The 1,022,398-nt window shown below is 37.0% G+C and overlaps 8 protein-coding genes and 2 long non-coding RNA genes across 18 annotated transcripts; 6 read left to right on the forward strand and 4 right to left on the reverse strand.

Moving 5' to 3' along the window:
• Positions 1–7,015: 7,015 nt before the first annotated feature.
• COL11A1 (collagen type XI alpha 1 chain) lies at positions 7,016–149,764 on the reverse strand. 5 transcript variants are annotated; one of them, XM_072042147.1, is made up of 68 exons: positions 149,328–149,719; positions 133,006–133,173; positions 130,150–130,363; positions 127,650–127,812; positions 116,166–116,294; positions 101,739–101,855; positions 101,321–101,467; positions 101,040–101,135; positions 98,414–98,659; positions 96,736–96,798; positions 95,613–95,654; positions 95,147–95,209; positions 92,475–92,549; positions 89,623–89,706; positions 89,312–89,368; positions 85,592–85,645; positions 84,165–84,218; positions 83,997–84,050; positions 83,384–83,437; positions 79,436–79,489; positions 79,279–79,323; positions 77,846–77,899; positions 77,713–77,757; positions 77,220–77,273; positions 76,713–76,757; positions 75,753–75,806; positions 73,941–73,985; positions 72,269–72,322; positions 72,144–72,188; positions 68,436–68,489; positions 67,465–67,572; positions 65,222–65,275; positions 62,311–62,364; positions 60,005–60,049; positions 59,810–59,863; positions 59,669–59,713; positions 57,029–57,082; positions 56,067–56,120; positions 51,374–51,427; positions 50,338–50,445; positions 49,928–50,017; positions 49,585–49,638; positions 43,246–43,353; positions 41,808–41,915; positions 40,860–40,913; positions 38,404–38,457; positions 37,551–37,658; positions 34,505–34,558; positions 33,522–33,575; positions 33,365–33,418; positions 30,211–30,264; positions 29,603–29,710; positions 29,355–29,408; positions 29,006–29,059; positions 27,720–27,773; positions 21,026–21,079; positions 20,501–20,608; positions 20,362–20,415; positions 16,197–16,250; positions 15,149–15,256; positions 14,544–14,597; positions 14,419–14,454; positions 14,258–14,311; positions 13,271–13,520; positions 11,070–11,182; positions 10,193–10,261; positions 9,283–9,516; positions 7,016–8,750 (listed from the first exon to the last, which is right to left on the reverse strand). In XM_072042147.1, exons 1-68 carry the CDS (start codon positions 149,440–149,442, stop codon positions 8,604–8,606), a joined length of 5,571 nt encoding a protein of 1,856 aa, XP_071898248.1. In that variant the 5' UTR covers positions 149,443–149,719; the 3' UTR covers positions 7,016–8,603. The 5 variants fall into 5 exon arrangements, with proteins under 5 accessions (XP_071898248.1, XP_071898250.1, XP_071898249.1 ...); XM_072042149.1 differs by lacking the exon at positions 101,321–101,467 and having other exon boundaries at positions 149,328–149,764; XM_072042148.1 differs by lacking the exon at positions 101,739–101,855.
• A 14,066-nt stretch (positions 149,765–163,830) lies between these two features.
• LOC106019753 (uncharacterized) lies at positions 163,831–200,713 on the forward strand. 3 transcript variants are annotated; one of them, XR_011811099.1, is made up of 5 exons: positions 163,831–164,019; positions 165,413–165,475; positions 169,563–169,619; positions 169,856–169,950; positions 199,494–200,713. It is a non-coding gene; the product is annotated as an uncharacterized lncRNA (long non-coding RNA). The 3 variants fall into 3 exon arrangements; XR_005267638.2 differs by lacking the exons at positions 169,563–169,619; positions 199,494–200,713 and adding an exon at positions 183,158–183,292 and having other exon boundaries at positions 163,832–164,019; XR_001194814.5 differs by lacking the exon at positions 169,563–169,619 and having other exon boundaries at positions 163,833–164,019.
• An 84,058-nt stretch (positions 200,714–284,771) lies between these two features.
• On the forward strand, positions 284,772–300,417 carry RNPC3 (RNA binding region (RNP1, RRM) containing 3). Of its 2 annotated transcripts, none has more exons than XM_038182868.2 (15): positions 284,772–285,076; positions 285,946–285,993; positions 287,105–287,223; positions 288,335–288,415; positions 289,104–289,215; positions 289,710–289,778; positions 291,299–291,447; positions 292,365–292,490; positions 293,283–293,419; positions 294,278–294,439; positions 294,616–294,710; positions 294,791–294,849; positions 295,361–295,493; positions 296,557–296,629; positions 299,295–300,417. In XM_038182868.2, the coding sequence occupies exons 1-14, from the start codon at positions 284,843–284,845 to the stop codon at positions 296,614–296,616; spliced, it is 1,584 nt and encodes a 527-aa protein (XP_038038796.2). In that variant the 5' UTR covers positions 284,772–284,842; the 3' UTR covers positions 296,617–296,629; positions 299,295–300,417. The 2 variants fall into 2 exon arrangements, with proteins under 2 accessions (XP_038038796.2, XP_038038795.2); XM_038182867.2 differs by having other exon boundaries at positions 284,775–285,076; positions 300,192–300,417.
• A 1,546-nt stretch (positions 300,418–301,963) lies between these two features.
• Positions 301,964–309,997, forward strand: LOC140002990 (pancreatic alpha-amylase-like). Its single transcript, XM_072041419.1, has 11 exons — positions 301,964–302,306; positions 303,676–303,891; positions 304,723–304,869; positions 305,167–305,364; positions 306,746–306,976; positions 307,871–308,004; positions 308,092–308,214; positions 308,329–308,428; positions 308,588–308,709; positions 308,818–308,943; positions 309,680–309,997. Exons 2-11 carry the CDS (start codon positions 303,724–303,726, stop codon positions 309,867–309,869), a joined length of 1,539 nt encoding a protein of 512 aa, XP_071897520.1. The 5' UTR covers positions 301,964–302,306; positions 303,676–303,723; the 3' UTR covers positions 309,870–309,997.
• A 13,961-nt stretch (positions 309,998–323,958) lies between these two features.
• Positions 323,959–326,615, reverse strand: LOC113844308 (pancreatic alpha-amylase-like). Its single transcript, XM_072041892.1, has 7 exons — positions 326,583–326,615; positions 325,565–325,698; positions 325,355–325,477; positions 325,141–325,240; positions 324,860–324,981; positions 324,626–324,751; positions 323,959–324,385 (listed from the first exon to the last, which is right to left on the reverse strand). The coding sequence occupies exons 1-7, from the start codon at positions 326,613–326,615 to the stop codon at positions 324,373–324,375; spliced, it is 651 nt and encodes a 216-aa protein (XP_071897993.1). The 3' UTR covers positions 323,959–324,372.
• A 1,240-nt stretch (positions 326,616–327,855) lies between these two features.
• On the forward strand, positions 327,856–332,874 carry LOC113844272 (pancreatic alpha-amylase-like). Its single transcript, XM_038182869.2, has 10 exons — positions 327,856–328,050; positions 328,667–328,813; positions 329,015–329,212; positions 330,143–330,373; positions 330,801–330,934; positions 331,022–331,144; positions 331,259–331,358; positions 331,518–331,639; positions 331,748–331,873; positions 332,610–332,874. Exons 1-10 carry the CDS (start codon positions 327,883–327,885, stop codon positions 332,797–332,799), a joined length of 1,539 nt encoding a protein of 512 aa, XP_038038797.2. The 5' UTR covers positions 327,856–327,882; the 3' UTR covers positions 332,800–332,874.
• Positions 332,875–340,531: 7,657 nt separating this feature from the next.
• Positions 340,532–345,429, forward strand: LOC101794647 (pancreatic alpha-amylase). Its single transcript, XM_027462577.2, has 10 exons — positions 340,532–340,714; positions 341,331–341,477; positions 341,679–341,876; positions 342,700–342,930; positions 343,358–343,491; positions 343,579–343,701; positions 343,816–343,915; positions 344,075–344,196; positions 344,305–344,430; positions 345,167–345,429. The coding sequence occupies exons 1-10, from the start codon at positions 340,547–340,549 to the stop codon at positions 345,354–345,356; spliced, it is 1,539 nt and encodes a 512-aa protein (XP_027318378.2). The 5' UTR covers positions 340,532–340,546; the 3' UTR covers positions 345,357–345,429.
• Positions 345,430–350,028: 4,599 nt separating this feature from the next.
• LOC140002991 (pancreatic alpha-amylase-like) lies at positions 350,029–355,147 on the reverse strand. Its single transcript, XM_072041420.1, has 10 exons — positions 354,936–355,147; positions 354,173–354,319; positions 353,774–353,971; positions 352,602–352,832; positions 352,034–352,167; positions 351,824–351,946; positions 351,610–351,709; positions 351,329–351,450; positions 351,095–351,220; positions 350,029–350,346 (listed from the first exon to the last, which is right to left on the reverse strand). The coding sequence occupies exons 1-10, from the start codon at positions 355,101–355,103 to the stop codon at positions 350,157–350,159; spliced, it is 1,539 nt and encodes a 512-aa protein (XP_071897521.1). The 5' UTR covers positions 355,104–355,147; the 3' UTR covers positions 350,029–350,156.
• A 1,282-nt stretch (positions 355,148–356,429) lies between these two features.
• Positions 356,430–361,513, forward strand: LOC140002992 (pancreatic alpha-amylase-like). The gene is made up of 10 exons (XM_072041421.1): positions 356,430–356,642; positions 357,259–357,405; positions 357,607–357,804; positions 358,710–358,940; positions 359,375–359,508; positions 359,596–359,718; positions 359,833–359,932; positions 360,092–360,213; positions 360,322–360,447; positions 361,196–361,513. Exons 1-10 carry the CDS (start codon positions 356,475–356,477, stop codon positions 361,383–361,385), a joined length of 1,539 nt encoding a protein of 512 aa, XP_071897522.1. The 5' UTR covers positions 356,430–356,474; the 3' UTR covers positions 361,386–361,513.
• Positions 361,514–379,258: 17,745 nt separating this feature from the next.
• On the reverse strand, positions 379,259–929,651 carry LOC119717642 (uncharacterized). Of its 2 annotated transcripts, XR_011811091.1 has the most exons (13): positions 929,449–929,651; positions 806,230–806,713; positions 802,144–802,278; positions 752,166–752,572; positions 750,646–750,771; positions 626,721–626,943; positions 600,848–600,950; positions 391,230–391,314; positions 390,050–390,145; positions 386,591–387,733; positions 385,713–385,964; positions 382,597–382,704; positions 379,259–382,272 (listed from the first exon to the last, which is right to left on the reverse strand). It is a non-coding gene; the product is annotated as an uncharacterized lncRNA (long non-coding RNA). The 2 variants fall into 2 exon arrangements; XR_005267607.2 differs by lacking the exon at positions 929,449–929,651 and adding an exon at positions 835,468–835,701 and having other exon boundaries at positions 379,259–382,704.
• Between the last annotated feature and the right edge of the window lie 92,747 nt (positions 929,652–1,022,398).

Here is a 1,022,398-nt window from a genome sequence, read left to right on the forward strand (position 1 = left end):
CCTTTCACTTACCTTGGCATCAGCCTTCAGCAGTTCTCTGAAGTCTTGGTTTAATATTATCATAAAACATGGAAATAATGTGATATTAGACCAGATTTCTTTATCTTTATAAGTAGCTGATATCAGTACAGTGAAGAGTGAATATACTTTTATTCTTGTATGTACTCCTTGTGAATCACTCCTATAAAACTATCTTTTATATGTTTTACACCGGTATGTATTTATGATGAGTTATTAACTATGTTTTCCAAACATCAACTAAAATCTTTTAATAAGCTGAAAAAAATGAAATGTATTACATCATTGTGTAGGAAACCTAAGCTTGCTGAAGTAGTTTCTTTGGATTTACATTGAAAGTTTTGGAGAAATATACACCAAGCTTTATATTTATAACACAAGCAATATTTTCAATTCAATAATGTTTTCATGAGAGCATACTAGAGAATTGTGTTTTTGTTTGTTTGTTGTTTCCTCCTTCTTGCATATTTTTTTCAGTAATTCTGAAAGCACCTAACCAATGTAGATTTTGCATTTTTAGGAGGGATACAGCTCAAAGCTATCTTAACTTTTTTCTTCTTACCTTCCTAGGTGCTTAAAATGTGTGCTTGCATTTTCTGAATAACTAGATTCTAGTTCATTAAGAGTAAGATTTTTTTTTTTCTGCAGTTCATGTAAGAACAGTTGCAATATGTAACACGTAACAGGAATTCATGGTTTACAAATGTGTTAATGTAAATTATGCGTGGTCTGGAGTCCTCTCCTGCTCTGTCATGTTTTAATTTACAATCCCTACCTGCCTTTCTGGCAGCCAGATACTTTAAGCAAGAATTATCATTTCGTGTCTCTCTTCAGGATAACCTTCACCTAAGACAATTCATAGCTAAGGGAAATGAGAGTCCAGAGCATACCATATCCGTTAATTTATTGCTTGTCTATGGGTAGAACTGGTGCAGATCTCTTACTTTGTTGTATGTGTTACACCGAAATGTCCTAAAAGTGTGAATTTAGAAGAATCCTTGTCATGATCCTTAAAGTTGAGGGACAGTGGACAGATGATTGCTTATTCTCAAACATCTCTCTTAAAAGCTGTGATGAAATGTCATTTGATTTCAGAAGTGCAAATGCAGACCTGTGAACAATAACTGGACTGTGTGCTTTTTCTTCCGTTTGAGTAATGAATTCTGTACTTCTATTTCACACTGTTTAATGGTGTCATGTCAAAAAGATGAATTTAACATGACAGGTCAAGATAATAGGGGAAGGATTCTGGAAGCATTATAATGGGTTATGAGCTCCAGCAGCAATTAATTTTGGGGTTGAGTTTACTGAAGGAAGCTCCCAGGCTATCACAAAACCCTGAATGTGGCTTAGTTTTCAATCAAAGCTTTCAGAGGAAGAGATTACATGAAACAGGAGCTACCACATTCACCACAAAACTGATTAATCTGATTCATGTCTCCACGGAGGACTTTTCAGTGGAAACGTCTTTAAACTGTTTCAAAACTAATGACACAACTTCCTGTTGAGTTTATGCAGAGTTGTTTAAATACTTGTTAGTATTTGCATACCTGCTGTCAGAGGTCACACAGCTACGGCGGCTTTGCAGAAGTGTGCAGCCTTTTCTACCACAGAAAGACCTAGGTAAAGGATTAAGCTTAAAATTACTAATTACTCCTTTTTTTTTTCTTTTTTTTTTTTTTCCACCTTTATTTTTAAAAAAGGTTTCTTGTGTTCATAGACAAGCCACAGATAGATGCTAACTCATGGGCTGCATGTCATTTGTTTGACGTGATAGGGGAGAAAACACAAGCGTGAGAAGTGCCACTGACCTCTGTGTGCCATGGGCAGCAAAGTAAGACTTGAAGGGAGGAAAAGAACCCTGCGAAATAACATCAGGATCACGGGTAAGAGGGAATTGGGGTGCATCTCTTTTACTCACACACCACTGCACGCGCGGGGGCTCAGAAATTACCTCACAAGCCTTAAAGCTGCCGCCCCTGAGGCGAGCCCAGCCCCTTGCCATGAAGCGGTGCGGACGAGGAGCCGGTAGGCGCCCTCTGGCGGCGGCTAACGGCCCTAACGGCCCCGGCTAACGGTCCTAACGGTCCCAACGGTCCCGCGGTTTTTACCTCCACGTAAAGTGAATTTTTTAGGAGTTCTATCCGAGTTACCGAAGCCTTGCTGTGAACAGGCTTTGCAAAAGTACCTCGGTGTCTTTGCTTCCTCAGAGTTGTGTGTCTCGTTAGGGTTAAACGTATCATTTCAGATACCATCGCAGCTGAGTTCTGCTTGGGTACTGTGTATCCAAATTTGCTGTATATCTATATGAAGTATTTATCGTTGTGCATATTAAGAAGGTTTTAACTAACTGCATGCGTATGTTTCAGCCTTCAGCTTGGCTTTCAGATTTGTGATTTTGCTTTCATTTTACTTTTATAGTAGATAATTCTAACTTACTCATTAAATTTAATGAGTAATCACAGTGGCTAGCTGCTGTTTCTCCATGGTACACTTGTGCATACAGTCATCAGAAAGATTATGCAAAACATGAGAAATGAATGCACACATGCAGAACTCATAATGATTTGAAATAGTAAAGAATCATTTAATCGGGAAATTTTTCAGGTTCATGTGTACTTTTTCTTTCTTTTTTTTTTTTTTTAATTATAATTTACTGCTTTCTCCAGGGAAATTTTCACACAAAGATGCAACACTAGATCAAATGTGGTTCCTCAAGATATTATGGCTTTGTTTTGAAGCTGATGTGGTTCCATGTGGTTAAATGGACCAACTTTTAGGAGGAGGTTTCACAGTCATCAGCATGAACCCTGTTGTTTTCATCTGACTTTGTTGCAGAGACAGTTCTCAGATAGAGTAGCCCTGCCTGACCCACCTGCATCTCTGGTAAAACACAGGCAATGAAAAAGGCTGCTTAATTTCTGTTCCTAATGTGGATATGTGGATTACTCAGATGAGTTTTATGCTTTATGTGTCTGGTAGCACGTTAGTGTCTCTCTGTGTAGATTTCCAAGTCTTCTCTTCCTCCCTTATTTTCCTCTCTTCCAAGTACCTGACCTTAAAAGTTAAGCCTCTCATCCTCCATTTTAGATGCCCTGTGCTTTTCAGTAGCACCATAAAATTGGCTGCTCCATGGGAATAAAGAGCTCTGATGAGGGAAAAAGCTGAGGGAATGCTAGAGGTGAACTTAGAAAGGGAAGGAGAGGAAAGCAAGGGACAGACAGGCTCCTGCAGACATTTGTGACACCATGTTTCCCACAGAGGTCTGTGATGGTTGCTACTCCTTTTAGGTGTGGTTGTTATGTATCAGTTTTGCTGCTACCTCCTAACTAGGTGGCAGGTGCACCTTTCTGCTTCATAATGACTGCGAGAAGCAAACCTTGACCACTGCTGTACACCAGAAATCACATAAGATGCTCCCAGATAGGGCCATGATTTCTCACCCTGTAACCCAGGTTTGAGGAGAGGAGGGAGCCAAGTCCTGCTAACATCATTCATTCTGTTGTACATGGAGAACTATTTTTGCTTGGTTTTGTTGTACCTTTTATATAGACCCTTATTTAACTGTCAATACTGTACTCCTGTCCCCTTGTGACAATATTTGAGAGAAGGAAGCTCTTATGTCAGTAAAAATAATTCTAAACCTTTCTACTTTTCATGCACTTACCTTAGCTGTTTTAATGAATGGTGCCTGCTACAGAAGTCATTCAAGTCAGTGCTAATGATCTGCGTGACTTCACTTGCCTTTCTGTAGAAGATTCTGAGTAAAGTAACAAATAGTAAATCAGTATGTTGGTTTCAGAAACAGTAACTATTAGAATGGTGTCTGTGATCCTGAGCTCTGTTGACAATCTCAACATTTAGTAAATATTTCCCAGTTAAAAACTCAGGTTTGTGGCTCTACTCTATATTTATTTTGCTCTGGGAGGTACAGAGTTTGGAGGCTGGGCCCCTGCAAGCCACGCACACAACATCAGGGCCTAGTGCTGTTACAGAGCTTGCTGTGCTGTGACTTTTTTAAGTATCTCTGTGTATGAAGTATTTTAGAGTGAGATGGGAACTGAACAGGAGGCTTTGGTGTTCTTACCTTGTCACTGGGATGGCCTTGGGGCTCTGGACAGCTTTGTTGTTCCAGCCCTGTGGACTTGGAAAGATTCTTTTAATTATCTGTTACCTCCTCACTACAATGAAAACATAGCAGAAGATCCAGTTTAGAGAACTGAGACTAGAGCAAAAATGTTTTTCTTCTTGCAAAGAATTTTGCTGACCATCACATAAGGCACATAGCGAACACAGAATCAGTAGATGGCTTTGCATGCTGTAAAATAGTTATGACGAGTACTTACATTTTTCATCTTTGATGTATGCAGAGGGAGACATGATAAATGTTCCAGCAGCTATTCTGTTTACTGTATCATTTGAGGAGTGATTAATTTCCCATTTTCTTGTTATCTGTTGAGGGCTTGTTGACAGTGTTTATGGCAGATATTTTTTGTTTCAGAATCATGAAGGAGGTTGAGTCTCCGTGCTGAGTCTTCAGTTGCTCTGAAAATATGAGCTGAGTATGAGAAAAAGTGGTAACATTAGTCACTTGGGTGTATAAGGACTGAGAATCAGAAAATTGGAAGCTACTAGCCTTATTAGATTGTAATATCTCATGAAATATATATTAGACGTTGAAAGGCAAAGAAGTGGTCAGCATCATCCACCACAATGCAAATTAACAAAAAGTGATGAAAGGAAATCTGATAACAGGATTGAGGTTTTAACAGGAGAATGAGCTCTGGTCTGAACAGAACAAATGGCATGAATAAATGATGACATGGCACAACCAGGAGAGGGAAAACATACATTGACTGCTTATTTGCATACTTTTTATCATAACCCATTGACTGGTCCTTGATTTCTTGGTCATCTGCAATTTATAGAAATTATGTTTTAGTAGTGCATAATGTAATTGAGGCAAATTGGATCAACCAAATTTCAATTTTCATCTGTAGTTTAATCACTGGACTAGTTCAGTTTTGTTATGCTTCGGCAAGATTTAGCTATGATGTCATTGTGATGTTTTTGTTTAAAATAAATAAATAAATAAATCTTAGACCATACCAGGAATCAGTGAAGACAGTTAGATCCCAGTTCTGATGCTGAATCCTTAATCCTGGCTGTCTTACTGAAGTTAGCTGTGTTTTGATGAGGATAATGTCTCTCCACCTTTGGGAAACTGGAAACAAAGTCAGGGTCTGGCAAAAGTCTTGACAGAACCTAGACAAAATATGTCCATGGTAGTATTGTGGGCTTTGGCTTCATCCTGTCATTAGAACAGAGCCTTCATTCTCATAGCTGAGAAGAAAAAAAAGCCCAATTTTGGCTAAAGCAGCACATCTGCATGTCTATATGTTTGCAGCCTTCTTCACTGTAATAATCTTTGATGTCCTTATTGAAAAAAAAAAAAAAGGAAAAAGTGTATAGCTTTAGAGCAGCCTACTTCTTTGCAGTATTCTTGGCATTGCTTTTTACCAAATCAACAATGAGACTTTTTGATAATTTATATGCCTAGAAATGGAACACAAATATTAATGGTTTGGGGTAAATATAGTAGATATGACATTCAATATCCTGTCTTTTTCATTTTCAAGTTATTTTTGGTGTCTCATATCATAGTGGATGTTCATTCACAAGAAAATGTGTGTGTATAATAGAAAATCAGTTGCTATCATGGCATCTCCTATTAGTCATTAGCACATGAGGCTCTATTTTGTAATTAACAAGGTTGTCTCTGGGGGGAGGAGTCTTAAGTAAATAATTGTGCTCACTTTTTAAGAGAGATTATAGCTTTTTATTTCACAAGATGATTATTGGTCTTAGGCATAATGACTGCCTGTTTAGAGTGAAAAGATTAATTGAATTTTAGGAAGTTTTACAGGAGATGTGCTGATCATGATGAGTTGATATTTTCCTATTCTGGATAAGGAAGAAGAAAGGAGAGAGAAAGAGAAGCAGCTTTATGTCTAAATACAGGACAGTTTATACTTCTACAGGCATGGCTTGTCTTTTAGATCTCCATCATGTGTCAATGTTATGCTGGACAGAACATTGCCCCAGTCCGTAATTTTGTTTGTTGGCTTGAGGGTGCGGTGTGTCTACTTGCTGCATTTCCATGCAACATTACAGTGACATACTTGTTTGCAGTGAGGAAAATGTATGCCGTCTCCACTATGGCTTTTCTCTGTTTAAAGAGAGGCTCAAAGCAGCCTAAAGCAATACGTTCCAGTCTGGTCTGCGGTAGCATGAAACCTCAAGATCACAGAACATCCAATTTCTGTTTAGTTAGCTTCTAGAGGTAAAGTCCAGCTGTCATGTATTTCTGTGATTAAACAGGTTTTTCACTTGAAGTGTGAAAAAAATTGATCCTTATTTTCTTATAGGCTTGCTTGAAAACGGAATTTAACTTGTGTAGTCCCAGGTGACATAAGTCATGTCTCTACCTTGGACTCCTCACCAGTTCTGCTTGAGCTAGCTAAAAGAAAGTACAGGAGATGTTGTGTTGCAGTATGTTCTAGGTCATGGTCTAATTCTTGTCTTCTGTTTCCCATCAATAAATAGGGTCATTGGTCTACCGTGTGGGAGCCTACAGGGATAAGAACAAGATGATGAAGCACTCAGACACTGTAGCTTGCAAGACAGTGTCTGGGTAAAGAAGTTCAGGATTCGGTCTTGCATAAGACTTTTGATAGTACTGCATGGATTTGTAGCTGCAGCCGTCAGCATTAAGTAAATGTGAAGTTAGATAGATCAGCCCCTGCTGTGTACTGCCAATAAATAGCAGGATCAGTATCTCCTCTGGTAACATTTCTTGTCCTAGCACTATTGCTCGGTACCTGGCAGGATATGCAGTAAGATTGTTTTTTTGAGGCTGGATGGTCTGGAAGCAGAGTGAAGTTACAGTAACGAGAGTGGGTGAGGTCTGGACAATGAAAAGAAAAAGAATGACCAATCCAGGTAGACAAGACTTGATTTTATTAATAAAATTTGTATTTTCCTCTTTGAGGTGACAGTTACAAACTTTGGTTCAAAAATAAAAGAAAATATGAACAGCAAGAAGTTGACCTTTGAAATCTCACTTTTACATGTATAAACGTGCATGAGAAAGAACCAGTTGGAAATGAGCCAGCAGAAGCTAGTACTATTTAATTTAACAATTTATAAGAAATAGAAACAAACATTTATTTTCAAGTCTTACATATATTATGAAAAATAATTACAAAAGGATTTGTGTTGCAAAGTTAAAATGTAATTTCTACTTACAGCTACCTGAATAAAATATTCAGAGGGAAGGCCAAACCAACTTTTTGGGTGAGATTTAAGAGCTAATGGTAGCAGTTCGGGTCAAAGACAGCTTTGTAGGAAGCAGTCCCCTATGTGTTGCTTAGCAACTATGTAGAATCACATGACCTAGACATATTGCATCCCTGGTCCTCAGTTGAAATAACAGGAAAAAATAATTCATATTAATGGGACAGGCAAATATTGTATAGGACCATTCTGTGGAACTTCTAGTATCCAGTTCAAGAAGCAAACATCCATTATTGCTTACATAAAAATCTAAGTAAACACTGCAAGAAATCCATAAATAACTGTTTTGAATCCAGTTTTAATACTTATGCAGACCAAATAAGCACAATGGAAACAAAATCAGATGAGAAACGTTAAGAAAAAAAAAGCTATATGAATGATTTAATTCATACAGATTTTAACAGAAGTTTTTTTATTTTTTTTTCTTACTTGTTTCCCCTACCCAAAAATATAAACTTGTTTATTTTAGGTATATACAGGATTCTTATGAAATTCTGGAATTAGAAAAGAAAAAAACGTCTGAGGTATAGCACCATGGAACACAGCACCTTTGAGAGTGCTTTCATTATTGAAATTCATCATCATGGAGTAATATCAGCAGAAAAGGGATTTGAGTGTGCTGCTCAAGATCTTCCAGTTTTGCCACCTTAAGTTTTTTTGGCGACTTCAAATAACAAAGCTCTTCAACAAAAATATATACAAAGGGATTTTATTATTAATCAAAAATGGAATTGGCTTCACTGGCAATTACATCTTTATTTTTTCAGAATACATACACGGTATTGACAATGTAGTTTTGTAATTATAAAATAAGAGCCAGATGCAATTCAGAGACACATGCAAGTTTTGGAAATGGACAGAGAAATAACAGTATAGTACTGTACATAGAATAATTACAATTTATTAAACACTTTCATAACACCTCTGTTGTAATCGAAGGAGCACCATGTCTTTTTTTTTTTTTTTTTTTTTACAGCACCAAAAGAATTCAAAGGGTGGTGTTGATAAAGTGAGCTCTATGTTGTCTGTCTGTGCCACAGCATTCTTGCAAAGTTAGTTTAAGTCATGTGATTCTGGCCCTACGAGGGCAACAATAACTTTCTAGATGAGACACACATACACAGCAAGACATTTTCTATGCCATCCTTATTCAAAACTTGCATGTGGCAGGAAGTGGGTTGGTAGCACCAAAGTGCAACATTTTTGTTGATTTGATCTTTGTCTTAAGTTTAACCAAGGAAGCAGACAGGACCAACCTCAAATCCAAACTTTTGGTTCTGATCACCAAAGTCATTGATCATCACATCAACTATAGGCACTTGGTCTATTTTGGGTGTGTTGATTTCAATCACGGTCTTTCCATAGCCCTTTCTTGACTGTTAAAAATAAAATAAAATAAAAAAAAAAGCAAATGGTTATATATCAGAGGAGTAAACATGCTGTAGCTCTCCACACTGTACCTCTGTAGTGTGGAATTAATAAATGATTACCTTTCATGCATCAGATGTAACAAACTGTAAAGTTTATATTTTCATAGGATTTTATTTATAACGTAAATATATTTTCCTCATGGACTGCCTCCTCTTGTTATGCTAGTTTGCTTTTAATATTGTGGTCATACTAGCAAATAGTCTAGTTTCAGCACATTGGTGCTGACAGCCTGTATTCATGCCAGGTTTGTTCCATTTCTGTTGCTTGGCTTATAAAAATAATAATGATTTTTGTTCATATATAAAAATTGAATAAGGGACTAGTGAACTGCAATTAAAAACTACTAAAAGGTAGTCTATTAAAAATAAAGCCTTTAGAAAGCTTTTTGTCGGGGGAAAGCTTAAAATAAATGAATGTTTGATTTCTATTTTAATCGAAAGGTTGGTTTTGTAAAGAATATTCTGAACGTCTACTTACTGCACAGCCATCATGAAGCGCTTTGATGTACGGATTGTTGTCGTAAGACATCTCTTCATCATTTGATCCTAAGAACCTTAGTGCTTTGTCATAGCTGTCAGAAGATGCATCATGCCAAGCTACGGACTGATGACAATTGTAAGTGAAATTTTGTCTGGCAGAGGCACTCAGTAGTTTAAGGAATGTCATTTGGACCATATTAATGGAATTGCCTTCAACATCCAAATAGGAAAGCTGGAAAATAGAAGAATTCACATGAACATTTATTTGTTCCCTTTGTTAAAATGCAAAACAAAATTATTTTTGACAGAAGAACCACATAACTGTCCTTAATAAAAAGTAAACCTACACATATCATTTTATGGGTTTTTTAAGTTCAATGAAGCTATGACTCTGTAGTTCATGTCATAGCAATATATTTAGGACGAAGAACTATATATTTTAGCTTTGTTCTAATGGACAAGACAGAGAACTACCCCTATATAGCGAAAAACAGCAGAATCTCTTTGGGAATCTGTTTTTAGTTAATTATAAAGTTATGTCAGCCTGCAGGCTCATTTTTGCATATTCAGTATATTTCCAGTTATTTAGACTGAAGCACGGGATTTGTGCTGCAGCTGCTTTACTTAGGTTCAGTGGTAATGTGTGGTCTGCCAGAAGCCAGATCGCACTGTCAGCTGGGTGGGTGAGTACCGGGATTGTTGTGTGTTTGCTGCACAGTGGGACAAGACATGGCAGGTGCCTGCTGTCCAGTGGCAAGAGGCCATGTAACTGCTACAATATCTAGGGCAAAAGAGCTGGAGCTGAGAAGTATTAAGTTTCTTATTGTTTATATTTGATCCTGCCATTGATTTTGAAGGATTTTTGATACTTGATTTGTGAAAAACTGGATGCTGTAATGGCCACTTACAAGTTTGCCCCGCTTAAATTCACTAAACCAAGATCCTGGATTCTCCTTTGGCCATGATGAAATTCTAACCTGTGTGGTAAAACAGTGGAAATATAGATATTTAGAACATATGTTAACAGATAAGTTTTTAAATTACCTGGGACAAATTTCACATAAGATAGTAAAGAATGGTTCTTTCTGAGTTCTCAGCCTCTGTAAAAACACTAAAATAGGATGTTTTTCTGGTATAGAATGCCTTCAGATTAGTGACTTTAAATGGAATCCAAGGTGATAGCTTATAAAGAGGGAGAATTCTGTTTAAAGGAGACACTGTTGTCATCTGATAAGATTCAGGTAAATTGTTAGTGTAAATTGTTCCTGTGAAGAGTGTCTACAGTAGAGTTTTCACTGGTGTTGATTCTGATAGATCTATCTCATTTGGATAAGCTTTTAGAAAGCCTTCCTCTATACCATATACCACTCAGGGGTAATTTATACCAATGACAGAGGACACTGTTTATATACAGCGTTCTACATATACTTATAAATGAATAGATATAAATGAACTCACAAAAGAAACATAGTAAGAGTTTAACTTTTATGTGACAAACTCTAGATTATGCATTTCAACCTGTCACCCAGGTAGGCTACATTATGTAATGCAGTGGAAGGTTAGCAAGCAGGTGCACAAAAGCTCTATTTAAGCAAAAGAGTAGAAATGCTGTTTGTCAACTCAGTGTACCATTTTACTGCTTCATTCAAATTTATGCAAATTTAAATGTAATCAGAAAGACAGATATATGAAAATGTGACAATGTAATTATCCTGTTTAGTTCAACATTGCAATAGTATAGTAGGATATGTCAACAGCCAACTGAAAACACAGATTGGTACTTACTCCTTCAGATTTCTTATCTGGGTAGATGCAAGTTTCCCCACCTGCTGTGAAATTGCAGTACACTTTGAAGGAGTCTCCAGAACAGCCCTGGTTAGGATCAATCCAGTATTCCCCTAAAACATAAAGAGAAGATTTGCCTTTGATCATAAAAATGGTATTTGGAAGATTGTAGTCAGGTTTTACTACCTAATAGCCCTCCAGAGAATATGGTGAAGTTATCTGAATGATGTGAAAGCAACCTGTTCTTTTCAAAGAATCACAGAATGGTTGAAGTTCGAAGGGACCTTTGGAGGTCATCTGATCTAAACCCCTGTTCAAGCAGGTTGCCCAGGAACGCATCCAGGTGGCTTTTTAATATCTCTAAGGAGGGACACTCCACAATCTCCCTGAGCAAGTCACCTTCAGTACTGGTCAGTCATCATCACAGGAAAGAAGTGCTTCATGATTCTTTGAAGGAACCTCCTACATTTGTGGTTTGTTGCTGCTGCTGTTTATGGAATGTAACACCAGGATCAAAGTCTACTTTTATCTAACTCCTTTTGTTTCCTTCCTTCCCTTTCATTCCTTCTGTTCCCTTCCTTCTTTTCCCTTTCCTTCTCTCTCTCTGCTTCTCTCTTATTAACTGTTTTTGTCTCAAGCCACAGGTTTTCTAATTTTTGCCCTTTCAATTCTCATCTAGCCAGGTGGAAGGGAGCAGTGAGCAATCTGCTGTGTGGTGCATAGCTGCTTACAAGGGTTAAACCACAACAGATTGGTATGATTGAGGATTCCGGCCCTAGAATGCTAGGGCAAGTAAAGGCTGGGGATGAAAGAGAGGTGCAGTCAATCTGAGGTCCATTTAAAATCAGCACATTTTAAAATCCACTATTCTAATTATAACGATGATTTCTGTGATGTGGATCCTTATCTCCAGATAGTTTCACAGCAGGAAAGCAAAGATTTTCTGACACTAATGTTCTAATCGACTTTCAGGCAAATAGTAGAGGTTTTGAAGAGGCATGACAAATCCTTTTACTGCTTCTGTATTCTGAATACAGAGCATAGAAAAATCATTTATCATATTTTTAAAATTCTATTTATTCAGGCTGTATTTATTGAAAACAGTCTTTCCTACATGCAAGTCTTGCCCATGCAGAATTTTGTATTTTAATGACTGCATTTACTTTTATTTTAACCAGAATAAGATTCCTTTGATTTGAAGAAAGCTCCAAACAATAAGCAAATACTGTTAAATGAAGAAGACAAACGTGTTTTATAAAAACCATTCATTATTACAGAGGTATTGAATTGTAAAATATGTACTTTTTATATAGCGCACACACTGCTTAACTACTCCTCAAGGCAACCATCTGTTTTTATCTATCTAGAGTGAAAACAACAGAGTATTATTAAGCTGTCAAAATCTATTTTTTCTCCCATTTAAAAACAGAAAAATATTGCTCTGAACTGGGAAAAAATATCCATTGCAATAGAAAAAAAGTATGAAAGCTTGAAAATTGTGTGAAGGTTGGCTTTCATTGAAAACCTTTCCAAAGGGGGTAAATTCAGTTACGAAAAAAAGAAAACAGAATATAATGAAAAACAGTCCTTCAGAGCACAGTGAATTCACACTATTCTGCATTTTTTTATGCTAGTGCTTAGTAGCATTAAACAGTACTAGAGAAACTTGAATGTCCATTTGCTGAATGACACGGAACAAACAGAGGCCATTCTGGACTGAATTATTGTTTCTAAGGATAAAAGAATAGTAACTTCTTGAGAGTATAATATCTGTGCTGCTTCCTATATTATACTAAGCAGTTGCTAAAATAATTGTCATTTCTTTTAAAAACTAGAATCTATGCAGTATGTCAGTATGCTGACATTTGTGATTTTACTTTCATTGATCTAAATGGCATCAATCTTTTATTCCTCTCCCGTTTAGATAATTCTGGAAATGCAAGGCCTACCTTCCTGAACAATCTTTTTTTTTTTTTTTTTCTGGTTTTGTAATTAAAGAATAACGGCTGTTACCAACAGAACATATCTATACTCACATTTTATAAACAGAACCCTTTTATACCTGCAAAAATGGATTTAGTGACACTGTATTTATGGAGCAACTATATTAATCATCTATCAATAATTAATAATTCTGCCAAAGTATCATAGCAGATCATAACTTCAGCCTTGTTTGCCTTCATCATGCAATATTAACATACCGTCTGGGAAGTCTGGGTGGCAGAGTTGCAAGTCTTTGCAAGTTCGGGCTGGGTTGTTCTGAGTGCCCATTGGATACTTCATATGTTCAATGTCTTGTTTCAGTGAATTCAATGAACCAAATATCTCTTCCATGCCATCGGAATAATCCAGAATGTTATCACCAGCATCAGACACCATATAATCAGGAGATCTTCTAGTCTTTTTAGGTGACTGGATTGGCAGTGGCTGGATTACCTCACCTGGAGGACCCTGAATGGAAAACATATGTTTACTGTTTCTGTTGGTTTTCCAGATGTGTAAATACACAGAGGAAGACGAAAGAACATGACATGAAGATGCTTTGAACAGAGCTTCTACAATTTATTTATTTTACTTATTTCATTCATATTTATGCCAAAACAGATCGTGGCAGACCAAAACATTGTTTTGCTCTAAACTCATCCCACTCCATTGCTGTTTGGGGAAGAGTATGTTGCCCTCATGCAAGTGAAGAACTCATTTGTGATTGCCTTTTCATCCCCAGCAATTACCTGAAGCAGAGGCATAGCCTATAGCAAACAAAACTGTGAGTGTTCCCTATGATAAAATTTTAAAATTCCACTTGGGGTCTATAAAGCAGTACTTCATTTCAGAAAATTGAAACAATTCATTCAGATTTTGACTGTTTTCATTTTAGATTTTTATGCTATGGAGAAGAAGTAGTAGAAACAGGAGAGTATTAACAGCAGGAAACTGAAATCATTCTGTTTTCTGTGCTTCCATATGATACATTAAATCATCATTGCATTTTTTATTATTTCTAATGGATTTTTTTCAGAGCAGACAATGTATTTATATGTGTGGTGGATTTCTGTTTCCTGACAAATTTATTTTCAAACAATCATTAATATGTTCCTTATCTGCAAGTTCACAAGTGTTGTTTTCAAAGCCTGTCAAAACAGGTCATGTCAGTACAATGTGCTTTTATGTCAAGTAAGAGTTCTTACTGGAGGACCAGGTGGACCAGGTAAACCACTGTCACCCTTTTGACCAGCAGGGCCCTATAAAGGAATGAAAGAAATGTAATATTAACCATATTACATAATGTTAAAAAATAACACATGGAAATTAAGTACAAAGACAGAAAATATGGAGGAGAATTACTCACACTGGATCCTTTGGAACCTTTTGGACCTTGAGGACCCTATGGGGAAGAACATAGGCACATAGTTGGAGTATCTTCCACACAACATGTGAGTGTTTTGAACAGGAGGACTGGATGAAGTAACTTACAGGTAAACCAGGAGGACCAGGGGGTCCAAGTGGACCAGCAGGACCAGAAATTCCCTAAGAAAGAATAAGAGAATAAGTCCAGAAATACATTTTACATAGTAGACTGGATTCAGAAATGCATATGTATCAAAAAGGTAGTCCTAGTAAGTGTCCAGCCCTGGTGAGTTTTAATTTAGGCTATTCGCTAGTGTCCAAAATAGTCTTTGAAATATGATCTGACAGTTTGAGTTGCATATATTTGTTCTCATGCTCCAACATTTATAGTCACAACTCTGTTCACGTTCAGATCATCTTTGAAGCCTCAATTTTTACATAGAGGCTTAAAACATGACTTTATAACTAGGAGAAGAGAGGCTATTCTGGGTAGTACATAACAAGATTGGTGCTGTTAGTGTTATCTCATCCCTAACTTAGGTGTATGTTTCCTCCTCCTGAAATGCTCTATGACCTGGTTTTAAGTTGTATAGCTTCACTGTGTTTGTCCATTGTCTAGGAAAGCTTTAACCTCTAGGAGGAAAGTCTGGTGTTAAGTGTTTATAGTAACTTTATATGTCTCTTTCAAAAAAGACATGCATATAACTTGAATGAAAGCACGTTTTACTTACTGCGTCACCCTTGGCTCCAGGAGACCCCTGTGGGCCAGGAAGACCCCTATCACCCTTTTCACCCTGTTCTCCTGGAGGTCCAATCAGGCCAATCAAACCAGGATGTCCCTAAACAAGATAGAAGAAAGAGTGAGAACTCAATATATATAAAGTAGATGTGCTTTGCAAACACACAAATTAAAACTTTCAAATGACATCACAGTTGCTAGTTATCAATTAACTTGAAAAAATTACTCTGTGAGCATATTAAATGTTAGTTGGCTTTTTAAGATTATTTGCAAGCTGTGAATGCTTATTCAGTGAAAGAGATCAAAGTGCACCATAGTCCTTTCTGAAACTGATGCAGAAATAATAATACCTATAGATACAGATTACATACCACCTTTTATATTTTGATACTTATAAGCATATTACAGAGTTGCACATTGGATTCCACAGGTAATAGAGCTGTATAAACAGCTGACCTAACCATATAAACAAAAATCGTAATTCACAAGATATATTCATATCCTTTTCTCTATACGGTTCTTCCCTGATGAACAAGCAATCAATAAATTGTTGGGACTCTATTAGAAAATGGTATTCCAGATCTCTCGATCCATTATTTCAAAAAGAAAATATAGCTGGAAAATATTTGCATTTTGTTGTTATAAAATTAAATTCTCTAATAATTTTAATTTCCATTTATTTATTTATTTATTGTGAAACCAAAGGTTCTCTTTACATCAGTTTTTGGAGTTTTCATTGAAAGGAAAAAAATTTGTATGGTCATTAGATTACCATACAGGCAGTAATGTTTTTCTTTCTACATATCTCCAGGATATCAGATGTTACTGAAAACTTCACAATTACCATGAAAGCTATGGAAAGCTGATTGATAGATAGCTAAGGTTGTCTTGCTTTCTGATACAAAACAACAACAAGTAAAACAACAAACAAACAAACAAAACACCACAGCATTTCTTTCTCCTAATTTTATAGTCCTTTAGACTGGGCCAAAACAACAAAGGTACAAACAATGAATAAAAATATAGACATTCTCATATACCTTCTCTCCTTTAGAACCTGGATCTCCTTTCAGGCCAGGTAAGCCAGGTGGACCCTAAATAAAACAAGGGAAGAAATGTAAAAGTAAGTTTTTACATACTGCACAAATCATGTTTTCTTGAAATATTTTAAAGGCAGAGTAATTCAAACTGTGGAGGCATTCAGTGGTTGATGGCTGTGATTTAGGGCTCAAGATAATATTGATGTGTATGTTTAAAAAGGCATAAAGATGCTGCTGTAGCATTTAAATTTCTCTATAATTAGAAATCTATAAAGAAGGAAAAGGTCAATTAAATTTTTAAACTGCACTGAAAGCATTCAGTAAGCTATATGATATTCAAACATTTCAACTGAATTTTTGTTGATTAGCTTAATTTTGCTTGTGTTTACATGATATGCTTTATTTTTACTTCCACCTTAGTTGATGTACCTATCCAGACAGTAGTATGTATCTTCTCCAGTTTCTTATTTTAGCCCTTTATATCATAAGACAGTATAAAATATCCCTTGTTTTCTACCAGTTTACTACAGCTCAAAAATATTATTGCAGAATAAAAATCAGATTGTTTATAGTAACTGCTCCTCAATGTTTTTTTTTGTTGGAGAACTACTTCATAGTTTGATTCCATACTTAAGGTATGGAATCATACCTTAAGAGGCTGAGAGTCTGATTAACAGGGAAAAAAAAACAAAAAAACAAAAAAAAAAACACATGCTTAAGTAGAGTTCATCTATTTCCCCAATCATATGAGAATATTCAGCTACATAGTATGCACTTGTAGGGTATCCTGTAAGGATAGAAATGAATAAAATATTCACAGAGCAGTATTTCAGTAGGCTTTCAGAAGTTCAGAATTTCTACCAGTCATTAGTTTGAATTAATGTTTTGAATATGATGTTCAGAATTGCATTCAGTATTTCTGAAGTTTTAGCCTCAGCTAACTTAAGGGGCCTTAATATTTTCCTGTCTCTAATAGCAATCCAACCTATGACCATATTTGATTTTTAATTCCTTGACAATGTTTAGGAATTTTGATTCAATATTCTAAAAACTTTTTATATGGTGGAATATAAGAGAAACATTATGCCCTATTTTGCTATAACCATTTTCTAATTTTTAAAAAGTTAGACCCCTTGGAATTTAGAAGATACCTAGAAAAAAATTAACACTGATGACATAAAATTATAAGAGAATTATAAAATTTTATACAATTTATAAAATTCTCTTATAAAATTATAAGAGAATTTGATAGACAGTGTGTCATAAGCATGTACGTATATATATAATTATAGATCTTATATATGATACAATAATATTGAATTTTGAATATTATTGAATTACTGCTATACAGACACCATTCCAAGATATTTTCTGAGGTTCATATGAATAGCAATGATAGCTTTCTATAATTTGAACAGAATGAGGTGAAAAATTCAGGCTATGCCACGTATATGCAAGTACCAAAAAGATATTCATTTCTCAGAGGCTACTAATCTCACACTGAACATGTATGCATTAGGAGCTGAGCTGCTAAACTAAGTCAGTATCTCATCACTATTAGTCTCCTGCTGGCAGTGGACATCTGTGAAGTTATGATATGGATAGCAGTAATAAGTGACCTTTTCAACCTGGCACAAACTCAAAAGTGCCATAACACTTCATGTACAAAATATTATTCAGTGTGTATCCTTTCCATCTCTACTTCAGAATATCATTAGATGCAAAAGCCCAGACAAATACATAATTCATGAATAAAAGGTGAAATTTTAAAGCCTCTGGAATACAGAATCAGGCATTCTCACCTGCAGTGTATTGTGCTCTACTGTAAATCTACTCTCATGCTCTTCTCCTGATAGCAAACTGCTGGGGAGGAAGGGAACGGAAGGAAGGAGACCTCATCTCAACAACATTTGTTATAAATTTTACTTACTTAAAAAAAAAAAAAGTTTAAGTTGCAGCAGTACATCTAAAAAAGTTCTTGCTGAGCTGACAAGAAGCCAGTGCATTTGGGATAGATAATACGCTCAGCTTCATATTTGAATTGAATGTTAAAAGGGAGATTTTGATTTTGATGATGTATTTGGAGGCTTCTGGTGACTGACGTGAGAAATGGATGTTTCTTACTGCCGAATAATGTTTTATTGGACTCTAGCTTCTTACTGGGGAATGCTCTCTGGAAAGATTTTCAGTTTGTGTATATGGCATAAGAGCAAAAACTTTCAGTGTTACTGCTACCCAAAGACCTGTATCCTCTTAAGGCCATACAGGAAAAGAAACATGGGATTTCCTTCATATTTCATACACACAACCTTTCCTTTTGCCTTTAAGAATCATATCATATCTGAAATAGAGGATAGGCCCTTAACACCTAGTATCCTAAGGTAATCTTATTATCCATGTTAGCATAGTTAATCTTCAAAATAACAGAGTATATTTTACTAAAATTTAGTAAAATTTAATGTGATAGCACTGCTCGCAGACTGTAAGATGTCTTCAGAGCGTAACTACTTTATTTTTTTTTCCACCTAACTTTAACAGTTTATGTTTTGTTTTGAAGTTACTTATTCCCTGCGTGTCATTCAACTGTGATAATATGGGTAAATTCTACTTCAGTGAATTTGGAGAGAAAGAGAGATAAGAACTTTTCACTAAATTGGATCACCTTTGTTTGACCTGTGAAGAAATAAAATGCTGGCCATATAGTTTGGATCTGAATTTCTACACATAATGATATCAATATTTTGTAATTCAAAATATTTTTTGAATATCATCAATATTTTGTAATTTGTGCTCACAGTGCTTTTTTTTTTTTTAGTTTTGTAGAAAAATGTACTAAAATAGCAAGTGTAAATAGAAATAATGATATAATTTTATAGTATGTTATGTCATCTAAAAGCTTTCCTTGCTTTAATCATATTAATAACACATAGCAAAATATACTTGGCTAGTTTGCCATACAATGTTCAAGGCAACCTAACAAGAAGGTATTTTGTCCAAGTTTTACAGCAATTAGGTCAGTGCGTAGAAGTAATTTACAAAGCTACCAATAACTTGCCTTACAGTATAAACAGTTCTCTAAAAACATCTCAATATGCTTTTTAGGAATAACAGGTTGCTATCAAATTTATTAACCAGAAATCATATAAACTCAATTCTAGCTGAAATAACAGAAAAATTCCTCATGAAAGGTGACTTTGATTTTATCTAACAGCATGGTTAAAATTGGAGTTGCATTATTTTGTTCATAGGAACAGCCAATGCAGATAACTATTTCGTCTGGTATCTTCCTGTTTGATCTATACTGCTTATGTATCAGCAACGATATTTTATGAGTCTCACAGCTGCACCACTCAGTACCTTCTGCTACATTATAAAACAATGTTAATATAAACAGCATTAATATAAATGCTTGAGAGCATAAAGAAAACGAGAATGGCCAACAAAGTGTATGTCATTCTACTGGCATTGCTGTAAGCAAAGGGGGTTGAATCCAAGAGAAATGGGGTATCCAGCTCTAGCCAATGCTCTAGAAACTGGGAGCTTGGTTCATTCAGACTCTTTTAAATGCTTTGCTCATGAATTTTATTTCCTGGGTCTGCCACAATGAAAAACAGACTGGATGCTGCTGTTCATTTTTATAAAACTAGCATGTTTTCTTCTTAGGTAGAAGTATCTTTGTGGCCTTACTTCAGAATTAATCTTTTTCTTTCTCTAAAGAATAGATATGATCTAATCTTTTCCCTAGGAATAATGCTTTCATACACTGGCAGTCGTTAAAATCAATGGATGTATAGAATTTATCACGGTTAAGGAAACAAAATGATTTAATATATTAAGCTTTGCTGATGTGGACACTAAAGTAGATTTTTTTGATAGTAAGCTTCACTGGTTTTATTCTGAATTCTACTGCGGGGATTTCAGGAATTTGGTTTTACACTGCCTTATTTCACTCTTTCGCTGGTATAAATCAATATAGCTACCTACTGAAGTAGAGCACTAGAATGAAGGAAATAATATGCATCCGTTTCTAACACGACAGAAGAATAGAAACTTTGTGCTAAGAACTGACTTATAAATTATTTTTTCTATAATATACACAGACATCTTAATGATGTCCTTTAAAAGTTTCCTTTTCTGTTCTGACACTGAATGGAAAGGTACTCACCAGAGGCCCAGGAGGGCCATCCTGACCTGGTGCTCCAGGTAGACCTTGCTCTCCCTAGAGAGAACATAATATTTGTGTTACTGGAGAATATACGAGAAATACAACATTTAAAATATTACTATATGTTCAGTTTACTCACCACAGGGCCAGGAATACCTCGAAGACCTTCCGGGCCAGGTTTTCCTGCAGGTCCCTGAGGACCAACTGGACCCGTTTTTCCAGGAGCCCCTTCTGCACCAGGTTCACCCTAGAAAGAACATAAGCAAGAGGTCAGAAAGGAAAATTGGACTAAGATTGGCACAGTAGCTGCAAAGTGAGAACAAAGTTTCCTCAATCCATTTTTCAAAAGATATTCCAAAACAGTGTTCCAGAACATTTTTCTGAATGAAATTATGATAGCTTCATATAAGCAGGGGCGTGTCAGCAAAGCATGCTTATCCTTCTTTTCCACAGGGGTGAGCTAAGTTGGGCCTGTACTGGTCAGAGTCCACCATGGGCTCTGTTATGTACTGCTACTAATTCTGGATCCTAATTTGGATTTTACAGTTTACGTATTATTACTTCAATAAGTTTCACACTCAGTGAATGATAAGCAACTTACTTTTCATTTATATATAATTTATATTTTCATGCTCCTACTAAAAAAATAAAATGTATGTGTTACCTTTGCACCTTTTTCACCTTGTCTGCCTTCAGCGCCAGTTGCTCCAGGAGGTCCCTGTGAAAGATAAAGACTGAGCTCATAATCTGTTTTCTAAGATATTTCTACAGTGAAAAAAGGCCATTTCCACTGTATTAATGAGTAATAAATGCTAAAAAATACCCACAAAATTATATTTCTTTCTAAAAGAATATGTATCACCTAATATCTCTGACAGGATAAGGTTAAAAACAAAGAAATATCTCAGAAAAAAATCAAAACAGGTTATAAAAGTAAAAGTATAAGAACAATGCTTCTTATACATACACAATGACAGTTTCAAATTTGCTTTGCATTGTATTATATCTATTCACTGTAATCTATCCACTGATTTCAAAAATCTTGCATTATACAATGCCCAGAATGGCACATACTTCTTTATTCTCAAAGTCAGTTATACGCCTGTTTGGAGAGCCAAAAGTTGATACATGCCTCAATATTATCCAGTAAATGTGAAAGAGAAAAAAATAAATCACATGACTAGTGGTTGTAAGGAATGAATAAAATACACAGCAAACAAGCAGTTCCTGGTAGTAGGTTTCCTGCTATTGCTCTACAAAAGCTCTATTTTACTAAGAAAGTAGAACTTGGTACTGAAGGAGGATGTAATAATGGGTTACATATAAGTTTCAGGTGAAGGCCATAAGACAGGAGTTGCTGGACAGTAGTCCAGCAGCACTGTGTCTACCTATTGCTGATGTCACCCATCTTTAATTTTCTTAAGGTTTCAATGAAAAATAAAAAAGCATTTTTTTTTTTCTGCCAGAACATCACAGTTTAATATTCAGGTTGGGGAATTAATACTCATACCCTCACTTACGAAAAGAGGCAATATCTAGAATCTAATGTACTGTTCTTAAAATGGCTCTCTTACATATACTTAGTTTAGAAAGATGCACTCAAGATTATGGACCAAATATTTTCCTACAAGGTTAATTTTTAGCCTGGGAAATGTCTTTACTACAAATAGTTATTATTTCTTGCCATCCAATGAACAGCTTAAAGCAAAGGGATAGAAAAGGGACCATAATCAAACACAAGGTGATTTTCTGAATTTATAAACTAACCCTCTAAGAATAATCTATTCATTAATTCAACAGTTTGTAATGTAGAAATATTAAAAAAATGTTCTAAGCTAAGCAACAGAAAAAAAGGAAAGCCAGCTATTTCCATTTACTTAGTCCTTTTAATTTCATAATAGACAAAAAAAAAAAAAAAAAAAAAAAAAAAAAAGTGAACTCAAGGCTTTGGATCTCAGTTTGATCTAATAGCTTTATTTATTTATTTATTTATTTATTTATTTATTTTTGGCTCAATTTAGACCAAAGCTTTTATAACCTGTTATAAATCATTGCCCACTATTATTTCCACATACCTTGAACGACTCCACCAGTTTTTCTTTCTACACATATTTCTTCTTTTTACATACATTATTCCAGAAGAAAAATTTGCATCAATATTGTTACAATAATAAGTCTCTGATGTGTAGGTTGTGATAGGTTGGGTGGATCACAATTTGCCATGATAATTTGAAAAACGATTATCAGGTTATAAAAAAAAACACACAGGAATATTTTAGAAGTAGAGTGTATCTTTCTTACATGAATTAATTTACATGACCGTTGTCTTTACTTCTAGGAAATTCCTTTAACTCAAGTTCACGTATGAGTTATAACCTATCTTGCCTAAGAAACTAAAAAAAAGTGTGATAGTTTGTACTTAAGAAATGTCTCTACATAATCTAGAAACGCAGCTGCAACTTGAATTAACAGAGATCAAAACACTGTGATCACTAAATTGCGAATACAATGAATCATGATTGCTAAACAAAGAGGGTACATTCATTATCAAACAGTGCCAGTGCTGCACCAAGTGCAAAGCAGCTAAATGAACTGCACTTTCTAACAGGCTGTGATTGCTGGCATGGCACAGATGGTGCTTCTACATTGAAACACTGCTAATTGTTATTTAATTTACCTTCCTACACTTGAGTTGTTGGAGTGTCTGGTAAATTTAAGGTGACAAAAGATCTCGATAGCAATAATTTACATTAATGCATGGCTCCCCAACCTCACCACCCAGCTACCATAGTGATTGTTACACTTTAGTTTGGATGTATTGCCTTATACAGAACTGAGAAGACAAAAGAATTTATATAAAAACAAACCTGTTCACAATTTTTGTTACTTGAACCTACTGGACATTTCTGTCTGTTCTTCCACATCTATGATTTTCATTAAAATAATTTCAACTGTTTTTTTTTTTTTTTTTTTTTTTTTTTTTTTTTTTTTTTATAGCTATCTGTCCTCTAACCAAAACCATGATTTCCAACACAGAAAAACATGATCACATTTCATCAGTCTGTTAAGATAGCAACCTAGTCTGCCATATTTTTAGGTATTTTATGTATTTTCAATCACAAAAATGGCTTAATTTTTAAGTGGTGTGTGCATTCTGCTGAGAGAGCATGATATTATAGAACAAATAGATGCAGAACTTCATAGAAATGCTTATTTTTTTTTCTAAATTCTTCAACATAGTACATAAAGGGAACTAACCAAATAAGTTTCTAGTTCTCCAATTTTAGAAGTTGGTTATGGTGCAGTATTGACATCTGTTCCTTTATTGAAAGGAGGCAGTACACACTCCACATTAGAATAACGATGTATCTAAGACTTGAAATTCTTTAAATTCTAACTTCTTAGAGTAATATATGAACCTTAGGTGTATGTGATCTAGACATATAATTGAGTCTAATAAAATGGCCAAGCAGCTAATTACACAGCTGAATGGCCTAGCACACCGAAAGGCTGAGAGAAGCGTAAGCAAAGCCTTCCTGTGTTGACTTTTATCAACTGGGTATGTTATTTGTTGTAAGAATGGATAAGAAAATGAATATTGTTTTATGGTGCCTTTTCCTCATGCTGTTTTTGTCATTTGTCAGATAGAAATCAAAGCATTCAAACTATGCTACCCATAGTATGTTACCCAGTACTCTACAGCAAAACAAAAAAAGTGCGAAGAGTAGGTGCAAAGAATTAAGTTCCAGAAAAAAAATAACAGCATCATGTTAACTGTAGAGTGATTTAGGTTTTGTGTCTACATTTCTAGACAAGCAGACATTGGATCAGGAAATATTGACCTACGGAAGCCTTTTCAGATGTTCCACTTTTCAGAGATGACAACTCACTTATCTCCCACATTGAAAGCAGAAACTGAAAAACATTCTACCTCTCCAGAAATTCAGTCTTCATACATTGTGCTGTTGGCCAATGCTGATTCTGTTATCAGCAACAAGAATACAGCAGAGAACTCTTACTGCAATTTGTGAATTCCTTGGCTGACTCAGATTGCTCCAGGAACACAGTTAACTTTAATGCAGTTTTTGTCTTCAGAGCACTTAACAACACTTTCAGAATTACCCCATCCTTCTGTGGGGCAAGTTTCAGTCTTCTTTTTTTTGGCAGACAGAGAAATTCAGACAGCAATACTACAAATGCTTAACACACATAATCAGAAAACAGTTGGAAAAGGGGTTCCTAGTACCAAACCTATAATAGACTACTTGTCTGTTCAGCTTGGAAGGTAATATGCATACATGCAAATGCCTCGAGTTTTCTAGAGAATCTAGGCTGACTTCCATCAGTGGAGAACTTAAGAGATTTGATGGTGTGTCTGACTTCAATAATAATTATGGCATGCTTTTACTTCAACACTACTTTCATTCACATTCTGCAATCGGTATTCCAGTAGCTGACTATTTTTAACTAATAAAGATCAGTAAATGTTTCTGAGTACATCCCTTTTATTTTAGATCTATATCCTTTGAGGTTATCTAATACAAGACAACATTTTTAAACCAAAGAATATACATTTTCTCCAAATACTTCCAACATTTACTCCTGAACTTTCATTGTTAGAACTATCTCTTCTTAGAAGTTATAAACCAAGATAGAACCTACATAGAAGAAAACCTGTCTTGACTATCCAGTTAAAGCGAGGTGTGTATATATGTAGCTATATTTTTTTTCTTGTGCATTCAAAATATTGAGTAAAGCCTTTTGTTTCATTGACAAGATGCTCCTTAAAAGAATTACTATTTTGGAATTCTCCTATCATTACAGTTAATGGGAGTTTTATCGCTGAATTCAAAATCAGAGTTTAGTCAATACTAAAGTAGTTCCTGAAAGTCTGATCAAATTAAAATGTATTTTAAAATCTGTCACTATTTTGTTGCATTGATCCTCTCTTCTGTTGAACTGGAGAATATGGCCTTTTGGTTGTTAATGATAAAATCGATTTGGTTGAGTGTTTCCCTTGATGGATTTATGATCTAATTTTCTAAACAGTATGTGCACAAATCCATGGTAGATTTGCATGCACAATTACTATAGTTACTTGCACCATAACTAGTTAGATGTATAAAACCTTCTGAACATGTATTTATCTGATTTGGTCATAGCACCTTCATTAAAATGGTGTGTCCTTCAAATCTGGATGAAAGGACACTGCCTGAGGTTTTTTTTGAAACTGATTCTACCATGCTGTTGTGAAATGTGTTCATTTGATTCGTGTCAATATGGAACAATGCTAGGGCCACAAGGTATGCTGGATGTAACCTTCTGTCTTACATACCCTTGTATAACCACAAGTCTAAGCAAAACAGAGTGGTTAATGTATACAGTTCTTGTATCTTGCAAAGGAATAGTCCAGCAATTTGTGTCAATAAGAGAACAAAGGGGTTTCAGAATAACTGCTAACTATTATGACTATTGCATGGAACATGATATCTGGCCAAGAGATTAAGGTGAAGGGGAAAGCTGAAGGATGACTAAAAGACAAAGCTTGCAGGGGACGCTGCACAAGTTTCTGACATCTGGCCAAGATGGACAAAGGAGAAGGACAAGAAAAAAAGCCTGGGAGGAAGACTACGAGCCTTCAGCACAAGAGACCCCCAGAGGGACCACCAGAGACTGATACGCATGCACCAGTAGGAGGGTTTGGATTCTGGGAACTAATTATAATAACCCTGCCTTTTCTAGAAGTAATAATGAATATGTAGTAGCCTAGGAGCATAAAAACCAGCTGCCTGATGTAACTTGTGTGTGTCTTGGTGGAGCAGAGACTCCCGGTGCACCCAACGCTGTTTGCTTACCTCTATTCATTTAATAAATTGTAAACTTTGATTGCAATCCTATTTGGGACTTAGCCATTTATTACACTACTGATGAAAAATAATGAAGAACATTTTTTACTGTTCATTCTGCTAGCAAAGTATGAAGCCTTCAGTTATTCACTGTTTATCTCTAATATGACATCAATACCATACAGACTCTCTACAAGCTTGAAATGTTCGGGTAGTCAAGTAATGTAGAATGTGATTCTAAAAACTTCAGAATTTTCTTCAGAATACAGGAGTGAGATTACTTGGCAATATTTAGATGGAATCATAGAACAGTTTGGGTTGGAAGAGACCTCAAAGATCATATAATTCCAACCCCCCTACCATGGGCAGGAACACCTACCACTATAGCAGGTATCTTACCGTACATTTTTCTTTTTTTTCTTCACAGTATTCATAAATTGGAATTGTGTCAAAGCCCAGGTGACAGATGCATTTGCATTTCTGAGGTGTTTTTTACCTATCTAGAAATAGCAATATATCCTATCTACTAGGAATGAACTACTGCCTTCCATATAATAAAGTAGGAAGTTCTAATCTGATGTAGAACAAACATACTAATTGAATCAACTGAATATTAGCATTTCTAGTGATAAGGTTGTTAATGCTACCAAAATCATTTATAATATTTTAAATGTTTTGCAAGCTTGTGGAGCAAATAGATTATTGTGTAAAATAGATAAAACTAATTAGGCATGTCAGTTCACTCAAGCCCATTAAATAGAGCAATTTAACACATTTTGTTAAATAGCTCTCAGCTTACATTTAATGATGCTCCCCCTATCTTTTTTTAAAGTGTAAAAACTGCATCTAATTGCTGTCTGAGAGAGATCTAAAGGTTGATACATCTACTACAGTTCTGTAAGTATAACGTTATTTACTGTTTTTGATTAACTGTATTTGTAAAGCCTGTGAAGCTTCAAAGATTTTAGAAATAATGAAATGGCTTCATAAGCTATAGAAATGTCTGCTTGTTAATTTTGTATGTGGAGGGGATGACATAGATTTGCGCAGAAGTTGTGTTCAAATTATTTTATTTCATAAGTGAAAGACACCAAAACAGGCACTTTCTTTCTGTTCTCTGCCAGCAGTCATATGCCTAAAGATGATGTCTAATATTACTCTCATTGTCACACTCCTATTAGCAAACCAGGAAAAATGCTAGTTTCTTAACCTTGCAGACACTGAATTCACTTGGGTGAGAAAAAACATGTTATTATAGACAAGTATAGACACTTCCCCATGTGTTTTTGTTCTGCTTGATGTTGGCAAATAAGGGCATTTGTGCTGATGGATATATACTTCTCGTGATTTGTCATGATCTAAATGCAGCTCTAAATGTAACAAAATTTACTTCTGACAATGCTTCTAGACCACCTTACATTTACTTAATATTAAAAGTAAACAAGTAGCTGAAGTACTCTAGAACATGTCTCAGAAAGGGAAATGTACAAGAGACAATGAGAAATGACTTACCCTCTTTCCAGGTGGACCGGGTGGGCCGGCTTCACCTGAAGGACCTGGTGGACCCTGCAGTGGAAAGTGGTAGGCTTAGTGGTAACGAAAGATAAAAGTTATAGTCCTTCTTAAATTCAACATATGTCTGCAATATGTTGATCCCCTTCAATAGACAGAAAGTCTGTTGAAGTCTATGTAGTCTATAAATATACATACAGAAATGATACTTGCTTAATCAGCAAATACTTTCTTAGGGTAGTTTTTGGGGATTTTAAAAGGTTTTGTTAGCGTACAAAATGCAACCGCTCTTTTCTTTTCCTGCTTAAAACAAATCATTTCAGCCCAGAAAGCGGCTGCACAGAAGTAGCATATGATCTTAGACTACTGCCTACCTCTATTAAGAAGTGTTTCTTGTGTTTTCAGGTGCTCAAGTTGCTACTTTTGCTACAGTTTTCACTAATATCTGTAAAATAAATGCCCCTATGTGGTCTTCTATTGAAAATCTTTTGTGCACTGATAAGCCATTTGCCTACTTCATTTAGGTTAACCTGTAATAATCTTTTAAATATTTTGGGGTTGCTGAACAGTTTTTTTTTCTTCATGAACACTACACTCTAAAAGTACTTATTCTTGAGTAAGACATACAGATGCTCATCCTGAAGTTTGCAGGTTAAACCCCAGTTTATAACTTAGTTGCAACCATATGTCCAATGTATTAACATTTTTCTTTCAAGCTGTACTGTATTGTACTGTATTTCCCTGATAACTAGAAATTCCAGAGCTGTTAAGAGACTTTCCAAAATGGAAGCCCTAGCTTTTTGCAACAGAAAATGAAATTCATAATGCTTTAACATAGAAATCTCCAGAAAGGTAAGAGCTTTTATGATTAATATGGGTATTACTCAGATAGATTTAACATGAAATACAGCAGAAATTCCTAGATTTTGCTTCATTTCAACAAGTGGGCTAATGAAGACTATTTTGCTGCAGCATTACTTTCTTATGCTCAGAGTTGCTCTATTTTTAGTGCTTCTCAGCAGCTCCAGCACAAATTCTTAACACATCGTTTGTTTCTACTTCTAAAAGAAATTGACCTCTTGCTTTTGATTGTGTGTATTATATAGATACTTCTATCTCTACAAGAAAATAATGAGATATTTTTTCAGTACAATACAAAAAAAGGAATCCATTTAGAAAATATTTTTTAAGAGCATGAATTTATAGAAACCACTGATTCAGCAAAAAGTACTTTCTTAGCGTAGGAGAGAACATGCAGCCAAAACAAAATGAATGAAACAACTCACAGGTTGACCGGGATCACCATCTTCACCCTTCTCTCCACCAACACCATCTTGACCCTACAGAAATCATGTGAAAATAAACAAAAGACAAAATTCAGACAAAATAAGTAATTTACTTTCATATATCAAGATAAGAATACAGTTTTTCTATAAGGAATTTTTCTAAGGACAGTCATTTTCAAAACTTTTTAAAGATTTCCAAACCTTTTGTTAGATTTAAGAAATATATGAACAGCCAGAACAACTGCTCTGACAAGAAAGACCTCATTCTCAAACAGAGAAGAGGTGAGAGTAACTAGAATTCAGTGAAAACTAAGACCAGGACCTAAAACTGTTCTTAAAATATACTTACAGCTGGACCAGGTTCCCCAGGGGGACCAGGATCTCCAGGAAAACCAACCGGACCCTAAATAAGTCAGGAAAAAAAAAACACACAGGAATATGTCATCCATTGAAAAGCAGACAGCAGTCAATAGAAATGTTTTGTGAAGAATATAATGAAGTTAATTCAAATGTAGAATTTAATTTGTAGCTCTGTATTTAGCAGAACTTCAGCAGTGCTTCACAATGCTTTCTGTTAAAATTATTAAGCTTACTTACTGGGTTACCCTTAGGGCCATCATCACCTGGAGGTCCTTTAGCACCTGGTGGTCCGGCTGCTCCGGGTGGACCAGCCTCACCTTTTTCTCCCCTTTCACCTTTTGGACCCTGTAGAAATCATGTGAACACAAAAAATATTGTCTAGGAATTGAATGCCTAAAAACATGTTAGTGGCAAAACTGTTTTTCAGATCTGGACAATGTTATTCAATAAATGGTTTGCATGTGAATGGGAAATCAGGCCCTCAGCCTCAGATTGGAAAACCTGTGTATCTCAGGTCTGACTGCCAACATCTGCATCCAGATGTGAGTCTGAACCTATTCTGCATCAGTGAACTGTTTCCAGAGAGATAAATACGTATATAAAAGTTAATACTTTGGGAAGAACAAATAGGTACTCTTTTACGAAATCTTCACAGCTTTATTGTCTAATTGTTAGTACAAGATGTGGCTATAATTATAAGGATACAAACTGCATTTCAAGTTCTTCACTGAAAATTTAAAGACAACATACACAATTAATCTGATTAAATGCTTTCTAAAGCAAGCACTACCAGATACCTTTGTTAACCATGATACAGGTTAGTAAGACAAAATCAAAGTACTCACGGATGTTCCAGATTCTCCAGGAGGTCCAGGGTTACCAGCTTCTCCAGGTTCACCCTGTACATGTGTAAGGATAAATTAATGAGTTATCAGGTAGAATATTTCTATGAATTTATTCTGTTACTACATACTGTTGCATGCTTATTCATGTTAACAGCTTATAGGAACTGTCTTTTATTGAGACTACCTAAAGGCAGTTGTTACATGTGTTTTTGCAGAACTGGAATCTGAAATTTTTGAAAGAATCTGTCAAACTAAGCTTTTAGTGAGACAGGAAGACAAACTTTCCCTGTGGGCTTTGGAAGTTCTTCCCTTTTATTATCCCATACATTACAAATTTCCTGTTTGTCTTCTTCTTTTCTAGTCACAGAAAAGCCAAAAAAGTATATTGACTATGTATATATGTATATATTCCCTTTAAGATATATTTTTGCCTGGAAGTAAGTCCCTACAAATAAGAAAATACTATTTGGAGATTAATTTCAATTGAGTAGAAACATTATTGCTGAAGCTACTGTTAAAATAAATAATTACATAAAGAAAATCTATTAGGATAAAGTAATAGCATAATCATTAGTAAAACTTTTACCACAGGCCATAAAAGCATATGCTATGTAATTGCTAGTGATGGCAATTGTTTAGTAAACCAGATGGCTTTGAAAACACCATATGAGAACACCAATCCATACAAGTCAAAGATTATACACTATTAATTGAACATTAAAGTTAATTCCATCTTTTTTTTTTTTTTGAGCCAATACATAGTATTATACATGTAAAAGATTCTTTGTCATTGTTCATTTTCAAATTTAGTTATGACTGATTATTTTCTAGCTCAGTGGACTGATAAATAAACCTTTATATAAACTACTCTGTTAGTAGAATGTTTAGCTAGTAGTGTCACAGATACACAAATCTGTGAAAGGGTAACAGAACTTGCTTTCCAATTGTCACGGAGTGCTGTGGTAACAAATAGATTTTTATTCCAGAGGATTTTTTTCAATTTGTGGTTGTTAATAGGGGATTTTTCCCCCCATTTTCTCATTAAACTTGTGTATCCTTCATATCCTGTATGACCTGCATGCCCCTGTGACAGTTCAATTAATGCAGTGTGCATCTTTCTCATTTCTATGCAATGGAAAAGTATAAATCATAAAACATGAAATTTAAACAAACCTCATACTGTAGATACCATTTTTTTTTTTCTTATAGAAGCTAACGTCAACGTGATGACCTCACTAGGACCAAAACTTGGCCAAATGTAAATATTAAGTTAGATAAATGAAATAAGATATGACTACCCAGGTGAATTCCAGAATAAGGTAATTAACAGATTATCAGAATTTTAGGGGCAATATTAACATACCCTTTAGAAAGGACACTTCTAAAGGGTAAAGTTGCCTTTAGAAACTGTGGTTAATTAGACACACTTAATTTTACAGTGATCTTAATGAATGATCCCTCTTAGTACTTAAAATTGTTTATGTGATAAAGCATATTTTAAAATATGTCTGGTGGATGGATACTTCAGGTCAATAAGCACTGAGTATTCTTTGTAAGAAAATTCATAATCTTCATTTCCTTATTATTTTCTGAACAGTAGTTTTGCTTTCAACTGACGTAAACATCCAAGGCCCAGCTTTGCAAAGTTTTGAGCAATTTACTGGATATTTAGAATATCTTTATGTTAGGCTTTTGATATCAAATTAGAGATCAGCGTGTGCTGGTACATTCTGTTTTTCCCCTTTTTCTTAATTATAAGCAGAACAAAGAGAATAATTGCTGGGCGGAAGCTGGTTTTAGGTGGTTCTGGTTGAGTGTAAGTCTCAAAACTTCTAGACTGCTCCATGGAGGATGCAGGCATTAATAATGCAAGGCTACATGCATGTTTGTGCTTCAGATTTCTTTGAACATTTAAACCTTCGTGTGTACAGCAGGTGAACAAACAAGCTAGCTAAAAATACATGGCACTAAATGTGTCAAAAAGTGTTTATAATTTGACAGAAGGGGTCTTTGTATTAATGATAAAAGATCTTCTGCTACTCCTCAACAATGACAGGAAGGATGCCAAAATATTTTTCCAATCAGCACTGCATTATATTATCTACAGTATGATATATCTCCTGAGGGGGGGCACAGGCCAAAGTATGCCGACATAATAAATAATAACAACAACAATAATAATAATACATTGGGGGAAAAAAGTATGTGGGAAGAGGAGGAAAAGGGAAAAGGCTTTGGTTTTGTTTAAAAGCGTGAACAGTCCTCCTATTGCAGTAACACAATGTGATAAAAACAAAACTCCTCCTGACAAAAACAACTCTCCATTATTTCTCAGCTTGCAGAACTCATTAAATGGAACTGAAATTAAGAGGAAAGGAGTCTTAACTAGGAAAACAAACAGTCATATGCTACAACTTGAGAAGGAGGAAGGAAGTAATTAGAAGAAATAAAACCTCCAAAATAATATATGTGGAAGCTTCTCTGTATGAATGCAGACAGCACAGGAAATAAGCAAGAGGAAACAAAAATGACAACTAGGGATACACAAATCTGAATGTCATGTTGAATTAAATTTAGTGGGATGATTGTTGGGATTCTAAATCTGTTCCCAGATTTTCAACTAGCTTAAATCATCTTCAAACCTTTAACTTTATTGGAACTATATCTATTTCTATGGGGAACAAACACATATTGATGTGACTTTTGCTTCACCTCACAGATATGTTTACCACAGTATCTTATATTCTTAACCTTCCAGGTAGAAGGCTACACGATATTCTATGCCACAGCAGTATAAAATAAAAATAATACTGTTGAAGCCAATTATGTTACTTTAAACTGTGTAACCAAGGAAATCACCATAGCCTTATACTTACTAATCATTCCAAAAACTACATCTTCTCCCCCAAAGCTCTTGCCTAATACTTAAATAATTTTGTGATGTAAAATGTGAAAGAAAAAAAAAAAACAAACAACAAAACAAACAACAATAGTAAATCAGCCATTAGAAGTATTGGTTGATTACTATTAATAATTATTAATGAAAGATATTTTGGAACTGTAACATATCTGTATAGCACCAAAGAAGAATCAAAATATATATTCCTATTCCAACGTTTTCTCCTTCTAGGTATGACATAATCAACATTCTCACCTTTTCACCAACACCTCCAACAGAGCCAATTGAGCCTGGTGGGCCTTGGGGACCCTGCAATGATACAAGATGTTATTTCAAGTACAGTTACCCCAAATATATTGCTTATTACTGAATTTCAAAAGGAATTTAAAGAGAAAAATAGATTAATTCTTACATCAGCTCCATTAGGACCTTGGGGACCTCTTGGACCTGGAGGACCAGGTGGACCCTGTATCAAAGAGACAATTTGGTATATTTAAAATCATAGAATAAAAGTCCAGTGGGGCTTCTTTGGCCAACTATAAATCATATCTTCAATCTGTAAGAGACTTTCAATCTTCACAGTGCTACAACAACAGCAGGGCTAGATTGCAGCCCACTGCATGAGTTCACAAAAATATCCAAGATACATAGTACATGAGCTGAAAATGATATAATGATTGTGAATCATGAGGACTTGTTTCCCTGTGCATTACCTACATATCCCTTCCACTGCACAAAGACCTCAGAGTAGCTTATCTGTCTGGTAGCACCCATATGGCCGTACCGTACCATGGTGACTACAGATGGGCAGTAAAAAAGCAGGCAGCCTTGGCATAAGGTGTTGGAGGCACACACAAAATGTAGATAGCTTGCAATTCTGTCAAGACCAGCACAGAAGGCATTGTGACAACAGCATAAACAGTTGAAGAATGTAGTCTCAAGATGACCCAGAGAAACGAAACCAAATAATGTTTACTATCTTTTGTCATACAATTACAGTCCAATGGAAAATGTGCCATTGATCCCTGATGCTATGGTACAATGCCCTGAAGTTCCTATTTCAGAAAAGCAGTTCCAAATTCTTCAGTGCAGTGGTGTCTTTTCTCTTTCTTTCCTGACCCTGCTTGCCACTATCCTGTCAGGCAAACTTGGTTGCTTTGCTACTGAAAATACTTTTCAGAGTATTTTCTGAAGTTATATAAATCTTTATCTTAGAGTTAAGATGGCTGCAGGAAAGCAAAATAAATCTCAGAGGCAGTTCAAAATGCACAAATGTTTCATGGTCAGGCAACAAATTCAGGAGTAAATTATCAAATTGTGAGCTACAGAGAAAATACAATAATATAAAGATGATACTCATTGCCCCCAGAGTGACCGATGGGGACAAAGTCTTACCATTGGGCCCACATCACCATTTTCACCTTTTTCACCTGGTGGGCCAGGCAGACCCTAAAACACAGGGAAGAAATATGAAAACTATTAGTAGGGTATCTGGAATGATGAGATATAAATCAATATAAAACAATATATATATACATGTGAAACTTGGGCAGGGAAGGGGGGAACAAAAGAAAACCAAACCAAAACAAACCTATTTGTAATAAATAAATAAAATGAATTTTTCATATTACAGCAAATGTATATGTAGTCCTGGGATGTATAAACAAGGTGAATCAGAAAATTAAAAAAAAAAATAATAATGGACACACATAAATGCTAGGGTGGCTGACTTGAAAAACAGTGTCATCATTATCCAAAACCCAAGTGGGCGTTTGGATAATTTGATTTATGCTATGATACATATATATGTCAACAAAACATGATCAATGCAGCACAGTGAAGTGGCATGCAAAGATGTCTAAGCTACCTCAGTATTGGAAGCCGTAAAACTGCTTTAGCAAGGTGTCCACTGGAGGTAATGAATCCTGCTGAGAGGCATTGCATTGCGTTATGCAAACATTCTTACAAGCAAAGTGTCCAAGTTTGTCTAGTAACAAACATCAAGAGAAGGAAACTGTAGATGATGCTAATACTGATACCTAGCATAATGTTCCCCCAGCTAGAAACACTATCACCACTAAGCTGGGCAATCCTAAATGTAGGGTACTTGGCTTCTGCATCAAGCCAAGGAGTTCAATAGCATTGTAGTGATTTATGTTATATTAAGGTCTGGTTTTAAGTTTCATCTCCAGTGTTCTGCTACTTCCAAAGTATGTATCAAAATATTACCAACCAGATTGGAAAGGGCAACTTGTCATCTTAGCTACAATGCTGTATAAAAATTAGGAAGTACGAACATAGCCAACACCATATCTATTTCTCAGCTGCCCTCCTACTTTGACACAATCTGAACAACAGAAAGACTTGTTAAAATTCAGAGGTATACCTTTTCTAAAAATGATGTATGTCTCTGTTGTCTATTACAGTGAAAACTTGGCTGACCTGTCAGTGCCTTGTGGTTGTTGTGAAAACTTATTTATTATTAAACATTCAACATGAAAAAGCCAATGTTAACTCATCAGACACTGCTGTTTTTTTGTTTGTTTGTTGTTTGTTTATCTATCTATCTGTATGTATATATGTATATCCATTGCTTGTTTTAAAAGTTGCAATCTCAGGTACTGATTCTTCTAATTGTTTCTGTAAATATTAAATTTAAAGCACATTTTACACTGCTTGCAGAGGCCATATTTATGAAACCTCAAAGGCAATTAAACATTTAATTGATATTTATGTCTTTGAAAATATTATCAAAAGCCATTCAATGAACACCTAATTGTAACACTGAAAATTTCCTACTGATTTCACTGAATTGCTATTTCATTCATTATTGGACATGGCATTTTGGGAGTCTTTTCAGTTCCTTTTGGCAAGATGTTGTTGAGGTGCTTGTTATTTTTATATTTCAATATTTAAGTAAAATTGCCATAAACTGTGAGGTAACTTAGATATGTTAGTAGAGTTTTTCAGATTTTCTTGATTTTCTACTCCTTTTGTCAGAAATACCCTTCTTTAAAAATACTATAAAATATATTTTGAACAGCAAAGAAATTCATAATTAAGGTAATAAATATTCAAAATAACACATTTTCACTTTTATGAACAAAAATACTTTTCCTTAATGACCAATTTAAGTATTATCACTAGAATTTAATTGAAATAAGTGTAATAGAATTACCATGGAATATTATATATAAGAAAGAAAAAATTACTCCTCAATAGTTCATTATTACCATGAGAACTGCATTACTTGATAAAAGAAATTCCTAATTTCTCAGTGATACTTCATACAATTAGCATTTTGGTCCACATACATAAAAGACAATCAGAATCAGAAAAATAATTCCTCTCTTTAAGCTAATTTATTTCTATATTTATGTAGCTTCGTGCTGATTAAACATAAAATGGGAAGGTAAAGTACAGTAGTCTTTCCAGAAACATCACCTGAAACAGTATCCTAAACCTGAGAAAAATAAAAAGGACAATTTCATTCTGTTTAAAATGGTAAAAAACAACAATTCATAAGAAAATTTAGGATTTTTTTTTTCCTGATTGATTATCTCTGAAAATAAAGAAGTTTTCACTTTCAATGGCAACATGAATCTACACAAGACATACATGTCAGTGCAGTAATAAACCATTTACCTTCCGTGGAGGTTTGCAATATTTTATAAACTTCACTAAGTTTTGTGAACCATGTTGTGTAATAGAATTTAAAATAATAATAGGTACAGATTAAGGTTTGGTTTACTGAATGAGGTGAGTCAATTCACACATGGTGGATTAAGAGGAGACGTATTCTTTAATATATTAATCACTATTGCTATCATTTTCCAATTTTCAAAGGAGAGTCCAGTATTATTTATACTACAACTTAAAGCATGAATTAGAAATAGTTTCAAAGTGCTTTCTTCTCCATTGTTTTTGAGAGAAAGAAATGTGAAACTATAGGTATACTGCTAATGATGGCAGCAGTGTATAAACTTCACCGAGTTCTGCTAATGTTTCAGAACACACATGATGGCTGTAATGATATATCATTGAGAAACACATTACATTGCCAAAACCTATTTTGAAAATGCGGCAAATGATTAGGACACATTAAATACTCATCCAGGTTGAATATTTTCTTTAAAATGTGTATCTCCAGTAAAAAAAACCTGCTCTTGATAAACCAGAAATTGTTTGACTCAATAAACAAATGAATTACTGAATGACATTCTAAAGCCTACAGCTGCCAGGAATTCAGTTTCAGAGCATCCTGCCAATCTTCTTCAGCATTAAATCTGTTATTTGTACATGAACTGTATGAATATGGGCTCTTTCAGCTCTTACTAACTGATACTAACTGATGTATTTAATAGAAGACAATACTCATTCAGTTTCTAACACAGAAATAAGGCTTCTTACAGGTGGAGGGTAAAACATTAAATAAATGTACCTGCAATCCAATGGGGCCTGGGGGGCCAGGGAAGCCTCGAGGTCCTTCGTCACCTTTTTGCCCAAACATCCCTTGCTGACCTCTTGGGCCCGGCTCCCCATCACCTCCCTGTTTGGAAAGAGCAAAAAGCAAAAATATCGCAGGTCAGATAACAGAAGAAGCTCTTGTGATACCACTGGCAAAACAACTAAGAGAGGGCTCAGAATCAGCCCTGATATCTTTACAAATATCATACATATCTTTACAAATATCAATATCAATCGAGTACACCAACTTGATTGAATTAAATCTGTTGTATAAACAGAATAGCAGCATATGTCTTGGTTTAATGTAGGTCAAACAATACTACAAGTCTCACAAGAATTTTCCCTGAATACCTCTTCACTTTCACATCTGCATAAACTTTCTAGGTATTGAACACCTACATATTAGTAAAATATGAATAGCACATAGCTCTACCAACATTTATGGCCGAAGAATTCAAAACTTAAAAAAAAAAATCATTTTGGTACTAGGTGTATTTTAAAAAGAGGTGTATTTTAAATGCATTTAGTATCAAACTGATTTTACTATGGACTATTATAAAAAAATCAAACAAATTGGCTGAAAGGATGGGCCCTATTCATTACTTACACAATTTCATTTTTAATAATTCCTTCAAATTATGTCCTGCTGCAAATCAAGTAATAGATATGCAAACTTGTTTATAATAAACAACTGAATGTAAGGACACAGCAGTTAACAGTGATTTGAAGTCTCTTCCAGAGCAAGGAGCACAAATTACCATACGCTTCTCAGAACTTCTAAGGAGAGTTATAGGAATATTGTGGTTTGCTCTGAACAAGCTACTTACAGCTATACCAGGAGCGCCTACAGGACCCTGAAGTCCTGGTGGTCCTGGAGGGCCCTGCAACAACAAAAGGAAAAGTTAGTAATTATGGCGTCTGGAATGAGATTAATAGCAAATCAATTTGCATGATCAAACACTATTAAATGCTTCTACATTTCTCCATAGAGAATGTAGTATATTCACAATTTTTTTTTCCCTTCAGTACAAACAAGCATTGTTTATTTAGCTCTCAAAGGCTCAGATTTTTGTGTCTATAATAAACTTTAAACTGACATTTATTGTAAGCACTTACAATGTTTCAGAATATTTAAAATAGACTCTATGCAAAATTGAACGAAGATGAAAACTATTTTTTCAAAATTAGAAATATCAGACCTTTCAATGAGATTTCTGGAGAAAACACCAACATTTAAAGTATTACCTAATGATTCTCCTTTAAATAAAATACTTATTGTCTGGATTAGATTTATGAAATCATAATTTATTTATTTATTTATTTATTTATTTATTTATTTATTTATTTATTTATTTTGTGGCAGCACAAAGTTTATTTTGACACCTATGAGGCATGAGAAAAATCTAACATGTGAATGCCAAGTTCTTGAGCACTGGGATCCACATTCTCTTTTATATTAAATCCTTTTTTCATGAGAAGGAAAAATATCTCTGAGAAGAACGTAATCTTTTTCAGTCAGGGAGATTAGGAAAAGGGACTTCAAAGTCCATTTCTTTTTTGGAGTTCTATGCATATTTTAGAACATCTTATTTTCTAGGGAGTTGGAAATTTCAATATATGTATTCCTACTCTTTTATTCTGAGCTCCTTTTTTTCCTTTCATTTCAATTGTTCTTAACATATATATTACATACGTCATGGCAAAAGGAGAAACAAAGCTTTTTAGCCTGTATTGTGACATATCTAAATTAAAGAACTCCTAGGAATGCTCCTATAGACTGGGAGGGTTACCATGAGGAAGGGAATTAACATGCACAAATTTTAAAATATTGGAATGCCCTTATTCTACACACTGCAAGATGCTTCTACCTCTTCCTTCATTTTATAGGGCCCAGAACAAGACATACAAAATGTTAACCTCATTTGATACTCATTTTGATGCAAAATATTGTTTGAAAGGTACTTTAATACTGATTAATGAAAAGTTATTTGGACACATGCTCAGACTCTCTTTTCCACTGCTCTCGTGGGCAAAAGGAGAGAGACTGATCAGAACTGCAAGAGATTATGCAAGACTAATTTCAACATGAAGCAGGATTTGTTCAATGATTTGGTTACATGTATGTTTCTTGGAGAAATGGGTTTTATAATAGAACTGCTCTCTCATTCATATGTATATTACAGGGTCTTGCAAATAGTTTATTATTAACACTTGTGCTTTAATCACAATAGGGTTGTGAATAGTATGTATTTTCAGCCCTGAAAACTGCAGAAGCAAGTCTTTCTCACATAAATAGTTGAAAAAGACAAGCCTATCTTTAAAAACAAACAAAAAAATCTTGTAATTTTTCAGCACATTCTGTCTCCACATTTTTTTCTACAAAATTATCATAAAAACGTAAAATGCTTAAATGTGTATGCATAGTCCCACAAAACATCATCTAATTCTGTGGAAGCCATAAATTTTCTGCAAATTTTAGAAGCAATCTACTTTTATGATGCTCTATATGTAGTTAGTCATAATAAGCTCAGTGCTTTCAAGATAGTAAATATGCTTAGCTAAGAATACCCCTGTGTTGACTTCTGAGTTTTGATAACCGTGAATGTTGGTGAAAAATATTATAAAACTGAATTTTTGGATAAGAAACAAAACAAAACAAAATCTAATTTGATTATTTCTTGCTTCAAATTTTAAAGTAGGAATAAGCTTGGAAGAGGAAGTGCTGTAGAAATAATTAGTCCCAGGTTTACTGATGGGCCTAGTGATAGTGTTAGAAAACTTGTATAAGCCATTTCTTGTGAGGTCTTAGCTGTTCTGAAATGTTGAAACCAGTTAAGTTCACTCTCCAATAATTAGGTATTTTAAAAATAATTTTAAGCTGTATTAATAGATTTCTCTACTAAGTCTTCATCATTATGGCTAAGAAGCTAAAGTTGGGTGTGTCACATAATCCAGAGAGTCAGCTTAAACACAGTAAGACAATGTATACTCTTGGCCTCTCCAAGTTCAAATGCAAAATGGATAAATTAAAATGATATAGGAAGGGTGCTTTGGAATGTAGTTTAACCCATTTACTTTTTAATGATTCTGTAGGCTCAAGGAACATGATAAATACTAAACATTTGCATTTATATTTAGTATTTCTAATACTCTATTAAAACTCAACATTATTTTGAAGAAGCATTTTAAAATATGCCTTTGTTCCTATTTATTGAGGTAGCAAAACTATATGAATACCTTTTATTTATGAAAAACAGAATGGACAAAGGATTGTGCTACTCACGTTTTCTCCCTTGTCACCTTTACTACCTTTTTGACCCGGTTCACCAATTTCACCCTGTAATTGAAAGTTAAAGGTTAGTTTTTGTTTAGAATGGCCTCCTTCACATATAGCTGACATCAAAATCACCATATCTTTAAATGTTCCATTTGATATGATTACTCTGTGTTGTATGCTTCAGTTTCAAGTGTCAAGGCCTAAAGGGGACAATTCTGCACCATTCAACAGTATATCATATTAATCCAGATATTAACTGTTATACTGCAAAGGCCCACAAGATGTAGCTTTGAAGTATAGTGACTTCAAAGTCACTATACTTCAAAGTATAGTGACAGAAAATTCTGTGGAACAAATAACACTATAGCATTATAAAAACAAACCTCAAAGTCCTTACACTATACATGTATATAGTTAATATACACTATATTAACTAACAGAACAGTGCTGGATCAAACAAACATGCAAGATAATCCTGAAAGGTGCTGTGTCCTGAATTCTGCCAGAAGTTAACAGAATATCTCTGCTGCAAGTACATTTTTCTAACAGTCTCAACCTATTACAAATGGTTCTAAATCACCATCCATTATTGAGAATATTTAATCTTACTCATTCCATAGACCAGATTTCTAAAATAGGCAAAAATGAATTTTGATATCATGTGACTTGAATTATTTTGCCACACTTTAATCCTTGTTCCTTTTCCAGGATAAATATTATTTTTCTATCTCTTGAACACAAATCCCAGTCTGGTGAGGCATCTGTCACTCAGACATCCGATAACAGAAGGCTGTGGTTTGTTTGTTTGTTTTTTAATTTGCAGTGTATTGGGGGAGTCTTAGGGGCACGAATGAGTTGTTTAGTTGCTATATTTATTGTGAGGAGACCTGAAACCAGAAAACTGCACTTACAAACATTCTCACAGGTATATTAATGCTAGTTATAATGATTCACCTTGTCACCATCTTCACCGGGAGAACCACTTGGACCAGCAGGACCAGGAAGCCCTACAGGACCTTGTACTCCATCACGTCCAGCTGGACCTTGAGGACCTTTTTCACCCTGGTTTTGAAGAAAAGGAACTGATCCACATTATCACAGGAGACGAACAAAGCTTGCACTGCAGTGAGTCACGTTAGCAATATGTAAATACAGTCCAACCCCACCCAAAAGATGCTCCAAGATAACACCATATCCTCTATTCAAGTAGAAGCAGCAGTGAATTCAATGCCTGTGTTCTCCTGTCTCTCACACCTTCTAGAAAATGAGTTTACTAATATTCACAGTCATCAAAAAACACAACAAATACAGAGGTCATCTCTGTAATACGAGTCTTTAAAATGAACATATAAGCTTAGAAATGCTGCTGTAACGACGAGATTACTAAATGGGTAAATTATTTCCAAATTAAAATTTAAAGGCATCATAACTCTGACATACGAGTGAATGCAGGTTCACAGCTGTGATACAGATACATATTTTCTTAAACCTGATTTCCTCAAAAATATGTTTTGTGAGGAATTTCAAGTAACAAAAGCCTCTGCTCTCAACAATTACTGGCATTATGTCCTTTTATTTTATTTATTTTTATTTTTTTATTTTTTTACTGCTGATTATTTTGCCTTTTCTTTGCTGTGTAAAATGCAGAGTCCAAAAACATGATTTCAGTTTAGGAAAGCATGTTTTGATGTTCCAATAACTGAACTTAGAAATACTAAGGAAAATGATATTACCTAAACATCCATAAAACTGACTTTGTAAATATATCAAATTATCTGAATATTTCTCTAAGCTATGTAAAACTCATTTGCATATAAGTATCGAACTGAACGTGCACATCATAAAGTTATTATCAGTTGTTTCACATTATCTGAAATGTTCTCAATGTATTCAATGAGAGAAAGGAGGAAGTTCAAAATATTTATAAGGATATTACAAAAGAAACACACTTAGAAATGAAAATGGCAGGATGAAATGACTGTAGTGTTTCAATAATGAGTACAACAAAACATTTTAAAAATCAACAGGTAGGAAACTGTAAATGGTAGAGAATGTATCAGAAAATTATGCTAAACAATAATGGTAGCTGAGGACAAATATACTTGTGCTCTACTGCAGAGTGGCTGGATACAAAATCTAAATGTAAGACTGACTTGAGAACCTTTCTTATTATAATCACTTGCTGCTGTGATAATAACAAGTTTAACCCTTCTTGAGTGTTAGAGAGCATCACAATAAATGTTTTAGTATTTAATTAATTTGATACATTTAATAGGCAAATACCATAGTGGGAAAAAGTAATGTAAAATTTAAAAAGTAAAATTGAAAAGTAAAATTTCTGGAATGAAAAGTCTGTGCTATGCCAGTTAAATATGACTCTGTGATTACTTACAGGAGCACCCTTCTCTCCTGCAGGGCCTGGAGGACCCTGAGGTCCAGGACGACCTGGTAGACCAATTGGACCAGCAGTACCTGCTGCTCCACGTTCCCCTGGTGAACCCTGGAAAGGAATAATACAAAAAAAAATAAAAATAAAAAAGTAAGAGAATTCTGATGTATCCCTGATAGCTGTTGACCATAACTCAGGTCAACAATTCACATTTGCCAACAGTGAAGAATACCTGTGCTACTCTGAGATTTCACAGTTGGTAGAAGGGTACACATTCAGCATGTGTACAATTAAAGGCAAAAGTTGAAAGAACTAACCTGAAGTTTGCAGTTGATAGTTCTTCTTCAACACTTTTTTTTTTTTTTTTTTTTTACCTCTTCCTGTATTTGTTCATCATAATAGGAATGTGCTTCAGCCTGTTTTCAAGATCTTTTCTCTCTATGAGTTTCCAAAATACATTAACATACTATCTTGATGAAAGAATACCCACCATATGAAAACACGGAACTAACTAACCTACAACACAACTCTAAATTTTCATCAGGTATTGTACTGTACATAGCTGCATTGATCAATATGTTTCTGCCCTTCAATTCACTTGTGTAAATCTCAAGTATAATGACTAATTTGATGTGTCATACAAAGGAGGCTTGGATGCACTGGTATTTTCAGATAAGCACATATAAATTTTAAAACATAATACTGCAAATGAAAGGAGAAAATAGAAGCATACATAGAAAAAACACTGGAACTCTGTATTCCAAAATTGTGTATTCCACAAAAAACAGCACATACAGAGAGGTAGGAACATGATGGTCTCCTGCATACGGACAACGTATGGAGAACGACAGAGTTTCTTTGTGCTTTTTTAGAACTGGCTAAGAACTCTAACAGGAAATCCAGTTTTGCCAGTCTTGACACTAAGGATGTTGTACATCCTCCTGCTACTGCAATTTCAGTAGCTGTGGCAGCAGGAAAAGAAAGACAGCTGAGTATTCTGTTCCATTATATTTGAGCTATGGGCTAGTCTCGTGGCTACAAGTCTAAACTATGTCACTAGCAGTAACACAGTTAACCTTGAATTTGTGGACCTACTGGAAACTGAGAAACAAAGAGAACGGTCCTATACACTTCTACGTTTTGTTCTTCTCCATGGCGTATTGCTCCTGGACTTATTCCATTATTATAACTTTTACTGGTTACAAGTAAGGTGCTTTTCCCTCTAGGTTACCGTGGCAGAATAGAGTGCTGAATGACTGCTCCAAAGAACAGAATGCTGAATAGTTATGCTGAATGTTTTTTTTTTTTCTTTTCTTTTTTTTCACACAGAATCACAGAATCACAGAATTTCTAGGTTGGAAGAGACCTCAAGATCATCGAGTCCAACCTCTAACCTAACACTAACAGTCCCCACTAAACCATATCCCTAAGCTCTACATCTAAACGTCTTTTGAAGACTTCCAGGGATGGTGACTCCACCACCTCCTTCCAAATTATCTGATTTATCAAATTAGATCTAATTTTGCATTAGTGTTCAAGCAGTATTTATACAAGACTTGGATGATTTTATCCTTCCATGTGGTTTTTTTGAAAGTCTGGGTGGATGCCTAAGTTTGAATCCTATTTCTGTTATTTCACTTCCTACGACTTCAGTGAATTAAAAAAGAACAATTCACAACCCTGCAGCCATACTGCCATGGTCTCTGGTCCTGTCAGATCTCATAAGCTAAACAATTCTAGGTCAGCTCATCAGTAGAATGCAAGAATAGAGGGGAAAAAATAGAAGAGAAAGTAACTCATGGACCTTTCTTACATTAGACAGCAGACACTACCAGTGGTCACAGTTTCTAGTAGCTCTTTCTAATAGGCCAACTTTTCACTTGCATTTTTGCATCACTTTTATTTGCCATACTTAAATTCCACTTGAGGCATGAACAGAAAGTTTGCATTCTGTTTTCAAGGATCCTCTTATTTCTTTGTGAGAATAGCTGCATAGCCTGTGATCAAAGTAAAACATATTAAATTATAGCCACAACTCAGAAAAGCATTTTAGGTTTAGGTCACTTCCACTATGAAATAGTCGTATTATCAAACTCCCTGTTAACCTGTGATCTTTCAGTGCTACTCACATCTTTGCATCTTCTTTTCTCATCTTTTTATCAATTTGTGGCTTTTTTTCTTTTTTCTTTCTTTTTTCTTTTTTTTTTAAAATAAAATCCTCTGAAGAATGGAAGTGAATTAAATGCTTTGTCATGTATTTCTCTTATACAGACGATAAGCTCATTAGTGACTGTGTATATCTCACCTTCTGTGGAGAGATGTAATTATAGATTTGCATACAGTATGTGGACATAACAGTACTATTTACTGATTGTTAACAAAATGCTCAACAAGTGAACATTCCCATGACTGAAAAATTTCATGAGATAGAGGAAGATAGCTCTATGCAGTTCATACTGAAAAATGACTGCTTGACATTCCAAAGATCTTTCTCTCAACAGAATTCATCATTCCATACAGTAGTGTGAGAAGGGAATAAAAAAAACCACAGAGGACAAAGATAGCAGATAAGAGAGAACTGTTAAAAAAATAAACCAAAAACAACAAAACAAAAACAAAAACAAAAAAGAAAAAAATGATCTGGAGTGCATTCATGCACTCTTTTGTCTAAATCCCTCTAAGCACAGTAATTGGCATGCACCGTATTTGGAGCAGCCATTTGTTTGGTATGCTTGCAGATGTACGTGCTAGCCAAATAAATCGTATAATTGACCATATATACTAGTTAGAAGCAATTGATATTGGCAGGGAATTGGAGGAAAATCACTCAGTGGCATGAATTCTCTTCCTCTTATAAATGGCAAATGAAGACTCCATTATAATTAACACTTCTGCGTGTACCCTCTGTTGGCTAAAAATAGATGGGAAAATATTTTAGGACTACTAATGTTCACAGTCTGCTATGAAATGTTGGGAGAAAAAAAAACAAGCTGTTGTGGTTTAATTATGGTGCTTGCAGACGTACAGAAAACTGGTATTAAGGGCATCTCTACATCTTATTCACTGAAAAACAATTTCAAAATAAGAAGTTAGTAATTAAATGAAATAGAAAAAAACACCACTGGACTTCTGGAGTATTTTCAGGTCAGCTTGGTGCTGTTTCTGCCTCAAGAGGCCTGTTTTGCACAACAGTAAACTCAAAGTAAATTTGACAGAAAAAAATATTTTTCCTTCAAGCTCTTTCCACTTTGCCCATATTTCTGCTACAACTATATATAGTTGTTTTTTTCCCTCAAAAACCAACCAACCAACCAACCAAAAAAAAAACAAACAACACTTGCAAATAATTTTGAGCTTCCTACGTGATTCTTTTATGACTATAACTTAGCAGGAAGTGTGGCCCCAAAGGCATGAATTTGTAAAATGAATCAGTTGGTACTGTGCTCCTGATACCCATGCTCTGTGTATTTCTGGAGTAAACTTCACACTGACTCTACTCTGACAGTGAACTCCTATTAGCTGGTGTGTATTACAAGGGCTCCTGGAATTTCTCTTTCAAATTAGTTTCACGTGAAAGAAATACAGTTCATGAGCTCCAAGAGAGCTCCATGATATGAACCAAAACATGGTAAGTAGGAACATTCGCCTCAAAAAGACCTGATGTTCTAAACTAAAACACTAATAGACATACTCTATAGGAAGTAGAAAAATAGGGAACATTTGAATTTATATTCAAACACAGGTATATCAGAATATGGACAGCCATCATGAAACAGAGTAAGTTTTTTTCCTCACAGCCTTTCATGACACATATATATGAGAAACTATGATAGTTCTGACACAGTTACTGTGTGCACATCCTGTCTAGGAAAGTGAAGTGTGCTGAAATGTCAGGTATGCTTGAGCTGTCTGGTTACTGCATGCTCTTAAGAGTTCTAGTTCATTGCACCTGAGCTGACCATCCGCTTGAGAGGTTAGTCCACCCTTAGGGCATCCCTTAACAAAAAATGATAACATGACCTTTAGTTTGAAGACACTATTTTGGTCTATGCTTTCTTGATTTTGTTTCGTCTTTTCTTCTAACAGTTTGGGTTCTTATACAGTGGAGCAGTCATCCCTTTCAACTCTCCCTTTTAGCTTCCATTGCATTCGTAGTTATCTTCTTCTGATGCCTTTTGAGAATGTACATGTACTGCATTGTGTTAAGATCACAAATATATATTGATTTAAATAATAGAAGCTTAAAGGCATAAATAATTCAATAATTCATTTTAAGAATTAAAATTTTAGGAGTTAAAATTAAGAATTAAAGCTTAAACGTGTGCTACAGTAGAATTTTTCCAACAAAGAAATCTAGTGTAACACATCCAGATTCCAATAATATAGAAATAATACAAAAGCAAGAATTCTTATACTGTGTTTTTTTTTTCCTCCCTGTTTAATGCATTCTAATCCCAGTATGAATTGTAAGGGTATCTGAGAGCTTTGTTACTGAAATACATAGAATTTCAGCTCCTCCATTATTTTTTGTCTAATGAATAGCTTTGGTTTTTTTTCCTCCCCACTTCAGTTGCACTGAATGGAAGAGAGAAATGAGTTGACGAGATGGTTGTCAAAATCTACAGTTTGTGTTTGGGGATGAGTGTACCATTTACATCTAGTGCATCCCTGTAGAACTTCCTTGTATGAAAATAACAGAACAGGCAACTTTAAGCAAGTATCTTATTTCAAGTACTTTCAGTGAATGCCTACTACAAATTGTAATGAAAGAGGCAGCATGTATATATATATAGCAGTAGTACAAACATGAAAAAAAAAATCTAAATATAAACAACTATTGAACACAGGATCATCTAGAAAAACAAAACTACTCATGCTACCTAAGAATTATTTACAATTTTTGAGAAATAATTACATATCCCTGCTTTTCTATCATAATCATAAAATGAATACCAACTATAACACAAAAAGTTGGAAAATAGACTTTTATACCTATGTTAACCTTAGGGTGTATAGAACAAATATAACTACATGACAAGTAGTTAAATTCAAAAGATTTTACATAGCATCATTAGCCAAACAAATATAATTTGTAAAAGTTTCACTGAGCCTGTCTCTAGACATGGTCCACACAAGAACATATAGTGAAGACAAAGTCATCAAAGCAATGGATGGTTTTTGGTCATCTTATCTACGGTTATTAATAATTGTATAATGCATCATTAAAAAATGTTTATAATACAGCATTTTTAGTAGGCCATTCTTACATTCTTGCATGATATATTTTCCCATGGTTTTGAATGGGAGATTTACAATTACATATTACTTTTTTCCAAAATAAGATCATTTTTGCCATGTTTAAGAACTTCTCAAAGTTCTTAAGCTTACTCTACTACTACTTCTCCTGTTTTCTACAGAATATAAACTTTAATCTGAAAAATATTTTTTCAATGAAGATGTTGTGGCACAAATAATGGTTTGCAACAATAATGTCTTCAGACTTGTTTTTGTTTTGTTTTGTTTTAAGATAATAACCAAACTAAAAAATGTAGAATAGTTGTGGAAAGAGATAAATTATGTGATGTTTCCTAACTACAAAGAAATTACTGGAGATGAGTATCAATAAAACATTCTGGTATCCTAGTCTAAATAAAAAAAAATATCACGTGTTAAAATGAATCTTACACTCTGTCTGGTGTTTGGCTTAAAAGATTAGATATCATAATAAGGGCACACAAATGGTGATGTAATATTTTTAAAAGCTAGCTTAGGCAATACAGAACACCAGCAGTATGTTTAACTTTATTTGGGTCAACTGTATGAGTAAACTTCACTTATACAAAGGGAGTATAGCATGAGTCTAGTATCTGTATCCAATATCTTTCCTCTACAGAAAATCTCTTACATCCCCACAACTTGTGTTGAGTATGTAAGAGATTGATGTAAGAGAGTGTGTGTGGAGAGTATTGACCAACAAAAGCATTTCATATCTACTGTTAGCAGAGGACTTCAGATATTCACAATCTTCACATTCCTCAAGGTATAGGTTTATTAGTACGAGCAATTAGAGGAAAACAGTTACTGATCACTTTGAATGCCATATATCTGTCTGCTGTTTTACAGACTGTGTTGGTGTAGATGTAGAGTTTGGTGACAGTTTAATGGTGGATTTGACAGTGCTAGGTTAAATGTTGAACTAGATGACCTCAGAGATCTTTTCCAACATAAATGATTCTGTGATTGTACAAATCCATAATGAAAACATCACAACATGTGTAGAAGAAAAAAGGTTACTTTGTGTAATACTGTTTACATTATTATGCAATTGTTATGTTTACTTACAACTGGGCCAGGTGGGCCTTGTGGACCTTCCCCTCCTTTTAGACCAGCTGGACCCTAAACATTAGAAAAATGCTTATTACTCACACTGGAAAATTCAAGAGTTAATTTTGCAACATATGGAATAGGAAAAATGTAAAAATCCAGAGACAAACAGCTGAATAATAACCTTTCTGAATAACCTTTCTGGTTATAAAGCCAATGATATTTAACAAAGTTGGATTCTTGATGTCTTTTTGACTACTGTATTCATTTTTAAACACAGTATAAAGTTCCATGAAATAAGAGGGTTAATACAGTGTTCTCATTTATTTTCAAACTATTTTTCATAGTGCTTATATTATACCTGAGCTCCTGGGAGGCCTCTCTCTCCAGGGAAACCACGAAGACCTGCTGGTCCATCTTTCCCAGGAATACCTTGAGGGCCTGGATCACCCTTGAAAACATTACATTTTGATTAAACAAAAAATGTTTAAAATGTTAATGTTTGTCATTTCCACAGTAAATGTGTGGTATGAATTTGCTTATTTTTTTATTACAATAATGCTAATTATTGGCTCAAAATATTTTTAATTATTTCAGTGGAAGCAGAAACAACTCTAAAATTGGAATCTTTCAGCCTTCAAAATCCTTCTGTGGGAAATGTGTCAATAGTATATCCTGTTTTTATTTTGTGTGTTATACATGACAATTTAACATGAGTCTGTTGGCAATTTATCTGCCCCTTCCAATTTGTTTCCCAAAGCCACATCATACCTTAGCACCTTCTTTTCCTGCAGCACCTGGGAGGCCTTGTTCACCTGGTGGGCCAGGAGGACCTGGATGACCTCTTTCACCGATTGGGCCAGTCTCACCAGTAGGACCCTAAGCACAAAGGTAAAACCCCAGTCATCTCAAGATACTTAATGTCTTTAGGGGGTACAGATTCTTATTATCCAGCTGCTCTGAGTGTATGGTACAAAATATCACCATTGGTTAGCATACATTCCTCACCTTCCCCTCCAGGCAAAGCTGACTTACAAAATATCTTTGTCCTATAAAATAAATCTTGCATTGCATTTTGCCTGCAGACACGTCTGTACAGCTTCCACAGATTGAAAACCTGACCTTGCTCCTTAAGCAATGAAGCTTAAAACACAGTGCATTTCTACATATGGGAGGAGGTTACAAAAAGGACATGTAAGGGAAATCCATCTACTACGTTTGTCTTAAAACACTGTCTGTACTGTTGCTTTTCAGAATAATATGAATTGAAAAGTAAGAGAGTTGAAAGATATCTCTTCAGATTCACTAGCAGAAAATTTTCACTGAGGGAATTACCTAAAAAAAAAGCCCATGCAATCCAAAGTCTGATTTTACTGCAAATAAATGAGATTAAATAAACTAAATTTTAATAGAGAAACTCTCAACAGTCTAAAAATAACTGAAACTTGGCCTCTGACAATACTGCCACATAATGTCTTGTTCTTTCTAAACTATTTCACATTGTTTACTATCTCACTCAGCATTCTTGACTTCTGCAAACCTTCAAATTCATGATTACATGAAGAATGCTCAAAAAAATAATCCAACATTTGCATATTTTGTGGAATCGCTGATGATCACTATGAATAATGCTAAGTAATTAGAAGTTTCTAAAATTGTTATGCATATTTTGTTACCAAAGTTAAGATAACCATTTTTACATTAAAATATCTTTTAATACAACAAAAATAACTGCCTTATGTGCTAGCTATAATATAACCATTCAAAAATGATTTTTTGAAGTTAAGTATGAAATTAAATGACGTACCTGAGGGCCAACAACCCCACCAGGGCCAGGAGGACCAGTTTTTCCTTGAAAACCCTGTAAAATAATCATAAATGCTATGTTACCTAGAACAAGATATAGAAGAGCAAAATTCAGATCTGAGCTGAAGAGGAAAAACAGAGATTCCATGTCAGAGGGTCTTCTCTTCAAGAAATAAAAATTAGATACTTTTTTCTTTTTTTTTTTTTTTCCCCTGTGTATACTTAGAAGTGTAGTATTGATTAATCTTTCCTAGCTCTATCAGTTCCAATCTCTATGAGGAGATTATCACCTGTGTAAAAACAAAGGTGTCATTTGGCTTGTGTTTTTTAGAAATGTTGGGGCCTGCTCAGCATTCCTCAGGGTACAGTCTCACTGACAGGTGCCCAACTCCATCAGATCCAGTTTAGCCTTTTTTTTTTTTTTTTTAATCTTCCTCAAACTGATTCTCTTCTTGCTGCAAGCCAGTTGTTATCATGGTTCAGTTTGGCCTGTAACTGGTTAGGCATTTTTTTTAGGAATTTTCTCTCAGACCTTTGAAATGATCCAGATTAAAAACAAATACAAAATTCCTTTGCTCTAATTACTGAAAATTAAAACTGCTACAGGTTGAATCATTCATGTGTCTGTCATTCCTTTACTTTGTCAAGACTATGTCTGAAGCCTATTGTAAAGAAAGATCAGGTTCGTCAAGAAAGGCAGGTCCTGCTTGACGAACCTGATCTCCTTCTGTGACAAAATGACACACTTAGTGGATGAGGGAAAGGCTGTGGATGTAGTCTACCTTGACTTCAGTAAAGCTTTTGACACCATTTCCCACAGCATTCTCCTCAAGAAACTGGCTGCTCTTGGCTTGGACTGGCGTATGCTTCGTCGGGTTAAAAACTGACTAGGTAGCCAGGCCCAAAGAGTTGTGGTGAATGGAGTCAAATCTAGTTGGAAGCCAGTCACTAGTGGCATCCCCCATGGCTCAGTACTGGGGCCAGTCCTCTTTAATATCTTTCGATGATCTGGATGAGGGCATCAAGTGCACCCTCAGTAAGTTTGCAGATGACACCAAGCTAGGTGCGTGTGTCGATCTGCTCAAGGGTCTGAAGGCTCTGCAGGAGGATCTGGGTAGGCTGGACAGATGGGCTGAGGTCAACTGCATGAAGTTCAACAAGGCCAAGTGCCGGGTCCTGCACTTGGGGTGCAACAACCACAAGCAGCACTACAGGCTGGGAGATGAGTGGTTAGAAAGCTGCCTGGCAGAGAAGGACCTGGGAGGTTTTGCTGGATAGTCGGCTGAATATGAGCCAGCAGTGTGCTCAGGTGGCCAAGAAGGCCAACAGCATCCTGGTTCGTATAAGAAGCAGTGTGGCCAGCAGGGCTAGGGAGGTGATCGTCCCCCTGTACTCGGCTCTGGTGAGGCCACACCTCGAGTACTGCATTCAGTTTTGGGCCCCTCGCTACAAGAAGGACATGGAGGTGCTTGAGCGAGTCCAGAGAAGGGTGACGAAGCTGGTGAGGGGTCTGGAGAACAAGTCCTACGAGGAGCAGCTGAGGGAGCTGGGGTTGTTCAGCCTGGAGAAGAGGAGGCTCAGGGGCGACCTTAACACTCTCTACAGGTACCTTAATGGAGGCTGTAGCGAGGTGGGGCTTGGTCTATTCATCCACGTCTGGCGATAGGATGACCAGGAATGGGCTAAAGTTGTGCCAGGGGAGTTTTAGGTTGGATGTTAGGAGAAACTTCTTTACTGAAGGGGATGTTAGGCATTGGAACGGGCTGCCCAGGGAAGTGGTTGAGTCACCAGCCCTGGAGGTCTTTAAAAGACGTTTAGATGTAGAGTTTAGTGATATGGTTAAGTGAAGGACTTGTTAGTGTTAGGTAAGAGGTTGGGCTAGGTGATCTTGAGGTCTCTTCCAACTTAGATGATTCTGTGCTTCTGTGATAAGGGATCACTGAATGTTGCCTATTTCTTGAAAACAACTTGAGAAGACTTGCTATTTCCCAGGTTTGCAGAACACATCGATATTTTGGAGTATACTCAAAGATTCCTGATGCTAATGATAGTCTTACTGCTATGCTTTTTCTTTTATGTCAAAAATGTATCAATTCCTGATAGGTTTACTTCAAAACAAGTAATAAGCAAAAGAGATTTCAGCAGCAAATATTCAAGATGACTTGAACACCCCGTGGGTTCATCTAAAATATGTAGTAAAAAATTTACACCAGTTTCTCATGCATGTCCTTGTACCTAATTACCCTTTTTTTTTTTTTTTTTTAACTTTATGTGAAAGACAACATAACAAAACTGAGTTTCTTGTAGTGAGAAGGTCCTTGATTAATTCTAATTGACGAAACAGCTAGTGCATTTCTATTTTGTCCTTTCACAGACACAAAACACTAAATTCTAGTGTAACACCTGGCAATCTAGAGAGCTCTGCAGCTGATGCCTCCCACCAATCTGTGATCAATATCTGAAATGAATAATAATTTCTAAAGAGGAACTAGTTTTATATTGGTTTCCAGTATCTAGGTCATTCCTACATCTATATTCCAAATTAATTATAACATTAACATTCCCGTCTCAGCAAACAATGGCAGTTCTTTAGAGAAGCATATGGCTTAATGGGGGAAGAAGCAGTATCCTTATTTTCACTGATATTTACCTCAGTTGCTGTCAACATACAGCTCTTAGTCCACAAACAAACTGCAATCCAGGAATTTTGCTCCCTAATTTTTTAAGGCTGAGCATGTTTCTTAGCCTGATTGCTATAATGCCTACATGCACCGTTGAACTTTAATGAGAGACAAATGAGAAACAGAATTCTAAGACCATGATTTAAGTAGTGAGATCAATGAATGTTTTCTGATTTATACATTTTTAAAAAATCAGAAATGGAAATCTTCTTGGAAAAAAAAAATAAAGTCAACGAATCTACTTTCTATTTATTTATTAATCTGTTTTTATACAAAAAAATATCTATGAGAATCCATGGGGAAAATACTTTTAAACTACTTCCTACTAATAAGCTGTGTTTGTGCCTGAGTTACTCAAATGTTATATCATTTTAATCCTACTAAACCCAAAAGATATAAAATTAGAGTACCATCGTACAATGACAGTCCATAGTTTTATTGTATTTTGCATCTTCCATTTCTAGTAATGAGTGAAATGAAAAACCATGGAATCACAGAATGGTTGAAGCCCATGGAGCCTCTGAATATCATTGGTCCAAGTCCCCTGCTCAAATGGGGTCACCTAGAGACCATAGCCCAGGACCATGTCCAGATGGCTTTTGAAGATCTCCAGGAAGGGAGACCCTACAACCTCTCTGGGCAACATTTGCCAGTGCTTGGTCATCCTCATAGTGAAAAAGTGCTTCTTGATGTACAGATACAACTTCTTGTGTTTAATTTGTGCCCATTGCTTCTTTTCCTGTCACTAAACAAAACTGAAAAGAACCTGGCTCCAGTTTCTTTACACCCTGCCTTCAGGTACACATTGGTAAGATCTGCCCTAAACCTTCTCTTCTCTAGGCTAAACAGTACCAGCTGTAGAATATATACTTAAATAAATATATTTGTTACTTTACTATTTTCAAATAAAATGTTCAATACAAAACCAAAGTTTTCTCAACAAATCTGCATCCATTTAAATTCACTTTGACAAGCGAAACACAACTTGGACAATTGTATGCAATTCGAAATGCAAACTAATGTTAATTTTGACCCCACCAAATAACCTTCCTACAAGAGTACATGTGTCAAATTGTGAGTTTGAAGTCACTGAAAAAGAACAAATAAGCAGTAAATAGTGTTTCTCTCCCATGAAACAAACAAACAAAATACCACCACCATCATTGCAAAGCAATGGCATTAAAATGTCAGAGGAAAATACAGTTTTTCAGAATGATGTGTCACTCCAAGGTCTATGCTTCCACTTCCAGCAGTGGAAGTGACTCAGCACTCACTTCTAGATTTCCAGTGAAGATGGAATTCCAAACATATTCATCATGATGAGAACATTTCTCTCTAATCTCATTTAATTATTTCTCTAGCTCTGGAAAACCCAAGTAATAATTTTATTTTATTTCAGTGGGAGATAAGTCAGGTTTTGGCACTACAGAAATATATATTTTTTAATAAATCTATTAAAAATGTTGTGTGTTACTTTTCAAATTTTGCTTCCAAGATGTACTTATGAGGATTTTTAGGGGAATTGCATAGAATACAGTTTCATAATTGGGCTCTTTTTTTCACAGGTTGAATCATTCCTGATAGCACTTTCCAAAGCTGCTGACTTTTGAGTTTCCTATCTGTTTAGTGTTAAGTAGTAATTCTTTATTATGCCATGTTACATGACATTCAATCAGAAAAGATGATATAGTGATCAAAGATGATATAGTAGTTGCCTGACAAATCTTAACTAAATTTGAGATCTGAGTATTAATTTTTCTACTTCTATTGACTAGTTAAGCACACTGTGATGTTACTAACTGAGCAGAGCAAAGAATAATATCACTTTTGTAGTATGGAAACAAAATAAAGCTTTCTTACGCCTAAACTACTAAACCTACAAAGAAAACCACAGTTATCTTCTAGTCCCAGCCTCTTCCCTTTTCTCTGTTATCTCTGTTTCTTTAGTTTTGGTCACATTATAATGGCCTTAAGAGGTTTGCAACACTAGCACAGTAGAGTTCATTTACTTACAGTTTCACCCCGCTGTCCTGGATGCCCAGGCAAGCCATCTTTTCCAGGTGGCCCCTGAAATTGTAAAATACATAAATAATTTCTTATACATCCTTAATACTGAAAAAAACCATATGATTAGCTGTATGAATCTCTGTTGTCTCTCACTCTCTCTCCTTTTTTTTTTTTTTTTTTTTTTTAGACTAGTCTTCAGTACAGTTTAACTGCTCTGATATCAGCTATGATTTTAATAATACATTTTCCCTGTTTCCTCCCTTGATGCATGTTAACAATAGTTTGGAGAGTGACTGTTGGTTTGTCTAGTACATGAATGTTAAAAATGGATTTCAGTAAATTCAGAAGTCATAGAAAGTCCCTATACTTCCTTTCAATTTTTCTTTGCTTAGTGACTTAGTTAACACAAAACTAAGCATTATGGGAATATTTGATGAAATTTCAGTTTCTGGCATTGGAAATAAAAATAACAATCATATGGATAAAAAAATCATAGGTGGTCTGATGCTTTTGTACTTACTCCATGTGAGCAGAAGCACACTAGAAGAGCAATATGACTACTTCGGGCTGCAGCTCAAATGTGTAACATATATGTCTGCTACTAATGAATGTCTCCTTCCTCTTCATTTTTTCCTCAATTGATCAACTGTTAAAAGGAAATATACACTAGCAGAGCAGTATTTTGCTTAAACTCAGCTTGTCACCTGGACTTTGACATCAACATACTAGAGAATTTCCAGTTTAATATATTATGCTGAATCGACATGAGCTGCCATGATGATGACTCATCTACCATTTTGAATGTGAATGAGTTCTTGTCTTAGCTTTAAAGCTCCATAAGCATGGGGAAAATTCTCCTATTGGTAGGAAAACATCTCTTAAATAAACCTTCAAACATTACCTGCAAAATCATTATATGAAAGATAACAGTCTCCATATTGTACCTACTTATTTTAGAAGATACTTACTGGAGGTCCTTTTGGTCCAGGAAATCCAACAGGTCCCTGAGGCCCTTGTGGTCCCTAGTATAAGGGCAACCAAACAGGCAAAGTTTTACTTCAACTGTCATGACACTTAAAAGTTTGCTTCAATTATAAAATATATGAACTTTGTAGATAATACATGTATATGGTTGTAAGTCTAATCTCCATTGCCATAAATATTGGTAGCAACAATTCACTTGCATAGGCTGAAAGCAAGACTAGCTCTGTAGGAATGCAGTAAGAAAAAAGAAAAATTACTTATATGAAGTATGTCTCTGTTTAACCCCTGAAATTGTGCTTAATAAAGTAGGAGTTAGCTGTGAGTAAGAAATATTGTTTTCTATGTTGCATAAAGCATAGGAACTCATTCATGGTCTATTAACTGAATGCAACATTCATCCTTGGCAGTTCTTTCACTCCGAAAATATTTCAAGCTATTTTGATAACAGTTCAAATTTCCGAATAGAATAAGCTTTCCCAAGTTACCAGAGACCAAGGACAACACTCGTTTTCATGAATAGTAGTTGAAATAGATGAAAAAAATAGGATGTATGAAAATTTTATTTATGTAGTGTATATTTGTATATATATGGAGAGAAAACTTTCATGCCACATGGCTTTACAAATCTAGTGAAAGATGATTATATGAGTTAGTACATTGTATATGTGTATTTACAAGCATATATGTGTAATATGTACACAGGTCTACATATCCACGTAAATCTGTGGTCATATATATTTACAGAAATTGCTGTCGCCAAACAAGACAGAGGCAAGCTTTTAAAATTCATTGCTGACATGCTGAAAGTGACTGTCAGCTTATTAAAAGATTTTGTTCTTTTTATTTTTTAGTGTACAAAATCAGAGTAGCAACCTGAAAAGCCCTATTTATTCTACATGGTCCCAAAGTGGAGAGCCATGTACCCTAGTCATACAGTGAAAGACTTATCCTAACCTACTTGGTATACGATGTGTGGTTTTGCTACAGCACCAGCTCACCAGCTGTCAAAATATGTTAGAAATTTTGGTTTTAAGTTTGATGCAAAAGACCTGAAGCAGGAGGTCACGTCTCCCAAATTATGCTGCTCTTTAGCTGCTCTGATAAAGTGCTGGCTGTTTCCAAGTTCCATAAGCCTCATTCATTAGAGCCCAGGCTCACAGCCAGAGCATGGCAGCCTCCTGCAGTAGATGAAGCAGTATGCGAATGTAACTGAGGGAGCGGTCCCTTCTGTCCAACCTGGAGATTTTGTCCTTAAGTGAATCTTATTCTAGTGTACACCTTGATTAGACTCTAATAATAAATCTGAGTCAACTCAGTGCTAAGCAAAGCAGGAAATTCTCACTGTATTTTGACTCTCACATCTTGAGGCTCTTGAGGCTTTTTAACAAAATATTTGTATATTTTATATTGACAGTATGGCTTGCAGATTTCAAACTACTGCACTGATGGATTATGTGAGAAAATGTACTAGAATACTAACAGCATGTTATTATACTTTTTTTTTTTGTCATGGATTTTCATTTTAGCAGTAGCCACACAGAATGGATTATTTAATATTTACGTAGTTACGCCTGGTACATTGAATAGTCTCAGCTGAGTAGAAATGCCAGTTTTATTTCTTGGCTGACATTCACCCCTTTTGGGAAGCAAACAGATACCTCACATGTATCACACAAGTGACATAATATGTGGTGTTCTGTGATACCTCATCTCTTTGCTCTAATCAATTTCTCTCCGGGATGCTTTCATCTTGGATTGATGTCATTGTTTCAAGACCTGTTGGAGTTGTTAGCAAACCCCTGCTTCAGCTCTGCTCTTCAGCTCCTGGTAGCCTGCCTCAGATGTTCCTCCTCCGTGTAAAATAACATACAATTCCTTTTATGGACTATGCCTCGTTCTTATATCCAGCACGCTACTTAACTTGTTGCTCTTTTGAATCCCAGTTTCCTGCCCCCGCATCTCTCTTCCTTGCCACATCATTCCTGTTTCACCCAAACTTTGCTACCCACTTGAAACACTGTCATTTTCTTGATATACAGGTACAAACCTGATCTATTAATCTCAGTATTCTATTTGCTGCTGTATAATGGTCTGACTGCATATTGGATTTGTGTATTGATGAATAATAGAGTAGCAAGCAGAAAACTATTTTAACAAGCACAATAGGCTTTCTCAAGCATGCAGAAAGTAGTTTGAAGGGAATTCTTAGAACAACGACAACAAAAAAAAAGCAGCTGTTTCAGCAAAGAATCTTCTCAAGATGGCTTGAATGATTTGTAAAAACAAGCATCATGCTATGGTAAATAAACTATTCTTAAGAGCACAGACTCATAGTCCAACTGTAATTTGCATGGATATAATGCAAAGTGTGTATGAATTCTCTGTGCCCTATTTATACAAAACTGAGCTACAGATAGAAGAAGCTTTCAGCAAACTTGAGCTTCCCCATTCCTAACTTTGTGAAAAGCAGTATCATTACAATTAATGTTTTGCTAGTTCTGGTTACTGTGGTCCAAGAGGGGTAAATACGTAAGAAGGAATACTAAAAATAAACCACCTCTCCCACACCCAAACCATACTCTATACAGTGGGGAAAGACATGCATATAAATAGCTTTCACATACCCTTTCACCTGGTGGGCCAGGAGGACCGTCATTGCCTGCAGTACCCTAGAAAGAAAAAAACAGTACGTTCAAAGGTTAAACCTCTATTTTATTTAAAAGAAACGGCCTGCAGCTGACTTACATTGTGTGTCTGACAATTACCTTTGGACCTGGTTTGCCAGTTGGACCTCTTGGACCTCTTGAGCCTCTTGGACCCTGTCAAAAAAAAATAAAAAAAGATACGCTTAGTCATAATTGTTGGATTCTGTAATGACTTCAAATCAAAATAATTCTTCATAGTATAGTAGAGGCAAATAATATAGAAAAGCCTCTAAGTTGCAAAACAAATGTATATACCGTTGGTCCTCGTTGTCCTCTTGGGCCTGGTTTGCCGTGTAATCCCTGTGAAGAAAAGTTCACAGAAGTCATCTTAACAAACACCATATTTGAGAGATAATGTTTTATACTGAAGTGGGGGTAAAGTGCAACTCTCTTATGTTTAAACATTATTTTAAGTATCTACTTCTCATTTTAATTTACAGAATCGTGGCCCTTTATAGAACTGTCTTTCTGAGTTCATTGAGACTTGTAGTCAAACACACTACATTTACCTCAGAGACAGCTTCTGTCATAGGCATTAGAACGTCTTAAACTATTTTAAGATAGTAGTGAAGATGCCACACAACAGAGTCCCTCTGCAATAGTCTAAAGGACTTGGCATCATTTCCAATGCAATAACAGCCTTGAAGATAGAATTCCCATTTTCCCCATGCACAGTTCCACAGGCTAATGTTGAAAACAAAGGGTAATCCTCTCTCTTTATAAATATATATATATATATATAAAAAAAAAAAAAAAAAAAACGGAAATAGGGACTGTAGTACCTACCAGGATTCTGCACACTTGCACAGAAGTAATACAGAAGTTACCAGAATATTAGCCATTCATTTTTTTGCTACACTATACCTTCTAATCTTACTGAACATATTCCTTTCTTTAGGCTCGGTGTTAGGTTAATGTTGCTGTGCATTCTAATGTAAGGAAGCTTTACATTCAACAGTATTCTTCAGGTAGAAAAAAACTTGATGACTGCTACTTTCTATTCTCTGTGGTAAACACAACAGCAACAGTAAAGCAGCAGTGACGTTCTAGCATAAAGCTTGTTCTTATTGAAAATGAGTTAAATGCACACAGCTGTTTTCTCGAGGTGTTGTTTGTGTTCCTTCCTTCCTTCCTTCCTTCCTTCCTTCCTTCCTTCCTCATTCATATTTACTTATTAAAATAAAACTTATGTGTTGTTCTTATAATGCTACATAGCTAGTGAACTTCTCAGGGACAATTAATGTCTTATTACCAGTGCATGTGGTAGAATATCACAGAATGATATGCCGTTAAGCAAGACTCATAATAATACCTACTTCACATTACAAAAACAAACAAACAAACAAACAACAAAAAAAACCACAACATACATTATTGTTGTCTTATTGATGGTCAGCATAATAACAAAGTATATAGGCAGTTCAGTATTAATTAGGTCATTAGAACACTAGCTGAATTAAAAACTTTATGAAGGCCTGAGAACGGATCAATATAATTATATTTTCATAATTTTGAGTTTGTTCTTTGATGAGTTTTCATTTTTCTTTTTTTGTTTGTTTGTTTGTTTTTAATTAAATCTGATATCCTTATTACCAGTAATGTCCTATTTTGCCCAACAAGGATGACCTGAACATTCTTATACTGCTTTTCTGTCCATAACAATATATCCTAGCTAAAATAACACAAGAAAAATCTAAATAATCTAAATAATGTAAGTGCAATTGGATTTCACGTATTTCATCTAAAAATCATGAATTCCTGCTTGTTTTCATGTGCAAATTAGAATGCATTCTTAAGAACAATAATGATATACATAACTTTTTTTTTTATTTTTAATTAAGTTTGACTTAAAGCCATGGTAAGCTGATCATTTCTATGAATTCTGACCCATCCTCTCACTTCTGTTAATTTTATCAGCTTTCTAACAACACGTTCTGCTATATTCAGTTAAGCTTTAGAGACAACACTACAGTTTTCTTTCAAATCTGCATTTCATTTTTGGTTCGAAGAATATACCTAACAGATTTTCCCCTCACCAGCTTCCAATAAACAAAGCAACAAAATCTGTCATTTTGCATCTATTTATTAATAGCATATGTTTTTAATGTTGTCTAGTATACTTTTTTTTTTTTTTTTAAAGCTCAGCCTATAAAAACATTTGTGGTATATCTGAATACTTATGAAGTACATGTTGAATTTCCTTGAGGGTAAATTGTATGGTAGTATGTTAACTCATGGGAAAACAGTCCTTGCATGATCACTCATCTATACTGTTAAATCAGATGTTCAAAGGTGATTTCTTTTCACTTTCCAATGTATAATTATGGTAGCATGCCCAATGAGAAAGTGTCTCAGTTCCTGTATGCTTAGATTAATACCTTAAGGAATGAGAACTATTGTCTCAGTATGTCCTGTTTTACGTAACTCTAGAGATTTATCCTAAGAGTGAAAAGCCTGTTTTTATAGTTCCTTAGCTAATAGCTTATACCTCTATTCTACAGTGACTTCCCATATCACTGAGTACAAAAAGGTAATTATCATGAAAGCAAGAATGATCATACCCTTGCACCTTTCTCTCCATTGGCACCCGGAAATCCTGGGAAACCAGTTGAGCCCTAAATAAGAAATCAATGCAAATATCAGAAAATATCAAAAACAAAACTCTAGTATAGAGTTTTACATTTAATTTATATGTAAAGTACACCTCCAAAATGAAGAACATTTTACGTCATGCCAAATTTGCAAGTGTGGCAACTCTGATAAATAGCTGCAAATTAACTTACCATAATGCCTCAAGTTCAGAATGAATTAAGAAACATCAATGCATAGAATGGACATTATTTGTCATATTAGACAATCTTCATTAAATCTGCACCAGTTTTTAACAGTAGGAAAGAAAAGATCATTAACAGCCCACTAGAAATAACTCTGTCATAACAAAGAGAAATAAACAAGGCCTTGCTACCTCACAGTACAATAATTCTCGTACAAAATAACTGCATTCAAAGCAATTGCAAAGTGTTGCCCCATCTCAACAGTGGTTCTTTATTCATTTTACTGAGCTGTAAATGACCTCGGGTGGTTTATTCATTGTAAACTGACCAGTTTCATCTAGCTCATGCAATTTGTAGATGTGTTTATATGCTCTTCTAGTAAGCAGAATTTATTGGGAGATCATCTGGCTTGATTCTATGTAAAGAAGCTGCTTGCAGAAGTTACTCCTGCTTCTCCTTTTTCTTCCCTTTCCTTCTGCTTACTGCCCATTTAACCTGAACAGCACCATTTTCTTCTTGATTTATAGTATACAGGTCCAAAGGAAGAGCAGACGGGTTACCTGCCAATGTGTTAATTTGTCATAAGGGAGTTGGGGTCAAAGAGGTGATTAACTTAATAAAAAAAAAATACTTCAAGCTACGGAAGATGAAAAATCAAAGCAGTGTTTGGTTTGGTCAGACACTAAAACTACTGGACAGACTCCTTGCTGTGATATTACATTTATATCTATACAGCTTGTTATTAAAATTGTGATGGCAAGTAAAATGTATATGACAAAAATTTAAATCTTATGTCGCGTGAATCATTCCAATTATCCAATAATGAACTTGGGGGCAGTACAACTTCATTGACAGTGACTCTAATGAAAACCTGACTGATATTCATTGCTGTTGTTTTTATTTATAATAATAATAATAATTATTTTTTTAATTCTTCACAATTTACAACTTCAAAAGTGAATGAAATTGTGAAAATCCTACGCCATAAAGCCCAGGTACGTTTATGATTAAAAGGCTGGTGGAAGAAACAACTCAAATGATCAGACATTTATAGGCATGATTAGGATGTAAATATCTTACATACAAAGTACTTTCTGCAATTGTGCTAATTAAAAAATGTTGTGAAAATTATCAGATAATGGCAGTGCTCTATGAACAAGAAGAAGAAAAATAATGAAAAAAAGTAAATAATAAAAAAGTGTGAACCTTCTCAACAATATTGGGACAGAATTTCTTATTTTCTTTACCTAGTTTTACCTAGCTAATAAGCTTTTCTGCTGTTTCTTTTTTCCCTTCTTCCTTATATTAGTTTTAACTGGACTGTGAATAAGTTTCAAAACAATTCTCCAGCATGTTGATGCATTGTAGCTACATTACTTTTTCCTGAAAGTGTCAAGTTAGAAGAGGAAACTGAATGCAGTTTGAGAACCATATTCAATTTTAATCCAATGAAAATGTAATATAATGTAAATATTCTTTACTGAAAAAAGAATCAGTCAAATTTTATTTGAAGTGTTACATCAGTTTTGTTCTTAGAACTGAATAATGTAAAACTTCTTTGATCTTAGACTTTTCAAAAGACAGATCTCTAAAGGAGAGCAAAAAGAGACTGAAATCTGAGACATTTCAATTAAGAAGTAGGAGGGAAAAAAACCATGCTTGTCAAGGTGAATAGTCTCCATATGTACTTGGTTTTGATATTTTTCATTAACACAAATGTGTTCAGTGAATAAGCATTCTTCAGATAGTTAATTTACTTGACAGAAAAAGGCTATAATATTCAAGAGTCGACCCTTTGCTTATCCAGACAAGAAGTTGTAGTTCTGCCAAAAAAACTGTATTTTCAAATTGGAAGATAAAAATACATCCCAAACTAGAAGAAAATTGAGGATTGTTGTGTAGAAGGGGTAGATGTTGTGTAGAAGGGGTAGATGAATTGCTCTAGATGAATTGTCCTTCAGACAGTCTGGAGATGCAATGTCTCATGGCCTTATGTCAGGAATTGTCTGTAAATTTATGTTTTTATTCCATTTTTTCTTTCTCATTAATCTCAGAAAGAGACTTTGCAATTACTTTAGCATGCTCATTTCCTAAAGCTGTGTTAGGACAATCTTAGGACAACCTTTTCAAAAACATGTTTCAAAAATGTAAACCTTCAATTAAACCAGAATCCATCTATTTTAACTTTTTTTTTTTCTTTTGCTGCAATCAAACACAGAAGATAACTGAAGGATAGACATAGGCACATGAATAAAATAAGGGTTGAGTTTTGTCATGTTTGTCTTAACAAAAGCAAAAGGAAAATATGATGAAAATTGTAAATCGTATGTTCCAAAGAAATATGGCTTACTCTGTGGAAGAAGCAGTAATGACACAAATGGAATCCTTGTACCACATGAAAAATTGACATCACCATCAGCATCCATTTCACGGTTAATACAATGCTTATTCTCTTTAAAATATAAAGGCAGTTTCTTCTTTCTCAACATCATTTAATATATGCCAGCCTGATGCTGACACAAAACACAACTCATGAAAGGATGACAAAAGTTTGAAGGTAGCATATTTAATAGGAAAGTTAGTGTTCCTTGAAGATCCTCAGGGACCCAACATTTTAAAAGATTTTACTTCAGATCATGATTGTCAAGAAAGGAAATGTGAAAAATAGCATAAGATTTACAGTTCATTTAAAGCGCACCTTTGGACCTTGTCTGCCTGGATATCCTGGCAAGCCGGGCACACCAAGCTTACCCTGCAATAAAAATACAGTGTTAAATTTTAATTTATCATCCTCCATAGTGGTTCAGCAAACCTTTATGGAAAGCATTTTTTTTCCACAACCTACAGTGATGGCACTTTATAAAATATAATATTCAATGAAATCAATTACTCATTTTAACTATTAATCACTAGTGGGCTTAATTCCTCAAATCTAAATAAAAATCCCACTCCTGTTAATGAGATCAGTAAAGTCAGTACCTCTAAGATGTGGGGCTAAGGTCATTACACTATTAATATTCTGTATGAAATCAGGGCATGAATATATTGTAAGTGAGAAGTTCTTTTTACTTTATACACTGTGATGTCTGCTTTTTCATAGTTGTTTTTTTTTTTTTTTTTTTTTTGTCCAAATAGGCATTTGAAGAATCAACCATTTTTGTTGAAAAATTCTAAGCTGTTTGTGACTATGATAAATCACACTCCACTAACTATTTGCTAATGATAGATTTCTCAACAAACATGACTGCTTTCCTGTGTTCAAATAGGACAACAGGACAAGCAGTCTGATCAACACTGACATTACTGATTCCTAGAAATGAAATACAGTACCCCATGGAGTTGATCTCTTCAGATGTCTAGGGGATGATTGATGGTTTGCCACTTTCAAAGGTAGCGGGAAAGCAGTTTCAATCTTTGAGAGATGGGAACTCTAGGGATGAATTTGAGTTTTCTAAACACAGACCATGTTCTGGCTGTCACATTTTAGAGAAGATTTCAATGTAAAATATATGATTATACTATATAATATGGTAATAATAATATGATTATACTATATAATATGGTACTCGGCAGTAACCTTAGATAATGGAAAAGAGGAAGCAGGTACCTTTATGCTGAAAGGAGTTTGTGAAAATAAACATGCTTATTCTTAAAAAAAAAAAAATAGAGCACGTGAATAAAAATGTCCATTTTCATATTAATGTAAGCCCACAGGTTTGGGCTTACATTATTAAAGAAGAATTATTTCCTCAATTTATAAAAATAATTATAATGCTGCCACACTGTGCACTGTGCTACACTGAAACAAGTTGCATGCCATACAATGGTTAAAATCTTTTGCAGCATGACACTGCAGCAAGTCTTGCTAAATTCAGTGAAAATTTTGTGCCTCATTTATGATTGAGCAAGGCTCAGCTGCCTAGGTTTTGAGTGTGGATATGGATGTTTTTTTAAGCTCCTTCCTGACATGTTGTTCATTCTTTTGACACGGTCCTTTCCTAGGACAATGCTGCCCTAACCTGCTTGGGAAAGCTTTCTTATCACGAACATAGAGAGTAAAAGACCACTGTAGTACTTTAATTACCAGGGAAGAGTAGTACCTTTGCATGAAACAAGTCATAGGAAATGAGAAGGGAATAAATAGGACACTGATAGTTGCTCTTACGGGCACTTCCCTAATACTATGAGGAAATCTAAGAATTCACAAATCTCTCTCACACTTTTTTTAAGGACAATATACATATGTCTGAAATTTCTTTTTTGTTTTATTTTAATCATTCTTTCCCAGGTTTCCAAAATGACACTTTCTTTTCAGACGCTCTCACCCAGTGAGATATATATGAATTCGTCATCTTCCTTTCATATTCTCTATTCATCCCTAGTGTTTTTTTGTTGAGGTTAGGATTCTACAGGGATTTGTACTTACCTGTGTGTTTGTTGCCTCATGTATTTTATTTCCCTGTCCTTTATTCAGTCTTCTCTTTAAATAGTACCTTTCACTTTTGCCAAGCTTGTTCGAGATTTCTATTGAGGATATGTTTTCTGTTTAAACCAATCTTAATGACACAATTTGCTATCATATGACTGAATATTAATTCACTCTCCTGCAGCACCTTTATTCCTCCTTTGTACCTAACTATTTCCTCTGAATCATATTTTTTGTAGTTGGTGTGCACTGTATGTAATTTAGGACAAGAAATTTCCTGCCTTATGTGCCAATGAGGTGTTACAGTGTTGTTTTTTATACTTGCAAAAAATGATTCCAAATACCTGTTCAAATGTGAACTCCGGTGACCTGATGTAGTAGTGTTTCATAAAAACTACTGTTAGATAGCCTAAGATCTTGCAGATCTGGATGTTTGTCTTTTTAGTGATGACAATAATGGGCTACATCTATGTTATGAGGCAATTACATGTTTATGTTGATAACTGGCTACTGACCTTTTCCCCAGCGGGACCAGCAGCACCTGGGTCCCCAGATGGACCTGCTCGACCTTTTGGACCTTCTGGACCATCTTCTCCTCGTGGACCAGGCTGACCAACTTCTCCCTAAAATACAACACTATATAAATATGGAGCAATTGACTGTGTGCATATAGAAGCAAGACTACCTACAATTACTTGAAAACAAATTTTTATTAAACATAAATGGAGATTAGGAAAATACCACTACTTATGTTCATTATATAATGCAAACGCACAAACTCATAAAGGCACCAAATATTACTTGCACAACTGTTAGAGGCCAGTGTCCTTGTCTGAAGAGAGCTCGTTCTGGAAATTGCATTCTTATTATTTCTTTACTAAATTCTTTTGAGGGCATTCTGACAATCCATATATGAAAAATTTTTCAATCTAAGAATTTTTATTGTTACCATCATCACAGTTATTTATGTATACAGATTAACAGATACAAGCCACTAGTCTCTTGTGATTTTTTTTTTAAACTTCTGAAACACTTTCTATCAAAAATGTGTCCATTGTATAAAATAAAATAGGCACATTTGTATTATACGTTATAATGTATTTGTATACATTGTATAAAATAAAGTACATTTTGACAGAGATTTAGTAGATACGAGGTTGGAATGGAAACATCTTATTCTGCATAGATTAATCTTCCTCAGGCAAATTGTGGAGGATCTTGGAATCTGGAAAAAGAGACTCACTAGGAAGAGGCATAGTGCAAATGATATCCAAAATTGACACCCTTCCTCTTTATAACTGTGCCATTGTTAATTCAGAAGAACTAGATCTGTGGCTTATATCTGTGCATGCACAAGGAATAGAAACAACATAAGCTAAAAGCTTTTACTTTATCTTCGATGTAAATTTACTTGTTCCCTTTAGTGATCATTTCAAAATAATATTTACACATTTTAAGATCCTAAGAGACATGAATAAATGCTTACCCGATCACCTTTAAGGCCCATGTCACCTTTAAATCCTGGGAAACCATCTTCACCCTAAAGAAGGCAGAAATAAATGTAATAAGACTTTTAGTAATAAAGAGCTGTTTTTGTTGTTGTTGTTTGTTTTCTGCAGACAAAATAAGAGAATACATTTACTACAGATTCAAATAATTTGCTTAGATAGAGTGAGAATATAAAAAAAAAAAATCTAATATGGCTATTCCTATGTTAGAGAAAGTGCATAAGTACACTATACAAAATGACTTTTTAGTTTGAAAGTTCCTAACAGCAACTGTTTAAAACTGTTTAAAAGGTTTTTTAAAGACATAAACAAAATAATTCTTAAGTTTTATCATTAATTATCATATAAAATCATTTCTTAACTCCTAAACATTTTTGGATTATCACCTTTTTTAATAAGACCATCAATTTAATTAAATACAGAAAAATGGTGACAAATTATTCAGTGTTTTTCTTTTCAATATCAGAACCTCCCTTTTAACTAACTTTTCTTTTAAACTAGTGTCTTAATAGTGTCATGAAAGGAATCAAAGAATTGGCTGGTAATGGTCATATTAATGGTCATAACCACTAAAGGAAGAAGTGGTCTCTATACAGTTGTTGGTTGTCTGGCAACACAGCCTTGCCTACTCTCGTTGGCTGATGTAATGGAAATAAAGTGGATAAAACAATGGACATTAAGACTGAATTTCTATACAGTGGCAAAAAAAGGTGAACATTATTTTTTATTCTTAGTGTGAATTACTTATTTACTGCCTAATAAGTTCTGGCAGAGAATTTACTCCAGATATTTTAATAGGTCCCCATAATGAAGTATAAGCAGACAGTACTTGTACAAGTTTCATTTATACCCGTATGAGTTATTTCAAATACAAACAGAAATCTCCAGAGTTGTTCAGTTTAGTTGTGCACAATTTAGTCTAGCATATTTGATCAACTTTTAGTTCAGTCTTCCTTAATTTAACTCATCATACTCATTATTGCTCCAGTATCACGGGATCATAGAACGGTTTGGGTTGGAAGGGACATTAAAGACCATCTAGTTCCACCCCCAACCCTGCCATGGGCAGGGACACCTCCCACTGGACCAGACCGGGTTGACCAAAGCTCCATCCAACCAGACCTTGAACACTTTCAGGGATGGGGTATCCACAACCTCCGTGGGCAACCTGTTCCAGTGCCTCACCACCTCCATAGTGAAGAATTTCTTCCATACATCTAATCTAAACCTACCTTTTAGCCAGACAACAAAAGATTACTGACAGTGCCTTTTTATCTGATGTTTAGTTGTTATCCTGGGAGCAAAGTTCTTTGTGATGAATGAGCATTTAGTAAATGTGTTTTACTGTGATGCTATTAGGTTTTTTATACAATGAAGTAATATTGCTGACTTTGAATTTGAGTAACGTTTGGACTGTCAATAAGGCCAGGAAAGAGCAATATCACGATCCAAATGTTACTGAAATAAACAAAGAACAAAGGCTTTGTATTTCATCCTCATTTCAAAAAAGTGTAATGCATTTTGCGCTCCTGGGCCCAGAATATTTTTGTCTTCTCCTTGATCAGGGAGACAACTGTGAAAGCTTGCAAGGCTAAAGCCATTTTGACTCTGTTCAATATTCAGAAGTAGCCATGCAGAATGCAATAAATAACCCTAGAAAGAGTTATTCAGATTTAAAATAGATTTGCTGTGGTGCTAAAGAGCTCCAAATAGTTGATGAGATATTAATATTGTAAATAAACAAAAAAACATACACTAGCAAATCTACTTTCTCAAAAGTATGCGTTCATGAAAAAAAAAGAGGTACCCCATCATGAGTCATTGAAAAAAAAAAAAAAAAAGAGACTACAAACATTCTACAAGCAGGTTTCATGTGCTTTGCAGATGGTGAAAATAAGCTTTGCAAGGTCATCTTAAATTGCATACATTAAAACTCCAGGGTGGTCCTTCTCAAAATTTACTGAAATTTTTACTGAAGAAGGTAGCGTGTAGAATGTGAAAAAAAATCTTCAGTTGTAAAAGCTGCTCCCAGTTATGACTAATAACTACTAATAGTCAGTACTAATTGTATGAGAATACTGCAGCATATCAGTGAGAAATGACCATCTGCCAACCACTGACCAAATGGCTGCCAAATGAACTGAAACTCTTCATCTTTCACAGTGAGGTTCCAGCTGTTGAGATCTATATGGGTTGATTTTACTCCATGTAGGGGGAGAGAACTGAATGCTGTTTCTTCATTATTGTTAACATACATACACAAATACTAAAGAGTTCTAGTCACATCTACTGATCATAAAGAGATAGACCTCCTCTGATATCCCTGGGGCCATTTAAGACCTACAGGAGCTTTCCTGACTGATCAGTTTATTTATTTCTGTCTCTTACTATACTTTCTGATGAGTAATAATATCTTAGTAATTTCAGTAAAAAAGGCCTCTGTGTAACTGCCATTTACAGCATTGTGAGGACCATCTATGAAATAATTTGTGTGACCTTTTGGGGTGTTCAGGGGAGATCAATGTCTAACTGCAATTGTGAGATCAATTTTTAGGAACACAAGAATGTAGTGGAGATTATTCTAATCGGCACTCATTGATACACATACATATACATACACACATCTATTTAGCTTACTTGTATGTGAGCCCTGTATTTTGTCCTAGCTGTTTTTTAATCAATCAGTAAGGCACAAGTTGCTTTTTTCAAGTGTCCAGTCTTCATAGTTATTAAACATGCTCCTCTTTTTTAGATTAGATTTAATAAGCAACTCTAAAATGAGCATGCAGGCTGGACAAACTGTGGTGCAGGAAAGCCTGAAAATGTACAGCATCTCTTGGCATCTGAGCCTGAAAGACAGATCTCTAGTGTTCAGATCAAGGGTTTTTGGCAAGAGTTGGTTTTCTGATTTAGAAATACAGTTATAAATATATACACAATAGCCACAAGGTAAATTTGCCTGTGGGGACAGGACTGATGGTGTCTGTTATCTGTCGCTGATTCTGAGGGCCAAGTAAATTGGCAATTTAAACTCTATACTGGCTGTAGTTTCAGCCACTTCAGGCCATCAGAAGACAGTAGAGATGGCAGCACTGGGTGTTTGCTATAGTAAGTGCATTTGCACTGTGTAAAGAAGTAATGTTATCAGGGAGATGTAAAAGCTTTCTTCACACTTATATATCTGCATCTGACTGGGGCAGTCCATCACTAAGGAAAAGACCTGGGTTAAAAATACCTGGAACCTAGAAAGCTTTTGGAAAATTTGGGTACAAAATATTTAAAATCTAGCATACAGCCTTATCAAGACAGTTAGAATGACACTGTTGTTACCACAAATCTCTCTAACAAGCTTCTCAGCATCCACATCTATATAAATAACATCTATCAATAAGGCAGAGAATCTCTAATTTTGTACTTAAAAGCAGCTTAGAGAGAAATCACTTAAACTGGTGCCAAGAGAATCCAAACCCATTTTAACAACTGAATATTTTATATTTATATTGTACCAGCATAAATACTCATAGAGGTCACTGATTTATGAACTGGGCTTGGTATGTCCTTAGGCTGAGGCAAAAATAAACCCACTGCTGCAAGAGAAAACACACGGCAGTGAAGGAGACAGAAGACACTGCAGTGAAATAAAGAACAGAGAAAGAGAAAGGAATTACAAGTTGTCATAGATTTACCTTTTCACCTTTGGATCCCTTGAGTCCACGGACACCATCAGCTCCCTAAAGATAGAATATAAAGAATTACCCACATGTATATAATCAAAACGGGTTGGGGGAGGGATCCAGCAATTAAATCTTACCTTTACACCCCTAGGACCTGGATAGCCAATTGGACCCTGAGGACCTGGAGGCCCCTAAAATAGATTGGAGCAAAGAATCTTTGTTTGTACAGTAGTTGGTTAACAAGTATGGAGCAAAGAATCTTTGTTTGTACAGTAGTTGGTTAACAAGTACTTCTTAGCCTAATCCTTGTTCTTTTACTATACTGCAGCAGTCGTGTGTGAGACATCAAAATAACAGTGAGTTGATAGACTTTTCAGGCTGTCTGACACAAACAAAAGTTATGTCATCACAAAGTAGTCTTCACTATCAATATAAAAATATTAATGTATTTATGAACTTGGGAAACTTCTATCCACAACACAAATAATCTGAAACAATGGTAATCTGAGAATGTGCAAAAAAAAAAAACACCAAACAAAGCAACCACCACCACTACCACAAAAAAGATGCCAATTAGACAACTAATGGTGTCTTACTGGACAAAATCTATATGTTAATTATGATGATGGCAACTCAAAAGTACAATCCCAATCCAAAATAATAATAATAATAAAAATCATGGTGTCTGGGAAAAAAGATTACAAACCTGACAATTAGAAGGCTCACAGTACTTAATAATATTGACTGGTATTTGGATGTTGTTAATTACTGTTTGTTGAGCATTTAAAAGATACTTAACTTGGATACTATGCATTTGCTGTTGGTGTCTAAAGGAACTGAGTTCTTTAACCTATGAAAGCAAGTAAGCCAGGAAATGTTCAGATCTGTGCCTGAAGCTGAGCTGCTTTGTTGGTTCTTCGATGCTGGAGATAGACACACAGCACTGTCTTTCCCTAATAATAAGGTGTTCTGCTTTCCAACAGTGTCTTTTCACAAAAAAAATAGGCCTTTAACATCTCTGAGAAATAACAGTTCTTTTCAAATTTGGTTGAAATTTATCAGCAAATTCAAAAGGTATAAGGAAGAACTGACATGGTCATGTACGTATATATACATATACGTATATATATACATATGTATATATATAATTTCAAAACATAAATCATTTGTGTAAGCTTTATTAAGAAATGGAGATAAAATCTAGAGGGCTGTAGCAAACAGCATGCAGGACAAAAATTAATATGCTAGTGTCAGTGGAACTGTACTTTCTGAAATGTCCTATTCATTAATTCATTCATCCTGCCTATCTAGAATAGGTATCCTGTTATTACTGTCATTGAAATCAGTACTGCAACTAAAATCAGCTTTACAGAGCCCCAAGACACTTTGATGCTTCATTATATTAAAGGTATTACTTCTCACTGCAACTGACTTTAAGGTAGCCTAAAAAAATACAGTTTATATGCATGCATTTGTAAGTTTCCAAAAAACAAAGTTCTGAAGAGTCCTAGCAGCTACTGTATACTGCAGAATTGTAAAGTCAAACTATTTACAAGTTATCCATGTGACATGTAAACAATTTCTATTGATTACCATTCTGTCAACTCCATAATCAGTTTTACTTTAAAAGAGTAATCTCTGTGCTCATATTAGTAATCTCCTTTAGAATATAGTTAATATGTTTGCACACAGATATTCTGCATGTATCATGGGTTTTCTGTTATCTTCTTGAATAGTTCTTTGAGTAGCAGGTGTACCATAAAACAGAAAAAATGCTATGTAAGTAAATAGAAAAGTTTTGAAACTCACCAATGCACCTTTCTCTCCAGACTGACCCTCTTTTCCAGGATGCCCCTAGTTTAAAAGAAATGTATCTGGTTTGGAAAATAATCATTTTGGCAAATGACATTTCATTATAAAAACACAGTTATTTAAACACTTGAATTTCAAGTCACTAAACACACTTTCAATATTTCTTATCTGGAAAAGCTGGAGAATAGTTAACATGATTTTTTAGGAATACTGTGATCACTCCTTTTGTCTAGTTAATGTTTCAAGAGGCTTTTAATACAAGACATTCAAATTTGATTCTGAAACAAGTAGGGTGATTAATACTAAAGCATGAACAAATTCCTAAAACACTTAAAAAAATAATTATGGGAATTATTGCAGAAGCCAATAGAAGGTTGATCTACTTTTCACTACTTTTTATGCTACTTTCAATATCTTTGCTTTAAATTGTGACTTGTTTTTAACATAAAATGTTTATTTATTGGGAGTCCTTTTTCTATCTATGTTGATTGGTCTTATTAGAAGAGGATAGTAAAACTCTTGTTTTGCCACATGTGCTTCCAAATAATATGTAGCTATTTACTAAAACCATTGATGTTTTAGTCTTGTTTACATCCCATAATGTTTTTGGTGTGTTAAATATGATATGATTTTGATGTGGCTGCTAATCTTATATAACAAATCCCTATTGCTTATATTCAGTTTATTGGTTTGGAAAACAGTTTAAAGTGTGTAGTTTATTAAAATAATCATAAAATAAAAATTATTTGATTTTAGCATTAGTATTGGTTTTTAATTTTCCATTAAAAAGTTTGTCTTCCTAACATTTAATATTTATTATTTTTTTAAAGCATACATGTGTCGATGGTTTAATCCACATCTCCTAGAAGATAATTTTTTGTGCACAAAATTTCATATCCCCATCCAGTAGCAGATGTGTCAGTAACATTAAATAATTCAAGAACTGCTGCTGTTTTTGAGCACATTTGTATCCCTGTAGATTTCTAATAATTCCAGGAATAATATACCACTTCTAACAATGTCTGTCCTTCAAAATAGAATGACATCTCCTTACATAGAAGTGAAGTGAAAAGAAATAACAGAGCAAGAATTTACCTATCTTCTGAAAAAATGCCTTTGAGCTTTCAACTGAATAACACAGACACAGATCAGATACAAAGCTCACAGCCATCAGGAAGGTATTGCTCATTTCCTTCAATCACAAGTATAATTCTATGGTTGTAAAGAGGTGTGTCATTTAGAATGAACTTAGTTTAACCTACCTCCCTTGCATTTCCTTGGAACAAACCTACTTGTTCACGAATGAGATAATTTTGGGTAGGTATATCAAGTATTGCTGGGATGGAGTTAATTTTCTTCATAGCTGTCCATACGGTGTAGTGTTTTGGATTTGAGACTAAAACAGTGTTGAGAACACACCAGTCTTTTGACTATTGCTGAGCAATGTGTGCACAGCATGGGAGTTTTCACTTTTTACCACTCAACCCCCAGCAAGTAGGCTTGTGGTGGGCAAGAAGTTGGAGGGCGACACAGATGGCATAGCTGTTCTGAACTGGACAAATTTCACCACCAGGGACCACATTTTAAAAGCCCACAGCCATTTTTAGCAGCAGCCACAAGAAAAAAAAATAGTTCTAAAAGCTTTAGAAGCACAAACGATACAGTGTTTAGATGTATTTTACAATGCTGTTGCCAACTAGGATTATTGGTCCTTTTATTCTATATTTTCTTTTTGCAACACAGATATTGTTATATATTATTTATTAGGACTATTTAGACATTCAAGGGATGAAATATTTGGTTACTTACAGGAGGCCCATCGGAACCAGGAAGGCCAGGCAGGCCAGGCTTGCCTTGAGGTCCCTAAATGCAGTAACAGAGACATATTTTAAGATTAATAGTGAGCATTCTATCATTTGCTAGGATGACAGAGGATCATTCTTGTTCAGGACTGAACTTAAGCAACCAGCAAACTAATGTAGGTCATTTTAGTATTTCAATCTTTTAAAAGAGCTGGCAAATCCACCCCAAATTTAGAGTAGCTACAGAATAGGTGGAGAGTAACTGAGATTTAAAGTAAAAGATGTAGAATAGCTAAGGAAAAGAAAAGCAGGAAAAAAGGAAAAAAAAGTCCACATTCAATACATTTAATTATAAGAGCAAAGAATATAAAATGTAGGTACACCTAAAAACAAAGAAGAATCAAGTCAAAAGGGGAGAAAAGTGAAGCCAGTTTAGAATTCAACAGTGACATTTTTGAAATTGACAGAAGACGTTTTTCAAACTACAGGAACATGTACAAACAGATCAGGAAAAAAAATACATAAAGTGACACTACAGCTATGCCAATTACACCAAAGAGTTATGTCAAAATATAATCCTTGTAAAGTGAGAGCACAATCAACCATTAGTAGATAAAAAACTCTGTTATAAAAAAAAAAAAAAGGCAATAAAAATAACTTTCACAGTTTGCTGTGAAATTAATCAACACACAAGTATACAAAGTTTAATAATGTAGATAGGGTTCTGAATATAATAAAGGAAACAATAACCCAGAATAAAGGGAGGAAATTATGCTTCTGAAAAAGTATAAATGAGAGGAAAGCCAGGTCTCCACTAGTTATTTATTTACTTGATGATTTCAGGAAGATTTACTCATTTTGAGATCTTAGGTTACTATGCTTTAAAACATAGCAAAGACCTTAAGCACTTAAGCAAGAGTGTCGCACAGAACTGACTGTGAAATACCAGAATAATGCTGTAACTTACTTTTTCTCCAGGAGGTCCAATAGGACCTTGCGGACCAGGAAGCCCCTATTAGAAAGAAACTAGTGTGAGAAACCAGGGAGAACAATATACATACATTCACCCTACTAAAGGTCCCTCATTAATCTGTTTAAACACACTGGCAAATATGTGACTTTTTTTTAGCCCTTACCAGTTAGATCAGGAGTTTTGTGTGAGCCTTTTGCACAAGCCACTATTCTGGCAGTAGGTCTGTAACAAGATCCTATTCAGAACCCTCCTCCAGGTGTGGCCATTCCTGCTGCATTCCAGGAACACTGAATGAATCATTTTTCTCCTGAACAAAAAATCCCTCTGAAAGCTTACTTGAAAACTCTGCTCTCACTGCCCTAGGCACACATGCATAATTATTTATAAAATCCTTCAAGCTTTATCAGTTTTGCACGTGAAAAGCTAGCTTTGCACTAATTTCATTTATTAAACATTTGCTGCAAGTCACATCGTACTTTTTGAGAGTTATTTTACACTTACTTGCGGGCCTGGGATTCCTTGCTGACCAGGAGGTCCTGGCTCCCCTTGAGGACCCTATCATGCAAAAAAAATATCAAGGCATTAGGTTTGCTTTTCTGCACTACAGATCCTCATTGTCAGGACTAAAAGGAATACAAACTCATCTTTGTTCCTCCCTCTTAAAACTCTACCACCAACTTTCTATCCAGTATGATTTTTTTTTCATGCTAATGAATATCATGGTCTTTACTTTAAAAGAGACTAACAGTCCACACATGGGACCTAAGCACTGGAGTCCATGGTGCTAAAGGAGCTTTAGAGAATGCTTGGTTAGGTCTTTTGGCTGAAGACTAAGCAATAGAAGATTCTCTTTGCAATGTAAGATCATGAAGCATCTGAATGGGATAACAAAAAAGTTTAATAAAATGGAAGGGGTAGCACTGGCAAGGACGAGAGAATATAAAAAGGATTTTTAGAATTCGCTCCCTTTTTAATTCCCAATTTATTTACTCACCATGTTTCCTTTTGGGCCTGAAGGTCCATCAACACCCGCAATGCCCTACAACAAATGATAAAAACACAAGCAACTTTCAATGGACTTTCATTTTTCTTCCAGAAGTTGCAAATATAAAACACATCCTACGTACAGGTTGTCCAGGGGGGCCAGGTGTACCTCTGGGGCCCAATAATCCCCGTGGACCCTGTAAAGAGAAGAAATGCTTATTAACATCTGCATGAATATTTCTGAACAAGGAGAGCCCCAGGAGCAGGACTGGGTGAGTTCTATGACAAGGAGCAGGAATGATAATGGGATGGCAGCATAGGGGCTAGGGAAGAAAGGAAGAAAGGAAAAAAATCACTGATAACAAATTCTCCTACAGTCTGTCTTATGCCTGAACAGAATATCACTGGAAGGACAAGTTTTGACTCAGCCAGTTGTGTGGTCATTTCAGAGAAAGGTGGGAAATAACTGTTTCTACTTCCTGGTACAGAACATTGGTACAGTATCTTCCACTGAAGTTTCAGTTTTGTCTTGGCCTGAAGGTTTGACCTGAATTGTAGCATACATGTTTGTACTCCCATCTTTAGAAAACACGGTCTATCATACTCTAATACTATTTACAGTGAGAAACAGTGTTTTTATTTGCAGTAAAGATCTGTTAAATAATTAAAAACTACTAAGGTTTTCTTATAAAAAATGCAAGGCATTCTGAAAGCCCAAATCTGGTTTGTTACCCATACCCCTCAAAAAATCCAGAAAAGACCAAGGGCTATTCTCCTAAATAATGTGAGCAAGATTTGCTTTGTAGCTGAATCTTTTGACTTTACACTATGGAAATTAAAATTAGTTTTCATCATTTGTGTCATCATTCATATCACACGTGCTAACGTGCATACGTGAGGAAAAGTTTCCTCACGTATGATGCATAGTGATACATATATCACTAATACTCTGACTATAGCATTTTCTTCCTACTTCAGAAGTAGGCTGCAGTATATCATACATTTAGGGTAAAAATCGCCTTTCTGAACTTGATTTCTTGCCTGCAATGCAGAACTCTGCTCTGCAGTGACAGCACCTGCAGAATTATAACTGACAGCAGTGGAAATTCTGTATAGAAAAAAAATGTAGAAATACACAACAAAGCACAGTAGTGGGACAAAAAAAAAAAAAAAGGCCTTATTTTCTAATAAATAGATGTCTGGAAAGTACTTTCAAATAAATAGATGTCTGGAAACAGGGGTTTGGTTATATTCTCATGTATCAAGGTCTGCAGTGACTGATTTTATACTAGGTCAATAGGATAAGAAATAGCCTTTGTGACTCTTGGAGTTGTGAATACTTGCCTGGATTTTTCCCTGGCTTTATTGCAATTTTGTAAGTAGTGTTTCACTCCTAACAAAACTGTTCATTTGCTTACTTTTCAGTTTTCTCTACATGCACACACACACACACACACTGATTATTATGCTGGAAATACAGAGCAATTCAATAGAAAGGAAAACAAATCTGAGAGTGACTTTTATTTGTAAAACAGAATATTGGCCAGAAACAAAAAAATAAAAAAGCATTGCTTACAGCTTCACCTGGGAGACCTCTTGGTCCAACTTCCCCATCTTCTCCCTGTTTTTGTACAAAGGGAATAGGAGTTTTAGGAAAAAAGTCATGCATTATGACCATATTCCCATTACATGGTCCAAGTTTTATGGTGTATCTCAAGTAAATAGGAACTTACTCTTGATCCATCTTCACCAGGTAAGCCAGGAGGTCCCTGTGGGCCACGGTCTCCCTGTAGAATAAGAAAAGTCATTAATATGTCTGTGGCTGAAAACAATAAAGGATGGCAAGAGAAATAAAAACAAATGTGTTAGCTGCAGTCTGATGTGTCAAAACATGCGTTGACATAATGATACAAATCTGTTATAGTATTCAGTAAAGTCTTTTATTACATTACTATAAAAAAAGAGCTTTATTGAAACAATGAGCTATCTGTATTTGTTAAATTTTGCTCTGTAACTATTCTTTGCCCCAGAACATACACAAACTACTGCTACAAAAGGTAGTCTTAATGTGTACCCACATTTTTCTTAATGTGTACCCACATTTTTCTTTGTCTCATCAGCTCCCCTCCCTTCACATAATGTATTTCTGTTGGGAAAATAAGGAATGTGTACATGGGTCAGAAGTTAGACAGCCAGTTGCTGGGCCCTGGAATATACATAGCGAAGTGCACTGACCACCTTTCAGAACCACCTACCCTGGCACCAGTCGTTGAGAGCCTTGGGACTGATTTGTCTGAGGCTTTGGAAGGCAGCCAGATTTCACTTCCCCTCTGAGGCTGGGGCTTTTCAAGTCTATGCAAAGTCTCAGTACATTCTGGACCATACTTTTAAGATTTATTTTTCTTTCCCCATTAAAGAAAACTAGTGTGTTGCATAGCTCAAACACCACTGACTGACCTCTTTCTAGGCAGCAGGTTTTTAGACTGTGACTTCCTTCTGGCATTGGACAACAACCAAGTATTCATCCTGTTTTCCTTAATTTAGTGCCTCCAAGGAGCATGACCACTGCTGTGGATCATAGCAGAGATACATGTAGTCACTCTTTAGCAGCTCCATTCTTTACTCTTTCAAACTTGCCAAGGGGATTTTAGGTAACTTGGTCTCTTACTCCAGAGTGCCCTTGTATTAAGGATGTCAAGATTTTATTCCACTGTTTTTTTCTGTCCTCTAGAAATAGGAGTAATCATTGGAGAGAATGAAATTCTATGAACTGCATTTTCATAGCCAGAAAATGAGTTACAACAATAGTTTCTACATTTTGCTAAGCTTTGAAACTATTCAACATGATCTGCTGGTGGTACAGCATTTGGTTTTCTACATGCCAAATGATGCTACTGAAGGATTACTCATGAGATGCGTGATCTGTGCTCTAGCTTCCAATTAATATCCAGGTGAAAACTAACTTAAGCCTTCAAACGTTGAAAAGGTTCAGCCCCTTAAAGGCTACCTTCCCTGTCTTGCAGTACCATGGCACTTAGAGTTAGATTAGGAGCTTAGAGTTAGATTCAGTGTTCTGGTATTGTCATAATGTCAGAACAAAACATCCTATCAGCATTCTCGGATCTTGCATTCTAGAATTCTTTCCTTCCAATGTTCTGCCAAAGCCTCAATTTCTTTTTCCTTTGATCTTTTCTTCTAGTAGATAGTGCCTTGCATATTAAATAGTTTAAAATGGGTACATTTCTATTACATCTAAATAAAACATATTCAAAGTCAAAAATATTAAGGCTAAAAGAAATATTACACTGGTCTGATATCCTCTACACTAGAGCTCAGAGAATCTCATCCATTAACTCCTGTCTGAAAACTTGTGTTTGACAAAAGCATAATCACAGAGAGACATACAATTTGCAACTCAATTCAAATTTGAGTAATTCTAAAATAAGTCCTAAAACACCTACTTCTGAAGCTACAGGTTTTCAACATCAGTTCTTTCACACTGAAACATAACCACAATATAAAAAAACAAAACAAAACAAAACAAACAAACAAACAAAACAAACACCAAAAAACACAACCTTTCTCTTGTCTTTTTTTTCTCTTTATTGCAAGCCAAAGAGAACTGAATATTTTCATTATATGCTGTTGATACTTCTGAATTCATGGAGCTGCAGCTATCTTGTCTGGTTTTGAATTGAGCTGTTTCCTGAGAGAACATGGTTTGTACTTCTAAAGAAGATTGTCTCAGACACACAGAACACAGTGATTTTTAAATTGTGGGATGAAAACAAATGATGAAAAGTCATTGTTTTCATATGATATAAATTTTAATGCAAACTTATTCTTCTATTTCATTTTTTTAAAGAAAATTTTTAAGAAATATGAATAAAATAATATATTTTGAAGAAAAATAAAAAGACTTTATGACATGGAAGGTCCCATGGACTGACAATTCTACTATTTGAGGTTGGAGAGCAGACGCATAGCGTGGCTCTGAACCAATTTCTGCTTAGCCTTCAGAGAGTAGTAGCAAGAGCTTAATGTCTAGCCCCCTCTGCTGGTCACCTGCTGATGAAGCCAGATTTTAATTCTGTGAAGTGCTGATTGCTGTAGTTTTTAAAAAAAGGAATGACAGAAGAGGACCAAGATATTCATGCATGACACTAAAAGTTCTTCCCCCATAGCAAAAAGAACTCAAAAGAGAATCCTTAGATGCTATTGCAAAGCCTTATGGGCCAACAGTCAATTCTGGTGACTTTTCTGGGAAGGGCAGCAACTGTGCTAACCCATTGAAGAAGGAGAGCTATAATCATTCCTTGGTCATCAAGCATAGAATCATAGAATCATAGAATATCCTGAGTTGGAAGGGACCCTTAAGGATCATCAAGTCCAACTCTTGACACCGCACAGGTCTACCCAAGTTCAGACCATGTGACTAAGTGCACAGTCCAATCTCTTCTTAAATTCAGTCAGGCTCGGTGCAGTGACCACTTCCCTGGGGAGCCTGTTCCAGTGTGCAACCACTCTCTCTGTGAAGAACCCTTTCCTGATGTCCAGCCTAAACTTCCCCTGCCTCAGCTTAACTCCATTCCCGCGGGTCCTGTCGCTGGTGTTAATGGAGAAAAGGTCTCCTGCCTCTCGACACCCCCTTACGAGGAAGTTGTAGACTGCGATGAGGTCTCCCCTCAGCCTCCTCTTCTCCAGGCTGAACAGGCCCAGTGCCCTCAGCCGTTCCTCGTACGTCTTCCCCTCCAGGCCTTTCACCATCTTCGTAGCCCTCCTCTGGACACTCTCCAACAGTTTCATGTCCTTTTTATACTGTGGTGCCCAGAACTGCACACAGTACTCGAGGTGAGGCCGCACCAGCGCAGAGCGCACCAGCGCATCAGTGCATATAGGAATGTTTTGTTTTGACATTTCCACCCACTGTTTCTTTTATGGTGCACTGCATTTACCAGGAGTTACATTCAGTAGTGTCTGTTGTTACAGCCATCTACCTTAGGGTTTTAATTTAGAGCAGAAAGCCTCTGGTGTGATTCTTTCTACACTTTGTAAGGAAAGATGCAACCTCATCTTACAGATTGGTAGGAAATACAGAGCAAGTACCCAAGTTGTTTAAATATTATTTCAAGTTATCTAACTTCCAATCTGACTTTGATCTGTCTTTAAGCTGAAATTGTTGGAATGGCACATACTTAAACGATTTAGTTTATAATTCAAACACTCAAATATATTTTTTGAGCAAGCTTCTCAGTAGGTTAAAATTTATTATGCCTCTGATATAGAAAATTCATGCTAATTTACAATACTACTATGTGCTTTAACAATTAATTTAAATTCATGCTAATTTACAATACTACTATGTGCTTTAACAATTAATTTAAATCCAGCAAACAAATTTCTAAACTAAACAAAAACAAAAAACAAAAAACAACTAGCGCAAAACCTAGCTGAAGATGTGATCTGAATTATAAAAATACATTTAAATCAATAAGATGTGAATTGTCATCCACTAATTGACATTACTAAAATGTTTTATAAGAAATACATTATATGACAATATAGATGTTATTCTGTAGTATGGAATGCTGACATTCTATTTCAGCTATTCTTAGTGAATAATATCTTATTTTGGTGACTGTATCAGTATGTTGTTATATACACATGCATGTTTTTCTTACCCTGTTACCTTTGTCACCAGGGAGGCCAGGAAGACCATCAAATCCTCTGTCACCCTTGGAAAGAAGAAATCACAGCTTCAGTAAATGACCATTACATTCTGTATTACTCTGAGTAAATTGTTCCTTCTCTCTCTGTTAATTTGGAGTTATGGTACACTTATTATTGAATGACATACATGGAGGGGAAGGAGCACATCAATCAAACTCACTAATTTTCCTTCTATGCATTAAAGCAAGAGAATATGCCACACCAGCTTTTTCACTGCACTGTTGTTATTTTATTTTCAAAAAGAAGTCTATGCTGAAATGAAAAGCTTGATTCTGGCCACCCTTTGCAGTAGCAAGACTGACTTTACTCTTGCTGATACTCTGTAACTAAAAAGTGACTCAGAGGGATAGGAATCATGCCCAAAGAATCAAGTTACTTCAAGGTCAGACTACTAACCATTACCATTAATTAGCATATTTTAAATAGATGATTCATTCTCCACTCTTGCATCTGACCCAGCCATCTGAAACCTCAATATTTTCACTTGAGAGTAGAATCTTGGGTTGGCCTGCAGACTGTGGTACTTAAAATCCATCTAGCCCATTCCAAGGTCTTTTTATTTACCTTTGCACCAGGCTCTCCTGGCATTCCTCTGGCACCATCAGCTCCAGGACGACCCTGCAAAAATCCAAAGGGGCAAACATTTGAAAATGTGCTGGAATCTGTTAATTTTTAAACATATTTAAACAGCAACTATTTACCCAAAGCAGGATTGATCTACGTGCTACCTACCCTTTTGCCAGCTTTTCCACTTGGACCAGGGGCACCTTGAACACCACGAGGACCCTGAATTTAAAGAATACAATTCTTAGAATCACATTCATGTCAGCAAAAAGCTAGTTAAACATTTCATCTCAAGAAGAGGATAAACTTTAAAATGTTGAATGTTTTTTGCCTCCCCCTCCAACTCGGAGATAGATTCTGGTTTTCAAATTCTTATTAGTTTTAATATAACACGATCATCCAGTCTAGCTTAACACTACCAATTTTAACACGAGTCTTCACAAGATGACTGTACACATGGTACAATTGGCCCCTTTAACATAAAAGCTTGTTACATTCTTTTGATTACTTTGGAAATCTCAACCCTGTGATTTGAAAATCCTTGGTCCTGTCATGCCAAAGTTATTTCAGCCACAAAATTATTTGATGAAAACTGAAGAGTGCTTATTTCAGAGTCCTAATTCATATGCAAACAAGAGTTGTGCTACCTAATAGCTCACATCCTGTCTTAGTTTTACATAGCACAGTTTTAACTAGAGGAACACCAAATAACCCCAGACTGAAAAACCTAATTCCACTGTTAAGACACATGTAACTTTCACTGTACACTAACTAGGTGGGTGTATGTTTCTGTGGAACTGTTTTTATCCCCCATCAAAATGTGTCTCCTTCTGGTGGAAATAGCAATGATATGTAAAAATACTGAGTAGGTAGAGAAACAATGCTAAAAATGTAAGTAAGCAAACTAGAAGGCTGACCAGCTGTTCAGTGCTTTTTTGTTCACTTGCTTTCTTCTTCTTCTGCAAATATCCATGTGCAGTTTTAAGACAGGCATTTAATAATGTTGCTGATCCATGATACCACATGGCAAAATTATTGTTCCAGAGACTTCTGTCGCAATTTCTTTAAGAACTCCCTATTACTTTAAGGTTTAAGGTGTAAGATTTCAAAGATTTTCAGTGCTCTTTTACTTCACTGCAGGATCTGATATAATAGTAAGCTGAGAAGAGAAGCATGTACCAATTTCTAAAGATCACTTGTTATATCATCGAGTCCTTCTTTAAAATTTCCTGTTTATCTACTAACTAAATTCTACCACTCTCACCTTATGAGACCTGAAGGCTTGAGGTCATACACTTGCAGACTCACATATAATTATTGAAAAGAGATGAGATAAAAGCCCAAAGAGCCAATATTAAAACAAGTTTTCAAGTGAACACACTACACAAGTTACAATTGTTCTTTGTTATGTAAAGGTAGATTTATTTTCATATATCAAAATGAACAATCAAGCTATTGCATTTAATTAAAGCCATATTCTAAAAGCTAAGTTCCTTCAACTGCATGTCACTACATGCAGTTGGCTGATTTCATTGAAGTGATATGAATGCATTTTCTTAAATATAAAAAAGCTCAAACAGCCAATGTTATTGTACCTGGGGACCTGGTTCACCGCTTTCTCCCTTGGCACCTGCTGCTCCAGGTCCTCCCTTGATTAAAAAAAAAAAAAAAAAAGGAAGAAAAAAAGCAACACATGTTATTTGAATGTACAACAAAACTTGAATGAATAAGTTATTTTCTATTCCTATTTCCTATTTTCTCTCTCTCTCTCTCTCTCTCTCTCTATATATATATATATAAATGACATGGAGAAAAAAACAAACAGTCCCCTGTTTATTAGGTAATGTGAATTCACCATCTGGATCTGAAGGTGTACCCTGATGTACCCTTGTTTAGATACTGGGCCTAACGGCCAAAAATCTTTCTGTTACCAAAGAAAAACTCCCACAGGTTTAAATGGAATCAACTGTGACTTGAGAGCTAAATATGATCACAGTAAGAACATAAATCATGCAAGCAGAAATCCACCAGTTGCAGAGAAGTCAACAGAAATGAAACCCATCTTTCACTTTTATCCATTTCTGTGTTGTACAGAAAATAAGTTAGTCTCAGAGTGCAATCCAAAGACCACTACAGTAATGCAAAATCCCCTCTCTAATATTACATAAACTACAGTGATATTTTAATCAAGGTCTTTGTGCATCTGCTCTGAAAAAGTGGAAAGTCTACTTAACTGCATTTCTTTACTCTGATTAAATAAAAATTTTCAGAGGTTTACATATAAACAGACCGAAAATAAATCTTCATCCAGGGTAAGATACTGTACAAGGAATCTAGGGCAAAATTAATTAAAGGAAGTTTGTCTTTTCTTAATAGCGATCTCCCAAAAGCTCCTGACATGCTCACATGAAATACAGCCCAGGGAAGTAACATACCAAGTTTACTGTTACAGGCAAAAGTCTTTTTGCATTTCTGACCCGTGAAACAGGTCATAACCAAATTAAGGTATTTAATATAAAAAGAATCTTGCAGACCTTGGAAGACTGATCCACCTCCTATGTCCACCATAGTAACCATTCAAAGAAAGAAGTGGTCTTAAGGCTTTGCTTAATGCTAAGCCTAGCATCTTGGAGTGGAAAAATTCCCACTGACCTTGCAGGTACTAAATTGAATTCTAACCAAATTGAAAATCAGATCTTAAACTGGTACTGGCAGTGGAGAGAATAGTGGCTTTCAAAAATGGTGACTGTCTGTTAAGGTTTCCCTGGTGTAAGCTCAGACTCAGTTGAAGCTAGATTTGGGCTACAAGAATCCTGTGTTTAAACCATGTAATAATTGATACGCATGTTTGTATCTTATTGGCTAAAAATTAAATTAAAATAAAGGTCCTATTAAGATTAAAAACTCCAACTTTTTAATTGTTGAAATAAGCTGTGCACCACAAATGTACCAAGAACCTGTAGCTGCTTCTAAAACTCTTGGCCAAAAATGTTGCCAGACAAAAGAGTTGGATTTTTACAGCCTCCTGGTGGCTTAGTAGAAAAATATCTATTAATGTTATTCAGTTGAATTTTGCATATAGAGATACATGAAGACTTTGAAAATACGCCTGGTACAATGTACAACTAAGGGTATACAACTCACAGTCAATAATATACCTGTCTCTACAAATGAATTCCTTGCTTATAGAAGTTTTATATTTATTTTGTTTGTATAAACTGAATGTTATCCTGCAAGTCTCACTTTAAATACACTGCTGCAAGTAACGTATTAGTTTGTTAAATAAGCCCCATGTGTCTGATTTTTTGTATCACATACCTAATCATGATCAATTAGAAGTCTGTGGCCAAATTCTCTACTTGATAGCAACAATTCACTTTGGAAAAATTACTCTAGAAAGGAATTGCTCTCGTGTAGGTCTGCTTAAAAACACAACTGAAGCCCCATTCAGTTTCTGGGGCCCGAGTGAGATTCTGGTGGGATATTTAGCTAAAACTTACCTGAAATCAATAAATTTCACCTAGATTAACAGAGCTGGGTTCATGAGACTGGACAACTTGGAACACAGCATAAACAAAGAGGTTTTTGATGCCATAAGAAGATGAGATACAGCACTGTCAAGCCGACCCAGAGTACAACTTACAGCATTGGAGGGAATAGCAGGAAGAACCATTTGCAATGTGATGGATAATAACCTGACCAGTATTTTCTGTCAGTAACAGTAGGCTACTGTACTCATGTTCATCATTTTCCCTTTCTTTATTTTCAAACTTACAGTTAAATTCAGGCACTGTACATTAAGGAGGGTGGGTGTGAGAGGGGAAGAAGAGAAGGCTGGAAGGGAAGGTCTTGGTTGTTACTGTTCGACAATGAGGTGTTCCACTGAAGAATTAAAGGAGGGAAAAAGGACAAAAGAAGAGAAAAGAACTATATTTCTTATACTACAGTTCCATGACTTCAGAGGACCAAACCTCCACAACAGGTATGAATGGAAGGAAACTGCTTTGGAGGAGATTGTTACTGCATTTTGGAGAAAATCAGAAAAACTTCTGTTGCTGTTTTGTGCGTATGCTGCTATAGTTATGACTCACATAGCACTGCAGTCAATTTTTCTTCGCACAATAGAGTAATTTGCTTTATCCTTTTTCTCTTGGTTACTCAGTGATCATTTACTTTTATTTCTCAGTATTACATTGTAGTAGTTAACATTGTAACATTGCTCTTTGTGTCCATTACCATAATAACAATATAGAGATAAAAATTACAGTAGGAATAGGTAAAATTGAAGAAGCCAAATATTTTGCTACCTAGCTGTCCCACCAAAGTATACAAAGTAATACTTCCCAAATTAAGTGGATCTTTCAAATATAGATGCCATACTAACTTTAGAAGAGAATTTCACTCTACATCAGACGATAAATACAATCACCTGGGAGAAATTCAGAAAAGACTTGCTTTCTACAATGCTTATGATTTTGGCTGCGGCATTTATTTTATATCATGGTACAGATGCTCTGTAATATCTTTTTGAAAGATGTTAAATACTATATTACACCATTTATTGGACTGCTGAGTCTGAAAAGCATCCATTTACTAAAAGAGGAAATTGGCATTGCAAGATCAATCTGATGATTTTGGCTTGTGAAGCTTCCTACCTATTTGTGTACCTTTGTGGTGGACATTGTCTTTTTAAAGTGTTTATAGGGATTACAATTGCACTCTTAGTGATCAAAAAGTTGTTTTACATGTCCTTGGAAAAACTGTTTCTGTTCCATGTACATAAATATTTTAGAACATCCCATAGGGCCATTTTATGATCATTTGATATTAGCCATAATACAGGCCAAATTCAGTTCTTCAGTTAAAAAAAAAAAAAAAAAAAAAAAAGCATTTTTTGTTTAGAAATCTGCATGACTTTTGATTGCTTATATAAATGCTTCTTAAGAACTTGCTAGATTCAGCTTAAATAGCAATGCTTTATTATCTCCTTCTGTACAGTTTCATAATTACCACCAGAAACTTTGTAAATATTGTTAGAAAGATTACTGACTATAGAAGCATATGTAGTTATTTACGTAAGGCTATTTTCTAGTTTTGTAAGACAATCAGTGTCCAAACACTGCAAAATCTACATTAAAAACTCATTTAGTATTCAGGGTGCATTGCAGATCTTAAATAACAATACAAACTATGACCTTAATTATATCGGTTTCTTTTCAGGTAAGTACACATACAGAGGTGTAGGCAAGGCCAGCATGAGATCAATGTACTTGTGTTACTGTGTTCTTTAATCTGTGCCCGTTTTGTTTACATACCACAGGACCTGGTCTTCCAGTGAGTCCCATGGGACCAGGTGGACCTCTCATAGCAATCTGAGAAAACAAACAGAACAAAGCACCAGGTATCAAGAAAAAGCTGCCAGCCCAGCATACAGGTTCTATATTAATACTATTTCATAATGCATTAACAAATAGCCCCCATCATTCTCTCAGTTGTCAATAAGGATAACTACTGTCATGAAATGATGCTTACAGCACTTTACTTCACACCCTGAATGCTATAAAATGGAAATTTATTTGGAGTTGTGCCTTTGTGGCAGCTATATTTGCTGGTTCCTTGTGCTTACCCTAGCCTGCTGAAGAATAGCTTGTGCTTGAGCTTCCTGAGCTGAGATTGTTGGGCCCTTCTCACCGTCTCCACCAAAGCGAAACTGCAGGTATCAAAACAAGAAAAGGAATTGAGAATTTATTGAATGAAAACCATACTTAGTATACACTGCACCTGTGTAAATCTCTTTGAAGACACTGGGTCTCAGTGTTTAGTTCATTCTACTAACTTTAGAAGACTGCTGCATTAAGGATGGCCACTGGACCCAGCACATATATTAAGTAATGAGTAGTTTAAAACTAAAGCACAAATCTAATCCCTTAAGAGCAAACAGTTTGGATTTTTAGGATTAGGATCATAGGATTCTTGTTTCTTTTATTTTTTGTTCAGAAGGAGGCCAAAATATACTTTAATAATCTGCAAAACCTCATTAAAATTTGTATTAAATTTAGCTAATTCTCAGTACAGTTGTAGCTATCCACAGAAAAAATCAATTCAACCTAAGGCAGATTTCAATGTGAAAACCATTTAGTATGTAAAATGAACAGTTTTGTGTAATTTCTGATAATTTCAAAATAAATTAAAGAATAAAGTTCGTATGTTACTGGTCTACTACTGCTCGTGAAACTGCTTGTAGAAGCTTTGCAATGTTGCAGGGACATTGAGCTTCACCCTTGCTTTCCAAAGATATGGCACGGGCATACTGGATGTCATGGACAAGAATCTTTCACTGCCTACAACAGTTTATGTGGTTTACCTACGTTGGCACAACAACCAAAGTCTTTCTTTTGCAATCATATTAATATCAGAATGGATGGCTTTTTTTTTTTTTTTTTTTTTTTTTTTTTTGTAAGTTGTTGGGAAATTGTTTTAAGTCCCCACAAATGAGCACCTGACTTTTTTTCATATGTGAAAGGAAGAGAACTATCAAGCTTGCTACCACTTGAAAAGAGGCCATGTGGCTTTGTAGGCATCCACATAATGCAGAATCAACCATATTGTCAAAATGTTGTTCCAAGCAACTGTGCCTAAGTTAGTTATCTTGCATTGATTGAAAAGATGAAAACATTTTCATGAATTCAGGCCTCACACACGATGATGAAGAGGCACACATCTCACAAAAGGCCTCTCCCACATGTTAGTTAGTACATTGAATGTATATCTGAGATGAGACAATCCAGTACGAGATTTGATTTCCTCTGTTTACTCATTTACACCAGAATGGCTCTCAAACTAGTGAGCAGGTCATCTGTAACAAAAGGACAGTTACTTTTAAGTGGGGCTTAAAAATAGCTTAGGGAGAAAAAGCAATTAGGAAGGAGGATGTGCCTATCACTGTGATGACAGCAGCACTGTCCAGAGCAATAAAACTTCCAAGAAATGCTCATTAATTTTGAAACCTGTTAACAATAAAAGTGACATTTTATATGCCAAAACATCTGTCCTCATTGGGTATTATGAAATATTTAAATAGTTTCTGATTTTTAGGATAAACGAAATGACCGCATTTCAGCTGGAACTAAACCAAGGGGATACCAAATTTTCCATTGAGCATTTACTAAATGCAGCAGAAAAAGTAGGAAAAACAAAAGCAAAATTTCAAATTGTTAGCAAAGATCAACCTAAGCACTGACTCAGAAGCAATGTGATGTCCTGAAAATGTTTGATAATAAGATAGTAGATGTGGAAAAGAAGTCTGGACAATGGTTAAACTACTAGGCTGGAACATGGGAGACATGAAGCCAGATTTTTCCTTCCTGAGAAATTTCTGTTTTGATTTTCTAAACCACTTGTGGTCAGACTCATTTAAAAATAAAGCTTGTGGTATTTTCTAAACTGACTTATAGCCAAAGTATTATTTCATACTTACTACCTTTAATGGAGCAAACTGATAAAAGATAAATCAACCTCTGCTGGTATGGAAATTACAGTTGGAAGAGTGATTTGGGAATAATTCCCCTGAGGAGTAGTGATATTTTTACATCAACTGATTATTGGTAAATACATATTTCTGTTACAGAGCCAGCCACGATAACAGCTTTTTACTGCAAGCAGGAGGTCAAAAACATTTATTTACTTTAATAATCTTTCATTGATTGTTTCTTATACATAAAATAAACTTTACAAAATCATCCTTTCCTCATTGATGTTGTTGGAGTCCTGCCTCCTATAGCAGAACTGCAGGAACTACGGCTCCAAGTCTTTTCACAGAGTGGATCTTACCAAAAATACTGTCCCTTCATTTATTTGCAATTGGTTTGTCAATACTCTGGGATGGTAGTAGTCATCAAATCTTTCACACACAGACTTACACTTAGGAATGATGAATTCCATGCACATAGTACCTTTCATACTACAAAACTGCAAGGCACTTTTAACGGCTTTGAGTTTGTTCCTCCACCTGCTAAAACAGATGGTGTTTTGCTTTGATTCCAGTGGGAGCAAAACTGGCTATGTGCATGTATTTCTATTCAAAGGATGCACTGATTCTTCAAAGAGGACACTGAAGTCCAGTACTAAGCATGGAATGCTTAAAATTCTCCATGTCAAGGAGACTTGAAAGCACACATGCCTGCCTTTATGAAACAGCAAACTCCTTGTTTAGGACATATGGTAGCAAATAATAGTTACTGTTGAAAAAAATAAGGACAATTTTAGTATGTGTAATACAATCATGTCGGTTCCAACCTAGAAGGCATGCAGGAGTTAAAATCTATGCTTTGTCTGAAGAAAAAACACACCAAATGATCTTTAAATGATTAAACCATACAAAAAACTGTACTATCTCTTGTTCCAAAGACAAAATTAGGTGAAAAAGAAAACACTAATCTTTTTGGAGACTGACTACCCTGAAATCGTAATGCAACTTACCGGCAGCATTAACATGGTACCTGGGGGACCTGCTAAACCATCAGCACCAGGGAGACCAGGGCGACCAGGTGGACCCTATCAGAATAAAGGGATGAGTGAAATGGCTGGGAATGAAAAGACAGATATATAAGGTAAATCTTCTGAGTCACCTCACACATACTACTGTTCACAATGACACACTTTACTTTCTTTACAAATGATTTGGGAGTGCTAGTCATCATTAGTAGAGTAGAGAAATCTACTTAAAGAAGTAGATTTGGCAAAAACATTCAGCAATGGGGAGGAAAATATTCTCTACAACTATTGTGTGAGTTGTATTAATAACAGAGTAAGGAGTACCTAACTGTGGAGGCTTTACTAAGATTTAATAGGTTAGGCTGAACTGAGATTTGCGTTGTGTTCCTGTGGTTACTTTATCTGATACAGAGAAATAATACTGCTTATCTTCTTTAAGCACTTTGAGTAAGCTTAATTTTTCATAGGCTACTTAAGTCCTGTAATTATGATTTTAAATCTATTTTTATGAAATCTGTCTTCTGTTCCAGTTTAAAAACAGCTATACTTTTTTTTGTATATTCATGATTATTGATCCATCAGGCAATGCTACATGGATAAACACTGATGCTATGACAACTCATTAATCTAATTGCACCTTTCCTCCCTGCAATTTGCATGCTAGCTGAGGCTATCAAGGATCTGCAAGAGTGCTCATTTCCTGCTGCATGTTTGCCAAACAGAGTACCCATTCACCAGAATAACTGTGCAGGGTTGCAATGACAAACCAACAAATAATCTAACTTAACTGGCTCTTTTTGCTGCTTGGATGTCAAACAAAACAATTGTAGAACTGATCCTAAAAAACATGGTGTTTTTCTACCTTTTAAGGTATTAAGATCAGTAGTCTGTTATTTTGAGCTCTTTTTTCAAAAAAGCCTGGAACACCAAAAAACAAATCCCTACTAACAAACACTACAGATAAATCTTAAATAGAGAATTATTACCAATTATAAATAAAATATTGAATAAAATCGTGTAATTATTGGAAAGAATTGTTATGTATCTATGAATTTTAGAGTTAAGGTTAAAAAATAACTAAATGCACTCACAAAGCACCCAGAGAAATGATTATGAGTCCTTGTGTTCCCAAGTGAAAACAAAGATTAGTTTTTCACTTTTTTTTTCTCCCATAGCACCATTTTATATGAGTGAAATTTATCTGTGCAGTGAGCATAAGTGGGACTTGTACATAAGTGATTCTCTCCAGAAGGATATGGTCATTCTTTCTCAATTGTCAATTGAGAAACTCAATTTTAGGATTAGACTGATAAAATAATTTAGTACAAACACTGAAGTACCATAGACAACTACAAAAAGTGGTGGATTTCTCAACAAATTGTTCTGTTGTTACCTGTTTACACAACTTTCTCAATTATATAAGCATTAAGGTGTTCTGTTTTGTTCCAATGCTCTTTTCTGGAGTGGTAATGTTACTTTTCTATGTTTTTTACCTGAGATGAAAATGAGTCAGAATAGCTATAGCAAGAGCTAAAGTCTTTATTCATGTATGCTAATTGTTTTTTAAGAAAAAAAAAAAAACAAAAAACACACACACACAAATGCATCCACATGCGGTGAAGTCAGACATGTTATTTCATTAGGATGGAATTTGAAAGCAGAATCTGGTTGCAGACATCTGTATTGTTCTCAATAGTTTGGTAACTAATTTCTACAATTATTTCTTTGTGTAATGTGCCTTTTTTAATATAAGAAATGAAGTCTATTCAAGCAAAGTGTTTATTCAATAATTTTGTTATAATGAATTTAGCAAGCAGTTAGATAAAAAACTAATTATTATCTACAGTTATTCCATTATAATGTGTTAAAGTTCCCATTTTATCAGTTTAAATTCCAAAATACATTGTTTAATTAATCTGCACAAAAGAAATATGAAAGAAGTGTGTGCTGACTATCAAGGTGAAGTGCTGTTGGGATTTTAACATTATCTCACTAATATTACTGAGTGAAGTAAATGCATCTTTTCAGCTCTTCCATACACAAATACAGTATGAATATGCTAGACTCTTCAGTAAACTATCACTCATAAATGTCAGGAAAGTTTTTTTTTTTGAAACAAATTTCTCGTCAACTAAGTATATTTAGGCTGTTTTAAAACTGTGTTATATGTGGCAGTAAGAAAAAGCTTGTGAGAACATGTAACACCAAGGTAACAGTTTTAATTTCTGTTATATTCATTACATAATAGTTTAAATTTCTATTATATTCATGACCGGATATGGGTTCTCACGTAGTACACTATTTAATATGACCAATAAATTCTGTCTAGATCATCTAAATATTGTCCATTTCTTGGACAATTGTTCCATGTGTATTTTGATTCTGTACAGCAACATCATTGTTTTTCTCACATGCAGAGAAATATATACAAATAGAAACTTTTTCCCCCTTGTATTTACAGTAGATATTTCTACCATTAAGTAAATATTTGCTTAGATTTTCACTTGATTTACTCAATTGAGTAAATAAGTGTCAGCTTCAATGAAATTTCTTAAACCATGTGTATGCATTTCAGATCAGGATCTAATTCACTTACTCTTGTACAATTAGTGCAAGACATACCATGAATACCCAGGAAAATCTGTATGTTGACTTACCCTTTCACCAGGGTCACCTGGTGGACCAACAGGGCCTTGTAAACCTGGGGGACCCGTAAGACCCTGTGGAATGAATGACAAATTATTATGCTGAATAATGTCATCCAGCATGTTTTTGAACTTTTTTTTTTTTTTTCTGCAAAGTTACATTGAATATAAATTTGGAAAAAAAATCCTATATAAAAGGTATAAGAGGGCTTTTTTTTTCTTTCTTTCTTTCTTTTTTTTTCACTCTCTTACAAGGACTATAGGTAATATAGTATTTGATTTTCACATGCACTCAGCTTGCAGCATGCTTTCTCTGAAAATTCAGATGAGCCTTTTTTACTCCCTTCTTAAAATTCTAAGACCAATATACCCCTTGGGAACTATGGTGAGACTAATTTTAATTGTGTTAACTCATGAATACCAAAGAACAGTGGATAATTCAAATGCAATAAAATGAAATTGTAATTAATCTACATACAGCAGGTCCTCTTGGTCCTGGTGGTCCTTCAATAAGCATACCCTAGAGGGGGGAGGAAAAAAAGATACTAAATTAGTCATGTCTTGGACAAAGATATAGAATAACTTTTTAGTTGAAGTATTAAACCTAATATTTCTGAGTTTTATGATAAACCTTTCTGAGGATTTCATGCCCACACATTTTAACAGTAAGGAATTCTGTTGAATAACTTTGCGGAATACCTTACTTTCTGTCCTATGAGTTTTCAATTAAAAATCATTAACAAAATAAATACATATGATATTTTAAACCTATTTTGGTTTCTTTTTTGAGTAATTATGTTGGGATCTTCATAGATCATTTACTGGAATTAGAATTTGAATTCTGTTGCTTTAAAAGTGAGAAAGATTTCTAGGGTAGAGGAACATCATAGTACTAGATTCTCAATAACAATTTATTTTTAATATACCGTTATAATAATTTTATGCAAATAACATTATTTTTATGTTGTGTGTCTTACAGCACCTCCTAGTTCCTTTGTGTTTTTTTTTAAGTGCAGATGCTAGTCTGAATTCCAGGTCACAGTAATAAGACACAGGAATTTGATTCCCATTTGTACCTAGCTTTCCATAGGAAAGAAAACTGGACGAGCAAGCTGAAAGCTATCTGCAGTGAACTCCATTTGCTGGAGAGTGGCGGTGGATACCTCTTCAGTATTATGGATGTAAAGTAACTGTATCTTGCACCAGCATGGGTTAAACATGCAAACATTTATTTAGCTTCTCAGAGGGACTTCCCTGCCCATACTGAAACCTGTAGTTAGCTGTGCTGGAAGCTGGAAGCTACCTCTGTCCAAGCTGCAGTTACTATCTAGCCTGAAGACCACATTCATGTATTGTCTTCTCCACAAGAAGATTCTCTGTTTTATGGGACCTGTGGTTAGTCTCTCATGCAACAGAAATGGAAGGATGAACAGGCCACTGTTTTTTGCACCTTTACACAGTCCACACTGCAGGTGATTGTTTCAGCTATCATGGATAAGAGTACTGTCATCGTATCATTAATGACTTAGTTTGAAAATGATTTCTCAACAGTCTACACATGAGTGAGTTTTTCTTTAGTGCTGTATAGAATTTGTACTTACAGGTTCAATCACAGCTGGTTCTCCCTTTTGGCCCTTTTCTCCATAAGCCCCGTGTCCAGTCACCTGACCAGTAAAAACAGCCCCCAAAAAGAAAATTAATAGAAGGCCTAATGACCTGGTACAATAAAAAATTGCAACAGCCTGTAACTGAAAGCTAAAGCTGGAATTGATCTATGCTGTGAAAAATACATCACAGGTACAAGCTATACCAATCAAAAAATGTAAAAGAGAACATTTTTTAAAAAATGCCCTTTTCTTGAAAGTTCCAAGGTACTGAGTACTTTTCATCTTGCCTTTTGCATCAAAGTTAGAACTGAACTTGTTTAAAATGCATTTGCATGTAAAAGGAAAATGATATTATTTTTTGGTTCAGCAGATGAGGACTGTAATAAAGCTGGCACAGGTTAGAGCCTCGGTTCTAATTCTAGCTTCCTGGCTCCTTCAGTTTTGGAGCAAGGCATTTAGAGGTGAAATTTACACCAGGGGATAGAGTCTACATAGCCATTTGCTTAATGCAGGCACAAATGGTGCCTTATGGGCTCTTTGCTAATGCAGATAATCTGACTTTTTCTGTGTCATTCTGACAGTGTCCCCAACTGTGCTAGATGGAGAAAAGCAAGCTTGTATCTCATTGCACAGATAAGGATCATTAAAAAATACAATGACCCCAACAGGGCTTATAAAGGAGTGATAAATGAAATACAGAAGTATGGGTTTCAAGGTTGGCAGAGAAAAGCAATCTCACAGCATTTGCTTTATTTGTTGGATCCTTTGTAAACTGAAATTTCAAGTTTGTGAGGAGAAAATAAAGATAAGACTGAGCAAATACTGAAAAGATAACTCCTTTCCTACTATACTCAGGGCCTTCTCAATTAAAAATCCAAATGGGAATTAATTCTGCTTCCAGTCTTAGTCACACTAGTTTTCTTTGCAGCTTCTACAGTCCGATAAACTGGTAAATGAAGATCTTGGCACAACTAAGGGAAAATTAAAGCCTTTCTGTGAAGTCTGTGATTAAGTCAGAGGGAAAGAGAGAGCTATAAAACACAGAAAAAACAGCATGATTCACAGGATCCACCATGTCATTCTATCTTCCTTTAAATATACTGAGCTGTTAAATCACTCCTGCAAGGTCATAAAACTGTCACCATTGACGAAGCTTATTTTCATGAATGAGTTCACACCTTCACCTTCCTAATCATTAGTTTTATCCTTGGAAGGTTGCAGAGGCAAAAACATTCTAGACACTTAAACACATTTCAGCTTCTTAAGGTAATCATACAACAACATTGACATTTTTTTTAGAGTTTTTGCTCCTGTTTTAGAAATTACACTCTTTCCAGCTTTAGCTCTAGTTTAGAAAGATTTAAAAACTTGTGTTCATTTTATTATTTACTCTTGGAATTACATCTCTTCTCTTGTCTTTCCCTCCTATCTTCAATCTTCCCTTACTCCCTTCACCAGAAGTTACAAAAAAAAAATGAATTTAATAAAAACAAAACGTACAGGATTACTAAAAGAATATAATGGACTTGATTCAAAGTCTGTCAAAAATAGTGTGAATACACCTCATATGTGCAAAGAGCTCTGCATCAGGTTCTTTACAGTTCTGAAACTATATAACTATACAAGAATTGCTAAATTAAATTAATCTGCATCATGCTTTCAATCAACTTACGCTTGTTTCTGTGATATCAGTCTCTGCAGGAACACCTGGACCAAACTCCTCATTAGTGGAATCAGTTGGTTTCTCTTCATATTCTTTATATTCATAAAAATCATATTCGCCTAAATCTCCATCTACCAGAAGATCAGATTCACTGAGGTCTACTCCTCTGCTTCCATATTCAGTTTCCCCAGCTTTTTTATCATAATCCTCTCCAGTTACGTATTCTTCAGCAAATACTTCTTCAACAGGATTTTGCTATTCATATCAGTAGCAAAGATTTGGGAATAGGAGGAATACGTGGGTTAATGTTAGTAAAGCAATATAAGCATATGCTGATCCACCATGATGACTTCAAAAAGAAGAAAGAACAGTAGAACTACAGCATATTGTCTTTTAATTAGAGTCTCAAAGAATGAAGTCCATCCTTTCAGAGTAATTAAAAGATCTTTGTACGTGTAGTACAAAGAAGTAATGCTTTCATACACTTCTTCTTTTTTTTTTTTTTTTAAATCTCCAAAGACTTTTAATTCAATGTACCCAGTACACTATGTGTACTGCTTCCTTAATGTTACTTTAGTGTCAAATATAGCTGTTTCCCTGCTTGATCTCACACTTACAGGTATTCACGAATGAACATATACACAGCAGTGAATGAATTCAGAGCTAACATATACGCCACAATAAGCAGTGAATCAATTCAGACCTGTTTACAATAACAATGTGCAGGAAGTGCAAGCATCACTTTTGTTAAGCTGAGCCACCTTCACTGTCTTGTGTCTACAAATCCTGATGCCAAGCTAAATGTTTCAACTCCTTTTCCACATGATTTTACAGTTTATTTGTCACTCAAAAAGTCTTGACTCATGTCTGTCACGGCAATTTATACGTATTTTTAGCTTAGTCAAATTCCATCTGCAAAACTCAGATTATCTCAACATTTTTGAAAGCCCAGTATTGCTTGCAGCTTTCACCTTCAATTACGCAAAATGTTAAACCAAGCAATAAACTTACAAGCATCAAAGCTCTTTGAAAGAATGCTATATCTGAGATGTACAAAACCATTGGGGGGGAGGGGGAAGAAAAAAAAAAAAGGAAAAAAAAAAAGAGAGAATTGTTTTATTCTGTTACAAATATCTCTTGAAAGGATTGTTTTGAAATGAATCAAAGCTAAGATATTGCTTATATGAGATAGTTATTCTAGAGATTAATTAATGTCATCTTAAAATATATATATTAAAAAGCTAATCAACATCCAGCATCGTTAAAAATATATTGATCAAATTATGATGTTGACATATATTTCAGTTAAAATAAAGGAAAGACTCTGATTTAGCAGTTGCCTAATTCCATTAGTTCCAGGACGAGGACTTCTGTCTCACAGCTAGAGTAAATGCAAATCTGAGCCAATTTTCAAACAATTCTCAACCAGATTTTGCCTCTAAGGAAAAGTATAGAATTTAGTAATTTGAATCTCTCTCATTACAATTGTACTATTGTATAATTATCCTGCCCAAGAAACAGAATAATTTAAAAATGCCTCTACACATCACCAACTTGTGAGAGGTAACCATGAGATTTAACACAAGAACTGTTTACACTAGAACAAGTAAAATATCATTTAATTTACCTTCACCTTCCAAGATGAATAGGAGGAAAGCAAAAAAACAAATCAGGATCCTTTTACTCTCTTTCATTATGGTCTTTAAATCAAATGATGTATTGAACAATTATTACTTTCAAATTCAAAACATAAAGCTAAAATGCTTTTGAATTTCAGGACTGTATGTTCAGGGGGTCAGTTTTGTACATCTTATAAGCAATGTATCTTCATTTTGCAAAAATATGCAAAAGGAAAATGAAAAAAAATCCTATAATCAGCCATCATTTTTCTAAAACTAGCATTTATTAATATGCAGACATATTAATCAACACTGGCTTTAGTTGTACTAATATTAACAAAATGATGTTGACATTTGTTATTGTGGCTTTCTAAAAATATGGTTTCTAAAATAAAATAACCATTTTATCTTTTTGACAGTTCAAAAGGCAACATTTATTTTGAATAATACCTCAGTGAGGTATTATTAAAACAATTATTCAGTTGTTTTCAATTCAACAATTATTCAAACAATTTGGTTGTATTATATGGAGAACTGTTAAAAGAAAATATTGTCTTCCAACTTATTTTCAGTATACTGCTATGGTTGCGGTCATTTTTTGCTTTAGTTAGGCTTGTTTTATGCTGTGTCTTAAGAGCAGCATGAAAAATTAGAGACCTCACTTCATCTTAGAGCAGGAGGACTATGTTTAGTATTTAACCTAGTTTAAACTAGACATAGCCCCATTCACACTGAATGCAACAAACCCTGCATTCCCACAGCATGCATCACTGAATCATTCCCAGAATCATGAACTTGACAGTCTAAAGCATAAGCAGATTCTACAGAATCAAGGGGAGTTTTTCCCAGGAAAATACTAGGTTCCATATCGGCCGAGAAAGCATAATCGCTATTATAGGTGCATATATCTTCACAGACTAATATTTATCCTTTAACAATGTGTTTGTGCTGTATTAATCATTTACACCTGATAGGCAAATATATTTGCCTATAATTTTCTCAAACATCTTTATTACCTCATTTGCTTCAGTAGTTTTGTAGGGAGCTTCTGTCTGAGACCCGTAGTCATTTTCGGTTATGCTATACTCTTGAAATTCATCAACAATGTTTGCCTAGTATTAAAGAAAAAGTACATTATTAAAAAAAAATGTAGGAAAAAAAATCAAGAAGTATCACTTTTATTGAGGTTATGTTATTAGCCAGACATTTTATCTGGCTAAGTGTATTTTTTCTCATTATCAGAGATCTTCCAGTCTTGGTCTGGGAAAGATCTTGATTATTTCTTTGCTACCTTTACCCCTAGTTTGTCTTTTGTTGCTGCTTGATAACTTTTCTTCTTCTTGGTTGCATAGTTTTCAGATTTTTTTGTTGTGGCCTTTTGGGGTTTGTCCTTTGAGCTAGCGGCCACTGTCCTCTTCTTCTTTTTGACCGTGGCTTTCTTTTTCTGCAAACGTTATGAAAGATGGAATGGCAAAACATAAATAAAATGAAAGGAAAATGGAGAAAGTACGAATGAAAGAAGGGTAAGTAAACATGAGATGAATGCTGTCGGCTGTGATGCCTTCCATCGCTAGGTGAAAGCAAGTGTTACTGCTACAGAGTAAAGAAATGAGTGAAAGGAAAACATTAAGCTTATATACAGAAGACACAAATTGACAAACCACATGGTAGGGGACAGCTGGACACCACACAACAAACAGATCAGATTTTGTTACCTCTGTTTGTGCTACTGTCTCTTCAAAAAGTGGGGGTCCCTCTGTTACAGAGTCAGTTTCTTTATAATCTGCATCCCCATACTCATAGTCATATTCGATAAAATCTTCTGGCGTGTACTACATAGCAAATGGAAAAATATCAGGCATTCCCATGTTAGTGTTAGCAAACTAGATTAGCAATACCGGAAAGCATCTTAACCTTTACCTAGAAGTAAAGCTTAAGGTAATTAAAGTAGCATGAACAATTCAATATAGTTGGGGGGAAAAATACAATTCCATATTTCTTTCAAAGCACAATAGAAAAATAATAAAAAAGCAAGTAGTAGTGCCAGGAAAAAAAATATAAAAATCCTCTTTTATTGGACTGCATAGAAGAATCAGCTATAATTTGGATTATTAGGAGCTCCAACTGACCCTTGAGAAATAATATATTTATTTAATCTTTTAGGTGCAAATGTGTCTTTACCAATATTCTTTTACCTGTGTTTTTTTCATGTGACCAGAAGAGCTGAAGAGATGCCAATATCTGACATTAATAGGGCAAAGAATTTCAGATTCAGGGAAGAGGCCACAACTCAGAAATAACCATGGCTATCCTTGTGTCTGCCGGAGAGTTCCCCAAACCAGGACAGCTCCATTATAAACACTGCCTGAGCCAATATTTTAATGATACAATTTCATTTAAAGGTCACATCCTCAGCTGCCATAAATCACTCCATAGCTCATATATCTAAAATAACTAGTATCAGATGAAGATTTGCCCACAAAACTTTTACACGAGAAAATATGCTAAAAATTGGCTTGTGTAATGTTATGAACGCAAGCTAGAGCCAGGAACTCCTGAGCTATAATCTTGGCTCTGTCATGAAGATACTGGTCTAGGTAAGGTGTACCAAGTGCTACTCAAAGGGCATATTTAAACTTTCTTACCATGTCCATCATGCTTGAAGATATAGGGACTGAATGGTCTTGTAAATAAAAGCAGTCTCATGGCTGCTACCAATTCTCTTTCTGTAAGCCAAAGGAAGGTGGAATTGTGGCCAGAATCTCACCAACTTAATGCTTTCCCTTGTTTAGAATCCTAGAAGTATTCTAATAATGTGCACCATGAAAGCCACTTCTAGCTTTTAATCTCTTCTCTCCTACTATAAATCAGCATCATTGCCTGTACAATTAAGACAATATCTATTTCTTCCATTGGATTTCCAAGAGGATTACATTTCTAAAAAGACTGTGATGATTTATGGAAGCCATAAATGTTATCATCTTTAAGAGAGATTGACATTTTAGAAGAAATTATAAAGAGGATTAAAACAGATATCCATATTCCAGAATACATTCTATCGTGTTACCAAATGACTGGCTTAACTGATTTCTCTGGCAAAGGCTTTTGATACAATTCTTGCACTTATACTTGAATACATATTGAACAGAAAATATGGAGAAGTTAATTTCCTCAGGAATTATGGTAGTAACATCGGAAGTCCTTAAACATATAGAAGTCCATTTAAACAGGTTTCTGTTACTACACTCCTGTGACTCCTCATAGTATTAGTATTGTTTGTTGTTGTGTTGTTTTTTTTTTTTCATTACATATATTTCTTGTATTTACAGTCAGCTTTTCTTAAGAAGATAGTTTTTTTTGTTGTTGTTGTTTTTGTTTTGTTTTAAAGTTAGATGATTCTTATTTGATTGTCCTCTTGATTATTCTACACCTGCACACATGTAGGTTAGTCATGAGATTTGAGAAATATAGAGAAGGAATTTGACATACTTTTGGTAGTTGTCCAAAGCTATATCACATATATATGAGAACTTCAAAATATATTTAAATAATAAAGCATGACTATTTTAAGTGTAGAATTGTAGTGGGTTTATGTGGCAAGGTTTTGGTAGCAGGGGGCCATAGGGGTGGTTTCTGTGAGAAGGATCTAGAAGCTGCCCCATGTTTGGTAAGGGCTGTTTTCCAGAGCTGAGCCAATAAGCGATGTTATTTTGTGCCTCTGTGAGAGCATATTTAAGACACGGAAAAAAACACTGTGCCACACAGCAGCTGGGAGAATGAGAGGAGTGAGGAACAGCCTTGCAGGCGCCAAGGTCAGTGCAGAAGGAGGGGGAGAGGTGCTCCAGGCGCTGGAGCAGAAGTCCCCTGCGGCCTGTGGTGAGGCCCATGGTGAAGCAGGATGTCCCCCTGCAGCCCATGGAGTACCACGGTGGAGCAGGGTTCCATGCTGCAGCTTGTGGAGGAGAGCACGGTGGAGCAGGTGGCCCTGCACTGACGGAGGCTGCCAAAGACCCCTGCCAGAGCAGAATCCTGGCTGGACCTGTAGCCCATGGAGAGGAGACCACGCAGGAGCAGGTGACCTGGCAGGAGCTGCTGCCCATGGGGGAGCCAGGTTGGAGCAGTTTTATCCTGAGGGATGGACCCCGTGGTACGGACCCATATCTGGAGCAGTTCTGGAAGAACTGCTGCCTGTGGGAAGCCCACGCCAGATCAGTTTATCAAGGGCTGTATCCCGTAGGTGGGACCCCACAGCACAGGGTATGAGAGTGACCGAGAAGGAGCGGCAAAGAAGTGCTGTAGACTGACCATAACCCCCATTCCCCCACGCCGCTCGGGGGGAGGAGGTGGAAGAGAGTGGATGGGGGGGAAGGTGCTTTTGGTTTCTTTCCTTTGTTTCTCACTTCTCTAGCTTGTTAGGAATAAGCAATAAATTTTACTGTCTCCTTATGCCAAGTCTGTTTTGCCTGTTACAATAATTACTACGTGATCTTCTTGTCCTTATCTCAACCTTTGAGCCCTTTTCATCATATTTTCTCCCTGTTCCTCTTTGAGGAGGGGGAGTGAGAGAGCGGCGGCTTTGGTGGAGCTCGGTTGCCCACTCGAGCGGAACCACAACAAGAATATCCTCTCTCTGTAAAGTACGTTTGCATTTTATATCCACCTCATATATAATTTAAACAATGCTTTGATTTAAACAGTGGTATCATTGGCATTACAGAAATAAATTGATTCTATTTATACTTTTCAAAAGCAGCAGCATTTTAAACTTACACCTGGTACATAATATGTGATTATTCTCTCCCTATTCAGTAAACTAAGACTCCATCCTAAGAGCAGTGAAGTCAATGAATCGTTTTGACTGGTGAATGATATTAACCAGAGGCCTCATGGGCAGTGATACAAGACCAGTATCTTGTATCAGTGATGATACAAGATCCGAATGTGCAAATGTATAAAAACATATTTTCTGACTTGTGCAGTTCTGGAAATGCAACTCAGTACAGCTTGTTTCTAATGAAGTATTCCAATGACATCCAGAAAACAAAACATAGTGAAAAGTTTCTAGGATCATAAGTGGCAAGAGAAAGTAAGTAAGGAAATAAACACGTGAATAAAAATAGGCTTTTTGAAATAGTTATGGAATAGCTTTGAAACTGATGTATTTGTCTGGAAATAATTAAAAAAGTGTGAAAATGCATAAAACCTGCTTTCCTTCTGTCAAGAAGGCTGTGCAAACTAGGTTGCATAACCTAGGAGATAAAACAATCTGTAGTGGAATATAACTCTTCATATTCAGTCATTCTGGCCTACTAGTAACAACCCTTTATGTAATTTTAAATGCTTCCTTAGCGAAACAACATGAATCTAACACTCTCCTATGTGATTTTTATTGGTACCAAAACAATAGACAATATGTGTGGTAAATATTATTCAATATCTTAAGGGGCAACCAGAGGAAGATTTTGGAGTGCGTTTCTGTTTCATTAGCAAGAATAAAATTTAAATATGCTGATTGGGCTTTGTTTTACTAACTGCTGGAAACATAGATTCCTTTTTAGTAAGCATTGTAGAACTATTCTGAAACCAGAAGCAGTCATTTGAACATTTATTTTGAACAATTAGCAATTCAAATATAACTCTGTGTTGCTCAACTGATTTTCAAATCTCAGTAGTATTGCTTCGCTCAAGGTAAGCTGAATGGCTGTGCTGAAATGTGCCAACTAAGCAGCTAATAAAATTACAACAGTGAGTTACAAAAAGTTCTTCAGAGGCCATAAACTAAACAGAAATGTTGACTGGAAAGAAAAAAAAAAAAAAAAAAAAGGAAAAATATCTGTGCCAAGTATGTTAGTTTTAAAAAAGAAAGTGGTGACTAAATTGATATTTATGCTATAATCTGCCAGAGGCATAGTTTGGAAAGCCAGACATTTATGAATGAGAGCTAGAAAATGCTCATACTAAAGCACGAGTGTGTGGAGAGATTTACTGCATCATGCATAATCACATAGAAAATATTTTACTTTGGAGGACTGTGCTTTACTCATTTCTATTAATGAAAATGAAACTTTTGTGATATATGAAAAATACTATCACAAATACAGTGGTACATTTGGGTTGCGACTCTATGCAGGCACACAGACAAAAAGAACAGGAATGGATGGGGAATGCCAGTTTCCATGCTGGAACTTGAGTACTGCCAAGTGAGTGAAGATCTCCATGAACTTTTTTTCTTTTCTCTCTCTCTCTCTTTTTTTTTTTTTTTTTTTTTTTTTTTTTTATTGGAGGGGTATTATGGAGAGATACGGTTGTACTGCTGATCATAGAAAGTACATTTGAAAATGCAACAGAAAGCATCTAGAAATAATGAATGTAAATGGAAAAGTATCCTCTGCGGGTTTCTAAATTTAGTCAAGACTACTAACTCCAGCAAGAAATCAATGTAGGGAATGAAAACAAGTATGATAGAGATGAAAAACGTCATGGAAGACAGTATAGTTCTGTTAGCTATATAACAAAAGAAGATACTACTGGCCAGGAATGTAGCTAGAAAATCAAGAAACTGGAATACGATCTAAAGGGACATTCAGACTGTGGAACATTCTGATAATCCTCATATGGGTTCAAGCATTACCAAGTGAAAAATATACCTACCACAGCTGTGCAGGTATATTTTGATTGATTACTTCAATCCTGCTCGAGTTGAGCTTTGTCTATGACAATTTACCTATACTGCGACATAACGGGATGGTTACAGAGAATTCTGAGAAAACAGAGATGAGATTCACCAAGTGCTTATAGTAATAGCAAAATATATACAATTTTATAAACTTTTCCAGTGATTTCTCATGAATATCAAAAAGATTAGCTGCATGGCATTTGCAATTAGGTTAGGACCTCTAATTGGACAATAGCTGGAACCTGGGGAGGGATTTCAGCTAAGAGGCATCAGGTAACACATACTTCAAACATAATGCAATTTTCTGTTGTTTTTCTTTCTTCTGTTGTAAGACCACCAATAGTTACAGAACAGACGTTCTTGTAATGAATATTGCATATGACTGTTTTCTTACAAATGAAAGGAAGAATAAAGCCTGCTGTTTCTTGATGGGACAAAATCTTTCCACCATGACCTCATGCTTTCTTAAGCAGAGTGATTATATTACACTACCAGATCACCATGCTATTCCAATTAAAGAGATGAACTGTTTTCTTCATCAGATGAATTTTAGAAGCAGATCATCAGTGTGCAAGGCCTATTTCAATGGTGGAATGGCTTAAATATTCTGAAGATAGCCTTATTTTGAAAATAGATTCTTCTGCTATCCATGCAGAAATTATGCTAAAATTCTTCTCCTCTGTTCCCAAGATGTTAAATTAGTTATTTTTACTTTGGCTTTTGAAATTACCAGGAACCAGCAATCTATATGCTAAATCAAAGTGTAATTAGCCTATTTTTTATTGCCTAAACACTATGTTAAATCATCTAGCTAACTAAATATGCAAAGATTACTTTGAAAGATTCTAGGCTAACGTTTTATAAAATGCAATAAAAGAAGGGATATAAGCAAAATGAGTGCTTCAAAAATCTTTTATAGTAGTATAAAGAAATAAATAGTAGCAGATGTCAATCCAAGGGCAGAAGGAAACTTAAAAGATTTGAAAGACAGCATTTTCTCTCACACAGTCTTAAAATTGTTCATAACAGTAATATAAACAAGGAGATAAAAGGAGGTAAGAACAAAATCTTCAACTTTCAAAGACAGGTCCTGTCAAAATAAGATGACACTTGAGGTTCTATATTATAAAAATTAATTAGTGAAAAAGTCTACGTTTCTATACAAAGAAAGACAATGTTAGGAAGATCACTATTTTTAACGCCTGCTAAGTTAGCTAACCACAGTTCTAAACATGATTGAAAATAAACATATTTTCCTATATCTTCATATTGTTCAGAAAACTAGTGGTTCTGATCAAACACCTGAAAGAAAGGACACTAAATTATCATGGTCTGAAAGGATGCCTGAAACCTTCAAGTTGGATGTATTTGGGGGCCATATGTATCTTTACTTTACCAAGTTAATTTCTTAAAGGCAAACATTTCATTTCTTCATGTAATCTGTTAGTTTGGGATAGATCCAAAATAAATGAAGGGGAGTTCTTTTGGAGAGCAATTTCTTCAGCAAAAATCAGACAGTATGATTTATGGGGTTGCAGAAGAATCTTCCAAGAGAAGATCTGAAAGCCTGATAACTGGGGCCACTGAAAATTAGACCTGATGACACTCTACAAAATGTAATATCCAACATCAAGGAAAATGAAGACTGACCTTGTCTTTCCCTGATCTAATTTCTGCAAGCTAGCCAAGCATATGTGATTGAATGAGAACTGAAATAAATATACTTCCATTTATAGTAGAAAGGGTTGTGAAAACAAGACAGCAGCCAGACTATTCATGAGGTATTTATAAGAGAAGCATAGGCACATAACTTCCTGAGGAAAAGTATTACTGACATTTTTTAATGTAATTTCATTTCCATATTTGATTCTTAAAATCTAATTATATGTTCAGCATGAGACAAATGCAATGATTACTGAAATAGCAATAATAATAATAATAAGCCTCAGTATAAAAAAACCAACAACAATCTCTAGGGAAAACAAACAAACAAACAGCAGAATAGAGCAAGAAGCTTAAATAAAAACAACACAGAAGGTTCTTTTCTCCCAAATACACTTTCACCAAACTTGCCAGTATCTTCATAAACCATGCAATGTATACGAATGGATACTACCAGTAGCTCCATAGTAATTCATGCCAACATTTCATTCAGACATTCAGTCAATATTGTTAACCATCAGATTTTGTTGTTGTAAAATTCTAAGATGGAAGGATAACAGTCTAGTGCAGAGAACTCATTTCTTGCTCATTTCCTCTGCCTACTTGTTTGCAGCTCTTTGTGCCTTTGCTTTCTTTACCTAAAAACCCTCCAAAATTTGCATGGTCAAAGGACTGTCACACTAGACTGAAATAATGCTAAATGCACTATTATGATTATATTCTAAAGTTCTCGGCCAATTTGTTTGTGGTTTAATTATCCCTATTCAAAAGCTATTTAACTGTACCCAAAAAATCTGAACTCCTTAGCTACTCTCTTTTGACAGAAGACTATAATATTCAACACTTAATGAATAGATTTCAGGATATAGTACGTTCCTCAGAAGATTTGGCAGCCTCAACCCTATTGTAAATCAAATACAATGACTTTGCTTGGAATTTCTGAGAACTGAGAGTTGTGCTCATCAAGTAATAATTTGGTTTGGTGCTTCCATTTGGGAAGTTCTCTCCCTTGCTGTATTCAAGTATGACTATTTTCTACACTCGGATACCCTTTCTTTTTCCTCCAGAAGCACAATTTTTTAAGTAACTACTAGACAACAATTTTTGGTGTAGAGGTAACAGCTGAGGTCATCATTCTGTACTTGAAAAGTTATGGAGATTCATACCTAGCTATCTGCAAGTAAGCTATACACTTATTTCAGTTAAAGCGTGTCTTCAAAGTGGAAATAAATGATAATAAAGAAAAAAATAAAGTGTGTGGATACAACTGTTAACCTATTTATTATTACTCTAGCACTTTCATGTTTTCAAATTCCAAACTGAATGACACTTAGGTCTGATGAAACGACATAAACACAGAGGAATAAAAGCATTCTGCAGATGAAAGTCACCCATGTGAATTTCTGTTCTAATGGCTGAGCCTAAACTGCTCACAGAAAACCCCACAGTCCTGGCAAACAGCCAAATTCAACAGATTTCTGCAGAGCCTATACACAAAAGGTAGTCAAAGCTTACCCAGTTAAATGGACCTTGTTTAGACATGTATCACAGCTACTTGAATCCAGAAAGCAGCTGATGCAATTAAAATGGAATGGGAGATACAGTATCCAGCTCCAACGCACAGTCCAAGGACCTTGAAGTCCTTAGATCACTCCTACCTAACCCCCACCATAGGACGGGAGAAATGACGGGAGAGAAGGCAGGAGGTTGACCTTAGGCAGGTATGAGTATAGCCTAGGGATCAGAATAGCACAGCTGAAAAAGCCTGTAGAGCAGGGTGGAATTTAAGATACGCCCTCCATTTGTAGGCTGGCTAGGTCAATGTCTTTGAGTTTGCTGGTTTTGTGAATCCCATTGTGAAATGGTTGATTCTTCCTCAACTTGATTTAGGATGACCCCAGCACTTAATTTAGGGATGAAGGGAACCCGCAAGTAAAAAGTAGGAATTGAAATATTCTCTGCTGCATGACCCAAATTGCATTTTAAATCTGATCCTAATGCGAAAAGAATATGCAAAAAGAAAAATTCAGTGCAGCATTTGAGATCATCAGTAAGGTCACTCTAATTCTAAATTAGCGTTCGATAAATCTACTTATGAAAACAGAGTCAACCTTTTAAGCTAATCCACTTGAGACAAACCCCAACTTGGTTTCAAATGCAACTATTATTAGGGCTACAAAGCTGGTGAAGGGCCTGGAACACCAGTCCTGTAAGGAGCGGCTGAGGGAACTGGGATTGTTTAACCTGGAGAAGAGGAGGCTCAGGGGAGACCTTATTGCTCTCTATAACTACCTGAAAATAATGTGTGGGGAGCTGGGGGGTCAGCCTCTTCTCACAGCTAACTAATGATATAACTAGAAGGAATGGCCTCAAGTTGTGCCAGGGGAGGTTCAGATTGAAAATTAGGAGACATTTCTTCTCAGTAAGAGTAGTCAGGTGCAGGAATGGGTTGCCTACTGAGGTGGTGAAGTCATCAGCCCTGGGAGTGTTCAAGGAATGGCTGAATGTGGTGCTTAGGAACATAGTCTAGCAGGTGATTGTGGTGGTAGGGTATGGCTGGATCAAATGATTTTGAAGGTCTTTTCCAACCTTAATGATTCTATTATACTCTTGATCATGCAATAATGTGAGCCTCAGGCTCATTTACTGTGTCAATTAATTCTACAGAATATTCTATTATAATCCATAAATACAATATGTTTCATTATTTTCCTCCATTTTATGGTTGACAGATTATTTTTAGTCTAGATGAAATATCTTAGCCCTTGCCCCCCACAGATGCATGATCAACTCTGCCAGCTGAGCTGGGAGGATGACATGGGATGAAAATGAGTACAGAGAAGGAAAGAATGCATTTAAGCCAGCACTGCTAGTGAAAGAAATGCTCACAAAACCACAACCTTTGGTATTTTAAATTTTCTTCTACATTTGGCTGTTTGCTCCTTTGCAGAAGCAAGTATTGCCTAAAGCAATGTTAATTACACTCAGTTAAACAAAGTACTTTTGTGGATCTTGCCTTTAAACCTACATCTTCTTAGCCAAAACCATCTTTCCAGCTGTTACTTTACTGGTTTAAAAATCATCCAGCTTTTTACAATAACTGCATTCTCAGGCTATGGACGTGCCAGGAGACTATAGTGATGTTTGATATCAAGAGAAATCCTCCTTAGCTTCTTAGGTGCAACTCTACAAAAGTGATTTATTATTTCATGGACAAAAGCCAACCACTTCCTTTGTGTTTTGTAGTCAATGCTAGAAACACAGTAATAAGCTCTGCAATCACATAATTTAACTCTTTTCTCTAAACCACATATCAGTTTCTTTTTCTGGTCGGCAATAATTCAAAGGCCCAGAGATGTAAAGCCAGAAGGGACTATTAGATCATCTTGACTAACTCCTTTATGTTTTCAGACTTCAATACTTCTCAGTTACCCTGTAACAGAGCCAACCGAAACTTAAATGACATTTCCTTAAACTTATCTTTCAAAAGGGCATCAATCTATCCTCAGTTTGAAGATACCTGGAGATACACCATGTTGGTCATTTGTTCTTTCATTGCTAAAAAGTTTAGTCAATCCTTTCCTATCCGAAAGGATCAGACTTTCCTTCTCTTTATTTTCCCTCCATTTGTCTGCAGTCCATATTTTCTTCTTGTGAAGGTTCTTTGCATATGCTGAGGAACCTGTCAAGTTTTTGTCATTACGTGGACTGGTCAATCGCACTGAGTTTTACAGTTCCCTAAATTTCAACAATTCTGTAGCTTTTATCAGAATCATTTCCATTTTTGCAATATTTGTTTTGGTGACTAAACACCAAGACGATCTGTGATGTTCCAGTAAAAGTTTTAATCAACGGCATAAAAGAAGAAACATTACATCTGAGTAAGACTGCCCAACTATTCTGTGATTCTGTGATCTGTATTCTCATTCCTTTGTTTACAAACCAAGATGTGCTGCCCTTTTATGCTACACTTTTGCTTTGAGTGCAAACTTTCCCAACTTGAATATCCAGTCTTCTGAGGGTACCATCCAATAGCTATTTTAAGGTTCTGCTGGCTAAAGCCAAAACTGACACTGAAAGCCACAATCCTTCCTAGTTTTTAGATTGGTATTCTCACTTCCTCCTGTCTATCAGAACAGTTTTTGTGAAAACATGGAAGATCAAACCAGGAAATCAGTCTAGCCAAACACTAAAATCTTCATGTTGGCTTTCATCGTGATTAGGATCCCAGTCTGGTAGACCATATATCTCCAAAATTGCTTTCACTGGTCAAGCAGGAGATGAAGCCCATAGGTGGGGACAATCAGCAGCATGCAAAAGGTGCTTTTGTGATCACATGAAAGCAGGCTGCATTGCACTGTGTGTTTATACAGTTCTCTAGATTTGCCCTACATTTCTTTGTTTTCTTCTATCTGTGTAACTTGGCCTTTAGTTGTATTATCATCACTATCTACCACTTTGCAATATCAAGAGTATGACAAATTTGAATAGCGTCTTACTTTTATACTGCTAGCACATCTCTTAAACTCCACTAAAAAGTTAACTCAGAGATGGTACTCTTATAGCAGTTTCTGAAATAAGGCAGCCAGATTTGGATCTGTTTGTCAAGTATTTTATCCTTATCATACAATGGCTTTTTTTTTTTAAACCAGACACTCCATATTGACAAATTAGAGGCTTTATGAAAGTCTAAGTCTACAAATTATATCAAGTATCACTATCAAACTTTTAATAGACCACTTGTAATTATATATCTTTTAATACATTTACACACATAATACATTTTAATACATTTTTGAATTAACCTTGCAATCAACTGTTCTAAAAAATAAAAAATAAAAAAATCAGCATTGCTCTCTTCTGTAATGTCTTCCATTACTTAAATAAGACATGCTTCATTTCTTATAGTCCACACAGAATCATAGCATGATTTGGGTTGTAAGGGACCTTAAAGATCATCTGATTCCAACCCGCCTGCCATAGGCAGGGACACTTCCCACCAGACCAGGTTGCTCACAGCCCCATGCAATCTGGCCTCCAACAATTCCACTGGTGGGGCATCCACAGCTTCTCTGGACATCTCAAAAAATGATGAAGTAGCCTACATTAATAAGCTGCTTTATTATCCTTTAGAAGAAAATTATGATATTTGGGGCAATTCAGTCTGTCAGTTAACCTATTTTACATTCACCACACCTCAAATATTGAGGATGTGATTACTTCAGATTACTATTATGCATGTCAAAAAAGATTCGTTGACTATGTTGACAATATTCATACATACTTATGTTATAAACTCACAGATAGCAAAAGAAAATTGTGTCTTCAGTTCAGAAAGCAAAGGGATTCAGCCACCACTCAGAACAATAAATGGAAACAAACAGAAATGGTGGTTCACCACTTAAAAAAAAAAAAAAAAACTTTTTTTTTTTTTAACTGACTTAAATATATTACATTACAAATTAAGACCTTTTATTTTTTTCCTCTTTTTATTTTTTTCCCCTCTGTAGGTGCCCCCAGAAACTATGTGTAACCACAGGGTAAAAAAAAAAAATATAGAAAAATTCATTAAAAACACTAACTCCAGGAACATTTTTGCAATTGCTGTTGAACTTAATAGTAAGATATTTCCTGACTTCAGTGGCTCCTTCATTGGGCTATAGATTAAGTCTATTCATGATGCTCAAGGAGAACTGTACCAATTGCTTTATGGTTCCCTTTCCCTGTTTGGTGCTCACAGACTGTTTTCAACAGATATCCGATATGTAACTAGGCATTCTATATGATATGCACATAATATGTGAATAAACATAGATTTTATAATTATATTAAGGCTTATTTTTCTTTTGATCTTCAAATGAGTGTTCTCTCAACTGATGCTAGTGTTAGACAGCTTCAATATATTTACATGTAAGCATAATATTTGACTGCAGGAGATTTAGCATCCTTTATGGTCCCTGCTCTATTTTATTCATGTTGTACATCCTTTAGAAACACTAAATTACAGTCTAATAATTCACCTGTATTCATTGTTAATAATTGAATTATTAACAATTTAATTATTCACAATTATTCATTCCTGTTTAATCAAAGGAATAGACTCTGAATCTACTGTCTGATCCCAACTGGTTTATGTGAATTCCAAGCCTTGTCCACGTGCATTACACTGAAGAACAGGAACCATTATTGCCATCAGTAGTAGTCAAAGAAAACAAGTACCTACAATATGTTTAAGATATGTTAACATCTACTTAGGATTTGATGTCAGTTTGAACATGACAGTACATCCCCACTTAGTTAATATATTTTAAGTATTAAGATATATTCCTGTTAAAGAAAGATAGCAAGGGATGATTTTAACAACCTTTCCCCAAAAAAGCAGTTTATTAGACTGACTCCTCTTTGGTCTCACTTCAAAATAGCAAAGCACTAGCCTATTCAAACCTTCCAGGTCTTCACACAGGAAACAGAAAAAGGATCTGAGTCCCAAGATGCATAGCAGCAAAGCCCAGAAGAGTTCCCAAGCAAAAATCTCAAATAACTTTAAAATTAAATGACAAGGAAAAAAAAAAAAAAAAGATTGTTATCTTTTGTTTTCTTCCCATAAAACACCACCAATGTGCTTTCAGCCTGATCTATTTTGGAACACAAAAGGAGGCACATGGAGATCTACATAGCCAGCCACACAGACAGAAGGTTTAAATAGCACTCACAGACAGAAAAGACTTCATGTACCATAATGTAATGTGAAGGCCTCTGCCAATGTGTAATTGACACATCTTGAACTGCACCTCAAGTGCAATGAATGTGGGAGTCCCTTTAAACTACATGTAAGTTCTGGGCCACGTGGACATTTACAACTGATGACATGATTTTCAGTCAGATGGAATAAATAGTAACAGCAAATAAATACATTTAGGAAAAGTTCTGTCTCAAAATTGGCTCAAAGCAGTCATCTGAGAACGATTCAACAAGTTTTTAATACTGATCTCCTGAGCAATCAGTAACAACAACCCATCAGATCACACACAGTTAGTTGAGTGCATACCAACTATCCAGAGCCAAGTTCAATTAAGACTAGCTACCTTTTGCAAAAGCTTTCCTCTTCGCAGCAGAAGTACGAGAACAATATTATTACAAGTATATGGAAAATGTATGACCTTATGCATGAGAGGTCTAATCTAAGGGACTGTCTTGCTGTTAGTAAATTACTTAGTTTATGGTTGTGAGACCTGTCTACAGTGACAAATATTTTCTGTGAACATTTTTCATTGCCTGAGGTAAAAAAAATCAGATTCTATTTCATCCCTGTTGACATTTACCTGCTACCACCAGTGGAGCTAGCCAAAATAATTGTGTGTACTTGCATTTATGTACTGGTCACAGCTCATTAGAATACACGACAATTCTAGCAGAAATATTTCACAGTTCCAGAATACTCATATAACCCATATCTTTCAACTGTGGTATTTGAGGGTTTTCACTCATCACCAGCGAAATCCCAACAGTACACAGGGGGAACAAATAGGTACAACTTGGCAAATGTGTATTGTTATCCTCTTTAAAGAATCACAGTTCAACTCCGTTGAGCAAACTGGTTATTCAAATACCAATGTGATAAGTTCCTTCAAACGCTCGACATAAATGAGTGCATAGCAAAAACTAATGTACTCCTGCAACCTTCCTTCCTCATGTCTGGAACAATGCATGCCATTTAGCTGTAATTAAATGCTCCCTGGGTAACGTGTATCCAGCACAACCACTAATGTGCAATAAATCTCGTAATACATGACTGATTACTCACCTCATCAACTTGAGGATCTTGAGCCTGAGCAGCATTGGGCACCGGGGAATCACAGTCTGGGCTATAATGCTCACAATAGTCATATGCAGCTCTGGGGTCAGCTATAATCAACAGCTGCTGGATCTCACCCTGCAGGAAAGCATATACAGATTAAATTAAAAAATAAAAATAAATAAAAAACAACAAAGGTTGTCTACAGTTCATCAGAAGACTTTTCATTTAGAAAACAAAACTAGGTGCATTATACATTTATTAAATATTATATTAACATTTGTGTTTATATGCAACTTATCTACTTAATTTTTTCAACTGTTCTGAATGACATCCTAATTATAGTTAACAGGACTAAGTGTAAAATTCTGGCTGAACATGCTGTCCGGCTTGGAAAGGAGAGGGTGGAAGGTGTAACTCCTGCTCCATCATTTTCATGCTGTTTGTTTACTTCTTCACTGGGAACCAGTCTAAATTCCTAAGATTTAATTCAGGGCACTTCCTACTACCAGCATGCAGCTCAGCATGCAAGTGATCAACAGTATAATTCTGAGAGTTTCCATCACATCTGAACTCTAAAAAATGAGGGGAAATAAAATAAAAAAGGCTGTACCAGACACACAGTTCTTGGAATAAAAAGTAAAGAGGTAAGCACTGTGTAAATACACAATATATAGTTTGTTGAAAAAAAAAAATATAGCTAACAAATGTTATTTTCATCTCTATGCCCATATATCATGTGTAAAAAAAACATCATACTAAAGAGACCCACTATTCTGGATAATAAAAATGGCTTTGCTGAGGTCCCCTACAGTGGCCTTGTATGTTTTTTTTATGTTTATCATTTTCCACAGAAAGCTGTCTGGTATTCAGTGTATTTCTTAACATAGTGGTACCATTTAAACAGTGTTAGGTAAATTCCTGCCAAGATTTCCACTATAAATTTCCTCATTCAGGAGCTTCAAATGCTGTCATAAAAATAAGGTTGTTGAAAATTGGCACATGTTCTAGGTCAAAACACATTAACTTCAATCTCCCACTGTATTTCCCCATAAGGAAGGGGGTGTGTGTTAAGCTTTTATATACTTCTAATGTAATTTAATTTTCTTTTTAGCAAGAAGAGGGTAAAGGAATAACTTTGTTAGTACACTTCTGCATGTTCTTTCTGTATGGAGAAAACATCATAACTGGTGGAAATGTAGAACTAGAGAAATTCAAAATTACCTCAGTATTTCCAAAATCACTTTAAACCTCTCAGAATAGCACCCTTTAACAAATTATCAAAACTGGAGAATATCTTAAAATAGAAAAGCATAGTTTGGAATGCTCCTTCCTTTCAAAAAGAGAAATGACAGAAACAAGCATAGAAAACCCTAATTGAAAAAAAAAAAAAAAAATCAAAACTCTCTCCTATTTTCCTAGTTCTATATTTTACTATCTTAACATAAAATATGAAATACTTAATTTCTTAGCATATAATGGCTATACATTACAAATCTGTTTGCTATAACACTCTCAACTCATTTTACTTTACATAGTTAAGTGTTTCTCAGATTAATATCTGTTCCCATATCAGTGGTGCTGGGCTGTCTCTTTAATTTCATCTCTGCTCATTAATGCTTCCTTAGTTGGACACCTTCCTACAAGACCTGCTGTACGTACAGAGAAATTTCCCTGTTGATTCTTTATACAAATCCCTCAGGAGTACAGCTGAATGCTTTGAGACATCCCATAGTCAGTCAGTCTGGGCTATGTAATCCCTTTCTCTACCACTGAGTGATTCAAAATGCTCTGCCCTTCCTCTTTCACCCAGCCAAATTAAAACTACATGAAGTAGAGGAATAAGATATAAAGAACTAGCAACCAAAAGACAGAAGAGGTAACTCTTTTTGACCAACCACTACCGAAGGATACGTGGAGCCCCCTATCTGTTGAGCTCAGGTCCTTGTCTTGCTGTATGCCCCTGAACATACGCAGCTTTCTAAGTTGCCCATACAGACCAGTGTACAGTACACAGTGTGCCAGCTAACGTAAGTAATGCAGAAACTGCTCCTGACACTGATGTCTGTTTAGTACAATATGCTAAGAGAACCCAGTCAGGGGAAGATAGCCAGTATTTTGTTGGAGCTTGCTTTGTGCTGATCTTGAATGCCATGGAATTTTGGCACTGGCTTTTGTTGGATTGTGTGCTTGCAAGAAGCACTCAGCATGCTGTTACCACTTGGCTTAGATGTCCCTAATTGCTTAAAGCTGTTCCTGATCCATTGACTGTACTTCCCAGCCCCGCCTGTCTGCCTGTCATGGGTCCACATAGAGGGAGGCCCTCAGAAGTCTCGCATATTATACATGAAATGCTACTGGCTATTCATGTGTGATAAGTTAACTAAGGAACTGATTGATTTTATATTTGGCATCTCAAATGCTAATTTTCCTCTTTTTCTTTCAAGATCTATAAAAGCACTGTTTTTCAGTTGTGGGTTTTTGTTTTTTTTTTGGCCTGTTTTCAATTTTGTCTTTGCTAATTACATAGCTTTTTTGAGTATTTGTATGTGATGCATTGACAATGCAGATTCACTAGTCAGTGAAGAGCTTTCCTTTCAGATCAAATCAGTCATCTCAGCACACAGAGTTCCACATAAATTATTGTGGATTTCACTATTGTGACTTAGTCATCAGGTAGTCACAGGTATTTGTCTGACAAATCTACACTTTTTTTTTTTTTTTGAGAAATTTTCACAGAATTACATCAGTCACAAATATATTCTTTGATTTTAACCTCTTGAAGTCTTGACTTTGTGAGGCTGAAATTGAATTGTAGAAAGCTCTTTGTGAAGAAATTACAAAGACTTAATATGGCTATACTTTAAGACCTGGAGTCATGAATTAGGCACTTAATGCCTGCACAAGCCCCAAAAACTTTAAGTGAAAATATGAATAAATGAAGTCATGGGTTAATAAAAATTTGAATAATTAACCTCTAAATTAACAGTGAGGTACCTAAACACATATGCATATGGGCATAATATTACTCTTTTATAAAACTTATGTGATGTAAGGAATTCTCACACAAATTATGAGAGACAGAGGGAAAACAGATGAGGAAGGAGATAGGAAAAAGGGGTAAGATTCACAAATACATTTGAGCATCCTTAAAGCAACTAGCAGTACTCTGAAAAATGTATACAGAAAAGAAAAAAAAAAAGCATAAAAAGGCAACTGTCTGTATAGAATAGTTCCATTTCCTTCCCTATGAAATTGTCATGACTACCTTTGTTGGTGTAGCCTGCTCAAGCAATTTCATAAGCTTCCTCATCATGGATTATTCCCAGAAAAGGAAAGCTGAGGTTCTAACGAGACAAATAAGCCTGAAAGCATATATACTAGAAAAAAAAAGTTAACCAATTCCAGTGAATTCAGTTGAGTTATTTTTTTTCTCTTTAGTAGAAGTTTCATTTATTTTACCATAAAATTAAGGGTAAGATGCAAAATAAAGTAATGCAGTAAACAAAGTTTCATAATCCTTCTTGTTCTCCACCAAATTTTAGCAAATCCAAGCAAAATACATTGAAATAAAGGAAGTTAATTTTCAAAACCAATAAAAGTTACTGATTCCTTTGTGGGGATATTATGTGATGTTCCCAGCAATGGGAACGGCTGGACACAAAAGCAGGGAAAGAATTAGAAATCCCTGATGTACGAGAAAAAGAGAGGGCAGAGTAGTAAGAGGAGACGTGTCAGGAGATGGGCTTGTTCCTAACGTCACAACTAATTCTGGATTACAATCTGTTATCTACAAATATGAAAAGATCTACAGATGATGTATAGTGCATTTTACAAGTCAACTGTTTGCTGACACTATTGAGTCAGTCTTCCAGGAGGACTAGACGTCAGTGAAAGTAAAAGGCTGGGATAGAGAACTTCTGGTGAGGCATCAGACAAATACACAGCCACTTTTTCATCTTACTGTTTCTAACAATGTGCATTGTTTAATTTGTCTGGAAAAGTGCTGACAGCCTATTTAGAAGAAAAATGTGTTTCCTTACAACAATTTTTATCCTGGATAACAATTATTATAATGGTTTTTAAGCATTGTTTATTGGATATTTAACGTTACTTGCATATTGGAAATAAGAAAGTTGAGTTCTAGATCTCTGCCTAAATTGCCCACAGGTAAAAGGAAACATTCAGCAATGTAGTTAAGTCTACCTAACATTAAATGTAGAAGTACCTCTTTTAACTAAAATGGGTCAAATTGGAGATTTAACATTCAGTTTGGATCGTAAATACTTAATTGAAATAGACACAAAGCTGGTGTCAAATACAATACAAAACTCACAAATTCAATGTGTAATTGAGTAATCTATCCCAATATGGTACAGAAATGGTTTAAAACTATGCATGTTTTAGCATTTTGGGGATGTGCACATAATTAAAATCACGGTCTTTTGAACCAGTCTCAGTCTCATGGTTATATGGAATAATCTTCCTGAGAATCATAAAATAATGTACCCATCAGTTACACCTAGTATGCAAACACAATACAGAGAGATTACTTTTGTGGCATTACTCCAAAAGGTACTGCATCAAGTAAGCTGCTCTTTGCAGAGTGCTCCAAGACTGTTAAAAGGATTTGATTAGATCTGAGGAAACTTTCGCTACTTTAGAGTGTCTTTTTGGCATGCCAAAGCAAATGTGAAGAACAAGACTTCAGGGCTTCAAGGGTGGGAGAATATGCTCAAATTTGTTGAATGTTCCTATTGGAGCATTTGCACACTCACTCTAATTTTTCTACAACAAGGAACAGCTCAGCTATGAATAAGTATGTGGTTAATTCAGCTGTTGAAAATTCATCTGTGAATGTCAGACATTCCACAGTGACATCACAGAATAAGAGTTTCTGTACAGGTATTTCCAGGTTTGGTAGAAAAAACACACCTCACTGAGTAGTTAATGAACTGGGTGAGCTATCTACACTGAAAACACTCTCCTAATATCAAACACTTCAGAACACAAAAAAAAAAGACAATTTGTCTAATAAAAATTGAAATTGAGACAATTTGCAGGAAAGCAATAGATTGCCATGTTCTCTTCCCAATTTTACAGATTAAATTTCTCTCGTAATTATTGCTTTGGTTAGCCTCATGATAGTTATCCCTATATTTGATTCTACCTTTTCAGAACTTTTGTTAGATGCCACAGAAATGTTAGAATAAAGAAAATTATAAAGAAAATTGACAATTAGATACAGTGTCTGACTCTCAATGCTGTAAATCATTGAGGGTCTCAGTCGTAAGGAATGTTATTATATCATTATAAGCAATAAATGTTAATGGCTCCTTATTATCTTAATTATGACTTAATAAATCTTATCTTTATTACATATTTTATTGAAGCATTAAAGAAAATTCTCTTTTCCTCTTAACTATATAATATTACTAATACTTTCTAAATATGGTATATTAGAGAAGTACAACCATAATGTAGTCCATTTATAGTCTCTTTATCAACTAAAGGTCATTGGTTCATTGATGAGAACCATCTCTAATATCACCTGCCAGCATTATTAAAAATGTGAAAGTATGAAGTTTTTACAAGGCTGCAAGGGCAATCATGCCTTGTGAATGAATTAGAGCTAAAGCTGGTGTTTATTTTGTGTGTGTGTTTATTTTTCTCCTTCCAGTATTAAAATGTTTATAGTCTATTTCCCTAGCTCTGCAAGAACTGTAGACAGTTCAGTTGTACAGACAGATGTTTGGCACATCTCTTTTACAGGACGCTTAAAAAAAAACAATAACTTCAAGGTGAAAGTGACCTTTATCCAAGGAATATGAGGTAAATATTTCTTGAGAAACTCTGCAGGACCTTTTCACAGGAGTAAACTTCACAAAATGTGGTGGTGATTTTTTTTTTGTTTGTTTTTAAATAATTTCTAAAAACAAGCCTGCTTTTCAGTTACACATCTAGGATACTGCATAACAATGTGACAGGACGAGAGCTTAGAAATCAAGTTGCAGTTTCTTATTATAAAATAATCAGAAAAAAAAATATTTTTCTTCTTCCAACTGAACTGAAAAAAAAAAAAAGAAAAATAACGCAGGAATTAAAATAATGCAGGAATTACTTAAATGTATGATTTACATATCAAAGGCTCAGAAGGAACTCTCAAGATTCATATCCTGGACAAAATAAGAACTTCTTACATGCTTATATGGATAATTAGCTTTTAAATACAACTACCTAAATGGAGATAAGAATAACATGACCAGTGCTATGAACATCAATATCCTTAATTTTTCATATGATGGCTAAAACCTAAGGCTTCCAGGGTAGACTCTTCAGTAAATGACCAGAAACTGTAACCTGTGTATATGTGCCAACTTTCTTTAATTAGTTATGTGACAGTACAACTATAGACTCAAAAGAACAAAAGTCTAGACAGCTTGGATGTTATTACTACAGAACCTAGAAAAACCTGCTGCAGAATTCATTTAATCTTCCTGCAAAGATTTGAGGGATTGAGGAATTCCAGGGGCCCTTACTATAATATTCCATAACCCAGGCCCAATTCACAATATAGCTAGAGAAAGACATTTAGAGCCTGCCAGAATGAAACACTGTAAAAGCAATATATTGTGAATGCAGAATCTTGTACAAGTCAAAGTTTCCATACAAATCAATGTCTTCTTGATTCTTTGAAACCTTATGGTTACAGTAGCATATATTTAGTTTGGTTAAGAAATAGGTTAATGTATTCAATTATAAATTTTAACCTTCAAAACATGGCTGTTCACAGAACAAACTCTATTGAACTCTTGGCCGAGAGATCTTATTACTATGCCTGCATATAAAGCATATGTACGTAACATACACATATATACAGAATACGTGACTGTTGCTTAATGCTGTACAGAAATACTCCCACAAGAGAAATAAGATGAAGTGTGTCTAAAGACCTGAGAAGGACATCCTATTTTCTGGATGAAACACCTGCAAATCTTTTATGTTGTTGCTTATCTTTGAAACCTCATCTATAGCTGTTCTTTAAAACTTAAATGTGTATTACACACAATATCAAATGAGGTGATAACAAATCCAATCTGTAAAATTCCCTGAAGCTGATGCAACAATCAGCTTTCATGTCTTGAAAATTAACTTGAACTTCCCTGACTCTGCTTTTAAAAGTAAGGAAGGAAAACACAGGAAAAAGAAGTATTTACTTTTTTTTTCCCATCCTGCATAAGATTGGTAATAGTATATTAAAAAACAAACAAACAAACAAACAAACAAAACCCACTAAATTACCATTCTTTCAGATTTAAAAAAAAAAAATAAAAAAACCAAATAACCCAAATAATAAGCTTTTGGAAGAAACGTAGCTTTTTTTATTGGGTGCTTCTTAAATGGAAACAGAGTTTGCTTTTTTGTTGTTGTTTATTTATTTTGTTTTGCTTTTGTTTTTCTTTTTCTCCTAACACTGAAAGTTGGCCAGTTCTCTCATGTTGATAGCTAGAAGGATGCTTCCAAATATTTTTGCCTGGAAACTATTGCACTGTTTGTTCCATTTACATTGAACTTTTTTTTTTTTTTTTGTCTGACTGACACTAAACATTTAGTTGGCCAATATCAATTATCAAAGGTGACACATAACCAAGGAATCACTTTGGCTATGTCTACATAAGGTAGTAGTACAGCTCAACAGGATGGTGTAAGACAGAGGATACTGTTAACGCCTCATTCATACCACATGCCTTCAGGGATTTTTATTTTTGGCTACCTTTCCCATTCTACTTTAGTTGTGCAGCAGTTTTGGTCAGCTAGTTAAAACTCTACCGATTCTACTACTGCTGCCATCTACACAGAACATGCACACTGCCAAGTGGCCTTTCTGCTCTTTTGCACTGGGGAATTACCATCCTTAGAAAAGTATGAAGTATGATTACTCATCTAAATGGACTGATAGGTTAAATCATTTTGTTGTCCAAGAATTATCACCACAACTTCAAATGCTCACTCAGGTTATTAAAGGACTCTTACGTTATACATAAGTGTATGATTTTTTTTTTTTTTCCATGAGACCAGATTCAAAATCTACACTCTTTGTTAATAAGGATTACCACAAGGATTTGTTATTGCAAACTGTGTGTGCTTAAAACTTTTATTGGCTTTAAATCAGAGTTACATACATCAGGTTTTGGCTTGTTATTTGTAGCATAGTGCCAATACAATCATTGTATCAGTCTGACACCCAAGGAGTTTTTGAAAGACAGTCTCTCTAGGGAATTATCTGCATAACAACTGTGTTAGTTAGTAACAAAATACCTGTTGTATTGTTCACACCAACAGTGCTAAATGAAGAGTGACAAATCCTTAAAGCTGGCAAGGAATAAAAAGATCCCTGCTTTTTATTGACTATTTAAGCTAAAAACACATTTCAATGGACATAATTCAAAATCATTAAATTATTTTACTGGGTGCCATACACCAATTTTTTTTTTTTTTTTTTTTTTTTTTTTTTTTGGAGGGGGGGATATATTTGTATGCTACAGGTAGGTATTCTTTACATGAGATAATTATGACCCATACTTCCTTGCACTATGCTTTTGAAAACATATGACATTAATTTCAAACAATGTCTAAAAGATTGAAGTATACTCCATCAGCCATATAAAAACAAGCATTTATAAATTAGTACCACTGATAGCAGGAGACCCACTTCAGCAAGCAAGTGCTTAGCAGGGTAAGTGAAGGCCTCATAATTTGGAAATTAGTAATGCTTTCTAGAAACTGAATTATAACTGTCATTTTAAGACACATTCAGTTTACTCTTTGTTTCTCAAGCATTTGTATGCACCTGATGCCAATGTTTGCTTACATTCAGTACCTTTTTTTGTAACATCACATTGATTTCCATATTAACTGAGCATGATGAGCACCAGGGCAACTCATAAGCACTCACAACAGATGCCTCTTAGCTTTAGCACTAGTAGGCTAACTTACCAAGGAATATTAAGTTTGTTTCATATACTAAATTAGAAAACTGGATAGTCATTTATCATGGCCTGTTAGGTCATTATTCAGTTCCTTTTCCCCTTTCAGTGGTGACCTACCTGATCTCTGGACAGCTGGTATGCTTGGGATATTGAGCAAATGTCAATGAATGTGAATACAGCACAACTTTACATAGTACAAATAGAGAAACCACTGTACCCTGACACCAGACAGTTGACTTCATTTTGATACATAAATGTTTGATAAATACAATATGGGTATTATTTTCTGACCTGTAGATTTTAAAAAGTTTGGCTTTGAAGATCAAAGCCTCAGTCTAACATCTTATATAAGAAAATAAAACAACGAAAACCAGTATGACTAAGCTAGGCAGAACAGAAAGAAGTTGTACCCTGTACTGGAGGTTTTTGCTCATGGTATTCTTAACTCTGAGATGAAAAAAAATGAAATAAACCCATTTCCAAAATTTCATGTGCGTAGGATAAGACATGTTGTTCTTTGTTGTTGTTTTCATGTGTTTGTTCATTGCCTGTTGTGGCTTCAAGATACAGCAGGGTTCACAACACAGAACTACCAAGCAGAGCCATGGAACCACCAGACATCATTGTTATCATGAATGTGATGAATGAAGCATTTAAGACAACTAGGAGACTTGAGCAGGAAACAAAATCCAGGGAAGAGCCCTAAGTGTTGGAAACTTTAGCAGCAGTGGCTAAAGGATGAATAAAGTCCTGTTGATAAAACAGGAGGGTTATCTGTGTAGAGTAGAAAAAAAAATGTGATGAGTTCAGAAAGAACTAGGCTGCATTGCAAGAAGTTGGAGGATGCATATAATTAAAACTCTATATGATATAGGAGTTTGTTTAACTTTTGAGGGACATTCCAACAGAACTGTAAGTTGCTGGTTTAAGAGACTTTGGACTAAATCTTAACCTCCAATTGCAAGAACAACCTTACAAGAACGTCACTAGTTTCTCTGGGTAACAAAGCAGAAAAGGGGCACAATTATGTATGTAAGGAAATTAATCATTGAAGGAATCTGGAAATCTACAGTGATGCAAATGGTGGAAATGTTGCTGTTCTCAGTGCTGAATGTCGAGATTCAGCCTGTAAACTGGCATTAGACAGCTGTGCTATTTATGTTGTGAGTCCAAAACCATCTTTCTTCTCAGTGGGTCTCAGATGGAACTGAAGGACTGACTTGTCAAGTCTGTGAAGATTACAATTAAAAATTTCACAGTGGATCACTGGCTTCTTTTTTTTTAATCCTTGCACCTATTTTGATTTTTTTTTTTCCCCAAATACACATATTGTGGCACATGGTCTCTGACCCAAGAAACAAATACAAATGAAAATTTCAAGTAATTATCACAAGTGGAGACCAAAAATGCTTGCTCCACACCAGATCAGGCAGCTGCAGAATTCATCTTCAAAGGGAAAATAATGTTCCTATGATGTGCAAACTGTACTGTTGACTCCAGATAAATTAGGCTGTCAATACCAAATGTGTTTCATACTGTTTGACCCATTAAGACATCCCAGAAATTCTCCTACTCAGAAACATTCATGTTTTGTCACATCCAGGAAAATTCAAGGAAACAATGCCACAGTGTTACACTCACAGTTCTTATTTCTCCCTTGATACGTATACAGCTTCTCAAGCATATACACTCCTTAAAGCCAGGATTGCATCTGTGTTTATAGAACACAGATGTCCTGTATATGAAGTTAACTACTGATCTATATTTTCTTATTGTTCAGTTCTAATTTACCCTTGATAGCTTTGATTGTTGCATAATAATATTATAACAGAAACTTGATACTGTAGGTTTAGAGAAGTTTCATTATTAGCCTGCAAAAATAATCATTGACATAAGAATTCTACCTAAAAAGGCCTCATGATTGGCAGTCACATACTTCCTTAGAGGCATTTTACCCTTCCTATATGTACTTCTTGGCCAGTAAATGATGGAAACATATATGTCCTGATTGCCAAAGTATGTTCCAGTTACTGGAAAGATTAATAAGTGGGATAAACAATATAAGAGATTCACATTACACAGAAAGCTTTCCAGGTCCTTCCACCCCTCTCCCAAATGCTGTTAGAATGCACGAATATCTGTAACTACTTCAGAGAGACAGAACTAAAATAGTATCATCTCATAGTATCATACTACTCAAAACTACTCAACTTTGCCAGATTAAGTCTCCTAAATACCTCAGGTATCTCAATACCAGGCAGAAAGACAATAAAATAAACTCATTCCAGATACAACATGATCTAAAGAACAGAAAAATGCATCATATTTTCCAACAAGACAGACACTTTGTTTAATGCTCTTTCATTTCAGCCTATCCTAACAGGTTCTAAAAAAACAGTTTCTATGTTATATCAACTTTGCCATTCAAAGTTTATTCTAACCTGCATTAACTAATCTGCAAAAATAAATTACTCAATTCCATTTGTTCCATATTGATTTTTACCTCAAAAACTTCTTCGTCCAGAATCCTGGTTCCAAAGACAGTAATGCCATTGGTGTCCACAATGGTTTTGTCACTTCTTTCCAGAGGTTTTGTAGTTTTTTTGTTACAGTCAATGATCATTGTAACACTTTTCTTCTCCACGCTAATGGCTACTCGATGCCACCTAGTAAAACATAATTCTTCTTTAATTTCTGTTTTTAAGAGTAGGCCAAAATGTTTATTGCAGACTGTGCAAAGTCACAGACAACATTTTAAATGTCTCAATTTTTTCCTTCATACATGCACAAATGTACAGTGTTTTGTCCTTTGTACTAAGGAATCTGATCCAGCACCCATTGTACAAATACTATATTAGACGAAATTCATGCTGACCTTCCCCGAAGCTTTACCCAGAGAATGTTAGTAAACTCATGTTAGAGCTGTGTGCACTGTTTACATTTTATTAGATTAGACTGAATGATCTGTCAGCAGATTTTTTTTTTTTAATGAAATTTTGTTTTTCCAAATTACTTAAGAAATTATTCATGCAAGTAAATGTGTTTCACACAGAGTAGATAATTCTTTGCTATTTACATTTTACTATTTGTTCTCGGTGATTGATCACAAAAAAATTACAACATCCTTTTGCCTGTTTGAATGCTTCCCATAGCTATAGAGATTTTTCAAAGATGTACAATAGTTCCAACATAGATGCATTTTCAGATACAGATACTTAGAAATGCTTGCTGATATTCCTGCAACAATAGTTCCATCTACACAAATACTCACCAAAAAAGGGAATGAAGCATTTCAGAGCACTGACAAATTTATTGTAATGGTAATTGTAATTGTAATTTATTTATTTGTAAACAATTTGATAAACTGCACTCTGTCCTTTATGGTACTTCATTATAATGACAGAACATATTAATTAGTGAATCTCTCTGCTACGACAATTTAAATTATCTAAGAGCAAGAACAAGACACTTTCTAATCTAACACGAGCAAAAACTGAAAGCATCTTCAATAGCTCAGGGCAAAAAGTGTAAAAGTATGCCATAGTGGTGACTGGCAAGGAAAAGGGTAGAATAAAACTATTTTAACTGGCTTTTGTTGTCACTAAGTTTTGTCTGAATCAGAGAGACAACTTAGACAAAGAGCGGCTGTATATCAAATGGAACACCTCAAAGCTAATAGAATCTGACTGCTAAAGAGTGTCACTGAGCCAGAACTCTAATTCCATGTTTTCTCTGGAACACGGTTAAACATTATCATTGTAAAAGCAAACTGTCCATGCATCCTCAGGCAGATTACACTGTTTACACTTTTTTTAATATATTTCATTTTGAGATGAAGATTGTTGCCCTAGAATCATAAAAGAGCCAAATCAGTAGAAAATTGTCAGTCCATCTTTTGAAAGCTTGCAGAGGCTGAGAATGTGAAAACATAGCTCATTCCGTAGATATGATTGACTCCAGTTGATTTAGAAGTTGTATAGTCTCACTGAAGGAAATTGTACCAAAAGAAATTGATTTTGATTTTTTAATTTTATCAGACTCTCAATATTTTGGGTGAAATTATGAGAGCCACATTCAGTTTTCATGGTATAATTCCATCCTGTGGCAACACATGGGCTAGAAGACAATTACTTTTTTTATCCTTTATTGAGTTATTTAATTGTTGCCGAATTTACTTGCTCTCTCTTCTCTACCAATTTATTAAACTGAAAGCTTTAATAAAATTTCATTCCATGCATCTCTGAAGATTGTAGCAGCTCTTCTTGAACTGCAGCACAATAAATAAAAAACCTTTGAAAAGACATGTATCTCTTGAAAAGCAACAAAAACGGATGTGAAAAGCACTAGATTGACATTCACAGAGAACAATTGCTTGTCTACAAAGGCAAGTTAGGGGACAAAAAATTAGCAACTGTATTTAAAATGCAATATGTGTTGGAGTTATTCCCTTCAATAAGAATGAAGTATGAATCCTCGCAGCACTTCAAATTAATTATTAATCTTATTCTTTCCCAATATCCTTACATATAGGTATCATGAATGATCTTATTTATCCACTGTTTTGGTTAAGGAAAGGATAAACATACTGTCTTGTCAATTTATCTCCAGTCATTTATTTATCACCTTTAAATGTAGAAGAGTGTCTTTCAAGTTAGACTATTATTTCAGTCTTTTTGAAAACAGAGTTTCTTTTTATCTTGCACTGAATGAGTCTTCATACATTTAGTTTTGGTGGGTTTAACTTCTATAAGTATTTCCTCACTCCTGATTTACAGAAATAGCAAATAAGAAAGGTGGTTTGACTATATCCATAGCTCTATACTCCATTTCAAGCTGGAACTGTGTTCTGCTGCAAAGATCCCCTGATTTTGCACCATAGCAGTCCAGCTAGCTGGAAACTGTTAATTATTTATTGAATTATTTACAACATCTGTTTGTAAAGACAATAATCATCTATACAGTGGTCTGTAACTTCATTTTACATCTTAAAATTTTACACTTACTTGCCATCAGCAATGTTGACTGTTCTGAAAAGAGGATAGTCTTCTGGGGCAGGTTTTCCATTTTGGTCTTCAAAGAGGAAGACAGGGGATCTACCAACTTCAACACCTACTTGCTGAATTCCTTGTTCATTGTAGACAGACAGAAGGAAGGACTGGATACCCTTTTTAGGTTTTACTGTCATTAATATTGAAAAATCTTCTGGAAAATCTCCACCTGTAAACAAAATGACAGATACAGTTACAAATTCAGAAGAGATGAAACTATCCTATGAAGGCTTCAATTTGTCTATAGGTATAGGTAGGATCCTGCATGCAAACTGGTTTTTGGTTTTCTTTTATTTGACAAAATGAACATGTATGAAATTACACTAGGAAAAATTTTGCTTTTTTTTTTTTTTCCTCTTTCTTGCTTTAACTCCCCAAATATATAACTTAAGGGTTCTTAAAAGCATGATTTGTAAAAGTACTGTGAATTTGTGTAGTACTGATTAAATATATAGAATAAACATGCAAGTTTCAATTTCACTTTTTTTTTTTCTATTCAACTTTCTAGCAATTCTAAAAGCGTGCACTATAAAATCGTTCTACAAAACAAGTATACATTTTAGTTTACAGCAAATATTTTCCTAGGCACTTCATCTTCATCTCCCTTGACTGTCACTTGGTTGTTTGTTGTTTTTTTTTTCCCCCTCACAATATATATTTGCATCTTTCTGAAGTGATATTGTGCATAACACTGAAAAAAATACATGACCAGTCTTACATACTTACCATTCTTAATTAATAGGAGCTTTAGGCATAAGCAAAGAACATTTCATTTTCATTTATTCCCTGCTGCTTGCTCTTTGAAGTAGAGATTATATGTAAATCATTGTTTCAACCTTTATAACTAAAAATAAACAAAATTAGAAGTGGATACAGCTTATTTATAGAGGAAGACCTGAGGTCTGAACTCAGTATTATTCTTGTTGAATCTAGTGGTAAATCTGCATTTCATTTGAAGTGAAAGTTTACTAGGCTTAATAACAACAAATGATGTGTAAGATTGAAATTGTAAGTCAGAACATACACTGGATGCACGTAGCCTCAGCTACAATTTGACTTGCAAGAAATAAAAGGATTAGAATCTAATCATAGTGATGGTAACGAATATAACTGCAACTTTGTGTGCATGAGTGGGTAAAATGTTCTTAAACATTTTAATGCAATAATATGAAATACATTTTTGTGATGAATAAAACCATGAAAGACATCATCTTAAAGCTGATTTAGGAATTCCTTCTAATGATGGAAAAAAATACAAGATTATTTCCAAGACAGGTGTTGTGAGAAAAGTCTTTCAAGATTCTGCAGTTTTCAATGAAGACAAGCTCCCAATGGCATTAACTCTTTAGTTACAATATGAAAAAAAAATGCATAAAATATTCATTGCATTTTAAATTACATACTACGCTTCTAAAACTGAAAATCCCTAGTCTTACACTTATTATATTGTCTGCTGCAATGTTATTTTAAATACTTTTTATGATCTTTATAACTTTTTTGTAGAAGGTTGTTGAACACTGTAGTAACGATGACCACTTTAGTGCTTGTTTTGAGATTTTCTTTTGAAAGGATAAAAGCTCAGTAAACAGGGAGAATTTCATTGACTCTGATGAGCTTTCAGTCAAGTTTTTAATGATGATGAAGCAAAACTGCTGGCTTTACAGATTAAATTAAACTGTATGTTATGCCTTTTAAATGACAGAGTAAAGAGTAAAGAGATGACAGCAAAATGAGGAAAAGAAAGAGAAGATAACTGTGAACAAAGGCCAAAAAATTATTTGAAAAGCACTGAATACTTGCCCTGTCTGCACTGTTAATCTGAAAGATCTATTGAAAATGCTTACAGTGGGTGACATGCATCTACTCTGAGCCTGTGCTCCTTGATCAGATAATACCTTATGAAAAAAACAGCTTCCTCAGATAGGTGACTGATGATGAGTTGTGTACCTTGGTTCAGTACTTGCTGTTATCACTACAATGGCATAATATTTCCAAATTTCTTACACATACATTATGCAATAAGTAAGTTTCCTCCATACACTGTTGATTGAAAAAGTCAAAAAATGAATGACTTTCTAACAGAAATGTGTATAAATGTTTACATATTGTAACATATATATAGCTCTCGGACACTTAGTGTCCGAGAGCTATTAAAAAAGCAAACGTTTCAGGATTTTTTTATACTCTTATAATTATTTTCCTCTACAGTTTGGGTCAAATGACAAGAGTGACAGCAAAATAATGGAATAAATCTTTCTTTAACATCCAGTTAATCTTTCCCAAAATGCGATTATTTCATTTTAGAGAAATTTGAGAGAAGATGGAATCACATTACTTGATATCCTCAACTAGCCTTGTTTAGTCCCCCAAATACCCAGAAACTCTTAGGTAATTCTTAACAGATGGTAGTTCTGGGAACAATTTTGCAATGGCCAACCACAACTCATTTCTAGCACTATACCATTGGTCCAGAAAGTACTGCTTTTAAATGGACTACTGAAACTGAAGGAAACATGCCAAAGCCACCAAATAAACTTTCTTTCAGATAGAATCATGAAATAACAGGTAATATGACTTACAGACTAGTTCTGGCATTGGTGCAGAATTTGATGAAGAGCTTTATGATTGAAACCAATAAAATGGCTTTATCCAGTGGATTAAGAGAACATCCCGTCATTCGTATGCAGGCCCACTTTTAGGGATAACAGAGTTGCTTTGTGGTACTGATGACAGACTACATGCTGTGCTTTAGATACTGTAGCACAGGCAGTAAGATAATTCACCAAAGTAATAGCTTTCTGACAATCTTACCTGGGTACAGCTGCTTTGTTGGGGCACTGAGCTGTGCAGTTTTTGAAACTCTGTAGGCAACATCTGATCCTTTTGAATCCCTTCTGTTTGTGCAAAATCCTGTTGTTCTTGATACTCCTTCTGGCATATTGTGAAATTCTAATGCTTTCAGTACATCAACTGGTTCAGCTGACAAAGAAAAAAAAAAAGAATTACTCATCTTGCATCTTCTCACATTTCTACAATATGCAGAGTCTAAGAAGAAAATGAATTTCATTGCAAAAGTGTATGTGTAACCATAAAAGTAGTTGCATAGTTGCATCTTGGTTTGATTTATTGCAGGCTACTACTAAACCAGAATATTGTTTTAGCACGATTACTCATTTCTAAATATGTAAGAATTCTTCTCATCTAATGTAAATGCTATGGTCAGATTTTTGAATGCTCTTTGAAAATCACAGTTGCCCAAATGGAAGGAAACTTGGTGACTGGATCTTACAACACATTCTTTTACCGAGTGACTTACAAAAAGTGTAATTGATTTAAAAAGTTAGCACAAAAGTTTCAGAAGCATTCAGCTACTAGCAATCTGCTATCAGAAACTACTATTGCTAACATTAGAATATATTCTGATTACATATGACTCCTTTCTCAACAGGAAGCGATAAGGAAGAAACTAACCGCTTTTCTCTTCCAGTTAGAGAAAGAAAAAGTTACCTTATTTGCCTGCAAGAAGTGAATGGACTGAATCATAGACTGGTCCAGGTTTGGGGAATTACTTCCCTTCCACCTTCAGTAGCACCAGAAAAGGGATGTAGTTAGAAGAATCAGAGTTTATTTGACAAGCAGATATGCAGAGGGAAGGTTTTTAATGTCTAAAGAAAGTACGTTAGTGGGATCGCTGATTTCTTCTAGTATTCTAATATAATCGAGCCACTCATCAGATCTCTACTTAGGAATTTAGTAAAAGAAAGACCTGTGCTACCTAGCTAGCCCTTAAAGAGACATGATAGTTTTTGTTTATCTTCAAACTTCTATTTTACTAACACAGTGAAGTAGAGTGTGTTACTCAGAGTCACCTTGTGCTCTGAGCAGCCTTTCATGCCATCCTACAATTCTTTGTGATGAACAAACCTGATTCGATAAAAGTACAAAATGTAAGTAGTAGTTACTAAACATTCCAACACAAATAAATTGGATAGCCTGTATTATTTTAGCTCATAAAAGTGAGTAAACATGGAACTGTGGAAAATTCAAGTTGGAAGGGACCTCATGACATCATCTAGTCCAACTTTCTATTCAAAGCAGGACTAGGACTTTTCTGCAGCTTTCATGTTGGCAAACTCATAATGACTCTATTTGGAAAGAAAGTCTTACACGACTTTTGCTTTTAAAGCTGAGTAATATATCAGAAATCTGACCTTTCTTCATATCTATGAAATGCACTGTTGCAATTAACTATAGCTAATTTATTCTCTGCTATTTTTAACTTTGTAGGTCAGCAAATACCAACTTAAGGCCCAAAATTGGTTGTGAATATTCAACTATTTTCATGATTATTTGCAGACAACAAATAAAAGAGTATGAAAACATAGGCAAAGTGATAGTCTGATTATAGATACATCAGTATCTATTTCTTGACAACTTGTACAGTTCTAGCCAGTGTTGATGTGTTGGCTTTTTCCTCACTGTAGCATCTCTGAAATCATTGTACTATGTGCTGTATCAATAACAAGTAAGAACAAATTTAAGTTTAATTAGCTCAACCTATTTTTCGCCTGGTATTGCCAAATATGATGAAGTCCACTTTGTAGTTAAACCTAACTGAATAACACTAAAAGTGTATTCTTTAAATACAAAATCTGAGGTTTTATTAATCTGCCTAGAATGACATAACTAGACATAACTTCTTCTGTTTTAAAATATAATAATATAATCACAAATAATGCTTATGAGCTTTTTTTTTTAAAATAATTCAACAGCTTGTTTCCATTTTTCATCAGATCATGCTATCAAATACAAATGAGGTTTATTACAAGCTAATACATTTTGAAAGAATGATATAGTATACACCTGCATTAACTCAGTTACTTAAGATCCATATATCCTACAAATTCAGTATGTTCACACATTCCCAAAAGTAAAGTTTCAGGAGCATGCAAATTCAGAAGCACTAGCCTTACCCCTCTGTTAAGTACTGTCTGAAAAATTGTGAAGAATATAACGTATTCTCTACAAGTATACTACACAATTCTGAAGTTCCTACCATGCTGAAGAAATTGCCACATGGTTTTCTGGTAACTGTGGCTATTTTTGCAGTACCTATAATAATTTAAACCAGTAAAGTAATGTAGAACCAGTCACGGGAAATATCAGTAAAAATTCCAAGTCGCTGTATAAGTCAACCACTGGTACATTCCTTTTTTCCTTTGCTCTTTCTGTAATTTGTACCAGATTCTCTTTCTTCATTATTTTTTTAGAATAATGGCTGTTCCTTGCCTGGCTGACTGGAAGGGTATTCACCCTTGAACAAGACTATTCATTACTCTGCACTAGTCTGCTGCTAAAAAGTCTTCCAGTCAAGAAACAGAATAATAATAGAAGAGAGCAATCTTCAAACCACAAATTCCAAATAACAAAAATGAACATTTGTTAAGAGTCTGTAGGTGACATTTATTTCCACAAACCACGAATCAAGAATTATGAATAGCAGAAGCACGAGTCAGTTCACCGTCATTTCTAAATAGAATAGACAAGGCATATAAAGTTAAACAAAAAAGATAATCAGTCTGTCTCCAATAATAACCTATACAACAGGATTTCTGAGTTTATGCTCCTTCCTCCTAAGTGTTTTTGCATCATTCTTCTGTGTGCTATTATCTATCCTTGGCTTGAGGCTCATCAGATTAGGGTGCAACCAGCCCCATATTTCAGGTGGGAGGCTGCAGGCCAAGCTGCCACAATTTTGGGCTTCTTCAGATGCATCCTCTTTCCTAGGTGAAATTTTGATGGTGAATTTCATTTTTTTTTCTGCATTTTCTGAAATTATGGCAACCTAGCTGGTACAGCCCTGACCAGGTTGGCATGACATTAGTCTCAAGATTCATAACAAGCCCACTGTGCATGTTCAGATCATCTGCACAGTGCTTCTACAGAATACACCAGACACAGCTACTCTTAATATGCCCCAAAGCTCACACACATGTAGGAATCCAGTCAGAATAAAGAGGTCTTGAAAAACACCAGAGCTTAGATCCTACTGTTCAGAGGCAATCTATCTGAAGTGTAAAGGAGGATGAGAAACCTTCACACAGCCAACAACTGGCCTGTTTAGAAGACCAGTGTAAAGAGATAAGAAGACAACTCACACAGTCAAGGAGAACATAGGCTAGAAGCTCTCAAGTGAGACTGGGAGTTCTCTCTGCCAGTTTCTGGAGGTTCTGCAGTGCTCAGCATCACTGTAACCTGGGAACTTCATCTCTTCCTGGGAACCGCCTCTTCTCAAGCATTCTTTTCCCACACAGTTTATTGGAATGGTAAGAAACAGCCAGAAACAGCACCAATGCTAAGGCCATGCAACTTGCCTACTTGCATGATGCACAAATTAGGGTTATAGTTTGTATATATAAGGGGCACCATTAATTTAACCTAGATATTGACAGATATAGGGCCTCTCACAAGAACTTCCTCACAGTGCACAACACAGTTTACCTGGATTACTCCCTAGTCTAATGACCCTGGATAGTTTTTTCAGAAGAGAAGTAAATAAAATTGAAAATTAATGATATACGATGTAATACTTTTTCATCCATTTTGTACTAAGATTTGAGATAGCAAAGAAATAACCCACAGATAAACATTATTTAAAGAGCTCTGTTCCCCAGTCTTCGAACTACAGTCAATTCTCCCTGTGAATCCTAGATATCAGTTTTGTAAAACAGACTGTGCATGCCATAGTAAGTTTTCCAAAATGCAAAATCCAGACACTGAAAGTCATTCTCTTCATGCAGGTGTTCATGGCCACGCTGAACTGATGCCTGAAGCCCGCCTCCTTGAGGCACACCAACCAACTGCCCCAGGATCAGACTGAAATCAAAAAGCGAGCTTCTGTTCTGCTCTGTTTCCATGATGGATAACCAACTGCAAGAGATTACTTTTCGCATTAAATATCATAGTACAAAGCTCCACAGCTTACGCTTTTGATTCAAAAAACAGAGTTCAAACAGAGTGGCAGTGAAAGCTGCACATCTAACAGACTATGCAGTAGTAGCCAGAGAAAAAGAGTTTAAAAGTGCCTGAGATTTCTGCAATGACAAAGGAGAATACTTTAAAAAAATCAGTCTTAGAAGGCAGAAGCATGTGAGATAAGATCCTGCGCATACGAGCATCTTTCAGTATGCCAACTATGCCAAACTGTTAATCAGATAGCTCCAGTGTAAGTTTCTGTTTTTCAATTAAAAAAGTACAAAAAAAAAAAAAAAGAAGTACAAAAGAAAACTACAAGAAAAATCTAGTTGTGTAATACCTCAAGACCTGAAATAACTTGCAACCTGCAATATTTCAATTTGTAGAGCAAAATTCTGGTCTTATTACTGTGGCATAAGTACTAAGTACATCTATTCACTCAATGAAGTTTTCAGTTATAATGGTATGGATGAGAACCTTTGATCCCACATATTTCATATTAAATATAAAACACTAGCCATATTTAATCATCCTTTGCTCCCCTCCCCATCTCTCATGCACAAGGTTCCTATTTTACCTCCTATGGAAGAAAAACACAGCAAGACAATGCTAGATTGACAGAAACATAAGAACTTCTAAGACAATTTAAATGGTACCAAAATATGTGTAAGAGCATTTTAAAAAGAAGAAACATCCACCTCTGACAGCATCTCTCTACTGGAAATAAAGGAAAACAGTAAATAATACCAAGAGCGCAGTAATTTTATTCTGATCTGGTCCTGCCAGAATGAATAAGGAATATCCAGAAATTAATGAAGGTAAGTAGTTATAAACTGAATCCTAGATCACACTTTTACACTGCAAGGTCAAGACAGATTTTCAAGGTGAATTACATGAGGAAAACCTCATGTGTTTTCTATGCTTTTGAAGAGGAGGAAAATGCACATAAAATCTGACTTCCAGTTCTGATTAGCACTTCCAAACCTAGACTTCCTATACATACAATGACACATTTATTTTAAAGCCTATGGCAGAGCATTATCTTCTATCTTCAATGCTTTAATAATAAAAATATAGTCATTGTAGACTCAAAAGAGTGCTTGTGAAAATCTAGACTACATTTTGATCGTATATTCACAGTTAAAAATATGGTTCTCATTTCATTCCATTCCACAACCTCTACATGGAAATAAAAACTACAATAAATCATCCCTATTAATCTTAGCTGGGATTTATTCAACAACATGGCTCTCCCTTTCTTTTGGTGGAAACTGCTTGTTGAGAAGGTTCCCGGATAATAACAATGCAGTATATGACATTAGGAGAATGAAGGACTGAGAAGCTGTACATCAATGCAGACTGAACTCCTTTGGATACACATTCTGTGTTGATGATGTTTATTCAAGATGTCACATCAAGCCTCCTTCTGTAAGGGATGACCTTAGTTTTCAGTATAAATGCTTGGCATATCCACAGCTCACTATGATAACAATCCGTGTAGGAGACCACATATGCCCCATATGTGCCACATATGCCAAAGGATACATGTTGCAAAACAGGGACAAGTTGTGTCAGTCAAGAGAATTTGCCTTGGCCAAGTCTGGATCATAATGCTTGGATTTTTAAACTCAAGGGCAGATCGTAATGAGTGGTGTTTAATCATATCTTCTTAGTGTATAAAGTATGTGTTCACTCTGTAATGAGATCATGGTGATAGGCAATAAAATTTCTTGGGTTTGCTCCAGCAGCCACCATTCAAATTCTGCATTATTATAAAACCCATCTGACCCTTCAAAGGCAAACTGTACAGAACACACAAAAAAAAGATGTATCAAAAGTGCATCCAGCACTTTTGGTAGAAGAAGTCTCTCTGGAATTACACCAGCAGCAGCTACTTTGGATAAAAGGGTAACATCTATACAACATATTACCTTTCTAGGTAATAGAACAATCATGTTGTAGGGTTTATTATTTTAATGCCTTTGCAGTTATAAAAGTGTTTTGATTTACAACAGACCTTTTTTTTTGTTTTGTTGTAATTTTCAGCTACTGACCAACTGCAGTAATGATCCAAAAACAAAAGAGGTTTTCATATAGGGTTACTCAAATCATATACAAATATAATAAATATATTAATACAATATATAAATCTATTGAATGACATGAACGCAAATGATGGGTATGTAAAAGTTAGGCTATTAACACGCACTGCAAATAGAGCTGTATTGGTTCACATAAATAAAACATTCTCTCCCAAATCACGTGCAAATCAAAGCAGCTCACGTCTTGGTATCAATTTACTCTTTAGCATATGAAATGCTTCAGCTTCTGTTTCTTACCATGCTTATCAGTTTTCACTCACAGCATCTTACTAGTAATTTTAGTCTGTTGCTGCCAACTAATTTGTGACAAATTCTGCTATCAATGAAATTATTCCAACACAGATGACCTGGACACTCTATTACTAGATTTTTTTATTTGCAGAAAAACAAATTCTCAGCATACTTATATAATGCTTCTGCAGAAATTCTTTCTGACCTATATAGCTTAGTTGGTTATCAGAAAGATTTCTAACTTTCTGATGATCCTCTCCTACATAAAACTCTATTGAGAAGCAGTTTATAGGTCAGTTCCATGAACCACTCCGATTTCTCACTTAGTATTTCATGTCTTAAATCTCACGAGATCAAACATTTATAATGATCCTACCACAGATGCATGCAGTGGTCCTCAGCAGATTTGGAATACATGTAGATTGAAAGATGTAATTGTGAGAGCTGTTTTTCTGAGTTAATTTAATTATTTCTTCAGAAATAACCAAGAAAGTCAGAATGGACAGCTAACTAACCCTGTAACAAAGTTCCACATCTGGAGTTGTCCTCAGTTCTAAACAGAATGGGCTGCAAAACTACTTGGGGGCTTCAGTCAGGACTGAATATAGCCCTGAACCTTTCTAGATAGGCTATACCAAATAAGACATCTGTTCTTTGCCCATGAATAGTACAGAAAGTCATTATTTAGCTGCAGTTAAAGGTGTTGGTGACTTTTAGGCTGAACTGTTTGAGAGACTTTTCTTCAAGATAGGATATGCAGAGGAAAACAATCAGCTCAGGTACTTTCAGAAGGAAGAACTTAGCCATCAGGCCTAAAAGAGAAACACTCCGGGACTGACAGGAAAGTGACTGTTGTGGCAATTTCAGGCTATACAATTCATTCCCATGAGAAATTGTTCAGGGGATCAATCATTTAGACTAAAAAAAAAAAAATGTATTTCTCTTTGAAATGCCTAATGAAGCATAGAAGTTGAAATACTATTATTTTTAAATGTTGGCTGGGTAACTCCTGGGTTTAAAACTCTTAATTTTATAAGAGAGCCCAGGCATAATGACCCTTCCCTATTTAAAGGTTATATTCACCTATATTTACAAGATACTCCCAGATGCATGCTGGTGGACATACTTTAAATGGAAATAAAGCAAACAGTAGTCTTTACTTCACATAGATAAGTCTTAGCAATCTGAGTGTGCAAGAGTTTGCTATGCTTTTAATAGCTTCAGTAACGGTGGCTTTCCCTTTTTCATATATAATAAGCAATATTGATTTTCCCTCTAAGTTATCATTATTCTTCACCAATGCCCTTCTTCTGATTAATGTGAAAGTGAAAATATATCAGTGATTGCCCCAGAAACAGCCTGTAAGAATTACAATCAGTAACTCATAACAGGTGAGATACAACCCTGGCATAGAAAAGAGCTTAATTTGCCCCAGTCAAAGAACTTTACATGATAAATTAGTAAGACTAACGTTTCTAAATTACTATTACTCTACTTCATATTTTTCCATGGAAATACGTTTCATTCTGCCAGCAATCTGTTCCAATGGAACCACTGCAAAACGAGGAGTGTTGAAACATTCATCTTCCATTCTAAATGGAGTGTGTTTTTAAATTTAGTCCAGTTTTATTTTACTAGGAGAAAGCATTTAAAAAGTAGCAACTATTATACCCTGGTAGGCTAACATACATGTATGCATATTTGGTGGCTACTGATGAAGGGCCTTCTTGTATTTGTGGGCAAGACTTCCAAAACAGGTTAATTTATGGTTAGGTTTCTAGGTGTATATTTAGGAATTTAAATAGAAGGTACTGGCTGCTCCTCAGTGTTTTGAAACCATGTTGCCTATTAAAGGCATAATAGCCTACAGTTAGTGAATTTTCTTAAAATTTTGTATCTTCATAACTCTAAGTGTTCATTCTAAGGACTCTCCATGCATTATATATAGATAGTCAAAATTAAAACTACTGTGATGATGGTTTCTAACTGACACTCATTAGGAGGCTAATAGCTTAAATAATGTAAGAGCTGAAAGTATTTTTATGAACAAGAAAAAAGTCATATGAAGGGGTGGCCAGTAATCAGTTTCTGCTGCTGACCTCTCAGAACAGAGCTGACAGGCTAGAAAAAAGGAGAAACGTTTTTCTTTTAAAAACATTCTTAAATACAGACTGTGTCAAAGTTCTTCTACATAGTAGTTGTTTGTTTGTTTTAAGCTACCATTTGTCAAGCTGTTTCAGCAGTTATCCTTCTGTGAAACCTGATAACTTTCCTCTGTTCATGTTCCTTTTCCCTAATTATTAGGCCAGTTTCTGATTCTGACAACAGCAGCAAGCAGGTTCGTTTACCAGGTAGACCTAAGTTTACTAGAACATAGGGAACAAAAACTATTGCCGTGTTCCCAGAAGGTCAACACAGAAGTCTTCACTAGCAGTGTTAAAATCTGGATTTGCTGAACTGTTAGGCTTTTGATCTTTAGGACACAGTGCAAGACCTGTCTATTACTAGAAATTTGCACCATTACTAATACAGTGGGAATACTTTCATTCTTGTTCTTACCACTGCACATTTTAGTTATTGTTATTGTGGGCAGTTGTGGTGAGATAATTTTTAAAAACAGAGATACAGGTAATTATTTTCTGTACTTATTAACTTACTGTGTTCTTCGTTTGTTATGGTTGATAGTCGGCTGAATATGAGCCAGCAGTGTGCTCAGGTGGCCAAGAAGGCCAACGGCATCCTGCCTTGCATGAGAAATGGTGTGACCAGCAGGGCTAGGGAAGTGATTGCCCCCCTGTACTCGGCTCTGGTGAGGCCGCACCTCGAGTACTGTGTTCAGTTTTGGGCCCCTCGCTACAAGAAGGACATCGAGGTGCTTGAGCGGGTCCAGAGAAGGGCGACGAAGCTGGTGAGGGGCCTGGAGAACAAGTCCTACGAGGAGCGGCTGAGGGAGCTGGGCTTGTTCAGCCTGGAGAAAAGGAGGCTCAGGGGTGACCTTATCGCTCTCTACAGGTACCTCAAAGGAGGCTGTAGCGAGGTGGGGCTTGGCCTGTTCTCCCACGTGCCTGGTGACAGGATGAGGGGGAATGGGCTTAAGTTGCGCCAGGGGAGTTTTAGGTTGGATGTTAGGAAGAACTTCTTTACCAAAAGGGTTGTGAGGCATTGGAACGGGCTGCCCAGGGAAGTGGTGGAGTCACCATCCCTGGAGGTCTTTAAAAGACATTTAGATGTAGAGCTTAGGGATATGGTTTAGTGGGGACTGTTAGTGTTAGGTCAGAGGTTGGACGCGATGATCTTGAGGTCTCTTCCAACCTAGAAATTCTGTGATTCTGTTTATTCACTAATACAGGAATAAATGTCAAAAAGCAGGAATTCAAAAGCACATTGCGTGCAAGATGCTTCACTGAGCTCCCCAGTTCTTAGAAGAAATGGACGCTATTGCCTTCTCACCACTGGCTCTAGTCTGTCTATCCCAAGCAATGATTCCTTGCAGTCCTGTCATCCAGGCACCAGAGGATCAGAAACTTAGCCCTTAGCATTTTCTACCAGCTAGCTCTGGGCAGATCTGTAGTTCTTCAGTGTTTTTAAGATTGTCAGTTTGAGAGCTGCCAATCTCCTTTGCCCACTGCTGAGAGCCCAGAACAGCAGAACAAGACTGCATTCTGGGAACAAGCACCAAAAGCGTCAGATCTGCAGTGCCCAGTGTCAGTACTTTTAATTGGCATTGACCAAAGGACTTTACAGAACTACATATTATGTTTTGTGGACTACAAACATGAGACACAGAGCATCTTCTAAGTACAAACACGAAGCTTCCTGAAGTAATTACATAGTGCTTGTGAAAATCAAGCTTCCACCCTGTCTGCCCCTTAGATAGCCAAATAAAAATTTGTGAGATTAACTGAATGTATATTGCCCATATGTATTCTTCCAGAGACATATTTTCCAATGAAAGGCTGTTTTACATATTAAAAGTTTTCTTGCATGATATCTTTAAAATGAATCATTTAATTGGGATCTTGGCTGGTGGTATTTTTAGAGGAAGGTGCTTTCATACTGAATGCCTACAAGAACTAGAGATTATCCAGACGCATACAGGAATGCTTTACATGGCCTATAATTAAGTGTTTTGCCAACAGAGGGCTTGTGCAAAACTGCTCAGAACTTCTGCATCCACATCAGTTATTTGGAAATTTTTCATTCTCTTCCTATACTGCAAGCATATTAAATGCATATTAGCCTTTCAAAGAAACTAAAAGCAGACTATGCATATGTGGGACTCATTTTTGATACTCACCAACTTATTATCTCTCCTTTTAAAGACCAATCTATAATACTCCTACAATAAATAAATATGCAAACCCCAAATTAAGACTATTGGGAAACTTGCCTACATACCTTCAATGAGGTTAACCTGCAGGCTTACTTTAGCTGAAGTACTCAGCAAGAATTAAGAAGTGTTCTTTCTGGCTTTTGATATTTTACACAACTCTAGAGTGTAACCTAGATTTTGAGGTTGTCATTTCATTTTGCACGACACATTTCTCAATGCTTAAAAGAAAACCTTTAAGACCAGAAATTTTGCTGATACCATTGTATCAGCAAAACTTCTGAATCACTTGTTCAGCAAGATAGGCTACAATTGAACACTGAAGACCTGATCCTGATTCCGTAAATTGTTTCATTTATTAGCTACAAAGGACTGAGCCAATTTATCTGGTGTAGTCCTCTATTGATCCACCAATTTGCAACATTAAAATATCCATCTCGATACTTCTGTGGAGTTAGTCCTACTTCACACAACAGCAGAACATATCAGAACTGCAGCCCAAATGTCTATGTTGAGGCCTCTGGTAAACATTCAAGAAATTTGTTTCTTAAAGATGGAGGAGACAGTATTCCCAACTGTGAAAATCAGCAAAACAAGTATTAAATTGCCAGAGTATCCTGTTTCTATTACCATTTCAAATAAACAAAGTTACTTATTTGGAAATAATCCTAATAGACTTCAGAAATATCTCTTAACAAATATGAATTTTCAAATGTCAAACATATGTCCATTGTCAGTTTGTGCTTATAGTAATGTAAACAAGGAAATATGTTTAGAAAAGCAAAGCACAGCTAAGGACAAGATTTACTAACTACAAAAGTAGCTCTATTTAATTTCCTAGAGAAACAATTCAATGATTTTTATTAACCATACAACTCAGAAATTACTCTCACTGATGTCAAAGATTTTGACAGCAAAATGTTTTATCTTCCTTTTGATAGTAAGACAAGAAAACCAGTCCCAATTCTATACCCTACTGACACTAGCAAGACTACTGCTTAACTACTTAAATAGATAGGAAAGTTGCAAAACTTCAAATGTTCCCCCCCCCCCCCCCCCCCCATCTTCTTCTACCAAGAATGCTTGATAACTTATCCTCACACAGGAGACAGAGTGAATAAAACTTAGGTTATGGTAACGCTATAACAAAGTGACCATGATTTGATTTATAACTGCATTTAATTCATATTCAGGCTGCCAGTGTCGTATTCATAGCAGGATTAGAATCTTCATTTTTTTAATCATATTTTATAATATACCTTTCAACTTGCTTTGTAGTAAACACTTTTCTTTCCTAAGATTAGCTCTGCCAAATAACTTCTACTTCACATACTGTATGCATTACCACTTTGACATACAGTCAAGCCCCAGACCTAGAATTTACAAAGATTTTTACAACCCCTTATGTGTGATAATGTAGTAAAACAAAACGAAAAAGTACTGTCAGATTCTATTACTATTGTAATAACAGGGTCAGCAATTAATCCTTACATTTACAGTCTGTAAACTTGGTATTTACTACTGGGTGGTACAGTCATAAGCCTTTTCAACAGGCGTGAGTGTTCACCTAATTTCTTTTAAGTGGCTGCTGTCTTACTGGGTCCATCCAAAGAGCAAATCTGTATTACTGCACAAGACTTTGTCCTCAGAAAGAGAGGCTTCATCCTTCACTTGATATTTCACCCAAGCTCTGGGTGAAAAATTGAAATTTGAAAACAAGTTTCCCCATATTTGTGGGGAAATACAACAAATATACAGAATAACAATAACCAATGCTGTGAGGATTTCTTCTGAAAAGAAACAGAGAGCTCTACAGAGAAAAGCAACTTCTTAATCTTGCTGGCAGATGGAAACCCTACTGTTCACCACTGTACAAAACAAATCCAGGAGAGACATAATTGTTCCAGTATGTTTTAGGTATAACTTCAGTTCAGCAGTAGTGTCAGGGCTCTTTTATTATGCTGCAACCTTGTTGGAATTAAGGGCCCTATTTCGAGGAGGCCAAATAACTTTGGGCAAGACAACTGCAATACTGAATATAACGACTTCTTTACTACATTTTACAACTGCCACTGGTACTAACAACTTTTACACTTTTTTTTTCAGCAATCACAAAACACCATAGCATCAGACAAATTTACATCAAAAATTATTCTTTCTAGTGACATTCCAATAACAGGTGCTAGAGCTAGAGATGCTTTCAAGCCAAAAGCACTGAACCTTTGTGTATATACAATATGTACTTATATTCATACATTCATTAGATATACACAAAATTGAGGTTGAGAAACATGCAAGTTTTCTTTCTGCAGAGCTAGTAAAAAGACAGCTTCTTGCAGTCTGAATAGTTCTTTCGGGGATCCTTGTGAAGTCTACTTCTAAATTAAACTCAAAGATTCATGCTCTAGAGAACTTAAAACAAATACCACTCATTCTTCTGACAGATGTCTGCTACTGAAGTTGAAATAACTATTTTATCTTCAAAATAAATTTTAAAGTTCTACATTTTATACTATATAGTAAAACAGATACATGCATGCAAGTCTCTTTTACACTATACTGGGAAGACAGGACCATTTCACCTGCTGATCCCTGGGACTCAGAAAAATATCAGCTAGGACCACAAGCTGAATCCAGTCAAATCTTCCTTTAATTTAATCATTTTTGTGAATGTTTATCTGAGAAAGATAATATATGCCCTCTGTTTTTGAAGGTTAATAGCATTTTATTCGACCAAAATTAACATGCAAAACTGTTTCACTGTAAAAGAAAAAATAAAGTGTTTCACATTCTGTTTCAACCTTAAATTGAACTGATCAGTTATGAGCAAAAGTGCTTTATATCACTAACGGTTCTAAGAAGAGATTCATCCTTTTTTAGTTTAAAATATCTTTTTTTTTTTTTTTTCTTTTAATACAGGGTTAGAGTGATCAGATACATTGAACAGTTTTCATTTTATAAACAATCCACATCTCCTCAGGTAAGTTTACTAAGCAATTACAATTGAGCAATAATGTTCAGTCCACAAAGAAAACTCTCCTTTTGCCATTACTGGTGGACCCAGGTCTGCATTCCTTCTGCACCTAGAACTCCCACCAGTTTCCAGGCTTGTTTGAGGAAGCACAAGGAACCTTTGTATTTCCTAAGATGGCTGTAAAAAGTATCTCTGGTATACTAGAAACCAACCTGCTTGTCACTTACACAGAAGGTCCCAAGTATATATACAGCATATATATAGCTTCACAGATTCATTTTCAGTAAGGATTCTTAAAACTTCTTGCACTCAGAGTAAGAGCTGGATTTCTAGTTGCTTAAAAAGCTTATAAATAATAAAAAGTCTGATTTTTCATTTCTAACCCATGAAAATTAAATCAGTATCACAATAGTGCATTGATGCCAGGGCCTTACAAAAAAAATTTATAGTGTTGAAGCCATGCCATTTTGACTAAATGAGTTTATTCATTCCAAGCACATTACCAACAGGTTTAGTATTAAAGGTGAGGAAGGGGAAGGGAAATCAAAGGATGTCTTTTAAAATACTGAATGCTGTTTACTTTAGCCGAGTCATAAAGCAAAAATATTTTCTAAAAAGAGCTTCTTAAGAGTTGGTGGGCACTAAGCTGACCAAATATGAACCACCAGCTTTCCCATTCAGTTCTTTCTAATTTCTGTAACTTTTTCTGTCAAAACAACAAATAGCTCAAAGAGACCTTCACACCCCCTTTCTTGGTGCTGTGACGGACACCTCATACTTCTCTTTCTTTTCTGTGTTAAATAAAGCAACTTGAAAGAAGGACAAGAATTTTAGGAATCTTTTGAGGTTTCTCTAAATGGAATGGATTCTGTTGTCTTAAAAAGAAGTCACCGCTGCAGGATTCACTCTTATATGAATACACAGTGAATTTTTCTCTACATTTCTTTACAAATGGATATTTTTATGAAAAGACAGTTGAAGAATACTGGATTCAATTTAACAGGATTTATAAGGGCAAAAATTCATATTTTACCCTGGTCAACCCTTGCAGCATTTTCATTTAGTCATATTGTTTGCCCGCTACAGTATACTATTTTATTATTTCTCAGTATTTTCCCTCACCTATTTTCAAAAGTTAGCCATTACATCCTACTTTATCTTTGAACTACTTTAAATAAGATTAGAATACATAAAAGATGATTCAGAAATATCTCCCTTGTACTCCATTAGGGAAATTAGGTCAAATTCTACTCCCTCTATAGTCAGTGGAAATACTTTGACTTCAGTAACAGAGCAAGCCCTAAATACACAGCTCCCCAAGCAAATGAACTTGTAGAGAATACAGTATTCCAAGTATCAAATTCTCTTCAAAGTGCTTCTACAAATGCGAGAAGACTGTAGTATTACTTCTGAAGTATCCCTTATAAAGAATGCTAGAGGAAAAGGTTTTTAATAGGGCTTTTTCATTTTTAATTTAGTTACCAAACAGCTAAAAACTAATTACTGTGCCAAATGTTGCTGAAAATATTTCACAGAGTACCTGATAACTTTTCTTTTTTCTTTTTTTTCCCCTGGACTGCCTGGGTTTAGATTTTTATTCAACTTCACACAATATGTTGGACACCAATGAAGAGATAATCTACATAAATCTTGCTTACTAAAGAAAATTCTACTGCAGTTGCATGAAAAGCAGCATAAAACTCTACCATGTCTTTGCGTACAGATTTTTTTTTTTTTCTAGAATAGATTTAGTTTTGACTTAGCGACGAGGAGTCGGACCTTTGCAGCTCGGCGCAGTTAACTCGCCCTCAGTGCAACCCCAGCGGGGTCCGTGGGGCTGCCGCGAGGCTGAGCCGTGACCCCGGCCGGTCCCTGTCAGCAGCTGGGGCCAGCAGGGGGCAGAAGCCCTGACGGCTCTGACACCGCCAAGGTTGTCCCCAGGTATAATGGCTTGAATGGAAACCCTCATCGCCTTACTGCGCTCCCCCCGCGGCGCCCGTTGATTGAGAGAGCAGAGGGTTCAGCCGGAGAAATACCTCGTTACGACAATAAACGCGCAAGAATTCGACCTTTCTTGGCGGCGGTGAGTTAAACCCCTTCGTGAATGTCAGACATGCCGAAAAATAAAAGCCTCAACCTCACACCCAGCTACACCAGAGCGGCCCCGAGCAGGTCTGCTCCTCCCGTCTCGCCCCCTTTTTCCTTTACAAAGGAAAAAGAAACGAGGGGAGCACGGGGCAGACCCGAGCAGGGAGCCTCCACGCCCGGCTCTCCCTGTCCTCGCCCCTCAGGGGAGGGGGCTCCTTGTCGCTGCTCTGCAGCCGCTTGGGGAACTTCAGCGGCACAAGGGCTCTGGGGTCACCAAGACTGAAAACCTCACGCTCTACAGCGCTGACGGGAGATCACCGCATCCACGCATTTCTCTCGCTCCCCATCCTGCCGGCGCATCCCGGCCCGCAGCTCTCGGAGCCGTGCCCCCCGCCCTGCCCGGGCACCGCGGCGGCTGGCGGCCCTTCCTTACCTCCTCTGACCTCTGCAGCCCCGAGGAGGGCGGCGAAGGCGACGAGCACGGTCACCGCCGAGTCCCAGGGCCACCTTTTCGTTTTCCATCGCGTGGACCATCTCTGCACCTCCATGCTGGGCGCCCGCAAGCGTGAGTTAAACCCGGGCGCCTTCGGCTCGCAGCAGCTCCGTGCTACCCCAGTATTCCCGGAGAGGACGTCTCCTATGGAGCCATGCGCGACGCACCACCAGGGATTCCCTCTCTCTCTCTCTGTCTGTCTCTGCCCCTCTCTCTCTGCCTCGCAGGCCGCTCCGCCCCGTCCTCCCCGACAGCCCTGCCTTCAGACCGGCGGGAGGCGAGGGGCTTTAATCAAAACGCGGAGAGCGCCGCATCCCCCTAAAGGCAGCATCCCGGCGGAGGGCTGGGCGAGCGGCTGGCGGGGCCACCCCCGCCTCACGACTGACAGCCCGCCCGCCGCCCGCAGCCCAATGGCGGCGCTGCCACGGCCACCCGCAGCACCGCCCCGCCGCCGCCGCCACCACACCGCCCGCGGAGAGCGGCCCCGGCGGGGGTCTCGGGGGCTGAGCCCGGGGGATGCCGCCGGGCTGTCCCGGCACGGTCCCGAGCACCACCGACCCCCAGCGCCCCCGCCCCGGGCATGCGCAGAGCCGTCGGGGGCGACGCCGCGGGCATGAGGAGAGGGGCAGGCGGCGGGGGGGAGCGGGCCCTGAGGGGAGAGAGCGCCCGGGGTGCCCTGACTGGGACACCTGTGGTCACGTTTATGGGAGAAGCGCATCTCAAAACTGTAACACTGGCCTTCTTTGAGGTCTTTCTAAGCTAGAGTAGAAAAGTGTAGTAGTTACTCCTTACAGTAACTAATAAACAGATGGTTTAACCACAAAGTGTTACTGTTATACGTCAAGTTAAACATCATAAGTGTGTTACCATTTCCTACAGTATCTATTGTTTTACTGTGCTGTAATCACACCCAGCTCTTTCTGTCCTTGATTTTCTAACAGTTAGCATTGTCATTAGGTTTACAAACAAGGAGACCAAGGTGTAAGGCATGGTTACACCCAAGCTCCCTTCAATGTTAATTGGGTGCAGCTCTGTGAAGAGATACACCAGGTTGTAGCACTTAGTGTAGTTAGCCACAGTGCAGTGGTGAAGCATCAAAATACTACATCTACACCACTTGTAGAAAACTTACTCCTTCAGAATTAGTCCAACAGTCATCTGCCTTAAACTCTAACCACATACAACTCTCCAAAAGTCAGGAATTTATTACTGTACTAATAGTACAAATAGTACTATGAACTGTTGCCCTACCTGTGTTGTCCTCAGTGGTTTACTAGATGCTTCCTAAAACACAAAAAGTTAATTCCTTTGGTGCCTTCTTCTCAACGTCAGTAGGTAGTCCAAAAGGCAGTTTATTCTTTTCACTTAATACTTTGTTACTGAAAAAATCTCATATGCTGTAAAGTTTCAAGTTTTCTCTTGATGTTTATAAATCAGACATCTTTCTGTCACCAGTCTTCTTGCCACATCCAGTCTCATCACATGTTGCCTGTGACACTTTTTTTTGAACCTTGCTACAATGGCTACAATGTGGTCCTGTGTCAGTCCCAAGCAGAACAACCCGGACTAAATGCTGACCATTTAGCATTCCATCTTAAAACTTTAGATCTGTGCTAGGCATTAGAAGGAAAATGTATTAATCCAGGTCAGGTAGAATGCTTACATTAATATACGGTTCTGCAGAATTCTGTATTAATTCTACACTAATTCTAGTACCAGAACCGCATTTTCTAGTGATAGTTCGGTTATTTCTGAATGTCACCATATCAAACCACATAGATTTGTAATAAATTACTATCACATTCATTGGATGGAAGACAGAAGTTACACGCAGTTTAGGTGCTTGAAGATCCTCATCTTGTGGCACATCAAATTCAGTATTTAAGGACTACTGATTTTCATTTAACTTTTGTTTGTTTGTTTTTTTTTGTTTGTTTGTTTTTGTTTTTGGTTTTTTTTTTTTTTTAGGTATTGTTTGTAATCTTTTTAATTGCCACAAAGGTGTCCCAGAGTGAAGTAATTACAGTCTAGGTGGAGTGAAATTATATCAAAGACTAGATATGTTTCAAGGTGTAGATAAACATTATGAGAGCCATAAAATTATTCGTAAAGATTTTTGATAGAAAATTTAAGCCCTTAAATGTAATTTCAGGAGAAATATGCTCTTTCTTGAATCTGAAAGAGATTAAAACATGAAAATGTTTTCAAAGAAAAACTGAAGAGAATAATACTATTTTTCAAATCAACTATGATCCATAGTGGTTTGTTTTTTTCATTAGCTTTCTTGTTCCCCATTATTCTTCAAGACAGTTTTAGTGAAAAGAAAGACTAAGCACTATGACATTCATTATCTTCTGTCCCTGACACATCAGTGTTGGCAGATTAGTCCATGTTTAAATATTAGGAATTGCTCTCTTGTATGTACACAGATGGGTCATTGTTGTATTTTGGGGCAGAGAGGGGGAGGGTTTTGAAACTATGGAGAAGGAAATGCTTGTTGGCCCAATATAGCTTGCAAGAAACTCAGGGGGCAGCACTTTCACCTTCCTCAGACTATACGCACCATAATGAAATATAACTGTATAATGTTCTTTTGCTCTCTTGTAATCATAATGTGTTTTTCTTAGCACATTTCTTGACATCAGCAAAAGTAGAGACATCTCACAGTATATGAAGTTATTCCCATTTCACTGGGAATAACTAATGCACTGGAAAGAACAGGATGCTTTTCTTGTTGCTTTCCATGTATCTCAGGGACACTTACGTGGCTTAAAGTACTGTGTTTCTAGCTTCACACAGATGTTGACACCTTCTCAAACCCAAACTTTCTCTAATAGTGTTCACTGCACACAAAATAATTTTGCAAAATAAGTGCTTGTCAAAAAGGTTGCCACTCACTGCATTCTCCCTGACTTCAATTCTTTTGAGTAGATTCAATTCTTTTGGGTAGACGAATCAGGCATCCTTGCCTGATTTCTGATGCAGATTTCTGTTTTCTAGGAGTTTTCTGTTGCGCAATAGTACTGGGGGAAAAAAGTGAATTACACTGCTTCAGTGAAGTGGACTCCTGTAGAAAGATCTCTCTTTTTTAAAGGAGAGGAATGAAAATAGGAGATTAGTAGAATAACCTCTGCTAGGTGAAATGTTAACAGGCTTCTTTTTGTCATTTTTCAAGGGAGAGAAGTATATGCATGCATGCAGACAGAATAAACAACAGCATTTATTTCCATGATTCTATCTTCAAGAAGTGTAATAGACCATTTACTATTACCAGTAATAGCTTACAGCTTCACTGGACTCCCCCACTTCCATTGCCTAAGATTTTGAAGGACAAACTCAAGGCCTTCTCTGTTCCTCACCCAACTCTTTGGGCTAGGGAATGGCTCGGTGTCCATTGATTCTTTCATTCAGATGCCCAAGAGCTAGGGAGGACCTATTATATGTATTAAAAGAAACTGAGAAAAAATAGCATTGTTTACTACACATTACCTCAGGTACCCAAAGTCTATAGCAACATTAGCATTACTAATTTATTATTATTATTTTTTTCTAATTAGAATGCAAAGAAGCCTTTTCAGTTAACACAGGCAAAGCTAGCCTGGCTGGATACAGCAACATTGCATGCTCTGCATTGTTAACATATTCTGACTGGATTTTATACCCTTACACAGCTCCAAAGGTAGGATAATGATGTGGCTGCAAGTTGGACGCATATTTGTTGCTATATGTATATTGATGATAGAATTTGTACAGTTTCTCGTAAAAAAAAAAATCTTAGATTTTTAACTTAGTGTGTAGTAATTGAAGTTCCACCAGAAACACCAACATGAGAGATTAAAGCCTGTTGGCTCATGTAAGAAATAAAGCTAGTGTTTAGGTTAGCGTTAGGAATTAAAGGCTCAAACAACATGAGAACAATTTGAAACAAAGGCTTTCCTAATGTGAGACGGGGACTGTCATTGGTAAGAGCCTAAACATTCACCTCTATTTTGCTGCAGGGCTTTATTCCCTTTTTAATATGGTTAATATGGAGAGTTTAAAAATTTAACCTATAAAAACTGCATTCTGTTCCTCAGCATCATGAAGATAATAAGTCTGGATAAAAGCAAGACGATAACTTACACTATTTTTCACTTTAGGTGAGATCCCTTGTACATAAATAAATATAATCCTTCTTCCAGAACTTCTGTCAGAAACAAGGGTTACTTTTTGTATTTAAGTTTTCTATTATAACAGAGGCTCAAGTCCTCACCTAGAAAGCCAGGAAAATTAAACTGATCCGCTGGAAACTGCTTCTCTTCTGGTAGCTGCTGTCTCTTTGCTCCCAGTAGGCATCACTGCTTTTCCATTGTCTGCTCATATGTTCCCCTCCCTTTCTACTTCTTGTCTCACTTTCTGCCTCGAGAGCCCCTCTCGAGTTTTCTATGAGAGAAGACAAAGGCATGTGAGGCTTTTCTTCAGTTTTAGGACTCAACTGCCAGGTTTCATAAGGTTAGGCTTAGGATAGGGTTAAGTCAGGGTTTGAAATATGAACTGTCGAGGTATTAATTTATTGAGAGATTCTGCAGTCCTCCAGAGATAAAATTATGGCAAGCGATGACTGAATCTAAAGTTTTATTTTACTTTTTTTTCCTGTAATGATTAGGTTCTAGCTATTAATTAAGTTATGAAAGACATAAATCCCTACTGGACCCTCCATGCTTCTTCCCTGCCAACCAACCCCAGTCCCTTCCTCACTTAGAGAGGAGTTTAGGGTTAGGATTAAGGAACCTAAAGAGTCATCAACCCTGACTGGTAGTGGATTCTGCTGAAACTCAGACCTAAGAGCACCAGGACAGATAGAATCCAAAACCTATGTTTTGCTGTCAAGAATGATACCCTGGTAATAAATAATGTTAAAATAGAAGAGAGTTTGGAAACAAAAGCACCGAGAACTGTAATGTGGACCTTAGAGTCCGTGAAGAAGCCTAAAGAGACCTGAATCAGAAAAGCCATTGCTCCTTACAGTTCTATAGTATAGCGATTAACACAGATCTCTACGTAATTTGTATATGAGAGGTTTATATATGGGGTTTGGTCAAGGTCTTGGAAATTCTATTTATTTTTATTTACTTATTTTTTTGATTTCAGATTTTGCAGATTATACAAAGATTGCTGGGTTTGATAGAAACCAATACCTGATGATGTCTCTCCTTGTAGGCATTCATATTAATATTAGCAATAAGAAAAGAGCAAAAATTTGGCGTAGGGTTAGAGCTGAGGAGTTTGAAGTCTTAAGAACTTAAGATTGTTCCTGGGCCCTGCTGAACCTTGGAGATGGTACTTGTGTTAATCTGGATAGAAACATGTACTTTGAGCTGCATCAGTCCAATGGGAACTAGTACACTACATGTTTAAGAGGTAGGTATGACAGAGTTAGAGTGAATTCTCTAGCAAAGAACTCTGACCTTTCTGAAATTCCCCCCAAATTTAAGAGTATGACCAGTGTTAGCGGAAGCCACTAATATTATGGGGTTTACTCCCTTATGTGCTAGTTAATACAACTTACAGTTAGTGTTCAAGTAATTGTGTTGCAGTTTGAGAATTGTAACTGTCCTAAATCTTGAGTAATGCTCAACTGTGCCAGGCAGCCAGAGATGAGTATCAGGGAGGTATTTATAGAATCTGATGTACTGTTTTACAATATCCTGTAGAAATTGGTGTCCCTCTTAAAAAGAATACTAGTAGAAATGAGTTTAATGCTGACACTCACATCCTGCATTACCACAGTTTTCACTTACATTTGGAACCTGTGGGAAACAAGGAGATAAGAAAGAAGAAATAATTGTCACAAGCCACTGCCTTATACCAGTCATCAGAAAACAATGCCTTAGTCTCCTGTAGGCTAAGAATAATCTAGTGTTAGGCAGAGGGTTTAGGTCTTAGCAAAATAAATCATCAAGAGGTAAATTCATTTCTTATAAATGTATAAGTCTTGGCAGCAAGCTTTCTGCTAGTGTAGTTAGCAGCCAAAGCCTTTCGTCGTTTTCTTCCTCTAGAGAAAATAATATTTCTACACCAGATGTAGAAATAAGCTTAGGGTCTATATTCTGTTTTACAGTTGGAATTCATTGTCTAGGACTGAACAAGGCTTTTGTTACACTTGAGGTTAGTTGTTTTAATATAGTGTGTCTGCATCCCTGAGTAATGTTCTATTCTACAGGGTCCCTTGCAGATTAGCATAAAAACAGTATAAATGAAAGGTAGAGACAGAATTTATCTTATATTACATCAGTAGGTTCATATATACAAATTACAAATTAGTGTCGGACTCTGTAAAGGCTACAGAGGTGAGAACTGGGCAGAATATAGAATATACATGTATTAAGCAAGAGTTAGGAATGGACTACAGGAATTAGAGTTAGGATTAATGTTTGGGAATCTCTATTATACAATTTAGTAAATAAAACGGGCCAGGGACTCTTCTGTGGCCCTGACATGGCTGGTCTTCTGGATAGGGTTGAGATTAGGTTTACTATCTAGAATTCAGTTTATTGCTAGTCTCTGGTAGGTTCTTAGGGTAGGAAAGAGACTAGTGGTGCTACAGATGCTATTTGTCCTCTTTTAGTAGTGATTTACAGTCTTCCACATTATGATTTGGGAAGTGTTGAGGCCCCCATTCATCGTCAGTTTATACAGAGAAAAGTTAGGAAGGTTGCTGGCAACCAGGGAAGAGGTTTAGAGGACTTGATAATGTAATTCATAGGCAACACAATTGATTGGTTCTAGCCATATCAAGTGGACTGGTACCATCAAGAACCAATATCTTATTTTCAGTTTACTATCTCTTTCATCTGCTAAACTTAGAAACGGTTGCCATTAGAGTTAAATACCAAAAAAAAAAAAAAAAAAAAAAAAAGGAATTCAGGAGGAGGCTGGGTTATTGCAGGGAAACATGAAGCAGCTTGTTGCTGTTGGTGTCCCATGCCTTTTTTTTTTTTTTTTTTTTCTTCTGGGACTGTATCTGTATTTAGCTACCTGGGTATACTGAAGGTAAGGATAAGACTGTCTTTACGATTAGGGTAGAAAAATAATATTTTTGAGACCTACTTATGAAAGCTTGTGGGAATAGGAAGTTTGATGACATTATCCTGAGCTAATTTTCTTTTCGATAACCACATGTATGTATATAAAATTAGGGGTTAGTGATGCAGTTAAGATATATTGTTTGGAAAATCAAATGTTGAGCATGCTGGATAACTGTTGGGTTCTGCAGAGCCCATTTTTATAAGAAAGGTATAATGCTTTCATGGGCCATAATCTTAGTTCAGATATTGCATAAGTGTTGCCAAAGATGCGACACCTAAAGTTATAAATCAGGGCAGTCTATACTGCAGTGAAAGTAAGGGTTAGAATTGGGGTTATGTTTTGTGCTTAAGGCAATAAAAATTCAAATGTCTTGCTGTTTCCAGACTGCATGGCTAGCTACTGTTACAAGGGTGCAGTATTGCTAAATATCATGCAGTATTGCTAACCCAGCTTGGCAATTTGGGTAAAGTTTTGGGGGGTTATTTAAGCCAAACTCTCTTCCCTTTTAAGGCTCCCCTACTGATACTCTGTAGCACAGCACAGTATGATTGATATAGCAGCCCACCATTCCTTTTTTTTTTTTTTTTTTTTTTAAATTCACATGGATTTCTTCTGGGTATCTATGCAGGTCACAACCTTTTGTAATCACAATTATACTTCATTCAAGAGAAAAAAATATGTCTTCAATAAGTGTAATGTATAATATGTCTTCTAAAACATGACTTATTAAGGACGCCAGAATTTTCCTTGTTCAAGACAACTGCAAATGCAACTTCCACATTTGATATTGGGATTATCTTCTCAGTTTCTGTCGAGTTTTTATATACACACCAGTAATGGCCCCTGTCAACATTTTGACTACTGTTTCTAAATTTGTGCAACACCCCGTTGAAAATTACCTTTAATTAGAAGTCTTTCATGGTTTTGCAACGCAACACTTGCCTCAAATATTTGCCTTTAATTGTTAGAATCTAAATGGTCCTTTTTCTTTTCTTTTTTTTTTTTTTTTTTTTTTTTTGATTTGTTTTGTTTTTACAGTTTATCAAAGACTTGATTTTGATGCAGACCAGTTGAACCAGATACATGGGCTGAGGGAACTAATAGGACTGTTTGGAGAAGCTCACTTTATTTGTCAACTGTGTATCTGACTATCAGACAAAGTCTTACTGATCAGTTTTGCTTTGATCAGATTTGTTCTTGAAGCAGTGGGCCAGCATCTACATACCACATCCCATTTTTAATTACGACCTGTAGCAAATCAAGAACACAAATGTTTACGTAAAAAAGGCCTCTTACAGGCCCTATTCTACATTGTTCTATGGCATTGTTTTGTTTTGGGGGAGTACTGGCAGCCTATCTGATACACAAGGAGGCAGTGCAGGCACAGACTAATGGGCTACATGTGTCACACTTGTAACACGTTTATTAGTTTCAGGCAATGCTATTGCCCTCACAGTTCCTTTGAACTGGGGGGAATTAAAGACAGTGAGAGGACTAAGAAGGTGAATAGCTAAGAGCAAACTGAATTATGTCTGTCCTGACAGTCCTGTACTTCCACTTCCGATGCATAGACATCTCTCAACTGACTCACTTGTTGAAGTACTTTGAAGTAGAATAAAAGTTGATCCTCTTCTATAAGAAAGAGCACTGAGAACACTGAGATAACATTTCAGGGAGGCTATCTGCCTCAGGCCTTCTGCCTTCTGCCCTGCCTCATGCCTGCCCTTTCATTTACCCAAGTTCTAGAAGATCAGGATGATAAACTCAATTTGCATATAAGTAAATAAAAAATACATTAGTACATTATTGTTCAATAAATATTTAAGTGCCATTATATTAAACTCATTTGCTTCCAAAATAATGTGTCCTGTGAAAGGACTTGCTGGGATTGCATTGACAACCGGTTCGGAACACAATGGTGCTGCCAGACTTTCTCATTACTGACCTTGGCTCATAACAAAGGTTTAAAATGGCCATTTTAATAGCACTAGCTGATGATAACTGAATCACATGCATTATCATGCTGTGTAATTACTCTTTGTTAAAGACGCAATTCTATCTCATAGAAAAAAATAGAAATCCCTTTGACAAAAGTAGTTGAGTTATGTGTAGTTGCTTTAAAATTAAGATATGACAAAGCTTTTAATTTGATTTGGTCCCTTTTAATTGTTTAAGATTTGAAAAATCTGTTTAGGGCTGTCCAGGCCATTTTGAAATGTGAGGCAGCCTTCAGTACATAAGCCCAATCAAAATCTTTGGGACTAGTCCCAGGAGACCAGTGGGCTGTACATATTAACAGCAGTTCCCAGAAGGCATCAAGTAGTTCATGTGACAGGGAATAATGAAACAAGGATTGCACAAAAACTGCCAAATTGCTTAGAGCTTCCTGTTCATGGGCATGGATTTCTGCAGAGCACATAATTCTCTTAAAGGCAGTGTATTGACATTTTGTTTGTGCATTTCTATGGATGTTGAAAAGGCAAATCTCTTGGAAATATTATTTTAATCCACAATAAATAAGCATTTGTATTTGTTTGTTTGTTTGTTTGTTTGTTTTTAATAAATAAGCAGTTTTCAGAATACATGTACGCCCCTTTCTTACATTGCTTAATGTAATTAAATGTGAATACTTGCTTCTGAAGTTAGGATAATCAGAGAATATATCTGCTCTGTGAGAATCACAAAAGGGTAAGTAAATGCAGGACCAGCAGAACATCTGTACATACATTGTCCTATTTGATGATATCTTGAAATTTTGACTCACATTTTTTCTGCTTAATGTTTGTTATAGTCAATGATCAATAAGTTGATTGCTACTTCATTCAGTCTTAATGGTATTCATTTCCTCTTAACACTTTACAAACACATCAAAGAAGTGCTCATGTACTTCATTAAGCCTGCCACAGTCTGTAATAATCTCAAGAGCCCATATTTTGATTTATTTTTTTTTTCCCCCAGAAAGTGATTATTTTTCTAGACAATAGCATGAAAATTATTAACTTTATCAGGAAAACATCAAGTTTTTCTTTCAATACATATCTTCAAAGCAGCAGTGGGTGTCCAGGCCCTGCTGTCTGCCAGGCACATTGCCCAAACTATAAAATAATTAGATTCATTTGTAGCTGGTCTGGACTGAAACAAAAAGTAATGAGGTCTACTAGCATGGTAGTAGCTGAGGAAGATGAAAACAGTACTGTAAAAACATATATTCTTAGAAACAAAATGTAAAACTGCAGGTTAAAATCTAGCTTAATTTATTGTTATTAATTTCATGAGATACTATAAAATATGCAATAAAAAGATAGGGAAATGAATGTTCACATTTGGATTCTCAGTTAAAGGAATACAAATTCATTACATTGCTTTTTTTCCACTACTATATTGTTTTATGTGATTCTGACACTTGAGATTGAAGTACTAGGCCACTGATTCCTAAATTATCATAGTAATTAATACATTCTATATTAAATAATAATCTGCACTAGACGCTACAGAGTTCAGAGTGAAATAATTTGAATATTTAATTTGTTCTGGTAATTTTCACATAGCTTATGAGAATGTAAATATTTTGCTTATTTATATACTGAACGTTAAATAGGTATAATGAAAAAAACTATAACTCTCTATATAGTCCCTTAAGATTAGGTTGTTAATGTTTAAAAGCTAAACACAACTCAGAAAAAAAAAATCTGAGCATTCCAAAGCAATGGTACTGTCAGATGACTATAAAACAAGTTGCAAAATTTCTAAAATACAGTCAGCAAAATAATGAGAGCTGAAATGTACCTATTTCTTTGTCAGACATCAAAACCAGAGATCACTGCTCTGTAACAGGTGCAGTATTAACATAGGTTCCAAATATCCAGAGAAATCCAGATTCAGATATGCTTTTGGCATCTACAGGGTATGTCTACAGATTCTGAAGTGTAAGTGTCAACGTTTATTGTGCCTTATGTTAACGATTAATCTGCTAAATCCAGATTGATTCCAACTGATGACTCTAGAAATTTTCCAGGATATATTATGTGGTTTAGTCTTCTAATTCTCTACCAGATTACAATCAGATTTGAGAGTGAGATTGAGAAACTGAGAGAAAATTTATGTACTTGAGTCCAAATATTGATTATTTGGCTATCTTGCTAAGTAGCCAATAATTGCTTTGACTCCTTCAGTTCTCCTAAAGTTAGACCTTAAGGATCATCATATTTGCAGACACTGGTCTTTTGAACATTGTTCTGTATTATGCCAAGAGGATTTTATATGTCTGTTTTTATTTTCAGATATATAAAAAGCTCAAAATTCATTCCAGATGATGTATAGCAAACTTGTCTGTTACTCTCCCGTAGGTAAGAACATCCAACCTGTCTTCACCATAAATACTATTTCTATCCTTTATTTATTCCCACATCTGCAAGCCAGCTATGGCTCTGATCCTTCTAGTATTTGGGTAGGTGCTGAATATTTAAATATGTAAGTATATCCATCTACTTTATTGGGGTGTATGGGTGTATATATGTCTCTTTATCTCCCCCAGGGCTAGGTCCAACTACTGCAAGGTAGCTAGACATTTTTAAAATCACTGCATGTAAGCATATATATATACATATATATATATATATATATATATACATATATATTTTTTAATGGAAAGTAGAATCTCTATATATGTGTTGGGTATCTATAAGACACCTAAGACACAGGTTAAACAGAATCCTGTTTAACTATTATTATTTTAGCTTAACTTAACTTTAACTATTATTAACTACTATTACTTTGAATTGGAGGAGAGTTGAAGTGAAGAAAAAAATAAAAATAAATAAAAAAATAAAAAAATAAAAAAGGAAAAAAAAGGATGATTAGATGCCTTTAGAAAATCTTCCATTTGACCCCAAATTATGGGTACTAAATCTGGTACTAAAAAATCTTGAAACACCTACAGGAAGATATGAGCAAGAAAGGCTTATCTGCAAAGCTGTGTTTGGGAGAGAAGAACTGCTAAATAAAAATGAACATTCAGTCTCCACCACTCAGCAATGCCTACACTGCTAAGACCCAGGGAAAGAAATTGATGAAATATTGATGCTAAAATCTAGTAGAACAATCGCAGGTAGTATCTGAGAAAAACTTCAGTCCTTCAGTTTTAACTTTTTGAATAACTTAAATTCCCACAAACCCACAGCACATTGCACCTAATTGAATATGTTCTAATAGGATCAGAATTACCTACATTTTATGATATCGACACAAATTTCTTCAAGAATACAAGACAGTATAAATATTGACTTTATTGGACTCATGACAGATATTAGAGTTCTGAATTTGGCCTGTTTGCCTTTGGATCCTAAAGTGAATGCTTTTTGAATGACAGTGTAACAAGAAAGATGTATTTTGACAGGAATGAGAATAATGAACAGGCAGCTGGAAATACCTAGGCATGTTATGCTTCTTGGCAGGCTTCACAAGCAGAGCTGCTGACTTGGGAGTTGCCTGTGGGTCTGTCACTTTGTTAGTCTCTATTGGGGTTGATTTTTCAGAACTACTTTGTCTGCAAGGCATCATTTCCCCTATGGCTTACCTTTGCCTGTAAGGAATTTACATGTTGTTATCTGTTTTGAATATTTTTTAAATTCCAAAAAAAAAACCAACCCTCTTTATTACAAAAAGTAATGGGGAAGAGATGGTGGCTTGACATCCCATTATTTGTTTAGAAACATCATTTGTGACAGCATATCTCTATGACATGTTTCTGTAACTCACTGGAATTACTGTTTTTTGGGGGAAAAATAATATAGAAAACCCATGAAATTTCTCTACAAAATGAAGATGCTACCTGGTTAGTATTAGTTACCCTCACACTGTTAGTCACACTGTGAACTCTTATCTAATACTACACTGAGGAAAAGGAAATATTACATGAACAGTGTGTTAAAAATTGTGGTGATTGAGAGCAATACTATGCTGTCATAGCAGATATTCATAAAATGTCAAGCACCTAGACTGATCAGACAATAAAAAATGGAATGAAAGAATGCACAGTTTGATTTCAAACATGTCAAGCTAGTACAGTCTGCTAACTTTGAAACCTGACCACAAGTTTGTGTTGCCCACTTTTTCTGTTTAATTTCCAGCTGTGGGAACCACAGGAATGGGCTGCAGGCATGGGAATGCTGCTGTCTGTTCAACAGGGAGTCTCCCTGTTCCTGACTTCCCCTCCCCAAAGGCAAAAAGGACTGGCCTGTAAAACAGTCACTTCTTTCTGTGCAGAAGACAGCAGGAAGAAATGCAGGAATTATTTTATTTCTGAAAAAATCCCCTTAAAAGTGGATGCTCAGTGCTTTGCTTCCTCTCTGACTTGCCAGGTCTCTCAATTTAAAATATGTGTTCATCCTTATATCTTAAAAAAAATAATATATATATATATATATATATATATATATATAATCACATTAAAACTGTTTATTCTGAGGTTCATAATTTGGTAGATAACTCAGATCCAAGGCTTTCAATAGCCTGCTTGGAAAAAGTTAAGTGTCAAGAATTAGTAAAAATCAAAGCTGATGCCGACCTGCTATAAGTCTGTGCCAAATCTGTTTGGGAGCTAAAAAGCAATCAATCAATCAAACAAAAAGTATCCCCCACCCCCCAAACAAAACAAAACAACCAAACAAAAAAAAATCGAACCACAAAAAACCACCACCAACAACACAGCAAGCTGTCTTAATAAAGTAGTAAATAGTAAAGACTATTTTATGAGGAAAGATGGCTTGTCTCAAAAAACAAGAGACTTAAATTCTGCCCTGTTATTTGTGTTCCTTCTCTTTTAAAATGTTGTCTACAAAAGAAATATGCTATTATATCCATCCAGCAAATAGTTGAGAGTGAGACTAAAAACTTTCATTTTAAGCGAAAAATTAGGAGATCAGTGACCTTTGTTAAATTAAAAAGAAAAGCTTTGCAGAGGTCCACATGTGAGAACTTCAAAGGATTCTCCACTGTTGTGGTACTGCCAGGAGTGGCACAGAACATCCTGCTGTACTGCAAAAGTAAGCAGGCAGAATTCAACAGTCACATAATTTTAAAGTTAACAAAAGCTGTTGAGAAGTGTCTTTAATTCATGGCATGTCAGATTTTCTATTGTTTCGCTTGTTTGATTACAGTTTATTGTGTGTTACGTTATTAAAAAGGTGCAAATAGGTCTGTCTGAGAGTTTTGGCCTGTTGAGGGTTTTATGAAGTTCAGGTGAACTTTCACAAAGGGGAGGGATAATGGGGCTTCCCTGGAATGAGTTTCTGAGTGTTAGCAGCCATGCCCAGCTGGCAAAGCTTCTGCTGCTCAGTGCTGGCACCTGGGGAGTTTGCATTATAAGAGGACCTGGGAAACAGTTGTAAGAGGTATGGACTGGCTCTCTGGCTCAGTGTGAATAGAAAAGGAAGGTCTTCTCCTTAGTTTTTATTTATTTTTTATATATATAAAGTAAAAGAGCTAAGCTTGCAGCAGTCCAAGAATTGTAAGCTACTGGACTGGACCTGGGAGCAGGATTTGGATGTACAGGCATCAACCAAGGGTATGGAGGAGTTTGTTTAAAAATTCTTAATTTGATCTTGTCCTTTTCAACAGAACTAATTTTCTTCAAAATATGCTGTGTTTCAATTGGTGTCCTACTAAAACATAGAGATTAAAAATGTTTTTATTGTTTTTGGTGTGCAGCTGTGAAGTCAAAAGTGTAGACAGCTCTCCTTCAAAGTTCTGTTTTGTATGCTATCACACAAGGTTATAAACATAGTTGCCTTAGAGGTTGTCTTTCTTTCTGTTGTGGAAAAAAAAAAAAAGCTGGAATGCTTTTTTGCATGCTTGTTAGCATGTGGCTGTTAGTATCTCCATGATGAATTATGCAGCCATGTGATAAACTTCACTTTTGTGTCTTTACTTCACCTGCATTTGCCTCTTCAGCCTGTCTCCCACACTGTGCCTGTAACATTCCAACCCTTCTAGCAGTTCCAGTCAGCTGACTCTTACTTGTTTTTCCCTTCTGTAAGCAACTTGCCAAAAAATGTACCATCTCTGCTCCCCTGTACCTGCTATGGACTTCATCTTAGAGTTATGTGAACCCGAAGCTAGTGGGGTAATACTCTGTCTTTAACCAGAATTGAATTGCTGTCAGACAGTCTACTAGAGCAAGAAACAAGAGCTAAAACCAGGAGCCTGATCTTTTATAAAAAGGGGAAATTACACTGAGTTAATGGGCCCTGAGATGCCAGAACTCAAAGCCTAACATTCCTATATAAAATAAAGCACTATATTTATTTGGCTGTTTTTAAAAGCAACCCATTTCTTAGTTATGTTATTTCTCTTCTCCCAAAGTCTTCTGAAATTACTTACCAGACTAAAGTGATCTGTCTTGCAATCACAGGAATTTTAAAGTTTAACTTAAATGATGTTTTCCTTAACTTAAAATATTTAAAAGGAAAGTTGTTTTCTTTAGAGGAATATATAACTACATGATTTATTAAATTAGCAATTTTCATTGCTAATTACTGGGCTGTAACCTGAATAACTTCACTAATTTTATCTGTGATTAAATCATGTAGATTTTACTTCCTTTCCATTGCTGGTAAAGAGCAGCTAATGACAAGTATTTCAGAGAGAACTCTAATTCAGGCTGTATAGAGCTCAATATCATCTTCATGCTAGTTCTACATGATTAATTAAATAGACTTAGGCCCATATTAGTCCAAAATAAGTGATATCAGTAGCACACGATTTAGCGCTTACCAACTGAGGTTACGTTATTCAGTTTCTCATTATGAATATAAGAAAATCTATTTGAGAAGTATGTTTTGTTTTTTTTTTTCTTTTTTTCATATATTTTTATCAGGGTGAATTACAGTAACCGTGTTATAACCATGTTGCTTGCCAGTATTTTACTAGAGTCCTTTGCCTGTTCTTTTTTTTAACAGATGTGAAAACTGATCCTTGTTTCCTGTTACAGTAGTGTATTTATCAACAGCTTTACTTGAGATGTAAGTGGACTCTTGTATGTTTACATTCCATATTTTCAGTTGTATCTTAAAACTTATTGTCTCTGTAATTCCTATAAATCACTGCCATTTGATATTGGTCAGGATAGTGACAGGCAAACTTGTCATAACTTTCCAGCACTCTAATCTTCCTTTTTCACAAAAGGAAAAAAACACTTACGTATATGGTTTATCAGCACTTTTTTCCCCCCAAATGATAAAGGATAAGATTTGGTGAAAAAATTGAACTAACTTCCTGGACTCTCTTTGGAGTTGTAGTGTTTTTTGTTTATCACTTGGAAAAATGGTTTGAGGGAAGGAAACAAACAGAAATATGAAATAATATGTGGACAAAGATGCTATTTATATGCCAAAGAGTTCCCAGTATAAAACATCTATTTCACCTTACTAGTATCAGTTTTCCTCTCTCTTAATGGTCTTCAGTCCCTAACACTGAATAGTGTGTTAAATGAACAAATTTATTATTTCACTAAAAGTGATGGGGGAAAAACAAATTCAGATTTATTAAAGATGCAAGCTAAAAATTAACTAGGGAACTTAAGAGGAAAATTTTTTCATTCAAATTGAACTGTATATAACACAAATTCTTCTAAGACCAAAGTTAAACTACACCTAATTATGGATACTAATTCTGAATGAATTTATCTAATCATCTCTTTGATGTGATGCTTGCAATTTAGTGTTGAAGTTTAATTTGGATGACTTTTCCCAAGTGGGCCTGTAAAGATTAGACTTGAATGTAGTCCCTAATCAGCAGTTCACTGGGCCACTATAGGAAACTGACTTTCTCTGTGAACTCTCTAGATTTGTAATACTTTCTGTGAGGAAAATGTTTGATTTCATGACTAAACACTACTTAGGTCTCAAAATATATTGGGATATTAACCTCAGTATTCTAGCATTTCAAGGTACTTAATCACTTCACAATAACAAAATTACTATTTGATATTAGCTCATAGAATGGGTTTGAACAAGCAAATGAGGAATCATTAAAGCTAAGCAGTGTTGTGATAATATAGTATGAGAAGAGGTAAATAAATGCTTGCTGTAGCATAGTATATTCTTACCCTGTTCAAATATGAAAATACAGGAAGTAACTAAGCAAATGGCATTTTCCTGGTACTCTAGAATTTATACTTTTGCTGTCATCTTTGTGGAAGTGGCTGTATGGTTTACTACAGTTCCACAAGTTCACATTGTGAATATTTTCCAAGCTGAGATGGGGAAATAGTTCAAATGCAAACCACTGCAAGTGTTCACTACAGTATGATGAGTAAAAGGTGACTTACTAATCACAAATTGAAGCTTTGAGACAAGTTAATTGTTGTCTTGTTTGGTGATGGTAGAAGCAAGACTGGACAGTGGAACCAACCAGGCATTCATTCAAAGCAATGGAATGAGTGTACTCAACTTGTATTTTAGTAAAACGCCAAATAACTTTATGGGTAAAATGGAGGCTGAGGATTGTTGGGAAACATGCCTAGGAAACTGGGCAAGTTACTTTCTCCATTGTCCTAATTTCTACTGGATTTCCCTCAGTGCCAAAAAATATTTTGGACAGCATGCTGCATGGGAAGTTGAGTCAGGATCTGTATCCCTTTTCCCCTGTTCTTCCTGCTTATCTATGCAGGATTTGGAGACTGCCTCCCCCACTCCTCTGCTAGAGAGAGCATGTCTTCCCCTGAGAGTGTGAAATACAAGTCATAATTGTCTCTTTACACAAATAAGTGTACTTGTCAGTTAGGCATCCATCTAATGATATTTTTAAACCCCAAGATACAGTTGTCAATATCTCTAGGTAAAGCTTCTCAACCCTGGTTTGTTTAAAACTATTTTAAAGGCAGATACAACTTTCTGCTTCCCAATTTCTTCTGATGTTTCTTAGCAGTGTTTTAAGTAATTTTTCTATCTAAACCTGTAGATGTGGATTGTAAGGCTGAGTTAGCTGCATGCTTCAAGCTTTGTGCTTCTTCATCTTTATTTTTCTACATTTTTGTAGAATGTATTGGCTGAAACTTGAATGTATAATGAATTGTTTCTATATCCTTTCCTCACACTGGCTTGTGCTTTCAGATTCAACTAGTTACATTCATGCCACATGTAGTGGTATGTTTTTCAGAAATTGGCTTCAAGTAATATTGGCCTGAAATGGGAAATTTGGATTGTATAAACTACTTTATGCCATGAAAGAAGATTAAAAAGGCAAGAGGAGGAAAACATGGTGGTAGCTGAAGCCTGGAATTAAGAATAGGTCAGCATGACCCACTTACCATTTTTAAAAAAGGAAGGAAAAACCTGTGCTGAATATACTGCTTTGTAACAGGGTAGAGCAGCAATTCTGTGAGAGCTAGTATGAGCTAGATTTAGATGATCAGAAACTTGTTTTTATGGCCCTATTGTTTAAGTTGTTTTTTTTTTTTTAAGGGAAGGCTTTAGCTTATTTTAGATTTGTATGGTACTACAGTGACACCGTATTATAAAAGGTATGGACAAAACAATATGCATGTGGAAGTCACGGTAAGCATACTAACAAGCCTACACACAGTTAATTCATTTAAGAATGTGTTGCTGGGATAAACATAGGGTCTATACTTCTGAAACAAAAGCTCTGTTATGGAGCAAAAGAAACAGCTCCCTGAGCTCAAACCAGCTGAGTCTGTTATATTCAGTCCAGACTGCTTTACAACCAATAATTCTTGTAGTTTATATACAGTACCCTGCTATTTCCAGAGGGATGGTTTTATTTGACTACCCATTCACCTAGGATACAAGTTTAACTTAACCTTGATGGTGCCAAATATGGCAAGTTGATCTTATACCACTTTGATATCTTACTTTGTAAACCCAAAACAAGAGTTACCAAGCTCTACAATTGTGGCTTACCATTAAATGCAGTGTTTTCAAACTTACTATGGCATATCAAAGGAATGTGATCATCTAGATACACAAGACCAAAATTACAGTGCCGGAATCATATCATTATGTGCTGTTCCTTGCATTTTCTTTACACTGTCATGAAACATAAAATGGATGCTACAAAATATACATTAATGAAGAAAAACAACATTAGGAAAGTATTCCTGAATTTGAGAGGTTAAACCTGTAAAATCTCCAGGGATCCTAAGTTTCATAGACATCTTTACCTCTTTTATTCAAAACGCTAATTTGGGGGGTGGGGGAGAACAAAGTGAAGTTCTACACCAAATTAAAATAATGCCTCACATTAAAGTAAAGTAACTCTGCACAGGAATTGTAACTAAGATGGGTTGTTACTGGTTCACTGTATTTCTCATTGGAGCTGAGAACATGGGAGCAAATAACCTTAGCCATTCTGCATCTTGTCTGGTTATGTTTTTTCCCTTTACCATGGAAGAATATGTATGTTAATATATTCAAAGATGTGAATGCATATACTGAGTGGTATTAAAAATAAAAGCTTGCTTTCAGGCTACTGATCACCTGTTTTAATGCAAGATCTTTAAAATAGAAAGTTCTGGAAAAGCAGTGGCTTCCCCAAGATCTTGGGGGGTATTATATGCTTTGCTTTCCTACTGGAGGTTGACCACCTAATGCACCTCATGTTATCAACATGTCTTAACAGCTCATAGTGTTTTTTTGTGAGTTCCTGTCTAACAGGAACCTTGAGAGGACAAAGAAGGGGGAAGGGACAATACTTCAGATAAAAATTGTACAGCTAAGAGTGCCACTTTGTGCCTTTTTGTTTCTGGTTTTCCAAGTGTAAGGAATCTTTTCCTACATAAAAAGCTATCAATGCAATGGCTTTATCCTGTGCATCAAAGAAAACATTTCTCATACCAATGTTCTACAACAGCTGGAGATGTAATATAAAGATACAAAGGAAACTTGGGAATTGAGAAGAACGGTCTGTATATAAAAAGCATCACCCAAGTACTACATAAGCATTTAATATTTCCTAGAGGAGACTAACTTTTATTTTAATACAGTAAAACAGACATCAGTGACAGACAGGGTCACTGGGAGTCTGGTGTACATATACATTTTTCTGTCATCTTTTTATTCCTTTCTAATGATAGGTTGTCTTTATTAGGAATATTCAAAGCAGAAGTATCATGAAGCAGTATCTCCAGACTTTAAGAAATCTCATGTATGTTGGATTTCTGGTAAACCTGATATTTATTCTATTATGAAAGGCAAAATTTTTTGCATTTGGAATCTGTTCCATGTAACTTCCAAAGTCTTATTAGAAGTTACTGTTGGAATTCAGGTTTATCTTGCATCTTTTTCTGCAGAGAAGCATTAGTGGTTTAGTAGTTCTGATTAACTATATCTTCAACTTTAGTTGTATCTTTGTTCAACCTTTTAGTTTTATGGCTATTTCAGACTTATGAAGAAGATTAAAGGGAAAAGAAAACAGACTTTTGTGGCCTACTCTGTTGTATGAAAATCTTGCAATATGGAGGAGAATATTGGTGAAGGTGAGTAGCAGATTCAGGTGATTATGTATTTTGACACACATGCAGATTTGGTCCCAAACATGTTCTGCCTGTGAAACTGGATTTTCATTTAAACAAAAACTGTTTGAGATATACTGATGCTGAATATAGAAACACTGTGTTTGGCTTTAGACTTACTCTGCCATAAGTTACAGCAGGGAATAGGAAATACTGGAATAGTGAAAGCCTCACTTCACTGACATTTGCAACAAAGAATCATTCTATTTCTAGAATACAGACATAATGTTGTCCCAGACCTCTTTTCTGACATTTAGTATTAATTGTCTAATGATTCAGTTTTTGGGCCTTTGCTTAGTCCTGAGGATGTCAGAAGTTCTATGTGGGCTGGAATCCTGAATGGAATTTCCTACCTTGTAGAATAATACCCTGCAGTTTGAAAGTCTCTATCACTGTTTTTAAAAACAGATTAAACACAAATCTCTAAGAATGAGAGAAACAGGTTACTGTTGGGCTTCTACCTCTGCTTGTTCCATTCTTGCAAGGAAATCTGTCATGCAGCTGGAGAACTCTGCTCTAGGATGTGCTTCTCAGTATACTGTCCTGAGCAAGGGAACTTGTAACATGTACAATAAATACATACTGAGCTCTGTAACTTTCTTCATATTTAAGACTAGTTTTCTAATGAGTAGAATAAAGGGTTAATAAAAAGGGTTAAAATGCAAGTACAAAAGCCAATGATGACTAATTTATACTTTTTTATTGTAATTGAAGGTAGGCAAGATAACTGTTTTTGACAGAAAAGCAAGTTTTCTGTTTTACTATATTTTGGGAAAAGCAGAACAAAAATGTTTATAATTGTCATGTTCACACAACATTAGAAATGTTTAGCTGATCTAACAATTCTGTTCCATTCTCTGAAGAGAGGGGGAGGAACTTAGCATTTCAGAAATCCAGATAGAAGCTCAAAGCACAACTTAATAGATAAATCTGACAGAAAATATTTAAGGGTTTTAGAAAGGTTTTTTTATTAGTATTGAATTTCCTATCTCTTATTCCACCTTTGAGTCCCAAAGTCATACTTTTTGACTTGGTTTGCTGTTAACCAAGAGTTGTATTTTTCTCAAAACTATTGAGAATATTTGAAGTCTGCCTGACAAAGTATATTTGAAGTTATATATTTGAAGTTCCTGACAAAGAAGGAAACTATGATCTATTAATATTTTTCAGAAATCAATTTAGATTATGAGTAAACTAAACTTGAGCATCTGTTGATACCAACAAATCTAATGCTTAGAGAAGATGAGACACGACACTAAAACTAAAATACTGAGATGTTGCATGCTTTACTTTTAACAGGATTTTTTCTGATAAGAGTACCTCACATTAAAAAAAAAAGTTGTGCTATGTTGTGTCTTAGTCCTACAATATTTTGACATATGATGCATGAGACTTTTTTTTTTACAGTGCTCTCACTTTTCCCCCAAATCTTCTTTGCATCTGTTGCATTTTGAACATGTCTTTCAAAAGAAAATCTTAGGGTCTTTAGGGAAAAATAATCTTGAATACTTGTGCCTTCCAGATAGTTTAATAATATAAAAAACCACCAAGCAATAAATGATTTTATGCTTTTTATGAAACGTACCTCCAAAAAGCATTAAAGATTCACAGCCTACTGTAGGGACTGGTTTCAAAGGTAAATTGTCTAAAATTCCTCATCTTGGATATTTTTCCTATACTCAGAAGATCTTTGTAAGCTCAAAGTATACTGGAATCCACAGTTCAGCCACGTGTCTTATTTTCTGACTCTTGCAGGTGTGAAAGAGATCCCTGATGTGTTCCTAATGTCTGTATTAAGATTTGCTCTAAACATGTGCTATACTTCACAAGTATGTAGATGACAATGCTCTAACCCCATTGGGTTTACGCTCTTTATTAAAACAGAGAAATGAATTCAAGTGTGTGGGGGTGGGGAGGAGGCAGGCAAAAATCTAAGCAAACTTCCAGAAGATATTGGAGGTGAAGACATTGCTGTACTCATTAATCTCATTAATTCCCTTCAGTGAGGAATGTAAACATACATAGGTATGTTTAAAGAGTTCAGAGGTCTTTTTAGGAAACCTTGTAATATAAGGATGCTTGCTTTGCTAGGTTAGGAAAAAAGTACATAGATCTGTTCTATTTTCAAAGACTTACAAGTGCCACTGGAGTGACTTATTAACAATGCAGTAAGTCTGAATATGAGAATGTTGGTTGACGCCCTAATGAAAAGGTTCACCCATATAATTCCCAAGGTATACCAGCTGACAGTCTGAGACAGCTGTTAAGAAACTGAATGCAAAGACTGACAAAATTAACAGCTGATAAATACCTAATTATTTTATCAGTCCCATTGTATGGTACAGACTTTTCCTGAATTACAGCCTGACTGTAGAAGGCTGGGTCTCATTTATTGCTGGATTGTTCTTTTCAATAGAGACTCGTTTTAACTTCTAGCCTCAATCACACTATTCATCAATATTTTGCCAAAATGAACAATGTGTGAACTATGTATTTGATATACTACACTGATACCTGAGGATAAAAAGATTGTTATATCAAAGTATGATAGCCTTAATACTACTTCATCTCTTGCTGTTGTTGACTTATCTTAATCATAAATCATAAGATAGTCTATCTTTAAAACATTAAACCAACCTTCAGTAATCATTCTACATTGTCATGTATTTGAAAAATCTGCAAGTGGTTTTTGGAAACTGTTTTTAAACATGCATTGTGTACTATATAAAGGAGAAAAATCTTATTTAGAAAAAAATAAGGGAGGAAAAATAAGAACTCTTGCAAATGGAGGGAAAGGATTTACAATTGATAATCTTACAATAGCTATTTCACTTAGTTAAATATTAATAATGTAGTAAAGTACTTCATAATGTCTATAATTCAATAGCTTTCTTAAATGCAGAGTGCTTCTGTGGTGTTTTTTTTTTTGCAATGTTGATTTGTGAGTTCAAAATACTATTTTTGTCATTGTCTTCAGGATTTCTGTGAATAGCTACAGATCTTAGTCTTTGTGCCAGTTACTATTGAATTATTTTTCTTAATATGGACTAAGGCTTTATCATCTGAACAGGGCAATTTTTCTTGGCCGAAATCGGAGGCCATAGCAGATGTGTAGATTCTGCAGACACTAACCTGTTATTCATAAGTTTCCTTGTTCCAGTTGTTCAAGGATAATGTACCATATTGGCTGCCTGGAACTGAGCTGGACAAAAGACAAATGTCAAATTCTCTCAATATTCAAATCATTCTATTAGTAATTTAATAGCTTGCTATAGTATATTAAATGGTGACTCAATCATTTTAGCCCACTGGTTATGGTATGGATTTAGTCTGGTCATGTCAACAGTTTACTACACCAATTGCAATTTTACTTAGAGAACAATATCTCTAAATGAAGATTTTTTAAAAAAACTTTTTGTTCTGTTTATACACTAAAGCTAGATTCATCTCAATTATAAATATTAAATGACTGCAGGCAGTCATCTAGCTCTCAAGAAACTAAATTCATGGTATAAAAAGCAATATTGTCTTATGTTGTGCCTACATCACCACTATTCATTCAGGATAATGAAGCATGAGAGAAGACTTCTTGTTCAATTAATATATTGCTTTATTCATTAGTAGTACTTGCTTAAAAAATATGACTTTATCCTTCAGACAGTTTAACTGATATCTACCTTTTATACTTGGTTGCCTTGCATGTACATATATTCTATACATCTGTGCTTTTTGTGGGTTTTGTTACTACTGTATTTGCGTCACCTAATTTAAAACAGACTTTCTACTGTTTTCAACTATAATGGGTTTGTGGCTTAGTATGTGAAATAGAATTGACTGCACAAAATGTGAAATTCTGATGCTAGACATTCCAGCTAGGTTTTTACAGACAGGAATGTGCATTTGTCTGGGCAAGCATCATAGTCCTAGAGGTGCTTAACTCTTCTAGTGACAGCCTCAATGTAATGAAGTCATACAATATTTTTTTAAAAAGCATTTATTTTAAAAGAAGAAACTGCATTGGTGTATCTCCATAATTGAGATTTATTCTGAAAATACTGAACTGTGGAAAAACTTGTAAAAGAAATGTTGAAGATAGGGCTTTATACTTAAGATATTTTATTCTGAATACTAAGTCAACTGTACAATTTAAGGGATATAGTTAGTAGCAGGGATAAATGATACTAAAATGAATATCAAATGCATAGATCCTTTCATCTACTTCTGATATTTAACTGTATTTGCGGAGGAATAAAAACACAAACACTCTAGAAGACTTATGGATTTAAAGTTTTAAAGCATGAGATGGCTTATACTATCTTCCAGTACCACCTCCAGTTTTTGGAAAAAACAAATACTTTATGTTGCTCTGGTAGTTATGAGCACAAGTCACTAGAACAATCACAAGAAGTTCATAGGAAGTGATCAAGCTGTTAAGCTGGAATCATTCCTGTAGGGGAAGGATTTTGTCTCTGGGTGAGGTTAGGAAAAGTGAAGAATGAGGGAGGACAAGCTCCCAGCATAGCAGGGAGGGAGATGAGAAATTCTTCTCTAAGAGAAGCTTCTTAGGGTGGGCTGATGGGAAGCATGACTACATCAGGTTTCAGGAAACAACTTCCCTTGAGCCTTCAGCTAAGATCCACTTTGTTCTGCCTGTAGCAATTTCAATTGCAAATGCAAATTCAAAAGCAATGTTGTTAATGCTTTTTCTACTGGAGCTACCTATAAAATCTGTCATCATTCTTAGGGACAGGAGCAATTGAGCAAAACTCATCTTATATACTCACAGTGTGATCACGTAATCTTTCTTCCATGGGAAATCAACTGAAAAAAATACTGTTTCAGAGATTTTTGTTGCCAAACCAAACTTCTATTTTTGAGCAGCCCAGCTATCTGAATTGGTAGGACACCTGTTAGCAATACTCCAAGTCCCAGGCCACTAGCAGGACTTCTCTTAGAGGCTTTCTACAACTGTTCTGATGGCTCCAACTGTTTCCTGGAGCAGGAAGCAGTGTGTGAGATAGAAGAGAACAGGCCATAAACTGTAACTCCAATTGAGAAATTAGGGTGTCCATTTTATGTGTTGGACTCTGGTTGAAACAAGTAATAGTCTGTCTTGCTACTTCTTTTCGAGTGTATATATATAAAATGAAAAGAAAGACTAACGCATGGTTGGGATCTATTTTCAACAGTGGCATAAAACTTACTTCCAAAGTAATGTGCCAACTTCATTTTAATTATTATCTGAATCAGGAAAGATTTTTACTATGAACTGAAAAGAAAATGCTTAGAGAAAACAGCTTATGCTTATATTTTATTATGCAATAGGGCATGAGGCTCCTGAAAGGCAGGAAACTGATTGTTTGAATTGGCAATTCTCAGTTTTTTCCATTCTGAAACTCTATCTGCTCACAGGACCCTTCTTCTGTCTATTCAGGAACTAGAGAAGATTTCCTGTCTATTTAGGGATAATATAGTAGCCAGAGGCAGAACAACTCAAATTAAAGACTCACAATTCAAATAACATATGATCACTGAAACAGCTGGATCATGCAAATTCCTTTTCTAGCACCTTTAGAAAGCTTCTGTAGCATTCACAGTTATGCAAACATAAGTACGGCTGCATATGAGATCCATCTAAACCAGTATCTTGTCCCAGATAGTGGTCAGGAGCAGAAGCTTACGGGCGTGTAAGAGCACTTCAGTGCCCTGTCCCAGCTTCTGGGGATCTACTAACAAGAAATTCTGAAGTGGAAACATCTCTGCCGTTATGTCTGGGAGATACTGACAAACCTATTCCATACCAGTTTGCTTAACTGGGTTTTGAATCCATTTATACCTCTTGGCATTCAAAAATTGCAGCTACGCGTGCTAACAATTTGAGATGCAATGTGAAAGTGTTTCTTATTTTTAATTTTAGAATTAAAACTGATAACTTATGAGGTCATTTTTTTTTCAAAAAAGTTCTTGGCTGCTTCTTCTATCACTTCTAACTTTTAATTTTATAGAGCAACTCATATCAGAGCTGAACAGTACTTATCTTTTATAATCAGTCTGGGAGCCATTCCATAATTCTGCTTAAAATAGTAGCCTTCTGCATACTTAGCATGATACTGAAACATTATTTTATAATAGGTGATCACTAGCAGTCATCAGGTGTATGTGCTAGGGATCCAGTCAGTGTATGATTTTCTTTATCTCATTCCTATTCATTTTTAATTTGCATTTGTCTTTTTCTTGGTATCTGGGTATTGAGTGAGCTACTGGTTTCAGGAAATTATCCAGAGTAACTCAGATTTCTAAGCTTTTCTTAATAGTTTGGAACCCAATATGTTATGTGCATATTTACAGTAGTGGTATTCAGTCTAAGAAACACATCTCTTTACAAAGACTTACTTGTGTTCTGCCACTCTTACTTATTGACAACACACCATAACTGTGTGTGTGTAATCAGAGCAGAACTCAAGTCACAGTTCATGTGAGTGCTGCAGAATTCAGACTGCAAATTGGAAATACATGTTTCTAGATGAACAGTTTGAAGCCTCCCATACTGACTGCAGATTTACTGTGATGGCTTTCTAGTTTCAAGTAGCCATGGAGAAGATATATCAGTGTAATAGGCAGTTGAGCTTCATACACCTTTCAAGGTTTTCTAAAATATTTCAGCATATATATCAGAACTCTCATGTCTGTGTATATGACAGAACACAAATTACTTTGGAAGCTCTGTGTCAAAACTTTTTTCAAACTATGAACCTATATATGTTCACAAATATTTCAAGAGCTTGTTAGTGTTGTTATCTTAAAAGTAATGAGATTATATACTTTTTTCCTTATTAGATGCCACATGTTCTTGTACATGAATCAGTTTGTATGTAAAATATGTAAATTAATACTTAATTCTTGAACAAATGCCTTGATGAAGTTCAATCCAAGTCTAATCACTTCATATACATGTACTACAATTAGTGCTTTGGTCTCTTGGTGTCAATAACAAAGAAATACATACTGTTTTAATCCTTAATGCTTAGAATTTGCCAGTAGCCTACTTCATGACCTAAATGCTAATTTCTAATTTATAAGCTCCCCAATGTTTCTCCTCTTATTCAGGCCGAAGTTCTTATGCTTATAAGTTTCTAGCCGCATTTTCCGGTGTTAGTTGTCTACATGAAGAGAAGGCTTTTCTGTAGCATTTTCTCTAAGCTTACAAAATTGCCCCTGTATTAATAGAATCCAGAGCATTCCTTGGTGGTGCCTCAGCACATTACCATGTGAGTTGCCTGCCCTTGAAAAGGCATAATTTGATCTTTACAGTTTTCCTGAATTCTCTGGTAGTTATGGAGAATGTGACCACAGTTCAGCTCTTCAAGCAGAAAACTGAGTTTAGAACCACAGTGGTGCTGACTTGTAGGTTTCTGAATTTCAACAAGTGAAGGAAAACTTTCATGCAACTGAGTCTTTCTGATTGTAGTGAAGAATTGGAAAACTGAAAATAGAAAAAGTGGTCCCAGATGGAGTTGGTCTTTTTAAACAAAAGGCTTTCACAGTGGTAAAGCTGCCTGTAAGCTTCAGCAGATATCTGTAGTGTGAAAGGCTGCAAAATGCTGTGTTAGAACAAAAAGGAATGTCGGGCAAATTCTAGGGAGCAACATTAGCACTGAGACAATAAGAATTATCTAAGATGAAAATACCTTCAGTATTGTTGAACTTGAGTTGTTCAGCTCTCTGCTTTTTTGCCTTGATAGATATACATCTTCAATATCAAGGAAGGGAGTAATAGTAACTGAAGGTATTCCTTGAATATCTTAATCTTGAACACATCTCAGAAGACTGGGTGTGCAGCCAGCCACAATTGGGATTTGAAAAATGTTATCAAATCATTTATTCTGGATATATTTGAGAAGCTGATATTTCACAGTATGTTAAGCTCCGAAATTGTGCTGAAGAAGACAAGTCTAATCTTCAACTGAAAGTATGCCTTATATTTTGAAAAAGACACCTAAACACTCACCTTATTAGGTAATCAGTTACAGAAACAATAAATATTAAGGTACTTAAACAAGCTTTCTTATATCAGACTGACTTTTAATTTCCCTTAGACCTTCAGATATTTTTGCTATTTCTACAAAGTAGACTAAAGGTTTTGGACACCTAATATTCACTTTGGCACATATAGAGGAAAAAAAAAAAAGGCACTTAGTTTATTTTTGGTCCAGCTGAGAAATGAGGCATAATTGGATCTGCTAGTTATTTACCTCAGAGTCACATTACAGAAGTTGCTTATCAAGATGGTCTTTATCTTTTTTCATGAGATAAAATGTTATCTTAGACTGTTTATAAGCAATAGGAAGTTGTATCATATATACATAGCTCAGAGTACAAAAATAGTGTTAGCTAACCTATTATTTAAAAATCAGTATTTATATTGAAACTAGAAGTAAATTTTTTAAACTCTCAGTAATTGAATTCGTTCTCCAAATTTAATATAATAAACTTTCCTGAAGGGGGAAAAGTGTTTTATTTTCCCCCTTTTTAAATGAAGAATTTAAGTTTATACTGTTAAATATACTGAGAAAAAGTTCGTGTAATCCTTTTCAGGAAGTAGGTTCTTTTTGTGACTTTTCAGCAGAGGAACAGAAATACAATTAGCACAAATTCCAAACTTCATGCATTCATGTGAGCACAGACACATGTGCACTGAGTAATATTTACAAGTTAATTCTGATATTGCAAATATAGTTTAAACTTGTAATTTACTTCTCACAGGCACCTCAAAATGCAGACATCTCCACCCACAGAGGAGATGAGCAAGGGTGTACAGTAGAGGAGAGGGAGACCACAGGTTCAGGTCATAAAAGAGGAATGTGTGGATGGGGACAGGGCATGCTATGCAGGAATTCCTTATGCTGTCAAATTATATGGACGGAGATGGAACAGAGCTCTAGGGCAGTCTGCCAAGGCTAGTGCCTTAGCAGAGGAGCCAACTGTCTCTTCACTGTTACCACCCTAGTGCTTTGCAGGGAGGCTGTGACTGTACTATAACATTTTCCTTCTAATATATTAACAAAGTCTCTGGTAAAAGCAGTGCCTGTAAAGAGTCAAGTGTCCAACTGCACAAGGTCAGGGTCCTTCACAGCCTAGTTCCTCTAGTGCACGGAGCACTTCCTTTTTCTGCTCCTCCATGTTGGATGTTGAGAAACAGCAATGTGACCATTACCTTTTTCCCCTCCCGCCCCCTTTCTCCTCTGCTTGCCCATTGTTTTAATTAAATCACAGAATTGCCAGAAGCTTGTCTGCTGGGCTCAGCTGTGCCCTGTGTTGAGGCTGCAGTGGAACTGGCTGGAAGGAGCCAGCACCAGCTGTGCCTGGCTCAGAGCAGCCCCAGCTTCTCCTCACAGAGGCTGCCCCTGTGGCAAATCCTCAAGGCAACCCAGAACAAATGGGAACTTGGAACTTTCCCTAGGGATGTTCTTAATTCCCTCTAACAAAAGCCCCATGAAAGCCTAAAAAAAAAAAAAATTTAGATCTCAACAGATAAGAGTGAGGTAGGCAATGAAAACTTGTTTCAGTTGTTGAAATGATTAGGATGCATAGAGCCATGTCTGGGAGAGTAGTGGCTGTGAGTCATCTTCAGCAAGAATACATAACCAAATATAAGATGAAACCTGGCAGTTTGACTTCGTCCTCTTGCCTATTTGATTCAGTTCCTAAATGAAACTGGAGAGCTGCCTTAACTTGTCTTAGCAGAAGCAGCAGCAAGGCTGCTGAGGGTGAGGAGCAGGTAGCCTGCTGCTGGCAGGTAGTGGTGGAGCTGGGTCAGAGGAAGGCCTCCTGACCTCCCTGAGGGCTGAGTCCTTTAGAGCAGTGAGAGCAGCCATGCAAGCTCATTGTAGCAGCCATGAGATGGAAGCAGTGGGCAGCTGTAGTCATCTTAGATAGGCCTGGGCTTGGACTCTGTGGCCTGGACTAGCATCGCTTGCCCTTTTGTACTTTTTTTAGGTAGAACCCTTTAACTTGTGAATTTGAGGAAACGTGGTACAAATTGACCTCAAATTTACCATACCAAATATATTATGTAGTGGGGTAAACTTCTAGGTTTTTACACTACACTACAAAACATACCTTCAAAATGTACTCCAGGTTTTCAAATTTTTATCTATGTTCCTAATGTAACAAGAAACACTTCTGTAAGATGTGGTGGAAGTTGATTTTATGCTTTTTTTTTTTTTTTGCTTGCCATTTTGTGGCACTTTTCCACAAATTAACGTGACAAGAAGCTGGAGCAGAGACAAATGTTTTTATTATTGGGCTGTTCTGTAACTTATTTGTTTTTATTATTTGTTGCCTTTGGGTTTATTTCTTATGATAATAGTGGTAGAAGATCACAGGGAGATGAGATTACTTATGCCATTAAGTGGACATAGATTTGTTATGGATTCTGAAATTCTTGGCATTTTGCCTGGTCAAGGACTATATTGGTTTAATTTTAGTTTTACAGACACAAATTGACATACAGAAGGCAAATAGCAATCAATGCTAGATGCTTAAGTGGAAAAGCTGCCTCATATTTATAATTATATCTTAACTAAAGCATGTAGATTGGAAAAGGGACTTCTTAAAATTTTAAATTAGAAATAATATTATGACATGAGAGAAGATAGTGATGGTATTTTTGACTTCTAGAGTTTGACTGTTTTTCTGGAAAAGACAAAACAAGACATACAGGACAAGTCGGAGGTAGCTAAAAGGGGAAAACATGAAATGAGAAGTAAACAAATCATTTCATTTATGCACACATTTACATGATTCCCTCTGAATAAGACAATTCATGATTAAGTGAAGCCAAAATGAGAGCTTTGTACATTACTTCCAGAAACTGGTTTACAGGATGTACAGGACTCAAAACCCCACCTGTGAATCTGGGATATAGTCATGAAGTAGGAATTAATATAAAACCAGTTTACACTGTGGGGGTGTCCACAATGACTTTTGTTCTTGCATTTTGTAGAATTTGTGCTCTACTAGTGGTACTTCATAGTAAACACCTCTTTGTATGCAGAGTACGTCTATCAAAGCACTCTAAAGATTTGAGATGTCTTCTAGATGTTACATGATGGAGTTTGTCTTAACATCTTATTCAAGAAAAATGATTTGGGTAAACAATCAGTAATGGAACATGCCTTACATAAATGTGAATACAATTTCCAGAAATAACCTGATAATTTACTTGAGTCACATTTTTAAACATGATTAAGGTATCTACACATCAAAGTAAATAAGTCTGAATTTTATACTAATTGTATGTAGAAATTCCTTAAGCACTTCTCAATAGCTTTTCTCTGCGGAAATCTGAGAAATATCTGAGAGAACACGATAAACTCAGAATGCAAAAATATTGACTTGTGATCACACAATACCTATCTGAGAATATTGCTATATTCTCTTTATTTTGTATTATTATTCTGTCCATCACAGTGAGTGGAGGGATTTTTTCCTTTCAGCCTCTGGCATACAGTAGTTATTCAGCTAACTATTGGCATATGTTCTTGAAATAGTTGCCCAGAAAATGACCTGTAGACTAAACAAGATCTGTGGAATCTGTTGCTTTACTTAGGCAAGCTAAACAACTGGTACTCAAAAAAAAAAAAAAGCAACAGGTAACACTATAGTAAAGGGTTACCTTAGCTGAATTTCTTACTTGGCTGTGAGGAAAAAAATGTTGAGTGAGTTGTGTATTGGCCTTATAATTCTCAGTCCCTGATTTTGAAAGTAATTCAAAACCATGCTCATCTTCTAAAGGTGTTCAATTCTGGTTTTTAACATCAAATCCAAGATATTCCAGAATCAAACATTTTGATTAGTAGTTTAGGTAACTTGATTTGCTATTTCAATATTGTAGCAATGCTGGATTATAGAATTTAAAAACAAAACCTGTCAATGAAGAAGTACTCTGCCACCAAGGAAGTTAGAAACAAGTAAAATAGATTCTCCAGAGAACTTAGGCAAAGTACACAAAACTGAGGTGTAGAGACCATTGGATATTTACTATTGGAATCTTAAATAGTTCCTACTTATGTTTTTAAAAATATCTATAAAAAGTGACTGACTCAGGAGGAAGCTTCATGTAATGTTGGGGAAAAACAGTGGGGTCACATGCAGAAGTCTTAGATTAGACATTCTTAGATGTTTGGTCTCATTGTTTCTTGAACAAGCATTTTTTCTGTATTCTGCTTATTCCCACAAAAATTTCTTCCTTTTTCAACAGATATTTTTTGTTCTCTCATCTATAGTTTATAGTTTTCTTTGGCTGATTGGAGATATTAGAGCCAGAAGGCCAAAGCTATCATGACTTCTTTGATTAAAACCTGTAGTTTCCCAACAAAATACTCTAGCAGAAAACATTTACCTGATTATGATATTGTGATTGCATTGAGAGTATTAAAATACTTATTGCTTCTTTTATTTACTCACTTTTACCAAGTGACTGGAGATTATGTCTTTCCATGTCCAAGTAGTTTCAGTTTTAGGGATAACATAGCCCCCACTTGAAGCAGTCCTCACCTCTAAGCAGATAACTACCATCATGGAAAGTATTCATGTCTAGTCTGTTTCTGCAAAACCTTGCTGCTGCTGCAGGTAAAGGATATAAAGGTGTGTAATGCAGTAGCTGCTGTGATGAGTAACTTCTCACAGCAGTAGCTCCCTATATCTCATCCATTGGCAATATCATCTCCCTCTCTCATTCAGAGGGAAACAATTCAATTTTTACTACATTTCTGATGTGTCTTTTGCTACTTCTCTCAAAGGAACACTATCAGCTGTTGATTGGAGGCCTAGGGAAGGAAGGAACAATGAGGGACAGAAAGGAAAAAAATGGCTTAGGAAGGAATGGGTGGCTCTTCCTCTTGACATGTTCAGAGACTTTGCCAAATTTGATGATACTTGATCAGTTTAGATAAAAATCTAAATACACACACTTTGTCTTATTTTGCACACTAGTGTATTTCTTGTGAGCATGACTTCTTCCACTGGGGCTTTATGGTGGAAGAAGAGAGGAAAAAGACTTGAAACAAGTATGGGAAATCTTTAGGTTTGTGGGGTTTTTCTTCATTTTTAATACTGTTTGAATGAAACATCTGGGTCTCACAAAGATTTAATATTCACCTTTTTTCAGGGAACACCATGTGGACTGCTTGATAGTTTTCTCAGATGTTACAGGAGCTCAAATTTGGGATAAGTTAAAAATAAAGTCTTTCCACTTGGTTCAACCTTTGGGGCTAGGAGGTCCAGGATTCTCTTTATAGAAAGGGACGTCTTCCAAAAATGGAGTGCTAGTAGATCTGTTATGTCCCTCCTTCCCCCCATTACTATGCTTTAGTTTCATACTTAATACATAAATACCTCAGGGTACTCTGTGGAAAATTATAAAGAAAAGATTGCAAGAGTAAACTTAGTGTGTATGAACAAAACAGCTAGAAGAATGTTTTTTCAAAGAATCTTTGAACATCCAACCATAGCTAGCTTTCTTGTCTTAGATTGTGAGTGAGTATTGATATATCAATGCAAAACATGAGAGCTACAATTTAACCTGTGATGACAATGGTATCTGGAGAACATTGGTTCCTGGAGAACTACATGAAAGGTAGAAAAGAATGAGAAGACTGAAGGAAAGAGTCGGGGAAGAACAAATGATTTCTCCTGCATTTGTTGAATGGGATTGTTTTTAGGGGAAAGCTTAAAACCATTTCCAAGCTTATTTTCACGTATTCAGAAAGATTCATCTTTTAATGGAGAGAGAAATACTTTTCCAGTATAAAGGTTCCTTAGCAGAACACTAGACTTGTGGAGTCATTAATTGTTGTTGGAACTGTGGCTCTGAGCACCACTGAGGCCTGACCTGAGTGTCTTTGGGGCTGTACCAGCCAAGAGGCAAGAGCTGTGTGAGCTGAGCCCTGGGCTACAAGATGGCTGCACTCCTAGCCATCTGCAGCCCCTTGCAGCCTGGCCAGGTGGTCAAGCACTCATACTGTCTGTGGCACTGGTGGAGCTGTGATTCTTCCTTACGAGTGAAGGCAGAGCACTAAAGTATCTTAGAACTGTATCATTTGTCCTTGAGACCTCTTGAATAATACATTTTGCTGGTTTTGACCCATGGTGTCATGGTAGTGATGCAATGCAGGGAGCTTTTATTTTTTAACTAAAATTAAGTGTAATTTAAGAGTGCCTCTTAAATTGATGTAATTTCCTTTGTTTCCTCTAAATTTCCTCTAAATCTAATAAGGAAAAAAGGCCCTTATCTCACGTACTGAGTCCATGAAAAATTGACAGCTTTTGAAGAACAGAAAAGTTGAAATACTAGATTTCATAGAAGTTTTGTATATTTTGAAGACAAAAGTGTTTATGAAGTTCTATCATGAAGCAAGGTGTCTTAAAACTTCATGGTTTTTCTTCCACAGAACACTGCTTTGTTCCTATTAGAAATGTAGATATGTAGATACTTTGGCTGCTTTTCTATGAAATACAAATTACTTAGGCTTTTCACTGTGTATTTTAATACTTCTATACAAGTAACTACTGAATGCAGACTTTTGAACAATCTCAATGATTTTATTCTTAGAAAATTAATACCAATAAAGGCAGAATTTTATTATAAGATATTTAAGTGAGATTTTATATTTTATTGGTTTATTGGCTTTCTGACAGGATCATTGCAGAAGACAGGTCTTCTTTTGATATGTGAACAATCAGAACCTATTTGTTGAGAAGCCTATTTCTTTTTCTGGTGTGTTTTGTTTCCTTTAATGAGAAAATCTGGTACTCTTAGGGATATATTTTTCTTTTGCTTATGACAGGCTGAGTCATTTGTGTACTTTTTTTAAATGAGAAGGTCGCAATTTCTCTGAAGAATATACTTCCTAACTTTCTGAGAGGTATTATTTCTGATGAAATCTGTTCAGATTTCTTTTCCTCAAACTATTTTCTAATCCCATGCCACAGGAAAAAATGTTTTAAAGACTGATGTGAAGAGCTGAGGTGCTGCTAGGTAACTTTTCAATATAGTATGCAAGGTTTATGTGACAGAATGAATTTTAATAACTTCTGCCATGTACTCAAGAATTTTGTAGTGGTCTTGTTTGTTTTCTATGCCTTATGGCAACCTGATTACCCAAGCTTATGAATTGGTCTTCCTCTGTTAGTTGTATCTGTGACTTCACCACAATACATTCAGGCTACTTTCTTTTTACCTTCATTTTTCATATGGTGAATTAGATAATCGCCTAATGGATTGTGCTGGCATTATTTCAATTTGCTCAAGCATTTTGATATTATGAAATTATCCACTTGGACATGTTTTGAAAACAGTGCTAACATCTATGATGATCTTAGAGGTCTTTTCCAACCTGAATGATTCAATGATCAATACAACTGTTTGAAAATTTCATTTTTTTCCACATTAAATAAAATCAGGATTTCCCCCTCTTTATCCAATGAATTTCCTAGATGCATTCCATAAACAGTTTAAGTTCCACCATTTATTTGTAGATCATTGGTTTATAATCTTTAATTTCTTTTAGATCCAGTATTTAAGTTTGAATGTTATGACTCCATTCCACAGTTCTTCAGAAATGGTGATTCTTCCCAACTCCACCATCAGCACTCCAATTGTTGATTGTTCTGACAGCTGAATATGTTTCTGCTAATTTCCAATACATGCTTTCCTCAGAAATCAACCTTTAATTACCCAAATTGTCATCTTCAGGGGAAAATGTTTTTTTTAAAATTACTTCAGGAGCTTGCATTTAGCTGCTAATTAGAAATTCTTACTTTGCCCAACTAAAAGATAAATTTTTGCATTTGCAACTATTTAGAAGATGAATTGGAAGTATGCTATGGAGTGCTTTCTAAATGGCTTTGGGGAACAAAAATAAACGTAACGCAGAAGGTATTTCTGTCAAGAACCAATAGCATATATTTAGTAGCCAAAGTGTAGAAGAGGTTTCCTCTGATGTATATCTAGCTATAAACTACTGGCTTCTGTCTGGAAATTCCATTTTATTATGTAATATATTTTGGAGCAAATCAGCAACTATTGAGCCAAGACACAAGTGCTACAAGAAATGGAATTTTCATTACTGCTAAACTGCTGCTGTATCTTTCAACTGCTTTAAATAAATCACTGAAAGAAAAAATGTATGAATAAAATCTGGTACCTTTTTTAAAAAAAAAAAAGACAGCATATATGAACCTGATTGTTGGTAACTTTTCTTTTTGGAACATACTTGAGGATTTAAGAATTCTAGGAGTGAAGGTTTAGTCCTTTCATGTATGTCCCATCTGGGAGAATCCCTACAGAATAAAATCAGTGACAAAAAACTTCTGAGGATTTAACTTATTCTTCTTGCTTTACTAGTGAGTGTATTAGTCCGTGAAGTTGGCAGACAGTCAAGTTAATCCATAAATTACAAAATACTTGTTTTCGTCTTTTTACCAGTTTCCACTTCTTTGGTCTCCAGAAAGATAATTCAGAGGAAACATCTCTGTAGTTGGGTAGAAGTACGCTTGTACACAGGCATGTGGCAGACATAATGTGTTCTAAACATTCCTCTGAATTAATTTGAGAAAATTAACTTGCAAAACCCAGGAGAGCTTAATATACAGTTACTGCAGAATGAGCTTGGTCATGCTTACCCCTTGAAACACCCATTCAATGAATAATTCATCAAGCATCTGCAGTTCTTATTTTAGTCATTATAATGGGCCTAATAAAACAACCTCATTAGCAGTGTTGCTAAATGTAGTGGTTTTTTCATACCTCCTGATATTTGTTTTTTGTAACTCCCCGAATGTGTTTAGAAATGTATATGTAGACTGTTTCACAAGCTTGCTCAAAGTGAGAAAACAGTGAAATTCATGAGAAGCCCTATAGTAGTTGAAGATGTAGCCCTGCATTGTCAGGAGTGCTTAAACACTGGTCATAATACAGATGAGTCTATTGGAGAAGGCTGTCTATCAGCAGAGAAGCTTACAGAAGAGAAACTGTCCTGTGAATTTCTGTCTACATAATATTGGTATGTGAATAAAGATATATCTTTAACAAGAAAGTTGCTTATATGCTATCACATTCCAGAATAAAACTGTGCAATTCTAGTGGTCTGTTATTTCATAATAAGCTACTGTGCTGCTTGGAAAAGATTAGGACTCAATGACTTGTTTTCCTGCTTATATTTTGAATGTAGCTGTTAAACTGGGATGCAGAAAAGGTGGAGCTAGGCTTTTCTGAGGTGCACAATGATAGAATGACAAGCAATGTGCAGAAGTACAAACTTATGTGTATATGTTAGGTTCCAATTTTTATTATGACCTCTGTGACAAGTAAGGCTTGTGGGGACTAGAATATTGTTCTACTTTGCCTCCCTCCTGAGGGAGGAAAACTACAAGTTCTTAATACCATGCAGTCTTCAAGTTTGTTAGTGTAATTGTCTTTACAGCTAGGAATTTCCTTGCTGCAGATTAAAAATGAGCTATTTAGCTGTATCGTGGATATGAAAAGCAAGTTGCCTTTTTGGCATATTCTAGAAAGTTGAAATGCTTTATTGTGGCTTTTTGCAGTTTACTCTTCAGAGAGTAAATCCAGTTCTTTCAATCTTTCTGCACCCTGAAAAGCTTGTTGTTTTTTGCTCCCTTCTGGTTTCTCTCCACACATCCCACATGAAGTGGGATGCCCGGAGTGGGAGATGGCCTTTTGGTTAAGTCTTGCCTGTGCTCAGTAGAATGGAGAGATTTCATTTTGTGGTATATTCAGTATCCTTGTACTCCAAGTAGGGCATTTGTTTTCTTAAAACTCTCAAACTCTTACTTTGTTTGTGATATTTAGTGTAAATGCAGTTCTGAAAGTTTCTCAGTTGTTGATTTGCATCTACATGTAACATTTTACTCCAGTATATTTTGAAATTCTTATAATTGTTCTCAGTTTTTAAGGTGCAGAAGTCTGGCACTTTCAGCTGTGCAAGATATAAATCCATGGTATTTGTGTTCAGAGCTATATTCAAATTCCCAAAGGAGCTTGGGTATTAGCTTGTTTTGAATTCCATCAGGAAAAGATTTGTTTTCTGGGTAGCTGATTAAATTTTCATTCAAATAAACTGTGTGTGACAGAACTGGAATAATGTAATAATGCGTTGTCTCAAAACACCTCTTAATGGTAAAGGTCCTGTCTACAAGTAGAAGCCAAAAACAATTTCACTGGACTCAAAAGTCACCCTTGAGTGTGATTAGTTAAACCAATACAAATATGTATGTGACTCATCTGTAGGATTTTGTTTTGACTTTTTACTATGAGTTAGCAAAAAAGTCTTATCTGCTGGTTTGCACTTGTATTTAGAGATGTATTCGGGATGTAATAAAATCAATTTTTGTTTTTGAGAGCTAAATGGAGTTCTTAAATATTTTTTTATTCTAGCTACTTCTTCTGGTTTTGCATACTAAAATGACTAGAGGGATTTTTTAGCAGTAAAGCTAAGTATTAAATATTGGACTTGTTTAGGCCCCAGAACTCTGATATTCAAATAAAAGATTAAAAATTGTCTTGTAAATGTTGCATTTTTCTTTAAAAGCTGTTCATCTGCAAATGGTCATTTTTCTTGTAAATAGCTTTTTTGCTTTGCATAGAGGATTTAGAGTTCATTTCTTCTGATAATATAGACAAAACCAAAACAGTTGTGCTTGCAAACAAAGAATTCACTTTAATGAAATGCCAACGGTCATTGTAATTTATAGTTTGAATTTAGGATTGCTAGTTTCCCAAAACAATGGGTTGTGTCCCTGAAGGATATTGTTATCAGGTTCTTGTTGGTAAATGTGTTGCCATTTGCTCCTATTTTCTTTTGGGGATTGTAAGTAGTCTTACAATGTTGTGAAAAAACAGTACAGTAATGTGACAGAACTAACTCATGCTGTAACTTTTATGTGCTTAAACTGTTTTCTAAAGTTGTATTTCAGGTGGAGTAGTCAGACACTATTTCCTTTCTGATAGTGAATAATGTCAATAGCTTTGTTTGTCATCCTATTTATAGTAGCAAGTTCAAAGGGAGTCTTCCAATGTACTGCATAGTAAGTACATATTTTCACTTTTTTTTCCTGACCTGCCATCCAGTTGTTGGAGGAAGAAAGAAAGACCTAACAGGAGAAAAAATCCAAATCTACAACAGGAATCTAAAATAAATATGAAAAATTGATCCCTCTAGGTCCTGAAATTTTCCAAACTCAGGCTCCACTGGAATCCACTGGTACCACTGCCAAGGAGTTCAGTTCCCTGGATAGATTTTGTTTGCTTACCCAACTCGCTTTGACTTTTTGTCTATTGTTTTTGATTCCCTGCCTACTGACAACATATCAGCCTGTTTCATTTCTAAAGACAAACCCGAATAAGCACCCTAGCTGCATGGGTAAGAGACAATCAACTTAGTGATGTCCTGCATTTTGTGCTTTTCTTTTGGCAACAGCCATGTAAAATGCTATGTGAACTGGCTGATGTGTGACCTCAGACCCCAAGACTGAAAATAACTGTCTTCCTCTGGTCAGAAGTGTAGTGGTATGGCAAACCTTTTTATCCTCTCTCTCTCAAACACTTGCTGAGCTTCTCTTGGGTTGGGGGCATAGTGGGTGTGAATAGTTGTTAAGGTAGACATTGAGATAAAGTAGATATCAAGAAAATGAGACAAAGGCTTTGGGTTCTAATATGTAAAACTCCTTCTGATGCAACTCTTGACTTCTTAAAATGCTGTTTCCCCATGGAAAAAAAATCAACAAACAAAAAGATGAATACTAAGATTTCTGAAAGAGCCGTGTGTGACTCCACAGCTGTAGTCTGCTGACCTCTTTCCTGATGGGAACAGATTCCCACTGGCAGATTATGTTTTTTCAGCTTCACCTCAAGAGGGAGAAAAAAAGTTGTGTAGAAATCAGATGTTAAGAAAGGCTATTCTGAAATCCTACCTGAGCAACACAACTTCTATTTGTAACAGAGTTGAACAATGATGTCTGCTAGCGTTAGCTGTATTTGAATTGCTTTTTTTCCAGTGCTTAGAAAGCAAACTCTGTTTTTTCCTAGTGAGCTAAATAGTAGTAATGCTTGGAAAATAACGTTGCTCGAACACTAATCTTTGCCTGTAGGGAAAAGAAAGCATCAACAGTTAGCAGGAGATGCAAAATCATTTTGACCTCATAATGACCTTCCACTGGAAGGAACAACATTTTGTTTGTTTTTTTTAAAAGTGCTACATAATTGTTTGTCATAGTAGATGCATTTCCAGCAAAAAAAAAAAGTACGCTTTCAAGTAACACTAGTTTTTCAACATTTATCACAACTTAAATTTAACATGTCAAGTGATCTTAATATGCCACTTGTGAATGCTGATGAGGATTTGTTATAGATGGTTAAGCAACACTGAATTCAGGATAGCTGGAAACTGCAGTCCTAAAAGACAGAGGTTGAAACAGTTTTTACTTATATGGAATTAGAGGAAAGAAATTGAACAGGTTTTTCAGTGTTTGGCAGCTACTCCTGAATAGTCAACTACACCTGCATGGCAAGCCCTAGAAATTTTTCAAAGGCTCTCAGTACTGCAGGCTGTATCTGTATTGCTGAAGAAGGAGCACTTTCCAGTTATCAGGTGTGGCTGCACTTTGATCCTGCCAGGACAAGACAGGATTCAAATTTCAAATTCTCTGCCTAGAGGAAAGCCATGGGGAAAGACTGTGGCCAGAGCTGATGGAGTGTTGGGATGTACTGAAGGTGGAAGGAGATGGTCTACTTGTGGTGTCACTTTTCTTTGCTGCCAGTGTGACTTCCCATGAACTGCATGTGCATAGTTCCTCCATGAGGAATAGACCTCAGTATCAGAAGTAGGAAGGAACTCATTTTGAAAGAACAACTCTTACAGAGATTCAAACTGAGATAACTGCAGATTCCTTAACCTGGTGTGCACTGGAAGTGGTTTCTTTCCAGCAAATTCCTGGTCTGAAAACACAGCCTCATGTCTACCAGCAAGATGAAGCAATTTCCCAGCATTTTACTCCTCTAACATGCCACACACCAACTGGCACAGAAGTTGTTAGCAGTTGGTATTGTGCTGGTCTCATTAATAACATTTTCCTGTATGGTGATGAAATATACTTATCAGATGAAAGATATGTACCTGGTAAGTGACATGAACTCAGCAGGTAACTTCTTGTACTATTTTCTATTTGGTCCAAAGAAATTTTCCTTCTGAACAGACAATAGATTTCTTAGCATAGCAGTTCATTGGAGGATGGAATTCAGCTGCTTGAGATTTGAACAATCAAAAGCAATATTGCTTAAACTACAGCTTATGGAGTATTTATGGGTGAGTTGGATCATTCTTGTAACCTATTGTAACCCATGATGCACTAGCAGCGATGTATTTTGCTGGAAAGACCCCAGTGGCCTCCTGTCATGTACTAGCTGCAGGTCTGTCTGTGGGAGGTTGGCAGTCTGGCCAGGAGGCAGTCACAGGGCTCTTGGGAGTGACATCTCTGGGGACCTGGCTGTGCTTATTTGCTCTGGCTCTTGCAGTCTATTTGTCTGTCACTGTTGGGCCAAAGAGTTTTGGATGTTGGCTGAAAGCAGACTGAGCAGATTTGCTGCATGTGGGTTGGTTGTATTGCCCACTGACCAGCGTGTCTCGCACTAGTGTCACATGAATGTCATAGCCTATACTAATAAAATAAATACAGCCTGCATGCACTACCAGGGTTGTTAGGTAGCACTGTTTAAGTCCAAAATCTATAGCTTTGATTTATTTATATGCCAGAGTTTTATATTTTCTCCAATTAACCTGTTTTCTTCAAGAATAGAGTATAATAATGTGATGTGTAATAGTAATCTGTGATTCAGTGGACACATATAGCTTTGATTCTGTGTCACAGCAATCTTATTAACCCCTTGAATATTTTGGAGTGTATTCACATATAGAAATTTGACAATGGCTGAAGTCATCAAAATTCCTGCTACCCTTGCTACCCTTTATTCTGGGATTAAGAACAGTTTAGGTGTTAAATCATCAAATATCTTTTTGCCTTTCAACTTTTTGTTCTTTATTAGCAGAGAATGTTATTTTTTATCCTGGAGTATAATTATGTTCCCAAGGTTCAGGTCATTCAGATTTTTCCAAGAAGAAGAAAGCTGGCCAAGAGTACATCTGGAAACAATGTTGAAAGCAGACAATTTCTGTATGCTGAACTATCTGTAAAATCTGGAAGTTGAACAGAAAGGCCTCACACCTCTGCTGTTCCAGTAGGGAAGCAAATGTTTGAGTTGCTTCTGTAATAATACCTATCACTTGGACTACTGTCAACAGTAGATTGGATATTTGTTCTTTTTTATTATGAAACTTTTAATAATGGGCTGCCCTTACAATTACAGTGATTGATCTTTCATATGCCTGTATGACTCTGACCTGTTAATTTTTGGGAGATACAAATGCAGGAAGACAACTTGCCCAGACTTGAAGGATCTGCCCAAACCCAATTTGACTTGTACTGAAAACTTATTAAATCTTCAAATGCATCAAACATTTTGCTGCTTCCTGGGAGCCCAGTGAAATTTTAGGGATGGGGAAAGGGTAATAAAGGTAGAAAAAAATGACTGTTTCCTTTAGTTCTTTAGTCTTTCTATAGAGTACGATGGTTGATCTAAGCATCTCTTTGTTTTATCTGTCCATATTGCACTCATTTACTTTTGGGGTCTTAATTTCCTTCCTACTTCCTTTGCTTTTGGTTCTGAATCAGGACACCATCCAGTTCAGTATTACATTTCTAACAGGAAGAAAAAGAATTCAGCAGATATGAGATTAAAAGAAAAATAATTTCATACCCCTCATGATGTGTTTATAGATGTTATAATCAGTTTTTTAACCCATTCTATAAAAGGTGTGCATAATTATAGATACATAAATAATTTTATGTTTTCATGGTATAAGTAACTATTCTGCAGTTTTATAGAACATATGTGGATATATTTTTTTCATTCTTGTACTACAGCCAATAACAGTCTAGTGTGGGATATATACAGCTCCACAATCTTTTTCTTAGATTGTTATATTTCTTAAATTCACAGTTCAATCCAGTGAAAAGGATGCGTTAGATTGTATTTTACTAACATTTAAACTAAGTCAGATTTCAAAATACAAGCTATTGGCCCCTATCCTGACTGGAGGCCTGGCTAGGCCTCTTCTGACATGACTACTGCAGGTGGCTTTCCCTCCTGAATACTTTTTCTGGCAGACAGACTGTTTTGCATCAGCCATTCCCATTTTGCTTTTTTTTGACTGTTTAAATCCTTAACCTACATTCCCTATTGGACTGTAACACTTCATTATTTCTGCTTCGTCCCAACACTGCACACTTGGCTGTTATGCTTTGCCCAGATCAGACTTTTGAGAGGAGAGGTGCAAAATTAATAATTCAACAGTCTAGGCCAAAAATTAAACTTGGCCACTGTATGTAGCCCTATTTATTTCCAGTTTTTCTGTTTAGACTTGTTTTACTTCTCTGCATTTTAATTCTCTGAATTAATGTTTCACGAAGAAAGTGGTAGATGGGCTTTTAAATCTCTCTACCTGAGAGGTTATCTGGTTTCATCTAGTGTCTGAGTCTGAGCTGATCACTAAGTTTCTCATGAAAATTCACTCCAGGGGTCAGGTTCTGTCTTGGCAGAATACATGCCACACTAGTCTGTTTTTCTCATTAAAAAAAAATCATGTATTTTATCAGCCTTTGTAATATTTGTCAGACTGCAATATGACAATGTTTGAAGGAGCTGGTTAGAAGAGAAACAATATCAGTTAAGATGTAAAGGATGGGGTTAAAATCTAGAGATAGCATTCAGAGGAAAAATAAACTGCCACAAAGATATTTTGCAGACAATTATTTCCAGGATATGTGGATTATTTGACTTTACAAAATTGACCCAATTAGAAGTAAAGAACACTAATACCAGGAAGATCTGAGAGAAGCAGACTAGGCTAATAATTATGCCACAAAACTCATTTCATTTAGTGTTCTTGCTCATCATGGTCTTTTGTCTTCTTTGTGGCCATCATAGTTGATCTGTTTTTTCCTGTTTGATATAAATACTATTATTGGTTGTCCTTCATTTTGCTATTGGGAGGACAGCAGGAATAGGCACATCACAAGTAAAGCCTCTTGACAATTGATGACAAGGTGTTTGATTCCTTTTTAGCTTTTTCTCCCTCTAGTATCCTGAACTTCATTTTAACTGAGCTTTTCACCTAAAAAAAAATCTTTTAATTGACTTTATTGACTACCTTCTGAGGTTTTTCAGTTGTTTTTGTTGTTTTGGGTCGGTTGAGGGTATTCTTCCTGCAGTAAACTCTTTGCTTGGACACCCTAGGTTTTTCCATTCCAATTAGTGAGCTTGGACTAGTCATGCTGGAGAGACCATCTAGCCTAAGAGGATAATGTGCTTTTAGAGAGTTCAAGAAATGTTAGGATATATCTAAATAACAGCACTGAACCTTTTTTTCTTAGAGTGAAATTTTCTTGGGTTTCCCAACTATTGTGATCTCGGTTTGAGCAGAACAAGCATGGATATGTATTTTTCCCTACTTAAAGAAAATCATGATAGATGATATGGCTCAGTTAGCTACTGTGAGTAGTTCAGATAGGAGTTCAAAAGCCCACAAAATTGAATACTTCTATATTAAGGATTTATACTTAATGTTAGACTTATAATGTTAGGCTTCCTTCATGATGTCTGATTCATTGTCATAATAACATAGCTGTTTAATTTTCTTTATTTCTACTTCAATCCTGTGAGCTTCATAAAATGAAGAATGATGTCTGAATGGATCTCGTTACTTTTTCAAAAGGTAACCAACCAACAAGATACAAAATAATGAGGTCAATAAAGAAGCCTTTTTCATTAACAACCAAGTTGTAATCCTTGCTATTAAAGTAAGAGTAAAATGTCCTTTAACTTCCAGATGGGGTAGGCTTTCATCTCAAGTGAAATTAGTATGTGAAAGTTGGATTCCCCATTGGCTTGGTTGGTAATTATAATCCCAATATAAAAAATGCATGTATAGGAGCACGAATGTCAGTTATGTGTTATATCCTGGCTTGTGTGCTGTCTCCTTCACCTGCAAATACACAAACAACATAGTCCAATTCTGAGGACAAATTTATGATGTTAATTGATATGCTGGGTACAGCAGCACACTGCTTTATTTGCTGTTAGCAGTATTTCATAAAATTAGGGTTAGAATTTGGGTTGGAATCGAATCCAAGATAATATGGCCCAACCATCCACCTACCACCAATATTACCTGCTAAATCACATCCCTAAGTACCATACCCAACTCTTCCTTAAACATCCCCAGGGATGGTGACTCCTGCACCTGCCTGGGCAGCCTGTTCCAATGTCTAACCACTCTCAGAAGAAATTTCTCCTAATTTCCAACCAGAATTTCCCCTGGTGTAATTCTGAGGCCATTCCCTCTTGTCCTGTCACAAGTTATCTGTAAGACCAGTTATCTATGAGAAGAGGTTAATATGCAGCTCTTCACAATTTCCTTTCAGGTAGTTGTAGAGAGTAATAAGGTGTCCCTGGGCTTCCTCTGGACTAAACAACTCCATTTCCCTCACCTGCTTCTCATGGGACTTGTGTTCCAGGCCCTTCAATGGCTTTGTAGCCCTTCTGTGGGCGTGTTCCAGGGCCTTGATGTCCTTCTTATAGTGAAGGGCCCAAAACAGTACTCAAGGTGTGGCCTTGCCAGAGCTGAGTACAGGGGCGTGATCACCTCCCTGGTCCTGCCGGCTATGCTCATCCTGATGCAAGCCAGGATGATCTTGTCCTTCTGGGCCACCTGGGCACACTGCTGGCTCGTGTTCAGTTGACCATCAACCAAAACCCACAGATCCTTTTCCTCTGTACAGCTTTTGAGCTGCTCTGTACCAAGCCTGTAGCATTGTGTGGTGGTATTGTGGCCAAAGTGCAGGACCCAGCACTTAGTAGCCATGTTGAATATCGTCCCATCGGCTTCTGCCCACCAATCTGATCTGTCCAGGTCCCTCTGCAGGATCTTCCTACCCTCCAACAGGCCAAGGCTTCCCTGCCAACTTGGTGTCATCTGCGAATTTGCTAAGGGTGCATTCAGTTCCCTTATCCAAATCACCAATAAAGATAATAAGTATGGGCCCCAACACTGACCCCTGGGGAGCACCACTTATGACTCATACACCATTCCACATGAATTTACATATCTTCTAAGACATTAAGGCAAAGATGTGAGCCAAAATCTTGAGATATTTAATGCTAGTGGCATCCAGAAAGATCATTTGTTATTCACTGTAGATGGAAACTGCTTGCTCCTTGACCTTTAAAATAATTCATTTTGGTAAGCTAGCTGAATCTCACTGAATGTGAATGCAAACATTTCTTTGTATTAAGAGAATTCCATTAATATTACCAGAGCATCTCCAAAAGTTATTTTTTTCCTAAAGGGATGCATTGCTTTTAAGTCACTTTCTCATCTTGAACAGGGAAAAATGGAATTTTCAAGTGGTGCTATTGGTAGTCAAAACTCAAAGAATTTTTAGTATTAAAGATACTGTTTTACATGTCTGAGGAAAATTGAACAGCATATTTGGTTATAGAAGTTTTGTTTTGTTTTTTTGTGGGAAACAGAAAAACTGAAATTGGACTTTGCATATTGTGACTTGCTGGCTTAGAACATCAATTATATCTAGAGCATTTTTCATTTTCTCCTCAAAGCTGTTTATTTTGTGTGTTAAAAGGAAAACAGAAAGATATAGTGAAAAAATATTTTTCTCCTTCAGCAGAATTTTCCATTTTTGAGGTTTTTTGATGATGTTGATACTGGCAACAGCAATGACATTTTTTGAAATCTTCAGTACGAAGATACAATATGTATATATGTCATGATTCATGTATGAACAGAGTCCAATCCACCGATAGTTATTTATGTCTCATCTTATGGGAAAATGAGTAAATAAATGTAGACATGGGAAACGCTTGTAGTAATGCACTCCTTGTGAATGTTCAATGTGGCTTTAAAATAATGAAATAAACCTCTCAAGGCAAATGGGAATGTAAAAAAAAATAATAATATTCTGTCTCTTATAAACACAGGTGTCTGAGACAATATACAAATTTTGAACTGTTTAGAAACGTCTGAAGTAAAATCCCCTCAGGAGTGTGATTTAGATATAGGTTCAGGAGGTATATATGGAGTCTCAAAAATACACAGCATTGCTACCTCGTTCAGGGAAGTGATTGTCCTCCTCTACTCTGAGCTTTGTGGTCTAACCTTGAGTACCGCATGCAGTTTTGGTCACCACAATAGAAGGAGGACATGTAACTACTAGAGACCCTCAAAAGGAGGGCAGCGAAGATGAAGGGTCTAGAGGGGACACATGAGGAGTAGCTGAGGTCATTTAGTTTGGCCTAGAGAGAACACTAAGGGGAGGCCTCATGGCAGCCTACAGCTTCCTCACAAAGGGGAGTGGTGGGGTGGGCACTGAGCTCTGCTCTCTGGGGACAGTGAGAGGACCTGAGGGAACATGGAGCGGGGTACAGGGGAGGATCAGGTTGGGTGTTAGGGAAAGGCTGAGCGGGTGGTCGGGCACTGGAACAGGTTCCCCAGGGCGGTGGTCACAGCAGCGAGCCTGCTGAAGTTCAAGAATTGTTTGGACGATTCTGTCAGATGTATTTAAAAGATGATTTTTCTAATACCTCTATTTCCAGATGAAATCTGTGAATGTTTTACTTGCATTAGCCCAGTTCTCAGCAGCTTGGAGTTAGCTCTCAACAAATGCAGAGAGCAGATAAAGATCTTAATTCATGTAATTCCTGCCTTGAGGACAGTTTACTCAAAGGTGCAGGGAAGCACCTAGACCTATTAGGGATGTATAATACAGATCTGGGCCTTTCAAACACAGGTACATTGCAAAGACCTCCTGTCCAATTCCTTCCTACAGTTTAGTGTAACAATAGTGGTACTCACCTAGGAAGAGAGTACTTTCCCCATTTTTCTAGATGTGTTCATCTCTTTGCCTGCCTTGCAGAGAATGTGCAACCACTATAACCTGTTCTGTGCTGATGCAGTCCTTCCATGCCTTGCTTCCCTCCAGATGGCTTTCTATATTTTAACCTTTCTTTTTGATGAAAAATGCACACTTAGTCATTGCAATGGGCACCAATGTCCACACATCTCACATGAGAATATATGCTTGAATTATGTCAATTTGAAGAAGAATCTGGTTGGCATTTCCTAGGTAAATAACCTAATAAATAGGTAGTAAAATGGAGGGACTTTTTTTTTTTGACTGTGCAGGTGACACTTGAAAGGAACGTCAGGGTAGCTTTTACTGCAGCTAAGCAGTTTCCAAAAATTTTGTAACATAACTGTTGAATTAAATTATAAAGCAGTTACCTGCATCTCATGAACATTTTCAGCTATTTTAGGTCATTCTAACCCCAAAACCTCAAGTTAAGTAGCTTTAGGAAACTTTCCCATATATAGGAAAAGTGTCTGTTTAGATATATTTTTTTTTCCTTCCCCCTTAGGCAGGGCTTTAAGAGGGTGGGGAAAGCTGTTGGCCTTCACTTCAAATAAGGTGAACATCTGCTGTAGCTCTTAAAATGGATGTATATATTTCTGTTATATATTTCTGTGGCTGTTTTTGTGCAGTAAATATATGATTATGTTGTGTTTGTATTGTAATCATCTGTCTTCCTCTCTCCTTGCAAGAGAACGCCTTTCTCTCTTTTTAACGTTTGTTCTTTCATAAACCCGCAAATGACAACCTAAAGAATAACTAAATATTCACTCTGGCATAGCCAATGCTTTTTTTCATGAATGCCATGCCTTTTGCATTAGAACATCACATGGTAAAAAGGCTTTGTGCTGAAGGACTGATGCATGTCTAATTGGCACAGGCAGCATTTTATACGATGTTTAAACTAGAAATGGCTGGAAATTTCATGTCACAATTTATTCTCAATCAACAGTGCAGTTTTTAAAAACTAGACTTTTTAATGGATATTCACTTATGAAGTTTTTTTTTTCCCAGATGAGAAAGCTTATAATGAATTCTTCTCTTTAAAATGTACTTGACCCAAACCAGGCCTTATTATTTCTTATCTTAAAGTGTTATTTTAAAGCACTCAAATTATATATATATTTTTTTCTCTCTCTTCACTGCTTTATGAGTATTTATCATCTTAAACAGGACTCCATGGAGGTCTGTAGTTCCCATAATATTTACAAATTTAAAAATTTACAAAATCTGGAAATGCAGTACTAAAGCAGAAATCATAATGGAATATTAATGTATTAACTTAAATTAGCTTAAGAACACCAAGACATAGAAATACTACTGTTTTCATGTTATTTTTGCAGTGTTCCTAAAAACTTTTGTAAATTGATTTTTTTTTTTTTTTCCAGAATTACCATTCTGAAACTATTTTGTCATCTATATCAGGATGGAACAACTTAGGTGTTGAAATTCTGGAATTTCTCAGGTGATCAAGATTCAGTCTCACTCCAGGTTTTGAATATTTTTGAGATTTGGCATATTAGCAACAGTTCAATTTAAAAAGAAAATGTGAATAGCAATAAGCATTATGATGGAATATTTATTGGGTACACTTGTGAGCTAACTGAAGATAAAAGAATTAGATTAAATTTAATACTTAAGGAAATAAAATTGAACACTCAACAAACTAAAAATGAATATAAATGCATACATAAATAGCACATCAGACTGAAGTAGTTATCCATTAGGCAAAATACAGATTAACTGTAGGAAAATTAAAAAATGTATTAACAAGGCTAAGAAACCAATGTATGGTACACTTTCAGTTCAGACCTTTAATGTGTTTGGTCACTTTGACAATGTCGATTTTTGTATTTGCTAAATACATGTATATTGTCCTACAATATTTTTAGTCATATAATCAAATTCTGTACTTTAGAGGATCTGTGAAAGGGTGCTGAATCATTTTCCTTTGGGTAAAAATATTTTTGTGGTGGTAACTTTTCTCTCTGTAAGGAATTTTTGTTGTTCTTTCCAGTTTTCATACTAAAAGTTGATTATACAGTCAGATACAGAGAGGTTTTCCATTGTGTCCAACAGAAAACAAGCATCTGAATGCTTTTCAAGAGATGATGCAACATTTTGCTGCCCTTTTGTGCCATTGAGAACATTTCTCTGACTTACGCAAATAAACATTCAATACTCTCTCATAGAACTGCTCTTACTTTTCTGAAATTTCCAAGCTAAGAAAACAGCTGCTAGTGGATGCCAGTGCTGCTTCTGAATTCTGTACAGTTTGACTTATGTTGCTAGTGAACCTGTATAAAGTGTTCTATGGACATTTGATCAGATAAAGAGAAGCAAACTGTTACAACCATACAACAATCCAAAATATGTGGGAAAGTGAGAAATATCTTTTTTTCCAAAGACTTGACCGAAATTGACCAAAGTAATGGAAAGATTCCCTTATTGCTTGATTTTGAAGATTTTGGCAATAGGAGTTCAAGTAGGAATATATCATGAATACTTCTCATTTTCTCTGTGAACCATATTTCTAACACGTTATCTTGAAATGATGTGCCTCATGAATGCTGATCTTCAAATAAAACTATTCCTCTAGCTCCTCTGACTCCTGCTGAAGGTGGTGTGTAGATATGTTGCACCAGATGGTGCACAGTTCAAGAAATTACAACCTCTATTTGATTTTCTAGAAGCAGGAGACTAGAAAACCATTTGTTTGTGGTTTAGTGGATTCAACTTAATATAAATATAGAACTACACCTTTTCAAATCTACAATTTTCACCAACTAACCTTAGTTAAATGCAAAGGACTACTTCTTTTTTCAAGTTTAATATTTAGTAACCAATAATTTAATACACGAGATGCTTTACTAAGCAGAAATACAACTCTATGCTTTTATTTGGCAAGAGATTTAATGCTAGCGAATGAGCTTGAGGAGGTTCACCTGGGCCTTTTGCTTTCCAAATAACACCAAGTAGATACACAGTTTTGTAAAACGCAAGTCTTCAAACAAATAAAAAAGAGGAATTTGACATAGGTATACCTAAAACTTTATTGTGGTTGTCATTAAGACCAGGATATGCAGTCTTTATACAGTCTAGAATTATAACTTTGTATAGCATTGGCACATTACTAGATGAGGCTAGCTGAAAGATTACCTCATACCAGTCTTCTACTAAGTCATAAGTTAAAATATCTTCAGAAAATGAAAAATGTAGTGTTTGGAAAGAATAATCAGAAAACTATCTAAACAGGAACTTGGCAAAGAATGGTAATAGGGGTGTTGCTATTCTTCTGTTACTTGGGAAAACCGACTATACTTATGGTGTGAGAAAGGTATAACATCTATCAATAATGGTTCGGTGGAGGAGAACATTAACCTTGTTGGTATAGAATTGTGCAGTAAAACAAATATTTGATTGTGAACATTTGATGTGCAAATAAAGGAGTGAAAGTGGAATGTAATAGTGACAGTCCTACTGAAATCTGTTCCTTTGTACTTGTCCTTCTGATGGAATTACAGTTCAGTTTGTGTTGTCATTGTTACTGATACAACACAGGAATGTGAGATTGAAAGGGTGTCTTTAAATGGTGTCTTGCAATTCAGGAGTTAAAAGATCATCTACTTAATCATAAAAGCAAGTGATAAATATGCAAAAGAACGTATTTCTTGTAATAGACACATTAAAATTGTTGTATAAAACACAACATGTGTATAGCAAAGCAACCATCTACAAAAATGTTGTAAGCATGATGAACAGTGATGAAGCACAGAATTACATTTAAGAACATAATAAGCAGCACTAATTGGTGCTGCTAATAAAATGCCGGTTCTTTAATTTCCACAAAGTTGAATAATAATAATTAGGCTAATATTAGAATAAATGAAGCAAGAATGGATGTCAAAATCCTTGACAGAGCTGGAATCACAGCAAGCAATCATGCTGTGTTGAAAGTTAAAGAGCATAAAGAAGTAGACATAGTAGATTTCAGTAGAATATGTTCATTTTACAAAGCAGGAGGTAGTGCCTAGACTGGAGAGTGTGCCTAGATGGATATGTCTGTGATGACATAAGTTCGCAAGTGGAGTTGTATGAAGGAAGATATTGAAGGCTTAGCTAATTACTTTACATAAATCTTTAAAAGAGAAGGGTAGCAAGGAGATACTATGTCATGCTGATGCAGATACAAGCACATCATTTAATGCATGGAATATTTAACAAAAGTAAATGGAAATTTTGCGTACAAAAACCTTAAGTCAGACTCTGCAGGAGAACATTAGAAGCTGCTGAAGAAGGACATATTGCAGTTGGCACAGTTAAAAAAAAAAAAGAAAAAAAGTGATCACATGTTGGCAGTAAAATTTATTATAGATTTATATTAAAAAAAAAAGTCATCCAATACTATAGCATGAGATCTCTCAATATGTGAAGGTTTGTTAAAGAGAACTGGAGATGAATTATTCTTTGTTCTTTAACTACAAAATGATAAGAGCACTGTTTAATTTACAAGAAGAATATTTAGGTTATATGTCAAGAAAACTAAGTAGGGAATCCCAGTTAGGAAAACTACTATGAATACCTTGAGGGGAAATCAAGACTACAACCATGCTACCCTTTCAGGCTATGCTGTCTTTCACATTTGGGGAAAAGGCCAGACAAAACTTCATTCCATGCGTAACTTAATGCTTCACTGCACTGAGGCCTGAGTTCTGCAAAGGTCTCTTAAAGTGGCATATTTCTCTGATATGAAAAGAACTGAACGGATTGTGTCCTGAAATGCTTCAAGACTTCAGCTGTCTTTATAGTAGGCTTATATTTCTGTGGTTTCTGTGCAATATTACTTCAGCAGCTAAAGATGCTGTATGTAATATTTTAGAGATGCTGCATCAGTTGGAAGCAGTAATAGATGGTCTACAGCTTGTTTCTGAAATTATCAACACCAAAAAAAAAAATAAAATAAAAAGGCAATGAAAATCTAAAGGCTCTACCCCATGTTTCCCATAGCTGCAACTTGAAAGGTACCTAAGAAGTTTGCATATAAAATCAAGAGCAACCAAGAGTATCCAATTCCATATGGATCTAGGCTATGTCAGCTTTCTTTTAATTTCAGGATACAGTTTTGCTACAGTATTCTTAAATATTCAGTTCCTTACCGGATGATGGCAAACTACTGGCTTTGTAGTGACAAAGTGTTAAGCCAGATCCAAAAAGGGTGAAAAGCTTATCTATGAAGAAGTATCCTAGAACACAGGAATCTATCCAGCCCATTTAAGTATCTAAACAAACTAATTCTCACTTTGTCTGAAATAAGTATCTTTAAAATTTTACTTTTAGGACAATGCAGAAAGGCAATGGGATGACTGACAAGGTATCAGAGGGGCATTCTAAGGTCAGTGGAGAGTCTGAGGTACTGATGAGTACAGAAAGATTGTCCTGAGATCCAAACATGCACACAATTTCATGAAACTTATGAGAATTATGTTCAGAGTGTGAAAAAAGTCATGGAGGTACGAATGAAGATGTCACACAAAGGAGAAGAAAAAACAAATTATCTGGGATTTTTCAGTTTGAAAAACTTTTGGAATAGCTTTCATTCTGGGTTATTAGGATAGCATTTTCAGTGAAAAAAATGAGGTGATATAGTTGAACCTTGTTCCTTTCTTGTGTTGCGATCATTTTTTCTTACCAATTTACACCACTATGTCTCAACATGGGGGGCATCCTTGAAGGAAGGGATATAATAATATTTGTAACTGCATATGACCATGCAACCGGATTAGTTGAGAAGGTTGATAAAAGAGTAGAGTTCATTGAGGAGCAGAAAAGTAATTTAGGAAATTCTGGATTAATCTCTCAGTCCACATGCTGCTCCCTCAAGTCAAGTTTCTCTCATTTCTTTGTGTCTTCTCTTCATGTAACTAATCCGCAGTCAGCTCCTCTGCTTGTGCCATTTATCCTGGTCAGCAGCCAAAAGAGTTCTGAGCACCACCTCAGTTAAATCCCAACTAATGTTTTCACAGTTGGATAAACTGGGCTGCATGAAAGCCTTCATCATTCCTTTCATAAACACTTGATATTTTCAGTCATAATCAGGTACTGCATATTCCTTCACTCTGTCCTGAATGCCTGTGGCTTATAAGTCATGCAGACATTTACCAGTACGTAGCAAAGAGGACTATTGATTAAATCTGTGTCTGGAAAGATGAAGGAAATGTAGACAAAGTGTCAAAGGCCAAGAGGAATTTACCTAATCTTTTGTTTGTTTAATCTTAAAAAATAAAATGAAATAAAAAGTGCAAATAAGTCTTCATTTTCCCCTAAAAATCTTGTTCTGCCTCCATGAAAAGAGAACCTTCTCACTGCTCTATGTCAGTAACAGTACAGTTACAGTTGTGCAGTAACAAAATGAAATCCATATATTCTCATGGCAGGAAGGAGAGAAGAGCTACTACATTAAAAAAGTATGCGTTAACCACACTACCATATGAAATAGCTTCTCTTGGCACTGCTTAATGAGGAAGACAAGTATTTCTCACTCAAAGGCCAAAATTTATTTGAGGATCTGATCAAATTATTCTGCTGTGCTTCCTTTATCATAGTGATCCCATGCCTCTCTGAGTGGGAGGCATGGGATCACTATGACATCCCATGACTGACTGAATGGGTCGTTAGTGTGCTGCAATACCACAGGACTCCTGTTACATTTTTCTCTCTGTCTCAAGCATGACTGACAACTGAATAAGACAAATTCCACCAAATCAGAAGCTTGGCCCTTCTAAAATGTCCAGGATCTTGAATGAGAAATTGTTGTTGAAGGAACAAAGCCAAGGGAAGTCTCAGCAAAAAGGGAGTAAGAAGCAGCACAAATTCTGAGCAACTCTCTCCTATTTGCATTCTAATTTATTATCTTCAGTTACTTATTGCAATTCATATTGCTTAAACAAAATCGCTCTCAGAAATCAGAAAATTATGGAATCGGAGATGCCTACACAATGCATTTCTGTGCCTGGTTGATGAGCTTTCTGACACTGGAAGTTAAATTCTTTTATGGTTCTATGTCACTCATGGAATTTTTAAAAATCTTTTTCCTTTATTTCACTTATGAACACTGTGGTTCTACATTTGGATCCATAATTTGTCTGGAATTAGAAATAATAGTCACAAAACAGGGCACCATAATTTTATGTAGCCTTTCATTGCACCTTTTTATCCCAAGAGAAAATATTACTGTACTTGATAAAGCATAGCTAGAATATTTATCCTAGGTTTGTTCATTGATCTTCATGTTTACTCAGTCACTTCTCTGAGTAAGTGAAAATAATACAAGAGCCCTGATGAAAAAAAAATAAAAATGCATGTTTTCTCTGAAAAGATCATTTCTAGGCCCAAGAAAATGAAATCTTCCATTCCTTCTTGCATCAGGCTTATCAAATACAGATTTTGTTTCCTTACCTATGTGAAATCTTTCTTTTTAAGCAAACCTGTCATCGCCAACACAATAGGTTTCCTCAGGAAAAAATTGAGTGTGAAGATACGAATTTCATAAGAAACAGAAGCATTCATACCATAAACGTTAGCAGAGATAATTTTTGTTGGAAGAGACAATAGATATATTCTCCATTGGTGCTATGTTCTACTTTTGATTCTATGTCATGTTCATCTAGAGTTAATTACTAATTTTTCATTTCAGTTCTATTTTTACCCTGCATCCTGATCTAGCAAAACATAGCTGCATGATTGGGAGAAAATGTGCTGGTTTTCTTCTTTTTCACAGAATATATTTTTTTTTCAAACCATTAGTGTATAATACTATGTGCTCAAGCATCCTGTTAAACTACTTTTCTAAGGCTTATTTCCATTTTTACCCTATATCCTTCTCTGATTTGAACCACGTTTATTTTAAATTAAGATTTTGCATTTTTTTTCTCCTTTTTCATTAGAATGTATATTATATATAGGCAGGTACATTAACAAATCTCTCTCTGATGACCCAAACTACAGCAGGAACTCAATGCTTTGTAAAGAATAACAGTAAGAAAAAAGGAAGTATAGCATATACCATGAAAGACAAAACAAAACAAAAAAAGTCTAATAACAAAGGTCTCTAAACTGACAGAAGCATGAGAAGTGCAAACACATGAAAGATGAAGGCAGAGCCTGTGACTGTAGGCTGGTGAGACCTTACTTATATGTATGCATTAATTTAAGACTGTTGCCTATTAGTGCATTATTCAAAACAAAGACACAGTCAGGTACTACCAAGTTCTTGAAATACCTACATTTTTAGCCCTTTTAAAATACCAACCCTTATATTTGAAATAACACAATTCATAGAAAGTCATCTATAATAATGTTTAATAACATAGAAATATGTTTTGTTCAAAATAACTGGAGATTTTATGCAGTTAAGATCATAGAAAAAAAACAGTAATTTCTGGGATCCACATGATAGCATAGGCATGTTTTTGCGGTTGGGGCATAACTGAAGATTTCAATTTAAAAAAGCTAAACGTGGTGTTTAAGGTTTTTGGAAATGACTAATTACAAAATTCTAGGTATTATATTTCTTTCTAAATCTTTTTATATATTGGTAAGCTCTTTCATTCAGGACTGGCAATACCATAACAAAAAAGGAAAAAAATACAACAAGTTGTATACTCTGCACAAAAGGGAGGAACTGAGCCACTGCCTTTTGTTGTTTGTATATATATCTATGCGTGATATTCAGAGGTAATTTCTTGTTGCATTAAACAGTTGCTGATGAAAGAGGTATAATTGTATCTATACATCTAGATACATGGAGATGTATAGATAGGGGAAGGAGAAGTCCTCTCTTCACAGACTGTTTCGTGGTAATGTTTTGTGATGGAAGTTGTGTTGCTCCTGTATTATTTCCATCCCATTCTCTGAATCTTTTAGGTATTTTTAATTGAGACCCAAAGGGCTGGAGCACATTTAGAAATCTAGCCCTGTAAAGAGGATGGAAATCAAGTGCGTTAACACAGAGAGGCACTGGAGATGCTGAGTGGGGCTGCTGGGTCCCTTTCTGCTTCCCAGTAACTCCTGGAGAACCTGCTCAGGCTTCAGATAAATGGAGATGCATGCTTCTTTGAGCAGTTCCTACTGTACAGGAGAGAAAAATTAAGGCCAGTGCTCCACAGATATGCTTCTCTTTGTTTTCTTCTGTTCCAGTCCTTTCTTTTCCTACTTTTTTTTTTTTTTTTTTTTTAACCACAGGAAAATGGCACCATACTTGTTTCTTGTGTACTATAGGGAAATGGGTTCTAGACATATAGTTCTTTTCTCCTTGCCACATACATCAGCACAAGCCATGTATGTAGCGATTAGGGCTAGATGGAATCTTTCTTTATCTGATGTACTTGCATCAGCTGAATCTGATTTTACATGTAGATGCTTGTTGAAGTGTGCAGCTAAAGATCAGACAAAGCAAGTAATATAGGAACAGCCAAAACTCCAAAGGAGTAGCATGCTAGAGGAAGCTAATTTAGACATTTAATGTATTTATGGTGCTGCTAGGATGTCCTTGAAATACTGAGTTCACTATATTTGTATTTATTGCTAGGTTCCTAGGAGTGGGTCTTTCTTAGTTTTATTTGGTTGTCCTTTCTAAAGAAGCAAAGCAATGAAACTATAAAGTAAGCTCTCCAGCAAAAGAAAGCTGAAAGTACACAACTACCTGCTCATAGAAACTATTACATGAGAAAAAGTTTCTCTAGCTCAAAACTTTTCTTCATTGTGAACGAGGTGCAGACATTGCCAACTGAAATGAGTAACAGCTTGATATGGAAGGGCTGGTTAAAACAGTGTTATCACTAGTGGCTATGCTGTCCCTGTGCTGTCACAACAATGCAGATGCCACCCCAGGCTAACATCCAGTTATCTGACAAGCTTTTTTATGTAGGTTCTTAAGCGTGTTTTGTCATAGTAACATACCCAGTAATGCCCGCAGAATGGCTGTGCTTCTGACTACCTCTCATTTGTGACTTAGTGATTTTCTTAGATGAATTCCAGCACCAGTGAAATGGTAGCACTGGTGTAGGTGCACCTTCCAGGAAAAAAAAAAAAAAAAAAAAAAAGGCCTTATGATGTAATAAAAGCATCAGAGTCCTGTATTCATTAAAGGCTTTGTGCTCAGCCTGTTCTGCTACTGTGGTCTATAGCTGGGATAAAGATGTTAATTCTTGTACAAATAGTTATTAACAGATGAAAGTAGGAAGGCATTCCGTATAAAAAATGTGAGATTTTCAAATGTATCTTGTCCTTCCAAATAACCTGGAGAAGGAATGAAGGAACTGTCCTGCACTGACAAAGCAACAGACCTAGCAAGTCTTTCCATTCCTCATACTGGCAGGAGAATCTACCTTCCCAAGCAAATCCATGCCTGCCTGCAATTGAAATGCCTGATTTTGATTTGTTAAAGAACAGATGCCCAAAAATAAGTTGGTATTCCCTAAAATCTTTCTCCTGATTGTCTGCAAAACTGGGATTTTGTTGTTACTTTGTTTGTATAGCGCAATACCGCTTATTACAGCTTTCCTACTTTCTCACAGTAACAGCAGACACACATAAGCTGTTTCTCAGTGGACTGATAGATAAAACAGGGTTATTTTTTTAATAATGTACTATTAATGACAGGCAATTTCTCAGCTTGAAATACTTCTGTTGGTGGAACATCTGTGCTGAGTGCAACAGTTCTAACATGTACATTATCAGTATTCAGTAGTACAGGACAGGCTCCTGAAGAATTATTTGGAAAGCCTGTTCACCAAATATATCATCCTGAGTGAGGTCCTTTGCTGAAAAATGCTTCCAGCTATTATAAGAGTATTCAAATAAAATACTTTTATGTGTGAGGAAAATATCTGGAGTCCATCCACGAATGGCTGGAAACAGTGAATAGTATATTACCAGTGTCAAATATCAAGGATCCAAGTCTAAGTAATTGCTCTTTTTATATGCAGAAGAGTCTAAGCTTTAAATAAGAGTTAAATATTAAAAAAAAAAATTGATCCCAGAAACCTTCATTGGGGTGCTAAGTATATTTGATAGTGTCAGAAAAATTGTATATCACATATTGTGGAATAAATAGAAGAATGAGCTAGTATTTTTCTGGCTCAAAATACAAAACCAGATTCCAAGGCAGATTGTGACTTTTAAAAGTAGTTTCGCTGTGAATGTAAGAAAAGGAGCCATGCCAGAGCAAAGTTCCCAGGGGAGCTGAAGCTGAGTCAAGTTTCTTCTTCTGGAGACTGTAGAGTTAAGAAGGTGAACATAAGAGCACAAGATGTGATCACCTCTCCATCACATTTCACTATGCACAAATTTTCCTCTGTCCTGGGATTCAGTTGGAGCTAAATATCAAAATTATTCTTCTCTATATTCCTTTGTAGTGCAAGACAGAAGAAACTTACAATTACTGGAAGCAATGTTCATTGTTTTAATAAAAGATTAAAGTTTAGATAGAAGTTTTGTTTATTTTGGAGGGCAGCCACAAGCAAAGTTGATTTGCTACATCAGTGCCAAGTTCAACTGCAAACACAGACAGCAATTCTCTACCCTGACCACAAGGCACATAAACCCTTGAGCTAACTAAGGGAAGCCCCTGTTTGTGAAAATCAATGTGAATGTTTCAATTTATGCAGTATGCAATATATTCTTGTGTGTTTGTAATGTAGAATTCTCCTCCAATATTTTAGAAATATTTTAATATCACACAACTGCAGCCCTGGCTGTCTCTAAAGGTTAGAGCCTCAGTTAGCAAGCATCTGAGTAGCTGAGGAAGATTTCATTTGGAGTTGCCCAGAACTAAATGTTGCTCAGTCTAGATAAACTTGATGCAGTGAAATGGCAATAGCAACATAAGGCTGGATTGAGTCATGGACAAATTCTGTGAGACAGTGAACATTGGTCTCTGAGCATTTATGAAATATGTCATACACATGTGGTAGAACATACAAGAAAGCAGCAGAGGTGTACTCCAGACAGGTCAAGTGCAGCACAGGGAGTGGGGAAAAATAATGCAAACAAGTACTCAAAGCTTAGTTTTGTTTGGTGTTCTCCACTACTTCCATTTAATTTACTTGTTTAAGAGGCAAAATATTCTAAAAGCATGTTTGAATAACAAGGAGGAAGTTCCCGAAGAATACTTATCCGCCTTGTTCCCTTTCTTGTTCCCTCACTGGTTGTCTTCCAAAAAGGAGAAATTACTAGATTTAGTTCCAGGTCTGATTTACACTTGGAGTGCTCTTCTGTCTGTTAGGTGGGAGATAAAGAATTGTTGATGCTAGTTCAGAGTTCAGATGAACTAGTTTGTGGGCTAACTGATACAGGACCACCATGCAGCAGTTTAGTTTTGAACCAAGAGGAAGTCAGAAGTAGCAAACTTTGTTGTTGTTGTTTGTTTGTTTTTGTTTTGTTTTTAGTGTGTTGATAACCACTTAGGAACATTCTCTCTCATCTTTCTGTGCTGAAAAGAATATGATATAGCCCAGCTTGTCTCCTCACAGGGAGCTCATTTTTATTTGTTTATTTGTTACTTGGTGCGTGCTCTCAAATTATTTTGATACTTCAAATCTTTGGTTTTACTCAATGCATGCATTTATGAATCTTTCATCAGCTTCATTTTTCAAGAAAGTCTCTTACTCTGATGTAGACATATGTTTCCAGTGTTGGTAACAGCAGAGTCTTTATAAATGTAATACCCAACCTTTGGCTTACAAATAAATCTATTTTTGTCAAAAGCATAAACCTATATACAAATACATCATTAACTGTGTTAAATGAAAATGGCCAAGGTGTGAAACATTTGAACACAAACACGCAATGTTCAACTTGAATACAGTTTATCTGATGGTTGTGACAGTTTCTTCCTGTTGCTTGTCATTTCAATGCCACTTTCTGAAACACTGATTTCTTTCAAAATACTTTTAGCTTTTAGGAAAAAATATGTATTTTATTTATATATAAAAAAAAAGTCTGGTTTCCCCTGAAAAAGTATAAATGTCTACTAGTAAACGTCTCCAGAGCATCAGCGCTTATTTTTCACTGTTGCAGTTTATAACTTCCATTAGTTTTTGTGCTTTACCTAGAAAGAGTGCAGATCACTTTTCAGTTTACAATTTCTACACAGTTATTGCAAGCAAGATATTTCAATGCTTAATGATCACTAAAGCAATGTATAATGAAGGAAAACTTGTAGTGCAGTTTAGCTTTTATAACAAGGGCATGAGGGGAATGCCATGAGTTGTGACGTGAGGTGTCCTCTGGCAAGCTTTGCACAAGCAACTCTTAATTCTACACTATATATAGACAGAGAGGTTCAATAGCATATTTCAGTGATATCATGCTCCTTTTCAAACTTCTGGATGCAGATTGTGGCCATATGCAACCTGCTGGCAAAATCCTACAGTTCAGAAGTAGGTAATATATTGGACCAAAAGAATTTCAAATGAATATTTTTCAAAATGAAACAATAATTCTGATATTACAAACTGCATTGCAGAATGTTATATGCTTGATAAGAGAAATATCTGTATTATATATACTTATCTGCAACTCAGTAAGTATATAATATAGAATTTTATGACCAGAAATTTTTGCCTTACTTTGAGTCCCAACCCTTCTCAAACTGACTTCAGTGGTGCAGACCATATTTCAGCAGTAGCAATCAGTTACTGATTATGAAGCAGTTTATTTGGGACATTTCTCCAGATTTTTGAGGTTTCCCTTTCTAAACATTAAGACAAGCTTAAACTTTGGAAGAGGTCCATAAATCAACAGATGGAAAGAGTTTACAGATCAATGGAAATGACTTCTGATTTCTTTCCATTTCAACCTGTTTATTTATTTTTTTCTAAAAAAATGATTTTGTATGTCAAATGAAGTGTTTGAAAAGGAATATTATTGATTTTGGAATTCCCTAAGATTTTTTTCCAAAATTGAAAGTCACTGAAACTTGCCTTTTATGAGCATTTCCATTTTCCACAAGCTACTCAGCTACTCTTCCTATTTCCCAATAAAAAAGTGTGTTTTTTTGTTTGTTTGTATTTTTGTTGTTGTTGTTGTTTTTCTTTTTAAAAAAAAAATCTCTGTATGCCCTCTCAGTATGGGATGTACCATCTTCTTTCTTTCTGCTTGTTAGCAAAATCAACTGCAGCCATAGTAACTGTGTTAAAGATGAAATTTGAAATTACTTGCACTTTATCCTGAATTTTATGATTCTCTTTTCATTCTTTATCAGTTGTTACTTTTTCTTGAATATGCCAGAACAGAGTTTTATTTAAGGTTTCCAATAAATGGTATGGGCTTCTGTTTCTTAAGATTGAATAGGAAATATTTAGATAGTCCTTCCTTTCTTTGTGAGTATGAGGTTGTGCAGCTGTAAGAAAAGCCAGAAAAGGTTTAATTCATAACATTTGTGCATTTTTTTTCATAGAATTCTGCAGATGTTCCTTTCTGGTGTGGCTTTTTATTTGGCTTTGCCTCTGCTTTGTTCTCATATTTCAAATTTCAGTATGAAGTAATAAATGACTGTGGTACATGGAGAATTTACAGATGGATCATGATTTCTCTTTTTCCATACCATTTTGGAAAAGCTATATTGCATTTAACTTCTGACAAAATTATTTCAAAAAGACTTTATTGGTACGCATTACACAAAAGCTGAAGTTTAAAATATAAACCATTGATAACAAGAAAAATAAGGACTTTTTTTTCAGAGGCAGAAGCCTTGAAAAATTACTAGTGAATTACTAGGGTTAAAAGCTGTGATGAGCATCACCTTAAAGAGTGCAATGCTTTATGAAAACATGGAGTTACATTGCACTTCCAGTTGTCTCTGAAATATTACATGTTTTACAGGTTTTCTAAAACGAGACGTTCACTGGGATTAGGTAGCTAGTCATAGGCTGCTACATTCTCTGGCCCCCTCTGCAGGCAGGCAATGCCCGAGAAACAAAGCAAAGGTCATACTGTGTCAAAAGGTATACTGGGTCAAAAAGAGGTAAAGAGAGCCCAAATGTGGGCATAAAGCACACCTACGTTGTGCTTGTCACAAAACCCTGAAGGCTGTTAGCTTGCTGCTGATGGGTGGGAGGAGGGAATGAGAATGCACATTTACTGGCAGTGAGCCCTCTCAGGAAATGGGAGCAAGGGCAGCGACTGCAGCTGGCCAAGGGCAAACCACCACAGCCAAACTGGAACCCACGTCCATGGTCCAGTATCCTGCATGAAGCTCCAGGCTGTAATGTCTAACCTATGAAGAAATCTCACTGGCATGTTTTGCAGGCAATAACTAAGACTAAATGACTGTCATGGTGGAAGTGTGAGCTTTCTCACTGAGGATGGCTAAATACTTAATAAACAGGGCACCATCCACTCCTGATTTTTATGTCAGACCTACTGACCTAAGGTGACTTAAAAATTACTATCTTTAAATAGAATTGATTGCCTCTCAGAGCCATACAAAAGTTTTTTCTTCTCTTTGCTGTCCTCCTTTTCTCTCTTCCTCACGCACACCACACACACGCAGAACACTGTTTCTTTCTTCCTCTGGAGTGATACCAGGAGAGAGTTTAAAGCAATTTCTAGAATTTAGAATAAACAGGCCTCACACAGATAATGAGATAATACCAGCCACAGCACAAGGTTTGGTAACAAAAAAACCCTGCACATTGAGTTCTGAAAAGAATAAACTATGTATTAAAGATGAAAAATAAAATGAAGAATTAAAAGCACTAAATGATAGCATTAGTCACTAAGCTGTTGATTTTTCCTGCAGAAATTCCTATCCCATAAGGAATGTCATACAATTATAAGATGTACAGAGCATGTAGTGTTTTTATTTTATTTTTTTTATTTTTTTATTTTTTTTTTTCTAATTCTAGTTGGCTATTTTTTTCTCCTGGAGAAATTTCCCCTTGCCGGGTATGAGCACCATGGGTTTTTACCAAGATCCCCCTCTTTTTCCAGAAAGTGGACTGTGTTGACCGGCATTAACAAGCACCCCTTTATACCTTTCCTTCAGAGAGCACAAGGATTCCTTTGAGCTCTGTAACGAAGGCTTGTTCTTCCTGAAGTTTACACAGTGGGCTAAACTCTGCCCTGGCTTGCAGCACTGCGACCCCATTGAGCAGGTTCAGTGGGGTTATGTGGGGATAACTGAACATGACCTCCTGACAGGCATTATAATAAACAACAACAAAAAAATAATTTTCTTACTTAGTTTATAGAGGTCAATTTTCACTGATTTTTTTTAAAGCTATGTCTTGGGAACTTAATTCATGTTCCGAGCATACCAGTACAGTATCTTAAAAGCAAGTTATTCATGGAAAGCAATGATATTTTATCAGATGTTCTGGAGTACCTCTGCAACAGATTTCTTTATGCTCATTATTGTGGAAACAAGACTGCAACATGGTCCAGAAAAGCAGGTAGTACTCAGAGTTCTTCATGTGCACCCTGTGTGTAGCTCTGGCCTCTCACTAGGAAATATAGATATTTCCTGTTTTGAATGATGGTCTTGAGCCAGCAAGAGAGTGAAGGAAATTTAAAGTAGCATCTAAAGTAAAATTTCATTGCTTAAGTATGTAAGATGTTTTCAATAATATGATTTTCTATTTTGTTGTTATGTTTTGTTTTACAGTACATTTTCTGTAAATATTTCTTCAATCCATGGAAATGTATATGAAAGTAAATGTGCACACTCAATGAATATTCACTGGGAAACATGTCAGGTAAAATAAGAGACTGACATGCTTGCCTCCCTCAAGAATGGATGTTTAGGGTCAGCAGCTTTGTGCTGCAGCACAATTTTTGAAGTAATTGTTGCCTTACTGAGTCATTTTGCACAAGAGAATGTTATATTTCAAAATGATTTTTTAACCCAAATTACTTTGCCCCATACTTCTCTCTCCCTCTCTCTCTCTCCCTCTGCCTCCAACCCTATGCTACTGAGCAGTTTCAGCTTTCACAGGTTTCAGTTTATGATTTATTAAAGCTATTGCTATTTCCTGAATATCTCTGGAATCCTTTCAGAGGAAAATTCTGACATGTCCTTACAAAGACAGCTGGAAGCTACTTAAATCTGGTCCATTAAAATTCAACTGTAAATCAAATTTATAACATCTCACTGCAAATAGGTACATTTCTATATTGAAAAGAGATGATCACATACAGTAGACATGAAACAAAAGTCTGCAAGAAAATAAGTATTTCTTCTTGCTGTTACCATGCAGATATTAAATTATCAGCTCTATGGGATTTAAATGCACCTTCTTTGGGGACAATCAAATATCAAGGGAATTACTCATTTAAAGGAATAGGTCAAGAACTGTAGTAGTTCAAAAATGTGCTCTTAATACATTTCTCTGGAAAGGGATGGTTAGCAATGTATTAGGAACTACACAGGCAAAAAGGAAACCCTGTGATAGCAGACCAAAAAAAGTGTGAGGGAAAAGGTTATTTCAACATGTAAGTTGAATGGTTAAGTGGGAATCAGCCTTGTTATGATGTTACAGACATATGTTTCAATTTTAAAATTATTTCCTAGTTGTCCTTTACTTCACTAATTGTCAGCTTTGCTGTGGGGTGCATTAGGGATGGATTATCCTCACAGATAACTCCTCAGATTTGGGAGCCACATAGAAACAAAAAACAAAACTCTCTGGATAGCCTGACTGATGTGGCAAACATTGTATAAAGGCTGCCAAAAAGAAATGGGGCCAAAAAGGGAAAAGATGTATAGGTGCAATGATGGATAGATGGGAGGGAATTATTCATAGCTCTGAAACCATGAAGAAATCATAACTAGATGGGAGATGGGAAGAGCTTGTGAGGAACAAGCCATTAGACAAATAAATGACATAAAATTACAGGTGTTCTGTGTTCTACTGCATGAGTTAGTCCTGTTAATCCTCATCATACCTTTTCAAATACTAATGAGTATTTTCAAATCCTATTTATAACTGATACAGAGGCTATGGTAGATAAGTGCATACAATGGCAAATGAGTGAGAACTTCAAAATGTATCTGCAAGTAAGTTCTTGGGTATATTGTTACTGTTGTCTTAGTGAAGACCATGTTGAATCTTTAATGGACTTCCTTACATCCATTATTTTCTTGATATCAACATTTAGAAGTCATGAGCCTTTTGCCATCTCTGCTAATCCTGCTGTATATTGGCCTAGGTAAAGGAAGATCAGTTCTTTGATTCTTTGTTCCAACATGTTAAAAGTATCCTATTATTTGGTGTGACTGATCATTTAGTATTTTTTTTAGTCTTTGCAGTGGGTGATCTCTACTGAGCCACTTTATTTTGAACTGAGGCCATCCAGATTAATATTACAGGCTGTCTAACTTCTGGGATTCTACAAACATTTGCTACCCAGAGCTGTGTGTTGCTCAGACAGCTTTCCAGACCCACACACAAAAGTTCCATTGAAATGAATAGCTCTATTCATTTGTGAAAAGGAGGGAAAGAATCGAGCAAAATTTTAAAAGGGCCCTCAGTCCAGTTCTGTAGCTCCTACAGAAGTCACCAGTTTTCGTTATAGAACAAACCTTACTATCCTAATTGTTACAGTGCTTTGGTTATTTCTTAATTGCTCCCTTTAGACTCTTTTATGTTTCTGTCTGGGGTATTTTTTAAATATCTCCCTTACACTGCTAGGATATGACAGAAAAAGTGATAAACAGGTCCAGGCTCCTCAAACATGAGGAGTTATAGAAACAGAAATAATCCCGGAAAAGTTAATAGGATTCAGTATGCAAGTAAAATTACCTACATGCATGTTTGTAGGATTAGATCCAAGACATTTATTATTAGCTGTAAGGTTTATTAGTTTTTGTCTTCTTCAGGGTTCTGAATTTTTAGCCAGAAGGGCTGAAGGGCACCCCTAGATCCACAATGACTAATTTAAGGGAAGAATTATAAGTGACAGCAACATTTGTTCCAACCTGATAATTCTAGTGAAGATGCAAAAAATGTAAGATTATTGCTATCACTCCTCAATTTCAACCAAGTGAAGCTTCACCATCATTTTTGCAAACTAAGATTTTTTTTTTTTTTGTAAAAACGTTCCTTTGAACAAACAGTAAGCCTATATGCATCTGTCCTATTGGAAACTTATCCACTAATTCAAAAAAAATATATATATTTATATATACACTTTTCCAGTTCTTTGTTTCCATTTTCACAAAATATTGAGGCACAACCGAAAGAGGATTTTCTTCTTTTATAAAAACATAAATCCGAGTGTTACTAAAGAATAATGTCTTTTGCCATGACATAGATCCACATTAGCCATAGAAGTCGAAGGACATGCTACTAAAGTATCTGGCCGGTGTGATGAGTTTCTGGAGACTGTCTTATAACTTTCTCTAGTTTTATCGTGCCATTGCTTTGTCCTCATCAACTAATTGACAACTGCTGCCTTCCCCTGGTTGGGCTCTTTCCCATTCTAGTCTAAGGTGTTGCTGCAAAAATCATAACGTTCTATTCTAACTACTTTTCCTTACAGCATCTGTATCCCATTTATTGACTTCCCACCTACTCCCCACATAATTTTCCTTGTTTTTACCTTTAAGATGCTGCACAAAGCAAAATTTGCTTCTGCTGACACACCCTTTTTCATTTCCTTTTCTGTTCTTTAATGTCCCACTTTACTACTGTCTGTATTTTCCTCCCTGTCTTATCTTTGTTGCTTCCCATCGCTGTTTCTTGAAAATACAAGTAAATATGGAGGGATGAAAATATTATTTTAGCCTCTTTTTTTTATTATTATTATTATTTTATTTTTTTTAAGAGTTAATTTCTTTTTTACAACCTTCCAAGGAAAGTTTTTGTAGTCACTCTTCACCCTCTAGTAACTGAGTTTCCCATTTTTTTGTATAGCCTGTGCAAACTCAGTAGCAGGATCTTTGGAACCTTTACTTTAATGTTCTGAATAGCTGTGTGTTTTTATGATACCATAGAGGTCTTGGGAGCATAGGCAGTGAACGTAGACTTTTAAAAAAGAGATGACAGTCTAAAGAGAAACACCAGTGTTAAAATTCAGCAGGTGATCTTGATTTCATTTCCCAAGCCATCATTGCAAAATAATAGTGAACCTGGCCTGCCTTCCTTTCACATCAACATACGTCAGTCAGACTTCCAGTAAGATGACTAAAGAGATGCTGGGGATACTGGTGAGGGTCCTGTGCTCATACACCTTGTTCCAGGCACAGATGGTCCTGGAAGAGAGCTCACAGCCTTTCACATTGCCCCCTGATAGCTGAGAACACTGGCCTTCCAGATGGTGGCCATCTGTGTATTTAACCGGTCTGTTTTGGGCTTGGGATGTGATCCCTTTCATGCATTTCAGTGTCAGCAGAACTGGATGTGACCACATCTCTGATACAGCACCTTGGAGACCTGTTACTTTTGTCAGTGTTTCACTATTTAACTTTACATTTCAAGGGGAGAGGTTAGCTCTTTGTATGTAGTAATCACAACAAAACAGTTTCTTTATCTTGTTCAGCCAGCTTAATGGGATAGAAAATGCAAACAGTAAATTTTAACATCTACTTATTTTTCTGTATGTCACAAACAGTAATTATTGTTAGGAACAGATTGTACTGAGACAGAATTTCCAGACATAAGAAAGATCTGGTCTGAGAAATTTAGGTCTTTAGTAACCCAATCCTGGTGAGCAGAAGCGTCTTCCAGGGGATGATAAAACTTAGCTGCAAGAGATCGGTGCATGTTGCTCTCTTCAGCCAACACAGTTGTTTATAGAATATTATACAGCTACCCTTACATATATAACTCCTCCATTACATCTGGTTCTTGTAAGCCTAATGCGATCATGTATGACTGTTCAGGAGAGCACTGATACCTTTAAATAACGAAAAGAAGTAATTGCTCATGTGTTTAAATGCTAGCAAATTACCTCCCTTTTTACAAGCCTCTATGCTTTGGTGTGAGACCATATACAGAACCTTAATTTTAGTCAAGACATTAATTTTTGACAAACTTTTGCGTATTATCAGTAAAGCTAAATAAAAAATGACCAAATAATGTAATGTCATGCACAGGCCATTGAAGAAGATTTAAGTATTTATAAGCTGTATTTATGGTATGAGATGTCAGAATTTTTACTAATTTCTTTAGAACCTACAGAATGAAATCCATTAGTAGTAGACATGGTGCCTTCAGTATTAAGTGTCTTAGCATGTGTGCAATGTACAATTTAATGTTATAAAAGTGATTTTACCTGTTTTGTGAATCGTTTTTAGAAATGGCAATATGATGCTCAAGGCTAAATAAATTCCTTTAACAAGCTCTTCCAAATTCTGCCTCTTCAAACCAACAAAACATGGTTTTGAAAATTCACACGTGTTAGGTCATTTAAAAGATTTTTTAAAATACATCTTTGAGAAAATAACTCTTTTATCTGTTTCTTGAATTTCTTCTTTTGAGTAGAGAAAAGAGCAGGAAAGGCAATCTTGCATAATGGAATTCTAAGAAATTAAAAAGCTCTGTGTAATGTTTTATGTATATCAAGTGGCAGCAATATATTTTCCATGACTTGCTTGGCTAAAAAAGAAACATATCTAAATAATGAGAGCCAAAGTCATTATCAAACAATCCTTTTTTGCTGTTCTTAATATTACCTTAATATGTCCAGCTAATTAAACATAGCTGTTGAGGCAGTGAAATTTGTGAAATATATGACAAGGCAGAGTAAAAATCAATATATGGAACATTGGTTGAAAAACATTTGGGTGCTTACATACCCCAGAAAATTTAAACTTAATGAACTTAAAGATTTTCTCTCATGCATACAGTGCCAGTTTGACTAAAAGGTCTGAAAGGTTGATTTCCAGGACCTTATTGCTAATATTCATATTTTTGCTATTAGATACCTCACACAAATCCTACTCTTATGGCATCAAAATCTTGGAAAACAGGAAAAATGACTCTCTCTGCCAGTAGGCAAATTTACCCAGGACTCACAGTGATAATAGCGCTCAGTGCTTAGGCTAAATAAAAGAAATTATAAAACACTGGTGACAAAAATAAATAAAAAAAAATAAAAATCCATATTACTAGTAAGAATATACTTGATTCAAGTTATCAGTACGTTAAGAAGACTGATAAATAAAGAAAACAATCAAACTTGGCATACTAAGTATGAATTGTTTGTTTCCTTGGAAAAATTTCTTTGCTAGGTTACATTCTAGTCTTCCATGATGAAACCTCTGTCCTTGATTTTAAAAGTCTTTGTCTTTTTTTCCTTTCATTTCCTTTCTTTCCATAAGTATCTTAAAAGCACTGCTACTAAATGTGGCCACATTTGTAGAATGCATTTTACATTTGAGTAGATCCTCTAGGCTGCAGAGAACAGGAGACTGATTTGCAAAGTCTGTTTCCACTCAAGGATTCCAGCCTCTCATTTTGCAAAGCCTTCTGGGAATACATTTTCCTGGTCTGCATTCCAGTAGCTTTTTATTTCCTGTAGCTGTGTCAAAAGCAGTAATAGTATGTCTAAAGAGTGGAACAGGTTCCTTTATAATATATGTACCATATGGCTTTGCAGTCCTCTTTCTTCATTTGTTTGGAAATGATTGCAGAGGATAATAGTCACTCTGTTCACTAATTGCTGTCCCATGTGCCATATTCATATATTTGAACTGGGCTGTCAATGAAGAATTTATGCTTTCTTTTCAAATTTTCTCTTATATCATTATATGTTCAAAGGAATTTAATTGCATTTTTTTTTTTTAGAAAGCTCTGGCTTCAACAGCACTGTCACTTGGATCATCATCAACTCCATACATTATATATGCACTTTGCATTATTTATTTATTTATTTATTTATTTATATTTCAACCTGCTTTTCTATGGAAATGAATGACACTTCACATTATGTGGAGCTCTAGCATCTTCAAATTGGCCCGTAGAAGCAGCTCATTTACAGAATCTGCAAATCAAGAGCAGCGTCAGAGCTGCAGACCACAGGGGAGTAACTCCATGATATAATTTCATGATAATTTCACTTACAAAAAAAAAAAAAAAAAAAAAGACACATTAATTAATATTTTATTTCCCCAGAATGTTACTTATTGTCAACCTAAAAGCAAAACAATGTTTTGTTCTTTGGTAACTTACAATTTTTACTGTAAGCACAAATATAAAATATTACTGTAAGCATTTTTGAAAGCATAATTAGAAAACAGTATTCTAAATGGTCAAATTATGAGAATTTTCCTTGATGTTAAAGATCTTCCTTTACTTCATGAATTATTTTATTTATTACTTTTTTTTTTATGAATAAATTTACACAGTGTCCTGTAATGTAATAAATGATTTTAAAGCTAAATGTTGAATAAATGTTCAGCATTCTCTCTACAGTCAATGATTTTTATTTCTTATTCTTTTTTCCTATAATTGAGTTATGCAAATTACACTGGGGTATTAGCACGTAGAACAGGGCTGCCTTGTAGGGCCAGCACAGTACTAATCAGCCAGGGTGGGAAATTGCATTCAGTAAGTGGTGGGAGGAAGTAAACTGATTCCTTGGCTGCATAGACTCCATGGGTGTCAGCAACACAGCATATAGCCTAGCAGTGATTTTCTGTGTGTAATGGCAAAATGGTAGAGCAAATCTTCCACTAAAGCGCTCCCACCCCAAATCTTCATCACTTAAATCAAAGGAGAACCTGCTGATCCTAACATAGACTAGGTTTGAGGTAGTGATAGGGTCACAGATTTGTTTAATTAGAGAGAAGGTAAAGGTGTCTTACACAATAATAGAAATAATTCTATTTACACCTACAGTGTTCCCAACATGTGCCGAGCAAAGTAAAGCAAACACCCTGAAGCACTCAAACTTGGATGGACAACCAAGGCAGAAAAGGAGTGTGAGGAAAATAGAGTGCTATTTAATTTTATAGTAGCGTTTTCACACTATCCAATTACACTTTGTTTTAGCATTAGTAATTCTGAATGAATTACTCTCGGAAACTTTTAGGTGCTATCCCTCATAATTTTTTTCCTTTTGAGATTTGGTTCTCATTTCTTTGTGTTTTCATGTGACTGAAAGACTTGAAAGAAGACTGAGGTGTGTTTCTTTAGCTTTGTCTTGTTCACAACTGTACTTAATTGGCATGCTTTCCACCCTTTCAAGAAAAGGGGCAGCTGTGGAGAAGGGAAACACTTGCCTGTTTGCCAAGCAGCAGAAGAACTAAATTACCCATGGTCTTCTGGCAGCACAAATGAATCCCATTACCAAATGGGCTGACTAGATTACAGTAGCCAAAGCACTAAAATAAGGACCATAAGGAGTAACTAGAAAAAAAAAAAAAAAAAGATAGGGTTTGTTCTAAGCAAATAACTATGATAATAATCTTACTTAATGGTTTCATTTTCTTTGCCCTCTTTAACAGAGAGAAGTGAGCTATAAGGTATTTTTAATCCACAACACCCGGGAATATAATTATTTCTGTATACTATTAAGAACATAACAGATTTATTTTTTTTTAATGGATGTTCATATTGTATAAATCCTTTTCTTGACTGACAGTTGTGAACTCTGGTTATTGCTGTATGAACAAAAATTGATCTTTTTCTCCTCCTGTAAACATCACTTTATGTTCATCTACGCTGGCTTTAACCAGGTATTTTATTACTCAGGCTTGTAGCAACATAAAGCCCTTTTGTCATTTTCTTGCTAAGTGCTCATCTTTACTACATGGAATTATTTGGCAACATATGAAGACTTTCTATGATCACAGATGGATGTTTAGACCATAGCGTATGTACATGTTCATGTATGTTACAGCATGAACACTGAAAATATCGACATTTTTTCTTCTTTTTTTTTTCTTTTAAATTTACTTATCCATAGACATAGATTATGAAAATATACATTGTATTTTATGCTATGCACCAGTAATGCACCACTGCAATAAATCACTGGAATAGGTAACTAGCATATTTTACATACATATTGATGCTACTGACTAATTGTAATCCATATCTGTATGTGTTCAGTCATTAATCAATACACTGGCTCTGTAACACCTAATATTGTGGTAATAAGCATGACAGCCAAATAGAAATGCCAGCTTCTATAGAATTGTTTATGTATGAAATCTCAAGCTGATCCAGGAATTTTGTGTGAATCAACGACCCCTAAAGTTGATCTCCTAGGTCTACATTTACCCTCGAGACATGTATTTCAGTATCCTCTTCATATACAGACCAGAAAGTACACACTAGAAAATGACTTTTGGGACACAAAAAGGAGTTAAAAAGCAGGACCACAACTAACTGATGCCCACTGGTTCTGCAGAAAGCCCATCTGGAGCATGTAGAATTAGAATTGAAAGCTAAAAATGAGGCCTTGGGACTGGCTGCAGTCTAATTAGATGAAATCTGCTCTTAACTGAGGAAACACTTCCAACTCTACTTGAATTTGGAAACGCTTGTTTCTAGACTCTCCTGCTTACCTCATTACAAATGATCTCTGTCCTGGAGAGGAACGCAATCCAAATGCTATGTCTCTTTCCTGCACTTTTACTTTGTCCTGAAGAAGAGAGTTGATTAGAGGTTATATTTCTTTACAGGCTCTCTTTTTTCATTTTTGTTGTTGCGAGGAGAAAGCTGTGGTGTTTTTGTTTGTTTGTTTGTTTCTGAGTGCATCTGATAACTTTTTCCCTGATTTGTCCCAAAGAAAAAGGGAGTAGACAGAAGACCTTGGGGAACAAATCCACGGTTGCTACAACTTAAGGGCATAACTAAGATTGGAACATCAGAAGACAATGTATGTGACAATTCACCCTTCTACTATTTGACTAAGTGAAAGAAAGTGTAGGCTGGGCAGTCATTTCCTGCAAGTCTTCTTAAATCTCTGTTAAGAAGAATGGGAAAGTAACAACTATTATTTGGATTCATCAATATATAATATTTCTACTATTTTACAATATTTGTACAAAAAAAAAAAAAAAGTTCTTTCTTGATACTCAGTATGAGTTAAACAGATACCGCCTCAGTATGCCTCAGCTAAGTATAACAAGTATAATGCAGTACTAAAACAAGTCCCTTGCCTCAGAGTGGAATCTCATTAATATATAATCTTAAAAGGGAGCTGAGGATCCCTTAGACATGGGTAAAGTATAGGCATCATGAAGTTAGTTTCTGTTACCGATGTTCTTATTGCTTACCCAACCCCAATTCAAAAGACATTTGGGGGCTTAGACTGAAGAAAAGGTTCAGGCCAAAATATATCACACTGCGGCAAGAGCAGCCCTGAACCACTGTTATCTCTGCTTCCACTTAGCTATGCAGAATATGAGCTTGGTACAGCTGAGCTTGAAGCTCAGGTTGTGGACAGTCAGTATAATCCTCTCAATTTAAGAAGAGCTTGCAATAGGGAAGACCATTGCTCAATGTAGGACTAATCTAGCAATTACTTAGATGTTTTGTATACGTCATTTCTATTTCCAGTTGCCAAAATATGCCTGAAATGTATTTTCTGTGTCATTTTGTGGTAGGAAAGAGTGCATATTCATAGCCCAAGTACCCATACCTTGTTATCCACTTGCATACAAAACCTCTGACTAAGATTACAAGTATATATTGGCAATTTCAATCAGGTCATTTCAGTTGAAAATTCTTCGTGCACTTGTGCATAACTGTGCCAGACATCTTCCAGTAGTAGCGTGTTTCTTAAGCCCTTCTAGCATGAATGAATTTTGCAGTGCTTGCAGTTTTCTTGTACAAAGCTGCATCAGTATCAGTTAGATACCCCATTAATATGGTTTTTAAAATATGAATTCATCATGGTTTTGAATGCATATTTTCATAGATTTTTACTTCCATATATTGCTCTTCCACTTGTGCACTGATCCTTTTTCAGGTTTTGTTGTGTTTTTTTGTTTTTTTTTTTTGGTGGGCTTTTTTGGGTTGCGGGGGTGATGAAGTATTCTGCATTTTAATGTGCATGATAAAATGGAAATGATAGTTGTGGGTTCAAAGGGTAGCTCAAGGGAGTTAGTGTGGTAGAGCACACTGTCTCTGTTTGCAACAAATGTGGTAAAGAAATTCTATGAAAAAATAATGCTTGGATTTAACCTCCCTCCCTATTCCCTCCCCCCCTTTAATTTTCTCAAGAAAAAGAGACTGAAATTTTGTATGTGTATCTCATCTTTGATAGTATTTGCAGCGGCTTTGATAGTATTTGCAGTGGTGAGCAGAGAGGTACTGCATGTCCCATTTCTCCACACTGAGGATTCACCCAGTATTGGGAAAATGCCTTAGTAGGTGACAGTGTAAGTACCTCTCACTACCAGCCCTCCCATCACTGGCAGTATGGACACATCATTGCAAAGAGGAAAGTGGAGATTTTGGGCTGTTTCTTAGTTACCTTCACTGACAAATTGTCCTATGGGAATTCTTGCCTGCTGGCAAGGTTTGAAGCAGCCCACAGGTTGCACCAGCATGTCCAAAACTGAGAAGAAAAGAAAAGTGCAAAGCACAGCCAGCTCCCTCATGGCCTCCTCTTTCTGCTTCACTGAAGCAGATAATGTAACATTCAGTGCCTGTATCAGATGTAGTCTGAAAGGATGGCTCCCTGCGTTGTTGCTGTTTCGTTACTGTCCCTCTCAATAATAACAGATAAGGACCATGATCCCAAGAGTGCCATGAGGTGCTGTAGAGTAGATCTGATGGAGGTAAGAGTTAGTTGTTGGCTTCATAGGAAATAAAGTGCTGTTATCACCACCAGCCAAAGGTAATGTGCTGAAAACCCGTCAGACCCATTGGTCAGAACTCAACTGCCAAAGGTTTTGTTTTATGCAGTAGTTTTTAAATTAATTCAAGGGGATTTTAACTGCTCTTCAAACAAAATTTAATATCTAAATACCAGACAGATAGCATATCATACTTCCTCATGGTTCAGAAGCCAAGGGAGTTCAGCCTAAGATTCATTTGCAGACATCTGTAAAACACATTGCTATGGAATGACAATAGAGGTGATCCATAACTTGAAGTGGGCACTTGTTCTTCATTATGAAATACAGATAGATATAGTGACACAAAACATTGCTTTTCAAGTAAGTGTGCTCAATTCAGTCTAAAATCACAATATAACTATATGCCAGACATTGATTTTCTTTTGCCAGTGAACATCTGCTTGATATACACAGGCATATTGTGATTAGGCTCCACTCAATAGCTAGATGAGAAAGTGAATGGGGTGGAGGGGAGGAGGATAAACAAGCTTTCTTTATGCGTGCAATAAACAAATGTGTTTATTTCCATAAAGAGTAGAAATAGATTCAGAATTCAAAACGTATTTGCACATTTCTTCCTTGGAGCTGCATGTATCATGTTTACTTTTCATTGGCAGTCATCTATACTCAAGTGTATTTTCTGGAGGAAAGAGATTTTTATCTGATGAATTTAAAGACATAATGAATAAGGAAACAACATGCATATTAATTTATTATATGCATGAATGATGAAAAATCTGAGTTATTAAACTGATTTTTCAAAGTAAGAATAAAAATGTTGTAATCTATTGTTCTTAAGAAATATTACATTTCATCAGGGTTTTTCAAATCCTCCAATTCCTGTGGGTTGTAGTTTCCAGTTTCATAAATATTTCTGTCAGTTCTGTATGTCGTTGCAGTAAAATCCAGTTGGGCCTAGATCTTACCACAGTCCTAGTTTCCATTCCTGAGTGACAAGTGTCAGTGCACAATTTTGAACCATTTTACAGGTTCAAAGCAATGTGTTTCAGTAATTACAGTATGCAAATGATGTGTCTGTTTTGGTCTACTAGCTAGTGCATACTTTTAATGCTTGCAAAGCTGTACTAGCTAGTGTCCTTTTCTTTTTGGTTTGTTTTCTATGCTGATTTTTTTCAGCTAGGTCATTCATTAAATTAAAATTTAGGAAGAAGGGGTTTATTTTGAGATCTGCCAAAGATTCTTAATCACAACTTATAGGATCTTCACCCTCCTTCTCAGTTAAGTAACTGAGAACTCTTGCTAATCTAATTTCTGCCTGGGTTATTTTTTTCTCCAGAATGCTAAGGATGACTGAAAAGGAGGATATGTTCTATAAAACCATAAAGGACTCTTACATTTATCTAGTCTGCCTTGCCACATATAAAGACATAACAGCTCCCTGAATTAATTCCTCTGAGACAAATATTTTATTCTTTTATTTTTAAATTCTGAGGCTCAAGCCCTTGTTAAGTTGTTCCATAATTTGATAAATCTTTTAGTTAAAAGTATAGGCCCTGCTTCTAGCCTGAATTTATCTGCTTTTTTAACTCTGCCAGTTTGATCCTGTTGTATCTTTGTCTTCTGCTTTATCTTATCCCTGCTAAACTAATCAGGCTTATGTTCATGACTTGAGCTGTAAAAGCCACGGTTTCCAATCATGTAATCTTTCTCATGAATGTTCTCTGAACCTTGGTTATCATTTTTGGATTGTAGGCATAGAAGCTGGACATAGTATGCCAGCCCCAGCCTTGCTCATATACTGGAGAAATACGATCACTGTGTGAACTGTTTGCTGCCCTCTGTTCCTCTGATTACATGTCCAAGGCCTGGTTCCATCCCCTCCGGACTCAGTGTCGCTTTTCCACACGACTTCTAATGACTTTCACTACCACCTTTTCAGAGTCCCAAGCAGAGCAACTTCTTCTGGAGTATAATGCACATTTTTCCCTCTTAGATGTATGGCTTTACATGTCATTATTAACACATGAATTGTTAGTTCGTGGTCACCTACATGAATCAGAAGTAGGGAAGATGTAGAGAAGATCATTCTGTGCTGATGACGGGCTTTTTGTCATTTTCAATATTTCCTGTCCAACTGACATCAGTGTGGAAGTTTGGCTGGAAGAATCCAAAAAGAGATAGATTATATATGTATTTAATTGCTGAAAAATGCCCATCTAACCGATTATTTATGGTGAAAATACAGTATTTCTCCAAGTTCCTGTGATTTGAAAATTTCTCCTCAGTATCTAACCAAAAATCTTCCTTTCTGCACATGTAAACCAATTAGTTATGTCTATCATTTCAGCCATTTTTTGTAAAAGTGTTTAATATCTATCAGTGTTCCTGGTTATCTGGAGAGGTCCCAGAGGATTGGAGGCTTGCCGATGTGACTCCCATTTACAAGAAGGGCCATAAGGAGGACCCAGGAAACTACAGGCCTGTCAGCCTGACCTCGGTTCCAGGGAAAATTATGGAGCAAATTATCTTGGGTGAAATCACATGGCACTTGAGTGGCATCCAGGGGTTCAGGCCCAGCCAGCACGGGTTCACGAAAGGTAGATTGTGTTTGTCCAACCTCATCTCCTTCTATGATCATGTGACCAGACTGGTAGATGAGGGAAGGGCTGTTGATGCAGTCTACTTAGACTTCAGCAAAGCCTTTGACATGGTGTCCCACAGTATTTTCCTGGGGAAACTGGCAGCCTGTCGCCTGGACAGGTAAATACTCTTCTCTGGGTAAAGAACTGGCTGGAGGGCCATGCCCAGCGAGTAGTGGTTAATGGAGTTAAGCGTCCTGTTACAAGCGGTGTCCTCTAGAGGTTGTTTCTGGGGCCTATCTTGTTTAATATATTTACTGATGAGCTGGATGAGGGGATTGATTGTACCCTCAGTAAGTTTGCAGGCGAAACCAAGTTGGGAGGTAGTGGCAATCTTCCTGTGTGTAGGGTGGCCCTTCAGAAGGATCTGGATAGGCTACACTGCTGATCTGAGGTGAATGGGATGAGATTTAACAAGGCTAAGTGCCAGGTCCTGCACTTTGGCCACAACAACCCTATGCAATGCTATAGGCTTGGGGCAGAGTGGCTAGAAGACTGTGAAGAGGAAAGGGGTCTGGGAGTGTTGATTGATGCTTGGCTGAGCATGAGCTGACAGTGTGCCCAGGTGGTCAAGAAGGCCAATGGCATCCTGGCCTGTATTAGAAATAGTGTAGCCAGCAGGAGCAGGGAGGTGGCCAACCCCCTGTACTTTGCTCTGGTGAGGTTGCACGTTGAGTACTGTGTTCAGTTTTGGGACTCTCACTACAAGAAAGACGTAGAGGCCTTGAAGTGTGTTCAGAGAAGGGCAACAAAACTGGTGAGAGGTCTGAAGCACAAGTCTTATGAGGAGTAGCTGAGGGAGCTGGGAATCAGAAGAGGAGACTCGGGAGACATTGCACTCTACAACTTCCTGAAGGGAGGTTGTGATGAGGAGGGGGTCGGCCTCTTCTCTCAGATAACTAATCATAGGACTCTAGGGAATGGCCACAAGTTGCACCTGGGGAGATTTATCAGGAAAAACTTTTTCTCTCAAAGAGTGGTCAGGCGCTGGAGTGGCCTCCCTATGAGGTGGTGGAGTAACCGTTCCTCATGGTGTTCAAGAAGTGCCTGGACAAGGTGCTACGAGATACGATTTAGTAGCTTTGTGGGTAGTATTGGTGATAGGAGGATGATTGGACTAGATGATCTTGTGGGTCCTTTCCAACGTTGTGTTTCTATGATTCTGTGATTAATATGTCACAGCAGGAGCTGATACCTTAGCAGATAGCACCACATAGTTTTGTTACAAGCTATTGCCTTCCTAAGTAGGTAAATTCCATTAAATATTGTTGCATTTCTGGAAATAGACATACCTCTTTCACAATAACTATTAACTACTGAAGATCCAGACTAGGACAATATATTTTCATTATTTCAGTGTCCTCTCTTGCACAATGTATGCTAAAACCACCATTATAGCACTACAGCGATAGATTCTGTGCTTACAGAAATAAAGAAAAATTTTGTCTGTCCAGTTGGCAGTAAAATGACATATAGCACATACTTCATCATGTATCGGTTACTTGCCTGTTTCCAAAAGGCTAGAGATGAACAGAAGATGATTTTGACTGCCTCTACATAAGCTCAAGGAAATAGGGAGTCTCAAAGAATATTTATTCACTGTCTCATAAAAAAATGAAACAGGTAACTTTTCCTCTCTAGTACTTATAGAATATCTTTGTATTATTTTACAAATGAATGCTTGGAACATAAAATAGAATAAAATATGCCAGAACTTTATACATAGCGTACTTGTTATAGCATACTGCAGTGCATTTTAAAAAGTCCTAGATTAACTATTAAACATACTTCAGCCTACATGGAAGCAGTCTAAAAAGGACTCAAAGGAACAGTGATGTGTTTTAAACATATTAATAATATTTGATTAAATTTCCAACTAACCAGTGAGCATATAGGATAATTATATAAAGGTATTTCATCTTGAAGTTTTCAAAATTTTTGGCTTTGTCTATCTCTGCACTTTTTCATGAAATAAGAAAAATATACATTCAGACAAATAAAAATTGCTCTGCAAAAGGTTTCTAAAAGATTTTACACTTAGCAAAACAACGTTGCTAGAGACTTACATAGCACTTCTTTTTGTTTTAAAGGCCTAATCCAAAATCTGTATAAAGCTGATGAGAGTGTTTTTATGGAATTTCATGAGCTCTGAACTATGTTTTAAATGCAGAAGAATTGCTCCCAACTAGAATATTTAATACACATATGTTAATTTATATGTAGAAATATATGCTTTTTTCTCTGAAACTTAGATTCTTTTTAATAGAGTATTTCATAGTAGCATTTTAAGCTATTTCTCCTTGTTAATCTCATAATATTTGGGTAAAGAAATAGTACCTTGTCATTAGAGGAGCAGAATATAATCTACAGTCTGTCGTTAGGATTGAGAATACTTAAATCACTTATCTGAAATTAGATTTATTGTCTGATATGTTTTCTTTTTAGATGTGCATTTGCTACAATCAATATCAATATTTAATTAATTTGAAAATATCCTTGAAGAATCCCTGTCACTACTGCAGAAGTAATTGAATATGGTGTATGAGTGAGTCATACACCATATGAAAGATGTTCATACTTCCTGTAAGACACCTGTTCAGTTAATTTAAAAATCTTTTAGTTATGTCTAAATACAAGAAAAAATACATTTAGAATAATGTCACTTGTCCTAACAGTCGTAGGAATTATCTTGAAAAAATATATGAAAGGGACACAAAATGGCACCTACACAATTGTTTCTACCTTTTTGAGAAATACTGGAAAAAAATTATTGTAATAGATATTATGGTTTGGTTTGGTTTTGTTTCCTTTATGTATATTTCTAACACCTGGATAACCATAGATGTAAATCTACTTGTCCATTATCTCCTTCTTTCTTGTTCCATCCTCCATCTGCACTGTTCTATTCACCTTAAGTTTCAGTGTTTGAGAGGTCTCGGAGGTTAATTTTTGCATCATCTTCAGGATCTCATTCATCCTGACCAGTGTAATACTTCTCATGTTAATGTATCCTGAATATACTGGGTTTTCAGAATATTTGCTAAAAGTACAATTAGGCAACACGGTCACCTTCTAAAAGCACATGGGAAAAACAGATATTCTCTATGAAAGAATCATTCATATGAATTAAATAATAAATAGACATATATTATATCTTACATAGTATAAAGAAGGAAAAAAAAATAGCAGTGAACTAAGGAAAAGGAAGACTGGAAAGTGAGTTTACTAATTCCTGAATTCAGGATAACTTCAATCCAATTCTTTACTAAATAAGCATTCAGTGAATCTTCAAATGCTAAATAAATCTAAGAGTTGCTTTTTACAAGTACTGCACTTTTTGTTTTCTTAACACAAACCAATAGGATATGGTAAAGGCCTTTGTGTATAGCCATAATAGAAGCTCTTCTCACAGAACAGGAAAAGAAAAGACGGAAATGTTGATTCTGGCAACTGAGTATGTGTGTTTAATCTGTGTTCTTAGAGGCAATGGTCTTTACAGATTCAAAAGTAGGTTTGCTGTCCAGTCAGAGAATGCACAGAAGTTCTCAGAGGTCCTTTGTCTTTGGAGGCCTTTATCATGAAGGCTATTTTCTCCTTTTTCCCTTTTTAAAAATACATGTTTTATAATAAAAAAATAAAAATAAAAATAAAAATAATAATGCTAGAAAAGGCTCTAAAACTTTGTGTTATTGTTACTTAATCGAACATTTTACATTCCCAAGGAACTTGCCTAAACTTAAAATCTTAACAAATAAGGACAATGACATCTCTGAGACAAATGACACCATGAAAAAAAGAGAATATTTTGATAGAATCATCTCAGAACCAGAAGATCATCTATAGTTTTGCAGGAGTGCTAAAAAGGTCATGCAGCCCTAGGTATGTGAATTTTGAGTCAGAAAGTCAGAAAGATGAGTAATGTAATCACAATCACATGCTAACAGGGAAAGGTTGAATGAAGGGATACATTCTGAGTACCAAGTTGCCTTTGCAAACATCTTGTGAATGACTCTGAAAGTTGCTGCAAAAGAATAAGGCTACCTAGGTGTTTTTTTGAGGTGATCACTTCAAGGACGGAGAGAGGTGATTTCACTTCAAGATTCTTGTCTGTCTCAGGAACCCATCTGAATAACTATGGGATTTATTAAGGCTTAAGTACAGTACATTATAAATTGTAACAAGTACCTACAAGTCCTACAAGCTTATTATGCAAATAGCATTTAATAAGAAGTTAATACAAAGTTATCATTTATATAAAGTAGCTAGAACTGGAAACAGCATAGTGCTAGAGCACTGTATTATAAGACTGACCTGAATTTATCAGCATAAAGATTTACCTAGTCCTGTTGATCTATTTGTACAACTCATATCACATTGTTTTTCTGAGTGACATTATAAGCTATACAAATGCTGACCCACAAACTGACAAAGTTAACTAGCACCAAATTTTAGAATAATTGAGGATAATGAACTATCTGTGACAGATAAGATTCACAAACCATGCATCTGAACATGAGTACCCAGAAGTAGTTCAGATATCACAAAATTACCTGGAAGCCCTGTTTATATGTAAAGGTTATGGATTGCCAGTATGAATATTTGGATTATGAATACTTTGAGTGAAATATGTTTTCCTCCTGAGTTTATTTTAAAGTAGATGGCATTTATAACAAAGATTTACTTAATTGTGTCCAGAGAACTGTTCAACCTTAAGGATGAAAATGATTGAGCACTACTATATACTGCTACGCTGTTCTCCAGGCTGTGCTGACACCATTTCAAAAACATACTATTGGAAAGCAACAGATAGTAGCATTTGTAAATGCCAATGTGCATTCCATATTGAAATGCGTTATTACTGCATTACACATTGGAATAAGAAATCATGTAAAATGAAATCATGTAAAATGAAGAAATCATGAAAAAAAAAACAAACACATGTTTTTTGCAGTACATATGCTGACTCTCAAAGTCCCCGTAAATTGGGAAATGTATCCTGTGTTATTCTTAGAAGGCTGGTGTATAATCTTCATTTCTAAATACTAAACTACTAAGCAAGTATCAACTGAGTAAGAGTTCTGCAACAAAGGAAGCAGAGAGAAGATTTGTGTAGGCTTGAACAACAAAACACTAACAGCAGGACTGAGACTGAGCTTTAATGGACTTGAATTAAATACTTGTATGAGAAAATGTCATTCTTTTTGTCTCACTGAATACAGAGTATTCAACAATTTAAGGGGAGATACACAAAAGGAATCAGAATATTGTGGCTTGTACTGCTTGTACCTGGGATGCTCAGTGGGCTGTGATCATTGGTTGGGGATGATTTTTTTTCCCTGCAAGAAGAGAGAAGGATCTTTTGCTCTTGGTAATGTTTCTGTGCTCTTAGTCCCAGTTGAAAGCAACAGATGTGCTGGTAGCTAGTAGCAGGCATATTGCTTTCTACAGTAGAGCACAGCAGAGAGCCCACTACTGTTTACTGTCCATTTTCATCTAAAAGTACGGAAGGCTTTCACCCTGGCAGAGCACTGATGATAGTAATACTATTTTTGCACTTGAAATAGGAAACAGATCTGCTATAAAGACAGAAAAAATAAGTAGTTACTATAAGAAAGCAGAGAGCCATGTGGCTTCTCTACATAGAGATGGTCCTCTATTTCTTTGCACTACTACTGAAACATGCATTTAACTTTTTGATGCTATCTAGTCACACAAAAAAATGTGTAGCCTTTTTCTGGTTCTCAAATCCATGTTACAGTTTTACAGGTTGTTTCTGCACAGTGACACTAGCCTGTAGAAAACAATTTAGTCCATACAAATAGTGAGACCTACAATTAAAATTGCTCAGTGTTTTCCCTTATAATTCTCTATTACCAGTGAAGATTTTAGCTTTATTATATTTCTGTGGATTCTAGGAGATTATTGTGCTGAGTATCATTGAGTATCATCAAAGTTGAAAGTGCTACATTCTCTTGGAATGATGTTAAGTATATGTGATGCAGCTGATAGTAAAAGTTTACCACTTTCAGTGGTTCAGTTTCCTATTCAGATTTTTTTGGATACATCAAGGTAATAAGAATTTAAACAAATGTAGTAAGTACTTATATATTTGGTTCACTGGCAGGAACTGTGAGGTGCCTCATGGAAAAATGTACTCAGCAACTGTGGAAACTAAAGCTTTTTTTTTTTTTTTTTTTTTTTTTTTTGCTGATGGCAGCAGAACTTAATCAACTACTTGACTCTGTCTATATTTTTACAGTTGGCTTCTACGATATTCTGACATTGGTTTTTACACTACCTTTTTGAGTTTCTGTTTCAAGAATGCACTGCCTTTGAAAATGGTCTGATCACTGTTGTGCTACCAGTAATAATCAATTTTTGGGAGGATTGAAACACAAACAGTCTAAATATACTCTGCAGAAATATGGGAGTTCTTTAACCTGGACAGTCTCTCTGCCTGGAACTGAGAAATAACACAGAAAAGAAACAGCAAACAGATGGTATTTGGCATGCCTTTAAAAATAAAGACAAAATAAACACGAATTATTCATGTATAAAACCAGTGTAAAACTGGGAGATTTGACATTTTCAATGTACTACCTTTGAAATCAGAGTGTGGGATTTTTGTTGTTGTGTTTTAATTATCAATTTCAAGTGGTTTGGGTTCAAAACAATGGAAAACAAATTTAATGGTGTGCCAATTCTCTCTCTCTCTCTTTTTTTTTTTTTTTTTGAGCATTAAAATGACTCCTCAGAGATTCCAGGAAATTATTTATTCACAATAAATTAGAGCTGCTAAACTGCCAGCCAGACTGTCTGCAGCAAAACTTACAAATGTTTTATTGTCTAGCATCATTGAAGTCTGCCAATAAAATTGGGCTTCATTCTACAGTCAGTGAAATATTGTACTCCCTCTCCATAGGGCTGTTTATTTAGTATCCACTCATGTCGTGTGTGTTTATGCATGTGTGAGCATGTGCACTGACAAATGTGTGTTATTTTACAAAGAGGAAAATCAAAACAGACATAGCTGAAGACAGAGAACAAGGACTTCATGTCAAGCAATTTTCATTCTGAATCTTATCCAGAGATCCAGTTATATGTACTCTCTCCAGCTTTTATGATTTACAAATGTATATAGCCTTCAGAAAGATATACTGGGCTAATAAGCTGCACAAAGGAAGTTTTGTTGAAGCTTTTTATTGTCACTGTTTTTACCTCTGCATTCAAATCAATTAATACGTTTTATTTGGAGAGTTGACAGATGAACACCCACAGAGTGACACCCACAGCATGTCCCCACATATTCTTTGTCCTGCCTCATCAACATGGTGCCTGTATCGATATTTATCTTGAAGTAGCACTTAGAAATTAAGAGAAAGAGATTTGCTCAGTCTTTAAAACTGATTGACAATGCATGGAAATTATAATAGAAATAATTTAACAAGCACACAGATCAAAGTTTGTGTGATGTGCCATCTTTGAGCTAGGAAACAGACTGAAAACAACTCACATCAGAGATCTTAACAGTTTCTGAGGCTTTCTCAAATGCCTATTAAAATGAACTGAAATCCTTCAGATGGCCACATCAAAGTAGGCTTTGGATGACGCATCCACACCATTCCATAATGGGTCCATTCAGACCCAGAGCAGAGAAGGAAAAGGTCCATTCAGCATGCCCTTACTGTACAACTACTCCCAATTAGTTGCTTTCCTTTTAGACATTCCTTTTTACCATTATACTTTGAATTCTTGGTAGGTTTTTCTCTTGGAAATTTAGTTACAGATTTTTACTGATTTCACTTTTTCAACTCTAACAGTAAAAACAGGTGAATCTACAAGCCTGAGTTACAGATTCATCATCTCTCTTAGTGAAGTTGTATTTCCATCTTCACACTTTGTGCTCATTTAGATCATGGATCTTCACACGTGTAGATCATCAACAATGAATTAACAACACTGAGGGAATAAAATTGAGGCCTTTGCTCAAGCTGTTTATTACACTGCATAATAAAACTCATTTGAGCCTATGATTTTCATAAACTGAATTAAATGGAGGAAGGGATAAAGGTGGCAGGAAACCTATAATATTTTAACATGTATGTTAAGGGAGTGTTCTAATTTCATTCAAGTGTATCAGAAGATTTACTCTGGAGTCACACTACATCTCGCCCCCTCAACACGTTTGCTGTAAAGGGTGTCATTCATGACAATTACAACAACATTGTCATATAGTATTAACATAATATTAACTAGTCAAGAGCAGTGTTAATTGTTCATTCATAGCTGATGTCCTAAATTTCACATCCCATGTCATGCAAAACATAGCTAAAATTACATGGAAGGAATGATAATTATAGAAATTACAGGGAAAAAGCATAATAAACATAAAATCATTGTTTGGGCGTTCTAATTAGGTATTGCTTCATTTTTAGGAGAAGAGCAAAAGGAATTGCCACGCATGATCTTACTAATGCATCATAAACACTAATTGCAGTACACAATTATTATTTAATTATAAATTTCAATGACAACATTGGATAAAAACTTTGTTTTTTGAGTATTTGTCACTCCCCTTAAATGAGTCTTTGTACTCCAAATTTACTAATCTTGGATGCTACACTGACTCCATTTAGCCCACATCACAAATTAATTTAAAGAAACATATAAACTCCATAAGATATGACTTGCATAATGACTTGGCACAAATTTGAGTAAAGTATAACTTTACTGCCTTCTGTGGAATTGCTTCTGTTTTACAAAGCGTAAATGAAGCAGATGTCTTCTACGGCAATTAAAATGTTTGCATGCTTCTTAATTCTTTACTGTTCAGCCTTGAAAGACTTCAGCTTTAACAAAGAATCACTTGTTTGTTTTCTAAAAACAAAACGATTGAAGTCAGGATTGCATTTGACTATTAGTATGATGGAAGTTACAGATCTCTATAATTCAGCATTGGACTGCTCATAATTTGAGATCTCATTAATACTGTACAATAATGTACCTTGTACGTTCTTTGGAATGTGTACTACTTGTTCTACAAAGCTAACAAGAAATGTAGTATATGATTGTCATTTGCTAAGCCATTACCAGTATATTCCTATTAAAAACATGACTGACAGTGATGCAACTTTCCTTGTAGTTTCATCATAATTAAATTTTATACTAGCTATTTTGAGGAGAGGCATCAGGACTTAACTGAGAGCCAGTTTCTGCTGTTGACAAACAGTGATTTTCAGTCAAAATGTCCTTGGGCATTTCTAATAAATTAAGAGTATTTTACATCAGAGATTATTTATGTTTTACATTCCTGCAGGGGGATAAGAGGATTTCAGTATGATGTTGTTTGCTTGGAATTGATGTAAATTACTCTGTGGATCAGCTGCATCCTCCTAGTTCTATCTAGGACCATTGTCTGGGCAGGGTGTAATTGCTATACATGTCCTCTAACAGATTTCCTTGGGTTACCCACACTGCTCAGAATGATCAAATCCTTATTTATTTTCTTTCCATTTGATTGTTTTCTGAGGGAGTTGTTTTTGCAAGGCTTCATATCTAACCCTGACTTATGAAATAGGGATTCACTTGTTAGGTACCAGTGCAAATCTGGGTGGGAATTAGTCAGCAAAACACAAATACTCATTGCTGATGAAATATTGTTTTTAAAACCAAACCTCTATGTGCTAGATAAGATCTACCCTGGTTCTATGCTGAGGGCATAATGAGAAGAATGTATTACGCTCCCCTTCTCCCATCTGTACTCCTAAGCACTTTTGCTATACTCCTTTAGCACTAACTCAAGGAGACACCATATATTTTCTTACCTCTCCCACCCACTACAGTGTGCATTTACAATTATCATAACTGCTGATGAGAGTAGTAATGTTACTTGCCTTCCACAAGTATTTTCTGAACCAGAGCAATTATTCTTGCCAATGACTGAAAGAAAACTTAGAGTCCTGTGTTTTATGCTACGGGCAATCTAGAATGCAGCTACGTAAGAGCTGGAGATATCCAGCAACATTTGTAAAACATGAACAGGACCATAACTGCTGTGCTCCCTGCCCCAACATCAGCACTGATTTCTGGCATGGCTTCCAATAAGGAAAGGAAAGAAGGAACAGGGAGAGGAAGAGTAAGGGAAAAATAGAAAGGTATTTTAAGCTTCATAGCATCACAATAGGAAGAGAGCTGATCTTGTAAGCAGAACTATTCTCACTTACGCCAAAATGTTATACCAGCTCCAGCAACCTGACAATGGAGTTGGATAATGGTCTCTGGTTGATACAGTCTTAGACTAGAGACTTCTGCAGCAGAGTGTCACTAAAATTTTTGATGGTGTCCATAGCAAGCCTGTCTGCCTACAAACACATGCAGGCAGATGCTGTTCCATGATCCAAAGAGCTTTTAGAGCAACACATTAAATAACACATGAAGAGAAATGGAGAGGGACAATTAAAGTGAATGTACTGATGAAATATAGAGAGCTATGTTTGAAAAATGCCTATGTATGTTTAAGTTGTTAAACATGATGGAAGAAATCTAATGGCAACTAGACCCAATGGGAGTCTTTCTAATGACTTTAAGCCTCATGAAAGCATAAAAATAATATACAGTAAAAAGGATGATAGTTTGTATGTGAAGGGTGTAGCTTTTTCATCATTACTACAGCGGTTAGCACTGTAGGAGGTATCATTACCTACTGGAAGATTTTTATAACTTTCAAAATTCTTTCCCTGCCTCCATTGCATGAAAGGCCCTATTTACACCTCCGGGAGATGGGGAGAACTGGTGGCAGGGGGAGGAAGAGAGGGCACATTTCAGGTCTGAGCAGCAAACATGCAGCCCTGTCTTTCTGAGGTTCTGTGTGGGTCAGATTTCATGTGGCTATTTTGGTACTCTTTATAGGTAATGGGTACTGCAAATCTAGCCCATCTCCAGTGGCTGGCTCTCAAAAGCGAGAATAGCTGCTTTTGGGTAGTGTAGTGAAGGAAAATATCCAAACTGTCTGCTAACTGAGAGGCATTATGTGTCTCACCAAGAACTCTAATACACAGCACATTCTGCCGAAGTTATTGCTGATATCATCTACATTTGTGTTTGTCCTCCTATCTGTAATTCCTGCAAATCCTTGAACATATCCTTTTCAGAGTTTATAATGGGGTGTCCTATTTTTCCTTCTTTTATGGAAAAATATCACTCTTTTCCATTACTTTGAAGGAAAAGGAAATGAAAATGGAAAAGGAAGAGGAAAAGGAAAAAACTGCATGCAGCAAGTTGCTTTCTGAAGTCCTGCTGCAAGAATTTTATTGATAAAACTAATTGATAAAACCTTACAGAAGCACACAGCATTAAAGCAGCAGATGAACTAACACAAGCTTCTGAAGTAGGGGGAATTTGTGAAGAAAAGAATAAAAGGAGAGGGCGAAAGAAGTTCCTTTAAGTGAAGCTCAGCATAATATTTCTGATTAATCTTATCTGTAAGAATGATCCGTTAGATTTTAGCTGATGATCAGAAGGATATATCATGGGATTTTTTAAGCATCCTCTGATATTTATTTTCCCTGGAAAGAGTAGACTACAGTGAAGCTTCTATTTCTGTTTCATCAGTTTCTGGACCTACATTTGTTCTAATAAAAAGGATAAAGCTGCCAACTTAAACAGCAGTGTGGTGAAGAACAGTTCCAGTAAATAAGCAAAAACCAGCTTCCACACATACAAATTAAAGAGCTGAATGGGACTAATGGTACCCTAAATAGCAAGGTACTCCTTCTGCTTTCTTCAGAGTCACAAGCCATCATCAGTTCAAACTCAGGACTAAAAGGGAGACTTGCAGAAAAACTGAAAGGGAACTCCAAGGTGTGATACTGATGTAACGATCCTGCGGATTTCCTGTGCTAAGGCAAGGCAGCCAAAAGAGCTATTCACTTCATTCAAAAGCCCTGTGTGTTTCCCAATATCTTAATTATTAATTTCAATTCTGTAGGAAAAAAAAAAAAATGTATTCTAACCCCACTCTTTGCCTCACATACCTCTGCAAGTGCTTCCAGCCTTTTCAGTCAGACTGGCCCCAAGGAGAGCTGACCACCAACTGGCCTTTCCCTGTGTGCCACTAAGCCCCGCTTCTCTGCCAGTATGGGTGGAGCGCCCGTGTAAAACAATCTTCTCCCTGTGGGAGACTAATGGGCTTTGTGAGGGTTGCCTGGCTGACCCACTTTCTTTGGAAAGCACCTCAGCACAAGTCCTGCAAGCAAATCCCTGAGCTCCCTTGTTCCCTGTTCACCCAAGAAGTGGTTCCTTTGTAGCTTCTCTTCCTGCCTCAGCCTGCCCACACGGTCTGTCTCCAGACCCCCTTTAGTGGATGCTCCCACTGAGCCTAATGACATGGAGGCAGTTGTAAATATTGGGGGTTGAAATCCAGGGTATGATTTTCAGCTTTTTGATTTCTCTGAGATTAGGCAGCAGGATGGGTATATATTTTTTAAAGCAATGTCCAAGCATGTCAGGAAGCACTGAGGAATACAAGACCAAATATAACAATTGTCCAGGTATTCAGCAATGGTAATGTAAGCACTAATGGTAAGCACGACTGATGATGTTGTTGGTATCCTCCCCATGGTAAGACTAACTACTGAGAATTCTCAGTGTTGGCCTAGAAATATTGTAACCTGTACTATCAGGTATTGTAGGGCAGTATGCCCATCCTAAAGTTACTGAAAAATTTATTCTTTACATAGCCATGCACACCAATGAACACCCCTGCCCAGTGAATTCACTTAAGAGAAACAAAAAAGGCCATATTCATGAATGCTGGGAAAGAATAGGAAATGAAGGATAGGAAGAGGAAAGTGAGTTACAGTTATTTTGCTTTCTCTCAGAAGATTTTGTCAGTGGTTAGACTCTACTTTGCCTTAATGAGCTTAGTGAAATGATTATAAATAGTTATGCTGTAAAAACAAGATGGATTGAAAATGGAAAAATATTATCCACAAGTTAAATACAAAACTACCCATAGCTCCTATAGGTTACACAATGTAATGGCTTTTCACTTTAATCACATGAACTGCCTTAAATTGTATCAGTATTCTTCTATCAGCTTGCATGTGAACTTGACATTCTTCTAAGTATCCGCATGTTTCTGAGGAGGAAAGGGAATTATTCTGTTCATACCATGGACCAGAAAAATCTGGAAGTTGACCAGGACGTTCTAGGAGTATTGCTTGGAACCTGAGATATGCTTGCAGAGTCTAATACACAATGACTAGGAGGGCAATATGACAATTGATGTGAAATCTGAGAGTACAAGGCCCTTAACAAAAGTCTTTTTTTTTTTTTTTTTTATACTTGAGAAAATCTCTGTTTTTCCTGTGGTGAAGGCTTAATTGAAGCTTTGTAATGTTTTAGATGTAACCTCAGTTTTTGAAGAAGGGTAATAGAAAATATACATCAAAATATACCCACATTTTCTCAAGTCCTCTTGGGTTGCTAAGTTGTAAAAGGATTACCCTATCGTCCTCCAAACACACTCAGCTATCTTAGTCTGTATGGAAAATATAACCTGTTTCTCCCCAAGTTCATCTATTCCTGAAAGAATTAGCCTTATATATATATATATATATATATATATTTAATCATTTAAATATTGATTTTGAACAAATGTATTACTGGTTGGGATTCTTGTTGCCTTACTAAAAAAAAGTAGTGATTTATGAATGACTTCTGTAGGTTGCTGAAACACATCAAGAAACACATACATCCAAATGAAACCAAGGAAAACATATGCTAAGGGATTCAGGGTAGGAAAGCAGATGTAAATTCATGGCATAATATTTTTTGGTTTTGGTACAATTAGGAAAGGTTTTCTGCCTTTTTTTTTTTCTTCTTCTTCTTTTCAGTAAATGTTGCAGCTGCAATATTTTAAGTGTTATTGCAAATATCAGTGCAGTTTCATCTCTTCCAGATGCTGAATACAGTGTGTGCATACATAGAGAAAACTCAGTATCAAGGAGAGAAATCCAAAATTATGCGGTATAATATAATGGTAAACATGTGTTTTAAAAGATGGGCATTCAAATGCCATCTGAACGTGGTCCTGGGTATAGGTGTATAGGTGGCCTCACTTGAGCAAGGTAGTTGGACCAGATGACCTCCAGAGGTCCCTTCCAAACTAAATCATTCTGTGATTTCAGTGAATAGCTATTTCAAAGCATTGCATAAAACTTGGGCACCTCTTCCCTGCCTAGGTGCCTTAGGTCAGAGGTGTGTATGAACCATTGGTCTCTTACTTGCTAGTCATTATTTAGCTTGTCTCAAAAATGTATATTGCTTCCTTGATGGTACTTCAGCTTATCTTTCTGAAATAAGGCTACTAAAGAATTTTTCAAACGCCTAAATTCATGTATTACTTTTAAGTGCTCTCTCCATACACAATACCATATCCTGGCAATGGTTTTCTTCAGTTTGTATTTTCTCAGTGTGAAGTTCTGGCTAAAGGAAGCATGGAAACTGCTATTCCAAAACATGCGATACAACTTAGAGACCTGTCTCCTGCAGGTTGTGTAGCCCATGCTTGAAACATTTGATAAAGAAATTGTAGCATGAGATAAAAGACAAGCTGATTTGGGCACTCCTGAGCTGTGGGTCTAGATTGCCTTCTTCTGTCACTGACCGGTTTTGCCAGTGCTTCCACGATAGACTCTGTCTTCACTTTTAAAAATGCTGACAGGCTCCTTGTGGATGGGATCAAATGACTGCCCTGTTCCCTTCACCTGTGAAATTTCAGAGAGTACTTGAAAAGGGCCATTGTTTCCCAGGAATGCCAGGCCTAGTTCAGGAAAGAAAGTCTTCATTTCAGCAGGAATTTGGAGCCTGCTTGAGAAGGCCTTGCAGTTAGTAGGTGAAAGCTATGGCACATTCATTAAACATCTGAACATTTATAGTGACTGGGCCTCACCCTTTCTGGGTTCTTTTGCTTGCTCCTGCTGAGTGGGTGGGAAGGAGAAGGAAGGGTTCACCACTAAAACCATCGGGTTTGAACTATGATTAGCCCTCCAGACACAGGTTTCTCTGTTCTTGGCTCTATCCTGAGAATTTATAACACTTGTGTGCTTTCATGTGAATAAACTTGTATGTTTAATAAGCTTTTTTTAAAAAATAAAAAATAAAAAAATCTAATAGTATATACTTGTACCTGAATAGAAAAGAGAGGGAATGTATTCAAGATCAGACAGGTCATGTCCGATTTAACAAATTGAAAGTCATATCTAGGGAGAAAACTGGGAATAGAAACTGTGAGAATATGTTATTTTTAAAACTATTTGAAACGTAAGTACATAGGCAAACCATTTTTACAAGAATCTATGTGTACTGACCAACAGTTTTACTATCTGAGTCCTACTAGTTATATCTCTAGGATATTTTCTTCAGAATGAGTTGGGAATGTTTCCAGGATGGACTGATGGTGATAATAAGCTGCATAGCTTTCCATAATCCTTATTAGGAATATATGATCCAATGTCATGAAACCTTTAATGCATTACTCTGTAGACGCAGAACATGCAAATGTGAAACACAAAGTAAGGATGAATAATTTTAGTAAATTTGTAACCAGATTGGGTAAAGGGGAGAGAAGTCTTCAAAGGGTTTTTCAACCTGTTTTTCAAAGGAAGGAGAAATCTGACCTGAATATAAACTAATGATAATAAGTACTGTGCCCAGTGAGCTGAAGCTCTGGAAATTTTATTTTTTTTTTGTACAAATACTTTTCTTCTCTGTTTCGGTTTCAGACCTAATTTAATCTTTAAAAGGTAACACCTTATTAACATTAAATACCCAGGTAATAATAAACTTACTGTTTTCTGAAAGTGTGGACCAGATTGTAATGATTAAAACTAGTACATAATCTACTGTAAAAAAAAAAAAACAAAACAACAGAAAAAAAAAAAAAACAACTCAGGAGTATTGATGACATTTTAGTTTTTTTCTTCTTTCTTTTTTAAAAAATATTTCCAGTGATCTAGCTAAAAAAAAATAAATAAAAAATTGTAGCACTGTGTGTCCTTAGACCTTGGTAGAGATGGCACACAAAAGGAAGCTTGTCCTTTTGGGACCTGGCTCTGAATCAATTACAGACGACAGAGAAATACTCTTTTGTGGCTGCTAAAGTTCAGGAATGAATTCTGGCAGGCTTAGCCAATTCCCTAATGCAGCATCCACGTTACCAACATCAAATTGGCAGCTTTTGCCTGTCCCAGTGGGGACAGGGTAATGAATGGATTTAGTTAAGGTGTCCTGACTCATCTACAAAGTGCCTGGTATATGCACCAAAGCTCTCCTGTATAACTTCCAAAAAGCTGTCATTCAAAGAAAAATAAAGTTCAGAAAGTTTGCTGGCTAGCATTAACATAGCACACGACTGACTTTCAGTCTGCTCAGAGTGCCCTAGAAAAGCTGCTGGTCGTTCTTTTAATTGGTAGATGCTAAGGCACTGTAAGAGAAGTCTGTTTGTTATAATATGTCATTTTTTATTTTCAGTGTGTTTTTATGAAAGGGAATTTCTTTATGATCTTCCTCCTTTCCTACTTTTTTCCACTATCCTGTCAAAATAATTTACATAATGCCAAAAGACTGTTTGGCCTAATGAAAATTTTGAGTGACTTTCTCTGGAATAAGACACTCTCATTCTTGAGTTCCCAGGCAACGTGTTTAGGAATTTCTTGGGAGCAATAAAAATATATGTTTCTGTGAGGCTCTTACCTACACCTATGTAGTGAAGATTGACAATGGATCCAAAAGTAAATATACCAGAAAAAAAACAATGAAGTCCAGTTTCTAGAGAAACAACCACACTGTTGTGTTGTTTTTTGTTTTTTGTGTTTTTTTTTTTTAATCTTTCCACAAGTATCTCTAGATTCCTACTCTTTCTTTTTTGTTTGTTTTTAATATGACCTTAAAATTCCATGATAATTATTTTTAATGCAAGCACAAAACCAGGGAAAATTCTTCACTCCATTTTTATTTCAAATTTTTCAGTCCTCAGTTATGCCCATAAAACCTGTGCCAAAGTTCAGGGAAAAAAAAAAAAAAAAAAAAAAAGTTGGTCTACCTATAAACACTTTTCTGTTTAGCCTCACATTTTCACATTTTCCTTAATTGAACAACACACAAGACAATAAAATGACCAAGGTTAAGGTTTTCCTTCAGTTTTCCTCTTTTATTTTGGTTGCTTCAGCAAAGATTGGCATCATTACCGAACTCTGAAGGCACAGGTGATCAGGTGTAATAGAAGGATAATTTAAAAAAAACTAAGTCATTAGAATGATCTATTTGACTGTGGGTTTGTGTTTGTTGTTGCTGTTGTTTCAATGTAAAATTAGACTGATTTTTTTGAAGGGCTTGTATCATAGAGAAATTAATTCTCATTCACTCTACTGCAAATTGGGTTATATTTCACTGCACAAACTTGCACTAGACTGGTGTCATGTTAGTCGGGAACTGAGCCCATGTGCACAATTAGAAGTACATGTACAAATGTATATACATATGTATAGTTTCTAGAGGGTTTGTTTGTTCTTTCAGTGCTTTCAAATAAGTAATGGATTTGCTGCTATGCCTAAGTCCCCCGGGGAATTGCATTAGAGAATCATTTAAAATATTTGCAGAACCTCCCAAGCAGAGCATGTTAAAAATGTTAAATGTTAAAATTTATTTAGAGATATCACACATTTTTCACCCCAGCTATGATAAGCAATATATAAAAAAAAAAAAAAAAAAAAAGAGAGAGAGAGAGGGAAAAGTCTCAATAACAAAATCCACATTGAAAAGTTAGACACTTTGAACTTTCCCATCACCTTACCAGTGTTTCCCCACAGGCTGTCTAAAAGACAACTCAGCAATGTCTGAATGGAACTGCACACAATAGCTCCTTCACAAGTAGGTCTTTAATTGATTACGGCTGTGTTTATAGAAGCAGAAGAGAATTTACACAAAATGACAGATTGCCTTTAGTGTTAAAATAGTTTGGTAACATTAATGGTAAAGGAGGTCCCTTTTACGTCCTCTTCAGCTACATAAAGTCCTAACGATGAGTTCTTTGTTACCTCAGCCCTCAATTGTTTTTTCTTTCTCTCCTCCCCTCCCCATTTTTTTCTTTCTCTCAAAGTAGTGATATTCCTAACCTCCTGGATTGCATGAGCTGTGCAAATTTACAGAGAGAATAACAACCACCTGGCTATTGCAACGTCAAAATCCTCCGAAATTGCAGATTCAAATATTACATATGAGAAAGTAGAAGAATAAACAATACAAACCTACGGGAACTCATCCTTGCTGCACCCCTGCCTGTGTCAATTTGCTCAGATAATCACAAAGGCAGTGCTTGAGAGTACAGTCAAAAGGTTAATCCAAATCAAGTGCTGGGAATAAATCCCGTTTTCCCTAATTATACGAAAATACTCCCACCGAACAAGTTAATAGTGTGGCCGTGGCTCCGAGCCCCTTGAGCCCCCCAGATGCTGGCAGCGCGAGCACCGGCAGGGAATCTGCCTGGCAGCCTGGGGAGCAGCCCCCGAGTCCGCCGTGCTGAGCCGGAGAGCTCCGGACTAACCCTGTCTTGCTTCACTCTGCGGGTCTTGCATTTCCCTGTTAATAGTGACCTCTAATGGTTACATGCTTGAATATCACAGTTTTTTAACCAGGAAAAGGGGAACGGAATTGGTTATTGTGCTTTTGTGATACCAAGCTTAGCTTCAAGACAGATATTTAATTTCAGGGCTGCAAAACTGTTTAAAGTCTTATCACATCTTTCAAGCCTAGCAAAAGATAACATGTTTCCTTCCCTCCTTCCTTCCCTCCTTCCTTCCTTCCTTCCTTCCTTCCTTCCTTCCTTCCTTCCTTCCTTCCTTCCTTCCTTCCTTCCTTCCTTCCTTCCTTCCTTCCTTTTTTTTTTTTATACATATTTTTTTTCTTACATTTTAAAATCACCATTAACCAAGATTCATGGACTTTTAAAGTCTCCAGTTAATTTCATTTAGGATGATTCTAATGCTGAGCCATTGAGCTCATCAACTTGGTTTCTTCCTCCTTCTCCAAGAGGAGGTAAGAATTTAAAACAGTTTTTCTTTTTCCTTCTGATGCAGCTGAATTACTTGATGGTTGAAGTAAGTAGAAACAAAACAAAACAACCAAACAAAACCAAACAAAAAAACCCACAACCAACAAACACATTACAGATGATGCTATGCAGTTTCTGTTTGGAAAACATTATTCACACTGTCTCATCCAACACTGTATTCAATTTAATACAAAAGACACTTCAAATGGTTTCTTTGTTTTGACCTATATGATTTTAAGTGTCAAGAGAGAGTTGGCATCATTAAATGACAGCATTCTAGAAATATAGAGATGAATAAGCCAGGTGGGTTTGATCAATATCAAAATACACTAAAGAATCTTTTGGGAGTTTGGATATCCATGCCAAATATCTTCTAAGCTCTGATTGCACTGAATGCCTCTTGATTGGAAAGCATGTTGTCATGATGCTTTTTAGTGTGACTTATCTTTTCCAAATTCTGGGTTGTCACTTGATGATTATGCTTCCTGCTTATGTTGCCATGCTGAAATATGCTACTGGTACAATTTCCCAGTCTTTTAGAGAATAACCATTTCTCCAGCATAAGAATACCAGGAAAAAAACAAACAGAAAAAACCTTCCCAAAGTAAGCAGTGAGAAGATAGGGATAGGGAAACATGGACAGGAAGTTCTTTTTCTTGTTACAGGGCAAAATCAGAGTAAATTTTCTCACGTCTGTTAGATGTTGGTTGGGCTCTTATTAATAGTGATTTTTTTTTTTTTTAGCATTACTTTTAGTTTTCCAGAATTGTGTCAAGTATTTATGAAAGAGTTTCTCCTTCTCGTTAACTATAGCTTTACAGAACTGAAATATCTGAGAAGCTATTCATTCATGTTTCACAGCAAATTCTCTTTGACTGTGCTCTCAGCTACTTTGCATCTGCTTCTTGTAATGAGTTTGTTTGGTATTTTTGTGAACCAGCTGAATTGAAGTGACTATTAGAGAATACCTGGAATAATCAAAATTCTTTGCATGAACTGTTTGAAACTGATTTTATACCATGCAACACCATCAATTCAAGGTGCAATGACAGACATACATGCTCCTACTAAATGGACCTCAGTTTACTAGAGAATGAATAGATAGGAAAGGGGGGAAAACCAATGGGAAAATATGTAAAGGCAAAGGTGGCAGCAGTAGGACAGTCTCTTCAGTCTGTTCCTATACAGCACCTGGCATGAAAGTGTTATGGACAGGATGGAGTGCTGGGGAGTGCCTGTCACCTCAGCAGGAGAAGAGCTGTGGCTGCTTTTGCCAGGGCCACCGGCCCCTGTGAGATCAAGCCGTACATGAAATGCCAACCTAGATGCATGAGGAAGCAATTTGGAACTATGAAGTAAACATTGCTAGGGACATAAGAATTCATTCATAAGCAATCCCCTTAGTTTTCAGATATTAATCTACTTATCAAATGAGGAAGCACTACTTACTAAACTTTAAGACTGTAACATATAAGATCACTTCTTGGCTATACGCTACAATGCACTACAAGAGCAATGGGTAGTGAAAAGGCTTCCTACCTATGAAACTGCAGTGTCAAGAATGCAAATAGAAGAGATCAGTACAGCCCTGTAATCACTTGACTCTGAGTCTGTTCAAGAATGGAGCGTTAAGGGTTTTTTTTTCTTTTATCCCCCATTAATTCGGCTGAATCTTGTGCAAAGAAATCATGCTTCCTATACCACTTCTGGATAGAGTGGAAAGAATTGAGTTACTTATATTAACCTGGAATAATGGAAATGTGTTATTATTTTCATTATTATTATTATTTTTTAATATTTCCAGTTGATATTTTCAAAAATATAGATCACCTGATGCTGATAAAAGCTTGGACCTATTTCATGTACCTGAGAAGGCCAAAAGCAAACATTATCAATCAAGCAATATTCTTGCTTCAGTCTCAAAGAGATTACATATTCATGCAAGAAATTTATGGCAGAAACAATACATTTTATGGAAAGTCACAGAGCTATAAATACATGCTCCTTCTGTCAGCCACTGGAAATGTCAAAGTTGTCAGTTCTCCATGCAGACACATTCAGAAATTCTAAAATAGCTATAAGCAACTTTTGCTCTTGCAAATGTACATCACATTCAGGAGTCAACTGAAAAAAAGTGGGATTAATCCTCTCATTATAATGCAGTATATCTTAGTAGACTGCATAAATCAGTAAATGCAATGTGTATGTGAGCTTATGAGCTTGATCCCAAGTGCATGAGTTAGCGTGGCTCCATTAGCATCAACTGAGCTAACACTGAATAACTGAGTTTCTGTTTTTAAACAAATAAAGTTGCCCTTACTATACATTTACTCGTGGTCAGTGTAGTTAAAGGTCCAGAAAGGGAACCTGGCCTTTGATTTTTAAATATTTAAAAGGCTAGTAAGGTTTTGTACCTAAAATAATTAACTTAAGAAATTCACCCGCACAGGCTACTATTCTGACAGAGGCAAAAGCAGATCAGAAGTCAAGCTCAAAAGGGATAACACGTTCAGTAAGATTAGCTAGGACAAAATTTATAATAAGGTCCGTCAATCATGAGGTTTTAAGGAATGTATTTCTTCCCTTGGGCAGAAACGGGAGTGTTTATTACAGTGTTACACAATCTAATACTTGCTACTTTTCCTTCAAAACCTGTCATTAGCTGAATACAAAATAGTAAAGAAGATGGACCAATTAGTCTTCCCTTGTTAGACATTTCTTACACTCTTCTGCTGTTAGAAAAGACTATAAGTGGGGTGAAGGAAGCACGGCTGAGTTGCCTGGGGCCCATTTTAAAATGCAGTGAAACTGTTGTAAGTCCTTCAAATTAGTTCAGTGGATGCTAGAACATGTGAAAGCTGAGGCTGTATTTAGAAAATTAATCCTTACTTTTATTCCATTTATTTAGTGCAGTATCTTCTGTGGAGTTGACTGAGTGCACCTGTAGTGTAACAGCTAGTGAGATCTTTCTGAACCACTTGGTTTGTTACATTAATTGTACCAAAGGCAGTAAACCTCAATAGAGATACAAACCACATGATTTCTCAGATTATATCTGATATAAATAAGATTATATCAATCATTTATACATAGTCTTTTATATGTAAGATTTGTATTTAAATACCATATTTAAATCATTTTATTATATCACTTATGATATCAAGTAAAATATTTTTTCATATTACTTGAAAATATAATAGTGGGTATAATTTTTTTTTTTATTTTTTCTGAGGATAGAGAGGTTTTTACTCAGTCTTCAGTAAAACATAATAATCACAGAAATTCCACAACCATGTTTGCAACTGATTAAACTAGTGATACCCCTTAGATGGATCAAAGAGATTGATGGTTCTGTGGGCACAGTTGGTACCTGAATTTCTGTTTTGAGTCAGACCTCAATGCATCAGTACATCTTTTCATTTAGTTTAAGTTCTATTGCAAATTAGTTTTTAAAAATTAAGAACTATTGTGTGTACAGATCCTATGTCTACTTCTCCAGAGGGGCATAAGGGAGCTAAGATACAGAGAAAGTCATCCAAAGTGATCAAGAAGAGGCCAATTTTATGGGTTAGGCTAGCAAAGCTTCAATTCCTCAGTGTGTAGAATATAAAGCCGAAGGTGCAGCAACAAGATTTGCAAAAGCACAAAAGTGCTGAATAAGGTGAATGCAGAACTGCTTTTCAACAAATGCCACAGCACATGATAAGAGAGAGTGCAGACTGAAAAAAATCCTTAACAGAGTGGGTAGCACTTTCTGGAATTTGCTACCGCAAGCCCTCATGGAGGCAGACAGTATTAGCAGGTTCAGAGAGGTGCTAGGCAAGTTCTTGGATGATAAGATTGTAAATGGGTGCTAAAACGATTGTGTATCCACTAATACCTGGTACAGCTGTTACGGATTCTGGAGGGTTATGAAAAGAACAAACTGCAGCTAGTGGCCAGACTTGGCTATCCTTGCTATATAGTATCTCCTACTGCTACTGTAAAGAGCAAACTTTGGACTAGATGCACTATGCATTTGGCAGGGTATTTCTTATTTCTTATATCTCCACTACTCTTACAGAGGATGTCCCTGAAAAGCATCTGAATGAAGAGAGATACCCTTGTTTATACCAATTTCTAGTCTCATTGCTTCATTTTAATTTTCTTTTTGCTCTTTCTTTTAATAAAAATAAATGGAAATCAAGATTATTTTGTCTTTATTTACTCTGCACCATTGAAGGCATGACAACAGCCTCAAGTGATTAACGCAGTTACTATAGCATCACAATTTAATGCTAAGTAGAAAGATCTGGCCTTCATCTCCTCTCTATTCAGTTACTCTAGTACCTGGTAAATTAAAATAATTAGCACTCTAATGTGTTAAAACATATCTTTCTATCTCACTCAATACTTAATTGCAAAATATTGATTTTTGGAGGTATATTTATGTATGGTTAGCATTTTTATGTGCTTCATGAAACTGTAATCATGTATATTCATAAATTTCATAATTGAAGGACTCTGATATGACACTATTTGTGCTGATAATAAGTTTAATGATGTATTCTTCTAATGCTGAATCTCTCCTCCCTTCTTTTCCCTCAGTAGCTGAAAACATATATATAATGTACAAATATATACCATCTATAGAGATATAATTCATTTAATTATTTCTTCTAAAAGTACTGCAGACGATGGAATTAGAAAATTAAATTCAAAATCATAAGTCAGATGTAATACCAAAAAATTAATCAAAGGTTGAATTTTGAACATGCCTATTGAAAAAATGTCCCAGATTCATATATAAAGCTCAGCAGGGTGTCAACAATCTTGAAAGACTCACTTTATAGTAACATGGTGGCATTGCATTAAATTATATTTCATCTTTGAGGGAGCTCCAGTAGTAATTTGCCTCTCCCAGAGAAGACATTGATACCATTAAAAGATGTGCAAGAACTTGTGAAATCTGAATATTTGCTGTGATCTCAGCAGTGCATGATTAACCAAAGTTTATTTGTGATAGATTGAACAATTTGCTTAACAGTGATGTGATACATATATTTAAAATAATATTATAACTGTGGAGATATGTGCATGTGAGTCTCAAACCCAAACCAGTAAAACAGAACATATTCAGGAATTATGTACTCTCACAGTACTTTTTTTTCATTGCAACTTTACATCTTGAGTGCATCTGATAGTCAAGTTTCTTAAAAAGTAAAAGATGAAAGACAAAAATAGACCATAAACATAGTAGAGCTAGATCAGAAGGCAGTATTAAATTGGCACAGTTTCACTAACAAAACAGTAACAATGTATAACAATATTGTAAATCAGCTAAGTAACTAAGATTTTAAATTCAAACCAACAAAACATAATACAATTGTATTTCAGTGTATGTCCCTTTCCTACTTTGCTATGGTAAGCAAATATTATAAAACGAACACTCCTGAAGCACAACAGAATTATTGACAGGCAGCATACTTTATATATGTGTTTAATTGATAGCTGCTGTGCATAAAATTCATGTTTATTTTTCAACAGCTTATTAGTTTACACACAGTAGAAACAGATAAAGCAGGAAGCCTCTATGTTACAGGATGATTGAATTTATTTTGCACACTGTGAACAACACAATTTACTAGGCTGGTGTTAGCTTTATATCATTAGGTCTGGTAATTACATGACATTTGAGGTCAGCAGTTCAACTTGTGAAATGTTAAATGCAACTATGATTTAGTCTAACCAGCCAGAAACCAATGACATAGGAAATGTTTAATCACAATTTATTAGGTCTTCAGGTTCTACAAACAGTTCTATAAAATAATAAATGTATCTTTATTATGAATAATTCTGTCAATTAAACCCATTTATTTGAATTAAGTGTTTAGAAAAAGTGTAGATCCTACACCACAGAGCACCATATGAAGTGGCAGATTACATTTAGCAGCTAATTATGTCATCTGGAACAAGCCAAGAAACAAGAAGAAATGGCACACAACAAATGTAATTTCTTTTTGTACTGCAGTAGTTTATATTTAGCAATTGCCACTATTTCTCGTTACAGCTTTATGCTGAGTAAATGTTTATATTCAGGAAAACATTAGCACACAGGGCTTAGTTCCATTCTCAGGACTTAAAGAAAGAAGAATATCCTTTGTTCAGGAGGCTGTCAACATCTGCTATTTATAAGCACAGCTATGTCAGAAGCTTTCTTCTCTGGAATACAAACTGGGACTGCTAATCACGTTTTACTCTTTTAAAAGTGGAAAAACCTTACTCTCAAAAGAAGTTACATTCCTTGCCTGAATCTAAAATCTCAAGAACTGGTTTTGTGAGAATTGCATATTTCTTATGCATACTTGACTAGTGTGCATTACATATGGCACTACATGTGCATATTCTAAATCAGTCTACTTAGAAATCCTATGAAAATTCATCGCTCCCCATATTTTTATGTAACAGACATACATTGGCTGTGGCCAATGTGTACAATGTCAAGTATATTCTTGCCACCTTACTTTAATCACCTTACTTAGGTGCTGTTTCAGCTGTTAGTTTCCCTATGTAATTACATTCTTATCTGTCCTGTAATGGTGACTTTTTCTTTCATTGCCTACAAAGAATCCTAAACTCCTAGTCTAAGTACCTAAGATGCAGACATAAATGAAGGTGATAAAAATTCCAAAGTCTGCCTCTAATAATTAAAACTATTCTTTAGTGAGAAGCTGTCTTTACATAACTCCCTGGTGTTTTCATAGTCTGAGATAGTTATTTTAAACAACAGAGCAGTCCAAATCTATCAGTGGACACAGATGTTTTCCCTTCTGCACATCCTCTACAGGCTTTATTAATTTATCAGTAATTAAATGGTAGGACTCAACCTCCTAGTTGTACCATACCTTTGTTTGCTTATTCTGACTGACATACCCTAGTGGTATGCCTCAATTAGCCATGCTTTGGACAAACCCTTGAACACAGGGAATCCCGATATGTTTCCCCACATTTAATTTGCACTTCCTAGAACCTATGGAGAAAACTTCAGGCCTGAGAATGCATAGCCCAATGACAATATAACATGGTAATATTTTTCCATAGAAAAATTATTAAGATTTTATGAGCATCATAATCTCATTGTATACACAGACCTAACTGTTGACTCTGAGCTGTTGGCTCATAGGTAGCTTGTGATTTCCTCACATAACCATCAATTTACCTTCTGTGTTTTGCTTTTATTTTCCCCTTTTTGCACATTCTGCTTTGCCAATAGATGCCACTGGTAGCTTGCCAAAATGCAGTTTAGAAACTGCATTTACATTTCCCAAATTATAGGTTATGTTTTTGTAGTATCTTAAATTGACAAACATTTGAAGAAAGTCTCAACAATGCATTCTTTATAATTTCCTGCTTAATAAGGTAATTTTGCCAAGTCAAATGGGAATATTCAAGGTTTTGGTTTTACATAGACAAAGTCCTTGCTCTTCTTTTTCATGCAATGCCTAAAGTTAGGCAGGCATAAAAAATAAAGACAATATATGTGAGTGGAAATGTGCCTAATTCTAAATATATTTCCAATGAAATGCCATCATGTACATGGAAGAAAGGAAAATGTCATTTACCTGTGATGAAAATATTTGGTCTGTGTAAATCTTCCGGTAGACAGTATTACTTGGAAATTCACTATCTTTGATATGGATATCATCAATGCAGGAAAGCCATGTTAACTATAAGAAGATTGGGACTGTAACAAATCTACTAGGACATGTGAAAATGAGAAGTGCAAAATTTTAGTTCCTCGTAATGACCGCAACGTTCTATGTCCTTATTTGATGCTATGAAAAGAAATATATATATATATATATAAACATAGGAAGGTCATTCAAGGTCAGAAAATTCGAAGATGATTTTCTCATTCTGTGGTCTATAAGCCTCTCATTTTTCGACAAGGAAAACCAGTTCTGACAGCTTGTCAGTCTAAATACTCTAGGTAAAGAAATTGATTTCTCTTCTGTCATTTTGATAGAAAAATGATTTTCTGTTGTTCTCAAAGTCCCACACTACTGAGTTGAATAGCATAAAATGGGATTATTACATTTTCCCTAGCAGGATTCATTGTTCTGCTGCTATTATGCATATGTGGTATGACCCTTAAAAGAGGGAGTTGGAATATATACACTGTAACATACAATACTGTATGTTTCTCTACAAGAGTGAAGGATTCTGTAATAGTAAAAAATGGTTATTTCTTTGTCAAGACAAAATTGGCAGAGATAAGCATCTTTAAGTCACCTGCTCAGTTTGTTGCACATGTGCTGATGTTTTAAATGCATCATTATACATATGTTAGGATCTCTTCTCTCTTTTAAAATTTTATCGCTCAGTTTTAACTGCAGAAGCTTTCAGCTCTGTGAATACGGGTGAAATCAGAATAACTGGACATGAATCATCCATGTGTGTGACTCATGTATATGTCCTTGTGAAAGATTGTATCACAGATACAGAGTGGTAATGAACATGAATGAATGAGTGAAGTCAGAAATAATGCAGGATTCTAAAGTGAGTAGAATGCAGAGATATTATTTATTCAGAAAGATACTGGGAAGTCTTAAAACCAGACCATTTTTCTGTGGCCTTCTCTTCCCACTTGCCATACATTCCTCCCCTTCAGATTTTTCATCCTTTGTTGCTTTGGATCACCAGTGTCAGAAAATATAGTGCAAGCAGGAGTCTGAGACCCAAGTGATGCAAAGGACGGCTTTTAAGGCTAGGACAAGTCACCAGAGCTGTTACGCCATGTAGCTCCTGATCACCTATAACTTGGCACAGTCTGGGTGACAGGTTTGTGACACAATGTGTTTCATTAATCAGAAATTTCTTTGGCAATATGTGAGTTACTTTTCTTTGCCAGATTTCCAAGTTTTGAATAGGATACTGTACGTTCTTTTTTATATGCTCTACATATCACCAGGCATGCTTCAGAACAGGTTATAATTGCATGCCAACATAATATAATTTGTTTCAGGAATTTATTTGCCTCCCCATGTACTTCGATTTAATTCCCAAGTGCCAAGAGATGCTGATCCCTGTGTTTCCCATAAGACTGAGAGGGGAGCTCAAGAAGTACTTTGTCTGCACAAGTCAGCCTTAAATAATACTCTTGATAAATCTGGCAAACAAGATTTATGCCAGTTTCAGTAGCTGTGATGCATGTCCAAAGTTCATATTGAATTTGACTGTCTACAGTCAACACATTCATCCTAATTCTTTATGGATCTGCAGTACCACTAACAAGCAGGTTCTGAAATCAAAATACATTGTTTCTTGCATGCAAAGTAGTCATTTTCAACAGTAGAACTATTTTAAATAAGTCAACGATATTATTTCAAACAGTCTTAAAATGCCATTAAATAGATCCAGATTTTTAGCAGTTAAACTAAGTTTGAGTAATTCAGAAGAGAAGTCATTTCATTTCCCATCAGCTGTTGGCTCAAATGGTGAAGAAATGTAAAAGTAAAGATCGAAGTGGAAACTTCATCACTTTACAAAATGGACTTACACAAACTAACTTCCAAGATAAGCAAGCCAGAGAATAAAAGGTCTGATAAGAAGGTAAAGATACAAGGACTAGGTATGAACAGAATTTACACATTAGACTTATTTGTAAGGTTATGGGTAAAGAAGATAAATTAGCGATAGCATCAGGCTTAGCTACCTGCCTCATGGCATTTGCTCACATTTAGTGAGTTTACCTTTCACAAACTCACTGGACCTGGTATTACTGTGCTAGTCTTGCACCTGAAAGGCATTGATCCCCTGCTGTCTAGCTTATAGATGTTTGTCCCAGTGCCAACTGGCTTAAACTGTATTGGATTTGATGGATGAACCTTATTTGCAGTACCTCTTTCCAGATTGCTGAGACATCTTTGATCTTTGTTGTTATGTACCCAGTCAGCACAAGCACAAGCAAGACAGAACTTAGAATACTTTTTAGCTGATGCTACATTTTAGAAAATGGTATCTGTTATGTCTGGTTTCACTCAGATAACTGCTTCCTGATGCCTTCCCCAGCTCTTAGATGTGACGTTAGTTTAGGCAAGCCCACAGACCCAATATCCTGTCATTTCTGGATGCCTCCAGCATAAAGGAAGGGAAAAGCAGCTTTTTTCCTGAATGGATTGAACATATTGTTTAATTGGATTTTGATGCAAAAGCAGCAAACTTCAGTCCTATATTAAAGCAAGATGAGGGCCTATTACAGGCTTTAGTTCTGGTGACATTAGCTGCAGCAGGATTTTGTTGAAGGACGGGAAAGGAGACTGTTCCCTGACAGTTCTTTTACAATTACATTATAAAAGTACTGACTGTACTAAACACTGTACAGGAGAACAGTTTAGCACAATCTAATGATCACACAAGCTGTCCAGGATAATTAAGAAAATGCTAGCAGATCTGCAGCACAGTCAGCCTAAAGTGTGGTCAGGACATTGCAGTACTGTGTCTGAAGGCTGATCATGTTCACGCTCTTCTCCTTGTGCTTTCCAGCTAAAGAGTAACCTGGAAGCAAAAGAAATGATTAAAAAGTTTGGAATAAAATTATGCCTGCTCCCCATGATTCCTAGGAACATAGCACCAACATGAGACATAATGTTTTCTAGACTTCTGCCTTTCTCTAATTTTCTGTAATATCAACTCTCACTTTCTAAAATCTGAGGGAACTACATCATTTTTCCTTCACTGACTTTAAGGCTTCTGTGATGGAGTGACTTTTATTTCTGTCACCACTGAATGAATTTGCAGTGTGTGCATTGTAAGTAATAAAAATAGAAGCATTTTTATATATCAAACTATTTGAAAGATGTAAATCGATTTACTTTTATTTAAAGATAACCATATGGGAGCATAATTACTTTAAAAAAAAAAAAAAAGAAAAAAGAAAAGAATTTTGCGCTATAATACACCAGGGCATTACTCTAATTTAGTGATATTCACTGGGAATTACTCTTTTTCAGTCGTAAGATATTTAAATGCAGGAAGACTATGTATTATGTCATGTTAATGGATAAGGTAAGGCTGGTACTAACTAGATAATGTCTTAACATGTGCTATATGAATATAATACTCAAGGAAAAGATAAGTTTCCTTAATTTAAAACATAATGTTTAAATGTAAAGGATACAACTTTTTTTTTTTCTTTTTTTTTTTTTTTTTTTCCAACCAGATTACTTTTATAATACTGGAATAAAACAAGCCAAATCAGTGGATAAACAATGGGTAGGCACAAATTTGTCTATAGAGAGAGTCAACATAAAGTAAAAATATAACTAACAGAGGCTTTTCTTTCATGGTATAGTTTTCTGAAACTTGACAATTATGGCTGTGGAGCCTCTATCTCCATTGGGATTTTATTTTATTGCTTATATTGTGTATGCATTTCTCTGAGAGAATATTTTTTAACTGAAAGTAATACAGCTTGTAATAATACAGCTGGTGACCCTGCAAACACTTTGAGTAAAAGCTGTATGGGCACTTTCTAATGTATTATTAATCTCTTAAAGCCTATTGGGGTAGCTGAAAACAATGAGAGAACTCAGTTGGCAACATGAGCTATACTTTTCAGATGTTGTAAGATGGGGAGATAGTGCACTAAGAGAGATACAAAACAAAATTGCTGAACAATTATTTATTGTAATCAAATACAAGACCAAAAACCTCATAAGTGGGTCAAGTCCAAGAATCCACAGAATCCAAGTAATGACCTTTGTTTTCTTATTTATTGTTTGCTATTCATTAAACACAGAGGTGGAAGGTTACTCCAGCTTTTTACATTTGTACTGTAGGACATATTCCCTGTCTGGGAGATATTACAGTTGAACATATGTCTCCCAGATGGTCATCTGATACAAAGTCACACTTAGAAGTCTGGTCAGCAACTTTGGAAATAAAATCCAACTCACAGGAAATATTTATAGTTGATTCAGCATGCAGCAATATGACCTTTACTTATATCTAAGGAAATACAAGAGAAAAAGTTTACATACTTAAAATATAAAACTTTGCATAAAAATATCAGGGCAACTTTTAGTTTGGCATTCTGAAGGCCTACCCAAAATTAAAAGAAAAAAAGAAAGAAAAGGTTTAACATACTTATAATAGAGAACTTTTTGGTGAAAATAGTAAGAAATCTTTAGCTTCCTATTCCTAAGGCCTACTGAATATAAAACAAACAAACAAAACCCTCAAAAATACCATATCATGATATCTGCTCAAAACAGGATTAAAAGGACTTCAGAAAACTGATGAATTGGTAATAAAATGCATCATGTTTTACAAGCTTTAATTGCCTGATTATAATTATCCAATTATTTGTCTAAAAGCCATTCAAGCCATTTGGAGTTTTGACACTCAATGACCTGTTATTTCTATCAAGTAATATCCCATAGTTAAGAATCATCCTTCTTCATGAATGGAACCAGAAAATATACTGCATGAGTAGAGCACATGACTTGTCTGTTCAGCTTTGATGGAAAACTGGAAAAACTACCAAGGAATAAATGAGATTAGCATGGAGTACTTTTATCTTAGAACAGCCCTTTCTGTTTTTTAACATAACCACCTCGTTTAGGCACTCTACAATCACTATATTCAAAATGAAAATAAATATTAATGTTACACACAGTTAACAGTTAGCTATTTGAAGGATTATTTGCAAAACTTAGGATTCCTAAGGTCAACATAAAAAAATGCTCCTAACTTAAAAGTGGTCTGCACTACCCCCTGAGAGAGTTTAAATCTCTAGTGGGACAGAGAAGCTCAGGCATCTCAGGCACATGCGTAAAGCTAAACAACTCCTTTGTTGTTGGGCTAGCTTTCAGCCCGATCAGCAAGCAGAAATACCTAGTGGTACAACCAAACCCGCAGCCTGCCAGACCAGGCAAGAACATGTGGCCTAGGGTGGAGGGAATACCACTTCTGACAGAAGCATTAGGTAGCTTAAGCTGATTATGACACTATAACTTTTTCTTGCGAACCTGCCAAAACAATCATCCAAATTGCACTACAGTACTTTCAGGTAATACACTGGAACTCTCAAAATCAGAAATCTGAGTATACTTGCTATGACATTTCCTTTACTCTTCTTTGGATTGCATAGGAAATTTTTATTTCTCTTCTGGCAGTTGTCGTTAATTTATATAGAATATTTCATTCACAAAAACAAAAGGGTATGATGACTTTATAGGTTTCAAAAATTATTTAAAGAAAGAAAAAGGTGAACTGTAAGTGATTTCCAAATATGATTATAATACTTGTTTTTACAGTTTGTTATTCTGCATGCTGTATAGTTTACCTCAGCCTCCCGTAACTGTTCACAAAAACATTTATTAGGGTACTACTTTAACACAATTTCAAGTGGCGTAACTTTTTACTGTGAGTAGCATGCTGGCTTAAAGATATGTCTACACTGTATTGCAGTGTCTTCCTTTACTACAAAAGGAAGTGCTGAATCTCAGCTGGTCAGTCCGAAAACCTTGAAGAAAATATCTTAGGGTTCCAACACTTTAATTCGACATTGGCCTTAGTCCTGTTTCAGGTTTGAAATAGTTTATTTAATAACATTTTTAAATCACAGTGGCTGCTGAGCTGCTTTTAGTCACAGAAGTTTATCTGCTCATTATGTGCCTTTATAATGGGGCTGCAGAACGTCATACACAAGGGATAGTTTCTCAGTTTATCCTCTTCTATAAAGTGAAGTGATCTGCTTTCTAGGATCCAGATGAAGGATATGTCTTGTTTCTGTTTTTGATTTATATTCCTCTTTGTCAAATACACTGGATGTAAACTCACAGTGTCTTCTGCCTTCCCTAGGTAGACAATCTGGGGTTTGTGGCACTCCTTTATCCGTAGAAGACCAGCATGTGGCACAGGCCAGATGCCTGTGTGATGACTTCAGGGAGCTAGTTGTGCCATGACTTTATACATTCTTTTTGTTTATTAAGATTGCACATTAGAATTAATAATTAAAAAAAAAAAATAATTAAGAAATGTATTTGCCCTAGATTTATACATTTCATTCAGGTCTAGTCCCACCGACCTTATATGAGCTCAGTGAGAATAGTTCCTGAGTAAGGAGTGAAGTATTCGGCTTTCAGCGATACATCTTTGTAAGGTAGTCAAAGAAGACACAAGATAGATGACGAAAACTTGTACTTGTATGCAGTTTCAGTTACTAGTATCTTAATTTCAATGACATTTGTTATGTCCTTTATTTTTTAGGATGCTTTGAAAAATTTTTGTTGAACACCAATTGATTTTAAAGTGGCTACAGCAGTACCTATTAGTGCCTACTGGGAAAAAAAAAAAAAAAAAAAAGTTTTAAAATGGTTATTCATATCCCGGGGGTTGATGGTACATTTTAAAGATTTACAAACGTCACTTTAGCTTTTTATAAACCAACGTCAGTTTGGGAAATAGAACATGTTTTCCTGGAGGTGTTACAGCTTTTTGCAACAGTTTTTGAACAGAGATTTACCTTTGATGTTACAAGATTTTATAAAATAGAAAGAAAATTTTAAAAAGCTTACTTATTGACAGCAAGAGCTTGACTCGGGAACTTTGCTATGCTATGTCAGTTTCAATTAATCTTTCTTAGCTGGAATGCTGCTTGAAATTTAAATTACAGATTTATTTATTTTTTTAATCAAATACAATAATCTTAAGAAAATCTGACATTCTATAATTAACTAAGGGTAATATTATTTTTGACACTCTATTAGCATTAAGGAGCAAAAGAATTACTTGTACAGTATTCAAGTATAAACATACTTTATAAACAAATAATATAACACCAGTTCCATTTACTGTAAATTACAGCTTTCTTGGGTTGGTCCACTTCAAGTATCCTTGAAATACTTGAAAATGCTGATTTGTGTACTCAAGTAGAAAATATCTTCTTCTAAATCTGAAAAATATGACTTGTATGAAAAATCTTTTCAAAGCTGCCTGCCCAATGCTCCTTCAATTTATTCCGATTACGTGACCCCTCAGCAAAACTGGAGTCAGCTTACTTTGTATCCAGTACAGACCATTCCTCAGTTCTACATAACCTTGTCACCACCAGGTACATTTAGGCAGACAGGACAGTATTGCATTTAAGAATGTGATGGGAAGTGCATTTTACCATATTAAATGATACATTTATCTCACAATAAATGATTTGACTCCAAGATGAGTATAACTTGCATTTCTAATCACTATAGACATGAAACAACAGGTACGTTTAACAGCTGTCAAAGCTTCCATCCATTTAAAAGTCTAACTGATTTGCACAAACAGTACAAACTGCCTTTGAGAGGGTATGCAAATATACTGAGAAACTTGAAAAAATTAGCAACATGCAACTATTTACTGCCAACAACTGAAAGCATTAATTGTGTAAGCTCTTAACAGTTTGACACAAAACAAAAAGCTTAATCATCTGTCTCTGAAACCACAAAATAAAGCTAGAAAGTAGATTTGCTATATGGAAGATCCAGGAAAAGAAGAAAATGATATAAAAAATGAAGGATTATGCATGTCTCAGTGGTCAACGTGAGGAAGTGGCATAAACCACTTCAGGGAAAACTGAAAACAGAAGAGATCCAGCCTGTGCAGTTTTAGGGCAATAAGCAATCTCACAACTGAGTAGATGGAAAAAAAAAAAAAAATGGGCATAACTTATTACCAGAATACAGAAACAAAAGCAATGGAAAGATTCTATCTGAGAACGTCACATAAAACCAAAATCAAAGACCTTTTTTCCTATTCCTTACTTCCTTCCCCTCTTCCACTTCCATCTTTGACAATATTTTGGCAAAAGTTATTTTAAAAAAATACAAGGTAGTAGATAAAAAAACAAATGACTGCATTTTATGAAGTTTTCCTTGCATGGAATTTCTTTCCAAAGCTTTATGGATGATATTTGTACTCAATTGACAAGAAATTCATGAAATGACATGGATAGAATACACAGGCAGCAGTTTATTGTCAATTACACTCTATTAATCCTTCAATTTTTGTCCTGAGTTTCATCTATTCACATTCATCACTATTTTGCTCTTCACACTGTCACAACACTCTAACAAAAGACAGCCCTGATGACACTAAATAGGCCTCAATGGCCCTAACCAGCCTCAGCTGGGGCCTCCACTCACACCACTTACCCAGGAGCTCTATTTAAGCTCAGCCCTGGGATTTCAGTGGTTGTTATGATGCTGTGGGAGGGGTATCAGTTTCTGTTTAGTGCTTGTTATAGCTATATAACAAGCACTCCTTGATTCAGGCCTTGACCTACAGACTTTCTGAACTGTTATGTTACTGTGGTCCTGCATAGCAACCAGGAGACATGATCTTGACCTACAGCTTGATTCACTCCCCTGATTGCAGATGTGCTTCATCACAATTAACTTAATGTTTTGGTCTGGAGTCCACAGTGGATATAGTTGTGATCTCTGCATGTGCTGTGCTTGCCTTGCTCAGGTACTGTGGGGCTGGGCTGGTGAGGTTGATTCCCTAGTGCTCAGCTCCTGTCTTGCTTTCTCTCAGACAGTAGCTGGCATATGCTGCCCTCTGATGTTTACTTCTGTAGTCTTTATTTTCTGATTATGCAGTAGCAAATATTCTTTGTTAGTTCTATCTTTCCTTGTTAGATTTTCTGTTCCTTCTTCTCTTCAGGCTTTCAACTGACTTCTTTGTTGGTCTTTTCTTTCATAGTTTTTCATAGGATCTTCCTAGGCTTCATAGTTTCGGATCTTCCTCATTCTTTGTTAGGAAATCCCAACTGGGTATCTTAAGTAGAACTACTGCGTGCCTATCCTGGTGAAAGCAAAGTTCCATGACTTGATCTGTTCCTAAGTCACTGAAGGTGACTTTCTTACAAGGTAGATTAGAATCACTTTGCAGAATACGCGAAAAGTGAGCAAAGAATCTCTGGAGTTAGATAAGTAACAGTTTGTCATAAACTCTTAATGCCATATGAAGTCACTGCACCCACCCCACTCTTACCTACTCCTTTAGGTAAGAATTTTGAATAAAAAAACAGTTGCTCTGAGCACTGAAGAAGCTTCAACCCATTACTTGTCGCAGTGCCATCTTTCTTGTGAAGAAACAACTTTTCCCAGTGTTCATTATTTGATTTTTTTTAATCTTTCTGTCACAAGTGTTTTGCCAAACATGAGATTCTGTTGTGCTGTTCCATCAGGTAAAGGCAGTGAGAGTGCTAAGAATTACTTCAGTAACAATATTTTTTTCTTAACTATACAAAGAACCAGAGCAGCCAATATTTTTGCAGTTCCAGATCTTTCCACTAACAGTCAGGTCCTCAAAATTGCTTTTTATGACCTTCTGACTACCATGTTCCCAAAGCTGTGTTCAGCAGTGTCATGTTTCTTTTCATTTCATCACTTCAACTCCCCTGGGCCTCCCTGTAGTAGGCACAAAACCCATTTCAGTCTTTTTTTTTTTTTAAAGGGGGAAAAAAAAAAAAAGGCAGCATGCCCATTCTTCCTAAATTAAGGAGCTAAGAGTAGGAAGGAAATTCCAGAGGTTCCTTAGACTAGGATGTGCCATATACCATAAGCAAACTCTACTTCAATGGCTAGTAAATTTGAAACTAGTTTGCCCTGTGGGTTTAGGTCTGAGTATTTAGAGCTCAGTCCAGCCAGTAATGAATGAGGCTAACACGCTTGTGCTTGAAGTGCCTTGCTTGAGGTAGAGTGCTCAGCATCATGTATACAGAAGCTTTTGGCAAACTGGCCAATTAAGGTGGAACAATTCTTGAAGCTACTAGAATTCAGTGAAACTGAATGGCATGTTCTTGGCCTACAGTAACCTAAATTAAGAAATATTAACCCTCATGGGGGGGGGGGGGGAGGAGGAGGGAGAGGGAGTTCTAGGAAGAGAAGCATGAGCTGAAAGAAAAGGCGGTGTTTTTTTTTCATTTAAACTTCTGCCAGACCATTCAGAAAGTGTACAGATATTGTGATGCTTCACTGTGCATTTTATCAAAGTTATCCTAAAAAAACATTGTTCTAGATGTATAAAATGCTTTATCGCATAGAACTTGGTGTGCAAAAGAAGTTTGTCTCAAGGGGAGAATACTTAAAGATCATCACATAAACACAAAAATCGTTTGTTTTATAAAAGCCAGAAAGGGGAAAAAAAAAAAAAAAAAAAGTAGATTTGAGAGTGACTGTGCACTTGAAAGCCTTCTAAAAGAATCATGCTCTCATTCAGTAGATTCAGAGTAATAAAACACTAAACAGAAACCCTACTTAGAGTACAAAAGGAAGAACCTAAGGTGAAGCACAGTCTTTTAAGTAGAGTCCTGAATGAAACAGATGCAAAAGAGCTTGTCCAGATGCTCTCTACTGGAAATAATTTATATTTTAATGAATATTTCTTTTATTTTGCAATGTAGATTAAGATAGTCTCCTCTTTCTTCTCTGTTTCTCCTTTCAAATTCGACTTAGTGTCAATCTCTGACTGACTTTGGCAGCAATATATAAGTAGATGTACACCTCTCATATTAATGACTCTTCGCTCTTCTATTTATTGGTAATGGTGAAATTCATTTTATTAGCATATAAAATTTGTTATCCTCTTCCATGATTTACACTTTATTGTGCACATCACAGAAGCTTTAGTGATAAAATTCTGCTGTAATTCAAATCAATAAATCTCTAGATGACTTTTCAAAGTTATTGGATAAAACTGTTTTTTTCAGTGTGGAAGCCTCTGGCCAGTGAAGTTGTTCACAGCACAAGTTAATGTACTTTCTAGCATCAAAAACTAAGTTGAGATTCTAAAATTAAAATTACTATCTCAAAGAAAGTAGGTGTCTGTTACAACCCAAGACTCTTCATGATTTTTGAAATGTATACGTTTATTTAAATTGAAGTTTTGGTGATAATGCCTCTTGTATCAATTTTATTCATTAGTTGTGTACAAATAGTTTTAACATCAGTTAAAGTCCTGGTAAAATGCAGATATCCTTACTAATACTAAATTAATACTTCATCCAGGACCTGGATATCAGTAGGACCACTAATAGAAAGTGGGTCTAAATTGCCAGGTCATGGACTCCTGCTTGAATGTGTGGAAGGGGGATGACTGGCTTCTAGCATTTGTTCTAGGTCTCTTAAAACCTTAGACTCTGGTATTAGTCTAAGGTCTCTGGTTAAGCTAGGAAAGCCTTTTGGTTCTGGATCATGCTGCCTTATTAGAATCTGCTACTGGATGCACATCACAATATGCTCTATAGATTTGTCAGGACCCTGGCACTGCAGTTCAGTGGCACTGAATTTCCAACAAATTTTAATGGCAAGTATTTCACATAGGGACTTTTATTTCATGTATTTGTTGCCTATGCAAGAATGTAATGGTGTTTTTGGAACATGATTTTAGATGCTTTGAAAGGGGCCAATAAGTTTACACCTGCTAGCAAAATGAGAAATATCCTATACACTCAGCATAAGTACTGTAATTTGGTGTCCTTTATCTAAATCTACCTCAAAGTAAATTAGTAAAGACAGGCATCAAAACAAAGTTGACATACTTATATGACAGGAGCTCAGTTCTGGTATAACTGCAAATAAGTCTAAAAAACAGAAGATCACTCTTAAAAACAAATGTTGAATTATACATCAACTCAGAGCCTGCATAAAATGGTGTCATGGGGAAGCTGGCATTATAATGCAATTTCCCTATTATATCCCAGCGTGGCTGGCTAACTCTTTCAGAGAGGCCAGGATAGAATTCATGTCTATATAAGGTAACAGCTATAATGTATGCAAGAACAAGAAAGAAAATACTAGAAATGAAGAAAATGCGGCAGGGTTCTATAAAATAGACCAACAAAAGGTTGGCAGTACAGTATCATTTGCAGTTAAGTCACAGCAACATCTAGTGGTCAAATATCAAAAGCAGAATTCTAGGTTAATTATCCATTGTTTGGTACCTTGTTCAGACAGAAAAAACTAGAAGCATAAAGTAACCAATTATTTACATTTCAGGAAGCATTGCAGGCAAAGCTTAGGAAAACAGTGATCTAACTTATGTTTTTTTTAATATCTACAGTTTTTCCTTTTCATGAATGAATGAAATTTTATGTACTGTGTCTCAGTTTGACCATATTCAGATCTACTTGGAATGGAAATGAATTCATTTGTACAACACGCATTAGATGAAATGGCATGTAGCGATCAATTTTAGAGTCTCTGCTATATGTGTGTTTATATAGTACCTAACAAAATACAGCTCTTGTTCATGCCTGAAGCTTCTGTAACACTAAAATGTGACAGTGGCAGTAAAAGCTGTTACCTTTGACAGTGGTGTTCAGGTCCTTCTGTTACATTCTGATTTTTTATGGCTATTTTTTATACTACGCTATTCTTAACATGAAGGTAATTACAGGACTGCTACCATGAAAACCACTTTTCCCCCAGAAGTTTTGTCATGTGTCTCAAAGCTGCTCTTGTGCTTTTCTCTTTCTTAGTAGCCTTAGGAAAAAATGTTTCAATTATTAAAACTATTAACAAAGGCATTGCTGGCCTTGTCTAGCTCACAAGCAGTAGGTGGAAAAATTATCTTTTGTGAACTAAATTTGAGTAACATGTAAAACCACGTACTTTTCCCATAGTTTTTTTGATTAATAGAATTATTGTAATAATCACCTAGTGATGTAGGATGTTACCATGTAGCCCAGTAAATACAATATTTCCATTGCTAATAAAATGCCACAGGCTTTCACTGTTCGCAAAGCCTCAGGACTAAGGCATGTCAGACTTGCTTAGCTTGAATTTATCTAGACCTTGTTGGAGCTTTGTCTTAGCCTGTTCAGATGTAACAGCAATTTTTCTTACCAGGTGGGTATGCCTAATTTAATTTACTGTTGTTTAGGTTTGAACTGAAAAATAAATTTGATATAAACTATAGTAAAAAGCAGTTACTCTGTATAGAGCAAAGCTTTTGTCACTCTAATGTAATGCAGGAATACAGGCCTAATATGACAGTAGAGGCCTTGAAATCAATGAGAAGAATGAAGTAATTCTTATGAAACCCTCAATTAGTCTGTAATTGTATGCAAACATACAAGACTGGTTGTAGAAGCTTTGTACAAACTGGTGTACTACACAACAGGTATTTGTAATCTGCAGTTTGAATCTACCAAGGAAAAGTAGAAGTAGGCTTCGCTCTGAAAGACAAATGGTCAAACAGAATTCCTGCCTGCAAGTTCTGCAAGTCACTGTACAGTTACAGATCAGCTGTTCCCTGTGCACTTTGAGACCTAAAATCAAATCTGTGCTTTGGAATTACATTAGCTACTTTGGCAGTCGTTCCATGAACAAGGCTGAGTACCTGAGCTTTGGATGTGATTGGCTACAGAGACTTCTACTTGTGATGAAGGCATATTTGAGAACTATAGGGTTTATTTTTTTTCTGTGAGGTACTTCTGCTTTTCCGCATAAGAAAGATTATTTGGAGTTGCTGCTGTTGTAATCTGAAGCTTTTTCTTGTCAGTAAAAGATGAAAGCAAAACCAGAAGGTCTAGTGAATATAACGCATGTCTGTCTTTACTGCCAGCTCTAATATGCAACCTCAATACTGAAAGAATGTGTCCCCACCATTTTTATTTTATTTTGTGGATTGTGCAACCAGTTTGGGGGCCATTTAAAACTCTGTTTCTGTTGGTCCTTCTGGTCCTAGCTATACAAGAGTTCTAAAACATTAGGTTGTCCCTGGAGATTTTTAAGTACATGAATCACAGAATCACACAACTTCTAGGCTGGAAGAGACCTCAAGATCATCGAGTCCAACCTCTGACCTAACACTAACAAGTCCTCCACTAAACCATATCCCTAAGCTCTACATCTAAACGTCTTTTAAAGACCTCCAGGGATGGTGACTCCACCACTTCCCTGGGCAGCCCGTTCCAATGCCTAACAATCCCTTTGGTAAAGAAGTCCTACTCTGTGAAGAGAAGGTCTAGCGGGGCACCACCCCTGGTAGGCTCACTAACCAGCTGTGTCAGGAAGCTATCTTCCACGCTCTCCAGAAACCTCCTAGACTGCTTTCTCCGGGCTGTGTTGTGCTTCCAGGATATGTCAGGGAAGTTGAAGTCCCCCACGAGAACAAGCGCTGAAGATTTTGCAACTTCTGTCAGCTGCCTGTAGAACTCCTCATCCATCTCCTCATCCTGGTTCGGCGGTCTATAACAGACCCCGACCAGGACGCTAGCCTTGTTGGCCTTCCCGCCGATCCTAACCCAAAGGGACTCGACCTTGTCATTCCCAGCCTCGAGTTCTACAACATCAAAAGACTCTCTAATACAGAGAGCCACACCAGCACCCCTTCTGTGCTGCCTGTCCCTTCTGAAGAGCTTATAGCCAGGCATTGTAGCACTCCCGTCATGAGAGTGGTCATCCCACCACGTCTCCGTGATGGCAACCAAGTCGTAGCCTGCCTGCTGCACGACGGCTTCCAGCTCCTCCTGTTTGTTACCCATGCTGTGGGCATTGGTGTAGATGCACTTCAGCTGGGCCATTGCCTTATCCCCTGGCCTTGCTATTGTTCCCCCTGGCACAGCTCCAACAATCCTTGCTTCAGCCCCATCCCCCTTCTTACCTACTTTAAAGCCCTCTCAATGAGCCCCGCCAGCTCCTGGCCCAGGATCCGTTTTCCCCTAAAAGATAGGGACCCGTCTGCGGCCATCAGGCCGGGTGCCGAGTAAAGTGCCCCATGGTCGAAAAACCCAAGATTTCTGTGTTGGCACCAGCCCCTGAGCCACGTGTTTAACAGGTGGGCTTTCCGTGTCCTCTCTGTACCCCTCCCTGCCACCGTAGGGATGGACGAAAACACCACCTGTAGTCAGAGCAAGAAAGTCCTTTTCAATTGGGAATAAACAGGAAAAAAAAATAATTCCACTAACTTGGAAATGAAACTATAGAATCATAGAATAAATAAGGTTGGAAAAGACCTTCAAGATCATCTGGTCCAACCATCACCCTACCACCAATGTCACCCACTAAACCATGTCCCTAAGCACCACATCCAACCTTGCCTTGAACACCCCCAGGGCGGTGACACCACCTCCTCCCTGGGCAACCTGTCCCAGTGCCTGACTGCTCTTCTGAGGAGTAATGTCTCCTAATTGCTTTGCCTGTTGAAGAGCAGTGCTCTTCGTTCAATTCTTTAATTCTTGAAGAGTAGGGGCATGACGTTTCCATTTTTCCACTCCCCAGTGACATCACCCCACTACCAGGACTTTTCTGCTGTGATGGAGGGAGGCTTGGCAACTCCATCAGCCAGTTCCCTCAGGACCCTGGGATTCTTCTCATCCAGTCCCGTAGACCTGTACCTCTTTGGATTCATCAGGTGGTCTTGAACCTGCTCTTCGCTTACAGTGGGTGGGACTCTGCTCCCCCAGCCTCCATCTATGGGGTCAGGGAAATGAAAGATGTGGGAAGCCCAGTGCACACAGAGGCAAAGAAGTTGCTGAGTACCTCAGCCTTCCCCACGTCTGTCATTACCAATTACTCAGATATAGAAACTCACTCCTAATATAAGAAATTAGCCAGCTATCATCACTCACACACTACTGTTTGCACCCCTCGGTTTATTTTCACAAATGTTAAAGGCGCATGGTGGCCCTTGGGGACTCCACCTGTCACCCCAGCGCAGCAGCCCGAAGGGAACTGGGGCCTCTCTTGGGCTCTTCCTCGAGGCTCTGCGCAGAAGGGCTGCCACCTCTCGCACAAGGGCTGCCGGATGGGAAAGAAGCACTCACACAACCCCTGACAATTGGCAAAGGTCTTTATTGCCACGTGGCTCCAGGCTAATGCCTGGAGTGGAGCCTGAGCGATGCAGAATAGGGAGCTGGCCGAGCCCTTCTGCACAGCTGACGGTGTTCCTTGAGGACACTTTTCAGAGAGCTGTCGGGGGACTCCCATGTTTGTTGTGGCCGAGGTGGGTCCACTTCCATCGGTTGCTCTTCATCTTGTGCACCCACCTCCATGGGCTCCGCGGGTTGGAGGACGAGCCAGTCCCTGACAGGGACTGCCCACACAGGCTGCCGTCCATTGGGCATATTTTCCGGCCACGGTGCCGCACCAGGACGCCTCCCAGTTCCGTGCCTCGGGTTCATTCCGTTCTCCGCTTGATTTTCACTGACGGAATTCCTGATGGCATCTCTCCCTTGGCCACGGCTGGGTCTCGCATCATATTCCGTCCGCTGGGCACGGCTCCGCTTCCCGTGGCCCTCCAACCCACGCTCTCTCTCTTTGCTGTCCTCACTGGACCTCCGGCTAGGCCCAGGCCTGCTGTTGGTGTCCATCCGAGGGGCCGGTCTGCTCCCCACATCGCTTCGGCTCCAATGATATTTATCATAATAGCCTCTGGGCCGGGCACCAGACACCTCCTGGGCACTGATGGTTCTTGTGATGGAGGTGCTGGCCCTTGACCCACGGCACATTCTCGCAGAGCCAGACATCCTTCTCAGTGGTCCCAGGAACAATTTCTTGTCCTCGCACTGAGAAGGGCTGCTGCTCGCCTCTCTCTCTTTGCTCCTAACTCTGGCCTTCCTTCAGCCAATGGCTTTCAGAAGACCAAATCGCTGAGCAAGTGGCGGGCCAGTGGCAGGGGGGCCCCTTTTATAGGGCCCGGGGGCAAGGGCGTGCCCGCTGGTGGCCACTGTGACCTCGGCAAAGCTCTGTGATGGAGCGGCCCGTGCGAGGCCGAAGGTGGCTGCCTTGGGAGAGGCCCAGAAGATGCCCTCATGTGGAGCAAGGACGAGGGTTGGGGGGGCTGAGGGCCCCCTTTTCTGGGGCTGGCTCCCCCCCCAGGCCGTTTGGCTTGCCAGAGAGAAAGGCTGCCCCATGCAACCCTGCCTCGACCCGTTTTTTCTCCAGATCTCCAAGGGTCAGAGTCTCTCGTTAACAAAAAGAAAACCCCACCAACGAAACCAAAACAGACCAATTCACAAGGCTAAAGCAGTCAAAACTGAAGTACTGATCACAGAATCACAGAATTTCTAGGTTGGAAGAGACCTCAAGATCATCGAGTCCAACCTCTGTCCTAACACTAACAAGTCCTCCACTAAACCACATCCCTAAGCTCTACATCTAAACGTCTTTTAAAGACCTCCAGGGATGGGGACTCCACCACTTCCCTGGGCAGCCTGTTCCAGTGTCTAACAACCCTTTTGGTAAAGAAGTTCTTCCTAACATCCAACCTAAAACTCCCCTGGCGCAACTTAAGCCCATTCCCCCTCGTCCTATCACCAGGCACGTGGGAGAACACGCTAAGCCCCACCTCGCTACAGCCTCCTTTAAGGTACTTATAAAGAGCGATAAGGTCGCCCCTGAGCCTCCTCTTCTCCAGGCTGAACAAGCCCAGCTCCCTCAGCTGCTCCTCATAGGACTTGAAAGACTTAAAAGATAGGGACCCGTCTGCGGCTATCAGGCTGGGTGCCGAGTAAAATGCCCCATATATGTATACATATACATATATATATATACATATAAATATGTATATGTATATATAAAGACATAACCAATTATGATAACTGTAGGATAACCCGACCGAAAGCCCTGGGACAAACGGACACAACGACCAGCGTTCCGTGCCGTAAGCCAATTTATTACTGCGTGACATTATCTTATACAGTGTCAAAGCGTCCCACCCAGGAACCCAGGACCCCTCCCACTGTGCTCGCAGGCACCCCAGACCTCTCCTTTCGTGCACGCAGGCACAACCCAGAATAATCCCACACCTCCCCCCTCTTTATGCAGTAATGTACCCCCTTTAACCCGTTACACAAAGCGTGATTTAATCATAATTACTTAGGGACGAGTATCCGTCCCAAGAGCAAGCGGTGGCATTGGGAACCCTTCATGATTTTTGGTGAGAATGGTCAGCATGCTGCGATTCATTATACTGCTTCTAGCTATTTTTGCTATAATACATGCATATACTAGCCCTATCACAATGAATACTATTACCAGTAGCAATATTGTTTGTAAGAGCGATTTAAGCCATCCTTCTAGCTGAAAGCCTAACCCCTCGAGAGCTGCCCCCAGCCAATTCTGTTCTGCGTCACGCTGCTCTTGTTTTATTTTGTCATTTTTGCGAAATCTCTAATTAACCCTATCATTAAATTTTCTTCTTGATTGCTCCTTGCTTGCTGTGTGTACTGAGCTGACCTTTTATCTCTCATTTTTAACAACACCGGAATTTTACAGACTCCTTGGGTTGCTCGAGGGCTGTGAGCAGTGCGATGCGGCCACAATAGCAGACCCATAGAGCACAAACCAAGTGTCGTGTTAGCTGGAATCACCTTCCAAGCACGTTCCTGAGAACAGAGCAACCAATAGGGGTTAGGTAAACGCCAATGAGCAGAGTTCGAAACATGCGCGACGCGGACCGATTGATAAAGGGCTGTCACACGGCTATTTACAGTCCAAGCATCCCCAGGGAAAAAGTCCACCGGTGCAGGAGCTTGGCCCGGTGGCCCCACCCACAACCAGGCCACCGACTGATTGCGCACCGTGGTCTTAACTGTCCATGGCGGAACGGTCACATTCGCTATTGTCCCATTGTCCCAAACGTCAATGGAGCCACACAATCGCACCACCGGCAGAACGGTTTCTTTTCCGTCCTCCATCGCATGTGTGGTGCCGTCCGATGACAAGTGTGTTTCATGTGTCAGATTGATACCTGCCTGCACGGTGGCATTGATACAGGTGGTAGTCAGCTTCCTTCCCCGGCAAGTAACAGGCGGGAACAACCCACGAAGAGTCCCGTTGAGTACTGGCTCAGCAGACCGTAGGTTGTAAGCGTATGGCGTTGGAAACAGCGGAGCGGTCCGGTAGCCCACAGCATACTCCTGCCAGTAGCCCCCGTACACTGCAAGGCACAAGGCGAGGAGAAGCAGGAGTCGCTGTAAAGGGGAGAAAGTTGCTTACTTATTTCCTGTTCCTTTGAGTCCACCTGCTCAGGGAACGGACGTACCCATCGGGCTGGAAACCATCGAACCCCCGATGGTAGTTGTACACAGGCGTAACCCCGACCCATAACTAACAGGGGTACTGGATCCCGATTCCAGGGCCCACCGTGCAGGCGTACCTGCACAACCCCTAAAGGTGCGCGTTCTGTCATAGCATGGTCTGCGGATCGACCTTCCAAATGATTTAAACTAAAAAGGGCCTTTAATAACAAAGCGTGTGGACAGGAATCTCCAATCTCTCTTTAAGGGCATCGAGGCGAGCTTTCAAAGTCAGATGAGTACGCTCAATAATGGCTTGGTCCTTGGCTTGGTGTAAGCACTGCTCTTAGTGTGGGAGAAGTCCAGTCGAGGCCCTCTCACTCGGCAGTCAATACCCATAGGGGTTGCCTCCCTCGGTAGACCATACACACTGCAGTGGAGGGTCCTGCCCCTGTCTTGCCTTCTCCCTTTCCTCCCTTCAGGCTTGTCCCCTTTATTTGGCATCCTTAATTCATGCAGAGCCTCGTTGCCAGAATATTAGTTCTTCCTTAGCTTGAGTTTCAGTTTCCCAGGAGCGGACTCAACCCTCCAAGTTTCAGTAGTTACTGGTCCTTTTATTCTGGATGCATGGGTCCCTTTCTGTGGTTCTCACAGCTGTTTCAGTAGTCAGTAGAACAAGGTACAGTCCCTCACATCGAGGGTTCAGTGATTCTTCCCTCCCGTGGCTGCTTGTTGAAACACTCTTTTTTGTCTTCTGACAAGTTAAATAACAGTTATTTAATTTGCTTTGCCGTATGGCCCTTTCCAGGTTCCTGTAGCAGGATTCATCTGATAGCCTTTCAGGTTGATACAGATTTGACTACAGATACCAGGGTTTTGGCATTCATCACTACCTCCACAGTTTCCCAGCTGGACAGTCACATTCATTTATGTTGCATTCCTTCAGGGGCTCATCACCCCAGTCCTTGCAGTCTCTCTGCTGGTTACACACTTTATGGATATCTATGCATTCTCCACTTCTGCACTTGAATTTGCCAGGTCCAGAGCACTGAATAACATTGTTACAGTTTGCTTCATCAGTGCCATCCAGACAGTCTCTCACACCACTGCACTGTCTACCCCCATGGACACAGTTCCCATCTTCACATCTGAACTGGTCCAGGAAGGGCAGTTAATTTCATCACTTCCATCCTTGCAATAAGGATCTCTGTCACATCACCACTTCTTGTAGATACATTCACCTGAGCTGCACTGCACCTCACTCACAGCATCTTCTCCACTGTAAAGAGAGTGTAACGTCTGCTATACGGCTGCAGGCAGTGCCAGCTGCAACCTTAGGTTTGCGAAAGAGCCTGCCGGTGGTCATTTGGCAGTGTAATCTGCATCTCTGCACTCCTGCCCTGCAGTAGAGCTAAGTCGTCATTAGTAATAGTTATAACACCGATCTGAGGACGAATAGTTTTTTTTTTTTGTTTGTTTGTTTGTTTTTTCTGCATTGCAAGATAAACCTTTTATAAAAAGAATGCCAGAGTGAAGCAGCACAGCCGCTGATGCTGCCTCCATGGTTATGTCAGATGGGCTGCAGGGTCCTGGTGTCCGCCCCTCTGCTCTGTGCCGACTCGCCACACGCTGAGGGTCCGCTACCGGTGTCCACTGACACCTGTGGTCTCCCGTAGCAACTCGATCTCGAATGTTCCGCAATTGCTTCAATTTCCCCGCGTTTTGCAGCTTGTGTCAGGTCTATTCTGTGTCTCTCAGAGCCGTCCGTGGCTCTGCAGCGTCTCTCAGGGCTCTCTCCATCCAGCGGTAGTCCCTCCGTAGTGCCTTGGGTCTCCCAGCGCCGCTCCAGTCTCGGCGCCGCTCCGGTCTCGGCCTGTGCAGGTCTCAGCGAGTCCAGGTCTCGGCCTGTGCGGGCCTCATATGTTGCAGGAAGCATGTCATGTCATGCTCCTGCCTTTGTCTTGTCACAGTCAAAACATTTAAGAGCAAAAATAGGATACACAAGATACACAAGATACACCGGGCCCATATATTAGGCACCACCACTCAAAACTTGGATAAAACAGCACTTCTTTTCAGTCCGTCAAGCACTTCGTTCGTCTCTGCCCACTCCCCTTGCGGAGGGTACGGAACAACGGATCGGAACTCTGCACTCGCTTTGCAGCAACGCTGCGTCTCACTCACACAGCACCATCGCACACAGAGGCCTCCAGCACATCTCATTCATACCACAGGAATATAATTTAGAATGATAACCAACCAAACAAGTATTGTCTCTGACTGTGTTCTTCGTGAAGTGACTTGTAGCACTTTGTTTCAAACCCTTACATTTACACAAATACTTTCAACACAAAATACATACATAAAAACACATACAGTTATTAACACTCCAGTTAGTATCCCTCCAGCAGCCGAAAACATACCGTTTGTCTGCAGTTTCAGGAGATCTTTGCTCCTGCGGTGAGCAGCTGAGAGTGGAGTCCCCTCCGAGCAAAAACACTCAGGGTGCACCTAGGGGCGTCCACGCTGCAGCCGATCCCGCAGCCAAGCAGAGTGTCTCCTGCCTGGCTCGCCAAAATGACTCACAGAAAGCTGATTCCACAATCAGTAAGATTGTAAAGTAGGTATGTTTACTCAGTTCCGTGCAGCATGGGGTGGGTAGTCCCACCAAAGTCGTGCACGCCTAATGTGGCAAATTGCTTTAGTAAAGAGTTACATATACATAAACATTCCTATACATATACATAACCTGTCCCTTTATGAAGAGTCCTCCTTATCTTAGACCCCTTAATTAAAGTCTGTACCATGAGGTTGTTTTTGATCTGATTCTCGGGGTCCGAGAGGCTCCTGTTATCTGGTGGTATAAGTGCAGCACAGGTACAAATGTAGCACATATTCATTTTTAATTAATTGCTCTCTAATTTCTAATTCCAATGTTTCAGCTTGCTCTTTTCTGGATCCACGGGTATTCTACTATTAATGTTCAAAGCCTGACAGACCCCGTCCTCCGTGGATCAAAATACAGGGGGTCTTAAGGGTTCTTTTGGTCATTCTATCATAAAATACTGGATCATTTTTAATTTACTCTTTAATTTTCTGGGGCCCCTATTGTTCCAATTTCTAATCATTATTCATAATGGTCTTTTTGGTCATATATCTGGTAATTTGCTCCCTTTCTGGTCCTTGGTCTTTGATTTTATCTGACCCATTCGGGAATTTTACTTGTATCCAAACGACTCTGTCGTCTTCGTCCGGATCTTCGCGCGCAGAATTACGGGCAAAAAACAGCCGGCAAGAGAGCTCAAAAAAATCAAATTCTTTGCTTACCTTTATTCAGGTTCAGGATGGCATCAGTCCCGATCCGACTCAAACAGGAGCCACCAAATGGTGGGGCGCCTCTCCTAGATTAAATCAGAATTCAGGAACTATAGCCATCCCGGACAAGCCCCCAAATTGTTATAAATGGCTCAGGATTCAAATTAGGATTAAATAAAAAAAATAGGATTTATTAAAAGAATATAAAGGAATAGAGGTAAGCAAACAGCACTGGGTGCACCGGGAGTCTCCGCCCCACCAGGACGCACACCAGTTACATCAAGCAGCTGATTTTTATGCTCCTAGACTAATACATATTCATTACTACTTTAAAAAAAATAGATTATTATAATTAGCTTCCGGGGTCCAGTCCCTCCTACTGGAGCATGCGCATCAGTCTCCTCTGGGGGTCTCTAGGGGTCTTTCATGCTGAAGGCTCGTAGTCTTCCTCTCCCCTTTGTACTCACTCGGCACCATACCAAGTTTATAGAACATTTTCTGCAAGTCTTGTCTCCCAGCCGTCCTTCAGCTTCTTTTTCCTTCCTCTTAATCTCTTGGCCTCCTAGCCAGATACCAAAGATCCGCATAGTATCCCATAACAGTCACTAGTTGTTATCAGTTGTTCTGAAGCTCCCAGACATCAAACACAAACAGCTTTCTTATTTGACGCTTCACGAGTAATTAAAACATTCTTCCCCAGCCATTCACAGACACATCTATAGCAGTGTTAAATTAATCTCGAAGAAGACAGGAAAAAGGCTGTAACTGTTAGAAATAGAAGTCCGGAATAACAAAAGCAAACAGGTTCATAAATTTAAGGAGTGTTTTCTGAAGACGTGATAAATTGGCAAGAATGAGGGGGAGACTGGGAGTCGGGCAGACTACAGCATTCATCCGCTCTAATGCTTTACGACCCAAATCAGCAGCTGCAATCAGCACAGGCTGCGGCAGCAGCAGCTGTTCCTGCGGAGTATTCCACCTCCCCCATCCCAACAATGCCTCCCCCGGCATACCATGTAAAGGATCCTGGGGATTCGCCCATGCACACGCCATTAACACTTCACCTTCCTCTTCTAGCAAAGACTCAAACATGGGTACCTGCGCTGCCGTCAGGCAGGCTCGGGCAACCTGACGCCAATCAAACATCAGGGGCCCTTGCAAGGCCACTGCATCCAACAAAACCAGTGTCTGTGGGCTAGAGAATCCCCCCTCCTGTACAGCCTTTTTTAACTGTAGCAGCATTTTATAATCCACCAGCTGCCACTGATGTCCTTCAGACCCCGCGAAAACAGGATAGCACCCTATCCACACAGGACTTGGCGTTATTTCACAACCCGAGAGAAGACATTCTCTCGCACTAATAGTCCATTTTTCTCTTGCCTTTTGCACCTCCTCGCGGATGTGCATCGGCTGCCGCAGGGTAGCCTGTCTAGGATCCCGAGACTCCTCATCTGTTGAACTCTCACTATCCACTCGTTCTCTCTCTCGGGATGCAGCACCCGACGGAACGGGAACGCGACGCATGGACGATGGTAGGGGCTTCTCCGAAAAAAGCTTCACCCGCGCTTCCCCCCCCTCCCACTCTCCAGGGTCAAACACCGGAGGAGTACACAGCGGCGGCTGGAGGGAGCCCGAAAATGCCGGCGCCTGCCCGGATGCCACCTCTGCCCCTTCAGGACCCCCGGCAGGGAACAGAATAAGGGAGCCCTTCTTATTTACTCCCCAAAAGGACCCATCCGATGAAGTATGTACAGTGCTCCCTTCCGCCGGAGGAGCACTAGGTGTTGCTATTTTTTCACGATCCAACCAAACTCGCAGGGGGGCCACAAAAGGTTTCCCACCCTCTTCTTTCTCCTGCTCCACATTATTTTCATCCCCCGATCGAGCCTCCTCCTTTGCCTGCCCTGACCCTTCCTTTAGATTGTTTTTTATCGGCAGCTCCATAGGAGCCTGCTTATTCTCACTGTCCCCATTGGACAAAAGCATGCAGTGCACAGTAGCCCACAGGCATGCCTCGTTGGCTACCTTTTCCAAAACCGCTCGCACTGACCCATAGGTCGGTAATAAAGTCTGCGCCTCTTTGTTCCTGATGCAAGCGCTGTCACATAAATCCCGTCCCACCGCTTCTAAAGTAGCCTGTTTCAGGCAATGAACAGGAGACCCCGCCAGATTCCGGCGTGTCGCCCAAAACAAGAGGGACTGTATGTCCTTCTTTCGTAAAGCTATTCCTACTTCCTTGGCCAAGGATTTTAAAGTACTCACCACCTCATCGACTCCAGGCCCCATGGCCTCCCGCTTACCTAGCACGTATGCACCGCGCCTAACTTGCGCCGCGCCTAACTTGCGCCAATCAGTTGCATGTCGGGGTTCGTATCACGTCGGGGTCACCATATGTAGGATATCCCGACTGAAAGCCCCAGGACAAACGGACACAATGACCAGCATTCCGTGCCGTAAGCCAATTTATTACTGCGTGACATTATCTTATATAGTGTCAAAGCGTCCCACCCAGGAACCCAGGACCCCTCCCACTGTGCTCGCAGGCACCCCAGACCCCTCCTTTCGTGTACGCAGGCACAACCCAGAATAATCCCACAATAACAGCAGGGTCCAGAAATCTGGCACTGCAGATATTCAAGATTCAGCCTTGTTCTGGTCTCATTTTATCAGGATGATGACCTAACATTATTGTTTTGCATCTTATTGCTTCAAGAAACAGTGTTTCTGCTCTCTCTTATAATGAAGCTTTTTTTTTTTTTTTTTTTTTTTTTTAAGATTAAGTGATAACCCTGCTCTGCATAGAAGAATGTGCCAGAAGCCTCCATGTTCCTTTTCAACCCGAATTAATCTGTGGTTCTGACTTATTCTGTTATTATTAAAACATTTGCATTGAAACTTTCTCTGTGTGAGCAAAGTACTCCTAAACTTAGAATCTCAACACATGAAAGAAAGATGTTTTGAGGAACCCTATTATTCAGGTATCTACAGAATTATCATTGAGAAGTTTAAAGAAAAAGAAAAAACATAAATGATCTGTTTTTAATGTGGGGATGAGGGAAAGAGGAAAGGAAAAACTGAAATTGTTTGCTTTCTGCAGCTTAAGGGTATAAAAAGCAAACCAAAACCACACGCTCATACCCACCCACCCACCCACCCACCATTTTTATCTTCTTGACTTACATAATATTTTCTGTTAAACCTCTGTTCTGAAGATGTTCAGCTTCAGGGGCCCTATCTGACATGATAAACAGACCTTAGTACAGTGTTTCTCCCTCTTTGAAGGTGAATCTGCGCTGAGATAGACAGGTGGGCTTAACAGCCACAAGATACTAGATCATTGCCTAAGAAAGAGGGAGAAGAACGTATTTGGAGTTTTGCTATTATTTCACCGGCTGGTGACCTATCTGCAGATTAATAATTGGAAGGCACTAGAGAACTATGATGAAAACTGGAATGTTTGTTTTACCTGTAAAACTTACAGACCTGCTGCATAAAAAAATCTGTATCGTAACATGGGAGTGAGCTAAAAGCCCAGTTTATGCAGGATTAAGCAACGCGGCCATGATTTATGTGGTTTTGCAGTCCTGACGCTCCCACCTGCTACAATGGCACGTAGACCAGCATTTTACAGAAAGTCTTCTGGATTTTATACAAACAGGCCACATGCTGAACTCATGAGGCTGGCCAGTATTATTTTTAAAGTTTTAACAACCTCACAAAACACAGTAGTGCTGTGTCAGAGAAAATACACTGCCATAATTTCATTTTCTGCCAGTACCTCCACCTGCTTCTGAGTTAACAGATGTTGCCTAGACAATATGAAGGACACTAATGCAGCAATGGATCCTGTGAGAGATTGATGTTATATTTTATAACTGTTAAGAAAGGGAGGGAAAGAGGGCAAGGATCATGGTAAGTATCTCCCTTTGAGGGTTATTTCTGATTTACCTAGATTGGATTTCAGGGACTGAGGGGACTTCAACTTGCCAGACATCAACTGGGATTACCACACAGCCGACACAAGCAGGCCCAGGAGGTTCCTAAAGCACCTCAATGATAACTTCTTGGTGCAGGTGGAAGGGTGCCAACTAAGAAAGGTGCCCTCCTAGATCTGTTGCTGGAGAATGTCTTTTGGGGACATGGCAGTTGGCGGTCATCTTAGTCATAGTGACCATGAAGCAGTTGAGTTTAAAATTTTTGGTGACAGGATGAAAATTGCCACCATAACTTCAGCTCTGCATATGGGGAGAGCAGATGTCAGGCTGCTCAGGGAACTAGTTAGCCAAGTCCCCTGGGAAACCACTTTTGAAGGTATCCGTCAGTGCTGGTCAGTCTTCAAGCACTGCCTCCTAAAACACAGGATCAGGCAATTCCAAAATATCGGAAGTCAAGCAGGCGGGGCAGGAGGCTAGCTTGGCTGACCAAGGACCTTCTGGAGCTTAGGCATAAAAAGAAAGTGTATGGCTGCTGGAAGCAGGGTCAGACGACATGGAAGGAATAGAGGGACGTTGTTCATGTTTGTAGGGAGAAAATTTGTGTGGCCAAAGCCCAGTTAGTGTTGAAGCTGGCCAGGTCTGTGGAACACAATAAAAAGTTCTTTTTTTGTTGTTGTTTGTTTGTTTTTTGTTGTTGTTGTTTTGTTTTGTTTTGTTTTAGAAAAAAGGAGGACCAGAGAAAACAAAGGTGTACTACTTGATAGGTATGGTCACCTCACAGACAAGGACATAGGCAAAGCAGAGACGTTTAATGCCTTCTTTGCCTCTGTCTTCAATGCTGATGATGGGCTTTGCGACCCCGGGTGCCCTGAGCTGAAGGACTGTGACGGTGGGAATGATAAACTCCCAAATGACCCTGAATGTGTGTGGGATTTGTTGCTCCACCTGGATCCATAGAATTCCATGGATCCGGATGGGATTCATCCCAGGGTGCTTAGAGAGCTGGCTGACGTCATTGCGTAACCTATTATTTTTCAATGATCTTGGGAATCTGGAAAGGTCCCAGTTGACTGGAAACTGGCAAATATTGTACCAATTTTCAAGGACAAGAAAGAGGACCCTGGCGACTACAGGCCTGTCAGTCTCATGACAGTGCCTGGTAAAATTATGGAGAAGATGATCCTTGAAGTTACTGAAGTGCACCTGGGGAACAATGCAGTCATTGGTCCCAGCCAACATGGGTTCACAAGGGGTAGGTCCTAACTTGATTTCCTTTTATGATAAGATCTCCCATCTAGTCGATCAAGGGAAACCAGCTGATGTGATCTTTTTGGATTTCAGTAAAGATTTTGAAACAGTTTCCCACAGGATCCTACTGGACAAAATGTCCAGCATACAGTTAGACAAAAACATCACACGATGGGTAAACAATTGGCTGATGGGTAGGGCTCAAGAGTTGTGGTAAATGGGTCCACATCAGGCTGGTGGCCAGTCACCAGTGGGGTCCCCCAAGGCTCCATTTTGGGGCCAGTTCTCTTCAAGGTTTTTATAAACGATTTAGATGTAGGACTAGAAAGTGTTTTGAGCAAATTTGCAGATGATACTAAACTGGGAGGATTTGTGGACTCGGATGAGGGTGGAAAGGCTTTGCAGAGATATCTGAACAGATTGGAGAGCTGGGCGATCACCAACTGCATGAAGTTTAACAAGAGCAAGTGCTGGGTCCTGTACCTGTGTCCCTGTCCCTGGCTATACATACAGACTGGGCGATGAGATGCTGGAGAGCAGCCCCACAGAGAGGGATCTGGGGGTTGTGGTTGACAGCAAGTTGAATATGAGCCAACAGTGTGCCAGGAAGGCCAACCAAACCCTGGGGTGCATCAAGCACGGCATTGCTAGTCTTTCAAGGGAAGTGACTGTCCCACTCTACTCTGCACTGCTGCAGCCCCACCTCGAGTAGTGTGTGCACTTTTGGGCACCATGATACAAAAGGAATGTGAAACTATTGGGGAGAGTCCAGAGGAGGGCTACAAAGATGGTGAAGGGCCTAGAGAGGAAGACATATGAGGAGTGGCTGAGGTCACTAGGCCTGTTCAGCTTGGAAAAGAGAAGGCTGAGGAGAGACCTTGTCACAGCCTACAACTTCCTCGTGAGGGTGAGTGGAGGGGCAGGCACTGACCTATTCTTTTTAGTGACCAGTGATAGGACCTGAGGGAATGGTGTCAAGCTGTGACAAGGGAGGTTCAGGCTGGGTATCAGGAAGAGGCTCTTCACTAAGAGTCGTCACGCACTGGAACAGGCTCCCCATGGACATAGTCACGGCACCAAGCCTGTGGGATTTTAAGTGTTTGGACTGTGCTCTTAAATCATATGATCTGAATTTGTGGTAGACCTAATGGTGCCAGGAGTTGGACTTGATGACTCTTAAGGTTTCTTCCAACTTGTGATATTCTATGAATCTGTGTATCATCTGTCCACAGGATCACCTGACAGAAAGTTGCCCTGAAATAAGGATCACAGAGGCAGCAGCCGAATTATCAAGGAAAGAATTTGAGAGTAAAGCAAAGCGCATTTATTTGCACAACTGCAGCAGGTAGTGGCATGGAAAATTCCTGGAACTCAGGTGAGGCATGGGAAATGGCCCCAACACGGGCAGGTTCTCCTAACAGCACCGGCTGATCACAGACGGACCCTTGGCCGCGTTCAGGCCGATATCGGGGCACAGCTGGCAGCACCCCACGGCCGCCTGCCCGAGGGTGCTGCGGGGGGTGCTGCGGGCACTCTCACCCCGCTCACGCTCCCCCATTCGCCTGAGGCGGCCTCACCAGCCCCAACCCCCTGAGGGCGCCGCCCGCTGCCTCATGGCGGCTGAACCGCGCCAGGGAGGCTCCTCCCCGCCACCCCTCCCCGCTCTCGCGAGAGCGCTGCGGGCGGCCCCGGCTCTGTCGCGACTGGCCGCGCCGCCGCTCTCCGGGCCCCGGCATGGCGGCGCCGGGCTGCGAGGAGGCGCGGGCGGGGGGCTCGGCGCTGGGGGCCGGCCCCTCGCCCAGCGGCCCCTCGCCCAGCGGCCCCTCGCCCAGCGGCGTGGCGCGGCGGCGGGGCCGGACGCTGCTGGTGCGGCACCTGCCCGCCGAGCTGACGGCGGCGGAGAAGGAGGAGCTGCTGCGGCACTTCGGCGCGGCGGCCGTGCGCGTCCTGGCGGACCACGGGCGGCTGGTGAGGGCGCGGGGGCCGGGGGGGAGCGGGGGGAGCCGCGGGGCCCGGGCGTTGAGGCGAGGCCTGCGGCGCTGCGCTGGGTGTTGCCCTGTGAGGGTGGGGGCGGTGACACGGCTCTGTCCCCTCAGCTCTCCTGTGGTGTTTTTCTTTGCCGCGCTGCAGCGGTGTGGGTGCGTTTATCCGGCCGGGCGGGCTGTTTGCTAGGAGCCTGGCACGCTGCTCAGGTGAGCGGTCTCTGCGGCTCCCGTCCCTGCCACGCTTCCTCTTACAGGATATCAAAAATACCTTGCGATGAGGATTTTCCTAACATCTGCCATCCTAAGCGTTAACGCTCTTATTTTCTTCATACTGACTCTTGTATTGGCAAGATGAAGAAATGTGTTTAAACCAGATATAAGTTTAAGGTGAACTTAAGGTTTGGGAAGCGAAAGTTTGTGTTACGCTTAGAAAGCAAGGGAAAGTGTTAGTTAGAAACCATCCAGAGCACAACAATAGTTACGACTTCAGTAGCAGGAAAATCAATGCTTCTGGGGGTTGCTTCGATGAAAGTAATTTATTAGGAGCTGCTGAAATAAACTTCCTCTTTTGAAAAGAAGATAAAGCATCTTAAATCGTAAGTGAGTAGGTGCTGATAAAGATGGCTTTTGCTTACTAGAACAACAGCAACAAAAATACTGTTTTCTGGTATTCTTCAGACTGTGGGGTTCCTGTCTTCATTTTTAAACACACAAAGTGCCTGTCCTACGTTCTTAGCAAACCATTCCCTGGTTCTTTGCAGCACAGTGGAGCTGGATAACTAGTAGCTGGAAGTTTTCTAACCTTTTGATTTGAATTCAATATGACTTTTTTTTTTTTTGTTTGCTCTCCAGAAACATACTGCTTTTGCTACCTTTCCCAGTGAAAATGCTGCTGCAAAGGTTTGTATAGAGTTTGTTATTAAATGTTTTAGTAAAGTACTTTCCTGAATTACCAGTTCTGTTGTACAGTGTTTCACATATGATCTAGCAGTACTCAGTCTCAGGAAAAAAGATGCAGAGCAATGTCAAGTATTAGAATTGTATTTCAGCAGATGCCAAAAGGATTTGCTAAATGAACACTCATATAGAACCATAGGAAAGAGAGGTTGGAAGGGGCTTTTGAAAGTCATCTTTTGGGTCCAACCCATCACTTACAGCAAGGCAAACTTAAATGAGTTGATGCCGATGGTACCTTATCCAGGCTGCATGTGTGTTTCTGTATTAACTATAAAATGAACATAAGTTGCTTGTGTTCTGCATAATCATATATGTGAGAAAATTGAGACATAGTTAATGTATACAATTCAAGACTGCCTTGAATGCCAAGCTTCGGTAAGGAAAAGAAAAGCAATGTGTTCATGGAGGTTATGTAGGCAAAGAAGGTAATACTGATAATGTCTTTTAAAGGCGACTGGTAAAAAGCCCGTGTCCTGAATTTTTCTCTCCTATATTCTAGGTTTTTTTTTTTGTTTTTTTTTTTTAGTTCATGCTATAAATTAGTATTGAAAAAAAGGCACAAAGACTGTATGAGGTGAACAACTGTGAATTTAGGTTGCTTTGTGTCAGTTGTTAGCAGCCTCTCAGGACTTGCAGAAGGCTAGAGCTTCACAGTGTAAAGAACAGTTAGGCATCTTGATTTTTAGATTCCCAGTTATTACTGGTGGACTACAATGCGTGTAGTTCATGAGAGAGGGATTTTGTTTCTTGAAATTGTAGAGATTTACTAGTTGTTAAGGCTGCAGTCTTGCTACTGTGTTCAGATGGCCTAAGTGTGCAATGTCATCTTTCTCTGTTCTGCAGGCAAGAAAGAGGCTGCCAAAAGCAGCACTGTGAAGGTGGGAACTATGTGGCTCTACCACTGCCTGTGTCTCTAGTAAGACAGGCTTAGCTTTAAAGTAGTTAGGACTCTGCCCTATGGCTGGGTTGCCAACCAAAGGAAGAACAGTTATGCTTTGAAACAATTCTGACATTTTTTCTTTTCATTTCTTTTTTCCATTATAATTACTTGAAGGCTTTGTCAAGACTGCATCAGCTGAAACTTTTAGGTCACACTTTAGTGGTTGAATTTGCAAAGGAACAAGACAGTGCGCAGGTTCTTAGCCAGCCTTTACACTCAGAGAAATGCAAAAGGTATGTGGATAATAATTCAGTTTCTATGTTTGTGGTCAAGGAAAGGAAGTTCTGTATTCATAACATCTTCGTAGTACTGTTAAGTCAAAGGATAAACTGTCGCCTTTTAAAAATATTAATAGGGAGGTTCAGAGCTATTCCTCCCATTAGTGTTGTTCCATTCAGTATCATTATGTAATAATTCCCATCCTTATAGATTGGTGTCTTTCACCAGTACATGGTCCTGTGAGTTTTCATTCACAGAGCAAGGCTTCTGTCTGCATAAGCTGGCCTCTTGTGATATGCAGTTCCCCTGTGTTTAAAAGAGCCTCTTATACATCTTTCTTTGTGTCAGGATTATAGTTTTATTTTATTATTAAGCAGTGCATACAGTGTTTTCCTGTTGTTTCTTTCTAATCTAATCAAGGGTTAGGCAGAATTGACACCTGCAGGTATGATTGTATAAGGCTATACTACTGTAGCCATTGGCTTCTCAGCTGGAGCTGATTTGCATGTATCTAGCTCAAAGCATGAGCAGAGCAAACATAAAACTGTCTCAGGCTCTCTTCAGATATTTAAAGAATATGTAAATAAATAATAATAAAAACCTAACAATGAATCCCGATGCTAGTGTGACCGAGTACTGTGATAGTATACAGGTAAACCGGAAAGCCTAATCATGCAATTTATTTATTTTTTAATTAAGTACTTGACAAGCAATTGAAATTCAAACTATCAAAGTGATAGTGATAAAAGCTATGTAATTGTGCTTAGTTAATCTTAACTTTGGGGGTTTGAAAGTTACTCAGTCCACTCCGTGAGTATAAGCAAATCAATAATTTAGTATTTTTGATCTTATAGTCTCTGAACAGAGAGTAACATTTTTTTTCTTGTGAGTAGATTTAAGTGAGAAGTGTTTAAACATAGGAAGACTCACTTAAATCTGAGTGAGAGTTTGTTCACGTGGGCCTTAAAAGTCTGGCTACCCTGGTTGATCTGGTAATGCTGTTGATAAAAAATACCGTACTAATCTGTTTCTTACGTTTTTGAATTTTTGAAGTGAAACATTCGTATTTTACGGAAGGTAGTTAACTCTTGCCCTGTTTTAGTTAACGTTAAATTATTTTTTTAGTTCAGAAGAGCTGGTGAAAGAGGAAGAGAAGAAAGAACCAAGCTGTCTTAAAATAGACAGTGGAATTGCACCCAGCCACGGGTTTGTACTTTCTTTACTTTTTTTATTCTGTTATGGTTTATGTTGAAACAAATGTTAAACACAGTTGAACAAGAGACTGTAGTAGTCTTCTTTTATAGTGCGCTGCTGTTTTACATGAGGAGATGTAGGAATTTTCATAAAGATGAAATTTGTAGATCGTCAGGTTTAGAACCCTCACAGTTGAGTAGTGACTGGTGCTTTGAGACATGACGCTCTGGATTACGTAAAAACCTGCTAGTGCAGTTTGCCTCTTTCTCAGGAGGAGTTTAAGGGCTGGCTGGGCTGTCCAAATATAATAGCAGAATGCTTTTTTTTTTTTTTGACACTTTATGTTCTTTGTTTTTACATACATGACGAGTAAGTTTCTTTGTAAACTTTGGGTTTACAGTGTTTGAAGATGTTGATTGTTTCCTGTGCTTGTTAGGCTTCCTCCATGTGTTGATAAATTTGTTTTACCTAAGCCCAGTAAGTCTGTCATGCGTTAGGGGACTGACTACTCCTTGATGGTGAAGACTTAATGTAAGTGGCTCAACCAGCCAAAATATGTATCACTGTTCTAGGGTAAATGGTAATATTTTGGTGACGTTTCAGGCGTAATGAATAGTTAAATCTCGAGTAATTATTAATTGTTATCAGTTATTTTGTGGTACTGGAGCTAAGATTCTTTGCTTTTATTCTTTTTCCTCAGTCTCACCTTTCCCATCAATTCTTGCCTCAAGTATCTGTATCCACCTCCTTCAAGTACAATTCTAGCAAATATAGCAAATGCCTTGGCGAGTGTGCCCAAATTTTATGTCCAGGTAAGTAAAAACATGCAAAAAAAAAAAAAGTATAAAAATATGTTTCCCCTTCTTAATTACCCACATACACACAGAAATAGTTTTTGTCATAGTAAATGCAGGTTAGTTTTCTTGTGATAGTGTTAACCAATATTAATTCTTTGCCATGCTGAGATAATAAGTTACTTCAGATAAAAAGAAGTCTTAATTCACTGGCAATAAAGACTTAACTGGATGTGATCGTCCTAATTAGATTTGACTTGAGCACTTCTAACTTCAAACTGAGAAGAGGATTTATGTACTACTTTGATAAGCCTTTTTAAGGTATTGCTTGCATTTATCATTAGTGTTGCATCTAAAGTTCAGGTTTCCTTATTTTTTAGTAAGATATGTAGTTGTGCTCTCAGTAAAATTATGCTGATTTACGCCTACCAGAAGCTATCAGCTGTGATATCCAGCAAGGAACTCATACTTAATTCCCTAATGAAAATATTACTTCTCTTGAATTATTTCAGGTACTTCATCTTATGAATAAAATGAATCTTCCTCCACCTTTTGGACCAATTACTGCCCGCCCTCCCATGGTAACTTGTTTAATACACTTTTTGAGTAGTGTAAAAAGGCTTAGTAATATAAAATGTAAGCAACATGGGAAGAGATCTAAAGTTCAAACTTGTAAAAGTTGAAGTGTCTAGTGAATAGGAAGCACGCCTGCATTTCACTGGGTAAGCTGTGCATGTTAGTCTTCTAAAGAAACCGTTGTAGTTATACTCAAAACAAATACACGTGTATGACAGTAGTATTGGAGTATTTCAAACCACCAAGTTTAAAGGCAGGGAGGTTGTAGCATCATATTAAAGATGCATTGCCAGAAAATTGCTAGGCTATTGCCTTAAAAAGATAGTTGCATTCTTTTATCTATGTGTTTCTTAGCAGTTCTAATTAGATTCAGATTGTTAATGAGATTGTACAGAGCTTTTTGATTTGATTTGCTGTCTCTGGGATGTTTTTTGAAAGAGGTGGGGTAAGGGCAACTGGCAGAGGCTTAGAGGGAGCTGTTCCTGTAGAAGTCTAAAGGGAAATAAAACTACTGTCTCTGTGGTTTTGGTTCTCCTAAACTACCTTGATAGCATAGTTTAACTGATTGCCAGTGGAAGATTGAGCAAGTGAGGACTTAATGTAGCCCTTGGTGTTACTGCCTTTGGGTATCATGAAGCTCTGATTCACTAGGTTTTGTGGTTTGCCTTAACAGAACAGCTTGTTCTTAATAACAAAGGTACGGATCTGGCTTGTATAGAAAACTATAAAAACTATCCAATAAATTAATTCATACCGATGTTACAGAGGGGGAAAAAAAAATCACAACTTTGTCTGGTATTGGGCTGGGTTAAGCTCTGTGAATTTAGCAGTCATGCAGAAATTAGTAAGGTGAGAAGTCAGTCCTTAGAATACATAGCACAGTTTCTAAAGGGTGCATGGTATTTCTAAGGCTTACATACAACAGTGCTTTATGAAATTGATGGTACATAAAAGTAGTTGTTAACTGTAGTAGGATTGTTGAAGGCGGGATTGGAGGTGATTTTGTATATAGACAGTTTGTTACAAGATGAGGTTTCCGTAATCTTAATGGGAAAACAGATTCCTTTCATGAAATTCTCACTGCTTAGAAACGCTGTAACTTTCGTAGTTCGTGGAAAGAAAGTTCAGTGCAGAACCAGAGGTAGTTTGGGAGGTTAAGGCTCCTTGTGTATGTTTTTACCATACTTCTCTCAAAAAAGTCCTTATAAACAAGTGCAAAATAAACACCCGTGGATGTCATTTCAACTTTTACGTTTAACTCTTCACATTAAAATTATAGAAATATTCACTGTTGCGTTTCAGAGAGCAGCAAACTTTTTTTTTTTTTTTAGCGTGGAAGTTTTCATTTCTAAAGTAGTTTATCGAAATACTGTCAAGGTCCCTGCAAATGTACTTTAAAAAGTTGTTTCTAGTCATCTTGTAATTTACTGCTTGATCCTTTTTATTATGTGCAAGGAAAACAAGATAGGCAAAATTTTTATTTAAAAAAGTGACTAAAGATTTTTTTCTTTCTCCCCATATTTAGTATGAAGAGTATTTACCAGTGCCTGTGCCACCTCCCCCAATCCCACCTCTGCCTCCTGAAGAGCCTCCTTTGCCTGAAGAGGAAGAAGAGCAAGTATCTAGCGAGGATGAATCAGAATATGAAAGTGATAACGAGGAGGAAAAAGAGAGGTGTGCATTTTAGTCATTTGCAGGCTTTTGTGTGTTTTTTTAAGTGGTGTTTTTACTTGTATAGATTTCAGTTCTGCCGGTGGTGAAATCCTTGAACATTCTCAAGGAAGCTCAAGAGCAACTTGAAAACAGGAGGACAATGCTGTTCTGAACCACAGTAAGACAAAACATGGTCATGTGGTGTACAAATTATCATGTTTCTGTGTACGAATAATGAAAACAAAACTCATCATGAAGAGAGAATGCAAGTATAAGGAAGTAATAATTGATTTGTTTTCTGGTTTCTTCAGTTCTACACATTTTTAGTGAGTTAACTACTCAGCCTCAATTGTTTGTGCACTCTGACTTCCAAACTGTTCTTTGTATATCAGTGTGTATAAGTAATAATAATGTGCGTGCTGAGGATTTTCTGACAGCTTTAGAGCTGAATTGGTGTAAATCAGAACTGTTTTTTAAGCTTTGTAATAATAGTAAATGAAGAAACAGTCTTCTTTTCCTGCCATTTAAACTGACAAGAAAAGTAAATGAGGAAATAACTAGCTATATGCAGAAAATACATGCATTTGGAAAAAAACAAAAGGTTCTGTTAGGTGAAAATGGCATTATAACAAAGGTTCAGCTTGGAGCTTTTTAGTATTTTTACTGCTTTGATGTCCAACTTAAATGCATACTTTGGGAAGAAAGGGATGTCACTGAACTCATGATTTTGTTTTTTCCCTTACATGATGCTCCTTTACTCCAGGTATATCAGATTACTGTAACTATAACAATAGTTTTAGTGTGGTTTAGATCTTAAAGCAGCTTGACAAATAACTTGTATTCTGAAAAGTTGCATTTCCAGGGTTTTAAGGAAGGGAGAAGGGTTATATTTGCGCATTTGCATTCTCAAACCGTGCTTTTTTTTTTTTTTATCACAGAATGACCAAATTGATGGAATTAGCAACCCTTCAGCCTAAAAGACCAATAAACACAAAGAGGCGTGGTGTTAGAAAAAAACAAAGAATTAAAGATTTACTCAGTGTTCCAGTGTGTGCTCCCCACAGGTTTGTATTATTTCTATGGTGCTTCCTCTTTTTAAGAAAACTATTCTTTTTTACTAAATGTCTTTTTTCTGCATTCTGTTTGCTTTAGTGTTGTGTTGATAAAAGTATTCTTTTCTCACTGATACGTAATTAGTCCAAATTGTCACATAGTTTGAACTAAATTCTGCTCAACAGCTTCAGTGTGTAATGTTTGCCTAGTTGAAGCTCTTTATCTTGCTATCAAACTAACAAGAATTCCTTTTTCATTAAAAAAAAAAAAAGTCATATCACAGTGCTGACAGAAGTGATCTGGATTTATTGCCTGGGGTAACTGTCTTAAAAAATAAAAACTGCTTTGGCCTACATCATTTTGATTTTTGAAATTGCAGTATTCTGGAACAGTAGATATTAGTGAAGTACTTCTATCCAGTGATGATCTACTGAGAATGCATTTTTTTTCAACAGCCTTCCTCTTCCTCCAAGTGCTGTGGTATATTTTTATACTATGTGAGAGCAGGAGACGTGATGATTATTTTTCTTATTGAGGTTCCCTACAGCTTTTTGGGAAGTGTCTGCATATATTGTAATATGGGATGTTCTTTTTTTGTTGTTGTTTTCAGTGTCAGTCAAACCTAATGTATTTGCAGTGTTTTAATCAAATTAAATTGTATTAAATGAAATTTATGAAATGAAATTTATGGAACTTGTTTATTTGTTTATAAAAAAAATAGGATGAACTCTATCTGGAATAAATCTTTAATTGATTATGCATTTGTCAGTCACTGAATCTTTAATGTTTTTTGTTTTAAACAGTAATATGCACCCTACACTGTCACCTTCAGATGTCTTTGAGCAGCCACAGCATGTAGGTCATAAAAAAATTGAGTTCCATATTACTACTGACATCCCATCTGTTCTTCAGATAAAGTCGGATAGAGAAGAAAAAAATGGTAGGAGTATATACTTCAAATTTATTTAATATTAACTTGAAAAAAAAAAAGCTGTTTTCCAGAGAAAGCTATTAGAATTCCATTGCCTAAATTTTTTCTTCTTTTGTGTTGGAGGAGTTTTCATAAATTGTATCTGTCAAGGTTTGTTTAAAAAACAAACCTTTGTTTAAGAACACCAACTTGAATCTTGTCTGCATTTGTTGTTTTTTCCTATTTTAAAGCACAGAGCTGTGTGCTTTGGTATAGTAGAGGATCTAGAGGATTTTGAAGGTCTTTTGAAGTTCACCATGTTTAATGGTGAACTGCTCTTTTATAAAATTTAGGTTACTTTTAACAAATACTGTACAAACGCATACACACTATAGTGTAATTGAATATATCAAGCTAATTTTAGATTTTCCCTTTCCAGCTCTTAGACTAGTATTCATGTGTTTGCCAGCTTCTTCTCTGTGACAGAGTGATAATCTGCTATACCATGCTAACTGTGAAGTGTGATGATTTCTAGAAGGGTTGTGGGTCAGTCTGTTTTTCAGTATTTTACAATAATATACTTTTTTTTTTTTTTTAATGAAAATTAAGTAAACTGTTCATACAGGCTTGAACAGTGGGCCCACTTTTAATGTAACCGGCACGTGCTGCAGCTTTTCTTGGTAATGCAGTTGATTTCATTGAGCTATATAGATCAAATGTATTTGTCAAGCCAGGAAATAGGACGCATTTCCTTAACGATGTGTTCATATTTAGTTACAGAGTCAACTATGTTCAAATGTTACTAAAAGGAATATACTTTTTTTGTTTGCTGTTGTTCCTCTTGTGAATAATTATATGAGCTACTTGTTTAATGTGTTCAAATTACAGACCTTTGTGCTGCTACAGAAGAAATCAATAACACAGGATTTGGAAGGATTTTCCCAGCTCCTAGCTCAAATGATAAAATGAAAACTGAGGAAGAAGATGAGGAAATACCATCAGAATTTATTTCTAGAAGGGAACTAGAAAAAAACAGGCTTTCTAGAGAAGGTACAATAACGAGAATAAATTATTTAATAGATCTTTGCTTTGTTGTAATGAAAAGTTTTAAGTATTTCTTCTTTTAGTTTATTGCATACAATTTTATAATTTGTCTTGTACTGAGCAAAAATATACAATAATTACATGACCTAAAATATTTAGACTGTTTTTCTGTCTTCTTCAAGAAATGGAAAAGTTTTCTGTCTTCAAAAACTATGAGCCAGGTGATCCAAATTGCAGAATATATGTGAAGAATTTAGCTAAACAAGTTCAAGAAAAGGTAGGTAAACAACAAAATTTGAATATTTATTAAAAAGTCTTTTTAGCAGCTTTCTTCTTATGCCTGTCCTTTAATTGCAGGATCTTAAATTCATTTTTGGAAGATATGTGGACTTCCAGTCAGAACTGGAACGAAATATGTAAGTGACTTTGATACTTGGTTAAAAGTAAACTTTTACCAGTTTATAATACTGGTGAAAATTATGATTTGAAAACTAGTCATTTTTACTTTTTTCCCCACTCTTTTCTTTCTGCTTCTGTGTTTTTATGGGGGAAAAATGCTTCTCATCAGAAGTACAGAAATAAAAAATATTTTTTGCACAGTTTCTGAAGACCTCATTATTTTGCCTTTATATTTTGCTTACTAAATTTACTGTTTATTGGCTGAGCAATGCAGAATGAATACAGTGCAGATAATAGTGTGTATCTGTTCAGTTTGCATACCTTGTATTTATTGCAGTTGTACACCAACGTCCAATCCTGCAACCTAATGCCACTAAATAGCTTCTCCCAGTCTCCAATGACTTAATGCCTGCACGTAGGCACTGCTTCTATTTTTGACATTCCTACTTTACGCATGAGCATTGTATCTGTACTGTGAAATATCAGTGTGTTTAAACAATATGTCCTAATTCTCAATTTTGCCTCTAGGTTTGATATACGTTTGATGAAAGAAGGTCGTATGAAGGGACAGGCTTTCATTGGACTTCCTAATGAAAAAGCAGCTGCTAAAGCTTTAAAAGAAGCAAACGGATATGTCTTATTCGAAAAACCCATGGTGGTTGTATCTTTTTTGTCAAATTACATTATATTCTCTGGAATTTCTGTCAGTCTCTAGTTTTGTCTCTATAGAGGGTTCTGCTTTGTTAGAATTTGATGGCAAGAGAAGATACCTTAAGAAAACCAGACAGCATACCCTAGCGTGTTATTGGTAATTTTATTATAACTTATATGTAGACACCCCTTCTGAAATAGGAAAGTAAGTGTGCTTTACGTAAGACTTAAATTGACTTTTCTGCTCTTTGATCCTGCAAACACAATCAAAAAGATAATTTAGCTTGTATAACCGTTGCATTTAAATTAGATAGGTTTTTCGACTTGGTTAAGCATACATTTGCAGAATTGGGAGGTCAAGTGAGTTGTTTTGTGGTTTTTTTTGTTTGTTTTGTTTTTTTTAGCATAATGTACAAACTCCTTTTGTCAAGGATTTACATTCACAAATATGTGTTCTATTTCAATTACAATGTAAAACCAAGAATATTTAGAAATGTCCCTGTCAGAGTCAGTCCTCTTTGTTTAGATTTCTTTTCCAGCTGGAACTGTTAGTTACTTTGCAGGCAACTATTAGTTACCTTTTTTGATTGGATTGTCTTTTTTTTTTTTTTTTGTCCTAAGGTATTAAATATTTACCTGTCCCTTTTTTTCACTTAAATGTTTTGTAGTTTATTTCCTTTCTTTGTAGTCTTGTTCCCTCCAGCCTATTCTCCTTTTTTTTTTTTTTTTTTATAATCTTTTTTCCTCCCAGGTATCTTTAGAGATCTTGAGTGTGTCCTCTGCTTTCATTTGTCAGTTTGCACCTTCACCTAAACAATTCCTAATCTGTCCTCCTTACTTAGCTATCCAGGAGTTCACAATACTATCTTAATGAATGCTGCAGTTCAGCAAGGTCCTGATCTTTTGCTAGTACACACTATTGTTACCATATTTAATGCCATAGTAGAACTCAGTCACAGAAAAACAAAAGGATGTTTTTTAAACTACCCTTTGCTGAAATTATGCTCCCATTTTGCTCCTTGGTTGAGTCTTCTGTTTATCATTGGCACTTGTGGTCCTTAACAGAATCTCAGCAATTTGCTCGTTCAGCTAGACCAAAGCAGGATTCCAATGAAGGCAAAAGAAAAAAATAGAACGCTGCAGAAGGTATGGATTCTCTGCCTAAAAAAAAAAAAAAAAGTTGTGGTGGTGTTGTGTTTTATTTATTTATTTAATGTCTGCTTTGGGAATAGTAATGGTGAAATAGAAATACTCCATACAAATTTTCTTTTCTTAAATGTGTTCTACTAGAAAAACAGGCTGCAAGATGCGTAGTTGTTGTTGTGAGATAAAAATGTTGCTTTATCAAACTCTGTTTGGAATCCCTGAGACTTGCCAGTTCCATAATCTTGAGATCCTAGGGTGGTTGTCAGTTTTTCTGATCCTTAATCTGGGGGCTCGTGACCTGGGGAGAAAAAGTTTGTGGAATCTGACCAATTAGCTTATAGTAATATTCTGAGGTTTTGGCTTTGAAAAGGGTTGCTCCTTTGCCCCCTCCCAGACACACACACACGTTGTAAAGGACCTTCGGTAACTTTGGAAAATGAAATCTTAGTAATTTTGTGACATCTTTCAAGCTTGTCTCATTTGGGAAAGGACAGTTACTTACAGGGTGCACAGGTGCTGATTTATGGCATTTCTGTCTAAATAGATGAGAAACTTCTAGTAGAAAGCAATCACTTTATTTCCTACCATACAACTTCATTTCTGCTTACTCTTAAGTATTTACTTTATAGTGAGTAACTCTGGCAAAATCAGCTGTAATTTTAACTGTGAGCATTTTCATGGCCTCAAAGATTTTAGTGAACGGTCATATTAGCATTTGAAGTAACTGTTGGAAGACAGAAGCACTCTGTGCTCAGCCTGCACTCTTTGATAGCACCAATAGCTCAAATTTAAAGGGCGTTTATCTGAATTACATATAGTTGGGCATCACTCTGATTATCCATCCTTATATCTTAATGCAATTGAACTTGAAGCTCAGGTTGAGTGTTTCTGAAACATTTTGCTTACTCAAGCATACTTTTTAATCTGGATGTTTTGATGATTATTACTTTGGAACAAAACTGAAGTTTGAAAGCAAAGATGTAAACAACTGATTTTTATTCTTTAAAAATTGGTTTGATTCCCTGGTACTATTATGAGGGTACTATTTCTATTCATAACAGCCACTTCAGTTGTAGGTTTCTTGTTCTGTCAGTTGTCTAAAATGTTTCATCAGATTCCCATAGAGCTTGTTTACCTCATTTCTGCTGTTTGGTCTTACTAGTTCCTATTCTGAGTTACTTGTTCGTGGTTTGCAAATTCTGTATCTTTTATTAAATTAAAGATGACTTTTTTTTTTACAGGCATTCTTTTGTATTCGTTGTTGAAAGTAGACAAATGAGCTGTGACTAAATTATTCTGTATTATATTTTTTCTAGTGTGGGATAAGAATAATATTAACGTTTCTTTAAATGCAAAAAAAAAAAAAGTATTTTAGCTAGTGGAAAGCCTTACAAGTGGAGTCTGAATGGTTTTATTTAAGGCATTCCATACCTTTCCAGGCAGTTTACTCTGTTAAATTTGATTCTGACTTCACTAAATGTGCTAAATAATACTTGAATTGCTTACAGAAAATAGGTGCACACTTAACTATTAATCATGTTGATGATCAACTCAGTAGCTATTTCTAGAATGAGCAAACATTTATGCAAGACTTATTTGTACATCTGAAAGTCTAGATCCGTTATCTTGCTGTCACTGATTTAATATTTCGTGGATAGGACTTCTTCCTTGCCTTGCCCATTTATACGTAAAGATCAGAGTGCACCACAGACTAATGCAGATCCCTTGGAATCCTGAAGGTTTAAGCACAGATTATTTCATTCACTTCCAAGCTAATGATGAGGCTGAACCCTATTTATACACAACTGTGTTCTCCCGTCCCTGCTTTGATGGATGCTGCTGATTTGTGATGCAAAATTCCATGATAAAATTTGACTGTGTAAGCAAGAAGGACGTAAGAATCTTACTTAAAAAATACACATGTATAAATAAATTTATGCAAACATCTGGAAGACGTCAAATTTGGTCTGTCTTGCATCTCAGTATGTTTTTTCTTTTTTTGTAAGAAGGCTAAATTGATGTAAGTTTAAACTTTGATTATTTTTGAACAGGAAGAAATGGTGATTAACTCATGAAATTTATTGCAAATACCTTATTATTTTGCAAATACTTTGTTATTTTCTCTATAAAGTTTTATTTACTTGCAGAGAAAATATATATGGTTTGCAATAATACTGTGACTCGTTAACTGAAATGTCTTTTTCTAACGGACTGACAAAACCTTCCTTCAGTTGGTATTTGGGGTGACTATGTTTTCTGTAGCTAAAATACAATTTATTGGGATAAGGGTTATGTAGAAGAAACCGATGTTGAGAGGTCACCAGCTTCTTTGTAGAGAATAAGTGACCTGAAAGCCTGCATTGAATGGAAACATGATTGGGTTTTGGACCTGATGGAAAAAGTGAGTCTGTAAAACTGAAAGACTTGAAGGAGAATTAATGAGACAGAACAATCTGGTATTGTCCTAGTGGTTACCAAAAGATGTGCTTACTTTTGCATATGGAGTTTGTGTTGGTGGACTCATCAGCCCTCATTAAATCTTGTAAGGGGTCAAAAACGTATTTTATTAAACAAGGCATTTTTGTTTATGATAGGTAGCATAAACTTGTGTGTGCAATACTGAGAATCAAGTAAAATTAAACAACATTCTGCTGTTCTTCTTTAGAAACATTCCTGCGTAAATACTGCAATAATACTGTCATGCAGAGTGTATCCTTTCTTGTTGTATCCTTTTTTGTGCAATGTTTCCCATAGCACTCAATTACCTCTTAAGTTTTACACCTAGAGTAGGTGTGGGGAGGAGTTTATACATTTTAGAATTTGAACTAATCTGGCAATTTTAAAAGCAAAGGGCACTTTTTTAGGGGGGGAAAAAATCAGGGTCGTCTCTGTTGGGTGAATAGATGCAATGAAGCTTCATAATCCTAAAAGGTAGCCTCCACCTTTTTCTTCAAAGGTTATATAACTTGATTTGTGATACAATTCCTTAGCTTGTATGGGCTCAAAGTGTTACACTGATGTGTGTGTAGCTGTGCTGAGCTCACATCGAGGATGTCTTGCTTTTCTTTAAATAAATATTGTATGTCACAAAGCCATTCTTACTGTTATTAAAGGGTAGGCAAGTGTCTTAGACCATTTGATTTCTGTTGTCCTGGTATATGAGAAACTGTATTGATTTTAGTCTGTACTTTCCTTTTTCTTTTTTGAGTAGAGAACAAAACCTAATAGTATCTCATAATGAAGTAATAGAGTTTGGCATTGAACTATTAATCACTGCTACTATTTTGTTTTTATTTTTTCTATGCACTGAGGTAGTGTATAGAACTTCTATATGAGTTATATAGCACACTGACTTATTTTTGTCTTGTGGATTTTGTATTATGTTATTGTTTAATTTACTGTAATATAAAATTAATACAGCCTGTATCTTGTTAGGTCAGATTTTTTTTTCAGATAGCAATTTTAGAATATTAAGCATCTTTCAATTTAGTTGTCAAAAGAAAGCATATTACTACTATTATTTGGCTGATCATACTTCTAACATGCCTTTGTGATGTTCCAGGTCCTTTTTGTGTCCAACTCTTTCAAGTATTACCAAGCTTGGCGAAGAAGCAGTGTAATCATCAGGACTCTGAACTGTGCGTAGTGCATTTCTAAAGTATTTAATGCAGAGTATAAATTTTCTCATCTTAAAGATTCAAAATGTGTTGAAACTGTCATGAGACTTATCCAATAAATGTATGTACGTTGCTTTTGAAATCTCTAATAAATTATTTCCTTTCTCTTAATTTTGCGTTTGTTTGTGGGGTTTGGGAATGGGAAGAAGGAGGACAATTTTTTTTGAAGAGGTAAAGAATCCAATTGTAATTGTACAACATGTTCTAGATGATTAACAATATGTGTTCATAGGCATGAGGGTGAATGTTCTCTTTGTTAAATCTGATGTTCAGTTGGTGCTGGTGCAGGGTATAAAAGGTAAGTAAATCTCTAAAATATCTTATTTTAGCATAAACCTTACCATGGAAACCAAACTGGACTGGTGCACTGGCATGAATTCATTCTGTGTAACTAGCTATTTTGATTTTTTTTCCTTAATTCATTGTTTATTCACATTTTGAAAGATGCCACTAGTGCGACTAAAGTAGTTGAAACAAGTTTAACAGTTCAAACACTGGTTCATCAGGGCACCTACGCTGGTTTAACATGTTTAAAAAAATCAATGCGAAGGGCACAAAGTAAGATCTGTTTCGTACTGAGGCTAGCGCAGTTTTCCAAAATCACATGGGAAACATTGCAATGACACTTGTCGAGAAGGTCCAATAGATTTAAAGATTAAATTATTCTATAAAATATGAATTCACAAGTGATGGTGTGATAACATGCTAGTGTAAAGATGTTTTGCCTTATCCCAGTTGAAGACAGTCTAAATTGGCTGCTGGACCGAAAAATGCATTATGATAGCTGCTTTTCTGTATGATCTCAATTAACAGATACTCAAAAATGCCTTTACTTGAATTTTGATCAGTTTATTGCTGCATTCTTGTGTGGTCACTATACGTGTTTGTTAGTTTCTTACCTGTTTTTGGAGTAGTAGGCCAGGAACAATAAAACTACTTTATATGTGAGTGTCACAGGACAACAGCGTTCTTTGCATGTTGGATGGTAGAATGTCAACAGCCTGTTTCACAGATTTTATAACTCCACCTACTGATTATTAGTGTAATTAAACCTGAGTGGCATGCAAGCAATCTACGCAAGAGGAAGGGGGAAATGCCACTTGCTGTGTAGGCAAGGCACAATATTGGTACCAATTAATCTTATCTGTGGATGAACCACAGGTGGGAAAACTGGTGACCTCTTACATTCTTTGTCATGATGTCAGATGTGTTCTTTGCCAGGTGCTACCCCTGGCCAGCCAGCAAGAGCTGCCCCCAGTTGGCACTGGGGCACGCTGTAGGATTGCGGCTCCCTGCCCCTGGCACGATTGGCAGGATGATGTGAGGTGTGTCAGTCACAGCAGTGCCCCAGACCGAAGCGAGGCACGTTTCAGATGCTTCATAAATCTGACAGTCTTGATGTCCTCCTGAGGAGGCTGCTGTTCGGGCTGTCACGGGGCTGAGCTCAGCTCCCTTGGTGTTAAGCGGCTTGTACGAGCCTGCTCTGCCAGCACCGGGGAGCGTCAGCCACGTCTGAGACCGTTAAGATGCGAGAAGAAAAGGGGCTTTAAATAAAATAAAACAAGTTTTCTGTGGCCTTCCCTTCACAACCAAAGCTGAGCAGGGTTCCCGCTGCCATTACGCCACTAAGTGCTACCACGGGGGCGAGGCCTCGCGGGGGCGGGGCGGCCCCAGGCCTCCGTGCGCGTCCCTTCACGGGGCGGCCGGCGGGGCCCGGGCTGCTTGGCGGCGCCGAGCCGCGGGGAGCCCTGAGGAGCTCCGATGAACCGAGCCCCAAACGCTCCGTTTTTTCCCCTCCCGAAGCAAGCCCCGTGCCACACAGGAGTGAACAAGCTGTGCCGGCGGAACACGCTGCGAGAGGCTGCGCGGAGCAGAGCTTCTGGCCGGAGGCAGGAGGCGGACAGCCTGGCAGCCCCTGCTTGGTCTGGATGGGATATGCTGAAAATGCTGAGCTCTGCTTAGGCTGTGGACATTAGTGCGCATACCGACCTGTAATTCTTGTAAGTGTAGCACTGCAGTAACTTCTGCAATGTTTTCATACTCTGGTTTTAAGCCGTGTAAGAATTGTGGCTGCTTTTGGACTGTAATTCTGTAAGAAATTTTAGATACTGGTAATTTACGATTTTGGATCATGTCATATTAGTTTTTTTATTAGATAGATGACACCAGGTATGAAAGACAGTGATTAATTTAGTAATGCACGCTCTCATCTTCCACTTTTTTTTTTTTTCCTTTTAAGAAAAAGAAAATACTATTATTAGCACTTGTGGTATTTTGGAAGTGCCAGCGGAGTTTTGTACCACTGACTTTTAACCCGGCAGAAGACAAGTTGGCAGGCCACGGTAGAGTTGTTCAGGAGCAACAATCCCCTCCCATTTCCTCTGACTTGCAGCAGGTGCATCTCTGCCTGGCTCTCTCATCCTCCCAGTGGGAATACAGACCTCTTTTTTTTTTTTTTTTTTTTTTTTTTTCTCCCCGCCCCATTTCAGAAGCATTTTGAGGCTAGACCCTTCAGTCTGCTGGGGCTTCCAACACCTCCATTCCTGTGTTGCTGCTTGTACTGACACCAGAACAGCCCTAAGCCTTATTCCAAAGAAACCAGATGCTATATTCAGTCTCCTCTTTGAGCGCTAGGCCCTGGGCTATTTGTGTCAAAATACATTCCTACTGCTTTGTGTAATTTAGTTGTTGCTTTCTCAATTGTATTATTTACTTTAAGGAAACAAGGACATGGATCTGCTTCCCTACCAGTAAAATTCTACAGCTATCACTGATTATAACATAAGCACGCAACAGGAAAACGTTACGTTAAACATTCAGTGGTTCTCAGGTTTGGAGTTGTTATGGTCGCTTCTGTATTTGAGGAGTCTTCAAGATTTGTGTTTGAATGGTGGACATCACGTCTATCATAACCTCCAAAATACCCTAATTTTCTTGGAAAGTCACGATAAGGAACATACGACTTTTCAAAGTCCTTTTTTAAATAGGCACAAGTCATAGTACTGGAGTATGAAAAAAAAAAGATGCCATGCAAGGATAAATAGCAACAGAGTATTATACATTAAAATGAAGAATGAAATGCCAGTTTCAGTCTATATAAACCACTCAATCCTTTGGTGTTTGTGAGTAGTTTCATTTTTATACTAATAAAAATACTACTTTGTGCATTAGAGACAGCCTATATTAAGCAACATCTTATTTTTATTTTAGAAAAATTAAGTTACCATTTGTACGTGAAGTTCATGTGGCTTAGATAAAACTAATTCTTAAACGGAATGAAAATCAGGTGAAGTTAAATAAATACGATGCCAAGGATTAACATTTAAAAGTAAATGCCTGTTCTGTAACGTGTACTTTACCCTCTTGCAGGAGAATAGATAAGCAGTAAGAAGAGCACAACTGGTCACAGAGCACACCATGGGTATCTGTTTTCTTCTGTTAATTGTAGGGGTTTGCTGGGCACAGTACAACCCCAACACTCAGGCTGGGAGGACTTCTATTGTTCATCTCTTTGAATGGCGCTGGGCCGATATTGCTCTTGAGTGTGAACGCTATTTAGCTCCTAATGGATTTGGAGGAGTTCAGGTATGTCTGTTCCTATCAGTAGGTAGTAAAATTGCTTCATTGATGGTAATTTCTTTTTCAAATGAAAATATTCAATTTACCAAAGGACAGGTACTGAAACAGAAAAAAAAAGAATGAAAGAAATTGGTAGTGCAAGTAGTAAATGCTGGCAAATATATTCCTCAGCCATCATTGTGTTAGAGTGAATTTATTTCATCACTCCACAGCACATGTTTTGCTCTATGTGCTATTATGTTTAAATGAATTAGAATTGTTTATCTCTGGCTAAACCTCTAAATCTTTTTTTTTTTTTTTTATACTACTGTGAATAACCTAAACTTACCTGCTTGATATTTAAATCAAAAGAAGTGCTTAAGAACTAGATAAACATAAAATTAAACTATGACTAAGAAAAATGAGCTCCCAGGAAAAGTACCAAAGTGCTGAAGATTTCAAATAAAATGCTACTAATTCTGTTCACCCAAGCTGGCAAGCTTCTCTCTGCCTGTCAGAGTGTCCGAGTATGCCATTAAAAGGCCCAGCTTCACATCATTTCAGACTATTTGATCTGTGAGGCATGCAGTCCAAAAGATGATTAGGAAACTATGTCCATGGACATAATTTTTCTAATACGTTTCTAACTGTTGAACATCTGGGCCTAAGTCTTTTAATTGCAGCTCGCTACAGTTTAAGAAGAGGATACTGGGGATCTGTGTGGGTTAAGTATTGTGAGTTGCTTCCATTAAAGGGACCTTGTTTTATATTTTTATGTTCTTTCTCTAACAATACTGAGCAAACATAATTAAACCGTTATTGGTATCCTGTTACCAAGAGACACCATCTTATTCACAGATCTCACCTCCAAATGAAAACGTTATTGTTGCTGACCCCTGGCATCCATGGTGGGAAAGATACCAGCCAGTCAGCTACAAGCTCTGCACACGATCTGGAAATGAAACTGAATTTAGAGACATGGTGACCAGGTGCAACAGTGTTGGAGTAAGTGCTTAGAAAACCTTGTGGTTTTTGTAGCGCTAGGATATAGACATCAGCTAATGTAGAAGGGAAGACAAGGTAGCTGTGGAGTAAAGATGTTTTTCTTCTATGAGTTGAGCTGTGTGTTGTACCACAACTCCTGTATATTAATAAAAGAAGTATCTTAAATAAAATGTTGAGGGAAGCAAGCAAGCAGAAATAGGAGGATATGGCAGGAGGTAAGAGAAAGATAACATTATTCAGATAGTAGCACTATGGAAAGTAACTTTCTTAAACTGAAACATGAGCATCATTCTGTAGGTGCATATTTATGTGGATGCGGTAATCAACCATATGTGCGGAGGTACTGCTGGTGCTGGCAACCATTCTACTTGTGGAAGCTATTTCAATGCAAAGACTGAAGACTTTCCAGCTGTGCCATATTCTGCTTGGGACTTTAATGATGGTAAATGTAAATCTGAAAGTGGAGACATTGAGAACTATCATGATGCATCTCAGGTAAAACCTAAAACTATAAATGCATTTTTATGTCCATCTGTTTCAGGGCTGTTATTTCTTTGCTCCCTTTTACTGTCAGACATACAGAAAATAAAACTCATGGAAAACTATCCTAATTGATAATAGAGGTTAGTGTTACTACCACGAACTCCACTTCTTTATCTAGAGCAAAGGGATAGCTCTACTTGAGCTAATGGCTCACCTTAAGATTTAAGTAATGTGCTTAGTTATTTTATAAGGACAGTTTTAAAGATTGTTAACTCTATTTAGGGATTCTTATTTGTGTTTTCTGTGCTTTAAAAAATATGAATTATTATTTACCCATTGCTATAATTTGGAAGCTTTCTTTGGTCTCAATTTCAGAAGAGAGAGATTAGGATTTACTAAAGAAAAACAGGCTAAAATATTGAAAACCAACTTTCTTGTTAGAGATTTCCCTTGCTAAGAAAGACCTCCTTTTGTGCAGATAAGGGGAGTCTGTCTGTTCCTGTGTATCTAATTATATGGTCAGGACTTTAAAACTACCACAGAACTGAAATTATTTTTTAAAGATAAATATGTGTTTTGCTTGAGCAATGTCATGCCTTTCAACTGTATTTAATCTTTCCTGAACCTAAGTTTAGGGGAGAGGAGTTTTAGGGAAATGGCAAAAGGGGGGAGATATAAATGTCTCTGGGATCTTGAGCAGCTGTAAAGGGTCATCTCTATTGTAGGTTCTTTAGTACAGGTTGCCACATAGGCTGATGTACCTTGCTGTTTCCACACAGATGCGTCAATAGCTGTGGAAACCCAACATAAGATTTATTAAACATATATTGAGTATACTGAAACACTTTTTTTAAAATACTCTTTTTGTGGAAATCTATGACCATCATTCTGTATTTACAAGAAACTAAGGCAAAAAAAGAGACAGAAGAGAAGAGTTTAATGTTTAGTAAGACTATAGAATTCAATATGTTTTAAAGATTTTGAAATATCATTTCCAGAAATCTTACCTGCGTCACAAAATAAGTAAGTGGGCTTGAAATAATAATGAATCCGCGTGTTAATACACTGGACTAAAAATAACATGATATTTTTGCCTTATACTTGCATTAAAAAGCTGATTATAGATTTAATTATGGCTCTCTGGTACATTCCTTCGTCACTTGCAGCTGTGTATGCTGGGCAAATGTAGGCTTTGTAATGCTCCTTCTACGTAGAGGACTGTCCATGATGTCAGTCTAGATGACTGTCCAAGGTGTAGGATATGCATGGTGAATGATGAACAGGGAAGGTTTCCTTTTGTCATTGTAACACAGAGAAATTCAAAGAAACATATGTAGAACATTAGATTTAGGTTGCAGGGTGAAAAATGTTTCATTTCGGAATTTTCATACAGGTCCGAAACTGCCGCTTGGTTAATCTTCTTGATCTGGCCCTGGAGAAGGACTATGTGCGCTCCAAAGTTGCAGAGTATCTGAACTACCTCATTGATATTGGTGTAGCAGGGTTCCGGATTGATGCTGCCAAGCATATGTGGCCAGAGGATGTGAAGGCAATTTTAGACAAGCTGAAAGACCTAAATACTAAGTGGTTTTCTGCAGGAGCCAAACCTTTCATTTATCAGGAGGTAGTCTCTATTTTCTTAATTGTAGTTTACATACGTCTTTTTTGCAGACAGAGTGTAGACTCAGTCCTGTACCTAAAGCAGTGCTTTGCTTGAGCTGGGCCTGAGCAACTTTCAGTCTTGATCTATAGAAAGTGATGTCAAGATTTAACAACCGTAATTTGAAATATCTAATTTGCCTGCAGAAGGTCATTTACGTGAAAAGTGCCTCAATTGTTTTGCACCTTTTAGAGCTAGTTAACCTGGAGATCTTACTGAGATGTAATTTACTGCATTGAATTAAATGTAAAAATTCTGTCAATCTCAAAAAGGTAAGATTTCAGTCTCAGAATTTTAAATTGTAAGTACATAAATTGCAACAGAGTATTATAAATGGTGATTACGTCTGAAATGGCAACTGATTGCATAATGGTCTGAAACTGTTTTCCCATGGCACAGCCAGTGTTCATTTCACATTCCCAATTTGTGTATGATGTTTGAGAAAGAAATCCAAGTAAGAAAAACAAAAAACAGATTCCAGTCAGTAAAAGCTAAAGTTGCCAGATACATTATATTAAAAATGTGTTGCCAAAAGATCTAAGGCAAATAGGTAATTGTCCTTTACGTATATCATGAAAAAAAGTAATGAGGTTACCCATGTGCTGGAGGCAGAGGTACTGGTGCTTACATTTTAGATAAAGCTCATGCAGCCCAAGCTATAATGCAGTAGTTATCAGACACAGTAAATAGATTGAGGATGGACATGCAAAAAAAAAATTGAGTGAGTTTGAGATAAAATTAACAAAATACCAATCAATGCAATATTGAAAAGAAATCAGATAGTAATATTAGCAAAAGTAGTGACTTTTCATTACCACTTTCTGTTCTAGTTGTAAGGAATGTTCTTTCACATATTAGGTAATTGACTTGGGCGGCGAGCCAATCACAGGCAGTGAATACTTTGGAAATGGCCGAGTGACCGAATTCAAATACGGCGCAAAACTGGGGACAGTGATCCGCAAGTGGAATGGAGAAAAGATGGCCTACTTAAAGTAAGGGCACCCATTGTGCAGCTTGCCTAGGATACGCTGGATGCGCAGCTTGGCGGGGTAGATTCAAGTCCTTGTGTTTTTGGCCAGGAACTGGGGAGAAGGCTGGGGCTTTGCGCCTTCTGACAGAGCCCTGGTCTTTGTGGATAATCATGACAACCAGCGGGGGCACGGGGCTGGTGGAGCTTCCATTCTCACCTTCTGGGACGCCAGGTAAGGAATGCGGGGTTGTCTGGCTGATGCCTCTTCCTCTTGCTGATTTGTTTGTCTCTTTGTTCCCCGGCACGCTTTCTCTTGCCACATCTCATTATGCTTTTGGCCCATCAGGCTTTATAAAATGGCTGTTGGTTTCATGTTGGCTCATCCGTATGGATTCACACGTGTGATGTCAAGTTATCGTTGGACAAGAAATTTTGTAAATGGGAAGGTAAGTTTGTAACGCTCAAGATTCACGTTTGCTAAACTTCTCAAGTGATTTCTCTGTCCAATCTTGGATCGGGTGGGTGGAAATTAGGTGCGCCATCCATCCCGCTTTTTGCTCTGCGTTTTCCAGTAAGAACTTTCAAATGTCTCTTTTCAATAAAAGGACGTCAACGACTGGATTGGACCACCTAGCAACTCGGATGGATCAACAAAGTCTGTTACAATCAATGCAGACACGACCTGTGGCAACGACTGGGTTTGTGAGCATCGCTGGCGCCAAATAAGGTAGGAGACTGTGGAGCAAAACGCAGTAAAAGCAGTGACTTTTGCATGATGAGCCTCTTGGCTGTGGAGTCTTGCAACTCCAGTGACAGCCATTCCTGGCATTTTCAGGAACATGGTTATCTTCCGTAACGTGGCAGACGGCCAGCCTTTCTCAAACTGGTGGGACAATGGCAGCAATCAAGTAGCTTTTGGCCGTGGCAATAAAGGCTTCATCGTCTTTAATAATGACGACTGGTAAGTTGGTGGGAGAGACTGTATCCCCGAGGAGAAGCATAGCTCCCCAGCCGGAACGCTGAAAGGGCTCAGGTGTTGGGAGGGGGGATGTCCTTGAGCTAGAGCGCTGACAGGTGAATGGAGAACATGGAAAGCAAGGCTGAGGTGTCTGAGTGGAGCGTCTGAAGATGTACAGATTGTTCGTTAGCATCTTGAGCATCCCATTCCTGTGGTCTGCCTCACATACAGTGTCATCTCCAGTACACCCACATATGAGTTCACATGAGAAGAGGCTGAGGCTGTGGACAGAGCAGTGCCCAAGGATGGAAGCAGTAGGAGCTGAAGTTTTGGTAGTTCTGAGCGGAGCAGGCACTCTCTCACTTCCCTCATCCAAACTTGCCTGTCCAATCCAGGCCAGTCCAAGCCCGTTCAACCCTAATGGATTGAACGCTCATCACAATTAGGATTACCTTTAGCAGCACGCGTCCTGTTGTGAAGCTCTTTTATGCTTTGATTTTGTCCTGTCCTTTTCTTCCAATGAGAACAACTCCTGCAGCCTGAGCGAGATTCACACAGTGGCCTCCCCAGTTCTGGAAAAGGAGTGCAGGGAGAGAAGCAGGGTCAGGCTCAGTAACTCCCTTGCATCGCATTGCCTTTCCAAGTCATGCAATAGCATCAGCTTCAGAATTCCTTTACCCAGTTGCTAATATCCCTTTTGAAAACAACAGAGAAGCGGCATTCACTGATTTTCACACAGGTACATGAACGTCAATTTGCAAACTGGTCTGCCTGCTGGTACCTACTGTGATGTTATTTCTGGACAAAAGGAGGGCAACACGTGTACTGGAAAGCAGGTGTATGTTTCTGGGGATGGAACGGCTAACTTCCAGATCAGTAACACTGATGAAGATCCATTTGTTGCAATTCATGTTGATGCCAAGTTATAACTTCAATCAGAATTTGTTTCTCTCCTGTCGGTCTGTACGTATGCTCTTTCCCCCATTTGTGATTCCCTGGTGTTCAAGATCCTGTGACTCTCCGTTCCCAGTGAACAATAAATGGCAATCAAACTGAAGAGTGATGTCTTTCCTCCTAATGAACTGGGTCGTAGTAGCATTATCACGTCATAACTGGGGGCCATACCATTGGCAGCTCTTAAGGCTATCAAGAGAGCACTGTATTTCCCAGATCACAGAAACACAGAAGAAAATAAAAAATAAGACAAAAGAAGCCAGCACCTGAGCAAGTTAAAATGTTCTCTTTCCAAGGCTGATAGGTGCACGCATAGCCATAAGCTGGAGCAGGCACATTGGGGCAGGCAGCTGCAAGCAGTGCCTCTGCTTGCCAGCAGTATGTCCTTTCTCTGGGGCAAAGCCAATGTGGAGCCCAGGTCAGCAGATGAAACTTGGCTGAGCCAATCAGTTATTCCAGCCTTTGACATTAATCAAGCCAGTGTGTGGCCTGGTTCACACTCCGTTTATGTCCTTTAGCAAAGAAAAGATCCGTTCTCCCACTATTGTCCTCAGTGGCTTCCTGCAATTTAACAGTCATGCTGGCTGTTTCACAGGCTGTTCCACCTCTTTATTTATTTGCTTTTGCTTTTGTTTTTATGTTATTTTTGATGTTGGTTTGCTCTTTAGTGTTTTTTTTCATGCTCATGTTAACGTGCAGTCTGTCACTCACAAAGTGTGTGATTCTCTGCTTGCTATTAGATTAAACTTCCCTAACTCCAAATGTAAACATCTAGCCATTAAGATTGCATGCTCTAACCACCATACCTTTTGTGGAAAATGATTGAAATGACACACATCCACCTGAGGTTTCTGTAAGTATTAGGCAATAAAGGCATTTAGAATACAGAGAGGGATATATCCCTGCTTGTAATCATTCCTCAATCCAAATGTTCCATGATGTTTGAGTGCAGCATTTATTTTATGTGATGTAGCAATTGAAGAGTCAGTCTTTGCTGTCTGTTTCATTCTAGAATGTCAAAGAAAAGAAATCTTGTCACTGTCTTCTTAAGTGAATTCAAAATTTGGTCGCCAAACTGTTCACTGCTTTTGAAAGATCAGGCCTGCACCCAGTCCCTGGAAAGGTGTTGGAACAACTTGTTCTGGATGCTATCTCCAAGCAATTCAAAGACAAGAATGTTATTTGGAGTAGTCAGCATGGATTCACGAAGGGGAAGCCGTGCTCGACCAACCTCGTTGCCTTCTATAATGGCATCACCAGCTGGGTAGATAGGGGGAGAGCAGTGGATGTGATCTACCTTGACTTTAGCAAGGCTTTCCATACTGTCTCCCATGACATCCTGCTAGCAAAGCTAAGAAAGTGTGGGATAGAGGAGTGGACAGTAAGGTGGGTTGAGAACTGGCTGACTGGCTGAGCTTAGAGGGTGGTGATCGGTGGCGCAGAGTCCGGCTGGAGACCCGTGAGTAGCGGTGTTCCCCAGGGGTCGGTGCTGGGTCCGGTCTTGCTCAACATCTTCATCGATGACCTTGATGAGGGAATAGTGTCTGCCCTCAGCAAGTACGCCAATGACACAAAGCTGGGAGGAGTGGCTGACGCGCCAGAAGGCTGTGCTGTCATTCAGCAAGACCTGGACAGGTTGGAGAGATGGGCAGGAAGAAACCAAGTGAGGTTTAATAAGAGCAAGTGCAGGGTCCTGCACCTGGGAAGGAACAACCGCACGTATCAATACAGGCTGGGGGGCGACCTGCTGGAGAGGAGCTCTGAGGAGAAGGACATCCTGGTGGACGACAGGTTGACCATGAGCCAGCAGTGTGCTCTGGTGGCCAAGAGGGCCAATGGGATCCTGGTGTGCATGAAAAGGAGCGTGGCCAGCAGGTAATGGGAGGTGATCCTCCCCCTCTACTCTGCCCTGGTCAAGCCTCACCTGGAGTACTGTGTCCAGTTCTGGGCTCCCCAGTACAAAAAAAAAGACAGGGATCTCCTGGAAAGAGTCCAGCGGAGGCCACAAAGATGATACAGGGCCTGGAGCATCTTCTCTATGAGGAAAGGCTGAGACACCTGGGTCTGTTCAGCCTGGAGAAGAGAAGACTGAGGGGATCTCATCAATGTGTATAAATACCTGAGGTGGGGGAGACAGAAGGATTTGGCCAACCTTTTTCAATGGTTTGTGGGCATAGGACAAGGAGCAATGGTCACAAGACAGAGCACAGGCAGTTCTGCACCAACATCGGAATGAACTTCTTCATGGTGAGGGTGACGGAGCGCTGGAACAGGCTGCCCAGGGAGGTTGTGGGGTCTCCTTCTCTGGAGATATTCAAGGCCCATCTGGACGCCTACCTGGGAAGCCTGCTCTAAGGAACCTGCTTTGGCAGCGTGGTTGGACCCGATGATCTTTTGAGGTCCCTTCCAACCCCTACGATTCAGTGATTCAGTGATTCTGTGACCCAGCGTTTGTGTTTGTTCCTTTTGTTTCAAGCTCTTTTTGGTACATATTTGCTTCCTAAAACAATACAAAGAAGGTGAAAAAAGCAAGTGTCTTCCTGAACAACAACAGGTCTTTGAGATGAGTCAGGAAACCTAGAGGTACTGTCAAGTTTATTGTTGATCTTCAGGTTTATTGTTGATCTTCAAAAACAGTTAGCACTGTTTTCTTCATTGTTATTTCTTCTGCTTTATATGCAGTGGCACCGTTAAGTCTTCATGCAAACTAATGCTCGTGCCGGCTGTTCCAAAGGTAAAAGAGAAATGTAGGTCTTTCTCAGGCATACTCAGCTTAGACCTTGTGAACCAGTTGAAAGGCAGAAATCCTATTTGCATGTGTCAATATACAGTATTAATTCCAGTGGTACGTGCAGTGCTGAGGCCGAGTCTTTAATTTCTACATCACGTAAAATAAATGCTGCAGTCCAACAGGATGGAAGATTTGGATTCAGACATGATCACAAGCCAAGACATATCCATCTGACAGATGATGCCAAGCTGGGGAGATGTGTCTATCTGCCAGAGGGTAGGAAGGCCCTGCAGCGGGACCTGTACAGCTTGGATTGATGGGCAGAGGCCAAGGGGATAACGTTCAAGACGGCTAAGTGCTGGCTCCTGCCCTCTGGCCACAACAACTCCATGCAGCGCCACAGGCTTGGGGCCGAGTGGCTGGAAAGCAATTATTATTATAAGAGGATATGGGGGTGTTGGTCAACGCTCACCTGAGCACGAGCCAGCAGTGTGCCCAGGTGGCCCAGAAGGCCGATGGCGTCCTGTCTTGTATCAGGAATAGTGTAGCCAGCAGGACCGGGGAGATGATCGCTCCCTGTACTCTGCTTTGGCAAGGCCGCACCTTGACTACTGTGTTCAGTTTTGGGACCCTTAGTACAAGAAGGACACCAAGGCCCTGGAGCTGGTCCAGAGAAGGGCTACAAAGTTGGCGAAGTGTCTGGAACACAAGTCTTATGAGGAGTGGCTGAGAGAACTGGGGTTGTTTAGTCTAGAGAAGAGGAGGTTCAGTGCAGGCCTTACTGCTCCCTACAGCGACCCTAGAGGAAGGTGTGGGGAGCTGGGGGCCGGCCTCCTCTCGCACATTACTAGCGACAAGAGGGGATGGCCTCAAGTTGCACCAGGGGTGGTTCAAGTTGGAAATTAGGAGATATTTCTTCTCAGAAAGAGCAGTTAGGCACTGGAATGGGTTTCCAGGGAAGTGGTGGAGTCACCGTCCCCGGGGGTGTTCAAGGAAGGATTGGGCTTGGTGCATAGGGACATGGTTTAGTGGGTGACCCTAGTGGTAGGGGGATGCTTGAACAAGATGATCTGGGAGGCCTTTTCCAACCTTAATGATCCTGTGATTCCACGATCTCTGCATTCTGCATGCCTTTGTTGCCTGTTATTTATGGACACCTCAGGTGGATGTAGGTCATTTCAATCATTTTCCACAAAAGGTACGGTGGTTAGAGCTTGCAATCTTTATGGCTGGGCTTTTACATTTGGGGTTAGGTAATGTCTGTCCAATACTTTGCAGAGAACCATCCAGTTTCTGAGTGATAGACCTGAATGTCAACATGGGCCAGAACCAAAACTAAACAACAGTCAAGCAACCAACCAACCAAAACCAAAATCAACCAACCAAAACAAACAAACAAAAAACTTTACAACAACCTAGTTCAGCATGGAGACGAGCATACGCTCTGCTCCACTCTCTGTCAGGATATCCATTGCAAACCTGTCTTTTGCCCCTGGGATCAGGCCAGGCAGCACTCCTGCCCTGTTGAAAGAAGCTGGCTCCCCATTCCAGTTGCTGCTTGACTGCCCGGAGCCTGTTGCTTGCAGTGAGGGATAGCACAGGACAGCCCAGATGGCAGTGAAAGATTTTGGTCAAGCCACATCTTCACAGACAGCAAATGACTTAGCGTTATTTGCTTGGAAGAAAACAGTTGTCTTACTCATGAGATATGTTATGAACAAATTATCGATGGTCTCCATTTCCAGAGAACGCTTCCTTGCAAATGGATAACCTTTAATTAAGAGTGTTCACTTGTAACACTCGTTTTGATCAGAATAACCTTTGGATAGCTTGCAGTTTCTGCACTCTAAATTAGAGGTATCTGAGATAGTTTTCTTCTGATATTCTTTTGTTTTTATTCTTGTTTTTATGTGGTAGTTGTTATAAGCTCCCTCTTAATTAATTTTCAGAGAGCATTGCATTAATAATAGAAAGGAATTTATTGAGTAAGCAACAGCAAGCAAAACAGCGCTGGGCGGCCGGGGAGTCTCGGCTCCGCCAACGGCGCGCACCTTACCCCCCCCCAGGGTCCCTTTTTATATCTTGGTGATTTCAGGATTACGCAGCACATCTTGGTGTATTCTGCGACTGCGCGCACTGTTGCTAGGGGGTCGTCTCTGTCCCTCTGGTGGTCGTGAAGATGAAGGCCGTAGTCTTCCTCGGCGTTGTGGTTCAACTTCTTTCTTTATTTGGTCATGTTGGCCCAGCGTGAGACAGGAAGGCAGGGTGTTGATACACTAGTTTAACAACTTATCAGAAAATGGTTACATGAACTTTGCAGCTGTGTTTTCTGAACAAAAGAGGCTACTGAGATGCAGAAGGAGGGAAGGGGAGAGGATTCTTTTTTTGTTACATTAAGCAATGGAATTTTCATAGTGTCTAGCTAAGCATTATACAGCTCCTTACTTCAGCAGGAAACCTTCGCAACACCTGCTCCTCAAATAAAACTCTTTGTTTTATAATACAAAGGACAATGAACAAACATCTATGGTGTATGTATTACAATCCCTCCTTTTTCTTTTAGTTACTCATTTTGTTCATTGAATCTCTGCAATGCTTGACTACTAAGAACTAATGTTTCCTCGATTTCTTCGTTAGTACTTACTGGCTCATATTTGGCACGTATAAGCATTAGATGTGCCGCTTCTAAACGACCTTTTACAATTGCAATCAGTTTATTAAAAATACATGGCCCGAAAGTTAGCGCTGCTATTAATAACAATAAAGGTCCTGCTATAGTTGACAGTAAGGTAGTAAGCCAAGGTGAATAATTAAACCAAGATTCATACCAGTTCTGCCGGTCTTCATATTCCCGTTTTCTCTTCTCCAATCCTTCCCTGAGCTTGGCCATGGTATCCCTTACCACTCCAGTATGGTCAGCATACATGCAACATTCTTCTTTCAGGGTTACACACAACCCGCCCTGTTGTAGAAATACCAAATCTAATCCTCTACGATTTTGTAGCACTACCTCTGAGAGTGACCTGACAGATTTTTCCAGGGCTGAGATAGATTGTTCAATCCGGGTCAGGTCCTCATCCACAGCAATGCGTAAAGAGGTGAACTCTTGATTTTGCTTGACCAATGAAGCAACTCCAGTACTGACCCCTGCCCCTCCCAAGATTATTAAAGTGGCCAGAGTTAAAGCTGTGATCGGTTCCCTTTTTTCCAAATGATAATTTGCTGCCGTGTGCTGAGCATACATATAATCCTCAGAATGGTATAAAATCCTTGGTATAATTATTACCTGTACACAGAAATCATGAGACGCATTAAAGACTCTTAGCGATAGACAAGGAGTCACACCTACTGATGAGCAAACCCACCTGGCGTTGCTAGCCGGGATTAACCATTCAGCTGATTGTTTTCCATTCTCCGTGATATTACATAGGTGGCGCTTCCCCCCAGGAACCGTGCCCACACATCTACCACTCCCAGTGACTTGTGTTAGTGTTACCCCTATCTCTTTACCCCAGTTGCATTGTAGGGGGTTGCTCTCGTTTGTGCGGGTGAGCTCCCCAAGGTCCCCTATAGCATCATAATATGGGGGCCTTATACTAAAACATAACCAGCAATGCTCTGTCATATTTGGGTTTGTTTTGTTTAATAGTTGGTAGCTGGCATTCATGACCTCCCATATGTTACTCTCAGCTATGTTATCATTTTCAGCTACGTCTGAGCTCAAAAGGCTGCTGAAGGTTGGCACTGTAGCATTTTCTGCAGGCTGGATTCTCTGAACATTTCTTGATAATACCTCATTTGGTCCTACCGCCTGGGGCTTATCAGCAACCTCCTTCTTTATTAGTATGAGCCCTCCCCTGTCAAACCCGTTTTCGTAATATCTTACACCCCATGTTTTTCCCAGTAGCCAGGCCTGGTCGTTTGGATTAGTTACATTAAGATACAAAAAGTTACAATTCCTAAGCCTTTTACACCCATAGGGCCCATATTCCACTTGCAAAAATTTGTCTCGACCAGCCCCGGGAATCCAATCTGAAGCAATGGTCTCACATCCCCAATAAGCACAGAAGTAAGCATTTGGAAAATTGCAGTAGCTCCTTCCTGGGTTAGAACTTGGGCAAAAATAGTAACTTGATACATTCCTGCACGAACCATCAGTAGTTATTATTTCACATAGAGTAGTTTGGAAACTCGGTGCACCGGCTATAGTGACAGTTCCGAGGATGGTTTGATCTTCCCACCTTATTAAACTCCACTTGTAAGGCTGATGGGGGTGAGCAGATCCATGGTTTATCAGGCTGGTAATAATGACCCCAATGTATTGTAGGAGGTGATTAAAACCCATCTCTCAAGGTGCTTTGACCAGGCCTTGCCCAGCCTCTTTAGTGCTTCCCCACCATTTTACTCCTCTGCCTCGCTCGTCAGTTCGGTTGCAGCGAACTACGAGGTATCGATTCTTCTCGGCAGCAGCAGTATTCTTCAGGGGAATCTGAGGAATTGCCCGCACCTGTTTCAAAGAGATGATAAATAGGGTTTCCACCCACTCCCACAATACACAGCCAGCACACAATACTTATCGAGTCCGTTTCAGTGTCAGTTTCAGGTCCTCAGGTCCTGGTGCTATTTCCCACTTATCCTCGTAGACTGGTCCTTTCACACGGCTGGCATGAGTCCACCCCTTCTCCGCTGTCCGGACAGCCGTTTCTGTGGTAAGCAAAACAACATAGGGACCTTCCCATCGTGGTGTTAAAGACGTCTCTTTCCAAGTCTTAATTAAAACCTTGTCCCCGGGATGTATCTTGTGAATTGCTATGTCTAACGGAGGGCGTTGTGCTACCAAACCTTTCGCTCGGAGCTCCCTCTGTCGATTCGTGAGTTGTATTAAATAAGGTCTTAACTGGGCATCCTGTAACTGAGGGTGATCAAGTGGCAATTCCAAGTCATAGGGCATACCATATAACATTTCAAAAGGAGAAATTCCTACATCTGTCCTGGGCTGTGTCCGTATGTTTAACAGCGCAAGAGGTAAACATTTTACCCAAGAGGCTTTTGTTTCCAGCATTAGTTTAGTTAGTTGTTTTTTAATTTCACCATTCATTCGCTCTACCTTTCCAGAACTTTGGGGATGCCACGGAGTGTGGTATTCCCAATTTGTTCCTAGAGCTTTCATGGTCTCTCGAGACACTTTGGAGACAAAATGAGGGCCTCGGTCAGAGTCAATTGTTTCTACAATTCCATATCTAGGGATAATATTTTCAAGTAGTATTTTTACCACGGTTTGAGCCGTGGCCCTTGCCGTCGGAAAGGCTTCAACAAAATGTGTAAGATGATCTACAATCACTAACAGATATTTGTACCTTCCTGTTTTTGGAAGATCTGTAAAGTCCAATTGAATTTTAGCAAAAGGTCGGTGAGCCAATTCCCGACCTCCCGATACTTTTTTCCTCAAATGTTGGGCGTTTACCTTTCTGCAAGTTAAACAATCATTTACAATTCGTTTGGCTATATTATAAATTCCAATACACATATACTTTATTGCAAATTGATCCACCAATGCTTGAGTTCCCCAGTGGGTGTTTTCGTGAAATCTTTGTAATACCCTCAGAGCCGCGGATTTTGAAAGCATTTCGCGTCCATCAGGCAGCACCCATTTGCCTTTATCTGTTTCTTTTATCCCCATTTGATTCATTTTGCTCTTTTCTTGTAATGTGAAGCTAAACAGAGTATAAATTGGCCTATGATGGTAACAATGTGTATGTTTCTTCCCGTCACCCCATTCGTAATCATCGCATGGAAATTTCATTAAATCATTCCCGCAGTCTGAGCAGTCTTCCCTTGTTTTTGTAATTCGCATGGTCATTAGTGCCGCTCTTTTAGCCTCCTGGTCTGCCAAATTATTCCCTCTGATCTGAGGGGTGAGGCCCCGCCGGTGTCCTTTAATGTGTACTACAGCAATTTCTTTAGGTTCTCTGATAGCCTGTAAGACTTGGGTAATCAGTTCTTGGTGTATTAATCCCTTTCCCTGTGAATTAATGAGCCCTCGCTCTTCCCATATTTTACCAAATGTATGTACTACCCCGTATGCATATTTTGAATCTGTATATATTGTACCACTTTTGCCCTTTAACAGTCTTAAGGCCCGCAGTACAGCATATAATTCGCAAGCCTGGGCAGACCAACTTGGACTTAAAGGTCCGGATTCAACTATTTCAAAAGTTTTCCCATTCACTAATGCGTACCCCGATTTCCGCTTCCCTTCCACTATTCGTGAAGAACCATCCACATATATCTGTTCCCCTATAAGTAACTCTTCTTCCTCCAAATCAGGTCTCAGTTTTGTTTGCTCTTCTATATTTTGGAGGCAATCATGTTCTAAGGGCTCACTTGGTTCCCCATAAAGAAACTGAGCAGGATTTTGCAGGGAAGTTGTTGTTAATGTTAGTTTTGGGGAGGAAATTAAAATTCCTTCATATTTTAGTAACCTAGCATCTGTGATCCATTTTTCTGCTTTTTGCTGTAGTACTCCCCGGATATTGTGTGGGGATATCACCTTGATTTCTCCTCCGAAGGTAATTTTCTGTGCTTCTTCTACTAATAAGGCAGCCGCTACTACTACCTGTAAACAACTTGGCCAGCCCCGACTAACTGGGTCCAGCAATTTGGATAGGTAAGCCACAGGTTTTTTACTCCCTGCCCATTCTTGGGCTAATACTCCATATGCAGTGCCCTCATTGCTGTTAACAAATAAGAAAAACGGTCTCCTCAGATCCGGAAGACTCAGCACTGGAGGGCGTGCTAATTCTTCTTTTAATTTTTCTAATTGTTTTTCATCCTCTTTGGTCCATTTTAGCAACCCATCCTTAGTCAATTTTTTATAAAGAAATTTAACTTTGCCGCTGTAATCTTCAATCCATTGTCTACAATAGCCAGTTAACCCTAATAATTGTCGTACCTGCCTCTTAGTTTGTGGGGTCGTTAAAGCCAATATCCCGCTGATTCTGTCTGGGTCTAATTTCTTAGTTCCCTCACTTAGTCGGTGGCCCAAGTATTTTACCTCTCGTTCTACAAACTGCAGTTTTGATTTCGAGACTTTCAGTCCCTGCAAGCTAAGAAAATTCAACAGCTGTATGCTGGCCTGCCTAACAGTGTCTTCGTCTTTCCCTGCTAATAACAAATCATCTACATATTGTACTAATGTTATTCCTGGTGGCTTGTCGTAGTTTTGTAAAATTTGCTCCAGGGCTTGTCCAAATAAATTAGGCGATTCAGTGAATCCTTGAGGAAGCACAGTCCACCGTAATTGCTGCTTTCGGTGGGTATCTGGGTCTTCCCATTCAAAGGCAAAATAATCCCTACTTCCTTCCTCCAGAGGACATGCCCAAAATGCATCCTTTAAATCCACTACACTATACCACTGATCATCTGGGTGCAATTGACCTAATAGGGTATGAGGATTTGCCACGACAGGAAATCTGGTCACGGTTCTCTTATTAATTTCTCTTAGATCATGTACCAACCTATAATTGCCATCTTTCTTTTTTACTGGTAATATTGGAGTATTAAACGGAGACATACAAGGTTCTAGCAACCCTTGTTGTAGTAGCCTTTGAATTTCAGGTTTTAACCCTTGCCTGTCTTCCTCAGACAGGGGGTATTGTTTAATTCTCGTTGGTACACCTGGGTTAGTTATAGTTACCTTGAAAGGTTTAATATTTAATTTTCCTACACTTTCTGGAGTGTACCAGACTTCAGGATTTATTCTTTGCTCGTCCTCCGCTCTCAGAGGACACAACCTAATTTTTAGCTCTTTATCTACTACCTCTAAACTTATGCCTAATTCTACTATTAAGTCTCTCCCTAACAAGTTATATTCTGCCTCAGGCACTAAGAGTAAGGATCCCACCCCTAATTTAGAGTCCGATTCAATTAACACCTCTTTGATAACAGGGACCCCAAAGGGTTCCCCTTTTGCTCCAATTACTTGAACCTTTTCTGTTGAGATTTTACATCCTAAAGGCAAATTTTGGACTGTAGATCTTTCAGCCCCTGTATCTATGAGGAACTCAATTTCCTCACGCTGGGGACCTACTTTTAACTTTATCAAGGGCTCAGTTTTCTTTCGGGTCCCCAGCAGATAGAGCCCCTGACACCCCTAGTCTTCCTTAAACATCTTCTCATCTTCCATTCTCAGTCGACACTGCTTCTTCTTATGACCTTTCTTATTGCAGTAAAAACAAGTCACATTCCCCAATCCTCCTGTCACTTTCCCTTCTCCCTCTAGTTTTTGGCGAACCACCCTTAAATCTTTTCTGTATTCTCCTCTTCTCTGCCCCTCCCGCATCACGGCCATCATTATTCGTGCTTGCTTCTTCTCCTTTTCATCCTCCCTCCTTACATACACTTTCTGTGCCTCCCTTAGCAATTCGTCTAGACCTCGGTCTTGCCAATCTTCTATTTTCTCTAATTTTTTCCTAATGTCTATCCAGGACTTTGCTACAAACTGAGTTTTTAGCAAAGCCTCTCCCACAGGGGTTCCTGGATCTAATCCCGAGTACAGTTGCAAACTTTTTCGTAATCTCTCCAACCATTCTGTCGGAGTTTCATCTTTCTTTTGCTGCTCATTAAAGGCCTTATTAATGTTTTGCCCTCTTGGGACTGATTCCCTAATTCCCTGGATGATAATGGTTCTAAGGTCCTGCATGTGGCCACGATGTATGGGGTCCTGATTATCCCAATTGGGTTTCTGTAATGGCCATTTAACATCTGCTGCAGGACCTTGCTGGTGTTGCTGATCCCAAATTCGCATTCCAGCTTTTCTAATCATTCCTCTCTCTTCCGATGTAAATAATATCCCTAAAATAGATTGCATTTCTTCCCAGGTGTAGATATTGGGCCCTAAGAACTGATCTACTCGTTCTGCCACCCCTAAGGGGTCCTCCAATAGGTTTCCCATTTCTTTCTTAAAGTCTCGGACATCTCCAGAGTTCATAGGGATGGCCACATATCCCATACCGGGTTGTGGTCCTCCCATTGCTATTTCCCTTAGTGGATACAATCCTTCTTTGTTTCTAAGCTGCTGTCTTCTAGCCTGACTCCTAGTTATTGGTCCCTGAACACTAGAGTCAGAGTCGCTGTCAGCATCTCCCTGGGGCTGCGGATTAAGAGGCCCGGGAGTCGGAGGGGCTGCAGGTGGGGTTGGTGAAACATAGGGAGGCGGTGAGGCCGGGATCTCTAATTCTTGGTTTTTCTTACGCCTCCCGTCCCCTCCTTTTTCTTTTAGAGGGTATAATTTGGTCTGAGTTTCTGAACTGATCCACAAATGTGCATACTCACTCTCTTCTAAACTAAAGGGTTCCTTTGAGTTCACATAAATATTTAAGGCCTGGCAAACCCAATCGTCAAAGGACCCAAATACAGGCCAGTAAAGGTGGTCTCGAATCTGTTTACCACCCCAAATTTCAATGCAATAATGTATCATTTTTACTTTACTTTTTCCCCGCCTAAAAGGGGAATCATCCCAATTTTTGATCATTAATCCTAAAGGACTGTCTGGAGGAATAGGGGGTAACCTAACATCTGTCGTTACCCCACCCATGGGACCAGAAGGCTTACTCTTCTTCTGTCCCATCTTCTGGAGCGCCTTCACACACACACACACAAATCGCTTCCCCCTTTTCGTGGCCCAGTCCCTCGCGGGATGTGGGAACCGCACTACCGAGGGGTCCGCACTCGCTTCGTCCGCAATTGGACGTCTCACAACGCTACGCTCCAGGATACCCAACCCCAACCGAACGGATCACCGGCCTATACTTACTCACTCCTGAGTCTTCGTTCGGTCTTCGTGCACAAAGATTACTAGGGGTTGCCGGCTTTATTTGCTTGCTGCCGAATTTAGGGTTCGTTGGTGAAGGATTTGAATGAAAGTAGTCCTAGCGGAGGCCGCTGAAATCAGCGGGGCGCCCCCTCCGAAGGTCTTTCAATCAGATTGCCTTCATCCGAGTCACGGCACCAAATTTGTTATAAGCTCCCTCTTAATTAATTTTCAGAGAGCATTGCATTAATAATAGAAAGGAATTTATTGAGTAAGCAACAGCAAGCAAAACAGCGCTGGGCGGCCGGGGAGTCTCGGCTCCGCCAACGGCGCGCACCTTACCCCCCCCCAGGGTCCCTTTTTATATCTTGGTGATTTCAGGATTACGCAGCACATCTTGGTGTATTCTGCGACTGCGCGCACTGTTGCTAGGGGGTCGTCTCTGTCCCTCTGGTGGTCGTGAAGATGAAGGCCGTAGTCTTCCTCGGCGTTGTGGTTCAACTTCTTTCTTTATTTGGTCATGTTGGCCCAGCGTGAGACAGGAAGGCAGGGTGTTGATACACTAGTTTAACAACTTATCAGAAAATGGTTACATGAACTTTGCAGCTGTGTTTTCTGAACAAAAGAGGCTACTGAGATGCAGAAGGAGGGAAGGGGAGAGGATTCTTTTTTTGTTACATTAAGCAATGGAATTTTCATAGTGTCTAGCTAAGCATTATACAGCTCCTTACTTCAGCAGGAAACCTTCGCAACACCTGCTCCTCAAATAAAACTCTTTGTTTTATAATACAAAGGACAATGAACAAACATCTATGGTGTATGTATTACAGTAGTGATTTTTTTTTTTTTTTTTTTTTTTTTTTTTTTTTTTTTTGTTTTCCCTCTGCACAGCTCCAAAACTGTGAAGGTTATAGATTGATTTTAAAGTGCAGCTTGTCAAAAAACAGAGCTTTAAACTTTGTGCTGTTAGGGAGAGAGGAGATCTGCTAGCTGCAAAAATTAAAGGAAAGTTACTACCTCCATTTTTTAGTGTCCTGATCAAGGATGAAGTGACACAAACTTGTCCTTACATGCCAAGCCCCTATAGTGTCACAAGAAGCAAGAGATCGCAGTGGAATGGAAACTGAGACACAGCAGAGCTACTTCAACACAGAGACCACAGAGACAATATTATGCAGTGCTTTCACTATCATCAAGAGGACTAAGTGATGTTTGGCTATGCAGCTCACTTCATATTTACCAGTGGAACAGCCAGCATGGCTGATAGCAGCTGGGAAATGCAGTGCTCTCTTGGTAGCCTTAAGAGGTACCAATGGTATTGCCCCTGGTTATGATGTGATAATGCTACTACGAACCAGTTCATTAGGAGAAAAGACATCACTCTTCAGTTTGATTGCCATTTATTGTTCACTGGGAACGGAATGTCACAGGATCTTGAACATCAGGGAATTGCAAATGAGGGAAGCAGCATATGTACAGACGGACAGGAGAGAAACAAATTCTGATTGAAGTTATAACTTGGCATCAACGTGAATTGCAACAAATGGATCTTCGTCAGTGTTATTGATCTGGAAGTTAGCCATTCCATCCCCGGAAACATATACCTGCTTAAGAGCTATAGAACTAGGGTGCCACTGCGTGAATCTAGCTCAGGCTGTAGGAGTTGTTCTCATTGGAAGAAAAGGACAGGACAAAATCAAAGCATAAAAGAGCTTCACAACAGGACGCGTGCTGCTAAAGGTAATCCTAATTGTGATGAGCGTTCAATCCATTAGGGTTGAACGGGCTTGGACTGGCCTGGATTGGACAGGCAAGTTTGGATGAGGGAAGTGAGAGAGTGCCTGCTCCGCTCAGAACTACCAAAACTTCAGCTCCTACTGCTTCCATCCTTGGGCACTGCTCTGTCCACAGCCTCAGCCTCTTCTCATGTGAACTCCTATGTGGGTGTACTGGAGATGACACGGTATGTGAGGCAGACCACAGGAATGGGATGCTCAAGATGCTAACGAGCAATCTGTACATCTTCAGACGCTCCACTCAGACACCTCAGCCTTGCTTTCCATGTTCTCCATTCACCTGTCAGCGCTCTAGCTCAAGGACATCCCCCCTCCCAACACCTGAGCCGTTTCAGCGTTCTGGCTGGGGAGCTATGCTTCTCCTCGGGGATACAGTCTCTCCCACCAACTTACCAGTCGTCATTATTAAAGACGATGAAGCCTTTATTGCCACGGCCAAAAGCTACTTGATTGCTGCCATTGTCCCACCAGTTTGAGAAAGGCTGGCCATCTGCCACGTTACGGAAGATAACCATGTTCCTGAAAATGCCAGGAATGGCTGTCACTGGAGTTGCAAGACTCCACAGCCAAGAGGCTCATCATGCAAAAGTCACTGCTTTTACTGCGTTTTGCTCCACAGTCTCCTACCTTATTTGCCTCCAGCGATGCTCACAAACCCAGTCATTGCCACAGGTGGTATCTGCATTGATTGTAACGGACTTTGTTGATCCATCCGAGTTGCTAGGTGGTCCAATCCAGTCGTTGGCATCCTTTTATTGAAAAGAGACATTTGAAAGTTCTTACTGGAAAACGCAGAGCAAAAAGCGGGATGGATGGCGCACCTAATTTCCACCCACCCGATCCAAGATTGGACAGAGAAATCACTTGAGAAGTTTAGCAAACGTGAATCTTGAGCGTTACAAACTTACCTGCCCGTTTACAAAATTTCTTGTCCAACGATAACTTGACATCACACGTGTGAATCCATACGGATGAGCCAACATGAAACCAACAGCCATTTTATAAAGCCTGATGGGCCAAAAGCATAATGAGATGTGGCAAGAGAAAGCGTGCCGGGGAACAAAGGGACAAACAAATCAGCAAGAGGAAGAGGCATCAGCCAGACAACCCCGCATTCCTTACCTGGCGTCCCAGAAGGTGAGAATGGAAGCTCCACCAGCCCCGTGCCCCCGCTGGTTGTCATGGTTATCCACAAAGACCAGGGCTCTGTCAGAAGGCGCAAAGCCCCAGCCTTCTCCCCAGTTCCTGGCCAAAAACACAAGGACTTGAATCTACCCCGCCAAGCTGCGCATCCAGCGTATCCTAGGCAAGCTGTACGATGGGTGTCCTTACTTTAAGTAGGCCATCTTCTCTCCATTCCACTTGTGGATCACTGTCCCCAGTTTTGTGCCGTATTTGAATTCGGTCACTCGGCCATTTCCGTAGTACTGACTGCCTGTGATTGGCTCGCCGCCCAAGTCAATTACCTAGTAGAGGAAGCAGAAGATAATCATATTTTCTGGTCCCACAGAGAGAAAAAAATTGCTCTCCCTTCAGCAGGTGGTGGTCTCTCCACTGGCCCTTTATACTCCTGCAAGATAACAAAGTTCCTTTTGCAGTTGTAGATTTCTCACAGATAAACACTATCAGTTATTGTTTGGCTTGCAAGCTGGGTATCACTCTTCCATTCTGTTTTTTTTTTTTTTTTTTTTTTTTTTTTTCCAAATTGCCCCACAGCTGAAGATAAAACACCTTTTCACAATATTTATGCCTTATCATTAAACAAGCAGTCTGTGCGCAGTTCACCCAATTTTGGCACTGTATTCTTTCAAGTCATATAAACTAAGATAATGTATCAAAATTTGGCCCAGGCATGACGTGTGGACCCTTGAGGGGAGCTCTGGAACGTGGCAGGGAAAAGGAAGGGAGGGGAGGGAAGGGAAGAGGAGGGAGGAGAGGAAAGGGGAGGGGAAGAATTAAGAGATAAGTGGAACTCCAATAGGTCTCAGAGAATGAAAGAATTCAGAGGCATTCAGAGGCATCTAGCACTCAGGATTAATCCCAGCTAACATCTGGCTACTAGACCAGCCTCTCTCAGTCAATAGCTGAAGCATCACACAACACGTTGTGAGGCTTGAGCAGCTGAATAATGTACCTTTAACTTAATACAAGTCTCGAGGGAATGGTGTTTTAAAATTTGACCATGCATTGGGTTCGGCTTGGTAATAATGACAATCAATAGGTTTGTTCTCACTATCCTCATAATCACAATTTGTAATCACCTCACTGGTTGCTTGCTGTTGGAGTGTAGACAAGGTCGTGTGGAGCTGGTGTATATTTTTGTAAGAATGAATTGAGTCCTTTTACTTACGATGTTAGAATCCTTATTCCCTCTTGCTCCCATTTGGAACAGTTTGTCTTCTACTGTGACAGTACTGAAGATAGAAACCAATGAACCAAAGTTCCCACCAATCAATGTGACATTGCTGTTAGTTAAAATAAAGGCAGTTTACTGTTTCATTTGTTTGTAGTTGAAAAAGACCTCTTGTAAGTTCTATGATAGGAAAATGAACAGATAGGCAAGCGGGACCTGCTTTTGCATTTCATCCTTGAACACAAATTCTGGGAAAGACAAGAATGTATCTGACACATATAGAATGTCATGGCTAGTTTAGAAAGGATATACTCAAGGCAGTTCAGGTACAAAATGTAATGACATTTTCTCTTGGAGTGGATATGCCTGTTGGTGGACTTCTTGCGTTTCTCACAGTTATTCACTAATTGTCAGGGATTTTCTGGTTTTTGAATTCTCAGAGTGCTGTTTTATCATCGGCCTGACTCCAGCTTATTCTGAGTGTTGTACTAGGAACTTGACGTTATATATTCATTCCAAATGAGATCCTCATATCATATCACAAGGGAAAGCGGGAAGGTCTTTGAAAGAGGAAATAGCAGGAAAATCCAGAACAGGCTTAGGCAATGGATCCATTTGGCTTTCCAATTCATTTTTATGACAGACATCAAAAATTCACCTGCACTATCTCTTTACATCTAATTTTGCATTTCCCTCCTTGACTATGTGAAATAACAGTAAAAAACATAAGGCCAATTTCCAATTACCAGTGTGATTCAGCTGTTCAAGTCTCACAACGTATTGTGTTTGTCAACACGCTAGTCAATCTGCTATTGACTGAGAGAGGCTGGTCTAGTAGCCAGGTGTGAGATTGGATTAATCGTGAGTGCTAGATGCCTCTGAATGCTGATGAATTCATTCATTCTCTGAGACCTATTAGAGTTCCACTTGTCTTATAATGCCTTTTTTTTCATGTTCCAGAGCTCCCGTTGAGGGTCCACGTGTCACGCCTGGGCTAACTTCTGATACATTATCTTTGTTTATATGACTGGAAAGAATACAGTCCCAAATTTGGGTGAACTGCGCACAGACTGCCTGGTTTATGATAAGGCATAAACATTGTGAAAAGGTATTTTATCTTCAGCTGTGGGGCAATTCAGGGAAAAAAACAAAATGGAAGAGTGATATCCTCTCACTGCCCAAACAATAACTGATAGGGTTTATCTCTGAGAAATCTGTCAGCTGCAAAAGGAACTTTGTCATCTTGCAAGAGTATAAATGGCTAGTGGAGAGACCACAGACTTATGCTGAAGGCACCATGCAATTTCTCCTTCTCCTCGCAGCCGTAGGGCTTTGCGGAGCGCAGTACAACTCCAACACTCAGGCTGGGAGGACATCTATTGTACATCTCTTTGAATGGCGCTGGGCCGATATTGCTCTTGAGTGTGAACGCTACTTAGCTCCTAATGGATTTGGAGGAGTTCAGGTACGTGTTTTCCTGCCCATAGGTAGTGAAACTGCTTTGTAACATTTGATTAATAAACCACAGAAGGCCAGAATCAGAGACAGCCAGCTCCAAGTAACTTTGGTGTGGAACGTGGGGATGGAAGTAGTAAATGCTGTTAGGCGCAACCAGAGATCCTGCCGGCCTGGGTAGGGTGTCTCTCCATCAGACCAGCTGCAAAGGTGCACGCTTTCCCGTGACGGGCTTCCCTTGGAAGGCTAAGTTTTCCTCTTCCCTTTTTACTGAGGCAAGTGTCTCAGCGTGGAGGTTTGGCTTTCCGAAGGATGTCTCTATTGCAGACAAAAGTAGTTCCTGTGGCTTCAGCCCTCCCATGTGCGTGCCCTTGGACAGCAGGCCCAGGCTGGACATGGGCAGCCCATGGGAACAAAAGAGAACTTCCTTGTTACCAGTCTACAAGACGGACATCTCACAGACCCCAGCTTGTGCTGCAGGGAGGGAGAGAGAGCAAGAGAGACCGGGTCCGGCGCAAAGCCTGTCTCTCATGGGAATCCAGGACTAATCTTGGTGCACGTTTTGCACTTTGAACTTGAAACAGGAACTACTATTTTCTTACTGAGGTCCGTCATCTCATCTGCAGGTTTCTCCTCCAAATGAAAATATCGTCATTACTAACCCATTCAGACCCTGGTGGGAAAGATACCAGCCCATCAGCTACAAGCTCTGCAGTCGATCAGGAAATGAAAATGAATTCAGAGACATGGTGACCAGATGCAACAACGTTGGAGTAAGTGCCTTTAAATCACGTAACTGAAACAGCGAGCAGTGTGGTTTCAACTGAGGGACATCACTGCTCCTGTCCTCAAAGGAGGCATAAATGAAGAATATGAAAGGGGAAAAAGGGTCGAATTAACAGTGATGTGTTAAAGCTCTGACTGTTGCTCACCAGCACCTCAAAGCATACTGAAGTGCAATCACTACGTTTCAGGTTTATATTTATGTGGATGCTGTCGTAAACCACATGTGTGGGGCTGCAGGTGGCTCAGGCACGCATTCAACCTGTGGAAGCTATTTCGACGCTGGGAACGAAAATTTTCCAGCAGTGCCGTACTCTGGCTGGGATTTCAATGATGGCAGATGTCACACCTCAAATGGAGAAATCCAGAATTATGGAGATATGTATCAGGTAAATTTCTAAGGGAAAACTGTGAATTCTTTTTTAACCTGTTCTATAAACACTACTGTAAGGCGAATAGGTGGAAATCATAAGGGAGTAGGTGACCACAGATTCAGCACTTCGCCACCTGACCAGTGAATACAGTGGTGAGCGTCATAGATTTGTCTTCAGGGAAGGTACTTGTGGTGCACAGTATTGTAGGCACTGAGAAATCACAAACCTGCCCCACATGTTTCACGTGGGCATGCGCAGGACTGTGCGCCTGAACTAATGGAGCCCAAAGCACTCAGCTCCTCCAGTGAGCTCTTCCTTACAGCTGCTAAACTCAGCTGAGCCTGATAAGGTGCCTCCTGGAAAACTGGCAGCAGTGCAAGATGCTACCCTGGCTGCGCACGGTAGTCTTTTTGTACATGGAATGTGTGGCGGGTCTTTCTCAAGTTCACAGCTCAGCCTTCATCAGCTTTGCAATGATACGTTGTGCAGATTTCCATCTGGAACGCTGATGACATCAAGATGGGGAGGTGATATTTCACTGACCACTGCTTTATAAGCTGATGCATGGAGTGAGACCACAGTGCTCTTCATTACCTTGTCCTTTGTCCTTTGTCCTCTCTCCTCTTTCCTCTCTCCTCTCTCCTTTCTCCCATTTCTTTTGTTGTTTTCCTCTTCCTCTTCCTCTTCCTCTTCCTCTTCCTCTTCCTCTTCCTCTTCCTCTTCCTCTTCCTCTTCCTCTTCCTCTTCCTCTTCCTCTTCCTCTTCCTCTTCCTCTTCCTCTTCCTTTTCCTTTTCCTTTTCCTTTTCCTTTTCCTTTTCCTTTTCCTTTTCCTTTCTACTTTCCTTTGTCCCCCATACTTTACCTCTTTCCTTTCTACTTTTCGTGTTCCTTTACCTTTATCCTTTCTCCTTCTCCTTTAACTTGCTCTTTTTTTCCTTTCACAGGTCCGTGACTGTCGCTTGAGCGGTCTTCTTGATCTGGCCCAGGAGAAGGACTATGTACGCACAAAAATTGCAGAGTACATGAATTACCTCATTGATATCGGTGTAGCAGGCTTCCGGATTGATGCTGCCAAGCATATGTGGCCTGGGGACATCAAAGCATTTCTGGACAAGCTGAATACTCTGAATACTCGATGGTTTCCTTCAGGAACAAAACCGTTCATTTACCAAGAGGTAATCTCCATGAATTTCCTTTCTGCCTCTCTTTGTGCATGTGTCTTTTCTACCTTCCTCCTCCTGAGGAGTGGCAGTGATGCCATGGGCCTGTTCCTACACACCAGGAAAGGCTGAGCTCCGCAGTCCAGCGGGCGAGTGATACCTGCCCTTCAGAAATGCAAGACACCTTGAAATCTATGTGGGGATTTCTAATGGTCAACTAACTAGGAGATGGTAGGCGGCAACTTAGGGCAACTCTACAGCCCCATCTTCCCACATGGTTACAACATGTATTGTACCAACTTTTGGTTGATCTGCCCAGCAGAAACGGACGTGCTGGGCAATGCATTTCTCTCAAGCTAAAGGATGAGGTAAAGTTCCTGCCTGAATGCAGCAATTTTGTCTATGTGGGTCCGGAATGATTACCTTCTGCTTGCTGTACTAGGTAATTGACTTGGGTGGCGAGCCAATCACAGGCAGTCAGTACTATGGAAATGGCCGAGTGACTGAATTTAAATATGGCGCAAAACTGGGGACAGTGATCCGCAAGTGGAATGGAGAAAAGATGGCCTACTTAAAGTAAGGACACCCATCGTACAGCTTGCCTAGGATACGCTGGATGCGCAGCTTGGCGGGGTAGATTCAAGTCCTTGTGTTTTTGGCCAGGAACTGGGGAGAAGGCTGGGGCTTTGCGCCTTCTGACAGAGCCCTGGTCTTTGTGGATAACCATGACAACCAGCGGGGGCACGGGGCTGGTGGAGCTTCCATTCTCACCTTCTGGGATGCCAGGTAAGGAATGCGGGGTTGTCTGGCTGATGCCTCTTCCTCTTGCTGATTTGTTTGTCTCTTTGTTCCCCGGCACGCTTTCTCTTGCCACATCTCATTATGCTTTTGGCCTATCAGGCTTTATAAAATGGCTGTTGGTTTCATGTTGGCTCATCCGTATGGATTCACACGTGTGATGTCAAGTTATCGTTGGACAAGAAATTTTGTAAACGGGCAGGTAAGTTTGTAACGCTCAAGATTCACGTTTGCTAAACTTCTCAAGTGATTTCTCTGTCCAATCTTGGATCGGGTGGGTGGAAATTAGGTGCGCCATCCATCCCGCTTTTTGCTCTGCGTTTTCCAGTGAGAACTTTCAAATATCTCTTTTCAATAAAAGGACGTCAACGACTGGATTGGACCACCTAGCAACTCGGATGGATCAACAAAGTCTGTTACAATCAATGCGGACACCACCTGTGGTAACGACTGGGTTTGTGAGCATCGCTGGCGCCAAATAAGGTAGGAGACTGTGGAGCAAAACGCAGTAAAAGCAGTGACTTTTTCATGATGAGCCTCTTGGCTGTGGAGTCTTGCAACTCCAGTGACAGCCATTCCTGGCATTTTCAGGAACATGGTTATCTTCCGTAACGTGGCAGACGGCCAGCCTTTCTCAAACTGGTGGGACAATGGCAGCAATCAAGTAGCTTTTGGCCGTGGCAATAAAGGCTTCATCGTCTTTAATAATGACGACTGGTAAGTTGGTGGGAGAGACTGTATCCCCGAGGAGAAGCATAGCTCCCCAGCCGGAACGCTGAAAGGGCTCAGGTGTTGGGAGGGGGGATGTCCTTGAGCTAGAGCGCTGACAGGTGAATGGAGAACATGGAAAGCAAGGCTGAGGTGTCTGAGTGGAGCGTCTGAAGATGTACAGATTGTTCGTTAGCATCTTGAGCATCCCATTCCTGTGGTCTGCCTCACATACAGTGTCATCTCCAGTACACCCACATATGAGTTCACATGAGAAGAGGCTGAGGCTGTGGACAGAGCAGTGCCCAAGGATGGAAGCAGTAGGAGCTGAAGTTTTGGTAGTTCTGAGCGGAGCAGGCACTCTCTCACTTCCCTCATCCAAACTTGCCTGTCCAATCCAGGCCAGTCCAAGCCCGTTCAACCCTAATGGATTGAACGCTCATCACAATTAGGATTACCTGTAGCAGCACGCGTCCTGTTGTGAAGCTCTTTTATGCTTTGATTTTGTCCTGTCCTTTTCTTCCAATGAGAACAACTCCTGCAGCCTGAGCGAGATTCACACAGTGGCCTCCCCAGTTCTGGAAAAGGAGTGCAGGGAGAGAAGCAGGGTCAGGCTCAGTAACTCCCTTGCATCGCATTGCCTTTCCAAGTCATGCAATAGCATCAGCTTCAGAATTCCTTTACCCAGTTGCTAATATACTTTTTGAAAACAACAGAGAAGCGGCATTCACTGATTTTCACACAGGTACATGAACGTCAATTTGCAAACTGGTCTGCCTGCTGGTACCTACTGTGATGTTATTTCTGGACAAAAGGAGGGCAACGCGTGTACTGGAAAGCAGGTGTATGTTTCTGGGGATGGAACGGCTAACTTCCAGATCAGTAACACTGATGAAGATCCATTTGTTGCAATTCATGTTGATGCCAAGTTATAACTTCAATCAGAATTTGTTTCTCTCCTGTCGGTCTGTACGTATGCTGTTTCCACCATCTGCGATTCCCTGGTGTTCAAGATCCTGTGACTCTCCGTTCCCAGTGAACAATAAATGGCAATCAAACTGAAGAGTGATGTCTTTCCTCCTAATGAACTGGGTCGTAGTAGCATTATCATGTCAAAACCGTGGGCAATACCGTTAGTAGGAATTAAGGCGCTATCCCAAGCAATCCCAAGTTTATTCTGATCAAAACGAGTGTTACAAGTGAACAGGTTATCCATTTGCAAGGAAGCGTTCTCTGGAAATGGAGACCATCGATAATTTGTTCATAACATATCTCATGAGTAAGACAACTGTTTTCTTCCAAGCAAATAACGCTAAGTCATTTGCTGTCTGTGAAGATGTGGCTTGACCAAAATCTTTCACTGCCATCTGGGCTGTCCTGTGCTATCCCTCACTGCAAGCAACAGGCTCCGGGCAGTCAAGCAGCAACTGGAATGGGGAGCCAGCTTCTTTCAACAGGGCAGGAGTGCTGCCTGGCCTGATCCCAGGGGCAAAAGACAGGTTTGCAATGGATATCCTGACAGAGAGTGGAGCAGAGCGTATGCTCGTCTCCATGCTGAACTAGGTTGTTGTAAAGTTTTTTGTTTGTTTGTTTTGGTTGGTTGATTTTGGTTTTGGTTGGTTGGTTGCTTGACTGTTGTTTAGTTTTGGTTCTGGCCCATGTTGACATTCAGGTCTATCACTCAGAAACTGGATGGTTCTCTGCAAAGTATTGGACAGACATTACCTAACCCCAAATGTAAAAGCCCAGCCATAAAGATTGCAAGCTCTAACCACCGTACCTTTTGTGGAAAATGATTGAAATGACCTACATCCACCTGAGGTGTCCATAAATAACAGGCAACAAAGGCATGCAGAATGCAGAGATCGTGGAATCACAGGATCATTAAGGTTGGAAAAGGCCTCCCAGATCATCTTGTTCAAGCATCCCCCTACCACTAGGGTCACCCACTAAACCATGTCCCTATGCACCAAGCCCAATCCTTCCTTGAACACCCCCGGGGACGGTGACTCCACCACTTCCCTGGAAACCCATTCCAGTGCCTAACTGCTCTTTCTGAGAAGAAATATCTCCTAATTTCCAACTTGAACCACCCCTGGTGCAACTTGAGGCCATCCCCTCTTGTCGCTAGTAATGTGCGAGAGGAGGCCGGCCCCCAGCTCCCCACACCTTCCTCTGGGGTCGCTGTAGGGAGCAGTAAGGCCTGCACTGAACCTCCTCTTCTCTAGACTAAACAACCCCAGTTCTCTCAGCCACTCCTCATAAGACTTGTGTTCCAGACACTTCGCCAACTTTGTAGCCCTTCTCTGGACCAGCTCCAGGGCCTTGGTGTCCTTCTTGTACTAAGGGTCCCAAAACTGAACACAGTAGTCGAGGTGCGGCCTTGCCAAAGCAGAGTACAGGGAGCGATCACCTCCCCGGTCCTGCTGGCTACACTATTCCTGATACAAGACAGGACGCCATCGGCCTTCTGGGCCACCTGGGCACACTGCTGGCTCGTGCTCAGGTGAGCGTTGACCAACACCCCCATATCCTCTTATAATAATAATTGCTTTCCAGCCACTTGGCCCCAAGCCTGTGGCGCTGCATGGAGTTGTTGTGGCCAGAGGGCAGGAGCCAGCACTTAGCCGTCTTGAACATTATCCCCTTGGCCTCTGCCCATCAATCCAAGCTGTACAGGTCCCGCTGCAGGGCCTTCCTACCCTCTGGCAGATAGACACATCTCCCCAGCTTGGCATCATCTGTCAGATGGATATGTCTTGGCTTGTGATCATGTCTGAATCCAAATCTTCCATCCTGTTGGACTGCAGCATTTATTTTACGTGATGTAGAAATTAAAGACTCGGCCTCAGCACTGCACGTACCACTGGAATTAATACTGTATATTGACACATGCAAATAGGATTTCTGCCTTTCAACTGGTTCACAAGGTCTAAGTTGAGTATGCCTGAGAAAGACTTACATTTCTCTTTTACCTTTGGAACAGCCGGCACGAGCATTAGTTTGCATGAAGACTTAACGGTACCACTGCATATAAAGCAGAAGAAATAATAATGAAGAAAACAGTGCTAACTAATTCTGAAAAACCTGAAGATCAACAATAAACTTGACAGTACCTCTAGGTTTCCTGACTCATCTCAAAGACCTGTTGTTGTTCAGGAAGACACTTGCTTTTTTCACCTTCTTTGTATTGTTTTAGGAAGCAAGTATGTACCAAAAAGAGCTTGAAACAAAAGGAACAAACACAAACGCTGGGTCACAGAATCACTGAATCACTGAATCGTAGGGGTTGGAAGGGACCTCAAAAGATCATCGGGTCCAACCACGCTGCCAAAGCAGGTTCCTTAGAGCAGGCTTCCCAGGTAGGCGTCCAGATGGGCCTTGAATATCTCCAGAGAAGGAGACCCCACAACCTCCCTGGGCAGCCTGTTCCAGCGCTCCGTCACCCTCACCATGAAGAAGTTCATTCCGATGTTGGTGCGGAACTGCCTGTGCTCTGTCTTGTGACCATTGCTCCTTGTCCTATGCCCACAAACCATTGAAAAAGGTTGGCCAAATCCTTCTGTCTCCCCCACCTCAGGTATTTATACACATTGATGAGATCCCCTCAGTCTTCTCTTCTCCAGGCTGAACAGACCCAGGTGTCTCAGCCTTTCCTCATAGAGAAGATGCTCCAGGCCCTGTATCATCTTTGTGGCCTCCGCTGGACTCTTTCCAGGAGATCCCTGTCTTTTTTTTTGTACTGGGGTGCCCAGAACTGGACACAGTACTCCAGGTGAGGCTTGACCAGGGCAGAGTAGAGGGGGAGGATCACCTCCCATTACCTGCTGGCCACGCTCCTTTTCATGCACACCAGGATCCCATTGGCCCTCTTGGCCACCAGAGCACACTGCTGGCTCATGGTCAACCTGTCGTCCACCAGGATGTCCTTCTCCTCAGAGCTCCTCTCCAGCAGGTCGCCCCCCAGCCTGTATTGATACGTGCGGTTGTTCCTTCCCAGGTGCAGGACCCTGCACTTGCTCTTATTAAACCTCACTTGGTTTCTTCCTGTCCCTCTCTCCAACCTGTCCAGGTCTTGCTGAATGACAGCACAGCCTTCTGGCGCGTCAGCCACTCCTCCCAGCTTTGTGTCATTGGCGTACTTGCTGAGGGCAGACACTGTTCCCTCTTCAAGGTCATCGATGAAGATGTTGAGCAAGACCGGACCCAGCACGGACCCCTGGGGAACACTGCTACTCACGGGTCTCCAGCCGGACTCTGCGCCACCGATCACCACCCTCTGAGCTCGGCCAGTCAGCCAGTTCTCAACCCACCTTACTGTCCACTCCTCTATGCCACACTTTCTTAGCTTTGCTAGCAGGATGTCATGGGAGACAGTATGGAAAGCCTTGCTAAAGTCAAGGTAGATCACATCCACTGCTCTCCCCCTATCTACCCAGCTGGTGATGCCATTATAGAAGGCAACGAGGTTGGTCGAGCACGACTTCCCCTTCGTGAATCCGTGCTGACTACTCCAAATAACATTCTTCTCTTTGAATTGCTTGGAGATAGCATCCAGAACAAGTTGTTCCAACACCTTTCCAGGGACTGGGTGCAGGCCTGATCTTTCAAAAGCAGTGAACAGTTTGGCGACCAAATTTTGAATTCACTTAAGAAGACAGTGACAAGATTTTTTTTCTTTGACGTTCTAGAATGAAACAGACAGCAAAGACTGACTCTTCAATTGCTACATCACATAAAATAAATGCTGCACTCAAACATCATGGAACATTTGGATTGAGGAATGATTACAAGCAGGGATATATCCCTCTCTGTATTCTAAATGCCTTTATTGCCTAATACTTACAGAAACCTCAGGTGGATGTGTGTCATTTCAATCATTTTCCACAAAAGGTATGGTGGTTAGAGCATGCAAACTTAATGGCTAGATGTTTACATTTGGAGTTAGGGAAGTTTAATCTAATAGCAAGCATAGAAGCACACACTTTGTGAGTGACAGACTGCACGTTAACATGAGCATGAAAAAAACCACTAAAGAGCAAACCAACATCAAAAATAACATAAAAAACAAAAGCAAAAGCAAAAGCAAAAGCAAATAAATAAAGAGGTGGAACAGCCAGCATGACTGTTAACTTGCAGGAAGCCACTGGGGATAACAGTGGGAGAACTGATCTTTTGTTTGTTAAAGACATAAACGAAGTGTGAAGCAGGCCACACACTGGCTTGACTGATGTCAAAGGCTGGAATAACTGATTGGCTCAGCCCATCTGCTGACCTGGGCTCCACATTGGCTTTGCCCCAGAGAAAGGACATACTGCTGGCAAGCAGAGGCACTGCTTGCAGCTGCCTGCCCCAGTGTGCCTGCTCCAGCTTATGGCTATGCGTGCACCTATCAGCCTTGGAAAGAGAACATTTTAACTTGCTCAGGTGCTGGCTTCTTTTGTCTTATTTTTTATTTTCTTCTGTGTTTCTGTGATCTGGGAAATACAGTGCTCTCTTGGTAGCCTTAAGAGCTGCCAATGGTATGGCCCCCAGTTATGACGTGTAATGCTACTACGACCCAGTTCATTAGGAGGAAAGACATCACTCTTCAGTTTGATTGCCATTTATTGTTCACTGGGAACGGAGAGTCACAGGATCTTGAACACCAGGGAATCGCAGATGGTGGAAACAGCATACGTACAGACCGACAGGAGAGAAACAAATTCTGATTGAAGTTATAACTTGGCATCAACGTGAATTGCAACAAATGGATCTTCGTCAGTGTTACTGATCTGGAAGTTAGCCGTTCCATCCCCAGAAACATACACCTGCTTTCCAGTACACTCGTTGCCCTCCTTTTGTCCAGAAATAACATCACAGTAGGTACCAGCAGGCAGACCAGTTTGCAAATTGACGTTCACGTACCTGTGTGAAAATCAGTGAATGCCGCTTCTCTGTTGTTTTCAAAAGGGATATTAGCAACTGGGTAAAGGAATGCTGAAGCTGATGCTATTGCATGACTTGGAAAGGCAATGTGATGCAAGGGAGTTACTAAGCCTGACTCTGCTTCTCTCCCTGCACTCCTTTATCAGCCCTCCAGAAATGGGGTGCCACTGTGTGAATCTCGCTCAGGCTGCAGGAGTTGTTCTCATTGGAAGAAAAGAACAGGACAAAATCAAAGCATAAAAGAGCTTCACAACAGGACGCGTGCTGCTAAAGGTAATCCTAATTGTGATGAGCGTTCAATCCATTAGGGTTGAACAGGCTTGGACTGGCCTGGATTGGACAGGCAAGTTTGGATGAGGGAAGTGAGAGAGTGCCTGCTCCGCTCAGAACTACCAAAACTTCAGCTCCTACTGCTTCCATCCTTGGGCACTGCTCTGTCCACAGCCTCAGCCTCTTCTCATGTGAACTCATATGTGGGTGTACTGGAGATGACACTGTATGTGAGGCAGACCACAGGAATGGGATGCTCAAGATGCTAACGAACAATCTGTACATCTTCAGACGCTCCACTCAGACACCTCAGCCTTGCTTTCCATGTTCTCCATTCACCTGTCAGCGCTCTAGCTCAAGGACATCCCCCCTCCAAACAGCTGAGCCATTATTGTTTTTTTCCCTCTTCCATTTTTTTTTTTTTCCCAAATTGCCCCACAGCTGAAGATAAAATACCTTTTCACAATGTTTATGCCTTATCATAAACCAAGCCATCTGTTTGCTGTGCACCCAAATTTGGGACTGTATTCTTTCCAGTCATATAAACAAAGATAATGTATCAGAAGTTAGCCCAGGCGTGACACGTGGACCCTCAACGGGAGCTCTGGAACATGAAATGAAAGGAATTATAAGACAAGTGGAACTCTAATAGGTCTCAGAGAATGAATGAATTCATCAGCATTCAGAGGCATCTAGCACTCACGATTAATCCCAGCTCACATCTGGGAACCAGATCAGCCACTCTCAGTCAACAGCAGACGCTTCACACAACACATTGGGAGACTTGAACAGCTGAATCACACTGGTAATTGGAAATTGGCCTTATGTTTTTTAGTGTTATTTCACAGTGCCTACTACCAATTATTATAGTTTTTCATCACACAATCATGCAGAGTAATTGTTGCTCTACCTGACTTAAAGTGATGAGAGTTTCAATTACATTCCTGTAGAGCACCTGGGTAAGCTTTCACCTTCCTTTAAGTGACCACCGATATATCCGAGTCAAGGAGGGAAATGCAAAATTAGATGTAAAGAGATAGTGCAGGTGAATTTTTGATGTCTGTCATAAAAATGAATTGGAAAGCCAAATGGATCCATTGCCTAAGCCTGTTCTGGATTTTCCTGCTATTTCCTCTTTCAAAGACCTTCCCGCTTTCCCTTGTGACATGATTTGAGGATCTCATTTGGAACTAATATATAACGTCAAGTTCCTAGTACAACACTCAGAATAAGCTGGAGTCATGCCGATGATAAAACAGCACTCTGTGAGAATTCAAAAACCAGAAAATCCCTGACAATTAGTGAATAACTGTGAGAAACGCAAGACGTCCACCAACAGGCATACCCACTCCAAGAGAAAATGTCATTACACTTTGTACCTGAACTGCCTCGATTATGTCCTTTCTAAATTAGCCATGACATTCCATATGTGTCAGATACATTCTTGTCTTTCCCAGAATTTGTGTTCAAGGATGAAGTGCAAAAGCAGGTCCTGTTTGCCCACCTGTTCATTTTCCTATTATAGAACTTAGGAGAGGTCTTTTTTAACTACAAAAAAATAAAACAAAACAAAACAAAACGCTAAAATAGTAAACCGCCTTTATTTTAACTAACAGCAATGTCACATTGATTGGTGGGAACTTTGGTTCATTGGTTTCTATCTTCAGTACTGTCACAGTAGAAGACAAACTGTTCCAAATGGGAGCAAGAGGGAATAAGGATTCTAACATCGTAAGTAAAAGGACTCAATTCATTCTTACAAAAATATACACCAGCTCCACACGACCTTGTCTACACTCCAACAGCAAGCAACCAGTGAGGTGATTACAAATTGTGATTATGAGGATAGTGAGAACAAACCTATTGATTGTCATTATTACCAAGCCGAACCCAATGCATGGTCAAATTTTAAAACACCATTCCCTCGAGACTTGTATTAAGCTAAAGGTACATTATTCAGCTGCTCAAGCCTCACAACGTGTTGTGTGATGCATCTGCTGTTGACTGAGAGTGGCTGATCTGGTTCCCAGATGTGAGCTGGGATTAATCGTGAGTGCTAGATGCCTCTGAATGCTGATGAATTCATTCATTCTCTGAGACCTATTAGAGTTCCACTTGTCTTATAATTCCTTTCATTTCATGTTCCAGAGCTCCCGTTGAGGGTCCACGTGTCACGCCTGGGCTAACTTCTGATACATTATCTTTGTTTATATGACTGGAAAGAATACAGTCCCAAATTTGGGTGCACAGCAAACAGATGGCTTGGTTTATGATAAGGCATAAACATTGTGAAAAGGTATTTTATCTTCAGCTGTGGGGCAATTCGGGAGAAAAACAAAATGGAAGAGTGATATCCACTCACTACCCAAACAATAACTGATAGTGTTTATCTCTGAGAAATCTGTCAGCTGCAATAGGAACTTTGTCATCTTGCAGGAGTATAAATGGCCAGTGGAGAGACCACAGCCTTATGCTGAAAGCACCATGCAAGTTCTCCTTCTCCTCGTGGCCGTAGGGCTTTGCGGAGCGCAGTACAACTCCAACACTCAGGCTGGGAGGACATCTATTGTACATCTCTTTGAATGGCGCTGGGCCGATATTGCTCTTGAGTGTGAACGCTACTTAGCTCCTAATGGATTTGGAGGAGTTCAGGTACGTGTTTTCCTGCCCGTAGGTAGTGAAACTGCTTTGTAACATTTGATTAATAAACCACAGAAGGCCAGAATCAGAGACAGCCAGCTCCAAGTAACTTTGGTGTGGAACGTGGGGATGGAAGTAGTAAATGCTGTTAGGCGCAACCAGAGATCCTGCCGGCCTGGGTAGGGTGTCTCTCCATCAGACCAGCTGCAAAGGTGCACGCTTTCCCGTGACGGGCTTCCCTTGGAAGGCTAAGTTTTCCTCTTCCCTTTTTACTGAGGCAAGTGTCTCAGCGTGGAGTTTTGGCTTTCCGAAGGATGTCTCTATTGCAGACAAAAGTAGTTCCTGTGGCTTCAGCCCTCCCATGTGCGTGCCCTTGGACAGCAGGCCCAGGCTGGACATGGGCAGCCCATGGGAACAAAAGAGAACTTCCTTGTTACCAGTCTACAAGACGGACATCTCACAGACCCCAGCTTGTGCTGCAGAGAGGGAGAGAGAGCGAGAGAGACCGGGTCCGGCGCAAAGGCTGTGTCTCATGGGAGTCCAGGACTAATCTTGGTGCACGTTTTGCACTTTGAACTTGAAACAGGAACTACTATTTTCTTACTGAGGTCCGTCATCTCATCTGCAGGTTTCTCCTCCAAATGAAAATATCGTCATTACTAACCCATTCAGACCCTGGTGGGAAAGATACCAGCCCATCAGCTACAAGCTCTGCAGTCGATCAGGAAATGAAGATGAATTCAGAGACATGGTGACCAGATGCAACAACGTTGGAGTAAGTGCCTTTAAATCACGTAACTGAAACAGCGAGCAGTGTGGTTTCAACTGAGGGACGTCACTGCTCCTGTCCTCAAAGGAGGCATAAATGAAGAATATGAAAGGGGAAAAAGGGTCGAATTAACAGTGATGTGTTAAAGCTCTGACTGTTGCTCACCAGCACCTCAAAGCATACTGAAGTGCAATCACTACGTTTCAGGTTTATATTTATGTGGATGCTGTCGTCAACCACATGTGTGGGTCTGCTGGTGGCTCAGGCACGCATTCAACCTGTGGAAGCTATTTCGATGCTGGGAACGAAAATTTTCCAGCAGTGCCGTACTCTGGCTGGGATTTCAATGATGGCAAATGTCACACCTCAAATGGAGAAATCCAGAATTATGGAGACATATATCAGGTAAATTTCTATGGGAAAACTGTGAATGCTTTTTTAACCTGTTCTATAAAGACTACTGTAAGGCCACAAAAAGGAGTAGGTGACCACAGATTCAGCACTTCGCCACCTGACCAGTGAATACAGTGAGCGTCATAGATTTATTTTCAGGGAAGGTACTTGTGGTGCACAGTATTGTAGGCACTGAGAAATCACAAACCTGCCCCACATGTTTCACGTGGGCATGCACAGGACTGTGCGCCTGAACTAATGGAGCCCAAAGCACTCAGCTCCTCCAGTGAGCTCTTCCTTACAGCTGCTAAACTCAGCTGAGCCTGATAAGGTGCCTCCTGGAAAACTGGCAGCAGTGCAAGATGCTACCCTGGCTGCGCGCGGTAGTCTTTTTGTACATGGAATGTGTGGCGGGTCTTTCTCAAGTTCACAGCTCAGCCTTCATCAGCTTTGCAATGATACGCTGTGCAGATTTCCATCTGGAACGCTGATGACATCAAGATGGGGAGGTGATATTTCACTGACCACTGCTTTGCTTTATAAGCTGATGCATGGAGTGAGACCACAGTGCTCTTCATTACTTTCCCTTTCTCCTTTCTCTTTTTTCATTTCCTTTGTCATTGGTCCTTTAACTTTTCCTTTTTCTTTCCCTTTCCTTTTTATTTTTGCTTTTGCTTTTACTTTTCCTTTCTCCTTTCTCCTTTTTTTTTTTTTTTTCCCATTTCTTATTTTTCTTTTCCATTTTCTCTTCCTTTTTATTGTGAATATGCTTTTGCTTTCCCTTTTCCATTCTACTTTCACTTTTCCTTTACATTGCTCTTTTTTCCTTTCACAGGTCCGTGACTGTCGCTTGGTTGGTCTTCTTGATCTGGCCCTGGAGAAGGACTATGTACGCTCAAAAGTTGCAGAGTACATGAATTACCTCATTGATATTGGTGTAGCAGGCTTCCGGATTGATGCTGCCAAGCATATGTGGCCTGGGGATATCAAAGCATTTCTGGACAAGCTGAATACTCTGAATACTCGATGGTTTCCTTCAGGAACAAAACCGTTCATTTACCAAGAGGTAATCTCCATGAATTTCCTTTCTGCCTCTCTTTGTGCATGTGTCTTTTCTACCTTCCTCCTCCTGAGGAGTGGCAGTGATGCCATGGGCCTGTTCCTACACACCAGGAAAGGCTGAGCTCCGCAGTCCAGCGGGCGAGTGATACCTGCCCTTCAGAAATGCAAGACACCTTGAAATCTATGTGGGGATTTCTAATGATCAACTAACTAGGAGATGGTAGGCGGCAACTTAGGGCAACTCTACAGCCCCATCTTCCCACATGGTTACAACATGTATTGTACCAACTTTTGGTTGATCTGCCCAGCAGAAACGGACGTGCTGGGCAATGCATTTCTCTCAAGCTAAAGGATGAGGTAAAGTTCCTGCCTGAATGCAGCAATTTTGTCTATGTGGGTCCGGAATGATTACCTTCTGCTTGCTGTACTAGGTAATTGACTTGGGTGGCGAGCCAATCACAGGCAGTCAGTACTATGGAAATGGCCGAGTGACTGAATTTAAATATGGCGCAAAACTGGGGACAGTGATCCGCAAGTGGAATGGAGAAAAGATGGCCTACTTAAAGTAAGGACACCCATCGTACAGCTTGCCTAGGATACGCTGGATGCGCAGCTTGGCGGGGTAGATTCAAGTCCTTGTGTTTTTGGCCAGGAACTGGGGAGAAGGCTGGGGCTTTGCGCCTTCTGACAGAGCCCTGGTCTTTGTGGATAACCATGACAACCAGCGGGGGCACGGGGCTGGTGGAGCTTCCATTCTCACCTTCTGGGATGCCAGGTAAGGAATGCGGGGTTGTCTGGCTGATGCCTCTTCCTCTTGCTGATTTGTTTGTCTCTTTGTTCCCCGGCACGCTTTCTCTTGCCACATCTCATTATGCTTTTGGCCTATCAGGCTTTATAAAATGGCTGTTGGTTTCATGTTGGCTCATCCGTATGGATTCACACGTGTGATGTCAAGTTATCGTTGGACAAGAAATTTTGTAAACGGGCAGGTAAGTTTGTAACGCTCAAGATTCACGTTTGCTAAACTTCTCAAGTGATTTCTCTGTCCAATCTTGGATCGGGTGGGTGGAAATTAGGTGCGCCATCCATCCCGCTTTTTGCTCTGCGTTTTCCAGTGAGAACTTTCAAATATCTCTTTTCAATAAAAGGACGTCAACGACTGGATTGGACCACCTAGCAACTCGGATGGATCAACAAAGTCTGTTACAATCAATGCGGACACCACCTGTGGTAACGACTGGGTTTGTGAGCATCGCTGGCGCCAAATAAGGTAGGAGACTGTGGAGCAAAACGCAGTAAAAGCAGTGACTTTTTCATGATGAGCCTCTTGGCTGTGGAGTCTTGCAACTCCAGTGACAGCCATTCCTGGCATTTTCAGGAACATGGTTATCTTCCGTAACGTGGCAGACGGCCAGCCTTTCTCAAACTGGTGGGACAATGGCAGCAATCAAGTAGCTTTTGGCCGTGGCAATAAAGGCTTCATCGTCTTTAATAATGACGACTGGTAAGTTGGTGGGAGAGACTGTATCCCCGAGGAGAAGCATAGCTCCCCAGCCGGAACGCTGAAAGGGCTCAGGTGTTGGGAGGGGGGATGTCCTTGAGCTAGAGCGCTGACAGGTGAATGGAGAACATGGAAAGCAAGGCTGAGGTGTCTGAGTGGAGCGTCTGAAGATGTACAGATTGTTCGTTAGCATCTTGAGCATCCCATTCCTGTGGTCTGCCTCACATACAGTGTCATCTCCAGTACACCCACATATGAGTTCACATGAGAAGAGGCTGAGGCTGTGGACAGAGCAGTGCCCAAGGATGGAAGCAGTAGGAGCTGAAGTTTTGGTAGTTCTGAGCGGAGCAGGCACTCTCTCACTTCCCTCATCCAAACTTGCCTGTCCAATCCAGGCCAGTCCAAGCCCGTTCAACCCTAATGGATTGAACGCTCATCACAATTAGGATTACCTGTAGCAGCACGCGTCCTGTTGTGAAGCTCTTTTATGCTTTGATTTTGTCCTGTCCTTTTCTTCCAATGAGAACAACTCCTGCAGCCTGAGCGAGATTCACACAGTGGCCTCCCCAGTTCTGGAAAAGGAGTGCAGGGAGAGAAGCAGGGTCAGGCTCAGTAACTCCCTTGCATCGCATTGCCTTTCCAAGTCATGCAATAGCATCAGCTTCAGAATTCCTTTACCCAGTTGCTAATATACTTTTTGAAAACAACAGAGAAGCGGCATTCACTGATTTTCACACAGGTACATGAACGTCAATTTGCAAACTGGTCTGCCTGCTGGTACCTACTGTGATGTTATTTCTGGACAAAAGGAGGGCAACGCGTGTACTGGAAAGCAGGTGTATGTTTCTGGGGATGGAACGGCTAACTTCCAGATCAGTAACACTGATGAAGATCCATTTGTTGCAATTCATGTTGATGCCAAGTTATAACTTCAATCAGAATTTGTTTCTCTCCTGTCGGTCTGTACGTATGCTGTTTCCACCATCTGCGATTCCCTGGTGTTCAAGATCCTGTGACTCTCCGTTCCCAGTGAACAATAAATGGCAATCAAACTGAAGAGTGATGTCTTTCCTCCTAATGAACTGGGTCGTAGTAGCATTATCATGTCAAAACCGTGGGCAATACCGTTAGTAGGAATTAAGGCGCTATCCCAAGCAATCCCAAGTTTATTCTGATCAAAACGAGTGTTACAAGTGAACAGGTTATCCATTTGCAAGGAAGCGTTCTCTGGAAATGGAGACCATCGATAATTTGTTCATAACATATCTCATGAGTAAGACAACTGTTTTCTTCCAAGCAAATAACGCTAAGTCATTTGCTGTCTGTGAAGATGTGGCTTGACCAAAATCTTTCACTGCCATCTGGGCTGTCCTGTGCTATCCCTCACTGCAAGCAACAGGCTCCGGGCAGTCAAGCAGCAACTGGAATGGGGAGCCAGCTTCTTTCAACAGGGCAGGAGTGCTGCCTGGCCTGATCCCAGGGGCAAAAGACAGGTTTGCAATGGATATCCTGACAGAGAGTGGAGCAGAGCGTATGCTCGTCTCCATGCTGAACTAGGTTGTTGTAAAGTTTTTTGTTTGTTTGTTTTGGTTGGTTGATTTTGGTTTTGGTTGGTTGGTTGCTTGACTGTTGTTTAGTTTTGGTTCTGGCCCATGTTGACATTCAGGTCTATCACTCAGAAACTGGATGGTTCTCTGCAAAGTATTGGACAGACATTACCTAACCCCAAATGTAAAAGCCCAGCCATAAAGATTGCAAGCTCTAACCACCGTACCTTTTGTGGAAAATGATTGAAATGACCTACATCCACCTGAGGTGTCCATAAATAACAGGCAACAAAGGCATGCAGAATGCAGAGATCGTGGAATCACAGGATCATTAAGGTTGGAAAAGGCCTCCCAGATCATCTTGTTCAAGCATCCCCCTACCACTAGGGTCACCCACTAAACCATGTCCCTATGCACCAAGCCCAATCCTTCCTTGAACACCCCCGGGGACGGTGACTCCACCACTTCCCTGGAAACCCATTCCAGTGCCTAACTGCTCTTTCTGAGAAGAAATATCTCCTAATTTCCAACTTGAACCACCCCTGGTGCAACTTGAGGCCATCCCCTCTTGTCGCTAGTAATGTGCGAGAGGAGGCCGGCCCCCAGCTCCCCACACCTTCCTCTGGGGTCGCTGTAGGGAGCAGTAAGGCCTGCACTGAACCTCCTCTTCTCTAGACTAAACAACCCCAGTTCTCTCAGCCACTCCTCATAAGACTTGTGTTCCAGACACTTCGCCAACTTTGTAGCCCTTCTCTGGAGCAGCTCCAGGGCCTTGGTGTCCTTCTTGTACTAAGGGTCCCAAAACTGAACACAGTAGTCGAGGTGCGGCCTTGCCAAAGCAGAGTACAGGGAGCGATCACCTCCCCGGTCCTGCTGGCTACACTATTCCTGATACAAGACAGGACGCCATCGGCCTTCTGGGCCACCTGGGCACACTGCTGGCTCGTGCTCAGGTGAGCGTTGACCAACACCCCCATATCCTCTTATAATAATAATTGCTTTCCAGCCACTTGGCCCCAAGCCTGTGGCGCTGCATGGAGTTGTTGTGGCCAGAGGGCAGGAGCCAGCACTTAGCCGTCTTGAACATTATCCCCTTGGCCTCTGCCCATCAATCCAAGCTGTACAGGTCCCGCTGCAGGGCCTTCCTACCCTCTGGCAGATAGACACATCTCCCCAGCTTGGCATCATCTGTCAGATGGATATGTCTTGGCTTGTGATCATGTCTGAATCCAAATCTTCCATCCTGTTGGACTGCAGCATTTATTTTACGTGATGTAGAAATTAAAGACTCGGCCTCAGCACTGCACGTACCACTGGAATTAATACTGTATATTGACACATGCAAATAGGATTTCTGCCTTTCAACTGGTTCACAAGGTCTAAGTTGAGTATGCCTGAGAAAGACCTACATTTCTCTTTTACCTTTGGAACAGCCGGCACGAGCATTAGTTTGCATGAAGACTTAACGGTGCCACTGCATATAAAGCAGAAGAAATAACAATGAAGAAAACAGTGCTAACTAATTCTGAAAAACCTGAAGATCAACAATAAACTTGACAGTACCTCTAGGTTTCCTGACTCATCTCAAAGACCTGTTGTTGTTCAGGAAGACACTTGCTTTTTTCACCTTCTTTGTATTGTTTTAGGAAGCAAGTATGTACCAAAAAGAGCTTGAAACAAAAGGAACAAACACAAACGCTGGGTCACAGAATCACTGAATCACTGAATCGTAGGGGTTGGAAGGGACCTCAAAAGATCATCGGGTCCAACCACGCTGCCAAAGCAGGTTCCTTAGAGCAGGCTTCCCAGGTAGGCGTCCAGATGGGCCTTGAATATCTCCAGAGAAGGAGACCCCACAACCTCCCTGGGCAGCCTGTTCCAGCGCTCCGTCACCCTCACCATGAAGAAGTTCATTCCGATGTTGGTGCGGAACTGCCTGTGCTCTGTCTTGTGACCATTGCTCCTTGTCCTATCCCCACAAACCATTGAAAAAGGTTGGCCAAATCCTTCTGTCTCCCCCACCTCAGGTACTTATACACATTGATGAGATCCCCTCAGTCTTCTCTTCTCCAGGCTGAACAGACCCAGGTGTCTCAGCCTTTCCTCATAGAGAAGATGCTCCAGGCCCTGTATCATCTTTGTGGCCTCCGCTGGACTCTTTCCAGGAGATCCCTGTCTTTTTTTTTGTACTGGGGAGCCCAGAACTGGACACAGTACTCCAGGTGAGGCTTGACCAGGGCAGAGTAGAGGGGGAGGATCACCTCCCATTACCTGCTGGCCACGCTCCTTTTCATGCACACCAGGATCCCATTGGCCCTCTTGGCCACCAGAGCACACTGCTGGCTCATGGTCAACCTGTCGTCCACCAGGATGTCCTTCTCCTCAGAGCTCCTCTCCAGCAGGTCGCCCCCCAGCCTGTATTGATACGTGCGGTTGTTCCTTCCCAGGTGCAGGACCCTGCACTTGCTCTTATTAAACCTCACTTGGTTTCTTCCTGCCCATCTCTCCAACCTGTCCAGGTCTTGCTGAATGACAGCACAGCCTTCTGGCGCGTCAGCCACTCCTCCCAGCTTTGTGTCATTGGCGTACTTGCTGAGGGCAGACACTATTCCCTCATCAAGGTCATCGATGAAGATGTTGAGCAAGACCGGACCCAGCACCGACCCCTGGGGAACACCGCTACTCACGGGTCTCCAGCCGGACTCTGCGCCACCGATCACCACCCTCTGAGCTCGGCCAGTCAGCCAGTTCTCAACCCACCTTACTGTCCACTCCTCTATGCCACACTTTCTTAGCTTTGCTAGCAGGATGTCATGGGAGACAGTATGGAAAGCCTTGCTAAAGTCAAGGTAGATCACATCCACTGCTCTCCCCCTATCTACCCAGCTGGTGATGCCATTATAGAAGGCAACGAGGTTGGTCGAGCACGACTTCCCCTTCGTGAATCCGTGCTGACTACTCCAAATAACATTCTTCTCTTTGAATTGCTTGGAGATAGCATCCAGAACAAGTTGTTCCAACACCTTTCCAGGGACTGGGTGCAGGCCTGATCTTTCAAAAGCAGTGAACAGTTTGGCGACCAAATTTTGAATTCACTTAAGAAGACAGTGACAAGATTTCTTTTCTTTGATGTTGTATATATTTAAACAATGAAAGAGACAGCAAAGACTGACTCTTCAATTGCTACATCACATAAAATAAATGCTGCACTCAAACATCATGGAACATTTGGATTGAGGAATGATTACAAGCAGGGATATATCCCTCTCTGTATTCTAAATGCCTTTATTGCCTAATACTTACAGAAACCTCAGGTGGATGTGTGTCATTTCAATCATTTTCCACAAAAGGTATGGTGGTTAGAGCATGCAAACTTAATGGCTAGATGTTTACATTTGGAGTTAGGGAAGTTTAATCTAATAGCAAGCATAGAAGCACACACTTTGTGAGTGACAGACTGCACGTTAACATGAGCATGAACAAAACCACTAAAGAGCAAACCAACATCAAAAATAACATAAAAAACAAAAGCAAAAGCAAAAGCAAAAGCAAAAGCAAATAAATAAAGAGGTGGAACAGCCAGCATGAATGTTAACTTGCAGGAAGCCACTGGGGATAACAGTGGGAGAACTGATCTTTTGTTTGTTAAAGACATAAACGAAGTGTGAAGCAGGCCACACACTGGCTTGACTGATGTCAAAGGCTGGAATAACTGATTGGCTCAGCCCATCTGCTGACCTGGGCTCCACATTGGCTTTGCCCCAGAGAAAGGTCATAGTGCCAGCAAGCAGAGGCACTGCTTGCAGCTGCCTGCCCCAGTGTGCCTGCTCCAGCTTATGGCTATGCGTGCACCTATCAGCCTTGGAAAGAGAACATTTTAACTTGCTCAGGTGCTGGCTTCTTTTGTCTTATTTTTCATTTTCTTCTGTGTTACTGTGATCTGGGAAATGCAGTGCTCTCTTGGTAGCCTTAAGAGCTACGAATGGTATGGCCCCCAGTTATTACGTGTAATGCTACTAGAACCCAGTTCATTATGGGAAAAAAGACATCACTCTTCAGTTTGATTGCCATTTATTGTTCACTGGGAACGGAGAGTCACAGGATCTTGAACACCAGGGAATCGCAGATGGTGGAAACAGCATACGTACAGACCGACAGGAGAGAAACAAATTCTGATTGAAGTTATAACTTGGCATCAACGTGAATTGCAACAAATGGATCTTCGTCAGTGTTACTGATCTGGAAGTTAGCCGTTCCATCCCCAGAAACATACACCTGCTTTCCAGTACACGCGTTGCCCTCCTTTTGTCCAGAAATAACATCACAGTAGGTACCAGCAGGCAGACCAGTTTGCAAATCGACGTTCATGTACCTGTGTGAAAATCAGTGAATGCCGCTTCTCTGTTGTTTTCAAAAAGGATATTAGCAACTGGGTAAAGGAATTCTGAAGCTGATGCTATTGCATGACTTGTAAGGGAAATGAAATGCAATGCAAGGGAGTTACTAAGCCAGACCCTGCTTCTCTCTCTGCACTCCTTTATCAGCCCTCCAGAAATGGGGTGCCACTGTGTGAATCTCGCTCAGGCTGCAGGAGTTGTTCTCATTGGAAGAAAAGAACAGGACAAAATCAAAGCATAAAAGAGCTTCACAACAGGATGCGTGCTGCTAAAGGTAATCTTAATTGTGATGAGCGTTCAATCCATTAGGGTTGAACAGGCTTGGACTGGCCTGGATTGGACAGGCAAGTTTGGATGAGGGAAGTGAGAGAATGCCTGCTCCGCTCAGAACTACCAAAACTTCAGCTCCTACTGCTTCCATCCTTGGGCACTGCTCTGTCCACAGCCTCAGCCTCTTCTCATGTGAACTCCTATGTGGGTGTACTGGAGATGACACGGTATGTGAGGCAGACCACAGGAATGGGATGCTCAAGATGCTAACGAGCAATCTGTACATCTTCAGACGCTCCACTCAGACACCTCAGCCTTGCTTTCCATGTTCTCCATTCACCTGTCAGCGCTCTAGCTCAAGGACATCCCCCCTCCCAACACCTGAGCCCTTTCAGCGTTCCGGCTGGGGAGCTATGCTTCTCCTCGGGGATACAGTCTCTCCCACCAACTTACCAGTCGTCATTATTAAAGACGATGAAGCCTTTATTGCCACGGCCAAAAGCTACTTGATTGCTGCCATTGTCCCACCAGTTTGAGAAAGGCTGGCCGTCTGCCACGTTACGGAAGATAACCATGTTCCTGAAAATGCCAGGAATGGCTGTCACTGGAGTTGCAAGACTCCACAGCCAAGAGGCTCATCATGCAAAAGTCACTGCTTTTACTGCATTTTGCTCCAGAGTCTCCTACCTTATTTGGCGCCAGCGATGCTCACAAACCCAGTCATTGCCACAGGTGGTGTCTGCATTGATTGTAACGGACTTTGTTGATCCATCCGAGTTGCTAGGTGGTCCAATCCAGTCGTTGGCATCCTTTTATTGAAAAGAGACATTTGAAAGTTCTCACTGGAAAACGCAGAGCAAAAAGCGGGATGGATGGCGCACCTAATTTCCACCCACCTGATCCAAGATTGGACAGAGAAATCGCTTGAGAAGTTTATCAAATGTGAATCTTGAGCGTTACAAACTTACCTGCCCGTTTACAAAATTTCTTGTCCAACGATAACTTGACATCACACGTGTGAATCCATACGGATGAGCCAACATGAAACCAACGGCCATTTTATAAAGCCTGATGGGCCAAAAGCATAATGAGATGTGGCAAGAGAAAGCATGCCAGGGAACAAAGAGACAAACAAATCAGCAAGAGGAAGAGGCATCAGCCAGACAACCCCGCATTCCTTACCTGGCGTCCCAGAAGGTGAGAATGGAAGCTCCACCAGCCCCGTGCCCCCGCTGGTTGTCATGGTTATCCACAAAGACCAGGGCTCTGTCAGAAGGCACAAAGCCCCAGCCTTCTCCCCAGTTCCTGGCCAAAAACACAAGGACTTGAATCTACCCTGCCAAGCTGCGCATCCAGCGTATCCTAGGCAAGCTGCACCATGGGTGTCCTTACTGTAAGTAGGCCATCTTCTCTCCATCCCACTTGCGGATCACTGTCCCCAGTTTTGCGCCGTATTTGAATTCGGTCACTCGGCCATTTCCAAAGTACTCACTGCCTGTGATCGGCTCACTGCCCAAGTCAATTACCTAGTACAGAAAGCAGAAGGTAATCAACTTTTCTGATCCCACAGAGAGAAAAAATCTACAGCGTCCAGCACCCAGCATTACCTCGTGCTTCAAATCAAGAGAAATGCATTGCCCAGCACGTCCGTTTCTGCTGGGCAGATCAACCAAAAGTTGGTACAATACATGTTGTAACCATGTGGGAAGATGGGGCTGTAGAGTTGCCCTAAGTTGCCGCCTACCATCTCCTAGTTAGTTGACCATTAGAAATCCCCTCGTAGATTTCAAGGTGTCTTGCATTTCTGAAGGGCAAGTATCACTCGCCCGCTGGACTGCGGAGCTCAACCTTTCCTGGTGTGTAGGAACAGGCCCATGGCATCACTGCCACTCCTCAGGAGGAGGAAGGTAGAAAAGACACATGCACAAAGAGAGGCAGAAAGGAAATTCATGGAGATTACCTCTTGGAAAATGAACGGTTTTGTTCCTGAAGGAAACCATTGAGTATTCAGAGTATTCAGCTTGTCCAGAAATGCTTTGATATCCCCAGGCCACATATGCTTGGCAGCATCAATCCGGAAGCCTGCTACACCGATATCAATGAGGTAATTCATGTACTCTGCAATTTTTGTGCGTACATAGTCCTTCTCCTGGGCCAGATCAAGAAGACCGCTCAAGCGACAGTCACGGACCTGTGAAAGGAAAAAAAGAGCAAGTTAAAGGAGAAGGAGAAAGGATAAAGGTAAAGGAACACGAAAAGTAGAAAGGAAAGAGGTAAAGTATGGGGGACAAAGGAAAGTAGAAAGGAAAAGGAAAAGGAAAAGGAAAAGGAAAAGGAAAAGGAAAAGGAAAAGGAAAAGGAAAAGGAAAAGGAAAAGGAAAAGGAAAAGGAAAAGGAAAAGGAAAAGGAAAAGGAAAAGGAAAAGGAAGAGGAAGAGGAAGAGGAAAAGGAAGAGGAAGAGGAAGAGGAAGAGGAAGAGGAAGAGGAAGAGGAAGAGGAAAAGAACAAAAGAAATGGGAGAGAGGAGAGAGGAAAGAGGAGAGAGGACAAAGGACAAAGGACAAAGGACAAGGTAATGAAGAGCACTGTGGTCTCACTCCATGCATCAGCTTATAAAGCAGTGGTCAGTGAAATATCACCTTCCCATCTTGATGTCATCAGCATTCTGGATGGGAATCTGCACAGCGTATCATTGCGAAGCAGATTAAGGCTGAGCTGTGAACTTGAGAAAGACCCGCCACACATTCTGTGTACAAAAAGACTACCGCGCGCAGCCAGGGTAGCATCTTGCACTGCTGCCAGTTTTCCAGGAGGCACCTTATCAGGCTCAGCTGAGTTTAGCAGCTGTAAGGAAGAGCTCACTGGAGGAGCTGAGTGCTTTGGGCTCCATTAGTTCAGGCGCACAGTCCTGTGCATGCCCACGTGAAACATGTGGGGCAGGTTTGTGATTTCTCAGTGCCTTCAACACCACAAGTACCTTCCCTGAAGACAAATCTATGACACTCACCACTGTATTCACTGGTCAGGTGGCAAAGCGCTGAATCTGTGGTCACCTACTCCTTTGTGTGGCCTTACAGTAGTGTTTATAGAACAGGTTAAAAAAGCATTCACAGTTTTCCCATAGAAATTTACCTGATATATGTCTCCATAATTCTGGATTTCTCCATTTGAGGTGTAACATCTGCCATCATTGAAATCCCAGCCAGAGTACGGCACTGCTGGAAAATTTTCGTTCCCAGCATCGAAATAGCTTCCACAGGTTGAATGCGTGCCTGAGCCACCCGCAGCCCCACACATGTGGTTGACGACAGCATCCACATAAATATAAACCTGAAACGTAGTGATTGCACTTCAGTATGCTTTGTAGCGCTGGGAAGCAACAGTCAGAGCTTTACCGCATCACTGTTAATTTGACCCTTTTTCCCCTTTCATATTCTTCATTTATGCCTCCTTTGAGGACAGGAGCAGTGACGTCCCTCAGTTGAAACCACACTGCTCACTGTATCAGTTACGTGATTTAAAGGCACTTACTCCAACGTTGTTGCATCTGGTCACCATGTCTCTGAATTCATCTTCATTTCCTGATCGACTGCAGAGCTTGTAGCTGATGGGCTGGTATCTTTCCCACCAGGGTCTGAATGGGTTAGTAATGACGATATTTTCATTTGGAGGAGAAACCTGCAGATGAGATGATGGACCTCAGTAAGAAAATAGTAGTTCCTGTTTCAAGTTCAAAGTGCAAAACGTGCACCAAGATTAGTCCTGGATTCCCATGAGAGACAGGCTTTGCGCCGGACCCGGTCTCTCTTGCTCTCTCTCCCTCCCTGCAGCACAAGCTGGGGTCTGTGAGATGTCCGTCTTGTAGACTGGTAACAAGGAAGTTCTCTTTTGTTCCCATGGGCTGCCCATGTCCAGCCTGGGCCTGCTGTCCAAGGGCACGCACATGGGAGGGCTGAAGCCACAGGAACTACTTTTGTCTGCAATAGAGACATCCTTCGGAAAGCCAAACCTCCACGCTGAGACACTTGCCTCAGTAAAAAGGGAAGAGGAAAACTTAGCCTTCCAAGGGAAGCCCGTCACGGGAAAGCGTGCACCTTTGCAGCTGGTCTGATGGAGAGACACCCTACCCAGGCCGGCAGGATCTCTGGTTGCGCCTAACAGCATTTACTACTTCCATCCCCACGTTCCACACCAAAGTTACTTGGAGCTGGCTGTCTCTGATTCTGGCCTTCTGTGGTTTATTAATCAAATGTTACAAAGCAGTTTCAATACCTAAGGGCAGGAAACAACGTACCTGAACTCCTCCAAATCCATTAGGAGCTAAGTAGCGTTCACACTCAAGAGCAATATCGGCCCAGCGCCATTCAAAGAGATGTACAATAGATGTCCTCCCAGCCTGAGTGTTGGAGTTGTACTGCGCTCCGCAAAGCCCTACGGCCACGAGGAGAAGGAGAACTTGCATGGTGCTTTCAGCATAAGGCTGTGGTCTCTCCACTGGCCATTTATACTCCTGCAAGATGACAAAGTTCCTGTTGCAGCTGACAGATTTCTCAGAGATAAACACTATCAATTATTGTTTGGGTAGCAATCTGGGTATCACACTTCCGTTTTGTTTTTTCCTGTATTGCCCCACAGCTGAAGATAAAATACCTTTTCACAATGTTTATGGCTTACTATAAATCAGTATGTGCAGTGCACCCAAATTTGGGACTGTATTCTTTCCAGTCATATAAACAAAGATAATGTATCAGAAGTTAGCCCAGGCGTGACACGTGGACCCTCAACGGGAGCTCTGGAACATGAAATGAAAGGAATTATAAGACAAGTGGAACTCTAATAGGTCTCAGAGAATGAATGAATTCATCAGCATTCAGAGGCATCTAGCACTCACGATTAATCCCAGCTCACATCTGGGAACCAGATCAGCCACTCTCAGTCAACAGCAGACGCTTCACACAACACATTGGGAGACTTGAACAGCTGAATCACACTGGTAATTGGAAATTGGCCTTATGTTTTTTAGTGTTATTTCACAGTGCCTACTACCAATTATTATAGTTTTTCATCACACAATCATGCAGAGTAATTGTTGCTCTACCTGACTTAAAGTGATGAGAGTTTCAATTACATTCCTGTAGAGCACCTGGGTAATCTTTCACCTTCCTTTAAGTGACCACCGATATATCCGAGTCAAGGAGGGAAATGCAAAATTAGATGTAAAGAGATAGTGCAGGTGAATTTTTGATGTCTGTCATAAAAATGAATTGGAAAGCCAAATGGATCCATTGCCTAAGCCTGTTCTGGATTTTCTTGCTATTTCCACTTTCAAAGACCTTCCCGCTTTTCCTTGTGATATGATATGAGGATCTCATTTGGAATGAATATATAACGTCAAGTTCTTAGTACAACACACCATGAGTAGTCTGGAGTCAGGCCAATGATAAAACAGCACTCTGTGAGAATTCAAAAACCAGAAAATCCCTGACAATTAGTGAATAACTGTGAGAAACGCAAGAAGTCCACCAACAGGCATACCCACTCCAAGAGAAAATGTCATTACATTTTGTACCTGAACTGCCTTGAGTATGTCCTGGTTTATACTAAGCACATACTGATTTATAGTAAGCCATAAACATTGTGAAAAGGTATTTTATCTTCAGCTGTGGGGCAATACAGGAAAAAACAAAACGGAAATGTGATACCCGGATTGCTACCCAAACAATAACTGATAGTGTTTATCTCTGAGAAATCTGTCAGCTGCAATAGGAACTTTGTCATCTTGCAGGAGTATAAATGGCCAGTGGAGAGACCACAGCCTTATGCTGAAAGCACCATGCAAGTTCTCCTTCTCCTCGCGGCCGTAGGGCTTTGCGGAGCGCAGTACAACTCCAACACTCAGGCTGGGAGGACATCTATTGTACATCTCTTTGAATGGCGCTGGGCCGATATTGCTCTTGAGTGTGAACGCTACTTAGCTCCTAATGGATTTGGAGGAGTTCAGGTACGTGTTTTCCTGCCCATAGGTAGTGAAACTGCTTTGTAACATTTGATTAATAAACCACAGAAGGCCAGAATCAGAGACAGCCAGCTCCAAGTAACTTTGGTGTGGAACGTGGGGATGGAAGTAGTAAATGCTGTTAGGTGCAACCAGAGATCCTGCCGGCCTGGGTAGGGTGTCTCTCCATCAGACCAGCTGCAAAGGTGCACGCTTTCCCGTGACGGGCTTCCCTTGGAAGGCTAAGTTTTCCTCTTCCCTTTTTACTGAGGCAAGTGTCTCAGCGTGGAGGTTTGGCTTTCCGAAGGATGTCTCTATTGCAGACAAAAGTAGTTCCTGTGGCTTCAGCCCTCCCATGTGCGTGCCCTTGGACAGCAGGCCCAGGCTGGACATGGGCAGCCCATGGGAACAAAAGAGAACTTCCTTGTTACCAGTCTACAAGACGGACATCTCACAGACCCCAGCTTGTGCTGCAGGGAGGGAGAGAGAGCAAGAGAGACCGGGTCCGGCGCAAAGCCTGTCTCTCATGGGAATCCAGGACTAATCTTGGTGCACGTTTTGCACTTTGAACTTGAAACAGGAACTACTATTTTCTTACTGAGGTCCGTCATCTCATCTGCAGGTTTCTCCTCCAAATGAAAATATCGTCATTACTAACCCATTCAGACCCTGGTGGGAAAGATACCAGCCCATCAGCTACAAGCTCTGCAGTCGATCAGGAAATGAAAATGAATTCAGAGACATGGTGACCAGATGCAACAACGTTGGAGTAAGTGCCTTTAAATCACGTAACTGATACAGTGAGCAGTGTGGTTTCAACTGAGGGACGTCACTGCTCCTGTCCTCAAAGGAGGCATAAATGAAGAATATGAAAGGGGAAAAAGGGTCAAATTAACAGTGATGCGGTAAAGCTCTGACTGTTGCTTCCCAGCGCTACAAAGCATACTGAAGTGCAATCACTACGTTTCAGGTTTATATTTATGTGGATGCTGTCGTCAACCACATGTGTGGGGCTGCGGGTGGCTCAGGCACGCATTCAACCTGTGGAAGCTATTTCGATGCTGGGAACGAAAATTTTCCAGCAGTGCCGTACTCTGGCTGGGATTTCAATGATGGCAGATGTTACACCTCAAATGGAGAAATCCAGAATTATGGAGACATATATCAGGTAAATTTCTATGGGAAAACTGTGAATGCTTTTTTAACCTGTTCTATAAACACTACTGTAAGGCCACACAAAGGAGTAGGTGACCACAGATTCAGCGCTTTGCCACCTGACCAGTGAATACAGTGGTGAGTGTCATAGATTTGTCTTCAGGGAAGGTACTTGTGGTGTTGAAGGCACTGAGAAATCACAAACCTGCCCCACATGTTTCACGTGGGCATGCACAGGACTGTGCGCCTGAACTAATGGAGCCCAAAGCACTCAGCTCCTCCAGTGAGCTCTTCCTTACAGCTGCTAAACTCAGCTGAGCCTGATAAGGTGCCTCCTGGAAAACTGGCAGCAGTGCAAGATGCTACCCTGGCTGCGCGCGGTAGTCTTTTTGTACACAGAATGTGTGGCGGGTCTTTCTCAAGTTCACAGCTCAGCCTTAATCTGCTTCGCAATGATACGCTGTGCAGATTCCCATCCAGAATGCTGATGACATCAAGATGGGGAGGTGATATTTCACTGACCACTGCTTTATAAGCTGATGCATGGAGTGAGACCACAGTGCTCTTCATTACCTTGTCCTTTGTCCTTTGTCCTTTGTCCTCTCTCCTCTTTCCTCTCTCCTCTCTCCCATTTCTTTTGTTCTTTTCCTCTTCCTCTTCCTCTTCCTCTTCCTCTTCCTCTTCCTCTTCCTCTTCCTCTTCCTCTTCCTTTTCCTTTTCCTTTTCCTTTTCCTTTTCCTTTTCCTTTTCCTTTTCCTTTTCCTTTTCCTTTTCCTTTTCCTTTTCCTTTTCCTTTTCCTTTTCCTTTCTACTTTCCTTTGTCCCCCATACTTTACCTCTTTCCTTTCTACTTTTCGTGTTCCTTTACCTTTATCCTTTCTCCTTCTCCTTTAACTTGCTCTTTTTTTCCTTTCACAGGTCCGTGACTGTCGCTTGAGCGGTCTTCTTGATCTGGCCCAGGAGAAGGACTATGTACGCACAAAAATTGCAGAGTACATGAATTACCTCATTGATATCGGTGTAGCAGGCTTCCGGATTGATGCTGCCAAGCATATGTGGCCTGGGGATATCAAAGCATTTCTGGACAAGCTGAATACTCTGAATACTCAATGGTTTCCTTCAGGAACAAAACCGTTCATTTTCCAAGAGGTAATCTCCATGAATTTCCTTTCTGCCTCTCTTTGTGCATGTGTCTTTTCTACCTTCCTCCTCCTGAGGAGTGGCAGTGATGCCATGGGCCTGTTCCTACACACCAGGAAAGGTTGAGCTCCGCAGTCCAGCGGGCGAGTGATACTTGCCCTTCAGAAATGCAAGACACCTTGAAATCTACGAGGGGATTTCTAATGGTCAACTAACTAGGAGATGGTAGGCGGCAACTTAGGGCAACTCTACAGCCCCATCTTCCCACATGGTTACAACATGTATTGTACCAACTTTTGGTTGATCTGCCCAGCAGAAACGGACGTGCTGGGCAATGCATTTCTCTTGATTTGAAGCACGAGGTAATGCTGGGTGCTGGACGCTGTAGATTTTTTCTCTCTGTGGGATCAGAAAAGTTGATTACCTTCTGCTTTCTGTACTAGGTAATTGACTTGGGCAGTGAGCCGATCACAGGCAGTGAGTACTTTGGAAATGGCCGAGTGACCGAATTCAAATACGGCGCAAAACTGGGGACAGTGATCCGCAAGTGGGATGGAGAGAAGATGGCCTACTTACAGTAAGGACACCCATGGTGCAGCTTGCCTAGGATACGCTGGATGCGCAGCTTGGCAGGGTAGATTCAAGTCCTTGTGTTTTTGGCCAGGAACTGGGGAGAAGGCTGGGGCTTTGTGCCTTCTGACAGAGCCCTGGTCTTTGTGGATAACCATGACAACCAGCGGGGGCACGGGGCTGGTGGAGCTTCCATTCTCACCTTCTGGGACGCCAGGTAAGGAATGCGGGGTTGTCTGGCTGATGCCTCTTCCTCTTGCTGATTTGTTTGTCTCTTTGTTCCCTGGCATGCTTTCTCTTGCCACATCTCATTATGCTTTTGGCCCATCAGGCTTTATAAAATGGCCGTTGGTTTCATGTTGGCTCATCCGTATGGATTCACACGTGTGATGTCAAGTTATCGTTGGACAAGAAATTTTGTAAACGGGCAGGTAAGTTTGTAACGCTCAAGATTCACATTTGATAAACTTCTCAAGCGATTTCTCTGTCCAATCTTGGATCAGGTGGGTGGAAATTAGGTGCGCCATCCATCCCGCTTTTTGCTCTGCGTTTTCCAGTGAGAACTTTCAAATGTCTCTTTTCAATAAAAGGATGCCAACGACTGGATTGGACCACCTAGCAACTCGGATGGATCAACAAAGTCCGTTACAATCAATGCAGACACCACCTGTGGCAATGACTGGGTTTGTGAGCATCGCTGGCGCCAAATAAGGTAGGAGACTCTGGAGCAAAATGCAGTAAAAGCAGTGACTTTTGCATGATGAGCCTCTTGGCTGTGGAGTCTTGCAACTCCAGTGACAGCCATTCCTGGCATTTTCAGGAACATGGTTATCTTCCGTAACGTGGCAGACGGCCAGCCTTTCTCAAACTGGTGGGACAATGGCAGCAATCAAGTAGCTTTTGGCCGTGGCAATAAAGGCTTCATCGTCTTTAATAATGACGACTGGTAAGTTGGTGGGAGAGACTGTATCCCCGAGGAGAAGCATAGCTCCCCAGCCGGAACGCTGAAAGGGCTCAGGTGTTGGGAGGGGGGATGTCCTTGAGCTAGAGCGCTGACAGGTGAATGGAGAACATGGAAAGCAAGGCTGAGGTGTCTGAGTGGAGCGTCTGAAGATGTACAGATTGCTCGTTAGCATCTTGAGCATCCCATTCCTGTGGTCTGCCTCACATACCGTGTCATCTCCAGTACACCCACATAGGAGTTCACATGAGAAGAGGCTGAGGCTGTGGACAGAGCAGTGCCCAAGGATGGAAGCAGTAGGAGCTGAAGTTTTGGTAGTTCTGAGCGGAGCAGGCATTCTCTCACTTCCCTCATCCAAACTTGCCTGTCCAATCCAGGCCAGTCCAAGCCTGTTCAACCCTAATGGATTGAACGCTCATCACAATTAAGATTACCTTTAGCAGCACGCATCCTGTTGTGAAGCTCTTTTATGCTTTGATTTTGTCCTGTTCTTTTCTTCCAATGAGAACAACTCCTGCAGCCTGAGCGAGATTCACACAGTGGCACCCCATTTCTGGAGGGCTGATAAAGGAGTGCAGAGAGAGAAGCAGGGTCTGGCTTAGTAACTCCCTTGCATTGCATTTCATTTCCCTTACAAGTCATGCAATAGCATCAGCTTCAGAATTCCTTTACCCAGTTGCTAATATCCTTTTTGAAAACAACAGAGAAGCGGCATTCACTGATTTTCACACAGGTACATGAACGTCGATTTGCAAACTGGTCTGCCTGCTGGTACCTACTGTGATGTTATTTCTGGACAAAAGGAGGGCAACGCGTGTACTGGAAAGCAGGTGTATGTTTCTGGGGATGGAACGGCTAACTTCCAGATCAGTAACACTGACGAAGATCCATTTGTTGCAATTCACGTTGATGCCAAGTTATAACTTCAATCAGAATTTGTTTCTCTCCTGTCGGTCTGTACGTATGCTGTTTCCACCATCTGCGATTCCCTGGTGTTCAAGATCCTGTGACTCTCCGTTCCCAGTGAACAATAAATGGCAATCAAACTGAAGAGTGATGTCTTTTTTCCCGTAATGAACTGGGTTCTAGTAGCATTACACGTAATAACTGGGGGCCATACCATTCGTAGCTCTTAAGGCTACCAAGAGAGCACTGCATTTCCCAGATCACAGTAACACAGAAGAAAATGAAAAATAAGACAAAAGAAGCCAGCACCTGAGCAAGTTAAAATGTTCTCTTTCCAAGGCTGATAGGTGCACGCATAGCCATAAGCTGGAGCAGGCACACTGGGGCAGGCAGCTGCAAGCAGTGCCTCTGCTTGCTGGCACTATGACCTTTCTCTGGGGCAAAGCCAATGTGGAGCCCAGGTCAGCAGATGGGCTGAGCCAATCAGTTATTCCAGCCTTTGACATCAGTCAAGCCAGTGTGTGGCCTGGTTCACACTCCATTTATGTCCTTTTGCAAACAAAAGATCGGTTCTCCCACCGTTATGCCCAGTGGCTTGCTGCAAATTAACGCTCATGCTGGCTGTTCCACAGGCTGTTCCACCTCTTTTTTTTTTCTTATTCTTTTTCTTATTAATTTTTTCTCCTTCTCCTTCTCCTTCTCCTTCTCCTTCTCCTTCTCCTTCTCCTTCTCCTTCTCCTTCTCCTTCTCCTTCTCCTTCTCCTTCTCCTTCTCCTTCTCCTTCTCCTTCTCCTTCTCCTTCTCCTTCTCCTTCTCCTTCTCCTTTTTCTTTCTTCTTCTTATTTTGGCGGTTGTTGTTTGTTTGTTGGTTGGTGTTTGTTTTCTTTTCTGGCCCATGCTGATATGCAGCTTGTCACTCACAAACTGTATGATTCTTTTCTAGCTATTAGTCTGACTTTACCTAACCACAAATGTAAAAGTCTAGCCATTAAGTTTGCATGCTCTAACCACCATACCTTTTGTGGAAAATGTTTGAATAGACACATATCCGTCTGAGGTTTCTATAAGTATTAGGCAATAAAATCATGCAGAATACAGAGATGGATATATCTCTGCTTGTAATTATTCCTCAATCCAAATTTTCCATGATGTTTGAGTGCAGCATTTATTTTATATGATGTAGCAATAGAAGAGTCAGTCTTAGCTCTCTGTTTCATTGTAGAACTATATAAAACATTGAAGAAAATAAATCTTGTCTCTGTCTTCTTAAGTGAATTCAAAATTTGGTGGCCAAACTGTTCACTGCTGTCATGGTTTAACCCGGCCAGCAGCTAAACACCACGCAGCCGTTCGCTCACCCTCCCCCCTCCCTCTCTGGGACGGGGGAGAGAAATGGAAAGTGAAGCCCGTGAGTTGAGATAAAGACAGTTTAATAAGACAGGAAAATAATAATAACAAAAATAATAATAACAATAATAATAATAATGATACAATGGTGATAATACGAAAGTAATAATAGTATGTACAAACAAGTGATGCACAATGCAATTGCTCACCACCCGCTGACCGGTGCCCAGCCTAACCCCGAGCAGTCCGGCCCTCTCCCCCCGGCTAGCCACCCCTATATATTGTTTAGCATGACGTCAGATGGTATGGAATACCCCTTTGGCTAGTTTGGGTCACCTGTCCTGGGTCTGTCCCCTCCCAGCTCTTGCTGCACCCCCAGCCTGCCTGTTGGCAGGACAGAGCAAAAGGCTGAGATGTCCTTGGCTTGGTGTAAGCACTGCTCTGCAACAATTAAAACATCAGGGTGTTATCAGCACTCTTCTCATCCTAAGCCAAAACACAGCATTCCACCAGCTACTAGGAAGAAAATTAATTCTGTTCTAACTGAAACCAAGACAACTGCTTTTGAAGGATCAGGCCTGCATCCAGGTTTTGTTTTTGTTCCTTTTGTTTCAAGCTTTTTTCGGTACAGATTTGCCTCCTAAAACAACACAAAGAAGGTGAAAAAAGCAAGTGTCTTCCTGAACAACAAGAGGTCTTTGATATGAGTCAGGAAACCCAGAGGTACTGTCAAGTTTATTGTTGGTCTTCAGAACTAGTACACACTGTCTTCTTCATTATTATTTCTTCTGCTTTATATGCAGTGGTATCATTAAGTCCTTATTTTTGTATGTCAGTTATGATTAAAATTTGACGTCATTTTATGAGAATTTATGAAGTTAAAAGTAAGGTATTTTCTCGAGCACAGCAGGACATCTAATAAATTTGCTGAAGTGTAATATTTCATATTTTTGTGGGCATCATGCAATAGTTCATTTTCTGTCACTAACAAAACAGTGCTCACTTTCCTTGTTCAACAGTCAGTTTAACTGAGTAATGTCAAAACGTGTTATAGACTGATATTCTAAAGTTTTGTTGCAATATTGTCTGTCTCAAACCTTGGAGAACAACAGCTCAAACCCTACACATTCTTAGATTAATTATTTTTAATGTAGCAGGTCATGAGAAACTTGAGCACTAGCAGAGATAAATACTCTTACATTTTATATACTATGAGATTATCAGACTCATTTAAGATTGACTGGAAGAAAGATCATGGCTAGTAATAGGTTATTTTTCCTTGATATGTATAGGTTTTCTCTCTATGAGGAGTTTAAGTATTTCTGTTACATAATTTACTTTTCATTTCCTTCACTGCAGAAAAACACTTACACGTCTGAGGAACTGCTCCGTTGACTTCTGTGGGGAAGAAGGTGAATCTGTCAATCTCCACATATTAGAAATTGGATAATACCATATCTGAAAAATCTGGCCTTCTTTTTCTGCTTTGCCTCTACTTGACTCTTTGAACTGCCCTGTGTTCTATTTGTCTGGTGAAAAAGATTTTTCTTCTACTATACTTCCCCACACCTTTGCTGCAGCTTTGCTTTTCCTGCTCTTCTGCCTTATCTGTCACGTGCTGAATACCACTTCTCTCCTAGTCAGATCTTTCCATGTCCTTCAGAAAGCTCAGAGGAACTGTGGCTATGTGTTAGGTTCAGGCAGCCATGAAGAGGGGATTCTCTTTATATATTTTACTTAATTCATTAATTGCTCTTGTGTTAAATTTGGTCATAAATAAATAAATGTCCTTTGCTTTCTAAATAATTGTTGTGAAGAAGTGTTTTAATTGTAGTGGGTGTAATAGGATGGGAAAGACAGTATAATGTTGTCAATTCTGTAAGTATAAAGCACTTATTGTTAACTTTAAATTCTGGCAATTAAAACATGGAAAAAGAACAAAAAAAGGAAGCATAGCAATAAGTGTCATTTTCTTGTTGTGTCCCTTTGCTTAGGCCACATGTTTTCTGAACATGTGTAGACAAAGCTCCCTGCACTATACTGAGCAGAACAGAATATTTTACTAGTGATAACTAGTGAACCAGGTAAATTAAAATTAGGACAAAATTTTTAGTGTTATCAGTAGATTATGACAGGAAGATAAAGAATAGAAATATCCTCAGAAAAGCAGTTTCTCAGTCTCATTAGAACCTTACATGAAATGTTGAGCCTAGAGCTATAAAGCCTATGCTGCTATAAGTTGTTATCTCTTGCATTTCCTAATCTGCTCACAAAAGTATTATGTTTTCAGTGAATATTTATAGTAGAGTATTTCTACTTATGCAGACTAAAACAATAGTAATCAGATTGAAGACTTCAGAATCTGCAAGTATTCACTTTAGAACAGGGAAAAATAATTCACTACTGAGCTGTGCAACTTTTCCAAACTGTACAGCTTTCTAGGAATGTTGGCTAAATATATTTTCAATGAGGTCAGTTTTAATAAATCACTGTCAATTCCCATATTTTATCTGACTATAAGGGAAAGTTAGGTGAAATATTCAAAGTGGCTCAAAGACAATGTGGTATAATTTGACACCCATGGCAATGTTTATACAAAAACAAAACCCAATATAATTTATTCTATGATTCTGTACATGCATAATGAGTTTATACTTCTATCTTTTTTTTTTTTTTATATATATATATTTATTTCTTACTATAGTTCTATCTTTGTGTGTAGCTTTCCACGGATATAAAAGTGATCAGAATTTAATGGAAGTGATGTGCCATAGAGCAAAGTGAAAGGCAACACTGTATGTGAACCTGACCAATAATACATAAAAGTTAACCATATAGGCATATTTATGAGGCAAACACTTTCACAATCACCCAACCACAAAAGAGAAATGGGGGGGGAGGTCTGATACATCACAATATTATTATATATTTGGCCTTTTGGTGTTTTTAAGACACAGAGTTAAAATTATGTTTTTGTCAAATAAAATGAAATAACCAATGTATTTAGAAAAATCATGACCTTATAGCTGTTTTTCTGTGAGTGGACCAGAAGGTTGAAATTACTGAATTATTCTTGGCAATTCATTTTCCCATCTCAACGCAACAGCATAATTGGAAACTTCTGTTCAGCCCTACATGCTTCTGTGTCAGCTTATTTTTCTGAACCACTGTTATTTTTCTAGCAGAAGAAAGCTCTGTAAAGGGAAACTAACAGTCTATTATCTCTTAATAAAGCCTGTGAAAATCTTATTTAATTTAGCATTTTGTTTTAAATGGAAATAAATGAAAACGCAAAACACTACCTTTTAAATTTCGGATCAAGTGTAAGGTTCATTTATATGCAGTTAGTATATTTAACAGTCTACCAGTCTCACTGCACAACGTTTTCTGAACAATATACAGATATTGCCCTTGTAAATATTTTCATGCTGTAGCAATTTTCACTTTGCCTTAATGTTAAATCAGAATGGTGTAAGAAGGAATGAAGTAGAAAGTAGAAATAACATTACTAAATATATTGCTCTTCAGATGACATTTAATACAAAGGCCTTCATCATAAATATTCTGGTGACAGTGTTTGAGATAGTAGTGAATTATCTCCAGTCAATCAAAGTGGAAGTCCTTGGGTTTTCACCCAGTTGTCACACCAGTTTCTCTGGGATAAATAGCCAGAACATTTCATGTATGATGCAGAAGCTGACTTACACCCTTTAAAAGAGGAGTAAAGCATGAGAGATTCTATGTCGCTTGTGAGTTAAAAAATATTTGTCAGAAAAAGAAATTCCATTGTCTTCCTTAGTCTTAAACTAAAAATTGAATTGGGTTAACCACCCACCAAGACTGAGAAGTAGCCACTTTAACTAACTGCATTATACTTCCTTACTATCCCAAGAATTCTTATTTATTTATCTATCTATTTATTTATTTCAGAAACAAAGAATGGGTGACATCATGTGCAGTGCTACATGTATCTTATTTTTCATTCCAGTTGTGAAGAAAACCTTTGGAAGTTTTGCAATTTCTGTCTGTCTGTAATTGACAAATGGTAATAATTGTGGATGCTAATTTTGGCAATGTTCTGAATGTTTTGTGGAACATAAAATCAATCAGAAGACCCATGAAAAAAAAGTTAACCTTAACAATTAGGGCAAGATGACTACAGGGAACTCATTATGTTTACAATGATGAACATTCATATGGTAGGCTAATTTATGCTGGTATTTTTCCCTTGTAGTGTGTGAGGGAGGCAATCACTAAAATTTTGATTCATTATCTTGACATATTACAGTACTTTGAGTGGTATATTTTAAGTATCAGAATTTGTCTGTGTTTAAAATGAACTATATGTTAAACCATTATTGTTCAAAGTCTTCTGCCTTTGAAATTTTGTGAACATATATGTGTCTTGGGAATTGTGAAGATTGAGCTCAAGAAATTGCTGCCTGAGCTCATAGGCTGAAATCACGTGCAGAATAGCCACTGACCAAATTTAGGTAATTTAAACCCTGATCAAGTTGAATCTCACCAACCATAATGTTTTGCAACAACAAAAAGATGATGACAAGAACTTTGAGCTAACCAGATTGAGTGCAGAAAGAGAGGAAGTCCCTTTTTTCCCACCATTTACTTCCCAGACCCAACAGTGAACCCAAACTAAACAGAAAAAGATTCTTGAATAGCCTTAGTTAACCAAACCAAACCAAACCAAACCAAACCAAACAAACAAACAACCAAAAACAAACAAACAAACAAACAAACAAAAACACAAAAACAAACAAACAAAAAAAAACACTTAATGGAGTCACAGTACACTGTTAAAAGTACAACAGATGCAACTGCAACATTGGTCTGTGGGCCTAGTAATGCTTCTCAAAGGGCAATAAAATTTACAAGAACAGCATTTTCCCAAACTGAAGTTTCTTGGAAATGAACTAGATTCACAAATATATACTCATACCTCTCTAAGGACATCCGAATACCTCTGTTGTCTTTTATTTTCCCAATTTTCAGCATTTGTAACATACATTTTGATTGTATTTTGACATATATAATTTGCATAACTTGGTAGACAATGGCAGGGCAATCTTACTGTGGAGCTGCAGGCAGATAATAGAAGGATTAATAATACATCATATCCTTCGTGTTAAGATGGCATAGGCCCTAGGATGGAAAAATTGCAATAGAGGAAATGTGGATTTCCATAAGCTAAACTCACTGCAACTCAAAAAATTTCCCCTGACAGATAATGTGTCAAGAGTTGGACTTGATGATCCTTAAGGGTCCCTTCCAACTGAGGATATTCTATGATTCTATGATTCTATAATGGATTATAGCAGTAGCCAAGGCAATAAAAGCTAATAGCATATAAAGAAAGAATTTTAGCTTTCTCAGTCTGGGTTCAGTGCACATTTCTGCCTATGCACAAATACTCCTTGAATCTGCCCTTTGCTAGACAGTGTAGTTAGAGATAGACAGCTGATATGCACAGCGGTGATAGTGACACGATAGAGTAGTCAGTGGTGAATAGACAGCATGGCAGAACAATTAGCTAGTAAGACAGAATGAATACTGATGCTGATAAATGGATGATATGACAAGACAAACACAAATAACAGACAACAATACAGAACACAGAGACTAGGCAAACTCCTTCCAGATAATTTAGCTAGGGAGCCAAACTATATATTCACAGGTAGCAATTGTACATGGTTGAAATAACAGAGACAGGATGAAGCCAAGTGGATCAGCAAGTACTGTGTTCGTGTATAGCAGATGGGACTTTGATGCTGTAGTCAAAAAAAGACCTTACATCTTAGAACAACTATGACAGAATTGTTATGATGCTTTAACCTGTTGCAAATTGTCTATATACTCTATGAGAATAAAAGTAATAATCTTGCCAGCAAAAATAGACTGTCACATTGTACTGTCAGGATGTAAGAGGAGTAGGATGTTAAAACTCTTGATAGGAGACTTCAGACGATACAAGATAGAAGGAGTTGTGCAGGAAATCTTGAGCTTTAGATTTGAACCAAGTTTTTCACACTTTAGAATCCATTTCAGTCGCTGTGTCTACAGATTTATTTATTTTTATTTGCCAGCTTTAATATATCATGGTTGCCACATTCAACCCCTGTCTCAATTCTGTAGATTAAGCAGTGCCCTCCAGATAAGTGTTCTGTTGCTTGCTATCTGCCAAGGCAAGTGAAGTTAATGTGGTAGTTCTGCAAATGTAGCCCCTATATATGCAAAACCAGAAGTCACAATAGCTGCAATACATACCACTTTTCTGATTTTTTACCTTGTGGGAATAGAGACTCTTGCCTTCTAACTTATTGGCTTAATGAGGAAAGCCAAGTATTGTTCTTGACATTCCATTGTAGCACAGTGTGAGCATCATAAACTTACTGCACAACTTTTCCACAAGACTGGAGGATGTTTGTCTCAACGAGTCTGCAGCTTATTTTCAAAGCAAATTGGAGAAGTGATGTAACTTCACTGTACAGGGCTGTGTTTTTCTAAAAGAAGAAACCATCACATCATCTAGCCCTGAATTACTACTAACATCTTCCTATTTGTCATGGATGCAAAACAATTTTTCTTTACATGTCTGCTGACTTCAGAAAAATGTTCATTGTTTAGTGTCACAGGTAACTTCCTGATCATTCAGTCTTCACACTCAAATGCTGTATTCCATTTATTCCACACCTAGCAATCAGAAGGTTGTATAAGATCACTGGGGTCATTTCAGCTGTACTATAATTACAAGTTGATCCTCTTCACTAAACTCCTGTTTTATCTGGTCTACTTTGAACACAGCTTTGTTGTTGCTTCAGTGGCTTCTTTTGAAAAGCTGCTCTTCTGCCTAATGGACTTTATAGACAGATTATTATTATTAGTAAGCTAAACTAAACTTCACACTTTTATATTACTTTAATCACCTTAAATAATGCTTTGTCTTTCCCTGACATTTCCTCTCAGTAGCTGAGAATGTAGTCTTATGCTGAATGTCAGTGTATGTCAATGCTGCATAGATTAATTAAAATTAAGTCTAATGTCGCAAAATGAAAGCCACTTTCATTTTTTCCCTTCTTCTTTTTTATCTAGGTAGACACAAAAATCTGGTAAAGGATTTTTTTTTTTTTCTGATCTTGCATGAATTGGTAGTTGTTCTGCCCTTGCATTATCTGATACTTATACTATCTTTGTTAGTTAACCTGTAATGATCACAGGTATAACCTTGTTTCAATGCATTTGTCTACCCTGAAAAAATTAGGAAGCAAGTCATCTGGCTAATGCAAAATCAAGTAGAATATAAGCATGAGTGTATGTATCACATACTATATCTATGTATATACAAGCAATGCATGTTTATATGTATGTATTTTAATTCATTTTGCCTAAAGGGCATCCCTTAGGTATTTAAATCGAAATTATATGAAATATATAAACTTCCCATAAAGTTCTATTTCTGCCATATGTGTTCAGAGATCTGAACCAGCAAGTAAGGGTTATTTCAGGGATAATCAATGGTCCAGCCTCTTACTTTTGCATAAAGAATTTTTATCAAGCAGAAATTGGTATTAAAAAAAAAAAAAAAAAAAAAAAAAAAAAAAGAGGCACCAAGATGGGTGACATTATGACTTTTATGTCCATATTGAGCTCTAATCTCTACTTTTTAGTTGCCTGTATGATTCTGCACATAGCTGGACTTTTAATTCACTCTTATCCTGACAAATAGTGCAGGGGAAGTGCTTGCTCTGTTTCATCCTGATGCCTTGCTGATCAGACTCCAGAAAGCTTTTTGTTTCCTGTTCATCGCTGATACAGTAACCAGTAACACTGCAGGTATAGACTTCTTGTTTCTACATGGCTACTCAAAATATTTGCAGTGGTGGGAGGCAGCTTCAGGTTTGGAAGGAAGAAAAAGAGAATGAAAGATGATTTTTTTCACTTTCTATATACTCTGTTGGTGGACTATAAGCATATAAGCATCTGACAATGCAGGTGTGGTATCACTATGGTATCATGAGCCTAGCCATGGGCCACAGACCATGCTGCAGGATGTTTTGGAATTCAGGATTTGCAGCAGGAGACAACATTGCTGTAGCTCAGAGTAGCATGGTGGCTCATGCTGGTGTGCAGCCTGGAGCCAGGGAGTTGCCTTGGGAGTGCTTATTATGCCAATACTTTGGTTGGGGAATAACATGTGGGGTCCACGTGGAAGAGTCTCATAAAGAAAACATGAGAGTTGACAGGTCTGTTTGGTATCTGATTACAAGGCAGTCATGGAATGAAATCATTAATTACAGTAATACTTGTCTTAAACTGAGATCAGCTTAAGGCTAAGAGAGGAATAAGGCCATGTCTATTTATATCCTCATCCCCTCCTTCTTCTTCTAAGATAAAAACATCTGAAAATATGAACAAATTTATTATCACAGCAATTTGTGCTGGGGAAGGATTTGTGTTACAGAAAGGTAACAGGCAAGAACAGCCTGGATCTGCCTGGCCATCAGCCTGCACAATTAAGGACTTGTTCAGAACAGACTCAGGCAGGAGTAAGGCAGTGTTGTGGAAGCCTCAGAATAGCTCCATAACACCCAGAAAATTATCACTGGTACAGGAGCCATGGGTGGTTCTGTAGGACAGTTCTATACTCCTGATGTGAAACAGGAAGATGCACTGGGCTGAAAAGTACTTCAGCTGCCCCATGACACCAGAGCCCCAGCATTTCTCTTAAAGGAAACTGCTCTTTATCTAATTTAGGCACAGCATTGGCCTTAATGCTGACTAGTCTCTCTCTCTTTGACGGAACTTTGGATAGTTAGTGGCACAGTTTCAACAAAAGACAGAGGAAACTCTTCCTTTCCTTCCCATATAATCTGCAGCCTAGTAGAGCAAATACAGGAGCAGAGCACCAAAGTCCCCCAAGACTGAAATTAGGCCTTAAGCCTAACCTGTTCCCATCCATTAACTTCTCAGAAAGGGTCACTAATCATTCATCTCATGTACCAAAGACATGTAGCAACTCTGCTAGTAGTACATTCTGTGGTCTGAAGAGGACCTCCAACTTGAACGAGTCCAAGATCAAGATGATACCATGAATAAATAATGCAAAATATCCACAGTAGCATGATATTAGCTATATCAATTACAATAGAATGCAGTTTATTTTTAGGGAATAATTCAGTAAGTTGAACATGGATAAAGCTGCAATCTAAACGCCAAAGACAACAATGAAAAATAAACATCAACTCAATATCAGGAAATTAATCTTTTGAGAATGAGACAATTATTCTCATGTTTTTACTGCTTTTTGACTACTTGATTAGCTATATACACAACCTAGTGTTTTTTACCCACTTTCTTGACAAAGCTTCAAATCACTGTGCTTTTCTATGCTTTAACTGTTGTGCAATAAAGTGAATATTTTAAAGCTATATTTAGTAGATCTAATGAAAAAAATTACAAGGAAAATATACAGCTTAAATCTTCTGTAATTGAAAAGCTGTCTCCTGACTGAAAATATTTAATTACTTTAGAGTTTTAAGTATGTACTGCTGCAGAGAACCATTGCAACGCCTATTCAGTGTATTGCTCCACATGTTTTTGAAAAATAATAGGCATTTCTGCCCTAAAAAACAAGTAAACAAACAAAAAGAAATCCTTGTGTCTTGTCATTAGAAAACTATTTTGCTTACAACTATATTTCATTACTACCATAATGACAGTAATAACATGAAATTAAATATGCATAAGATTTCCAATCTACAGTATCTCATATGTCAACTGAATTTTCTAAGTAAGTGCTACAATATACAGTGCTACAGATCTGGGGTCCCCAGCACAAGAAGAGGACATGGACCCATTAGTGCAAGTCCACAGGAGGCCATAAGGATGATGACAGGTCTGGGGCACCCCTCTTTTTTAAGACAGGCTGAGAAAGCTGGGGAAGTTCAGCCCAGAGAAGAGAAGGCTCGAGGGAGACCTTTCAGTGGCCTTCCAGCACCTAAAGGGGGCTGCAGGAAAGGTGGGGAGGGACTTTTTGTCAGGTGGTGTAGGGACAGGCCAAGAAGTAATTGCTGTAAACTAAAACAGTGTAGATTTAGATTAGACATTAGGAAGAAATTCTTCACTCTGAGGTTGGTGAGGCACTGGAACAGGTTGCCCAGAAAGGCTGTGGATACCCCATCACTGGATGTGTTCAAGACCAGGCTGGATGGGGCTTTAAGCAACTTGGTCTAGTGGGGGGTGTCCCTGCCCATGGCAGAGGGGTTGGAACTAGATGATCTTTAAGGTCCCTTCCAATCTAAAACATTCTATGGTTCAAGGATTCTATGAAAAACAAAACAAACAAACAAACAAACAAAAAAGATACTCTTTTTATGTTTATGATGTCTTTTTATCTTGCTTTTAGCTCAGATTCATACCACCCAGCTCCATGAATGCATGGATCAGAAAAGCTGAGGAATCCCCAAACTTTTCATGTGTAGGCATGTGACTCGCAGAAAGCTGACTCCACAATCAGTAAGACTGTAAAGTAGGTACGTTTATTCAGCGCTGGGCAGCATGGGGGGTAGTCCCACCAAAGTCGTGCACACCTAACACGGCAACTTGCCGTGGTTATATGCAGTAAAGAGTTACATATGCATGAAGTTTCCCAATACGCCTATTCATATGCATAACCTGTCCCCACTTAGTACTAACATTAGCTACAAGAAGTCATTTCCATAAATTCCTCTTGTCTGCGCTTGCTCAGTGCCGTGTGGTGGTGGGTGTAGTTGAGGGTCATGGGGATGAAGTAAGATGTCTTCATCAGGGTTGAACTTTTCACCTCATCTCTTTGCACATGCTCTCTGAGGCCTTGGTCACAATCTGGGCCATCAGGTTGGTTTGATCTGGTTCTTAGGGTCTGAGGGGCTCCTGTTATCTTGAGGCCTTGTATATTTAACATTCCTTATCTTGTCCCTTTGTAAGCAGTCCTCCTTATCAGACTTTAACCCCTTGGTTAAAGTCTGAACCATGAGGGGCTCCTGTTATCTGGAGGCCTAAGCACAGCACAGGCACAGTACATTGCAAATATAGCACCTATTCACCTAATCAATCGCTCTCTAATTTCTAATCCCAATGATTCACATGAATATATTTTCTAAAGTGAGTATCTAGAGATTCTAGTGAAGCTGTTCATGGTGCCATTGACGTCATGGTCTTGATTTTGTTATATTAAATCATTCTGCTATTTACTTGATAATCCATATGCAATAGAACAGAGATAGAGTGTATAAACCACAAAAATTGTGGTTTATTTTATATTAAAATCTGCAAAATAAATACATTCGTACCATAGCTGCTGATGTCTAATATATTATGTATACAAACATATACACAAATCAAGCGTTGTATCTGTATTTATAATATAGATTAGATCATCTGTACGTTCATGAAGTGCTGCATTTCTGCTGAATGTAGCAGAGTTATTAGCTTTGCTGAGAATCTCATTGAATTGAAATAAATAACTTAGGTTCTTTGAATTCAATTTTTATGCTCAACAAACTGTCACAGAGGAAGTGGTTTTGCATGGTTAATAACAGCTTCAAGAGATTTGCAGTTCTCTGACTGCATTCAATAATACTTAACATCAACCTTCAAAATTATTCACCATTACCTGGACAATTTTAGTGCAGAGGAAAAGTGGTTTGTTCAGAGTTAGTATGCTTATAACACAAACCTGAACAACTGCTATATTTAAACAAGCCAGTCTGTATGTTGTAAAAATTGTGTTGGATATATATTAAATGCCATAGACCTCTTTTTCCCAGTAGTTTCCAGGTGAGCAGTTAACTAAAGTGACTCAGCAATAGGCTGAGCACAGGATGAGGACTCAGGAAAACCCCTGTAGCTGTGAGAGTCTGGACCACAGGAAGGCAAAACAAAGACAGGGCTCACTGACCTCATACATGAGAAACTACCCTTGTCACTTGGCCATAGCTCTGAGTCTCCAGAAAATTTAAGAGAAAAACAGATAATTAAAATATTACCTGAATAAAAACATCTAAGGTTTCTCTCTTCCTCTCTTTTGGAAGAGGTAGATGGTCTCTCAGTGTCTGCTTCTCACCATGGACTCTGGGCTGGAAAAACTCCAGCGTTGTGTGTATTTGGATTTACTAGAGTAATCTTATGCCCCTACAATATTACTGATGACAGTCAGTCAATATCTATATTTATAGTCTTTGAAAATGTGGAGGCCTGAACTTCTTTAAAGCTAAATAGAGTGTGAGTTTGAGGGTATTTCCCTTACAGGGACCCTACAGGGTGCCTCTGGTGAGGTGCTGTCTGAGAAGCCTATACAGCGGCCCTGCCACGGGGCAGAGCTAGCAGCCAAGCTGGTGGCACATCTGTGAAATCGTGTTTAAGGCAAAGGGCAAAACAATGCTGGCCAGGCAGTAAGGAGTGAGGAAAAAAGTGTGAGAAACAGCCCTGTGACCACCAATGTCAGAGAAGGAGGGGAAGAGGTGGTGCTGGAGCAGAGATTCCCCAGCAGCTCATGGAGAAGGCCATGCTGGAGCAGCTATCCACACAGGCCTTCTGGCAACCTGGAAAGAACACTATGGCAGACAGGGTGGATATTCCCTGAAGGTCATGCCCTGCCTCAGCTGTGTCCCAGCCATGCCATGCCCCTGAACCTCAATGAGCCTCACCCAACAGGATGGCTCAACTCCTTGCTTGGCTGCAGACTGGATGCCTCACCAAGGTCCTGCCCAGCCATAGCAGGCCCTGGCCCACCCTGCCCTGCCTGCCTTGTGTGGCTGCTGAGGGATGGGCCCAAGCAGCCCCTCCATGATGCCACTCTCCCTGTGTCAGGCAAAGCTAATTCTGTATGTGGGCCTGGTGAATGTGCTGTGGTGAGGAGTGCTGCAGCAGATGTAAAGTCACAGGAGAGAAAAAATTTTGATTTCATTGTGAGGGAACATCGTATTTTAGTCACTTGCCTCTACTAACATACAGACTAAGTTTGCATGCAGTTAATTTTTTTTTATTTCAAATCATCCCCACTCCTTGAATGCAATCCTATGATTGTGCAATTAATCTTTCTGAAAGATCACACGTATTTCAGAGATAAGGCCAGATTGCTATGTCTTTCTTGGAATAAAACGTGATGTGTCAGTGAGGTTAATGAGCCTTTAAGAAAAAAAAAAAAAAAAAAAAAAAAGTGAAGACTGCCTACCTAAGAGCAATCTTACATAGATGTGCTGATGTCCCTAATTAAAGAAGCTGGATCACGATCATTAGGATAATATAAGTACTAATTATAGTTTAATCTAAATTGTACTGTACTGGAAAATAACTACTAATTAGTACTGAGAAAGATTGATGAAGCCGTGTAATTTTTGCTGATAGTACTATACCTAGAGAAAAGATACAAGTTCACTCCAATACTAAATGACATATTTCTAGTGAATTGCAAATATGCACCTAGTATAAAGGCTGCCTTTTGTTAATATATTGTTTTCTGCAGCCTTAAGTAGAGGAAACTTCAGGTCTTGAAGTCAAAACGTTGCAAGGCCTTGCAGCAGACTGCAGGCCCTGGTTCAGCTGGCCTGAGCTTCACTAACACGCATCTTTGAGGTTCCTGCTAGTGCAGCTGCTCCAGCAGTCTGAGCTGGGGGGGTCAGTCCCTGTGATTACTGGCTTCTTCTTTCTTCTTCTTACTTTCTTCTTCCTATGAGAAACTAGTACTTTATTGAAGAATTTGTGGTCCTGCGAAGATTCCACCCTCTTGATAAATCTAATGCAATAGAAAACTGCAAGGCCAGCGATGGCAAAGCAAGCCATGTAGAAGGCCATTAACTAACTCCAGTGATATAAAAATATCCTCTTCTCTTCTCTTCTCTCTCTCCCTCTTTTTTTTTTTTTTTTTTTTTTTTTTTTTTTTTTTTTAAGCATTGAAGTCATGTAAAGCTTCTAACTTGGCAGAATATATGTTATTCTGTAGTAAAACAAAACATTACGAAACTCAGTTTCTCATATCAAACACTAAACTTTCAATCTGTTCTTTTATTACATTTTATATTTATGCAGTGATGGAATCTTTCCATGTTATTACATCCGTACCCAGAAATATGAGGAAAATACAGACACAACAGGTTCATTGCAGGCTTTAGCATCACCTGGAGGAGAGCTTGTATATTTTAATTTCTTTGTCTCTGGCTTTTATAAGCATCTAAACATTCTATATTATAATTATACAGAAGAACTATTTTAAGCAGTATGCCTAATTGTATGCATTTTATTTACCAATAGAGTATACACATTTTAATCATCATTCTGTCTCCAGCTTCTAATTTTGACTCAGTGAGTATGTACCTGCTTCAGGTCACTAATCGCACCTACAGATGGATACCATTAAAACTTTGTTTATGTTAAGTGAAAACAAGGTGTGCAAGATGGGTGATCTTTTGATTTAGGTTTTAGAACAAGATCTTTGCTGATGACAGAGCAGATGGTCAGCTTTCTTGAAAAAGAGAATGAAAATAACTAGATAGATTTTGGCAGATGTTCACTACATTCATGCATAGACAAACATAATCTTCCTCTTTTATCTCCTAAATCTGGATTCTAGGTGTAAAAAACGTGCTGTCACATGTAGTGTATTTTGAAAACTGAACCATGATAGCTCTTCATTTTCTGGTATCACTACAATGAAAGAATGATGTCCCTTATTTTTTGCTACAGATCTATCAGAGGATAAAATAATTTTAAAATCTCAATTTATTTTCATAACTTTGCTTTATAGTTATATCATTTTTACAGATAAACATTTTCTTACCCATAAAAATACTATTTTCAAAACAGGTTGCTCAACTTAGGAGTTGAGCATAGGAACTACTTAGCACAGGTCCTCTCTAGCAGTGGTCGCACCAAAAAAATTGATGGCAGCATGTGTGTATGTACATATATATATATATAAAAGTATATATGCATATAACAGCCATAAAGCTCAATTGTAATTACAGAATCTGTTTGTGTTTAGCTTACTTCCATTAGAAAGCTACTCATCTTTAGACTTTTCAGAATGTAGATGATAATTCCAGAAACTTAACTTTATGTATTTATCGTAAGGAGAGTTATAACAGAATACTTCAACTTGGAACAACTTGACAAAAAAATCAGCCTGGTGAGAGTAAAGTGACTATGGAGTAGAACAGCCTGGGAACCTACCCCTTACTCACCACTATAGGGCAACATGCAACACAGACTCTTAGTGTGCGGGGTCTTTGAATAGCAATAAAAAACATTCAGAACAGATTTTTAGAGCACAATTTTATGTATTTAAAATGTATAGATGTCAAATATACTTATCTCTTTACATGTGATACTGTAAATCAAGGATTGTCTTGTTTCTGAGGTTATGGCTTTTTTCATGAGAAGGTATTCATCAAAAGCAAAATATTTCTCAGATATATATAGCCTTGATAAGCTTTAATATGAAGAAAATTCATCAGGAAGTTTTAGTCTGTCAAGAAAAGTTCTTTCTCTTTGTCAATAAAATTTCCTCCCTGACCATGTGGCATGTTCATGGGCTTAGCACGAAAGAAAAACAGGAAGTTAATGAGGTCATGTACTGAATACAGTGTTCAATGTTAATAAGATTTTAATATGTACATATTTCTACAGGACCTCAGACTCAGAATAGTGACAGCAACTGATTTTATACCAAGTAGAACCCTTCCAGGATGAGTAGAAAAGAAAAGCCCCAGGGAAACCATTGCTTGTTTACAGGTCCTTCAGATGTGGAAAGCCCTGGTGCTAGGCTGGATGGGTGCCACTCTCTTGGGGACACCATAAGAATATGAATCTGTCTGGTATGAGACTTGCTATTTTCTGAATAAAATAAAATAAAATAAAATAAAACAAAACAACTGAGCAGAAAATATGCAACTTGGCATTTTCCATAGAAAGAAATAAAAGATATAAACCTGCCCATCTCTAAGGCTGTGCCAGAAATCATGACCTCTTTCTTTCAGTGGGACCCATTAACATCAGGTGCTCAACAACTCACCTGATGAGGCAGAGCTCTCTAGTTATCTGACAAATGACTTGTGCAGTGAAAAGGCTTGGTTTATCACTGAAGTTGACAAAGTTATTGTATTTTCAGTCTTCTGGACTAGGAGGCTTGTTGCATTCAATGTCTGAAGTACTGAGTAGTCCTATCCATTGCCAAATGGCCTGCACACCTTGCATTCTGACAGGACATCCTCTAAGGCTAGTATGTTATTAACATTGTCCACAAGTGAGTCAAAGCAAGATCCCATTACACTAGCAGAGTGTAAACAGAGAAAACAGACAAAAAACATCTTGGATTTCTTCTGCCTTGAATTCAGTACATTTTTCTGAGCCTTTATTATTAAGTCTCTGAAATAAAAGTATTCTTAAGACTGTTCAGATCTATTTAGACTCTGGGTGATCCCTTTCTTTCAGGGGAAGATGATAAAAATCATATTGTTGAAAGATTGATAAAAAAGTTTTTGATGTTCAGATACAGGTTTTATTTTATTTTATTGTTCTATGCACATTTTGCAGTTCTACTTTATGTACCATAGCATTTCAGGAATTCTTGGAAACACAATAAAGAAAAAAATGGCTGCAGAAACAGATTGATGAAACTTGTCAGAACCACAAGATGGCAATACTGTTTTAAATATAAAGCTTACTGAACTAAAACAATAGTGTTATGACCATTCATAACAGGTAGAATGTGTAACACTTTTTTTACAACTACAGTGCAATATGGGTGTTTTCAAGGAAGATAATCACAAGTTAGTGGTGTCCACAGGCTTTGATTTGATTCTCTTTTAACAAGTACTGTAGAACAGGTTCTTGTTCAATATCATGATTCTATGATTCTATGATCATGGTTCAAACTCCAATGGAACCGTGCTGCTGGATTTCAACGCAAAACCTATAAAAGATAAGAATGAACAAACTGCAATCAGTGAACATATTGCACACTCATTTTCTCTTTCATGTCCTCAGTTTCACAAAATGAGAAGTTTGAGGACATTAAACATTGTCTGGCAGCTATTTTTGTTGATCAGCTCTCATGTTAATTTTGGCCACTTTCAGGCAGCAGAAAGAGAGAAGATGCAGGAAGCCGCTGCAGCATTCCTTCATCAACATAAAACGTGTGGCATACAAAAGGTGCCAGTCAGAGCAAGCAGATCAAAGAATACTATATAGGGTAGTCTTTGTATTCTCATTTCTGGGGCACTGCCTAGCTACGTTATTAATTACTTAATGATATTATCTGTTGGGATTAAAAAAAAAAAAAGAGAGAGAGAGAGAGAGAGAGAGAGAGAGAGAGGGAGAGAGAAGAATTACACCAAAACAAACTACTTATGCAGCAGCAGCTCACAAAAGGTAGGTGGTGAGCTTTACCAGTAATGAGTGAGAGCTAAATGGTCCCATAGCCAGGCAAAAAGATTTTCCAAAAATATATGAGCTCATTGAGAAATGCACATAAATACACATATGCATGATAATGCATGAAATGGAATGTTGGAAAAATTATCAGGAAACTCAATTCCCGGAAGATACATACTGATTAAAAGAAAGTCTTGTCTGCACACTGTATAATAGCCAGTCCTACACACACAGGCGCCTCTGAAATTATGAGGGAAATCCCTTTTAGCAGGCATGCACTTCGCTGTTTACATCCCTGTTCCAGACAGGATTTTTCTGGTGGGATGGCAGTTGCAGGCTGCAGAAATGATTTGCATGCTAAAGGTTTGTCATGGAACTGTAAGAAGTTTGTGTTAGTTTACCAACTGCCATGACAAATTCAGTATATCTATTTACACTCACAGATGCAAATATGCAAATTGCTAGTTCAGAACCTTTTTCAAAATATTTTTTTCAGTAACATGAATACAGTGATTCTGTCTACAAAGAGAAATGTTATTATATTTAACTATGGGGTATCCTTGATACATATGTACTTCAGCATGTAAGTCCCATCAACTCCAAAGGGGTAGAGACTTCAGAAACAGTGAAGTAGAACATACCCAGAGAAAAAAAATACAACACTATCTTTGGGTGCTTATGAGCAGCTACTGTTTACATTAATGTAAGAATGCAGTTCTTAGCCCCACATATGGCCATTTCTACTGGAACTGAGATGCTGAGCCCAGTTCGTTCTCATGGAAAAGTCTTACAGAATTTCTAGGAAATAGTAATTCCTAAGAAAATGTTTAAAAACAAACTATTTCAAATCAAAAACTTATTAGACAATGAGATACCTACTGTATAATACATAATTTAAAAATAACCAACAGCAAGTATCTATTTCTATAGGTCTCATCCATCACATATCTTGAATTGCACAGTCTCTTGCAACTGGAAATCTTTTCAAGGTGTTGACATAAAGTGGCAGATGGATCCATGGTTTCTACCCGCTGCTCACATAAACATTTAGGAATTATGGATGCTCAGGCATGACTTTTAGGCTAGATAGTTATGAGCAGTTACCACCAGCGGATATTAACATCTACTCTCTATGACAGCAAAAACTTCACATTGACCTCAGTGTAACTTCTCTGTCTCAATTTGAGTTTTCCTGAGAAAGAAGTAACATTTCCCCACTGAAGTATTAGAAATAGATTTTTATCCTAAATGTCTATAATTTAGGTTAGGCATTCTCACATAACCGCAAGTTTTCTTGTCATATGGGGACTTCTACCTTTACACCTGATTAGGCAAAGAGCATCTTAGCTACTTTCCAACTCAGGTTTTCAATTTGTATTCAATGAAATACATCGAAGGTTATGTATGCAGTCAGCTGAAAACATCAAGCTCTAACTATCAAGTGCATGGAAAACTGTATGGCCTTGGTACTTAAAAACAACATCTCATGATTTAACTTAATAAGCCATAACTGGTACAGGTCAGCATGTAAAGAAGTCCACTGACTCAGGGGAGATTTGGAAGCTCAGAATAGGAAAGAATTTACCAGATAATTTGCAATATTTTCTTCTGCAAAGACTATGGGCCAGACTGTGTATAGTAATCCTCAAAAATGCTGAGTAAACACACTAAAACAATATAGTAATGTATGATACTATGCATTATTATTTTGTAACTCTGCACTGTGACATTATCCTAAAGCTCTCCTAAAGATCAGAATCTCTTTGCTGCAATTTTGGTAGCATGACAGTGGGGGAAGAAAGCATGAATAAATAACAAAGTGACCTGTAGACTAATATACTCCCAAGTTCAAAAGTATATTCAAGTATATATTTTAAGATGGTATGCCATTAAAATAAAAATTTAATAAACAGAAGCAACAAAAAGCAACATACTTCATTTCACATTAAATGCATCTAGGTGACTTGTCACTTTGCCATACCTTATCAGAGGATGACATAGGGAACATGCCACAGGACCAAAAGAGAACAGCTGTGCTGTAAATTGCCTTGACTGTGAACACTGGATCTGCTGTTCCAGCAGAGAAGCATGGCCCATTTTGTCCAACGTTCTGCCTTTGAAAATGGACAGCTTCTATGGAAAGTGCAAGAAAAAGACGTAAGGGAAAATTCTGGGATGACTTCTTTAGATGTGATTTATTGCTTACTTAGCTCAAAGAGTGGCTCTTTTATGCCTCTAAGCATGAGGGTTTCTTGCCTTTTCATTCTTTAGCCTCCTTTAAATATAACACAGATGATTCCTTCCCAATGTTTTCAGGTTAAAGACTCCTTCCTACAGCAAAAACTTTCTCTTACAGTTTTTATTTGCCATTTAAAAGCAACAGTGCTGCCACAGAGATGAGAAGCATGTTTTGTTTATTTTGTTTTGTTTTCTGAGAGGTGGCTGAAGACACACAACCTTGATGAAGACAGTCTGCAGAGAGTGGATGGAGACCAGAAGGATCAGATTGTCTTTGTTTCTGGATGTCTTTCATCCTCTGGAGGTCCCAACACACTGTCTGAAAAACTAGTGAAAGTGGAATTGGTTAGTTTTTGCTTTTTGCCCATAGTTAGCCTACGAAGTAATTAATACTGTAGTAAGCTGGGCTCTTCTGCATCATATCTTTATGCTTATCTTGCAGTCACTTCCTCTGTAGACAAGCCCTTACTATCCAAAACTAATACAGCTAACACATTGAAGGCTTGTGAAATCAACCAACTAGCAACAAGAATCTAAGCTGTTCACAATAAGTGGTTTTACAGCTGAAATATTATCTGTTAAATCATGCCTTCTGAACATGTTTCTATAGATTTATTTACCCTAATCATTTTATCAACATATGGCTGAACTCATCTACATCTCTACAGCTCACTTTTAGAAGTTTTTTTCAGCTTTTTATGAGACTGCATGAAGTCTGCAAGTTGTCAAACTCTTTCCTCTGCTACTCAAGTCTATGTTCTGCTTTTCAAAGATTCTGCAGTTTTTAAAAGTTTTTATATCAAAAGAAAGGCAGCCCTGTGCACAATGTAGTCAAACATTCTCTTCTAGCTGCTTTCAACATAGCTGGTGTGGTTACCATTCCCCTCAGAATAAAACCATCCCCTTCCAATGCTTGTATCAATGCCCTGTTAGTCATAGAATCATAGAATAAATAAGGTTGGAAAAGACCTTCAAGATCATCTGGTCCAACCATCACCCTAGCACCAATGTCACCCACTAAACCATGTCCCTAAGCACCACATCCAACCTTGCCTTGAACGCCCCCAGGGCAGTGACACCATCTCCTCCCTGGGCAACCTGTCCCAGTGCCTGACTGCTCTTCTGAGAAGTAATGTCTCCTAATTGCTTTAACTGTTGAAGAGCAGTGCTCTTTGTTCAATTCTTTAATTCTTGAAGAGTAGGGGCATGACGTTTCCATTTTTCCACTCCCCAGTGACAGCACCCCACTATCAGGTCTTTTCTGCTGTGATGGAGGGAGGCTTGGCAACTCCATCAGCCAGTTCCCTCAGGACCCTGGGATTCTTCTCATGCGGTCCCGTAGACCTGTACCTCTTTGGATTCATCAGCTGGTCTCGAACCCTGCTCTTCACTTACAGTGGGTGGGACTCTGCTCCCCCAGCCTCCATCTATGGGGTCAGGGAAATGAAAGATGTGGGAAGCCCTTCTACCAGTGCAGGCAGAGGCAAAGAAGTTGCTGAGTACCTCAGCCTTCCCCACGTCTGTCATTACCAATTACTCAGATATAGAAATTCACTCCTAATATAAGAAATTAGCCAGCTATAATCACTCACACACTACTGTTTTCACCCCTCGGTGTATTTTCACAAATGTTAAAGGCGCATGGTGGCCCTTAGGGACTCCACCTGTCACCCCAGCGCAGCAGCCCGAAGGGAACTGGGGCCTCTCTTGGGCTCTTCCTTGAGGCTCTGCGCAGAAGGGCTGCCACCTCTCGCACAAGGGCTACCGGATGGGAAAGAAGCACTCACACAACCCCTGACAATTGGCAAAGGTCTTTATTGCCACGTGGCTCCAGGCTAATGCCTGGAGTGGAGCCTGGGCGATGCAGAATAGGGAGCTTGCCGAGCCCTTCTACACAGCTGACGGTGTTCCTTGAGGACACTTTTCAGAGAGCTGCCGGGGGACTCCCATGTTTGTTGTGGCCGAGGTGGGTCCACTTCCATCGGTTGCTCTTCATCTTGTGCACCCACCTCCATGGGCTCCGCGGGTTGGAGGACGAGCCAGTCCCTGGCAGGGACTGCCCACACAGGCTGCCTTCCATTGGGCATATTTTCCGGCCACGGTGCCGCACCAGGACGCCTCCCAGTTCCGTGCCTCGGGTCCATTCCGTTCTCCGCTTGATTTTCATTCACATAATTCCTGATGGCATCTCTCCCTTGGCCACGGCTGGGTCCCGCATCATATTCCGTCTGCTGGGCACGGCTCTGCTTCCCGTGGCCCTCCAACCCATGCTCTCTCTCTTTGCTGTCCTCACTGGACCTCCGGCTAGGCCCAGGCCTGCTGTTGGTGTCTATCCGAGGGGCCGGTCTGCTCCCCACATCGCTTCGGCTCCAATGATATTTGTTGTAATAGCCTCTGGGCCGGGCACCAGACACCTCCTGGGCACTGATGGTTCTTGTGCTGGAGGTGCTGGCCCTCAACCCATGGCGCATTCTAGCAGAGCCAGACATCCTCCTCAGTGGTCCCAGGAACAATTTCTTGTCCTCGCACTGAGAAGGGCTGCTGCTCGCCTCGTGCTCGCTTTGCTCCTGTCTCTGGCCTTCCTTCAGCCGCTGGCTTTCGGTAGACCAAATCGCTGAGCAAGTGGCGGGCCAGTGGCAGGGGGGCCCCTTTTATAGGGCCCGGGGCAAGGGCGTGCCCGCTGGTGGCCACTGTGACCTCGGCAAAGCTCTGTGATGGAGCGGCCCGTGCGAGGCCGAAGGCGGCTGCCTTGGGAGAGGCCTGGAAGATGCCCTCATGTGGAGCAAGGACAAGGGTTGGGGGGGCTGAGGGCCCCCTTTTCTGGGGCTGGCTGCCCCCCAGGCCATTTGGCTTGCCAGAGAGAAAGGCTGCCCCATGAAACCCTGCCTCGACCCGTTTTTTCTCCAGATCTCCAAGGGTCCGAGTCTCTTGTTAACAAAAAGAAAACCCCACCAACGAAACCAAAACAGACCAATTCACAAGGCTAAAGCAGTCAAAACTGAAGTACCAATCACAGAATCACAGAATTTCTAGGTTGGAAGAGACCTCAAGATCATCGAGTCCAACCTCTGACCTAACACTAACAAGTCCTCCACTAAACCATATCCCTAAGCTCTACACCTAAACGTCTTTTAAAGACATCCAGGGATGGTGACTCCACCACTTCCCTAGGCAGCCTGTTCCAATGCCTAACAACCCTTTTGGTAAAGAAGTTCTTCTTAAGATCCAACCTAAAACTCCCCTGGCGCAACTTAAGCCCATTCCCCCTCGTTCTGTCACCAGGCACGTGGGAGAACAGACCAAGCCCCACCTCGCTACAGCCTCCTTTGAGGTACCTGTAGAGAGCGATAAGGTCGCCCCTGAGCCTCCTTTTCTCTAGGCTGAACAAGCCCAGCTCCCTCAGCCGCTCCTCGTAGGACTTGTTCTCCAGGCCCCTCACCAGCTTTGTCGCCCTTCTCTGGACTCGCTCGAGCACCTCCATGTCCTTCTTGTAGCGAGGGGCCCAAAACCGAACACAGTAGTCACTCTCCATTTAACTTTGCTGGCATTGCAGTATTTGGAATCTCTCTCCAGCCTATATGCTTCTGCTGCAGAGTATTTAAAACAATTTTAACAGTAGTGTTTTTATTTCTACCTCCCTCCCCTTGGCATCATCCCCCAGATCAGAATGATATCAACTACTAGGACAAGAAAAAGGAAGAATAAATGATGAGGATCAGCAAGATGTGGTGAACTGTTCTGCATTCACTGGGTAGCACATCTAACTTTAACCTACGAAAATAAAACATATAGATGAGAACAGTTTTCAGTTTTTCTTCTTCTTCCTCATCATTCCTGTTCCTTTTGTATTACTCAAACTAATTGGGGATAAATTAAGATCCTACAGGGACTCCATTACAATTTTGCCTCTCATTTGGCATTATGCTTGTATTGTCCTGCTCTCCTTTTCAGAAAACTGGGAGTCCAACTTTGTAAGAAATGCATTTTCAAAACTCCCAGCAAAGATATAAAAATAAGCAAAAAGGGGTTCAGGCAAAGCTCTAACATCAGCAAGCTTGATGAAAACAAAAATAATCTGAATTTTATCATTCTTATTAAAAATTCAATAGACGGTTATCTTGTAATTTGAACACCTTTGCAAGGTAAATTATTTAGTAAGCAAACATTCTAATTTTATAAAAGAAAACAAGGCATTATAAATTTAGTTTCTCACCATGTTATTGAAGAACTGACCAGAAGAGTAAAAGACAGATGGGTAAAGTGAGCAGATTTCCCAGCTCTTTGAACACCTAGTACTTACACTGAACAGCCCTACAAAGAGAAGACAGCTTCAAAAGTGTAATGCACATTTGCAAAATGCGTAGTCCAGAGAACACTTCAGACAAAGCTCTCTAGGGGCTATTTTTGTGTTTATAAGCTTTCAGCTGAATTTCTAAGTCAGAAAAGTGGAAGATTACAGTTAACAGAAAGGTTCTCAAGAGCATGGACACTTAAGCTCAATCTTAATGATTGCTCCTAGAAACTGTGTGGAAATGGAGAAACCTGCTATGGTGGCTTTACCACCCAGTTTAATAAAACAAAAATTTCAACACTTCAGATTTATGCTAGGGGAAATAGATTAAAATCTATTTGGCAAATTTAAAGCATCAAACAGATCTGATATTAAAGCCCTCTTCCACTTCATTTTTTAAAAGAAAAATGTTCTCTCTTTTCAGGAGAGTTTTAGTTTAGAAATTCACATTAATCATATATTACTACTTTGTTCCTGTTCTGTGTCAGATGAACTTTCTGAACCCTTCCTGCTTTTGTTAAATATGAACAGAGGAATCCTTACATCAGATTATACAATGATTTTTGGTAATATTTGCTTTACCAGAAGAAAGGGGAGGAAAAAGACAATCCATATGAATAAGAAAGCTGTTCTGTCTTATTTTTTTTTCCTAAGGCTTGGGCCTACAGCTTTATAAATAGTGGAGAAGATACAGAGTGCCAGTATAGTATTGTCTTCCACAGAAAACAGATTATTGAGAATATTTCATTTATGGAATGGCAATATAATATACTTGCATTTGTCTGTAGTCTCATGCATAGAAAGCATGAGAAAATGCTGCTTACATCAACAAAACAAACTCTCATAAAAATTTTATAAGCCAGCAAAGCACAGATGGCTGAAGGCATATGTTAGATCACTGTTATAGTTTTATTTGCTTAGCAGGACTTTCTCACCTCAGGTCCTGAAAAGTTTCTCTTAGAACTCCAAATGAGTATGCAAAACAAACTGTGTAGCATCTCTCTCCATAAAAGCACTTTCAGCTGCATGTAAGTACTTGCCCAACTAAAAATGAGATTGGTAGTGCTGTAGAATAACAAAAAAATACATTATTAATACCTGCTTCTTCTAGTTTCTTCTGTAGTATACTCCTGTTTCAAAGGCCAAAGTACAAATCGCTGGAGTCAGATTGCATTTAAAAAAAAATAAAAAATAGGTAAGCGTGGCATTAGATAAGGGACATTTGTTTTAAAGATTCTTCAGCTTTACTTAAAAAATAAAATAAATAAATAAAAAATTCTGTGAAACTGCTGTTTCACAGGGGGAAAAAAGTTGAAAAACAAGCTCTTGCTTTACTATTTAGAATTGTTCTTGCACCTTAGCTGTTCTTATGGATTTGCTTGTGCAATTTGTGTTAAACTACAAAAATATTAAGCCAACTGCTATTTTGTCAGTGAACAATATACAATTTATGTTATAAATCATAAGAGGAGAAAAAGCTTTAAGCCTGTTCACAAACCAATCAGGATGCAGGATAAATCAAACTGCAAAATATCACTTTAGGTGCCAAAACTGATCCTCTAAATCTGGGTTTTCACATCTAGATTTAGCCAGTAAGTTGCAAATCACTGTTTAAAATTTCTACGTGGCCTGAATTTAGAGAAAACACAATTTTCTGTTTGGCTCTTTTGGTCTTCAGGACTCTCATGTCTGACTCACACTTTGACACGTATTTGCATCATACTGGTAGTCCACTGAAAATCTCTGAAACACTGCTTCAGCCACAGGTCTTCCTGGGACACAGCAGAGACACTGCAGTTCCTCACTGTTGCCATGCAACGGTCAACATCAATACATTTTGGATAAAACCTTGTAAAGGACTTTTTTTTTTTTTTTAACCAATCTTTAAAGATCCTTAAAGCTTTATCTTTTTAGTCTATATGAAATTTCTTCAAGTATTTTACTTCACAAAGTGCTACTAAGAAAAAAACACATACACACAAAAACAAACCAAAACAAACAAACAAACAAAAACAAAAACAAAGCAGAGAAACAACGGACCCCAAGTACATTACTATTTCTGCTGCTTCTCAGGTTAACAGTATAGGGGTACTTTCAAGGCATAATGATAATAATAAAATCTAACCAGTACTGAAGGTTTCAGGCCTTAATACTAGAAGCACTGCTTAAACATAGGGCTTAGAAAGCCCAGGTAGTCTGTGACTGCTTTATGCATGTACACATGCATGCACACACACACTGCATGAAGCCAATTGTCCTCTGAAGGATACTGATCACACTAAGTAATTGCTGTTCTGCCTTTCACAGCTGTAGCAGCTGGAATTCATCCTTCTGACTAGCATACAGAGCTACGTACACTAACACCTATCACATAGGTTAACATTTCCTCTAACCTGACAAATTAACAAGTCAAATAAAAAATGTTTTAGATACTGACAAAGCCTCAAAATAAGATGTGATTCAAGCAAAGTCACAATTCCTTTTCAGTTCTGAATTGAGAGCATTCCCATACCCTGTGCTTATGGGGGGGGGGGGTGGGGGGGGAGGGCAGTGGGTTTGCTCATGTGTCTGGAGCTTCTCTGTGGGCCAAAGTAACTGTCTGACATGTGGCAGTACACAAGTCTCTCTGGGAAGGACAGTCTGGTGATAAATTGTGTAATACTCTGAACAACTCTAATGTATATACTACAGAAAGAGTGAACATTTCCTATTATTGCAACTATAGCAAAATCTGGCAATATGCAAAATGTCATATTTCAAAAACATTTGGAAGAAAGACCACAAGATCTAAATGGCCAAAATTTCCCACCAGGACACATCCTTGCAGACTTAAAATCTTCTGCCTCCAGCTCGCTAAAAGCAGTGTTAATGTAACCCCGAGGTGGGACTGAAAAGATAACACATACATATGCCTCTCCTTAGTCACTGCAATTGGTCATTAGCTGGTATTTCCATCAGACTCCTTAACTGAAAAATTATAAGGAACTCAGCAAAAATACTCCCTAGATCTTTGCAGACAATATACCCTTACCAGAAATCCATTCTTCTCACTTTAGTGAAAAGTGTCCTAGAAATCTGTTTTGCAGTTCAGCACTGTACTGCCTACAGACTCCCACTGCGCAAAGTGCTGTTCTGGTAATGTTGCCATCTTGTCTTACCTCCTCTGTTTTTATAAGGACAAGACAAAATATTTCTTGATATCCCTCATTTGTTTACAGAGCTGGAAGTTGTGGGTTTGTTTTCACACACATCATTAAGTGTTAAGCATAGTCTGCAAATAGCTTAAGCCCTATGCTAATGTATGGTATAACTGGGTAAGATTAGAACAAGGTGGCTAACAATATCATTATTCACAAGTGTTTGTGAATGAATTTTCTTTACCTTAAGTTTGCAGTCTTTCTGTCCTTGTTTCTAACTGACAGTTGGCTGATGCCCTTTTCTGGTACTTGTACAGATAGCCCATTTCAGTGCTGTAAACTGAAATTTGTGGATGATCACCTAATGAGCTAGTGGGTGGGGGGAAAAAAACAACAAAAACAAACAGACAAAGAAAAAAACAAACACACAAACTGCTCTTTGGCAGCTCTCAGCTAAACAAAACAACATGAAGTGGAGATGACACCAAAGATAAAACAATTTTAAAAGTTGTTTGGATAATACATTTGAATATTGAATAAAACTGAGAAAAATTGGTATCTCTATATGAATACTTCTTGAGCAGAAATAGGCTGCATGAACCAAACAAAATGTTATTCATGAATTATCTGCTCACAAGGAAAAGGAAAGGAACTGAAAAAATGAAAAAATAAAACAAAGAAAAACTTTTGGACCTAAGTGACTTCATCACCATCTCAGTTGCCAATCAGCTACTGAGTGGCCTTTCCCAGATGGCGTTCTTGGATTCTCAGTTTTTCCTCAACCTTCTTAGATGTTGTTTAATATATTTATTGTATCAAATTCAAACTTAGTGAAAGTCAACAGTTCTCTCTTTACTTGCCATGTCTTCAGTAGGAATACACGTAGGATAACCAAATTTCAGCTGGGACAGTACCTGCAGACATTATGTTCTGTGTCAACCTGTGAAAACATTATAAACTTTTCCAAAAGCTCTTTATTTTTTAGTGTCTTGTTGATGTTTTTGTCTTCTGGAAATGCCATAAAAAAGACTTACCATTAAGAAACATAAAAGAAAATATAAACATTATATTAGCTGCAATTTTTTAGTTTTAGATATTTCCAGAGAACAAAAATCTAAGGTGCAAATTCTAAACAACGAAAGAGATATTTGTCTACTTATCCAGTGACACCCAGCATAGTTACAATGAATTTATGATACACAATCAAAATTATTTATATGTTTTTCAGTGAATAATACCATATAATGGATAAATGTGAACATTGAACCATTATTTCAGAAAATTTATTGCCAAGAAGAGTCTGAATCTTACAACTGGTATACTGAGTGTTGATTCTTCACCAAGCTATTGTTAGAAGGTGTAAAATGAGTGCTCCTACATGTGCACACACAGAACACGTTGTCTCATGCAGAGAAAGTGCTTACCTTTCAGATTCTGCTTAGCTTCATTCCTCCACTGTCCTTTTCTATCTTCTTCCAAGTTAATGTGCCAATTTTATTTGAAGCATGACTGAAAAAAAAAAAAAAAAAAAAAAAGTAAGACTGATTACTATTAGGATGTTTCCATGAACCGAATTAAGCTTTTAATAATGTCTTCATTAACAAGAAGTGTTTGATTCACTCCGAGTCCTTTCCCAGAACAATCAACTCCTTGTAGGAAGATGGGACCCCAGATGAATATGTGGAAGGACAGTGCAGCAGAGTTGACCAAAATTTTCTGGGATGTACTATGATTGTGTGTTTTTTTCCCGTGGTGGTTCTTACAGGAGGAAATTGACTCCAAAACAAAACAAGAGCACATTAACTCTTTCAAAATCTTATAACACAGTAGCTTGTCGTAATAATTCTTTAACTTTCAAGATTTTCTGAAATACTATGAGGTTTTGTACATTGGTACCTCTTATGCTACTATATCTGTAAGATTTCATTATTTTACAATGTGGAAGCTTTATGAAGAACTGTAAGGAAAGTGATCTGAAGAAATGCAAAGATGCAATAAGTGAATGGAGGTGAATAGAATATCTACATATGTTAAAAAATATGCAAGAAATGGATTGCAAAAAAAAGAAAAAATATTTTATTTCAAAGCTGAGAAGAGTGTATTTGAGCTATCAAATTAAGTTTGAAGAGGTAAAAGTGCAATTGGGTAACGTGATTAAATAGTAAAAATGTACTTAAAGTGAAAAAAAAAAAAGGTAGTTTTAGAAAAAATATGTACCGTTCTGGGAGGCAGAGAAAAAAAAGTTAATAGATATGCATAACAAAAAAAAGATTTTACGAAGTTAAGATGTTGAATGTTTTAAGTTAGCTTTAAAAGGCTGATCAAAAGTGTCTACAATGGAGATAAATGCTTTAACTAGCAGCCAACTTGATAGAGACAGTGAGGACTGAGAGACAAAGGATAAGAAACTACAGATTTATTACAATCCATGCTTTGCTTCTGATTTTGAGTTAGAAGTAAAAATGAAATGTACCAGGAACCATATTTCTTCATGTGATAAAGCTAAAATTTGGAAAGGTTTCAGGTAGATATATGTATCTGTGCATTTCAGTTAAGACACATAAGAAGAGAAAGACAATTCACTATGTTTTGCAGACTCTTGAATTCACATGGACTACTTTTCAAAATACATAGTTTAAAAATATATTCTTGTGTTGCTTAAAACTGTATTTAATTTTCTCAGTTCTTTATTCTCAAGGTCATTTAGATGCACAGACAGACATACACACATATTCTGCTGCTTAAAGCTAATTTACTTTTGTTGATTATTCAGCAGTAGAAATCATATGCTTCTCCCAGTGGCATCATCACCATGAATTAATAGCACTGTTCACTGTTATTTTTATTGGAAAAATTGACTTTCAACTATTATGTCTCAGCTAGAGCAATCATATGATGTCTTAGGTTATCTTATTCATGCTATATACTAAAAATAACTTGAGTGCTAGCCTTAATTGGATGAATATTGTAGGATACAATAAGAGAATATAATGAAACACTATTTCTTTAGACATTTCCAAAATGGCTTTAATTAAACTCCCTTTTTTGTTGTTGTTGTTAATTCTGATCAAGTTGTATGATTCAGTATTAAGAAAATCTGAAGAGGAGACATTTCTCTGTCCTTGAGGCCCAATTCTGCATTCATTATTTGACACTTCTCTGGTATTCTACCAGAATTTTCAGTGTGTAGGCACAGAGGGACCAGGCATTGCAAAGAACAGATAAAGACAAAACAATTTGCCTTTTCTGGGGATGTGGCAACAAGGACAAAGAACATAACGAGTGTTGGAGCACAAACCAAAGCACAGCACGGGAATGGGGATTCCGGTGCCCTTGCTGCCATCAGCAGACGCTTCCAGAGGTTCCTGGACCTGTCCCTGGCTCTGTCCTGCCTGCAGCCCTGGGGCAAACCGCACATGCCTGCTTGGTCCCAGGGCTCGCTTGCCTTGGTGTGCATCAGAACTGCCTGGACACATGTGGCCCCGGCCTCTGGGGTCAGGATGGCAAGGGTTCAACCTGGCTTTTTCTTGGCTTTCATTAACTGCTGTCTAAAGGAACAGGGAAAATTATTTAGGAGGAAAACAGTGCTATAAAGGAAGTCACACCAGCCCATACATTTATTTGTGGCACTTAAAAGAGTGGATGGGTCTGATTTCTACCCTCTGCACAGGACAAAATTTGCCCTGATGACCCCTTGCCCATTAGGGATAATGGCTTCTTTCTTGCTGCCTCCTGTAGCAAAATACTCTTGGTTCCTTGCCTCTTGCATGAGTAACCATGACAAAAGCCAGACTAATGCAATCAACAACCAGGAAAAAAGCAAAACAAGGCAGCTTTCCTTTTCAGCAAAGTAAAAACTAGCATTCATTTTTCACCTTACTCTTGGGCTCTTCTTTTTATAAAGCGATCACAAGTTTAAACACAGAGGAAAATTGCTCACAAATCCAATAAAATTTGGAATCTGCAGCTACCAGCAATACCAGGGGATTTCCATCCAATATATTTGCCAACAAATCAATAACAAGAGTAAATCCTTCTGCACTGAGGAAAATCAAATGCTCACTAACAGGTACTATCACCTAAATTAATATAATCCCCCAAGTGCTCTGTATGTGTCAAAGTTAATACCAAAGGAAGCTTATGCTTCACATGTGATAAGCTGAAGGATATTTCTTAATAATGGCTTAAATAAAAGGAAATTATGTGGAGATTTTGAATTAAATGATCCTGAACTGACTTGGCTCCACTGAAGCCTCCTCCTTCTGGAGATGTTCTGTTTCCTTATCCCAGAGAGCACACTGGTCCACCAGGACTGTTATGCTAAACCTGAAATCAATTCACAATGCTTTAAATTTGGAGGCTGTCCAAAAAAAGTGATTTTTTTTTCTTCTGTCAGGATGTTCAATGTTTACTTGTGATTAAAAGGATACCTTGCATGGTCCATACAGGATCTTTGACATTCTGCTGTTGGATTGTTTGTTTTTTTATATTATTATTATTTATTTTGACTAGTCTCTGGTAGCAGTAACTGTGTCAAGTGCTGCTAGTGCGATGTTCTGAGGTACCCTAATTTTCCTTGCCACCACCTAACCAAGGTGTCTGGCTTTGGTTATTACGGGTCACTCCTCAGACTATTATTCATCAACTGGTGACTCAAATAAAGAGTGGATCAGTCATGGAATATTCTACAGGAGGAAAACCAAACCAAACCAAAAAAAAAAAAAAAAAAAAAAAAGCACAGAGTTTTCATCCTGAAGGAAAAAAAAAAGAAAAAGGTAACAAAGATCCTCCCTCCAGGTCCTGCCCATCTTCCAGGGTTCCAGGGTAACAGAGCTCACGGAAAGGCAGCCAAACAAAGGCAGATGCACTGAGAGGCAAAGCAGCTGCCTGGCCTGCTGCAGGAGAATTTACCTGCTCTGGGGTTGCAGGTTTATCTGCAGTGTGGTTGCCTATGAGCTGTCTTGCTATGGACCAGCTCCAAGGGCTTTGTGGAAAACTTAAGCCTGTAAGAGCAGACATGGAATAGCGTGGCAAGCCAAATGGCAAGACAGAGAGCACATTTAATCATTAAACTAAACATGCTTCTGGAGATGTTCTGAGGAGGTGGCATATATCAATGTAAAAACACAACTGTGAAAGCCTTTCTAGACAACTCTGCTTTACAATCTTCTCATTGGTCAAAGCCTTTTTTTCACTTTTCACTTTTTTATTTTTCTCAAATAGGAAATATTTACTGATGAAACTACTCTAAGTATTGCAAACAAATAATCAGGCCTTCTGATTTCCAGTTTGATTTCTTTCTTTTGAGACTTGAACTTTATAAAGATCTTAAAAAAGAAAAAATAATGGTTGAATAAAATACTACTAGTAAACAACCCATTGTACTTCCCTTCTGATAATTCATGTAACATGATAAAGCCTTGGATTTCTTTCCCTCTTCAATATCTCCCTGAAAATCAAATTTTTCCTGTCCCTACTTCCTATAACAGAGCATCAAAGGGAGGCCTTTGATCCACCGTTGAATCTATGGTTTGTGTATTTTGGGAACATGTTGCTCAGGACAGGGTGACATGTCAACCAGGCTGAATTCAGAAGCCTACAAGAGAACATTCAGGATTTTGCAGAGGCGTGTGTGCTAGCTGATTTAATAAGCTAAGTGGCAGAATGCAATGAAACATGAGACATTGCAGTTTGCCAGAAGAAATAGCAGTCTCTTCCTAACTAGGTGTTATTGTTATGATGGTAATGAGAAAAATCAGTATTTTTTGTAATTAGCAGAAGGGAATTTGAGATGCCAGACTGATGAGTCACAAGTTCAAAGAGTGGGTGTTTGACAGATATTTGCAATATATAGTAATAACAAGCTGCCTTTTGCAAAATGGTTCAAACTTAATAAAACCACTCTAAATTCATGTAGGGTGGGTATGTTTACTGAGCAGTGCATTAAGGATTTGAAAGGTATTTCCCAGATGAAGTAAGGAAAACGGGTATGGAAAAGGGCTGCTCCTTTGCAATAACATCTTTCAAAGACGGAAAAAGTGAGTTCTGGCTGCAGAATACAAGACAAATAAGATGAGGCTTTATACGTACATGAGTGAGGACAAGTAGTTTGAAACCAAAAATCTGCTATTTAAGGAAGAAGACCAAAAAAGGATCACACTAAACTCAGCATGTTTGTATGTGGGTTTCTAGTACCACAAGGGAGAGAGAAAGCAAAATGCCTAGATAAGAAATGATGAAGACTTTGCATCCAATTTCAATTCTCCTTAGAGCATACATTCATCAACAAGCTTCAGGCTAACACTGATTTACGCTGCTCTTCATATTGTTAAAAATCTAATGCCTAGGTAATTGATAAAACGCTAGTAAAGAAATGCATGGAAAACCTTAATACGGGCCTATTAGCACTTCTGTGTGAAGTACATTGCAGTACATACTAATTACTTTATACAATTAACCCAAAGAAGTCCTTTGAATTTATTTTGTGGCCTGGCCCTGCAAGAGTTATCTATACGCCTTGCTAAAAAAAATATGAGCAGTCTCCTTTGCATCATTAGGATTCACATACATAAAATTAGCCATGTGAGTAATTTTTTTTTTCTTTGTAGGCTAGGCTTTTGCAGAACTAGTCAGACACCAGATGGCTGGATGGCACTGAACTTTAGAAGATGAATAAAGAGTAATCGTGGAAATTATCATCTGGCAAATCACATTACAATCCCTAGGAAAATAATGGGGAAAAAAAAAAAAAAAAAGTAAAATAAGCACCTGACAGAAGAAGCACGAGCAATAAACAGCAATGAGTGAAATTATGACCCTGCATATACATGGTGGAACACAGGGTGACTACAGTGAGGGTTGCAAGTTTATAAGAAAGAACAATTTTGGATCATGTATCCAGTGTTAGTAGACATCAGATACAATACCTCAGAAATCATACGTGAAAAATTAATCTCAGATGAGTTGGAAATGAGCACTGTCTCATGGATTTAAAACTGTCTGACAAGCTATAAATGAAGGGTAATGATATATGGTGAGATATTGAGCTTAGGGGGGAAAAAAAAAAGCAATGCAAATGTTTAAGTACTAAAACATTTTGAATGATGAGAAACATTTATGAAAATTATGTAATGTAACAGAACATTGACCAAGGGTGGTATGGTAACTATCACCATGCTGGGAGAAGAACTTCAGAATGGGCTGAGAGAATAATGGGATATAGATATTAGAGACTAGAAATACTGGTTTATTAGATAAGCAAATGTGCATGAAGGAAAGTATCCTAACTAGGAACTACTTTAAATTATGAATAGTCTCCTGGAAGAAAACTTGCATGATCAATAGAGTAGTTTAAAAAATATATATAAATAAATGCCAAGAAACTATACGGACCAAACACATATTTGCTGGGGCAATCCTAAACACAGATCCAGGCTGGGTGGGGAATAGACTTGAGAGTGGCTCTGGTGAGGTCTGGGGGCATTGGTTGATGAGAAGCCCAACACGAGCCGACAATGTGCACTTGCAGCCCAGAAAGCCAACCATATCCTGGGCTGCACCCAAAGAAGCATGACCAGCAGGGCAAGGGAGGTGATTTCTGCTCTCATGAGACCCCATCTGGAGTTCTGTGTTCAGCTCTGGAGTCCCCATCACAATAAGGACATTGACCTGTTAGAGTCCAGAGGAGGCCATGAAGATGATCAGAGGCCTTGAGCATCTCTTCTATGAAGACAGGCTGAAGGAGTTGGGATTGTTCAGCCCAGAGAAGAGAAGGTTCTAGGGAGACCTTACATCAGCCTTCCAGTACCTAAAGGGGGCTGCAGGAAAAGGTGGTAAGGGACTCTTTGTCAGGGGGTGTAGTGATAGGACAAGAAGCAATGGCTTTAAACTAAAACAGTGTAGATTTAGATTAGATATTAGGAAAAAAAAATCTTTACTTTGAGGGTGGTGAAGCAATGGAGTAGGTTGCCCAGAAAAGTTGTGGATGCCCCATCCCTAGAGGTGTTCAAGGCCAGGCTGGATGGGGCTGTGATCACCCTGGTCTAGTGGGCGATGTCCCTGCCCATGGCAGGGGGGTTGGAACCATAGTCTTTAAGGTCCCTTCCAATCCAAACTGTTCTATGATTCTAAATCTCCTCTAAAGATAGGGAAGCTGAGACAGACAAACTTCATTCCGTGATATGGCATGGTATGACCACACAATGCTACACACACAGAAAGAGACTAGGCATTAAATTTATCTCTATTCTAGAATTAGTAGTTCTTCTACTTCAGCTCTGCATCTGGCCGTTACTACTATGTGAGTAACGGAAGAAATTAAGCTTTGTGCAGTCTACTGGCCATGTATACCCATGTGGCCATCCACCATTTTCTATCTTTCCATAGAAAAAACTGTAGTGAAAAGGAGCCCTCTGTACCCACAAAGGACAGCAGCAGGATTTAACTCAGGAAAGCAGATCAAACAGAGAATGAGCATGCATTGATTAGCCATGTCATCACATAATAAGTGCATTGACCCTTTCACTTATTCCTTAATTCACATTGATAAATAATTGCCCTTCACACCCTGTCTTCCGTTCATCATATTATTGTGTTGCCAGCTTAAAAACACTAGTACTGAAATAAGAAATTACTATTATTAAAGATCACATTTGATGCATACTCCATTGATGTATTCTGCTGTGTTGCAAACAAGTGCAGTAAGATAACTTCAGTTATGATCTAGCAGGGCCTTCATAACCTAAGGACTTTCCCAAACATAGCAGGTAGCTGTGATTCAAGCCTACAAGTGCTGTCAAGGTGATGGTATCTAGGAGTCACAACTACTTTTACAATTTAAAAATCTGTGCTAAAAACAAATCAATAAACTGACTGAAGCTACTTCTCAGAAAGAAGAAAGAAAGGAAGAAAGAAAAAGTACAAAGGTGAAGATTTCACAAGATAGATTAGTAGCCACTACAAGGCAGCCTATAGCTATTTTTTATCCTCAGCTGCACCTCCTGAATTCTGCTAGGTAATACTAAAGCACCCTTTATTGATTCTCACATTTTTCTATTCCAAAATAATAAGAAAAAACATTCAGACTTAAAATCAGAACAACAGGAGTGCAGGTTACAATTCCCCTCTAATACTAACTAGATGATTTTTTCTTACTACATTTCAAAAAATAAACAATTCCAACATCTAATCAGTCAGAAAAGTTATAAAAAGACAACTGTAGATTTAAAGAATTACTCTAACTGGCCAAATATCAAAGTTGGTATATCTAGCATAAAAGCTGGACATTTTGTGTTGTTTTTGTTTGTTTGTTTTTCACACTGTGTGTGCATAACTTGAAAGTATATGTTATTATTACTAACTGGTATTTTAGCTTTAAGAGTATACTAATACTGCCAGAAGACTCATTTTTCGGGTTCTAAATGCAAAGAGATCTAAATAATAAACATATCCCAAAGCCTTCAAATTTTGTCTGCTTCCAGAAGGCTAGATACTTTACTGAAGAGAACGAAAATTACATTTCCCATTATCCATGTATTCCTAAAACCTTCACAGCTGAATTCATTTTCAGACAGGAAATTGAACTGTTTTTCCACTCAAAATCATGTATAAATGCCAGCCACTACTGAGAAGCTTTTATTCACCAATAGTTTGGACAAGCAATGCAAGTGCAGTGGCCTCAAGTTGATTGTGAAACTCAGCCCAGTCTCCGAATACATGTTATTTATCTATTGCTGCTGTGCTACTTGACTGGGCACAACACGGGCCAGGGCTGGATAGCGTTTTCTTACCAGAGGAACACAGCCTTAGTGGAAATTCTTTGTTCTTCAGAGCCATCAGTGCCACTGACACCTCCTGTGAGTCAGAAGAAGCCAGACCAGGTTTTGAAATGGCTGTGCAAAACCCTCATACCAACCACAGATCTTCTTATCTGAGAAACACCATGCAACACAGAAAGGCAGGTTTTCTGCCAGCTGTGAGCTGTACCTTCACCACAGCTCTCTAATGAAGTATTTTTTCCTCACAGTTTCGTCAATCCTAATGCATTGCTATTATGTATTTTACATTCATTCCTCCTATTCTTCTCTACTTGCTGTTCTGTTCCTTCCCCCTTTTTAATGAATTTCTTTCACTCACTCAATTAGTCTGCTACCTTGCATAAAGTCAGAAAAGCATACTTTAATACGTCAGCCCCACACAGATGTCCATGTTGTACACTTAGATTTTGCAAGAAGCTTGTCTGCAAGCCTTCTGAATTTGAGAGAAATTATTCTGACAGCACTATCCTGTTGTGCAAATCAATCACCTGTTGTCTTTAGAGCCTGCCTGGACTTTTGGGATTCCAAAGACAGAGACCTTGACTTATATTTACAGGGGCTACCCTGAGACCAAGGCAGATTGAGCAGCCACCAGTGTGCCGTGTACCAGATCCCAGCGTGATGTGCAATAATGACCTGTCAGGGAAGCAGCCTGTGTACCACCACACTGTGAAATATCCTGCGGGACTTTCTTCATGAACTCAAAATGCCTTCAGGCAAGAATGAAGTCACGCATCATTTAAATATTGTTTCATGCTTTCCTTTTAGGCTGTCTAATCCTTTTCTTTGGTCTGTTCTAATCTGTATTTCTGAAAATAATCAAAATAAAAAGAAAGCCATGAAAAGACCATTCCAACCTTGTGAGGAAAGGGCTGTGTCTTAGAGGTTTCAGATTCATTCACACACACACACACACACCCCTTTTATCTCACTAGGGGTTTGAAAAGGCAGCCAGATTTTTTTTTATTTTATTTTTTTAACTAACTACTATCTGATCATTTTAAACAGGAATTGATTTCTTTGTTTTCTTATCTTCACAATTTGTCAGCCATTTTCAAGAAAGAAGTGTGTGTTGATGTGGGACTCAGTAGCAGCTTGCAAATAATCCTGGAGAAGAAAGAAAATTTAATTCCATACCCATAGTGTAATAGGATGCTGCACAACACAAGGACAGTGAAACCTCTGCTGGAGGTAACAATAAACCCTGAGTCCTTTACTTGCCAATGCATTTGTTTGCTGATTTTATTTTTAAATTAAGCAAACACAGTAGCTCTGCCAGTTTAGTGCCCCCCTGCCAACAAGTGCTCCAGCACAAACACAGTAGCATCCACACAGGGCTGGGTCCGCCCTGCCACTGTGTGAAGCCTGGGACTTGAACTCTGAAGCCATGTGAAATCTTAGTTTGCTGAGATTATGTTATTTGTCAGGGTCACACAAGAAGGTTCAAAAAAGGTTTCCTAACTTATGAGATTTGGGAAGTAAGAGCCTTCTCCTATGTAGAAATTGTTTGTGGTCACAGGAGAAAGGGATTTTCATTTTCTAAACATGATTGTAACTTATTTAATTGTAAAGCACTGTCCAGAATTAACTTTATTTCTGTGTACCCCTAGCCCCCGTTAAAAAGGAGGGCTTAAGTATACTCAAAGGAGGATCATAAATAGCTTAGAAAATCTCTCTGCCTATGAAAGTGCTGTGAATGACTCACAGAGGCATGAGTCAGATGGGAAAAAACACAGTTCGGATATCTGTATAGGTCTGCACGCAGGGCCTAAAATTGTTTTAATTTCCATGAAATATAAAATAGACGTGTAGGCATGCACTTCATTTTCTCAGCAAGCTCTCAGTGATAACAGCAATTCATAAGCTCTGTCACTTGGAGCTATACATTGTTCCACTGACTTGAGAGCTAAAAACCAGTGTCATAGACAAGAGCCACCTCTACCACAAAACTTTCCACTCTTTTCTTTCTATCATTAGAGAGAGTGCATCATTAAAAAGCTGAATTGCTAGCCTTTCTACACAGCTGAAAAATAATGGTTACCCAGGGAATCAGTACTTGGGAGAAAAAAAATCAAGTTACTTTGATCCAAAAATTCTGCATCTGTTTCTTGAAATAGGCTCATGTGCCAGAAATATATGGTTTATCTAAATAAATGTTTTATTGAATAGCACAGCATAAGGTCTACATATCTTGTTGAAATATTCAGTGAGTTATTCCTGCCTTGCAAGTGCATTATTACATACTTTCATCCTAAACACAAACAACTGTAGAGAGATTTTTGCCACAGTTTGCATATATCAAGACCAGCAGATGTAACAGCCTCCTTTCAGTAGCATACATTCTTTCCTGTATCTGAATCATCTCTTAGATATATAAATGAAGATAGGATTATTTATTTCTTTGCTGGAGTAGCAGGTGAATGAACAACAACAACAACAAAAAAACAAGAAAACAACCCAGTCAGTCTGTGGATAAAACACGATCATTAACCAGGCTTTGTGTCTAAATAAAGAACTGCAGAGAAATGGCCTGATTTGAGAATGCAGTGGAAAGAAAGGAATGCATGGAGTGATTTTTAAAATTTTATTTATTTATTTATTGTAGTGTCTTAATCCATTGATTCATTGTCTAATTTAAGTGTTGATAAGGTCTCCTCACTATTCCTGTGTATTCACATAATCAAGTGAAAGAAAGACTGTGAAGGGGGTAAAAACAGCTCAGTTCCAAAATATAAAGGTGCCCTTATTCATGTATTATACACATGGGCATTTTAATATGCAGTTTGCAGCTATTTAAAACCCTGCTAAAGCTTCATGGAAAAAAAAAAAAATGAATTGGTCTACTGAGATTTCACCTATACAGCATGTCATTTTTCCCCTTTCTATTTTAAAACTAGTGGCATCTGCACTAACAAATTGTTGTTACTAAAGAGTTTATCCAAATTTTTCTCTGAGATGCCTGACTGAAGTTACAGCCCTCACTGACACCTCTCCATGTGTTATGATGATACAAACTGGGTCTTGTTTTCAGAGAGCGTTTCCAGGTTTCTGGAAGTGGGGAAAATGTCCTGTTCTCTCAGGCTGAGTAGTATGATTGCCAAGAATTGTAGTTTTGGTCCACTATCAAACTGACAAATTTAAGTCCTTCAGGTTTATATCAGTGATGTATTCACATCGTGTGTCTAAAATGAGCAACCAAATCAATTGCTGACCTGCTCTTTCCTGTCCTCTTTAATCAGAAAGTGTTTTTTTTTTTTTTTCCACCCCCTCCCCTCTTGCTTGTTGTAATCAACATTGCATCAAATTTCTGGTAACAAGAATATTCAGACCTGGTTTGTTTACTACTGCTGCAGTAAGAAATGCATATGGATACACTGCTTAATTTATCTGAGGCATTTTCCAGGCAACAGATATTTGCTTATTGATTTTGTTTGGCAAGGTGATTAAAGCATTCACAAGTATATATCAATAAATTCCTAACCTATTTAAGATTATAAATGTTGTACCCCTTTTCAGAGAACTGCTTATATACAGAAATAAAAACAATGGGTGATATTTAAAGTGTCACATAACTGAAGAGTACCAGGATAACAAACTGAAATGGCTCTCATCCAGTTGCACGGACAAACTGTACCTGAGTTCTTACATGACAGAACTGTGGCTTGTCAGCATATGAATTGTGTTAATATCACAAATCCTCTGCCTCTTAAACTACCTGGGGGTAGTATAATACACACACAAAATAAGACGCTATGACCTCTATTCAACTTTAGGTCAGATATTCACTACTTGTTTGAGGTGCAGCAGTCTCCTGGGTTCAGGGTCTTACTCATCTCCGCTTGCCCCCTGCTAAAGTGTCCTAAAATATACCTGCATTTAAAGTTTGTCTTGGCCCTTGCACAGGCTTTTCCTTTTAGGATAGCAATTTGAAATCACTACAGGTCAGCAGAAAGGAGCTGAAATTAACCTCCTAAACATAAGGAAGGGTCACAGGTCTCTCTACTGCTGTTCTTGTCGTGAGACCAGTACCAATTAACAGACTCACTGGGCATCTCAACAGAAAGGTTAGAAAGTGCATAAGACTGAGTATTTGTCATCTTAGGAAGACTCATTTCCATACCCTAAAAAAATATTTGTTAACACTACAACTTACATAGTTGCCAAATAAATACCTGATGCATGCGTATATGAAATATTATTTGAAATGGGGACAGGTATTGCTTAGGAGGATCTGCTGTTTAGATGACAATCACAGACAACTTTACTACTTCAACACAAAGTTACTATATGTAGAACTTACTCATTACCACTGTTATTATCGAAACATGATATGATAAATCTAAGGCATTTCACTATCTGGTTTGCAAAACTTTCTGAAGGACTACTATAAAATGTATTTCACATATTAACACGTATACATATTAAACACTTCTACATAGTCCATCAATATTGTAGTCATGTTGCATTTTATTGGCTTTATTCTACAGCAATGAAGCCACTGAAAACTTTATTCATTCAGCAGAACTAAGGAGAGAATCATCTTTAGCTACAGACATTGATTTTCTTTTCTTCCCCCAGAATAAGGTAATCTGAGGTAGCTTTGTTATTTCATTTTTTTTTTTATTTTAATGGAAATGTTTTATAGAGTAAGGGGAAAATAACAGGACCTGACTGAACCTTTGCAGTAACGCAGACATCATGGTTACTATACACATGACAAAGCTGATATGTAGCTCATGAACTTTAGCATTTCGGTCACATATGGACACTATGGACATGCTAGAACACAGGCAATACCACACTGGAATATGGTTCAGCACCTCAGCTCAGATAACTGTGTCCTTAAGCCTATAAAGAAATTGTTAATCATTAGATGTTTCTAATAACTCAACTAAATGTAAAAGCTAAATTCTGCTTTTATTTAGTGTAAACACGAGAAGTAATAAACCAAGTATTCAGTTCTGATATTTCTTAATTTGAAGTTCCATTTTTATTTTAAAGAAATGGTATAGGACTATAAACAAAACATATGGTCGGTCTATTTGCTTCTGCCACAAAAATGACTTCTGTTAATTATCAGTATTTTTGGCAGGCTCAGAAAAAAAAGTCCAGGAAGATATTTTCAAGAGCCATCAGATTTTAACACTAAGTGAATTTTAGACTGTAATCAGCACACATGGCTTGCCCCCAAAATATTTATTATTTTTTTTTCCACCCAAGCTGCACATATTTTCATTGAATTAAATGGCACAGAGTGCATCTGAGTTAGAATCATAAATACCACAAATGTACATGACATGGGGCTATGTGATAGTTATAACATGTAATGGGAAGCCAAGGTGGTGGGTCCCATTCCTGATTTCATCACTTAACTCTCTCATGTATTTGAAGAAGTAGTTGATCAGCACTTTATCTCAGTCTCACCATGTATAATCTGAGGATAACAGTAATATACAAACTCCTTTGTAATCTTCCTGTTAAAGATGCTAAACAATGTAAATATCTTTAAAACCTTTAATTTTCTTCTTGCTGTGCATGGTTTGGTGCATTCCTAAAACAGCTGCATGTCAGCAGCCACAGTTTAATTTTTCCAGGACAAGGGACCTACACACACTGTGTGTATCAAGTGAGAAAATAAACACTTTTTGTGCAGAGTCTGCTTTTGTGTCACAATAATCAGGCACTGTCAACAGCTCTGAGGAAAGGTTTACTGGTACCAGGGGAAACTGGACCTTAGGTGTGAGCAAACTGGGCTGAAGTCTGTATTAAAACTGCAGGATTTCCTGGTCCTCTGTGAATGACTTGCAGGAAGTTTGGCCTCTGCTCTGAGAAGGAATCTGGAGAAGAAGCCAAAGTACAGCTTGCTCTACAACCATGATTATCACTGTAACTGTGACATACCATGCTTGGAAGTGTTAGTCTGGGGTAGAAATGGTAAACACAATCTGTCTTGCAAAGTACATACCGTTCTTGTCATGATGACAGGAGTGAATCTGTATTTGCAGGCCATTATTACCACACTCAAAACTGAAGTCTCAGTTCATCAAAATAAAGTACACTAAGTTTTCTCACATCACAGAAAAGTTTGTTCAATCTTTGGAGTGACTTCTTTATTAAGAAATCAACTCCCATCACCCATTCATCTGGCAGGCCAACCTCTTATGCTAACTGCAAGATTTTCAGACAAAGAGTTTCCTGTTCTTTGCCCCACAACATCCAATGAAAAAGTTCCTGAAGGAACAGCTGCACAACCACCTGGCAGCTACAGAGGTTCCCCTTCAATCACTTCTGTCATGATACCCCAAAAGTAGGAGATAATATCACAGTGCTGATATTGCTGTTTAGTATGCAAAGTCATGTAGTCTCTGTGCACCTTTGTTCCCCTCTGTCTTGCTATCCATGTGCTGTGTTTTGTCTTCTACACAGATTGTAAGTTTTCTAAGGCATTAACTGAGAGCTAGGCAACGTCTGTATCTCTTGGGTGCTATAATGCATGAATAATAATTATACTATCTGTTCAAGAGCAAAAGCAGGACCAGCAGTCAGAGACCAATGTAGTCAGATGAGCAAATATAGGGATAGTTTAAAATGACACTGAAGTTCTGCCAGGGCAATGTTAGTGAAGTCAGAGGACTCAGGAAATTTAATGCAACTCTACTGAGTATGACAGAAGGAAATCAGAGAATAAGACTTTGAACTGGAAACTGGGAATTTTATTCTCAGCTTGGCAATTTCAAGTAGAGTACTGAGAAATGGCAAAGGCAGACATCATTACTAATCCACAGGTGTTTGTGTGAAACATCACCATAATTTTAGTTTGGCTGAATTGCAAAAAGAAATCAAAATACTGAAGTGAAAAGTTTCACGTTGCATTATTATTTTATGTTATTGGTGAAATAGAACTACTGAGATATAAAATATCAGCTGTTTCCACTGACAGGAATCCACGAGGAAAGGAGAGCTCATCATCAAGTTTCAAACTGAAGGACTGCCACTTAAATGTGCATTTATTATTTTTTTTTATCTTTTTTTTTTTTTTTTGAGATTTGAATACTGTGAAATTTAGATATAGATAACAGATTTAAAATTTAGTATTTGAAAGATGTGAGAAGAGATATATAAAATGAAAAACATTAATCTGAGTGATTTAAATTTTGATTTTTTTTTTTTCCCTAGGAGAATTTCTAGAGGTTTAACCAAGAAAACTGAGACGAAAATCAATAGTGAAAGAAAAGAGGAGACCAATCCAGAGGCTCAGTCATTGTGGCAGTGCCACAGCCTAAAACCAGCCTCATAAATCCAGTAACCAGCTTAGTTCTGGGCATTTTGCTGGGATGTGAGTTGGATGTTTCTAACCATCCATCTGTTGTGGCATATTTCATCATTTAACCCTGACCAACTTCAAGAGACAGAGAATTGATTTGGTCGTTTAGTTAACTGAAATGCTTAAACAAAAGTTTCTGTTCACATTGGGAGTAAGTCTTTCATGAAAAGCTTTGTCCGTCTTGAAAGAGAGCTCACAAAGCAAGTGAGACGTGATGGTGGCCATTAGAGAGTGGGAGGATGAATGCGAATTGCTGCTTGTGAAGTGCTGCTTTGCCTGTCTCAGGAGAGCAGCTGCCAAGCACACTTGAGAAAGAAATCTGAAATCAGACATCTGTATGTGCACTGCATCCACCATGTTTGCTCTGAGGAGAGAGAACCATATGAAGCAAGACAGCAAAGGTGAAATCCAGCAAGACATCCTACTTTATTGCCATGGCAACCCCACCCTGATGAAAAGTAGAAAAACAATAAAACATCTTTAGAAAAAAAAACAGTTGTATCTACCAAGGGAATTGAGGAAGATGCACTTTAAGGAAGGGCTTGACATTTCCACCATTTGGTGACTCTTTGAAACAAAGGTATGGCTGCAGCTTTTGCAAGTTGCAGAGTTAGAACATATTGTACTTGATAAATTATTTAGTTTGTTTAGCAGCTGAATTCTGAATTATAAGTGAAAGCTGTAGTTACAGATTAGAATCTTTAATGCTGCTGTAGACAAACAGAATATTATTGTTATGATTTTCCTTGATGCCTTCTGACATCTGTCATCCTTTAGCACTTGAATCACCTTTCCTGCATTAGACTTTCCAGGACGGAAGAATGTGGATGCACATGTGTCTTACGCAAGCACATGTTTGAGTCTGTATGTGTACTCTTATAAAGAGTTTTAGGCATTTATGCCTGCTGTATCTAAATTCATTACTGATTTTCATGTGAATTGAAACAGATTATGTACAGGACACATACGGGCCCCACTGAGGTCAGGGAGCCCAGCAATGAAGCATCTGCCGTTAAACAAACCATTAACTCTTGCACCACAGTAATGATAAGGAACCGATATGTACCAAAAGAGTACCCTGTGCAAGCTGCCAAAGGTGTAGAGCTAAGGCAGGTGGAAAAGGATTGTGCAAGGCAGTTTGTCTGCACAGCTCCTGTGGGAGTTAAAACTGCTCTCACACTCTCGTTCCACTCCCTCTCTTCAGAAAGCTCCTGAAATGGAGCAGCAGCCACCCTGGTACAGCCTGCCCCTGCCTGTGCTGGAGCTTTCTTGTACAGCAGGGGGCTTACTGGCACACGGAGGTGCACTATACCTCCCCCAGCCTTAGGGAATCTTGATTTAGTACACTTGTGTTTGCCAAGCATAATGCTTTAATTTTCATTTGTTATTTGCAAACATTTTTTTTTTTTTTTGTAACTAATTTGCATGGACAATGAATATTCTGGTTCTGTACAGTAATGAGAAAAGCAATAAGACTATCTTACCAAAGGGCACTTTTAAAACTAGATTTATTAGTTTCTGTTTTAAACAGCATATATCTGATATGGCTGTTACTGTTAGCATTAACTGTAGCTAAGCCATTACAGTGGCATCTGGATATCTTATTTCAGGTTATAATTTCTGTGTACAAGGTGGTAGGTATATCAAACAGCAGAAAAATAATTTATCTTACAATGGGATATGAAGGTGAGAACTGACAGTAGATCACTTGATTCCCAGACCAGAACTTTACATGACTACCTTCCCCTCTCTCCACATATCTAACTTGGCAGAGAGATCAGCCTTCCTCAGCTCTGCCTGCTCACACCACAAGGACACCACGTGCACTTTCTCCCTTGCTCTTCAGCATCTGCCCAGGTGTGGCTGCCCCAAGGAGGAGAGATCAGCCCAGCAGGCCAGGTCTGCCCCACCACGTGAAACATGGATCTCTGCACTGACAGTGTGCACCAGCAAAGGTAGATGTTCAAAAAGGAGATTTAACATACAGTCCTATAGGCAGTCCCGCAGAAGCTGTCTGGCAGGTGTGAGAACACATTTTTGAATGCAACACTGAATCACAGAAGAGAATCATAGAGTCATACAGGAAAAGACCTTCAAGATCACCAATTCTAACCATCAATCCAACCTACCAAGTCCCATCACTAAACCATGTCTCCCTTAGTGCCATGTCCACAAGTCTCTCAAACTCCTCCAGGGATGGCGACTCTACCACTCTCCAGACAGCCTGTTCCAATGCTTGACCACTCTCCCCATAAATAAATACTTCCTCATGTCCAATCTAAACCTACCCAGGAGCAACTTGAGACCATTTCCTTGTGTTCTGTAACTTGTCACCTGAGAAAGTTGACACAACACATCACTGCAAACTCCATTCAGGTAGTTGTAGAGAAAAATGAGGTTTCCCCCAGTCTCCTCTTCTCCAGACTAAACAACCCCAACTCCCTTGGCCACTGCCCATATGTTTAGCTTGCTAGTCCCTTTGCCAGCTTTGTAGCTATTCTCCGCACTTTTTTTTTTTTTTTAAATTCCCCTAAAACTCTAAAGGGAAACTATGGCCTTTTTTTCTTTACTACATTCATCAGGAACCACATCAGAATTTAACACAATACCACATTATTGCATGATGTAAAATGGAGTTATGATCACAAGAATTTGTAATAACTCAGCAGCTGGTGTGTGCCACCCTATGCTGTGAGAAGCACATACAGATTTCCTTTGAAATAACAGCAGTTCAGAAATATGTTTGCTTAGAAAAATTGCAGAGATGACATGCTCCCTGGTATCAAAGAAAAAGAACGTTTGGGCTTTTTCAGAAATAGGTCATTCATGTGGGAAGGAAACCTGTGCATTGTGGCCAAGGTCATGGAGACCTTAGAAAATTCACCAAGAAAATACAGCACAAACTAAAATTCCATTGAACACAATTAATAACAGCTCAAACTTCCTTCACAGAGGATATAGCAGGAATAGCTGTCTCCTTGCAGTGTGTGCATCGTTCCTACTAATATTAATGAGATATGGCTTCCTGTACTTCCCATCAATATTAATGAGAGATGCACGCGCCACTAATGTTAATGGGGAATACACATGCGTGTAACTCCCATTAATGATCATTAGATATCCACAGGAGAACCCTCATTAATGCTAATGAGTGTTGCACGTATATGTAATTCCCACCAGTATTAACCAGAGATCTATGTGCATGTATTGCCCATTAGTGTTAATGAGAGATACACATGCGTGTGGCTGAAACTGTCATTAATGTTAATGCGATGTGTGTAGGAACTGACAAAAGAAGATACTTTATCTTGATAACTGAAACTTGCCCTTTGTGTTTGGGTTCCAGTTCATCTTTAGAAAATGCATTGCTTTCTATTAATAATCTAGTTTGGGTATTGCTGTGGCCATGCATCTAAATACTCTACAAAATTAAGACAAACTGCAGAGATCCATTTTTCAGATGATGTGAAGTCTCTCTCTATATCACAGATGAAAGCACAGCAATTTGCATGTTTATGCCAGGGTCAGTATGTAGAGTAGGTGAATACATGTTTTACTTCTATGGGATTTGATCAAATTTGTATTTCTTAATTGCACTAAATCTCACCTAAGGCTGTACTCTGATAGGTGATTAGGTAACTGTGATCTGCCTCGAACTTAGGTCCCGACAGCTACATTCTCACTGGAGTTTCTCCAGGGGTCCGTGAAGTTTGTGGCAACTTCTGTTACAGCTGTCATCCCTAATCAATTAGAGACTGCACGTGGAGCGTGATGAGCAGACTTGAATTGTATCCTTTAGTGAAATGAGTCGGTGGAACTTGCAAACTAGAAATGCAATGCATTGGCATTGTCCTTTGCTGTTTCCGAGGGACAGTGTCATTTCCCAAGCCTGCCAATTTATGGAAAAATTGTCTGTGCAGATACTGAATTTTGATGCATATATTTCACATTACACAAAAACCAATAGATAGTCAGACAGTAATAACAGAAGACCTAAAAATGTTAAAGTTAAGAACAACGTTGAAAAAAAAAAATGTTTCTGCTATATTCCTTCTTAAAAATTTACATGGGCACATCACACCATGCCTTAGGAAATCTCAGAGCTTCTTACCTATAACAACAGTCTTATTCTCTACTGACAAGAGACTCGTACAGTCATTTTTGCCTTACAAAACAAGTATAACAAGACAGCAAGGTAGAATAATACACCTACTTTGGACCATATACATAGATTAAGGAAACACCTAGGGAAGGTGTGGGAATAAGCTTCTATTGTCCTTTTAATTCCCATCTGTTCTGAGACTGAAGTTATATGCTAAGACTAGAAGACAACTGGTCAGAAAAAGAGAATTTAACAACTCAATAAACCATACGTTTGTAAGAAAAACAAATCTGCACCACCACATTGTTTTATGCTTTGAAAAAATAAGGAAAACTGAAATGTGATAGCATTGTCTGTATCAGAGAGGGTCCATCTGCACAGTACAGTCATGACAATGGTATATTCTATCTAGTCTAAGAAATTCTTGCTCCTCACCTTACACCTCCCCAGTCATTTATTTCCTGGCTCACACCACAGCTCTTGGTGGTACCAGCATAGTATAGAACTGTGCTCTGAAATAGATAACTGAAGTGAGCTGTTTTAGAGGAAGCACACAGAACTAGAGTGTTCTGCTGGGTTTATTGCTTTGCTTTTTATTGGATCTTTTGAATGATCCACTTACCAAGGAGAGCTGTATTGACATAACAGAAACTTGCTAAAGACTACTGTGCAAGGGTGGGAACAAGCATTTTGAGAAAGGTGTCTACTGCAAGAGAAAATATCTCACCAACCTGCATTCTCACATCCACCAATGAAAATCATACATAACTTCTGGAGACAGCAAGAACACAGCATTCTCTGGGTTTCTAAGGCCTAAGGCCACACATTGGAATATAATTTAAACCAACAACCCCCCATGGCTTCTTTTTCCTGTTAATCATTTTTTGTAGATGCATCCATCACATTATACAAGCTACACCTGATCTGATTTATTCCTATCAAACAGAAAGCAAGGGGTTCCAAGTCAGATGAGCAAATACAAAATGAAAACAAAGCAATCTCAAACATAAACAAAATAACCACAAAGTGAGTTCCTGGAACAGCATGCACTCCAATCTAGGAATAAGGAATTTAATTTGGCACTGGGCTTCATGTTAACAGCAGACTAAGAACTAACAAAAGTCTATCACAAAAACATGACTTAAGGCTCAATTTTCCTTTCTAAGCATGTAACCTGTGTTTACATATTTGCAGCTGGGAGGCTTAGCAGCATAATCAAGTGCTCCCAATTTTAATTAAGGTAGTAAAATATGCATATGCAAACTCCCCCTTTTACTGGTGTTAATGCCTCAGCAATGCCAGCAGCATTGAAAGAACTAAGAAAACAAGAAAAGGCAAAAATAAATAAAAAAAAAAAAAAAAAAAAAAAAAAGGAAAACAAACCCCAGTAACTAATCAACTTTGTTTAACCAACAAAAGGGTAAGAACAGAGATAACAATACAAAATATTTCCAGTGTTACAGCCAGCTAAGATTCTGGTCTGGCCTGAATTTCCCTGGCTAATACAGGATCCTAGTCCTGTCAGAGCATTTGAGATAAATTTGACTCAAACTCAGGTTTTGTCATTGTGTGGGAAAGCCAGGCACAGGTGAAAAGCCTTGTAGTCTTGAGTAACAGCTGTTGGTAGAAGTGCTTCTCTCCCACAACCTGTAGATGCTCAGGACTTCAGAAATAAACCTTTGTGCCTTGGACATTAATAAAATGTTCCAGCTTGCTGCTCCAGCTTTGCTTTTGGATCACTAGAGGCATGCAAATCCTCAGTGGGGACTCCTGACAAGAACTGAGCAAAGCTGAATATCTATCCCCAAAAGACATCAAATCCTGTGTGTTTAAGATAATGTCACTGAGACATTCACAGATAAACCAGCAAACCAAGATATTCAAACATGCATTTAGAGACTACTGGAGATTGTATATTTCATGTTGGTTTAACTGTAGGTTCCTCTAGGAAAATTTGGACAGTGGCATTCCCAACTGCTCATCTCCAGAAAGTCCTCTTTTTTAAAGAGAGAGACAGGAGCATGGCACAACATAATACTGCTTGGAGCAATATTATGTTCCATTCAGGCACCTGAGTGGTTTGGGAAAGCAGTCCTTAGAGCACAGAAAAGAGCACACCATGGAGATCAGTATATCTGTATTAATATTGGAGCTGCAACATACTACAAAATACTGTACAACGTAACAGGTACCAAAGGAGCCACTATGGTCTGTTGAGTGAAAAACACCGTTTTAGAACTGTTCCAATATATATTTACATGATACACCAGAAACAAAGAGCTGATCTACTGAATAAACACTGCAGTAAGCTTCAGAGCTGTTACAGTCTATTGAGTAAATAATAAAAAGTTTTAAAATGGTCCAAGCATATATTTTCATAAGATGAAAGAACTGCTTCTGAGGAAACTATTTTGTCAATTCCCAGGCACGTCCATGAGTGATTTCCTTTCTTTTCCTTTTTGTTTCACCATTTATATTATTGCATATGCCACTTGCATAATGATGTACAGTTCTTTCCAGTCCCTGGACACAAATTGTAACAATCCTGTTGCAAATTCACCCCCATACTAAAGATGTTTATCCACTGTAGTTTAAGGCAACAGCCTCAGTGACTATCTTAACAGAAGCTGAAAATGGGGAAAATCAAAAGTAGTGATGAGATATGCAAAGATATTTTCTAGCAAGCTGGGAAGAGTTGAAATAGTGTCTCTCTGCCTACTGCAGACTAAAGCCTTCCCTTTATTTTCTGTTCTAGTTTTCAAATTTAGCCTTCTTTCCTAAACCAATAAGAGAAGGAAACCTTTTCATAACACTCCATTTGATGACACAGAGAAAAAACATCTTGATCCATGGCCATTGTTAGACTTGGTCATAGTTTTATTTCATCCTGTGACTTGAAAGGGCTTACACAGAATAAAACTAATCATCAGTCTGTGAAATACACCTACTCTGTGAAATACAATAAATTAAGACCATACAAAAAATTGATTCCTACTGGCAGTTAACAAGAAATTTGTTGTCTAATTATCAAGGGTCCAACTAGTCATAATTGACATTCTGACAGCCAAGGAACAGCTAACATAATAGGGCTCCATTTTGTTCTCAAATCTCTAAATCAGGAGGTACTTATCTAGATTATACAACTACAAATGTGGGTAGAATATTTGCATGTGAAATGTTTTTATGGCCTGTCCCAAAAGCTCTCTGCTGAGAGCTTCATCAAAGAGGTACCCCAATTCATTTTTGGTCCCACAAAAAGTAGTTAGGTGGCTCCTCTGCACTGAGCAAACCAAGAACCTTGCTCACCAGGGAGGCAGATAAGAGCTCCAGTACCTGTGGTACAGAGCAGTAGAGAGACCTTTCCAGCCCCATCTTCAGTCTAATGTGGAATAGGCAGGAAGTATAGGGAATAGAAGCCATATTAGAAGTATGATATTCTGAAAAGAAACTGCAAAGAAAAACAACATGCGGTGCACTATTCTTTTTGAAGGCAGAGAATCGGAAGTATGTGAAGAGTTATGGAAGTTTAAAATAAAGATCCAAGACAATGAGTTTCAGAAAGTAAAGCAGTACTGTTCTGGCTGTCCTTGTCAGCCAGAGTCCCTTTCTGTTAGTGGGTAAGACCAGAAAAGCATCTCCAGAAAGAGGCTCACCTGACCTTGTCTTGGAACTCCACCAAATAAGCTATTTACACAGCTGCGTATGAAGCATGAGTACTTAGGAAACCAGTTTAAAACAGATGCTTTCATTTTTAGACAGTATAAGTCTGATAAGATTAGTTCTGCATGTGATTTCAGCAGCTGAAGTTTTGAGAAACATATCAAATGTAGGGTACAAGGTACACAGACAAACAACAACTTTGCTGTTGAGGTTAGAACTGAAGATTAACATCATAGGGTTTCATTCAGCTTTTTTCATGCTTTTCAGCTAAGGATAAGTAGCAAATCTGAAGTTTTTTATATAGCAGAAATAACTGACTGTGTGAAAAGAAAAATCACAGAAACACTGTGTTTTTACAGAACTTTTACGGAAATTCCAAACTTTTATGGAAATTCTGTGAACTCAGAAGAAGAATGAACTTTGAATGATTTTAATTTTACAATGTGTATTTTAAGGAGCTCTAGCAAGATGGCTTCTAGCAGTTACCAGATCCATTGCATAGGGTGTTTTCTCATATGGAAGACAGTACTTTTTGTATCAAAAGAAATAATAATTTTGAAAAGAATGCTCAAATAATTTCTTAGATCAGCTAGTGCTTTCATCATGACTTTACATTTTTATTTTTATTTTTAATCAGAAATGAGTTATCAGTATCTCTAGGGTTTCTTCATATGGGAGAAAGGGTAAATTCTCTTTGGTTCCATGGTAAAATAAAACAAAATAAAGCAAAAAGGTGTTTACCAGCTGTATAGTGAGGCTGTAAATTATTAATGAGCATCTGTGGGCTTTTCATTTTAGTACACTGCTACAAAGAATACAATGATTTGAAACATTTACTAATGTGATTACCTTTCTAACAGAGAAGACTGTGTTTCTTTCCTATGAAAAGAATATATGATTTGTCAGGTGAGAGAAGATCAACATTCTTATGGAATAAGGCACGTATTCATACACTCATATATTACAGCTAAGCAAATGGATTAAGGCTATCTGAGATGATAAAGTGGTAGCAATTCCATCTATGTGCCAAGTCCATCAAGCCAGTGTTTCTCAACACTAAAAATCGAATTAGTCCTTCTACAGACGGCAGCTAAATTTAGCAGAACTCCTGCTTTGCTCTTGTCTTAACCACAGTCCAAGGAGACTTACTGAATTCAAATGAAAATATCTACTTGGGCCCATCTGTGCTTGAAACTGGATTTGCAAGGCTCTGACAGGGAAGAAGTAATCGCAAGGCAACTTGCTGAAGAGGGCGACATGCTTGCACACAATCCCTAAACCATGATGCCTTCCACAGGGAAAAAACAGAAAGAAGGAACACCACACACCCTGGGCTGTTTTGGAATGATCAGACCCATAACCGGATGGTGTGACATGGTATTTGGTGCATACCTGTGTGGGGGGCAATGCACATTCTCACTCACCTGTTCCAAGCCATGGAAATGCCAAATGAGAATTAGCACTGCCAGCAGACTTGTCAGTGTCATGATCCAAAGTGATCTGGCACTCTGTTGGTGGGCTGCTCCTACCCTCAGCCAGTGCCACCGAACTCAGCCACGTTGGACTGAAGCACCCAAGCATGTAGGAAAATATACCTCATCATCTTTATCTGGCAACTTACATATTTAGAAAAACAGCTCAGTGTTTTGCACTCATTTGTCACCTGGCTAAACACCACTTGATTTGGAAGAAACTAAATCAGACCTCTTAAGCAGAACATATGCCAATACTACCTTGATTAACTAACAGTCATTACCATACACTGTCATCAGTTTCCACGGAGATAGACCCAGTAAAGCAGCTATCCCTATTCAGTGTGTCCCAATTAAGTAGAGTATACAGTAATAATATTCTACATTTATATATGCCATTCATCCTCAAGCACTTTAGAGATTATACAGTGCTCAGACACCACTGTGACAAGTGTATTATAAATGCCCCCATGTAGACACACTGAGCTATAGCAGCTTTTCAAGTGCATGGGAGCAGTCAATTGGCATGCTGGTATCTGAGCTACCATAGATGAAGAAACAACGCTGCAGTGTCCCTGATACAAATCCATGACATTATTAAAAAAAAAAAAGAAAAAAAAGTTCTTGAGTCTCAGAATCTCCCTTGGGCAGAAAGACATTTAGGTTCAGATCTAATCAGAATAAATCCATGTAATATAATGCACAGAGCTCAATCAATTTAATTTGAGAAAACAGTCAAGACACCTATTCCTATACATAAATCCACAGATCCTGAAGATTAAATATTTCAAAATCTGTTGTTTGGACTGCTAAGCTCTCTTTTCCAGTGACTGAATGATGAATTATTGTTGGATGTACTTTCCTCCTTTCAATAGCTAAATTCACTTTTATTTCCTCCTTCCATTTTAGATAGTATTTCTGACTAAGGATCCACTTCTACGACCCTTAATTTTTTGTTATAATTGTCCATTTTATAAATGCAGATAATATTTAATTTCCAGATATATTTTCTTAATGACAGTGGGAATGAAAACAAGGTATTGAACTTAGCTATTGCCTTTCTCTACTACGGTTTTGTGCAATACTTTATAGACATGGCATATGAAGCATCCTGTTTAACCCCCTTTACTTCTTAAAGCTCCTCCCTCACAGTTCATTTGGGATTGTACTCACACTTTTAAGCTCTTGAAGTGTCATTGGTTTAAAAACCAGCCCTGCTACTTACTGTGAATAACCCTTTCCATCTGCCCTATTAGGCAAATATTACCATCAACTAAGAGAATTTAAACTATTTGTTTAGGCAGTCCTGTTGTCAGTTGAATGAGGATTGAGGATTTTATTTCCCTGAAAGAAAGCTAGGTGGTTTTTGTTTGTTTGTTTTGTTTGTTTTTAATGCCAAGGACACTGACCAGTCTCTTTGCAGACCTAGTGCTTTCTTTTGGAGATGTCAGCTTTCAGTTCTTCTGAACTTCTGCTCTGTTTTGCAAATCCTATGAAAATACTATTGGCAACGTGCCATATTTTTAAATGCTTTTACAGAGAGAAAGTAGTTTGTTCAGGTCATGTGCCCTATTGATATTCTCTTATTACTTAAAGATAGATGAAGAGGTTCTGCTCAAATCTGCTAAAATAAAAATACTACTTTCAATAAGAACTAAATTCAGAAAGCTGTTTAAGCCCCTGCTTAGCTCTGGCACATGCTTACCATTTGTTGCACGGGTACTTAATTCACTCTCACTTAATGTGTCATTCTGGAATAGAGACATTTCTCAGATTCGAAGTTGAACTACTGCGAAGTTTAGCCTCTGAGGTGAATGTTTTGGAAGGTTAATAGCCTGTGGAAATAGAGGAGCCCTATGTTATGTTTAGTACTCACTTTGGCTGAAAGATGAAATAGACTCTCTTCACCCAGCCGCTAAAATGCAGCCACCTGTGGGGAGTAATGTGCCAGCTCTTTAGTGCAACAGTGCAAAACCATTTAAGAGAGAAGTGAAGCGTTATGCCTCAGTCCAAAGGGAGTGTTTGCCATTGTTGTTACTGAACAGCACGACATTTTTTTTCTGGGTGGAAGGCACTGTCTGTGTAATGCTGTATTTCAAAAGGATTTGGGTTTGGATACACAGGAAATGGGATCGTGTCATCAGTTAATCAATAACTCAGCGCGATGGACTGGTCTCCCTACTTAGCACTGGAAGAAACCAGCAGAGGCAAGAACACGGACACAGTGAATGTTACTTAATGTGAGTGCCTACCTATAACTGTTAGTTATATTTATCAATTTTATCACTGAACCCATAAAGAGAGAATCAAATATTTGGTACAACCAAATAGCTGTAGCAATTTCCCTACAGACTGAGATCAAAGTTTAATTACTATAACAGGAACTTGCTTCTTTTCTGGCAGAATTTACTCTCTCTCTGTAATTAAGTGAATATCTCCTATAAGTTCAGGTTTAAATTCGATCTGAATTTCAACCAAGCCAAATCTATTCACTTTACAATTCACCTTTATCCTGCCAGGGTAGAATTGGAAAGACAATGTGAAAGTCTGGGGAAAGATCTGCAAAAGACAATGCAACAACAAGTAAACTGCAGCAGACCAACAAGCATCATTCTAATTCTCTGAGATGATTTATTAAAGGACACCATACATTTTGTAGGATTAACTAACTGTAGTATTTTTCTCCCCTGGCTTTTCTTTCCTTAAGCTCAAGGAATTTAATTTCCCCAAACTCACATTGCTACCTCTGCCTGCCCTCGCCCTTCCAACACGCAGAAGAGAAAGCACTGCCTTGGTTTTTAAACCTGTAAAAATAGAGATTTGTAAGATTCTGGGTTGGTCAAATCTCCCTAAATGCTTTGACAAACTTTGGCCTGAAGGTGGCAACATTGAATAATATTCTGAGGAAAAAGCCTCCGCATACAGATACCTTTAATTAAAGGTTTATATTTTTAAGTGATTTATCCTTCTCCCCCATTAGTTTTTGGCACTGTGTTGAGAGAGAAAGAAGATGGGGTATTGTACATTTGTTTCAAATAATCTTAAGTGCACATTATACACAATTATTTGGAAATTAAAAATAAAGCAAACAAACATATAATTTATGCATAAGGCAATCCTTCATCCCTTCAATTTAAATAGAATTTTTGAAAATATATGCTGCATGTTCCTTTTCATGGTATCACTATAAATGGATGTTCCTAACTCTGAATCAAAATTAGTGCAGGTTCTTTCAAACTGGACCTTGCCGTCATGCTAAGTTATTTCACCTATGCTCAGTAAATATTGTGCTTTAGGAGGTGATGCATTAACCAGACAATAGGAGGTGCCATTTAGACAGTGCATTGCACAGTGGCACCAGCTAGGTGCCCTGCAGACGAAGCACTGTGGCTTTGGTTGACTCAAGACTGGCAGCTCATCAGTGAAGGAGCTTGGCCCAGAAGGTTTTGCGGAGAACACAATTTTGCGGAGAACAATTATTTAAATATTATTTGTAAGTTCTTAAAAAAAAAAAAAAAAGTTTTAAACTTTTTTCTTAAAAAGAAAAAATTCTACAAGTTGGTATTATTAACCAGATTAAGATACTTCTTTATTCTCCTTAAACTCCCATATGTCTTTTTTCACCAATTTCCACAGTATTCTGTGACTTTTCCTTTGACTTCTGTAAAATTTAGTATTTTCTGATATCCCACTGATTACTGTCCTTTTGGCTCCATGAAAAAAGGTATTATACATGGAATTGAAATATTTTACATAGTCCTCACTGCTGTGAACATTCCCTAGTGATAAACAGTGTTAGCTTAAAAAAGAGACCTAACTAGGGCAGCCAGCAAACAACAAAAAATAAATCCTCAAAGTTCAGAAGACAGTAACTATTGTATTAAGAGTGGTTAGGAAAGAAAACCAACTGCTGAATTTGCCCTGTCTAGAGAAAAGATGACAGGATAACAGGCTTTGAGTACTTAAGAGGAATTAATAACAAGAAGTTGGAGGCTGCTGTGGGAGGACTGTTGGCAGCATGTGGAAAGCAGGTAGAAGTACAGTAATAGCTCAAAATTACTGAAGGGGAAAATGTATATTAAATAGTATAAAATGAGTGAACAGGGAAGTAATATGGCACTGATTTCAATGGGGGTCACTGAGGGGGGTCACTGATTTCAATGCAAATGTTCATCCCCGAGGATCATGTTTGTCAAGTTTGCAGAGATTGGAGTAGGTGACTCCAGAGCTTTTTTTTTTTTTTTTTTTTTTTTTTTAATATATATATATATTTATTTTTTTTTTTTTAGAAGTCTAATACATATGGGTCAGATCACTCCTCCTTGTGGGAATAACTCGAGGAGGAGTGTTTTACATAGAGAACACTGCTGCCAGGGGACTGTCTGGTGCAAAGCAAGCCAGGAGCATGGATGCTTACACCCTGCTTGTTCTTACTCCTTTGTAACAGCCTCCAACAGGCTTTTCCAGCCAGAAAGAGCACAAGAATCCCTTGCTAATGATTGCTCCTATTGGATCTAGAGAGGAGCTGATGTAAATAAAGCATAAACAAGACCTGCTAGATGGAGTACCATTAATTCAGCTGGAAAAAGTGCCACTGATGAATCAATGACCTATAAAAACAACTAATTGCCATCATTTCTGACAGAAGGTTAGATTTTGACTGTGTATCCATCTCCGAACAAAACAGAACAGTAAATTATTACCCATTCAAACCAGCAAAAAGACCCTTGAGGAGGGACAGAGAGGAACAAAAGACTCCATTTTTTTCCTGCCTCTTCTGATCCCCCCGCCTGCTTACCTAATAGAAAGCATAAGCAGGCAAATTCTCTGATACCGTTGTACCTCTGGAAAAGATATGCAAACAAGCCCCCTTGAGATATAAAAAGGGTTCCTCCTATGTGACACCACAGTTGCAGTCTTAATCTTAAAGATTAGCCATTTTTCTGGTGGGGTTTCATATGCTTTTTGAGGACAAGCTCTAAACTCCTTTTTAACACATCTACTCTGTGCTTTTCAATGCACTTAGTCATTAAAGTAGACTTACTACCTTTAGCATTTCTATTAAAACTACATATTCAGAAAAAGAACAGGGGCTGAGTGAGTCACTGACAAGAAAGCACAGGTATCACAGAGAGAAAAGATGATGGTTATTTCCAGGCACATTGTCTTGGAAATTAAATAGACTGGGTGAATAATCAGCAAAGTTGTAATACAAACCACAGTATTAAAAGGTGACAAGGCAGAAGAGAAAAACTAACACGATCCCAACCCTATATATTCAGTTCAGACCCCTTGTTCTGACAAAAAAATCATAACAAAAATGTTAGAAAGAGTACCAGTACATTTTGATACCTGAACATGAAGTTACCATGACTAAATGCTCATGCACAATGGTATATGCAGCCTGCTTCTGCAAGACCACCATAGCTAGGAAAGGTTTTCAGATTGCAGCTGTGGGGACAAATCAAGTGCATGAGTAAACAGCATAGTCTCAGTACAAAAATCTCATAACAACACAAGTTAAAATGAATTAAGCAATTAAAACTGAAAATAACTGAAAATAACATATAATAGATAAACAAAAGTAAACCACTATGGAAAGCTTTGTTTCAAACAGAAAGGTTGTTATCAAAGTGCTAAAGCCAGCACTGCCTTTGGGCCTTCTCAGAACTGCTGTGATTTCATTTTGCAGGCCTAGATCTGAAGAACAAAGCAGCTAGGTACACGCCTCAGATACACTGCATTTATGCTTGGCACACTGGAGAGCAGAGGCAAAGTTTGTGCTAGGCTCCCTCATCCCAGAGCTGGCATATGAATGGACCAGTCCCAGGCATGCTATTGTGCAGTCACAGGTATCATACCTCATGTCATCCCTCAGGGAATCACTAAGCACATTATCTCCAGTGCTCTCTTGTTTTCCAAATGGTCTGGTCTTTCCCTAAGGCAACTGCAAAGGCACCCTCTGGTTCATGAAGAATGGACCTACATAGGAAGCACTGCTGGGCGCACACTTTCCCTGTTGGGGCTAGCCACTGGAAGTCTGAAGATCACTTCTTAGATAGGACTTGCTAATTAAAATAAATTTTAATTGAGTCAAATTCTCTGATTATTTGTGCTTTAATTATTATGCCTCTCCTCTCTTACTCTCCTCAATTGTGGTTTTTTATTTGCAATAAGGACTCTTTTGATGAAGCTGAATTCAAGCCTGGGATGCTTAATTTTGCACAGAATAAGATATTTAGTGTGTTAGTTCGTATTCTGATGTGCTAGACCAAAAGTTCTCACATGTAACAGAATGAAAACTCAGTCAATCAGCAAGAACCAACCAGGTCCAACACTGGCTGCAATGATCTATGATTTTGATGGCATCTCTTTTACTGAGGAGAATGTTAGTAAATCTTAGGTTTCTTGGTGAAAATACTTTGCAATGTACCTTTGGGATGGGAGCTTCATCTGCTTCATGAGATGTATTTCTACATCTTGTAGGGTAAGCACTTGTAGGGTAGCTAAAAAGTGGATGTTTTTTGTGGGAGTTTTAAAGCCTACACAAAGAAAATGATTTGCTTGTGGGTTCTGTTGACAGTTAGTCCTGGGCCCTGGAAATGTTTTTTGTTTGTTTGTTTGTTTGTTTGTTTGTTTTTTTAATATATATATATTTTAAAGTGGTGGGTCATCTCAGTTATCTCTGATGGAACTTACTGTACCATTTTCAGCACTGCCTCTGAATACATTTTCTGTGTTTCCTTACTTTCTCCTTTCTTAAAAGAACCCACTGTAGGAAAGCAGAAAAAATAAAATTCAGGTTGAAGAAACATTTAATAAAATGAAGGAACACCATGGCAGAAGCAGCAGGTCATTCTGTAAGATTCATTTGCTAATTTTTAATGTATGTCACAGCAGGATAGCATGAGTCTAATTGGATTTGAAAGCAGTGTGATTCTCCTGTAATAAAAGACATATTTGCCAGGGTAGCTACAGGAAAAATTATTCCTACTGGGTCTTAGATTTAGGGGACATTAGAATGAAAGAATGAATACACACAGTTCTAGTAAATACCCTTCTATATGACTGTGGAATGCCATGAAACTTCAAATCACAGCTCCAAAAAAAAACAGGATTTATATTAAGTTTAAGTTGTCTCCTACCAACAACCTCATATTGATAGAATACCTGGGGGGAAGCTTTAAGGCAGATTAGCAAAATAATCCTTTCATGCTGGGAGTTGCATTTCTCCAGTTAAATGGCCATTGGTAGCAACAAAAATGCCTGCAAAACTGACAGCAAAAGCAGATATCAATAGAATTCAGAATCTGAGTGTTTCCTGGAGTCAGCTTAAATTGTCTATTAATAGAGAGCTATCACACACAATTACATCTTGCACAATCTTTCAGTGAAGAAGTATGATCTATATATTATCAATATTTTTAATGAAGTCTCATCAACAAAGAAAACATCATATTAATTTTACCTGCCTTTTTATTATTATTATTATTTTTTCTTCTGAAAAATGATCTGAAGGTTAGCATTAAAGTTCTCCATTTATTTTTTGTTTAATACCATTTTGAAACATGCAAAGGAATTGTGCAAGCACTGTCTACATCTTGTGAAGAACATAAAGGCTTTCTCACTACACTTCAAAAGCTGAGCTTTCCTTCAGCCCCACCTGCAATGACAGATCAAGGAGATTTTTGTTGTTAAAAAAGACTGCCTCCAGATACATTTCTTTCTCTAAAGGACAATGTATGGATAAGAGTTGAGCAGAACTGCTATAGTTAAGTATGCAAACAGAAATATTCGACCTGACAACCCTGCTGAACAGAAATATGCATTCTGTTTAAAAGATATACTCACATAGCTTCAAATGAAAAACACTGGCTTGAGGTTTTTATTTATTTATTTATTTATTTTTATTTTTTATATATATAATATATATATATTTTGTCATTCCTTCAGAATAACACAGGAATAAACTCCATTTTCCTACATGATATTCCACCATTTTATTTCTGGTTTAGGATCCTACTTTGGGCACAAAATCTCATGAATAAAGCAGATGATCTTTTAAGGTAGCCGTAGGCAATATGGCTACCTCAAAACAAGCAAACAAAAAGATATTTTTTATAACCCTTGCTATAAAATTAGCCACAGAGCAAAGAAGGCGAAACACTGCATCACCTAGCAATGCACTGCATCACCTAGAAATGCAGCACCACTCTGGATAGACCTGAGTCTTTGTGGGAAATAATATAAAAAAACCTTGGGAACCCTGAGAGTATGCCAACAGTCTTGATGTGCTCTGATGGGCTTCATCAGGTGAAACTGAGGGAAGAAAATCTTGTCTCATTTCCTTCCTGTACAGATTTTAATTCTAGGCTAAAGGTCTGCACCACAGAATTTCTACTGCCAATGGGAAGAAAATATTACTTTGCCAGTTAAGTGTAAGTCTTGAGATGCCCACAAGAATACATTTTCCAAGTAAAAAATGATCGCTTGTTAGAAGTTTATGCATTACTTTTGCACAGGTCCACTTCACTGGGTAAGATGCAACACAGTGGTAAAGCAGACCAATTTCCTCTCTTTTTCAAATCAAAAGAGAGAGAGAAAAAAAGAACAGTAATAGCAGACCAGGAACCTGACTATGATCTAACTTTAATTCTGTATCCTGAGGTAAGTTGCTTGACTGCAGCATACTTTCATTCAGGTCAATATACGAATGGAATCTGGCCAAATGGATTTGCATCAGTATAAGCCTTTGCAACTGCTATGAAAAACAGTCCCTGAGTTTCAAAGCAGTTAAACTCACACTTTATCATAGAGTTTGAGAGGGGAGGAAGATCCTATCTCCTATGCTCCTACTTGATACAGGTAAATCAATTTGCAACTGTTTTTTTCCCTCCATGATGGAGACTTGTACTTATTGAAAAAAGACCTCAATGGGCAACACCACCCATTTGCAGATAAGGGAAATGAGGAATGTTCTGAGACCCAGATCCTCCCGAGTTATTCATATATCTAATCACCTAAGTAAAAGTCTAGGCCTATGTTCAGAATGACATGAGACACTTTTGATAGCACTAGAAACTGCAGTCAGAGCACTGTGGTTTAACCCGACAGACAACAAAACACCACACAGCTGTTTGCTCACACACCCCTCCTCAAGTGCAATGGGGGAGAGAATAGGAAAAAACAAACAAACAAACAAAAACTTGTGAGTTGAGATGATGACAGTTTAATAGGACAGAAAAAAGATGGGATGTTATTATTTGTTATTATTCATATAACAAACATCATATAACGTATATATATTATCATATCTCACCATCTATATTATTATATCTCTGTAAGGACTACTCTGGAACAACTAAAATGTCTGTGTGCTATCAACATTATTTTTCTCCTAAATCCAAAATACAGAACATACCAGCCTCTATGAAGGAAATTAATTCTATCCCAGCTGAAACCACAACACAGTTCTAAAAAGGTCCATTCAGTTTGCTCCTCACCTACAAGACAGCTTTTCATTTCCCCTGCCTTTTCAATTATGACAGAAGTTTTCTAGATAAGTATCGTGAAGATGTAAACTACCTTTTTAAAAATATATGTAGCTGAAAAAATTCTACAAAAACAAGTTTGTAAATTTCAGAATAACGTGTATTTTAGAAAACAGAAGAGGATCAAGAGACTGATAGCAACATATTACAGTTAGAACCACACCAAAGGCACAAAATTGCTGTGCCGAACTTCAGCACTGGAGATAATGAGACAATATTTCAATCCCACATACCAAGTGTGATTTTTCAATTATCTGCAAATAAAAAGTTGTACAGAAGCTTCCACAAAATATATATATATATTCAGAGAAAAGTTTGATCTTATTTGTCTCTTATTTCAAAAATGTCCACTTGTGTTTCTATGAACATTTTGTATAGATCTGTATAGAACACTTTTTTGTTTTTTAAACTTTTAAATTTAAGCAAAGAATTCTAATTTTTTCAATTTGTACTAAGTCATATTACTTATTTCTGCTACCATTTCCCTCCTCACATTACATAGTAATAAGAGATATTATCTAGTTTAAGCTTTCCACTGATTTAGCGATTTAACTGCTACAGTAGTTATTCACAATTAAAGTTATATTCCAAGTTGTGATTTTGCTATGATGACATAAACTTGCTCTTATTTTTACTTAAGCATTATCAACACCGGGATAGTTTATGATGCTGTAGCATGTCCATTTCACCAGCACTGGACTAGAAATTGCACAGCTTGTTGAATACAATAAAGATTCATCATTTTCTCCTTGGTCAAAAACAGTGATCCATGCCATTCTGTGTTGCAAGATGAGTAGCCCTATTACTATGAAAGAAGAATAAAATATAAATAATAATAAATAATAATAAAAAACGTAATATGCTAGAAGCAAATAAATAAATTTCATCAAATATCATTCAATTTATATGCTTGAATGAAAAAATCAACCTCTAGAGACTTGCATTCAAGCAACATATACTTCCATTTTACAATCCTATCCTATTTTCTGGAACATCCTATGTTTTCTTTCACTCATCTGACCACCATTCAACCAACATAGGGTTCAAAATGCTTCTCTCACTTTTATTAATGAAGTAATTGCATACCCTGTAAAATCGTGTTCTTTATACACACACACACACAAAAATGTTTTACCAAAGCATATGCTGTACATAATGTTGAAGGGACAACTTTGCCATCTAAGAAACACAGAATAGATTAGCAAGGAGATTCAGAAAATTAAGAAAATGTAAGTGAAAATGTAGCACAGCATTAAAATGAGAGTCTTTAGACTCACACAGAAGATTAAAAATTATCATAGAATCATAACGGTTGGAAAAGACCTCCAAGATCATCTGCTCCAAACAAACCCCTACCATCACCAACACCCACTAAACCATATCCCTAAGCACCATGTCCAATCTTTCCTTCCCCAGGGACAGTGACTCCACCACCTCCCTGGACAACAAGATAGATTACTTCTATCTTGCAAGTGTTGTAAATGAAGGACCCAAGTAACCCAGACATCATGAACACTATTTAACTTTCTGACATATAACAATTCTAAATTATAAAGTTATTAAGGGATAAGTCTAAAGTTATTAAGGGATTCTTCTATTAAAAGCCTTATTGTAACCAGTGTAATACTTGTTTTGACATTTTCTCTGCACACCTTATTAATATTGCCCTTCATGTCTTCCCATTTTCTTAACAACACTTTCAGTAACATTAAATACCTAGAAGTTCAGCTAAACAGTTTGCTTAAACAGTTTGATGACTGAAGTAACAAACCAACGAGCACAACTGTAAATCTACAGACAAACAGACAGAAGACCACTTGTAAGTTTCCGTGTGTTGGTAAGGAAATATCCTGAAAAAAAATGTTTTTACCCATTTACTTCATGCCTTTCAAGGAAATAGTGTATCTACATCAACAGGAAAATGCTTTTATCAGCACGCTTTGCATCCACTATGTGCACTGGTAGCACAGCTGTACCAGTATGAACCTGTGGCGTAGACAACATCTACAGCCTAGTAACAGAGTTCAAATGCAGGCTGTAGCATCCATGTTATCTATCTCTTCCAGAATGTTAGCTAAAACCTCTTCAAAGCCAGGGAGTAAGAAAAGGGTAACAAAGAAACTGGGAAATAAATAAACCCTTTAAATATTTTTGCATTTTTAAGATTTCAGAGACAGTTAATGACTTTAAAATAGAACAAAAACATGAAGTCACTGCACACATTGCATACAAGCTAAAGAGCATCATCCAGTGTGGTACTGAGTGCCTTCAGCTGCAGAAGGAGGTGAGAGATTGCAATACTGAGCAAGTGATATTTAATAGCTTGTTGGATTTGGGCTTTAAAAATTAACTCCCAGTTTTGGCTTGTCAAAGTAGATGATCTAGTTGTTTTTATTAAGCAAGGAAGTAGTTGTATAGAAGGCTTGAGGGTCAGTGAGATAACTTGTTTCTGCAAATTACATAAAGATGGGATGTGACCCTGAAAGCATCTGTAATTCAATTTCTGAGTAGTTTCACTAACAAGTATAGCAACATCTTCTCCATCTTTCCACTTTTCAAGGACTAGTAAAGCTTAAACATTCACTCTGAACTTCCAGGTCACCTAATTCAATTCTCATAAAAGAAGCATGAAGAGCACCTAGATATCATAAAGATGCCAATCACTAAAGTTGACTTTTTTTTTTTTTTTTTTTCTCCAGCATAAAGTAATAGGATTTGATTATCATAATGAGATTTACAAGGAATTGTTCCTGTCGTAACTTGGGGTGGAAAAGCTGTGAAGTCTTTTTAACCTAATTTTTCATCATGCAGATTCATATAAAGCAATAGTCAAAACTAATTTTCTTGCAAAATGGAAGAGAAAGAAGACTCTACTTTGTTATATCTCACACATTAAGGTAACAGGCATTCTAGAAATAGCTAGCACATTATTTCGTCCTGCATTACTGTGAGAAATGGAAAGACTGAATGCATGCCACTGAGTATGTGCATACGCATCTGTTTTCCACGGAATACATGCCTGGTGGTTCATATTAAAAATGCTAAGATGCATAGTCAGAAAATGCTGACTATTTTTTTTTCATTTATTATTATTATTATTATTATTATTATTATTATTATTATTATTTATTTTTCAATAAGAAGAATCAATGAGTTCACCAAAGTTGCTTTATAAAGAAACTTTTTCATATGGAAAAAAAATTGACCCTTATGAAAGTCTGAACTAAAAGTTCCCCCAGTAGGAAATGCTAAAGATTTCCAATGATATAAATTTCACTTAATTGGTCTGAAGGACAAAATCACAGTACTGCCTTCATACCTCTCTATCTCTTCAAGTGCACCCTGAAAGTAACTTGAAAATACTTTTAAAAGTCTGACCCATGTGTTCTGCAGGACAATAATCTTCATGGATCAAAACTGGAAGAAAATGCAGAATTATACCCTGCCATTGAAACTGTCTTGCTTGCAACTGCCAAAATACATACAGAGGGTTATCTCAAATGCCTCAGTTAAAAGGGCAGAGCATAACAAGAGAGGCAGATATGAAAGGTCCAAGAAGAGACTGGAACAAGGAACCTACATTGAAAATGGAAACAGTACATAAAATCTAACACATGATAATATGCTCATTGTGCCTACAATGCTGCTGAACTGAAAAGTGAAAATGAACTTTAAAAGATGCTCAGTGCAATTTAACTTGGAAACAATAAGCCTAATAATAACTATTGTGAAGGACTCAGACAGAAAGGGCATGAGCTCTTTGGAAACTGAAGATGAAACAAGTGCTCTTTGCTGCTCTCTGGACATCTAAAAGCAGGTGAATATCCACTAAGACACTTTGATTGTGAGCTCTGTTAAGAAAATAGTAAGCTGTTCAGACAGCCTTTCCATTAAAGATACAAATAACTTCTTCATTATATACCCAGTTGTTTTATTTCACAGCTATCTCATGCCTGAATTCTTGTACATACATGCAACATACATCTTACCCAAAGAAAATCAGATCCGAAGAAAATCAGATTTTAACACCGGTGATCAATGGTGTTTCATTGGAATCTTAAATAATAGGTATCCTTAACATCCTCAAAATATCATTCCCCATTAGCAGCAGGAAGTAGTGGTTCTGGAGTTAGATCTGTCTAAGATCTAAAGATCTGTCCCAGAGACATTTTCAGACAGGTAGCGAAAAATTTGTTTTTTTAAATTCTTTCCAAGAAGTTGCAGAAAGTCAAGTACCATCAAGATGATGGTACTTGAAAGTTCACTGCAAGTTTGTCAGGAATAAAATTATTTTCTTTTGATCTCTAGAAAAAAAAATTAGGAACTTTTAGAATGTAGAAAGACATATTTCCTAATTTTGACATTTTAAATAAGCTCTTCTAGCTACCATTGCAATTTCTAGGAGTTAAAAATCCAAGTCTATTTTTCCCAATAGCTCATCTAAGCTAACTGAATATATTTTATTTAACTTTAATCAGAGAGGAACAGTTGAAATATTTATGTGGAAAAAAATAATGTATTAAAATATGATGTTTGTATAAATTCTTCCATAAAGTACTATAAAATATCTCAGTTTCCTAGTCATAAGTGTACCCGGTCTTTGCATGCATCTTAAGGATGAAAAAACTAAAATCTTTTCTCTTCTACATAGTGTCCATAACCCCCTTCGTTGCAGTGAAACTTGTGTTCAATTAGTGTTGTCTCATACACATTTATTACTAGATATGGTACATTGTGGAAGACATTAGAGGGATTACTCTATGCCCTAAGAACTATGTCTGGTAATACATATTACTGAATTTGCAAAATAAAACTATAGTTAGTATTCCCCAGTGGAAATGATCACATATTCTTCACTGAAAGGCTATTTTTTGTGTAAGAAAGTTACTCATCTGAAAATGGCATCCCTTCAGGGCAGCAGCATATTGTCACAGGTGATGCTACAGAAGTGCTAACTGCAGCAGCAGAAACATTTCCTAGCCTGAGAGGCTCATTGCACTAATACAGATTCCTCAACAGCAGAACTAAAACTAGAACTCTAAGCAAAAGGGAACTACAGGTGGTTCCCAACTCAAAAAAGAGTTGAATGAAGGATACAACTTTTACCAAATTATTATTTTGATCTGGATGCTAGATTTCAGGTTTAATGTGTTTAAATGAAAAATGAAAGAGATATATATATATATATTTAATAAAAAAAATAATGACACAGTTCTTCCAGAATAGGAACCAAAATAATGCTAGGCAATAACAGCCTGATCTAATGCTCAAGGGCTGTGACAACACATGAGGAGAAGTACTGATAACTGTCTCTGGTAAACATACATCTAACCCTGACAAAGTACCTTTAATAAGGAATTCACCCCCATGCTGAGGAAGACATTGCTTTCCAGATCTTAGTCAATTTATGTCCGTTTGTTATCATATTTTTCAATACAGAGTTTAATACACCTAGAAAGCACTGACATGTGGCCAGACAGCATTTATTCTTTTACCATAAGGCATAGAACATTCTATACATACTGGGGGAAAGGTTGCAAGTTACTTTGGTAAAGGGCTTTTTGCCAAAAACTGTAGCTGCAGTTAATCAGAAAATATTAATAAACGTGGCCTAACTTGACTAAATGACTGAAAATGTAGGCAATTTAATTCATAATACTAGTGTAGAGAATTCCCCCTTTTGTGACATAACCCAGTGTATAAGATGTCTGTGCACTACAGTTTTTCTAGTACTAGGATTTCAGAAATCCCTTTGCCCCATTATGTGAAATTCAAAAAAATCACTAGCTTTAAGGAAAAAAAAAAAAAAAAAAAAAAGAACAGGCATGTCTTTGCAAAACAGTCACGAATGGTTAAAAAAATAATCTAAAGAAAACCTAGAAGTTCATTAAAGAAGATTTATTCTTCCTTTCATACTGATGCACAGATGACCCCCGAAGTCTGTACTTCTTCCCTGTCTTACCTTGCAAAGTGATGTTAAGTGTTACAACAATTAAATCTGTATTCACCACCATAAACAGTGTAAAAAATTGCTAGGAAAAAAAAAAAAGAAGAGAAAAGGGAAAAGGGAAAAAAGAGAGAAAAGAGAGCGTTGTGAACTTGGGTAGATCACTTATATGCTTTTATCAACTGTGGTGTTACTGTGATCTATCTTTCCAGCCTCCTAATTTATAAATGCCATAACTTACTATCAAATATAACTCACCTCCACATTTCCTAGATCTGTTCCGTATTTTCTCTCTCTGTCTTGTAGTCACACATAAATATCTCTGTATTCATAATAAGACAGAGATAATACTATTGCTACAGTTTTCGGTGTCTTTTTTCAAATAGGTCTGAAATATCTCACACATAATGTTATCTGCTGAACTCAATAAAAGATAATTATACTAATATAAAATCATCTTGGATTAGGTTTCAAAATCTGAATTTAAACACAAACCAACAAACAAGCACTATTCCACAATACACAGCTTCAGTGTATCAGGGGTAATTTCTCTTTTAATGGAGGATACTCAGAATCAAAAAGAACTTTTCTGTATTAAATGCTTGTTTTATTTGAAAGGGATGCATTTGTTCTGTGCTTAGTACTGAATTGCAGAGCAGGAAAAAATAAAGAACAAAGGTAGATACATTTTCAGAAGCCATGACAGCTTTAATAGAAACTTCTCAAAATTGCCCCCACACATCCTGGTCCTAACAACTGGGGCAGCAAGAGGTCTTGAGTTTAATTTCCCTTTAATGTAGCCTTGTAATACAGCTTCTTTCATTCAGTCCTGACTAGCTCCTGAATCACGTGTTCCTGAAAGGCCACAGGGGAAATGAAGGGAGGACAAAGGGGTCATTCCTCTCCTCCTTCCCAAACAGATAGTGGCAGGACCTTCTTAGGTAACAGAAATACCAGACACACAGATAATGCTGGGATGTTACACAAGTTAAGCAGAATGAGGAAAAAAAAAAAAAAAAAAAGTCTGCTCTGCCTTTTAGCTAGAGTCATCTCAAGAACTTCTCGTAACAAGAGAAGACACAACATTTTCAGATGGAAATGTGATTTTCAAGTTGACAGTGCAACTCTAATTAGATGGGAGTCCAAGGAAAGAACATATCGCTGGGAAATAAATAGGCTATAAAAGAAGAAAACCACCAATGTGGATAACCATGGAAATTAAGGTAGAGAACAGGAAAGAGCAAAGGCCATATGAGACATCTATTACAAAACATCAAGGTCAATACTATAAGTGGAGGCACAGACAGGTAAATTGATAGAGATTACGGAAATGATCAAGGAAGCAAAGATCAAACATGAAGGAAATTGGTATTCTTACTCATGTGCATTCTGCCCTGACCAAAAAAATGGAATATTTTTTTTGTGTGCGTGTGTTAAAAATATTGTATCTGAAAAAAATTACATTGAAATATATCATAGCATTTAGTGAATGAATCAAAACTAAAATGAAGGCAGCTACAGAAAGCAATTTAAAAATATTTTAAATAAAGTTATAGACTCTTTGCTTCTTTTTTAAAGCTATGTCCTAGATTAGCATTAAGAAAATCATTTTAGAAACACCTAACCGTGAGCAAGCAATTCTCCAAGTAGAACTCCATATTTGAATATTTCTGTCATCTTTGCACAAAAGCAAATTTCTGGAAAAAATATTTTGGAGCCAGGCATCATGATGCAGTTGAGTGAGACATTCTGTGGCTGCCAGGGGGCACCTGGACACCCCATGTGGACAGGCTCGGGGACAACCCAACAGGCAAATCAGCATTTAGTGTCAGAGCTGCATTGCATGGTATTATCCCACAATAGCTTATGACAAGATGCTCAGTGTAACTCTGTTATAGTTTCTTTTCATAATGGTAATGTTTCCTTTACTTATCACGGTCACCCCACCCTGTGCTACTTTTGTTTTGTTCTGGTTGTTTAACTAACTTTTGTGTTGCATCTTGTTTTCTGTTCATTTGACTCAACTAAGCCCAATGCAAGGAGCCTCCAGTCAGATTATGAATAAAGGGCGTGTACAAAAGACATTTTCTATTCTGAACAGCTTGTACTTTGTGTCTCAGATAGGCAGGCATGTTTGTACACCATGTTCAATATATGTAACTTTAACCTTCCACTTATTAACTCAGCCATTATAACAACAGTTTAGTAGTAGTAACACTATTTGTATAAATAACAAACACAGATACACACATGTACACTTGAATAAGATATTTTTTGACTCACTGTTTGAATGACGTCTCTGAATTTTTAGCATTTTTTTCCTCAATTTAAGACCTCTCTGTCTTTTTCTTTCTCTTTTCAGACTTCTAGCTTCTCCTTTCAGCTTTCAAATTGCAGTCACAGTTTTCCGGTTACTGTATTTAACCCTACAATTTAACAAGATTTCCTCTTTGAAATAAAAATGGAACACACTAAAATTGATGACAAGTTCTGAGTCAGCCCATCTTTTTCTCCCCTCTATCCTAAGGAGACAGTTCCATAAGAATAGCCATATCTTTATTTCTATGATTATAACAATCATTTTCTAAGGACAATAATATTATCATATCTACAATTCACCATTTGCTGGAAAATTAAAATAAAGAAAATCAAGTAAAAGAGTTTAAAGAATATCTATTTTTAAGTCCAGACAAGTAAAGAAGTCTATTTTTACAAGATTTCTATACTCAAGCTTTAGTTGCACTTGAATCCAAGTGTTAGATTCTGTAAGGTTTTAGAAACAGAGCTTCTGCCTGTTGTATAGCAACCTGTGCTATACAACCTACACCTGTGTGGTCAGGTGGGAAACACAAAGCCCACTGATTTGCAGGGAGGACCACTGCGTGCTCTGACCACTAGGATTAATGACTAAATGAGCAGAACAATTGTTACCTGCCTTGTCCACGAACATCACAACTTAATTTGTTCACCAGTTCCAGAAAAAGCTTCATAATTGTCAATTATGAAGGCAGCTACAGAAAGCAATTTAAAATATTTTAAATAAAGTTACGGATTAGGCTTGAGGCACTAATTCTCTTTTTTGAGTAGAAACAACATCATGCCAGTTTCTTTAGTACTCCCTACTTGTACACTGTATGGCTACAGTGTATGTAGCCATACACTGGCTACTCCCTCCTTGGAGTGCTGGCTGGAGGCATCCCTCCTTGAGCTGCCTGCCCGTGCGAGGGGTACCTCTCTCTGCCTCAGAGCCTGGTCAAGTCACCTGAACACTAGGTACTACAACAAGCAGCTTAAAACTTCAGTGGAACTAGCCCAAACGTTGTCTTTCATCTCACATTGTCTTTCAATGTATTTTTAATAACATTGTAATGTTTTAAATGTATTTATATTATTCTTACAGTTATACTGAGAATATTCAATTCACTGCCAGGCACCAGAAGACACTACCAGACACAGCAGAAAAGGGAACCAGTGTGTTTGACTTTTGAGGAATATTTAGAAGAATAATACATATTCACAGGAGATTAACTAAGCAAAAACTAAGTGGGACAATGACAACACCCTACAAATACTTGGAGGGAATAAACACTACAATTAGGAAAATAACTAATTATTATAAATAGTAATGTGAGCATTGGAATAATATCTGGACACTGAGTTCTATTAGCTTCTGGAGTCAGCTCCTGTATAAACATTAAAGCATCAACAATAAAGCATAATTTTAGGAAGGTAGTCTGAGTGATTATAACAGACAAACACTCAGAAATTAAATAATTTTTGAGGTTTTGAATCAAGTGTCGTTGTGTCTTTTCCAAGACTAAGTTTATATTGGTCAAAGAAACATATTTTCCATCAGATTTTTTTTTTGTTGTTGTTGTTTTTGCTATTTAAATGTGAAGAACCATAAGGCTATTTTGAGATATGCTGGCTTATACTTTCTCATGCAATAAAAATGCTGTTCAGCTATAGCAAACAGTACATTACTTTTAGTTCCCTTGAACCTGTCTCACTTCACTAGGATGCATTCAGACAATGCCAGAATGGAATGCAAGTATGGAGGCCTTTGCGCAGAAGGGTCAGTGAACAGTAATAACAGAATAAGCCTTTCAAATTTGCTTGCAAAAATATTTTTTCTTACTGGCTTTGAAGGAGAACAGTGTCTGTTTTCTACACTATAGTGTCAGACATTCATACAAAATAAATCTACATTGCCTACATGATAGCCAGTAGAGAGCAGTAAATCAGCACATCTCTTGCCTGGCATGGTTAGGGCCTCTCCAGGGCAGCGTGCTCTGTGGAATACATGTATTCTTCCCAGCAGCATATCCCATGGCTGCTGTGAGACGGAGAACCGTGAGATAATCTACTCCTAACAAACTTTCCCATCCTCATTTTAAGGTTTGGTCCAGATCTATGATTAACATAATCTTTTGAGGGTATCTTTACTATTATTTTTATGGTTTAGCCAGCTATTTTGAAATAGATGAGATAGCCAGAGTTATAAATGAGGTTGACAGAGCCACAAAATATCAAGGACTAAAATACATTGCCAGTTAGAACTTTCACAAATCTTTTAAATCTGTGTTTGCCAGCTCAGTTTTCCATACATTCTCTTCCTTTTCTCCTGGAGTGACTAAAGAGCAAATTGTCCTTTTTTTCAAACCCAAAATTTCATGAATATTTTTTATTAATGAAATAAGTTTGATATATCCAAACCAAGTTTACGTAACAATAAACTGAGTGTGGAAAAGATGCATATTCAGCATGCCCTTATATCGAATCACATTCTTTTACATGCAGCAAATGTTCTGATTTTATTGTGTTTAATATCTTACTATATTCAGCATGCTTAGGGGCTCTATAGCACAAAAAGAAAGTCCCTGTTGCAAAGAATTTATCTTTTATATACAGGTATATTTGTATAAATACTGCAAATAAAAAGTGAATGTTACTTATTAAAAAGTTGTGTCTCAACATGCTTTTATTTTTTAATAAATAAATAAAAATTAAAAAAAAAAAACAAACAACAACAACAACAAAAAAAAACAATTAAACTTGCTTCTTATATTTTCAGTATGGACCATGTGGCAATGACTGTATAAAATAACTGCGATTAAGCTTAAATTTATGTAAGATTTTTGGCTTGTTAGTAGAATGCATATTTTGATTTTGTAAAATCTTAGAAAAAAGAATTATTATTCATCCTCTTTCTATTATTTTCTAATTGCTATAACTATTCTACATAATGAAGACACATGAAAAAGCATGTTCTTTACAAGTATATAATCCTTTTCACTGTAAACAGAAAACATAACAGTAACTGCAATAACTACAATACTTTATGGTGAACCTCACTTGTTCTTCCATGGAAACCCTTTTTAATGAATCCTGAAATTACAATGTTTGACATATAAACTGAAAATACTCTACAGATCAAAAGCATAGAAAGTATTCTTTTTGCCTTATGATATTCTCTTAGCACAGCTTCAGGGTAGCAAATACGTCACATTTCAGATTGCCATATCCAATACAAGAGATTTTACCTTCTGCTTTCCTTAAGGTATTTTACATTTTTTCCTTATTTTAACTCTGTTGTCTTTAGAAAGGATTTAAGAGTCTAACATCATCTTTCATTCCCTTTAATTAACACATCAAATTATAAGTGAGGGTACCTCCTTAATCAGAAAATTTAGTACCTTCTGAATTTTGCTACTCGCTGCAAAGTTGCTCTATTTATAATAATGACCTGAGCTATTGCCATAGTACAAAACATTTCCCAGAGCCATAAATAGGGTCACTTCAACAAATTCCACACATGTGGAACTGCAATGAGTTCAATGAGTTCCAAGTTTACATGAGCTTACAGCAAAGAAAACCAAGGTCCAACAACACCACTTTCTAAAGCAATAGTAGAACTGCTGCTAACAGAAATAATTTAGCTGTTGGGATGGGAGACCCAAAATGAGCAATTTTAAAAACAATTTGGGGGATTATTTTAGTAAACGTACAAAAGTCACCTGCCTCGTGCTCAAATAAAAGTCCTGGCAGGAAATAGAAGCCTTGTCTTCAACCTACATCCAGTTGTATAATTCTCCTGTTAAATCTTGGTTAACATTATGTATTTTAGAAGATTAATACTAGCCCTTTACGACATTTCCATGCTTTTTGTTTTACAGATGAGCCATTTTTCTTGTCCTTCGGCATTTCTTTTCTCTTCATCTTTCATCTCCCTGCAATTTCTCTCACCATCTTGATCCTCTCTTCTTTATCAGATTCTGTCCACTAATCTTTCTCTCTCCTCTTTCATCCCTCAGCCTCCCCTTACTTCTTTATTCCATTTTCCCCTCCTATGTTTTTCTGTCCATGTCCAGTTGTCACCATTGTAATGAGGAGCTTTACATCCAGAGGCCACCCTTTGGGCATCCATAGCATTGCAATGGGAATGCAGGTGTTTGTGGGGACTGATGGAAGGGCAATGACTGTCTTTAATATTAAGGCAAAATTACTGACTTTTTGTTTGTGTGTTTGTGTCCTCTTCTAGGAACAGTAACAAAGGGACATCTATTTTTTTTTTCACCATTTTATGGCTAAAAAGAATACCATAATGACTGGATGGGATCTACACTGAAACTAATAACAAAACCATTATAATGATTTCAGGATACCTAATACTTTTCATTCATTTCATAAGTGCATGTAAGTCCTTTTTGGTCAGGAGTCACATATGGAGAACACAAACCATAAACTAAGTTTGTAAAAATGACTAATTGTGTAATTTTATGCATACAAAATAAAAGGAAATATTTCAACTGTCATCCATTCCAACGGGGAAAAATGTGGAACAAAAAGCTATTGAGAGAGAGAACAATTTATACAGAAACAAAGATAACATGTTTTTGCAGATTGGGAGTCTCCATTATACACTTTCTGTGATTTTAGTTTGTTTCTATAAGCAGTTTCATGGACTGTTACAAAATGTTGCTACTAATGCTGTCATGAAATGAGATGTCTCTAGTGCTTATATTGTTTGTGTGTGTGTTATTTTAAGCAGGCATTCATGAAGTAACTTGCATTAAATTACCCAGATGTAATATTTTGCAAACAGCCAATGAAAATTATGATGAGTGTTCCTAATTAGCTGATCATCAAGCTATAATCATTTCAGGATAAATTAAGCTATGGATATTATAGAAAAGTAATGAAGTGCTAGTGCCAGGGATTTTCTGTTGCTGGTTGCCTTTTTTTTTTTTTTTTTTTTTTTTAATGTGGTGCAGTCAGATGAGAAGGGTAGAAGAGATTTGGTTTGCCCTTAACCTCTGCTCACTTGCACAAATATCCCAAAGCTCAGAACAAAAATTCTGGTTTGAACTGAACATTTCATTTCTAAATAAGTTTCCCAGTAGTGAAGAATCATTTGTCTTTGTCAGCTTTGACCCCACTTGTCTTCATCAGGTTACTTTTTGAAAGAAGACTTCTATGATTACTTTCAACAAAAAAATGATGTACTGATTTAAATGGCCCTGAATGGCATTCTCAGAAGTTACACTGCTATCCTGAAAAAAGACTAATGAAGCAAGACCACCTTCCCTTCCATGACACTTCAGCGACCGACAACATATTATTAAAATTCATATGATACTCTGTGATACAATTGAACTTAAGGTAGATTAATAGCCCTAACAGGAAGAAAAAAAAAAAAAAAAAAAAGATTCATAATTATCTATCCAAATACTGCCTCCTTGCATACATAACTTAAATATTTATATTTATATATACTGTGACAACCACTAGCCAATACAAAAGGAACTAAAAATGCAAAAATTAGAATGTATTGAAATCTTCACTATATTGGAGATCTTTAAATCCATTGTAAAAGGAACAGTGCTCAAAAGCATAATAAAATGTGGATATTCTAACAATCTTCTGTGTTGACACCTGGGGCAACCTAAGAAGGCCTTGCTTATATGGATTCTACTTGTCTATATTCTGTTTATACAGGAATTGTTGCAATTTCAGTTTGTTTCACAGACATGTCCCTCAAAGTCTTACTTAAGATTTTAGCTCTAGAGTAATTATGCTTTATAACACATTTGGGCCCTCAAGTTTGAATGAGGTCAGTATGACAGATTAGTGCATGCTGGACTCATTTCACAAATGCATTGGACTTTTTCCACTATGGCATAATGTGTAGAAAATTTCCAGTGAGGATGAGTTCAGAATTTTAAGAGACTGCAATTCATCTTTTGTCACTCTTTTCTTAAATGTGGATCTAACATATCTACCTTCCATCCTAATTACAAGACTGGTTTTAACAGTCTAATTTGTCATGTAAAACAGCTGTTTCTGGATCTTCTGTTACACCAAAGTAAAGAAACTGAGGTGGGTATGCATTTTGAACCAGGAAATATTGACATAATAAATTGCAATCTAAGGTGTTTTTTTTTTTTTTTTTAATTATTATTTTATTTTATTTTAAATTTATTTTAATAATATTTTATTATTTTTTTTTTAATATGGGTCTAAAGAGATGAAGCCAGAGTAGAAGAGTCATAAAAGTTCTTTTACATACTACCCTTACTGCCTTTTCTCTCTCTGGCTTTCTGAATACTGACGGATCTGCAGAGCCATATAACAATGAGAGTATCATATATGAAACTCAGTTTTACTTTGCTGTTCTCTTAGCTGCAGGTTCAAGTTTCTTCTGTCCAGTTTGAACAGATAACTTTCTTGCAATGTTAAATTTATCTTATTAATTTACCTACTAATTTAAAAAGATCTTGTAAGAAATCTAAATAGAAACAGACCACTGATAATTTTAAAATATATATATAACATGTAGGATTACAGCAATAGTAAGACCCACATCATATATCAGAACTTTCACCAACTAACCCTCATTAAAATCCCTTTGAGAAACAAAAGTATTTTCACCATTTCAGGCAGCAGTTAATCATCACTGAGTCATTTTGGAACTCCAGTGGACACATAATGATGGGAAGCAGCAAAATGAGAAGAGGAGCTGGGCCAGAAGCTGGACAGCATGCCTACCTGAGTTTTGCAGAAGTCAAAGGGAAATGCTACAGGACACACCTTAAAGACTATGAGAACTCTGGTAGCTCAGCATACTTTGTTTTAGCTCTGACCAGCAACCAGGGAGAACACGTCCATATCTAAATTTCACTCTAAGCTCCATTAGAAATAAAAACAAACAAACAAACAAAAAACCAAAACAAATAAAATACCTTCTTCAGTGGTTGCTCTGCTTGTTAAAAGAAAACTGCCTATGGATGCACAGAACACTCAGGGATCCAGCATGTAAGCATCATTTTTTCTCAGGGGCAAGTTATCACAGATAACGTGTTTTCAGAAACCCAGTTTGAGCTATCTTGGACATTGCTTTGAGAAATATGAGGCAGCTGCAGCCTCTACTACTTCAAATAAAACTGTGACACTCAACGGCTCTAAAAATTCAGCTCCTCAGAGTTTCAAATAGGACAGCTAGAAAAAGAGGTTCCAAACATTGTGTTACAATTCAGTGTTATGACTTTTTTATTTTTATTATTTTTTTTCCTTTGGCTTCTATTGAGCTTTAATTATGATAAAATATTTAATATGAAAATCAGTAATTTCTACCTATAGATAAGAGTTTTAAATAAAATATGAAATGCTGAAATTAAATGAACTGTATGCACATAGACTAGTTTGTCATTTTAAAATGTTTTACTCATTTTACCATCAGTAGTCCCACTGAGTAGAAATCAAGTTTTTCAGCTGATATACTGATACGTTCTATTGCCTACTGCACACCTCATCTGAAAACTGGAAAAATCCAACTAAGAATTAGCAATGGTCCAAACTCTATCAGCTTAACGCTGATAACTATCCAAAAGTATAATTCCTTATCCAAACTGACTAAATGTACTGGAAACCTTAACACAGAAAACTCTACTCTTTGAAAAGCAGGACCTTTATATTTATTTATTTATTTATTTATTTATTTTAGCAGACTGTTTTTCCTTACTGTCCTAATTTGGTTTCAGTCAATGAGTTAAATGGTCCATCCTGGGCCCCAGACCTGGTTTAATCATGTACAAACAGCACAAAGTACTTGAACAGTGTAACATCAGAACAAAAGTGCTTTCTGGACATTTTATGCACATCTAATATATCACAGATCTAAGGCAGAAAAGAGCTTCACTTCAAAAACAACTTCTTCATAGTGATTATACTGATGGAGGAGGATCTATTTTATTTTATTTTTTTCCATAGAAGGGTTTCCATAGGAGATAAGTAATTGATCTGAATTACTGTATTTGCAAAAACTTGGATGCTTAAGTCAATTGTATGTTTGAAATATTTTTTTCTGCTCTAACAGCAGATTACACTGATGTAATTTTTAATTAATTAATTAATATTTTTTTTGACAAAACAGCCTGTACATAAGGCATTTTCTGGAGAGATTCAACAATCTTAGTAGACAGTATCAAACCTTCAGGAATAATCCTGATGGACTCTCTAAAAAAATTTGCTGTACTTGCTGTACTACCTCTCAGATTATTTAATAACAATGACACTTCACTTAGCCCAGGTTAAGTTGTTAAAATTAGGATGCTCTAGTACTTAATATTAAGGTAGACAAGATCACAAAGATCAGCAAAAATGACTTGGATCATATCCTTATCTTATTTAATTAGCCACAACTTGCATTTTATGACAATTTCACATTTTACACCAACTGCAAGGGGAAGAGCGTGATCTAGCACAATAATGACTGATGAAAAGTTAAAAAATCAAATGTTTGTGTCATGTTACTGAGACTCTGTATAAGGTAGTAGAAATCCTGAAAACAGATGTACCGCATCACTGTCTATTACTGCATGTTAAATATAATTTCCTAGTTTGAGCTCTGGTGTTGAAATTGTACTACAAGGAATATTTTTACAGAAAGAAAGCAACCTTATGATTTAGTAAAATCTTTGCTAATCTATGTTTCTCTTTACATGCTGAATTAACTATTTTCATTGCCCTAACAAAAATCAGCAAGAAAAAATATTGTTAGATTTTCTTAAATTAATCTGTGACAATTTCAGGAAAGATTGGGTAGGAAATGGTGAACAGTGTCAGTTTTAAAATGCCTGTAATCCATTCCTTTCTCTTCCCAAAGTTCAGCTGGACTTCTATTTGTTTAACTACTTTTTACTCCAAAAAGTAGCCATTTATTTGAGATTTAATTTCCTGTCTAATGTAAAATCCTGAGCTGGTACTGGCCACAGATCATCCTGCCCTCCTGTCCCACTGCTTTCACACACAACTGATTGGAACTCCACAACCTCTGACTCCACCTCACACACCACAAGCACTAAAGAGTTAACAAAATCAATAGGACGGAGTTAACCACTATCATACTGGAAAAAGACTCCGTGTTTCCACACTCAGCTTTATTTATTGGGTATTTTTCTTGGATAATATTTATATCCACTGCAGCTGGCAGAGCTCAAGCCTGTCAGAGCCCTGACTACACCTCAGACCTCTCCATGCAAGAAATCAATATAACTGATTCATGAAAAGCATTGTTCATCAAACCTAGCCCTCACACAGATACAACACCGCAGCTGACAAAATAACTTTGTTGTCTTATCCATTATCTAACTGCCTCTTGCGTTATTTTCCAGTATCCACCATTTTCATATGTTTTGACCAGTAACAAGATATTTTGAAGGGGTCCATTTGAATGTCTTAGCTATAAAAAGCATTTTGTGCTATGAATATATAACTTAATTCTGGCAAAGAACAAGGCTATAAACAATAGCTTCAACTATTTTTAGTGAACAATAAAACATAAGTAAAAATTAAAATCTGATTAAAAGAAACAGTAGCATGCATGCACAAAGGTAATAAAAACCTAAAATAATTTCACGTTCAGTTAGTTATATTAGTCTTTGACCATTAAAATGTTAACATGATGATAATCAATCTTAAATCAATTATCGTGCAATTGCTGAGTCAATAGGAGTGTAGTTAAATATTGATAAGCGTCTAAAAGCTCTATCAGGACATATTGACAACTTGAGAGATGAATGCAGGCCTGTGCAAAAGGAAAGCTTGACTTGCATTGCTTTGATGGAAAGCAGGACAAGGTTGAGTTTACATTCTTATTACCACTGTTAGACATGCCGATCGATACAGGCTGCCTCTGCCCTGTCAGCATGGAGCAGTGAAGACACGTAGGTGTTATTTCCAGTCTTTTCATCTGTACAACTGTGTGGAGATGGCCAGCTAATACCATGTGCAGCAAAGGGCAAAGGACTTAAAAATCCAAAGATTTAAAAATAAATTAAATAAATACAAATTATAAAATGATGGCAGGGAAAAATACTTATGGCCAGATGGGATACTGCTGTTTCTACTTAACATTCTCCAGTGGTTGCAAAGGTAGTCACAGTAGCCTGCAGCCACACTCACTGGAGTGGCTACGCTTATAAATTATGAATTAAGAGTCCTTTTATTTTGATAGATATGAGCAAAATAGCTCCAAGGTTTTACAACATCTCCACAATTACATAAAGTCAAGACACATTTTAATTATAGCCAGCTTAGTTTTGTGATGATGCTTATCAAAAGAGTCGCCAGTTTTGTTCCATGAAAGCGGAGCAGTCACCCTTCTGTTGTTCTTCAACTTACAAAACTTAGTTTCTACAATACCAAGGTATTTGTGTTCCAGTTCACTTAATGAAGTCATTATGTTGAAGCAAATATCCTTTATTATTCCTTCTGTACCTACAAGGGGATGAATAATTGGTGCCTAGATATTCTTTGAATGAAACATGCTCAATTTTATCTGTAGCCAGCAGCAAAGTACGCAGCTACAAAGAATCCAACTATTTGTTGTTGGATTTGGGTCAGATAAGATACATTATTATAGTAAGCTCCAGGTAGCACTAGCTGTTAAGGTTATGTCAGGAATGTCATTGTAACTTCCAGTTTCTTTCATGCAGATAACCTTCTGAAACATTCTCCCTCTCTGGTGATATTTTCCTACTTTGTGTCAGCCCAGAGGCAAATCGTCATCCCAGAGGCAAACTTCAGCCAAAACCATTCAGCCATTTCACCTAACAGGAAGATTAAGTTTCACCTTGTCATAGCACCCCTAGTAAATATGAAGGCCCAGTTCTGTTCCTGCAGCACCTGCTGAATGGATCTTTCAGGCTAGCCCTCCCAGATCACGCTGCACCTGCCCTCTCACGGCTGGCACTCACCGACACACACACTGCAGGAGGACTGGCTTCCTCTGCCTGCAGTGGACGATGTGGTGTCCTCAAGGAGCCAGTCGTGGGCACAGAACGTGAAGAGCTGAGAAGTCACTTTGCAGAGCTCGGTTCAGGCATTTCTGACAAGAAACCTCCTGTGACTCTGGTAATATCTCCTTAATATTTTAAATATTTTAAACTGTGCTTCTGGAAACTTGCCCTGGAGTCCTGACCCACCCTGTGGATCTTGCCAGCTGAGGAGGGGCCTTCCTAAAGCTGGGTCCTTAGCCCTAGTCCCCAGCCCTCACCAGGGCATCACAACTGCCCAAGACCAACTGCATTTCTGGGGCTCCAGCTTCCCTTTTGCCTTGGAAGCCTCAAATGCTCCCACCCATTCACCTCAGAGGCATGCAACAGCACCGCTCATGGTTTTCCTTGGTGCCATGTAACACCACCATCTAACAGCAGATAGAAGGATGAACAGCCTTCCTCGATCACAGCTCTTCAGCTCACTGAGGCTTACATGACCTTTGAGAAGATGTGCAATGAAGGAAAAGACAACTTAACTGAGAACACACTGCTGTGGAAAATTAAATCCCAAAGTATGCTGCTCACTGTTTAGCAAAATATGTCTTAATTTATAACCTGTTTATCTTGTTGAATTTGCTTCTGATAGGGGGAAAAATATAAATAAATAATCAAAAGCCATTTTTTACAGTTCTATTTCCATCATTAATTTTCTTGTGGAAGCCTCAACAATGAGAAAGCCCAATTTTGTTTGGAAGATTGGCAATTCTGGAAGGGGAACAACAGACATCCTCAGTAGGAGGGAGTAACGAGCAGGCTGAGGCCAACAGGTAGCACACCATTTTAAAGATAGGGGAATTGCTTTTTGAGGCTCTTAAATTCATATGGTTACTCCATTGCAATGCAAACTGAGAAGTGGCTACCTAATTTCAAGAATACATATTGTAGATTGATGCAGATTGCATGCTACAAATCTGACAGGCAGAGCAAGCAAACACTCATGACTGAGGAGTATCATTTTGCTTTATCTGTACAGAATGGCAAAAGACATATATCTGTACAACTAAGACTCCCATATCTTATTTAGATTCAGGATACAAATGGGATTATTTTCTATCTGGGATAGGTTCTCTGTCTGCAACTACTGACACTGATGAAAAAGTCACTATAATGGGGAAGAATGTTACAATTTCTAATGCACAGAATTTTTTTTAAATGTCAAGGACTTTTTATAACTCTATTTAAAAACCTCAACCTGTGTTAGGATACAAATCATTCTTAGAAACTATGTTTGGACATCAGCATGATATATGATAGTTTATTATGTTGTAAGAACCATTTAAGAGAGACACTCAAATAATAAATTGTAAATTAATCTCTCTGCTAATGAGATCTCCAGTTTAAAGGAAAACAAACAAACAAACAAGCAATGAAAAACTCTTTAGTAGATGAAACAGATAAGAATTCAATAGGCCCCAATGTTCCCACTTTTCATTTTATAACAACAAAGTTCGGGTGTCCAAGAAAGTAAAACCTAACAGTGCTGTCCTTACCTAGACAATCCAGTAATTAGTAAGTAAAGACACATTGTGCCTTTAAAATCAGGTTGAATTCAGCCTCTCACAGGGATAATGGTTGTATTTACTGATCAAAAGAAAGGTTTAAGTGACCTTAAGTGTGAAGATGACAAATCATAAAGCCTGAGGGCAAGACATGGGGCAGGGGTCTCTTCCCCACTGCAGTCTTTGTACTCTGGGCCTGAAGGTGGCACATGGGATACAAGGGGATGAAACACCCATACTCAGTCAGGTCTCTTCCATGTCTGTATTTTCCCAGCTGACTTCTTACAACTGGAGCCAGAGTGCGAGTCCACACTGTGCATCAGTGTGGGGATGACAAGTTCAGGCTCAAGTCTCCAGTTGATGTGTGATTCCCAAAAGTAGGTGTCAATGTCACCCACCATAGCACATTTTTTCTTTTGAAGACTATGGGAAGATTATGAAATGTCAGATGCATACTTTTTCAAAATGGGGCTGTAGGATTAAACTGAAACATTGGCTGATGCTGCTTTATGTCTATCTAAACAGGGAGAAATACCTGAGAAATTTTACTAGTGACAGATAACATATTAGAAACTCATAATATTGAAGCACCCGTGAAACACAGTCTGACATCAAAATAACTTCCATTCTCAGCCTCTCATAAAATCAATTTGACAAAGAATTTTCAATGTTGGTCTCAAACAAAAAGTGTGAAGCACCCCACAGCCATTTGTATTTTCCTATATATACTTTGACTAGGAAGGTTATGGATGCGCATCTCAAAGGTAGTTGATACTTTCAAAAATCAAAAACAACAACAAACTACAAAACAGAGTTTCTTACATTATTTAAACAGCAAACTGATTAACTACCAGTAGAGCACTGTTTATTTCAGCCAGCATATTTAATGTGCATTTAAATTAAAAAAAAAAAAAAAAAGACAGCCAAAAAGGACACATTAAACTTCTAAGTTCAAAAATTCCTAACCACTGAGTAGATCACCTTCAAATCTGACTTTGTCTCTCACTCTTCATTACCATAAGCTTCACATATCGAACAAGAAAGTGTTTTTTTAAATGTAAGTTTTAATACATTTTTACTATTAAAATATGCCATATGTAATGTGGGATATGCAGCTTAGCCACATTACATTTAGAACAGCCTAACCTTCTAAAATATTCTGATTTTTGAGTGCTTGATATTACAGTGCTAGCACTGCATTAATGTAGCATTTTGAAGCCCATACTGTTTGTATTTATTATTAAATTTCTAGAAGCGGGTCTGTACTCCTTTAGAAGTGTGAAGAAGTATTCTATATATACCCCAATACTCCTGCTAGGCCTTTGCTTTTCAAAGACTGACTGCAAAACCAAAAGAGGCGTGATGCTTCTTTACAAGCCTGACAGGGAGTCTGTTCAATATTTATGACCTTCAGATGTAAAAATGCTCTTTATCAGCTCCTGTTTTGCATTCTATTCAGCTGAAGTCACACCATAGGTCAACTAAAAAAGACTATCACTTGTGCAAGATAAATGAGCAGCTATCAGTATATAGGAAAGACTAAGTACCACAGCAGTCTAGGTGGATAAGGTATAGGATTTGATTTTACAGGAACAAAGTCTTTTGCAAATGACTAATATGAAGTAATTTCATTTTTTTCCTTTGTTTGTATTGACAGTTCTTTGCCCAAATATCTACTATAGTACAGAAGAGACAATGTATTTCAGCTGTGTAATTTTTGATGACAATAATAGTCATGAGTTTTAGTGTTGCATTTAAGACTCCATCTTGGTCCACACATCAGCCACTTATGCTTCCTTTTGCTGGTGACCCTACTTCAGTAGACCTTTGCATACATACCTCCAAAATTTGTGCATAACACTTTTTAGATGAAAACACCAAGCCTGCTGTTGTCCCAGCTGCCCTGCTGCAGGTTGGGAAGAATGGCGCAGTTGGTGTAGACACCGGTAACAAAGGCCTGTGGACATGTTACCTTTTCGCAGGCATGGTGCTAAGCCTCATGGGATCCACTTTCTGTTGGAACAATCTTTTTTTAATGTACTACATTGGTCTGAATCCCTAGCAGGCAAAATCATAGAAAGGTCCACTCCTGAGGCAACCTAGGGTTTATAAAGATGACTTCTGGCTATTTTCCTTAATAGCACACTAATTATGTAGAAAGTGTTAACAAAGGTTCTGTTAATCAAGTAACACTTTAAGAAGCCTTTTCAAAATGGATTTTTTGCCTGCCTATTTTGTTTGAAATTGCCTTTGCTATCTGCCCAGAAAATTAATACACAAAAGTTTGGTGTCACTGGGTCAGTTTTCCAGCTGTATGAAAGCTGCCCAATGCTAGTCCAGCAGCAAAGAGGCACTGTAGAGTGGCTGAACACTTTAAAGCAGCTCTGGCAGAACTGCAGAATCAGTCTCATGTTTTTTCAGCAACATGCTTAATTATATGAATGTCAGGATAAAGAAGTATAAAAAACAAAAATGTGGAACTACTTTCCAGTCCATAAGAAGGCAGGAGATACTGGTCTCCACAGGTTCTGCTCAACAAGTTTGAAAAGGTGATCCTTCTATTTTCAGTTAAAGGGAACTATTTCCCACAGAGTTAGGAGATAAATTACTGTATTCATTAATTATAGAGCATGCTGGGGCCTCTAAAGAAATGCACGCTTAAATACTGGGTCTGAGTGCTGGGTCTAAGTGGATGCTACCATCTTTTTTTTTTTTTTTTTTTTTTTGCCACATATATATTATCTAATAGCACTCCTAAGGATTTCAGATCCATTCCCGAGTCTTCTCAAATCATAGGTCAAGTGAGTGGAATGATTTTACAGTTTAAGAGCTGGCCATAGGGAAATCAATGCAGCCCTTTTTCAGCAGGGAACATTTGTCATAAGTTTTTTGCTAACAGTGAACAGCTCCAGTGTACACGTGCAGCCTCATATAGATAAAAAGAGAGGACAGCACAGCTCAAAATGCAGTACTATGCTAGGAAAAATTTTAAATGTCTCAGGAAAACCCTAGCTTAGCAAATCTCTCTGTTAATTGAAAATGAAAATTCAGATTATTACCTCATCATCACTCTAGTTATTTTTTTAAACAAGATAAATCTGCTCCAGGTCTCAGCAGAAAATGAAGTATCTGTCATCTTTTTATTCATCACACATTTTTTCACAAGGCATATTCAATCATTTATTTCAAGCCTTAATCATTTAAGGCTATAAAATTGATTCAAAATAGAGGTCAGTGTACAGGTATATTCTGACTTCTCCCATGGAATGCTAATGCATTTAGCTGCACAGAATTTTCCATGGTAGATTTTGACTTTGAGCAAAGGCTAAACACAGCATTCCTGACCAAGCTAGTGCTAGGCATCCACAGGTAAATCACAGCCCCAGTGTATAGCTGAGGTTTAAGCTCAGAAGCTTAAAGAAAAGTTCGCTTCAGGAGGTTTATTTAGTACCAGCCAGCATAAATAGCAGTTGTTGTTTAAAATCTGCCATGGCAGTATAAGCTTTGTAGACTGAAAAAGCCCTAAGCAAAAAAAGGTTTCTAAAGGAGCCTCTGTTTATTTTCTCTAATAGCATGCTAATTATGCTGAAAATTGGTATGCTGAATGTCTTGGTGCACTCTATTTCTCTCTCTAAAAAGCATTGTATTTCTTTCACTTCACTGTTTTCAGTACTGGTAGCAGAGAAATTTTCCAGTAATGAACCCAAACAAACCCACAGTCTCTGTGGAGACATTAAGCTTTTCACTGGGGTGGGCTCCATTGCCATAGCCACAGCAGCTTGCACCATGCCTCTACAGGCACAGCATACAGAAGGTGACAAAATTCTCAATTTGGCCTCTGCTTTCAATCTCAAGAGGTAATGCAGCATGCTCCTGCCTGAAGCCAGCTGCCCGCTCTCACTGCATCCCTGTTTCCCCCTTTGTAGATTTACAGGCATCCCCCTGCGGTGCTGCCCCAGGAATTTCCAGGACACACGTAGATATGCTGACCTGGCCACGAGTCAGCTATGCTATTCCATTATCTGCTCTACTGCTGTGAAGTTCTGAAGCCTTAACAAAGGCAAAGTGTGATTGAAGAGGTACTACTACCTGATGAAGCAGTATCCAACAGCGACAGACAGGTAGCCAAGCTTTTACACAGCCAAATCCTGTGTTTTAAATGCACCGATACAAACATATAACCCCAAAGATTCTCTCTCTCTCTCACACACACACACACACATACATGGTCAGCAGTACTTCAGACATGGCTAGATCCCCTGATCACAGAACCAGAGTGAAATCTGAGTGAGCGAATTATAGATGAACCAGTCAGCAGCTTTTCTGCATCCTGGCATTTGTCCCTCAAGACTGCTTCAGCTAGTACCTTGGGAGTTCCACAACACGTTTTCTTTTCTTTCTTGACCTTGATACCTGTGATTTCCCTTCAATTATCCTGTGACCTGTTCTTTCCTTACCTTTGGAATATCCTCATAATCCTTTTCTGTTAAGTTTTAATACTACTAAACGTCTAGCTACACTAAGGCATTTTGGAAGTCAGCAGCAAAAGTGCATTAAACATTCAATATTTTCCATATCATCCATTATTTGCTGCCTCTTAAGTAACAGACATATATTTCCCCAAGTCTTTCCCCTGCTTCTAGTGAAATTATTCTCTTTGATTCATGATCAATATATTACAGCTGAGAACATTTAGACAACACCAATCCTGAAAGAACTGTACTTTCATCTTTGAAACTTTGCTTGATTTGCAAGCATTAGATAAGATTACCTAACATGCTTTTACTTTAAGAGCAGACTAAAAAAATGTAGACTACGCTGTAGAAGTCCGAATGGCTGAAGCTAAGATACCAGACCCTAGGACTACTCTCAAATCTTGTAAACAAGCAATCATTTCCATGGAGTTGTGCGCAGTTGTGTAAACATAGATTTTACTTCAGTTTATCCTCTTACTACTCTAGGTTGTGGCTTTTCCCTGGGGATGTCAGTTTGCTGTAACTGGACTTTGTATAGTAGTAAACATGTTTTCAGTGTCATTCATTTTCCAGCACTGTATTGCTGTTCCCCTCTTCTTTTAGCAATGACCCATAACATCACACAAATAAAGAAAATTTCATGTATGACAGTGACAAAAATACTTTTCATCAAACCAGGCAATAGTAGTCAGAACAATGACATGTACACTACTGATGAAGGCCTTGACAAGAAGCGTACGGCCAGATTGTTTGCACTGACTTTTACCTGCTTACATTTTCACACTTTAGGATGGCAGTTATGTATGATATGTATACTAATGCATGGTCTTTGTGAAATATAAGTGCTCAACAACACAACTGTATTTCCTTAAGTAAGCACGCTTGGTTACAATTTTTCCTCATATGCTTATTCTTGAAAGGTAATTTCTACCTGATTTTACTACCTTTGCACAAAGAAAATGAATGACATCATGAAAGACTCTGATTTTCAATGCAGACAGAAATCACCTGCATCATTTTTAGTAGGTAAGAACAGTAGCTGATAGAGAGAGGTGTTTTTGAAGCATATGCTTACATCTGGTTTATATATTTTAGTGTAGCAGTACTGGCCTGGGGAGAAGGAGAAAACAAATTCAAACATACATACAGTACAGATTATTCAGGATTCTTCTTTTATATATATATGTACACATGTGAGGAAAGATATATAGATATCTGCAATTCACCATCATTGCTTTCATATTCAGTAGTACAGGTACATTAGTGATTATCCTAGGACAAATAGAAAGAGACTTTGGCTCCAGATTGCTAAAACACATAGAAAGGAAAAGAAAAAAAATTGGCTATGCTTATTGCTTTTCTAAAAAGTAACCTAACGGGATAGAAACCAAGAATTACAGTACTGTGCTTGACTTACCTTTTTTAGTCTAACTGGTTTGTAATAAACATTTAGGCAAGACAGAAACAGTTCCCTTTGCCTCTCAGTTCACTTTGAACTCACTAGACTAGTTGTACACCACCACCACCATGCTAACACAAACAGAGACATCATCTGGTGCAAGTACGCAGAGCACACACTTGTCAGTGTTTATGATTACAGAAGTCAAGCTGCTTTCAAGTCACATTCAAAAATGTTGAAATTGTGCATCTTTTGATAGTCTGCCATCAGTGTATAGATATATAACCAGTATGGCTACAGCACATCATAAAATTTTATTTCCTGTAGATTTGTCTGCCACAGAACATTTACTTGCTGTCAAAAAGGTAAAAAATATGCTAACAGCCCTGAGTTTCCTCTACACACACTGAAATTGCTGAAACCATCCCCACGGCTACTGTTTTTCTCTTCTTGCAAAATTTGATGTACACTGCTTTTGAGGTGTGGGGAAAAATCTATCTTTGGAACTGGATTATTTTCATATTGGTATCTGGGGAACAGCAACTTCTGGAGGTATGATTTAATTTGGTCTCCTCAGTGATACTCAGGCAAGAGCCTACCACATGGCACTGCATGTCCTGATTTTATTGCAAAGTCTTCGCAGGAGTGACATTTCTGTGGTTTGTTAGATCCATGTATTGTTCCAGCAGATAGGAATGCAGAGTGGGACCACTGCCAGCTCAGTTGTTTCACTGCTGCCAAATGTACAGGTGCTAAAAAGTCTCTCTGGTGCTATCTCACATGGCAAGTGTTTTCCCTTCTGTGCCTTTGTTGCAGGGCTCTTGGTACAACACCAGAACTCTACAAAGAAGTGGGTGAGCAGGCTGCCAAGAGGTGAAGTTAGAGACTGATCCTGTGCCATCAGTGCTTGTTTCAACAGGGAAAAAGCAGTTCCTGATGCCTGCAGGAGCTTTGATGAAGTTCCCCAATGTCATCAAGTTAGCTAAAAGCTTTTTATGGCCATTTTGTCAATAACAGACTCCCTCCTACATTTGGGTTTTCCTTCCTAACATGAAAAAGCACAGGTATGATCCCATATCACCGTGGACAAGCACAAGTCTGTTGATTTACTGCTTTTACTCTGACCGCATCCTCGAGAAGTTAAAACAACTAATTTTGCCCTCACCTTCAGGCAGTCAAATTCAGGCCTGCAGCAGGGCACAATCCCTGCACTCAGCACACGTTCAGCTGGCCCATGTTGGCCTGGGGGTAGGCTGGGGGCTTTACAGCACCCAGGGCAGAGCTGCTCTTGCCTGACTCCAGGTGCTGTCAGGAGCCTGAGGAAATTCTTCCTAATGCTCACCAGCTCCGCTGGGCACACACGAGCCCAGACCTGAACCAACTGCTAAGTGCAGGGCTGAGTAGAGGTGGCCCTGGGAGCTGCCAAGACCTTGTGCCCAGAAGGCCATGCCAGCCAAGTCACTTCAGTTTGACTATGTTCCCTTTTTCTGTCAATGTTTCACAGGCCTCAAACTCCTTTTCTTACATATTCCAGATAAATTAAAATGTTTATTTTTAATATATTGATTTCCAGGTATATTTAAAAAACAAACAAAACAAACAAACAAAACAAAAACAAACAAACAACACAACAACAACAAAAAACAACCAACCAACCAAAAAAAAAAACAACACACACACACAAAATTCAACAGAGAAAGCTACTGTAGGATACATCCAGTCATATGCTGCCCACTTATAAGGTAGCAGAAGGGTGACAGTGACATAACCTTGTCACCCTAAGAATGGAAGACGCCCACAGCTTTCTAAAGCATATTCCTGAGGCTAAATGTTCTGACAGGAAAAGTCTCATCTGAGCTCTATTTTAATTCACAAGTAAAAGACAGTAATTAATGGAGTTATCTGCATAAAGAAGAAAGATTTTAAAATACTTAGAGCTGTGTAAGTACAGCTGTAGTAGAACAGACTCAGCACAGGTTTAGGAGAGCAGAGACGTGGTGCTGTTCTGACCCATGCCATTGCATTGCCGCGGGCTCTTGGGTAAGGCATCACTCGCTGGTGCTTTGTTTCCTCTCCCTCTCCCACTCCCGACCAAGCTGCAGTCCATGTGGGGCACGATATACCTTCACTACGATGTTGCATAACACCTAGGATGACTCCTCGCATAGGATCTCTGAGTGCATCTGTAAAAATGCCTAAAATATCTTTCTCCCCCTCATCCTCTCTGGTATTTTTCCCCATTGGAAAAGCACTTGCTCCATGCGAAGACACCGAGCTTGGTAAGCATGCCTGGCTCCCAGAGCACCCCTTCGGGACCTCTGCTCTCACCCATCTGGCTCAGCAGATTGCTGAACCTTTAACAGTAACAGCTTTCTTCCACTCTGTGTGGCATAAAATTATTGGGAGAAGACCACCCAAACACATTTAGTGCTTGTCAGTGGGGGCCAAAATCTCAATGCTAAATTCTCCTTCTATCCCATACCACATATTAAATGATGCCTGACAGGAAAAGGTTTTCCTTCTCTAGATGTCACACATACAGAGGAAATCCCCAGTTCCAAAAAGCCTGAACAGACTAAGATCTCAAAAATACTTCCTAACTGAAAAATCAGGAATAATTGCTTGGAAAATTTATAAGGATTTTGTTGATTGTTTCAAATAATGCTTAATATTCAGCATTTAAAATGTTAATAGTGAAATTAGTTTATATTTTTCAATGAAAGCTACTCTAAAATTAAACCTCTTTGTACAGTTTCATTTAGAAAATAAGAGAATTATATATATATAAATGCTTAAAAATAACTTCTTATAGCAATTCCAAGTATACTGTTATCTGAAGAAAAAGAATGAGTTTTAGTGAATTGGCAGCTTCTGACATATTTTTTTTTTCCTAAAATATTACAAAACAATTATAATCCAGTAATAGCAATAACAATTCTGAACTCCATTTATGTGTCTTTGCTTTCTCCCACATCTGTGAATGCTCCCAAGATTACAGAAAGAACAGAAAGTCAATTTTCAGCATTTGAAAAAAACGCATGTTGTGGAGATAATGGTGCATTCTTGTGTGTACGCACACAAATACCCCCCTGCCACACACACACACACACTGAACACACAGGAACACAGTTGATTAAAAAAAATCATCCAACCAATAATTTTCAAATGAAAAATGAGGAGTCTGAAATAGACATTACCACAAAAGACTTCCATTGGAAGAGTTTTCCCTAATATGAATTAAAATGTTCATATCTCAGTCTTATTATTGCTTGGAACAACTCAATTCTACCTCAAAGCTTTGTGCGTTTCCCACTAAACAACTATAAATTCTTAGTGCTGATGGGGTCTGAGGGCCTGAGCCAGGCTCACTTTGGCAAAAATGTGAAAATCAAGTTATTTCATTTTTTTCTGAAGAGCCCAGACATGTTTCCCCATGGAAGCTGGCAAGGGCTTTCCAAGGAGCTCTCAATGCCTTCAGACTTCAAACTGGAGCAGAGCTTGGGCCATAGCAGCTCCCTTTGGACTACTATTTCAGCAAAAAGCTGAGCTTTGCATCAGAATAATGTTGGTACAAACACAGCAGTGATTTGAGCCTTGTGTGTTATTTGTTGCATTATTTTATTTACAATAGCTTTAGATGTCTTCTGTCAATACCACACAATATCCACATTCAGTTTGGTGCTCTCCTCATTGTGAGTACAATAGTACATACCTAATTCCTGCTATAACGTCTGGTTTAAACTCAGATCTTGCAAAGCTGCATCTGAGCTGAAACCAATCTCTGTATCTGGGGGTTTGCTGCTAGTCAAAATATTTCTATTTTTATTGTCATTGTATCTTTTTACAAATTCCCAAGTACACACAGAATAAATACCTCTAACTCCCTGTAGAGGTTTTGAGTACAATAGACATTTATGACAAGTAAATTGCTGAGGAAACATTTACAATGCATATAATTTTCATGTTAAATCAGACCTTCAAAATAGATTTTTATTTTTTTTTTCTTTAAGAGTTTCACAATTTTTACAGCAAAAGCTTGAGGAAAGAGTGTTTCCCTTCTGAGAAATAAAGCAATAAGGTAATTGCAGGGCTGCAGTGAACCATTTGGCAAAAGCTGCTCACCATCTTTGAGATTATCCCTATGGTAGATATTACTTTTTCTCATAAACTTTAAAGCAGCCATTAGATGAATAATAAGGAATAAGCCTGGAAAAATACCTATATTTTGCCATGAAGCCAAAAGAATATTGGTATGTTACTGCTTTATTCTCAAGAGCTAATGGAAAGACAGAATAAGAGATTACCTGAAAAAGAAAATCATCAGATCATGTTCAGTGTGAATACAAGATGAGTCTTAACCTGAACAGCAGCTAAGAACGGCAGACACTTTTAGGGAATCAATCTATTGCATTTTTTAAAAATGTGATATCCTCTCATTTTTCTAGCTAGCAAGTTATGAGTCCAAAGAAAAGAAAAAATCAAAGATAAGGATAGCAGAATCAGCTAACTGCGTTGGTACTTCTCAAGTATTTCCCCCGAGTTTTCATTTGATGCAAGACCAGACGGCTAGAAATCTGGATGACCATGGGCAACAGCGAGCAGGCAGACGTACTGTCTAAATTATACAATAATGGGAGCTGCATTTCATGAACTAGGAAATTAAAAATAAACAAACAGTTATTAGCACTGGAAAGTGTGGATTTCACGCTTTCCAGCAGTGTGTAACATGTGCTGCCAGCTCCAGGAATTTGTGAGATCATGCTATATAAAGTAACTGGTTGCTCTTTCCAGGCCAAAGCAGGGCAGTGAAATTTATTAGCAGACAAGCCAGAAATGCTGTCAACACCTACCCTGTTTTTAGCCACTCTGCTATAATATGGTAATCATAAATATTAAGATATGTATCAAACACAGATGCAAAATATTTAAGATGCCTATTCTACAAAGTTCAAATGTTTCACTGACACGTGTGTTGACACACCTGAAGGCTGGAGGTAGAGCTACAGAGATCATGAATATTTATGAACACCTGCTTTTTATTATGAGAAGTAAATCCCATCACATCTTTAATTTGGATTTGCAACCCCAGTGACATTTCTAAATATGACATTGAACACACTTTCCTAAGAAATCTTTTTATAAGATAAGATTTCTGAAATATTAATCAATATATAGCCACTCCAGCTAAGAAAGTAAGTGTAGATCTAAATCAGTCTTTAGTGTAATAAACTCATAACTGAATTTAGCTTTCTGTGTGAAATAGCAGCTCTGGTGTCACAAAGATTGAATGTTAACTGTGATCTTCACTGTGGGTTATGTGGCAAAATGGGCTGACTTTTCAAAGCCTTTGAGCTGCAAGCAGTTCCATGAAATAGTTTACTCAATGCTGCGTGTTACTGAAGGCTCACCGATGAAAACACCAAAAGATTTCTCCTTCCTCATGTTCAATAGCCTGATCATAAACCGCATTTCATAAATCACATTTCTGACATACCAATGCAAGGAATTTTTTGGCAGATTCAGACTGTAATTCTTGCAGTGCTGTAGGATTTCTTTGAATTACTTTGCGTGCATTTGAACCAATATATTTTAATCTCAATATTTCATACAGCAGTTATGTTGGCTCTGTGACTGTTGCCAGCTCTGCACCAATTTTATAAATCCAGCAAATTATAGTCACATTTTGGGTTTCAGTCTAGGCTTGAAGACATCCTATATGACATTGGAATATGTTGTAAAGCAGGACATGGATTTACATGACACCTGGTATTAATCACAGATTATGGCAAGTATGGGCTACTGTGAGCTACAGTTACATTTCAGAGATCTCTCAACGGTAGCTTTGCTATTTATCAATGTTTTGCATTTATTCCTTAAAATAATGTAAAAACAAACAAACAAACAAAAAAAACAGTAGAAGGAAATAACTAGTGGGATTTCTAGTGGAACTGTAGAACACCACCCTAGCCTGTGATTGCTTCCACAACCTCTTTAACCATTTCTAGTAGTTACATTGACAAGAAAATTGTATGCCTTTGCACTGAGTACATAATAGCAGACATGAGCAAAGGTGCCTCTGCACATCTTGTCTTATGTGAAAAAGAAATTACTGTTGAAGTTTGGGAAGCTATTTTCAAATAAAAATGAAATTCTGCTGCTGAGGAGTCCTGTAACGACTACGTTTGCATGGATAAATGACAATGTTTATACACTGTAGTAATATGCAGAGCTTTACTCCCATCCCTCTGGATCATTGTGATAATGTGACATTATTCTTCCTGAAGATGCCAGAAAACAGTATTTTAAAGAAAGTCAGCACAGCTAGCATTCACTACCAGTTGAATCCAGAATTAACGTGCCATAACTGTGTACAATATACAGAAGAAAAGCAACAGAGTATCATTATAATGCAACAAAAGCTAATTTATGGAGTCTATAAGTGCTAGGATACCAGCAAGGTTTAGATCCTTTTGAATTCAAGGTTATTTAAAAGCACAAAGGCTTTACTGACACACTATTATTTAATGCATCTGCATTGCTTATGTAATGTAGCAGTATGTTTGCTGTGTCACATTATGAGCAGCCTCATCACCTGCAGCTAAGAAATTATTTAAGTTTGAAACTAATCCTGCTTAAGAGAAGAAACAGTGACAACACTTTCTCGAACAGCTGCCCATCTCTTGGGCAGCAGTGGGCTGCTTCAAAGCACCATTTGCCCCTTGACCTACAAAGCTCCTTGCCCCATTGACAGCTCAGCAAGCTTGAGAAGGGACTGTCCAGGTGGAGATTGGAATTGCTGTTGGATAACCTCTCTGTGCAGCACCCTCCCTCAGGGCGTGCTAATCGTGCCCATATTCCTGCTCTGCATCCAAAATATTCCCAACGGCAAATCTAGCTCAAATTGCAGATTAAGTGTTTTCATTACATAAGGGTTTTGCCATACCAGATAAAGGTGTATCTTCAGCAAATATCCTACAAAGTCCATCCCTGATAAACAGCCTGGGTCCTCGCTCATGTCTGGCACTTCCTTCTGGATCCTCAGTACTTGATGGTTTCAGAGTCTATGCCTCTTTCTCTCATTGCAAATCATAAACACATGTGAAAAGAAAACAATAACAATGGAAATGACATAAAGTAAGCCTTTCAGACATGACTGCAAACCTCTGGATATTTTTTCTGTTGATTTAGCTTCTCCTGAAGGTACACATACAGTCTCCTACTTTCTGATTTACCATTGGCAAGTGGAACAAATAGGGCTCTAACAGTAAAGAGAGACAACTTTGAGTCTTCACTTCAAATTGTACAAAATACTCTCTGATTTTGCTTCATAAAGACATTACTAGGAAGCTTACATTGATTTCAAAGAGAATAAACTACAGTCAAGAATGATGTTAAATTAGTAGCTTTGGCAGACAAAATCATTTTATCTAGGACACACAAAAAGTTAAGAGAGTATACAAACACTTTGATATGAATATCCAGAAATGGAAAACAGTATAAGACTCAGACATGGACAAAAATGACACTCGATTCCTTCAAAAAACAGCAAGTAATGGTTCTCTGTATTGTCTTCAGAAAACACATCAGTTATCTCTAAATTTGTCTGGAGATTTTAAACTGTAAACGCAGAGGTTTCTGCCTGTGTTGACCCAGATGACTCAGATTTCCTCCAGGATTTTCTGCAAGGGACAGACTCTCCCTAACAGTCTGTGCTTAGATTAGCAAGAGACCATTGCGTCAGTGATAAAGGTGAAAAGGCGTGTGCTTTGAGACTTTAAGAAAAAAATACTGAAAAATAGTAACAACAGTCATAAAATGAATGTAAATACATATTTACATGTAGAATGCAAACTAACCCGTTATTTCTGTATATTATGTCTTAATATATTCAGTGTAGATATCCAAGCCATATTGTTTGCAGTCATCAGGTTAAAAAAAAAAAAAAAGTAGGATTTTTATCCTTTTTTAGATAGGATTTGTCTAACATTTCTGGATAAGCTCTGGGACAAACAGAAAGCAGAACTGTCATATACATGTATATGTACATATGTATATACATCAATGTCATATATATATATATATCATACCATTCTTCCTTACATGCTTGGGGAGGACAAAGATCACTATTTCCCATGACTACTGCATAATTCTTACTGTACTAGAGATTTTAGAGTATATGAACAAGAATTAAAATTTCTATCTTTCTTAAAGCACTGAACCTTTCTTTTATTAGTGCTTATTCCACAGATGGGCATGGTTTATTTTTGTGTTCTGAAATCTAGCTTGGTTTTCACAGTACAAAATTATAAATTCAGATCCGAATTTATAAATCTGCTTTGTTTTATCATCCCACTCCACTTTCAAAAATGAGAAAGCCCTTTCTTAAAATCCATATACATTATTTTTTTTATTATTATTATTTTTTTACTTTCAGACAATCCTTTCTTTTTCTTTCTCTCCTTTTATTGCAGTTATTAAACCAGAAAATGTCCAAGTAATTAAATCTTTGCCAAAGATTGTCTCTGCTATCCATCTTCCAATTAAGAGCAAACTCATGTTTCAGGTGAGTACCCTTTTACAGTGTGACTCCCCTTATGCACAGGGTCACTTATTCAGTGGAAAGTTGCTACAGAAGAATTGAGCTGGGTAGCCACAATACTTTTTTTCTCTCAGAAACCGGAGCAGCTCTCTCTGGTTATTATGATCTTCTTTGCTTGCCTGCTGCTTCCTAATCTTTCAGTCCCTGTGCTTGGACTCACTTACAATAAACCTTTTTAATTAAAGCTCTCTATCTCAGTATTAGGTCAAAAAGAAACATTCAAGAGGTGTTGCAGGTTGGCTAAAAATACATTCATTTCATTATATTACTGGGATATGTGCTCTGATTCTATGCTAAATCCAGCTTTTACATGGCAACACTTAACTTGTCAATCCAAATCTCTTTTGCACTGTAGTTAGTTTTAGTTTTTGTAAAGAACAGCTTCTCCTGGTCCTACTTTGTATATTTATTTGTTCACTGTTATGCAATGAAGTATTGAAAAAATTAGTTTTTCAGAGAAAATAGTTCTGAATTCTTTAGAATATTTATCTCCTGTCTATTTGAAAGATGTAATTCTGTAACTGTAACTTCCAGTTGGCATAACTTCAGATCTGATTCACTTAACATCAGCTTCAGGTAATAGACTTATTTTAACTGTTCTGAGCAAAATTTTGAACACCAGGTATGTGACAAGACTCCACTACTTTAAATAATGGTCAGATACACAATAAATGGGAGGAAAAATATCTGTCTTGTGTTAGGCCATCATGAGTATTAGAAAGCTTTACTGTCTTTTATCATTAGCAAATATCTGTGACAGCTTTTCATAAAGGTGAGAAAGCCAATACTTTGTAATGTTTCAAGTAGACAATGACCTCTCAACCTATGTAGGCAAAGCAGTGATCAGAATGCAGTTAGAAATAATCCAAGAATAATGCGGTTAGATTACAAAAAAATGTTATGGGGAGTGAAGTAGCTGGCACTAGCATATCCAGCTGTAATCTCTGCATGAAGATGGCATCACTTTGCAGCCCAGTTGTCAAGGGCAGATGTTCTGATAAGCACATTTCAATTAATCAACATGATTCTCCAGTGAGCCCAAGCAAGAAAGCTTTTCTGGCTTATTTTTTTTTAGTACAAAGAAGCATACTTCTGCACTAACAAGTATTGCAGAATTAGTGTTATCTAGCTAGGAAAGGATTTGCCGTTAATAATCTGTGGAGAATGCTGACATGACTTGAAATAACACAAGTCCTTTCAAATAAACACATTTCCAAAAGAAAAAAAATACTGACAGAAAAGACCTTGGATAGATTTTTTTTTTTCTTGGATGGGGAAAGAAATAAATATTTTAATGAAGAAAAATATATATTAAAAAGCTTTGCAAGAGTGCACAAAATGCATTTGAATAATCTGCAAAGGCTATTAATTGGACCAAAAACAGTCTATTTCTAGATTTCCTCAATGTCATGATAGTTTGGAGCCAGGACATGAGCTAAAGGAAAGTACAGATGAATAAAGTCAGGAAATATGAAGCATGATGCTATGCAGACAGATCGAGTGTGATACCCACACTCTTTTTTGCAGCTCTGGCACAGAAGATGACGTACAAGGCTCTGAACATGTCAGGAAGAACAGTTCTCTTTCTAGATGAAAGCGATAAAATTTAGCTTTGCACAAAACCAGTAAGTTTTCCTGCTGAATCTCACTGATTCTCTACTTTGACCAGTGTTTTAGACAACACTGACTTTGAGAGCTACAAGCTGGAAAATCTACATTAAAAACAAACAAACAAACAACAACAACATTTTTTTTTTTCTTGCCACCTCTCCTTAATGGGCCCAAAAAGGCCCACTAATGTCCTTGCTTTTTCAGCCTAACTAGCCCAGTCTGAGTAAACCCAGCCAGGAAACAAACAAACAAAATCATTTCATTTAAGTGAAGAGTTACAATTTGAGCTCAATTCCTGTATCAAACATCACATACCAAATATTCACAGCAATTTCTTGCCATCAAATGATAAACCATTAAATCCCTAAAGGCAGAAAAACAGTATACTAATGTCCATGACTTTATTAATCAATTTATTTAAGGGGACACAGTAAAGAGATAATCGATATACCAGCTAAATGTCGAAATCTGTGCCAAACTCATAGGCATCTGGTACTGAAACTCAAAGGATGAAAGACTGCTGCAGTTTTAGTTTGCTTACTACTGGTCTTCTTCCATTTGCAACTGAAATATAGAAACATCACTTTGGGAAACTTCTTGTATCCACAAGAGAACTCACACACACATGACCTTATAACATATCCAGACTGACTTCCACAATTCAAAATTTTCAGTAGTTTTGAGTGAACATTTGGATGCTGAGTGTCTGTGAGCAAACGACCATTTCTTTTCAGGATACTTCACCGACATGAACAAATCTTTACTGGACTAGGTAACACATCTGAATTCAAAATTAAAATTACTCTTCCTGAATGGCTCTTTACAGCAGGTTTCAGGGACTAGACTTCCAAGGTTGCTGAGTACCATAGCTCCAGGTAAAGTCAGCACAAATTCTGGGTGCTCAATGTAATTTTGAGAGGGGGGAAAAAAAAAAAAAAAAAGAAAAAAAAAAAAAAAAAGCTCTGATTCAGCTACTTCGAATGGAAGGGACTGGTAGTTCAATCACTACGCTTACAGAAGGGGAACTGTTTTATGATCTGCACCATCCCTGCTGCCTTCACTGGGACTGCAACATTATGAATTATTCTGCTAGTGCATAGTTTTTATTGCATACCTAGTCCTGGCGGTGATCAGTATAGAGGTGATAATAATATAAAGGCTTTAAGTAAAGGCTTAAATTGTGAGTTTCAACTGAATCTGAATGGGATATGTTTAAAAGATTTTCACCTGCAATAATCCTTTCATGGTGAAATTATGAGAGCAAAAGAGGTGATGAGACAAGACTGAAAGAAGCAGATGTTGAAAAGATGAACAGTCAATACTAAAGCAATCTTCCAGGATAAAGTAGCTGATGGATACAGCCCATAGCTGTGCCAATGATGGCTTGGCTAACAGCACTGCTCTATGAGAAAACCAGCTGATCTCTTTTCTTTATGACATTATTTACAGCCCCTCTCAAGCTTTATTTCTTACTTTGAAGGAATTCTTGACAGAACACAATCAAAAGCTTATTTCTGACAAAGCTTCTGTGAGAGTTTGTGACTAGGCATACCAGGAGGTGCCTCTGCCTATTTATCTGCATGTTAGCCAACAGAATAATTTTCAAAACCTAGCTTTGTGTTACCAGTTGTCAGTACAGATTGAGTTTTGGAGAAAAAAATACTGGGAAAAACTACTGGGAGAGAGCAGGCAGACATTCAGATAGGCAGCTTCTCTCCCCACTCCCCGGGGTCTGGTTTCTTTGCATTGCCTGAACACTGTAAAGCAGACTGTCCACAACAGTCAGACAGAGGATTGTCCTAATGTGTTAAAGTACTGTACTCTACAAAACTGTTAGATCTCTCTCCTACATGAACAATCCTCTTTCTGCAGCAAAGGAAAAAAAAAAAAAGTCAAAAAAAAACTTTGGCACAGCAGCCAGATGAGAGTTCTGCTTTCACAGAATCACAGAATTTCTAGGTTGGAAGAGACCTCAAGATCATCGAGTCCAACCTCTGACCTAACGCTAACAGTCCCCACTGAACTTTGATACTAGAAAGTATATATACATGGCAGCAACACCATTGTGATCTTTGCAGCTCTGACTTCGTAATCAATTTGACTTCAAAATCAATCTTAAAAAATCTATGACTTCAAAATCAATCAACTTCAGAACAACAAAGCTCTTTCAGACTGAGTCCATTTTGGCTACAATGGATCCATAGTCTTAACCTTAATATGAATAGCACTGCTGCTTCAGAGTTTTTAGAGCTTAGTGTTATGGTTTAGTGGAGGACTTGTTAGTGTTAGGTCAGAGGTTGTACTCGATGATCTTGAGGTCTCTTCCAACCTAGACATTCTGTGATTCTGTGATCCCCAGAGCAAGACACATTAGCTGCCATCTGCAATACTGTGCTCTATTTCACTTAAATGTTTCCAGGAGCTGAATTTGTGACTTATGTAACTGTGATTGCTATATTAGTGAAGTATTTCTTAACCTTCAGTTGATTCCCTCATATTTATTTTGATAATGCTATTGTTTATCATTTAATCCCTATTCTTAATAAGGTGGTGTCTGCTCTTAGTCCTTCGGTAGGTCATTTTGTCTCTAAACATATTGGTAGTACTGAGATTTCATGGCCAACTTAATGACAAAAAATATTATATTGTACCGTACTGCAGCATTACAGACTAGCAGGATGCCTTCTGATGTGCGAATGATCAAATGCTTACTTTAAAAGGAGCTGGAGATGGCCATCTGCAGTCATAGATATTTCCATATGCTTAGGATATGCATGTGTCCTGTGTTGCAGAGAATCAGGTGTTATTGTCTTTTTACCACTTGGCATTACAAAAAATGTGTATTTCTGTGAATGATGACTGACTACAACAATTCTGGCATTGACAGAAAATGCTGCTATTGTAAGATATGCAAAATACAGCTTCCAGCAGAGACCAACACAGCATGGTTCTCCAGCCTGGCCAGAAAGACTCTCCAGTTTTTCAACAGAACCTCTCTTTACTGAGCACTGTGGTTTCAGCACAACTGCACAAACCCAGACTTTAATAAGTCACAAAGACAATACCAATTTGAAGATACTTCAACAGCTCCTTTTTCTTTCTTTGTTGTTGTGGTAGACCCAGTGGGATCACTGAGAGCATTCAGAGTCTGAACTTTCACACATTCTGCACAAACACCAAAAAAAGTATAAAACACGATCTGCCTTTTACAAATAGATCATAGCCACAAGATAGATGCTGATAGTTGAATAAGTTTTCTCCAGTGCATGACTAGAGGCAATCCTATAGAAATAGCATCTTCCTTGTTTTCAATGGTTCAGATAAGCACACTGCACATGGGAAATGGATCAATGATGCAGCCTGGTTTTGCTTCACTGAATTTAATAAGTTACAATTGTAAAATTAATTCCTAAAAAAACCCTCTTTGTGTTTTGTAACCTCAATGTTCAATCACTTTCCAGCTGATCATTGCCTTTCTCCAGAAAACACCTCTGAGCCATTCATGTCATGAACTTGATGACATGTTGAAGATGCTTGACCTCAGCAAAGGGATATTTCAGATAGCGCTATGTGTTAGTTTACTGACTGAAAGAGGCAGATGAGAATCAATAATAAAAATGTCTCTGATAGTAAATGGACAAGAATCTGATCTGTTTCCCATTGAATTTAATGTCCTTTTTTTCAGTGATTTTAAATGGAAAGCACACACAACAAAAGCCCTGACTAAAAAGCAGGAGAGCCATCACATTTACCATTCACCAATGGCACACAGCTATACTCCTCTCAAAAAAAAACAATATGATTAATAAAATATACTGAGTGGAAAGATACTTTCCAATTTTCCTGGTCACCAACCAGCAGTGTTTAAAAAATACATATTTAAAGCAGTGATGTTTGGTATCATGCTCTACCAGCCCATCCCTTTTACACTTTTCTTTCATTGCTGGCATTAATTTAGACTTGTATTTTCAGCTTCAAGTTGAGCATTTCATGTTGAGCATTTGTGTGCATGCTCAACATCAGCCAGTCACCATTTTTTCTTTAATCTTTTACTGTTTGCATCTTGAATGATTTGGATGACTGGGTAGTTAATCCACATTTTTACTTCATGTATATCAGTTCTTCCTGCTTTAAAAGTAGCTTTTTACACTACGTTAAAATGTGATCCATTGTTCTGATAAACCATTATGTTCTCAGCAATTCAGCTTTACAGAAATACTTTTGTCTTCCTTAATATCCTTGATATTGTAATTCCATTTCTAAGAAGTATAAGTGCATATAAAGATACCGTACTTTCTCAGCATAACATGCATGGAATACATCTTTAATATCTCAACTAAGTCTCACAAGTTGCCTGCAAAATTCTCCATGTATCTCAGAGAGACATTCCCCTTCCTATCAGAATACAACATACTCACCCCTCAGATAAGACTGTTCTTTTGAAGCAGAAATGCCTCTTTTACATTTGACTTCTCCCTCTTTCAGGTTTACATGCCCCTTGGAGGCAAGCTAGCAAATTACACAGGAAAATTTATGTGATAAGTCAGTCATTTCTTATGCAAATATTATGTTCTGCTTCAGGGTGTATCCGTAAGCTGCATCAGATATTTACCTCAGTTTTTGAAAGTATTTCTTCTCCTAGAGCAAAATGCTATGTCTCATAGAAAGGAAATTATAGCAAAGTTTGTGATGAAACAATCTGCAGGCATTTTAAAAGGCATTATTGCTGGAATTGGTGAAGAATACTCAATAAGATTTTGCTGCCTAGCAGTTGTCTACCTATTTACAATTCCTATTGGGTCACTGTAAATTACAGGGATGAAAGAAACCAAGGAAGTTTGCTCCTCAGATTACATTACTTCCACCTGGTGGCAATATATTTGTTTAACCCTTTCTGACTCTCTTCACATTTACTTTCCCATCAACAGTCTCTGGTCTTCATGGTGTGAAGCAGTAGGAATTAATTCACTGTCTCCTATCACCATTTCTTACTACTGCTTGTATATTTCATCCAATTAGCAATTGGCATATTTCCTTGACTACATGTGACAACTTGGGAAACATATTCAAAATGACCTGATTATTTTAATTTATTGAATATACTCATAATTAATGCTGAGATGTCAATATTAGCTCTTAAAAATTCAAAGTGGCCTGATTCTGAGTTCCTAGAGTTAAATATTCTGACCCAATTTCAGATATACTCTGCTAAATCTGCCCCACAAAGCATTAAAAAGGTCTTGAGAGCACTATTCTGAAGGGTGCAAAAGCAAGCCTTAGCTATATGGACTTTCTTCTTGGAAAAGTAACACATTTGAATGAAGTGGAGGATACAGAAGAAACTTTTTTAGATGATGGAGTTCCATTATGCAGCTGTTCTGATGCAGCCATTACCATGACTGAAAATTCCAGGGATTTTTGGCTTCAAGGCAAAAATTCAAGGTTACTTTAACAGGTTTCTCTGTATTTGATAATACCTATTTTCTGCTAAGGACAAATTAGTTTAGAAATTCTTCTGCCTTGCACTGCAATTATTTTTTTCATCAGTTAGAGCAACTGCCAATTTACCACACTTTGTGACCTGTATTAGCTTGGTTTAGAAGCCAATCTAACCGTAATAAGCCTTTCTGAGCAGGAAGAGCCTCAGCGTTCACTATTCAGGAGATGGAGAGAGACGATACCATCAACATTCCTTATCAGATACAAATGCACACCGTTCTGACTCAATTCTCTGAGAGCTATGAATGGATTAGTTCCCCATAACATTTCATCTGAAAATTCTGTAAAACAAATAATGTATCATCTTCATGAAAAAATATATATTCATTTTAGTTTCTAGTTTTCATCTGTTTTCATTATAGGTATTTCATTAAGTATGTCTTATTTGACAATAACTGCACATAAATATGTATGGCAGTGATGATGCCAATACTGTACATCTGAAGATAACACAAAAGCAAAGAAATTGTGAGCTACATACATAATTGCATTTGCAAAAGATAACCATTACTAACAGTTTCTTACAGAAGTCAAGAAATGAGAAATATTTATTAAGAAATAAAGCTTACCCCCTCTTTCTGAGCAATATTGTTTACCGCATTATCTAATATAGAAATTAAATTTGACATTCCATGAAATGTTTTAGATGTACTGTCAGATTGCAAGTTAGAGGTGTAGGTGGTTTTTTTTTTTTTGTTTGTTTGTTTTTTGTTTTTGTTTTCCCCCTCAAGGTTCATCAGTAAAATACCATGAATTTCATGGTTAAAGCACTGTTTGAGCAGCCAAATTACATATTTCTGTATCTGCAGCAGTATTATTAGATTGTTACTAAAAAAATAAATTACAATTCTGCTTTTATGAAAACTAGACAACACCTATTTGTCTGGAGATTGACTTTGGGATAAACATCTCTTGAACCAAGAACTCAACACTTCTGCTACAAGTGCAAAACACAGTTCTTTTATCTTCCTCTCTCTAGCACAAGTACATAGATCTCATATGTAAAAAATAACAAGAGAGAACCATACCAAAGGAAAATACTTCACTGCAAGTCTAAGGAGAAGATAAAAGATAATAAACACACACACACAAAATAAACTGTGATAGATTTGGTTACTTCATATACTAACAGGAGATGCCCAGATCCTGAGGTAATAAACACATTACAAAATTTCATACTGAACAGAATAGTCTAACTGACATGAGAAGCACTGTGCCCAAAGCATGAGGTGGTCCGTGGAGGGATATAATATAGTGGTGATGTGAGTAGCTGAATAAAAGAAGAAAAAACATTTAAAATAACCATCCAAAAGTCAGAAAAACTGACACTTCACACTGGAAGAAGCTACAGACAAGGTGGTAGAAAAGACTCATTTTGGACAGCTGAAAGTATCAAAGAAGTTCAGTCTGAACCAGAATATTCCAGGGGAGTCAAGGTATGTCATGAGGTATATTAAGATATATATGAAGTATATAAAGGAATTGAGCAGTAAGGAAGAAATATCCTTTATTTTCTTCAGATTATGAAAACAAGAGCACAATTTTGGAGATTGTGGATAGAATATTAGAACCTTATTTTTTTCCCATTATAGGGCCACTTCAGTTTTTGTTCACTTTTTTATGGGTCTATACGTGTCAAGAAAAATACACTCAAAGGTTAAAAACATAGAAGATATGTTTTACAACCTATGCAATGTTTAGTAGGAAAGGTCCTGACAATGGCAGCTGCACTCAGATGCAAGGAGGCTCACCTAGCTGATGAGGTGATATGAGAAAGGCCTGTCACGGCAAGGACACCTTGGTATTGAGGACCTGGCATGTTTGCCTTGTCCTTACCTGCTAAAGGTACAAACTGTACCTTCAGATGGGTGCAAAACCACAAGATGAAAAGAGCAGCTGAACAAAACCATATCCTTTCACCAGAATGTTAATAAAGAGCCATTATTCCAGGCTAGCCACATTTCTCCTGAGAAAATTAGCGTGCCAATACTTATCACATACATGAGAAAGGCATACAAAAGCAGCATAGGTTACAATTAGTTCAGCTTTTGAAATAAAAAATCCATAAATTAAAACACATGGGAACATTTTGACTGTTTTCCTCTATACTGTACCTACCTGTGTTTCTGTTTTCAACTGTGACAAAGAAGTATATTCAAGCATCTCCTTTAAATGTGGGAAATACTGCATGTTAGGGGAAAGGGGCCAAGATGCCTATTTCCAGATCATTCTTACCACCAAAAGACACTTATGTAGTTTTTTCATATACAGGCTACACACCATGTCTGTAAAAGATCTGGATCTTTAATTAAAAGAACAGTGCAGAAATAAAAGATCAAGAGTCATAAATTAAAGGCACAATATAAACTTTCTTAACTTCAAGAATTTGAAAATTACATTGAGCTCAGATCCAGTTCTTACGGAATTGCTCATGCTAACACATTGAAGACAATTATTGTGTAGCTGGTATCCTAGGTAAAAGTGATCTCAAAATCAGTAGGATCTTCCCTAAAACTATGTTGTAGTTTCTTCTACTTAAGGATAGGAAGATTACATAACCTGTTTTTATTTTGAGTAGTTTTTGTAAACATGAAATCTAAAGGACTCAGTCTACAGAGTCCTACAGTTTGAAAAGCTCTAGGCTGGTAAAAAATACTATGGATGATATTACAAACTCCTTGCTACAGAAGATGTCACAGATGAAGAAAGAAGAGTAAACATTTTCTGCTGATCTAGCTTTGTGTGCATACTAGGAAAGGCAAGGCCAGCCCTGGTCTTAGAGCAGCAACTAAAGCGACCTAAGCTATATCACCGTATCACAAGTAGAGATGTGATAATATCTCTAAACTCTCACTTGCCCTGATAATGTCCATGGCTGTCTGGAAGTGGATTCTTTCTTCCTCTGAACAAGAACACTGCATGAAAACCTCTTTTACTTCAGAAGTGGAATCAACCAGTCCTCAGTTTAGTTCATTGCCAGAATCAAATAAAACCTGATGTTTATGGAAACCTTTCATTCAGGCAGATGCTTGGTAAAAAGCAGAAAGTCTGATCTGGGTTACCTGTATTATTCTTCAGGCAGTGCCACACAAGCCTGACAATACAAAAGCTGCTGCATAAATTTACATCTACCTTATTTCAGGATGGACCTTTTTGCTCTAAATGTGTTTCTATTTGGAAGCATAGTACCTGGAAGATTCAAAAAAAATTTTTTAACTGATGAGACCAAAATGTACTTCTGTCAGAAACACTCCTGCACACATCCGAGCAATTGCATCTACAAAAAAGTAGTTAATACATTTTTGGAAGGTTGAAGATTGAAAAAATGTCAACACATGCAAGAGTTCTCTCAATGTTTACTTATATTTATTATAAGTCCCCCTAAAGTTCTCAAAATGCTCAGGCTGAAAGAAAAAGAACTAGCTAAAGTACCTTAAATAGATTTCTACGGGACATCTCACAGTTGTCCTGTTTTTGTAAGTGTCAAAAAAGCTCTTCATTTTTGAGTAAAATGAAATGTTCAGACATGGTCGTATATCATTAGAAAGCAACAAAAAACTGGTAGAGTTATATGACAAATAACCAAAAAAAAGAATAATTTACACAAACAATTAAAAGTGAAAAGGGGCCAATTTCCTTGAAAAAGAATTGTTATTTCATAAATCTTACACACTAAATCATTTCTCTATCAAAGGGTTAATTACAATATTAATTTCAACACATTTACTAATACTCAAATATTTATATCTTCTTCGCTCCTAAGTCTATATTTACAATCAGATTTGACTGAATATACAGAGTGGTGAGTCTGTAAAGGACATTTCATTTCAGGTAAAGAACAAGTTGTTAACTTCAGGTGTTTCCAAGACATGATATCTTCAGTTACATTTGGATGGGTTTCATTTAAGTGGTTTATAAAAGAACCACCTCTTATCTGCTGAAAATTAAACTAAAAGACAATGTTAATTTTTACAGAACTGAATATTATAAAAAACGAAGCACTTGGGGAAAACCATATAAAAGAAAAATACTTAATGGCTTCCTCAGGGAGAGTCTATTATTTTTAGAATATATATATATATATATTTTTTTTTTCAGTTCTTTCAAACCACAGATACAAAGTGATACAAGCATTTTACACAGCTGGAATTTCAGTATTAGACCATTAGAACTAATGAGATATTTTAACTACTGGTCTGAAGACAACCCTTTTGGGCTTATACATAAAATTTTCACATCGTAGGATTCTTCCTAAACACGACAGACAGATAGTAATGAGAATTATCTATGTTTTGATGTTAACTGATTTAGTCAAATAAATTAATGATGCCATAACATGCAAAGTGTGAATTGTCTGGGCAGATACCCTTTCTTAATTGTCTGTATAACAGTGAACAATATGAAGCTTAACATTTTACTAGCAAATGTTGGCATTCATTCTATTAATTATTCTATATGCATTTTAGGTTATTTACAACCGTGTGACAGCATAGATAAGGGAAAACACATGAAAACACTTTTTTTTTTTTTTTAAATCAATTTAACTTTTTCATAGAATACTTTTTGAATTCTAAACTGTAACCACAGGCAGCTGTACAAGTTGCTACTGTTTTTGAAGCTACAACTATTTTCCTCTCCTCCTTACTTTTATCACAGGGAGGAATCTCCTGACTATCCAGAGCATTATTTTCAAATACTATCTTTCTGATATATTTCAGGAATGGAGCATAAACTACTTCATAGAAATGATGAGATGAATGCTTAAAAGTGGTGCTTAAGGTACCCAAACAAGAGGGAGAGCAATTGCTACTGATATTCAGAAAAAGATACATACACAGATGATTAATGTTTCTTTCATTCATATAAATAGTTCCAGATTCTCACCATTATTTGCAGATCCCTCTATTGCTAGAGCAGTGATATACCACAACTGACCCCCTTCTCCCTCCTCCTACCTGCTCTGTGCCTCACTGCCAGAACTGACAGCTCAATCAATCCACATCACTGGGTGGCTCAATCTTTATGTTTTACTCTTTACTTTTTCTCCTAATATCACACAAAGAAAGCAGGAAGTAAGGTGATTTTTTTAATTATTATTATTATTTTTTTTAATGTAACGTGGAAGTCCACCAATTTCCAGCTTGAGACTGGAAATTTCCCTTACAGCAGGCTATGCAGTGCAATTATGCTGTCTTTCAGGCACAGCACACTTAACTGAGGCTCAAACACATTGAACTAGCCTAGCCTAAAGCTATAAAGCATTCATACACCGTTAAGTCTTTTTAGTTCTCTCTCTCTATCTATCAAAAACTTTTGATATCACTGAATTTCAATCAGTTCAGGGTAAGAATTACTATTTGCAAAACTACTGGTGATTGCTTTTCTTCATCACCACCATATCTGAAACAATCATTTATAAAATAAAACAAGAGAGAAAAAAACAATTTCTTACATAAAAATATGAGGGTTACAAAAAAATGGTTTCCTCAAGGAGGAAAAAAAAACCTGAAGGTTACAGCTCTGAAGGTTGTTTTACACTGCCTCTGCTTTTCAAATGTGATAATGTCCTTTTATAAGCACCCCAGTAAGAGTTTACAACCTTCTCCCAGGGATTGTAAATCCACTGCTTTTCTCTTCTAAATTTCTAACAGATACCATTGTTTCCTCAAATTGCACACAAGGGGGTTGAAAGAATCAAGATTATTCTCAAGTACATCAAATTCAGTTTCAAGGGCCTTTATGACACACAAAACTGTATCAAGGGATGCTTAATAGGCACAACAAATTCAATCCTGAAAGGTGAGAGAGCACTGCACTAGCAGATAAGCAATGTTAACTGCAACTACAATGGAAAACAACTGAAACAAAGATGTGTTGCCCAAGCAGTCACTGCTTAATAACCACTCATTAATATTAATACAACAGATAATAGTTCTTTTTATGTAGGCCTCTTTAGGTAAAACATTGACCTGAGATGAATGTCTTCTAGCAGCAGCAGAGCAGAGATGCTGTCTGACAGGACAGGCTGTTCGCTTGCTGACCCCTCTGCATAGACAACGGAACTACAAAAGCTGTTCCATTCAGCAGAGGGAATAGGATGGATCTGGGAGTAGAAGAACCCCTTCTGGAATAAATCAAGAAGAGGGAAAACCTTGAAGCACCTCTACACCAGAACATTAAGCCTTGTAATGGAACCTATTAGAAGATAATTTTTGAAACAAATCCAGCTAGTCACTACTTAACAGCATCTTGACTTTCAACTGCAATTTAAAAGTAAGATAGAGAATTACATTTAAGATGTTTAATCTGGTCAGAAACACATACTTTAATTGGATTTTAGAGTATTTCATACTGTCAAATGTTACTTGAGAACTAAAACTCAGCTAGAAACACTGGAATGTGAGGCCTTTTATGTAGCATATTTCTAGTTTTACACATAAAAATATACATTCAGAGTAAATTTTCTTCACCATTAGAAAAAATAAATAAATTACTTGTTTCCCAGAGGAAAGCAGAAGAGAGCAGTCTTCACTTTAGCATCTCATTGAAAGCAAACAGCAGGAAGATGTGCAAGAAGGCAAGTATTGTGCTTTATCTACTTCAGCATATTGTGTCATAGCCCCATTGTGTGGACACTACAGCGTGTGTAGACAGAAAGAAAATATGTTGCTAGTTCAATCAAAAGTGATAAAAACAACTCTTGTTAGTTTGATTAAAACCATCAGCAACATAGTGGAATCATAATATCAGTACCTAGGAAATATAAAATAAACTTCACTACAGCAAGGATAGGAAAGGACCTGTAACCTTTGACCTAATCCCCTGTGCTGTTAGATACTGCAGCTTCCTCTCCAGTCCAGTCTGAATACAGTTTTTCATATTTCAACACAGTATTTCAGGTAAGAACTTAACAGTGCTTTGAACACCAACAGCATTGGTTACATACATCCACTAGAAACTGATTGACAGACAATAAAGTCACAGTGAGTGTATTCATGGTCTTGGAACACTGTTAGCTCCCTTCATCTGTGATGCCTAGATACACATTCAAACAGTCTATCCAACAACAAATGATGAACCTCCAGTTTGTAGAACTCTTTGTTGTACAGTTGAAGAGCTTGATTAAACCTTAAATGTCTTTTAATGTACTTTTTTTATTATTATTATCTAGTGCTATTTAACTTCATTGTAGTTCTATAATTTCCCATATATATATATTATTTTTTTCATATGCAATGTCCTAATCAGGCATTTCAACTTGTTTTATGTATTTATTTATCCCCTCCCTGGGAATTTCATCACCAAGCACTAGAACACGGATCCTTATGGAACCCCTCCAGTTTGCTAACTTCCATTCACCATATACATCTTGTCATATGCTCTTGAAGCAGTTATTCAGTTACATTATATTCCTCTGTCTGGTCCTCATTTCAGTCCATCTACTTTCCCAGGTGACAGCATATCAAAAGCTTTACTGAAGCAAAGAAGTGTTTCTTTCAAGCTTTTGTTGCCTGAGTACATTTCAGGCTAGCAAAAAACTTTGCTACATAGAAGCTGCTCCTCAAAGAAACAGGACACTGAAGATGAAGATGTGCTGTAAGGCATATACAACTTCAATCTTGCTTTCAATAAAAACTGAAAAAAATGAGAAGATAAAGATGTTTCCTACTTTTGCATATACATTATTTTATATTCCTCATTACTTGCAATTAAGGATTAGACTGGGAGGAAATGGGCTCTGCACTAGCTTTGTGCTAACTGTTGCATATTCATGTATGCATGCAATAATAAGGAAGAACTAAGGGAAAACAATGTTTGGTTTTGAATGACTAAGGATCTTTGTGGACCAAGGTAAATAGTACTCTCATTACAGCTGCTTCATCCTGGCACTTCTTCCTACAACTTTTTGCAGCTTCGATCCTGTCTGGCTTCCTGCCAATTATATCTGTCTTTTATTTCTTCTGGCATGTTTGTAACTGTAGAAAGTACACATGTGGGAAACTGAAGTTGTCTGGCAAAAGCTCTATCAATGTTGTCTTATATTTCTGACTGAAGAACTGAATAAAAATTTCCTAAAATAATTTTGTCTTCCTCCTGTAGGAACATTTGTAGAGTGACTAAATGTATTTCTTTGTGTTTTAGGTACCTGAGTACAACCAACAACTTCAAAGAGTATGCATACGCAAAAGCACTTCCTGTTACTGTTCTGGACAGGAATATTAGTGATCCTTGCAGTGGTTACTTTCAACTGTTCTAAATCAGTAGTGATGAATACCATGGGTAAAAAAATAGGAAAAAAATCTGTTTTTTTCAGTACTAGTTACAGAAGTGTGTACTTCTCTCTCACACTTGAATCTACCTGCAGGATGATGAACAGCTGACTCCATACCAAGTATGATGATGCCACACGACCATGTAAGTCCAGTACATCTCTACCTTTTATACAAAAGATATTTTTTGTGCAAGAGTAGATGATTTCACTGATGAGACTTAAAGCTTTAGCTTTATTTAACTACAAATAATTGACTAAAGATCTCAAAGCTTATCTCTTGTTTAAAGACTGCCGATATGTTGGTTATGATACAATAGTGCCTGATACAAGGATTAAATATATCCATCTCGAAACAGTTTGGAAAGGATAGAAAAATATGAAATTGAGAGTTCTAGAGTTCATAAGGAAGTACAAGCAATGTACTAATAAGCACGAAGTCTGCCTCACCTCAAATATTACCTGCCTTTTTGTATCCTGGAAAATAATTTAGATGTGTCACCCTATTTTCTTTAATAGAAAAAATAAAATATAACTTACCTATAGAAGAAACAAAATATGAAGAAATAAATACATCAAATTGTTATTATTCTTAAAACCAGGATGTTAATTACTTATAAAATCAATGGCACAGATTACAGATTTTTTACTGCTACTGTACTGTAACAGAGGACACAGCAGTTGGATGAAAAAAGCTGTAAGTTTAAGCACTGCAAAAAATAATGTGACTATCCCAGCCCAAGTTACAGCCTCTAAGACTATGCTGGTGGGTGTCTGCAGTGCTGAATCAACATGGGTCAGTAAGGCCTGTACTGGTTTTGAAATCAGGCCAGTGGCTTTACAGTTTGCATTTAAGTTTAGATAATTCTGGGTACCCTGGCTTGAAATTTGGGCAGTGCATTTTTTTCAGTCTGGTGGACCCTTAACACTGAGAAAACACATCTCACTCCTCCTCCTGTGCTCTCTAGTTCACAAACTCCTCTCTATTTGTATGTTCTCTCTGTCTCTCTCTCTCTCTCTCTCTCCTAGGTCTCTTCAATTCCTACCTCACTTATTATTCAGCTGCTCATTCTCATTTTTTCTTCTCTTTCGTCGCCTTAGTTCCTTATCCGCTTATTATTCAGTTGCTTATTTCAAAGCATTTTGCAGTCTCTGCTAGTCTGCTCACATTTTCTCAGTGTTGAGCAGTCACATCAGGAAACCTTTTCTCCTCATGGCTCAAACTTATCAAAATACCTGCTTAGTTTTCAAGCGCTTGACTTCTTCCAATTTATATTCCAACAATGAACAGAAAATTTTGGATTTCTTCCCTGGAGTATGACTTGTGGCACTATTTATATACTAGAAGAACTAAGATGTTGAAGCCAAAACTTCTGGCCTCTGTTTATAAGCCCATTGCCTGTCATTCAAAGTGCCAGTCTGCACAGTACAGCATAACATCATAATGGCTGTACAGTTGTAAACTGTAATAAACTGTTCTTTCACCCCCTCCTGTTGTCTGAGAATGGAAATGGGATGGAACCTTGGTTAGCATCTGGCAAAGGAGGTTCATTTCTGTTAATTCATCACCTGATGTCAGCAGTTCCTAAACTGAGACATCTTCTTTACAGGACAGCCTGGAAAACATGTTAGGTGTGGTGGATCCACTCCAAAAATATACCCGCATAAACCCTGTGGATAGAATGGGTGGCCTGTGAGCAAAAAACATGCCCTGAGTTGTTCAGATCACTTTCTAACTGTTTTTGTTACCTGACAAACACACTCTTTTCAGCAGAGTGACAGGCCAGGTTCTGTGTGCATGTCAGTACAGAACTGGAGCTGGTAGTTCACCCAGAAAATCAGGAGACACCATGCATTATAAAGATGCAGAGTAAAGTCAACTCTATTTGAATCTATTACTCCAGGTTTTCCTTTGTATTTACTGTCTTACCCCTGTGGCAAATTAACATGCATGGCTAGTACAGGTATGTTGTGCTTTGTAATACAGCTTATTACTGTGCAATGAAACTAAGCTAGGTTTATGGTAAATATGACTAATTAAAAATTAGCTTTGCCCTTTCAGAATATCTATGAAGATCCTTACTGGATAAAACCTAATAATGTTTGTATCATACAGACTTCTGACCTAATTCAGGACAGATCTGTTTCCACACAGTGTAATGATATGTGGCCTCAGTCTCTCTATGGCTGGAAGAGCCAGTCTATGGAATAACATTTAGCAGTAACCTATTTCACATGGGTAATGCATCAAAGTTTGAATTATTCAGCATCAATGTAAAGCTTTGAGGTCTTAAAGAAATCTTTCCATATGTGATCTGTGTTGTATCTGAGCCCAGTGACCACCAGAGTAGAGAAATTCAAAGAAAAGCACATAATATAATTTTCTAAGCACACTCAGTTATGATGTCATTTTATAAGCCTATATAGCTTTCCAACTTTTGGAGAAAAGAGAGAAGTAATTTTCTCTGTGTATATACATTCATTCTTTTTTAAACAAGAATAATACAGTCTTAGATGTCATGTATCAGAAGCCAGTCAACTAAAGATATGGTGATTAGGATTATATAGTGCAAAGAACACGTTACATAGCACACCTCTATACCTCACATTCTTAAAAGGGATCATTTACACAGGTGGTCTTTGAGCTGAAATACTTAGGTATCGGATAAAGGGGATATACTCAGCCAGATATTCTGAAAGCATAAGCTAGCTAGCCATTCTTTCCAAGGCTATTATTAGATTTTCAGCACTTTCTGTAGCAGCCTGCTGCTTCGCTACCAGCTGGTTATCAGTTTCAAAGCTCTCCCAAATTCTTTCTGGAGTTTCTTTGGACCTCCCTCCGGAACGATTCCATTTTCTTTGGAGTTAAGGGACATCAAAAGATTAGATTGCGTCAGATTTTTAAGAGCTAGCTTTATTCATCTCAGAGAAAAAGCAGAATAAAAAGCTTCATCTGACCATTCTAGCCTTCTGAAAAACCTTTTTGAAAATGTTGCTAAAGAAATACTACCTGAGCCTGATCATGACCCTATTCTATATTTATCTCTAAACGTATTTTGAAGGCATACAGAAATCTAGAATTAGGATATGAAGTCTCCAAATCAGAGAAATCAAACTGAGAGGAATTTCATTGTAGAGTAAGTAGTGACCCTGTGTTGTGTGTTTTTAATTAACTTAGGGAAAAAATAAATTCTTTTTAGATGAACTAGTAGTTTCACTCCAACCTGATGTCTAACAGATTTACTAGTTGTACTAGTACTTATATAGAAACATCTTAACTTCTTCATGAACAGGTCTCATAAAGATGAAACAGGATGGAAAGTTCCCAAGCACAGAGCTGAACACTATGTAAATCTCTGGCTGGATGTGAAGTATTATAGCACAAGTAAATTGCAGCAGTATAGACCAGTAGAACACAGGTATAGGATTTGAGAGAGAGATGTTCTTTGCTTTGCTATATGTCTGCTTGGGAATAACATTCCATGTGGAATACTTATTTTGGTTGTCCTCTAGGTGCAAGGCCAGAAGAATCACAGCAAGACAACAACAGCATGAAACAAGGCAGAGGATACCGGCACAGAGGCCCTGTAAAAAGACTGCTACAACAGTTTATTTCAAAGGTTACAGCACTGGTGAGTGGAAGGCATGTTACAGACTAGAAAGAAAGGCATACTACAGACTGGAAAACAAGCATAACAAAAGATAGGATTTTTTTATTTTTTTTTCCCCCAGTTAGGCTTAACTGTTCTTGTGTTCCTCATCACATCAAGCACTGCACTATGTTACTCATATATATTTAGGAGGTGATATGTTATAAATTTATTTGCCCAAAGTATAACCATAGACAAAATTTCTCTGGTTCCAATGGCTTGTATCAGACTTAAGGAGAAAGTAAAAGTGTTTCATTTAATTTACTCAGATAATTTATGTACCTGTCCTTAAAATTTAGTAAGTACATTAATAACTTAATTCGCATCTCAATTATTTAATTAGTTATTGGTGTTGTTTTCTTACATATTTAATATCATATTTACCAATATTTGGAATAACAACAGTAAAAATGGCTACATGTCATCACTTTTTTGAATCATGAGAAAACTATACCTTAAATTGCATTATTGGCTATGCACCATAAACACCTAATGCAGCATTCTCACTTTAAATGTTCAGATCTCTAAAGAGACATTTTTGCATTTCCACAGGTATAAAGAAGTCATTAGTTGTTCACACTCTACGAGATCCTCTCAGTGCAATGGATTTATTTGGGCATCCCCTGTTAATGCTAAGTGGCAGAATACACATAAATTGTGCATTAACGAGAAAATAAAAATCAACAAACCCTTTCTATTCAAACATCTTAAGTATGCACAAGATTCAAAGCATGAATACATGCTTAATTTCAAATAACCATTATTTCACTTCCTCCAAGTTTCTGTTTCTAATTATAAATATGCATTTAAATATACAGGTACAGGAACATCTGCCATTCCAAATTCTCTGTTCTTTGCATTGCCACCCCTTGATAACAATTTTTAGCATAAAGCAGTTTTTTTTTTTCAGAAAAGTTTTGTTTTGTTACAGAAAGGGGGTTGACTTATAAATAGCTCATCTGATATAAGCTCAAAAGTGAAAACTAAGCAATACAAATCCATCCTGATTCTTCTGAATGCCATGTATTCAGTGAGTGAGTAAGGTCACAATCTGGCCTCCACACTTGCATTTCATTAGTAACTCTTCAAATTAATGTTATGCATGTAAAACTGAATAAATAGAAAACACTAGTGAAGGGTGACATCCCTTATATCTCTCTTTAGCACAGTGATTCTGTCCAGTGTTGTCAATTTAACACTCCCCAGTTCACATGCTGCTGCTGAACAGAAAATACATAATAATTCCTGAAGAAGAGTTTAAATTTTTATAATCTGACATGATACGCAAATACAGTCAAGGAAGACAATCTATTCCCTAAGTCACTTTCCCTAGCAATAAATACTGAACAAGAGAAAGCTGTGCTCCAATTAAATTTGTGAGAAACTGGGATTACTAATAATTACACTTTGGCTCTGACACTAGTTTTTTTTTTGTTTTTTTTACTTCGTGTAAGTCACCCAATGTCACTGCTCATTTCTTACTTGGAAAAAAAAAAGGCATTGATTTGATTTTGGGTCATTATTTTATAAAAATTAACTGATATCTGCTCATAGCTATCACAAATATATGCAGCATTCCCTCCTTAGTATTGAAATATACATTGTACAAGTTAAATAAATATATTAAAGAAAAGTTCTTAAAATTAGGTCAAAATTTGTCTAGATCAAACACCGAATAAACTCATTCTGTGAAGCAGAATAGCTGCAAATTGTAACAACAACTCCATAGAGCTACCAATGCAGATTAGTACAGCATTCTTCTTTGTACCAAATTATAACTGTTTTATTCTACAATGTTGTGATTTGCTGTTAACACAGTTTTTCTAGCACAATTATATACCATTTTTAGTACTCTTGCTGGTGGCACACCTCAGTGGTATCCCACAGCTAAGTCTTACAGTATCATCACATAACATCACACACAAATTTTTTAATGAAAAGGAGTAAAACTCATGATGATAAAATTCTAATTATTATATTCAATTCACCAAATAAAAAAATAATGTTATATGGTCCTGGAGTCTCCTATCCTCTGACATTCTAATATCCTAGTATCTTTGTGACAACTATCAAGAACTTCCCAAACACCAGTCAGCTTGGAGGTGTTTTAAACCGTGACAGGAGACAGACCGGCAGAAAAAAGGCAGGCATAAACATTGCTCCTTGCCCTCAAGTGAATGGCCAAAGCGAACCTTCTCTCATACTTGCACAGATTTTACTAATAATAAATAACTACACCTCCTCCTGCCTCCTCAGGATCATAAGAGCTCGCTATGTGAAATCAAAATGCAGAACTGCCATATGTGGCAAACCTGCTGCTCTGTTTCCAACGGTGGGCAGCAGCAGATTCCTACATAGGACTCAAATAAGAAGTGGGATTAGCGTGTACTTAACAGACAGATGGTAATTCTATTTAGCACGACCATTTTAATGCAAACTGAAGAGATGTACGCCATCTTGTACTGTAACAATACAGAGAGGCTCACGCGGAACACTTTCTTATTCTACACACTCTGCAACTGAAAAGGATATTTGGTGTGCATGTAAAGGGTTCTCTCAGGAAAGGAAAAGCAACAACAAGTACAAACAGACATTTGAGAGCCCATATCTGTCCCAGCAGGGTATGCTAATCTAATCTAGCCATACTCCTAAGAATCAGGTGAGGCAAAAACACATTTGAATTTTGTCATGGACAAATTAAAAAATCTATTTTAAATATTTCAACCCTTAAGTCCCTATTAAATTCACTTTCATGACAAAGAAGCTCTAGTTGTATTACATGAAAACAAAGGTGAGAAACTTAGGCTTCCTCAAACTTCAACATTTGAAAAAGTGAAAATGGAGCAATAAGGGATACATGCAAGGATGCTCAAGAAACAGCTCACACCATCTGATTTAATTGGGTTATAGAATTAAGTCGTGCCAAGAAAGAATTTCAAGCTTTGCAGTCATTTTAACAGCTATGGATAGATAGTTTAAAGGCCATCAAAGTGGAAGCTCATGATAAAATGAGTCATAGAAGTGAAGCTGCCAAAAAATGTGAAGGGCATACATAATAAGCATCAACTAAGACTGCTTGGCTATTTGGTATGTGCTGTATGATCGATCGTTGAATGCACCACTCTAAAAATGCAGAACAGAAAGGATAAATAAAGAAGTAGAATCCTCTCAAAAGCTTTTGTTCCACTGAAGCTAATTGTTACAAAAATGACATGATCCTCTGCTTTGTTCTCTCCATTACAGGGGGGGAATTGTCTGATAGTTTATCCTATTTAATTGATTTTTTTCTTATGTATCTTAGGATAATGTTTTAATTTGATGAGCTTGAAAGGGAAAGCGAGGTTAATGGCCTACCAAAATATAATGGAGACACTAATAAATATTTTAGATGGGGTTGGTTAAGAAACTAGTACCATAAAATATATGGCCTATATTTGGTACCTGTATGATGAAATATGTAATTGCAAAGGCTTCCCTCACTGACTTCAAAAACAGCATAACCTGGACTCACCATGAGAGAGCGACACAGTTTAGGGATCCTTCTGTACAGACTTGTGATACCTTCAAGGTGCAAAGTTTCTTTGCTTCATATTTTGTCCGTGTTCATTTTTTTATTATTATTATTTTTTAAGAAAATATAGGAGTGAAGTGTATTTGGCTGTGATCAATATGGGACTTTCAAACTCAGTGATATTTCTTCAGCTAGCCCCGTGTCTGGCTCAGCTGACAGCAGTGGGGAAATGAAGGCTCTGGCTATAGCCAGTGCCTGGTGGGCTTCATGATCAATCTCTTCTCACAGCTTACCAACAGTAAGCACACACAGATGCAATATACAAACGAGAAATATTTGAAATAATACATTTATGCAATAGGTGGAATTTTAATCTCCTCAAGTTACCTACAAAAATTTCTAGTGCAAGGACACTGCAGGAGCCCTGGTTTAAAATGAATGCCATGCAGAGTGCTGGAAACTTTAACCATCTGGGTTGGAAAATGCAGGCATCCTGCCCTGCCTTGGTTTTCCTCTCTTCTGGAAACAACCAGAGTCCAAGTAGAAACTTATTTTTTCTTTGACCTAGCCATTTTCTTTAAATATATCAAAATGAGATCTCACTCTGCCAGACAGCAAAAACTGTAAAAATTCTGTCTTTACACAACGTGCCTTTTGGTTCTCAAGAACAAATGAGGTTAACTGATTCCAGGTTAAAACAGTGCTGGTAATACTTAACTGTAGCACAGTCAGTATCAGTTGTGAGGATGTATTTATTTAACTCATGAGGATAAGCTAATCTCGCTACCAAAAGGGGTGAGAAGGGAAAGACGTGCTCAATAAAACTGCCTGGAGTGGCGCTCAGGGATTCACATGAGAAAATTCATAAGGAAACAGCTGTTTGCCATCATCCCACAGCACTTGAAGGCAAAGGGAAAGGAAAGAACAGCAAGTCGTGTGCAGTCACATCATCTAGCTGCAGGAGGGGATGTCAGGCAGCAGCCAGCACCAGACAGGAGATGGCCCTGGGGCTGACAGATGAGGTGTCAGTGCAGGAGCAGCAACAAGACCACATTACTGATGGCTCAGTGACAGATGAGACAGCGCTGGTAGGATAAGCATGATGACCATCCTTGCTTGGACAGCTCTGACTTGCAGATATGAAGGCCAGAGCTACCAGGAAGCTGTCTTGCTAGAGGACTGGGCACTTGCAGGTCCTCAAGCTGGGACCTGTGCAAGCAGGTTTAGCAGACTGCAGCTGCTGCTAGGGTCCTGGCCAGGAAAGAGCCACCACTGATTCCAATAGCATCTACAGCCAGGGCCAGGCCTCACCCCAGAACATGCTCGTGGGCAAGTGCTCTTCATGAGGCACTTACAGATGAACATGGCACAGAGATATATCAATCCCCTGCACTTCCTAAATTGTCTTCCTCTTCTCCCTGCACACCAGCACTTGCTGTAGCATCCACAGCAGCTCAGCATTCATGATTTACAGGTAGTTTGCACAACAGAGAAGCTGCTCCCTTAGCCACCACTTCTTACTCATCTCTAAGTGAGGTAAGTTGCAAAGTCATTTTGGCCATCATTTCCCAGAAGCACACTTTCAGCTTGGAAGGCATGAAGAACTCCAGCAAAGCCAAGCAGCTGCTCCAGCACTGTTCTGGCCATGCTCACGTGTCTAAAACACGCTTCATTGTCTAAAAGAATACTGCACGTGGAGCACCGTATGGCTCAAGTACTGCCATTTGTAACGTTTTACTGCACGCCTCCTAATGTGTAGTGAGTGATCTCTGATAGGGTGATCTGATCCAGTGAAACTTTGCCTTATGGAAAGATGACCACAAAAACCTTGAGGTTTGGAAGCATCACATGTAGATAATGAGGGAAAATTTCTCTATTATTCATAGTCAAAGAACACCACCCTGTTATGAACAATGGATTTCCAAATCTCTGTGGCTCATATAATTTTATTTGAACTGTTAGTGTAAATAAAGAGTGGAAGAAGAAAGCTATTTTGAAAAATAAAATGAATGGATCAACCACAAGGCCACAGCAACTGAGTTATTTCCCTCGATAGTTGGTGAGTTCAATGCAATTTAGATTATATTCAGTAAGTAAAACTTTGGCTTGTGGTATTAATGGTCTCATAATAGCTTCCTGTGGGATATATATTACTTCCACTCTTGTTAAAAGTTCCTTTGATAACTTATTCATCACTTTGCCTTTTAAGAGTTACAACACATTCCTTAATACATTTAGTATGCAAGTCCTTCTGGAAAAAGGTTTTTGACCCTAGGTAATTTGAACTCTCATGATTTATTGTGCCAAAACTAGAGAGGGTAACTTCAAGTGAACTGTTCAGAAAATCTAGGAAAATACAATGGAAGAAATAAAAAGCTACCTCTGACAGAGACTATAATCTCAGAATAATTTGGCGCTCACTGACAGAATATTCTAATTTAACTACAAGTAGGGTATAAAAATAGAGTGTGTAGCTAAAGAATGCAAATAATAAGAAGATATTGAAGTAATAAAAGTAAGATGAATGCAAATGACAACACTGCAATACTCAGCATTACTGAGCATTTTACAATCAGTTATATATTTGCTTTATATTTAGTAATTTTGACATACAATTCTTTTCAGGAAATGTATGGTTTAAAAAAAATTTGCTGTCACTTCTTGCAACATTACTCAGAGCAAATGAGGGCTAGTGGAAAAGACGTCAAGATTGATTATGAAAATAAGAAACAAGCTTAAATTTACACACCACTTAACACATATTGTACCCTAATATATCAATCTTTAAAATGGTTATAATTTTATCTATGCCATGTCACTTTGAAAATGCCTCCAAGGGCATGCACATAAATAAAACAAAAGCTCTTTAAAAACCAGGAAGACAGAGAGGGAGAGACATCAAGACAACCTGAATCCCCAAAGCACAGAGGTTCATAGATAAGGTTGTGTTTTGCACTTCGCGAAATGAAGGAGTGAATAAAATCAGATACTTGATGGATAAGTAAGTAAAATTTAATTTAAAGGAAAACAGAAACAACATCCACTTTTGGGCTTCCTCTTTGAGGGATACTCACACAGAACAAATTTGAAGAAAGATGTTTGCTTCACAGCAACTAGCTGGACACAACATCTTTCCTACATGAAACATGAGACAGCCTATGTCCCCTACCACTCAACATGTTATTTCATATGAAAAGAAAACTGTTACTTACAACAGAAAAGCTGTTACAACAGAAATGTGAATCCTGATGTAGGTTACCTAGTCATAATGTTAGTGCACGTTTCAAAAAGTAACTCCTAGATATATCAAATCTCTTGAACAAGAGAAACAAAACCTTATCTTAAAGAAAAAAAAAAAAAAGAAAAAAAAAGGATATGAACTATCTACTCTATTACCATCATTCTTTCTTCATGTCAAGGTGATACTCTAAATCTTATTCACACTGAACACAACTAGTCGTGGAGACGGCAATACATAGCTGCATACCTAGGTTTTAGGAAAAAGTTCAGGGCAGCTTCTTGAAAGTACTGGCAGCACCTCTGTCACTAACATCTACCTTTCCCAGGGCTCTCTCTATGCAGTAAAATGGAGCAACATCCTGAACGAATAAAGCTTCTAGGAAGACCTCTGGCTTTGAGTAACCTGGTCTAGTGTGAGGTGACCCTGCCCATGGCAGAAAGACTGGAATTAGATGATCTTTAAGGCCTGTTACAACCTGTTACACTCTACGGTTTCATGAGACAAATACATAGAACAAGCCCCTTGGATATCCCAAATGAAACAAAATCACCATCAAACTCCTGCTGTTACCAGTAATCATTTTCCAAAAATTGCAACACATGTTTGAATCTGCAGCCACACAGGTGACCTGGGCCCTAGACAGGTAGGAGAAATAGCCCCTGCTGCCTCTGCCACAGAGGGCCTTGATGTAGAAATTTACTCCTGATTAACAGAAAAATCCTGGGGGGCTCCTGTATTTAACAGAAGTCTCTTTCTTGTGAACAAGAATCACCTGCTGATGATACATTTAAATTCAGATACATCACAGATGATACATTTAAATTCAGATATATTGAAATATAAATAAAACAGGTGTGCCACAGGAACCAATGCAGAGCACATCTAAGAGCTGACCTGGCAATATCTGATGGTGCTATGTATAATATATATATTATATATATATATCTTTCCACACACACACACACACACACACACACATATATATATATATATAAATATAACTTTCCACAATTAAGTGTTAAAGTATAAGATGTCTAAGTCTTGCAGACAGTGCCATAAAACTGGATGGGAAGGGTGGAGGGGGGAAAGAAGGCAAGCTTAAGCTCTGAAACTCTCCTTGAATATTATCTTCCATGGACATTTTCTCGCTCATTGAAAAAATACAAGCCTCTAACATAGGTTAGCTTGTAATAGGATTGCAAACATTATCTGATTAAACATCCATAGGGGTTGATGTCTACAGCTAGAATTCCACTGCTCTAAAAATTAAAAATTCAGAACTTTGTTGTTCAAAGCATGGAAGGAAAGGATGGAAGAAAAAAAGATCTATAACCTAAATGCTTTGTATATTACAGAAATACAGGCTTTCAACTTCTTTGAATTTATTGGTTCCACTGAAGAGCATTTCTATGCATTTTTGTCTGCATTTGATCCTGTAGGCAATGGACATCTTTAGGGATCTATACTTTGCAAATTTTTATCCCTGATATAGTGCATAATCTGTTCATTTAATAGCTGAGAAAATCAATAATCTATTTTGCTCTACTGATCCATTAACAGCTTTGATATCTTACCAAATACAACCACGTAATAGGGCATTTCTAGCTTTTTGACTCATTCTGACAAATATATCTAAAGATAGCCTATGAAAAATAACACTTAATTACCAAACCTCATTCAATCTATGAGTTTGAGGCTGCATGAAATTACCATTTTGTGTATGGTTTATAGGAATGCTGTTATAGAACTGAACAGTGTGTGTCACAGGGTATTTCATGTGCTGTTTATAGGTAGGATTGAGTCTACTTTTCCATCACATTAGAACATTAGATGTTACCTTAAAGGAGGCTATAGGGAGGTGGGGATCAGTCTCTTCTCCCAAGCACTAAGTGATAAGACTGGAGGAAATGGCCTTAAGTTGCAGCACGGGAGGTTTAGGTTGGGTATTAGGAAAAATTCCTTCACTTAAAGCATTGTCAGCTGTTGGAACAGGCTGCCCAGGGAAGTAATTGAGTCACCATGCCTGGAGGTCTTCAAAAATCATGTTGGTGCTTCTGTTGATGCTTAGTGAAATGGTTTAATGGTGGACTTGTCAGTGCTAGGTTAAAGGTTGGACCAGATGGTCTTGGAGGGCTTTTCCAACATAAATGATTCTATGATTAGAAAATATTGTTCGTATGACATACAGGCTTTTAAATTCCAGTAATTTATGCCACTGCATAAGTATCTAGAAACTTATGTTCCCAGCTCTGAACTGATAGCTCTGTATACATGGCTAAAAGGACTTTTCAGTACCATTCAGTGAAAATGCCTACTATAGCATATCATTTTTTATAATCTCCCTTATAAGTACTAGTCTTTGGACTCCAAAAATTCTTAGACCTCCAGATATCATTTATTCATACCATGTGAGTGCTTATATATTTATAATATATATAAAAATATATTTTTTTTATATACATAGAGATGCATAATGAGTTGAACTTGCAACAGTGCTGATTTTGCCCCCCGTTTTTCCCTGAAGTAATTTCTTCTCCCTGCACTTACTTGATTGCTAGACTGTGTGATCTACTAGTAGATCTTGTGATCTACTCCTAGCTCTTACTTTGTTGGAATATTCCTAAAAGGATTCCACCAAAAGGCAGATATTGCACAGATATGAATATGGAGGCTGAAGTTTCTCTCCTCTCCTTGGTGGCAAAATTCATATGGTGGGAAAAGGTACAGTCTCTTAAACCCAGCAATGGTGCTCCTGCCACAAGGTACTATGCTGTTACTTGAGCAAATCTTCAAGGGATGATTTTTAACCATTTCATCTCTTTCATTTCCAGAGTCCAAAAGGGGTTGTCAAGACCCTCAGCTGCATCCATCTTAAGACATTTCTGCTTCACGTATTCCAACATCTTTCAAATTATTTAACTAGAGCAGCACATGGTATTGCAGATGAGATTTGATTTTATCTCAGCTGAAAAGTTCAGCTGTGAAAAACAGCTGCATCTTACAGCTGGCCTCAAGCCAATATCTAACTAATTAATGCTGCAAGGCCCTTCTGCTCCTCTGCTCCCCTCAGCTGAAGAGTATGTCTTATTGATGAAATTACTAGTTTTTGCTTTTTAAATGCAAAACATTGCACTTTGTACATTTTAGTTCACTTGTTGCATTCCAGGCCTAAGGAGTTGTGTCATCAATATATTTTATAAGGACACCATCACTTTGTTTTGTTTAGACCAAGCTATACATAGTTGCAAGACCAAGACCACCTCCTATCACATTTTCTTTTTGGTGGTAGATATAAATTGTTTTTTAATCTTTGCAAATATTGCACAACTTCCTAAGCAGAGGGTATCATCCCAATTCAACCACTGAAAGGAAAATTATGCCCTGTCCTCTGAGACACTGACACACACTCCAACAGCCTTCAGCAACACATGATAGGGAGGAGAGATTTGATGTTTGAGGGTGCTTTTCTCTGACTCTGGAGGCCAAGTGCAGAAAGATAATGCTACTGGATTCAGTCTCTCTCTCTCTCTTTTTTTTTTTTTTTTTTCTCCTATTTGACAAAAAGACACTGGCTCATAATCTGGAAATGGAAGCTTCAGAATTTGTGAGGCACAATTCTCTTTGACCAAGAAAAAATATATCACAACACTTCAATGTTGTTGTTCATGCAAAATTAAAAGCCCTTGAAAATATGACTCTTCAGCTGAATATGACTTTTCAACTGCTCCATACTGCTAATACATAAACAGCACTCAAAAAGTGTTAGAGTTTTTAACTCTTCTTCATCAGAGTGTGCAGATAATTTCACTATCTTAAAAAGATGCAGCAGACATTTTTTAACTGTTATTAGAGTTTTTGTTTTTATCCTTTTTCTACATTACAGATACTAGACCAAATGTTACAGATGTTACAGCAGAACAAATGCATACCTAATTTACACAAATATGAAGAAGTGTGCCCAGGAAGACTCTGGCAATGCAGCCTTCAGGGAAACTTCCTCCAGATCCTTCCTTCCTCTGCTTGCTGTATGCATGCTTATGAATAACAGGCTGCACTTTCTTGATGTAATTACAAAAATGGTGCTACTGTATTGAATTTGGTGATACTACATTAAACCACAAGGTGTAGTCAAGGAGCAGAAAGGAGTGTCCACTCAGCACGTACCAGCTTCTCACAGTCACTGTTAAACACAGTGTAGATACTGTTCATCTGAAATCTCTCTAAAGGAATGGAAATTTGGCACCGCAACTCCATTTTATTCTGATGACTGTCTGACTTTCTTGGAAATTGTTTTTTAACAAAAGAAGCTTTACTATTCTCATTAAAATATTCAGAAAAAAAAAATAAAATGTAAGTCCTGAGAAAAAGCTGCTCATGAGCTGTGGAGGTAAATTTGTTTCCCCTTTCACTGATCTCCCATCTTTGTCTTTTGTCTTCTGGAACAACTAGAACAGCAACTAGCAGTTCCTCGGGTCAATTCAAACCTGTTTGACTTTGCCTGTCTGCTCTTCTGCTCCTGTTCGCCCTATCGTTCCAGGTAACTCTATAGTGGCTGTTACTGGACTTTACATTTACTTTTAACACCTCTAACTTTTTTTTTTTTCTTCTTCCCCCAAAACTTATCAACTTCATCATCTATGCCTGTTCTAAGAAGGTAGAAAAGGGAAAAAGCTTCTGATCCATTATTTACCTTAAGTGGGAACATACACAGTATCTGGAAAGACTTCAAGATATCACACTAACAAAAGTGAAGATTGAAGAGTAAGGGCTGATCTGATGCCCACTGAAGCAAGAACATTCATTGTCCTCAGCAGACATCAGATCAAGTTTTACATGATTGACAATATTTTAGCAGTACTGAAGCTTAAAATTCATTACCTTTGAAGGAAAGTGTGTGGCTTCACAGTCACTTTATGCCATAAAACTCTGGGGACATTTTGACTCTGGTCACAAAATCTTAAGAAGGATTGAGAATCCTAACATATTTTCTGACAGAACTTGTGTGTTGCAGCAAACATAGAAAGGTTTCTGAGACACCAAGGAACCTATACATTATTTATGACTGAATGCTACACAGACCTGAAGCCCCTTATTAATCCTTTCACTAAAAATAAAAAATAAAAAAAATCATAGCTAAGATTCTAGTTTATAGCACCTGATTAGTGATCAGAACTCTAGCTTTATATTTAACAAAATATGATATACATTTGCATTTTAATTCAGTAATTGCAGCACTGACCTGAAATTTGAAAAAAAAAAAGCTGTTTGCTAATCAAAACCTACTGCTGTACACCTGTTTAGACACTTTCTTTTCTTCCGTAGCAACTACCTACAGTATGAAAATGAAAATTAATACTATTACAGACACATCTAAATGTAAATCATTTTTCTTCCACTATTTCTTGTTCTGAAAAAAACTTTTAGTCTTGCTCTTCTGGAACGAGAAGCTCAAAACCCATAGACAGTTAATTATCTACTGGGATTCTGTCTTGGTTCAGAGGAAAATCGTCACCATTCTGAAAATTAGATTAAACCAGTTTCTCCACTTAAAGCTTATAAACTAATGCCATCTTAACTACAAAAGATTAATTCTTAAGTTACATACTAAAGTTTCCACACTTATACCATGAGATTGGTTTTACTGAAGCCTACCACAAATAGTATTCACATTAAGAAATCCTTGTCATTTGTCTGTAATTTAATGCTCTAAAAAGTTCAGGGTTTCTTTTATGTTTCTGGTAACCAGCCACTTATTTATTCAGAAGAATGTATAACCCAGTTGTATAAAGACAAAGACAAAAGTTATCTGAGAAGAGTGAAGATGAAGAATCAGAGCATTGTTGTTTTCCTGAATGCAGCAGGAATGAAAGCCTACTTCTAAAGGGTTATTTTAATATGATAAGAACTCCTTTCTTTTACTTTAATCCCTTGATATACTGCCCTAAAAATGATACTCAGCCACAGATGCTTTAAGCAATGTACATTTCAGCATACTTAATCATTTATCAAAGCTGAGCGTAACTGTCAGGCGTGCTCAGTATTGAACCAAAGGTCCTCTGCTTTGCTGCCAGACCTGTAGCTCTTTAGGCAGTAAGTATAACTGCAACATCTGCTTTTCTTTCTTTCTCTCTCTCTCTTTTTTTTTTTTTTTCCCCCTCTATAACTATTCTGCTTTTTACAGAAAACAAAAATATCCTTCATTTACATGTGCCCGGTAATGCAAAAATGAAATAGAAATCTAGCAATATGTCAAAACCAATGATGGCAAGTTCTTCCCAACATTTTCAGAACTCTCACAAGACTAAAAAGACAATAGAGCCTAACACGATGGCTAAAAGAGACGTTTTTGTTTTGTTTTGTTTGTTTGTTTTTTCCCCTGCAGATTTTGGAACTATTTAAGCACAGTACATAGCTAAACTAAATAACAGAAGTAGCTGGACAAACTGAAAAATGACGGAATACTTTACTTGCAATTTTCAAAAGTTATTTGGAAACTCTTGGATCAAGCATAACTTGGATGCAGTAACAACCACATTTGCTGTCAGTTATTATATAGCAATATTTCCCTCAGCAATTTTATTTATGCAGATAGTGTCACTGGTATTTGATCAATAGGTTAACATTGATTAAAAAAAAAAAAAAATCAACGTGACATTCTTAAGATCACACAGAACCTGTTACTGCATGACTTGAGTCTTCAGAGAGAATGGCATAGAGATGCTAAAGCCAGGAAGGACAAACTCTGCCTTCTGAGCTGCAAGTGGCTTCTTAGCCAGTTGGGCATGGTTGCAATGCAGGGGATTGGTTGTCTAACAAAGGGACTGAACCTCCTGGAGAGCTACTCCTAATCCAGGTCCTTGGCTGCAGGACACTGAATCCAGTCCTCACAGCTGGTGATTGTCTTTTCCTTCCCCTTCACATGATGGACCAGCACTCTACCAGGAGAGACATTTCAGTACACAGCAGAACTGCAAGTCTTCCCCCACTTCTGTGCTCTAGCACACCCAGCAGCTCTTAGCCATGTGAGAATTTCAAAGCTCACGATTCAGGAATTGTGTACCCATGATACTTACACACTAATACACAAAGAATTGGAGGTAAGTGATGTGTGTAAGAGGTAAGCTAGCAAAATTCAGAAATTTGAGCAATCGGACATCTTTAGCTTAGCTAGGTGCTGGCAGCTGTGAAGAACTAGGTAGCAATGTTTGATTTGAAGCATCAATTTAGTTCTCATACTGCCATAAGATTTTCGTGATATCACAGAAGAGACCAGCTTTCCACTCCAAGTGCTGAAATCCAATATTTGAATGCATTGATGCATTTATTTCAAAGAAATTACTATGAGAATTATACAGCCTAATTAAATTTGAAATTAAAGAGCCACGAGATCTTAAAAACTTATTGATGCATTGCACTGAGGATACTAAACTGCTGACATATACTCTGTGATTCTCCTTCTTTTATTTGGAAAATTATTAGCATAAAAAAAGATCTTTGGCTTTTATTAATTCATCTGATCTACATTCTTATTCCTTACAGGAAATGAAAATTCTTTAATTAAGACATTATAATCGTCTGGACTCAGATTATTTGGGCTAAGAATCAGTAGCACCAGGCAGAGAACTGGATGGAAGGCTTAAGTATCAGGAGCTTCTGAGGAAGTGATGGAAGGAGAATAAAATCATATAATTAAAGATACGTCTGCAAAATAAGGAAACATCAAGCATGGGAAACATCAAGCATATAAGGGAAATGTACATAAGTTTGCTGGGTGCAAAAAAAAAAAAAAAAGCAATCTGCCCAACTTCTTTTTCCCTTCCCTTGAAATAATCACAGTGCTGTAACTAATTCTAAAGTAATAGAAGTGAAGACTTCAAAAGCTCATTAATATAATTGTATCACATGAAATCTAGCAATATTTTTAGCTTTGAATCAGCACATTCAATGTTTCACGGACCTTCTTAAATGAATATCCACAAATAAGGGCTGAGATTTTGTTTTATCTGTGTGAAAAACAAAACTATCAGTTGGCACACATTAGCTGATGTTTTCTAATATTAATGCAGCCCTGCAAATATGAGATATTTTCTCATCTCTTCATGGAATTAATTTTAAGTTTTTATTTCACACACACAAAAATAAAATAAAAAAATAAAGTAAAGTAAAAGTAAAAGCAAAAGTAAAATAAAATAAAATAAAAGTCAATATTTGTTGGAAAGGTTAATTTGACAGAGCAGGTTGGTATATATTCAAATATTGCCCGATATAAACACAGGAGAAAATAACACAGGGGAAATTATTCCTCTGTAAGTTTCACCATCTCATGTCCAACCCAATGGTAAAATAATAATAATAATTAAAAAAAAATGCTAGCACCAATTGTGCCCCAAAGCAGGCTATTTCCCTGAGAAGGGTTACATTTTGCCAGAAATCATTTTAGAAAAGCTGACTGGAATAAGAGACCACATGAGATGGGTCCAGAGTGACTCCAAGCTCATAATATGGTAGCATGCTTAAGAAAGTCAAGTGATACATTTTCCCTTCACTGTTTTATGATCTAGGGTGGTGCATACAGGAGGCATTGTATTGGACTTTAAGAAAGCTGAGCTGTCAATAAGTTAGTCTTAGGCAACATGCCCAAATTCTTTAATTTAGTGATAGGTACTGGGCATTCTTAGAAATTAATCACCACTAGTGTGATACGGTGCTTAGTCCTGAAATGCAATTTGAACATTCTAATTACAAACAGATGAAGGACATTTTCCTCTCTTCCCCTGATGTGATATACTGAGAGGAATTGGGCTGGGGGGTCCTCCTTCCCCTGCTGCCCTTGCAGGGGGTAACAAGGAGGGTATTCATCACAGGCACCTCAGGGCAAACTAGGATTGGACCACCACAGGTTACATGCTTCCTACTCTGTTTTGTTTTTAGCATTAAATCTTCCCCCACAGTTTTTTGTCTTCCCACTTCACATTCTAGGATCTTAACTACATTCTATTCCCTCCTAATATAGCTTACTTAGTTTTAAGTGTTTATGATATTGGTAACATAGACCAACTCATTGGATTCCTTATAATGCTCCAAGCAGAATATTCAGATACCTTGAGGCATGTGTGCTTTAAAAGTTAACTGCTAATCAACTAAAGCTCAGTAAAAATGGACTATGTAAGTCAAAGCCTCCAAACCAGTCCTTTCTAGAGAACATACTTAATGACAGATAACCTTTATTCAGTTATACTTGATACAGTTCACCTCAAGATTCATGATTTTGTTTATCTCTCAAGCTGAGTTAGTGAGTATCTTAGACCTTCTCATCATTATATCTCCAAGGCTCTTGAAATCATCATCAGATAAACTGCCAGCTTTCAATAACTGGATTATTAACTCGAAGGGCAAGGACCTCTCAGAGCTTGGATTCTGCCTCAGTCAGCAAAGGTACAAGGCAGACATCTATATCATTCTCAAAAGCAATTTTTTCCTCTCCCAAATAGAATTTATTTTTCTTTCACACTTTAACTGTTATTTCAATGATCTCGTAATTGGTTTTGATCCTTTTGTGTATATTTACCTCTATTAAATACTTTTAGGACTGGCTACATATGAATTCTTCACAATTTCATGTTGTGGGCTTTTTTGCTAATATATTGTGAGAATAGGATCAGATGTAACTTTTAAATTTCCAGATCTCATGATAAAATAAACTCTAAAAATAGTCACTCCATCTCACTCCTTCCTCTACGATTGTTGAATAAACTCAAGGGGTGCATTTTGAAAGACTTTTGGTCACCTATAAATTCATATCAGGTCTGTTAGTGAGGAGTACCTGAGAAAATTAGCATCTGAAAGCAACTGTGATTTTCTTTATAATTTCACAAGACTATAAAATGAGCAGATAATGTGTAAGTAGTTTCTATTCTCACATGTTAATGCCTAACTTTATGCTTCTTCATGAGGATATAAAACACACATTAAAGCAAGAAACAAAGCACCAGTGTATATTGTCAGGAACCTGTCAGCCATTCTGCAATTTTCTGCGTGCTGCTGCTTCCAGCTTAGTTCCTCTGAGCCCTTTTTTTTTGTTTTCTCTGAAGGGTCTTTCTAATGCAATTTCTTGAAAGTAGAATAAGAAAAAGCCCTTATCTTTATAACACACCTATTTTAATCTCTTTGATGCGTGGTAATCCAATATGCATGTAACCTGGGGCTGCTTTCAAAAAAAGATCTGCAAATGATAAGAACCATGTAATTCAGCATGACAATTTTAAGAAGGTATTTGCAAGGCTAGTTACTAGTAGGGTGGAAACTATTCTTTCATCTTGGTATTGATAGGATGGATCAAGCTGATTAGATACAGATTGAGTAATTCTGCATTAGTGGATCAACAGTTTCGCTGTAGCTACCTTTAATTTTTCATAGCCTCGTTTGTGAGTGCTTAAAAAGGTAGGCAGTAATAAAGTGTTACATCAATTCAGTGACTCTATTTCTATGCACAGGTATGCACGTGGTACATAATGTATGGCTACTAAAAATTCCCTTAGAGCAAGAGATGTCAAGAATTCTGTTAATGGCAACAGCAGTGTTGCTTTTATAGAAAAAAAATAACTATTTCAAAGAGTATCCAGGGAATTAAATGTCAACAAGAAGAGCATTAGAACAGTACTGCTCTCTCTGTATTGCTTCATTCTTGGTTACACACTGACTGCTTTGCCATTGCATGAACAAGAGCATGAGTGCTAAAGTAGCCTTTGTGCAAGAGCCAAACAGTTGCCATTCAAGCACATGCTGTTCTATCACCAAAGAAGTGAGTAAAGAAACAGTTAATCATAGAATCATAGAATCATAGAATATCCTGAGTTAGAAGGGACCCTTAAGGATCATCAAGTCCAATTGGAATCTATACAACTTGGAATCTATACAAAGAGGAAGCAGACTAAGAAGTGCAGGACTTATTCCATTTGGGGAGAATCTTGAGAAGGTTTTGAAATCTGGCTTTGAAAAGATAAGTCATATCAATCACTATTAGGATTGTCGTATTGGTGATAAAATGATGGGCGTTTCAAGACATCTGAGGATTTATGAGGAGATCAGGAAAGAATCTTTTTCCCCCACAGTACCAGTAGTCAGGCACAACCAGGTACAGAGCTATTCTGTTGTTCATGCAAAATGTGAAGCATTAATCAAAAGTGTGAGATGAGGCATTTGCAGTGATAAACAGAATTGGCCAGAAAGCAATTCTGAAAGAAGGGTAATTCTGAAAGTGATCTCCTCGGGTTATTTTGACCTTTTAATTACTTTTACAGAAATATGTGGTGATTCTTCCCAAGCAAGAGTGCAATGAAAGCAGATGAAAGTAAGATTTGGGAGCTGAGAATTGGAAATTACATGAATTAACAAAAACCTAAGTGAATCTAAAGCAGACCATGTCAGAATCTAAAGCAGACCATGTCAGATTCCTTCACTGAACACCAAACTGTCTTAGTGCAGGTGCACAAAACATCTGTAAAATGATAGGTCATCTAGGGTGAGCTCAACAACCACTCCAGGTTTAACTAGGATAAATAAGCTTAAAAACTTGGACTACAAATGTTGAAGTTGCTTACATTTGAGTGTTTTGTTGTTGTTGTTGCTGTTGTTGTTGTTTGATTGTTTTTTGATTTCTCAGTAGCTTTAAAAGTTAATACATTTTACCCTCACAAATGCTCAAACTTGGAGACAAATAGTCACATTTTAGACCTTCTACAGGTGCTAAACAAGGGAAATCTGCCTCTAAATAGTCTTGTGTGATTAAATTGCAAGACTCCACTCCCACTTGAAAAAAGGTTCTGTGAAGGTCCGACTGCAGAACAAAATCTCATATTCAGCTCACAGTTTAACAACCAACCTCCCCAATATATATGTAACATTTCTATTTGGCTTTTCTACCTAATGTCACTAAAATATCAGAAATTAACTATTTCCTTACTTATCTAACTAGCGTGAGAAAAGGACATGTTTAAAATAAATTAGTACCTCAAACACATACTAGCACAGATACCTATAAAGTTAAGAAAAATGTAAAAAAAAATCTATACCAGAATCCTTTTTTTAGTATGGGATTTGATGCTGTAGTTTTCATAGAAATATTTAAAAATATTACATTAAAAACAAAACAAAACACTTTATTTTCCCTTCAGGTGCTACTGTAAAGGACTACCTTTCTTGGAAATTTATTTACCACCTAGTTCCTGAAGAAGCATTATGAGACTGGGGATGGAAAAATCTATGCTGCAACAGTGTGCAAAATAGCAGACACAGCTGTAATAAAGTAATTTGTGTTTGCTTGCTTTCCCTCCTCACCTAGTGGCAAACCATTATATGCTTAGCAATACTGACAGCTTGCACTACTTGCAGTAGCCATAGTGGGACACTGCCAGTTCATTACCTACAGTTCCCATACTTCAGTAGTAAATAGCAAATAAGATCTTTTGTAAGGAACACTTAGTCTGGTTGGCAGGAACAACTGAGCAGCTTCCCCCCCAGACTTCAATGTGGACATGCAGATGTTTCTTCTCTTCTTGGCTGAGAAATAGACTGAGAAAAATTAGTAAAAGTAGGGTAAGAAAAATTAGAGCATGGCAATGACTTAACAAGCAGCCTGTCATTTGTACAAACAGTGGCATCAAAGCAAGTTAGGAGCAGGAGACAGTGGTTTAAAAAGAAACCATAGAGGAAGTGTGTTCAAAACAGTAGGGAGGGAGCAACCTGACAGACTGAGTGTGACTGTCAGACATTGCAACTGCCTTTGTATCTGTGCAGCCTTGCAAAGCATCCTGTGGAAGAATGGCAGGGACACAGGACTGCCAGGTAGGGAGAATGACCAGGTGCTCCTCTTTGTCTTGCACTCTGTACTTCCCTATTTATTTCTCTGCAGGAAGATTAAGACACCCATATCTTGGTAGTCCTAACCCCCAACTGCTTGCTGTGTTCAGGCTGGCTCAAATAACAAGTGTTATTTCTGGACTGTAATTCTTAAAGGCACTATAACTAGGGTAATGCAAGTTTTTTCTTTATTGCGAGCACAGTAAAAGAAGTCTATTTCATTTGGCAAGGTGACGGGGATATAGGAGGGCTGACATTGCCAGCACTGGCTGCCACCTAGGCGCGGTGTATTTGTGGGGTAAGGTACCACAACACAGATCAGCAGACAACTCACAGCTTGTTGCCCTGTAGATAAGGTGGAGTTTTGCAGGGGCAATGAAATAAAGTAGCACGTTCAAATAAATTGTTAAGCAAAGAAATGTGTTAAAAGAGATTGGAGAGGAAGGCAGGGGCTGTTCCAAGGACTCTTGATGGGAGGAAAAATCAGAAATGGGTAGAACATCTGCTGGTCCAGGTACTTCTCTCCAGATGGTGCTCCTTCCTGTAATGACCTTCTACCTCTCCCCCCTGCCATTAGCTCAGGTGTTGTACATTCTTCATGGGTGTCCCCCATTCTCATGCACTCCCCTCCTCCCACCCCCTCACTGCCAGCTGCACATTGCCAAACGATGCTGGGCTAAACAGATCCTTTTCTGATCCAGCATGACCACCCTCCTTGAGCCCATTGCTCCCCCAGGCTGCCAGAAAGATACTTGTACTGCTTAACCTGGGCTAGCCCCACTGCTGAGCAGCAGAAACATCTAAAGGCAGCCAGAGGCATTCTTGATTTGGGGGCAGGGATGAAAGGAGAACAAATCCAGACAGGCTGTGCTTGGGCATGCTTTAGCCAGAGCAGCAGCCGTTGGAGAAAAAGAATGATAATGTGGTGCTTTAGAGGCCAGGGCAGGCTGCTCAGCCTCCCTCGGTTCCCTCCTGTATCACAACCATCCACAGCCCTGTGCCTTATGCCTTGCTGTTCTCCTGTACAGCGCCTGTGTTTTCTGAACATAATTTGAGTGTTAGACAGTTGAAAGAGGTGAGAAAGTTGTCACAGCTGCCAAGGCAGAGGGAAAGGGAGGGCAAAGGGCAAATCCCAGTGCTGAGTCCTGCTTCCTTTAGGAAGAAAGAAAGTGGAGGCAGAGAGAATAGCGTTTCTGTCAGTTACAAGTATTTACAGTCTTGAACAGGGATTTAAATGACAAAACCATCAAAGTACAGAAGCATCAGCAAATCCTATAGCTCCCTGGACTCCAGAAAGAAGCTGGTTCAGACCTTCAACCATCAATTGCTTTTTGTTTTCCCCAAAGACACTGCATTTAAAACACTGTCTCTTCATGCTTTCATTTCTGAAGTCTGGTTACAGAAAGTTCACCACTGGTGAAGTATGTGCCAGGAAGAACCCACCTTGATCTTGATACTCTGTGTTGATATTGAGAGAGGTTTTTGGGGTGGAGAGAAGGTTAAAAACATGAAGAATTCTTAAAAAGTTTTGCAGTAGTACCAAAACTTGCTGTCTCTCTCTAAAGCACAGATATGGCTTATAGAGCAGAAGTACTTTAAGTTTAATGACACCGTGATGATCCAAGCTGTCTTTAATGACATCAGCCTACAATAGCAGCAATAGACAGCATTTTGCAATAGTTAGCAAACATTTTCTCCTGTGTGCTCTTAATCTTAGTGTCCCAACAAGAATAAAGAAAACATGCTCAACAACCTCCCTGCACCAGGAGTAACACTAGAATTTAGAAGATGATTGCCTATGTTTGTGTATGGAAGGGATTCAAAGATTCTTACCCTGATGGTAATTTATTTTGAATTAAATTAATTTTTCCCAAAGCAGAAATTTGAAGCTGTCATAAAAATAATACACTTCTGTAAGTACTATAAGTAGAAACGAAATCTAACTTTCTTTATTAATTTAGATGTAAAACAAAGGCCTAGCCATAGCTATACACATGATTGAAAGGCTTAAGGACATTTACATGCTTATTTAACTGCAACTTGAAATGGTGGCTTCAACTTCCGGCTCAGAAAAATAATATTTTATTGCATTGCATATTTCTTGCTGCAAGGTTTTCTTGGGTGTTTGTATGATCAGAACAATTTTTGTAACAAGTGCTGGCTGATTTTAAAAAAAAAAAAAAATCAACAACCAACAGATGTGCAGAATTTGATATTAACTGCAGTTTAGAGATTCAACTGAAGAGATGAATGTGTGGTCTGGTTCAGAGTGGTCCCAGGCACATACTGTAACCCGTGCAATAAACAGGAATGAGCCCTTCACTTGTACAGTTCTAGTTTCATTATTTTACTATTTTAATAATCTGAGACAGTTCTGGGGAAAGTTGAAGTAAGAAAGAGCAGATATAAACATTTTCAAACACCTTTAGGTTATGCCCAGGTATATACAAGGGAGGTATATATAAAATTTTAATTAAAATAGCATTAATTACTGAAGGAATAGCTGAATTACCAAGGGAGAATGAGCATGAAGAGCCTGTTTTCAGATGGTCTAGCTGGGGTAAATTACTCCCTAGAGAACTATATTGTAGTCACAAAATCAGAACATTACCGATGCTAACATATGACAAAGGACAAATGAAGGTCTAGTTAACAATGTAATAGCTTCTTTTCAGAACAGCACAGATCAGACATTTAGTCAAATTCCCTTGTTGCTGAGAACCTTCATGAAGATTAAGTAAAAGATGCAATGGTTCAAAACTGTTGCTATAATGTATAATTATATACAGTGTATATAATAATATACAGTATAAAATAATATACAGTATTAACTGAAATGATATTTTAAATTAACTCAATCATCAGGGAGAATGAATAGGCAACATCTGTATTCTATCCTATCCTATCCATCTTTTTGCCAACACAAGCAGTTGCATCACTGCTGTTGATTATGGGAAGAATCTGATTTTTATACTTGTGAAAATACACATCTGACAGAAGAAAAGGTTTGCACACAACCAAGACCTATGCTAAATATTGGTGTATCTGTATTAGAGTAGTGTTGTCCTGAATCGTATGGCAAAGAAAATTGTATGGCCGCACTGCCAGTTTCAGTTTTTAGCTCAATAACTGAGAAACTCTGCTGTTTAATTCCATCAAAATCCAATGGATACAGGGTGGGGAACAACACTGTTCTCAAAGATAATCAAGTTCCTAAAAATTTCATGAAAAATGAAACAGAAAAAAAAAAAAATCAGAAAAAAAAATCACCCTCAAATTAGCACTCCGGTGGATGAGAAAGCTTCTTGTTGCAGCTACCTAAAGACCAATCTACACCCTGGGAATATCCAGCATATCCAGCACAGAGATAAATCCAGACTAGCAATGCCAGATCCTTTTCCTAGGAGAAAACATGGTTATTTATAGGTATTAGAATTTAAGAATAATGGACAGGTATTAGATGGAAAACTAGTTTAATTATTAAACAGAAGAAAACTTGTCTGAAAAAAATGTCCCTTGATTAGTGGTACACTGTAGAGTAATTGAGAATCCAGTAAGACAGCAAAAATGCATGTTTTATATTTAAATAGTGGGGAAAACTAGCTGCAAGAATCATGAAACCCACAGCTTCACGTAAAAATGCATTGTAGACATATAGTATCCAATCTCCCTGTTGCTGTGGCAAATCCTCCATGTAAAGATCATGCAATACTACAGCCACAGCCCATAAACAGCTCTTAGACCAAAACACTTTCTCTGCTAATGTTGCCAGAAATTTTACCTGTGCTGGTTCTGAGTTGTACTCTAAAAGCTAAATTGGATTTGATTTGTTCCGTACCTTGGGTATCTTTAGTCCCCTTCATCTCTGCAGGTTTCTAGACTCTCCCTATCCAACACTTAGGTTCACTATTTTTCTGACACCACAGACTTCAATTTTGCAGCTACTCCCAGCCCCAGTACAATTTCTATATTCTTTCTGCATTGAAACCTGTCAGCTACATCCTCCTTTTGTCTTGCCACTTCATACTGACAGCAGAAAAACAAGCTTCCACTCTCAGATCAAGGCCAGCATGGCTGAAACCAGCTTAGTCCTGCAGTTGTTCAGAGTCACACTCAGTCCTTTTTTTTTTTTTTTTTTTGTACAGAAAAGGTCATAGATGCACCCTGACAAAATATACTCACCACCAACCTAAGGTGTAAGTACCCCAGAAGAAAACAACAACAGAAAAGCTATCATCAGAATCATCATTGTGAAAGAGCAGTTAAACACATCCTGAACTCAGTCTCCTTGTATTGTTATCTAAGAGATAGTTTTCCAAAATAATTCCTCTTAGTATATGCTCTGTAATACTCATGTTTGTGATGAGATTTGAAAGGTTCTAGCTGAAAGGTTCTAGCATGTTTGTAAGACACCTGCATTAGAGAAAGGTTTATCTCAGTGCTCAAATGGCATGTTTGCAAGAAGTTTCATGATATCTTATACCTTCATGTCTGCACTGAACATGAAATTTCACAGACAAGAAGAAACATTTCAGGGAAGCCAAATATTTAAGACCCTTTTCATTTTTAAAGGAAACTTTTTTGCAACAATGAAGGATCATCTCTTTTTGTCCAAAAATATGCTGTGTAGGCTTAAATCTGAAAAACACTCCTTGGCTCTCTTTCAAAGGTGTACTGTTGGTACATGAGAAAGTCCAAGGCAGTATCGGCTAGCTCCATAGGTAGAGTATGAAGGCATAAAAACAGCTTCAAAAATACTGTGACGGTCAATTGTGTAGACATCTCTTCATAACTACTGTAAGAGAAACACCTTCTTTGTTTTCTGATGACCTGTTCTAAGTATGATAAAAAAAATAATAATAATATTTTCATATATATATTTATTGGGGGATATACAATTCTATACTCTTAAATATTACTGTATTGTATGCTCAAAAAATGTCTAGGGAGGCCTATATATGTTTGTGAGCTTGTATGCAGCTTGGATATATCTGCCTTGGAAGAATGCTTCCTCCCCCCCCAGTTTCTTTTTCCCTCTGTTAGAGTATTTACAGTAGAAATGGACCTTTCCAATGGTTTTTATGCTGTGAACACAGCTACAGTCAAAATTGGGAATTAAGGCATCACGTTCTCATGACACATTCAAGGTCACATTCTCTGTACCCCTGCCTGCTCTATGCAGTCAGAGCAATAAAACAAGTAATGCTTTCACAGTGAAGTGCAGATCTCATTTCTTCTGTGCATCAGGACAGTAAGAAACCTTGTATGGTACATAAATATCAAGATTTTGGCAATATTATTAACTTCAAGTTTTGCAGTTTTATTTAGTTGTCATGGCTCAGCTGGGATACACTGTTGTTGAGTTCTGTGCAATTTGAAATGACAGAATACAAGGCAGACCATGTTACTATTAGGCACATGGAGATTTTAAGCAATGCAATCACTGATAACAAGTGGTGTACACAGCCACTAAATGCTGTAATACTAAACAGCAGACTATTTGAAGAATGACATATCTTAACACAAAGAGAATAAACACTATTTATGGCCTAATATTTTTCATGCAAACTAGGACTGTTCTGCAAGAGGCTATTTCCTAGAAAATAAAATGTTCATTCAAGGTTATATATGCTCAGTTGTGTGTGCATGTGTACGTAAATACACAAGCATGACTGTATGTATCCAGACTAATGAAGCTACCTATTTCAAGTTACATTTTGCTCCTTTAATGTAAGATTGCAATAAAAGACAGTGACAGATAAGGTGATGATGAGAGCTTCACAGACACTAGTGATATGTTTCCTCTTTCCTCCGCCAAATAAAGCTATGTAGCATATAAGCTATTCTGAAGAAAACTATTCATGTCAGCATACACTGGCAATTTTGGGAATGTCTTTAATAAGCACTGTCTTGTCATGCTGTATGTATATATATTCTGTCTCCAGGACCATTTTGTACTGGACTAGCTGCTATTTTTTCATTGTATCTTGAAATAAATTAGCACAAAACTAAGGTATACTTCTGGTAAAAAAAAAGAACAGTCTAACACTTTATAGTATAAAACTTAACTGCCAGACAGAGCCAAGAAAAGTGCTAAAGTATTTATGCAATACAAAGAGTAAATATTAAAGACAGAGAAAACAGCTTGAGGAATAAATTGGAGGGTACTTTGTAGCGTATGCTGTCAGAAGGGGTTGCAGACAGTTTCTTTGAAGCTAATGTACTCAAATTTCCTGGGGCTGGTGCAGCCTAAGGCTGGAGCATCATGTGAATGAGACATATTTCTGTCTAATCCTGCTGAAGACAGATAAGTCTGCCAATTGAACCTGTGCAGGCCTGACAGCCAACGGCACCAGCTTTGTAATAGCAAAAGACTGATGCTGAAACACCACAAATGGAACAGCACTCTTTGACAGCAAGAAACCAACATGTTTGACAAGAAATTGGAAGCAAGATCTTTTCCAGTCAAACAAGATGTCTGTTCATAGAAAGCATCAAATCTACCTTGCCAGAAAAGTTCAAGATTCATTTTATTACTGATGTTTTGTGCTTCTTCCTTTCAGAGGTATGTTAAAGTTTAAAGAAACATAAGTGACACTTCTATATTCCTCAAGCTTCTCAATAAGGCAACGTCCTCTTTCATTTCTCCCTCAACAGAGAGCATTAAATACAAATCTGAGTTGTAGTTGACAAAAAAAAAAAAAAAAAAAACTTTAATGTGTTTTATGATATTCAATTTACTTACTGTTGTCAGAGTTATCTTTCATGCTTTTTTTTATTCATCAGTGTTTGGAATTAATTTAGATAGCTCCTGTTTTTCTTCACTTTTATACTCAATATATAACCACTTCTTTCCTACCTTTCCTCCAAAGCTCTGCATTAATGGATAAGTTTGAAATTCTAGGCTATCTGAGCAAAAGACAAAGCTCCTATCAACTTCTGACAGTTTGAAGGGGGGCTTTGGACTTCAGGATGAAATTTACTTGAAGGCAAATGAATACATTTACTTGTAAATGATTGCTTGGTGGGATTTATAAAAAAAAAAAATAAAAATGTCTTGAAAGCAGAGGAAGAGAAAAAAAGGAAAGGAGTAAGGCCACTTGACACAAGGAATGCTTAGTAATTAAAATTAACCAAGGTTTGTCACCAAAACTGAAAATGCCTGCTTATCCATTGGCTTATAAAACAGATATGGCATGGCTAGCTACAACAGATTTTAATTAAGTAGCCAAGAGGTCCTTCTAGTACTATTCTAAGATTCTCAAAAATTGCAAACTGACAGAAATCTTTTAACTCTCAGAAATTTTATGTACCTCTGAAAAAAAATAAGTCATGAAATTGAGAAAAAAATCCACAAACTCAATTGGAATTAAAAATCAGATGAACTACACTGAAAGAATTTAGAATTCATGTATCCTGCTCTCTTTTGTTCCCAAGTTTCAGAACACTGTACTGAGTTCTGTTTTTTGAGGATCATTTCAGAAATTACCAGGAAACATCTATGTTCATATTCTTAGGACCATTCTACATGGATTTATATCCAATAATCCAAATAAACAGCATATCCACATGACTGAGGAGTAGTCAGGAGTCATGTTCTATGACAATAAAATTCCCCAAAGCAGCCAATTTTAATTTCAACCTATCTTAACTATACTGTATTGTTTGCTTCTTTGAAATATGCAAAATTGGACTACACTTCAAATAGTAATTGTATTCCAGAATTGTTTGACAGAAGAAGATATATGATGCTGATCTAATACATTAAAAATAGGATGAGGGAAAGTCAGTAGAATGGAAATGTGTTAATAAATGCAACTGTATCAAAAATAAATTGGTAGTATCTTATTACTTCATACTTCAAGACTTATTAACAGAAGAACTTGAGAAATAAGCACTAAAAATTCAACTCTAAGCTGAATCTCACTGTTTGCCACTAGCACTCATGTTTGCAGTTAGCAAAATCTATGACAGAGCTGGATCTCCAGAAAATACCTATGTTTTCAGAGGACCAAAAATAACAATGGAAATATGAGAACAGATTTATTTTTTTACACTTTCTGCTATATATAACATATGTATATTGCTGAAATATGGCTAAATTAATGCCTAATGCTCAAGACACATCAGAACAGGACAGTTCAAGGAAATGTTTCACTGAAGATATATTTTTGCAATCCTAGATATCCTATTAAATATTAGAGGTTGTTCAAATGCCTTTTCTTAGGAGTCCAACTCATAGAGCTTGATATCCAGATCATGCCATTCCCTGCCCAAGTTCTGCTCTCTCGACTAACTCAAGAACTACAACTGATCTACATGCACAGGAAAAAAAAAAAAAAAAAAAAAAAAAAGCAGTTGCCATTACAAACAGTATCAAATAATCCATCTAGTGCTGTGTGCCATCTCCAACAGGGACCAGAGAGCTTTGCTTCAAAAGACATATAAAGCTTTAGTGGACAAGGTTAACCAGTGACAGGTGACATTTCTTCCTGACTACACAGTCTTAAGTACTATGGGCCAATGGACAGATAAAATTAATAAAAAAAAAAAATCTCATTTGAAAGACTTCATAATGCCCTTGCCCTTATTTACTCTTATTATAGGATAGGGGCATACTATAACATTTAAAATCTTTGGGTATAATAAGGACCATGGATTGCATAGAAATATGGGAATTCCAGACTGATGTTGAGAATTACTATCAGTCAAGTTAGTTGCCTCCTTGCATGCCATTTAGCAAGGCAAATTGGATAGGCAGCGTTTATAACATATAAAGCCCAGAAATAAGAACTTACGATTTCCCCAAAGGCAATCACCTTTTGCTAAAGAAATAGCATACTTACTTTTCTGAGGACAACAAGCTATGGTATGTATGCAAGGGAAAGTGAAGAGAAAGTGATGGTAAGAGGAAAGCAGCACGCCACATAGCACAGGTATTATTCTGAGGACAAATTAGAGAAGACAACAGGATGGAATAGGTAGTAGGTACTAAAAAATTATGAATACAAAGGAAAAGAAATCAGAACACATTCACTTTGTATCACACTAATTAGTTTTGAAAGCAAAAAGCTCACTAAGAGTGCAATAAATTACAGTGCACAAGACCCTGGATTTAATTAGGATTACCTTGTATAGGTCACAGTTTTTTATTTAACGATTAAGTACTTCAATTTGATATCATTGTGCTGTTTACCAAGTCAAAAACCACTGAAGTGTGATTATACAAAGCTGTTTGTAATGCTGTTTAGTAGCAATTCTTATCTCTTTCTTCTCCCTGTAACAAATTCTTGGCTTTTAACTGGTTATAAAATACAATTACCTATTTGAATTAGAACTAGGGGGATTTATATTGCCATAGCCATTGACGTGATCTTTAATGAGCTACATTTTGTACTTTGCTAAGCAGTATTCTAGAAATAAAATGCTTAAATGACTGGACTGATCTAGTTTCCTATATTTTTAAAAGCTTTATTATGGCCAATGAAGCTTTCACATGTAACCTCTCTAACATCTTCTGCTTACCGACCTCAAATAGTTCTGGTGAAGTTTCCATGGATTATTATGAAAAATTCATAGCTGTGAACACCAGTTTCTCATGGTAAGTTATAAACAAACAAAAACCTATATTTAAAGTTATGTATACAAAGTCAAGCTCATTCACAACTTAATTTGGAAAAAATATGAGGGCACATCACTTTTACACATACCCGTGTTTATATTTTAGATAGTATTTTCAGCGTACTACAGCAGATAACTTTGCGTTATAACTACTATGATACTGACTTTCAACAATAGTTCATCCTCTCTTGGTGGTGGATTTTTGTTTTCATTTAAGAGGAGAATCAAAAAATTAAATACTGCAAGTCATAAGGAAAACAGTACCAGGCTAGTAACTCACGATCTCCACCTTTTGGCAGGACTGTACTGTACCCAAGGTTTCAAATAATTACCAGAGCTGTAGATAATAGCCTGCATTAAATCTGTTTTGACTAGACACATACAAAGCCAACATTCCATTGGAGTTTTCATCCACTGAATATAGTGTGTGATTTCACAATGTGCTCAAAATACAAACAGTTGTTGAGGACATGATATGAATGAGTAGTGATTTTGTATGTTGTAACCATATAATGTAACTTTGTTGAATTAAATGCCACAAAATAAATTTGGAATACAAGTAGATAGTCTGCTTGTTAATGAAATGAAATCCATTTCCTTAGGACCGGTGTTGATTTTGCTGATCTCCTAAATATTGAGCACAGAGCCAGGCTTAGGGATGCATAATTAGGTGCATTTTTATTATATTCTGCATTTCATAAAATAGTTCTGCAAAAACCAGAGTTGGGATCTATAAGTCAGAAAAATGAAAAGATCTGAAAAGAGAAATCAGAAGAGCACCCAAAATTGTCCTTACTGTATTTTGAACACCAAGTGATTTTTTCTTCCTATCCATGTCCTTTTTAAATTGAAAAATGAAATATTTCATATGGTTCTTGGCATATGAAATATTTCATATGGTTTTAATATTTTCCACATTAATTCTCTTACTATGCATTTAATCTAAGATTATTCTTTTATGTTTCTTCTTGCCTACTCTCTTAATTCTTTTTCCTTTGACTCCCTTTTCTAAAGGAAAATTATAAGAACAAAGTGATCAAACTCTTTCTGCAAGTGATTATGCTCTGTATTTCCACTGTTGTTTCCTTTTCTTCTCTGTTTCCTTTTGTTGTATTCTTAATTCTACTTTGGTCTCTATTCTGTGAGAGAATCCTTCTATATTGTTGTTTTTTCCTTACCTGTTCAAGTTCTTTAGCTTCTTACCACCACTGTTGCTTTATGTATGCAAACATTCAAGGTTTCTCTCCCCTACATGCCCCCCTAAAGGCAAGCCACAGAGCTCCCTCACCCATTTCCCATGCTTCTCACCACCAGAGCTGAGGGTGACAACTGGGGGTCCAAGAGGTGTTCTATAAACTACTCCTGCACAGGAAGGCAATAGCAGATGCTATTTTCTCCTCTCCAGAGGTTACTGTAACATAAACTACAGAGGAATACAGCTGTATTCCTCCTTTCCTTTGGAGAGAATTCATTATCAAGGAAAAATCAGGTAGGAATGCCAAAGCTGGTCTTCCCACCCTCTAAATGAGAAAGCAAAGCACTTGTTAAGAGAGTAACTGTAAGGCGTCCAAATCTTCTACAACATGACTTCTTCTTGTGCTGACTGGATGGAAGAGGATTTTGGTACCTCTCTAGAAATGAGTTTGTTATTACAACAGAAGAAGAAACAGCATCAGAATGAAGAACATTCCAAACATCTGTCCTTCAAGAACTACTGATTTCCTGAGCCAATTAAAAATAAAAAAAAATGAAAAAGGGAACAAGGTTTCTCCAAGAGCTACTTGAAAATTAACATTCTTTCCAAGAATTGAACTGCAGTTGCAAAAATATCTTGCTGAAACAGCCCTCTGTTTTAGCTGAGATTCTTCTGAAATATAAAGCTACAGAAAGAAGCCTTTTTTTTTTTTTAAAAAAAAAAATCAAAAATTATTAGTTCTTTCATTAAGACAAAGAATCAGAGTAGGGGTTTGCCATGAAAAGCTTTTTTGCGGGTTTTGTGTTATGATACAGCTGCTTAATGCAGAAGCACATGTAGTAAGTACCCCAAGGTGCACCCTGGAGACAGACTGCATCCCTGCAGTGAAGGACAAACTCTCAGCATGGGATTCCAGCCTGGGGACAAGCTCTCAGGCCTGCAGTGTCTAAAATATTTTCCAAATGTCTGATTCAATTTTCCCTATGTTCCTCTGGAAAATCCAAGTCTGAAGGGTAATTCTCCTCATCTAGTTAAACACCCTGTTAGGAAACGTTTTAAAAGGAACAAAATATTCAATTCCACATTCAAGAACATGGAAAACTTTGCTTTAGATTAAGCTGCTGGGTTCTCCAAAAATATGCACAAGACTTAAGGACAATACTAGTAAGTTTGTCTGCGGAAACATGCAATTTGTCAAAATTATCTATATCCAATTTGAGAAGAACTAATTAATATTTTTCACACACAACCCTTTATCACAATATCATGTCTATTTTAAGAGTGAACATATATTCACAAAGTTACATTTTTGTTTGGTGAATCCACCCAATTTATGCCAGGATGGTAAAATGCAAACTTAATTTTCCTCACAGGAGATGAAGGAAAACTGTTCAGCAAGGTAATAAAAATAAGTATCAAAATAATAAAACAAAAATAATAAGTTAACAAAATAATAAATATCTAATGACTATAATCAAATAAAGAAAAACTGAAACTCTTTTGCATTCTCACATTTCACTGGAATGAACTCTACCATTCTCAGTAGAGTTGATGCATGGAAGAAGGAAAGCCCCTGAGGCTTTCTCCTTGGGTATGAGATGCAGGTTTATTTCTATCCATCAGCAATTCTGTGGAGATTGATGGTTCAGAACTCCGTCCTTATCAAAACTAATATATAAATTTCTGCAACAAAGACTTTGTTTCAGCAAATCAGCATTTCTGAGAAAAAGACATTGAACTTTAAGAAATTCTTCAGTAGCTTTATTAGTTCTGGTGATTGCCTTTTCCTTCCCAGTTGTAGCTATATGAACTTAAAAAACTAGTAAACACTAACTTTTGAATCATAATACAGAACAGAAGTGAGTGGCCACAGAGCAGCAGACAGCTGTTTTTCAGCACTGTGTCAGAAGGCATCTAGTAGCAGATGCTAAGGGAATGACTGTAAAATGTATAAAATGATCCCAGTCTAAAATACCTTTCTAGCTTCCAATAAGCAATGTAAGGCCTATCAAGTTGGAGGTTATAACTAGATCACAGCATTATTAGCTACCCATCCTACATACAAAAAAAAACCAACTCTGCAACACAGCATTGTCTCCACCACTGGAGCCCTGATCTCCACAACAACATGCCTTGGAAGGCTGTCACATACCAGAGTGAAATAGCAAACGTTAAGATCAGAAAATGTCTTTTGTTAGAAACACACAGTTCTATCTACATTCCATCAAAAATACTAGAGAGAGAAAAGGTCAGTGACTCCTGTCTTCAAGAAGCAGCCAAGTTATTAAGTACTGAGAAAAATGTCCTTTGATGACACGGAATAGGGTGGTCTGCACCCAATGCAGTTATGAACTCTTCCCCTGCATTCTGTTCCAGGCTTTTACCCTCAGCATAATAGGAAGAGCCATTTGAGAACACTCCCATTATTTAGTACTTGCATAGGAGAAAACCTGCTAAAACACCACAGAGATACCCCCACCTAAGCAGGGATACTTCTAAGAAACACTATTCACAAAACAATTTTCTAGAGTTATACTACTAGGTTACTTTGTATTCTTTGTAAAGATTAATATACTGAACACAGTTTTTGAACAGACTATCTGTTCAAAGACGTGCCTTATTTCATCTATTCTAATTTGAACCTTCACATTTAGGATCAGCCCCTACTTGCCTTGGTCTTCAAGGAACAGAGCTCATAAGGTAACTTTGAAAGCAATTTTGTAGCAAGCCTTACAGGAACTAGCTGCTTTATTTCTGCATTTATATAATGCTATTTTAGTTATGCAGGCTGGTCCATCCTTTATCTTTAAGTGGCTTGGGAGAGCTGCATAGAAGGCTGTTAACCATATACCAGTATATGTAATATAAGACTCTAAAAATATTCATCTGGACAACAGCCCTTTGACAATATTCTTTTAATCTTCTCAAGATTATTTCTGGTAAATAAAATAGTGGTATGGTTAAAAAAAAAAAAAGAAGAAGTAACATATCAAGATTATATGAAACATGCAAGAGGTTCAAAACTATTGACCCCATCCTTTTCTTCTAGGGTGTGATTTATTCTTCCTTACTGTAATCAATGTTGGATCAATGCAGTTTTATCCCCAAGCTTACATCATCATTATAACTCATCTTTGTTTCAGTTCACATAAATGTCCTCTAAAGATCAGTAGGAAAAACAAAACAAAACAAAAAAACTGTAATAAAAAGGAAACTGATATACTGCATCAACAAGGAAAAAACAAAAACAAACAAAAAAAAAAACAAAAAACAAACAAAAAAAAACACAGAATACTGAGAAAATCAATAGGTTTATAGACATATGGCAGAGAGGAAGGAAGAGAGCAAAAATAACCAATGCCATGCAAACCAGAAAAGATTTAATGATTTGTTTTGAATCATCTAATCCATATACATTGCATTGAAGAGAGAAAAAAACAACATTTTTTGTAGCATTATTTTTGAAATCAGTACTGAAATTTCAGTCTGAATTACATCCTTACGTAGAGGTAAATACGTGTATATGTTGCATATCTATGTGTAAGAAAATGTGCTGCTGAAGAAACTCTATATGTGAAAAATTCAGATTATTTCATTTCCCTTCTCTAAAACTTATCCGATGGTGACAAGTTAGTAGGCTTCTAGGTAACATATCAGAACTATAAAGCATACCTTTTCACAACAGAAAGGGATCAGCTTCTCACTATGTTCTCTTCCTTCATTTTAGACCCATTTACAATATTTGCATGCACCCTTCATTGTAACAAAAGACCGTGCTTATTGTAAGCAAATGACAGCAAGTTTCTCATTCTAAAACTCAAATGCAGCTTGATACAGTTTTCTTAAGAAAAAAAATCAAACAACAACAACAAAAAAGATACCTGCAGACAAATGAGAAAACGTTGCATTGATTGAATGAGTCAAGAGCTAAGCCAAAAATATTTAGACTAAGATAAATTGTCCTAAGTAACCCATTTCTCAGCTGAAGTTCTAGGCACTGCTTTCAGTCCTGCAGTTGTCCAATGACTGTTAATAATCCAGAACCACCATTACTATCTGCTTATCTTTCCCTGAAATACTTAGATATTCAAAATGGTTGATATAACACTCAGTATCAAACATACACGTTGGAATCTGTATTAGGATACAGCTTTTATTCCAGTATCATTACAATTGCTATTACTTATCTATTATTTCAGGCTCCGTTGTATAGATTATATATTTCTATCAAGATAATTGTGATATTTGGTGTTTCATAGTGATTATTTCCAGATATGTTTTGTATATTCTCCATTCTGTTCTAAACACTACAACACTGAACGTTGTCAGTTGAACAAGAAAAAGAGGGTTGACACATTAAAGGTTCTCAGGTACTTGGTAGTAGCTATTAAAAGACAAGCAATTTTTTTTTTTTAATTTGTTTTTTTTTTAAGCATTTGACCAACTCAGCCGTCTATTTTCATTTGAGATATTTTCAAACCTTTTTTTTTTTTTTTTTGGCAAGCTCTTATAACAACTCCATAAATTTGTTTCTGACAAGTCACCTGAAAGTATACAAAAGCCATCCTACCGTATCTGTAGAAGCAATACAAAATACAAACACATAAAGAGAGAGATTGTTTTAGGCTTTAATACCCCCTGAAAATCAGCTCAGCTAACACAGCTGAATCATTCTCAAACACCATGGCTTGTGGCACACCATGGGGGTCTGCAGAGTGCTATCATGCTGGCTTGCTTCACATCCACCTGCTAAACAGCATTAATATACAGCTAGCTAAACAACTTCTTCTCCTGGAAAGTCTTAGAGGCTGGCATCATAAGTGTCTTTGATCTATAGGCAATCACAGACCTTGAAGTTGTCGTGTAGTTAGTATGCTCATCATTCAGGCTAAATAAAAAGTCTGAAACAAAACAAGCTTCTTTATGAAGTGAGATAACAAAAATAATAGACACTACCATTAAAGATACTGAACTGCATGGCGACAACAGGGCAAGAACTAACGAGGAGAGAAAAATACCACTTCCCAAGTGATTAATTCTGCATGCAGGAGTGGGCACACAGAGCAGTTGGAGCCGAAAATATCAGGGGAAAAACAGGAATCTAAGGATAAAACTCCAAATATGGGAGAAGAAATCAAAAGCATAAACCTGAAAAGAAACAAAATCCTGCCTGATGAGTTCTCTGTTGAATAGAAACTACACCAAGGAAGTTACCCACTGTATTCAGGAATACAGAATTATGTACATGTACTTGATAAAGAAACAAAATACCTGACAAGTACTTATCACCCCTGGTGGCACCCATTCATAGCTATGGTCAGATACTGGTTGTCTCAGAGATTCCCAAACCTGCTTTTCTCAAGCGCTGGCAATAGCCAGCCATGCGTGGTGCTGGGACAAGAGGTGTAGGTGCTCACCATATGGTGCTGGTGGTAGCTATAGGTACCAGCCCTATAACAGATGATGGATATACAGATCAGGTATGCTTCTCTACCCCTTTCACCCATACATCCTTACACAAACACACATCCTTACTCCCTCTCTAACAGAGGACCATTACCCAGCAACACCTGACTTTAACAACATGACCAATGCTTTTTGTTGCATTTTCCTACCATATGATTTACCTCCATCTCAGTGCTCCTACTTTGGGATCAATCCTAATCCAGGTGTGCACTGCCCTGGTTATGAAGTACCTACAGACCTTTGCTCTGTGCACAGCTTCTGATAGGAATGAGAAGCTAGCTCCTGATTGTCTGCAGTAGTCATGGCATACAAAAACAGAAAAGCACATTTCAACTTCCCTACCTGCTACCTAAAAGTTATCAAATGCTAGCAGCATGAAAATTGTACCAGGTTTATTTCAAATTCCTTATATTTTTCAGCCAGCTGTGAATAACAAAGCATGCATACAATATTAGCTGCACATGAATCAGTATAAGGTCCTTTCCTCCTCATATTCAGGCACAGTGGCACTTTCAGCACCACCTTCACTCAAGTACAGGTTGTTTATTCTGCATTAGTCATAATCAGATAAACTGCTCAGGTTTCCCTTTAATAGGTTTCTCATAGAAATCAATTTTCTAAATATCTTTTTCTGGCTGTGGGCTGCTCAGATGCAATTACAGTTTAGCTCCTAAATTTACTTCTGTGAATTTAGTAATGTTCTGATTTTGAAATGAATCTTATTTAGGGATTAGAAAGCTTGATGATTTTGATATTTAAAGCCAAATTACATTCTACTTATATATGCCTATGGTGAAGCTTTTCTTGCAACTTTCTGGAACCAAGCACTTCAACAGAACTAAAGCACATCTAGCACGTCTTCTACTCCGGAATTTGTTGCTTACCAGCTGAAAACCTATATGACTTTATGATACTCAAGAACAACAGCACTTGAGCAAGTACAGCTAATTCACGTTATTTCACTTCTTCAGCAGGGAAATGTATCACAAAACAGAGAAGTTACAACTCAACAGACAATATCACAGAACTGCAAACAGACTCATTTACAGAAAGAGTAACAGAAGTTCATTACAGTTTGCTGACTCTTATATAAAAGTGGTATTCCAAAGTTTTATTCTAAGTGGCAGAATTAGAAAGCTTTCCTTCATTGTGACTGCAGTATTTCAGTACTTTGTGAAATCTTCACAAAGACATCTACAGAGCTTAATCCTGTTAGAACCCTTGAGGGATTTGTTTGTTTTAAACTCTTATCTTCACGTATTCTACCACCCCCACTATCAAGAGAACAGAGAATATGGAATAGACAGTTTGGCTAATACCAGTATAGAACATAGGAGATGTCAATCAGTGAGTCTGTGAGTCAATCCTATTTCTCTGTAACACAGTACCACCTGAAAAATAAAACATTGCAGTGTAAACTGAAAGGGAAAAAAAAAAAAAAAAAAAAAAAAAAAAAAAAAAAAAACAGCTTTAAATTGCTTCCTACTTTCTCTAACCTATCATAACACTTGCTGAAAATGATTTGGATGGATATCAAAAAATAATGAAGAATTACAATAAGATCCAATCTGCCACAAAAGCTCTATTCCCACTAGCAATAATATAGTTATTATGCCTCTTGTAATAATCTTTACAAACACGGCTGCATGTCAGTGGATCAAGCAGATTTATGCTTTCTTTAATTTTGTTCTTTCCTGTGAAATGGCCGTTATGATAAGAGTAGCACTTGGATAAAAGAACTAAGCATCTTGATCAGAAGGCAGCAGAGGAATCTGAATAGACTATGGCATACTTGTATAAGTAATCACAAGTAAATTACTAATACGGTTGCACATCTGAGGGTTGGTGAAGAAATACATGCTAAGGAAATGGTTTCTTACCAGCGTGTGTAAGCAACAAGATAGAAAACAAATCTTTTGGACAGCTGAAAGATTTCAAAACACACATTATGTACCAACTTGAAAAAAACGCAGCCTATAAAACTGGGGAAAAAGTCCGAACCTTGGTGCCATCATGTACTACATTGGATGTACATCCACTTTTTGGGGCAGTTAAGATTTTACTTGGATAGAAATAAACAAAATACAATATTTAGAGTGATCGAAAGCAAAGAAATATATACATTTTGTACAATTGGAATATATCCTACTGTTGACTAAATTAAAAAAAAGTATCTTGGAAAGATGGGAATGGCTTTATTGATTTATTTTTTCTCATGGAGCAAAGAGAATGTATAGGAGAATTATAAAAAATAGTTTTTCACATGACTTTCTGCTATACTTATGTTATTCCTGCTGTAGTTACATTATACCTAATACTTAAAACGCCTCTTGGGTTTAATCTAAGGCTTACTGAATGTTATTAGATCATCTCTCTTCAATTAATGTTTCTTTCCATACATTATACATAGCCTCAATTCTGTCAGCTGCCAAAGAGCTTAGTCATATAGATTTCATTTGTGGAATCTATGAGCCAGAAAGCATTATACTTAAACTACAAAAACAAGTGCCCTGAGTTAATATGATACAAGGAGACCAGCTGTGTTATATCTCTAGGTTTTTGCCAAGTATAATTCAAAATCTTATGTGGTTTTAAGCAACTGCTTTACCAATTATATGCAAAAAGTGTATCTGACTACTATCTGTTTTGGCATACCCACAACTCAGTAGAATTTAAAGCTGAGAACAAGCTAGCAACCTAACCCCCAGTTGGGAAGCAGAATTCATTCTGAAGCCTGCAAATATTTGCTATGAGCTACAGCGAGTGACATTAAACAATCTCCAATATATGAAGACTGAAAGAATGTATGAAAGGGACTTACAGAAGGCAGTCACCACAAAATGTATTATTTGATAGTACTGGAGACATGTCCTCCATGATGTGACACAGACAAACTCACTGGTGCATGAGTCTGAGATTCTTTACTATTTCCTAGATCTCTATCGATGCAATGCAAGCTTGAATGCAACAGAAATGTTTCAAGGCAGTGACCTCAAATGTTTGTGAGAGGAGTGTCTTATTTCAGGACTGCCTGAACACCCTCACCCAAATTTGAGCATTTTCTTTGGTCTCTAATAAAGCAGCTGATAACTAATCAGCACTATTTCTGGAGGAAAAAATATAATTTATTATATATATTATATATTTGATATATACATAATATATAATATATATTATACATTATATTAGTATAATATGAATATAATAAATATATAGTAAAATATATGTTTTCTCTATATATGATATAGTATATATATATTATATGTATAATATATATTATGTATAATATATAAATATACTATATATGGTATATATGATATATAATATATACTATAATTATTATATACTATTAATATAATAATAATACAATATGAACACAATATTAATATAATAATGCTAATTATGATATATTAATATAATTATAATCATTAATAACATTATTTATTCTGATATATGTATATATTATGTTGTAGGTATATATAATATATACTATATACACATATAATACATACATATATAAATATATAAATAATATATGAATAAAATTATATGTATATAATATATTAATATTTTATATTTATAATATATTATAAATGTTGATTATGAGCAGAAATGTTGCTGGATCATTATCAGTGACCACACTTAAGAGTCAAAAGGCAGAATCATAGATTGGTAGAGCAAAGCCAATCACAAGTCTGCACACATGAGGAAAAAAGGGCACCTAAGCTTTAGCTGATGGAAGAAATTGCCAAAGAAGGATTGGAGAAGATAAACTTGATATTGAGAGCTATGATCAAAGATCATCAGAGAATCATCATCAGCGAGAAAGCTGAAAAAAAATATTAGAAAAAAATCCTAAAAAAAAAATAACATTGAAAAACGAAAAATCAAGATCAGCCAGAAAGGTATTATGACAAGCAAGACCAACCACGCAGGAGAAACACAAAAACACACAACAACAACTAGAATTTGGGGCAGGATCACACAACAGATATTCTGCTTGCTGGTACATACACACCTGTGCTATGCTTATGAACAAAATACTGACTACCACACAGTACAATTAAGCAGCATATCACAAAGGACACCAAAACAAACTGAGGGTACTTCAGAAAGAGGTTGCTCCTTTATTATTTGTTCTTTCTTTCCTAGTTTCTTCAACATGCTGAGTTCCAGATTAGGTGAAGGTTCCCATGTTGCTACTTCAGTGTTCTGCCATGCAACGTGGACTTTAAAGCAAGAGGAACTGCCTTAAAAACAAAGCTGCATAAAGGTACAAGATATAAGACTGTTAATCAGTAGCATTTCATTACAATCTCTGCAGGCCCCTTATCTGCATGTGCTACTCTTACCTCTGCTCTCACACACGCACACACATACAGAAAAGGGACACTCACGAAGTAAATCATCATCTGCTTTCTCTGACAGTTACCCATCTGTGTCCTCCCACAGCAGCACACAGCTGAAACTCCACACTGAACAGGAAAGCACAGAAAGAGAAGGACAGGGGAATGCCAGGTTGTTCTGACTAGAGAAGGACTGGTTAAGCAGCACACTCTAAAATAGCTAGATGAGATACAAAGGAAAACAATAGTAAGCAAGATAACTGGGTCAGACAGAAAAATCAGGTTGAACAGTATGCCAGGGAGTAGTCCCATGCTACCATGGAAATGCAAGTGTGACCATCTAAACACCTGTGGCACCACCTGAAATTTTCATCTTCTTTCAGAGACATTCACAAAATTAGTAGTAAAGACATTTTGTCACTTTGTCGCAGATGCTGTGCACATCTGCATTGTATTATTCTCTGCTGGTTTGTATTCAAACAGCCTATGTAAGTAGCTATGAATCCTACTTTAATATGCAAAGCAAATGAGGTACAGTGTAGATAGAAGTGTACAAATGAATGCATGGGTGTATTTCTGAAATTCCAGAGTATGGCATATACTTGTTCTATGAAGTTATGTTGACCATTTTTATGTGTGTGTGTACATATATATACACACACACAAGAGTTATATCCCACTTGATCTGCTTTTTCAACAGAAAACATTTTTATTCAGCCATTTAATGTATCTTAGTTAACAGCTTCAGCAATAGGACCTGCAAATATAAGTAATTCCTGGAAAGGCTAAATGTTAGTTTTGATAATATAATCACATTTTTAATGCTTCCTCACATATTTCAGAAAGTATAACAAACACATAGCATAGTGTGCCACCACCAATGAGTGTGCTGGCAAAAGGTTCCTTCCTCCCCCAGAAATTTTGTTTTCTCATGGAAAATTAAACAAGCCTCCTCCCATGCCCTGAAACACCATCACAAACAGCCACCCTTTAGTCAGAATTCTTTACTGAAAAATTTCAGAAGCATGTCTGTGTAAATGATGCATTTTATTCAATTAGTATTTCACAATCCTGCTAATAAAAAAAAATGTAGTTAATTCCTTAATCATATTCCTGTTACATTGAACATTCTTGTCTTGAACATTTTACACCTCTGAGTATCACTAAACACTATGGCAGCTACACAGGTACTAACCAATCAACCCTATTCCATTGATCAAAATTCAAATCAACATCACCTGAGGAGGAGCATGAGACTTTGTCATAAGCAGATGCATTCCCCACTGGATTTTATGCATTAGAAAGAAATGGTGGAGAAGGTTCAAAATAGACACTGAGGCACAGTGAGCACTGTGCTGAAACAGTCTCCAGAAATCAACAGGAATTTCTGCAATTCTGCCATGAATGATCAACAGGTATCTTATTTAGCTGTTCCTAAGAATCCATTTGGATTCTGGTTTCAAATAAAGATTCATATATTCCAGTAAATAAGTTTAATATTAAATGTATTTTGATATTTGAGTCTTTCCCCTAAGAATGAGATCTTGTACAAGTGGTTTTAAGAGCAATAAAAGTAAGTTTGCTTTTGAGTTGCATTGAACTTTCTGTTTTTAAATAATGAGGAGTCTGCTGCACTCCAACCCGCTAACTTAGCTGTAATTATGCCACTGAAATTAAAGATTCCATTTATGAGCTTTTGGTTTTTCAAAGAGTCTTCCATTGTTCTGACGTCTTCACTTTCCTAGAGCACTTCTTGCAGTTGTGGTTTTGACATTACTTTTGACAGGCTGCTCTGCTCTACACTCCATAGCATGTGGAGTGTGATGGATGGTGCTATGCTTTCTGCAAAGATTAAACATGACAACAGGTGGAACAAAGAACTGATGACCACTCTCAAGGAACCACAGGAAGCAGAACAAACTTTTGGCCTCTGAAAGGACAGTAACTACTAGTCATGCAACAGACTTTGGCCACAGTGATGTGGTGACATTTAATTGGTTCCAGATATGTCACCTGGCTTATAAAATATCATGGTTATCTTCAGACACTGCTGGTCATGAGAGGATAGGAAGACAAGGTGAACCTGTGTTTGTCCTCTCATTATAGTCTGCAAACCACTGTGCTTTAATTTGCTTTAGAGACTACTTAGACAACATCTTATATCTCTGTCCTCTTAGACTACACAGGAAAATGTTTTCCAACTACTTAAAAACCAAACCAAATTTTTTTTTAGAATCCTAATTTAAAGTTGTCAAAAACATGTTCAAAGCCATTCTTTTCCTCTCTGATCTATAAGAACTTGCTTGCTACTTGCTTCATTGGAAAACTAATTTCTAACAGTTATCTGTGCTGTCTGAAAATGTGGATACATTTGTTTAAATGCAGTATTAGTGAAGAATTAACGCTGCAATACTGAGATTATAAAGTGAAAGATGGTAAAGATTAGATAGTGGACTCATTAAACTAAGTACACCTAAAAAATAAATGCCCTGCCTTAATAAAAATTGTATGAACATCAGAGTTTTTGAAGTTTTCTTTAAATTTTCCTTGGACGAAACTTAATTTTCTACATGGTAGGTATTTCAACTAGATAATCAATAGGCTAATTTAAAATTTTGTACACAGTGACTACCATTGAAATTAGTCAGCAAGCTGCAAGAGCTACATTATCTTTCAGCTTACAGTTTATTCCAATTAAGAATATATAAACCTCATTATGCTTCTGTTCAAGAATTAAGTCATAAGAATTGTACTAAAAGAAACCCTGCCCATTTATTTATTTATTCATTATTTCATGTTCTTGTTTTATTGTTTAATCATCCTGAAAAATAATACAACATGGACCACAAATGAGTTCAGTGAAATGATATACATGCAATAGGTGTTGCTTTCAACAAAGATTACATTTGATTCTGGTGAAAGCAATGTTTTGTCACCTGTGCATGTTATACGAATTAGAATTGGAAGCCTTTAACTGATGCTCACACCAAAGCAGAGTTTTATTTTTTCCTTTTAAGCTATAAATCTGAGAATTTGTTTTCATGATGTGCTATTTTTCTTAACATGGTGCCGCACATACACACACAAGAATCTTCTGCTGCAGTGTGGGCTGTCTATGGAAACCGTCCACTGAGCAAAAACAGTTCTGCAAATTCTACTCAGTACACTTTTATTCCAAATAACTTGATATGGCATTAACTAGTCTAAGAACCCAAAAAATAATTTAACATGCTGAAGGAGAATAGCTGTAATATCAAATAGCATTTGCTACATGCACATCCATTTTCTTGGCAATATTTTGTTACATAAGTTACTGGAGGAAAAAAAAAAAAAGTAATTTACAGTTCCATAGAACACTCTTGAAAAACTCTAAGAAGGATGAATACAGTCTGAAGTCTTAAACACCTCCAATTTCTGTTTTATGAAGAATGAGCTAAAATAGATTGCTTATTTCAAATAGTAATTTGGATGCTTACTACAAACTTTTGTTTCAATTTTTCTTACTCTAATTTTGCTTAAAAATAATTTTAGTAACAGAAATGCTTTGTTCAAGGTAGTCCTTGCTTTTCACAACCATTAAAAAAAAAAAAAAAAAAAGAAAAACACCTTTAATCACATAAGGTCAATAACTACTGTAGAAACACTGTCTTAGGGGGCATAAGTCTTCTAGGTTTTAACTGTTTTCCACTATCTCCACAGTGCCACAGCAAAGCATACACCAAGAAAAATACAACTACAAAAACTGATATTAAAAGTTTTTGTTGGTTTTTTTTTTTTTTTTACTACTAGATTATTAGTTGTGACCAATCTCTGTTTGTTTGTTTGTTTTTTTCAAAACAGAAAGCATAGGCAAGAAACAGCTGGGAGGAAACAGACATGTCTGGATGAACAGAGTCATATTAATTATAAAAAGTGCCACACAGTGCAGGGACAGAGTGATCAATTGGTACATTACGGTTTAGGAGGACTTAAGGAATATGGAGATTTGGCATCTCCTTGGAGACTATATACTTCAGAAGTCTAGGCACTACTTCTGGCGTATGATACACTGCATTTGATTTCAGGCAACTTTGAAGGAAGAACACCAGAAATTCACATTTATTGCTAAAATTGTTCTCAAAGTGGAAGTTTAGATGCTCCTGCAATACACTCTGTTTCCTGACTCTTTACAAGATAGCATGGACAGAGCTTTTCCAGAGAACTGGATACTACTAGGTAATAAGTTTGTTGCAATAAGGAAGATGTAGACTGACAAGTCTGCTATTTCCAAACACTGTTTTATTCTTTGCCCTACTACTGCATAGGCACACATAGACATAAATAGACACAGTTCAGTCTCAACTTCCCATAAGCATTCACGTTGGAATGACTTTAAACAGATTAGGATCAGGTTAAAGGTAGCTCATTCAGGATCTATCTGCAATGCAAAACAAGTTTAGCTGAACCTATGTAGGTACTTTGATTTGCTTTCCCTAGTACATATCAACGAACACTGAGATGTCATTAATGCTGGCACATCTAACCATTATTTGTTACAGAGTCCCATTTCCCAACCAGACAGCTCTGCATTTCCTGTGGTCACCTAATTAATGGGTATATTTTAGACCCATCTGCAAATCTTACCAGGTAATACCTTCACAAGACTAAATTGAGCTTGCCACAGCAGAAATGATGCAGTACCTTGGGGTACAATTAGCTATATAGAGACATACTTTATCCTAAGCCTTAGGCGCAATCAATAATGAGTTTCTTTTCTAAGATGTTATGGGGTTATAAGCACAAGATGATAGGCTTAAATTACTTAAGTTTTGATGACCTTTTTCTATTTGGATCCTAACTCTCAGCAAATATAGAATTAGACAAAGTTTTATTATGCAATAAAATACCCTACCAATGTTAAAATTAAAAAGTTTAACAGCCTAAAACATAAAGCAGTATCTTGTCTGTAAAAATTTAATAGCTACAATATTAATAAAACAATGAGGACCAATGAGGACCAATTCTGTCCTTCATTTCCCTGTACACACAGGACAGCACATCCCAACTGGCTGACAAAACTTGGAGCTCGAGTGCCAGCTCCAGCCCAGTTGGCAGTTAAAGACTTCACAAATCCACCGAAGTCACCGAGCCCTTTGTGTGACCTCACTACAAGTACCCAAGCAATGAAATTGTCACATACTCTACTTAAAAGTTAATTGTCACAGCTTTTCCCACAGAGGATTTTTCTTCATTACTTTAAGAGCTTTATATTGAAGGAAAGAAAAAAAAAAAAAAAAACAAAAAAAAACAAAAAAACAAAAAACACCTATTAGCATATTTTTATTTCTTCAGCATTTCTCTCAAGTGCTTTTAGGAATTCTCCCTAGACCAAAAATTTGTTTCTATAAATGCAATTCACTTTACCTATCTGTACCTACTTAAGTGTAAGCATGTAATATAGGCTAGCATTTTTGGCTCTCACAACAGCACATACACAGAAGAAAGCACATCCACAAACAACAGTTAACTTCACCTGTCCTAGCAGCTAACACATTGGATGCCAATTGCCCACAGAAAGATTCTAGACAGCTCTCAGGCTAAATAAGTGTAGTCATCTAAAAGTCAGCAGAATAGACAAGACAACAGATCCTACCTTCCATGTCTCTCCCCAAGCTGTACTTTCCCACAACCCACGGGGTCATTTCCAACTCTCCAACTACCTTTTACTTTCCTAGAAACATGTATTCAAGTAGAGCACAGACATTTTTAATAGAAGGGAATCTGCTGTGGCACTGCTGTGCTAGCCAAACAGTTCTTTATCCTTTTAGCATTGAAGAGGTCACAAGCAAATTGTTCTTATATTTAAAACAATTTTGTTGCAACCATAAAGAAATAACATTGGAATATACAATTTATTACCCCAATACATTAGAAGCCAAACCATTTTAAGTAAAAGCCCAAAGGTGATTCTCTTGCAAGACTATCATGAGGGGAAAAAAGCCCACAAAGAAAACTAATTCCAAATCTAATTTCAAAATTTACAATGTACATGCCCTTTCCAAGGTTACACAGCCAGACACATGAAATCAGGGAATACAGCCTAGAGCACCGTAAGAAAAATGATTGGTATGTGCAGTAAGTAAATAGGATATGAAACCAATTAGCAAATACGTGTTATGATGCATTAGGATGCATGCAGTGTAAGAAGCAGACAAAGCTGCTAGACCTCTACATCTGTATCTGGCTGTATTACGGTGCTATTAGCAATGGCCTCCCAGCAGTAAGTGCTTACTTACTGTGTTTCCACTAAAAAGGAAAAAAATAAGGGCTCCAATGACAGGAGGAATTAGGACCAATACAGACTTGAAAGAAATAGCAAATATGTTTGGAGCTGAGAGACAACTCCAAAGAGAGAGTAACTTACACAACTGTAGGTGATATACAATTATATATTTAGTACTTCAGGAACCCTTATCTAGAGCTACAGACTGAGAAATATTTAGTATTGCAAATCCCTGGTCCATCCCTAAATGTGTAAATGTAAGTCAGTTTACTTTTATATCCTCATTCACATTTTAGAGCATATTAAAATGTTCCTCCATGGTCACAAATCATTTGAGTTTCAAATCTTTAATTTTTGTTATGTTGGGGTTGTATAGGGCAAAGACAACTTTTTACTGGATACTTCAGTTCTCAAAGTTGACACAGAAAAATTAATCTTGCCTTCTAATTCAAACAGACCCCTAAGAATTTCCCCCAAGAATAAACCCCTAAGAATTTCCCCCAACAGAGAAGGATCCTGGGTAACATACACGTACAATACTGGTTTTACTACGTTTGCAGTTATGATTTTCTTTCCATGGGCCCTAGAAAAATCCCCTTACCAGGTGGACACTTGAGAATACAGGCAGCTGAGCATTAAATTGAGCAGCCTAGAGGTTCCTCTAATGAGAGTGAGGGATCTGTCTTGACCATTCCTATCCCCAGAATTAAAGGAACTTGATTCTGCTGCTGGCATATATTCAACTTGCCTTTGCCACTGCTACAACTGAAGGCTATATGAGGTGATTTTATAGAGCACTTCTTAGGTAGACTCAGAACACTGCAATATTTATTATCAACTGTAACACAAACCTTATGAAGCAGAGTTGATTCAGTGATGGTCATAATTCAATATTTTTTTTTTCTTCTCTGTTGTGGCATTATTTTTTGTTTACTGAGATGTGCAGGGTAATTTCTTATATTTCCCCCACTAAACAGCAATGACACCACAGAACTTAGTCCTCAGACTATATAAGGATTTTCATTAAATAGCATTTCAGCTGAAGTTATAAACAAAATTATTTCATATATGTTGGAGGATGGAAGGATTCCAAACTGAAGTTACTTTATTTTATTGGCGTGTGCTTCTTTCAATATGCAAAAGTTGTTGACATTGTTCCCATTTCATTTTAAAGTCACCAAAACAATTTAATTTCAATATTTTAGTAGGGAAGAAAAATACAGGAACTTGAGATATGTTTTAGTATCTTGAACATTTCCATAAATACTCTCTCTGATAATAGATTATGGGGTAAATTAAACATTCACAGTTCTACACAGACCAAAAACATTTTAAGAGCAGTTTATTCCCTTGGTTAATATCTAGGTGGCAGATATTAACTTAGGAGATGATCTTCAGGATTTATTTGCCAATCATAAAATCTAGCTTGTCAGTGTTAATATGGTTATGCTATGTGTACGCAGTACTTGGAAGAAAATTTATACCATTCATTACCTACAACACTGTGCTTTTAAAGCTTAGTAGTTTGTAGAGTGCAGCAAAAAAAAAAACACACCAGCATTGTGGAAGCAAGAGATAAATGTGTATGGGCAAGGAAAAAAAGATGCTTTGAGACTAGTGTATAAGACTGAGAGCCAGGACACCTGGGTTCCCTTCCCAGGCTTCCTTTATCTTCTTATGTGACCTTGAAAAAAGGATGTCACCTCTTCAATTGTCAGAAGTTAAAAATGAGCCTAATTCACATTTAAGTGAAAATACCTCTGAGCCTCGGTCTGAAGAAACCTGAAGAGTCAGCAAGGCAGTTCTGTTACACAGGTCCTGGTGCAACTTCAGGCTCTTACCAAAGACCTCAGAGGCCCTTGCCTGAGGGTGCCTGACACCACTTCACATGCTCTTCCTGCAAGGCAGCTTCACTCTTCCTGCTGCTTTGCCAAGAAGTGGGACAAAACAGACTTGGATTAGCTGCAATCAGATGCACCGGCAAGAAAATCCCTTCAGTGGTGCTTTCTGCTGGGCAAGTTTGCACTTCCTTACACCATTAGAGTCATACAGAGGGTTTTGCACATGGACCATCGTTCCCACCTATGCCTAACATACTGAGTCACTTGCTCAGTTTGCACAATGACAGTCATGAAAAGCCAGAGACACCCTGGAAACAAAGCATGGTGTCCAAGAAAAGCTTCCATTACGTGGAAGATTGAATCATCTGTGGTGGTGTAACAGTTGGAAACTCAAAATAAATAGTCTTTTCTGTATAGGACAAGCATTTAGACAAGGCCTAAGCACTCATTTCCTGGGTAATTTTAATAAGTCATGAATTATAAGATATGTTGTGATTTGACACCCAAAATTTATCAAGTGTTTAGGCACTAGTGTTATAAACAGTGTAAAGGCTTTGTAAACTTTGCCTTTCTTGACTGATATCTAATTGGAAAAATCAATAGGTCCGGAAATGTGTACGAATTAGCAGCTGGGGACAATCAGATACTCCTTCTGCCAATGAAGGACAGTCAGAGAGATGTGGCTTCAAGTCTGGGGTCATTGCATCCAGCTGGCTTCCTGCAGGCAGAACTGGGGCACAAGCTCTGCAGAACTGTTGTTTCAATCATCACATGGTGCTTGCTGAGAACAGTGGGGACCCACAGTGCAATGACTAATCCCTGTGAAAGGCTAAGCCTGGAGTGACTCAACCAGCTTTTGAGATTAAGACATTGGTATTTTTTATTTTTTTTTTAAATGCTTCTGAATTTAGCTTTTTATTTAGTGAGGTCAGTCAACTTTTGCTCAGCTGAAGGAGAGCAAAAACTCTTATCTTTGATTTTAAATCAGACAGTTTCAGAGCATTGCAGTAGATCACATCTGTCAACATTTGAAAGCTACCGTACAGGGAAAAAAAACAGGGATAGACCTTTCATTGAAATACTCCATTGAACTCGATTGAAATGCATTAGTCTAAGATCTTTTGTACTAGGAGAGCTTTCTGGGGCACAGAGCAGAAACATGGGTTTCTTTTTTTTTTTTTTTTTTTTTTAATGCAACAAAAGCAAAATGCTTTCTAAAGAGAAGCAGTTGATGGATATATTTAATATTTCTAATACTATGCTTTAACCAAGCTAGTCCTTGTGAATAATCTATTTACTCATCTTTATGATAAATTTGAAAGTAGCTTTGATGCAATGCTTTTATAATTGATAGATGTTACGCTTTTAAGGTCAGAATTGAAGAGCATAACCACCCAGTCTGATTACTTATATAACTGGCTAAAGATTTTCAGGCAGTGTTTTTATATGTAATGGAAATCTAATTAGCTTAATAATATCATTAATACCTTTAACAAGACAAAGACAACAATAGACTCCTACAACTATTTCCAGCCAAACATTTCATTTCAGTCTGCAACATTTCCTGAACATTTTACAGACATTTGGCATCCAATAATAGCCGAGGTAGATGTAGTCCAAAAAGAAAGCAAGAAGTCATATGTAGCTTGCAATACCCTTAGTACTTACCTCTCGGTATCTTAACAGGCATCTATTTATGTTCAGACAGATGAGCACATACAATTAAGAATACAACTTGAAATGTGGTGATGCTAAATTCAAACACGACCTGAGGACTTACCCTCTATCCAGATGTGGTATCTGGGTCTGGTATACATCTGTCTTTCAGCAACTGTTTAACACTCTGCTTCTCTACTGTCTGGTCATTCCATCCATCAAGAATCATTGCATAGACTTTTATTGCTATTCCTATTTCTCATTTTTCACTTTGCCAGTTTACTACAAATGCCCTTTCCAGCACTTTGTTGCCTCCAAGTGTCCCTCAGTAGGACAGAAAACCTAGTACCTGGGAGGAATCTTTAAAACTTGAAAATAGCAAAAGAATGATCTAAATGTTTGTAAATATTAGCGTATACTAGCCAACAGACAAATTATCTAGGGACTGAGTCGAATCACTTTCCTAGGAGTCTCCCTCCAGAGTTTCACATTGTGAAGACTGGTGCAGCCTGTTGAGCAATCCAAATGATGGCAGGCTCTAAAACAGAAAACATCCTAAAGAATGAGGCCGTAGCAGTCCCCACAGTGCAGAAAACACAGTTAAGCTACTATATCACATACAATCTTAAATGAGGGAAATTTCAAAGGAAGCTGGCACATAAAAATAATGCTGTTCTTCACTGTTAACCAAGTGCTCTCCCAGCAAAATGATATAAAAAGCTTCCTCCAGAAATAAGAAGGAGCAACAGCTGAACTTACGCTATTGACACACATTACTAGATATAAAACTTGAAGGAAATGGCACTTGCAACACAAAGTGAACACAACACTTAGGCTCATGGTAGCTGTATTTTTTGGGAAGGAAGGAGGTGGGGTGGGGGTCAACAAAGGAATAACAAACATGCTAGCTGGCTGAAATTATTAGGAAGTAGGATGATGTACTAACATTCTATAAGTGATTGCAAAAGAGCTCTGAATAAGTCAAGTAAGAGGATTTATGTATATATTACACACACACACACACACACACACACACACATATACCTCAGCTTCCACAGCAGTTGGTATGATAGCTTACCTTTTACAGCATTATGCCTGCTGTGGCTCAGCCTAAAAAGTATTCAAGCTTATCTTTTCTTCAGAGATGATTTTTATACCATGGCTTAGAATCTTAAATAAAATGCTCTATTCACTTGAGACTTTGCATGCAAGTATACCTTCTGTGGAGGCTCTTGCATGCCACAGCTGACATTGAAACTTTTACATTTAGTCAGTGAGAAGTAAAACTTAATAAATATACACACACACCTGATGGTGATATAACAAGGTTCCATGCTGTTCACTGCCCAAAAGAAGCATTTCAGGCATATAAACAAGCTGATATTTAAAGCCACTTCCAAACAACGTTAATGGCATGTTATTGAAAAACATCCCAAAATGACATTGTCCTTCATGCAGTGTCCTTTTTGCAGCCCAGTAAAACAAAAAAACAACTGCCAGTAAAGCTTTTAACAACACATATGCTCAGACTGTGCTAGTTTGTTAGATTCGGCTATTGATGCGACAGGTCACAATGCAATTTAGAAGCAATTAAAAGGTAATGAATGTGCTGAACTGAAACCTCTGCCTGGGAGGCTTTTTCTGTGTACAGGGGAAAGCAGATAGATTTGTGTCCTTCAGTAATTTCTGCTGGTGAAACGACAAAGCAAAACGCTTCTGAAATGGGCCTCAGATGTCTGAAGGACAGCCTGCTTTTGCAAATGCAAGCACTGCTGAAATGCTGTGGTACACCAGCTTGAACTTCTATACAGAATCAAACTTCTGAAACTAGTAACTACAAAATATTCTCTTGCCATAGTAAATTTTTTTGGGGAAACAGAAATCCAACACTATCCTTTGGAGAGAGTAGGATTAGTTTCCTATTTAACAAGGTTGAAATTAGCTGTATGGTTAATGACAGTGTATGTCACGCATTGATTAAAACAATTACATTTTATTTAGCCACAGGTCTTCAGAGTAGTTTATTCACATTTGAAATATTTACTTGAAATCACGTTTCATGGTTATGCTTTCATTAAAATCATTAGTCCATGTACCTCAGAGCACTTTGTTGATAAGCCATGTTGGGCCAATTAAGTGCAGAAACAGGGTGCTTGTCGCACTGAACCTTTTAATTTGGGCATGTACTTTTCTGACTTGTTTAGTCTTTTGAACACTGTTACTGGAATTGATGGATTAGCTGGCTTTAAACCTATTCAGGCCAAGCTAAGAGACGTAGGAAGTCAGTGTTTTGAGTGTCAAAACTCAGTTTTCTAGGGAAACGGTGAAAACTATTTTCTTATTGCTTTTAAATATATTAATACACATGAGCATGTACATTTTTAAAACTATTGCAGCTGTATATATTACTAAATTTAAAATACCTATTTTCAAACTTATAAGTACTTTATATACACAGAGAAATATCTATCTAGATAACACCGAGTTAGAAAGACTATGCTTGTGTTTAATACCACACACATTTGCATGCACACTTATTTTCATATACCTGAGTTTCCTGCCTCATCTCACGATAATTCCTGCCTAGGAACAACTAAAGAACAAGAGAACCTGTGAAAGGGCACCTGCTTTTACAGAACATACAAGCAGTTTATCCTCAGGTGAGCCAGAGCCTATTGTAGCTCTGTTTTGAATTATTGATAGTTGAAAAAACTTTGGCATAGACCTAATCAGAACATTATGATATACACTATCATTTGTAAATTGTTCACAAACGCAGTTAGATTTCTTGCAGCATATTAAGCACTCGTAAAATAATTTAGGAAAACCAGCTTCAGAGCTATGTTCATTTTGCTGTTTATAACACAAGATCTCAAAGACCAGGGTGCAGGTCCCAGGCCACAGGCATGACGGCAACAGTACCACCAGTGCCAGAAGTGCTATGGTCTGCTGAAACCTTGCTGTGCCTCCCTGGCCTCAGTGGGGCTCAGCCAAGGGAGGGGACAGGTGACCATACCTCTAGCATAAGCAGCTGCTACCAGTGACCAGCCTTTCTAGCCAGAAGTATCTTTGTGTATTAATAGTGACAATTCTGGACTAGAGTTTGTCAGAGACCAGTAACAAGCAAAAAAGTTATTCTGAAATATACTCCATGCTTATACTTAAGATATAAAGGCTCACAAATCAGCTATTTTATTTATGAATGCAGGCGTTTTTAAAATATTACAAGATGACAGACTGCAAAGCTAATAATTGCTTACCTGTTTGGAAATAAAATTAAAAACTAACTGTTCTTACTCCAAATAGAATGTCAAATGACTAGAGTTCAAAACCTATCGGTTTGGGGGAAAATGGATGAAAAGATGGTGTACTCTTCATGCAGAAATATTTTCTATGCTTTCAAAAGTCAAGAATGCACAAAGATTCTTTCAGTTGCATGCATTTAGTCAATTTTAAGCTAAGATATAAAACATTTACACTTAATCTTCCATTCAATACAGTATTGACACTTCAATGAGACAGTTACAAGATAATATTTAATAGCCCATAATAAATTGAGACTTATTATGCTAATTTTGTGTGGCCATAACATACTCTTATCAATAAAATTAATTCTACTATTCAGCTCTGTTATTTATTAAGGGATTCAGTTAAACTCCTTACCCAAAATATATTTTATACCACACATACACAAAAAAATCTGTTACGAGCCAAGAAACATTGAGGTACCCTCGTAAAAAACAGCTTGAAAAGTAATTGACTGAAGCTTCTTCCAAGTTAACATATTTTTCTGATATTAATAAAGATGGCAAGATCAGGCTTAAAGACGAAAAAATCTGTATCAAACTATTGTCATTCAGTGGATTCTTTTTAAACTGCTATTTCCAGTATTTCCAAGGCTAGGATGAAAAAAATAGAAATCTTAAAATGCCTGGGGGTGGCTTCCCAGCTTGCATTTTGTGAGACTGTGAATTATTTCACATGACAGAGGATAACTGCACATAACCCCATTTAATGTGATATGGCACTTTTTTTTTTTTTTTAAAGCAATTTATTTCAGCTGCTCATAGAAACACAGTGAAATCCTATTAAGGAAAGTATATCAGGGCTACCTGTTGTAGATGGTTTACAAATATAGGTATCCTGGCTCCACAATAAAGGTTAGCTCTGTTACTTGGTAATACCGAACAGTCAGCATAGCAGCCACCAGCTCTCTAGGACAAATTTTTGTGAGAACACAGTCTGTCTCAAAGTAAATTGCTATTTTGACAGGATATACTGTTATGTTTACAACAGAAGAGAAAAACAGAGAAGCCAGGAATAAAAGAGAGTGACAGTGATTGACTTCAGAGATGCATTTCCTGAATATGATAAATATGATAGAGCAACCATACCATACCTCGAACATAGAACAGCTACACAATTTGACCAGTGCCAGGGATCAAGCATGAACTTCATCCTTCCAGTGCAGCAATCAAGACACCACAATACTCTGCATTTGCCTGATATGCTTCAAAAAGTACTCTGCCAGAAATGGAAACAAGCAAAGTAACTGGCTAAAAATGACTGAAAAGCCTCCAACAAACTTCTGCTCACAGGTTCTGCAGCAGTGACCTAACCTTGGCATAGGTTAAGTAGGTACTAGTAAGACTTTCCAAATATAAAATGAAACTGCTGAAGCAGCTCAAACTGGGGAGAGGGAACAAATGAGTCAGCTTAGCCTGGAGCTGGGAAGTTGGTCTGCACGGTCAAGCAAGCTGCCAAGTTCTGCTGCACAGTAGTGTCCATTCCTAACCTCACTAACTGAGTAACAGCATCCATCTGCATCTTTGTATGTACCTCTTCTTAGTCCTGCTTCAGATCTGGAGTACTTGGCTCACAAGTGTTTTTTTTTTCTTTTTTTTTTTTTTTTTTTCTTTTTTGTTTTTCTCCTTTTTTAATGAAAATTGAAAATACGCCACTCGAAAACTCTGGAAGTTAACCTGCTGATTTCTGTGGCTGCACACTGATGCTGACACACAGTTACAAGCCTCCCAGTTTGTCTGCACTGGGCTGACCAAATTCCTGAACTGTGCAACTCCCCACTCCCTGCTTTGTGCCCACTGTTGCTTATCTCAAGCAGTAAAGGGTACAACCATGCAAATGAGCCTAAAGGATATAAATACTTGAAGATTCGTAGGTTTGGCTATTTAGCTCCAATTTCTGTCTTGGAAAGTTTCCTTATTGTATTTGACAGAGAGTAATGATCTGGAAATGTCATTTAAGAAGTGTCACAAGTTTGGGGAGCAAACTTAACCACATCCAATTCTGTCATCCTGGCATGACACTTATTGTCAGAGCAGGCCCATTTCATATGCATTTCAATAACACATCTGTAGACTGAATCAGAATAAGTTCCTGAAAATGACCCTGGAGGCAACAGTAGCAGTAGCAATAAAAAGATGTAGACCTTTATAAATGGAAATAACAGAAGGAATAATTAGCATAGTGATCTTGTTAACTTCAGAGCATGCAACCCTCTTTCTTTAAGAGTGGAAAGAATAATTGGATTTTTACAAACCTATAGGTGCAATAAAAATAGCTCTAATTTACAAAAAGGCAAAAAGCAGGTTCTTGAAGTTTTATGAGACTCCAGTATTAAAGCTGCATAATGTGGCTCTCTTGCTGCAGACATTCAAAAGCAATCCCTTTTTCATCTGTGCCTCTGTGTATCTTACAGGTCTGATCTGAAAGCCACTGAAGTAATGAGTCTTTCCATGAGCTTCAGTAGGCTTTGAATCAGATCGCGTATTATCATTTCACAAAGCAAAATGGAGCAGTTATTCGGGACAAAGAGTAACAAATGAATGATCAAGCTACATGGAAGAGCCAAAGAGATAAATGTACAATTCTGCAAACAAATATTCTGTAATTTTGTGCTGCCAATGAAATCACATTGGGTGAATTCTCTCTCATGTGAAAGCGTTCTTCAATTTTTTTAATATTTTTTTTTTTTGTAGAAGACAGCCATGGCCCTACTTCTGAGCTGCATATAATTCAGAGATCCTACCTGAAGAGTTAAATGTAAGAGCTAAATTAAACATGGAGTTGTGCACTTTACCTCTGATTCAATAGGGTACTTAAAATGCACTTACTCTAAGTGCATTGACTTACGTTTGAAGTTAAGAGCATGTATAACATGCTGGATCAGCAGTTGGTAATCCATTTTAATGGGGCCTCCCAGATACCTTCTCCTCCCTCTGAAATGCCACCCTCTCCTTGTACCATTCCTAAACCCTCATTTTGTCAACCTCCCTCTTCTCCCATGTCTGCAAATAGATAAGTTAGAGATATGTGGACCTTTCTCTTCTCCTGGTCTCTCCTTCCCCATACACAGCTTTTACACTTTCTCCTGTACCCCTCTAGGGCTTCACCCTCCCCTTGCCTTGGTGTGCCTTGTTAGCCACATGCCTCTCACCGTCTGGGGATGAGCGTGTTTGATCAGAGTTCAGGAGCTCCAAATTTTACCAGTTTCACACTGACAAGGAACATTGACCCAAATGTTATGGACTTGTCTCAGCAATTACTTCAGACCTGAAAGAGCATAAAACTTCTAAAAGATGAAAGCAAAGTCATTATCTGAACATAACCTGGAGTTACCCTAAGAAGATTCTGTATTTCCACTGTGTATGAAGAATTCTGAAATCACAAGTAATAAGCTTTTTCCCACAGCCCCACATCTAGCAAGGTCCAGGATACAAGTAACTGGTGAAGAAACAATATAAAAACCTAACGAGACAAAAGACAATAACATTTCAAGGTGTCTAGTCAAGCAAACCCTTGACATTAAGTTAATGCTTCCAAGAAAACCTGAGCAACTCAGAATGAAAAGGCAAAGACCAAACATTATGATGAATAAAAACTGAGACCAAGAGAAAGAGCGTTGGAGACAGGAAAGCGGTGATTAAGTGTCGTGCAAACTAAGAAGAAAGATGAGTGTCATAAAAAGAGAAGGGTAAAGCTTCCACAGATAGGAGTGTACTCAAAAGGGAACAGACTGAGTGAAGATGCCATAGGGAAGGTGTGACAGACTATCGGCTCCCTGATTAGCATTCTCATTGTGCTGCTGCTGTCTCCAATATTACATTCATAGACCATGATCAGCTCCCAGCAAGCATACCACTTATTTGTAAAGAACTGGAAAGAAAAATACCCCCTCATCTTTCTTCTCAATAGTGCAATTTCACTGAAGTAGCCTTTATCAGGAGGGGGAGGCTCCCCATGAGTAGCATATGTCTGAAAACAACGTATCACAAGCAACTAGGGCTAGAAACAGCTCTTTGATACCACTAAAACTAAGGAAGTCTCTTCAAGACAGATTACCAGGTAACAAAATTCTACAACTGGTCAACATGCAGAGATACAAAGAATGACTCCTTCAGTTTTATATGTTTTTACAACCCCAATTTAGCTGCCTTTCCTCACATAGCTGCATTTAAAGGCATAAGGTAGCATAATTTTTCAGATAAAAATGTGCAAATCAAAGTTAATAAATGCTTGTTTCTTATTATTTTTAAAACAGTGGAATTTCTGTGAAACACAGTGTTCAAAGTTATGCTGCTATAGTTTAGTAGTACATTAATTGCCATATATTTAGGATGACCTGCGTACCACTCCAACAGCTTTACATAAGGAGTGAAATTTATTTTCTATGCTTGCCAAAATTCAGAAAAGCATTTTGCTAAGGTCAAACTTAAGGACTTACTTAAAGGTAAAAAAAAAAAATAAATGCTTCCTTGAACTGGGACCCCAAAACCCTCAATATGTTGTATCCTTTCATGACTCAACAGTTCACATCTCTTCTTCCGATTTATTGTAACAGCATTAACAATAACAAATGAAGTTGTTCTGTGCTTGAGATATAAGACCAAAAGCAGTTTCTGTGCAGATATTTGATCCTGCTTCCAAAATAAATCTATACAAGATAAACTTCTTTTTCAGGCTTTTTATCTGTTTAATAAGGGTCACCATTTCCTGCTTCAGCAGCGTACATCAAACTGCACAATTCTTCAGAGAGGATTATTTCTAGCACACTACTTCCTAGAGCATGACTACTCTGTAATATCCCTTAACAATCAATTAAGCCTGAAACAAAGTCTGATATACAGTTAAATGCTTCAAATCTTTCCTCAAATCCTTTGAGTGAACAAGTACCTTAAAACTAGTTTATAGGCTGAGGACATTTGAAAAGCCATGGAAATGGTAATACTAAAATAGTTTAAGAAAATCTTCAGGCTAATGCTAACTTAAGCAGTATTGCTCTTCTAGCATTCTGATTTTTGTTCATTAAATGAATTAAAAAAATCATAGAAGCATTCAATGTAACTTATATTAAGCTATTCTTAAAGCATACCTTTCATGCAAGGCTCAATAATAATAATAATAAAAAAAGCACCAGAATTTTGCTTTCCTATTATATGACCCTAACATAAGGGGAAAAAATAAAAGTAGCAATGGATTGGAAAAGTCCATAACAACCTAAGGCCTTGATGAAGACACTGAATGCATGATTATTATTATTAGTAGTAGTAGTATTTTCTTTCATGTAAACAGCCCTCTTGACTTCTAGAGAGACTTTTCAGGGTGTGAAGATTTTCACATACATATATTTTCTGATAGCAGCTTGAATTCTCAGTGCCTTTCAAAATACCTGCACCCACACACCATGCAAACAGAACAGGAATTTCACTACATACCCTGCAGCTGCATGCATTCCCCATGGACTTTAACAAGTATAAATTCTGAGAGTTCAAAAGAAAAACTTTGAAATACTGTGGATATATGTAGCAGGCATTCCAATGATGTTTTGGTGTGCGGTAAAAATTCAAGAGAAGGTGCATCACCTGCAGATGGCAGTATCTTATCACATTGTCCTAATGGGAAATTAATTCCCTGTGTTTTTATGCTTGATAGTGAAGAGGTTTGGGGAGGGCCAGGGAAACTAAAAGCCTTATTTATCACACAGGAAAGCCAAAATTTAGAATCTTGCAAAGTTTCCTTGTTCACACAAAAATGTGCATTTTTTGTTGTTTCTAATTTTTTATATATATATATATGTATATATATATACACATACATACATATCTAAATTTCTGCATTTTTTTTGTTTTTACGTTGTTTAACCTGATTACTCATTCTTGCAACAGGGGCACCATACCTGGCTACTCTGTCTGCAAGCAACAGCAAGCATCATGAGTAAATTATTTGCCAGCAATATAGGCTTAACTGTACACTGTTTTCCTTGAAAAAAAAAAAAAAATGTTCTGATGCTTAGAGGTGATAATAAAGCTGTTTCCTGGAAGACAGAGATTCAGGTTAGGACATGCTGAATGCACACAAAAAAATTGTACAGCTGGTGAGCAGTATATTTTAACTCAATCTCCTTTGCAAGTGGGTTGAGACCCATAGATATAAGGTGTACACACTGAAGAGGGGAAGGTCAGAAATCTTAATTTTATATACAATTCTTAAGCACTTCCATAACTAAACACATAACAAGTTTAAGTTGCATTGAACTTTAAGCTACACTCTGAAATTTGACCCCTTGGCAGTATGAACCCAGTCTACCACAAATTCTGTCAAACTTGTTCATTTTGCAGCATTCAGGTGCTCCATGTCAAAGTATTTAACTGTTTTGCACAAATTATGAATTCAAGGGCAGGTACATAATCTCTTTGTATAAATAACATTAAAACACCTCACAAAATACTACAGGAAGAAGAAACTATAAAATAGTTTGTAATTGCAAAATTCTGCAATCAGCTGAATTGCAAGCAACATGAAAAAAGTCAATGTGCTGAACTACAATGAGAACATCTTTTCAAAAAGCGTTACCCGTTCAAGAGACAAGCTCCTCCCTTAAATAAGTGAAGAATGATAGTTGTATAAAACAAGTCAAAAACGATCACAATGCTCTTGTCACACTGATAGAAGGAAAATGCATGTTAGAAGCAGCTCTAGTGATGCAAAATCTTCATAAAGAGAAAGCCAGAAACACAAAAGCTACTCAAAATTTTACACCTCCTTTCACCAGTAACACCTCCAGTTTGACACAGTTTGCACAACAAGGAAACATCAGAGCAATCTCTAATGAGAAAGACTTTTAGAAGAATCAGTAAGCATCTAATTCTTTCACCACAAAATTAGAGAGCAGAAAATGAAAAAAAAAAAAAAGTAAGGTGTCTCCATGAGCTCTCTAAAAGAGGTGATTGTGTTTTGTGCAAGATGTACTCTTGAAGGAGATAGAAGCATGTGCCTGGTATGAGAATTTGCAGAGTATCTTTGTAATTCTATTTCCATTATTTTTATAAAAATGAGACAGTAAGCCCACGTTAGATTCTGTAGCTCACTTTCAGTTCTTCACTTTCAACTCAAAACCTTAAATTAGCCACTTTTACCCTATTTTTAAGGGTAATTCAGGATTTTTCTTTTGACTCTTTCCACTATTACCTTCCAAGCTTCCTAATAAATATATTCAGTTAAATTACTCTCTCTTGGCAATTTCCTTTTTTTTTTTTTTTTTTTTTTCTCCTTCAAGTAATACTTATTGCTATTAGATGATGGATACATTTGAGAAACTTTTTTTTGCTCTCTCCTAATTTATCCTTAGGGCAGGCGGCTATGTCCTCTAATTTGCTTCTCTCTAGAACTGCCTATAGTTGCATTTTAAAGAGCAGCACTGGACAGTATAACCTTTCTTACTTTAGATCTGGTAATGTTCATTTTGGTACATATCAGGTAGCTGGCAAGCAGATACAACTCTCATTTCAATAGCTACTTGTCTTCTAGGAAAAGATACCTCCTAAACTGAGTTAGCCAACTTGAAGAAAAATCCTTTGATAGAAAAGGTGGCATAGTTTTCACAAAATCAAGCTATCAAAGGCAATGGTAAAAGCAGGAAGTTAACTTGACCAGCAGGTAGGATAAGTCAGTATTGCATGATGCAAGAAGATGAATGTTACAAGACCTCTGCCTTATCCAATTCAGTGCTTGAAATTCTTGTTAGAAAGGAGACAAGAGTATTGGAGGGCTGACTCACAATTGAGCTATGCAAATGTAATTATAGGTAAGAGCATCTCCATGGCTCAGACTATTCATTTTAGTCTGAGAAAGAAACACAGTGGGTATCTACGTTCAGCAGATACTTTTCCTCCTTGTGTTCCTGCTGTCCATAACATAGTGCTAATGCTATCCATTCATTTCACAGAGGTTGCATAAACGCAGAAAGATTTCTGAAACTTTCATGACTGCTGTGCAGCAAAGAAGGTTGAGGGCACACAGTATACAGTAAGTGTGAGAAAATGTCAAAGACTTGCTACCTCTGAGCATTTCTCAGTATCCCACTGAATGAGGCAGGCATGCCGAAGATTAATGGCTAACTGCAGTTAGAGACCACACCGCAGCACTACAACAAATGTGTCTGCAACTCATTCCTTATCCTTAAAATGCAAGCCTTAATATTTGCATTTCCCAACTTTTGGTTGTTTGACTTTGCTAGTTAAGTGTTTTTGTAACCATTTTGTTTATAAAGTCTATAAAGTCTCTGTTGTGTTACAATGGTATGCCATACTGTTAATTGTATAGTAAATAAAGCTGACCACGTTGCCATCTCTAAAAAGCCACCCACACCCAGCTCTTTCTTTTGTTATTAAAAGGAAATAAGACCATTTACCAAAATGACACTGCATTAGTTACCTGCCTTAGGCTTTTCATTATAGTTGACTTAATAGAGTGCTTACCGCTGCACCAACTCCTGTTACTGCACAACACACATCACCGCAACGCTAAATTACCGAGCTTTATCATTCAAAAGGAAACAACAAGGTCATCTGAGCAACCAATTTTATGGATTTTCTCTTGTTCTTTGCTATAACCAGGACAACATTACGTACTGGTCTTACTGGAACAGTTTGGAAGTATAGTACACCTGTACAGTCTATATGTGCATGTCTCCATCTAGTGGAGAGTCCCAGTGCACAATTGGTCTCCTAAAGGGCTTCACTTGAAGTGATACAGACAGATAGATACTTGAATGCTGCAAATCCCCATGAATTCCTCCCAGAACCTCTGCTGTCCAGTGAAAAGAGGCAAGAATATGGGAAATGGGCTCCTCTGCCATGTGGCAAGCACTGTCTACAGTGGCAATAGTCTCCACCTGAAGCAGGATTTTTCTTGCAGATCCACATCCATGTTCCCTGATGCATTTCATTACTCAGATTCCAGCTTGGCAGCTGGGGGCCTTGCTAGAAGGTAGCTGAGGGTTGAGGAGAAGGTACCAGTGGAACCTGTACTAGTTATAGCTTGTGGGTCTTACAACAGTGAAAGTCTGGTGGCATGGCAAGAGAGCAGTATGTGTGCTACCTGAGCAAGGGCAATCTACAGGCACAGAAGTAGCTCTAAGGAGAACAGAGTAAATGACCTCCCCTCTGAAGCACACACCCATATATGTAATGATGCCTATAAGCATGCAGGTCTCTTGTTATTACATAATTTATATGTGAAGCACATGTGTATGTATAGATTTTATACATATACACATGTATAGATTTTTATACATGTATAATTAATATACATATATTAATTGTATAAATAGAATATATTTATCACACACCTAAACATACTTGGGAGAAAAAGCACTTTCCAAGAGATAAGTGAGATTTTAAAAAGTATTTTAGATTAGTTTTTAAGTTAAACCTGAAACACTGCCTAACACTGACCACCCTGTGGCCAAGCTAATTAGAGTTTTTCCAAGCCCTTAATCTGTTACACTCATAGCTCTGTTACTAGATTAGTTCCTTCTATTTAGTCTGTTCATTCATGCACTTCCTAATTTAGCCCATTTCTAGATCTTCTTGTAATTATGAATAAATACACCATTACTGACCACCAAATAATGTTTCAATTTCTCTCCTTGTCTCTAACTGCAGTCCTGTAAGTAGCCAATAAGCTCCTGAGAACTGCTAAATGATTGCCTCTCAGGAGGAATTCAGTACCTTTCAAAGTCAGGTTCACAGTTTGCACTTGTTATTACTTTTGCTGAGAACCTTGCACACATTTCCTAATACACGGGGATGTTTTGAAAGATTTCTTTATTGTAGTTCTTGAAAGTTACATGACTGGCAGTTCTGCTCAACCAGTACAAGCTGTGCATCAGAATCCATATCATATCTTACTTGTGCAATCACAGTTGCAGATAAATTACATTTAATGTAACAGTTTAGATTATGAAAAAAATCTCTCAACAGTAATTTGAAGAGAACTAGAATTGATTAAAAATGAATCTATACACATAATATTTTTCTAAAGTCACATCCAGCTTAGTCAGCTGCTGTGAGTATACCAGCTACTCAGAAGTACTAATGACAGGTGCGTGTATTAAACACCCTGGAGAGGGGCATGGTTAACAGCTTTAAGTTCTATCCTTGAATTTTAAGCTTCCATAGTTACTATTAGAAGAAAAATGTGTTAGGGAGGTGTGTGGGGGGGAAGAGGGGAAGGGAGGAGGTACCTTAACTCACCAGTTTTCTAGGAATTTTGTACAAATGGAATTAACAACATCTTTTTAACTGGAAACCTCAAAGTAAGATGGCCTAATGGCTCAGGTCTATCTCCCTCTTCGCTATGTACTCTAACATGCACTCTCCGCATCAATGACACTTTGCTTCACTATGAAAGGCTTCACAGATGTAAGTCACCTGTAAAAACACTCTTCCCTAAACACACTTTTTAAAGGCTCAACTGCCTTCCAGTTTATCACCTTGAATTGTGCTTATTGTGGAACTACACAAGCATCTATACTAGTGTAACTGAAACAGCCAGAGGACAGGAGTGGGGCTGCTTTCTCAGTGGCTGGTAGCACTCTGATGTATGGGCAGTCAGGTCCCTTTTCCAGTGGAGTCACCAAGTTACCACCATTGAGAACATTAGGGCCTGCCAAATACTCACAACCTTTGAAGCATCCCCTGGCTCTGGTATCATTTTGTCTCCATGGCCACAGCCATCTCACATGATTACACTCACTAACTGATCAACCTCTGTTTTTAAAACCAATTAGATTCCGTAGGCTCCCATTGCACCTACTGGAAAGCTGCTGGAGAACCTCTTAATTAAGTTACTTCTCAGCCAAACATTCCAGAACACCCATTTGTTTAAATTTAAATAGCTTTTTTCCTTCCCAGCACAGAAAAACAAAAGCTGAAAGAGCAATCACTTACTACAAGTACATCAGAGGTCTAACAGTTACACATTTTTAGTCTCTCTTCCATGACAAGGCCCCATTCATAGCACCAGACCTTTTCTTTATCTGTTCCCATTTTAACTCATCTTCTGAAACAATTCTGGGTAAGCAGAATTGCAGACAGTCTTTATGAGGAGAATCACTACACTACTTGGCACAATAGCATTAATATTTCCTTTTCTCAGTTGAGAAAAAAAAACATCTTTTGATGCATCCTGAAGGATCACATTTATCTCTCTTATGGCTCTGTCTCATTAGTGCCTCAGAGTCATTTACAAAGTCCTCCCCTCCCTCAGTTGCTTCCAGATGATGAGCTTCACACTTGGAGCAGAAATCCCTATTGTTACTTTCAAAGGGCATGAATTTGCATTTTATACAACTGAATTACAATCTCATAGCTATTATTACAGTACTCAAGTTCATCTAGTTGTTCTTTTATGGTATTTTCATCCATCTTCGCACTGGGACACATCTACATAAGCAATACTCACCTCACTTTCCACTCAGGGGAAGGCACTGATAACTAAATTGTTCAGTCTGCAGCTAGTCCAATAAATCTTTAATTCCTTTATGAAAATGGAAGAATTAGAACAGTAGAGAGGCACAATCAGCATTTTAGGACTTGGATAGCCTTTTAAAAAAAAAGAAAAAAAAAAAACAAACACACAGCTAAACAAATAGTCCTATACAGAAATTACGAAGTGTTAATTAGTGTTCTTTTCTGAAAGAAATGGAAAAATGTGACTTCAACTTCTTATAGTTAACTTAAAATTAAGTGGTTGGTTGGTACAAAATTTTGCACAAATTTAGTTTTTCTACCTTTTGGACTTTAAAAGCTTGTTTTTAACAAAATGCAATGCAAGAACAACAACAGAATAGCTTGAAAGCTTTAGGTTTGTGTTTTGGCTTTAAAGAAATTTATGCTGCTATTTCATTTTTCTAGGGAGACAGACCTCAGAAGTAAGCAGTACAACAGGAAATTTTTCTTCAACAGAATAGTTATTGGAATACGTTTCACTGTTAATCCTATCATATATTTATATTTTATTTATATTTTCTATTTTAAAGCTGTATGGATGAAGTTTAATATACCCTGCCTGTCTCCAAGATTCAGTTTCTGAAGGTGTCAGAAATAACAGTTCCCAGCAGAAAGAGGTGACTTGTTGATTGGGAAGAATTTCATCAAAGATTTTCTAGAGGGGAAACAAGGTGAATTGAGCCCATGGTACCCCATGTTTTCTTAGCTACTTTATAACTTGGCTGAATTTTCATACAATATAGGACTGGAAAAGACCCACTGCTTTACAGTTAAATCCTTTGCAATTATGGATAATCCTGAAATAGGTGCCTGTTTCAGAGGGCTCTGCAGAACACCAGGGCATGCAGGACACCCTATAGTCTGGTAGTAATGCATCAAGGATTCATGCTGCAGCACAGATGCCATGGTGAGTAGCCCCCCAGGCTATTGCTCTAATGTGGATGGCTGTTCTTTGCCCTGGGGAGCCCTCTGACAGCAGAGAGGGCCAGGCAGCTTCCCCACAGGGGCAGCTTCCCCAAGGGTCTCAAGGGACAGAAAGGGACCACACACCTAAAACACAGTAAAAAAGCACTGGAAAGGGTCCCTGTATTCTGGGCACCAGCAGAGGAAGCAAACACCCCACCAATTAATGATACAATTTCATTAGCAAGAGTACTCAATTTAAAGGAATGGCAATGTTAATATGATGCAATGCTAATATTTAAATAAATTCAGTTTCTGAAACAATTTTTAAGAAAGAAAGATCTCAGGGCCAACATTCAAAAGAAACAAAGGAATGCACCTCTACTGCTCTGTTGTGGAGCTAACGTAGGAATTAAGTGGGAAAGAAACTGAAAGGTCAGAACTGTGGTGGTAGAAAATCATGGCTGGAAAATAGACCCAAGGATGATTCAGCAGAGAATAATGGTGGTAGGCATCGAGGACCTTCATGTACCAACCAGCTCCAACTAGCCTAGCCTTCAACATACAGCCACTGGAGGTAAAGTAGAGGACTCCAATCTATTTTAAACTGAAGTGGAATATATTCAACCAGAGAACAGCACATTTCATTGAGATCTTCTGCACTTGTAATTAATAGCTGCTAAACACATTGAAACCAAAATGTAAGTTTGTACGCTTTCTCAGGGACTATGCTGTCTTCCTGCCATGCCTCTAGCCACATCAGAGACTGCTGTTGAAAACAGTACCACTATCTGAATCTTTTGATTTCAGCCTGCAACTCTTAATATGTGTATTTCACCATCAAATACAGAACCAGCCTGGCTCTCTATTCAGCCATGCCGGGAGAACACTACTTGCTACCAGTTCTCCGTTGCATGTTCCCTAAGGTGCAAAGAACATGTCAGAATTTGTCTTTCCTAACAGCATACCACGAGTCACTGAGGGATAGCCAGAAAGGGACTGACTCTCAGAGCCCCTGTCAGAGCAGGCCATTTCTGTGCTGTAAGGCTGCCCCGCAGTACAGCTGCCCTGCAGAAGATCTACTTTTAAAGAAAAAATGAACATGTGCTTATTGCTGTCATATATTAACAGCATAACAAGGAGGAATAATATCCACTTCAGATTTTTTAATATATTAAATAAATCCATCTACTTCCTCTTCAGAGAGGAGAGCTTAGGCCTGTAGGCCTATTTAACACCTGGTTAAACATTGCTTAACCTCACTGCACTGGCCAACTACTTCTCATATAAGCTGAATTTTGGCTAATAATGTCCCAATTAAACAGCAGTCATTGTCATTCACTATCATTAGGCTAAATTGGTTTCCTGGGAGATGTCCCAATAAAGCAGCTATCCTGGTTAAACGCTTACCAGTTAAGATACACTACACAGAAAAGGAGTTGTGAAAGAAGAAATCCAATCATGTTTAACCTACCTATGCAACTGTTTTCGGAGAAATCATAGGATCATACACACCTCAGCACAGAAACTCTGGATATTAGTTTTCAAATATATCTCTCTCTCTATATATATATTTGAAATATATATGTGTATACACACACTCTACCTGGCTGTAACCAGCAGCCATGTAAATCCTGTTTCTTTCTAAACCCAATATAATATATGACAGAAGTCTTACATAATGTATGGCTTGCGAGGGGGAAAAAACATGCTGTAGGAACAAAAAATGAGAAGTAGGTCTAAAGTACTCTGTGGGAACAGGCTCAAAAGGCTAGTTTAGGATGATGTGTTTAATATTAACTACAGAGAAAAATGCTTTGAAGAGTACCTCATGGAAGTCTATATCTTCTTTCCAAATCTAGCATTAAAAAAGTACCTATCCAGAGCTGCCCTTCGTTGTGCACCTAGGGTGAGAGACCACTCATTTAAACTTTAGCCATTTAAAAGTGAGAGGTTTAATTTAACCCAGTTGTTTTCTTTGTTGTCTATAAAGGCACTTCTGGTCTCAAATTCATTGTCTATGATAGGAAGAATAAACAAACTTCTTCCGTTAGTGATTTCTCTCTAATTCTCACAACGTGCCCATCCAAGTTAAGTAAAACACTCATTTCCTACTATTAAGCATCACTGAAGCTGCCCTGAAGGTCTGGCAAAACTGAATACATGCCTCTTGGACTGTAGTTGCCTGCTTTTAAGATGAAGAAATAAATACGATTCTGAGATGGGCAAGTCCAATCATCCACCTGTACTTAGCATGTGGTAAGCTTATATGGAAGACCTACATATGTACCTCACAATAGGAGAGGAGAATAGGACAGGAGAGGAGAATAGGACAGGAGAGGAGAATAGGACAGGAGAATAGGCTGGAAAGTAAAATATCTTCCACTTGATCATGGCAAATAGGTACAATATTGTAAGACACTGCCCTATCTCAGGATAGCATGAAGAGATACCTGAACAAACCATAATTAATACCAGAAGATATAACTGTGTTAGACTGTTGTCTTGCTCACCCCCATTTCAAGTTAACATATTATGCTCTTGAAAAGCCGAGGAATACCTAGCAGAATACGTGAGCCTTTGTAGAACAAGAGAACCATGCTGCTGTCTGCTTTTCACAGGGTGCAATTCTAGTCTACACCATGGCTTGCATTTCAAGTCAGAAACCAAACAACCACCTCAGTATGAAAGCAACGTGAAACCCTAAGAACGTCAAACCATACAATCCTGTCATGCATCTCTTGGAGCAAAGACTGATACATATGCAGTTTCTCATTGCTGTAAAAATTCAGCTGTGCATAAGATGTATCAATATCTCATTAATCTTATATTGATATCTTAACCAATACCAATGACTGGGTGGCCTGCAATCAGTCACATGAGGCAATTCTGACCCTCCTCAACCTCTTCTTTGTGTTCATGCTGCCTCAAAGACCCAGAAGGACTTCCCCTCTGCACAGTTAAGTGATATTTCTGAAGGTTTCTCCAACAACTAGGAATAACAAGACAGTTTGTTGTTGTTTTAATGTTAAAGTAAAACTAAGATTTAAAAACAATCCAGTGTACCTAGTGCTTGGAGGTTGTCTGTTCTAAGCCCTGAATTGGCTTCAGGACAGCTTCCAAACCGTTCAGGGCTGCAAAAGCCTGTTCTTCTAATTAAACCTCTAATCAAGCTTACATAGTCATTTTTTCTTTAGTGACAAGAGTCAATGAGTAATGCTATATTTTCAAATGCTGACTGTGTGGAAATTAGGAAAAAAATAAAAAGCAATGCTCTGAAAGGGAAAATTAGGAGAAGTTGTGAGCTTGCTTTGAAAACCTCTGCCAAAGAGGAAAAGCATGATTTTTAAGGACTGCTGCTGAAGTAAATGTGTGAATGCATGGTTGGCTTTCTCTCTTGAGATTATGTAAAAACATGGACAGTAATAAACAGCAGGGACTCAAAAAACCTGAATTAACTGAGTTATGAAATCTGATGCTTCCATACAGCATAACATTCACACCACTGCTTTACTCTGTTCCTATCTGCTTGCACATACAAAGACCAAAAAGATATGCTTGAGCATATAGGCTCAAGCTGAACATTTCTGAACTGAATTGCCAGTATAAGCTTTAATAAAATTACACAGCATCTTCTTTTGTGCAAGAACAGAACAGTCAGCAGTAGGTACATCAAGATTGTTAATCACATTCCTCAGTTCTACAGTCTTAAAATCAATTTACAGTTCACGAAGTCGTCCTCCTCCCCCCCCCCCAAAAAAAAAAAAAAACAACTCAAATCCTATCATTTGTCAGTTGACAAAAAAAAATTCCACTTTTTGGATGTATTCAGATCCTACTTTCAAGCTGTACTCTGCTGTCAGGAATCTTAGAAACTTCTGTAAAATGGTTATTTTATTATTTTTTTTTCCACAGAAAGCACCCACTAGAACATTTTACAGCAAGCCCCTAACATTAGGACTCCTGGAAACATATTACACGCAGATTTAGCCAAGTGCGTGAAAATAACGATTTGTTTACCTGTAGGTATTTGATAGCTTTTTTCAGAAGGTAGTTCTTGCACAGGGCTTGAAGTCTGCATCCTTAGTATTCTTCCCTGTCTGCAAGGATCCATCTCTCCTAATTCAGGTGAGACTGTGACCCTTCCTATTTAAAGGCTATGCCAGAAAGTAACGAGTTGCCCTCCAGAGTGCTGCCCTATTTGTTCTCTCCTAGTGAAGCAAGTGCATGGCCCAGCAACATTACTTTGTTGGCTGTATCATTCTTTTGCCATCCTATAAAACACTAAGAGGCTGTTAATTTGCAGGTTTGAATGTGTGGCTGATGCTTCCTTTTGGTTGTGTCTTGGAGCAAATCAGTGCACAAGCAATACAAAAACTTGGGTGAGAGCAGCTATTTTAAGTTGCCATGTATCACTTGCATTTTCTATTTCCTTTGCTAAGATGCAAATCACCTTAGAGGCTAGCTATTTAACCTCATCTTAAAAAACAGCACTGCTGGAGTTCCACCCTCCCAGCCACATTTTCTCACAGCTCCTTGGAACTGGCTGGAATGCTCATCTAAATACTTGCTGTCCTAGTCCAGGGCTCTAGAAGAGTGGCAAACTGTCCCAGTTTTTGTGGGTAGTCAGTCAGCTGGCCGCGTTCAGGAGAGGATCAGAGTAAGACCCTTTGTCAGATCATGTGAGAGCATGGACATAGCAGCTGGAGGCACACTACCCAGGAAAAACCTCTTATCTAGTTTTAGCTGCTTTGAGTCCATGTACTTCTGGCTAAATTGGTAGTTCTTTCCTCTTCAAACTACAAGTGCTGGGGCTTGCTCAGTTGCTCAACGTTTAGCAGCACTCTGGATTGGAGAGCAAACAGACTTACTCTGCTGTTCCAAATGTCCAGTCACCAGCAGAAACAAAAGTATTTTCCTGATTCAAATTTAAATGCCAAATGGCATTTTTGAAAAAGTTCTTATTGTTGATCACAGGAGTAAAATACATCCAAAGAAATTACGGAGTCAGGCCACCTATTAGCCAATGTAAATCTTTTTTGATTCCAGAAAGGAAGAGAAAGTGAAAGGAAAATCATTTTTCTCATAAGACTAATGATAATTTCCCTTATTCTCATGGTTTATATTTTTACTTATATTTTGAAAGAGGGGGAATGCTTGATGATCTTTTTATTCATATTCAAGGCTAATTAATTTGGATTGAGGGCATCACTTTCATCATTGTCACTGTTATCTGATCCCCTGAAGTGTATTAGGACTTGCTGTCCTTGCTTTGTTTCTCCTCCTTTTGCTCTATGTCACAGTGTATTGTCTTTACCATGCATATCTCACTGCCCTCTGGACAAGCGTTACAGACCTCCATCTTCACTCTGCTCCACACCTGTTGATGGCTATATCTATTTATATTGTGGTGCAAGTGGCATGCTATATTCCGTCTGACCTTCAGAAGAGTTAATACATGACGGCTATGCTGAGTTAAAAAAAAAATAAATAAAAATCAACAAATATTTTCGAACCAATTGTGTAACCAAGATGTTATTTCTTGAGATGAGGAAAATTTGTCTTAAATATTTTAGCCAACTGAATGACAGCTCAAACTCTAGCACCAAAATTACTGAGTGCCCACATGCATATGATAAAACATACCAAATTCTTTTTACCACCTAATCAAAGATAAAATAGAAAATGGCAAAGTCTACTTCCCTAAAAGCCTAGCTAGAACTTCCATTTTTTACCTTTAAGCTACTTTTAAGGAGCCTAATCCTCAGTTATGGGACATCACCAATTGTATGGAAGTTTTGATAGTGAAAAAAAAAAATCTGGAGAAAACTGCATTTGATATGTACTACATATTAGTAGAAGAAAAAATGCTAATGATCCCACAACTTCTTGTTGCTCTACAACTCACCATCCTAGCCATTTTCTGAAATACATCTCCAGAGGAAGGTATAGGTTACACAGTTATAAACATAAACAATTGGGGAAAAAAAAAAAAAAAAGAAAAAAAAAGAAAGAAAGAAAGAAAAAGGTTTTCCTATTAAGTGGCTATATTCATCTGTTGGGTAAAATTTCCTTTTTTTTTACCAATTGCAAATCCAGTTATTAACTATTTTTCCCACCCATAGGCTTGGAAAACTAAGTCATGCTACCATTGGGACTTTTGCTGATGAAAAACCTCTTAAGTGAAAGAAGCTTATATTACTCTTACCCCAAATTTATGAGCTTAAGCTCTAATATCCATTGGCTGTATGCATGGCAATGGATAAGCTTGGGATCTACACCTGCAATGCATAACTAGAGTACAGCTCAGCACAACTGTAACATGAAACAAAGTGCAAGATCAGGCCCAGTTTTTTAAATAGATGATTAAATCGTGGTTTTTGTTTGCTCTCTCCACCTTCCTGAAAGCTCCTGTTCCATTTTAGCCCTAGCTGTAAAAAAGCATTCCATTTGCATTGCACATCTGGGGAAAGGGCACAAAAACAAACAAACAAAAACCAGGATGTTACAGGATGATCTTAGTATAGATTACCTAAGAGAAAACAAAAGTTTAATTCTGCTGCAGCCCAGTAGCACCTCACAGTGCTTTCCCTTACCCAATCCTTCTATCTGTCCGAACATCTTTATTATTTATGCCAGTGACATTGCTTAATTACTTGCTTCACAAAGATGTCTGTACTGAACAGTAATAGTATTGATCTGCAGAGGTTTATTTCAACAGTGCTATACATTAGAAGTGTATTAATGAGCACTGCTATCTCCCTATTTCTTACATTCTGTTGGTATCTGTCTAATAATTTGCGCACCTTGAACATCCTATCAACATCAGAGAAGCACAGCAAACTGCTCATGCAAATTAATGTATGGACTTCTGTCTTATGTTTCATCAGCAATAACTGCATAATAGGTAAATGTCTGAATTTTTAAGCTCATTGGAATATTTTTAATGTGAAGTGACCTTTGGTATCGATTGAAGTTCCTTCTGGTGCTAGCTTTAAAAATAACTGAAAGGATTAATGAGTTCACGTAGATTTTTATGCCAAGGTAAGTATTCCTGGTTGAACGTATCTTTTCAGGCCAGCAATACCATTAAAACAAATTATGGTAATCCACAGAAAATAAAAGACTGGTTTAGGACTTTTCTTTCTCTTTTTCTGATATAGATATGTTTTATAAGGATAGCAAGGATAAAAGAAATGTTGCAGAAAAAGACATCAGGTTAAGACAAACCAATATGCAAGTACTAAATCCACTACAGAAATTCAAGGCAATACCAATGTACAGAAGATAATCATAAATTCAATTCACTGTCTTAAACAACTGCATATCTCAGCCTCATGTCACTGGGAATGAGCACTTCTTTTGTATTTATTTATTTATTTTTTTAAAGAAAGCACTGACAGCAGCCACCCATTTTGCTCTCATTGAACTTTTTAATTATCAAACACTGCACTTGCATATGTGAGCTTTGTAAACCTGTCTGCTGCTTAACGTTTGCACACACATTTAGAAGAAAGGGTCACATTCCCATTTTAGCACTGATATCTATTTTATAATTTCATTTCACTTTCACCACCTTTTCCTTTCCTCCTCCACTGAGAACAGATTGAACATTCTTATTCTACATTCCATGTGAAGTTAATACAGGCAGAATATGTGACACCTCCATGACATTTTACTACCTTTTTTCCTTAGGCAAAGTTCATCCCTGTGCAAAGGGTCAACATAAGGCTTGTTCAGTTGCTACTAATAAGGAACTTGAGTGTTCAGTCTTTATGACATTGCTCTGCACAAAAAGAACTTCAGAAAAAGCAAATATTATATAGACAATTTAAATTACCTTGGCTCTAACAAGCTCAGATACATTATTATTTTACCTATGGCTTTATAATATACACATCAGCTGAGTTGTGATAATTATCTAGGTGCACAGTTTAAATCCACAGCAAAAATAGGGTAATAAAAAGTTATCTTGAAATCATTCACCAGATAATAAACAGATAATAAACATTTAAGTTGCTGGTTTAAAAATACAAAGCATCATGAACAAAATTTCATCAAATCTCATCCATTTACCCCAGAGAAAGATGTTGCAATAGGCTTTTAAAACACAAATAAACATGGTGGCCCTGTGGAATCATTTAGGCAGATTTCTTGTTCTGTGTTTATTTCACTGGTGACACAGGTAAGCCAAAAAATACCCTTGAACAGCTAGATTGCATTTAATTTCTTTCAGCAAAAAATGTTAGGGCAAACAGTACAGGAATTTGGTAAGGAAGGTATGATTCTCTAGCTTCATTACCTAAGTAAAAATGAGAGCTCTTAGGAAAGGATGCTTTGGAAGGGAAATGTGTGCAGTATTAACTTCTACAGCAGCAGCAGCCAGAGCTTGAAATAGACATTTTAGATGCTTTAAGTGCAGTCAGCAATTTAAAAATCATGATTAGTGTTTCATGTTAACTGGTAGAGCCAGAAAAAAAAATAATGGGAAAAAAAACTATGCTTCTTGGACAACAAGAAATTAAACACTCCCCCCTCCCTCCACGTTAGTTTTTTGCAGCTTGGAATAACATGGAATATTTCTGAGCCCTAAATGCCCATTGTGAATGCTGGCAACATATTTCTACATGCCCATTAAGATCTAAATTCATCCCAGATACAGCTGCCGAGTTGCACCAGAGGTAAATGTGACCTATGCCCAATCACAGGAGTCCTCTAACAGGCGTTACATTGAGAATAATAGGATTGTCACTGTTCACTTGTACTAAAGCAGCAAAAAGTCTCTGCAAGTCAAATAGATGTTAACATAATAAAAACATTGTCTTGTGCTCAGTAAGAGCAAAGTGGCAGTGTATGCTATTAGACCTTAATGCTACATAATGTTCAGGAATTCCAGGGGGAAACATGAGGTTTACATCAGTGTAACATATCTTGCTAAAGAGAAGGTTTAACCAGCTAAAAGAAAGTAAAAGATGATCCTATTTCACACTAATAGGATGTGATTTTCATGTCCCATTGAGAGGGTCTAATACAATACTGAGCTCATATTGCATTAAGTAACATTTCACCTCATAGTACTCATAATACAAAAGCATTCGTTTCTCTCATCTCTTCAGCACATCTGAAGAGTACCCTGCATTATGCTTAGATTAAGAACATACACTGTTGGCCATATTCTTCATGAATACCTCATTTATGCTAACATTTGTCCCCCCCCAAACTGTATCTGCAATATTAGACATATGCCAATTATACAGATAAATAGAACCACTTGAAACACAATGTTCTTCCACTCAGTGGTTCATATATGAAACCAATTCTTCTTCAAGACCCATATGAAGAATAAATCAGTTTTTAGATAGCAGTCTGCTAAAACTCAATGTATTACTTGATACAGATTAGCTTCTTGTGGCCTAAGATGCTATCATTATATTCACTTTATTTCTATTGTGGCAGTAGTACAGGATCTTGATTAGGATCCTTCTTTCTGAAAAATCAACACATATCCCTCAAACACTATCCTCCAGAAGGAGATGCCACGCAGAATATACAGATGCAATGAAGGGTGTGAAACAACAACAGGGTACCAGATGGAGGTGTGACTGTAGCAATCTAAAGCCTTAGGGTACCTCTACACACATTCAATCACACATGTTACTATTAGGCTCCTCAGACTGCAGCTGTTGAATAACACTGACTAATACCTGGGATTTCACGTTCTAACACTGGAAAGTTGTGTCTGCAGAAATACGGGAATGCTCAACATTTTTGTTTTGTCTTTGGTTTTAAAGAACAAGGCTTTGATTTTTTTCCCTTGAAAATAACATTTTTTGAGCTGTCATCCTTTTTACTTTCCAATACCATTTTTTCTTTATCACATATAATAACCCCAAAACTGCCTATACATGCCAGAACACAACATCCATGTTCTCTTCTCAGAATACTGTTCATGCCAATGTAGATAGGGTCTGTGTAAATACAAGTAAATATAAGTAAATATAGTAAATACACGTAAATATACTGTTATAAGAATTCCCCATTAAAATAGTCTCAAATTTTAGAGTCAGATTTCTATCACAAATTTATTATGCGCTATGTATCTTCTCTGTCAGCATGAACCTGTTAAGAAGGCATTAAACCAGCCTAACCTCTGGCTACTTCAACAGAAGTATCCTCATGCTCAAATACCTCATTTGGATGAAATGGGTAATAGCGGATCATCCTGTGACAACAGCCATGGAAGCACATCCTGTATTTCCAGTGCTTTCTAGTTCAATGGCATAAGGGATTTTAACATCAAAGTAGCATTCCCTTGCAAGATATTTTTTTCATTTTTTACATTTGAGATTTTCTAAAAGGTATTTTTGATCTACCAGAATATTTTGCTTTGTTTTTCTATTGAACAGTGAAAGTAAATTAAAGGAAATGAGAGCTTAACAGTGCTTTGGCTAAACAAAGGTTTTGAATTGAAATATGATAAGATGTTGACATTCATACTGTGATCTCCACCATTTAAAAGAAGCAGGTTCCAATGTAAACTAGCAAGGGAGGCTTGCCAAAAAGGAAGCAGCATTGGGAGCATCATCTGAAGATCTATGTAACATCTAAGCAGAGCACAAACTACTTTGTCTTTCACACTTTTTGCAACTTAAATATGCCTTTACTTAAATATGCCTTTGCTACCTGATGGTAGCAAATACGTACCTTGCTTCTCTATGCAGCAAGGTTAAAATGGCAACCTGCCCCTTGTCAGTCCATTTACAGTCAATAACATTTTTCATTTTGTATCTTAGCTGCCAGGAAAGAAGCTAATTTTCACTTTTTTTTTTCCTTTTATTTTTATTTTTATTTTTTTCCCCATAAATCAAAGTTCTTGCAAGAAACAAACAAAAAAAGTCCTGCTGTCCTGCTAAATACAAGGAAATATCACAGCAAGAACTAGCCAGAAAAAAAAAAAATACATTAGAAAAAATCAAATTAAGTTTACACTTCAGGATTTTAGTGTACATTAACCTTGTTTCTTACTTTAGCACAATACTTCCAAAATGAAAACAGAAAGAAGAAGATGCATCTGGACAATAATTCAATTCAACAGTGTTTATTACAGCTTTTATAAAAATCAAAGGACTTCGTTATCTCTTCAATAACAAACAATTAGGCTAAGAGAATAACATTAACTGTGGAGCTTAATTAGGAATGTACCTTCAACTACTGCATAAGCTATTTATGCAATTTGTTTTCCTGTTGTACTCTGTGAAAAAAAAAAATAAAAAAGAATAAAAAAAATTCTACTAATACAAAACAAAAAGACACATCCCTTGGGCTCCAGAAACTTGTTTATGCATCCCAGTAGCCCTGTGGTAACCCAACTCAGATATGGTTATGGTGACTAGTTTTAGTGGTAAAATGTTCCAAAAATACTGCAAGCTTCAGAGAATAGTAATCTCTGTCCTGCCACTGGACAAGAGATACAAGATAGTATGAAAAAGAGAATACCTATTAATACAAATTATTCATCCCACAACATTTTTTAAGGGGCCTGAACAATAATGTGGGAACAAGAAAAAAAGAAAAAAAAAATCAAAGGAGGGCTTATAAAGAGAACAAAAGACTTCCACAAGACTTCCACTTTTTTTTTTTTTTTTTTTTTTTTTTAAGTACTTCAATTAAAGTGTGACTGAAAGTGTCTAAGTATTAAATTCTCCAGAGGCATTCCCATAAAACTGGCACAGGGTTCTTATGGAAGTCATTATTAAAGCACAAGACTATCCAATACACAAATACTATATGACACTTCCTGGTTTTCATCATATTTTTGCCTATAAGTATATTTTTTTCCAAGGAAGCAAGATGACTAGTATTAGATTTATTTTTCTCATGCAATATGGTGCCCTACCTAAAGTGCTGAATTGTACCTGACGAGCTGAATCAAGATGAATTATATACTTAGTGTTTCAATATTTGAAGTATTAAAATGTTGTTTAACAAATAAATCTTTGTCTAAATGTTACCATAGTTCCCTTTGCTGGCATCTCAGTGTGTCTGACATGCACAATAAAGCTAATGAGTTTAGCAGCATCCTTGAACAGAATCTATAAACACTCACCTGCCAAATAGTACAAAATAGAAGGGATAATCATTTCTCATAAGAGACCATAAAATAGAAAAATGAATTCTAAGTCCAAGTGGATACAACTCAACATTGGGATGATATTGCTTGTTCATGATGAGACCAGTCTTACTCTCATAAAGGTCTTCTTTCTGTTTATTTATTTTTTCTTTATTTACCTGATGCTGGAAGTAGAAAATGCTGCCTATCAGGACTGCCTTAACTGAGTTTTGAAGTGCTACTCTCAAGATAAGATGTGTTTTCAGTACAGAACAGGGAGGAAAGGTGGTCTCATGTCTGAGGATACATTCAGACCTCTGTAGCGAGGACTTCAGGCATGCTTGTATACTCACTGTTCAGTGACGTGAGTGAGACACACAGAACAAGCAACTAAACCCCATATCCTGACAATTTATTCCTCGATACTTGCTGTTAAAAAAAATACCTTTCCCTTGCAGGGCTAATGGAGAGAAAATCCTTGACAAGAACATCAGAAGGTGTCCTCAGCTAGCAGTGCGCAGTGGGAGGGCATCAGATGAGGGGCCAAGACAGCAGTGCAAACAAAGGAGGCAGACACCCAGAAGGGACAGGCCAGGGACGGGGGAGTCTCCCTGCTGCCACAGTTGCTGCTCCAAATGCTCCTGGCCCACTCCCACACCACCAGGGCTTCCACGCTGGCAGGTAAAGCAGAGCTGCTCTCCTGCCGGGCTGCAGGTTTCTGATCCAAAGCACAGATTCTGCATTTTAGAGTAGAGCTGTGCGCCAACACCCCGTCAAAATTCTTAGCCTGCCATTAGTTCAAAGTGGTAACACCTCAGATCAAACATATAAAACAGAGTGACCCAAGTCTAGAGCTTAAACTATTTAAAATAGTTTACCTGGAAAAGACATCAATACCTTCTGTATTTTGCTTTTATTTTTCTTCACATTACTCAGGAAAAAATGCCTGCTCAGAGCACCTTGGTGAATTTTACAGCTTTTTTAAATTTATTTATTTAAACACCCTGTATTACCATCACAGGTCAAAAGGTAAAGTTTCCTTGCTGTAACTTATATTTTTGTGAAATAAATCAGTACCTACGTGGATGTGAAAACTGGGAAATATGCTGCCAAAAGAGGCTAGAACAGCACATAGCTCTGCCTGGATGTGGGAAGAAAATCTGTTAACAACTTCAGATTTCATCAGCCCATGAAAGAACACAAGTTTCACATATGCTCATACAGGTACATACATAAACACATAATTGCAAACTACTTCCTGGCAAGTGTAAGACATTTAATGATAACACGATGAGGAGTTAGAATGCTTAGAACCACAAAATGATGTTCTAAACATGAGGTTTAATTAGATGAAAACCATATGCAAGCTTGCATTTCTCAAGCTACCAACTGGCTCCCTCAGCATTGTAAACATCAGTCCTTGCCATGTGAAATTGGTGTGGCTGCACTGATAATTATGATCCATTTTGCTTCTTACACAATTTTTACCAGACAGAGATTCCTGCATGATAATTATTGAAAATAACTCTAAGTGAGACACTGAGAAAGCTATATTATTAATGTTACAATAGATTAGTAAACTCAGGTGAAAAAAAAAGCAATGAATATATGGATGACATCTTTGTGCATTTCAAGTGATGCTTTTACCAATAAAAAAAAAAAAAAAAAAAGAATCACTCTTCCTTTCTATGCAGTTTAATTAAGAAAGACTTTTGAAATTAAGTCTAACACAAAAACAACTGAGATACACGTGTGTAGATAACCATGTCTTTATTCCAGAAAAACTGGATAATCCATTATAATAGCAAGGAGAGAAGCTAAGATCTTTTCTTTAAAGGAGAAAATGGAAGAGGTTCAAAATATTTTAAAACACAAGTATTTTGTTGTGTATGCTTACAGAAATGTATACAAAGTCTTTTTTTTTGTTGTTGTTCCAAAAATGTATAGTCTCAGTAATACAAACAACTCAAAGAATGAATCAAAGATTAGAATCACATTTAACAAGCACTGCACAGAAAAGCATGACTTAAGTTACCTACTTAGAAGTGCTCAAATAAGTCTGTCGATGCATTTTTATTTTCGTTAAAGCTGATGGCACATCGAAGTAAATTAAATATTGAGGGTTTGATAATCACGTTATCGTTTCCTAATCTAAGTATTTGATGGAAGTCACTATTTGAAATTTAATTAACAAAACCCTACTCCTTAATTAACCTGTTAAGTTCTTAAACATTTAAAGAACTGCTTAAGCACCTTGTAAAAACTGGGACTGAATAATATAGAATATGTATGATTGGCATGACATCATGTTCAACTGAAGAAAAAGCAGGGAAAAAAATAAGACCAACACAACACTGACTGTAACAAGCATATCAAAGGATAGGAATAAGTAAATGAACACACACAACATCAGGAAAACGGAGATAAAGCAATTCCGTGAATAAGTATCCAGAGACTATAAAGCATCACAGCATGAACACTAGTCAACAATTTGCAAAAATGCATATATTTCAAGGGAGATACAGCAACAGGAATAGATTACCTGTAAGAAGAAATCAGAAATCAATCTTTTGGGCTATTATGTCTATGAGTGTTGTGCTGCCTTCATGCTTAGGCCAGAGGCGCCCACCACACCTCCATCAGTCTGGACAGGTACTGCTAGACATGTGGCCGAAAGCAGCAGCACCACACACGTACATCAATAAAATTACACCAGGCATAGCATTGGACTAAATTCTAGAAGGAATGTAGGGGGCTTTCTTAAGCCCTTGTGAGATGCCATGACAACAGAAGCAGCGGCAGCACCTGTCATCACACTGAGGCGAGGAAGGTCATACGTGAAGTCAAAGGGACTCTTCACCCCTCTTCCAAAGAAACACCACATCTCACTTCTAGATAATCCCAGGTTACCTTAAATCTTGTCAACCGCTCTAAACTTTATCTTCCACAAATCAGAAACCCTGCCACATATCTCCTTCCAGAACACATAGGGAGAACTTATTATGGCTAGTTAATTTTCTTAGCAGCCATGTACTGAGAACAGTTTTACCTAGAGGCTCTCTCATTTTTCTCAAAAGTGCTTCCCACAGCCCCTCACTTCCTTAGCAAGAAGCCAGCACCCTGCTTTGAGTGAATTTCCAAACTTGGTGACCTTCTGGAAAACTAAATGTTGTTTCCCATCTATTTAATATCCCTGCCATCTGAAACCTCCTTCTACTCCAACTCTTTTCTTTCCGTAAAATCTTCTTAGATTGTTATCTGTCTACACTTGAGAAGATAAAATACAGCTATAATAGCATTTTTTTTTCCTTTTGCAGACAGCCTACAAAAGCTAAAGAGCTATTTTGCCAGGTCCCCAGTAGAGAAAGTGATACTGCCAAAAAAAGAATCCTTTTTGGCAGTATACCTGTACCTTGCCTAGGATTTCTGTTGGCCTAGAAAATTAACTAGGTATATAAAGAGGATTTTTTTAGCCTGACTGAAGCAGGTACACTGGGAAAGCTTTAAAGTACAGTACCCCAGCTGCACCATTTAATTAACATGAAGTGGCACAATAATGCTGTTAATTATGAGTTATATTGTCATCTGTTCCAATGCTCAAAATATTTACCAACTGCATAATGTTGCTACCTCAGAAACTAAACCTCAAGTATTTCAGTATAAGCTATATTTGTCGCTTTACGAAGTCTGAATGTCAGATGGACTGAAACTGAATACCAGCAAGATTTCACCTCAGATTCCTTTTAGTCCACTCACAGGAAGATGACAGGTCAGGACTCTGAATGAAGAGCCTATATATTCAGGTATCATACCTGGCATATTGCCAAGTAGAAAGGCAAAAGACAAGTTATCTAAGCTGCAATATCACTGTCACACACTCTTTGTTGCAGTGCCAGAGATGTTTTAAAGGGAGATTTGGCTTTTTGAACACCTTTAATAGGCTTCCTCGGAGTTTTAATTAGTAAGAGATCCAAGCAGTAGCTGACAGCTGGCAGAATCTCCTGTCGTGAGTTAAAGTCAACCTAATTAAGATTCTGGAAGGAAAACATATTCCTTCCAACACCCTTAATCAGTCAGGCTTGGTTGGAAATGCAATATGGAACCTTTTGCCGTGACAACAGCATAACCTTGGAAGTATGGTACTTCCAAACAATAACAATGGAGTGATTTCCTCATATGGAAATTTACTAAATCTCCTACTATTTCACTGAAATGTATTCTCCCCCTTTCCCTTACCAAATGTTAATATAATTCTGGATTATTTGTCATACTGAAGATTTGGCATTTTATGACTGAGACATTTTGTGCTACTGGGGTCATGGACAGTGACATATAAGTTGCTCTTAAGAGGTGACAACATTCCTCCCCCCTCTCCTTCACACTTACATGTACAAGGCTGTCTAGCTACTTATGGTGCAAGGGGAAATGCAATGAATTCAGGTTGAGCCAGCTATACATGGGCAAAGGGAGATCCATCTTAATTACAAGCCAAAGGCTGTAAGCTCTGGTTCGGTTGCCAGCATGAACCTCCAGGAGTCTGTTGTCTCTGCATTCTGCTCGACTGCCTGGAGAGAACTGGTTCTCAGAGCACAGAAATTCTGCCAAACTTTGCCTCTGAAGCAGTATAGATGTAACTATTTCAAACTTTGTCCTTCTTCAAGCTTAATCCAAACTTCTAGGCAACTACCAAATTACTATCTGCTGGTCTGAGACAATCTACCCTTTTTCTTTTTTCCATTACTATTGGCCATCTTTATTTATTTATACTCAAGATGCATTTTAGTTGTGGGCTCCAGCCTCAGTTTCTCCTTTACACTTACTGCTCACAACTGGTTCCCAAGATGACCTACTCCTTCAGTTATCTGCAGTCTGTCATGGCAGATGTCTGCTGAATACTATCTAGAAAAACAAAAAGAAGCAAACAAACAAAAAATCAAAACAGCACAGACAGAATCACAGAATAATCTAGGTTGGAAAAGACCTCCAAGATCATTTAGTCCAACAACTGACCTAACACTAACAAGTCCTCGCCATTGCCTAGAGTAACAGCTGCATTGAGTTTGGTGCATAAAGGATTGATTCAACTCCCAGCAAGCCTAAGCAGCACAGACATGAAGATAGATTTGAATAAAATCTCAATCAGAATTACACTTAAAGCCTCTGCTGCATTTTTTCCCCCTTCTAGAGTGAAGTTTTCTACCATGTTCTCACACCTCAACAATGACTTAATGCTTGTATTTACTTTCCATTCATTCTACACATGGCCTGATTCTCCACTGCAATATACAACATACAATCATCTATCTCTCTGCAAATGCAATAAGATTGCAGCCATTCTAGTGTCTTCACATTTTATAGTCCTTTTAGACAGTTGTAAATGACTGCAGAAGGTACAAAGAAGTCAGGAATCAGGCCTACAGTACTTAGAGTGATTACAATGAATATTACAATAATCCCCCTCTTTGTAAAACAAAATCCTACAAAACGTGTATACACTGAGGTTAAAGCCTCTTGGAGCAGCTGTTAAGATGGTGCTTAGACTACTCAATTACACTATTAAACTGGCAGCAACCTCACAGGTGATTTGATTCTCTGTACAGAAGTTGTGCAGTACAAAGAATAACAGAATGACTTTAATAGATCTCAGGCAACCCAGCCAGTACAGGCTGCAACCACTCTGAAAGAACCTGCACCAGAAAACTTGTTTTGACATGTAAATGACAAATATAATTGTAGTAGATAACATCCCCAGACCTACCAGGTAATTCATGAGAGACACAGGGAGCCCTTATAAAAAGTGCTGGGAGCAAGTGTTCTGTATGTTGCCATTTAGTACTATGATGAAACCAGTGACAAAACTACTGATGAAATACACAACAGTATTATAAATATTAATACTTCAAAATAGTTCAATCTTACTTATCTCTAGATAAAGCTTTCATACCTCCCCTAGCAAAGACTAAGAATGAGCTGCATTGTACTGATGATGTACTTCAGATACTCAGATGTCTGGTTACAGGGTCATGGCCAGGAAAGCTGAATTTCCTTTAAGCTACCATATTCTACAGACAAGCAATCTCCTTGTTTTTATACTTTCAGCATTACATGTTCCCTTTCTTAAGTCAGCTAATTTTACTTCTGCCTTTTTCACTTCAGCTCAATATCCAAGTTACAGTCCCAAATCCAATGCAGTTAACATCTTATTTTTTGCTTTTCCACCACTGCATTTTCCTCTGCAAATATGCAGCACACAATTTATTTCCATCACCAGGACACCTTCCTTGACTTAAGCTGCTGTGGCATTCACACTGACTACATAGTTACAGCACTTCTACTTCCATTCCAGCCTCTCCACTGGAGGTGATGACTGTCCTCCCAGCTTCAGCCCCTTTCCTTCCCCTTCTGCCCACAGTTTCCTCTGAGCAATACCATCTGCCAGTTTGAGTTTTCCATCACTGTTGTCCACTTAGTGTTCAAACACCTCATTTTCCAAGGACTTTTCCCGAATCTCTGGAAAATACCCTTACTAGTATATGCATCTTCTTTTAGAATTAACTAAAAGACCCAAACTTAAAAAGATAATTTAGCAAATACAAGACTACATGTGTAAAAATGGAACAGTTACTTGACAGTTACCTGATTAAAATCTATTTTTATACCTGTGCAGCCTCATTGACTTAAACATGTTATCCTTGACTTAAGAGCAAGTAAGCAAGGCCCACAGTACTAGTTAATATAACACCTCTTTTCTAGAGGATACCACCTAAGGAAAACAAACAAACAAACAAAAAAAAAAACACGAGACTAACAAATGGAAAAAAATAGCTAAACGTCTACCATATAGTTATATGAAGTGTTAGTTTCATCCATGAATTTAAGCATCTTAGCCTGAAAAGTCCAATTTTATATGAATTTGAGGTCCATAACATCACTTTAACTACATTCCATGTCTCCCAATTAACATATCCTGTTCATGTATCTCTTCCATCTGCTCCACACAGAAAAGCTACTCCTTTTCTCATCTTCCTCCAGACTCTCCTGAGATGCTAGCATCCAAAGCCTTGCAAACTACCAGCCAACACCAACATTATGGTCAGCAAGCTTTTAGCTATTTTCAGAAGTTGCCAAGTCACAAAATGAACTGCAATGATGCCAACACCCCCCTTGCACAACCCAGGACCAGGGCTCAGAGAAACAGCTCCATCAACCCAAGGCCAAGCGTCACCAACCTCTCCAACCCTTCTCCTCCCCAAGCAGCCCTAGTATGGTCATTTGTGCAGCTACCGTGGCACTAACCTGGGGGCTGGCTCAACTGAAAGAGGAACCCAGCTGAAGCAGGAGTGTTTTGTAACCCAGTTGATTTCTATGTCCAGCTCCCCAAAAAGCCACCTGTGCAGCTAGAGTTAAGGAAGCTACTCCATACTAGTAGATGTTTTTGTCCAAATTTATGCCCTATATTTGACTCATTCTTAGATAAAGTTCTACAGATAGAGGCACAAAATGAAGATACATACATGTACATATTCACTATCTGGGGACAGAGCAATAGAAACAGAGCAACACATCAGAGCAATGAAGGACAGTGGATATCCACAGTCTGATGCAGGCAGACTCGCGAGGAACCACAAGGCAATTCAGAAAATGTCATTCCTCTGGACATCAACTTAATACAGACCAACAAAGTTCCACAAGGCAAAACAAATGCAAGCCTCTGCACCCATTCCCCCTCAGTGATGTTTCTCCTCTAGCTTCAAGCCTCAAGTCACCTTTCAGTGAGGGAAATAAGCCAAAAGATAACACCACAAACACAAGACTTTGGGTTATCAAATGGGTTATCAAACCAGTCAGGAACCTGCTTACTGTGCAGGTTCACCACCCGACTTAGAGTTACCATGCTAGAGGGACCTGGGAGCTGGACTGTGGCGTGAGGGAGGGTGAAGGATGACCCTAGGTGGCACTAGCAGAGCAGGAACCTTACCAACAGGCTGCAAACCACATACCTGCAGGACTGGCTGTAGCAAGGGTCTCCGTTGAAGCTCAGTGGTCCTCACACAGGGTCAGGTCCCAGAATAACCTTAGAAACTTAGAGAAAAGTCCAGGAGACAGTCCTAGAGAGAAGTCACTTGCAGCCTGACCTGGAAAGGTGAGAGGGCCCCAGCCTGAGGTGGGCCCGGGCAGACCCTAATGACCCTGCCCAGGCACACCCTAATGACCCTGCCCAGGCACACCCTGACTTCACAAAATGCAGCTTATTTCCTGAGGTATGGTTACACCTGTTACAAACTGCAGTCCCTGATTTCAAGAACATTTCAAAGTACAAAATTTTGCATTAACCCCGACTCCCTAGCATTCTCAACCAAGGAGCTTGTTTTTACCTTGCAGCTTTGTTTTTATTTATAGTGGTTTTTTGGTTGTTCTTTTTTAAAAAAGTCAGAACTTGGGTACCCTTTAAAGTAAACCGTAATCTAAGTCCAAAATTCTCACTGAACACCTTACTTACAAATTGCATGTTCTAAATTAACTTTCTGTACCACTATGGCTGAAGCAGCTTTGTTGTTGTGGGGTAAGCAGGCCTCCCTTCTGCCCTGCTGAGCACAACAGGGATGCTAATGGGAACAGAAGCGTACATGGATGAGTTTAACTTTGGTTCACAAACAAGTCAGCAGCCTGCTCAAAAGTACCCAGAGTTTTTCCATCATGTGAATCAAGAAACAAAAAAATACAGTAATTAAGAGCAAGATGTTAAAGCGATGTAAAGTACTTTAGCTCAACTTCAGTGGTGTGATGCCAATTTGGATTAGTCACGATTTAGCTCAGTGAATATTTGGTTGATGTCAACAGTTTTACATTCATATTTATATTAACTAGAAGATTGGACTTGCAATATTTAGGAATGTGATGTGAAACAAATCAAAGACAAATACGAGCCTAAAGTAAACCGTTTTCTAATTTAAACTGCTCTAGTGTAGAAAATACTTCTCTCACACCCAAATTGCCATTTTTTGAACAGGACCAAAATTTTTCTCTCCTCAGTAGGTTCTGATATGCTGAACTACAATATAATTTAGTCTAAATAACTTAGTATCCTGCCAGAAAAGGTGGACAAAAAACAATGGATTAGAGGTCTCTCTGCCCTGTTATATCTGTTCTGTTTCCCTGAAACTGAATGAAAGGTGAATATATGGAGTTAAATTTTTCCTCAACCGTGAGGCAATCAGTGTATTCCTTGGAGTATGAAATTTGATTACACTTATTATCTTAGCTTGCATAGCTCTGACTGTCCTTTATGCATATAAAATGTTTCAATCTTGTTAGAGATCCTGTGCAGCATTTGACTCAATAGCTTTCTCGGGCAGGAGTTCTACAGGTGGGTTGTGCTGACTGAAAGTCCAGTGACCTGAATGCCAAAACATCAGATTTCATCAAGAAGAGTTTACACCACAGGTCAAGGTGGAAGCACATGATAAAGGGACAGCCAGGGGAAGCTTCAACTGTCATTGTTAATGCAGCACCTGTTCTAGAAGTAAAATATATTTATACTTTATCCTCAGTGGCTGTCAATGCCAGTTCTTTCAGCGACACTAATTTTAACCTCAGAAGTTGACAAATTATTTTATACTTGGCATGAAGAGTGAAACAGTTAATGGAACCTAACTGAATAAGAAGTCACAAAATACCTGAGATGAAGAACATGCTTTTAATTGCTTACTTCTCTCCCACACTAGTGTCTGTCTGTGATAGATGATGTGACAGAAGAATCCTCTCTAAATTCTAAATAAATTAGGATTAGCAGAAGTGCCACTACATTTATCTTTTTCAGTAATAGTTCTTTGTTTCTTTTTGGTGTCATCCTTTGGTTTTCTAGTTTATGGCATTATTCAGTTCAAGGGCTGAGATAAAATGGCTAGAAGATTAATAGATTGGAAGGAAAGAGTGAAGGCCAAATGCTCTGACAACACGCAGATTAAGTACATTAAGCAGACATATTATCATCAAAATGTGTCTTCTCAAAAACAAAATTTACTAAATTAGCCAGTGAAAAAAGATGGTGTTTCTGAACATAGCATAGTTTGCTTTCATGTACCTAACATCGGAACATGCAATAATAAGGCTTTTTTTTTTTTTCCCCACAGAGAGCCTTAGTTTGTTACTCATTAAAAAGGTGAGTGATGACAAAGTAAATCATTTAAGCAGTAGCAAAGGGAACCATAGCTGCTTAATACTTTTGAAAAATGATAGATATGCTATTTGCTTTTGCAAGGTGTTTCAGCAAAATAAAACCTTAGTTGGCCTGCCATATATAAATGCCATACATAAAACTATATGCCAGAATTATCTGAGTAGTACTGGTAAATACTCTCTAGGACAAAACACAATGTACTGAGTCACTGAACCACATATTACAGGAAGGTTTCATTGTTCACTACCCAATTAAACCATATTCACCATGTTTGAGAATACAGCCCTGACTCAGATGGCATTGTAATTGTAAGCTCATTTATTTGGCAAATACATTGAGTGCTGTAAATTTTATTTGCTGTAGCACTACAAGAACACCTCAAATATAGGAATAATTATTTATCAAAAAGCATGCTGCCAAGGTTGAGAGAAATTAATTTGGAAACAAGTGGCATATTAATGTTTCCTTTTCTATTTGTATGCTTCCAACACAATCCCAATAAGTACTTTTGATGAAATAATTGACTTGGTCATTCAATCTGAACATGTATTTCAAAGTTATTAAAATCGGACACATGTCCACAGTATTTTTATATTGAAAGCTCAATTAAAACTGAAATACAAAATCAGTCTTCTAGTCATAATAGGTCATGCTGGCTCATGACAGTAAGAACATAACAATGTGCATATCAGATGCTGACGCTGAAACACTCACCTTGTAATTCTTAAATTTTTCTTTCTCGTTTGAATAATACCCATTTCAGCTATCCATTTTTTTAGTCTATTTCTGAACACCTGCTGCATTAGCAACAGTAATTTCATAAAAGCTGCAAACATCCGTGTATGCGTATACATATGTGTATGAACATATTAAAAATAGGTGACTCGAAACATGACTGTAAATTGGTAAGTAGCTGCAGGTAGTTTTGGTTACCTCTTTTTTCTTTTTTTTTTTTTTTTCTTACCCCTATCTTTCCTGCAATCTTTGAGAACCCTAATCAGGGTTTCTTGGAAAATTGTGCTCAGTACTTTGGCCTAGCAACAGATTTGAAGACAAAAGATCTGAAGATTGAAGCAATACAAAAAAGCTCTGAACAGACCCATACATATACATGTTAATATTAATAATGGATGTTAATTGTGCCAATTCGTAAATTCACACAAGACCTTGATTATATATAAATATCAGAAAATGTAGATTCTAAATTCAAGGTAAAATACTTTTAAGTTTTGGCTATATTTTTAATGTTAGGTCTAATCTTGTATGTCTCCTAGAGCATATGAATTTGACAACATACTACCGATGAATCTTTTTAGTTGATTTGTCATAGGTTCTAGGCTACAACATTTGAATGTGGGATGTTGAGAGTGAATACATTTGGTTCAAAATTTTATTCTTTCAAAACTGTTGTGAAAAACAAGCTAATACTGATAAGGTGGCTTTGACAGCTGAAGGATTATGAAATCAGAAGATGGTTTTAACTTCTAAACTAGAATCAAATGGTGTCTGATTTCTCTTCATGAATTTATGTTTGCTACAAAAGAAAGAAATTTTCTCATGGACTTGAGAAAATCTGAATATTTTTATTAAGCTTCCTGAGTAGAAAAATAAACATATTAAAAAATAAATAAAAATCACCCTCTATTTTGCAGATGCAAAGACCTTGATTTCATTTACACAAAATCTTATAAAATAAGGTGAATTTTTATGAATATAAAAGATCCACAGAAATAAAATATATTGTTATGGTGACCAAGATCTATAACTCAAGTTTATAACCCCTGAAATATTTATGGTCTAGTTAGATAGATGAGGATCCATGGCAGTAAATGTAACTTGTTGTAGCTGAAGAAGTGATAAATTGTCAGAACTAACAGATAAAGCAAAATACTTCAGGTCCTATTAATTCTCAGATTTCATTTTAAGCATCAATAATTTCCACATCTAAAGCATAAATGCAATTAATTAAATCACAATTAACTAATATTCTCTCTGATCACACAAGATCAGCTCACCTCAGGTAGATTGTGTTCTACCCCTGATTCTAAACTGTAAAGAAAAAAATGGGAACTTTCAAACTGGGTGGCTCTGGACATGCAGTGCTCTTTGGAGCAGCCACCCTTTTAAGTGGGTAAATACAGAGGTGAAATTTGGAGTACAGTGAATAGGCCTATTTGAGTCACTCTTCGTCAGCACTGCTAATTTACCTAGTAGTTTTAACTGCCCAGTCCTGCAGCTACATTTCACTTAACATCTAAAAACCCTCTAATTTCACTGAGACCTTTGTCCTCATATACGGAGATCATATTCATTCTATAATAGGGAAATTCTTTTACTATATCCATAAACTGAAAGACAAAACATCTGAAATATTGAACAAGGAGCAAAAATAATCCAAACCTATTAAGTAGTTCAAACAATTGGATAATTATTCTCCACTGCTTTCCTCTCTGTGTAGCCACCCAGCAGTGGATTATCCAAACAAAACAATCAACAGTTTTCCCCATGCTATTGTGGGTTTAAAAACATCAAAATCATCCTGGTAAACAAGATTATGGTAAATAAACATGTGTTCAACTTTATTTTTAAGCATTCATGTTCCGTTCCACTGTGTGATAAATTCTAATAAAGAAATACATAAATTAGGTGGAAAATGCAAAGTTACTCTAAAATGAGTTGTTTTGTGCTAGTGTTAAGATTATGTTAAGGGTATACTGATGATATTTTCTAATATAGATGTAGGAGTTTACATATTAAGCTTGGAATTCTCAGAAGTAGCCAAGTGTTCCGGGAAAGCATTTTTCCTTGCAATTTGTTTTCCTTAGCCAATTTGTATAGTTGTACACAGATACTCATATAACTTGAAAATGTACAGTTTCTCTATTTTGTATAATTTGAGTGGAAAACATGTTTCTTTTGGATTTATATTATTCATTTTCAAGAGAAGTAACCCTTAACTGAAAATATGTCTGACTAGGCATCACCTGCCCAGGGATACCACGGATGAAAGCAGAAGTTTAGTTTAGGAAAACAGTGAGCTCCAGTGATGAGGTCTGTAATGGCAGTGACCCCAAGAAACGGGTCTCGACTCCAAACAAGATCCTGCAGACATGTTTGAAGACAAGCAGTTACTGTGATTGCTAGGCAGGGGGAATTCAGGATCTGTGGCAGGGTTTGGGGCATGTTGTTTACAGATATTGTTGAGTAGTCTGCCTATTTTTAAATCCATATTTAAATGTTATTTTAAATATTACTATTACAGTTAACATTTAACACCATGGAATAATATTCATAAATTTACATACTGAAAAATAGTGTATATTCAGAGGTATCTTTTCCCAACTAGTTTTTAAATTGTGTTCATTACAGAAATTTCCTGTACCAATTTCTGTGAATTGCAAACCTGTTAATATAGCAATTTTTCTGACTCACTATAAGGCCAGTATTACAAACCAATTTTTGTATGTGGCAGCAAATTGGATTTTGTTTGGAAAATTCAAAGCAATAATATTCACATTACACACATGCACATATTTTTCCCCTTATTTTATCTCTGCCAGGAAGATCTCATCTATTCAGGATCAAATCTCTTTCCTATTTAATACAAACACAGTAATTCGAACTTTACTCTTGAAAAATGTGAAAAAATAGGCACTAAAGTGGTCATTCAATTGTGTAACTTTTAATCGGGGAACTGGTATCAGTTCAATATAGTCAAACACAGTAAAATTGTTTTTCCTTCCATCAACTCTGAATTTGGCTATTTGACTTCAAAGGGAAGTCAACTTTTTTTATAAAAGTTAAGGTGCCACTGGCACATGGAGCTGGAGGCACCGATCAGAAATATACAGTAGAGTAAATAAAAGGCTGACATTATTGAGGCCTGGAATGGAGGAGATATAGGATACATTCCTATCCCTGACACTAATTTACTTTCAGGCACTGGGCACATCACTTAAGGTCTAATGTTTCAATTGTCATCAATGAAAGGAAAGTGAAACTTTCTTTCTACAGATCAGATGGCCATCTCTCACCTTCAAGTACAATTTCTTACCTTATGAATTTACATTTGCATGTGTACATACACAAGGGTAGACACGTGGTCTGATTTTTTGTTTAGTCCTTTTGGGGATGCAGGAGTTGGAGTCAATGACCCTTGCTGGTCCATTCCAACTCGGTTATTCTATGATTCCGTATAAAATGCATATATAAATGCTTATCTAGACATGTAAACATGTATAAAAAATAGGTAATCTCCACATGAAATGCCATCTGTGGCATGGATTCTAAGCCCTAACATTTTACAAAACAGACAATAAATAATCACAGAATTTAACTATCCCTGTGCAGGACCAAAGGGATATGGAAACAGGAGTCTGGCAGAGTGTATAGGAAAACACTTGCAGTGGGTATTTTTTTTTTTTATCTATTTTTGTATGCCTACACATTACCCTATGATTAATCTGAATTCCAGGGAAAAGGGGAATGAAACAAAACCTGACAACACATGGCTGGCTTAACACTTCTGATTTTGAAAAGGGCAGGTGAACAAATCTCTTTCACTGTTGGTGTTTCAATACAAAGACATGCAACATATGAAGCAACATAATTTACTTTGACACACCATCATTATTTGTTAAGATAAATTAATAAAAAGCACCTTTGGGTGCAGCCAATTCATTCAGTTCCTGTCGCAGTTGATTACAATATCTGAGCTGTAATAAAACTGAGAGTGCATTAATCTATGATAGTTTCCTTTGTTTACCTAATGCAGAACAATTACTGCTTATTCATTCCACCGATCACAATTTTCTCATAAACAGTGAGCATTTCTACCTCTTGCTTACAGTGTTGAAATGAAAAGGGTCATTACTCACATTTTATTATTGCCCAGAGCTCTTAGTTACTCTGAAATAGAGGAGTTGTGGTGATTTAAATATGTAACATATAGTCTAACTAATCACATTTGTTTGAAAGATCTATGATTAGCAATATTAAAACAAAATCACAATGTCTGAACATTCTATAAATTTAATCTTAGAATGTTCTACCCTCCAAAGTAATGATATTCCAATAACGTATGTATACAGCAGACAACTTCTCATCAGTTTGAGTATTATAAATAAGAGTAGCATTTGTGAGTCATCAGTATTCCACTCCAGTAGCATTGCCCTTTACAAAATGTGCTCAGGTCATCCTAATTTAATTTCTCACTTTCTGTGTGCTGTGAAAATAAAAATACTTCAAGTTGATCTTTTAAACTGTCTTTGATTACCATCCTCCAGTGGGATATTTCAGATTTCTTTTCCAATCGCTACTGTACATTATCACCCAGTATCCCTCCTTCTCTCTCATTTTACTGCTACTACATTTTGGTTTTGGTGCAGGAATACTCTCCTGTAGTAGACATATAATTCGTTAACCAGCACCTTCCAGAGGACCAACAATGCCTTTACTTGATCCTATCTAATCTTCATTATATGGGCATGATTCTCTTTTCTGTGGTTACTTCACATCATTTTAGCAACTTCAAGAATAGACTGTTTTTATACTTTGCCATCATTATTTGCTATGGAAGAGATGCAAATGCTTACTGTATATGGAAATCAAGTCCGTAGGGTTAAATTAAGCCCCAGCAAAATTTAGCATCAATATAGCCATTGACTTCAATCAAACAAAAATTTCATTTTCTCTCAATTATTTATGCTTAAGATCTTATGTCTGCTGAACTTTTCCTTGCTTATACAGGCTTCACTATAATAGAGATCAGTGGTGTGAACGCAAGATTGGCTGGCAGGAATCCCTTAGTTCTATTACTGGTACTGATGTTCCCACTGTGTCTTTTGATAAGTTAATGAAGTTTAATTTAGTAGGAGCTGTGGGTGCTAAACATACTGAAAATCCAACCATTTTTCATAGGGAGACCAATTATGGTTTAAATCACCTAACTTCAGGTGGTTACATCCCCTGCACCACTTAGAAATTCCAAGCAGTAGGCTCACAGTTGTACTATCAGGATTAATCTGTTAATGCAAAACAATTTGGTAAGCATCATTATCCTACAGAACTACTTACACATAAACCTTATCTCAGACCTTCTGTGGAGCCTCTGAAGTCATAACAGGTGACAAGAACATAGATTTTTGATCAGGTAGGCAGCTGCCTTCTCTACACTTTGGAGTCTGATTATGAATAAACCATAACAATAATAATAATAATAATAGAAAAGAAACTATATTTTGATTAATATTTATTAGAAGCATATAAAATCATTTCAACTATCTAAACACTCTTACAGCTTTTAATTGCACAATAAGAACGTCTTGTACTCATTAACAGATTTTATCTGCAGATTACTTCTGTGATTCTTCTCTGAAGCCAAAGCGGCAAGGAACTAGGTTTAGAAAGATAAAACAATCTTGTAGCTGTTGCCCAGGCAGCTTTCAGTGCATGATGAAGAGGGAGCTAGTGGCTCCCTTACAAGCAGCTCTCCTGTGTGTCACACACCTAGGCCACCTCAAAAGCCTTGCATGCTCACCCTCTGTAAAAAAGACAGTGTGTAATTTTGATGTGCTAGTGTGGTATAATACCACTGGTGGGAGCCTCAGATATAATGAAGGATTGTACAGATGTTCCTTTTACTAGAATTTCCCTTTTCCCTTTGCTAAAAAGTCAGTATTTCATGGCACTGGTACTTGGACCACTTCTCTTACATTTAATTAAGAAATTCTGAAATGTGGGGAGCGATAGAAAGGTCCCGGTCCCAAGCCCAGTGAAGTCAATGGAATAACACCTAGTAAGATGGGCTTTGCATTAGGTGCTAAGTGCCACATGGCATATAGACTGTCTACACAATCACTATAATTTCAGAAAATAACAGACACTTTGAAGACTACAGAGCTTCCTGTGTTTAAAATGAAAAAAAAAAAAATTGTTTCTAAGTGTGTTTAAGCTTCTTAACTGTATCAAAAGGAAGGAAAATGAAACTCAGAAGAGAAAAAAAAAAAAAAAAAAAGAGACAGTCAAAAGATTTTTGAAAGAATTAAATATTAGTAAGGGATGATATGAGGGAATACAATGAAGCTACAAAGTTTGAAGTTTTACCTGCTCTCTGCCATTAGGTACAATGACTATTTCCTGATATCTGACATTGAGAAGAGATGCTTTGAGGGAAGAAAAGGCATTTTTGTAATCCTAACCATCATTCTTATTGTTATTATTAAACCCTTGCACGAGGGAAATCCGATTGGGTCTTCAAAAAGCAAAGACTATATTAAAGAGGGATTTCACTTTGCAAAAGTATAGCCTGTAAACACGAGTGACAAAAGGTAAGTAATACAGTAAAATACAAACCAACACGGCAAAAGATATGTCATTATTCTAATTATTGCTCTCCTGGATGTAAATTGCAAGCAACTTTTAGAAGTTTATACGAATGTCCCAAAACCACTGTCCAGTCCCAAACACACTGTTGTCAAAATTTGCAGAGGGGGCTGGACCAAGGCTGTTAAGTGTATTAGCAAACTCTCTCCTAATATTCAAATAGTTATATGTTATCTGTGAATAAATGTAAAAGAAATACATACGGGAAATATATTCCTATGAATCTTTTACAGAAACAACAATAAAAGAAGGAATGCTTCTCACCAAACATAAAATGCTGGTGTCATGCCAAAGAAAGAGGAGAAAAACAGAGGCCAAACAGATACACACAGGTCAAGATTTTGCAGGTGTGAATTGTATGGGGAAAATTTTTCAAGCTACCTTAAGTTTCATACCAAGAGGAGCTAGATTTTCAGTATTTGTCTTGACAAAAAAAAAAATAATCTTATAAGTATAATTGAGCTATAGTAAAATCTTTATTATGAAACATTATCATTCAACTATCATTAGCATGTAAATATATATATTAAGTATCTCTGATGTTTGAAATATTTCTGCTAATGTTTGCACTACAAAGTACCTCAAAATAACTGTATGCAATACCTGTTAGTATTCAAAGTTTCAAAAGAAATCTCCACATGATTATGGCTAGTATTTTATTGTGAACAATTGTAAAACCAGTAATTGTATATATTTTGGATCAATCATTGTTCTCTCCAGTACTGCTGAGAAACTGTCACTTCCATGTTCCCTAGAATGTAACCTCGATCAAAAGATACAATAATAACATTGATTTCAAATCCAGTTGTTAGTTTTCCAATAAACTTCTTACATAGGAGCTGCTGGTTTTCCTCCATGTAGCATATTTTGACCATGAACTGTCTCTCTCTTTTATTTATTTATTTATTTATTTTTGTGGCTGCATCTTATGGTTATCTTTTTATTACTATCAGAAAGAACACATCTTACAGATTCTTTCCTTCTTGTTTTCATCTAATATTTTGTATCCATTGACCTTAATAGCAGCCTTTTCCCCTTCATTTATTTAATGCTACATTTATTTAACCTTAGCTTGAAAGAAAGAAATGCTTTTACGGTCCAGACAAGAAGTCTGAGTAAATCGGTACAGCAAGTGTAAAGTCCACAGGGTAATCTGTAAGTGTAGATTATGCTTCCTATTATAAAATACAACTATGAAGTACTTATACATAAAAGCTGTACTAAATTTTAACAGTACTACACAGTTGCAAATCTATATTTTAAAATGCTGGGATGTTTGCTGCTACCAAATAAATTTTTATCTGTGAAATAGAAATACTGCTTTAGGAGCCTATAAATATGGGCTTTCCTTGCCTTGGAAGGTTATGAGATTTATCTTAATATGAATTGTAGGTTAGCAGCAATGACATACTGTAACTTACCATGATTAGGTGAAGTTAGCAATATGCCAAAGAACTGCTTCCTTGTATTACATGAGTCCTCTTTGTGGGAAGATAATATAGATATAGATATACATATACATATTATATATAACATACCAGAAAAAAAAGAAACCTACAACATTCTAATTTTTCCCAGCACTTCAAAATAAATGTACCCCATTCCATATTTCAGGGTGGTCCATACTGACTATTTATGGGAAAGGGTATATGTAGCAAATGTTATTTAAACTATTATTCACAGAGAATTCACAGGAACTTCACTTTTTTTCATACTTATTTCACTCTTCTATCATTGTTAAAAATGGTCTGTACACTCAATAACATTTCTCATCCAACAACCTCAATATGTATGTTGTAAAGATGAATGGATGAGGTGCTTAAAGTTAATGATCTGTATCATATTGCATCCATTTAGCTAAAGATATATAATCCTACACAGTTTTGTTTATATTGACTCTTACTCAATAACTACATCTTCAAAAGGCCATCATGCTATCCTGACAGGTTAGAAGATGAAAATAAATAAGACAATAAACTCAACTTTCTGTTTTTAGATAAACTCCAGAGAATATCTGATAGTTTTACTTCTTATATTTTATAGTGATAATAGAGTTATGTATCGCCAGATTACAGTCACATTGCCTTTCATCACTGCAACTTTATTTCTGCTTTGGAAACATTTGTAGTTCGTATGTTTTTGCTAGCATAAACATATATTCTGTATCCGAGTGTGCATGTGCATGTACATGTATATTCTGAATAAACATGTCTTATTTCAATTACTTCTATGCATTACTATAAACTGCATCCTTTCTTGTCCATGGAATGAGAATCACCTCAAAGCAATGGCTATCACTGATAGATGAAGTAATTTTAAATAAAATAACTATAAAAAGTCTTAGATAGTATTAGGTATAGCCTTTGGACCGTGAATGAATTAACATGTTTCCTGAGCACAGTGGTGTTCTCTGTTCTTGCTTATTGTTAGCTTTTGGGATTATCCTGTTATGTCTGAATTCAACTGAGGAAAAGTTACTGATATCTCAAGTTCCTTAATTTTTCAACTAAACGGGATCAACAAAACTTGACTGGATATACTACATTTAGATCAAATTTAAATAATGCTAGAAAGTGGGGAGTGATATTCATTTTCTGACTTGCCTACTTTTTGATTTATCTTTATTATCTGCAAAATAATCTCTAATCTCTACTTCACTAATCTTAATTAGATATTTTAAGAGCAGAGATACCTTTCTAGTGTAATCAATGCCAGATTTAAATATAACCTATCTTTTAAAACAAATGTACCTGTTCTCTGCAATCTGTGGTTAAATATTTAAATTTTTCACATAACAACTTTCAGGTGCTGAGCATGTGAACATCAACATACCTCAAGGCAGTGTAGAACAAATTGACAGAAGAGTCCTAAATATACATTTATGGCTCAGCTGTGTTCTCAGTAGCATCAATACCAGCACACTTAATATAATGACAGGCAGAAATTTTAGTAAAATGTTGAGTTAGAACGTGCTTTGATATGTATGATACAATGCAGAAGAGATTTTATTATTTTTTTAGTGAAAAATTGTATTATACCAGTGAATTACAATTTTTTTTTAGGGAATCCACAAGCACACAAAGGAAAAACTTGTTGATCTAATCTAAAGGGATTTTGAAAAGCTGTTTTATCAATGTTGACCACTGAAGATTTAAGAGCAAGTAAATTCTAGGGTGAGAGGAGAAATCCACAGACTAATATCTAAGTGATAACAAAAGGTCACTTTCCATACCATGTGGGAGGGTGTTAGCAAGGGATATCTACAAATATCTTTAAGAGAATAGGTTTCCTTCAACATATTTATTAATGATTCAGGAAGGGCCTAAGCAGTAGAACAATAAAGTTTGCCGATAGGAAACTTTATTGAGGGCACTAAAGACAATATGTGCAAAGAGCTACAAAGCATCTTATATAATAGAGTGACTGAAAGATTAAGTGGCAGATAAAATTCAGCTTTCATAAATCCAAAGATACATCCAAAGCCAAAACATTCATTGGTCACAGTCAACACTGGTTCATGAGGGGAAAGCCCTTTTTAACATAATTAATTTCCTTTATGACAAGGTTACACACCTAGCTGACCAAGGGAAGCAGTTTGATATAATCTTTATGGATTCAGCAAAGCTTTTGATACTGTTTCTCACAGTATTGTGCTGGACAAGATGTCTGGTACACAGATAGATTAAATACATAGTACAGTGGGTGAACAACTGGCTGATGGGTTGAACTCAAAGGGTTATTATAAATGGGGTTACATCATGCTGGCAGCAAGTCATTAGTGAGGTTCCCAGGGCTCCGTGTTAGGGCCAGTTCTCTTTAATATTTTTGTAAATGATTTGCACATAGGACTTAAAGGTACACTAAATAAGTTTTCAAAAATCACTAAATTAGAAGAAGCTCTTGACTCCCTGGAGGGTACAGAGGCCTTCCTTGCGGAGAGATCTTGAAAAATTAGAGAGCTGGGCAATCACCAATCACATAAAAATTAACAAAAGCAAGTGTTGGATTCTGCTTTTGGGACAGGCCAACCCTGGATGTATGTACAGGCTGGGGGATGAGAGACTGGAGAGCAGCCTCACAGAAAGGGATCTGGGGGTTCTGGCCAATGACAAGTTGAACGTGAGCCAGCAGTGTGCCCTGGCAGCCAGGAGGGCCAACTGTATCCTGGGGTGCATCAATCATGGCACTGCTAGACAGACAAGAGAAGTGACTGTCTTGCTCTGCACTGGTGCAGCGTCACCTTGAGTATTGTGTGCAGTTTTGGACACCACAATATAAGAAGGGCATAAAACTATTAAAGAGGGTACAAAAGAGGGCAACAAAGATGGTGAAAGGGCCAGAGGAGCGGCTGAGGTCACTTGGATAGTTCAGCTTAGACAAGAGAAGACTGAGAGGAGGCCTCATAGCAGCCTGCATCTTTCTCATGAGGGGAACGGGGCGCGGGGGGGGGGGGCACCGATCTCTTCGTTCTGTAAGATAAGACCTGAGGGAATGGCATGGAGATGCATCAGGGAAGGTTCAGGCTGGATATTAGGAAAATAGTTTTTCACTGAGCGGGTGGTTAGGGATTGGAACAGGCTCCCCAAGAAAATGGTCACAGCCCCCAAACCTTCTGGAACTCAAGACACATTTGGACAACGCTGTCAGACAGATGGTTTGATTTTGGGGTGGTTCTGTGTGGAGCTAGGAGTTGGACTCCTTGATCTTTGTGGATCCGTTCCAACTTGGGATATCCTATGACTCTATAATTCTAAAAAATGTACAAAGAGGAAAAAGAATTTTAATCATATGCATAGAATGATGTCTTCTAAATTAGCTAGTACACAGAAAAGAAATCTCAATGTCATCGTGAGCAGCCAATGAAAGGGTTAGCTCAAAAAAGGGCAAGAAAATAAGATTTGCTAGAAAAGAAAAATAATAATTTTTTTTTGTTTGTTTGTTAGTTTTTTGTTGAAAGAGTTTGGAAATGAAGAGAACACAGAACACTAATGAGTATTTTGATAGAAGACAACCTGAGAAGGATATACAAATTCATGAAACAAACAGAGACCTTTGGACTGAAAGAAGTTTGCTCTGCTAGTGATAGGATCCACCCTACTGGCAAAGGAGACTTAGAAAAGGCAGCAGATAAAAAAGTGGCAAGGTCATTGAAAAGAGGGAATATGCACCTCTGCATGTAGCAGATTCATCAGACTGTCAGCAGTCAACGAGTCTCATTATGGAGCCTTACTGCCAGATTACTAATTGAAAGAATTGACATTGCCTTCTTTAAACCCATATAGAAATGGTGGAGTGGAATCATCCTTATGTGCTGAGAATAATGATTTGCCTCTACTTTCTGTTCTCTTCTACTTAAACAACAAATACAAATTCTGAATCTAAGTTAACAAATGAGCCCCCATGAGTCAAAATACTGTACATTCTGCCATGTGACTCCCAGGGAAGATTCCCTCTGTGTCATGCTTTCTGCTTGGCAATCTTTTTTCTTCTATTTCCTACTCACAATTGCACAACTGTGCAAAACTCCTGCTTTTTCTATTTTCACCAATTTCCACTTTCTTTCTGTTTTCTCATCTCCCACTTTTTCGTGAATCAGTGAAGAACCTGAGTCATCAGAAGTATCAGAGGCTATAGATATTCTGAACAAAACAGCATTACATACTTTTTTGAATATTATGAGACTCACATGCATTGGTAAAGTTGAGCTATGTCAGGAAAGGAAACACCTGGGCCCACAAAAAAAGGTAGAAAGAGAAGAGTGAAAACAATAATAAGAGCAGATTGCCAGCAATATTTATCTTTTCCCAGCAAAGGGAAAATATTTATCTTTTCCCTGCAAAGAGGCTCTAGCACAAAATACCAGGTGCTTTTTATAATAGAAGTAGAAGCTTTGTGGAATGTTAACTCAAAAACAAAGCAAATTTCTCTGTGCATAGGCTCCTTATCATCCTTTTCTGCACTGAAACGGTAGACTTTCAAGAAAGAATTATCAGTTTGATTTCCCTTTCATTCATGCTTCATCAGTCCAGCAATGCATGCAAGTTCTATCATAGAATTGCTTGTGCTGGAAGGAACTTTAAAGATCATTTAGTTCCAACCCACCCTGCCATGGACAGGGACACCTCCCACCAGACCAGGCTGCCCAAAACCCCATCCATACTACCAGGGATGGGGAATCCACAGCTTCTCTGGGAAGCCTGTTACAGTGCCTACATGCAGTTTTAGACAGCTGACAATCCTCCCCCCCGCCCCCCTTTTTTTTTTCTTTTGTTAACAGGAATTAACCATTTACAAATTTTATGTGTACTTTCATTCATGAGAATGGTATTTCATTTGTCTGGTTCCATTCTGAAGACAAATCAGCTATCTGGAACCGAAATGCAAAATCACCATCCTTAAAAGGAAAACAGAGATACTGTAACCTTTTGGCTTTTGTCAGTTCTTTACATCTTTTTTTTTTTTTTCAATGATGCTTTGTGATTTTTATCACAAATTTTGGTGTGTTTAGTGATGGACTGCATCATATTAGACATTATGCTTTAGGCTTTTTTTACATAACAATTGTTCCACCCAAAGAGCATCATAATTCTTGAGCAATGCTACACCAAAATATTTGTGCTACAGCAGAATAAATTCTGCTTGGTTATATATTCTGCTAAAAAATAATGTGCGTCATGTTCAATTATGTTTATGTCATTTTAAAAATATTTCATAAAGTTTTATGATTTGATACTTTTTTTTTATGATTTGATTTTTTTTTTTTTTGGCTGGACTTTAGAGTTTGATTTAAATCCCAGTGAGTGAATGTAGGGCAACAAAGACATAAGGAGAGGGAGAGGCTTGTGCTGTCAGGAGCTTGGTCTGTGACTTTGTTTTCTAGTAATTAGCCCTGGAGCAGTGGCTGAATATTACTTTAGAACTTCTATCTGTTCACAGTGATATCAATCTAGAAAACAGCTGACAAGGAGAAAAGAGGAAAAACAGCTAAAATGAAAAAAATCTATATGCTGATTTCTGAGCTTATACACATAGAGCCATTAGCAATTCATATTGAAAATTTTATCATGCACAGACATCCTTAATATTACTTACATATGTTACAGATGAAGGAGAGAAGAAAGAAATTTAATTTGCCCACAGCAGAAGGAGATTTCAGAAGCATAAATATATATATATATATATTTTTTTTTTTACTTGAAATTTTGGTATAAAATGAAATGAAATATTTATGTCTGTATATCTATATTACCTCTACATTTTTTTTGAATAAATATTATGCCAAGGAATATATCAATATTGCAGATTCTAGTCTATACCAGTCTATCGCTACAACTGCTGGCTAGTTTTATTTGAATGCTACTGTATCATCAGACTATGGCTCAATTACAGTTATATACATAAATATAGCTGTTGCCTGGCATGTAGAATACTCTCGCCTTATGTTCATTGACTTTTTGCTGCCAACTACTACTCTATGTCCTTGCAGCTCCATCCCCCCCCCCAAATTATTATAGTCAACATCACCAATGGCTTTCTGCTGCTCTATTTCTAATTTTAGCTTCAACTTTAACATTTTGTTGCTTTTCACTCATCTACATAGACTGAATAGAAGTCATGAGGCTTCCTCCTGCAAAGTCCTCTTTAATTAACCTTCCACACTCCACAAACTAACATACACACCCCTTCTCTTCTCAAACTGGAATCATTGTTATCTCCTCATCTGTGGTCATGACATCTGCAACCTCATCCTTTAAAGCTTACTCTAAACACTATTCTGAAGATCATAATCTTACTTGCTTATTGAACTAGATAACACAGTTTATATCCTCCTCAATCTTTGTTTACCACTGCATGAAATAAATGTTCCTGGTCCTTATTACAATGCTTCTCAAAGCTGATCTCCTTGCAGCCTATCGTGTTGTTTCTAGAGAAATTCTTAATGTAGTGATACTAAAGATGCGTGATCTGTGGTTTTCATCTTCTCTAAGAAATATTTTCAATATTCTGTTGTACCCCTCTTGCATAATTCCAATAGAAATCTGTTTCACCAATGAGAGAGTTATGACTGCTGCTACTGGATAGCCAAGACCTGAACACATCCAGTTTCCACCATTAAGATGTCTTTCTATCCCAGCCGACTTCTCGTCTGTCTCAGCAGATTTTATGCCAGATTTTAGCTTGCAAATCCATGCAGAGATTGTCATTTATAATATGTGTATACAGCACATAACACTACTTGGTATGCGCCCTGGCTAGCTTTCAGTTATAGTGTAACTATCTATATTGTTTGTAGGATGTTGTTTTGCTTTTTCATAGCCCAGATAGATGAGAGCTTTGTATATGAAAAAAAAGTTATTTTTAAAAATTTCATAAGTACTTCCTATCATTTAGCTAGTAATTATTATCAACATACATAATTATAGATTTTTTAATATATTTTTTTCCATTTACTACAGTTCCCTAGCAATTTTCCTTTTAGACAAACACCAAGGATGGACGACCAAGCTCACTCACGGGTGATATGGTATAAATCTAGAATTACTTTTTTATTTTGCTACCCAGAGATACCATCCCCATAAAATATAAAGAGGACATGAGAAAAAGAAACAAAACAACAACAGAAGAAAAGGCAGAAGAGAATGTAAAAGTATTGAACAAACACATACTGATGATGGAATTAGAGGCAAGAATTACCTCTTGATATGCCATACTACATACTGAGAAGTCTCTGATGTATGGGTACAGATGTTCTTTTCCATTGAATCCCAGAAAAAGACAGAAGTTTGTCTACTGGCTAAATACAGAAGGTTAAGTTCAGGGCTAGGAAGCTAATTCAAAACCTAAGACTAATTTAGATTTCCTGAAATAACCATTATGATCACAGCACTACTCTCATTTTATATATTTGCCTAAATAACAGTTATAAGAAAGTTAGCAATATTTTTAAAACTTTTCTTGTTAGGAGGGGATATTATGGTTGATCCTGGGGAATGGTACTTGAATGCCAAAGAGAGGGGTATCATTACAAAAAGCTAAATAGATGGGTTGATACAGGAAAGCTGAATAAGGAAAAAGGAAAATGCCTTAAAGATTAGGAGAGTGCTTTAGAGGAAAAAATAGAAAACAATTAAAGAAGATTAAAAATTACAGAAGGAAACAGCCTGGAGGAATACATAACTGCTATAAAAGATTGACTAAAAGATGTGAATGAGGAAGGGAAAAGAAAGCAGAGAAAAATACATATAGAAATAGTGAGCTTGTTATAGCTCTCTTGTTTTTTGGAAGGGTTAGCTTTATTCCACAGTTTACCATCTCTCATTTTTATGTTGGATTTAGCCAATTTCAACAAAACATGGGACTGTTTTTCTGGCCCTTGACCAGAGGCAGCTGTGGCATTGGTACTTGTGCCCCTGCAAACGGGAAGTGATGATATATTGAGGTTGTGAGCACTGCTCCTCTCTAGGTACCAATATTTCCCTGCCTACAGAGGTGACTGCTGGGAGGCTTTACCATTTTAACCATCAGCTGTTAGGTAGAAACCTGTAATTGTGGAAATTGCTGTGCTGTCTTTGATTTACAACAATTTTCTCTCTCTCTTTTTTTTTTTTTTTTTCTTCTATGTTCCCCCCTCCCTCTCCCCACACACACTAAACGGGGAGAGTGAACAGGTACTGTTGGAGTCACCTCAACAAAAGAGGAAGATGCAAACATGCTGATTCTTAATTATGCTAAACTTTTTCATAGCCTCCTAGAACATATGCCAACTCCTGTCAGGGTGGAAGCTTTGACCTGTTAACGTTTTCCAGGATCTTCTGTCAGTCACAGAAGGTATAATGAGCTTCCCCAGGAAGTAAATGGATATACTCAGGCTTCGTTTCCTCACTATAGAAGTAGACAGTAAAGGAAACATACAATTTCAGAAATCTCTAAAACATGTTCTAATTTTTTATATTGGCAGCTACGGTGCTTTGTAGAAAATAACTTCTATCAGAACCACTTGGTTCTGATAGAAAACTTTTACCTGTAAATGAATTTATACCTGACTTCAATATTTTGAAATGTACATGTATATGCCTCTAAGGTAGAAGACGTAAAATCTCAAATTATTATTAAAACCTGTAGCCAAAGGGAAAAAAAAAAAATTAGATTTGGACTTCAGCACTGGAATTCTAACCTATCAGAATTACATCAGACTCAGGTTTTCACACTGGCAAGTGACGTGCTATAGCATGCTGAATGAAATTCTTTATCTAACAGTGACACCTGAGAGTGATAAATTACAAAATAATTTTCAAGTCCAACTACTGAAAAAAACTGTCTCCACTTGGGTTAGTCACAGTTCACAAGTAGGAGCAGTTTTGCAATTTTAAACTTTCAGTGACATCTTCTTTTAATTTATTATTTTTTTTTTAACCTGTCTCCTAGAGTTTTTTGTACTATGTTGTCACTAGAAGACTTACACTTTAAATGTCAAAGTCTATCAGGAATGAAAATGTTCCTGTGGGAAGGTGAATCAACTCATGTATTAATCACTAAAGAAAGTATTACATAAGGAAAACCATATCTAAAGAAAAATAAATCTATGGTTATCGATAAAATAAATGCTGAGTTCCAATGTTTACTTTAGGTCATAGCAGTACATAACAGGACTGATCATACAAGCAAAGACAAGAGCAGGAAGAAAATGTTTAGATGGGCTATTAAAAGCAAACAACAAGGTTAATAAGGCAGACTGACTTTAACTAATGACAACAAAAAATAGTGATAATTAATAAACCAACCAAGTATCATCATACAGGGTAAAATTAAGATTTTTTTTTTTTTTAATATAAGGAATGTATACAACTTCCATTGCTTGTATGTTGTTTAAATGGTTCAATATGCTAAAAAGGCACTTACTGTTTCTCAAAGATGGATGTAGCTATGAAGAGAGGCTCTTAAGGAAGAATATTCAAGTTAAAAGATACCATGTCACTGAAGTACTGTGGTAGTACTAGAGTACTGAGTATAGTTTCTAGAATTGATTAAAACTTGTTCTCCCGTCATTATCCAAAATTTACTGTTCTTCAGTTCAGCACAAACTGAAGCAGACCAATAACTATTCACACAGTTTGTAAAAATGGCTAGTTTCACTAAAGAAACTTCAGTACATTTTGGAAAATGAATTACTGCCGGATGTCATTAATATATAATATAAATATAAAATAGCATGTCACAATTCATATAACTTAGCATAATTCTGTATATTGTTATGAAACCTTAACTGGTGCTAATCATCAATATTGAGTTGATATAATATTATGCCATCATAACTTTTAGTAAATTCATGCCAGTTTAGATTAGTTGTGCCAAGAGACAGTGTTATTAACTGCTCACACAAGCTATATTTGAGTTGGATATATAAACCTGATATTACTGAGAAGTCACAGGGAAGTTGGAGATCTAAGAAATGTTACTTTAGTGGGTCTAGATTTGTATTTGAACATTTTATTGAGTAGAAATCATTCCCTGTGCCATGGTCTAAAACAAAACATTTCTGAATGCAGCCAACAATGGCTTCAGTGTTTTTTTTCAGTTATACCATGCTAATTTTCATAGCAGTCATCTTCTTCCTTATGAGCCACTGTCTGTTTCTTGATTTAGCACTCCCTATATTCATTACAGCTAGCATGTGCCCTTCTGAGACCTTTTACACAGGAAATGTAGCAAGAAAATTAGAAGGGGTTGCCTTAGTGCAGACAGTATTTTTTGCCACACATTTGTGGCAGGGGAGAAGGTGGCAATTGTAGCTGTTTACCCATCTATGAATTATGACTAATGTGTGTAATTTTTACAAGTGATGCCTTCTTTCAGACACTACTGTTATATTGAATAATATAATCTGTGCTATCAGCCTAGAAACATTTATACTATGGCAATCTTATACTATGGCAATCACCTTTTATAATCAATTCCAGAAGTTGTCAGTGGTTTTAATCAATTGAATATATATTTTTTTTTTATCCATAGTTATAATCCATAGTAAGTTATTTTAAATACATTTAACAGAAACTGATTAATATCTCTTCCTGCCCCCCACCCCGAATGATGCATGATAAAGCCTGTTTTCCATAAAATTCAAACTGATTTCACATAATTTTCCCCTTGTTCTAATTTCTTTACGGGTTGATTCCCCCTTCTAGCAGTCATAACACAAAATATCTAGATGGCTATGTATTGACGTGACTCATTGTAAGCACTGCACAGTTCCTGTAGTTTCAGCTGTTAGTGCCCTCAACTATCTGATTTACTTTTGCTGAAGGTCCCACCACTCAGAAAAAATATCCCTACCCTTTAGCCACCAATGCTTACACCTTTAGTTTATTAGCTTAAAAGTACAACTAAAAAAGTTTTGTGATAATATTTAGCGCCGCACTGCAGCAGCTAGCATGGAAACAAGTATGTATTTCTGCCAGTTTTGCTACAGGGGATGCAAGAGGACAAGGACAGACTGGTGAGGGCTGTACTTTTTCTGTCTGCTCCAACCAGATATACCAGAGCTTGTTTGCTAGAGCCATTAGTTACATGAGTGACCTCCCTATCCTGATTCATTTAATTCCAGTAATTCATCCCTTCTTCCATATTCTATGTGTTTTGCATCCTTTGCACATGTTACAATGCATTGGTGGACCAACTGTACAATACACCTTAGGGTGGAAACAAAGCATCACCACTTCTTTGTCTGTTATCTCATTTTTACCTGGTCTAAAAAAAGTTATCTGGAAAGAAGGAAAGGAAAGCACTCTTTGGAAAATATCCTGTATGTGACAATGCTTAAGCTAAGTACGGCAGCTTTTGCCGTCAAAAACAATTGCATGTTGTAACAGAGTAAATGAGGTCAGAAATCCGGCTGCATCCTTCAATGCCTAGATAATCCCTTCATGGAAAACTAGCCGTGAAACACATTGATACACATTAGTTGGGATAAATACTATGTTTTGCAATCACATGGACAAGCACAAGGATTTGCAGTCTCAGATGCATGTAACAGCATCAGAGAAGTCATTTGTGTATAAAACTTACAAGCATGCTGTAAGGCATCTCATAGCTTCTCCCCTTAACATTACAGAAGCTTAAAAGGCTGGTATACATTTTACATCCTTGCAGCATAGAAAGCAGCAGCATTCTGATTTTTAGGATTTGTAAAATATTGCAGACTGTAGCACTGTAGAACCAGTTATTGGGTTCATGAGTTCAAGCTTTCAACCTTCAAGAGTTTTGGCCCGACATATTGTACGAGGCTGGTTACACACCTTTTGATGAATTAACAGAAACACACAGTTAAGTGTTGGCTTTAAAATAAAGAGCAAAAAAATAAATAAATTTCTGGTTGATACAAGGTTTAGATGTGACCCTGACCTCAAAAACCCCTTCCAAGCTGATTAAACATCAATTAATTCAGTGTTTGCTAAAATATTGTACTTATGGCAGGTATGAAAGTACGTAACTGGACTATTCCCAAGGCTTATACATTATGCAAGCAGCACACAACAATGATTATAAATCTCCTCTAGATGCAACAGCTAAAGATCCTCCTGGCTGTCCATTATTTGGAAGAAAGAGAAGGAAGAAAGGAAATTTTAGTCAGCAAACTTAGCTGTGTCCTGACAAATTACCTCATCCATTGCCACTAATGTAGGCTAACCAAGCTGAATTAATTTCTTTGCCACCATGATCTCTTTTTCTAGTCCAGAGATCAAGGTCATATTACATCAGCAGAACACTGACCAGATGTGTATTACTCTTCATGAAACATCCTAATTTTTATTCTTGAGGCAGTAGCCACCAGTGGCCTATTAGCAATTATATATCATAAGGTCTTTCATACATTTCTGTTATTCACAGCTCTTACAAACTGCCTTTGCACAATGCAGTAATACGTACAGCTTAAGCAACTGACCTCTAAAGAATATTAAATAGCTGTGCGGCAGCTAAAAAGCAATTATCTCTGTGACTATTTAGATATACCTAAGTATTTTTTTTTTTTTTACCATTTATGGTGCTGTTAATGATCCCTCTTGTTGCTTTGATACACCAATCACGGTTAATCTATGCCCACTGCTCTGTGTTACAAATGCAAACGTGTTTGTGTTGATATAAATACTAGACAAAATGCAATTAATACCTTATTATTTTCAAGCTTATACATGCAAAGCTACTTGGAGCTGGCATTTTCTTTTCTATTATCTAATTACAAAGCCTTGAGGGATATGATAAGTCAGCTACGTATTTGAGCAAATGGGATATACATGCTCCTAGGTTTGTCATGATTTTACCTGGCTGCAACAGCAAAGCCCAACAAGCCTACAACACTCAGGTTAACAATCACTGGAGAGCACAACAAGAACAATAAACATCTAACTACAAATGGAAAAACGACCCAGGAGACCACTGTAAATGCCATGTAACTGAACCTGTGTAGGAAACAAAGTTATTTTATGCATGTTAACAGAATAACTATGAAAGTGAAATCAGTGTGCCACCCCTGCACTCCCTTTGCTGTCTCCACACCCAGCAGGACCTAACTTTGCTCCCACACTGACAGAAGTGGGAAAATGAATCCTACTTCTTAAGAACCCTCCTGTCCTTAATGTTAACATGAAATTTCTGTGATACTTTACTGGAAGTTAGTGCATCTAATTTTCTTTAAAATTTTTAAGCATGCCTGGGGACAAAATTCCATCCAAGTAATAAAGATAATCCATGTAGTATGAAGGTGAGAAGGACAAGAAGGAATGATGCCACTTCATATGATCAACTACCAAAGGTAGCATCATAGAAAAGGATGTGAGTGTTTAGTTTACAAAATTTTACCCAGGATAAGAATGGTGAAATGCAGTAAATATGTAGTTTCGCTGTAATTCTGTTACTAATGATTCCTCCCACTTTATTGATCGCAGCCCAAAACTTCCCTGAACTTAGATAAAAAGGAATAAAATTGTTCAATGTTCTGCATTCCAATATACGTATATTTACCTAACTTACCAGCCAAATATTTCAACAACCTGTGCAGGACATAGAGCTATGTATGATTCTATTTCAATTTCTTCCAAACTTCAGAAATTAGCACTAAAACTTTCCAGCTCCTAAGCAAGTTACTTCCACAATAATAGAACTTTAAAACCCTGTGGAAGGATATGTTCGAAATTGCCTGTTCAAAGAAATTTATGATTTTATTACAGCTGCATATTGACTATTCCTACAATAACCTGAAGGCAGAACCAAACAGTTTATTTATTCAAACTGCAAATGAAATTGGACCAGAAAAGTAATTAGCAAGCAACAAAAAATAATGGAAAAGCACCATAAAAGCAGTTGTGAATTTATGTGGGTTGTCAGATAGTTAGGAAAATAACAGCTTACATTTAAAAAGATCAACTTTTAACATACAGCACATAGTATATACCATGAGGTTGATTTTCAAAAAGCCCAGAAACACTGCATGTAGTCCAGCTTCTTTTCCTGCTAGTGAATAGTAATGTTAACTCAGGAATAAAATGTGCTCCTACAGTGACACGTGGGGGATAGACTCAGCGAGCACAGATTTTTTTTTTTTTCTAAAATAAACTAATTTTCAGAAATAAAGATTCTGCAGAAGCTCCTTCCCTATATCTGTTTTATATTGATAGGCTCCACTTCTTGTCAACGAAAAAGGCAGCTACTTGGAGCTACACTGCATTCTGTGGGCTAGGATCTGCTCCATTTTTCTTTCCTCTTATGACTAACCTATAGTTACAACCCTGTGCTACCTTGGGCACAGTCATGTGTTGTACCCAGGAAGTTCAGTTGATTCTCATTTACTTTCTTAACCTTCAGGTCCTACATAATTTCCTAACTTCTAATATCCTCGGAAGAACTTCAATCTCCTGACTAGAAAACAAAGTCTGAGTTCCATTTCACATTGTAACGTTGCTTCTGTCCATTTAATCCAATACGCTTCCTACTGTCAATCCTCTACCTCAACTGTTCAACCCTTTTATTCTAGTTTTTAAACCTGACCATTGCAGTTAGCAATTCCCATGTGTTCAACATATCTAATTTCCATCTCCTTTTGCCCCACGCAATGTTGTATTTAACAACTTACCATAGTCAAAAAAAACAACCACTATGTATATATGGAACCAAGAATTTACTGTTAATCCAATCTTTTTTATTTCTTTCTGTTTGTTTGTTTCATTTTAACAGCCTAAGAGGCAAAACTATTTAAGTAATATGGAAAACTCTCATTAATAAAACTGGTAAAACAGTTTTATGAAATCTTCTTAGTATCTACACCCTTCTCTGGTGCTACACTTGCCCCCCCAGTATCCCCTGGGTCCTGCAGGAGGCCGGTCAGTCGGGGCAGAGGTGGGGAAGGGCCTTCACCCAACCAGCTGCACAGGGCCCTTGCCTGCTCCCTTTAGCTGGGGGCCGGGGCATAGTGACTCCAAGCCACTGTGATGTCCTTACCCCCAGGCCACCAGCCCTTTCTCAGCCCTGGCAGTCACCTGAAGCTGAAGCTGCATCTGGGGAGCCCAGAGGCACGAGGCCGCTGGACACGGGGAAAACAGACACAGGAAGTGTAGGCCAGGTATGGCTCTCTGCCAGAGTAAAAGAAGGCCCGGTATGCACCAGCAGTGGCAAAAATCACATTTCTGAGCCATGCTAAGACCTTCTCAAATGACATTCTGCTTTATTAGGACTGTTTCATTTTCCCTGGCCTCACAAAGTTACTCATTTATGGCTTTACCCATGCTTCCCTCTGTCCCCCAAGAAACAATCCCATCTTTCTAAATATTTTCCTACTGTTTAATGTAGCTATGAATTCTGCAATGTTGAAGGTAAAAGCAGAAAGAAACAGCTGGATTATCACTTTGGCAGTTCCTTTTTGCACGGTCACTTTGCTCTCACTGTGGAAAGAGAGTAAATGATGGCTATTACTATTTTAATGAATAAGCCCCCAGTGAGCATATAATCACTATTCCAAAAATAAAAGGGTAAATTCTTATGCTTATTTTGGATATTTGTTTTCATTTTAACTGAATGCTCTTTTATATTCTACCATTTTTTACTAGGAGGGCACATATTTATTTTTTAAAAACTAAAGCAGAATGTTCCCTAATAACATAAAATCCAAACCACAAACCCCATGCTTTTATAAGTTGTAAAGTTGGACTTGTGGATCTTTCTGTCTTTGATTGTCATAAATTACACTATAGCAACCAGATGTGAATTAATGCTCACCATCTTGAAAATTTGTAATCAAGAAAAGAGAATGGAAAGAAAGATCAAGAAACTTTTCATGTAATTGTATGACATCAGTAGTTGCAGTTCAGTGACTCATCATCTGTCTATACTACCCGGTCTCCCAGAAAAAAAAAAGAAAGAAAAAAAAAGAGGAATCAAACTAAATATTTTACCTCAATAAGCTATTTCCATTAAACAAACAAACAAATCAAAAAAAAAAAAAAAAAAAAAAAGAAAAAAAGAAAAAGGCAGAAAGCCAGAAGCAGAGCAAAAGTAACACATAGTGTAATAGTGTATAGAAAACAGCAACATTCTTCCTGAGGGAAAAATAGCAGTAGCTCTTTTAAGCACATGCTTTTGCATCACAAAGTGCTCTTAGAGGAAGCAGAAAGGAAATAAATCACTGCCTTTCACTTGAAACTAAGCCAGAAGTTGTGGAGCAGAGAACATTTGATTCTCCCCAAACACTGATCAGCATTCAAATTACAGGACAGCACTAGATGGAGTCTGACATAATCTTCCTTGAAAGGGGTACAGCATGGAAACTTGTTTCACTGTGCAGATACTGGTCCAAGTTACTCACAGATGTAGACAAGATCAGTAATGTTCTTGCTCCTTGCCTGCATAGTTTGGGAATTTTCTTTCTATGTTTTAGGAAATTATTCAATTTATTTTGAACAGTGATACAACAAAGTTTTTATCTTTCATGTTTTATTTAGAATCAAGTTTAATATGGGCATGCTGGTAAAGACAAGTGTAACTCTCAAGAAACCAGCCCCAAATTCTCTACGATTCAATTATTTCCTCAGATAATAATCCATAGATTGAAAAAGTGAATCAAAAAGCAACAGCAAACGGGCTCATGGCATATGGTTACAGGTGGCTGTGTGTAGCCTCTGAATGTTTGTCCTGGCCTCAGCTCCTCCAAACAGACAAAAAAATCAGTTGCTTATTTCTATCCTGTGCAGAGAAAGCTCAAAGGTCCTGGCCCTGGTGCTTTTGCTACTGAGTGAGATTCAGTTCCTGCTGAAGTGAATGCTAAAATTCTTATCAACGTCAATACAGCCATGATTTCACCCAACAATTTCATCATAATACTTCAGGCTAGCAATTCTGAAAAAGGGCCTTATGCGGGTGCTGCAGCTCCATTAGTGAATTACAGCCATCAGAACTGTTTAATAATTTTAATAATAGCTTTTACAAAGCTATGCATTGAAACTATGTTACTATGTTTCTTAGAATACTGATTTAGAGAAGCAGTACTCCTAACAAGAAGGTGAAACAAGATTGGGGTACATAGAGACATATCTGCTCTGGATGAGCTCTGGTCTCAAAACACCCACAGCCCTGACAGGGCATCTCTGTGCATAGAAATGATTTACCTTTGACAGACTTTAATCAAGAATAATACTCAAGCTCTAGCAAGAAAATCAGGCAGGTACCAGATTACCCTCTAATTAAAAAGATGAGGTCAAATACTTAAAATTAATTAATACCTTAAACCCTTGGGTTTAATCTCCAGACAGGGACTCTATAAGGGAATCACTAGATACATAAATTAACTTTCAAAAGAACAACATTAGTGTATAGCAGTTCATTTGCTTTACAACATTACTTCCAGAAATTCATATTTAGCACCCATATACATATTGGCACACATTACACTGATTAGTAATTAAAATATGATTATTAAGGTTACAGTGCTAAACTGTGAGAAATTAGGCACATTAAAGCTGAGTATGAGACCTTGCTCAGCTTCATTGCACAAACATATTATGAATCAGTTTTCAGCAACAAGAACAGGGCAAACCTGCCAGTTGTAACATCCAGTTTCAGTCTCCCCTTCACTGTTGACTTACAGTCTTCACTTTCTCCTTCTCCCCAACTCTTCATTCCCTGCCAATCCAATATTGCAGCCTGCTCTCTGGGCAAATGCAATCCCAGTCTAACCCAAAACTTTCCTTCTCCCAGACACGAAGCCTTGTTTCCACAGCAATTGTGGCAACAAGTTCTTCTGGTATCTGGAAACTGACACCATCATCATACAATTCCGAGGAAAGTAAATCCCTGCGTTCACAGATCTGGAGGTTCAGACCTCCATAAGTAAAGGGTCTAATGGGAAGGAAGGTCCTTCTCAAAGCTGGAACATGCTCAATGCAGAGAATATTCAAGGAACTCAGTTTCCAAATCTGATTATTTCTCCTAGTCTTACAGTACTCACATATTTTCAAACACTCCAAGCCTGGCAAAAGTCAGATATTCTTTTATAGAATTGGTGAAAGGCACATATCAGAGGCACATAGGATGAATTTTAAGTGTCCATATTTAGGACTCCTCAAAGAATACTTTGCCAAAATGCCTTAAGAAGGCTAATGTGATGGCTTTATTGTTTCCTTAAAAATAAATAAATAAATCTACCAACAAATGTCCCTACAAATAACAACAGTTTGGCGTACCGTACTGTCTCAGATAATGGCTCCATTCTGACATCTTAATAAGACACAGAACTGCTATCCCACCTGTATCACACTTAGGAAATTTTTCTTAAATTACACGATGTACTATCTGGTTTACATTTCCACAGAACCTCAATGGGTTGCAATACAGCTTATTACCAACCTTCTATTCAGTTTAGTAACAGAAACACTAATATCTGCCAAAGAGACTCATGCAAAGACTCAGCAGAGTGCAGCAAAAGCATCTTCTTTCAAAATGAATGCAAGCAAATTAACCACCCTTTCCTGCTTAATTCTACTTGAGTTCACCTGGGGAGAAATAAATGCATGAGAACACATTAAATGAAGTTACCACTGAGGGAATTTCCCTACTAGATTTTTCTTTTATAAGTAGAGAAGAAAAAACTCAGCAGAGGATCGAGATCAATAATGCTAGGGACATCTTCTGCCCAAGCACTTAACTTTAAAAGTATCTTGTTTGTGTGTATAGATGTATATGTATATAAATATATATATTGGTATTATTTAACAATATTAGTGTTTCCTATTCACAGATGAAATTTATTCATTTTCTAAGGTATAGGAATTTATGTGCTTCACTGATGAAAATAAACAATATTAGCATGCATGTTTTATCAGTTCAAAAAGTAAATGGATATTTATCTAGCAGTACAGAGATGTTCTGATTAGAAGAACAGCTAGAACTTCTCAGTCAGCTTTTTTTTCATCCACAGTAAAGAGTTTATTTTCACTGTCCTTTATATGACCACCAGAAGGCATGTACTGTTGATTTTCTGTTACTTAATAACTAATTTTAATTATTTATTTTTTTTTTTAAGGGCCAATACCTGAAGTATACCTCAAGAATACCTCAAGAGGTAGGTGCTGTCTCCAGATGAGTATGCAGGGCAGTAAAGAAATTCATACTCAAACCAACCTGAGATGACTTGAAAACAAACAAACTTTAAATAAACTAGCTTCAGATTAGTTTATTTTAATTGTAATGAATAAGCTTGTCTAGTTTTGCTGACACATAGATTTACTTCATGAGGCAAAAGGTTTTTACAACAAGATTCAAGAGAGAACTTAAGTTCAGAAATGTTTAAAAGACGAAAACATTAACCTGCAGCCTGAGTTAGGAGTAAATTCCAGCATTAGTACCCTGATTTAGCATTCTGAATCAGGCTGATAGAAACATTAAGGAGGCTCCAACTGGTAATAATGAATGCAATCAAGCTATCTCCGAGAATTATGTTTATAAATAAATGCCAATTACATGATTAGAACATCATGGTGAACTTACTTATTTAATGTCAATGTCACCACTTGATTATGAATACAACTAAGTTTTCATTATTTTTTATGTAACTGTTACACATACTTTATAGACAGTATGGCACTATCAAATTAAGAATCAAATAATTGCCTCGGGATAAGATACTTAAATTATGACACCTCAATTTGGTTAAAAAACCTTATATATTTGAACAGTATTTTAAATATTTTGTAATGTGCAGTCTCAATAGAATATAATTTGAAAATACTGCAATGCTTGCTTTGTTAGGCAATTAGAAACAATTTCTAAGGGCTTCAGTTTGCTATTGCTGAGCATGTGTGGCTTTTAAGTGCCGACTGGTGGCATTGTATCCAATCAATCAATGCATCCTGACACAGTGGCCTAACAGTTTGTTTTGTTGGCAACCAGAGCTCTCAATCTGAGATCACTAATATTCAAGTGCATTTGACTGCAACAAGCTATCACAGGTATAACTTCATAATCTTTCTAAACGTGCGGTATTTTAGCATTGTCCTGTTCAGGTTTTCTCTTGCATAACTCTCAGAATACGCTACAGAAGAGAGTAGCCTTCTAGGAAAAAAAAAAAAAAAGTGGACATTCTACTGTATTTTATTTTATTCACATTGATAAAAAAATAATGCTCAAGAAAGCTACTGGAAATTTTCTTAACTTCCTCTAAATGAAAGACTCAGCTAAAGAGAAATGGAATGATTAAATAGACAATATTTACCTAAAATCAGGGAATAGAACTATTTCAGTTCCTCCCTAAAAATAACAAAATTCCTTTATTAGAAAAAAATGAGAGGCAATTCTTAAAAAAGTCTACAGTTTAAATGTCAGCAGCCACCAGGGATACCTTCAGAGAGCATGGTGCCTGAAGCAGTCTAGACAGCAATGACCCATGGGTCAGAAAATGGTAAGTATTTTAAGCAGGGATATTTGTTAAATTCAAAGCATTTGAATTTTATTTCACTTCCAAGTAAAAATGGTAATAGAAATACATCCTTTCATGTCACTTAGGTAGGAAATATATCTAGTCATCTCTCTTTTATTTAATCAGGGGAATCCATAGGCTCAGGACTCCGCCACCTGCTGTCTGAAAAGAAGTCAGAAGCATGATCTAGAGAGACAGAACTGAGGAAAATTTTGGAGACAAGAGCAAACAAAACTTTCCATTATTTCATGTTTGAGTAGCAGAAAAATCTACCTGTGCCAAATGGGACAAAAACATTTTGAATCTGTGGAGTCCTTACCTGAGGGAATCATCATAGGAGAACACAATTTCAGATAATATGATATTGCCCGTGCAAGCTGAGACGCAAATATTAAAAACTATTTCTCCAAATAACATACAATGGGGACTTCAAGGTTTGAAAGCTTTTTAAGAAAGCTTGTATTATGACTATTATCTGATTATTAGGCCATCCATGTTGGAACAGTAACAACAACAGAGCATAAAGGAACAATATTATGCCATGGGAGCAGTGTGAATGAATGACGGACTGCATAATATTCCCTTAAAACAGTTCTCTATAGCTAATTCTCTACCGTACAGACAAAACAGCACAAAATTAAACAAACAAGAAACTAATATTTGTCATGACTGACAGGAGTTTGGAGTACCCAGATGCTAAAACAAACCATTACTGGATAAAAGATGCTGGCTACATTTCAACATTCCAGTATTCTGAAGAGTACTTAAACAAATATATATGTTAAATGCCTACCTATTCTTAAAAGTATTTACTGAAAGTGCTCCTAACACTAAACTAACACATGACAAATTAAGACAAAAATATCGTTAAGCATGCATTTGTTGAAATAAATTAAGAAGAGCACATTTTGATACAGTTTCCTTAATTTTTCCTTTATTTTTCTTGAGGTTTAGTGGAACAATTATCATTACTTTCTTAGAATACACATCACTGGAAACAACCAAGTTGTTTTCTTATACTGAGATTTTGTCTTGCCAATAGAAGTATTGCTCCATATTTCTGCCAATACATTCCTCAATGAACCCTCATTTGCTGAGAGAAATGCACTGAAATGTTTTTGTTATATATCACTGCAACAAAGAGAAAGAATCATAATAATCTTTTGAAATATGTTGTTGTTATGAAATGTTTTAAGAAACAGTGCTTGACTCAGTTTAAACAGACTAATTTGCACTTTTAAGAACCTGACAAAATAGAATGTAATTTATAAAGAGGACAAAAGGGAAGCCCCTGTCCATTTATTTGTCTCATGGTAAGAAACAACTTATCATAGGAGGTTCTGAGACATAGTACACCACATGAACCAGTGGAGAATGAAGATGAATACTATCTGCAAGATGACTTAACATTTATTAAAAAGATCTGTCTTTTTATTTTTTATATACTCTTAGTTATTAGTGTACAATGTGTCAGAGAGTAACATCATCCCTTCAAGCAGTAGATAATCAGGTAAAATAATGTGTTCATTTTCAGATTCTATAGGAAACCTTCCTAGAATGTATGTCTAATAATTTTCTGGCATACCAGAACTCTAGGGAATAGATAGACTTTATTGCTTGCCTGTGGTCATTTCACCTGGTCAGGATTATCGAATTTAATACCTTGTCACATGGCAGGGTTGACCTTGAGTGGTTTCTCAGTCACAATTAAGGTTGCCTTTGCTTGCAAAAACATTAAAGTGAAATGTAAAATGCAGCATCTGTTATTTGCATTTAAACTCTTGTGGGAAGTAAGAAACCTCTAACAAAAAATATTCCTGGATGCTAATGCGTTTATACAATTAGGAGTTCATACACTTATAAACAAACACAGCATACTTGTAAAAAAAAATAAAAATAAAACTCAAGTTTAAAGGTATGAAAATAGTGAACAGTGAGAAAATATTAAAATATATTGAAATAATTTTCAGAGAGAAAAAGAGAATCATTAAGGTAGAATTAAAATCAGTGGGAAAAGAATAGCCTGAATAAAATAGATTTAATCATAAGGTTGATTGAGATGTCCATGAAAGTTGATAATGAGTGGCAATAAGATTTATAAGTAAATTAGGTATCATAAAAAGGTGTTAATTTTTAATGAGATGAGCTCTCATTAGAGACTGAAGAGAAATCCAGACTTTTAAAGTTTTACATTTCATTTATGAAGGTTTCAGAATTTGGGTTTGTGCCTCTGTCACTTTTATAAAACTTTTTTTTTTTTTTTTTTTTTGTGGTTTCAAGGATGTCTCCTGGCTCTGTAAGTTTGCAAAATAGTCAACAAAAGGTAAGGCATTCCCTCAACATCTGTTAATCACTTCATGCCTGCATGAAGAGAATTTTACTTCTTAAAGATGTGGATACTTTTTTCTGTATAATTTATTTGGACAGTAAAAGTTCTCAGATATGTACAACAACGCCATTATTTTGCTGACCCAGATCCACGAGTAATTTGAGCATTTTTAAAAGCAAAACAACCAAAAAAAGTGTTCACTGCCCCATGCCTGTAAATCTCTTTCAAGAGGGTATTCAATGTTGTGAAATGCAAATCTACTGTATACACCTCCTGATGCCTAGACTCACTCAGACCTCTGAGTCTGTGAGGAATAGGAATTTAAGTACAACCTTGTTGGCACCGTTTCTTTATTACAGAAGAGCGTCCTGTGCCAGGCAATGGTCTGCAAGACGCTTCAAATATTCTGCATGATCCATCACAGAGCTGGAAGCTGTCATTTCCAGTACTATTAACCTACCACCACAGTCAGTGCTCGTACCTACCAAAAGAGTCTAAATCTCTTCTCTACATCCAGAACTATGGCAAATAAGAGTACAGATGCTCAATAAGTTGCTATAGCTGAAGAAGTTAATATGGAGCTGAGCTTCAGTAATCAACTATAAGCACTTTTTCCTGTTCCCAGCCTTTTTTACTTAATCTCTCAATTCTTAATGCACACATACAGTCAGTTATTGTGGCCCAGACAAAGTGACATAACTGGATGTGGATGAGAAACTGTAACTTCTCTAGTCACTTTTCAGGAAATATGTCATAAATATAAAAACAAAAAGAAGCTATAGCTTCCCATTCTGGAAGTTGAAGACCTCATCAACAAAATATTAGCTCCCATTATGCATCCTTCAACAAACAAGTAAGAAATATATAAGAAAATCAGAAGAAAAACAAACACAACCCAAGGAATAAAAGAGATCGTTGACAAAATAAAAAATAAAAAATCCTGTTACATACTCTCTAAGACAATGATAATAATTATAGTCATTATAGCCATAAGAAAGGAGCAAGAACATAAAATCTTGGTGGTCAGAATATGACTGTGCTGAAAGTGGGTGGCCAAAGACTAGCACTATACATAGAAGGTGCCATAACACAACATTCATCTGCCTCTCCCCCAGACCCTAGAGCTGGACAGACAAACAGCAGTTATCAGTGTATATCAGTACTCACAGCAGTGCAGAATGATACATGAGAAATGATGCATTTGTAGCTCATCTCCTCAGTAGGGATGGAGAAGGGCCTGGACAGAGCTTTCTTCACATATTGCAATGGACTGCAGGAGGGAAAACCAGAAAACATTACGTTAACATTCTGAAGAGAGATGCATAATGGGATTTACAATGTAGGCAATTCATGCAACATGTAATACATATATGTAAATATAATTGCTAAATCAGATAGAAAAATAACATTTGCCAATTAACTTGGGCCTATTCCTGCAACATCTGTAGTACTGTTACAAACTTGGCTTTGAAGTCACAGTGTATGTAGTGAGAATATCAATAGATCTCAGCACTCTGTACAGTGGTATATCCACCTTATTTTTCTACAAAGATAAAAGATATTGTAAAGCATTAACAAAACCTATAAAAGTTTTAAAGAGACATATTGTGAAAACACTTTATTATTATTATTCAGTAAAAAATCTTCACCATTTAAATTGGATTTAAGAAACAAATTACTGTCTTTACCAAACTGCTGACTCTCTTTACCATATCCCGGTCTTATGCACATTAGCTATTTTCTGATATTAACATGCTATGCTGTTTCACTACCTATTGCAGTGTCAATACTAGTGTCTGTATTCTGGTGTTAAATGAAGACATTTCCTCAAAAAAACAGTATCTGTGGTTATTATTATTACCAGATTAACCTAAAGCATTGCACAATTGGTTTACAGGCCTAGTTACTATTATTAGTAGACTTAAAGATATCCTGTTCAAATGTTCCATCAAGCTCTACTAAAACTACTTGTCAAAATACATGCAAATACGCATGCAGATTTGCATGGCTGAAGATAACATGTCTGTCTTGAAGCATGCAGGTGTCAGGTTTTTCCGTAAGCATATGGCCAACTGGGTGCATCAGAAACATTAGTCAAAACAGAAATACCTGGATATATGTAGCATATTACATATATTAAATCTTTGTAATATGTCTGTATTAATTAAGTGTAACACTAGCCATAGATATATTGTATTCTGTGGTAGTCCTTCACAGAGGAACCACTGAAACATAATCTCCCACATGCAATGCAAGATGAAGAGTTAGTAGATTTGGCATCAATTTTCTGTCTTTATTTCCTTTTTTTTTTTTTTTTTCCCTGACTTATCTATATACTAAGGCATACATCAACCTCAAACAGAAAAAAAATATATTATTAGAGTCAACCAAAGTAAAGCACAACAAACACAGTTTTATTTTTAGATGTAGAAGGAAGGTTGATATAGAGTGCACAGAAAATTAATTTTATGAATACAATCTATGAAGGTAAATTTTACATTTTAAAACTAAGCTATCTGACTCTTAGTCTGCATGAGGCACAAATGTGCACTAGGACTATGATGAGAACAAACACCGAACAGCAAAGGTGACCTTTATCACAGCCCTTCAAAATTCCATCACAGAAGAGGACTAGATCAAAGAGCAAAATCTAAGTCATGCAAAGTATGGCTGTTCTTTTTTCTCTTCTACTTCTACAGTAAATAGTATTGGCCTCTATATATTCATCTTATTGATCTTTTAATGATATGCACAGAAAAGTAATTCCCCAATGTTCACTCTGTCACTGTGACTAATCATTTTCTCCCTTCTCTAGATTTTACACCTTGAGGAAACAGTTGCATCAACGATGCTTTCCATTAAACTGCACCACAGATGTCGAGGTACACATTAATGGCCGGGTAAACCTTATAAGTAGTAATAATTCCATTTAAAACAATAATCAATAAGAATCTGGAAATAGAGTATAAATTTGACTATTTTAAGTAATCTCCTGCACCCATATAAATTGCAATACTAACTTATTCATCTCATTTTTTTCCTAAGTTCTTAAATGAATTGTTTGTTTTATGCCTTCATTCTTATGGGTCATTTCAATGATCATACAAATGTAGCTGTAAAACTGGATCTATAAGGAAGGTGTCAGATTTTCACAATATGAAAAGCTATAGCTTTTTTTGGATGTTGTGCTTCAGTAAAAAGTAAGCTGAAATGAAATTTGAAGTATGGTGTACTTCCTTAAAAGTAAACTATGTGGGAGGCTGCCTGAAAAGTAGCATGTTTCCAGATTATTGGAATATGCTCAGTTTTATTCTAGGATACTGAAAGAATTGGCCAAAACAATTTATCAGTTGTTTATAGTCATCTCTGGGGACTAGAGATGACTAGAAGATGGAAAGTGGGTGAACAAAGCACCTGTATTAAAAAAGACAGAGAAGGAGAAAGAAAGAAAAAAAAAAAAAAAAAAAAAGAGAGAAATTATGGGCCAGAGAGCTAACTTCAGTTCCAAAATTTCTGCAATAAATTTTCCATCTACTTGTAACCATTCAGAAATTAGCACAAAAAAAAAAAAAAAAGAAAAAAAGAAAAAAAAAAAAAGCAAGAGTATAGATCTGTAAACACCTAAGTCAAACCAAATTTGAAATTTAATTTCCTTCTGCAACATGGTAGTGGAGCTTCTACATTTAAAAGACAGGAAATGAACCTTCTTACATCCTGATTTTATGAAAGTTTTAACAGCATCTCACTTGACATTAGCATAAATACTTTACAAGCACACTGGTAAAACAGGTAAAACAGCAAAAATGCAGGTGCAAAAATTGGCTGAATAACTTTATTCTGAAACTAGTTTTTCATAGTTTGTTAACCAAAGACAAAGGAGGCTGACCTGTCAGAAATTCATGTGGCTTGGGATTTGTCCAGCCTTTTTATTAATAATACTATTGACTTAGACAAGAGTGTATTTGCCAAAGCTGAGGATGGCATGAAAGTGGGAAGGACTGCAAGGATGCAATAGAATTCCAAATTATCTTTACAAACTGAAGATTTGTGTAAACTGGGGGAAAAAAAAAAAATGAAGAGGTGTAAAATATAATATATGAAAAGGAACATCAGCTGCACTAACCCAAGATGAGAAGTGACTATTTAGACCACTTCTCCTAAATAAATAAATAAATAAATAAATAATAGAAGGAATTGGAATTGATCACATGCTGATATGAATGAAAAAAAAAGCCATAAACATCATGTTGTTTAGACCTAATCCAATGAATGTCTAAAAGCAGAACAGCTGAGAAACATAGATCAGTGTATTTCTGGTCTCAAAAACATTTCTCAGTCTAATATGAGTACAGCCCTTCAAGAAAGAAGCCTAAACAGAAAGATGAGAATACAAATGACTTAAGATGTAGAAAACACAACATATAAACAACAGTAAAAGAAGTAGGAACCCTGAAAGTTAAGAGTAGGAGAGGGAATGGCAATCCCAACCCTTAGAACTCTTTTTTTTTTTTTTTTTTTTTTTTTTATGTACTGTCGTTTCCACTGGAGCTCAATCATGGGTTTCCTATGCATCTAAGTCAGTCTCCCAGCAGGACACCCTCTCCTGAATATCATGATGGATCATTCTTGCATTTGGCAGAGGTCGTTCTTAAAGACCTGCCTACTTTCATAAGCTCCTTCACCTTTCAGAGGTGCCTCTTATAAGATCCCACTTTCTAATTCCCTGAGTAAGCCAAAGCCTGCCTGCCTGAAGTGCAGGGTCTGTACTAAGGATCTTGAGCTCCACTATTTCCTGATAACTGTAACCAAGGTCACAACCAATTATTACAGCCAGTTCTCCCTAGAATAGCTATAACTGACCCTGCCTCAGAACAAAGTGAAGAATCAAGTGACCTCTCATATTTTCTGAGTTTCTGTGAGTCAGGAGTGTAATACATGAATACATCAGGAGTATTCGAAGGCTCTTCCTATGATCACAGAAGCCTTGATTGTGGCATAAAGGCATGAACAACAGATTTATGCTGGCATTCTGTTAGGGAGCATTCTATCTGAATGACAGTGTTCACATGATCTCAAACCTGCAGCATCTGTATACTGCTGTTCTATTTTGAGTTATGAAGCTCAAACACTAAGAGCAACTTGATAACCTCTGTTGCCAAGTACGGAGAGCTCAGCTTGGGTATCTGTAAGATATTCATCTTTTCCCATTTTTTAAAGGGAATTGTGAAGTTCTACTTTAATCACATGTAGGCTAACAAAGAAGTGAGAAAGTTGTTGTTTCTGGTATGCTTTCTAATGTCTGTACCTAGCCCAAAGAAATACCTTAGTAGTAAATGTAAATGTTCTCTTTACTGTCATAAATCACTGTACAGGAGTCCTTAAAGTATTTGTAAGGAGAAACAAGGACAGCACTGGTGAGTACTCATGAAATTCTCATTCATGCTTTCAAGACCTAATAGTGTATGCTAAAATCTTAGCTAAAAATATAAGTTACGCATGTGCTAAAATCTAGAAGATAGGTATAGAGTACTTTAATACTTTTGTAACTGATAATTTGATATCTTGTGGATTAAATTATTCACAACTCTTTTGTTAAAAAAATAAAATAAAATTACAGACAATCTGCTGTTCTCTGTCAGTCACTGCCAAATTAAAAGTTTGTTCATATAGAAACTACTTTGATGTACAGTAGCACCTGAAATATAATGAACAACATTCCTCAAACTTCAAAGATAAAATCAGAGGTATATAAAATACAGAAAAAAAAAAAAAAAACATCTGAACACAGAGATGCATTTCTTTCACTTATTGAGGGAACACGTATTTTCCAGCAGAATACTGACAGTACTCAAAGAATGGCAATCATATTAATTTTATAAATAACTTCTGAAGCAAATTGAGGAAAAAAAAATATGTCAATAATTGGAATATTGTATTCACTGGGTAGAATTTTCACCAGTCATGACAAGGCTGTTACAACTATGACCTTGCCGAGTAAGTGGCATTGTATACTTTGCATACACCAATTATGAGAAACAACTTGATCAGAGATACTTAGAAACTGACACTAATGCAAATAATTATGAGAAAGTAATCAACTTTATTCTCTAAAATCTGGAATTTTAATCTTATTTGCAGAGCTACTGAAAGTGTAGCATGTAATTGGACTTCAATGGTGATTTCCTGAACGTACTAAGACATAGATACCCCTATTCTACGTAGTACTTATTTGTGTAACTTCTGTCAGTTTATTGTTAGATGCAACATTTAAATCCCAATTAAATTTAACACCAGGGTTGAATATGGACCCGTGGCATTGTGTTCATGCCTATATTGTCAACATATTTTCTCCAGTATGCAAATAGAAGGGTAAACTTGCAGCAGCACAGGACAACCGTACTCCATAGTTTCACAGAAGAGTGCTTCCTCTCTACCATCACGTGAGTGCCTTTTCAGTCAAGTTTTTAATTAATGCATTTTTATTCTTCAACACTACTTGGCAGGGCAAGTGCTCAAGTCCCGTGAATGAGATTACCACAAGCAACTACATTTGAGCTTGTTACTTGACAGAACTATGCCAGCCTCCACATCCAAAACAATGCCTGATACTAAGTTCCATTTTCTTTTACTAGAAGGATGTGCAAATTTTAAATATTTTCTCCTTTAAACACTAGAATAAAGTGGCTCTCTTGTCCCCCTCTCAATAAAATTTACTAACTGTCTTTGAAGACCAGAGGATTCCAGTTACTTCTGAGTGTTCAACAGTGAGATCCAGGATCATTTTTTTCCCCCCAATTCCTTTTCTCTAGCAACTAGACTTCAAGGGTGCATCTACATAAGAATTTCATTGGTGTCAGGAGTATGTTTTTGAGGTACACTTCTAAATTGCCCCTATTTGCTATGCTACATTCTTTGAATTGTACAGAGGGCTTTTAGATCAAGCAAGTGGTAAAATGACGCTAGCTGCTAATGGACATTTAGGCCATGCAAACAGATCAATTAAGTCCAAAGTGCAACTCCAAAATTCACATAGTGTGGATGTCAGGTTCTCTGCATCATCTGATTAGCTCTGTGGAGCAACAGAGGAGTTCATGCAAATTTATGCTGTCAAGGCATCACAGTACTTGCCAATGCAGACAGTCATATAGTCTGGGTTACAAAAGCCTACAGAAGTCACTAATAATTTTAAGTATTCATTGTCATCCATACAGAACATGAATTTAAAGAAATGTTTGGAGTTCCATTGATACAGATCATATGAGGATTATCCAATTATTAAAAAAATGGCAAGACTTTCAACAATTTATTACATGTAATGATCTGTGTATTTAATCTGGTTGTCTGAAAGGTACTTGAAACTGTTGCATATATTTAACTCTGGAAAAAAAAATAATAAACAAACAAAACAAATCAAAAACCAAATATCTTGACCAAGCAACTTACAGAAAGTTTTGAGCTGCATTGTGATTTTGGTCTCATATACGAAATGCAGTTCAATAAGAAAGTCAGTTACAGAAAAATGTATGCTGAAAAAAAAAAAAAAAAAAAAAGGTTTTATACTATTTTTCATCTTCTTGAAATTGGAAAGTATTAAAGGTCATAAACCTGATTTTGGGCATTGCGGTTGATCTGCAGCCAACAGGTAAACTCTGTCCCTAACCCTTCAAAACCCTTTGAAGAGTTTACCATTTGTGAGAAACTGGAAAATACTTCATTAAGTATGATAGCATTTTTATTCTCTTATGAATGAATTAGGTGTCATACCCTAAACATAACCTTATAATTTTAGAATAGAAGCCTTAAAAATGTATCCAGAGCATCCATGCCACATACGAGGGAAAAAGATTCGGGTAAAAATGCACTTGTGCAAAAAGAGGAAGAAAATGCAAAATCAGTGGCCATAGTCACTTCATACATGTGAAAAGCCAACAAATAAAACCCATAAAAATGAAAAATAAATCAGGTAAGGGACACGTAAGCTGTTAAGAACCAAGAGCAAATTCTCAGCTTCACTGAAGTCATTTTGAGTTTTGTCAGACACCTCAAGGTTTCTAAGGTGAAGAGATATTTGAAAACATAATTAAACCCACAAGCTCACTTTCACTCATCTCGCAATTTAAATTCCTTTCCTGGAAAGATAATGGTTTGTAAGGAAAGGCCTAGTCTTTAAGACTGCTCCAACATGCCTAGTACATTTAACTGTCAGTCACTTCCTCATTGCAAATATTAAAACTTACTATGAAAGATCTAGCACATTTTAGTGAGTAAATGTGTCACGTATTTATGTTTGTGCTCTCAGGTCTAGTTAAGCTACAGTAATGCAAATGATAAAAATTAAAATGGCATTAAATGCTTTAAAGGCTGCTCATATTTAACAAATAACTAACATCCTTTAAGTTTTGCTGTCTACAATCCCAGGGCCGTGGAGAATTCTGAACTAATGTGTCACTGGCTTCTCTGTGCAGACGGAAACCTAGTGGCAATTGAAATACATAATAAAAGGTAGTATCAGTTCTGTTTCAGAAGAAAAAGAAATCATACCTGGAAAGAAAAATAACACCAAGGTTTGATAGTAGGAGTGTGATATGAAGGTATTGAAACACCATTCTAGTTCTTATTCATCAGGGCTTTTAGACTTTACAGTCTACAAATAACTAATACTTCCACCAGCGATCTTCCTGGGGTTCATACCTCAAGAACTACAATAGAGTTATGTTTTTCAGTGAGAATTTGACACCAGAAATTGTGAAACTAAGGACAAAAGGTACCAAGAGGTATAAATGACCTTTTATCTCTGCTTAGAAAGCTTAAAGAAAGCTCTTAAGGTTAACTCCATGTATTTTTTTCTGTAGTTTTAATTGGTTAGTTTCCTTGTGTACACGCAACTATGGTTCACTCATTAACTGGCTCACTAAGATTAACTAAAGACTAATAGAATATCTAAAAATATCCTGTCACTACCCTGTACTGAAGTCCAATATTGAAGTCCAATAGCAAAAAGCAATTGGCTTCTTGCAGGGTCATTTAAAGATCTCAAGAAAAGGATGCTATTTTAACCTACACTGTTCACTGTCTTAATGTGGCCTTCCAGTCAACATGTTCCATATTTAAAATATACCACTAATCAAATAACTTATCCATGCTAAAAATAATTACAAGATCTATTTATATATAATAAAATTGAGCTCCTCTTCTTTTCAGTTTGAGAACTATAACTTGGAAAATGTTTAGCTTTTACTTAAAATAAATAAGTAAATAAAGGTTTGTGTACACACACACACAAATCCCTATTTCTTAAAATCTTTACCTCAAGGATGAGACAATCATCAAAGAATAACATGGGAATGGGGGCCCTGCTATTTGAATAGCTTTGCATTTCCAATCTTTCCATTTTTTAATTTTACCTTTATTTATTTATTTATTTTTATGTAACATTGGCTTAGAACATCCAGGCTAACACTGTGTTCACAGAGAAAATTAGAATACTATCTAATGGTCTCTTTCCCTTTAATTACCAGTTAGATAATTATAATTCTAGTTTTAGATCTCTGCATGTAATAATTTTCATTTCCATCTCAATAGAAATGAGGAAGAGAAGCTTGCAGAGACTGGAATATATAAGATTTTATAAATCACAAATCAATTTCTAGATTACAGTTTCCTTTGATTTAGGCATATCAAAGGGCAATCTATTCCTTAATGAAAGCAATAAAAGAATGTTATATCAATAGAAAATCTATTTTTGGCATTACATACAATTTATATTAGGGGAAAAATATCCTAAGTGTTTTGTTAAGGATTCTGCTGAAAGGATTAAACAAAAAACAAAACCAGTAGTTTGTGGAATGCAGAAGACTAAGATTCATACCTGTTTTCTTATTAGGTCTTTAGCTAAAGAGATGCTGGTGAAGCTGTAAAAGGTTCTTGTCTAAAGTTTATATTGCCTTTGAGTTCTACTTCCAACTCAAATAAAAGGCACTGAACACTTTTCTGGGAACACCAACATCTCATCACAACTATTTGGCAGGTTAGAAACTGTTAGACTTGCCAAAAAAATTGTCTTCTATAAGGAAAACCCTTTCCTCTCAGGAACAGCAAATATTTTCATTTGGAATAGAGGAAATACCCAAGCCATAAACCTGGCACAAAATAAACTGTGGTAGATGTATGCCTATCTGAAAGCATCAGAAATGAAAGTGCATTAAAAGGTAAGTAGATATATAAAAATCCAGTTCAGTCATATCTTCTTTAGGAGCAGATCTGCATGTACAGCATCTTTAAAATCAGAACAGCTTCATTTTCCGCACCTCATGCATGTGGTCTTGTAACATCTGATCTTCAAGATCAGAATAACTGGTCAGGCTGTGGAACAGTGTGCAGAAAGGGATTAGTACATTACATTAAGTAGCATGTACAATATAAGAACATGTTTTCCCATCTCAAAAACATTTTTGAGATGAGAAAACACATTCCTGTTGCATGCTCACCTGTAACTCAGTCTGATCTCTCATTCACAATCAGTTCTAATACAGAACAAAACAAAGTAAGACATTTTTGAGCCTACAACTGTGTCACACCAAAAATACACTGAAAATTCAGGGCATATTCTTCCCTGAAAAGAAAAACAAAACAAAACAAACGAAAAACACAGGATTTTGTTTTCCTTGAGGCCAGGAATTCCTCTTTTTATTTCACAATTTACACCTCCTTAGTAAGTTGTTTGGAAAATTGACTAGCTGAGCATAAAGGAAGGGGGATTTCATGCACTTCCAAAGATATAATTCATCCTGAAAAGAACATTTTTCTAAGCAAACAATGGAAGCCATATGAAAGTAGGGCATGACTGTTTTATGAATCAAACTGATACCAATGTAACTGTGCAACTGTTCTTCACTGTTTCAGATGCTGTGTTTTTACTTCACTGTTTTGGCCTTCTTTTTCACCATGTGAGACAAATATAAGAATTATTTCCCTGATGGATGATATCATGCATAGACTCAAAATAACTGCCACTGACATTTTATAAGTGCAGTCTGGAAAAACATGGTACTGACTCCAGAAGGAATGCAATAGAAAAATCCTCTGCTAGTGCCCTAGGCTGAAATTCACCATAATCCTGTAAGCACCCAGCCCAAGGAAAGGTAGATATAATGCACCAGCACATTTAAACAGCAATGTTTTATACCCAGTTTTCATTTATATAAAATAATCGCATATTGTGCAGGACATCAGTTGCACCACTTACCATGAGCTGATCAGGCCTACAGAAATCATACAATGAAGACTGGTAGTTTGACATTGGATTTTGTTTACAGTATATCCTGTTAATTTTTCAGTCTGTTCAATAATAAACAGTGGAAACTATGAAAGCAGACCATGTCTTTAACTTCTGCCTGCTGATTCACTATGTTTAGAAATCACAGGAAATTGTATTTATCTCTTCCCTATGAGCCATTATTCCCAATGTTGAAGCTATTTGCTCTGAGTACAAGACTAACATGTGTATCTGTCAACAAAATGGGTCACCTCTATACTCTTCTATATTTTCTTTAGTTGAAATCAATAAAGAAGAAATCAGAAACATCAGACACTGGAGGGCAGGAATGATGAAGTGCTTAACATTGTTCCCTGATGTCTGTATCCCTAGACACACGGCAGGTTCACAATTATCTTATCACTTTTCACATTTTACCTGCTTGTGCATCCACTAGCCCTTCTAACTATTTTTCATGCTAAGACTTTTTTTTTTTTAGTTTAGAGGTTATGAACAACAATGCTAAAACAGATAATTTATTTAATTGTAATGCTTTGCATAACTTTAATATACAAATATCATAGCTTCTGATTACATCTCCCTGGACATATCAAACACACAAATTACATTGCAAGGAAAAAAAAAAAACAAAACAAAACAACAAAACTGTAATCAAAGCAGTGTTAATGCTATTGTAACTAATGTGCAACATTTTCATTAACAGATATATGAAGGAGGGATTATAATTACTTCACTCTGAAAATAAGTACTGTAAATATTTTATGTTTTTCTAATCATTTAAGAGACAATACTTTATGACCTAGAAGAAAAGCCAAGTTTGGTCTTCCAGCATCAACATCATACAACATATAGGGGAATGAAATATAAATCAGTAGGAATGCAAAGTAGACAAAGCAGTAGTAAAATCACAAAAACTGTAAAGGAGACAAATTTTCCCCTGCCAGAATGCATCTCCCGAATATGCCTTGACTGCAAGGTCATCAACTTCAGATAGAACCTTGAAGTATTATTCACTGGCATTGATGTCACTAGAGATGATTAACCTGCTAACTGATTATGACACCTAGTAAGGCATAGAGGTAAATTTCAAGTTTACTAGGTGACTAAAATAGAATATTTATGGATGCTGTTCAAAAACCCAGTAGAAAACAGTATATATCAGTATGCTTCACTAAAATGAGAAAAGTAGAATGTATATAGAGAACATTTTCTGGCTTACTATTAATTTTGTCCTATTTTTACCGTAGTAGGAAACCCTCAAGAAAGTAACAGGATAGTCCTGGCAGAGAGGCACATTCAAATTTTATGCAAATTATGCAGATCTCTCAGGGCTCAGGATCAAAATCTCACCTTCAATCAATAATTCCAAAATCTGGACCTGGATTTCAAAGTAGTCAAAATATCAGAGGGGTTTTGCAGTATGCATTTTGACTTAGAGTTATCTCAATGCACGTTGAAAACCTGGGGGAAAAAACATGATATTTAAAGTGTGTGGTCTGGTGCATACAGAGCTGTGAGGTGTTGTGACTTGCTGTACACAACTTACAAGACCTGGTCGTATTTTGAAATGGCCATCAGTATGGCAATGTCCACGTATACAGGATTGTAACTCAAGGCAGTATTAGGTGTCAAAGTAAAAAAAAAAAAAACAAACAAAAAACCATGGTAATTTCAAAAGAGGCATAAGACATTCTACAGATTTCTGACAAAGTCAAAGCACAGTAAAATGAGTATTCTTGCTATTGTTGTGAGGCAAGTTCAACCCCCCTTTAGTGAATGTGACAGCAATCATCAAAACACAATTAGCATTACACAATTCTGTAAATAGCAAATAAACTTCTTACAAGCAGGAAACAACAAAAAGCTGTTACAACGGCAGCACTGTTTAAAACACAATAACAAAAGCAGAAGGTGTCACAGCAGCACCTGAGCACATTGGACTCTGGCTCTGTAACATAGGGTCGCCTACATAGGACCTATGCACAGATTTCTAGATATTTTTCTCTACAAGTGAAAGAAAACGAAATTGACCATAAAAAAAAAAAAAAAAAGTCACAAATGTACATGTAAAATGTCTTTTTCTTAATATTCTCTTCTTACCATGAAAGCTAGATACTGGTACTACTACATTGGGAGTGATGGTCACTACCACACTGTAGTTTCTCCTCCTCAGATGAAAGATTTTTGTTGTTTGAAATGGATAGGTTTTAAACTATTCCATGAAATGCACATGGAGCTTAGCAAACTCCCCTGCTCATGTTCTTTTCTCGAGAGGAGGTGTTATAATCAACGAGCTAAAAAGACACAAATGAAACCAGACAAGTCTCAAATTTTCAGTACAAAAAAAAGTCAGAATGATGGTGACTGTCAAGCCTCTGCTTGCCTTCTGATGGCCCCCACTCATTTTCCTGAAGAATCTGTAAAAACCAAACTCCTTCTATTAATATCTTCAAATTGGACAATATAATAAACTCTACCTGAAGAGACTGTGCTCTGAAACTTCTAGAGCGTATTTGGATGGATTCTTACCCAAATTCGGACCTACTTTTAAAGATATTTGTAAAATATTGACAAAAGATTTAGAATCATCATCTCATGGAGGTCCAGTGTTCTTTGTGTCTGTAAGAAATCCCTAAAATAGTGTAAAATTTACCTGGTTCCCAATGAAGGGTTGAGGTCCTAATTTCCTACTCTTATTAACAGCTTAGATGAAGGAGGAAGATTTAAATAGTATCAAAGGAAGATTTTTGGCAAATACTTTAAGGAATATCTGCTATTTGCTAATAGGCATTAAAACAATTAAATTAGTGGTGGTAAGTTAGTCATTCCATACAATTTAAGATCAGCCTGTGATATATTTGTTTAAATTTAAATTTAACAAATTTCATAGTGAGGTGTTTGATAACCCATGCCTGTGAACATTCAAGAGGCATTTGGATAACGCCCTCAATAACATGCTTTAACTTTCAGTTAGCCCTGAAGTAGTCAGGCAGTTGGACTCAATCTTTGTAGGTCTCTTCCAATTGAACTAATCTATTTTATTCTATTCTAAACTCTGTGCTTGTAGTTCTACGTGACAGAATGTTAACCTTTTACAGGCTTCAGGCAGTCCTTAAAAAGATGATTTAACCAAAAGTATCGAGCAATTACTTCTTTTATTAGGTACTAGTAATTGCATTTTCTTACTTTCATAAATACTTGCTGTACATGAATTCTCCTGTTTTATATCCTAAGCAGTTTACAGGAAGTTTAAAATGATATTTTGTGTGGCTTACATTTTCTTTAATTTTGTATGCTTTTTTCATTTTTCTTGGTATCTGGTGAGGTGTCCAGAAACAAAATAGTGCGAGTTTGATGTTCATATAATTAGTACATTGCTGCTGCTAGTCTCACAAGTAGAAATGCACTTGAGAGTTGTGATAAGTTTGGGTTGGTGTTGTTTTGCTTCCCTAACAAACCAGTGAAAATACGTCTTACCACTATGGCCATTGCAGTGTATACATTATTCCAGAAAACTTGATATGATGAACTTTCAAATTCTTTTTTGGGGGTAAAGACTGTCAGAACTTTCAGTTAAAGATTTTGACCCACTTACATGCCCACACCTAACCTCCAGCTCACTATTTACCATGGGAAAAGCATTCACAGCATCCATCAACCCTTCTCAATAATAACAACAACAACAATAATTATTATTATTTATACAGTATTGCTTAAGTTGGTTTCTTAGCAATAGCTATACCTACACAGCATGGTGGAGCTCAGGAGAGCACTGTTGGTTTCCCTTTAGACATGCTGCTCTGGCTCACGTTATGGTGTGAAAGAGCTCAGATACATAGCCATAGCTTTGAATCTGAGCTCTCAGTCCCATTTCTCTTATTTTTTGGGGGGTGGCTTGTGATGTGTTTTTTGAGTGTTTTTATACTTCCCATTTAGCTTCAGTGAAAAAATAATATTCTCATTAAATTGTCATATATGAGTTGGCATTATTAGAGAGATGTACCAGAGGAAAAAAAAAATAATAAAAAAAAATCAATGGCAATGGTGGGGTTACATTTTGAAAGATTCTTTAACATATCCTTCTTGGTAGTATTCAACACCAATTGCCAGGGGAACAAAATAGAAATAAATGCTTCTGAACCATAGAGAGAACCAAGGGTAGACTTTTAAAAGTATTGAATACTTTAAAATTGTATTTAGTCTAGTGGGATTTTTCAACACTAAAACATATAATTCCCAGTTGTCCAAATGTATTTGAAAATCCTTCCAGGGGTCCAGAACTAAATACTTGGATGGCTTTAATAGCTCAGTCTCAAAACTACAAACTTCAGCATACTGGAAGAAAAAAATGATTAGAAACATATTGCAGTGCACTTTTCATCTGACAAGAAAAGTGGTTAAAATATCTCAAAAAGATGCAGATGTCAAACATTAATCATAACCAATACATACTGCTATGGTCCAGTAACTGTCGGTACTTAATTTCAACAAAATCACAATCCTCTCTCAACCTTTCCTATGTGGCTGTGTAAACATGACAGCAACTTTAAATCTTGTTGACAGTGACTTCCATACCTGTCAGTGGGCAGTCAGCTGCAGTTCAAACAGTGCTGCAGAGAAAAGCACTTCCTAATTCCAACCCTGGGAAAAAAACCTCAACAATGTACTTTGGGACACAGTTGAATACTAAGTCAAAAATGTCACTGCTTTACAAGCAATTAATCAATTAAAATTATGGCTATGAAGCTCTGAACAAAGGTTAATTAGAACAAGAAAATCAACTGCATTTTGAAGCAGGACAGAATACTTTTTCAGCTACCTCTGAAGATAATTAAATCAAATGTAAAAATCACAAGTTTAAGCAAGGAATATCTTCAGCAGTATGCCCAGATTATCACAACAGTTAGGAATATAATAGACAAATAAGTACTTGCATATATGTTATCCATACCTGCCTACATACATAAAAATTATCATCTCAAAATGCTGTTAACAAACTGAATTTCAACCATGATTTCCATTGTCATTACTCTAGGCAGATTTATCTGAGAAGTCTGAGAAGAGACAAAAAAGTAGAAATAAATGCTACCTAGATTCATCAGTCATCCCATCAAGTTCTTTTCCTTGAATTATTTTGAATACCTTACATTATTTCACTGAGTACAATCAGAGTTTTATTATTTCTTAGATCTTGTATTTTCCCTTTAATAAAATTCTGTTGATTCAAGTCATTCCAAATAACAACACACACAATAATGAGTATGAACGGAAGGACTAGAAGGACTTCTGTATTTCAAAAAACACAGAACTTTCTCTGTAGGCAGAGCAAGATTTTATGATATAAGATTTCATTAAAAAATTTTAACTGTCTTTTAAGCTGGTCTAAATAACACATTCCCTTTTTAAACCCAAATTCTCTTTCCAAATGTTTTGTTTTGTTTTTATATTTTTGATATTTATCCACGTGAATAATAAGAAAGATCAAACTGAAGTTTTACTGGGTCTGTTTGTCTTTTACTATCTCAACTCTGCTGCATTTTAATATTTGTCCATCCCCACAGATCAATTTTAGCCACTGCAAGCATAAATGCCTACAGGCTTCTCTTTTAGAGAAATTCTGTTGAGAAATTTGGCATATTTCTAATTATATTTCAATCCTATGGAGAGAATCTCTGTATTGTAACTGCAGACTGGCATTACTGTCTGGGGTTTCTTGAACTAAATAAAGAAAACATTAGCAATTTGATTAGTAGAACCTGATTGCTTTCCTGAATATTACAGTATGTTAAATGAGAAGCTGCATAAAACAAATAAATGAAGCAGGTGCATGTCAGATTCTCATTTGGAAGACTGCCAGCTGATCAACTCCACCAAGGTTTTATTATCTAACCAGAAACACATTTTGTTGATGCTTAGATTTTTCCCTCAAGAATAACTTCTGCCAACACTGGCAACAGCTCAATGAACAAAATGCTGTAACTATTGAAGATTGAGGTGAATGCTCTGTAGCAAACATTGTACCAACAGGCTCTTACCCCTCTGTATGTGCATATAGACACACACAGGCTAGTATGCAAATATATCGCAATCTTTATGCTAACTTGAAAGCCACAAAAAATGACAGATGTCAAAAAGAGGGACCATGTTTTTCCACGGTCTTTGTAATACACATTAAAACAATGATTGAACAGACAGTCTTATACTCAGTAATTTGGTGAGCATATTTTCCAACTGGATAGCTTCCTTTGGACCCTAGTAAACAGCTGGAGGGGATGGATAGAATATTTGGTAATATTTTCTACTTGGTTTTTCTTCTCCTTTCAACAAACTTCTAAATGGTTTGCAATGGTGTACCATGACTGTAATGTCTCATATTTACGTCCAGTGAGTCATTTGCAAGAATGTCAGACAAACTGACCTTCCACATAATCCTTCCATGACAAGAATGTTAACACTTGTAACTGCCATTTTAATGCTGTCTCTAGTTCTTGTAAAGCATATGTTGCAGTATTGCCTAAGTCTACACTCGCATTGAATTTCAGCCCTTAAGCAGTGTTGTGTCCCCCCCATCTGTTATACGTGAAGATGCAAATCATGCTGCTAACTCAGATTTTCAAGAATTTGCTGTCTTAACAGTTGCTGTGGATTTACAGGGGCATATTTTTTAAGCACCAAAGTTGTTAGCTTCAAGAATACTTAAGTCAGTTCAAATGCTAATGCATTCCACTTGCTTTATAAAACTTTTAAACATGTTTATTGTTCTTCATCCAACCCATAGTTAACACTTGTACCACCTAATAGTACCATTCCCTTGTGGAAAGATTCTATGAATACTGCTTAAACATATTAACTTTGCATAGTTTTTAATATATATCATTAAGAGGAGAATTCCCAAAAATACATTCATGGAAGAAGCCTAAACTGTGCTGTGATTCAACAAGGTACATGGTACAAGGTAATTTTGCAAACTATATGTCAAGTCTGATAGTTGAACCCATGTGTTTTTTGTTGTTGATGGTGGTGGTTTGTTTGTTTTGAAGATTGCCTAAAAAGTTTATAAAAGCAAATCCATATGTTTTCAAAGAAATGAAAAATGTTTAGCCCTAAGCATTTTTTTATTGTATGGGTAATAGGAGTAGAAAATAATAGAAAACATAGTTGGAAGAGACTTCAAGCAGTCCTCTACTCTTAGACTCTATCATAAGAAATGATTAAAAATATCTAACCCATTTTTGAAAGATGATTGTATATCTTGTTCATAAAAGCTCCTAGCTCCTAGATTTTGCTGAATTCTATGCAACTTATACTAGACAGTATCTCCCACTGTCCTTACTTTTGGGAAGTTTTTATTAAATGCTTTATATAAACCTCACATTCTACTACAGAAGTACAACTGTCCTTGGGGTGTGTAGAAGTTTTTTGCCTTTATCTTCATAGATTCTTTTAAGCTTTGAAGACCTATCATGTCTCAAAGTCCTCCCTTCTCTATTCTTAACACTCACAATAATCTTCAATTTATTTTTTTTCACAAGTTATATTTCCCAGACTTTGGATCCTTCCTTCTGTATGTCACTTGATTCTCTGCAGTTGGTGCCTATATTTCTTGAAGTACATGTCCAAAAGTGGCAAAAGGACTCCAACAGAGGCCTTATTAGCACTGAGTGGAGCAGAAGGATTACTGCCTATTTCTGAATAAACTCCTGCTTTCTTATCAGGATGAGCATGCCTGTTTGGACAAAGCCAGAACATAACTGATTCATGTTCAGTTTGTGACTCACAAAGGGGAATTTGTAAACCTCCAGATTTATGACAGCAATACTGCTACCTAACAGGTCATTCTCTTTTATACATTTTTTTTTCCCCTGAGAGTAATACTTTGAACTGTCCTTAATCAATTGTAGCTCTTCATATTAGAGCATTTCTTCAATTTGTCAAGAATGCTTTGCATTGTAATTCTGTCCTATGAAGTGCTTGGGTTCCCCTCCCATTCTGGTACTATCTGAAAGTAAAGTAAGCAATTCTCTATGCCTTCAAAGATGTTAATAATAATATTGAGCACTTAAAACACCTGTGTGATGCAAATTCTTTATATATTTTTTTTTTTTTCACAAAGACAGACTATATTTGAAAGGAAGAGTTCTAATCAAATTCAGTCGGGTTTAAGAAGATACTTCACATATTCAGTAAGAACAACTTACTTTCAGGGTAATAAAATTTATGAGACAAGTTCATCCTAAACTCTAAATTTGTGTGATGGCATTTTGATGTTTCCTTATTGACGCAATTATTATGTAAGAAAATATCTGAAGGTATGGCAAATCACATAGTACTGTGCTTGAAAACGCCATCACAGTGAACTATGTAAGACCTAATTCAGGTTCTGGTTCATCCATATGAATAAAAGAGAATTTATTAAAATTATTTTTTTGGTTATTCAGAGCATAAACGTCCTCTATCATGCATCATATTTCTTCCTCCAACTTTTATTATGTAAACTGCCTTAAACACAGTGCTAATCCCAAATCCCACCTATAACAGTAGATTAGGGAATCACTCAGCCAATTAGCTTCTATGTACAACATGATCTGATTCTTCCTCTATGCAATTAACTAATACAGTCCATTACAAATATACACTAACTTTATTCAGGAATTTTAAAAATGTCATCATAAGCTACTCTGATTAAAATTCTTAAAAACTAACATTTTCAAAGGTTTGGAAATTAATACAGTATTCTATATGTATATAATAACAGCTTTTAAACACAAAAACCTACTTGTGAAGAGCTCTTCAAAGATAAGATTCCAAAAAGGTCCACAATCTTACTGACAGCATATGGAATGAAATGAAATGAAATAAAATAAGAACATAAGACCAGCTGTGCTAGGTCAGAACAAAGCTCCATATAGCCTATATTCTTTTTTCTGACAGTAGCCAAAAATGGATTATCAGGACAGGAAAGTATGTAGTGATATTTTGTTCAAATTATTTAATCTTTTAGCAATACAGTTCTCAGGAAAATCTTGAGGCAGAGGTTGTGTCTTTTTGTCTCTCAATAGATTTTCTTCTACGAACTTGACTATCACCATCTCTTTCTATAATGATACTCTAAAGAACAAAATACAAAGCACTCACATTTAAGTATTTATTCTGCCTCACATTCCAATTTTATCTCAAGCTGAACCATTTCCTACATCCTTTGGATTCCAGTCACAAGAATAGAAAGATGGAAAGACAGAAATGCAAATGAATTAAATTCCCAGAAATATCTTTCTTCACTTTTATGCCACCTCTATCTAGCAAAACAAAAGACACACTACCTTAAAAATCTGACAACAGAAGTTCCAAAGGGTGTTAGATAAAATCCATGTTTTAGAGATGGTATACTCTTACTCCTTAGGCCAGGCCCTTTTCTGAAAATGCATGTAAGGGCCAGATGCATCATTTTCTTCACTGAGATCTGATTGTATACTCTGTAAGAAAGAAACACTGTGAATTGCATTTGGATTAAACTGATACTAGCAATGGAAGAATGGGTCTTCTTCTCTATCACCTGGCTCCATAGTACTGGTCTTTTCCATACAGCGTGTCCTCCACTTTTTTTTGCCACTGCAGTCTTAACTGATTGGACAACTCAAACATCTGCAAACAGTGACAGGAGAATATTTACTATTTTAACATAACCTTACCAGAAGGTGCTTTTTTTTTTCCTCTTTTTTTTTTTTTTTTTTTTTTTCTGGTTTGCAGAATTCCATTTTTGCATTTGTGTACTGATGATCCTCACTCTCCACTGTGCCACAGCTCTACAAGCAGTCTGTTTAAATCAAGAGTCACCATCAGAAATGCAAGTAATGGTGCCATACCAAAGACATCCCTGAGAAGGGACACTTACTTGTCAGCTTGTTTATATAAGGTTTACTCTGGGCTCAGAGAAGAAATCCTCTAATTTCTTTACTTCTAAAGCACTATATTAATAAGAGAAGATGTTACAGAGACAATATCCTGGGACGTCCTTCTGAAAGCTGCCCTAGAAAACTAATCCCAGCAGCCTGAACTGCTGAAAGAACAGAGCAGCTGACGTTTCTTTGTCACGCCATTTGCTACCTTGCAGTCTTTTTTAAAAATACAAGAAATGCAGTCAATACTGGCTGCTAAAATTTTCATAAGGTAACAGTGCTGTAGGACCTTTACATAGAAAGTATTTGCCTTGCATCAGCTCTGTGCATGTTGAAAGGAGTCACCTGAGCATTCTGCACTTAAGACCAAGCAAGATGCTTTTATGAATGAAGCCTAATTTAAAGAATAGGATGGCACAATTTAAAAAGAAGGGATAGGAAGGTAGACACATGCAGCAAGTAAATAACTCAAGGTGAGCCTCACCTGATGTATGCTTCCTAGTAGAAAACAGTGAAATAAATACTCTGTATTTTTTTCAAGTCAAGATTCATCAATTATTGGAGTTGTGGTACTAACCAGGTTCAGCACACAATACGCAGACAAGTCTCACCCCCAAAAATAAAAACAGACAGCACACTCTTGCCATTCAAGAGCTCCTCACGGATGCAGGTACCACATCTGCAAAACCAGTGGTCTGTCAGCATTTTTATATATATATTTTTTTTTCATCAGACAAAAGATAAGATGATGCAGGACATAAAGAGAGAACTCATGAAGAAGTTAGGAAAAGATCTGTAAGAAAGGATAACTGGTTGTGGGTCTTGGATTTCCCTGTTACAACCTTCATATGACTTCAGAGCCGTGACCACACCTGAGAATTACACTCCTTATTTTTCTGCACTAAGCGGAGGGAAAGAAAACACAGGGAAAGAAATTCTCTACTATACATTAGAATTATTATAAAATGACTTCAAAAAGCTTAACTCTACATCAGGACAGATAATTGCTAAGAGGTTTTCTGAAACCAGACTTTTCAAACTGCTGGGAAGAAAAATCCTACTGAGAGCTAATTTCATTTGGCTTAAGAAACTCAGGTTGGTAGTTCTGGAACAGAAGATTTCATTTTAGATATATATATAATATATATATATATATAATTTTATCTTTTTTTTTCCCCCACAGTCTCCAAGTCTCCAGCCACCGTACACCAGTTAACATTTTGCAGTTTTTGTTTTGATGCTACTCAGCACAGGAACACTGCTTTTCTAGGAAAGTCCTGAGCATAAGATACTCAAAGAATCGGAAGCACAAACACTGAGGACCCTGAGGAGTGACTCCTTACCTAATTTTGATTTGAAGAGAAGGTATATAAGGTTCAGCTCAGTTTGTTTAAAATAACTCTTTTGGGTCAAGACAAAGACTAGCAAATCTTCTCATGCTCTAAAATAGTTGAAAAGAAAGGGGTCTTTAAAAACACATAAACAAACAATAAATAAATTTTTTTACTTGGTGGGATATGCAGGAGCATTTAGAAAAAAATAAAAAATCTCCTACCAGTACAGTATACCAAATTGACTGAAGCTGTCTGAAGAACATTAATGGTGAGTGCAGCTCCCTACTGACCCAGGACATTAGCACACCCACTGTTCCATGGAAAAGTATTTGGGCAAAGCCTAACAGACCTATTAGAATATCTCATTAAGATGAGATATTCTAAACTCCTGAATAATGAAATATGTTACAATGAAATATAGTTAATGTCAAAAGAGCTGTACCCATTTGATACAAAAATGACACACCATTTCTTTTCCTGTTGTTACAACTGACTGAATAAGAAAACTTCTAACATAAAAAAGTAAACCATTCAGTAGGATATTTAAACCAAAAGGAGGTCTGTATCACATGCTATTGCATATTACGCATTCAAAGAGAATACAAAAACAAAACAAAACAAACAAAAAAAACTACAAATGTCAACTCATTATACAAGCAAGATACTGTTACTGAGTAACATCTGTGTGCTGCCACATATTTGACTGCTTCCAAATGCTTAAGGCAATGGAAGTGAACAGTAAGGGTGACTGCAAACCATATGATGTATCATAGTAAACTACTATGGAATGACATGGTATTGCAATCAGAGTAGCAGGCAATGTGGGTATGAAGTGTGTACTGAAACACAAGTCACATGCTTTTGATGTGACTCCTGACAGGCCAGGCTAAGCAAAACCAATTTATAATTACTGACCTTCCTGAAACCTAAAGGATCCACGATTCATTTCCAACAAAAACATTACTGTTTGGCTTAAGGACACACAAACTTTTACATACACAAAAATTAAATGTATAATTTTAAGGATAAAAAATCACAGAGCTAAGAGACAAACATAAAAAAAAAAAAAAAAAAAGAGATAAACTATAATTATCTATTACAAAAAGTACTGTAATGATTAAAAAAGGTCTTTTCACTGACATTTTCCTTTAATATTCTGGCTAACAGTTTCCTGATTATGGCTCTACATTAGTATGTTAATACATTGGTTGCAACTTTGAAATAGCTGTTGTACTTTATCTGTATTTCAGTGTTATGTCAAACATTTTTATGCAAATGCAACATAAACATTTTCCACGTGGCTCTGAGGGAGAATGAAATCAAGCCAGCCCTGATATGCACCACAAGTCATGGCGTGCAAACAGGCTTGAGTCTTCAGAAGTTGGCCTGGTGTTCAGATGCCGAACTAGAATTAGGCACCATCTCCTCACACCCCCATTCACTCCCCTCCATCTTCCCAAAACAGAAGAAAGCATAATCTGCATTTTTCAGTTGTTCCATGTGGTCTACGTCACATTGACTTTGTCACCTGGAACGTCAGATTCTGTTAGAACATTGGTTCTGTGCTGTCTCTTAAAGGATACTTCTATCTGCTGAATTGAAAATATAGTTGCCTACATGAAGAAGAGCAAAACTCACAGACAGCCCAGCTTCTCCTCTTGCCATTTCTATTTGCAATGGTGACCATAAAGACAAAAACTATTTTGTGTAACAAAACTCATTACGCTTAGGAAGGAAGGAGCTTGATAGGCTCTGTTTAGATGTGTTTCATTTAAAGACTTCAAATTAAGGCACTTAGAAAGGGTGTTTTCCAAATATGGCTTATCGCCTTATTTCCACAGTGCATTCATAATGCATGGTTTCATTTAGGATTTTAACCCGAGCCTGAGAAGAGTAGGCAAAAGTGTGTTGTAGTGAGTTAAGCCAAGAGATCTATTGAAAGCAACCTTTAAGCATACATTTATTAGGTAATAAAAATTTCAGTGGAGGGGAAAAAATCTTTATATAGATTACAAGAAAATCCATTACCCAGGAAACAAACGGGTTTATGAAGATGAGGAGGACTACTATGATAATCATGGGAGAAGAGCTTGCCAATAAAGATAACTGGCAAAAAGGACAGAGTGGTTATGTTCTTACATGAATTGAGCAGGAAAGATGTTCCTAAGCTTTATAAATCAGCTGAAGTAGATTGGAAATGGGATAAAATTCTAAACATGGGGCTGCCTACTCTTTATCTTGCAAAGTAGATATATTAACCCATGAATCCAAAGAGAGCGATACAAATCTCTGACTGCTCTGTACTTCTCATTTTCTGTGAGACGCTAAGATATTTTCACATATGAGGGAGTTGCACATGAAAACTGTGAGCACCATAAATGTAAGAGCCTGGCCAGGTTGCAGGCTTGGTTTATTTAATCCATGAGCAGAGAAATGACAAGCCACACTCCTCCTCCTCCTCTAGCTGGACTATAGGCAAGGCAGAATAAAAGTAGCCAGGTGTGCAACTGAGAGAATGAAAAGGTAATAGGGCATTCATTGTATTAGAGACAGACATCCCTGTAATAAAAAATTAAAATCCGATATACATTTTAACATCAAACTGAAATCTCCCAAGTCACTCTTGTCCCAGTTCTCACAGACGCTACATCAAGTAAGCCATTTCATAAGCTTCTGTAATCTTTTCTTAAAATAGAGAGCTCTGCCATGTTTGTTTATCTAGATGTTAAAACTTCTAAGTTACATAAATGCTGCCGTGATTACTTATTAGTCCTGTGCAATCTTGGGAATGAGAGATGCTAATTGCAGTGACTGAGACAAGCAGTGCGGCTATTTTAAAAATTACATTCCACAGATTGGGCTGTGCCACAGAAAATTGCTTGGTGATAAAAGAACTGGATAAATATGTATACAAACATATTATCATGATTCCAGCCTACAATTTTGGAAACTCGAGTTAGTGGATTTCCAACATCCATTGACTTAGAAGAAATTTCCTTCTACAGTTTGAAGAGAGGTAGCTTGTGAGGTCCAAAGGGGTGGGAAATGCCAGTGACTATGAACATACAGACACCTTCTAAATATTCCCCAAATCTTCTTTTGCTGTGTATTCAAACATAAAACTCTCTAGCTCAGGAACATAAATACTTAGAAGACTAGACTTGAAATACAGGCAAGAACACTGGCCTGTGATATGGGCAAAACTGCTGCTTTTATGTTGCTATGAATGCTGTGGGTGCACTTGGACCAGAGCAAGCAACTCTGCATTGAAAGAAAATCCTCCAGCCTTGGGATGAATCCTGCCAGCATCTTCAGAAGAAAATCTCTGGTACATCTGGTGGTTTGAAATGTTTTTCAGGACACGCTGTTCACAGGTGATTGGTCTCTGACCTACACCTATTTTACACAGATTATGCTACACCGGTAAAAGCCATCTCTGCAGTGTCACCAGAGACTGGTCAAACTGTCATATGGAAGATCCTGGGAACATTCTGGAATTCAAGACCTTCTAGGACTCTGAATGATCCCGGTATCATTCTAGAAAGTGTAGGCATATCACTGAATACCCAGGATTTGCACAGTGAACATGAGGGTCCCTCACCATGCTGACTGTACATGAAAATCACAAGTCTAACCTCTCTCAAGAAAAATTGTTTTTCTTAATATGTGGAAAAACATATTATGCTACAGATATTATGACAAAGTCCCTTCGGATAATTTATACAGGCACCTTCTATGTACTTTCTTGATACAAATTCAATGTATTGTTTCATATGGTTCCAGATACAAGCAACTATGCACAGATGATACTATCTCAGAGACAAATATGTTTTCATCTTTAGACATATGATACCTGCATTACTTCATGATCTTCTCATTTCAAACTCATGCTACTATACTGAAATATTTCCTTTCAGCATTTTGAATAAGCTTCTCATAGTAGCCATTATCTGTTTCATCACAAGACACACCCCAGAATATTTCAGCCTAATATTTTCTGGTGTAACCACAAGAAATTATAAAAGTTACAACTAAAAATCTAGAAATATTATCTATCTAATATTATCTAGAAATATGTCTGTTTTTGTGGTTCAGACCTAAATTTGTCTCTAACAATTTTGACAACTAATTAGTGAATTACTAAGACCGTTACCTTTACACTAATAAGTAGCTCTGAACATGCTGAATATTAAACTTCGTACAAATGAAGTTTGTCCCAAAATTTTGAGTGAAAGTAACCAGAAGATCTTTAAAGTATGACAAAGTACATGCAAGATGAACATTTCATATTGTATCAGCTTTCTATAACCTATTGATTTATTTGAAACTTTTAAATCTAAGACGATATCAGGTTAACATCTAGAATGAAAACCAGGGACCAGGGTACAGCAGAGCAAGATTAAACATACCCACAAGTGAATTGTGGAAGGCTCTTGGCAAAGCTATTTATACAAAATGCTTCAGGCTCCACAACCAAAGTTTTCCCATTTGAAAAGAAGGAAATAAAAAGTATCCAAAGAATTAATTGGCCTTACCAGAATCCCATAGTTCATCCTTTTCTTGTGTTCCTTGCTTCATTTGTACACAGATGACTCCATGCTCTGGCTGAGACCAAAGCAAAAGAGGCACATTCCCTTCTTCAATTTTCACTCTGTACCACACTCACACTGGCATACACTTGAAGGAGGATCTGAATAGGCAAATGCAATGGGATCTAACTTTCTGACACTGAATCGTATCCATGTTGTGCACCCACCCCTAAAAAAGAAGTCAAGAAAACATCCTTAATTTCCAAAGAGAACTGGCTTTTGTAAATACATTTTCCTTGTGATGTCTAGCATGCACGTTTATGATCAAATACATATTACTATTAATTTCCATATTTAAGTTGTTCCCCATCTTCTTATAGAAGAGTATGCTTTTGTTGTTTAGAGCAAAACCATAAAATACATCATGTTCTTTTAAGTGAAGAGTGGTAGTGGGACACTGGAAATCAATTACCAGATACAGGCCATCCAGGAAGCAGACACTAGACAGAATGTACAATTATAGAAGTAGCAAGGTCAACAACTTTTCCTGCATAGGAATGCGCAATCCCAAGCATTTTGAAATCATTCTGAAGCAATAATGCCATTTAATAACTGAGACAAACTCGCCCAGCCTAACCAGACTGGGTTGATAACATCAACCTGACAGCGATAACATCAACAACGAAAAGAAGGGAATTAGGAGCTGCTACACTACGAATTCAAAACCTTTAGTCTTTTATACCAATACTATCAGCTAGTCTATGAATAAAAAAAAATATCTATTTTGCAAATATAAACTGAGCCTTCCTAAGCATAAATTTACTATAAACAACATACCCAAATGTAAAGAAAGAATAACATACATAAACACATTGCTTGCATTTTTATGTAACTCCATATAGCAATAAAAAAAGGAAAAAGCACATCATCTATTGAAACTGAACATCCACCTTCCATCTATTCAGATTGGTTCTTATTTTCCATTATAAGAACTCTACCGTGTTTTATAAGGAGACATCATACTTCTGGAGTTTGTAAGATTAAGTAATGGGTTTATTTATAGGAGGCGGGACAGAGAAATGAAAAGCAAGGAGCAGGCACTAAACCTGTGTTAGAAGATCTGCTCCTCTGTGAGACATTTTCTTAGGTTTTGGTCAGTTTGTTGCCAAAACCCTGAGCATATTATGAGTGCTTCTTTCCAGACTTTTGTTACAGTATAGTTCTGCCAAGCATGAAAAATAAAAACACAACAGCAACAGCTAAAACCTCTACGAACAATACAAATCAGACAATACCCTCTAGGTTTCTTTTTGTTTCTATGCATAACAAGAAACTTTTGGTTTCTGAGAATATATGGAATTATCTCTTTTTTTTTTCCACCCAACATATTTATAAAGAAATGTATTCATTGTAAAACTGATGTACTTTTACAGTCATGTTCTAGCATTCAAAAACATCTAAATTCAGCAACATTAGTGAGAACAGGAAACTTGCAAACACCTTCACACCTGGAAGTTTTGATTAAAATCACTGTCCCTCTGGAAGGTACAGAAGGTTCACCTGAATCAATTAATAGTTTATTCAAATGGGAAAAAAGTGAGTCAAAGAACAAGTCTGACAAGGTTATTTTTCTAATTTCTAATCATTCAATTGAAAAAAAAAAAAAAAAAAAAAAAAGAGGTACAGAGGATGAGATCTGCTGATGAGCCCAGACATGAACAATGCAACGTTTTAACTGTGTAATATAACTCCTGCATATCAAATCATTCTTGGCAGAAATTTGTTAAGTTTTATTATATTTAATTCTATATATATACATCTAAACTTTTGTAACTAATGAAACAAAGCACAAAAAAATTCCTTAAGTCTATCTTAATTTTCTTTCAAATTCCAATAAAAAGGTAATTACAGAAGACTTTCACCAACAGCAAACTGCAGAACTGCAGGAAATTAAAACACATACATAAAGGCAAAATTGTTTAAGGAGATGAAAACAGAAGTAGTGCAGGCTTTTATGCAGGAGAAAAAAAAAAAAAAAAAAAAAAGCTGTATCATTTAAATGTAACAATCAATTGTAAATTTATATATTTGGAAGGTTTTAACCAATGGAAGCAAAAATTGCTACAGAAAAGGAATGGTTCAAGACAAAGGTCAAACACATTATTAAAAATCAAAAAAATACAACATTATTGCTATAAAACATGATTGTATTTGTGGATTTGAACCAGTCCTCCTTAAACAGCTTCAGATATAAAGCTGCTTTTAATAGACAATTAGCAGAAAATTGTGCACTCAAAAATGAATACAAGCTTCTGTATATAAGAAAAGACAATAACGTGAATGCTGTAACACAATATTTAAACTTTAATTCCCCAAAGCAAGACGATGACGTGAAGATTGAATGCATTATGTTGAAAGTACTGATGCATACAACAAAGATTTATAATACTCTTGAACTGTATGAAAACAGTTATTTCCTTCAAGAACAGAACTAACCCTTTATTTACTTTCAAGTGAAAATCCCATTTTATAAAATCAGACCATCTTCAACTCCATAGACAGCATATTTCAGCCCACAGATACACACTCATACCACTTAGCAGCAACTTATTTTTAACCTTTGCTATAAAGACAATTTTTAAAACAAAAAATAGTGCCTTAATTTAGACTACTAAACGAAGCCAAGCATAGCAATAGCTAGAGTTTTAAAGTGCTGAGTACTCCAAAGAGATTAAGATGAAAGAAACTGGGCTGACCTGCACAGGTCAGACATCTGCATGCTGCTACTATTTTGCCACAGAGCCTTCTCACCATGAGAGCAGTCCACACACACACAGAGGCACATTGCAGTTTAATAATGGCAGAAGAAGAGTTAAGCAGCATCTCTTGTGCTGCTTTGCTCAATGACTCTTAATTCATCACCCACTTGCTTCAGCAGCTGCAGATCAAGGTGAGCGCAGCTGTTGGAAACCAGCGAGCTCCACAGCATCAGCGGCTGCTTGCGGTGCCGGCAGGTGTCACTCACGCCGAATGGCTGCTGTGCTGCCGGGGGAGAGCCCGCTGTCCCCGGGAGCAGCCCCTGCACTCGGGAAGGATTTAGCCCTGACCCTCTTCATACCTTGCCACCGACCTTACATACACCGATGACAACAATCAGTAGATTAAAACTGTCAGGCTCCCTGCTTCTATCTTTCAAAGATACTCAGTCTAAGTATAATTCATGGTCAATACTTAGACAAGAAGCATCACCAAATCTCAGTAACTTTCAGATCAGTAGCTAGACATAGGATATAAAAAATTCCATGCATTTAACCAGTGCCCTGACATCACAGTGATTCCCACAACACATCAAAAGTGAGGGGGTGTTGATTTTGTTTAATTTAAAATAAAACCTTTTCATGTAACCATGCTTTCAGCTACTAGGATTGCTGCTGGATTTTATCTTTTTTGTTTTGGTTGGTTTGTTTTTGTTTTGTTTGAAGACTGAACATGTGCTTTTCACTGTGCAGAAGAGAATTTTGAGTTTAATCAAGAGAACACTAATATTTTGAAGATATTATTTAATCCTGTGAATTTTTTGAGTTTCTAGTAAATGACAGCAGAACCAAGAAATACTCATTCTTTCCAGGAAACTCTAATAAAAACAAAATAAACAAACAAACAAACAACAACAACACTATATCCATTGTTTCTGATGGTTTTAGCAAGCCAAAAGTGGCTTAAGGCTCAGTTCTTCTTTTCAAATATATGGGTGTATATTGCTGAACATCTTATAAAAACAGCTACTAACCATGAACACAGTGTAATTATACCCACAAACAATTTTAAAAGATATATAAGAAAGTACATTCAAAGGCCCACTGGACAAACTCCACCATCTTGCAATTCGCTGCAAGAACTCAAGAAACCTTCCAACTCTGATGACAAAGATAACCCAAACTGACATATATTTGCATTTAAATTCAACAAAGTTGTTTGCTAGGTGTGTGGCTGTCACGTAAACACCATTCATTTCAACCCTAAGCTCATGCAAGATAGACTGACAAAGCTCAGAAGGCTGCCAAATTTTGTGCAGATTGTGAACACTATCACCAGTTTTAATTAGAATACTACAAAATATAACCACTATTAAAAAGTTGAAATCACCCACATTTTCTAAAGATTTTTAGGGTGTTCAAGAGGATCATAGAATGGGTTGGGTTGGAAAGTGACCTTAAAGCCCATCTAATCCCAACTCCTGTTATGGACAGGGGTGGTGTCCCTACCCCTCCCAGCAGACCAGGTTGCTCACAGCCCTATCCAACCTGGCCTTGAGCACTTCCAGGGATGGGACATCAACAGCTTCTCTGGGCAGCCTGTGCCAGTGTCTAACCATTCATACCTGACATTGGCTGGCCTTTGTATCTCTATACACAAAGATGGCACAAGCTCCATCCGTATGTTCTACACAAGTTTCCTGATGCTAAAGCACTGTAACTCCCCAAACAGACTGAAGACAGTGCAAAGCAGGAAACCACATGGTAGGTGCCTCTGGTTGTGCTTTGAGCTGCAATGCAGCATCTCCTAGCAAACACACAGGAGGGCGTATAGCAACCCTTTGGAGCAAGTCTGCCAGGTCAGGTCATAAAGCTTGTTTTGGAGAGATAGCAATGGAGTCAGCTTTCACTTGTATTCAGACAGTAGGCAGCACCAAGCAGCAAGTCAAGATCTTATTGTAATTCTCCACTCAAAGAAAGGCTTGGAAGAGTTTATTCTTTGTCTCTCTTTGTTTCTCTAAGGGAACCGTTCCCTGTTGAGGACCCTCTCCTTCATTCTGTCTGCAACAGCTTCCCTTTGGGCACAGAGGCAGCATGAGGTGTTCTGCAGCAATGCTTTCACTTCAGGCTGCCTAAATGCAATGATATGAGAACTATGCTGGTCTAACAGCAGAATGTCAATTAAAATGGCTGCATCATTCTTCTTTCTTCTATTTCCTGCTCCTGGCTGTGTATTCCTGTCCCCTTCCCTGTGCTGACACTAATTTGACCTCTCTTTGCGTCAGTGAGCACGCAGAAAACCACTTGTCAGGTTAGTGAACTAAATGGACTCAATGAGAGGCCTGATGTGTGCCAGAAATGATGCAAAGGAGAGAATGCGTATGGGAGGAGGGGATATACCCTGAGGCTGAAAGCCTGTCTGGTTAGTCAAGCACCCAACAGGGGCTAGTTCTATTTAAATTCCATTGAGGTTATGCGTTAAAGTACAAAGATTTAAATCTAAATGGTATTGCTTTGAATCACATACGCATTTCAGAGCTAACAGCACCTGCTTTTGGTTTATTTTTGCACTCATTTATGACTTTAGGTTAGGCTGCAGACTTGCTTCTCACCTTTCTATTTGTTTTACAGGGAATTACCTGGAGTAACTGAGAGCTACTTCTGATCCGTCCCTGCAAAAGCCACAGGGCAGGATGCCTTGAGTGCTTCATGGCAGTAACTATGCTTCACAAATGGGTTTAAACACAATCACAATAAAGAACTTCAGATCCTCATTAGAACTTTTCCTCAGCTCTACAGAATTTGTACTTTACAAACATAATTGAACTAGAAAAATTATGTAAGTTTAATATAGGCTGCTTCTCCACTGACTAATTTTGTGAAGTAATTTATGCCTGCTCCAAACGGGTTCAGAAAACTACCAACCATCCTCATGGGGTACTGATTTATGAAGCGTTAGCACACAGGTGAATATATGTACTGCAAGAAGTTGCAGATTCAGACCCTTTCTTTCCCTTTGCTGCTATTCAATTATGAGTGAAGTGAAGGCAAAGAGTTTAAATAAACCTAGTGAAGTATACATTGCCAAAGAGCACTAGGGAATTCAAGAACTTAGTAAAACTTTCCCTGTCCTTGGGCTTTGTTAGTTTTTAAATTTGAGTACATCCCAAATCATACAACTTTTTAGACACTCAGTTTCACTCTACGCTTTTCATCATTAAATCATTTCCTTTCAATACTGCAATTTTGCAATAAAATAATGCATTATTTTTTTTTCCTATGAGGGAAATCTCGCTAACACCTTTCTGAAGCCAGGTTCACAGTCTAGGGTTATGCAGTCTTCCTTAGTGTAAAGCATATTTCCCTTCCTTGTTTTTCACTCTTGAATGGATAACATAGCTTAGAATAGAATTCGGTAAGAAATGAAGCTGTTAAACAGACTAAAGACAATTTTTGGATTGACTAGTTACTGTTAGTCTTCAAATTAATGAAACTGCTGCCTTACCCTGTTGAAATAATAGGATATGCGCCAGTGCTCTGCTATGCTAATAAACAAATTTTACAGTCTTTTGTCCTATAAATAACCAGTAATGGATATCTCAAACTTTCCGTAAGATCTACATATATATCAAAATAATCCATTGTGAAAACCTTTAAAAGAGAACGTTTTTTAATAAAAAATAAATAAAAAATTGAACATGACAAACAACACAGGCAGTATAATTGCATGCTTTATTCTTGCAAGATAAAAGGTTTGCAATTTAGATGATTTGTCTTTAAAATGTTATAGTGAAAAATAAACCTAAATCATATTTTCTTTTAAAGGAATAAATTAATTGTTACCATCAGTATAAAAAATTGTATCAATCAATCCAAATTCTCTATTCCATGGCATTATCTAGGATATAAAGCTGTTTTCATGTTAGCCTGTGATTTTATATTCCAACAAATGCTATTTGGGAAATAAGATTGAAAGATGAAGCATGGAAGAAAATGACATTTTGTGTACCATCTAATTACCAATTATCTGCCAGTGGAACTAATCAAATTGTATAAATTTAGACTGCAGATTCATCAGCCAATTACCTTAGTGAACATGCTATGCCCCTCATCAGTGATTCAACCAACAGTCCAAGTATTAAACAACTTACTATGGATATTACAGGCTTCTCCTTTATTCAGGCAAATGCATCCCTAAACACAATAATTAAAAGCTGCTGTAAATTATAATATTACTAAAATATTACTATTGTTGTAAACATATTTTAAAAGTCTCTAGTATTAATTTGTTTGTTACTTAAGCTACATAAGAGGAGCGATTTCCAATACTGAATTAAAGCAAATTGAAATTGATATACTATGTTCTACAAAATTACACTTTTCATAACCTATGCTTATTACGCAGTCGTGCATCAAGTGATGAAATACAGCTAGAAACTGGCTTAATTTAGATTAAGAAGAAATTATTTGGAAATCCAGTATATTGGCTCTTATCTGTGCATTATTTTTTCTTATAGATGAAAAGTCTTGATTAAACGTAATTACATTTTCACACAACAAAAACTTTAAGCAACTCTGCAGAAATTCACTTGAAGAAAAAAAATCTGTTAGTCAATGTCATTCAGAAATACATCTTAAAAGAAAATTAATGCATTTTCTTTCTATTCATAAAGCTACTAAATTATATAAATATATTCTGGTTAAAAGCACTAGAAGATCTATCCATAATCTGAATTTTCTATCATTTACCTGACCAATCCTAAAAATAAAGACCTAAATATGGTTACAGAACTATTCCCAACTTTGCTGGAAATTACTATTTCCGTATTAATGAAAATAATAATGCTTTGTAGATGCTCAAACAAAAATTTAAGATTTAGAAGAAAAAATAAGCATTTAACTTGTACAATACTTCTTTTGCTGAAAGAGCCACTAACTGAATTACATGTCAATAATTCACAATTTTTTTATTTGATAGGGTATCAGGTATTATACTAGCCTATTTATACTATTATATATTGGCTTGTGTTTAGTCTTTATTTTAAACAATTTCTTATGTGCTCAGAATTCATTTGAATATTACTGCCTCCTTAACAGCTTGTTACACCCAAACTGTTTGCTACAAGCACCTTAATCAGGCTATCTTAATCCATTTCCCAAATGCACCTGAAAATAACAGTATCTCCAATAAGCAAGAAAAGCTCTATTAAAGCTTAGTCTAAATTTCCCAAAATAAGGAATAAAACCAAGGTATCATATTAAAAAAAAAAAAAAAAAAAAAAAAAAAAAAAAAAAAAAGCCTTTTTTTTTAATGGAAAGGCTCACATGAATAACTTTTTATTCTGTTACGAAAAAATGTACATTGCTCATTGTTTCTGGTAATGAGCGGTTACCAGAAGCGGTTGTAGATGTGACTGGCACACAGTATTGGTCCTGAACTGAAGGTTGCAGATGACCTGTGTTTTCTGTACAGCTTAGAGAAGACTTGGTGCTGCTAAGACATCAGACAAAATTAACTTGTCTTTCTCTTTACCTGAAAGAAGAACTGAGCTATGGGCCCTGCAGTCTGAATGGGAATGGCATACACATTAAAAGTGAGCTTAGGGAATTCCTTTTCTATTATTACCATGAACATAATATCTCCACATCTCTCTTCTGACAATATTGTCAGTAATAGTTTGTCTAGCTATAATTCCCCCTTTGGGAGCCAAGTACACAAAGAAGACAGCTTTACAATTTAATTAAAGGCAACAACAGAGAAAATATAATAAAGTGAGTTTAAGATTTCACAAGAGTCAGACACAAAGGTAGAGATTATTGAGCATCTCATTGATAATGCACTGAAGCCATCTTACATTTTGGACACAAAATACTCTAGAACAGCATTCCCAGAGGTTCATGCTAAGCTTGGAGGCCACATGGATTTCTTCACACTTTTTACTGTATATATAGAGGAAAAGGAGACAAACATAATGCCTTTACATCTAAAAAGGTGTGTAAGACTCATTTTATTGGTAGATAAGCATTAGTGATATGACAAAAACTTAATATATAAGAAGTTTCAAGAACTTATATCTGCTGAGGATTTTTGAATTTTAGCTGCAATGCCAGCCAAAAGACAAGATTTGTGATAGATTTGTGAATCTATCTTGAAGACAAGATTTGTGAAGATTGGTGATAACAAGAGGTCTTTAACATTTATACTCTTTCTGCTTAACTACAACTGAGAGACTCAAGGATATGCCTACTGTTCTTTTAAAAATAACTCAGGAAACCATTTCTCTGAGACAGGTCCAATCTCTAAGTGCAAGGCTCAGCAACAATACACAAAAAGAGACAGAACAGACTTAATGTAAAATTGACAATTTAGGCTAAGGCATTTTACAGGGAAGGTAGCTCTGTGCTGAAACATGGTTATCACAGTAAAGACATTTTAAATAAAATAAATGAGTGCAGGGTAGAGGAGGAGGCTGTACCATAGGCTTTCTGAAAGGTAAGCAGGTGGTACACTCATTTCCCAGGCAGTTACCTTTCCTAGATCCATGTCCACACATGTACAGACCCAACAGCCACAACTTGATTGAGAACTTTAGCACAATAAATTTTATCTGTGAAGGGTTGGCTGATTTTCAATTATTCCTCTTCTGTCTCCCAATAATCTCTTGCTAGCTTTGAGCCAAATCTTTATATAAAGATAAAGATATAATTTATCTTCATAATCTTATACATAAATCAGTTGGTCTTAGAGACAAAAATAAATTGTAACAACAAACAAACACAAAAGCAAAGCAAAACAAAACAAAGAACCTTCCCCTCCCCCCACCCCCTTTTCTTTTTTTTTCTTTCTGAGTGAAGAAGTTCAAAGTCTCCCTCCAATCTGGATGATCTTACTATACAACTCTTCTTGACAGGTGAGTGAAGGCTCAGATTGGGGCCCTCTACCTCCCATGGTTAAGAACCGGTTCCCTGGTCTGCTGGAGACTTGTTCCTGCCTTACTGTTTACCAGACATTTTTTTGTGAGAAGCCCCTCTGACATACTTGTTGCCATTACTGAGCCACGTGGTGCTACATGGGAGGTAGCAAACAGGGTGCAGGACTGCACAGTTCCAAACCCCAACAGCAAACTCTGTCCTAAACTCAACTGTGTGGATTTGGAGGCACCAATGCATGGGCTTTGTAGTGCCAAGATTTGGAGACAGTAGATCCATTTCAAGACCGAGTATTTCTACAACAGCTATGTTTTACACTGTTAATAGTAAGATGAGAAACAAAGAAACTGTATTTTCCTGCTTTTTATTTCTCATTAGAGGTTGCTATTCTTTTTCTGTATAAGATGCTCTCACACCAAAAAGTTCATCAGACATTACCTCAATCACTACGGCTATGCCACTGATCACCATGATAACAACATTAGAGGAAAGCAGCTTCAGGACGTAAATTGTGCCTTCCTTTCTGATTTATTTATTTTTAATCTGTGGGAAATGTCTGAGATTCCATAAATATGGTAATTAATTAAAAATTATATGATTATATAATTAAAAGAAGTATTTGCCAAATTCAGTATTTTTCACACACCTGTTCTCTTCCAGCTGTGAGATGCAGCAGTTGGCAGCAAATGAAAGCAGAGAAAGGCAAAAAGCCCTCCTGAGTAACAGGAAGAATGTCCATTAGATAAAGGGAAAAAACAAGATGACAAAGGGGAAATAACAGACTAGAAAGTTCAAGAATCCAAATTAGTGTTAACGGTTCAATTTATCTTGCATAATATTACAGTAATTGGATTGTGTCTATCATGCTGCTGTTGTGACACACTTGGTTTGCTCTCTTTGCTCCTGACAGTTTCCCACAGAGACCACTGTTAGACGAAGATCACTTTTTCAAAGTCCAGCATCTTTCTTCTCCTTGCTACCATAGCTGAAACACATACAGGAGGCTATAGTCAAAACAACATTCAGAAGTCTTGTCTATCTGTGTGACTTGGATTGCTGTTCTTCACAACAAGATAGCAACATTATGTATATAAGATGAAGACGTTCTCATATATTAATACTTTAAGACTAACTTAATGTGGCTATTAAGAATGTCAATGCAAATTTCCTTTCTTCATCGTTCAGTCATCAGTATTGAAAAGTAAAGGAGTAATTTTCATCAGCCACAGAAGACTGAATATAGGTCACGGTGAGTTCAAAGACAAATAATTTAAGAATCAGAGCCTCAGTGGAATGTATCAGAGGTAACACCAAGTAAATCACTGTGTCAGTATGACTGATTAAATATTAGCAAAGAATGTGAATTGATCTTAAAAGAGAAAAAAATAAGCTTTGTATTTTATTATGCTATAAATATCTTTCCTGCCGTGCTACCATTACATTTTCCATTTTATTGTATTGACCTATGATAAAACTAAAATGTTTGCCTCAATAAGGTTAAGCAAATTTTAATTTAAAATCCATAAAGGTGAATCTCAAGTAGAAACAATGCACAGCTAGCCAACATTGTGTAATACCAATTCAAAATACTATAGTCTTTTCACATAACTGGAACAGAATAAACCCTGCAAGACATCCTAAATATCAAAAATAAACACTGGATTTCATGTGATTTATGTCCAGGCAAAACTGTCATACTTCACGTGTAACAAGGAAATCTCTCTTTATCCCATTGTCTCAATATTATGAAACAAAAAATTTATTAAGTACAGTCTGAATATAGCAACTAGAAAATGTTGATAAATAAATAATAAAAAAAATCTTCCCTGAACACAGATGATGCATAAAAATACGGTTGATATTTCTGTGTTGTTGTATATTTTTCAAAATTATAAGAAGTTCTTTATGGGTTTTAAACCTCAGTGAGGAGGGTCTTTTAATGTTCCTACTTCAAGTTGTAAACATACTTGGTTTTATTAGAACTGTCATCTTCTGATAGTGGGGGAAAAGAGAAATCATTCCAAGTTACAAATAAAAGAACATGACGAGTCTCTGAAGAAACTGATTAAAGGGAGAAACTGCAATGACAAATATTCAAAACTTTCAGAATTTCTTGCAAAATAAGATTTTTTTAAACACTGCAGTTGCATGTAAAAGATGTAGATAACTTCTATATTTTCAGAATTTTAAAGGCATATTTTAGATGATTAGGGTTGAAAGCCCCAACCTGCAGTTAGTATGGGGCCCAAAGGGGGCTAGGGATGTTCCCCACTGAGCAATATTCGGTCTAGGGAAGAGCAGAGCCTTACCTAAAACTCTTGCCTACAACTCAGACTGGGGTTTGTGCAAAGCCTCTGCCAGCACTGCAGTGAGTCTCCATTTCAGAGTCTCCAGATTTCTTACCATGTATATGCAGTACCCATCTTGGAATGGACTTGTTCAAACTACTGACTATATGTTAGGATACTGCAAACATTACTTCAAAAGAAGTAGCAGAAAAAGGAAGGCAACATATCTGCAAAGCATCAAAGTCTGTGGAGAATATTCCAGAAATTATGTCAGATATGTTTCAGATATACTGGGAATGTCAATGGAGAGAAACCTTGCAGAAGAGAGGACAAGAAAAATAATGGTGGATGTCAGACAAACAAACAAACAAACACAACACAACAGCAAACAATGGATAGGATTAATCGACATGTCTGTACAAATAAAATGTCTGCACCACTAGAGAGCAGTGTGATTTGCACTCATATCAGAGATTTTAAGGAAGGCAGAGAGGAAAAATAGTGAGAGAGGGAGAGTAGTAAATTGAGATAGGACTGATATCAACAAGGTAAAGAAGAGCAATTCCAGAAGATATTACGGGGACACATTCAGACAATTATTACAGTGATTCAGAGTAGAATGCTTTTCCTCATCTTGCACAATTGATTATAGTAAGTTCTCCCCCTCCTCACCCCCCCCCCCCCTTTTTTTTTTCTTGAAAGAAGAGGCAGGTTGGCTATTTATAAATGATGAGCTGTCCCCTATAAACAAATTGCTTTTTCTTATACAAGCATCTTCATTACTTACCTAAACAAATAAGTCAAGGGAGATATTATCAGAAAACACCCTTTGTGAATTTCAATAGCTTAGAAAATTAGATATTTAGACAGGCTCCTCCTACAAAAGAGATACTTAAAGATCCAGAAATAGCAACCTCACCAGCTATAGAAAGGAGCAGATTTATTGTCCAAATAAACATAAACAAGGAATCTTTTTATTCAGCAGCACTGGAGCTGGTAAAGGCATCAAAATTCCTCTCACTCTATGGCCATCTCATGAGATTTCTCCAGCCTCAGGGCTGCAGAAACTAACTCTGTGCCTGAAGGTGGTGGTGCACATTAAAAACATGAGATGAACAGTAAGAGAAATGGAAAGCTTACCTAAGCTGCTATTAAAACTATTCTGTAACTCTGCAACTCTGTTATTGGTTTATTTATACGAGCTGACCTGACTGGTTACAGCAAGTCAAATATCCTCTGGACATTCATCAATATGCTCAAGCTGAACTATTAACCTGAGTTATTTGACAATCTCTTGACAAACCAAACTTCTAAAGTCTAATCCAATATACAGTGTTATAGTAATAATTGATCCACAATTTCACTAAAACTTCACTCAGCGTCAACCTACATCCACACTGTGAACACCTGTGGAAAGGCAAGATTACTGGAATGTTACCTATCAGTGAGATAGATCTGAGTGACATTTAGAATCAGATATACAATCAAATTTGATTTTCATGTAAATTATGTTTACCTTTCTCAGTATGTGGTACTTAAGGAAGTAGTTCTAATAAGTACTGAGGTACTTCTAAGTAGCATTTTTCACATACTGCTGACTTAGGTCACATAAGAAGACCACGTAGTCCTTGAAATATTTATATTACACATAAATAAATCATATAACACTGACCTTGGAATGGTATGAAATTCATGTAATCTTTTCTATCAAGTAAAAGATACATTTAGCAATAATATTTGCATAGCGATTATTTATTTTTGGATAACTATGCATTCTGAGATCTAGGTTTAATTGTACACATTATTTAACGAGTTCCCATAAACGGTATGCAGATATCCTTCTATTTATACTCTTATGTTTATTTTCCTCTGTGCTGTGCTTAATCTCTGCTTCATGTTTTTCTTCTAACTATCCTTAGAAACATAGCACTGCCTGATAGCTTTGTGTCCTGGCAAAAAATAAAACAAAACAATACCAGACAAACAAAAGCGCAAACCACACACATACACACACACCAATCCTAAATGTATACAAAGGAATATTTTTATTTAACCATAAAATGATGCCAGAAGCCCAACAGGGACTGAACACCGTGTTGGAACAAAAATAGTCCAGAGATACACTTCCAAAGTTGAGCACCTGCTGTAAAATAACCATCTGTGTTTAACTGTAATTTAATTATAGGTTCATTCCTTTTGTGTACACTGGAAGAATCTCATAGGTCTTCCCCAGTTGGTCTGCAATCAACTTCTGGCATTTTGCAAAAGCAACAGACATGTTCTCTTAATAACACCTGCTAACTTGTTTCATTCCTGTTTCAGTAAAGGGCTTTGGGGATTTTACAATGGTGTTGTGAGGCAAAATAAAAATTACTATTAAATCTGAGCTTTAAAAAAGCATTAATTAATCACCTGCCCTAGGAAGCCAATATTATTGGTTATCAGATATACCATTTCCCTCTCCACAAAAGTAACTGAAGAACCACACAGCTGAAGATCTTTTATTATTATTTTTGAAGGGAAAAAAATCTGTATTCTCCAAAGATCTCCAAGCTACCACAGCAAAGGCAATCTATATTAATTGAAAACTGTAGAGTTCTGAACAATACCTCAAAGCAAATTGAAGTGCATAGACATTAATACTTGCTGAAACTAATCCTCTCTACTAGAGTTTTATTAGATTAAGGTTAAAAAAAAAAATAATAAAATAAAGACTGACTTCTCATGGGCAGAGACCCCAAATTTACTTTTTTTACTTTTTCATTAGGCCAAATTATGCAAATATTAATGCCCAAAGTTAACTACCTAATAGAAGAAGCTTGATTTCAGAAGATATTTTTTTTTAAAGTCTATTTAATTGACTATTTTAAATAATTAATTACAAGACAATGGATTGAAATGCTTTCAGTTTTCAGTGTATCCCTATACATCATGTAAAACACAAATAAATTGTTGCCTAAGTCCTGTTGGTGAAACTTGGTGGTAAGCAGTACTGAAGCCCCTTAGAAGTCTTGTAATAGCCTAGTATTACAAAGCAGTAACCTCAGGGACGTGTGGAATCACACCTGTGTTCTTGTACTCATACATGGCCAAATCACAATATTTAAACAAGTTTCCCTGAAAGTTCAGCCACTAGCTGCCCCATTACCAAGCAGTTACATTGATAGAGAATGGAATAGATAGGAGTAATGGAGCGGATTCACATTTTCTGTGAACAATAGCTCACATATCAGGATTAGCATGGTACAGAAAACACTATTCTGCCAAAGAGGTATTCTATAAACTCACAAGCAATAGAGATCAATGAGCCTGGAGCTGGGAATGCCATTTTTGTAATTTTTATGTTTATGCATTGTATGACATGCTAACATGTCTGCTGGTGCGAGGTGGTGAGTGATTGCCTTTGCTTGCTTTTGGTGGTGTTTTGTTTTGTTTTGTTTTCCCCTTCACTTATGAACTCTTTACCTTGTCCATATTCACCCTACTGATCCTCCCTTTTATCCTTCTGGGGGTGGAGGTCAGTGAGTGACAGGGAGGGGGCTTAGCTGTTGGCCGGGGTCAAACCACCACAGAGCTTCTGTATTTGTACCTTGCAGTTGTCCAAGCCATTGCCATCTCAGTGCAACAAAGAATTTTTCTATACCTCTTCTGGAAGAGGAATATTTTGAAGAGAAACTTAGAAATGACGCTGTCTTGGCAAAACTTAAGAACAGTTCTGATGTATGGAGCAGCATCTAAGACAAGCCTAAGGCAAGTGCAAGAGAGCAGTGCACAAAGACAAAGGGAACAGGAGTACGATTTGCCAAAGCTCAGAACAAAAAAAAGTTGAAGTGAAAACCAGCAGCTCTAAAGCAGATAAAGGGAAGGGTACTTAGAGGACCAGCAGCATTGTCATCTCTTTTGTGCCTTATTTTCTTGCATCTGTCTGAAGAGACCAAAATATGTACCATTTTGAGAAAGATTACTGACAACCAGACCGTGGCATGCACCTTTCAACAAACTCTCTCTGAATATGGAGGCTGACTTGCAACGGCACTGCAGTACCAAAACTTCCCTTACGTTCTGTGCTATCTCTACCACAAATTAGGACAAATTCTTAAATCCAGGACATAGAGTTTAAAAACAGAAAAAGAAAATTATTTCACTTGTGCAAGAAGTGTTGCTGCCCATAGAAAGAAGGGTTTGGTCCCTCCTGTTGAGAACCAGAAGCTATGGCATTTGAGACACTCATGCTTTGAAAGTACTGAGAGGGCAAAGACACATTAAACAGGGAGAGGAAATCGATGGCACCCGGCTTCAAGGGCTGCCATACGTGCTTGCAAGTTCTGCTAACAGATGTAGGACTACAAGAACCAAAGAGCTGCAATTCTAGAAATGGTTGAAGTTTGTGTGGTCAGGGTCAAGGAAGGACAAGCTTAGGTGGTGGAAGAAAGAAGAAATCATTAAAGTGGGGTAGATATAAGTACAGGATCACTGACTCCATTCATGTAAAGAGAAGCAATGTAGTAGAGAAAGGGAGGATTCGGTTTTTGGTCATCAGAAATCTGGTTTCTGGGTTGGCTAGTCTTTGCACAGACTCTAATTTAACCTGTCTGTATTTTATCTTCTAAGTTGTTAGTTCAGTATTCAGAATGTAGTAAACTGAAATCAGAATCCCACCCACTGAGAAAACACAGAAAATGAAAGGGATCTCCTAGATCATCAATTTCATTCCCATGTTATCACAGGCAGCTGCTTTCATCACTCCAAGAAAGAGCCATTTCATTTTTGCTGCATGTGTTAATAGCATGTACAGCAAGCCTAGCAAGCAGAATCACAGGGTGGGAAAAGTCTGGACATTCAGAACTGTCAAGGGATGTGTCAGATTAGACATTTTACAGGTTGGGACATGAGTAAAATATATCTGACAGCCTTGCTGGCTGCTGATGACACCTCTGGCATTTACTACTTTCTGCAAGGCTATAAGCTCCCAAGGGACCATTAGAATAAACAGAAAATCTTTTTCTGAAAGAACCCTGAAGACACAGAGGAGGAGTTTGAAGGTTTGTTGTTGTTGTTTTTAAACTTCTAACCACACTTTTTTTCCCCCCTCTGGATTGTCTGACAACATAATTAGGGGGTTTTGTTTGTTTCCCCCTCATTGTCCTCCTAAAATGTATCATCCAAAAATGGACTGCAGCAAAGACTATGAATATAACTGAACTACCTGAAAATTATAGAAGGTGTTCACATCTCCACATTTCATTTATTTCTGCCATTATTTTGTTCATCCAGCTCCTTGACTTAAAGATGTCATTGGTGAGTTCTGCCTTTCCCATTAGCATAACTGGCAAATACAGATCTACTCAAAATATTTTTTAAAACAGTCTGATCTCTTGCTCTGGAACAAAGCTTCTTTAGCACCAAATAAAAGCAAGAGAAAAAGAAATAATTACATTGCTCTGAGAAGTAGTAAGCACCCCACCAAAAGCCTGCTGCAGTCTCTGAGCCCATGAAAGATGTTTTGATACATTATAGACAATAAAGGATTGGCAATGAGCTGTGTTGGAATACTAGTCTAAATGTATTAACACTCTTGTCACATTTCTATTCATTATTGTGCCATTATTGTGTTTACACTTTCTGCTTCTTTTTGCAGAAAGGAAAACCAAAATGTTACTAGAACTTCTGAAAAGTTATATCAGCATTATGATAAGAGGAATTGGGTACTAAAAATGTGCAAAGTACAGTCCCTAAAATTATCTGGGGAGACTTCTACCAGATATTTGTAAGGTGTAGTCAAGATGAAGGAATTACCGAGAACCCCAAACCCATCACTCTTAAATCAAGTGAGCAAAGTTCTATCATTCAGTGTTAAAGGATTACTTCATTTTGGCCATTTTTTTTTGCCCATAAGTATATATTCACAAATATAACCAAGGTAAGAGCATTATTATCAATTCTATTTGCTCTATTTCAGATCACCTTTCTCTCTTCAGAAGAAAGGAAGAGTCCAATGTAATAATTGTTACAGCAGAGTAGGTAAATAGATATCCTAATTTGTTATTTCTAGGTGGAATCCCACTCAAAACTATGTTGTCAGTAACAGGCCCTACTGATATTTAAGGTTACAGCCAAATTCTGCCATATGACATGCTACAAGTTCCCACCAAAAAAGGGAAACCAGAATGCCACATGGAGGGTTTCTGTTTAAAACAGACTTGCAAAAGCCAGTATCCAGACTGAATGCATACAAAAGCTCGTGGGGGCAAGTACATTATGTTATATACTGTTCAAAAGTTTATACCACTCAGAAAATCTGATATATATATTTTTTTAAATACTATTTATACCTAAAAATAATTTGGGGAATTCTATGAGTGCCTCAGAAATACTGCTAGGAAACTGATTACACTTCTTTCCGTAATGTGTAGAGAGATGTTAAATAAGGATTAATGTTTGAAGCAATGTATTTTTCAGATATACGTAACTAATGGTGATGTACATACTAGTGCTTTGTCAGAGAAAAAAAAAAAAAAAGAGCTTGAGTGAATGTTAAGCTTATCAGTGAAAAGAGGGAACCAGTGTTAAAACATAAATTATGTGATAAAACTGAGTGTAAAATTACAGAATGTGATAAGAGTACACAAGAGTTTCTTGAGTACTTCAGAATAGTATAAAAATATTGCATATGGATTTGTGAGAATTGTGAGGTATGCATGAAAGAATAAAGATTTATTGCTCCTTAAAAAGGCATTACAAATCCCTCAGCCAAACATTTCTGTTACCTGGCAGTAGTTTACATATTTTCATTTTAAATTAAAAAATATATACAAAAAAAGGCATCAGAAATTTGGCTTCTGATTGGCTTTGCATTTGACTGGCACATTTATATGGGCCACATATAAATGGAAGTTGAGTTGTGGAAGAATTCCACTCTTCTTGTGGAAGAACCACAACTCAGCTGTGGGGAAAATGAACACAAAAACAATTTTCTCTGACTGTAACAGATCTGCTGTTTTCTGATAACTTATTTCTTCTCTAAACTTCAACTTTCTACATTAATCCATCTATTTAAATTTATTTTTAACCATAATAATTTACCATCTTTTACCATTTTACTTGCTGGAATGTCTTGAAGTTTTAATTTAATTCAAAACCCAATGTAGTGGCTTTGCCACTTGCAGTAACCACCATCTGAGCCAACAGTGGAATATAGCAGAGAAGAAAAAGCCCAAACCTGCTCTAAAGCATTAAATACAACACCATGTAGCTGTAGCTGATTGGCACTGAAGGGGATATGAACACAAAACAATTTGCAACACCCATCTGTGCAGAGGCCTGAGGAGGATCTCAATTCCCACCATTCTTTATTTTAAAAACCTGTTCATATGCAAGAGCCATCACTGGTGTGCCGTGGCATCCTCTCACTCCCAGAGAAGTGTGCACACAGGGAACAAGTTGGTAGAAGCAACACTTGAAGTCATGATTTCAGCCTCCCAGCATATGTCTCAAAACAGCAGAATCCTGCATGTCTCCTATAGGTCTAAGCAGCACTTCTAGAGGCAACAGAACTAGAACTTTACTCTGGGTGATTTCAGAAGTGCCAATTGAAAACTGAATGTTTATTGTGTATATTATAACAACTTTCATTATACTGGTGCTCTCACAGGGTTTTCCTGCTACAGGGTTTTCCCCAGAATGTCTACTGGAAGAGATCTCTCATCTGTCATTTTCCTTCTAGACAGGGAATAATCTAAAGTTGCCTGCAGGAAAGCAATTTTACTTATTATATACCTATAGAAGTTCAATCTTATATGTAGTCATCAGGTATTCAAATTTCACAATGATTTTCCCCACTGTAAACAGTATTAATCCCTGTTTTAATGCTAATTCCTGTTTAATTATGTGTGGCTTAAAATAACTTCTGAAACCACTTTCTGTTTATAAAAACATAGTGTTGCATACCACTACACTTCAAGCGGAACACTTGCATCAGTTTTCAGTAATTATTCATGGCTTGCTTACCCAGTGACTCCCAACAGATACTTCAAAAACAGCTACAGAAAATCATTGAATCAAGTCACTGGATGAAATTGCATATAATTGTTAGATGCTCTGTCCTAACAGTTCCTAATCTGCTCTTCATCACAGATCAGAAAGGATATGAGAAGGATGAGATATCATATCTAGGTTCTTCACTATGTGAATAACGGGAGATTTTAAATAGATCACAAAGAATGAAAGAATACTCCAAATGCACAGATCTGTCCTTTGATTGTCTTTCACTTTCATATCATCTCATTCTAAGTTATAAATTCATTATAATCTTAAGCTACATTTTTTTCTCATTCATCACTGCAGCATCTCCTGCGTCTTCATTATTCTTTGTGTCACGTGAAACATTTATTTTTCTCATCTTAGTCTTTGCTACTCATTTTCTGTTACATTAGTCAGGGCCTTTCCATACATTTTCCCAGTTGTAAAGTCAAGAGTCAATACCAACTAAAATTTACTCATACCTAAATTGTGCAGTGAAGAACCCATTAACTCCTTAGGAAATGTGATTCACATGCTATATGTGCAATCCCACCTACGGTTAGAGAGGTTCCTCCTTGAATAGTAGCAGGTGTGGGGAGTATGTCAGGCAAGGTAAATGGAGATAAGACCCAAATGAAAGGAACAAGCACCTTGACTAAGACTCCTGCACTTTAAAAGACAAACAAGCAAAATAACAGACAAACAACAACAAAGAAACAAGCAGGTGAATGCGACATTGCATAAGGACATTTCTCCCTTTTCATTCTGTGTCCCCCCCCCCCCCCGTTTTTGTTTTTGTCCTCCAACAGATGTGAACAAACATCTCCATAGGTGTTTGGTAGCAATTCCATACTCATAAGCTGCTGTATGATACATTTAGTCCAGCTGCTAAACTAAGTAGAAAACAGGTGTTTTATTGTGGGTAAGCCTGACTGAATGATCTAGTAAAGAAGTTTTAAAGCACAATTAAAGATTTAACATGCTTTCACCTTAGCATTCTTCTCTGAATAATCACCATTTCAAAAAAAAAGAAAACCTGAAAAAAAAAACCTTGCAAGAGTTTATGAAAGGTGTAATTGCAGCAACATTATCTGCAAACCAGGAAAAGTGATGTGCAACTCTTGACAGTTTTACTGGATTAGTACCAATCTCTTATGCAGGACTGAGCTATGTATCTGCAGGTCTGAAACCTGCTGCTGGTCCAAGATGGCATTTACAGAAAGAGCCACAAACTTACAAAATTGGGTACTCACACTTTAGGAAACGCCACACCAATGGCTGCCCCTGCAGCCTTTCTTTGTGTCTGATTGCACACACTTTCTCATCCAGTCTCTAAATTATGCAATTCCATACCTTATTTTCCACAGACATGGTGTGTATTTCACACTGTGACTCAGGTCATATCTTACAGGAGGCTAATTTTGTTCTGAAGATATTACAAGCCTCTCTCTATTACAGAATATGGTGAAAGATCAGTTAAAGGTCTGCTACTACAGGTTAAGGGAAGAAGCATAAAATCAGAGTCCAAATGGCAGTAGGGAGCAATTCCACAGGAGTAAGAAATCCAGAGAACATCAAAGAAAGAGCCAGGAAAACACCCATTGCTCCTCGAAGGTGTCTAAAAATCATTTTTCTTCCCTACTCCTTATGTTCCTCCCCAGGAGTATTTTTTTTCTCAGCTGAGAGAAAAAGATCTCAAACAGGGTCAAGATAAGGTGCAGGTGAAAATGCATTCACATCTTCAAAAATTACACAGAAAATAAGAAAGTGAAATTATATTCTCAGGCTTACAGCACCTCAGTAGAACCCTGAAAAACATAATTACACAATATTACATAGCAGAGATGATACTTAAAACCATTTTTCCCTAGCTAATTAGTAATTACTGTCTCCTCAATTTCTGGATGCCCAGCAAACGCTACCTGGGCTACATGTGCAGTCATTCTAGATGCAGCACTGAACTTCATAATGTAATTTTTAATTTTTTTCTGTGAATTGAAGGGCTAGAGGTCTCTTTAGCTGTAATAAAATATTGCTCGTAATCACTTCCTCCTCCCTACCTATCAATTCCCTTAAAGGAAATTTCTTTGTAAACCTCTTAAATGTTCAGTCATTTGTAATTCTCTCTTTTTGCCTTTAAGAAAGAACTGTTTTCTTCTGCTTACAATATTCCCTTAATTTCCTTACAGCCAGGATTGATTAAACACATAATAACTAAACCTTCTCTCAAAAGGCAATTTGCAATGGCTATGCTGCCATGCATTTCGGATTATATTTTTAAAATAACTGTTTCCTCAAGGGTATTACCTAACCTCTAACACCACTAAACATTTAAAGGTTTGCATTTAAGAATCCAATTTCATATAAAAAAATAACTCTGTTTATTACAACCCAGCCTTTAAATTTCAGACAAAACTGCTGAAACTCTGCCTATTACATATATTCCTAACTCTCTGATCCTGAAGTTTTCATCGGTGGCTTTGATAAAGCTATCATATTGAATAAGCATGAATCTGACCTCCCAAAGTCTTTTTTTTTTAAAAAAAAAAAAAAAAGATTATTCTTAAGCTATTTCAGATTTTTTTTTTTATTTTATTTTTTTCAGGCTTTTCACTGACTACAGATGGAATTCTCATTAATGTCAACTATTCACATACCTTCCATAGATATACTCTGTCACTTATTGCACATTACTCTCACTTCCAATGACAGCCTTTGTTTAATTAGTTTTATTTACATTACACCTGAATGTTCAAACTTATTTTTACATTGAGAAACAGATTTTAAAAGCTGACAAAATAGAAGGAAAATAAATAAATCTCTGTAATGACACAGATGACTAAGTAGCTTATGTCAAGATTTTAAAAATACATATTTTTATTATGTGTAATATTGTAACACATTATGAATGTATTATTGAATTGTTTGGCATTTTCACAATTTTTGGTGAATTTTAATTACTATAGCAATTAAGAAGAACCTAAGAAATACTTATAATGAGCTGAAGTCATATGCTCTAGTGTCACCCTGGAGTTTTAAGGCACCTGCCATATGTTCTCTTTAATAATTGCTACTTTTGCCTTCTGAATACAGTAAGAGAATTTACCAGCTTGAAGAAGTTTCTGAGATATATGCGTTTGCGACTGGAAAGGTGGAAAGAATGTCAAAATGTTCTCTCAGTCTTAAGCAGTCTGAGTTAATACCTAAGGACAAGGCCTTAAATTGACACATTTCCATGAAAAAGAAGACACCAGATGAAAAATCAACCCTTTAAAAATGTATATGAAAAATTAGGGAAATTACGCTGAGTTTAGCAGTCACTGGGACTGCCAGGTAAAGTCTAAGTTGAACTCCATCTATAATGCATTTCTGTGTATTTTTATTTTCTTTATAGCCATTTTCATTATTAACATTTTCCAAGTCCCACGGTATTAATTCTTTAAATAGTAGTTTGCTATGTTTGTCAACTTCATGTCACAATACATTATATAATATATATATCATATACAAATATCATATACAAATATCATATATATTATGTAATGCAATGCATTACAAAATGAATGAAATTTGTTCCATTTGTGAGCAGAATCTCTACTAATTTCATATTGATGCTTAAAATCTCAAGCTATAACAAGCAAACGGAGAAATACAATTTACAAACTAGACCTTTAAAAAAATCACATTTTATATATGTAAAAATGCTTCAATTAAAAAAAAAAAAGTCAATATCTTGCAAATAAATTGAAGTCTATCATGCTTATTAGGAAAGTAGCTGAGGACTGAAAACTATTCTATGCAAGTCATATCCAGCATACGAAAGAAATGTATGGTTTTATTTAATTAAATATGTAATTTATTACATGTTCCATCATCAAAAACTGAGGTCTTAGAGAAATTAGTTCAAGAGTAATTGCTAATATAGCATTTTATTTGAATTAATTTCCTGCTCAATTAATGTAGCAAACAAAGTTTTTAATTGATCATATCTTAATATTTTGGAATTGAAAATAATATCAGTTATTCATTTAGAGCCACAATGAAATATTTCAGGAAAACTACATGCATTTTCTTATGGTCATAGTGGATGAAATCTAGATTGTACCAAAGTAAATGGAAAGTTTGCTATTCACCTTGGTGAAGCTGCAATCTCATGCTAACAGTTAATGAAAAAAGACATCAGTCATAAGATATTAAAAAGGATAAGTCAAATTCATGACTAGCTTTTCTCATCAGAGGCCTCATCACAGACTCCTCCAATAAAAAATAATAATAATAAAAAAAGCTTTAAATTATTTTAAATCTTGCTCTTCTTCTGGAGCTTCCCTAAGTAAAGAACATTCAGTGTGTGTTAGTAGCGTTGGAAAAACAGCAGGCTCAGTTGTCCTTGTTAAGTACAAAACAGAGGTTAGCAACAGATCACCCATGGATCTATATACCTAATCTACATTTTTATGTACACCTATTTATCTTCGTGTCTCTCTGTGCATACATACATGAAGGCAACAACAAAAGAAAAGTTTGTATTTCTTTGTAGAAAGTTTAAAGCTTTCATCAATGAAAATTGCCTTCTGAAAATATTTGAATATTAAGTAGGACATGTCCTGCAAAGTACAAGTGCCTCTATCCCACCTAAGCCAAAACTTCACAGAAGCAGCATTTCTAACATCTTCATATTGTGTTGTAAAATATTCTTTTAGCTTGATGTCATGAAAGACAGTCTAATTCCCAAGGCTTTGACATCTGCACTCTTAGCAAACCTTTGCCCAATGTTTTTATTAACTCAATTTAATGGAACCTTTTTTACGGTGACCTTAAGAATTTAATAACTCCTCAATGCAAGGACAATACCACCTGCAGGCTCCTTTGGGATTAAACTGTGGTAGTTCAATATGTCTGCAGGAACACATAAAAGAAAAGCAGGAAAAAAAAAAAAAAAAGTCCAGGAACTACACAAATCAGTCACTCTTTGCTGAGGCTGGGTATTATGCCAGGTTATGATGCCTGCTCCAGGACATGTGACATAAAACTCTGCATCTGATATATGCTGCAGCCTACTTATTGCTGCTTAATACCATTAATTGGGCTTTGATCATGTCAGATATGCTAGCAATTTTCAATTCCAGAGTGTCTTCGTTTCTGACAGACACTCTGCATATCTTACAGATACGATCAATACGTTATTAGTCAACAACCTGACAAGAGGCACATAAATTAGTCCTTTTCTGTCAACCCAGCAGTTTGTACTCTAGCAAAACCTCACCCTTGCAGTATGCACAAGACTTACCTTAATCCAATTAGGGTAAAAATGAACTTTTTTTTTTTTCCTATGGCACTCTCCATCTATGTTAATTCAAACCTCTGAAGACAGCTGCTCTGTGGAAATAATTTTATGCTTGACCTTTTATGGGCAAGGTTAAAATCAGTATAGATACAGATATATGCAAGGAAAGTCAATGAGTTCTCTCTCTCACTTCTCCTTTAACCTCCACTAGTACCTGTAAAATAATGCCAAAGAACACACCCGATTTCAAAGTGACAGGGATACATTTATTATAGTTGCATAAAGGACTCTGTCACTTTAGCTTTACACTTAGTACAGCATGTACCTTTGTTTTGCTGAGGGGTAAATTAATAATATGGAGTGACAGCCCTGTCTGTAGTATTGTAGAATTTGACAAGCAAAGGACGTTAACAGCCTACAATATGCAAAACAATTCATTTCTATTCTTTGCGATCGTTATCTGATACAACGACAACTGTTAAGGAAACAAGACTTGATTGGTAACATTATTTCTCCAGTAGAAAACGGAGGCCAGAGAAAAGGATTAAAGTGCATTTGAACCTTTTTCTGTGACAACACAGATGGAAGCAGGATCAAAACCCTGTGGTTTTGACTCAATGTATGTTGGGGTGCTTTAAGAAGGTAGTACTTAATGATTTATTTCTCTTACTTGGGCTTTCTCATGAGAATAAGATTAACCTAACACACATATAGACCGCATCTACCCTTCTTTCACCTATACTTACTTCCTCCTCATCTCCTCTGTCCATACCTAACTTCCCTGGGCTATTTCCACATAGTTAAACCAACCCCACTCTATCCTCTGCCTAGACGGGAAGGAGGGCACTTAGATGGTTGCACCTAGAGCATTGCACTCCTGTTGCAGGGATCCTCTGCTGCTCACTCAGCTCCATAGAAGGATAGAAGACCCCCACCAAAAAAAATAATAAAATAAATAAACAAAGGTCTGAAATCCTTACAAGGCAAAGAAGATGAAGCAAAGATAGTATTTCTACATCTAGTAAGTGAATGACTTTTAAAGTCATTTATGAGACACTGCAACAGATACTGTAATCATCTTAAAATTAGTCCAACAGATTTCTGAACTGCAACTTTTAGCCTTAGTCACATGGAATTTTAGGATCTAAGCTTTACTTAAATGTTCAGCCATTTTATTCAGACTAAAACTTTAATCCTCATATTTGTCTCACTTTGTTTATTTATTTAGTCATTGGTATCTAAAAAAAGCAGCTACATTAAATCGGGAAATCCTTATTTTCCAGCATAATAAGAACGGATCTAAGAATTTTCCCAAAGTCTCAAAAGTAAAAATCTCAACTCTGAAAAAAATGAAGAAATTAATCATTAAGCTGAAAGTTTAAACATTTCTGAGGAGTTACAGATGCACAACATATATTACTTATGTGCCATTACAGTATCTTAGTAGATGCAGTTCCAAACCTTTAAAACCTGTCATAGCATGCTTGTGCTGTGAGAGGATAAGTATAGGCATTCTGGGTTTGAGCAGAATACTTCTTCAGCTAGTAAGTACTTAGCCTTTCTTCATTAAAGGTATATCAAAAAGCATAACTATGTCAAATGTTGTCTCATAGCACCTTCTTTAAATGAAGGTGTGTCAAATTCAGTTCTCAAAATCTACATGGAAATGACTAACATCCCGCTGGCACTAAGTGTCGCACCATGAAGGACAGGAAGAACACAAGAGATGAGATAAAAAGAATTCTCTTTAAAGAAACATTTCGTAAAGGTAAAAATTTCTCTCTCTTTTTACTGTTCTTCTCCGCAGTCCCAATAAACTTTTTGTCAATTTCTTCTCAAATATATATATATATATATATATATATATATATAAAGGCAAGCTTATTGTCAAAATATAATTCTAATTATGCTGAATGCTGAATGGTTTGGCCATATACAGAAAAAGGTATTAGTTATAAGAAGCAAAATTATTGTTTGAGGATGTTGTCGGTTGCTTTAAAGGTGAAAAAAGGCAGCATAACCAAAAGCTTTGTGTATAACAAAGCCATCAGAAGTACTGCTGAAGGTTTGGTCTAATTAGTGATGGCAGATCAGCTGTATCTGCCTGATTTGCTCAGAGGATTTCAGTTCCCAACACATTTTATAATATTCATGAATATGTCCTTCTGCAACCACAGAAATAAATTACTTTCCAAGATAGTCTGTCACAGGACAAAAAATTATCTGTGTACAGATTTTCACATACAGTTTGATATTCATTGGATTACCATTTGGATTTAAAAAGAGATGCACCTATGTAGCCAAATTATCAGACCAACACTCCATCTAGCAAAGCAGCATCAGCCAACAGCCCACAGTTCAGAAGGGGATTTTATACTTAATTTCAAATACTTATACCTCCAGGGAGATGTTTCTTCATAACACCTTTTCTTGCTAACAGAATATAAAATGAAATATACCATAAAAGCAATATCTTTATTTTAAGATACAATATGAACAAGCACATTAAAAGTAAGGGATCTAAACAAACCTAAATGCTATCAAGCTGAATCAAAAGTTTTTTCTCTAATCTGAATCAAATTCTGAAAGATTGGCAGTCAGTACTGTCTTCAGTATCCTTTCATTCCTTGATCTCATTTGTATACTTGTCTTCCTGGACAAGTACTGTTGTATAAACATGCACATATTTCTATACCTTTCAAATGTGCAGAGGGTAACAGGGGAGAAGGATTCAAAGCATCCTACCTTTTTCCTGTAACTCTAAAAGCACCCATCTCCCTTTTCCTTAGAAACTTTTTGCTTACAGTACATTTTTGCAATCTATCTCCCACTCCACAATGTTACCAAACAAGTTTAGAGAGATGGAGGAACTGACAGCAGTGACTACATTCTAGTGATAAATTTGGAAGGGACTACAGCTGCAGCTTCATGGCTTTCTCCACCTTGGGTGTTGTATTTTCTAATGAGGACTGATTACACAGCAGCAGCTCGGAAATATACAGGTAAAACTGGAACTGCCACGGACTGGCACAGCACCTAAATAATTTCCTGTATAGATGAACTTGAATCAGAACTGAACAGAAGAAACAAGTCATTTGACTCCCCATTTAAATGCCCAAACATTTTTCACAAATACTTTCCATATGAGTACACTATAACCAGTATATAGAAATTTGTGTTTCATTTCACAAATTCTTTGCACTATAATAGAAAACTTAATCATACTCTATCCTCCTCCAAACAGGGTACACATTCAGAGTCAAATTTTGGAATGCAGAGTCAATTTTTTGAATGTGTTGTTTCACATTTATGTGAGACCAGTTTAAATATTCCCCTCTTATATTAAGTATAATCCATCTGACCTGTCTTGCAGGTGGCTGAGATTCTCCTCCTTCCCAGGACAATTTCCTTCATTATCATATGCAAGCTTTGTGAATGGATGGGATGTTTGAGTCTGCCCAGTGATAAAGTCTTGAAAGAAAAAAATATATAGAGAGAATTTGTATTTCTTTGTGGTGCACTCATAGGAAGAAATGGTTAATTTAGAGGCAATGCTTATCCTTTCTGAAAACTGAAGAAGTCCCTGTCACTTTCCATTCAGTTCAATCACCACATTCATTACCTTTTTTCCTTCTGCTGCAACCCACAGCAAAGCAGTAGCACTTTCCTGAGATGAGAGGTTGCCATGCGCTGCCCTTAGTAAGAGGAAAACTGACACGTCTTCAGGTAACTGAGGCACCTGAGAGATCCAACGGTGGTTGGGTTTCAACTGGACACTTATGGAGGCTAGATATTGACAACTATATTAAGGTTCCTAATTCATCTGAACTGAACTGCTGTAGCTCCTAAAGAACATACAGCTATGTGTACAAGATGCAGAAAGTAAAACAAACTCATTCTCCTGAAGCTGCCATATCTGAAGTGAGAGATTCTTACAACTTTTCAGGGGGTAGACAGTATGAACCCTGAAGGTAGCAGAAGAAAATACTTAATGAGTAAAACATTGGCACAAGACTCTTCTTATTATTGCAGTATAGTTTCCAGTTTATTGTATGAAGAAAGGTTTTGACTGTAATTCTTTATTACGTTCATATGACAGAGGAACTTAATTTCTCAGCACCAAAATACTGTGCTGTTTCACATCAGGAAAACTCAATGAAATATTTGTTCCGGTGTCGAAGAGAAGTGTTTTTTTGTTTGTTTGTTTGTTTTTGGCTTTTGCTTTCTATATAAGATACCTTCCTCTTTCTATCGTGTTCCTCTGCTTAGGTTTAAGAGTGTTTTTTAACTGGCATTTGACATTTTGAGAAACACTATCATGCACTGAGAATCTCAAGTATTTTAACATCAAGTTAAAGTTTCAATAACATATAAACTAAAATACCCTGCAAATAAATTGTACCAATCATAGGGAATTAAATACATTGGTGGCAAACAGAAGTCATTAAATATATTTCAGATACTGGCTATTTCTGAATTAATAAATGGAATGACAAGGGAGACCTCTTGGTAATAGATCACCAAATGTATTGCAGCAAATAGTTCCATAGTTGTATTTTTAAAGCGCTATTTACAATGGTAGAATTATTGCATTTCTTACAGATTTCAGCAGTCTTAGGTGCCACACAAGGGTTCTTTTTCTATATTTTATTTGAAAACCTTAGGCATTCCAAATCTTAGAAAAGGACAGGCCATGGCTACTCTTTTACACTTGAGAGCTACTAAATGCATCTCTTTGCAGAGGAAAAAGAAGTAAAACACAACCATGTCTACATCTCCTTGGAGATAGCCTGGCACAATACACTAGGTCTCAGAAAGGGCAGCTAACATGTTAGTGTAGTCTTCAAAACAGAACAATGATCTATTTACTTATTTATTTTTAATGTTATTGACATTGCCTTAGGTTTTCATCAAGAATAAAAAAATAAATTAAAAAAAATAAAAAAAATAAAAAATTAACCTTTTTCCCTAATGACATCTTGAACTTTTACTGGAAATTTCTGATTTTACATTGTGCTCAGTTAAAAAAAGAGAAACATGAAGAAATATGTTTAACATTTTATTTCATTTCTGTTCATAGCTTCTATAACAAGGTTACTGGAAGAAGCATTCTAAGCCTATGGTTCTGACATACAATAATGACGTATTTTGTTTGTACGCTACTTGAACCTGAGAAACTATAGAAGAAAAATCACAGTTCAGCCTACTCATCTCTCCGTTCTTATTTGTAGCTTAATCTGATTAAATGTTCATGAAACTTCTGACTCCTCCACTAGATAGGCACCAGATTAGGTAGATTTTCCAAAGATCAGCATGCTGACTTTTACAGAGACTGATGTACAAACATATTCAAGAGGGATGACAGTCTTAATTCCTCTGGTCTTTTACACCATTGCAAAGAAGCACTGTTTGAGCTGTTCTCCTTCATCCTCTTTGCTTCTGTTCTTTAAAAGGAGACTAATAGAAAAAAATATATTAAAGAAGAAAGTAAACCAAAAAATTATAAAGGAGGGGGAGGGATAGGAAAAAAGCAAACAAACAAACAAACAAACAAACACTGGACCCAATAAAAATGAATTATTTAACATGGAAAAGCTTACTTCATTTCTCAACACCTACCTTTAAAATTAAATTGATATTGCCCATCAGTCTGCTAGCCTACTTCGAAAACACTGACTATTGTGAGTAAAACATTCCAAACTTATTTCACCACCAAGTAACTCTATTAATAAGCAAAAATGCTTGCACCAGTGAACTTACAGTTGCAATAGACTTAGGAGTCTACAAAGTGAAAATATGCAATTTATTGGTTACTAATCAATATATTTTATCAGTCCATTTTTGTTTATACAATTTCAGGTGTTGTGGTTTAACCCGGCCAGCAGCTAAACGCCACGCAGCTGTTGGCTCACCCTCCCCCCTCCCTCTCTGGGATGGGGGAGAGAAACAGGAAAGCGAGGCCTGTGAGTTGAGATAAAGACAATTTATTAAGACAGGAAAATAATAATAACAATAATGATGATAATAGTACTAGTAGTAATAATGTGTATGAAACAAGTGATGCGCAATGCAACTGCTTACCACCCGCTGACCGATGCCCAGCCAGCCCTCCCCGCCCCCTCCGGCTAGCCACCCCTATATATGGTTCAGCATGAAGCCAGATGGGATGTAATACCCCTTTGGCCAGTTTGGGTCAGCTGTCCTGGGTCTGTCCCCTCCCAGCTCTGCCCCCAGCCTGCCCGCTGTGAGAAACTGAAAAGACCTTGGATTGGTGTAAGCACTGCTTTGCAACAATTAAAACATCGGGATGTTATCAGAACTCTTCTCATCCTAAGCCAAAACACAGCACCCTACCAGCTACTAGGAGGGTCACACTGAAAACAACACTCAGACACCATGTGTTATCCTTCACATTGTATAAAGAACAAAAAGTCCCAATCCTGCATGCTTATATCTGTCCCTCTTTCTCAGTTTAACTAAATAAATTATTAAGAAGTAAGTAAGTAAAACGAAGCTTTAAAGAAAAAAATAAACAATATCAAATAATTTAGCAACAAGCAATTAAGCCACCTTTCAGTCTTATTAAGAACCCTAGAGTTTTTCCCTACAGTATTGGTATTAAAAAATCTTCAAGGAAAGAAGAAAAAAAAAAAAAAAAAAGGAGCAAGAACAATCTTTTCCTTTTGGGATTTACAACTGAGAGCATACTCTGTACACTTCTTCACAATGCACCTGCCAGGTGTCAGAGCCCTAGAAAGGTGATGGGGTCTTGCCTTTCTCAACTTTGAAGTTTTTCTCTAACAAGTCTCAACAAAGGCTCTGGATGCAGCCAGGTCACTGAAAGAGAGCTCCCACTCTTTCGTTCTAGTTTCAAAAGCTATTACCCCTTTAAAATGATAACCTGAAACGTGCTTGGTACATTAGAAATTGCTAAGCTTTGTGCTAGAATATTCTGTAACAAAAAACAGTTTGGTGTTGGTACACTGAGGCAGAGCTTGCATCACAGGACTATTCACAGACAGAGACAAGAAACAGTTCTGTAATGGCTCAGGACTCTCATAAATGAGTCTGAACCTGCGAACTGTTGTGGTTCACTTGGGATCTAGTTTTGACCCCAAGCCAAAACTTTAAAATACCTCTTGCTCAATGTGGGTTCAAGTTTCTGCTTATGAATGAGCACTGTCTTAGTCCCTGTCTGTAAAGGGCAGACAAAATCCTGTCCATATTCACCCAGAGTGGGGTAGAAAATAAACACTGGATATTATGAGTTGTTATACAGGAGTCTATAAGTACTGAAAGCCCAAATTGGGTTTGAAGGATGGAGGGATCTACCTCACCTAACTTTTGAGAGCTGTGTTAACCATTTACTAACAGCTGACTGGAAAAACTGTCTACCTGACCTACGTTAGAACTTTAACTCCAAATAACTTGAATCATCTGCAGGGGAAAATAAAGCAAAATTTGTTGTGTTGTATGAACCCTACCTTGCTCACCTAAATACAGCTATATTGGGACCACAGCACTTAGGTATATCAAGACAGTGATGTACAGTTTGAACAGAGGATTCCTCCCACCCCAACCCAGGAATCTGTAACTCTGAATCCCATAGTTATCGGGATTCTTAGAAATGAAAATCAAGTGACAAACTAACAATAAATATTGTAAATTTAAGCCAAAAACAAACAAACAAGCCACTTGGTAAACACTCATTGTAAATAAGTGAAAGAAGATTTAGAATGAGCCAGAATGAGAGATGAAGAAAGAAGTAGCACTGGTCTTCTCGATCTGTACTGAGAATGTAAGCCACAAAAGGGCATAAAACTGGCAAGATCGAATCATTTTTCTCTTTCCCTTGCACTCATTCTTTCCTTTTTAGTGCAGAGGTTTATACTTTATCCTCTACTGAGGCTAACAAAATTTCAATTTCTGGGTTCTTCTAATGAATTTAACATGACATCATCACACCAGAACTCCTGCATTTTCTGCTGTGGTATGCGCTTTTCCCAGGAGGTATTCTCAAGGATAGGTCAAAAACACAAGATTTCATCAAGTTCTCTCAGCAGAAATGTCAGCATATTATTACTGACCAAGAAAATTTATAGCTAAATAAATATCTCAAGGGTAATTTCTTGTTCTATTAACCAAGAGAATATTATTTCCAACAAGAAGGCTGATATGACAGAATATAGTTATAGAATTACAAAGTGAATGATATGAAGACTCTGAAAGATGACCCAACTATCAGTATTCTTGACATGCCAGAGAAAACTCCAGAGCTAGCATATGATACATAAACATGTTTAAAAAAACATTTTTCATATGGTTCATATTCTTATGTACAACAGTAAGCCAATCAGCATTGAATAAAATGAGGAATACATTTATTACTTTCATCTATTCCTTTCTAGGAAGGATACCATATTTTCAATGAAAAAGAAAGACATCTACCCAGCTTAGAGCTTTCTGCAACAAGCTGTGAACAGGAAAATGTCTCTTAGGAAAGAAAAGAAAGAAATATTTTATGATAGAAATCATATAATATGTAAGCTTATATTGCTTCTTTACATGTGTACAGCATGCTAATATACATCTTTCAGAAAAAGAGTTGAATATTGTTGTGCTTATATGACAAGCTTATCATACAGTTTTCCCACTGTTTTACATATTCCATTGATACACAAGAAAACTAGTATTCCTTTGATCATATTACTTGTCATCCGTCTCTTTGACTGAGACCTGTGCAATGACAGCTTGAACATGACAACCCAATTTCTCAGATGCTTCTACAAAGACTGCAGCAAAGGAGCAACACAAGAAAAGAGGAATCATTGTGCAAAAGTTTGAACCCAGATTTTAGGCTTCAAATAAGTGGAGGAGTTGGAAGGCACATCTGAAGGACTGCTGAAAGTAGCTTCAAAGCGTGATCAGGTTGCTCAAGGCCTTGCCCAGGCAAGTTTTGCAAATCTCCAAGGATGGAGATTCCACATTCTTTCTGGGCAAGCTGTTCTAGTGTGTGAAATAATTGGTTTCTTGTCTCATACTTCAAAGAAGCGTCCTAATTTCCAACTATTTTCCTTTATTTATAATTATGTATTTGATTATTTTTTTCCAGCACTAATGAAAAAAGGAAATGTTGCTGATAACTGTAATCATGACATGATAAGAGTAAACTCTTAAGAATAAAGCAGACATCAGAAAACCTGTTTATTAACTTAATTTCAACATCCTGTTGCTGCAGTGCCCTATATATTTCTTTACCATGTTATTTACTTGTAAATATCAGATATTATGCTGAGTAGAATACAGTTAATGGTTTGACGGATAGAAGCTGGAAAGAAACAGACAGCTGACTGCAAAGATTAAAAGCAACAACAACAACAACAAACTACCATTATCTGAAATTTTATCTGATAAAGAGTTCAACATCATAATAATTTGTCTGACTTTGACCTACTTTTATTAGTATCTCTACTAGGAGATACTAATCACAAGAATATGGTCAGTACACAAGTTTAAATGTTCCCTTTCTGATCACATGCTGAATCAGTTTCTATTTTATACTTGGGGTTTTCTTAGAACCTACTTTCCCTCCGTGCATTCTCCTTTTCAACTCAGAAAACATTAGGACACTAAAAAAATGGGACAGTGTTTTAAGACCCTAGAAAAGGGGCAGTGCTGAAGGCAGGAGGCTGACAGTGATGCAGTTACTTTGGAAATACAGCAAGTTCCTCATATCCTACAGAGCAAAGCATCTTTAAGAGGATGCAGCTATATTTATCTGCTGGTTGCTACAGAGAAGTGTAAGAAAATGGCCTTGTCTTATTCCCTTAGGAGACACTTGCATAGGAAAATCAGTAACTCAGTAGCCCTTAAAATTAAAAGAAGACAGCTAAGTATCATCCTTCATTTTCTGAAAGTGAGAAAATGTCTAATTTTTTTTTTCCCTGAGTTATCCAAAACTATTCACCATTTCCTATAGTTTCGTTAGGATTTGCTTCTTTTGCTCTTGATTTCACTTTATTTTTGAAATGGTAAGTTTTTCAATGAATTTGTAGGAGAAGGTAAAACGATGCCAGCCTTGATCAGACTACCAAAGCATCTATCCTAATAGAAAATACTTCAGAATGTGTGTTCTGATATCCTGCTCCTTTAAGCAATTCCAGATTACATCTTTATGCCATCAGATGCTGCAATGTAACAGTTCCTGATATCCCCTACATTGGAGGTGTTCATCTTTGCTCTTTTCACAGCCATCTCTCATGCTTAGCTGTGTAACTCTCTCTCACCATCATGTCATAGCACTTTTTTTTTTTTTTTTTACAAGTTCACCTTAGCTTTTAACAGCTTCTGTGTTGAGATTTGTAATAATAATTGACTGCCAAAAAATGCATGAAGATTTTCAGTATTTTCCCTTGTCTCTTCCTCAACAATTTGATATTTGTACTTTATGTATTTGTACTTTAATATTTGTAGTGTGCTTTAGATAATATTTTGACAATAACTCTTTCACATTTGTCCATGGGTCACAACCATTTGCACAGAACTGTTTTTAAACCAGAAAGGGCTTTCCAGAATGGAGGAATGGCTGGAGGGTTGGATTTCCTGGTTTTCTGGACTAGTTCTATGTGTGGAGTGTTGCAAACCAGTTGTTTCTCCCTCTCCTTGCCCTCCTCCATGCCTAAGATGAAATAAGTACATATCTTCATTCTCTAGTGATTGTAGCAGAATTGTTGTTTCTGTGTTTGTTAAATGGTTTACTGCTGTGGCTTTCTTTGGACAGTAAATGAAGAATTATACCTTTAAAGCTAGTAGATACATAAAATGCACCTTGATTTTTCTAACTATAAAACATCAGGTGCAGAATTACCCAAGGGGAGAGTAGCTAAGAAACTGTTGCTTTCTTCCCTTCTCCCTTCTGTGTTAGCTTGCAGAAATTAAAAGCCAAGTAACCACACTGTATGTCTGGAAACTGAAAAAATGTGCAGGTCTGCTTCTAGCCTCCCCAATTACTGTTGAATTTTCAGTCAAGAACCATGACTGATTTTGTAACTCAAACATCATTTTATTTTCTTTAGTTATTATTTAACTATGGTTATTTATTTTTTGCTATTTGCAAGCCATTTTTCAGTAAAATCAAAAGAACAAACTAAACATATTGCAGGTAATCCAGTGCAAAAAGCACAACATCAATTTAATGAGAACTCTGTTATTCATTTGGCAAATGAGACAGTGGAGTGGCACTGACATATGTAGAACAGGGACTAGTTGGAGATTAAAATACATTGATTCATGAGTAGCAAAGAGCAGCTTAATGCAACTCGCTGATAAAACTGTCACTGATCTTGCTCTCTATCTGGGATTCCAAGAGAAAATGATGGGAAAGCCATTCTGTGCCATTAATGACAACTGAGTAAAATGTGCCAATGAGAGCTAATAATACACCTGCATGACACAGGCCATTAAGCAGCCAGTTACAACAGTCTCAAATAACACAAACAAATGAAAATGACATTTATGGTCAAACCCTTGTCTTATTAAGCTGTTAAATGCTTTTCAAAATAATTAATATGACCTGGAACTGATCGTTCAAAAATTTAAACAACTGCCCTGTCTGCTTTCTCCTAGTTAATAATTATTTCAGCCAGCACTGACAAGATGTGAAACGATGAGAAGCAGAACAGTATGGAAGGAAATGTTTTCTGCAGCAATTCAGAAAATCTGAAAGTCTGCAGAAACAAACAGAAAGGACTTCCACTACCACAAAAAGCTGCTGCCGGAACACTCTTCTAGGTATGTAAATAAACTACGTTTTGATGTTAAAAGCAAAAATGAATAGCACCAGAAACTACAGGAATGAGAAATATAAGCAGCATCCTATTTATCCTTTCTTTCCCAACTGCACAGGAAAGGTGCAAGAATATTTTCTGATCTCCTGAATGTGATTTTTAAAAATTATTATTGGAAATAACAAATATGTCATAGCTATTCCTTCTGCATACAAGGAACTGTTGCAAGACCTAGCTAAAAGGATTTGGAGATACCACTCCCATGGTACTGGTCATCTTTCCTGCATCTTTACAAGGAACTGCACTGCATTCAGTTTCAGATCACAAGAAAGAAAAAGACAACACATTCTCGAACAACTCCTTGAAGGCATGTGAAGACTACTTATATATGCAAAACCAAATGAGAGCTGTTTGCACTGAATGTATTATGTCCTCACATATTATGTCTTCTAAAACCTCTCAGATGGAGAGTGTTGACAGGACCACAGACGGACACCAAACCCTCCTTGAGGTCATGGTCCTCCTTCTGTCTCCTGAAGGCTGCACTGTCAGCATCCTTGGGCCCACGCAAAGAAGGACACTGTTCTCATTCCTCTGTGAAGTGAAAGATTATCTGCTCCTGGTGGTCTTGTTCCAGAGTTGGGAAAATAAGGTTAGTTACTCTAGCTAGCTAAATATCAGAATCTAGATGGCTAGAGATCAGCATCCAGAGAAAAGAAGATAAAGCACAGCTTTACAAGGGTGGAGGTGAGGGGCTCACAGTGGGTCACAAACAATTCTTGAGAAGCAAAGATAACCAATACTTTCAAAAACAAAGGCAAAACCTTGATTGAAATAAATTATGTTCTCTTGAGCATCTTAAAGATCACTGCAATTACTATGTCTAATCTCTCCCAAAATGTTTTAGGATTGTTTTTGCATAACTCTGTTCATACCAATTAATATTCAGAATCTTCTTCCAGCAAACAAGATTTATACATAAATCTTATACATACATAAATGTATGGGTAACTAAATGCCCAATTTAAATAGTTCCAACATGGAAGTTTAGTACCATAGTTTTTCAAACATTGTTTTAAAAAAGTTTCTTAGTCATCTTTGTTGTCAGAAATAATGATAAAACGTTTTTATAAGAGAAGCCTAGACTTTATTTCAAGCCAAATCAGTTCAGACACTGTAATGAAATCTTATTCCACTAAGCAAAAGGATAAATTTATGAGCATTTAAAATTCATTTTACTGGTTACTTTTTCATTAGGAAAAAAAGTGTTAAAGTCATAACTACAGATTTCTGCAAAATTTTAATTTCCAAAAAAGAGTCTTATTTTTCATTGAAACCATCTAGGTTGGTGAATATCTTGATTCTAAGACAGAGTCCAGACATTTTGGTTATAGTGGTGCAAATAAAGTGTAACTCCATTCATTTGAATGAAGCTGTACTACAATGAAGCAAGCAAGTAGAGGACAAAGCTTGTGCACGTTCCTAAAAACAAAGAGATACAATTCAAATCTATTTTACTGTGCAGATTGCTACACAACATAATCTACTACCTTCCCACTTTTCCCATTTACAAGCCTATTAAAGTAATCTGTTAAGTGAGAGGTGGTTTAATTGACTTTTCTTGTTTTCCTCTATTGCAATGTCATCTACTTAGTTTAGTTTGAGTGCATCTTTATCATTCTACTCAAATTCAGTTGCCTTCCTTTTTTTCCCTTGGCTTACATCTTTTATTTTTTTTATTTTTATTTTTATTTTATTTTATTTTTTAGCCTTTGTCAGCCTGGTTGTAGAGTCTCTTGGGTAAAGACCAGCTGTTAATATGCACAGCATCTCCCTCTCTGTAATCAGTAGTTCTGAAAGGTTGTTACTAATGTTCTCAGAGGACTACTACAAATCATGAATAAGTAGGAAGCCTCCACCATTTCAGGAAAGCTCTGCAGCTTGGATATTAGATCACCTCTTTTTATTTTCTGCTCTTTGCACATCAATTCATACACTAGTGACAAAATTATATCTTTGTCGTGTATTTGTCCATTGTATCATTTAACCCAAAATGATGATGTTGAACTGTCCTCCTATTTGACTCATGGGGCTGCCTTTTTTGTTGAAGTTGTGCCCAAATCACTACATTCTGCAACAAAAAGTAAAACCATCTCACTTACCTACTTTTTCCCTTCAGGGACACGTCATTAAAAACCCTTCTGGTGCAATATACTCTTTCACAATCCCTCTAAGCAGATGTAAAAACAATCTGATACTGTAGCTTTTGCATTGTCTCGGAAATCAGTACCAGGATTCCTAATATTATTTAACGCACCTCTTCATGGGAGCAAACCCCTTTAATTTGCCAAGTATTTTATGAATTATTAATTAGCCCATTATGCTTTTGTCTGCAATGGGAACATAAAACAAGAAAAAAGTACACTGAAATGTGGAACTTCAAGCGGTTCTGCCTGGTAAGCCAAAAGTTAAGAACTGCATTTGTATTTACAATAAAATCTCTCAATTAACCAACATATATAGTTATAGTTTTACCTGAATCATTAAAGAGTATATGAATATACACATACAAACATACATCTATGAGGGTTCAAAATGGTATGACAGCAATGTGTAGACCAGAGAGCGGACTCAAATGGGAAGAAAATAAAGATGATAGACACATTTGGACACCATAGTGTCTAAAAATCTCTGCACAATGTTGTGAATGGGTTACCACACTGATCTATTAAATCTGTGTTGTCTAATGAAATATAGCACTTATATGAACATTTTCTCATAAGCTTGCATTGGCTAAAAGGGTTTGGCCAAATGTCTAATATTGCTGATGGTATTCCCACAACATATTTCACTTCACAGATTTGCAGAGATAATAGCGTGGATAAATTCTAGGTATTTCAGACTTTGGAAAGTACACATTGAGAAGGAAAAGACAGATTATTAAACAGAAAAGGCCAGGAGGGTAACTCAGTTTATAATAGAAATAGTGAGAGTAGGAAATAATTGTGCCATAATTAAAGAAAATAAACCATGTCATCATATTTCTAGGTGGAAAGAGCTGGAAACCAATCACATTTGGCATTAATAGTTCCAGTGCTCCTGTGCAGTATAAATCTAACAAACTAGGAATAAAGGCTATACTTTTAGAAGGAAAACATTTAGATGTTCACACTGAGACTGTGCAAGTCTTCAACCTTCTCATCAGTTTTTAAAATTTAAATAGAGTTTTAATACTCATAAAAATGCATTTATAAGCAGTTTAGTGTTCACCATATTATATTTGTTTATAAGGTCTACCCATTATGTTTCTATACCACTGAGAAAAATCACCATCCCTGTCCTTGGTGGCAATGAATAAAATGTACTGTAAGAACAGAATATATTTTGTACACTTAATAACCTGTCATTATCAGTGAACTGTTCAACCAATTAAAAAGGTCTTTTAAAAACTGTCAGCAACAACAAACACTTGTTCACTCAGCTATGTTCTGGTTCCACTGGAATTCTAAACACAGTTGGAATTGCAAATGTATCAAGAAGCCAAGACCAACATCACATTTTACTAAATCTAAACACATCGTGAAGTGGATGTTCTTCGTGTGACCAGGTTCTTGGCTAATCTGCTCTGCATCCTGAGACTTTTATTCAGGTTTATTTTGGACAAAACTTCAGCTATCATCAGTGAAATATTAGGAAATGCGAGATTAGCTTAGTATTTGGTCCCTCTCAGAATGCAAAAAAAAAAAAAAAAAAAAAAAAAAGTAAGCAATTCAGAAAAAAGCACTGAGGACTGCATACTTACCAATGACAGATTAAAATTTTAAAAATGGTATTGTTGTGTAACGGCTACTGAAATGTGTGGTCTTAATGAGTTTATATAAAGATTTTTTTATTTTCATATGCACCGCTATTTAAATATTTCTAAAAGATCTCAAGCAGAATAGTGATCGATAACAATGTAATCATGGTAAACGATACTGTTATTATTTCCTATGCTAGTTTGCTAGTTACACTATGACTGATTCAATTTGATTTGAGGCCTAATAGTCAAACAGTTAATGAACATTGCCTTATGTCTTTAGCCTAGTGTCACCTATGGCATGAAAAAGCACATTAAAATGTGATTTTCACTTTAAAAAAAAAAAAAAATATAGTAAATATTAATAATTCACTCTCTGTATCACATAGCTCAGTCTGTATTATGTGGATGTCCATAATTGCATCAAAATGAGTTGTTACATATTTTTATAAGAACTACCAGAAATTTCATCTGCTTATCTCATGCAGTGTAACAGCCTATTAAAATTTTTCCAACTAATTCCAAACTGAAGAAAAAAAAACCACACATTTAAACTCTGATGTCTCTCACTTTTAGTTACCTATAGAACCACAGGTGCATTTTTCTGGTCCAAGCCCACACAGATGCAAAGCTTCTGTAATAGAGTAAGAGGACACCTTGTGTCTTCAAAAACAAGACAGCAAAAAAGTTAAGTACAAATTAAAGATGACCTCATTAATAAAAATTTGGAACAAAAATGGAGTCATTCTTCAGTGCTGAGCTTGGCCACAAATCTCCACTATAATTCTAAAACAACCAATTAAGGTCCGAATTTTATCATTGTCCATTAAAACTTTACCTCACCTCTTATGCAGCCATACTTGAGCCTTAAATAAAATACTTTTGTAGGTGAAAATGCAAAAGAGTGCAATTTGCTCTCTCTTCAACTCAGATAGGAATAAAATAATTACCTGAACAACAGGCTTGCCTGTCTTGCCCAGTTAGATGATGGTGAGAAAATCTATTAATATTTGCATGTGCAGTTCTCACTACAAAAAAATCCTAATCTCTGTTGAGAGAATGTACAGCTTCTTGAAAAAGCTATCAAAATAATAGTGAGGGTTTGTGGTGAAAATTTTTCAGGTACAGAAAATACAACATAAAAAAAAATAAAAATCCTAGCCATCCTGCCTAAACACATTTCCACTTCTAATCAACTCTATTGCCCAGACCAAGTACAGGATACATAGAGTTTGGAATCAGTGTAAATCAATGATTATATTCAGTAGTTTTCATACAGAAATGTATTTGTTAACAAAAACAATGTTATTTGTAAAGTATTAGGTTGAACTAATTTTACCAAGGCCCCAGTGATCACCATTTCCTGAATGTAGGAGTAGGCGTACAGGGAACATTTAGGATCCTCTTTATTTCCAGCAGGAAATGAGTACTGAAAATCTTTGAATTTCTAGTGCAACTTTTTACTTAAGCAAACCAAGAGAGCCTCTTTCCTAGAAAGGAGAGATATTTGCTCATACTTACAAATATGTTTACTTCTTTAAAGAACTCCCCAAATATTAAAAATTACTCTGAATTTGCAAAATTAAAAGTACATGTAAATATTTCCCAAGTCAATGGTACAGCACTTGGAGATTCATTTCCCCCTATACAGTAAAATGCACATACCAGTATGATGAGAGTCAATACATCTCAAAAAATAATATGAAGGGTACCATTACGTGAAAATGTCCAATTGTGCCATAACTTGAAGAAGGATTTTGTTACAAATCTCTTCCTGACTCATAAGCTCTCATTGAGCTGATCACCTGTGGCAGAGGAAATCTCCATGCATTTGAGCTACTGCCTCAAGCTACCCCCTTTCTCATCTCATGACTTTCTCGTTCTCATTTCTCATGACTTTCTGAATGTGCCCAGAAATTGTCCAACACAGTACTCAGTTACATGAGCTACTTTTGTTCTGTAATTCCAGTTATGCCATAGCCTAGCCTACCCACCATCCCATGAATGCTGTCCATTTAAATCTCATTTTATCTGCAGGTTTTGGTCTCCAAACTCCTAATTTAAAGCACTCACTAATCAATTGTAGTTTTGCTGTTAACAAAATTTCACAGTAGGTTTTTATTCCTTTAGCATATGAAAGTGATGTGATCCCAAACTAATAGTTATCTCTGTATGCTTCTTGAAGCTGGTGAAGCAGTGGTTGTTGTTATCCAAAAGACAGCATCAGAAGCATGCAAACCTGGCTTGGCAAATTGTTTTTTCATTTGCACATGAAATGTGCTCAGAATTATTCTGTTTTTCTTAGTTCCGCATCAGTAGCTTTCTTTACAGAATGTGCTTGACAGGAACTTTACTTCAGGAATTCAGGTACTTTTAGTGTCTGCATAATTACTTACAGATAAAATTCAACGTTATTATTTTCATGATAATATTTGTTTTTGATATTCTGACAATAAAACATTTATCTTTAATCTTCATTGAATAGACAGCCAGGCTGGATAGGTTTGAATAGGAGCTTTTTCCTGTTCAACCAACACCCCCCTGCTCCTTCCCCTACCTCCTATAGCACCGAGATATTTTTCTGATAAGGAATTTTAAAACCTTTAGTCTGAAGTCAAAAGAAGGTCTTTAATCATGCTTAAAATACTAAGGAGGAAATTTCTGACATTATTAGTTTCAAAGAAGCCCACAATAGAGAACTAAACAGCTTGCACAGAATGATACGCTGTAAGGAAGACATACTTAGGCCAAATTAAACATAGAAACAAGGTTATTTCTTCTCTTAAGCACCCAACAAGGGAAAACCACCACTTAATGCCGTCTAGTCCACTTGCTCTATCCCATGCATTAAAAAAATTGTATTTATCTCTGTCCTTACTTAAGGACTACATAGATTTTACTTACATATTTTATATATATTTGCACTTATTAGGTCAACATATACCATATACTTAGCAATTTTTGTCATTCCAAAACTGTAATCACATGCTGCTGTCAAGTGCAGCTTATGATCTGTTTTCTCACTACGCAGCCTTTGCACACACACATGGGTCAGAGAACATTAGGGACTGCTCCTGCTTGGCAGGGTTGGGGACAGAGCATTCAACAAATGCAGAAGAGTCCTAAGCAGGTGACAGCAGGCATGGTTATATTCACATAGATTTTCAAGTAGCTCTGTAAAAATGAAGTAAATGGAGTTTAAAACATTCCCAGCTGCTTCTGCGTAGATGTGGCAGTATTTCTTTTTTCAAAACAAGGGTTCAACATTTTTTGCCTTTTTTTCAGGGGTTCAACTTTTTTTTTTTTTAAATGAGGCACCAGATTTTCAAAAGAAGTGAGAATGCCAAAATGTTACAGCCAAAACCCCAAAAGATTTCAACTTCTATATTCAGCCACAACACATCAACATTGTTGCCTTGATTGTGTTCATATTCCCCTAGTGGAAGAATCCAGTACTTTTTAAAGGATGCACCCAACTAAAATGAAGCTAAAAAGTGACTGTGAAACAGTAACAAATAAAATTAAATACACTGTTTTTCAGATCAGTTTTTGAGCCTTTTACAGGAATGTAAAATTAATCAACCAGAGTTAATTCCAGGTTTGTGTTAAGATAAAGATTTTCACTTGTGTTCAGAGCACATATGCTCAGCCACAACCATAAAATCCTCTGAGATCCATAGCTCTGTTCCTCTACATACACGTGGGCAGAATCAGTCTGCTAAAGAGAAGAGTTAGGAATTCAAAAAGTCCTCAAACCACTTTGCTATCCACCAGCCTTTTTATACAAGATGCAATGTCATCAATAATCTACTTGCTATTTCATGTACTGAGAATACTATCAAATTTAATTTGCTATCACTTGAATTCTAAGGTCTTTATTCCATGGAATTCAATGAGAATTGCTTTAACGTTTTTTACTGTGGATGAAGGCTTATGTAATAACCCAAACAATTGCTGATAAGCAATCATGCTTTAGAAAAAAACTGTCTTTATCTACTCCAGTGCCCCAAAACATAACAAAAATTTCATTTTAAAACAACTAATCAAGAGCTGAGACTGGGAATGGACTATTAGGTCCTGAGTAGCAAAGACAGAAAAGAAAGTCCATAAGTAACGGCAGTAATTCCTTAAAAAAAATAAATGATAAACAAGAAAACTGTCACTTTTTTCCTTTCATTAATTTTGATATTTATTGATTTGAAAAGCTGCAGAGATTGGTGAAACTGAGCACATAAATACCTTAATGCCTGCATCTCCATCTCCCACCTGAGTACCACCTTGAAACACCATCATTCTTCCCCAAGTCAAGAGCAGACATTGCGAATTATGACTATACAGAAATTTTGCTTTGATGATTAGATCAAGACCAAAATAAGACTAAAAAATGTTATGAGAATTCACAAAAAGAACAAATGAAAAAAATACCTTGGTATTTCAATATAGGGCCTTATTTTTCCAGACAATTATCTATCCTATATGGATTAATAAACAAGGATTTCATTAGCATGATAAGTAACTTGGGCATAATTTAAAGTGATGACATCAACATATTAAATGATATTTTATATCTCTGTAAAATTTCCCTTTATGAATTCAAGATCCAGGCATATTTTCATTAAGCAGTTTTAGACCTCCAGATTGTTCATCATGCATTACCCACCATGAAACTCTCTTTTCTAGTTAATGAAAACATGTCAGCTTATTGGCTTTCAAGCATAATACGAAGATCATGTTTTTCTTAAGGTATGACTGAAATGTGTGGGAGAAATACATAACTTAGTTTAGCTGGAAACTGCTCATTGGGTTCTAACTTGCTTTTAAGAACTTAACAGTACCCAAAAGCTTGCAAAAATCTACAGTATATATCTATGAAAAATCAAACCAGATTTCTGAAGTAGAACTTTTATGAGAATATTATGACTACACTTTCAAACACATAAATAACTCCACCTTCATTGCTCCTTCCATTACTTCAGAATTTAAATTTGCGTTTAGAATTTTAAAGTGGACAGAGACGCACACAATATAGAAACCTATACTTGGTGTCTAAGCCAAACTCTAAGAAGAATTTGAATTCTCAGAGTACCAAAGAATTATTTATTTATTTATTTAGGATAATAAAATATATCAGTTAGAAATAACAGAATGTAATTAGTGTAGAAGGGGAAAAGCTGAGTACTATAGGAACTGTATTATTGAATAGTATTATAATTTATGGAACTGATGGATGAAATCATACTTATTTTTAAAACTAAACCAGAGAGCAGTAAGAATTACAAAACAGAGTAAGTTAAATTCATTCAGCTTTCTGAAGAACTTTAAAACCTAGATTTCTTTTTCTTTTCTTCTTAAGAAAAGCTGTACAAACAAAAAGTTACATTGAAATTGTTTCAGTTTGGTCTTTCCAAGTTTTGAAATCTTACATAGAGATTAAAAATCACTTCCGTTCCGAAGGACTTACAAAACTTCCTTTCATCAGAGTAATCAGCCCATAGCATAGTTGTAACTTTTAGTATCTCTGCTTCTGTAGCTTTGAAATGATCTAGAGATAGATCATAAAAGGACTACTGAATACCATTCAAGAACTGTTAAAAGCTACATTTACAATCTCTACATTTACAATCTCTACATTTCTCGTCTTTCAGAGAAAACAAGCACTTGGAAAAAATATCATGGATTTAACCAAGTATTAGTCAACCTTCACACTTTATTGCTTATCAGTTGGAAGTCACCACCTCTCACAAATACATAGTAACTCTTAGTCTAATGCTAATAAGATATGAAATGTGTCAAATTAAAATTCTTTAGAACATTTTATACAAAGCACATCTGCATATCTAAGATGACCATGTCTCAAATGACTATCAGAAATATCTTGGAGTGAGCTAACCTCACTTTTCTCTATATCCAACCAGATATTCAACAGACATTGTATAGGTCTTTGAAGACAGTACAGGAAATCAGATATAAAACAAGGAAAAGCTTCCAATGCTCTACTTATTTTCTATATACCCCCCATTAAAAAAATAAAAAATAAAAAAAATATCCCAGGAACACCAGAAAAAAAAAAAAAAAAAAAAAAGATAAAAAAGTATCAGATGGCTGCAATTAATTTTGTTGAATATGAAACAGTCATTGACAACAACAAATGTCTCCCTGAAAACAAAAAGTGGCCAGAAATGTACAGAGAACGTTCAGTTAATTCACCAATTCATGGAAGACAAGAATATGCTAAATGAACACCTATTTGAGAATGATATAGCAATAAGCAGCTGTGGGGAAAAATTAAAAAAATAATAATAATTAAAAAAATGTATTTCTATTCTTGTGGCACTTTTTCTTCAAAAACCATATATGATTTGTTTCTACTTTTTCAGTTTACAGACAGATGTCAAATATTTTTAACTTTTATTGATCTTCATCCAAAATGACTGAGTTTAAATAAAGGTCAACTATAAAAAAATTAAAAAAAAATTAAAAAAAATAATGAAATGAAAACAAGAATTTGGCACCCAAGGAATAACAAGAAGAAACACTGACTGAAGAAATTTGAAAAATTAGCATCTCACTATATTTATTTTGATTTCTAATCAATTTACTAACAATATTAAGGAATATTAATACAACTTATAGAGAAACATTATTCATTGTAGGCTTCAGAGAGATGACTAGACTGATTTTACAAAACCATCTTTCCAAAAGAAATGAAAAATATTCCTAATTTGCACTTTAGAACCACTATTAATACGGACCTTTAACAATCCTTCATGAAACACAAATGACATTTTTATGTAAGGATAAGAGAGCATATTTTTTAAATTAATTTCTAAAGTTACTATATAATACTATTATAAAATTAAATTTAATATGCTTGAGTACTTGGAGAGAAAAACAACATTTGGGTTTTAGGCTGTTAGTAAGCCTCTTGCTCCAGCAGCTCTTATTTGCAAGTCCTACATGAATCAAAATAATCAGATTTCTAAAAAAGTGATTGGACCACACTTCCTGAAACTTGACTTACTGTTCTGTGCATCTCCTACACCTTTGATAAACTCTGGAAAGAGCTTTTACAAATTGATAATTTCAATTTAATGCCAGCCTAAGAACTGTCACACTAAATTTACATTACGTTTGTGGGCATGCTATTGCAGCTGTAGCATACCAAACACCAATGTTGCAAACACTGCAGGATCAAGTTCCTTCAGGACTATTTCAGTCAGAAAATACTATGCCTCTCCAAATCCATCACATTTGCAAGCATAATTTTCTTATCTTTCTCAGTTTGAACAAGACTTAATGTTGACACCAACACACCTTTTCAAAATTAATACTATTAGTTCTAATTGTGCTGCCACAGGATCGGTCTTAGCTTACTATTTCTAAGTGTCCATCTTACTGCTATACAACATCCAATACATATATGCTCTACAGTACAAATGTATTCTTTTTGTACTGTGACTTCAGGTAAGACAGAGTTGATAAGCACCAGATATAATAAAAGATTCTGATAAAACAAGGGCTTAAATTTCCATATGTAGCTAGAATCCAGGCCCTGAACTGTCAAGGCTCCCAGCGGTGACTGGGAGCCTTGACAGTTCAAGTCACTTTTAACTGCTGATCTACCTTACCATTGTGTATGGTTGGATAACCACCAAATAAAGACTGGGTGAGCTGAGCTGAACCATCCCACCTCTGAAGTACGAGGTAATACCCCTCAATGTTAGCTCTGCAAGCCTAGGTTTCCTCAAAAAAAAAAAAAAGAAAAAAAAAAGTTCGTTTTGAAAGATGGAAGGAAGAACCATTTCAGGTGATGGTATAACTAGTAAGTTAAGCACCCACAGAGGAAATAGCAGAATCAGGAATCATTTCCTCTGTTTTTCTAAGACAGAAATATTCTCCCATTTTCTAGTATATTTGCATGAGTGTGACTCAAAGTTATTCTACCGAACCCAAAACCAAGATGACAAATCAATATAAAATCATATTCATATATTGAAATACATTCAATCTGACATGCAGGGTTAGTTTGTTCTTGCAGTTTTGCTTGGGTGATTATAGAAAAATAGGAGAAAGACTCAATACATCTATGCCTTTTTTCTCCACAGATCCTCTGCCATAGCAAGTGTGAAAAATATCTATTGAATCTCTCCTGAATTAACCACAAAACATATTGAACCTCCTTTTCAGGTGAGTGCTCCTAAAGGACCACATCCAAATGGAGCACGTTATAGTCAGTTCCTTAATATTGCATCAGAGTTAAGCCTGGTTTTAAGGGATGCTACATTTGATTTCTCACTGGAACAGGTTCTCACACTCAGACTGTTCGACTGGACAATTTCTCTGTCATTATCAACGTGTCCTCCCTAAAGCCAATGTCAACCTTTCTCTCCAACCCAGTACAAGACTGCTGTGGCCCAGTAGGTATGACTTTTTCTGTTGTCAGTGGAAGGCCATAGGCTTACTTTGTCCTAGCAGAGCAGGGCCCCAGGAGCTGTCCGGGCTGGCATTGGCTGGAGCTGCTCAGTGCTGGTTCTGTGGTTTCACCTGGCAGGGCTCAACTGGCCACGGTGCAAGCACACTGCTGGCACTTGCAGGAGTTGCCCTGGCAGTCACAGTAAAGCTGTTTACATAGCTGACAATTGCAAAATGTATTGATAACCAATTTGGGTTATCAATATTTGGGTTACCAATATTTGGGAATATGGAATTAAATTGTCACGTGAATGTCACTTGAATGACTGACCTATGATTTTACCTTTAATTGAGTACACCCTAATTTCCTTCATGTGAACTTAAAATACAGCTTACTTCCAAATGGCTCAGAAGCCCTGTTCTGTTAATTAAGAGCTACAGACCAACACGATGTATTAACTGAGGACTGGACAATTAGCTTTGCATTATTATAGGAATGGAACTGTGTTAAATGAGCAAGAAGAGTATGTACTTTGTGGTGCCTTGACACAGCAATCTATTTCAGTGATCCTGGAGTAATATTGCTTGCAGAGAATTTACTGTAGATTTATGTTGGTGTTAATTAAGATCAGAATTTGGACTTTAAGGTTTAATCTACCTTGTTTTGTATACATATTTCATTATAACTGAACAAAAAACTATTATTCAAATATTTCTATTATATAGCAGTGATTAAAATGCTTGGAGTTTAGTTACAGATTTTAGTATGTTGCATTCTGCTGAAAGTATTAAATGATGATTTTATATTTTATTCATGCTCACACTTAAGAAAAACTGCACGTCCAAAAAAGAGAAGGAACATTTAGAGAGGCGCAATTTCTCACTCTAATTTATCTTGGGTACTTGGTTTCATTTCCGTGAACCCGATCCTATGCCTACTAACACAAACTGATCATCCTTGAAAGTAGAACTAATGAGATCTTTTCTATGTTTAAAAATGTTACGCGAATATTTCACTTTTTTTTTTCCTTCCCCTTAGAAAAATCAAATTGTTGTCATGACTGCTAAGTGAATTGAAGCTTACATAACAAAATAAAGTTTTAGCTACCTAAGATTTAATGTTTTAAAAGCAATTTTGGCACGTTAGAATTTGAATTAGTGAAATGCAATACCTAGTTTTTAAAATCATATCTTATTAATGTTGTTGTAGAATTTTTCTGGTATAGGATAAATTCAAATTCACTTTCCAGCTATGGTCCATCAATCTGAAAAATCCAGAACATTCATGAAAGTAGCTTATCATCTGAGAAAGTATAGGCATGGCATGTTTCACTTCAAACTACTTCAAGGTTCTATTAAGCATTCCTGACTTAAAATATAGTGACTTAAATAAAGATAAGGATAGCATAAACAATTCTATCCATTTGCAGCCTCTAAGAAATGTAGTTGTTACTTTCTGGACAGCTCTTTAGCTGGTTTTTGATTGCAACTACAGAGTACATCACAAAAATCAGGACCTTGGTCCTACCCACATCTAATATCACGGTCTGGGTAGACTGCTCAGAGGCGCACTGCAACTCAGTATTCCTAGCATGTAGCAGCTCCCAGATTCTTACTTGTCGAGAAACAAAGAAGAAAGGACAACTAGTACCCAAGATTAAACTAAACATCACTGTTGGCAACACACACAAACCAGCAGATTTTGAAAAATTATGAGATCCAGCATCTTCAAGCCCTATCTTTCCTAAAGATGCATTGCTTCCTTGAATGTGCACTTACTACATGTATTGTCTCTTCCCACAATATTGCCTTGGTACAGAGCACTTCTTTACTTCTCTGGGACCATCGCCTCTGCTGGAGATGCCCTGCCACGCACTGCCAAACAGCAGGAGTTTCTTCCCAGCTGGGGGGTGACTGAGGGAATTGTTAGTGCTTAGGAAAGTGCCTCCAATTCTTTTGGTCCATACTCTGTTCTCTTCACTGTACTCTGTTCTCTACAGACTATTCTATACCATGAAATGCTGAGCAGCATAAAAAGCATCCTTAACAGTACATAATCATTCTTGCAGTGTTGTATTGCTGAACTGAGCAGAGTCCAAACAGTCTGTGCACATTAGTCAAGCAATGTTGCTGAAAATGGAAAAAAGGGATTTTATTTCTTCTTAGAAAAAACATCCGTGGACAGCTCAGAAAGTTAACACGCAGTACAGATACAGTTAGAAATGACACCACCACAAGTATTCACGTTTGCCTGGACAGGGAAAAGGTTTAAACTAAACTCATTCAGTTGTAAACGTGGAAACTGTCTTTTCTGTCAGGATAATAGTAGAGCCAAGTGTATGTTATTTCCAAAAGCTCCAAGCACAAATAAGGTCCCTTGACTTAGAAAGATCCTTTTTTACATGGTGTGGTGGACAAAGGTCCTGCCTCTTTTGCAGCCACACCCTTGCAGGTATTGCAGTGAACAGTCATTGCCCATTCATTATCTGGCCATTAGCATGACCCATCAGAAAGACTTGGTACCTTTGAATCATCTTTTAATCTTAATTAAGAATCATTTCTTAATTTTCCTTAATGTGTCTCCTGCAGTCAGCAATCAGCCCCAAAATAGACAATTTTCTCTCAATTCCTTTTTCTAGCATGACAGTGTTGCTGTTAATTCCCCATTTCTCTCTCAATCTGCCTTCCAGAACTCCCTGCTGCTTTCCCTCATAAGCCCATACATTTTTCATCAACAGCTGACTCACATGCTTGTTTTCTCAGTCTCTGGACCACACAGGTCAGCCTCAGTTCAACTCTGACACCTTCTGTTCTGGACAAAATCATTACAGTTCTCAGGTAACTTTGACATAAGTGCACATATCCTTGCACACCCAATAGCAAATAAAAAGGATCAAAATGCCCCTCCTCATTCCTAATGATACAATGGTCAATGTATTCCCCAATCTTCTAATTAGTGCTACTGAGGTTTCAGAAACATGTAGCAGCACAGTCAGTCCAAGGAGTATTTTTTTCTTTGTCATCCCTGTCACAGCACACTATTTCTTTGTGCCAGTCCAATGATTTGTGCTCCACACTGCAAAACTCGAGACTTAAAGGGTGTTCAAAAAGCCCCTTTTTTTCTGTCCAGTGTTTTTTGTGTGGTTGGTTGGTTGTTGTTTAATATCAAAAACATAGCTGTTCTTTGCCCCTGTTCTCAGTATGGTTCCACAGCCGATGGGGTATCACAGAGATGCAAACACACAGACAGAAACAGGGGAAGGACAGAAAGGAAGCAGCTCAGTTCCATGTTGCTGCCCAATGTTTCCAGCTACAGCCCAGGGCATGAGCAGCATGCGGCCAACCTTGACTATAGGAACAAGACATTATACTTCAGACGCACAGAAGATTAAAAAAAAGTCAACTGGATATTGGCTTATACATTTTTGGGTACTTCTGATGTTTTAAGGTATACCAGGTAGTAAAAGGCCTACCAAGGTCAAGCCTGCAGAACAGCAACTTCCCACCATACATCCCTAACACTCAGTTATGGTCCTCCCTCACCAGCTGAGGACTTCCACAACCTAGGAAACTCTTGGGGCAATGGATCAATTTTGAGACCCTACTCACGCATTAACAGACAAGGTTACATAGCAGAATATGAAATTAAAGTCCATCTGCACACCTCTATCAAAGCCAAGAGGACTCCTGTGTCATAAGTTATTATTTTGATGCCTCATCTCTAACAGGTGAAGCACTGTGAATGTGATTTTCCCTTTAAAATCAGGCTTGTTTTGTATATTAACTGAAGTGGTAAAAATCAAGTAGAAAACCAAAAACTAACAAAATAATAATGGACTCAAAACTTACAACTACTGTCTATAAATGGGGGCAGGGAGGGGGTGGGGCGTGGGGAAGGGGGAGAGACAGTTTTTGGTAGCGGTATTGGTTTTTTGCTTTATTTTGTTTTTCCCAAGGAAATGAAAAGGAAAATTAAATCTAGGCAAATGTGTCCAGCTTTCAACAACAAAAAAATATATTGTTCCCTCTTCTGCTACTGTGTATTAAGGATATGTATGACTTTATGGAATTACTCCAGCAAGCTGTGAATGATGATGCATGAAATGAAAAATCTCAGTCCAGCGCACAGAAAGAATACAGAAAACAGTAGGCTGTCAACAATACACCTTGTAGAGCTGGATGGTTTTACACCACATCTTTGTTGAATGCAACTATTTTGAATTCAGTGACAAGGCACACATAAATAGAGGGGCACCTCCAGGTACCTTCTGGACAAATAGATTCCAATTCTGCAAGACAGAACTGAATAATTAATTCAAAGCTTTTTTTTTTTTTTTTTTTTTTTTAATCTAATTGAGTAATATTTTCTGTTTCAGTTGCAGGCAGTTCTACATACAGTCAATTGGAAGCTTTCCAAAATGATATATGACGTTTTTTCCATTATAATATTGATCAGAACAAAATATCTATTTATCACCTATATTCCACACGTCTCTATTTCACTCATCTATTTGATTGGAAGAACAGGAAAATCCCAGATGGAGACAAATGAATCAACTCTCTTTGCAAATATCCAACCACTGACTACAGTCTCTGACATGATACAAACACCGATCTTGTATAAAAATTCAGTTCATAAAGAAGATTAAAATAGAACACGTTACAGACAAATTAAAAATAAATAAATAAATCTTTGGATGAACTATGGGAACAGAAGCTTCAAATCCCAAGAAGTTACCACACATTCACTCCCGCAGGTCAAATTTTCAAGAAAATTATATATGACTAAACACTTGCAAAAAACAAGACAGGTTGTTTTGCATGCATTCAATTAAACCAAAAAGACAAAAAAAGAGAAATCCACCAATGCCTACAGAAGATGACAGACTGCAAAGCAAAGACACCAAACAGATTTGTCTTCCCTTTGATTTCTTTGATGTATAATGTATTCTAGAGTTACAGCTGATTCCCTGCTACCATGGGAGTTCAGGCCTTCAGTACAGCTGATCTTTATGTAAGCTACTGAGAAGGATAACATGAAGACTCTGTATATCCATGCTATAGGTACATCTGAGGGTGCTGGAGTTTGAATCTCCAAGTGTTTACATGCAGGTTTTGAGCAACCTTTTCCTACACACAAAAAGCTCAGACTGGTTTTCCTTCTAAAGGAAAACATCTCTCTTGTATGCGAGCATTCAGAAATAAGACAGTCTTCCATAAGTCTTGAAACAATATAACCTATGTACAATCATAGACACTATGAAGGTGCAATGCACACAAACGTTACTACAGATCCAGCTATCTTGCATACAGGAGCATAAAGCTAATCAGTAGCACATTCAGCGGACAAATCTCTGCTGGTAACATGTAACAAGACACAGATAAATAGCACTGCTTGAAATGCCAGGCAGATCATTTTCACTAAAACAAATGTTTCCCATTATTTCCATGCAGTATGCAAAAAGTATTTGAACTAGTTTCATAAATTAATTAATTAATTAAATTCTTAGCCTACATTAGAAGAAGAGCACAGACAAGAGTAATGAAAAAGAGGTCTAACTTCTAAATTATTATTTTTTAAGTATTATGTATAATAAACACTTTTTGAAATTGTCACACCATTTTTGCTGTGCTTGCAGATCAGATAATGTATCACCACTCAGGTAATTTGCTTGCAAGGTTCAGAGACAAGACTCAGTTTCTACTAGTCTGGTTTGAACTTTGTGTGATGAAGAAAAAAACAGAACAAAAAAATGAAAAAAAAATGAACAACAACAACAAAAAATCTAATTATCAGTCAAAGGTCCCATTTAAGACAAAACCCAGATGAAAAACAAGCCCAAAGTCACTGAAAAGCCACATATTTAATCAAACAAATTCTGGGCTGGAATATAAGAATATTGTTAAGCAAAATTTTTGTTACCTAAAATGCATCAGTATGTTACTCGTAAATAAATCTTGCTATATAAAATCTGTTTCCATTAAAAATGTTTATATAGTATTTTAATAATGCCCCTTTCTTTCTTGGTTGAGATTGATGAGGAAGTACTGTCTGATGGTTATGAATATTACTTTGCATCTCCCTTCAGGCTGCTTTGATATTATCCACTAGTCCGTTTTGACAGACCTGTTGAAGATGCTAGAATAGGACCTGAAGTTGAAACACCTGATGCATTCTATTCTTTTTCCTTCAAAAAGCTGCTTTTGCTAAAAGTCTTATCAAAAGAAAGAAATGGATACCACCTACGAATTTCTCTAGTCACTTAGATTTCAATTAGGTATCATATTACTAAACACATACAAGATAAGCACAGGAGAGAAATACATGGTTTCCTACTCTCTCATTCACACTACTGGGACTTAAAGAGACATATCTAGGGCCAAAGTGAGCAAGACTTGAAGTACATGCTTAAAACATTTTGTGCACTTCATAGAATGACCTTTTATAAAAATGTAGAAATACAAGTGACAACAGACTACTGCTCTTTCCACCAACTCCTCTGCCCTTGAGAGAGGATTATGTTTGATTTCAGCTTAGCAATGAGAAAGTAAAAGGGCAAGTCTTGGATACTCATTCAATGTGTAATTAGTATTATAAAATATAATTGATGCAGGGTAACTGAAGCATTAAAAAACTGCTAGCAAAGATTTATTTATTTATTTATTAATCACTTCACCAAAAAGTAACTGTAATTCATAATTTTGGCCTTATTTGATACTTATTTCTGCATAAGGATTCAGATGTGTTCTCTGAAAGCACTCTCTCTGAAGAAGTTATACTTAATTGCTTTATTTCGCAAACTAGCATTGCCTGCTGCCACTGACACAGACTGGGCTAGACTGATCATTTATCCAAGCCATGTAGCACAGAAAGTAAAACCACATACAAAGCTGCAAAACCATACCAAGCTGAATGGCCAAGCCTGCCTACAATTTTATTAAAACATCACGAGGAGAGTTGCAGGAATTTCCTCCCTTCAATACTGAGAAGTCTTTAAGTTCAGCAAAGGCATGCAATTCTCCTGAGTAAAGTTTACAGAAAAAAAGCAAACGTGGTACATGGAGGCTAGGATTTTCCTCTAGCATGCTGTAGTCCAGCAAAAAATCAATCCACAACTTCAACTTTGATCTGTTTTAGTTGTATCTTCCAACTTTCTAATCCATCACAGAGAAGTATTAGTTGTGCTTTTGTTTGTTTGTTTTTTATTAGTTTAATGTGGTTCAAATTATATGAATAAGTTTTCACCAGTGAGCTTTTAGAGAGTTTTAGTGTTAGTACCTTTAACTGCAATTTGCGAAATTTCAGAGTTAATGCAGAAAGCCATTTTTCACCTTAACAGAATCCTCAGGATTTGGGTTATTATTATTATTATTTTTTTTTTATCAATCAATATAGCTTTTCAGTATTTTATATTCAACATATAAAATTGGGAAAAAAAAAAAAAATACTGTTTACTGTCTAACAGTCTTGCAAGAGAATACAATTTTAGTAAACCTAAACATTAAAATGGAAGATGGTGTGAGGCAGTAAAATTTTACAATTTTTCAAGAAGGAAAAGGTACCAAGTAGCAAGTTTAGAAATACCACATATGACAAGTTTTAATTTAATACAGCATTAATATTGCAATAGAAATGTGCCACCAAAAAAAAAAAAAAAAAAAAAAAAAGATTTTAATGCACAAATAAATATAGGTAAAATATGTCTAGCAATGAGAAATCAGCAAAGCTGATTTCAAGTACTCTCCCAGATCAAGATGTTAGCCCATTACCAAACTGAACAGTGTGCTACCTTTCATAATGCCCCTCCTCCTTCACAGCCTGGCATGTATAAACATTTTTTTCTAAGAAGCTTTGTTTCTAAAAGATGCATGGATAGCTGAGATTTCTGACATTTTTGATTGTTAATACATAGGTAATCACTATGATAAAACCCTGAAGACATCAAAGAATTTAGAGCAGCAAAGACCTACTAGGCTTGCCTTTCCAAAGAGAAATCCTGGGCATGGTAAAGACAGCATGACAAGCATCCAGAAGACCTGAATTTCATCCTTTTTTTTGCAATACTGAGCATCCAAAGCATGATATTGTTTATTTTCAAGAGTAAATCATCACTACAATCAATTTAAGAAAAACATAGGTTTTTATTATTATTATTATTTCAGAAAACTTATCTTTGGACCTTTTCCAGACTTTTACTCAGCCACCAGTCTTGTTACAGTTGTGGATCAAGTCTTCTGAGACCTAAGTATTACTGTAGTGCAACTAAAACTGTCACCTATGAATACCATATCATCAAAATATGTAGAAACTGTTTAGAATAACTCTGCAATACCTAACAAGTGATACAAATTCATTTTCAGCATAAAATAATTCAGAATACAACAGCAGCTCTCAGAAGTTAAGATGTTAAACAGAAGTGGAGTGCAGAAAATATTCAGGAAATATTTATCACTATCTCTAAGGTAAAGAGAATAGGACAGTAAAATTAAGTCATAAGAACAGGTCACAGCCAATAGATTGAGAAGAATTCTACAAGAGGAAAGATCAAGCTGTTGTTTAGTAAACACAGAGTAACCAACAAGGGAAATATATTAAATTTGAAATGTCACCATTTTTAGTGTCTGAATCACCTCCCAACCCCACAAATACAATCTTCTCAAAAAGGCTAAATAAATTAGAAATCTGAACTAATAAAATCTTCTATGGTATACTGATGTATTCATTTATTTTTACCTAACTGAAATTTTTGAACCACAGTTTACCATAGATAAATTGAATGATGCTGAACATCACAGGATATTCAGAGATGATTATTCAAGTTCCTAAGGGATGCTCTTTAACTTCTAAGGCAGATTCCATATAGATTTCTTAAATTGTAGACAGTTTAGAAGCGCACCAACTGAGCATATTTCCCAGACCACTACAGATTTCATATTTGAAATATATGTAACTAGCTTCAATACAAAGTCTTATTTTGTATTATTGACATTTGATGTGCATAAGCATCAAGAAAATGCCCAGTTTAACATGGTTTCCTTTTTAGATATTTATTCTTCCATGTCTCAGCAAGCTGTACATCCACTGTTGGCTCTCTTATAGCAGTGGCTGGATTACACCCTGCAGGTTTATTATCTCCATCTATCATTTGTTCTCCCAGGAAACATAATACTATTTTGTCATTCTGATACAAGAAAGAATCATACCTCTGTGTTAGTTTACAACATGTCTTTGAAGGCAACACCACATTAACAAGTCAACAACACTCAGCACATGTACAGCTGTAAATGAGAAAAACAACTGTTAGCGTGCAGCCTTTTTCCTACAGAAAGGGATCTTTCAGCTTTCAACTTCCCACTCAGCAGAGATAATAAGACCTGAAAATAACTCTACTAAAGTTATCTACAAAAACAGTTCCTGACCAGCTTCAGGAGTCATTTTAGTACAAGAAAGGATAAATTATTTGAAAGAGAACTAGTCTGCCTCATTCCAAAACAATGCATAAGAAATAAAAAGTTGTATATAAATGGCTGTATATACATTGAAATGCATAAATTTCTCTATAAGTTCCCCTTTGCCCAATTTGAAATTTCATATGTTACACAAAAAGATTGACAAAAATATAATAAAAATAAAAAACGTAAGTTGCTTATTTTGGAAATAAAGTTTGAATAAGAAGAAAATCTTGCACCAAACCTCAGTAGATGAGATGAGTAGCCTCAGGTGAGATGGCTATCTGTTATTAGTTATTAACCTTACAGTGTATATTGTTGCATAACATAATGTATACACACACACAGAATGATTAAACTCTATGCACATCCCTATATATTTGAACTTTTAACCGAACATTTCATTAAGCATAGAAGACAGTGAGAATGATCTTTCCAAAGTCTGAGAAAAACAAAGGTAAAGGTTGTCCAAACGCTATCGCTGAACTTTCAGCCCCAGGCTTGGATATGTCCATGGATTTCACTGAGGAATTGGTCAGCTTCACACTCCACTACCACACACAGAAGAGAGCAAAGCAGCACAGAATTTACCTTGTTCTCATCCAGACAAGAAAGATTTGATAACTGATGGAAAAATTACACACAATCAACCACAACATAGAAGTTTTACAGTCAGAAGGGCAGGTTTATGCTGTATTCATAAAAGGTTTGGCATGTCCTGGCTCCAGCTCAAGTTATGCAAATCCTGGAAGATGGATCTGCAGAGGTTTTTTGCATTCACTGGAATTCAAGTTTGTGTGATTCCAAGCTCTGCTCACTGAGCTCTGCTTTCTGCTTGTTGGAACTGGCTGAGTGGTTCATAGCAAAGAATTTCTTCACAGGAATGGTTACTTAGTTTCCTTGGGTATTTGGAATTTATACATAAATTTATACCATAGGCACACATGTTATATACCACATGCATGCATGCAAAGGCAAAACTGTGAGCATTTAACATTGTCAATATTTACAGGAAACCACACAATTCACAGGAAGCTTTATTTATTTATTTATTTTGCTACCGATAAAAAACATATGCCAAATTTTGTGTTCCTAGGATTGATCTTAGAATTACTGCCGTGAACATACAGAAATTTAAAATACTAGAATTCTCTCAACCATGTGACTGAAAAACAGATTTCTGTCAACAGTTGAACTTGATTTTTATATTGATTTCAACTACACAACATAACATAATTTTCACGCTGCTTTAGCTAACATATCTATTCACACTTATGGTCAATTAAGTGAGACTGTCAGTCCACGCAAACCAGCTGTGACTGAGCTGCGCCATGTCCAAAACCTTCCCAACATACATGTCAACAGGGTAACTTGTAAATCGCAAGTCCAAGAGCCCTTGCAATAGGTGGCAAAATTTGCTCTCTTGGTAGCCTGATGTGCTAATTCCAATTTCAGACAAGTCTGGGGAGAAAATCATTGAGTAGCATCCATGTTGCAAATATTCCCTCCAGCAAGAAGTTGGTGTTACTGTCTGTGATGAAAACACAGGTGAAGACATAGGGATGAGTAAAGCTGAGAACAAAGAGACATAAAAGTTTTTGGTTTTGTGTTTCAGATTTTGCTTTCTGTGTTTAAACAGGACTATTAACTTTAGTATGTCTGATGCTTGGATCTTCCTTTTGCTCTTCCCTTAACAAACAATAAAAATGTACTTCCTTAGAAGAACATGCTCTCACTGGAGCTAGAGTATATTTTGTCTGTTTTGAGCCTTGGCTGAGGAGCACAAGTTTGTGAGCTGACATCTTAACAGTGCAACTCCACACTAAATAAACTGCTTTTCAAAAGAATGCTGAAAATTAATGCAGCAGGTAATCAACAGACTTGGGAATGCTTCAGCTGGAGATTAAATATGCCAGTTGCAACTCCGTGTGAGCCACTGGCAGAATGTTTGAGCCCTGCAAAGTTTTGAAGTCAGTAGGAAACAGGAATCCACCTAGCACATACACAGCACATTACCCTGACTATTAGCACAACAGTAGGTATAAAAAGAACAACAAAACACAAAATCTGTCTCAGTGTCCCTCCAGCAGGTTGACTACTACATTAGGTTACTACCCATTTTGGCGTAGTGCTTGTACAAAAGGGACTTGCTCTATAGCTCCCAGGGCCACAGAAATGTATTTGTTTTGAAGAAATGGCTGGAAACAAAGGTCCTTATAATCTTACTTTTGATAGCTCTAGCGTCGGCTTTTTGCTGCTGTAGGTTTTTTGTTTGTTTGTTTGTTTGTTTGTTTGTTTGTTTTCCCTTCCAGAGTATTTTAGAGTGATTGTGTTCCTGAAAAATTTTTGAGATTTGCAAAGTGTTAGGGAAAAAACAAATCTTCAACTTACACAACATTTTTAGTTCCATAACAATAGTTCCAACAATAATATGGAACTATATGTTCCATGACATGTTTGAGCATAGCAACTTAATTAAGAAACTAATCTTGCTTCAGTCATTCAGCTATGTACTAAAACTGGAATGGCAAATCATCTAACTAGGAATGAATAGCTGGAGAAAAATATAAATCAGAAAATGAGACATTTTACATATAAAAGACATCCCAAGCAACAGTGGCAATTCTCTGTAGAACATGGTGACTGTTGGCAATTTCACCTAGAATGGTTCTTTGAACATCAGTCCACAAAGTGATTGTAATATAGTTTTTATTCTAGTTAATATGTTTCGTTTTTTTCCTCCTTAATTCTTCTGTAGGTATGTTTCCAACTGACTTCTAGATAGAACCTGACTGCCTCAACAGAGAGTGTTTTCTCACTTACACAGCTCTTCATTTCTGCCACATTTTTAGCTTTTTTGTAAAGATTATGTTTGCAAATATCATGTCCTTTATACTGCACACTGAACAACTTTTGAAAGGAAAATGGCGAAATAGAAATATATTTAATACAGATGTAAATTTAACAAGGTATTTTAGGTAAATAAGTCTTTTTTTTTTTTTTTTTAAAAAAAAAAAAAAAGGAATACTCAATTGACAATTTTTCTTCGGGAATACAGGGAAAACAGCAAAAGGCTGTCCTGGCAAACATTTCAAATTACATAAATTACATCATAGTTAGGGCAAGAAGAGTTCTTCAAGAATCCAAGAAGGTTCCCTACCCTTTGATTAGGGAATCTCATTATGCTATAGTAGAAAAATGAATTTATATTAGGAGTCTGTAATAGTCTGAGAGCCATGGAATTTAGTTCAGTTAACGATGGCCTTTATAAAGACAGAAAATCAAGTTCCACTAAATAAAGAGTCTGGAATTGTGATCCAAGGTGAAAACAATATGGTCTTACAACAAGATTTGCATGTAAATCTCATTATAAAACCCACTAGTATTAATTATCTTTTTTGTTGTTGTTAATTTTAACATAAATACCGCAAACACAGTCTTCAACAATTTACTGCAGTCGAGATAGGAAGCAATTTTCACTTGTAAACATTCTCAGCTATTAATTCTGTTCATTTTTATTTGTTTGGATAGAAATGTTACCTCAAACTGATTTTAACAGGGTTTAAGTTAAAACGTATTTTTAAAAAAATACAGAAAATTTGTGTATTTGTCTATATAAAAAAAAAAAGAATTACATTTTATCATTATTTTGAATCAATATTAATCAAAGGCAGGATATTTGGTGGAGAAATTCTGCTTTATCATAAACACTGCTCCAAATTTTTAACAATTCTTTGCAGATCTTGGCAGCTATATTCACTGTATATTTTGTTTTCAATGGACCAGTATTTGAGTTTCATTGACATAGCTGAAAAGGTCTTTCCTTTATTTCCCTTTAAACTGTCAATGTAGTCCACACACTTGATCTGAAAAAAGTCTCTATTTTACCCTGAGCAAGATGCTGCTGGGACAGAATACGTAGACAGGAAGGCAGGAAGTTTTGAAAAGGTTTTCCTTTTCAAAGGAAGACTATCAAACACATACAGAAATGACATTTCACCAAAAGACACTAAAAATTGTTTTAAACTAGTATCAATTTGTTTAAACACGTCACCAGAATACAGGTTTAAAGTTATATTTATGTAGTACAAGTGCTCACAAGAAACATTTTCAATTCCTTGTATTTCTGGCTAAGTTACATGTCACATCCATTTACAAAACATAAGTCTTCCATCTTGTCACACAAAGCAGGACAGAATGACCTTTTAAAATCAACTTTCCCAAAACAAAAAGAACATAGCAGTGACCTTGCATTATTTAACCTATTTTGCCATTCACTGGATAAAAATTAGCACTCCAGGGTATCAATTCTGAGAGTCTAAAGTGCTAATGCTTGCCATTGACAATCAAGAAAAAGGAACTTCTTATAGTCTACCTTCATTAGGAAATGCTAACAGACCTTCTGTTTCTGAAATAAGACACATTAATTCCTGCAGAAGTACATACTGTATTTCACAAAATAGCCTCACAAGGATGCATAGTACATAATACAAATAAGGTCCATCAACTTAAAACAAAATTCATTCAGAGTAAATTTTTGTGTGTCTGATCACTAGGGAGTGTGCATTTTTTTACCTTTTACTACATAAAAGGATGAGTGAACTTTGACCTGCTGCTATTCAAATCATTCCATGTTTCCTAAAGCATCCAGACATCACAGCAAGAGTAAAGAAATTTCATATAGTATCCAAAGATTAAGCGTGAGAGGGATTTTCAAAACCAAAGCTTTCTAATGCATGTTCTGTTTTCCAGTTTCACAACTGTGAGCCTGTGCAGCTGAAAAGAGCAAAACTGGCGCACTACATCACAAAAACGCATGCTGCTCTCCAACAGCCACGGAAAACACAAATGTTATACATTCTTTGAAAGAGACTACCTGCTAGCTGTGGGAGAGGGTAGGGAAAAAAAAAAAAAAAAAAAAAAGAGTTTAAGCAAATATGTAACAATTTCACATCTTTGAGATTTCAATTATTCCCTTCAGGTTGAATGAAACGATTGAACAGATTCAGAAATTATCAGGAAGCAACAGAGAACATGCACCACATCACAACTGCAAACCCCTACTCTCCCTCAGAAACAAAGCCAAAACCCAATATTCAAAGCTTATCCTACTCAAAACTTTCTAAACAAAAGGAAGTGCATCAGAGAGACCATAGGGTTCACTACAGGCCCACATCCATTTTCATACCCATGTGGCTCAGCAGCTGTGCTTACTGCTAAGTGACCATAACCCTGTGATATTCTAGTTGCAGGCATACATTTAATGACTGATACTAATATGGTATACAACAGTATTACCTTTAAATGGCCTTTTTCTTTTTCTTTTTTTTTCTGTAACAAGATGACTCCATTCTTTCTCATGACACTATCAATTAATACATTTCAAGTGAAGTTACACATTTTAATGTATCATTGATTTAATATAAGCTGAAATACAATCCACATCTCATGTATCAAAAAATGACATATAAGAATAGCAACAGTAACATACAATAAGCAATGAATGGATATTCATTGGATATTAACTATTTTCAGCTGAGAATAGACTCACCCGTCCTCTAAAATAATACTAGGAGGAGGTGCTCCTCCTAGTTAATAAACTTTATATTAACTGAACAATACTAGCAGCTAAGTAATTCATGTTACCAGCTTGATGGCATCACTTTAAGCAGACAAACTAATATTCCAACTACCTCTAAGCACAGCAGTACCAATCAACAGTAGTAACAACAGCTATTCAGGTTTCCACAGTGTTTGTATCACTGAGGAGTATTATCACCTTTTCCCATTATTCTTGGGAATAGCAACTATGAGGGCCAAACTCCAAAACAGATTAATATGCAGAGATATTAATCAACAGCAGTAACAGTATAAATCATGTAAACTTCATGCTGAATTGATTTTTTTTTTTTTAACTTCTTACATAACATATCTATGTATGAAAAGTGGAAGGAAGAAAATGTAGAAGCTCAAACAAAAATGAAGAGTAAGGTAATTAAACATAAAGGAAAAGCAATTGCCATGCTTACTTTTAAAAGTGCTTGTTTCTTGTTTGTTTTTACTTTTTTCCCTTATACTTTAGAAAATTATTCTAAAGTGCCTGAATTAAATCCAAAAAAAAACAAACAAACAAACTTATATTTCAATAAATTTGATGATTGGGGATTTAAAATTCATTAGTTTAAATAATGAATTGGAAAGATTATTTTTTTTTTCTGGCATAAACACTGGCATCCATTCTTATCATGCCATAAATGCATGTTGTCCTCAATAAGAATAAGCTACATTTATAATTTTGTTTTCTGTTGAGGCTTTTTTTTTTTTATTATTTATTTATTTTAATCTGTTTTTAACTGAGTGGTACCTGTTTGTATTCTAGAAAGTCCATAAGACTTTGGTTTGGTTCAAGACAATGAACCAAAGAATCAAGAAACACAGCAGGTGGCATTATTTTAATTAAACCCTAAGATGTGGATTTAGGTCAGGAAATAAATGTTTCAGTTAATCTTAGAGTGATACCAATTAAGTTTGCCGGTATTCAATTTTTTCAGTATGATTAATCCACACTATATCAGGTGGCAGAGTAAGTTGCAATAAAAGCGATGTCAGAATTAAAAGTACAAATTAGAATGCTTCTTGCTAATCTATTTACTTGAATACAAAATCAAATCATCTCTAAGACCACCAGAAAAAATGCACATACAACAGTAACTACAACTCCAGTTTGAATGATGTCACTTTTTCTTCTTCTAATATAATAAATAATAATAATAATAATAAATACATTTAATTGGCTTAAATACAAGTATCTCTAAATGAATTAAAAACCTCACAGCAGTCAAAATTTTGTAAAATTGTTCAAAAGTCCATGGAAAAAAAAGTTTAATAGAATACTAAGTAGGAATGTAATGAAGCCTATTGATTTTTTTGACCTAGAACAATGCAATTTGCTCTTTCACTGAATATGTAGATTCCCTAAGGAACTGAGTGTCTGGTCAATGAGAATGATTTGATCAACTACTATAGAAAACTATGAGCTGCACTCACAGTTGTTTCACTTCCCAAATTCCATTTCATGGAACATATAAGTTACATTTTAATGGAACACTTGGCAGAAATCTTTCAAGAGTATCCCATAATAGAATCATAGAATATCCCAAGTTGGAAGGGACCCACGAAGATCATTGAGTCCAAATCCTGGCTCCACACAGGACCACCCAAAAATCCAGACCATGTGCCTGACAGCACTGTCCAAATGCTTCTTGAACTCCATCAGGCTTGGAACCATAACCTTCCCTGGGGAGCCTGTTCCAGTGCCCAGACACCCTCTTGGTGAAGAAACTTTTTCTGACATCCAGTCTGAACTTCCCCTGATACAGCTTCATGCCATTCCCTTAGGTCCTGCAGAACCAAGTGTTCTCTTTTTGCATCTCTGAAATACCTATTCAGCAGTGCTGTAAAATAATAAACAGCAAATGGGTTTCCTTTTAGTAAATGGTCATTCAGAGTTTACTCTGGTCTTTTACATATGTGGTCTCCAAAGTTCCCTTGAACTGCAGAACAAAGAAAAACCTTATCAGTGGTGGAGTGCTTTCATGCTAAGGTGATGCCCCTGATCCTATAAGCAAGAACATCCACTTCCCACTTACCTCATTGCATGAGAAGAGATAATTTTTTCCAGAAAGTTAACAAATAAGAATAAAATCCACTTTCCATCCATTAATACCATTCACAGCTGCCTTGCATTACTAAATTAATGTTTACACAGAATCAAAATCGGTTGTGATTAAATAACCTTGGCATTCATGCTCTACTTTAAGCTAGAAATATTTCCATTGGGTAACAAACGCACTGGCATGGTGTGTAAAGAAAACTGAAATTGGGGGTGGGATGGAGGAATTAGGAAGAAACAAACTTTACGTAATAGTTTCAACATCAGCTTTTAACAGAATGGATTTTGAAACAAAAAAAAAAGGGTGACTTTTAGGTTGTCTTAGTGTTACTGTGACTACTTTCACAATATCAGGTGGACATTTTCTAGGGATGCAAAAAACCCTCCTTGACCTTTAGCAAAATTTTAAATTCCCCAGACATGCTCACTCTGTAGTGTTATATGGTTCACATGAAACTTAAGCAGATATAACTGAAAAGGCAGAATTTTATCTGCTGAATTTAATTTGAGCCTCTAGTACTATAAACAGGAAAAAATCCTGATCCAGTATTATTTAATATGAGTAAATCTCAGGTTTATTTAGACATACTTAGGAGGCTTAGCATTGTTATTAGTAGTCTAAAAACTAATTTCCAATACCAATTTACTTTAACACCCTGGAGCCTTGCAGTCTGCAGTGCATTTATTCCTGAAGCTAACTCTCATTAAGGTTACTGCCCCTTTGAAAGCACACACTCAAAGAGAGTTAAAAATGCACACACACATGATCCCCTTCACAATATATCATCTTCAACAAATTGAAAAACTCTGGAACAAGTTTTGCAAGAGAAAAGAATTAAAAAGTGGTTCAAACTGGAAAACAAGATCTAACACAGTATGATTTTGCCAGATATGGATCACATTTGGCTAACCTGATAGCTTTTCTTCAATAGATTTTCAATACAACATAAGTGAAGTACAAAGAAAAGATTATCTAAGAGGATTTCAGATCAGCATTACAGATGGTGTCACATTAGAGGTAGTAGTAAAGACAGAAAATGAGGATTAGCTGCAGAATTTAAAACATGTAAGAAATTAAGGACTATGAAGGAGATAGAAAATGACAGCAGTGAAAGGGAACATTCCAAGTGACAGGGACTTCAGAACTCTTCGAGGATTATTCTTGTGAAGTATTTTATTTAGTACTCTCATCAATGATGTGGACATAAATAGGAGCAAGCAAATGACACAGTACCTTTAATAAAGATGAAGTTATCAGTCAGAGAGATGGAAATCTTTAAGACAGCAGTAGAAGCAGCAAAATTCAGTAGTATAAAAGGTAGGTCATTTATCTGACTAACTTGGAATTCACATATGGAAAGCATGTGAAGAAATGATGTATAGGAAAGAAAAGTTGATATTGAAAGACTGTGACCTATCAAAGTGGTATAGCTGCAAGAGAACCTGATATGACCTTAAGATACGTCAAGCAAGAAAAATTAAATAATTGTAAAAGGCATTCTCTGAAACCATGTTCATCATGTTCATTAACTGTCTTGAGGAAAGAGTTGTTTAAACTAGAATTGGTAAAGAAAAGGACTGAGAGATTGAACAGGAAAACAAAAGAGCTGACAAGATTTTGTTTTGTTTTTCCTTTGGGGATGGAGAGGGTAAGCAGGGGGACAGGATGTTTTTTTAAACCAATATAGAAGTACTACAACTAGAGCCGAAGGACATGCTATTCTAAAGAGTTTTGATGCCAAAGGTCTGTGTTGACAAAATAAATAAATAAACACAGGTATGAGCTGTGTACGAGTAAATTTAGGCTAGGAATAAGAAAAATCCTAACCATTAGAACAAAGATGTCTTCCACATTTTTCCTGACTGCTTTGAACATGAAGCTCATTAAATTAATGAAATGAATTACGTGAGATGGAATTTGCAGGATTAGGGGACTAACTTTGATGACATAAAAGGTTCCTTCCAGTTCCATATATCTATCACCTTATAACACATCAGGAGAAACTAATAACCCGTTTCTACTCCTAGAAACCAGAAACGGCATATATAATGGATTTACATTTAAAACCTGTCTTCTGCAATAGAGGTCAATCATTCTGAGGTCCAAAACAATGACCTCAGGGGAAAAACTCGCAATGACACATATGTAAAACACTGTTCAGACACAACCCTTTTGAATCAGTTGCATATTTTCAGTGTATCAGTTCCTCATTATTTTGAGACTATTTGTAGACAACTATCTATGTCAAGAAATAGTCATGGCAAATGCAAAATATAACTTTTCCTGATGAGTGGCTGACCTAAAACTACATTGTCTTTAACATTCCTTGTTCACAACTCATTATCTACAATATATTCCAAAATGTCAAGTAAATGCAGTAAAAACAATGAATTAGTGATCTCACCCTACACAAAGGATGATGCTGGAGATAGATTAGCAACACTGTGTATACATATTATCACTTAGCAGTAATCCCTGGAGTATAAATTAATGCTTTTAAAATGGATACGTCACCTGTTTGTTTAAGGGAAAAATAGATACCAAAAGAAATTTTCTTCTCCCATTCTCGTTCCTTACCACTTCATTCTTTAACTCTTAGCCTTCTCTTCTGCTATTTACTCCTCCTGTTTTTTGTAGCTCCCTTTTTTTCTAGCCCATTCCACTTTGCTTTTATGCTTGTTGGACAGCATGAGAAAGTCCCTAGCCCCCTGAAAGCTCTTCCCCTTATCTAGACCCACTGTAGTATTCTGCTCTTACCATATATGCAAACACATATATGTGTCACTTCAGTCGCTAATAAGTTGCCCTCTCTCAGTTTTGTGACGAAAGCAGACCTTGCAGCTCTCTGCAATGTAACAGTTTCCATCAGAATTTCTGAAAACATTATACACAGGCCCACCTTATCTCACCATCATGAAGCCCCAGTTCTTTCTTAACAAACATTTGGCCTTTCAGCTGATGGACTTCAGGGATACATTGTGATGCTTATGTCTATGACAATTTTTCTTCAAAAATGTAGAGGGAGAAAGTGTCAACAACCTCTTAATGATCAGCATAGCCACTTATCCTTTGTATTGAATGAAATAGGATGGAAAGGGAAAGAGAATTTGAGAAAGTCTGCACTTACTTCCACGGCCTCATTCTTTGTATCATTGCCAGGAAAAAAGGCAGGGGTTTTGTCTCTCTTACTCTATTCTGGATCAAGACACAAAACTCCTCATTTACCCAGGTCACCTATTCTGAAGTGTTACCACAGATCTTTGCCTTCCAACTCTTCTGAGGCCCTTTGAAGAATCCCTCTCTGCAATACAGAGTTCTCCTAAAGTATGTGTGGCTGGTAAGGCCTGCTTTATATAGGAGATAAAATGAATTAAAATTCTGAGGGCTGCTATGCCACTTGCATTTGTTTCAGCCTGTGCTCATGCTATGCTCCAAAGAAACTGATAAAAGCAAAAGAGCAGGTACATTCTGTACTGTTATTCTGTCAAAACTGTATTAGAGATGAGAAATAAATCTCAAGGTGCATTACTTTGTTAAGCACGAAAAAAAAATCATCTCTTTCTAAAGTCCAGTTACTCTCTCATTTCTAAAGCTGTCTCATATTGTAGAATTGCCCTATTTTTAAGTCACAAGTGCAAGAAACTTTAGTTTTGAGTTGGAAAGAGACTATTATTATATTTTTTTTTGTTCTCCCTCCAGATGAGCATTACACACAGTGTAGTATCCCATGACTTGCCGGGGATTTGGACTTTAGGAGTTTATGAAATCTGACCAGCAGTCTGTTAAAGCATATCAACAAAACAAGACAACAATCAAGAAAAAGAAAACACAACATTCTTATTCCGTATAAGAAGAATGAGCCTACTACAGGAAGGCTCGTTTGGAAGTATGTCAGGGAATCCTCGTACTACCTCTGTTCTTCAGAACAGAACAGCTAGAAAGTAGCAAGAAAATGACAGGCAGACCATGAAGACACAGTGAACCAAGGATCTGGGATCTGACATTTTTCAGAAGCACATCCAGTTTTCAAATGCATTATCAACATACTGCTAGTGCACAGTACACCACTTTAGCAAGGAAGAACGGGTACTTAGAGACCAAGAAGCCACCTCTTTAATGCAGATCTGTACATTGCATTCATCAGATGAAGCCAATGTGCCTTGTGGAGGGCAAAGAACTACCACCACCTTTGTTTTGTTGTAAATAACTTGTATACAAAACACACCCCAAGCTATGTCTTTCAGAGGAGTGAAAGGGAGGCAGAAGTGCTTTTTCACCTTCCCCCCACCCCCCCTCCCAGTTCTCCATTTTCACTTCTCTTGGTCTCATATGTTTTCTAGCATCTCTTGCATCCTACAGATTTCACCCACACATCCATCGGTATTACTGTGTTACAGGACACGTTTCAATTGTGGTCAATTACATCAGTATAAGATCATCATAATGAAGATTATGCTTCATTACCTCAGCAGTTCCTGGCAGGCTCTATTCCTAACTTCAGCTAGTACAAAAAGCATAGGGATCTTATTTCAGAAACATCAACGGCAGGAATACCACTGGCAGCATATGATAGAGAGAGGAAAAGCACAAAATCCACCTATGTAGCTTTGCATTTCAGCCCTCATTGATGCTCATATTCCAGATACACATCAAAATCCTAACTGATTTTAAGCAGTATCTTAACTACTAAAACTGATTTAGTAAACAAAAAACTTAAAATCATTTACTGTGATTTAAATTGCTAAAACAGCTTCTATTGGCTTTTCGAGAGCATTTGATATAAAAGCTCCCAGAGAAATGAAAAGTGCTGCGCCTCTAAATTGGAAATTTTGCATCTCTTGGGCTGCCAGGCACTACCCTCAATTTCAGCTGCTGGCAATAAACAACTTCAACGTGAGGGCTATTAAGAGACAATCATTCAGAATAAGTCTCATGGGTGACAGAGACTTTGTTGCCAAGATTCACTTTATAACTGAACAGACATATATGGAGAAAATACAACTCAACCGCATGGAATAATAAGACATAAATAAAATCATTGATAACAAAACCAAATGTTCTGTTTTACGTGTATGTGAATTTATTGTAAGTCATGACTTTTGCAAGTAACCTATCAGAGACTTTATTATAACATGAAGACATGTTACTGAACCTAAAAATCATTCCTAAACAGTTTTAAGTCCTATTCTCACATTGTTTTAACATGAAAATCACAGAATCGTAGAATAGAACGGGTCTTTCCACCACCACTTCCCATCCCCAATCTTTTTGTTCCTGTTTCTTGTCTAAAAATCCAAAGAAATTTTATAACATAAAAATTAAACCGATGTAGATATGGTAATAATCTAATGCTTTTTATCTTGTACATATGCAGAAATACTAGAAGTCGAACACTTTTAAGCCATCCCCCCTACTCCCCTCAGTACTCCCACAACAACTCTTTAAAACTGTGCTGCTGATTTTCAGAGTAATACTGTGGCTCTTTCATGGAATAGCCTGAGGCTGCAAATGCTCCAAGTCCTCAAACATTATCCTTCAAAGTTTTTAGAAGTTTCTCAATTCTTTGTTTAGACATCACAGGGATTCTCACACACAAGTTTCACATAACCAAGTATTTAAAAGAATTAACAATCCATCTGCCTTTATAAATAATTCATTACTGAAAAAACAACATCTATCATGCTGATTATATTTCATTGTTAGGCTAGAGGTGTGCATTCTGTTAGTGGGCATTGAAGGCCAGTTTCTCAATGAGTGCACAAACATTACTTGATTGACTTCAATAAAGACATTTAACACTGAATTTATCCCCATTTCAGTACAACTGTAGGCAAAACCAATTAAAAAAAAATAAAATAGGAGGGTTCCACCTGATTAAGTTCTTGCACTTTCATTTGAATGCCTCAAGATGAATAAGAAAAGTAATAGAAGTTTAAAAAAGTCAGGAAACGTGCTTTTGAATCTAAGCTTTACTGGCTATTGAGAGCAAATCAGATATCATCAGTATTCTAACAATGGCTATCTGTCTGTACAAACAAAATTTTATTTGGATAGAGTAGTTCTTATTTCTCTAAATTCACAGCAAAAATATAATGTTCGACGTTCAGAAAGAATTAATTATATGGCAAATCAACTGCTGATGAGAACAACACTTTTCAGAATAAATGTTTGATTTTCAGAGTGTTCATGCTCTGAAAACATAATTAGGAAACAACATTAAATGCTTAGATTTATAAATCAGCTATGAAATAAAAGTCTGATTTGTAGCTGGACAAAGAAAAAAAAAATACCAAAAAGGGCCTCATATGCAGAATTAACTGAGCAAATAGAAAAGCTGCATTTTTATTTATTTAGTTAGTTAGTTAGTTTTTCCTTCTATTGCATATTCTGTTTCCGAAATATGTATGGGTCATTGTGCCACTGTGGTGGACTGATTCTGGTGTCTGGTGGTCTGCACCAACAGAAAATTCCCCAGCTTCAATAAATTTAAAGCCAGAATATCATTAGTGATGCACGTTTGGAGAAGGACCTGTAATACTGAAGATTAACAAGCACTTCTGTTGTTGTTTCTACATTTCCATATAGCAGAAGAATTAAACTTAAAATATGGATCCATTTTACTATAGCCATTCAGAACTCTCTGGTATCATTAAAACCCTAAATAATTATATCAGTTCCAGGCTCCTGCTCCAAAAAGCTGCCAAGAACAAAGAACAACTATGACAGACATAAATATGGTTTTCCCCCTACAAGATGATGAGGATAAAATGCTTTCTTAATGCTTTTCTTAAAATGGTGTGAAGACACACAATAGAAGAATGAAAAGATCTCAAAATTCCTCCACTTGTGCTTTGAATGCAGCCAGACATAACTGGCCAGAGACAGCAGCTGAAGGACAGACTTGCGCAGAACTCTGTGACACAATCCAGGTGCTCTGCCTGAAACATCTGATTCTGGTCCTGAAGGAGATCCACTGAGCATCCATAGCACTTGCAGCAACTGACTGTCTCTAGGACTAAGTGGCCTGTCTGTAAACTTACCCATGGAATGTATGTTTGCAATTGCCTCTTTATTCTACAACCACCACCTTTTCACGTAAGGTAACTTTCCACAATGAAAGTCCTACTCAGCAAAATTAATGACATGAGAAATGTGTCTCATTAGAGAAATGCTGTATCCACCGAACAATAAACAGGACAGATTCTTATCTCAATTATTCTGGAATAATTCAGCAATAATTTCACTGACTTTCATGGTATTAGTGTCATTCATTAGTTTCTCATGGATGTACTCCAGGATCCGAATCAGGGTCGTTCCAGTTTATGACATGCCTTGTACAGGGCTGACGTAACAATGCTTATTCAATCTCTGTGACTTGAAACTCTGAATTTTAAGATACCTATATACCTACTACAGTACTGCTCGGATTTATAGGACTGGGAAAGAAATTTATTTTTCAAAGATGTTCACCTTGAGCAGAAATAATGCTTTAGTTTTCACTATAGTTAAGCTTTCAGTTGTGATTAAGTAGACCAGCATGAAAACTAAATGGAAATTTGAGGAATTTTACTTACTTGAGTTTAATAGCTTAATAATTTAAGATCAGATAATTATTTTCACATTAAAAAACAAACAACAGCAACAACAACCAGCCAATCTTTTGGATTAGACTACCTGCCCTTTTAAAAATTAAGGAAAAAGCACACCAACTTGTGATTGCTTTAATATATTACTCCACCACACAGAATAACATGAGCTTTTCAGACCAAAGATGACATTAAGAAAGCAAAATTATCAAGCCACGTCAGTGATTTATCTCAATTTCTAAATATTTGGGCCCTCTGTCATTCTTCTGTGCTTGCAGCTGAACATAAAGACTATATTTTATTTTTTTCTTTTTCTGCTTTACTATTTTGGAGAAAACTTATTTATATTACTAAGTGTTTGGATAGTCACTGTGATTGTCATTATATGATAGAGTCCAGGAGTTATGCAATAATAATAGCACTGATTCAAGAAAAATCAACCCTGAATGAAAGAAAACATTCCTAGCACCCAGAAAAATTTGAAAATATTGTGAGGGCTAGAGCTTATACAAACAAGTTAAAGAAATATACACGTATAAAATTACAGATATACATGTACTTAAAGAAATCTTTGGGGGGGGAGAAAGGTCTGTAGAGATAGACATCTCTATATATAGAAATGTGCATCTAAATTCATAACATAACTTATTTGAATTGTTAAGAGCAGGCACCTGAATGCTAGCAACCTACCTATCAACCATCAGTGTACCGTAAGTAGCAAACAAAATTGTTGAGCATAACCTTTTCCAATTAAGAGCCTAAGATCTAGCGGCGCCATATTTACAGACATGAACCAGAAGAGGAAGTTCTTGAATAAAGAAAAATTAACGTCATGTTCGATTTAGTATTGGTAGTTGAACATTTTTAATAAGAAAACCTGTCTATTTAGCAGTGGTATTTAATAGCTAATTTTTTCTAAAATCTTTATTCAGATCTCAATATCATAATTACTGATAATAATAATTTCAATAGGTCTAATAATTATTTTGTCTGTTACTATCTAATAATTAAAGAGCAAAAAGTAATTTAAAGCATGCAGTGTAACAAAGCTTGACACATACAGCTGAACACTGTGAAATGAGATAAAATAGCCTTCATCTATACAAAACCTCAGACTCAACTCTCCCTAGATCTTCCAATAAGATATTCATCCAGGGGATTAAATAATTTTATGAAGTAATTTTATGACCCCAATTTTGGACTGTTTTCCATAACCTTTTACTGTTACCATCCCTGCACTTCACTTTCCTCATGGATTGAACAGCTGTTTAGAATTTAGATACATCAAGTTTTGATGAGAACAATTCATCTAAATTTCTGGTCAATTACACCCAGTGAAAGTCATGATCTCCAACATTTGCATATACTGAACAGGCAATATGAAAGTAATCAGAAGATGACATAGGGAAAGCTCATCTATTCCATAAACACGGTACTAAAAAATAGGTAAATTACAAATTTTCATGTGCCATCCACTCTGGCCTTTATCACCATGTGCTCAGAAGGCATTTGCAAACTGTCCCATGGGAGGAACTGTAGGCACTTAATATTGGCCAAATACAGGTCAAGCAGGAGACAGTCTTTAAGCAAGTTCCTCAATTACCTCCATTACCAGGACCTTCTCCCAGTAAAAGCCCTGGGGCAAAGCAGTTTGCATGCATAGGTCAAACCTTTCTCAAGTGTTTGAAGTGAGTGTGGCTTCTACTCTGCATACAGCCTCTTGTCTTGCAAGAGTCCATCACAGCTAAGTGCTGCATGATGCCCTATACAGAAACAAAAGTTCATGCTGCTGATCTAAGTCATTGCCACAGTAAGGATATATTTTTCTTATAACAGCAAAGGAAAAAGAAAAAGCACACTACACTCGAATAACCTCTATTTGTAGGCATTGTCATGGTTTTAGTTAACCACAATCACCCATTAGCAGTAGCACGGACTACTTACTCAACAAACACCATGCAGCAGTTTTAACCAGTCTTCCTGGCCCATCAACTTACAGTTCACAAATCCTGATCTTTTGCCGCATATTTCTGCTTGTCTACTTGTATGTCTGGAAGCTATTTCTTGATCTTTCTAACTGACCAATAACAAAGCTGTGGCTTGATTTGTTGCCGTAGATGCTATATTTAAAGAAAATTCTCATATCCTTATTACTGCAGATAAGAAAACGGGAAACAGTCCTTCTGAGAGCCTCTGTCAGGTTTCATACTCATCACAAGCCAGCTGGTGCTTAAAATTAATTACAATTGGTTACCTTGGCAACACTAAATCATGCTTGAAAGTTTCAATATCATTTATCCTTACAAGTTTCCACAGCAATTTCAGTTGTAAGGGTAAAAGACTGGGGACCAAAGTTCAGAAAAAAAAAAAAATCTGAACTGCCACTACATCAGCACCCCTTTCTCTCTCTCTACCTTGCATAAGAGCATTCATAGCTTGTTGCATTGTCCTTTAAAAACATTTGAACTTTGGATATCTACCCTTAAAAGGCTATTCAGCAAATGACTGCTGTTCCCATTAGACACCTACTGTTCAAGTCATAGATTCTTAGATCTCTGCTAAATTGATATTGATTTTATATGTTCAATTAAAAGCATACGATAACTGGGTTGAAAGGAAAGACAGAGGAGCTTGTATGTTATTTTTAAGTAAGGTAGAAAACAACAAAGCTACTTTCAAATACATCAGTCTCTTCTGAGCAGTCAAAATTTCCCCAATGATTTAGGATAAAAAAAGCATCAGGAGAACATTAAGACTTACTCAGTTCCTTACATTTGGAATAGAACCTTCATTTTCCCAGTAAGATGGGCTTTTCAGTATATAGATTTTCCTGAAGAGTGGGGGCTGGCAGGTTATAAGCTCTGTACCTAAGTGCTTGGGCATACTTTGATAACATTCCTTTTCCTACTTTAGTAACTTTGAATGATTTTTAAGTTAAAGTTGGTACTTCCTCTGCAACTGCCAAATTTGTAGCTTTTCTACTTGCTAATCTGCTGTATGGCCCAACACAAATGGATATTCTCATTTTATAATACACGCCGCAAATAACCTACCCAGATACCCTCACAATAATGAGATCCAATATCCAGACGGATGCAGGCACTGACACTCCAGAAAACAGAGAGAATTTCACTAAGTTCTTCCCCTAGCAATTTTAGAGTCTAGAGTGAGGATAGAAGAAAGTAAATTGACAACTTCTGAGCTGAAGAATACAATGACTTCCATCAGGAAAAATACCAGCATAAAGTAGCATAAAATAATGTCTATTTAGAAGGTGAAGGATGAGGTGTAGTTAACCCTACCCTCAATAGAAATATGCATAAAGGCAGAGTTTGGGAATCTATCACAAAAGCAAGTAAAACGCATTTCTTGTAAGCTGCTATTTAAAACATGTCCCCTCTTTCATTGTAAGATGTGAAAAATATGCTCTTTTGCATTTTTTCAGATCCACAGAAAATTGGAACCATAGAGACCAATTGAAACCATAGAGACCAATGAAAACTGTATTAGACCAAAAAAAGTAGACATGGCACACTAAGTTCCTCTTTCTTTTTAACATATTACATAGAAGTTTTCAGGTATTTCTTTCACACATAATATCATGATACTTAAAATCAAACTCTTTGAATATGAAAAAAAAAAAAAAAAAAGCATGCGTTGCAGTGTAGGTGCAGGCTAACTGAACGCTGACCTTTCCCTGCTCTTACAGTGCTGCTTTCACTGGCACAAAACAGAGAAGTAGGCTGATCAACACCAAGGCCTCTATTGTCCGGCAGGCAGAGAAAGAGATAGAACTAAAGGGCATATAATTAACACACAACATTCCCCCGGAACAGGGATGAAAACACAGGAGCGCCGGCAAGCGAAGTAGATGCACCTTTACTTGAAGTTATTAATTCATACAGCAGCATGTAACTGCTTCATTAACTCCACAGATCTGGGGCTGAGATGCATAGCCCTGCTTTGCCCTTTGGATGCTACTGCAGTCCAATGCAGTCTTTCATTACAATTATTATTAATTAAGAACTAATCAACAAGAATAATGACTAAAGAACCGAATCACTATCATAATACACAATACTTATGATAGTGAAAGTTTCTGGGGTAGTCACGGTCTATCAGAGCCTGTGGAGTTTTTTAGCTCAGTTCAAATGGAAGCCTTTAGTTAAAAATTATTTAAAGCTCACTTTTCCTCATTTCACTTTGCCCCCACACATCTTTCCTTGGCTACACACAGCTTTCAAGAAGCATTTTTAATTTTACCCTATGATACTTACACCACTGCATTGCTCACAAATAGAAAGAAAGAAACAGTGTTTAAAACCTGATCAATTTTTCATAAGGTTCTTATGTATCATATAATCTACCAGCTATACTATTCCAGTTAGAGATTTCTTTAGATGAGACCCACCAACCAAGTTGAAATGTCCACTAAGGTGGATGACATCTTTAAATTTCTCTCTGCTAACAAATTATTAAAATTGCAGTTTGGGCTCAGATCTTCTATGTGACAGACTAGTATAGTACTTCCACTGTTTTGCCTGGCTCTCTGTTTATTTGTTCTTAATCTTAGGCTGCATGTATGGGTATCTGCCCTCTGTGCATATTGCTCATCAGAGATCAGAGAACTCCAGTTGCTATGGTGATTGCTTAAAAAAAAAAAAAAAAAAAAAAAAAAAAGGTTGTGGAGGAGATGAATAAATGACCAATATCTAAAATGGGAAAATGGTACTTAAGTTTCAAGTTCTGATGGGACTGTTTGTGAAGGACTATATTCTCATTTATGAAAAAGGCAGATCTTTTCTTCTATTAATTTTTCCAGATTAGTACCTATGGTGGAAAGGATTATAAAAAAGGGCCAAGGTGAAACAGTGGAGAAAAAAATAAAAATCTAATATTAATTCTGTACTTACCTAAGCATGTTTTTTTGTTCTAGGATCTATCAAAGTGGGACAAAATTACTCTCATAGCAAAAAGCGATATAAATCACAAGGAAATTAAATAAGATGCCCAAGGCCAAAAAGGGTCATTGCTTCCTGCTACCTGAACTCAATCACTCTACATTACTGTTTCAGATAAAGATTTAATATATTAAACTCCTTAACTTGACAAAAAGGTGCATGTACACAGACACACTTCAGTATATTAGGTAATGAATATTTATACACTCACACAATTTACAAAGGAAGTACAGAATCAAAATCCAATATCTGATCAAAGCCAGCATTTAAGGCTTTACAATCCCTTAGTTTAAAGCTTAAATTGTCACAGAGATGTTTCCCTCAGTGAAACTAAAGAATACAATGTGCATTGGAATACTTAGATTACCTAGATAGTGCTTCATCAACTGCCATATCTCTCTGTAACTCCATCTGCCTTACTACTGCCTAGGAGGTAGATGACTGCAATCCTCTGATAGCCTCTTAGGAAGAATTTAGAGTCCCACAGTGTTGAAAATAAATTAGTGAAACTTCAGAACATCAAGTTTCTACTCCATGAAAGAGGAAAAAGAAGCTGAAGTTGGGACTAAGCCCAAGGTCACCAACATAAAAGGCAGCATCAGCAACCCCTCAGGGAATCCTGTGCCTTCAAAGAGTTTCCAACAGTTAAAACAATCACTTAAAATCTAGCTGGCTTGCTGCAAGTTGAATAATTAATATGTTATTAAAATCAACCACAGAAATAGATACCAAGAGCAGCACCTACTTCTAATATTCTATTACTGTTTTACACAAACATTCACTGTTACTACACGAACTTAGAGGCACTATGGTTAGATAACTATGGTTATCGTTAGATGTATATGATGTTAGTTCAATGAACTATGTGAGGACAACTGATACATTTGAAGACAGCTCCATGGGCATGTATAGGAATCTAATGCCTAAGTAAAACTTCATTACTGGCATCATATCTGTCTAGTTCTGTTTAGCAGAGGAGGTAACTGCCTCTCACTCTAGCACCTTATGCATTGCCTGTCATAGCTTTAATTTTGGTGGATTTAATCAACATGCTAATATTCTTTTCATTTTAAGAGGTTCATCCACTGAGATGCATTAATGCTGGCATGTAATAAACACTCCACTAACTGAAAGTTGTACCAAAAGTTCAAAGCACTTGCATGCCTCAAAACAGCTGGATTTTTTATTCACAAATTTATTGGAGAGTGTTTGCTTTTCAGCAGAAGGGAAACTTGCAATAGCTTTCACTATACCATTCTGTTTCCATAATTAGTGTTGGGTTCTTGGTCTCTCTAGATACATAGACTTTGTTCTGATTCCCAATTGAAAGAACAGGTTGTAAGCTATATAATATATAAATTATCTGGAAAGTAGCCATCATCTTCTCATTACTATAAGGATAACACAGTATGAATTTAACCAGGGCATTCATACAAAATTATGCTATTCATGAAAATATTCAAACACAAAAATGGTCTCACATACTAAGAAACACCATGGAGATACCTCTTTCATCTAAACTAATGAAATGGAAGAGTCTAATCCAAAAAATATTTAGACGAAGTTTCTGGTGAACTGTGCAATTATTGTCACTGTCCTCATTATTTATTTTTAAAACCTAACAAAAAAAAGTATGGGTTAGGTTAACTACTTTATCTGAGTGGAAGAAATAACTCTTATTTTCTTTCTCTGGTTTCAAAAGGCAGAAACAGGGCAGCAGTGCAGGCAGAAAAAAGAAAAACTATTTGGCAAGAGACAGGTGATTGTAAAGCCCATTACAATTCAGAGAACAAAAACTGCTTCAGCTACATTTTAAGCAGATACCTTCAGGTACCTTGTGTAATTTATGGATAGCTGCAGGTCTAGAAGCATCTATGACAGCTGCAGAATTCCATTCCTCTAATGAAGTTAACTAAAGGTATTTAAAAATGTCATTTCTTAATCTAAAACTGAATAAAAGCCATAATTTCTCTTATGGGTATTTACACATTTGAGATGAAGTGACTGCACAATAGGAATCCTAAAAGTAATTACTTCCCATACATTTATATTCTAGCTGAAAGAGCTAGTACCTGCTGGTTTCCTTTCCTATAGAGAATTACTTGAAGGTTTTTGCATTCTCTCCTAGGGGTGAAATACAATAGGAATCTACAGAGAACATCAATTTTCTTCACTTTTGTAATGTTTACAACTTCCCTGTAGTATTTATCAAGAAATATACAACTCCCCATAGTTAGAGCTGTGCAGGCGAACAGTAGGCATTCATGGGGTTGATGGAACTATTGATCATACAAACATTAAAATTATGTCTCCTGTAGTAAACGCCAATAAAACAGAGGTACATTAATCAGGAAATCAATATGCTTGTCAATAGAAAGGCTAACTTTGACAATGTAATGCAGCAGGCAGACCTACTGATGGTGGACCAAAACACAAGTAACCCAGGTAGTGACCTTTCTGTTTGACTTCTGGCTGTGATGAAATACTGAATGAATAACCGGAACATACAGAATGAAAGGAAGGAGTAAAGGAGTTGGCTGTTTAAATCATTCTGTAGAAACAAACTAAATTTTTGCTACCGTGACCTTTAGTTGTTCACTTTAAAGCAAACAAACAAAACAACCTCAACAAACCATCAATTATTTCCACAAATAATAATAATTAAAAACACCCTAAAAAAAAAAAAGTAATAGTAAAAACCAACAATGAAACTCCAGCCTTCGGGTTTATGGTTTTTACTATGTCTAACAGACAGTAACAGTAGAATAAACTTCTAAAATTATTTGATGCTTTGAAGAAAAACCAAATCATTTGTATCATTTGCCCTTTAAAAGGTTAATATTATCCTTTTATGAAACAGGTTCATTATTCATGCCTTCAAAGACTCTTTTAGGTAGAAGCTGTGCTTCAGGTATGATCTGTCTATTAGATTTGTAATAAAGAAACACATTTTCCTGGATAAGAACATCATATTATTTTGTCATCTTCTTTGTATGGGTTAACTGAAACTACCTATTTGAATCCCTGAGGACAAAGTTAGACCTTAACAGATGCTACAGCTTATCTAAGCCCTCCACCCTGAATAGTTCAGACTCAGCACTAGGCTGCAAGCTTTGGAACAATACAGTCGTTTGTTTTTTTTTTTGTTTGTTTGTTTGGTTTTTTGTTTGTTTTTGTTTTTCCATTTGTTAAAGTACACCAACTTACTGACCAAACACTTTAAAAATATATGTGAAAAAAACAATTCTAAATGAGATAATTGAGAAAGTTATTTTCTGAATTATACCTAAATACTTTACATATTACTTGATGAAAATACACATTAATTTGTATTCATTATTTAATATGTATTAAAATATATATTAATATAAAAATACATATTAAATTAAAATACATATTAAACAGAAAGAAAAAATGACAATAGGCAGCAGGTGATGTTGCAAATGTAACTATAAAATAAATAACATGCAAAAACATTTTTACATGGTTTAAAGGTGGCTTTTTTTTTTTTTTTTTTTTTTTTAGAATTTGTTTGGGAGGATAGTTGTGACTTTGTGACTTATAGGAAATGTTTTGAAACACTGTAATTCTCTATGACATAAGAAAAACAATTCCACCCATTACAACAAAATATTTGTGATAAATACAAAGATACAGACCTTTCTTGTTTTAAGCAGCTGCTCTGGCTATCTCCTAGATCTGTTTTATATGTAAATCATATAACCATTTTCACAAAATGAGCAGTCATAAAAGATTTCTGACATTCTGTAACTCTCATTTCACTTCCATATCTCAACTAATATGTTATATACCAATATGCTTTTCAAGCATGCATTACTAGTCCTCATGCCAAAACAGAAAAAGCTATTCTTGGAGCCAGACACAATATTTTCAGTCTCATAAAATTTACTCCAAAAACAAAGATGACAAAAATCTCTCTCTCCATCACCATCTTGAGAATAAAAAGGTGTGGATTCATTTTAGGATTACTTTTATATGTATGTTGAAATAAAAATTGATCCGACACTAACCAAAATATACAGGAATTCTACAACATAAACCTGCATGTTGTTAATAACTGATATCTGGTTGTGAAGTTTAAATTCTTAAAGTAATAGTGCAACATCTCTAAATGTTGTACTCCTAAAATAACTTGTGAAATGAAGTTAATTTTCTCTTTTCCTCAATTACAAAAACAAACAAAAAAACACATTGTTTTCTCTCTTTGTCAATGACAAAAATGACAACTTTCATTTTCTTTCTTTGCCTATATTTTTGTTTGTTTGTTTGTTTGTTTGTTTAACTGTTACTGCTCTGGTGCTAAACATTAACAAGGCCATACCTGGCACAAGCCTAGGCAGCTATTTTTAGGGCAATTTTGTTTGAGTATTTATGGGCTTACATAAAACATCCTTAAGTATCAGAATTCTGATGCTTGTACCTTGTGATGCTCCATGTTCTTTTAGAGTGAAATCTTGAAAGGCAATCCTCCTCAGATAACTCCAAAGTCACATGCTTGATTCAGACATAAATGATGACTTTGTAAAAGAAAAAGTTTGGAACATTTGCTCATCTAGGTGCACACAGACATCATCACCTTGTAGCCTGATCTCATTTGTTGCTTATGCTGGTTATTATACCAGTGTTGCTGGAATAGAAAAACATTCCATGGCACTAGAAACAGATATTTTAACTAAGATTAATGTCATCCACTATGATAACCTCTCTCCTGTTTTATTTACATTTTTGTGCTGGTATGTGGAATCATGAGGCCAAGCAGTTTCTATCCACTCCAGTGTTTTATTGTTAGACAAGCTCCTCCACTTTTACTTTTGGTCAACTCCCTTCATTTTCAAAATAATTCCACTCAAGCCTGAAAAAATGTTATTTTTTGTTGAAGATATTTATGGAGCAGCAGTCACCATGCAGGATAAGTGCTATAAATTTATTTTTATACTTACCACATTATTTCCCTCTCAGACACATATACTGACCCAGTTACAGTGCAAAATTAATATGTACTTCGTAACTGAATACAGTTCTAGTTTTGAAAACCAAGTTAGAGAAAATTATGTTGGAGAACAAGGTTATAAAAATTTTTCCCATGACAGGTAATTATAAGGACATTCATCACTCACCTCTCACCATAGAAAAATTGCAACACAACCTCCTTCAGCAGGAAGACTACTAGAATATAACCAGTTTATCAGAGCTTCAATATGTTTGGGGTATGATAGCAGCAGACTCTAAAACCTGCTGGCAAACAGGAAAACTTTGAAGAAGCTTGCCTTCATCCGAGTCTCTCACAGTGTCCTTACAGCTTCCTATAAGCACCTTTTCTTTAGAAAAATTTGTGTTCACTAAAACTGCTAGTCACAGAAGTGACTATATAATATGCATGAAGCCATAATGATCATAAGCTTTTGCCACATGAGCTTAACTAAAACTCATTTCTTTGATTTGGCTATCCAAAATCACTCTTCATATGAGAACTACAGAGAAAAACGTAAAACTTCAAATTGAATCTATGACTGTAAAGTTTAACTGATGAGATTGTTTTATAAATTAACTAGAGTTACCACAGTTGATTCCCTCTTAAAAGTTGCATACAAAAATATTAGGTATGCCTTTGTTACTAACAACAGTGCATAATTCTACATCATAAGAAAAATAAACCACTCAGAACAATATGCCAGCAAATTTGAGGTTAATGTCAAAATACATAAAAAAAATGCAAAAATGACATCCTCCCAGTGTAACTGCATATTTAGGAAAGTTTGCCAACATTAACTGAATTGCATGGAAACATATAAGATAGTAGAAAATTAATCTAAATAACAGAAAATGGTCAGGGAGGTCAGTTTTCCAGGGCTAAAAAAGGAAAATACATGAGGTAATTTGGGAAGGAGACAATTGTCTTACGTGAAGTTGTGAAGACGACAGATATTTATAAGGGGATGAGGAAACACTTTAGATTACTGGAAAGGATGTATGGCTAAGAAAAGAAAGCCAGGTAACTACACAGTTTGAAGATCAATTTTTGTTTTCATTTTCTGCTACTCAAGCAAGTTCACAAAGAGGAAGAGGAGAAACAGAATTTCATCCCAGGGCAGCAAAACATAAATTTCCTTCTTGTCCCAATTATGATCTTCCCTTCTTTCACTTCTTAGTTTTAACCAGCCATAAAAAATCTGACAAATTGATTTAATGATAACATGCATAAATTAATATAACATATTACTGAAATTGGATTGTGATGTATCAATAAAAATGTCTTTATATATAATTTACCTGGTATTTTTATTTTTTGAGCATTTGCTCAGAATAGGAGACAACAAACATTGCCATTTATAGCTATGCTATAGGAAGCATAGGAGCACCACAAAATGTATTTGCTCAAAAAACAGAACTCTTTGAAAATTAGAACTGTAAAGTAACTAGGATTTTTCCACATTTAAATTTGAAGTTTTCTGTAAGCTTCTGATTCAGATGTAGTTTTGCACCAACATAATCACATAAACTAGAAAATGCTTGAAAATGAATGTTAACTTCCAGCTGTTTTTGACCTCTCATTCAAAAAGGTGTCAGCTTTCCAGTCATAATACCAGCTGCAAAGCAGTAGCAATTTGTAAATACTATCCAAAGAGAAACAGAAATGTTTTGGAGAAATTCAGAAGTCCCCTACTACCAATTAGACTTTGTCATATCACACGTTCACTGACAGATCTAGTAATTACCTGTAGAGCATCTAAAGACTGAAGAATGAAATCTTAAATGTCAAGATTGTTATTTTTATTTATTTCTTCACATAACTGTAAACCTATCAGTGTACACCACAAAAACATTCAAGCTGCTTTAATAACTAGCTGTCAACTGTAGTTACTGTGTCTGCCCTATCAGTAATAACAGAAAGATCTGGGGCATTCCATTAGAATTCACGTGTATTTTTTTTTATTTTTTTCCTTTTGGTGACAATTAGAATTGATTCATGAAAAAGAGTCAGCTTTTTTTTGTTGTCATTTTTTCTTTTTTTTTTTGTTGTTTGTTTTTCGTTTGCTGTTGTTGTTTTTGTTTTTAAATGAATGTAATTGATATTTTAGGCTGAAATTTACAAGTGTTTGCCTTCTCACAGTACTCACATGAAAACGTGTGTCCTGAACAGGAAAAATATTATGTAAATATATCAAAATATTATCCCTATTTTTAACTCCACTAGAGGACAGAGGCTTTACTAGAAAGTGAGTCATTTAGAGGCTAACTTAAAACTTAGAGATGACAGTGAAACACACTCAGATCTTAACTGAGATAGGAGATCTGCTATGCTCGGCACTGTAGAAATACATAGAAAAGACCTGCTGGGTAAGGGAGGGAAATTATCTCTGATTTTCATTTTATATCTATATACATTAAAAAATAAATAAATAAATAAATAAAGGAAATGTCATGGGACACAAAGACCATCAGGCTGGCAGAGACCAATACTAATCAGGGTATTTTTCCAACAGGAATGCAAGATTCCTAGGGCCTTGGAAATGAATGGAATAAATAAATAAATAAATTGATAAACAAATAAATAAATAAATCCTTTCATGGCACATACGAATCATCAATTTCTTCAGGATATCGGATTGATGAAACTGTTTGAATGGATTGTCTTATTTATTTCAGTACACATTCTTTAAAGAAAGAATTTCATCATCATAAAGAATGTTTTTTTGAGTTATCTTGGCTAAAGCTATTTTGCACTAAAACTAATCTTTTCCAAAATGTCTCAAATTCCTTATATAACAGATAAGACCTGAGCTCAACAACTCATACCTCTTCATAAACTGAACTATCTTATTTCCAGAAATATGGATTGAAGGCAAATGCAAGGCCTATGCATGATCATTCCCGTTTTATTTGCTGCCCTGAACCTTTAAACTTCCACTAAATATCTTTAAGAGAAGTGAGAAAACTAGAAATGAGAGAAAACGTATTCTCTCTCTAGTGATGAAAGAAAACATAACACCAAGATGTTGTTAAAAAAAAAAAAAAAGGAAGAAAGAAAAAAGAGAAGATATTGGCTCAAACAGAATCTGAAGTGAATGGAATTTAATCAATCTCATCTACTGAAAATAAACACTCTTTGGCTGATTAGAGAGCAAAGCAGTTATCTGCAAATGACTGCCTTAATTTATGCTGAATTTTGCCTCATTGCCATTCTGCACTTTATCTGTATCCTGAGAGGAAAAAAGAAAACAAAAGTGGTGAATAGAAGATAAATGAGATCAGAAAGAAGAAAAAGTGTCATTTATTTGCAATACAGAGAGGCGTTTCTCTCAAGCTTTTTTTTTTTTTTTTTTTTTTTTGAGTTTATTTTTCAGGAGGATTAGCTGAAATAAAGCTGCTGAAATACAACTGGTCAAAGAGGGCTTATTTGGTTAAAAGCTTGAAAATCCTCTATGATAACCAGCCAGTTTCATAACTAGTATATATTTTCATCAAGGCAATAATTAAAAATCAAATTCCTGTTCAAATTGCGTTCCTTCAAAAACCAGGAACAAGTCCTACTCTTTTTGTACACTAATGCCTTGGCACTGGCACGTTTTACCATTTTTATTAGTAAAGGCCTTACACTTTGGACACAACTTCCTGTAAGTTCAGCTTCAAATTAACTGAACATTCAGATGTGAAATTCAGATTTAATTCCTTGTGTACCTGGTCTTCAATGATATTTACCCAAATACTACCTGACCATTTTTTCTCCTACAGCTACATTCACCTGATGATTCAAACAGAGAAACTAGATGAATCTGTGAATATTTCTGCAGAGATTAGGTTCGTGAATGCTTGCACTTTCACATCAAAATATATTGCCATATTTTATGAACAATGAAAAACTGTGAATAATGTACAATGGCCATTTATTTTAAACGGTCACAGAGTTTGATAACATTTAAAATATTATGTAGTCCCTTGTGATTCCTGTAGTCATATTGGTATGTTAAATTAATTACACTAAGTACACTAAAAAAAAAAAAGGTTTTTTTAAAAGAAGAAAAACAATAAAGAAATCAGTAAGTGCCATTAAACTACCACGTCTATTAAGACGAGGTGTAAAAATGATAGGTTGGGATGGGTTGATAGGTTCATGAGACAGATGAAGTCTGTTTTTTAAAGAAGTAAAGGACCTTATCTACATTTTAAAGCAAAAATAGCATCAATTACATACATACATTTCAGGAAGATCCCCATATAATGTAAATTAAACATAAATAATAAAAAGTCTATTGGTATCACCTAAAATCAGAAAAATACATATTGACAAATAATATATTCCAATATTGTGTGTGTATATATACATATTCAAAGCTGTTCTATTTGTACCAATATGAGAATAAAGTATCGTGGAACCCTACGAAGAAGAATGGATATAAGAAATGAATTGCAGCAAACACTACCATTTTGCTCTGCAGACAGTAAGGTGAAAGGAAACTGAGAATTCCTGTAAACTGTGCTAAAACCAGCTTTTTCTGGATGTTTTTCCAAATGTATAATTCTCATCATTACAAAAATGTATCTAATGCAGATATGGTAAACCTCCCAGTCAAACACAAGAAGTTGCTTATTACAGAGTCAACAAAAATGGGTATTTAGGCTAGACAGAATGCTCTTACTAAGAAACAAATGAAGTTACAGGAAAGAGTTCATGAACAGCTTTTCCAAGCAAATTAGAATAAGTTACACTCAGGATCAAAGACTCAGTTTGCAAAGGTATATATATATTTTTTTTTTTTTTTTTCCTCCTCGTTACTTTCTATAACCAGTATCTGGTCATATATTTTATGATAGGTAGGAAGATGAATCCAAATTTCATCTATGATTTTGTATGAAATCAGAGGGAAAATATTAAAAGAATCAATACTTCTTATCACTGAGATGGAAATATGGCAGTACCTGGTTTCTCAGTTTTCCCAGAAGAATGGCGGTCAGAAAAACACAGTAATCCCCATGAACCCTGTCTTTAAATCTATTAATCTCTATTCTATAGAGACTATTTCTGAAGTCAAACCTATAGGTCAACCTATATCCTACTAAAGACACCATACCCTTGATAAAAATTGGCAGATTAGATAACTGATGGACAACTTCATTCTTGTTTCTCAGAAAACTACTGTATGGTTCTTCTGATAATTTTTTTTTATCATACATCTATTATTTACTAACAAACCAGTGATAAACACATGTATTTGGAATTAGTCAATGTTCTCCTCTTCCATTTTAGTGCCAGACAAATGAAAGCACAGATCTCAGTTCCTAATGAGAGGACAAAGGACAATTGGTTACTGTGCATGTTTTCTGTAAAAAAGGTCACTGGCACCCCATTTTCCTAAGCTGTGTTTATCTTCTAGTTATCACATTCCTGAAAAACACATGAGGTATTGACAAAGTGCCTTACTTCTGACATCCTGCAGAATTGTTCCAGAAGCCCTTTTACACATACAGTCTATAGGTCACAATCTAAAGCTTATAGTTTCCTTATTAATTCTTCCAGAATTTTCAATAAAAAAAAACACTAAACTTGTATATCACACGTCTAAGCACAGAGACAAAGAGATGTTGGCCAGCTTTATATTGTATCTTCCAGCAGTTCTTTGTAGGACAGCATTAGTAAGAGTTTTGCATCTGTTAACCTTGTTCTCACCAACAAAGAGGACCTGCTGGGGAATATGAAACTCAAGGGCAGCCTTGGCAACAGTGACCATGAAATGGTGGAATTCAAGATCCTTAGTGCAGTGAAGAGGGTGCACCAGCAAGCTCACTTTCCTGGATTTCAGGAGAGCAGACTTCGGCCTCTTCAGGTATCTGCTTCGAAGAGTACAATGGGATAAAGCCATGGAAGGAAGAGGAGTCCAAGAAAGCTGGTTAGTACTCAAGGATCACCTCCTCCAAACTCAAGAGAGATGCATCCCAGCAGAGAGGAAACCAGGCAAAAATGTGAGGAGGCCTGAATGGATGAACAGAGAGTCCATGGACACACTCAGACACAAAAAGGAAGCCTACAGAGGGTGGAAGCAAGGACGGGTAGTCTGGAATGAATACAGAGAAATTGTCTGAGTTTCCAGGGATCAGGTTAGAAAGGCTAAGGCCCCCACGGTTGTTACACTTGAGGGAAGGAAAACCACCCACAAGGACCTCGACAGGCTTGAAATTTGGGCCCATGAAAACCTCAAGAAGTTAAACAAGGCCAAGTGCAAGGTCCTGTCTCTGGGCTGGGGCAATCCCAAGCACAAATACAGAGAATTTGGGGTGGGATCAACTCACTTGATCATTTCTGTGATAACATGCTTGCAAAAAAGCTACCCACAGATTCAGTTATCAATGAAAGACCTACTTTTCTGAGTATTTTTTGGTGAAACAAATATCAAATTAGCAACACTGTTGCAGATTTAATGTTGCTGTTGCCAACAATTTTATAACTGATTTTTAAAAGGGCAATTACTCCACAGCTGTTGATTGATACTAAACTAACACAATCTTTGTGCAGTTTAAATACCACAAGTGCTGCACCTGTTTCCAATTGAATTATTAATAGCACTGTCTACTATAGTTATCTTTCTATTTGTGTTAGTACACCTTAAGAAGGGAATTGTTTCTTAACTGTATATTTATCTTTCACTTTTTAACTTCTGTTTCATCTTTTAAATTGCAATCTTCTAAATTATTTTACTTCATATGTAATTAATTCAAAGAAATACAATAAAAGACACTCTTGCTTGTGTATGCTATTTGCGTTCCTTCTCCAACATGTATCTTCTCAACACTTAACAGGCCCTCTACACTCAGAAACAGGTTATTAGCAACAGACACTTCTACAGATAACAGATCCTGTTAAAGTGCAGTAGTTTTTTGTTGGTGGTGATGGTGTTTTTTTGTTGTTGTTGTTGGTTGGTTGGTTGTTCCACTGCATACCACAGAATTATACACCAGGACAGATTGGACAGAACATAGTTGGCTTGAATTATAACTACAAATACTAAAATCCACATTAGAGAATTAGCTCAGATTATTAGAACAGACACAGAGTATAACAGGAGAGCAACCAAATGCTTCCTGTCTACTACTACTGTAAAATACAACTGCACAGTAAATGGTATTTTGTTTTCCTTTCAAGTCTGCACTTCTCATTATCAGAAAAGATATAGGATAGGGAAGGCAGTGATTTAAGATGGTAAGACTACTATGGTGGGTTTGCATAACCATGACTTATTGACTCTTCTGTTCTTTTTCAGATTCCAATTATCATTGTTTTATAGATACCAAAAAGATCACATAGATGCTGTGGGATTATTATTATTTTATTTTATTTTATTTTTTTTAAGGGAAAAGGGAAAACGAAAAGGAACAAGAAAATAGAAGGAAATGGGAACAGGAACAAGCCTCATCACTCCCTAGCAATATAAAATTGAAAAATAATAATAATCAGTGGAAAAAGACTTCAATGGATTGTGAAATTCCTGTCACAGAAAATGGAAAGCCTCAAGTAAGAATAGCCATCAAGGTAGAAATTCTTTAACAGCTTGTGTTAGTTTCTAGTTTATAGAAATATATTAAAAAGATGTGTCATTTCTGATGCATTTCATTCAGATTACTACTTCAGTGCAAAATGATATTGCCATAGTCTTAACAATTATAGATGTTTCAGCATTATCAAAGCAGCAATGTTATACTTATTAACTTACATAGAATTTAATGACATTAAGGCACTCTGTAAGTTTGATTAAATAATGGTAGTATAACTAATTAAATATATTTTGGTCTATTAACAAGTGACTCAAATCATTACATTAATTTCTGGTAATATTCCAAAATGTTACCTAATCGAGCCTGTAGGTACAACTAATTTGCTCAAACAAATAGCATTGTACATTCCCCCCATTTAACTTAATATGTTAATTAAGTTGTTCTTATTATCTTAATCTTCAACTATGAAAATGGATATGTCAATCTCCCAGTTGTTCAAGTAAAATCCCTATAATCTTGTGACTTTGCCTCTTAATAACTAGGTATATTTAAAACCTCCAGAGTAGCCAAGTTAATTCTGCTGTATAATAGTCACTGTTGTAAAATTTGACTTTTACTGCATTCCAATTCTCAGAACCAATTAGCACACTTTATGACTCCATTTGGAACAACTCCAAGTTTACAACCATATCACTATACTTCATTATTACTTTATTTAAACAGTCTGACTTAGACCCTTGCTACTGTAAGGTGGTCTGCTATCAAGTTCTGGAAATATAACATATATTAAACAGATGTCAACACTACAGATTTTTAATTAGCTGCTCTCACTTTGTAACATTTACTTAAGCTCCTGAGTACTAGAACCATTTAGTGCCAGTGAGGTATGATGTCCTTCAAATTGGACAAGAGGGGCAAACTGGTCATGGGAATGAAAACAATAAAAGGTCACAGTCAAGTCTGAATGTGGAATAGCTACAAGACACTTCAGGTAATAGCTTGACAGTGTAAATGTGGCACACAATAGAAAAGTCTAAGAAAGTCCTCTAGGGTTTGCTCTTGGTTTTCAAGCACTCAGAAACACTGAGATTTTGGTAAGTACCTTGATCTTGTGACTTGCAATCTGCTATTGCAGCAAATAAATAAATAAATAGAATGTGTTTATCAAGGTCCAAAGAAATAGTCAGAGGAGCAGATTAAACATGCAGTGGAAGAGTACTGCATGTCACCTACCTTTTTCCCCCTCAACACATCATTGTTTTTCATAGTGTTTCCTCACACGAATGCTAAAGAGAAGAGAAAGACAGGTAATTCAGAGGCTAAGATGTGTTGCCATTTATTTAGAGGATACTTTACCATAAAACTATTTGCTGCTCTGGTTTAGCTAACAGCCAGAAACCCTGTGGGATGGGTATCCACCTGACAACTCTGAACTCCCAGAAAGCTTTCCTGACTACTTCATGAATCTCTTCCTACTTTCAACTTTTTGAAAGGGTATAGTTCAATGTTACTGCTAAAACAACTTGGGGACTCAGCAAGATGTGTCTGATAAACAGCTAACTCAACATTGTTCTTTCTATGTTTTGGCTTTGGTAGTGCAAAAAAAGCTCTCAAGTATAGTTTCTGTTGCAATATTTAAGATGAGTTTATCATAATTTCTAGGAAATGAAGTCCTAAATTTGCCCCTTAGAAAAAAACATAAAATAAAAAATTATCTTCAGCTATCAACATGAAAGATATTAAATATTGCATCAAGAAGTTGAAACAAAACGTTCCATTTTTTCCCCATGTTTTTCTCTACCAAGTGTGCAACTCAGTTGCGTTTTGAGGAGAAAATACACCAACATCCAGAAAGGATCCAAAGGTACAACAATCACACTTCTCTAATGGAAAAACTTATGGGTACTAAGGGAAATTAAGCTAGATATTTTTGTGCAGTGAGATGAAAGTTTGGATAATGAATGAGAAAGGTAGTAGAAGCCTGATTCTTGACCCATTGTTAAGAAAGCCAAGGAGAAAACATTTGTGAGCTGGGGATTATACTGTTAAAATTATATATTTTATTTATAAATAGAGTGGGTGCTATTTTCTGTTGACTGTCAAAAATGGCTATATGTGTTTGGGGGAGGGAATTCATTTTTTGTTTGTTTCTTTTGTTGTTGTTGTTGTTTTTGATTTCACTGTGAAGGACCTTATTTCCAGACACTATTAGAATCTACAGAAAATACCGAACGTATCTTCCATCTCCACAGAGTCCTTGTTAACAACAATCCCTGATTTTGTTTCATGATTTCTTCTTTCCTTAGTAAAACAAAAGTAACGGCAACAATAACAGGCTATTATTTAACTTCCAGCAGTCTAACTATCATCTAGATTAAGGAGAAATGAGTTGTCACCTTACTGATCCAAAATCCCAAGAGATAGGAAAAAACATTGGTCTGCAAAGCAGGAACATCCCACATAAACTAAGATCCCCTTTCTTCCTGCAATCTCATACTATGAAGTGGCCAAAAATGGAAAGGACCCTATTAACGAGTCTTCAACCTTTTGAAGACCAAGTGCTGTAGGCAGCATGTAAGCTTAACAAAAGTCCCAACTCCTCATGACAGTGTTCTTTAAGGCACCATTCAGTCCCAGAGTTAGCAGGGTATCCTGCTGTATCCTTCTGCAGGATACAGAAAGATACATGCTGTGTCAGGGTGTGCAGCATCTGAATGAGAATCCGTCTACTCTGACCACTAAACAAGAGCTTTCTTATAGAAAGGTCAGAACTGAAGAGAGGACAGGCAATAACATCACTGAAAAGAGGCTATATCCTGGTGGCCTCATAAAAGCAAGTGCCAGGATGAAAACAGCTGCCTCCTCTAAGGTGATTAGTTCCTTTTCCTGAAGAGGAAGAAAACTGTAGCTGAGAAGATAAATGAACTCAAAACAGGCAAATTTTACCTGCATAAGGGTCTGTGAAGTTCATAACTCCCATGTGGATTTTCAAATGACCTCTGCCCTCGCTCTTTTTTTTTTTTTTCCACACAAAAAATCAAGACCATGTAAATTCTGCTTTAAGTTTCATTTTGAAAGGCCTGCACAGTCTTACTGAACATATTTCAAAGAACTAATACAATACTGCTAAGCTTTTAAACACATCATGATCCTCAAAATCTAAAACTTCACTCTTATTTTTAATCTATTTTCTAAAGTAAATAAATCTAACATGAATGTGCAAGGTTTTTGCATGCTTCTTTTTGCCTCTTACTTCCTCCTAACAAGTAAATTTCCAACTGAGGATTACATTTTCATCAAACCTGAATATTACTGAGGTTTTCAAGATAATAATAAAAATATATATATATATATATATATATATATATATAAAACAAAAAGTTTTCAAAGCTTCCTTCTTAGCTTTGACACACACTTTAAATGCATCAGTTCCAAACTAACTTTGTACCTTGGGAATTTAATGCATTAGAAGTCCAAATTCATAGATCTGCGCTTATGCAACTTTAAATATGTATGTATTAATATGTATGCATGTTATTTGTATATGTATGTATTTTATTTGTCATACATCAGATTTATCTATATCTGTAACAAAACAAAACAAAAAAAAAAAAAAAAAAAAAAAAAAAAAAAAGACAGTACACTGCATCTTTTCTGCCAGGAAAATTGGTAAGTGTATGAAGGTGAAAAAAAATCAGGCCAACTGAGATTTTTTGGCTGAAAAGTACGTAATGTAAAATTGGCAAGACACCCAGGAGGAAAGCTATGGGAAGATTCAGGAAGTTGGCAAGCACAGGAAAGTATGTGTACTTCCTAGAGATGGTAAAATGGTCATCTCCCTTTCATATAGCATATAAAGTGGGTATAAAAAAGATCAAACGGTAAAAAGCAATTAACCCCTTGGCACTGGGAACTGGGATTTCCTGACACCAGCTGCTAATGCTGGCCTTAAGGGGTTATAGGATCAAATAATAATAAGCCAAGTCCTGAAATAAAAGCTATCATTTTAGGCAGCGAGGGAAGGCATTTCAAGTACATTCTGGGCTGCCAGGCTAGTACGGTACAAGGGGAAGGGCACAGAGGAGAAATACTCTGAAAGATAAGGTAAAAATAGTTTTCCAGATTTGGACCCAAATAGATTTCTTTCAACCTATCTTTTCTTCTTTGTAACTTTAATGCACTGTTTTGCTCTATATCTGTCATGTGTGACTTCACTCAGCTCCTCTCTGATACAGAGAGAAATTTACCTTCCGTTTTCTGAGCAAGTTCTCTCTCATTTTGTAATCAATTTCTGAACGGTTTCCAAACTAGCTGTACATGGTTTACTTAATTGCCTTAAACATTATGCTTCTCTTACTTTCCGTCCACACAGAAGGTAAAAGAAAGGAAAAGAAAAAAGGTAAGTGACAACACAGTTCCTTAACATCAACAGAAACACTGGCTAACCTATCTCAGAATTGACACAACTGGAAAAGCCATAAACCTATGCTTATGGTAGAGGGGTTCTTTCTTTGTTTTCAAAAAGGCCATTTGTTCTAGGACATCTCAGAATCTACACTTATGCATTCATAGTCTATTGTTTACTTATTTGCTAATTTATAGCTCTAAATGGCTAGAAAATAATATAAAATTTGTATAGAGTAATTACTGGTTTTTCATATTGGATAATCAGTTATAATATTATATATTATTATATAATTATATATCTTACTATACTATAGTAAGTTACTATAGTTATATAGTAATATATATAAGATATATAGTCATGATAAGATATATAATTATAGTTATATATATTATATATATAGTTATAGTTATCTCATTACTATAAGATATATAGTTACTATATATCTTCATGTTATAATATATAACATATAATAACTCTTTATGAATACAGGATAAAGCTGATAGTTTTTCTGTAGTTCAAACTAAATACCTAGAATCTGTCATATAAATGTTCATTTTATCACGTACCTTCAACTGGTGTAAATATTTCTAGCCCTTTCTGAAATTAATGAAACTTCATTAATTTCCAGTAGTTGAAAATCCAACATGGTTAGATTCAAAAACATTTATTAGCATAAATTCATCTCTTACCACATTGAAAACATAAGGAGAAAACCTTTCATACAAACCTCTGATTTTTTATTTTTTTTTCAGACTAGTTTAGGTAACTATAGGACATACGATCAATTTAAATCTGAGATATAATCTGCCTAGAAACAGCACGACAAACTTAGCACGTCTGTTCATATGTCACTCTATTGGTGATAAGATGATAAAAAGGGCTCTGGTTTGGCATTATGTACTGCAGCAATGAACTTATGCTTACATTGAGGTTCACATGTGCAGACCATAACAATTTATTATAATTGGATATCTGAACCTTGACAAGAGTTAATAAGAGGATCACCCAAACAGCCTTGTCCCCACCACTGTTTCTTAAGGTCAAAAAGGATTTCAGCAGACCCATCTCTTCTCAATAGTTAACATGTATCACCATAGAATACTTTGCAGCTAGAAGCACCTGAAGGTGGCTGCAGTGGGATTCCTGTGATATACACGCAACATTCTTACATTTACTACAGCTTCATTCCTTCCTATTCCACTCATTCATGCGTTACTCCACCTCTCCAAAATTTAAGGATTACAGCATTGTTCTCCATTCAAAGCACACAGAGAAGAAGACAAGCCATGGATAAGGAAAATTCATGCTAATGACATCCTCCAGACCCTCATTGCATCTTGCAGTGACTACATACCTTACCTTTTGTAAAGGAACATATAAAATAAATAATAGGAAGAAAATCAGGGCTGAGCTGGGGAAGTCTGTTCCTCTGTATAGGACGACATAAATTATGCTTAACATAATTCCTGGCAGATGTTTGCATAGCCTGCTTTAAATAATCTCTTCCTAAGACAGGTGTTCCACCACAAAACAGTCTACTGTTTTGTCCTGACCTAGCTTCTACACTGAAATACTCCTTACAGCAATCTGAAAGCAGTTCCTAGTTTTTTGATCCACCCTGAATATGAAGAAAAAAAAATATTTCCTTCCTCTTTCAGAAACTTTTTGCCTGTTGTGAAGTATTTATCATAATGCCCATTCTCATCTTTACAAACTCCTCATCCCTAGGCCTAACAAATCCACATCCCTTATCTTCTTAGACATACTTCTTAAATGTATGGACATCTTAGGATTTCCCTTGGATCTCCTTCTATGCCATCCATGTTTTTCTTGAAAGCATATACTATATGAGGAATATTATTACCTCACATTCGATTTATGATTAATTATAACTTGAAGATCTTATTAAAGAAAATGTTCTTACTAGATTTCATTTCAAATATCATTCTCCACCTCATGTTCATGCAACTGACCATTTGCAAGTATAACAAACATCATATTTATATCACATAACTCCCTCAAGTCAACAAATATATTTGGGAATTATAGCCTACTGAGTGACTATAGTCCTTCCCAATCTCATTATCTGCATATGGAATACAACAAAGAAACTGCTTATCATATTAAGAATATTCAATCAGACCAGACTTAAAAGCACAACATCTAGAAGACCTGCATGGAAGGAGTATTAATCTCATTGTTTTCCCCACTCAGGTTAAGTTATCCAAATACTCGGTGTTCAAATAACAATGAATCATTTTTAACTTAATACGGTTTGTTGAAACCGATACTCTGTCACTGCAAAACAGTAGTTCTTTATCTAACCTATGTTGCAGAGGTAGCTAGCCACATTTTTTTATTATTATTTTTTTTTTATATCCTTATTGAAAGTTAACATGCAATCTTTTATCCCACTGAGGATAACCTGTGCCAAGAACTCGTAGAGGCTCATTTAGCAATTTTGCTTTTGATATCAGAGGTAATTAGCTAGATCTGTCAGAGAAAATCTCCTACCTGACATTTGAGGACATGCAGAAAATTATGAGAAACAAGCTTGGAATTTTAAAAAATATATTAGGAGAAGAAGCACCAGTATCAAACAAGGAAGCTAACTTGAGGTATCAATACAGCATTTTAAAGTAAATACTTAGAAGACTCAATCTGCAGAATCAAGACAAGCAAACAAATCCCTGATCCTATCTTGAAATTGATTTGCCAAATGAACAGATACTATTTCATTCCAGTGCATAGAAGAAATAGGACTAATAATGGATTTCGAAAGCAGTAGGTAACATTTTCATGAACTGAAGAAGTTCCACTTTGAGAGAAGTGAATTTTTCCCAGTTATTCCCATTTAAAACCTATTTTATGACTTGATTGCTACTCTAATTAAAAATCTTTGTAATTCCAAACCAATTTTATACTTTGGGAATTCAGAGTTGTTTTTGTGTTTTTGTGTTTGTTTTTTTTTTCTTCTGAAAGCACTGTTCTTCAATTTACTTAGTTCTTTTCCCTCCTTAATTTATTTACATAAAGTAATCACATCCCTTCTTAACCTTTGCCTTTCAGAACTAAATAAGCCAAGCTCCCTTATTCCCTGTCCTTTCCCCCATACAGTCTGAAGCTACTCTATTTCCAATTAATCTTTCTTAGACATGATTGACCAGAATAGTTAACAGTAGTCCAGATTAGTTCTCACAAAGGCCTTTATCAACAAGATGGATACTTCAGGTAAAGATATGTAGTGGCTCTCTAACATATTGATCCTGAAATGGATCCCTGGGGAACAACACTTGTCCCCGGTTTCCTCTCCCAAAGGAAGTACTGAACCAGCATTTAACATTCCTTTGAAGTACTTTAAGAAAAGGTTCTCTCAATGCAACATGTTATCCAATTCATTACTGTACTCCAGAAAGTTGTGTGTTCCCCCCCCCCCCATACTTCCATAATGAACTCTAAAACAAATTGTTTGATAAAAAAAGAAACAAAACAACAATTAAAAAGTGCTTCATAAAATATTAAAGAGTATCAGGATTATTATCAGGATTCTGCCACTCTTCGCAGTATGTGTTCTCCAAACCATATTTGAGAAGTTAAGAGAGTAGAAACACCTGACTTCCAAGGGCCAGAGAACATAGTGTGATTCCTTTCAAGAAAATATCAAGTTAAGCCATATAGAATCATAGAATGGTTTGGTTTGGAGGGGACCATAAATATTTTCCAGCCTCCTGCAGGGAGGGACTCCTCCGTCCCATCCTCCTCTGGCAGGGACACTAATAAGCTCTACTTTTGGGCTGCCTCCAATTAACCCTTCAGTTCTGAATTCCACACCTTCCAATGAAGCAAGGGAAGATGACAAAAGGAGAAGATCACGCAATAAAGGATCATATAAAACTTAAAATATGTATAGACTGATTTTACAAATCTGTAGAATTGATCTGAAGCTCTTCCAATGCTTCTTTATGAAAGACCATGTGGAACTAAAACTAATTTATTTAATATTTATGTTTTTCAGTTGTATTATGTAACCACAATGATACATAATACAAAACATCTTTTCAGCGAATATTTTAGTCTCTGACTACTTTGCAGTAGTTAATTATATCAACAAAACCCTGATCCCATTAATTTAAAAGCAGGTATGTGTTCTTCAATTATTCCCTTAGGAGTACACTGTGACCAGCATGATATTGATTTTAAACTCTATGGACATAAAGCTCCTGACCATACATACAAAGTCAACATAAAGCTGCATAAATCATTCCTGACATGAAGCGTTTTGGAAGCAAGTTTGTCAGGATGATCATTTTTGCTGTTTTAATTTTTTTGAACCAATGGATTTGTACTTGAAAACTGTAGCTTCGGTGCCAGCCACTAAACATTTATCAATAAAAAGACAAGCTGGGACAAACTTTTTCCTCCAAATATTGTTTTCTGTATCATTGCTTTTCTCTCATTTGATTACCCTTAGGAGTTTAGTCATTATAACAGTATTATAACATTATAACATTCCAACAGCCATTTCCTTCTCTTCCTTCAGAATTATCGCAACAGCTATTGGAGCATTCATGTTATCATTGAGCAAGCAAGCTTTCTTCCCTTTAGAAGTTACTCCTTCAAAGTCAAAGCTGCCTGGCATTAGCAGCAGACTAATAACATGTATGAAACTCATTACATCTCAGCTAAAAGGCAACAATTTCCACCTGTATGGTGGTGACTGCATAAAAGGGTTGATCCAAATTCTCAGTTCAGCATGTACATGTGGTTGCAGAAAATATTTTTTAAAAACGGAACGGGGTACAGACATGATTGTCTTTCCATGCTTGGTCTTTTATTGACTTTTTCTTCTTTTAAAAATTCTTACAGAAATAGAGGATTGTCCTGCTGGAGTTCTCATAGTCTGCTATACCCATGATCCCCCCTTACTTTCAGCTTCACTCCCCACAACACCTGAAATTATTCACATCCAATCATTCTTTTCTCTAGCATATTTAATATATACATCATATGCTAAAGTGTATATTAAAACATATATTCCAAGAAACATGATGAATTGAGAAAAAAAAAAAAAAAAAAAAAAAACAACTAAATTCAGTCACGCACAAATTCAATGGCATAATGACTGAGTTGTTCCTGTCATTTAGACTGCAAGGCTATTTTTTCTTGATAAATTACTTTTCCTTTAAATTTTCTCTGCTTTGGAAATGATTTCTGCAAACTATCAGAGAGCACTGATTCTACCAGATTAGGAGATTTGTAATACTAATTACTTCTACCATAGTCAGAACAAAGGCCTTCTCAAAAGAATGTTTCAAACAGAAGTGCTCTGAACTATCCTTTAAAGGAGGGCCTTCTTCCGTCCCCAACGAATATGGCCATAGATACTTAAGACAGGTACTCCAAATGGAAGATATATATGCCATCAACTAATACTTCTGAAAGACATATTCTTCATAATTTACAGCTAAAAATAAGTGAAGTAAAACCTCATGACAAGGTTAAACAACAGCAGTCCACAAATGGTTATTTGATCTTGGCTGGGCAGAAAAATAAATAAATAAATAAAATAAAGTTTGAAAAGATAAACACAGAAAAGCAACAGCTAAGCTAAGTCAGAGCTTGCTTTCTTACAACCTGGCTTAAAAATAATAATAATAATTCCTAATAACTGATTTGTTATTGCTATGAAACAAGATGGACTGAGAAAGACTTAGGAAGGTCCCAGCTTTAGAAACAAAGACCATTCCTCAACCAGTGAAAGTACCTCAATCAGTGAAATCACCGCAAATCACTCTTTTTGTTTTGTTTTGGTTTTGGTTTGGTTGTTTTTTACATATAGTGTATGCAATTTTTTCATCAGTGATAAGTTCTATATTCTGAAATATTTCTCTTTCCCTGCCAAAAGAACTTAATTCCCTGTCTTTTAGCAGTCTACAGCTCCTTCATCAGCTCAGGGTTGTGGATAATTGGAAGTCAAGCTATCCTTGCAAAATATTTGTCATGTGTAATCTGAAATATGTAATCATAAAATAAGGAAAATATATTACCAGTTTCTAATGTGAGGTTGTTGGATTACCAGTTCTTAAATTTTATAGTAGAATGTATAAATCTAATTGAACAATATAATTTGGCAGAGATCAATTGGGAAATACTGTTTGAATATACATTACATTATTCTATTTTTTTTTCAAAATATGTTGAAATTTCTATAGAGAATTCAGAAGAGAGCGTCTATAAGCATCTGTTTCAAAACGTATTCTGTTTATATACATATTCTGTAAAGAGGATTTCACCCCCTTATAGTTATCTCAATGCAAAATGACAATTACAATTATACAGAAATTACAGCAGGATACTGTCTGAAAACCAGCCAAATGCTTGTTTAAAACTGTTCAAATGCTTTGTAACTAAGGTATCTTTCAGCTGGGGCTTTTTCAATCACACAGAACAATGGCTCATATAAATGTAAAACAGGTATGAGAAACAGGCAGCATGGTTTCTCCAGTCTAACGTTATTAACCATCTGACCCAATATTGGCAGGATGCATCTCAGAAACATCACCACTCTCTCTGACAGAGCACAAGGACCAGAGAATGTATTGTGAAAGATAAAGAAACAAAACAGAAGGTATATAATACAGACCTCCATGCTCCTAGGGAAAGAAATCTATTGCACTAAATCTTTTAAAGCTTTTTTTCCCCCACATTTTAAACAGCCTGCTTTTTACATAAAGGAACCAGGAGGACAAAGTTCTCACACACATACACACACACACACACGCACACACACAAAAAGCTGTTTGAAAAGCTTTACAGTTTCTACAGAGAGGCTTCCTACAGACCTTTCAGAAGGCAAACAGTACTTTTAAGTGTCAAATTTTTATTCTTTTCAACTTGTAGATAAAATCCAGGTCTGACGGAGAACACCCCCTGCATGCACTAGATTTGCAAAGGAAGTTAAGATAAATTTATCTCACTGATAGCATCGTAAGTTAGTAATGGACAGGAAGATATATGTCATTCAATCTTATCACAATAAAACAAAGCCTGCAGATTGAGGACAGCATCAGACAGAAATATACTTTAGGGATGATCATTAACACAAATTAGTTCAATAATACAGTACTCATGCAAGCTTCTTATACATGAAAAAAGACTTATGCAGATACTTATAAAGTCAATGGGATTAGACGCTTCATTAACATCCCCAATTAGGATATTTTCTTCAGTTAATATCTAATGTACCAAGATTTCATTTCTGACCTGAATGAAATCAATGAGTTCACTTGTAAGTATAGAATTTTTCATTGTGATGTGGGTTTTCTTGACTACTTCCATTCACGTTAGTGGAAACTTCTTAGATGTGAAGATACAGTAACAGACATCTGGCATCTAAATACATGCGACCATTACAACAGCACATACAGCTAAACACATTGGACACTGTATTCTGTGTGCCAGATCGCACTTACAAAAATCCTGATGATGATCTCTGACAGTGTGATATTACAAAACATTTACTCTTTTCAATTCCTTCTGCTAATTCAGTGTGGGTCCCACAGGCTAAATGAAAATGAACACCTGACCATTAAGAAAAGCGTAGGAGTTATCACAGCCCACAAGCAAAAATCACATGGAACTCTTTTCTGCAGCCTACTATGAATCTGAACTGGAACTAAGGCAAGGGTTGAACAAAATATTTTAAATCTGTGGGCCTTATGTTTGTGTAAACTTAACTTAGACAACATACACATTTTTTCTTCTTTTTTCAACTATGAGTTAGGCTGTACTGAAATGTGAACTTACAGGAAGAGGTTCTTAAGCCTTACTATCCCATTATAGGATGAAATGCACCAACAGCTGTCTTCTGTGCAATTAATACTGTGCATTTCATAGGAGCACATCTTGAAGCCTGTTGATTTTGCAAAAAATAATATACAATTGACATTCAAACTTTAACTTACATTCAGTTCCACAGAACTTCCCTCCGTGTCTCCATCTTACAAGCTGTCTTTCACTGAAAAATTATCAGTTTCCTTTACTGTTCCCCATAAGAATGAGGAAACAGCTTGAGAGAGTATCATTTTGTAATATACCCATATTTGCAGCTGGAGAAAACAAACAAAACAAAACAAAACAAAACAACACACACACACACAATGAAAATTATTGCATGAAGTATTTGGGGAGAAGCAGTAACCTGATCCCTGCCACTGACACACGTTTTATTTAACACAATTTTGAGGCAGAGCAGGAAATCACAGAAGGTGACAGATTAAGAGGTTTTTAATTGGTTTAAAATTCAATAATATTTTCCTAAGAAACCAAAAATAGATTTCATCGGCTAGTCCCAGTGGCAATTATCCAAATTTGAAATCAAAGATTATTAACATATGAAAATACATTATGTCAATGAATAACTATGCTGTTTAAAATATTATTTCCAGCCTGTATTTCCACCTTACGTAAAGTAAGTTACCTACTATCTGATTAATCTTTAAGACCCAATTCTAGTTTTAGCTCTAAGAAAGACATTTCTGAAGACATTTTCTTAAGGTAAGTATGAAGTATGACATTAATCTAACAAGACATGGAATTATTATAGGCATGCTGGAAATTAAAGCCAATTTCCAAATGTATCAAAAATGCATGCAAGTTAAAACTTGCACAAAGCTCACCTTGGCTCAGAATCAGTTACTTAACTGATCTGGGAATATGAAATAAATCTCTGGTCAATTAACAGAATCCTTACCTGTAAAACCCAGATATAAGCAACATCTTCCAAATTGAATATTAAATGCAAACACTCCTAACTGTCTTAAAACATAGGTATCACTTTTATAGAAACATTTAGTTGTGTAAGATCTTACAGAATCAAGAATGGCCAAGGTTGGAAGGGACCTCTGGAGATCATCTAGTCCAACCCCCTGCCAAGCAGAGTCACCTAGAGCACGTTGCGCAGGATTGCATCCAGGAGAGTTTTGGATACCTCTAGAGAAGGACATTCCATAGCCTTCCTGGGCAACCTGTTCCAGTGCTCTGTTACCTGCTCAGTAAAGACTTCTTTCCTCATATTTTGATGGAACTTCCCATGTTTCAATTTGTGCCTGTTACTTCTCATCCTATTGCTGGGCACCAACAAAAAGAGTTTGTCCCTATGGTCTTGACACTCTTTCCTAGGATTTTTATGTACATTGATAAGATCCCCTCTCAGCCTTCTCTTCTCTAGGCTATACAGGCCCAGATCTCTCAGCCTTTCCTCAAAAGACATATGCTTTAGTCCCCTAGTCATCTTCATAACCCTCTGCTGGACTCTTTCCAGGAGCTCCGTGTCTCTCTTGGTGGTGTCTCTCTTGGATGTCTTTCTTAATATTCTTGTTATTTAGAGTCACTGAGAATGAATCCTGCACATTAAAGTGGATTATCATCAAATAATTTATTTTGATCCATAATAAGCATATATAACAAAGAATTAGGAAGGTGATGGGAATTATCCTTCACACTACAATTTGTTTTTGTTATTCTGTCTCTAGCCTGGATCAGTTTGGGGAATTCTTAAATATTGTAAATAGAAGTTAATCATCTATGTAGTAGTAAATTTTTTCTGCTTTCATGGAGAATCATGAAATCAGCAGCTGTCACTACATGAAAATTTCATTACTATGCAGCAAACCATCCTATAAGGTGCCCACTAGCTAAAGTTCACTCAGCCTTTAGAATGAGCGATCTGTCTTATTTGGAAACTTGTAAGAACAGACTTCAGACCTTGATGAATGAAGTATCTTTCAAATTTAGAAAATCAAATGCAACAACAACAAAACACTCATAGATTTTAAATCTCATCTTTCCAGAATGTTCTCATCTATATGATACCATGAGAGAACAAAGTGACTGACAATCTTAAAAAACAAAACAAAACAAAACAGCAAAAACACCAGAAATATGATCAGTGCCCATGTGTGCGCAGTCTTGTATGTTAACAAAATGTTCTATATCTGTGTAGGTATAACATATTCAACAGCAGATTAAAAGGAAATCTCATAATGAGTACTTTGTTGGGTCTGTATTTATTATAACAGTTATTAAGCATATCAATGGATGCTAAAATTGAGCTTTACATACCCAGAAAAATAAGTGACTTTTACGTCCATTTCACTAGGAATAAATGTAGGCACATGTCCACACATACACAGTTCCATGTAAAATGGTGAATGGTATGATGTGTATTGAGTTAAGAGATGTAAGTTTCCAATTCCCCATCCTGTACTTAAATATACTGTTTTCTTTACTGGGAAGCCACTTTTAAAATTGAATATAGAATCCTTGAATAGTGCTTGCTTTCATGCAGCTCTTCAAACCTTCTATCTCAATGGCAAGTGAACCACTCTGAGAAAGTATTTTCAGTAAGTGGTATCAAGTGGGCCAAAATACCCATTGACCGAGAAAAGAAGAAAATGTTTTCATTTCAAGAAAACAAGGAAACAGTCACTTCAAACGACATAATTTATATTCTCCAATAGTCTTAGAGTGAATAGGATTCAGCTCACCTGTAAAACCCTCACACCATTATAATTTAGGGTATGAAACAGCTTCATTGTCAAATGAAGAATCTGCAATACCAGAGCAGCACTGTATTTGCAGCTTTCATACAACAGTCAAGAGTTTTCTGAAATGCTCTCAGGAACATAACCTCCACAAAAATTCTCAAGGTAAAGACATTGCTTATACTCTTTGTAGAGATCACAACAACATGGAAACACTTCCAGAAAGTGAATGATAGAAATTAAAAAACAATGTATTTAAGAATATTTTTATAATTCTGTAGTATAAGAGATTATCCCATTTAGTACAATTTAAAAGACTTAGGTAGGACAGAAAATCAAGGCCTAGTCAATAATTTACATTTTACATTACTAAAATACAATAAAAAATGTAATAGCTTAAAACAAGCAAACAAAGAAAAAATCCAACACTCTCCCTTACCACTAATCAGCAGAACTGAAAAGCCATTATACACAAATGGAAGGAGCCATTATCTTCCTTACAGACAAGTGTGCTATTAATTTTTTATTTATATATTTTTTTATAAATTGGCCCCACCCCTCATTTCATATTTCATAAATCTATATTAGAGACCACAAGTACTTACTTACAGATAATCTTGTAACTTAATCCTTCCTCCACTCCTCAGAGGAGTATTGAACATATTGCTGTGTAAGCATGTTAACAACATGCTAACATCAAACGTCTTGTAATTTCTGACCTAGGTATGAATGTTTGAAAGTAAATTTCTTCACCATTATACTGCAAACTAGACTTCTTCCTAAACACACAAACAGACACAAAAACCCTTTACTCCTTCGTACCTCTTACTACTAATCTATTTACAGAAAGCAATCGTATTAGCATGTAAACACTTCTTCCATCCTAAATAAGTTAGATGTTCAGCTTTTCTCATAAAACCCCTTTCCTTTAATTTGCTGAACTTCTACCTGCTTTGCCTGCCCACTTATTTCAATTGGAACAAGTCTTCTTGAACACAGGTAATCAGACTGTACAGAACATCCCAGCAAAGGTCTCACAGTCATTGCACAATTAAATAAATACATCTCACACTTTACTAAAATTGACCAGTGCGACAGAAACACATACTTGCACCACTGTTTTTTTGGTTTATTTTGTGTGTGTGTGTGTGTGTTTGTTCATTTGTTTTCCTCCTGAGTAATCACAAACATCTTTGCTTAACAGTGGTTGAGATTTCACAGTACTACTTTGGCATGGAAGGCAACTCAGTCAAGTCAGGGAATATGCATGCCATATTTCACAGCCAGACACCTGGATGGAATAAAAAATGCATCAGTAATGCCGTGTCAACTGCACGCTATAAATGAGAAGTATATAGGATGATTGGTACAAAGAATATTTGATCTGCAAGGATATGAATGCATACACAGGTAATAAAAAGTACTCAGACCATAGCAAGGCTTTGAATTCTTCACACTAGCATGTGCTGCAACCTGTGAGCATCTGGACCATGCACAGAATACTCTGGGTAAGCAGATATAAACGTTTCCTACCAATTTTTTTGTCTTTTGTTACAACAACATTCTGAAATCTTCAGGTACAATCTAAAGGAGCTTCCAACAGGACAAAATTATTTGAAAATCCTAGAATACTTCACCACACCATTTGTTTTGAAAGAATAATTCCATGATGTTTCTTTTAGTTTTGTTGGATGCTAGAAAAACTGTATATTTGGTTACAGAGTGAGGCACTTAGTTTTAATGAGGGAAATTATATACAGGTGTTTTATTATTATTATTATTATTATTATTTCTTAGAAAGACAAAATACAGTCTAAACCAATTCTGGAATAAAAGACAATACAAGAACATTAAATGTATGAAATTTTTATTGGCATTCACAACATATCTGTCTCACATGGGCATGCACTCTACATTCTGTATTCTTTCTCCATTTGTGTTTACGTATCTATTATATGTAGTCAAGGCTTATCAGTCTATATAGTTGAGGCACATTTGTAACTGCTGTCATATTGATATCTGAAGAAATGGCACCATTACCACCTGGGATATGTTTAGCAAGAAGCAATACTAAATGAGTACTACTAAGATTCTCATTGCTATTCTGGTATGAGAAATGATTGCTTCAATATACTGGCCAGCTCTCAACTGGAAAAAAGAAAAAGTGATGGCATAGACAAAGTGTTTCAGAAAAAGATGTATGATGTCTGTGAGCAGCACTGTGTGCTGAGAGTGAATGACATATGAAAAGAAATATTTAAAACATATACACAGGACTGGAGCAATCCAATTTAACAACTTAAAATACATCACAAAATACATTCACTCTCTCTATTCACAAAACAGCCACACTGCTTTAAGTTGTGTTATCTCAGCATTATTTCAGCTGTATTGTGGTTAAACCACAGAACCAGCACAAGCTGTAAAATGGAGTAACAACATTAAAGTATAGCAAATACTTATTTGTGCAACACCACAGGATGCAGCTTTTCAGCATGCATTCTCCTGGCATTTAAGAGCACCAGTTGTTTTATGCTGGAACTGTCTGAGAAAACTGAAGAGAATTCACTGTCAAATTCTCCACAAATTAGACAGTCATTTCAACTTTCCATCCAACTCTCAATATTATTTTAATACTAAAACAGTTATATCTCACACACACAGTCTTCTGGCAGTAAAGCACTGAGGGCAGACAGAAGAAGAGTAACCATATTGTAGGATATTTCTTATGACAAGCGTTTTGGGTCTCAGACCATTTCTGTTCCATGCTTCTACTGCAGATAGAGTAATGAGATGCTGATTACCAGGGCCCCTACGTGTTCTGTGGAAAGCATAGGATGCAGATCACATAACACTGCTAAGGTACGTGGGTACTTCCAGTGTTCTAAATATTGTGCCATTTTTCCAAGTGAGAACAGAAGTGTAATCTTCCCAAATGAACTCCATCTTAAGAATGCTAAATCTTAATTTAGAAGAAATTAAGAAATGACAGTTAAATATTCTGTGTAGATAAACAGCACTCTATAACATTACTGTGAAACACTTTAGTTATCAAAACATTATCTGCTACAATATTCAATTCAAAATAAAAAAGCAAAACAAATTGAAGGTTGAAAACATGCTTTCATGTGAAAATAGCTGAAACATTCCTGCAGAACATTCAGCTTTTGAGCAAATTATTTTCTAGTGAGAAAACTATTTCATCCAATACATAAGAGATCTGTATTTATTATAGAGAAATAGATCCATGAATATAGGTGCACACACACACATGCACTTTTAAACTTGTTTTTGCCTTAGCTCAAAAGAAATGATCCTTAAACATTTTCAGCAGTCATTCAGACCCAGATCTCGAGCCAGATAAATCACTGAATCTCCACAGTTCTAATGGTGCACTATACACAAAAACCTTATCACCTAAATAAACTACCTTTTCAACAGATAATACCAAGATTTAACTCTGAATACCTACGTAGTCCCTACCAAAACCAATAACATAGCATTTTTTAAACTGAGAAAAAAGTATGGATCTTGAAAACTTTGACAAACATGATACTGTGCTGAAGGAAAAATCCATCCCTGGACAGAGAGCTAACATAAGGCCAATATATTGCCTAAGTCTTCACATAGTGCTTAAATGATGCACAGATGCTATGTATAACACCAAATGAGGCCTGGCACATATGAAAACATATAAAACGGTAAATAAGGTACTAATTCATCTTCCCTGGGGTCATTATATCAACCTGCTTAGTAAAGCATGCCCTTTGTCTCACTGAAATCTGATTCCTTCTTCATGAAACTATTTTGTAGCTACATAGAAGCTATATATTATGTACATTGTAGCTACGTATTAGATAACTAAAATGTGGATTAATTTGCATTTCCTTTACCTCATGTTCTGGAGGACCATCTTAGACAGAGAACATCCAGAGGAGGGCAATAAAACTGGTAAAAGGGCTGGAAGGCATGCCCTATGAGGAGAGGCTGTGGAAACCAGGATTGTCCAGTCCAGAGAAAGAGGCTGAGAGGTGACCCTGTTGCTCTCTGCAGTGTTCTGTGGAGAGGAAGCCCAGAGGGAGGTGCCAGACTCTGCTCCCTGGGAACTAACAACAGGACATGAGGGGAGTGTACAAAGCTGTGCTGGGGAGGTTTGGACTGGGCTTGAGGAAAAGCTTCTGTACTGTGTGGGTGGTCAAACACTGGAACAAGCTTCTTAGAGAGAGAGGTGTTTGATACTCCATGCCTGTCAGTGCTCAAGAGTGTATTTGGATTGCCCTCAATAACATGCTTTGACTGTTGGTTAGCCCTGAAGAGGTGACACAGTTGGACTCGATCTTTGAAGGTCCCTTCCAGCTGAACTATCTGTATTCTTTTCATTTTTTTCAGTATTTTCTGTTTTATTAAAGAGGTGCATTCCACAGAATACATTCGCTTCCCAGCTAGAGTTCACATTCGTAACTATTTACATACAGAACTAAAGCTAGATATTAAGCTGCAACTTTCTAGCATTAAGTATACAGATATTTACCCATATCATCATAACTTTGTTACTTTTTCTCCATCTGTGTTCTTCATCATTAGTTTCACCAAATTACTTGTAATTTGTAATATATGGATCTAGTAATTCAGTCATAGTTATCTCCAGGGCTGACAAAAAAACAAATTTTCAAATAATACTTTAAATATTCCATAACATATGGATTTGAAAATACTACCTTAAAAAACAACCAACCAACAAAAAAAAAAAAAAAAAAAAAAAAACAAACAAAACAAAACAAAAAAAACAGCGAAACAGTGCTTTTACCTTATCTGCCACATTTCCTGCATACTATACAGCCCAAGAATACTGAGATGACTTTCCTGCTACCAATCTTTACAGTAGGCTTCCTAACTAGGTCACTCTATTAGATATATATATCTATTCATATAGATATATATGTGTGTGTGTGTGTGTCTATAAATATTGATAAGACACACATAAACAGTATGACAAATTCTTTTATCTAAATGACCTAAACAAGTGTTGCTTCTGTAAATGACTGAAAAATGTGCCTCAGACATGCAAATTCACTGTCATAAAACCTTTAAATTTGCATTATTTTCACAGTATGGATCACAATTTTTGATGTAACAATTTCATATGAATTAATGCAATAACTTTGCCGTTACTGGACATGCAAAACAACAATTGTGATTGCTATTGTCTGATATCAAAATATTGAATTATCATAGAATCACAGAGTATCTGGAGTTAGAAGGGACCCATAAGGATCATCAAGTCCAACTCCTGGCACTGCACAGGTCTGCCCAAAAGTTTAGACCACGTGACTAAGTGCACAGCCCAATCGCTTTTTAAATTCAGACAGGCTTGGTGCAGTGACTACATCCCTGGGGAGCCTGTTCCAAGGCTTCCTAAAGCTTATTGCTTTCCACTTCGCAAACTACTCTGGACTTATTCAGAGTGCAAAATAAGGGATTTACACTCATTTTACAACTGTGTAAACTGAGTAGCCCACAGCAACACCACTGAACTGGCTAAATATATCTATTTAGAAAAAGAAATATTGATCAGACTTAAGGAATACACAGGAATGTTTATAACTTGTACAGTTGTAAATTATTATATTTCTGTTATTTATCTACACTGGAATGACTTCGATTTTCCCTTTTATTTATGTTTTGAATTATGCACATTAGATATTTCATGCAACTAGTGGAAGATCACATGAACAATATTTAAACAATTGCTACTAGTAAGGAACATTATTCTCAAGAATATGAGTGTATTATCTGCTTTGCATCATACAAAAAGAAAAAGATGAAAGCTGCACATAAAAATGGAACAGCTATCTCAGAAAAAGTTATTGTAATAGAGTATATATGATTTTTCTGTTTTATGATTGTTAGATTTTTTGTTTAACCTGCTGTTGTTCTCATACAAAAATTATTTACACATTATCCTAATCCATCTGAAGTTACTTTATATAAACTACATAAGTTCTAAATCATTCAGTTTTTACTCAATTGAAAGAAAACATCAAAAATCATATTTAGTTTTAGAAGGAAAATACAATAGTAGTGTGGGGTTACAATTAAGCTCTATTCAGCCACAAGAAGGTAATTATTATCATTTTAACTAAGTTACTTAATTTATTATTTATTTTAGCTTCATTGCTGAAGTCCAACAGCCCTATCAATTTGTAGTGTTGCACTGATTAAAAAAAAAAAAAATTACTAAAAAAAGAAAGTATATAGCCACCTACATACACACATATATATGGAAAAACATATTTTAGTCTAATGAAAATTTTAGATCTAATTAAAACACATAAATCAGTCCTTGCTTGAAATGGTAACAACAATGCTACTCTACACTGACTCTAATGTAATCCAGAAAAGGCTCAGCAATACAGTTACAATTATTATGGGGTGTGGGGAACAAGAAATAAAGGCAAGCCCAGGTAGCACCAAGGCTCCCTTTATCCTTTTATGCAAAACATAACTTCAGCATAAGCTGTTGAGGAAATCAAGAATTCCAGCTTTGTACTCACAACTTTTCCAACTTACAACTCACACTGTATTTTTCACCATTATGTTTGCTCTTACATGCTGCATTAGTGTTAATATGGCATAGACCTATCTCAAATTTAAGGATGACAGTCGATATATTTTGGAATTCATAACTCATTCATAATGTAACATAAACCTTGATACTGACTCTCTTCACAAGTCAGAACATATACACAACAAGTGAAAGCACATTGAGAAGTGTTGTTTGTTTGTTTGTTTGTTTTTTAAATAATATTATTGTTATTATTTTATTAAAATACCAATACAGTATTCCAAATAACTGAAATGAACTGTACTGAATATATCTAATCTAAGGCTCTTGGAGGCTTAAATCTAAATTTAAAAAAACAAGTTATTTGGTTGCATGGCTTTAAAAGATTATTTCCAATAGACATCCACAATATATATTCAAACTAAAGCTTTGCAACAGATATCATCTGTATTTCCAGTTTAGACAACTCGCTTACAAGGAACTAAAAAACAGAATCTGTAGCTACTAGCAAGCATTTATTCTTCTTCAATAATAAACGAAAGGAAAATACTAATCAACACAATTTGGGAATGTGATGTAGATAAAGCATAGCAGAGAGAGAGTTTATTTGAAAAGCACAACTTGCACATAATCTATCTTTTGGTCAAATGTGCCGCCCTCAGAAGTTCTTAAAAACACTTGTTTGTTGGTATTTTTTTAAAGCTTTGTATCACTATATGTAACATTATAAATAACATTACCTAGCTGTGGAAATGATGTATAGAAAAAAATATTGTAATTATGTCTGCTTTTAGTGTTGATAAAGAAATAAAGGGAAGAAGTTGTGGTCAAAACAACTCTAAATGGAGGATATGACATATGATAGCCATAAGGGATTTTTATGCCTGTTGTAGTTTGACCTTGGCAAAGCAGCAAGAAATATTTAAAACAAACAAACAAACAAACAAACAAACAAAAAAAACTAAATCCTATCAAAGGAATAAGAAGGTTCTTGCGCATTGTCCAAAGAAATTTTCCTCAGTAGAGTGACGGAAAGATTTGTGTAAGTAGGAATTCTAAGGTGAAATCAATGGTCACTGTAAATTTTTAAACTTTGGTGAGACTTTTATCACATGTATGTCTCACAGCTGTATTTTTAGTAAGGTATTTTCTTTGTTTTGACCTTCAGAATTTAAACAAACATAGAGGTAGTCCCATCAAGTGTAGTGGGAGGGTGTGCAAAGGACATAACTAGGGCATAAAAGAGTATCACTGTACTCTGGTACCAGAATTCAATGCTGCCATTTATAGATTTTTTTGTCTCTTGCTTGTGTTATTATGGAGATACCATTGGCATGTATCTTAAATAACATAATGATGGAAGTCAACACTAACTCAAACTTGGGTTTGCATGTAAAAGCCATGCCAAGCACAAATGAAAGCTGATCCTGTGCCCATGTACACAGTATGACATAATGTGAATCTTCAAAGTTCTCTTCAAACTTTGAAGACTGAGGGGCTGGACAAAAATACCTACCTAGACCACTCTTGTCCCATTTTCTCCAGGCCCTCGTTCCTATTTTTCAGCCATGCTTAAAAGTTCCCAGGAAAAAAAATATATATATATATACATATGTTTTTAACTTACACCAAAAAGACACCCCTAATTTATTTCAACCATTTAAATATTTATTTTCTTTATAATTTCTTCTAAAATATCTAGTTATTGAACTTGTGAATGATCCTTAACATCACTTTTTATTTCATGAGCAAAAAGAAAATCAAGTCTGTTGTTTCAGTTTCCTGTTCTCTTGACTAGTTACATGTCCTCTTTGTACATGTCAGAGCATTCATTCACTTTTTTCCACTTTTGTCTGGAACTGCTGACAGCACTTACAATAAAAAATGTTATTATTAATACCTTGAGATGTACCTATGATTTGCATGTGGATGATATAAAAGGAAGAGGGAGATTAGACCAGAATCATAATATTGCTAGTGGAAATTCCATCTCAAGGAGTCATCCTGTAATTCATCTTCCTCCCATCTCATATATGTATTATTTGAAAAATACTGTTAGCTTAATTTCTGAGTAATATACACCATGGTTTCTTCTGTAAATCATTTTGATAGAATTTATTCACAGAAATGTTACTTTCCTCAAAATGAGTCAAGTGGGTTTGTTTATTATTATTATTTTTAAGAGATTAAATTACTGAAGAAAAATAATGCAAATCAAAGCAAATAAACTATTATATTTTAAGTCAGATATATAGATTAATGTACAAGTGTAATATAACATATTTGGAAAAATGTTTGCAACATAAGGCTCTGTAGGGACCCACAAAATCTTTAGTCAAGCTGTCAAGTCTAATCCAATATCTACTATTTACATACAACTCCTGTTCAGATTAACTGCCGTCCATATTTGGGTCCAAATTTTGCTTTTGAGTTATCTATAACCTAGATTGATATCTGTCTGTAGGGAAAATACAGACGCTTTATAGTTTTTCTTAAGTCAGGAGCTATTGACCTTTATACAGCCCACAGCATATGAATTCAGAATTTTCATTGCATATATTTTCTTCACACTCTAACACTCTAACAATAGTTCACTAAAAATGACTTGAGTTTACCCTCTTCATATTCTGTCCACATCTCTTCCATCTTTGACTAACACAGATTTATAAAACAACATAAAAATATGGGCTTGATTTTAAAAGAAGATATATACCCCCATTGAAGAAAATATTCCAGGAAATATATTTAGTTTCTGGTGTGTTTCTTTGTTTGTTGCTTTTTTTTTTTTATTATTTATTTTCATTTTCTATACTTTAGGTAACATCTACTTCATTTTTAGAAAACAGAATTACCTAAATACTTTTTTTTTTTTTTATGTGCTCAATACTTTCTGTAGAAAAAGGTGCATCTCAAAAGACCTAATTCATCAAATAGATTTTAAAATCCAATCAAACCAAACACTAAGCAGTGTGACTCATTAGGGCCATATAGCAGTATATGAAATGCTTAGAAATGAAGGAAAAGATGAGGGCAGTGACAGGACGATATTATTCTTGTACATATATGTATATAATACAGAAAACAAAATGATTTATGCATTGTTTCCAAATAGCACCCTATGTAGATTAGCCAAACTGACTGATAAAACAAAAACAACCCAAAAGGCTGTTTTTTCAGAAGTGATTTTTTTTTTCTTTCAGATTGGAAGAAAATGTGTTTTAAAGACATATTTTACTCTTCAAAATAAACTTATGCTATCATGACTTAGGGGGAAAAAAAGTCCGCCAAAGAAAAAAAAAATGGGGTAGTCAGGTGTAAAAATGATACTGAAAATAGTGTTTTAAAAAGCAGTATTCTTTGTTCTCTTCTATATGTTACCATAAAACTCACTAAGATCAATGGCAGTTCTTCAGAGGGGCCTAGGATGTTTACAGGTGATGGCAATTTACGCAGCTTGATAAAGGTAACTGCTGGAAAAAATTCCTGGAGCCATTCAGATGCAACATGTTATCTACAAAAGATGAGGCTTTAATACACAGTAAAGGATTAATATCAGTATCTTACAACATAGTGCAAATAAGAATATTAATGCCAATGTAAATGCGGTTTCTGACATTTGGAAAACAACTGCTTGACACTTGAACCCCCGGGTCAGTTTTATAATTTTTAAGAGGTGCCCAGAGCTGATATGCAGTTATTACAATGTATTTGCTATTGTGAAGCAAAGATTAAAAGAATTTTTGCAGAAAGTACAGTTAAATTAAACATCAAAATACTCTTGTGCTGCAGAATTCAAATGGGTCATATGTGAATTACCTGATTTAAAACAAAATCACACAGTAACGATCTATAATTTGCAAGGAAGGACATTACGACCAGCAATCAGGTATATTCTGCAAGAGCAGCCATTGACCTTTGGGCTTTTCCATAACTCACCAGATGGGCTGGGGCTCCACATTGGTGCAATAGCACTGGAATTGGGCTAGTAGTGAAGAAAAGGTCAGAGTGATTACAGGAAGATATATGCGTGATTGACCCATATTAGCAGAAAGCACTCGTAACAAAGAGAACAACGCTCTTCAGCACCCAGCAGGAACACAAGAAAAAAAAAAAAAAATCAGTTTTTTCAGTGGTTTCTCTTTTTATCCTTTTTCTCTAAAGGCTACACAAAACAACCACATTTGAAATTAGATGACTTTTAATTATAAGAGTTTGTTTTACCGACATAGATATACTCTCTCACTTGGCTGAATATTTTTAGAACTTTTCATTCATTATTTTATTACTATTGTTCCCTTAAGATTGTCATATTGAATTCTAGTCTCTGAAGTAATGAATATTGTAATTAAATCTTGGTTAAAGGTAGTTCACGGCCAAATGCTGCTCATTTCTTCCAAGCATCTGGTTGCCAATTCAACTTCTAGTTTGCTGGCTTTGATGATTCTCTGACCCTGATAAAGGAACTTTTTAATAGAGCTCTTAGCAGCTATTTACATGAGAATATAAGTGGAGAATAGAACTAAAAAAAGCCAGCAAGATATTAAAGTTCTCATGGCTTTTACCACAGAGCCATTTTATTTCACACATCATACTTTCTTCTCCTTCAGAATAATCACAAGGGTACAGAAGTGAAAACAGGTGGAGTTAACTAAAAAGAATCTGTTTATTGCCCCCAAAGAGACCACAAATTACATTAAAAGTTAGATTGTGTCCTTCCTAATCCCATGGAACTCAGTGGCAGTTCTATGTAAAGCACAAGTGAACCCTACCTACTATATATTCATGAAGTTAGAATGTGAATACCTAAATTTAGTGGCAACTTTTTATGGAGATGCTGAGGAACAATAACCTTATTGTATTTATATTGTAACCTGAACTTACGTCACACTATGATTAACTCTTTCAGGTGCCATGCCATTTAATTCTTTGTTTTATATCTTGGACAAAAACACATCAGAACAACAGAACTAGAAGGGACATGGATTGTTCTGTAACACAGGGGTGAAAGGGGGCAAGAGCAGACAAAGGCCTATGTTGTAGGTGAGCGTGGAGAATCTCTGACATCAAGTAAATGGAGCATGTGACTAGAGGATTTTGAGATGAATGAATGAAGAGAGGAGCTGCAGAAAAGGAGGATATAATGAGGTTCATAAGAAATGAAGAAGCAGATGAGATAGACTTACTGTGTTGGGGGACACAGGCTAATCAAACGGGCCAGGGTAACTGTCCTCATATCAAATGTAGTTCTTTCCAAAGCCTGGACAGAACTCATAGTTTCATCTTTCACCTGTCAGAAAAGCTCCACAGAAAATTAGACAAAGACTTGAATATCCCACCCTGTTTTTGCGAGGAGCCTAATCAGAGGGACACAGTATTATCTACTTTTCTACTGTGGCAGACCATGTTTTGGAACATACCGCTAAAACCAGCTCGTGCACTCTCAGAAAACTGCTCTGACCTCAACTAGAAGTCGCATTGCACTACACATGTTCAAAACATGACTGCACCTTGCACATACATGTACACAATGGAACCATAACAGAGAAGGAGGCAGAACAGGTTCTCCTGCCTCCAGATGACATATGTAGGCATAATTATCTCCTGGCTGTACTCTTTCAACTTCGGTAGCAGACTAAGAGCCAGCTGTGTAACTTTGGCACCAACAGTACCTCCCAAATCATGAGGTGGGGGTAATTTCTGCAAATTAGACATTAATTGTCTATTCATCTTCTAAATACATATATTTGGGACGTGTAGAAGAACTGAGTACTTACAGCTTCCAGTAAAATAAGTGAAAGAACTAATTGTTGAGACTGGAGACAATGACACAACAAACTTTAAGCAGGCCCTAACTGTCTTAAATGTAACAGTCAGCACTATCGGATACTTCTGACTTTTGTAGCTCCTGATTTATAAGGTATGGATATCGCCAGCTTTTTGAATGAAAGAGTGACTGGAGAAATGCATCAAAATTAACCCAGAACTTCATCTTTCTATCGACGAACACTTCAAAAATTAATTCCGTCCTGACAGTAAAGCTTGAGTAAATAAACTCAGTGTGCATATAGATCAATAAGACAGAAGCTAATCAGTGTCGTGTTTTAAGTGGGCAATTCTTTGGACTAAGCAAAACAGCAACATAAGGAAAAAAGTAGTATCAAACCATAGCCTGACAGGTGAGGTTGTAAACTCTCCGTAACTGAAAATATCTAAGAAAAGGCTAGACCATTTTATTTATTTATTTATTTATTGAGAATACACAGTAAAGTTGATTTAATTTTGGGGGCCAAGGCAGAAATTAGAGGTGATATTCCTATGATTTTATTACTCAAGACTGTACATAGAAGTAGGTTGAAATATACAATCAGTCTTCTGTCTTTTGCTACCTTCTGAGTGATCAACATCATTAGAAAAAAAAATATGTCCCACATTTATTCTTTAATTGAAAAGCATCGTTATTTAGGAAACAGAAACTAGTAAATTGACAGTCACCCTGCTTACACAGAGACAAATATAGATGAATATTTTAAAAATACTGTTTCCCCTAAGCAATTTTAAAATGCAACCTGCATATTTAGGTAGAATATTTGCTGTCTTACCAACAAGAAAATGGCATGTAAGTAAGCACGCACAGAGCAAAGTCTCCCAAGGTTAAGCAAAACATTTGCAAACAATAAGGCTTTACATGTTTCAATAAATGCAACTGTAAACTTTTAGAATAAAACATTATGTAGTCCTGCCAAAATCTCAGATAAAAATACTACAGACATCTTCATATTAAATCTTCATATTAAAAATACCTTTCAAGTAACAATAAGAATACGAACAATACCCTCTCCTGTTTTCCCAGACTATACACTGATTTTTCTTTCACTGGCCACTTATTCATGCCTTGCAAAGAATGACGTGGCACTGTAATATTACCAATGTAAGGCTTATCTTTCTCTGATGAAAGCATATCTCCACAGGTGAACAAATCAACAGGTTAAATCATCATGTTCTGTTTTCCAGCTAAAAGTATATATATATATTTCCATCCTTTCATAAACAGCAAAACTTTGCAACAACCTAAAACAAGCATTAAACAAGTAATGGAAAACAAGGCCTTTCACCTGCATGTTCCTTCCTACTGCTAAGAGTACTTACAGAAAACAGAGCCTGAAACCAACAAATACATACCTGGAACTTAAATACAACTTTCCTGTACAATGAAAGACTTACAATCTACACTGTTCCTTACAAGTAAAGCTACTCCAAAATGAAATGGAATTGTCTCCTATGCACTGATGTTTGCAGTGCTGTCAGAAAGGATCTGAGGTTTTTGTTTCGTTTTGCTTTATGCGAATCAGCCTTTTGAAATGCATTTTTTAAAGGTGTATGTTCTGCTTAACACAAGTGTTGTGTAAATACAAACAAAACAGATGGACTTCACTCATTCTTTTCTCAGCATCAGCTTCGCTAATCTCGTCTCCATAGGACTTCTGAATTGTCTTTGGAACAATGATATGGAGAAGTATGAGTTATATAAATTATACCATTAAAAACAAACAAACAAAAAGAAGTTTTTAGAGAAGATATTCAACTAGGAGTTTTGTGTTTCAAGCAAATTAAGGTGCAGAAGTTGTGGTTTCCAGCCTTGGAGATGTTACTCCAAGGTGTCAATGGGACACTTGCCACAAGCCCACAGATACTTACTTACATAACAGGATTAGCTAAATAGCAAATCAAGCTGTGTGCATCTGGCATGTGGCACTGTCTCATAATGGCACTGTACCAATACTTCTGTTGTGTTTTATTACAGGCAGAGATATCTGTGCTGTGTATAGATGTGATACCTTTTCAATACTTCCATGGTACTCTTTTCTCTTACAAGCATATTGATCTTTGTAATAACTTCAGTATTTTGCTAAGGACTAGAGAGAATAAAAGACTAAAAGTAGACCTCTACTGAAATATAAATAGCCAGTATTAGTTAGCTGTTTTCTTTCAAATAAATACTATGGAAGAGTCTATAGCAGCTGATGGCTCGTAGCAGTTTGTGGCAAAGGTCAGAATTAACTATAGGCAATGAAATACATACAAATTTTTGAAGAGAGATTTACTGCCTGGATAGAATAAAGGAAGAAATATGTAGGACCTTAATTAATATGCACAACTAATGCAAGGAATCATTTCATTTCTACATTTTACTTATTTGTCTTGTTGAGATTATAAATTAAAATTTTATGTTGCCTAACATGTCCAAACATTTTAAATAAAAGATCTTGAGTCTCAGTAAAGTAAGCAAATACTACCCTTACAGGCTTAATATATATCCACTACTAAATGAACAAACCTTGGATTGCTCAGATTTATTGTATTTTGGTCACAGAGTAGGTACATCACCAACTTCTAGGGTAAATGTCATACAGTCATGAGAAAACTCACGAGAAAGAAAATTAATCCACTGTAGGCACAAATAATTATAAACCCAGACTCCTACCTTTTTTTTTTTCCTTTTCCAAACTCCAGAAGGGGTAGAAGTTGAGTTTTCACCCTAATTTTGCATTCATGCACTTACACTTTGAGATTAAACAGTCTACTAAGAGATCAGAATAGGAAGATGAAAGATTCCCTTTATTTCATTCATGATTTTCTTTTTGAACTCTTTCCAATAGAACCCAAATGATTTTCATATCTTCTTGACAGAAGTATGACTGCCTTACATAGCATATATGAATTTCTGTTTAACAGTATAAAGGAGAATTTCCTTTGATAGCAATGACGAAATTAAATTGGAACATTAAAACTACGCAAAAATATGGAAGTTGGGTGAACTGTTGACTTTTGAGTCATGCCCCAGTTCAAAACATCTAGCCTTAGCCCAACTTACAGTGATAAGGTAAATATATATCACACATATTATAAGGACCTGAAGCAGTTATGCTTTCAAAGAACATTAAGAAAAATATGGTCCCTCCTGATACTAATGTTGGCTGTCTTTTATAAAGAATAATGAGAACAAATTCTATCCTGTCCTAGACCAAGTGAATATTCAATTATCTTGACAACTGAACAACAATATAATTATGAAAAAGCTCACAGCCCCTTCCATGCAATAAATAAAACAAATGATTTTTAGTTCAGTGCATAAAATGCTCTTAACAGACCCATAAGAAAGTGACCTTATAAGCCAAATAATCATAAAAATGACACTCAAAAAAAATCTTACTATATCTCTGATTTTTTTTTTCATGTTACTTTTTAACAGTTGAATACAATCTATTCAATTGGTTCTATGTTAGGGAGGGGAAGTTTCTTTTATCTTATTGTTTAATACATGAAATATAAAATCACACAGAATCACAGAATTTCTAGGTTGGAAGAGACCTCAAGATCATCGAGTCCAATCTCTGACCTAACGCTAATGTTCAGTGTACAGAATGTTTCAGCAATTCATGTCAATAGAGGACTTGAACAGTAAACCTTGAGTCTCTGATATCTGTGGGGGTTTCAGAATAACTGATAACTATTGTGACTATTGCATGGGACACTACGCAAGTCTCTGATATCCGGCCAAGAGATTAAGGAAAAAGGGAAAGCTGAAGGATGACTAAAAGACAAAGCTTGCATGGGATGCTGCACAAGTCTCTGACATCTGGCCAAGATGGAAAAAGGAGAAGGACAAGGAAAAAGCCTGGGAAGATTACGAGCCTTCAGCATGAGAGACCCCCAGAGGGACCACCAGAGACTGATACACATGCGTCAGTGGGAGGGTTCGGATTCCGGGAACTAGTTATAATAACCCTGCCTTTTCTAGAAGTAGTAATGAATATGTATTAGCCTAGGAGCATAAAAACCAGACACCTGATGTAATGAGTGTGTGTGTTGGAGGAGCCCAGACTCCCCACACACTCAGCACTGTTAACTTGCCTTTTATTGACCCCATAAATAAATCTTGTAAAGCTATAAAACAACAAAATAAATAAATAAATAAATAAATAAATAAATAATAATAATAAAACTTGCCTTTTATTGACCCCATAAATAAATCTTATAAAGCTAAATTGGCTCAGAATTTATAACATTAGGAATGCTCAAAATGACATCCTGACTGTTTTTCTGTTTTTTCTAATGTTCTTACACATTGTCTCTCACAAGACTAAATTCAATACAAAGTTTGGTCGCTTCTCTCCCTCATTGATAATTAGACTCCACTTACCTATTCAGAGCTTCAAAATACTTTTTTTGTCCTCCCTTAGTATTTTATATAGCAGAATTATTGCAAATAGCAACGTAAATGCAAAAATCTGAACAATATTTGACACATTCAAAAACAAAACAGCAGTGTAAAGGTAATTTAGAAAAAAGTCTATTTGAAATGACAGCAGGTGTTGTCATTTGATCTACAAGCCTCTTGTAGACCAATATGACCTAAACCAAATATACCTTAAGTTCCCTAGACATCTGGGGGATATTTCGTAGGTGTTTACAAAAACGGAAGTTTCTCCAAATTTTTTTTAAGTGCTGCAACCCAGGCTCCACCACTGCCTTAAAATGCAGTATCAACCTTTTTTTCCTAATGATACAGTATTCTGTTATACTCCCTTCCTGCCTTCACCAAGACAAGGAAATAAATGGATGTGTATGTATCCATTAGACAAGAAATCAGACCAAAAAGGAAAGCATGAAAAAGAAATTGAATATACAGCTAATTCAAGTCTTTGAGTTTTTGGTGGTGGGACTGGTGAGTCGCTGGAAGATAGTCACACTGGGTAGAAGCCTGAAGAATTTTATGCATTGTGCCCAAGGAAGCACATACCCATAAAACATTGTACCTATGGAAATCTCTCTTGAATCAGGAAAATGCTGAATTAACTGATTCTCTGAGAAGTAACCATTTCCACCTGGCTGAAACAATAGGCAAGGGAAACATTAAACAAAAACGATCACGCTCAGTTTCAATTCCCACTTTGTTTCATACCTCAGGATTGCTTGACCAACATGCTTTATGCTTCTATCCTGTGGTTTTTTGTTGGTGGTGGTGGTGGTGTTTTTTTTATTCTAGATCTTCATACTGAGGAACAGCAATGTGTCTTTCCTTTTTCTCCTGTAGGAAAAAAAAGTAGAGGAATTAAAATTCATTTCCAAGCCTTTCTTTTATTTTCTTTGGTTTTATTATTTACAAACAAGTTTGATTATAGATAAGTTTGAATCCTTTCTTCACACAAGATTTTTTTTTTATTATTTTTAAATAAGAGTTGAAGTTTTTTATGCAAACATGTTTACAAATGTATGTTTCATTATATTCCTCCACTGAGAAATGGTATATTCAAGTAAAGAAGAAAGTTTATACATTTTCTGTTACAGGAGACATGTACAGAACAAGAAAAATATATAACTTGTCAAACTGGAATTTGGCCACTATTTTTCCCAAAAACATATGTGCAATGGGAAGAGGAGGACATACTACATTTACAAGTGGTCAATTTTAGTTTGGCAATTCACATAAGCCATGCTCCTTTTAAAAAGGATGGTGAAAACATCATATTTTCTAAGATTTAAGAATGCAAAAGTATATCTTCCGTGAGATCATTCTTATTTGGATTTTGAAACCTGTACATGTATGTATGTATGTAAAATTTTTGAATTTCTTCTTCCATGGAAGTAGTAGAGAAATCACATTGGGGAGTTTGATTCATATTTCAATTTGCTGCCAGCCTTTGCAGAATGATACAATGCCTTATTCTGTGAACTCCATCTTCATTATAATATCACACTTGGGAGTCAAATGTTTTAATCATTACTGAGAATGTAGCAATTCAAGTGGTCATAATGAGATTAATAAAGCAAGAAGGTCCTTCAGATAGAACCTTATGTCATGTTAGGCCTTATTAGAAGAAAGTATTAAGCCAATACGTAATATATTCTGGAGGGATCGTCAATAACTGTCATATGGTTGTTCATTAATTGTGATTCACTCCTTTGAAAAACATTTTTCTCCTAGAAAAAGAGCCCAGTTTTAGGATGCTGTAAATTCATACTACCTTACAGCAAATTCCAGGATGACATGAATTTCAGGAAGGTTCCTGTAATTAAGGTGTTTGGTTCTGGGCAGGGAGGGTGAATGAAGTTGGGCACTCTTGACCTAATGGTCGATATGCCTTGCAGGTCTGCAAACAGGTAACGTATTCCTCTGCTAACACTGATTCCTGAAGCTATAAGCCCAGCTTTCTCTTCTGCTAAGAATGATATCTTTACATTAATTAATCCTCTAGAAAACATTTTCTATGTGCCAGGGTCTTGTTTAGCATATTTATCACACAATCACAAGCCCAGGAGTAAAAATATGCTTCCGTCTGACAAATTCATAGCTACCTGGCAATATACTTAAATTTAACATAGCCGCTAGTATTTAAACTGCAGCTGAGCAAATCTGTTAACAAACCAACCTCTCTCCTATCCCACATTCTGACTAACTCCATGATTTGTAACAATTTGTACCTTTGCAGTTAGAGAGCAGCAGGTGGTGCCACGGGTCTGGGCACAAATAGCTGACTGACCTTGGGCATGGCGAGGGCCACCCACTCCCTCAGCACAGCAAGGCCAGAGGCAGTGGCCAGCCCTGGCCATGAGCCCAGTGCAGGAGGCAATACCACGGTGATAAGGCAGGTCCAATGCCAAGACAGGAATTCAACCTGCAGGTCAGGCTTGGGCTACGGTGCAGTGAGTGCTGGTCCGGCCCCAGGCCTGGCTGAGCTGAAGAGCATTGCGTGTCTGGCACACCTCAGGCAGGTGCTGGGTGCAAACACAGCTGCTGGCCGAGAGGCAGAGGGAGCGGGGAGTGCCCAGGTGGGACCATCATGGCTATTAAGGCCTCTTAGTGCTCGCAGGGCTCTGAAGTGTGCGTCCTAAAGAAAAATAGAGAGGAGAGGAGAGAGTTGGAAGAAAACTCTTACATAATAATGAAGTTTATGAAGGGAGACTGAAATGAAACTCTCAATTTAATCTTATCACTCCAAGTCAACACTATGACAGAACTTTCCAGAACAACACCTGCCAGCCAGAGAGGTACCAAATTACAAGGTAAATTAGAAAAACACACCTACTTGGAAAAGACTAATTTTTAAGCACGTGTTTTTAAATAACACCATGAAATTTAATTTTTCATAAATATGACTACAGTCTTTGTCCTATTTGAACACAAATCCATTTAGCAGCACAACAATTATTAGACTTGATTCCCCTAATAGCACAGATCCAAAAACATCCATGTATTCTTCAAACAGTAAATCAATTCTTGCTTTGACCTTGTGAATCACTTAGTTTTCTTTTGAGTCTAAATTTTGATGCTCAATGAAAAGTAGTGCATTTCCACTGTCAGCTGTCACCATCACCTTTTAAATGGTTAAAAGTTGTATGCAACATATTTCTTTTAAGGAATGGCATGTTCAGGGAAGAGATAGAACAGCTACCCGAGGAAGGACACCAAGGGGTAAATATGGCCAGTTCTTAACAAGATTAGCCAGAAACTATACAGAAGTGTCTGTCCACAGTAGCGCAGAACAGCAATTAAATGTATAATGTGTACCTTGCATGTCATTAAAGTCTCAGGCACTTCTGTTAAGAGCATTCTGTAAGCTCTAAGAACCCCTATGTGCATATTTAACTCATCTGGGAATTGTATATCTAAGTAGTTACTTAAAGTTAATCCCCCGTAAGCCAGAATGGCAAAACACTCAATTTCAAGACCTAGGGAAAGTTTTTAATGTACACACAGGCTAAAGAATGACTTGTGTTACTCTCTGCTGTGCTAACAGAACCTTTCCCCTTCCAAACATGCAAGGTAAGTATGTTCACCCTGCTAGTCTAGGCTGCTAGTGTTTCCTGTAAATTTAAGCCAGTATTTAAAGAAGAATGAAAAATGAAAGAATTACATCAAGGGGTATCTACGATACTGGACTCTTAGAACTAGAGCTTCTGCAGAACTGCCTAAAGAGGACATGAAAGGGCAGGGAAGGATAGGAGATCCCTTCCCTGTGAAGACAAGTCTTGGCTACAATTTAGGTTTGTCTTTTTGTATTTTACTCTTTCTGCTTCCTTTTTACTGAGCTGAGGACTGGCATGCATCAACCCCCTGGGTGTGATGCACCAAGAACCCAGGGGCTGCCAGCCTTTTCCAAGGCATGGCGCTTGCAGAGCTGAAGCTACAGACAGGGAGGCCATCAGCACGATGCTGCTGGACACACAGAAACCGGCCCCAAACAGCTCAGGCCCTCGCCAGCCCAGACAGTTCCCAGGGCTTTGCTCTGCCTGGGCAATGCAAAGCCGTCCACTAACAATGGCAGAAAAGCTGTGCTGATAAGTTCCTTTTTAATATTCAATAAACCACAGAATATTACTTAGGAGTGCAACAAAGATATTGCAAAATCTACTATACTCAAGGACCTTGGATTGGAAATGGGCAACACTATCTTCCCAGCATGCTCACTTTTACCTGTCTTGTCTTGCCTCATGACAACCTGCAGAGATCTACATGTGGCTCACATTTCTTTATCAACATGTATGGCCCTTACCTCACCTGGCAAGTGATTGATTTTTACAGCCAATGCAATTTTCACAATCAACAAAAATACTATTTCTACTAGTAGAAACTACTACAGGTTGTGAAGTTAATAGAAAAATTCCTGCAGCTGTTGCAAACCACAGTGTTACTGCTAAGGGTGCAGAACATTTTACAGGATTAATTTCTGAGTTTCAAAGTTAGTCCTATCAGGACAAGGATAGAGTTACTTACATTGTGAGAGCAGTACATATTGATCTATTTAAAAACCACTTTTTTCCCCTTTCTTTCTGATACTATTTCCGCTCATTTCTCAGAATTATCCCTGCTTATTGGACTCATTCTGCTAGTTCTAATAAAGGCATGGCTGGTACAGCTACCTGATCTACATGTGCTTTAACTAAGTAGTTAATGTCAGTATGCGTGAGATCCTGTGTGTTCAGACACTGCAACACTTTTGGCTGCACATTTCGACATCTTTCTCCTTGATCTACTCCTCCACATTTTATTTTGATAGTGACCCGAGTAGCAATGAGCATTAAAGGTTTTGCTTTAAAAGCTCCTAATGTTTTATTAACAGGATCATAAGGGCTTGTATCTTTATACTCTTCTGAGAAGTTATTGTCATCTGGGTCAAAGCATCCACCGTGAGGCTCAGCCCCTCGATAGGAGGGTGCTTTAGAAAGGGCTGTGATCATGCCTTGCTTTACTCCTGTTGCTATTTTGAACCCTTCAACTTCACCCTTACAAACTCAATTGTCTGCATCTTCTCTTTCTAGGTATTTCCTGCATCAATCTTGGATTCTCATAACTTTACGTAAAAGCCTGCCCAAATTAAGAAAGAAAGAAAAAAATATATATACTAAAGGTGATGAGAGAGAGTTTCCCCAGAGGCTTCTCCAAATACCAAGGCCAAACCAATGCAGGTTTTAACTCCTCTAGAGAACAGTAGATGGATTTTAAACCTTCAAGTGTTATTGGTCCCTCTAAAAATTTGAACTTGTAAGAAGTTAGAGGGGATGGACATGTGTTATGTTTTACCCAGCTGGGCAGCCTAGCTCCACCACAACCACGCTTTCACTCCCCCTCCTCAAAGGGAAAGGGGGAGAAAATACAATGAAAAGGGCTCAAGGGTTGAGATAAGGACAAGGAGATCACTCAATAATTATAGTCACAGGCAAATGAGACTCAGCATAGAGAGATAAATGAAATTTATTGCCTGCTACTCAGAAGCTAGAGCAGTGAGAAACAAACAAACGAAATTGGACTGTGCACTTAGTCACATGGTCTAAACTTTTGGGTAGACCTGTGAGGTGCCAGGAGTTGGACTTGATGATCCTTATGGGCCCCTTCCAACTCAGGATATTCTATGATTCTATGAAATAAAAAAAAAACCTGGAAACACCTTCTATCCTCATTCACCCACTTCTACATACTCCCCTCGTGCACTGCACTTTGAAGGTGCTTTTCTGTAAGCTAAACTGAAAAGGGACCAAAAGCAATGCATGCTGTACAACTGCAGTCACCTAAATATATGTAGAATTAATTAAAAAAAAAAAAAGTAGCATTTTTTTAATTTGAGTATATTTCAGTCATTCTCTCCCGTATTCTCATACCACACCTTGGCAGCCTCACTCTCTCAGCAAGATTTCTCTGAGAAATAGGATCCATTGGTACTACTGTAGTAAAAATACAAAAAGAAATATGACTCATGATGCTCTGGGTATGAGTATAGAACTCCTTTCCTACTTTGTTTGTCATGATCCTGTTTAAGTCACTAAAATAAAATGAACAAAGTGTGATGCACTTAACTAACAACTTACATATGTTACTCTTGCAAAATTTTCATGCTATTATTCTGACAAGCAAAAGAAAAGTAGATCAAAAGCAGAAATACACTTTAAAAGATTCACCTGATATATGATTCTGCAAATACCATTAATTTGCTATTCGAGTAAGCATTTAGACTTACACAAGTATAATTAATAAATAAATAAATAAATAAATGTTTTTCATATCCTATTTCTTGGGTTGAAATAAAAATATTTTAACAATTCTACATTCAGTTTTGAATATGGAAAATATCTGTAGTGAACAAAATATGTTGAACAAAGATGTCTATTGATTCTTTCATATGCAAAAAATGAGTATTATTAAGGAAAAACTGCTACTAGCATATGCAATTATTGCATACCTACCGTAACATGAATACATTCAGGTTTTATCAACAAGGGTAAATTAATAAAATTTGATGCTTATACTTCAACTTCTGAAATATTAACAGCAATAAAATTTAAAAGGACTTTAAAACATGTTAAATTTGGAGTTTGCGCGCATAAGGAAAACTGTATGCTTAAATTAAATTTACCTCATTTTACCAACAGAGTTTATTGGCTTTAGTAATATTGCCAGTAAAGCACATGCTTATGAAATTTTATTAACTTTTATGAACCAGAACTTTATCTTCTGCTTAATCATTAGTACATGATTAGTAACATGTCAACATACTACATTTAAGTATTTCTAAGAACCTACATTGCACCTAAAATCACATAAAAATTATCTTGATACTGTAGCATATTTAGTATTATTCTGATCTTTGAAACAATAATATTCTGTTAAATTTTAAACATTATAGCTGAAACAAGCAAAAACAATTGCCACTTATCTGTATATTATCACCAGGCAAAGTATGATTAGAGGTGCTTCTGAACCAAAGTTTCAGTCAGGTTTCTGACAAAGTAAATTTCGTAATGCTAACATCCCAGGGTGATAATATATTGTCTTTATAGGAGTTTTATCTGCCTTCAATTAATAAGTGATTGACTGGCTATCTGGAGTTAGAAATATTTTCAGTATTAAACTTCCCTGTTGTCAATAAAAAATAACTATAGGTTGATAAGTTTCCCTGAACATTTTTTAGGATAGCATTTTTCTTTCCTCATATTCAAAAAACTACTGAATTCAACTTCTTCATTTTATTCATTCTAGTGAGCCAGATTCTCAGCAGATGTTAAGATAGTCTGAACTTGTTCAAATGAAGGCAAAAATCAGGTAGCAAATCTCTGAATCAAGTATATGTAAAATTCTGGACCAGCACAGCCAATTCAGGATTCATGTTTTAGAGTCTAGGTTGTTCTAGAAATGTAAATGCTCCTGTGATCCAAAGTCAATGAGCTGAGTCGAAATAATTACAAAACAAGCTACGATCAAAAACCTAGCTCTGATGCATGTCTACATCACATGATGGACAAGAAAAAAAAAAAAAAAAAAAAAAAGGTTTAGCTGAGCTGCTGTCAGTCACAACACACATGCATCAACATGCCAAAATACCCATTCTAATATAGCTGCACTGTTCTAGGATCTAGGTTTGTCTCCAAATATAGTGTTTGTGCTGTGCCATTTACAGACCTATGCTTGTATGATATTTTTTCCCACAGCCAGAGCAGAGGTTTGGTGATTGCTGCAAGCAGTTATGACACAACAAAAGTCAGTGTCGTATTAATTTTTATAAGTCCTATTATGGAATGCAAGCAATTACTAGTTTCCAGGCATTGTTATTAACTGGTATTGATTTGGAATTACAGCCTTTTATTTTTTTATCCCCTATTTAAACATCAGCCAAGAAACACTAATTTTGAAAAAACACCTGAGTCAGAATAACAGACAGTTCTATATAAAGACATTTGATTCTCCTTTTTGATTTTTCCCCTTTTCATATTTCCTCTCTTATATGAAATTCATCTATCAAAAAAATAAAACCAAACCCACCACCTATACATTTCTTCAATGATCTGCATTTCCCACAGGCAGTTCTGACGCTTTTCTAGGCAACACCATACCTTAACACATAATTTTCACTAGAATATCATTCACATCAGTATAACAAAGAGATTGTTTTTAGATTAATTTTTCCCTGAATCATATGTCATAATCAGGGAAAATAATTTTTAAAAAAGATATTAGGAGGACTTAAAAGTTTCCTTTTTGTACCTATGAGAAATATTTCTTCCAAGGTTTCCTGTTATATTTTATTACATAAATTACTTTATTATAATATGTTTTATTTAAAAATATTGTATTTATATTATTATAACATGATTTATAATATATTTTAAGAAGTATTAAATAACTTTTATCAGTACAGGTTTCAGATTCGGACACAAATTCTACAGGGAATTACAACTGTCAACTAAATCTTTTTTTTTTTTTTTTTTCTTTTCTACCTACTGAATCTGTACCTATTCAATCTGAATTAGTTTACCCAGATATAGCAGTGAATCCAGTGGGGGTTGCAAGACTCTTTGGTTACCTCTGAAAACTAATTTTCAGCTGAGTTACACCTAGATGGGATTTTATTTCAGTAAAAGGTCAGCTCTTGGACTTCAGCAGACAAAGAGGCACTTGGGAAGTAAAAGCATTGTCAAAGTCCACCTTAAATTAGATGCTTCAATACAAACTGGTATGGAAATCTGGATTTGTTTCAGAGATGAGTGATTAAGTTTGTGTTCATAGAAATTACAATGAACATACACAGTCCAGAAGCCATCTGCTGGGAGAATCTCATAAAAGATTAAAAAATTGAGTACACTGGAAAAAATCCTATGGGAATATCTTGCACAATTGGAAGCATACATTCACAAGTGCACACAGCAACATGCAAAAATGGAAAAAAACAAAAAAACAAAAAACAAAAAACAACAAGGTACAATCTCTCATAAATCTTTTTTTTTTTTTAATGCATTTGTCAACTTGCATTGTTCTGTTTTGTAAAGAAACAATACTTCAATCAATACTTTTATTTATCAGATGAACTGATTGGTTTGTTTTTGTAATAAGTTGAAAGCAGAAGAGTAAGCCCAAAGCAAACCTTAGTAATCATCTAGGATTCCTCTTTATCAAGGTGTGTAAATCTGTCCCATTTCACTGGCCAAATTAATTTCAGCACCACCATTCCTCAAGTAGTGTTTTGTCAGCACTTTATTCTAATCGACTTATACTTAAAATATTTTATCAGAACTGGACAAATCTAAGATGTATGCAAAATAAACAATCATAAAGAAACCAACGTGTTCCAGAAATGGTCAAGTAAATTGAAATTTGCAATAAAAAAAAAAAAAATAGTTTATAAAGTGAAATAATTGTTTTGCATTCACAACAATGCTTAACTTGAGAAAACACAGGCACTTTTGTACGATCTGGTTTACAGTAGCCCTCCATATATTTCACACAGAATACCTTTTATGAAACTTTACTTGCTTTATTGCTTCTACTCCAAATGGAGTAGAATAACTATTTGAATTATTTTAAGTAATTATGCTTCTGACTGACATATACTTCCTTCAAGACAGAAGATCATCTTGTTTTGTCAAAAGTGTTTATAAGTAACATAGCCAAATAGACCATAAAAATAATGAAATTCTGCTAAGCTTTGCATGCTGCTGACTGGCTAAATAATACTCTTCCTTTTGTTATTTCAGAAGAATAACTTCTTCTTAGACAGGGTCATTAGATTAAAAAAAAACTTAAATTCCCCAAAACCCTTCTTCACAAGTTTGTGAACTACAGAATACTGTTTACTTTGTCTGAAAAATACACATTTTGAATGATGGATGACATCAAGGAGCTTTTCAAAGTATCGTTCAGAGACTATGTCAGTCTGTAGAAATGGAAGTAGACCAAACTGTTTATTATATGTTCTAGTCAGGCTATAAGGTCAAGCTTTCTCTTGTTAATTGCTGTAGGATGGTTACTAAGCAAGTCGGTTAAGAGTTCTGACCTCTGAAATAAATTTCCAAGGCTTAGTCTTACTCTGTATTAGGCATGAGAGACAATTTTAATTAAAAACAAACAGAAAAGCAACAAAACCAGAGACTGAATAGCCTCAAGATCTTCAGCACACACTGAGCCAAAATGCTGGCCTAGGCTATGAAAGATATGTGGTTCTAGCACCTACACTACCTTGCTTCAAAGTAGTTGAGATATACCTGCACAAGCTTCCCACAGACAGCAAAGCAGGCATGCCCCAATAAAATCAATCCTACATGTCCATAACAATAGAAAATATGAGAGCATGAATACTATCTGTTGAATCACATTTCAACTATGGTTAAAAAATAATAAGGTTCAAGACTTTGCTCTAATCTCTATTAATTTCCAATAGAAATTTTTGTGCTTGTCCAACTAATCCATCCTTTATTAGAGATCTTTCCCTGGGCCACCCTTTTGCTAAAGGAGCTGTTTGAAATCTGTTGCTGCAGAAGCTACAGGCAATGTGCTGTGCTGCTAAGTGTACCATACCACTTCCCTGTGAAAACGCATCTAGGCCTCATAGTAGTGCACCCTTTTTTGGGGGGAATACTTCTGCCCTCAGGCCTGGCCAGTTTCTTACTGTCTTTCTAATCTTGTATCATTTTGATGCTGCTCCTTGAAGTACTTCAAGAACAAGATGATTTTTCATCAGAAGAGCCAGATTAAAAACAGTGAGGTTCTTTTCATAAGAGCATTTGTATTTAGCAATACTACGGGATTTGCTCATATACTCTATATTCCAGCCAGTCAGCCATTTTTATCCAAAAACTCAAAATGTCTAGGTTCACTCCTGACTGTATTTTGAAACACAGAACAAGTGGAAAGTAACATATAACAAGAGCATACAAACATAACGAACCCTGAGAAAAAAAAAAATAATTAAAAAAAATCAACCATATTAGAGCTTTGCAGTTTGGCATGACAGGTAAGTATTTCTTTTCTTCAAAGATCCCAGTAAATCACAACAATGGTGCTGATGGCATGGTATAATTGTCTCAGATATGCTGCAGTGAGTGTTATTTATGGTTGTTTATAAAATATGCTGTCAGACTGGCAGGCTGCCTAGGGCCTTAGCATTATTTATGGATTCTCCTGTTATCACATGCCCCTTGGTGCATCAAATTAAAAAAAAAAAAAAAAAAAAAGTTTAAACTCTATGGTCTTGAAACAACATATATATATTTTTTTATTTTTATTTTTTATTTTTTCCAGAAAACAAGATTTATTATATTACATGTCTCTTATTCTTATGCTATTCTGTGAATGCCTATTATGGGAAATATTTGAAGTTTTACCAAACCATCCCCCAATTTCTCCCTCAAAGCCCAAATCATGCATTGAAGGACGACACACCATTTTTATTTTTTTTATGCCATTAGAATTACACTTAAGTCAGAAATCTGGACTTTTGTTTGGAGCTTTCACAGACGCCTATGGAAATACATCAGGCTGCTCCTACACAGTTTTAAAAAATATGGTCTTAAATACCCAAATCCCGTAAGAAAACATCTATCTAAAATATTTTAAGTAATTTAAGTGTAATTTTTTTCTTCTGTAAAGCAAATATCCTGTTTGCTAAGTATATCTACGAATCTTGTAAGAGAAAACTTTCAGCAAGCAGAATTTTCAAGTTCATTAAACACCAACCACACATTAGCTTCTCAAATCGTGTTCTTCAAATGTTATCCTTTAGCAACAGAACACGGACTGTAGACGGCACGCAAGGTAGAGCAGGTTGGTTTGAGCTGCTAGGTAGTAGACACAAACATCCAAGAGATTGGCAATAGACAGCATAGATCATTACTTTTTAAATGTTCTGACCCTAAGAGAACTACAGTAATGCCAGCTTCTTCAATCAAAATCCAAGTGGTAAAGCAAGCAAGCTGATTTCAAACACTTTTGAGGCTTTGTAGATTCCACATATTGCTTAACAAGGTGCAATTTGTCAACAGGCAGGTATAATAAATTTAAAAAAAAAAAAAAAAAAGAAAAAAAAAAGAAAAAGAATACAGTTACTTTATTTATTGTGATCCAAGCAGATAGGTACAGGGATCCAGATGGTTATACCTTTTGCAATACTTGGTGAAGTATTGCAACATGATATGAAATATGAAACTACAATTACATTGTCATGACAAGACAATGTAATTTTCTAATTTTTGTCACATAAGTGTTTATTCTGAAAAAAAAAAAAAAAAAAAAAAAAATAGAGTACAAGTCACATTCACATCTAACCCTCAGGATCCTAAAAATAAACACGTCTAAAAAGGAGGTTTCTCATCCAAAAGCAACTGTCCCTCTCTTAGCAAATCAAACTAAATCACAAGCAGCAGTTGCTCAAGTTTGTTTTTGAAGTTCTTCCTAGTTCATGAATGAAATGAAGATTAATTAATCAAGCCTGCAATAATTATTCCAGTGTGCTAGATCCCATTAGCAATTGATGATTCCTTTTTATAATACCCATCCTTGCCTAAGACTGTTACTTGCAATCTTTTGATAATTTTCAGACAGCCAGAGCTTCAGGAATAGTTTCAAAACTCCCAGACAATTCCAAGTTTTTCTTTTATGTGCAGTATTTGAGGAGGGAGCTCACAGGTAAGATGCTTAATTTTCTTACACCATTGAATCCAGCTGGAGTTATATCTTCCTATATACATGCCTTGTATCTTAACATTAACTAAACTGCTTCAATACATTGTCCTGCCAAAATTATTAAGGACCAACTGACAGATGTCAGACAGCAACTGACAGATGAAAGATTACCTTCACACATTTTTTCATGGGAAAAAATAAAGATTTTAAATCCAAAAGTTTTCATAGAAAAGGAAACTGAAATGATTGTTGTTGTTTTTTTTTAAATGAAAAGAATCAATATGATTGCATGAAAAGCATGTACATTATTTAAATATGAACTAAAAAAAAAAGAAAAGTCCCAATGCTTTCATTTCATTCTTTATTTGCAGTTTGAAATTTCTCAGTTTAGTTGGACAACTGAATTAGATAGCTGCAAAGTGATCTTATTGAAAGATCTTGGCCTTTGGAAGTTTACCAAGAGTTTTTCCCAAAATGTAATGAACTGCTTGCTGAGTTTCTGCACTTGGATTTAATTTTACTGTTTCTAGCTGTTTTTTTCAAATATTACAGAGTGAACATACATATGCTTTAACAGGTTCCTATCATAAAATTAACTGGTCCCAGCATTCTCAAGTTGAGCTAACAAGATAGGCAACTATGTACAGGGCAAACAACTACTTTCCAGAAACTTTGCTGTCTTCAGATTTACAAGTTTACATCATAAAGGATCAAATATTCCCACGATGTTAGACAGAAATTAAAAGCATAGGTTTTGCTACAGAACAAAACACCTGTAACTTCAATGAGTAATGAGTAATTTCTGGTTGAAATTGAAAAGAGCTCATCACCTCAAGTTTCTGTCCTGTTGCTATAGAAGTTGCAGATATATTGAGCATACAAATCTCTGCAGAACAAGATGTTTCCTTATCATGGGACTGTACAAATGAATTTCCCCCAAAAGAGAATCTAGATTAAGCAAGTTGTTAACTATATGAAATTGATTAAGTTTTTGTTACAGACTGCAACAAAACCATGACATACATTATTAAGGAATCTCCGTATCAGTCACATTAAACCCAGTGTTTTTGCAACTTGGACTGCCAGATGCCTCTTTGCATCATTTCTTGATGATCACCAAAAGGTATGTGGAGAGGAAGGGAGGGGAGGGCAAGCACCAAACAATACAACCTGGGAATGGCAAATCCTTAGGAGTAACCCTGAGTAGTTCATTACTGCTTGTAGGAACAGTAGGAGATCATAAATTCTAACAACCCATCAGATCTTCTTAGTACCATTCCCTTTAACAGCCTTCTAGAAGAACTGACATTTAAAATGATTGAGTTAGATCAAAAGACTCAAAGATCACTCAACACACATCACTTAAGCTCAAGCCACCAAAATCAGATGCTGACACCAGTAGTCATCTAAAAATTCAGATCCAAAGTGTGCCGGTCTATACATGAAACACAAAAAATAGGATACTGACAAAGGTACAAACATTTCTGACTTTTCTTTAAACACAGACTATATATTTACAGATTACAAAAAGAAGAATCAAGCATATTTTAATCCTACCATTTATTTACTGAAGGGTCATACTGCATGAGGTCCAGTTTTGAAAGGACAGACTTTTAAAGATGCATTCATTTCATTCACTGTTCTTTGAAGCCTCTGCTCTCATAACAAGAGCAATGAGAAAGTCCAGTAAAATGCTACTTTTGCATTATGCACAGTGGTCTTTGCAAGGCTTTTCTAGAGAGACTGAAAAACCAAGAAATTCCAACCTAAGAGTTAAAGGCTTGTATGGAGGTCAAGGTAGAGAATTGACAACAGACAAAAGTAAAATTCAGTATTTTTATATGAATAGGAATCTATGATCTTGAATTTAAAAAGAAAAATTTCCACATGAGGAGCAAAAGAAGAAAGAAAAAAGAAATCAAATTCTCAAATTTCAAAATCTTTGAAAAAGATTTGCCTTTGGGATGGCAAAAATGATTTATTCATTTCAGAAATAAAATCCTCCATTCATTAAACTATTAGGAAGTAGGGTAGATTTGAATTCAAAGGAGAAGTCTATACAGCATATCTCATCCATCTTCACAGTGATTAGTGAAGAGGCTAGAGCTAGCTACAGCAGTGTTAGCTAAGCCCATGCAGAAAGAAGACACAGCAGTGGGAAAAAAAGTAAACAACCAGTTCTACTGTTGGTTTTGTGATTCAATCAAGAACATGCAGTACTTTGTAATCAATCTGAACATTAAGGAATTTTATAGTCTCATCCAGATGAGAGATTCTTTTTATGGAGGGAAAAAAAAAAAAAAAAAAAAAAAAAAAGAATCATGCCATTCTAGCTTGTTGAGTAAGATTCAGAAATTGTCCAGTGTCTTTGCCTAACCCCCCGTCCTCTCTATGCACTGATTGTACACCATCTAGTAATCATGTGGGTTTTTTGCTCCTGGCTTGCTTTCAAGTGCAACGACAGATGCCATGAGCTTCCTATTAGCACAATACAGACAGTAGCAGCACTTGTAAATCAAAATGATGGATTACTCCAGGAAATGAACTGATTCTGATTGCAGCATTGGGCTACATAGAATGGTGAAGACTCTTGCATGCTTATGGGAGCATATCCCAGTGTCTTCATTCTTTCTTTGAAAAAGAAGTGCATATATAAATACAAACCCACACTACATTACACACACACACACACACACACATGGGTATTATATATTTGGGAAGCATGGCAATGAATAAGATGTTTTTTATTAGTACTTTGCACTGTTATTCCATGCACTGTTCTAACTGCAGCAGGTTTCTGCCTTTGTATATAGCTGTAAAACTGTTGGTTTAAGTTAGTTTAAGCCACAGGCAATGAAATATGCCATGGTATATTTATTATTATATGAAATACACATCAAAGTGCAAAATAAGCACTTTACGGGAAAAACAGTGATTCTTATCCATATTCTGTTGAAGTATGGTTTACTTACACAATTTTAAAGCAGACAAAATTAGAGAATCCTTCAGAAAGGGGTATCTTATTTCTCAGTAATGGTTTAATCAGTGTTGACTTTCAGAGATACTAGGTCATGCAGCAATTGTGAATTGTTCTTAATTGCCAAGAAACCTACAGAAAAAAAAATCTTTGCAGCACTTTAGCAAATACAGTTTGAACATGTATTCTGTTTAGAAAGCTGTATCCTTTTTTTTTTTTCCCTGATTTCTTTCTAAACTTCCTAATTTGAAGTTAAAATAGATATTTAGAGAAGTATCTTCCAAACTTCTCATGCCAGATTTTCCTTTCCCTTAAAAAAAAAATATGCAGGGATGATGGTGATACAGTGTGTAAATAAGTAACATATAGCAAGGAAAGTAAAAATAGAACTACCTGAAAGTTGGTGTTTTCCATTTTCTCTCACAAAGCACATGAATAGCATCGTCAGACTGGAGTAAATATCAGGTTAATATAGAGTACAGGAGGTATTTAACTGGATTAATCAATGACACTTATTTTAGCTAGAACAAAGGAATAGTTTAACAGCCTGATGAAAAAGGTAAAAGACACCCAATGAAGTCAATGGATTTTAGATGACCATCTCAAATGAAGAAATCGAACAAAGAAGGAAAAAATAGTTTCATCTTTTTTCATAACAATTCACTTAGACTTCAAACCAGCACATCAGAGAATGACAAACCGCAGGAAAGATTTTCATCACCTACCTTAGATTTTTGTCATCTCACTCATGATTATGTTAGACAATATGGTCAGTGAAGACACACCCATGACAGTGAGAACTGAAGAGCAATATGGGAAGTATACATCCCTGTCTCTGGCAAAGAGGAAGAATCTGGGACAAATCTTTATTATCTCTTTTGATAATAGTAGGATTTTACGAGAGCTGTTTTCACAGAAACTGTTCTTATTTTCTTTGCAGGTTTTGGCAAGCACCTGCTTCTCACTCTGCCTTTTTTGAGACTAGACATGCTCTGAAATCTATAGTTATAGCAACACAACACAAGAATAACATAGTATACCACAGATAAGAAGTGCCACCAGATATTCCTGCTTACAAGGACAGAAGATGCAGTACTTGAGCCTAGAATGTATATCAAAATTGAATTTGACCAGAGTCTCACCTGAGATAAACAAACTTAAAAGGCTTTAAAAGACAATGCTGTCTTTCATTAATCATAAAAGGACCATGTAAGTGTTAAATTAACTGTAAAATAATGTTTTTATATTTTCTTCAATACCATGCCAATTTCACATGAGATTGGAAACAGTAAGAAATCATACACAACTATGTGAGGTCCAACTGCTCTCTTCCTCCCCCTCCCCAATATTATGAAGAAATGAAACTAATAAAAAACTAGGCCTAATTTCCCAACGTATACATCCTGCATTGTTTCTTTCATTTGTAAATGAAATGATGCAGACTGAACCACTTAACAGAATGGAAAGGTACTAATGCCAAGCTACACTGTACATTAGTATGGGTGGTAGAAAGAGCCTATTGAGTTGCAAAACAGAATCTTCTGTTTCTTCTGAGGAAAGGTTATACTATATTAAAATCATGACTTTTGTGATTAATGCTGTAGTTTCCATAGAAAACCATGGATCCGCTCATCTTCAGTGCATCTTAAAATGCTTTTATACTGGTATCTCCTACAATGCAGATTTCTTTAAGATCAAAACAAAATATAGCATCATTTAAATCAGATCCCACTATATACAAGATGGAGCCTTACACTGAAGGTGGCACAAACTGCTTCTAAACTATCCAAACGTCTGACAAAATTATAAACCCCTTAATAAAGTGCAGGATTTACAGAAACTCATCCTGCATGGTTCCTTCACTTCAGAAACACATTCCTTGAATGCCAACTTAAAGAGGCCTTTTTTTTTAACAGTTTCAACAGCAACTTATTTTAGAAAAATTAACCTGGAAAGTGAGCCAGGTGTATTTTCTCCATAGTAGTATATCCAGTTTGTCTCTGACTCATGCTTTCCACTATATTTACATGTAAAGAAACTGCATGTACTGCATATCACTAAACCAGAAAAAATATAAGGAGCTCCAAAATTGCCCAATCATAAGCACAGTTACTAAGTACCAAAACATGGTGGTTTGAACCCTACTGTATAGCTGTTCTGCCTGTCAATTAGACAACAAAGAAAGACTTAAATGGGAACCCCGTGTGGTTCACAAAGATGGCTATCAACTGCAAGTCAAGTTCCAAAATGTTTTTTTTTTGTTTGTTTGATTCGTTGGGATTTTTTTCAGCTATTAAAACTTGCTGGCCCACAGATTTCAAAGGATGAAATAGAAAACCTTTTCACCTTTAACAATGAAATTTCCTGTCACACTAAGAACCGTTATCAAAAATAGATATTGTTGGAAGCAGCCAGTATTTTCCATCATGAAACCACATTAGAGTAAACCTCACCATCAAAAAGGGAATAATTGAGATTTCAGCATTATACAATGAAAACACTTTTGGGTGAAAAGAGTGCAATTTTGAGCCTAATAGTCTGATTCTTTTTACTTCCAATAGCAGATTTTTCTTCATACTAAACAAGCAAAAATATTAGCTACTTACAATGAGTCAGTCTTTTATACCTTGTACCAATGCCATGTAACTAATTAGAAAAATCAGCTGTAATATATCTTAACAACAGAAGCTGTTACTTCCTCTATTTTGAAGATATTTCCTTCAAATAATATATTTATCTGTCTCTTCATGTTTATAAAATGGTGTGTAAATACAGGTTTCCCAATGAAAAATTTTGGTCATATTTTTAAAGATATGCAAACTTTGATTGGTTAGAAATTGATCGGTTTAGAAACATTATAAGAATCCTCCTAACCTGACACAGCACTCCAGTGCACTTGTATTATCAGTTCACTGATTCCCAAAATACGTGGGCCATAATATAAGCACACTAACAAGCTGCTGAAGACTGAAGTGCCACAAACTCCTGTAAGTTTTCTTCAGGTTTTTGATAATAAACATAGAAAGAATTTTATCAAGGGAAGATGACATATGAGATGCTTTAAACCCAGTTAAAACTTCTGTTGTAGAAATCAAGCCTCCTTGATGTAGGAGAGTTTTATCAGTTCTATTGACGTAGTCTTATAGGAATGCCTACCTAGAAATTACACTACAGCACAAGGAAAGGTTTGTTTACTTACATTTAATGGTACCCAAGAGAAAAATTTCACAAGGAAAAATCCACTCTCTAGAAGACTCCAGTTGTTATCATGGCAGATTATAACATTCTAGCTGTAACTACCAGCTAGAAAGAAAAAAGATATCTATCTTACTGATAGATAAAACCTTACTCTATTGACAAATCTGGGAGGTTTGATGTTACACAAGACACTTTTTAAACTGTCTTGGAGGTGAATTTCAGACTGTTTCTTTCCTTACAGACAGTGAGGACAGATGGCTTAAATCTGCATCATTTCATTGAGTTATTGAAAAAAAGTGAAAATTTATTCAAAGGAGCCAGATTTGTGTCTTCCTTTTCCTGTAAAATATAAGTGAGAGGAATGGAAATATGCTCAATAGATAATTTGAGTTAGATTTAATTGCAAACTGGAATATTCCAGAAAGAAAACAGCTCTGAGAATTCCTATAGGATCTGCATGTCATTTTACTTTTCATAAATCTCAGATAAGCACCAAAAGAAAATCTTAACTCATGAGATATGGCCACACTTGAGGGTAGGGTCGAATGGGGGGTGTAGAAGGAAGGGAACATTTAAAGAAAGGTTCTAGAATTTCTCCAATCTTCAGAAAGACTAAAAAGCAGTTGAACTGCTAACAAACTTCAGAGTCAGATGAATGTTCGTCCACATGACAGCTCCCATGACAATGAACTTGATCCAGCTAAATCCATGGTAATACCCAAGGAAACGTATTTTCTTTTCTCCCAAAAGGACAGATGTTATGATAAAGACAGAGTGCTTATATAAATATGCCCCTGCAAAGATTCGTTTTCCTCATTATGATAGCACTAGATGCTCCTTGCTTCACACTGGTCTTGTGTCTGGAGAAAGAGAGGACAATGTCACCAGTAGTCATCCATTCTGTTTGGACAACAGGGAGCTTCTGCAACCTAAGCACTTTTCATACCCCAGAGACAAGAAGAACAATAGTATACAACATTTTCCCAAGTAAATTACTTCTAACAAAAGGAGCACAGAATGGAATAAACCTTTTACCTCTCCTACTCCTTCAGGTGACTAGCTATTCTAAAAGACTACAAAAAGGTACAAACAGAAGTTCTTTGGACTTTATTAACTGTATACTTTAACTTCATTGTTATATTTTGCAGATTTCCTCTCCTGTAAATAGTAGAATATTCTTTCAAGTTGTTTCCAACCTCTAGCATGGTCTTTTGCACAGTATAGGTCCCACCATTAACTTCTGTGGTATATCATCTTCTGAAAAATAATAATGCAATTTTAATTCTAAAATCACTAGTGGTAGGAAAAAAATAATAATAAATTAAAAACAAACAAACAAATAAACAAAAAACCACAGAGCATTGCCTAGCAATTTCTGTGATGGCTAATCATCCTCCATAAAAAACACTAAATCAAAACTTTTTTTTTTTAATCTTTCTGTGTGCCCAGCTGCTAAGATTTGGATATATTTTCTTTGGGATTACTTACATATTCTTGAAGTCGATTCTTACTCTTTCTTCTGACACACACAGTGGAATAACTTTCACCATGAGGCATGTTTTCCATCAGTGTCGTGGCTTTATAAACCTGTCTGACTTTATTGGCATCTTTTTGGAGTTCTCGACTCCAAAACTGGACACATTTTTCTACTTAGACTATAAAAGTGACAAATGCAGTGAAAATAATATCTCTAATTTCAATTTTCTGTTTCAACACCTGAAAATCATATTATCTTTTCACCATAACATAACCCAGGCGGTATATATTCAGCTGACTACGGATTGGCACCAGTATAATTTTGTATTTATTATTCATCATTGCCTCATTGCCCCACATACCTCTGTCACTGCATCATCACTTCTACTGTTTTATCATGTTTTCTTCCTGGTCACTGGAAACATGTTCCAAACAACAGTCTAAAAACCTACTTCTAACCCAAGTAGTAGTAAAGCTACTAACTTAAAATTAGATCTGCCAAGCTGGCTTGATATATCTTTCATAACACCTTGTTGGGAGTCATTAATTATATTTCCCTCTTTCAGTTCTTTATTATTAACGCTTTTTCTCAGTCATTGAGTATTTTGCATGGACTGGAGTAAAAACTCTGAAACTGAATCACTGTCATTTACTTTTGATCTCTTAAAATATTTTTTTCATTATTTTTTTTTCTGAAAAAAAAGCAAACAAAGCCAATTTTTAAGGTCTTCAGAAAGACTCTTTAGAAATAAATCTTTGAAAATTAGGTGGTATTTTTGAATGCCTTTCCATTTTTCCTGTTGTCATGTTCATCTAGATATTTGCCATAAAATGTTTTTATGTATCCTTTCTACACATATTTTCATTCCATGTGTTGTTAACTGCATCATCAGACAATCAGAAGTGCAATAAAGATCATACATCTTCAGCTGACTTTTATCAATTGTGCACATCTATTGCATTTAAATATAATAGATAAGTTTCACTTTTTCAAGTGCATTAATTTGATGCAATGACATTAATTGACTGTAGCCATTTAACCAGTCTTCCAGCCATAAATATTTTCATTATGTTCTTTTATTTCCCATCTGGCTTTCTGCAATTCTTAACTGTTACTTTGTGTTTTCTCCATCTATTTCTGTAGTTTTCCTTTTGCTAACGTTAATTTTGTATATGTTATAGAGTTGCATCTAACTTCTCTCTAAAATAGAACTGCTTGTTATCATAACTAAGAGGGGGTTCTTCTATCTTTAATATGATACCATGCTTTTCTATATCAATCACTGAATATCTTACACAACTCCCATTTTTTAAACTTATTTCCTTCATTTAATTTTGTCTTTTTAATTAATTTGATCACATTTCTTTTAAGCAAGCAGAATAGCATCAAACTCCTAGAGAGCTGTGACTGAGTCTTCATTTTCAGTATGGATGAAGTTCAAATTAACATTTTTTGATTAACAATATTCAGCATGCAATTGAGTCAGGAATTGCCTTCTAGGATTTCAAAATTACTTTCAAATGATTTGAATGTAGGTTCTAGCAGGGAAACAATATAAAAATTTCCATGATCTCCACAGTGAAGTGCATTTCTCTCTTTCTACATATAAACAAGCTTTTACAGAACTGTCATTCTGTTCTTGAATCTGATCATTATAAAGCAGACACCCACTGTTACCATTTTGCGCTTTAGCTCTTGCAAGGTTTATCCATTATCACTGGAAGCCTCCCAAGCTACTAGTAATTCAAATGGCTAAAACTGTATTTTGCATAAAGCATCATTCTTGTCCCCCTCTGCCACTTAAGTCTTCCACAATATGCTAGATATTGTACCTACAGTCAAGCCACAGACCTTCAGTGTTACCATAGTGGTATTATATTTGTTAGTTTTTCACTTCAGTTACTGAGCAACTTTTACAATAAATATAGCCTTGCATGACAATGACATAATAGCTTTACATTACCATGAAACTATGTTTAATTCACAACTTCATGGCCCTCACCGCTCACTTTATACTTGTTTATAAAAAAAAACAAAACAATACAAAACAAACAAACAAACAAAAAATGTCAGAATCATTGGGATGGGCTTGAAAATTCTTCTACTTTGTGAGCCTACTGCAACATTGCTTTCTATATCTTTCTATTTTGCTAAAAGTATGCAGCCCTCCTACGGAGTTTTAATTTACATCCCTTGTCCTTCTGCCCCCAGAAAGTATTTCCCAGACCACTGATAAAGTCACCTCTTCTGAATTCATGATTAGACTGGAGATGAGCTTAACTATATCAGACATAATTTTTCTTTGAATAAGCTTTGATTTTATGCAACTGAGTATCTTTACTCTTGGGAATAATTTCTTTGTTAGACTTTTATGCATATTTGTTTACTATAAGGATTTGATTCAGTCTTAGGCTTTTTTCCCTTGAACAATTTTGCATACTATAGTTTGGAACCTTCTTGTGTCAGTGGGAATACTTTTTGGAATATAATTTTTTAGGTGCTTAAAAAAAAAGAAAAAAATCAGAGCATCTTCTCCCAACACACCTACAGCTTTTCCAACTTGTATCTGGAAGCTATTCCTCTCCAAAGAGCTTCCAGATGTAATTTTCCAAAGATGCTAGTAACACACAGAAATTAAAATAAATAAATAAATAAATAAAAATCACAGATCACTATTGATTACACAGGTAATTATGGATGAATGTGTAGTAAAACTTTCCAATAGCTTTCTGTCAGTCACTTTCAAGCACAACTTTCTCATTATGTATTTGCTGAAACTATATGATGGAATTCTGCTGGTGACATTTGAATGATAGTGACTTTGATTTCAAAGGAAATGTTTCAGGTTCATTTCATTACCTTAGAAAAGTAAAAGCAAATTTGCCTTATAAAAAGCAATTACTTCTTAGCTGACCAGTGCAAAATAGCAATATAAAAAAAGATTTCTCATTCCACTATTCAAATCCTAAACTAGCAAACTAGTGTTTGATTTTACTTTAAACCAATTTTACCTTGTTTGAATTGCAAAACCATTTAATCTTCATAAAGTAGGTTATTATAATGGAGATCATATTTTATTGGTACAGTACACCAGCTCGGTACAAACTTTTTTTTTTTTTTTTTTTTTTTAAAGAAAGGAATGCTTCAAATTGGAAGAATACCTGGCTGCCCTCTTTAGGTATGTAACTGTTCAAAACTTTTTACAAATACCTACAATAAAAATATTCAAGCTAAAACAAAAAATACATATATTTATGCTGTAAACATCATATGCAAAACAACACATCAGATGTTATGTAAAATACAAGATCTTACTTGGTTAACTGTTCTCTTTCCACAACAATTTTTGTAAGAATATCCATAATAAATAAGACACGAATATTTGACTTTGGTTTTTCTTGATTGGTTTCTACAATGAAATGTATAAATTCTTCTTTTGTTCCCAGACTTGCTTGCCATATTTCATAAATATTTATATGGCAATGGAGCCATAACATTTAAAGCAGGTTCAAGGTAAAATGCTATAACTACAACCATTTCAGTTAAATATATTATGATTAATTTTCTTATATTCTATGTTTAAACACAAATGGAGACTATTGTATTTTCTAGTACTTATGAGTTGTTTTTATCAAGGCAATTAGTGAATTTTCTGGGAGTTGTCAACATGAGTTTACTGACCATCATCATAGTATAGTATTCCACAGCAACTTCTATTTTAAAGTCACTTTGGAAAATAAATAGATCGATATGCAATTATAAGCATCAGCAACAGGCGTATCATTCAGCAAGAGTCTAAGCAATTATTTAGAGTAATGGAAAGAAAAATCACAAGAACTTGCCTTATTTTCTGATCATATTTTTAAAAGTGACTAAAATAAAATCCCTACTTATCTCTGTAATACAGCATGTCTAGATGTATAAATTATAGGTAAGAAACACAATTCCAGAGCTTTTTAAGGTCCTCTGATCTAAATAACCTAAAATCAAAATGCATAAAGTGAAAACAAAATGAAGTGGAGAAACCGTGAAATCAATGTTAATGTAAAGTAGAAATCCAAGTAAAAGCTTTAGAAATGCAGTAACAAGAGATATCTTGAGCTAAAAGCAGAACACTTATTCTCTGCATTTTAATGTGAGATGTATACAGATGCACGTTAGCAACTGGAAGAATCTTTATGATGATTTTAAAATGTAGTTCCAACATACATGCTACCTTTAAAAGTAACACCGAATATTTAGCTTTGACTTTTGAAAGAAACGGGCATTTAAATTAAGCAAACATTCCATTGTTAAAGACTGTACAAAGTTGGAGATTAAGCACTTGTGGAAAAGGTTAAGAAGAGTCCATATTTAAGTGCAAAGAATGAAAATACTTGAGAGAGCACTCTGAACCGACTAAAACCTCAGTCTCCTGTACACATCAGGCATACAGAGAGACCATATTAGGGTTAAGATGATGATCTGATGACAGATATGGTTAGGTGTTATCTTAAAATTTAGATGATGCAATTCGTCGTTGCTACTAGGCTGCAGTAATTTCCTGGCCATAGAAAAATGTTCTTATTAAGTAAAGTTAAGATTATTTTAACATAACCCAGTTATGTTATCTTTTCCCTTGCATATATATGCAAACTTAAACCATCTGGGGACAAACAGAACTACTTACTTTAGAAGGCAAATAGATCTTTTTTTTTTCCTCAGTAGAAGGAGAAAACAAATAAGTATGTTTTTACTGTTTTGTTCCTCATGAGACCCAAATTCAATTTTTTATTTTTTTTTATTATTTTTTAACTCTAAAGAAAATCATATTTCCGAATAAAGTTCTATCTATTGGGGAAAAAAAAAAAAAAGAGAGAGAGAGAGATGACAACATTGATGACACCAGTTCCCTTAAGTTACAATATTAATTGTTTCCAGGCAAGATTTTTCTCTATGCATATTAGAGAATTTTTATCTAACATACACAAATCTTTCATGAATTGCAATTGAAGTCCTTTGCAATTGAATTCTCTGAAGTAATAGAGCGAGAATGATAAAATTCATCCAGATTTGTCTGGATCCAAGAGCAAGCAAGCGGACTGTGCTGATCATCACATAACATGTGAATCACTAACTCCAAGCAAGCCTGAGTTTGAGGAGGAAGAAATTGTTAATGCTATGGACTTCTAGTAAAGGACTTACTTCTAGTAAAGGACTTACTTACTTCTAATAAAGGACTTCTGAAAAATTACCATAGCTCACGTACATAAAATCACCACAAAAATTACCTTTAATTGACAAAAGGTGTGCAACTCACTTGTATGTACTATATCCTAAACTTAGTTGAAATAGAAAAATTGAATTTTAGGTTAGAAAGTGAAAGGAAATGCATATATCACCAATAGATTGTAAACAAAGACTGTTTGAATGTTTGGATGTCAGTTAACAAATTGGCAGTGCACAATCCAGATTCTGAAGTAAAAGCACCAGCAAGAGTGCAACATAAAAAAAGTTTTAAAATCTTTGTATTTAAAACAGCATTATATCACATGTCAACAAATTAGTTTCTTTGCTACAGAGATGCAGACAATCCACTTCTACTGAATGATATAGATTAGAGTCAGCAGAGATGAAGTAAGACTGTCCCTGAATCAAGACATGTGTCAAATAAAATTGTACATCATCTTTGTGAAGACAAAAGACAAATTATGATTTTCAGGTATAAGCATTTAACAAGGGAAATCAGATATTTCTGAAAGAGTGCTGTGTAAATCATCAGTTTAAAACAAAATTTGTCCTGTGAGATGCAGAACAATTAAAACCACTCCTCAATTTTAAAAATGTATCAAAGAAATGCTTAACATAGGAGACTGGCTATCCAGAAATTGAGGATGATGCTTCAAAGAGGAAAGAAATTTCATTACTGAATGAATTTATTTTTTTTATTATTATTTAAAAAAAAATATATATTAAAAAAAAAAAAGTACATTTCAATATACAGATCAGGGGAGATACAAGCATTTTGTTTATTTCCAGACACACTGTACAAAGTCCTCTGTAAGAGAAAAGTCTCATAACTTTTATGTATCAACAGAAAATAAAATCTGTAAAACAGTAAAGGACTTCATATGTCAACCTACTAACAGGAGTTTGGTAAACTAACGTTGGTCCAAAATGTTGTTTGAAATACAAATACCTTCACAGTAAAATTTGGTTAGGTTTGCATATATGAGCACAAGACACATAGCTCCAAGTATCATTCTTGTGTGGAGAAGGATACAAACACCTGATCAAGTTTAAACCCAAAGATTCTGATGATGATAAATTCTTTCATGTATTACCAAAAGCATGTATTTGCAACAGTGCATATGGAATTCATCCTCAATTAGACCACAGTTTCCTTAGCTCTGAGAAAGAGGAAAAAAAGAAAAAAAAAAAAAAAAAAAAAAAAGAAAAAAAAAAGAGCTGTTTTTCATAATGTTTAAACATACACTAAATCACAATGGTTACAGAGATTCCAGGAATCTCAGCATTGTAATGTAGCCACACAATTAAATCAGCACCACAGCAGATGTAATAACCTGCTGCAGCTTGAGTAGAATCAGATGGATGCTCATTAAAATTTAGAGTTGAAAGTTCAAAGAAAGAACTTGGAGAAGTCAAGCTGTCCTCAGGTCTGAAACACTTTTTGATGAGACGTAGAGGTGATCAAGTCAAATTCAATCAAAGGAAAAATGAATAATCAAATTAAAAAGGGAAAAGGAAAAGAAAATCACATCAGAAAGGTAAAGATTAAGGTAAAGCATGCCATGAAGATTTTTTATTATTATTATTTAATTTATTTCTTCTGAAAAGGAGTTAGATTGATATCAGCAGAAACAAAAGCCTTTTCTCCCCAGAGCAAGCTTAGTATAGTCAGCGCCAGAAAGCAAAAACTTGTCACAGAGCAGCTACACAGCTAAACCTGAACCTAGCAGGGTAACCTTCCCACAGAGATAAAAGACAAATTCATTTTCTGTGTTCATCCTCACCTTGTTCTCTCCTGCAAGAACATCAGTTAGCATAATAGCAGATAATGATTGTTGTGGACTAGTTTATAGATATCTGTACTGCGGAAGAAAAAGTCCAGCAGCGTACTTAGACAAGTCATTCAATAATCAAACCACATCTAGCACCTCACAAGGAAAAAAAAAAAAAAAAAAAAAGATGTGTCATATTACGAAACAGCGAGAGAACTGTGGATCCAGCCAGCAACTAATATCCACTAAATCCTACACACATATTTTCCAATGATACCACCTGCCAACTTCAGCCTTGCACCCAGATTAAGAAAAATCTGAATAATCATGTCCTTTAATGGCACAAAGAACTTGTCTCCTCTGCAATGTAGAAATACCTCCAAATTAAAACCCCTCTGACCAGTGACTTTACCATGCAGAGACCTCAACTTTCTCAGTGCTCCTGAACGCCCAGACCTGCACACTCATTTTGCCAAGAGTCAGCACAGGCACTGCTGGATCTTCTCCTGATGATTTCAGAGGGTAGTGATCAGTGGCGCAGAGTTTAGTTGGAGGCCTGTAACTAGCGGTGTTCTCCAGGGGTCGGTACTAGGTCCAGTCTTGTTCAACATCTTCATCAATAACCTGGACTAAGGGATAGAGTCCACCCACAGCAAGTTTGCTGATGATACAAAGCTGGGAGAAGTGACTGACACACCAGAAGGCTGTGCTGCCATTTAGCAAAACCTGGACAGGCTGGGGAGTTGGGCAGAGAGGAACCTGATGATGTTCAGTTGTCCTGGTGGGCAACAGGTTGGCCATGAGCCAGAAGTGTGCTCTTGTGGCCAAGAAGGTCAATGGGATCTTGGGGTGCATTAAACAGAGTGTGGCCAGAAAGTCAAGGGTCATGATCCTCCCCCTCTACTCTGCCCTGCTGAGGCCACATCTGGAATAGTGTGTCCAGTTCCGGGCTCCCCAGTTCAAAAAAGATAGATATCTTCTAGAGAGAGTTCAGAGGAGGGCCACAAAGATGATTAAGGGCTTGTAGCTTCTCCTGCATGAGGAAAGGCTGAGAGACCTGTGTCTATCCAGCCTGGAGAAGACTGAGGGGTGATCTGATCAATGTTTATAAACATTGAAGTGCAGGAGGTAAATGGACGGGGTCAGGTGCAATGGCCCAAAACTGGAACACAGGAAGTTCCACACAAAGACGCGTAAGAACTTCTTTACAGTGAGCATCAACAGAGCACTGAAACATGCTCCCAGGGAGGTTGTGGAGTCTCTTTCTCCAGAGATATGCTAAGTATTACACTGGAGCACCCACTGTCAGCTTAATAGTCTTAATAGTCTTCCCCAGCAATCATTTGGTAGCATTATGCTGCTTCATGTGGTCATATTCCCCAGTGACCTACTGGGAAAATGAAAATGCTTTTTTTTTTCCTTTGCTCCCTAAATTTATACAGAATCTTAATGAAATTTGAGAAGAATTTATGCTTCAGGTGCCATGGCTCTATGTAGCGTCTACAAGCACTGATAGAATTACTGTTCCAGCTAATAGCAGTCAGACAGAAGAGCACTGTTTGCTGTTTGTTAGCAGTCATACTGCAGCTGGCAGAAGCATGAGAATTGCTAAGACCCTTGCACATTCTGAATGATGGAAGCAGGGTTTAAAATCAAACTGCCACTTGTCAGAAAAACCAAAGACTTTGATATGTATTGTATAAACATACAGAGCCTAACTCCAATGTCAGAGAACAGCTTTAACCTCTTACATAATAAGCTCTTTAGTATTTTGTAACATCAAACTCATAGTTACCAAAATATGGTAGATTACTGAGTTATTGGCAGACATCACACACTTGTAAACTGTCCTTCCAGCCCAGAAGATTAAAATATTAATTACACAAGCTACATTATTCCTCAACTATACCCTAGGAAACAGACCATTCAAAATAAGAAGGGACAAACAGGATTAGACTCACAATGAGGATAAATCATTTTTTACACTCTTTAAAAGAAACTGAAGGAACAACCAGAGAGGTGGAGCTTTCTAAAGTAATGGTTGCTCAAAGTATCTACACTGCCAAAGAAAAACCTCTCTAAAATGGACTGGCTCCATGAACAGGCTACGTTTGGACATAGTTAACTCTGATAATCCTCTTCTGAGGAAGCACATGTGAAACCCTAGGAAGCAGAACTCTTCCAAGCAGCTGAAAGCATGAGCAATTCAGACTGGCAGCAGTGGTATGATTCACATTACAGCAGTGGTATGATTACACACTTGTACATGAGATGTACAAATATGTAAACTGAATTTATTGTAATCGATTTTAATCACAGACTGAAATAAGCACAGATAGACAAAACAACCCTTTTCCTCTCCTTCAGTTCTTAATTACAGCTGGAAAATCCACATGCATACGCCTAAGACATTATTTTGCCTGATTCCAATGGCACAACCATGCTTTTCTTGCTCCTGACAGGAGTGGACATGCCCAACAACCTTTACACCTACGCTTAGGCACTGGGGTGGAGGGCACAGGCAGACTTGTTTCTGCAATTGGAGCTGAGCTATTGAGTGGTTACTGCCATATCCACTGAGACACAGTGACTTGACTATTCATAAGAATAAAGTTCCTGGTTTCAACTATCACCTAAGATACTTTAAGGAACCCCATTTTACTTTTTTATCTGATATGGACTATGAGGTTTGCCATGGTCCAATGAAGGATTACTGTTTTTCAGCTGAAAAACGACCAACAACTCAGACACCTTTCTACTCAATTGCAAGAGCAGAGTTGACAGTACTCATTCTGCAATCATTGCTTCATATATTAGGATTTCCCCAGGAATCCACTTTGTCTGATAAGTAAGATCAGAGGTGTTCAGTACTAAAAAAAAAAAAAAAAAGTATTTTATTCTAATCATGGTATTCAGTGTGATGTCACAGGTCTCTAAAGTAAATCCAAAAGCCTGCTTTGAATACCTCGCTATTCATTACTACAGAAGCTTTTTTTTTTTTTCCATGAAGCTTTCTCTTGAAATTCAGTACATTTAAATAAACACAGCCACCAACAAATTTACCATCATAATGCAAAGTAGTAGTATCTCCAATGGAGAACTGAGGCACAGGGAGCACACATCCAACCTGTTACCAGAGTGACGGCAATGTGACAAAGGCATCCAAGGAATTTAAGCAAGCCAAATGACAGCTATGAATTCACTCTGCACCATTTATCTTGTTTTGGATAAATAGTCTCAGTTACATAGGTGTGCACTGCATTTTAGTTGTCCTTGTAATTCATTATTCCCTCAAATGTAAAGCGTATAAAGTCACTCAGAAATTCTGCTTTGAAGATGTTGCTTTTTCTGAATATTTAGCATCGTATAGCATATTGTGACTGATTTAACTGATAATGATATCACACCACAATATGTGGTGTTTCTGCAAAATAGGTCCCTGAGTCCATTCAGAAATTTTATGTCCTACCCCCGTTTTGTAGAAGCCCTATGAGTAGGGACACAAAAACAGGTTACTGAAAGAAAACCTAATAAGGAAGTCCTAATTCACAAGCACTTGGCTACCTAATTGTATGTATTGTCTTTAGCAGATTTCTATTGGCAGGTTAAATTATTCATACATCTCTGTATGACAGAGGTTTTTCCAAGGTGAATTTGACTGCAGTGGCTTGCCTTTTTACTCTACACCTTCTACAACAAATAGAGATACTATCCTACAGCAATCCCCCTTCACCAGCGTAAAGCACTTATGTCCTTATCACATATCCTCCTAATAAACAGGAAAATATATATCTGGAGGGGTTGAAATTACGTGACCCTCTAAGTTATAGAACATACCATAATATCAATATACAAATAAAAGGACCTGAGGATTTCCATACTCCATATTCATTTAGCAGTGATGTTATTCGGTGTACACAAGGACCGTTTGTATGTACACACACACCCTCATGCACACACCTGATAATGCACGTCACTGAAAAGAGCTACCCAAGCCATCTGCATAGTAAAGACCTCTTTTGAGGGAACTATCATTGGCTTCCTACTAGAATTCCTATAAATTGTAACTTCCACATACACATTTTAACATCTGTATAAGGTATTTATCAGTTTTTTGAAAGTTGTTACTGCTGTGAAATACACAGTGTTGAAATAGTACGTAGTAGAGCACAAAAGGGGGAAAAGAAGTGTGGTTTCAATCCATGTTTCTTTACACAACTCAGTAGCTCCTGAATACGTGTTAGTTTGCAAGGCATCCAATGCAACAAAAATACACACGTGTAAAGATGTTCTTTCAAATCATATAATACAAGCATATTATCTTTTTTTCTTAAAAAAAAAAATGTAAAGTGGAAAAAAAAAAAAAAAAAAAAAAAAAACATGTTTTTCTCAGTTTCTTTTAGAAGCCAAGTCCAGAATATAAAAAACATTCAAGTCATTCAAGTTGATAAGGGAATGTTTTTTATATTATGATAAAATGGAAGTAATGACTAGCTGTATCAGCTTCAGTATGTACTCTTTAAAACTGGTTGTATTGATTACACAGAAAAACTCCCTTCAACCATTTCATTGTATTGCATAAGAAAACATGTTTGGCATATATTTGGGATTCATAACTGCATTTATTACAGCCTTGCATTTTATTATGCACTTGATTTTTAAAACTCTCAAAATTACAGAAAACACCCTGATGTATTCTCCTGTTTTGAAAAGATGCAGATTACACATATATGCAGACTACTGCTACAGTTGATTTTATTTTTATAATGACAATACAGTGATAAAAGTCAAATTATCTCCCATTCTTGTATGCCTTCTTATTTCTAAAATCATTTTATCCCAGGGTTTTCTGAGTAATGGTTTAAAAAGACTCTTTAAATATTAAACATACCAAAATATTGATGGATTAAATGAGACTTAGTTTCATAATCATAATGCACAGTGCTTAGTGCACAATGTTTTCTTTGACTGTGCTTAGTACCGGCTTTCAAGAGGAAACCTTGCATTTTAAAATAGACTCAGTTTCATTACCATAGATGTTTTCTCCTTTTGAAAACATTCATTCACTCAGATACATTTATTATTATTATTTTTTTTAATTTCCCAGATAGTAAACCCCTGGTGGGATAATCTCATACAATCCATATGAAGAATACAGTTCTACAGATCAACTAATCCTGCCATTATTTGATTTGATCTAAGAACAACTTAATTGAAACAACATAAAGTTGTGAGGAGTGTTTTTTATGCACATCCTAGTTAATGTAAATGACAGTTTAAAGTAATGAAAATTTTGTATGACCAATCAATGAACCCATTCTCATATTAAGTAAATTCCTGTGTTTGAGTTTTTTGTTTTTTGTTTTTTTAATATACACACACAGAGTGCACTCTGCTTGGTCACAGATAATAATAGTTTTGTATCTGAGGAACCAAACTGTTTACAACAATTTTTTTTTTTGCAAGCAGTGTAATACACACATACACAGAGTATAAAGAGTGCTGTTAAAAAAATAAAAACATGCCAAAATCCAGCTAAAGTATCTGAGGTAATGGAAATATGTTTAAGTGGGTTTAAATTTCAGTATGTTCATCCAAGAATGTTTAGGTTTATAAAAAATAGAAATTATGACACTGCAATGATTCATCTAAAAAAAAAAAAAAAGAAAGTATGAACATCAAGACTTTATTGCCTCAGTAATTAAAGCAAGTCTAGCATTAAAGGGACTTAAGACAGAGAAATTAATAGGTTATTGAAATATATTCAAAATAATGAAAAAAGTCTAATTCAGAGGTGCTCCTGTGTTCTAAACGTACAAATATCTTATTGAATGTACTTCATGTTTTCCATCTTCTGAACAAAATGTGGGCGAAAAAGACATTTTCTACCTACATAAAGAACAGATTTTAGTGCTAGGCTTTATGCGGTCAAAGCTCCAAAATTCTCCTTGTGGGCTAGAAGATATTTTCTTGCAGAAAGCATGCCTTGTGGTGAAAAGTCTTGAGTATTTCCTAATGAGGTTTTTCTTAAATGCTTCAAGGTTGAAGAAATTGCACACCTATTTCACTATTTCAAAAAGAGGAGAAAACCTGTACTTGTAAAGGAGGGGAACTCTATGCCCTGAAATATCTTCCAGTCAAAAATCTGGTCACTGTTAGCTCCTCTGAGAAAGGATGAATCACTTCACTAACAAAAGAATAACAAAATCCATCACAATTCACTTATTTTTGAACAGTTTTGTTGATAGTTTCTGAAAACACTCATACAACTAATTTTTTCTTTATGAATGTCTACAGAATGAGAATTGCAGAGTTCTATTTACAAATACTCATGACTAAAAATACTTGCATAGCCTACTCGGGAAGGAAATAGAAACAAGGTCCCAACAAGGTATCCAAGCAACTACAGCTAACATGATATGGACAACAAATAGAATTCTTCCTTGAATAGCTGGAAATAAAATTCCAGAGTTAAAATTTTGTAACGCTGAACTGACATGTTCCACTTGCAAAGCAAGCAAAACCAGTACTATGCTCTGTGTATTGCAAGGACTAACATAATCCACTAACTTGTTTTCACCAAATTATCCTCTCTTTCCTAACTAGTGGTTTGTTTATTTATTTTTATTTGTTTTAATATATTTGCTAATGTCATGGTAATATGGGTAAGTTGTTTAGCAAGTTAGAGGATTTGCTTGCTGCTCCTGAGATTATTGAGTTTTTGTTCTTGAGACGGTGATTAATCATTCTAATATGCCACAAGTCAGTGCATTCCATACATGGAAATTATGAATCTCACCTCCATATATCTAGTGGCTGATTTTTTGCACAACAGGTATGTTGTTAGATGCTTAATATCATTTCCATGAGAATGTTTCCTTAACATTCTTAAAGCAGTTTGCCATACATTTTAGTTTACTTATTCCTACATCTTCTAGATCAAACCCTGTTACTGATGTAAATCAACATAATTTGTACTCAAATGTGAACACAAATTATTGTATATATTGTATATGTTTCAAATATACTGTATCTCATTCTAATTATAGAAGTAAAACTGTTGTGATTCCTTAATCCTGTCCCTAAATTTTGTAGCCGGCATATTACACAGTAGTAAGCCTTGACAGACCTGCATTAAATCTAACATGCACCCTATCTTTGGATGCTCCCACTACATTGAAAGAAACACACAGACAAGATGGCCCTACTGACATCTGGCTGACACATCTGATTGCTCGTGGGCTGAAGAAATTGTGCAGATTGAACAGAAACAGCATTTGGCACTGAATCTGCCAGGCCATCTCACATGGAGTATGACTCATACAGACTGTTTCTTGGACAGTAAATATACAAGTTTAAGAAGGGCACCAGAAAAGTAAATACTATTTTGGACTGGTTTCTTTTACTTGATCCCTGATTATTATTGCTCTCTTCCCAACAGTGGAAAGCCACATTAGAAATTATTGGTTGATTCTTGCTCAAACCAAAGCAACTGAAGACTGAGCAAATTAAGTGCCTCCCAGGTCTCCTTTTTGGTGACAATATAAGATCTTTTACAGAGAAATAACTGGTAAAACATGAATAATAGCACACATTTCTGGCTGACAGGTGACAGTAATGTTTTGTCAGTTTTAACTTTAGAGTGAGAGTTGCAAATGTCAGTTACTCCTTAAATTCCATGAAAGTAGGAAAGAAAGTAAATATTGTAATATACTTAGTGTTTTAACCTAATAAAGCATCACCATTTGTGATGTTGATCTGCGCAGATTTTCCAATTCACACATTCAGAATGGGTTAATTTTTCAAATCACATTGTACTCATTATGAAAAGATAAAAGAAATTCCTAAAAAATACAATTCAGATCTGTGCTCAAAAAGATCTATTTCACTTTTTGAAAAACTGCAAGCTGCTTTGGCAAGACCTACTAGCCTTGTTGCAAAAATAAAATAGTGCTTACAGGTTCAGAATTAGTTCTTACATACGCTATGTTACTTTTGCTTCTTTGAAACAAAACATTTGTTTATACTTTGTCTTCATTATCTACTAGTTATGTCTATTAAAATCAGAGCTAAGCAATAGCAAGAGAATAGTTGTTCCGTATTGGAATAACTGAGGATACCATCTCATCAACAATATACTGCTCATACCAGGGAAAGAACCCTTTTTATTTAGGTACCATGACATTTAAAACAACTGGATTCTAATTTTGCTATCTAGATTAAGAATAAGACTAGTTTCTATTTAATATATACATTAGATCATGAAAATGTATTGTTTTTAAAGTTCCATATATTCTTTAACTGAAATCATAATCCACTGTCTGTGACATCACAGCTAGTTACTGTGGAGATGCTGACAGTGCTGCAAATAGAGGATTATTACTCCAGGTAAGGAAAAAATTGTGGGGATAGATAAACCATAATAAGGGGTAAAAATCCTTTTATTAGAGAAACAGCTGCAGAAAAAAAAAAAAAAAAAAAAAAAAAAAAAAAAGTAGAAAATATGCTACAGGTGGTAGATATAGATTTTTTTTAATCAGACTTTTCTACAAGGTTCTTTCAAACAAAAGAACATATATGGGTTGTGTTAAAACAACGAGGTCTAGGGTTAGTACAGTAGGGTCAAAACATTCACTGCCTGGAAATAATAATAAAAAAAAAAAATCCTTCAGTTCATTATGCAGCATTTTGATATTGCATAGCAAGAAATCACTTTTCAAGATCAAAGTCAAATTTATTAGATTTAAGGTGATGTTTAGCACTGAGGGAAAAAAAATGTAATCATATCCAATTCAGACTAAATCAGGAGTTTGTCTAAAAATACACTTGGACAGATTTTTCTGTTAAATTATCCTTCTCGTTTATTTCTCTATCTTCATTCACCATTTCATATAACTAAGTGTATATAATCACAAAGGAAATCTAAAAAGGTCTAATTTTAATCTTGCTCTGTTAGAGTTAATTCCCACAAAAAAAATCAAAAAAAAAAATTCAAAAAAAAAAAAATCTTTTTAATGTCTTTGGGTGGAGCAGAGGTATAGTTCACCTACTCATGGCTATATAGTCCAATACACCAACCTAGGGAGATTGTAAAGGTGTTAGTTTATGTTCTCTGTCAGTTCTGAGTGGATAATTATTACACAGAAGAACCCGAAGTTGCTCAAGGGCAATGAAACAGATAAACAAATAAGGTAACTGTATCCATATAATGTACCATTTCCCCTGGGGATAGGGAGTGATTGATTGATTGATTAATTGAAGTTATTAAACCAGAATATCCACCCTTTGCCTTGTCACATCTCATTTACAATCTAGTTGTTGTTATCAGCAGAGTCATTTCATATAAATTCTTGTTTAAGATGCATGTTTTTGTTGCAGATCTGAGGATAAAAGCTAGAACATAAAGCACAGCAGCAGAATCCTAAGCTAAACAAATGGAAGAAATTTTAGATGTTAGCAATAGCAAACTAAAAGGATGATCATTGCTATTGAAATCAGTGGCAACAGAGTCAAATCACTACTTTTTGGGAACATTATAACTCAAAGATAGATCAAACTATATTTCTTCATGTTTTGTGTAGCAACATATTACACATCTTGCATCCTCAATAAAAAGATGTTATCTCCCTTCAACATGATCAGAAGAAATCTTTATGTCTTTTTCCCTTTTGGAAGATTTTAGGCTGAAAAGACCAGTACCAAAACTATATTAAGGAGAAGCTGAGAAATGAACTAATCCCAGTTCTTATTTTATTTCTCCAGCTGCCATTTTCCCCAATTTCTTCTTTTTCCATGTTTTTTTTTTTTTGTTTTGTTTTGTTTTTTAAAGTTTTCCCCATGAAGCCCAGAAGCAAGAATCTTTTTCAGCAAAAAATGGAACCATACATAAATAATTATGAGAGATAATTGCTCAGATAAAACCTTCCTTCAGGTCTGTGGCTGTGCTCTTTACTGGATTTGTATGCTTTTGTGTTCACACATACTCTTAGCACTCAGATAAACATGTTTTTTGTTGAGGACAAGAGTACGTTCTTCACACAGATCACCCTAAGTTACAGAAACTCTGGATAAAAGCAGTGAGAAATACTTCCTTGAATTGTTAAGATTATTCAGGACTTGATTGCTACTAGTGAACACTACAGACTCCCAGCTTGGATCCTGACACTCCACAATGAAACCAGCCTATTACAGCTTCACCAGCAGAGTACAGTAGCCTTCAATAAGAAAGCAAATACTGTATTTTTGATTTTTTTTCCCATTCAATCTCAAAAAAGTAAAAGCAAACACAATATAAAATGCTTCAGACTGTTTTCCGTAGGCTTCAAGTAATACTATGAGCAATGTGTCTCTAGAGAGATTAGGATGCTTATACTAATTGTGTTTAACATTTTTTAACGTTTTATAGATAAGCCAAGGGGTAACTGAAACATCTTATGCCATTATGGTATTTATGGTATATTCCCCAAAGTATAAACATTTCAGCTTGGTAAGTTCTTACTTGTATTGCCTCAGGCACCAACGGGTTTATCTTTTCCATAGTTAAAATTGTTACTTCTCAGGATCATGGAATGCTCACTTTGCCTTTCAAGAAACTAAAATCAATATGCTTTTGCAAGGTAACTGGTCTAGGGCAAAGAACGTCTGCATATTTGTTTGAGAGCAGAGGGAGTGAAAGTAGCTTTCCATAGTGCCTGAACTGGGGTCAAACGCCAGGTTAGCAAGGCAGGGGGTGATGGGTGCTGAGCTGTGTTCAGCTATAAGTTCAATTCACCTTTGCAAACAAAAATACATTAGGGGTACAGAGCTCCACAAAGGAACATAATACTAACCAAGAAAAAAAAGATTAAAATGGAATTAAACAAAGAAGACAACAAATGCTTTCTTTAGGGCTTGCTTTAGAAAAAAAGAAATATTGTCCAGGCACAGTTATAAGATGGAAACAAGGCCAAGAACCCACTCACTCTTTGTCTGTCATTTAAAGGGGCCCTCCTATTTGGAGAATCAAATTAGAAAGACTGGAAGTTTAGAACTGCTAAAACAATAAGGCCCATTGCTATATTAACATGTCAAACAATTTATATGCAAAGCCCTTTTGCTTGATTTTACAAACCAGAGAAGGGATTTGGTACTGAGCACACAAAAGGGCAGATGATTAGGGTCTATAATGGGTAACAGCTCCTCTTTGATTTGTTTCCTCAGGAGACATTATAGCTGGAAGAGAACAAGAAATAGAAATGGTATCACAGATGGGGAACTATATCTCTCAGAGTCACTGGTCCAGGCTGATTTGGAGTAGATTATTTTGTTATATTGAGCCTTTGGCCAGAATTCAGATCCTGACCAAAACAGCATATCCAACATCCCACCTCTTAGCGACTGCTGGAAAAAGACACAGTAATGGAAATAAAATGACCAAATAAAATTTTGACAAGAACAATGGAGAAGTTAAATATCTGGGTATGAAGATAATAGCTAGGGAATGTTTAATCTGTACATTAAGGTCAAATGCTTAAGTTAACAGTGAGAAACTAGAACTTAGTTTCATGACAGAAATCTGAAGCAAATTGCACTTCCTGTAAAAATTGAGCCAGAAGTAAACTGATTTTTTGTTTTGTTTTCCCCACTTGACTATTGATGCAAAAAGAAAATGAATCTGAAGAGTTTTGTGTCCAGTATGAAGCTGGAGAGTCTGTTATGAAATTTTGGTAGGGTCCTTAACTCATTCCTGGTTCAACTGACACCTTATCAACTGACAGAGGAACAACCAGCCAACAGCAGAGCTGAGCAGTCAGGCTCAAGCCTGGGCTGCTGCCAGTACTTCACGTTGCCTCCAAGATGTAGTTGAGCATTACTGCACACTGCCTTACTGTAGAAGCAGCACACACACATTCAGGGCATGCTTTGGGATCTTGAATATTCTTCAAGGTCACACTGTATCAGTGTTCTGAAGGAACTTCTAGAAAAATGAGCCATGCATACAAAGGGATGCCTAACCAAACAATCCACCTGTAAATAGCTCACATTAGTCTGGTCAAAACAAAGCTGAGACATGTGCATCTGTTTGGTTTGTTTGTTTGTTTTGTTTTATTATTATTATTTATTAAACAAAACCAAAACCCACTACTTGAAAAGACAAAACAACCAACGTAAGCTTCATTTGAACTCTAGCCACTGTTACCTGGTGAGGAAAGTTGAGAAGTTACATAGACTTGTTTCTTTACCCTTGTAGGTACATTCTCAAAATGACATTGAAAGATGACAGGTATGCCGAAGGTCCTCCAGGAGTTTACAAAGAAAATTAGAAACCTAACCTGTTTTACTCCATTTGGATATTGTGCAGAAATCTAACATGCACTCAAATGCCTCTAAAACTGCCTTCAAGTCAGTACAGGTCCAGGTAGTGTGAAAGTCACATTTTCTTGACGCAAGCTAACAAATAGGTAAGAAAAAACACGTATAACAAATAAAAATGTTACTTCTACTTGGAGCATCAACTTGCTCTTCAGCAAGTTGCCTCTGAAATTGGTTGTCTTTTGCTGTCCATTTTGCCTTGTAATAACTGAAGGATGTACTGTTTACTGCACATCTTTCATCCAAACTAAATGAATTTCAATTTGATTCCAAAGCTTATGTTGTAATATTTTCTTTTTGAAAAGACCTCCTGCTATTTTATGGTTTTGTGTCTCCTGCCCACATTTGAAATAAGTTTTCATGAGCATTTCAAGGCTGTAGATAATGCTATACGCAAAAGAGTTGCAGTAATGATATGTTTGGCTTGTGGAGGGAATCCGTGGGATGAAATGTGGATTCACCTTGTCATGCATTGTTGTGAAGATGGATCATGACTGGGTTCCTTCCATTCTATTGATGTTATATTTTTACTGTCTGGAACAAAAAGTTACATTTGTGAAATCTTAACACTTTACAGGCAGAATAAGTACTAATACAATGATTATGATTCCTACGAACAGGTAGGAATGGCTGCAGAAAGACACTAGGTTTCTCACTGAAAAAGACATGTTTGGCTGGGTTGGCAGAGCATGATGGAAAAAAAAATCCCAGTCCCACATCCCTCTCAAAGCCTCCCACTCCCTTTTTACCTTGTCTCTACCACTTGTTATGGACAACAACAGTAAATAAGTTTCCATAAGTAACTTTCCTTCTAGCCTGAATTATAGAAAACCTGGTGATCCTTAAGACACAACTACAACTAGTATTACCCACCTACAAGTTTCTGCAAAAATTGGGGGCAGAAGGGAACACAGCTAGAAAATATGGAATGGAGCAATGCCCTAATGTATCAGTATGACATAGAGCTACAGAAAGTTCTAGATAAACTATTCAGAATCGTTTTGTTAAGGAACAAATGCAGGAAAGAGTTTCAGATCTCTTCCTCATATACATAGCTCTCCTCTTTGAAAAGCACTTTTCCTACATTAACATATATTTAAATGCAACTGGACACACTGCTATCAAATACATGGTGTACATTTCAAACAAATGGCACAGCCAGAGCATATGTAGCTAACCAACACAACTATATTTAGAAAGAATTTGGTAAACTACTGCTTTCTTTTAACAATCTATTTTTACTTGCATGGTCCATGGCTTCTAAAATATTAATAAAAGACCCAACTGATATTAAAATGGAACATTACTAGCTTTCTAAAACTTTCGTTGTCAACAATAGTGGTTTGTCTTTTTTCCCCTAACTTTTTACCTAATCTCATCATTTAAGTAAATGCCTAATTATATATGCTAGAATTTTTTTCCATTGAAATGCATACAGTTCAATATGATTTTTGTTTGCAAGGGCTGCCTGGAAATAACCTCTTGTTGTTATTGTTATTTTTTGTTTGTTTTGGGGGACAGGATGGTCTTTGTTAACCATTCATGAGAGTACAGCAGTTACTACCTATAAGGCATTTTGTTCTCAGTAAACCAAAATAACTATCTTCAGATGCATCACAGATAAACTACTACTGGTAGTCTATTTAAGTCTGACTTTAAAAAGGAACAGGAAAAGGAAAAAAAAAAAAAAAAAAAAAAACTTCAAAATCATGGCAGATTGCACTTTTATGGTACTTATAAGATGAACTTATCCTCACTGCAATATAGCCATTATATGGATTAGGTTTGAAGTGGGGCAGCAAGGTCTGTTTCAGAACTGCATTATCTAAAGTACTATAAAGTATTTTTCTCCTTTCACAACTGGTGACAAAAACTTTTCAAATTATTTCTTCTCTACATATGCATCTAGATAATGTGTCATTTATCTGCATTTTCTGAATATTCCAAGGAGATGGCTAATGCTGTTTATTATATGCTGGTTTATTCTACCTTGAATATTTTAATAAACACAGTATAAACCAGATCTGTGTGGGACACATTAACATTCAATTACACAGTAGCCCAGTAAGTAGAGAGAAGCAGGAATTAAGATGTAAGCAGCTGTGGTCTATATATTAACAGTGTCACTAAAACACAAATCAGAGCTATCATTCACAGGTTCAAATTGTATCACAGATAGAAAAAAAAAAATAATTAAAAAACAGTAAACAACTCAATGAGACAAATTATTCTAAATAGCATATGACAGAGCATTGATTTTTAAACTGTTTATATTATTTTTAAACTGTTTAATAATACCTAAGAATATGGATATTTACAGAATTTTAACAGAATTAAATTTTTAGTTATGTATAATAAAAACGTGGGACAAAACACAAACCGCTTAAATTTCCCAGTGTTCAGTGAATGATCAGGTTCATGGTATAACCTATCAGTCCTGGCCATTTCATATTCTATAATGTTGAGAGAAAAATTGAATCTGAGACATCGGAATAGATACAGCACCTCAGTCAGGTCTCAAAAACTGTAAGACAGGCATTTCAGCACACAGGTTCTAAACATACCCTTTCACATTCCAGTTTTGATATGCCTTATACTCTGGAAATGTGGAAATACAAAACAAAGCTCTTCATGGTAAGGCTAAGATGAAGAGGTGGAAGGATGAACAATAAAGCGAAACAATTCAGCACATGCAGAATTTGGTTTCTGGTTTCTTTTTGAATTAAACTCTACAGTATTCAGTATACTAGAGCCCCACTACTCATTTGTGATCATAATTTAGAGAAAGAGAAACACAGACTGCTAAAATGATATTTCTACTTAAGAAGAGAATTGCTGATTTGAAGAAGCATGGTCAGAAAGAGATTTCCATCTAAAAAATGTACTTTGCTCCCTCTTCATAAAAACACACTTGAAAAAAAATATGTAATATATAGTTGGGATGTGAGTGATTTTTCATGAGAAAAAAAGTACTTATAGACAGAATTCATAAACTTTGGGAGTTGATGTTTTTTTTTTCAGGATGCCCACTTGAAACCATGCTTAAGCTCTTAAAAATCAAATATCATCAGATGACCTCTGAGTCATGACATGCTGTGTGATAACACAGAATATGTGCAACTATGTTAAAAAATAAATAAATAAATCCTGCACCATTATTAAAAAAAAAAAAAAAAAAAAACACTGGCAAATTGCCTGAAAAAGGAAGCCAAAACCAGAATGGATTGAGAAAACAGAACTTTTTCCATACAACATCTGCTCAAGTGATTTTAATACTTCTTCTACAGATAAATACTTCATTTTTCACTATAACCAATTCAACACTTTGCAGGAACACTGAAATATTTCTAAATAATTGCTGAAACAGATTTGATGGTAAAGTGAAGGGTGAAGGAGATGAACAATTAAAATAGAGTCTTTTAGAGGGAGTCAGGCACAGCTAATCAAGCAGTAAGATGATGATACATTCACTTTCTATTGCATATCATCCACATGACTGTAATATTTTCACCTGAACCAAGGCACTCTTTCACTCTAATAGATTGTTTATTTTCTGGCTGGTTGTAAAAGAAAATATCCATCCCTTTCAGCCTCTTCAAATTGTTTCAGGGCAATTAAGTTCCTGAAAACCCAGAAACAAGACAAGAATTTAATGCATTAATAGAGACTGAATAAGCACTGATTTTACTCATGGTTGATATAAATAAGACTTCAGTAGCTGGAGAATACCAGCCTGTATTTTAAACCTTGTTCTCACACAGACATGAATTAAAGCAAAATTTGAAACAGAAACTCTCAACACAATCTATGATGTTTTCTTTGCTGATAAACTGGCCAATTTTATTTTGAAACAGAGACGAGTGTTTTCAGTGCTGAGCCTTCCACACCACAGGTATGCAGAGGGTGCAAAAGAATCAAGGGAGTCTGTTCTTTCGTATTCTAAACTCAGTTTTGTATCTTAAGAATAAACCAAGGGAAAAGGACAATAACTTGCCATATAAATTTACTGCTCATTAGCTGGAGTTTCTGCAGACCTTTTATACTTTATTCCCTAAAGAATACTGACTCACATATACAGCCCAAAATATCTGCAGTCTCAGCCTCAAAAAAAAAAAAAAAAAAAAAAAAAAAGATAGAGAAGTCACCTAATCATATGTGGAAAGAATAAATGTCCTTGCAATACAGCGCGATACTAAAAAAGAACAGAACACCATAAAAATGAATTCTGCAACTACTAACTACTAAGCGCCATCTCCTGTCATTAAATCTAAACCTGGTTTGTTACAATGGTCTATGCCAAGCACAAAAGCACCCAGTGCAGCACAATGAACAGAGCGCTGCCTGCAGTTGACATGAGAAACCTGGCAAAAGGAAGAGGCTACGATCATGTGGGTCCTCAACTGCACTTTACTGATGCCTGAGGAGAGGCTTCATTTACAGCTTACAGCCTGAAGTCCCTCCCTGAAGGCAGCCTATCTCTGAAAAACTAAGCAAAACTTATGCTTTTCTTTAAAAGCACAGCCAGATGAGGAGAAAAACATTTATCAAGCACACTGATGGTGAATACCTGTATAGTTAAAATGATCAAATAGATGAGTGTGGAAAAATAAAAGGTGGGGTTTTGTTTCCTTGTTTGCTTGCTTTTCTCAGCTAAAGGATTTACTCCTGCATCTCTTATGAGGAAAAAGTTGTGGCTACCTACTAATACCCTGCCCTGGCTGGAAATAATTGTATTGCAGTCATACCACTGTGCAACAAAGAGAAATTTAGAGCATATGGACTACAAGAAGGGAAAGTGGTCAGGGCATTTATCTGTGCATATGATCATCTCAACCTCTACTATAACATATTTTTCACAAAGCACTCACTGGAAGAGGGACAGTGCCCCAGCTGTTCCTCTTCAGAGGGAGTGCAAGGAGAGACAACCCTTATATTTTGAGACTCTCACTACTGGCTACTATCACAGTCCCTCCTGATTGTACTTAATAGGACCAAACAGACTCTTGAACCTTTGCTTTAAAAACACAGGGGACAGAGCAGGGTTTGTAAATGAGTTTTCACATAAGTAATACCAAGAGGTCAGCAGGGTGTGGGGGATTGCTGAGGCTAGGTACAAAGGAGGCTTCTCTTTCTCTTACTCCATTTCACAGTTGAATTAAATTTGCTGATTATTTATGATACATTTGAAGGGAATGAACAGTGTAAAGAACAAAGAACTACAGTTTCAAACTCAGTTTTAGATAACCATGCCACTCGACTCTAGCAATGAAACTCTGATTTCTTTCAATCTGCATTGTACGTGGCAAACATGGACAATCAAAAGTCAAAATAGAGTTTTGAGGAGCTGGCTTTCTCCACAGATATTGAAAAGCCTTTCACATAAATTTGAGCAATATGGAGATGACCTGGCAATGCTTGAGCAATAATGCACCATATTTATAGGCAATTCTTGAAGAATGAGATCCCAGAGATACTGTTATTATCTTTACTTTCCAATAACTTAGCTCCATTATTCATCTGCTGTGAGTGGATCATTTCCATGAATTCATTTGCATCACAAATCTAAACCTTTTCTAGTTAAAGCTTTCATATCATTTTTGTATGGTTCTGAAATTAATGCAATAATTCCTAATACAAAATAAAACAATTTTGCCTAGTGTTTTGAATTACAAAAGCAATATATTCAGCCTACATGTTTCAAATGAAGGTAGGTTACAATAAACTGATAAGCATTTTGAAAATCTCTTCTTAAAGGATTTGCACATTTAAAGATACTTCACAATGAGATATGTTGGTTCCTGTTTGCAAACAACAGCAGTGACACAATTTTCATGCTATATTAGATCCTTTCTTTGCAAGTATCTGCAGGCTATTCCTTACACTACCACTGTTACCCTTTGATAGGGCCTTCTCCAAAGAGAATGGTATTCAATAACTTCAGTGTAACCATCTTAACAGAATTGCACAATAGTCATTATTTCTGTTTGGTAAGCAATGGGAAAACAACACAGCCAAGAACAAAATAATTAGTAACAAATTACTAAGCACTTGTTCTTGTATTTCACAGCACATACCTTGCATAAACTGGGACACAAGTAGGTAACCAACGTTGGCACAAGAAATTGAAGACCTGAGCTACAGTGTACTTACTAAAGAAAGAGTAAACCTGGTCCTTCCTTCTTCTGTACTTTGACCAAGGAGAGGAAAAAAGTATCACTTCCTCCACATTAAGTGCAAGACCAAACCCTCTGTGTGCTCACCTGTTCCAAAACACAGCTGTATCAGGTTGCCCCAAACTGCCTCTGCTCCCCTCATTTGGAGTCTTTTCCTGAGTCCTAAATTCTTACAGGACAGATAAAAGAGAAATAGCTTGTACAACCTGATACCTCAGTTAGCCTTGCACCCATGGTTCTTTCAAAGCCTCAAGAATTAAAAGGAAGCATCACCAGTCTCTTATAAGTATCCCAGATAAAACCAGTTAAAACTGAACTCATACCTCTGCCCAGAAGGTTATTTGTTACAGCACTGAGGCTGCTGTGACAGAAGTGACTGACATTTCCATTCCAACCTACATGAAGGCAAAGCCACTGCTTAGAACATAAACCCCAAACCCACAACTCCACAAACAAGCCAGGTGCGCTGTCATGTAAACCCACAACAAGAAAGGGCAAAGGCCAGGCTTGCAAAGAAAGGAGACAAAGAGGGCAGGGAAGGGAGCTCACGCTTCTGAATTCCCTGGTCATTTATCTTCCAGCTCTGGCTTGTGAAAACAGCCCCTCAGAACCAGGACAAAGCAAACAACTGCAGATAGCATCTTCGAAGGTTAGGCTCTGCAGCAAGACTCACAGGAGGGTAGAAATCAGAATCGAGCAGGTGAACGCTGCTGGGTTCTGACACACTGACGCAACCAAAAAAATAAATAAATAAATAAAAAGAGAGAAAAGAGAGAGCGAGCGACAGATAAAACATTAGAACTCTTCAGAAAATTCCAATACATGCAGTTGTTTTTCATCAAACCTACCTTGCAGCTATTGCATCTTAAATATTGTGGTACTAACAACCTGAGAGTGAAAATGATTACCGGCACACTGAAACTAACTTCATCGATTTTCCCTGTCTAAGCAAAGTGCAATGCAAAAAGGGTAATCAAACAAACAACCTTAACTGTGAAAACAAAATTGGATTTTTTAAATACTGTCATTTTTATTAATCTGAGGTGATATTACTTAGCTGAAGATTGCTCTTTCATTTACAATAAATGTTTTTTCAAGTTAGCATTCCCTATTTAACTGAACAAAGAGTTATTTTTAAAAAAAAAAAAAAAAAAAAAAAAACAACAACAAAAAAACACTGCTGTATTTCAGACAAAAGCTATTTTTTACCATGAAGTCATAAAACGCTGTGAAAGGAGTTTACAATGGGAGCATTGACATCCCCTTAACTGCAGCAGCAGCAGCTAAGGCAAATGTAATAGGGAAAATTTTCAAAGATAAGAATCAAAGCGTTTTATCAAGGTTGTTCATCCTCTTACAATCTCTACTTCTACAAACCTTTTAATGTAGAAAGTCACCTGCTGGACAGAAACGGTGGTATGAATCTGTGTATAAAAGCATTTTTCAGTTACATTCTGTGCCTGAAATGCCAACAGGATTTCTTCTGCAGATTTTCTTTTTAATGATTTTTGGCTTAAATGATGGGTCTAAAGTAGGTTGAGCCTTTTTTTTTTTCCCCTTTTTCTTTTTTTTCTATTTTTTCTTAAACATACTAAAATGTATTCAGTGTAATAATAAAAGTATGTCTTGTTCTCAAAAACACATTCGAAGTGACACCACTGAAATGGCATGTCTTACCATAGTTTTACACCACTGAAGCTTGAATCAGAACCTGATTCTTGAGTCCTTGAATGTTGCTGTTAGCCTGACCTTGGAAATACTGAGAATAAGCAAGATCTGGGCAGACATACATTTTCAAAAAGTGCAAACAGTTTCAAGAAGAAAGGGAAAAGGTATATTTTAATGCACTACCAAACTGAAAGCATAACTTTGAGAATTCAGGACTGAGTAGATCAAAAATATGACTATTTTCTCCCTCCAACCCCCTTGAGTTTGCTGATCCATAGCTCAGTGTCACAACAGCACCTGCTCTCCCAGAGGCCCAAACAGTGTCACTCATGGCTCGGCTCTGGCCAGCAGCGGGACCCTTTGGAGCCGTCAAGAATCTGCTCCACTCTGACATGGGGCAGCTCTGCTCAAAGTGGTCATCCCTGCAGCCCCCTGCTACAAAACCGTTGCCACGTAAACCCAATACCACTCCTCCCATAAATTACAAAACATTTTATTGGAAGCTCTTTGTCCTCAGAGTGAGAAGCCTACAAGGCACATGCAGAGGGAAAAAAATCTTTGTTTTAATGAAGAGCCTTTTTTAAAAAAAAAATAAAAAAAAATCTCAACCTACCAGCTACCATGTTGAGCATGGAAGAATTTCTCTATTAAGACAATACTAAGATGTGCATTTTCAGTACTCTATGTTAGGGAATAGATTTATCAATACTTTCCATGTTCCCATTGGCAAAAATCTAAATTATAAATTAATATTAAGCAGATTTTTCACAGATTGAAATAACACAATTGTAACATTGCAAAATACTCTTCTTAACTCGATGCAACATTTCACTTCATCTATCAGTGCAGGTACAGTGTTCCAGGGAAGCTGTCCTATGTTTGCATCATCTGCTCATTCTCAGCTGATATCCACTGGTTCTTCCATCACTTGCATCATGATGAAATGTGCTGTGACTTGTGAGAGCCCCACGTGTGCTTCTCAGATATTAAGTATTCTGTTTGTGATGTGGTTCTCATAGTTGCTTTTTAATCTGGTTTAAATCTTGGTGCATAGAGCAACAAGGAGGCCGGTGGGACTTGGTGAGAAGTGTGTCTGGATGTCATTGCATCAAATAGCAGATGACTGGCAGAAAATCCAGGACCTGAGTGTAGTGACAGGCAGAGTGCCCAGACCATTACAAATGCAAAGCAAAGGCCAAATTTTCCAAAACTCTACTTCTGCCTACCATTATCTACCCTAAAAACAGCCCATTCGCCAAAGAACTTGCATTTCCTACCCAGTGTTTGCTGAAGCTTCCTATACTGCTGAATATTCATTGTAGCATCTGATCATTTCTGAGGACATAGTAATACATAATGAAGAAGGCTTTAATTAAGATTTCCCCCAGCAATGAGCAAGCTAGGGACCAGCTGCACCACTTTTGGCTTTCCAGGCTCTTTGCTGTGAGGAAGACATGCCAGCCACGTCAAATTTAGGCCAAAGGAGAAAGGAGAGACTTTAAGGAACAAAAATGGCTCTGCAAGTGAGTCATGAATTTCTTAAATATGTTTCTTCCTCATTCTGTACCAAAACAAAAAAACTTTGTATAATTTGCTGACAATATATTTTTTAAGACAATTTCAAAATTCCAGAGAATTTATTTTCTTCTCCCCCCCTCTTTTTTTTTTCCCCTCCATTCATTGGGACTCCTTTTAACAGGAAAACCAGTACTGTAAACTGAAAGACCTGACATACTTCCACAAACTTGTAGCATTAGTCCTAAAGCAACACAATGCCTATTATGAATAATAAAAGCAAACAAGAAATCATAATCTGAAAATAATGAATTGGCCCTAAAATTAATAGGTACATAGAGTGAAACACAGACTACGCTACACCCCCAAAATCACTAGCAGAACAGGTATTGCAAAACAACTTTGGTTGCTTCTTTACAGGAAAAGAAAAACCTCCGTGCACATAAGAAGGCAAATTTCAGCTCTTTCTGGACTGATCTGCAACAGAATAAGTGGTATGAGACCCCCAGCAGAAAAAAAAAAAAAAAAAGAACAGCTCTGTTGTTTTTTTTTTTGTTGTTGTTGTTGTTTTGTTTTAATAGCAATCAACATAAAATTACTGGTCCAAAGTTAGTTGTTCGAGATGACCACTGATGTAACTATATTTTCAGAAACAATTTTTTTTGAACAGAAACAACAGCAATGAAGCAAACAGCAGAGAGCCCAGGCTATAAATTTACACCTGCAGTTTTGTCCTTACAATCACCCATGACTGCCAAAAATACTGCGTGTAGCAAAGCTCATATGCATGAACTCACTGAGAAAGACATAGACCATCAACTTGCTGTTTTCAAACACAACACATTGTAGCATGGATATTTTGCAAATGCACTTCACAAGATCAGAGAACAACCATATACAAGAATTTAGTATCACACTCCATAGAGAAACCATTTATAGTGAAAAAATTAATCCTGTTTGCAAATGTCTGAAGATCATAAGAACTGCCATATATTGTTTGAACAAAGGTCTACTGTTAAGAAATGCTACAGAAATGAGAAAAATGAGAACAGTATATCCTTTCAGATAGAAGTTTAGAGAATTCCCAAGGCAGAGATTATAGTAGCTGAAGATTGCATGTTCTTTAAAATGCACAAACAGGCATATTCATTACAGCACAAACCAATGAAAAACCATTTGAGCCTATTCACATTTCAGATCTCCATCATACCATCAGACAGGGAATTCCAAAATTTCATTATGCATTTATGAAATAGATATTTCTTCTGTTGGATTTTAAACCTGCTGCCTGATTACTTTATTTAGTATACCTTCATCCTTGCTTTACATTAACAAATAAAAAATGCTGCCTTGTCTACAGCATTTATCATTTATTAGACCTTCTCCACAACCGTAGTCCTCTCTTTTCTAAGGAGATGGTATACAACCATTTAATTAGCCCTCAACAAGAAATTCTTCCATGTCTTTAGTTATTATTCTTAGTTATTATTTATTATTCTTAGTTATTATTCTTTAGTTATTATTCTTGCTCTTTGTAGCTCTAGTTACTTTGGGGACTTTTACCAGTCTTGCCTGTAATATTTAAGGTAACAGGGTCACCTAGATTTCAGAAGGGTTATACTCAACAGTTTTGACTTGACAGTTTTGTAAAAATGTTTGCCTCTTCAACTAGTGTTGAGACAACAGTTTTATTGGACTAATCACAACTACCATAAAATCTCCTTTTTGAATGGTAACTACTAGGTTAAAATGCATCTTTAGTTACATGTGTTCCCTTGTATTTACCAAAATTGAATTTCATCTGTCATTTCATTTTTAGTTTCACAAAACCATGTTTTACCTCTTTAGACTCGACTTTACTTTTGACTATTTAAATACATTTAATCAATCAGCAGTCTGTATCTCATGATTAATCATCACCTTCCAAAGTTCTTTACAAGCATGCTGAATAGGATCTGTATACAAGCAGCCAGATTGAAAACCCTTCATTTGAAATTCAGGTTCCCAAAGTTTCAGTGACACCCTTACAGTGAAGATACAAATCTCAATTTGGGATGATTCAACCTGGATTGCAGGTCTCTTACACCATTCTACACTGGAATTTAAACTTGAGAGCTAGTGAAGCACAGGAAATCTTTCCAAAACTGGTTCAAGTTCGCTGAAGCAGAACTTGAAGTTCACAAATATCCTTGAAAACCTCACACATTCTAATGGCAGCAATCACAAAAGATGAAATGCAGGGACAACTGTAGAGCTCAAATCACAGATTTTAGATATCTAAAATATACACTAAGCAGATACCATAGGCTCTCTGTCCCTATGTTTGCAAAAGGAGTTACAACATTCTGAAGTTAAGCATAAAATATGTAACTATTCTCTGAACGATAAAGATATGGGTTATAAAAAATATAAATTGTATTTTATTTATATTAACTAATTTGGCCAACTTCAACCAAGACTAAACTAACTGAGAGGTTTATCAGCACATGTAACAAGAACTGGCAGAGAATTTTTTCAAATTTAGAATAATATCTATAATAAAAAATTTTAGAGAGAGAGAGAGAGGAAGGGAGTGGAAAAAGAGATGGGGGAAAGAAGAGAGCTGCATTTCCAGAAACAGTTTTAAAAGTGAAATCCCTCTGGTCAGTCTCTGTGCACTGTAACAGACTAATAACATACCATCACCTCACAAAGATTTGACTTGACATTGTATGTTCCCTTCCTGAAACAACTGGGTATAATCATATTCTGCTCCCAAAAATACAACGTTTGCTGATAATGCAGGTAACAATCAGAAATGGATGTTTCTAAGCCTATGCCCATTTAGGAATCCTCTCTTGACAGCAAGTCCTACCCAGAATAAATGTACTTTACTTTTAATACCAATTAATTCTCATCTTATACTCCTTATTATATTGTCTTATTATAGTAGTTACGTGGGCTTGCTGAATGCCCTAATTTTTCCTTACTCACAGACATTTAAAGCAAGCTTTTTGAAACGTGTGAGCTTGCCAAGCTGAGTAGTTCCTCTGTTTAACTAATGTATGCGCTCACCTGGCTTTTCTATCTAAGCTTCTACAGCTCTGCTTAAGAGTTAAAAACTGTAATAAAATTGAAATATGTTAATATAAAAATGAAGAATGGGATTTGTCTTACCATATTAAGAAGATTAAGCAATGGCTAGATAGTCCCGGACCATTTAGGGTTTAACTTCTACTTGTCAAAGCAGCTTCCTCATCTCTATAAAGACACTAGATTATAGCCTTTTCCCAAGGTCAGGGTACTCTGCTTCTGCAAGTGAAAAACATGAAAGAGATTTATTAGGCAGCAACATACATCTATGCATTTTATCTTTCTGCAGTACAAAAACAGCTAGGTGATGCTTGAAGCAGAGTTTAAGAGGAATTCAGATGAATTATAAATGATGATAAAGTCTAACTTGATTCAAAACTGATGGGGTTGCATCATTTAATATTGTCAGTAGTGTGTGTTGCTATTTTTTAAACAGCACTTTTTTTTGTATGAACACATGCCATACACCATCTATTAGCAAGATATCAGCATACATCAGACCTTTCAGTTGGAAGATCATAAGCACATTTTATATTATAATAAGTTTTTAAAGTTGTAGTCAGTTTATAGGAAGCAGTTGAAGTGTGAACAACCATGTCTAGTTGTAATGGCCCACAGAGATGCCCATGCGCCGTGTGTATGCACACACACAAATTTCTGCTTGTATCATCCTTCCTTAAGTAATATTAAATGGGTAAATAACAGTAAAGGTAAGGAATCTTTTTTCTGACAGTACTTCAAACGACACATAATGGAGTGGCAGGTATACAGAGAAAAATTAAATAGGTAACATAGTGGTTTGGCAGTATATACATAGCATATGTGTATATAAGGTAGTATATAGTTCCTTTTTACATAAGGAACCGGCAACATATTACATGAGGGGAATTCTCAGATCATTTTAGAGTATATCAAAAGAAATTCATAATAATAACATAACAATGTTATCATTCACATCATTTGTCCTATGGCGTTCTGAAGGCAAGGTCAATGTTATGACTGGCTGTACTGCTCTACGTCATGCCTCACCTTGCATGTGACTGGAACATTAAGTAAAACTTGAAGCTTGCAGACACTGCATCTTAAATGTTAGTATTGACCAAACCCTTCTAGTCCATTTATTAAAAGAGAACAAATGTTTTTAAGCAATAGAGAATCTAAAGTGCTTAGCAGATAAGGAATATAATTAGAAAAATATGCTCCTTGATCTATTTTGTTAGAAAAAAATAAGTATTCAAAGTTTTAAGACAAATTTTGTAGGCATATTTCCCACAATTTCAGTTCCTCTTGATGTCTATTTTCCTTTTTCCTCGCAAGTATTCAAAGCCAGATTTGGAAAATAAAAAAAAAAGGGCGGTAGGAGCAAACCCACTCAGCAGATGATATAAAAAATGTCCCCATGAACAAACTGCACCAAATATGTAAGTCTGTTTTCAAATGATCCAAGGCAGCCTGTGTTTATTATGGAAGCATAACACTTACACAACAAAGAGTTAAGCTATAATTTAACACACACTCAGTATTATCACATCAACCTAGAAAGCAGATTCTGGCAGGAAAAGTTGTGTTTTCTGTCTCGGTTTGCCTCTGTTCAGCTCTCTAGGAATTATCAGTCCCCTAGCCCTGTGCTTCCAGCTCCCCACACCTAAGCACTGCAGGAGCAAGGAAGCGTTCTTCATTCCTACCCAAGGTCCTAAATGCGAGTTTATAACTCTGAGATTCCATGGGCTTTATTTTCCTAGATTTTGGTTTATTCATAATGTGTACATGTATATCTCTGGATATTCTCATAAAATTCTACTGAGAATTTTTATGAGAGGCTTTATTGCTCTGGCAATATAGAAAAAAAAAAATCCAATGTTCTCAAATTCTCAATCTGGAAAATTCTTTACTAATTGTATTTGAAACATTAACCTTCATGAGTTATTCTGGCATGTACCTGTAAGCAAATGTATGATATTTACAGAACAAGGAACCCAGAGTGCAGGACCTGTACAGATATTCTTTGATTTGTACTAGTGCAGCTAGAACAAAAATGCTACTTGACAATTATATTTTGTCCTAATAGAAGTGGACCTCTTCAAATAGACTGCAGAAAATTGGAAGAAGTTTGGTATGATAAGATTTCTCCAATGAATGTCACGATACAATGTTGTACATATCAAAGGACAGAGTTTTAAGTGCTTTCCAGTTATTTGCTATTTCTTGCTCCTTCTGTGTTAGATGCAGTTTTGCTCATCATCCCTTGCTTGAGACCTGTTTGCCCCCAGTTCAGAATATCTCCATAATACGTCTGTCTGGATCATGTACTTATCACAGCATAATGTTCCTTGGAATCAAAAATTGTCATCCAAACCCTTGTGTATTGTTTAGGTTGACACAGGCTATTTAAATGGTAATAGCTGCAAATTCTCACATATGGCATTTCTCCCAAATATGCTATCACTCCTCTCTGAAACCATCACCAGTGGTTATCTCAAGCTGAAGGTTAGACAAGAATATTAAAATCTTTAAATTGGATTAACCAGTTTGATCAAAGTTTGACAGTTTCATGAATATCAGCATACCAGCAAAACAGGACTTGAAATGTCAAAAATAAAGCCAGGTGCACACTTTTGACTATTTAGGGGATCTTAAATGCTACTGGTTTGAACTTTGGCTTCAGTGCTCAAAAATGAATAATGTATTGATTAACCTGACAATGACAAGGAAAAGTTATGGATTCAACTAGACCTGAAATGGAATTTTGCTGAAATGAATTGCATCTACAGACCCAATCTAGACCATTTTATATCATTTACACCTTAAAACATATTTTGAAACAAAACTGTAATATTAAGAATAGGCATAAGTGAAAGCATTCAACTTTTCCAGTTAATAGTTGATAAGCTGATAGAACAAGTCTCATGAATGTTAATAAATGTATTTATTAACAGCTCTAGCCTTTTTATATATGCATTAAAAGGGGGGGAGGAGTGAATGGAAGGATAACCATGCATTTCACTAAACTCCCATCACATTTACATCTCAGTTGAATGAGAGCACCTCCAAAGACATAAGAATCATGGATAGACTCTGACCCACCATGCTGGAAAACTGATTTACCCATGGTGACTCAGAAAAACCTTCACCTACTGCAGAACTGTGACCTGCAACCTTTAAGTATTTTAGTGATTTTCACCCATGGAGACTGAAAGGCCAGCTGGATTTAGTTTCCATAATTTCACAGCAATAGGGGCTATTTTTAAAAGCCTCATACACACAGACTTATTAAGAATGTACATAAATGTACATGTACATAAAGCAAACTCTGAAGACTAGAGTCAAAAAAAGTGAAGACACTATCAAAAGCAACCAGTAAGCCAGGGACTCAAATTCTTGAAACCCATCAGCCTGTGGTTGTGCAAGCACTGTATGTGCCAATGCAGAGGGTTTATCTCCTCCTGCATGTAGCTTGCACAGCATCGAACTTTTTCCTGGTTTGTGGTTGACACCTGGTTTGCCTGACAAAGCTTTAATGGTTAATGTTGATTTAGCTGGCACACTTAATGGAGGAATTTGTTATGAAAAATATTTTAAGTCTTAAAGTACCATTGGGTATGTAACAACCATCTCATTTACAAAACACTGGTGCCTGCTGAAACCCACATCACACAGCAAAAAAAAAAAAAAAAATCCACCTTTTGAACAGATTGGTAAATACAGATTAAAAATCGCATCAACTTCTACAGTTCTTTCTGCCAAGTTCTCTTGGGCAAAACAATACAGCTCTACTGATTCACAGTATTTTCTCAACTGTATCAGCTGAGAGGCTGACCACATCTTCTGGCATTTTACTTTATAGTCAAGTATGATTAAGTACAACAATTATGGCAATCAATATTTCTACTACATAGACACTTTATATAAAATATACACTCCCCAGTATCCATGAGATCATGCAATTTCATGGAAATTCAATAGCATTTGTGTCATCTGAGATAGGGATTCTTTTGAAGAAAGCACATGATGAACAAAGATTTAGCATTTGAGATTGTCAGTCATTTGAGCAAATTTCTAATAGATCAGAGTATACAACTAAAACATTATAGGGGAGTGTAATGCTCTAGTTCTTTTTATACTGGGCACTGAAATTTTAACACCAGCTCATACACATACACACAGAAGTACCTTGCTCTTCCTTTCTCCATCCAGCCAAGAATAGCAGAAATTCCAAAATCCTCTGCAATAATGGCAGAAACTCCTATAAATTCATCATTTTTTGTTTTCTTCCAGAGAAATTCCAGGCCCTCAGATGTAGCTTGTGCTGGTCACAAAACTTTTTTTCCTCAGGTACCAGTGTGCAGCAAGAAGTCCATCTCCTTTTACTCATATGCTCTGATGACAAATACAGCAACACGGCAACTGCAGGAGGCCTTTCTTTACAGTTCCTCGCTCATCAAATGGCACATTACTGAAGATGTGTCTTGTGTGTAGACTTGTAATATCTAATCAGCCTCTCAGTCACAGGATGATATTTGCATTTTCTTTACTCACAAACCATGGTGGCATAGATTACCCACATTTCTAAGTCATGACTAACATTGCATTAAAACGCCTGGCTAGGTGTGCTGGTCTGTGGGACAAACTTAATATTGAAGAAGGAATCTTGAAACTAGAAGACAGAAAGGAAAAAGAATTAATATGTGTAAACAGGACACAATTCACCAAAGTTTAAGGCCTCAGTATATGCAGCAAGCCATTTGTTTTACCAACAGAAGTTAGCAGGTGACCTGCTTTAAAATACTTAGCTACATGCATTTTTTTCAGTCCCATACAAATGTGTCAATATTTCTGATTTCATTCAAGCCACAGTAGAACATATAAAAGCAACACAATAAAGCTTTAAAACCAGCAGCTTAAAATTTCAAATCCCTTGTACATTTTTGAGCCAAATAACTTTGGAAGAAGTGTGTGCTTGCTGGGTGAATTTTGATGACTTCTTCCAATTTTAATACAATTGCATTTCAATTACCATATTTGCAAAACAAAGAATACAAACCAGGAAAGCATAAAAAGAAATGGATGATGACATTTGCAAATGCACTGTGCCTTCAATGCATGTTTGATTTTTTTCTACTCAGCATCAGAAATGTGTTCTGAAACCTCAATGTAGTAAGCATTACGTGTTCATTTGAGGAGTTTCATTTGCATTTAATTTGCCTTCAATTACTGAATAAGTTATTAATTTGGAGGCTTTATATCATTTCTCATGCAATACGACTATGATCTAAACATGATAGATTTCCATATTTTCACATTTTTCACTCGACAGTATCCTGCTTTATTACATGTTTGGAAGTGGATATTCTTAGCAAAAAGCAATTTTTTTTAATTTTTTTTTTAAAGTTCTCTATTGTTCTGAATTTCCCTTGAAACTGTTTTTTAGTGTAGAAGATTGCAGTTATTTTTTCATTTCCAGAGATTAATAAATCTTACTAATATTGCATGTCAGATCTTCCTCAGTGTTTGAGGTCTTCAGTTTTTTCCAGCTGCCTGAGGCTCACTGAGCCATCTGAAGGCTTCATTTGAAGCTTAGCAATTAGAAGCATAACTCTAACAAACTTCGGTACAATCTGTACCATAGTGAAGGCCATCATACCAGAACCTAAATGGAAAAAACTTCTTTCAGTCAAGTTTATCACCACTGATATGATCATTTACATGATAAAGTGTCCTGGAATTCTTCACCATTTCAATACATGAGAAAGATAATAAAAAAGGATGATAAAGAAATAAATTAATTTTACTACACTTGAAGATAGAAAAAAAAACGATAATGCAGAAATTGAGTTGTTCTAAGAAGTAATGAAGTTATAAAGCTTGTTTTAAGAAAAAAATAAGACCTTATTCATCCACAGAGAAGAATTCTGCTCATACTCAGATCTGTATGAACACACCATAATCTCTGGCCAAAGCCTTGGGATTCATGATGACAAAGAACTGAGCAGACCCTGAGAACAACCACAGAGGTATCTCTGTGGTTGTAATCAGAGGGATCTTAACTTTCACCACCACATTTATTTATTTAACTACCTCAATGTAAGTGGTAAAAGCCATTTTAGGATAGGAGCAGAGAGACAAACTTAGGTTAGGTAAAACATATTTTTCTTGCAACCAAGCTGAAAAGCTCTAAGCGTTGAAACATCACAGGGATGAATAACAGGAAAATAAAGCAAGCAACCACTTCTCTGGATTAGATTTAGCAGAAGTAGAGGGAATTTAATGGTACAGGGCATAGGCAGAAAAAGGGAAAATGTGGAATAAATACAAGTGTAATACATATGAGGAACCTACAGACAAGTAGAGAAGAATATGGTCAAAATAAAATTAGGTTACTACAGTCAGAATACAGTGAAGGCAGAAGTGAAGTTGAGAAGATCCTTGCTCATGTTTCACAAACATTTCTCCCACCAAGGTGAGGAGGCTTCTCAAATTTAAAGCCTACTGAATCTTTTATTCTAATCATGGTCACTGCAGTATTGTTGATCATATTGAAAGATAAATAAGGTTATTTCAACAAATGCACAGCACAAATAACCAAGATCTTCCATCCAGTTTAAATGGGGGCCAAGCATCAATTTGTTTGTGCAAGTCATTTGAAAACCTTTATTGCAGCACTTAATCACAAGACACAGTTCTCTCAGCGATTGCTATGGGGAGGTCTACCCACATATTGGCTAATTAGGGATCTTCTTTGGGGAGAGTGAAGAATTTAATTAAATATGTTAAAGCTGCAAATGTTTCTAAAGAATCAAACAGTTTTGTGGATGCTCTACTGTAATGCCAACTGCAGCAGTGCTAGTTCCTAATGACAGGAAAAGAAACACAGCTGGTTACTTCTTAAAATATTGCCTGCTGGGATTCCTGTTCAGTTAAGAGATTTGTGGGCTCACAAACTTCAACAATTAGTAGAGAAGAATTAGTTCATGCCATTTAGGCTTCAAAGGAGGCTGGCTAACAGCTGGCTGAATTCAATGGATCATTTAATTCCATTTTTTAGGGATGGAAAGAGATAAAAATTCAGTGTACTCAGAAAATGCTCAAACATAGTAGGAAATACTTCTGATAGCAAATACATCAGTATGAGTGAACTGGTTAAGGATTCATTAAGAGGAAATTCTAAATTGCTGGCCATCTGTTAGCAGTGAGTAAGGAATACACACTGAAGCAATTTCTGATGCAGTATCATTTGACTTAAACCTCTTTACACAACAAGAATCAATTCCAATCACTTTGATTCCTTAAGTTTTATTTAAAACAAAACAAAACAAGATAGAATTAATTATTTTTGAAATACCATTGAAGGATGCAGAAAGAAAATACTACACAATTTTAAGAAGCTACTTTTAAGAAAGGGAATGATCACGTTCATTACATTGTTCTGTTCCTACACCTAACTTTGGTGAGGCTCCTTTGTATGTTCAGAGATCCACCCACATTGTCATATGCCCATTCAGTTGTACAACTGCTGGTTTCATAATTTCCTAATTCAAGGACTAAAGAATGTTGACAGCTTTTATCCCTTGGGACATTAAAATTCAATTCCTACAAGAAATAGAACCTTATACTATCAGAATATACAAGAAATACAAGTGGAAAATTAAAATCACCAGTTCTAGGAGCTTCGTTTCTTCTTTTCAATAACCCTTTAGATACAATTTCCTCACCATGAAGGCTGTTACAAAACAGCCTTTTTTTTTTTTTTTTTTTTCCTGTTCCTATGGAAGGACTGATCACTGCAGTCAATTTGCATGAAGAAATGGTCAGAAAGTTCAGAGATTGAACAAGAGACTGCAGTGAATCTCATAGATAACAGCAGAACCCCCATGCCCATACACACAATGAACAGGACACCGCTCTTACAGTCACTCCACACAAGAATCTTGCTCTGCTTTCCATGACAAACAATACCTGATAAATCTCATTAGCAGTATCATATAACCCTAGTATAGAAGTAGAATCTATTTTCTGCAGGCATTACTATGCTAGTGATATCCTTGTTTAAGAGCTATCTTAAAAGCATGTTTGTCTCACATAATGGCAACAATAACCCAGACTGATAATATAATGACAAGAGAGTTCCCATTAAAGTTTTAGCTTTCTCTCACTGACAACATTATTTAAATAAAGTACTTATGAACAATTAATAGACAGAAATAAACGGAATAATCATAACGTACAAGAGCAAGTATTATTGATTGTTGATCGAATGTGGTTACTGTGAATAGGTGCTTTAGATAAAGCATTACCTGCAAAGCCACTCTTACAGTGAGCCATAGATACTTTAGCCTCTGCATTGTATGTGTAGAGAAGGATATGAAAGGATAAACAGTGGCATGAACAACTGTAAAATTACTGGATTGAAGGAGTTAAGACCATTGACTCACATACTCATAATTGTCATCTCATTTGCTAGGTTCTAGCTTTCGTTTGTTTTTAGTGTGAAAGTTTCCCATGCTAGAAAAGTTTCCTTTAAATAGATTAACCTAGTGGTTTAACTTCCATAGCCTCATTCGCCTCTCTAATTATACCAATCTTGCATCAATCTTTCTCCACAGAACTTAGAAGCATTACACTCATAAATGAATCAGATCTTTTGATTTCTCTGGAGTTACCACAGCTCATAAGAATGGGGAAAAAACTACTGGAAGCTTAGTCAGTCAGCTGAGTTACACTGTCAAAACAAAGCAAAATAAAACAAACAAACAAAAAACAATAGAATGAGGGTTCAGTTTCTATGAGTGGATGGAAATACAGAATATTTTGGAAAATTACTAAAATATGAAATAAATATTACTTGTCATCATTACTTCAATTTCTGATGATCACTTAGGCTGGTAGAAATATTTTTGTTTTCTTTTTGCTCAAGATCCTTTCTTACCATCCGACTTTTTTCCAGATTACTTTACATAATAAGATATGTTTCCAAACTTATTTAAAATCTGATCAAGAATTGTTTTCAGTGATTTTGTTTTCAATCAAATTTTAAACAAAACAAAAACAAACAAACAAACAAACAAAAAACTCTTTTGCACTGTAACACATCGGGTTATTCTAGTAAAACCCAATATATTTATTATTTTCTGCTGCCAAGTGTAAAATTTCCCTTAAGGAGGAGATTTTGACACATTCTGTAAGAGCTAAAGCATGACTACATTTGTTCTTTAAAGAAAATCAAGTAGATAATGTACATCACTGAACTCAAAAGTTGCTTGAAGACCCCAGTCAGCTCCTAGAATTCTTATTTCAGCATTATAGCCACTTTTCCAAATATATCTGGATTTTTGAGCACTTACATTATATAGCACCATCATTTATTGCTCAAATAGGCAGCATTTTCCTATCCAGTGCTTTCTGGGAGCAAACACAAATCTATGTTCTCTCAGAATAAAAACTATACTGTAGAAACTCTCCTATTGCTGCTTTACACTTGAAACTCATTTATAAGAGTAGTACAGCTAAGATCTTTCAAAAGTAAATTAGTCCCCACAGATGTTGATATTAAACAACAGTTACTTGTGATAATAAATCGAATATTCTATTTGATTGGTACATAGGTGAAATGTGCTTGTAGTTGTAAATTACATTAATTGATCTAGACACCAAAGATGGTTAAGCTTCCTTTAATCTAGTTTAACAAACAGCACTAACAGCATCACTATCCTGAAAAACAGGCCTCTAATTCACTTTGGGTAAGATTTCATTGTCAAAACTGAAAGTTAAAGGCTGTATAGGAAAAAGATGCAGTAAGGTTAACAGAGACATTCTGAGAGAGCATTCTCTTCAGTTAGTATGTGCAAATCTAGGGCATTCTCCCCATTGAGGATTTGCCTTAATTACAGAAACAGCAGCAAGCTCTAGTGTAAATTGTAAAATCTTACTACATACTAGCCAAGCATGTAGAGCCTGCGATTTCCTCTGCTGTACATAACAGTGAGCAAGCCACAGCTTACAGCGTAGCTCTGCCATGCTGCAGCTGGTGCAGAAGCCTGCACTGGTACAGTCGCTCCTGCTGGCTGCCCACAGGCACCAGCTGGCTGCCAGCTCTGGGCTCATGATAAAAACAAAAATCCAAGGCTTTTTTCCAAAGAATGTTCAGAGAGATTTTTAAATCTTCAGACACAAAAGGAAGGTGAAGTTTCCATTATACTAAACTTTCACTAAAATATGGCTACTTCTTTTGGTGAAAGATAGGGGGAAACTTCTGAAAAATCTTTCTTCGCTGGCAGGTGGGAAAAAAGTTGAGTGGGAAGGCATGACTTGTGTAAAAAAAAGGAACTTAGAAGCTTCCTGTCTTTTTCACTGAAAAAGTCGTCAATACCCATTACCATCTGGCATGGCAGAAATGCATATTTCCTCAAACGGTAATGACTGTGTTGTAACGATGTGAAGTAAATCATTTTGAAACTGGAGCCATGTAAGGCCACTCTGGCAGGGAATTTTAATAGTTCTGATATGGAAAGTAACCATTGCACTGATACAGCAACTGATACCATTGCAATAAATTCCCTCCAACTACTTCAAAAGGTTTCTAACTCAGGGTTTCTAACTCAAAAGGTTTCTAACTAAGGGTTAGTCAGCAGAACATCTACACCAATCAAAAATAACCATATTCATGGATACAGCTATAAATATTGTTTATGTACTAACCACAGAATTACTAGAGCCTGGGCAGCGCTGAGGACTGCCTGCTTTTTAGAAAAACATAAAATTGATATAATGCATAGAAGGTAAAAAAGAGCAAAATTTTACTGCTAATCTGTGTTGTATACATTCATGTAGAGGGGACAGAGTCTGGGGGAGGCAGCTCAACACCAGGTTTTTCCTTTTCTGACACCAAGGAGAAAGAAGTGGAAGAAGACTTTTTAAATTACCACAAAGATTCTGGAAAAGGGGCAGAAAAGCCAATCTATTATGAAGCAGGGATTGTTTCAAGCTCTGCCAGCTAACGGCATCAGCATGACAGAACAGGCCCAGGCCCAGGCCCAGGCGCCGGCTGTCCCCACACTTCACAGGCCCCTATTGTGAGCCACAAGAAATTGCTTCCACCCCTACCAGGGCTGCAGGACTGACAAATACCAGGAAGGAACTATATGGGAGTACCTGACTTCAGTCAGGATTTATTGGACATATTCTCAACTGCTGTAAAGGGATTCAGCTCCTACTTTGGGCCATATATGATAGCCGTAAACCATTTGGGTAAAATAGGTAATTTGACTGCATATCTGGAACAGCAGAAGTATAAATCTGTCACAACAGCATTCAGAAGAAAAGTTATCTGAAGTCTGAAGTGCTTCCCATAAACCAGCACTCAAAGTTTCCCCTAAAAAAAAAAAAAAAAAAAAAAAAAAAAAAAGTATTGTCTATAGCTGGACAAAATACAATCACACATCATTATATAGAGAAAGGACTACATGCAAGCATTTCCCATCAACACTGGGGTATTCAAATCTTTTAAAGTTATACCCTAATTTGTTATCAGATAATATCAGTTCACTAAATCAGATCTAAATCATTGTTATCTCAGTTTTGTGATACCTCTCAGGGAGGATCTAAAACATCATATTTTGTTTCTAAGAAATTTTGCAGCTGTATATCTAGACAATCTACTTTCATCTTCCAAAACTCACAGCTGCAATATTGGTAGAAGCCAGTATATTTAAATCGATGTCATGCTTAGGACAGGATAGAAGTTTTGAATGTGTAAGTCAAACATTAATACAAACTGGTTTTTAGAGATTATCTTTTTGGAGGCAGCAGATGTATAATGCTCCTGAAAATTAAATGGCCTTTGACAGGTATGCTAAATTCTGCTTAGATAGGCTTCAGTGGGAACTGGCCCTACTTCATAATTTAGACTTTCACTCGGTCACATTTTAATGCAAGAGACAGCATCTCCATTCATATGATTTTCTCAATTTTAAACTGCAAAGAAGTAGGTCTTAGCTTTTGTTCTTTACAATTAATGGTAACATGCTCCTGTATTTTGAGGAAAGCAAAACAAATAAAGTAAAACCAAAAACAAATACAACCATGAAATTACACAGTTAAAAACAAAACACACACACACACACAAGTTATTTCTGCTAAAAAAAAAATCAATCTTTTGTATTTTAATGGAAGATAACATGGTTATTTGTCCTTCTGTTAATGATAAATACTATTTTATGCTATTTTAGGCTAATCTTCCATAGGCTAATCCTAAATTTCTATGGATTGTCTATTAGACCTAACCAGTGTGCTACCTTTCTCATCTGGAGTCACAAGGCTGTTTCCAACCATGTTCTTATACAAGCACAATACAAGCACTAAACCAAAGATTAGTGGGTGTCTCAAGTACACCGTTGCTTTAATAAATATCCAAGCAAGTCATGAAAATTTTTAGATTTTATGGCAATATTTCAGCTGAGAAATGAACATAATGAATGATCCTTTTAATGAATATAAATTACCATGAAATTAATTTCTAAATAACTGCAAAAATAAATAAATAATAATAATCGGGTTTAAAGAGGAAATTTAAAATCATTTTTCTGATATTTGTAAAAATAAATAAATAAAATATCCAATGGCAATAAAATATTTCCCTCTAGTGGGTTAAATAGCCTTCAGTATCCAAGCAATCTTTACAAGACAATGACTATAGAGTTCAAAAGACTAACTACCTGTTTGATCAATCCAGATGTTCCTCTAGAGCAAGTTTTTGCCTCTTTATTTTTCTTTTAACTGTGTTACACAAACAATTACAAATGCCTTTAAGAGAGAATGAATTTCATATTTATTCTGACAAACACTACACAGAGCTTTGTAACAGAAAATAAACAGTTGGCACAACTGAAGGGATTTGGGTAACCAAGACTTGCCATTATTTAAGGAAATGGGTTAAATAAAAACACCAACTTCTATTCCTTTTAAAATTCTGGTCACCAATGCCCACTCCTTTCGTGGTTTTCTTAAAAATATCTCTGACAAAATTAAGAGCTTTATGGAGCATGGTACATCATGCTCTTTCAGTTTGGAAGACTTCTCAACAGTTATCAAAATGGCCCATCACCTAAGCATCTTACTATGGAGAAAATTACAGTATAAGTAGGCAAAATACTGAAAAAATATTTGGATTTTTATGAAAGTTTGCTTCAATTGTGCTTGCCCTTTCCTGTAACTTTGAATATTTTTTCTCACAACTACAAAGATACAGACATGCAACAGAATGGTTAAACCACTGTAGTTTTGTCACAAGCAAAATTTTCCCTTCTGATTCAAGTCTGAACATTTCAGAGTCTCCAAACGTGATGTGATCAGCCAAGTGAGAAAGGGACATCTTAAGGGCATACAAAATTGACAGCTGCTTAGATACAATTAAGTGCCTATATCTTTTGGATGAATGGTCAGTCCAACCACTGTAAAATTTTCTATATCCAATTCACAGCCATTAATAAAATATTATGAACACTGCTTGGCACAGTCTATTAATTTTAACATAGCAGTTGCTTTGTATATTTACAGTGAGTGTATTAAGTGAGATATTTTATTGTCCCCAGTTCAAAAAATCTTTGTGGACTTCATGTGAAATGCCAAATCTTTAGCAGCAAAAAAAGACTGAGCTAAATATATAGAGAGATCCCCAAAGAACAAAATATTTTTTGACCAATTTAAACACCAAAAGTTTGGAGGCATTTTACAGCAACTGTAATTTGATTCCTCAATATTTGGATGCTTGATTCAAGGTAGTCTGATTTTCCACAGACTGTTTTACAACAATTTGCAAGGCAAGGTCCTTTACAATGTTATAAATGCAATATCTTAAATGAAGGTATCTGATTCCACTAAATCTTTTCCTAAAATCCTGGTGGTGTACCCTTGCTTCTTTCATTCAATCAGCAGCAAAGAAAGAAAAAAAAAATAAAGAACAAACATGAAACAATCAAGCTGATTCAGAGATTTAATTATTATCTTCTATTTGACAATTTGCGATCACCTACCACAAAAAGAAAAACAAAACCAGTAGCACTCTAACAATTGTTGCATTATTTTGATCAGCTCACTTAACACATTACAAAATAAAAACATTACTGCTTCCAACAGATGGAGACAGCTTGTCTCATCCCTGACTGTAATTGTTGGGCTGGTTGATCTAATTCTGACATCAATTTCACAAGCAATCCTCTGCTCAGGGTTTGCCAACAAAAATAATTTGAACATAAAATCTGAAGGCTGGTAGCTCAGCCAATACTCTATTTCCCACCCCTACTATATATATAACCGCACATTAAATTTCATCTTTAACAATGATCACTTAAATTAAATAACATACGGGTGTTTAAAGTTGTTCTGCTTTTCTTGAATTTGATGAAAAGGGTGTAACACTTGACAAGCGCTTGAACTTAAAAGAGAACACATCTTTGATGTCAAGTGTGCCTAAAGGATTCCCAAGTAAGAGTAATATGAAGACGGGCTCACCACCACTCAATCTATTCCCAACAGTTACCTGCTGGTCTAAGTGCCTCTGTACCATTATAAAAATCTGTCAAGCATTCAAAACCAATTACACACAGGATGTCAAATGCTGTCATGCCAGCTGTCCTTTCAGTCCACAGCAGCTCTCGCTGCCCATTTCCAGTTAAAAACACATTGAGCTACACTGTTGTTTTTCTCAGATGTGATTCACTGCAGTATGCTAATCTGACATCTATGTACTTTAATACTTTCATATATGGAAATGACTATTTATACAATAGTATTCTAAATACAATAGTATTCTAAAATTTACATAATTACAAGTATAATGAAGAATTAAAATCTATTTCAGGAGATATTAACACCAAGGTACCATTTTAAAGGGGAAAAAAAATAAATATTTAAGTCGTTAATGAATGTTGCTTTTTTTCTCTGAATTGTATGTGACTTTGAAAACCTTCCTTCCTGTTTCAAACATCTTTCCCGTCTTGTCTTGTACAAAGAACATGGACTTGCATTCATTTACAATGACATGCCATAAAAATGCACGGCACATTTATTTAAAGATATGAATCCAAAAAGAAAAGATGCATTTGGCTACAGGCAGCCTTCCCAATCGTATGTTGAGTCACGTACTACTCTCAATGTTAAAAACTGTTTCAATATCCAGAAATTTAGAGAAACAAGTTGCTCAGCTAGATATTGATAACTATTTGATTCAAATTTAATTAATTATTTGGGTAACACTGAACTAAGTAATAAAATATCCTCCAGTTAAGATTTACCTTCTTACTTTCTTGTGATAAATAATTATAATTTTATCATTTGTTAAGATAACTTTCCCCCTTTACATATGAATTTTGGCATCATCTTCACTGAAAGAAATTTATTTATATCCTTACGATTTAAGTCTTCCAGAGAAGTAAGCACTTGTTCCAGCAAAGCTTTTGAATGGTTTGGAAAAATCATAGAAGTTGACATTATGGCCTTTCCTTGAAACCAAAGCTTTAATGAAAATCTTTTGTTTTCCACAATATTTTTAGCAAAAAAGTTTTAAAAATCTTCTAAAACTTTTGAAGAGAGAAAAATCAAGGCTTCTGATTTGAGAGCATCTGTTCTGACACAATTCTATTGCAAGAAAACATTTGAAATGCTTTATTTTCAGTCCAGTGTGAAAAAAAGAATCAAATCAAAGCTGTTGTGTGGAAAAGCTGACATATCCCAAAAAGCTGAAAGAAGTTTGCTGATAGTGTCAGGGACACTCTTCAATAAAGGCTCCAGAGGAATTAAACATGAGTTATTTGTCAAGAGCATTTGTATACACATACATTGTCCGACTCTGCCTTCACTGGAGACAACAGCAAAGTATCCCTTTTGAAAACATGGTGCTACGAGCGTGAATAGCAAAGCACATCAATTACAAAGGTACATCTACTGACAACAGTATTCTTCTACTATTTATCAAGTTCACATTTGCTTTGCAAAACCTCTTTAAAATAATTCTTAAAATACTTTAAAAGACCCCAGTTTTCCCACATAGCTGCTTTTACTGTTCCTGCTAAAGTTCAGTCTCTTGCCAGCAGCCATATATAGCTGTGAAATAGAGGTTAAGTCAGATAACACAGTGCAAAAACAATGCTGGGATTTTAGAAGAGTGTGGCTCCACATGTGCTAACAAGCAGTATATAATGATATTCTGTCACTGATACACACACATTACAGCTAAGGAAAGTATAAATATATTTGACTCTTATTTCAAAACAGAGAAAAAGTGCTAGCTGATTTTATTATTATTTTCCTACATATGGAGTAATTGTCTCACAGTGTACCAAACTACCAGTAGCATTGAAAGATGAGGGCATTCCTCCAAAAGACCAGTAATTTTTCACAAATATTTGTTATAAATTAAAGCTAAAAGTTCATGTCACTAGTTAAACATGGTTGAAAATATGGTCTCTAGAACAGTGCAATCAATGTTAAGCAACAACAAAAGAGGAAATTAAATTCCCAGTTTATTTTTATATGCATTTACTAGTTATAGCCTTCTCAAAACTGTTTTAACCCTCACATGAGCTGACTGTGAACAGGACCCTTCCTACAAAGCCCTCTGGTATTTATCAGCTTAACAGTAACATTCTCTGTTTGGCCTCGGAGCATAATTTTTAAAAGCAAGAAGCATCTTTCTGTATAGAATCCAGACTTTGGGCTTCACTCCTCAATTAAGTTCTTAAGTGGTACAAAACAGGAAAATACTCATTAAATGTACTACTAATATTAATAATAATGAAGAGTATTAATAACAGAAAATGGATCAAAAATATATTGTTTACAAAAGAAAATGTAATTCATTCTCCATCTAAAACATATGGATAATGCTGTAATAAAATCAATCATATTTATACTGAATATATATAATAGTTTCCAAGGTTACAATTCTGGAGAGGTTTTGTGTTCATTTCGAAATACTGGAAATTTTGCACTACTGATTCAAAATAACCATATTAACATGATGATAGCCTGATGCAGAGACCTGTCCATGCAGAATATATTGAATAAGAAAAAAAAAATAAAAATGAGGTAGCAGTCTTGTTGTGCATCATCCCTCAGAGAGTAAGCAGACAGTGACTTGAATAAACTTGATGCAGTACCATGTGACCACCCATTAGAAACCTGACACTTGAGGACAATTATGTTACTCAATCTGAAAAGGGAATGCATTGTGATAGCTTTTGGATGTTTCTTGATGCTTGGAAGCCACTCCCTATAGTGTCCACCTGAAGAGCATATTGTAGAAAAAAAAGCAGCACAAAACAGTAATAATAAATGTTTACTTAAAGAAAATGTCCCTTCAGTGACCCCACCAGGGAAACTTAGAAAATGTCACCATCCATCAGACTCACAATTACAACATAAACCTGTGTCTCTGAAAAAGGGCAGAAATCAAAAAGAAACACAAAAAAAATCCTTACCAAGAAACAGCAGAAATACCCATACCTTATGTATCCTTGACCTCTACATATGCATAGAAGCCCTAGAATGAAGGGATAGAGGAATGTCACCTATTCCTTTTGTGGTCCAGTTTAAAGGCTGGGGGGAACCTTAGTTAAACAACATCACAAACTTTGTAGCCACCAGAGCTTATTTGAAAGCTTTCTATTGTTTCTGAAAAATAAAGCTTGAAATGCCAGGTCCTAAGCTAGTAGAATTCAGCACTTTTCCCAAATACTTCTGTCATGGTTCCACTCGAGTGGGCAGCTGAGCTCCACCACAGCTGCTCTCTCACTCCCCCTCCTCAAAGAGGAATGGGGAGAAAATATGTGAAAACGGCTCAAAGGTTGAGACAAGGATGAGAAAATCACTCAGTAATTATTGTAACAGGCAAAACAGACTCGGCATAAGGAGATAGTAAGATTTATTGCCTATTACTAACAAGCTAGAGAAGTGAGAAACAAAGGAAAAAAAAACAAAAGCACCTTCCCCCCATCCACTCTCTTCCACCTCCTCCCCCCGAGCGGCACAGGGGAACGGGGGAATGGGGGTTATGGTCAGTCTACAGCGCTTCTTCTCTGCCGCTCCTTCTTGGTCACTCTCATCCCCTGTGCTGTGGGGTCCCACCCACGGGATGCAGTCCTTGACGAACTGATCTGGCGTGGGCTTCCCACAGGCAGCAACTCTTCCAGAACTGCTCCAGATATGGGTCCATCCCTCAGGAGAAAACTGCTCCAACCTGGCTCCCCCACAGGCAGCAGCTCCTGCCAGGTCACCTGCTCCTGCGTGGGCTCCTCTCCACGGGCTACAGGTCCGGCCCAGAATCTGCTCTGGCAGAGGTCTTCCACAGGCGGCAGCCTCCGTGGGTGCAGGGCCACCTGCTCCTGTGTGGTCTCCTCCACAGGCTGCAGTATGGAACCCTGCTCCACCGTGGTACTCCATGGGCTGCAGGGGGACATCCTGCTTCACCATGGGCCTCACCACAGGCCGCAGGGGACTTCTGCTCCGGCGCCTGGAGCACCTCTCCCCCTCCTTCTGCACTGACCTTGGTGCCATTCCTCACTCCCTTGACTCTCCCGGCTGCTGTGTGGCGCAGCGTTTTTTTCCCTGTCTTAAATATGCTCTCACAGAGGCGCAAAACAACATCGCTTATTGGCTCAGCTCTGGAAAACAGCGGGGCCCTTCCCAAACATGGGGCAGCTTCTAGATCTTTCTCACAGAAACCACCCCTATGGCCCCCTGCTACCAAAACTTTGCCACGTAAACCCACTACAACTTCATAGAATCTATGTCTACTTATTCTGCTTAAAAATTGAGCTGCTTCTGTTTACAGACAACGCAGCAGTTTATACCCATGTTTATCATACTGCTATACTACAGTCACACCACAACATGCATCTCAAGCAAGAAATAGTTACACTTTCCAAATCATGTAGAAAAGCCATTGCTTGCTGGTGCACATGGTGTATTGAATGGGCATAGGCTTAGTCAATAGAAAATAGTAAATGCTGGGAATATTCTAATTTATAGTGCAGCTCATGGACTCACAACAGGAGAAAACCTGCTTAGCTCAGCCACAGTGGGGTATATCACTTGCCTATTAAAGATTAATCTGAAACTCTTCAAACATCATACACCTTCCTCCCCTAATCTAGATCCCAAATGATGTAGCCCTAGCCTAAGTAAAAGAATCAATTACTTGAAGCAGCTTTGTAACAGTATGCTTCCTCTCTCTCATGCTTATGGTATCAACTGCAGGCATGTCTCCCAAAAGCTCTGGCAAGTTGACCTGGCACTGCAGCAAACCTAAGCAAAGGTTTGATAGCTTCATATAGTCACTTGCAGACTTCCTTTTTGATCCATGTCCTAATCTATTTTCTCTCTGAAGCTGTAAATACCTGGAAATGAAAACTGGACAGGGAGCCAGATCTCGTAGGTGTCTTGCTCCTGCTTTCATCTACTGCTAACTCTGCTGTTTGAACAAGGTAATAAATAGCTCCCTGTATAATAGCTGTGCAGACCTGTGTCTAATGAAAATGCTGTCTTCTACCATGTGTTCAGACATACACAAAAAAATCTTCAACCAGTTTATCATGGTAGCCACCCTTCTTTAAAAGGAATAATGGAATTAGAAGGAAGGTGTAAGAACTGCTAAATTTAACAGACTGAATTTTACTCAGGTAGAAGAGGTATGAGCCAAAGGTCACCTGTAAAAATCTGAAGATTTCTTCTCCACAGAAAACATCTTTGTCTGTATGAAAGCTTGAGCTCTGAGCTCCATGATTCTATGATTCTGAGAATCCAGAATGTGTGTTGTACTCCATATAAAGATGTGCAATCCTTTTGGCAGAAGGCAAAGAAATCTCATTTAAAAACATATGAGCAATCCTATAGTGAAAAGATAAAATCAGGATTTGCAGTATTTTCCCTAAATTCACAACACAATACATTCCACTGGTGGATGCTGAACACCAAGTTTTGGAAAGCAAGAATCACATGCAGAAGCACCAAACAAACAACACCTGGGAGGATATCATCTTCTGAACTCAAGCATGTGACAAGCTTTACAACTGCGAGACACCACATCAGAGAGAGCTAAAGATGTTCTGTTCCTACCTGATAGTATGTAGTGAAGTGACCCAACCCTTCAACATGGGCCACCAGCTATCTGCAAGTCAACATAAAAATAACGGTGACAGACCATGACAGAAAACACAATACACAAGGGCTAGCTGCTGTTTCCTTGGCATTTGTATATATGAAGAAATTTATGGCAGCCTGTAGAATGCCCCTGCAGATTGGATAGGACAGAACAGCAACAGGACAGCTGGTGGCATGGAGCAACAGGGCTGGTGAGCCCCCCTGCCTGCAGGTTTGGGAAGAACATCGCCACCCACAATGGGAGGGGTAGCCAAATGTGAAGTCCTCTAAAAGAAAATGCAGGATAGATTGGTGGACCTGAAGGCTCTACAGCTAACCATGCAGCAGTAGACTGCAGGAAGGAGAAGGACACTATGCTTTTTTTTGGAAAAATAGGTTATACACTTTCAGACAGTCATATAAGTAATGGACACATAGTTAGCTTCCTATGTCACGTAAGTATTTATTAGCTTATTTAATATTTAGCACAAATTATGTTTTCCTGTTCAATTCCATGTCACTTTCTGCATCTTCTTTTCACATCATGACTGAGCCAACATGCTAAAAGGTTGCCAGGTGAAGTAAATAATTTGTTCTCTGTATACCTGGGTAGAAGGACAAAAAGTGACAGTATCAAACCACAACTACACATTTAAATAAGAAATCACGATTACTCCGGGGGACATTATTGATAATTAAACAGCATATCAAGCAAACTGTAGGAAGGGGAGGCAGAATCTCCATTTTAACCTATCCCTAAAAACATACAGGCAGTCATGAAAGCAAATACATGGACTGGAGCTTTGTCCAGCCCTACACCACATAGCTAAAAAGTCACATATATACAGAGAGAAATAGATAAGACTGATTTTACCTATTTTACAAAGTACTGTATATTGAAATGTGTTAAATGGCCAATTACCAGGTCTAAGTTTGTTGAGTAAGTCTTAGAAACATATATATTCAGTTTTTGTCTTCAGGGATAATCCATCTACTGTGGAATAATATACAGCCATTCACAGATGGATAATTCAATCATGGCGTATGGTCCTTATTTTTGACCAGCACATCACAGAGTACTAAACCAAAAACCTTTTTTTGAAGGCAACTGCAACATTTACAGTTTTGGTTTTTCTGAAGAATTTTCTTAACTTGATAAAAAGCTAACTATATGTTCACAATCTGATAGACTACACCTGTACTCTTCAAAATTGCCAGTCAATAGAATTCCATGACACTTAATACATGTATATTAAAAGGCTATGACGTGTCAGTTTTCAATTCAGATGCATGTTTTGAAAAGATATGGGCTGTAATTTAAGCTAAGAGAAAAACCTAGACTGATAATCCCTGTTACCATCTGTATTTATAGGTTTGTAACAGAATAGTGACTGATCCCCTTCCTTTGAGACCATTTGCCAATTCTGTCAGCATTCAGTACAGCATCATATTATTCTCCAGGTAATGCAGCTTTGTTGCTTAGCAGCAGGTTCTGCTTGTGTACCTGACAGTTCTTGGCTAATTTAGATATAAGTCAAAAAAAAAATAAATTCCAACTGTTATTATTCAATACTGGAACAATACTGGAAAAAAGGAGAGGGAAATACTTTGAGCTTTGATTTACACTGAAGAAAATAATCCAGCGTTATTAAAGTTTGAAAATTTACATTCTACACAAAACTTCCTTTAGCAACATGGTAGTTTTCACAGAGAGAGAAACAAGTGGTGGTATTTCAGCATTCAGTGGGAGTGAGATATCGAGACAAAGCTGAAATAGTCAACATGCACTTTTTTTTGCTAAACCTCATCCATGGATAACAAAGTTCATACTATTGCAAAGTATTCTACCACGCTTGAGGCAGAAATTACAAAATTCAGACCTTCAGCTACATGCATACAGGCTTAGGGGTGCCATCAACAGACTGACTGTGCAAACTTTTCAATGTGACCTTGTCTGATTCATATTATCTCAAGGAAATAAAGTACTTCCGTTAATCCCTTATGCCTACATTTGCCTATGCAACCAGTAGCCCTTTCTATAGAAGCCTTTTTCCCTACAATGTTCAGCTGAAGCAGCACCGTTAGTGACAAAGGTGGCATAGTATACCTGAGACTGATGTAAAGCCTTAGACAGGTTTCTCTTTAGATACAGTAGAATCTTGTGAATCCCTGTGAAAGGACCCACAAGAATCATCAAGTCCAACTCCTGGCTCCACATAAGACCACCCAAGAATCAGACTGTATGCCTGAACAGAATTGTCCAAATGTCTCTTGAACTCCAGCAGGCTTGGAGCTGTGCCTGCTGCCCTGGGGAGCCTGTTAACAGTGCCCGACTACCCTCTCAGTGAAGAACCTTTTCCTAGTAACACATATATATATATTGGAGTAATGGCCAAGTTATGAAGATTTTCTGGTAAGAGATTAATGAATCATGATGGTCCGCTACCAAAGTTCTGTCTGAAATCCACAAAAGGGCCATTCAAAAAATTTCTCAACTGTTTACAGAAAGCTGAGAGTTAGATACAAAGCCAACCTAGTCCTATTGGTACATGTATGTCAGAAACCGCTGCCCTCAAGACATCTTTGACTTAGTTTTTCAATGGATGGTCCAATATGTTTCTTCCTGCTGTTTGGGAGCCTTGTTATTCACCCCAGTGCATTGTAAGAGACAAATGTGGATGAACAGCACAAAAAGTGGGAACAGAGGTGTTAAAAGAAAGGCTCCAAGGAAGCTAACTGGAGTAACATAAGCCCTTGCTCATTTTTTGCACTTGCCATACATTTGATGTTTCTCAGTGCAACTGAATGCAACAACAAAATAATAGGGTCAATGCCAAAGGTAAAGCAAAGTAACCTCTAGAGAGCAGTAGGACTGCTCTAAGGCTCCTTACCACAAATCAGAGGCGATAACCTACTGGCCTTCTACTTGGATTTGAAAAAATGACAAAAGGTCACATCACTAGCATGCCAAACTATCTTTTAATGTTTTGGGGACACCTGAGTGTGCAAGAATAAACATGGTGGATAAGTAAATGTACTTCTATGGATGTTAAGAGCATGAGGACATATAAAAAAGTGTTAAGTAGATTGGCCAAATACTTCAAATTAAAAGCAAGAAATATTTGAATTATTTTCAACAGTCACAGCAACCAGAATCTTGAGATGAAATAGCTATTGCTTACTTTAACTGCAATAGACTGGGGGGAGGTGTGGGGAGCATTTTAAATTATTTGCATTACAGTCAAACCTAGAGAATGAAAGCAAAACAGTATTGGACACTGAACAGGCACATACCGGTCCTGCCTTAAAATTTTTACAGTCTGAGCAGAATAGCAATAGGAAGTAATACCAGAGCATAAAAAAGTAAAGGATCTACCCTGGGGCCAGAGCACACAGCACTTATGAAGTCATCTGTTGAAACCTTGTCTCTTGAAATCTTGACCATCATGTGCAAAAGCATTGGAAATTACTGTTTCTTTTCTTTTTGAGAGGCTATTAAAGGTCCAAGATGACATTAATAGCTTATCTAAAGGGTATTCCTAAAAGAAACATTCCGAAAACAATAGTGCTGTATGACATTCAAAATGAAAATGATTTTCAACATGAGAAAAACAAAAGATTTAAAACAAATTTAAGCCATCTCTATTTATAGATCGTATTCATTTTGTGATCTTGATACTGAAATTACATAAATAATTTTTCAGCTGAACAGGTCACAGTAATAAATACAAACTGAAACTATGAAAACTTCAGCCACCTCAAACTGTCAAGCTGCCTCACTGTTAGAGTAAAATATTTCTCAATTTAAGAAACTCACTCCACTTCCTTGCTGTATGCATGAGACAAAACTGATTCTGAAATGGAAAGGAAAGTGTCATTCTTTCTTCCTCTAGCTATTTTAGAAAACCCTAGTTTTTTTCCTATTGAAGCTATTTCCTGCCATGACTGCAGAATGGATGGTGCCAGAAGCAGATAGCAAAGCATACACATTATCCACTCTATTTCTAAATTTATTGTCCATAAGTATCTAGTGAATAGCACAGTGTTTGAAAACCTTTTCTAGACAAAATGTAGGTATTTCTCTCTGCAAAACTAGACAAAGAAAAGAAGCTTACACTGGGTACAGATAAAGCCACTTAGGTTGCTGACTTTTTCTAAATAGAATCATTCACTACAGTTCAGATTATTTAACATGGTTTAATAATAATATATGAGCACACACAAAAGAAACATACATCAAAATGGGAAAAGAAAATACTAGATTTCTGGCAAAATCTAGTAAGATCTAGTAAAAATCTAGTAGATCTAGTAGATCTACTAGAAAGAAATCTCGTAGATCTAGTAAAATTGGACCTTCAGATGCTGAAGCTCTTAAAACTAAAAAGAAAGCAGGAATTACAAAAATGGCAAGTAGTGACTGTAAGGATCAGAACTCTTAACTAACTATTCTCAAATTAAATATGCATGACATCGCTCAGACTTTGATGTTTGACAGAACTTGTTACTTCCCATGCTTTTGTTCTGCCAGCAGTACTTGAAAAGCAGATCAAGAAATACATAGGATGCTTATTTTACCTTTTGGAAAGTATATTTTCTTTCTGACATAAAGAAATAAGAAATAAACAATTTTCAAGCTAAATTTTCCATGGAGTCCTTCACTTGCAGAAATGACCACTATAAATTGACCGTTGAATGTTGAAGTATGTATGTTGAAGTTGAACATAACAATCTTTTAAAAATTTATGTGGAAATAGATAATAAATTATGGATTTCACACCTCTTATTTACATTGAAGAGTCAATCTGTGCCCTATTTCATTTTCATCCTATAAAAATGGGCCAATAGGCTCAGTTACATAGTATGTACTCTCCCAACTTTATAACAGAATTGGGGGTACTTTAAAGAAAGTTGCTTGGAAATTTGGCATTTTGGACTAGAAGAAATATGCTACTGAATAATGGAATTAAGGCAGCCAAGTACGTTCTACCCTCTGTAGAACATAAGATGGAATGAGGATAAAGTCCTAATAAGAGTCGTGAGAAACAGAACCTCCTGTAGAATCATTCTCTTAACAATTAACCTCTATTTCTGCTGGTGTTTTTTTGTTTGTTTGTTTGTTTGTTTTTCTGGCTGCCATGACATGTTCAATTTCTTTGTAGTCCTAACAGAGAGTAACAGTTGTCTTGCAGACTTTTACAATAAACTCCTCTCATTCATGATTACAATGGTGCAGGAAAATATCTGAGAGGTCCTTTTCTGAGTATTCAAGAACTACCAATTTCATTGTTACTTGGATGGAGCTGAAACGGAAATTTAAACCAATTTTTAGACCTTCTACACCCAAGGCCAGGCATGTGCTCTGACATAATCCCAAGCCCATCTCAAAGAGACACCCGGATCTCTCTTCTTCCACCAAAAGGAAAGGAAACACTAGCAAGGATGCACAGGAGACCATGGTATGACATACCTATGGGTCTGTCTCCATTAAGTCTTGCTATTCACTGTGCTTATCTTCAAGGTGCACAGAAAACAATCTTTGCTCAAGCACATGAAATTCAGCAATATAAAACTGCAAAACTGAATTTGTGATATTCTTCTCCTAGGTTAGCCATACCTATATGAAGAGCTTCAGTGCAATCACAACCAAATCAATCTTGTTTTCAGTACCTCAAAGCAAAGCTGTTTGCCACATATTTGCTTCCTAATAACACAAGGATATTTTATAGCATGAATAGCTGTGTTACTTTCAATAAAGCGACAAGTGAAGAAAAGAAGCTTAGCACAGCAGCAGATAAAATATACTTCCCTTTTCTCTTGTAAAACAGAAGTCAGCACCTCTGGGTTTGCATACTGCAAATTAATGAAATGGAGCAAACAGTCCTCTATAAATCACGTTTTCAGATTAAAGGATTTACCATTAAATATTCTATGAAAATAAAATTGTGTAAAGCTTTTGGCATTATGAAGTAAACACCTGAATCCAAAGCAATTGAAAGAAAAATATTTCACTGATTAAAAGTTCTTGGACTAATCTATGTGATGTAGCTGCATTATTTTATTTATTTTTAAGAGGATATGGTTACACTATATTCCTTTGTTCAGCCAATAGCAGATGAAAAGCAGACATGAAACAAGGCAGAATTCTTTTCTTTCCCTGTTAATCACTTCATACCTGTTTATTCTTGACTTCTTGCAAAATGTTTAAGGCCTAAGTCATAACCAGTTTAACCTGAAACGAACAGTTTGTTTCAAATATGCTGGAGCAGTTTTGCAAATGATGAAAACACTTCAGTCCAGATCTTCAAAGGCCACTAATGAGATCAATGGAAAGTGTGCCCTTTGAGAAGACAGGCCATGATTTTTAAAAATAATTGGAGGTCAACTGAGAGTTGTAAGCAAGGTTATGTTCCAGAAATAGTTAATTGTAGCTGCCATTTATGTGGCAATGGAAGGGTCAATTTCCACTTTGCTAAATGAAAAAATATTTAAAAGACAAGCTTAGACAGACAACGGGGACCATGAACTTGAGATATTTTCCTCGCTTTTTAGGAGAGTGCCTATGAAGAAACACATACCATACTATTTTGTGTATTTTGGGGTACAATTTGCTTCAGGAAGTGAAGATACTACTCAATGATATAGACAAGCTCTGTAGACTTTCTTTTGTAGACTTTCTTCTAGAGATCCGACTTAGTATCCTGATGTTTCATTACCAGCAAAAGTGAACTAGTACATCTCTGTTGCTCTTTGGCAGGGATGACCAAACTCAGATGAATGTTGGATTTAGGAATGCCACACGTAGCAAAGCAATTTAAAACATGAAAGAATGGAGGTCAGTGAAATAGCAACCCAAAATGAAATTTACTTAAAGAAATCATCACACACAAGCCACTGTGGAAAATGGTATGATGTCATGATATAAGTTTACCTCATTTTCCTAAGCAGGAAAGAGGTCCCACCCTGTGAGGGAGGCTGTTTTTTGACTCTTGCTAAAAGGAGACAACTTGGGTTATTCTAAAAAGCATCTCCCCAACACTAAGAAATATCCACCTTTTCAGAAAGGCACAGATATAACCTGCATTACAGAAACACCTTAAGAAGTGCATAAGGTTACATCTAGGAGTATCTTATAAAATTATGGATCAGAGCAACGTATTTTCAAAGGTTGATGGTCAATCTTGGCAAATGAAGGAATGGGTTAAATATACCCTTTTTTGAAGAACCATGAAATCAACTGATTTAATGGGATGAGTCAAAATATAAGACCTGGAACTACACAAAATTGCTTTATTAATTTTCTATATATTTTAGCAATCTTGCAACATACAAAACAAAAAACAAAAAACAAACAAACAAAAAAAAAAAAAAAAAACACAATCTATCTCAATCTCATTAGCCAACGGAATCTGTTCCTTTTCAGCTCTAATCAATGTTCTCATATCCAAACAGAAATTTTTATCTGCTTTTGCTTTATCCCTAATTTATAATCCTTTCACATGTGGCTTCCAATAACTGCGATAGGTAAATCATTTCAAAGAAAATGAAATACAATCATTATATGCAGAAATATCAAGTTTAGTTATTTCTAACAACAGGTTTCATCAGGGCAGTCCTTGTCAACAGAAAAGGTCCCTGGCTAGCATTAGAACTTCAGAACTTAGTATTTTACTATCCAGACAGTATTAAGTATCACCCAGGAACGGTAGGAAAATAACTTATTTAAACTGACACTGATAGATTGAAATTAAAATATAAACGAATAAGGTACATTACAGATAAGCATTGTCATAATTGCCATTACTAGATGTCAGGATTTCAGTGCAAATCTTGAGTTTAATATTATTTTGGACTTCTGTTGACAAACAGATGGTTTTCTCCAACAAGAAAGCACACCAGAGAGAGAAAAGCATGAACCAGTACTAATTCTGACAGTATACATGTACTTTAAGGAGAAATTAACCCCTCCTTCAGTCTAAATTTAAATAATCATTTAGGTCTGAAATCAGTAACAATATCTGGCTTCCTTTCTAGAATAGCCCACATAAGTCCACAGAAGCCTTCAGCAGCCCAGCATGACCATCTGCAATGTAGGAGCATGAACATATTTTTTTTCTTTATATTGAATTATACCCTTTGGTGGTAGTTCCCCAGGTCCTATAATTACCCAGGAGTGCAAGTAGCTTATAGAAACAAAACAAAATCAAAAAAGTGCACACACACAAACTATTTAAGTGCACATGTGAAATGAGGGGAGAATTACATAACAGCTTTATAGGAGATTAGACTAACATATCTGCACCAAGAAGGCTCCTAGGACAGAGGCTAAATGCCCAGCTCTACTGTTCTTTAGACTGCTTGCTTGCTTCCCACAGTTTCTATGGAGGTTGTCACTGGTGAGAACCAGCAGCAGCACAGCTCACTGCTACCAGCTGTGGCTTCCTGCTAACCCTGCACTGCTGCAGCCCTCTCTGGGGAGAAGGCAGGAAACCAGCTGTGTATACTCCAGACTGCAGCAGGAACAATCGCAGAATCACAGAATCATCTAGGTTGGAAGAGACCTCTGAGATCACCAAGTCCAACCTCTGACCTAACACTAACCAATCCTCCACTAAACCATATCACTAAGCTCTACATCTAAATGTCTTCTAAAGATCTCCAGGGATGGTGATTCCACCACCTCCCTGGGCAGCCCGTTCCAGTGCCTAACAACCCTTTCAGTAAGGAATTTCTTCCTAATATCCAACCTAAAACTCCCCTGGTGCAACTTAAGCCCATTCCCCCTCGTCCTGTCACCAGGCACGTGGGAGAACAGACCAAGCCCCACCTCGCTACAGCCTCCTTTAAGGTACCTGTGGAGAGTGATAAGGTCACCCCTGAGCCTCCTCTTCTCCAGGCTGAATAAGCCCAGCTCCCTCAGCTGCTTCTTGTAAGACTTGTTCTCCAGACCCCTCACCAGCTTGGTTGCCCTTCTCTGGACTCGCTCGAGCACCTCTTGTAGCAAGGAGCCCAAAACTGAACACAGTACTCGAGGTGCGGCCTCACCAGAGCCGAGTACAGGGGGACGATCACCTCCCTAGCCCTGCTGGCCACACTGCTTCTTATGCAAGCCAGGATGCTGTTGGCCTTCTTGGCCACCTGAGCATGTTGCTGGCTCATATTCAGTCACACATAACTTGTTGTTATTTAAGGTCTATGCAGAAGGCCCAGTCACTAAGTCAGGGCTGCTGGGGAAAGGGGTACCTGTAACATATCTCAGGCAAAGCCCAGGCATCTGGGCCTGACACTGAGTGGGTCTGGAGTCGGAAGCCCAGGTAAGGTTGCTCAACACAACTAAGGCTCATAGAGGCCAGCCCTTTTGGGGTTATTCATTGGCTCTCGTGGCATAGGCATTCAACATGACAAGTTAGACCCAGGCTGCTTAGACACCTCTGTGCTGAGATATCAACATGGTAGGAAGCCATTCTGGTTTGTGTTAAATGATGGTAGGCTTCATCAGCAGCTAACAGGAGTTTCTTTGGGCTGCAGACATATTAATAAAACTTATATGAAACGACCACATAATTAACACACAGTACTAAACGCACAGTGCATGAATATTTCCTAGCTAGGTTCCTTCATGGCTGAAAGCATACTGCAGGAAAGTTATCCAACCTGGTCTCACTATGTCTCATCCTGAACTGGACTAGACAGACTCCTACTTGCAGCTTGGTCCCATTAAACATTTAGTGTGGTTCACATATGAACCATTTTGATACTTGACAGCATATTTAGCTAAATTCAAAACAATTTTGATAAATAATGACTGAGCTATTATAGAAGGAAAATCCAAGCCATTTTAATATTATCTTTGCCGGCTAAGATGACCAATAATATTTATAATCGTTACTTTACAAGAAACATGAAATTTTCTACTGCCTATTAGCAAAAGCAAATCTAAGCAAAATCCCAGATATTTAAGCAGTTACATAAATGATTTATTCATTAAAATAATCTATAAACAAAAAACACTCAGTAACAACTTGCATGAATCTGACCTTATAACACTAGCAGAAATGTATCCTTTCCTCAGTTCAGTTTAATGTGACAATAACTACAATCATACACTATGAGGAACAATTTAACAGAAAAGCAAAATGCATATGAACCAACCAAATAACAGCAGTCTTCAAAACTGAATTGCCGTGTTACATATAGTTGTTTGTGTTTTTTTTTGTGGGTTTTCTGTGTTTGTTTGTTTTGTTGGGTTTTGAATGCCGATGGGCTGAGGTCAACTGTATGAAGTTCAACAAGGCCAAGTGCCGGGTCCTGCACCTGGGGCGCAATAACCCCAAGCAGAGCTACAGGCTGGGAGAGGAATGGTTGGAGAGCTGCCAGGCAGAGAAGGACCTGGGAGTGATGGTGGACAGTCGGCTGAATATGAGCCAGCAGTGTGCTCAGGTGGCCAAGAAGGCCAACGGCATCCTGGCTTGTATCAGAAACAGTGTGGCCAGCAGGGCTAGGGAGGTGATCGTCCCCCTGTACTCGGCTCTGGTGAGGCCACACCTCGAGTACTGTGTTCAGTTTTGGGCCCCTCGCTACAAGAAGGACATCGAGGTGCTTGAGCGGGTCCAAAGAAGGGCGACGAAGCTGGTGAGGGGCCTGGAGAGCAAGTCCTATGAGGAGCGGCTGAAGGAGCTGGGCTTGTTCAGCCTAGAGAAGAGGAGGCTCAGGGGTGACCTTATTGCTCTGTATAAGTACATTAAAGGAGGCTGTAGCGAGGTGGGGGTTGGCCTGTTCTCCCATGTGCCTGGTGACAGGACGAGGGGGAATGGGCTAAAGTTACGCCAGGGGAGTTTTAGGTTAGATGTTAGGAAGAACTTCTTTACTGAAAGGGTTGTTAGGCACTGGAACGGGCTGCCCAGGGAGGTGGTGGAGTCACCATCCCTGGAAGTCTTCAAAAGACGTTTAGATGTAGAACTTAGGGATATGGTTTAGTGGGGACTGTTAGTGTTAGGTTAGAGGTTGGACTCGATGATCTTGAGGTCTCTTCCAACCTAGAGATTCTGTGATTCTGTGAATGCTGTTAAATGTTCTCAGATGGACCAGTACAGCTGACATGAAACTCTAGCATCTCAAGTCAGACTTGTGAAATTAAGTGAATTGGGTGATACAGCATGAGCTACACTGGTACAGAGCAAGGAATACAGTTTTGTTCTAATCCACAGTATTCAGGACAATATGACTCAGGAAGACATCACTGGGAGGTCACTAATAAGTAAACAACAGTAAGTACAGCCAGATATGCTTATCATTAAAATCAAATACCATTGCTAGATATTAATCTGCTATTGTTGTTTAGAATAATTTATAAAAATGAAAGTTTCCAAGCAAAATAAACAATAAATGCTGCTCACAAGTAAGCAAATCATGCACAATGCTTTACAAACACCACTACAGGGGCCACATTTACTTGGTTTCTTTGGTTCATTTTTGTGTCACTCTAATCACCTAGCATGTCCCCATACCAGGGGGTTGTTTTCATCTTAATTAATACCCAACTACATCATCATTTCCACTTCTGCTCACAGATATATACTTACTTAGAGCTATTTACAGAGCGAGAATCACAGAATCAGTGTGAGCAGGTCAAGCACAGAATGTCCAAGCTGTTGCATTGCTTCCTTAATTATCTGTGGCAACAGCAGTGTTTGCCAACTGTTATCTGGGCATTATGCTGCATACAACTGAATGTTACAGGTGGTGAATGAAGTTAAAATAAAAAGTTATGATTCTGGTTTACAAATATGTATATACATATATATGTACATATATGTATACATGCATATATATGTTAATCTAATTTCTCATTCCTTTTTAATTGTAACATTTTCCATTGAAAAAATGCCAGGCATGGAAGGACATACAATTTAACCACAATTTTTAATCCCTTCCACTGCCCAGTCTCTCTTCTTTCCTCCGAGTTTAAACATTGAATTTATTAAAAGCAGAGAGGTTAGAATATTCTCATGTATTTGCAGACAGAAGCTCTTATTTCACAAAACCTTAACTCCTTTTCTCAAGTGTTCTCATTAAAAAATATATATATTTTTTTTAAGTACCTTCTGTTTGTGATGGAAAGAGCCTATAAACATAAAACTGACAGATGATGAGCTGTCAAAAAAATAGCCATATTTTTTTGACCTGTCTTAAGTCATATGAAATTTCATGTCTGATCATCAGTATACATCACATATAAAAAAGAGACCAACTTTAATATTAACAACTGCATTACAGATGCATCTGAAGGCACTTTGACATCACCTGAATTTTTCTATCATTTTTCTTTTAAAGAGCTTCAGCTGCTTCCTTTAGCTTTGTCTCTATGGAATTTCAAAATACCTACAATCTTCATCAGCAAAGCTCCTTGCAGTTAGATTTGATGAAGACTCCATTCATCTAAGAAAGTCCAGGTAGGTTGATACAGATTTAAATCCAGAATTGTATTTCTCCATTTGGTTGAGTATCAACTAAATCAGCAATGACTGTCTTTATTATGAGAAAAAAAAATCTAACATTGTTCGTTTATGCAAAAAGGAGACAAATTATTTTTAATAATCCATTTGTGCTCTTTTTCGAGGCACTCAGACGTATTTCAAACAGTACACCTGCTGTCAACTCCAAGCTTTAAAGTCTAAACTATTCTGCTATTTCTACTTATGTTTCTATTGACTGAATAGAGAAGAAGTTCCCAGAAATTCTTTTGTACAGCCCCAGGTCCTTCAGAATTCTGTTGTTGCTGTTAGAAGAGAGTGGCTTTTTCCTTGTAAAATCAATGGTATTTAATGGAATGTGTCCTTCACGTTTATTTTCAAGTGATTTTTTTTTTTTAATATATGTATTTGAGTGTTGTCCTAAAGTAGGACCTTCAACTGACAGAAAATTGCCACTACTTCAGGAAGAGCTGTGACTGACAGAATTAGGCATAGAGATGTCAATGAAAGCAAGCAGGAAAATAAAGACAGTTAATAACAAAATGTTTTAAGCACTGATAGAAGTCCTGGTTCAGTACCTAGAGGTGTAACTTTAAACTTGTCTTTGAGAAATTGTGCCCCCAATATTAACAAATTGAGAAAAGATAAACATCAGCCAGAATGCTTTAAATATAATATACACATATATATGTATAGCTACCTTGCTCATAAACACAGCCAGCAACATTCCAGTTTCCCACAAAAGGCGATCACCCATACTAAAATAGAGTATGAAAGAAGTATTGTATGATATCCAACAAGAACTGCATACCTATCAAATGTTTCAGCTGTGAAACACGGCCCATATGAAAACCTCCAGAACCCAGCATTTAGCTTGCAAGCATGTCCCAGTATGGGCCATCTCTTCATTACATGGAGAGTCACAGATGTTGAAAAGGGATTCGTGCCCCTTCTATGACCTTGAAGTTGTGCTCTTTTTTAAAGCAGCAACAATAACAAAAACAACAACAAACCACACACATAGTCTGCACTTCTGCACTTAGCATTCTTCTTTTGTGCAAAGACAATGCAATATGAAATGGTCTCCTGTTTTGAACGGAGCTAAACCAACAGGAGAACGCAAGTACAAGCCAGCACCTTTTGTAAGTTCCTACTGAAACAAAATCTCCTTAAAACAATACAGGAAATTTTGTGCTAGGAGCAATAATATGACCATGCAGAGAGCTAGCAAAGAAAAATAAGATAACAGGAAATAACTAATACAAATATATAAAAGGAGACAGAAAAAAGACAGACCCTCAAAGCTCAAATATTTAATTGGATTATATGCTGGCCACAATAAAGAGCAGAACTCCCTTAAAGTGACATTTTTGTTGTCATGCACTTAAAAGCACAGGCAAATGCCTTTCTTATGGCACTTCCAAAGTGGTTAGCAGTTTCACAGAAAGCTTTCAACAGTGACTTTTTAATAATTGTATTTTCTATCAGAACCTGCTCTCTCGTCACACTAACTGTATGAATCCCTTCAGGCAGTTCTGGGGACACAGTGTGTAGGACATGGCACCAGAGCACAGCAGCAGCTTTTATTCTAAGAGTCACACTCATTTCTAGAGACATGAATCACACTTTGGGATATTGAATTTCTTAAGCAAATATTTTTACCTAGTGTGCACTATATTTCTGTTTCTGCTAATAACTTGCTCTATCTGTCTCGGACTAGAATCAAAGGAAAGCGTGCCTAACAGTATGTTTTTATTTGTTTGATTGTTTGTTTGTTTTTCCAAATTGAGGTAACATACATATTCGGTATTTAGTCTGAAAAAACATAAAACATTTTTTCCCTCTTCTCCATCCACTAGTTAAGTTAAAAAAAACACACAGAACCAGTTGAATCAAATATTTCTTTCTTATTTCAGGATATCTATGGTAACAAAACAGAAAGGGGGTCATAGAAAATCAGAAGGTCTTGCAATTAGGTGGAAAATAGCATCTGTGAATTAAGAATAGTTTTTGCTTGAAGAGGAAATTAAGCAGTTAAATAGCATTTCAGAAATAAAACAATACCACAGAAATCCTACTAAAATATAAAGATTGTGTGCTTACTTCTGGACCCCTCATTTCTCTTTGAAAGTGTACCCCAGTGAGCCACTACAGCTGAAAGGCAGCAGTAACCATTGCAGAAGTTTTATGTGCCTACTTATTTTGCTATTGTATAAAAATACCCATTAGTTACTAGTATGTCCCATTTTATACGGTGTATACTTTCCATTCATGAGATGAGAGACTGCAAATGAAGTCACATAGCTACACCATGTATAGAATGCTTGATGCATTGATATTAATATCCTTGTAATTTCCAAAAATAAGTGTCTAAGCGTCAATGAAAAGGTGAGAGTCTATCATGGCAGCAGTTAAGGCTTTATATTTCCCCAAGAAGCCCTTTATTTCATAGTTAACTTCTCTGACACTATAGCAGAATTGACTTTTATTCTATCTTCAATTGCAGCCAACTGTGCTTAGACTAAAACCATTTCATGGAGCTGTCACAGGCCATGTCTGCATTGCCAAGCAGTGCCATGCAGTAGGAGCAGATCTGTAGAGTGAAATCATTGCTGCTAAGTAACCAGTGGCCACACAGCGCACATCTCAAACTGGCTCTAACTTGGTGCTGACAGTGAATGGCCACTAGTGGCACATCCCTTCAGTGATCTTCTGGAGGAAATCCCTTCCATAATGCTCCAGAGCTGCCCTGCAACATGAACTGCAGGAAGGCGGTGGGGAATAGGCAAGAAGCTCACTGTGAAAGGGCAGTACTGTTGGGGACTTCAATGCTAACACAGATACACCCAGAGAACACAAGATAAGACCCAACTGCAAAATGATCCGATCACTCCTCAGCCTTACAAAGTTAATCCACACGGTTTTTGATGGTCTGAGTTGCCTCAGATGTCATCTAGAAGAAACATAATGAATGCATTTAGCTGGGGAAAATAAGTAGAGGCTAACTAAAACAAGAGAGAAATACTTTTTCTATTTTTACTGCCAACTGTCACCACAAATGGTCACTTTCTGCATCGTGACTACGATGCAGAAAGTAAGGTGTGGCTGTTGTTTCTCTATTATGTCAGGAAAGTTATTTTATTGATGAGGAAAGGAGAATTACTATTCATTACATTAACTTCTCCAGAATATAGAAGGTAATGCAGCTGATAGCAAGATCTTAGATCCATCTCAGCTTTTACCGCTCGTAAATATACTTCAGAAAAGAACACAAAGTATTTATAACAAAATCTGTGCTAAAGAATGACCAGTGGCAATCAGATAAAGCAACTCCCTTAATAAGCGATGGTTCAATATGAGTGACAAGTGCAGAGGGGAGGAAATCATGAGAAGAAGCCTAAGCATCAAGCTGGGTAAAATGGTCACTGAAGTTCACTTCTACAGTTCCCTGCTTTATTTCAAATGCTTTAAAAGAGAGCCAGTGGCATTCAGAATCAAGTTCAAGCCATTAAACTCTTACATCTACTTGACAATGAAATTACTCTGAACATCAGAGTATTCGTTTGATCCCGCGGGTAAAGGGTAACATGAATATGGAAGTAGGGCTCAATGACTGACCACTGTCCATTTGCATGCACATGGATGCAAAGATCCAGACATCCCTGCACACAGCACAGTGTGGCACTTACAAATGCAAACCTGGTCTTTAACCATAGCAGGAGGTCTTGCAATCTGCAAGTATTTTCTCATTTCTCACCTCTTCAGTAGCTGTAAGTTATGCAGGACCTGACATTGATGTGTCAATCAAGTTCACCCTGTGAAACCAGTCCTAAATATAGCAAGAGTCACAACAATTCATCAAGGGAGAGTCCAGGGCAAGTTCTACCTCATGTTTGTTCCCAAACCTAAATGCTACCTATATGATAATCATTCACCTGGTAAGATTCATACTCCATCAAAGTTGATGTTGAAGCCCTGTGGAAATGACAGAGATGGATAACAGCACCACAGTCACACTCCAAATAGATTTCTCTGGTCTGCCTGGCTTAGCTGAGACGTGCACAATGGAGGAGCATACACGGGTAATACATGTATTTTTTAAATACAAAGAAAACTCTCAAATATAATTCTCAGAATCTGTCATAAACTGAAGACAGAGTTTCAGGGTTGTGAGGCTCTGAAAAATTGTTCTGAGTACTTTAAAAATGTTCTGTTCAGAAACGATAGTCTGAAACAGCAAAATAAAAAAATAACCTTGAAAGAACACGTACACTTTATTACAAAATTGCATGCACTTGTGAAGATGTAACTAAAAGCTGTACTCCAAAAAAAAAGAAAAAAGAAAAAGAAAAAAAAAAAAAAAACGGGCATCTAGGTGACCTCTTAAGCTTTAGTTTGATAAGGAAATGTAAAATCTTGCTTTAAATCTGACAATACTCAAACTGTATTTTAATTGGCATAAATTAAGATTTAATATGTATAAATACTTACCTATAGGGAAAAAATCTTCAAAATAGTAAGAGAAAACAGCTGGAATTTGTGTGGCATTTTAAGTACACATTTACTTTATGTTTTAATTGTTTAAGTGTTGACTCTCAGCCCTTTAGAAGTTCAGGTCATATTTCCACTTGACATTTATGAAAACTGAACCAGCACTTCAAATATCAAAGAAAAAACAACAAGGTACAAACAATGAATAATCACATTTGTAAAGTTAATGAAGCACAAACTGAAGGTTTTTTTGCACTCAGAATAGTAAGGAGCTGTTCTACCTGAACCTCAGGTAGAACAAAGCACCACTTCTGCTTAATATATTAATGAAATCAGACATTTAGGACAGGACTCGGTGAAAAGCACAAATTCGTTCAGAGTTCATTCAGTAAATGAGTGCTTAATATTTTAAGCAATCATTCCATCTCCTTTCAGGGAGGGAATGGAACAGTTTCACTATAAATGCAATAACAGAACATCATCACTAATTAAATATTTTTTGTCTTCTAATAAACTGAATACCAAAATTTTTATCTCAATTTCCTGAAAGAATAAGAAGATTTCATAATATATATATACACATTTATAACATGGTAAAATAGTGACATGATTAGCATAACCCATGTTAATTCTACTCTCTCTCTCTCTCTTTTTTTTTTTTTTTTTTAAAGCAGCCGTTCCATGAATTTACTTCATTTTGCTGAAGGTATTACAGGAGACAATTTTCCAATCAGACAAAGAAAATCAAATGTAGTATTCTACACTTCTGCCACATCCTGCTATTACAAACTTTAATCCTCAAAAAGTTCCTATGAATGTGGGTAGGAATCCTTTTAACACAGAAGTTCCATGCACCAATTGATATGTGTTAGGAAGATGCCACTGCCTTCTCAATTATATAGTCTCATGATGAAACATTCACTTTAATGATCCCCAAGAGCAATATTCCTCATTTAGTTAATTCTCCTCTCTCTGGAATCACTTTCTTTTATTGTCTGAACCTTTCCCGTTTATGTCCTGTAGTATATATCAGCATTTTAAGGTTGAAAGTAAGAAATGAATCTTTTCACTTTTGATGCAATCTATCCCCATTACAAGAGACACACACGCACACCGTTCTCTTTCTTTTTCTTTAGTTATCTCTTCTCTTATTCTTCAAAATTTACTGATTTAAAAAATTTAAGAGTCTAACAGCAGTATTTGATTTTAATAAGTAAAAGCTTACAAGTCAAATAACTATTGTGAAGACTCAGAATTCTCAGAAGAAGAAGAGGTTCATTACCAAGAAAAAAAATATTAATAGCTCTGGCAGTAAATATTGACTTTTTTGACTGCCTTACAGGAGAGCACAAACAGCCACACTAGATGGGATGAAAAGCCCATTTAACCCTGTGTTTCATCTCTATCATGGCAAACAGCAAATGCCCTGCACAATAATAGGGCAAATCACCTGTGACACTTCTCCAGAACCTCCATTCTCCTACTGCAGTGTCTTTTAAAAACAGGTGTAACTTAGAAAACAGGTGTGCTTAGAAAAACACAGAGAAAATTCCAAAGATTTGAAATGATCACTAGGTTGTTCAAAAAATGCAAGTCTTTGCATACTATAAAGGTTTTATGTTACTTCATCAGAGATAGTAAGAAACCAATGCTACCCTCCATTTTTAAGAGCTCACTAACAGAAAACCAGTTGTTATCTCGGTATGTGACAGGCACAAAGTACATCTGATCAAGTTTTACAGTCCTGAAACAGTTTTTCAAACCCTGACCGAACCAGCAACACTGAAAACCTGCTCCTAGACAGAGTACCTGAACCACCAGATGACACGCTCAGATATACAATACAGAGACTACAGCAAAGGTGATTTTTGTTTTTGTATTTTGTTTTTCAGCTACTTGCAACACTTCTCACAAATTCTAGTGAAAACTGCTGAAACTTTAAATCTTTGCAAGAATATAAAGAATTTTACAAGAGACAGCATGCTTTCATGGTTTTTCTACAAAGTTTCCTTAACATCTGAACATTTCTTAATGACTTGGGAAACTAATTGCAATTTCTAACACACAAATCTAGGATTTTCCCATGTTCTACTTCAAGGACGTGAAGTGATCAAAAATACCCAGACATTTCTGACAATGAGGTGTAGGCACCTACTTTGCTCTTTACTGACCTTCTTAAATCCCACCAGGCACCTTTCTTCATTTTTTGTTTACCCTTCTTCCTCAAACTTATAAATAAAACCTTAATTTTCTATGTCAGCTTTACAGTGATTATGACATTCCAATACTTTCTTTTTAATTACACTGCTAGCTTTAAGTCTCTATTCATCCATTAAGAGATGAAATATCCCATTTAAATAACAATGTAAGACTAACAAAACAGCTAAAAAATTTCAGAAATATATATATTGCAGTAAGCCATCTGAAAACAGATTTATCAAGTGTTTTCTCTCCGATCTGCTGTGCAGCCTGCATGTGCCTTCGGCTAGTCCACAAGTTAGTTCAGAAGCTCTCCACCTACAGCAGCACCAACTTTGCAAACAGTTTTGCAGACTGAACTACAGCTACAGGTACAGCTACAGAACTACAGGTACAGCTGAACTACAGACAAAGCTTCAAGCTGTTTTATTCAACTGATAATTGATCAAAGTACTTAGTGTTATAAAACAAAGTAATTGCTATCCCAACAACTTTACCTAACAGAGTGTAATATAATTACCAAAGGGAAAATATAGATTTATAAAAGTAAACAAACAAACAAAAAACTTGCCAAAGGACAAGAAGAGCACCATAGACTGCACATATGCAGGACATCCTCCTGAACATGTGGGTTGAGTAACAGGACAAAAGAAAAGAAAGGCAGTACAGGGAGCAGAGGAGACTTCTAACACCTTTTGGAGAAGGACAGCTGCATAAAAACAGAAGATATTAGCAATGACTATCCAAGAAGCAAGACAACAAAACCACTCTGATGCCTTCTCTCAACCACTTGTCCAACCCACCACCTTAAATGCAGCAGCTATGAACCACCAGAGACCATAGCCATCAGCACTAACTATATGGCAGCTCCCTATGGTTAGCTCTATTGTACAGTATACTCACAGCTAGCTTAGAAAGTAATTGTTAAAAAGTTTTGTGCAAATCATCATTAATATGAGGAAATGTTTATTAGCAAGATGTGCTATTAAGGAATTTAAAATTGGCCTGATTTGTCAGTCTTCTGAACAGCCCCGTAACAACTTCTAGTTCCCTGACACCAATACATGTGTGATGTATGCATTTTTATATGCACTGGTATACATAACTATAGTTATCCCAGATATTCAGTTGCAAAACCAGCTTTGTGCTCTTCAGAATCCTGAAGAAGTGGATATGCTGTGGTGTAACCATGTGAAAACCAGGAAGCAGAGAGTATTTCAGAGGCACCACAGCAGTACACGGGAACTCAAAAAAAAAAAAAAAAAAAAAAGCAACTCACTGAATTAAGTGGATCTCTTCCTGGATATGAACTTTGCAGGACATGCTCTCCCACTGCAAAGCTCTTAATCTTTAGGTGAGTATAATAATGAGTTTTCTTCAACTCATTATTATAATAAACCTCAGCTAGAATAAGCTCTCTCATGCTTCTCTCATGAGCAGAAAGGTGCAGAGTAAGCAGTTCTCAAGCCCTTGACCACAGGAGTCTCTTCTTCAGGTGATGAAAGCATGTTGTTGACATTCACGTTTCAGTCTCACTCTAACCCTTGCACTACAGTTCTACTGAAGTTCACAAGACCAGCAAAAGTGTGGCAAATTCTTGCTTGCTTTCTAAGCTATTTCAGAACTTAATATTTAAATATCAAGAACATCCCAGCGTAATTAATTACTATTGGAGGGATTATTTGTATGCATCATCATAGTTACACATCACCAAAAAAAATAAATTTGCTAAAGGAAGTCTTATACAGTGCATTTTGCAACATTACAGCCAGTAGAATTAATTAGATCTTGTTTTAAATCCTGAGAGTCTTTTCCTTCACACCTTGAAAAAAAAAAAAATTATGCTATTTTTTGTTTTGTTTTCCACTGGGATGAGGGTAATGCTTCAGCACTTCACAATCATTTTGTAGAGCATAAACTAGCAATAGGTGTCAGACAATGATCTGAATATTTATGATGTGATGTATAGAGAGTATTTTAGAGCATTTACATTGCAAATATTTGAAAATAGAAGACAAAATAGAAATGATGCCATCTAATTAGACAGGTCTTACAATTAATTCAAACTTTGCTAAGCAGTCTGGGTGTCCTCTTTCAAGGTACCTTGATCAGGTTAATTGGATTCTGAAGAAGCTGACAGAAACCCCCTGGTAAAACCACTGTTTTAAAGTTTACAAGTTGAGACGTAGGAGGACTGGTGAGCAAAACAATCACTGAAGGATATTCTGCAGAGACTGGGTCCAGTTCAAAACATTCTGCCTCAGCAAAACTCTTGTCTTGCTTAATAATACGAGCGTAGGTTCAAGTTTGTTTAACAATATCGCTGCTGTTTCGGTGTTTTTGGCACATGCTTCAAGACAATTAGTAGAGGCACCCCGTAAGTATACCAGCCCTGTATTACGTCAGCTTACTTAAGATTTGTGTATACAGAACCAGAAGAGCTTCAATTAATTGAGAAGTTGTGCCCACACTAACTCGTTCTTGTTAAGGCACTGTGAATTTCTAATTTGAAGACCTTTTGTTATTGAAAAGCTTCTTTAAATTAGATCAGTTGGTGTTGTAAAATTATCAGTTTTCAAGTATGCCTAAAAACCCTCACCCCAGGCTACCCAGCAATGGTAGATCTGTAAGACAGAAATTTCTCTTGAGCTTTTCCTCCAGACAGGGGTTTCCTTTAGCACCCAGGGAGCTGGCCCCATGCACCTTGTCCCTGCAGCAGCGCTGCAGCCACAGCTGAGCAAAGCACCAAGGGGGGTACTCAGCTGCCAGGACAAAACCCTACCGATAAAAGATGCTGCCTTCCTCTAGCGTTTCAAGGATACTTGCAAGGGCCTAGACCTTCTTTCCCTAATTTGTCAAGCTCTGACCTCACAAAAAGTAGGTATTGGTCTATTTCTCTTTGAAGGTGGAAGAGAGGATGCCAAGTTACTTACATGCCTTTGAAAAAAAAAATTACTCAACACTTTTTCCAAGCTGCCTACAGTTATACATGATTTGCTTCACCCACAAGAATTGAAGCTCCCTCTCACATCACATGGCATGTACTCCTACTCAGCTCACTTTCAATACAGATCTGCTCTCAACACACAATTCATGGAATGTCTTTTTGTTTTCACTTTGCTTCATCTTTACAGAATTTATTAATAATAATTTACCAGGGAAAATGAATTGTGCTAATTGAAAACTGAGTATGGACCCTTGAAAAGTGTAAGACACAAACACTTTATTAAAAAGTTTATCCTCATCACATGCTGTCACTATAAAAATAAGATAAATAAAAAAGAGTTTACTAAAACTTAAATAGGCTTCCTAAAATCACCTGATGATAATGCATTTTTTTAAAAGCATATATTTATAAACATTTTAAAATGCTCAGATATTCTATTTTCCTTTCACTGTGTTAGTCACAGTTAAATACAGTATTAAATAATTACATGGTTTGGGGAAAAAAAAAGATATAATCACCAATACATACATAAATATTCTAATTTTACTGGTTTGTTTAGGGTATATGCAGTATTAAAGTTATAAATTAATTATGCAGTGGTTCTTCCTTTGTGTGTTAACTACCTTCACAAGTAATCAGCCAAGAAAACAGAAAAAACATTATCCAAAAAATTCATTTCACCACACTATTCTTTGATCTCTTTTAATATGTGTTGCACATTCATTAACTCTTCATTATATTTTCATGATTATGTTCTGTTTGTAGCTGAAAACAAATCCAGCTTCCTTCGGGCAAACATTTGCAATCTAAAAAGTCAATTTCTGTAAATATAATCAATCTTATGCATGAAATTTTAATTCCTCTCTCCACCCCAAAAAAAGTAAAAACCCACAATCCACCCCCTGACAAACTAATATAAATTTCACCCTGCTTCATTGTTAGTTGCTATTTCATTTTAAGTGACTACAGCAAATAATTAAGGGTTACCACCACATGTAGCACAATAAGCTCCTTTTTGTATCTTGGGCAGACTAGACCAAATTCTTTAAATAAAGAAGAATGTGGTGAAATTACCTCTGTATCTCCATGAAACTGTCAGCTCAGCTCAAATTACATTTGTATGAGACTCCTCTTTATTTTGAGATACAATTTTTTAAACCTTATTAAAAAAAAAAAAAAAAAAAAAAAAAACCTAGAACTTGTCAGCATCTTGAGATATAAAGCAATATGTGTGGTTGTACTCCCCTCCTACCCTTTCCCCCCAGTCCCATCCATAGCTTTCTATTTTGTAAAGTTTACTTACACTACTGCATGCTGTTTTTGCAAATGAAATAAGTATACTCATGTTAACTAGAGAAACGGTACCATAATATTGTCATAAGTATGTATACAGATGCAATTAAGAATATTCTTAAGGGATGTTTAAAATATCTCAAACAAAGTCAAAAATTGGAAAACGATTGAGGTTGACTTTAAATATCAGGAGTTTTGGAAACTGTTTTTCCGGGGTAAGATTCTAGCTACCTGCACATTACTAGCTTCTTATAAATGTTCCCTATTTCCTTGCAAGAGCACTCGCTTTAGCTTTCCACAAGTCTTCGGTTACAGGGCATTTGGGGAAATCGTGCAAAGTTTTAGGGCTTCCATATGAAGCTTGATCAACAGATTTTTACCTATGCAAAATTCAGCTATTGGAGAAGTTTCCTGTTGCATACACATTCATTTTCAGCAGTTGCACGAAATAATAACAAGTGTTTTAAGAAGATTAAATTGTCAAAATCAAGTTTATACCTTGTGAGAATTCACTCCTCCTTCAAAAAATGAGCACAGACCTTTTAAACAAATGCACAGAAGTCCCAGCCATCGAAACCACCATACACTCTTGCATGAGCTTTACTCTTGACTTGAGCAAACATGCTAAAATTACAGGTTTCCTGGGGTAATTTTTTTGCATGGAGGATGCAGTGAGGAAAGGGAATCAACATCTCCAAGGTACACCTACACCGGTACACCTATCAAGGAGATGGTGTTTCTCACAAAGCTTTCATGTATGACTGCTGCTGTTAGAAACAAATGAGAGGTCAGCCTTTTCTCACAGTAAGTTGAAGTCCAGCAAATAACAGAAAAATCTCCCTGCCTTTCTTGCATGCCTTGCAATGCTAGAGTTAAAAACTGAACTAGAGGGCAGCCGGAGTGGGTTGCTGTAGATACTTTGCAATTTACATTCCACATAGCTGTACTGCAGCCACCTGCCAGGCAGAGAGCTCATCGCACGCCTCTCCGTAGGTCAGTACAGAAGCTGCTAACAGGACTTGGGTGTAGTGTGCTTAGCAGGACAGGCAGTGATATCCTAAACTACTGAACAACTTGAAGGAACGTTCTGCTAATGTATTCTGTTAGAACTATATTTCACATATGATTGACAATTATTACCCATTACCTACCCCAAACATTGCTTTATCTAAATATAATGATTCTGAAGATAATTGGACAAAACGTAGATCCTGTAATCCATACTATTCACCTCATTAGTGTTTAATCCTTTCCCCAATCCTCTGATTTAATTGCGAATGTTTGGTTCAGTGAAGCTAATATCCTTTTTGTCATTGTTGTTCAGTTAAAATCAACACAACTCTGCAAAAGATATAGATTACCAATAAAGGTTTATCCTTTTATAATTACGTTAAAGCCCATAGCAGGCAAACATAAGTCATTACTATGCAGGCTAAACAAAATGACAAAAGATTTTCTGATGCTCAATATTCAACAAATCAATGCAAGTTGTCTTCATAAACACGTTATAATAGTTTATAATTTTAAAGAATTTTGGAGCAGCATTTAGAGGTTTCTGGTGCTCAGAATATTGCTTAAGTTGTAAATGTGAACAGCTTTTGAAAGCCTTACAGCTCAATACATTTTTCAGCCTTTTCCAAAGCCATTGTTTTCAAAGATACCAAGCCAAAATTAAAATCTTAACTTCTGAACCTACGACATCTTTAGAATTTCTATTTATGATCTTAATAAACCCTATAATGGTTCTGCAGATACAATACGTTACACTTTCACTTCTTAATCTGATTTGTGATACTCTGAACATGTCAAATCACAGAATTAACTCAACTGGTCAAGTAATCCATTATAAAAGCTCCTATGATTAGGTGAACTCTACTGGGAATAAAAGATTGCTCTAGTAGTAAAATTAATCACTTGCAGATAATTTTTTCAAGCGGTTATGGCCATTTAACTATGTAACTCCATTCTATTAAGCGCTGGAATGAATGGAAAGAAAAAAAAAAAAACTTTATATGTATTTATTACATGCTCCCTTTTAGTGCCAGCATGAAAATGAAAAGTACATTAATATACAGGACATAATGAAATTATTATTATTAATTTCAAGCTAGTACTCAAAAACATTTACAAAGGAAAGCAAATAGTATTTGGATCCTGATTTTTCCACTTAGATTATTGATAGTTTCCTGAGAGTAGCGATTCCTATGACAAAGATATTTAAAAACACCTGCGAATACTATGGTCTGAATATGGTACAAATGTCTGAGAACAGTTTGTTCATTTTGTTTCTTAAATCCACAGGCACTGTTACAGGACACTCAGGAAGTACACCACTTGCACTAAGGTAAGAACATGCTTAAATACTCAGCAATCAAGCAGCTGCTTTGTTTTCTAGATGTTATCAAGAAAAACAGCATAAAGTATTGTCTTCAGCATTGATGCTTTCTTAATCCCCTTTTATATGATGCTGTAAAGCATGTGTGCTGGGCCCAGTAGGACATACTTCTGCTGAAAACAATAGGTATGCTTATTCTTTCAGCCTACATTCAAAACTCAGCACAGCCACAGAATTTTATATTCAAGACGATATGCTACCTCAATTCTCTGCTCACTTTTCACAAGACAAATACCAGCACATGGTTCAAGAGATGAGAATTTACTCTCATAACTTGTGTGACTTAAAAAGAAAAAAAAAAAAAAAGAAAAAAAAAAAAAGAAAAAAAAGCACAAAAAAAAGCACATGCTACCATTAGAGAGAAGAGAGAAAGAAAATCAAAAGGGTTTTGTGAAAGAAAATTCAAAGCGAAGCTGGTGCTAAAAAAAAAAAAACTAACACCACTGGTGTCTTAAACATATGGTCAAAGAGCATTGTATAAAAAAAATGGGCAGGCTCCCCTATTCAGATGTAAAGTAAAAAACTGAAAAGAGCTGCAGCTTGGAGGTGGAAATCACACTTCCATAAGGAGCTGGTGGTGTAGTATTTCTTGGCCCGTTAGAGGTTATTTAAACTGCCTCTGATAGGTGATGTGATTTCAGTACGCAAGTCCAGTAAAACTGAGATCACACAACATTTTGCCTGTAGGAAGCTAGACGTATTTTATAGCTGGGTTGATATCTGAACTCCAGAATCAACCCTTAGATGGCAAGTGATGATTGCAGATTTTTCCGTGTGTAATATATTACAGGTTTTCTGCAGACGTGACTCCTACACTAACTCCAGAGGACTTTTTGACCAAGTGAGGACACAGGTTCTAATTCTACGCAGTCATACTGAGTTGAGGAAATTCACATGCACAAACAATATAATGACTGCAAATAAACTATTCACACATACAGAGTAACTCAGGCACTGTGCACAGTTATAACAGTTACAATTGAGAGACAAAGTCACTACACACAAAGTATTTTAACATTTTGCTACATACCAAGTTTTTGTTTGTTTCCCCATTGTTATAGTAGATATAACACCAAAAGCACAGATTTTGCTACCAAGGGAACTAACAAAATAGAGATGGCATTGTGATTGATGCCACAATTTGAAAGGGGTTAGATGAGGCAATAATAAACTTAAATAAGCTGTTGAATCCTCATTTTTGTGTTTATATCATTATATAAAGTCCTCTTGCAATGTAGCCAGACAAGTATATTCTGAAGCATCTAAGCTTCCGGACCAAAAGTAGTTATTTTTCTTTGATGTATTAAATTGAATCTACTCCTATTCAGTTGAACATTCTTGCTAAACAAAGGGGTTTCCACTTAACCACTGCTGATATTTACTTGAATTTAGCTAATCATATTTGCAACACAGAAAAAAATAAGCATCATTCAAAATAAAAGATAATTTGTCATAGATTTGTGGAAAAAAAAATCTTAAGAATAGCAAAATGCAAAGTTATCTTCAGAATGGTATTTTGATAACATGCATATATATATATCAGCAATTATGCAATCAGAACAGTTATACTTTGCAAAATTTGAATTCCTTAATCTCAGATTAACCATTTTCAAGCACCTATGCTTTAAATGCTTTTTGAGCAGAAGGCACAGAGCACTAAGTCAGCTCCAGTACCTAGAACTCAGGACCTCTCACCTCATCATTTGCATCATCTGACTTCTCCCAAATGTTTATAGTACTTGTGAAATATAAGAATGGCTTTGTTTCAGGGTTCTGGTAACAGAGGGGCATCAAGGGAAATTCTTTTGACAAAATACTGCAGTCACAGCTATGTCTCATATCGAGAGTTAAGTGCAAGTGGTGTGGAGGATAGTATATGAGAGTGACTAACCACACATTCCCCAGGACATCCTCTCTGTGTATTCTTTAAAATGTTACTTAACCCCCATAGCCCTGAGACACGATAGCTTTTCTGACCTGTACATTTGGAGTGTATTTTATGGAGTTTGAATGTTCACTGGAGAAAGCTTACAGTTTAGGTTAGTCATATTGGCTGAGCTTCTTTTAAGGCAACTTGTTATGTTTTAGGTGACAGATGATGGCAAAGAACTTATTTAATTAAAATATGAAAGAGCCTTGGGTGTATGCTACCAGATCTAATTATGGCTGATTAAACTGACATCTTGATTTTGCATCTGTTTGGTTGAGAAGACAACGTGACTTATGAAGTACTGAGCTTGTATGTTTCAAATATGTCTCCAGAGATTTAGTACACACCAGCAAAAGTCAAACACGTTACTAACGTACAATGAAAACCAGTCATTGGGTTTTATAATGGGGTCTTCTGTAGGTATTTTTTTTCTGAACCAGTCAGAAAACTTAATTCTTCCTGTAGAGCAATATAACAAAAGCATCTCCCTTTGAAATATTTTTATGAAAACGAATCTCTTGGTAGAGATTAAAAAAAATACTATAAGAAATATTTCAGAGCAATTATCTCACTCTTCTAATTAAATCAGTGCATTATTTCATTTAGTGTTTGACTACAATGACACCCCCTACTTTTAATTCCTACTTCTATTTTATGGGCTACATGCTGTTCTCTGTGCTCAAACGAACAGCCAGACAGCCCTGATGATGACCCATACACCACTCAATGCCAACCCAGATAAAGTTCTCCAATAACCTTATGGACTGGATTACATTTCTTATTCCCCTCTAACAATGAAGGACAGATAATAAAGAACATGTTGGACTTTTCCAGTCATTGCTTAGAGTAAAAACGATAACAACTAAAATTTCTGTAGGTCATTAATGGATAGCTGAAGTATTACATAAGTGGAAAAGGCTTCTCTAAAAATTACATAACCACCCTGTAAACAGGATTACACTACCATAGCCCCTCACATTTCTGGATTCAGTCATGTTTTTACCCTTTTCTTAAATTCCGCATAAGAAAGCAGTCAGGTTTCTAAATATTTCTTTCTTTCTTTTCTTTTTTTTTTTTTTTTAACAGCACTCAACAACAAAACATAATGCAACTTTTTAGAAGTCTTTATATTATACTTATGCTGTGATAAACTGATTTTATTCAGTTTTATTTGTACACATCTCTGAACAGTATTATTACATTTCAAGACATACAATTCTTAGAGTAAAACATACATATATATATATATATATATATATATATATATATATATATAAAACCTGCTTCTTCGTTCTTTGAAGAATTCATAATTACTATCTTAAAAGTTGTAGTTTTCTTTTTAATTTAAGCAGTTGATCATGTTGGGATTTCACTAAAGGCAATGATTACTACAAGCGTCTTTCTATTAGTGTGTCCAAGAGATGCCTAGTCACCTTAGGTATGAGAACATGCCTATAAAGATGACACGTGTAAACAATTGTTTCTGTTGTGGCAACACTTAACAGCCATTGCAAACGAAGGCTACTCTGATATATTTGCGCTTAGTGAACAGACAGAAGATAACTATACTAGGAAAGGAAGAGACCAGAATGTTATTTTTCATATGTAAAATAGCTTAACTCTAAAGAAATTCATGTAATTGTAAACCAATATTTGATTTCAGTGTGCTTAATTTCTCACAGTCAGTGGTCTTCCTTCTTGCTAAGCTTGCTGTAATAGGGAGACTCTAAGTTTGATCCTTCATTACTTCATGCGACAGCATGTACAATTACCCAAAGCCCACTATGCCCTTCCTTTAGAGAGGTCACCAGGAACCTCAGAGTCCAGAAAAAAACATGCTTGAGCACTCCGTGGTGAGCAGCACTCATTACAGACCTCAGTCTAAAGCTAGAGACAAAAAGTTTCTTAGAAACAAAAATAAAACTTACTAGGATATCTCTAGAATCGTGGACAAAAATGATTTTAAGACCACTCTGGTCATTCATGCTTTGAAACATATTTTGGTTTATTATTATTATTATTAAGTTCTTTAATAAAATTCAACCTACATACCAGCTACCATTAAATTAAAACTATTTTCTTCCTACACTGAAGAATTTTCTTTGTCTTCTATACTTCATCCTGAGGGTAGTTAATGGTAAACACTAAGAACATGGATGATGCCTGCCAGCCATCTAATTTCCTTTCTTTACAACTGGAACCCTCACATTTCCCCCTGAATTCCAGCATCATTTTAATGTATCTTAGTATTTTCCAAATAAAGAAAGGCCAGAACAGCACACTTTATTAGAGACAGACTTGTGAAAAACATTGGTCCACAGCATTTCTCATCATAATGTCACACTGGAATTTCACAATAGTCCCAAGAACCACACTGCTTCTGTTATGACATGCAAGCGCCACTTTTGCCAACATCTCTAACTGTGCTCAAAAGTATACCTGACACAACCACCTCACAAATATCTTTCAGCTCCTAATGAAATGCATCCGGCACAACTGCTCCATACCATCAACAGTACACAAAACCTTGATGTGCTGGAGATAACGTTTTGGTCATGACAGATCCATGTCCACCACAGATCCATGCTTTCAGACAGATCCAGACCTTCAGAAGAATCCAGGCAGCCTCTGATGTGTGGTCCCAGATAAAATGTGGGTGAATCTCAAAACACTAGATTGGGCTTATGAGGCATTCAACAACACAGTAATACATAGGAAAATCCCCCAGTACGTGATTAAATTTGTTATTTGCTAGTTAGTTTTCTTCCAGTTTATTGTTCATTAGAATGCTTTGACACTGAACCACCTGCTTCTCAAGGGTGCAATAGTTACTCCTTGTTACTTTGCAAGTTGAAGCTGACATTTTGTTTTGCCTTGCATCTTAATTTCATTGTCATTCAGACCTTTAGAAATGGATGATGCTATACTGTAATCTATTCTCATAGTGAAATTTAAAACTATGTACTTCCTTTAAATCACTCTGATAGTTCCCTTGGAGCTCCTCGTCAATGTGGATTATCAGTCATATTTCATTTCCTATTAGACCCTATTCCTCAATACCATTCCCTAATATATTGGTTGGTTGTTGGTCCTGCCTCATTGTAACAGGACAGTTCTTAAAAGTTATCGTTAAAATTAAAATTTGCCTTAATTCTGCACTTTTTTATTACAGTGGAAATGGTCTTGCAGTGGTTATTTTTTTTCTACACACCTATTTCAGCTGAACTTTCTTGTTTGTCAGTTAATGAGGTCAAACAAAGGGTTTACTGAAGATGTTCTGTATCAACACAAGCGTTCAAAAAATTAATAGAACCATAGTGAATAACATAAGAAACAAAAATCAATAAATTAGCTTCAAGCTACAAATCAGGTTTCTTCATGTGGTTTGCTGTAGACACTCCAATTACAAAAGGTGACAGAGTAGTTTCAGTAGTCAAAGCTCATAATGCGTCATAACATAGCTCATTAGCCAATGTTTTCATTTTGCTTTAACAATTATAATACAACTACATAGACTTTAAGGTAAAAAGCTTGTAAATTGCTAGTAAATGAGAAACACTAAGTTGTTGCAGTCAGTGGCTTTTCAGTTGGAGGGTAACTCAACAATATGGTTTATCCATTATCAATAGTAACACAGCAAGAACATTGTGCAGAAAAACAAAGAAATGGCCATTAATTTGCAAGAGATTTTGTAACTTCTTCCTGCAGGCTTCATTTCATGCTCTGCCTGAATGCTCATCTCTACAACCTTCACTTTAAGCAGCGAAACACCTTGCAAAGGCTGTGCACATGTAAACTAAAGCACAAGAACACTAACAATTTTTTAACTGTGAAAAGCATGGCAAGAAGGGATGGAAGGGGGTAAAGCACAGTTTTACAGCCAGCCTTTACAGCTCACCTCAGGAATGAATTCTCAAGACAGCTGAGGAGTTAACACTAAATGTTTCTGCTGCACTCACCCTGAGCTGCTGCATGGCTCTCTGCAAGCTCAGACACAGCCAGAGAAATAACCATGGAGGAAAAGTGCGCAGACAGAGTGTGCTTCTTGTTCCACCACATTGCAGTGCTTGGCCTCATGCTAACACATGCACCATTCATGCTTAGCCCTAGATGAGAACTAAACTCAGAAGATTTTGCAAAGAATTATAAAGCACTTGAGGAGATTGACCCCACTATTCCCAAGCTGAGCTACCCCTGGAGGACAATGGAAAAAAAAAAAAAAAATCAGAAACATTCATAAGCATGGATTATCAATACAAATTATTTTCCTGTGGGTAACAATCTGCAGCAGTGAGTAATACAGTTATTAGCATTACTATTATGTACTGTTCTCAGCGAAGTTTTTTGTAAAAAAAAAAAAAAAAAATCAGGCTTGAAGGAATGTCGTGGTTCCACTCGATGGGAAAGCCGAGCTCCACCACAGCCGCTCTCTCACTCCCCCTACTCAAAGAGGAATGGGGAGAAAATACAATGAAAAGGGCTCAAAGGTTGAGATAAGGACAAGAAGATCACACAGTAACTATTGTAATGGGCAAAACAAACTCTGCATAGGGAGATAGTAAGATTTATTGCTTATTACTAACAAGCTAGAGAAGTGAGAAACAAAGGAAAGAAACCAAAAGCACCTTCCCCCCCATCCACTCTCTTCCACCTCCTCCCCCCAAGCAGCACAGGGGAACGGGGGAATGGGGGTTATGGTCAGTCTACAGCACTTCTTCTCTGCCGCTCCTTCTTGGTCACTCTCGTCCCCTGTGCTGTGGGGTCCCACCCACGGGATGCAGTCCTTGATGAACTGATCCAGCGTGGGCTTCCCACAGGCAACAGCTCTTCCAGAACTCCACCAGATATGGGTCCGTACCATGGGGTCCATCCCTCAGGAGAAAACTGTTCCAACCTGGCTCCCCCACGGGCAGCAGCTCCTGCCAGGTCACCTGCTCCTGCGTGGGCTCCTCTCCACGGGCTACAGGTCCGGCCCAGAATCTGCTCCGGCAGGGGTCTTCCACAGCGGCAGCCTCCATCGGTGCAGGGCCACCTGCTCCACCGTGGTCTCCTCCACGGGCTGCAGCGTGGGACCCTGCTCCACCGTGGTACTCCATGGGCTGCAGGGGGACATCCTGCTTCACCATGGTCCTCACCACAGGCCGCAGGGGACTTCTGCTCCAGCGCCTGGAGCACCTCTCCCCCTCCTTCTGCACTGACCTTGGCACCCGCAAGGCTGTTCCTCACTCCTCTCACTCTCCCAGCTGCTGTGTGGCGCAGCGTTTTTTTCCCTGTCTTAAATATGCTCTCACAGAGGCGCAAAACAATATCACTTATTAGCTCAGCTCTGGTCAGCAGTGGGGCTCTTACCAAACATGGGGCAGCTTCTAGATCCTTCTCACAGAAACCTGCTACCCCCTGCTACCAAAACCTTGCCACATAAACCTTCTACAAGGAAATATACAAGGTATCATCTGTATGAAATTGAAAATTGTAAACAAAGTAATGAAGGAATCCATTTCCATGTTAAACTTCGTTTAGAACTTAATTTTATCAATTTTCATGGTGAAGATAACATGATATAAAACCACATCTCCTAATAATATCATGTGCTTAAAAAAAACAAAACAAAACAAAAAACAAAAAAAAAAAAAAAAAAAAAAAAAACACAACACGGAATACCTACAGATCATATTCAGCCCAACCTTTACAAATTCCCAGACTGCATTCTAGTATTCCTTTTACACATTTCCCCCCAAAATAAAACTGAACAAGAAGAAAAATGAAACAAATTATTTTGCAAAACATTTTAGCAGGTGTTTTGTTGCTTCACTGGATAGAGATTAGGTCATCTCATTACTTTCATCTCCATGACAGCATGTCATGTTCAGAAACAGTTCTACTGCATTAGCACAGTGAGGCATTACAGAGTAGCTGGAAAAGTCTCCACACAAAACAAAAAAGGTGGTTTGGTCATCTTTTTCTAGAAAGAACTGACCACAGATAGACTTCTTGGCTGCGTTAAATAATTGTCAGATAAGTAAAGGAACTTTCTTTCCTAAAAAGTTGAATACTTGTTTGATTTGCTAACTCAATGGATATGATGCAAAACACTGAGCCTCATTTCCCCAAAATCTCATTAATTCCCCTAATTTATATGCAGTTTAAAAATCAAAATAGAAGCTCATAAAATCATAAAATGGAACCTACAATAGCACATAAATTGGAATATAGAAGAAAAAACCTGCCTTCCTGTCATTTACTGATCACATTCAAGACAGCAAAATTGTTTCCTTAGGATTCATATTCTCATGGTAAATAACTGTACTGTCTTTTTTCAGTGCTATAGCACATAATACTGAATACATTGCAAAGCAGACAGTAGTTGATCATCTACTCAGCAAAAACACCTGACAAGAAAAGAAAACACAAGAAGCTACTGATTTCTCAAGTCACCAGCATTTTTCAGCAGTGCTCCTACTATGTACAATTTTACCTTTTCAGAAACATGGTATAAACTAAAAGATTTTTCTCACACATTTTCCCTGTATTCTGGCATCCCAAATCTAAAGGAATCTTAAACATGCTATTGAAGGCTTTTCATCAGAAGAATGCACATCTGACAAGATACCTAGCAGCACTTTCACTTCAGTACTTAGGGAGGGAGGAAGGAGCAGTATTAGACTGTCCTGACCCCAGGTATATAAGATAGTTTTTTTTCTTTTACCCAAGCACAGAATACACTTTATTTCTGAATAGATATAACACTGTTATAAATTAAAATTGCAGCTAGGTATTCAATTTAGTCTTTTCAGTGTTTCCCTTGTATCAGACACAATGCTGAAAGTATATCAGTACTTGCTAAATGAGCTCATGAAAGCCAAATACACACTATACAGTTAAATAATAATAATAAAAAGATAAATAATGCCAATACAAAATATTTAGAACCAGACTGCTGATAACCTCATCCAGACTGAGTGATATCTTAATTCACACACACACTCCCTTTATCTGTAATGTTTGACACAACTTAATCAGTCTACAGAAATCCCACTCCAATATTATGCTAATGCTTGCCAATTACTAAGTGGCTACTAATGTCAGCCTACTTCAGAGCATTGACTGAAAACTTACAAAAACATTGGCAAAGTAACAGTTACAAAGACTACTGCTCCACAGAGCAAGGCAGAACAATCTGCATTGCTGGCCCAGAGCAGCTGCTTTTTTAGATTGAGATAAAAATGCCTGTTCTATATTGGATGAAATCTTGGCTCATGCAAAACGAAACCTACAGCGTGATCTAACTGTTGCTGAAATGATGCCAAAATGCATTTATTACCATGGACAACCCTAGGACATCCAGTCTGAACAGTTACCAGCTTAACTCAGGAAGGCCAAGCAGTATATTTAGGATGCATGCAACACACAAGAAATGTTAAGAGTTTTGTTGCTATCTTCCTTGAGTTTAATCACAACTTTATAGTTCTCAGTATTCACCTCAGATTCACAGCTTCCAGAGGTATGTGATTACATCAGATACATTTTTTTTCTTAAATTAAATGAGCTTTAGAATGATCCAGTTTCCATATAGACTTTGAAACCAAAAGACACAGGAAATTACAGACAAAATAGAACCCCCCACCCCCGTACCACTCCCCAGACTGAGTGTTACAGGCGTTCAGTTCACAGGGGCACTGGATGGCTGGATGAACACTACTTCGGTATTTGTTAGTGCCTGTCTTAGTAACTTTGCATTTGTGAAACTAATTTGTTTTGAATTATTTCAGAGAACGAGCTTTCATAAATTCCGTTGATCCTTTAGGATATTTAATTAACTACTAATAAGGGATGTTACAAGCAATCAGACAAATACATTTCTTCATCAATTTATCACTTGGCTTAACACAGCTTCTTTCACATATTTGCACAGTTTCGTATGCTTCATCTTTTACTCAACCCTGCACCAAGGTGTGCTTCTGAAATCTGATGTTTTAGTTTCAGGTTTTCCATCTTTCCTGGTATAAGCTCATAAAGAGAGAGAGAGGAAAAAAAAAAAAAAAGAGAGAGGGAGAAAAGAAAAACAGAAAAAAGACTAGCAGCAAAAGTGCTGGGAACTTGGCAAATGACTGACTCCAATTCCCAAATTCATTTGTAAACAACCATAATGCAAAGCAGACATTAATTTATTGGTGCACTGTAAACTTCTGGCCAATTTATCAGCCCTGGCACTGTGCTGCTCAGAAAGCACTTGGAAGAAAGGCATCAGAGAGGTCACCGCCTGAGCTGCAGCTCATTTCCACTGCACAGTCTGAGGCTCTGCACAAACGCCAGCTCTGACCAACACGCATCAGACACCCTGTAAAGCATTCCCAACGCCCATCTTTCCCAGTCAAAGACTGCAAGCAATGAATAGTAATATAGCCTTGAAAAGCCTTATAACCAGCCTGTTAATTCAACTAATTCAGTATGTTTGATTAGATTGTAAATTGTCTTCTGCTGTTTCTGTAGACCTGAAACATCACTGTTGCTGTCATGGGGCAGGAGAAAGTCCACTCATTCAAATCAGTGGTGGCAGTACTTATGGTCACCTTCCTGCTTTTTGCCAGTTTTGTAGACACAGTGCTTCCTTAATTAGCTTGTGAAAAACATGATCAAAATATGCCCTTCAGGGGCAATGGCCATCTTTGCAACTTCAAACCACACACAGAGGGGGAGGAGGCACTGTGCTACAATGCAGCGAGAAGGGATTGATGCTTCTGTCACCACATTCCCTCCAGTTGCTGCTTGGCAGCCCTTGCCATCCAGCTCCAGCACTCAGCAGCATCCTGGCAATACAGGCCAACCAGACCCCTTGTACCTAACCTGAGGGACTAGGGTTCTTCAATGTAGTTTCTTCAGTCTTTCAAATACCAAAATTTACCTAAGCTTAGCAATAAAATTCTTAATATGATACTATTTATGTAGCCTGGTGATTATATACGACAGTGAACTGTCTCAAAAATACTGAAAGATGTACACAGGCATGAGGAAAAAGACACCAACCAGACTGCTAAAAGTCTTCCTGACCTGAAGATGCCCAGACTATTTGCTTCACTTTCACTTCTGCTCTCCTTGTCCTTTGCTACACTGCTGCAATCAAGTGACTTGCTAGAGTCTCTCTTCCAGAAATCTATTGTAATGGGTACATTTTTATGATTAGAAAAGCTGTAAACGTAGCATCCTCTTAACCCAGCAAGTCTTTTTCTCAGGACAGGGACAAGTGCCCATTTCCCAGCTCTGGGAAAAACTTGCTTCTCTTTTGACAAAAAAAAAAAAAAAAAAAAAAAAAAGACTTTTCCACAACCCTCAGAAGTTGCATGGCTAACAGAAGCAATTTTTGCTCAATCAAGTAGCACAACAGGGTCCCACAGGGGAGAAAAGAAAACTGGGGAAATTCAAATGGCATTTGCATCTGCCTCAAGCAGGCATGCAAATGGGATCTGTAGGAAGCTCTGTGCTGGCTTATTGCCTCACCCTCTCAAGAGGAGAAAGAAGCAGGATGGGAGGCTGCATCAGGGAGCCTCGCAGGGCATTCCATCCACAGTCCCAGCACAATGTTATCAGCTAGCACTGCTCATCAAGCATTTAAGAACAGAGAAGTAGAATGATAAATACAGTTTTTTCAGCTGGTGAATATGATCATGACTTCTCAACAGACAATTCAGTTCCAAGGCTTTAGAATATACTCTTTTTCTAGCCTATGGTGTTGCTTTGGACTTGGCTCAATAAGAGGCAAAGAACACACTCCTGTTTCGCAGTTCAGAAGAAACAGTTTTGATATTCCCAAATCTCTTTCTACAACAGTCATGGATAGCAAATGAAAACATGTTGTTCATATTTATAAGTATATTTAATTGAAGATAATTTTCATTTTAAAATAGCTGTCTTTTTAGAACAGGACAAAAAAGAAATGCAAACAATTTTGACCTGGGATTTAATTTTATATATTTAAGCACAATTTGCTGGCTCACAACATTGGTTGAGCAAATATTGCATTTTAAAACTTTATGGAACTAATTTATAGTGTAGTGCAGGCACAGACTTGATCTCCTGGCAGCCAAATTTTATGTTTCCATTTCAGCAATACTGCCTAACACAATAATATCAGGCCGGCAAATCTTAAATATAAGTTAAGCTAACATGATCCATTATCTTATAAAGCAAGAGTACCCTGTGGAGTCATGCTGAATATGCCAAGTGATTTTTCAAAATTTAATCATCCTAAATGTCAGATAAAGGTGCTTTTGCTGTCACTCTTTAAAACCAGGAAAAAAATCTGAGTGTGCCTTCAAGTTATACAGAAAACTGTTCAAAAATAGCTATGTTAAAATATCAATCTGCTGTTTGCTAAATGTAAGGAAGGAAATATTGAAGTGTTTTATTGCAAAATAAAGAATTGTATTTTTCCAATAAAGATCACCAGTTTTCATACCAATATAGATATTACTATTTCCTTCCAAGATCAATTTGTCTTTTGATATTGCCTCTACATGAGATGCACAACGACAGCAGTGACATTCTGATAAAAAAAAAAAAAAAAAAAAAGAAAAAGAAAGAAAGAAAGAAAAATTTAGCATGCTTTGAACCAAGCTTTTGTTGTCTTTAACTGCTGAGTTGATCAAATAAACAAGTTGGAAACTTTCATAAGCATGCTCTTTACTAACCCCACTCATGAAACAGGGTTGATATGAAGACTGCTCACTAAAACGATATACAAAGATAGATGATATCTAAAGATCTAGACCCACGTGGCTAAGTAGTAAACATGAAATAAATTATAAAATTGGTAAAATTGGATGTCTGTAAAGTAAATTATAATAAATATTCCAAACATCTCCAAAAAGGCATTTTTTTAATTATTTAAAATTCCATCTTTTGAAAGACTGAATGTTGCTATACAAAGTTAAGTGAAATACCAGAATTTCATAACTGTTGACACTATAATATCACAAAGAAAGAAAAACAATTTTTATAGCTAAGTAGATAATTAAGTTAATTTCTTTGGATTATGAAGAACAAACACAGAGTGTGAGAGCTATGGATAGTGTCTATGGATCTAAATCCACCCATTCTCTTTCCTATTTATACCAATGTCTTACATAAAATACTTTGCTGCATTTAAAGGTTAGACTAAATGATCTAAGAGGTCTTTTCCAACCTGAATGATTCTATGATTCACTGTGCATACATTGCCACATAAATTTATTTTATTTTTTAAAAGGTAGTAGACCTAGCAACATGTAAGATTGAATTTTAGGATGATGTCAAGCTTGCAACGAACTTGGAGCTGTAAACACATCTTTTACAATTTGTAATCTTAACTAGCAATTTGCACACCTGCGTGTGCACACATACACACAAAACATTCATACCAAAACACAGTTATATGCAGGCGGTGCTCGTGTAAATAAGGCTGTGATAGAAAACTTGTATTCAGGAGCAGTGGTGTCTAGAAAACAAGGCAAAAATATATTTATGGAAATTATCATTATTAAATCTTCTTAAATTAAATCATAATAAGAGAGAAATGCCTCTTTGTACTTTCAGAACAGCAAAATCAAACCAAAGTCTGACTCTCTGGTCTGAAGCCAACACACCTGTCACAATGTAAAAGGAGACTGGCCCCATTCACTGTAAAAAACTTTATTGGTTTTCATAAGTAATGAATCAGACTCATATCACCAAACCTGGAGTGCAAATGAAGTTGAAATATCATTCTTATGCTTCCTGTGAATGGATTTCCCATCTTCATTTCTCTCATCAGTTAAAAAAACATAGCTAAAAACAAACAAACAAACAAACAAAAAATCTTTATCAAATTACCACTCCTATTTTCATGTTCACAATCTCTGCAATCCACTGACATCAAATACAGACAACATACTACCAGCAAGGCTGTGACTGATACCATGGAAGTCTACCCTGAGTCAGGAAAATGTACTTTTCTCTCTTGCACAGTTTTCTATATTGTGTGATGCAGCCCACGCTTTCTAGGAATTTTATAGCAAATCACTGGCTTTTTTATTATTATTATTATTTGCTTCAAATGACATGAATGATTCTCACGACAAGGTCTAAAGTAGGGTTGTAAACATGTGAAGACTAACATCTTGACAATGAAACTCAACCACAAGACAAGAGGCCTCCAGTGAGCAACTAACTAAACCACTCCCATAATTCATAATCTCTGTATTCAATGACTGTGAGAAAGACATAAAAAGCAGCTTTAGAAACTTGGTGTTATACACTCTGGACAATCTTTTACTCATCCTGAAAAATGAGACTCTAAGCTGTCAAATGAACAGCTGCAAGAGTAGCCATTTAATCATATTTACTCTTCCCCATAACTATACCTAAGCAGCAGCAGAGCCTTTGGAAAGCTCTCTGCTACTGCATTATTGCTTCAATAGCCCTAGGAAACTGCTGAGAGAAAGAGCATAGCCTAGCATAAAAAGCCGTCGAGATGTATAGTTGCCACTCTATATATTGCAGATACTGTCTATTTCATCAAACTACTTAATAATGTGGTCTGTATGCAAAAAGCACCACCCAAAAATGACTCCGCGCTTTGTCATGCTACATATACGCTTTAACTGTTAATTCAAACTTGCTTGTCTGAGCTATCAGATGTACTAACCTGTGCGGTGAGACATCCCCGACGAGCCCGCAGCATCCACAGCAATGTCAGGGCACCCACCTGCCATGCCAGGGCAGGGCTGCAGAGCACGGGCAGCACCGGCTGCAGGAGCAGAGCCCCAGGGCTGCTGGCCGCCCTAAGGCACTCTGCTGTGGGGACAGCAAAAGGAAAGGTGGGCATCTGCTTGGGTGGTCCATGTTCTACAGAGAAGCCCACCACTCCCTAGGAGGAGAGCTCGTGGAGTTACATCACTAACTGAAGAACCTGAATTTGTTTCCTGAAGTAGATGGCATGAATGCCATTCTCTTCACTAAATGGCTGGCAGCATGGCCTGGGACAGCACTTCAGAGATACAAGTAACACAGCATAAACACCTCAACCTTCTGAAGAAAGGCTAGTAATCCATGAAAAATACCGCACCAACCGGAAGATACTTTATGCTCTTATTTTTTTTCTTTTTTTCTCTCTTTTTTTTTTTTTTAAAGATTGCTAGAATATTCTCCAACAGACCTAAAGCCATTCCCTTTGGCCAACACACTTTCTTACATACACTCTATATAGAAAGCAATATAATAACATTAAGAAAATTATTTCCACATCTTAATGAAACATGGGATAGTTATTTCTCTTTTCTTCAGCAAATATATGTAGAAGTATAATTGCCATGTTGCAAAAATCACTGCCTTTTTGATAATTCACATAGGAAACATAAAAGTCCAGAGGATAAAAAAAATTAAAAATATATCAAACAATAGACACTCAGAGCCTGTCAATTGTCAGCATAAGCATTTTATTCTGCATGCGAAAGAAAAGAGTTCATGCTTGACTGCATTTTCTACTAAACCTACAAATTACTTGTCAGTTTATCTTTTTAAAAATGACATTCTTAATTTTCTTTATTGCAGTTACACCACTTGTAATGGGGATTTACTTGTCCTAATCACTTACGTCCATATAGTTTATTGTCTCTATCAATAGTATTTTTGTTCTATTTAAGTTCCTCTCATATTTTCTTGTTTAAGGCCAGAGAAATCAGAAACATAAAATGAAATGCATGTATTATGCCACCATATCTCCATTTCAGTTGTTTCCCACTTAGGATTTCCCACATCATGATTCTTGTTAGTGTATCTTGTTCATATCACAATCAGTGCATGCTACTCATTTGATTTTGGTGACCAGATTTATCCACAAGTTTCTCATTCTGGTTTGATTACTGGAAGGTAATGCACTGTGCAACAAAAGCTGAAGAAGTTGTGTGTTCATAAGGTAGCAAGACTATGGAATTACTATTTGTGAGGAAAATACTCCTACCAGTCACAAGCAAAATTGTTGCCAGCTGACAAGCAACAGGTTTAAAAAAACAGATGAACAGTTTGAATTTAGGTACAAACAATGGAACAAATTAGCAAGTTGCTTTTTTTTTTTTTTTTCCTTCAAATTGATATATAGAGAAAATAGAAAAAAAAAGGAAATTTTTCGGGGAAAAAAAAAATGATCCTATCAAACACTATCTGAGTTTTACCTGCCTTTTGCCTTAAGTTTTGCAATACAAGTCAATGAGCTAAGTAACAAGAAAATGGTAAGATAACACTGAACAGTACTAAAAATGCAAATTACTGGCAAAAAATCTTTTCCTGAGAAAAAGAGGCATAGGCAAAGAGTGCAGTTATGCACCTTTTAAGTATTGGCAACCTGGAGGGCTGATAATATAGAACAGTGACAATCTCCACAAAGACCTACTTAACTCACATGACCAGCATAAATGAAGATAGGAACTAATTCCTGTGAGATCTTAGGGTTAAGAATCACAAGGTTCTTGTCAAAGATGCAGTGCACTGGCAGTCATTTGAAATTAATGTGCAACAGGTTATCTGGGTCAGCTGTGGCTGGCTCAGATGAGAACATTTGGGACCTGTTTAAATTCTGCAGCATGAATCTGTCAGTCATTTATTTAGACCCAACCAAATAAAAAGAAAGAACTGTCTCTAAAGAAGGAGCATAAAAACTGTTGGAGAAAAGCAAGGGAGGAATGTAATAGAAAATTTAATAGAATTAAAAAATTAAAAACATGGAAGCAATCTCACAGATTTGTTGGTTTTTTTGAGGATAGAAGAAGAAATAAAGGATGATTACTTTTCAGATTCATTAAGAAAATTGCAGAAGTTAACAGTGATGTTGGAATCATTTTCTTTTTAACCAGAAATTCAAAGCAAGGTAAAAAGTTAAAGGACTAACAAGAACTTGCCCCACATACATGGAATGACCAGTATACACATTAAGTATTTCCTTCACCCTAAAACATCAAACAAACTTGCCTTTTGAAAAGGCTAATGAGAGAGACTTAAGAAGATGATAAAAATAAATAAAATAAAAAAGTGTACTGCAAGTACCAGAAAGAATAAGTCATGTCTCATTTTAATTATCTGTAACATAAGGAAGATCTAGAACTAGGAAAAGGAGAAAAAATAACTTGAAAGCCTCTAAGGTTCTCAAAAGCAACTAGCTTTTGAGATTTTGCTTAGATTAACACAGATTTCCTTAAACCATGGTATAAAACTTAATTGCCATAAGTTTCATTTCTTTTATCTCAGCAAAGGACCTATTCATATGACAAGTCAATCAGCTTCCTTGATTGATGCAATCCGCATATCAAAGCCAGGGAGAATTAGAGCAAGTGGAATCATTCCCTCTGGGCTAGGTGATCACATTCTCAACTACTTCATCAAGAAACTTCCGATACCCCAGGGCTTTCTAGCTTATAAACTATTCACCAGTCTCAGCCAGGTTACCATTTCTCTCTTACAGCTTTCATCAGTGGAGTGAAGTCTGTTATGCCAGGTTGTAGCTTCAGCTGGCATGGATTCCTACAATATTGCAACAAGTGTTTATACAACCAAGATAATGCATTATAGATCTTTAAGTATGTACTACTGCTTTTTCTGCAAATACGAATGGAAAAGTTATTTTTTCCCCTTAAATCCAGGTAACCAGGTAACAAATCAAATCAAATAAACAACTGCAAGTACTAGAAAATGTATTACCACATGTTTATAGAAAAGGAACTATTGTGTGCATGCTTTGTGGAAGTCTAGAACATATTTACTTTAGAAGTTATTGTGTATGTTTGCTCAGCTCTTAGTTTTTTTTTCAGGCTCCACCTTATGACAACATATAACATAAATAAAATATTTTTCTTGTTCTTTTATTGTAGAATCCTCATACATCTTTCATAACTAAATTACTGACTGGTGGTCTCCAATGAGGCTAATACTCCAAGAATAATCTTTGAGCTTGAGACTATATATATATATATATATATATATATATATATTATATACATACACATGTGTGTGTGTGTGTATTTTTTTTTTAACACCAATGCTGTTGATCAAATTATTCCATGCACTTTCCTGAATTTTCTCTACAATCCCCAAGGCAACATTTTCTTCAGTGAGGCCTTTGGATCAGAGAACCACTGGATGAGAAGAGGCTCAGGCTGCCTGTGTGCAGTTTCTGAGCAGCTTCACTCAGCCTCAAGTCCCTTCAGCTCTTATACGATCTACAGGAAGAGCAGAAAGTTTAGGCCCAAATACTATTTGTTAATCTCTCTCCCTTCTCCAATTGTTTTTAATCCCCTCCTCCACATTTTGGTTTTTAAATTTAAGTTTGTAACTACACTTACAGGAACCAAGTGACAGCCCTTCCTTTAAAAGGAAGTTGTTTCTACAATTTTGAATTATTCACCCCCCCTTCTTTTTCTCAATAAATATTTAAATAAATATGCATATGTTTCATCTAAGAAGAACAGTTACTTCAATTATCCTTTCAACATTCTTTGGTTGAAATGTGGAAATATGCTTTCATTTTTGCCCAATTCTATAATATTTCTCCACGTTACTAGTAAACACAGCAGATAACATCTGGAATATTTTGAAGAACAAGCCAGAGTCAATGATCACAGATACACTGGCCACAGAGCTGAAAGCTCTTCTTATCTTACATGATCTGTGCTGTTGAAAGCTACTACCATCTTTTCTGAACATTTAAAGCATGCACCTCAAACTCTTGTATTTAAATATATTTAAATACATTTCATTTGAATTTCAGCCCCTGCTTCCCAAGAAAGTGCTTTTGAAATCTTTCAGGAGCAAGAAGTAAAGTAATGGCCTAAAACAATACAGAGAAAATGTCAAGTGTTAGAGGCAGCTCAAAACCCAAATGAGAAATAGAGGCTGAACATAGCACCCTGGGATGCAAGCTTCAGTGAAAATTGTTGTAACAGCAACCATAACGGTCAAGAAAGGAGGTATAAACAAAGGTTTGGATAGAGTTTAAATGCTCTCCTTCAGGCATTATGTGCTGATGCTGAGGGACATGTCAGAAAAACAGGTTCTCCAAACTTAATGTGTTATTAGGAAATTGCAATGAATTTTTACCTTTAGTTCTGCTCTAATAGAGATATTTCACTCATAGAACTGCTGAATATTATTGCCTTTATACAAGTACTCTGGAAAAGTTGCAAATTCATTTTCATACTAGATACTAGTCTATGCTGGACCAAAATCTTACTTCCCCAGAAAATATGCTTTCTTCATAATAAAGAATTATTTAGGTATTACATATAGAATGATTTCTTTTGGTAAACTGGGAGATACAGGATTTTACATCTTACGGAAGGTAAAATGTGACATTCTTTTTCGGCAATAAATTTATTTTCAGAGCCATTTGCTCCATTGTTCAGCAAATAATCTGGGTACAGTTTGCAGTATTATCATCTGGCCTGTTAAGCAGATGTAATATTAAGCACTGCAGGAGGCTGCCAAATTGGCAATCATAAAGTGTAAATCTCATAATGGAAATTAATTCTCTGGAAGTCTATTAATTTGTATTAAACGCCAGTGTGCATATATTGTATCATAGTACAAAGACATATGTAACGCAGAGAACAAACACACATAACCCCTTCTTCCCTCTCAAATCTTTCCAGGGTGGGATGTAAACACAAAAGAACGCCGGAGAAGACACTGAAGATGACAATTTTTGTATCAGCTTTGTGTCCTTTTCTATAGTTTTACCATAGCAACTAAGCTAAATCTTCCTCACTTGGCATCATTAGCTCCATGATTTGGCTGTGGAGAAAAAGAAATTGTGATCTGGGGGCTTTCCAACAGCATCCGATTCACCTTAAAGTAGGAGCCTCTAGAGAAATTCCCGGTTTGGGGTCAGTATAACCATCTCTGGCATTCAGTAGGCATACTCCTTTCAGGCATCAAATACAGGCTGGCCTACCTCCAAATTTCTCTACATTTCAGTTCCCTGGCAGGCTCTCTATGCTTTTACAATCAGCAGTGTACCTAGACAACAGGAAAGGATTAAGCTTGTCCTCCCACCATCCTAGCAGGCCTGAACATCTCGGAACAAGCTCCAGCGCCTGGTGGGGATGAGGGTGTTGGAAGCAGTGCAGTTCCTGCACAGGAGGCAGTGGCAGATCTCGGTGGCTGGGTTCCCTTGGGATGCGAGCACACCTCCGCTCTCAAGGCACAGCAGCGCAAAGCCTAATGCTTGGGCCACTCAGCAGCACCACTCTGAATTTCACCCCAGTGACTGAACTAAAGGCTGCTATCCAATTTTACTAATTTTCTGTACTAGATTGGAACTGAAAGGCAGGGGAGCTTTGTCTTAATTTCTAGCTAAATTCCAATACTTTCAAATAAACTCTGTCCACAAACAAGTATTTAAGCATACTATGACAAACATACAGATCAAAACAATTCTCCCTGAGAACAGCTGTTCTTCATTCACTCAGGAAAAAAAAAAAAAAAAAAAAAAAAAGGCAAGATTATCTTTTAAAGGATGATTAAAAAGAAACATCATTTTACCTAAAATATATAGAAACCTCATATTTAATTTGAAATAGTTATGGTTTCTGACAACATCAATAACACTAAGTGCAGCTTTAAACTATTCAATAATAATTATGCTGGTTTTCGAGAACAGTATTTGTGAGAGAATCTACATTCTAAACAACAAGATCACCCCATTTGCACAAATAACGTCTGCATTTCTGCCATCATAGAAATAATGTCATGCACCATTGTGTATAAACCATAAAAGCAGGATGATGAAGTAGTCCTAATAACACCAGATAAAACAAACTTGTTAACCATCTATCAGCAATTTTATCTTAAATGACCCATCTCACTTTCAGATTTTTCTCCATATTTCCATTAATGGCTGTCATATTTACTAAAGACAGAGCTGCAACTTCTTGCAAGGGCCAGGATTATCTAAAAATGCCACTTGTTTATATGAAGCATGTCTTCTTCTCAAATGAAGAAAAAATATAGAAAAGCTAGCAATTTTGTATACATTATACACTTCCAAGATAAAATTTCACAAATTTTCACTTTCAAATTCCATTTTAATGTCAAATTTAATTTGATAAAAATAAAAGGTTAAAATTCTTTTCAGTTAAGTAGGTCTAAAATTTTTCTTCAAGTGCTATCATTCAAAGTGCCTCAGAAAAAAAAAAAAAGTGATTGATCCATTTTTCTTAATTTCTTCTTACTTTCCTTTTGTTTCAGCTGTCAAGCAAAAAAATCCATTATTTGCCTTGTTCTGCTCTGCTATACTGAATATTTTTATGGTGCTTTAAGAAGCCAAATACAGGACAGAATACTGATCACTGGATGCGACACACTGAATAGTTTGCATGTTTAACTTAGTGGGACCTCAGACTGCTCCCCAGTTCACAGAAGTCACTGACCAATAGTCAGACTGCTCTATACACTGAGCATTTCTACTAGCAATCCTTCTCAAATGCACAAACTGCCTAATTGTGATTGCAGCTTGAAATTTCATTGGAAGTTGTTCCTGGAGTTTAAACTGGCAAATTCTGCCTCATTTTGTCTATGAACATTGAGATTCTGCAGACAGCAATGAGTACTTATACCTTACCCCTAAAATATTTTGACATCTGATTTGATGCACCTGTCACGGCCAGATGATATTAATGATGGGCTCAGTGACTCTAATAACACTGCCACACACTTTTTCTCATTTCCACACTTGTTTGAATTTTCAGCTTATGTATTGCTCTAGATTGCTTGGTTTTGCAAAGATCTGATGCAGACCTCTCATTTCATTTTGCATATTTTCAACAGAATACTTCTGTTGACTGTTCTTTCTTGTCATTTTAGGTCAATAGCTGATTAGTACTACCTCGCCTTAGAGGAGAAAAAGAATAGGAAGGAATTTGGAATATGGCTTCTATGCCTAGCATGTACTGATGCTACTTCAGGACAGGACAATGAATCTTCATGTTGTAATGTACTACCATCAGTTTGTAAACTAGCTTCTCTTCATCCTGAATTTTATAGCAGTATATATAAATCTTTTGCTTATTAAATGTCTGAAACCCAACATCCTTTAAATTTGAACATTAATATTTAGAACACAACAACACAGCAAGGTATGATTTAAATCAACAGTATTTCAGAGCAAGATATTTCATTTTTAAAGAGTCAAGCCATATCATGGTAACAGCAACTGAAGCTCCAACATCCCCATGAAAATCTTGGAGAGGGATTTGCTCACAGCAAGTGTGATTTCACTTTTTGCTGCCTTTTCTTTACTGTCCTTATTTTCTCTCTGGCTTTAACCAATTATTTCAGCTCAGCTACAAAAACCTGTTTTATTTATATCTTACGTATATAATATGACACTCAACTCATTTCAGCTCTTCCTCAGCTAAGATGATTAATTAGATAAAATTCATATATTCAATTACTTATTGGTTTTTTATTATTATTATTATTATTTGGTTTTTGTTGTTGTTGTTTTTTAAGGAGAAAGCCTAAAACCTTCTCAGACATGATTTCTAGCATCTAATTCAACTTTTTACCTCATATATATAGTAACCATTAATCATCACACAAAGCATGTTCTTGTTTCCTCTAGGCAAAATGATTCTGTAGCACCATCTAGTGAGATGACATCACTATCTGTGACGGAATTTACAACTCCCAGTCAATATCGATCGCCATTTCCAGTTTTGGAAAAAGATACTAGATTTTCATTTAAATTTAAAACAAGCAGTTCGTGATATAGTGATGCAGACTCTCATAAGAACCATTTTTTTCAGGACTTATTTTCTGTGCTCAGAATGGTCCAATACCCATAGAAAAAGGGGAGACATATCTTGACTATTTCCTTACCCTCACTTTGAGGTGTGAGTTTAGAAGATGAAGTAGTTCATCTAGTTCTCTAGTTCTTCAGTAGTTCACTGAAGGAGTTATGTTCTCATTGCAGTGCATGCAGAAACAGTTATATCATGGAGGAAACAGAAGAGCTGGTCTTGGACTCCTTGCCACAAGAGACACTCACCATGTTGCCTTGCTTGCCCAGTCTAAAAACCTACACATTCAAAGGAATTTGGAAGGCTAGTATTCTTTCCTATGTTGTCACACAATCAAAGCATTGAGAATAAATTCAATAAAAAAATCAATTTAAGGTTGTCATTGCAAATTTTACTCATGCAGCTTCATGCAGTTTTACAATTAAATTGAAAAAAAAAAAAAAAAAAGTCACCTAACTTAAGCTTGCTTATGAAATAAGGACATACTGTACTCAGTTTCTAATTCATTCTTCTTGAAAGTTTTTGGCATTACTCATTGAATGACATAGCTACATTTTCAATTTCAGGCCTTCAGCTATACCAATACAGTCCGCACAGCCTATCCCCCAACCCCATCAGTACTGTATTGATTCATTACTATTAAGATCCAGTCAATACAAGGATCAACACAGCATGATGCTGTCTAAGTATATAATAAAGTCTAAACTTTAGATACTATTAGGAATCTTTTCTAGGAAACTGAATGAAATATTCCTTATTGAAGAAAGGAAGGAGTGCACGAGCTGGTACTTTGGAAACAGCTAAAATGTCTTTCTCCAATTTTTCTTTCATTTAATTAAGAACAAGATACTCCTATAAAGAGACGTGCCTCATATTTAATATTCTTCTCCCTCCCTCCAATAATTTATGTCATTCTTTCCATTTATATCTCATTATATAGCATCATTCTCTGTTACAGCTATATAAATGTACCTGGACTTAGACAAGTGTATTAAGAGTTGCTTCCAGTATGAAGGGTTTAGCTATATTTCAGTACAATACCAGCTCATGTTTTCATGTTCTTGAAACACTGGTCCATCCATTTACTTGAAATATTTGAAAAGAATGAGAACATTTGCATTTCTTTCTTCCGCTATTACAGAGTTTTAAAGTAAATGCAATGCTTAACTATTAGTCAAGCTAGTCTCCACTAGCACTTTGATGCTGAATAAGAAAATGAAACACAAACTGATTGTTACCTTGATATTAGATAACTGTTAACCCCACTGCTATCATTTTACCCCTCTCTGAAAATAGGGAGCATGACAGTGAAGAACCGTGAAACATTAAATATATACATATTGTCCTGGTTTTGTCTGGGATAGAGTTAACTTTCTTCATAGTGGCAGGTATGGTGCTGTGTTTTGGACTGAGGATGAGAATAATGCTGATAGCACATTGATATTTTAGTTGTCACAGAGCAGTGCTCGCATAGTCAAGGACTTTTCAGCTGCTTGTGTTGCTCTGCCAGCAAGGAGGCTGTGGGTGTGCCAGGAGCTCAAAGGGACACAGCCAGGACAGCTGACCCAAAGTGACCAAAGGGATTTTCCATGAGAGGTGACACCATGCTCAGCAAGCAGTACAACTGGGGTTGTTGGGACTGCTGTTGCTCAGGGATGGGCAGGGCATTAGTCAGCAGGTGGTGAGCAACTGCATTGTGTTGTGCATCTTTTCTTTCTTTTTTTTTTTTCCATTCTTCTTCTTTTTTTTTTTTTCTTTTCTTATTAAATTGTCCTTAACCCCCATCCACCCACCCACCCCGATGTGTGTGTGGGAATATGAGTGGGGAAAGCAAATGGTCATGGGTTTCTTGGCTGTCTGTCGGGTTAAACTACAACAAAAAATCAGAGAAACTGTACATGAGAGTATATACAAGCATATCCTAGGTGATTTTTAGTGTTGCAAAGCTTAAAAATTTGCTCAAACTTTCAGACTTCCTCTGAAAGGAGGTTGCTGGGTGCTGGGAGAGTAGCAGGGAAATAGCTTACAGAAAGCATCCAGGATAACACGTTAGATAATGTCTCCTGGTGCCACTCCTGAAGACAGCATTTTACGCCACATGAGTTCACTGGTCTGATCCAGAAACAAATTTTATGTTCTTAAAAATATATCATGATAATCGAAGGAATTATTTCCTGTGAATAGGTTAACTAAAAGACTAGTACAGTGGTATCCATCTTCTGTACTTTTTGTTAAGTACATGGAATCCATGGAGTCCCAGCCCTTACTGAAGCAAAACAGATCTTTTAGCTCATGAGTTTGTGCATATATGTTACAGGTAAATTAACACGAAATTACTGAAGTTGTGTTAACACAGTAAAACAAAAAAGCATAAAAGATGTTCCTATATTTAACATTCTAAAAGTTACTCTAGTGGGGAAAGCAGACATTTAATCTACAGATCTACAGTGAGAGGGTCACATTTTTGTGTATCTTCCTGAAAATAATAGTCAGAACACTATAAAGTGAATGTAAAGATATATGCTAGAAGTTGGCATTATTTATGTATGGTACTAAGCTCTAGTATGAAACAGCTGCCATACTTCCTCTGGGAAAATCCCCAAATATTTTTGGTAAACTAACGTTAGATAGAAGTCTGCACATCTTCTAAAAGAAACATGATTTTTTTTTTTTCAAAAATTGCATTTACCAATTCACACAGTAAATTGTTTGGAAATGACCCTGGGCTGCAAGTGGTTTATTACAAGATCAGATTTGTATCAGCTACTAAAATGAAGCTGATGTTTTTGTAAATGGCTCATAATTTTTTTTAATGGAAAGAGCTGAAGCTTTGAAAGTGAGAAGCTGATAGCTGCCGATAGTCTTGATAGCCTTACACTCAAGAATACACTACAATATAATCTGATCAGGTCAAATTTCCCCTGTATATCCCATGCTTTTGTTTTAGTTGGCTGTTGGCTATTTTTTTTTATTTTTATTTTTTTCTCCATGAAAAGTAAGAAAAGCCCCAGATATCTATTGAAAATTCCACACATCTGTGTTAGCTTCAGATTTCAGCTAAGGCTGGAATGACCAGGCACAGAAGACAAATTTTTTTGCCAAACTCTGTTCTTGCTTTCAGACAGCCTAAGTAACACTAGACTTGGCTTTAGATTATTCCCTTTATTTCAGAAACATTGCTGAACTTTTAACTAATAGATATGTAGGGAATGGAAACAAGGTTTTAAAGCAAATTCAGAATGTCCAAAGAGATCAAATTCAGTGTATTTACCATAAACTTTGTGGCTGAAGTTTTCATAATTTTAACTTAAAAGCATTTAATTAGATTTACAAAGCAGTCTGGAAGAAAATAAGCATCTGTCAACTGTGCAGTAAGAATTAAGTAGGCAAAGAACCAGCTAAGGGTATATCAGTGTTATACATATGCCTGGAGACAAGTACAGGCCAACTTATGGTTCCTCAAGTATGTTGGTTACTGCACGGATGCTGAAACATATCCTGAAGATAAATTAGCAAGCATAATAATTCACGTACCTTATATTTGGTCAACTGATAACAAACAAAAAAAAATTACAGAATAAATAAATAAATATATATATATATATTTCAAGCTTTAACAACTGCATCTTGATGATCCCAAGCATTTGAAGTTACAGCAAGAGAGCACAGCAGCAGAGGCAGTGGATGGTCAGGCACTCTTACAGCACAGTCCCATCACTGCTGAATCAGCAGTACTGTGTGCCATTTCTGGGGTGCTGGATTCTGTCGGAGTTTGCTAAGCTGTTCCTTCCACCACTGCAAATGACACAACCCCACAAACCAGCAACATAAGCAGTAATACAGAACCCCGATTTTTCTAAAAGACGGGCATTATTTTGGGCATTCTCTTCTGGTACCTTCAGTTATCTTACCTGACACTAATTCAAATTATTTTTTGCTTAAGGAGCCAGATGATCTTTTTAAGCAAATTTTGGTACTTAATTACATTAAGAACTTGTACCTCAAGCTTCTTAAATGGCTTCTATCCCTTCAAATTGACTTGGAAGAGGCTTACTTTCCATTATTGCTCTTTGAATCACCATAAGCATATCTGCTGCAGGGCTGGGTCTGGATGGTAGGTCACTTGTTCTCCTCCCCAGAAGTCCTCATGAGTATCTGCTCAAAGCATTGCCCAGTTTACACTAGGAGCTTGGCTTAAAGCCCAGCTGTTCTCAAGCATGAAACTTTTTCAGTATTATACATCTACTGCTAATAATTCATTAAGTGTCAAAATCAAACAGAAACAATAACCAAAGCTGCCTCAGAGTGTGATCAGATAACTAGCTTTGAAGGTATTTGAAATGCAAGTGACTGTGTCTTGTATTGATAAAACAATTATCACCTTCTCCCTGTAATAACTCATGAGAAAAATTGATCGTTTTAGAAAGTTCAGCATATTTTGCTCCAAGTCAGAAAATAAATTCATAGATTGACAGAATAAGGTAGTCTGGTCAGATACATCACCAAATGCCAGAGGGAAATTCAACCTCAGATACAAGGTGCATAAATCACATGGGTTAAAATCCCAGACCCATAGAATGGTTTGGGTTGGAAGGGACCTTAAAGACCATCTAATTCCAACCCCTCCACCATGGGCAAGGACACCAGACCAGATTGCTGACAGCCCCATTCAGCCTGGCCTTGAACACTTCCAGGGATGGGGCATCCACAGCTTCCCTAGATAACCTGTTCCAGTGCCTCATTACCCTCTGAGTAACTAATTTCTTACTAAGGTCCAACCTAAATCTCCCCTCTTTTAGTTTAAAGGCATTACTCCTTGTCCTATCACTACACTCTCTGACAAAGAGTCCCTCCCCAGCTTTCCTGTAGCCTCATTTAGGCACTGGCAGGCCACTGTATGGTCTCCCTGGAGCCTTCTCTTCTTCAGGCTGAACAACCCTAGCTCCTCTCAGCCTGTCTTAAAAAGGAGAGTTGCCCCAGCCCTCTGAGCATCCTCATGGCCTTCCCTAGACTTACTCTAATGGGTCTATGTCCTTCTTGTGCTGGGGGCCCAGAGCTGAATGCAGCACTCCTGATAGGAACTGTGGCAATTGTCTCCCTAGTGCTGCACCTAGAGGTAATTGCCATGCCCACAGAGGTAACTATAATTATCCAGCCTGCACACGTGAGCGACTTGCATCTGAACAGACAAGTTCTGTGAGGACAGCGAAATGTCATTACCTGTTTCTACAGCTATCTGTGAAGGTGATGCAAAGGGTGTTCCATAAGGCCTATGCAGTTTGAATCAATCACAGGAATTCCAGTACATGATTCCCTTTATGTTCTTTTGCTTATTTTAACTGCCACATAGACCAAAGAAATACCTGGTACCTCCACCTTGATTCCTGAGAAGCTCAATATTTCCATCACTCATTCCATCCTGCAAAGTAACAGAAGAGACCTGCAATTCCTGACCACTGCCTACAGAGTAATATTGCTTTACAAACTAACCTATCTTTTCCAAAACAACAACAAAAAAATCTCAGCTACCCGATGATGTATTTGGATCTTACCATCAGGTCCAAGGCAGTGCCTAGCAACAAAGTGCTAATAATCACTAGTAGTATTTTATAATAATTTCAGTAGAGTGAGCAAGAATCAAATGGATCTGATGCTTCAGCATAGTGTCAAAACACTGTGGCACAGCAGTCAGGGACTTGGTTATATTTAAGTCCCATGCCATACATGATTTCTGTACTAAGTCTCTAGATTATCTTAAGTACTTGAATAACATTACATTTGCTTCAAATGATCAGAAACACCCAAACCACCTCATCTGGCAGCCCTGCTCTTCCAAATTATTCTGCAAACATTCTTTCCCTGATCAGCATCATCTTCTTTTAAATGAACTCATTGTGATGCAGGATATATTGCCTACATTGTTAGTAACATATAGTATTGGGAAAATAATTGCTGTTTAAATGGCATTCTAGTGCTGCAATTGAAATAAATGATATGAATAAAATGTCAATTAAATGTTCGTAATAAGAGACTTTATGTAATTTGCTTCCCAACAGATCAGAAATCAACAGTCACAGTGGTAACACAAAATAAGTTTGGAAAAAGAAAATGACCATAAAATCTAAGTAATCTGAAACACTTCACACAGGGAAAACCACAACGTGATTAGGAGAAGTACAGAGTGGAGGAAAAGAGTCTCTATAACGCAGGCACAAAGTTCAGACCCTACAAGGTGGGCCACAGGAATCCATGCTAAGTGAAGCCCTGTGGACTCTCTCATCTACCTTCTCTCTCTCTCTTTTTTTCTTTTCTTTTTTTTTTTTTTTTTAACCTTGTAATTACTTTGTCTTAGTGAGTCCCAAAGGGGTCCAAGGAAACTTTATTACTCTCTGTAATTCAAGCTGTTTTGTTTTCTAAATTATCAGTATTACTTTTAAGCTCCATCCTGTGATTCTCCTCTATTTAACCTTGCTGCCAAATTAAGACATAAATCTGCCCCTAAAAGAAACCAGGTGGAAAGAAGGAAGTTTAGTTACAAAATGAAAAAAAAAAAAAAGTGATTGAATTCAAGACATACTCTCAAGAGCAAAATACAATGAGAGGGAATGTGAGGACAGTCTTCAAATATGTGAAGTTTGCAGCACAAAGGAGAAGAGAAATGTGTTCTCTGATCCATGGTGGACAGTAAAAGAAGTATTGCACTAAAAATTCACCCATGTAGAGCCTACCTAGATATGAAGAAAAACATTCCACAGGAATAACTTAGCAATAGAACAGATTAGTGAAATGATTTAAGACAGACGTCTGTAGCTGGCTACATTGACCTTGTCCTCTAAACAGTGATTTCCTTTACCATTTAAAATAAAATTCGAGTTCAGTCTACTTGCAGTGGTGACATGATCCACAGGACTGCACTAAACTCTGGGCTGAAAACAAAACTTACACAACCCTAGCGAAATACAGAGGTGGTAAGTTCATCTCTGAGATGATTCAGACTGAGTTTTCTTATACCTGTCCTAAGCCTAAAGAACAAACTCTTCAGCTAAGGGCATCATAAGCACCGCTGCCCACTTCTGCATACAGCACCTTTTCAATATATCTCACATAATCAAAGGACATGAGTGTCAGCTGAGATAGCGTTAATTTTCTTCACAGTGGCTGGTATGTTGCTGTGCTTTCAATTTAGGTAAAAAGATAATATTGATAATACACTGATGTTTTAGTTGTTGCAGCAGTGCTTACATAGAGCCAAGGACATTTCAGCCTCTGACACCGCTGTGCCAGCGAGGAGGCTGGGGGTGCACCAGGAGCTGGGAGGGGACACAGCCAGGACAGCTGGCCCAGGCTGGCCAAAGGGCTGTTTCACACTGTGTGGTGCAATGGCAAACAAAAACTGGGGGAAGTTCTCTGGAGGTTGGGGGGAAGGTGGCTGCTGCTCAGGACTGGCTGGGCAGTCAGCCACATCACTTGTTTTGTATTTATATTATTGTTATTTTTCCTACCTTTTCTGTCCTATTAAACTGTCTTTATCCCAAGCCACGAGTTTTACCAGGTGAGCTGCCCAGCCCACCTACTCTCTCTCTTTTTTCAAAGGCAACTCCATTCTGATGCTTAGTTTTCCTTGGCAAAGGTTAGGACTAATCTCAGAGCTTCTATCAGGGCTGCATTTAGCAGTGCTCTCCAGTTTAATTCCAGGATCACTTGACCATGCAGACAAAGGCCTTGCCAAATAAAAGCAGATGAAAGTTTGAGCAAAAGTTAACAACGTGCTCTGTACTGATCACTAGTGACAGAGAGAAAGACAAGGGGAGATAAACCAAAAACCAGCTCTCTCACATTGCTGAAGCATCCTGAAAGTAGAACTTCACAAAAGAGACAGGTTACATGGACAGAAGCTGTTGTTTACAGATTGCTTTACAAATTTCAAATGGCAATGGGTAAATGAGCTATCAGTTCCTGTGACAATGCTAAGTTAAACCAAATGCCGCTGCTTAGAACACTGCAGACAGTGTCTCCTACATTTTGCTCTTGATCTTTCTCCTAACGTGGCTGTCCTAAAGAAAAGCTTTCAACCATCAGTAAAAAAGAACAACAACACGCAGAAAAAAAATAAAAAAACAAAACAGCAAGTCGTCCATTAACTAAAGCCACATTCTCATGATTGGATGTTGGATTCACCACCCAGAAATCAGTTGTTATTATTAGTGTATAACCTACGTATCATCTATTACTTTAGAGCTGAACAAGTTTGCTGCATTAATTGGAAAAAAAAAATACAGTGTGAAATGTCATTATTTACTTGTTATGCTCAATTTGCTTATGAGTCGCTCAAGTATAATTTGTTCCTGTTATAAACTTATGTACTATTTAAATCATTCCCCTGTGGAGTCTTGAAACTGAGATCCTGATGCACTGAATACCTTCAAACCCTGTGGTTTTGTACATTGAATTCTTCTTGACTTATCTGCCTAATGACTTCAGAATATGTATGAAAAGCTCTGCAGTAACTACTTCTCCACACAAATATTTTGATTGCTATTTAAAAAAAGGGAGGGATTTGTTTTTCTGTGTTCATAATTACTGCATCACTTGACTTATTTTTCAAGCACCTACTTAACAAGGCCAAACTTAATTGAATTGCTCATTAGAAGATAGTTGAACTGCAAAATACAAGCATTTTTCTTTCATATCATCCTGTTCATGTCCACACTTTACGTCTTGTAAACCATACCTGTTTTCACAAAATGTTTTATGCTACAACTGCATGAATACCACAAATTGTTTGTTCTTCTAAATAAAGACAAAGATTTTTCATGATTGTCACATGGTAATGCATAGGAATCAAATTTTTAAAGGAAAACCACCTATAAAGAATCAGACAGCTTCAAGGACTACGCTTAAGTTATATACTGTTACTGAAGATGAAGTGAGAGATAAAAAGAAAAAAAAAAAGTACTTCTACAAATGTCTTATATTTCAAAACTAAAAACCTAATTCAAATCCTAATTCAAATCAACAGTTCAGGGTTTGGTCTCATTTATATCAACTTTGGTATTTACGTAAGATTAGAACATAAGCCAATCCAAATAAAAACAATTATAATGATGACAGCCTATCCATACTTGAGCCCGGAGTGTTCCCATAAATCTTTCAGCTAGCATCCTTCATGATGCTTAGAATGTGCTAGAAGAGGAAGGAAGAACAATAGTAAGAAAGCTAAGCTATGCAGCAACCACATCCCATGGCAAACCAAAGCACCTCATTTGTTTTGTAAAGAGTAGGCAGAAGGGAGATGTGGCAGTGAGGTGTGCTTACCTGTCAACCCTAAACTCCTTCAGTATGTATGACCGAGGTCATGACAAATGGCTATTTCCTTATTTAGTTTCACAAATAACTAAATTTATTGGAGGAATTTATCTTGTACTTAGGCATTTGCTGCATGCAAATGCTAGCAGCTAATCTATTCCCATTATATGGTGATTTAGTTATCAAGCATTTAAAAGAATGCAAGAGATTTCTGTGTAACGATTTTCCAGCTTCCAATTGCTTACGTGCATGTCTGCCATGCAAACACAAGGGAAATCTCTGATGTCCTCTGATCACGATCGTCATGATTTATGAATACTTGACAAAATTCAGACGTCAAATTGATTCTGACTGAATAGCCATTCCTAAAATTCCAAACTATGAACCCTTTTTTTTTTTTTAAAAAAAAAACTGTAAGTAACATGCTGCACAAGACCATGCTAAATATACTCTTCCCCAAACTTTAACATTTATACTGACAGCACTCTCTTCTAACCCAGGTTAGCTTGTTGCATACAGTGGATGTAGCACACTATTAGTTGGAGCCTGCTAGTCTTACTGCTCTGCATTTAGAGCATTTGAAAGTGCAACAGTTTGTGTGCATGTGATTCCATGTGAAGCTGGTAAGCCAGAATTATTCAAATATATCAGTTCCTGAAAACATCTGCAGAATTGTAAGAGATGTTTAGCTGTCTACAAAATGCATATTTACAGGACCACAAGCATCCCCATTTTCAAAGGGGGAACAGAACCATATAACATCAATTTAAACAAACTGATCTATAGCTTACTTCTCTCAAGGCTTTTTTGTTTTTTGTTTTGTTTTGTTTGGTTTGGTGGTAGATTATGTTATTTGTGTAGTTTTGTTTGTTTGTTTGTTTAAGAAGCAACATAATAGATGTAATAGTTTTCACTTGGGCTTCAATATGTAGTCAAATATCTATCAAGGGGACACAAGTTAGGTAAATAGAGGAGCAGAAGTTGCATATTGTATTTTAAGTGTTTTCTCTATAACAGGTAATAAATATTGTAACAGTACATTTGAATTACACAGCTCTTGTTAACGTAAAAAATTGGATGACATGACAGAAGTTTTATTTTAGTTTTAAGGCCTTCTGTAAGTCCAAGTAAGATGGCACACACCAAAGCAGACTTGTCTTCTGTTTCACAAGTACTATGTGTTTAAAGTAATATTGTAATATATAACCCCCTGTTGATACAAGCAAGGTTACTCAGACACCAGAGTAAGAGATATCAAGAATCAAACAGTTTTGTGAGTTATGACACTAATGACTAGTTAAAGGCCTCCATAACCTATGCTAACCTAATTGTATTGTAATGACAATTAAAAAGGCAAGGTGGTAAGGAGTTTGAAGCCACAAAGTAACACATGCCTTACGCTTTGCAGAAAGGGTGACTGCTAGTTACTGTGTAGATGGGTGCTCAGTTCTTCTACTACACTTCTTTGAGTCCAGCTATGTAATTGGAGTCAAGAGAATCAAACAAACAAAGGATGTGACATTGGGATTAGGTCAAACAGACTTCCAAGTTCCAGCATCCAGGAAAGGCGTTTTTGTGCCTGTAAAGAGTGTTTTGGAACCACCCTCTTCACCTTATCCTCTTCTGCAATGCTCTGACAAAAAGCCTCTGCACAACTCAACCAACCCATGGTACCACTGTTAGAAAAAATGCATTAACTTTTCAGCTTGACCACAGGAAGCTACCCCAAACAGAGAAGTTCACTTAGAAGACCTCGTCTTTGCTACAGTAAGTTGTACTGACTTTCATATAGATGTGAATACTTTTCCTAGAAAGCTGACAGTATCTGCAACAACTGTATTACATGATCTGTAGCTTTCTGAAATAAAGGTTTATTTGTCTGTACCTATAAGGATGGAATTATCTTACAAGCCACCTTGGCCACATCACTATAAGATGCAAGATCTGCCTCACACCAAAATGCTAAACAGGAGCATTTATACTACATCAGCTGCTCAAACCTGAATAATCATTTTGAGTTGTTAAAACACAACCCATAAATAATAGAATTAATCTCCCCCCATCCCACCAAAATTCTTCAAAATTATGATTAAAACTAGATTCACTTCTGGACATTGCTATTTTTTCCAGTGAAATTACTGAGATATGACTATAATGTCTTAATTAAAAATAAAAAAAAGGTTTAGACTCGTCAACCTTGTCAATAGCTGAACAGAATGTTTAAAGGATGACTAAAAAGGTAAAAAGGTTTTGTTTCAGTGCATTACTTCCCATAAAATTATTGAATATTCTTATGAATACAACCCTAACACACTGTGCTAAAACACACTGATTTGGGGAAAAAAAAAAAAAAAAAAAAAAAAAAAAAGGAGCATCCAGAGAGGAAGTTTACAGCTAAAAACCTACTTCATAGGCTACAGCCTAAATCATAGGATTATCAGTCAAGCTGAGTACTGCAGAATAATGATTGGTAAGTTTCTAGAAGATTACCTTTGAGCAAGGATGCTTCTTTTAATGGAAGAGGATGGAAACAATTAGATGGGGGAGCAAAACAAAAAAGGAATTAGAGTGATTTCAGCAGCTGATCTCATTCTGGATCAACCAATTCTTTGCTGAAATGAAAACATTATGAAACCTTACTTCTAAGATCTGAAGTACATATCTAATGACAAAAGCAAAGTAAATAATAAAAGAGAGTGAAATCTCAGAGGACATAAGAGCTTGACATTAAGGTTTGTTCTTACTTTGTCAAAAGTCAATGCCTGAGATAACAAAACTTGCAATCATTATCTAAGAAAATTATCCTAATCTCCACTCTCCATATATACTTTTACTAAATTATCTATGGTTACAGAAATATATATTTTAAATTTACTTTAAATTGCAATTTGCCTCCAATTCAAATAATATTTCTAACATTATTATTCCTCTTGGCATATCTTGAGTTATGTCTGTAGTACAAGTGAGGTGCCCACAGGATTCCCCATTTTCAGTATTAGATTACAACAAGTATCCTGTACTGGAACACCATACAAGCACGTGGGGGGGGGGGGGGGGGAGAGAAGATATATATTACACTTGTCATGTTTTAATGAAACAGCAGGACAACATTTTCAGCCAGGAAGCTATTCTGATTTACACAGCCAAGAATATAACCACGTGTTTCTAGCCCTATTTCTCATAGAAATTTCAACAGAAGGAAAATAATGAAGTATGCTGAGAGAACCAAAAATGAGTTCCCCTTTAGAGGAAAAAAGTATTTTTGCAAAGGTCCCTTACAAGTGTTAGTGGCATACTTTGGAGAAAAATCATTTTTTCAGGGCTCCTTACAAGGCCAGCTCAGCTCTAATGAATCTCAAGACAAGAACTCATTAAAGCAGCAGAAATCACAGTCTCTTCTGTAGAGATTCCTATGGATCTTGGTCCTGCAATTGATTAATCAAGAACAATTCTGTTAAAGGTTTGCTTGAGTAGATTCAGAGATAATAGTTACTTAGAGTCCCCTTCAACTCAGAGGCCAAAATCATATTATTAATCCTGTGATAATATATGATTTTAGGATGAAAAAGTGTTTTTTTCTGTTTTTTACTGTTTTTAAATGTTTTTTACTGTTGTTTTTTTTAAACAAACAGTAACATGTCTAGTCTAGGTTTATCATTATGTCTCTGCAGTCAAGAAGGTACCTCTAGAGAAAAAAAAATCACTCCACCCTAAAGCAGAGTTTTTACAGGGGATGAACCGCATTACAAAGGTGCTTGTCCTCTCTACTGAATAAAGAATGAGCCTAGGGTATCGGCTCAATTTTTAATGAACAAGAAAAATTCTTTTATTCAGAGTTTTCAGTTTGTTAAAAAGCTGACTCCAGAGTCGCACCTGCCAATGGTGATTACCTTCCTCAATCATGCTGTAAAAGACAGCAAAAAGGAACAATTTCTATGCTTAGATCATTTTGAGAAAGTTAATTTCAAATATATAAATATAGCTACTTCCTGTGAAGTTTAATTTCAATAAACTCTAGCTATGATGAGACTGAATTACTGCTACTAGGATAATTCCTCATTCTTACTTCAGGAGAATTAAAAATGAACAGAACTGGTCTATAACATCAGTAAAAAATGCTGCTTCTCTTAAATTCTTTAGTGAAATTCTTCGACTTCTTGAGGTTTCAAGAAAGTTGGGAGAATCATTTTTTGACAGAGACAAACAAGTAGCAGGTAAAAAGTCTGGGATGACAAAGGTATGAAAAACCTTCTCCTCTCTGGAGAACCATTTCTGTAGTTTTTGAAGAATAAGTAAAATGCAGGAATAGATGTTACTGGTACAATGCCTGAATAATAATAATTGTACCTGACACTTCCATAGACTATAGTGACTTTCATCAGAGAATTGCAAAAACACTTTGAGTACATTTCTAGAATGGCAGAATCTTGCAAGGTATTGAGTGCTTCAAGGAATAGAAATTGAGGGTGTACAGCACAGCACAAGAGGTACTCAGCAGCTTGGAGAATCAAGTCCTTTAGCCTTATTACAACCCTACAAGCAAAATAATAGTGAAGTAAACAGACTTTCAACAGCAAGAGCACAGTAGAAATTCAGAGACAGCTAGTGAAACATTCAAAGGGATGTGTTATAATGGCATAGACCTGACACTGACTTGCACAAACATATTTTTCCTGTATCACTACTGCCATCAAAACTAAAAAAAAAAAAATAAAAAATAAAAAATAAAAAATAAAAAAAAAAACAATAAATAAATAAATAAAAATGCTCTGTCCTGAACTCCTCATCACAATAGCTCAAGAAATCACCTATTCAGGAGTGTCCAGGGAAGCTCATCTAGTGTAATATAAAGAAATGTCTAAAGCCAGTTGAAACATTGTCTTTTTAAAAACTTGATAAGCGTAGGCTTATAAATAAGAATGATTTGTCAGTGTGAGATAGCATCTCCATGGTCAGATTCTCTAGCTATATAACTGGAGAAGCTGAAGTCCTGTTATTTTAAATTATATATATACAAATATAAATTTATTTTCAAAGTGCTGAAAAAAATAGTTCAAACGGCATAATAGTTACTTAACTCTGTATATTTACAGAATTAACAAGAAACCAAATAATTTAGTCTGTAACTACCTAAAATACTGCCTAGTGTCATACCAACATCAACGCCATAAACAGGACATGCAACAATTTATGACTTGTGAAAAAAGTGACCATATCCAACTATTCTGCGTCACCACCTGCACTGCATTCAATGAAAAACAAAAGGGAAAGGTATGTGGTAGCCAAATGTAATCATGCAATCAGTGGGGAAACAAGTCACAGCAGTCTTGGAGCCACACAGGAATACGAATTTGAAACAAGATCAGGAGAGCAGGCATGCAGTGGAGAGAAGATACTACACGGTGTTAACCCTGGATCTGCTTTTAACCCCACAGCTGGTCCAGCCCCATACTCCTCCCTCAGTGTTCTGGTCATTCCTGCCCCCCTCCTATGTACTTTCACTGCTCAGGGACCACAGGGCCTTGTTCTCCGGTGGCTGGTGTCCTCTCTTGCTCTTTGACTGCCACCTGTCTTTCTTTTCTGTATTTAAAACATTATATAATAAAAACATATGATGAAGAGGAGTTAAATGCTTGTCTTGGCTCACCCTCATGAAATTTATTTCTGTTATGGGGCACACTGCTTTCTCTCTCCCTCCCCAGATCCTGGCAAATTCAAAATGACTTGACATTTTCCACTGTGATCCTGCATGAGCAAACGGAAAGAGGAAAACAGAAAGGAGTGAGATAGCTTTTCAGATGCAAGTACTGGCTGTGCTGTAGCACCTGTGAAATCCAGAAGCAAACAAGGGGCACTCAGCTGCATGACACCACTGACCAGCACAGCAAGCACACCCACACTGCAGGGCCAGCAGCAGGAGACAAAACCGAATCTGACAAAAATAACACTGAGGTGGCAATTGTGGGGACCTCTGAGCCCAAGAAGTCCATGTTGGCCCATCAAGTATTTGGCATCATGGTTCCAGGGACCCCCAACAGCAGCACAAATGCAGGTTGAACACAGGGTAAAAGACAGCTCTTTAGTCATTATTTTTGCTTTACTAGTTTTAGTCACTATTTTTCTTTCTGTCAGATCTAATTAAGAGGCAGTTTTGTCTTGATAGTGTGACAGCACTGGCATCTTCTGTGTTTGTAGGGACCAGATTGCAGCAGCATGGCTGTCCTTCCTGCCTAGAAGGGATCTGCCTCCACTCACATTCAAACTTTAACATCTCTGCTGAAAGAGCCGTCAACAGTTTTTCCAGTTTGCAACACGGACTCTGTGAAGCAAGCTGAAGCTATTAACTCATTTCGCACAGGCCAGAGAAGCCATCACATACAAATGACTTTTGATCTATGGCAAATTGGGCAGCATTCAGTCAAACGACCTAAAGGTTAAAGTCTCTGTATCCTATTATCTCTCCTGAAGTCAAAGCATCCCACTTGTTAGGAGCTAACTCAGTTGTATATGGACCTCACACACTGTATTTTCTGTTCAGTACAAATAGTACAACAGTACTTATGTGGAATTTGCAAGCAGATTGTTTACTAGTTTACGTGTTTCTGAGAATAGGACATTTATGGATGTTTGAAAAGAAAATGTCAGAATACTCTACCTGAAACCCCAAAATATTTCCCTTTATCAAGGAAATAGACAAAACAGGTTTACTCTGGGGAAACAAACAAGCAAAAAAAAAAAAAAAAAAAAAAAGCACGTCAGGGTGTTCTTGATCTGACCAATATGCTGTGCACCTGGAGTTCCCTCTTACCTTAAAAAAGGCTGAGAAGCACCCCAGAACCAGAGCGGCACCCGTTTACCAGTTATTCAGCTCCAGAGTTACAGCACAGTGGTTGCACTTGAACACACTCATACATACAAAGATAACTCAGCTGAATTAAATACAGCTTTACCAGGATAAAATCAGTATGCTAAACGTAGACATTCCTGTTTGATTCAGTCTGCATGTATAATCTACCTTACAATTCTCAAATATTAAAAAAAAAAAAAAAAAAAAAAAAAAAAAAAAAAAGAAAAGAAAATAAGCCACTCTAACAAAGCTTCTTAAAATCCATTATTGGTTTAAAAAGTTGATGAGCAGTGAACATGGGCCAGAAATACTTCACGGTGAGAACCATGAGAAACATTCACATGGAAGCACGAAGTCATAGCAAACTTTATCTGCTCAGAGTTTTGCAACAGGCTTATCTGTGGAGAATCTGCAAAAATATCCTAACTTTTTATTTCACTATAAACTCACAACTCTTGAGCCTTGGTAAGTTCTCTACAGCAGAAAAAAAAAAAAAAAAAAAAAAAAAAAAAAAAAAAAAAAAACGGGGGAGAACATACCAAACCAGAGTGTATTTGCAGGTGTGAATTGGAATGAGAAGATACTCAATGCAATCCGTGCCTGGTTACCCAGGCTCCTGAAATATTAGCCTTCTTGATTTCACGCTTCCAGCTTAAAATCTTGGAAAGTGTTATTTGATTCTCTTCTATTCCAGTGATCATAATTCAAATTTTAATTTTATTGAAACAATCCCAAGCAAAACACCCTGTTCATTTTTCTTTCCAGTTCCTAGCTACAATCTGCATTCATTTCTAAGTGGTACCCATGAACTGATCATAATAAAAGCAGTATCTTGGTATAGTACAGGGAAAACACTCGTTTAAGCACAGGAGGAACACCACAGAGGATGTCAGCCTGGTTTACTCATATCTAATTACATTTAAAAAAAAAAAAAAAGTAGGGAAAAATTCATAGCATTTTATCAAAGCACTTTCATTTCTTTATAGACCTAAGAGATGAAATACATTGTAAATAGAGTTATGACCTAGGTCCCTGAGGAACAAAGTAATAAATAAAACTAGAAAACAAGACTGAAAAGGCCTCTTGCAATCTAGCTTTTAAAAGAACATTAGTGTCACCATCCAGAACTTTCCAGTCATGTGATACCATGAAACAACACACAAATTTAAGATTACAGAGAAAGTGAACAGCCAGAGCTACCTTGCTCTGTTATTTTCTTTAATGAATAACAGTATCACAGCCAGAAAAAAAAAAAAAAACGACAGCAGCTGACAGTGTGGGTGGCTGTGTAGAAAAATATGAAGAAAAGAATTCTAAGTTAAAGTTTTGTTTTCTTTTCTCCCCTAATGTCCCATGAAACACATCCATATACTGTATTTAATTAAAAGCTGGTGATCAAAGTTAGTCAACATTGTATCTCCCTAATAAATAACAAGGATATTTGTTAGTAAGGGTTCCCCAAAGAGATCAAAAACCTGTCCTTGTGCCTTTGTTTTATTGTTAGTCTGCAAAAGTTCTGATCATTTTTTAATCAAAACCAATTAGGGTAATACAGCTCGTTGCTTGCTGAGTGCATCTGTAGGTGCATTTACTAACACAATGAAAAATGAATAAAAACATAGAGTGAGTTCAACAGTGAAACAAGGTACGTCCAGTATGCTGCAGGCTGTCCCCGAGGTCTCCTGACCTCCACCAGCACGGATACATGGCATGAATTTACTGGTTGCTGCAGTGCACTGTGTGGCATTACCCAGTTGTCGTACTGCTGCAACAAGGCATCATGCAATGTAACCTCTGCGCAGGTATCAGAATCCCATCCCCACTGGAATACTTACCTCATAACACTGCACTGACCCCAGAATATTACTGCATATTTCTCCACGGATCCTGTTTTTCCTTACAGATTCAGGGGAGTAATAAAGGGCAAGAAATGGGCTTAAGTCTTCAGTGTTGACAGTGGTTCACGGTGGAAGCCCCCTTTCAATTTGTATTACTTCTTCACTGGAATTTACTTGTCAACCCTGTCTCTAGATCTTCATGCCTCCATCTAGTGTAGCTTCTCCCATAACCCAGGATGGTGCAATGCCAATAATTAGTATTTCTAACCTTAACAATAACACATGGAGAGGTGTTTTTGCTCATACCTTCATTTTTCCCCCTCTAAAAAACATTTAATGTACATATGAAAACAAAAAACAAAATGAACTACCATCAAGGAAATGCATGTAGTCTCATCTTGCTTTCTCAGCAAGTTGTGTTGTGGCACAGTTAAAATTTACTCATCAGATAATCACATGCTGTTGTGCCTACAAGTCACCTGCCTCACTTCTTGACATGCCAGGACCAAGGTATGATGAAGAATACATGTAAGTTTTATGTGGACAAACAAAGGTACTCCCAGTACAGGGCATGTGCATGCCTGTAAACGCATAAACGCATACACACAATAGCAGCATTTGAAGCTGATGTCTTATGAATCACAGTCAGGAAAGTTGAGCCTCAGCAAGAATTATTTCATGTTTAAGGTAATGGATACATTATTTTTTAATCTAGCTGACTTTTGAACAATTCATGAAACGCTTATCAAAATTTGATATGCACTTCATGAATCTTGGAATTTAATAATTTTGTGTAATTTAATACGTTTTACCTTTTTTTTTTTTTTTTTTTGTAATGGTAGGCAATAAATACTGACTCTTTTGGAATAATCTAGTGCCGTGTCCATGGAATACAAGTATCTTACAGCTGATTTCAAGATTAAGGAAGATTAAGGTCTGCAAGTGACAGGAGTGGAAAATGCAGACAGAGCAGGCATTCAAAAGGGGAAACCTTTATCTTAAAGGATCATACTACATGCAAACAATCACTTTCCATTATCATCATCAGTGCTTACAGTGCAAACTTAGCTAGTTATGGACAGACCTTCCACTTGCTAACAAGAACACAAAATGGCCACAAATAGTTGCCATCAAGGTTCTTGCCTATCAGCTGTCATAGACGAGCAAGTTCCACTTCTCAACAAGGGAACCTGACCCGTCCTGCCCTTTCCACCCTTACATTCTACACCGAGCACAGCCTGTACTACAGTGCGGGTGCTTCCAATCCACTTTCAGACTGTGCTATCCAGGTTGCAGCTTGACCTGTGTGAAAACATTAACTTGAATATTTTCTGACTATTTTTGCTTGGGTTGGATTCTTAGAACTTCTGCACAGTATAAAATGTATTTCAAAATGAAAGATCGTATTTGCACCCAGTGTCTTGTTTCTAACAGCATGCAACACCTTGGTTGCACTCACACACAAATAATGTCTGAGATAACTACAGCAATTCCTTACTTAGAAAAGTAGTATTAGGAAAAAACAAAACAAACAAACAAACAAAAAAAAACACCTTCAGAACACTTACCCACCAATTCAGCTTAGCAGTTACATTTTCACCATATAATTTCACCATCAAATGGACTGCTAGTGGCCCACAACACTACACATAAGACTTCCAGAACACTTATTTAGAAACTATGAATTAACATTATGTGCAACATCATACTTCTTGTGTTAAACATTGGTTTTTAAGAAGTGTACGAGCTACAATACTCAAGGACAAAGCAAGAATCTGACAGAACTACACAGGTGGATCTAATATTTTGAACACTCCATTCTATTTTGAACTTTGCTTTTCTTCTTCAAATTAAGTTGTCTGTTTATAAACAAGATCTAAATCCCTCCCGGGGTTAATCAAATAACCACAATATACAAACTCCAAAAGAGAAAGCACCTTCAAAGCTGATATTTGCTCAAAACCTGGAGCAGTTGCCATGGAAATCATATTCTTTTGATCCATAAATATCATCAAAATAGCATGAGTATTTGAACCAGGTCCAGCTAGTTTGAAATAGGAAAATAAGAGGGAAATGAAAATGATAGAAGGAAAAAAAATGTGATAAAATCTCTCCAAAAGTTAAATCTACCTCCTCTTTTCAAACTTTCTTCATAATGAAGTCTTCATAAAAATGTTTCTACCAAAACATTATTGTCATCATTGTTCAATCAAAATTTAAAATGCTGAAGAGGATTCAGAAGATTCAAATGATGAGACAAAATTAAGGGTAAGATTGTTAAATATTGCAGAAACTATAACAATGTGAACGTTGTGCAATTAGTACCTGTACATAGTCAAGAAAATATTACTGTACTTGAACATGTCTGTGTCATGGCTTGGGGGGGGGGGGGGGCAGGCTAGCACATCTAAAATATTATTTCAGAATTACTGAAAGAAATAACTCAGAGTGCAAACTTAATATGGTCAGTAAGAACTGGACTTATTGCCTATGTCCATCAGAGGATGAGATGCAGAATTCACATAATAGTTGGAAGATGTCCGAAGCTACAGTTTCTTTAAAATAAACAGATATTTTTCACATTAAAGATGACAATTTTTCTGGAACTCTGAGAACATTTGTCCATGTTCAACAATTGGGTGGACACATGACTTGGTACAACAGAATAAATAGATGTCCAAATTTGGATCAGAATCCTGATATGTAATATATATGGTAGCATATGTATGGAATCAGATTTGTTTTCAAATGTTTGCAGGTATATTTTTATACCTATTCTGGTTTATTTTCTCCTTTTTCAAAACTGCCAAAATGTATGTACAAGTATACAAGGGCATTAATTATGTTTTTTTTGTTTGTTTGTTTGTTTTGACTGCAAGGCAATATGTGCAAATATGCTGTAAATAAAATCTGCTTAGTGTATTAGTGATGGTTCCCTGATGGCTTTTTGCATTTTGACATTTCTTTTCAAAAAGAAATATGGAAATAAAATATTTTCAAAGGCATGTGCCTCTCAGACTTCCTCGAGGCATGTGTTATCTTACTGCTACATATTCCTTGGCATGTGCTTTTTTAATAAAAAGTTTCTGAACAAACACTGTATCTTTTGTTCAGCAGAGGAAAAAAACAAATTATTCCCATTCCATTTGTGTTTTGTGACTCTTGTGTAGAAAATTAGAATTCTGCTTGCTTTCTAAAGAAAGGTAGGCCCAAAAGCAGGTCTTTAAGCAAGCTGATTTGTTGTGGTAAGGAACATTATAGGGGGGTGTAAATTAGTCAGAAAATGGTTGCAGATGGTAAGGAAATGCAGTTTTTAGAACTCATACAATATTCTCAAAAATGATGTCTAAGAAGAAACATAGCTAGAGAAAAGAAACTATAAGTTAAAGGTGGTTTTAGTCTGCAGCTCTCAAATGCTTACAGCTTTTCCAGCATTCACCATCACAATATATGGCTATGACAGGTTTGAAGCAAAGTGTTTAAGAGAAACCACATAATCGGCCTCCACAAACTCTCCCTCCTCCAAAACCTGGCAACCCTGGTATGTTTCCACCCTTCCAGCCCTGACCACCTCTTTCGCTAAAGGCCACACTAGCAACAGGAGAAAAACTTCTGACTTCTCTCAACAGAAGTTGACATACCAAGAAATTTTGGTCCTTGGGAAATATTGAACGGAAACTAACCTAATTTTCTTTCTGGGAGAGGAACTGAAAGTTCTATTCATTCTAACAGCCTGCAGACAACTACAACTTACCCAAGCTAACAGAGAGATCCATCCCTGAATTTCTTTTTGAATGCTTACCCATACAACCAATCACCACCTTCCTCTCTGCACCTTTCAGGCATGGGTCACTGCTGTATCTTCCCTCCCACTTGCTTTATATATAATCTTGATAATATTTCTCCCTAGTAGCTTTGAACTTCACTCTTCCCTTCCTACCTGTCTATCAAATCACTTGTTCAAGACTGCACCATTAATGAGTGAACCCTGATTCCCTGTGGTTTTCCTTGGAATCAGTTGTCATCCAGTCCAAACTGTCCTGACAAAAACATCTTTTAGCAATTTAATCTTTGATTTAATCTTTTAAAAATGAATTACATATTTGAATTAAATCTCTATCGTCTTTGCTCATTTATCTTCTGAAACTGTGCTACAATCTTGTTTACTGCTTCCTGTACAAACAACGATATTTGAGCTTTATTGTGTATAGATGCATTGTTTTTAAAAGATCTTTTGAGACAGATACAGACAATATCTAAAGTGTTCCCGGGACATTAGTTACAGCCTTGCTTCATTCCTGCTTCACTATGCACTTATCCACTCAGTATTTTACTTCAAGATCCTAGATGTTAAACTCTCTAGGGAAAGCTGCTGCTTCCCTCTGCTTCACAAAGTTTCAAACCTCCCTTTACATGATACACAGGTAAGAAACAACTGCATCCATATTTGCAAAGTGGATATACTCTGAAAAACTACACGGGAAAAGGTGCTTGACTGTTAAATGCTCACCTTCATATTTCACGATGTAAAATCCAGGGAACAGTTTGCTGCCATCAAGGTAAGCAGGAATAGAGCTGCATCCCCAGGAAGCAGTGCTGGGGGTGCCAAACACAGCGAGCTGCCTGGCTCCGTACATGGGATCACAACAAGGTCTCTGCCGCTGTCAGGGACCTCAGTCCATGACCCAGCCCAGACTCCTGGCCAAAGAACGAGAGGTAGGGTGCTCCCATGGCCAAAATGCATGCCTTGATAACAGAGCCCCCACCATAGCATCTTCAACAGAAACAGAAGCATACAAACTTCTGCATGGTTCTGAGGTTTTCTTGTATTTATGGATTTATTTATGAAGATGGAGATTATTTGAGTATTCTTCTTTAATTTCTACCCCCAGCAACCCTGATGGTTATCCCATTGTTGAATTTCCTTTCTGTAACTGTAATACTGATAATGAAATAAGATTTTTTCCTTTGAATAGTTCTAATATCTCAACTAGGATTATGAGAATAAATTACATCACAAAACATTTAAACAAGCATACCAAAGCAATGAATCCATACACCACATGATCTGGCATCGCCCCTCTCCAAAACTGTATTCAGATTATGGGCCTAAAAAAATATGGACTGTGTTAATGGCATTCGTCCTGAGAAAACACTCAAGGTACCTGCCTTTTAATCTTATGGAAAGGGACATCCTCATGATTTGATACTAAATGTAGACACCTACAATTTAATTAATTTAAGTCTGACAAAAGATCTTTATAATAGCAAATTCTGTTCTGCCATAAATTGTTCAGCTGGACAGTATCAGTTTGAAGCAGCATTTTGAAACAGACCTTTCAGCCCTATCATTCAGTACTTTGGCCACATTGCTTATTTTTTTTTCCATCTTTCATACTGCTAAGTAGAAAACATGAATTAAAAAAAGGAGGGAGGGGATCAGCTCACACAAATGAATCATACAGTCATAGAAATGTTTGCTAAAAGGGACACCAAAAGTTCCTTTAGTCCAATTTCCCACTTTAGGCCAGAATATCACCACTGCTATATCAAATCAGTCAGGGTTTTACAAAACAGTCTTGAAAACCTCCAAGAACACATACTCCACATACTCCAGAACTTCTGGGCAGCTAGGGAGACTTTCTGAAGCCTCCTCCAGTGCTACACTACTACTATTTTTTTTTTTTTTCCTCCCCCTACATTTTTGCCTAAACTTCTCAAACCACATTTTATAGTCATCACAACCCCAGAAAGATTGCACCTGGTATGTACTGCCTAGTCTTTGGGTTGCCTAGTTCAATGAATTCAAATGGATGTTCAGAAGCTTGAGGTACACTGGAGGACTACCAACGTGGGCAGGATCCTACAGCACAGGATCTACAGGGAGAGGTTGAGGGACCTGAGCTCGCTCACTTCAGTTGAGAAGAGGCTATGGAGCAATCCAAAAGTGTCTCCAAAATTTGATGGAAAGCAAGAACAGAGCTAAGCTCTTCCAGACAATATAACAAGATCCAATGGTCTCCCCAAAACAATATCTTTATGATGCTATAGCTCTAAACAAAAATTATGGCCCCCATATTACTAAGGCACTGCTTGTTACAGGTTACCAACCCTTTGAGCTGGTTACAGTCAGTTTCTAACCTACCATTTATCCAGTCTGTACTTCCCAAGTTTCAATATGAGAACACTGTAGAAAATGTCAAAGCATTCCCAAGGTCAAGCCATCTTACATCTTCACTGATCTCCCATCATCCACGTTGCCAGGCACTTTGAAGTAAATGGCAGTTCTAGTTGGCTAAACATGGCTTTCCTTTGGTAAATCGATACTGATTACTTCTGATAGCATACTTGTTCTTTATGTGCTTGCAACTGGGACTGGAAGTTTACCATGATCTTTCCAAGGACTGACATAAGTATGATCAAATTACAGCTCCCCGGGTCATGCTTTTAATGTTTAAGATGGGTCTGTTAGCTTTTCTCCAGTTGTCAGGGACCTACCTGAGCAACTGATTTTTCAGCCTTGCAATCGCATTGGCAATCTTTCACCATCAAGTGAACCTCATGCAGCCCATGGATTTGAACAAAAGGAGTAGGAAAGTATATTACCTTCAGAAGTGAACCTACCTTATTATACCTTGCTCTAGGACAGGTTTAGAAGAATATTCTCAAAAAGTACCAAGATGTGAAGCTGATTTAACACTGTAGTTTGCTACTCTAAGCATAAGCACAAGGAGAATCTTATTTTATTTCAAAGCTAGAAAATTTCTTATAAATTTCTTATATTTGGGTGCACATATAAGTATTTATACGTGCACCCAAATTTCTTGTGCTTACTTTACCTTACTTTAATATGCCTACTTGTTGACATTGCTTTATATTATGCAAATCTTAGAAAGACCCTAGCAAATCTTAAATAGCTCACTTGAAAGATCTCCAAGTTTTATAGTGGGAAAAATATCAATCACACCAACTACTGATATCTATATATTTTTTAATACATGCATGGAACATTTAAGTTTGTTTACTTCACTAGGGTTCCAGGAGGACTCTTGTTAAGATAAGCAGTTTAAACTTGTTTAGTAAATCTGTTCTGATTGTCTGAGCTTTGCTAAATGATTTATCATATTGGCAATAAATGTTTGCAGCACAAGCTATAATGGTTTCAGGGGAGTTTATAGTGGGATATGCTGAGAATACATATGAGAAACGCCACCAACAGACAAAAAAAAAATCCATTATCTTAAGTTGCTAAGCCAACCAGAAGCATTTTTTTTCCTGTGTCGAAATCATTCATTTATTTTTTTTTTTCTCTAGAAAATAAGCAAGTGCATCACAAATATTTTCTTTAACCAACAAAAATATCTAAAAGCAAGCAAATGCAATTATTTGGATGCAGGTCTCTCCACATCACATCTGTTATTCCTCAGTATGGATACAAGCTTCAAATTTGGGATGATATTTCATGCTGTACATGATGGAAAACAGTGAGTCACAGATGGAGCTTCACTGCATGAACTCTCTATTCCCCTTTGATTTTTGGTCAGCATTTTCAGCATAAAGGGGAATGGATGAACTTTGTGGGCTCTGAAGTTCTGCAGACTGTGCACCTTTGTGTGTGAACAAGAGAGGCAGAGGGGAATGTGCTAGGGACTACAAGGATCCATAAAACTACTTCATCATATATAGTGCCAGAGAAAAATAATTCATATTTCATCATTCCTCTGAGCATTCCAAAAGGAATGTGAAATGGTGATCCTATATTCAATGTGTCATTCTTATCTAAAGTTCTTTTATGCTATGTTTGCATAGACTGTTTTTTTTTTTTGTTTGTTTGTTTGATTTGGTTTATATGAACATAAATTACTTCAAAAGGAAGTAAAACAATTTGTTCCCCAGTAGCAGGCTGTGTAAGGTGCTACTGAAACCAAAACGAAATTACCAGTGCTTTGATAAAATATTGCAAACAGATTTCTTGTTCTACATCTCAGATCAGACATTGGATTAATTCCTGGAAGAAATGGTGTCAGAATGTTTTGTCTTCTTTTCTTCCCTCTTGCCTTCTTTCCACCCCTCCAGCCAGGGGAAATCCCCTGCAATAACAAGTTGTCCAGAAAGGTATAGTAACCTTCTGCTCCAGTGACCCTAAATATTTATTTTAAGGAAAAATTAGATCTTTTAGATCACAGGGTCACATCAGCAACTAATTCCATCTCTATCCAGACATCAAAAATTTATCCTCCCATAAAACACGAAGTCAAAGTTCAACGAGGGCTAATTGATGCATCTTAAGCACTAACAATCTGCAAGCAATTCATAGATCAGAAGCAAAAACCAGAATCAATACAAAAGTTCAGTTAAAATAGTAAGTACATTTGAAAATATTATACTTTCAGAGAAGATTTATTAATAGGAAAAGGGGGGAAAAATCATCATACAGATTATCCACTACAAATTATTTGAATTATGAATTTGCTTAACTGTGCAACTTCTCAGAAGCACAACAGCTGGGATTCAAGCCTCAACCACTTGCAGTTTTTTAATACACATGGACACCCATTTCTCTTGAATGTATCATCATTAATTTTATTATTCTTTTTATTAAGATACACCAGCTACTGGCCTTGCTCACTTTTTAAGATAATGACAATACTCTTGCATACCTAAAAGGTAAAGAAGCACGGCCATGCTGTCTATGCATGTGAAATCCACACCATCTGCATGAAGAATAACTGCCCGATTACCATCCAGAAGGATATGGAGAGAAAAAGGCAGAGGGGAAAGATGAAGTCTCAATCCTTTGAAATTAAGTTCACAGTCTGAGATACAATCCCACACCTCCTGCAGATGATTTGTATTCTAGGTCCTATCGAATTAAAACGATTCTCTTCACATCAGGTGAAGAGATTTGATTCCAATAAAACAGCATCATGGAGAAAAGGCCAATGACATATTTTAAGAAATCAAACCCTATTACTTCAGTAAGCAGCATTAAAAACACCCTTTGATCTTACAGACCTGGTTTAATTTTAATTATTGCCAGCGTTGGCAAACATCAAAAATGGTATGCAAGCAAGCATGTGGGAGTGCTCAGAGCCAAACCTCATCTCTTCTTATAAATGTACCAGTAGCCATAAATTGTACAAAGTATACTTGCATTGGCATGCTGTGGGTTCGTGTGAAGGAGAATTGGTAATAGAACCTAATTTTGTATGTTATTTACTCATCTAGTGAAGACTCTGCTCTTCTGCTTAATTTTGGAAAAAGCCATTGGGGGCTTACACAACCACTTGCCCTTTGCATATGGAGATGGTATACTGCAGATATATTACAAGAAATAAACCCAGAAGGGAGAAACTTTTTATTTTGCTGTCTTTACAGACAAATTTTGTATTCCCTAGTAGTCGTATTTTGAAGTGCAGACGTCTAAGTAATAAAATCATAGAATATCCTGAGTTGGAAGGAACCCACAAGGATTGAGCCCAACTACCGGCACCACACAGGTCAACCCAAAAATTCGGACCATGTGATTAAGTGCACAGTCCAAATGCTTCTTAAACTTTGACAGGCTTGGTGCAGTGACTACTTCACTGGGGAGACCGTTCCAGTATGCAACAACCCTCTCAGTGAAGAGCCTCTTCCTGATGTCTAGCCTGAACTTCTCCTGCCGCAGCTTGACTCCATTCCCACAGGTCCTATCACTGGTCACTAAAGAGAACAGATCAGCAGATAATGTAAACTGGTTTAAGTGAAAGGGGATGTTAGGGAAGATACCATCATGAAGGGTACCTTTCTGACTTCCAGGATTAGTCAAGAGGCTGAGCCTCTCTTCCCCCTGCACTGGGATGTCGTGGGGTAGGATTTCAATACTTGGTTTTACCAAGTGTCTCCATGCACCACTCTTTTCTAGAGTCTCTCAAATATGATCTTTGGCACAACTGACAAAAATACCACTTACTAACATAAATTTAGAAAGTTTACTAAGACTTCATGTATATGATATAATCAAGTTCCTGAATTTCTGGACATCATTTTTCTGTAACTCATCTACTAGAAAATGTTTAGCTATCCTAACAGACACTACAGATCAAATATTCATTCCAAGTTGAATAATCTAGATAGCAAATCTGCATTTTTTCATAAATAATACATGAATTATTCCTCAAGTGACAAGGGACTTAGTTCCACAGTTTTGCTTGAAACCACATGATCTAGTGTCCAAAATTTAAAATAATAATAATAATAAAAAAACGCTTTTTTGAGTCCTAATTTAGTCTAAATCTTTTTTCTTTCTTAGAAATATCTGAATTGTAGAAGATAAAATTCTGAACAGTGTAATTTTTCCCCCAAATAGGTACAAACTTGACATAAAAACAGTTTTGTTACAGCTTTCTACAAACACATCATAGAATTCAGAACTCCTATAAGTAATCCTAGCTGGATTAAAGACAAAATTATGTAGGTTCTTACTTCATTGGGATTTAGAACTCTAGCACCCATCCTGCTTTAAGAATCAAGACCTAGTCTTCCAGCTTTATGGACAGAATGGCAGCTGTATGAGTCATTATGTGCCCTGTATACCTCTGATCCAGAAAGTCCTGTGAAATTGGTCTGTTAATAATACAGCCAACTGGTTTTTCAGACCCAAGCCCAGAGAAAGTCTTCTGACAATATGCCATTAAAAATTTCAAATATGGAATTAACGCAGAAGCGCAGACTACAGTCTCTAAGTGTCAGCTTTTAGGTAAAAAGCAAGAGTCCACATTCAAAAGTGGTGAAAATGCAGTGCCTCTGTTTTTTTTGTTTTTTTTTCCTTATTTCTGAACACTTCACATTTTACTTAACATCTTGGACACAGTTTGCATTTCTGACCCTCTCTTATAAATCTTGCAACTGATTTACTTGAATAGTCAGGGTATTTCAGCTATGTTTCTTTAGAAAGTTTTTAAAATTTTAACACAGTTATGATATCTTTTAGAAATCTATAACAATCAGAAGAAAACCAATTTCAGTGATCTGCTTTTTTTTTTTTCTTTTTATTAGAGGATGATGAATTTTCTAGTACTTCTGAACTGTTGCATTCTAGTGGAGGAAACAATTGTTTTGCTTCTTTTACTTGTTTAGTTGGTCTTTTTACATCAGCTTTTGAATGCTAGAGATCGCCAAATGGACTACTTTGTTTCCAAAAGCTTTCAAATGTACTTACTTTTGGAAGTCTAAGTGGACCATCTGAAAAATCTGAGTGATAAAATGAAATTTGACTCAATCCCTTACTACTTTTGAAACTACTACCACTTCATACAAAGTACTCCAATTCTAATGTTTGGCCTGAAAAATGGTTATTTCAAAGGTCCCTTTCAGTAAATTACAGCACAGATGAACAAACAGTTAAGTAATATTACAAAAAATAAAAATTCCTAAGGCTGTTAACATTCAGTCAGAGAGAATCCAACATGGGAATGTTTAGTTATCCTAGTTGGAAATTTAATTAGCTGAATCAAAACAAAATAATCATTGCCACTCACACAAACTGTAGATACATAAGCCAGTTTTGTTTCAAATTTGCAAAGATGTTTTAACATTTTCCCCTCACCCTCAAACACTTTTATTATTATTATTGTTGTTGTTAGAGTGAAGACTCAGATGCTTCAGACTGGGTATAAGAAAATTGGTCAGCCTAAAAGCTATAACAACAATTTTTATTTATTTATTTATTTATTTACTTTTGGCGAATGGCAAATACATTTTAATCATACTCAGGAATGTAACCAATATATCCACCATCTTCACGGGTTCCTCTCACATGCTTTTTCATATCTTTGCCCCAAGCTCATCTCACTTTACTGAGATGACTAAGCAGGAGGTTACTCTAGGCTTGACTCACAAAGAGCAGAGAAAGAAGTAACATCCCAGCTGAAGTCAAAGCACAGGCAGAATGAACTGCTTCCTGCAGCTGGTGCCTTCAGGAAACGAAACGTAAAAGATATGTATATATGCTGCCCTATATTTTCTAACATCACTCATCCATCACTGAGTATTACAAATCCTGTGACACTGATGTGCTTTTGTTAGGTTCCATTTCAAATAGAACTGATTTTAAATAGTCCTCGCTTCTGAGATCTTAAGAGCTGAATCCCTTTAAATATCTGAATGCTTTTTAGAGACATGAATACGGCTTATGGTAGTATAACTTCAGAAGTTTATTTTGGAAATAATGACTACTCTATTAATAAAATAGAACAAAGATGAAAGTTAAGTTTTGCCTGTTCTCTTGGAATAAGTTTTAGAGGCTGGTCCTGCTAACACTTCTGTCTTTATCCACACAGATAGAATGAAGTTTTGCAAGCTATACCAGACTTGTGTCCGATGTTGAAAATGTGTTGCACTGCACTTTTCAGGGTTACTGAGTAGTATTTGCCACCTTAAAACTGAAGTTAAACAAAATTTTAACTTGCATAGAATTTCTAGCACCTCTACATATCGCCATTGTTGAACTGATTTAAATGTTTAATATTTTTACTCAAAGTTATGCAGTGTTAGTTTCTAGTAGTATTAAAAAAAAAATAATAATAAAAAATGACCAAGATACAGATTGAGAATGAGCAGAAATCCTTCCCTGGGTGTATTTAATTGATCGACTAGTTTCTTTCCAAATCATAATCCAAGTTCTGCAGATCTTACTGGAGAATTCACCTAAAGCACAGGCCTGGAATATATGGTGCTCTAGAATAAATTTATGGGTTCATTTTCATTAATTTAGAGATATTTTTTTTCTGCACCAATGTTTAACTGCAGGAAAAAAGTGTGATGTATATAGATCATGATAATTTTGTTTTAATTAGACTTTCTGCAGATTCTGTCTGTATCCACATTGATTCATTTTAAATATTTGTATCTTATTTTTCCCCAAAACTTAAATACTTTCTAAACTGCATAAGTAACTACTTAATTCTTTTCGTTAGCCCATTCGTAATGAAAAAATATTGCTCCATTCCATGCAATTAAATTAGGATCAGTAACCTCCTGGGTTAATAACTGGGAGAGGACAGAAAAAATAGCTTCTGGTTAAAATAAATGCTTGTAATTGTTTCCACTTGCAATCATGATCTGGAAGCATACATAGTAGACTGGTTATAGATAATTTTTCTATTCAAATGCTTTTAATCATCTGAAGGCCAAATCTTTACCAACTGCTAATTTCAGTAAGATAAAACAAAAAATAGAGGACATTCTGAACAGATAAATAAGAACAGAAACACTGCAACCAAGTTAGAAAAACATTTTGTATTTAGGGGCAAAAGGGGAAATGAAAACATAACCACAGAAAGGTCTTCCCAAAAGCACATTATCAGAGCCTATGCAGGCAACCAGTAGCCATGCAGCTGTCTTACGCAAGACCACTGCAGCCCCATCACAGGGATTTAGGGTCTCTCAGAGTCCTAGAGAGGCCAGAAAGATGTAAGAGCTTCCAGCGAGACACTGACCTGCTTCCGAACACGAGAAAATTAATGGTGTATATGAAAAATGAAGATGTCGTACTACCACACAACAAGGAAAAGAGCACTCACAAACGATAGAACACTAATTCACTGTGAACAGACAAGATATTACTGTGAGTGTAGGAAGCAAGTTTTTCTGCTCCTGAAGCAGTAGTTATAGCCATAGTTATGAAAACGAGGGAAAAGAGTAAAAGCATAGCTAGCAGCAGCTGGAAGAAACAAGGAAGTTGCCTGCAAGTAATGCTTCTTCTTCAGAAGGACAAATTCTTCTAGCCTCTCTTAATCCAAAGTTTCCTGATGCACACCTAAAGCCTCAAATTGCTTTAAGTAATTGTGCAATAAAAAAAACTCAAGCCACTTGTAATTGCAAATATTTTTACAAAATCCAAGTTGCACAGTTGCATTTAATAAGCATCTACTGAAATAAGCTAAATTACTAAGTCTTGCATAACATCAAAAGTTGCCATTACTGAAGAGTCTAATAATGTCTTAGGATCCTTCCTCAGCTATTACACGATCATTATTAACACCAAGTTTTCAATTTCTTTAAAAGATGTGTTTTATGAAATAATGTCATAATTAAAAAAAATAAAACTAGTGAATGCCTATATCCAGACATGTAATGAATTATAACATTAAATTGGTTGATATAATTCCTGTTTAAATTAATGCTTACACTTATTACTCAGCTCTCAGGCATTTATGCACTAATCCTTCATAGCAGTTTCATCAGCTATTTCCAAGCTCAGAGATGATTATGAACAGTTCAGTCTGAGCATACAGAAGGACACTTAAAAAAAAAAAAAAAGCAAAAACAAAACAAACAAACAACACTAATATTATTTTTCCAATTAGTTGGTTTTTTTGTTTGTTTGTTTTTTACAATTAGATGTTTTTCTTGTTAATACTATCTTAATAACAACTCATATTTGCTTCTGTCTGTGTGATACTGTTATCTTAAACCTCTTTCAGTTTCTATGCATATATGCAGACACACACAAAGTACAGCAAAGCTCTCGCAGATCCTAGCCACCTAAAAAGCATCAGGCCTGCCACTGGCCAGCCAACGACGTCTGATCCTAACAAACATGCCACCTACTGTCCAAGCCCGAAGTAAGTGTTAAGCAGCCACCTGCACCAGAGTTACTTCAAAAAGAAGCGCTCTAGCACTTCAGAGTAGACTCAGATGGTCTAGACAAATGAAGAACAAACTATGAACTACCTGTCTGTAAAATATACTGAATTCATAAGTGTGGTGTGAATGCCTCCAGCCTGAGTTACTGCCAAATCTAGGGCAGTAATGTGGATGTGAAGATCATGAGTCATTCTTATTAGCACTCCTAGAGAGGTCCTAAGGAAAAAGCTTCCAAGAAAAGCAAGTTATAGGTGAAATTCACTGGGCCTTGTTAAATAAATACTTTTACTTTGAAATCGCATTACATTTCCTTGCCCAAATGAAAAACTTCTTACTGCAATTTTAGACTTATTACCAGGCAGCCCTGCAGTAGGTGGTATATAACTGAGCACGCTATTGATGACTGCAGTTGGTGTGTCTTACTGAGTAGTATGTTATAGGCATATACACAAAACCTCAGATGCAATGCTTTGTTTAGTCTGACTGCAGAGGAACATGCAATTGATTATTAGAAAGTTATATACTCTGGATGAATAGTATATTGAAGAATACAGCCAAGCAATTACTGAAAACTGGAGAAGCAATAAATGTTCTATGTTATTAAATTTACAAGAGAATGTCTATGTATTTAATTAGCATTTGACAAGAGTGCTTAAGCAAGGAAGTTATAGCTTTTCAAAATATCAATTAGTATTTTTAGCAATAAATTGTTATCTTATTATCTTGCTATAGTACTTTTGTTAAATACCATTTAAAAGATTGCCATCTTTATAACCAGGATAACGGTGGCAGCTCATTTGGAGAAAGAGCAGACTGCTTCTACACCCACATTTGAGAGCCAGTCATTTCTTTAATTGTAGTTCATCATCTACTGCAACTGCAATCACAACTTATCTTTTTCAGAATGAATTCCTTGCATGCATTTTTCATCTTCACACAAACTGATGCAGAGAATGCTACTTACATGAAATCAAGTTACAAGTACATAGACAGTATTTGCTGCTTCTTTGATTATTAATGTTTCTTGAATTCTCAGAATGGTAAATGGCAGGATGTAAGGCATGCCTGAGTGCTAGGATTATGCCCAGTGCTTATTGTTCCTCAGTCTTTTTAACAGAGAGCTCCATTAGCCGACTTATTAAACTGAATGGCCTAAGTTGGAATATTGTGTCATCATTCTATGAAATATGCTTATAACTTGAGCTCTGCTATTGGACTAGCATGTACAAATAAACAGGATGCAAAGGTCAGGGAAAAGCTTAAAAAGAAAACCCTAAGTATTTCGACACAAATCCCTACTGCTTGCTAGTAATAATTTCACTTCTAGACTTTCAAATTTTCACTTTTTCTTTGTGTATTTCACAGGATTTCCCAATGATTTCTAGCTTATCAATGGTCCCAGTGGTACATGTACAGTAACTTGAAGTACTTGAAGTATTTCCACAGATAGCAACTACCATTGAAACCTCAACTACATTTTTCAGGAGCTGAATCTGAAGGAAACATAAGATAATTGACACATCCTTGGACTTGAATAGGTAAAACAATCCTCAGTGATTAAAATCAACAAACATCAATTTGGTGATCTAGCAATTCCTTTGGCAATGTTGCTTTAAAATGTTGCAACTGTAAAAGTGGGTGAAAATAGTTCCAAACACATCTGAGGTCATTTCTGCAGAGATAACCATTACTTCCCCAACACCCCTGTAAAAGAAAAATGTTCATGGCACTGGAGAATAAGTAATCTTGGAAGGACATTTTTAGCTACATCACTAATTCCAGCACAAAAGCTAAGTAGACCTTAATTAAGAGCAGTCTAGAATAATTTAGCAGTTCCTAAACTGTCTGCTTTTCCCATTATCAGTGCTGTTTTCTGCTGTATCCCCATTTAACAAAAGGATTGAGGAGGAGGTTAGTTTTGCCTGAGGTAAGGGGCGAGGAGCACTGAGAAAAGTATCCAGAATACCATTTCCTTGCTAACAAAGTCACAAGTTCGATCCTCTCTCCATTGCAGTTAGACAGAGTCTTGCACAATGTGAGAGAGGAGGTGGTGTCATTTACACATTTGCAGAACATTGCTTTGGAAATGGAAAAAGCTGGCAATTCTTTGACTGAAAAACAGACCCAGACTTGAGCACTGAATACAGAATAACATCACTACATTGTCTCATTTGCTTCCAACTGAGCAATTTAGTTTAGACTACAGACATGGTTAGCAGGCATACTAATTACGAGGAGATGGAATGCAACAACTCACTGACAATCCTGAATGAACAGAAAAATGCCTTCAGGATGGCAGAGTGCAGTGAATTTCTTACAAGCCCCAACAAATAGCAATAGTCAAATCTAATAGCTTGGTGAAGAACATGAAAACAGACGAGAGATAAACATAGGGAGTGATTAAGATCCACCTGCTAATTAGAGTGCTGTATTTACTTTATTTGTTTTAAATAGCTTGCCTTTTAATTTCCATATTTAATTTTTCTTGCTATGCAGAAAAAAATGTAAAGAGGCAGAAGAATACAAGCTGCTGTTTCCAAACCATACATTTAGTCTATGATATCTCCTTTAGTGGTTTTCTCCTTGTTCCTTACATAGATTGCTTTCATGTTCTCTTATACCTTTAAATGCTTCACTATGCTCTGTAAATCTTCTATATCCATTCTATCTTCTCTATCCTTCTATTTGTAAGGAATCAGAATAAACTCTGCCAGTTGTGCTCAGCAGCTTTTTCATTTCTTTGCCTTGAGATCCATCTAGCACAATGAGTAGCAGACCAACCACAAGAGCATTCAGGTTTCAGAAGCTTCATAGGCTTCTGTGGGAAATTGATAATTGATGAAATCAATGGCTAGTCATGAGATCACTATCAAGCACCTGCATTCTAACTCATCTCAGAGTTGTTAGATGCATTCCTGATGGCTCTCTATCTAGCAGCAATGTCTCCAGCTCAGAATCTACCGCCAGTCCATCTGTTCCCAGCACTTTAGCCTGCATCCTAAGTCTCCCTTCTCTGCATCTGAAGTGCATGGTCCTTCTCCAGGAGTATACAATTCAATTCTTTGGAAAAAAATAGCTGTGAGCAAGTAGCCATAGATGAGCTGCACAAAGAACTTCTAATCTCTAAAATAATAATGCTTTTGATAAAAACAATTTCCTGAATGTAGTTTCCTTTCCTCTGGTCCTTCATGCCCTTGGCTATTCATGCAGACCATTTGTATTCAGAAAGCCAGGTTTCTGAAACTCCTGGACTAACTCACCTTGAGCTGATGGAAGTCACTGAGAAGCGTGAGGGATTGACCTCCTGCTCTTTCATCATCTTTGAGGCACTCCCATCACGCGCTGCCCCAGTCACTCTCCTCACACCACAGGTCCTGCCAGGTGACCTTGTTGCCAAGGTAACCTCTTCTCTCTTCTCTGACAATTCCATTTTCCTCAGGAAGAGCTGGGTTATTGTCTCAGATGTTCATATTAAAACAGAAGACCATCTGCATGTAATGACCTCTCTCATTTGGGTTTTGTTCTCATTTCATCCCAACCTGAAGTGAACAGACACCAAAGACAGTAAAAGCTCATGCATCCAAAATAAAGTCAGCAGTTTAGCAGGGTTGGATACAGTTCACTGGGAAGAATGCATTAATTCTTCATGCATCAGAGAATTCACATTGCCAGAGGACCACTCTGGTAAATGGGGAGGGCAATAAACCTCTTCCCAAGATATGCCATGTTGCAAACTGATTAAGTGACATAGAACTAATTACAGCATATTATGCTTCCCAGGTCATTCAGAGCAGGAACGTCTAAAGGAGTAACATTCACTAATTGATGATTGTTTCAGGCTACCAGGTTTAAAATAATATAACGGAATAGAAAATAAGGGCCTACGAATGCATCTCACACCCATTAGCTTTAAGGTATCCGTAACAGCACCTTTCTTCCTTTTCTGCTATGCCACCTCCATACACGCCCAGCCATATCATAGAATTTCCTCTCACATGGGCATTACTGCCCTGAAAGGTCTAACAACTAAGTCGCTTCTGATTTAGCCTACCTCTGTAGCCAATGAAGAGATGGCAACACCAAAGAAACATAGCAAACTGCCTCCTGAAGACATGTATTTCCTTCTGTTAAAAAGACAAAAAAAGCTGGTACACAGACTAGACTTCAAAGTTTCAGATGCTAAACTTCGGTGAGATCACACTTCAATCGTTAGAAAACGAGCAAGTACAACTTCAGGACAGGCCTCACCTGGACAAGAGAAGATCATGGCAATAAAAAAAAAGACAAATGTTTGATAAAAGACAAAATGGTTTTTTTGTTCGTTTTTTTGTTTGTTTGTTTGTTTTTGTCAAATGCTTTTACAAAAGAAGAAGAAAGTTGTTCTTGCAGACTACCCAACATGGAACACAAAAATATTCCAAAACTATGAAAGGAGACTTAGGTTATAAGTCAAAACAGCTATGCAACGAAATGGATTTTCCAGTGTGATCCACAGAGTTGGACGTTTTTATGTGTCTTACATTTAATTGAGCCTACTTTGCTGCAGAATTGTATCATCAGGGAGGTTTCACCTTCCATTCTTTGATTCTGAGGAGTCCCCCCACTCTCCCTGCAAATGCTAACACTTCTCATTTGAACGTGTATGATTATTTCAAGCAGGTCAACATGCCTAACTGAAGTTCCAGATATGAACAGGCAAGGGACTTGCTGATCATTTGTCACTCTGAAAATCAACACTTTGTAAACACAAAGTGAAATTCTACTGTTTTCTACTAAATGAAACTCCACACGTTGTAAAGAGCAATCCCCAAAAGTCTTTTCTACAATACCATACTTTCCAAATAAGAACATACATGTCAAAGGGAATGAAGTAGCAATAAAGCCTACAGCAGTAGAGAAATCCAAATGCCTTTATTAGATTTAATAACTTTTGTGTATCAACAAATGAAAACTAAACAGAAAGTGTCATTTTAATTGATTGTTGAAACGCTTCTGGTATTGATATTTAAAAATATATATAGCTTATATTTTATTAGTATTTGGTCAGTTGTCATCTGCTGAAGTGAAGACATATAGACAGTCCTAAAGCACCATACTTTGACCTTTTCAAAGTTTTCAGATTTTAGTTGTTGGACATTCCTTTTATTTCCTCTGTAACCTTAATATTCTGCGAGCAATAGAGAAATGGAATGGCTGCCTACTCCAAACAAATGCGCTGTAAAGGTTAAAGTAGTGTAAGAGATTGCTCCTGTTCTTTTGCTGTCATTTGCAAACAATACTGGAAGCTATGACTGTAAGGTGCTACTCAGTTGAGAAGAACTAATGGTAATAAGGAGTGGCAGAATTTCCATTCTTTTTCATAACATGAGCTTTAAATGTAAAGTTTGTTCTTAGCAACCTATTATGCATGCAATGGGTTATGAGTAGTCCAGTCAATGCCCATGCAGTGCTTGAATACATAGTTTAAAACTTTTTTTTAGGTGCCAAGTGTTTAGGTAAACATCAGCTCCTGTAAGTGTACTACAACATTATCACAGTATCACCAAGTGAATGTTGCTGTGTGGTCTTACAAACCAGCATATATTTCAGTATGAAACTGAATCAGGACCTAAACGTTCTCTTTATATTTCTTATACACCTACTAACTTTTCTTTGATTGCATTACTGGGAAAGGGGGGATTAAGTTCCCACTGAAAGCTTAAAGCGTGTCTTGAATTGTTAAAAGCTTGAAACAGGGCTAAGCAATACATTCCTTTCTTGCACTGTTACATATTCCTACAGAGGAAAAAAGAGCTGTAATCCATTACAAATTAAAAAAAAAAAAAAAAAAAAAAAAGACCTAAAGATTTCTAACAACATTTAAAAATACTTATTGACACAAAAGAAATCAACTGCTGTTAATGACTACTTCTAATTATACATAGATATATATATTTCTCGCGGTATTTATTTATTATAAAGCAAAATAAATGGGATATCAGCTCTCACTTTCCCATCAAAATGGAAAGGAACCATAAACAAAAAGTAAGTTGTTCATTTTAAAAATACACTTGAAGATGGAGCAGAGTGGCCTGCAATAATTGGTGACAAATAGCGAGTTTCACCAAGCACAAGTCAAGAATTTCTCCAAGTCTGCTGTCACATACCTCTTGCATACCTTTACAGGCAGAGCCACGCAGCAGGTGACACACATCACTTTAGCAGAGCCAATTCACTGTTAGGCCAATGGCGTTTCAGCAGTGCAGTGGTGCAAACTGCAGTTTCATTACAATAATCTAACCTCATGGCCAATATTCAAGTCTCATTCCTAATGCAAAAAAGTCCGATGCAAAAATGTCCTAACCACCACTCCACCCTCTGGCGCTGTTTTTGAGGGGGATATCCCCTCCTGCTCCGGCGGGGCCACAGGAAGGTTTCCCATTACACCTTTTTCTTCTCATGCTCTGCTTCTATCCCACCAGATCCAGGGATCACAGGCGGTGGTTGCCACACACAACCCCCCAGGACTGGCCGCCCTTTCCCAGCTCCAAGGCCAAGGAGTCCGTGGGCACAGCAAAGCAAGCCCAAAGCAGCTGAAGCCAGCAAAAGCCCAGGCAGCTCCTGGGGCCCTGCCAGCCACAGCAACACAGGGCAAAGGAAATGGCAAATGTCCCCTTTAGTCCTATCATCAACTGACAAAGACGAAAATCCCATTCATTGAACGAGGATGCAACTACCCTTTTCCTCCCATGGAAACTCACTTTGTAGTTAAATGTTTAGAGGCTGTTTGCATTTGTTGTTTGCATGCAGATACAAAAACTTCAGCTTGAACACATATACAGAATTGGGCATAACATGAAGCTCTAATAAAGCACTGTTTCCCTCCAAATTTTTCAAAGCTAACAGAGAAATCCTTCTAGAAAAATAAATAACCAAGTCATATAATTTTGCTCAGGGTTCTAAGATCTTTCCTTGACTGATTGCGTCCTAAGGGTGAGTACAGTGAACAAAAAAATAGCAACTAAGAGGGACTTACAGGGTTGCTTTGTATTTTTAGTAGAACTAAAGTTATTTGCAGCTAGCCCAAAACTTACTTTGCAGATAATCTGAAACCTGCTGAAGCTAAAAGGCTATCCTCTATCCTATGCAAAGTTTTCAGCAAACCATTTCAAACCTCTTCAGACTAACTGGAAAGCTGATGAGCCTTGAAACTACCTCTTTATTTTTCCATGGGGATCTTTTTATCTATCTAAGAAATATACCTAAATTAAGAAAGGCTTGGCTGTAGCTCTTGGCAAACAGAGGATAACTGGGATGAAAAGTAACATAGGGATTTCCTCCTGGTTTCAAGCTCATTTTAGACCTTGGCTCCTAAATCTCTTTAATTTATTTACTGTACAAGGCTCCTCAAAATTATTTTGAGCTGCAAGTTAAACTGTCAGACAGCCCACCCTGGAATTCAAGGTGAAATGACTGAAAATGCAATATGCAGGGTCTACAGAGGAAGGTGCTGCTGCAGCGTATATATACTCTAACAGTTACCGTTTGCTACTTTCACCAGTTGAACTTTGAGTAGCAGTTTAATCACAACAGCTTGAACCACAGACTGTGTCCAAATATTTTGTCAGCATCTTGTATTCTGTGCAGAACCCCCAGTGCTGCAACAAAGGTATTATACTTTCATTTAGTAAAATTAAATCTGACTTAGGTGTATATCCAACAGAGCAGCAATCAGTTTTGTCAGCTGAAGGCAGGAGTACCCCACAAGTTCTTTCAGCTTTTCCAGCTAAGTTGTATGTGTTAAGAATGTTTATTGCTGCTCACACCTAATAAGTCTTGCATAACTTCCCCTGGGGGACTTGGGATCATTGCTATCATCCAGAGGTTCAGACACAATCTAAGATATCCAAAAAAAAAGTCATTTACTTGCAGCACAAATGTTTTTCATTTCCAAATTAATGTTATGTAGTCTGAACTGAACAAGATACACATGCTGAGCATTAATAATCCTTACAGAAATTTACCATCAACATTCCATTTTAATATAAACTAGCATTCAATTAGAATATTTAGCAAAACGGTCATTTATTTCCAGAAGGTAAATACAAGTGGAAACCTGCCCATCTCACATTGTTCAACAGCCTTAATATCACAGAATCACAGAAGAGCTGATGTTGGAAGTGACCTCTAGAGGTCAACTGGTCCAACTCCCTGCTTAAGCCAGGCTGCCTAGAGGAGGTTTTCCAGAACCATTGGATGACTTTCCACTATCTGCAAGGAGGGACACTCCACAATATCTCCAGGAAACTTGTTCCATTGCTTAGTCCCCTTCACAGTGAAAGTGCTTCCTGATGTTCAGACAGAATGCCTCACATCTCAGTTTGTGCCCATTGCCTCTTGTCCTCTCACAGGGCACTGCTGAAAAGAGCCTGGCTCCATTTTCTTTGCATCCCCTCCCCTTCAGATATTTAGAGACATGTTTAATACACCCTTTCTCCTCCCCCCTCCCTGCCTCCTCTTCTCAAAGCTGGAGTACTAGCCCTCAGATTTTCCATGTAAGAAAGATTTTCTAGTCCCTTCATCATTTCCATATGCCTTTACTGGACTCTCTTCAGTAGCTCCACCTCTCTCTTGCCCTGGGGAGCCCAGAAGGACTCACAAGTGTGGCCTCACAAGGGCTGAGGGCTGAGTAGAGGGAAAGGATCACCTCTCTTAACCTGCTGGCAACACTTTACCTAATGTAGCCCAGGATACCATTAGTGGCAAGAGCACATTGCTGACCCATGTTCAGCTTGGTGTACCACCCAGGTTCTTTCCTGCAGGGCCAGGTGCGGTCCGACTGGGCAGCCCCCAGCACGTACTGGGGCCTGGGGTTGTTCCGGGTGCGGGACTTTGCACTTATTTTTGAACTTCCCATAGCTCCTACTAGGTCATTTGTCCAGCCTGCATTTAAGACATATTAAACTTCATTCACATTTTTTTCTTAGATGCTAGTAGTAAATGTTTTTATTCTCCTCATTAGTTAGAGAAAGCTAGCAATCTGATAAAGGAAGACTGACATGCACTGTCCAAACTGAAAACTGAAAGAAAATATAAACAGTAACATAAACACCAGGAGGTCTGTCACTCACTTGGGAAGACAAACATAGCCTCCCAAAAGCTTTTCTAATCAAAGAAACTTATACTGATGTGCACACAGTTAATAAAAACACACACATTTGTTTTCTGCTCCAGATAACAAGCCCATCATGGATATTCTTGGCTTCGCAAACTGATTTGTATAATTTACTTATATATGAAGTGAACAGCAAGAGTTTTTACTGCAGCAAGGCCCACTTTGGACCATGTTTTTACCTCAGTTACTCACATTTGGCCACCAATACAGAGGTCTGTCATCCTCATTCACAGACCTCACAGTGGAATTTCAACAGTGTTATGCAATTACTACACAATGCTCCCACAGCACTGGTATCAGCTTTCCTACAGTACTTTTTCAATGCAGAGCTACAGATTGAATACACTGAGATAATGTAGGGAGTAGGAGTACATGACATGGATTGTGCTGCTGTTATCTCCTAAAATACAGTTAAAGGATTCACAACCTTTGAGACAAAGTAAAAACAACACAGGAGTTTGTTCACAAACAAGGTTGTATATCACTTCTGAAGCAGTGATTTTCAAGTAAAAAAATAAAAAATATATAAAAAAAAAAATCACAAGATGGACTTGTGCATGATACCAGATACCCCAAGTGATGTTTGGATTGACAGGAAAGTACAAAGACAGATCTATAATGTAAAACAGTAGCCAGGACCTACTCTGCACTGTGATTTGAGAGGCCAGATATGAAGAAGGAACCAGAGAGAGTTGTTACGCAATGACTATTCATAAAAACAGATTTTGGATGTTCTTTCAGTCTGTATGTAATTCTTGCTAACAAAGTTCACTCCCTTACTTGCACTTTACTTGTGAGATCATAAGTGTTAGTTACCATCAAAGCAAGTTCTCAGTTGCTTTAATTAATGTTTTGAGAGTGTTCTACTGTATTTGGACAGTAAACAGTAAGTGCAATAACAAATAACTTCCTGCTCTGCTTCTGACCTGGTGTTGAATATCTTTCATGGAATAGATGAAACACAGCATTACTTGAGTAATATTGATGCTTCCATTCTACTTCTATCCTGTGTGATATATAGAAGCACATATGCGGGCTACACATATCCGTGAACATGGAACAACTCTGGTATGTCAGACTTTTTGTGCAGCTTCACAAATATTTCTGCAGTTCTATACTTCTCAGAAGCATAAGACTCACTTAGAATGTGCTTCGCGCAAAAATGGCAGACCAACATTCTGGAATGTAAAGGATCTGCACATAAGCAGATCACTGGACCAGCACACTCAGTAATGAATGCTTGCCAAAGCCACCCATTAGTGTGCTGCGTGCTCTGTGGAGCTGTTCTGCACACACAAGTGTGTGAAGGACAGCTGGGATGCCATGATGTCTGCCTGTCCATTGAGACTTCTGGCTCAAAGTTACAGCGAACTTCCTCTTCTGAAAAGGAATCTGACCTTGCTTTAAAGGATCTGTATATATACTGCAAGACCACTTTTTAAGACTATAGCTTATTTTGTAATTTTTGTCTCAATAGCTCTCTCAAAATTCTTATGCCAAGACTTAAAAATGCAGATACCTTTAAACGTTTCAATAGATAGCAGAAGAATAGTATGAGTGTCTTTCTTTAAATACGCCTATTATTATACACTAGCCGTATCTGTTTCACACCAGTATGTATAAGGTACTTAAAAACAGACTTGGATTAAAAAGCTAAAATGGCAGTTCTTTATTATTATCCTTCGTATTTGTCACCATGTCTTTCATCCTTTTGTATTCTGATAATCCAAATCTTTAAATCCTTCCAGAACTCATTTGGGGTTTGGGTTTAAGATAGATTTAGTTCAACAGAAATGTTAACTTTCAACCGTTAAATCTATGCTCTCATTTATACATGAAATAAAACTTATTTTAAAATGTATGTAATTATAAAAAGTGTTTTAATGAATGATGAAAAGTACAGCATTGTGTAAACAGATTTCACAATACAGCCCAAAGAGATAATATAAAACTGTTGCTCCACTAATAAATCTTTCAAATATGTCTTAAATGAGAACTAATAAAGTTAAACTACAATAAGTATGCTAAAAAAAAAAAAAAAAAAAAAAAAAAAAAGGAAAAATCACCTCTATTATATACTAGAAAATAATTGGGTGATTAACCACCTGAAATATAATGCAGTTAAACTGTTGGTTGTGGTGCCAAAAGACTACATATGTGGAAAGAGTTAATGCTGTGAACAGCCTGGCCTTACCTGAACAAGGAGCTCTGCTAAACTTAGCTTAAGTATGTTTATTTCTTTGGCATTCTGCAAATGAAAGTGAGTTTTTGAAGTAAAACAACAGCTTAAAGAGAAGAAAGAACAATCCAAAGGGAGTTAAAAGATTATTGTTAGTCCATATTATTTAATTAATAAGAAAAGCCTCATTGCTTATACAGGTGAAAGTGTTATGCAGACACCCAAGTCCCTTCATCCTCAGCATGCCACTGAGCTCTGTAGCTGCTCATTGTTTAGCCTGAAGAAGAGGAAGCCCAGGGGAGACTTTCTGAAAAGAAGTTGTGTGGAGCTGGGGGTCAGCCTCGTCTCACAGCTAACTAGCAATGCGGCTAGAGGCAACGGCCTCAAGTTGCACAAGGGGAGGCTTAGACTGGAAATTAAGAGAAATTTCTTCTCAAAAAGAGTAGTCTGGCACTGGAACAGGTTGCCTAGGGAGGTGGTGGAGTCACTGTCCCTTGGAGTGTTCTAAGAAAGATTGGACTTGGTGCTTAGGCACATGGTTTAGTGGGTGATACTGGTGGTATCAGGGTAGTTGGATGATCTTGGAGGTCTTTTCCTTAATGATTCTACCATTCCCCATTAGCTAAGGCAGAACCAGCAGGGAACACTTCTTCCTGCTCACACTGGGCCTCACAGGGGATGTTTTCATGGTTTCTTACCAAGCTCTGCTTCCCACTTCCCTCCCACTGGATACTTCTGGGCCCTTCCCACAGCGCAGTGGGTGCCCACAAGCCCTCCCCCAGCCTCAGCCAGCCATCATGCCCTGATAACACAGTGCCACCAGCCCATTCCCAGCCCTGGCAGTCACCGAGCTGAAGCTACAGCCAGGGAGCCCGCAGGCACGAGGCCACTGGACACAGGGAAACCAGGACCAGCTAGTGCAGGCCCGCACCAGCCCAGCCAGCTCCCGGGGCCTGGCACTACCACATGGCTGTGTTTGTATGGGCCTCTACTAGCAACATGGAAAAAAGCTCCCCTTTGCACCCAACCCCCAAATATTTAGCTGTAGCAGCCTGTCCTCTGTCTCATCTACAGAGCTAGGAGTCAGTTTTGCTGAACTTTTAATCCTTGGCTTCTGTCTAGAAACCACTGACAGCAATGCCACACACCTTTAATTGCAAAGATGAAAAAAATCAGAAAAACGATCAGTCTCTACTGCACATGATGAAAATCCTCTGGTATAAGAAGTCTAATTTTCAATGTTTTGAAAGGAAAAGCCCCAAAATTACAAAGATCTGCAGGAAATCAAACCCAGAAAATACAGTTGCTTATTTTCAGCTCTTGAAAGGGACACTGCAACAAAAAGTGTGTGTTTACAAAGGTTTATGGTCTATAATAGTGGAACAAGTTAACAAATTTTAGTTGTAGTTTCTTTTAAACAGGACTCTCCTTGTGTATCCAGGGCACCTGCTAGCAACTAAACTAGCTTTTCCAAAGGCACATTGCATATTTTCAGATCACCAGTGGTATCTGAGCTCTTACATATCTTTTGTGAATCTGAAAGACTTGCACAGTATTGAAAACTAAAACATCCTGGTCTCTGTGCTCACATAACCACTACAATAGTGCTGTGGAGACTGTATGTGCAGCTGCATGCATACCCACACAGAAGCAGACCCTGAACCTCAGACCTGAGTTTTGGTTTTGTAATAAGGCAGCCTGCAAGATAAACATTTTACAAGGATCTCCCCAAAGAGCCGATGGAAATACTCCAAGGCTTCAAAATGAAATTTAATACAAGAGATTGGAGTCTTTTTGCTAAAAAAAATAATAAAAAGCCATTGACAAAATGACAACAGAGCTATCAGCATGTAGGCAATAATTCTGCTGCTGACTAAAATTGAAATAGGTCAAGAAAGAATAGAGAATAAGGGCAATGCATAAGTCTTATTCATATCTGGATAAAACAAAACATTATTTAGCACAGCTGGAAATAGACTTTGATGTAAGATTACAAGAAGCACAAGGAGAAGTTGAAGATTTCATAGTTACCCCGCAGTTAGTAGTAATGGAAGGTGAAATGAGAGCCATCTGGATGGGTTTCTACTCCACTGCAGAATGGGCACTACTGATTTATCTCATTGAAAAAATTGGGCTTAACTAGTTTCTAATAAGAAAGGATTCACTGATTTACTTTCTGTATTTTAATTTTTCCACTAATTATGAGGTGCCACAACCCTCTGAGGCAGAACAAGAAATCCAACTTATCTAGAAAATGAAGCAAAAGAACAATGAGAAATGACGTGGCAAAACTCTGAGGACATGAAGATATGATATAACCCTGTAACCAATAGGGCAGCACCAGTATTGTAAATGCCTGTACTTACATACTGAACAATTACATGTGCAGAGAAGTGCTTGTATTTCTTATGACCATTGTCTAGGCAAAGTTTAACACAATTGCCATATTACTACAAGCCACCTTCTGGTGTAGCATTTGTGAAACAAACAATTCCATGATACACAAAAACCTTCAGAGCCTCCCTGGTTTTTTGTTTTGTTTTCCTGCAGATGTATTAGGTAACTGTGGGGAGTTGAGCAACTGTTCACAATCTTTTTCTTAGTCTCTTTCTCGAGCACAATAGCAAATGTGACACTGCCTAAACACGACTATTTGAAAAGCACGGTCACAACTGAAAACCAGCTGAGGCCTATAACCAACACACAAATCTTATTTGGTAGTTAAGTTTAGGTAGAGTGCTGCTAACCAGTCAAATACCAAGTTAGACAGAGGTTGCATCTTCCAACTCACTTTTCCTGTGTCTTAATATTTACCGTTTATCTTTAAATCCTGAAGACAACAGATTGCAAGTCAATTATTTTGTGTTGCTGAGGATATATCCAAAAAATGTTTGAAAAATGCATCTCACCAAGTGTGGTGAATACCTGAGCCCATAGCCTTGACTCAGACTAACTTCATGTCTCAGGGTTTTTGCACAGTGTCTTGAACATATTAGTAGCTTTCCAGAAGTGGACATATCTTCAGTTTGTACCACTCAGAGTTCAAGGTGCTGAACACAAACTGTTCTGCGCAACGTGAACACTTTTATTGGCTTAACAGCAGTCATAAAAGTATGTTTGCGTAAGAAGTTATGATACCTGAGTCAGTGTGTAGTGAATGAAAGTAACTTATTTCAAGTTAGCTGCTCACAAGAAATTCACCTTGTCTGTGGGATGGTCAAAGACACTCCACTCAAAACTCAGTGACACTAAAGCTCGTAGATCCAGTATACTGATACCATGATAATGTGACTTGGAACAGACCCAGAGCAAAGTACAAGACCCTATGACAGGTAATCAGGCATTCCAGACTACAAGACCTACAAGAGCCATCTTTTTTACCACCAACAGAGTAAAATATTCGAACTCCAGAGCATTGCAGTGTCTGCAGATTAGCTACAGACACAAGGCATCACTACTGGACTGATTTTTCCCAAACTGCCCAGTTAGACTCCCCATGATCCTGGAAATGAAAGTCAGTTGCTCTATCAGAATCATTTCCTGCAGGCTGCTTTTTTAGGCCCTTTTATTAATAATGGCATGTAGCTCTTCATGACATATTGGCTCCCAGAAAACCCACTTCGGTTTACTTTGTCACCATGAGTTATGAAATAAATTCCCAGGTCCTATCAACTCAGTTGGTTTCAGCTTACAATTTTAGGTTTACTGCTCTGTCACAGTAAGGCAGCATTTTATTCCAAAAGTGCTAATAGGCCATTTTTCCAGGAGATTACCTACCGAATTTCAGTTTGCCAGAGTTGTGCTTATTTTTTTCTGCATTATTACCATTATAGAATAAGCCTCTGTGGAAGATTTAAAAATAGAGATCCCAGTAAGGAAAAAAACAAACAAGCAAACAAAAAACCTCTTATTGACATGTATTTGAGGGAGAAAATACAGAACAGAAGCCAACTGCAGGTTAGATATCTAAATACCTCTGAGGAAATGGTGCATAATCAAGAAGCATTGGCCAAGACCAAGATTAGCCTGGAAACCACTTATGAAAAGGCCAGGAAGCAAAACCTCTGTTGGGTCTGGAGGACTGAAGATGCCAAAGAGAACATCCATACTTCTGACAACAAACTAGTAGACACTGAGAAAGAAAAAAAAAAAAAAAAAAAAAAAAAGAAAAATCACCCACACAAAACAGACAACCCACAATTTACATAGAAAGGGCATGAAGCATTTCAATGGGATCATCATAGGTTGCTAGCATACTATATTATATATACACACACAATGGATTCTTGACTGTTTTTTTCTTCTCTTCTTTGCTACCATGAGCCTACAACATATGTCTTCCACTCTGTCAAATGTCATGTAATACCTTTTAACTTACACCCACTGTCTGATCTTTCCTACTGCCATCTCCTTTCTGCCAGCAGAACAGTATGGTTTGATCATGTCTCTTGGAACCCATTAATGCCACTTTCTCATTTCCCAGAGAGTATTTCTGCAGAATGACAGTGAGGTACTCCTTCCCTTCAAATGCTGCATGCTTTTGCCTATGGTGTGCTCAAAGCCACTTTACTGTAAATCAAACACCAAATTTAAGAACTGCATGCAGCATTTTAGCATTACGGAACAGAGAAATAGCCTAAGCATATGTTGATTTGGTTCAAACTGAATCTTGACACACAGATTTTCAGCTTAAATAACAAAATTTTAATAAGAAAGACTGAAAACACTTAATCCTTTTTCACAAGTAGAGTTACACTGGATAGCTTGTAGCTGCAAACCCTCTGGTTGAATTTAACAGGTTAAAAATATTCACCTAATTGAGCAATCAGCTTAGCATTACATGTGTTAATAGCAACACTGAAGATCAAACTTACAAAGCTGACAGCACCCTGTTGCACCCAGGCACAGTAGCATACAAAAAACAATGAGAAGTGTGCATTTTACACAGAACTACTCTAGAGCAGCAGGGAGATTGCAAACTGTAATTCAAAACTTGGCAAACACCAGAATTAAGGCTACCTACAAACCTAGAAACATAGTTAAGAGCCAATTTAAACAAAACAACAAGTTAATTTAGTCACAGTGGTCTTAATTTACCTTCAGGGCTGGTCAGTTCACAGGAGTTTAGAAAGTATAATTATAATTACAGAAGAAGGAAACCATTACACAGACTGGTATGTCAGGCTTACCTACCAGCAACTGAATTAAAGACCAATTGAATAGTATAGGCTTTACAAATTTTAAAATAATAAGGCACAAGTAAGGCAATGTTACATGTAACTTACCTAAAACTAGCTTGTGATCCAGCATTGCTGCCTTAGGAGTCTCCACTCTATGCTATGCCATGGCGTATTTAGTTATATATCATACATACATACATATATATACATATACATATAGAGCATACATATATATATATACATATACATTGTAGAGCTTAGGGATATGGTTTAGTGGGGACTATTTGTGTTAGGTTAGAGGTTGGACTCGATGATCTTGAGGTCTCTTCCAACCTAGAAATTCTGTGATTCTGTGATATTTAGCATTTGGCCTCCCTTGACAGAAGAGGAAGAAAGTCAGGAAGCCATCTAAAGATTTCAAAAGTAATATGGTTTATAAGGCACCCAGTCTCTTCACCTTTTTAAAAAATAGAGCCATGCTAAGTTGTAACATCAGTCATTTGAACATTTAGTTAGGTTTATTCTGTATTACAAGATGTGTTATGTGGAATTTAGTATCAATGTTACTTTCCATAGCAGTATAGCCTGTTATTAATTTAAATTTTCCAAGAAAACCAAAAAACAGAATGGGCTAATTACAAAATTGAAAAGAAAAAAAAAAAAGATCACTAAATTTATGTGGCATACTTGTAAGAAAAGTGAATTACATGTGGAAGCATGTTCATTCTAGACCTTTATAGACAAATCTACAAGTTTATATTCTACTCCTTAACTTGATTTTTTTTTAAGGCACAATTACCTTTCAGGAAGAAGAAATCTGATTTGGAGTATATAATCATGTAATAAAAGAATTTTTGCAGTAACATAGCTACATGATCATTTTAAAACTCTCTATCAATGTTAACAATAAGGAACAGTAATTGCTGTTAACAGTCTTGAGATACGGCCCATCCTCCTTTACAATAAGCAGATATATGGAAGCAGGCCTTTGACAATTGGTTTTGTTGTTGTTGAGCCAGAAAAAAAAATATCTATTGTGAAGTTCTGTATGAAAATTTGTAAGTCTGCTTTACAAATGCTCTGCAGCTTTCACTGTTGTCAGCCCTTGTATTACTGACCCTAAAGGTATGACAAAAAGCCCACTCAAATAGAGAAACCGTATTTATGAAATGGACACACAAAAGAATTCAGTTTGTGCAGTTGTATTCTCACTAAGAAAAAGATGACATATATTCCTGAGGCAATTACACTAAAGCCGACTGTTGGAATTACACTTCCCCAAACAGTAGAAATACTGTCTGAAATACATCTGTACATGAAAAGAGCCATTCTAACCATGATTTCATCATGCAAACTTTCACCACCTTCCTGAAGCCAAGGCAAAAAAAGAATCGACATAAAAAAGTCTTCATCAGCTGCCACTACAGGATTATTGAAGCTTTTAAATATGATGTTGTGGGAAATACATCATACATTCAGAAAAGCAGAGGGAAGAGGAGGCAGGTAGAGAAGAGCACTGATAACTAAACCAGCTATTAGCTGGATTATCTGACAGGTGTTTGTTCTTACCCAGCTGGGTATTATTTAGTCCTGACTCAGTGAGCCTGAAATGCTTTAGAGACACCTCAGGGAGTCAAGCTCCCTACTGTTAAAATGACAGTGACTCAGTAAATGGGTTCCTTATGTACACGCCAGCATACTTTGCATTTGCCTGCATGATTACACTTTAATACCTAAAAATAAAAAAATAAAAAAATAATGCCCTTTTACTGCAAGTGTGTTAGGCTCAAAAGCTTTCATGTTTACATCGACACAATAAATGGAAGATATGAATAATCCAAGTAACCAAAACCACTCATTGCTATTTGGGCTACCAGTTTCACTGATGGCCAAGAAGTGCATTTGAATCTTTTACAGTACTGAGAAACAAGTACAACCCACACAGCAACATCAAGGAACCATGACTGAATATTATCCAGAAATGATGTGCAAGATTGCAAGGATTATAGGTCTAATCTTTGGTAAGATTTTTTTAGGTAGATTGAGGGTCTTCACACAATGGAATGGAAGGTCTTCACACATAGGAGGAAAGAGAGAAAAATCACAACTGAAGAACTAATATCTGTTTATAATGTAAGTTACTTAGTTTCAAGATAACATGATTCCCCCCTTCTTCATCCACCCCAAAATATAATTGAGTTCACATTTATCATTCCACCTCCAGTCCATATTGAAGTAATCTCAAACCAAAAAATTTCAGTTTCCTCACAATTACACTACTTAAATCTTAGAATGTTGCTTATTTCTGAGTAATGATTCCCCTTTAACACATTTTTCATATAATTCAAGATGTTTTAAGATGCATGCCCTCTGTATGAAACTCATTATGTCAACAAACATTCCCCACCACTTCCATAAAAAGTAGGTGGGGAGGAGGGTGAGAAGAGATGTCTGATTCTTCAGATGGATGCTGAAACCCAGCCACATAGTATCTAGCAAAGATCAGAGTAACTGGCAGCTTGGCCCATCACATCACTTTACATGCTTCAAACACTGCAGCTCACCCACTGAAGGCCAAAGCTGGCATCGGTTTTACTTTCCTTAAACATTTCTGTTTCAGAGGAATTATGAAAATAATATAGATAATACCTCATCTATTAGCAACAAATCTACTACAGCTATTAACAAAGGAACGCACCATGGGATTGATTTAATGGATAAATGGGGAGACAACACTTGACATCAAAGAAATGCAATTAAGCGTTGGGCAACAGCAAACCAGATAAGAGGTGAGAGCACAAACCATTGTTTAAGGTTAGAATAACAATGATTCTAAAAATAAAAAATAAGTATATAAATGTGGTTATAATGAGATAGATGGTTGTGTTTGATTTATTTATTTTTAAAGTTTACCTGTTCAAAAAATTTGCATCTACTTGAGTTATTCTATTTCCTAAGGATTCTTCACACGTATGTTGTCCTGTAAAGCCAGGCCAGATGCTGAAGCTATTTAGTTTCTAAACAAGGCATCTATTTTTACTTTTCTGCAAATGACTATCAAGTAGGATATCTGGAAAAGAATTTGTTTTTCATTTTGAGAGCAAGCCTCAGCAAACACGCATGTAAAACTGACAGACAGCTTATGACTTTCTTGACTCCAATAATTACTGGAATTGGAATCCAAGTCTGACTTTGCAGAGAATATAAAAAAGCTATAACAAAATGCCAGCAGAAAAAAAGCTTAGCTTGCTGCAGACATATGCGGATTACTTATCTGTGAGAGATAAACAGTGTAACAGAGACTGTATTAAACCTGGTGAAACAAAGGATTCTGAAGAAAGTTATCATAACTTCTCTACCCATTTTCACATGCTTTAAAGCATGTAAGTTTTATACACAAAAGTCAGGTAGCATTAGCACTATGAGGTTTGTGCATATACTGTGATTAAAAAGTTTAGAGAGCCTTTTGAAATGCAGTTCTTAAGGAGCAGAATAAAAGCAATCAATATTCTTACAGTATTTCAAGGAATATTATGTGCAAGTTTTTAGGGAATGGCTCACATTTTCTGAGACATGGTATTGCAGCATTGATTCTGATTGTATATTAATTTCACACAAATAAAACAATGAGTCATGTTCTCAGCTCAAATAAATTGGTGTAGCTCCACTAAAATTAGTAGACTTAAATCAGTTTATATGAAGCAATTGTCTGCTTCTTCATAAACTTTGTGAAGTTGTTTTTGCAAGCAGTGTTTTTTTATTTTTTTTTTACCTTGGCAGGTGTGAAGTTAACTGGGGCCCACTGTAGATTAACACCCAACAGCAGCAACAAGCAACTAGGCATTAAATACTTGCAGGAACAAAATAATAGCAATGCTTATTGTTGCACAAGCACCAATGAATTCAGCTGGGCAGCTAATTGCATTTAAGTAACTGACTGGTTAACTAACCAAAAAATCTGGATCAAATTCCCTTTTATTCATGTCAGTGCAAATTAATAGGAATTTCACTGTAGTGAGTGGTGATACACTGACGTATTGACAGGACTATCAGGCACTGACAAATACCTTTGTGTAATTACTGTCTACAAAATGATGCAGCAGCAAACTGCTTATATGTTCTTGATACACCTGAGTAAAATGCAGAATAATGTTTTTGCATCACAGTTATGTAGCATAATTCCCAAATTCCACTTTCTTTACGTCCTACCCATGATTGGGTAAAGCAGTATTACAACCTTGAATTGTCTAATACAGTTCAATTGATTAAGACAGGGCAACATGATCTATAATGCTTTTGTACTATTGACCTTCAGTGTGGGTAATCGTTTTTGCTGTCAAAAATTGACTATCTCGCAATTGACTGAGAAAGAGTAACATGATCTTTAACCTAGAATAAAGAATCCCCTACAATAAAAAAACACTGATAATACAGCACATTTGGAGGATGAGGGGCTTAAATGTCAACATATACTTGTTTTGTACTGCAAATCAAGTTTGGTGGACATAAACTAGGAGCACAATTGATAACCAGAATGAACAAACAACCGATGCAGGTGTATTTCTAAACCTGGACACTAAGATTGTTCTCTATATACTTGCATGAATATACTGCCAGTGTAAGAAACTAATCAACAAAGCATCACGCACATGACTGCAAGAAAATATTACCAAATTACTCAGAATTCTGCCAGTGATGGTCTCATTATTTATTGCCATTTCAACGGTTAAGATAAACAGGTCATTAAAGTTAGTGGGTATGTCATTTATTCACTGCATATGACTAAAGTGTTCTTTCTAAAAGCACTACTACAGACACAATTTGTCTCTAATAACATAGCCTGTGAGGATTATCTCTACAGTGGCATTAAGTTAGTTATGTCACTGGGTTCACTGAATACTAGGCATTGCCTAACCACAAATAATATAAACGTCATCTCTTTTAACAGGAGTCTTTGAAGATGTACCGTAGAATTTAAAAGGAATAAGAAAATATAAAATAGTATTCCATGGACATTGAAAGATAACTTTAAAGTTACAAGAATACACTTTCATAAATATAGCAAGATCTTGCAGTATACAATATGGTATTTCTCTTTTTTGGCTACAGATTTGAAAGGCTACAGTAGTTGCTCTGGGGTGGAGGGGAAGAGCTCTATCCATTAACATCATTCTGCAATAGTATGGAACAGACCCTCTAATGACAATGATTTACTCCACACAGAAGACAACAGTCAAACTCACAAAGTAGAAGGCTTAAGATAAATTGTGTGTGTGTGTGTGTGTGTGTGCACGCGCATGTATATAAAAATAAAATGTTTGGAACCAGGCCAAATATATATATTTATTTTATATATATATATATATAAAATCTAATATAATTAAATAATATAATAATGTCTATATTATATATATATATTTGGCCTGGTTCCAAACATTTTATTTTGTGTTATTTAGCACTAATTCTTATTCAATATGCCCTGAGAGGAGAATAACCACCTCTAGTGCATTTTAAAAAACAATAAAAATTGACAGTGAAAAGTATTTCTTCAATTTCCAAAGTAGCCCTCAGCTTTAAAAAAAAAAAAAAAAAAAAAAAAAAATATTTTAATATATTTTATAATATTTTAATTAATAATATTTTAATACAAAAAAAGTTTGGATAGACTTCAAAAACTCATATTGTCTTGGTGGCAATGATACTTTCAATTGAAATGCACCCAATTTCTGACCATGATGTCACCTCACTTTTTCTTATGGATGACAATCTGATATGCGGATTGTCCACTGTAAAATAAATTATGAAAAGCTGATCAAAAAATAAATAAATAAATAAATAAATCTGTGTTATATATGGGACACATGGGGCATTGCTGAAGGGAAGTTGTGAGGAAAAAAAGGTATTACTGTTTCCAACATGGAAAAGTTTTATTTGCTTTTCCATTTTCTGTTAATAAAGACTGTTTCAAAAGCTAAGCAATTCTAGCTCTTCCTTTTAGAAATATTTTATGACCACCTTTCTAACAGTATCCCTTACCTGTAAAACAGTTGAGAAAGTGACATCACAAGAGCAAGTCAACAATATTCCCTTCTCTTCCTCCCTTTTAAGGCACAATACATTATTTCCTGCACATCAGTTACACTTCACATTTTAAAATAAAGAAATCAACTGGCCTACGATTTCATTGAGAAATCCCAGCGCAGAATATCTAGTAGCAGAATATCTATTATGAATCTCATACTCTATATCAATACTAGTGAAAATACAATAAAGAATGAGAATGATCATTCCCTCAGTTACAACAATCTTGTTTAGTGATTATCTGATGTAACAATGTAAAATTAGTAAAGCATTATGAGCCAAGTTTTATACTTTTATATTCTATACAGATTAGACATGAGGCAGTCCTAGATTGACTCTTTCTACAATAGTGTAGATTTTTAGCATAATGTAGTAACATTAACTTAATAAAATCAAACTTCAAAAATCTAAACCTGAAAAGTCTTTACTGCACTGATTTCAGGTTAAAGATTAATTTTGATTGCCTCTCCTGTAAGAAGATACTACTTCCCCAAAAGATATTAATTTCCTGAGGTCAAAAAAGGGAGACAGATTTCAAATAGTGTTTGAAGTTTGAGTAAAAGGTAACAGTAACTCAAGCAGCATCATTACAATGACAAAGTCATCAGCACTAGAAAAAATTTAAGAGGTGACAGTCATACTCAGCCAGAAGGATATAATAGGTATGGTGAATATTGGCAGACGGAAGAACTTCTGTAATCAGTGACACTGGATTGAAGCAACAGCAGTGGAAAACAGATACTTCCACATGAAAAGAGTGGAAATTGGAAAGCAAACACACTGGATGAAACAGGAAAGGTCACGAAAAACAAGAGTTTTATCTGGAAGAAGAAAAAAATCAAAACAAGATAGTTAAAAACTCAAACTTAAACAAGAGCAGTGATAACATCTTGTCAAAAACTAATTTGAGGAAAAAAGAAGCCAGGAAAAATAAGGTCACTTCAGAAACAATGGCCTACAATACATCCACTTGATTCAGTCAGAGAAATTAACCTTTCAAAAGAATCTGCACTAGAAAAAAAAACAAACACAGGTAATTTATATCAACAAGGAACCATATTTGATTTATAATGAATAATATAAACATCTTTCTTGCAATAGTTTTACACTCTCATCAAGGACTTTTTTCCTCACAACAGACTAATCAGATTTCACAGAAGAGTAAGGATAGTATAAAAATCAAACCAGTGAGGTGTACCCTATTCAGTAGCTGACTCACATACTGTCACTTTGACATGTAGGATTAAACAAGATAAGGCCAAAGGAAATCATTTTCAACATCAGGTACCACAAGCATCAAACATCGGTGCATTCTTACATTAGAGAAGCAGGACGAACTGACCGTAAACTAAGAATAAACATGAGAAGATAAATCATAGATATGTTCAGATCTGAAATACCGCAAGACCAGTTCTACCTTTCAAGACTTCTAATGCCATTTTTCCTGTTTTTTTTTTTTAAACTGAATATTTTTAAACACGTTAGCCATTAAAAAAAAAAAACAAAAGCATAATAAGCTGTATGTAAAATGCCCAAGAAACTGAGTATTAACATCCTCTTAATCAATACAGAAGTTGCATGCATACTTGGTATGCACATGCACACAGATTGTACACAGGACTCTACTGAAAGAGATCATCGATATGACTGACTATGTCACATATAATATGACTGACTATGCCACTCCTTCCTATCCTGAGAATTTGCATTGGTGCAATGCAAATCAAGTCGTGGCTCTAACCTCTGCTGGTTGCACAGTATCTCACTGTGGGGGAGTGGCATTTCACAAATGCCATCATGACTACCACATATAAGGATGCAAAACAAAATTGTATAGCCGAAGGGTCCTGCAACACCTCAACTACACTTATAAACAAATCCAATTATTTTCTAAATGCAAATAATTCTGAAAAGCAGCACTGTAGGTTTTAACACACTGCAAACGTCATTATATGCCAATCAAAGGAAGTCACAGGTCTGTGTCAGGATCATGTCATATTAAACAATTATGGGATTTTTGCTCATTTATTTGCTCAAGAAAGGAATATCTCCTCCAGAGAAACTTGGGTTTGATATTTTTGAAGCTGTTATTTCAAATATGTTAAAATGAAATTAAAAAGAAGTAAGGATTATAAGTTTATGCAAGTGGGAACAGAGTTTGTTCTTAAACACTTAAAGAAAGGTTCTAGTTACAGAAATTTTTATGTGAAGTTTATGCACTGGGTAGTCAGTGAAGAAACGTAAAGTGATGTAGCAGGAACACACATTACAGAATAGCCAAAATCTTGCTTGCTGGCAAGTGTGAAATTATCGCCCTTTCTTTTCCCACAAAGGTCTTCCTGAGTATCTCTATACGTGCCAACTATAGAATTACACATTGTGACTAGACGAAACCAAATATCGAGCATGTTTTCTATTTTCAAAGGTAAGCAGTACATGCATCGGCAACATGCATGTCAAGACAGAGAAGATGGAGAAAGTGACTACAGCAGAAAGCCTTCCAAATGCAGTGATGGAGGGCTGTAATAGTGACAACAAACGTAAATCTTTTGAAAAGAAAAGAACACACCCCTACCATACATGAACTTCCATAACTGCATTTTGATTTTAGTGTTGTATTAGCCTGACATTGTATTTGGCTCGAATGACTTTGTACTATTTTCATCTTGAATACTAAAGCTGAGAAATTTGAGTACTTCATCTCTGTGGAAGTAACAAACCTGAGCAGTGCAGGCAGTAGCTCACCTGACACCCTTTAAAAGTAGCACATAAAGTAGCATATGCACTTGTACAACTGCAGTTTCAAAGCCATGATTTATGTACTTTACAAGTGAAATTAATGATATCATCTCCCGCTATGCACTGGCGTATTAAACACTCTGCAGTAGTATTTCATGACACGCAGCATATATGACAGAGGCTAGAAGTATATTACACACATGAATGTAACTGCTTGTAAATCACTTCACCATGGCACAGCTTTATGTCATTCCAGCTAGAAATAACCTACACAACACGACCACCACTTCAGAGAAAAATAATTCACAAGTGATAAAAATATTGCAGCATTCTACAATATTTTACTTCACCCATTATCAGGTTCTTATGAAAAGCTAGCATACAACCTAGTTAACTGCAAAGAAAGGGCCTCTACGGGTTCAGCTAACCTCACGAGACTCAGGTCTTGCAAATGGCTACCAAGGACCCATTAGCAGATGGTATGATTTGCAAGAACCTGGATTAAAAGCCCAGAGTAGCTGTGAATTGTTTCAATTGGGGAGATAACATGCAGGACATTCTTCTCCAAAAATAAGGATATGAAAAGCACTAGAAGACACAATAAACTAAACAGTCTCAACTTCTCCCTTTCTGTTCAAACCAAAGGCACTCACAGTGCACAACCAGGCTATGGGTCATCAGGGCACGCATTGCCAGGAACTGTGCCAGATGGGTTGATACTACAGGCTACAAAGCTACAGAAAATTAAAATTCATTCTGTACAGAAAATGAAACTTCAACTTACCATAGCATTACTCTATCACAGCACATAGGCAACTGAATTGCATTCAGGCATCAGAGCATGAAGGCAGCCAGGTTCTCTTTCTGCTTCAATCAAGGACTGAATCACCAACATCTGTGTTATGGCAGAGTGCCCTCCCCATGCCTGGACCACAAAACAAAAATCACCAAGTAGGTTGCATCTCAAGGTGTGTATCAGCTACCCACAAGTAAAGGCAAGACCCATGCCTGCACATCCAAAAGGAATCTCAGCCATTTTGGAGAAGTGGAAAAAAAAAAAAAAAAAAAAAAAAAAAAAAAGTCTAATTGTTTTTACTCAGATACAATGCACGAAAACAGATTACTTAGAGTATTTCAAGATACATCACTTTATTGTTTTGTTGCTGTCAGAACCACAGAATACATTTCTTCAGTAAATAGCTTCTGGGACTGCAGGCTGGTTTGTTTTCTACAGCAGTACCACCGAGATTTAACAGGGAAAGAAGACAAAATTACCACGCTTCATTTCAAATTTGAGAGGATCTTATAAATTTTCTGACTCATTTAGATCTTCTATAGAAATGAACTTCAAAAACATTTCATAACAGGATACTTGGAGCTATCAAATGGAGAAAATTGTTAATTCCCACCCTAGTGTATGCAGAGAGAATTGCTCGGCACAGAGGACTGCAGTTACTACAGTGTCAGAAACTCCAAGAATGCAGGGGGGAGGGGCGGATTAATTTCCAGGAACAAAAGGTTTTCAATATTCTTCCATATCCCCATATAAACTTCTTCAGACCAAACTGAGGTGGACAACACTTGTCATTTCACTGATGTTTTGTCTGCTGTGCTGCCCCAGTAAAAGGTCTTTGGAAGGAGAAAGGAGGAGCTAATTTTTAGCTAGTTTTTGATACTGCAGCGCATCTTATACTCGTCTTACCCAGTTCTACTGCTGGCCCAGGTGGAAAAAAAAAATAAAATTGATCTGAAACCCAGCTGGAGCAGAGACTGAAGTTTTAAAAAGCTTTTACTGCTTGATCCCTTGCTGCTACCACTGCTTCAAAGCTTGGGAAAACCTAGGGAGAATCTAATAAAACAGAATCAAGCCTCTTGAGATGAATGTCTTATGTTTTCTTTTACCAATTGTCCTTTGAAATTCCTTGATGGATGGCATCAGTGGCATAACAGATACGTGGCAGGTGAGAGTGAAAGGCAAAAGAACTATTTACTGTTCTACGCACATAACATGTGACAAAGGGATGAATATCCCTGTAACAATGCAGTTATAACCATTTATTTGAGCACTGTTAAACGTTGTTGAACATATTTTACATTTATGTAAGCATCTCTTTTATGACGCATTGCTAAATGCTTGCTTAATAAAAAAATAAAAGTTAATAATGAAACAATTTCTTTCTAATTTCCCATTCATTTCAAGTTTAAGGATACTCATATATGTATAGCTAATTCATTTTCAATGCATAAATGTGACAGCACATTTAATGCTGAAGAAAAATAACAGGATCACTTAAAAACCAATATTTACATGATACAATTAGTGTTGTAACCCTACATCATCACAGGTTTAAGGTCAGATCCCAGGAAATTGGTATCAGGATAGATTCATCATAGAGCCTGTTTGATTCACAATCCAGTATCAAGCCCACAGAGATTATTCTGAGAACCTTTCCAAACCCCTCAAGTATTTTCTTCTGAGATAGGAGACATCTTCCTGAAAATTTCATACAGTCTATGTTACTATTGTGAGAAAACTTTTGCATCTAGTTAAATAAGGAAAATAGGTGAATTTATTGACTGGATGTCAAAGATGTTTAAAAAATCATTTTTGAATGTCAAATGGTCTTTCATTTCTCCACCTTGAGATTCCTGTCTCTATTCTTTCTCTATATTTCATGTCTACTTGTTCTTTCAACCCCCTTGGAGTGCAGCCAGGCTCTACAGCCTACAGTATGAATATGCCTGCTATATTCCTGTTTGATCTTCTTCCCTTGATGTGTCAGTTTCTTTGTGGCCTGCCTACTTGTCAAACCATTTTCACTCTTCAAAACTTTTTATGAATTTTTAAAAAGCAGTGCAGATCTCAGGACATTTGATGAATTTTTCAAGAGCTAATCACACGCAAATATCACAAATATTGCTGTTTATGTGTTTAGCAACAAACATTTATTTACAAATTTCTGCACTTAAACCAGCCAGATAGCAACAAAATGTATTGAAAATACACCGAGTGACAGGTAAACAAGAGAATACATTCATCTTTTAGCTTTAATAGGAGTAGCTGTTTGTTAAAGAAGGGAAAAACAGAGAGAAGCAGCAATTAACAGTATCAATGTACTGTTGATACTGTTGATACTGTATATAAAGCGGTGAAGGATAAAATCTCAACTAATATAAAAGAACATAAAAGAGATACAAAAGAAGAAATTATGAGCCATCTTCACTTAAAATACATAATTTAGAAAATTATATAGTAGTCCAATTGCTTTAAACATGAGGTGGCTTTATCTAGAAAACTAAAGGTTTCTTATCAGCCTTACTGATGTGGTGCACTTGATATAGGTAATGTAGTTAATCCATCCATATGCATCCATAATGCTTGTATCAACAGATAACAAATTTCCATTTACTAATAGCTGTAAGACATTATTGACACTGTTTCTGAAAGTTATTACACTTTTCAGATGGTCAAAATTACATGTGTTACAAGTGAGATCCTCATACAACCAAGTTGGATATGATCATCAAAAATAGTGTTCCCTGTGTCCAATGGGTAATTCCCTGGAATGTTATAATAAAGAATTTCTAATCTCCAGACAGGAAATGATTTAAAATATTATACAAGTGAGATTAAAAATAATGTTGTTGCACTTTTAAATCAGAGTCAGAACCACCATCAGACAAGATGTATCGAATACTCTAAGCTAAAATAACTCACTTTGCCCTTTCCCAGTGAAGGCTGCATAAAGTATACCTAACTGAAATGCTCAACATAAAAAAGTATAGCGAAGACCTGCTTAAGGCAGTATTTTTAGTGCTTTAAGAGTGCTAAAAGAAGAGTACGTAAACATATGAAAAACACACATACAGTAAGTTGCACTAAAACAGTTTTTCATATAGAGAATAGCCCAGCCAGGAAATTCCTTGTCACTAAGATATCATGACAGGGTGATACCCCCTGTCATGTGTTCACTCTCAGACTAGCTCTCACAATTTTGCTATGTATTAATTTGTCTGGTCCACTTTACAAACTACTCTTATACCTGTATGTCTAGGGATCAGATTTTCAAAGGTATTTAAGTGACTGGTTTCCATGGAATAGATATAAAACCAAGTGTAATGTTTTTTTTTTTCCAACAAAACAACCAACTAACATCTACTTTCACATCCTGTCAGAGGCAATGGTCTCAGACTTATATTTCAGAACAAAATGAAGATTGATTAATTCAAATAATTAGTAGTTCAATTGTCACAAACCACAACATGAGCGGACAGCTCGTGTTCATTTTTGTGAAGTAAGAAAATATAAAGCTTCCACATAGGTATCAAATACTAATCAAGTGTCTTATCAAGAAATGGAAAGAGTTGGCATTTGAATGAAAGACAAATCTGAAATGTCTTCATCTAACTCAGCCTAAAAATTAACTGAATTTTAGCTCATATTAAAATAAATAAAGAAATAATAATCTAGATCATAAGAATTAGGAGATTAATTTTAGCTACCTGAATTCCATTATTCATTAGCCTTGCTTATTGGCAAATAATTTTACTGGAATTCTATAGTAGTGTTTCATACCATCAGTAAAATTATATTTAATATCTAGCTCCCTTTTTGTTTTGCCCATCACCATAGATTCTATGTGCCAACTACACAATTAAACCTCATAATATCCTTTAAAAAGCTTAATATTTCCTTGCCATGGTGCTCTTGGCAGAGACAACATATTGCAGTGGAACGTTTGCTACCTTTAAAATGACAACGACAAGAAATCAAGCATTTCAAATGCCTCAGAGATGCATGGGATGTGTAAATAGGGACTACACATATTTAAGCCATTTTCTCAAAGGAGATCATTTTCGTTGTCAGTCTTACAGGAACAATGATGGCAGGTCATTAAGGGATAAAAACGTCATGAAAGAATTGAATCCTGCACCAACTGACAGAAATGTCAAGACTGAATTTCATTCATTTTGGTAGTAGCTCTCCTTATAATGAAAGATTTTTCTCCCTCTCTTATGCCATGTGCTATGTAAACATCAGTGTACAAATACACACTTGTAAACAATTTGCAAACGGAGTTGCTCTTACATAAAAAAATTAAATAAAATAAAATTATTTCCCTCTGAATTATTTGCATTAGTTATTTATTCCAGAGCACAATATTCTGGTATTGATCAAGCAGGATGAGATCAATTGACTGTCGTCATATCTTTGAAAGTTGTAATCTACAATAAAGCTGGTTTCAAGCTGTGGATGTCAATACAACACAGCTACATACTGTTTAGACATAAGCAGCTAAACTGAAAAATCCCGCAGATGGTAGGTTATGTCTTGTCATGTTGTATTTTTAGAATATTTAATTTTATTTCATAAATCAACATGTTCTGCGGTTACTGTCATTATCTGTATTGCTATTACACAAATATGAGGAGCACTATACAAACAGGTACTATTTACCTTTCTGCCACCTACACACAGCCAGACACAAAACATGTAGACTTCTAGCTACTAGCTGATTTCCAGGTTTTGCACTGAATAGGCATAAGAGCCTACACACTGTTGTAAATCAGGGCCAGAGTATACACAACTGTGATCAAATACACAGGAATAAAATTGTTATATTGCCACTGGACTATAACAGAAAGAAGATTGTCCTTTCTGTTTTGGTCATTACTGCTTTTACAGAGGAGGCAAGGCATTTACTAATTGGATGGAGAGATTGCAGAGAGACAACCTAGAAGGCTGAAGTATGCAACTAAAGGAAAAAAAACAAAGTGAGGTGAAAGACACACACACACACACACACACACACACCAAAAAAAAAAAAAAAAAGGAAAAGTAACCATTATAATAAATGAATACTACATTGGCTTGTCAAAAGAAAACTGACAATTTTTGATTTTTTTTTATAAATATATTATTTTCCCTAGATACGTATGCACATACCTATAAACAAAGAAGAGAGAAAGGGGACATTTCCATAGGCTTGTATAAAGAATTCAGTATTACTATATTACTGAATTTTGGGTGCAAAGGTAGATAAGAATAAAAACCCAGTACACATGAATATTGATTTTTTCCTACTTCCAACCATCTTTTTGTTATCTTTTTTTTCCAGCCATGAACTGTGAAAAACAAGCCTATATACCTATACATATATACACTCTCATATACCATGCACATAAATTAAATCTTAATGTAGCATATCAAAACAACCCACTGTGAATAAGCTGTAGAATGTAGTTTTAAATTATTACAGCATTATGCTCTGTCTGAGCTGAGTACTGGACACCTTGCTAACAAAATAAAAAATGTGTATATTATTGCAAGGAAAACATAGAAACATTTCCATTTGCTTTCACAATGATTTTATAATGGGAAGAAAAGTAATAGTTGTGTACCATTATGGTGTAGATATTAAAGATACAAGTTTCAAAAATGTTACATAAACATTAAAGTTAGTTTACAAACTGTAGTCAAAATGCTATGTTGTGACCTGGATAGGGATGTGTCAGGTCTTTGGATTCTATTTGTTTGGAAAACAGAAAACACGATTATTATTATTATTGTACTTGGGCAAACAGAATGAAAGAGGAAAAGCTTCTATGGAAAGAAAGCCCTTGGGGATTTTAAATCTTTTTATTTTGTTAATCCAGAATGCATACTGGATGAATCCGTGCTTATATGAATATTAATGAAAGGTTTCTAAAGATATAACCAAAATGAATAATTTTGATTCAAATAATACTAAAGGTAGTATTTTTTCAATACTGATAAACTGGTCTCCCTAGATTATAGTTATTTACCAGTTCTGTGCAGATTTCTCAAAAGTTTCAAATTACTGTTGGAAGTTTGCTCTGTCCTAGCCATCAGAAAAAATGACTTTGCCTTCTTGTTAGTTATGATACCACAAAATCTGGAGAATATCCCATATGTTGTGAAGCAAACGGTTCACTTATGAAACCAGGAAAAATAAATAAATTAAAAAAAAAAAAAAAATCCATCTCTATAGGAAGAAATAATCCAGGTGTTAACAGTTCTGCTTCATACATGGGATCTCTGGATGTTTGCAGTCATGAAGGGCCACCTGAATAAATGTGGCCAGGATCTTGCTGAGCATTCAGACATAGTTTCTGCAGAAATGTGTACTTCTTGTTATTCTCCTGGTTTCTGCAGAAATCATCATTGTACCATAATACATATTAGCCATCACTGAGATGATTTAGAGAAGCTGGAACAAGTATGTTGCTCTATGATGAGTTAATCTTAACAAAAGTATTAATGAGGCCTCAGTGAAGTTACCCAAAAGTAAAATCTCATGGTTTAGGAATTAAGAATAAAGAAACAGGAGAGGATGTCCCACAGGAGAGGACTCAAGCTTCCTGCTATCACAGGCTGCACACTAATAGCCCCTTTCAGACAGTGACCAATTCCTATAGCCCCCTTGTTCTGTAGCTGAGCTTCTTACTCCTGCCACACTGACTGGACCACTGTTCCAGGCCTTCCAGGCTCTAGACTCCCAGACTTCTAAGAGTCATCTTCTAATTTCCAATAAAAGTTTCTAAAACACAGTTTAAAAACATTGGTTTCTAACTTGAAGATGGGTGACCAGAACTAGATTCAGGCTTCTTAATGCCTTCTTAAGAGCAGAGAGTTTCTTTAATGAAACACGCTTTTGTTAAGACATCTTCTCAGAATGAGAACAAAGAGGCTATTTTAACTACCACATGAACCTTAGTAGTTGATTAAAAAAGTCGGACACTATTTCCTTGTCTAATTCTGAGAAACATGCAGGCTAGAGGTCAATCAGTGGATAATGAGTTTCCACTTTGCTTCATTGTAGTCTTTGCAATTTTTTTTTTCTACTTTACCTTCCATCTCTGGCTACTTGCTGTACTGATTAAAAGATTCTTCAGAGGCTCACCAGAATTGTCTCTACTTCTGTAGTAAGTTTTGAAATCTTAATTTTAACAGTAGTAGGTTTTTTTAAGTGCAGATTAAAAACATCTTTCTGAGTATTTTTAACCTTCTTAATTTTTCAACTAAATAAGATCCTTTTTAAATCACAGAATTGTAGGGGTTGGAAGAGACCTCCAGAGATCATCAGGTCCAACCTCCCTGCCAAAGCAGGTTCCCTACAGCAGGTTGTACAGGTAGGCAACAGAAAATAATGTAAGTAATGTAATTGCAAACATTCAATGATAGCCCTGTCTCTAACGTATTATTATTCCTTCCTTATCTCTTTCTAAATATTCCACACTATTAAAGATTACTGTTTATCACACTAATTTCATCGTAAAAGCCCCCTTATCTTAAAGTAACAGTCTAGAACGCTTTGTTTTGAATCAGCTATGAATCTGCAGAAGGAATTGGGCTACAACCCTCCTGACATGTATCTCTCTCCTCAAAAAAAAAAAAAAAAAAAAAAAAAAAAAAAAAAATCAATAGTCTTACATAGGATCAGAAATGGAATATCAAATCAGCTTACCAACTAGAATACATCTTAATGCCACTTAACTCTACTACGATAGAATTCTACAGCAAATCTGTTGTCTCACTGTCTTTGGATATTTTCTGTCACTGTTACTGTCATTAAACAGGTGATGAAAATAAAAGCAGCATTTGTTATTGTTGTTCGTTTTCTTTTGCAATGACCATCAAACATACTTTCTCTTACAATACATAATCATGTCAATACACATGTTTTTATCATATGATTGGTATATAAATCATGAATTACTGCCTTAGCTACATAGGAAATGACCTGAGTTTTATTGTGCACTTCTTTACTGATGTTATAATATAAAAATTCATATTATTCAAGTCATCTTTTTCATAAATTATCAAAAATTACAGAAATTAAAGTAAGGTCCTTGATTAGGCCATGGTATCCTTAGACCAAAACAGTTTTAACTTCAGGTAAATTCTGTCCATCACAAATAATGCTAAAGCAAATAAGCTCTTCCCAATCTCCCCCCTCCCCCCAATAAGACTATTTATAAATATCTGTATAATGAAGCGAGGGAACTTGGTCCCCAAGAGAACTGTTGAATGAGATTCTAGTCACAGAGGTCAGGCTCTAGTTCACTGGTCAGTAGCTCAACATACTTTATTTGAAACTCAGCAGCCATTTGGAAACCACAAAAAAAATGTTATTTACTTAGAGATAGGGTTAAACTGTGGTTCTAGTTAATAAAATAAAATAAAATAAAATAAAATAAAATAAAATAAAATAAAATAAAATAAAATAATAAAATAAAATAAAATAAAATAATAAAATAAAATAAAATAAAATAAAATAAAATAAAATAAAATAAAATAAAATAAAGCTGTCTGAAAATCTGAAACATTACTCACACCAAAACAATCCCTTTATAATAGATTCTTTTTGTCCAACTATTTTCAGAGGGAAGAAAAAAAAATGAATGAATTTGTTGTAAATACAGTTTGTTTTTCTTCTTTTCCTTCAAATTAAAAATATGCATTTGCATATAACAGCAGCTTTTTGGGTGTGTGCACAGGGGTGTGAGGTTTTTTTATTTTTATACTTCAAGCACTTAACTTTTTATTTTTTCTATAATGTTAAAAAAAAAAGCGTTTTATCTTGGAGGCACTCATCTGTCTATTTGTCTCTCTTGAAAAAAATATATTAACTATATTAACTATTGTCATAGTAATACAAGAATATATGTTATACAGATTTCAATAGTGCAACTATTTATATAGTAATATTAAATGCAAATATTTTCAAAGATAATCCAGTTCAAATAAAGGTCCACAACACCAGGTCTAAAGGTCACAAATTTATAAACTCTACTGAAAAAAATCATATTTTGAACCTTGAAAAACTTCATTTCATAGCTAATGAAAGAGATTGTTGAATAATATGAATTTTTAAAAAGTTTTATTGTAAAAAAAAAAACAAACTATTGATATCTAATGTCATTTCAGAATGAGGATTTTGAAGACCTGGGATAAAAAAATCCATCTTTTCATATAAAATGATGTTGATGTGCATCTCTAAGTTCAGAACTCCCAGTACAACCTCAGATCCCACTGAAAAGCATATTTTTTATACTTTTTGAGAGGAGATCTCCTCAGTGTATATAAATATCTGAGGGGTGGGGGACAGAAGGATGTAGCCAACCTCTTCTCAGTGGTTTGTGGGGACAGGACAAGAGGCAATGGCTGCAAGTCAGAGCACAGGAAGTTCCGCACTGACATGCAAAAGAACTTCTTCACGGTGAGGGTGACGGAGCGCTGGAACAGGCTGCCTAGGGAGGTTGTGGAGTCTCCTTCTCTGGAGATGTTCAAGGCCTGGGCAGCCTGCTCTGAGGAACCTGCTTTGGCAGGGCAGTTGGACCCGATGATCTTTCAAGGTCCCTTCCAACTCCTACAGTTCTGTGATTCTGTGAATACATCAGGTTGGGGGAAACTACAAGCAATCATGTAAAGAGAGACACTATCAATACATGGGTACATGGAGCAGGTAGAAAATGGGGAAATTTTAAGGTTGCCTCTTTGGTTTTGGCATTTCCAGCTTTGGAGTACTTGATTGCATGTCTTCAATGGTGGTTATACTAACTACGTACTTTTAAATGGTTCTGGTTTCTGACTCTTTAAATGGCATTACGTCTTTGTGCTGAATAACAGAGATGGCACCTGATGCCTCATCCTCAATGCTTTTTTCTGAAAGTATTTAATAGGCCTAAAATTCCTGGCTTTATCTTGTTTCCATTTAAGAAAACTGAAACATTCATTTTGACTTAAGTGGCAGAAAAATGAGATCCAACTAAAAATCAGGAAATATGTTTGAACATTTGCCAAAACATGATTCAACTGATAATTACTTTGCTAAATTACTTTAATTTTTCTCTACTTTACCTTATTTATTTATTTTCCCAAGACTGTTAGAAGAAGGGAAAAAAATCCAACTTATGCAATTTAGAGAACATCTCTCATCTGCATCTTGTAAAGTTACTTTTGTTTTCTTCTTTTTCTCAATATTTTTATTGCCCATGCCAAATGTATGCTTCCAATTATTAGAATCATATAATTGTAATTCAAAAGATATATATCTATAATTGTCTAAAGGAAGAAACAGAACAAAAAAAACAATTGGCTGTCTAATCTAATGGTATAAATCAAAACAAAGCTAAATTTTATTTTTTTCTGCCTCTCTAAAAACTGTAGTAGTTTTTTTCTTCTACTCAATATTTTGATATTCAATATTTCCTGCACATTGTCATGGGCTGAATCTGTATTAAAATACTAAAAAATAAAAATAAAAAAATAGTATTAGCATATGAGCAGTACTATCTACAATTAAAAAAAAAAAAAATCAAATATGATCCACTATCTGTGAGACTTGGAAACAGATTATTATCTATCACAGTAATAATTATTACAGATTCTTCTATTTCAGTATTTCACATTTTTTCTTGTCAGGTCCAGTCCGAAGTCAATGCAATTCACTGCTGAATTACTAGTGGGTTAAATATTTCTTATTTATTTTTATGTTCTGGGATTTTATTTTACTGACAGATGGATTTTGCATTCTTCATAAATGACAGATAATAAAAAGTAGACCCCTCTATTTTTATTGCAGAGAAATAGTTATATGCCAAACTCTTTGGTACTAATATTTACGTATAGCTAATGTGCAATTAGTACAGAGGAGATACATGTGCTTGGATTTTAAGAAGGAACAGCACAGTCACTCATGTTTAATGCATGATTTTAGAGATTAATTTCTTTTCCAAAGCCCAAAATGACTATCACATTAAATTCTTTTCATGCTTCAAAGGAAGAAGGACTATGAATTTTAGGTGAGAAGTACAGCAACACAGTACAACCTATACTTTTCTCATAGTCAAATTAACACAGTGTGAGCCACACACGTTGGTGTTTGATCTCTAAACAATAGGAAACAATAAGCATTTAAATTATGCGCACCAATAATCTATAGCTTAATTATCCATAGCTAATTAAGTTAGAGACTTAAACAGATAGATTATCCTATGCAAGATCCGTATCTATTTTGTGAACACTGCAACAAAGTGTGTTATGTGTGAAGCCGATATGGTGCAGTACTTGCCAGGAATACTTCACAGAACTCAGATTCTGTATTAAGGTTACACGTCATACCTAAAATTAAAGTACATTTTGCCCACTAAAGTTCACATGGGAAGGAAATGCAAGAAATCAGCTACATAGTCCCTTCCTCATTTCAAAACATATTGTTACTTTATAATCTGCTTTAAACTACTGCACTGATATTCTTCCCTCTGAGCAGGCCACCAATTGTATGGACTGAGCTACAATTTCTCTGCTGTTTCTGTTTTGGACAAGTGGGAAGAAGTAGGCTCTGTCTTGCCTTAACAAAGTACCTTCAACCCTATGAAGCCAGATGGGGAGTAGGAGCAACCTAAGGTGGGCATCTCAGCATGTGTCCCAGTGGGATGGGGGAGAGACCTCTACTCCCTGGCAAAGGAGTCACTGGTCCTCCCTCAGATAACGCTCAGAGACCTTGGAAAGCAAAGTCATATACAAATACAATATTCCTAGAAGAAAGGAAACCTTATAAAACAGTTTTTCTGACTACATGGTCCCTTTTTCTCTTCTCCTCTGTAAGCCAAATACTCCCCCTCATTTACCTTGGATAAATTTCCAATCAGCAAAATGGGAGTTAGCTTAAAATGTATTTAAATGCTCTCTTATTCCTAAGGGAAAGAGCTTTCCTAAGAATATTGCTAAGGAAACTGTAGCCATTTTCATGCAAAAGGCAGGCTGCTTGGTAAGGCAGAAACCAGCACAACAACAACAACAACAACAAAATAATCTATTTTATTTACTCTTCTTTTGCATCAACAGGATAAGTAGTATCAATAGGATAAACACCTAAATGTTAGGCAATAAGACATAAAACTAGATAAATTTAATTTTAAGTCAAAATGAATGTATATTTTTTTGAAATTTTATGTAGCAGAGAGATACCACTACAAAAGATTTGATTGTTCCAAATAATAAAAGGGTGACACTGTTGCCACTGTAACATTCACCAATATAAACAGGTTAAAAACCAGATCCCACAATATATTCAAAGGATATTTCCAATGCAGTCTGCCAATGCATTCAAAATATGCCTGTAGCTATCTGAGGGTGCAGATTATGCATTAGCTTCCCAATACTAGAACATTGGTTGGCCAAAACAGTGAGATAATCCCCTGAGCCTTAACCTCAGATTTGCAAAGGTTATAGAGATGCTCAGCATAGATATAGTGGGTCCCTTTGATTTTTATAAGAATTTCCGTGAGCAACATTTTTGAATATTAGTCTATCTGGATTACTTCAAGATTGATTAATAATCTAAAATTTCATTAATGTGAGGTTAAACGGAGAAAAGTGGGCAGCACAAAGAAAATAATCTCTCCTGTTTTTCTATACTCATCATTAATAATGAAGAGATTGATACATGTTAAAGGAATCAAAAACATTTCTGAGGCTCTTTACATGTAGATTTGTGTTTTTGTTTTGCTGAATTCAAATAGACCATCATGGCTTCAATCTGGTCTCAGTTACACTGATGCATCTATACACGATACCCAATGACAAAGCATGATATGTTTTTTTAACATCTGTAGAATTCATACAAAGTCACAGAGCAATAGTTTGTATGGTTATAATTCCCAAGACATGGTAAAAATCCTCTCTTCCACTGGGCAAAATAAAATAATATTTTTCCTTGTTAAAAGAACAAGAAGTCAGCATTTATCGTGGCTTCAAAGTATGAAAGGAGCTATTAAGGTGCGATTTTTTTCATTACTGGATGTTGAAAGTGCTTTCCAATTAATTGCCAAAGAACACATTTTGAACACGAGTACACTGCTCAGTGCTTTACTCTCTGTAAGCCTGGAACTCTAAGGTAGGCTTGCTAAGGCTTCCTGCTGATTTGTTGCAGAAACATTTCCTGTAAATTCAAGCTTTATGTTAATTTGTGATGAGAAGTAACAGGATGATTAGGGGCTATTAACAGGTCTTGGGATAAAACTCACTGACATGAAGCAATATCAACATTTGCTGAAATGCTATTTTTTACCCTAACAAGTCGATCTTGCACTTGAATTCAGAGCATTTTTTGTTTGTTTTTGGTGTTGTTTTTTTAATATATATTTTTTAAGTAACTATCAGATTAAAAAGACAAAAGGTTATCAAAATACAGCATACTTGTGTTTTCTTTGAATATCAAGAACTGTGAGTGAATTTTATAAACGCTTGGCACTTCTCAGTAGTCATGTTAGTGCTATTTCCCTTTATTTTATTTTTATTATGGACTTCTTCCTGCACTTTTTGTTATCCTCTTTAGAAAATAGCCATCTTCACACTGTCATTCACTCACCTGCATTCAAGCAGGTGCGTGACCATCAAAGTCCATGTGAGCCCTCCAAGCAAGGGGAACAAAATTCAATGTTAATACAGTTTTGAGGCATTTTTCTGATTTTCAGGTTACACTTTTTTATAAAACGAATCATGACTCCCATAAAATGGGCATGCCTGCTCTTTATAGACACTGGCAGGCCTTTAGGAGGTCTGCTCCTCTGTTAACTACCTTTGTTTGCATTTTAAATTTCACATTACAAACTATGCAGAAGAAACACTAAGGAAAAAGAATTAAGATATGACACACATTAAATATTGTCTCCATTACCTGATCTGAATCAATGCTCTAACATTTTCTGAAGCCTTCTAACTCAAATATTATTCAGTGGGGCAAATTCTGTTCTCCTTTCTGCTGAGCATATCATCATTTCAGAGATGTAAAATAAAAACGTTTTGACTTATTTGAGGTTCTTATTTGCAAATTGCATATCACTATTCCAGCTGCAATTTCTGGAAACTCTTTGCTGGATTTTCAGTGTTTTCTTTAACGAAAATACATCAACAGTCATGTTTTAGGTTAGACCAATATTGTGTTTTTGAAGTGAATCAATTTTTTTTTTTTTTTAGTTGTGTTAATGCATTATTGGTGAATCCAACCAGACCCCTAATGGTTAATGTGTTATTGGTGAATCTGTGATTGTGATAGTTCAGTACCCTGAATCCAACCAGGCCCATAACAGTTTATCGGCTACACCCCTTCATGTGACAGGAGTAAGGCAACATTATTGTTTCTTGGCATAGCTTAAAATGTTTGATCTAGCCTCATGGCTCTTCCCAGTTGGGATAAGGTTACTGTGGACTTTCTGGTTTTTAGGTATTATGAAGAATGGAAGGGAAACTTAGGACAAAGTCCAATTTGCATATTAATTATAAATACCTCATTTCAGCAGGGATCTCATTTTTTTAATGCTTTCATTGAAAAAAACTTTAATCCCAAATGACAACTTTATCTTTCTCTTCTGTATGGTTGGTCCATATATTGGAGCCTGTTTTCATCAGCCCTCAACTGACAGATTGGAAATACCAATACTATGGAGAACCGATACAGTGATGAACTGTAAAGTTTGCCCTCAGTGTAAAACTCATCTCATGACTCACTCTGTGTGTAGTATGTGCTGCAGTTTTGCACTGCTCTGTGACCAACCTACAGCAGAAAGCTACACAGTAGAGACGAACAACCTTGTATTATGCCCTCTTTAACACTAGGCTGATTTTCCATTCCAGCTGCAATTCATGCTGATGGCACCTCCGTTGCTGCTGGGTTTTCCTGCATTCTAATCAGGTCACGTGGCAAACCTTTATCAAGCAAAATCTCCTGCATTTGCATGTGATAAAGCCACGCCATTTCTGGTAATCAGCAAAGTGCATGTACTGCTTTTTAATACAATCTCAATCTTGTTCTATCATTCCTTCAAGGTGAAAAATCTATTTTTGACTCTACCCCTCCTTCATTGGTCTTTAGGTCTTGTTTTGATCAAGATTTATGCACTTTTTCACAATCACCATGCGTTAAAACATTTGCCAATGAACAACTGTTTAAAGAATGTATATGAAAATATGCAAAGCCATGAACAAGCATCACCCTATAAACATTTTAGAAATTATATCCACAGTTAAATTATTCCTATTCAATATTACTGTCTTTATACTTCTTTTAAACATCTACAGGCATGGTTAGACCAGATACTGATCCACACACATGCAATTATCAAGGACAATTAAGAGAAAATAAAATCCTCTAAGTTACAGTTTGAAGCCTACTATTAATTGTAAGCAATATTTTCCAAAAGAAGTATCAGGAAAAATACTAGTTATATAGATAAATAATCCAGAATGACTATAAAGAAGAAAAATATATTGTGTGGTGCGAATGGGAGCACTGTGGAAAGATGGGAAGGACTCTCAGGAATCTTCTTAATCTTCGGTCTCAACTTTAAAGGTACTGTCTTATAATTAATAGACAGAAATAAGCATATACTCACTGGTTTTGTACATAAACTCATAGCAATTTAGTCTGTTTAGTATTCTTGTCAAGGAAGAGTGACATTAAGTAAAAACAAATAAATTTATCTTATCCAGGTAATACTTTGAAGATCCACAGGCCCAAAGACCAAAGTCTTTGCCACACAACTGCATACTGCATGAGATTTGTGTGTCTCATCAACTAAGTCCCAAACAGAGCTCTGAGAGAAGAAACTGTTAAAAGAGAGCCATGAAAACAGGAAGAAATATTTGGTACTCTGCTGTATTAAATGATGGTCTATGAAGTTTAAATAAATCCTATCCCATGGAGCAGCCAGAGGGCTTGAGAAAGGATTTGACAGCAAAAGAGAAGATGCAGCATTCTGCCATAAAGTAATAATAGGTTGACATTTTTATAAAAAATAACCATTAGCTGGAGATATTACTATAATGGGGAAATAGAGCTCCTGGTGAAATAGGTCTTCACAGTGTGATTCTTAACTTCTGAATCCAGCAAGGCTGGAACGTAGGGCAAGGAAGTATTGTTCCAGACCTGTAATGAGGGCAGTGAAGAACCAAACAAATGTGGACACCTTCTCTTCCTCAAAGTAGCTACTTTTTTTTTTCCTTTTTTTTCTCTCGTATTTTCAGTCATAGTAGCATAGACTTCTTGCTTTTGTTTTGGCTCCTGAGAAATACTTCACTTTCAATGCTAAAATGCATATTTATCAACATGATGTTGTTACCATCTTGGACATAGCCATATTTATAGAGTTTACCATCGTTAGCATCTTTATCTGTCAAATCTCTGACTGAGGCTGCAAGATTACAAAATACCATTTAAAAGAATTTTCACAAAAACACATAGTACTTTAAGAAATTTGCTCATTATAAACTATTTAAAAAGATAACAAAAGTTTTTCGAGTATTTCACTGTCCTGAATTAGTTTGAGATACAGAGAAAGTCTAATGTTCTTTGGTCATCATGGATTTGGTAAGAAGTGCTCAAACTCATTACACCAAGAGGCCCAATTCATAAATAACCTTAATTTCCATTGATAACAGCAAACTGAATGTAGTGCCAACAGAGGAAGCTGGAGGCTAGCTGACTGAAGCATTCAAGCATTGTGAAGGACTGCTGTAACAATTTCAACAGATGTTCTGCTATCCAGCTAAAGTATTCACAGATTTAGAACTATTAGATAAAATAAACACATTTTTAAAGTTGCAACATCTAGTAAAGACATTCTAGAAACAAAACAGAAGGATCCTGATATTAATGTTACCAATGTAGTTACAGTGGTTAATAACTGCGCAATTGGTGATAGACAAACCAGTACAAGCTGGTTGTCAGTATGAATTATCAATATAGTTTATCTATCCTGAATCAAGAGAAGAGAAGCCAAAGAAGTTACATTTTTGTTCTTTGCTGAGCAAAGAGCTAGAAAAAACAATTCATACTTAAATATCTAATGTAATAGGTTATTATAGTGTTCTTTTTGAAGAAACATTGGAGTAAATCTATTTGTAGTGAAATTTAGTTCTTTGGAGAAATTTAGACTTTTATTAAATATATTTCATAGACTATTGAAAGTTGTTATTTGTTGGTAACAGAAGAGTCTCCAGGAACTCCAAAGCCACATTAAACAATATATAGTTCTATAAAACATAGTCATATCATAAGCAATCCCTCCCCAAAGGAACTTGTAAGCTACAAAGTGAAACAAAACAAAAGTAGTAGAAAAAATAATTGTGTTTCTGTAGTATGGAAATGTACACAAAAAAAAAGAGAAACTGGGACACAGGAATTAAATGATCTGCTCATGGTTAGAGATGGAGTCAATAGCAAACCCAGCAAATAAATCCAAGTTCTACATTGCTATTACTGCAAGCACCTATCTTTCCCACTCAAATCTCATCACATCTACATTTTTTAAAATGAATTTGATAGAAAAAGGAATAGTCAAATATTACAGCCTGAAGGCCTTCCCTGTCCTTTGATATTTGAGTTCCAGTGTGCAACCACCCTCTCAGTGAGGAACCTCTTCCCGATGTCCAGCCTAAACTTCCCCTGCTTCAGCTTAACACTGTTCCCACGGGTCCTATTACTGATGATTATGGAGAACAGGTCACCTGCCTCTCCACTCCCCCTCACAAGGAAGTTGTAGACTTCCTTTGATATTGAGAGAGGTCCCGTGATGACGTCAGCCAGCTCTAGGGTGTTTAAAGAGCTGGCTGACGTCATTGCAGGAACTCTCAATTATTTTTCAACAATCTTGGGAATCTGGAGAGGTCCCAGTAGACTGGAAGCTGGCAAATGTTGCACCAATTTTCAAGAAGGGTAAGAAAGAAGACCCTAGCAATTACAGGCCTGTCAGTCTCATGTCATTGCCTGGTAAAATTATGGAGAAGATGATCCTTGAAGTTATTGAAGCACACCTGGGGGTGTGGTGGTTTTACCTTGCTAGGCACCTAAACACCACAACCGCTCTCTCACTCCCCCTCCTTAGATGAGGAGGGGAAGAAGTAAAGTAAAGAACAACTCATGGGTTGTGATAAGGATAATTTAATTAAAGGGAAAAAATAATAATTATTAGGGAAAGATTATTATTAACTAAACATTTAACTAAAGGAAAAAAAAAGGAAGGGGAAAAAGGGAGGGGGAAAGGGAAAAAAAAAAATGAAGGCTATGTGGAAGTGGAGAGGAAATAAATTTCTGCTTCCCACAAATGAGCGATGCTTGAAGCATCAACACACGTAGGGCCTCAACACACGTAGCCGGTGTTTGGGAGGAGGACCGACATTTTCGCAACGACAGCCCACCCATCCCCTCTTCTTCCTGTTTCACACTCACCTTTTATTGCTGAGTGTGACCTCATATGGCATGGAATATCCCTTTGGTTGGTTTAGGTCAGCTGCCCTGGTGATGTTTCTTTTCTCACTGTTTTACCCACCCCCTAGGAGGGTTAGAGAGTGTCCTGATGCTGTGCCAGCACTGCTCAGCAGCAGACAAAACACTGGTGTGATACCACTGCTGTTCTATCTACAAGTGCAGAGCACAGCACTGTATGGGCTGCTGCAGGGAAAGTTAACATCCCAGCCAGACTCAGTACAGGAGAACAATGCAGTCATTGGTCTCAGCCAACATGGGTTCATGAGGGGTAGGTCCTGCCTAACAAATTTGATTTCCTTTTATGATAAGATCACCCATCTAGTTTATCAAGGGAAACCAGCTGATGTGATCTTTTTGGACTTCGGCAAAGCTTTTGATATGGTTTCCCATAGGGTCCTACTGGACAAAATGTCCAGCATACAACTTAACAAAAACATCATACGATGGGTGAGCAGTTGGTTGACGGGCAGGGCTCAAAGGGTTGTGGTAAATGAGGCCACATCTGGCTGGCAGATGGTCACCAGTGGGGTCCCTCAAGGCTCCATTTTAGGGCCAGTCCTCTTCAAAGTTTTTATAAATGATTTGGATATAGGACTAGAAGGTGTTTTGAGCAAATCTGCCAACACCAAACTGGGAGGAGTTGTTAACTCTGTTGAGGGTGGAAAGGCCTTGCAGAGAGATCTGGACAGATTGGAGAGCTGGGCAATCACCAACCACATGAAGAGAAAATGCCTCTGTTCCTTTTTGTCTTTTTTTTTTTCTTCAATTATCTGTGAAACTATAAATTGAATTAGCACATATCTCACACAGAGACAAATTTGGGGGCTTATACAGATGCATGAACACAACTAATTTTGACAACATAAATAAAAACAGGGTGAGATTGCACTACTGCCTTCTTGTTTAACAAAGTATTGTGGCAGTACAGACTAAAAAAAATTGATAATCTTAAAAATCAAACCAAACCAAACAATAACAATAAAATAAGCCAATGGATACCATTTCTTCAACTTTAATACTAAGTTTTGTCCTCAAAGTATCTGGAAAGGACTTTCTGTCCCAACTCTATCTCCTCTGCAGCCCCCGGGAGAAGAAAAGCAACATAAGCTACAGAAAGAGTCAATCATTTGTTTTCCTGTAGACACTATTCTAAACTGATTCCTTTGCTTTAAAGACTCAAGAAAACGTTCATAACATAAAACATTCATTATCAGACTGCATCTTAGTCTTGTAATGTACAGCTACAGGGACTGATCAATCACCTGCAAAATGGATGGGATGTGTCTTTGAAAAAACCTCCACAGATTATAAGGGCCTTTTATTTGTTTAAAACAAGATGACCCAACTATATTTGTTATTAAACAAATAGGTAAATTGTAGTTAAAAGCTTGCTTTCTGAAGAATAGATATGACTGTAAAATTGCTGTGAATTCTGTGTTTCCTCAATACATAATAACAATGTATCAAGTAATAAGCAAAAACAACAAACAGATTAGATTGTACAAATAGAAAGATAAGGGGAAGAAACTCCATCTCAACAAAAGCAAATCTTTGGGTAAAAATATGCATTACAACAACAAAAATAATCCTAAACCACGTGCCTTTATTCAGTCCATCCTGAATGTCTTATGGACTAGCTTGAATAGGGGAAACAATTTTGCCTTCCAAACTCTGCATGTACAAAACCAACTTTTTGATTTTCATCTCACTGAGGTATTTTATTTCCAACTAACAGCTTTGCTATCTGTAGAGCATAGATCCTCCAAGAGTACTCTAAAATCTGAATAAATATATACTCATTTTCTGAATGATTACTTTGGAGGCCAGAGATAACAGAAAAAAAAAAAGGACAAGAGAAAAAATTTCCAAGTTATTCAGCAGAGAAGCCTAATCAGTCTTGTCTAACAGCTTAAACAACACTATTTTTTATTTATTTATGTATAACAAAACAAGTAGAAGTGTTCACATATTCCCCAACATACTGCACAGTGCCAATACCTTTTGCATGACATAGTTATCAGGAAAGAAAGTGGTATCCCTAGCAAATTGTTCATTCGTTCCAACAGAGCTAATATTTAGCTTCAGATAAGTACAAAAAAATACATATTAAAAAAAAAATCCATAACAGTGATCTGAGAATAAAATAAAAAAGCAAGCTAGCCTGAATTGTATTCCATTCCCACAGTACAAAGAGGGAAGAATTTTACCACTCCTGCTAGCATCAGATTGCACAATGCTGAATTTACAGCAATCTGAGAAAATAAGTATGATAGCAAGGAAGATACTATTCTTATCTTCAGTGTACTTGACAGGGAGTAAAGAAAGAAATTTACTGGACAATAACATCACAGAAGCGTGGAAATTAGTATTTAAATATTCATATATCCTTTACTGTGTGTTTTTTTAAAGTATTTAGGTTACTGAATGTTGATTTAATACCATAAGTCACTCCATATCTTAAATACAAAACCTGTGGTCAGAGAACATATTTACCAATGAAAAGTCAGTTTTGTTACATTGCCAATAACATATTAGCTAATTGGGTAATGGATTAATTACCAAATACTGAAATATCTAAACTGAATGAAAGTTTATGAAAGACTACATAAATGAATACTGAAAATTCCCATAATATACACTTGCAGATTTCTGCATATTTAACTAGTAATCTTTTATTTCAGAAGTGCCAATAAATTAGAGGAAATTTTGTTTCACATTAATTTATATGATGAAGCAGTACATATAAAGCCCATCAATTACAGTGATAGAAGTAATTAGGCTTTCAGTTCCTATGAATTAACTATGCATCATATTCCTGGTAATAAGTGGCATGCATGATTATCTCTGATTGTATCCATCTGCTTAATTTTTAATGAATGTCATAGTACGTATGCAGATTTTAATTGACAATAAAAACATGTAGATTTATTAGTTGTTTTCAACTTTATTAGTTAAACTTGTTGTGCTGTGCTAATGATCCTAATGCATGCTAATAGAGATTTCTTAGCTAATCATTGAACGTACTCACTGTTACATTCTTAGGGAGAATAAGCTAGAGCCATGACAGTTAAACTGTTAAATGTGGAGCAAAACAGCTGCATTCTGACTCTGCATCATGTAAATGACAATCTCTAATAAAGTCATAACACAGCAGGTAACATACCCTGGTGCGGACAAAGTAAGTGCTAAAAGTCCACCAGAAAAGTTTTTAGAGCTACAGTAAGTCATTCACCATTGGTTCTGCTTTTTTGTGTGTGTTTTTTGTTTGTTTGTTTGTTTTGTGTGTGTGTGTGTAATCCAAATATCATTTATCATTTAATTTGCTATTTTTGTTCAAAATCTTTTGACCTCGAACATAAAGGAGAATTTGAGGAGAATCATGAAGGGGGAGATTTTACAAAGCCTAGCATATGTCATAAAAGTTATGATTTATATACTAAGTTTAAATCATAAAATGTAATTTTTACATTCAAAATGAGGCTAGGTACAATAAGATAAGATTAGGTCCACTTTGTTCCAATGGGCAGACCACCAAACATATTTTCTTAGAATTAGATATCCTTAGTGTAGGGAATCTTAAACCAAGGAAGACATATTTTAACAGAGATATGCAACACAGATACAAAGTTAAGTCATTCTGGTACTACCCTGTTTAGAAAGATGATGCATAATTCATTGTGCTGACATCACAGTTAAAAACCTCTACCACAGATATTAACAAATTCAAACTATATAAACTAGAATTCTTACCAGTGAATTTAGAAGACTCCTAAAAAAATAAAAATAAATTGTTTTTCAAGTGCTTTATTATTTAGTTTGTCAGCAGGGGCCCTCAAATAGGTTGAACAAGTCTGTCTGAGCAAGTGTTAACACTTAACTTAGTCTTCTGGTAGGATGCTGCCATTTTCTTCCTCCAACACCCACTGCAAGAACCTGCATGGAGTCCCGGAGGAAGAAAGGGCAACTGCACTGCTCTGCATGCTGGGGAGTGCCACCCAGCAATGCACCAGGAACATAACTACACCACTTTCCACATGTCAACAGAACTGTCCCGAGTCTTCAGATATAGATAGCTAGCCTGTGTGTCTCATCTTGTAGTTGTACGGAGAAACCTATCAGAAATTGTATATATCAGGATGTCTGTAATTTGAGAAGGCTAGCTAATTCTCAATGGAATAAAGTAATTAGAAGGGTGTCTAGCAGCTCCCATGAATCAAAAAAGTATTTTACTACTAATAACCACGTAATTTTATTTCATACATATCAATTCTTTGAATGTTTTTATTAGTGTATAGGAGTCTTGGCAATATAGCACAGTCATAAGAAGAAATAAAGCAGAGACAGAGCAAATAATTTTAAAATATCAATATTAATGTTAACTTTGATATGCATGAAAACTTTGGTATCCATTTCATTTTGAATACTAAATATTAGAAAACATTACACAAAACACTTCAAAAAAACAAGCCTCCCTCCTTTTTCTCATTTTAAAAAAAGGTAACTTGGCACCCTCCCACTCTTCACCCCTTCTTATTACCTCCAAAAGGCTATAGTAATTGTTTAATCTATATGGTAAACCAATGCAGTGTTTTCCTACAAGAACGGGTGAGTGAGACCTAGGGTCTCATCGAAAATGTGCCAGTAATTCATTTATGATTGGTATTGAAGAAATGGTATTAGAGTAATACCATCAGTCATAACATAGGCTTAGTTTTTGTTTGGTTGGTTTTATTATTATTATTATTATTATTATTATTATTATTATTATTTATTGAAAACATATAATTAAAGCATAAAGAAAAAGGGATGGATAAGGTCTATTTCCCAGGAAAATAATGGGAAAGATATTAACATAGTACTGGTTTTATTTCTGTACATGCACATGTGGACTGACATTCCTTTAATAGTGTCATGTTCACTCTGATGTTTTCTTTGCCATCTTTCATTTGCAAGCCTTTTGGCACCTAAAACACCCTGGGCAAAAAAACAACTTTTTAACATTTTTCATCTAGAAAAACGTATTGCACTCGAGCAATAGAGGACCAGAAGCCACAACCACATGAGCGTCACACTTCATTTAACATCTATTACACCACACTTACTTCTCCCCCGTCCTCCCCCTTACTTTCTTTTTCTCTACTAGGCACAATGGTAGTCTTCAGTGAAGGTTTATCCATCCCTTCAGGGGAGTGTTTTCAGCCTCTCTTGCTATGTCTTTCTCCAAATTGATGTTTGAATCAACTCATTCTTCTTTTAAGATTCGTGAATTTAATTAATGTCACATCGTGTTCCCCATTTCACTGGACTTACAACATTAATTTATTGGTTTTGGTCATAGCCCTTTCCCGTTCTTAGCAGTAAGAAAAAACTATTTGTTTTCCCTTATTTCACATTAAAGAAATGAGTGGAAAACTCAAATCTAACATACTGTCAGATAGGTATTTTAGAACAATTTATTATTGAATATGGTTCTTCAAGATATGCTACAGAAACAGGCATCTAATCAGCTGTCTTAAAGATATACTGCAGCTATCATTAATTGTTTTCTAGGTAAAGTAGGCCTACTAAAAGGGCAATGGAATTTTAAAAGAATTTTTTTTCATTGATTACCTAGATATCTTCCTGAGACACATCAGGAAAAAAATAATCACCTTATCCTCTTCAATTTGATTACTCCTTATTTTTTTTTTTTTTTTTTCCTTTTTCTAGAGGGTATGGGTAAGTAGAGACCTCTGCATACTGTTGACCAAACAGCACAGTTTTATTGGATGGAGGGATTCCAGAGTACTCATCTCATCTGCAAATGCTTCCACTGTTGCATGCCCAAAGATTACATACAACTGGTGTAGACCAGTGCAGTCTCTCTACTGCTCTTGGAAACACAGCTGTATTGACACATCACAGGGAAGATGCTGGGGCTGATACATCAGATCGTTTTGAAGACCTAAGGTCTTGACAAGGGAAGTGTATGGAGTGGATACATGGTCTCAGTGCTTGATTTATCCATCTGTGGTACTAGTTCAGTACTGCTAATGGATGCAGTGCTGCTGAACTTGTTTACAGTTTGAAGTGAGGATACAGGAAGATCTTTGGGACTCAGTGCCACAGTACTCTCCGTTTCTTCATAATAAAGAAAAAAATTCAGAAAATGAAATTATAAAGCAATATAAGCATGCAAAGGTACCCTTCAAGTTATCAAAGAAATTAATTTTTATCTCTGCAGTGGTAATACAACAGAAATATTTTTGGTGAAAGAAAAATGGAAATATAGCTATTACATAAAACACATGTTATTTAAGTAAATGGAAAATATGAGGTAGGAGCCCAGTAGGAGATATATTGGCATTTAATCACAGATTACAAAAACAACTTTAGAATTTCCCAGAAAAGGTCTTAGGGAAAAGATATAAATGAATCTCATCAAATTAATCTCTTTGTTGTTCCTAATCTCCTGTGCTGTCATAAGATTACCGATGCTGGATAACATATCAGATATTAAATTCCACCCCTACACAATGGCTTGTTGGAGAGAGGGGTTGTTTAGTTGATACTTTCTAGTTTTAGATTTGCTCTCCTAGCCCATTATTAAGTATCCATAGGAACTCCCACAAAGAAGGAACTGATGCAAATACTGTCACAGTTGGAAGACAAGGGTTACACTAAGTAATAATTCAACTTAGGAACATGAACACCTTAACTCACATAGGTGTTACATTCCATGTGGAAAAGGTCCAGGAAACAGGTAAAACACATGACTAAAATAAAACCTTTCAGATTACAAACATGAAGCAAGATGGGCAGCAGCAGCACCTTTTTGGTCCCTGAACTGAACCCACCCATTTATTTGAACAAATCTGGCTAGGAAAGACCAGGTCTGAAGTTCTGTAATGATTTTATGAATAACATAAAATAAGAGCTAACCTCCCGTATCTGTACTGCCTTGTATCTTGGAGAAGCCTGCTTTAAACATGCATTTTATTTCTCAGTTTCTGGAAGCTGCTTATGTTTACATCAATCCCTCTACTCTTCCTCCTTAATCTCTGTCTCTCTCTCTCTCTCCCTCTTAACTGTATGGATAATTTTTATTTAGTTTTGTTTAGAAGGAGCATATTGTTCCCTTCTCCATTTTGGATTAAACATAAGTCTTCAGCCTAACAGGACAGGATGAATGCACCACATGCGATATCTCTGTTCTATTCAGCTGCACAGTGAGAACAAAAATTCATTGCAAATAAATAAGTGGGTTTTAGATCAAATCTTGCTTTGGTCTGTAGCTGAAAACATACATAGTGCTAACAGGTGTGTAATGACCGTCTACAACAAAACTAAATCTAATATATGTACAGTGTGCATTTACATACTGCAATTTATGGTATTTAGTTTATTTTAGTAACTGTCTAAGTAATGTGAAATACCCAGGTGTTCTTATAAAAAAGTACTCAGTGACTTTCAGACTCACTTAAGTACCATGGTGCTTTTGGAAAGTCTTACTTTTCAAAGATTCCAAGATCAGTCATCCAAGATATCAGGTGGAAATAGCATAAGTTTGTTCAGAGCAGTTCAGTGATTCTTAAATGAATTTCAGCTCAAGATCTGTAAATGTATGATTAAGTCAGACTTCTGTTTACCTACACATCATATTTTTACAGATCCTTGAACAGATTGGTAGTACAATCACTAGTTTTTCTCTGCTAAAGTAGGCAAGATTGGCTCATTGTGTTCAACTTTTGTTTCAACTTTACACTTTTTTAACACAGGTTTATAACTTGCAGTTTGCAGAACTTCAAAGACTGCCAATTAACCATGAATCTTGAGCAAGTCAAGAGCTGAGAAATCTCCCAGCTTTCTTCCACAGTTACGGTCTGACATTTCCCCAAAACAGGAAGCAGAGTGGGTTCTTATATACAGTAATGCCCAAATTGTTAGGAGATGAAAGCATTGTCAACAATTAAGTATTAAGATTACACAGTGGGATATCAACACCTTGAAATAAAATAATCCAGTTCTGAACACAAATGATCTGGCCCTGTATGCAGTATTTCCCTGCATTTAAGGGGAACCAGCAGAGCAGCTTCATAGGACAACTTTTTAAAGTATCACAACATTGATAAAAGAATGGGATCTGAAAGTGATGAGAATCTAGGATTCTCACCATAGACACTACTAAAGATTTGCTGTAATGAAATCCCTTAGATAAAATGGTTTAATAAGAAAAGCATTAACAATTGCAAAACACTAGGCAAAAAAATAAAATAAAATAAAATAAAATAAAATAAAATAAAATAAAATAAAATAAAATAAAATAAAATAAAATAAAATAAAATAATAAAATAAAATAAAATAAAATAAAATAAAAAAAAGAGAGGGGGGAGAGAAAGAGAAAAAAAAACAGTGAGACAGTCTGGAAATTCTCCTCGTCTTTCAGGACTATTGCTAGCATATGATCATAGACATCACGGCTTTGCTTCCATTTCAGACCTGAACTTTGAAGTCCTGTGCAAATAAAATACTTCTCTGGAGTAGTAAATAATAAGTATACTGTTAGGGAAATAGTTTTAGGTATCAATATGAAAATCATTTGAAAATAGAGGAAATTAAAAAACACAATATCTAAGCATAATATATATTTAACGATAACCACGTAAGCAGTATGAGATATCCAGATGAACTTCTTTAAGTATATCAAGTACAAGAAAGCATCAGAGAATAGGAGGAAGAAGGAGGAAGGGGAGGATACTATGATTCTACGATTCTTCTAGGATAGTTTCTATGATTCTATGATTCTTTCCATGATTCTATGATATTTTAAAAGCATCTTGCTATGGATCCTCAAATCAACCTGACTTTATATGCAAAAACCATCAGCCTCATAGCAAATAGCTATTCAGTCAACTGGAGTGAAGGTGTTTACTGATTGCATCACTCCTTTGTACATTTGTTACAGAAAACAGTGGGTTTTAATCACAGCAGTACAATAGGCAGCTAGGTTTAGGTGAATCCCTGAGCTAACAGTGATTACGCGCCTGCAGTACAGAACTGCAGAGCCCAGATTAGAGCAGAGACTTTGTACTCGGATATGCTTTCAATCTACTGACAAGAACAGACATTCACAGACTCCATCACTCATTTTGAAGAGACATTTGACTATTCTCATTGCTGCACTGCTTATTCTGAATGCAGAAGAGTGAACCAGCACAGACTATGGCTCAACAAAACTAATTTGACTTTCTTTTGCATTGTGGTATGGGATTCACCTCCTCTGTATAAACAACATGGTATAACTACAGCCTTTCTTTAAGTAAAAAATTATTAAACTTAACACAGTGAAAAACAGCATTTCAGAGAAATTAGAAGCTGGTTAATATTGTGGAAAGCAAATAAGGCAAAATAAGGTATGATATACATGTACAAGGCCTGACACTGGGTGGTAAAGTTGCATAAGCCTGTTCAACTGGAAAGAGCAACACGTTAGTATTGGTTGTTTCTAGCTTTTCCTTTTTTAAAATTATTTTTATTTTTAATTCTTCCTTGCATGAGGCTATCAAGAAACTAAATAACTGAGAATATAGTCCAAGGAAAATTATGCAATAGTTCTTTCCCTTAACTCCACATAGTAATACACTTTCCAGAGATGAAAATGTACTAGCAACAAATTATTCTCTTGTGACTCAACTTCAGATGAGAACTAATATTTTGTCACAAAGTAAGTACTGGCTAAGAGTCAGAAAACAGTAGAATTGGGCTTATTGAAGTTTGCAGATGCCTGGTAATGCATCTGGGAAGCAATAATTTTATCTACTTTCATATATTGCTTTGTCTCAGACTAGCTATACTGTAACCACTTACACAGAAGAGCTGAACATAAGTATGGGCAACTTATTAAAAGCTCTGTTCAACATGCAACAAAAATAAAAATATTGGGGGACCAGGCAAAAAAATGCACATCTTCTTTTAGATTGTGCCTATATTATGTATGCAACTAAGAACAGTAAAAGCCAATAAAATAAAAAGGTATCAACAGTTGAAGCAGACATGGGAATCCTAGCTGATGGCATTTAGTCAATCAAACTCATAGCTTTAAGGAAGATAAAGAGGGAATGCACAGATGCCTAGTTGTATACTTTCTTTTGTTCTTGATCTGTTTATTTTGGTTGGTCACCCATACCTCAGGTATGATTTTGGTATGTCAAGAAACATCACCAGTAAGGAAGTGGAGTTTTCCGTACTGTAATTTAGGTGGTAGGTAAATAGTTAATAGGAACAATATTATTTGGATTCTATATCTTAAAGAAGGGGGACTCCTGGACCAATTATTTAGCACCATTCGTGAATTTACTGTACAAATAACACAGCAAAGTGCAATAAAATAAATACGAGCCTCTGAAAGTAAAAAAAAAGCACAAAGAAAACAAACCCTGAAAACTACTACAGCACTTCATTATCCATTGAATAAATCTCTATCTTCTTCACTGTCCTAAAACGTCATCACAGTTGATTCTGCTACTGTAAACAGCAAAGATATTTTCTGTGTGTACAGATTATGGAGATAAGCCATGTATCTTGATAAGGATGATTACATATTCCTAAACAGAGATACTATGATCTGAAATACATTCAATACTTTATTAGACAGATAATGCTTACCTGTGGGTTCTTTTATCATAGAATCTTTCAGGTTGGAAAAGATCGCCTAGTCTCACCTTTAACCTAGTACTAACATCCACCACTAAACCATGCTACCAAGTTCTAAATCTACATGTTCTTGAAGACTTCCTAGGATGGTGACTCAACCACTTCCCTGGGCAACCTATTCCAATGCCACACAACTCTTTCAGTAAAGAAATTTCTCCTAATATCCAACCTAAACCTCCCCGGCACTATTTGAGGCCATTTCCCCTTGTCTTACCCCAAGTGATCTTTACCCCTTGCTCTTTATTCCTTTAATCTTGCTCTTTATCCCTTTTTCTGAAAATTTTCTCTCATATTCCAATACCTGGTTAGACCCAGATTTATTGATACTGATTCTTCAGTCTCATCATTTGTGCTTCAAGACCATAAGGAATCAAAACTCAACCGTTTTCATTTATTTTCAGAGTTATTTCCACTTTCCATGTATTAACTATATCCAAATGTATGTCATTGTAGCTAGCATCTGAATCTTTTTTATTTAGACTTCTTGCATTAGACAAAATTTTGTTCTGCTATAGTAACCCACAAAGTCTCAATCCAAAATAATGAAAGCAAAATTTATTACTTTGAAAATCACTAGACTAAAATAATTTAGTTCTCTTATTTCATTTAGAATTGAATTCATGAGTACGCTATACGTTTTCTTCAATAGCAAGTTAACTAGGCAATGATCCTTGACATCAGAAAACACTTCAAACAGGAATTTTCCCTTTAAATAATCCCTCTAAATACAAGCTATCGCAACCATGGAAACATAACAAATGTGCTCTACAGATATTTATATGTACTAAAAGAAGACAGAAAACCTTTATTTATGTGAAAATTGTATGAACATTCATTTCCATTATTCGTGTAGAAAATTCATACAGGAATATCAAATTTGTTTTCCCTTGAAGAGAAAATCTCCTGATGTTTGTTTTTTTTTTTTGTTCAGTTGCATTAAAAATATACATAAAACAAATTCTGAAAATGTCAGAGAGTTTTTATAGATTAAACATATTTTTTGTTTCCAAGTCAAACATATCTTTAAAAATATTTATTTCACAAGAATAATAAGCATTAGGAATAAGTCCACAACAAAGACTGTAAGACTGTGAAACTGTGATAAAATTGAGCCACTTTAAGCTGAAGTTTTTCCTTAAACATAATATTCACTGACCATACTTTCCTTTGAATATGTGAACCATCATGAGGAGAGAGCTCTAAGATCCTTCCTAAAATTGTCTGAAACAGTGCTTCACATCCTGTAAGGACCGTTTCAGTTCAGGAAGTCAAAATAATTCTAAAATTGTAGCTATATTTACAAAGTTCTAACTATAATTTCAGAGGATTTCTCACATGAAAATTACCAATAAGCATAAGAACTTTTGGCAGCTTCTAACTGATCTCTGGTACATATATAAAATCTAGTAAAGATATTTAGTTGAAATTATAGAATTTACCTTATGAATCAACTCTAACGTGCTGCATTCATCAGGTTTATGATTATATTATTTTCAATTTACGAAGTTCCCATTTCAAAAAAAAGCACTGTTTTAGAAAATCATTTCATCAGGAGGGAGGAGCATAGAGTCTTTTGCACTTCATTTCTGGTGTTTAGAGGTCTCAAAATAGACACAACTATGAAATTGCTTACAAATTTTTGTATTTCAGAAGTCCAGATACAGTGAACTGCCTAAGTTCATGTTACATTTAGAAGTCCTCTACCCTGGCCTTACAGTCTACCCTTACAGTCTTTGTTGTGGACTTATTCCTAATGCTTATTATTCTTGTGAAATAAATATTTTTAAAGATATGTTTGACTTGGAAACAAAAAATATGTTTAATCTATAAAAACTCTCTGACATTTTCAGAATTTGTTTTATGTATATTTTTAATGCAACTGAACTGAGTATGGCAAGGGCAAAACTTAGATTATGCTTACAGATGTTTTCTTCACTCTTGACACCTGCAACCTAGAAATCAGGGTGAGATAAAATTTTCCTGCCTCTTTATCACATTGTTAATTGAATTCATACACTAAACTCATACATTATGTTAACAAAGCCATCTTAGTGTTTGTTTTCATGTCCAGATCAATACAGAGAACCTTATCCAAGTATTACTGAAACAGTATCCTGCAAAATAATAACATGCTTTCTTATTAAATCTGTCAGACTTGTGTGCTTCAAAGATAGACATGGGGGTCACGGTCTTTACTTCAGTTGCTTAGTTGTCAAGGAAAAGAATCACACAGAATCACAGAATTTCTAGGTTGGAAGAGACCTCAAGATCATCGAGTCCAACCTCTGACCTAACGCTAACAGTCCCCACAAAACCATATCCCTAAGCTCTACATCTAAATGTCTTTTGAAGACTTCCAGTGATGGTGACTCCACCACTTCCCTAGGCAGCCTGTTCCAATGCCTAACAACCCTTTCGGTAAAGAAGTTCTTCCTAGACTTTAGATTTGTTATACTTTAGATTTGTTATAGACTTTAGATTTGTTATAGAGCTCATAGATGTTATTCTCTGGATGCCTACAAGTTATAAGAAATATTACAGCAAATACTTCATATTGTTATTTAACAATCTCCCCACCACCAACAACCAAGTCCTTGTGCTCATAATTCTTTTTATGGACCTCAAAGCAAGGGTGCATCATGGTCCAAGGTCTAAAAATGAAATCCAAAGTCAGGCCCAGCTCTGGCATCTAGTTTACAGAATTCCAGTTGTTCTTGATTCTAAATGATTATTAGTTTTAGAGAGCTGCAGTTGTTCAATCTGATTTTGCCTCAGTGCTGTTAGAAGAGAGTGAGAAAGAAACAGCAGAGCTCCCACCACTGGGACCACAATGTGAAAAACCTATTCTGACCCAGATCAACCAAAGCTACATCATAAATCACAACAAAGGACAGCTGGGAGGGGTTGGAGGGGGGGGGGGGGGGGATGCAGCTCACCTTCAGAATATCTCTGAAGCAAAAAGAAATTGATGTGGCACTGTCACACTTTGGTCACCCTCTTTCTTGGGGCTGTTCATCCTCTCCAGTCTAGTCTTCATGAACTTTATGAGGAAAAGGGGTCTAAATCTGAGTATATAGTCCTGAAAAACAAAATTTCTTTAGTGTGGTGAGATATTTACGGGGAAAAAAAAAAAAAAAGGAAAAACAACCAGCCAAAATAAACAACAATCCTACACCACCCTCACTCCCCCATCCCCTCCCATACCTCCCCTGCATCGCACCCCAAAAACAAACAACCAAAAACCAGCAAAGAAATTCAGGTCCCAGTAGTGGCAGTTGTTTCAAAAAATTAGGCATGTGACCAATGTTAAATTATTAAGTAAGAAGCAATGATGAGATCACTCACATACAGTATTAGATTTAGAACACCAGCCAACCACCATGTAAGAATAGCTTTTGATAACTAATAACCCCTATATGAAAGGCTCCTTATCCAATTACAATTTTGTTTTGCCTTCTCTCCTTTCATGCATCCTTTCCTAGTTTAGAAAGCAACTTTCACAGGCAACAGGAAATATTCCAGTGAGTTTCACATATCTAATGAATGCTGATAAGTTATTTTTCTACCCTACTGGATACCTGGAACTAGGCATCAATCTGAGAGCAAAATAACAGACAGAAGTTCATTATATTCAAAGATATTAGCATTGAAATGCTAGTCTGCAGTTACAGAGAACTGTGCTGTAATAGTTATTTTTTTAAATTTCCAGTATTTCTGTGCAGATATAAAATTTTCCTTCCCAAATTTCTATAAAGTCAGAAAAGGCAAAGTTTCCAAAGCCATAGGGAGAAAAACAAACTGCTGAAGTTAATTGAAAACTCCCATTGTTGAGGAGACTATTTGTGAGCACTCAGCACAATAATACACACCTTCAGTACTTGTAGTGAGGAGCTGAGATAGATGGTAGCTTTCTGCCTCCCATTACCTTTGGCTAAAACAATTTATTTCTCCACACCATCTGCAAAGGGCTGTGGTATTGAAGTCTGCTGCTGATACTAAGCAGTCCGTAGTTCTGCCAGGAGACTTACTGCAGGCTGTCAGCATCACCACATGTGTAACCAAATTCCACATGTTTCAGGCACCACCAGTTTTCAGACGTATCACTGGGATGTTTTTATTCAGTGAAAAAAGAAAAAAGAAAGAAAAAAAAATAAGCATATACATGTACATCTGCATATACCTAATTTTAATGTGGAAAAGAAGGATATCAAACACTTCACATATCCTTTCCCCCCTATAGAATAATACAATTTCTTAGCTGATTTTTAAGCTGAAACTGAATGCTTGAAAGTTATATGAAAATTCCAGCTAATATGTTAGATTGGCAAATGATCTGTACCTATTTCTGAACATAGGCTTTAAACAGTAGTTAAATCAAATCTCCCCATTATACAATCAGGTGGTCAAGAATGCATATAGAGGAAAAAAATGTGTGATTATGGCTAAGAAATGCAATACAATTTTGAGATTTTATTGACAGAATATACAATTCTAAGGAGATGAGGTACATTTACATTCATGAGGTACATGTACATTTACATTCATGTCTACTCCTATTTGTGCAATATATTTCAACATAAATATTGATTCAAAGGGAAGATTAGTGAGGCTCATAAAGGATTAAACTACTTTCTAGTGAAAACTTGTAATAAGCAAGCCATTTCTGTAAGTGGTGCAAGCCAGGTCAGCACAGCTGAAGTCAGTTGGGCTATAATGGCCACACAAGAAGATGACTGTTATAAATGAAGTCTCAACTCAATCTGAATTTAGTAATATTTATAAAAGGAATATTTATAAAAGGTATAAAAGGCAAGTAAACAGCGCTGGGTGTGTGGGGAGTCTACGCTCCACCAACATGCACACACAAAGATCAAACATTCAAAATATATAGAACATTGCTTTTACATACTAAACCCAAGTACGCCTACACATATGTACGAACAGAAAAGGTAACAAACAATTCTTTAAGTTCCATGACTTAACAGTTTTCATTTTCCATTCCTTTTCTTGATTACTAACAAGTCTCCATTTTCCATTCCTTTTGAACAATATGTCTTGCTTTAAGTTGTCAAGCAACTCAGCTTTCGGGCCTTATGTATCCCATTCTTCCCAGATAGAAGAAAAGCACATCCATCTCCTTTTCAAGGCCAATCGGGCCTGGGTCAAAAGACATGTCCAGGTCACCAGGGGGTGTAACAGCAAAAGCCTTCGATGGCAGTAGTGGTGGGGGGGCCCATGGCATAGCAGTCGGATCAGTAAAGGAGCCTGCAGCTCCCTCACTGTCTGGCAAACCACACGTTTCTGACTGTGGTCCCACATGGCTCCTTAAGGCCTCAGAGATTGCTTGCCAGGTGCTGAGCAATCTGCAACCTCCATATACAACTCTCCTGGGTAGACTTTCTACCTCTTCCTTACCTACCAGTCTCTCAAGCTCCAGGGCCTCAAACTTGTTGCATAAGGGCACCTGGGAAGGTTGGGCCAGTGAGGGCGGGCATCACCTGCGATGTTGAGCAGGGACCTGTTTCCATTCCTCCTCAACTCCTAGGTCCCCTTCGTCTGCTCGACAGCAACAGGGCAGGGGGTCCACCCCCATTTGGGGTTTCTCACCCCAGTCCTTCAGGCCCTGCAGGGAGTTGCTCCACAAGTCTATCTCCTGCTCACACTCCCTGATATCCCTCAACCTCTCGACTTCCTCCTTGAGTTCTGCCACCAGGTGGACCAGGTCATCCACCTGCTCGCACCTCATGCACAGTCTCTCTGCCCCCTGCAGGTGGTAGCAAAAGACTCAGGCACTCCCTGCATACAGAGACCTGAACTGCTGCATTTTTGAGCGGGCAGTCAGTCTGGGTGTGTACAGACTTCCTACAGAGAGCACTGTGCCTGGTGGAGACCACTGCAGCTTAGCTAGCGGTAGACCACCTCCTCTAGGAGGTTTTTGTATGGGCAGGGGGGAATGCTCTGCCCTTCCTGCTCACCCTGCCTGCACGAACTGCTGCACCACTCCTTACTGACGTGCCACGCCCTGTTTGCCTGTCCTGGTTGCCACGCTCCTGGTCACTTGCGCTCCCTTAGGGTCAGCTTTTGAATGGCCGGGGAGGGGATGCTGCCGGCTCCGCCTACACCTTGTTCACCTCCCTTGCGAGGGCTGCCGGGTCCTGGCGGCTCCCTCAAGTGGGCTCGATGCCAGAAAAAATAGCCCTGCCTGTCCAATCCCCCACTCCGCTGCAGAACGTGTCTGCCCGGAGCCAGTCACCTCACCGTCACATTCCATGCCATGCGATGTGCTGTGCCCTATTTTCAGCTAGGATACCGCTAATTTTCCTCCTAGTAGCTGGTAGGGTGCTGTGCTTTGGATTTAGGATGAGAATAACGTTGATAAAATGCCGCTGTTTGAGTGGCTGCAGAGCTGCGCTTACACTAAACCAAGGACTTGTCAGCTTCTCACTCCGTCCTGCCAGCGAAGAGGCTGGGCATGCAAGAGGGGCTGGGAGGGGACAGAAGCAAGACAGCTGACCACAACTGGCCAAAGGAGTGTTCCGTACCATCTGGCATCATGCTGGACAAGTACTGTGGGGTGGCTGGCTGGGGGATGGCAGGGGTACCGGCTGCTCGGGGGCAGGCTGGGCATCGCTCAGCAGGTGGTGAGCAACTGCATTGGGCCAAGCCCCAGCACATTGCAGTGATTTGAATCTCTGGAATTGCCAGGGTGATGACACACCTCTTCCAAGCCTTTCATTCTGCCATTTTGTTAGGATTTTGCACCTGTTCAGGGGTGAACTTCCAAAGCACTGGAGGTGTCCGCTGCTCTACATGCCTGTCCATATCCTTCCACACTGCCTGCCACTCATACCTCTCCTGCCTCAGAACAGACCTCTGGATGGCATTCCTAAGTAGCTGGTTAAACTTGGACAATACCTGAAGCGCACTCCGGAGACATTACAATAAGAACATGCTGGTCTGAACGTCCCCGGGATATTCAAAGACATGAAGAGCTGTCTTAACTAGCCTGGAGGAGAAGAGGCGGGTGAATGAGAATGGGGAGCGAACAAGTGGGAAAAACCAACTGTGCCTGCCACCTGCATAGATTGGCTCCCTGAAGAAAAAAGGTCCCTGAAATATCCTCTCCCGAGATAGCCTATGCCGAGGATGCACGGAGCATCCAGGCCAATCCCAATAGGGTGCTTTTGCCACTCATTCCAAGTTAGGCTCATGCTGGTATAGGCCTCGGATAGTTCTTGATGCCCTTATGATATCTTCCCCTTTGTCTTCCTGTTCCTTTGATGGCCCAGCCACTTTGGAGTAGCCTATCTCATCTTCTTCTTCCTCCCAGACTCAGTAGGAGTTCTTCTGCTTTCTAAACAACCTGACTTTCTCATCCCTTTTTAAAAAGGGGCATGATGTTTCCCTTTTTCCACTCACCAGGGACATCGCCCTACTGCCAGCGCTTTTCAACTTGGATGGAGAGAGGCTTTCAGCCAGTTCCCTCTGCACTCTGGGATTCATGTCATCAGGTCCCATAGACCTGTACCTGTTGTTTAGATTCATCAGGTGGTCTCGAACCTGCTCTTTACTTACAGTGGATGGGACTTTGCTCCCCCAGCCTCTATCTACACATTCAGAGAAATTAAAGACTTAGGAAGCCCGCCTACCAGTGCAGACGGAGGCAAAGTTGTTGAGTACCTCAGCTTTCTCCATGTCCGTCATTACCAAGTACTCAGGTAGATAAACTCACTCCTCAAGGATAAGAAATTAGACATCTCTAATTGCTTACACACTCCTATTTTGACCCCTCAGTCTACTATTTGCACAAATGGTAGAGGTGCATGGTGGCCTTCAGGGACTCCTGCTGTCACCCCAGCGTGGCAGACCGAAGGAAGCTGGGTCCTCTGTTTTGCTGTTCCTCGAGGCTCTGTGCAGAAGGGATGCCACCTCTGGCTGAGGGACGGGAAAGAAGCACTCACACAACCCCTGAGAATTGGCAACAGAGTAGTTTATTGCCGGGACGTCTCGCAGGTAAGCCTGCAGGACGTCCATGGTGTTTGGGGGCTCCAAGCTAATGCTTGGGATGGAGCCCAAGCAACGACGAGTAGGGGGCTGGCCGCGCACTCCTGCGACGCTGTTTTTGTGCTCGCATAGCAGACAGCAAAGATGCGCTGCGGAAGTCCCACATCTCTTCTGGCCGAGGTGGATCCACTTCCATTGGTTCCTCCATGTCTTGTGGAGGATCCACCTCCATGGGCTTCTTGGTGTTGGGCGGAAGGCTAAGCCAGTCCTTGCCCGGGACTGCCCAAACAGGATGCCTTACAGCCATAAGCTGTCCAGGCTGGGGTGATGAACCATGGGGTCGTAACCCCATGGAGTCTGAGAAGTAATGTCTCCTGATTGTTTTATTTGTTGAAGAGCAGTGCTCTTTGTTCAATTCTTTAATTCTTGAGGAGCAGGGGCATGACGTTTCCATTTTTCCACTCCCCAGTGACAGCACCCCACTACCAGGACTTTTCTGCTGTGATTGAGGGAGGCTTGACAACTCCATCAGCCAGTTCCCTCAGGACCCTGGGATTCTTCTCATGCGGTCCCGTAGACCTGTACCTCTTTGGATTCATCAGCTGGTCTCGAACCTGCTCTTCGCTTACACTGGGTGGGACTCTGCTCCTCCAGCCTCCATCTATGGGGTCAGGGAAATGAAAGATGTGGGAAGCCCATCTACCAGTGCACACAGAGGCAAAGAAGTTGCTGAGTACCTCAGCCTTCTCCACGTCTGTCATTACCAATTACTCAGATATAGAAACTCACTCCTAATATAAGAAATTAGCCAGCTATCATCACTCACACACTACTGTTTTCACCCCTCGGTTTATTTTTACAACTTTTAAAGGCGCATGGTGGTTCCTGGGGACTCCACCTGTCACTCCAGTGCAGCAGCCCGAAGGGAGCTGGGGCCTCTCTTGGGCTCTTCCTTGAGGCTCTGCGCAGAAGGGCTGCCACCTCTCGCACAAGGCCTGGCGGATGGGAAAGAAGCACTCACACAACCCCTGACAATTGGCAAAGGTCTTTATTGCCACGTGGCTCCAGGCTAATGCCTGGAGTGGAGCCTGGGCGATGACGAATAGGGAGCTTGCCGAGCCCTTCTACACAGCTGCCGGTGTTCCTTGAGGACACTTTTCAGAGAGCTGCCAGGGGAGTCCCATGTTTGTTGTGGCCGAGGTGGGTCCACTTCCATCGGTTGCTCTTCATCTTGTGCACCCACCTCCATGGGCTCCGCGGGTTGGAGGACGAGCCAGTCCCTGGCAGGGACTGCCCACACAGGCTGCCGTCCATTGGGCATATTTTCTGGCCACGGTGCCGCACCAGGACGCCTCCCAGTTCCGTGCCTCGGGTCCATTCCTTTCTCCGCTTGATTTTCATTCACGGAGTTCCTGATGTCATCTCTCCCTTGGCCACGGCTGGGTCCTGCATCATATTCCGTCCTCTGGGCACGGCTCCGCTTCCCGTGGCCCTCCAACCCACGCTCTCCATTTTTGCTGTCATCACTGGACCTCCGGCTAGGCCCAGGCCTGCTGGTGGTGTCCATCAGAGGGGCCGGCCTGCTCCCCACATCGCTTCGGCTCCAATGATATTTGTCGTAATAGCCTCTGGGCCGGGCACCAGACACCTCCTGGGCACTGATGGTTCTTGTGATGGAGGTGCTGGCCCTCGACCCACGGCGCATCCACGCAGAGCCAGACATCCTTCTCAGTGGTCCCAGGAACAATTTCTTGTCCTCGCACTGAGAAGGGCTGCTGCTCGCCTCTCTCTCACTTTGCTCCTAACTCTGGCCTTCCTTCAGCCGCTGGCTTTCAGAAGACCAAATCGCTGAGCAAGTGGCGGGCCAGTGGCAGGGGGGCCCCTTTTATAAGGCCCAGGCCAAGGGCGGGCCCACTGGTGGCCACTGTGACCTCGGCAAAGCTCTGTGATGGAGCGGCCCATGCGAGGCCGAAGGCGGCTGCCTTGGGAGAGGCCCGGAAGATGCACTCATGTGGAGCAAGGATGAGGGTTGGGGGGGCTGAGGGCCCCCTTTTTTGGGTCTGGCTGGCCTCCAGGCCGTTTGGCTTGCCAGAGAGAAAGGCTGCCCCATGAAACCCTGCCTCGACCCGTTTTTTCTCCAGATCTCCAAGGGTCAGAGTCTCTCGTTAACAAAAAGAAAACCCCACCAACGAAACCAAACCAGACCAATTCACAAGGCTAAAGCAGTCAAAACCGAAGTACCGATCATAGAATCACAGAATTTCTAGGTTGGAAGAGACCTCAAAATCATCGAGTCCAACCTCTGACCTAACACTAACAAGTCCTCCACTAAACCATATCACTAAGCTCTACATCTAAACGTCTTTTAAAGACCTCCAGGGATGGTGACTCCACCTCTTCCCTGGGCAGCCCGTTCCAATGCCTAACAACCCTTTTGGTAAAGAAGTTCGGGCATGGTTTAGCAGTGGACTTGGTAGTGCTAGGCAGATGGTTGGCCTTGATGATCTTAAGGGTCTTCTCCAACCTAAACAATTCGGATTCTAAGAGTAGAAGTACCCTATTCTTAGGGAGGTTCTCCAGGAGAATAGAGTTGGTTGGTTCTGTTCTGTCACACTTTAGGCATCCAAGTTGTCCAAGTTGTGCCCTGTAAAGCTTTCAGATGTAAACAGTTCATGTAGTAGACCAGGTTACTTTCTACTGAGAAGTACTAATTTCCTCTTGAAATCAGGCAAAGAAACAACTAAAAGAACTCAATTAAGCAGTCACATATTGTAAGCTCCACAATAGAAATTCAGGCTCAGGTCATCTTACCTACCTATCAACTTGTAGTGACATAGTGATCCAACATATATAACAATGGCCCAGACTAAAGCTCTTTAGATAACCTTAGAAGAAAGAATAGTAAAGTCTGTATATTTTTGTTCCTTTTTCTCTCAAAAATTCCCACATCAAATTTCCACATAACGTGGAAAAGCTATATTGCCAGAGTACCAAAAGACAATATCAGCAAGACCGTGTCCCATCAAGATCCATATTATTATGATTAAAGACTCCAAACACAACGAAGTAATAGTATAAAGCCCTTAAGTCATTAAAGTCAGAAGCAACACACTAAGGTACATGCAAATTATCGTTTAATCTACACAATTGTCTGTGTACGCTTGCAAAATACATTTTTGCTTGATTGCTCAGAGATAAAAGCAGAAATGCATCCTCTGGGATTCTGTTTAGGAGATTTGTCTTGAAAATTATTTGATAGAATCAGTCAATATATACACATAAATTATACCACTGACATTTACAAAAATGACACTTGAAAGATTTTCTTCTAAGTAAAATGGGGGAAAGAGCAACAACTCTATCATCATTTGGATACTAAACAGAAACTTAAACTTTTACACTCTGTATAATAAAACCATTCTTATGAAACATTAGGAAAACAATTTGTGCATGCTTTAAGGGGAAATAAAGCAGCATTCCCTCACCTGATGTTCAACAGGTGAAAATCAGCACGATGCCATCAAAGGCAACAGAACTAGGAGGGGCTATGTAAGCCCTATCTCTGACCCCAAGTATCTGGGCGGTGACGTTAAAATCTGAACCAGGGCACAAAATGCATGCTACTGTATAGCCAGCATTGAGGTTTTCAGCAGTGTGTTGCCACCCATGTTAACATCAGCTGCAGGGAAACTTGGTACATGGATTGCTACACACACCTTTGTAAAGATCCACTATTCAATTTTCCCTTTCATCTCTCCCTTCATTTCCCTTTTTTCCCTTTCCCTTTCCCTTCATTTTACCTTTTCTTTCATGGGATCTTGGTCTCAGTCATTCAGCTTCACACACAAGCATGTTCATGTATTCCACTCTGTCATTTGCTCCTCAGCACTGCCAGACAGCCTCTGGATGAAGCATGTTTAAGTGCCACAGGTGTTTGCTAAGCAAAACACATCCCAGCACCAGAGCCTAGAAGTGGAAATTTTTTTCTTCTACAAAGAAACTATGTGCACGTTAAAAAATTGGATATGAAGGACACTAGATACCACATGTTGTACCATACCCTTACATCAATTTGATATAATTTTAATATCTCATATGGTTTTATCTTCTTGCTTACCACGGTGTCTGAATACTCACAAAACAAACAACAAAAATCCACTGCTACAGGAAAATTCACGGATTTTCTGACATTTTCTCCTTCTCTGAGGACATAGGTTCTTACAAGCATGTTTTTATTAGAAGGGCAATGGGCATAAAAATAGAAGAGGATATTCCCATAACAAGAACCACTTGAGGCACTGCAATATTGGAATTCACTGCCCTATCTGACGTCCCCAAAGCACTCCAGGTGCTTCCTGTCACCCCTGCAGGGTCTGCCAAGCTGAACACAGGCTGCAGCACAGCCCCTGGTTCTCTTCGGGGCAAGAAATTCCCTACCCAGTTGTCTCCATCTTTTATGTTCTACTATTAAGGTGGTGTAGTATATAAAAAGTTCAAGTTCTTTCTCTATGAAGAAATATAAAAGAAACCCTCATAACAGAAATAAATACAGGAGAGGAAAAAGTACAAACAGGTTTAATTATTAGTTATGTAAATTATCATTTCACTGTTTGTAAATAATTCATTTTATTAAGTTATCATTAAAAGTCATTTGGCAAAAAAATTGTGTGAACTAAATTAAAACTGTTGTTCAAGAATTTATCACAATGCTTTCTACAGTTTCAGATGTGATACATACCCTGGGCAGATGGTGTATTTTCTGCTCCTCAGTAAGGCATTGATGTGAAGGATGCCATAGGAAGACAATGTGCATATGTTTTCATACAAACCCCCTAATCACCTGTGAAAATACCACTATAAGGTCTGCCATTCCCCACTAACACTTCGGGACATCTGAATATTTGAAAATATTTGAGTGGTTGGCAGTACAAATGGCAAGTTCTGGACAGAGTAAGCAGCCACCCCAAAATTCAAATCATTTCCAAACTCTTGCTTTTACTGTCTAAAGAACAGGAAAAAAAATAAAAACAAAACAAAACAACTATTTTTACTGTCTCCTTTAATTTCTCTCCTTCCTTTCCTCTCTTCTTTTTCTTTAAATACATTTTTGTTGTTATTTTTGCTGTTGTAATTATGATTTTTGTGAGGGTAACTGCCGATGAAGTTGGAAAAATAAATGATGTACCAAAGTACATCAATGGGTTTGTAAATGCTGTGAACACATATTCCCTCTAAAAGCCGCAGAGAATGCACAGCACTGCAGAGTTTCTTTGATTGAATAGTCTGTGAATTTTTCAATGTAGAAGAATAAACAGTAATCTAAATCTGAATTTCAGCCAGTTCATCTTACCTATTTTGTCTCCATGCTATATACAGCTGAAACAACAACAACAACAAATAATCTGGTTTATGACCCTATAGAACTTCATAGATAAACATATACCTAGAAAGACAATACTTTTTTAATATACTTTTTCCTCCTCACAAAAACAAACAACACTAGCAGAGATCAAAATAGATCTGTGCATCATTTAGATATCCATGTCTTCTGTTTCAGTATGCCATACTTAGCACTTTATTGCCTGTCATTTTTCCAAGTTCTATATAGTTGTCTTTCAAAAAGCATATAAATCACTCAGGAACTTCTCTGTAACTTCAGCTTACTTAGGAGACCTATCATCAATCATAATTAATGATTCAATATGAGCAGTACTGTGCCTGCTGACTATATACTAGTCTTTTCAGTGTCACAGGCAAAGACTAGCTAATACGGATATTGAAAGCCAAGAGAGAAATTTAAGAGATAAACCTTACAAACTTTGAGAATATGTGTGACTTATTCTAATTCTGTTTAGCATTAGTGATTATGATCTATAGACTATAAAAGGATGATTTATTTAATGAATGCAGTAAATATTATTATTATTTATTGTTAACCTGGATTTGACTACTGATTTGCATCTGTATAAGCTACATAAAAGTTAATACAGTTTAATAGAAAGTTGAGAAATCTAGGAGTGTAAAGATGAAGTATATTTTATTTTCCATAATAAGAAGTCCCTGTTGCCCAGGATGAGAATAGAGGAACTACTACTAACATAAATGACAAGCCAGTTACCAAAATTAGCAAAAGTGAACAGATTTCACATACGACATGGATTAATGCTCTTTATTTACAGCACACTACCACATTGGAATGCACTGAAGAATGAAGGATGGCAAATCTACTAAAAATAAATAAATAAAAATAAATAAATAAAAAAGTCCCACAGTGGTAAATTGTTTTACTTGTTTTTCTTTCAGACACGATGTATTTTAGTTTTTGGTTTGTTTTTTTTTGTGTTTTTTTTTTTGTTTTTTTTTTTTTTGAAAGATGATGGCTGTATTCCAAAATAATCAGCTCTGCACTACAAATAAAGTTAGGCAGATAACATGTTTTAACTTTGAAAAAATCCAATAGACAAGATAACCATCTATTTTTCTGAAAGTACGTTTTACTCAAAAACAGCACAAAAAGTTTGATTCCAGCAACCTAAACTTGAGTTTTCTGCTCTAATTTCTTCTTCCAAAAGACACTGCTATTGCTTTAAAATCCCCTTATAAAACCACTGTAAATAATAGGCAATGGCATTTAGCTAAAACTAGTAAAAGTTTCTAACTTACGCCTCCCTGGACGCAGGGCCTATTCTCTATCTACAGAGTGTTCCCAGAACCAGATGTGGGTTGTGAAGTGCAGAAGCAAAATGGGGTTTTGTGCAGCACAGGGGAGGCTCAGCCCAGCTTTCTGTTTTGTCCAGACAGCTACTTTCATCAAGGAAGAGAAAGAGGAAGAGGTGGAGGAAGAGGAAGCAGAAGAAGAAGATCAGCACTGGAACAGCAGCAAGGGAATCCAAGATGCCAAGGGATGAAAGGGACACAGAGGTAGTGCGGGGAGAAGGCAGTAGCAGAGACGCTTCAGTACAAAATGACTTGTTTTGACCTCTGATGTCTTTTAAAAACTGATTATCAAAACATTTTGACCAGAAGATAAAGCTAATTACACACCAGTGCAACCTTAGCCTCTATATCAGTTCAAGAAGTGAAACAGAAACTTCACTTTGCAATAGCATGAGATCTAGAACTATTTTTGAGCCTATTTTCAAATTATTCATATTGCTGAAATAACTGGTAAAGGAAACTGTAAGGAACGACCACCTCTTCCAATGTGAATTTCATCTCAAACTGACATAACTTCTTCATTTTTTCATGAAGAAATGCCATTCCAAACAGGAAAAGACTGCAGGTCATGTAATAAAGCTCCAAACTATAGTTAAGAGTTCTGAACAGGGGACAGAAAAATACCCCTCTGCCTCATCTGTACTGACGATACACGAATCCCAGGGTGCAGAATGCTTTCACAATCCTATGATCTTGCATCCATATTTAAAAGTATGTTTGTTGTTGTTGTTGTTGTTGTGTTTTTGTTTTAAACTGAACTTCAGCTAGTTGGGTAGTGTCCTGGTTTCAGTTAGGACAGAGTTAGTTTTCCTCCTAGTACCTGATAGGGTGCTATGTTTTTTATTAGGATGCGAAGAGTGCTGATAACATGCTGATGTTTTAATTGTTGCAGAGCAGTGCTTACACCAAGCCAAGGACGTTTCAGCTTCTCACTCTGTCCTGCCAGCGGGCAGGCTGGGGGTGCAGCAAGAGGTGGGAGGGGACAGACCCAGGACGGCTGACCCAAACCGGCCAAAGGGGTATTCCATCCCATCTAGGGTCATGCTGAACAATATATGGGGCTGGCTAGCCGGGGGGGGGGCAGCTTTTTGGGGTTAGGCTGGGCATCAGTCAGTGGGTGGTGAGCAATTGCATTGTGCATCACTTGTTTCATACACATTATTAGTAGTAGTAGTAGTATTGTTATTGTTATTATTGTTATTATTATTTTCCTGTCTTAATAAACTGTCTTTATCTCAGGCTTCACTTTCCCGTTTCTCTCCCCTATCCCGGAGAATGTGGGGGAAGGGTGAGGGAACGGCTGTATGGTGTTTAGCTGCCGACTGGGTTAAACCACAACAGTCCTTTTTGGCACCCAACATAGGGCACGAAGGGTTGAGATAACAACAGATCTGACCAGAGTGTGTTAAACTAAAATTGGTATAAGTACTAGACCTGCTTAATAGTTGCTAGTCACAACGTTGATTGCTTTAATCTCAAATCTGCTGTGCCTGTTTTCCAAATTGAGTTTTATAGCACGTTACTTTCTGTATGTGCTCCCTGTCGTGTTGTTTATCCTTTCTGGGCGTTGGTTTAAGATCGTTATGGTACTGTGCGGTGTAACAGTGGCTTATGATATGATGAAATTTCCGGTCATGACTCTAACCTGGTATTTGTACTCAGCACTGTCGTCGACTCTATACTTTGGAAACCATATCTCGGAAACTATTAACAATTACACCTATTGCCTTTGTTCATGTTGCTCTGCAACAATTAAAACATCAGCATATTATCAGCACTCTTCTGATCCTAATACAAAACATAGCACCCTATGAGGTACTAGGAGGAAAATTAACTCTATCCTAACTGAAACCAGGACAGGTAGAAAGAACAATTTTCATCGACAAGCAAACATTCACTGAAGGTATACTGTGGTCACAATTCATTTTGGAAAAAATCAGAACTGGCAGGTTGCACATCTATAATGCACTTGACCAGCAGTGTGTTTCTTAAATTGCTTGGCTACCCCAGCTCAACCTAGTTCTTCAGGCATATTATATTAGTAGCCTCCAGTCTATCACCTTACTGTGGTACCACCGTTAAACGTTCTTTATTGCCCATTTTTGTTCTTTTCAGCAGAGCAATCATAAACATAGCAGACAATGAACTCCAAGTACTGTTAGAAAGAACAAATAAAGCACATTTATATTATTACACAATCAAAACTTCATGCTAACTGCACATTATTGCAACATTAAAATACACATGATAAATACACCATAACTTTATCTTACACAAAATACTGTGAAATGCTGCACTTGGTAAGGTGACAGCATACAAAGTATTATTTTAAAACACCGAATAATAGTATATTTAAAGATCAAGCTTCTGTTTGGAAACTGAAACACAAAAAGTTACCTGTTTATATAAAAGAATTTTCTCTCTGCCTTGATCCATGACCATCACAGTCATTGTTAACCTTCCCCTGTGTTTCTTACAACTTGGGATCAACCCCTTATCTGTCATATTTGGTTGCTCCATATGAAGCTACTGATTGCTGCTATGTATTATTGCTTTTAAGCCTGTAGCTCTCAGCAACACTAGTTATATCTCTTTTGTCTGTGTATCTATTTTGTGATTTGTATAATTATTTTTCCTAAATCCTTGTTAATTACACATGCACTTTTTCAGTAAAGAGAATAGAATGATGAAGAGGTGACTGAGACCACAGTACAATGTAGTTCCATAGCTAAACAGGGAAGTTATGATTATTGATAATAACTAGTAAAACCAAAATTATACAGATTGAATATTTTGTCCAAAAGTGACTTTGAAGAAGCTGGAAGCTAAACACTAAAAATAAACTGTAAACTAAGTACACTGTATATGGAAGCTAGATGATAATTGGGCAGAGTCAGTTTCCAAAGCTCAATACAACTTTAAAAAATGTTTTTTTAGTCTTACCAAGGCTAAAACAAATATACAAAGAATTTATTTTACTTTTCAGGTTCAGCTCAGCATGCTAGTCTTGTCCTATGCCAACATACAGGTCCTCACTGGTTTTGTTGGTGGCGTTGTTTGTTTGCTTGTTATTATAAATAGCCATGGATGTAAGTGTATATGCATATGCATTAGCCACATCCGAATTCACTTGTCCTAAATTAGTGGACAACAAAACTAAAACCAAACAAAACCTGACAGTCCATAGTGAAAAAGGGGAGACTCAAAAGAGCAGCTTGCAGAATTTTCAATCTGGAGCCAAGTTCACAGCCAGGGGAATAATAAAGCAAACAGAAAACAGACCGAAGATCCTCAGAGCAGCATCCTCAGTTGTAGTAAACAAGCTCTGCTAAATTACTCCATTCATTGAGCTGGTCTGTATTTTGGCATGCTGCTGTCTGTTACTAAACCTCTACAGTGAGCTTCAACAGAGGACAATGGACAACAGGCAACAGAACAAGAAAATAATTTAAGAGCAATTACAAAGAATCTTACATATGACAGTTCTTCTCTCACTTTTAAGACCAGTTCACCCATATTTAGCAAGAGATCTCACAAGTGACAAAAAAACATAGCCAAAATCTTGCCAGGCACTAACTAGCTATACCTCTGATTGCACTGTTTACAAATCTGTAATAACGTTTCTTCCATCTGTTCTGCAGTTTCCATCTATACGCTCAATTTACAAAATGAAATAAATTGCTTACAAATTTGTTCCAAAAACCTCTTCTACAGAGGTCTTCCAGCATATTGGATATAAGGGACAATAGTCTAAAGTTTGGGCAAAAAATACATTTACAAGTAAATTTAAGGGCTAAGTTTGTGTTAAAAAATAAATAAATAAAATAATAGAGTTCTCAAGGCAAAATTCTAAAGAAATACCTATCAATTACAATTCAGCTATTTGTCTCCTCATGGCCATGTACAATTAGTTAACTAAGCTGTCTTGTTTAAAGCATGAACGCAAAAAACTAGTCAGTTTTAAAAAGCTGAGTTAAGTGTAATTCAGTACATCAACTCTGACAATTCTGTGGTAAAATTCAGCAGATTCTGAAATTAAAACAAAAACAAATGTTCCCTGTTTATCTAGGTAGGACTCTGAAAAGCAATCGGGAAGCTGGTTTTAAGAGGCCCAGACCCTCTCTGAATAAGCTTAGAGTTCTCTCTCTGCTTTGTGCAGGCAACGAGTGTCTCACTCAACACAGTCCAGGTGTGAACAACATGGAAATTATAGCCACAAATAAAACCATTCATACATAAAGCCTAAATTATATGTGGACAGTTCACATCCAACAAATGACTATCACAGAATTATAACTCTCATTTTCTGGTGTAAAAAGGAAATGAGACAACAATCAAATCTCTTTAGAAAACAACTAATATTGGTCCTGAAACAAATGGTATTCCTCCAGATGAATAACATTTAATGTTTGCTCACTGGGCAGCAAGTTCTGTTCTCCCTGTTCAATTAGCGAAGCATTCACAATGGAACCAGATTTAAATTATACTTCTATTAAAACTCTTTTAAATGTTGTGTATGTGCTTCTCTATTTCTTTGAAAGATATGTGAAGGAGCCATAGGTAAGAATTCATTTGTGTTGTTATAACTACTAGCTTTGCTGTTATTATTATTATTATTGCTCAAGATTCTCACTCCCTCAGTCACATCTAAAATACCAGCAACTTTGTTATGCATTTCTACTATTACTACAAAGCAAGAACCTAACACTTGAGAAGGCACAGTAACTGAACAAATATTGCAGACGTTGCTGGAATTAAATAACATAGCACTTATGAATATAGCCCATGTTTCTTTCTTCATTTACAAGATGCAGTGAGTCAGAAAAGTAGCACCCGAGTATGATTAAAAAGAAATGTTTTTTGACAGCCTGCTTTACAGTGACTAGTGAACATTGACTCACCATCACCACCCCGGCACAGCATCATTTCTACTTGATATTTGCCATTCCATAATTAGAACAAATGACATACTTGGGACATAGCAAAATGTTTTTAGTTCATTTTCTGCTTAAACCCATTTACAGAGTCTTGTTCCTGCCTCAAAAGGTAAGGTACACAATCATGAGCTGTGCCGCCTCCATTTTAGAGACAGCCCTATTATTATAAAAGTAAATGCCACCCACTTGCTAACATTGGAGACTAATTAACTCTACAATTTCTGCTTAAAGAAGAGGGTAAAAACCATCACTGACTGTTCCAGTAGCTATTCTACAAAGTTAAGAGGTTTAGACAATACTGTGCCTTCACCAGTCCCAAAACAGTTCCTTTCTTTTTTTTTTGTTTTAATTGTTATTGTTGTTTTCTTTTGTTGTTGTTTATTTTAAATCCCAGCCTGTTTTGCCTATCTTGCTTATAACTGTTTTTTATGTACTGTTTTTTCTAAAATTGAAAATGGTCCCTTATAGTACCTCTGGTTATGAATCCATTTGCTGAAAAAATGTTTTTGAAATGCTTTTGGTTCATAATCTCATTCAGTTTTTGAAGTTTTGACTTTTAAAAGCAAGTAGTACCTGAAGTTGTTGAAAGCAGGTCAGTTAGTGAGTTCTGACTTCAAGAGCCATGATGAAAAGTATGACAGCTACATAGATTCATGAACTATATAGCTCTGAAAAGAAATCTTCACATTCCACTTATTTGGGTCCAATTTATTTAATAAAATGATTTCACTGTTTATACATCCATTTCAACACAAAGAAAAAAAGTGTTAAATAAATATGCAAGTCATCCAATGAAATAAGACAACAACAAAAAAGTAATGGCCAAGGCTGAGGGAATACCTGGAGGGAAAAACCTTACTTACAACAGCATCAATATGAATTTTGCAGTTAATTAACTGGTGTCAGGATTAATAGCTTAACCAATATGCAAGAAAATAACAAACCTGATTGTAAATCAGCAATATCAAGTGGAAATTCTTAGTTTACATCTACTACTCTCTGTGCCCAGCAAACACTGGGCAAATTACCTTCTCTCAATTCTGGTGAACAAAAAGCAACAGGGATGGCATAAATACAAATGTTTTAGAAGCTTGGTTCTGTAAGCATTTTAAAACAGATTTTAGAGATTTTTTAATATTTTACTGACCAGTTTTCCCATGTTTAATAACTGAATGCTTCCTGTTAAATGCACCAAAGCAGCTGCAGTGCAGAAAGGGGAATTTTTAATATAAGGTTCTGGTATGCACATCAAATACAGTGGCTGAAGTCATACATGAATCACCCAAAAGTGTCAAGCTCCCTACAAGACCTTGGGATATAAAGAGGAAGAACTTAGCAGTTGTTGACATGGCATTTTTTAAAAGTGGAAGCCTCTGATGGCTTCTTTTTTATTTGCATCTAGCTGAGTAGTTATACAGATGGGTGACAGCCTTGAAATAGGGCATACCTGCTAGAGACAAACTGCTAAAACTGATGCTTTGTTGCAGCTACTACCAGTCTTCTACTACAGCCCTCCCAGCTGTGATGTGGAACCTAGCTCAGGAGAACAACCTGTCCGTGTCCCCATCTTTGCAGGTACTCCCCAGGAAAGCTGGCTGGTGCCTCCTCAGTGCATCCAGGGAGTCAATGCTTCCTAGTTAGAAATCACACTTGTTTGCGTCTGACCCTCTTAAAATCCTAGAACCATGGCTTGGGCTGGAAGCAACCTTAAAGTCCACCCAGATCTAACCCCCCTGCCATGGGCAGGGACAACTCCCATCACACCAGGTTGCTCACAGCCCCATCCCACCTTGCCTTGAACGCTTCCAGGGATGGGGCATCCACAGCTTCTCTGGGCAGCCTGTACCAGTGCCTCACCACCCTCATCATGAAGAATTTCTTCCTAATATCTATCTAAACCTACTGTCTTTTAGTTTTGAAGCCATTCGCTCTTGTCCTATCACTACTCTCCACAACAGAGTCCCTCCCCAGCTTTCCTGTAGGCCCCTTGTATATACTGGAAGGCTGCTGTAAGGTATCCCCAGAGCCTTCTCTTCTCTCTAGACTTGATAATAATTAAAAAGCCATGTCAAAAAGATCAACCCACCAACAGACCACTGATTAAAAATCAAAGTGGAATCATATATGCATTTCCTATTGTGGTAAATTGTGTTGTTAACCAATACATTACTTCGTACATGTTATGAGTCTACGTTGGTGTCCTTCAATGGATTATATAAGTCAGTATATATACACACACAAATGGCAATATTAACCATAGTGAACACTGCAACATTTGCATTTGAAAAATTAAAGAATAACTGTTCCATAAGAAGTAACCCTTACTATAGTAGTAAAGTGTAATTTTAGTCACCACCAAAGTATTTTTTCAATGTTAAAAAATATTCCATTTCTACAAGATTTTGATGGCAATTATAGAAAATTTACTTTCAATTGATAAAATGTCCTGATTTAGAATTGTTCATGGCCAGGATTTTATTTTGTTGCATTCCTTGAAAATATACTACAAAGTCTCTTTTCTCTTGAAACTGGTTGTGAATTAGTCCTGCCCAGCTATTTATTAATTAGATGAGAAAACAAATGTTTTTTGTGTTTTCTTTTTTGTTTGTTTGTTTCTGTTAGGATAAAATTGAAAGATTGCAAGAATAAAAATACTCATATAACTAACAATTAGAATAACTTGATTTGTTCTGTCAACATTAACTTTTAATAGCTAATATACATCCTTGAGCTAAGTGATAGATGCTATTCTTTCTATATGTGATTATCCAAAAGGACGTTATTAATACTAATTAACAAACAGGGATAAATGTTAGCGATTAACCCTTATAATTAGTCCCAGTAAGGAGAAGTAATTTATTTAATGTTTCACTGACGTATATAAGGAATCAATAACAGATACTTTACTTATGTAGGAACTCAGTGTTCTAGAGATCTTTAGGGACTGCTTGGGCTATAAATAAAATCAAGACTGCAATATCTTTGGGGCAGTAATTTCATTATACATTTACACAGCACCAAATACAAAAAAGACTCCATCTAGATAAGATCTGTGGATATTACAAAATATATAAATACATGAAAACTGAAAAATGGAAATCAAGCTACTATTATCAAAGTAATTCACTTAAAATAATGTTTTTACTTAGTATTAACTGTGAGTATGAGATTTGTTTGTGGTTGTTTGTTTGTTTGTTTTTCATGTAATATCTGTAACATCTATTCATATAAATTTTATTTATAATTAAGGAACTTTCTTTCAACCCTCCCCCCAAACTGTGGTCCCATTTTCCTTTCATTGAATGCATGTAAATTCTGTTAATGCTTATGGGAGTTTCATCTGTACAAGGCAAGGCAAAATCATCTTATGTTGAAAGTTTAATTAAAGTTCTTTAAAGAGTTTTATGTATGCTATAATGTGCTAATTATTTTGATACCTAAGAATTTATAAATTTGGAGGGAACTAACAAATTGTCATTCTGACTAGAAAATAAAAACAGAGTGTGCATGTAAGTTCACAAATAGAGTTACAAATTTATGACATAGGGGCAATACAATCACAATCAATTTCTAAAGAGCTTTCTGCATTTCAGCAGTGCAACACTCATAGGTTATCCAAACCATCAGATTTGTCTTCTTTCTATCTGACAGACAAGCTGTGTTCAGACAAGCCTACATCACTTATGAACAGTAATACTGGAGATGAACACCTTTAATTCATTCCTGTAGAATATTGTATCCCGGTAAGTGTCACATATCAGTGTTCCTAGCAACAGTGTGTGCTGTGAATGTTGTAGCAACCAATGACAAAAATAAAATGACAGAGGAAATAAGTATGTAGGACTGAATGACATCCATAGACTAATTGAGAAGGGACAGCTTGGTGATTGAGTAGGAGCTGAAATGTGGCTTATGGGTCTGTTTTTGTGAAGATAGAGTGTCTACAGATAAACATGCTAGAAATCAGTTTGAAAAGCAATTCACATGACTTGCATCCTACCTTCTGCCATTGCCTCATTTTTGGTCTGCAAGGTGGTTAGAAGACATGAGATTTTTTCTGGAGTCCATAATCTTCTCCTTGCTGCTTTCATACAAAGGACTTTAAAGAGTGTTCCCAAGGATCTGGTCAGACGTCCAACTGCCACACAATCTATGGTCAGGTGTCCCCAGACCACATTAGAGATGTGGTAGAGCATGTATTGGTAGACAAGGTGCATAGTCCTTTATGCAGGAGAGAGTCATGGCCTCTTTAGCAGTACATTACAAATTACAATGCACTTCACATAATTCATGGGATGCACTGTTATTCAAATAGTTTTATAGATCAAAACAATCTGGTCAGATAGTTACTGGGCTAGGAATGGAGACAAAGCTGACCTAAGAATGAAAGATCTGATACCTGTACTCACCCAGTAATAACAAACTAGATGGGGCATTCTGAAAACTGCAACGTGTGGGAGAAAATGCAAAGAGAGGATTAACTGTTCATAGCCAACATGATAAAGCCTCTTACTGGAATAAAGTAATACATTCTGCATAACTCCTAGAAGACTTTAAAGAGTGGCTGATAGAGATCAGAGACCAGAGGAGAAAAGATTGTCATGTCCTAACAGCATCAAAGTACAATGGAAGGCTCAAGGAAACTAGAATTAGGACTTTCATATGGCAACACATAGGATCTGATCAAATCTCATTCAACTGTAGCTTTGCTCAATGTACATGTTAATAATACAGGTCCTGAAGTTGCTGATTATAAAATCATACAGTAGGTGACCACATAACTTTCTTTTCACTTAGAAATGCCATGATAAACTGGAATAGCCATTTACTCTCACTGAGGGGTTTTCCTTGCCCACTTCCCTTACAAAGAAAAGGGTAAATAGTTAAAAGGGTCCTCTCATCAGCTGAGCTGATGAGCAACCTGCAGCTAGGCCACAGCACTCTAACCAAACATTTGAATTAAAATTTGCGCAGATCACAAAGGGCATTTGATGTGTGTTAAATTGCTTGTATCTACAGTTGGAAATTGTTACCTGAGGTTTTATTCCAGAAAACATTTCCCAAAAACTGACATTGCAGAAAATTCCAATGTTGAGATAGGCAGGAACAGCACAGGTTTTAAAGTGTGGATCATATGGATTTATATGTAATTGTTATTTGATCAAGCACTGCTAGACTGAACTCTCATATGACTGTTCCAATGGGAAGCTTTTTTTCACTCACTTGTACTACATCATCTGTTCCCAAGTTGAGTCCCCAGTTATTTATTTTCAGCCCTTTTTGAATCTGTAGCTAATCTAAAATCAAATTTATCTTTTAATTTTGTTTCTGTGTGAGAGCAAATCTGGGAAGCTAAATGTTGGCCACATTTCTAACTGCTAAATCTAATAACATTTTCAAATGTAGACATAAGGGAAAAGGAATAGGAAACCATCAGGACACGTCCCATAACAATAGTGTAAAGGAGAGAGAAGAAAGATAAAGTATTTAGGTTGCAGAAAACAGATACATACTTGTCACCTCATGGTGTATGTGTCCTCTCTCTTCACAAAGGAAGGGAAAATAAAATGGATAATTGAAGACTACAATAGTTGTGATAGCATGAAAGAAGTTGCTAAAATAATGTTAGTTGGAGAATTAATAAAATGTGTTTTCATATCTAAATAGTGATGCTTACACAATTAACTCAGTAGCTATTGCAGCCACAAAACCATCTGCAAAACGAGGCCTTAATTCTACACATTAAAGGTATCCCTATGCTGTATTTTGATAAATTCTGCAGGCAGTCTGGACTCTGCTACACAGAGGGTTCACTCAGCTTTTACCACTTGAAATACTCTCACAGTAACTAGTCCTCGAGGCTCTATATGGACTACTGCTGTCTCATTCTCAAGAAGACAGGTAGGAAGAAAAACACTCCTCTTTCACCGCCATGCATATCATTTCCACTAACAAGGACAGGGTCTTCTTTCAAAGTTTGATTTACAGGTGCTATAAGGCCATTGTGCTGACTGCATGTCAGTCTCCAAGGAAACTAGTAGCATATGTATTCTGGAAGCATCCATAGAAGAAAAGAAGTGTTATTAAAAGTATTCTCAGCATAACCTCTGCTATGAGTAGAAGCAAAGTTCAAGGTCTTCTGTTGAATAGTTGAATGATGCTGTGTTCAAATAAAAGGCTCCCAAGGAAAAAATAGCAGGTCAAGCTGGGCATCTGGCTGTTGTACAGTCTGCAGTTCTGAGAGAGTCAGAAATTGAAAAAAATAATCTATTTAAAGCTTTAGAAAGGCTTAATATTCTTTTATAATGCAGCCTAATTTTAGATTGGAATCTCTTCAATATACTTAAGTGTTAGCACTTCCTGTAATACGTCCACTTTTTGCTATTATACTTCTCAACCTAATTCATATCAGCTTGCACATCTGTGTTTTAAAGTTGCTTCTCGACCTCTCTCCAGAATTTTTCTCATTTATATTACTGAAGAGAAGCACAGGATATCATGGCTCAACCAAGAGGACTGCTATTCTCTCTGCTCCCAGGAGCCATGCAGACAGATGTCCTATGGCTGGGACTGATACTCTGTGCAGTGGAGAGATTCTGAAGGTGGACAAAGCTGTGCACTTCCATGATCATTGACAATTGTCTGTAGCATTTTCAGAGTATGCGCAATAAGAGCAGAATCCTACTTGAATTTTAAATGAGAACATAAAATTCCTCTTCTTCAGCCCAAGTTCCCCCTGTAATTTCTACCTCAATAAGATATGCTTTCCTTTTTGTTTTAATTAAGGATATTGTTTATTCGATCCTAGAAGAAGATTATTCAGGAACAGTTGAACTAATCCCAATCTAAAGTTTAAAATAGTAAAGCATTTTGGGAACATGCGAAATCAAAGGTATAACATAATATATGAGATTCTCATTATTGTTGCTGTAGTACTGACTGTTAGGAACATAGCTGCTCAATATTGAAATTCATTTCCTCTTTCAGTGACACAGTTCAGTATAACCAAACACAAATAAACGTAACAAAAGACTAAATCAAACAAAGAAAATAAAGAGCAAAAGAGCACTACCAATAATATATAGTTTAATTCCCAGCTTGAATCCAGGTGGAGTATGATAATTCCAGACATTTTCATATAATAGTTGAATTTTACTTTTAGAAGGAGTTTTGGTCACATTCAGCCATGACCTTGTCTCCCTAAGCTTTGAACAGACATACATAACTACAAGAAAACATTTCAAGACTGAAGAAGGAAGATAGTTTCAGGCACAAGTTCAAATGTGATATTCAGTAAATTGATGGAATTGGCAGGGAGAGGAAAAGGGGGAAAAAATTACAGAAGAGCAATTAAAGTAATTAAAAAGTAATTACTAATTTTTTTGTGTGTTTGTTTGTTTTATTGTTTCTACTTTTTTAATCAGAAAAATAGCATGTTGGAGTTAAGCCCCCATTTGCCCCTGTTCTATTGCTTGTCTTCACTTTTCATATCTAAATCCCTAGAATGTGTATAAACAACTTCAGTCATTCTAATGGACAGGAAAAAATGAAGCATATTGTAGTCATATAGCAACACAATCAACCAGTAATTTTCTGCAGCAGTTCTATCAAACCCAGAAGTGAAACAACTGTAACATACAACAACAACAACGTGTATTACATGTATGTCATGTAATTGCACAAAAGTTATATCTGATTTCAAAAAAAAAAAAAAAAAAGATTCTTTTATCAAATAACAGTTGGGTATACATCTTAAATACGGCTTATATTTTCTTATGAGAACTGATAATAGGGCAAATTGTATATTGACAAGACGGTCTTGCCAATACTTGTTCCCAAATCACCTACACCATGGGACATCAGCAGTACATATCATCACATTACTCTCTCATTACAAAATATGATTTAGTGTGACATTGTGCAACATGAGAATGTTTTCAAATCCTTATGTTACCCTTTTGCATTTCTTATTGAATTTGTCCTGCATGCGCCATACCTGTAGACCTTTGTTACTTGATGTTAAAAATGTTTTAGGTAAACACAGATATATTTTCCTATTGATTTCCACATCCCACAAGAAAAACAGATTAAATTTGCAAGACTCCACCAAATGCTAACACTGCACATGACAGTAAATGCCTCAAAGCATGCATCCAATGTAGACAGCAAAGACAAACTGCCAGAGATATAGGAGAAAAAAATCAGAAGCCTTTTCATGATTATTTTTTTTTCTATTTTCCTCAAAAAACATGTTTGGCAACAGAAGAGACAGTTGATGAGAGTTTGATATTCATATACATAACAGAATAGTATTTTCCTTGATAGAAAACACAAGTCTATCTTAGCACTAAAAAACACAGACAGGAAATCTGACAGGCCTGCTTAGAATCACGTCCAAGTAGGGAAAGCAAAGAAGATCAGATGTTCATAAGGGCTTATCTGGTGGAGTAGTAAATACAGTTGCGTATTCTTCCTGTGAAAGGTGTTATCCATCAAATAACAAAGGAATTAAAAAGCAAAGTGCTAATCTACCAAATTCAAATTCTAACATCTCTAGTGAGGGAGACAAACAGGGAGCAGAAATTAATTTTTTCCACCTGGCAAAGATGCCGATTTAGGTCAATATCAGAGAAACTGCCTGTAACAGTATGAAGTAAAGTATTAGTAGTATTATGCTCATTATAAGGAATTGACCAAAGTGAATAATACAAGCAATCTACAGAACCCAACAACAGTTAATTTTCCAAGAAACCATACAAAGGGTTCAAATTACCCCTCTTAAGACCCATTAACATTTAAAAACGCTTGATGGTTTTACACAGAGCAGCTCAAGAGATAAGCTTTTCTAATTGTAGTCAGGAAAATAAAACGAGAACAGATTTCTTCTGCTATCACGTTGGAAACTAGAGTGTGCAATACAATACTTGAGGGATAATTAGTGTTCTGTCAGGCATCTGACCACATCATATCTAGTAAAGAATCTTTCTTTCAAGTGCAACAGAAAATCCTGTTTGTATTCAAATCTAAAAGATTTGAGAAAAACCCAAATCACTTTGTAGATGGCATTAACTTCTGCTTAAGCCATTTGGTTAATCATTTTAACCTTCCTCTGTGCATCAGCCACTTACAGGAAAATAAATTTATGTTGCAATATTGTTTCAAACAACAAAGCCTTAATACCACACTGATGCTGAAACCCTAACAGCAGAGGCAATCTTATTAGATAACTTAATCAAATGCTTAACAATATTTTTAAAGTTTTTAGGAAAAGAAGATATAGTAACAAAATAGATTGACAAATGTACCTTGATTAATCATATCATTTTATTTTTTATTGTAGAGTTGAAATGAAAAAGAAAATAGACTTCACAGCTACAATAGTAATTGTGCACAGCAGTCATAAAACTGATATTATAAGGTTATGGATAATTTGAGAATAATGTGAAATTATTTTAAGAGTTACATTAGCCTTGTTTTTTTCTGTTATTTGGAGAAGCTTTGTACTGGATTCTGAGAAAAGAGCATAAGCAAACGTGCATATTACTAATATAAACTCATTCTCTACTCGCTAGATAAAGAGTAACATTACTGCCTCCTCAACCATGAGGAAACGTTACTGTCTCCTCAACCATGCAGACTGAACACTTTTAAAGTACATATATTACTCAAATAATGAGTATGTTTTCTTTTTTATCTTAATTGTACAAATTATTAAACAATATGTCTAGTACTTAATCAAAATGGACATGAAAGATAAATCCTAGGCAAAAATAGGGTGACTGGTAGGAACATCTGCTAGGCTTTATATATATGCTTAGTTTTATTGACACTTCCCACAACTTTTACTCAAAACCTGACACATTAATTATTTAGCTTAAGATTATCACCATTTTGAATATATCTGTTCCTTTAGTGTCTATTTACATAGATAATGCATACTAACCAAAATAGTTTACTATGTAAGTGATAATACCAGCTTCCAGAAAACAGGTGTTACTCTGATGAGCATCTTTCATTTACTACCAAGATTATCAAAATTTGGAGGGATGATTATAGATTTTTTTCTGAAATCATCTGTTCAATGCTCAAAGCAATTATAATTATAATTGTACCATTGCCTGCTACAAATATTAATAAATGGAATTCCTTCTCTCTGACCTCACGAAGGGTGGAAAGGTGCACTGGGCAGTCCCCACAAGCAGAGAACATGGTTCCTGCTGCACCATGCCAAATCTCATCCAAGTAGGATCAGAGACATCCTTTCATTGGGAAATACACTCTCAGAAAATATTACTACTTTCTCCTCTTTTTGGACCCCCTCAAGACCGTGTGTGAAATAGCCTTTCTATTTCTGTTCAGATTGAATGATTTTGTGCCGAACAACTTCTGCAAACCTAATGAACATGTAACAGAAATGAATGCCAAAACAAATCTGCTGCTACGTTTCCTTTTGTTTCCAGCCTGTAACCTTCCCTCTTTCCAATTCAAACTAAAGCATCACCCTTGGTGAGAGCAAAGATCTTGCCAGCTACACTACTCTATTTCTGTTTGAGATAGCTGGGTTTTCATTTTTCCCCCCGTGAATTAATGTTTTGGTGATCAGCAATGTTAGTGAATACCACTAAGGAGAGACATGATCTTCCACGCAGTTCAGAAAATACCCTTTACCAGACACTTGCAGGGTGTTTAGTTATTTGCATGTATCACCAGGTTTAACAATATAATGAATTTGACAAGCAAAGAAAAGAAAGGCTGATGTCATCAAATAATTTCCATTTTTCAACTGAAACAGGATAATGATTCATGTCTTAGCAATGGGAAAACAATATCCTAACTGTTCAAGAAGATGAACTTCGATTCATAGTATTTAAAACTAGATTTACCATAGTATTTTTAACTATGGTTCTGCATTTCAGTCAATTGAAATGGCATCACAGAATCACAGAATCACAGAACTTCTAGATTGCTGCCTGTCCCTTCTGAAGAGCTTATAGCCAGGCATTGCAGCACTCCAGTCATGAGAGTGGTCATCCCACCACGTCTCCGTGATGGCAACCAAGTCGTAGCCTGCCTGCTGCACGATGGCTTCCAGCTCCTCCTGTTTGTTACCCATGCTGCGTGCATTGGTATAGATGCACTTCAGCTGGGCCATTGCCTTATCCCCCGGCCTTGCTATTGTTCCCTCTGGCACAGCTCCAACAATCCTTGCTTCAGCCCCATCCCCCTTCTTACCTACTTTAAAGCCCTCTCAATGAGCTCTGCCAGCTCCTGGCCCAGAATCCGTTTTCCCCTAAAAGATAGGGACCCGTCTGCGGCCATCAGGCCGGGAGTAAAGAGCCCCATGGTTGAAAACCCCAAGATTTCTGTGTTAGCACCAGCCCCTGAGCCACGTGTTTAACAGGTGGGCTTTCCGTGTCCTCTCTGTACCCCTTCCTGCCACCGTAGGGATGGACAAAAACACCACTTGTAGTCAGAGCAAGAAAGTCTTTTTCAATTGGGAATAAACAGGAAAAAAAACATAATTCCACTAACTTGGAAATGAAACTATAGAATCATAGAATAAATAAGGTTGGAAAAGACCTTCAAGATCATCTGGTCCAACCATCACCCTACCACCAATGTCACCCACTAAACCATGTCCCTAAGCACCACGTCCAACCTTGCCTTGAACACCCCCAGGGCGGTGACACCACCTCCTCCTTGGGCAACCTGTCCCAGTGCCTGACTGCTCTTCTGAGAAGTAATGTCTCCTAATTGCTTTACCTGTTGAAGAACAGTGCTCTTTGTTCAATTCTTTAATTCTTGAGGAGCAGGGGCATGACGTTTCCATTTTTCCACTCCCCAGTGACAGCACCCCACTACCAGGACTTTTCTGCTGTGATGGAGGGAGGCTTGGCAACTCCATCAGCCAGTTCCCTCAGGACCCTGGGATTCTTCTCATCAGGTCCCGTAGACCTGTACCTCTTTGGATTCATCAGCTGGTCTCGAACCTGCTCTTCGCTTACACTGGGTGGGACTCTGCTCCCGCAGCCTCCATCTATGGGGTCAGGGAAATGAAAGATGTGGGAAGCCCTTCTACCAGTGCAGACAGAGGCAAAGAAGTTGCTGAGTACCTCAGCCTTCCCCACGTCTGTCATTACCAATTACTCAGATATAGAAACTCACTCCAAATATAAGAAATTAGCCAGCTATAATCACTCACACACTACTGTTTGCACCCCTCGGTGTATTTTTACAACTTTTACACCCCAGCGCAGCAGCCCGAAGGGAGCTGGGGCCTCTCTTGGGCTCTTCCTCGAGGCTCTGCGCAGAAGGGCTGCCACCTCTCGCACAAGGGCTGCCGGATGGGAAAGAAGCACTCACACAACCCCTGACAATTGGCAAAGGTCTTTATTGCCACGTGGCTCCAGGCTAATGCCTGGAGTGGAGCCTGGGCGATGACGAATAGGGAGCTTGCCGAGCCTTTCTACACAGCTGCCGGTGTTCCTTGAGGACACTTTTCAGAGAGCTGCCAGGGGACTCCCATGTTTGTTGTGGCCGAGGTGGGTCCACTTCCATCGCTTCCTCTTCATCTTGTGCACCCACCTCCATGGGCTCCGCGGGTTGGAGGACGAGCCAGTCCCTGGCAGGGACTGCCCACACAGGCTGCCTTCCATTGGGCATGTTTTCCGGCCACGGTGCCGCACCAGGACGCCTCCCAGTTCCGTGCCTCGGGTCCGTTCCGTTCTCCGCTTGATTTTCATTCACGGAGTTCCTGATGTCATCTCTCCCTTGGCCACGGCTGGGTCCTGCATCATATTTCGTCTGCTGGGCACGGCTCCGCTTCCCGTGGCCCTCCAACCCACGCTCTCCATTTTTGCTGTCATCACTGGACCTCCGGCTAGGCCCAGGCCTGCTGCTGGTGTCCATCAGAGGGGCCGGTCTGCTCCCCACATCGCTTCGGCTCCAATGATATTTGTCGTAATAGCCTCTGGGCCGGGCACCAGACACCTCCTGGGCACTGATGGTTCTTGTGCTGGAGGTGCTGGCCCTCGACCCACGGCGCATCCACGCGGAGCCAGACATCCTTCTCAGTGGTCCCAGGAACAATTTCTTGTCCTCGCACTGAGAAGGGCTGCTGCTCGCCTCTCTCTCACTTTGCTCCTAACTCTGGCCTTCCTTCAGCCGCCGGCTTTCAGAAGACCAAATCGCTGAGCAAGTGGCGGGCCAGTGGCAGGGGGGCCCCTTTTATAGGGCCCAGGCCAAGGGCGGGCCTGCTGGTGGCCACTGTGACCTCGGCAAAGCTCTGTGATGGAGCGGCCCGTGCGAGGCTGAAGGCGGCTGCCTTGGGAGAGGCCCGGAAGATGCACTCATGTGGAGCAAGGACGAGGGTTGGGGGGGCTGAGGGCCTCCTTTTCTGGGTCTGGCTGGCCCCCAGGCCGTTTGGCTTGCCAGAGAGAAAGGCTGCCCCATGAAACCCTGCCTCGACCCGTTTTTTCTCCAGATCTCCAAGGGCCAGAGTCTCTCGTTAACAAAAAGAAAACCCCACCAACAAAACCAAAACAGACCAATTCACAAGGCTAACGCAGTCAAAACCGAAGTACCGATCACAGAATCACAGAATTTCTAGCTTGGAAGAGACCTCAAGATCATCGAGTCCAAACTCTGACCTAACACTAACAAGTCCTCCACTAAACCATATCCCTAAGCTCTACATCTAAACGTCTTTTAAAGACCTCCAGGGATGGGGACTCCACCACCTCCCTGGGCAGCCTGTTCCAGTGTCTAACAACCCTTTCAGTAAAGAAGTTCTTCCTAACATCCAACCTAAATCTCCCCTGGCGCAACTTAAGCTCATTCCCCCTCTTCCTGTCACCAGGCACGTGGGAGAACAGACCAACCCCACCTCGCTACAGCCTCCTTTGAGGTACCTGTAGAGAGCAATAAGGTCGCCCCTGAGCCTCCTTTTCTCCAGGCTGAACAAGCCCAGCTCCCTCAGCCGCTCCTCATAGGACTTGTTCTCCAGGCCCCTCACCAGCTTCGTCACCCTTCTCTGGACCCACTCAAGCACCTCCATGTCCTTCTTGTAGCGAGGGGCAACATCATACATGTGTGTGTGTGTGTGTGTGTGTGTGTATCTACCTCTGTTGTTTCACTTTCTAAGTTGAAATTTTAAAACATTTCAGTCATCAGTTGAAAACCATTGTTGCCTGACAGAAAACATCATATGACAAAGGAAAATTCCTATCTGAAAAGGCAAAGTAGTTAAATTTACAGTGGTGCTATAGTACTGTATCTTTGATGTAACACTGAAGTGCAATGTTAAAATCTTTCAGATTAACTGAGATGAAAGTTTACATTTCCCCATAGGCTTTTAAAGAAATTAAAAAGAGGAGAAACCTAAGCACATGTAATGCTTTAGGATTCAAAAAAGTTGCTTCTTCTAGATCACCTCTTATAAGTAAATTATGGTAGGCAGGTCTCAACTTTTAACTTTTCTAACTGTACTTCAATTTCAGTATTTTTTATTAAATTAGTTCCAATTTGTATTTACTATGTATTTATATTCTTTCTTATTGCTCAAACACATTTTTACTGCCCCTTTGTTATCTACAAGAAACAGACAGAAGAATAAAAACTATTGCTACAAAAATTTCAGCGACCTCTCAGTTTACAAACACACGCATCCTCAATTTCACACTTCATTAATGTTCCAGGTGGCTTTAATAGGCACTTTTGATGGGTGTGCAGGTATTTCATGGTAAACTATATTCCTTGACCTACACATTTGCAGCTGTGGACCAAGAAAAATCTGACACAGATTAAGTATGAAAGAGTTTTTGAGTTTTTCTTCCAAGATCACAAGCACCTGTCATGAGACAGAGAGCTAGTGCTAATCCTATCCAAGGAATCAAGGCTTTATGACTTTTTTTTTCTTTTGAGCATCTGCAGTGTCTTCCCCATTTTTGCAGCAAATAGCGAATTTTATTTTATTTCTTTAGAATGAAATTAAATTCAGTGGTGGAGAAGAAGACACCTGTGTGACACCTGAGAGACTGGGGTTAACCTGGCAAGTGGAATAGCTCCAATGGTATGAGTGTCCAGCGGGCAGAGTGCTCAGCGAGGACTCAGGAGATTGACAAAAATCAGAGAGCACAGGACTCCCACACTGCAGGTACGTGCCTCAACTACTGCCTCTGGGCTAGCCATGGTTCCTTCCCCTCTGAGGATTTTATGCTGCTGCTACACATTTAAGAGTTAAGCAATTCAATAATTCTTCATGCCAATGGTGAGCTTCACTAGTGACAAAAGCTACAAAAACCTATCTAGAAATGAAATGAATTCAGCTAGAAATACCCTATACTTTTGATGATGTGATTTATCCATTGTATTGGTATCACAACCTCCTACGTTACATTTCATTTAGTTGCAAGGTACTTGAAGGAGTATTTCCTGCCTGTGCTTAAGTCTACCTGAATAATTAGATATATTTTTTGAAAACGAAGAAACTGAGACAAAAGCTTTACCTACCCAAAATAAACATAAGAGATGCAAGATTTATTGACTCAACTCCTGCATACCAACATTTTGTCATTTTTACCGATTTGCACCTCACAAATTATACCCTCATACAAAAATATGTATTTAAGATACCACACAACTATTTTCTCTCTAGCATCAAATATAACATACCCTTTCTGCATCATGCATGAAGCACACCTGTCATTTTAGTCAAATTAGCACATCATCATCCAAATTGGATCAATCTGAACAATCCATCTGTCACTAAAAATTTAGGGGTATATTATCATCATCATATATAAGGAGTTACGCACGCAAATTCCTGCATATCAACATGATTCAATACCCATAAGAATATTAAAATATTAAGAATTGCAGTCAGTGCAGAAGTCTTCTGTACATAATGTTCCACACCGAATTCAAAGCCCTTTAGCACAAAGCATGAGAAACAGGAAAGAAAATACATGTCATAGAGCAGCCAAACAAATGAAAAGTCTTTTTTTTTTTTCAGCATGAAACTCTAACTGCCATTCCCATATCCCAAACTTGCTAAATCAGACAGTTAGTACACAGAAAACATAGGTACTTGTGGTAATAATATTTATAAAAACATGAAATATCTCTTTTAAGAGATCAAACTCTTGCTGCAGACAAGTCTTTTACAACATTTGAAACTTAAAAGTGCAACTGTCACAGCACAAAATCAACCAACCAACAACAAACACCTAAAATTCTCCATATGAAAAGGGACTTACTCATAGTTATTCTTACACCTGTATTTATCAGACCATTATTTAAACAAATTTTTCAACATATTATTTCAGTCTAATAAAGCAGCAGACATTTTTTTTTTTTTTTTTTGCTGGCATGGTAAAGAGACCACATCTTTTTATAGCTATGTGTTTACTTAAATCCAGGAGATAGAAAAATGAAGGCAAAAGAAAATACTCCACAGCTACAGTATATATTCAAAATGTCTTTCTTCTGTGCAAAGCAATGCATCTCTCTGTAATGGCATTAATATACAGAGAGGGAACTTTGGTTAAGTGGAGAAACACACAGGGGAAATGACATTTTCCAGATGCAAAGAGTTAGCTAGTCGGGAAACATTTTTTTCTGTAAGGAAGAAGAAAATAAATGAAATTGTTTGCAAATATTTTGGGTCTGACCTTTCTGATGGAAGGTAGCTGAATTAAGCCCAGGCTTGTTACAGGTGACCTACAGTAAGTAGTAGTGTCCAAGGCACATTTTTTTTTTTTTTTTTTTTTTTTTTGATGCTGTTGTCTGGATGTCTCTGGCACTGCAGGCCCTGGCTGCTGACATACAGGTATCTAGCACCCTTTTGGATGCTGCAGATTAGACTTGCCACCTCCCAATTTGTGATTTAAAATTGTTGGAAATAGCATCTGAAGAAATGTTCCTAAACTGAATAGTCAAAGACTTCTGACACTGTCCAAGAAATAATTTTTTGCAGGCTTCATTTGGATTAAAAGCAGTATAAACATCTCCACATTTCTGTATTGTTATTCATTGTTTTGAATTTAGGATGTTACAAATTTTTGTAAAATGTGAGGTGGTGAATAAGTGCAGGGCTACTTGTTTCTTCCTCAGAATGTCTTAGTCACTGACAGCTGAAGTTTGGGGTTTTAAACTTCAGCACATTAAGAATCAGTATGACACGGCTTCTGGTTCCCTGCTGAAGTATATTCCCTGCTTCCCAGAAAATCATTAGATGTTATTGTAGCTCACTCTATTATTGTAGGATTTTGCTGTCAACTGGATTAAAAAAAAAAAAAAAAAAAAAAAAGGAAATGAAAGCTCACAGCCACCTATTGTTTCTCTAATTTCCATCAGTTGATCCCTGATACCAAATAGTTCTCACAATGAATCAGATATCTGCAGTACAGGTACATTTTCCAAATTTAGGCCCAGGTTTTGATACTTGTAATGAAATGCATAACTTCTCCTCCATTGTAATAAACACTTAATGGATACCTACTTTCTAAGGCCCCTGTTGTTAGGGATGATTACAACATAAGGATTAAAGAATAGATGGTAGAATAGATGGTATGGATTAGTAGACTGAGGACTCTTTTTTTTTTTTTTTTTTTGAAAACCTCTAATAGTCCCTCAGCAGGTCCATACCTTGCAATGAAGGAGAAACTCTGATACAAGTAGTTGTAAAAGGCACACCAGCACAGCTTTCTACATGCAGTAGCAGTGACAGTAACACCAGGGAGTCCTGGATGGCTGTGCTGCATGTACTTGCTTGTATCACGATGTTCTTAGTGTTGTTGCTAGTGCATAGGGTGCCAGAAGCAGTGCTAGTGCAGCCAAATCCATGGAGAAAAGAGCAAAAACAAGGGTTTAGGGCTGGGCAATCAGAAAGCAAGGTATGGACAAAAGCAGAAATCAAAGCAGAAGCAAGTCACAAGATTTTTAATGGAATTAAGCACTTTGCGTTACGCATATACTGGCTATCTAGCCTGTTGCCCTTTATGCCCCGTACTCCAGGACCAAATCAAACCATTGCTTTGATCACAAGCCCCAGCAGGTATGTGACACAGCCTTCAAGTATCCTAATGTTGATTCATTGTGAATGTGCTCCATTTACTGCTTGGACATACCCTTAGACAGAGAGTGAGCGATGGGATCACGTTGGCCTTCCTTATGCTAGACCGTATTTTACTCTAAAAGTAATTCCAGTGAAATCAGAGCAATATGCATGAGATTGAGAGTGTCAGCTATGATAGATGGAAACTTGACAAGAAGAGAAGTAATCAGTGCCACAGCAGGCATGCCCACAGCACACTAGTACAAATGGTAGAATTTAGTACACGTACACATCCTTTATAAAGTTTTGAAATATATTAACAATTCATTAAAAGATTTTGCCAGCTCTTTTGGAAGCATAATGAGCAGATAAAGCAAGACTACACGATCAGCAATAAAAACAAACCTTAGGAATATCTAAAAAACATTTTTAAAGGCAAAGATTAAAAGCAAGGATTCGGTTACTTTATACTGACACTATAATAGAAATGAAATAGTTTAAAGTTAAAACTGTAAAACCATTTCTAATTACACAAATAAAAATATCTGATGTGTGGATTTTAGCAGCACCAAGAACTATGTTTTTGGCATGTGAGGAAGACAGAGAAGAGAATTTTGGAAAAGGGATGAAAGGTAGCCATGCACATCAAAGACAGTGTACCCTGTGATTAAAAGAAGCTTTAAAGCTAGCAGACAAATGTGACTGGTTAGAGTAATCACAGATCAAACTTTTCTTACACCTGCACTCTTACGAAGACTTTCAACAGCATAGAAAAATATCGTCCTAAAGCCTCATGTTTCTTGTCCTGAGATCTCTGCCATCAAGCCCTAGGAAGAGCTTTAATGATAGGCAGTCTTCTCGAAAGAAAGAAAATAAATATATTTTACAGTCTTCATAAAGTCATTGTGGTACAGTTTTTCTCATTACAAACAGAAAATTTAATTATTGACCAAACTACACCAAAAGTCAGATAAAAGGTGCCTGGTCAGCCAGAAATTCAAAGAGCATATCAGTTTTAGGCATTCTTAAAAAAAAAAAAAAGGGGGCGGGGGGGAGGGGGAGGCAATGGGGAATGTGATATTTATATGACATTATAAATAGCATACATTCTAGCAAATATAATCACTTTCCTGTTTCTTTGTCATCTTATCTCTCCTGACACACTGCATTTGTCCAGGCTATTCAGTTCCATGAAACAAGGAATCAGATGCATTATACATATACATGCAACAACTTCCCTCTGATCTTTGAGCAATACATCTCGAGGCTTCAGCCCACAGCCTGTATCATTCATGTTTAACTAAGCATGCTAATGTTAACTAACATGCATGCTAAGGTTGTTGGCTTCACAGGATCACTCAGTGGCTACAGCTGAGCAGCTACATCAGGCTGAAAGGTTGTGTCCATATTATAATTCCTATAATATAAGACTATAGTGACTTCTCATGACGAGAAGTCTTATGGATTTTTGTTAGTTAGCTTGGTCTTTACTGAATTGTTCAGCTAAGGGGTGCCTGTCAAATGTAGAAAATATGCTTTCAAAAAAAAAAATCAATCACAAACTTTTTAATCAAACAGTGCAAGTTAGCACTGTTTTGCATGTTATACTTTTCTGTATGCACAGCTGATCATCTAAGTCTTATACTGGAATTTGTAGCAATGGTATGAGACAAAGACAATGTCTAATGAAGTCATTAGTGAATTAAATCTCTCTGGAGAAAATGGTCATTGCTTTCTGCAAAGCATAAGGCTTAAGTAAGGCCTTAAGCAATGCAAGGTATTCGAAGTGTCTTTTTTCTCCTCTGCACATGAAATTTATCTGGTTCCAAATACAGACTAAAAATTTGGAAGAAACTGAATGCATTCTGGGAGAATTAGAAAAGACCATTAACAGCCAGATGCATTGCTTGTATAGGCTGACAGAGCCCCCTTGAAGTCAGGAGAGTTTATCCCTTATGCAGTATGTTTCAGTTATTTAGCCAAATGATTCTCTCAGAAGATCATCAAAGGAATTGTGTGCAAGACTAGCATCTCTGCAGTGCCCGTGGTTTGATCCTCTTTTGGCTCCTCAGCCTGCCAGACTGCCAGAGCTTTGGATAAGAGATTTTGGAGACCTCAGAAGTACTCTCTCCTCCTTTGTACAACAGTAAATGCCTGCTATTTGCAGCCAGAATTCACTCATTTCCATTTCATGCTACACTATTATTCATAAATCACTTGCCACAAGAAACACACAGTATGATGCGTAGACAGAGTTTTCTCATTCTTCCTCTCAAACCTGTTGTAATGGTGAGATGTGTCAAAAAATATAGGAAAAGTGATAAATAACACACCCTTGTTGTGTTTCTCATGGTACTTTTAGATAAAAATTAAAAATGCAATTCTAGAGAAATAAAAATGGTAAACATCTGACAAGATTATTTTATCAAGGGAGGTAAAGTCTCAAAACTCCTCTCCTTTGATGCCTTTGAGTAAAGCCAGTACTTGGAAACAACATGTTTGAAGATTATTGCTTAGTAATTTCCTTTCAACACATGATATCATTGTTTTCAACAGGTAGTCCCCACCAACCAGAGTTTTGCTTTTTCCTTGTGTTCATAATGTATTTTTTTCCAAAAGTCTTTTTTTTTTTTTTTTTTTTTTTTTTACCTTTTTTCTTTCAGACAGTATTTTCCCTCTGTCAATTGCATTTTCACCCAATGAAAATGTTAAAAATCAAGTTTAGATTTGAGGCCCTTGAGAGCAGGAAAAAAATTATATCACAGTAAACCTGACAATATAGAAGAAGATAATAAAACTTGATCTATCCATTCTTATTCTCTCCAAATTCTATAAGTTAGACTGAAGCATGACATGAATTGAAGTGGAACAATTAAATTCTCTTATTTAAACCCCCAAAGAACAGACACTAGCTCTATTGCAGTAACTTCAGCAGATTGATAGTACAATAATATTTCTTTCCCATTTCTTAGTATTGCAAGGAACACCCATTTGCCAGCTCAGTAGATCCAGACCTGTAGTGCCATTTCACTACTGGCTGATGTTCAGTAGTTTAGCAAAGAAGTTGAACATAACAGACCTACTTCTAGACTCAAACCTGTCATACATTTTGTGCCTCTTCAGCTGTGCCATTTGATCCATCATCTCAAATTTAAAACCTGCAGACCACTTTCAGTACAACAGTCAAGAAACTAAAGAAAATCTAAAAAGCTACACATAACACTGCTGCTAGTTTATATGATCTAGTAAGACTAAAACTCTGGCTCATCCAGGTCTGCAAATTTTCAAAAGTAAATTGGTTAGAGATGATGGAAAAGCAACAGTGGAATCAGCAATAGTGCTACAAAGCAGCACTATCACTTTTACTTAGCTGCGCTTCATACATCCACAGAAACCAAGATGAACAGCACTCCAGCTGACCTCAAGTTCCCCTCTATGCACACTTAGCATGATTTTGAAAAACAAATGAACTTTCTAAATCACCAGTGTTTAGAATCTTACCAATTTGGCTAAACATTATGCAAACACTGCAGACCTACAGTATCATATATCAATAGGAGGTTAATCTCTACTGAGAAGTGTATATTTAGCTGTATACACACATACACAATTACAGAAAGTATAATTCGTGTAATTCAGGCACTAAATTATGTTGCGTAGTGAACAGGGAGACTAATTGGTCCTGCACACCTGTTCCACATAGTAAGAAGTTTTCATTCCATGCTAGAGAAAACAAAGTGGAAAAAAGTCATACCAGACAGTTCTACTGAAATTATTCAGTGAAAAGGATGATTCAGAAAACTTGATTGCAATATTTTGGGTGTAGTGAAATCAGCTCTAACAGCCGTCAACATTCAGAAAAACATCTGAGGTTTCTCATATCTATATTCTGTCAGCCTTCAGTGTAGGCCTCCATAGCTACCCTAGTAAATACATGTGACTTCCTAAAGAGCAGGCTGCTCACTTTCATCTGCTTGATCAGAATACAGCAAAAGAGAAGAGAGTGGGGAAGAGGTGTCACTTGAAAAGTTTGCCCTGAAGCTCTGGAGCACTAGGATGCCGCCCTACCTACCCTCCTGCAGCCAGAGGTGCTGAAGGCTTCCTTCTGCTGACTTTCATCAACTGTAGCAGAGAAGTAGTATCTTAACCCTTATCAGAAACTCTCCTCTATCCCCTTCTGCAAATGAAGGTGTGTACTTTCACAGAAACACCCTGCAACTGCAACAGTAAAGACAGGAGATGTGAGATGGCAAGAAGGACATGGGCAGATGAAAGTTTGTTTTTACAAACATACCAAGGTTGCTTATTGGCAACTTTTCCCTTGCCTGTAATCTTTATTACCAGTCTGTATCGAACCAAAAAAAAAAAAAAAGGTCATTTGATATCTTGAATATTAAATATCATCTACAAGCAGAACAATGCATTCTGGTTAAAAATTAGTCACCAGATTACTTAACTACTGTTGCTCTCAGCCTTTGTACCTATGGAAAAAATCAGTTCTCAACACTTTGTCAGTAGTCCTATATTTTTAAAACCAAGTCACCTGGTGAGGTCATTGACAGTAGAGAGAAGCGGAAGCATCTTTGCAGTCTTTACTGAGCTCCTTGACCTAAGGCAGACAGGTACAAAAAATGAGGGCTGCTCCATGTTGCCTATTCCCCTTTCACAGTCAGTTTCACAGGCTTTTCCTTTTCTTCTCTAACTGTGCTTATTATTTCATGGCCTTTTCTAAGCAGAAGGTAAACCAAGTAATGTTTGAGTTAGATGTTTGAATCCACTTTGTTAAATTTACTTGGAAATCAGACAAAACAAGTTTGACCCATTTTAGTCACTCCAGTTGAACTATTATTTCAGAGTGCGCAAGCATAAGAGTAAAGAGTATTTACTTAAAATGAAGTAATCACTTTGCAGTTTTCTCCTGGTAATATAGGGTCTGTATAGCTGGATAGACTAATGCTCATTTAACAAACAAACAAACAAACAAAAAAGTTAACATAAAAATAACTGTTATATTCATTTCTGAAAGACACTATATAGCAAGCTGCTGATGAGAATTCTTACCCACCGAGAAATATTCACCTCTTTTCTGACACAAGGATCACGTTCCTCAGCTTTCAGTCAAGGAAGCTTTTACTCCAGCCACAAGTCATGTGTCAAGCTCCAAACAGAACTGCTCTCCCTGAGGAAAATACTCATACAGCTGATGTGCTTCCTCCCTTGTCACCTCTTTCCTGCTGCCTTGCAGTAAGATGCAAACCCTTTTACCAGTCCTGGATGTTCAGCAAAGTAAAGCCACACAGGTGACTTAGTGTTAGTGCACTTGACACATGGTAACTGAAAAGATTAAGTTACCAGCATTTTGTTGGATGCCTGAAATTTTAACAGTGAACAAGCAGGCAAATGACAGTAAACAGGGAGCCAACCATACAGCTGGGGATGAATCCCCAAATGGTGGCAGAGAGGGGACAGAGGGCTCTTCCTTACAGTAATCTCAGCTCCCAAACCAAATGAAGGCACTACTGATGCTGAACTCAATCCTGTGTAGGGGCACCACATACAGCTCCCTAACTCAGGCTGCTGTTCTCAGTCAGAAGAAAGATAATGAAGCCATAGGTTAATAACTTGGGGTTCGTTTAATGTTGCTGTAGTAGCTGGAGTATAGCAGGAAAACTTGAAGCATTGCCTTCCTGCTCTGCCAGCTCCCAGGATGACAGCCCAGAAGGATTATGCTTGATTACTTCAGGTCTTTGTCATCCAGCAAATGGAAAGGATGGAAATTAAAGCTGCACTCCAATTAGGAATAAAAGTAATTTCGAGTTATTAAATTATTGCCAACCACACAGTTCTTGTGAAGATACTTCTGAAGAGCGTGTCCTACTAAATCTCTTAAAATATATTGACTTTGCCAGCTTTAAACCACATGGCAGCTCTTCCATTCAGTAACCAAACTATTTCATGTAGAGATTAACCCGGTGATCCCACACTTGAAAGAGAATGCTGCAGGACTTCATTCATATTCTAGCACCAGCATTCTGTTGGGAAAGGCTAATTAATCCACACTAATAGCAAAGGGATGGAACCTGAAGCCTGAAGGAAATGCTGAAGGATGGTTCTGCTAAGGTACTGAGCCAAAATAGTAAATTTTATATGTGCTATAAGCGTTATGTTATCCTATAGGATCAACAAAACCATGGGAAATAAACGAGTAAATCATTAGCTAGATATAGTCATAGTGGCTGCTAAATGTGCAGCTTTTGGCATAGTGTTTGTGATTTAATGTTGATCTGTGTGCAGGATCCAACAGCTAGAAAGGATTTTTTTTTCTTTCAAGTAAATGATTTTGATGAAAAAATATCTTTAATTTACCTTTGAAAGTCAAAATATACTTCTTAAAAACTTCTAAGTTGCAAGAGCCATTTTAAGAGAACCCAGTTGTCATATAAGCTTCTACTTGTGATGCACAATTTTACAAAGTACCCAAGTTCTGACCAAATATAACAGTAAATTTGTTCTTTGAACTCATGTAGCAGTGAATAACTGTTTGGAACTATTCATTATACACTATTTGTGAAAAAGATTTTAAAATATGTGCATGAATGCTTAAAAATTGCAAATATCTCAGATTTGTGCCACAAACTTGGAGAGAATTACAGAGGTCTTTCCTTTTGCACAAATGAGTAGTCTTACCAAATGAAACATTCTAACTGAAAAGTTAATTATTCTTAATTGTGAGACCTAAAGCAACACAAAATATCTGCTTGATTAATTTAATCTTTTAGAAAATTGATTCTACTGCTTTTATTTGCCCACCACACACTTTTTGTTTGTTTGTTTGTTTTTGTCCTCGACAGTACTTTTAAGACTTAAATAATCCTGTCTAACGTTATGTTGAGTCTTGAGTGAGACTCATGGTGCTGAAATGAGAGCTTTTAGTTTTGATCCCTGCCAACCAGAATCGACTGCACTTCAGATTTTCCCTATACCACATTTCCACTTTGCTAACATAAAGCAGAGAATTAGACCCAAGAGTCATATTCAGACCATCTGTTTTAGAGAGCCAGTTTACATGCAGTTCAGAGCATGGCTGGGGAGCCTAATTTCCCAAAATAGTACTGGAAAGATGGATTTCTCCAGGACACAGTTCGAAGCACCGAGGACCAGATATTTTAAGTGAGACACAGAGTACCCCTAGGTGTTAAGCACGCGGCCAACTTGTGCACTTACTGGCACAGATCTTTTTAAACTGCATTTCTCAAAGACAAACTCCTAACCGCCCATAGTAGCAAGAAATTTTGGAAAGCTAGAGCTCACGCACAGGCACTCAAAGGGCATCTGTCCTGAATAGTTTCCCCAGTCTGGGCTCATGGACAGGTAGGAAAATAATGTCAAATGCTTTTCTGTGTGGAGAAAGACCATCTGCAATTTTATTCTGCAGTGGCCAATCAAATATTTTAATATAATTCATTAGAATTAAGCGATACTGTGTTTCTCTAAAATTGTCCACAGGGGAACTGGGATGAACACGATTGCACTCCTTGCTTCTTGTCAAGAGCTGCTGCAAATAACTAGGTCAGAGCCTGTGCCACAGAACCAGCTTGTGGAAGGCACCTTGCCAGGAAATCAGGTTTTAAAATTCCTGTTAAATTACATGAAAGTTTCAAATGAGTGACAAATAATTGTCAGAGAATAGGCTACCTAAAACTCACCTCACTTCTCTTCAAATATTCACTCACATTTGTTTCCCTGTTTGGGAGAGTTTAGTTTAAGATCTTCAAGGTCAGTCTGAGAAGGAAAATCTATGTAAAACTCAGGAGATGAAAATGGATGTGACTGAATCCAGAACTGTTTGCCAAATCAGTGATTTTCACACAGCTCTGAACAAACGCATGCAGCTTGTCCAATGGCACATATAGTTGTCCTTACTTGAGTGGAAATCATTCGACTGTCTTAAACAACAGTACAAACCAGATGAAACAACTCTCTGTGAATAACTTCATTTGGACATTCTTCCTTTTGTGAGGTCAGAGTGCAGAGCTCTTTCCAACTCATCCCTGCATTCAGAAAACTACTACAAATGATTAGAGGCAGCAGATAAGACGTCAGACTGGAAGAACCATAATGGGCCCAGAACCACAGAGGGATGATGAGGAACAGCAATGTGAAATGGGAATTCATAGTTCAAGAGCCAAAGAAAACAGTGCCTAGGAAATGGTATCGTGTACTTACTATAAACATGACAAGATTTGACCTTACTCTGGAAAATAACTGAAATTAGTGCATTCTTCTAGTTGATTAAAACAAGGTTAGGAAGCTGAAGCTGCTGACAAGGTTGTAGCAAAAGAGCTCATCAAAATCTCATCCTCTGTAGAATGCCCCAGATCAGCCTGGCCAAGTTTGTAAAATTATGGAATAATAAATAAATAGATAATTGTCTCATTTCTGTTCTGAGACAGTGTATATAACCCTCAGCTACACTGACTTTAAAACAACAATTAAATAATACTTCTAGAACCCCTGAAAATAAACAAATATTTTTATCTCTTCTCCAAAGCAGGAAATTGAAGTAATGAGATTAATTTATTTTTTTTTTTTCTGAAGCTACAGTTCAAGCCACTTGCAAATAGGATTAGATCTCAAGATCCTAGACCGGCCCTCTGTCCACTAGAATTTATGAACTCTTTATTAAGCTTTTGGGAATACTGTCTTATAATAAGAAAAAAAAAATCACAGTACTTTGACTAAATCTATATATTAGAATGGAAATGTAGCAGTAAGAACAATCAACGCAGCTTACTGATTAGGAAAGGATTATACGTTGATAAAAAAAATAAAAAATAAAAAATAAAAAAACAGGTTAGATGGCTGCACACACTGTGGACCTAACAGAAGTGTAATGAAAATGAGGGTGTATGGGCAGGTGCACAGATTATGCTGCACAGCATCAAATACAACATTTGGTTCCACTGGTGCAGGGTGGGAATCTGTGGTACCCTTAGAACAGTATAAAGGTGTTTTTTTTCCCTTTCCAGTTCTTGATTTGTAGCTCTGATTTACTGTAATACAGAAATTAATATTAGTTACAGGGAGAAAATAAGAGGAAGAGAGAGATGCTTATCAGGGTGTTCTAAGGCTTAATTAATATTTGCAAAGCTCTTTGAACTTCTCTGATGAAAGAAGCTACAGAGGACAAACTGTTATTATGTTTTACTATTATTATTAATTAGTTTTCCACTGAATTCATTGTGTCAATGTATGAATCATTGAACCCGCATGCTTCATCAATTGTTGTACTGTGCTCTTTACAAGTGCTCTTTACAAGCTTCATTGTGGTGATTGAGAATATGGGGGAAATAAAACAGAGGATAAATAAGTCTATTTACAAGTTATAGGTACAAGTTTGAAACCAGCATTTTATCTGCTGATCAAGAAAAAATTGTTGCCATAGCAATGACTACATCCCATTGTACTAAACACTTCCTTAGATACTGATAAAACTGCCCCTTCAAACACCAAGCTTCTGTATGCTTGTGCATAGTTTACAAGAAATAATGTTTCTGTCAGAGGTTTACTTATGTATTACAGTTTTTAGTCTCTAGACTCACCATGAAACACTCCCATGGTCCAGCACAATTAGGTGCTGCTTGTTGCGTGGTCCAGCAGCATGACTTCATGCTCAGGTCAATAGAAAGCCAGAAGCAGCACTGTGGGCAGGGTGAGTGGGCATCCCCTCCCATCCCACTGCCCATTTACTGAATGATTGTAAACTGCTAATCATTCCTGCCAGCAGTGGATGTCTGCCTCTTTTTGGAAGGGGATCTATGGAAGCAATAAAAATGTTTACTGCAAATCACCAGCTAAACCCTAATAATAAAATGAATTTTATTGAGAAAGGCCCAGAGCTAGAATTCATCTTCAATTCAGTCAACTTTGACTTCTTATTTAAATATCAGGGGTACTGGTTTGGGTGCCCACATACCTCATTTTTAATGCTTCTCCACACCCTCCCTCTTTTCTTTAAAGACAAAAGTACCAATTTAAAATATTCATTTAAATAATTCTCCCACATTATTTGTCTTTTCCATTCAAAATATAAGCCAATCTCACCACATTTAAGCTCATTCTGAAGTTTAAGAAATAAATATTTTTTATCTTGCTAAATATTTGCTTTGAATTCTAATTGGAAATATGAAATTAATATGATTCTTTATCATTGCAAAGGAATGTCCAAGTGTTTTTTGACACATCTATTACTGTTTTGTAATGTTGCAGAGTTAAAGTGCTGATTGTCAGCTCATGTAAATCAACACAGCTCCAGTGAAACTCCATCTTCCCACACCTAAGAAAAAGGTTTGCAAATGTTTCAGCTGTGTCTGATTCACTAGCAAGAGAAAGCTTTTACCTACCATACATAAGAAATAGTCAAAAGCTGGAGAAATCCTTGTTATACATTTTAGGAAATGTGCAGTGATTTATTTCCTCAGTCAAGGATACTGAAGAACATAAACTCTAAAGAAGTGTGTGTTTTCAAGGGTCACCACAGCAGCCTCCCGTCTGCCAATCATTCACTTCTATCAGTTGCTACTCCTACAGTCATTCCTTTATACAAGGCAGTATCCTGTTAGACATTAAGCTTTCCTCCATCACACAGATTTGTTTACAGCTCGTGCTTCCCCCCCCCCCCCCCCTCCCCTATTTATGCCAGAAACAAACTGCATTGTTTCTCTCTTTGCAAGTACGCCATTTAGTTTTCACTCAGCCTTTAACAAGGTTATATTCCCATTAGGGATAAGTATGTTTTGCCACCAACACATTTGACCGCTGGAACATATTCATTTTTTAATTTAATGCTGTTTTAAAAAAGGAAGGGTGAGCTAAAAACGTTATTATGAAAATTAGACTAGCATTTGGAAAGGAAAAGACAAGCTCTTTCATGGCAAACAAAGAGATGTGTAATAACACATCCCAATAGTCAGCCAAGTGCTTTGATTTTTTTTTTTAAACAGTCATTTTCCTTTATTTATAAATTCTGGATTATAATGAAAAATGGCAATTGAGTAGGTTACACATTTTTAAAAAGAGCTGGCAAGAGGAATGGCAATGAGGGTATTGGAAACCACTGAAATGAAACAAGCACTGTGCAAAATAGATAATCTTTTATGCTTTGGAATTTTGTATAAGACTTGGAAACTAAGGGAACATCTGTAACTGCAGGCTAGAGATGTGCATGTTGATCTTCAAGATAGTCAGTCCACAGAGCTCAAGTGCAAAGTCCTACAGAAAGACTCATGTCTTGCATGCATTTAACTGCTTTCTTTAGCAAAATGTGACACCTGACTTGGTGGGTCTTTCAGTGGGCTGGTTAGCTTAGCCACAGTGATATGCTGATACTGTGCTCCCTCATTTGAGATTTTACCTCAGAAATGCTTACAGGCTTCTGCACTGCGGACATGTTAAGAAGCTTAAGGCTGTCATGTGCCTTGTTCAGATTGATTTCATAACTCACTTTGCCTTCCTTGATTGTCAAAGAAAGTCCATTAGGACTGAACTAATTTGTTTCTTTCCACTGACTAGTGAAGATGCTAAATCATTATCTAAAATACTTCTCAGTTCTATTACATAGCATGCTTTATGACTGTAATAATTGCAAGATTTAGTTCTTTAATCTTTAACACATCATCTCAATGAATTCATTTATTAGATACGTTGATGGATTGAACTGCTTTTGTACAAAAAAAAAAAAAAAAAAAAAAATACATCCTGAAAGGTACCTGAATATACCTGAAATAGCAAATCTCACCACATAATTAAAAGTAGCAAAATAATAGCTACATCCTTCAGGATAGTTCCAATTAGACTGTTTCTGTTCTCTACCCTAACTCATGTAATATACTTTGTGTCCTTACTTTGTCAGAGATATGAAGTGCATGCCTAGCTTTATAGAGGAGTAATATTTACTGTGGTTGACTTACCTAGTGCTTAGTTGTTTTGCTGAAATTATAACACGAGATAAAATCTTAGAGACTGATGCTTCCAACAATGCAAGTAGCAGACAAAGGACTCCTGAGGATTAGGCTAGCTGTTTGCATTTTGTGTCCTATCTTGGACAGCGGTCAACAAATGATGCCAAAGATTTTAAGAACAAGGCAGAGTTAGAGGTTACTTTCCTAGAACATTTCCATAGTTTCAAAATTTGCATCTCAGAGACTGCCTCAGGCAGAAGTGTTTTCAAGAACTAGATGGCCTTCTATCTCCATTACAGCACATGTACTTTGTGTGCTGGTGCTGTTTGGTATATTACCACTAAAATTGCTGTAAGTTAAAAAAATAAAAAATAATCCCAAAACAAAACAAAACAACAAAAACACGTGTATCTATATACACTGTTATCTCGAATACCACCATTTTTGCAATTACTAACAAAATGTTCAGATGGCTCTAGTATAAACATTTCATTCTTCCCCACTGATCCTTGAGGTTTTAATGCCCTGAATCATATCCAAGCTTAGCAATAAAATCAAACACAAAGGAAAACGTTAAAGCCCCAAAATGTTTTTTGCTTTCCAGTAAGCATTTATATCACTCTCATATTTAGGCACTCAGAATTCCTAACTCACTTTCTTTGCTGCATCAATTTTCTTAGTTATTTGTATTACAACAGATATTGGTTTGCTTGGCCAAACAAATCCCCCCCCCACACACACACTGTTTTTATTTATCTTAAGTAATTAAAATTCATATCCCCCCCTTTCTTTTAATCTCTCTAATGGGCTTTTCATCTAACTGAATAAAAACTTTCCTATTATTCTGTAGAAAAAAAATAATAATAATAACTTCATGGAAATTATCGTATTCCTTAAAGTAGGTCTTACATTGATAGATTTACCCTTATTTCATTGGGTCTCCAAACACATTATTCCTTTAAAGATGCTAAGCTTATCGTTTCATAGGCAATTTACCTTTATAGTTATGGACATTTTAGGACTACTGAAGTATTGAAGATACCAAATCTTAAGCTTTATGCCCTGTAAGTCTACAGATAAAGAAATAAGCTGAATGAATGTGTGTCCATACATCTCTCTCTCTCTCAATACTCTATAAGGCACGTATTGCAGTGTGAAGTGGTATAAAGATTTTATTGGCACAAGTTTGGAACAACCTCGTTAAGTCTTAGTGGTATAGCCCAAAATTGAGTTACGTCTATCACACCATGAAGGTCTACATAGTGCCACTCAAGAGTATTATAGGAAAGTTTTGCAGAATTGGGTACATTTCATTGATACTGTTTTCCTTCCTTGGTAATCCTCTGCCCCTGAAACTGACATCTGAGAAATCACAAAAACAATACATTTCATACAACCAGGATAGATGGGCAGAGGTCTCTCTACATTGCAAAGTTTGACTGTTTTACTTTTTAAATAATGTTTTTATGCACAAGTGAAATGCTAGCATCTAACTAAAGAACAGGTAAGTATATTTTATGTCCAGATCAGCAAAATTTCATAGTACTGTGGCAAAAAAGATTCATGAACCTTGCATGATCCTGTCTATATGTTGCACACCAAGGAAAACCCAAGAGATGCTTGTCACCTCTGCAGTCACCTCTGTGTCTATAGCTTAGCAAACGTATCAGAGCTGCCAGTTGAGATGACCCTGGCAATGTAGCCAAGGCAGCACAAGGGATGGTCACATCATAGGGTGACTTTCATTGCATGTTCTTGTGGCAATGCAACTTGATGCAGATAAGCAATGTTAAAGCCAACTGTGAAACATCTACAAAAGTGCAGGGCACCACTTCAGACCAGCTGCCGCTCTTGGGAGTTTAGATGGTAACGGAAGCCAAAACTCTACAACTACAACCACTTCCCTAATGCACAATCTCTCCCGTGTCAGTACCCTATGACAGTGACCTATGTTTCTGTCTTCAGAAAGGCACATTATACAGGAAATTATACTGACTGTGAAAACATAACAGAAGCTACAGGACACCTAGTTGCAAGCCTTCCTGGTAAAAACCACAGCACACCTGTATCACATTTTCTGCACAGAGGAGTCAAAAATCCAACTGTAAGTTCATAGTAAGGTCAGCAGTTTTAAAGCCTTCAAACTGGCATGGGTCAAACTATCTCACCATTTGCTTTGTCATCCATTACGCTTTCTAGAAGTGGTTATCATCTAAAGTACTACAGTGAACGTTCCCTTGAGAGGCATTCTCTGGAGCAGAGGGCAGGCTGCTCTCCATCAAAGCCCATAGCTATGAAATATACTACTACTGCAGAGCACAATGAGCCAGAGTTTTCACTCAAATCCCTGGGTAAAATTAATCTTTTTAAACAGAAATTCGTCTATTAAATCATAAGCCTGATAGCCCTGCAAAGTTTTCCTGTAGAAACAAATTATATTAATCCTATTTGAAGGAACATCTTAAGATTTAAAAAAGAGAGAGAAAGAATAAAATCTGCTTTTTACTTACGTCATTTTCAATATAGATACAGCTCACAGCAATATCTATAGTTAATATTACAAAGCACTTCTTAATGTAGTTATCTTTCAGTTTCTGTCTTATACTACACTTTACATATATGAGATGAAATTCCCCCTCCAAGTGTCATTTTAAAAATAGTTTTTGAAAAGTTATTTGTCCATTTCTGAGAAACAAGCATTTTTCAAATATAAAAAATAAATACATTATGCAAAGATTTAAGTTCATGATTTGCAAAAGGATCTTGCAAAGTTCATCACCAACTTGATTTTTAGAAGACTGCATTAGAGGTAGGGAATGCTTTCAACAAACAAGAACTGACTGGTCTGCAAGGTTCTGAATTATTATCTGTACATTCTCTTAAAAGGGAAAGAGTAAAACCCCTAAAAATTTAATCTGCACAGAGCAACCTCTCTTCTATGATAAATATGCCAAACTATAATTTATTCATCTTTTTGTTTAGCACAAACAAAATTATGAACCTGGTAAGCAGCTCCTGTATAATAATATAGGCGAAATAAGGCTTTTAAATCTCTTATACAGAGAGAACCTTCACATGAATAAGAAACGTAACTTATTTAGATTATATTTGCAGTTGAGCTTGTTAAAAACAGATCAGAAGTTTCTCCTGATTCAGAGAAAACCAGGTAATGAAAATAGATACTGACACTTTTCACTTACCTAGCAATACAATTTACCTCTCCAAATGCTTCAAGCTATTTTCATTATTAACAAACTAGCACCATGTTACTGCGAATGTACAGGTGCTCTATGATTTTTTTTCCAGGTTCAGATACAGAGCTGATATTAAACTATTGCATATTTAAAAGACAGAAGGAAAAGACAAAAACTGATGCTGAATCTGAATATTTCCCTTTATTCCCAGGTTTTACAACTACAGGTTTGAGGTTTGATTAAAGTCAGTTACTAGTTTGGTATAAAAAAATGCATACTGACTGTAACCACAAAATTAAGCTCTTATTATCTTTATCTTATTATCCTTTGTAACATCTTTCCTTTATTTTGTAGCTGGGAGAAAAATTAAATACAGTGATACAAAACACAGCCCTACTGCACATAGCAGAACGGAGTTTAAGGGCACTTCTGACAGTTGCAAACATTTCTGGGGCCTCTTAGCCTGGGTCATCTAGCCTGGGGAAGGATTTGTGTGGCAGACAGGGCCACCACCGAGCCTACCCCAAGTCATCATCCTCCTCAAAGAGGAAGAAAAGGAGTCGTAACCTACTGTAATTCCTGGATTGCTCAGGCACAGAGGGGCAAGAGAGGATTCTGTTCTCCATAAACATCTTATTTACTGTCCTGGGAAAAAGGTTTTCCCCTTAGAACTTGATTTAAAAGTGTATCAGGAGATTTTAAAGAGAAAGAGCTGCAAAGAACTCACAGCTGTTACAAGCTTTATTGTGAGCTATATTGCAGTGCTACAGCTCAATAATGGTTTGAGAAACTATGCTGGTTTGAGGCATAAATTTCCCGTAGTGGTCTCCTGTTCAGTGCTTAGGTCAGGATCATGAAGTCAGACATTCAATAAAGTTATTATAAAAGAATTAGCCTTCCTGGGACCCAAAAAGAAGAGAAAAGCAAAGCTAAATTACAAGTTATTTTCCAGGCTTAGTAAATGAAGGACAGGCTTTTGATTTTACTGAGTTCTAGCTCAGCAAGGTATTCCATATTTAATCTACTCCAGCCTTGGCATTACATGTCATTTTGTCACTGCTTCTATAAAAGTTGCATCAGACACATTTGCTAGCACAGGTATATGCAAAGATATGCCATTTATCTTTAAACACAATAGCATTGATTTACCCCTTCAAGAGCAGGCAGCATAGGCTGTAACTCTGAGGAAAGGAAATTATAGTCTCACTCTGGGGAAAGTTTGATGATATTTCTCCCACTGTCACTTTCAAAATACCACCAAAGGGAAAGAAGTTCCTAGTTCAAGTTAGATCTATATAGGAGCCCCTCCTTTGGGTTGCAGGGCTGACCTGTGAGGTGAGGGGTACTTGGCGCACCTGGCGTCCCACTTCCCGCGGGATGGGAAGGTCACTCTCTGCTCTGCCGTGTACACAGGCTCCAAGTCAGCCCCTTGCTAACATACTCCCTGGCTCACACTGTGTGCAGCTGGGCTGGTGCAGAGATGTCTTCTGATGTTGTTTCAGAAAGGAGAGAGGTCTGGAGCCAGTGAGAGTTAAGGGACTTCCTGCACCACTTGGGAAGCCAGGGGCAGAGTCAAGGGAAAACTAGGAGACACATAACCATGTCATTGTGGTTCTGCTCCTGAGACATTTCAAAGGGTCTGTCTGACTCGTTGCTCAGCACTTTCATTTAAAGTTATGGTTGTACAGGTCTATGTATTGCTAGATGGGAACTGAGAACCAAAAGATCCATTTCTGGTTCAGCCAATTAGTTCTCTGAACTTTATTTCCTTTTGCATTGGTTTCTTCCCCTACATTTTTGTCCCTCTGGCCTCTTCAGACTGTTAACCTGTTCCTGTAAGCTGAATGTATTTTAACATACGGCACTATATGTAAAGGGCCTACTAGAAGGTTAATAAATTAATAGATAACTAAGAAATTAATAGTAATATATCATAATTACTAAAATAATTTAAAGACTGAAAACGTGTCTATTTTAGATTCTACTGTATTATCAGTTTTCATACTGGTTTAATTCAGTGTAAATAAGGACATGTCCACAGCCCTTGAATGGCATCTTTTACTGTTTCTGAACATTGACAATGGCTGTTCTGTCCTGGAACATATGAGCTACACATAAGGGTAAATATATAATCCAGTGCTTGGAGATTTCACTCTGTGATTTCCATTTACATTAGTAAATACAAATAGTTGTAGTATATTTCTCCCAGAATATTTACTGAAATTTGGTGGAATAAGAGAGTCACAAAGAATATAGCGCTAGAAGAGTATTCTTCCATGAGGAACATTTTCCAATGTCTAATGCAAATAAACATCCCACATGAAAGATCTTATCCTGTGAGTACCCTGCAGTGTATTACAAAAAAAAAATAAATCACTTTGCATGCATTTCCCAGCATTAAACCAGTAATATCAGAGGTACTCAAGGAGGAAAGAAAGTAGGACTGTTCGCTGCTTTGGACCCAACACCCCTGTGCCACACAAGATCCACATTCTATTAACTTTGCAACCAGACCAAAAACTTTGCAGTAATTGCACTAAGACTGACATAACTGCGCTAGTTCAGGTACCAATAGAAGTGTATCCATGACAACACAGAATTCAGTAAGGATATATTTATCCTGTATGACCTAATATCACAGTAGAAGAATCCAGGTTCCTTAGCATTTTTGGTACCCAGATACATGACTGAAGTCCAGCCCAAGCTAACACTGTGCAGGAAATCTCCTTAGCATGTTCTAGATGCTTCACAAGTTGCCTTTTTGTTGGGAAAGACAATAAACAGCATCAGTAGAAATGAATGTACTACTTAACTAACTGCATAGTACTTAAAAAGCCTGAATACTTCAAAGATCAGGTCAACATTTTAACACAACCAGTGGTGATAATGCTATCTGAATTTCGTGTAAGTACAATGTGTGGTGGCTGTAGTGCTTCATCACTGATGGGTTTCTCAACAGCACAATGATTCCTGCCCCTCTGTGTTTTGGTGTTCAATTTGGTGCCAGCATGCTCGTATTTAGTGCTGAGGGAAATAAAACTCAGATTTATGCAGAGTTACAAAGTTCTGGTTGGGATGGATGCCACTATCTTCGAGACAGGAGCTGCCCCCAGTTATATCAGTCACCTTCCTATGTGCATCTGGTTAGTACCATGCTGTGTATATTAACACCACAGGACGTGGTGTTTTGCTTCTCCAGAGCACAGCCTTGGAAAAGATTCTCACCACAGTCTCCCATCAGCTTTTGGAAGAGTCACGTTCAAAGTCATCCAAATACATCTGAATCTGACATGCTTTTTCCTTCTAATGACTTCCCTTGATAGGGACCCTTGGGGAATAATTCTTTTTTTTTTCTTCCCAGTGGAATTCTTCTGTTCATCATACTATAATTTCTAACTGTTAGTTCCTTTTACATTAAATTTTAAAAGTGGTGGGATTATTTTCACTCACAAGCTGAAATAAAATGCTAGCTGAACTATGGCTGGATCTCAATTCAGTTCTAGAAATATTAACAGTAAGTTAATAAATTCCCCAAACGACCCCAACTCCATCCACAGCCACAGTTTCACCGTATCTGCTGCACATCACCTCCTCCACATGCTGTCCTGACATCAGAGACACTCAGCGGCCATTAGAATTGCATTTAAAATAAAATGCTCACTTTGCCAGCTGTGAACAACACTCTCTGTCCAGTATCTCTCCTAATCCACCTTTCTCAACTCTCAATTCTCCACTAGGATCAAGGATAGTATAAAGCCAGCTGTACAGATAACACTGCTGCAGCCAGCATGAATTCCCACAAGTCTTAAAGCTAAATTTCTATTTAACAGTTTAACAGCAAAAATCTAGGATTACAAGGATAGAGCTAATAATAAGCAGCTCCAAAGCACTGTCTGGAAAAGAACCAATGTAAGATTAAAAGTGAGCTCAGTGATTAAATAGAAATATATATAATAAAACAAATGCAGAGTTGAGCTATTGAACCTGCAGCAGATAGGCAGAGCAGCTCTTCTCTGAACAGATTTTTTCTCACTGGTCATCTATGTTCTGCTTCCCCCAAGGAGAAAAATAAAAACAAAAACTACTACGACCTTAGACCAACTGATAATTCCCACTTAAATGGCGCTTTAAAATCAAACCCTGTAGGTGCCCATACTATTGGGAAATGACAGGCACGGACAGACTACAAAAGGCTTAACCGTTTTTGTTTGCATTGATGTAAGAAAACAACTACAGTACTGATATGGATGTCCTTGATTTTGTTCCTTTGTCACCAATTTATACTATATAGGGATTATTTCAACTTTTTCCAAGCCTGTATCAGAAGATCAGTTTCCATGCATGCAAAGAGCAACTTTGATGCTTTAACACTAGCTTCTTGCTAAAAATCAGGCATCTCCCTGATCATTCAGTGCCCTCTCTTTTCAGCAAATGTTTGAAATGCTAAGCTGTTTTTTTCTTTTTTTCTTTTCTTTCTTTTCAATCCTCAGACAGACTGAGATGTAGGACTGCAGTTATGCTGTGACAATTCTGCACTTATTGCACAGAGATCACTTCTATTCAAAAGCTCATTAATAAATTCAAGAGTTCATTGGCTAGCCCATACAACCTGCTGTACAAAACAGGTAATACTAAGCCCATTTTGCAGATTGGAAATTGAGGTACAGAGAACTACTGTCTTGTGTAGTAGGAGAATAAGAAAAGAGTAAAACATTAACTAAATTAAACCTTATTCTTTGGGTTTTATTATTATTTTTTATAACCATTTATTTTCTTTCTTCCTAGCATTTTGCTGCTCCAACAGAGGGTATGGTCCCATCTTACTACACACATAATAATAAACAGCTTTTTCAGCTGATGAGGTTGGCAACAGTAGACATGGGAAAGTTAATATTTTACTCCTAGTCAAGTGAAATAGGCTCAGGGAGTGTCAGCAATTTGCCCACAATCAGTCACTGTGAAATTTTGAAATTGTGTGCATCTTCTACGTCCTGTTTTGCTAACAAAAGCAAAAGACCACCCTTTTCATTTTACATGGACATTTGTTCCAGAGGAGAATCTACCATCTCTGACATCAAAAGAGTCATCATTTCATTCAAATAAAAAGAAATACCTTCCAAAATAATGAAATCATTTTTCTAGCATTATTTTTCTTTCAACTTGAGCACAAAATGAACAATGATTCTCACATTTGTTCATCAATTATTTTTTTTAAGATATACATTTAAATGCGCCTGCTATAAACATCAATAGACCTTCCCAGATACAGTACCCTTGCAGGCAACAATCTTAAAGCACACCAGGTTTTCTATCATCTTGAAACACCTAGGAAAGTGTGATGTTTGCAGCTGCTTCTGTACTTCAAACCTTGACTTTTTGCACCTCCTACACATAACACATTTTGTGAGACTTTTCACATGATGTGAAGGTGATTGCTCAACACTTGGCTTACAGCATTAGACATAACCCCTTAACAAATCATGGGATTGACACATGGGTTAATTATCCTAGCATGCCAACGAAACCAAGCAGGTTTCAGTTTTGGTTTTACTCTCAGATATAATTCTGTTAAAGAAATAATGTTTTGTAATTTTATTTTTTTATTTTTTTTTCAGAGTGTTTAGGAGTTGTGGCCCCAGTACTAAAATCCCCAATCTTGAGCTTTAATACCATAAATGTTGACAAAGTGGATTGATTATTCTCTCCAATGGGCTTTATAGATCACTTGGAATCCAAATCCACGCTAACGCATACGTGGTTAGCAATGAAGACTTCCTGTACTGCTAAGGACTGCCTACCCGAAGTATTCTACATTTTAAGCAGGGAAAAAAAAAAAAAAAAAAAAAAAAAAAAAAAGATAAATGTAATGCAATGTACAAGGATGGATAAAAATCCTCAAGTGAAGCAGACCCTGCTATGCCTGCTGGTGACACTGATGGTGTCACACAGCGACTCTTTATGACATTTCAGTTAACTTCTAATAATAAATGAAGGTCTAAATTCTGTGCATACACCTAGTGCAACTCCATTGACTGCAGAAGCATGTACCAGAATTGCCATTATGGTACAAAGTATAAACCCAGAATTTAGTTCTAAATGTTTGCAATTATTTTTGTGTGTGTTTTGCTGATAGCCTATTACTCTAAACCAAGAGCAGATTGCTGTCAAGTGACATCCTGAAAATCAGCAAGCATTTTGTATTTGGCAGTCAAGGCCAGGAAGGTAGATTGATGAATAGTGTAGAACACTGTTATAAAAGAGCTTGATTCATATCAGGAGGAGTTTATTTGATGGGAAGTGTTGTGTTTATATCACACTAACAAGTATGCAGATAGAGTAAATAGCGTTAGCATCTTCATCATTCGGTCTTAGTCATTCCAATAAACAATGCCATTTTGTGGTCGACAGAACTCTTTACTGCAGTATCACAAATGAGTATATAAACATTTATACATACAGCCACACTGCTTTCCTTTCTAAGGGGAATTTGCTTTACTCCCATTTTTTACTTGTCATGAACTTGCCCACGGTCACTGAAAATGGTCACTGTGGGAGATCCTGGAAAAGAGCCCAGTTTCATTGTACCTAAATCACCTCACCACAACATTTAGCCCTCAAAAACTACCAACTACAACAATATTAAACAAAAATAATAAATAAAACTTTACAAAATTTTCCCAACACAAGCTGATAAGCCACAGACTGTTTTTGTCTTAGTTATGGTCCTCTTTAATTTTATCATTTAAATGACCGAGTCTTTCCTTCTGATAAGAAAAAAGAAACATGAACTGAGTGTTTCCCACTATTTGGACAGTATGCATTATCTGTGACTAAATAGAAGATATACCAAAACTAAGACTAGAATTATTAAAGTGTAAAAATATAGGAACTCATTCTCTTTGGGAATACAAAAATAGTTTGGTGCCTGACTATATTAGGTCCTTTTGAAAAAAATCTCAGACAAATACTGAGATAGCTTTCCCCTTCAGGTATGTTTCTACCTTGTAACAAAGGTACAAGTTTTTTGGGTACTTCTCTGGAGTTCCAGAAAGGTTATATCTAGCAGATCTGAAAGCATTCTTCAATTCCCATTATTTTTGCAAACTTTTTTCTCCTTACTCCTAGTGCAAATAAAAGTAGTGACATATAGCAATAGTGGAAATTAATATTAAAACAAACAAACAAAAAAAAGTCAGAAGCAAAAGTGCTAGGGTAACCCCTCATAACATTTGAAATTACATTTTACAAAGTTTGAGGACCTTCTTTCCAGAAATTCCTTTCAAGAGTCATGTCTGTAAGCTGACTGTGGAAAGAGTAAAGAAGTTCTCAGATAAATCCAGGTGAACTTGCAATAGTTAAAATGCTCCTACTTATTGATTAGTAATAAAAAAGAAAATGAGAAGATGCAGAGAGTGGAACAGCAGAGGAACTGTGAGCCAGGAGAATGCTAATAATGGACAACCAACTTTCAAAGGGGTTAGTATAAACCACCTCTAAAGAAAGGAAAGAAAAGATGCTGCCAGCATTAGTGGGATTCAACTCTCCAGTAGGATTGGTACCCATCTGCAAGAGAAGTTTCCTCTGCCTCAGTTTTTTGATGGAGAGCTAAACAAGTTAGCTGAGATCTCCAGTGGAGTTGAACACAGGACTCAGAGGCTTATGTTTGTGCTTTATCAGTCATGTAAGATTCCAGTAATTGATTACATTGGAACAATGTTTGAAAGAAACCCTAGAGCTGGCATTGGTCTTGGTGGCAACTGTGAGCTGAGGGGTGTCTCCAGCCCTTGCTGTGCCTCAAGCTCAACACTTCATTTGGTTGGAGAAGTGACAGGTCAGGAAATTTGCCTGGTCAGAGTGCACATCTCAGTCTCACATTACAGATTCAAAGACAGTAATCTGGATAGACTCATAAATCACTCCCCTGCTGCAAGCAATTATTCTATTGACAATTTTCTATGAACAAATAAATAATATACCAAATTTTGCACGCAAAGTATGGTTCTTACCTTGGATAGCCTATTTGGTTTAGATTGCAAAAAGTTCCTTTTGGCACCCTTTGTAGAGCTGCTGCCTACCAATTGTCCTATCTGAGTCTCAGCTGTTGTCATTTGAAGGACTGCATTTAGTAACCAGACTGAGGGCTCTGTTAATTGTTTATCTGCTCTAGAGCCTACCAGTTGGCAGACCTAAAGGCAGCACATTTCACAGCTCCTGCTTGCTATTGTCCTATAAAATAAAACTATGGACATTCATAGCTCCAAGCAAGCTAATATGTTGCACACTGAATGAAAAGAAAACATGAGAATGCTCCAGAAAAGATGAAATCTATCTGAATTACCTTTTCCATGGAGAAAATAAATGCATATATTAGCCTTGCATGACAAGTTTATAGCTCAGGTCACAAAAATAAATAAATAAATAAATAAACATAAAAAAGCATATATAGTACCAAAATATTAATTGCTTCAGCAAAGAATCTACAAGAGCAATAATTTAAAAAAAAAAAAAAAAAAAACTAATTATATGCTGACTCCTTCAAATTGCAGTTGGGGATGGAAAATGGTCATTACACAAATTATTTTAAGTATACCCCTACTAAAGGCACACCAGCTGACTACCCTATCGCACCCAGGGCAAAATATTCCACAGGGTTAACAGATAATGTCTCTGGAAACGAACAAAGAACCCAACATAAGGGAGCCATTCCCCTTTCCACCTGTGTTTGCTATTTAATTACAGATAGTTTTTCCCCTACTGTATTTTTTATGTTGCTGAAATAGAGCAGGAATATTTTCATCAATTTAAGTACAGGTTGCTTTTTAAAACCAAATGGTTCTTAAATACAAATGGTAACAAAAAGTAGAAGAAGTGCAGTTTCTAGGAAAAATGAATAGTTAAACGTCAAAAATTAGGATTGGCAGCAATATATTGAAACTCTGGGACAATGTTTTCCCACATATAAAATTACAGAGAACAAATAAATCAATTTTCTAAAATGTATAAAGTAGTAAAACTTACCCTGTCTTAAGCAGTTTGTAGCCATATCAGAAACTAGGAGATAAAACTTCAGAAGATCTGCAAGGGATTGCAAAAGAGTAATACATATCAAAACCAACATCATTGTAAAATATTTCATGATAGGAAGAGGCAAAATGATATTATAGTTGTATGATACTATAACTGTGTATGTGACAGCCTAAAACACTAATGGAATATTGCCTATTTAGAAATGTCCTAAAGGACATACAGAGAGAATGAATGCTCTGTTAATAATGAGAGATTTCAAAGATGATTTCTGGCAAAGCGAATTTAACATGGCCCAAAGCAGTAGAATTAACAAGAGCAATGGAAATAGCAGTGAAAAAAATACTAGATCTGCTCTTACAATTCAAATAGTCAAACTCACTTAAACAAAATGGGAAGCTAGGTGGAACAAGTCTAAAAAGGTCATTTTCTTTAACAATATATATTAAAATGCTCCCGTGATTTAAGTATCTCAAGATCAGATGATTAGCAAACAAACAAAAAAAAAAAAAAAAAAGGCAAAGATCAAAAGCAATCACTATATTTGTATCTTTGAAAAAGAGAGTCTACTAAAGAATATAGGGAAGATGTGGGCAATTACCCTCTCTATCACAGCAAGCACTAAGACAGCAAAATGTTACACCGGCACGTCAGCTTATTTTAGCAGTTAATGTTATATCAGCTGCACAAAGACAAAATTATAACATTAAAACCCTATTCTTCCCTACTTTTAGTAATTCAGGGACCAAGACAAAGTATTGGTTGCAAGAACAAGGCCTTATCTTAGTTGAAATAAGCTGTAGCTAATATGAAGTATTTCTGATCTTGTTTCTGATATTATTCCATTAAGACCCAGCAATTGACAGCCATTCTGGAGTACTCATCACTTCACACCTGGCTTTCTTTAAAGAAAGTTTGGAGACCTTAGAGGATATAACAACTAGTTGTTATAACTGAGACTTACATTATATCCAGAGTCAAATGACATATGAGACATCTTATGCTCCAGGAGATACAAGGTATAAGAAGCCAGACCAGGTAAAATCAAGTGAACATGTTTTCACTATCATCACTATTTAGGAACATCACATACCCTGCAGGACTTAACAAGCAATGTTAAGAATGCTGAAGGAATTGTAAACCATAGCGAAATTAACACGTCCTATGAATAGGCATTAGGTGACCCTTAACATGTTAGTAAGCTAGACATCTTACAAGAATGCCAGAAAAATTAGATAAAAATAAAAACAACATAAAATGTGCTGCTACAAATACTTGCAACCAGTCTGTATCACTGTATTAGGCTGCCATATGGAATATTGTCTCAAGTTTCTCACAGACAGTGAAAATTTGTTAAAAGATACCCTGCATGCTGGAGTCCAAACTGACAACTGTTTTGTCATTTTGACCTATGATACTAAATCTCTGTCAATGCAGAGAACAGATTTCAAACACTGGAGGTAACAGGACTTTGTTCAACACCAAATGCATAATTCCGTTGCTACTGGCAAAAACAAAGCTGAGCTAAAGGACATCAAATGAGCAGATTCATCCTTCAGATAAACAAAACCTGGATCTTCAGATCTTGCTAAAACCATAGGCATGCTGCTCATGCTGTTAGTACAGGAGTTTCATCAACAGCATCAGCTCTTGAGGGATGATAACCGGCAGCTAGTTTCTAGCCCCACTCTTCAGTGGTCAGCCCTAACACTGCTTGAAGCCTTTATAACCCCCTGGACACTGAGACAGAATACATCTTGAGCAGTTTCAAGGATGACACCAGCCAGGGGGAGCACTCGGCGTGGCAAACGACAGGCAGGGCTGCCATTCTCAGGGACCTTGATAAAAAGAGTGAT

This window comes from Anas platyrhynchos, chromosome 8 (genome assembly GCF_047663525.1).
Source record: "Anas platyrhynchos isolate ZD024472 breed Pekin duck chromosome 8, IASCAAS_PekinDuck_T2T, whole genome shotgun sequence".
Taxonomy (NCBI): domain Eukaryota; kingdom Metazoa; phylum Chordata; class Aves; order Anseriformes; family Anatidae; genus Anas; species Anas platyrhynchos.

What these genes read in the sequence shown, in the direction of transcription:
- COL11A1 (XM_072042147.1), bottom strand. Translation starts at nt 149,442, where the DNA reads ATGGAGGTGCAGAGATGGTCCACGCGATGGAAAACGAAAAGGTGGCCC. An exon ending in GTGGGGTTGTTGGCCCTCAG is followed by an intron (nt 50,446 to 51,373) that starts GTACGTCATTTA and finishes CTTTGTGCTTAG; the next exon opens with GGTCCTACTGGTGAGACTGG. An exon ending in CAGGCCCCATTGGATTGCAG is followed by an intron (nt 34,559 to 37,550) that starts GTACATTTATTT and finishes CCTGTGTTTTAG; the next exon opens with GGTCTGCCTGGCCCACCAGG.
- RNPC3 (XM_038182868.2), top strand. Translation starts at nt 284,843, where the DNA reads ATGGCGGCGCCGGGCTGCGAGGAGGCGCGGGCGGGGGGCTCGGCGCTG. An exon ending in GTGAAAATGCTGCTGCAAAG is followed by an intron (nt 285,994 to 287,104) that starts GTTTGTATAGAG and finishes AATTACTTGAAG; the next exon opens with GCTTTGTCAAGACTGCATCA. An exon ending in GGAATTGCACCCAGCCACGG is followed by an intron (nt 288,416 to 289,103) that starts GTTTGTACTTTC and finishes CTTTTTCCTCAG; the next exon opens with TCTCACCTTTCCCATCAATT.
- LOC140002990 (XM_072041419.1), top strand. Translation starts at nt 303,724, where the DNA reads ATGGGTATCTGTTTTCTTCTGTTAATTGTAGGGGTTTGCTGGGCACAG. An exon ending in ATGGATTTGGAGGAGTTCAG is followed by an intron (nt 303,892 to 304,722) that starts GTATGTCTGTTC and finishes TCTTATTCACAG; the next exon opens with ATCTCACCTCCAAATGAAAA. An exon ending in CATCGCTGGCGCCAAATAAG is followed by an intron (nt 308,710 to 308,817) that starts GTAGGAGACTGT and finishes TGGCATTTTCAG; the next exon opens with GAACATGGTTATCTTCCGTA.
- LOC113844308 (XM_072041892.1), bottom strand. Translation starts at nt 326,615, where the DNA reads ATGGGAGCAAGAGGGAATAAGGATTCTAACATC. An exon ending in GGAATAAGGATTCTAACATC is followed by an intron (nt 325,699 to 326,582) that starts GTAAGTAAAAGG and finishes TTCCTCTACTAG; the next exon opens with GTAATTGACTTGGGCGGCGA. An exon ending in GAAATTTTGTAAACGGGCAG is followed by an intron (nt 324,982 to 325,140) that starts GTAAGTTTGTAA and finishes TTTCAATAAAAG; the next exon opens with GATGCCAACGACTGGATTGG.
- LOC113844272 (XM_038182869.2), top strand. Translation starts at nt 327,883, where the DNA reads ATGCAATTTCTCCTTCTCCTCGCAGCCGTAGGGCTTTGCGGAGCGCAG. An exon ending in ATGGATTTGGAGGAGTTCAG is followed by an intron (nt 328,051 to 328,666) that starts GTACGTGTTTTC and finishes TCTCATCTGCAG; the next exon opens with GTTTCTCCTCCAAATGAAAA. An exon ending in GTCTTTAATAATGACGACTG is followed by an intron (nt 331,874 to 332,609) that starts GTAAGTTGGTGG and finishes ATTTTCACACAG; the next exon opens with GTACATGAACGTCAATTTGC.
- LOC101794647 (XM_027462577.2), top strand. Translation starts at nt 340,547, where the DNA reads ATGCAAGTTCTCCTTCTCCTCGTGGCCGTAGGGCTTTGCGGAGCGCAG. An exon ending in CCAGATGCAACAACGTTGGA is followed by an intron (nt 341,478 to 341,678) that starts GTAAGTGCCTTT and finishes ACTACGTTTCAG; the next exon opens with GTTTATATTTATGTGGATGC. An exon ending in GTCTTTAATAATGACGACTG is followed by an intron (nt 344,431 to 345,166) that starts GTAAGTTGGTGG and finishes ATTTTCACACAG; the next exon opens with GTACATGAACGTCAATTTGC.
- LOC140002991 (XM_072041420.1), bottom strand. Translation starts at nt 355,103, where the DNA reads ATGCAAGTTCTCCTTCTCCTCGTGGCCGTAGGGCTTTGCGGAGCGCAG. An exon ending in AACCGTTCATTTTCCAAGAG is followed by an intron (nt 352,168 to 352,601) that starts GTAATCTCCATG and finishes TTTCTGTACTAG; the next exon opens with GTAATTGACTTGGGCAGTGA. An exon ending in CATCGCTGGCGCCAAATAAG is followed by an intron (nt 351,221 to 351,328) that starts GTAGGAGACTCT and finishes TGGCATTTTCAG; the next exon opens with GAACATGGTTATCTTCCGTA.
- LOC140002992 (XM_072041421.1), top strand. Translation starts at nt 356,475, where the DNA reads ATGCAAGTTCTCCTTCTCCTCGCGGCCGTAGGGCTTTGCGGAGCGCAG. An exon ending in CCAGATGCAACAACGTTGGA is followed by an intron (nt 357,406 to 357,606) that starts GTAAGTGCCTTT and finishes ACTACGTTTCAG; the next exon opens with GTTTATATTTATGTGGATGC. An exon ending in CATCGCTGGCGCCAAATAAG is followed by an intron (nt 360,214 to 360,321) that starts GTAGGAGACTCT and finishes TGGCATTTTCAG; the next exon opens with GAACATGGTTATCTTCCGTA.